The following is a 1149557-nucleotide window of genomic DNA, read 5'->3' as shown; positions in this document are numbered from 1 at the left end:
CCCAGAGAGCACCAGGATTACTTCTTCTTTAGAGCCTTGGAAGCAAGAAAAAGAGAGGGAGACGGACCCTTTTTCCCCAACAGGCACATTGATCCAAGAAGATATTTTGACTAGCTCTGCTCGGCTTGAATATTGAACTCACTCCTGAGATCTCTGGCTAGGGCAAACGGCCACATGGCTAGTCAGGGTCATGCACCCAGTTCAGTGGCAATGGAGATCAGGCTTCAAACAGTAGAGTGACAGATGGGCAATTTATACGAGGAAAAAGGTCTTATATTTCCAGAAGAGAGACAGGATGCTGAGAAGTCAAAACAACAGATGTCAACTACAAAATTTCAGCTTTCACATGGGTGCAATGACTTAGGGAGTCTGATAGTTTCATGAATTTAAGGTACTGGTGCTTTACTTATTTCTGGGTTGTAAATTTTAGACCAGCCCCATGTAACCTAAATAAAAGTAACACAATTATTTTATAGACTTTGCAAATTCAGGGGAAAATAAGAAAAAGTCACGTCCAACAATACCATGGGAACTACCCAGATATGTTTATGTATTCACTTAATTATGGGCCATGATGATTTTGGCTCATTTCTTATTTAAAGAGAGAAATCCTCCTTTTTGGCAGTTTCTTTTACCTGGCTTAGGGTTTTTTCTCTTACAGAAACCTTAAGTTCTCTCTTGACCTGCAAAACTGATTTTTAAAATCAAATTTTCCCTGGCTTTTTAAAAAATCTTTTTGTTTTTCAACTGGCGGATGTAATTTATTTTGTACCCCTGGATTTTATTAAAAACTTAGGCTCTGGGTGAAATAATCAAACAAACGAAAAGCCACAGACTGGGAGAAAATATTTTCAAAAGAGACATATGGTAAAGGATTGTTACTCAAAATATAAAAAGAACACTTAAAACTCAACAATAAGAAAACAAACAACTCAGTTAAAAATTGGCTAAAGACCTTAACAGACAATTCACCAAAGAATATACACAGATGGCAAATAAGCATATGAAAAAATGCTGCACGTTCCATGTCATCAGGAAATGCAAATTATAACAGTGATGCGGTACTACTGCACACCTGTTAGAATGTTGAAAATTCAAAACACTAATAATACTAGATGCTGGTGAGGATGAGGGATAACAGGAACTCTTTCATTGCTGGTGGGAATGCAAAATTCTATTCTCATAAATGCTAGAGTTTGCACCACTATATAAAAGTACACCAAGGCTATAGATTTTATATACAGTTGACCCCTGAACAACGTGGGTTTGAACTGCACAGGTCCACTTATATGCAGATTTTTTTAATAGTAAATGCTACAGTGCTACATCATTCCTGGTTGGTTAAACTCATGGATTCCTAACCACGGATACCTCAGATATGTGGGAACCTCAGATATAGGGGAAACATGGATACAGAGCACTGACTATAAAGTATACACAGATTTTCCACTGAGGGGAGGGTCAGCAGCCCTATCCCCTGCATTGTTCAAAGGTCAACTGTATGTGTATTTGTTTATTGAAAGTATTTAGAAAAATTAAATTTGTCTTAAAGAGAAAAGCAGTTGTTTCAATTATATTAGTTTTCACATAGAAGCTGAGAGACTTGATTTTGAAATGAGCTCCCCCAAACAAAGTGTGTTTGCAAACAATTTCTAAATTTTCAGTAACAATGCTTTAAAACTTTGTGAGAATGGGGAGACAAGGAGGTGAATAAGGGTCACATTCATCATCGTAAGTAGATGACAGTTTTTCTACTAACACTGCTGAAAATAAACAAAGGAAAGTTGTAAAATGTTTCTAATCGAAGCACATAATACAAAACCAACGGTGGTTTTTATTTCTAAAGAAAAGCAGTTGCCGACCACTAGAACTTTTTAGCAGTGGCCATGTTTTATGGATGTGAAGACATTCCACCTAGCTTCTCATTTGTTCAAAGGAACCAATGTCTTTCATAAGAAATTTTGATACACTCTCAAACCACTCAGCAGAAGACTAATGTGGATATTTTGGCCTTTATTCTCAACTGTCCCCTCTCCTTCAGGTGGAAAAGAAATAAAAGTGGTGGGAGAGGGCTCCTTCACACACTGATGATGGCAAACACCTCCGTGATGGACAGCAGGCCCGAATCCCCAGAATTAAGTAGAAAGATCAGCTCTTAGGCTCATGTCTCCACTTATGTAGATCCCAGCTCGCTTGTGCAATTGGTAAGAAGAGAAATCAATACAGAATGTGTGGCCTGAGGAACATTGATAAGTATTGCTCCGTCTCATTTGTGGTAGACGCAACTAATCTGAACAATTTCTTTCCTATCTCAAATCCCCTTCTTACTCATAGCTCTTTTGATCACGAAAGTGTGTTCTCTGGATCCTGTGACTACCATCCATACATGAGATTCGTGGGCAGTGGATTTAGGGAGGGAATTTTGGTTTAACTTTTGGCTTGTAAGCATAGAAGTGCTTGCAAGTCTATGGCTTACAAGTCTCTGGCTTCTGGCAGTAAACATAGACTTACTGGCTTCTCAAGTTGAAATGTACTCTGCTTCATGCATCTCAGCCTTCAACCCAACATTTATCAGATGCCTTCTCCTGACAGTAATTGTGGCCAGGCAGGGTAATTTACATCTCACTGTGAAATTGAACCTTCCCATCATGAAATGTTTACAAATGTCCCTGTGTGCTTAGAACAGTACCTGATACAAAGGAGGTGCTCCTGAAGGAAGGAAGGAAGGAAGGAATCAACTAATGAGGATCATGCAGCGACACACTGGGCGTTGTTCAGACTGGGCTGCTGTGTAGAGTGGAATTCACTAGGTCTAGTGTGCATCCATCTTTTTATTGTTAGGTTAAAAATTAACATTATTAATTTATTATTTATTTTTAACTTTATTTTTTAGATTATAAAGCTTACTACAGAAAGTAGAATATTTTTGTTTTAAAAACATGGAAGAGGAGAAATATTCTCTATTTTAAACCAGTATCACTCTGCTTTTTTAATGTACAAAAACTCTTTTAAAATAATTAATTAATTAAATTTTGGCTGCGTTGGGTCTTAGTTGCTGCACGTGGGCTTTCTCTAGCTGTGTCGAGCGAGGGCTACTCTTCATTGAGGTACACGGGCTTCTCGTTGTGGTGGCTTCTCTTGTTGCGGAGCACAGTTTCTAGGTGTGCGGGCTTCAGTAGTTGTGACACGCCGGCTCAGTAGTTGTGGCTCGCGGGCTCTAGAGCGCAGGCTCAGTAGTTGTGGCGCACGGGCTTAGTTGCTCCGCGGCATGTGGGATCTTCCTGGCCCAGGGCTGGAACCTGTGTCCCCTGCACTGACACGTGGATTCTTAACCACTGCACCACCAGGGAAGTCCCAGATATTTTTTAAAATATAAAAAAGCTGAAAGTTTAATATTTTGGCATGTTTCCCATCAGCTTTTTCTATGCTACATATATATTTGGAAATATATGTAAATATGTACATATGTGCATACATAAAATATCTGTACATATACATATGTATGCATGTATCATACATACACATTAGGGACAAAATTAGACTTTGTGTGTATAATATATAGATAGATTGAGAGTGTGTATTCTGTGTTTTTCTTTTGCACACTGGTTCCTCAGTGTATCACCTCACCATTGGACAAGTAAGTAACCTCTTAATGCCTCGGTTTCATCTATAATATGGGAATAATGAGAATATCTATCCCACAGCTGTTGGGAAAATCAGTTGAACATATATTCAGATATATATATGTGTGTGTGTGTGTGTGTGTGTATATATATATATACACACACACAAATACATATATATTGCATGTATATATATAAAATGCTTAGGAAAGTATCTGTTAACTGTTAATGTTATAGAAGTATTACTTATGATTATACTGTGATCACTTTAAAGCAGTAAAAGATCCTTGTCCGTAGACTTACTGGCTTTGCAATATTCTCTGAATTGGTGTAAAGTTGACTTTTCAGCTGTTGGATATTCAACCATTCCGATCTCTCTGTAATGGTCTGACGGCCATCCTCCATCTTACCCCTCACAGCCTTTGCTTAGCATCGTTCCTTATTGTTTTCTAGCTCTGCTTGAATTGTTCTTCTAATATATGCACAATAAAAACGTGCTATTGAAATGAAGTTCATTAGGAATAATTACAGGAAGGAAAAGCAGAATAGACATGAGATATAGTCAGACCAGCTTGGCAGGGAAGGCTCAGCGTATCGGGGCATACCTGAGACCAAAGGCAGGTTATTGTTGTGGCACTAAAGTTACAAAATGAAGTCTATTGTGAAATCAAAAATAACACTGGTAATGATGAGATGGTCTTCCCTCTTGACTCTACTTTTGTCAGGTATACATTAGCACTGGTATATGTTTTTGTCAGTTTCATAGATATTTCATATATTATGACAGAAATAGTACAGCTAAATGGTTTAATGGATAGAAATACAAATACTCATTAAAATGTCCACCAATTTATTTGGTACTCTCTGTGTATTAGGCACTCACAGAAGCAGAAAATGAAGACAAAATCCTACCTTTAAGGGACTCATAATTAGTTATACGAAAATATGATCTTTGCTAGAATAAGGGTATTTTTTAAACAAAGTTTATGGGTTGAAGGAGTAAGGATCCACTCCTTGTCTGGGGAGAGACAGGAAGGATAGATGGATAAAAGCCAAAGAAAAGGCTCATGAAAGCTACCTTCCATTTTCACTCATGGGATCTGTACTCCTGTAACCGTACGGTTTATAGAGCATATGGCAGCAGCTTCAGGCTACCTTTTGGCCACAAAATCTGAGAAATCAGATGGGCCTTATCAGAGCCTGACAGTCATGCCTGGTAGCACAGGATATGTTTTGCTGTGATGACAGATAAACCCCAACTCTCAGTAGCTGAGTCTATAAAAAGTCCTCTCTCTCACGCAAGGTGTTATGCACATTCCTCCACATGGAGCTTCAGGCATCCCAGCTTCCTCTGTCTTAAGATGCTACCGTTTCAGCACATCACAGCAGTAAGGGAAGAGAGAGCATGAAGCTGGCACATGATGGTTCTAAGTTCAGGGCCATGTATGACTACCTCCTTCACAGCCATATCTTATTGGCCAGAATGCAGTCACATATCCCAACCTAATGCCTTGAGACCCTGGAAATACATTCTTTCTGTGTGCCCCAAAACAGAAAAGTGTAATGGAATTTAGTGAAAACATAGCATTGTCATTAGATCCCCATGCCATGGTCCAGCCTCCACTCACTCCCAGTAGTGAGCCTTTCTCAAATTTGATGTGTAAGGACTGAGACAGCTGAAAAGTTGAAGTAGTTTAAGTTGCAGTTTTATGATATTTATTAGATGTGAAAATCAACTATTCAAGTCATATTTTTTAGAGTTTTATAAAATATAAACTGTATCACTAGGACTCTTCAAACAGTCATGGAGCGATTCTGTATGCTTGATTATTTTGAATTCTCATTCTCCACTCCTGTTCTTTTTGGCAGTTTTCCCTATTCAGCCAATGGAAATTCCACTCTGCTAATCGTTCAGGTAAAAATCCTGGAGTCATCCATGATTCCTTTCTTTTTTTCTCATACCGCATATCAAATCTCTAAGCAAATTCTGTTGGTCCTGCTTTCCTAACATGTTCAGCATCAAACCACTTCTCCCTGCCTCTACTGCTACCAGTTCATTCAGAACACTGGGTCACCTGCATCACTGAAATAGTCTACGATCTCCCTGCTTGCATCCTTGCCCTCCTTGTGTCCACCATTGCCTGTATCGGTTATCTGTTACTGTATAACAAATAACCCCCAGACTTAGTGCTTTGAAACAAACATTAGTCATCTCACTCTCTCTGCGGGTCTGGAATTCGGGAGCAGCCAAGCTGGTGCCTCTGCCCCAGGGGCTGTCATGAGGTCACAGTCAAGTTGTGGACCAGAACTGTAAGGCTTACCTGGAGCTGGAGGATTGGCTTCCAAGGCGACTCACTCAGGTTAGTGCTGGCTGAGAAAGTTCCTGGCTACATGAGCCTCTCTGAAGGGCTAAGTATCCTTGCAAGATGGTAGCTGGTTTTCCCAGAGCAAGTGATCCAGGAGAGAAGAAGATGGAAAACCACCGTGTCTTTTATGACCTAGCCTTGGAAGTCACACGCCATCACCTCTGCAATATCCTATTGTTTACATGGGTCAGCCCACTTCGTCGTGGGAGGGGACTATACAGCCGTCCCTGAGTGTCCACTGGGGGAATGGGTTCCAGCACCTGCTCCCCATACCAAAGTCCACAGATGTTCAAGTCTCACATAGAAAATGGCATAGTACCCTTGGCGTTCCATCTCCCTGGACCAATTTGATCCATGGTTGGTTGAATCCACAGATGTGGAACCCGTGGGTATGGAGGGGCTGGCTGTGTGTACTTGAGGAGAGGAACACTGGGGCCACTTTGAGGGCTGGCCACTGTGCTCCCTGTGGTCTATTCTCTACCTAGCAGTCAGAGCAGCCTTCTGAAATATGTGAATCTGATTGTGTCATTTCTCTGTTGAAAACTTTTCAGTGGTTTCCCATTTCTTCAGCATAAAAGTCAAGGTTTGGAAGGCCCATTACCACCTCCCTGACTTCACCTCCCACTCTTTTCCCCTTTCTCATATACTGTAGCCATACTGGCTTCCTTGTTCCTAGAACAGGAAAGTGGCAGTCCCTCTGAAACCACACTCCTTCTGACCCACCCACACGTGAGATTTGGGACTTGAACCCATGATCCTGACTAGGAGGGGACTCAAACCCACTGTCTTTTTATTTATTTATTTATTTATTTTTGACTGTGTTGGGTCTTTGTTGCTGTGCCTGGGCTTTCTCTAGTTGCAGAGAGCAGGGGCTACTCTTCATTGCAGTGCGCGGGCTTCTCATTGCAGTGGCTTCTGTTGTGCAGCACGGGCTCTAGGTGCGCGGGCTTCAGTAGCTGTGGCATGCAGCCTCAGTAGTTGTGGCTCATGGGCTCTAGAGCACAGGCTCAGTAGTTGTGGTGCACGGGCTTATTTGCTCCGCGCCATGTGGGATCTTCCCGGACCAGGGCTCGAACCTGTGTCCCCTGCATTAGCAGGCACATTCTTAACCACTGCATCACCAGGGAAGTCCCTCTTTCAGTTTCTTGCCCATGGCCACTTAGCAAGTACGAGTCAGAGGTAGAATTAGAGCCCATTTCTGTTATGAAAAGTGTTCTAAGCAAGTGCAAGGTAAATTTAATAAGTAGCTTCAAGAGAAAACAATTACTAGAAAAATTTAAACCATGCTCTTTTAGTAATATCACTGCACACATCCCTGATTGAGTTAAAACTTTCTCTTAAATGATAGCATTGTTAGTTTGATGTTTCATCCCTTGTCGGCAGTGAATTATTCTTTTCCCAACATTTTTATTATGAAAAATTTCAAACACAGAAAAAGTCAAGAAAATTGCACAGCAAACCCTCATCTGTCCGGTTTTTCACTTCCTTGGAGAATCCTTTATACTCTGCCTTCCATCCCCCAAATTTGCACACCACCCGAAGCCACCCCAGATGTGAGTAATTCACTGCTGGGCCTTTTGACATATAAAATGCCCTGTCATCTCATTTTAGTTGAATCTTGAAACATCATACATAGAAACTTTTATTTGTAGCTCTTGTAAGAGGTTGTCTAAACAGAGATACCTTGGCCTACAGGCTGAAATATAGCTCCTAAAATTTTGTTCAGCTAGTACAGAATTTTTAGGAAGTGTAAATTTGAATGCCTTTGGGTGGACTCTACAAATTTCAGGGCTTGCAATGAACCATATCATGACCTATAACTTTGTTACTTTGTGGTAGAAGGCCACCTTAAGCCTCCCTGACCCTCCCCAGTTCCTCCTCCACAGATCACCGCCACCCTGAGATGTATCACCGCAGGTTCCATTTGCCTGCCTTGCTGCAGAAGCTTGGTCTCTCAGGTCCTAGCTGTCTTGGCAGCTCTGAACTCTGGTTCAGTCTTGTGAGATAGGGAAAGCACTCCTCAGGTTGTGTCTGTGGGTAGCTGCCTTCTTCTCATCTTTTCAGCTCCTCAAGGGTACTGCTTTAAGAGTCTTCAGATACCTTGAGGGGGAAATTGGTGCAGAATATTGGGGCTTGCCTCGGTGCGAGTCCTTCTTCATTCCTCAGGTCCTGGCTGTTATGGTACTTCTCTAATGCCTTGTAAGTCTGCCACTTCCAAAAAGCAGTCCTCTCTATCTCTTTAACCCTGTCTGATTCACACAGGCACCAGCAGCCTGACCCTCAAGGCATTTGATACAGACACTCCCAGTTGAGTGTAGCCAGTGGTAAATAGTTTGGTCATGTGAACAATGACATTCTTGCTTTACATGCTTTTCAAATTTTATTTATCAAGTTCAGGTTTTCATTATATTGAAGTTTTACTAGTAAAAGATAATATTACTGTTGAATCCTAATTGTAACAAGTAGTATCCTCTTAATTGTGTTTTTTAATTTCTGAAGATCTAATATTTCTAGTAATCTTGAATTTGTTTCAGAGTTAAAAGCAATGAAATGAAATCTACTTGCCCAAAGAAGCAATGTGACTGTTAAGAAGTCCCTGATGGGGATATTAGCTCGGGGCTTTGTGACAGCCTGGAGGGGTGGGATGGGGAGAGTGGGAGGGAGGGAGACGCAAGAGGGAAGACATATGGGAACATATGTATATGTATAGCTGATTCACTTTGTTATAAAGCAGAAACTAACACACCATTGTAAAGCAATTATACCCCAATAAAGATGTTTAAAAAAAAAAAAAGAAGTCCCTGATGCAAGGAGATGAAATGTAGGCTTTGCCACAATCGGGCAGTGACCTTGAGCAGATCACTTAAGTTTGGGTGTATTTGTCTAACTACAGAATTATAGCTCTAAAATTCTGTGACTCTAAGAAAAAGACCATGGCTGTGGGGGTACGGAGTGGAAAGACTGACAGAAGATACTTATCTGTAAGTATAGATACCTGGGTCTATGCTTTTGTGACTGAGTTTATGGAGCACTTTTCTCTTTTAAAATAATCATATATTTCATATTTTCACATTGAAAATATTCCATTCATCCAATATCCACAATCCTACTCAAAACCATTGTGACCTTAAGTCTCTCTCTTCTTACGCTGCAGTCCTCACAAACAAAAGTAAGTAATTATCAGCGTAAAAATTCAAACACTGTGGCTTCTAGTAAGCAGCTCTAACTTCAGAGAGTTATTTTCAGGTCCCTAGCTTCAAGCCATCCCCTTAGGAATAGGAGTCTCCTGATTGGCAGGAGAAATGTCTCCACATGGGTTCATTAGAACTGTTAGGCACTCCACTGCTCGAGTCCCCAAGGGGTCCCAGCTCTGGCCCCACTGCAGCTGACCTTTCCTCACTCTCTCTTGCCAGCTCTGGCACTGTGAGTTGGGATAAGCCTCGTTCCAGAAGTCTTAGAAGGGTGATGATAAATATGCTCATTGGCCGTGTTCTGTCTGGGAAGGTCAGAGTGGCGTGACCATGCTGTCAGGGTTAGGGGAAGCAGTGGAAGGGGGACAAGCAGGAAGGAAGGGATAATTTAACTGAACCCAATCTGAACCTTTAAGCAGTTCAGTTCAGGGACAGCGCTGACGTCAAAGCTGTTTCTTATTTTTAAAAGCCAGGCTGTCTGATTCAAGTAGCCCCTCTTACCTTCTGCCATTCTAAAGGGCCAGGCCATGACCCCTTGGCAGACTGTGCTTTATAACCTCAACTCAGGTAGAGCTTTTCCTAGGTTACTCACCCCTTTCTTCCTCTTGTAAGATAGGGTTCCAGTGCTGAGGGCCAAAGGACAGAAGAACTAAAGAAAACCTTAAGACTCACATCTGATGAGTTTTACAATCTTACTCCATCAGACTCTGGATCTTAAATCACAGCCTCTCCCACAGTGATTCTAAGCCTTCCACAAACTTAAACTTTCCTTTTTCTGCCCTGTTTAAACTAACACAAATAATAAGAATTTTTAAAATTACTTAAATCTGATGTTAAAGAATTGCCATGACAGTCAGTTTTATAGATGTGTTTGCACAAGATTTTTTTAAAAAACCGTCTATCTGTATAATTATAATATTCAGTGAACCTGATATATAAGTATCTCAGCTTTGGGAAGTGTGATGTTTTGCTTTGCATACAGACTTTTTATTATGTAACATAATATTTCCACCATTTTAAATCTTTGTCCACCACTTTGTTTGGCACCTTTGTTTTCAGAGCAACAAATTATTATAGGGATTCAGGTTCAGCTCACACTGGAGCCTCTTCCATCTGGTTTCCCTGAGGTGGGCATGTTCATTGAACCCTCACAGTATCCCTGTAAGAAAGTTTGCCATGTTTTGTTCTTCTGGAAGAGTAGAAGGATGCTCAGGAGGTTTTGTGATTTGCCCAGAGTCGAAGTTCTTCACGAACGTTCCCTGATCCTTCTCTGGTCAGGATTAAATCACTCCTTCCTTTAAACTCACACAAAGTACTGCATGTGGTTCTGCTTGATATATTTGCAATCCTGCCTCATGTTATTTATGGTCTTCCTAACCATCTCACTTTCCAGACTTCTCTTTTTCTTAGCGTGTGACATCAAGAGCAAGGCTTTGTACTGTTTCTACGTCCCCCTCAGTGCCCAGTGTACATGACACCTGTTTAGAATTGTGACTCTTTTTGTTTCTTGCATTGAATCAAGTTAATTTATGTCTATTCTGTTACTTTTTGTTGAGTCTTTCATTCAACAAGTATCTATTGAATGCCTGTAATGCGCCTGCCTAGGTGCTAGGGGTACAGAAGTAAGTCAGACAGAAATCCCTGCCTGTATGTACATACATCCTAGTGAAGGGAAAGAAGCAATAAGCATAAGAAACAAATTATAAAGAATCAGATGGGGTATTGCTATGGGGTATTGCTATGGAGCAAATGAGGAAGGAAAGGGGAAAGTTGTTGAGAGGCTACAGTTCTAAATGCGGTAGTCAGAGAAGATCCCACTGAGAAGGTGATGCTTGACCAAAAGCTGAAGGAGGTTAGGGACTGGTCCGTCTATATATACCACTGACATTTAAAAAAATTGACATGAACTTAAAACATATTTTTAACTGTGAAGCGAAATGTTGGGGTATTTCTCCTTCTGGTTTTAGATCCATGTTGTCAATATTAGACTAGAAGGGGCCTTAGAAATTATCTTGTCCTTCATCTTTTTTTTCCATTTTGTGATGAGGAAACTGAGGCTCAAAGAGGTCAAGTGTACAACTTTCTTGACTTGGCCTTAGACTGACCAATGAAATTGTAGCAGCTTACTGAAAATCCAGTTGTGTTTTACGATCCAGGTCATTCTTTCATCCATCCATCCACTACCTATTCTGCGGTAGTGCTTCAAGCCTGAAAACAATGTCAAAGAAACAGGTCTGAGGACTTAGCTGGTGGTCCAGTGGTTAGGACTCCGCACTCCCAATGCAGGGGACCCCAGTTCGATCCCTGGTCGGGGAACTAGATCCTGCATGCTGCAACTAAAGATCCCACACGCGCAATGAAGATCCCACATGCCGTAACTAAGACCTGGTGCAGCCAAATAAATAATAAGTAAATAAACATTTTTTAAAAAGAAAAGAAATGGGTGTGGCCTTTGTGGACTTTATAATCCACCTTGAAGACCAGACCCACAGCTAGGAATCAGATTCTATCTAAGGCAAAATATAAGTAAGTGTATGAATTCAAATTAATAACATAATCACTAAGGCATGGAGTTGGTCAGAGAGTGGAGTCTTGATCCAGTACCTAGAGAATGGTGAACCTCCTCATCATTTTGGGGCGAGAGAGTCATTCGTTCCAAGCAAAGGACACAAGAAGCTACAACGCTAATAGAGCAGGGAGCACAGACTTCATCCAAGCTGCCTTGGAATTCTCGCACTGAGAAATAGTGACAAACAATTCCAATATACCATATAAATTTAATATCAGCGGAGAAAGTAGTAATTAAGCTTCATTTAGTTTCCAACTCAGGCAGAGTAAACGTCTGCATGTCTCATGGCTCTGGATTATATCAGCCCAGCTAAACACTGACAGGAAATCGAAGGCACTTCAAAAATGTCCTGACACATATGTTAAATATTCCAAGCTGATATTAGCATCCTAAAAGATTATTAATATGTAGGAAATCTACTTTGATTTTTAAAGCAGTTTCTTATGGATAAGAAAGCAGTTCACAAATCTAGCTGACAAGCTGAGTCACCTGGGAAGTGTTTAAAAAGCTATTCCTTGGTCCCACACCCAGATGTTTTGATTCAGAAGGTCTGGAGAAGGGCAGCAGAATGAATATTTTTAACAAGCTCCACATGAATTTAGATAGTCAGCCAGCTTCAGACATGCCCTGTATGGAGGACTCAGCATTGCATAGGACTGTTAGCTGCTCTCATCCACATGTTAGAAACTTGCATGATATATGGATTTCAATTTTAACTGTCTTATCACACATAAAAGGCCTGAAGAGGAAAACGTCCTGTATCATTGCTTCCACAGATTGGCATATTTTGACTTTCTAATGAATGAGCTTCTAAATGTTGTTTGAGGTGATTTAGATTTCTTTTCCCTTAGGTTTAGGAAAAATGAGATGCTTTATCTTATTTCTAGGGGAGAAGTAATCTATACAAATAAAGAGATGTATGAAGACCATGCTCTTGAAATGGAATAATTGATTAATTTCTTCTTTGATTTCATTGTTGACCCATTGGTTTTTTAGTAGCATATTGTTTAGTCTCCATGTAATTGTTTTTTTTCTTGTTTCTTTTTCTGTGATTGATTTCTAGTTTCATGCCATTGTGGTCAGAAAAGATGCTTGAAATAATTTCTATTATCTTAAATTTGTTGAGGCTTGTTTTGTGCCCTAGTATATGGTCAATCCTAGAGAATGTTCCATGGGCACTTGAAAAGAATGTGTTTTCTGCTTTTTTTTTTTTGGATGTAATACCCTAAAGATATCAATTAAGTCTAACTGTTCTGTTGTATCATTTAGGATCTCTGTTGCCTTATTGATTTTCTGTCTTGAAAAAGACATCCCTTGATGTCAGTGGGGTGTTAAAATGTTCCATTATTATAGTCCTGTCAATTTCTCCATTTATGTCTGTTAGTATTTGTTTTATGTTTTTGGGTGCTCCCATTTTGGGTGCATATATGTTGACAAGTGTAAAATCATTTTCTTGTATTGATCCTTTTATCATTATGTAGTGTCCTTCTTTATCTTTCTTTATAGCTTTTGTTTTGAAGTCTATTTTGTCTGATACGAGTATCGCGATCCTTGCTTTCTTGTCAAAATAATTTGATTATTCCAATTTTGGAATGAACAAAAATGTACATGAACAATATGATGGGCACTCCTGAAAAATGGTGATAATGAGATAGATCAAACTGGCATAGCTTCGGGTACATAGTTAATATTCCAAAGTAATAATAATAGCTACTATTATTATTTGTTTTTTGAATCTCCTTTATGTCTTCCTTAGGTCAAACCCTAAGTGGACTAAATACATAAAATAATTGGTGTGTATGGAGGAAGCACAAGTGGGTGTGTAAGGGGTATCAGTAAACTGTATCATCTGCTCAGACCCTTCTGTCATTGCAAACCTGATTAGTTCTTCTCAAGTCCTAGTCCACTCGAGTCACCATAGACTCAGGAAGCATGTTGCAAACAGAGTTCCCTTGAGGAAATGACCAAGTGGTTACATTAGATCAAGAATCAAGTCAGGGTTTAAGAAAAACTTTGACATGAATAGAAGAGTTTAATTCTGCTTAAGAATCTCAGAACTATCTCAGATCCTTAGGTCAATGTGAGAACCACTTTTGTCTCCCTGAAATGGCCCAGATGAAATTGTCATCCAGTCCTATGCAGTTGCTTTCACCTAGCTGGCACACCCCTGGGCAGTGTCTCCTGCCATCACATAGGTCTCTAGAACCTGCTTTGGTTTCACTGAGTTCATTCTGAGCCATTGTCCTAATGTGTTCTCTTTTCCTCACTATCCCTGACCATCTCATCTTTTGACTTTTGTGATTAGTTTTCCTGTGTCTGTCCTTGCCCTGCCATGAAGACCATCGTGCTTGCGGCTGCTTCGTGAGCCCTGATCTCTGACTTGGGCCCTTAATCACATTCACCCTCATCTCATGACAAGATCAGAGTCAGCCACTGGGTCATCCAGTTCTAGTAGGAGAATCAAGCACTGTACATCCTAGAGCCTGAAGATGGCCTTGCTGAACGGTGCTGATGGAGAAGTAAGGGCTGCAGAAAAGAGGGACCAAGTGCTGTTCAGACAGCTTTCTCTCTTACCCAGAGCCCCAAGGTTCAGGTGGGGGAGCTGAGCTGGTTCCTCCTCTCTGCATAGACAGCCATCTGTGTCATTCAGGATTGTTTCCACTTGTAGTGTGACAACACAACTAAAACTGACAGAAAAGAATATTTTGACTCTAAAAACTAGAAGGTCCAGGACAGTGTTATATTCAGGAATGGTCTTGTTCAGGTACGTAAATAATATTGTCAGGACTTTGTTGAACTTTCTGCCTCTCTCAGCTATGGGTTCTATCCATTCTCAGGCAGGTTCCTACTCACGTGATAGATGGAATAGACATATATTTTATGCCATTATCACTTCGAGCAGAAACAGAACACTTTTTTCCTGGTTGCTGTGTAGCTTAGGTCTTCATAGGCCATATTCCACATCCCCCCCCCAAGATGTCTTCCGATTCTAATGCTGTTTGGCAATGTAACATTCTATAACAGTACGACAAAATGTCTCTTCCCTTATCAAGAGATGGGATCTCTTTCCCCACTCCTGGAGACAGGGCGGGTTGTTTTATTTTTTGGACCAACAGAATGTGCCAAAGTTTTGCTGTGCCAGTTTTGGGCCCAGTTTTCAAGAGTCGTTGAAGCTTCTGCTTTTATTCATTTTCTTTTTTTTTTTTAAACATATTTATTAGAGTATAATTGTTTTACAATGGTGTGTTAGTTTCTGCTTTTTAACAAAGTGAATCAGTTATACATATACATATGACCCCATATCTCTTCCCTCTTGAATCTCCTTCCCTCCCACCCTCCCTATCCCACCCCTCTAGGTGGTCACAAAAAACGAGCTGATTTCCCTGTGCTATGTTATTTTCTTCTTTGGATCTTCATGTCAGGAAATTAAGTCTATCCTTGTGGAAAGAGCAGCCACCTAGAAGGAGAGGCCCTGGAGGAAGAGGGAACGCTAACCGAACAGTTTCAGGGAAGAGAACTGAGTTCCTCCAGCTGACAGCTGGCACCAGGGGCCCAGTTATGTCCAGTTAAGCCCAGATGCTGGCATGCAGCTGAATGAGTAAGTCCAGCCAATGCCACATGGAGTGGAGGTGGTCCAACCCCAATGAGCCCCGCCCACATTCCTCATCCACAGACTTGCAAGTAATAAAATAGTTATCATTTTAAGCCACTGAGTTGCGGGGTAGTTTGTTATTCAGAAATAGAAGTTGGAAGAGTCTTTTTACTTTTTATTAAAAAAATTTTATTGAGGTATAATTGACATAACATGTTAGTTTCAGGTGTACAGTATAATGATTCCGTATTTGTGTACACTGTGAAACGATCTCCACAGTAAGTCTAGTTACCATCATCACCAAACACAGTTTCAAACTTTATTTTTGTTTCTGTATAGGGAGAACTTTCAAGATTGACATTCTTAGAAACTTTCAGATACTCAATGCAATATTATTAACTATGGTCACCATGCTGTATATCTCATCTGCATGATTGATTTATGTTATAACTGGAAGTTTGTACCTTTAGGCTCCCATACCCGCCACCTCTGGCAACCACCAACCTGTTCTCTGTATCTATGAGCTTGGCATTTTTGTTTGTTTTTTAAGATTCCACGTATAGGTGAAATACGTCATTTATGTTGCTTTCATACCTTGACTATTGTAAATAATGTTGCAATGAACTTAGGGGTGCATGCATCTTTTCGAATTAATGTTTTCATTTTCTTCAGATAAATACCCAGAAGTAGACTGCTGGGTCATATGGTAGTTCTATTTTTAATTTTTTGAGGAACCTCCATACTGTTCTACATCGTGGCTGCAGCAATTTACATTCCCACCAACACTGCACAAGGATCCCTTTTCTCCACATCCTTGCCAACACTTATTTCTTATCTTTTGATAATAGCCATTGTAACAGGTATGAGGTAATATCCCATTGTGGTTTTGATTTGCATTTCCCTGATGATTAGTGATATTGAGCATCTTTTCATGTGTCTGTTGGCCATCTCTATGTCTTCTTTGGAAAAACTGCCTGTTCAAGTCCTCTGCCCATTTTTTAATTTGATCATTTCCTTACTGTTGAGTTGTATGAGTTCTTTATATAGTTTTATATCAACCCCTTATCGGGTGTTTGATTTGCAAATATTTTCTCCCATTCAGTAGGTTGCCTTTTCACTTTGTTGATGAATTCTGTTGTTATGCAGAATTTTTTTAGTTTAATATAGTCTCGTTTGTTTATTTTTGCTTTTGCTGCCTTTGCTTTTGGAGTCAGATCCAAAAATTCATTACTAAGACCAATATCAAGAAATTGACTGCCTATATTTTCTTTTTTTAAAAAATTAATTCATTTATTTATGGCTGCATTGGGTCTTCGTTGCTGCACGTGGGCTTTCTCTAGTTGCGGTGAGCAGGGGCTACTCTTCGATGCAGTACATGGGCTTCTCGTTGCGGTGTCTCCTCTTGTGGAGCATGGGCTCTAGGCGCGCAGGCTTCAGTAGTCGTGGCTCATGGATTCTAGAGCGCAGTCTCAGTAGTTGTGGCACATGGGCCACAGTAGTTGTTGCTCCATGGCATGTGGGATCTTCCTGGACCAGGGCTTGAACCCATGTCCCCTGCATTGGCAGGTGGATTCTTAACCCCTGCGCCAACAGGGAAGCCCTGCCTATATTTTCTTATAGGACTTCTATGGTTTCAAATCTTACATTCAAATCTTTAATCCATTTTGAGTTAATTTTTGTGTATGGTGTAAGATTCATTCTAGTTTCAGTCTTTTGCATGTGGCTGTTCAGTTTTCCCAGCAGCGTTCATTGAAGACACTGTCCTTTCCCCGTTATATATTCTTGCTCCCTTTGTTGTAGATTAATTGACTATAAGTGTGTAGGTCTGTTCTGTTCCATTGATCTGTGTCTGTTTTATGCCAATACCATAATGTTTTGATTACTATAGCTTTGTAACATAGTTTGAAATTAGAGAGTGTGATGCCTCCAGCTCTGTTCTTTCTCAAGATTGCTTTGGCTCTTCAGGGTCTTCTGTGGTTCCATGCAAATTTTAATATTGTTCTATTTATGTGAAAACTGCCATTGAAATTTTGATAGGGATTGCACTGAATCTGCAGATTGCTTTGGGCTGCATAGACATTTTAACAGTTCTTCTAATCTATAAACACAGAATATCTTTCCATTTATTTGTGTCTTCAATTTCTTTCATCAATATTTTATAGTTTTCAGTGTAGTGGTCTTTCACCTCTTTGGAAAAACTTATTCCTAGGCATTTTATTCTTTTTGATGCAATTATAAATGAGTGTTTTCTTAATTTCTCTTTCTTATAGTTGTTTATTGAACGCAACAGATTTTTGTGTATTGGTTTTTGTATCCTGCAACCTTACTGAATTTGTTTATTAGCCCTATTGTTTTTGGGTGGAGTCTTTAGGGTTTTCTATATATAAAATCACGTCATCCTCAAACAAGGATAGTTTTATTTTCTCCTTTCTGATTTGGATTGCTTCTATTTCTTTTTCTTGCCTTATTGCTGTGACTAGGACTTCCAATGCTATATTGAACAAAAGTGGCAAGAGGGACATCCTTGTCTTCTTCTTCTGATCTTAATGTTGAAAAACTGAAAGCTTTTCCTCTGAGTATGATGTTATCTGTGGGCTTGTCATATATGGCCTTTATTATATTGAGGTATGTTCCCTGTATATTTACTTTGCTGAGAGCTTTTGTCATACATGGATGCTGAATTTTATCAAATGCTTTTTTTGCATCTGTTGAGATCCTACAATTTTTATTCTGAATTTCGTTCATGTGGTGTATTGTGTTGATTGATTTGCAGATGTTAAATCATCCTTGCATCCCTGGAATAAATTCCACTTGGTCATGGTATATGATCATTTTAATGCATTGCTGAATTCCATTTGCTAACATTTTGTTGAGCAGTTTTGCATCTGCGTTCATCAGGGATATGATGTAATTGGCTTGTAATTTTCTTGTAGCTCCCTTGTCTGCTTTTGGCATGGGGGTAATGCTGGCCTTATAAAATGAGTTTGGAAGCATTCTCTTCACTTCATTTTTTGGAAGGAGTTTGAGAAGAATTGTCAGTAATTCTTCTTTGAATGTTTGGTAGAATTCATTGGTGAAACCATTTGTTCCTGGATTTTCCTTTTGTTAGGAGGTTTTTGATTACTGATTGAATCTTCTACTAGTAATTGGTCTATTCAGGTTTTCTTTTCTTCATGATTCAGTCTTTGAGGTTTCTAGGAATTTATCCATTTCTTCTAGGTTGTCTAAGTTGTCAGTGTATAACTGTTCATAGTAGTCTCTTACGATCCTTTGTATTCCTGTGGTAGCAGTTGTGACTGCTCCTTTTTCATTTGTGGTTTTAGTTATTTGAGCCCTCTCTCATTTTCTTGATGACTCTAGTTTTGTCAATTTCATTTATCTTGTCAAAGAATGAGATTTTAGTTCCCTTGATCTTCTCTAGTCTTTTTAGTCTCTGTTTCATTTATTTCTGTTTTGATCTCTCTTATTTCCTTCCTTCTACTAACTTTGGATTTCATTTGGTTTTCTCTTTCTAGTTCCTTTAGGTGTAAAGTTAGATTGTTTGCTTGAGATTTTTCTTGTTTCTTGAGATAGGTCGGTGTTGCTCTTAACTTCCCTCTTAGAACTGCTTTTGCTGCATCCCATACATTTTAGTATGTTGTGTTTCTATTTTTGTTTGTCTCAAGATATTTTTTGATTTCTTCATTGACCCACTGGTTGTTTTTAGCATGTTGTTTAATCTCCACATGTTTGTGTTTTTCCCAGTTTTCTTCTTGTAATTATTTCTAGTTTCAGGCCATTTCTGTAGGAAAAGATTGATATGATTTCAATCTTCTTAAATTTATTAAGACTTGAATTATGGCCTAACATATGATCTATCCTGGAGAATGCTGCATGTGCACTTAAGAAGAATGTGTCTTCTGATCCTTTTGGATAGAATGTTTTATATGTATATATGTGTGTGTGTGTGTGTGTATATATATATATATATATATATATATATATATATATATATTTATTTAAAACCAGTTTATATATATATATAAACCAGGTCATCTGGTATAATATGTCCTTTATGGCAGAGGCTTCCCTGTTAATTTTCTTCTAAATGATTTATCCATTGAGGTAAGTGAGGTATTAAATTCCCTACTATTATTGTATTACTCTCTGTCTCTCCCTTTAGGTCTGTTAGTATTTGCTTTATATATTTAGGTGCTCCTATGTTGGGTTGGATTGATCCCTGTATCATCATGTAATACCCTTCTTTGTCTTTTAATACAGTCTTTGTTTTAAAGTCTATTTTGTCTGCTATGAGTATTGCTAACTCAGCTTTCTTTCAGTTTTCATTTGCATAGAACATCTCTTTTCATCCCTTCACTTTCAGTCTTTGTGTATCCTTACATCTGAAGAGAGTCTCATGTAGTCAGCATATAGATGGGTCTTTCTTTTTAATCCATTCAATCACTGAGTCTTTCCATTGGAGAAATTAGCTTGTTTGCATGTAAAGTAATTATTGGTAGTTATACTTATTGCTATTTTAATTGTTTTGGGGTTGTTTTGTACTTCCTCTCTGTTCCTTTTTTCTCTTTGTGTCTTCCTTTGTGGTTTGATGACTTTATTATGTTTAGATTACATTTCTCTTTTTCTTTTGTGTAGCTACTATAGGTTTTTGCTTTATGGTTGCCATGAAACTTACATATAACAATGTATATTTATAACAGTGTATTTTATGTTGATAACATTTTAAGTTTGAACACATTCTAAAACTCTATATTTAACCCCCCCCCACGACCACCAGCACATTTTATGTTTTTGACAAGGCTAGAATATTCTTCTACACATTCATAGAATAAGGGGATGAGATTAACCCTACTAGAAACATACTGAATGGGAGTAGTGTCTATGTGGGAAATCAGGATATTATTATAGGAATAATTATGCAGACAAAATGCTTATATGTTCACCCCCCCATCTACTTTGGTTATATTTGCCTAACTTTGTCTATACAACTGTTTCTACATGTATTTATGTAGTACCTAAAGAATAAGACCATTTCTACTTCCTTTTTACATTTCCCTATGAGTGTGACACATTCAGGGAAAGAGTTTTGTTTATATACAAACAGATTTGAAGTGCTTATAATCAGGACCTTTCCACATTTTGTGTTCTGTTGTCTCGAAAAATCTGGCTTTGCGTGTGTTTATATAAGCAGATGGCTTCCTATACATAGCATGCTGAAGAATTGCAGTCCTGCAAAAAAGGAAAAAAAAGCATACATATGAAGATGGGACTTTACCGCAAAAATTCCCATTAATACTGATCAAAATAACTTACATTAAATCAAAAAGCACAGGAGGGAATGAAAAATGCTTATAAGTTGGAATCTGTTAAACACAAGGAATTTAATATTCATATATTGTTAAGTTCATTCTAAATTTCTTATCATTACAGTATGTTTCAAGGAGAGGTGTGAGGAATACTTCGTACTTTGCAAAAACTGAATCTTTCATGGGGAGAGAATACTTTCTTTACAACTTGTTAGAGCAACTGTGAAATAAACTGAATCTTTCTGTCTTCAGAGCGGAAGGGCTGGTTGACACCGTCCCTCATTTGTCTAAGAGTTTTTTCTTTTCTCCCTGAACCAGGCATATGGAAAATCTCTTAATAAGATCTGTCAATAATCCCACTGATATGAAGAATTCATCTACTCTCATCTTTAGACATTGCCAACAAAATGAGCCTGGTTCGCATAGCCTTCCTCTTGATGCAGTCTAAAATTTTTAAAAGCCATTTATTCCTCTGTACACTGTTGGTTATTCCAAGCAGGTAGATGTTTTCTCTTTCTGGTCATAGATGAAATAGACTTCATGCTTGTAGACTAAATGCACATGAATATGAACCGCAAGGCATTTCAGGAAGTCAGTGGACCGGCACATAGAGAGAGTGATAACAAATAGCAGATTGTAAATATTGTAAATGTTGATAAGCCTAAGGCTCTCTGACTCCCCATAAGTAAATCCAGCCGTACCATGTTGGCTCTCCCACCACAGCTCAAGTGGCCCCAATGGATTATTCTTTCAGATTTTGCCTTAACTCTGTTTATAGAAAGGCATTCTACCAAAATTTAGAATGTATTCATTTCTTCAATGATCTCCTCATTGATCTTCAGATCTTTGCTAGAAAAATAGAAGTTTGCTATGTGTTGGTTGAATGAGTAAGTGGAGAAGTGTTTGGAGCTGAACAAGGGCAAATTCAGTCTAGATGAGATGGGAGTCACCTGCTTGTAGTTTGTAACAATTTTTGGCAATGCTAGTATTGTTGAATAATATGTAGAGCACACTGTACTTAACAAATTTGAATATGAAAGAAATGAAGCAGGGGTCTGGGATGAAGCTATTGCTTGGCTGTTTTTACTTGTGCACGTAAGTCTCTCTTGCATTTTCACGTCCAGGCGTTGCTATTGGGGCATTAGCGTTAGTGCAGGGTTTCTCAACCTCAGTGGTATTGACCCTTTAGGCTGGATAATTCTTTGTTGTAGGAGGCTGCCCTGAGGATTATAGCAGGTTTAGCAGCATCTCTGACCCTTGACCCACTAGGTGCCAGTAGCACCCTCCCCACTCCCGTTATAACAGCCAGTAGTATCTTTGGACATTAACCAATTTCTGCTGGGGCAAGGAGGGAGAGAGGAATCATCACAGGTCAAGAACCGTTGGTTTAGAACATTCACAGATAGCAGGCTTGAAGTTTTCAATCACCTGTCATGAAATACTCTAATTAGAACATCAGTAAAACCCATCATTTATTCTACAAGGTTGGGCTCAGAAAAAAGTTAGTGTACTGAGCACAATCATTTGACCATAGACTTAGGTGTGCTGAAAATACAAGTTTATTTGGGGGGATTTTTACTTAATTTCTATTGTGATGCTCCCTCCAATCCCATTCTACTGGAGTGGCAGAAATTTAATTATGGTCTGTATAGCATTTCTTTCCTTCAGAGCACGCCAAGCCTCAGGGACATAGTGCCCAGGAATCAAGGATGGGTTCCAGCATCGTTTGCCTACACTTACGTCCTCTGAGATGTTCATCATTCATTCCACCTGGACCTCAGCCATTGATGCACATTGCTTGGTGCTAAATCATTCCTCTCCCCATCCTCAAGTGTGCTCAAGATCCGGTAGCTCTCTCTGCCACCTCTGTGCTATTCTTAGATACAAGGAAGTCTTTCTGCTGCTCCTACACCATCCTGAGAAATGGGAAATTCCCCAGGCTGTCTAAACAATTGGGAAGGTTGGAATAAAGGTGAATGTTATCTTAGATCATGATCAGGGGCCATGATCAGGGGCTGTTTTTGTCCTAGTACACCCCTTTGGTTCAAATAGATTAACATCGTACTCTGTATGATTTATTTTTTCCACATTGGGTTGTGTGTTGTTTTCACTTAGTGATCAGTTTCCATAGCAAGTGTCTTCAGTAAGTTACTCTCTCTACTCTCTCTTGAGTGGAGCCTAGTTTAGTAATCCTTAAGTCTCATCTATAGTATTAATATTTGTGCCCCAGTCTTTTCCTCCCCCTTTCCCTTCCTCTTCTGTCTCTTCCCTCTCCCTCCTCCTCCTCCTCCTCCTCCTCCTCCTCCTCCTCCTTCTCCTCCTTCTCCACCTCCCTTTCTTGAACTCTCTCTCCCTTTTGACATCTTGTCTACATCCTAAATTTCCTCATTAGAACTCTTCTTGCCACCTCCACTCTCCTTGATGACATTTACATGTAATAAATACTGATAATGGCTAGCCAGACACTAGTGTTTTACTATATTATCTCATTATATCCTTTAACATCTCTGGGTTCTGAGAAAGGGTTTCCATTTCAAAAGACCAAGGCAGAGGTTGCAGGGCTTTTCTGACCTAGCCTTAGGAGCCATATAGCATCACTTTCACTGCGTTGTTTTGTTTACAGGTGAGTCACTAATGCTAGCCAGGTTCAGCGAGAGGAGAGTTAGACTCAATGGCTTGCTGGAGAGTGGCAGGGTCACATTGCAGAAGAGCACATAGGATGATGGTTATTGTTGCCACCTTCACTGGAAAATACAGTTTACCATGTCCATGTTTAGATGCTGGCCCTGTTGTTTACCAGTTGACTGGGTTTTTTTTTTTTCCCCCTTTCAGGATCTAAGCTCCCAAATCTCTAAGATGAGAGTTAACTTCAGTTATGATTAATTTCTCTTCTGACTGTTAATAAAACGATCTTCTTTCCACATAGACCCCACATAACCCAGGCTATGTCTTCCCAAAGTTTAAACAAGTCATTCATTAGGGAAAAAAAAAGGAAGGAAAAATTCTGCCATTTTGATAAATCTACCATCAACATTAATTCAAATATAAAATTTAAAAGGAATCTGAAGGTCAGGGTTCCCCTAGAGCATTGGCTTATCTGGAGCACTTTTCATATAATATTCTAAGAAAGCAGTGTACCTAATAACTAGCTTGAGTTCAGCTCTTTGATTGATCAAATACCTTTCTGTTGAAAGATGACTATCTATGTGACAGGAGGTTAGATAGAAACAGGAAGACAGCTTGTTAATACTGTGTGAACTGTAATTCTTTTTCTGTTAAGGTAGAATAAGAGGCACTTTTGATAAGTACTACTAAACTTACTCCTCCGAATCAGGGCCAGTCATTTCCTTTTTAAATGAAAGATCACACAGAATAGTCTCAACCCTTAGTATGTAGGTCGATTTGAAGTTTTAGAAGGTCTGTTCTCCAGTGCCTAATGGGATGGATGACTTAATTACTGCAAGCACAGATGTATTTTAGTAGAACAAATATATTGTGCACAGAGCAAAGCAAGTACGGTCAAATCATATTTCCTGAACCTGCAGGCCATCAGAGGTAGGTAAGTGCATTGTTATACAAAATTAAGTATAGTAATTCTTCCCATTCTGGTTTCTGCCATCCTGGAATTCCAGTTGTTGAACTGGTTATCATAGGCTGGAATCAAATATGGAGTTGCTGGGAAGAAAGATAAGTCAGTTTAGAAAGATTATTTTAGAAAATTGTCAAGAATTTTAATATCCTGACAATATGCCTCAAAAGTCTTAATAACTGAAGGATACCCCCTTTATCACACTGGTTCTGTCTTTGAAGCCCATCACTCATGATAGGCAATTGTGAAGACATTCACTCCTTTATCTTGAAAGCTAGGACATATGAGCAAATCACATTCATTTACAAAGTTAAGATGATGTTATCCCATGTAGTTAGAAAAGCCATTGTAAGTGAAGTCAGAAATTTTGGAAAGTCTGGCTTTGAGTCATGACTCTCTCACCTTGGGTAAGCACCTGTCCTGCCCAGGCAGAAGTTTGCTAATAAGTAAAACCCTGTGATTCCTTCCAGCTCTTGAGTTCTACCCCCATTAAATTGTCCAAATATAGCAAGTTTTCTTGGTGATTGATGTTGTAAGAGACGTTCACCAGTGCTAGAAGTGGGAGCACGTATTTTTAAACTCTTGCATTTCAGCCATTTTCCCCTTACCATCCTAGCTCAGGGGTTGATGCACAAACCCATTAAAAAACCTAAAGACTTCAAATTAAACATGTTCGCATTGATGACTGGCATAGAAGTGCAGCCTGTTGAAACCATGAAAAGAAGGAAAAACAGAACTTGTTCAAATACCGAGATACTCTGAAAATTAAATGCCTTCAACTAAGAAATGACTCTTGGGAAATCACCTTTTCATTACAGCCGTGGAGTTCTCCTTGTCACACCTCATTTGAACATTTCACCATAGCATCCACTGCCCTGTACCGAGCAGAGAGAATTTTATGCCTAGTATTGTTGAGTAATTGTTATTTATTTATTTATTTTTTTAGTAATTGTTATTTTTTAAAATGCCCTAAAAATGTTGAATCAGATTTAGAACTGTATTTGAGGTGTAATAGAAATTCAAGAAATAAAACTAAGGCAAGAAAGTCAGCATGATTGTTAGAGAAGCCTGAAAGAAAGAAGGAAAACAGAATGTACTGTGAGTACACAAAGGGCAGTGCAGAGGGGAGGAAGCCATGCAGTTGTGGGTGTGCTGGCTAGTGACTGGCACACAGAATCCAGTTTGGATACAGGAGGATGCCAGTGATGCCAAATCCCCATCACCTTTTTCTTCATAGGTTTATAAGCTTCTAAAAATAATTCTTTGCAGCTCAAGGTTCACAAAGCCTAATTTGCATTAATACTTAATGTGTGGTGAATGTGAATATCAGAGCTTTTTATCTGTGTCTCTGAGAGGGAAGCAGAGACAATAAGCAAGCCTTGTAACTAGCTGAAAAGATAGACAGGTAGGGTGTTCATTTCCATTCCCTTTTGCTGCAGGGGAGGGGGCAGGGTGGAGGAGGCTGAGACACAGCATGATTATTCCCTTGCTTTTTAGGAAGATACTCAGCAAGGTACTCAAGGAGAATGACAGGAGAGTTTGGAAGGCAGCCCTGTCCAGCCCAGGCCGGCCCATGCCGGCCCATGCCGAATGGTTTGGGCTGCAGTTTGGCTCTGACTTGTGAAGTCTTCTGTGCTTCACAGGCAGCAGGGCAGAACTCAGAATTAGGACTTGGAGATGAAAGAGACTCCAGGTCACTGTAGATTCTGAGCAGGAAGCCCCAAAGGAGCTGTCTACCCATCTCTCAGCCCAACTCTCACCCCCTAAACCCTGGGGAACGGACCACCTTTTCCAACCTCCACAGGGCATGGAAACTTTCATATATGACTGAATAGAAGGTGGAAATTTTACTCAAAGCAAGCCCTCAGAATAAAAGGTAGGAATTATATTCGAGTCTCTGTAAAGCATCTCATGTAGGGGACAGTGTCACAGTCCCTTTACTTTGAACAACCAAGAATCCTCCTTGGAGAAATGTATCCTCCATCATTGCTGGTTTTGAATACCTATAGGGGTCACATGAAAAGAATCGTTCTTTTAAAAAGAGACAAGTTTGGGGCTTCCCTGGTGGCGCAGTGGTTGGGAGTCCGCCTGCCGATGCAGGGGGCGCGGGTTCGTGCCCCGGTCCGGGAGGATCCCGCATGCCGCGAAGCGGCTGGGCCCGTGAGCCGTGGCCGCTGGGCCTGCGCGTCCGGAGCCTCTGCCCCGCAACGGGAGAGGCCACGGCGGTGAGAGGCCCGTGTACCGCAAAAAAAAAAAAAAAAAAAAAAAAAAAAGAGACAAGTTTAACATGGGGTTGGATTTCATTAGCTGAAAGCCTTTTGAAGATCCCTTTCAAAAGCAACAGAGCAAGTTCCTATGTTGTGGAGATCACAAACACTTATAGGATGAATAAATAAGTAATGAATCCCAAGGTTGTACAAATGAGTGCTTAAGGCTTGACCTAAATTTTCCAGTGGCATCATTTTACATGGACTCAAAAAGTCAGCATCTCAAATGGAAATAAAATGATACTCTGGAAAATTCTTAGAAGATGAAATTATGGTTCTCTTGATGGTGAAGACAGATTTAAAAGATGCATGTGGAGTTTTAGTAACATTCTTTGAAACAGTGAGGAGTAGTACTTCTGAAGGTAATATATTACTAGTGTAATATAATTTTACATCCTAAAGTAAGAAATTAAATATCCTCAATCTATATTTAATCGCTTAATCACCTTCCCTAAAAGTTTCTATGTTCAAGCCAGTCAAGAGTTTTTCTAGACTGGAAAAGTAGCAAATCAACCTATTTATAATCTTGTCATTTGGAAGCCATAGTTTATTACCGATTCCTTCAAAAGTGCCCTAAGATGTCTTCTTTTTTTCTGTTTTTTTAAAAAAATATTTATTTATTTGGTTGCACTGCGTCTTAGTTGAGGCAGGCAGCCTCCTTAGTTGTGGCACGCGAACTCTTAGTTGCAGCATGCATATGGGATCTAGTTCCCTGACCAGGGATCGAACCTGGGCCCCCTGCATTGGGAGCGCAGAGTCTTAACCACTGAGTCAACCAGGGAAGTCCCTAAGATGGCTTCCTGTAAGTGAGCTAAGAATTTAACCTTATAAGCTGTAAACTCACCAGAACAACCAGATGCTATGGTATCTGGATGCAAGAGGCAAGGAGAAGTGGGAAGTGGAGTCTGGCAGGGCTGTGATCTCAACAGTTTAGAAATGAGCATATACATTTAGGTTATTGCAACCAGGATGAGAGAAGTAAAACAGATGGATTCATCTTGTTATTTTTTTGTTCACTTGAGGGTATTTTACACTGGAAAGATACTAAATCCAATTTAATGTGCATTCAATCTTCCATTCGCTCAACAAAAACAAGCACAAAAGACTGAGAACCTGTCATGTTCCAAATACTGTGCTAAGTTCCAGAGGAACAGTGGTCAACCAGACAGAGACCAGTCACTCCCTGCCTCAGCCCAATAGATGCCGGTCTTACAAACTGAGTGCTGGCGCCCAGGTCCTGGGCTGCCCAGGTCCATGCTTCAGATTACTGAAGGAGGATAGTATAATCAAATAATCAGAGATTGACATTGGTTTGTGAAAATAGGCATTTCTGCATTTGTCCTTTTTAATTTATCAAATATTTGATAAATAATGAGTGAGGCGCTGGAGAGTAATGATTATTAAAAACTCTAGAACTTCAGTCAAGACTTGAGAGGACAACAGAGGCATTGATCAAGTAATGACACAAATCAAGGGTAAAATTTTGAGAGACAGGTGCTACAAAGAATGAGTATTTGTTATTTCCAGAACCTAAATGGAGACTTTTTGATATTTTTTATCAATGTGTATTATACATGCAGAAAAATGAACAAATCATAGATGTTCAGCTCAATGAATTTTCACAAAGAAACAGAATATAACCAGCATCTCAAAAGCCTCCCTTGCCCCCGTTTGCCACCACTCACTGCAAGGGTGACCGATATCCTGACCTGTGAAACATGAAATATTTCTTCAATTTCTGAACTTTATATAAAAGGAATCACATTGCTTGTTCTTTTTGTGGGTTTCTTGTATCAACTTACTTTACTTAACATTACATTTGTGAGATTCATCTATATAGTTGTGTATAAGTCATATAGTATCCCATTCTATGTGTACCCTTCAACTTATCCCTTCTGCTATTAGTGAGCAAAGGGAGCCATTTCTAAGTTTTGTCTGTCAAGAATAGTGCTACTATGAACTTTCTAGTCCATGTCTTCTAATGAAAATATGTACACATTTTTGGTTGGCATATGAGATTGGCAGGGATGGAATTATGGGATCAAAGGGTGTATATGTTCATCAGTAGTAGAGGTGCCAAACTATTTTCCAAAGTGGCTGTACAATTCTGCCTTTCTTTTTTTAAAATTTTAGAATGTTTTTAAAAAATCCGTTTGTATTGGAGTGTAGTTGCTTTACAACGTTGTGTTAGTTTCCGCTGTACAGACAGCAAAGTGAATCAGTTATACATGTACATGTATCCCCTCTCTTTTAGATTCTGTTCTATAGAGGTCATTACAGAGTATTCAGTAGAGTTCCCTGTGTTGTCGTAGGTCCTTATTAGTTATCTATTTTGTATATAGTAGTGTGTATATATCAATCCCAATCTCCCAATTTATCCCTACCCTCCCTTTCCCCCTTGGTAATCCTAAGCTTGTTTTCTACATCTGTGACTCTATTTCTGTTTTGTAAATAAGTTCCTTTGTATCATTTTTTTAGGTTCCATATATAAGTGATATCATATATGTCTTTGTCCGACTTCCTTCACTCAGTATGGCCATCTCTAGGACCATGCATGTTGTATTTCTAACCACAATGTACAAGAGTTCCAGTTCTTCCTTATCCTTACTAGCTCTTAGTACTGTCAGTGGTATCACGTTGTCGCTTTGATTGCATTTCTAAAAAGGGAGGGCAGGAACAGCTCCCCTGCAGAACTGACAATTGAGCTGAGGCTTGAAATGATGCACTGTGGTTAACTAGGGGTGGCAGGACGTGGCATGGTCAGGAAGAGCTGCGGAAGGGAGCAGGTGTGGCTGGAGCAGAAGGAAAAGGCAGTCAGGTGAGGTGAGGATGGCTGTGTCAGGGGTACCTGATGGAGCAGAACCTCGGAGGTTTATCGTTATACTCGAGGCAACAGAAAGTCCTCATAAGACTCTAAACAGAGGAGATGATCACATTTGCTCAGATCAGTCTAGCTGCTTCATGGAAAACAAGTTATAGGGGCTGGATGGGTGGAGGGAGGGAGTTGGACCTGCAGAGCGGGCTACTTTGTTGCCCAAGAGGAGAGCTCCAGGTCTCCAGGAAAGAGGCTTCTTTCTGTGGCTTTGTGCTTTGTCTGGGTCTGAGAGCCTATAGTAGGCCTAATTTTCATGACAACCTTCAGACCTTTTGGGATATGTAACCTCTCCCTCAAAACCACAGGTTACACTCCATAGTAATGTGAGGAAATTCTGGCCACAAGCTTAGCACTGATCTGGTTAATCAAGAAACCTATTTTGTAATTTCCAAGCACTTGAGTAGACTGATTGACTAACACCGTTAAAATGATGGGCTCTGTTGTCTTTTCTTCATTTACTGAAGCTGAGATGAAAGCTGGCTTTGCCTTTTTATTGATTAAATGAAGGCCTGGGACTCATAGCTCAGTGTGTGTTTATGGGCGATCACAGAATATACCGACTGCAGCCAAGGTTTCCTCCCACATAAAGGAAATGTAGGTGACATGAATTTGTGACAAAGGGAGCTTATCCTTCTTGGGTTTCAGTCAAACTAGAATCTGGGTTTGCAGGCTCTGGATCACTATTACTAGGGACTTGGGATGAATTTTTGCCACCGTGATTAGTCCTGAGAGTATGAAATATTAAAATGTGGTACATTGATGTTTATATGCAATAAAACTGTGAAAGAATAGAGCAGAAGTTCATGTGAGTTTCTCTAGTGAAGCCTCCATAGGTTAGACTAGCTACCTAAACTGTCATTAACATGGCAACATAATCATCTGGAGAAATTAATTTAGAGTAAATTAAAAAGTAATGTGCAGAAATCTCTGTGGATGTGGATGGGGGGATGGAGGAGACATGAGTGTGACTCTGTGTGTGTGTGTGTGTGTGTGTGTGCTCGTACGTGAGTGTGGCGTTATCATGGACTGAAGTTTACCATGAACTCATGTGAACAACTCACTACCTCTCTCTAGACATTGGTTTCTATGTCTGTGAAGTGAAGGAATTGGCCTTAGATAATCCTTAAGGACTATGAAGCTCTAATGTTTGAATCTTTCGTAATTAATCAACCACAATAACATGCTCTCCAATGAGCCCTCCTAACAGTCAAAACCCTTACTCTCAAATTAGAAAATTGGGATGATTAAAACAAATAGAAATGTGTAAGATTTTTGTAGATTTTTCATTGTAACCCTGAGCAAACTAGATAGTTCTTTTTTTTTATTAGTTATTGAAATGTTTGTGTGATTTAGTGGATACAGCCAAAATGCAACTATTTAGTAAATAATATTGACTATTAGTCAAAAAACTAGTAGAGAATACTTTGGAAATAGTTCTGCGTGTGAATTGTCCTAACTTTGAGACTCTGGGGATACATTGTGTTGTACTTTTCGATCCATCTAAACGGACATGATTAAAAGTAATACCATTTGAGAGTAATTATAGAGACTATCATAAACATTAATTAAGCAACAAATTGTGCTTTGTGATCAATTTTTATTTATCTTCTTTGCAGGTAAGAAAATTCTCTCAGGCCTCTTTTCTTATCAATAAAGCAACCTAAAATAGGCCTTAAATATCAGAAGTAACCTAACAGGCTAAAAAGCCATTAGACAGTGATTTCAGCTGCTGCAAGATAAGAAATTAAATGGAATCTTGAAATTAAAGAAACTAAAAATTGGTTAGAGAAAACTATATCTGCCAATAAAAGTTTTAAGCATCGTATGAATAAAGACTTGCTATCCCTCCTTTGAGGTTGTCCTTCTGAAATAAAGTAATTTCGACGTTTTCATTTATATGGCATTTCCAAGATGAACTTTAAGTGCCATTTAATTGCATTCAGATGATAGCAAATATTCATGTGGGTTGTCAGCACATTGCTTCATTAGTAACCTTGGTACCAATTGGTTTAGGGTGTCAGAACTCTTCTCCTTTTGACTTGTGCACAAATATGAAGGCATGTTTGTATCATGTCAAACTTAGCCCTAGAGGGCTGTACTGAGACCAGGGAGCCTGCCTTTCTGGGCTTCACTCTTGACCCCAGATGATGCGTATCTCACTTTGTATATATTTGACTGGTTGATGAGATGTGAGCCGGCCAAGGAAGTAGAAAGTTAGAGCAGGAACTGTATGTTTCATAGTTACCCACACAGATATGCCTGAGACCAGGCAGGTGACACAAATAGCAACATGCTTGTGCAAGGGTCTGGAACAATCTAGAGAATATGCTCCACTTTGAGGGACTAGTTGCCAGGAGGGACACAGGTGCCGTTCTGCCTGACCATCCATACAACCAGGAGCCCAGAATCTCAGAGTTCTTAGGGCACTTGCTCAGTTTTTAAATGTTGGGAGTTAATTCAAATTGCAAATAAACACTCGGTGGAACAAACAGTATTTGTCTGTGAATCGTACAAATCCTGGTTTAAAAATAAAAAATCTGGCTTCCCTGGTGGCGCAGTGGTTGAGAGTCCGCCTGCCGATGCAGGGGACACGGGTTCGTGCCCCGGTCCGGGAAGATCCCACATGCCGTGGAGTGGCTGGGCCCGTGAGCCATGGCCGCTGAGCCTGCGCGTCCGGAGCCTGTGCTCCGCAACGGGAGAGGCCACAACAGTGAGAGGCTCGTGTACCGCACAAAAATAAATAAATAAATAAAATAAATAAAAAATCTGAAGGCGGTTCCCAAGCTACATAGTCAAATTTTATGAAATTGAACTGTAGGACATTGCTATGTTTAAGCATCAGCAGTTTCCTGTAGTTCAACCTAATAGTTTGCAATTTCAAACTATTGAGAATGATAGTGTGTGTTGTCAGAACCGATGTGCAAGTTACATGAAATAGAAGAGCAGCACAAAGTGAGTTTTAAGTTATTCTGGGTAACCATCCCCACTCCACCCTCCATGATAAATTTCTTTAAATCTTTGGACCTTCTGAGATACCTGAACTTTTGCATCAAGTTGTGAAGTATGAGGGAAAGGGAATTATAAAACCTAGAAATCAAGGCTTCAAGTTAAGGCCCTGTGTGTGAGCAGGTCTAAATGCAGTGCTGTATTAGTTTGCTCAGGCGACCATAACAAATGCCAAACTATGTGGCTTAAATAGAAAATTTCTCACAGTCTGAGAGGCTAGAAGTGCGAGATCAAGGTGCTGGTAGATTTGGTTTCTTCTGAGGCTCCTTACCTTGGCTTGCAGATGGCCACCTTCTTGCTGTGTCCTCACATGGTTTTTTTCTTGTGTGTGTGCATGCCCCTGGTGTCCTTTTATACATCCAGATTTCCTCTTATAAGAGCACCAGTCAGATTGATTAGGACCCACAAATATGACTTTTTAAAAAATCTGAATCACCTCTTTAAAGGCCTATTTCCAAATACAGTCACCTTCTGAGGTTCTGGGAATTAGGGCTTCAGTTCGGGGCATGAAGGGAGCACAATTCAGCACACAACAAGTGGTGTGCTCAAAAATTTTTAACAAACGTCTCTCTAGGGAGGAAAATCCTTACTTGCAACATTTGCCAATTTCTGTGGTGTAAATATCCCCATCATGGCTGATTTCAGGTTACCAACATGATGTCATGAACACAGACTTGGGCCAATATGGATAAAAGCGCGTCATTCCATAGCAGTGCCACCATCTGCATCCAGTAGACGTGAATAACCTCCAGACCATAAATAATAGTCAATGTAATAAAATAATGAGTACGAGATGAGGGTTTAGTCTTTTGTTATCTTTGCTGTTGATATCATTTGCTTTTTGTAAGTTTATGTAATTTCATTCTTACTAACGGCTGTGCGTGTTTAACAATTCGCCAGCCAAATTGCTGAAAATTTAACACTGGGTCTCAAGAGCCCATACCAACCAGCTCCAGCACACCACTGAGTTATGTAGCTCTTAAGTAGAATTCTATAATCAGGAATGGGAAAGTAGGACAGCTTTGTCTGAAATTATAAAGGGAGAATCTACTGGACACGATGACTGACAGGATATGGGTGAAAATAAGCAGGAAAAATCCAAAATGAATGAATGAGTTTGGAAAGAGTTTGAAGGGAGAGCTAGGTTAGGTGGGCAATGAATTAGTGAGGATGATGGAAGAGCCAGGTGGGGGTCCAGTGACCGGAATTCCTACCCTAATCCCACCCGAACAAGCCTGTTGATTGGGGGGGGCCCTCTCTGAGCCTCAGTTTCCCCTTTCTAAAATACACCCCCCTCTGGACGACTTCTCAGGAGCCTCTCAACTCTAAAATTGTGGGATCCTATCACTTACTATATAATCGCCAAATCCTTTCTATGTCTATGTCTCTATAAGCCAAAAAAAAGAAAAAAATCCGAAGGTCATGTGTGTGTCTCTCCCTTAACATATGATACGATCACCTCAGAAGATACATTTAATGGAAAGAAAGAATATAATTCTGTTGTCTGTAATAATTAGCAAGATTGTTATCAAAAAGATGTTTTTCAAAGACTTCTTTTATCTCTTTATGACCCTCAGAGGCAATTATGAATAACCCTATTTAAAAGTGTGTCTGGGGCTTCCCTGGTGGCGCAGTGGTTGAGAGTCCGCCTGCCGATGTAGGGGACACAGGTTCGTGCCCCGATCCAGGAAGATCCCACATGCTGCGGAGGGGCTGGGCCTGTGAGCCATGGCTGCTGAGCCTGTGCGTCCGGACCCTGTGCTTCACAACGGTGAGAGGCCCGCATACCGCAAAAAAAAAAAAAAGTGCCTCTGGCTTAGAATTGCAGGTATGCGAACTGTATCAGAAACGCAGGCAACCTCAGAAGGGTTTTACTTTCAGCTCAGTAGTTAATCAGTTAAGCTTCAGTATACACTTTATGTTTTGACTATATCACAGCAGGGCGCCTTGTTGCTGTACTCTTGAAAAAATCGTTTTAAAGAAAAACGGGGGTGGGGGGGGTTGTGCATTTAAGGCGCTCTCTGAAAAAAATAGACATCTTCATTGGCTCATGAATTTTTCACTCTCTTGCAAATGTGCCTTCATAACCATTTCAGAACTGTCTTATAAATAACTATATGTTGACTTGAAATGAAAATAATCACCTTACAGTATGTCGATCAACCTCACTTCATTTTGAGATAGGATCCTCACCCCAGTGGTTCTCCAAGTGTGGTCCCTGGGCCGGCAGCATCAGCATCACCTGGAAACTGGTTAGAAATGCAAATTCCCAGGCCTTCTCTCAGACCTAATGAACGAGGGTCTCTGAGGACGGCATCTGGCCTTTCCAAGTGCCTGTGACGCAGGCTCGTTGATGGGATGCTATGCTATAGCACGCTCCAGGGAGTCAGGCTTTCTCCCCTTTGTTTATCACCAGCTTCATCTCTTTAGGCCAGTGATTCTTAAGGTGAGGTCCCTGAACTAGCAGCATCAGCATCACTTGGGAACTTGCTAGAAATGCAAATTCCTGGGCCTCTCTCAGACCTGTTCCATTAAGAGCTTGGGATATGGGGCTCAGGAAGAGGGAGCGTTATTGCCAAAGTGTAATTTAAAATAATGGACTGGGGTGGCTACACTGAGACTGGGGAGAGGAAGACGTTAGCCTGGTAGGACATCAGTTTTGGAGACACAGTGGATTCAGAAGAGGAAGGAGGAGCAGTGAAAAAGAACGCTTCTGTGGTCAGGTGTGTTAGAATGGCGGGCCGTCGGGAGAGCGGGAAGCTGGTTTAAGAGGAGAGCTGTTCACCGGGGAGAGCTGACCACTCCCCCACTCCACCTGCCCGACTCTGTGCCTCTCCCAGCTCTAGCCCCTGCGTGTTGCCGGCACAGAGGGGCCCAGACCTGTTCTCACCACCATCCCAGGGTTGTGGGTATTTCTCATTCCCTGAAGGATAGAAAGGCACATCCTTGGACAGGTTACCTGGCAAAATCCTAGCTGCGGTGTAGGGTCGTCTACTTTAGGACTTCACATTAGGACCTTTTTCATCAGGCAGAGCTGTTTTGGGCGCTGGCCGATTGTATTCTTATAAAGAGGGCATTTTACAGAAGAGCAGGGCATCTTGGCGAAGACCCGCTCACAGTCTGAAAGCTGAGTCTGTCCTCCATGACTTTCCCCCTAATATCCCTCCCACCCTCATAAAACCTTAGGTCAGTGCTGAGGAACCCAAAAGTCAAAGGACTGTGTGTTTCCTTTTCTTAGAAAGCAAGAGCCTCTGGCAAAAAAAAAAAAAGTAAACTCCAAGGGTAAGAAATAAATTAAATGAATTGGTCTTGAGTTTGGCCCAACTCTGATTTGTATAACTGCCTCAAAACTAGTGACCTGGGGATAAATTCCAAGTGGAAAGTATTTCCAGCTTCCGTTTATGGATAAGTGGCCCAGGAGAGCCTTTTCCTTGGTCTTCACTGGTGAGGCTTCTTAGCTTTTAAAAATGTGTGGCCAGTGGGGAGTTTCCTTTTCTCTGTGTGATTCTGACCCATTTCTCAGCCACTTCCTCGATACCCCCCAAAGCACCGTTTAGCACTCCAGGACACCTTGTGTGTTAAAGATAACCCTTAGAGAGCTCTGAGTCCATAAACCAGTGTTAAGTCCCTCGTGGCACAGCAGTGCTGCTCGTCATCTCAGGAGTGGGCAATAAGGGTCCTGCTACTATTTCAGCCAAGTGGGAAAAGGAAATTAACATGGGACAGAGTAGAAGGCAGAAATCCTTTAGTTGCATTTCGCTGCTGTAGAACGCCAGGTCCAAGAAACCATACCAGAGCGAAAATACCTGCTTGATGATGTATGAGACAGGGCTTCTGAATTTGGGGACGCATAGAATATGGTGTCAGGCAAGACAAATCACATCCTTCAGTTATGGTGCAGCTAGAAAGCCCTTTATTCCTCTGAGAGACAGCTATCTCATGCCATCAAATTGAGCTTTCAGCACTAAGAATGGAGTCATATGGGGTGATCAAATAGATTGTATTGCTGGTCAATACCTTTTCTATTATTATTATGTTACTGGAAAATAATTATTATCTTCTACTCGAGCCTGTGTGAGATTGAGAAAGATCAGGGAGAGGAAAAATATTGCATTGTTCAACTTGTACTTTATATTCAGCCCCTACACACATTAAAGCCAGCCATGCTAGCCGAAGATTACTTTGTATTGTTTTCTAAATCATCACCCTAGTGTAATTTCTTCTGCCTTTTTCTATGACCATTAAGCTAGGTTGGGAACGTGATTCTGAAATTTATAATCAATAAAAAAGTGTTGGACAATACTTAATTCCATATTCTTCCACAGATTTGGCTTTGGTTAAAAACTTGATAGCTGTGGCCTTTTAATCACAATAAAGTCAAATAAGTTTAATAAAATTTTGAGGGAGGAAAACAGTATTGAGGTTTAATTTAGTAAACGTTTATAATTTGTATTATCTTATGCCTCCTCCTGAGCACTATTAAATAAACTGGGGCCTAGAAAAGTTCAGCTTTCTGCACTTGGAACGTCTAAGAGAACATTTGGTATTTTGTCCCATGACTTTGAGGAAGCCCTACAGCTTCCTGGAAAAGCTGTGGAGGAATCATTCCCATCCGAAGAGCTGGTTTTCACTGTGTCATATTCTAGAGCTCCCTTGAATTTATCAAATATGTCTGTCTGGTCCCTGTAACCCTAAAGGTAAGTTCTTCAAGAGAAAAGGCCCTGGGGTATTTTTTTCTAGTTTATCCTCAGTGCATTTTAGGTACTCACATATATGTTGGTTAACTTAAAACAACAAACAAACAAAAATGCCCTCTTCCGCCTTCAACAGGGACATACAGCAAAATATCAGTCTCTGAGTATTCTCATCCCGAGATTTTATATTCTGGAGGCTTTTCCCAGTCTACTTCCATTATAGGAGTATGAAACCTTTGTTCTGATGTGCTGCTTAGGGTTCCTTGATTCAGCACTGTTGAACTGGACATGATAATTTCTGTTGTGGGTGGCAGTCCTCGGTGCTATAGGATGTTTACCAGCGTTGCTGACCTCTACTCACTAGGTGCCAGTCACACCCCCTCCCACCAAGCTGGGACAACCAAAATGTGTCCAGGTGTTGCCAGGTGTGCGCTGGGGGCTAGAATTGCTCCCCACCACCACCACGTGGGGAGCCGCTGGGTACACTGCAGGTCTGTCCTCGAACTGAAACTCTCACGAAACCGAGACACATGGGGCAGGTCCTAAGCTAGTTTTGTTGTCCCCTTCTCAGCCCATAGGCTTTTCCTACAGATTCCCAAGGGAAGAGAGATGGTTGTTTTGATGAAAAGGGATGTTATGATCCTCCCTGTCCTTCCCCCCTGCCCATAGTAGAGACATTTTGCTGATATCTGGACGAGGAACCTTGGGGTGGGGAGCAGAAGGTAGGGAGAAGGTATGAGGGCAAAGAGAACACAGTGGAAACTGAACAGATTCACGGGCATCCTTGTTCTGTTGACCCCCAGCTTTCTCTTAGCTAAGGGGTTCTCTCCCACCTGGCTTCACTATGTAGCAAACACTTGGGGTCGAGCCCTGGAAGGAAACCGCCCCTGGACAGACTTGTTTCCATCAGCCGTACCTGAGAACATCCAACTTTTTATCTTCTCTCTGTATGAAGTAAGAGCAACTGAAAAGGGCAGTTGTAAATAATTCCATGTCTTTATATACTTGTTCCGAGGTCTCATTCCAGTTTTAGGGAATTAATGTCAGTGCTCAGACACTAAAAATAAACCAAGAAACCTAAGGCTGGAATGAGTAGTATCCCTATCAGGAAAAATACAGTAAGAGAATTAATAAATTGTACTTTTCTTAACATTCTATTGTTATAGTTAATATTTTATTATTCCTGGGAGATTTTGTCCTGATTAAAGCCATTAGAAGGATTTTTTCCCCCTAAACGTCCACACCCATTTACTAACCCTGTAATCAAGGCAGAGTATCAAGTAAGCCAAAATTATTTTCTTTCCCAAGAAAACTATTAATAGGGCCATAATTAACAAATTCGCTAATTGTTTATCTCTGCTACCAACACTAGCCAATGTTGGCAACGGTAGCCACCATTGAAACTGCATTGTAAAGACATCCACAATCAGTGAGCTGCCTTATTTATCTTCGTTAACCCAAAGTCTACATGATAGAGCCTGCCTGTCCACACCTTCCACTTACCTGATGCAAGAATGGTAAAACAAAGACAGTAAAAGCTAATGTCCCTGTGGGCTAGGATAATTAGCTGCAACACTTATTTTTTCCCCCTTGAAGCCAGTTCCAGTCATTAGCTGAAGTTCTCCATAAATGCTGAGGATCCCTTATTGCCTTATGAAGTTAATCCATCCCAGGGTGAGACTGGTTTATTGATGGATTATGTGGAGCTGAAAGGAAGCAGAGGTGAGAACTCCAGGCACTACTCAAATTCAAGAGCAATATTCACTTTAAACAACACTGAGATGCCATTGTTCCCTGATCAGATCAGCAGAGGTAGAACAGCTTGATCGTATATCGCAGTGGTCGAGATGTGTGGGAAACAGGCACGTTTATACACTGTTGGTGGTAGTATCAATTGGTAGAACAGAGATGGTAGGCAAAGGGCGCTTCAGCAAGGCCAGGCAGGCGGGGTGCCAGGGGTAGGAACTACAACCGAACCCACCCTTTGTTCTAACAACTTCTCACAGCTCCTGTGCATTTATCCTACAAACCTTCTCACAGATAGAAGGGCAAGGTTGGTTGTGGTCACATTGTTTATAATCATACAAAAGAAAACAAGTCAATGATCAATCTTCAAGTTGTTCTGAGGCTGTGAGATGCAGTCACCCCAGCAGAATGAGTATTGAACTGAGGATGTTTCTCAGCCTCTGCTCACTTGTTTGCCATGGGGGCCGAAAGTGGATGCTGGGATGTATCTCAGATCTCTTAGGTGTGTGTCAGGAGGACCAGAACATTGTGGTTTGTAGGATGTTCTGCAACTTAGCATAAAAACGCAGTGTCTTTCACATAGTAGGTGTAAAATAAATGCTTGAATGGGTGTGGGCAGGAAGTGTATGGACTGTGGTTTCTCTAGGTAGAGGAAGACGGTTGCAAATTTTTGTTTGATATCACAAAAGTAGATGTGCTAAGAGCAAACCTTCAACCAAAATAGTTTTTAATGGCAGAACAAAGGTATTCCAGGTCAACTCCAACACGAACATAGGCCGTCTCCTACGCCAGGCACAAAGGTCCTTCCCCTCTGCTCCTCCTCCTCTCTCTTTTACGGAGACAAACATCAAAAACAGGACTACTGGTGTTGTTTTAGGCTTACAAAGTGATTTTTAAAATTTTTAATTAGTTAACAGCATTTAAAAATGGGAGATTTTGCATAAGTATCTCAGTCTCCAGTGTCTCTTAGAAATTCTGAAAACCAGGACTTCCCTGGTGGCGCAGTGCTTAAGAATCCACCTGCCAATGCAGGGGACACGGGTTCGAGCCTTGGTCCGGGAAGATCCCACGTGCCGTGGAGCAACTAAGCCTGTGCGCCACAGCTACTGAGCCTGTGCTCTAGAGCCTGCGAGCCACAGCTGCTGAGCCCACGTGCCACAACTACTGAAGCCCGCACGCCTAGAGCCCATGCTCTGCAACAAGAGAAGCCACTGCAATGAGAAGCCCACGCACGAAAGCCAAGAGTAGCCCCTGTTCACCGCAACTGGAGAAAGCCCACGTGCAGCAATGAAGACACAACACAGCCAAAAATTAAAAAAAAAAAAAATTTTTTTACAGTTCCATTCCTTTAAAAAAAAAAAGAAATTCCGAAAACCTGGAAAACCTGGTCTGACACTCCTAGGTGACATCTGTTGCTGGATCTCAGGGGCTACTGCCCCTTTTAGACAAGGGGCTTTCCTATGGCCATGGCCCCCACCCTCTGAATTGTTCCCACACAAGGGCTGCTCTCCTTTTCCTTTACCATATACTGTCCCACATGTGATATGAAATATTGATAGGTGGTAATGATGAAGCTGCTACAGCTCATTTAACTCTTAGTTGCCAGGCACTGTGCTAAATGCTTCAACACCTAATCATTATCTAATTCTTCCAGCCATACAGGGTAGCTGTTGTTTCCATCTTATGGATGAAGAACTGAGATTAAGGTTGTTAAGGGCCTTCCCTGAGTTGAATCAAAGGAAGGGATGTGCCATCATCTGGGTACCGGAAAACGGAATCCAGCTTCAGAGCCCAGGTTCATAGAGTCAGCAGGAAAGAGCCAGATAGTAAACAGTTTAATTTCAGCCTTGTAGGCCCTACAGTCTCTGTTGTGACAACTCAGCTCTGCTCTGTAGTGTGAAAGTAGCCAGACGATAGGTAAAGGAATGGGTGTGGCATGCTCTAATAGGACATATTTACAGAGACAGGCAGTGGCTGGATCTCACCCAGAGCCTCAGTGCCTGCATCCGCCAGGGGTGGTTATACTTCAGGAACTGCCCAGAGGGCAGCGAATGCTGTAACGTGGTGCTTCCCACGGCCCTTCATAGGAGGTGGAACCGTGAGAAAGCTCATGTAGTTCTACCCAGGTGCTGTGCCAATCTGGGTGAGAACTGACTAGGGTTCACCTTTGGATTCTCCATTTTTTCTGGTTCCAAATTTGAGTTGTTTCTGTCTCCTTTTGTTTTTCAAACACTGTAAATGCCAGCCATGGGGACAAAAGAAAGGAGTGAGCTCCAGAGGAGGCCTGGCGTAGAAGAAGAACAGCATCCTTGCAGGACTGCAGGAGATAGACTTCCTGACCACCCCACTCTGTGGAGGGAACTGAGGTCCAGAGACCTTAGGAAACATGTACAGGGTCACACCACTCCTCGGTCCACAGGGTAGAATTTGAAACCCCAAGTCTATGGCCCCCATAGCTCAAGCTGTCTCCATCTACTGTGTAAATATCAGGAGTTTCTATTCTGAATTCACCGATATTAAGTATATCCCTGAAAAGAAATGACTAGACTCATAGGTTTTCTTTTCCTTTAAGTATGCATTCGTTCAGCATTTATTGGGGACCTACTGTGCGCCAGACACTGAGGTTTTGAGGCTGAATAAGGCAGAAAGCGTTGAATCACATTTCATCTGGAGAGAGACAGCAAACATTTCTATGTCACAAATCCCCCAGCCGGCCACCTGGACCTCAGGTGCTGTGCTCACACCTGTACCTGCATGTGGTACCAACAACATGAACTGTCTTTGTGTGGAGGCTGCTTTGGAGAATGTCAGGATCACGAGGATGTCAAAAAGGCATCACTACAGGCCACGCAGCCAGCTGACTTCCAAGTGTGCTTGTTTGTGTTCAGGGTGGGTTGAGGGTATCTGGCCAGATTCTTTGGGGTCTTTGGTGTCTTGTCCAAGAGCTACATTTCTCTGTCTTAGAAAACTGAGTATTGTCTTCAAACCTGTGGGACTTTCAATGTCATATATGAGAGGTGTCGTGTATGCTCCGAGAAGTTGGGGATTTACAAAAGTCTGTGTGTGTCATGGTTTTATTTCCCCCCCTTTCAAAATTACTGCTGGCTCTAAAAGAGTCAAGAACTCAAACTTGCATGAACTCTTCAACACCTCTCCAAATTCAACAAAACTGACATTTATAGCTTTGTTGAAGCAGAGACATGGCATTTGGCTTCAGATTGTTTGGACTGTAGAGTGTCAGTATAAATAGCTTTGATTGACTTTTGTATCGTGCACATCTGGAAGCAATTTATGGCATTCCAGCTAGATTAAAGCGCGTTTTAAAGGAATTTCACCAGCTCTCTTTTTTTTTTTTTTCCTGTTGGCCATGGTGAATAAAGTTTCAAAGAAGGTTTAGCTGTTGTTCTTAATGTAGACTGTGGTGAAGTCAAATTCAGGGCAAATGCTGGGTGGGGGGAGAAGGGAAGAGGGACGTTTGTTTTGCCAAAAGAGCTAAACACAGAACTGACTTTTCCTCAATTGTTTTGTTCACACGAAACAAGAGAAAAAACGTCAGACATCAGGAAGCTGCTATCAATACACAGAAACCATGGACTAAGCCGTTTTTAAAGAGAGGAATGGACTGACCTGGGAGAGGTGCAAAGAGCTACGTATGTGTCTCTTGACTCAGCCACCAGAAGGGCTGAGAAGAAACATGAACATTGACTTTCATTTATGGAATATGTGTTTTGATTTTCGTTTACCAAATGCTTACTAGTACATAATAAGAACAACTACTATGAGGTAGGCGACAGAGTACGTGAGAGTGACCAGAGATGGAGGCTGACTTGCTGCCTTCATGGAGCTGATAATCTAGTGGAGCAGAAAGACTGCATAGCAAATTCCCCACACATCATTTAATTACCACTGTGACTAAATTATAATGGAGAAGTAAGTACAGGGTGTCCTGAGTGCCTGTGGACCTGAGGTAGTCGGCAGGATCGGCAAGGGCTTCCTGGGGAGATGTGAAATTTGACACAAGGCAGTAAGGGGAAAGCAAGTCCAAGGAGAGAAGAGGAATAACATTCCAGGAAGGGGGTGGGGGGGATTTTCATTGAAAACCCCTGGAACAGCCCAGTCAGGTAGGTATTTTCCCATTTAGACATGGGGAAAATGAGGCTTAGATTGGTTATAAACCTCTCCAATTTCACTAAGCTCTCAACTGTATAATCCACCTTAAGACCTGTTGAATCCTATAGCCCTGATGGGCTGCATGGGTGAAGGCAAGTCATCCTATCTCTGGGCCCCAGTTTCCCCATTTTTATGATGAGGGAATTTGATACATGCTCTGTATCAAATGGAGCTGTGTATAACCTATGCATCATCATATATAGCACAATGAATGCAATGGATACACTGTGCATAACACATGGGTCATCATATACAATGAAGCAATGGAAACATTGCTGTTCACAACATTGAAAGATGAAAATTCTCTGATGGACAAACTGGAAGGAACAGTAAAATCCTCGGGGTAATGAGAATGTACCCTCCAGTTTCTCCAGCTTAGGTAAGAAAATGAAATCTCCATTATTAAATGAGACTCATGTGCTGGGAGAGTCCGGCCTGTGCATTGTTAGAGCTGTAATATATAGGTCATTGTGGCCCTCCTTTTTCTTTTTGTTGCTGAAGGAAAGTGATGAAACGGTGCCAAGAAAGTGGCAAATTGCCCTAAAAATCACATAAAAGAGCAATTTAGTGCACACAGTTCTGCTGAAGAAAACCACCTTTGTTTCATTATTAGCTTCCCAGGGATTTCTTTCTTTGCTTGGCATTTAAGTGTGGAAACTTGTCCTTTTATTCTTAACATAATGAGACAGTTCTTGTGTTTTAAGAACAATAGAAAAAAGCATGAAGAGTTATCGATACATTATTTGAGATTTACTGGCTACCGACTGGAGCCATATTGCTAACCTCCGGGTATGATTTGGAAAGGCAGGGAGGCATAAACCTCTGTTGTTTTACGTAAAAATAGAAAGAAATCTAATCTCTGAGACCATAGGATGAAAAATGTCCTATTAGGGATTTGCTTTGCCTTTTTTCCCTGATTTCAGGCTTGGGATTTGACCTGCAGACAAAGAGTGGCTACTTTGCCTGCGAGGTTTAAAATTAGTAGGAAGGTAAACTCTGTAAGTTATCTGCTGACATCATTTCAGGCAGTGTTTCCCAGCTTCTGTTTCAATTCTCTTTCCACTTGTCTGTACAGGCTTGACAAAAATACATCAAAATAAAGCTCATGTGCTGGCCTATCAAATTTCATGCACTCTGCCCTTGATTAAAGGGATGCATGTAAGACCAATTGGGGGGAGGCAGAGCAGAAGTGAGATGCTGAGAGTGTTGAGTCCTGTTGAAGTAGCAGGAATGGTTGAAGTTGAGACCAAACCTCAATGGAAAATGGGCTGTGAATTCAATAAGACGATGGGGAGACCAGCAAAGCCTTTTTATTCTGTTGATGAAAAATATGTTGTTCTGTGTAAGCCTGGTCAGAGAGATTTTGCAGTTCAAATGATGTTCAGTGCTTGGCATAGAGAATGAACTCAATACGTACCTGTTGAGTTTGTGTAATAAAAGAAGTTCAAGGATGAAGGTGGTGGGCAATACAGATTATCGGTCTGTATTGCTATTAGATGTTTTAAAATTTAAAAATCTGGGGATATTTAAATCTGAGATTGAGATCTGGCTGTTACTAATTGTCTCTAATTTGTTAATTCTTTTAATTCAACAAATATGTATTAAGTGCCTCCAATGTGGAAAGAATTATATCAGATGTTGGGGAACACAGCCATGAGGAGACAAATATGAATCTGGATATGTTCTAGGTGAAAATGGACATTAATTAACTAAGCCCACAGTGGATTATGCTTTTACAATCGTTTTGTGTAGTACTGGATGCTGTGAAAAGCTAGGAGACCGTTTGGGGGTGAAAGCTGAGATCTACAGGATAAGAAGCTGAATTCTTGGCTTCTGTCCTTATGGTTAATTTGGAGGCAGAACTTTGGGCTGTAGGTGATCTTAGCTTCTTGAGTCTTCTCCCTGTTAGAAGTTCCCCAGTCTGAAGAAGTGTCAGTAATGGACACAGAGCTGTCTTTGGAGAAAAGTGGAAGTGGAGAATCATTGCAGAGTTTTTGCAGAAAGTTAGACGTGGCTGCTGGACTACTTAATTATATAGCATTTTTAGTTGGATGGTAGACAAACAGTCTGTAGATTGGGATAGAAAGCCACGGAGAGACAGCTCCTCACGGAAGGGTTTTACTTGGCTCAGAAAAGAGAAGGATGTTAACTAGAGAAAGTCCACTTAATGGTACTTCCCGTGATGTCCTGAAGGTGAGCCCTGCTGGCCAGGGGCACTTATGGAAATGTGGGCTGCATGTACATTTTTATTTTCTGGTCTGAAATGTTGTGGAAGCAGTGGAAAAAATTCAACAGAAACAAAATGAAGTGGAAAAAATTGAAGCTCTTTGGGAAAGCAAATAATTCAGTTTGGATGTTCTGTACGATGCAATTGAGACATGATATTCAGCTCTCTGCGTGGCCTTTTTTATAGAGTTAGTGGACTCACCATTCTTTCAACGGATTTGCACCAGGTTTGGGTTAAGGTGAAGCCAGTAGGCGATATTGTGTGGTTTATAGGAGGATGGAATCAATTACTATGGTTTCTCTTACATCATGACTGGCCAAATGAGCTGAATCGGTCACTGAAGTGTTAGAATTTGCAACAAAAGTTTATAGAATCCTCTGATGTTACACTGCATTTTTGTGGTTGTTGTATCACTGGATAGTTCCAGTAGTCCTAGGAGGTAAATGGGCTATGGGTCTAAGGTCTGCCTAGTGTGCTATAAGCCTGGATTGGGTTCAAAGACAGCTCAAGATTGGAATGTGAGCTCCAGGAGGGCTGGAACCTTTGGCTGTTTGGTTCGTGCTGTATCACTAGCACCCAGAACAGTGCTTGGCATAGAGAATGAACTCAATACCTGTCTGTTGAATTTATTTAATAAAAGAAGTCAAAGGATGAGGGTGGTGAGCAGTGAGATAATTGGATGGTCTGTATTACTATTAGATAATTAGAAAAAAAAAATCTGGGGATATTTAAATCTGAGATTGAGATCTGGCTGTTACTGTTGTCTCCAAGGCCTGAGGTATGTCACTTATGCAGTCCTAAGTTCCCCACCTATAAAACACAGTATCTCTTCCAGCTCTAACATTCTGTGCTGGATTAATGTTTCTACGGATACATCTTCTCCACAAGTTTTTTTCAAGGTCACCATTTAGCGTCTACATATTTAAATTCTTTGACACCATCCTTAGGAGCTTGCATTTGAAAAGTGTGCAGGGAAAGGCCCATGGCTCTGGCTCTCAAATACATATTCTTTTCTTTGCCCCCATAGCTCAAATACCTTACCCCATATCCTTAAAGAGGGGAAGAATACAGAGAACATAGTTGAGAGGGAAAACACAGGACAAATAAAAGGTCTCACCCTAGTCCTCCTACAAAATGTAGACCAAAATTTATGGTTTTCGGGCTTCCCTGGTGGCACAGTGGTTGAGAGTCCACCTGCCAGTGCAGGGGACACGGGTTCGTGACCCGGTCCGGGAAGATCCCACATGCCGCGGAGCAGCTGCGCCCGTGAGCCATGGCCTCTGAGCCTGCGCGTCCAGAGCCTGTGCTCCGCAATGGGAGAGGCCACAGCAGTGAGAGGCCCGCGTACAGCAAAAAAAAAAAAAAAAAAAAATTAGGGTTTTCCATATGACTCTCCAGCTAAGAATTTTTTTTAATATTATTCAAGTATAGTTGATTTACATTGTTGTGTTAATTACTTCTGTACAGCAAAGTGACTCAGGTATATACACACACACACACACACACACCACATCATCTTTATGTCGATGGACATTTAGGTTGTTTCAGTGTCTTGGCTTTTGTGACTAATGCTGCTGTGAACATAGGGGTGAATGTATCTTTTCGAATTATAGTTTTTTCTGGGTATATGCCCAACAGTGGGATTGCTGGGTCACATAGTAGCTCTATTTTCAGTTTTCAGACCCTCCATACTGTTCTCCATAGTGGCTGCACCAGTTTACATTCTCACCAACAGTATACAGCTATTAGTTTTTTAAATCCCTGCTACTCTCCACTCTGAACTCCTCTTTTAGATTATGGAATGTGCCTTTTAGAACAGCGATTGTGCCTTATACATCTATTTGCTCACCCACAATCCCCAATCAGTATAAAATAATAGGTAAGTATCTATTGAAATAATAAATGTATAAATAGTTGAGGGTGGAGTTGGAACTGCCACAGAAATGCAGGAATTAATGAATAAAGGAGCTGAGTAAAGTAGAGGTAATAATATAGCATCCATGGAATAGAGGAGGGCAAAATGCCGAAAAGCATGAATTGTCTAAATTAGTGATGCAGTTAAAGCTTGAAATTTATAAAGCAGCTGCCTCCAAAGGCAAGGTGTCTAAAGTCAGTGAGGTCTGCCTCCCACATCCCCCAAGGTGTGAAGGCATCAGGAATGGAAGAGACTATGGTAAAGTGGGTGGCACACTTCCCATTCTAGAGAGAAGCTGAAAGCTGCTGTGTTCTGCTGAGTGAGGCTAAGATGGGAATATTGCCAGACCTCCCCATTCTTCAAAAAAAAAAAAGAAACTGGATATGTAGTTGTTTATGGAAAATCTGATATTTTTAAAGCTTTGGCAGTGATTTCTAATATTTTTAAAACATTGCATGGCCGAAGAAATCCTCCCAAGCCCTACATGTTTACCAAAAGATCTACTAATTAAAGAGATCTGATACTATAATATTTAGTGAAGGCGTTAGGGATTTAGATTAAGTTCTGAAACTGTTTTCAGACCAAGACTAAGTAACTACTGTTTCACTCAAATAGTCTAGATTGGTAACAGCGTTCCAACACCCGAGAATTTTTGGCTGCATCATGCTTTGCTTCGCAGGTTGCCTTAGTGTCTACTCTGGACTCTCCCCTCTGCCCGTTGATCTGAGCCCATCCTTGTTATCCGAAGCTGCCGCTCAATAGGCAGGCTAGAGAAATGACATTAAATTAACATTCAGATTTCTGATTGCATGAGACAGCTTGACATGGAAATGTCACTTTAAAAAACTCTGGTTTCAAACACTACCCACCATGATTATAACACTACAGTGCACTGTATTGACTGTCCTGTCCCCCTCTGAATGTGCACCCCAAGGTTGTGTCTGTCTCCTTCTCTGTCATGTCCCTGTTACCTGCCCCAAGATTGTGTCTGTCTCCTTCTCTGTCATGTCCCTGTTACCTGCCCCAAGGTTGTGTCTGTCTCCTTCTCTGTCATGTCCCTGTTACCTGATGCCATTTTCTCAACTCTCATGTCAAGTTTTGCTGCCCTCTATAGACACAGCCTCAGGAGCCCTCATCCAATACCCATCCTCACAGACAGAACTGTTGAAAACGTAAGAGCAGTTTTGTGAATCGGATGTGTCTTCATACTGTAATGATGTGAAGGTATGGGAGTGGCCATCAAAGGTCGTCATGGTAAGCTTAAGCTTCCACAGTCTCTTCCTAAAACCCAGACATTTTCTTTGTCCTCTTTTTATGACCTTAACTCACTAAAACCATATTTTGATTAATATTCATTCTAACATTATTCAAATCCATTTCTTTCTTTAATGTTGAATTCACAAGCTGTATTTCTATGGCATAATTATTTAGCAGTCACATAAAATGTGTATCTGGTCATTCTTAACAGGCTCATTTATACATGAGCCACATAAAATTTGCATTCTTATGCCAGCGACTCATTTATTAATGGTAATAAATACACCCAGCAACAGGCCAAGCACACTTCAGAGGCTTGTAACTTGAGAATGGTCAGAGTAGATGTAAAATGTAATGTGTTTTTTTTTTCAAATAACTTTAGAAAAGAAAACCACTTACAACAGAACTTGGAAGTGAAAAAGAAATAGAGGAAGGAAGGGAGGGAGGGAGGGAAAGAGAGGGAGAGAGAGAGAGGAAGAGAGAGAAAGAAAGGAAGGGAGAAAAGAAGGAAGGAAGGGAGCAAAGAAGGAAGGAAGGGAAAGAGAAAGAAAGAGGGAAGGAGGTAGAAAGAAGAGAAAAAAAGGAAAATTTCTGGTGATATATTAATAGATTCAAAAGGAATGCCTTTCTACAGAAAGAAAGCTTATTCCTACCATGAAGTTCAGCAAGAGGGAAGGAAAAGCAAGCTTGCAGATCTTTCCTTTTCTAAAAAAAAAAAAGACTACTTGTAATTACATCAGTACGATTTCTCTCTGCATAGCATATTAGACTTTATAACTGAGGCAGCCTTGAACATTTTTATGACCCCCCAGCATGCTCCCTAAGATGCAAAGAGGTTTGCCCATGGGTCAGAAAAGTATAGGAAACCTCGAGACCGTGTCAGGAGGTTAGACATATGCAATAAAAGGCAATCATTTTGGGAATATTGGTGAGAATTAATAGCACTTTATTTTGTGGCTTGCTGAGGAAACGTGTACTTGATGCTGTACAGAAGTACTTCTCGGTGGTTTTAATAGAAACCATGTGTGTGTGTGTCAGGACTTGGAGCGCAAGCCATCCCAACTGGGGGCTGAGGCTCTGCAGACCTCTCAGGCTTTCCCATGTCTTTTAAAAAAATTAAGAGTTTCCATCCACATTCACAGCTTGAAGGGGAGTCATCAACTTGATGATCAAAGTCTCTCAAGCTATTTTATTCTAGTTGTAGAATGGACTATACCCAATGACAAGGTTCAAAACTCTTTAAGTCTAGTTTGGTGGTACCAAGAGGTCTGAGAAGAGAGGAAGAAAGATGTCAGGTCTGTTTCTAGGAAATCACTGGTCTAAAAGCTGGGATAAGCACAGGTATAGCACCTCCTTGCAAAAGCAACTTTCCCAGATGATGGCTGAATAAAAGACAGTCTTAAACCTCCAATCTGGGAAGAGAGAGTGAGATGTACATTTATAGATATGTCAGGAAGCTTCCTTCTCTTCTCTCCCATAGTTAACAGAATTGAGGAAGTTTGGGGTCCAGGATGGGGCAGGGGATGTTGATGAGGAGGCCTTTTCCAAAGAGAAAGTGAGGTGTGTTGTCTGAGAGGTTTAAGTTAATGCACAGCCTGCTGGCTCCTTCTAGACATTCAAGGCCAGAGCTTCCTCCCCCAGGGAAGTGTACTGTTTCTGTGTGTGCATTGTTTGGGGCCTCTGTTTGTGTTCAACTGTCAAAACGACTTGAGCGTAGCTACTTCTGCTACACCGTGTGATTTGCTTTATCTACCAGAAGAATCAGACTTGACTGAACAGTTTTTTAAATTTATTTTTTCTAACAGCTGTGAAACTTTTAAGAAATGGGAACTGTGAATCTCTGGAATATAAAATTCATTGTCATGGACTTGAATCAATAATTACTTCAGTAAATTACAAGCTTATTACTAGGTTCAGCTGTATTTGTGAAGCTTCAGAAGTTCTTTAGGTTCAATATTTCTATTAGTCCTAAAATAACATTTTTGTAGCCTTTTTCTTAAAATGTTTTAATGAATATGAACTATAGAGGACAGTTCTAGATACAGTTGAATTATGACCATGACTTAGTATTTTATGATACATTGGAAAATGGCTTGATCAGAGTTAATACTGATTAGACCTAGCTGTTCAATAGCTTGGATAAATACGTGTTTCTTTTTATTGAAAATCTATCTTACCCAAGGCATAGGCCAACATATTAGCTTTCTAAATCACGTAGTCTGTGCAACCGTTTAAACTCGAGACCAGAAAGAGGCTGTCGTAAATCCACCACTCCTGGGGTTGGGTGGGAAATTAGGGGAAGAAGAAGGTCAGGAACCACATAGAGAGAAGGTTCTTGTGCCTGTTGGTTTCTGAGCCTTTCCTAGGACATATCCTGGGATGGGCTGATGTGCTCACAGGCTTGCATGAGTATTTTTCACATTCCTTTTTAAAAAGGAGAAAAAAAATTAATATAGACAGTCTACTAATCTATTCCCTAAGTGAATAGAGACTGACTACAAGCCAATCATAAACCAATTCTAGAACATATTGGAGACTTTGGTATTCTAGAAGGCAGCATTTTCCAAAATAGGATACACTAACATCCTTTGGGATATGGAAAAATATCATAATTTCTATTATTATTTAGGCTGTATCAAAATATAAAGCTTCGCTAATAGTAAATACATGGATCAGCCATAGCAGTTGTATATAGTTTATTAATAAGTACACGTGTATCGGGAATGCTTGCTAAATTCTTTTTTACTGCTCTCAGTCACTGCTGTTCTGTCTCAGAAACACTTATTTCCTAAAACCCAGCAGGGAGAATCTGCCTCATTAACTTATTCCATGCCCAGAGTCTGAACAATTGTTTTTTTCCAGAATTATTTGTGGTGCATCATCCGACCACCCTGGTCCCCGAGAACTCCAGTGTCTCATGCGGTGAATGATAAGTCTTATTCTAAGTTCTTCTCCATTTTCAAAGACTTCTGGAGGAGTTTCAGCCTTGAGTTTTACAGATTACTTACTGAAAAGAGCCCTGGAGTTACTGCTATCCGTCAGGTAATTAGGTAGTTCCAAGGAAAATAATAAAACTATTTTGTGCCTGGGAGATTAGAATGGCACACAGTGACTCATATTAGTCAGCTGAGTAATTATGTAATTACAGAAGTAGGGGAAGAGAACCCTTCAGATTGTTTTTCCTAAGAGGCCCTTTTGGAAGCGTTCCAGCCCATCAGGTACTTGTGTAATTAGGTCGGGGGCACAATCCATAAGGAAAGGCTAGGGGCGGGGAGTTCATTTAAAAAAATGTTTATGTAAAAGATCCTGGTGGAGGAAGAAAAGAGAGTGTTTAAAATATTCACCCAGACTCCACACCTACTAGATAGGATGCCGTAAACGTTAAGGAAAATGGTGTTTCATGGTAACTTGAGGCCGTGTGTCCATGGGTAGAATAGGATGAAGGACCACGGCATATTTTGAATAATCATGACCATTTATTAAGCCTACGCTGGGGGCTTTCTTCCAGTCACTCCAGTGGCCCTTGTGTTTTCCCTTTTTCTGCAGAGAAATAAACTGAGAGGCTCAAAGAATTTGAACCTAGGTCCTTTGGGCTCCAACACCTGCTCTTCCCACTGCACCATGCTGCTGCCTACCAGCATTTCTGTACTGAATTACGTAGGTTGTCCTGCTAGCATAGATTAGTAGGATTATTGCTCATTTCATCTCCACTTTCTATAAATCTTATCTACACAGTGAAAAACACTGGATTGAAAAATTGTTAACTCGGTGATTTGGGCCATTCAAATTACCAATCTGTATTTCCTACATGGTTCAACTGAATGGCTCCGCCTTGCAGAATACTTTGTACAAAGCAGCTCTACCCCCCAACATATGATATCCCAAATCAATGCATCCAGCTTTCCCATGTTAATGTATGTCAGTAAAAGCAGAATGTTGGTATTTTGAAGGAATGTATTATGATGTTCAAGGGCTTATTTCATTGTCCCAAGTTTTGCTTGTATATATTCACTAAGGTTAAAAAAATGTTTATAACTGTATCTCAATTCCTGAGACATTCTGCATGTGTTGATTAATCTTTATGGTAGCAGAAAACTAGTGGATTCTCTGGCGAAAGACACTTGCTCTCAGATTTCTTTTTATCTGATTGTTTTGCTCTATACAGCGATGCTTTTATAGTTTTAGGGGATGAAAAAGATTTATCTGCAGAGAAAGAAATTAAGGTCATGTCTCTCTTTAGTTCAGCAGTGATATAACTGTCCTTGGTACAGAAATGAAACCAGGCGTAGTTTTCAGCTGATTTGGAGAAGTCTTGTGGATCAGGCCAGGTTGAAGTAGCTCAGAATAAGCAGTGGGACTCTTCAGAGGTGCCTGTGGAAGGACTGACATCCCAGGAACTGGGAGAAAGGAGCCAGGTTCGGAAGGGCAAGCTGAGGCTCATCAGAAACAGTTTTCTCTACCAGTTCTAGACAGATTTTGTCCTCTTCCACTACTGACTTCAGCATTCATGTGATTTGACAGAGAATTGTCAAAGGTCCACCAAATATTGATTAAGAGTTTCAAGAATTTCAGCGTTGACTTTGGAATATGTATGATCTAGACTAGCAATTTTTCCTTGCTAATTTCCGTCATCCTGGCCATTCTTTTTCCGATTGAGATGCTTGTCATGAAGACTTTGGCAGACTTTCTGGGACAGGCTTTGAGGTTCATAAAGGCAAGAGGGCATACTTTGAACATGTAGTTCTGTGACATCTGTCTGTGCAAAATGCCTCTTATGTAGTGTTGAGAATTAAAGCATGGGATTTTAGCTCAGCTTCTTCACATTGATTGGACTTCTAGATATAAGCGGATGGTGGGGCTCTCAGTGATTTCCTGTAGAATTAATGAACATTTCAGGTATTTGATAGGAGCTACCTAAGTTCCTGAATCTGTTCATTTGATAAATATTTTTGGCACTGTGAATAAATAAGACACAGTTCCCTCTCCCAAAGACCTCAAAGTCTAGTAGAGGGAAGACATGTAGAGAGGTAACTGGTTGAGTGACATGGTAAGTAATAGAATCAAGCAAACAGGAAGAGGATCCTTAACTATTTGGAGAAGGAAAGCTTCATGGAAGAAAGAATATTTACTCTGGATTTTTAAGGATAATTAAGAGTTTTCTAAGCAGATGAGGAAGGGAACTTCAGAAAGATGGAAAAGCATATGCCAGGCTTATATAAGTGTGTCAAGTTTCTCAACTCACGGAGTTTCATGTGACAACACGCAGATGGTATGATGAGATGGCTGTGCAAGAATCAAACCTGGAAAGCTCTGCCCCAACCCACTCCAGACTGGCTGGGGAAAGGGTCCAGCAGGAGGCATGTTCACCACCGCAGGGTTAGCCTTATTTGAGCACAGGAGACACATTTCATTACCGTACGACCAAAGTTATCTGAAATGGTCAATATTTTACAAAAGGATCAATCCTAAAGATGAGACCCTTGAGCTAATATTTTTAAAAAATTTTATTGAAGTGTATAACTGATTTACAGTGTCGTTTTAATTTCTGGTGTACAGCAAAGTGTTTCAGTTATATATATAACATATTCTTTTTCGTATTCTTTTCCATTATGGTTTATCACGGGATATTGAATATAGTTCCCTGTGCTATATGGTAGGGCCTTGTTGTTTATTCCTCCTAAATATACTATTTTGCATCTGCTAATCCCAAACTTCCAATCCTTCCCTCTGCCACCCCCTCTCCCCCTTGGCAACCACAAGTCTGTTCCCCACATCTGTGAGTCTGTTTCTGTTTCATAGATAAGTTCATTTGTGTCGTATTTTAGATTTCACATGTAAGTGATATCATAGGGTATTTGTCTTTCTCTTTGTGACTTGCTTTGCTTAGTATGATAATCTATAGGTCCATCCATGTTGATGCAAATGGCATTATTTCATTCTTTTTCATGGCTGAGTAGTATTCCATTGTATATATGTACCACATCTTCTTTATTCATCTGTCAGTGGACATTTAGGTTGCTTCCAGGTCTTGGCTATTGTGAACAGTGCTGCAATGAACAAAGGGGTGCATGTAACTTTTTGTATTACAGTTTTGTCGGGGTATATGCCCAAGACTGGTATTGCTGGATCATATGGTAATTCTATTTTTAGTTTTCTGAGGAACCTCCATATCGTTTTCCATAGTGGCTGCACCAATTTACATTCCCACCAACAGTGTTCTCCCTTTCTCCACACCCTCTCTAGCACTTGTTATTTGTCCTTTGAGGTGATACTTTTTAAATGAAGCTTTACTTCTCAGAAGGCTCATGATTTCAGAAATACTAAAATTATGTCCTGTTACACTTGAGTGAAGAGGTCTCTTTTTAGAGGAAGAACCTGTATTCGGTTCGAGAAGTCAAATAGTTCTGCGTGGCTTATGACAAAGCAGCAATGCCCTGCTCCGGCATTTTCCAGCAATGATTCCTGCTCCCTTGGGGCAACTGTTTTCAACTTTTCAGCAATTTTCTTTTGTTCTGTTCTGATGTTTCTAATCTACTTTTTCACACTGTTTGTGATTATTCAATCGTAGAAATGATTTACTGACATGCAATTATAGAAGATCAAAATTTAACTCTTTCATATTATACTCATGTACTCAGTTCCCATCCGCATTTTCCAACATAGCTCTAGCACAATTTTAATTCAATCAGTATTCAATATTATGCATATGATTGTGTATGTAAACATTGCTGTTAGACAAAAATGCCATATTCTATGATGACCTTTCCTTTTGTCGTATAAACTGGCTTGGTTCTTGCTGACCATCCACTCCTCTTTGACTCAAGCTACAATTTACTGTTTTAATTCTCTCTGGTCTGTGAAGTTTTCCATATGCTTTCCAGATACTAAAATTTTGTTGATATCTTTCATCTGCTGTCATCTCCTCTCCCATTCTCTTTAACTTTGTGGATTTATGCCTTTAGGGAGGAAGTAGAGATAAATGTGTATCTTTGATATGCTGTGTTTAACATAGGTAGAATAGGCCTTTCTAGGTGGGACCATAGAAAAGGCAGAAGTGGAATTTTAAGTGAAAATGTTTAATCATCACAGAGGAAAAGCAGGTGTTGAGATAGAGCAGAGTTTCAACTACTTGTCAGGGGTATTGAGAAACACAGATAAAGTACATGTACGGAGGAGGAGAATGCTCACAATTGTCATTCTATTTGTAAATGTAGGAGAGAGGGAGATTTTGCAGCAAGAAGACAGGTGTTGGCCTGAGGTTTATAAAGAAATGAAAAAAGGAAGCTTGCAAATACTTTTGAAGAACTGTCTAAAGATGCTTTGTACCTAAAAATCAAAGTAGAGTCTACCCTCTTTGAATCTTAAGTGCTTAAAAATATGAGAAACATGAGAGGAGGATAAGGGTATTTGCAAATATCAGGTGATAAATCTTTGAATTTGTACAGGAAGAAAATTTATTGCTAATAGAGCTTTTTTCTGTTTAAAAATAAGACCCCATATTCAATTCAATTGATTTTTGAGGATACGCCTATTAATTCATTAGCAACTTTGTGTTATCAGACAACAGATACTTCAAAGAAGTTACAGTTAAGAAAAGTCAATGAGGCAAAAGTACAACTAAAATAAGTCAAGGTGAACTAACTCATGGAAGAGAACATGAGTGAGCTGAGAGTTCATGCAGATGAGAAACTACTTTTATCTTGGAGGAGGTAACATCTTAAAAGGGCCCTGAAACAGGATTTTTCAGGCAAAAAAAAAAAAAAACGGTGAGAAATGTGTTCTCTGAAGAGGCAGAATGCACAATGACGTAAGGGCATGGGAGGGCTAGGTGCACTTGGAGGACAACCCGTAGTGAACTTGGGCAAGAACCTTCATGTCAACATTTTGAAAGTTGGTTAAGAGACTTGAGATAAATTGATGCCAAGTTACAGAGGACTTTTATTGAGGTTTTTGAGGCATTAGCCATATTCCTTCACCTGTGGGTTCTGAATATTTTGACAGAAAGAAACAGGAGTCAGACACAAATTAAATTACCAGCAGAATTAACAATAAAGTTAGCATGGGGGATGTAGTTTGGAACAGGAACTTAGTCAGGCTTTCTAAAATTTGCATGTATTTGTCTACAGAGCATGTCGACAACCACAAGCCTCTAGACCCAAGGGTGGAGTCTGTGGAAGAGAGGGGACCAGGGATGTCTTATAACAGAAATCAGCCAAAGCTCGACTACATCACGGGTATACAAAGATCTTTACCTCAGTCTTACCAGACTGGGCAGAAGTGAATGTTCTCTCTGACACTGCTCTCTCTTGAAGGAGGGACCAGAAGTGAAATTTCTTCTATGGAAATGTGGTGTGGAGAATGAGTGTTAGGTGTCTCCACCAACCACCAACAACCTTGACTGTCAGGTAGAAGAAGTCATGTGGGCTTCAGTAGAGCAGGAGAGCTACTACAAACCTTGGAGTAAGGTGCTAGGGTAGAACTGCTCTCTAGGAAGAAAAATCAGGTGGCTGTAGGCAAAATATCTTAGAACAGGATGGATATAAAGGTATTGCAAGAAGGTGGGATGCTGTGATTTCAGGGGTAAGAGGAAGGAAAAAGCTAAAGCTGCTTATGGACAGTGGGTGTGGAAGGATGGGACAGCTGTGAGGAAAGGAATGAAAAACACTCTAGGACAGTTGGAAGAGGAGAGCAAAAGGGGCAAAAGGTCAGTGATTCAAATCTGGATAACTAGATTAATGATAATTCCATTCACAGAACTGGAGAAGTGATTAGAAGCAGAAACTGGAGAGGAATGAGTTGCTTGTGGACATAATGAGTTTGAGTTATCAAACCATAGGAAAATGTCCAAGAAAATACTGGAAATGTGGATAAGAAAAGAGCATCAGGGCCAAAAGAGAGGATCTGCAATGAAAATTAGGAAATCACTAAGTCCCCTGTTTAACTCAACTGACCCCTCCCCCCCAGTTTAAAACTTTATCAACAAGGGACGCCATGTGTTGGTTTACGCTGTGATGATGCTCCCTGTCTCAACATCAGCTGTCCCTTTTAATGTCCTGACACCATTACCAGGCTTTTATAAGGGAGACTGTCAATAAATTCAGGTAAGTCGCTTCATTTCCTGGTGTTTTTCTCCTCATGGATAAAGTGGGGTGGTAATAGCACCTATCGCAAAGGGTTGTGGGAACTCGATGAGTTAATATTCGTAAAGTGCTTAGAATAGTGTCTGGCATGTAGCAAGTCCAATAAAAGTGATGTGGCGCTTACTGTATTTTTGTTTTGCTCTTGTTCATGAAACACCCTGCCTGGAATCTTTTGAAGTATAAATTTTGGAAAGGAAACCTAATGGAGCTACAGGGCACCATGACCCCATTCATCCCACAGATATGGTTGAGCTCCTACTTTGGGCATGGACGCCACTGTCCTTGCCCTTGAGGGGTCCTCAGTTTAATAGGGGCTGGGTGGGGGTCCACAGGGACACAGAACCAGTACAACCCAATCAAGGCTGGGATCTGTGGATAAACAAAGGCTCTGAGGTGAGTTAGTGAAACTTGTGCTGCAGAAACTAAAGTAGTTTCATGGGGCTAAAACACAGAAAGCCTCTCTTAACCCACTGCTTATTAATTCATCCATTGGTTTATTTATTCATTTAGACTTTTTTTATACAAGTTAAAACTTTATTTTTTCCCCAATTTTAATTTTTTAAATTAAAGTAGAGTTGATTTACAATGTTGTATTAATTTCTGCTGTACAGAAAAGTGATTGTTATACATATATATACATTCTTTATTTAATTTTTATTTTATATCAGCATATAGTTGATTAACACTGTTGTATTAGTTTGTGTACAGCAAAGTGATTCAGTTCTACATACACATGTATCTATTCATTTTCATATTCTGTTCCCATTTAGGTTATTGCAGAATATTGAGCAGAGTTCCCTGTGTCATACAGTAGGTCCTTGTTGATTATATTATATATAGTGGTGTGTGTAGGTTAATCCCAAACTCCCAGTCTGTCCCTCCACCCAACCCTTCCCCTCTGGTAACCGTAAATTCGTTCTCTAAGTCTGTGAGTCTGTTTCTGTTTTGTAAATAAGTTCATTTGTATCATTTTTTAATCCCACATATAAGCGATATCATATATTTGTCTTTCTCTGAATTCAGACTTTTTTGGAACAAGGAGCATAGCTAAGCGTTACATGAAATATGTAGATAAATGGTTTGTTCTTTGTGACCTTGAGAAGCCAGTTGTCTAGTGGAGGAGAGAGGCGTGTGAAAACCTGTAAGCCAGTGGAGGAGCTGAAGGAGGGTGGGAGGGGTGCAGAGGAGCCCAGGGGGCCACATGTTCCCTCCTACCCCAGGCAGAGCTGCAGGGGCTCTGCGGAGATGGCGGTCTTTGATTTGACCCACCAGCTCACTTCTTGGTGCATTTGGATGTATAGGCAGAGGCCACCTCAGGCAGAGGCACAGGATGAGCAAAGGCAAGGGGCTCGAGATCCCAGGTGTGTGAATCACTTTCTCCTACCACTTGCCCTTGGCGGGAGAGAGGGGGCAGGGGTGACCACAGTGTGTGAAGCTGAGAAGCAGGGGGACTGTGGATGCTGAACAGGCCATAAAGCAAAGGGCTGGGGTGTGGACAGCTAACCGTGTCTCCTTAGCTCTTTTGCCAAAAGCCAGCTCTGCTTAGGAATCTAAAAGGAAAACTCAGATTATTTATGTGCTACCACCAGCAATACATCGGAGGCCAAGAGGAGTGAGAGTTATTGAGCTGGTTCAAAGCAATCTCGATTATTGAAAATGAATGAAATTGAATTCCACTTCCTACAGAGTCATTTATTGAGAGACAAAAGCAATTAATATTGAAAATAAAATAATTGTGAACTTCTGAACTAAATTACCATGCAGATATAATGTACTGTCTCATCAGCCTTTAAATACTTCATGTATTAGAAAATCATAACACCCGTTTCTGAACCCGAGGCTACATCGTTAACGCTTATTCGTTCTGCTTTTGCCAAAAAGCAATTCTCAAGAGTAACAAATTAAAAGTCATTGTTTCAGAAATATGATTCCAAAGTTAAAATTCACAACCATATTGAGGTTTGAGATTTCAGTTTGTAAATTAATCCTGTCATTCGGTAAATTAAAAAAAAGAGAGAGAGACAAACTGGTAAGGTGTCCCATAGTTCCTTGACAGCAACAGGAATTTTTGCACATTATTGCAAATTTAGCATGTCCTGGAAGTACCTGTTGCCAAGTACCAGGCATGCATTTGATGGATGATTCTGCTGTCAGCCTCAAGCATCCTTGTGGTAACTGATTTATGTACCACATAAGGGCCCTTGAGAATTCAAAGTGCATTGCATGTGCAGAGATAGTACAGAGATTGTAACTCGCAGAAGTTCCAACTTGAGTCACCTTGTTTTATGGGAACACTACGGGGTCTCTAGAAGAGTCCTTTCCCATTTAGGAAATGAGCTGTCTTAAGTAGGCTTCCCAGAAGCAGAGCTTATGGTGAGAATTGGGGGAAAGTAAGAGGAAGAGCTGGGGAGGGGTAGGACAGGAAAGAGAAGGAGACTAACCAAGGGGTCGTATCAAGAAAAGTACGCTGGAGAGTAACTTAGGTCCTGTTCTGCTGGGGAGCTCTGGAACTAATGTAGGACGTACCCCGGAGTCACGGCACCATATTTATTACTCCTGTATCTGATGATCAGCCCACAGAGTCACAGGTGCTGGCTGTTTGGAGTGAACACACCTGGGGATCTAGGAGGGTGTGGGCAGTGCTATGTCCAGTATTCCATGATTATCATGAAATGCTATGGGAAGAAAGTTTAATTTTACCAGTCCATGGTGACAGTAGATAATCACTATCATCATCCTGGGAAACATGCCCAACTTTTGGCAGTTTTCTTGATTCAGAGCCCAATGTGCAGGAAGAGGTTTCAGAGGGGCCAAGAGATTAATTTCCTGCTGGCAACAGGCTGGTGGCAGAGGACTGACACATGCTAGGCACTCTCCTAAGATAGGAAAACAAACCATGAGAGGCGGGGTAGGCACTGTCAGTGTGAGAAAGATTCCAAACAGCTGCTATAGGCAGTGGGGGAGAGGGGAGCCTCTGAGAAGCCAAAGAGATAGACCCATCTAAAAGCACTGAAATTCGGCCTTAAAGAGTACTGGCTCAAAAACATATCTGTGTGCACAATTTGACCTGTAGCTCACCAGTTTGCAACACCGAATGTCTAAAATAAAGGACCTTAATATGTGCAAAAATATGGTTTGGACATTGATAGAAAACTTTCCAGAATATAGAAAGCAGGTGTAAAGGGAGAAGAAGGTTGAACCTACTAGATTCTTGCCACCTGTTTAAAAGTTGGGACTCTGTCTCAGAGCAATAGATGCTCTTAGTAGCAGGGTGTTTTTTAAAAAATTTTATTGAAGTATAGTTGATTTACAATGTTGTATTAGTTTCAGGTGTACAGCAAAGTGAATCAGTTATACGTACACCTGTGTCCGCTCTTTTTTAGATTCGTTTCCCATATGGATCATTACAGAGTATTGAGAAGAGTTCCCTGTGCTATACAGTAGGTCCTTATTAGTTATCTATTTTATATATAGTAGTGTGTATTAGTTATCTATTTTATATATAGTAGTATGCATATGTCAATCCCAATCTCCGAATTTATCTCCCCCCTTCTCCTCTGGTACCAATAAGAAGGTTGTTTACTATCAATACATCTGTGACTCTTATTTCTGTTTTGTAGATAAGTTCCTTTGTACCATTTCTTTAGATTCCACATATAAGTGATATATGATATTTGTCCTTCTCTGTCTGACTTAACTTCACTCAGTATGACAATCTGTAGGTCCATCCATCCATGTTGCTTACTCAGCCATAAAAAAGAACGAAATAATGCCATTTGTAGTATCAGGTTATATTGTGATGGAGTTTTCAGTATATGTCTAATACCTGTTGCTTTGTTTAATACTTGTGTGCATCTCAGGGAAGATAATTAAACCCTTCTTTTGGCTGAGGGTTTTGCCATCAGCATTTTAAGAGGATAGAATTCTTTCAATTATTCAACAAAATATAGTGTTATTTGTCTTTACATACAAAATAAATACTCTCTCAGTGCAATTCTTCCTTTGACCTTACTCAGAATCCTGAGGGGAAAATCTCCTTAATAACCAATAACCAGCTAAAGTCCATGTAAATTGATTGAATGTAGAACAAATTACTAAGCCTTGAAGTAACCATATCGTTAGTATATGAGCCTTCATTGTTAGCTCTCCATGAAGCAGTATTTCATGGTGGCACTCCCCACCATTTAGCCCAAATACCAGGACATTGTTGCAGTTTCCGCAGTGATTCACCACCGATGATCAGGTAGATCATTGAAACGTTAGCTTCTAACCTTGAAGCTTATGGGCTGAGTCGGAATGGTCCTACTGCTACATTTAAGCTTTATAAGACTTTCTGCCGGAAACTTCCATGCTTGTTGCCTTCAACATGCATACCAGTCCCACTGGCAGTTATAAACCAGTAGGGAAGAGACATTTTAGGGATCTTTTGCAATAAGCACTCTTGTGTACTGATTATGACTTAAAGTAAGATATTCCATTGTTAAGTGACTTGTGGTTGTCTCCGTAATTTTTCAAATTACATTTGAGAATGGGAGTTGGGTTTTGATCTAGTTATTTTATAACTTTTAATTTAAGACAAAAATGCTTACTCTAGAGACTGAATTTTAAATCCCTAATCTCTTAGAAACACCATAAGCAAAAATCGGTACTTAAAATGGAGCCTCAATTAATCTAGGTTGGCTTTCCTCACTGACTGAATTTACCAGATAATTGAGTAACTTTCCTCTTCGATTTTTGTTTTGATCACTTGGTGTAGGAAAGGCTTCCTCATTCGTGGATCCTATGGTATTGAGAGCAGCTTCAAAGGAAAAATGAGAACTTTTGTTTCAGTTTCTTGGCCTTTAAATTGTATTTGTGCTTGCTTTTATATTTTAAGGAGATGATGAACTTTAATTCATTCCAACCTACTGGAGGAAGACTAGCCCAAACAATGGAGAAAGCTCAGCTATCAGTTAGTTTTAAAGAAATAGAATACTTTTACTAAAGGCAGTGTATTCAGAGCTTGACAAATAAAGTCCTTTAGAAAAGCTCTCCATGAAATTGAATTATTGCTTAGAAAAAAATGATTCACACAGAGTTGTTTGAAAAACATGTTGCTTACACTATTAATTTGCTTTGGAAGCCTGTCTTTATAGGTGATGTAAAGACAGAGTTCTGCACAATCAGCATTTTATACACACACACACACACATGCGTGCGTGTGTGTAATATTTCCTGAATTAGACTCTCCTCTCTAGACATGGCTGACCAATGTCTAATCATGCACTTCCATTGCACTCAGATTGCAGCATTCTCAGTGTGAACTTCCTGCACTTTGACTTTCACCTAAATGGTACTGGGGTGCCTCTGGTTAATTATATTTGGAGTTCAAAGTTTTGATTATGGCTGATTTATCAGATGTAATCTTTTAAAGGCATAAAATTAAATAATGGGCAGTGTGGGTAAAGATTAACTTTCCCTAGATCATCAAGATTGATGGTCTTGGTGTCCATAAATACACTGGAGGTTGATATAGTACACTCTGCTTTCATGTGGTTGGGTTCTGTAAGTTCCGAGAGGTTAATTGCGGGAAACATTTTGCCAAACTTGGGCCATTAGAGCTTACAGGAACCGACCAACCAATCTAATGACTTTTGATTTTAAGATGTTACAGAGCTTTAGTTGTTTTGTTCTTTTACCTAGTCTCGCTGAAGTATTTAATGAGATCTGTGCCAAATGAAGCAAAAAGATATGACTCCTGCCCTCATGGAGCTTACAATTGAATCGGCAGGTGCATCAAAACCAAGTAAAAAGCAAATAAGTACAATATTACAAGTTATTTTAAAAAGAGCTCAGAAATGAATGACCTACTGCCCTAAGAAAAAGAATGAGGGCTTCCCTGGTGGTGCAGTGGTTGAGAGTCCGCCTGCCGATGCAGGGGACGCAGGTTCGTGCCCCGGTCCGGGAGGATCCCACATGCCGCGGAGCGGCTGGGCCCGTGAGCCATGGCCACTGAGCCTGCGCGTCTGGAGCCTGTGCTCCGCCACGGGAGGGGCCCCAACAGTGAGAGGCCCGCGTACCGCAAAAAAGAAAGAGAATGAGAGGGGAGTGAAGGGGTAGATGATCTGATGATCTTATTCTCCTCTTTCTTGCTCATTATCCTAATTTTAATTTCCTTCAATACAAATTTTAAAAATCACTGATTGTGCATTAGATAAAAACTGTTGGGCTTTCCTGGTGGTACAGTGGTTGGGAGTCCGCCTGCCAATGCAGGGGACGCGGGTTCGTGCCCCGGTCCGGGAAGATCCCACATGCCGCGGAGCTGCTGGGCCCGTGAGCCATGGCCGCTGAGCCTGCGCGTCCGAAGCCTGTGCTCCGCCACGGGAGAGGCCACAACAGTGAGAGAGGCCCGCGTACCACAAAAAAACAAACAAACAAAAAAAAACAACTGTTTACTTAGATTCAGTTAAAATGATATGCTTCCTGAATCATTGAAATGATTGATTCTATGAAGTTCTGATCATATGGGTAGACATAATCTAGAGACTTTACAGTTATGTTTATAACTATAATTTGCTGCCCCTAAATAATTCTTATGATAATATAATATGTGGTCAATGCAGAAAGATTGCAAATTTACCGAAAGATCCAAAAATTTACTATAATTCTTTCACCAAGTGGCAGCCAGTATTGACATTTTGGCTGGAATCCTCCCAGTTGCTTTCTGACATACATAAAAATCTTTACACATATACATTTTCACAAGAAATGGAATCCTATTATATGCATTATTTTACAGCCATTTTCTACTTTTTAGAACCAACATTTCCCCATGATCTTTTATACATTGTTTTTATATTATAATTTTAATGGTTGCATAGTACTTAATTGTTGCATCTCAGTTGCCTTAAGCAAGCCACTGTTTACATACATTTGTTTACTAGTTCTTCATTTTTATAAATAGTGGGCTGTCTACCTTTTCCTTAATTTTAATTATTTGCTTAGGGTACACTCATAAAAGTGAAATTTCTTGGCTGAACTCATGAGGCTTTGAATATATGACTGAAAATATCCCCCCAGAAAATCATACTGATGTACACCTCCACTAGCTGGGACTGTGTCCATCCTCTCCATAGGTCATTTTTACTGGGTACTTGTTTTGATTTTAACTTTCGTAATTTCGTCACAAAATGATTACAAAAATATGTTCTGTACTTTATATTTGATATAAAATTGGAATATATATTTAATGATGTTTTGAGATTTGTAATGTTGCTTTTAAAATAAAACTAAAAACAAAATCAAATTTAGAGGAAATGGGAACTTCTAGGATATGAGCATTCTGAAAACAAAAGTTCAGTGTCATGTTCTTTACAAAAGCAAGTCAACAAATTACAAATGCAAACATAAGTCATAGAATGGGAACCAAAAAAGATCGTGTTTAGAGAAAACAAACTTGAAATCGGGATAGAGAACCTTTGTCCCCAAGAATCACAGTTGGCTATGCTCTCTGATGAGAAATTAATTTTAGACTGAGTTATAAATAACGGTGGTATCTTAGAATTCCTGTGACTATTCTCGTGAAAGAGATTCTGGTGAAATGGTCTGAGAAGAGTGAGTTGTCTGTGAAGGTTACTTCTAATAAAAATGACAAATGGAAAATTTTAAATTATAGGCTTCCCCTGCAAACATCTTTCCCTATGATTGGTAGTTATCAAAATTAAATGATCCTAGGAAATTGGGCGGCTGCATTAAATACAGTGGCGGGGGTTAGAATTATAAGGAATTTGAAAGATTGCCTAACCCAGCTCCTCATTTTACAGATAAAATAGAGCCCTGCAGAGATGAAGGGAACTGCCTGAGGACCCATACCTGGTGAGTAAAGAAAGAAGAAATAAAGAAATTCAAATAAGCAGATATTGAAGTAATTTAAATATTTAAAATATCATGAAAGTTTCCCTATATAATCTGATACCTGAGATATAACCACAGTTTGGCGTATGAACTTTGCAAGTATTTATATGTATACATAGAAGCAAATGTTAACTTTTTTCCAAAAACAGAGTCATACTATATATATATATATATATATATATATATATATATATATAAATATTTCTGCAAATTGTTCTTTTACATACATCTTGTACAGATAGTCTTATTTTCTCTCAGCTAACATGTAGATGGAATAGGGCAGAGGCTGGCAAACCTTTTCTGGAAAGGGCCAAATAATAAACATTTTAGGCTCGACCCACAGCCTCTGTCCCAGCTACTCAGCTTTGCTGTTGTGTCAAAAAAGGAGCCACAGACAATATGTAAACACGTGGGTGTGTATTCCAATAAAACTTTGTAAAGACAAGCAGCGGGGAACATTTGTGCTATAGGTTATAGTTTTCTAACTCCTGAAATATAGAAAGAAGAAGAGTGATTTTGGAAAACCATGATGTCTGAGGAGGAAGCATGACGAATGCCCTGGGTATAGAGAGGAAGGGACTGAGCTTGAGTTTCCATTATTAGATGTGGCCTTGGGTGAGGCATGTAGGCTCACTGGCCTCTTGAGTAAAGTGTGGGTACTAATACCCAGACTGCAGGGTTATTCTGAAGACTAAATGAAATAACCTATGTAGTTAGTATATGAGAAAATTCTCTGCCCCCCGGGATGGGGGTTAATGCAGAACTTTGGTACTCATGTAGGTGAAGAAGCACTTGGGCAAGGAAGAATTGCCCAAATTTATTGATATCTCCGCAAGTCCAAGACTTGTGTAGATCCTCTTAAAAATCATGTTCTCAAACTGTTGGCAAAGTTTGGGTAAACACAGCTATACCAGAATGATCCTGAGATTTCCTGAGAAAGAATTAGCATGCTTTGCGTGGAATTTTGCAATAAAGGAAACACTTACAGTTTAATTCACAGTGATTTAAGAAGATGGACGATTTCTGAGAGGGGAAATCTAATTATAGTGAAAATAAAATTTCATTTACCCATCACTTCCTTCATTATTTATTATTTTTTATTGGGAAGATAAGTATGTACAAAGAATAGGAAAGAAAAACATATTAAAGTGTACTAGGAAAAAATAAGGAATTAATGTAATGCTACTTAACTATAAATTTCTCATATTATAATCACATTTTAATTTATCTTCAAGTGAACCTACTGGGTAAGTTCAATTGGTTACTTTAAAGCAGAATTCCTATAGCCGTTCCAAATAACTGTATTTCTTTTTCTAATTCATTTCCAATTTAACGTATTTTTTATGACATGATAAATTTGTTTTTTTTCTCTGCTGGGATAGTTTCATTCAACTGAATATTTTAAAATTGAACACAACATTCTTCTGTTTTGTGTTTATGTTGTTGCTTTTTCTTAACTCAGAGCTAGCTCTTTTTGTCCAAATTTAAATGTAAACTGGAATAATTCTGTTAATTTATTGTTGCAGTTTATATTCTGGAGAGCAAAGTATTTTATACTAATTAAGTATTGCTAATAATGACTGTGGCATAAAACTTAGGGAAAAAAAAGTTAAGTGACTCAAGTTGATATAGTGTTCATTTTTGAGAATAAGTATGTGAATATAGTCAAGATATTTTGACAACTGAAGAATTTGTCCAACCTGATCTGGCGGTTGAGTCTGAAATGTAACACAGCCTTTTAATAGTCACAGAAGTTATCCCAGCAATGAGATCTACATCAGTGGTGGTACCGGTGATGACTTAAGTCATATTAAATCTTATAGTGAGGAAAGTATTTTATTCTCCTTTCACGTCTCCTCCAAAACTTTTGATTCTCTTGACAAGAATGGCTGTGTGGTGATATTCCATCTTCTCTAGTTGTTTTTAACAAAGAGATCAGTCCTGAGACTTACAGCTATCCTTAGGCCACAGCATCTAACCAGGATTCAATTGCACTGGGTTTTTTTCCCAATCCTTTTTATTTTTACAGTTTACCTTATATTTGTGGTAAGTGAAGCTGATTTATCACTTATAGGAGTGTTATAACTTGTCCATCTTAAACATATTTATTCAGGTAAAAAACAAACAAAAAAGTGTGCTGACCTAAATAAAACTAATACATGAAGAATGGAAGTTGCTTGCCAACAAGGCAAAATTCATGCCAGTGGAATCTGAATAACAGAAGTTTAAGAAACAACTTAAAGACTATAGCAGTCATAAAATATTGGCGCTCAAAGGGATCTGTAGACTGTGTACTAGTTGAAGACACTTGTTGTGCAAATAAAGAAGCATAGACCCTGTGAGGTTGGGGCCTTGCACAGGGTCACATTCAGGCTCAGTTTCAAAATAAGAGAAGCACTGGTAAATAAATCTTTTTACTTCACATGCCTGAGAGGTCTCAGAGGGTGTGGTCTGGGTGAGCTGAACCAGAATTAACAACTCCTATGTGACTTAGTAAGACTCAATTAGCGAAAACTGTGATTACCAAATGTCTGGTTGCAGTTGGGTGTTCTTGAACTTTTGTTGTCAAGGGCATCATCGAGCTAGAGGGAGGGAATTATGTAAAGGCAGGAGGGAAGAGTAGACCCATCTTGCCTTTTTGTAAATGCCAAAGCTAATTTCAATGATTGCTTTAGCGATATAACGATAACCAAGATTAAAGCAAGCAGGCATCCACTTTAGGATATGAGAGCTGGAATTTTAGATTTCATTATAAGATTGCCACTTCAACACAATAGTAATATAATGGCAATGGATTTCCATTTTTTCTCCATTTCTGTTGAAATATTATCTCATAAATATACTTTGATACAAAAGAGATCTCTCAATTTCACGAGAGCTCCAGAGCTCTGCTTTATTCTTTTGCTGACTTATCCCCAAAATATCTTTTTGATGTACAGCTTCAATATTCTTGCCAATGCCCATGACATCAGCAATCAAAAATGGCATTATTTTTAGTATTTTTTTTTCACATATAGTTGTAGGCTATCCAAAAAAGGGGTCCTGCTTTTAGTGCTCACTGAAATGTTCTTATAGTATCATCAAAGGACGTTTGTGACTCATGTAGCTAATTGTTCCATTAGAGGAAACATACAGCATCTATGAAAGGAGATAACTTTACCCAGTGCTAACCTAAAATGTATGTGAAGCACTTAGGAAGGGAACTAACACCTTTATATATTAGGATTTCTTGTACTAGAAGAAAGCGTTGTTTTCCCAAATTATATTTTAGGAAACTGAGTTTCTGAGACCACATAGCTGGAAAGTGTCAGAGCTCTGCATCTCTCTACTCCACTGCACTTGCAGGTCCACGAATTGAACTGCAGACCACTTACATGTGGATCAGTCTTCCCAGAACTCAGAAGTGAAATGTTTCACCCACTGAAGCTCTGAGTTAAAGGTAGTGATCAAATGTCATAATCGGTGAAGTTCATTTAGTTGAAGAGCATAAGAAAAGCATAAATTGGTTAAGTACACTTGATTTTAGGCATTATTCTAGAACTACCCTTTTTTTTTTTTCAGTTTCTGGAGTCACTCCTATGTTATTGTGAAGTCTTTTTTCTATTATTTTAGTTATTAAAACCCTTGCAGAGAATCTAAGATTCATTCGGTTCGCATAAAATTTATTTCTACACCATAGAGTGCTTTAGTGAAACTTGAGCTCTCTGAAATATTGGCGTTAAAGAACTAGTTATTGGGTTAATAACTATGCTTTTCCTCTAGATGGTCCATTTAAAAAGAAAACTGAATATATTTTAATATTCAGAAAATGATGTTAAACTGCTGCAGTAAAATAAGCAAATCTTTGCAGTACACAAGCAGCACTGGCTACGAGTAGTACTGATAGTACTGACTCAAGCATTATAGAAGTACTTTCACTAGATGTGCCACATATTGGACTGATTTTTCCATTATACTCCTGGTGATTTAACAGACCTAACCAAGACAGACATGAGCATGATTGTTCCACCCAAAGCATGACCAGAATTCATGGCTGCTTTCCTTATCACAGTGGGCAGAGGCTAAAAAGTTCCGCAAATAAATGTGTAGTTAGGGAATTCTTGGTACCATATCCGAGAATCTAGGGTGTGAATTCCCTACACGAATCCAGCTCACACGGGCCAAACACACGAGGAATAACGTCAGAGGGCTGACGCAGGGCTGGAAGGCATGGGAACCACTGGCTCTGCCCTGAAGGAGGGAGCTGCCTGTTGCCTGACTTACCTGATGGCTTCACCACTTTGATGGCCCTTGAGATTGCTTCGTAGAATCACTCATTTTTTTCCTGACACACCTGATGGCTTTACCACTTTGATGGCCCTTGAGACTGCTTCGTAGAATCACTCTTTTTTTTTTTTACCGATAAAGGAAGAATTTTTTAGAAGGAAGAAAGTGGTACTCCTTTCTTCTATGATCCATTAACTAGTGCAGAAATATGCCCTTCCCACCCCACCCCCTAGGGGAACACAGGAGAGAAGAAGTCATACAGTGCCAGCATATAGAATAAACAGGAGTTTTTTTAATGACTCAAGGTTCCCTTATTACTGTAATGTTTAAAGAAGCTGCTGCCTTTTCATTTTAATGTGAGATGTAATTTTCCTGTTGTTTTCCAAGGCTGTCAGATAACAGACAAATTGCCTTTGATAAAACATGCTTTCAATTTCTCCAATGTAATATTCAATTTTCATTTTCATAAGGGGTTGCTTATTTTGATGGCTTGAACGGCTTGACTAGGATGTCAGTGTCTACTCATCAAAGATTGTAGTCTGAGTTAGAATGCAGGAGAGCATATGTTACTATCAAATTTATTATGTAAAAATACATTTTTGTGTTTAATTCTTGAAAATCAGGAGTGACAGGCCATTTGAGTAAATAATTTCTCTTTGTCCTATTTCTCCCTAAAAGTCACTTAGAAACAAAGGCATTTTGGGCAACCGCTTATTGAAGAATTTGGGCAATACTTTTATTGAAGAAGAACGTGTTCTAACTCCTTGGATTCCAACTCCTAGAATTTCTGCTAGAAATTCACATTCCTCTTTTCCATTTCGCTACACTGACCCTGTGTGTGTGTATCATACGCACATACTTTTCTCTCTTTTGTCCTATCAATACATAGAGCAGACCTCAAAAGAAATTGTTAAAAATCCCCAATTGGGACTTCCCTGGGGGGGTCCAATGATTAAGACTCTGTGCTTCCACTACAGGGGGCACAGGTTCAGTCCCTGGTCAGGAAACTAAGATCCCACATGCCGTGTGGTGCAGCCAAATAAAAAATTATAAAAACCAGTTATAAACGTAGTATATATACATTGCAGGAAACTCTGATAATACAAAAATAACAAAAAATAAAACAAAAATCAGCCATGTTAAATCCCATGTATACATTTTGTCCTCCTTTTAAGAGATTATAATTAAGAGATTATCGTTGGAAAAGTTGTTCCCGTAGTGAGCTATCTTAGCTCATCTGCCAAGGCAGAAAGACCCAGCAGCACCCCAGTATGTGGAATGGTGCCATACCTTCTGCCCCCAAGCCCTGCCCTAATTCCAGTCAATTCCATCTGAACAAACTGTGAACCCACACCATGTGCCAGACACCGTGTCAAACACTGAACACACACAGCTGAATAATGCACAGGTCCTCACTGGCAGATACAGACAGACACAGACTTACCAAGGAAGTGCCCAGCAGGGGTGCAGCTAACTCTACATGGGCACCTGGGAGAGGCAAGCATTCCACTTGGGTTGTAGAGGGAGAATTCTGCCTGGAGCGATCATTTGAGTGTTCTTGGCACCCTGAAGGTAACTGAAGGCAGAGGGTGAATGGTATTGCCTAGGAGAGCACAAAGAAGGTTTGGTCCTGTGCTTCCGTAAGCACAGGACCAAACCTTGGAGAAGTCGCCACATTTTATGGTTGGCAAGAGGAGATGATGTTGCAAAAGAGATTAAAAAGAAACAGAGATGTAGTTGGAAAACCAAAGAATGTGGTATGCAGTAGACCCAAGAAGAGAGTGTTTCAAGATGGAGGAAGCGGTCGATTAGGTCAAATAATATTTGTTACAATAAGAGCTGAAAGATACTCATTGGGTTTAACAACACAGATGTTATTGGTGACATTGACTTTTTTGTTCTTTGTTGTTGTTGTTTTGTTCTTGCTGTTTTGTGATGTGATGTAAGAAAGAAACCAGACAGGGCTGTATATAGAGGTGTTGGTAACATCTCTAAATGCCTTTTATCACATTATAACATTGAATGTAATTAATTGGTTACAGGTCTGATGTTTTTTCTTTTTTATAAATTTATTTATTTTTGACTTCATTGGGTCTTCGTTGCTGTGTGCGGGCTTTCTTTAATTGCGGTGGGCGGGGGCTACTCTTCGTTGCGGAGCACGGGCTTCTCATTGCGGTGGCTTCTCTTGTTGCGGAGCACGGGCTCTAGGCGCAGGCTCAGTCGTTGTGGCTTGCAGGTTCTAGAGTGCAGGCTCAGTAGTTGTGGCGCATGGGCTTAGTTGCTCCGTGGCATGTGGAATCTTCCCGGACCAGGACTCGAACCCATGTACCTTGCATTGGCAGGTGGATTCTTAACCACTGCGCCACCAGGGAAGCGCAGTTCATTACTTAAAGTGTGGGTTCCTTATGTGCATTGACTGTCTTAGCTCTGATAACCCGAGTCATAGTGTCATACCTACCCTATAAAGTGTTCAGTGAATATTTGAATGATGGATAACACTTTTTTCGCCAACCTGCTTCTCCTCTGCTTGCACTGGTCTTTGATTCCTCCCTTCCCCTTGCTCACCACACCTGATAGGTTACCAGGTGATCTCCATCTGCTCTTTTGTGATATCTCTCATGTCTTGGTTTTTGGCAAGTGACAAATTAACTCCCCTTCCTCCAGGAAATTAAGTCTCCAGTTAAGATTTAGGTGTTAGGCTTCCTAAAATCCCTCCTCCTCTCCTCCCTCCCCAGCTCTCCCCCTCCCTCCCTCTGTCTCTCCTTCCCCTCCCCCTCTTTTTCAACCTCTCTTCCCCTCCCCTCCCACCCACCCACCCACCCACCCACCCCCCCGCCCCTGCTCACCTTGCCACCGGCCATCCTCTCTCCCGTTTTTTGCCTTTCACTGAGAATTCAAGTGTCATTTTGACCCAGAAATTACAAGTTGTAGAAGTTGGGAAGAATTGCTCATCACCACATTTGTCCCACGAAGAGATGTTTGAAAGATAGCTTAAGGAGAAAAAAACAGATTGGCATGAAACCTAAGAACAAATATTAAAGGGTAAACTCTGAGGAAAACTTCGATTGAATAAAAAGGCTTGAATTACTGAATAATCAATACGCTGTGAGTCTGACCTCTGGGCAAATGGTGCCTAAAGAGAATGAACACAAGTTAGGAGATGGGGTGCTAGCTACTGCATTCTCCCTCCCACCCGTGATGATGTTTGAATCCTCCGACGCCCATTAACGAAAGGACCTGGCTGAGCTTGTGTGTCCTGTGGGGCAGTCCTTCAGTGCAGGGCAGTGCCTGGGCCGCTGAGGAATGAATCTGATTGCGGCGAGAAGCGCCATCCATAACGGAGGGCTCCTCTGTAAGACGGCCGCCCTTCCCTCTTGAGATGCTTGGGGGAGGAGCGGCTTATCTTCGGGATGGCCAATCCTTTATAGTTAGTATCAGAAATGAGCCCATCAATCAGCCACAGGAGACTTGTAAAGGGGCACCAGGGCCATAAACTTTATGAAAAAGGCTAGAGATTGCATTCAGCCCTCAAGCAGACACACAATTACCCTAAGCCCAGTTCGGGGCAGGGAGACTAAATCTTAAAAAAATAAATAAATGAAGTGAAGACCCCACACTCAACATAGCATTTAGAAGCTGAGAGGTAGGAGATAGCAGCTGTCAGACAAACCTTTCCTCCTTTTACCATGCAAAGACTAGCAGAAGAACAAGAAGGGGAAGGAAGAAGTAAAGAAATGGTAGAAAGACAGAAAGGAAACAAGAAATTAGGCTGGAATGGGAAGGGGAGAAAAAAGAAAAATGAGATTTTTTTTCAGCATCTGTAAATACTTGCCTGCTTATCAGATAAACTCATTGATATTGAGGGGACTTGAGAATACCATTGATTTATTCACTGTAGGCAGAAGTTAGAGAAAATCTCCTCTTCATGAGCTTTCCTTCCTATCACTCAGTTCCCTGGTGACACAAAAGGTAAACCTTTTCTAAGGACTTTCTTAGTTTGACATGTTGTTGAATTAACTGGCATATATTGCACCAAATTTTTATGCTGCATCTTTCCACCCAAGCAAGGAATGATTTTATATTGAATAGAGTTCTTAGGGCACCAAGAGAACCCTGGAAACTTCTTAGGGTAATCTTCTAAAATCTGCCTCGAAAATCTCCCCAAGTCTCCTACCTGGACATAAATGCTGAGGGCATTCTAAATCAATGTGGGATTGTTCTCTGACACCCTGGATCTGTCCCCTGTGGCTTCTTAAGTGTATGCTGTCAGAGTGTTTTATCTGGCAGACTTCAAGAACTTCTGAACTATTGGGGAAAAGGTATAAGGAGGGAAACTTAGATGAATAAGGCATCATTCTCCTAGGACAACTGAGTCTGTTTTGACCTGTTAGTGGCACATATTCTATGTATAAATGTTGAGCCACAAAATAAACCGTGCGTCTTGTGGTGAGGAAGCCCATGCCGCACAACTACTGATATGAACGACTCGGAGGAGACCCTAGTCTCCTGGGGCTGCTGTAACAAAGTTTCACAAGCTGGGTGGCTTCAAGCAATGTAAATTAATCAGCTCACAGTTCTGGAGGCCAGACATCTGAAATCAGGGTGTCAGCAGGGCTAGGCTGAACCCTGGAGGGTAGAATCCTCCCTTGTGTCTTCCTAGCTTCCGGTCGTTTGCCAGCAATCTTCGGCATTCCTCAGCTTGCCGCTCCCTAAGTCTAGTCTCTGCCTTGACCATCACCTGGTCTTCTCCCTGTGTCTCTCTCTGTCTCCACATGGCTGTCTTCTTACAAGACACCAGGCGTATGGATTAGGGGCCCATCCTATTCCACTGTTATCTTAACTAATTACATCTGCGGTAACCCAATTTCCAAATAAGGTCTTATTCAGCGATTAAGACTTCAATATATCTTCTTCTTTTTTTTTTTTTTGAGGGGGTGAGGGGACACAATTTAACCCATAACAGTGACTCCAGGAGATGTTTGTTTGAAGTCTTAACTGAAAAGACCTAAAGACTTTTCTTTTTTAAAAATATATTTATTTATTTTTGGCTGCGTTGGGTCTTCGTTGCTGCACGCGGGCTTTCTCTAGTGCGGGGAGCAGGGGCTACTCTTCGTTGCAGTGCACGGGCTTCTGATTGCAGTGGCTTCTCTTATTGCAGAGCACGGGTTCTAGGCGCGTGGGCTTCAGTAGTTGTGGTGTGCGAGCTCAGTAGTTGTGGCTCGCGGGCTCTAGAGCGCAGGCTCAGTAGTTGTGGCACACGGGCTTAGTTGCTCTGCGGCATGTGGGATCTTCCTGGACCAGGGATTGAACCCGTGTCGCCTGCATTGGCAGGTGGATTCTTAACTATTGTGCCACCAGGGAGGCCCTAAAGACATTTCTGATTCAATTCAGTACACACTTAGCTAGAAACCCTTGGTATTAAAGGCAGTAGATGCTGTTTGAGTTACATGAGATTATCAGAATAAGACTCAACCTCCAGGTACCTTGAGGTACCTGGATACAACAGTATCCCATTATTAAAGATATTTTTAGGTAGAGACATAATTGTATAAAATGTTTAGGACTTACAGTATACGGGACAAGAGGACCCAGTGAGGACACAGTGATTAATAATACTAGTAGCACAAAAATATTTGCTGGGCACAATTCTGAGTACTATACACTCATTTAACCCTCACAGCAGTCCTGTGTGATAAGCACAAGGGCACAGATCAAGCCCCTTCCTATGGAGGGAAAGGTTTGTTCTTTGAGTCCCTGGGGGCCTGACTTGTTTCTTTTCTAGCACGAGATGCAAGGAACTCCATGGTTGTCTCGTACTTTGCAATGTCCAACTCACTAGAACTCTTGTCTCCATTGCCTCGTTGCTATAGTCTGGGGAAGATGCAAGCACCAGGGGCTGTTGGCAGTCAGAACGTAGCTAGAATAAATTTCTCTTAAGATCTTCCCTTGCCGTGGGCTGCTGACATTCACCAGTCTCAGTCCACCATGTTTCCTCTAAGTCTTGAGTGTCACTGACAAGTACAAAGTGGAGTCACTAAAATGTAGGAATTGGGCTTCCCTGGTGGCACAGTGGTTAAGAGTCTGCCTGCCAATGCAGGGGACATGGGTTTGAGTCCTGGTCCAGGAAGATCCCACATGCCACGAAGCAAAGAAGCCCATGCGCCACAGCTACTGAGCCTGTGCTCTAGAGCCTGTGAGCCACAACTACTGAGCCCGCGTGCCACAGCTACTGCGGCCCGCGTGCCTAGAGCCTGTGCTCCGCAACAAGAGAAGGCACTGCAATGAGAAGCCTGCGCAATGCAACAAAGAGTAGCCCCTGCTTGCTGCAACTGGGGAAAGCCCACACACAGCAACCAAGACCCAACACAGCCAAAAATTAGTTAATTTTTAAAAAGTTAAAAAATAAATAAAAATAAAATGTAAGAGTTATGACCATTCGAAAACAAGCTCCATGCAAGCTAGAATTTTTACCTGGTCACTTCTGTTTCTCTAGTACGCAAAAGAGTAGCCGGCCCATTAGGAGAGGCTCATTAAATATTCGTAGAATGAATGGTTGACAGTGGTTAGCAGGCAGTTCAAACCCAAAGCCTGAATCAAGTCAGGGAAAACAGAGGTTGTTACTGGCTTTTGGTAGTCATAAACAATATATTTTGGCTATAAAATTAAAAATATATATCTTGCTACTTCAGATACAGTGATTTGGGATTTTGCTGAAAGAGACATGCTAGAAGGTCCAGCATTATGCCTTTCCCTCCACACCCAAACCAACACTTACTAAGCCAAATGCATGTCTGCCCCGAGTGGGTGGTTTGTGTTTGTGGCATTCCTGCTTCAAACTCCTTCAGCCAGAGGAGGAAAACACAGTCAGGAAGCTCCTTCTCTACAACCTTAATTCTTTCACTTCCTGTCCAGACCCTCAGGTTACATCCTTTTTGGTGACAATACAGTCAGTTCACTTAGAAGGATGATAGTAACCAGTTATGAGATGCTGACATTTGACATGATTAAAAAAGCAAAAGTTGCAAATTGGAAAATATTTAGAGAAGACAAACCCTGATTTTACAGTCTAGGGAGAGGCACTGCCGAAATATACCTTATAACCTGAGGTAATGAAAAAGAAAGTATATGTGGGACATTTTGGTAAAAACAAAAAGAAACCAAAAAAACACCTTCCCAGCTTGATGTCTCAAATGCTTTTGGAATCTACTCTTTTTAAGGAAATCGTGGTATGAGTGGCATACACTACTTGGAGAGCACAAGTAGAGCACAAACAGAACAAGCTGTCTCTCACTTTGCCCTGTTGATGCTCTCCTCTTGCAGAAGTCTTGTTTCTGTGTTGGTCTTCCCTGCTAGAAGGCTGTGTCATGGTTATATACCAAATGCCCCTTGTGGTTTTTGCATCTTCCCCAGTATGTCCCCCACCATGGCCTCAGAAGTTTGCAAACTAAAATATGTTCCCTTTTAAAATTTAGAAAAAATAAATTATTCTCAGTAACTAAGACACTTTTAATCACACATTGGGCAGTTTAGCATATCACCACAGAAGAGTAATAAACAGGATGTTTTTGAAAAGAGGAAATAAGGACCCATTCTGGAGAGCCAAGAGCTTCCTTTGGAAGGCAGTCTGCTTGCTGTATAGACCCAGTGCTATTTGTTGGTAAATGTGAGAGTTCTGTCCAGAACTCCATGGACCCCAGTAGAGCAGCCAGTCGTTGGAGTGTGAGCCTAAAAAGATCTGAAATGAAGAAATGATCCCATTCAGAAGTAAGGCTCCATTTCTACGGAGCACAAGTGAAACACTTCATAGTGTTTTGTAACACCCCAAGATCCCTGTATTACTTTGAGGATTATAGATTTGCAGGTGCAGAAAATGGGAAAAATACCATTTGGAGGCCAAGATGCTGACATATGCTCCTTCTTATTGCTTCCTTGAAGTTCAGCAGATATAGCAATTACCACCTGTAGCTTAAAAGGGGATTCATCTTATACTGACTTTTCTCTCTTTTCTTTTTTTTGGCCTTTGAATACTGGCATTCCTTTTTCTTCTAAGCGTAGTAGGAACAACTGAACGATTAAGATACCCCAGGGCAAGAATTCCAAAGTCAAATACCTACAGGGACCAGGCAAGTGATGTACATGCCTGAAATCGTCTGGGAGTAATATGGGAACGCCAGCGCCATAACGAATCAGAGAAACTATGCCCATTGAAAAGGGGTAGGGGGGACTGATGCTAGGAGGGACTAGGGTCCCAGCGTTGCCAGATGTGCTGACATCTCTCCTCTCTCTCAGTGTGTGCCATCACTCAAGGATAAAATACCATGGGCTCAGCAGCTTGTAATCTCTACCTTAGGATCTTGTCCCAAGGTTGCATCTCACAACACTAACTAGTTCTGAAAGAGTGAAAGCCATTCAGGTGAAAACCATCCATGGTCATAACAGTTAGAAGAACACTAGGTTAAACCAGAGTTCATTGGGCTTCTTTACTACAGGGCTTCTGAGAAACTTAAGTGTGTTACTTACAAAGTGAACCTCCAAGAGTAGGCTCAGGGTATGAAGCATTTCGCAAACTCATCTGACCCTTGGACCCCCTTTCTGTGGATACTTCATCAAAGTACTTTGGAAGACCATGAAGCAATTTACTTTGCAGTAAATAATGTGAGTGTGATTCCTGTAAGTGAAAATCCAAGGGGAACAGTAGATGCTAAAAACAACCTAAAATAAGGATGCCTGTAAGTGACCTTGGCAAGTTAGAAACCATGATTTCAATATATGGAGTAAAAGCGGGAAACAATTGTGATTTTTTAAATCATCAACTACACTGTGAATTAGACATTCTTATCATTCATGGAGTGTTTGGATTTTCAAGTTTTAAGTTGAGAGTGAAACTAGAAATGATAAAGAAAACCTATTCTATAGAATAATCTATTCCTCAGTATATGACAATATCTTGACTATTGATATTCATTCAACAAATATTTCTCACATACCTACTATGTGCCAGGCACTATGTCAGGCACTGAGTAGAGTCTAGGATTAAATTACTAGTGTAGCTAATGCCAGTTACAGCCTAAACCCAGGGATCAAATAAAAATGTGTATTTTCAATTCATAATTTGTCATAATGGGAAATTGCTAATACAACCCTCTCTATGAGGGTTTTTCTGACATTTTGAAAAGGAATATCTTAGTCTACAACCATTTACTGAGTCATAATGTGACCTGACTTGGTTTGTAGTTGCAGAGGTAGCTACACACAGCATTTGCTTTCCCATCAGATACTGAAAATCAGAATACTAAGAGTGTGTTCATTTCAGCCTGGACAGTAGCTGCTGACTATTAAGAATACCAATGCGGGCTTCCCTGGTGGCGCAGTGGTTGAGAGTCTGCCTGCCGATGCAGGGGACACGGGTTCGTGTCCCAGTCCGGGAAGATCCCACATGCCGCGGAGCGGCTGGGCCCGTGAGCCATGGCTGCTGAGCCTGCGCGTCCGGAGCCTGTGCTCCGCAATGGGAGAGGCCACAGCAGTGAGAGGCCTGTGTACCGCAAAAAAAAAAAAAAAAAACGAATACTACTGCTATTTCCTGTTCAACCTAAGAATTCTCCATTTGTCTTGTCATACTGTTCTTTGTTCTTCCTCAGTGTCATTCTGAACCTCCAAATATTTATAAATATTGATGCCCGAATTGCATGCCACCTCTCCGTAATGTCATCTTTGACCCTTCCAGCCAGAAGTAAACTTCACCCTTGGAAGCCCACTACTCACATCTGTAACTTTCTTATGGCTGTTACTACTTCCGCCTTAAATAAGAAATAATTTTTCAGTAATTTATTCAATAAATACATGTTAAGGAGTTATTATGTATACTGACAGTTGGAGATGAAGTAGATGCTTGTAACCTAGTATATATTTGAATGTCTTTTCTCTGCTTAATTTAAGCTATAGGATCATTGAATTCAGGATCCTATCGTATATATATGAAATGCAGTGGCTTGTACGTATTTGCCAAATAGTTCACTAAACATGGGTTGTTTTTCCCCATATTTCTCAGTCTTAGTTTTCAATCCTATCGCTTGATGATGCTTCAGCAAAGAAGGTTAATTTTCCTGAAAAGAATATGTCCATTCCATTCAGAAACACTGTTGAGTTCCTCTCTTCATTGCTCTAATTTCAGTTCTATTTACAGGTAAAAAATTTCCTTCATTCTTAACCATTGGGCACAGAAAGCATGTAAGACAGTCTCAGCTGCAGATGTGGGGTTCTTCCAAGAATTCAGCTGGTGCCTACCACTTGACAAGAAAATTACAACTCAATTAGATTGTGTCTCCTCGCATTTTCTCCAAAGTCGCTAAGCTTGCTCTCCCATGCAGATCCAGCTCTCCTCTCCCGTATACATCCCATCTTTCTCTGTTAATGAAAATTGTCCTTCAGTCTCTGTTTATCCTTTAGCCAACAAATGAGTTTCAGTGGCAGCGTTATGGTTACAGCCCACAGAAACCTTTTCTATGCAGTAATTTAGCTGTCAGTCTGGAAGTGGTAAAGCATCAGGAAGATCGATGCTGAGCCCAGGGCATGCCTGAGCAGGTATCCTGCATGTCCTTACTTGGATGTGCACTTATTAAAGTAGAGAAAAATGTGTGCCCCAATTTCTCTTGGCCATTACTGCATTATAGCTAGGGAAAAATATTTTTACTGGAACTCTGCTAATTGCCAAGAACCCTCTTATTATCCATAGAGAGGATCTGGATGGAGGGTGAAGATCATTTAGTGAGAGAATTGTCCTCAAATAAAAACTGGGAAAGCAAATGACTGTGACATTTGTTGCAGGTCCCCTGATATGATATTATATCAGCATGCTGTTTTGGAATGATTTGGCAGGGGAGAGAAAGTATGAGTGTGGGAGCTTCCTGTTGAAGAGCTGGTATGCAAAATAATAATTTCAGGCCCGTCTGCTGACTCATAACCATGAGCAATCAACAAATTGATAAATTACCTCTCCTGACACTTTGGTTTGTAGACCAACAAATTGTTTATTTGACTGTGCCTTTAGATGTGAGAAAGAGGGTACTGGAAAACTCACAGTCAGCATCTGATCATCAAACTCAATTTTTAAAAATTAATTCAGATATAGTTTATTGCTTTGTATTCTCAACAAACTTTGTTAGGATGAAGCAGTCTATTCAAGGATTTAAGTCCTCAGTTAAATTAGCAAGGTCATAAATTGAACATTCAGTAGTATACATGATATATATGCCTTATACATTCTATATACATTACACATGCCTTATACATTTTATATATATATATCAATTTATATATATAGTCAATTTATATGTGTATATATAATGGCTATATATATATATAATGGCAATTACTAGAGGTCTGTAACTATTTTAGACATGGATTTGCCCACATGTAGTTTTCTTCTCTTGAGCATTCAAGTGATCACCAGACTTTACTCTGTCCTGAGATTCCCAAAGTATGTGTTCCATGGAACTCCTTATTGCTGAGATTTTCAGTGAATAAATGATTCCATGCTCAAATAGGTTTAAAAAGATTTCTCAGTGTAGTCCCGTTCTGAAGAGTCACGCTGAACAATTGCATATTAAGGACTTTGAGGAGGTCTTGCAATAAATTAAAACTTTTAAGGTGTTTTTTTAAAATAAAGCAAAGTATTCTCCAAACCTACTTAGCCACTGAAGTCTTTATTCAAATCAATTACATGTAGAAGAACAAGAGATTCTCAATCTGCTTCGACAGACATGGAGTTACCTTAGTTACCTTATGAACCGCAGTGCTTCCCATGAGACAGAGGTCCAAGGGTGGAATTTCCAAGAAAAATTTGGTCCAGCATGATGGGAACTGTAAGTGGATACTTGGTAACCAAGGGCAACAGATCTCTGCTTTTCCTAGTCTTTTAGATCTTTGTTGGCATATAATTGTTCCTAGAAGTCTTTTATGATCCTTTGTTTTTCTGTGGTACCAGTTGTAACATTTCTTTCATTTTTTGATTTTGAGTCCTCTCTCTATTTTACATGATGAGTCTAGCTGAAGGTTTGTCTGTTTTATTTATCTTTTCAGAAAACTAGCTCTTTTATTGACATTTTTCATTGTCGTCCTAGTCTCGGTTTCATTTAGTTCTGTTTTGATATTTGTTATTTCCTTCTTTAGACTAACTTTGGACTTAGTTTGTGCTTCTTTTCGAGTTCCTTGAGGTATAAAGTTAAGTTGTTTCAGATCCTTCTTGTTTCTTAATGTAGGTATTTATCGCTATGCATTTCCCTCATATAACTGATTTTGCTGCATCTCGTAAGTTTTGGTATGTTGTATTTCCACTTTTGTTTGTCTCAAAATATTTTGAAAATTTTTGTTTCTTCTTTGATGCATTGATTACTCAGTATCATGTTTATATCCACATATTTGTGAATTTTCCAGTTGTCTTCTTATTGTGGATTTCTAGTTTCATGTTATTGTGGTTGGAAAAGATGCTTGATATGATTTTAGTCTTCTTAAATTTATTTAGACTTGTCTCGTGGCCTAACATGTGATCTATCCTGGACAGTATTCCATGTATGCTTGAGAAGAATGCATATTCTGTTGCTTTTGAATGGAATGTTCTATAAATGTCTGTTAAGTCCATCTGGCTTAATGTGTCATTTAAGTCTAGTGTTTCCTTATTTTTTGTCTATATGACCTATCCATTATTAAAAGTAGGATATTGAGATCCTCTACGATTATTATATTGCTGTCTATTTTTCCCTTTAGATCTGTTAATATTTGCTCTATTTATTTAGGTGTTCCTATATTGGGCTCATAAATATTTACAAGTGTTCTATTTTCTTGTTGGATTGACCCCATTATCATTACCTAATTACCTTCTTTGTCTTGTATTACAGTCTTTGTCTTAAAGTCTATTTTTGTCTTATATAAGTATTACTGCCCCAGCTTTCTTTTGTTTTCCATTTATGTGGAGTATTTCTATCCTGTTACTTTCAGGCTGTGTGTTTCCTTAAAGCTGAAGTGAGTCTCTTGTAGGCAGTATATAGTTAGGTCTTGGGGTTTTTTGCTTGTTTGTTTTTTTAATATACTCAGCCACTCCGTCTTTTGATTGGAGAATTTAGTCCATTTAACATGTACAGTAATTATTGATTGCAGTGGACTTACTGCCATTTTGTTAATTGTTTTTTCTGTCTGCTTTGTAATTCCTTTGATCCTTTCTTTTCTTTTCCTTGATTTTTTTTGTGATTTAATGACTTTCTTGGTGGTATGCTTAAATTTCTTTCTCTTTCTTGTTTGTGTATCTACTATAGGTTTGCTTTGTGGTTACCATAAGGCTTACATGAAACATCTTATAACAGTCTGTTTTAAGTTAATAACAACTTAAGTTCAAACATATTAAAGCTCTGCATTTCTATCCTGCCCTTCCATGTTTTACATTTTTGATGTCACAATTTTTTTTGTCTTGTGTATCCATTAAAATATGATACTTATAGTTATTTTTACTACTTTTGTCTTTTAACTTTAAATACTAGATTTATAAGAAATTACCTATCACCATTAGAACATTAAATTATTCTGAATTCAACTGTATATGTTGTATATACTGTATATATACTTTTACCAATGAGATTTATACTTTCAGATGTTTTTCTTTTACTAGTTAGTGCCCTTTTGTTTCAGCTTACCAAGTCCCTTTAACATTTCTTGTGAGGCCAGTCTGGTGGTGCTGAACTCCTTCAGCTTTTGCTTATCTGGAAAACTTCTTATCTCTCCTTCAATTCTGAAGGACAACTTTGCTGAATAGAATATTCTTGATTGGCGATTTTTTTCTTTCATCACTTTGAAAATATTGTGTCACTTCCTTCTGGCCTGCACAGTTTCTGCTGAAAAATCTGCTTATAGTCTTATTGGGGTTCCCTTGTAAGTAGCAAGTTGCTTTTCTCTTGCTTCCTTTAAGGTTCTCTCTTTGTCTTTAACTTATGACTGTTTAATTATAATCTGTACTGTTGTGGGTCTCTTTGGATTATCTAATTTGGATCTTTATGGCTTCCTGTACCTGGGTGTCTGTTTCCTTCCTCGGGTTAGGGAAGTTTCCAACCATTATTTCTTCATGTAAGTTTTCTGCCCCTTTTTCTCTCTCTTTTCCTTCTGAGACTCCTCTAATGTGAATCTGCTTGATGTTGTCCCATAAGTTCCTTAAACAATCTTTGCTTTTTATTCTTCTTTTGTTTTTGTTGTTTTTTTGCTTCTCTGATTGGATGAATTCCACTGCTCTGTCTTTGAGTTGGCTGATTCTTTCTTCCATGTCATCTAGTCTGCGATTGAACCCCTTTATTGAACATTTTAATTCAGTTATTGTATTCTTCAGCTCTATGATTTCTATTTGGTACTGTCTTATATTTTCTATCTTTATTGATAAAATTTTCACTTTGTTCATGCATTGTTCTCCTGACTTTGTTATTTTGAACTCTTTATCAGGTAGGTCACTTACCTCCATTTTATTAAAATAGGTCTTTTTCTGAGGTTTTATCTTGTTCTTTTGTTTGGAACATATTCATCTGTTTCTTTATTTTTCTTTACTCTCTGTGTTGGTTTCCATGTATTAGATAAAACAGCCACCTCTCCCAGTCTTGAAGGAATGTTCTCATGTAGGAGATAAGACTTATCATTCAGCCCTGCCCTAACTCTTGATTTTCTTTTTAAACCTTTGTGATTGTCCAAGCAGCCTTCTTTGTTCTTAGTGGCTCCCAGAAGTTGAGGATGTGCCAACACCTGTCAATATCCCTAAGCAGAAGATCACAATCAGCGTCTAGATGCAGGCTGATGGGAAGCTGGACCCTTAAGCAGCAGCTTTCAAAGTGTGCACCTCTTCAGGGGAAGACTGGGAGGTGGGTGTTTCTGTCTGCTCCCTCTGCTCAGAGCCCTGCAGGCATAGTCACTTGAGAGCTGGTTCTTTCTTTGCTACTATCCCATTGAACCTGTGAACACAAGGCCCACTGGTCACCAAAGCCAGGCTATCAAGGGATGCATCCTCTGGGCATTAGCCACAAAAGCTTTGGCACCAGATATGTGCACAAGCTCCTTTCTCAGATACAATGGCAGCCTGGGACGTGGCAGAGGGTAAATGTGAAGATTGTGCCAGCTGGCATCCCCCATCTCTGAAAATGATTGCAGCTGGCCCCCGGATGTGTGTTAAATTAGAAATCTGCCCCCCAGGACACAGCTTTTAAGATAAGTAAATTGGCCTCTTTCAGGGAAAGACAACTAGGCCTTTCTGTCTGCTGCCTCTACACTGTGCCCTAGAGGAATGGTGGTTAGGAACTCTTTCTCTATTTGTTTACAGTTCTGTAGCAACCACAAACATAAGCCCCACAGAGCACCAGAGCCACATCCCATGGGTGGCAGCTGCAAAAACTAGAGCACTGGACATGTGCACAAGCTTCTTTTTGGGAGATATCAACAACCTGGCGGGAGGCCGAGGGAGAACATGAAGGTGGCATCTGCCTGCCTCTGTAGTCTCTGGATAGAATTGCATTCAGCCTTTAGATGTGTGTTAAATTAGGAGCCTGCTCCTCAGACCCAAGCTTTTAAGATAAACAAATGGGCCTCTTTTACTGTAAGATTGGGTGTGTTTTAGTTTGCTGCCTCTGCACTGGGTCCTGGGGGCTTTTGAAACTGAGCAGGACCCTGTGGGTCTCCTGGGCATGGAAGCCTTTCTGTTTCCCCTGTTTCTTGTTTGTAGGGAATAGGCCTCAGCCTCCATGACCTTCCCTGAGTTCCAAAGGGAAAGTTCAAACAGCTGTTGATCAGGGAAGGCAGGGGATGCAGAGACAAGGGAGGAGCAGCCAAGATACAATAGTGCAGCCTCGGGGCAGGGCCCTGGTTCCCCCTCAAGGGGTACACGTAACAATATCTTCAAGCTCTTCTGCAGAACTAAACCCCCAACATATGGAAGATGTTAACTACTTGATGAAGCATTCTTTATTCCAGAAAGAAGCTCATCAGGAGGCCACCTGAGGCCAGATTAAAGGAGCCAGGCCCTGCACACACCCTGATCTTTATCAGCAACCCCGCCCTTGAACCCTTGCTATAAAACTCCTCACCAAATCCTCCTTCAATGGACACACAGGTTTTAAAGGGTATGAGCCTCCTGTGTCCCCCTTTGCCTGGCAAAGCAATAAAGCTAATCTTCTCTACTTCACCCAGAACTCTGTCTCCAAGATTCGATTTAACACCTATGCACAGAGGCAGAGTTTTCAGCATCATTTTGCCACAATGAGTCCATGAAAGCCATTTAGGAACTGTTTCTTAGTTCACCTGTAGCCTTGTGGGTGTTGTGGATACAAGTTCTATTGGCTTTCAAAGCTAGGTGTTTTAGGAGCCTGTCTCTCAGGTGGAAGTCTTAAAAGTTGGACACCAGATGTGGAGTACAAACCTTTCATTCCTCAGGGAGAAGCTGGGAGTTGCGTGTCACTGCACTGAGGGTGAGGTTTATGGCAAGATTATGTCTCAGGCTCTCCTACCTATTTCAGTATGTTTTTTTTCTTGTGTTCACAATGCATAGAAGTTACTCCACTTCTGAATTTCTTTCAGAGGGAATTGTTTGGTATGTAGCAGTAGCTTTGGTGTGTGTTTGGGAGGAGGTGAGTTCAAGAGCCTCCGGCATCTCCATCTTGGTCTGGAATCTCATGAACTTACTCTTTATCATTATGAATTATCCCTCTCTATCCCTGGTAATACTCTTTGTCTTGAAGCTCTACTTTGCTGATATTTATGTACCCACTCCAGCTTTCTTTAGACACCTGTTTCCATGGTATATTTTTTCAATCTTTTCTTTTAATCTATGTCTTTATATTTAAAATGTAAATATAAAGACCATATAAAATATAAAGGTAAAGAGCATAGAAGTGGGAACAGCTTTTTTCTGAATCCAGTCAGACAGTTCATTCTTTTCAGTTATTTAGTCCGTACACATTTAATGTAATTGTGATATGGTTGGGTTTATGTATAACATCTTATATTTCTCCCATTTTATCTTTATAACTATTTTTCCTCCTCTCCTACCTTTTTTTTAGATTATTTGAGAGTTATTTTAGCATTGTTTTATCTCCTCTATATGTTCATTAGCTATATTTTTATAGTTATATTTTGTATTTGCTTTAGAGATTATATTCATCTTTAACTTATTCTAGTCTGCTTTGATTTAATGTTATATCTCTTCAAGTATAATGTTAAAAATCTTACATATCTTTCTACTTATCCCCTCCTGTCCTCTGTGTTACTTCTCTTGTATCTTTTTTATATATTTTATGAACCCCAAAGCACAAGTCATTATTTTTCTTTAAGCAATCATTTGTCTTTTAACAAATAAAGAAAAAAGATTATTTATGTTTACCATGTAGTCATCTTTTCAAGAGCCCTTCAAGTAGACTTGAATTTCTCCCTTATAGTATTTCACTTCAACCTGGAAAACTTTCTGTGACATTTATTATAATGCAAGTGCTCTAGTACCAAAGTCTCGAAACTTCTGTTAATCTGAAAATGTTTTTGTACTGCCTTTGTTTTTGGAGAATATTTTTGTCAGCTACAGAATTCTAGCTTGTCTAGTTTTGTTTTTTGATTTCAGTACTTTACAAATGTTGTTCCATTGCTTTCTGACCTGCATGGTATCTGATAAAAAACAGCAGTTACTCTTACTATTGTTTTTCTGTATGTGATGTCTTTTACCCTGTGGCTGCTTTTAAGACTTTTCTCTTTATCTTCTTTTCTCAACATTTTTAATATGATGTGCTTAAGGTTTGCTTTTTCTTATAATTATTCTGTGTGGGATTCATTAAGCTCCTGGGATCTTGATAGTTAAAAAATATTTTGGAACAATAATATTAATCATTTAATTAATCATTTATTATCATTTATTAAATCATTTATTAAATCATTAATCATTTTTATTCAAATGTATTTCTTTTGCCCCAGTTTGTCTCTTCTCTTTTGGGGACACTGGTTACATGTATTTTATCTATATATATATTATATATATATATATATATTATATATATATATAATATATATATGTGTGTGTGTATATATATATATATTTATTTATTTATCTATCTATCTGTCTGTCTGCCTCACGTCTTAGTTGCAGCTTGCAGGATCTTCGTTGCTGCATGTGGGGTCTTCATTTCTGAGGGATGGATCTTTAGTTGGGGCATGTGAACTCTTTAGTTGCAGCAGGCATGTGGGATCTAGTTCCCTGACCAGGGATTGAACCTGGGCCCCCTGCATTGGGAGCTCAGAGTCTTAGCCACTGGACCACCAGGGAAGTCCCCATGTATGATAAACCATTTTATGTTGTCCCATAGATCACTAAGGGTCTAGTCATTTTTATCTTTTAATCTTCTCTGTGCTTCACTTTTAGACAGCTTCTGTTGACCCTTCTTGAAGTTCACTGGTCTTTTCTCTTGCCATTTCCAATCGGCTGTTGATCTCATCAATGAAATTTTTTCCTTTCAGACTATGTTCTTCAACTTTGGAATTTTTACTTGGACCTTTTATAGTTTGCATTTCTCTGTTGTGATTTGCCTCTTGTTCCCTCATTATGTCCATCTTTTATTTAAATCATTTTAATTTTAACTATAATAACTTTTTTTTTTTTTTTTTTGGCGGTACGCGGGCCTCTCACTGTTGTGGCCTCTCCCGTTGTGGAGCACAGGCTCCAGACACGCAGGCTCAGCGGCCATGGCTCACGGGTCTAGCTGCTCAGCGGCATGTGGGATCTTCCCGGACCGGGGCACGAACCCGTGTCCCCTGCATCGGCAGGCAGACTCTCAACCACTGTGCTACCAGGGAAGCCCCATAATGACTTCTAAAATTCTTATTTGCAGATTCTAACATCTGTGTCATGTCTGGGTTTCTATATTTTATCTCTCATGGTTATTTTTTTTCCTGCTTTTATTGTCTATTAATTACTGAATGTATGCTAGATGTGGTAAATTCTGTGTTGTTGGCTGTCTGGGTTAAATTATCATTCTTTAAAGATGTCTGAGTTTTGTTTTAGTTGGCTTTTAAGTAGCTAGAGTCTCAGGTTGGTCTTAGGATTTTGGGGGAAATATCTAAAGTAGCTCTGATTGTAGGCCTAGAGTTGCCATGCTTCTAAGGTATAACGTTTATAAAGTGTCACCTGAACTTTCTGGATATTCCACAAAGTCTATCCACTTTGAGTAGAATTGAAATGTCTTCCAGTGCTGTGTTACCTTCGGAAGCTTCGTTCATCTCCCCACTGTCAGTAGCTATTCTCCACCAGACCTCAGTGAGTTACACTCTCTGGATGAAAATAGCGTTTGGCTAATGATTCAATAATTAATCTTCCTATAGAGAACAAACTATTTTAGATTTTTTTATGACTAGAAAATTATTGGCATTTGGGGAGGGGTTTATTAAATACTATTTAAAAGAGATGTGTAAGCTGTTCTTTTAGGATTCATCAGAAAATGCAAAGGGACATTTTTGCTATGATTTCCTCTGGTTTTAATTATATTGCTCTTGTATTTCCCTCCTTTTTATATGCCATCTGTTTGGGTTTTTTAAACATTTCTTTCTAGCTCTTTGAATTTTATCTCTATTTTTCATATGTATATTTATTTTAATCTAAAATTTTAATTAGATTTTAAAGTCAATTTTGAGTACTTTTTTAAAAAGAGCATTTGCCAACTTGCATAGACCCCACCATAAATCAATGTAATCTCCTAAATATTTCCATTTTTTCCACCACTTCACTGAATGCTAAAGTACATTTTTATGCAAGAATCATGACAAACAAGAAATCATTTGTGTAATATTCTTTCCATGTAAAATTACAAGGCACAGCTTCCAGTGCTTTTAGTTGAATAAACTACAGATTAATAGAATCCATTATTTTGAAGATATCCTAAGTCATGCATCATTCCAAAAGCAGAATACCAAGAGGTGATCACTATAGATGTGCCACCTGAAGTTCAAACATACTGGATTATTTTATCACTTGGAATTTATTCTTTGGCAAGCCAACAGTGTCATCTGTTCGTGTGAAAGTGAAGCAGAATTTCTTTTAAAAATGTAGCAAAAGCCATAGAAAACAGAATGATCAGGCACCCTACTGAGGAACATGAGATAATTATTCTCAGGTTAACTTGGTTTCAAATTTTATTATTTTTTAATGATGAATCTACTTTTATCCATCGTGTCACAGAATGGGAAAAATCTGGATAAATCATTCTTCAAGGATGTTCCAGATTTTGGTAAGAAGTATGTTTGGGGGGATTATTGGGGTTTTTGTTGTTCATTTTACTGCTTTCACATTTCTGTCTTCTCTCCTTCTCTTCTTCATTCCCATAGATTTTCCTTGTTCGAGTCTCTTTTCTGCCCCCTGCTAAATTTTCTTTACGACTTTTACCGATTTATTGGGTCGGCCAAGAAGTTAGTTTGAGTTTTTCCATAAGAAAGTTCATTAAGAAACCCAAAAGTTCATTCCCAAAGGAACTTTTTGTCTGATCCAATAGTTCATTTCCTTTATTCTTTCCTGAACACAAAACTGAAGATAAACACTCTTAATTTAAAGAATCTAATTTCTTAGTCTTGGTCAGGGCCCACTTCCTCCCAAATGATGAAATTAGGAACTCTTGGCTTCATCATCTTCTTTCTGTCTTGCTTGTTCCTGCCCCAGACCCCTCACAATTGTCCTGATTTGTTCCAAGCTCCTTCTCATGCTCTTCTCTTTGACTAGTCTAATGAAATGGTCTAAACTGAAAGTAGCTGAATTTGTATTTTTATTGCATGAATCAGGGTAAGCTAAACTGCTGTAACAAATAGACCAAAATCTGTAACACTTAAAAGTAGCAAAAGTTTATTTCTTATTTATAAAACAACATACTGTGGGTGTTCAGGCAGCTCTCCTCCGTATAAATGATTCAGGGACTTGGGCTTCTGCTGTCCTGTGGCTTTGCCATCCTCTGCACCCTTGATTAAGAAGCATGGTCATAACAGGTTTACCACAGCCAGGGCTCTTGGTGGAAGAGAAGAGAATGTAACAGAGGGTCACTCACCTCTTAATGGTCTGGACACAGAAATGGCCCACGTCATACCCACTCACATTACACTCTAGCTGTGGGAGTGATGGATTCTACTTAGACCTGAATGATACCCACCCCTCATCCAGCTCCTAGCAGAAGAACATGGAATGGGTGATCCACAGGAAAGAGCAGTTTTGTTATTAAACAAAGTGATAGTGGGCAAGATAGCTTTAGATGTTCCATCCATTTTAGAAGAGTTCCTTTCCATACTTGTGTACTATAACATTTGAGTTGATGCTCACGACTTGGTAAGGTAAGCAGATGAGTGGGGCAAGTAAGACATCTGTCTTCAGGAAAATTGTTACCATATGAAGATTTTGAAACAATTTTGAGTGATATAAGGAAGCCATGTTTTTTTTTTTTTTCTCCCAAATGTGAGTTTAGGTGTAGTGGCTAAGGTCATACACTCAAGAAGTCATACTTCCTGGGTTCAAAGCCAGGACCCTCCACGTCTTACCTGTGTAACTTCCTAACCATGCAACCTCAGGCCAGCTGGCCTCTTGATGCACCAGAGTCTTCTTCCATAAAATGGAGAGGATCATAGTAAATATTTCATAGCTTTGCTCTCGAGAATAAATGAGGTAACGCACATACATTGCTTTGACGAATACCTGGCACATAGTAAATGCTCAATAAATGTTACACTAGTAATGGCGATTATTATTAGATTTATTATTCATTCTCTCACCCAAGTACATACATGCCTTCCAGGTGTGGGCAATTTCTGGCTCTAAAAGAGAAAGCTCTTGACAAATGTTAGACCTCAAGGATTTAAAAAAAAGAGAGAGAAAAAAAAAACCACCTAGGAAATGAGACCATTATTTATTTAATTTCATGCCTTCTGAGCTAGCTTTGCCTCCTGATGGTATTTCTATTTTTCACAAAAGTCAATATTTTTCTGTTTCTCCATTTAAGATATATTTTTATGTGGGGCATGTAAACAGTATATGAAACTACTGAAATTACATTCTTCCAAGTGTAGGATCAAAACAGAAAGGAAGGTATGAGCCTGCAACCGTGCTTCACAGGAAGGTTGTAAATTACAGGCCGATAATTTTGCTTCCACAGAAACCAAAAATAAGTAGGAGGGGAGAGAGGGAGAGCATGTTTGATAATTAGAGATTTCACAGTAGGGATCTCAGGCAGGGGCTCAAATTCGTATGGATAAATGCATTATTTGGCTAAACTTTCTGTGATCAAGGAGGAGCTTCGTCTGGTTTTATATCAGTGTATAGAAGTGTATTCACACTTCTTGCTGTTTCTCAATCAATCCTCCAGTGACTTGATGCACCATGTCTAATTCTTCATAAATCAGCTAAACTTTAGAGTGATATTGACAGTGGCTTTGCCGACCCCATTGTTTTCTGTCAAGAGTTTTATTCGGCTTCAAAACAATTTGCTAGAATGCCCTTGTTTGCTTGCCACACGGGTCTTTGTTTGGGCTGAAAACTTTGATTTATAGCTGCAAATAATTGATGGCTGTGGGGTAGAGGGATCATAGCTCATGCTCCTCCTCTTTTAATCTAGCTTTGCCCAGAAGTCCATGTAGTGGAGCATTCTCAAGGGAACAGGGCTGGGAAATTTTCCACATACCCAATGGGAGGCCATTCATCATGGTGAGGAGTGTGTTTGTGAAAGTAAAGAAAACAAAAGTCAGACCACCTCAAGATGGCTTATCAAAAGAATAGATGTTAAAGTTGATGTATTCATTGTGGGACATTTATAAAGAAAAACCAAGCTATCTTGGTTGGTGAACCAGATATACTCGCTACTCCGAAAGTGAAATTTTATATTAATATTTCAAATTATTAATATTGAAAAGTCTCTTCAAAGTCCCTGACAAGTTGCTCAGTTGTTGACTGGGGAGCAGTTGAAAGCTCGTTTTAAATGGCATAGTCTTTTTACTAATAATGAAAAAGGGGAAAAGATACAGATTTTTTGTTTGCTTTTGGCAGCCTCATCACAGTATAGCTTGGGGTACCTGTCACTCTAGTACATGCTGAATTTAAGGCCATGTTCCCTCCTCACCCTTTAGGTTTTACTAATTCGAAAAGAATCAGTGAAACTTTCTAGGTTGCACATTTCTTTAGGGTGCAAGAAAATTGATACTAAGTTTCTGAAAGTAATTCGAGATTCTTCTCAAGGGTTGGAAAGAATAGCGTGAGCCAGTTTTCTTTTCTTTCATATTCATTGTGAAGATATCAGACTTTATAATTTATTTTTAGTTTATTTTGGTTTTTCTCCATAAAAATTAACCTTGCCAGCTAAGGATATTTCCTGATATTTCAATAGCCTACTCAGAAAAAAAATTACATACACATTTTTGCAAGTGAATTATAATGCCAATATTAGAGTAATTCATCACTAGATACAGTAAATTTTAGGTGGTCTATTTACACAAAATATTTTAGTGATTGAGAATGTTGATCCTTCAGGGAAAAATAAAGGAAGTAACAAAGAAAATCAAAGAGAATTGTAAGCACTGATGGGAACTGGATCATATCCTACAAAAATATCCCAAATTATGACAAGAGCTATGCTGAAATACTGCTTAGTATCAGTTCACTCTATTTACTAAGTAAACAACTCTTACCATTGAAGTGGAAGTTAAAATGGTCTGAGACAAGCACATTGTGGTTCATTTTTTCATGTACTTATTGATGTAGGCATTATTTGAAGTTACTTGTTTTATTTTGCATTGTTTTATCTCAGTGATATTCAGCAATAGCAACCCTCTCCTTGGAAGAGAAACCAAGAACATTTTCAATTCATTTCCTCCTCTTTAAAGTGGTTTGAACTGATAAATAGTTCCCATGTGAATGATGATAAAGTCAAAATGGAAATAATGCTTTTCATAGATTGTATTCCTTGTTAAATCAGAATTCTTTGACATGAGGAGAAAGACAGTTCCCAGATGTTGGTACCTTGGGACTCAGAGTCCCGATTCAATGACACGAGAATCGTTGGGTCTTGGAGAAGAATCCCGTATCATTGACCAGATGTGGGATGTAACTTCAGTCCAGGTCTACCAATGTGACTTATCAGAAACATATTCATTAACCAAATGACAGGAAGCAGTAATTAAAATCCATAGTTAATCTGAATGAAAGCACAAAATAAACACAGACATAGGGCAACTTTGAAGGATTAAAAATCCATTTCCTTGAAAGGGATGAGAAACAAATTCTGTGCTACCTTATCAGAAAGAACTTCATTCAAAATAAACCCCCTATAGAGATGAGAAGCATGCATGGCAGTGTTTTTTAGTTCTTTCTTGGGAAAAAGTATTTGAGGAAAGATTCTAATAGGGGATATTTTAAGCCTCCCCAAACTGCTGATATTTGTTCTTGTTCTAATAGCTCTGCATTTCAAAGCCAACATTTACTTGTTTTGTACAAGTGTTCTTTTTTTCTTTAATTTAAAAAAAAATTTTATTGGAGTATAGTTGATTTACAATGTTGTGTTACTCTATGCTGTATAGCAAAATGAATTAGTCATACATATACATATATCCACTCTTTTTTTAGATTCTGTTCCCATACAGGTCATTACAGAATATTGAGTAGAGTTCCCTGTGCTGTACAGTAGGTCCTTACTGGTTATCTGTTTTATACATAGTAGTGTGTATATGTCAATCCCAATCTCCCAATTTATCCCTCCCCTGCCCTTCCCCCTGGTAACCATAAGTTCGTTTTCTACATCTGTGACTCTATTTCTGTTTTGTAAAGAAGTTCATTTGTATGTACAAGTGTTCTAATTTTAAGAACTATTTCACTACCTATGTTCAGTATGTTAACTTCCCTCCCTTAAAAAAATAAAAAATCCCCTGTCACTTTAGTTACAATCCCCTGTGTTCTTAAGAAGTTAAAGCTTCAGAACAACATATCATTCTGGACATTTTCCATTCAACCACCTTCCTATTGTCTGATGCTCTCATATAATGTGGATGTTTTTGCTTTGGGGAACAAGATTTTTTGTTGGACTTTGGGGGCACAGCTCCTTAATATAGAGTTGATGAATCTCCTCTCACTTCCTGTATAAACAGTTTAAATTAGGCCAAAATAAAATATTCATGGTACTAAGGAAACAGAAATGCCTCCCAAATAAAATATAACATTTTAACCATAAGTAGAGAAGGATTCCAGAAACAACCAATATGCACTTAAAAGAATAATTGCTCTATGGTGTAACAAGCATCTCTTGTTCAAACTCACACTCCATTTTTCATGTGGGGGAAAGAGATGAGTTCCTTCAAGGAATCTCTAAAATAATCCAGGATCTCGAAAGTACTACATACATATTATTAAAATAAAATATGAAGCCTGTTGGCTGTGTTCCAGAAAAGCTGAACTGGGTTAAAGGACATAATGAACAGTAATAGCTTTGCGTGCAATTGTTTAATTGGGGAATAGATTCTTCTACTGCTGTCCCTAGTAGTAGCAGCCATTTGATCCCGAGGCTTGGATTAAATGTTTCATCAGTAGTGCCTATTTAAGGATCTTTGTGGAACAACAAGTCGGTCCCCTGGGCAAGCCCATGTCAACTGCAATAAAGATATCCACGCAAGTGAGTGAGAGGTAGTTTTTTGCAAGATGTGCAGAGCATTGAATGTGCGTGGTGCTTCCCGGATGTTTTCTGAGCTTTGAGGGTGCATGGTCTCCTGATGGCAAAGGTTGGAAGCTGAACTCGGTGTGTCCATGGGTTTTATGGTTTCCTTAGGAAAATGAATTCTCAAGCTCCGGCCCTCTTTCCAAGCACAGGTAAGTCCTTGGAGAGCAGGAAAAGTGCCCAGAAACTGTGATGAGCCATTCTTTTCTAGGAAATAGCTGCTACCAAACCAAACCTTACACTGGACAGCTCGTGGCTTGATGCCTACTACAGAACCCACCATCTGCTTCCTATGGGGTAGATAGAAGTTTTATAGATTTCACAATTATCTGTTAGTTGTTTTTAGTTTGGTTAGGTTTTTTCCCCTGCATATTCTCCGAGCGGTCGTAGACAGAATGCCCGTAGCTAAGGATGACTGGAATATTTGGAAAGTGGGCACTAAAAGGCACGTGTCACATTAAAACAGTTGAATACATTTAAAGGCATCCTGGAAATTGAAATCTGAACATCTGTACAGAAAAAGGCAAAAAAATAGAATCTGTTGTTGCTACTCTCAATAGCATGTAAAAAGCCACGTAAAAATGTTTAATTTGGGGTTTATTTTTCCCTTTGTGATACCGTGATCATATTGGTATGGTCTGCATATTCTACAGGTTATGTCAAAATTGATAAAAATGTGTCCTGCAATGCAGTTGAATCAGAAGATGTTGTGTGGAGATTTATTTTCAGGATCTGGGGATATGTTCGGGCATGCTGTTTCACTCAAATTAAGAAACCAATTGCAGCGCGATGTTCTTTTATGGATAATTGAATGGCTATGCTCTTTCTCACTATAGCTTAAGAGGCATCTTTCCGAGATTGGGGAAAAGTAGAAACAAGTGCTTTTACAACCAGGCTCCAGGAATCTGCTGACTAGGCGCTTAGGGAAGAGGAGGCGGTCCTGTTGGTTCCTTTAAAATGTTCACAAAATCTTTCTCCTCTGTTAAGTGGTGGGGAAAAAAGTATCCAACCAAAAAGGTTGCAAGCTGTAGTGATGTCTGAGCTCTTTTGAGAACAGGATCGCAAAGCAAGTACTCCAAATGCCTTTTTCTCCTTGTTTCATGTGGGATTTTTTGTTTGTTTGCCCAAGATCTTTAAAAAAAAAAAAAAAAAGACTGTTCACAAATGAAGTGTCTCTATGCTGCTAATTTGTAAGCAGGCATTCCTCCAGAATTTAGAGAAAATTGAAGTAAAAACTATTTGTCTCACTTTTATTTCGATGTTTCTAATCCCACCTTCCCCATGTCCTGGGAAGAGATGTAACCTCTGTGCTCTGTAGCCCACCGTGTGCCACTAAGAGCAGGCTGTTACCTGGAAATTGGAATCTTTGACTCAGATTACAGGCTTCCTCCTTTTATTTTTCCAGAAAAGAATGCAAGACAACATTTACAATTGTGCAGAAGTTTTGTGAATGTCAAAAACATGCCTCTGAGAAGTTTGTGATCCTGCTATGTAATTGCTCTTGGTTATCAGGACATGTTTTTCACTGGATGGATTCCCAGACAGTAATGTCACCTGAACATGAGTTCTAGGTGTGAGGGAGGTTGTTTGATGCAAAGGTCATTTTTCCTCGTGCCGTGCTCAGTCTCTAATGTTAATTTAGGAGGTAGGGCACGGGGACTGAGCCTACAGCTCAGAACGACCGTTACAGAGGTGAGGCGGAAAGGGGACTTAAAGTGACAGTATCCCACTCACCGTGTTCGTCTGGCTGGCATCCGTCCTCGCTGAGAGCACAAGTGTCACTCGCGGTGGCACTGACTTGGGATCAGTGCCCTGTCACGGCTTCCCTTGCTCTGATGTAGGTGTGAATGAGAATTCTCTTGCTCATAGTGGACGTTCTCTTCTACACGATTTGGCTTCCTGCTCCACTAGAAGATTAGCTTTGAGTTGTTTCAGTTTTCGTTATGTGCTCCAGCACCACTTAAAGCTCTGGTTTTTCTCCTTTTATACAAGTATCTGGGTTGGGATTGTTCTGTTGTTGTTGTTGTTGCTGACTTTAATTTTTATTGGTCAAAGTAAGGAGTGATACTTCTCAGGGACTCCTGTGAACACGGCGCTTGGAATTCATCACCACAGTGTTATATATATTACATATATATATCATTCCACACTGAAATCTGTGACTCTTCCTGTGACCGGCGTTATGCTGGGACTGCGACGTCTTCAGAGCGCTGCCCTCCTGCTTGCTAACATGTGCTGCATCGTTCCCCTCACTCTCGTTCTCGCCCGGTGACTACCGTGTGTCTCTAGTGGGGTGCACGTATGTTTAGGGCAGCTCTTCTCAGCCTCCAGTGTGCGTGCACATCACCCAAGCAGCTGGTTACAGCGCGGTCTGTGATGCAGCCAGTCATCAGGGGGCCTGCGATTCTCTAATCCTGGAAGACACCCCTGGGATGTCAGTGCTCCTGGGCTGGGGGTGGCAAAGGTGCAGGACACCCTCTGTGAACTACAGTGGAGCAGATTATGTGTCAGCCCACGCAGATCACGGGACAGACAGTGAGGAGGGGGACATTTAGCTGACACGGTCACCCATTCCACGCAAGTCACATGCTATGCTAAATAACTGTGGACTGTCCCTGATCTTTACAGTACCCTCTACCTGGTTTGAAAGATAGGCGTAGAAACCGTTAATTGCGACAAAGTGAGTTAAACAGAGCTTCGTACCAAGATGGCACCCAGGGGAGGGAGCGGCTTCGTAGCTGTGGGTCACGGAGCCACCACAGAAGTGACCTTGTTCATCTGTGTCTTGAAAGGGGAGAGGTTTCCGAGCTGATGAGGTAGGAAGCTATCTGTTCAAAGGTAAAGAGGCATGATGTAGCATCAAGTGTTTGAGGGAGCTCCCGGTTCCTGGGGCAGGGGCTGCACGTGTATAAGGATCAGGAAATGCAGTTCATATTTCTTAAAAATGTCTGTCTTAGGCCAGGCATTTCACGTTTATTAATTCTAGTCTTACAACAAACCTGGAAGGAGTTAGTATTTTCCCATTTTGCAGATAAAGAAACTGAGGTTCAGGGAGACTATGGAACTCTTTGGCAGGTGCATAGCCTTTTGGAGGCTGGGCTGGATTTCAAGTCCAAATCTCCATGACACCAAAACCCTGGCTATTTCCTCTTCCAAGGTGTTGGGGGGAAGTCAGCAGAGGCCAGATCACAAAGAACCTTATGAACTGGCTAAGAAGTGTAAGCTGGACCCTTTGAACAGTGGGAAAACTCGGAAGACTTTTAAGTAGAGAGATGACATTTGGATTTTTGAAAGATTATTCTGGAAGCTGTATGAAGGGCAAATTAGAAGAAGGCCTTGTGGAAATAAATGAGACATTGATGACTATTAAGCACCCAGAATTGTGAGCTCGTGGGTGCTCTAGGAAAACATGGACTCATGAAATTCAAGGACTTGCAGTCTAACCCAGGAGAAAAACTTACATACGTGAAATAAAGCGCCAGATAGAAAATCTGAAAGTACCCCCAAGTTCAGGCTAACCACCGGTACATGGAGTGTCAGAGAGCAAACCTGCTGGTAAATGGGTCTTGTCCGGAAACAGGAGGAAAGGACGGTGGAAATCTGTAATTCTAAGGACCTGATGCCTTAAGACCCAACCGTTGAGTTACTTAAACCACACACCCACAATTGTCTATTGTCTGCTTACGGGCTGTCTGTTGGATGCTGTTTTACAGACTTTCCACTGTTTATCTCACTAACCTCTGTTTGAAATTCTTCCCAAGAGTCTGCCTTTTGCATATTTAGGGATAACGGCATGTGTAGTATGTATACCAATCAAATAACAGTCATTTCTGGAGCACCCATTTCAACCTGGGCAAAGAGCAAGATTGCTCTGGAGGAATCCCATGAGCAAGGTAATGTCGTTCTCTTTTTACAGAGGAGGGAAATGCAACACAGAGCAGTTAAATTAACGTGGTCACAGAGCTGGTGAGACTCAGTATGCTGACCCAGGTCTCCCTGATGGCAAAGCCTCTGCATCTTACCCTGGCAGCACCACCTCCTTTGCTTCCTAAGTTTCAAAACTATTTTACTTGTTTGATGTATTTTTCCTGCTACTGATGCTTGAGAGGAAAGTAAAGAGCTAGTCGTATCGTTGGACAGATGAGAAAAGACAGACTAGGGAAACAGAGGGATCATCCCACAATCAAGGGCTGCTCTTCCTCCCTCTTCTGGCCTCTGGTCCTTCTCTTTGTCTCCAGGCCTTATCCCAAACTTGACTCTATATTACAGTCTCCTGGAGAGCTCTGAAAGGTACTGATGCCTGGCTTAGAAAAAAATGGGTGCCTGCATAGACATTGTACTTTACCTGGTATAAAATGCATTGGAATTTTCAAAGCTCTTTAGGTGATTCTGGGATATAGTAGAGTTTGGGAACCACTGTCCTAGCTTTTGAGATAGTAGGTATCTACTATCAGATATATATTCCATACCAGATATGTATATCAGAAACTCTGAGAGTGAAGTCCAAAAATCTGTGTTTTAACAAGCTTTCCAAGTGGTTTTGATGCAAGCCAACCTCCTTGGCCATACTTCCTCCCAACAGGTTTATAGTGTGGAGCATGGTGACCAGCTGTCTGCTATTTTTACTGAGGCCAGAGCTCAGGGGGAAATATATTTAACCCCAAATGACAGTACAAGGCATTCAGATTTGTATTAAAGATGGATTTCCAGGTAGTGTCGGTTGCCAACTGCAGGAATAAAAACTGAGGGAGGATTTTGGAATCTTTCTGCGGGTGGCCAGAGTACTGCGCCATCAAAAAGCAAAAAAGGAAAAGGAAGAAATTGTCCTCTGGAGAAAAATGAAAGCAGTGAGTACTGTCATCTGACTTCGCTTCAGTCGTTTGTGGTCCTTCCTTCCTGTGCTTTGAAGTCAGTGGTGATGTCTTCTTAAGGGGCAGAAATCTCAGAGCAGTTGAAATCTACATCTTCTCAGAAGTTCCGTGTTGATGGCAGAAGGCAGGCACTCACTGCCTGAGAAGGGAAGGGCTGGGTCACGGCAGCAAAATGACTTCTCCCCTGCCTCTGTCCCATTACTGGGATACTTAATTGGCATAATTTCCCTACTACTGCAGTTATTTTCTTCAACATTATAATTTTAAGTAATTCAGTGTATTAGCCAATTTCCCTGATGCCCTTTGTTGCATGTTCATTCATTCAATGTGGCTGGTTTTCGACATGTTTTTCAAGTATTTCCCTCTGGACTTCGCTCAGTAGCTGCTTGGGTTAGGTTTTACTGGTTCTTAGGACAATGGTTTGTGAAAGAATTAAGAGTCCAGCATGTTGGGGTGAGAGAGGTGTTAATGGGATATGATTGTTTAAACTGAGGACTCCTTTGAAGCCCCAGGAGGGGAGGAGTGAGTGGAAATATTCATGCAAGGCTGGATGCCATTGGAAGAATAGGGGAAATCGTATCTAAAAGTACTGTACAGATTCAAACAATCCAGCTGTTTGACATTAGTCATTAGTCACCAATACTAAGATGCTTTATAATATATGCAAAATATGCCCCTACGTTTTAGTGAATTATTTATTTTTAGTTGTACCATTTTCAACCAAAAACTGACTTTGAGTTTTGACTTGGACATCATTTGACTTTTTCTGTTTCCATCATGTCATGAGGAACCTGTGTCTAACAATGTAGTGAAAATGCTGAGGAAAAGAGGAAGAGGGGGTGGGGAAAAGGGCAGCTTAGCTGCTTTTACCTGTCTGGGTGGGTGTTTCACCTCCTAGTATCTCAAGATGATTAATCCGGGGGTGGACCCTGCCTCTTAATCAACTGGCAGCTGAGGATCCTGGGAAGACTTATCTATTCATAGAAAAGATGTTGTCAGAAGAAAATAGACCCCTCAGTAGGAAAATGGCTTGGTTACAGTTTCATCAGCTAAGAAGTGATACGGGATATGAAATGATGCTTTATTTCAAGTTACCTGAAACCTCTTTACCTGAAACCTCTGAGATAAAGTCTTGCCCAGCCTCTGGGACTGGATAAGGAGACACAGACAAGCCTTTATTACTAGCAGCCCAGAATGACAGCAGCATCACAGCACATTTCAGTAACCTTGCTCTGGGAGTTGTTTCTTCCAGTTCTTTGGAGTGATTTAGTGAAAAGGGTGCAAGTGATTTGAAAGGCAGACAAAGAGCAAACAATTAGTGACAATGCAGTGAAGATTCTGTCCATCATGTTTCCATATTTGTACCATTAGTCAAAGACCACCTAGAACAAGACAATACATGGCTTGATAGACAACATACTGAGACTTTATGGAGATCCACCAAAGGCCAGCCTCCACAATTTAAGGCAGAGAAACTGAAGGAGAAGCTACAAATGAAAGGGCAAGAAGAAGATAGGTTAAAATAGAAATCTAGCCCAAGCGTATCCACAGGTATTAAAAAAGAGAATAACACGAAAACATGCGGGGTGTTACATGAATGTTTTTGTAAGATAGTAGTACAACTTCAACAGGGGAATCAGCTTCACTAAAATTGCATATGAAAATATCTTCAGTCAAAAATAATTTCCAAAAAAAAAAAAAAAAAAAAATAATTTCCAACTGTGCATGACAAGTTATTGAGTGGAGGGCAGTGCCACCAATAAAGGGACAGCACACTCCTGGGGAACCCCCCCAAGCCAAGCCCCACTCCCGCTGTGCTCACCTCCTCATGGTGCCCCCGTTTCAGCCGCAGCTTCACACTCAAGCTCAGGTCATAGATGATCCCCCTCTAGGGAGTGTATTTTCCCCACCCCTGTTCCTCCACATCTCACCTTACTCATGAGCTCACGAGTGCTGAGCGCACACCGAGTGCCAGCCCTGGGCTTACTGCAGACAAAGAGGTGAAACGGCACTCCCTGCGTTTGGGTTGCTCACAGCCCTTTGGAGATTCAGATGTGGAAATAACTGGTCCGTGGTACCATGGGAGAACTGCCGATTTTTGTCTGTTGGTTTTCCTTTTAATGAAGTATAATACACATGCAGAAAAGTGTACGCGTGGTGCTGTGGGCTTTCAACACGGGCAGCAGGAGCCCTGCAGAGGGAGCACCTGAGTGTGCCTGAGGGCTCTGGGGAGGCTTCCCGAAGCAAGGGAAGCAGGAGGTGAGACCTGAGCAGTGATAGGTGTTTACAGGCAGGTGAGGCAGGTAGGGGAAGAGAGAGTGGGAATTCCAAGGCAGAAATCCTTCCAACCCACCTTCTCCAGGATTTCCATAACTACTCCAGCTCTCCCCAATCAGCTTCTTTTAATCACAGCAAGTCACCCAAGTCATAGGACTTATCTTCGAAGTCAGACATCTCCATCACTCAATCTCCCCCAGGCTGGTTTTTCTCCATGTTTGTCCTAGCCACCAACTAGATGAAATGAGGAATGCAGAGTGACTTAGAGCAATCCTACCTGTCTGTGTTGGGCAAAGGATTTCACCCAGGAGACGTTCAGTTTCTTCATCATAAAGGATTGCTGGGAAAAGATGAGCACTGGTCAGGGTTGGCAAACGATGCCTGTGTGCCAAATCCAGCCTGCCAACTGGCCTCATGAATAAAGTTTTATTGGGACACAGCCATGGCCATGTATCGTCCATGGCTGATTTGGTGCCACATGGAAAATTGGAACAGAGACTATCTGATCTACAAAGTTGAAAATATTTACTCTCTTGTTCTTGATGGAAAAAAGTTTGCTGACCACTGAGCTATACATTTAGCATGCATTTATTATTTTTGTTGTTGTTAACCTGGATAAGTCTATTTTTAATAAATCCATTAATGCCTCCTTTTAAAACTTTTATCCTCCTCCTCAACACCAACGACCTACCCCTGCATCCAACTTAAATTATAAACCTTCCTCATTTTATTGCACTTATTGTCCGAGGAAATTTTTTAAATGTTTTCCTCTAAGATATTTCAGAAGCTACAAACCTGTGACACCCCTACTTTGAGTAACTAGAATGTCAGCTCCAGGTAAGCAGGAGCTGAGGTCCATTCACCGTTGCAACCTTAGCGCTTGGCTGTGTGTCTCGCACAGAGGAGGCATGCAAGAGTGACTCTGCAGGTGAACTGATTAAGTAGTCATCGTGACACGAGCCAGTGGGCGTAAAAAGAAAGATGGTAGCACAACAGGTGGCCACTCCTCAAACCCCTTGGCTTTAAAAAAGCAGTTCAGTTGTCAGAGACCCCAAGGAAAATTGCACCTACCCTGCTCACATTTTCTGCACCCTTGGCCAAGGTCAGTGTTGCCTGTGCAGCCTTGTTTCAGGGGAGACATAGAGCTACTGTAGACAGTAGGTTTCTCATGTGGCATTGGGTAAAGAGGAGGGCTGGATTGCCAGGACACGCTTTCAAAGGAAAAATATTAATCTAAGAGAATATGAATGGGCTGAGTGAAGCATTTATTTATAATGTCTTAGAAAGAAAAGAAAAACTTAGCAGGGGAAAGGTTCATCTGAAAAATACCAAGATTAAGATGCATAAATATCATTGAATCAGATTATCTCTTAGATATTATTGTACTATTAACATGTTTCCATTACTGTCAGTTTTCCTCTAACTTTCTCAAGAGTGCTTTCATAACTAAAAAGGAAAAAAAAGCTTTCAGTATGCAGTGGATGATGTCTAAACATTTGTGTAAAGATTTTATTTGTGTGCGTCTGTCTGTTGAAGGACATCAGAGTCCTACATTTGGGCGTTTGCTGTCTTTATTTCAGTTCTCCAGTGCTCAGTACTCGTGAACAGATTTGAACATGGTGCATCTCAGAAGTACTTCTGGAGAGCTTGGAGTACCTCTACTCTGTTTGCAAGTGTAGTCCCCTGACTCCAATGCGCAGGAAAGCTTTGGGAAGACATCGGAGACTTAGGAAACACTTTTGCTTATGGGCCACCTCGGCTCCTTTAACCTCCATGCTTTATTCAGTTTAAAAAATTATTTCCTGGCTTCACTGGCCTTTTGCCTACTACACAAAAGGGATATCTGATTTGCCTTTTTCACCAACAAAGCATCTGGCTACCCTTCTAGGGGATGAGAGGTGACAGAAAGCGCTCATTCATTCACTCATTTTTTAATCCAGTGGTTACCAAATACTTACCATGTGCCAGAGAATATACTGATAATCAAAACAGACAACATTTGTTTTTACATACTGGGGGATGGGGAATAAACCAACAATACTTGAATAAATAGCAAGTAAAGGAAATAAATGATGATAAGGAATATACAGGAAATTTGCATGTGACGGTGCTTCATTAGAGGAACCAATCTAGGTGCCTTTACGCTGTGATCGAGACAGCAAGAAGCAGCCTGCCTTGCAAAGATCAGGGAGAAGAGTGTTCTACGTATAAGATTTAGCTGAACGATGGGGTGTACTTAGATTTTTTTTTATGTTGGAAAATAAATGGTTTAGAAAAAGCGGAGAAGATTTAACTCAAAATAATAAAGCCTGTAGGGTAACCAGACATCTGATTCTTAAGGATACATCTATCGCCTGGTAGTTTGACCAACCATGTTGTTTTATATTCTTTTATATGTTTCTACTGGACAGAATGAGTAGTGTTAAACTTGGTGTGTATGGCCTGACAATGAAAGGTGACTCTGCTCTTTCCTGTCATCCTTCTAATCCGATTAGAAGATAAGTTTAAGAGCAGAGTTAGATCTTTCAAGTGGATTTGAAGGGGTCCATAGACATTCTCATCCTGTGATTACTGTTCCATCAAACAAGCAGATCCTGGTCACCACTCAGGAAGTGTTGGGCAGGACAGCACACAGGTCATCCTATACCAAGATGTAAGCCAGCTCTCACATGCTGGGTGAAGTGGGGAACTGGGAAGTGGAAGACCTGGGATCATTACCCCTGGGTTGAGATTCAATGTCGCTCACCCATCACAGACTCCCGTTGGCCCTGAGCACCACCAGAGCTGATGCACAGACCATGCAGTCGGATCACAAAGGCGAAAATACAGTTAACATGGCTCACATAGGACACATTGAAGAGGTAATTAGAGGTGATTATTGGCTTTATTTTGCAGAAAGTCAACTCTAGAATTCCATGATGTCATTTAGGGAGTTTATATTACTGTAGGTCTTACGTCTATATGTAAGGGTCAGTGGAGGTCAAGTTTAACCAGAAAGTCGTGGGGGTCTTTGGTGCCTGGAGGCTTCCCTTCATGGCACTTCTAGTCTTAGGAAAGATGCTCAGTGACTTGTACTGTAACTGAGCCTGTGAAGACTCCACAAGCTTCCTGAGGACCAATAATAAGAGCAGAACATGCACGTAGGAAAGAAAAACTTTAAAACATATACAATGAAAGGTGAAAGGCTTCTTCTTTTGTTCTCATCCCCAATCATCACCACCTGTCATTTTCCATAAAAATATGTGTAAGGAAAATTTTTCTTATCTAGAATATAAGCATATCCTTTGAAATTATAAAAACCATATATTATATAATTTCATATACTTCTCATATGTTATATATGTTCTTCTGCAAATTACTTGTTTCACTTAAATATTTATCTTTCCATATTGTTACATATAGGTCTGCCTCATTTCCACTTTCTTAAAGGCTTCATTGTATTATTTTGTGTGGTTATACCAAAATTTATGTAACCAGTCTTTTATTGATAAACCTTTATTTTATATTTTTCTGTTATATTCAATATGGCATGTCCTTGGCATACTGTTTTGACTCTTTCCACAGGATACATTGCAGTAGGATTGCTGGATCAAAGTGTACATGCATTTTAAATTCTCTAGGAAAATTGCAAATAGCTTCTCAAAAAGTTTGTACCAATATACATTCCCACCAGTCGTGTATGGGGGTCTCTGCTCCCCCATGTTTTCTTCCACCCTGGGTACTTTCAAATGTTTATATTTTGGCTTCTCTGTTAGGTGAAAGCCTGTGTCTCTCTATTTTGATTTGCCTCTCTTTAAAATAATTCAGGTTAAAGGGCAAACACTCAGAGGACAGGAGTTTGAGAACAAGACCTGTTGCAACCCTGGTCCAGTTCTTTTATCCAACACTCCTGGGGACAGAGTTATTTCAGAATTCAAAATGTTTTGGATTTTGAAAGATAGCATACATAGATGCCATGAATTAGTACCACTCCCAGCCCAGTTTGGCCCAGCAGAGAGGGAGAATCCTCCACCTGCCTGTGAGGGCAGGCTGAGGACTTTGGAACCATGCAAAGGTAGCTAAAAGGAGCTGCCGAGAGAGTCTGATCGTTTCTGTCGTTTTCTTTGGGCCGGAGCACTTTGCCCCATCTTGGCCAATGGTTGACATCATTGTTGATCATGAAACAGTTTCAGGAGATCTGCTAAGGGTGGTGTGAGTGAATGAATACTTCCCAGAATGCCGGAGGTGATATGCACCATCGCAAGTATCGGGGACACGACCTAGATCCTGTACAATGTTGTGCTGATTTCTGCTGTACAGCAAAGTGACTCAGTTATACACATATAGACATTCTTTTTTTATATTCTTTTCCATTATGGTTTATCCCAGGAGACTGGATATAGTTCCCTGTGCTATACAGTAGGACTTTGTTATTTATCCATTCTATATGTAATAGTTTGCATCTACTAACTCCAAACTCACACTCCATCCCTACCCACCCCTCCTCCCCCTTGGCAGCCACCAGTCTGTTCTCTATGTCTTTGAGTCTGTTTCTGTTTCCTAGGTATGTTCATTTGTGTCATATTTTAGATTCCTCATGTAAGGGACATCATACGGTATTTGTCTTTCTCTTCCTGACTGACTTCACTTAGTATGATAATCTGTAGTTGCATCCATGTTGCCACAAATGGCATTATTTCATTCTTTTTATGGCTGAGTAATATTCCATTGTATATATGTACCACATCTTCTTTATCCAGACCTTGCTCTCTTAATGACTCATAGTCGGCCTAAAATTCTGCCATCTTCAGCAGGCTTGTAAGAAGCATATTAGTTCAAGAGCAGATAGATTAGCAGAAGTAGTAAAAGATTTGTCCCCAGGAGAAAGAAAGCTGTCCTTAAAAAAAGGGAAGGAGAATAGAACTGCAAATAATGCAAATATTTTTTAGTTAATCCTCACAATAACACTTTCCGGAGATGAATTAACTTGCCATTGTCACTGAATTCAGTGAATTGAATATTGCTGCTATACAAACATTGCTACTATAAAGCCAAACAAACCACTTTATAAAGTCAGTATCATGAACGGGGACCTTCTTTTCTGCTACGGTGAATGGCAGTTCTGAAACTTAAATCCGGGGCAGTCTCCCTTAGCCTTTTCCACTATTCCTACCTCTCTGCTTTTGATAAGTTTCATCTGGTCAATAAGATTCCTCTGGTTAGTTTATTCTGTTTGCTTGGAAATGACTATGTAAGGAATTGTATTGGGAAAGATTCTGAGGCTGAATCCAGGTCCAGTGATCAGTTTGCAGTGTTCTCCTCCAGAGGTACAGGCAGGGGGTCAGTGGGGGCAGATGTGCTACACATTTGCTATCCTTGGATGGACCGTCTTTGAGATCCCTTACTGTCTCAGGATTCTGTACAATACACATTTATTTTAAAATGTGTCAGAAGGTCTCATTCTGTTTAACATCATTAGTTAGTCAGCAGGAAAATGCTAATTAACATCATAGCATGAGTATACCACACAACTACCTGGATGGCTAAAATGGAAAACACAGATATTACCAAATTTTTGTGACTATTCGGAGCAACCAGAACTCCCATACATTGCTGGTAGAAGTATAAATTGGTGCAGCCACTTTGGAAAACTATTAGTGTCTGATAAATCTGAACATGCTCATATCTTATGACCCATTGGTTGTATGCCTCAGTGAAAGCCTGATTAAAAGCAGTAGCGTATGTTCACCAAAACATGGGTGCAGCAAGCTGGTGCTACTATTATTCCCAATAGCTGACAACTGGAAAATACCCAAAGGTCTATCAATATTAGAACGGAGACACAACAACGGGATGTCATACATCAATGAGAATAAACAAAGTTACAACTGTATGCAACAGTATGGATGCATCTTAAATCTTATAGTACCCAGTATCAGAATGGAGACACAACAACGGGATGTCTTACATCAGTGAGAATAAACAGAGTTAAAACTGTGTGCAACAATATGGATGAATCTTATATCTTATAGTACCATACTCTCTGCTTTCAGTGTGTAGATATACAGATGCAGAGTTCATCTTCAATACCCCAGGAATTTCCCTGGCAGGGGGTGGTGGAGGGAAAGACTGAGAGCGAGCTTCTATTTGTGCATCAAGTTCTATTTCTTAATCTGAATGCCGGTCACACGTGTGTTTGGTAAAAATTCAGTGAGCCTCACACTTACAATTTGTGCCCTTTTCTGTGGTTTAGCAAAATGTTAAAATATTTTAAAAACTCTTGTTGAAGGAAAAGTCACTCTAATTCGAGCATTTTAACTCTAGAGGTAAAATATTTTCACAATTTTATTCTTTTTAGTGTTAGGGAATTTTTATTTTGGCTCCCTGCAGTTTACACCACATACAAATATCTTGAGTCCCTACAGAGAATCAATGTGTGGCTGGTTGTTATTCCTCTCCTACCTAATGAGCTTTAGGATGTGCCCTCAGGCTTCTCTGAGACCTACTGTAAAAGAGAGAAAAAAAAAAAGATAGTAAAACAAGTGCTTCGATAGCACTTTTTAAAAATTCATAACAGGTATAAAAATAAATGACAGTTGTTCAGTATATCCATGTGCAAAACAAAGCAAAACAAAAGATTTGTGGTGCCGTAAAGGATATCAGTCATATGTTTTGCCAAGTAAGACTACACTGCTTCTGATATAATGGTCTAGGTTCCTTGCTTGGCCTTTATCTTGTGAATAATGGATTCGGCTGTTTATAGGCCTCCATGCATTTGGAAGGGAAGACTGAAAGAGCACGATCACCAAATCTCCACTCCTGAAATTCCCCTCATAGGTAGAGAAAGCAGCTTCTATTATCCGCCTTACAGTTGGGATTGTTTCCCACTCCCAGTGTTTTTATTAATACTTGTCAGCCTATTTTTTTCCTTAGGCTGGATGCCCTAATTCGTAAAGGTACATTTGGTGGTACAAGCACTGCTATTATAAAGCAAATCATACCCACTGTATAAGTCAGTATCATGAACAGACATCTTCTTTTCCATTATGAATTTTAACCTAAGAGGAAAATTAAGGCATGCATTTCCCAAGTATAGAAATCCAAAGTAATCTAAATGTAACCCCTAGGTCAATTGCACAGTAATATCTGGTGGCACGGCTGTTACTAATCCCAGCAGGAAAGCCGCACAGCTGAGTTACATGGTTCACACTAGATGCCCCAGAAAGACAGCAGTGGAAAGATAACCAACAATGTGTGAGAGTAACTCACATCAGAACAGGTTGTTGCCCATGACCTGGGAATGCAGTAAAAGAGACTGTTCCTGATAGGCTGCATTGTATCAAACCTAACCCCGTCTGAGTTCCCATCAGGATTTAGAGTTGTGATGTTTCAAAGGATGGTTCCTCAGATAAATAAATGCATAGTAATGTACCACCATTTAGAAATTTGCTGTTCCATAAGCACATTTTCCAGCTAACTAAAGCACATCCCTTAGATATCAGGGGTTTTTTTTGTTTGTTTATTTATTTATTTATTTATTTTTGGCTCTCTTGTGTTTCGTTGCTGCACTCAGGCTTTCTGTAGTTAAGACAAGCGGGGGCTACTCTTTGTTGTAGTGCGTGGGCTTCTCATTGTGGTGGCTTCTCTTGTTGTGGAGCACGGGCTCTAGGCACGCGGGCTTCAGTAGCTGTGGCACGTGGGCTCAGTAGTTGTGGCTCGCAGGCTCTAGGGCACAGCCTCAGTAGTTGTGGCGCATGGGCTTAGTTGCTCCACAGCAAGTGGGATCTTCTCAGACCAGGGCTCGAACCCACGTCTCCTGCATTGGCAGGCGGATTCTTAACGACTGCACCACCAGGGAGGTCCCAAGATTTTTTCTTTTTTTCAATGTGGACCATGTCAATTGGAAAATATTCACAGGCATATTGTAGCACACTTCTGCTTTCTTAAGCAGGACTTAGGGAATGTGGCTTAACTTTTTGATAACATAGTCATCATTGTAAACATCAGCTATTGAAAGGAGCAATCATACTGTGATTTCCTCAAAGGCTTTACGGATTGGTGGAGTTACGGCCCTACACCAAATGGTCCCAGGTTGCATTTTTTCTTACATGGTTTGTATGTTCCTTCTGCCTCTTCCTTTGCTGTCAGTTCTTGCTTCTATCAGGGATCTTATTTACAGATAAATCTTTTTATTCTAGTTTTCTTCTTCAGTCTGAACTGTAAGAACACCTAACTGGGATCCTCTGTGCCATGTGCAAAGTATGGAGCGGTTCTGAGTGAAGGCCTGACAAGGTCTTTCATAAGCCTAACACTTCGGTAAGAGCTTAATAAGTATGAGCTATCAGCATTATTTTTAGTATTGTTGTTAGTCTAATTCTTAAAAACCATGTGTATATTCCTTAAGAATAAATTAAGCAGTGGAAACAAATACATGCAAACATAAAATGCTTCAGTCATAGTAGAAGTTTATTTTTCACATACAGAAAAGCTCAGAAGAGGGGTGGAGGTCACCATGAGGTGATTTACCTATCCAGGCGTCCTCCGACCTGAGTTTTTTCCATTTCCTAGAGTCCTGATGTCATCTGCATCCACCCAGAGAGAAAGGGAAGAGATGAAGGCATGATGGTGGGAAGTTTTATGGGCCAGATAAGAAAGGACCACACAGCCCCCACTCTCAATCCTATTGGCTAGGACTCAGTCATGGGGCCAGACCTACCTGCAAGGGTGCCTGGGTAATGTAGTCTAATTCAGTGCCTAGGAAGAGAGAGAGAGACAATGGATTTTGATGGATGGATGCCAGTCTCTGCTCAATATTTTTTTGTATAGAGATTTTGTGACATTCATTTTGCCAATTCTGTAGCCATTGTTTTCTTCTCTGTAGTTTTTACAATGTTCAAATTGTACAAGGTTTTAAAATTAAAACTATGTGTGAGTTGACTTTAAATTTTTTTTACAATAAAGCTACATTTTATCTTCATTTAGTTGGGTAGTTAGTTATTATGGCTGCACTGCGCGGCTTGCGGGATCTTAGTTCCCCAACCAGGGATTGAACCTGCACCCTCGGCAGTGAAAGCACAGAGTCCTAACCACTAGACATCCAGGGAATTCCCAATAAAGCTACATTTTAAACTTACTTTGCTAAAACTGATATCACTTAAAAATTAGCCTCACCATGGCAGCAGTATTTTTGTATCTTTTTACTTATGCAAATATTCTCTGCCAGTTTCCAAGTGGGCCCCTCCGTACAAAATTAATCTTTATATGGAAACAGGGAGATACAGAGCAAAGATTTTGGGCTTTGGAGTCATCCAGACCAAATTCTAGCCCTGCATTGACACACAGGTGGTAGAATCTTGGCTATGATGCTTAATCTTTTGAAGTTGGCATTTCATAATAATGGCTCTGGAAGATAGCAAACTATCAATGATGTAAGATATGTGAATCATCTCACTCAGTGTTTGCCATTATGATAAGCATTCAACTGGTAGGTACAGTAACCTAAAAAAAATGATATTATTAAAATAGTATAGTAATTTATACTATGTAAACAAATATATGAGTATATTAGTAATATCCTAATGCTGATGATATTTCCTTTGAGTATGGATATGATTGAAGATGTTACTCCACCCAAACTTTGCATCCTTTGAGTTGTAACACCTGATAAAGGATGAGTTTTTGTGTTTCTTGGCTTTATTTCCTGAGGGGAATATAATATTTGGAGCATGTTCCACAGCATCTTTAGAAGAATCAGTGGCACTTGGAATTGTGATCTGGGGGATCAGACTCAAATGTGATAACGGGGAATGGTAGGAACTGTGGTTAACTGGTGAATGCATGCCCAGACGAAAAGTACTAAAATTAAAATGTCTTTCGAAACATTCTCCCAAAAAGCAAAATGTCTTAAATCTGGATGTGCTGGTTACTAAGATGTGGTTTCTCAGGGACAAGTGTACCCTTCTTCTCTCTGCTTGTGATGCTGCCCTGGTACAGTGCAACCACATTTCGTCACATCCAGCTGGATCCCTGTTCACCTCCAACAGAGATGCTAGAGGGTCACTGGGAGGTAGGACAAGGAAAAAGGAGCAGGTTTGCTTCCCTTCCTTGTGAGCCCTTCCGCAACCACACCCCTTCGCCCAGGCAGTGACAGTTTCCTTCAATGGCTTACCTTGATTCCAGTTTGTAGTTTTTCCAACACTCCCAGAACCAGTTTCAGAGTCCCCAGCATGCTCTAGGTGGAGTCTTCTCAGAGGTCTGATCCCTCCTTTGAGCCTTAAGCTGTGACAGTTCCAACCTCTTCTCTTTGTTTCCCCAGCCTGGGACTAAGAGTTGCTTCCTGCACTTTATTGCCATATAATACTTGTATTCCCTTTTTGCCTTTTCAGGTCTCCAATATCTGGTTAACAATTCTTGACACTAAATCCTGTCTGATACTGTTTCTGTCTCCTGACTGATTCAGAAATTCATGCCAGGAGTGGTCCCAGAAACAAACCCCTAAATATAGGATATGAGGGTGGCTATGCTCATAAATTGACAGCTTACCATGTTGAGGCTAAATATATGTCAACTTGTCTTACTTTATGGTTGCTGCCGCCACTACCTAAAATTGCATAAAACTACCATAGCGTTCTAGAGTTTCCAAAGGGCATGCATATGTGTTATCTTAGGATAATCCTTAGGAAGGATTAGATACCCTTCTTTCATGTCTCTGAGAAGCTTTACAAAAGAGACTCAACCTCTGAGATGCTTGAAATCACAGCGTTAGTAAGTGAAAGAGCCAAGGACGCAAATTCAGATATTTTAATTCTCTATACTACAGCTACCTTTTCGAAATGTTTTAAAAGCACCAATTGCTTCATTTAGAGCAAATTTTGTTTTAAATATTAAGACTTCTTCTAACAAGAGAATAAAGTGCCAGTTGACATGGTGAAAGGGAAAGGTAATACAATAAATTGGCTTAGTCACGTAACTGCAGCTATAATTGTATCTTATTCTAAAGAGAAATCATCTTTGGCTTTTCCCATTTTAAAAGATATTAAATTTCAAAATCTCAGGAAGAAGGAGTATTTGGTGTATTGTAACAGTTTTAACTGATCAAGCATTAGTAGTAAGAATCTGTTCTTAATTCCCCAACTCAAATTGAATAATCTCAGCCTTGCCCCAGGCATCAAAATATCTCATCCTTTTTTTCTCAGAGAACAATGGGCTGCATTGTGTGAAAGACACAGAAAGCTCCACATTCCAGTTTGCTTTGACGTAAATACAGTGCACTTTTACAAATGTGCAGGGATTATGTACATTTTTATGAGTTTGACAGAAAGAACAGTGGGAATGGGGAGATATTTCTAACATCTTGGCTCTTTCCAGACCCTGGGGTCTTTCTAAAGCTTGGCAGGATTATTTTCATACCAGTTAAATGCTTGTAGGGCCATGGCAGCAAGGAACTCTAGAATTCCTAACAAATGCATCTTGTTTTCTCAGATGCAAGTAATCAGTCCTAATACTGTTTTGATCTCATTTACTGAGATATATTTTTTATAAAGCTTTTGGAGGAAAAGTTAGTTGCATAAATCTAGGAAGTGCTTCAATTATATTTGAGAGTCACAAGTATATTTAATCTTAGTTGTTAATGACTGACAGCTATTCTTAAGTTCCCCACCACCTTTTTCTGAAAACTAAAGACTGTGTATAGTTAAGGTGTACTACGTGATTGTATGATATGCACATACATAGTGAAATGATTATTACAGTCAGGCGAATTAACAACCTCATCTCCTCACGTAGCTGTGTGTGTGTATGGTGAGAGCACCTGGAATCTATTCTTATCAAATTTCCAGTATTCAGTACAGTGTTATGACCTGTAATCATCGTGCTGCAGGTTAGATCTCTGGGCTCATTTGTCCTACAGAGCTATCACTTTGTGCCCTTTTATCAACATCTCTCCATCTCCACCCCTTCCCTGCCCCTGATAACTGCCACTCCACCCTCTGCCTCTATGTAGTCAACACTTTCAGATTCCACATGTAAGTAATACCATGCAGTGTCCTTCTGTGTGTGGCTAATTTCACTTAGCATAATGTCCTCTGGGTTCATCCATGATGTTGCAAAAGGCAGGATCTCCTTTTTAAAGGCTGAATAATATTCCATTTTATATATTTATATATATATATATGTATACACCACGATTTCTTTATCTGTTCATCATTCAATAGACACTAAAGTTGTTTCCATATCTTTTTTTTAAATTATTTTATTTATTTTTGGCTGCACTGGGTCTTCATTGCTGCACGTGGGCTTTTCTCTAAGAGTTACGGCGAGCGGGGACTACTCTTCATTGTGGTGCATGGCCTTATTGCTGTGGCTTCTGTTGTTGCAGAGCACAGGCTCTAGGCACGCAGGCTTCAGTAGTTGTGGCACGTGGGCTCAGTAGTTTCGGCTCACAGGCTCTAGAGCGCAGGCTCAGTAGTTGTGACGCACGGCCTTAGTTGCTCCACGGCATGTGGGATCTTCCCGGACCAGGGCTCAAACCCATGTCCCCTGCGTTGGCAGGCGGGTTCTTAGCCACTGCGCCACCAGGGAAGCCCTCCATATCTTATTAACTATTGTAAATAATGCCAATGAAGATAAGAGTGCAGATACCTCTTCAAGGTATTGATTTCATCTCCTTTGAATATATACTCAGAAGGGCTGCTGGATCATATGGTAGTTCCATTTCTGGTGGGGTTTCTCTTTTGGGGGGGCACCTCTGTACTGTTTTCCATAATGCCTATACCAGCTTCCATTCCCACCAGCAGTGTACAGGGGTTCCCTTTACTCTACATCCTTGCCAACACTTTTATTTTTTTGATAATTGCCATTCTAACAGGTGTGAGATGATATCTCCTTGTAGTTTTCATTGCTTTTCCCTGACCACTATGCATCAGTATCTGTTTTAATGGCCAAGAATGCTCTTGACCCTGGCAGCCCTGTTTGTTATTGTGCTCATAGAAGTGCTCTCTCCCCTGCAGCCTGGAAAACTGCTTTTTTTTTATAATTTCTGACGTGTTGTGCCCTTTCATAGGAATTGTCCAAAAGAAAACTGACAGCTGTATAAAATTACAATTAACTTCCTAAGCTAAATTATCTCAATTTCCATCAGATTTTATATTTTATTTTTCTTTCACTTTGAAAACAGATGAAACCTTTGATTTAGATGTGATTTGAAGATATGCATCTGCTTTGGTGTTGCTGTTTTGCTTTGGAATGTCACATTCACACCCACACAATGTTGTGCTGTAAAGTCCTCAGGACAAGAGTCTGTATTTCCATTTATAACCTAACCTACAACTACGCAGATATTAGGCAGCAGTTCAGTTTTTTCATTATAATGATGACTTTAAATAAAAGAGAGAGCAGGCTCTTATAGACATTAACAGTTACTTGGACATAGGTGCTCTTAAAGCAAAATCCGTAATTAAGACCAGAGATTGTTCTGACTAGAAGTTGATCATCCTTCCAGTCCACGTATCATGAGTGAAAGACCCCACCAGAAACAGAGGTCACGTGGGGAGTCTTGCTGCTCAAATCATGGTCCACAGCAGCACTTAGAAACTCGTTAAGATGCGGATTCTCGGTCCTCGGTTTAGACCTACTGAGTCAGACTCTGCGTTACATGATCCTCAGGTGATTTGTATGCATGGGAAAACTTGAGGGTCACTAATGTAGAAGACATATTGGCCTAAAAGCACTTCAATGATATTTATAGATTCCCAACATCAGCATCAAGTAACCATCCTGTTTTAAAATGCAATCCACGGGAACACTTATGCTACAACACTAAAACAGAATTCTCAAAACCTTATAATTTGACCCCTCATTTAAAATTTGATATAAAAATTAAAGAGAGACCTTTCCTTGCATTATACACTAGTTTTCCTAACTGTATTATATGGTATTAAAAATAACATTTTCCTATAAAAAATATTGGTTTTTCTAACCCTGATGTATGGGAAATTAATAGTCAATATATTATTTTTTATGCAGAGTCATGTCAGCCTAACAGTATAAAATTTATAGTGACTGGAAAGTCTTCTGGGTTCCCTCTTAGATACATTCTCAATTTTTTTCTGAATGTTGAAATATTTTTCTTTTTGTCTAGTAAATATCTATTTTTTGTGCTGTTCTTGATAGATCTTCAGCACCACTGAGAGCCAGGTTTTTTTCATGTGGTTTTGTCCTGACCTGCCATTGATTTTAAAACACATCACATCATAAAGTGATCTGCCATTCTGGTTTATTTTTGTTCTGTTCTTTTTCTTTTTCTTCCTCTTTCTCACTGAGAATTCCCTGTTTTTGCCCCTTTGTATTTGTATTATCTGAACTGGCTCAGTCTCCTACTCATGGTTGCAATTAGCTTCTTTCCTGCAGTCTCCTCAGGATTTCTTCTTGGGCTTGGGCACATTTTGTTCCCAGTTTCTCTTGAGAAAGACTGATAAGGAAATTAAATTACCACTGGGTACAGTACATTTCAGCATCACTGTAAATTTCCTACAAGTCTAAATTTTCATATCCTGTTTATTTTGACAACCCTAAGACCAAGCCTTGCTTAATTTAACAATGAATGTGCAGTGGAAATATTTTTGGCTTGTTTGTTTTCTTACTTGAAGAATAAAGTCCTCTTCCAAAGACAAGGCCTAAGAAAAAAGATAATTGCTTTATTTAGTAGAAAGAGAATAACTTGCATTATTATTCTTTTCTGTACAACTTCCTGCTAATAATCAAGCTGCTACTTAATTCTCCAGTGTATTAGCGTCATCAAATTCTGATAATCTCCACCAAGTGCTAGTTTCAGGTCTTTGGAAACTTTTTGGCTAGAGGCTGGTGCAGGGTTTCACAGACAGTCTTGCCACCCAGCTGGGATGCAGACAATAGATTTAGGAAAGAATCTTGAATTGAAGGGTGATAAGTGGAACACTGGCCACAAAAATCCCCAGCAACAAGTGGTGGCCACCGAGGCAGGAAGAAAGGGCCCTGAGTGGAGAACAGGGAAGTTTGGTTGCACTGGCAACACCCTATCTTCCTTGGAAGGCAGGGGACCTCTCAGGATAGTAAAGTCTATCCTGTTCCCCTGAAAATTTTCCGTATCATCCCCAGACTTTATGCATGAAAGAGCTTGTGGCTTAACCCAAAAAGTTTGAGAGATTTACAGATGGTGTATTAAAAATATTTTGTCAGCCTACACACCTATTCAGTTTGTTTCTTGGTTATTTCACTGAATGCAGCTTGTATCATCATTCTTTGTAAGGAAGGGTGGGGGACGGGAGGTAAACCAATGATGTGTTTAAGCCGGGTATGTTTCACATCTACTATAGTCTACCCATTCCATCTCTATGGAGTAGGAGAAATGGGAAATACGACCCTTCATGAAAGTTCTGCCTCCTCTGGATCAGGACAGCTTGCAGTAAAATTCCTTTTACTAAAGAAGAACCATGTGCCCAAACCAGCCAGCTGCAATAGTGTTGCTTTGGGTTGATTTTTCTACCACTAAACTACTCTAATTGCAAGTAACGGAGAGTTTTAACTAGTTTGAAAATGCTCTAAAGTATCCTTGAGTTAAAATACTTGTTTTCACAGAAGTAAAACTGATCGAGCCTGTCTTACAGGGATTTTACTTTATATTTTGGGGTGAGTATCCATTGTATTTCATTGATTCTAAGGTACACTTCCCCCCAACACACACACATTTTCTTATCTCTAAAATCAGGATGCTGCTTATGGTTTATGGCATCTTGCAATCTCTGCTGGCAGCACCCATGACCTAATTGCTGTTCTTTGCATGCGTGGGCATGGCTGTTATTTCTAGTTGCATTGCTAGACAACCATAACTTCTTGACATTTAAAACAGACATTTAAGCTCTATTTGAGGAAGGAGGATTAGGTTATTGTCTGACCATGTTCTGTTGACACCTTCTGGTAAGATCAAGAAAGCTCTAGTGTGAGAACTTTCCAAATGATGGCTGGCAGCTTAGAGACAATGGTGAAGCACTTTTTAAAAGAAATGCTTCTTTTTTAAAAAAAGCATAGTTACCAAAGACTGAATGGAAAAGTGATTTGAAAGGGTTGGACTCTGAATGTAAAGATGTTTCAGGAATACCTTAATATATTTATCTCACATTTCCCTTTTTATGCATAAAAATGAGAAGTGCTAAAAATCTGTCTACCTAAATCTAAAAGAAGCCATTTCAAGAAGTAGAAAATTAAAAATAAAGGGTAAGAAAGCCTTATACTACAATTTAATTGGCAGTACTTTTTTTTTTTTTTTACTGGTACATAAACTGTGCTTTACTGTTCATGGCATTTTAAGTCTATAAAAGTAGTGAGAAAGGGGCAGAGAATACCTTGGTGAGTGTGGATGCATGTGTATGTGTGAAGATGATTACTTAACTGAGCTGAATCTATGTGCAGAAGAAGTCAGCACTTCTAATTATGCTTATATTCTTCAGTTTTTCATTTTGGAAGATAGTTTGCATTTGTCTTTAAAGGGTGGCTTGCTTCTCTCCCACAGAGGTCATTTCAGGGTTTCCCTTTCCTTTCTCTGTAACAGTCTGTACCTCAGACCACCCATGTGTTTGAACTTGACCTAGTGGGCTTGCTCTACTTGTTCAGATTCCCTTGGTTGCAGGTAACAGAAGTCACTGTATAAGAGCACAGAGCATCTCACAGAACCCAGGGCCTGAGATATAGCTGAGTCTGAGAAATTGAGTATCATAGCAACCCAGAAGTCCCCTCTCCATTCGCAAGTACAGTAGACTCTTGAACAACATGGGTTTGAAATACGTGGGTCTACTTACACGTGGAATTTTTTCAGTAGTAAATACTAGTCCTATGTGGTTCACAGTTGGTTGAATCTGCAAACGTCGAACCACATATATGGAGGAACCTTGAGTATGGAGGGCTGACTATAAATTACATGAGTGTTTTCAACTGCATGGAGGGTCAGTGCCCGAACCCTGCCTTGTTCAAGAGTTAACTGGAACTGAGAGTTTTAACTGGTTGGAAATGCTCTATAGGCATTGTTGAGTTAAAATATTTGTTTTAGCAGAAGTAAGAATAATCATTTTGTCTGAATTTCATGAAAGCTATAACCTGCACGATCCTCATATGCATCGGATAGGAATATCTCATTAGAATTCATGAATGAGCAGGAGTCAAGAATGCAGGAAATAAAGGAAGTGAAGCCAGGTATCTGTTGGTCCATCCTAGATCTAGGTCTACTTGCATACTTTCAGCCCAAGAATAGGAGTCTGTGATATTATATTGTCTTTCCTTGTACTATGTGTGGAAAAGGTAACAGCACAACTTATTTTCACCAAAAAAGTAGAAACCATCGTTGTCATGAGTCAGTTGCATTGCATTGGCTTTGCAAGGGGAATGAGGTGACAGCGATTTTGGCAAGTACGTGAAATCTCTAAATTACATGGTAATCATCCCTCTTCTCTGTTTTCTTTCAAGCAGACAACCATAGCCTCCCTTTAAGTCTAGCTAACAGAGTTTTCCTTGACAAGTGGAAAGATCTCTGAAGATTAACTTGGTCTTTTATTGCTGCATTACCTGGGTGATTTATGGCAACCAAATAGGGAATCAGCCCAGGAATGATATGGCTTGTGTGAATTCTCCTCTATTTTTTTTTTTTTTTTTTTTTTTGCGGTACACGGGCCTCTCACTGTTGTGGCCTCTCCCGTTGCGGAGCACAGGCTCCGGACGCGCAGGCTCAGCGGCCATGGCTCACGGGCCCAGCCGCTCTGCGGCATGTGGGATCTTCCCGGACCGGGGCACAAACCCATGTCCCATGCATCGGCAGGCGGACTCTCAACCACTGCGCCACCAGGGAAGCCCTGTAATGACATTTTTACATAAAAATAAGAGCCACCTTGCAGGTTGTTTCATTAAATTTGTGGGTCCACTAAAGATATACTAGCCAGGAATCTTCTCTCAGCTGTTCCTAATTTCTGGTGCTTTATGAGTGATGATATGATGGTGATTTATCTCATTCAGTCATTCACTTGATGTTTATTACATTTCTATATTGTTCCAGGCACTAGGGCTGGAGCAGTGAGCAAAAATGCATCCCTGTCCTGTTGTGTAGCAGGGAAAACAGACAATCCAATCAGTAACTCTGATCAAACACAATAATCTGTACTTCCCAAATAATAACTGCTTCTGTAGGCATATAACAGGAATGTGTAACCCAATCTAAGATGCCACGAAAGCCTGCCCCCGCAAAAAAGGAACATTTAAACTGAGAGGTGAATAAAAGAGAGCCAGGGGTATAGAATAGGAGCATCCCAGGCAGAGGAAATGGTGCATGCAAACGTCCAAAAGACAGAGAGGGGGAACCGTACTTTTGAGGAAGTAGGAGATTGTCCATGGGTCAGATCAAAAGTGCTCATTCCAGGTTTTCCAGGGACTTGAAAATTCTTCTAGAGAGTCTGGACCATATCCCAAGGCCAAAGGGAAGCCAAACTAGGGTTTCCAGCATGGCTGACGCTTAGAGGATAGGTTGGATAAGGAAATGAATTAGACATGAGAGAGGAAGACGAGTTCAGTTACTGTGGTGGCCCAGAAGAGAGACGCTGTTGGCCTTGACTGAGGTAGTGACAGTGGAGTTCTAAGTGGATGAATCTGAAGCAGAGTCAGGTGTGGGCATGAGGAAGGAGGAGTCAAGAATGACTTTCAGGGTTTTAGCTGTAGTGACAGGATCATCAGCGGAGCCAGTCACCAGGGGGAAGAAACACCAAAGAAAATAACTGCTTATTTCTACCATTCTTTGTCAAAAATCTTACTACTGTATGTTACTAAAATCTGTTCAGTATAACAAGAGAAAATAAATAGATGAAGGAAAGCACAGATGATCATGGAAGATTGAGACAGAGTCAGGTGACCTCCTTTGGAGAGAAGGACCACACGTTTGACACCAAGCCATTCAGAAGCCAATAGAGGAAGCAAACATGATCTGTGGAGTTCATCAGTTAAATGCAGCCAGTTGCTTGGAGAAGTCCCATCCTGCCTGCTATTGAGACCAAAGAGAAATTTCTCCAGTAAGTCTTTCTAGAGTGACACCATATAGTGTCATGAACGACATCCTTATCGGATAACCTTTGTCAGCTCTTCCCTATGTAGTCCCTCAGTACAGACCACAGCATCTGTTGTCACAAAAGTAATTGAAAGTCAACTCTGTGAAAGAAGAGAGTGTTTCCAACAGATTCGAACTTTTGTGGTCGATTGCCAGTTTCTGATGGTCTGCCATCCACCCGGGATGGAATGTGGACTATCTTTTCCTTACCTTGTGTTTGTGTGGTCCCTGAACTTGTATTTTTTTAAAAAAAGAGTGGATATACATACATGCTGCATATTTGTTTTGGATATCAAAGTAGGAAAGAACCTAATTTCTTCACTGTTTCTGAGGTATAGGCATAGCTTTGGGAAAATCCTCCATACATACATCTTCTCTCAGCCAAGTTTTAAAAAGATATTTCAGGATTGATATTGAGGTTAAAGTTATATTCCTGGAAAAGTACATGGAGGACAGCTGCTCTGTTGTATCAGGAAGTGCAAAGCCATGTACTTTTTCAGCCAAGCTTGGGGTAGAATTAATACCCTCCTGTGAAGTCAGGGTGTTTAAGAATGAGCTGTGCCTCAACAGAAGTGTACCTGGTTTTGCTTAGCAATAAGTCATAGGAATAGTCCCAGGCAATCCAAGATCCTCCCCAGAAAGTCATTTTGAGTCCATCATAACACAGACAGATGGGAAATGGAGGTCCCAGAGTTCCCTGTTTTAAGGTACAACTTTAATCTTTATCTCAGAAAAATTTTAAAGCAGCTGTAACCAAATGCCCACTTTGGTCATAAAAAATAAAAATTTCAGCAAATAGAGTATCTAGAGAATATCAAGCTTGAGCAGTGTCATTCCCAGTGTAGGCTGAAAAACTATAACGCAATTTTTTTTTAAGTTTCCATTAAAATTGTTGCCAATGTCCCAGGTTCTTTAAGCCTAGGAATAGTAAATCTACATTATTTTTTTCATTACTAAATAAGAATATGGGTAATTCTGGAATGCAGCATTATTACAATTAGATTGAAGTATGATAGCTGCATTAGTAGACCTCTTGGCAATACCTTGGGTTTGAACTTGTTTGGACAAGAGGCTTGGTTCTGCTGTATGGTCGTCTACCAAGAGTGAGGGAGGGGGCCCTGGGGGCCTCAGTGGTCAGGAGAACATGATTTGAAATCTCATTTCCTGGGTTCAAATTCGTGATCCTCCATTTGACCTTGGCAAACTACCTGTTTGTATCACAGTTTCCTCGGCTATAAAATGAATATAATAATAGTGTATACTCCATAGGTGTCTTGGGAGGATTAAACAGAATAATATATGTAAGAGATCTTAGGATAGTCTTGTACACACAGTGCTCAATAAGCATTGGCTGCTATTACTAGTCTTAGTTGAGCTAGGTGCGCTGACCCAATGCATCCATATCACAAATGCAGGCTGCAGGACACAAGGCAGACCAGACAAATAGGTATAACTCAGCCCGGCTCCACGAGTGATGTAGTCATCACAAGGGCACATGCTGTGCTGCTAATAGCAAGGGACTTACCTTCATATTTGAAGACCTGCTTATTCACTCAGGTTAGCAAGTGGCTACTATGAACATTCAGAGGGACTCTCAACTAGAGCTCAAGACGCTTATTAGCTGGTGCTTGTATTTTATCACTGAAAAGTAAATGAGCGTTTGCATTTTAAAAAAGAAGGATCTAATTAGATAAATGAGATAACCTGTGAGACTGTGGACAATCAAAATGTCCAACCAGGACTGGAGGAAAGGAGAAGTGATGGTTTGATTAGTACAGAGTAAGCAGAGAATTTCATGTCCCTCCCTCCCAACTTCAAGGTATACAGTTATAAAATTGATTCATCACAGAAATTGGTATGCCTACCTTGGGTGTGCAGGAAAGGAGTAAAACTTGATGGGTGCAAGAAAAGTGAAAACTTGTGGTCTCAAATCACCCAGGAATTCTTAATACCTATATTAAGAGTTGCAAACTCAGATGACGACAGGAACCAGACAGGTAATAAAAGAAAGAGGCTGGGCAGATGATAAATGGTAATGACCCTCAGACTCTGAGAGCAATAGAGAGTAGTGGTGACTAGGGAAAACTGGAGGTTACTTGCTCCTTTAAAGGCAGCTAAAGAGAAAAACAAATATTGTATATTAACGCGTATATGTGGAATCTAGAAAATGGTACAGATGCACCTATTGGCAGGGCAGGAATAGAGACGCAGACGTAAGGAACAAACATGTGGACATGGGGGTCGGGGGGGGGGTGGGATGAACTGCGAGATTGGGACTGACATATATGCACTACCATGTGTAAAATAGATAGCTAGTGGGAACCTGCTGTACAGTGCAGGGAGCTCAGCTCGGTGCTCTGTGGTGACCCAGATGGATGGGATGGGATGGGGGCGGGGGTGAGAGGGAGGTCCAAGAGCGAGGGGATATAAGTATACATGTAGCTGATTCACTTTGTTGTACAGCAGAAACTAACACAACATTGTAAAGCAACTATACCCCAATTTAAAAAAAAAAAGGCAGCTACTATTCACATCCAACGGACTGTCACCATGGTGGAAGGTAGATGGAATAGGGCCATGGCTTCCAGTTTGTCATGAAAAGTAGGAAACGCGGTCTTTTTAAATTTTTAAGATCTCTATTTTAAAAGATCAACAACCGGGCTTCCCTGGTGGCACAGTGGTTGAGAGTCCGCCTGCCACTGCAGGGGACGCGGGTTCGTGCCAAGGTCCAGGAAGATCCCACATGCCGCGGAGCGGCTGGGCCCGTGAGCCATGGCCGCTGAGCCTGCGCGTCCGGAGCCTGTGTTCCACAACGGGAGAGGCCCTCTCACAACAGTGAGAGGCCTGCGTACCTCAAAAAAAAAAGAAAAAGATCAACAACCAATTGAAATATAAGACATTACATGGGTCAACATTAGAGGTCAAGTAAAACACAACGGTGTGCCCAGCTGAGTGTGATGTCTTGAACATCTGGTTTACTCACATCCTATTGGATGTGAGCTATATATTGTAAACGAAAGCCCTGGCCAAAATTTTCCAGTCAAAAATGGATCCTGCTGTTCAGGTAGCCCCACAGAGTTTTGGGAAATGGCCAGGGAGGATATTCCATGCATATTCCATGAAGATAAATGACCTAGGAAACTTCATAAGCTATATGGGACTTCTTGTCTTGAAGAGTTAGATTTCCCTTTGACCATGTCTGGCCTACAGCAGAAGTTTCACTGAAACCTAGCCACACCCATCATTTGCATGTTGTCTTGGCCACTTTCCCTTGGCAATGACAGAATTCAGCGGTTGCAACAGAGGACCTATAGACCACAAAGCCTAAAACTTTTACTACAAGGCCCTTTGCAGAAAAAGTTGACCAACCCCTAATCTAAATAAACGCACCAACCAAAAATGATTATGTAATTTGAAAAGTAGTGTAACAGAAGTGTGTGTATATAAATTCACGTGCTTGTGGATGAAGTGCTGGGAGAGCTTGAAGGAGGGAGGGATCATTACTACTCGGAGGTGGTGTGGAAGGCTGCACGGAAACGGTAATATTCGACTTGGGTCTTGAAGGACAGGGCAGAGTTCCCAAGTGCAGAAAGGAGAACTTTCAGGCGTGGCGTGCTGGGATAACAGCTAATGATTTCAGCTTGCTAAAGACAGGAGGCAAAGGAGGGCTGAAAACTCCCAGGAGTAAATCAGGGAAGCAAGGAAGATCTTGGTTCAGCTCTCAGAAGAGCAAGGTCCGTATTTAAGTTATTTAAAGACCAGCTCCTTTGACTCCACTTTAAAACAGAACACAGCTAGTTGATGTATAAACTACCCAGTCGAGATAGACAATGAATATGGTCCATAAGAAAAATGTCTGAGCACACTAACATTTTCTCAGGGAGCGATGTTGCAAACAGTGAACATTTGATTTTTGGCTTAGCAAGGCGTCAGAATCCAATCTGTCAAAGGAATAAGTAATGTGGATTTGCTTATCCTAAGAATAGTTTGCAAAGAATGTATTTCACGTGGAGTGATACTGTATATGTTTTATTTATTTTAATATCTGGCAGTAATGTATACATAGTAAGTGCTTAGTAAATACTTTCTGAATTAATGAATAAGCTAGTCAAAATAATTTATACGTATTCATTTCCTACTCTTTCTTCAAGATTTATCTGTTGAACATTCGAGAATTATTGCTTGAGAAGAGGACCGGGGATGACAGCACTAGAGTTACTTGGAGGCTGTTTGGCTGGGGGGTTCCTCATGCTCGTTGGAGGGTTATGTCCCGAGAGTACTGGTCGGGTTCTTCCTCCTACGTTTCGGTTCAGCCTTAAGCAAGGCACTAGTGAGCCAGGGAAACCCATATCTCGTTCTAACTCAGCGTGACAGTTTCTTACGTTTCTTTGAAGGACATCCAAGAGTTCAGTTAATACATTAGTTAGGGTAATGCTAATTGTTGCAACAAACTAACCCAACAAGCAAATAAGATAGATCACTTTCAACATCAGATCTTAAACTATGTTCCTTTCAATGACATCATATCTTTGTGAAGCTGTTTTTTCAGAACTTGTGATTTTTAAAAACAAATATTGTGCCCAAATCAACATTGCATAGGAAATAAAGTTGGTGTTTGAGAAGTTGTACAAAGCTCAACAGATGCACAAATCTCATTAGTAAGCAATGATGGTTATGTAAGAATATTTCTCTCTCAACTTTATATGTATTATTTTTTCAAACAGCTACTAGACTACCATTAGGACATACATATGTAACTTTTTGAACCTAACTGCTTTGAAATGGAATCATCAGATATTTCTTTTGGCCAAAGGGCACTGTGAAAAGATGAGGAAATTTGGGAGCCTCTGCCCTGGGGCTTTCTTGCGTGCAGATGCACGGTTCAAGGTAAAGCTAGGTTTAATTGCTAGCATTAACCCGCAGGCACAGGTGTGTCCCTGCTCATGCTTACGGCAGGAGAAAGGAGAGCATGAGAGAGGCAAGCCTCTCTCTCCAAGGACCCTCCCTGGTACTCTTATCACTTTACTCATGTTCTATCAGCAAGATCTTAGTTAAATGGTCAAAAGTACTGGCAACTGTGGCTAGGAAGTGTAACATAGCTAGCAGATCACGGCCCATGCAGCTCCAGAGGAGGAGAGAAAGAATTTGGTGAACAGCCAAGTCTCTGTACTGTCCTCCCCCTAGCCACTTAGAGAATGCTCCCCCCTTTCCCAAGGGAAGAAACCAGAAGTACGCAACCTGTTACTGCTTCAGGGTCAAATCCAGGATCTCTGTTGATTCTCAGTTATTTCCATTAGGTCTGGAATTGGTTCCTCCTGGTCTGGGCATCTGTGTACTAAAAGACAAGTTATTTATACCGGCGCCCCAAAACGCACACACAACACATTCATACAACCACGATGGTACCTGAAGGACAGTATAACTGCATTTAAAAACTGCCTTTTAGAGAAAGAATTGGTCAGTAGCAAAAATAGAACCCTCCTGCACAAGCACTTTGGAATGCTCTTTGACCTGGCAGTGGGAGACTGTTTCTGCTTTCTAGGTAAAAAACTCTCTTGCCCACTATGTTCTGTGGCTTCTGGCTCCATCCACTGACAGGTCATTTCTTGGCTGGCTGTTATCCTCTGTTGTGTTATCTGAGGTAGATGTTGGGACATCTGTTTCACAATCCAGTTTCTGCTGGCATCGCTTTAGGGGAGCTGAGAGTCCATTCAGGGCTTGAATCATCACGGGCTTTTTTGCAGGCTAGTCCTGTGGTTTCTTTGGCAACATAATTTTCTTGGAATCATAGCAGGCTTCTCACCCGTTTGAGTCCCATCACGTCTCATGATACAACACACAGACACACTGCTCTACTTCCTTATGTCTTTATTTCCTTGCTGTACCATGTCTCTTTCACATGAATGGTGGCTCTGTTGAGACCACTTGAAATGTCAGGCTGGGGAAGGACCCCTTCTCGGTGATGTGAGCCCAGCCAGCATCCAGCTGCTGGACTACCTTCATTCCTTCCTATCTCTGCTTGCAAACCAGCAACTCCTTTCTGCTCATCTCTTTCTTGTAATATCTCATAAAAAGTAGCAAAGAGCAAATCAACACCCACCACTGTTCTGGCTCTTTTAACCCACTCCTCTTACGATAGGCTCAGTGTTTGTAAATTCATCTGTTCAACCATATCATCCAGGATTTGTTTTTTCATCTCTCTCCTCTACCATCCATGATATTGACTTACTTTTAAGTTTGCTTCTTTACAGGGCTGTGTGTGAGGTGTGCTTCCTGGGGCTTTCTCCAGAACTTGCCAAAAAGCTGATAGCAAACATCTTCTCATGTCTTCTTGGCCAGACATCTCAGTCCTGAACCAGTCAGTACCAAGGATAACTTGAATAATCCAACTGTACATCCCCTTGAGTTGGGGTAAACTCCTCAAAATAGGTAACCAGAACTCAGTCAGGGAGGAGTGGGATGAATGTTCAGAACCAAGTCCATTACAGTCTCCACGACAGACAAGACTTGAGCAAGCGAATGAGCCCCAGTCCCAGACCTCTGACTGTTCAGCAGTAACATTTGTGAAAAGCTAGGGAATATAAGCAACTGTAATTAAGCTTCCCTTTTTATCCTGAATGCATTCAGTAGCCACCACCCCCCCTTTTGAAATCAGTACACTAAGCTTCTTCCAGTAATCTTGGCAGGCAAGTTTATGAAACTGATGAATAGAAGACAAACTATTTTCTGCCCCAATTTTACCATTATCAGTTAATCTATGACCTCTGGTGGTATTAGCGATTGTGTGTGATGCCCTTTGTTTCTCTACTTCCCAAATTTTCTCTAGTGACCTTTATTACTTTTATAAAGAAAAAGTACATTTAGCAAATTAATAGATATTTGATCCTATACTGGGAATGGAATGCACATTTGTGTCCCTCTTCAAAACCTTTGCAGCCATACTAGATCTGGGGTTCCAAATCGACTGTAGTAGATTTCTGCCCACCTTGGAAGCCTAATTGACTATTTCAGAAATTTTTCTAAATATTTCTCCCTAGTTCTCTGCCTTGTTCCCTGTGAACCCGATAAGCATGTGCACCAAAATGCAGCTTTGAGGTTTGGGCTTGGAGACAAGTTTAGGTTGAGGTGTTTCCTTTCTCTTTCCACTTGATGGATGTTCCTTATTTGTGGCCCCTCAGCTTCATCTGCCTGCTGTTTGTGGTCAGCCCAGCTGCAGTGGTCCTGTTATCCAGGTACAAACTGGGGACATTCCACTGGGTTACCTGTGTCTACGTTCCTTATGTTTTTTCTAAATAGATTGATCTTTTTGGATGTCTTCTTTGAGATCTGTCATTCATTTGGATAATATAGTAAACGACAAATAGTTTTAATGGGAATTTTGGCACTAATAACTTACACATTGGACTTGATTATTTAGCTTTTAGTTAATGATGAAAATCCTTGAGTAAGGTCATGTCGCTTACAACTGGCTTCCACATGTAGATTTAAGTGAGAAAAATCAGAAATTAAATAAAGCAATAAAAAGGTTCTAGGATCCGTGACTGTTGGATGATTAGGACAGCTGAGATTTAGAATCAGAGCCCTCAAAAGAACATACTGGGTTGGCCAAAAGATTCATTCAGTTTTTTCCCTAAGATAGCTGTAGTAGCACTTAGTTGTCTTTAACTTCATTCGAAACAGTTTTGTTAGATTGTATGTCACAGCTATCATATCAGCATGCATTTAAAAAAGACTTATCAAAATTGGTGAATTTTTGTGTAGTCATTTTAATATTGAAGATGGAAGAAAAAAAGCAACATTTTTGGCATATTATGCTTTATTATTTCAAGAAAGGTAAAAACGCAACTGAAAAGCACCAGAAGATTTGTGCAGTATATGGAGAAGGTGCTGTATCTGATCGAATGTGTCAAAAGTGGTTTGCGAAGTTTCTTGCTGGACGATGCTCCACGGTCAGGTAGACCAGTTGAAGTTGATAGCCATCAAATTGAAACAATAATTGAGAATAATCAGTGTTATACCATATGGGAGATGGCCAACATACTCAAAATATCAAAATCAAGCTTTGAAAATTGTTTGCACCGGTTTGGTTATGTGAATCACTTTGATGTTTGGGTTCCACATAAGTTAAGTGAAAAAAACCTTCTTGACCATATTTCCACGTGATTCTCTCCTGAAACGTAATGAAAATGTTCCGTTTTTAAAACAAATTGTGACGAGCGATGAAAAGTGGATACCATACAGTAAGGTGGAATGGAAGAGATCATGGGGCAAGCAAAATGAATCACCAAGAACCACACCAAAGCCAGTCTTCATCCAGAGAAAGTGATGTTGTGTATATGATGGGATTGGAAGGGAGTCCTCTATTATGAGCTCCTTCTGAAAAACCAAACGATTAATTCCAACAAGTACTGCTCCCAATTAGACCAAGTGAAAGCAGCACTTGACGAAAAGCGTCCCGAATTAGTCAACAGAAAATGCATAATCTTCCATCAGTATAATGCAAGACCGCATGTTTTTTTGATGACCAGGTAAACACTGTTACAGCTTGGCTGGGAATTTCTGACTCATCCGCCGTATTCACCAGACATCGCACCTTTGGATTTCCATTTATTTCAGTCTTTAAAAAGTTCTCTTAATGGAAAAAATTTCAGTTCCCTGGAAGACTATAACAGGCACCTGGAACAGTTCTTTGCTCAAAAAGATAAAAAGTTTTGGGAAGATGGAATTATGAAGTTGCCTGGAAAATGGCAGAAGGTAGTGGAACAGAAGGGGGAATACACTGTTCAATAAAGTTCTCAGTGAAAATGAAAAATGTGTCTTTTTTTTTTACTTAAAAAGCCGCAGGCACTTTTTGGCCCACCCAATATTTATTCTCTTCTAGACAGATATACTCTACCCAGCACACATAGTGTTTTAAGTGAATAGGCAGATGAATCGGAAACTTAAAGTAAGATGTGTTCTAATCAGCGCATATGAAATGAGCAGGAGGTAATCAGTGGAGCAGAGAAGAGATTTTGAGTTTGTTAACACTCGTGCATTCATTCAACAAATATTTATTGTTGTCCTGAAAGGGTGTTCCGCTAGCCGCTTACATTCATTGGAGAGCAAATCAGACCAGCTCCTGTCCTCGTGAGAAGTGATCTAATGGGAAGACAGAGCTAAGACAAAGCTACACACAAAAAATTAGAGCATGTACTTAGTGCTATGAAAGGAAAGAACTAGGTTATATGAGAGGGAAAGTCCATGTTCAGTTGGGTGGGCAGGAAAGATCTTCTGAGGGGGCTCACTTAGGCAGTATCACTAGACTTGCATATTTTTTAAAAGGGGTTTCGGAAAGAAGATACAATAAATTTAATACTCCAAAGAGGGATTAAATCTCCATAGTTGTGAGCGTTTTAAGTTTTAAGGAATGTCTCTCCTTTTGTCTTTGAAATTGTCAATGTGGAAACTTCTCAATCAGCAACTTTCAGTAGCTCTATATGCACATAATTCAAAAGCGCCTAAGTGTTATGAGTGTTCAATAAATACTTGTTGACTTGAATTGAACTTTGATTCTCTCCAAACTTTTATTAATAACTTCTGTGCAAGCCAATACAGAAATACCAGCACCACTTCTGGAAAACATCTTGATTTCATTTTTAAACAGATGGCTTTCACATTCAGTTTTTAGGTGACATCTCCAGGAAGGAAACCCAGATTTTGAGGGAAGTGCATTTCAGCGAGGTTCCCCTGAACTCAAGGAAGAAATGAGCTATATATAAATGGTTGCATTCTCAGTAGATTCACTGCCGGTTGAAAATGTAGTTGAGTACATAGATTTTTATTATAATGTTTTGCGGCTCTTGTGTGTATGATATATTGCAGCATTGGCTTCTTTGCCTTTTTTTCATTAGAAACATCATAAAATATTTAGGGGTCTGCACAGAAATTGCTGTGACCCCTATTTATAATTGAAGAAAGTAATGTTTCCTTACTGGAAAGCAGTATTCCTGACGACAAGGCCCTGAAGTCTGCTAACCAGATTTGTGCAGATTTCCATTCTCATGTGTGTAATCACTAAAATGATGAAAAAATAAGACCATTGCAAAGGGGAAGAAATCTGGTAAGTAGGGGGATTTGAAGTAAGCTTTTTGGAGCTGGTTTTATGTTTTATTTTGGTATTTTTGGTTGTCGTACCAGGTCAAGCAATTTCTACTTTTTAAGGTTGCTAATACCAAATAAGCATGGGGCCTTTGTTTATTTCTTAAAATAAAGGAGTGGCCTTGTTACTGAACCAAACCTGGGTCTGATCATCCGAGCCCAATAAAGCCGCTCTACTGACACCGGGTTGTGGTGAAGGAAAGTGCAGCATTTATTGCAGATGCCAAGCAGGGAGTCCAGGCAGCTAGTGCTTAAAAGGCCCAAACCTGTTTCAGCAAAGCATTTCTAAAGCCCAGGTGAGGGAAGGGTGTCGCAGGGTATGTAAGCAGCTCATGCACAATTCTCTGATTGGTTAATGGTGAGGTAACAGGCGATGTCACAGGGGCCAACATTATCAATCCTCAGGTTCTTGGGACTTCCTTGGTTGTCTAGTGGTTAAGACTTCACCTTCCAATGCAGGGGATGTGGGTTCCATCCCTGGTCAGGGAGCTAAGATCTCACGTGACTCACAGCCAAAAAGCAAAAATAAACATAACAACAGAAGCAATATTGTAACAAATTCAATAGACTTTTTTTTTAAGAAGTCCACATCAAAGGAAAAAAAATCAGTCCTCAGGTTCCAGGGGGCTATATGCTCAAGGTCATCAAGTAGTTAGTGAATGTTTGATCGGGGTTTTAGCATCTGTAAAACAACTCAGGAATTGTGTATCAGATACTGTCCTTGGAAGGCCCCAGAGGGTCCTGCTCGGTTGCAGCCTCCAGTCAGCCAGAACCTCTCTGAGCCACTGCATCTCCAGCCTTTGTGTGGACACCAGCCCCCTGGGGATCCGGTTACAGAGCAGACTCTGACTCAGCGGGCCTGGAATGGGGAATGGAGACTCTGCGTTTCTAGCCAGGTAATTCAGTGCTGCTGCCCCAGACCACACTTTAAGTAGCAAGGCTCTAAGCGATAAGTTGCATCTCCTGAACAGTAGACTCCCTCATCAGTCATTGGAACATAGCTTTGTGTTTATGATCTGACTGGTTTGGGGGTAACTTTCGAGATCTCTCAGCTGAGCTACTCAGCAATTGCTTCTTTCATCTGAGAATTCGTCCTAAAGGCCGCTTAAAAGGTGAGGCAAACCCTGAGTCCTTGTCAGTGGCATGTCTTTCGCTCACACTTTCAGCACATCCACAGTCCTGTCACCTGTACCTTCACAGACACCCTGTATCCATCCTGTGCTCTCCATCTCCACCGCACCAGCCCCATCAGATCCTTCAGTGCCTCTTGCCCCGGCTCTTAAGAGTCCCCAAACTCAGCTTCTCCTCTTGCCTGACAGCTGCTAAGTGATTGTCCAAGAGTAGACATCAAACGATGTGCCTCCTTGCTTCAAATCCTCCAGTAGCTTCCCCTGTGCTCAGAATAAAGCCCAACCCATGACCACGGCAGACAAGAGCTACCTGATCTGACCCCACGGACCTCGCTCTCCTCTTCCAGGCCCCTCTCCCCAGGGATCCCCGCTCCAGCCCTTCTGTTTGCTCTTTGCATACCACAGACCAGCCGACTTCCTACCTCTGAGCTTTGCACTGGCGTGTGTCTCCGACTAAAAGGCTATTCCCAGGGTGCTGGGCTGGTGCTGGTGGCTGCTCATCCTTCAGGTCGCCTCCTGGGAGTGGCAGAACCTCAAGACCCTATTTAAATCAGCCGTGCCCCATTCTGTATTTTATCAGCCTGCTTTATTTTTTTCACCCTCGGAAAGTAAGTTTTTTTGTATCTGTTAATCTTCTGGCTTCACAACAACACACTAGAATATAAGCTCCTTGAGGGTCTGGCATTTCACAAGTGGTTGGGGCAGTGGTGAGGGGGGTGGAGGAAAGTGAAGAAGGAAGACAAGGAAGGGAGGGAGGAAGGAAGGAAGGGAGAGAGGAAGGAAGGGAAGGAGGGAGGAAGGAAGGAAAGGAAGAAAGGAAGAAAGGAAAGGAAGGAGGGAGGAAGGAAAGGAGGGAGGGAGGAAGGAAAGAAGGGAGGGAGAAAGGAAAGGAGGGAGGGAGGAAGGAAAGGAGAAAAGGAAGGAAGAAAATTGAGGGAGAAAGGAAGGAAAGAAGGAAGGGAGGGAGGAAGGAAGGAAGGAAAGAAGGAAGGGAAAGGAGGGAGGAAGGAAGGGAGGGAGGGAGGGAGGGAGGGTGGGTGGGAGTGGAGGGCAAAGAAAGAAAGGAGCCAAGAAGAAAGAAAGAAAGAAAGAGAGAGAGAGAGATGGGGAGGGAGGGAGGGAGGAAGGAAGGAAGAGAGAAGAAAAAGAAAGAAAGAGAGAAAGAAGGAAGGAAGGAAAACAATCCCAAAACCTTTGATTAAAAAGTTCCACATTTTTCAGTTTGGTACTGAGTACTATTAGAAATTACCTTTCATTACCTTTCTCTCATGTTCTAGGAGAGACAGAAATTACCACATATAATTTAAAGGCTTAAAAATATTTTTTTTTATAAAGAGTAGTTCATTTCTATGTTGAGTTTTAGTAACATCATTAACTTTTATTTCCAGAAACTCAAGCGAGTTGAAGTAAGGCACCATTTGGGAAAATTTACATGAGAACAACACTCCTAATGAAGGTTCTCCACTCTAGATAATGTATTTGTGCTGACAGAGCTCTAGGCCTGCTGTCTGGGGACCCAGAGCTAACATTTGCTAAATGGTCAACTAAGGCTGGGTTGGCCGGGGTCCTGGGGCCGGATGAATTGCCCTGGCTCACTTTGGTGTTTCATCCCTCCCCTTAAGTCCACGCCTGGGTGGTGCAAAGAAAGTGTGCTTTGGAGTCCACTGAGTGCTTTCAAATCCTGGCTCCATGCTTCTTAGTCATGTGACTCTGAGAAAGTGCCCAAACCTTTCTGAGCCTCCTTATTCTCACCTGTTAGATGAAAATAGAAATCCGTTGTGATGAGATTTTCAAATCATTTATGTAAAGTACCTAGGCTTATATTTCTGGGGACTGCACAATTCCAGGAGGCAGCCTTTGTTTTGCAACCCATGTAGATGGCATGACCATTTACATTTTATCTATGTAAATGGTTTCCAGGAGCACCAGTTCAGGGTATAATTTTACATGGAATGGGCTATAGATGGCAGTCCTGGATTTATTTCCGGAAGCAGGCCCTGGTGAACTAGACACCCAGAACAGTCCTGTCATTGAAAGCAACTAAATGTGCTCAGAGAAGTCTAGGTCAGTCACTGAAAACAGAATAAGTGGCTTGAGGAAATTTTAAGAGAGATTTAGAAAAAAATGTCAAATTAAAGATTTTAATAATTAAAAATAAAACTTCAACAGATGAGGTAACCTGCTGAAAAAAAGTTAAAGAAAAGAACCGGCAACTTAGAACCTGCTGAAAGAATTAATTGAGAAGCCAGATATAAAGAAATTATATAATTAACTGAGAAGACAAAATGATAGAATACAAAACAAATTAAAAGACATGGCGAAGAGGGTAAGAAGGTCCAACACAGGTTCTAATGAGGAAGAGGCAATATTTGCAAAAGCTAGTGTTTAACTCATCATATAAATCCAGTGAATTAGTTTGGCCTTTTTGTAAATCTTTTTTTTCCTCCTTTTAGTATTGTACTAGACATATTTCTGGCTGTTTTATTAGTTGTAGGTAATAAACTATTAAAGCAGCAGACAAGTTTAGTGGAAAAGGATTATACCGATTCTTCTACATTTAAAATCAATTTATTTTCCTGTGTGTAAATATTAGAACCTCTGATTTCAATTTTTGAGTTTTTGCACAAAAGTAGATTTTTTAAAAAAAAATTATCCTCCATATATATTTTAATACATCAGTAGAGTGTGTCTTTTCATAGAGAAATGGTTTAAGGATTCCTGATCTTTCATTTGTTTAAAACAAAGTCTGGAATATAAATATGTAACAGGCACATTTAGAATGAGATTATGTAGGTTCTATTTGTATTACAAGAACTGATCTCAAGCCCCGGTGAAGTAGATTCAGTAGTCCTGGTCTTTGCATTTAAATTTACTCTTATGTTAACCCTTCAGTTTGTCCAGATTATAGGCCAGAAAATATTTAATTGTAAATAAAAGACCAGAGCTAAGACTAACCCTTAGCATATAGCTGGTATTTAGTAAGTACTTCTTAGATGACTGAATTAATGACTATTATTAATTATTTGCAAATTTTAGGAGATTGATTAAAAGAAAAAAATTTTAAGTCAAAGTACCTTTTTACATTTGTTTGGATTTGCTATTTTCTTAAATGTTGTAGTCATCATTTATCATTTTTGATGTTAATTACACAGTCTTTTGGTGCATAGTGTTAGAGGAAGAAAGTGATTAGAAACTGTTTAGCAATATTTCCTGCCCATTAAAAATCTATCTTTACATGGTTTTATCTCAGAGTCTCTCCTTTATGTGGGCTTTCCTCCACTGAACCCTCTCCAGTCCACATAAGCAAATCTTTGGATTTGAAAACCCAGCTTAGAACATCTGCGGGAAGACCCAGGTAAAGACCTTGTTGAGACTTGACCAACCTCCTACGGGAATCTGTAGGCAAAAACATTATTTGCGGCCAGGATATAACTGCAGCATAGGACTAACAGGCCCACAGCAGGCCAGCTGAGCATCTGGTCCATTCTGTCCTCATGTGGAGGGGCACGGATGGGTAAAGCAGCGCTTCCACAGCAGCTCCAGTCTTTGGGAGTGCTTGCACTGTCTTGGAATGCTCTCCCTCCGGCAGAACCTGCCGAAGCCCAGCTAAAACACACCTGCAACACGCAGCTTTGCTGGAACAATTTTAGCTGAACTCCTATTAGAAAATGTGCTCTGTTGGGTAAAATAACAACCTCTGTGAATAACCTTGACAATCTTGTTCTAAGGTGCTGTGTTCCTGCACGACTTTTCTAGCAAGACTGAGAATGTTGTGATATACCACCTCGCATTTATTAATATTTTCCTTCCTGCCTACCTCACTACATTTTTTTTCTGTCTCACTCTTGCTGCCCTGGTATTAAATTTCCTATTAAGGCTTAATGTATTAAAAAAAAAAAAAGTAAGCGGGACATTTGCTTTTTCTGCTCAAAATCAACACTGAACGTTGTCACCTATTTTAGTTACTGTTATAAATGTCTTGACTTTCTTGCAGTAATTCTAAGAGGTCAGAGGCCTGTCTCACTCATCTTATGGTCCCTCACAATCCCATCTTTGCATGCAGAATCTGCTCGACCTGGAAATTTTGAATGAACAAATTGTCCATCCCTGCTTCTACTTCATATACCGTAACAATGTGTCCCAGTAGACTTGGAGATATTTATCATTAATTCTTTCAAACCTCTCCATTGATTTATGTGAACTCAATGGAGTTTGTCTTCTGCAAAGCAAGCCTGAAGGGAAAGTCAGTTGAGGTCTTAGGACAAGCACAGAAATTAGACTGCAAAGTGATGCAAGGTGAGGTGCCTACAGAAACAACCAAGTTTCAAGAAAGATTCACAAGCTTAGTGCCAAGGATAACAAGAGCCATGCCTTCCCCCTGGGCTCCTAATCATTTTGTGTTTAGCTTGAGTCCTTCACTCTTTAACATCAAGCTCTTCAGTGACTTGGCTCCTTCTACAGATATCACACTCAAAATAATAGACCTTGGGAAAAAAATCTTGGCACAGACTTGTTCCTTTTCAAACATTTTTGATCACATATAGGATTTTATAGTCATATTGTTTGTGAAATGCCTTTTCTGTACATTTTTATCGTGGCAGTGTTTATGTTGCCTGTCTAATTAGCTTCAACATACCAGATGAATTGTTTAAACTCGTCTGGTGTGCTATAATTTTTCAAAGTTCCTCATCTGCTAAGGAAAAAAAGATATTTGTAAAGGCTTTAGATTTCAGGAATCACAAGTCTATGATGGATCCTATTCACCATAAGAAACATTTCAAGGGGGACAGAGGGTAGAGCCATTTGCCAGGATAGCCAGTGGGAGAGAATACGAGGTCCCAGAACATTTACAATTCTAATTTGAGAATTGGTGCCAAAATCAGCACTTCTTCCCCCTCTTACTCCCACACCCTCCCCAAAATTAAAGGAAACAAAATATCGAGCTGAGAAGTTTCTCACCATTGCCAGCACTAGATATATTGGGGACAAAGAAAGTCAGAGGGAACTGTGGGCTCCTGGGAGAAAGGATAGGAAGCAGGATTAGGGTGAAAAGATGATGAGGTTGGAGAAGAGGAGGGATTGAAGCCAAGAAAGTGAAAAGCAGGGGGGTCTAAAGACTGGGGCCCCACCAAGAGTCAAGTACAGTTGGCATCTTGAGTTCTGCAACTAGGGGTTCCACCAACCGCAGATCAAAAGTATTCAGGGAAAAAAATTCCAGAAAGTTCCAAAAAGCAAAACTTGAATTTGCGTTGTACCAGCAACTATTGACATAGCACTTACATTGTATTAGGTACTATAAGAAATCTAGAGATGATTAAAAGTGTACGGAGGATGTGTAGGTTGTATGCAAATAGTGCGTCATTTTATGTAAGAGACTTGCGCTTCAGGGATTCAGTGTCCTCAGTAGTGCTGGAACTGATCCCCTGCAGACACCGAGGGATGTCTATACTACTCCTCAGTTTGACATAATCCTCCTTCCCGACTTATTACACTATCTCAACACATTAAACCTTATTGATTCTCAATTTCAAAAAATCCTGCCTGTGGAAGGCATCTCAAAGACGGCCCAACACAGGTTCTCCTTTTCCACTCCCCAGAAAAGGTTTCACTCTTCTTCTTCTGTCAACCTCTGCTTGAACCCAAGTGGTAAATCCTTCTGTACGAAGGTACTCTTAACCATGGAAGACAGTATTCTTGTTGTTTAATAGCACCAATTGCTACTATAGTTACAAACAATAATAGCATATCTGTATAGCAGTTTACCATTTTGTGTTTTCATAATATAATTGCACTTGAACATCACAGCAGCCCTAAGTGATCAGACAGGAAATTTTAGACTCAACTTGGCAATTAAGAAAACTCATCATCCAAGAATCATGTGACTTGCCCATATTAACACATAATAATAGCAGGGGCTGCCATTTATGGAGTCTTTATTATGTGCGAGGCATTGTGCTAAGGTGCTTCTCTGCATTATTCCATTTAATCTTTGCAAAAATACTTGATAAGAACTTTTATATCCTGAGATAAAAGATGATGAAATTAAAAATCAGAGATGTAAAGAAATTCATACAGGGACTCATAGGTAATAAGAAGTAGAAGACTGAGTACTTAGTTATTCCAGCTTTTGTCTGACTGGCGTTCTAAACCACCATGTTATGGTATTTCATCAAATCTGAGATGGTATCACAGAAAGACACACGATTATTTTATGTACCGCTAAGAAAGAAAAAATACTAGCAATTAAACTGTGGCACTGTGCTTGCTTATCACTTAGAATTTTTGTTTTTAACTTACTGAAAGTGTTATTTTAGACTTAATTTAGACATAGATTCTTATCACATATCACTCTTAACCACATGTAAAATGGAAAGGATAAGTGAAATAAATTGGTTAAAATGTTTCTGAACGTCTCCACTCTTAGAGTCAGACTTTTCTCAATCACTTTTCAGCTCAGAATCACCATTTGTCTCCCCAAGAGCATCAATAACAATGGTGATGTTAATCCTATAGGTCACATCATTTGCAAATATTTTCTCCCATTCAGTAGGTTGTCTTTTCATTTTGTTGATGGTTTCCTTTTTTGTGCAAAAGCTTTTAAGTTTAATTAGGTCCCATTTGTTTATTTTTGCTTTTATTTCCATTACTCTAGGAGGCAGATCCAAAAAAATATTGCTGTGATTTATGTCAGAGTGTCTTCCCTGTGTTTTCCTCTAGGAGTTTTATAGTGTCCAATCTTACATTTAAGTCTTTAATTCATTTTGAGTTTATTTTTGTTTATGGTGTTAGAGAATGTTCTAATTTCATTCTTTTACATGTAGCTGTCCGGTTTTCCCAACACCACTTAATGAAGAGACTGTCTTTTCTCCATTGTATATTCTTGCTTCCTTTGCCATAGATTAATTGAAGACAAGTGTGTGGGGGTTTTTTGGGGGCTCTCTATCCTGTTCCATTGATCTGTGTGTTTGTTTTTGTGCCAGTACCATATTGTTTTGATAACTGTAGCTTTGTAGTATAGTCTGAAGTCAGGGAGCCTGATTCCTCCATCTCCATTCTTCTTTCTCAAGATTGTTTTGGCTATTCAGGGTCTTTGGGGTTTCCATACAAATTTTAAAATTATTTGTTCTAGTTCTGTGAAAAATGTCATTGGTATTTTGAGAGGGATTGCATTAAACCTGTAGATTGCCTTCAACTTGTAAATTGCCTTGGGTAGTATGGTCATTTTAACAATACTGCTTCTTCCAATCCAATAATATGATATATCTTTCCATCTGTTTGTGTCATCTTCAGTTTCTTTCATCAGTGTCTTATAGTTTTTGGTGTACATGTCTTCTGTCTCTTTATGTAGGTTTATTCTTAGGTATTTTATCCTTTCTGATGCTATGGTAAATGGGGTTGTTTCCTTAATTTATCTTTCTGATATTTGTTATTGTATATAAATACAACAGATTTTTGTATATTGATTTTGGATACTGCAACTTTACCAGATTCATCTATGAGCTCTAGTAGTTTTCTGGTAGCCTCTTTAGCATTTTCTATGTATAGCATCATGTCAACTGCAAACAGTGACAGATTTACTTCTTCTTTTCCAATTTGGATTCCTTTGATTTCTTTTTCTTCTCTGACTGCTGTGGCTAGGACTGCCAAAACTATGTTGAGTAAAATTGGTGAGAGTGGACATCCTTGTCTTGTTCCTGATCTTAGAGGAAATGCTTTCCGGTTTTCACCGATGAGTATGATGTTGGCTGTGGGTTTGTCATATATGGCCTGTATTATGTTGAGGTATGTTTCATCTCGGCCCACTTTCTGGAAAGTTGTTATCATAAATGGATGTTAAATTTTAACAAAAGCTTTTTCTGCATCTACTGAGATGATCATAGGGTATCTATTCTTCAATTTGTTAATGTGTTGTATCACATTGATTCATTTGCAGGCATTGAAAACTCCTTGCATCCCTGGAATAAATTCCACTTGATCATGGTGTATGATCTTTTTCATGTATTGTTGGAATCTGTTTGGTAGTATTTTGTTGAGGATTTTTACATCTGTGTTCATCAGTGATATTGGCCTGTAATTTTTAAAAAGTAAAACAGTGTATACCTAGAAGAAGCCCTCTGCTAATAAGCACCAGGGCTCCTGGCTTTGCCCACCATGAGATTAAAAAAAAACAATGGCAACAGAGCATATCTCAAACGGTGCTACACTGTTTCTGTCCGAATTTTTTTCCAGGCTTCTGGTACTCACTCTTCAAGTTCTGAGGTAACACAGACAATGATAGCAACATCACAGCAGCACCTTGAGGATGGGAATTATAAGCAAAAATAATGAAAAGGGGAAAAGTATGTGGTTTAGGACCAATGACATCTAGTTTACTGCCTCCTTGCTTTAAAGGCAGACCTGAGAATAAATTCTAGGTCTCAATCATGTCTTTTAAGTTATCCAAAAAAGTTCACTCCAAGTATAAAAGTCTGCCTTTCTTTTTTCACTTAGACCCATTTTTAAGATCTTGTTTTCTGTGACTATGCTAACTATAATTTATAACAGTTAGTGTAGTTAAAGAAAACTATAATTTATAGTTTTTCATTTTTGGTTTTTTCTGCACAGCAGCCTTTTAAGGAGTCAAAGAAAGCCATCATGAAGATATGATAAAGAAATTTTTTGACAAAGGTACACATGCACACACACATTTCCAAATAAAAAGCTGATTAGCACTGATGAAAAAAAGTGTATGTGTGTGAGAGAGAGAGAGAGGAGGAGAGAGAGAGAGAGAATTGGGAGGAACGAGGGGAGGGAAGGGCTGGTGAGGAGATCATTTCCACTGAAACATTTAAGAAAAATGAATATAAAATGTCATCAATATGTTGATCCAGCTGTGAAGTTAATTAAATATTACAGTCCTGGTTGAACAAAAACAAAAACTGAGATTTCCTGGGGAGTACTGTTTTTGCTAGGAAAAAAAAAAAAAGATGTGTTGCCATCATTTAAGAGAACATTCCTTTCGTGCAGCAATTCCTGTCAATCCTGCTTTTTAGTCTTTGTTTTCATATTTTCTGTCTACTTCCAGAGGTGGAGGAGGAAACCCATTGCCTAACTTTTGGTTTACCAAACCTCTTTGGTCACCAGCGCTGCTTAGTGAAAACTCTTGCTCAGAATGAAAATCAGGAGATCTGGTAGTATCTGAATTCTTTTCTGAGCCAGTGAAGAATTATTAAATGACACTTAGTAGAGTTTAGAACTGTACGTTATGAAATTTTTTAACTGGTCAAAAATGCAAAAGTTCATCTGTGATTTATGGGCCGTAGTAGGTAAATGGTGAAGACACAGATTCTAGAGTCAGCCTGCCTGGTTTAAGTACAGGCTTGGCTACTTATGAGCTGTCACTTGGGTTACTTCCTGGGTTAGCTTTTCTGTCCCTCTGCTCCTCAAGGATAATCCAAGTACCTTCCTAACAGGTTCGTTTAAGAATCAAATGAGCTGGGCCTCCCTGGTGGCGCAGTGGTTGGGAGTCTGCCTGCAGATGCAGGGGACACGGGTTCGTGCCCCGGTCCGGGAAGATCCCACGTGCCGCGGGAGCGGCTGGGCCCGTGAGCCATGGCCACTGAGCCTGTGCATCCGGAGCCTGTGCTCTGCAACGGGAGAGGCCACAACAGTGAGAGGCCCGCGTACCGCAAAAAATAATAATAATAAATAAATAAATAAAGGAAGTACTGTATTATGTCATTTTTTTGAGACAGAGAGTGTATGAAGCACAAATAAAAATGAAATAAAAGTTAGAAGAACTATAAGGATATATCAGTCTCAGGCTATTTACCGAACAGAAAAGCTCAATTTAGGGCAGACTCCAGAGAATGTCACAGTATGTGTTGTGACAGGAAGCTTTATCCGAAAGGCTTATTGGAGGCTCTGTTGACTATAGGGGCTGGTTGAACTGCAGAATTAATACTTACCGAAAGCTAGGGCTGGGACACGTGTGTATAAGCTGTTGTCTTTTTTCACACTTTTATAAAAAATTAAATTTCCTTAGTTTTCAATTAAGAGATGGTCATATAAAAATTCATATGTGGTCCCTCTTTGAATGGGTTTATGACTTATTGTGAAAACTTTGCTTGGTGTTTAACCTTAATTAGGGCATCGATTATATATTGGGAAACATAACCTGTAGAGCATGTTGGATTGGTTTGTTTCATAAATAGCTAGCTTTCTAGATTATTAGATTACTGCATGAAAATATAACACATGCCTAATTAATTGACAGTGATTGAAATGGGCATAGAAGACCACAATAGAAGAACCAGCATAAAGCTGGATATAGTATGTGTCTCCTACCTCCAATTAATAGTACATATGATGGCCAGTGACCGGGCCTGGGAAGAGATGATTGTTTAATAGATGTGATTTCAGTACAGGATTTCAGTACTGAAGGGTGGGGAGTGTTTGGGATGAAGAGAGAGGGCTTCATGGGCTACGAATTTGGGTTCAGGGAATACTGGGGGAGTGGTGGGTGGTATCTTTAGTAGATAATTCAGTGGGGAGGTAGAGAGATATACTTTGGGTAAGTTAGGTTGGGCCGACATTGTTAATGTTAATGAATACCAAGCAGATTTGTCAAGATCACAAAAGAGTCAGCAATTTCATTGCACCTAAAGTGTTGATAAAGAAAAAAAAAGCGTTAAGCAAGGAACAGCAGATGGATGTCAAACTCTGTAATCACTGAGGTGCTCAAGCATTGCTTTCAGATGAAGGTACATTAATCTCAGGCCTTTTTCTATAGACCAAAAGCCCTATTATTTAGCCTAGGCTAGCACTAAATGTTTCTGTCATTTAAAAGAATATTTCACTATGACTGAGTAGTATTTAAAAGAATCAGATTATATAGCCAAAGAAAACAAACTTTAAGAACTTAAAATTTAAGGAATTTTGAATGCAGCTGGAATGCCTATAATTTCTCATTTCTCACATAGGATAAAGTTTGATATTTTAAGATGTGTTTTCTGTTTCAACAGTGAAATGGGATTTCAATAAAGAACATGATTTCTGTCCCCTTCTCTGTACCTTTAAAAAGCTTGGTAATGTTGAAATTCAGGAATAATGGGTCATATATACTGTAGGGTTTGAGATTTGGTTTTGTTTATCTATCAGTATTTTGCAGTGACTTACAGAAAAAAAAAAAACAAAACAGTGAAATCAGTTTGGTCAGAGATGAAGAAAACAAAGTTCAGTTTCAGTAGAAAATTTTCTTCTTTTCCATGTGGATGTTGAAGTTTGAAGAGCTTTATAAATTGTAAACACATTCTTGTTGCGTTTTACTGAGATTCCACATTTCCAGCAGAAATTAATACCTTAGAGCAAGATTTACCAGACCTGTGAGTGCCTCTCAGCTGCAGCTTTGTTTATTGCTATTTAAATGACTGTGTAATAAGAAGCCATGTACTCAAGTTAAGGTCCCACTGGCATTTGCCTCCCTCCTCATTCCCAGTTACCCCTGTCTTTTCAGCCCTCAGCCATGACTGAGAGGCAGAAGGATTTTGTAAGATCCAAAGGCAAGGGTTTGTTGAGTTTAAAAGAAGCATCTGCTTTTGAAAGACTAGAGCTCTCTGAAATAGCCATTGTCTACATAGGAGTAAAGGTACTCAAAACATCCTTTTCACTTAAGATCAAATTTGAGATCTCAGTCAGGAGAGGCATGGTCAGGCAACCAAGAGATAAAAGATTGGCAGAACGAGTCAAGAAGGATTTGTTTTGACTTCAGATGAGAGACCTTAGGGTTAGAGGGAATTCCAGTCTTCAGGGAGCCACAAGCCTGCCTTTCAAGCAATTCCCCAACATCTGGCGTGGCCAAGAGTCAGGAGGTGACTAGAGACTGTTGGGGATACTCGAATTACGCTTGTGCAGAGATGAAAGCAGACGCGTCCGTGAAGAAATTACTAAAAGTTAGCTGCTTCTATCTGGCCCCCAGGCTATGATACATCCGTTTAAAAGCAGCACCATAACTAAGATTTTTTGAAAAAAGGAAAATTCTTCTGGTTTCTAGGTTGATCATTGGTTCAAACAGGGTTACTCACTGAGTCCCGTCCATCACCTGTTGTACCAAGGTGCACAGGATGAAGCAAAACGGATAAAGATTCAATGTGCATTACTTCTTACTGTTTCTACTTAAACTTTAAGCCCAGTGTTCTAATTAGCAACGTGAGTCCTCATTCTTGATAGACTTAAGCATGAAGGGACATTGGAAAACAATATTAGTTTCTGAGAAAAGAAAATTGAGGTAGATGTTCAAGATCGTTTTGTATTATTATAGTTATCAATTATCTGTTGAAAATTGTCAACACAGGTAATGTTTCTACATAGATTACTATTTTTAACTGAGGCCACATATAAGCAAAAAAAGGAACCATTAGTTTCAACCTTAACTTGACTAAATTAGCATTAGAATTACTAACTGATAAGAATTCTATACTCAAAAAACATGTCTTTTATCATTTGATCCTCTATAAGATATGGTTCTTTAAGAGAGGGTTCAGGGGCTTCCCTGGTGGTGCAGTGGTTAAGAATCCGCCTGCCAGTCAGGGGATGCGGGTTCAAGCCCTGGTCTGGGAAGATCCCATATGCCGCGGAGCAGCTAAGCCTGTGTGCCACAACTACTGAGCCTGCTCTCTAGAGCCCACAGGCCACAATTACTGAAGCCCGTGTGCCTAGAGCCCATGTTCCGCAACAGGAGAAGCCACCGCAGTGAGAAGCCCGCACACCACAGTGAAGAGTAGCCCCCGGGCTTCCCTGGTGTTGCAGTGGTTGAGAGTCCGCCTGCCGATGCAGGGGACACGGGCTCATGCCCCGGTCTGGGAAGATCCCACATGCCGCGGAGCGACTGGGCCCGAGAGCCATGGCCGCTGAGCCTGCGCGTCCGGAGCCTGTGCTCCGCAACAGGAGAGGCCACAGCAGTGAGAGGCCCGCGTACCGCAAAAAAAAAAAAAAAAAGAGTAGCCCCCGCTTGCCTCAACTAGAGAAGGCCAGCACGCAGCAACAAAGACCCAAAGCAGCCGAAGAAAAGAATAAATTAATTAAAATAAATTAATTTTTTAAAAAAAGAGAGAGGGTTCAGAAACACTGTAGTTTAAAATCCTTAGTACAAGGAAACTGATGCATGATCTCAAAAGATATTTGTCTTTCCCTGGATAACTTTTGACACTGACAAATATACATTCTGCCAGTGTCTGAATTTAATATACTAGATGTGTAAGGATGGTGCAAATAAAATCCACTGTAGGTTTCTTTGGCTTCTTAGCTTAACATATCTCTAGTGGTTTTCTGAGAAGTACCTGACCTATTTGTACTGACCCAATTCATTCACTGCCCAGGTGGCCACTCATAGGTGGAATGATCTGACAATTTCAGAGGCTCTTTAGAGGGCTAGCATCCGTTGAAACCCTGCTGCCCATTTTCTGGGAGCAGCTAAAACCCTGAGGACTGTGACAGATTTAGCCATTCAAATGGAAAGTCCAAGGGCTTTCATTGCAGTCCTGTGGTGTTAACTTCTTTCCACCATGTCCCAGTTTAGATGTTTACCAGGTTAATCATGAATGGTTTCTTATGCTTCTATATTCAAGTACAACTTTTTGAAGTAAATCATTATTTTGCTAGTAGGGGAGCATTCTACATCTAGGAATGCTCAAGTGAGTTCTTTTTTTAAATTTTATTGGAGTATAGTTGATTTACAATGTTGTGTTTCAGGTGTACAGCAAAGTGATTCAGTTATACATATACATATATTCATTTTTTTCAGATTCTTTTCCCATTTAGGTTATTACAGAATATTGAGCAGAGTTCCCTGTGCTATACCGTACGTCCTTGTTGGTTATCTGTCTTATACATAGTAGTGTGTATATGTTAATCCCAAGCTCCTGATTGTATCCCCCCAACACACGTTTCCCCTTTGACAACCGTAATTTTGTTGTTGAAATCTGTAAGTCTGTTTCTGTTTTGTAAATAAGTTCATTTGTATCATTTTTAAAAATTAGATTCCACATATAAGTGATATCTTTCTCTGTCTGACTTACTTCACTTAGTATGATCATCTCTAAGTTCGTCCATGAAACGAGTTCTTTTTTAAGTGGTATAAAATCAGTTTGGTAAATCCAGATTTTTATAAAATGAAGTTATTTTTATAAATAATGAAGTGTCATCTCCACCTTCTGCAGGCAGCATAGAGACGTGGAAATCAGGCGAGTAGGGTGTGCATGTGTGACAGATTTGTGGGTTGTAAGATTTGTCATTGGAAATACTAGTGCTTCTGATGACGTCCCATGTAGACTTCTCTTAGTGTTGTTACTCCAATGTGGCCTGAAGACCAGGAACATCACCCTCACCTGGGGGCTTGGTAGGAAAGCAGAATCGCTGGTTCCAAAACGCCTGGACCAGAACCTGAATTTTAACAAGATCCCCGAGTTTGAGAAGCCCTGCCCTGCTGCTTTATTATCCTTTACAGTAGTACTTGAGGAAAAACTTTAATCTCTCTGCCCTTCCCTCTCTCACCAGAATTCTCTTCCAGTGCAGGAAATCATTGCCAGTATTTTTTTTAAAGCCCATCAATGGCATGTTTGAGTACATGGTCATTTGCCATCATCATCAGCTTTGGGGAAAGATAATTTGTGGTTAACAGACAGATGATGTATCTACTTTCTGAGGAGGGAATGCTGCCTCACAGAAAGCCTACAGAACCATGAGCAAAGCATGAGAGCCAGCGAACAGGCTGCAATCCATAGCTGGCTGGTTTGTGCTTTAACTCGGAACCGGTGGTCAAGTCGAGGGAGAAAATGGGGCCGCTGCAGAATTGTATAGACAATTGTAGACGATTAGTGGACAAAACAAAAACTATCTGTGTCTAGGTCTTTGCTGTAAGGGTGGATACACCTCAGAGATAATGATACTGACATGAAATATAATGATTTTTTAAAAATATCATGCCAGGCGCTTCCCTGGTGGCGCAGTGGTTGAGAGTCCGCCTGCCGATGCAGGGGACGCGAGTTTGTGCCCAGGTCCGGGAAGATCCCACATGCCGCGGAGCGGCTGGGCCCGTGAGCCATGGCCGCTGAGCCTGCGCGTCCGGAGCCTGTGCTCCACAACGGGAGAGGCCACAGTGGTGAGAGGCCCGAGTACCGCAATAAATAAAAATATAAATAATAAAAAAAATAAAAATATCATGCCAGTGATACAAATCTTCTGGACAGTTTCTGAAAGAGGAGTTGAATCCTGGTGCAGGCAGATAAGTTGAGCATTTAGCTGAGGACCATTTGTCCTGAGCAGAAGCTATCCTGGAGTATCCACTGATAGGAGGTAAATCGTCTCTTGCTCGTGAATTCCGTGCTCATCTTGCCATTCTGAAGTCTGCACTTCAGAATGGCAAGACGCTCTCCCCACTCGCCTAGCAGTGTCTTGGTGCTGTAATTTAGAGAGCAGCTGCAGCATTGAGGCAAAGTGAAGGAGGTGACAGTGAGGGGTGAGGAGGGCAGAGAAGGTGCTGGGGATTTCCTGTGTAAATCCCAACTAGACCGACCATTTGTGTGCCTTTTTTTTTCTCTAACATTGATAAAACCCCTCTTGTATGCAACTTAGCCAAGCTGTGTAATTTCGTTTGTCCTAGTCTTCAGACTTAGATCAGGGACACCTAATCTGATCCGTATCCGTCATAACGCAGCCTCCAGGAACCGGCTCGCACACGTGTGTCACAGAAGCTCAGGTTAGAGTCAGGTCACCTGGGCACTCCGCCATCCTCAGCAGGGCACTGTGCCCCCTGGCCCTCCTCCTTAACACAGGGCTGCCCACAGAATGCCTTGTTAGCCTCAGTAGGTCTTTGTCGTCCCTCCATTATAATTCTGGAACTGAGCGACCCAGAGCTGTTCCACTTTCAGACCTAGAAGCAGGATAACTCGGTGCTGCCCTTGCATGCTTTGGGACTAGACTGCCTGGGATGAAAGCTGCCCCGGCCCTTGGAATTCTATGAGTTTAAGCATCCAGTGGCCCAGTTTCGTTTTTCCATTTGACTGGGAAAGGGAGTCTGCCAGATATAGAGTAAGATTTGAATGTATCCTTAGAAGAGGGAGCATCCTGTTTGCGTCTTTGCCTTTCTGAGGCTCTGTGGTGCTAGGATATACACCTCCCTTTCTCCCCTGCCTCCATTCTCCAAATCTGCACTTTCTAGATTGTAACAGCAGCTCTAAAGCCTTAGGTTCTTGCTTGTAATCACATTTGTGACCTCACTTGGAAACCATTCAGATGAGCGATGGCCTCTCCCTGGGAATGTGTAGGTGAAGACAGGCCAACAGTCCTTTCCTGGAATCTTGAGAGAGAGGAGCCCTGTGGAAGAGGTTCTAGAGTGGGGCTGGGGGTGGGCATTACAAGGAAGGCTGCTCCCAAAGTGTGGAGTGGGGAGTGAGGAGGAGAGGGTCAGCATGAACCAGAGACCAAATTTCCCTGGTTAAAGAATTCAGATCAGATCGGCATTAAACGTTCAAAAAGAAAAAGCGGTGACGCAAGAACAAAAAAAACGTTTCACTGACCGCACTGAACACTCTCCAAATAATCTGGCATGGTTCCAGAGGCTAAACAGTCTGTCTTAAGTGATGGGAACATTAGGTGGACCTCACTTGGCTCTCCCATTGGGGAATAACATCGTTGTTGGCCTTGTATTCTCAATGTCTGGTAAGAACTGGTAACAATAAAGCTAGAATAGGATGTGGCCAGTGTGAGTGCGTGGCCAGGCATCTCAAGGCTATGCAGGTCAACGAACAATAAATGAAACCAGTGGAGGGACCTGGGTGGGTAATATGACTCAGCACGCTGCTCACCCTTCATGTAACTTGTCTGATGAGCACTTTGTCATACAGTGTGCCTAACTTCAGGGCTATAAAATTTGGGCCAAAGTAATTAGAGAAACACAGAGCCCTTTTGTGGCTTTGTCCTTGCACCTGAGATGGTGAGGGCTCTGTTGTCAGTGCAGGCGAACCGGAAGCTCCACCCCCTCCAAAGGACTTTGTGGGGCTGGGTTATCTCAGCATATAATGTACATGTTTCCGTTGCCTTATTGGCTCCCTGTAAAGCAAAACATTGACAATAAAATGGGTATTTTTGTCTCACCAGCCACTGCCTGGTCTTTGTTCCTCAGCATTTAATGGCTACATGTTCTTCTCTTCCAACTGCTTCACTGATCCTCTGACAAGCAGCCACAAATGGGGATTCCAGAGGAATGTCCAGTCTTTAACAGCAAACTATTATCCTGATGACCCTGTGGAAAACTAGGAACATATTGAATATATCATGGGACAAATTAAGGGTGTGAGGCTTAATGCAGCCAAGGAAGTGATCATCGTGCCATATGTCTGGGAGCCTTGAGTGATGCTGAGGACTCCAACTTAAAGAGTTAGTCATATTGAACATGGTACATTGCAAAAAGAAAAAGAAATTGTACAGTTCAGCACTCATCATTTTTCAAGTTTGATAAAAGAATGAATCCTTTCCAGGCTGACTGCTCCAGTGGACATGAGGTTCAAGGGAACAGACAGGGGTGGCTTAGATTGTTCAGACATCTGTCTTCATGACTCGCCATTGCTCTTCCTGTATCTTTTCACAAAAGTCATGTCTAAGAGACAAACTAATTAAATTAAAAAGGGACATCCTGAGGTCCTGGAGTCAGACAGCCTGCATTCAAATCCTGGCCTCATCCTTTGTTAGTGCTATGACCTTAGATACGTTTCTCAACCTCTCAGATCTTCAGTTTCCTTATTGGTAAAGTGAGAATAAGAGGTAGTAGATGCAGGGCACTCAGAACCATATCTTATATATAATCCAAGCTTAGTGTTACGATTATAATTTTTTAACTGTCCTTGATCCAAATGTTTGGTGAGTAGAGATTGGTAAAGTTGGTAAACAGACAGAGAGTGAATATATGGGGCTCGTGGGCCATAGTGATCTCTGTTGCAGCTGTTCAGCTCTGCTGTGGTAGGTAGGGCAGAAGGCAGCCACAGAAAACAGGTAAAGAACTGGCATGGCTGTGTTCCAATAAAACTTTATTTACAGAGCAGACAGGATGTGGCCTGTAGGCCATAGTTTGAGCCCTGAAGTAATGCCTTTGGCTGAATCAAGTCTTTCTCTAAGCTGCCACACTTACATACGGGTTTCCACGCCAAAGCCTGTGCCTTTGTCAGATCTGCACAGCAGAGTTGCCGTAGATGTTTAAAAAAACAGATGCTGGGCTGTATGCTCTTATTCTGGTTGAGGCTGAGGCTCCGACCATTGGTGTTTTATGCAAGCTCTCCAGATGTTTCTACTGAGCAGCCAGGATGAGGACCACCGATGATAAAATTTACTGGGGGGCACTTGTTAGAAAAAAGAAAGCAGATTCTAGACCTCTGCCTGCAAATTCTGATTCGATTCTGGCTTCAGGCCCAGGAATCTATATTTTTAACCAGCTCACCAAATGATTCTTATCCTTAGACAAGTTGGGAAACTCACCCTCCCTTTTCTATTCCTTCTATTAAGTATTACTTGATCTACAGCTTCTTCCAACACCTAGACTAGGAGATCCAAGTTAGGGCAGCCCATCATTCTGATGGGCCATGGCCATATTGCTGGAGAAGCCACATATCGGCCAAAGGAGTTACTTCCAGAGTCGAATTTTGAGGTTTGTTCCAGTCTAGAGGGTACGGCCACCATGTGACATGCATTTTCCTGGATGATTGAGTTGAAGTGGTATGTCTCATTTCCAGAGTAAGAGTCCCAGTTTTATACTAAAGAAAAATAGTTCTGGGGACTTCCCTGGCAGTCCAGTGGTTAAGACTCCACACTTCCACTGCAGGGGGCAAGGGTTTGATCCCTGGTTAGGGAACTAAGATCTGGAATGCCATGTGGAACGGCCAAAAAAAAATTTTAAGTAAGTAAGTAAATAAATTAAAATTTAAAAGAAAAAGAAAAATAGTTCTACACCAAGTGAGGAGATAGTTTAGGGCCAAAAAGTCTTTCCATTTTTTTTCTTGTGTATAGAGGATACATAGAAATTATACAAGACCTGACATTTGTTTATAAGTGACATAACTGTAAACTGGTGGGAGGAATACCCAGGCATCCTATGAGGGCAAAGGAAGTCTTTGGAAAATAGTGTTCGTTTGAAACTAGCACTGTTTGGTTATTTCTTGCCTCTCATCCCAAATTGAAAAACAAATAGCAAAGGGAGGAGTATAGGTATGAGACTCAAACCGGCTTTGAAAATTCTTGTACAATAGAAATAAAGCAGTAATATGTATGTCGATATCTGGTACCAAAATAATGTAATATTAATAGTCTGAAACAAAATCCTTTTTCACAGTCACTACATTAGTGAGGCAGGTGCTGCTGAATGCCAACAGCTATGTCAACCCTCTTCTCCCCTATTGGCTTCCACCAAAGAGACTAGAAAATCTTCTCACTTTCCCAGCAGACCCTGCAGCATGGGCTGGCCAGGTGACAGCTCTGGCCACTGAGACTTGAGCAGAAGTCTGAAGAGTCCTTCTGAGAGAGCTCTGGTTATCCTGGCAAAATGTATACATGCCCCTTCCCACCCTCCCATCCTTCCTCCTGCACTGACCAAGCCAGCATATCAATGGAGGTGGAAAGAAGATAGGGGACAGAGCTCTTTGGTGATTTCTTTGACCTATGCTCCTTTTTTGGTTCGCTGTTTACATGACACACTCAAATACCTTCACTGCTTAAGCCACTCAGAAATTCTGTTACATGCAGCCAAAAGAATTCCTAACTGAGGTATGTAAGTTACAGTTTTCTCTATAACAGAGTATGTGATGGTTAAGAGACATGAACGCCCTAATGAAGTGATGTGAGCCTTCTTACATCATCTTACATCATGAATGAGCCAGCAAGCCAGGAAGGCCCTTTTCTGACAAGTTTTTTAAAAAACCACACATTGTTCTGTCTACTGGTCAGAGGCAGGGTTGCTTCTATTAATCATGGGCAGAAATTTTTAAAGAAAACGTAATTGTCGACTAACATGGTAGCTACTTGACGAAAACAGTTTTTAAATGCTCTTAAAAATGGTAATCTTGATATGTTACAAAATCATTGGATCAGTAGATCCCGGTGAGGCTGGGTCAGAAGAGGTGGCTCTTCCAAGATTTTCATGGCTCTCTGTACTGGATCTTCTTTTTTTCTCTTTTCTTTCTTTTTTTTTTTTTTGTATCATTCATATTTATTTAACTCAATATAACATAGCTTTCTTATTCCTCATAATTTTTGAAACATCCTGGTAATGCTTTAACTGCTATTTATTAGTTTTATCACAGTGTAATAGTGGATACTATTTATTATCTCCTCCATAAAAACTCCTCAAACATCCAATTAGTTCTTACCTTCTTGTAATTCAACATACCCATATTCATCTACTCTTATTTTCTGATCTCCTACTTGTACTGGATCTTCTTTTAGTTCGACTTGCAAGGACCATTCCTATAGTTGCTGGATGATCATAATTACTAGCTAATAACTATGGCTGTTATTTAATGGAAGCAGCTGGTACAGTGGAAAACGCAAGTTCAGACCCTGCTTAAAACCTTCTACCTTTGCAGACTTGAGCGTATTATGTAATATCTCTGTGTCTCAGTTTCCTCATGTGTAAAGTATGGACAATAATTCATTGGCTCTCAGCGTTACTGAAAGGACTGAACTAAATTATTGTATGAAAGAATGCCAGCCACAGATCCTTTAACCTAGTAAGTAGTTGCTAAATTTCCCCTTTCCGTTGTTAAAGCCGCAGCTTGGATGTATACTCTCGCACAGCTCAGCCTCTGAAAGTAAGGGCCTGGGAGCTGCTTCCTTTTGCATTATATGTCCATCATCTTAGCTCACTTTGAACATTTCTCCCTGTGTCTGGTCTATCTTCACAGCTGCTGAGCAGTAGAAAGACACAAGCTAGGAATAAAGAATTAGTTTTATTCTGATATGTTATGGAAATGGACCGAAAACCACCTAGCTACATGGCCATCCCATTACCTTTCTCTGAACTTCATCCAGAAATAACACTCTGAGTGGGAAAGAAAATTAATTACCACCTGTAGACATTTGGGAGCGAGAAAGGAGATGGGGGTGTGGGGAGGATGATTTGGTCTGTAGGAACTATATAAAGTGGCATTATGGTGACTCTTCCGTTAGGAATGGGTTCTCAAATCTGTGAAAAATGCCTCTATTGACATTTGGGTATTGTCAGAAGTAGCCTAGAACATTACATTACCCATATGGAGAACCATTCACGTGTGATTTGGCCTCTACAAGCCTGAGCAGTAATGCATGCATGTGAATGTATAACCTAGAGAATGGTATGTAGTGTATACTAGAGAGCACATATGCTGATCACCGTTTTATCAGAAAATGTGACTGTGGACAGGTCGCTTCTCTGGGCCATTTCGGTTACCTGCTTAAGCAGGTGGCGTTCATACACACACCATGAGAACTCTCTGGGAGAGGGGCCAGCTGAAGACCCTCACGTTCGAGACCCCGTTTCATGTCGCTGCTGGAGCACGGACTCAGAAGGAGGGTGACAATCACTGCGTAGTGCTTAACACTGACTGCTGCTGTCTCCTACTCGCCTCCCATGCCTGCGGCCCATACAATCTAACTGCTCGTGAATGAATGCACTCACGGTGCAACACGGCTCTCTCCATTTGTGTATGCCATTCTTTGCCTGCGACTCTGTCATTCACCTCGATAAAGAGTACGTAAAAAACACAAGGCTACACTATGGAGAACAGTATGGAGGTTCCTTAAAGAGCTAAAAATGGAGCTACTATATGACCCAGCAGTCCCACTCCTGGGCATATATCTGGAAAAGATGAAAACTCTAATTCAAAAAGAGACATGCACCCCAATGTTCATAGCAGCACTATTCACAATAGCCAGGACATGGAAGCAACCTAAGTGTCCATTGACAGAGGAATGGATAAAGAAGTTGTGGTGCATACATACGATGGAATACTACTCAGCCATAAAAGATAATGAAATAATTCCATTTGCAGCAACGTGGATGGACCTAGAGATTTTCATACTAAGCAAAGTAAGTCAGACAAAAAGACAAATACCATATGTTATCACTTATATGTGAACATGATACAGTGAAATTTACAAAACAAATAGACTCACAGACATAGAAAACAAATTTATGGTTACCAAAGGGGAAGGGGGTTGGAATAAATTAGGAATTTGGGATTAACAGATACATACATATACCATAACAGATACCATACATAAAATAGATAAACAACAAGGACTTAGTGTATAGCATAGGAAATCATATTCAATACCTTGTAATAACCTATATGGGAAAAGAATCTGAAAAAGAATATATGCACATATGTAGATATGTATGTATGTTCTTTGATGTACACCTGAAACTAACACAATGTTGTAAGTCAACTATACTTCAATTTAAAACAATACAGATAGATAGATAGGTACATACATACGTACATGCATTAAAAAAAGAATGCTGTTTATAAACTTAATGAAATTTTAACAACATTGCCCGTATTCATGACATTAGAACCATTCGCCAAGAATCTTAAATTTCAGACCTGAAAAATTGAATGCATAACACAGTAAAACAGAGGTGGGTTCATCCGAAGAGCACGTCTGGAGCAGGTTTCTGGAAGAAGAGAGGTCTCCCTGGGGAGAGCAGCCCATGTTTGCAGCACTGTCTTCCAGCACGGACTCCTGGAGCCCTTCGTGGGAGCCAGAGCCTAGGAGGCTCCGTTCGGCCTGTGCTCTGCGTGTGAAGACAATGGAAAAGGCCAGTCCTTTAGTTTCTCTTGCCTTAGGCGGGGAGGGGCTCATGTACAAACTCTGGACACTCAGAAAGGCAAATGCAAAGAAATCGTGCCTATCCTGAATTGTGGTAAACCCCAGACAAGTAAGAAGTTCCTTCCTTTACCCTCTGAAGAAATCCAGCCCAGCTTTCTTAGGTATACACAGAGTACAGTCATTTGAGAGAATGGTCACAGGTTAAACATTAGTGCACTAACTGTCCATTCAAAATGATCTTTTAAAACAGAATTTCACAAGACAGGAAAGAACTTCACTGACTTTCAAGCAAGTAGACCAGTGTGTTGCAAAACCAATCAGAAATGCTTAAAGAATCAAGCCTGCTAGTAGTTTAAGAGTCACACCAAAGGCAGGACCCCAGTGACAGCTCTCTCTAAGAAAGATAGCCATAGACCTGTTTACATGGGAATAGGATTGCACAAATGCAACATCCACTACCCAAAAAGAATTTCCGTTTTGTTGAAAAGGCCAGTATGTGGTATATATGGGGTGGGGAACTGAACTACATGATAGTTTTCCATTTACAGACAGTGGGCGGTTGGCTCAGAGGCTCGTTGAATATACTCAGATCTCTTCTGACTAGATTGGCCTGGAAAAACCATTTTGTGTTTTCCCCCTTCTGGAGATACAGCTGGTCACATCACCCATTTTGCCCCACTGCTTTCAATTTGGCGAACACCAAATGCAGGTGCTCCATCTCTAAAGCGTTGATTTGGTTGAAGGTGGAGGATGGCACCTCCTGGAAATGTTTAAAGTTAACAGTTTGAGGGAGTATTTTTGTCCAGCACAACTATTTTGTTTTGACCAGTTTTCTTTACATTTTCCTAAGGCAAATGACAAGACTACCTTTAACAGCTAACCAGCTTTGGAAATTTTTTCTTTAATCAGTCACAAAGGAGAAAGCCCCCTGCTGCCAGGCAGAGAAGGGAAAGAAATGGTTTCACTTCACCAAAAAGAAATCCTCCAACATCTTGCAATACTTTTCCTTTAAGAGCCTCATTTCTCTTTCTGCAGCTGCTTTCATCTCTTTGATACATAAGGGTACACTAAGTTGAATCTATAAACAGAACCCACTAATTAAGAGTAATTGCTTCGGAGATTGGTCCAGACGGTTCAGCTTTATATGCGTGTTCTTCTCAGATATCCATTAACTGCTAATAAGATACTACAGATGTGCCAGTCTGTTTCCTGTTTCCGTCTATTGTACCTTTATTGCCATATATGGACCAATCGGATGGGCGGAACAATAAGTGGATGTCCTTTTGCTCCCTGAGCATGTCTCAAAGGAATGTTTGTTATTAGATTGCTTTTTCTGTTTAGTTTCACATCAGTATGTTAATACAGAAAACATAACAGTGAGAAAGTTTTCTGTTGCTCTTCTTTTCTTCACTTCTGCAACCTAACTGGTTTAGTGTTTCATTAAATCCCTTTGTATAGATTTTCTTAAAGGACGACGTAGTGCAAATATGCCTGAGCACAGTGAGCAGAGGGAAAGTGACATTCTTCCTCCTGTTCTCTTGAAAAGAAGTTTCCATCTAAATGTTTTTAAGTACTTAGAAATTCAGCATGAATATCATGTTGCTATATTTGACTGATTTACACTTGAGACTGGGTAAAAAGCCTATGAATTATTCATTCCCAAGTGATTCTATAAGCCAGAACACCAGAAATCACATTCCCTGTTGAATTTTATAAAGTGAAATAGTTTAAATACTCTCTAGACATGTGGATATCTATAGAGTTGGTTTTTTGAACTGCTGTGCTTTCAACTCACTTGCCTTTTTATTTTAGGATAATTTAGCTAAAGATCTTACCCTTTTCACGCAGTAAACCTGGTTAACATATTTTTAAGTTGGTCCAAAATATTATGCTATGAAGTACATTAGAAATTGGTACATTTTGTTCCTCTCATGTGCAAAGATATTTTGTTGTGAAGATGAAACAACAGAGGGGAAAATAATTATTGGCATTTTCTTTTATTTCTGTGGAACTAAAAGTGAGAAGAAGTAAATTACAGTTTATTAGACAGAATTAACTGCTATACCTAGAGAAGGAAACAAATACAGTATTCCATGAAACTATATATGTATTTTTCATTTTATAATTATGTATATAATATGTAATACGTATACACACCCAGGCATGTGCACACGCAGTAATACCAACCAGGCTGGTGCGTTAAAACTAGTTGTAATATTAAAGGATTCTGTATAGTCCCCGTATTCTGGAGTCCACAGATTTGAGTCTTGGCAGCTCACTTTTTATGGGAGTACATTAAAATCATTTAAAATGTTACTTAGGGCAGTAACGTTTTGACCTATGTGCTCATAAGAATTCATAAACTGAATAAGGTCTGATGGGTTCACTAGCTGGATGACACTTCCCCCAGGAATATCTAAAGCCTCTAAAAATATGTGGGCAAGCCATTTGAGGCAAGAGGAGGAGTAAAACTCCTCAGGGGAAAAGTACAGAAGAGTTTTTAATCTATCTATGGTTAGGTACCATTCATTCCTGCTTTCATGGAATTCATCACTTGTTCTGCGTCATGATCCAGACCACCCAAATAATAGCCACGGGTGTGTGTGTGTGTATGTGAGTGTTCAGTAGGGGAGAGGCATCCTGAGTTATCTTTCTCCAGGAAACGTGCTCAGCAATTCTGCATACACAGAGGCACAAGCAGAGACACGTCTGGTTTTGTGCACATCATTCCCAGACCCTTAACGAGACATTTCCAAGTCAGGTTAGCCATCAAAAAATATCACTTTAGCCATCAGAATATCACCAATATTGGGATTAGCATAAACACACTACTGTATCTAAAACAGATCACCAACAAGGTCCTACTGTATAGCACAGGGAACTCTACTCAATATTTTGTAATAACCTATAAGAGAAAAGGATCCAAAAAATATATATAACTGAATCACTTTGCTGTGCATCGGAAACTAACACGACATTGTAAATCAACTGCACGCCAATACAAAAGAGATAACAGTTCAAAAAGGAAATATCGCTAATGAGCAGTCTGTCCTCCAAAAGGTGGCTCAAAATTTCATTCCCTAGTAAGAGCACACAGAGACGATTTCTTCACTGAGTGTAAAGTACCCTGACTCAAATCCATTTGTACAACTTCTGCCTTTACCAAAGAAATGGTCAGAAGGTGACAATTCAATGAGGTTAGGGTTGGAAAGTCATGCTTTGAATTTCTGTGGGCCTTGGGCTGATACAAACCAGTAATGAGAACACATATATGGCTGTAATTAAGCAATGTGAGTATCTTCTAACGTTTTGGTAAATGTAGTTGTTAAGAATCTTCTATTTCTCAACACTTGGGTAAGCGTGTATTAAGTACCAACTACGGTCTGACCACACAGACCTCGGCACTGAGAAGACAGCAGGGCACTTGCTGGAAAGGATTCTTCTCCCCGGGGGAGCTTGGGTCCAGTGGAGGGATCAGCAAACTCCAATTTTCTTCGTCTGCTCAAAATATTTTTGTTGGGTACTAAAATGCACAGACCTGTTGGGGGTTGGAGGGAAGAAATAGTTTTGATAGAAATCAAAATACATACTTATGTTAAATTGGAGACTACCCATAAAGAAGCAAAATGTAAAATCTGAGCTAATTAATGATACCATCTTTCTCCTGGTGATTCACTATAGAGGATTTGCCCAAAAGGAAAGCTCTAAGCACACCTGTCAGTTAAATTGTTTTGAGGAGGCAGCTCTGTTCATGAGAGGGATGAAGAAGAATTCAGAGACTACAGTAATTTAGCAAGGGGGAGGTCACGATTTGGCCTTGATGACTCCTGGCTGTTTGCTTTGTCTGAATTACGGATAACTTTTCCTGAGCCAGGATTGGGATGGGGCAAGTAGGGTGCTCACCTGGGACACACAGTCTAAGGGGGCACCAGAAAGTGCAGCAATCAAGCTAATATTTTAATGCAAAATTTTTCTTTAAAAAATCAAAATTGCGAATTCCATGGCTGTTCAGTAGTTAGGACTCCTCGCTTTCACTGCCAAGGGCCCAAGGTTCGATCCCTTTGTTGGGGAATTAAGATCTCACAAGCCACACGGCATGGCCAAAAAATCAAAATCAATGCAAAAAATCCACAATGAAAAAACACCAACCATTGGATAAGATCAGCTCAGTATCGTCATCTACTGTTCACTTTGTTCATTGTTCATCACCAGGCAGGTTTTATTGTGTGTTCTGGTCATGCATATCTGTGTCACATCAACCACATGGATAATGTCTGGGACATTAAGGACAAGGCTGTGTCTGTTTTGAGATTCCTCATTTCACCCCGTGTTGTACATCGTACACAGCAGTTACTCACAAAGTGCTTACAAATCAGAGAGCTCGGCGAATTAGAGCCCAGAACCTGTTGACATTCACTGAGCCTTCTGAAGACCATGTCTCTAAAGAGATACGTGAAAGAACGTAGAGAATCCACGCTACAGGAAAGCCTTTTGCATTGGAGGGCTTATCCTTGTATACCTTTCCCTTTTATTCCATTCATTCTAAATCACTCTGTTCTGTGATCATACTGATCTGTAAGAAGCCAGCCATGTTGGGGTGCACAATTAGAGGTACCTTGTTTCATTCCGTTTTCTGTAGGATTGTGACTTGTTTCAACATCAGTTTGTGCTCGTGAACATCTCAGCTGGTGTGTACCATAGACACTTCAGGTTAACTCATCCAAAGCAGCATTCCTCCTCCTTGAGACCTGTTGCCCCTTCTCTGTCCCCATCTTGATGAAGGTCACCATCATTTGCTTAGTTTCTAAAACCAGAATTCTGGAGTGGACCTTGATTCTTTACTCTGCTTTAATGCCTGGTGTCCAGTCCAGGTCTTATTCTGTCTGTGTTATACCCCATTAATATCCTTTGGGTTTACCAAGCCCATGGACCATGTCTCAGGGTGACCGTGGCCATTGCCTGTTGTCCAGTTGTTCAGCCTTCAGTCTTTGCTGTCAATCCATTCTCATTCTCCACACAGCTGTCAAGGTGCACTTTGTACAATGCAAGTCTGATAATGTCACTCCCCTTCTTCAAACCTACTAAAGGATCACTGGCCATTACCCTTAGGAGAACAGTCCAGTCTCCATAACAGTGTGTTCAGGGGCTTCTCCATCTAGTTCCTTCCTTTCCTGCCTCATGGGACACAATGCCCTGACTGATACCCTTTATTTTCCCTCTTCTGTGCAGAAGACCCTTCCTCCAGCTCAGTTCTCACCCTTCCCCCACCAGCCCTGGGTTGCTTTAGGTGCCCATCTCTGTGCTCTCATAATATGAGGCACATGACTCTGTCAGAGGATGGAACAAACCCTTATGGGTGGGTGGTCTTTTCCCCCACTGGGCTGTGAGCTACCTTAGGGGTATGTGTGGCCTGAGCGTGTCTTTTCATGTCCTAGCATCCACTGTAGGACCTATCACATAAGCAGTCATTCATGAAACTTGCCCAGTTCATCCAAACACTTGTTAAATTATCTCTTTCTCGCAGTCACTCCCCTTCTACCCATTCCCATTGCCATCTTCTAGTTTAGATTTACATCACTGTGTTCTCTCTATACTCCCCAAATACATCTGTCACCCCCTCATCTCTATCTGCCCAGTTCCTTCTTGCATCTTTCATATTCATCATCCATGGTCTCTGCTCCGTCAAGTCTTTTCTGCTTTCCTACGCATGAAAATAACCCCCCTTCTCTGACCAGTTTCTTCCCTCCCATCCCCACGCCCACGCCCACGCATGTGCTTGGTGTGCATTCTATTGCTGTAATTCACTTATCGGTCACCATTCCCCGTCTAGATTGTGGGCAGGGATTGTTCCTCCGTCACTCTGTTCCCCCACAGGTCTAGCTCAGTGCTTTGGTCATAGAAGGGGCTCAGAATTGAATTGGAACTGAACGGAATTGAATAAACTATCCATTTATGAAATAATTTGCTTTAGAGTTGCCAGAATTAAATGGCCGCTCCAGTGGCAATATTACTCTAACTCGTTCACTAATATCATTTGGTCCACTGAGGAGCTAGTTAATTAAGTAGGTGGATTAAAAATATAATCTGCTAGAGGAAGAGTGTTTTGGCAGGGACCCATACGCTTTTTTTTTTTTTGGAAAAGCATGATGATTTTTCAGCTCTAATTTCTCTCACTTTCCACCCCAAATAGCAATAGGACTCTTTGCAGATGACTGTTGATGGCTGACTTTCGAATCCAGGGCCATACACCTGTGTGCCAGATGGGCTCTGCAGGCTGTGTGCTAGCCCAGTCCATCTGCAAGGCATGCCCCGTGCTGGCTCCTTTCTATAGGGAAGGGGGCTTGGGTCCCCAGCCTTTTTTACATGACAGCTTCCCTGGTGCTTGCCTGTTTTCCTTAACTTAAAACCCCCTTCATTGAATTTCAGTGTCTTGGGTGACCTTTGCCAACACAGGAGGCCTTAGTGCATTTGCTTATCCGTGAGTCTGCTTTTTCTCTACGTGTTTGATTTTTGCCTGGTGCTTTTTTTGACTTGCATCACCACTTGCAGGAGTGCTGTTTGGTCTTCTGTAGCCAAACCAGCCACATCAGCATCAGTAGTGGTTAATAGCTGATCCAATCCTCAGGATTTCCATGTGGTGCCTGAAGAGGGTCATATGATATTGAATGTAGCTTGAGCTTGAATGAATGGGATTCGATAACAAATGGGTCTGTATTGATGGGCACTGGAGACAGGATAGCTTTGTGCTCTTCTTTGTTTCTGTAAGAATGCCTCTGCAACCGAATCCGGCCCATTGCTATGCCAATGTGCTAATAGTTGTGGAATCTCATTCATCTCAACGGAGGCCAGTTAGCCCTGGAATCCCATCTGTTTGAGTGGATGCAGTAAAATGTCATGGAAATGTGGCCATTCATTCACATCACCAGCTTTCTCGCTGTTAATTTTCCTTCCTTTTAAGAGACTCCCTCAATTGCACAGATTCTTGCACCAACTGGAAAAAAAAAAGGCATTTGGAGTTTTCACTTAATCTTTCATTTTGATTTTAAAGTGCTTGTTCACGAAGAGAGAATTAAACAGTTATAGAAATACACACAGAGTCTAAATGGAGATGCTCTCATCCCTACAAACAGATTCAAAAAATGCTGCAGCCAGATTTTTCAAGTCCCTCTTAGCATAATGCCCAAGGCTGTGTTTTGGCCCAGAGGAATTTTTAGGCTGAATTTTTTTTTTCCTCCTGAAAATAGAGTTTAAGCAATGGAAAAACAGAATGAGTCTTAAGGAGAACAGGGGTAAAAGGTGCTGTCTCTCACAGACAGCTGGAGGGACACAATAGTTAAGAATGTGGCAGGCACTTGTAAAGTCAGTCAGTAGGAAATAATGACCATTTTCATACATTTGTCATTTCCTTAAGAAATTTCCTAAACTGGCTTTTAAGAAACTTGACTTTTAAAAAAGAATGTATATATGTACATTTATGTATTTAAACACACATCTGATATAAATAGATAGATGGAGAAATAACATAGAAGAAAAGATTATTGGTTAAAAATAAATAATGAGGGGGTGGGATAGGGAGGTTGGGAGGGAGGGAGATGCAAGAGGGAAGAGATATGGGAACATACGTATATGTACAACTGATTCACTTTGTTATAAAGCAGAAACTAACACACCATTGTAAAGCAATTATACTCCAATAAAGATGTTTAAAAAAATTAAATAACTAAATAAATAATGAGGAAAAAGTATATTTTGCTCTGTTCTGGCTTAATGGATCAAATATGCTTAAAGCTATCAAGCATTTTCATGGTCTCAACACTATTAAGAATAACTAGTGTTTCCTAGATGCCAGGCACAGTTTTAAGAACTTTATGTACGTTGACTCATTTATTCCGTGTTAGAAATTTGTGAGCTGAGTACTGTTATTGTTGCCATTTTGTAAATCAGGAGACTGAGACTCAGTGACATTGAGACATCACCCGTTGCCTCATACAATAGCTTTTTCATCACTTGTTTCCTAGATTAAGATTCACCTGTTTATTTGCAAGGTATGAATTCACAAAGCAGTGCACCTACCAGTTTTTTTTTTTTTTAATTTATTTATTTTATTAAATAAATAATTTTTGGCTGCGTTGGGTCTTTGTTGCTGTGCGTGGGCTTTCTCTAGTTGTGGCGAGCAGGGGCTACTCTTCATTGCGGTGCATGGGCTTCTCATTGCGGCAGCTTCTCTTGTTGTGGAGCACGGGCTCTAGGCACGTGGGCTTCAGTAGTTGTGGCACGTGGGCTCAGTAGTTGTGGCTCACGCACCTACCAGTTTTAATCACACCTGCCAGAACTAACGCAGCAGACTCTTGTTGATCTACAATGTCTGTAATTTGACACATTCTGAATTTTAAAATTTTCCAGCATGTGGATATCTTGATTTTGAAAGAATGTAACAATTGATAAATGGCATTTTACCCCCATCGCGTGATTTTTGTACAACTGAAATTAAATACTTTAAACATAATTTCCTCCCCAAATACATAAGCAGCTAAGGGTCATTACAGCTCATGCATTACCAGCCAACTAGCAAGATAGTACTGCTATATTTTCTTACAAGCTTCCCTTCTCCTAACTGTCCTGGGGACTAGGCTACTATGATTTCACCTGGAGCTCACACCATCACTTTGTACCATACATAAAACAGAGTCATGCTTCGATTATTAGAATGCTGTGATTATTAAAGTGGCCATGGTTTTAAAATATCCTTTTATAATAATCCCGTGGCTCAGATTCTTACTATGTTACAGTGCCTTGTAAACTCTGTTTTGTATTCAAATGAGTGCTGCGGGTTTCAAAGATGATCCTTGGAGAAGCTGTAGACCGACTCCAGCGGTGCTACAGGTGATCACAGTGTCTTTGGAATTCTTCATTTTAATTGCCTCTGTAGCAAGCATCAGTTCACTTAGGAAGGTGACCACTCTTCACCCTTGGGATAGATTTGCTTTAAAAATATAATTTCAAAAGAAATTCCCAAGGTCAGTGCCTTAATACAGTACCATTTTATTTCTTACTGATGTCACAATCAGATGCACATCAATAGGTCCGGGACCCAGGCTCCTGCCATGTGGTGGCTCTGTTCTCTCCTAGGCTGTCAGAGTTCTCACTGGACCCTCTGCATGCAGCCAGCAGGTGAGAGAAGAGAACAAGAAGGAGGTTTGGGGACCAGGCCCAGAGGTGGCACACGTCATGTCCACCCTCACTGCATGGCCAGAGCTCAGTCTCATGCCTGCACTGAATTGCAGGGGATGTTAGGAAATATTGTCTGGTTGTGGGACTAGAAGGAAAAGGATATGGGGTTCGGCAAGAACATAGCAATGTCTCTGCCATGTTAACTCTAGGGGTGTTCTCTCCCAAAAAGGCATTCCAAAAGTATCTTGAATAATAGCAGCATAATCTTTTTTTTAATTGAAGTATAGTTGATTTACAATATCGTATTAGTTTCAAGTGTACAGGGATATATATGTGTGTGTGTGTGTGTGTGTGTGTGTGTATATATATATATATATATATATATAGAGAGAGAGAGAGAGAGAGAGAGAGAGAGAGAGGGAGAGATCCATTCTTCTTCAGATTCTCTTCCCTTATAGGTTATTACAAAATATTGTGTATAGTTCCCTGTGCTATACAGTAGGACCTTGTTGGCTATATATTTTTTACATACAGTAGTGTGTATATGTTAATCCCAACCTCCCAATTTATCCCTACCCCCACCCCTCTTTCCCCTTTGGTAACCATAAGTTTGTTTTCTATGTCTGTGAGTCTCTTTAGACATTTCTCCAAAGAAGACATACGGATGGCCCAAAGGCACATGAAAAGATGTTCAGCGTCACTAATTATTAGAGAAATGCAAATCAAAACTACAATGAGGTGCCACACCTCACACCAGTCAGAATGGCCATCATCAAAAAATCTACAAACAATAAATGCTGGAGAGGGTGTGGAGAAAAGGGAACCCTCCTACACTGTTGGTGGGAATGTAAATTGGTACAACCATTGCAGAAAACACTATGGAGGTTCCTTAAAACAATAAAAATAGAGCTACCACATGATCCTGCAATCCCACTCCTGAGCATATATCAGGAGAAAACTGTAATTCAAAATGATACATGCACCCCAATATTCACGGCAGCACTATTTACAATAGCTAAGACATGGACGCAACTTAAATGTCTATCTACAGATGAATGGATAAAAAAGATGTGGTGCATATATACAATGGAATATTACTCAGCCATAAAAAGGAATGAAATAATGCCATTTGCAGCAACATGGATGGGCCTAGAGATTGTCATAGTAATAAGTAAGCCAGACAGAGAAAGACAGATATCAGATGATATCACTTATATGTGGAATCTAAAAAAAAATAGTACAGATAAACTTATTTCCAAAACAGAAAGAGACTCACAGATATAGAATAGCAGCATAATCTGAGTAAGTTGCTGAATCACTTACTATAACTGCCTCAGAGGAAGAGTGCTCTTGGAGGCACATTCTTGTAGATTTCTCCTATTGGTTTTACGTTTTATCCACGTTGCATACATGATTCCATTCAGATGACAGTAGCAAAGCAGTTTCAAGACTTGTTGGGTTTTGTCTGCCAAGCCTCTCTTACGGGTTTTTCTGACAAATAGATGGAGAGGCAGAGGCCGGGTCCTGTGATGGGATTGGAGGCTGTGCAACAAAACTGCCAACCTTTGGGAGAAGAAAGCCTTGGGATGATTTAAAAAGGAAATAAGCCATTTCCTAATGTGGAAGACCACATTAGGAAATGTTTAAATGTTTCATTTTTCTTTTAGGTACTATCTTTTTTTTTCTCCCTCAAAAAGAATAAAAGGAGATATTTCAGAGATGTCTTTATTTGCAAGAAATAGGTTGCCACCTTTTCTTTCTGCTACTCCCAAGTCTCTTGAGAACCATAGATAAGGTAATTAAGTTAGTCATGGAAATTCTCACTAAAAAGAGGAAACCAAAAAAAAATTTCAAAATAGAACACTGAAATTTACTATTTTTGTTCCAGACGCTCTCTAGAGACACACACATGCACACATGAATCCTCTGACTCCTTCCTTTACCTGCCTCCATTCTGTCCATTTCAGGTTAAATAGCTCTATCACATACTTCCAGACTCTGGCCATTTTCTGGGATACTCTGAGGCTGCAGATAAATAAGTGACCACGCACGATTTTTACATGACATGGCAGGAAGGCAAGAGAGTCAAATCAACATTTTAAACAGGTGTTCGGGAGTGGTTGTACATTCTTAACAAATATACCACACTCTTACCTCTTCTTTTGTGTGGTTTTATTGTCGTTGGGGGAGTGGGGGTGGGGGGCGGGCTACCACACTGTGTAGCTTACGGGATCTTAGTTCCCCGACCAGGGATCAAACCTATGCCCCCTGCAGTGGAAGCGTGGGGTCCTAACCACTGGACCGCCAGGGCAGTCCCTTTGCCTCTTCTCTTGGCATTGCTCTGACCCTTGGCCTCTTCTAGAGCCCCCATCTTCTCTAGAACTGGCATGGCTGGGCATCATCTCTGCTTCCCTGGTGTAGGGCATTTTAGTAGCCAGTGGTGAGCATCTTCAAGTTTCTCTCCTGGATCAACACCACACATTGGCTTTTTCCTCCACGGGGAAAATTCTATTTTGACAGAACTGATAAACTGGTTACTGGCTCCAGGATAAGGAATATATCAGTGTTTGTGGTTTGTGTTCTTGACCAGGTACTTTCAGGCTCAGAGTGGACTGGTGTATTAGTTTCCTATTGTCACTATAACAATTGACCACAAACATTGTGGTTATAAAAACACACAGGGGCTTCTCTGGTGGCACAGTGGTTAAGAACCTGCCTGCCAATGCAGGGGACACGGGTTCGAGCCCTGGTCCTGGAAGATCCCACATGCCACGGAGCAACTAAGCCCCTGCACCACAACTACTGAGCCTGCGCTCTAGAGCCCACGAGCTGCAACTACTGAGCCCGCGCGCCACAACTACTGTAGCCCGCATGCTACAACTACTGAAGCCCGTGTGCCTAGAGCCTGTGCTCTGCAGCAAGAGAAGCCACCGAAATGAGAAGCCCACGCACCACAACAAAGAGTAGCCCCTGTTCGCTGCAACTAGAGGAAGCCCACGCATAGCAACAGAGACCCAATGCAGCCAAAAATAAATTAACTAATTTCTAAAAAATGACACACACAAATTTATTTTCTTACAGCTCTGGGGCTTACAAGTCTGAAATCAGTCTCACTGGGCTAAAATCAAGGTGTCAACAGGGTTAGTTCCCTCTGGAGGCTCTGAGGAGAGAATCTGTTTACTTGCCTTTTTCATTTTCTAGTGGCCACCTGCATTCCTTGGCTTTTGACTCCTTCCAGCTTCTCAGCAAGTCACTCCAGATTCTTCTTCAATCATCATATCATCCCTTCTCCTCTTCTGTAGTTAAATCTCCCATTCCCTTCCTCCTGTAAGGAACCCTATGATTACATTAGGCTACCAGATAATCCAGGATAATCTTCTCATTTCAAGGTCCTTACTTTTTTTAAATTTATTTTATTTTAATTTTATTGAATTATAGTTGATTTACAATGTGTTAAATTTCTTCTGTACAGTGAAGTGACTCAGTTATATATATATTCTTTTTTATAATCTTTTCCATTATGTTTTATCACAGGATATTGAATGTAGCTCCCTGTGCTATACAGTAGGACCTTGTTGTTTATCCATCCTATATATAATAGTTTGCATCTGCTAATCCCAAACTCCCAATCCATCCCTCCCTCACCCCTCCCTCTTGGCAACCACAAGTCTGTTCTCTAGGCCTGTGATTCTGTTTCTGTTTCATAGATATGTTTATTTGTGTCGTATTTTAGATTCCACATATAAGGGCTATCATATTGTGTTTGTCTTTTTCTCTCTGACTTATTTCGCTAGGTCCATCCATGTTGCTTTAAATGGCATTATTTTGTTCTTTTTATGGCTGAGTAATATTCCATTGTACACATGTACCACATCTTCTTTATCCATTCATCTGTCGATGGACATTTAGGTTGCTTCCATGTCTTGGCTATTGTGAATAGTGCTGCTGTGAACATAGGCGTGCATGTATCAAGATCCTTTCTTTTAATTGCATCCACAAAATCCCTTTTGCCATATAAGATACTATTCCCAGGTTCCAGGGATTAGGACATAGATACCTTTGGGGGACATTGTTTAGTCCACCATCTCTGGCTCAATGCAGCCATTCTACAGAGGCCTAAGTCCATGCCTTCTATGGTCTGAATGGTTGTATTCCCCTCAAGTCCACATGTTGAAATTCTAACCCCTGAAGTAATGGCATTAGGAGGTGCAGCCTTTGGGAGGTGATCAGGATGAGAGGGCAGAGCCCTCATGGTTGGGATTAGCACCCTTATAACAGAGACCCCAGAGATGTAGCTTGCTGCTTCCACCCTGTGAGGATACTGCAAGAAGGCACAGGCTATGTACCAGGAAGATGAGGCCCTCCCCAGGACAGGACTGTTGATCAAGGCTGGCACCTTGCTCTAGACTTCCCAGACCTCCAGAACTGTGAGAAATAAATTTCTATTGTCCATTAACTACCAGAATATGGTATATTGTTTCAGCTACCCAAACTGACTAAGGTAATGTCCTCTTCACGGTAACGCAAGACCGTAAGTCACCGACACTCCTACTCCTCCAGACTTCCTTCGTTGGTCCCCCAGCTCAAAAATGTCAAACTCTCCTCATTCTCTTCCATCCTCCTCCCCGTTCCACTTTTCTCAGTACATGTTCTTGTGCATGCCTCTTTGCGGAGCTAGTTTCGTGTGTATAAGTATCTTGGTTACTTCTTTTTTTCAAAAGGTTGAATGTTTTAAGTAGCAAATGTAAGGTTATTGACAAAGTCCCTTCCAAGGGGGGGAATAAAAATAGATAAGAATATTAAAAGTACTGAATTTAAGAATTTAAGGAAATGCATGAGAAGCAAAGAAGAGAAGGAAGTTCTCTAAATATGAGTAGAGGACAAGAGTCCAAGGCCTATGAGTGCTCAGGACTCAGACTTGATCCTGACAGAGACCCCTGGAGGTGAGAATCCTTCCAAGAGAAATGGCTGCAGGGTGCCATGGGGAGTCTAGACCCTGTGTTCAGGGACAGAGGCCAAGAAAGCCAGACATACAGGTCAATCTAGGCTCGGACCTTGGGCATAGATCAGCAGAACCTGTGTGGACTGAGTCTACCGCCATTGGTTGTTTGGTTGGTTGGTTGATTGGTTGGTTGGTTTATGTACCTATTTCTCTTTTTTAATTATCAAGGTGTAATTCACAAAACATACATGTACCCTATTAAGTTGTACAATTCAGTGGTTCTTGATATTCACAGAGTTGCTTCACCATCATCACTATCTAATTCCAGAACATTTTCATCTCTCTAAGAAGAAACATCATGCCCTTTAAGAGTTGTTCCCTAGTCCTCCTCCTCCCAGCCCCCGGCAACCGCTAATCCACTCTCTGTCTAAGGATTTGCATATTCTGGACATTTCATATAAATGGAATTTTATAATATGTAGCCTTTTTTTTCTTAACATCTTTATTGGGGTATAATTGCTTTACAATGGTGTGTTAGTTTCTGCTTTATAACAAAGTGAATCAGTTATACATATGTTCCCATATCTCTTCCCTCTTGCGTCTCCCTCCCTCCCACCCTCCCTATCCCACCCCTCCAGGTGGTCACAAATCACTGAGCCGATATCCCTGTGCCATGTAGCTGCTTCCCACTAGCTATCTACCTTACGTTTATTAGTGTATATATGTCCATGCCTCTCTCTCGCCCTGTCACAGCTCACCCTTCCCCCTCCCCATATCCTCAAGTCCGTTCTCCAGTAGGTCTATGTCTTTATTCCTGTCTTACCCCTAGGTTCTTCATGACATTTTTTTTCTTAAATTCCATATATATGTGTTAGCATACGGTATTTGTTTTTCTCTTTCTGACTTACTTCACTCTGTATGACAGACTCTAGGTCTATCCACCTCATTACAAATAGCTCAATTTCGTTTGTTTTTATGGCTGAGTAATATTCCATTGTATATATGTGCCACATCTTCTTTATCCATTCATCCGATGATGGGCACTTAGGTTGTTTCCATCTCCGGGCTATTGTAAATAGAGCTGCAATGAACATTTTGGTACATGACTCTTTTTGAATTTTGGTTTTCTCAGGGTATATGCCCAGTAGTGGGATTGCTGGGTCATATAGTAGTTCTATTTGTAGTTTTTTAAGGAACCTCTATACTGTTCTCCATAGTGGCTGAACCAATTCACATTCCCACCAGCAGTGCAAGAGTGTTCCCTTTTCTCCACACCCTCTCCAGCATTTACTGTTTCTAGATTTTTTGATGATGGCCATTCTGACCGGTGTGAGATGATATCTCATTGTAGTTTTGATTTGCATTTCTCTAATGATTAATGATGTTGAGCATTCTTTCATGTGTTTGTTGGCAGTCTGTATATCTTCTTTGGAGAAATGTCTGTTTAGGTCTTCTGCCCATTTTTGGATTGCATTGTTTTTTTGTTATTGAGCTGCTTGTAAATTTTGGAAATTAATCCTTTGTCAGTTGCTTCATTTGCAAATATTTTCTGCCATTCTGAGCGTTGTCTTTTGGTCTTGTTTATGGTTTCCTTTGCTGTGCAAAAGAATATGTAGCCTTTTATATCTGACTTCTTCCCCTTAGCACAATATTTTCCAGATTCCTCTGTATTGTAGCATGTATCAGTACTTCATTCCTTTTTATGACCAAAAAATATTCCATTGTATGGAGAGGTCACTTATTGTTTATCCATTCATCAATTGATAGAGTCTTGGATTGTTTCCACTTTTTGGCTGTTGTGAACAATGCTGCTATGAATATTTGGGCACAAATTTTTACTTAGACATATATTTTCAGTTCTCTTGTGCATATACCCAGGAGTGGAATTCCCAGGTCATATGTTAGCTCTGCTTGGCATTTTGAGGAACTGTCAAACTGTTTTCCAAAGTGGCTGCACCAGTTGATGTTCTTGCCAGAAATGTTGAAGGGTTCCAATTTCTACACATGCTCTACAACACTTGTTATAGTCATTCTCATAACCCACCCCTGAAATATCGATTGCATGATATCCCAGGTACTTTGTATAACCCGGGAAGAGGGAGAAAACCCTAACAACAATAGACAGAATTCCCTTATATCGGGATGTATAGGGATTTAGAGTCGAATCAAATCTAAAGAAATTAAACATTCTTCCACACCTATAAAAATGTAAATATTTGTTTATTTGGTCTGTTCTTCTCTCTGAAGTATCATGAGTCTAATATGGTGCTTCCCAACTTTCTTCCACATTATGCTACACATGGGTTGATAACATTCGCATGATAGAAATAAAAACAAAAATGAACAAGTGGAACCTAATCAAACTTACAAGCTTTTGTACAGCAAAGGAAACCATAAAAAAAATGAAAAGACAACCTATGGAATGGGAGAAAATATTTGCAAATGATGCAACAGGCAAGGGCTTAATCTCTAAAATATACAAACAGCTCATACAGCTCAATAACAACAACAAAAATAACCCAGTCGAAACATGGGCAGAAGACCTAAATAGACATTTCTCCAAGAAGACGTACAGATGGACAAAAGGCACATGAAAAGATGCTAAACATCACTAATTATTAGAGAAATGCAAATCAGAGCTACAATGAGGTACCACCTCACACCGGTCAGAATGACGATCATTTAAAAGTCTGTAAATAACAAATGCTGGAGAGGATGTGGAGAAAAGGAAACCCTCCTACACTGTTGGTGGGAATGTAAGTTGGTACAATTACTATGGAGAACAGTATGAGGTTCCTCAGAAAACTAAAAATAGTGCTACCACATGACCCAGCAGTCCCACTGCTGGGCATATACCCTGAGAAAACCATAATTCAAAAAAGATACATGCACCCCAATGTTCATTGCAGCACTATTTATAATAGCCAAGACATGGAAACAATCTGAATGTCCAGTGACAGAAGAATGGATAAAGAAGATGTGGTACATATATACAATATATACATACAATATATATATACAATGGAAAACTACTCAGCCATAAAGAAGAATGAAATAATGCCATTTGAAGCAACATGGATGCAACTAGAGATTATCATACTAAGTGAAGTAAGTCAGAAAGAGAAAGACAAATACCATATGATATCACACTTATGTGTGGAATTTAAAATATGACACAAATGAAGCTATCTACAAAATAGAAACAGACTCAGACATAGAGATCAGACTTGTGGTTGCCAGGGAAGAAGCGGGGAGGGAGAGGGATGGACTGGGAGTTTGGGATTAGCAGATGCAAACTATTATATATAGGATGGATAAACAACAAGGTCCTACTGTATAGCACAGGGAACTATATTCAATATCCTTGGATTGACCATAATGGAAAAGCATATAAGAAAGAAGAATGTCTCTATGTGGATAACTGAGTCACTTTGCTGTACAGCAGAGATTGGCACAACATTGTAAATCAACTCTACTTCAGTAAATCAAAAATAATAATAATAATAACATTTACATGGCCCATGGTAGCAAGCAAAGGAGTCTGCTAATGGATGAATGCATTGAGTCAGGGGCTCTGTTCCACCTCCCCCACCATCAGGCCCTGCCAAGCCACCAGAGCCTGAGGAGAATCAAAGACACAGGCATATTTCTAACCCATTTTTAGAAAACTAACTGGAAAGCTCTATTCTACTGAATATAGCTGTGATGTTTCTTTTACCTCAAGAGGTAAAGGTAGCCTGAAATGAAAAGAATATTGGACAGGATAAGACCTGAGCTATGGTAACTTGTCTAGCCATGGAGCTTTTTCTTAAGGAAGCTAACAGCATGACAACTGTGTCCAAAAATGGGCACTGATCCTTCTCCAAGAGGATCTAGTGTGAATGGAGTATGGACCAAGCTACAGTGACTGCAGACAGGGCTAGATCACGGTTATGCAGTGATAGTTTCAGATTGTCTGTCCTTATTGACATGAGCACAATGCTAGCACCCAGACGCAAGGGGACAAGATCCAGCCATTGAGGAGGGGGCAGTTGGCATGAGCTAGGTAGAGAATCTGGACCTCAGCCAGAGGGTGCTGGGGAGTGGAGGGGGAGTTGATCAGTGACAGGGATCCTGTCTCAACTGAGAAACTGACGAGAATGAGGGCTTACCTCCTGTAGCTCAGTGGCAATTGAACTGCAAGATTCATTCAAGACCCCGCTTGCCATCATAAGAAGCACCATAGGTGCCTTAACCTGCTTCATCTAAGACTGGAGGCCAACCTTAGTGCCAGAACCTGAGAAGATGTAGAGTGGACACTGGTAACTCCTGTGTACAGTGCCCAGATGTCCTGTAGCAGCTCTGACAGTCTCCATTCCTTATTAAGGTGGAAACCATGTGACCATTTCATTTTTTAGGCAACCCAAATAATTCAGTGTGCCTTAAAAATTCTTGCTCTTTTGTTGTCTTGATTTTGTAAATTTGTTAAGAATACATTTATAGCTAGGCCTCACTTTCTACAGTAGATAGCCCCCCTAAAAGTTATAAGCATGTTATAACATTTAAATATTAATAAATATTAAATACATATTATTTACATTCACTACTTTGGGGACTCTATTATGATCTCTGTTATATGAATTTTCAGGGTTTTTTTGAAAGAATAAATATGCAATGAATTTATTTTCGTACGACAATGTATATACATACAGACTGAGTATGATTGTGGCAAGGTAACTATGCCTTTATTTTAAATCTCCATATTATTATAAACAGCAAGGGTCCAGGGACCTCAAAGGAGTCTCTTACTTTAGCACTTTTCCAGCACTGTGCCATTCATGAAATCCTACTTGGTAACATTATATCCATCTTAATCTCAACATGCAAGTTGACGTTATATCAATAGTCATTTATCACATTCAGCTGAAAACTAGCCACATCTTTCAGAAAGGGAAGAGTTAAGTACTGGGCTAGTAAGATTCTTCTGGGGTCTAAGATCAAGATATACAATTTGAGTTTTTGTTGTATGAAAGAGTGAACAAAAATATAAAACAGTGGAACGGTTAAAGACTCAGGACTCACAAAAATTGGAATGCTGTTCTTAACACTAAAGATAACCTTATTTCTGTGAAAAATGTCATGACTATTTTAATAGGAATTGCATTAAATCTGTATACTGTTTTGGATAGTATGGACATTTTAACAATATTAATTCTTCCAGTCCATCAGCGTGGGATATCTTTCCATTTATTTGTATCATCTTCAGTTTCCTTCATCAATGTCCTGTAGTTTTCAGAGTATAGGTCTTTCTCCTCCTTGGTTAAATTTATTCCAAGTATTTTATTCTTTTTGATTCAATTGTAAATGAGATTGTTTTCTTAATTTCTCTTTCTAACAGTTCATTATTAGTATATAGGAATGCAACAGATTTCTGTATATTCATCTTGTATCCTGAAACTTTGCTGAATTCATTTATTAGCTCTATTAATTTTTCTGATGGAGTCTTTAGAGTTTTCTACATGTAGTATCATGTCATCTGCAAATAGCTTTACTTCTTCCCTTCTAATTTTTTTCTTGCCTAATTGCTGTGGCTAGGATTTTCAATACTATGTTGAATAGAAGTAGCAAGACCGGGTATCCTTGTCCTGTTCCTGATTTTAGAAGAAAAGGTTTCAGCTTTTCACCATTGAGTATGATATTTGCTGTGGATTTGTTATATGTGGCATTTATTATGTTGAGGTATGCTGAAGAAATAATTCTAAAATTTGTTGAGAACCACAAAAACCCCGAATACCCAAAGCAGTCTTGAGAAAAAAGAACAAAGCTGGACATATCATACTCCCTGACTTCAGACTATACTACAACTACAGTAATGAAAACAGAATGTACTGGCACAAAAACAGACACATGGATCAATGGAACAGAATAGAGAGCCCAGGAATAACCCCCCATGCATATGGTCAACTAATCTACAAGGTTAAGGAGGCAGGAACATACAATGGAGAAAAGACAGTCTGTTCAATAAGTGGTGTTGGAAAAACTGGACAGCTACATGTAAAAGAATAAAACTAGAACATTTTCTCACACCATATACAAAGATAAACTCTAAATGGATTAAAGACCTCTATGTAATACTGAAACCATGAAATGCCTAGAAGAGAACATCGACAGTACTCTCTTTGATATTGGTCTTAGCAATATTTTTTTTTTTTTTGGATATGTCTCCTCAGGCAAAGGAAACAAAAGTAAAAATAAACAAATGGGACCTAATCAAACTTAAAAGATTTTTCACAGCAAAGGAAACCATCAACAAAAATGAAAAGTCAATCTACTGAATGAAGAAGATTTTTGCAAATCAGGGGTTGATAACCAAATATATAAAGAACTCAATAGCAAGAAACAAACAATATTATTAAAAAATAGGCAGAGGACCTGAATAGGCATTTTCCCAAAGGAAACATACAGATAATCAACAGGCCCATGAAAAGATGCTCAACACCACTAATCATCAGGGAAATGCAAATCAAAACCACAATGAGATATCACCTCGCACCTATAAGAATGGCTGTCATCAAAAAGATAAGAAATAATAAGTGTTGGTGAGGAGAAAAGGAACCCTCGTCCACTGTTGGTAGGGATGTAAATTGGTGCAGCCACTATGGCAAAGAGTGTGGAGGTTCCTCAAAAAAATTAAAAATAGAACTATCATATGACCCATCAGTTCCACTCCTGGTATTTATTCAAAGAAAATGAAAACACTAATGTGAAAAGATTCACGTACCCCAGTGTTCATAGCAGCATTATTTACAATAGCCAAGATACTGAAGCTACCAAAGTATCCATCAATACATGAATGGATAAAGATGTGATATATATATATACAATGGAATATTACTCAGCCATAAAAAAATAATGAAATTTTGCCATTTGCAACAACATGGATTGACCTGGAGGATATTATGTTTAGTGAAATAAGGCAGACAAAGAAGGACAAATACTGTATGTTTTCACTTATATATGGACTCTAAAAAATAAAACAAATAAGCAAATATAACAAAACAGAAACAGACTGAAAGATACAGAGAACAAACTAGTGGCTACCAGAGGGGAGAGTGTTGCAGAGAGGGGCAAAATCGATAAAGGGGATTAAAAGGTACAAATTACTAGGTATAAAAATAAATAAGTTACAGGGATGTAATGTAGAACAGAGGGAATGTGGTCAATATTTTATCATAACTTCGTATGGAGTCTAGTCTATAAAAATATCAAATTATGGTGCTATACATCTGAAAGTAATGTAATATTGTAAGTCAACTCCAGTTCAAGTTTTTAAAAGATAACTTTAGAAGCATAATTACAGCTATTATAACTCATTTTATCTCTGTTTTTTTAACCAGTATTTTGGTTTTATGTCCTTCTCTGCCTCATGTTTCTTTCTGACTTGTGGTTTCTCTAGCCTCATGATTTCTGCCAACTTATTTTCCTGTGTGTCTTTACATTTCTGTGCAAGTCTTCTCTCTGTGTCATTCTTGGTGTGTTGAACATTCAAAACAAATCAATACTAATACTCTAATGGGACAGGTGAGTCACCCTCCAGTGTAGACAGACTACTTCTAGGTCACCTCATAGGCTGCTAAGCAGCCTGTAGACAGCTCACTGTCCCTTGAGAATCTGTGGCTGACTCTCCCTTGAGAACCAAACCCTAGTCCAGTCATTCTGCTTGCTTTGGCAGAATTCCGTGATACAAAGCATGGAAACCATTGTACGAGGAGTAGCCCGCTGCCACTTTTCTCAGAGACGAGCAATGACACCACATTTGGGCCTATACATAGTTTTACCTTATGTTTTGGAATCTATGTGAAAAGACCTTAGGTGAAAGCTCTCTCTTAGGAGGTGTGTACAAGGCTAGCATAGGTAACAACTTTGGGTTGAGTGTTGACACCCTAAAATCCATATTTACACTACTGTTCCCATGATTTATGAGATTAAAATCTTAGAGTTTTATACATTCTAACATATGTACATTTCTGTTTATTTTCTGAAAGTCGTATTTCTTCAGCAGATGGGATCTTATAAACGTACCCTAAAAGGGAATACAGGGACATTTTGTATATGCTTTTAAAAATGGATATTCAGCATGCCAAACGACCACCTCCTGATGCAGACAGGGATTCAGATTTCACTCTCTGCTCACTTGGTGTTCTAAGGGACTCCTCTGACTGCACTATTCCCTCTAAATGAGTCTGTTGTATCTCTTTCATTCCCAAATTAAATCAAAAGGAGGTAAGAAATAATCTCTTTTGGCCAAATTCAAGTTACTCATTGTGGCTTCCCTTTGATTTAAGCTGAACATAATTTCATCAGTAATATTTATGCTGAAGATGGCAGTTATCAGAAAGGCTACAAAACTACCATGCATGTAAAACTGACTTCTTTACAGCCATGTTTCTTTTCTATCAAAACAGCAGCAAAAGCAATTCACAGGATTTGTGCTGAGTTTAGCATTTTTGCTGAAAACAGGTACATGGCTGAATGCATTTGAGAAATTTTAAGTGGCACTACCCGGAACCAATGTTTTAAATAAATAGGGAGATTTGAGCTAAAATACACTAGGAAAAGAAGCCATATGCATGTGGTGTCTGTCAAAGCAAAGATTTCCCCCACAAGAAATTCTAAATCAGCTAAAGAAATACAGGAGAGTTTTCTGTTCTCCATTACAAGAAATTTAAAATCCATCTTTTGTTCACTTCTGCCTATATATTTTTTTATGTTAGCCACATCAGCCGTGGTGCCATTAATTTCAGTAGAAGGAAATGGATACAATGTTTTCTCCAAAAATTTTGTCTGTTTTGTTGCATCGATTACATTATGAAGGCATTACCATGTAAAATTAACACTTCTCGCCACATTAAAGTGTTTGGCTTCTATATTTTAAGGTGGACTCTACCAAGAGTTCCGTCTCCAACTTGGAGTCATCAAGAAAGCACGTATCAAGTCATCAGTACATTAACTAGCATTTTTAATTACCCAATGTGCCTGTAGGTGCGTGGCTAAGGCAGGTCAAATCCCATCTTCATTTTATTTATTTCTTAGTTGAAGTCATTTGACATAGTCCCAGGGCATGTCCATTGATGGCAGGTCAAATCTCACTTCTTTTGTTCAATTTCAGATTGAGACCATTACTGACTTTCTCTTGCCATATAGGAGTAACAGTTTAGACATTGAATTAACCTTATCTCAGCTGGGGTCTTGAGTGAACCCTTTTATCTTAGATTGTTCTTTAACCCCCTTTTCATAGAAGGAATTTCAAGCTGAAAAGGGTAAGGAATCATCCATTCAAACTTTCCCAAACTTATTTGAACACGGCTACTTTTTTTCTAATTTAGTGAATTTCTAGTGAACTGTAATATACTAACAACATGCCTTTGTCCCTACTCTTTCCCAAATCTTTACTAAAATGATAGTCATAGATGTAAAAAGTATAAGCCATTAAAGTGAGCAAGAACACGAGTGATGCTAACTGCAGACAAGAAATGGCAGCAAATTTTTTGAAGATGGAAAGTAGATAGGCAGTAGTGAATAAATTAGCAAAGGATAGAAAGCAGACTGCTAAGTGCCTAAAGAAGGAGATGCAAAGAAGAAGCAAGGAGATAAAAGCTGTAGGTTTTTGGACAGTCCCAGAGCGTAGAGGCACCAGATACCTGGAAAGATGAAAGTGATGACTGAATACAAAGATAGGTTGAACTTCTGAACAAGGGGGCAGTTAAATCTGCTCCTCTCCCTTTTACATCCTGGTGATTACTTTAACCTAATCTTGGTAGGAAAGGTAAGTCTATTCTTTGAAGAAAATAGAACTAGAGAGGTTACTGTGTTCTGGATACCAGGCATAAATGTGGAGTGGAGAGGTGCTGTTAGGCTGAAAACAGGAGGAAGAAGTGAAAGACTGTATATTTAACTATTTAAATATATTTACTATATTTAATAGTAAATGCATCAGCAGCCCTGGCTTCTTTTCTCCATGCAACTACCAGGTGGCTTTTCAGTAAGGCTTTTCCTTTCCTCTCCATCCTGGGCACAATTTAGAGGATTTCTCGATGAAGTTACCAAAGAGCCTCTAGGGGAGGAAAAATAGTTTTTCCTGTACCCTTCTGAGTTCTTGGCTGAGACCCCTGTAATAAATGACAGAGTAACAAGAGAAAACCAACAAAAGTTTATTAACGTGTATACCTCACAGGAGATAGCCAGAGGAAAAATTGAGTAACGCTCTGAGGTGACTTAGAATTCAGGACTAAACACCATCTTAATAGGGAAAAGGGGAGGGGTGCCTCTTATGGGACAATAAATGACTTTTAAGAACGATGAGCAAGCCCTTAGCAGAATAATGGCAGGTATGATAGTCTGTGACAAAGTCTGTCTGGGTGTGGTATTGACTCCTCTCTCCTCTCCTGTGATAAGAGTCAATCCTTGATGGCTGATGAAACTCCCAGGGAGGGGATTTATGACATTCATCTTCCTTTTGAAGGATCTGTCTTTAGGCAGATAAGGAGGGTTCAGCGGAAAGCCTCTCCTGATTTTACTGTTTTCCTAGTGTCTGCAACTCAGAGTAATCAGTATACCAAAGCAGCTTATTTGAGGTGGCATGCCCTGAACTCCTACAATCATATTTTGAAGTGGCATATTTTGCAACCTTTCAAGCCCCAAATAAAAAGCCTATAAACGTAACATTTGGGAAGTCCCACAAAGAAATGTCCCAGTTTGATCACTTTTTCGTGAAACTCACCCATTTGACATGTTTGCTCATGAAAATGGACCTTGCAATAAGTTTTCCCTTTTAGATGTAAATGGACAGTGCTAGAATTGGGCAGACAATACAACTGAGAAATGCATGTTGTATTTAAAAAAATAACAAAACGGGAAAAAGTGAAAAGAAACATAGTCGATGTAGAGAGCAGAATAAGACAATAAAAAGTATTCTTAATACTGTAAAAGGTACTCAGAAAAGATAAGACATTCATGACAAAAAATCCCGGAATGTATAAAGAAGAAAAAACACGAAAAATTCTTGGATGTTAAAAATATGGTAGTATAAATATAAAATTCAGTACAACAGTTGGAAGTCTACAGTGAGGATATCTTGCAGAAAGTAGAACAAGTGGATGAAGAAGTAGAATATGAAAGAAAAGAAAATTAGAGAATTAATTCAGAAGGCCCACTATCTAAATAATAAGACTTCCAAATGGAGAGGAAAAAAAATATGTCAAGGAAGATATTATTAAAGGAAGCATAAAATAAATTTTTTCCTAACAGAAGAACATGGATCATGAGATTGAAGACCTCTACCAAGTGCCTAGCACAGTGTAGGAAAAAAGATCCTTAGGGGATAAAAAGAAGATTATAAAGGCTTCTAAAAAGGAAATATATCACATATAAAAGATCTGAAATCAGGAGAGTATTAGAAATTTCCAAAGCAATGTGAAAAGCTTGAAAACTAGTGCAACATACTTAAAGGTCTAATTTAAAAAGTTATTTCCAATGCACAATTTTATACCTAGCCAAACTATCAAATAAATGTGAAGTATAGCATCAAAATATTTTAATACATGCAAAGACTGAAAACATTTACCTCTCATGCACCATTTCTCAGAAATATCCTGGGGCAGAAGCCACCCAGATGAAGAAGTAAACCAAGAAAGAGGAAGACACGAGCTCTAAGAAATAGGTGTTCCAAAAAAAAAATAGGAAAGTGATAATAGTCCTAGTTATATCAATGTCTGAGGCTAGGAAAGCAGCCAGTCAGCCCTGGAACAGGAGAAATGTCTCCAACAGTGGAACCCATAGGTCATATGACATGTCTGACAAAATTGTCCGAGAATTGGGAAAGAATTCATAGATACAAAGAAAAGTAATCAAATTATATAAACAAAGCAATTATTAACTCCAGAAAAACAAAAAATTCTATAAGGAAAATACTGTAAGTATAATACATTATGTGGCTCAGCTGTAACAATATAATCTAGTCATAGTAATGTAAATAATTTTCACTTTTAGAACTGTGATGAAATTATTTTAAGAGTAAGAGAGGAGGGAGAGTTTTGTATGTGTGGGCAATAGCCTAAGAGAACAAAATCATATGTATTGTAGAAACCAATAGATAATAAAGAAAATTTTACAAAATTACAAAAATAGTCTAAGTACATTATCTAGAAATGTAAGTAACAGAAAAAAGCCCAGCCAAAATAGTTTCGAGCAGTTGCTGCTACGGACAGGAGTTTAAGGATGGAGAAAATGGGCTGCTCTTTCTCTATTAATCTAAAGCAGGGGTCAGCAAGCTGTGGCCCATGGGCCAAATTCAGCCAGCTGCCTGTTTTGGTAAATAATGATTTATTGGAACACAGCCACGCCCATTTGTTTATGGATTGTCTGTGGCTGCTTTTGTGCCACAAGAAGTCAGCACAAAAGCAGAGCTGAGTGGTTGTGACAGAGACTGTATGGCCTGCAATCTAAAATATTTACTTTCTTTACACAAGAAATTGGCCAACCTCATGTCTAGAGCAGTGGTTTTCAGATTTTAGCTGCATCAGAATCATCTGGAGGGCTTGTTAGGATACAGATAGCACCTCAGACTTTCTGATTCTGTAGATCTCGGATGGGGCCTGGAAAATCTGCATTTCCAGTAAGTTTCTGGGTGATGCTGATGTGCTGGTTTAGGGACTGTGCTTTGAGAACCACTGGTCTAGAAGAACTATCTGCCTTTTAAAAGGCATATATAAGTATCATGTTTATATAAAATAACTTTTAAATGTTTAGAAATATAAGCTTGGAAGCTTGCATGCAAATTTAAGCTTAAATACATACAAAAGCAACCTCCAGTAAATTGTGTGACAAGCAATGATTAAAATGTAATTTTTAAAAAACTTTTTAGCTGAACACAAACAGTAACAAATTACACCAAAGCAAATATAGTGTGTTGTATTAATAATAAGATCTCACAGATACAGACATAAAGATTAACTGTCCCCAGGACCCCTGCCCCTCCCTGGCACATGTCGTCCCGGTGGCTGGTGGGTAGACCTTACATGATACCTCCTGCCATTCCACTATTTATCAGAGACGGATTATTGCATAACAACGTCAATGATGCAGACAGTTATCCAAAGTCCTGTCTTTTTCATTTTCTCCTTTAAAATATCATTTTCACCTTTTATGTTTCATTTAATGTCTTCATGTAAAACATTTGTTTTCTGGGTAACACAATTTAAGAAACGTGATTTAGAACCTACTTCTCTTCTCTTGACCCCTTTCACAGATGATGAAACCGACACCCAGGGAATCTCATGGGTTTTAGATCCAAGACCCCCTGATGCAGTCCCTACTTCCTTCCCCTCTGCCACCCCAGCTCCTGTTTGCTTTGCCTCAGGTGGTGTGAAAAAAAAAAACCCAAATGAGCCCAAACTCAAATCAGGCGTGAAGAAAAAAGCACTGCTAATACCAGTGACCATCTTTTTCCTAAAAGCTTGAAACAAAGGAAATTCTCTGCTTCCAGGAATAGCCTTAATCAGTCACATATGTGAACACAGACCCAGTGACTGTTCAGACAATTTTCCACCAACATAACAGGATTTTCCTGGCACATTGATCTTTTTTCTTCTTGCCTAGTATCAGTATAAGTAGGGTTTTTTTTTTATTTTTATTTTTTAAGATGCTAGGCATAATACCTGACCTTTTTCAACGAGAGGGACAGGATACGGAAAATCTGTGGTGTTTGAAAGCAAAGAGAAATGAAGGATTACTAAGGATAGAAATAGTCCCTGGTTGGTAAAACAAACAAACAGCTTTAAAAATCTAAGAATTGTGCCCTGGGGGGGCAGGTTTGCTGAACTGTCAGCTTCACCAGTTAATGAGGTAATTTGTCTAATGGAAATAGAAAAGACCATTTATAACAATGCTGGGCTTTGTCTGTGTGATTTAAAAATCAAATTGAGTGGAAACACAGCAAATACTCAATGCTGTTGTTTATTTTCTAATTAATTTACTACAAACTACAAAATAAACTGTTCAACTTATTAGATGGTCTGTGATTTTTAGAAGAGAAAGCACTGAAAACATTCACCTCTCATAGTCCATTTACTTTCTTTTCATCAGAGAAACAAGTTACCTTTTGAGTTTGAAAAGGACATTGATATCTTGAGGGACATCACTTTTGGAGTTTAGTGTGTGATATAAGTCAGCTGGGAATGCAGTCTCCTTCGGAAGACTCAGGGGAGTCCAGGGGAACCTGGGACCACACGGTCTCCCTGTTGATGATGTTCAGGTTTCATATGAACACTCCAGGCATCAAGGGGAGAAGGTCATCTGAGTGAGGACAACCCCCCCATCGCAGCTGCACATGGACTTTTTGTTCTGTAGGGACAGTTAGAACAATGCAGGCACTCGGTATATGTAAGCACAGCATGGCCGAGGAGAAAGAGCAGAGATGGTAGAACCAGCCATATCTCGGTGCAGATTCTGTCTTAAGCCACAGGCTGATCCTCTGACATTAGGAGTAAGTCACCTAAACTCACTGAGACTTAGTTTTCTTATCTGGAAAATACGGATCATAACAACTGCCTCCTAGGGCTGTTCTACAGGCTAGAACTTAGAGCTCACAAGTGAAGTGACTGACACATGGTAAACAAGTAAATGGAAGTTATTATTGATCAGAACATTTTCGGGTCTGCAGAAACCAAACTGAGAAGTCAGTAAGCCTTAACGAGTCTTTGTCCTCAGCTTCACCCGCATCCTGCCTTTACTCCTTTATTTCCATGACAAACGTTTTAGTCCTAATGTTCTTTTTCCAGGACTACTGTGATGTGGTCTCCTCCCTGTCCTGTCCCCAAAGCCACTAGTTCATTCCAGCAAGCTGGGTTTTCAGAAACATATCATTTGATGGGGCGACACATACAGTAATGGCAAACTTGCCTAATGTTTACTATTTACGTGGTATTTACTCTGTACCAGGCACTGTTCTTCTCTTGGTATTACCTCATTATCTCATTTAATCCTCACAACACCCGTCTGAAATAAATTCTACTATTATCCCGATTTTACGATAAAAACTATTGAGGGGTAAGATAATTGCCCAAGGGGGCGGAAACATGATTTGCATCTAGGCAGTCTGGCTCTGGTATCATGCTCTTAACCACCACTCTATGCTGGCCCTGAGATCTTGTTCTTGTTTCATGCCAGATGGGTTGACATTCAGGGCTTGCCATTCAGTGAGCACCAGAGTTTGGGAATTTTAGTGAATATTGGTCCACTGTCAGCCTACCCTAGAATCTATTTCAGTGTCAAGGAATTCTAAGTGCTGAGTATCCCTGGAATGTCCTTCCTGGGCAACAGGGCAATTGAACCCTCCTTAACAATATGACCCCAGTTAGCTGTTAAAGCTAGAAACTTCATGAGGGCAGGAACCACAGTAGCATTGTCCCACACTGTGTACCTCCAGTGTCCTATATCAGCACCTGGACACAATGACATGTTAGGATTTGATGGATGTATGGATGATTGAACGGAAACCAAAGGATGGATGTTGCTCTCACAAGAAGGGGGTATACTGTTTGACAGTAAGGAGCCGATATAAAGTATTCCACTGATCTTTAATGGCTGTGTCTCTTCCTTACCTCTCATTAGGTATAATTTTCCCTCACAATTATATTTATCTTGTTGAGTGGGTCATTCCAAACAGCTGCATAAAATCTGAAGTTGGAAGGTCCAAAGTCTTGTAAGCACATAGGTTAGGACAACATTAAACAATAAATTTCTCTAAAAGGAGCAAGAAACAAATTTCATTCATTCATTCATTCAACAAATATTTATTGAGATTCTATTGCCTGTTAGGTACTCTTATAGGAGCTTAAAACATAGCTGTTTACAAAACAGAGAAAACCTGTGCCCTCCTGGTGAGCACATTCTAATGGGGGAGATGGAAATAAACACTCCCATGTGTAATGGATGCAGTTAAGTGCCTGGAGAAAAGTGAAGTGGGGGAGGAATACGGGGATACGGGGAATGACAGGGTTGGGGGAGGGGTGTTACTTAATCAGACAGGGTTATTTTGAAATTGTGTAGGAGTTTTATTCTATATTAGAATGTGAGAATTTAAGAAAATTAAGGTAGTGAGTGTAGGGGAACAACTGGGAATTAGGAGTCCCAGATTAATATTAGAGATTTTTCAGATAATAACTTGATAAAGAAGAAAATATTTTTTGTCCTGTGAGATATATGTGTGTATATTTTTTTCTTACAGGATTAGCAGCTCTGGACTTTTAAAGTGGTAGCATTTCCCAGCCTTCAACTGAGAAGCTGAACAAAAAAGCCACCCCTCCTGTCATCAGCACAGCAAAATGAGAGGTGGAAAAACCAGGCTGGGAAGAAGCAAGGGCATCTGATGAGCCGCCTTGCCTTTGGCGCAGAACACAGCTCAGACTCCACTCTCTCTCTGAACTGACCTACCCCACTTTGGTGCAAGGCCTGGAGTGATGTGTTCCTGCCCCAGAGCACCTTTCATTCTGTGAAGCCCAAAACATGACCACCAGTAGCCACGCATGTCACGTCCCAGCAGTGAACGGGCACATGACTCACTATCCCGCCGCACCCTACCCACTACTCTTCCCACCGGTCATTGGCGGACTCTCCCTGCCTCCCCCGCATGGCCTCCACAGCCATCCTCCGCCGAGTGGATGTAGCACCCCATCACCTGCAAGTAAGTACCATTTGAATCTTCTCTCTTTTCTCTTGCTTGATTGGCTTAATGGATCTGAGAAAACACAATGGTTCATATCCTGGGTGAGTTCTCATTTCGTTGGGTGCCAGTTTCTCTTGGTCTAGAACTGTACCTTTGGTTCTATCAGCAGAAAGGTAATTTGAAACCAGATAAATGGTGAATTTGAGAATTTGGTCCGTTCAAAACCACATTGGTAATTTGTTCTATTAGATAAAATGTAAACACAAATATTAATCAGGAAGTGTGACCAATACACCTGAAGAAATTGTCCACTTGATAAATAACATGAGCAATGAATTAGATGTTACTATAAAAATCACTAATGATAATCCTGAGTTTAACATCGATTTTGGTTGTGAGGTCTTCTTTTGAATCTCTTATGCATTTCCTGGATACAGATAGAATCTGTAATTGTTTTCAACTTCCCAGGGATCTTTGCCACCAGTTCATACCACATAAGCTTTTTAAATGTCGTTGAACACTTTTGGCTCCTTCAGCCATTTCTACCTCCAGTCTTCTCTAAAATATTGGGTACTATAAGATAAAAGTATTTCGAGTTAGAATTCTTCAAGACTGATATGACTCACTCATAGAAAGCCCCCATATTATGGGATTTTTAAAAAAAATAGTTCTGCCTATTTAAGGACAGGCTGTGGTAGCCAGCACGTCTTCCACCTTGTAGAAACAGGTTTCCTGGTTTGTCATCTGAAGGTAAAAGGCATGTGGATGCTGCATCAGGGCATCTGCAGCATCTTTTTTTATTTTTAATTAATTAATTAATTAATTTTTATTTTCGGCTGCGTTGGGTCTTCGTTGCTGTGTGGGGGCTTTCTCTAGTTGTGGCGAGCAGGGGCTACTCTTTGTTGCAGTGCATGGTCTTATTGCGGTGGCTTTTCTTGTTGCAGAGCACAAGCTCTAGGTGTGTGGGCTTCCGTAGTTGCAGCATGCAGCCTCAGTAGTTACGGCACACAGGCTTCAGTACTTGTGGCGCATGGGCTCAGTAGCTGTGGCTCACAGGCTGTAGAGTGCAGGCTCAGTAATTGTGGCACACGGGCTTAGTTGCTCCACGGCATGTGGTATCTTCCCGGACCTGGGCTTGAACCCATGTCCCCTGCATTGGCAGACGGATTCTTAACCACTGCGCCACCAGGGAAGTCCCAGCATCTTCTCTAAGTTCTTTCAGGTTCATAACTTGGCACTAGCTCTTCAGAGTTCTTCCTGCTGATTATCTCGCAGTTTGCTGCTTTTATAGGTGTTCCTCCAAATATTGGCTTGGTCTTAGAAGCTTGTCCTTTAAATTACTCCCTTCACTTTTCTGTATTGTGGTCTTTTCTCCTTCCTCCTGCCTCCTTAGCTCACTGGGAGCAGAGAGCTTGCTCCACCTAACTGGGATCCCTCAGCTCCTGGTGTAGTGCCTTCAAAATGAGTAGGAGATGGATTTCTGGATGCCTGGGTATTCGGATAGATGGACGGATGAATGGATGGGATGAACAAACAGATGGACAGACTCTCTCTGCAGGGATGTTGATTGCAATCACAGTATTATCATGCCTGATATTTAGTGATTTGTTTTTCTTCTTGGAATGACCTGATTATAATTCTTCCCTTCTGTGTTTTGCATTTCTGGCCTGAGTATGTGACCAATAAAGTCTTTTAAATTGCTTAATAACATTTTCCCATGCTTCTCAAGTTGAAATCGAAAGTAGATGTAGCCAACGTAGCTTCTTGGCTATCAGGAGAGATGGAAAAAAAAACCTGTATTCAAACTATCTTGTTGACCCAGGTGCCAATTCAAACCCTATTCACCCAACGTGCAAATGATATAATGAGGTTACTTTCAACTAACACATGAATGAGCCTGACTAAATGATTGTTAAAGCTATTAAAATTTCCCCCAAGAGCTAATTCTATAGCTCAGCCAGCCTAAAGGACAGCACATTCTAACATATTTCTATCCTCAGATTGGAAGTATATTTTGTAAATGTAGTCAAGGAGTTAAGACATGAGTATTAGTCCCAACCTGGGTGATCTAATCTTGCTTGAAAGATTGAGAATTCTTAGGTGGCTGCAACCCCTAGATGCCCGCCAGCAAATCCCAGCAACTTTGGGCTTTTTTGGCTACTGATTTAAAGGAGGATGCAGAGCATAGTAAATGGAAGGGCGGGTGAGATCTTTATGCTGGATGAGCATCCCTGAACACTTGATCAGGCTCTCAGTATACAAATCCCTCACCCATCTGTTTGCAGATATTTTTAGAATTCTAAGAATTCTATAGAGCAGTGCTTGGCAAACTACAGCCTGCAGGGCAAAGCCAGCCCACCACCTGTTTCTGTAAATAAAGTTTTACTGGAACTCAGCCACACTCATTTGTTTACATACTGTGTATGGTTCCTTTCATGCTACAATGATAGAGCATATAGCCTACAAATCCTAAAATATCTGCTATCTCTTTCTTTGCAGCAGAAGTTTGCTGACTCCTATTATGGAGATAAGAGCATTGGGACAGGAATCAAATCATCCCAAATCTAATCAGGCTCTGTCTGTAACAGGCGATGTTAGCTCTTCTAATTCCTTTGACCCTGAAGGAGCTGGGCTATATTGTACCGAAGGTCACCTATAAACACAAGGCTGTTCTTTTCATTTCACAATTACTGGTAAAGTACAAGATACTGTCGCTACTAAGTTGACCCATTATGCAACTGCTATTTTTCAAGATCAAAATTGGTCAGTATTGGCAATTTCATATAATTCAACCTGTAGAAGGAGAATGTATGCAATTCAAAAAAAGAGGGTAAATAATTAATTACTGGGGTTTTTTCTGAGGGCTTTGGTGAGAGGGTGTTGAGTAACTACACTTGGAAGATATCACTGGAGGGTGTCTGGAGAAGGGGCAGAAAAAGGACAAAGTACAGAAAATTCAGGCTGGAAACTCCAAAGTTGGCTGACTTCATACTCTGGCTAATACCTTGTTTAATTATTTCTTACTACAGAGACAAAGCACATGAAAGAAGATCATTAAAAGAAGCCACTGTTACTATGTGGCCTTTTAGTTGGTCCTCCAAGAGGGAGTTGTCTTTGTTAAAGCCTGTGGTTTAGAAAGACTGGGAAACAAGGGTCAGGTCCTAAAAGTTACGTACAGATTTTCTCTTGCTAAAATTAAACTTGAAGTTTTATTCTTATACTGAGGTTAGAGAGGTAGCCGAATTTCATCATCTTGACAACTAGCAAAACACATGCTTGGGTGGAAAGCTGGGTACCGTGGGGATCCGAAGGGAACAAACATGGTGGGGACGACTCCATCGATGGGGTCTTGTCCCTGTGTGATGGGATCTGCTGACGTTTCTTTCATAATCTGTACACACCTTGACTCTGCAGCTCAACCTGCCTCATAGCAAGGTTCTTTCAGCACTGTATTATTTATAGGTTCCGGAACCTTCTACCTCAAAAGCAAGTGAGGACAATTTCCGTAGCGGCTACTGATGTTACACCTGCTCCTTACTCTTCTGCCCTCCACTTCAGACTCCCTGGGCAGCCAGACCCTGGCCAGTTCCTAGACCAGAACGGGAACCCTGTCTTCCTGCAGCACACACATCCCCGTGTGAGACAGTCCTTGACCCGACATCTTGTTTACAGTCATTCAACCGCCCTGAATTTCTCTTCCATAAACTAGAAAATATTTTTATTTAAAGAACAGTCTTTGATAACAATCATATTCAAATCTTTTCAGGATAAAAGTGGGGTATAAATTAGAAGGGCTGTATTACAAAGGGATGAAATCAGGGCATCTCGAGGGCCCTTTCAACTCTAGCAGGCAATGATTCTCTATGTTATAGCTCAGATTTTCTCCTGGTCTCCACGCCATTTGCAGGCAGACAGCCCATCTTTCTTGGTTTGTGCCAGTGGTGATTCCTCCTCTCCTGCAGCAAGGAGTACTTGGCTATTGGTATGACCGTTTGCGACCACGCACAACTCAGAGGGAATTCCACTGTAGCCACGTCTCAGAAATTCTGTTCTCCAGAACCTTCTAACTGAAAGGAGAAAAATATTTGCAGGAGAGAGGTGAACTTGAAGCATCTTCCATGTGGGATGCCCTTGTCTTTGCATTAGGACTTAATTCTTACATCGTGGAATCTCTATAAGCTTAGAAATGAGGAAATACATAAAAGAGAGAGTTAAAATAAGTAATAAGAAAAATTACCCATGAGGCTTAGAGAAAGTAAAGAGCTTAAGCAGCTAGTTAATTTGGAGCCAAATCCCAAGCTCAGGTCTTGGGATCCCAGAGTGCGTGTCCTTCCCAATGTGTTGGGCAAGGGGGCCAACTCAACCCCTCAGATAATCCCCCAGCTGCACTGCGGGTGTCTTTTCCATGGTGGTTCATGGAGTCCTAGGAGATGTAAGACATTTATAGGACCTCACAACCTCTCTGGTTTCACCAGCTACTGTGGGAGCAGCTATCATTTTTCATCAGGGGGTGTTGAGGGTGGACACTGCAGTGTTTCCACTCATCTGTCTCCTGTGGACGGCAAGCTCGTCACCTCCGGCAAACACGACAGGAAGGACGCCTGATGCTCTGTGCCAGGGAACACCCAAAATTTAATGTTCCAGAGCTCGCTGTGAAAGTTGGACCACTGTCCGCCTGTCTCTCTTTATGCTCCTTTCATGGCTGCTTGTTCTGTCTTATGGCTGCACATGTGCTTTTTTATAGGTTGTTGTAAGCTGGAAAATATTAAGAGTTTTGGCTTCGGAGCCTCTCTCAAGATGATCGCCATTTAACGCCAGCATCTTAAAATGAGAGCTCTTTCCCCTGCTTCTTTACCGATCAGAAAGTGCTGTCAAAATCACAGAATTGGGTATTTGCTTCAGAAAATCCCAACCTTCTAGAGAGACAGACTATGAATCTCAGAATTACCAACGACAGGGCATAAAATGGGTCTTATTTCTATATCTTGTCTTAAAGTAAGAGGAGCCTTGTTTACGCAGCTTGTCTAAAGCAGGGTGTGTGGCCAGATTGGAATTTCTTATTGCGTTTGAAGGAAAATGGGCCCGGAGGTGTTGATCCTGTTTTAAATGCATGCAGATTAATGATAACTAAAACAACCCATTAATTTGTATTATCCATCATCCTATGCGCTGTAGTCTTATCTTCGTTCTACCATGAGTTACATTTGTCCTTAAACAAGCACAATGACCCCATTGGACAGGGATCACATCTAATTTTAATATGTCTGGGACTTAATATATTGCTGGTATTTAGTGAATGTCAAACATAATAGTATGGTCCATATGTATGTATCCTTCACGATTTTTAAGCCGAATAAAAACAAGGTAAAATGGACTAAAAGAAACTTCTTAGGGATTTGAGTAAACTCAATTAAAACAGGTTAGCCCATTTCATCTGCCTTTGGTCATTTGGTTTCTCTAAAGTTCTGAGGCTTAGAGATGTCAAAAGCCTTTACCTGAATGTTTTAGAAACAGTTTAAGCTTTTAGCATGATTGAACAGTTTTAGTGTTTTGCATAGGCCCAGGGCCATGTGTGTATTATATTAAGAGACCGTTTCTTAAAGGGGCAGAGATACTGATTACTTCAGTGAAGTACCTCTTTTCCCCAATAATAAAGAAATCTCTGTGTCATCTCCTCAACGTCTGTACAATTTCCCCAGACTTTGATGGAGTATAACATGTAATCCTCTTAGTTCTAATGAGGAGCTGGGTTCATTCTGTTTGTTGGACTTTACCCCAAGGGCATCAGGAATATGTGAGCATGAATCAGAAACAAAAAGACTATTGTTCAAGTTCATCAAATTGACTACAGTGCCCAAAGGAGAATCATTACTCTAGAAGTGTGGGGTTTTTCTTTTTTCGAAAGTAGTTTTTTGTTTTTGTTATTTTTAATATCTTTTTTGGAGTATAATTGCTTTACAATACTGTGTTAGTTTCTGCTGTATAACAAAGTGAATCAGCTATATGCATACATATATCCCATATCCCCTCCCTCCCGCCCTCCCTATCCCACCCCTCTAGGTGGTCACAAAGCACCGAGCTGATCTCCCTGTGCTATGCGGCTGCTTCCCACTAGCTATCTGTTTTACATTTGGCAGTGTATATATGTCCATGCCACTCTCTCACTTCATCCCAGCTTACCCTTCCCCCTCCCTGTGTCCTCAAGTCCATTCTTTACATCTGCGTCTTTATTCCTGTCCTGCCACTAGGTTCATCAGAACCAAGACGTGGCCCATATATACAATGGAATATTACTCAGCCATAAAAAGAAATGAAATTGAGTTATTTGTAGTGAGGTGGATGGACCTAGTGTCTGTCATACAGAGTGAAATAAGTCAAAAAGAGATAAACAAATACCGTATACTAACACATATATATGGAATCTAAAAAAAGAAGTGTGTTTTTGAATAGAAAAATAGGCTTTCAGTCCATGGAGGTGATCATAAAACAGGACTGAATTTTCCTCTAAGTTTCTCCCTATGATTATTTCTAGGGAGCACATGTTTGGAAGAATATATACTAAGAAAGACCAAGAATGGAGAAAAGAAAGGGATGCTTTAGAGTTTAGATTTGTCAAATAAATTAAATGAAGACATTTAAAAGGAGTATTTTTGACCTCATGAAAATTGAAGCTCTGAAAACTGGAATGACAGCAGCTCTGAGTTGGCCGTGAGATGTGAGACCTTTCATGGGTTGCACATTTCTGTCTTGATGAATTCATCAATCTACAACTCCTACACATTTCAGATGGGTTATTTTGCTTCTAATGATGATAAACCCATTCAGATGACCTTGAGTGATGGGAGACTAACCTCCATACACATCCATGTAGATGGACACGAGGACAGGTAGAATTGCCACCAGGTGGCTGCCCTCTGGGCCATCTTAAGGATGGAGTTTGGGTGGTCCCACAGAAGCTCTGATGATTTATGCTATGTCATTAAATTGATACAACTCCCTATTTTATCTTTGTTTCTCTGTTGTTCTGCTTTTGTTCCCTCTGACATTTGAATGGTTCTTGGTATTTTAAGTGGGAAAGAGAGGGGAAGGAAAGGAGGGAGAGAGAGAGGGAGGGAGGGATGGAGGCAAGGAAGTAGGGAAAGAGAGAGAGGTAGGAAAAAGACAGAGACTATAATTAACTGTGTCATTGAGCTGCAGGCCACCTCCAAGAGTTTGAGACCACCAGACCAGACAATGGTACCAGCCAGGTGGTAGCGTCAGCTCACTTGTTTTTTCACTTTGCCGTAAGAATAAGTGTTAAAAGTAGCTGCCATTTATTTAGTGTGCTGCATGTATTGCCTCTGTCTGCCAAATGGAAAAGAAAAGAAACAAAGACTAAGGTAACCAACTGTCTAAGTTTGCTCCGACCGAAACTGTAGGACTGGATTTGAACTCCTCTCGCTCTGACCAAAGCCAGTCTCATTTTCATACCCCATGTTAGCCGTGGATATCAAGGTGATGCAGAGATTTTTAGAACACTGTACCTTGCACTCCTACTGGGTAGTCATATCACCGAAAATCATTTAGATCTAAAACTCTGATTGCTCTTTGCCCTCGAAGACCTTGAATTTTTAAAGCTTTTAATATCCCTTCCCACCCATGAGCCTACTGTGCATACTTTTTGTGTGTGTGTGTGATACATGTCCTATTCTGCTGTCTTCAGTTGTTTTCATAGCTTTACTTCCTCTGTGCAACTGTTAACATGAATGCCTGGCGCACAGTGGAAACTCATTTAAGGTCTGCGGAATGACCGAATCAATGGTTCTTGCTGGTAGAGGATTTTAGAAATTTGTGGATGTGCTTCTGGATATCACAATGATTGACAGCACTGTAAGCGTTGGGGTATGGGCCCTGTGCAGTCATTGCAAATCATAAGGAATTCCCTGATAGCCTCATGACTTCTGAGTGTCCCACCAGTCATATCAGCCCCCCCGAAAATAAATTATGATTAACTGAAGCTAAACTGTAATTCCACTTTAAATATAAATGCAAAATATTGTATGCTTTTAATGTATCTTACTTAGGGCTATAATTGCTGTGTAAATCAAGAATAGGTTCATCTTTGGTGTTTTGGAAGTGTTTCTAAGAGGCTTTCAACTTTTCAGGAAATCGTGTCACTGATGACAGTGTTATTCTTGGTATTTGGGTCACCAATACCACACATTTTTAACAACCTGCATTTGCAGTTAAAACATTCATTGCAATTCTGCACAGAGGGACAAGCATCTTACCACTTTTTTATGTAATTTTAAAATAACTATTATTTTATTATAAATGATTTTCTTTGAATTCACCCTTGATATTGCAATCAGGGCATTATATTATCTTCTTTCAAACTACATGTGTAGGTGGGCTGTATTATCTATGATTTTCATTTTGATATTGTAAAGCAGGTGTTATATGTTGCTAAAAGAAGCGTTACATCCAAAATGTTGAAGATTACCGGAATGGATGGATGAATCCATGAATGAATCAGTGAAAAATAACTGACAATGTCAAATAAACTGCTTAGAAAGTAAATGTTCTAGCTGTTGAGAGGAGAGGGAGGAACTTTATTAGTTCAATGGACAGGGAAAGATTTGCAAAACCAAATCCAGTGATTGTACCAGGCATGGGACAGTGGCATGGCACTGGGAAAAGCCATGTGCGGAATACCCAGGGAAAGAAGGTAGGTGTTTTAAGTTTCCATCTTGGATGGTGTGTGGGGTTGACAAGGGAACATCCAGCCTTTGTTTCCGTTTCCTGATGTGTAACCAGAGTCCCCAAGGTGTACAGAAGGGACTCAAATGTACTGTTATTCATGAATTCACTCTTCCAGTATTTACTTAACACACGTGTGTTAGGTATTGCAGTTGGCACTTCTGAGTCTCTCTGATGGTTTTCTGGGTAAACCCATCAGAGCAATTGGTTCTCATTTGTGTGTCCTGTCAGGTTCTATCTCCAATGAGACATCATTTTAGGATTTACCAGGAAAAACTTACGGGACTGTTAGGGGTTGAATTGTGTCTTCCCAAAAGATGTTGAACTCCTAACCCCCAGGATCTATGAACTGAATGTAACTTTACTTAGAAATAAGATCTTTCAGATGATGGAGTTAAAATGAGGTCATTAGGCTGGATCCTAATCCAATATGACAATGTCCTACAATGAGGGGAAATGTGGACACAGAGACAAAGATACAGGGAGAAGTTTGGGAATTTTGGAGTTATGCTGGCACAAGATAAGGAACACCAAAATGTAAAATGCCCTTACGTTTCAGCCCAAATAGCACATTCCGTCCATTTTCCTTCTTCTATCTCCATGAAGAAATCAAATTTCCCTACTATAACCTAGCACCCTATGGAGCTTACCTTTTTAAAACAGTCACAGTTCTAACTTTACAGTTGAAATGTGGCTATTTCTTGAAAGTTTAGCTTTCTCTTTGGCTTATAAATTCCACATGTACAAGAGAATGTTTTGTTCTTTCCACCATGCTGCATGACTAAAATATAGCCACCCAGATATTTTTTAAATACATAAGTGGATCATCTGGAGAGACAGCATAATAGCGGATTTGAGTGTGTCAAATGTGGCCAACTCACAAACTTGTGCAAGGCAATCTCTGTTTCTTTTCTCAGAAAATAACATTTATTCCTATTTCTTTACATAGATTTTTATCCCATATAGTTTTCATTGACTAATTATATATTTTTCAATAAAAAGGAAGATAGAACTGCTAAATAAACAAGGAAAGCCAACTTTTAAGTTCATTATGGTCTTTTTTTATTGTAACAGTTGGATTCTATCAACCTGAAACTTATTACCCCTCAGAATTTTTGCAAAGTTACATTTATTAGAAGTGATATAAACAGCTGTGTAGGGACTTCCCTGGTGGCGCAGTGGTTAAGAATCCGCCTGCCAATGCAGGGGACACGGGTTTAAGCCCTGGTCCAGGAAGATCCCACATGCCACGGAGCAACTAAGCCCGTGCGCCACAACTACTGAGCCTGTGCTCTAGAGCCCACGAGCCACAACTACTGAGCCCCAATTACTGAAGCCCGCGTGCCTAGAGCCCGTGCTCGGCAGCAAGAGAAGCCACCGCAATGAGAAGCCTGTGCACCGCAAGGAAGAGCAGCCTCCGCTCGCCGCAACTAGAGAAAGCCCGTGTGTGCAGTAACGAAAACCCAACGCAGCCAAAAATAAATTAATAAAATAAATAAATTTATTTTAAAAATTAATAAATAAAAATAAACATCTGTGTAAGTCTCTCTAGACCCCAAGGACACTTTATATTTTCCTCTTATTACAAAGCCCAGAATATAAAGAAACCAGAACTCAAACCTACTAAGCAACAAAATTGACTTATCTTTTTTTTTCAATTAAAAAAATATATATATTGCCAATAAACCACCAGAAGCTCAGAGGAAGGCATGGAAGAGATTCTCCCTTACAGCCTTCAGAAGGAAGCAACCCTGCTGGCACCTTGATTTTGGACTTCTAGCCTCCAGAACTGTTTACGGCGCTTTGTTATAGCGGCCGTAGGAAATTACTGGGAACCCTAACTGTGCCTTCCTACCACCGAAGAAGGAAAAACTATGCTTTTGATTCCCCCCCCCCCCAAAAATGTCTAGTAATTCAGCTACTTTCTCATAATTTTATCCTCACAATGACTTTCTTTTCCTGCATTATATGGCTCCATTGACTTGAACTAATGAATACTATTTTAGGCAAGTATTTTTTTTTTCCCTTCATAGCCAATCTCTCTTGATTCTGGCAGCTACAAGTCCATGGTCTTGAGGCACAATGTTTTCAATGAATTTCTCTCTATGGCTTTTTGCTCTCTTTTGGTCTTTTCTTCGGATGCCAAATCCACACCCTCTTTTGTAACCCCCATGAGTCTTCCTTAATATTCATTTTGCTCTTACTTTTAAAGCCTTTCCCTCAAAACTCTGTCCATCATGGTCATATTGGAGTCTGTGAGAGTCTCCAGAAAAGTCGTTCTTATTTCAAGACCATATTTCAAGTTCCAGTCATTGGGAGGCTTCTGGTAGCAGTGATCTTATCATTATCATGATTGGTTCTTTATTATCTTGAACAGCACTTTGTTGGCTGTCTGGCAGTCTCTCTTCAGGATTTGTGAGCTGTAAATCTAATTGACTTTGTCTAAACTTCTGGAATTCTTAGTGGCTTCTCCCTCTTTGAACAGGAAAATTTGAGTGACTTCCCGTCCAGCCCCTGGCACCCTTCCTTCAATAATACACTCCTTTTATATCCTTGGAGCTAGTTTTGTCATACAATTAGTTCTGTACTCTGTACATCTACCTCTATTCGTTCTCCACATCTGAGATTTTTTTAGTTTCTTGTAGCCAAAAACCTTTCTAAATTGTTTTGAGACCACCTAAAGCTACATCACATGTAAGCTTTACTTAAGGCTTCCAAACCTCACAAAACTCTTTCCTGGTAAACTTTGCCTTCAGTGAAGTGGGTACCTGGGTCTCTGTCTTTCTGTGTCATAAGATGAGTCAAATTTAATAATATGAAAATCTGTACATATAGAGGTTTTTTTGTTTCAGTTTGTTGCCAAAATCTAAATAAAGCCATTGTACTGTTTGATGGGAATGACCACTTTCCAATGAGAATGCATCTTCTTAATTTAATGTTAAGATTTTTGCCCAATGCCCATAAGCTGGGTATTTTGGGGACAAGGACAGTGCCCTGTGGGTACTGATGACAACAGTAAGTTATGTAGCCATTACTTTGTGGTGAATCGCATATCACACTGTGTACTGTTCAGAGACTTCCCCTTACCTCTAAGGGCAACAGTCGAAGACAAAACTATGGATTAGGAAAGGGTCATCTTGTTGAACTAAAAATGGTATTAATGCAGATAATTGGGGGGATGGTACAGGAGAGTAGTAGAAATGGAGCTAGAGAGTTTGTTATTTCCAGACCCCATCTGTGTCCTTGAACAGGTTTTTTAACCTGTGTTTCAGCTTCCTGGTCTGTAAAATCAGGATAGTAACAGTTCCTTCAAAGGGATACGATGAGATTGTCATCAACTGATAACACGTAAACTACTTATAACAGTGCTAGAACAGTAAAAACTCAGTAAATAATAACAGTCATTATCCTTACCTGTGCTCTGCAATCAGAATCTGTCCACTTATAAGCAAAATCCTTTGTTGTCACTGGACGGTCATGTCATCAACTGTCATTCTAAGAATTGCTTCCTAAATGCAAAGGTTTTTTTTACATACACATGTACTTTTCCATATTCTTTACAATCTATATTAGGCATACGGAACTTTTCACTTCACAGAGTTTATACCTTGCCAAGATTTTCCTTTAAATTTCAGAATTCTCCAGGAGGTGGTCTTGAGTTTGGGTATGGGAAAAGACTCTTTTTCATGAGTAACCATGGCCTGTGGAGTAATGTGTATTTATCACAAAGAGTTCACATCTGAGAAACGCATGTGCATCTGAGGTTGAAGTCTGAGCCCTCCTCTCCTCCAGGGGCTGCAGGCTCTGCAGGTGACTCTGTGTCTATAAACAATCTCTAATAATGCTTGATTTAATTTCTGTGATGTTGATAATAACATACATTTCTCAACCATGATGGTTTTGCTTCTATTAGTACCAAGTTACTCTAATGTTACTTGCTTAATGGTTATGAAGTTGACCAATCCAACATAAGATACCTAAAGAAAAAATTAATCTTGACATTTTACACAAGTATAGCACGTCATGATGACCGCATGCTTAAAAAGGAAGTTACCCTTCCCATACTTAGTAAACCTCTTTTATCAGAATGGCTTGATGGAATATTTGACAAAACAGGGATTTCCTTGGGTTCTGATGGCAATCTTTGAGACATGAAGGGACTTCACACCATCCCTGACCCCTGCCCTGACCTCCTAGAGGCAATTCCAGTATTTGTCTTTCATTTCTTCTTCACAAGAAGTCTTATTCCAGAACCAAAGCCAAGTAACAAAGTATGCATGTACCACTATTAATATTGTCTTGTTCAATTCTGAATTCCCCTGGTAGGTTTAAGTAAATATACATTAAATAAATACGGCTGCAAAGGTTAACATCTCTTTAGCACCTGTCACCTTTTTTTTTGAGAATGGAAAACAGAGAAGTGTGTCCAGAAGTGGGCAAACAGAGAAGTGCTGTGGAGGAATGGAAAAGACAAGGCTTGTTGCTGGGGATCCAGCACTCCAGTTGCAAACACAACCAGCAGAGACAGAATATACAAAGAATATGGAAAGACCTCGTACATCGAAAGAAAAGGACAAATAATCCAAACCAGGCATAGTCAGTAAACTTCATTTTTACTAAAAAAATAATTCAAATGACCCATATCAATCTCACATTGGTAATTAAGAAAATGCAAATCAAGACCATTTTGCAAGGTGATTTTATATCCTTTAAGTTGCAAAAATTAAGAAGTGTGATGACAATACCAAGTGTTAGGTAGAATGTCAATCAACAGATACTCTGAGATATGTTGCTGGGGAGAGTCTGAATTAGTGTAATTATCTTGAAAATGGCTTAGTGCTATCCTATAAAATGTAATATTCAGATTTCCTATGACCAGGTAATTTGTCTCTAGGTACTATCCTAGAGAAGCTCTTTAACAGAAACACCAGGATTCATGTTTAAGAATGGTCATTGTAGCACTGTTCATAAATTGTAAAAATTGGATACCATCCAAATATCTATGAGCAGACAAATGCATATTTCACTAATTCAGTAGTTTTCATCAATGAAAATGAAGTTATAGGCAACAACACGGATAGATCGTAGAAACATAATATTAAGTAAAAAGGCAAATTCTTCGGGCTTCCCTGGTGGCGCAGTGGTTGAGGGTCCGCCTGCCGATGCAGGAGACACGGGTTCGTGCCCCGGTCCAGGAAGATCCCACATGCCATGGAGCCATGTGAGCCATGGCCACTGAGCCTGCGCGTCCAGAGCCTGTGCTCCACAACGGGAGAGGCCACGATAGTGAGAGGCCCGCGTAACGAAAAAAAAAAAAAGCAAATTCTTCAAGGCTACATACAGGATGCTAACATTTCTATAAATCTAAAAGAAACATTGTTTAGAAAAACTATATGTTTGTAATAAAACTGTACATTAAAAAAATCAAGAGAATAATAAAGACCAAATTCAAGATAACAGATTTCTCCTGGTGTTAAATGGGATAGGCAAGTGGACGGGGTAGGCAAGGACCACGTGGTGGATGCAACTGAAGTGATAGAGTTCCAATTCCTAAATATTCATTTTACTAATATGCTTTATACAATATACATATGTTACATTTATTTTTGTAATTATTAACTGTACATTAAAAAGATAAAAGCTATGACTATATCCGTCATGTGTTAGAAACAGACAGGAGAAAGGAAAAGTGAAGAAAAATGGCAATAGCCTTGAGCAGAAAATTCACATGTTCATGTTACCAAAAAAGGCAAATGGCCAATAATAATATTTTTAAATTTTCAGTCTTCAAAGTAATTGTATGAATGCAAATTTTTAAAGAAATGCAAATTAAGATTTTATTTCTTGTTATGAGAAGGCAAAGATTTAAAAGAAAGATTCCCTTTGTTACTCAGGCTATAGAGAAATGAATACTTATATACGGCCTTGATGGTGAGAATGAAAATTGATATATCTTTTCTATGGAATAATTTTGCAGTAAATGACAAGGGCCTTAAAATATTCATACCAATGGCTTTGCGTTTTTGCTGCTGTGAATTTATTCATAAGAAATAAATGTTTCAGTGTGCTTGGGAGAACACAGATATTAGCACAGACTTGTTTATAATTTAAAAAAAAACTGGTACAATCTTCATGGCTAATAAAAAGTTACATTAAAATATAGAGAGAATAAAAATAATAAGCAGCCCTTTTAAATGTTGATGGAGAAATTAATATATTGACATGAAAATGTTCAATGGGGAAGACAAGTTACAGACTTAATAGAATTGTTTTAAATATTATTCTACTTTTAAACAGGTATATATTGTATATGTATGGAGGTATCTATGTGAGTTCAGGACAGAGTCTAGGGAGCATATTTATAGTATTTATTGCTGGTCATGGGATTATCTGTGATGTTTTCTTTAACTTTATTCAGGGTCAGGACTGTCTCGCTTACTATTATATCCTCACTGCTAAGTCCTTGACACATAGTAAGTACCCACTAAATGCTGGTTGTGTGAATGAATGCATTAAATGACAACTTGTGGAATTAATTAAAATAAAAGAAAGGAGACCTTCTATTGAGCTACTTCAGTTGTACTCAACTGAAACAAATCTCCCACCTAAATTATCATCCTTTTCCTCCCAGAGCTGAGTATCACATTAAAGATATTCATGCCTGATTCCATTTCCAAGGAATTAACCCTTCACAGGGACATTTGCATTTCGAAAAATAGTAACTTTTCATTTAAGATCCTAACTCAGCAGTGGTAGAATTTCCAAAGAGGTAGACTCCAGATATACTGTAATTGTTATCAGCCTTGCTGTCTTATAGAATCTTATAAAATCATAATTATCACCTACGTGAGAAACTATAAATGTTATCTTATTTTTTCAACAGCAAATGTGAGGTATTTTTAATTAATTTATTTACATATGTCCTATTTCATTGAGGAAAATAAATTTTATAACTTACAAAAAAGCATACACAGCACTTTTTAGAATTGTAAAGGAGTACTTTTGGGGAAAGAGAAAATAAGTATGAGGGAAATGGGTTGAAACCAATTTGAGGCCAGTGCATTAAAGTGCATCCTACAAGGCAGATAATCAGTGTTGCCCAGATGACCTAAAAGCCTGTCCCAAGAAGACCGTCCACACAGTCACATGGCTGATAGGTTCGTAACATGAAGTTACCCAGCCACCCAGAGAACACGCACAACGGTACCACCAGCTCAGGCCAACGAGACAGCAAATCTGACTGTTTATGTGTGTTTGTGTTTTTAATAACATCCCTCAGTGCAGGCCAAATTAATCATTCCAAAGTTCAATCTGTGAAAGCGGGTCCCTGCGGGGGTCCCAACCAAAGTCTCCAGGTACATATACATCTCTCTCAATCTGAACTTAATCCAAAAATAAGTATTAGCGTGTCAAGATTAAAGAAAAAAATGGTCTTCATAGCCTTCAGGCAATTCTCCATAAAAAGTATTTTCTTCCGCCAAGGATTTTTGTAAGCCTGGAGAAGCCATGAATTTGAGGTTATACTCTCCTGACAAAGACCCAAGGAGCCAAAGGAACAGGATTTTCCCTCACGGACTAATTTTGAGTCAGTGCCAGCAGACACCAGGTTATAGAAAAATGTAGAGCAACATAGTTAAAAGTGTAGACTTTGGAGCCAGAAAAACCTCCGCTGGGACCCAGCTGTGGAACTCTCAGCTAAATCCCCTCTCCTCTCACTGTTCTCTTGGCATGGCTCTGCCCATCTTATCCGCCAGGAAGTAGGCCCAGCGTGAGGACTGAACGGAAGCTTGTGTGGAAGGTCCATTGCATGGAGCCTCAGTCAGGCTCAGTTTCTCCCTCATTGTAGGTCAGTTGATTGATAGGGAAGCAAGGGGGTTGGGGGAAGAGGAGGAGTATGAAAAACTTAAAGAAAAAGTGGAAATGGAAAATAATAGTATCTGGAACTAAGACTCTTCTTCATGGAAGAAAAACTACTTCAGCAGAAGCAAATGGATTTATGGCTGTGTTTCCCTCAGTTGGATTAATTTTCTTTGGATCAAGGAAGGGATAATCAATACATATACTCCCACACCCCCTTGCCCTCCCCTTCCAATACCATCCCCCAGACCCACACATTCAACTAAAACACAGCAGGAGGAGATGCTTTATGTTTCCAAATGATATTGCCTTCTTTTGTGTGGTCATCAAGGTACTGATATTTGCTACAAAGTGTCAGTGGTGGTGGTTTTTTGGGGGGGCGGGAAATATGAAGTGTTTCCTAATCTTATTATGGGTCTTGCATTACATAGCACAGCAGGAGATGTTTAACTGGCAAGTTCTCTCTGAGGTCAGAGTGTGCCACATTTTTTCACGGAAAGCTTCAACTGCTCAACTAAGGAATGCGTTTCTTTAAAAGGCAAATGAAAAAGAGACTGCCGGGTGATTCCTTGAAGTATGCTTAATTAATTCCAATCTGTTAATGACGGCCATTTTCTAGCTTCAGATGATAAATGATGGCCCTTCATGAGAAGCATCTCAAAGTGAAAAGGACCTTATCCCCACCCCTAGGCTTTTTTTTTTCCTTTGTCCTTGGCTACTTTTGTCACTGGCTGCTCAGAATGAGCTCACATCAGTAATAGTTATAAATAATTTACAGAAGTGTTTCCTGCCTAATCACTTGGGACGTGGAGTTTTTACGATGTTGCCAGATGTGCCGTGAAAAAAACAAACAAACAAACAAACATCCGGTTCAGAAACATGTGATACATTGAGTCAGAATCAGTTAATTCCCTGGAGACAACTGCTTGGTTTGCGTGGACTTGTGTTGGGGTTCTTGTCCATCCCCTCCCTCCTCCCCCCCCCCGCCACCCCGGCCCCGTCTTCTTCTCTCCCCACATCCGAGCTTACAGCAGAGGAGACGAATTCTGTAAGTGTTAGGTTACTGGGAGGTTGTGGGCACGTATTTGATACCATAGCGTAACTTTTACGTCTCTCTCATGAGTTAAAGGGGCATTTTAGTCCAGTGAATGAGTCAGGGGAGAATTTGAAAAGCGCCAGACAGTCTTGTTTCTCATATAGACTCTGACACTCACAGTGTTGGTGCCAACATGGTAATAAATACCCAGACATTGCTTGTGGGATAATACTCTCCTCTTTTCAATGAAAATTCCCCTCAGAATTCATCTTTACTTCCTCTGGACTCTCACCACATGAGTTTTATGTCTCTAATGAAGATTTTTGGTTGTTTACCCTTATAATGTGGTCAGTGGTTTAAACATTTATTCCCTCCCATGAAATTGTCAGCTTGTTGAGGGTAAGACCTACATTGCTGCCAAATTCACTTGGATGATGCCTTTTACCAGGGAGATTCTCCCTGATTTTGTTGAGTGAAGAAAAGAATCCAAAAATGGATGACTATGAATTTTTATTCCAAAGCGCATGGGGGAATAAAGGAAAAGATCCATATTGAGCTTTTAAACCACTTTTCTGGATCGTGTTACAGTAACTAAAGCTGAGCAGTAACTAAGTAACTTGCATTAGGAAGACACTTTAACTAAGTTTATACCATCTATGCAAGGACTTGAAACCATACCTCCTGAACCAGGAATTCTGTGTTCCTAAATTACAGTCTCTCAGTGGAGATTAAAATATTTATAATCCAGGGTAACAAGGCGCAGTAGTGCACTTTGACGACAAATTAAATCTTTGGGGAAAAAGTTTCCCATGTTGTCTCTGATTGCATGGTCAAGGAATCCTGTGAATTTGCTGATGTATAGGTTTTCCTTTAATGTAAAGCAGGCAAGGAAGGGAGGGGATGTGGAGAAAAAGAAGGTGGGGGGAGAATGTGGAGTCTCTTAGGGAAAGAGATTGAGTGTTGACACACTACAGAGTCACAGCAGTTATTCTGGAAGAGCAGGAATGACGGTGAACTTTGAATGCTCCAAATCTAATATTTACATAATTCTTCATCTTTGGAGCTTATGGAACGTAAAGGTAGTATCTTTGCCCAATGACTTGGTAAATATCAGAACACGAATTAGAAAAGGTTTTCTTATGATGCTTTAAGTACAACTGAATAACCTCTCATAGTAAAATAACTTATAGACCAAACAAGTGAAGCACTGTAGCCTCTTGGGGCTCCTCATAAGCTAATTATTCTCCAGATTTCCGGCCACCTTTTTAAAAGATTTTGATTGGTAGAAATAAATGTGATTGTTTAAAAACTATTGGTCAATGATTTTATGGAGTAAGCTATGTTTTCAGGGACTAGTTTTACAATAAATATAGTTAGATATTAGCCATTATGACTTAGATTATTTTCTCATGTTTATTATTAGGTACAATAGCCTGCAATTTACTTCAATGAATGCATTTATAGAATAGAAATAGTTCATAAATGTCCCAATATTGAGACATCAGAATGTATCAGAATGTAATTTATCTAAATATAACTCTAGAAAATTAAACTATAGTTATTTTCCTCACTTTTATTTTGGTCTTAGCCCATATGCATACATAATTTTATATAATTATAAAGCAAAATCAATTCTTTTTTTTTTTTCTTTGCGATATGCGGGCCTCTCACTGTTGTGGCCTCCCCCGTTGCGGAGCACAGGCTCCAGACGCACAGGCCCAGTGGTCATGCCTCACGGGCCCAGCCGCTCCGCGGCATGTGGGGTCATCCCGGACCGGGGCACGAACCTGTGTCCCCTGCATCGGCAGGTGGACTCTCAACCACTGCGCCACCAGGGAAGCCCCAAAATCAATTCTTTTATTGAAGTATAGTTGATTTACAATGTTGTGTTAATTACTGCTGTACAACAAAGTGATTCAGTTACACATATATATATACATTCTTTTTCATATTCTTTTCCGGATATTGAATATAGTTCCCTGTGCTGTATAGTAGGACCTTGTTGTGTATCCATTCTCTCTATAAAAGCTTACATCTGCTCACCCCAACCTCCCACTCCATCCCTCCCCAAACCCCCTTCCCCTTGGCAACCACCAGTCTGTTCTCTATGTCTGTGAATCTGTTTCTGTTTCGTAGATAGTTTCATTTGTGTCATATTTTCAATTCCACATATAGTGATGTCGTAAGGTATTTGTCTTTCTCTTTCTGACTTACTTCACTTAGTATGATAATCTCTAGTTGCATCCATGTTGCTGCAAATGGCGTTATTTCCTTCTTTTTATGGCTGAGTAGTATTCCATTGTATGTATGTACCACATCTTCTTTATCCATTCATCTGTCAAAGGACATTTAGGTTGTTCCCATGTCTTGGCTATTGTGAATAGTGCTGCTATGAATGTAGGGGTGCACATATCTTTTTGAATTATAGTTTTGTCTGGATATCTGCCCAGGAATGGGATTGCTGGATCATATGTTAGTTCTATTTTTAGTTTTCTGAGGAACCTCCATACTGTTCTCAATAGTGGCTGCACCAACTTACATTCCCACCAACAGTGCAAGAGGGTTCCCTTTTCTCCACACCCTCTCCAGCATTTGTTATTTGTAGATATTTTAATGACGCCCATTCTAACTGGTGTGAGGTGATACCTCACTGTAGTTTTGATGTTGAGCATCTTTGCATATGTCTATCGGCCGTCTGTATGTCTTCTTTGGAGAAATGTCTATTTAGGTCTTCTATCCATTTTTTTCAATTGGGTTGTTTGTTTTTTTGTTGTTGTGTTGCAAAAACGATTTTTAATTATTAATTATTTTTAATTATGGTCTCTGATTTTCTTTACAAAAGGATGGTGTTGTTTGTTACTCTGTTGGGTGTCGCTGAGGAATAGCGCTTGCTCTATTCCACGGTGTTCCTTTATGAGCCATCCCAGGGAAATATGTTTTCTGGTTTGTACAGCCCAAATAATGTTCCTAGTGAGAAAAAAAAGTTTTTTATCTTATGGCCATGGAGACCCATTTGATGATCACATTTCCCTTTTTGCATTGGATCCTGGAAGGCTTAGAGTACCTTTGTAGTCTGCTTGAAATACAGGATTTACAATGAACATTTTCCAAACATACCTCTGCATCATGTTTTCTTTCTCTCATCCAACTCTACTTTCTTCAAACAGTTTTCTGTTTTCTTTCAGTTCACTTTATGTTATATAAAGCACTTAAAATTCTTTCTACAAGAATTTTTTTCTTTTACTATTATAATGTATCCTTCATAATTATCATTTTAATTTCTGTGTAATATTTTAAAAGTAGAGGTAAACCATCATATGCATGTAGATGGTTTTTATTTTTTCTACCAGTGCAGAAAATACTAAACAACTTTTACATCCAAGGAATTTTTTTCCCCATTAAAAAAAAATTACTTTCTTTGGATAAATTTTCAAGAATGAAATGACGTGCAGAAGTTCTGCACTGACAACCAGTTTCAATCCAATTTTGCCCTTTTTTGAAGGTAAGGAAAGGGGTTACTCCATGGTTAATCTATATTATATTTACAGGTAGACTACAGGATATAATTACTAGTAAAAGTTTACTTCTCACAAGAAATCATTGAAACTGTGTTCTATTCAATGAACATAACACTTCTAGGCAAAGTTAGGCCAAAAGGAATGTGAGCTTCTGAAAATAATGAAGTCTGAAAATAATGTAAATATTTTCCCTTATTAATGAAAGAGAAATTATTGAAAATAAGATATATCTGCTCAATAAAATACCACATAGACACTAAAAGTGAACTTTTCATATGCCTGTAGTAAGAATTAATAATTTTTTTATAAATAACCTATTATGCTTTTTAGTAATTTAATATTTAGTAACTCTCTTTACCAATCTATTTTTTAAAAATATTTATTTGGTTGCACCAGGTCTTAGTTGCATCACTCAGGATCTTTCTTGCGGCATGTGGGATCTTTAGTTGTGGCATGGGGGAATCTTTTTTTTTTTTTTTTAGCTGCAGCATGCTAACTCTTAGTTGCAGCACGCATGTGGGATTTAGTTCCTTGACCAGGGATCAAACCCAGGGCCCCTGCATTGGGAGCGTGGAGTCTTATCCACTGGACCACCAGATAAGTCCCTACCCATCGATTTTCTTATCAGTGGTTCTCAACTAAGGGGTAGAACTCTTCCCCAGAAAGCATTTGGAAGTACGTAGGAATTTTTTGGTTTGTCGTTTATAACTGAGGGCTGCCACTGGCAACTAATGGGTACCAGCCAAGGATGTTCAACATCTGTATTGCACCAGACAATCCTCTACCCCCCCCCACACACACACAATCATTCTGCTCAAAATGCCAGTAGCCCCCACTGAGAAACACATGCGTCTCTAGACCGGGTCTTAGTGAATGTGGAGAGTAAAGTAATTGACTGGGTGCCTGGTGCATTGTACACAAACACTTATTGAGCACCTAGTGTGTGCCAGGCAGTCTTCTAGGTACTTAGAATATACATCTGTGAATGAAACAAAGAGACAGTTTCTCCTGAAACTTACCTTCCAGAAAAAGCCTTTTAATAAATATTGCTTCAGGTCATGTTAGCGAAGAAAGTGATAAAGTGGAAAGCTTCATTTGCCATTTACCTGAATAAATATGCAAAAGAAAACTTTGAAGTACAGGAATGGGGGCCTCATGTGGTACCTCACATCCTAAGTAATGGGAAAACATTATAGCACTTGTTCCATTAACCCTCTTTTGACCGTGACCCTTTTGGCTTAGTTGTATGTCTCTATTTTCCACTGATCCCAACTTCTCCTAAACCCTTGATTTTACATTCTTCCTAATCCAAAGAAAATTTCTCATAGAATGGAAACCAGTATCCCTTGAGTGTTCTTCAAAGATTGTTCCAGTATAGTAAGAAGTCTTTTAAATTTTAACTTTAAAGCAAAAATAAATCTGTTTGCTCTGGAGTAAAAAGATAGAAACATTAAGACCCTAGAAACTTTAGAAATCACTTCTCCATTCCATCAAACCACGAACTGATTGTGCTTTTGTATGTTTCAATTAACTCAATTATAATTGCTTGTCAGCATTTCATTCTCAGCAAAGGTGTGGTGGAAAAGGAAACTAATTTATAGTAAAAGGCAAATGATTAATATGGCTTACTATCTTATACCTCCCGTGGATATTTTATTTTAACAGAACAAAAGTTTTAAACAGAAAGATTAAAATGTGACTCTAAAAGAACGTGTTTAACATCAGTCAGTATTTGGAAGATGAGGGATATTTCTTGGTACAAAAGTCTCTATGGTTCCCATGAAATCAAGTCATATAAACTGTTCACTGTTCTCCCTATAGCTCTTGATGTGGGAATTTCTTTTCCATAGATTCACCTGCAGATATTTATTTCTTTGGAGTCTGCTAATTCCTCACCAACACAGGCCTTATTCTTGAAATCAGATCACTTAAAAGTATACAGGGTCTTATATGCTCAATTTCTGACACAGTAATTGGTAAAAAGCTTTGTTATAGTTATTCATGGGCTAAGGGAATAGGTATCAATGTCACTGGATTTGGTTAGGTGGGTTTCAGTAGTAACACGCTAAAGTAATATTTCTTAATATGATTCAAACATATTTAAACATTTAAAAAAAGTAGTTGTGGCATTAGCTTGGTTATCCTTAATATCATATGTAGTTTCTGAGTTTCTTAGTTTCTGAGTTTATCCCAGATAAATCCATCAAATCTCATTTCTATTACTGCTCTCTCCATCTTTACCCAATTCCCAGGCATTTTCTTAGCACGTTATCAGAATCAGTGAGTTTAAAATGCTTTTTATGGAACCAAGGGTGCATTAAAAATTTAACTTCGTAGTGAATTTCAGTTTAGTGGAATGTGTATTATACAATTGACTTACTGTAAAATTATAGTTTCATTCCCAGGATAAAAAAAAATGGATGTTAAATCTAAATTAAAATTACAAGTAGGAGGAGCAGCCAAGATGGTGGAGTAGGAAGACCCTGAGCTCACCTTCCTCCATGGGTACAATCAAAATTGCAAGTACTTATAGAGCAGCTCTTGATGAGAACACCTGAAGACTAGCAAAAAAAGAGGATGATTACAATTTCAGAGATTCTCTCCGAGGATCAAGGGGTCTGAGCCCCAAATCGGCTCCTCAGTGCTGGGGTCCTGCACTGTGAGAAGATGAGTCACTAGAATGTCTGGCTTTGAAGGTCAGGGGGCTTGCATACAAGAGACCTGGAGGGCTGTGGGATACAGACTCCAGTCTAAAAGGGCACATGCAAAATCCCACATGCTGAGTCCCAGTGCAGAGGCATAAATTTGAAAGGAGCCTGGGTCAGACCCACTTGCTGATCTTGGAGAATCTCCCAGAGAGGCAGGAGGCAACAGGGACTCCTGCTGGGGACACAGATCCTGAAGGCAGGCATTTTTGGGAGTGCCTTCTACTGCACAAGGACACTGGTGAGCTTCATTTTGGAATCCTCCCTCTAACCTGTAAATGGAGACTTACCCCACCACCAGCCAGTCAACATCAGCCTCAGGATACTCAAAGCCAAGCAGCCAGCCACGCTGGGACCAAGCCCCACCCAACAGTGGGAAAACCCACACACTCTAACCCCCCAGCTCCCCAGCCAGCTACCCTGTGACCTGGCCCCGACCACCAGTAGGTTGCCACCAGACCCAGGACAAGGTCTTGCCCACCAGCAGCCAGCAGCCACCGCACGAGGCAGGGCCTGGCAACCAAACAGGCTAAGGGACGGCCCTGCATACTAGCATGCCCACAGTAGTCAGCCCCACCACAACAAAAGGACCCACACAGCCCATGTCAGGGACACCCCCAGAGCATATAGGTCAGGTGACAAGAAGGGAGTGCACTGCTGGGCCGCATCCTTTACAAAAGGCCACTTCTCCAGTATTGAGAAATGTAACCAACCTACCTAATACATAGAAATAAAAACAGGGAAAAGACAGAGAATTAGGTAAAATGAGGCAGCAGAGGTATATGTTCCAAATTAAGGAAGAAAATAAAACCCCAGAAGAAGAACTAAGCAAAGTGGAGATAAGCAATCTACCCAATAAATATTTAAAGTTAATGATCATAGAGGTAACTCAAGAAACTAGGGAGAAGAATGGATGAAAACAGTGAGAAGTTTACAAAAGAGTTAGAAAATATAAAGAAGAACCAAACAGACTTGAAGAATATAATAACAAACGAAAAGTATACTAGAGGGAAGCAACAGTAGATTAGAGATACAGAAGAACACATTAGCAAACTGGAAGACAGAGTAGTGGAAATCACCCACACTGAACAGAAAAAAGAAAAAAGAATTTTTAAAAATGAGGACAGTTGGAGACAAATCAAGAATACTGACATTCACATTATAGGGGTCCCAGGATAAGAGAGAGAGAAAAGGGACAGGTAACTTATTTAAAGAAATAATAATTGAAAACACCCCTAACCTGGGAAAGGAAACAGACATCCAGGTCCATGAAACACAAAGAGTCCCAGTAAGGATCAACCCAAAGAGGACCAAGACACACTGTAATTAAAAGGGCAAAACTTAAAGATAAAGAGAGAATATTAAAAGCAGCAAATGGAAAGCAATTAGTTATATACAAGGCAACTCCCTTATTAAGATTATCAGCTGACTTTTCAGCAGAAACTTTGGAGGCCAGAAGGGAAACGATATTTTAAGTTCAACATGCTAAAAGTATTCTACACCAAGAATACTTTACCCAGCAAGGCTATGATTCAGCATTGAAGGACAGATAAAGAGTTTTACAAGCAAAAGTTAAGAGTTCAGCACCACTAAACTGGCTTTACAAGAAATGTTAAAGGAACTTCTCCAAGCAGAAAAGAAAAGGCCACAACTAGAAATATGAAAATTATGAAAGAAAAAAATCTCATTGAGAAAGGAAAATATACAGTAGAGGTAGATCAAACACTTATAAAGCTAGTAGGAAGGTGAAAAGACAAAAGTAGTAAAATCATCTATATCCACCATAAGTAGTTAAGGGATACAAAAACAAAATGATGTAAAATATGATTTAAAAAACAGCAATTGGGGGATGGTGTAAAAATGCAGAATTGTTAGAATGCTTTTGAGTTTAAGATAACATCAACTTAAAATAATCATGTGTATATATAGATTGCTATATATAAACCTCATGGTAACCACAAACCTGTAATATAAAAGTTTTTTATTTTTTATAATATAAAAAACCTAAAAAGAAAATAATTTAAAAAGAACACTAAGATAGTCATCAAATCACAAGGGAAGAGAGCAAAAGAAGAAGAAAGGAATAAAAAGAACTACAAAAACAAGAAAACAGTTGACAAAATGACAATAAATACACACCTATCAATAGTTACTTTAAATGTAAATGAACTAAATGCTCCACTCAGAATGCATAGAGTGGCTGAATGGATTAAAAAACAAAACCCATTTATATGCTGCCTACAGGAGACTCACTTCACATCTAAAGACAAAGACAATAAAAGTGAGGGGATGGAAAAAGGTATTCCACACAAATGGAAATCAAAAGAAAGCTGGGGTAACAATACTTATATCAGGCAAAATAGATTTTAAAGACTGTAACAAGAGACAAAGAAAGACAATACATAATGATAAAGAGGTCAATCCAAGATGAAGATAGAACAATTGTCAATATGTATGCACCCAACATAGGAGCACCTAAATACATAAAGCAAATATTGACAAACATAGAGAGAGAAATTGACAGCAACACCATAATAGTAGGGGATTTTAAACCCCACTTACATCAGTGGGCATCCAGACAGGAAGTCAATAAGGAAACACAGGTATTAAACAACGTATTAGGCCCTATGAACTTAATAGATATATATAGAACATTCCATCCTAATGCAACAGAATACAGATTCTTTTCAAGTGGCACATGGAACATTCTCCAGGATAGATCACATACCAGGCCACAAAACAAGTCTCAGTAAATTTAAGAGATGGAAATCATTATCAAGCATCTTTTCTGACTACAATGCTATGAGACAAGAAATCAACTACAAAAAAAAAAAAAAAACTGCAAAAAACACAACCACATGGAGAAGAAATTAAAGAGGAAATAAAGAAAAATACCTGGAGACAAATGAAAATGGAAACACAATGATCCAAAATCTATGGGACTCAGAAAAAACTGTTCTGAAAGGGAAGTTTACTGTGATTCAGGCTTACCTCAGGAAGCAAGAAAAACCTCAAATGAATAACGTAAACTTACATCCAAAGGAGCAAAACAAAACAAAACAAAACCCAAAGTTAGTAGATGGAAAAGAAATCATAAAGATCAGAGCAGAAATAAATGATATAGAGACTAAATAAACAATAGAAAAGGTCAGTGAAACTAAGAGTTGGTTCTTTGAAAAGATAAACAAAATTGATAAACCTTTAGCCAGGTCATCACCAAAAAAAGGGGGAGAGAAGGCCCAAATAAGTAAAATCAGACATGAAAAAAGAAAAGTTACAACCAACAACACAGAAATACAAAGGATCATAAGATACAACTATGAACAATTGTGCACCAATAAAATGGACAAGCTGGAAGAAATGGATAAATTCCTAGAAATGTACAGTCTCTCAAGGTTGAATCAGGAAGAAACAGATAATAGGACAGATGATTTCCAGTAATGAAATTAGTGATTAAAAAAAAAAACTCCCAACAAACAAAAGTCCAGCACCAAACAGCTTCACAGATAAAATTCTACAAATATCTAAGGAAGAGTTAACCCCTAGTCTTTTCAAACTTTTCCAAAAAATTAAAGAGAAAGAAATGCTGCCAAACTCATTCTACAAGGTTAGCATAACCCTGATATCAAAACAAGACAAAGTCACTACAAAAAAGGAAAATTACAAGCCAACATCCCTGATGAACATACATGCAAAAATTCTCAGCAACATATTAGCTGACTGATTTCAACAATACATTAAAAGGTTCATGCACCATAATCAAGTGGGATTTACCCTACTGATGAAAGGATGCTTCAGTACCCACAAATTAATCAGTGTGATACACCACTTTAATGAACTGGAGAATAAAAATCATATGATCATCTCAATAGATGCAGAAAAAATGTTTGACAAAGCTCAACATCCATTTATGATTAAAAACTTCCAATAAAGTGAGTATAGAGGGAACATATCTCAACATAATAAAGACCATATAGGAGAAGCCCACAGCTAACATCATGTTCAATGGTGAAAAACTGAAAGCATTTCTTCTAAGATCAGAAACAAGAGAAGGATGTGCACTCTCACCACTTTTATTCAAGAGTATTGGAAGCCCTATCCATAGTAATCAGACAAGAAAAAATAGGAATCTGAATTGGAGAGAAATAAGTAAAACCGTCACTGTTTGCAGGTGACATGGTACTATACATAGAAAATCCTAGAAACACCACCAAAAAAACGCCTACAGCTCATCAGAATTTGGTAAAGTTGCAGGATACAAAATTAACATACAGAAGTCTGTTGCATTTCTATACACTAACAATGAACTATCAGAAAGAGAAATTAAGAAAACAATCCCATTTACCATCTCATTAAAAAGAACAAAATAGCTAGGAATAAATCTAACTAAGGAAGTAAAAGACCTGTACTCAGAAAACTATAAGACACTGATGAAAAAAATTGTAGATGACACAGATGGAAAGATATACTGTGTTCACGGATTGAAAGAATTAATATTGTTTACATGACCATACTGCCTAATGCAATCTACAGATTCAATTCAATTCCTATCAGAATACCAATGGCATTTTTCACAGAACTAGAACAAATAATTCTAAAATTTGTATGAAAACACAAAAGACCCCAAATAGCCAAATCAATCTTGAGAAAGAAGGACAAAGCTGGAAGTATCATGCTCCCTGATTTCAAACAAACAAAGCTGCAGTAATCAAAACAGTATGGTCCTGTACTGAAAACAGATATACAGATCAATGGAACAGAACAGAGAACTCACAAGTAAACCCACATTCATATGGTCAATTATTCTACGACAAAAGAGGCAAGAATATACAGTGGGGAAAAGACAGCTTCTTCAATAAATGGTGTTAGGAAAACTGGACAGATACATGCAAAAAATCAATCTGGACTACTTTCTCACACCATTTACAAAAATAATCTAAAAATGGATTAAAAACTTAAATGTAAGACCTGAAACCATAAAACTTCTAGAAGAAAACAGGCAGTATGCTTTTTGACATTGGTCTTAGCAATGTATTTTTGGATATTTCTCCTCAGGCAAAGGGAACAGAAGCAAAAATAAACAAATGGGGCTAGATTAACTAAAAAGCTTTTGCACAGCACAGGAAATCATCAACAAAATGAAAAGGCTGCCTACTGAATGGGAGAAGATATTTGCAAATGATATATCTGATAAGAGATTAATACCAAAAATTTGCAAAGAACTCATACAACTCAATATCAAAAAAAACAACCTGGTTAAAAAAATGGGCAGAGAACTTGAATAGACATTATCCCAATGAAGTCATACAGATGGCCAACAGACATATGAAAAAAATGCTCAACATCGCTAATCATCAGGGAAATGCAAATCAAAAACCATGTGAGTTATCACATCACACCCATCAGAATAGCTGTCATCAAAAAAACACCAAATAAAAGTGTTGGCAAGAATGTGGAGAAAAATGAGCCCTCATGCACTGCTGGTGGCTATGTAAATAGGTACACAAGAAAATATTATGGATGTCCCTCACAAAACTAAAAATAGAACTGTCATGTTATCCAGCAGTTCCACTTCTGGGTATTTTTGTGAAGAAAATGAAAACACTAGATTTGAAAAGATACATGCACCCCTGTTTTCATTGCAGCATTATTTACATTATTTACAATAGTGCTGCCAAAATAAAGAAGCAGCTGGTGTGTTCATCAATAGATGAATGGATAAAGAAGATGTGTATGTGTATATATATATACCCACAATAGAGTATTACTCAGCCATAAAAAAAGAACGAAATCTTGCCATTTGTGACAACATGGATGAACCTAGAGGGTATTATGCTAAGCGAAATAAGTCAGAGAATACAAATACCATACGATTTCACTTATATGTGTAATCTAAAAAACAAAACAAATGAACAAACATGACAAAACACAAACAGACTGATAGATACAGAGAACAAACAGATGGTTGCCAGAGGGGAAGGGGTTTGGGCTACAAGTGAGATAGGTGAGGGAGATTAAGGGGTACAAACTTCCAGTTGCAAAGTGAATGAGTCATAGGGTGAAATTTGCAGCACAATAATATTGGTGATATCTTTGTATAGTGGGAAAAACGTTAAAAATAAAGTAAAAATAAAAAACGTGGAAATTTTGTGAACATAGACATATTTAAAGGAAAAACTATAATGTTTTGATAAAACATTGGTAATGATATAGTATCAAAATGTACACAACTTCCATGAAATGCCCAAAGCTATATATCTCTCAATTATATATGATCTGTTAATTTCCTAGAATCAGTGTTCGTGGCTCTTTTAAATTAATTGTTTGGTTAGTGAACTAATGCAAGCAAGGCTCTTGGGGAATTCTGTGGTTGTATTTGCATTGTTTTCTTGTTCACTTCAAGTCATTTAAAAATTCATCGTGGTCAGCCTCTAGCTGTAGAGTAGGTTATCAGGTGTACCACTGACAGAATTTCAAACTTTCAAAATCTCTTGTATCTATATATAAAATGATGAAATTTTCTACTCAGTGCCTGACTTTCAAGTGGGACAGGCTTATGCCTTACTGTTACTGTATCACTCAAGGGGAGCTATTACAGACCAGAAAAAATAGAAGCGTTCCAGATGCATCTATCATTTTCTCAGTTTGGGATCCCTTAGAAACAGACTGCGACAAAGAATTGAGTGCAAATTGTTTTATTAGGAAGTGCTGTAAATTGGGGGAGTGGGGAGTAAGATACATAAGAGAAGGAAGCGATACAGTATGTAGCATCATACAAATTACCATGTGGGCAACTGACACTTGGTCCCAAAGGGAGACAGTGTAGAACCTGCACTGAACTATAGTTACCCCACCCAAGGGGCAAACAGCTTGGTTATTTATCTACCAACCCACTGACTGAGGTTCTTCAGGAAGGATGCTAATTTCTAGCACTTTCTGCTGTCACACCACAGTGAGAGTGGGCTTAGTTGGCCAAAGAAAGCCCTCTCGAAAAGAGATGCAAGTACTGGCAGTTAGGATGCACTGAAAAGATCAGTGCCCAGGAGATATGGGCTGGTCTCCCCCAGTGACAGCATCTGCTACCGTGGATACTAATTCGTGGCCACCTAGCCTTTTGATCATCAGAGAAATAATCACAATGCCATTTCCCTGTAAGATGGAATGGACAATCAACTCACCACAAATGTTTTTAAAGCAGGTTAGGTACTACCTACCCTCAGGTGCCTTTTCTAGCATATCTCATTGCCTAAATATTTATACTCTACTATAAATCCCAATATTATAGCTAAATGTTTACCCAACATCAATTTACCAGCCCTGGAAATATTCCATCTTGGACACCCTCCATCCCTGGGTCTGTTTGCCCATGCAGTCGGTATAAGACCTCCCTCTAGAATTTAGATAGCTGGTGTCCTTTCCTTATTAAGTTGATATTTTAAGCCTTCTTCATGTGAAATTTCTAATTCTGAAGAGGAAGTCTCTATTGCTTACTCAAATTTTTACACCTAAATTATTCAGGTCACATTTTAACATTCAAGTAAAAAGTGTATAAATCGCTGATGCTTTACATTGAAGATTTTGCCGGTTGGTCAGGGAATAATGGGGTCATTTGCCTGGGGATATAGTTCCAGCTCAGGGCTCCTAAGTTCATTTTCATCTATCCACTGCAGGTAACTTGTCTTTCTAAGCTTCCTGTGTGCTTAAGAAACCATTTAGGGGACTTCCCTGGTGGTCCAGTGGTTACGAATCCACCTTCCAAAGCAGAGGATGTCAGTTCAATCCCTGGTCAGGGAACTAAGATCCCACATGCTGCAGGGCAACTAAGCCCATGGGCCGCCACTACTGAGCCCGAGCACTCTGGAGCCCAAGCACCACAACTACAGAGAAGCCCGCACACCGCAACGAAGACCCTTCATGCCAAAACGAAGATCCCAAGTGCCACAACTAAGACCTGACACAGCCAAATAAATAAAATTTTAAAAAAGAAACAATTTAAAGGAAAGGAAATGAATAGTGTTTGGATGCCACACAATAGCTCAGTGAGACATTCAAAAATTATGCTAGGGGCTTCCCTGGTGGCACAGTGGTTGAGAGTCCGCCTGCCGATGCAGGGGACACGGGTTTGTGCCCCGGTCCGGGAAGATCCCACATGCCTCGGAGCGGCTGGGCCCGTGAGCCATGGCCGCTGAGCCTGCGCGTCCGGAGCCTGTGCTCCGCAACGGGAGAGGCCACAACAGTGAGAGGCCCGCGTACCGCAAAAAAAAAAAAAAAATTATGCTGAGATTCATTGTAGATTGGAGGTACCCTAGAACTACCTCAATTATTATTCCTGAAAAAGCTATGTTAGGGTGAACACTGCCACAGTGCCCCTGTGCTGTGGGTGCCCTGTCATGCCTGATAGCTTCCAGGAGAGTCTCCAAACCCTGGCTTTACTTTTCCTCACCTGCATTTACCACTTACCTAACTGACCCTGAGTGCTGGAATCAATGTTTAGTGACTTTGCAGTAGTCAGTCCCAGGCGTGTGTCATGGACAGTTCCTGCAGTAAAAGCTACTTGACCAAGTCAAATTGGATTAGTGAATTTCAGGAAAAGGATTTGCCCCCAACACCTTTCTTTTCATGGTTGTTGACTACTCTCTGAATACAGTAAGCTTTCATTCTTAGAATCACAGAATCGTGAGGTTAAGAAGAGAAGGAGCCTTAGAAATAAATTATCGAGTTCAATGCCCTTATTCTACAGATGAGGCACTTGAGATGGTGAGGGGTCGAGTGCTTTGCCCAAGGAAACACCGCAGATCTGGGACATGTGTTCACATGTCCTCTCTCCTCTTTCCTGGTTCCATGTTCTTCTTACATATTCTGCATAATACTAGGCAAAGCACATATCAAACACATAAAAGAGCAACTATTCATTTTTGACAAGTAATAACTAGTCAAGTTACCAAAAAAATGGTAATATTCCTTTCTCCTGCTTCATTTTTTCTATGCTACGTAAACCTTTTAATATATTAAATCATTTACTTATTTATTTTGTCTCTCCTTCTTTACTAGAATGGAAAGTCTAAAAGAATAAGGATTTTCATCTGTTGTATTCCCTGAGGCACTCCAAGCCCTGAGAACAGCTTCGGGGTGCTCAGTCAGTATTTCTTGAATAAATGAATGAATGCAATCCAAATTCTTCATAGGCAGAGCATGCGTGTTTTATAGTTGAATTAGACCCCAAGGATCTAAAGATTTGTGTTTCTATTAGAGGAAGCTAATTTTAGAATAGGAGAAAGCTCCAACTAATCTGAAATTCTGAATTATCAGAATATCAGAATAAATTTCCTTTGGAGATCAGGATTCATCAAAAGGCTCATTCACATATTGGCAATTAAATACTGATTGCTCAGCTTTATTCCAGTGATTTAGTTAGATTTCTACTGTTGATTTTTCCGGCAAGTCATTTGCTCTCACTTTGCATTTCTTTTCTACATTTAAAACTTAAACACATAATGCCCGCCTTATGAGCACTACCACCCCCCAATCTATGATGTAGTCTCGTCGTAAATATCACCACCATTTGGTCTCTTTTTTGATAGTCACCATGCTATACATTATATCCCCAGGACTTGTTTATAACTAGAAGTTTGTATCTTTTGACTACACCTCTTCAGCCATTTCACCCACCCCCTGCCTCTGGCAACTATCATTCTGTTCTCTGTTTCTGTGAATTGGGGTTTTTGGTTTTTTGGTTATTTTAGATTCCACATACAAGTGAAATCACACAGTATTTGATTTATTTCACTTAGCATAATACCCTCAAGTTCCATCCATGTTTTTGCAAATGGCAGGATTTCCTTCTTTCCTATGGCTGAGTCATATTCCATTTTGTGTATGTACCACATCTTTATCTATTCATCCATCGATGGATACAGATTGTTTCCATGTCTTGGCTGTTGTAAATAATGCTGCAGTGAACATGGGGGTGTAGATATCTTTTCAAGTAAGTGATTTTGTTTCCTTTGGATAAATACCCTGGAGTGGAATTGCTAGATAATATGATGTTTGTTTTTTGGGTTTTTTTTGTTTTTGAGGAACCTCCACACTCTTTCCCATAGTGGCTGCACCAATCTACATTCCCACCAACAGTGCAGGAGGGTTCCCTTTTCTCCGCACCCTCTCCAGCGTTTGTTATTTGTCTTTTTGATGATCCATTCTGACGGGTGTGAGGTGATATCTCATTGTGGTTTTGATTTGCATTTCTCTGATAATTAGTGATGTTGAGCATCTTTTCATGTGCCTATTGGCCATCTGTAGGTCTTCTGTGGATTATTCAGATACTCTACTCACTTTTTAATTGAATTTTTTTTAGTTGCATGAGTTCTTTATATATTTTGGATGTTAGCCCCTTATCAGATATATGATTTGCAAATATTTTCTCCCATCCCTAGATGGCCTTTTCATTTTGTTGGTTTCCTTTGCTGTCTATACAGTACCATTCTGTCTTGGAAATACGTTATTCCCTCTCATTCTTTTTAATTGCTTTGTTCTTGTTTCTTAGAAAAGAGACAAAATGCCCCACTGTGTCATGCATTTGACCTAGCTCTCTGACCAGACATTTTTATATTATTTTCCTCATTTGTTTTACAGAAGCAGTGTATTTCCTTTCTCAAACAAAGCCGTGGGATCACTCAGAGCCCTTCAAATTTGGCTGCAAATGCCCCAAGCCACTTAGCTTGTACCTTCTCTTAACCAGCAAGAGAAGGTGACCGGGACGCAGGACCAGTCATTCTCCCGGGAAGCCCCCAACTACTTTATTGTCCTTGGAGTTCATGAAAAGGTCTTTCCTCTTAAGGAGGAGCACTTCACTTGCTAAAGTGCCTGCACACACAATGCGTAAGCAGTGTAGTGCCCTGGGTTCAGTCTAATGTTTGAAAACAAACATGAATCATAGCTCCCTGTGGTGAGAAGAGGCTTTCAGTTAAAAGGGAAACAGGAAGCTGAGGACGTTTCACCTATTCTCACTGTCACTGTGACAAGTGGCCACAAATATGTGTGTCCACAGACCAGTTCGGTGTATACTCAGCTTCAGCTGGAGCTCCACCTGCAGGCAGCAGACACAGGCTGATGACGCCACGATCACTGGCCCCGTAGGAAGTTGTTGACTCCTCCGTCTGGTGTTTCCGGCCTTACCATCACTTCATTTAACCTCTGTTTGGAAGCGCGAGTGCCTTCTTGGCTGCACAGTCATGCCGTGGGTGGGTGTGGAAGACACTTGGAAGTCGATCCCTAACAGACATGTATATAAATGTGATGAGGACCCGTCATCACGTGGGCTAGGATGAGACCACGCTTCATGTCTGTGCAGTCGTAATTAACCCAGAGGTTTGCCAAATTCAGTTCTTTACAGGACTGTGGATAAACCATGGGGTGCCTGGGCGAGAACTGGGAAAGAAAAGACCCTGGAGGCAGGCGGATCCGGGGCTGCGTGGTTTGGAGAGTGCATTTCAGCCCCTCTATGCCCCCTTAGCTCGGCCCCCTTCTGCTTGGAGCAGCATGCACAGTGGTGCAGAGCGGACCTTACTGGGATCTTACTTCCCACCTCCAGCCCTGGCTCTCCTGTTCCCACTCACATCCCACTGGAAATCTAAAAACAGCTGAGTTCTCAGATTTATAGTGCAGCCCTGTTCAAAACAAACTGAAAACAGCCTCTCCCTCCCCTGTGGTGGAAGATGGTGAGTTTGTCTTCAGAATGTATTTTGGGCCCTATGGTATGACCAAAAATACTGCCAGGAAGTTTTCGTCTGCCATCTTCCCACAGTGCAGTTTGGTTTCAAAGTTAAAATCCAGAAACTGTAATAAATAAGGTAAATTTGATAATCCCATTTATGACATATCATCATAGCCCACATGTTCTTGAAATTAACCCACTGGGCTCTCTCCGGTATCTTTTCCCAACATTTTCCTCCGGGGCTGGTTCTACTTCCTATAAATTTCTTTCTTTATTATTTTTTTATTTTCTGGTTGTGTTGGGTCTTCGTTGCTGCACACGGGCTTTTTCTGGTTGTGGCGAGCGTGGGCTACTCTTCATTGTGGTGCACGGGCTTCTCATTGCGGTGGCTTCTCTTGTTGCAGAGCGTGAGCTGTAGGCACGCGGGCTTCAGTAGTTGTGGCACATGGGCTTAGTAGTTGTGGCTCACAGGTTCTAGAGCGCAGGCTCAGTAGTTGCAGTGCCCAGGCTTAGTTGCCCCCTGGCATGTGGGATCTTCCCGGACCAGGGCTCGAACCCGTGTCCCCTGCATTGGCAAGCGTATTCTTAACCACCGCGCCACCAGGGAAGTCCCTGGTTCTACTTTCTAGAGTTGAGGTTTCAGAATAGCCCCATAACTTCTCAGGTTATCAGTTTGGGCTGGATCATAATAGAATTAGATCCTAGCTGGCAGATAAGTTTTGTGTGTCAGTTGATTCTAGAGAGAGTTATGTTCACACCTTTCCTCATTCCCATCCAACACACCCACACAGTGATAGGTACACAGAATAATACCATTTGTAGGTTAGTAGGTTTGTCTAGACCAAGGGTTGGCAAATTACAGCTCTGGGCAAAATCTAGTCTGCAGCCTGCTTTTGTAAACAAGATTTCTTTGGAACACAGCCATGCCCACTTGCTTATATATTGTCCACAAAAGCAGTCATGCTTTCTTACTACAAGGTCAGAAATTGCAAAGAGACCTTGTCTGACTCACAAAGCCAAAAATATTTACTCTCTGGCCCTTTATAAAAGTTTGCAGACTCTTGCACTAGATCTATCCCATGAAAGACCGCTCAATACATACTATTTTTTTTTAAACATACTATTTTAAAATATCGATATGAATTCAGTTTCTGGTCCAGACCCCAGTTGTGTAATTTTGGGTAAATTACCTTTTTGCACTAGTTTCCTCATCTTGTCAAAGTGGAGGTAACATTACCTCTCAGACATAGTTGTAAGGATTAATTTAGTTAATAAATGAAAAGCACTCAGAGCTAGGCCTGGGACATAGCTAACACTCAGCAAATGTTAGTCTTATTCATCAAATCAATTGATTTTATTGGTCCTGAGGTTATGGCCCTATTACCAAGGACCAAGACATGTTCAAGGCACTAGACTATATTATTTTATTTTAGCATGGAACATGAAACAGGACAGGATCCTGAAGCTGCCTTGACAACAGAGTGAGTACTGAGCAGAGGGGAGGAATTTTTATAAGCCTTCTTGGTTAGCATAAATTTGAGCCATTTCTACAAAAACGTGACAAAGAAGGTTCTCTGAACATATATCATCACAGTGCCTTGGTAATTCATGTCAAAAGCAGTGGAAGGCACACTGCCCTGAATGTAGTGTACTTTGCACTATATTATAGAAGCCATTGTGATCTAGTAGAAATTTTTAATAATGATCAATAACATAGGGAAAGATAGCATGAGAACTCAAGCATCAAGAGATAGAATATCTGCCTGGTTCATTTCCCCATGGTTCAAATCTGAAATCTGAAATGTAAATGTAAATGTTGTCATTTAAACCAGGGGTTGGCAAACTTTTTCTGTGAAGGGCCGGATAGAAAATATTTTTGGCTTTAGGTATCATATAGTCTCTGCTGCAACTATTCAACTCTGCTGTTGTAGCACAGAAGTGGTCATAAACAATCCATAAATGAGTGAGCATGGCTATGTTCCAAAAAAACTTTATTTATAAAAACAGGTGGTGGCCACATTTGCCCCAGAGGCCATAATTTGCAGACTCAGGATTTAAGCAATTACAAGGTATATACAAGGTATACTTTCTTTCTCTTTGTTCTCTCTCTCTCTCATTCTTGAGTATACTACCTACTTCCCCCATAAAATATTCTCACTGGTGAAGCAGAATCACTAAAGCAAACACTGGTTCAGCTCCCTTTTGCCAGGAGCATAAGGTCTATCTGAAGAAAAAGAGGTATATTGTGCCATCTAAATTTCAATGTGTTTTGTCAAGTATTTCTATTTAATTGGGGGATGGGGGATGAGTATTGCCTTGTTCTTCTAAGAAGTTGAAATGAGATTGTGAAATGCTAATGGACAAAGGACCAATAATGGACTGAAGTTAAAGACTTTGAACTCCATTTCTTATTCTCATATTTTGAGAATAAAACTGAAAGGAAAAATGGATATAAGTAAGCACAATGCAAAAATTAATTCAATAATATAGATCGTTTATGCTTAATTGAGCATCAATAATTCTGACAACTTGCTGTTTAACACTTCCTATGGTAAATGGATGTGTATTTTCAAACTTCTTGTTATCTTTGACATAAATTTTATATATTTATGATGTACAACTTGATGTGTTCTCATATTCTTTGTGAAAAGATTACAAGCAAGCTAAATGACTTATTTACCGCCTACATAGTTACCAGTGTGTGTGTGTGTGTGTGTGTGTGTGTGTGTGTGGTGAGATTTGACTTAAAATCTATCTTTTTAGAAAATCTCAAGTATACAATCTAATACAGTTAACGCTTGTCACCGTGCTGTACATTAGATTCACAAACTGTATTCATTCTACATAACTGATGCTTTGTACCCTTTGACCAACATCTCCCCATTGCCCCCACCCCCAGCCCCTGGCAACCACCATTCTACTCTCTGCTTTTATGAGTGCTGCTTTCTTAGATTGTACATATAAGTGAATCGTGTGGTATTCGTCTCTCTGTGTCTGGCCTATTCCACTTACCATAATCATCCTCCAGCCTCATCCATGTCGTTACAAATGGCAGGATCTTCTTCTTTATGGCTGAATAATATTCCACTGTTTATATATACCACCTTTTTAAATTCATTCATCTGTCTATATGGACATTTAGGTTGTTTCCATAACTCACCTGTTGTGAATAGTGCTGCAGTGAACATGGGCATGCAGAAGTCTCTTTGAGATGCTGATTTCATTTCTAAAGAAATTAGTATCTTGTTAAATGTGAAAGAGTGTGCTCTCCAGAACATTATGATACTAAATCTTCATATCATCTATCGAATCACATGTTAGTCTGATGCTATTTCCATGAACATGCCAATTATTTTATTTCCCACTTTTTTATGAATACAGAAGAAAAAGCATATTGAAGACCTCTGAAGCCCATATCCACATGAACTGCAACACCAAAGCCATTTAACTAAGGAAACTCCAGGCAGAGCTATGTGAAGTCTTAATTACAAGAGATTATTTACTGGGGAACCCAAACTAGGGCACAGGAAGGAAGGAAGGGACATCCCCGAGCATCATAACAGCTAATCCTCTTGTTCTTGGCTGCAAAGCGAACCTCTCCAGCTTTCCCCAGAGTTCACATAGTCTTAATTTAAATTGAATGCTTTGCTTTATTTTTCCTTGCTCACCACAGCTTTTTATTTTTAACTTCTTATGGAAGCATGGTACTCAAACAGAAAATTATCTATACTCTAAGTACACAGTTCAGTGAATTCACAGAACCCAGGTGAGAACCGGAGACCCATACCCGATCCTTTCTCCTTCCTGCTGCCATCACTGCCCTGCAAGGGTCACACTGTCCTGATTTCCCCTGGCGTACGTTTGTGGGGCTGTTCTTGCACTCTGCCTGTTACATCCCACGGTCTGGATTCTTCGTGTCTGGCTGCCTCTACTCAATATGTTTGTGGGGGGACTTCCCTGGTGGTCCAGTGGGTAAGACTCCCTGCTCCCAATGCAGGGGGCCTGCGTTCGATCCCTGGTCAGGGAACTAGACCCCACATGCATGCCACAACTAAGAAGTCTGCATGCCACACACACACACAAAAAACAAAAGATCCCGCATGCCACAATGAAGAGTCCGCATGCCGCAACGGAGACCCGGCACAGCCAAAATAAATAAATAAAAATAGATTTAAAAAATATATATGTTTGTGGGGTCATCCGTATTGTCCCGTGGAGCTTCTGTTGGTTCTTTTTCATTTCCGTGCAGTATTCCATTGTGTAAATATACACCACATTTTATCGATCCATTCTAGGGTCGATGGGCCTTTGGGTAGTCTCCACTTTGGGACTATTGCAAACATGGCAGCTGTGAGCTCCCTGATGCGTGTGTTTTGGGGACCATACTTGCACATTCCCACTGGGCGTGGGTTACAGGGTCTGAGGACACTTGGCTTCAATATTTTCTACCAAACAGTTTCCTGAAGCTCCAGCAGTCTTTTGTTTTGGGTTTTTGTTTTGTTTTGTTTTTTTTCTTCTCGCCGTGCAGCATGGTATGTGGGATATTTGTTCCCCGACCAGGGATCAAATCTGCGCCCCCTGCAGTGCAGAGTCCTAACCACTGGACCACCAGGGAAGTCCCTCACAGCAGTTTTTGAACAAGTTAAAAGCGGGCCCTGCTAAAGGCAGGCATGCGGGTGGTGACTGTGATGAGCGCTGGCATGACCCGTAAGAATGTGGCGTTGGACCAGGGTCTCGTGAGCACAGGAGCAGTGCTGGACCACGGCAGAGCGGCTGTGATTATCTCAACTGTGTAGACCTTGACTCGCCAAGAATGTCACACTTCTGTTTGAAATGGAGAGGGAGGACACCTTCGATAATGTCTGCATCATTTTTCAAGTCTCCACCCTGATATTGATAAACTTCTCTTTTTAAAAAAGTCCTTTTTGCATCCCCCCATTGCCCTGCATGATTCATTCATTCTTTTGGTGGATAAATTAATAACTTCTGTGATATATTTCTAGACTGTTGGCTTATCAGACCATAGAAATACTAGTAAATATCATGGCTGCTGACTAATCCAGCAGAGCCAACTCACCGAAACTATGCATACAGAGTGTTTCATGTATTTCTCTGAAGTTGCAATATTTCCATTATAATTTCATAGTCAGAATAGAAGACGTTGAAGTCAAATGTCAAGTGTGGGTTGTCTCAGCATAGCAGACATTCAGAAGTTCGGAACTCGGGCCTGCAGGCACGGGCCGTGACTCATGGGGGAAGCTGCCTGATGGGGCCCTACCCTTGGTTTCTTGGCTCTCCCTCCCTCTGTACTGGCAGAGCTCTTGTTGACTTCAGGGCAGAGTCCTGGCCAGGTGAAAGGAGGGCTCCCCCAGGGATTACAGCAAGGTGCAAATGGGCTGCGCTGAAGCGTTTCCTACCAGGAGGGGCCTTGCTAAGTCGGAAGAAGACAGGTGGGATAATATGTACGTCAGCCACACACAGGGAGACTGAGACTGAGGTAATGGAGGTCAGTGGTTTTTATTTTTTTTCCCCTTTTAAAGTAATATATAGGGGCTTCCCTGGGGGCGCAGTGGTTGAGAGTCCGCCTGCCGATGCAGGGGACATGGGTTCGTGCCCCGGTCCGGGAAGATCCCACATGCTGCAGAGTGACTGGGCCCGTGAGCCATGGCCGCTGAGCCTGCGTGTCTGGAGACTGTGCTCCACAACGGAAGAGGCCACAACAGTGAGAGGCCCGCGTACCGCAAAAATAAAAAATAAAAATAAATAAAGTAATATATAAGTAGACATGAATTTAAATATAAATATGTGATACAAATATTCGTGTAGGTAAGTCATGTATCTTTCACACTGAATGATGGGACTGCAGAAGACATATCCCAACTGTAAGATTCCTGAGCATGTGGACGGGTGTCACAAAATGCAGCTGAAAGGGCTTCAGAGCCTCCGTGGGTCTGGCACGAGTCACATGGCTCCCGAGGCAACGATGAGAGTCAGAGCCCTAGGTTTTGTGCTCTGACTGGAGGCCAGGTTCTTCCTCAATCTCTGTGTGTTTCTCATCTGCACAGTAGCTTTCAAAGGATCACATTGTTCTTCCTATTTTCTATATGCAAAACAGAGGCCAAGAGAGGCTAAGAGGTCACTTCCCAGGGCCAGGTAGTCAGCAGGTAGTGGAGCTCTGACTTTCATCTTTTCCCTTCATTACCCGCTCTTACCTCAGGGAGGGTTAGCAGAGATTCCTCCCGGGGATGCGTGTAAACCACACACACTACAATAAGCGTGTCTGGGCAAGGAGAGGATGATGGTCAGAGCATACGTACAGTGAATACTGAATGGGAAATCTGCAAAGAAAAACACCTGTCAAGTGCAGCTGATTGATTTCACCTAAACTTGTAAAGACCCAGCCACTGGGTCTCAATCCCAGCCGCACACAGAATCACCTGGGGCCCAGGCTTTAGTACCTGAGTGTCTGTCTGGTTTTGTTTAGGATGAAGGGCCAGCCGCAGTGTATTTGAAACATTTCTGCAGCCAAGGTTGAAAACCACAGATTGAGATTAAATGCCTTTGTAGACTAAGCAGTTAAATCTAAATCAAAAATGTAATTTTTAAAGAAAGCATGAAAATAAACGCACGTATGTGAAAGAGATTGACAACCTGCAAACTGTTCTACATATAGCACTTTCACGAAGAGATAAATGGAGAAGGAAATTTAGTAACGTAATTGGACACCTGGTCCACTGGAGCAGTGGAGGAGAGGAGGGAGGAGAGACAGGGCATGTTGAAGGCTACTACAAAGGAGAGGGCTTTCTTGGTGCTGTGATTTGAAGCCAACCTTTCCTGGTCACTGGTCCATCACATGACCTCTGGCCTCCAGGCTTTGGAAAGGAAACTCAGAGTGAAGAGAGGCCAGCAGGATATGAAGGTGGAGACAGGACAGGCTGCCTGGGTTTCCGAGTCGGCAGAACCAGAACTGTTCCCTGGACTGTTCTGCAAATGGAATGGCTCTATGATTTAAGAAGGTAATTCCCGACATACTTTGGTCTGAGATTCTGGTGTTTGTCAAACCGAACTGGAATTCAAAATTTATAAAGAGGACAGAACTTAGAATTTTTGTTTTCAATAAGCCAGGTTTTTAAAGGAATTCTCCCCAGAAGTGCGTTTTTCACACTCAGAGACAGGGACTCTTCCAGAGCTCAGAGCCCTTAACCACCACATGGGAATACATGCTTGAAGCAAGTTGGAGAGGAGCAACCATACACACACACATATGTACACATAGACACCTGCCCACGTGCACACACACATGCACACACATAGACACATGCATACATACACACACATATTACAACACACACACACTACAACAGACACATACCTACCTTATACACGTACACATATGCACACATACATTTGCGTGCGCACAAATACACACACATACACCCATACACACATATTCGCATAACACAGTTATGTAAAAGCCTGTTACTGTGAAAGTAACACAAATGTGTAGCTTAGTTAATAAAGGAGGACACCTTGTAGCCACCAGACATGGAAGGAGCTAGACTGCAAAGCGCCTCGGGAGCCCTCCACCTGTCTCTTCCCAAACACAACCCTCTCCCCTACCCACAAGAGGAACCACTACCCCGACTTTCATGGTAATCAACTTTTTACTTTTCTTTATAGTTTTCTCACCCAGACACCAGAGTTATCATTGCCTGTTTTTATTTTTTCTAATATCATTTGGCTCTCTTTTCCTCTATAACTCTGTTCCTTCATTTTGTCTTACTCCATTGCTGCTTATTTGTCGGAGAAACCAGGTCATCTCTTGTGGAGTTTGCCTCAGCCTGTGCTCACCTTTTTGCACCCCACCACGTGCTTTCACGTCTGAGTTTGGCCTCTGTGTTTCCAGCAAACTGGCTGTTGACTCCAGAGGCTTGGTCACATTCAGATATGATTGTTTGGGAGAAGACGTCTTCTTAGGTGGTGACGTGTTCTTCATCAGGAGATGTTAATACATTCTATCTCATTTTCTCTCTTTTTGTCTTGGAAATAGCCACTGATTCTCAGTACCTACATCCTTAATCCATTAGGAGTGAATGGTGATATTCTCATTCTTTCTTCATTTATTTGTTGAAATATTTCTATACAAAGAACCTTCCCCTTTTCTATTATTTGGTTGTCTGGTGGTACAGTTTATAGAAGAAAGGCAGGATAAATGCTTGGGTATTTCGTTTTATTTACCAGTGTTCAAAATAAAGAAGAAGATGCCTAGCATTCTTCCAGAAACTGGCCAGTTAATGTCCTAAATCATTAGGAACTCATGAATATAAACATATTTGGTTTGTTTCAATCTATCATAGTTCTGATGTATAATATCTGTTAGGAGAATGTTTTCCTGGCTACAAGTTGTTCAAAGATTCAGGCCCATTAGTGCATGTAGTTATTTTTTTTTCCCACTACTCTTTTTTTGTCTTCTTCTAAAGGAACTTTTCATTATCGCCATTCAATAAAATGTATTTTCATTCTGTTTGTTCTCTCTTTTTTCTAAGTATTTATTTATTCATTTGGCTGTGCCAGGTCTTAGTTGCGGCATATGGACTCTTAGTCGCGGGATGCATGCGGGGTCTAGTTCCCCGACCGGGGATCGAACTTGGGCCCCCTGCACTGGGAGCGCAGAGTCTCACCCACTAGACCACCAGGGAAGTCCCTACGTTTGTTTTATGAGGAAAGTTAACTGGTCATTCCTAGAAGTTTTTTTTTTATTAACACACCAACCAGCTTCTCCAGCTTTTGAAAAGGATGGTCTTAGCTACAGCACTGTGGGCCTCCCAGGAAGAAGACAGGCACCCACACTTTTATCTAGTTGGAAGGACTCCAACTTCCAGAGAGGGCAGTTTTCTCTGGCTTCATTTCAGAAACGCTGTGACAGTTGTGAGCTCTGCACCCTTACCCAACACACACGCACGTGCACACACACACACACACACACACACACACACATATCCCTCCTCTCACATTGCTTTTTGGTTACCCGTCAAGGCTCCTGTAATAACCCAGTGTGCTGTTCTACATTTCCCCCAGATTGTTCCTTTTCACTTGCATAGCTCAGACAGCTTAAAAATTGCCATTTATTTTCAAAGAAAAGGAAATTCTCTCCAGGAAAGCTGTAGCTGAAACCAGATGCTGCTAGGTAAATCCCGACCAGTGGTTTACCCAGGCTGCATGCTCTCTATCCACCTGTAGGAAAGGAGGATTCTGGGGCACTCTGCCACAGTGACGTGAAACTTTATCCAACACCACGTTGTTAATCAACTATGCTCCAATATAAAATAAAGTTTTTTTAAAAAATAAATAAAACTTTATCAATGCTTAGATGTTTGTTCATAAAAGAAGTAGGAAGTTGTTGTGAAGGCCTGACATCGCTGTAGGGTTTGACTATGTCTATGCAGAAATGGTCAAGTACACGCTTGCCTCTGACCCCGAGGAAGGCTGGGGACATACTTCTACTCCCATTTTATAAAATAGAAGACTGAGCTCAGAGAGGTGACTCAGGGTTGCTGAGCTGCTAGAGCAAAACTACCACTCCACTACCCTCGCTCCTCACCCAATGGTCTTTCTGCCACCGTACCCCGGGGCCTTCACTTATTTCAGGGAAGCATGAGTTCCTACCTTCACGCGCTCCTTGCTCCCCTTGTGGGAAGCTCCTGGCCTCTGCACTTGAACTTCCAGCTGATGCAAGCACTTGGGTCCTATCACTTTCCCTTTCAGCCAGCCCTAAGCCGACCCTATTCATTCAACTCTAAGTACTTTTTCAGCATCTACAATGTGTCAAGCACTGGGCCCCTGGTTGTAGGGAACAAAACAGTCTCAGGGTGCTTATAGTCAAGTGGAAGAATGATTTATACATACTAATATAATATGTTTATGTCTGACATTTCCTGTTAAAATCGACTTTTAACGCTCTTCTCTCCTGAAAGGAAATTGATAAAGCTATTGTCTCCAGGTTAAAAATTCAGTGTGTATCCATGTATCATGTAAAGAGTGAGGAAGTCTCAAGCTACCTACTTGTCCTATTCAGCTACTACCATAAGAAAAAGAAGAGAGAGTCCAGGCACAAAGTTGGAGAACAAGCATTTCACAGCTCTGAGTTGTTGGGCCTGAGCCATTTTGTCTTTACACTTTGAAGTAATACTAATGTGTTGTTTGGGGTATAAAATCAACAATTTACTGTACAGAACCTAATTCATCCCTTGGTGCCCAGACAAGGATCGGCAGGGGTTTGTTGCTTTGTTGTTGTTTTCTGCTCACATTTGCCAGCCGGTTGCACTCTGCCCTCCCCACCTCCCACACCCAAAACCCATTTTATCAGAATCTTCAAATAAAGCATGGTTTTGTTTTCGAAAATGGTATTTTCTGGAGAGTTGAGTCAGATCATGACCCACAACTTCAAGGCTTCAGGAAGTCCCGTTTAGTTTGTCAAAGGCTATACTCCTGAATGGTTTTGGAATGCAGGCTCTTACACGCTCACCCTTCCAGCTCATCCACAGTCTTTAGACTCCTGCAAAGAGAGTCAAGTGTGATCCATGAAATGGAAAAAACTAATCTAGGATCAAAAATAGAAGTAAATCTATATAATGCGGCACACATACCTCATCTTAAAACGATTGTTAGTATGCTCAGAGGAAGACGTTTGAGAAAAGTGTATTGATTTGAATTCATCTTTTTTTCTGTAGACAGTTTTGAGTAGGGATATAGGATTATCTTAAAGAAGGTATCTGTATCATCTTACGTAACAAGAAACCCACCATTTAACACGTTTTGTAAAGCCCTCGTGTGCAGCCATTGATTAAATACTGTAATTGAACCGCCTTTGGACTCCTTCACTGTCACTGTCTCGACCAGTCAGTTTGACAGCTGTATCTCCCAAACTGCATGGTTCAACAGACACCAACCAATAGACAGTTGTCTTCTGTGTATAAGAATTCATTTTGCAATAGCTGAGTTGCTGTATTTCTAACCACTGTCCAACAGTTATCAAAAGTCTTTTGATCAGTGTTGTGGTTCTTTTGAAGAAAGCACTATACACGAGGAAGAGAACTAACTCATCTTGAGGTTACGAGGCCCAGGTTCCAAAGCTAACTCCACCATTTATTTCCTATATGACAGTGGACACTCATCTCTCTCTCTTTTTTTAAATTAATTAATATATTTATTTATTTTTGGCTGTGTTGGGTCTTCGTTGCTGCGTGCGGGCTTTCTCTAGTTGCGGCGAGCAGGGGCTACTCTTGTAGTGCGCGGGCTTCTCATTGTGGTGGCTTCTCTTGTTGCGGAGCACGGGCTCTAGGCGCGCGGGCTTCAGTAGTTGTGGCTCACGCACGGGCTTAGTTGCTCCATAGCATGTGAGATCTTCCCGGACCGGGGCTCGAACCCACGTCCCCTGCATTGGCAGGTGGATTCTTAACCACTGCGCCACCAGGGAAGCCCCACGGGCACTCATCTCTTAAATGGAGATGGTCATTCATGTCTTGGCTATCTAATGGGATCACTGCTGCAAGTCAAGTGAGATGAAAAAATAGCGCTTGCAAGAGTGTAAAGTAATGACTGATGCAAGAGGGTATCTTTCTTTAGGTTTTGTTTTTCCGCTTCACATACACACACATACACAAACACTCAGCGGCTTTGCAAATCTACTCTTTTTTTGTTGTAATTTATGCTCCACTTCCCCCCAACATTTTTGAAGTATCTATGTGATACAAGACATAGATATAATAGAATCAAACAAACAAGGATGCATGAACAGCAGCCAGATAACAAGGCAAGAGAAATTAGAAGGAACTACTAACATTAAAATTTCCCAGGCTTCCTAGCAGTCAGGACAAACACCCTATTTACATGGTTTTCCCAGTATGATTGTCCTTGCAGTATACCTTACTTAAAATAGGCTTCATAGATCATTACCAAATGCTTTTTAAGGAAACTATAATCTTTGTTATCAAAGTGCCCCATTTAAAGTGTTGTTGCTGCACATAAAACTAATTAATTCTTTGTGAATCAGTCTTGCTCAAAGCTATTTTAGAATATTGTGAAATAAAAGCCACCTTTCAAGTGCTCTGTCCATACTTTGAGTGCCTGGAAAAATATCCTTAGGGTTTCACTCCTTTGTTTTCCTAGCATTGTTATATCATGTGAGGTGCACACATACGCCTGCCATGTCTGTATTTGTATATCCAGAAATCACCCTACCTGTGAGTTGTGTTAATAGCTTTTTAACTTTTTGCCTGGATCCTTTAGCAATATCTGGACCTCAGAGGTGATAGAGGAAATGGAAAAATGAATTAGATTATTACCAAATTCAAATATATACTTGGGTTCAAGATGAGGAGGAAAGTTTGCTCTATAAACCTATGAAGTCTTAGAGGCTGCATCCTTCAGCCTTGTTTTCTAGTTACATAGACAGGAGTTTATTTCCAAGCTTTGCATTTATTGGGTGGCCTTAGTAAGGTCACTTGGTATAGCTGATCCTTAGTTTTCTCCGTTTGCAAAATAGGAGTCCACCAAATCCAACTTGCAGAGTTGCTCTACTCTTAGAGGTGCATTACCTGCCACACAGATGGCAATCGATACACAGCAGTTATTACAGTTCGACCCCATATCTGCGATTCCAAACCCCCAGATTTCCAGAGTCTAAAAACATTTTTCGTAACTCATTTGACAGCAAAATCTTACCTAAAACTCGAGCATAATCTGACCTGAACTGATGTGAGGCTATTTAGAGTCTTTTGACTGTTAAGTGGAATTTTAAAGCAAAAGCAGAAATATTTATGCATTTGGCTATGGAGTGCAGCCCCAGACAATGCTGGGGATCCTGCATTGTATACAAATGGTGTATACACTAAATTGTCTTTCTAAACTCTGAAAAATTCTGAATTCAAACACATCCAGCCCCAGTGGTTTTATATAAGGAATTGATGACCTATTTTATCACCGGGGTTACAAATTTCCTTAATATTTAACTTGGCAGAACATGTACTGAAAAGGGAAATCTCTTCTACTGAATCCATAATTCACAATAACCTCCCAGGCCCTGCCCATTTGTTCTGAGCTCTTTGGGTTTGGGGGAGGTTGATACTTTGGTAGCAGCCTGGTTACCCTCTGATAGATCTGATAGTTACAAAGTCCTTCTTTACACTGAACTGAAATCTGCCTCCCTGTAAACTCTCCTACTTGTCCCTGTTCCTTAGAGCTGCGAGAACAGAGGATAAGCCAGCTCCCTCTTCCAGGTGACTTTCTCAAATATTCGAAAAAAGATACACTCTTTCTTAAGTCTACTTCTATTCAGTCAAACAGTAAAAGCCAGTAGCCAGTCTTTAGCTCACCCATTTCCAGGCCTCTTCTAATTGGTCTTTACTGTGTCAGTTTTCCACCTAATATGTGTGATCTAGAATCAGAAGTATTATGGTCTTTGTCTTAAAAACTATTTCCAACTCTTGATGAACAGCTCATCTTCTCTGGCCCCAAACAGTGTCTTCACAGGGACTGAAGTTTTGTACAGTGGGTGGTTCAGAGCCAGTCAGATTCTGAGCCATCTGTTTACTAGACCTTAGGTGAGTTGTATAAACTCTCAGGCCCTCAGTCTCCTTATCTGTAAGACAGGGATGATAATGTGAGCTTCGTTGCTGTAAGGTCTAGTAGCTTACCTGACACAAAGTAGGCAGGTAAGAAGTGGTAATGATTATTATTAGAAGTTTAATAAATAATCCTCCTCTTCTACTTTATCAGAATGTTTCCATTGCTTTCTTAGGCTAATACTTGGTGCTATCAAAATTCTACACAAGCCTAAGACATCGGTGGGTTTATTGTTAGGTCTAGTCCATATGAAAGTAATCTGTCATTGTGAAGATGCAATTTGTGTAATAAAAAGTTTCTGCCAGCCATTAAAGGGAAATCATAGTACTTCTTCTGCCTCCCCCAACTCTTTTGAACCAAACGCAGCCTCCTCCGGGACAACTTGATTGACAAAAGCACTCAAATCTGTATCTTTCAGGCATCTCTTGAGAGATCTACAGTAGAAATTGGTTTTTCCAGCCTCAAAACCAAGTAGATTCCAGGGTGTCTCGTTTCTCATTTTGAGACTGTGTGAATGTTTCCAAGTATACAGAGTAGAGCCATAAATTATATTTTGATCAGTGCCAAAAACTTGGTGCCAAAGAACATCTTGACATTGCTATTAGTTTATGTTGTATCCTGTAATTAAGTAGAATCGACTTGTAGATGATTTCTTCTGAAGACAGGGCCCTCCTTTCATGGGAGCATAATCAGAATGAGCTATTGCTCTCATTAAGTTCCTTGGCAATACATCACCAGTGTGACCCGTCATTCTAATGATGCATTAGTGTAATTCATCAACAGGGTGAATCCCACTAGTAAGGTGTTACTCCAGAAGCAGGCCTATCCGATGCAGAAAGCATCCAGGGGCAGATGTGAGCTGACTGCAACCCAGGGTCCAAGAAGCTCTGTGTAACGGATTCCCCCTACCCTTCTTACTCTTTGAAGTTTAGCTACTTTTAAGTTATCCAAATCAGTGCTCATCTGTCCCCAGACTGTTCTCAGTTTTCATTTCTGACTAACGTGGAGTCCTTTAGCTGGTCCAGAAATATCTAACTTTCATTCCTTTGGGTGTGTGATTGATCCACTTGGTTTTTTCCTGAGTCACACTCAGAGAAAATTTAGTTTCATAGCCGACATTGTCAAAGCACTTCTGGATTTCTATATGATTCATACCCTACATGATTGTGAAGTGGATACGGTTTTTTTGAAGACTCATTCAGTAATGCCACGCCAGTAAAAAGAAGATAGGAGATAATGATCCTAAAAATCAACGTTTTGCAACTAGTAGATAAGTCCTGAAGATCTAATACTCAGTACAGGCATTACAGAGAACAAACTGTATTATAAACATTCAGCCTGCTAAGAGACTAGATCTTAATTGTTCTCACCACTAGAAGAAATGATGATTATGTGATGCAGTAGAGTTGTTGACTATTGTTATACGGGCAACCGCACTGCAGTATAAATCCATCAAACCAATATGTTGTTCATCTGAAATCTACACAATGACAATCATACCTCCAAAAAGAAAGTACAAGATTCTATACCAAAAAAAAAAAAGAAATCAAGGCTAACATAGCTGGTGCATTTGAGTGTTATATTTATCTCTGAGCTTACTGGCAGGACAACCAAAATGGGATGATGGATTGAAAGAATGAAAACTATTTCGTTTGGAAATGTTCTTTCTCATATTAAATTTAAAATATTTTTACTTTGGATGTGTATCTAAGGAGCCTTAAAGAATTTAATCGACTTTGCCTTTAATGGTAATATCACTGAAAATTCTTCATAGTGATTTCTTATTCTCATCCTTTGATAAAGTCAAGGATGTATTGTAATTAAAACATATCCATTTAAGGCATTTTCTGTGAAAAGCAAAGCTAATGTGGTACAGGTATATAATTTTCTTTGGGAATAGGGTTAGAAAATCTGTGGGAATGAATGGGACCATTTCTTTCTACTATTTCCCTCTAAAATTACTTCTCTCCTCTGAACAGTTTTTAAAGAGGTGGGTAACAATTTATGATTTTTTTAGCATTATGGAGGTATAATTTGCAACCAATAAAATTTACCCTTTGTAAGCATACATCGAGATGAATTTTGGTAACTGTAAATAATCATGTGACTACGATCACAATCAAGACATTGAAGAGTTTTATCATGCCGAAAAGTCCCTCAGGCTCCTGTGCAGTGGGTCTCCTCTCCTGACAACCCCCTTAGGCAACCACTGGTCTCCTTTCTGTCACTCTTAAGTTGCCTTTTCTAGAAATCCATATAAACCAAATATACGTGTTATCTTTTGTGTTTGACTTCTTTTGTTCCACCTCTATGTTGTTGTATATATTCGTGTTTTGTTCGTTTTTATTGCTGAGTAGTATTTCATTTGGATTTATTTTCATAAGAAAAAAGCTTAAAGGATGTTAAGAACAGTTGCTAGAAAGAATATCCATTTGAATTTAATAAGAAGCATAGAGGTGGCAATGTGTATTCTTGATTGAATAGAGAGCCAATGCCTTCTAGTTCAATAAATCCTTTAGTACTTTACCAGGGTGAGCTTGCAAGCTAAGTGATAGAATCGTGTTCTCCAGCTCACCATCATATCATATCTGCAGGATCTAGCCCAGTGCCTGCTTTTCCTAGGTGCTTAATAAGTCATTGTTAGGTAAGTAAGTGAAGACATTAATAGATGCTCATCACGCACCTACAACAGTCCCTCAAGATCAGGAGCAGTCAGACTTAACGGGGAAAGTTACGTTCATTACTACGCACTGAGCACTTACCATAGAAGTGCTTGTAAAGTGACTGGATGCTCTGGACATATTTCAGGTTCCTTATGGACTCGTTTTTAGCTCTATCACCTGTGCGTTTTAAAAACCTTTGGTATCCTATGTATTTTATCCTGAACTCTCAACTTCGGGATAATCAACTCAGGACATTTACTATGCCCTGTCCTTTTATTTGCCCTAAAAACATTTCTAAATATTTAGTAATTTTCTGAATCATGTACTACCTTCACTTCTAAGAGTTTTTCTAAATATATAAAAGTATAACCAAGGAACGATACACTTAGAAACAGAGCACCATAGAATGTTAACACTTAAAGATGGTTGAGTCTAATGTTCTCATCTGAAAAGAGGAGGAAGCTGACTCTCTAAAATGAGTTGCCCCAGTTCACACATTCGGTGGCAGGTGTTGTGCAATTGAAGATAAATGTGTTAATATAGCCTGTTAATCCCAGTCAGCAAGCAGTTAGTTGGCAGAGCTGAACTGAAAGCAAAAGGGAGATCGTTTAGTTTGCTTACCTGTTCATATTCAAACTTTACTCAGGAGAGGGACTTCCCTGGTCCAGTGGTTAAGGCTCTGCACTTCCACTGCAGGGGGCACGGGTTCCATCCCTGGTCTGGGAACTAAGATCCTGCATGCTGTACAGCACAGCCAGAAAAAAAGAAAAGAAAAAGAAAACGTATCCTAAAAAAAATTTACTCAGGAGACTTGAGAGTGTGCAGTCTCTGTCATATTGAGTGGTGTTTTGGAGCATGTCAAGGAAAAAATAACTTCCACAAGGAGAAGCTACATAGCTTGAATTAGAGTCCATGTCAAAGCAAGAAAAACAAATAAAAGAAGGCGAAGTTCTATACTGGAGCAAATGGAACCTCAACTCAACCGGACATCTCAGCAGATGGCAAAATCTATCAATTATATACCTTAAACCAAACCCTTATTTGGTCTTTAAGGTGTACTCTCTATGTCAAATCACTAAATATTCCAGAAATTAGGTTGTCAGGTAGAATGTTCATCTGAAATCATAATAGGTTAATTTTGGCTCTTGTCACTTTGACATTCACATGGATTTGGATTCAGCAGATAAAAAAAGTTCAGATGCAGCCCTCTGCAATATTCTGAATTTTATAGATCTAATGAACCATTAAGATACAACAGAATTGTGTTGTTTTATAAATCCAGCAAAGTGATACCTGAACCAGCACTTTAGACGTCCCCTTGCTACTAGATAAAACTCTGGCTTGCTCCATCTATCCATCCATCCACTAATGCAAAAATTATTTATCAAATGCTTGTGAAGTGATTAAGTGCTATAACACAGGAATGAGTAAATGATAGGGCAAAGGGAAGAACAGAAGATCTCAATGTGGGGAGGGAATTAAGGAAGACTTCAAGAGAAGGTGGCTTTTGAGATGGATCTTATATGAAAAGCATTTTAGTAGGGTAACAAGATGAAGGTAATTCCTGGAGCTGCAGAGGAAATCTGTGAAAAAGGAAATAGCAGGGTGTCTTCTCCCTGGGTTCACTTTGGAAGGACATAATGCTTCCAAAGGGAGATACACATCAGGAAGCCAAATAACTTGGTTATATTTCAACACCAAATAGATGGAACTCAGAATCATTTAAGACCCTGTGCCTTCTGGAATCCTTAAATTTCCAATAATATGCCATAAAAAAAAACATTGAAATCTCTCAAAATGGGATGTTGATACTACAGAAAGTCATGATTTGACTTTAAAAAAAGCATTACCTGGAACTTTAAAATGTTCAATTAAAAATAAGAAAGAATTTGCAACAGGATAACTCGACACAGATGATATAAACATAGACACACACACACGTGATGGAGACAACTATACCAAAATTTTCAAACAGTCATTTCTAATCAATAGGTTAATTTAATTTGCTTCAATATTGTGATGGTATTTTTGATTGAAATTTAAAAAAAGAAAAGCAAGATTTGAACAACCTAGCACCCGTCGCAGATTTTTGTGTCGCAAAGTTCTTTGGTCATCTTCCAAATAAAGATGCGTTTATTACCCATAAAACCAGGAAATATATAATAAAAGTAATTTTTAAGTCCCTGGTGGTTTAAATGTTTGTAAGATAACTTAATAAAGACAACGGTAGCCTTTTTAGGCAAACTGCCCACAGGAACACTCAACTTCATACGTAAGGGGAAGAGGTTCACTTTTCTAAAAGTTTTGCCATCAGACTTTTTTTACGTTTTATTTTTAGTTTTTATTTTTATGTGTTTATTTATTTATTTTGGCTGCGTTGGGTCTTCGTCGCTGTGCGCGGGTTTTCTCTAGTTACGGTGAATGGGGGCTACTCTTTGTTTCGGTGCGTGGGCTTCTCATTGCGGTGGCTTCTCTTGTTGCAGAGCATGGGCTCTAGGCACGTGGGCTTCAGTAGTTGTGGCACGCGGGCTCAGTAGTTGTGGCTTGCAGGCTCTAGGGCACAGGCTCCGTAGTTGTGGCGCAGAGGATCAGTAGTTGTGGCTTGCGGGCTCCAGAGCACAGGCTCAGTAGTTGTGGCGCAGGGGCTTAGTTGTTCCGTGGCATGTGGGATCTTCCCAAACCAGGGCTCAAACCCATGACCCCTGCATTGGCAGGCAGATTCTCAACCACTGCGCCACCAGGGGAGTCCAGATTTTTTTTAATGTTGCATGTTTTCCTTGTTCACTTAGGTAATCAGTAGAGTTACAAATATCTTCAATTAAAGTTCATGTTCACTCTGTAAAAGTTAGGCACTTCTATTACATTATCAAAGTTTATTTTCGTTGGTAGTACAAGAGCCTTCATTAAACAAACAATGGCACTAGATCATAATGACTCTTAAATAGCAGTGAAGTTGCTCTGACTTCAGGATAATTTAGTTTTTCCCTCCAAATAGTCCATTACAATATTTCTCCTAGGAAAAAAAGTACTAGGGTCAATCTTTCTTGAAGGGGAACTTAAAATCAGCTTTATGATGAATTGCCCAAACATTTTATGGAGATCTTTACACAGTTTTCTTATCTTCTCAGAAGAAAACCTGAAAACCTGCCAATCCTTATGTTTTAATATCATCTAGACTATATCTATGACAGGTGAACAAGGACAACATCTGCTGAGGGACGTGAATTGGATTTGGCATTCAGCTTGTCTCCAAGCAGGTTGGCTGCTGTCTGAATTGCTAGTGGTACTCAATCAAAAAAAGTGTCTCCCTTCACTTCTCTGGCAGGTTACCCCAAGCTCCATGCCCCTGCCTATCAGACCACTCTGTAAATCAAACACAATGAGACACAGTCGAAACTGGTCAGGATGTGACAGGTTCAGGAAGGCCGAGTGCAGGGGCTTTGGAGGGACCCACAGTTATCCATAATTGCACCTCAGGAAGACTTAATGCCATGATTTTTCTCATGAGTCAGACCGTGTCACACTGTGGGAGACCTATATGTGATAGCCCACATTCAACCTAAGCGTGATTGTTGTTGACTGATTTGATTAGGTGTTTTGCTTTCCTTGACGAGCCCAATCAGTCTACTTACTTTTTCAAGCTTTAGTTTTTATTCCAGAAGCTGATGTTTGGACACTGTAAAGATACTGCTTAAAGAGAGTCACAGAACTGAGAGAGCGTGTGTGCAGTTTTAAAAAGATGGTCATTGGATAGGTTCATGAGCTCACTGGTCAGCTCTATGTGTGTGCTGAAACTATATTTAAAAATTAAAGACTTGAGAGAAATAAATACAAGTCTGAGTATTTTACCTTGAATTAAAACAGAAGAAGTGTTTTCAGAAGAGTAAGTTATGCAGTAAAATAACTCAAATCGTCAGCGTGACAATTGGACTAAGCATGGAAGCTATAACATTTATCCATTCAAAACAGGGATTTATTTGATATTAGTTATAAAAGCACTGCAGAAATTTCCTACAGTTCATAAGGGTAAATCAAAGGTTGCTTTTCTTGCCAGCCCTACTCCCCACCCCACAAAGTTCACAGTTAGGATCATACTACATATATGCTTCTGTGACTATTTTTCTCACTTCACATAATGCAAATATAGTTGACCTTTCAACAGCTCGGGTTTGAACTGCTCAGGTCCACTTACAGGTGGATAGTTTTCAATAGCAAATACTACAGCACAGCACAGACTGCAGTTGTTTGAATCTCTGCATGTGGGGGAACCACAGATACGGAGGACTGACTGTAAATTATGTTCAAAGTCCAACTGTATCCCCCAAGCTGTTATATGGAAATAACCTCATGAAGTCATCTTTGAATCCTGCACGGAAGATAAAAGAAAGTGGCTCACTTATATTTCTTCCCATGCCCATCACAGCCACATTTTGTTTACTGTATTATATAGATTCGCATTGTAAACATTTGTAGCATTTACATTCTCTCAGTAATCATAATTTCCATAGTGGTTTATCATTAAGTTTCTTCTTAATTCACACGGCATCCGTTCTCGTGGACCATCCCGTCATTTTGTAGTTTCCTCTCCCTGAGTTGCACGTCCTCTTCACTCATTTCTTGATGGACAGCATTCTTTTATCAAGGAGATTCTTCCAATAGTTCACTTTTGTTTAGAATGACTTTCTTTGTCTTTAAAAGTGACTGAACTCTGGGATAAGTGTATTAGTTGTGTTTTTCTTTTAAAACTCAGTAGACGTTGCTTCTGTGCCTTCTGAGAGCATATGTTGCTGTGGAGAAGTCTGAGGCTAGCCTGATTTTTATGTCTTACAGGTGATTTAATACTTTGTCTCAACACTCTCAGGTTTCCTTCTCTATCCTTGCAGTTCAAAAACCTCACCAGAACATATCATGTTACTGATTATTCTATAATTATTTTTATAAAAAATTGCTGTGCTGTTGGATCTAGAACTTCCTTTCTCATGGGAAATTTTTCTTCTATTATGTCTTTGAGATTTTCTTTTGTTTGTTTTATTGGTTGCTCATTCGTTCAGTTCTCTATTTTAAGGATATTCAACTGTTCCATACCTAAAATAACTTTCATGGATTTTTAGTTTTCCTTTGCATTTAGAGTTGACCCTTGGACAACACAGATCTGAACTGCATGGCTCCACTTACACGTGAATTTTTTCAATAAATAAGGTGAAACTTTTTTTGGAGATTTTCCACAATTTGAAAAAAACTCACAGACCAACCACGTAGCCTAGAAGTGGCAAAAAATTAAGAAAAAGTTAGGATGTCATTAATTCATAAAATATGTGTAGATACTAGTCTTTTTTATTATCTGTTACCATAAAATATACACCAATCTATCATAAAAAAGTTAAAATTTATCAAACGTGTGCACACACTTTCATGGCCCCATTCACAGTCAAGAGAAATGTAAACAAGTGTAAAAATGCAGTATTAAATCAAATCATGACTGCATAAAATTAACTGTAGTACATCTTGTACTGCTGTAGTAACTTCCGAGCCACCTCCTGTTGCTATTGTGAGCTCAGTGCTGCCAGTATCCATGTGATGCTCACCTCTGCATGTGAGCAGTTCATCTCACCAGGAAACTGTATATTTATCAAAGTAGAAGTGATCTCTTGTGGTTCTCCCATATATTTTTTTATCGTGTTCAGTGCAATACTGTAAACCTTAAATAACACCATGGGACCCACCAAGTGCCACTAGTGATGCTGGAAGTGCTCCCAAGAAGCAGAGAAAAGTCATAACATGAGAAGAAAATGTTGAATTGCTTGATGTGTGCTGTAGATTGAGGTCTGTGGCTGTGGTTGCCACCATTTCAAGATAAATGAATCCAGTGTAAGAACCAGTATAAAAAGAAGAGGAAATTTGTGAAGCCATCACCACAGATACACCAGCAGACGCGAAAGCCTTGCACTTCTTGTGAAATACTTTTTGATCTCATACTGAAAATGCAACTTTTAGGTGGGTGCGGATTGCCATAAGAAAGTCATAACTCTAGACTCTAACATGATTTCGAGAACAAGCAGAGTCATTATATGACAACCAAAAGCAAAAGGAAGGTGCCTTCACCTTCTAAAGCTGGAGAGTTGAAAGCCAGCATAGGATGGTCTGACAATTTTAGAAAGAGGTTTGGCTTTAAAAATGTCAAGATAACAGGAGAAGCAGCTTCTGCTCACCAAGAGATAGCAGACAAGTTCCCAGATGCCATTAAGAAAATCACTGAGGACAAAGGATATCTGTCTGAACAGGTTTTTTAATGCAGATTAAAAAAAACAAAAAAAAAGCCACAAAGGATATTCAGTAGTAAGGAAGAGAAGCAAGCACCAGGATTTAAGCCTGGAGGGATGGGCTAACTCTGTTGTTTTGCGCAAATGCAGGTGGATTTATGATCAGGACTGCCCTTATCTATAAAGCTGCTGACCCCTGAGCCTTGAATGGAAAAGATAAACAGCAGCTGCCAGTCTTTTGGTGTACAACAAGGAGGTCTAGACAACAAGAACCCTTTTTCTGGATTAGTTCCATCGGTGCTTTGTCCCTGAAGTCAGAAGTACCTTGCCAGTAACGGACTGCATTTTAAAGTTCTTTTGATATTGGACAATGCCCCTGGCCACCCAGAACCCCATGAGTTTGCTACTGAAGGCGTCAAAATGGTCTGCTTGTCCCCAAACACAGCGCCTCTAATTCTGCCTCCAGATCAGTGCCAGAAGACAAAATGACATCAGACAGTCCGGCAGAAGGGTTTCGGTTATTCCAAGACTGCTTCTGACATGGACCCTTCTGTGATATGAGCGCTGAAACTTAAAGCAAACGGTGGCATTAGGATTGGTACCATGTAGAAACGTTTTTAGAGAAATGAAAAAGCAAAAAAGTCAGACAAATGACAGTGTCTTTCTGTAAAGGTCACCAAGTGTGCTTGCTCTCCTGCTTCCCCTTCACCTCCTTCACCTTTTCTGTCTCTGCCACCTCTGAGACTGCAAGACCAACCCTCCTCTCCCATCTCCTCCTCAGCCTACTCAGCGTGGACACAAGGAGGAAGGCCTTTATGGTGATCCACTTCCACTTAATGAATAACCATCCTGCCCTACAGGAAATCAACTTATCTGTTGGATAAGTGTGTAAGTGTCTTCGTGTGAAATCTATTAACTGCAGTGCAAGGAGTGTTCATGTAGAACATCGTGTGCAAGGCTTGTATTGAATAGCCTATCCTTACACAGGTACAGGGTGAGTGATATTTAATATAACATTAATAATGTGTTTGTTTTCTTGCTGTTTTATAACTTTGCTTTGAAAGAATTATAGTACTGTGCAGTATGCCTCTCTCTTGTAATTGGAGAAACTATGTATCAACCTATCATCACAAGGAAGTGGATTTTTTTTTATGTAACAATGTTTCCAATACTGTATTATGAATATGACTGTAATACTGTATGCCATAAAAATTTTATAATGGTTCATTCATTAGTGTACAGACTAGACTATCGTGAACCAAATCATATTGCTGCTTCTTTGTTAATGTATGAATCAGTACACCTATAAGTGATATGAATTTCTTTTTCACATTATCTTTTCATTTTTGATGTTTAGTGTTAGTAATATTTTGTATTGTATAAGACAATATTGATGTAGATAATGACAGACAGATGATTCATCTTATAAACAGATGACTTATACTTAAGGTGTCAGTAAATACAGTATTGTGAATGTATTTTCTCTTCCTTACGATTTTCTTTTTTTTTTTTTTTTTTTGGTGGTACGCGGGCCTCTCCCGTTGCGGAGCACAGGCTCCGGACGCGCAGGCTCAGCGGCCATGGCTCACGGGCCTAGCTGCTCCGCGGCATGCGGGATCTTCCCGGACCGGGGCACGAACCCGCGTCCCCTGCATCGGCAGGCGGACTCTCAACCACTGCACCACCAGGGAAGCCCCGATTTTCTTAATGACATTTACTTTTCTCTAGCTTAATTTGTTATAGGAATACAGTATATAATACATATAACATACAAAATATGTGTTAATCAACTGTTTATGTTTTTTTTAAATATTTTTAAATTTTATTTATTTATTTTTGGCTGTGTTGGGTCTTCGTTGCTGCACGTGGGCTTTCTCCAGTTGCGGCAAGTGGGGGCTCCTCTTCGTTGTGGTGCGCGGCCTTCTCATTGCAGTGGCTTCTCTTGTTGCAGAGCACGAGCTCTAGGCACACGGGCTTCAGTAGTTGTGGCCTGCGGGTTCAGTAGTTGTGGCTCGCAGGCTTAGTTGCTTCATGGCATGTGAGATCTTCCTGGACCATGTCCCCTGCATTGGCAGGCAGATTCTTAACCACTGCGCCACCAGGGAAGCCCTCAATTGTTTATGTTATTGGTAAGGCTTCCAGTCAACAGTAGGCTATTAGTAATTAAGTTTTGAGGGAGTCAAAAGTCACATGCAAATTTTTGACTGCACAGGGGGTTGGTGCCCCTCACCCCTACACTGTTCAAGGGTCACCTGTATGTTATTTTCTTATGCTTATCCTCCATGTGATTGCCTCTATTTTTAGCAGTATCCACTCTACCTCTGGCTCTTTCTGATGTGGTTTCCTTTTATTTAGTAATGGTTTATTGCTTCCTTTAATTTCTTTCCTAAGGTTGGCCAGATTACCGTTCGTCTCTTTAATTATCTTATCTCTTCTTTCATCTCTTGTATTGCTCTTTTGATATTCTCCCCTCCTGCCAAAGATTCCAAGGATCCTTCCATTTTTCTTGAGTATAGAGGACTATTCATAGTCTTCCTTGTTTCCAAAGCCCTGAAATGTATTGATTGCTTCTTATGTACCTTCGTGGCCTTTTTGTGGGGGAGACAGGAGTGTCATGGTATCCACATACAGATGCCCCATGTTGGATCCCTGTTGGGTACCAGTCATCTAGGTGTGACTGTGCGCTCACCACTGGTGTAAGTAAAAGCACGCATGTAAGGGAGTGGGTTGAGACTAGCAAGAACACTCTCTCACTAATGCACCTTCTGCGCTGGAAGAATATTTCTCTTCTGTGAGAGCAAATCACTGAGGCAGACATTAGGTCAATTCATAGTGAAGTTTCCTCACCGAATTGCAATTTGTCTCTCTCCATTTTTCCTCATTTTTTCTATGTTCACCTCATCTCCAGTAAGTATTGATATCTTAGCGTTGCAAAGAGCCAGAAGTTTGCAAGGAGGTTTCTTTGTCCATGATACCCTGTCTACTATGCCAGTCCTCACTCCTCTAGGGGAGGTACTGTTACCCACTAACTCATCTTCAAAATATGTGTGCCCTGCTAGAGAATTTTGCAAGGATCTGTTGGCTTAATTTTTTTACTTAGTTTGGAACAACTGTCACTGTCTTAGGCAAACTATCTTCATAGTCTGTGATTTGTGGCTGTAATTGTTTTCTAATTTAATTATGAGCTCTATTTTTGTACCCAATTTTTTTATTCCTTTTTTTTGTTTCCACGAATTTCAGGAAAAAGGACACGCAGAACTTTACCTCATTTTTTCTGTATGAGTTTCATGTGGCTTCTTTTTCTTATTTATTTATGTATTTATTTTTGTCTGCATTGGGTCTTCGTTGCTGTGTGCGAGCTTTCTCTAGTTGCGGAGAGCAGGGGCTACTCTTCGTTGTGGTGCACCGGCTTCTCACTTCTCATTGTCGTGGCTTCTCTTGTTGTGGAGCTCGGGCTCTAGGCACACGGGCTTCAGTAGTTGTGGCACGCGGGCTCAGTAGTGTGACTCACGGGCTCTAGAAAGCAGGCTCAGTAGTTGTGGCACACGGGGTTAGTTGCTCTGCGGCCTGCGGGATCTTCCCAGACCAGGGCTCGAACCCGTGTCCCCTGCATTGGCAGGCAGATTCTTAACCACTGCACCACCAGGGAAGTCCTCATGTGACTTCTTAAAAGTGTACAAAATGCAAAGACTCCTAAATTGATTTTGATAAATGTAATAAAGTTGTAAATTCATATCTCAAATCGGTAGAAAATTGTAATTCTCCATAAATTACCATCATTTGCAATGAATGTCTACAAATTGGTGTCTTTTACAGATACATGTCCCCCTTAATATGTAAGCAAGCATCCTACCCCAGTAATCGCTGGCTATACTGTATAATGGTAAAGAGATGTGTGGACCTTTAGTTACTATTTTCCTATCAAAGATAAAGTGATAGATGTATATGTCAGTGAAATTAAGTTCTGTGTTTTAAATGGGTGCATTTAAAAAAAATGCAACAGACGTTTTTTTCCCCCAGCAGTCATTGTTAGAAAGTATTAAATTGAGCATTCAAGATTAATTCTCTGGCAGGTCAAGAGGAGAACAGCATGTAGCCAGTCCTACCTAGTGTTCCTTCTTAATGGCTCCAGCACAGTGTGAAAAAGTAAACAGTTGTGACAAGAGATGTAATGGATGAGTTGGGTGTGACAGGTCACCCCAACTGAAGTTCATCCTCTCTTTAAGTATAGTCTGTAATGAAGTGGACTATAGTTTTTCAGATCATCAAAGGCTTGTATTATAAACCGTATTTCTGGAGTGGGGAAGGATCTTGAGTATATTATGAATGATGGTGCCTAGTGACACCAAAGAAATACAGATCATGAATAAAGTATGCTTATCCTGAAGTGTTAGCCTGGGAACACCTGGTACTATCCCCTTCTCTCTTCTACATCTCTAATGCCATTTTCTCTTACGTACAAACACTCTGTTTGAAACGCTTTAATTTCTTAATAAGTATTTGGAGAAGAGTGATTTTGTAATTATCAAGAACAGTAAGCTTATAGCAATTTATTTCTTCCCAAAACACAGCACACCTTGTGCCTTTTCACACAGTGGGAACACACAAATACATAGAAAGGAAGTGAGATATTGGTCCACCTCTCCTTCCCATTCCGTGGAATTATAACTACAAATGGGACACTTTCCCCTTCTCCCACTAATCTCCAAATCTCAGGGAGATAGATTCATAGGAAGAAGTCAAAATAATGCCCTATTCACTAACATAAATAGTTATTCAAACCTGGAGTAGACAATTTCAAAGAAAAGTTAAATTCCTCAGTTAAATTATATTTGCCTCGTGGTTAGTTTCTAACAATAATTATCATTATAGATTATCTTATCATAAATGTGATAAAAAATTGAATTTTAACTTTTATTTAATTTTAAATTTAAATAGCCACATAGAGCTACCATATTAGACCACACAGATCTAGCTGTCTTCTCTAAGATTCATTTTTTTTTTCTGTTATGCAGCAGTAGGTAATCAAGGAACTGAACAATAACTATGCTCTCTCTAAAACTCTTGTATCTAAACTCTTACGAAAATAAGAAAATCTTAGACAAATATGGAAGGCACCTTATAAATTTGTTTGGCTCTCAGCTTCTAGCAATACTCCCTCCTTAAACAAACAAATATTTAACACCCAGTATCCAAGAAAAAATTAACAGTTTGCTGTGAACATTTTAAGGGTCATTCCAGAGAGACATTTGAAAGTAAGAACTCAGTACTTATAGCATGTGTAACTAAAAGACTGTTCATAAATATACAGGAGAGCAAAGCAATGATTGCTTTTCTCAGGAAATAGAAGAATTCCCACCTTCTTTATAGTTAGCTTATTTAACTTATGACCACGTAGGTCTTTCTAGTTTAGAATCACCATAGGCAAGGTCTTTTCCAATACCATGTCTCTTCCAGCTCGTCTGAAGTCAAACCCAAAAATCCTTGTAGAGCTTTAATTTTCCTGTCAGGCAAGCAACACTTAGAAAGCAATCAGTGCCCTGAGACCTTTTACGTTATTCCTCTGAGAAGTCAAAGCTATAACAATAGCTATCAACGTGTGAGAGTTCTAGTTGTCCTACATTTTATCAGCCCCTGGTACTGTCTTTTTTTTTTTTTTTTTTAATATTAGCCATTCTAGTGTGTAACAGTATCATGTGTGGTCTAAATTTGCATTTCCCAAATGACAAGTGAAGTTGAGCATCTTTTCACGCATTTATTTATCATCCATATATCTTATTGAAGGATCATTTCAACTTTTTTGTGCATTTTTAAATTGGGTTGCTTCCTCTCTTATTGTTGAATTTTAAGAGTTCTTTATATATTCTGCTTATAAGGCCTTTGTTGGAGATATGATTTGCAAATATTTTCTTCCAGTCTGTGACTGGTCTTTTCTTTCTCTTAACACTGTCTTTCACAGAGAAAAACTTCTGAATTTTGATGAAGTCCAATTTATCCATTTTTTTTTCTTTTGGTATCATATCCAAGATCTTATTTCCCAACAAAAATTGCCAAAATTTTCTTCTAAAAGTCATACAGCTATATGTTTACCATTTAGATCTATGAGTTATTGTTTGAGATTTATTTTTCCTTTGCATATAGATATCAAATTTCCTATGACCATTTGTTGTAAAGACTGTCAATTCTTCATTTAACCACCTTTGTTAAAAATTAATTGACCATATTGTGTGGCTCCACTTCTGGACTCTATTCTCTTCCACCAATCTATGTGCTTATCCTTTTACCAATACCACACTGTGTCTATTTCTGTAGCTTTATCATAAGTCTCAAAATTGGATAGTATGGTTGCTCCAATTTTGTTCTTTTTCAAAAATTGTTTTGGCAATTTTAGTTCCTTTGACGTTTCCAAATAAGTGTTAGAATCGGCTTCTTGGTGTCTACAAGATGATGCTCAATGTGATTCCATTGAACCTGTATGTCTATTTGGGAAGAACTGGCATCTTGACAATATCAAGTCTTCTCATCCATGAACATAGTACATCTCTTCATTTATTTAGGTTTTCTTTGAATTTTTTTGACCAGTGTCTCATAATTTTCAGCATACACATCCTGCCAGTAGTTTTAAGATTTATGTCTAAGTATTTATTGATGCTATCATAAATGGTACTTCATAAAATTTTGATTCCCAAATATAGGAATACAATTGATTTTTGTGTGTATTGACCTGGTATCCTATGATCTTGCTAATGTCACTTATTAGTTCTAGAAGGGGTGTGTGTGTGTGTGTGTGTGTGTGTGTGTGTGTGCATGTTTATAAATTCCGTGGGATTTTTCATGTAGGCAATCATCTCTTATGTGAATAGAGACAGTTTTATTACTTCCCTTCTAATCTGTATACCTTTTATTTCTTTTACTTGCTTTACCACACTGACTAGGACTTCCAGAGCAATGTTGAATGAGAATAGTGAAGACAGACATACTTGTCCCAGTCCCAATAATAGGATGAAAGCATTAAATCTTTCATCCTAAAATATAATGTAAGCTGTAAGTTTTTTAGATACCCTTCATCAGGGTAAGGGCATTATTTTTATTCCTGATTTGCTGAGAGGTTTCTTTATGAATGGTTGTTGAATTTTGTCAAATGATTTTTCTGTATCTATTAAGAGGATCACATGTTTCTGCCTTAACCTGTTAATACCGTGATTAGATTGTTGGGTTTTTTTGTTTGTTTTTGACCACTCCTTGAGGCATGTGGAACCTCCCCAATCAGGGATCAAACCAGTGCCCCCCCGCAGTGGAAGCGCAGAGTCCTAGCCCCTGGACCACCAGGAAAGTCCTAGATTGATTTTGAAAGTTGAGCCAGCCTTGTTTCCCCAGGATAAACCCCACTTTGTTGTGATGTATTATCTTTTTATATTGTTCTGTATCCAATTTGTTAATATTTTGTTGAGGATTTTGAGGTCTGTTCATAGGGTTATCGGTCTATAGTTTTCTTGTAGTGTCTTTGTCTGGTTTTGCTATCTGGGTGATTCTGGTTTTATAGTATGAGTTCTAGAAGAGACTGTGTAAAACTTCTACTATTTCCTTCTTAAATATTTGTTAGAATTCACCAGGGAAACGATCTGGGTTTGGAATTTTCTTTGTTGGAAGGATTTTATATTACAAATTCAATTTCTTTAATATCTATAGGCTATCCAGCTTATATATTTCTTCTTTTCTGTTGTTGTTTAATTATTTATTTACTTATTTATTTATTTTGGCTGCATTGGTCTTTGTTGCTGCACGCAGGCTTTCTCTAGTTGAGGCGAGCGGGGGCTACTCTTTGTTGCGATGCACAGTCTTCTCATCGCGATGGCTTCTCTTGTTGTGGAGCATGGGCTCTAGGCTTGCAGGTTTCGGTAGTCGCAGCACATGGGCTCAGTAGTTGTGGCACATGGGCTTAGTTGCTCCGCGGCATGTGGGATCTTCCCGGACCAGGGCTCGAACCCGTGTCCCCTGCATTGGCAGGCAGATTCTTAACTACCATGCCCACAGGGAAGTCCCAAGTTTCGATAATCTATCTTTAAAAGAATCGGTGCAGGGCTTCCCTGGTGGCGCAGTGGTTGAGTGTCCGCCTGCTGATGCAGGGGACGCGGGTTCGTGCCCCGGTCCAGGAAGATCCCATATGCTGCGGAGCGGCTGGGCCCATGAGCCATGGCCACTGAGCCTGCGTGTCTGCAGCCTGTGCTCTGCAACGGGAGAGGCCACAACAGTGAGAGGCCCGCGTACCGCAAAAAAGGAATCGGTACGTTTCACCTCAGTTTTGGGTCTTTAGGATCCATAGTGATATCCCCTCTTTCATTCTTAATATTGGTAATTAGTGTTTCTTCTCTCTTTTTGTTGCTTAGTCTGACTAGATACTTAGCACTTCTATTAATCTTTACTAAGAATTAGCTTTTGTCTTTATTAATTTCCTCTATAGATTTTCTGTTGTCAGTTTCATCCTATTCTGCTCCTATCTTTACTATTTCTTACTGTGCATAGGGGAAGAAAAAATTCTTTTTCCTACGAACATACTAGATTCTCTGGCTGGGGCCCTGATAATTGAACTGACCAAAGACAGATTAACAAGAGATAAGCATAAAACTTTATTTAATATAAGTTTTACATGACACAGGAGCCTTCATAAGAAAAGTAATACCTGAGGAAATGGTTAAATCAGAGTCTTTTTATACTAGGTTTGATGAAAAGTGGAAAGTCAGGGGAAAGCATGACAGGACAAAAGCCTTGGTCTAAGCACAGTGAACTGGAGAAACCTACCAAGGCCTGTTCACTTGGACTGTTGTTCTCTGTACCCCTCCATCTCCAGAGATAAAGATGCTCCTTTCCTTCAGATACAGAGCAGGCACCTCTCACAAGAGGGTGTTATCTCCCTTCAGGGCAGAAGGGAGAGGTCAGAGAGTCCTTCCAGCACTTTCTATTTCTATGACCTGCTTCAGGGAAGAAAGGGGAGATCAGAGAGTCCTTCTTGCATTTGCCAATTCTCAAATTCCTTCAGCCTAAAATAGTCAGCACACCAAGGGGCCATATTTGGAAGTAGCATGTTCTTAACCTGTTATTTCCACCTGTTCCATGTCTGCGTGGCTTGGGGGTGAGCCTGGCACCTGTATCCGTTTATAATGTAGAATTAGAAGACCTCCTTCTCAGTCTTCTCTTCCCTGGGATTTTCCCACACTCTCTGGTTCCAGAGGGACCCGTTTTCTTGGTTCCTCTGGCCAGGAAGATGGGTTTCTCCCCATAAAATCTTGCACGTTTCTGAGTGACTGCATCTGCCCTTGGGGTAAATCAACAGGAGAAAAGAGGGAGGAAAAAAATTACAGGAATTCCTCCCACACACTTTGGACCTCAGGGGCCTCTTTTTCTGGTGCCTTTGGCCAGAGACGCAGTTTTTCTTCTAGGAATCTTGTGTACCCATGCCACTGTGGCCACTGTTAACATCTTCATCGCATCAGCATGGCTTCATGGCTGGCACTGTCCACAGAGCAGTCCTGGGTGAGGAGAAAAAAGCTCCAGGTATTCTCCCTGTAACTTCTAGCTCACAGGAGCCCCTTTTTCTGGTCAGTAAGAGGGTTTCTCTCCATGTGCCTATTGCATAGCTTTGCGGCTAAGGTGTTGGTCCCACACCAGTAGATTCAGTGGTCATTCTTCAAGTCTCAGCTTTCCTCATGCTCTGCTTGCAGAGTGTTTACTTTCAGGTCCTCAGATAGTTGCTATGTTCTGTCTGTACTCTCTTATTACGATATGTAGAGACAGAGTCTCAGGCAGACTAGCTGTGTCTGGGTGAGTACTACACAATCTCACCATCAAATATTACCAGCAAGATTTTACTCAGAAGACCAGAGAAGGTTCTGGAAATTGGGCTTACAATGACAGTCGATTCAAAAGTTTAGAGACATTTGAGGTGAGTTAGGATTCTGAACTACAAAAGCAGCACCTTTCTCCTCACCAAAAGAGGTTGGATATGTTTTCAGGGTCCCAGCAAAGCTGAAGGGTATTCACTCTTCATTGTGATTGAAGTTCAACTGCCTTTTTCCTCTGTGTCTGTAATATTCATCATGCTTTTTACTCACTTAAATCACAGGCAAAACTTGCCATAGATGTAATAAGCAAGTCTGCTGTTTCATGTGGTCAGCCACTTTTTTGTTACTTATTATAGCTCTTGGGTAAGGTTACAAGACAGTAGGGCAGAGTGAAGAAGCACACACACAGATATACACATGAGGTGGAAATGTTTTGTTACAAAAGCCCTTCTTTGACTATTACTCACTTTTTAATTTGTGCATTAAAATGTAAATAGAAATCTCATTATTTTCCCCACAGTACTTGTATCTGTGAATAAACAATACCAAAAAGTGGTCCGATAACTTATTCAGACACGAGAGACATTCATCACCTCTGTTTTTCACATTAACATCAACTCTGGGGTCACGAATCAAACATCTCTAGATGCCTTATAAGATCCTGAACCTCAGGTATAAGTAGCCTGAGAAAAGAGTCCATGTGAACTTTTCCGGGGATCTTAGTTTTTTACTCTGTCTTCTTTGGACTTTCTACATATCCTCTTTGTGTAGTCCTCAGAAATACTCATTTCTGATTTTTATTCATGACGTGGTAATCTCATTGTATAAAGGATTGCCTTATGTATGTAGCTGTACGCCGTGCTACATTCATTCAACAAGCATTAATTGTGCCAAGGAAAAATAGAATTAAGCAGTAAATAAAAACGATAGATGTGGTGACCAGGTGGATACCCCACTTTATGTTACTCAACAATGTTTAAGCTCCAGATAATTTCAAAGACAATGATATACTGTTTATTGTTACCTCAAAATAACAGATGGATAATTGCTTGCTTTACATGTCTCTGGCCAAATATTTATTCCACTTTCTTTCTTCTTCTAAAAACTCCTGAACCCTTGAAGCAAAAGCCATGCTTTTGCCATTATGTTACTAACAAAATGGCCATTATGTTACTAACAGAAGATAACGGAAGGAAAGGATGGAGCGTAAGAGCCAGTGAAGGAGGGAAGGAAGGAGGAAAGAAAGAGAAGGAGGAGGAGGGACGGAGGGAGAAGAGGATTGTTTTCCCCTCACTGTGCACTTTAATCAACATGGAAGAGCTGGTGCCACAAACTATTAATATTAATATATGAGTGTAATAGAGAAAATAAATGCTGACTATTCCACCAGCATCCTTTTGCTACTGTTTCCATGAAGTAGCATTTCATGTGGAATTTAGTATTGGTAGAGGGTATAAGAAAGAACAGAGTTCGTCCTCATTCAATGTATTTTATAAAAAGTGCTAGGACCACTTTTTAATGTAGATATTGTTATTATTTATCTACAAAACCTTCTATCAATCCTTATGGTTAATATACTTTTTTAGTATTATAATTTTCATTTAAAACCTCAGAGATAACATTTATCTGATAATTGTCTGCTCTCTTATCCTTCTATTTCTCTACCTAAGCACTCCTCTAAACACAAGCTGTAAGCCTTCCAGTATTGAGCTAATCAGACAGTGCACTTTCCACACGTGATATTTTTCTGTACTTTTGGTATCGCTCGAAAGAGAATATCTCATGCTATTATCATAATTGCCATCTTTCCATTTAATAAAGTTCTCTTTTTATCTGAAAAGATTTCCTTTAACAGTTAAAAGCTTTCCTGAATTAATACCTCGCAACAGAGCGACTCTGTATCAAACAATATTCAGTACACTTCGAGCAATCCATTTAGAGAATTTGGTTACTAAAGAACTAAAACTTCATAACAATTTGATGTCATTTATTAGATAATCTCTCAGGTTAGCTTCCCCAAACAGCATTATAAAATGATTTTAAAGTAACCAGAATATTATTTTAATAAATATCCTGTTTCTTTTCCCTTTTGCCACTTATGTTCCTCTTTTCACTTCAACATTTCAAATACCAAATGGCATTCTCCTGTAGTACAGTGGATGAAAGACTATACTCTAAACAGTTCTTTGTTTTACATAGGCTGGTAGTCTTTGTTTAAAAATTGTACTCCAAAAATATAGTGATGTATAAGCTTTTGGTCAGTAACTCAGATAAACTCTTTTTAAATTCACAGCTTTGGGAATGCCCTGGTGGTCCAGTGGTTAGGACTCTGTGCTTTCACTGCTAAGGGTGCAGGTTCGATCCCTGGTTGGGGAACTAAGATCCCAAGATCCTGCAAGCCACGCAGCATGGCCAAAAACTAAATAAATAAAGATTTTTAAAATAAATTTAAAAATAAGTGAAATAAAATAACAGCTTTATTGAGATATAATTCACATATCGTATATTTTAAAGTCTACTATACGGTGGGTTTTAGTATATCCACAGAGTTGTACAACCATTACCTATACTAATTCCAGAACATTTTTATCACCCCAAAAAGAAACCCCGTAACCATTAGCAGTCGCTCTGCATTCCACCTCCCCTCAGTCCCTGGCAATCACTATTCTACTTTCTGTCTCTATGGATTTGCCTGTTCATATTGATGGGCTCATACAACATGTAATCTTTTGTGACTCGTTTTTTTTTTTTTTACTTACAGTAATGTATTCAAGGTTCATTCATGTGGTAGCATGTATCAGTACTGCATTCCATATGATGACCAAATAATATTCCACTGTACAGATACAAAGTTTTGTGTATCCATTCTTCAGTTGGTGGATATTTGGATTGTTTCCGTTTGCTGACTATTATGAATAAAGCTGCTATAAATATTCATGTACAGGTTTTTGTGTGGACACTTATTTTCAGCTCTTTTGGGATTCTAACCTAGGATTAGAATTGTTGGGTCATATCATAGCTCTGTGTTTCACTTTTTTTTTTTTTTTTTTTTGTGATACGCGGGCCTCCTACTGTTGTGGCCTCTCCCGTTGCGGAGTGCAGGCTCAGCGGCCGTGGCTCACGGGCCCAGCTGCTCCGCGACATGTGGGATCTTCCTGGACCGGGGCACGAACCCGTGTCCCCTGCATCAGCAGGCGGACTCTCAACCACTGTGCCACCAGGGAAGCCCTATGTTTCACTTTTTGAGGAACAAGCTTTCCTAAGGCATCTGTACAATTTTACATTCCCACTAGCGATATATGCTAGGGTAACATGTTCTAAGGTAAAGTGCTCTGAAATCAGTTATCAGCTTGTTCAGTTGGTTGCCATATCATCATGAGACATATAATGACTCACAGCAAAATGGAGTATGATATTAAAAATTTGTCAGGGTTTTCTGATCATTATCCAAAGGAGAGAGATGTGTGTACCTGATACAGGTCATCAAAGGTATGCCCTTAGTGAGCTGGAGAGGTGTGGAGAAAAGGGAACCCTCCTACACTGTTGGTGGGAATGTAAATTGTTGCAGCCACTGTGGAGAACAGTACAGAGATTCCTTAAAAATCTAAAAATAGAGTTACCATATGATCTAGCAATCCCACTCCTGGACATATATCCAGAGAAAACCATAATTTGAAAAGATACGTGCACCCCTATATTCATAGCAGCACTATTTATAACACCCAAGACATAGAAGCAACCTAAATGTCCGTCAACAGAGGAATGGATAAAGAAGATGTGAGATACACACACACACACACACACACACACACACACACACACACAATGGAACACTACTCAGCCATAAAAAAGAGTGAAATGATGCCATTTGCAGCAACATGGATGGACCTAGAGATTATCATACTAAGTGAAGTGAGTCAGACAGAGAAAGACAAATATCATATGGTATCACTTATATGTGGAATCTAAAAAGATGATACAAGTGAACTTATTTTCAAAACAGAAATAGACTCACAGACATAGAAAACAAACTTCTGGTTACCAAAGGAGGAAGTGGGGGGAGGGATAAATTAGGAGTTTGGGATTAGCAGATACACACTACTATATATAGAATCGATAATCAACAAGGACCTACTGTATAGCACAGGGAACTATATCTTGTAATAAGCTATAGTGGAAGAGAACATGAAAAAGAATATGTGTGTGTGTGTACATTTATATATAACCGAATCACTTTGCTGTACACCTGAAACTAACAGAATATTGTAAATCAGCTATACTTTAATAAATAAAAAGATACACACTTATTGTGGAATGAAGATAGCTCATCACACCTTCCTACAGCCTGGATGAAAGACTTCAGGAGTACTTCCTCTCCTCTGATTTCTCTGGTACTCTATACTGAGAAGCAGTTCCGCAGAGAACAAGATTAACAACTCAGGACATAGTTAGCTTATGTTAGTAAATGGGCATTAGTTAGTCACCTACAGCCTGATCATCTCTGAATGAACTAATGACATCCTACTTCTGCTTTTACAAAAATGCTGAGAAACTGATTGAGAATAATCACACTGGGATAACGCCATCCTTGAGCATCAACCTTAGCAGCCAGCTGGATGCTCCTGCTCTGACAGCTTTCCTGAAATGCGTCGCCTGAAAGAGGGTCATTGAAACTGTGCTTAAAATGCTTTCCTTCAAGGCAAGGTCTGCGGGGGCGGGTGGGAGGGTGCTGGATGGCCAAGTGGCTTAGCCACTGGGTGGCTGGGTGAAGAGGGGGAGAATACAAAAAAGGGAGGACTTCCCTGCTGGTCCAGTGGGTAAGATTCCACGATCCCAATGCACGGGGCCCGGGTTCGATCCCTGGTCGGGGAACTAGATCCCATCTGCCCACCGCAACTAAGAGTCCACATGCCACAACGAAGATCCCGCGTTCTGCAGCTAAGACCTGGTGCAGCCAAAATAAAAAATAAATCAAAAAAATTAAATCTTTAAAAAAAAAAGTGAGATGGAAGCAGAAGACAGTGTAGTGTGATGGTGTTTGGAGAGATACTAGACTCTGCCACTAACGGACTTTGTGGCCTTGGGCAGTTTGCATGTTTCTGTCACGCTTGGCACTCTTGTTTGTAAACTGGACATGTTAGTCACCACTTGAAGTGGTTGACGTGGAACTTTTTAGGAACAGCCAACACCACGCCTGATGCCTAGTACATTCTCAGCAAATACTAGCACCCTTCTAGTTCTCTGTTGGTCTGACCAGGGGCTGCCCTCAATATTGGTCAAGAGGTCAAGTTTGCTGGCCATTTTACATTCGGACTTCGCTTTGGATAACAGCCTCGCATTTCTATCACCAAACATGGGCACCCAGTGAAAGCCTGGTGAGTTTTCTCAAAGAACTTCGCAGCCACAGGGCATCAAGAAAAATATGAATTTTCTCTGGGGATCAGGACCTGGATATTTAACTTGTTATCAGAACACAGTGTGCATCCTAAGATCTACAGCCCTCTCTGTGGTAGCTAGCAGTGGGCGATCAGAGATCATTCTTAGTGACTAAAACAATTTCTTTCCCTCATATGTTAAACATCATTATGGATTCTTCATGGGACCCTGTTATTATCTACTTTGTGTCACTTTTGTGAGTTTCCTCCTCTGCCTTCCTCATCCCTGAGAAAGGGTGCAATTACAAATTCACAAAACAATTGAACTGTGAGTTTGAAGCAGCATTTCACCCTTGGCAACCAGAATCCTTAATCATTATGCACCTTGTAAGTGAAAAAATAAAAGCTAGTATTTTATCTTGATGAATAAGAGTCAGTACTCACCATTTAGGGCTCTCACAGAGCTGATAATATGGGTGAAAAAACTGTAATTATAAATTCTGGTTGCAGATAGATTTTATATATATTAGAGTAGTTTATGCAACACAATTTATTTATTAGTTGAGCTGCTAAAGTCCAGAGACAACTGGAACCTGGTCTTTGAAGTATATAACTATTGATAAAAATAAATTTCAAATGATTATTTTATACCTTTGGTCTGCTGGACAAGTAAAGGCCACTGTGTGTGTTTGTTTGTAAATTCATTTATAACATTCGTTTCACAAGATTTACTGACTTTTCAGTGAGATTTCCTAAAGGTGAATTTTTCCTTCTAGACTCTGATTTACTTGTGACTGTCTTTTGATCTATCGTGTAAATGTATGTCTATAAATATTTCTGTGAGGAATGGTGTTACACATTGGACTAATCTCCAGGACTTTAATTGCTTCAACCAGTGGGTGAGAGTATGTATGCATTTAAACATCAAACTGTGTAGTTGTCGTTGTTATTTATTAAAAAATATTCGTGGATACTTGGGTACTTGCCACTCCACTGTGATAGAAGCAGAAGAACCAATATTCTACAGAAAAGATGTGGTCCCTTCCTGCCATCAAAGAAATGCCAGTCTACTTGGGAGATGTGAACGAAACATACATACATGAACAATCTGCAGAATATATGCTGTTCTCTTTACTTACCTGTCTTTTCTCGTATTGTTCCCTCAGTCTAGAAAATCCATCTCGCTTTGTTGTTCCACTCTTATTGACATAATCTCCTCGAATGCAAGAGCAAAAACAATGAGTAACACTTGTCTAATTATTAAGGAGGAATGAAAGGAATTAAGAAGAAATTGATTAAAGAGGTATATCCCATCAAGGAGGTGTGGTCCATGTTTTCTTAAAATTTATACAGGAAAAAAACCCAAAACGTTGTACTGGGAAGTAGCTCATGATCAGACATATAACCATGACTTCAGAATCTTTAAATATTTGAGCAAACGTTAATTAAAAGTTATGAACAACAACTCAAAGGACAGTATTCTCAAAAAGGACAGGAGGGGGTCAGAAATAAAATTCTGACCATGTCATCAGTGGAGCAGAAAAGAGAAAGGAAACTGAAGAAACTAATTTGGCCGCCTATGGAGTTTTCTGATGAACCCAGATATTAAAACGGAAGACGTTAAAATGTGGGGAAAGATAAGAACATCCAAGGATGAAAATAAAGAGTGACACAGCCTATTTTTGAGAGGTGTTGGGTGGCAATTTATGGAGTTCTATCTTACCTTTCTTTGTCTCATTATATACCATGATCAAGAACTTAGAGGAGGGCTTTGGCTTCATGCTTATAATAATTGTCCAAGACATTATAAAAGAATTCCAAAAGCTCTTGACAGCCTGGAAAAACGGACCAAATCTTACCAAGGGAAATGTAAATTGATCAAAGGAAGATTATATACTCACATTCAAAAAACATCTGCCCTAAGTGGGCTAGAGAATGAGCTTAGCAGCGGCACTGGTAGTGGCTGACAGGAAGTTGAGCGTGACTCAGCCATGTGGTATGTCTGGTTGGTAACACCATTTGATGCTCCAGTGCAGATCAGGTTGGGCTGGTGAACCACATTTGGAAGAGCCTGTTCTGTCTGGGGACCACATTTCAAGGGAAAAGTTGACCAGCTGGAATATGTCCTGCATAGGGGACTGTGATGATGATGAAAAGGTGGTTAAAACCATCCTCATAGGAAAACACATATGAAGAGGGCTTTTATCCTGGAGAAGGGGAGATCCTCATGGAGACCTATGAAAACTGACTTGAGGTTCTGGAAGGGCTGACCTGTGGAAAGGGGATTATGCTTGACCTACGTGTCTAGGAGAGTAGAACCAGGGCAGGAGGGTAGGAACCAAAGTGAGGCAGGTTTGGGCTGAGAAGACCTTGATGGCATCTCAAGTTGTCCAGATAGGAAACTGGCTTCCTCAGGAGGTCTGCTCATTAGAGATGCTTAAACTGAAGGCTCTGACCCCAAGCATGGGCTCGCTTCCTCCACGTTGTCCCAGACCCTTCCTGCCCGCTTCTGTCCCTCTTCTTCCCTCTTTCCCAAGCCCTCATTCCTTCCTACATCTCGTAGCCCCCTCCATCCCCCAGTCCGTTACAATAATTATAGTCCACCCCCTGCCAAGCCATGCCTGATGCTACCCCTACTACCACCCTAGCTTCTCAGTCTGGAAAACTCAACCTTTCCACCAAAGCACACGTCAGCTCTCTGCTCCTGAAGCTCATTCAGTCTATTCCTCATTTGTATACACGCTCCCCCACTCCATGTGGAGCCACTGAGGTTTCAGGTTTACCTGCTACAGCATCTCTTGTTATCTTAACTGACCCATGAGTCTTCCAGTAAATGCTTCAGTCAGGATAACTTCTCCATACAAAGAATACAGAAGATGGCAAAGCAGTTCTGATGTTTTTCTTTCTAAGCAAAACCTATTTTTATTTTATGCATGAATCAAAGCTGTCTGTCTCCTATCTCAGTAGAGTCAGACCTCTTAGCCTTTGTCATTGTTTTCCAGCCAAGTCAGGAGATGGGGGCTCCTCTCCTGGGCAAGTGGAGGGAAGCTTTATCTTTCTCAGGCTTTGTCTCTCACACATCCATGTGGGAGCCAGTCAGTGTGGAGCCAGCTTCTCAGCCTGCCTTTTTCTCTCTTGGGTTTGTTTCTGGAACTCTTTCCCCTTTCTCCTCCCCCCATGGTGTGAGTTCGTGTGTGGCTGGTTTTCTTGGGCATAGGCCCAGCTGAGTCTCAGCTTTGTTTGTTGTTTGTACTGACTGAGATCAGCCTCTGATACCCAGTGGTCAGAGTTCCCTGGGATAGGGGACCCCAGTTGCATTCTTTCAGGCCTGGGCAGAAGACAGCAAATGCAAGAACACCAGAGCTTTGCAAGTCTTGGTTCACAGAGAAGAAAGCTGCAGTATTTTGTGTAGAATAAGAAATACATAAATCTGTGTTTTGGGGGCTTTTATTTTTATATTTTTATTTTTAATTGAAGTAGAGTTGATTTACAATGTTGTGTTAATTACTGCTGTGCAGCAAGGTGATTCAGTTATTCACATATATATACATATTCTTTTTTTAATATTCTTTTCCATTATGGCTTATCATAGGATATTGAATATCATTCTCTGTGCTCTACAGTAAGACCTTGCTGTTTATCCATCCTTTACGTAACAGTTTGCATCTGCTAATCCCAAACTCCCAGTCCATCCCTCCTCCACCTCCCCTTCTCCTTGGCAGCCACAAGTCTGTTCTCTATGTCTGTGAGTCTGTTTCTGTTTCATAGATAAGTTCATTTGTGTCATATTTTAGATTCCACATATGAGTGACATCATATGGTATTTGTCTTTGTCTGACTTACTTCACTTAATATGATAATCTCTAGTTGCATCTGTGTTGCTGCAAATGGCATTATTTCATTCTTTTTGACAGCTGAGTACTATTCCATTGTATATATGTGCCACATCTTCTTTATCCATTCATCTGTCGATGGACATTTAGGTTGCTTCCATGTCTTGGCTCTTGCGAATAGTGCTGCCGTGAACATTGGGGTGCATGTCGTAGATATGTTTTTGGAACCTCTATGTTCTGTTTTAAGCCAATAAAGAATTCCTAATTTAAAGGAGATTTGTCCCAGTTATTGGCCTACCATTTATACAGAAACTGAACAGACCAAAAAGTTCAGTGTTGGGATTTGTTCACACTCCTTTCAGTAGGAGAAAAGAGTAGCAGACCTCCAAAGGGCGGGGCAGGGTCTCCTACGATCCCCCAGGAGACAGAGACTTGCCAGGCTCTCAAGCAGAAGTCAAGAGGCCACACCCAAGGGATAAGAACAAACCAGAATGGAACCAAGTCTTAAAAATGGCTACCTGTGCCCAACCCAGCTTAATGCTTGATTGGATTGGAGCAGCCCTTCACCTCATCTGCCAGCCAGAGGAAAGGGGAGCTTATGTCTTGTGAGAGATGTCATCTAGAGCTTCTCCTTCAAGTTACCGGTGCCCATTCATTCAGCCTGATCTCACCTGTCCAGGCCCACCGCCGAGGCTGGCTGACCTTGAGCAAGTTGGTAAACCTTGCTAATCCTTGATTGCCGGATCTCTTCAATTAGGATGATGGCAGAACCTACTCACTGGCTTATGTGTCCTTGAAAATCAAGGGAGATGGAGACAGCAGAGCTTAGTGATAAGAGCCTGGCCTCTAGGAAATTCCCCTGTGGTCCAGGGGTTAGGACTCGGCACTTTCACTGCTGTGGCCCAGGTTCAATCCCAAGTTGGGGAACTAAGATCCCACAAGCCACATGGTGTGGCCATAGCCTCTAGAGAGTCTTCACTTACTGAGTAATGTGGGGCAAGTTAACCTCTGTTACTATTTCTTTATCTGTAAAATGGAACTAGTAATAGTGTCTACCTCCTAGGATTGTTATAGGAATGAAATGAGTTAAAACTTATAAAGCGCTTAGAGTAGTTTCTGGTAGGAAGTATGTGCTCTATATGTATTCGTTAAATAAGATCATTGTACTTGGCTCAAAATGAATGCTCAAGAAGTGCTGGTTTCTCTTGTCCTTATAATTTGATGATGATGATGACCACCACCACCATCATCACCACCCAGTTATTACCTTCCTAAACCCTGCTCCATTTGACTCTCTGTTGCCTTCCCTTCATGAAACTCTCTGTTCCCTTGGCTCCTGGGACACCACCCATGCTGGTTCCCCAGGCTGTTTCCTGCTCGTTGCTCCTCCATCTTTTTCATGGACCTCTTACATGCTCTGGTCCCCTATCCACAGCCCACTGTTCTTCTCATTCGTGAGTGATGTCATCCAGTCTTACTATTCAAATTATCCCCCACATGCCGATGGCAACTCCTGTTTCCAGATGTCAAACCCATCTCAGCAGTCCAGGCCCACGTAGGTTCCAGAGGTACCCGTGTGGCTGTCCACTATGTGTCTCCATCTGGTGACCCCAGATCATTCAGAAAGAAACTCATCGTCTTCCCTCTAAATCAATTTCTCCTCCTCCTCCGTCATGTGAGGGCACCTTTACCTCCTGTCACCCAAGCTAGAAATACAGAGGTGGTTCTGGATTCCATCTTCATCCTCGTGCCTCACTTCCAAACCATTTTTCTGGCCAGTATTTCCCAAATTGGTACTTTCCTTCTCTTCTGACTCCCCACTGCCTTAATTCTGACTCTGCTACCTCTCACTTGGTCATATGTGGTCTCCTCTCTCTTGGCCTACCCTCTTCAAGCTTGCTACCCCAGTAATTTTCCAAAACACCAAAATGACCCTATTATCCCCTGGATTAAAGCCCCTCCGAGGCCCTTTGTCTCATAGGCTAAAGATGATGACTCCCTATTACGGAAGCCATAATGTCTATCCAGACTCATTTTCAAACATTCCACACCTCAAGCTTTGTTCACTGGATCAGTGAAACTATTCTTCATCCAAAGTCCCCTCACTACAGGTGTCCACTGGTCATCCTCTGACTCTCAGCTCAGCTGTGACCCCTCCCAGAAACTTCCCATCTCTATCACGCCTCTCTCTTTCCACGTACAAGTTGGATCCTACCTCTGTATCAGTTTTCCAACAAAGTACCACAAATGTAGTGTTGTAAACAATACAGATTTATTCTCTCACAGCTCAGTAGGTCTGCAGTCCGCTATGGGTCTCATGGACTACAGTCAAGGCTTCAGCAGGGCTTATCCCTCTCTGTAGGCTTCGGGGAGCATCTGTTTCCTTGCCTTTTTCAGGTGCTACACGGCAGCTGCATTCCTTGGCTCGTGGTCCCTCCCTTCAGCTTCAAATCCAGCTATGGCTGGTTGACTCCTCCTCCCATCACATCCCTCTGACTTACTCTGCTCCTTCCCTCTCCCACTCTTAAGGACCTTCTGTTTACTTTGGACCCACTCAGAAAATTCAGAATAATCTCCCTATTTTAATGTCAGCTATTTAACAACCTTAATTCCTTAATTCCTCTTTGACATGTATGTAACATAGGTTCTGGGGGTGAGAACATGGACATCTTTGGACAGGCTATTATTCTGCCTACCACAGTGCCCATTTTTGTGTTCCCACAGAACTCTGTCATTCCACGTGATAAATACCATCATAGAATTTTGCGGGGTTTTTTTGATTGAGATATAACTGACATATAACATTGTATAAATTTAAGGTACAGCATGTTAATTTGATACATTTATATATTGCTGTAGCAGTTGTATATTTGTCAGTTTCCCCGACTTAACTTTGACCTTCTTTAGCATCTATTCATTTTTGAATCCCTATATTAAGAACAAATAATAGACCCTCAGTAAACATTTTTGATCATTCGAAAACCTAGGGATAACCTAGATTCCCTTTAAGGATCAGCACAGAAGAGGGATCAAGCTGTGCCCAGTAATTACAGTTATTCATATCAATAATTCCATTTCTATGAAAACTGGTCAACCAATATGTGATGTTAAGAAGATAAATTGCATTACTCTTATTGCTATACTGTCATATACTTTATTGTTATTATGTATCAGACATTGCTCTTAGTGCTTTTCATGTGTTAATTCGTTTAGTTTTTACAACAATCTTCTGATGTAGGTACAATTTCTACTGCCCATTTCATGAATGTGGAAACTGAGGTATGAGACATTAAATAGCTCGCGTGATGTCAGCCAGCTTAACATATGGTAACACTGAGTGATCCCCTTTATTCTGCCAACCCCAACAATCCCTTCTGTGGTCAGTCAACATAAATGGGAGGTCGCTGTAGTTAATTCAAAATTTTGTTTATTTCTCATGAAACCCAATAGCCTTTAGCCTCACGGGTTTAAGGAAAACACTGAGTGAATTAGCTCCATCTGAGATTTTTCAGCCAGGCAACTTCTAAGACATATACACTATGGGCCTCAAGTGTAAAAACGAGCCATGGATTATCTTTCAAAGCCACCTTGGTCTTTGGGAAAATCCTTGGGCCTAACTGTGAGTCCACACATGATCATTTTGTCAGTTTGATGAGAGTCAGTCCCAGGGGAAGGCCAGTGTGCCCGGGAGGAGAGACGGAAGGAAAGAGTACATTAAATCTGCGGTTGCTCACAGCATCTGCCTTTCATGCTGCCTCTGGGGGACACGCTGTCGCCTCCTCTCAGTCAGAAATTCTGTCTTCGCGGCAGTTCTTGGGGGGGGGAAGCCCTTGAAGGCATTTGCTCTGACACCCTTATTTGTCTTAGACCCCTGGAAAGAAGTAGACACCATCAAAGACAAGGGGTATCAGGAGCTTGTTTTGTGCAAGGGCAACAGAATTCGTAAGTTTTCAGGCAACCCCCTCACTTACTTCAGCAGTTCAGTTAGTGGCAGAGCAAACTAGTAATATGTATTTATTAGCTTGGGTACAATTTTTTTGGAGGGTGATTCTGTTTTGTGGCAAACAACTTGTTTACAAAGCTGATGATATTTTTCACTGAATTCAAAGCTCTTGCTAAACAGTAACCTGCTTGATTTAGAATCTGAGGAAGTGGAGGAGAAAGCGTGAAGGACTTTAAGGGGACAGCATCATCCCAGGATGCCTCCGAGAACCCTCAGGCGTAAAGGGAAGCGGTTTTTCCTCCACTCTATAACCGTGGTGGGCAAGAGCCACTATCCTATTTCTCACGAGGGAGAACGGCTAAGGCATGACTTCTTGCCAAAGCTCGAATGATGCCTTGTGGAGTCAGTCTTCCTCTTGGTCTTCTGTGGCTGGCATCCTCAAAAAGTCTGCGAGAGCTGATTGAATAACTTATTCACGATGAACTTAGCAAAATTATATATTGCTTTATTCTAGTGCAATCCAATGTAAGTGTTTTCTTTAATGGAAAACTAACATGTTTTTTAATTTTTATAAATGTAAGCATTACAAAAACCATATAATTATGTTAGAAACTGGTATTCTCCCATTCTCCCACCCCAAGATAGAGGACTGATTTGACCTTGATTCAGTATTGATTAAGCAGCTGCATTTTCCTCTTACTTTATTTATAGAGTACATCATATTCATTTTGAGCAGCCATGGTATATTAGGTAGTGTCGGGAAACTGTGGCAGCCCAGCCTTCTAACTGTTCAAGCACTGCAGGCCTCTCTTTAGAGATCAAAAGGCGGCGTGAGACCCATCCTGGCCTCTAGCGAGTCCCCTCCTCCACCTCCCACTGCCGCTCCCAATTCTCTACACAGGCGATTTCATTGTTTTTCTTTTTTTCTTTTTTGAGAATGTGGGCATTTTCTTTTTTTGATTTTTATTGGAGTATAGTTGATTTACAATGTTGCGTTAGTTTCAGGTGTACAGCAAAGTGTATCAGTTATACATGTGCATCTATCCACTCTTTTTTCAGATTCTTTTCCCATATAGGTTATTACAGAGTATTGAGTAGAGTTCCCTGTGCTACACAGTATGTCCTTATTAGTTATCTATTTTATATATAGTCGTGTGTATATAACTATTTCCTAACTCTCCTACCTACTTCTTTGATCTGTCTTCATTTTACCACCTCTTGTTCAGTTTCTTCCTGTTGTTAGGAATAAAATGCCATCCTTGACAGTGGAGTTTGGAGGCTGGAATCCTACAGAACCCTTACCTTTTCCACATTTGACTGAGGTTATTTTTATTCTGTAGAAAATGTGACAGACTCCTTTTGAAAAGAGATTTTTAGTGTTTGGGTATTATTCAGAAATACCATTATTCACATTTGGGAGTTATCTGGGTGGGAGTTCATTCTGTAAGAACTGAAGGGCTATATAATTTGTGGTTATTCCAGTATCTGGTTATTAAATATATATTAAAAATCAGACCTTTATATATAATAATGGCATGGAATTAAGTACTCTCATTTTCTAGTGTTTATGGATTGAGATATTCAGAATCAACTATAGAAATCCAATATGGAAAATTGACAAATGTATACACATAATGCTGAAACTAATATATTTTCTTAATTTTGATAATGTCTCAAGGTTTTGGTCAAATTCTAGAAAGGTTATATTTTTCCTAAATTATCTGTGATTCTAATGTCAAATTTCTTGGAGCATATTATTGAATGGTAAAATTTTTAACAAAATTTTACAATAAAAAAATCTGTACACAGATGAGCTGTCACACATGAACCATCCTCTTTTATTTTATTTTATTTTATTTATGTATTTTTAAATTTTATTTATTTTTTTGGCTGCATTGGGTCTTCATTGCTGCACGCAGGTTTTCTCTAGTTGTGGTGAGTGGGGACTACTCTTCATCGTGGTGCACAGGCTTCTCATTGTGGTGGCTTCTCTTGTTGCAGAGCACTGGCTCTAGGCATACAGGCTTCAGTAGTTGTGGCACACAGGCTCAGTAGTTGTGGCTCACGGGCTCTAGAGTGCAGGCTCACTAGTTGTGGCACACGGGCTTAGTTGCTCCACGGCATGTGGGATCTTCCCGGACCAGGGGTCGAGCCCGTGTCCCCTGCATTGGCAGGTGGATTCTTAACCACGGTGCTACCAGGGAAGTCCAATCATCCTCTTTTAATCTTTTAATGTTTATGGACTTCTTTTCCCCTTCTCCATTAGAGAGGATTTGGTGACCATCATTGGTTTTTAGAAAGAGCAAACATATCCAACATTGAAGGGTTCATCATTTGATGTAGGAGAAATGAATCTTAATGTCCCAATTGGTATTTATGTGTGCACGTCAATGCCCTAGGAAGTGCCTTACCTGCTGGGGAATTCTTTTTTGTTCAGACATTTCTGATTCACGGTCCTCCAGGAAATGGAAAAATAATCCAGTGCTACGTGCTCTTCAAAAGCAAATCTACCGTTTCCATGTCATTCTCCCAGCTCAGATCTTAGATGTGGTATATTTCAGCTCTGGTCCCCAGCTGGGTCACTGCCATTTGATAAACTCCAGTGTTGCCATGAAGAATTCAAGAAACAGCAGAGTTAATGAATTTTAGCCCCCCTTTCATTCTCTTCCACCCACCTTTCCTTCCTCATTGTGGTACACAAATTCCAGGGATGTTCTTGCCTCAGGGCCTTTGCACTGGTTGTTCCCTTTGTCTGAGATGCTCTCTACCAATTGTTCATTTTCTTGTGTCATTCTGCTCTCTCTCAAATGTCATCTTATCATAGAAGCCTTCCCTGACAGCCCTGTCTAAAATGTCAGACCCTCTTCACACCTTAGAACCCCTCCTCCTCTTACCTGCTTTATTCTTCTTCCTGGTCCCCAGCATTACTTGATATTGAAGTTTTTATGCAATTGCATGTTCCCTGCCTGTCATACCTGCCTCACCACCAGTCAGAGCAAAGCTCTGTCTGTTTGAATACCTGGAATCTGGAATAGTACCATGCACATGAGGGGCCCTCAATAAAGATTTGTAGAATAAATGGATGAAATGCAAATTTTCTCCTCCAGTATGTAAGGATGCTGGATACCAAAAGTGATTATGACTTACCTTGGTCCCTAGAGTAAATTTTCAAGCCAAGACCGTATGGTGTTATGGAATATATTTTTTCAGGTATGTTCCAAAATACATCTCATCTTTGAGCTATTAAATAATAGCAAACTACAGTCATATTGCTGGATCACTTCAGAAGAACACAGAATAGTCATAGAAATGAGTCCATGAATCTCCTTAAGTATTCTGAAATGAAAGACCACGAGCAATAACCTGTTATTTATTGTTCCTCTAACATGGATGTCCTGTAAGGTCAGTGGATCATTGACCAGCAGCCATCACTGAGAGGCAGTAACACATTGTGGTGAGAACAAAGAATTTGTACCTGACTGCCTGGCTTCAAATCCCACTTCTTTCACTTAATAGCTGCATGGCCTTTGGGCAAGTTAGTTAGCTCCTTTAAGCCTCAGTTTCCCCAACTGTAAAATGGTAATACTAACAAGACTTGCTTTGTAGAGTAGGTGTGAAGATCCAGTAAGTCAATACATGTGCACCGTGCCTAGAACAGGGCTATTATTCAATCATTTTAAATTAAATAGCAAGAATGATAAATTATTAAAATAATAGTGATTATAATAACAATGTGGAGTCATTTAACAGTGACTTTTAAGGACATTATGACTTTGTTGTTAGATCCTAAAACATTTTTTAACAAAATAGATATACTCTCATTGACATTAAGAATGTCATGTTTAAATGGGCAAAGGACTTGAATAAAAATTTCTGCAAAGAAAATATGCAAATGGCAATAAGTATATGAAAATATGTTCAACATCAGTAATCATTAGGGAAATGCAAATCAAAACCAAGTGAGATACCCCTTCATACCCATTAGAATGGCTATTATTCAAAAACAAACAAAGAACAGAGAATGTTTGTGAGGAGGTAGAGAAATTGGAATCTTTGTGCGTTGCTGGTGGGAATGTTAAATGGTACAGCCACTGTGGAAAACAATGTGTCAGCTCCTCAAAAAATTAAAAATACAATTACCATATGATCTGGCCATTCCGTTTCTGAGTATAAACCCAAGGAGTTGAAAGCAGGGACTCCGACAGACATTAGTTCACACATGTTCATGGCAGCAGCATTTACAATAGCCAAAAGGCGGAAACAAGCCAAAAAGTCCATCACAAAACCAGGTTACATGCAGGTCTTGCTGGGAAAGAACAGGCCATGCTATCACTCCCTGATAATTCATACCTGCATAACACTCTCAGTTTACGAAACGTATAAACATGCATCACCTTGTGATGTCCTCACAGACCCCCTTGAGGTAATATTGTTCTCATCCCTATTATGCAGATACGAAAAGCGGATCTCGGGAAAATTAAGTGGCATAGTACCCAAGGTTACATTACTGGCAAGTTTGGCATCAGGTCCTCAGCCTTCAGGCGCATCTCCCGTGCTCTCTCCTCTAAATCAGCCCAGCCTTTGACCAGATCTTCTTTTCCTCTACTTGTCAGTGAAATAGAAGTAATGCTCATACCCAGGCAGGCAAAGAACCAGAGGTCTCTCATAACCTCTGTTTTACAATTTGTAAAGTGAAATTGGTAGAGATACTGCAATCTCCAAGGATGAAGGACTATGAATTAAGTTTACGATCCCTCCATTTTCTTTAGGGTAAATCAAGAAAAACTGTCTAGCATTTATTTACGAATGAGATAAAATATCAAGATAGAGATGGCAGGGGTTTGCATTTCTATGGGCATGATATGGTTTTTCCGTGAAAATTAAAGTGCTAACCAAAACAACTCACTGTTGGAATGTCATACAGGCTAAGCGACCAACATCCCAAGAATCTCATCTTAAATGCATGGCCTAAAAGAGTGTCTGTTTCCTGAACTGAAAGACGTGATCAGAAAAGTTTAGTCATGTTCCTTGGCCAGAGGCCTGCCTCTGCATTAGGAGAATTTGGTGCTTTTTGTGTTTCTGGGAGAATAAGTTGATATTGGCATTCAAATAACTTGCTTTTGGAAGAGTTGCCACGGAAAGGTTGTCATTAGATGAAACAGTAGCTCCATCTATGATATGATTCTTTCAAGCATTTGAGAGCAAGGCAGTTGCTCTGAGACCCTTGCTATGCCTCAAACTCATTCTCATCATATACTTTAACACGCTGAGGCAGGAGTTTTCTCATACAGTTCAGTAAATCTTGCTTATAAAGGGAAACCAAATGCACAAATCACTTTTTAAAAAAATCAGTGTTACCTGTGGCTTTATTGTCACAAACCACGGTCTGCTAAGGTATTTTTTTTAATGTCCGGTCTTGCTAAGCAAGCTAATGACATGTATAGCGTGAATCAGCAACAGCACAGTTTAAAGTTAAAATATTTATCTTCGTCCTCTACGGATTTTCTGTCATCTACCTGGTTGGGACAGTTCTGAGACCTTCTTTTCATTGTCCAATAGTGGTCACTAGCCATGTGTGTCTATTTAAATTGAAATATAAAATAAAGTGAAATAAGAGTTAAAATTCAGTTCCTTAGTTATACTTGAAACATCTCGACTACACTATAGCCATGTGTGGCTGGTAGCAGCATCTTAGTGCAGAGAACACTGCATCTTTGCAGAAAGTTCTATGGACTGTTCTATGCTTTGCTTTAAAGACTTGTTCATCTCGGGCTGGGTGCCATCTGGTCCCACGGAGGGGCTGGTGGGAGAATTCACCATTGCACCAACTGAAACAAAGCTGGCATCAGCCAGTCAGGGCTCGTAGGTGTGCCACGATCTCCTTCTCTGGGCACCAGTAAGGTGATTTTGCAACTCACCAGTGTCTGTTAACAAAAAAGTCTTGAGGTCAAGGTAATATTGCTAATGTGATCTCCTCCTCTGTAACAGAGGCCTCTGTTGGGCATGGCGGTCGTCTCCAGCAGGTGATGCCCTGCCTTTGAAAACTGGGTTTTCTCCAAGATCACTCAGATACTCTGCTAGGCAGCAATTCTCAACTACAGATTGGAATCACCTGGAGAGCTTCTAGAAATGCACATGCCTAGGTCCCATCCTCAGAGAGCCTTAATTACTCCGATTTGCAGCCAGGATTCTTTAAAAATTCCTCCAGATAATCAACTATGCACCCGGGGCTGAGAACCACGGCCCTAAGACCTGTTCCTAGCACCTCAAGTAGTTTTAGTCCAAGGCAGCTCAGCCCCTGGGTCAGCCACATGTAGCACTAAACAGGGATACCGGAACCCAGGTTCAGTTTCCAGCCCTCCTTCCGACTGGCTGTGGACCTTGGATGAGTCGCTGTCTGCCTGGGCCTCGGAATCTTCCCCTGTTCAGTGAGAGGGATGATCTCCTTCACATCCAGCTTCTATCAGTCTAGGAAATACCAGTTCCTACTAATGTGATCAAATAGAACCCTTCATATTAAATTATGGGGAGAAATCTTTTCTCTTTTGACATCGCAGTTAATTCCTATGCATTTTATATCCACTGTAAGCTGATGCTATACAAGCCTCAGAGAGCCCCAGGCTTACCCAGATAGCCCCCGCTGTCTCCGTGTACCAGGGGGACGGGCCACCAACACAGAGCATTACTGTCCGCTGTGTAAAGTCCAGCTGAGGGTTCAGTGGCTTCTGTGTGGACCCACGTGTTGTATCAAGCACAGAACCATCACTGATGGTTGGACATCTAACAAGGGGCTCTAGCTGGCCTCAGCTATTGTACGTGACAAGCTAATGTTTCTTTTTACGTCCCAGGTCTTTCCTGGTCCTCATTTGTGCAGTCGTTTCATTTCCTTCTCCAGAAGTTTCCACAGCTAGCCTTTAAAATCATCACCTAATGGGCACTGAGGTGAAAGGTATATTTACCTGACATTCTGATCTGGTTATGACTTGAGTTTCTTCCCTCTTGCTTTTCGCCAAAGCAGGCTGGCTTCTTAGAGGCTGCCTAATACATCTTTGAATGGCCCCATCTCTCATGGGCTGTTAGAAGTGACATCTCCCGGCTCATCCCGTCGGAGACAGTGATGGGATAGCACCTTTCAAGGTGACAGTGTGTGTGACGGCAGGCAGAGGGGAGTACACGCTCACTGGCAGATATAAGGGATGGGTGATCGTTCAGGCTATATGTTTCATCACCGTAACTGCTCATGGCTTCAAATTGCCCATGAATCAATCTGTAAGTGCCTCAGAATAGGAAAGCGGTTGCCAGCCGGCTCTTGACTCGCCTATTACAAATACTTCACTTCCTTAGTATCTGCCCGTCTCCTCTTATAATCTTCCACTGAATGTCCTGCTTTAAGAAAGATCCTTTTCAAGCACCTCCGGGAGATGGCTGCAGCCCTAAGCATGGCTTTCCTGCCTCTGTGCCGCCCTCAGTGAATCCTCCACCCTACCTCCCCGACCCTGTGAGCCCTAGCAAGCCGTGTGCTCAGGCTAACCCTCCCCGCCCCCGCAGATGTCTCTCACTCTTCGGTCACATTCTGTTGGCCTGAAAAACCCCACAGCCCAGAGCTGCCCGCTAGACACACACCCTGAGCCACCGAGGTATCGTTAAACTTTCTCATCACCACGTTAAAAAAAAGTAAGAAGCAGGAGAAATTCATGTCAACAATGTATTTTATTTAAACCAGCATGTTCAAAGTACTATTTCAACATGTAGCCAATATACAAATCATGAATGAAATTGTTTACATTCCCTTTTTCAGACTAAGTCTTCAAAACCCAGTGTGCATTTTGCGCTATAAGACATCTTAGTTTGGACTAGACCCATTTCAAGTGCTCGCGTGTGGCTGATGGCTATAGGCTGCCCCACTGGACAGGGCAGTTCTACCCCTTCCCACCCCCTTCACTAGGCTTATCCAGCTCACCTTGGAGGACTCAGATCAGGCACTGCCTTTAGAAAGCCATCTCTGACCTCAGCCCCTGCACCCCATTGCTCAGTGGTTCTCAACCTTTGCTGCGCGTGGGAATCTTCTGGGCAGTTTTTTAAAAGCCTAAAGACCTCTCCCCAGATCAATTTGACCAGGATCTTACTGGGATTCAGGCTTTAGTTTGGGGGGTGAGAGGGGGCTTGTTCAACTCCAGGTGATTCCAGCGTGCTGCCGTGGCTGGGGACCACTCTAGACCTAGTCGCTCAGTTACTCACCCTACAAAGTAATATCAGCAGGGGAAGAGACAGGAAGTGAATAAATGCATCGTGTGTAAAATGGTTCTCTGTGCTGTAAGGAAAAGTAAAGAGTGACTTGCCAGCGGGGGACTGCCCCTTTATACGGGGTGAGTCAGGGACGCTGTGACAGTGGGGAAGCAAGGACAAATTTCTGGAGCCTGGCTGTCTGAAAATGGGACCTAAGCCAATCCTGGTGTGTATTTGTTTTTGTTTTTGTTTTGTTTTGTTTTTTGCGGTACGCGGGCCTCCCACCGCTGCGGCCTCCCCTGTTGTGGAGCACAGGCTCCAGACACGCAGGCTCAGCGGCCATGGCTCACGGGCCCAGCCGCTCCACGGCACGTGGGACCCTCCCGGACCGGGGCACGAACCCGCATCCCCTGCATCGGCAGGCAAACTGTCAACCACTGCGCCACCAGGGAAGCCCCCTGGTGTGTATTCGCTATAGTAATGCTGTGAAACCAGCAACCCCCAAGTCTCAGTGGTTTATAACAATAGGATATTTTCTGTAGTGGGCCAGGCTCTGCAGGGTCTTGGAGGGCATGGTGAGATTGGGGCTAGGCCCAGGGTTCAGGTTGGGTTCCTCTTTGCTCCTCATTGGCCAGCAGCTGCGTCTTTATACATTCTTCCCCTGATGGTAACAAAAGTACAGAGGGGACAAGAGGAAACACTTAAGGCGTCTTAAGGCCGAGGCTTGGGACGGGCATACTGTCAGCTCTCCCCACATTCCACTGGCCAAAGCAAGTCAGTGAGCAAGCCCGACAGCAAGGGGGTGAGGAAGTGTCCTGCACCCACACTGACCATGGCAAGGCAGGCAGGGCAGAGAAGGTGTGAGCCAGTACTCAACGCCGTGTGCCATCTTAGGATAATTAGCGGGTCAGCTTCAGCTTAGAAGCTTAGAAGTGTTTTTTCTAAATAAGACCTAAAGCCTCCCCTGGCCCTGTGCTCTCCTGTGCTCCTTCACTGCCCTCAGGGGTCCTGCACCTTCTCAGCCATTGTGCTCACAGGCCCTCCATGCCACACCCTTAAGAGCTCAGAGTCCTAACTCATTCAGTTCTGGATTTTTTAGCACCTGGCTCACTGCCTGTAACATCCAGAAGCTCCCCCGCTTATACTGTCAGCCCCAGGAGGATGCTGTGCTCTGCTGCCTTTGATAATACATACCACCCTCAGGATCATGTGTGTTCGGTGTTCTTAATGCCCTGTTGCTTCAGAGCCCCAGGAGGACAGTGAGGAAGCCCACTGTGTTCATGGCTGAACCTCCAATGCCAAGCTCAGGGACTGGCATCATCATGTTTGCTTGATTGAATGAAATTATCCTGAAAGAGGCAGCAAAGTCAGAGCCACAGAGAGGGTCTCATATGAAATGAGGGCATCCCTAGGTCATTCAGTTTCCTCTTCTGTAAAGTGAGGTTGTAATAGGAAATTTACATCATGGGGTTGATGTAAAGATTAAATAATTCATGTAAAAGCCCTAAAATACATGTACCTCATAAAAACTCGATAAATAAATCGGTAATCTGTGGAATGGGAATATAAGAAAACAAATGAAGTGAAGTATAATAGAGGGAATTTCACTAGACTCATTCCACACCTCATTTTCCCTCTATTAATAACTGTGGAACCAGTCAAAGTAATCCCCAGACCATGAGCTGCTACTCATAAAGTTTGGGGCAAAAGAAGATATGGGCTGTCGAATTTCAAAGAGTGATCATAGAAATGATGGGCTGAACACCTGGCATGGGAAAGGCCTAGGGAAAACAAAGCCAGCTGAAAATCCATTTGCAGATACCTGGAAGAGAGCGGGGTCCTTGGTAGTAAGCCTAATGGCTACATGAATACCCAGTTTTCTCACACCAGTCTCCATTCCGCATATGACTGATTGACAGGTCTGGGGATCAAGAGAACTTGACCAGTACAGTATATCTTGACTGCAGTTTGTATAATAGACATTTCATAAACTGGAAACTTATGTCCTAGATCCAGCACTGGTCATCTTTTCTGGTTGATTTAGACAGGAAAAGAGAAGCGAGGGAAAAAATGAATGAATGGATAAATGAATGAATATTTGCATAGTTGAAAGAGTAGATAAAGAGTATTCCTATTCAAGGCCAATAATAATGACAGCAACAAAACCTGTGTCCACGTGTTACCAGGTAGTTTCCGGAAGTTAGCTGAATACCTGTTCGTTCAAAGAGCAGAGCAGAGGCTTAAAGCTGCGAGGCATAGTTTAAGGTGGAGCTGATGAGGAAGAATTCCGGCAAATAACAGAATTGGCTGTGACTGTGCTGTGGAGGCCAGTGTAGGTGGAGGGTGGGCAGACTGGAACCGGATGGTCCACCTGGGAGAGCAGCCTGGGACATGGGGTCCAGGACTTTCTCAGCCACCCCAAAGCCACCCTACTCCGCTCACTCAGAGAGCCCCAGTGGGTCATGATTAAGTTAAGCTTCTCACTTGCAGGAGAAATAAAGGGGAAAAGATATGCATGAAATCTGTGGATCAGAAACCACAAGAAGAGCTCCTGCCCAGCTGGTTTTTCTCCAGATTCCAAAGAGCAGTGGCTCTCAGATAACAAAAGTCTGTGAACTGGGGTTGACCTCGGGAGTGAACACACAGGTAACCGGAACCTAGGTCAAGAAACAGAACATGTCTTGTGCCTCCAAAGATCCCTCCATTCTCCTGCTCCGTCACCACCGTCCCCCCTCTGACTTCTGACAGCCGGCTTTTGAAATTTGCACAAATGGAATCATACAGTATTTTCTCTCTTGTGTCTGACATCTTTCACACACAGGATGTTTGAGAGACTCATCCTTTTGTGCAGCGGGTCCCAGTTGGTTTGTTCTCATTGCTGTGAGGATACAGTGTTACACTCGTGTGTGTTTCTCCATCCTGAGGATGGACATTTAGGGGCCATTGTGAACACTGTAGCTATTACCCATCTTGTACATGCCTTTGGGGGCACATGTGAACACATTTCTGTGGGGTTACCTTTCCAGGCATCTGTTTCACTAGAGCTAGGAAATGAAATCAGTGATATCAGCCTCACAGGTTTATTGTAACAATTAAATGAGATAATGTGTGTGAACCTTTTGCAAACTTTAAATGTGATGCAAATATAACAGTTGACACTTTGAGGGAGACCCTATTCTACCGTTTTTGTTGTACCCATCGAAAAGTCCAACATCTTTCTTGAAGCATTCTCTAACCACTCTCAGGCCTTCCAAACCCATATATTACATAGGGTTTGCGGGAGCAGTTCTCGACTCTAGGCCAACATACATGGGTACACCAGTGTCTCTACCTGGGGTCACTGCCGAATATCTGTTGATATGTAGATTTTATTTCCACCACAGCTGAAACTCCACTAGGTCGTAATACCGTCTATCAAAGAAATACCGAGCAGGTCGTATAAACAGGTGGAAACCAACATGCAGCTTACCAAAGTAAGGGGAAAGAGAGGGAGAAAAATATCAGGCCTGCCACAAAGGAAATTTACATATTTACCAGATTCTATGTGAACTTGGCCTTACGATCATATGTGAGAACAGAGTTGGGGCCGTGACATTCTGCTCAATCAGAAGCACTAAAGGGGACCGCGTGTGAGAGCTAAGAATGTTTTTGCAGATTTAAGAGGATTCTGAAGTATGTGGCTATGGTTTCATTGGGACGTTCCTTGATTTGTTTAGTGTTTAGTTTCTTTTTAGTCCTGCCGAGCGTGACACCAACATTTTAACATTTGAACCCAAAAGCTGGCTCACCGGTGAGGAGGTGCACCTGTAGCCAGTTATTATGTGTTCTTCTCACACGGTGATCACAGCAACAATTCTGTGCACTCGTACCAGGCTTTAGGATTTCCATTACCCTTCTACACACAGCATTCCCTTTTATCCTCACGACCACCCTGGGGATGAGGCAGGGAAGGGAATGGTTGTATCCCTGTTTTACCTAAAACTCAGAAAGGTTGCCTATCCTGTCCATGTGTGCACCATAATCAAGTAGGGGAGCCAAACCTGGATCTCCTGCCTTCGAACTTCCTCCCGCTCACCACATGTCTCTTGGGTGTGTACTCACCTCCCCTGCTATACTATACACGCCCCAAAAGCAGAGGGCGCCCCTCATCCCGTGCCGTTTCTCTTCTGCACCCACTCCTGCATCTTAAACAGAGTGGGTGCTGAAGGTGCTTTCTTTCCAGGCCAGTTGCAGTTTAAACAGTTCACTCTAGGAGCTCGGAATTGCTTGTAGAGAATGAAAGGCATTCTTTTTGATTTTTTAAAGATTTAATTTTATTTATTTATGCCTGCGTTGGGTCTTCGTTGCTGCATGCGGGCTTTCTCTAGTTGCGACAGGCTGGGGCTACTCCTTATTGCGGTGTGCGGGCTTCTCATTGCGGTGGCTTCTCTTGCTGTGGAGCAAGGGCTCTAGGCACACGGACTTCAGTAGTTGTGGTTCGTGGGCTCTAGAGCGCAGGCTCAGTAGTTGTGGCGCACGGGTTTAGTTGCTCTGCGGCATGTGGGATCTTCCCCAACCAGGGCTTGAACCCGTGTGCCCTGCATTGGCAGGCAGATTCTTATCCACTGCGCCAGCAGGGAAGCCCCTGAAAGGCATTCTTGTTGGAGACAAGACCCTAAGGAAACTTTTGTCTGTGCCAAGACAGATCCCAGAGCAAATGTAGAGAAGAGACAGATTATTATTGAGCTATGGAACAAGCATTTTTTCCTGGCAACTGAGAGGAAGGTTGGGACCAGAAGGGAGGAGATGGGAGAGATTAGGGTGGCTCTGAAAAAGACAGTGGGTGGCCAGAGCCCAGAAGGAAATATGGCTAGTGATCCATTCTCTGTGGTGAGGATGGTGCAGTGCTTGTGATAGCTAACGTTTATCACCAGGCATCCCCTATTCTGTTCTGTGTTATAGTACCCCTCTGGACGATTTTGCCCTGAACTCCAGTAAAATCAGATTACACATCCTGTGTCAGTGGTTCTTTAGAAAACGGAGGAAGAGGAGTTAGGTCGGTCTTTGGTCTAAAGAGGGAAGACAAGAGGGAGGTCAAGCGTCCCAGGAGGCAAGACAGGAAGAGGAGAAGGTTGAGAGCTGAGTCAAGAGCAGGAGCTGAGTGGAAGTAACCTGGACGTAAGCCTCCTCAGGAACACTTGGGAATGTTGGGAAGGTCACAGGACACTGCAGAACATGGGCTTTTGGGGGGTCAAGTCATTTTAGTTGATATTGAAAAAAACAATGACCCCAGAAAGCTGGAAGTCTTTTTTTATAAGTATTTTAATTACTGTATTTTATAAATTTTTTGGTCATTGAATTAAAAGAAAATAATGTAAATAATAATGTAATGTTTTAAATTACCTCATTTAAAGTAGACAATTTGGGACTTCCCTGGTGGCCCAGTGGTTAGGACTCCATGGAAAGCTGGATGGCTTGAAGACAAAGAGGTTACATCAATATTTATTGAACTTTTCAAACCACAATTTGGGTGCTCCAGTCTTTGAGAGTTTTATTTTGTATTTTTTCACCTTCCATTTTACTCTTGCTGTTACCCTTTGTTCTTCTTGTACTGGGAGATGACCAGATTTAACATTCTTTGCCTAATTGCCTGCTTGCTTAACAAACCAAGGACATGTGCAAAGCCAAGAATCCTAGCGGTGTGGGATCTTTCTATACTCTGTCCCACCCGGGGTCTCAGAGTTGTTTGTGTGCGTGTGCGTGTGTGTGTGTGTGCGTGTGTGTGTGTGTGTGTTGTGTAACAGAGAGAACAAGCAGGGTCACAAAAAAGAAGGAAGATTACTTACCAGCTTAGGGATAAACTTGTTTACTCTTAAATATATATTGTTTTCAGAGTCAGCAAAAGCCAGAGCCATCACGCCTATGAAGCTGCATTTGCATTTATATACAAATAAGAAAAATGAATTCTAGCCAGAGCATGTCCTCAAAGAGATTATAAATCCACTCTCTTGACTGGAGTGCTGGGCAGTACTTCGCTCGGTGTGTGAGGCTGTGCATTGCAATGGTATGTAAGGCGAGTGAGAAACAGGAAAGGAGCCAGTGGGGACGTCTCACCCTGGAAACAGTATAGTCACAGAGAGCCATCTCTTCTGTTGAAAACTGCTTATACCTGCTACCTTTGTAGACATTGATTCCTCAGTCAAGTTTGGCTTATGGTGGGTTAATAATTAGATACTCTGTGTGTAGTTCAAGGGAAGGCCACTAGCTATGACTTCACTTTGGCTGGGGTTTCCCTGTAATCCATTTAGCAAATTAAAGAGATTACTTTGATTGGTACCATTATCTCCTCTTCTCTTGCGGGGGTGAACCACTTAACCTGTGCTTAATTGAAAGAGATAGAGAGGGTACAGTAACAAATACAATCAAAAGGAAGGGGCAGTAGGATCTGTAGGCCAAACAAATGATGGCACTGGGCTAACAATAGCAGATAAGAGGTGAGATCAATTATTACAAGCTATTGTAGGCGTTGGGTGGTTGCCAAGGTTTCTAATAGCCTAAGCCATCATGCCAGCTCTGTTTTGGAGGATTTTAATGACTAGCAGTTGATGTGGCTATTTCAATAATTACTTACTTTTATAATTACTTCATTAGAATACTAAATGTATCCCTTCAATGAGAAAGACCTTTATCCCCCCACACATCCAGCCATTTTGGAGGCTACATCTTCCCACAGAGAAGCCTCCTGTTTGGAAGAGGCAGTGGTTTGGAAATAGCTGTGCTTGCATTGTGTTCAATATTCTATGTGAAGTGCCTGCCCTGTAAGGCCCTGGGCTAGTGCTTGGAGTACAAAGATCATGAGGCCACGGCTTCAGGGTGGGTGCAAATATAATTTCAATGCGATTGCATAAAGGTTAGAATAAAATTGTGCAAAGGGTCTGCTTTGTTCAGTGTCATAGGGGAAAGAGAGGTCATTCTAGTTGTTTGAAGCAGAAAGGGATTTAATGTAGGGAATTAAGTTCCAGATCTGGCTTCATCTCCTTCTACCCTCTTCCTCCTTGGCCAGCTTCAGCCACACTGGACTCCTCCCTCCTCCTTGAATTCCCCAGTCACACGCTCACCAAGAGGCCTTTGTGTTGACAATACCTTCTGTCTAGAATGTTCTTCCGTCAGCTACCACATGGCCAGCTCCCTCTTCCTTCATTTATTTCCTCAAATGCCACCTTTTCAATGATGTTTACCCCAGCTGCAAGATTTAAAATTCTTACTCACTCTCACTTACAGCATTTCTAATTCCCTTTACACTGTAATATCCACAGATAGGATGCTATGTCTCTTCAACACTGATGAGCCCCAAGGGCCTTCATCAGTCCCTGGAATATACATGGAATATTTGGTAAGTGAGTTAGGTGCCTGTAGCCTGGCTGGAAGAGCTGGTGGAGAGGGAGCCAGGGTGCTGCCTGAGGTGACGAGGGCGGGGGTGGGGCACACCATGGTAACTGCAATCCACAGCTCAGCCAGCTGTTGCTGATGTAGGGCTGGGAGGGCTCGCCACCGCACCACACCATGCACATCTTTGGGAGCTTCCTTGACAGCCTTCCCTGCCATGGGAGGATGGCCTCTGCTTCCCTTTTTCCTTCAAACCCCTAGGAAGACAATCTGGCAAATGTAGTATTTACATTTGCAACGTCTTCACGTAGAAGGAGGTGTAATGGAGCCTTCGGAAGCCAACCCAACTATCTGCCGTAGGACCTTAAGGGCACGTGGAGGAGACCACTGTGCTCCCTCTTGGATGGGCAGCCTGAGGTTCAGGGCTGCGTGATTTGCTGTACGTCTCACAACAAGTACATCTGGGAGCCAGGCTCACCCCAAACATCTCATCATTCAGAAACCCTTGCTTCCTATATGCCAATAAAATGGACAACCTGGAAGAAATGGACAAATTTCTTAGAAAAGCACAACCTTCCGAGACTGAACCAGGAAGAGATAGAAGATACAAACACACCAATCACAAGCACTGAAATTGAGACTGTGATTAAAAATCTTCCAACAAACAAAAGCCCAGGACCACATGGCTTCACAGGTGAATTCTGTCAAACATTTAGAGAAGAGCTAACACCTATCCTTCTCAAACTCTTCCAAAATATAGCAGAGGGAGGAACACTCCCAAACTCATTCTACAAGGCCACCATCACCCTGATACCAAAACCAGACAAAGATGTCACAAAGAAAGAAAAGTACAGGCCAATATCAGTGATGAACATAGATGCAAAAATCCTCAACAAAATACTGGCAAACAGAATCCAAAAGCACATTAAAAGGATCACACACCATGATCAAGTGGGATTTATTCCAGGAATGTAAGGATTCTTCAATATATGCAAATCAATCAACATGATAAACCATATTAATAAATTGAAGGAGAAAAACCATATGATCTTCTCAATAGATGCAGAAAAAGCATTTGACAAAATTCAACACCAATTTTTGATAAAAACCCTCCAGAAAGTAGGCGTAGAGGGAACTTACCTCAACATAGTAAAGGCCATATATGACAAACCCACAGCCAACATCACTCTCAATGGTGAAAAACTGAAACGATTTCCTCTAAAATCAGAAACAAGACAAGGTTTTCCACTCTCATCACTATTATTCAACATAGTTTTGAATGGCCACAGCAATCAGCAAAGAAAAAGAAATAAAAGGAATCCAAATTGGAAAAGAAGAAGTAAAGCTGTCACTGTTTGCAGCTGACATGACAGTACACACAGAAAATCCTAAAGAGGCTAACAGAAAACTACTAGAGCTAATCAATGATTTTGGTAAAGTATCAGGATACAAAATTAATGCACAGAAATCTCTTGCATTCCTATACACTAATGATGAAAAATCTGAAAGAGGAATTAAGGAAACACTCCCATTTACCATTGCAACAAAGGAATAAAATACCTAGGAATAAACCTACCTAAGGAGAGAAAAGACCTGTATGCAGAAAACTATAAGACACTGATGAAAGAAATTAAAGATGATGCAGACAGATGGAGAGATATACCATGTTCTTGGATTGGAAGAATCAACATTGTGAAAATGACTATACTACCCAAAGCTATCTACAGATTCAATGCAATCACTATCAAACTACCAATGGCATTTTTCACAGAACTAGAAGAAAAAATTTCACAATTTGTATGGAAACACAAAAGACCCCCAATAGCCAAAGCAATGTTGAGAAAGAAAAACGGAGCTGGAGGAATCAGGCTCCTGGACTTCAGGCTATACTCCAAAGCTACAGTAATCCAGACAGGATGGTACTGGCACAAAAGCAAATATAAATCAGTGGAACAGGATAGAAAGCCCAGAGATAAACCCACGCACATATGGTCACCTTATTTTTGATAAAGCAGGCAAGAATATACAATGGAGGAAAGGCAGCCTCCTCAATAAGTGGTGCTGGGAAAACCGGACAGCTACATGGAAAAGAATGAAATTAGAACACTCCCTTACATCATACACAAAAATAAACTCAGAATGGATTAAAGACCTAAATGTAATGCCAGACACTATAAACCTCTTAGAGGAAAACATAGGCAGAACACTCTGACATAAATCACAGCAAGACCTTTTTTGATCCACCTCCTAGAGTAATGGAAATAAAAACAAAAATAAACAAATGGGACCTAATGAAACTTAAAAGCTTTTGCACAGCAAAGGAAACCATAAACAAGACCAAAAGACAACCCTCAGAATGGGAAAGGATATTTGCAAATGAAGCAACTGACAAAGGATTAATCTCCAAGATTTACAAGCAGCTCATGCAGCTCAATAACAAAAAAACAAATAACCCTATCCAAAAATGAGCAGAAGACCTAAATAGACATTTCTCCAAAGAAGATATACAGATTGCCAACAACCACATGAAAGAATGCTCAACATCATTAATCATTAGAGAAATGCAAAGCAAAACTACAATGAAATATCATCTCACACTGGTCAGAATGACCATCATCAAAAAATCTAGAAACAATAAATGCTAGAGAGGATGTGGAGAAAAGGGAACACTCTTGCACTGCTGGTGGGAATGTGAATTGGTACAGCCACTATGGAGAACAGTACGGAGGTTCCTTAAAAACCTACAAATAGAACTGCCATATGACCTGGCAATCCCACTACTGGACATATACCCTGAGAAAACCATAATTCAAAAAGAGTCATGTACCAAAATGTTCGTTGCAGCTCTATTTACAATAGCCAAGACATGGAAGCAACCTAAGTGCCCATCATCGGATGAATGGATAAAGAAGATGTGGCACATATATACAATGGAATATTACTCAGCCTGAAAAAGAAACGAAATTGAGATATTTGTAGTGAGGTGGATGGATCTAGAGTCTGTCATACAGAGTGAAGTAAGTCAGAAAGAAAAAAACAAATACCGTATGCTAACACATATATATGGAATCTAAGGGGGGAAAAAAAAAAACAACGTCATACAGAACCTAGGGGTAAGACAGGAATAATGACACAGACCTACTAGAGAATGGGTTTGAGGATATGGGGAGGGGGAAGGGTAAGCTGTGACAAAGTGAGAGAGTGGCGTGGACATATATACACTATCAGACATAAAATAGATAGTGGGAAGCAGCCGCATAGCACAGGGAGATCAGCTCGGTGCTTTGTGACCACCTAGAGGGATGGGATAGGGAGGGTGGGAGGGAGGGAGACGCAAGAGGGAAGAGATGTGGGGACATATGTGTATGTATAACTGATTCACTTTGTTATAAAGCAGAAAGTAGCACACCGTTGTAAAGCAATTATACTCCAATAAAGATGTTAAAAAAATAAAATAAAAATAAAGATACAGTAATTAAAAAAAAATGGGCAGAAGATCTAAATACACATTTCTCCAAAGAAGATATACAGATTGCCAACAAACACATGAAAGAATGCTCAACATCACTAATCATTAGAGAAATGCAAATCAAAACTACAGTGAGGTATCACCTCACACCAGTCAGAATGGCCATCATGAAAAAAATCAACAAACAATAAATGCTGGAGAGTGTGTGGTGCGAGGGGAACCCTCTTGCACTGTTGCTGGGAATGTAAATTGATACAGCCACTATGGAGAACAGTATGGAGGTTCCTTAAAAAAACTAAAAATTGGGGCTTCCCTGGTGGCGCAGTGGTTGAGAGTCCGCCTGCCGATGCAGGGGACACGGGTTCGTGCCCCGGTCCGGGAGGATCCCACATGCCGCGGAGCGGCTGGGCCCGTGAGCCATGGCCGCTGAGCCTGCGTGTCCAGAGCCTGTCCTCCGCAACGGGAGAGGCCACAACAGTGAGAGGCCCGCGTAACGCATAAAAAAAAAAAAAAAAAAAAAACTAAAAATAGAACTACCATATGACCCAGCAATCCCACTACTGGGCATATACCCTGAGAAAACCATAATTCAAAAAGAGTCATGGGCTTCCCTGGTGGCGCAGTGGTTGAGAGTCTGCCTGCCGATGCAGGGGACTCGGGTTCGTGCCCTGGTCCGGGAAGATCCCACATGCCGCGGAGTGGCTGGGCCCGTGAGCCGTGGCCGCTGAGCCTTCGCGTCCGGAGCCTGTGCTCCACAACGGGAGAGGCCACAACAGTGAGAGGCCCGCGTACTGCAAATGAAAAAAAAAAAAAAGAGTCATGTACCACAATGTTCATTGCAGCTCTATTTACAATAGCCAGGACATGGAAGCAACCTAAATGTCCATCGACAGATAAAGAAGATGTGGCACATATATACAATGGAATATTACTGAGCCTGAAAAAGAATCGAAATTGAGTTATTTGTAGTGAGGTGGATGGACCTAGAGACTGTCATACCGAGTGCAGTAAGTGAAAAAGGGAAAAACAAATACCGTATGCTAACACATATATATGGAATCTAAAAAAAATTAAATTGTTCTGAAGAACCTAGGGACAGGACAGGAATAAAGATGCAGATGTAGAGAATGGACTTCAGGGCACGGGGAGGGGGAAGGGTAAACTGAGATGAAGTGAGAGAGTGGCATGGACATATATACACTACAAAACGTAAAATAGATAGCTAGTGGGCAGCAGCCGCATAGCACAGGGAGATTAACTCAGTGCTTTGTGACCACCTAGAGGAGTGGGACAGGGAGGGTGGGAGGGAGGGAGATGCAAGAGAGAGGGGATATGAAGATATATGTATATGTATAGCTGATTCACTTTGTTATAAAGCAGAAACTAACACACCATTGTCAAGCAATTATACTCCAATAAAGATTTTTTTAAAAACGAAGAAGACGAAGCCCTTTCTTCACTCCATATCATCTCTGTTGGCTACTCACAGCATGGTACTAATAAGACGCAAATCGGGAGTTTCAATCCGCAGGGAGGCTTTGCCCTCTCCTAGAATTATGGCAGCGACCCTAACTTTTGCCAATGTTGGACCAGACCCTAAAGCAGAGTTAGGCTTATAGAAACCAATCAGAACCTGAGAATAGCTACTCAAAGCACTACCTTTTCTGTGGCAGGTTCTTTGTTATTAGTACCCAGTCCACTTAGGTTGAAGAACATTAAGTGACTTCCTTCTATTTTGGGCTTGACCCCAAGTACAAATTCTTTGGTCCCTCTGTATCTCAACACTGGTGTCACATCAGTCTGACAGGAGGCCACATAATTGCTGAAATTAAAGCGTAATACCTGACACCTTAGAGGTGGCTCACCGGAGTCTGTGAATATTTATTTAATGGAAATGGAGTAAATGTGACCTTGCTGGGTCAAACTGACTGTTTCTCTCCCTGACACACCTTGTGAAGAAACAGAGAAATTTTCAGCTGTAGATCAATAAGGTCATCTGCTGCGGGGCTACTGTTCTGAGCAGGATTATTCCATCATCGGGAGCAAACACAAACATTTCTAAGGGCCCAGTGTGTGCACTGGGTTAGGGTCCAGTGGGACAGGATCACAGTCTGGTTGCTAGGTAACCATATCCTTTGGGCATTTGCATGAGTGGGGCAGGTAGCCCTAAAATGACTCTTAATGATCCCCACCTCCTGGTATTCACTCCCTTCTTTAACCCCTTCCTTTTGTGTGTGCACAGTGGTCCCGGTGACTTGCTTCTCAACGACATATGGCAAAATGAATGGGATGTCATTTCCACGATGAGGTTATAAAAGGCGTGACTTCCCTCTCTCTTGCTGGCCATCTCTCTCTCTCCCTTCTTCCTCAGCATCATGCTTGTTTCGACAGAGCAAGCCGCCATGTTGGGAGGGCCTACGTGGCAACAAACTGAGGGTGACCTTCATCCAGTTTCCTTCTAGGAACTGAAGGCCTCCATCTAACATCTCTCGAGGAACTGAATTCTGAACAAATAGGCATGGCCTTGAAGGTGGATGTTTCCCCAGTCGGGCCTAAGATGGCTATAACGCAGTCAATGCCTTGGTTGCAGCCAGTAAGAGACCCTGAAGTAAAGCACCCAGCTAAGCTGTGCCCAGATTCCTGACCAAAAGAAACCATAAGATTATAAACGTTGTTGCTTTGCACCATTAAGCTATGAGTAATTTTTTACACAGCAGTAGATAATATAATAAGGGCAGCAGAATTCTAAAATATGGGTACTCAGCATTCCGTAGATCCCTGGAAGGTGAAAGGAGGATCTCAAATGCTTAGTAAAACCATTCGGGTGGGCAATTCGGGAATATTCAGAATTATAAATCAAACCTTGGCACGTGTTGGAATACAAATTACTTTTCCTAAAGATGTCCTTAGAGCATCTCTGTGAGATCGGTGCCCCAGGACCCACTTACTCCTGTCTTCATTTGTGTATTCACTCCTTTTTTCCCTTGGGCATCCACCGGTGCATCTCCAGGTACTAGGTCAGGGGCATGGAGCTGCCGGTTTAACAGTTGAGAGCAGCAGTACCTCAAGGATCACAACCATGAATATATCATTAAAACCTGAGATGTCTCCCAGGGCGACAAAGCTTTCTCCCAACAAAGCGTGTGGTCAGGGCAGGCTTCCCTGGGGAAGTGACAGGGTAAAGACTGAAGGATGGGTTAACTAGGTGAATGGGGCAAGGAGAAGTGTTCCCGCCAGAGGGAAGAGGACAGACGGAGGCCATGTACTGGGAAGGCCCATTGTTTGATGCCCTCCAGAGCGAGGAGGAAAGATAGGACATGTCAGTGGGGACCAGGCTCTGTAGGGGGTTGTAGGAAACACGATGGAAGCCATTTCAAGAGGGCGCTTGGTGGTGACGTGGTCAGATGGGCACATTGGAAATGTCACTCTGGCTACAGTGTGGACAACCAGCTGGAGGGGAAGCTGAGTTGATCCTGGGAGACTGGGTAAGATGCACTTGCAGTCACCCAGGGGGGAGAGGATGGTGCCTGACACCAGGGTGGTGGCTGAGAGCTGGGGAGCATTTTGAGAGAGATGTCTCAGGTGAGGTAGATAGGGTGAGGGATGAGTTTTGTAGGTGATGCAGAGGAAGTGCCATGTCTACCTCCCTCTTGCAGATGATGCCTCGAAGCTTAGAGAGGGTGACAACTTGCCCAAAGTCAACGGCAGAGCCAAAGAAAGGAGAAAGATTATGGATGCCAAATTCCATCTTAGACAACTGAGCTTGAGACTAGTCTTCCTCTTTCTTCTGTGTCCATCCCTGTGTATCACTGATAAACACGTACAGATACATCTGCACACGCTCAGGCGGGCTCTGTAACATTGATGTCCACACAGACGCACATGCGTGTACTGTGCACACACAAGCTCAAAACTATTTTTAAAACCCACTTTTTCTGCCCTCCCTACTTTGGTTCCTTTAACCCCTCTGTCTCAACCAAGCACTCTTCTCCAGCTGCCCAACCCCGTTCGGTTCATTGCTAACTCCTGACCCTTCTCTGGCAATCTCTTTGGAATACAGCACTGGATTCTCTATTCCCTCTCTACTGCCAGCCCTCTAGCATTTTTTCAGTAACAGTTTCATGTTTCCCCTCCTCCCCAGCCTCTTTGTTCCCCAATGTGTCCTCTGCCGCATTGCCAGATTGACTTTCTTCAACACCTCTTTCGTCATAGCACGCCCTGTTCAGAAGCTTCAGGCGTCCCCAGTACCTAAGCTTAAAGCCCCACCTCCTCACTCTCTCCCTTTCACCCTCCGGATGCAACTCCCCAGTGATTTTTCTCTGTGATTCTTGGTTCCGCCACATTTGCTGAATCTTCACCCACACCTAACCGGCCATTTGAACATTTTAATGGCACCTAAGGATGGACAGAGCTCTTTCTCATGTTTAGAACAACCCTACAAGGTTAGCATTTTCACATTTCACAGGCGAGTAAATCAAGACTCCAAGAGATTAGTCACTCATGCTAAGTGGCACCTATAGTATTACTCTTTCAATGTGTCTCTTTAAATAAACCTACGTTTTTACTTAAATGCATTTGTTTTATAAGAAACTTTATATATCATGGCCACACAGGAAGAAACCCTATCATTTGTGATACTTTCTCTCTTTGTTGAGGAGAGATCAGAGGTAAAGACACATTGCAAATAGGAAGACTTTCTACTGGCTGGGCTCAGAGCACTGGAAGAGGCCATTCATTGCTCACTGCGGACTGTTTTCCCATTTCTGTTTGTGTGCCTCGTGAATTCAGTCACATCCTAACAGTGACGCAGGTCTCACATCTTGGGCAGAACTGCACATCACCTTGAGCAGAGTTAAGCGCCCAAGGTGCTCTCCTGTAGATCCTGGCATTCTTCTCTTCCAACCAACGTGAAATCCATCCTCCTTGCTCCACCCAAAGCCCATTCCTGGCATGGCTTTGTTTTTTCCATGTACTCTGTATTCCAAACCACATTTCCTCCTATGTTTCCACTTACAAGAAAAAAAGAAAGAAGCCAAATTTTTGGAATAAGCAATTTCTCTACAGAGATTCCCAAGGCTGCACTCATATCAAAGCTAAATAACCTCTCATTCTAAGGGATGTTTGTCCCTCAGGCCAGGGCTGAGGTCATTAGCAGGGCAGAAGGGGGAAACGTGGATGGGAAATGCCTTCATCCATCCTGGTCCACACACAGATAGACCCCTCAGCCTCCCTTAGTATCAGGCGAGCAGCCTTCCCCGGTATCAGGAGTCACTGCAAATTCCAGCTCCTTTGGTATGAGTTCAAAATTTTTAAAGGGTCTTCCCCTTTTTCAGCTAATGAAATGCACAGAAAACAGTTTGTAAATCACAGAGTTTTCTATATAAATAGAATGTCTACTGTATTTCATACTTTTCACTCTTCAGTTTATTTTGAAAACTAAATTCAGGAAGGATGCAAATAGACATTGTGAGAAATGATTGTAGTTCTGGAGGAGCCATTTCTCTTCCATTTGTTCTCAGCCATCTTCACCTAGAGCTCAATAAAAGCAGGTCAGCTGTGATCCCAAACATTCAGGCAGTGCATGTAGGATCACAGATTTATTCATTCAATGTGTACGAAAAGGGGGGAGGGGGAGAAATTTTTCACTATTAAATTATCCACAAAGCTCGTGACTTTTAAAAATAAAAATCTATATCCAATAAAAATTAAATAGTGTGTTTATCCAGCTAAGAGTATCAGGGTCTTTTTGTTTTGTTTTTTTTGCGGTACGCGGGCCTCTCACTGCTGTGGTCTCTCCCGTTGCGGAGCACAGGCTCCGGACGCGCAGGCTCAGCGGCCACGGCTCACGGGCCCAGCCACTCCGCGGCATGTGGGATCTTCCCGGACCAGGGCACGAACCCGAGTCCCCTGCATCGGCAGGCGGACTCTCAACCACTGCGCCACCAGGGAAGCCCAGAGTATCAAATTTAACGTTAAAAGTAAGTGGCAAAATATAGTAAAACATTGTCAAAGAAATTCAAGCTGCAAATATATAAAGCGATTACAGGGCATCATCCACATGGTTTACAGGCAATACTGCACCTAGCAGTCAATTATGTTTTTACTGTAGCTTCAGCTTAGGGAGAAAGGAGGGGAACAGCTTAGATGTCTGGAATGTAAAAATAAATAACTAGCAGCAAGATAAATGATCTAGAGAGACTTTGGAACTGAGTTCCAATGCAGACTATAGAGCAGCTGTTCAGTACTTCTCCACCTAATCACGTCGGGCTGGCAGTGGGAATGACTGCAAGACTTTCTAAGCTAATGGAAGCAGAGAGGACACAGTCAGTGTGCTATTTTCTTTAGTCCAAGTCTTTGGTGTAAAGTGTTCTCCATATTTTTGCAGCCACTTGACATCAAATCCCATTTCTGTTCATTCAGATAACCCACAAGCTCAGGAGGTGATGAGGGCCAGTTTGCGTGTGTGAGGGACTGCACCCCAGGTGGTGTCCATTTGGTGAATGATTACCTGGTCACAGACTGCCTTTGTACCCTGGGGATACTTCCATTCCTGACCATGGGCAGAGCTCCCTACAACAGAGACATTGAAAGACACTCATCCCAGGGCTGCCATCTTTACAGAGAACTTGTCCTGCTTTGGAGCTGTGCTTTTTCTCCTAAGGATTAAATTTCTGCTTTCAATCACCCCTGTAGAAATTTGAGACATTGATCTTTACCCCACCTGTCCTCTTCTCCTTAACTCTCTCTTATATGCAAGTTCCCATTCGATGGCCATTTTCCACCAGGCAGAGGACCAGAACCCTCTATTACTCCTCATTCCTTGTACTTCACCTGTATTTGGAGGCCTGAACTTCTAGAATAATAATCTGTGAGCCAAAGATGATGTTAACTCAGTTATAACGTTCCACCATTGAGGCCGTGTTTCATGGTGTCAAAGTACATGTAGATGCCTGGACCAGCAGAGAAGCCTGTTCAGATGTGCCCGGTAGTAGGTTAGAGACCAGGTTTACAGCCGAAGCTGAATTCAAATACTAGCTCTACCTCCCACACGCTGTGGAATCCTAGTCATGTTCCTTAGTGTGTCTGACCCTACTTCCTCATTCGCCAAAAATGGTAAAGAAGACTTTTCTCACACGGATACTGTGAGGTTGAAATAAGATAAGTGTATAAAGTACCAGGCATGGGACTTCCGTGGCAGCCCAGTGGTTAGGACGCTGTGCTTCCACTGCAGGGGGCCCGGGTGTGATCCCTGGTCGGGGAACTAAGATCCCGCATGCCATGTGGTACGGCCAAAAAAACACAAGTACTGGGCACAGTGGTGGACTCCTGGCAAACACTTGATGAAGACAGCTTCATAAACTATGGATTATCAAAGAGACGACGTATCCATGTTCCCATGACCACCAGCCACCTGTCAACCACAAAGAGTTACCTTTCTAAAAGGCCACAGTTGTCCACAGATGTCTTTATTGTGTATATGTGTATGTAGTCTGACAAAACTGAGCTGCAAGGAGGTTTAGATCAACAGAATGGTATGTCGTTATTTACTAAACTTCAGCAAAAAGGATTCTGTCCGCCATAACTCACATCCACTTGAAATAATCTCACTTGACTTCATTAAACTTGAAGAATTGCACCTCTCCTTCACCCCCTCTTCCTCAGACTTACTTAGCCTTTACAGCTCAAAAGATAATTGCTCTGTTAACAAATGTTTGTAGCATAATAAAGGAGTAGGAGGGAGGAACAGGATTTCTTTTCTTTCTTCCCCCTCTGGGCCATTCCCTTCAGTTTCTTGGAAGTATGGGAGAGCAAGGGAATAAGCCATAAATTATTTTTGGAATGGAACCAAAGGATTCATTTTCAACCACTAGCAAACAGTTCTTAGCCAAAAGGCTCCAAGACCTTGTGGGGAACGAGACTTCCAGGAATTCCTAGTGGCTGAAAGGATGTCACCACAGCTCTGAGCTGTGAAGAAATCCTGGCTTTACTGGAAATCAGGAAGAGGCTCTGGCAGGTACTGGTAGGGCCTGTGGAAATTCCCTCTGGGGCCTGAGTTTGGGGGATTGAGGAAGCCTTCTGCAGAATGCATCCTCCTTCTTCAGGCCGGTGAAGGGTTGGATTCTTCCAATAGAAATCTCTTGTAACTGTGAGTTATGGGCTGGATTGTGTCTGCCCAAGACTCAGATGTTGAAGTCAGATACCCTAGTACCTAGCCATGGGACTGTCTTTGGAGAGAGAGCCTTTAAAGGGATCATCAAGGCTGAATAAAGTCATCAGGGTGGGCCCTACTCCAATCTGACGTGGTGTCCTTTATGAGATTAGGACATATGAGATTAGGGGAGAAGACCGTGTCGAGGAACCCAGAGAAGACGGCCATCAGTGGGCCAAGGAGATGGGGCTTAGAAGAAATGATGCCCCAACACCTCGATCTTGGGCTCCCAGCCTCCAGACTGCTGTTCAAGCCGCCCAGTCTGTGGCATTTTATTAGCAGCCTGAGCTGACTAATACACGTGTTAAAGGACACAGAGCACACACCTCAAGACCAGGGAGGAAGGTTCCTTCATGGTCTTCCCCAGACACTCAGAAGGCTTTACAAGGAGCTCCCCTGATCCAGGAGCCTCCAAGTGGGCACATGGTTTGGTTCAGGGTCAGAAGTGCCCCCACCCGTGCCTTCCGCCTCCTTGAAGAGATGGTGCATCATCAGTTGATACCAGCCTCTCGGGCTGCGTTGACCTCTTTCTCGGACGTCGTTCCCTGTACAAGGGCCGTTGACAGTGAAGCATGTCCTTAGCTTCCTGCTCACCCCTCTGTTTCTCCTCTCGCCAGCCCTCTTCTCTCCCTCTCCCCCAGAACATAAATTGTGGACTGTCTTTGACCCAGGGATAACGTTTTCCTTGAGAATTCCATGTGAAATTACCCCATCATCAATATACAAGCCCTCCCCCCACCTCTGACCCCGGAATTTTCTATGACCCACTCACAAGGTAGGGGAGTGATGGCGAGAGTATCGGCAGAGACAGCTCTGCTCTGGCACAGACCACCCGTGTCACGCTGGGCAAATCCCCTCCTTTCCCCCTCTGAGAAACAGAGAGGCGAGGCAAGATAATCTTTAAGATCCCTCCAGAATTAACACGCAGTGATGCTAATCCACCTGCTCGACACAGATATGCACGAAGACACGCACTGAGACACACCTGTGTCTCTCCCACGGGACCGTGAAAGCACCGCCATCCTCGAAGATAGAGTGCAGACATTGAACGCGGCGCATTCTGCAAAAAATTTAAGCAATGAGCTGCACTTACAGAAACCAGCCATTAATGGTCCCAAATAGGACAATGAACTTTTCTTTGTACTCATGTTTATAAGGGCTATAAGAATGTTTGCCCCTGAGTCTTGCATATAAGTCATCATTTCAGAGGGATGTGTGAAAATGCTTGAGCCAGATGTTTGATTCTTTTTTTTAACACACACAGCTTGTTTGCACCCTGCCTTTTACCCAGTGCTGTGTTTGGCCTCCGAGGGTAACTAAGAAAAACCTCTGAGATTGTTGGAAGGGAGCTTCACCTGCCAGTCTGGGCTGCAGGATCTCTATAGCAACCAAACATAAATCAAGGAAATGGCCCCTTTTGTAAGTTGCTTAATAGGCACAACATGCTTCTTTAGAAAATCCAACCATTCTTTCAATAGACTTTGATTGAAAGTCAGCCTTTTCTTCAGACGCATTCCCATTCACATCTAGTAGCAGCTTGTATGGCTGTCCGCAGGCTAATTTATTACCCTTTAAAGATCTGGCAAAGAAAAAATGGCTCTCAGAACAATGTTTACATTCAGAGGTATAAGCACAGAACCACAAAAGAGCATCCTTTTGTTCTGAACTTGGAATATTAATCTTTAACCTGGGACTTTAACATTCCTCCTCTTACGGGGTTCCTCTCATTAAAATTTTACCAATTTAATACGACTTTGTTTCTAATACGTGGGAAGAGGAGGGTAAGCCTTCCTCCCATTGTTTGGCCAAACCTTAATAGAGACTGTTTCTCAGACTCCCTACTCTTTGCTTGCAGAATACTCTGCTTCAGGGATTGCTGAGGAGGGAAGCTGGCTCTCTCGTCCCTATTGTTAATAGCAACTAACCTTTGCTATTAGGGAATTTGGCTAATTAATAAGACTACAAGGGGGCTTCCCTGGTGGCTCAGTGGTTGAGAGTCCGCCTGCCGATGCAGGGGACACGGGTTCGTGCCCCAGTCCGGGAAGATCCCACGTGCCGTGGAGCGGCTGGGCCCGTGAGCCATGGCCGCTGGGCCTGCGCGTCCGGAGCCTGTGCTCCGCAACGGGAGAGGCCACAACAGTGAGAGGCCCGTGTACCGCAAAAAAAAAAAACCAAAAAAAAATAAAAATAAGGCTACAAGGGATGCTCCTCACCCCTCTTTGTGAAGCTAGGGAAGGGCCACCAGTTGGTGAGTTGACCCTCTCACACCCCCATCCCACCAAAATGGGATTTGGAAATGGATCCAAGGAATGCCCGCCTTGGGCCAGTCCTTCCCAATGTCCAGAGTGTAAAGGCAAAGTGGCGACACACCAAGCCCTCCCCTATGTGGGCTGGGTCACGTCACCACGTCCATGAACATTTTCTCTTAAGGCGGGAGCCAAACACCAGGCCCTGTCTTCCTTTGAGAGAGGGAAAGGAGATGGGGAAAAGCCTGTAGACACAGACCTTTGTAGTTTTATACGGTAGATTATGAGACGAAAAAGTCCTTCTAAAACAAGAGGGAGCTGGCATTGCTCTGTCGAGCTTCACATCACAGATGGAGTTGGGCAGGAGAAGATTTAGATTAATCCCTCCCTCCTTTGCTTTCTCAAATCCTCAGAAACCAAAGTCTTCAGAAACCAGACTCTTCAGGCACTCCCTTCCCTTTGATATGGTCAGCTGTCCCCACTGGCAAGAGGGGGTTGAAGGGTTGGTTTCAAAATGTGCTTGTTTAAACGTGCCCTTTATTTTAGTGGTAGGCCTGGGTTATGAGAAAAAGCGGTCCTCACTATTCAGGGCTGGTCACTTAGAAATAGCTTTTGCCTTAGCATTAGCCTGAAAATGCCTTCAGGGTCCGTGAAACAGAAGGGCCCCCCAAAATGTAACACAAAATAAGCACGGTGTGTGAGAGGCTCCCTCAAGAACAGAAAAAGATCCCAGATGGTCAGTAAAGGGAGTTGGCCTGCTTGTCACATGGGACCAAAAGGTATTAATGACCCTCACTGTGTGGTCACGGCCAGGTCAGATGGTGCACGCGTGATTTTCCAACATACGCCTATGTCCAAGTTGAGACACATCTTGGAGAGTGAGTATGCAGTCAGACTTGTGGGCAAAGGCACCCCGGCTCTGCCCTCACTGGCTCTGTCCCTTTGGGCAAGTGACTCTACCTTCCGTGCTCAGTTTCCTCATCGTAAGATAAAGTTACAACAGTACCTCCTTCATCAGGCTGTTAAGAGGATCAGTGTGTTACAATAAACCCCTGGAAATAGAGCCTGGCCTATCGTGAGCCCTCAAAGGTTAGTTGCTATTAACATTTTTAATGTTTCTGTTGTAGTTGATGTCATGGTATGGATAGTGGTGTCTACAGGAGGAATGCACATTAACCAGCACACAACAAGACATTTTCCAAGTTTACATAACACTTTGCAGAACTCTGGACAAGAAGAAAATTATTTCCCAAGGCTGCAGTAACTCCATTAAGAAAATCCAGAGATAGACAACAGCTTGTGTGTGTCTATGGCAATAACTCATGCCATTTGTCTAAAACCATCATCACCTGGTATGCCCATCCCTGTTCACAATCCTATTTGTATATGATGGAAACATCTCAGGCTCAGGAGTTCTGGCTTAAGAAGCTATGTGTGTGTGTGTGTGTGTGTGTGTGTGTGTGTGCGCGCGTGTGTCCTTCTCCCATCTGTTCTCTGCCACCAAAATGAAGAACTGGTTCTCCCCACTACCCTTGCCGGTCTCACAGGGCCACAACCTAGTTGCATTTTTGCAATTCAAGCAGAGAACCCTGGGGCCCAGTTTCACATGTGTCACAACCAGAAGTGGCTAATCAGGACTCCATCCTGACCCCAATCATTTATTTGAAGGACTTCGTTCCCTGCAATAAGTCTCCTCACCTTTGGTGACAATATGAGTGTCAAGCAACGATAAATTCAGAGGAGGTGAGAAGAGATACTCACCAAAGAATTCATCAAGGAAAGTGCAGCCTGTTTGCCGGGAAAGATCCCCGCATCTCTAAGAATTTCATGAGCAAATTAGAACTTGCCGAAAGAGTCAGTAGAATTAAAGAACCGTAAGCACGCCATGAAATACAGAAACTGTAAAGGCAAATACTGATAAGTTTGAGTACATAAAATTTTTTAATTTCTGTACAATAGTGAATATATTTAAAAGGCAAAACAAACTAATAAAAATAATTTCAATGTAAAGAAAATAAAAAACTGAAGATTAAGTTTTTTTTAATTCCAATTCTTATTTTTTAATTAATTAATTTATTTATTTGTTTTTGGCTGTGCTGGGTCTTCATTGCTGGGCCCGGGCTGTCTCTAGCTGTGGCGAGCGAGGGCTGCTCTTGTGGTGCGCAGACTTCTTATTGCAGTGGCTTCTCTTGTTGCAGAGCATGGGCTCTAGGCATACGGGCTTTAGTAGTTGTGGCATGCGGGCTTTGTTGCTCCATGGCACGTGGGATCTTCCCGGACCAGGGCTCGAACCCGCATCCCCTGAATTGGCAGATGGATTCTTAACCACTGTGCCACCAGGGAAGTCCTAAGATTTTTTTAAAATATATTTTGGTTACTTTGTCATTGGCTAAGAATGAAACTTTAAACTTTGGGTCCTCACTGAGGAGGAACATTTCTAATGGGAAAGGTTTAGGTTTTGGAGAGAGACATTTGGACCACAAGAACTTAACTTCAGTACTTACTGTGTGACCTTAGGTAAGTGTTAGTCTTGAATTCATTCCAGCTGTCCATCAGCTGGCATCCAGTAAGGACAAACAAACACCATTCCAGTTATTTCTCACAGAAGGAATTTAATGTAGGGAATTGGTTGTACAGCTGATAGAAGAGCCGAAAGAGGAACCTCGGAGCTGGGCAGCCCAGATGTCAGCTTCCACAGGGGGCCAAAGGGACAATGGTGGGTGCTTCAAAGGCTTGGGACCAGGGCAGATGGTGAGAGCCAAACCCCAGAGGAGGTTCTGTCACCCAGGAGAAGCACCTAAGGCAGAGGGTTCTCCCCATGCCTGCCCCTGCTGGTGGAAACTTCCTGGAAGCCAGTTGGCAATGCATTCCACCTTTCCCAGTCTTTTCCCCTCCTGCTCCTGTAAAAGGAGAAGAAAAATTCATAAGCTTTGCAGATTATCTCCCAGATTCATTCCCCACCCTCCCCCTGCTCTGCTCTTTATTACAGGGCTCCATGGCATAGAGGTCGGTAACCAGAAAGTATTTCTATGCGTTTTCCTCCGAGACATTCTTAATCTGTTCATTTTCCCAAAAGAACCATATATAACCCTAAGCAGTAGATCTATATGTTACCATTTACCGTGAAGCTCTCTTATGCTAGAGGCAGCGTGGGTAGTGTGGTGGTTAAGAACCAGAGCTGTGAAGCCCTTGGATTCAAATTCTGGCTGTACCTGCTGTGTGATGTTGGGTGATTTAACTTCTGTGTTCCTCACTTTTTTCATTGTAAAGTAAGATTAAGAAGAGTCCCAATCTCACAGCATTTTTCAGTTTGATCTGGCTAATGATGCAGGGCTGTGTTCTCCTAAGTTGTAACTGATAATTTTCTCAGGCCTTGCCTGCAGTTCTGATGTCTCAGTGGCCCACCTTTATTGCTATGGTAAGATAGTAAAATGGGACTTTTTCTGCCTCCGTGTTGACTCAGGTACCAGTGCTGATGTTGGATCCAACCTACATGTGAGGCAGATCATCAGAAGCAGAAAGGGCCAAGCTGAGAACAGTTTCCATGACCCTCCTCCCCACCACCCCCAGCAACCACCAGAGGGTTCAGAAGTATCAGGAGGTGGAGAGGCGTGTGTGGAGGATCCAGAGGGAGGGGAGCTTTGCCTCATACACTAGGGGGTTCTCAAAAGATTTTCTTGTTGACCAATTCAGTAAATGTCCATGGCTATTTTTTTTGACCTAGCACTTTTTTTTATTGGAGTATAGTTGATTTACAATATCATGTTAGTTTCAGATATACAGCAGAGTGATTCAGTTATATATATGTGTGTGTGTGTATATATATATATGTATTTATGTATATTCCTTTTCAGATTCTTTTCCCTTATAGGTTATTATAAAATATTGAGTAGAGTTCCCTGTGCTATACAGAAGGTCCTTGTTGCTTATCTGTTTTATATATAGTAGTGTGTATCTGTTAATCCCAAACTCCTAATTTATCCCTCCCCACCTTTCCTCTTTGGTAACCATAAGTTTGTTTTCTATGTCTGTGAGTCTCTTTCTGTTTTGTAAATAAGTTCGTTTCTATCATATTTTAGATTCCATTTATAAGTGATATCATGTTATTTGTCTTCGTCTGACTTATTTCACTTAGTATGATAATCTCTGGGTCCATCCATGTTGCTGCAAATGGCATTATTTCATTCTTTTTTATGACTGAGTAGTATTCTGTTGTATGTATGTACCATATCTTCTTTATCCATTCCTCTGTTGATGGACATTTAGGTTGCTTCTATGTGGGCTATTGTAAATAGTGCTGCAATGAACATTGGGATGCATGCATCTTTTCTGTCTATATTTATAGTTTTCTCCAGATATATGCCCAGGAGTGGGGTTGCAGGATCATACGGTAGCTCTGTTTTTAGTTTTATTAAGAAACCTCCATACTGTTCTCAATAGTAGCTGCACCAATTTACATTCTGGCCAACCATGTAGGAGGATTCCTTTTTCTCTACACCCTCTCCAGCATTTATTATTTGTAGGTCTTTTGATGATGGCCATTCTGACCAGTGAGAGGTGATACCTCATTGTAGTTTTGATTTGCATTTCTCTAATAATTAGCGACGTCGAGCGTCTTTTCATGTGCCTTTTGACCATCTGTATGTCTTATTTGGAGAAATGTGTCCATGGCTATTGACTGTCCAATAAAAGTGCATTCAAGGATGCACAATGCAACATAATATAATAAACGCTGGGACAGTCAGATACCCAAAGAGGCAAAACTCAAGGTGAGCCTTGAAAGAAGAAACTTAGAAAAGGATTAAAAGATTAAAACATCATGAAATGTCCAAAAAAAAAAAAAAGAACGAAAGAAAAATCCTCTCACCCATAGCAGAAAATCTGAAGGGCAGGCAGCCCTGGAGCATCCAGAAAGACTCTTTCTGTACCAAGGAAGCTGGGAATGAGGGTTTTGCTGGAAGCTACCACGTAAAGGAAAACTGAGATCACCATATCCATGAGAAAAGGTGGATGGCAAATAACTTCACCATTTTCTAGCTTTGGGGCCTCAGGTAAATTATGTCCCTGTGCCTCCGTGTCATCATCTATAAAATTCTGATTTTAACTGTACTTCCTTCTTGACATTGATACGACGTTAAAATGAGTTTGTATGTGAAAGTGCTTAACATGGTACCTGGCAGGTGGTAAATATCCAAAATTCTTAGTTCATTTATGTTAATTATTTGGTGGTAAAGGTTTAGTAAATTATTCAAGGAAGAGAAGGATAGGAATGATCTGTGTCCCTGGGGGAAAAAAAAACCTTACTCTACCTGGGAGTATCAACTGATTCCCTGTCCAGATTGTTTTACTATTTAATTCAATGATTCTCAGGGTGGATCTCCAGCCTGACCCATGAACTGGTCTATGTCATTGTTACCGGTTGTAATTTGGAAGTCCTATGACTCTTGTTCTCTGGCCTGAATCCGTACGATTGGTTAAGTGAACCAGCCATCTCTTCAGTATGCCATCCGCAGCAGTGCTTTACTTCCCACCTGATCTGGAGAGGATGTTTCACACAGGCAAGCAAATAGTTCTTGGAATATCATGGAAGGAGGTCCCTAAGGCCCGTGGACCCAGATGGTTCCGGGAGACTTTGCGTTTGGTATAGGGCTCTCCTTTCCCAAGTGTCTGTGATCTACAGAAAGAGTTAAGTGGCCAGTAAAATCAGCTAAAGACCCAGGCCCTTCATCTGACTTCTCTGGACTTCTGAGACTTGTGAGGATAGAGACTATAGGACACCCATGCCCCTGTGGCATGATTGTATGTGCCTGGGTACATCTTTCTTACGAGAGAATTCATTGCTTTCTTCATATTCTCAAATGGTTAAAAATAATAACTGGTTTAGGATACAGTAGGGGAATTAAGGTCTAGGTTCCGCACCAGCAGGATAATCAAACCAATACCTGAAATGTGGTACCCTAGAGAAAGAAAGGAGATTGTAATCAGTGCACGTAACCCAGCAACCGCCCTGTCCCCGTCCCCGTCCCCAGGATCGCAGAGTTGGAAAAAACAGAGAATCCAAAAGCCGCTTTTCTTTTTCCCAACTTACAGTTTACTTTTAATTTTATTTCGGATTTAGACTGGTTAAAGGCTTTCCTGCCTTCTCTACAGAGATGTAATGTAATATGAACTCATAAGCATCATGGTTTGTTTGTTTTCTTGTAATCTGAAGCAGCTTTTATCAGAAACCTAATTCATGAGGAGAAGATAATCATGGGCAGGAAAAAGCAGATCTTCGTGAGGTTTTGTTTTTTTTTCCCTTTCCTAAGATATCAGGACTAGAAAGTATTACTTCTTTCCTTTTGTCTTGTCCCCTGTTAAAAGCAAGAGTTGATCCAGTTTCTTTTATCCTCATCCTTCAGTCTAATCTCATGCATGGGATTAATTAGACAAGGACATCTATCTTTATCCAGGAGATTGTTTTCAGAATTTTTTGATGTTGTCCTAGCATATGTACTTTTTTAGCGGCTTTTTGTAATGATGGATGGGTTCAACTGTTTTTAATGCCTGGTGAGGCAAGCGTTCACTTCTGTGTTGTGTATACATACATATGAGAAACATTAATTTTTAATTTACTCTGTTTTCCTTGAGAAACTGCCAGTGGATGATTCAGATATTCCAGAGAAAGGGGCTTTTCTTTTGTAACATAGGACAGAGGACAGCTAAGCACGCGTTCTTTCTTCAAAGCAGAGGGTCAGACTGAGGCGGCAGTAGTATTTATTTGTCCAGCTTACAAAAGAGCTATTTTGATTATGTAAACATTCATATAATTTTATTAAGAGTTGCTACCACATCTTTTCCTCTAGTGTGTGCTTAAAAACTAGGCTTAGATACAGTGATAAAGAACCAGCAAGGGCTGTTCCCACGTTCTCTTAACTCAACAACTCGTGTGTCTGTGTTTGAGAATCAAATCTCAGGCCAGTGATTTGGGCAGTGGTGAGTTTAGGCTGGTCTCTAGTTTCCTGTCCCAGGTGTGACACCACATTGGGAATATCCACAGTCCTCACCTGTCTTGGACTTGGGTGGCCCAGGAGGCTGGATGCATGGGGTCTGCAGATTCCAAGAAGGAGCAGAACTTCATAGCTTCCCTGGGAGGGCTCGGGGATGAAAACTGGAGAAGTCCATTGGGCTTTCCAATAACCGCTATGGACAACCTGATCCAGGAGGTCGGAGACCTCTTCAACCCTCCCCAGATCATCCAAATAAACAGGGATTTACTCAGACGGAAGAGGTCAGTCCTGATTCCAAATGCCAGGAGGGAACTGGAGCATCTGAGCAAGAACTAATGTTGCAGTCATGCAGGGCCTCATGGCAAGGCTGCCCTGTCTGGTTGTGCTGACGTGCACTGCACAAGGGCAGCACTGTTCACATTGGGGATATCATTGACTTGTGCAGTTATTAAAACTGTTTCCTGGAGGATGGCATTAAGTGACTTACTCTAACACAATCAGTGTATTAGCTCAGTTTTAGGTGGCATGAAAACACTTGTTATTATTCACGCAGCTTTTGTTTGTACAACAAATAATTAACATTTAGGGAACATTTCCTGGAGAGTGATGGTTGTTTTCTTTAATGTACAATTTTTTTTTTTTTTATTTTTTTTTGGGCATGTGAGATCCTAGTTCCCTGGCCAGGGATCGAACCTGCACCCTCTGCAGTGGAAGTGCAGAGTCCTAACCATTGGACTGCCAGGGAAGTCCTGATGGTTAATTGCTTTTGATCTCTCCCCTCAGGACAGGCTTCTTAACATAGATTCAGAGGATCCGTCAGCATTGATAGGGAAAAAAAAAGTTGTATCTTCATTATCACTCACTCCTAACTGAAATTGAGGATTTTGAATGGAGAGAACCAACCATAATAGTACTGGTGGCACCTGTGACTTTTCTTATATCACATTTAAATTGTTGCAATATCTCAAAATATTACTCATGCTCATCACTATTTCAAAGTTATGCTTGTTGTTAAGACCTACCACTAATATGTTATTTAATGAGTTAATAAAGAGGAATGTCTATTACTCTATCATAAATTTTAAAATGTGTATTTAACTGTCTTTTAATAAAACTGGTTTCTTTTGTAATACTATATAGTTTATCTTATGAAACCCTATTCTGAGAAGGGGTTCACAAGCCTCAAAGCCAACTGAAGGGTCAGTGGCACAAAAATCAGATTAAGAGATTTTGCTTAGCAAGTTCACGACTAGGAAATATTAATTCCTTTCTCTCTCCTTTTTGAGAATCACTCGCCCCCCTCCCCCACTACAACTGACTGGGGAAAAGTCGTAATAATTATATGAATCCCCCTGAAGAATTTGTCTCTGTGTCTAATTGCCATGCAACATAATTACAACTCTGCATGGCGTTAAATGTACGTCAAATCGATACTTAGTTCATTTGCTTCGATTTCAACACCAAACTCTGTTCATTTCAGCAGCCTTCATAGTGTCATAGTTTCTGCCCCAGGAGAAGATGGTGCGTGAAGTCAAGTGCGGCTCTAAATTTAACCCGTGCTTCCATTAGCGCTTCCGCGGTGTATCTGATAAACACTCTTGTGGGACAAAAGATGACACTGTTTTCTACATGATCATGTTCTTGCATGATCATTTGTTCAGCACAGACATGTGCTCCTCCATGTGGAAGAGGATTAAGATGCTGTAAACTTCTAGACGGCGCTTTTGCGGGGTCAGGAGGCTGACGTGGGCCTGGTGACACTGCTTTCCACGGGGTGCAGGACGCTGCTTTCCACGGGGTGCAGGACGCTGTCCTGTGCACACGCCACCTCCTCATCCCATGTGACCTCCTGGTCTCACTGTTAGCAGAATGACTGAGTCTCAGGGTCATTCCCTCCAGGTTCTAGAAGAAGGAATATGACTGTCCAGTCTGATGTCCTCCGGGCTCATTCAGGGAGCCAAGGGGACAAGGTCTTATGGCACAGCCATCCTGCGGGGACCCCGTACGTGGAGGGCGGTTCTCTGAGAAGAATCAAGGGAGGCAGAGCTTTCTGTAATGGGCTCATAAAGGCTGAGAACGGAGGGAACATAATGATTCTCGGGGAAGCCCCCCACCTGTAAGGGTTGACAGGACATCCCCTTGGTAGCTGGTACAGAGACCAGGGCATGAAGACCAAGCTAGCCGTTCTTTGTATTTTCAGGTACATATTCAGGGAACATAGGAGGGCCTTTTACATGACTGACTCTGTGTTAGGCAGTTTTTGTTCATGGGAGTATGCATAGCTGATTTACAGTGTTGTGTTGGTTTCAGGTGCACGGTTATGCACATGTATCTGTTTTTTTCAGATTCTATTACCTTACAGGTTATTACGAAATACTGAGTAGAACTCCCTGTGCTGTACAGTAGGTCCTTGTTGGTTACTTATTTTATATATAGTAGTGTGTGTATCGTTAATCCCAAACTCCTCATTTATCCCAACCCCCCATTTCCCCTTTCGTATATGTTAGGAAATTTTTGTGTACATCATCTCATTTAATCCTCAAGCTGCACCTGCCGAGATTTCTCTGATGTCAATCTCCTTTATAGGATTCATTCTGGTCCTCCCCTTCAATGCCAACTCTTTTCAGGAATCCCCAGCTTCACACACTTAAGTTTCCTGGCATCTCCTGTGGATGACTCACATGTACCCACCAACTTTGCCCATGTGGGTCATTTTCCTTCTCTTCTGCTTGGCCCTCTTAGATCATGGCTGAGCCCTCTGCTGTTTCTGGGGCTTCTGGAAGGTGTTTCTCCACCTCCATGATCGCAGGGCTGATGCCCATGGTGCTAGCACCTGTGCCAAAGATACCTTTTCTAGCCTGACACTGGTACCGCCTCCACTGTGGCTGAAGCCATTGACAGTGGCGACAATGTTAAAGACTCAACAGCTAAGCTGAACAGCATACTGGACTCAAGTGCAGAATAAATCCCTGAGCTAGAAGATAAATAATGAGATGGAAAGTATTAAAAAAAAAGAGGTGAAGAAACCTGAGGACAGATCCAGAACTTCCAACATCCATCTAATAAATGGCACAAAAAGAGAAAATAGAAAGCATGAAAAAGAAAAGAAATAGTGGCCATGAATTTTTTAGGACATGAGTCCTCAGATGAAGTTCATTCAAAAGCCAAGCTGAATAAACAAAAGTGAGTCATAATCACAATGAGATCGTACTTCACGGTCACTAAGGTGGCTAAAACCAAAAAGTCAACAATAACAAGTGTAAGCAAAGATGTGGAGACACTGAGACCCTTGCACATGGCAGTGGGAATTTTATTTTACGTTATTTTTTTAAAATAAATGTATTTATTTATTGGCTATATTGGGTCTTCGTTGCTGCGCGCGGGCTTTCTCTAGTTGCGGCAAGCAGGGGCTACTCTTCGTTGTGGTGCGCAGGCTTCTCATTGCGGTGGCTTCTCTTGTTGCGGAGCACAGGCTCTAGGCACACGAGCTTCAGTAGTTGTGGCTCGCGGACTCTAGAGCGCAGGCTCAGTAGTTGTGGTGCATGGGCTTAGTTGCTCCGCGGCATGTGGGATCTTCCCGGACCAGGACTCGAACCCGTGTCCCCTGCATTGGTAGGTGGATTCTTAACCACTGCGCCACCAGGGAAGCCCTTGCAGTGGGAATTTTAGATGGTGCAACAGCTTTGGAAAATAGTCTGGCGGTTCTGGATGACATAGCCAAGAGAACTGAAAATGTGTTCACACAAGAGCTTGAACGTGAAAGTTTATGCAGCGTTATTCATCATAGCCAAAATTTAGAAACAACCCAAATGTTTATCACTTGCAAATGGAAAAATGGATGTGGATGAATGGATAAACATAAAATGGAATATTATTCAGCCATAAAAAATAAAGTGCTGACACATGCTACAACACAGATGAAACTCGAAAACATTAAGTGAAAGAAGCCACATATTATATGATCCCATTTAGATGAAGTGTCCAAAATAAACAGATATGACAAAAAAGTAGATGCGTGGTTGCCAGGGGCTGTGACAGGGCAAAATGGGGAGCTACTGAGTTTTCTTTGGGGGACGATGAAAAAGTTCCCAAATTAGATAATTGTGATGGTTGCACACCCTTGTAAATATACTCACAACCACTAAATTGTATACCTTAAAAGGGTGAACTTTACGTTATGTGAATTATATCTCAATTAAACTGTTAGAACAAAAAAGTGAGTCCTCACCAAAGCTGGACAGAGGTTACACTAGGTCCCGTGAGAACAATTCCTCTCACCCCTCACTTGAGTGGTTTGGGTCTAAGGTGTACTGTTCTCCAGTCACAGAACGTGTGTGTATGTGTGAGAGAGAAAAGCTCGTTAAGCATTTGTTTGCATCCTCCAGCGGACTCAGGTTCTAAGAGGCTGGCCTGGAAGATAATCTGAAGAGCAGGTTGGATGCCCTCCTAAGGACGGCTCCAACCTCCATGCCCATCAGAGCCTGCGTTCTTCCCCGGAGGCTCTGTGGTCCCTTCCACATACAGCCCCCTGGCACACACAGCGGTCCAGCCCTGGAGCCTTGTTCACTCAAAACAACTTGGGGAGGTATCAGTATTCGCATTTGCACATGAGAAAAACCAAGCTCAGGGAGATGGTGGCTCAAGAAGCAAAGAAAACGGACATTGATTTTATCCTCATGAGTTTGCCAACCCCCTTTAATCTGATTCTTCGAAGTGCTCTTATTACTCAGTCATTAAAAGAATGAAATAATGCCGTTTGCAGCAACATGGATGGACCTGGAGATTATCATACTACGTGAAGTAAGTGAGACAGAGAAAGACAAATACCATATGATATCGCTTATGTGGGGAATCTAAAGTATGACACAGATGAACTTATCTACAAAGCAGAAACAGACTCACAGACACAGAGAACAGGCTTGTGGTTGCCAAGGAAGAGGGGGTTTGTGGGGAGGGATGGAGTGGGAGTTTGGGGTTAGCAGATGCAAACTATTATATTTATGATGGATAAACAACAAGGTCCTACTGTATAGCACAGGGAACTATATTCAATATCCTGTGATAAACCGTAATGGAAAAAATATGAAAAAGAATGTATATATGTATAACTGAGTCACTTTGCTGTACAGCAGAAATTAAGCATGACATTGCAAATCGACTATAGCTCAATCAATTTAAAAAAAAAACAGTGAACCTTGCTGACTAACTTTGTCACAGTAATGGGTTCAGTAATGACTACAACTGAGCTAAAACATGATCATTGACAATGATAGCAAAGCTGAGCTTCAGTTAATTTCTGTGCTAGCCCAAAGAGTAAGTAAACCAACGGCTCTGATGAGTAAGAGCCCCCAGGGAAGCCCGGGTCCTGTCTGACTTCTGGTTTTCCCTCTCATCCCCCACGAGCTCAGCTGGCCAGACACCACAGGCGCCCACCGCACGGCTGAAACCTCATCAAGTACAGAAGATGGTGTTCATCATCTCTCTCCCTGTGATAAACGGTTGTTTAGATGCTCAGGTTTCCCTCTTGGTGAAACTCAGACACAATAACAGCTTACCACAATCACTGGCAGAATTTCAGTAGAGCTACTTTTGAGCCCCATAGAGCCACTGCCAGTCTGGCAGAATGTTTTTATTTTGTTTTGTTTGGTCTTGGTTTGTTTCTTAATTACAGACTGCAGTGTCCAGGATTCAAGGATGAATTATAACCGTGGGTGGCCCACTGGTTTACCAAGGCTTGTGAATACTGCCAGGCCATAGCCAAGACAGTCCTGAGGCTTGCGGGTACCTGGTATAGAAAAGAACACAGAGCAGCTCCAAAGTTCCAGAAAAACTGGAAACATGGTAGTTCCTTCTAGGTCCATCTTACCTCCCCCACAGGCACCTGGAGACCTGACAGAAGACATATTTAACCCCCATGACCACAGTAATACGGGTACATGCGTACCTTTCCTTTGCTAACCTTAAAAATAAAATATCCTTCTTAGCAGTATTTTTTCGGATCTGTCATCTAAAGCAAAGTAAATAAAAGCAAAAATAAACAAATGGGACCTAGCTAAACTTAAAGTCTTTGGCACAGAAAAGGAAACCACCAACAAAACAAAAAGACAACCTACTGAATAGGAGAAAATGGTTGCAAATGATATGACTGATAAGGAATTAATATCCAAAATATATAAACACCTCATACAACTCAATATAAAAAGAAAAAGAAACCGCGATTGGGCAGAATCTCTGAATAGGCATTTTTCCACAGAACACATACGGATGGCCAACGCGCACATGAAAAGATCCTCAGTGTCACTAATCATCAGGGAAATGTAAATCAAAACCATGGTGAGATATCACCTCATACCTGTCAGAACAGCTATCTTCAAAAAGACAACAAAGAACAAACGTTGGTGGGGATGTAGAGAGAAGGGAACCCTCATACACTGTTGGTGGGAATGTTAATTGGTGCAGCCACTGTGGAACACAGTATGGAGGTTCCTCGAAAAACTAAGAACAGAAATACTATATGATCCAGCAGTTTCACTCATAGGTACCTAAAGAAAACAAAAACACTAGTTTAAAATGACACATGTACCCCAAAGTTCACAGCCTCATTATTTACAGTTGCCAAGATATGGAAGCGACCTAAGTACTCATCAACAGATGAATGGATAAAGATGTTGTGGTACATATAGACAATGGAATACTTCTCAGCCATAATAAAGAATGAAATTCTGCCATTTGTAGCAACGTGGATAGACCTCAAGGGTAGTACTATGCTTAGTAAAATAAGTCAGAGAAGACAAATACTGTATGTTATCACTTACATGTGAAATCTTAAAAATAAGATGAATGAACATAACAAAGCAGAAATAGACTCACAGATACAGAGAACAAACTAGTGGTTACCAGTGGGGGGAGGGAATGGAGGAGGGGCAAGATAGGGGTATGGGATTAAGCGGTACAAACTATTATGTATAAAATAAGTAAGCTATTTATTGTATTGTACAGCATAGGGGATATAGCCAATATTTTAGAATAACTATAAGTGGAGTGTAAAAATATTGAATCACTACGTTGTACACCTGAAACTAATATGATATTGTAAATCAACTATACTTCAATTTAAAAGAAACAAAAGATGGAGCCCATAGGCCTTGTGGAAGAATTAGATATTGGGAATAAAGGAAGAAAAGAGTCAAAGATTATTCCAAAGATGGACTGACAAGCTGGAATGGATCAAGGTCAGAGAAAACGTCCAGAAGAGTGAATGTGAGCAGCAAGCTGAGTAAGGAAGAAAGAAATCATCCTGGGGGTCTGAGGGAGCAATACTAGAGCACCGCAGTTAGGACGGATGGAGCACAGAGGCGGGTGGCTTCGGGGTCGTGGGCAAGTGGAGAGGATTTAAAGGACATTCGAGGCAGGAGAAAACGCTTGCACAAAGCTGTGGGAATGGAACGGACATTGAATGTCAGGGGAAGAAGAGACCCGCAGAATTGGGTAAGGCAGCTTTGCTAGGAAGCAGCGAAAGTGAGGCGGAGAAGTCAGGTGCAGTGGGGATTTGGGAGGCTTGACTACCTGCCCAGTAATGCACTGCGAGTCTAGACACCTGGCTTCTAGGTTCAGCCATGATCTGTGCATCACATAAGAGGCCACTTGCTTTTGTGAACATCAGGAAAGTTGTAAAAATACTACCAGAGATATGGTATGAAAACTCTCAGATCTTAAAATTAGCAGTGGGCCGTCCAAAATTTAAAGAGTGATCATTTATATGAACACTACTTTAACTCCACATGTGGGTAGTGGAACTCATCTTTCTGTGCATTTTAATAACCTGAATGAAATACAATGTGTGCTTTTGGTTATGTAATTTATATAGCAGAACTCTCTTATGCACATGTACCGTTTACTATACGCTCTACATCTCTGGGTGCACTTAATATCAACGGTTCAGGGCTACAGGCACAAAGCCACTTACGCTCTACTTCATGGGCAGTTAAAGGATTTATCAAGAGTAACTTTTTCTACTCTCAATTTTTGCCTTGGGTATTAGAACGTAAGCCTTGAATGAGATGCAAGTTTGCTCCAAGCACTGGTTCACAGTATTGGCTGCACACTGGAATTGCCAGGGAGCTTTAAAAGCTGGTGATACCTGGGTCCTTTCCCCTGAGATTCTGACTTAATTGATCTGGGGTGAGGCCTGGTGTCAGAATCATTAAAACCTCCTGGGGTGATTCTAATGTGCGGCAGAGTTTGAGAACTACTGCTTTAAGTTTATTTTGATTGTTTTAAGAGATATATATATATATATAGAAGTATAGTTGATTTATAATATTAGTTTCAGGTGTATAACATAGTGATTCGATATTTGTATAGATTATACTCCCTTTATAGTTATTATAAAATATTGACTATATTCCCTGTACTGTACAATAATATATCCTTGTAGATTATTTATTTTAGACATAGTAGTTTGTACCTCTTAATCCCCTACCCTTATCTCCCCCTCCCCTCTTCCCTCTCCCCACTGATACCACCAGTTTGTTCTCTATATCTGTTAGCCTATTTCTGTTTTGTTATATTCATTCATTTGTTTTATTTTTTAGTTTCCACATGTAAGTGATAACATACAGTATTCGTCTTTCTCTAATTTGTTACACTAAGCATAACAACCTCTAGGTCCATCCATGTTTCTGCAAATGGCAGAATTTCATTCTTTTGTATGTCCGAGTATTATTCCATTGTATACATGTACCACATCTTCTTTATCCATTCATCTATTGATGGACACTTAGGTTGTTTCCATATCTTGGCAGTTGTAGATAGTGCTGCTATGGACATTGGGGCATATATCTTTTCAAATTAGTGTTTTTGTTTTCTTAAAATATATACCCAGAAGTGGATTGCAGAATCATAGGGTAGTTCTATTTTTAGTTTTTGGGGAAACTCCATACCGTTTTCCACAGTGGCTGCACCATTTTACATTCCCCCCCAACAGTGTATGATGGGCCCCTTTTCTCCACATTTTCGCCAGCATTTATTATTTGTAGACTTTTTGATGATGGCCATTCTGACCCGTGTGAGGTGATGCCTCATTGTGGTTTTGATTTGCACCTATGAGCTCCATCTCGAAAGTCCTCCAGAATCTCCCCACTGCCTACCACCCACACAAGTACAAGGCACCATTTGACGCCACCTTGGTTATTGTAATAATCACCCAATAAGTCTTCCTACTTCCACTTCTGCCCTTACAGAATGGCTTCCAGAGTGATCCTTTTAGACTGTAATTCCAGGCATGTCCCTCCCCTATTCAGGGTCCTTCAATGGCTCCCACCACCCTTAGGATGAAAGTGAAAGTTCACCAACATCTTCGAAGACACACGAGCGATTAAAACTTTCTTCACGGAGTTTGACTGTCCATATTAATAATAACAGCCGGCCTTGAAAAGTGTTTACACGAGGCACTGCTCGAAGCCTTTTACATGTTTTACCTGGTAAGAAACAGAGGCACAAAGAGGTCAGGAGACTTTCCCCAAGTACACCGGCAGTAAGCCATGAGCTAGGATTTGAACCCATACCAGCCTCTGGACCACCGCCCCTGCTGCTAGACATAGGCCATATACTAAGATGTGCTGCAATCCACGCTCTCAGACCCTCATTGTAATTTCAAATATTTCTGTAAGGAACCCGACACTATTTGTTTTCTTACATTTGCAAATGCATCAGTGTGTGACTTTGTCGGTGGAAAGATTTTAAGGAAGGGAGAAGAGAAAAAACTGGAGCCTGAATTAATTAGGCAAGCCCAATCCCTCAGACAGTAATGCCCCAGAGCCAAGCTGGGAGCCAAGAAATTTGTTTTAAAAATATGATCTCTCCCAAGCCGCAGATTACGTCAAATATATGGTGATATACCACCCAAAAGGCAAAACCGCAGCTTGCTTATTTAAAGGTTGCTTTAGGTTAGCTTAGCTGCTCAGCTGCACCACAAGCCATGGGCTGCAGTTTCTAGGCAAGGGTTGAAAAGTCATCTGGAGAAGAGGCACCGTGGTCCTGCCCTCCCAGAGGCTCTGCGTCTTTGGAAGGAGTGCCCTGGTCTGCTGACGTCAGGCAGGCCGGTGGGCCACTGGCTTTCACCATAGCCACCGCCGGCCAGAAGTGTCCACCACACTCCCTGCCCCATAAGGAGGGAATAGTCCTGTTTGTTGAGTAGCACAAAGAGCTTGGGCTTCGACCAGCGTTCCCTCAGAAAGAGGAAAATGTCCCCCAGTGGTGTGAATAACAGGGATGGGGAAGGGTCTGAGGCATCCTGGGAGCAGGGTCACTGCAGAGTCAGGAGAGGAAGGCAGGTGGCCGGTTGTTTGAGACAGCCACGCAGTTCAGGCGATTAACCCACCGGGTCCCCGTCTTGTCCCGAGGGCCCAGGCTCTTCTGTTGATTCTGCTTCCTGAGTGACACGTAGGTACCCTACCTGGAGCCTGGTCGCATTTGAGGGGAAGAGTTTAGGAGGTTTAGCTGGCCCTCCCCGATGTATCTTACAGTTGTCATCTGAAACCATGGAGAACACGGGGAAGAAAAGGCCGTTACACCCCAGGAGGGGCCGTGCCCGTTTTTGGCAGGGAGGAGTGAGTGAGCTGGCGTTGGGTTTCTTGATCAGGTCTCCATGGCGGGCCGGCGGCCCCCCAGCAAGGCCTGGTACCCCTGTCCTCTGCGTGAACCTGCCTGAAAGGGATCCAGGAGTTATTGGGTAATCAGGACTTGTCAGCACCTCGGTTATGCAGGATGGTTCAACCCGATAATGTGAATGGAACCTGTAATAGCGCTGATGAAAAGCGCTCCAGTTTCAAAAGGGCCTTGAATGATTTTTTGTTCATTTTCTGTTTACATGTAATGTGTTATTGATGTCATTACCTTATAATACAGCAGCTTGTTTCATAGAAAAAACAGGAATTATTCATTCTTTAAAAAAAAAAAAGACTAAGAAGAAAGAAGGGAAGAAAGAAACCCGTTACGTGAGGAAAATCGCATCCGAATGCTGCAGCTGAAACATATTGATTTTCTGGCACCAGACTTCTTAGATTAAAAATGCCAATACTAAATCCTTGCACGACCCGTAGTTCATATGAAGTTCGCATGTCATTTACTATTATTCTGTGGGAAAAAAAAGAAGCTGAATCTTTAATGAAAACAGAGTTGGAAAGAATGTCTGCCGTTTCTGCAATTTGCATACCATTATAATAATGCTCGCTTATGCATGCTGAGTGGGGTGGGTTGAACATTTTTGTTAGTTCAGATCAAAAACCGTGTGTCTGTGTTAACCATCTGCCTGACTTGGCCTCACCCTGGGTAAGGACCGTGGATGGACCACTTTCATCATGCAAGCATTCAGGGTGGCATGTCAAGCTGCCCCGTGGTAAGACATGTTCCTTCACGTTCTGTGAGGGTCAGAGACCTACGTCTGTTCTCACCGTGGTCCAGAAAACATCAGTGGTACCTTTTCGTTGTTAAGAACAATAACAGAGCCACAGAAGTTCCTGGCATAGTCCTGATTTTGTTGCATAGTTACTACTGATCTCAGAAGTTCCTGGGCCAACACACCAAAGCCTCCACAGCACCTCTGGTTGCACTTCTGTTTTCTTACGATGTGCCACGAGTTAGATTTGAAAGTCAAGCAAAAACATCTTTCCTAAAAACCCATGTCCTTCTTCTCTGTTCTTCCATGTTTTCAAGCCATTATCACAAACTTGTGTGCCTTTTTCAGAGCTCACTCTACCTGTTGCTAAGCCAGGGACTATTGGGGTTTCCTTGTCTTTGGACAAAGATGAGCTCATTCTCTAACTTTTCAGTCTTTATTCCTAAAAGGAGGATGATACACTCAGAGAGTGTAGATTTCTTGGATAAGCAGCTCCTCTAACCGGAATCCTGCTTAGCGTCCACAGCAGGGGTTGACAAGATCCACAAACCAAATCTTAACCTGACACCAGCTTTCATAAATAAAGTTTTATTGGAACACAACCATGTCTGTGTGTTTACATATTGTCTATGGCTCTGCAATAGCAGAGTTGAGTAGTTGCCATTCAGAATCCATGGCCAGCAAAGCCTGAAGTATTTGCTATCTGGTCCTTCCCGGAAAAAATGTGTGTTCCTTCTAAAATCTTCTCCTACGTTATGATGTCCAAGAGTAGATACAGCTGCTTCTCAGAGCTTCACTATGAATGCGAACATAAGAGTAGGTTAAATCATGAATTTAAAATCATGGCCTTTTGAGTGAGGTGCAATCTTACAAATCACCTTGTCCTACTTCCCATGTTTGATTACCGTCAGTAACATATTCCAGTATTGGGACAACTATTAAATCCCCAAACATGCCATTCTGTATTTTGATAGTTCCGTTAGGAACTCTTCCTTGAATCAAGTAAAAATCTGTCTCCTTGTTGGTTCTTTCCATTTGTATGTCTGTATGCTTTGCAGGCATATAAACAAGTATGAACCCTCCTCAATGCAATGATCATTCAGGTATTAAAAACTGTTATTTTCTCCCTGAGTGTTTTCTTCTTAAAGTTAGATATTCCAGTTTACTCTCCTGGTTCCTTTTACGTTTGAGTACTGAGGCCTTTACCAATCCAGTCACACTCCCCTGGATGCCTTAATCCATCACCAGGTACTCAGGCAATATTCCAGGTTGTGGTTCCACCAATGTGGAGTTACACAGAGCCATCACCTCCATCATTCTAGAGTTAATATTTCTATTATTGTAAGCTAAAATTGAATTTGTCTTTGGGGAGACCACATCTCACTGTTGATTCTGACCATGCATGAAATCCACTGTCTCAGTCAGCTCTGGCTGCTACGACAAAATACTATAGACTGGGTGGTTCAAACAGTAGACGTGTGTTTCTCACGGTTCTGGAGGCTGGGAATTGTAAGACCAAAGTGCCGGCATATTTGGCTCCTGTGAGAGCCCGCTTCCTGGTTTGTAGACGGCCACCTTCTCACCGTATGCTTGCAGTTCCTTTCCCGGGTTGTGTGCACCTGAAGAGAGAGGTCTCTCTGTCTCTTCGTATAAGAACACTAATCCAACCCGCATGGCTTCATCTAAACCTAATCACCTCCCAAAGGCCCCGCTTCTAAATACCATCACATTGGGAGTTAGGGCTCTACCCTGTGAATTTTGGGGGGATGCAAACATTCAGTCCATAGCATCAACTACAACCCCTTTTTGGATATATAGAAAGTTATCTTGCTCTTTTTCCTACCTTTGGCCTTTTTCCACAGACCTACCCCCGCCATCACACCTGCCTGAGCTGTGTCTCTGATTTTACAAGGGAACCTGATCCCTTAACATCTGATAGTTGCTTCTTAACTGGGAAGGAATAAAGCAAAGGTCTCTAATCCTTTCTCCCTTCATCCATCCATGTGAAACATGGCTTCTTCCAAACTACTGACTCTTCTCCCACCTACTTTATCCACCTCCAATGGAAAGAAAGTGGCTAAAAACAAAGACTCCCCACCTTTTGGTAACATGATAGGATTGCCCATGCTGGCTTTCTGTGGCTGAGCAGACCATATGATGAAACCTGGCCAATGAATCACAAACGTGAAAATGATGTGCATCACTTCCAGACCGAGCATGTAACTGCCAGTTCAAAACGCTGGATCTCTCTCCTCTCTTTCTCTCTCTCTCAGTTTCTCTCTCTCTCTCTCTCTCTCTGGCATGGTGCCCAGCAGCATTCAAGACTGTGGCCATCGTATGAGTCTGGGTCTCAGGATATGGTGGCAGAGAGCAGATCCCCTGCTAAGTCAGGGTGGACATGGAGACTGCGTGAAAAATATTCCTTTGTTTCTGTAAGTGGCTGAGATTTGGGGGTTGTTTTTGCAACATAGCCTGGCCTATCTGACTTATATTCACATTTTCTGGATACTCATTCATCCAACGTCAGGTAACTCTTTGTTTAGTAGCTACTGTGTGAAAGCACTTGGGCTGTCACAGTGAACAAAACGAAAATCTCTACCCTTGTGGAAATAAAGGGTTTAACATTTAATGTCATGGCCACGTCACACCTGGACTCTTCCAAATACAGTGTGGCAGACAGAAGGTAACACATTCAGGCGGAGTGTCTTGAGATGTGTGATTGTCCGTGAATACGTTAGAGATCATCCAGGCTGGGTGTCGGAGTGCCAGGGTTTAAGTGCTAGTGTTGCCACTTAGCTGCTGTGTGACTTTAGGCTGACCACTCTACTCATCTGGGCCTCTCTTTCCTTTACCCGTTTACATGCATGCTTAATTCCATTCCATGCCATTCATAACCCATGGTTGTCCAGCCTCTACTTGAATACTTCCGGAAATAGGATCCTCACCACTTCCCAAGGCAATGTTACATTTCTGAGCACCTGTGTCTGCTTGAATGTTTTTCCTCTGAAGCTCTTACACTCCAGAAGTCTGGAGACGCAGCAAATTACATTTTGTGGTGAAATCCCCAAGGCCAGAATTTGTAGGTAAATCCATTTTTTAATGAGTTCCCATTTTGTGCCAAGCACTGCCTTGGACTAGAAGCTCTGGAGCTTAGAGGAGAAGCTTGCACAATGGCCCTGAACTTCACGTTCAGGTAGACGGATAAGAGTGGCAGGTAGGCATTCTTTTTTTTTTTTTTTTTTTTTTTTTTTGCGGTACGCGGACCTCTCACTGTTGTGGCCTCTCCCGTTGCGGAGCGCAGGCTCAGCGACCATGGCTCACGGGCCCAGCCACTCTGCGGCATGTGGGATCCTCCCGGACTGGAGCATGAACCCATGTCCCCTGCATCGGCAGGCGGACTCCCAACCACTGCGCCACCAGGGAAGCCCGGCATTCTTTAAATGGTTATAATAATACTGATTGATTCATTGGAGAGTTGTGGGAATTAAATGAGAAAATACAGGTAAAATGTTCAAAATGCCCAGAGTAGTGTTAGTAAACTTTTAATAAAGATAAGTAACATTTCTGTTATAGCTAATACATATTATATCATTTTTCTTTTAACTTCTGTTTCTTTTTAAACCCCTTTAATTTGTTTCACACTGGTATTTAACCAGTTATTCTTTGAGAGTCAGGTAGGTCCCAGAAGTGTTTGAATGCCTCATTTCAGGGTGCAATCGTCCCATGGTTTCATCCCTGCCCTCTGAAAGACTACTCCAGAGTGGAAAAAAAATGTTGGTTATGTACCTGGCTTTTGTGTTGTTTTGTTTTTTTTTTTTAAATAGCCCTCTGAAGGGAATTATGACAGTGACTGCTAAAAAAAAAAAAAAAAAAAAGTGGCAGGTAGGCACCAGGGCATGACACATTGTACTAAATTGTGTTTCAGAGTCAGGGGAAAGGGAGACATGGTGGGGATGAGGGTGACCAAGGAGGGCTTCATGGAGAGCATGGGACTCGTGTCCAGCCTGGAAGGATTGTAGACTCCAGGTAGGTGGAGGGCATCAGGGAGTGACCTGTCAGACAGGGAGAGCCCCCTTAGGGAAGGCGAGGACAGTGAGTGTGGTGTCCTGTGGAAGCAGGATGGGGCCCCCCTGGTAAGAACAGAGAGCGGGCATGAGGAGGAGAGTCTGACCAGCGCTGTGTGGACAGTGACCAGAGGAGCCCACTGGTAGAACTTGGAAAGACAGAATACCAGCCATCCATACTGTCTAGATGTGTAGTGAAGGATTTCTTCATTTTCTTTTCAATCAAAAAGCTCTCCCATAGCTAACAAAAAGAGCTTTGCCTATCTGGGACTTCTCCCTTTATCACAGATTCTCCGTTCGTTTAGTTTTCATCTAATTAACAATAGCTATCAAACTTTCAAATTACAGATTTTCCTCCCTGGACATCCCTTGTGTTGATGGCAGATTCTCCACATCATTGTAAATGGGTCAATTGAAGGCTTCCATGGGGAGGCAGGGGGGAGCTTAAGCATGTCCTCATGCTGTAACAAGACATGTTGGTGGGAATGGAAATTGGTGCAGTTTGCAGGTTCCTTAGAAAACTAAAAATAGAGCTACCGTATGACCCAGCAATCCCACTCCTGGGCATATATCCAGAGAAAACCATAATTCAAAAAGACACATGCACCCCAACGTTCACAGCAGCTCTACTTACAACAGCCAAGACATGGAAACAACCTAAATATCCATTGACAGAGGAATGGATAAAGAAGATGTGGTACATATACACAATGGAATATTACTCAGCCAGAAAAAGGAATGAAATAATGCCATTTGCAGCAACATGGATGGACCTAGAGATTGTCATACTAAGTGAAGTAAATCAGACAGAGAAAGACAAATATCATATGATATCACTTACACGTGGAATCTAAAAAAAAAAAAAAAACCACCGATACACATGAACTTATTTACAAAACTGAAACAGACACACAGATTTAGAGAACAAACTTATGGTTACCAGGGGGTAAGGCTGGGGGTGGGAGGGATAGACTGGGAGTTTGGGATTGATATGTACACACTGCTATATTTTAAATAAAATGCCTCTCCATGAAAAAAAAAAAAAAAAAGACATTTGGAGAAGGGAAATATGGAAAGGAACACAGTTGCCAAATGGTCTCCATCCTTCATCTAAGTGATGGGTTTATTTAGGCTTTCAATGAGAATGGCTTTCCCCAGGGCACATACGGTACATAGACAGTTCAGGCTCATGACACAAACTCTCAAAAAACACAGGGAATGACAGTAGTGGCTGTGGAGGCACACACTGCAGCCACCCCTCTTTGCCTCTCAGCTGACCTCCTAGGTGTTTCCGTCTCCTTGTTCAAGTAAGTGAGTTTCAGGTCCCCACAGAAAAATTCACATGAGACCCAAGCTCCTTCATGTTGTATTCAGTTAAAAACAAAAAATACGAAGACGGGTGAAAAAAGAAATCCTGTGTTCCAAATGGAAGTTATTTGGGGAGCAGATGAGTTGTTTCCTATGGTATGAGGGGAAGTGGTTAATGAACTTACTGAATCCAAGGCAGTCATTTTGAAATGCCAAGGAGGGTGGGGGAGAGTCAGAGACGGAAGAAAAATTAGTGTGTTATTTCTATAAATGGAAAGGTGGAATTTGGGCTAATTACCTTTCGGAAAGTTAAGGCTATCATTAAAAATAATGCACTGACCTTTCTGTAGATCTTGATAGTTTTCAAAACACGTCCAGATCCAGTATTTTGTTTGATTCCCCCAGCAACCCTGGGAGGTAGGCAGAGTGGTTTTTTTTTTTTTTGGTGTTCATTTGACAGATGAGAAGTTAGAGGATTCCCTCAAGATTACAGAGCTAATGAACAGTAAAGTCAGGCCTTTAGAAACTCAGTCCTAACTCTGGTCTTGTCAAGTATGGAGGAAAAGCAAAACATGGGAGTTAACAGTGGGTTCATAAAATGCAATCCACTTAAGAGAGGAGGTGTGGCAATGTAAATGGTTTAGTAGGCAAGGGCTCACTCTGGAGCAGAAATTGCAAATAGAGATCATAATCTACTAGAAGATGACCTTGCACAATTATGGCCCAAACGATGTTGACAAAGTTTTTTCAATTTTTAACAAGATTTAAAATTCAGGACAATTCACAGTGAAATCTAGATTTCTCATCTCTCTTAAAATCAGCATGTCTGGTTCCACTGTCTGGTACCACATGGCCACAACCAGCAGGAGCTTAGGAGCGTGTCCCTCTTTGATAGATATGAGTGCTCTAGTTTGCCACAGTCCTCACCATTCCCTATCGTCCCCAGCCCTGAAGACCAGGGGTCAGTTGATATTTCCATCACACCCCTGCTGTTATTTTTCTCCTGCTCATCTGCACCATTCATTGGATTCTGCAGGCATTTAAACTTGTGCCTCCTTGCTCTATCAATTTCTGGCTATGTGAACATGGCAGTCTACTTTCACTCTCAAGGTTTCCACTTCTATTTCCATTCTATAAAATAGGGATGATAATGGTAGCACTATAGTGAGTATTTGGGATTTTTTTTTGTTATTTTTTCTTTCTTTTTCTTTAGATATTTTTTCTTTTTTTTTTTTTTACACTGAAGTATAGTTGATTTACAATGTTTTAGGTATATAGCAAAGTGATTCAGTTATATATATATATATATATATATATATATATATATTCTTTTTCACAGTCTTTTCCATTATGGTTTATTACAAGATATTTAATATAGTTCCCTGTGCCATATAGTAGGTCCTTGTTGGTTATCTATTTTAGATATAGTATTGTGTATCTGTTAATGCCAAACTCCTAATTTATCCTCCCCCCTTTCTGCTTTGGTAACCATAAGTTTGTTTTCAATGTCTGTGAGTCTATTTTTGTTTTGTAAATAAGTTCATTTGTACCTTTTTTTAGATATAAACGATATCATATCATATTTGTCCTTCTCTTTCTGACTTGCTTCACTTAGTATGATAATCTCTAGATTCATCCATGTTGCTGCAAATGGCATTATTTTGTTCTTTTTTTTTTTTTTTTTTTTGCGGTACACGGGCCTCCCCTCCCGTTGCGGAGCACAGGCCCAGCAGCCATGGCTCACAGGCCCAGCCGCTCCGCGGCATGTGGAATCTTCCTGGACCGGGGCACGAACCCGTGTCCCCTGCATCAGCAGGCAGACTCTCAACCACTGCGCCACCAGGGAAGCCCTATTTTGTTCTTTTCATGGCTGAGTAATATTCCAGTGTGTGTACATACCACATCATCTTTATCCATCCCTCCATCGGTGAATATTTAGGTTGCTTCCACGTCCTGGCTATTGTAAATAGTGCTGCTGTGAGCATTGGATATTTGGGATTTTTTTGTAGTTTTTTTTTTTCTTTCAACATTCTTTCTTTCTTTGTAAGTTCCCATCTTATGGGGATAAGGAGATTCACATGTTTCCCAAGACTCCCTAGCACCTAGGGCAGCACTGGGTGTCCCTGGCTTCTCCAGTCAAATGCAGATGAACCAGACATAGGTCTGACAGATAGTGACCCACAGGAACACACACATGCATGGTGCGTCTTGCAAGAGCTACATTGCGTCTGTGGAAACAGCCATGGCAGGTGCGTCAGCGGTACCATTCAACACCCAGCATCAGTGGGTTGGCGATGTGAGCCAGTATAGGACACGTCTGGGCTCCCTCCATCCCCTGCATGGAGTGAGCCATCCTCGCTGGTTGCCTAACTCCCAAGCCCTGTTCTCTGGCCTTCGCAGAGGAACCGTGAGCTCCTTAGGTCCCTGCGGCACTTGTCTTTTGCCTGGTGGGTCTCAGCTCCCTTCCCCACCCGTCCCCTCGTCTACTCTATGTTGTACAGGGAAACTGCCATAAAATACACTTCCCAAGCTCCTGTGTCAGCAGGTTTGTAAAGCTCATGCAGTTTGAGGGCCCTCTTTTATAAAAAATAATTCAAAATTATAAAAACAAAATTATGTAAAAAAGGGAATATTTAATGAAAAAAATCACAACAAATTACAGATCTTAAAATTTTTACCTACAGTGAGAAAATAAAAGAACAAATAAAAAATAAAAAGCTGGAAACATAAGATCATATTTTCTTGAACTGTGGCAGATGTCTCTCTCCTACTTTTTTCCTAGAATTTTCGACTTTATACTCTTGGATTTTCTCTTCCTATGACAATAATTTTCTATAGAAAATATCAGAAATACCATTCAGTCCTTCCTCAGTATGCTGACTGGAATTCACTTCTTTTATTATTGACAATTTAGAAGAGTTTCCATTATCAACTCATTATTAATGCAGTTATGTAAAATTTTAGGATCGTTGTCAATTGTGGGCAAGCCTCTATCAGCTTGCTTTCAGTGGTAGAGCTGTGAGATTTTTAAGGTAGTTTAAGTGTCTTATGTTGCAACCAAATGGTTTGTTATCACGTCCTCATGTTAAGGCGTCCGAGGTGATAGGCAGGTGAAATGGCACAGCGGACAGTCGTGTTTTACTGTAGGCTATTCTGACACCAGGGAAAACCTTTTTCCTCTGTCTGAATGTCTGATGGGACGTTTAAGATGCATGTAAGATGCGGAAAATTCTCAGGGGCGTGGGACAGTCTGATGTCTGCAGGATGTCTACATACTAAGTGGTGCTAGCAACCCTCAATCCTATGACAGCAACCAGACTCCCTGTTCATGTATCTCCGAAATAAATGTGAACCACAGACATACACCCCACTAGACACCAACTAAATCACCTTCCCCTAGCCAGGCCCTAAAGATGCCCCAGGCCATTTGAATGACAAATTCGAGAGGGAATGTGAGACGGGGTGTGCATAGAGAATTTAAAGAGACAGCAGTGATAGCCGTGAGTTCAAATAGCATATTTTTCAAATTGCATACATAGGACCCTTGTACACAAATTGCTAGGGCCTTGTAAGGGGTCTGAGGCCCTTCAGCCTAGGCCTCACTAACTTCCCTCTCAATCCACTTCTTCCAGCCTGGCCTGGTCAAAAGGAGGCACTGGCAAGGGTTGGGGGGCGCCTGGCTTTTGTTCACCCCACTTCTTCCCTTTCTCCCTCCAGCTTCCTGCCTGTGTTAATTTCTGTCAGCACCCCTTTCAATTTCCAGCTCTAACAGAACATGTGTGACTAGTTATTGTATTAAATTCATTCTACTGGATCACCTAGAATGGGGGTGTTTTTCTAACTGGACTCTGATCCATACTCTTTCTGCTTAAAAAAAATAAGCTTAGAAATTTTTATATGTTTCTGAATTTAGCCTAAAGATTTTGTATCAGTAGATCCCTATTGTCTTCAGTAAACTTTTGATATGTTGGCAGCAGGCTGAGCCCACAGGTTAATCTGAGGGCCATTATATCCGTATATCTTTTTTATGTATTTATATAATTTCTAGTCTGTCTACTTATTGAGAGACAGAGAGTGTCATTTTTCTCCACAATTGCAGACATATGAAAGGTGGCATATTCTATTAAGAGAAAGCCTTAAATATGAGCGAGCGTCATCCAGAACTCCCTTGAAGTACCTTATATAATACAGGTAATAGGACCAAGTTATAAAAATGCCAAAGAATCTAGTGGGATTAGAACTAGGAACAGAAAATGAAATTTTATTTCATTTGGAAAAACATGCCTGGGGGAAATAATATATAATTCAGATCTATCAATAGAGTAGTAAAACCGAGATGGTGCTGAGACCGAAAGAGGATTAGAATAGCAGTGACAACAAACTTGGGGTCAGCACCATATTCAGATGGTAATAACTTTAAGAGCAAAAACTGGACTGCAAGTTGTTGAGAGAATAGCAAATTTGTTAGTGTAAATGATAAAAAGAAAAGACCAAAAAGTACAAGTGGCATTGCAGAGGACTAACAAATATGACAATGGTACCATTTTATACTTCTGTATTTTGTCATTTTTTTAATATTGGAGACATTTTCATAAATGGGACAGGTTATGATAAGGGACAGCAAAAAGTATTCTAATCCTAGAATTTGAGAAGGGATCCTAGAAACTACCTGGTTACCCCATCATTGTACAGATAAGGAAATGCAAGAATAAATAATTCACATCAAGGGATTCGGTTAAACAAGGTCCTTCCTTTCCCCTCAGAATCTTCCTTGTGTGTCAACTTACAATTCCATGTATGTTGACTAAGAGAAAATGCAAAACTAACCATAAGTATTTGATGATTAGAAATGGTGTAAAAAAACCCACAGAAACACACGGCACATTTGCATAGGTAAAAGAATAACGTAATCATTGAACCTATCTTGTTACAAGGATAGCTGCTCTGTCTGGTCTTTTGTTGCATCCTTAGTGCTCACCTCATGTCCGACACAGAGTTGCTGGATCATTGATTGGTGAGTGGATGCTTGGATGATGGAAAAGAGGGAGGGAGACAGTGAGGAAGAGAAGGAGGTTGGGTGGAAAGACAGGTGACCGACCTCCAAGGGGAAATTTGATCTGATCTCCAACTTCCTGAGGAAGAACTGACCTTGGCAATTCTGGGCCATGCTATCTTACATTTAACACAGCAAGGACTTAATTTCAGGTAATATAAAAATCCGCTCTCATTTTCATGATCAGTAGACTTGAGTTTGCCAAGAGAGGTGTCCAGGAGCGTCAATAGCAGGGCTAGGAGTCAATTGCCTGAAATTAGCAATAAGACCTCACTATTTATGACTAAGTGGAGGAACACCAAATGAGTGAAGAATCTGAACTGCAGAACACAATTGCATTGCTTTTAGGTGCCTACCGGAAAAATGGAATAGGCTAATAAAATATTACCTAGAAAAGATCAGTGGGGAAACCTCTTTTCATTCATTGATAAGAATGTGTATTCATCCTCTCAGTTACGAGTAACAGGATGCCTCCTACAAAATTTCAGGACGGTTTTAGATGGTTCTCTGGTATGAAAACATTCTCCTGGCTCTTCTTTCACATTATTAATTACATGTGCACACCTTTTTCTCCACACCACGCAACCTCTGTCTGCCTTTTCACAAATGAGTAATTAAGGGAAGTCTGAATTGATGAGGTTTTTCAGGCACCACAATGTGGGAAGCAGCAGACACCCCGTTAAATGGCCAACTGGAGATCTTGAACACGTGTCACTGAGAAAAGGTTTTGTTTGAGTACCTTCCCACAGCAAAGTTTGTCTCTCTCGCTGATTGTGTCATTATCAATCTTATGCATTTTTTTAAACTAATGAACAGAAAATGTGAGGAAAGTCTGCCATTTCTTTCCCTCTCTTTTCCCTCTTTCTATGCAGCTGAGTTCAGTCCCCATCAGCACTCGATTCCATTCAGAGTTCACAGCCATCACAATAGCTGGTGCAGTTTTAGGTTAAGCATATTTTATCCAGAAATTGCCATATTTGGTTCTCGAGTTATTATTGCAGTTCCTTGGGGTACATTTAAATCCACCTTATTGTAATAGATTATGGAATATAGGGGCTAATGTGTCTAATGTAAAACAAATGACTCTAATGATTTATGACGTGACACTTCAGTTTTATCGAACATAAGGATCATTGTACTGAAATGGATGGTGTATTGCTGGTTTAGCATAAAATACTGAATAACATATTCAGGAAAATGAATGGCTCGGCCAGTTCATAATATTCTGCCCCTTCAGCTGAGAGGTCTTTAATAAGCAAGAGTGTCATTACACTTGAAAATGTATGTATAGGTAATCCATTATCTAGAACAGTGACAGGGGTCTGCTCAAGTCCTTATTAAAGAAGAGGCTCTTTAGGAGAAAATGCAGGGTTCTCTGGTCTTCCTGAAAGGATGATTTCCACCCAAGCACACGACGACTCTTAACAGCGCCTAGCAGGATTGTAAGTGGCCCCCACGCTTAACCATTATCACCTTGAGACTCTCGTGACCTGCTAGACACGGGAATTTCAGGAAGGTTTTGATTTTTCAGCATTGTCCTCGGGCAATATCCGTGATGTCGTTTCCTCTCTGTGTCCATTCACCAACATTTCATTTTAACGCTCGCAGGGCCCAGCACTCATAGTAACTCGTGATGTGTCTTTCCCCCGAACTCCGTGTCTGTGTTTGATTACTGAATAACAAGGTAGAATTAAGAAGATCTAAAAAAAAAGAATGTATATATGGGTATAACTGAGTCACTTTGCTGTATAGCAGAGATTGGCCCAACATTGTAAATCAACTATACTTCAATAAAAAAAAATTTTTTTAAGTATAGAAAGAGAAGATGGAGAATAAATACCAAAAACATTTCTAAAAAAAAAAAAAAAGATCTGATTTAGCTGTTAATTTTTATTAACTACAATATGAAAGATGGTTTCCAGTGATCTATTGGGTCGATACGTTTGTGTTCTTGGACCTGGGAGATGAAAGGAAATTCTTCTATGACAGATGACAGGTTTAAATTAATGCTGCAGTTCTGCCTTCCGAAAAGGGCGGGGTGGGGGGGAGGACAGGAGGGATAAGGGACTTGACATGAGTATTTTCTGACCCTCTCACCCCTGCAGTCCTGTGATCGCGGCCATCACAGCCCCATGATCCTCCTGGGATACGGTTTGATGACGTAGGCAATTCCCGCCTAATAACTGAATCCTCGTGGAATTCTCTTGATAGCATCCATCTCACTCATGGGGAGGATAACTAGTTTTTCTCTTGTGGAGGGTCGTGCTGTCCTCAGGGGTGAGTGAACCTGAGTCTTCTGAACCCAGCTGCTGCATCATGTGTGGGACTCTCATAAACCCCTCACCCTATTTCCCCTCTCCATGTTCTGAGTCTACACCCGTTTTCCAGCCCTCAGCCCAGACAAGCTCATCGACCAACCAAAAATGAGGAGTGGTCACGTTCCACCCAAGCCGGTGACTGGGGGCCTTTTCCTTACAGTCCCGAGGACCCAGTTCAATATCACGCCGTGCATACGTGGCGGTTTTGATTTCCTTCTCCTCGGCAGCAGGTTTCACCGCCGCCTGAAGAGGGGTGGGTCCTGATGAGAAGGTAATCTGACGACCAAGTGAACATTGTGTTCATGGAGTGGAGGAGGTTTACATTCCAGAACAGAAAAATCACGTTTAAGGTAGAATCTGCGCTGTGCGCATTTCAGACATTTATTTATTCAGGATATACGCTCGAGCCATTTTTTTAAATTATTATTGTTTTGAAAAGGTGACACAGCTTGGAAGTATTCACTGCAGAAAGTCACTAGAGATATCTTGATATCCTAACTTAATTTGGGAGGTCAAAGGCTTGTTGTATATCAGGCTATTTCTGGAACAGTGTGGATATGTTCCCCGTAATCAGCAACTAAAAATGAAAGTGATAAGGACCATCTTTTATGCTAATGGGTATGTTGCTTTTGGATCTCTTGATACATCAGTCTGGGAGAGACGAAGGCAAGGGGCGCTGACCCCCTCAAAGGTTCCCTGACCTCTACAAACTGCCCACCACCAGCTCCTAAATTTTAGGATCCCTTTCCACAATAAATTCTATGCAGTCATCAGAGACGGTCAGGATGTTTTCATAAAGAATATTAAGGTGGGCTTCCCTGGTGGTACAGTGGTTAAGAACCCGCCTGCTAATGCAGGGTACACGGGTTCGAGCCCTGGTCCAGGAAGATCTCACATGCCGTGGAGCAACTAAGCCCGTGCACCACAATAACTGAGCCTGCGCTCTAGAACCCGTGCCTCGCAACAAGAGAAGCCACCGCAATGAGAAGCCCACGCACTATCTTGTTTTTTCTTCACGACTTCACTATATTCCCTCAAAATATTGTAGTAAATATAAATGGTTCATAAGACATTACCACTGCCCCACACGTGCTTGTTTTCTCTGCATTATGCTCTCACACCAGCTTCAGTTGGAATCCCTATCTGATCATCTTTGGGAACTGATCCCCACTGTATCATGATGAGAGAAGAGAAGCTTACCAGGGCCAAAACACACAATCTAAATCTCGGCCACTGAGAGGCCTTTTGCTGTGACTCCATTACCAATTCACTAACCCTCCCCCCGCCATTATCGTTCTCCTTCTGCCACTTCTCCATACTATGCTACCCCCGTATACTTGTGTTTTAAATTCTTCATCATGTCAAATAGCTACCTGACTTCTAAATTCTTATGTCTTACATCTAACACCAAAGTAATATTCAGAATCCAGGCTTCCATTTATGTGGATCCACAGGTAGAATTACTGATGTTAACATGTCTCTCAAAAAAGTGCTAAAAAAACGGGCTTTTTCTGAAACCAAGGGTTTACATACATATTTATACCAGAGATATTATTTGGCTTCTTTCCCAGTGAATTCATCTGAGTGTTTCTTCTTTCAATCTTGAAGCATCTAGTGAAATCCCAGGTAAAGCCTCAATGTTCATCACTTAATTCCTTCAAAACACTTTGATTTACAGAACAGAGACTTGTACCTGGGAAATTTTGAGGCACCCACCAACACTGATATATATATATATATATATATATATATATATATATATATATATATATATATTTTAACACTGATATTTAAAAGTATTTTTCCTCTGTATCCTCCTTCAAATTGTAAGCTGTATAAGCCCATCAAAGGAGCTTGGGGTTTCTCTCTGGAAGCCCTGTTTTTCTAAGTGTTGGCATCTTTGTGGAAATCAGCTTCAATTTAACAGGCAGACCTTCCCGTGTTGGACACGGTGAACCAGGATGAATTGGGAAACCACCGAGTTGATCAAGGGCAATTATCCCTGAGCTGAACAGGACCGATGCCGTATCTGAAGTTCTGTGTGTCACATTGAGACTTTGAGAACTTGACTAAAGTGACTTTGAAACATATGGGGGAAAGTCATGGGTGTACTTGCACACCACAGTAATGTGTCTGCTTCCTCCAAACCAGAGGTAACTGAATATTTGTATTGTATACTATCTTTTTGACCAAAAAAAGTTAAAATATCTGAGATAAACTCAACAGAGACAAGTAAAGAAAAAATCTTAAATCTGCCATCAGCCACTGTGCTTCTTGAATAACTGCAAATATACTTTGTTCTTGGGTAGGAGAGCTCAGTGTTATAAAGTCGTAACTTCTCCGCAGAATGAACTGTGAGTTCAATGGTATGACTTGTAAACTAAAAAAGATGTCTGGGGAGTTTGTGAAGGCAGGCAGTCAGAGGATGGATGCTAACTTGATGTGATTCTTAAGTTCATCTCGAAAAATTAAAAGATAGTAATCAGGGAAAAAGATGTTTGTAAAAAGAGACAAGAGAGGACTTCCTTTCCATATAATGAAATGCATCGTAAGCAACAGTGATGAAAACAGAGCTACTGATGTAGAAGTAGCAAGATGGGTGGGGCAGCATTTCGTGGAGAGGTCGTCCCAAGTACACAGGGGAAGTCAGCAGATGAGGTGGCCTTCACATCAGTGGTGGAAAGGTATGCAGTTTAAGAAATGATGGGAAGAAAACAAAGCAAGCTTCCTACTTCACTTCTTCCACCAAAAATTTTAAACATTTCTGAGAACCCACAGAGGGATAAATGATTACAGTGGGGGGAAAAAAGTTGATACCACAAAGTTGTAAAAGAATTCCTGGGTGTATTTTATGCTAAAGAAGGGAGGACCTTTCTAGGAGTGACATGAAAGGCAGAATATCTTATAGTGTAAGATATTGATATATCTGACGGAAAACAAAACTAGGCTCTCCTCAAAAGTCAAAGGACAAACAACAAACCAGTACAAGATATTTCCAATACATATTTCAAAGGTCTGATTTTCTTACTGAGCAAAGTGATTCATTCATATATGAATATAAATGTACACCTAAAGATACACGTATATAAACATATGTATACCATTTAAATTTCTCCAGCTAGATTCTTAATATTTATGTGCCCTGGGAGGTACACACCAACATTTTTGCCGTGCCTTTAGGACAATCTTTTACTTAATTTTCTCGTATTATTTTTATAAAAGTACAAACGTGTATTATTTTTATAAACAAAAGCTAAAAGCTGTGTTGATACCGTGTTTAACTTTGAATGACCCGTAAATCAGTGGTTCTTGGTCGTTTCGGAGACAAAGACTTTTTTAAGAATCAGGTGAAAGCTGTGGACTCCATCTCTTAACAAGTGTCTAGAAGTACACACACCCAGATGCTGTATGAGTTGAGTCCCTGAATGGTTCTTCTAAAGGCACACTTATCCAGTGCTGCATAACCGCCCCCAAATGCGGTGACTTAAAACATGAACCATTGGATTGTTCATGATCCTGTGGGTCAGACATTCAGGCGGGACTCGGCAGGCACAGCTCCTCTCTGCTTCGAGTGTGGTCGCCTGCACGTGACTAGGGTTGCAAGACCCAGGAGGACCTCACTTCCACGTCTGCGGGCTGGGCATCTCGGTACCCCTTGTGCGGCCTCTCTTGGCAGGGCAGCAGCCACGCAACCTGACAGCCTCACAGTGTCACTGTCACCACCTTCTCTTCCTCAGAGCAAGTCACAGGGCCAGCCCAGATCCAAGGTGAGGGGAAACAGACTCACAGTGGGCAGGATGGCATAGGACCCATGGGTGGGGAGGGGGGTTGCATCCACCACGGTGTGACTCTAAAAATGTGCCACTTTTAGCCAACAGATGTATTAGTCCATTTGTGTCCCAACATGCGTGTTCAACATAAGTCATCTAGGAGTGGCCGTAAGGTATAATAGTCATCTACTCAATGTAAATACCCAAGGTTTTTTCAGTATCCCCCCAAATAAGAACTATGGCTGTGTGTGTATGCATGGAATACATGGGGAAAGTAGATGCCATAACTTTGGCTGATATACTATATTTCATGCATTTTGAAATAAAATCTTTTGCCCATTACTGGAAGGATCTAGTTTGGAAACTCTTCAGAACTCCCACTATCCTGGATAATGAAGGACCTCTATATTTGATGCGGGACCTCCAGGCCCACACAAAGAAGAACTGCAGAAAAAGACACAAGGCATGACCCTAAAATGGATTAATGTGGTGATAAGACTTAAAAATTACAGTTAATTGATGATCCCAAAGCCCAAGAGACCTTTCAGTTAAATGTGTAAACTTAACCATAAGTTTATCTCCCTTCTAAAACACCACTCAGACACTAGTCCCTAACTCTTAAATGACAGCAGAGTATCAAGAATTCCCAAGCATAGGAAGGATGCTTCCGATGTAAAATAATAAACAAAGCAAAAGTAAACAAACAAAAGAGGAACCTAAAGAAAACAGAGATAATAAAGGAAATGGAAAATTACTAATTTGTGGTCTCAGATAAATCTGAAGATACTGTATGTTAATAAAGAGCAGGAAACTGAAAAGAAGAAACAAAAAGAACTCTTGGAAATAAAAATAAAATTGCTAGAGTGAAGCAAGAGGTTAAATGCAGATTTTCTTGCTGTCTCAGTTTTAAGTAGATCCAAGATTAGTGGACTGCAGATAACCTATTTGGTCCACATAAGAGAACATGAGATGGATTTGCATCCCTTGTTGTCACACATCTTAAGCATATATGAGAGAATGAGATTTATGGAGGGAGAGCAGTAGTGAGAGCTTCTTTAGAGAGAGGTACCAGTGCGTTCTTCATTGCTCATTTCCCCCTAGGGAAAGGAAATTCACTTTTGAAAAAACACTGAAAGGTGTTGCTATATGTCTCCGTAAAATTCAGGGGGACAGAATGGTTGGTACCTAACGGCCCCAGCAGGAGAACAAGGAGAAAGGACTGTGGTGAAAGCCCACTGCATACCACTGGCGGTGGAACAAATCTTTGTGCTTCTCGTGGGTCATGTGTGGAAACTATGGAAAGGAGCAGAAATTGCATCACCCTGGAAGGGACCCCTAGACAAGCAAGATGTCCCCAGTTGTCTCTTGAGACAATTGTCTAATTGAAACTATTCTTAATACCTGGAAGTGACCCAAGTTTCTTTCAAGAGCAGGAAGAAAATATTCAAAATAATATGGTTGACAGACAGTCTATGGTATTAAAAAAAATGATTTCCTGACTTCAGCCAGCAAGTCCAACTTTTTTCCAACAGTCTAGTTCCATTTGTGGTTTCATCTTCTTTTAGCATCTCCTTAGTAGGTCTGTAAGTTTTGTTGTCAGCCTCGGGAGCCTCTCCTGATACTCTGAGACAATCTGAAAAGTCACAATTAACATCTTTTTATAGAAATGAAAATATTTAATAGGTAACTACATGAGAATATCAAAAAACTTTCCCAAAATGTAGAATAAAAAGACAAAGGGAATGTAAAATAAGAGGGAGAAAAAAAAGATTTAGATCAACACAGAAGGTTTAACATTTGACTACCAGTAATTCTGGAAAGAGAGAAAAGAGAAAATGGATGGAAGGAAATTTTGAAAGATACAGAATAAAATATAAAGGACAATTTCCAAGATATGAAGGACATACAGTTCCAGAAAGAAAGGGCACAACAGATGCTTAGGTATAGTAATTGAAAAATCAATAAAGGGCTTCCCTGGTGGCGCAGTGGTTAATAATCTGCCTGCCAATGCAGGGGACACGGATTCGAGCCCTGATCCGGGAACATCCCACATGCCACGGAGCAACTAAGCCCATGCACCACAACTACTGAGCCTGCGAGCCACAACTACTGAGCCTGTGAGCCACAACTGCAGAAGCCCGCGTGCCTAGAACCTGTGCTCCGCAACAAGAGAAGCCACCACAATGAGAAGCCCAATGAAGAGTAGCCCCTGCTTGCCACAACTAGAGAAAGCCCGCGTGGAGCAACAAAGACCCAGTATAGCCAAAAGTAAATCAATTAATTAATTAATTAAATTTATAAAAAAGAAAAATCAGTAAATGAAAAGATACACACCAAGGAACACTACTGGGATATTTCAATAACAGATAAAGACTCAGAAAGCATTCCATAAAGGGGAGCAAGTCATACTCAAAGTAACAGGAACCAAAAAGACATCAGACTTTTTAATAGCCACAGTTAGAAGAGAGAGAAACATAAAAGCAGTATTTTTACCATTCTAAGAGGAAAAGGTTTTCAACCTAGAATTTTACACCTGCCTAAACTTTTAATCCAGTGTGAGCACAGAATAAAGCATCTTCAGATATGTGGGGTCTCAGAATATTTCTCTTCCCTGCACGATTTCCTAACCTGATCCTCGAGGTTTGGCTTTAGCCAAATTAGGCAATTAACTCTGAAGTAGAAAGGATCCATAAAATAGAGGATGCAAGACAGAAAATCAGAAATGTAAAGCAATATCCAGATTATGGGAAAGGTAAAGTCCCAGATGACAAACTGTGCCATTAGCCTAGAGGGAAAGGAGTTCAGATTAAAGCAAGAGAATGAAGCGTTCTGCGAAGGCGTTCTCCAGGGTGGTGGGAGGGTGAAGGAATTGGTATATTATCTGGCCGACTTGACTATTGGAACGTATAACGGTTGAAAGAAAATTAAAGATAGATATATGGAAAGCTAAGCAAATTTAATAAAAGATGCAATTATGAGGTCATTTGTATAAGAAATGAAAAATAATCATAGCACACTACTTGGCTCTGCAGTAAATAATACACAGTACTTAATACATTGATGATTTAACAAGAACTTTATTAGGAATTATAGATATTCCTAGTATATCATTAGAAATATATATTCTTAAATGGGGTGAGAAGGAGAATGATGTAAAAGCTAGATCCTCATGTCTCATAAAGGATATCTATATACATAGTATAAAATTAATATCCTGAGAAATATCTAAGAAATTTGGCAAAATTGCTAAAGGAGATGTAAAAGAAAGAGGTGGGGGACTTCCCTGGTGGTCCAGTGGTTAAGAATCCGCCTCCCAGTGTAGGGGACGCAGGTTCGATCCCTGGTCTGGGAATTAAGATCCCGCATGCCCCAGGGCAACTAAACCCGTGCGCTGCAACTACTGAGTACATGGGCTGCAACTAAGGATCCCACGTGCCACAACTACAGAGCTCATGTACTCTGGAGCCCGCATGCCACAACTAGAGAGAAGCCCGTGCCCCACAAGGAGGAGACCAAGCGCCACAGCAGAGGATCCCACATGCAGCAAGGAAGTTCCTGCCTACTGCAACTAAGACCCGACACAGCCAAAAATAAAAGAAGGAAGGAAAGGAGGGGAGGGGAGGGAAGGGAGGGAGGGAGGGAGGGAGGGAGGGAAGGAAGGGAGGGAGGGAAGGAAGGGAGGGAGGGAGGGAGGGAATGGAGGGAGGGAAGGGAGGGAGGGAGGGAAGGGAGGGAGGGAGAATAAAAGAGGTGGAAGTTGGGGACATGCAGCGGGGAGGGGTGTTTAATTGTTACATTTCTTTTGTCATTATTTTATTTTTCTTAATGATGTATGTTACTTTGACAAAGAAATTAAAAGGAAACAAAAATAAGGATACCCAACATGGTATGATTCAATTCAAGCCAATGTTATTTGTTGGTCACCTTCTTTTTCCCAGTCAGTGTCAGTCGTGGCAGATGTGAAGATAAGGCACAACCATGTCCCTTGTGGGGTTACTTAGGGATGGAGAAAGATAGGGCACTGGAGTAGTGAAGGGAAGGGGCTCAGGGTCCACTCTCCACCCACCCTGGGTGGCTGACTCTGGGCAACCTCTTGTGCGTCTGTTTCCGCATCTGTAACATGAAAATGGGGATAGAACAAGCATATTGGGTAGGTTTGTTGGGAGGATTAAGCACGTGGATGCGTATAGAGCATTTCAGTGCTAGCACATACTCAATGTTCAGTAAGCAGCAATTACCACTGCATTTTAGCTGATAACATACACATCATGAAATAGTAAGTGGAAGTGCTAATAAGGTGTCCAAAATGCTTAGGAAGCAAAGCCATGGATTTTTAAAAAATAATTTCCTTATAAAAATAATTGTTAGTTGCATTTAGTTACAGGGCTCTGATTATGAATGGAAAAGCTTTGCAAAAGCGATCCACCATTCGACAGACTTCCCAAGCCCAGCGAGTGGATGTGTGTTTGCTTGGCTTCTGTCCCCTGCATTCTGCCTGTCAGGCCAGGTTTGGCACTTCATTCCCTTCTCTCGGCTCCGCCGATTCCATCAGTACACTCACCTCTTCAGGTTTCTGCTCTGGCGTGACTGCTGACAACATCGCCTATCTTCTGACTGTCAACCCAAAGGCCACTGAGAGTTTACTTCCTGAGGGAACCCTGCTGGGGAACAGAGAACCCTGTCAGACAGCCAGAATCCCACATGGTCACTTTTTGCAAGGGCAGACAAGTAAATACTGAGCTTCTGCCTCTGAAGGCCTTATCTGTATGTTCTCTGCTATATTCTTTTCTTGAAATGATAATTTGTCACCTATACGACCAGGGGACAGACCAAAGCAAAGCACAGTAGACAGTGTGAAGCATCCAAATACAGAAATTTTGTTGGAGTATGTAGTAATAGGGCATACATAAAATTTCAGCCTAGTTAATAAACCATTTATTTGATTATTATTTTGCCAATAACCAGAGAGTTTTAAAACATGCAGAACATGCTCTGATTTTAAGAGGAGAATAGGAAATAAAATTACGTATCCATATGATCTTATCTATGTAAGAAGAAGGAAAAAAAACACAACTGGAAGGAAATAAACCAAAATATTAAGAGAGGTCTTTCTGGATTCAAAGATTATGAATAGTTTTCATTTCTTTCCTTACTCCTCTCTTCTTTTTGTTTTTATTTAGGAAGTCTGTTATTTTATCATGAGAGAAAATATATATATGATTTAAAAGTAGTAGTAATAACCTCAAGATAAATAGCACAAATTTATTTATAAGTACTCAAGAACATTTGAGTACTTATTTTCCAATGCCATATTAGATGCTTTTAGAATTCAGTGCACTTTGGTAATGAAATTTATTTTATTTTAGAATTTAGTTTAATGGTATCTTATTATTACCATTTTCCTCAGTAGATTTTGAACCTCTTGTAGGAAGGAACCAGCTGTTAGACCTCTCTGTAACGCTGTTACCAACCAGAGTTCTTGACATCCTTCATCAATAGAAATTGACTGGAGGCCAGACAAGAAATCCAGGCAAGGCTTTATTGGGTCCCCTGCTGCAGCAGAGGGGAGCGAGAACAAACAACAGGTGCCGTTGCTTGCTCCCTGAAGCGGGGGCGAGCTGGTTCCTTATATAGGGTGAGGGGAGGGGCAGGTCCAGGGGTCAGGCCACAAGGGTGGCTTAGGTGGTCTGCCCAGCCCTTAGGTGGTGTCGTGTGCAGGGGGCATGCACGGTGCCCTGCTTTTGCTCCGGATTCCTGAGAAGTGGCAGTTGGGTTTTTGGTCTTTTTGTATCTTGTTGTCCATAATTTGCCCCAACTGTGCATGCACGCAGCTATTTTTAGTCCCTTATAGTTTCTTTGTATATTGTTGCTGAGGAGATGTTTGTCCAGATGCAAGCACTGCGGCACAGACAGGTCCCAGCCTGTCTCACCACTAGTGCCCAGCTCTCTTCTGATAAGTGCTTATAAATATCCCAGCTTTGAAGACAGAGGGGATGTGATGCTACCACCAATTTAGGATCCTTAGAACAAATCCTCTAAAACAACAGGAACCATTTGGACAAACACGGCCCCCTCTCTCATCACCCAGAAGTCCTCTGAACTGTTCCCAAGTTTAGTGCTATTACCTGAACCAGGTGGATGGGGGCTCCCATGGAATGGCCCATTGCACGTTATGTTCCGGATGAGGGGGCATGATTGGGAGACCAGAGTGCCCTGTGGTGCTCCTCTCAGACTGCTGTCCTGCCCTGTGAGGCTTAACAGAGGAGACAGCAATAACAAGGAAGAGATGAACCTGGGCAGAGTGTGTCCAGGTGTTCAGCGACTCTCTGTGAACCACCATGGCTGCCATGAACAAACCCCTGTCCTCGTGGAAACTAAATTCTACTAGAGAAACTCCATCAGGTCCCAGTGAGTTGGAACAGGGTATCACTGAATGGTGAGAGTGTGTGAAAGAGAGAGCTCTGGGGCCATGTGTTAAATCAGAAAAGGCAGGAATTAGAAATGCACATTTTGTCCTGTTTTGTATTTAGCCTTAGTCTAGATATGTCAGCCACTAAACCACCATCCTGCCCCTCCTCTCCCCCACAGAAAACGGAAAAATTAAAACACGTTTGCTATAGAATCACGTGGGAAACCATACCAGGTACCAACAATATTAAAGTTTTTGTTTCAGGAGCATGACCGTACAATTCCGTGTCCTCATCACCACCACTGGACCTATTTTAGGAAGGGTTCAGTTCTTCGGAGGGAACTTACAGCATTGATTTGAAAAGTCCCTTCCATCTGCCTGCCAGAAGGCTGAGACTTATCAAGAGTGACATTAGCCTACTCTCCTACACTTGCACCCTCGTTCAGGCCACTCCAGACATCCAGCATCCTTTTTTTTTTAAAATTTTATATTGGAGTATAGTTGATTTACAATGTTGTGTTAGTTTCAGGTGTACAGCAAAGTGATTCAGTTATATATATCCATTCTTTTTCAAATTCTTTTCCCATTTAGGTTATTACAGAATATTCTGTAGACTTCCTTGTGCTATATAGTAGATCCTTGTTGGTTATCTATTTTGAATATAGTAGTGTGTGTGTGTCAATCCCAAACTCCCAATTTATCCCCCCTACCACCACCTTTCCGTTTTGGTAACCATAAGTTTGTTTTCTAAGTCTGTGAGTCTGTTTCTGTTTTGTAAATACGTTCATTTGTACCATTATTTTAGATTCAGCATATAAGTGCTATCATATGGTATTTGTCCTTCTCTGTCTGACTTCACTTAGTATGGTAATCTCTAGATCCATCCATGTTGCTGCAAGTGGCATTATTTCTTTCTTTTTTATGGCTGAGTAATATTCCATTGTGTATATGTACCACATCTTCTTTATCCATTCATCTGTTGATGGACATTTAGGTTGCTTGCATGTCTTGGCTATTGTAAACAGTGCTGCAGTGAACATTGGGGTGCATGCATCTTTTCTAATTATGGTTTTCTCTGGATATATGCACAGGAGTGGGATTGCTGGGTCACATGGTAGCTCTATTTTTAGTTTTCTAAGGAACCTGCATACTGCTCTCCATAGTAGCTGTACTAATTTACATTCCCACCAACAATGTAGGAGGGTTCCCTTTTCTCCGCACCCTCTCCAGCTTTTATCTTTTGTAGATTTTTTTGATGATGGCCATTCTGACTGGTGTGAGGTGATACCTCATTATAGCTTTGATTTGTATTTCTCTAATAATTAGTGATGTTGAGCATCTTTTCATGTGACTCTTGGCCATCTGTATGTCTTCTCTGGGGAAATGTCTATTTAGGTCTTCTGTCCATTTTTGCTTGGGTTGTTTGTTTTCCTGATATTGAGCTGCATGAGCTGTTTATAAATTTTGGAGATTAATCCCTTGTCAGTAGCATTGTTTGCAAATATCTTCTCCCTGGGCATCTTGATGTGACTTGAACACACCAGGATCATTCCACCTCAAGGCTTTTGCTTTGATGGTCCTCTCTGCCTGGAATGGTCTTCTTTCAAATATTTAGAGGTCTCTCCCCTCACTTATTCAGAGGTCATCTCCTTACAAAGGCCTTCCCTGACCACCCACCCACCACTTATCCTGCTTAATTTTTCTTTTGAGTACTTACTAGTCCCTGAAATTGTAAGGCAAATATTTACTTGTTTATTTATTTATCTGGCTTTTTTCCCTAGAAGGTGACTTCCACGAGTATAGATTTCTTGTTTACTCTCTTCCCTTCTACATCCTTGGAGCCTAAAAAAAGTAGATGGTGCAGAATGGAGACAATGAATACTGGTTGAATAAATAAATGAATAAATTTAATTTAATCGAGTTTACCTAGAGATAATAAATTGAAAGCTCCAGAAAATTACATCTAACAGTTGTAAGTTACCTCTACAAATAATTAATGCTCTCTCTTTCATTGACTCATTGGCTTTAGAATGAAATCACCATTACTGAGCACGCATACACACACACACACAGGATAAAAGTTTTCTGGGGCCCAGGTGCTACATTTGGGTCCCAGAGGGTGATATAACCCATAATTTCTAAACCCACCCAACTTTCAGGTTCAGCCTTCCTTCTTTGCAGCAGGCGTCCCCTGGAAGAGCTGAGCTGGAGACGGCAGCTGGAGGCTGTGTTTACCAAAGGGATGCTCTGGGCTGAGGGCCCCTGCCTATCGCCACACTGTTTATTTTTCGTGATTGGAATGTGTGGCATTATTTGGAGGTGGGCTAGTGTCTAAATTGAATGGGTGAAGAGAAACAGAGAGACATTCTCTTTGCCACCTTTGTAGAAAGGCGGCTGGGGAATCAGTGTCCCAAATTACCTGCTGTCAATTATTGATAGCTTTGGCGGGAATCATTTACCTTCTCCAGTTACTCTGACATATGGCCAAAAGGCAGTGGCCAGCCTGTTCGGTTCTTCAGCAGCCTCGTATCCACAGGAAAGTTCCCAGGAAAAGACTGAATTCACCCTTCGAAGCTTCTGGAGATTTCTGGGGAACTCAGGAGGACCTGATTCTTCCTTGAGGATGTCATTCATCTATTCATTCATCTAATTTTATTCATGAAAGTAAGGCTGATACTCAGCAGTTTGCACCAGTACAGCTATACTGGGTGTTAAAATTGTGAAATACCGTTGACCACTGAACAATGCAGGGGCTTAGGGGCCCTGGCCCTGTGCAGTCAATAATCCACATCTAACTTATAGCTGGCCCTCTGCGTCTGCAATGCCACATCTGGGGATTCAGCCAACTGCAGATCACATAGTTCTGTAGTATTTACTGTTTGAAAAAACTCCACGTATAAGTGGACCCGAGCAGTGTTGTTCAAGGGTCCGCTATCCTGAGCCTCCCGCAGCACCAGGGTCACCTGGGTTGTTCCACCAGAACCCCCTCACCAGCCCTTCCCAAAATCACCACCCAACAGTCATTGCCTGACACAGCAGGGAGCCTCCTGGAACAGGTCCATTCTGAGTAGCAGCGCCCTTACCTTCCATATGATAGATATTTAAATATCAGGCTGCCTGAGACCGTGAGAGCAATGAAACTTGCATTTGAAAGTTCTATGTCCTTTACTTCATAAGAGAGATGGAACTCACATAAGATGAACACATTAAGCTGTTTACAAACATCCTAAAGAAGGAGTCCCCCAGGATCTACTTCCATTGCCTTGCCCTTACCGAAACAAGCCTCACACCCTTTGCCTAATTTGCGAGAATTCCCAAAGAAAGGATGTTCTGGTTTTAACACGTACACCCACGAGGGAACAGGGACGTCCTCCCGCTCCTGCACGGCTGCATCAGCTGGGATATATGAGTCAACCGTATTCCATTCCCAGGGAAGGTCCAAGGACTGCGTCCAGCTAATAACGTATACTGCAGTGCTTGGCAACCTGTCATCTTCTGGAAAAGAACTTTGTCCTCGGCAGTCTCCACATAACACTGCTTGAGTCTCACATAGCTCTGGCCACGGTTTCTGCGCTATGATTTAGACAATTTCTCAGAAATAAACTATTAAGCGCCCCACCGTGGAGATGACCGCAAGCTTAAGGCATGCAGAGGGCCTGAGTGGGTTTAAAGCCCCTCATGGGCACGTGAAAAAGAAGACCTTCAGTGCACTAACCATGTAACGGATGCTTAAAGTGACAGGGCGCACTCGGGGCAAAGGTCATGGATACTGAATGCGGAGACCTGCTACCATTTTCCTTCCTCTGAAGAGGAGGGAGGGTGGCGCCGTCCTCCTTAGTCTCGATGCCAGGCTCACCCCAGAGGCACCTGAAGGGCCCGTGGAAGGAAGGGGAGACTTTGGGTCCTACTGTATTTACCCCATTGCACTGTTCTAGTGAACTTTTTCCCTTCAGGGGGCTCTCCTGGTGCATTACTTTTACCTCCACAGGATAATAGCTTAATCTCCCATTTACCTGAGTTCGAGATTCAACCATCCCTCCATTCTGAGCCCCATTTACTTTAAAATCTCAAGTCCGCTTTCAGTACACGAGGAACGAGCCACCACCATCAAGCTCCCTTTCACAGGAAAAAAAAAATAGAAATGCATGTTGCTATCAGTTTTTATGCCTCTGGTTTTATTTTATAAGCAGCCTGGATGTGTGAACCATTGTGCGGTTCTGACCAAACAAAACATGACTTAGGAAGCACAGGGTACCTTTTTTTTTTCACTCAAAGTATCTGGCTTCACAAAGCGGGAAAGAAATACTTTGCCTCCATTCGGTTTTGCTGTCCTTGGCAGTTGACTTGGCCAGACAGGTGATAGACAAGAGAGATTTTAGGGGCAAGCTCTGTCTCGGGGAGACGGGCCAAGAAGGAAGTAGGTCAAAAGCCAGGCGGAGGATTTGAGGAGAGATCTGCCTTTGGGGAAGCCATCAACAGAGCTTGAAGCAAATGAAAACCACGTTTTAATTGATTCAGCAAATAATTAGGAAGAATGGAACCTTAGGAGAACGGCCACTTCAGCTACAGGTTGTCTGAGTGAGTGCAGAATCAGTCATTCATCATTTGCTACCAGAGTTACCATCAGTCAATCTTCTGCGGATATTCTCCCTTTACCATCGTAGCTGCTGAAGTGTGAACCAGATGGGCATTGCCTTTGCTTCTCAATCTGTTTTCATTTGAAGGGACACTCGAGCAGCAGAAAGTACCTGGCTACACACTGAAGGGTTGCCTGTACTGCTCCTGGGGGAGCAGGAGAGGGAGTTCTCAGAGAGCACAGCTCTTTGCTTATCATAGTCCTACTGTAGCATCTAAGACGGCCCCGCACAAAACAGCCCCTCAAGGCCGGGCTGTGGAGAGGCCAGAAGAAAGCAAGCAATATACAGGGTGCCATACAGTTTGGACGCGCAGGTGAATGTGCCTGAGGGTCCTCTAGGTCATCTTCGATTGGTGGAAAAATGGAATAGTACCATCTATGCTTCCAGACCTCAGGGCACCCAGCAGTTGGTGAAACAGTGAGTAGAAAAAGGTCATAACTTAGAGAACAAACTTAGGGTTACCAGGGGAGAAGGGGAGAGGGAGGGATAGATTGGGCGTTTGGGATTGACATGAATACACCGCTATATTTAAAATGGACGGGCTTCCCTTGTGGCACAGTGGTTGAGAGCCCGCCTGCTGATGCAGGGGACGCGGGTTCGTGCCCCGGTCTGGGAAGGTCCCACATGCCGCGGAGCGGCTGGGCCCGTGAGCCATGGCCGCTGAGCCTGTGCGTCCGGAGCCTGTGCTCCGCAACGGGAGAGGCCACAGCAGTGAGAGGCCTGCGTACCACAAAATAATAAATAAATAAAATAAAATGGATAACCACAAGGACCTACTGTATAGCACAGGGAACTCTGCTCAATACTCTATGACAACCTATATGGGAAAAGAATCTGAAAAAGAATGGGTATAAGTATATGTATAACTGATTCACTTTGCTGTACACCTGAAACTAACACACCATTGTTAATCAACTATATTCCAATATAAAATAATTTAAAAAGGAAAACAAGAAAAAGGTGATAAGACATACTGTTTATTCAGGGTGCGAACCAGAGGGAATTTTGCACCTATTTTGCCATTATTCAACACATTTCTAGAAGTGATTTTTAAAGGTCTTTGAATAAAGCAAGAGGGCTTTAAAAATTTACCAAGGAAAGAGGGTTGGGTGAAAGATGAACCTCTCCCTTTTGGTGTGATTGAATCCCCTGTTCATCTTTCAAGTCTTTAAGTCAGTGGTTCTGAACTGGGGACAGCTTTGCCCCCCAGGGCATATTTGTCAATGTCTAGAGCTATTTTTGGTTGTCAGGACTGGGAGGGGAGAGCTATTGGCATTTAGTGGGAAGAGGCTAGGTATTCTGCTAAACACCCTGAAATGCACAGGGTGGCCGTCACAACCAAGAATTCTCTACCCCGAAGTGTCAGTAGTGCCAAAGCTTAGAAACTGTGGTTTCAGTGTACCTTGGGGAAGCTTCCCCTGACAGTCCTCATGCTACACTAACTCCCTATAATATCCTCATCTCACTTTGTACTTTCCCTCCATAGTATTTGTCACAATTATAAGTAAATACTTAATATTTATCTCTTCCATTAAAAATCAAACCTCCTAGAAAAAGAAATTGTGTGTATCTCATTCACCACTATATCCTAGCACCTAACATAATGCCTGGCACGTTGTAAAACCTAAATAAATGTCCGTTGAATGGATGAATCAACACATGACTAATATTAGGGAATAAGCCAAATAAGATGATCAAGTAGAGTTGTAGTTTCCACAAGCAACTGAAATTTGTCAGGGGGTCTTGGATTGCTCTCTATTTCAGTTCAAGAAAGTGATGAGTTAAAAAAAAAAAAAGGGGGGTGGGCGGTGGGGGGGCGTGGACTTCCCTTGTGGTCCAGTGGTTAGTACTCCACTCTTCCACTACAGGGACCTGGGCTTACGTCTCACCTAAAGCACCAAGGAAATAAAAGAATCTGATGTGGTGAGGCTGTGGCACTGAAAGATCAATGGGGAGTCCAGTCCACGCTGCAGAGAGTACAACAAAAGAGGGCTCATGGTTAAAGAGAAAAAAAAACAAATACTCGTGATACAAAGTGTACCTGGCTGACTTGCCATTTACATTTTGCCCTCTGTGGCGGCAGGGGCTAGCGGAGGGAGTGACTGATTAGAAGATGAGAGTTTCAGGTGCAGATTGAAGGGTTCTGCGTGGAGGGAAAGACTATAGCATAGGGCGGCTGTCCTACAAAATGTGTACATCTACCTCCTTCTGCTAGTCTAGTTTTCCCCACTACACTCCGAAGATCTTGAAGATGCGGCCCATGTCCCCTCCTTTTTTTTTTAACATCTTTATTGGAGTATAGTTGCTCTACAGTGGTGTGTTAGTTGCTGCTGTTTAACAAAGCGAATCAGCTGTACGTACACATATGTCCCCATATCCCCTCCCTCTTGCGTCTCCCTCCCACTCTCCCTATCCCACCCCTCTAGGTGGTCACAAGGCACCGAGTTGATCTCCCTGTGCTATGCGGCTGCTTCCCACTAGCTATTTTACATTTGGTAGTGTATATATGTCCATGCCCCTCTCTCACTTCGTCCCATCTTACCCTTCCCCTTCCCCGTGTCCTCAAGTCCATTCTCTACTTCTGCGTCTTTATTCCTGTCCTGCCCTTATATTCTTCAGAACCATTTTTTCCCTTTTTTTTAGACTCCATGTATATGTGTTAGCATGCAGTATTTGTTTTTCTCTTTCTGACTTATTTCACTCTGTATGACAGACTGTAGTTCCATCCACCTCATTACAAATAACTCAATTTCATTTCTTTTTATGGCTGAGTAATATTCCATTGTATATATGTGCCACATCTTCTTTATCCATTCATCTGTCAGTGGACACTTAGGTTGCTTCCATGTCCTGGCTATTGTAAATAGAGCTGCAATGAACATTGTGGTACCTGACACATTGCATTATTGTTTTCTCAGAGTATATGCCAGTAGTGGGATTGCTGGGTCATATGGTAGTTCTATTTTTAATTTTTTAAGGAACCTCCATATTGTTCTCCATAGTGGCTGCATCAATTTACATTCCCACCAACGGTGCAAGAGCGTTCCCTTTTCTCCACACCCTCTCCAGCATTTATTGTTTGTCAATTTTTTGATGATGGCCATTCTGACCGGTGTGAGGTGATACCTCATTGTAGTTTTGATTTACATTTCTCTAATGATTAGTGATGTTGAGCATTCCTTCATGTGTTTGTTGGCAATCTGTATATCTTCTTTGGAGAAATGTCTATTTAGGTCTTCTGCCCACTTTTGGAGTGGGTTGTTTGTTTTTTTGGTATTGAGCTGCTTGTAAATTTTGGAGATTAATCCTCCGTAAGTTGCTTCATTTGCAAATATTTTCTCCCATTCTGAGGGTTGTCTTTTGGTCTTGTTTATGGTTTCCTTTGCTGTGCAAAAGCTTTTAAGTTTCATTAGGTCACATTTCTTTATTTTTGTTTTTATGTCCATTTCTCTAGGAGGTGGGTCAAAAAGGAACTTGCTGTGATTTATGTCATAGAGTATACTGCCTATGTTTTCCTCTAAGAGTTTTATAGTGTCCAGTTTTACATTTAGGTTTCTAATCCATTCTGAGTTTATTTTTGTGTCTGGTGTTAGGGAGTGTTCTAATTTCATTCTTTTACATGTAGCTGTCCAGTTTTCCCAGCACCACTTATAGAAGAAACTGTCTTTTCTCCATTGTATATCCTTCCCTCCTTTGCCATAGATTAGTTGACCATAGGTGTGTGGGTTTATCTCTGGGCTTTCTACCTTGTTCCATTGGTCTATATTTCTGTTTTTGTGCCAGTACCATCCTGCCTTGATTACTGTAGCTTTGGAGTATCGTCGGAAGTCCGGGAGCCTGATTCCTCCAGCTCCGTTTTTCTTTCTCAAGATTGCTTTGGCTATTCGGGGTCTTTTGTGTTTCCATACAAATTGTGAAATTTTTTGTTCTAGTTCTGTGAAAAATACCATTGGTAGTTTGATAGGGATTGCAATGAATCTGTAGATTGCTTTGGGTAGTATCGTCATTTTTACAATGTTGATTCCTCCAATCCAAGAACGTGGTATATCGCTCAATCTGTTTGTATCATCTTTAATTTCTTTCATCACTGTCTTGTAGTTTTCTGCATACAGGTCTTTTCTCTCCTTAGGTAGGTTTATTCCTAGGTATTTTATTCTTTTTGTTGCAGCGGTAAATGGGAGTGTTTCCTTACTTTCTGTTTCAGATTTTTCATCATTAGTGTATAGGAATGCAAGAGATTTCTGTGCATTAATTTTGTATCCTGCTACTTAACCAAATTCATTGATTAGCTGTAGTAGTTTTCTGGTACCATCTTTACGATTTTCTATGTATAGTATCATGTCATCTGTAAACAGTGACAGTTTTACTTCTTCTTTTCTGATTTGGATTCCTTTTATTTCTTTTTCTTCTCTGATTGCTGTGGCTAAAACTTCTAAAACTATGTTAAATACAGTGCTGAGAATGTACAACCTTGTCTTGTTCCTGATCTTAGAGAAAATGATTTCAGTTTTTCACCATTGAGAATGATGTTGCCTGTGGGTTTGTCATATATGGCCTTTATTATGTTGAGGTAAGTTCCCTTTATGCCTACTTTCTGGAGTTTTTTTTATCATAAATGGGTGCTGAATTTTGTTGAAAGCTTTTTCTGCATCTATTGAGATGATAATATGGATTTTCTCCTTCGTTTTGTTAATATGGTTTGTCATATTGATTGATTTGTATATACTGAAGAATCCTTGCATTCCTGGAATAAACCCCACTTGATCATGGTGTATGATCCTTTCAATGTGCTGTTGGATTCTGTTTGCTAGTATTTTGTTGAGGAATTTTGCATCTATGTTCATCAGTGATATTGGCCTGTAGTTTTCTTTCTTGGTGACTTCTTTTTCTGGTTTTGGTATTAGGGTGATGGTGGCCTCGTAGAAGGAGTTTGGGAGTGATTCTCCCTCTGCTGTCTTTTGGAAGAGTTTGAGAAGGATAGGTGTTAGCTCTTCTCTAAATGTTTGATAGAACTCACCTGTGAAGCCAACTGGTCTGGAGCTTTTGTTCCTTGGAAGACTTTTAATCACAGTTTCAATTTCAGTGCTTGTGATTGGTATGTTCATATTTTCTGTTTCTTCCTGGTTCAGTCTTGGAAGGTTATACCTTTCTAAGAATTTGTCCCTTTCTTCCAGGTTGTCCATTTTATTGGCATAGAGTTGCTTGTAGTAATCTCCAATGATCCTTTGTATTTCTGCAATGTCAGTTGTTAATTCTCCTTTTTCATTTCTAATTCTATTGATTTGAGTCTTCTCCTCGTTTTTCTTGATGAGTCTGGCTAATGGTTTATCAATTTTGTTTATCTTCTGAAATAACCAGCTTTTAGTTTCATTGATCTTTGCAAATGTTTCCTTCATTTCTTTTTCATTTATTTCTGATCTGATCTTTATCATTTCTTTCCTTCTGCTAACTTTGGGGAATTCTTTTGTTCTTCTTTCTCTAATGCTTTAGGTGTAAGGTTAGGTTGTTTATTTGAGATGTTCCTTGTTTCTTGAGGTAGGATTGTATTGCTATAAACTTCCCTCTTAGAACCGCTTTTGCTGCATCCCATATCTTTTGGGTCGTCGTGTTTTCATTGTCATTTGTTTCTAGGTATTTTTGATTTCCTTTTTGATTTCTTCAGTGATCTCTTGTTTATTTAGTAGTGTATTGTTTAACCTCCATGTGTTTGTATTTTTTACAGATTTTTTCCTGTAATTCATATCTAGTCTCATAGTGTTGTGGCCAGAAAAGATACTTGATACAATTTCAATTTTCCTAAATTTACCAAGGCTTGATTTGTGACCCAAGATATAATCTATCTTGGAGAGTGTACCATGAGCACTTGAAAAGAAAGTGTATTCTGTTGTTTTTGGATGGAATGTCCTATAAATATCAATTAAATCCATCTTGTTTAATGTATCATTTAAAGCTTGTGTTTTCTTACTGATTTTCATTTTGGATGATCTGTCCATTCGTGAAAGTGGGGTGTTAAAGTCCCCTACTATTATGGTGTTACTCTCAATTTCCCCTTTTATGGCTGTTAGCATTTGCCTTATGTATTGACGTGCTCCTATGTTGGGTGCATAAATATTTACAATTGCTATATCTTCTTCTTGAATTGATCCCTTGATCATTATGTAGTACCCTTCTTTGTCTCTTGTAATAGTCTTTATTTTAAAGTCTATTTTGTCTCATATGAGAATTGCTACACCAGCTTTCTTTTGATTTCAGTTTGCATGGAATATTTTTCCATCCCCTCACTTTTAGTCTGTATGTGTCCCTAGGTCTGAAGTGGGTCTCTTGTAGACAACCTATATATGGGTATTGTTTTTGTATCCATTCAGCCAGTCTGTGTCTTTTGGTTGGAGCATTTAATCCATTTACATTTAAGGTAATTATCCATATATATGTTCCTATTACCATTTTCTTAATTGTTTTGGGTTTGTTATTATAGGTCTTTTCCTTCTCTTGTGTTTCCTGCCTAGAGAAGTTCCTATAGCATTTGTTGTAGAGCTGGTTTGGTGGTGCTGAATTCTCTTAGCTTTTGCTTGTCTGTAAAGGTTTTAATTTCTTCGTCAAATATGAATGAGGTCCTTGCTGGGTAGAGTAATCTCGGTTGCAGGTTTTTCCCTTTCATGATTTTAAGTATGTCCTGCCACTCCCTTCTCACTTGCAGAGTTTCTGCTGAAAGAACAGCTGTTAACCTTATGGGGATTCCCTTGTACATTAATTGTTGCTTTTCCCTTGCTGCTTTTAATGTTTTTTCCTTGTATTTAATTTTTGATAGTTTGATTGATATGTGTCTTGGTGTGTTTCTCCTGAGATTTAACCCGTATGGGACTCTCTGCACTTCCTGGACTTGATTAACGATTTCCTTTCCCATATTAGGGAAGTTTTCAACTATAATCTCTTCAGATATTTTCTCGGTCCCTTCTTCTTTCTCTTCTTCTTCTGGGACCCCTATAATTTGAATGTTGGTGCGTTTAATGATGTCCCAGAGGTCTCTGAGACTGTCCTCAATTCTTTTCATTCTTTTTTCTTTATTCTGCTCTGCGGTAGTTATTTCCATTATTCCATCTTCCAGGTCACTTATCCATTCTTCTGCCTCAGTTATTCTGCCATTGATTCCTTCTAGAGAATTTTTAATTTCTTTTATTGTGTTGTTCATCATTGTTTGTTTGCTCTTTGGTTCTTCTAGGTCCTTGTTAAAAGTTTCTTGTACTTTTCTGCATTCTATTTACAAGATTTTGGATCCTCTTTACTGCCATTGCTCTGAATTCTTTTTCAGGTAGACTGCCTATATCCTCTTCATTTGTTTGGTCTGGTGGGTTTTTTCCTTGCTCCTTCATCTGCTGTGTGTTTCTCTGTCTTCTCCTCTTGCTTAACTTACTGTGTTTGAGGTCTCCTTTTCTCAGGGTGCAGGTTCGTAGTTCCCATTGTTTTTGGTGTCTACCCCCAGTGGGTAAGGTTGGTTCAGTGGGTTGTGTAGGCTTCCTGGTGGAGGGGACTGGTGCCCGTGTTCTGGTGGATGAGGCTGGATCTTGTCTTTCTGGTGGGCAGGACTGTGTCTGGTGGTGTGTTTTGGGGTGTCTGTGACCTTATTATGATTTTAGGCAGCCTCTCTGCTAATGGGTGGCCTTGTGTTTCTGTCTTGCTAGTTGTTTGGCATGGAGTGTCCAACACTGGAGCTTGCTGGTCGTTGAGTGGAGCTGGGTGTTAGCATTGAGATGGAGATCTCTGGGAGAGCTTTCACAGTTTGATATTATGTGGAACCAGGAGGTCTCTGGTGGACCAATATCCTGAACTCGGTTCTTCCATGTCAGAAGCATAGGCCTGACAACTGGCCAGAGCACCAAGACCCTGTCAGCCACACCGCTCAGAGGAAAAGGGAGAAAAAAAAAAGAAAGAGAAAAGGAAGGAAGGCTGGAAGGAAGGAAGGAAGGAAGGAAGGAAGGAAGAAGATAAAGTTATTAAAATAAAAAAATTTTTTCAATTATTAAAAATTTAAAAAGTAATAAAAAGAAAAGAAAAAAAAGTAAGAAGAGAGCAACCAAACCAAAAAACAAATCCACCAGTGATAACAAGTGCTAAAAACTATACATAAAAAAAAAAAGGACAAACCAAACCCCAGGACAAATGGTAAAAACAAAGCTATACAGACAAAATCACACAAAGAAGCATACACATACACACTCAGAAGAAGAGGAAAAAGAAAGAAAATATATATCTATATAGAAAAAAAAAAGGAAGTGAGCAACCAAATCAATAAACAAATCTACCAATGATAATAAACTCTATAAATACTAAACTAAGATAAACATAAAACCAGAAACAAATTAGATGCAGAAAGCAAACCCCAAGTCTACAGTTGCTCCCAAAGTCCCACCACCTCAATTTGGGATGATTCGTTGTCTAGTCATGTATTCCACAGATGCAGGGTACATCAGGTTGATTGTGGAGATTTAATCCACTGCTCCTGAGGCTGCTGGGAGAGATTTCCCTTTCTCTTCTTCTCACAGCTGCTAGGAGCTCAGCTTTGGATTTGGCCCCGCCTCTGCGTGTAGGTCGCCTGAGGGCGTCCGTTCGCTGCTCAGACAGGACCCAGTTAAAGGAGCAGCTGATTAGTGGGCTCTGGCTCACTCAGGCCTGGGGGAGGGAGGGGTATGGAATGCGGTGTGAGCCTGTGGCGTTAGAGGCCAGCATGACGTTGCAGCAGCCTGAGGCGCGCCGTGTTTTCTCCCGGGGAAGTTGTCCCTGGATCACGTGACCCTGGCAGTGGCGGGCTGCACAGGCTCCCAGGAGGGGAGGTGTGGTTAGTGACCTGTGCTTGCACACAGGCTTCTTGGTGGCTACAGCAGCAGGCTTAGCATCTCATGCCCGTCTCCTGGGTCTGCGCTAATAGCCGCAGCTCACGCCCGTCTCTGGAGCTCGTTTAGGCGGTGCTCTGAATCCCCTCTACTCGCACACCAGGAAACAATGGTCTCTTGCCTCTTGGGCAGGTCCAGACTTTTTCCCGGACTCCCTCCCGGGTAGCTGTGGCGCACTAGCCCCCTTCAGGCTGTGTTCACTCAGTCAACCCATATCCTCTCCCTGGGGTCTGACCTCCAAAGCCTGAGCCCTAGCTCCCAGCCCCGTCCGCCCTGGCGGGTGAGCAGACAAGCTTCTCAGGCTGGTGAGTGCTGGTCAGCACCGATCCTCTGTATGGGAATCTCTCCACTTTGCCCTCTGCACCCCTGTTGCTATGCTCTCCTCTGTGGCTCCGAAGCTTCCCCCCCGCCAACCCGCCATCTCCACAGTGAAGGGGCTTCCTAGTGTGTGGAAACTTCCTCCACAGCTCCCTCCCTGAGGTTCAGGTACCGTCCCTATTCTTTTGTCTCTGTTTTTTCTTTTTTCTTTTGCCCTACCCACGTACGTGGGGAGTTTCTTACCTTTTAAGAATTCTGAGATCTTCTGCCAGCGTTCAGTAGGTGTTCTGTAGGGGTAGTTCCACATGTAGATGTATTTCTGATGTATTTGTGGGGAGGTAGGTGATCTCCACGTCTTACCCCTCCGCCATCTTGAAGGTCTCCTTGAGACCCATGTCCTCTTGCTGTCAGTATCTCTGGTCCCAGCAGAGTGCCATGCCTATAGGACATTCGTAGTCAATGTTTTCCCAATTGCACACTTATAGTTTTTCTCTCTTTTGGTCTCTAAATTACATAATTGTGAAAGAAAGAGAGAAGTAATGGAAGTCTGGAGGAGGAGATTAATCTCATTTTTTTCCCCTCATCTCTGCTTTTTCATCTCAAGCAATAGTTCCTATAATTTGAATAGAAGATGAAACTCTAAATTAGGGAAAATTCTGAAGAAAAGAAAAAAGCTTTATTCAAGAAAAGAATATTTTGAATTTTCAAAAAGAAATTTTCCCACACCCAGTTGTATATTTTTTATTAAAGTATAATTAATTACAGTACTCTTTTAGTTTCAGATGTATAACAAGAACCCAGTTCTTTATTTTTTTATAGCTTTATTTATTTATTTATTTTTGGCTGCATTGGGTCTTCACTGCTGCGTAGGCTTTCTTTAGTTGTGGCGAGCAGGGGCTACTCTTCATTGTGGTGTGCAGGCTTCTCATTACGGTGGCTTCTCTTGTTGCAGAGCACAGGCTCTAGGCGCACGGGCTTCAGTTGTTGTGGCACACAAGCTCAGTAGTTGTGGCTCATGGGCTCTCGAGCGCAGGCTCAGTAGTTGTGGTGCACGGGCTTAGTTGCTCCGCGGCATGTGGGATCTTCCCAGACCAGGGCTCGAACCCGTGTCCCCGGCATTGGCAGGTAGATTCTTAACCACTGCACCACCAGGGAAGTCCAAACCTAGTTCTTTAAATAAGTAGCTTAGGAAATACTGGGTTAAACAGTCACTGCCTTTGATGTGCCAGTGTGTGCTGTGTCTTCCCGAGACAGTTTGCTACTCTTCAAAACCCTATTTAGAGCAGAAGCAAGAAGAACTACAATCCTGCTTCCTGTGGAACAAAAACCACATTCACAGAAAGACAGACAAGATGAAAAGGCAGAGGGCTATGTACCAGATGAAGGAACAAGATAAAACCCCAGAAGAATAACTAAATGAAGTGGAGATAGACAACCTTCCAGAAGGAGTTCAGAATACTGATAGTGAAGATGATCCAGGACCTCGGAAAAAGAATGGAGGCAAAGATTGAGAAGATGCAAGGAATGTTTAACAAAGATATAGAAGAATTAAAGAACAAACAAACAGAGAACAATACAATAACTGAAATGAAAACTACACTAGAAGGAATCAATAGCAGAATAACTGAGGCATAAGAACAGATAAGTGACCTGAAAGACAGAATGGTGGAATTCACTGCTGCAGAACAGAATAAAGAAAAAAGAATGAAAAGAAATGAAGACAGCCTAAGAAACCTCTGGGACAATATTAAATGCAACAACATTCGCATTATAGGGGTCGCAGAAGGAGAAGAGAGAGAGAAAGGAGCTGAGAAAATATTTGAAGAGATTATAGTTGAAAACTTCCCTAACATGGGAAAGGAAATAGCCACCCAAGTCCAGGAAGTTCAGAGAGTCCCATACAGGATAAACCTGAGGAAAAACATGCTAAGACACATAGTAATCAATGTGGCAAAAATTAAAGACAAAGAAAAATTATTGAAAGCAGCAAGGGAAAAATGACAAATAACATACAAGGGAACTCCCATAAGGTTAACAGCTGAAGCTCTACAAGCCAGAAAGGAGTGGCATGATATACTTAAAGTGATGAAAGGGAAGAACCTACAACCAAGATTACTCTACCCGGCAAGGATCTCATTCAGATTCGATGGAGAAGTCAAAAGCTTTACAGAAAAGCAAAAGCTAAGAGAATTCAGCACCACCAACCCAGCTCTACCACAAATACTAAAGGAACTTCTCTAAGTGGGAAACACGAGAGAAGAAAAGGACCTACAAAAACAAACTCAAAACAATTAATAAAATGGTAATAGGAACATACATATGGATAATTACCTTAAACGTGAATGGATTAAATGCTCCAACCAAAAGACACAGGCTCGCTGAATAGATACAAAAACAAGACCCATATATATGCTGTCTACAAGAGACCCACTTCAGACCTAGGGACACATACAGACTGAAAGTGAGGGGATGGAAAAAGATATTCCATGCCAATGGAAATCAAAAGAAAGCTGGAGTAGCAATACTCATATCAGATAAAATAGACTTTAAAATAATGTTATAAGAGACAAGAAAGGACACTACATAATGATCAGGGGATCAATCCAAGAAGAAGATATAACAATTATAAACATATAGGCACCCAACATAGGGACACCTCAATACATAAAGCAACTGCTAACAGCTGTAAAAGAGGAAATCGACAGTAACACAATAATAGTGAGGGACTTTAACACCTCACTTACACCAATGGACAGATCATCCAAACAGAAAATTAATAAGGAAACACAAGCTTTAAATGGTACAATAGACCAGATAGATTTAATTGATATTTATAGGACATTCCATCCAAAAACAGCAGATTAAACTTTCTTCTCAAGTGCGCACGGAATATTCTCCAGCATAGATCACATCTTGGGTCACAAATCAAGCCTCAGTAAATTTAAGATAATTGAAATCATATGAAGCATCTTTTCTGGCGACAATGCTATGAGATTAGAAATCAATTAAAGGGAAAAAAACGTAAAAAACAGAAACACATGGAGGCTAAACAATACGTTATGAAATAACCAAGAGATCACTGAACAAATCAAAGAGGAAATCAAAAAATACCTAGAGAGAAATGACAAAACACAATGATTAATAACCTGTGGGATGTGGCAAAAGCAGTTCTAAGAGGGAAGTTTATAGCAATACAAGTGTACATCAAGAAACAGGGAAAATCTCAAACAATCTAATCTTACACTAAAGGAACTAGAGAAAGAACAAACAAAACCCAAAGTTAGCAGAAGGAAAGAAATCATAAAGATCAGAGCAGAAAGAAATGAAAGAGAAACAAAGAAAACAATAACAAAGGTCAATAAAACTAAAAGCTGTTCTTTGAGAAGATAAACAAAATTGATAAACCATTAGCCAGACTCTTAAGAAAAATAGGGATAGGACTCATATCAATAAAATTAGAAAGGAAAAAGGAGAAGTAACAACAGACACCGTAGAAATACAAAGCATCCTAAGAGACTACTACAAGCAACTCTATGCCAATAAAGTGGACAACCTGGAAGAAATGGACAAATTCTTAGAAAGGTATAACCTTCCAAGACTGAACCAGGAACAAATAGAAAATATGAACAGACCAATCACAAGTAATGAAATTGAAACTGTGATTAAAAATCTTCTGACAAACTAAAGTCCAGGACCAGATGGCTTCACAGGTGAATTCTTTTGAACATTTAGAGAAGAGCTAACACCCCTCCTTCTCAAACTCTTCCAAAAAATTGCAGAGGAAGGAACACTCCCAAAATCATTCTATGAGGGCCCCATCACCCTGATACCAAAACCAGACAAAGATACTACAAAAAAAGAAAATTACAGACCAATATCACTGATGAATATAGATGCAAAAATCCTCAACAAAGATACTGGCAAACAGAATCCAACAACACATTAAAAGGATCAAACACAATGATCAAGTAGGGTTTATATCAGGAATGCAAGGATTCTTCAATATATGCAAATAAACCAATGTGATACACCATATTAACAAATTGAAGGAGAAAAACCATATGATCATCTCAATAGATGCAGTAAAAGCTTTTGACAAAAGTCAACACCATTTATGATGAAAACTCTCCAGAAAGTGGGCATAGAGGGAAACTACCTCAACTTAATAAAGGCCATATATGACAAACCCACAGCAAACATCACTCTCAGTGCTGAAAAACTGAAAGCATTTCCTCTAAGATCAGCAACAAGACAAGGATGTCCACTCTCACCACTGTTAATTCAACATAGTTTTGGAAGTCCTAGCCACAGCAATCGGAGAAAGAAAATATATAAAAGGAATACAAATTGGAAAAGAAAAAGTAAAACTGTCACTGTTTGCAGATGACATGATACTATACATAGAGAATCCTAAGGATGCCACCAGAAAACTACTAGAGCTAATCAATGCATTTGGTTAAATAGCAGGATACAAAATTAATGCACAGAAATCTCTTGCATTCCTATACACTAATGATGAAAAGTCTGAAGGAGAAAGTAAGGAAACACTCCCATTTACCATTGCAACAAAAAGAATAAAATACCTAGGAATAAACCTACCTAGGGAGACAAAAGACCTGTATGCAGAAAGCTGTAAGACCCTAATGAAAGAAATTAAAGATGATACCAATAGATGGAGATATGCCATGTTCTTGGATTGGAAGAATCAATATTGTGAAAATGACTATACTACCCAAAGCAATCTACAGATTCAATGCAATCCCTGTCAAATTACCAATGTCAGTTTTTACGGAACTAGAACAAAAAATCTTAAAATTTGTATGGAGACACAAAAGACCCTGAATAGCCATAGCAGTCATGAGGGAAAAAGCAGAGCTGGAGGAATCAGACTCCCTGACTTCAGACTATACTACAAAGCTGCAGTAATCAAGACAATATGGTACTGGCACAAAAACAGAAATATAGACCAATGGAACAAGGTAGAAAGCCCAGAGATAAACCCACGCACCTATGGCCAACTAATCTATGACAAAGGAGGCAAGGATATACAACGGAGAAAAGACAGTCTCTTCTATAAGTGGTGCTGGGAAAACTGGACAGCTACATGTAAAAGAATGAAATTAGAACACTCCTAACACCATACACAAAAATAAACTCAGAATGGATTAGAGACCTAAATGTAAAACTGGACACTATAAAACTCTTAGAGGAGGGCTTCCCTGGTGGCACAGTGGTTGGGAGTCTGGCTGCCGATGCAGGGGACACGGGTTCGTGCCGGGCCCGTGAGCCATGGCCACTGGGCCTGTGTGTCTGGAGCCTGTGCTCTGCAACGGGAGAGGCCACAACAGTGAGAGGCCCGCATACCGCAAAAAAAAAAAAAAAAAAAAAAAAACTCTTAGAGGAAAACATAGGCAGAACACTCTTTGACATAAATCACAGCAACATCTTTTTTGATCCACCTCCTAGAATAATGGAAATAAAAATGAACAAATGGAACCTAATGAAACTTAAAAGCTTTTGCACAGCAAAAGAAACCATAAGCAAAATGAAAAGACAACCCTTAAAATGGGAGAAAATATTTGCAAAGACATCAACGGACGAAGGATTAATCTCCGAAATATATAAACAGCTCATGCAGCTCAATATTAAAAAAACAAACAACCCAATCCAAAAATGGGCAGAAGACCTAAATAGACATTTCTCCAAAGAAGACATACAGATGGCCAACAAACACATGAAAAGATGCTCAACATCACTAATTAATAGAGAAATGCAAATCAAAATTACAATGAGGTATCACCTCACACCAGTTAGAATGGGCATCATCAGAAAATCTACAAACATCAGATGCTGGACAGGGTGTGGAGGAAAGGAAACCCTCTTGCACTGTTGGTGGGAATGTAAATTGATACAGCTACTGTGGAGAACAGTATGGAGGTTCCTTAAAAAACTAAAACTAGAATTACCATATGATCCAGCAATCCCACTACTGGGCATATACCCAGAGAAAACCATAATTCAAAAAGACACATGCACTCCAGTGTTCATTGCAGCACTATTTACAATAGCCAGGTCATGGAAGCAACCTAAATGCCCATCAACGGACGAATGGATAAAGAAGATGTGGTACATATATACAATGGAATATTACTCAGCCAGTAAAAGGAATGAAATCAGGTCATTTGTAGAGATGTGGATGGATCTAGAGACTCTCATACAGAGTGAAGTAAGGCAGAAAGAGAAAAACAAATATCGTATATTAACGCATATATGTGGGACGTAGAAAAATGGTACAGATGAACCTGTTTGCAGGGCAGAAATTGAGACACAGATATAGAGAACAAACGTATGGACACCAAGGGGGGAAAGCAGCAGGGGGTGAAGGTGGTGGTGTGATGAATTGGGAGATTGGGATTGACATGTATACACTGATGTGTATAAAATGGTTGACTAATAAGAACCTGCTGTATGAAAAAATAAATTAAATTTAAAAATGTAAAAAAAAAAACCCTATTGAATGATGCAACCCAAAAAAAATTCCAGGGGAAAAAATCATGTGATAATGATTACCCAATCATTTTCTCACTCATGGCAAAGTTTGCGAACTGCTGGTTTACATCATAAGGTTTGTAAAGAGCAAAATAAAGAGAGCATACAGGAAGAAAGGCTTCAAAGGACGGAAGAATGCATTTTGTAAAATGGGATACTCAAGCAGACAGAAAAACAGCAGTTATGAGAGGAAAGCTTGGGTTTTATGCCTGCCATGACAGTCCTTAAATGTGTGGTTTAACGTGGAGACCAAAGACAGCACGCTAGCAAAGTTTAAAACTTCTCAGCCTGAAGCTAAGAGTCAGGAGCCTGGTATTATATTCCAGAAACTTCCTCTGTGACTTGGATCACTTTTCTGAACCGATTGCCTCAGAGGTAATGGGATAATTAAACCCTTCATTTCTTCTTTCATAAAATCATGTTGGAAATAAGCTAGAAGCTCAGGTTGGTAGAGAACTTTTGAGTTATTTCAAGAAAAGTGAAACAACATATGAAAAGACGTGGTACTTTGTGAAAAAACAGTTATGTTTATTCATTTCAGTCAGGTTCTGAGCATCTTGGGCACGTTTTCACATTAACGAGTCCAGAACAATTAATTTCTGAGTAATGTTTATATCATTGAGACTTACACGTGATTGGGTCAATTAACAAAGAAATGAAGTAACTTATCAAAATGCATCTACCAGCACCCCAGCTTGGGGTGTCTGACCGTCACTGTCAAAGTAGTTAACTGAGTCAGAACTGGGCCCACCATTTGTGTTTCAGAAATGTGCGGTTTGATATCTTGTTACAAATTTTAAACTTCAAATAAACAAACACATGGTTTTTCCTTTGACTGAATTTGAAAGCGTCAAGATGGGAATCCTAACGCCATAAACATTTACACAGCTTGGCAAGCTCCTCATTATGTAAATACTTTGTGAAAACAACTTTGGTCCATAAAGTATTAATGCTATTTGATAAAAATCAGTTTTTGTTTGGTGTGTCTTTTGAAGCTAGTGTAACTCCTGGCCATTCTATATGATATAAGAGCTCTTTGGAATCAAATCCTAATCCCAACATGTTTTTCTTGTTCATTTAAACCTCTTATATACATGTTGGAGCCAGAGAGAGTGGAAAGCTTTTAGGGCTGAGGCGTGAATTGTTTGTCATTCTCATGCATGCTTTCTGAAAAGTATTTGGCATGCTTGTGTTTGTAAGTTAAAATATACATTTGTGTTCTGAAGCATTTTCTTTCTTTTTCCTTTTATGCTTGTTCGTTTGGTTTACAGAGACCATCTTACTGTGGGAGAGCAGACATACTGATGTTGGATTGTTTGACTTACCACCTTGTAGAAAATATCTGTGGGTGTTGATTTGCTAGGTTTGCCCCTGACTCAAGCTTCTAAAGAGAAAAAAATTTTCTCAACCCAAACTCAATAGTATTAGTACCCCCAGAAGCATAAAAAACCTGAACAAACACAACTCACCAACGCTGTCTGTCTGGATCTTTAGGAGTCCAATTTAACCTCTGGAGTATTTCTTTGTTTTGGTTTTGTAGTGAAAAAGAAGCAACAGAGGTTGCTGAGCAGAAATTCGTGGTACTTTATTTTACCCCTATGGATATTACATCCAATAGCCGATAGGGTTAAGCCGCACAAAATCCATCAAGGACGAAATTGAAACGGACTCAGGAAAAGCTTAAAAAGATTTTTCCATGTGGCAAAGCTGCAGATTGGAGCAAACAAGTATTTGTTCCTCAAGAGGTGATTATGTGTGAAATGAAATATAGTTGATCTTCGAACAATGCTGGGGGTCAGGGGTGCCAACCCCTGCACAGTTGAAAATCCACGCATAACTTTACAGCCAGCCCTGCTCCAAATCTACCCATCCTCATCCAGGGGCTCAACCAACTGCAGATCTGGAGTATGTGTTAAGTGAAAAAAAATCCGTGTAAAGCGGACCCATGTAGCTCAAACTGTGTTGTTCAAAGTCAGGGTATATCGATTAGCTTTTGATGTGTAAGGAGCTTGTCCAGAACTAACCATCATTTAACTAGCTCGTGACTCTGCAAGCCTGCCCTTTGGGGTGGGCTCTGAGAAGTGCTTCTTCTGATCCGGAGTTGACCCACCTCAGTGCAGTTCGTTTTTGCATCTGTGGTCAGCTGCTGGTTTGGTTGGGGACTGTCTGGTCAGGGGCGGCGAAAGCAAAGACACCTGAGGCCTCTCTACGTGGAGCCTTTCAGCCTGCTCCCTTATTCGAATCAAACTTCAATACCTTTTCCATTTATTTTTTCATCTGGCCAGGTCTCTAAATTCCTTTTGTAATTTCTTTAATCTGTGTCATATTAGAATATTCCTAAGGGCAACATCCTCTCCTGGTTGCCTGGATTTTCTTGAGACAGGGAGTGGAGAGAAAACCAACATTTCTTCTGAATTTTCGTAACTTTTAGCGTTATTTTATTTGTGTCTTTTATTGTCATCATCCCCAAATGCTTTCAGGAAGGAGCCACAGTCCAAACAGAACTAATTGATTCGTTAATTAGATGGTCAAATGATTAAAAATTGGTGGCTAAATGAATTAGCATTTTTATTGAATTTATTGCCTTTAATTTCCACTTCCCGTTTCCTGTACGTCTCAGAGAAGCTCACCAGTCTCTGGCAGTTTTGCCCTTAGAGACTTCATCCCAAGGTCAACATGGACACTACTTACCACCTCTGTAGGCACTGCAGACTGTGCCCCAGTTGTTCCTCACCAGTTAATCAGGAAGCTCGAAGGGACTGATTACAGCTCCATCAACACAGGATGTTTTGACAAGGCTGTTTGAGACCCCCTCCAAGGCTCACTGGTATTTGGAGGGGGACAGGGCCCAAGGGTCAAGGTTGGAAAGCAGCCACTCATCTCTCCTGAGCAGTAAATATTCAAATGCATATTAGAGCAGCTACCCCAGGTGAAACCCTCTGGGGGAGTCTATGTGAGCAACATTGATGCCGGCTCAGCCCACATGAGGCTCTAGTCAAGTTGGTAAGAGAACTGTTAGTTATTAATCTTCCACATTGGTCAGTACAAGCTATCATGAGTATTCTGAAAAGTAAGCATTGAGAATATAGGTTTGAGGACAGGAAGGAAGGTTTATAATTGTGGTGGTTGAGAATGGAGAAGCCGCTGGACCAGGAAAACATACCGGATTACCAGGCTCTAAAATCGACACCATGTATCTACTGTGGATTCTCCTCCTGCAGGGCTCAGCCACCCAGACACAGAGCCTAACAAGAAGGATCATTGCATATAGCCAGGGCCAGGTTCATGCAATTTGGAGCTGTTGATATTACCAGGTACCAGGTACCAGGAGCTGAAAGCATGGGCAGGAAAGTTCTGAACGGGTGAGCTGTGGGATGCACCCTTAATAGTAGAAGTGGAAAATGCATGTGCCTCCAGACTGGGTGGCACTCTGGAGCCTGTGAGCTGGCCATCTCTCCCGATCCACAGGGTACCCCACCTGAAGGCAGTCCCTGCCACCCACTTGAAAATGATACTTGATAAGAATGTTCTAAGAAGGGACTTCCCTGGTGGTCCGGTGGTTAAGAATCCGCCTTCCAATGCAGGGGACGCAGGTTTGATCCCTCGTCGGGGAACTAATATCCCACACACCATGGGACAACTAAGCCTGCGTGCTCTAGAGCCCATGTGCCACAACTAGAGAGAAGCCCACACGCCCCAACCAAAGACCCCACATGACGCAGTGAAGATCCCACGTATCGCAACTAAGACCCGATGCAGCCAAATAAATAAACAAATAAAAGAATGTTTTAAGAAAATCATCAATGATAGGTCACAAAGAATACTGTCTTTAGGTGCACTTAGATTTTTAAATGAAGTTTTTTCTCAATATCATTTATTATTACTTTTTCATGAAATTCACTTTGGTGAAATTTACTTTTCCAGGCACAGTGACAAGGGAGTCTAAGTTAGCCACCCAAAAGCACTGAAAAGATGTGGTAATAATGGAAACTTCAGCGTTAGACATTTTGTAAAATCAGCGAAAGGCCTGAAAGCCCATTTAATCCACACCATCCCAAGATTTGTAATTCGTGAAGAAGGGAATCTGTGCGATGCTGTGAAAAAATTATGCAATGACTACTCCAATCATTCACACGGGTTCATTCACTGCCTGCAAAACACATGGCAAATCCCATCAACCAGGTGATATCACTGGTGATAGCATAGGAAACCCTTCTCAGGAACGTTCTACCTTCTCTGGATGTACTGTCAACTAGTCCAGGTTCTTTGAGGACACTCTGGCTGTGTCTTCTAAGAATTCCTGCAAGCTCTATGATGAACACAAATCTCCAAGCTGGATCCAATCTTGTTCAGCCCACCTGTATCTCCCATCGCCACGTTCACAGGCTTCGTAAGCTAAAAAGCCACACGTAGGCCATCAGTCACCTGATAGCAATAGGTTATGGGATCCAACAGATGCTGCAGAGTTTAAATCTTTCCCTTAGATTTTTGATATATTCATGTAACTAGGTAAGCGTCAGTTTCCCCATCTGTGAAATGGGGTTGGTGGATTTAGTACTGATTTGAAATAGATAAAAATCACATCTTATATATAAAAATACACGAAATCCCAAGTGTGACTGTGTCTGTGGAGCAGTTTCTGCTAATTTTATGGCATTAATCCTGTCAGGTTTAACCATTTGGGGTATTCCATATTTATATACCAGGCACAGGTACCCATGTGTCACCATTCCCAAAACTTCCTTTTTTTTTTTTTTTTTTTTTTCAGGGCTCGTCTTGGTTCTCTTTATTTTTCTTCTACATATCATACTGTATTCCCATCTTACTGGTTTTGGCGACCACTAAATAGACAATTTTCTTCCTTTCTAAGCTTCCGAATAGTCTAAAAGAAATATTTGTTCAATGTTTCATGGTGTATGTGGCATGAGAAAAATCTATAATTGTTCTTGATTTGGACATTTCTCAAGGCAGTCAAACCCCACAGAGTTTAACCCAAGATAGATGATAGCACGTTCTCCCAAACTGTTTCTATTCTATTTGATATCTTCCACTTACCCTGGATAAGAAACATAACTTGCCTATACTATCTTCAGAATTTATTGTGCATACCTGTACACCTGCTATGAAGAATTCTGTTTAAAAGAGCGCAATAGAGTATATCAGTATATCCTATCAATAGAAGGTATTTTAGACTGAGTCCCCGAGATACGCACAGGAAGTATACAAACGTACTTCTGTGCTAATATATTTTTATATTCTCAGGCCATATAAAATAGATATTTTAAGGAATGACATTAGGTAAACCAAACAACATCTTAAATATTTTAAATTTCATTATACTAAATAAATTTTATTTGAGTACTCAGTAAGATATTATTTTCAACAATATTTATAGTGGGGACAAAGTCATGGCTCGTAAAAGTGCGAGCAGATCGTGAGAGTGTGACCTCTGCCCGTTTTCTTATTTGCTTCAGCTTGGCAGTTTCTTTGCAGGAATCCTTTAAGCCACTTGGCCATTTAAAACAGGTTAGTGAAATTAAAACTAGGTAATATAATTTGTAAATCTGCCAGTGGGCATAAGAGTAATATTTTTAAATAGACTGAAAGTGAATGAAGGAGTAGTGATAATAATCTCAAATCCTTTGGGTTGTGGAAAATGTCTTATCCTATATGACACAAGATAAGAATCAAATGAGAACAGGAGAGTGGATTGCATGTAAATGTTAATAACGCTTCATGTTTCTCCTTTTTAAATTACAAACAAATATAAATAGAAGTTTTAGGGGTTTATTTCCAGAATTTCAATACCTGAGTGTGCATCAAAAAGCACCTGGCAGGCCCGCCTCCCAGAATCTCTGATTCAGTCAGTCTTGGGTGGGGCCCAAGACTTTGCATTTCCAACAAGTTCCCCAGTGTTGCTGATGCTACTGGTCTTAGGACCACACTTTGAGAACCTCTGCAGTAGATCATCTTGATGACCCCTTGGGTTGTATCCTCTCGTGACCTTTGACGTATGTGACACAAATGTAGTTAAGATCAATGCCCTCGAGAAGTGATGTTCCCACTATGTCCTGGTTTATAGCACCCGTTCATGTCCTAAATGTCCTCCCACCCCCTGCTCATCATCTGCTGCCCTTCCCCCGCGATGGAGGTGGAAAGGGCCAGAGAACAGGGGAAGGATGGTGCATCCTCTCTGAGAACGCAGCTGACATTTTGCAGCACCCGGTAAAAGCATGGCCTCAGCATGTTTCCCCAGGGTGAATTAATTGCTTTGCTTTTCCTTTTCCTTTGCATAAAGCTAGGCAGATTTGTCCCCTGTTTGGACAAGACTTTACTGCCAGCACTTTCCGAGGATAGCCAGAAGCTGGCTGCTGTCTGAGCTTGATAGTGTTGTCAGGAATTCCAGGGTGGGGTATTGTCACTTGAGCTGGGAAATGCTAACTGAGGTCAGCTCTAGTTCAGCTTCCTACCTACAGAATTATGGCAGGACGGAAGTTTGGCCCTCGTGAGATGAATAGGTCAGCAGAAACGTATTCTTGTCTTCCTAACAGCAGACATCTCTATTTTTAAGCTTTAAGTCAGAACATCTTTTTCCCCTATTTGAGATCCAGTAATCTATGTCCTCAAATGAGGAGGTATTTTAAAATCAAAGGCAAAGACAGCAAAACCAAAAAAAAAAAAAAGTCTAAACCCCATCCCAAATTTTCCAAGCCAAAATTGTGCATAAAAAGTTATTATGTTAGCACCTGAAATTGAAAGTCAGTGTTTTGGTTAACTACTGCTGAATAATAAAACTACCCGCCAAATGTAGTGGTTTAAAACATCAACCATTCTATTTCTTTGCTCCTGATTCTGCAGTGTGTGCAGCTCTGGGTGGAGCTGATCTGAGGGAGACGGCAGTGAGTTGTTCTGAAGGAGGATCTTAGTTACCTGCCCAGGAATTGAACCTGGGTAGCCTGGGTGAAAACCAGGAATCCGAACCACTAGACCAGCAAGGGCTAGAGGCTAGAAGAAAAGTTGCCCTGGCTCTTGCCCCATTTGAAAGCAAGAATGTTTCAAGGAGGCAAAAACTGGAAAAACAGGTACAAAGTTTATTATTAGAGACACAGCACAACAAGTGGGAGAGCACAGAGAGAAACTGTTTAGTTAAGACAGAAGTAAGGCAGAGATGCACATCGGAGAGAAAAGGTGTGGGCAACCTCCCTAATGAGGAGGAACCCGGTAAAGTGGTGATTTAATCACATGTGCAGGGCAGCTCTTTCGGGTCTTTGTTGACTTTGGCCAATTATCTCACTTCTTTTTCCACACCTGACCTGCCCTAGGACCCTCCCCGACATGCATGCACATCTTTTAGCCCAGATGGATTCTAGCGCAGAGGATTATGGGAAGGTTGACATCACCTACTATAAGGTGGCACCCCCTCCCTTTTGACCTCCCAGGAGCCTTTCTGCACATGTGTGGTCGGGAAAGTCTCCTTGACCTCGAGAATTAGAAATATGTGGTCTTTTTATCTTCTATTCAAGCAGGGCTCAGCTTCTCCTTGTTCCTGTCATTGTCTTATCTTGGAGTATCTGTCCACAAGGGACAGACTTCAGCTGCTCAGCCTGGGGCCCGTCTGTCTCCTGCCTCAGAGCAGCTTGCCCTCCTGCATGCAGGGTCACCTAGGCTGGCTCGGCTGGGGCTGGAGGATCTACCCACCTCTCCTGGGGCCTGGATTTTCCTCTCTGGGTCTCCCCATAAGACTAGCTTGGGCTTCTCACAGCAGGTTGGGCTCAGGATAGGGCCCAGGGTGCAAAAGCAGAAACTACCAGGCCTTCTTAAGGATTCAGGTTAAAAGGAGCTGCCAGGCCAGGCCACACTCAAGAGGACAGTCTGTACAGGGCGTAAACCCCAGGACATGTGGGGCATTGGGGCCACCACAGCCAGAGTCCACCACAGTCACAGCCCATACTGCTTGAGAGCACCTTGCCTCCACACCAGTCAGGCCGATGAGTTGGGTTCTGAGTCCATCTCAGGATGGACATCAGAGCCTCCCAAACATGCAAAAATGGCTTTGACTGTGTCTGACAGAGAATTTTCAGAGGACGATAACGTGTATCTGTTGCAGGGCATCTCTGTTTTTTTTGGTTTTATTTTATATTGGATATAGTTGATTAACAATGTTGTGTTAGTTTCAGGTGTACAGCAGAGTGATTAAGCTATACATATACGTGTATCTATTCTTTTTCAAAGTCTTTTCCCATTTAGGTTATTACAGAATATTGAGCAGAGTTCCGTGTGCTATACAGTAGGTTCTTGTTGGTTATCCATTTTATATATAAGAGTGGGTATATATGTTAATCCCAAATTCCCAGTTTATCCCTCCCCGTCCCTTTCCCCTTTGGTAACTCTAAGTTTGTTTCCTACGTCTGTGAGTCTTTTCCTGTTTTGTAAATAAGTTCATTTGTACCTTTTTTTTTTAGATTCCACATATAAGTGATATCATATGATATTTGTCTTTCTCTGTCTGACTTCACTTAGTATGGTAATCACTAGGTCCATCCGTGTTGCTACAAATGGCATTATTTCATTCTTTCTTATGGCTGAGTAATATTCCATTGTATATATGGACCACATCTTCTTTATCCATTCATCTGTTGATGGACACATAGGTTGCTTCCATGTCCTGGCTATTGTAAATAGTACTGCCATGAACATTGGGGTGCATGTATCCTTTCAAATTATGGTTTTCTCTGAATATGTGCCCAGGAGTGGGATTGCTGGATCATATGGCACCCGTATTTTTAGTTTTTTAAGGACCCTCCATACCGGGGTCTCTGTTTAACTTCCTGCTGAAAAGTTCCTCTGGTTATGCTCTCCCCTCACCCTGCTCTTTTTCTCCTTCCGAGCACTCACCAGTGCCTAACACTGTGTTGTCTCTGTGGTTATCGCCTGCCTCCCCACAATGTAAACGTTCATCGAATGTAAAACGCCCAGGGGAAGGCACTGGGTTCCTGTGCTCTCTGCTGTGCGCTCAGTGCCAACAGCAGTGCCTGGCACGCAGAGGCTCTGCAAAGATAGTTGTTGAAGGAATGGTCAAGTTTGAGAATATGCCTCCGAGGCAGACATGGCAACTCGAAAGTACGTTGTCCTGATGTAGGGCTGTGACTGCGTTGGGGTCTCCTCCGCAGGCCCTGGGCAGGGCACCCCCTTGTCGTGGATGCTGTGTCTCCTCTGCCGGTTCCCATGGTGTCATTGTCCCAAGGTGTCAATGGACATCAATCATGGGCTTCGAGGGTTTTCTATGGAGCCTCCACCTCCTTTATTTGGCCAACTAGGCTTTGTGCTCCTGTTTCCAAATACAGAAGTGGGAGAAACGTGAACCTGGCTTTATTGAATGGCTTAGTTTTAAGGAACGGCTTCTGGTGCAATGCTAGATTATTTCCAGTTAAACCTCGGATATCCTCACCCTTGCTAAAACTGGTTAGTGAGCATGAGCTATTCATTCCTAAAAAGAGGCTTAACCAGATTGCTTTTCATTCTGTTCTGCTTTTCATTGCAATGTAGGGAGGGGCTTGCTGTCTTCCTTTCTTCTTTTCTTTTCCCCCCTTTTTTTTGCTTTCTACCAATCTATACTTTTTTCTTTCTTTGCTTTTTTCCTATAGCATCGCCTTGAAAACTTGGCGTTATAGGTTAGAATCCTCATTTGTGCTCACCCTCCTGTCCATTTGCTCTTTTGATTGTTTATCGATCACAGAAAAACAAATCCGATTTCCTTAATGAATTTTATGTGATTGCATCGGATTTGGTTACAGGTCACCTAGATCTGTCTTTTGCGGGGGCCTCTCATCTGGATGCCCAGGCTAGTCCCTACCCATTAAGGATCTTCGTCTGAATCCTTTCCTCCTGGCTTTGTGCACCTGCCTGCATGGAGTGGTCCTCAGTGCTGTGCGTTGCAGCCTTTCTCCCAGCCCAGAGGCGTCTGTGTCCTTTCAAATAAGGTTAAGAAATTGCTTTGAGAAATCATCGTGAATGTTTCTCTTGGACTGAGCCCTGGCTGTTTTCCTCCACGTGTTTTTGTTTACCCTCATTCCAGCCGCCACCCTCAGCCCCATTCCCGTCTCTGCTTGTATCACCAGAGTGTGATGACTCTCTCCACGGGCGCCTCAGCCCAGTCTGGCTGCAATAAGAGGGCATCTGGCTGTGATGTTCTTCAAAAGCACTAATGGGAGAGTTGTTTCTCTGATGACCTTAACCAAGTTCTTCAGACCTGCTAGAGCTCGATTAGAGTTTTCCCAGGCATTTCAGACCCTGGGCCTAGAGTTCCTAGAATACAATGTGTGTTTTAAATCAAATAAGAGACAATTCGTGTCCTGTGGAGTATGCAAACACCACACCACACCACTTACTGAAAAACAGCCTTGAGTTTGTAAATCTGGAATTTGGCAATGAAGTGATCCAGTTGAGCTCCTAAAAGCAAACCAAGGCAAGGCCATGGGCATGGCAGGACCTCAACATAAGAGAATTTGAGCCCCTATCCCCTTGGGAATCATCCCAGCTTCCTTTCTCTCTCTCTCCATCTGAATATCCATCTTTCCTGATGTGAACGTGTCCCGGACTCTCCAAAACTAGGAGAAGAGAACAACCCCAGACTGTCTTGAATTTGACAATGGCCTTGAAGCCTTGATAACGGAACTCTACTGGATTAAAACCACGTGTTATTTATCTTTTCACCTCACCTGTGGCAAGCAAGTATGTCTGTAGCTTTGCTCGCGTCTGATTTCCGCAGGTTTAACCTGTCCCAGTTTCTAAGGAACTTAATGTTTTCCTTTACTGTCGTTTCCTTTCTCTCCCACCTGATTCCAGTTCAGTCACTATTTAGCTTACTGCTCCTTCGTCTCCAATCCGGCCCATTTAATGTCAGCAGGACAAGATTATCAGGCAGCTCTGAACAGGACTAAGGTTAGCTTTACAGACTCTCGTCTTCCGCGATGTCCTGCATCCATCTCAGGAGTCTATAAAAATCACTCACCTCCCTGTTGGGCTATAGTGGGAAGAATCCTGGACTGAGAGCTGAAAAGTCCTGGATTCTAGACACGGAGCTGCAGGTATGAACTGTGCTAGCTTTGGACGTTTGCTTACGTTCTTTAAGACTGAGTTTTTTCCATCTTCATAATAGGACTGATCATGACCCTCCTGCCTGTTATGGAGTCACTGAGCAACCAAGTGAGAAGCAGAAGCTTTCATCTACTCAGCACAGAGCTAACTGAGCACTTACCATGTAACACAAGGCAGTTAGAGCACAGATTTATTTTTAATTGAAGTACAGTTGATTTACAATGTTGTGTGAAGTTAATTACTGCTTTACAGGAAACTGATTCAGTTATACCTATATATACATTCTTTTTTTAATATATTCTTTTCCATTATGGTTTATCATAGGATATTGAATAGAGCTCCCTGTGCTATACAGTAGAACCTTGTTGTTTATCCATTCTCTATATAATAGTTTGCCTCTGCTGATCCCAAACTCCCACTCCATCCCTCCCCCACCCCCTTCCCCTTGGCCACCACCAGTCTGTTTTCGATGTCTGTGATTCTGTGTCTGTTTCATAGATAGGTTCATTTGTGTCATATTTTAGATTCCACATATAAGCGATAACATACGGTATTTGTCTTTCTCTTTCTGGCTTACTTCACTTGGTATGATAATCTCTAAGTCCAACCATGTTGCTGCCCATGGCATTATTTTGTTCTTTTTCTATGGCTGAGTCACATTCCATTTTATGTATGGACCGCATTGTCTTTATCCATTCATTTGTTGATGGACATTTAGGTTGTTTCCATGTCTTGGCTATTGTGAATAGTGAGGCAATGAACATAGGGGTGCATGTATCTTTTTGAATTAGAGTTTTGTCCAGATATATACCCAGGAGTGGGATTGCTGGGTCATATGGTAGTTCTACTTTTAGTTTTCTTTTTTTTAATATTTATTTATTTATTTGGCTCCGCCAGGTCTTAGTTGCAGCCTGCGGAATCTTAGTTGCTGCATGCAAACTCTTAGTTTATCACAGAGTTTTAGCCCCTAGACCACCAGGGAAGTCCCAGTAGTTCTGTTTTTAGTTTTCTGAGGAACCTCCATACTGTTCTCCATAGTAATTGTACCAACTTACATTCCCACCAACAGTGTAGGAGGGTTCCCTATTCTCCACACCCTCTGCAGAATTTGTTGTTTATAGACTTTTTGAGGATGCATTCTGATCAGAGTGAGGAGATAGCTCTCTGTAGTTTTGGTTTTCATTTCTCTAGGAATTAGCAATAGAACACGCTTTTAAAGGAAGGCTGCTGCTACCCTTTGGAGGTGGGTCATCGTCATCCTCACCATCATCACACAGCCTCACCTGTAGTGTTCGCAGTTAGCTCCTGGGCTCGCCCATCTCTTTCACTGATCCGTGAAGATGGTGTTGGTACCCACAGCTCCGAGCTCCCACAGCACTTTATTGTCACTGCTGGACAGGATCCATTGAATCAGTGGAGTATCCCCATACCATGGAATCTGCCACATCGCAGTCTCAATGGAAACTTGCTTAAATTAGTTCACGAATAAATCATGCATGAGTGAATGTATGATGATGATTTGTTTCCTGTGCTCAGCCCTATCAATGGGGATTCCTGTGAAGGTCTTATTTTCTATTTGTCCTGTTTTATCTGATTCCAGTTAGTTTTCACTGGAAACTGATTTCCTCTTAGCTCATTAAACTTAACTGTAAGATTGATATTCTCTGGAGAAAAACAACTGCTGAGATTTTTTTGTCTTACCCCAAGTAGATTCAGTGGTATTTGTGGAAAAAAGAAAAAGTAACTGAAACCAGAATTCAGATTATTCCTTGCCTGTCTGATAACTCTTAACCGTAGCTGGGTGTTTGTTTCCCTGCTTCCTGTCCCAGGTGGCTTTAGGGAGAGCAGAGGGCTGCCAGAGTTAAGCACATTGGTCTTGACCCAGTTGCAGCAGTAAGCCCAGCCCTCAGGCAGTTCTGTTCTAGCATCTTAAGCTGTCTAGGGAATTCCATTGGGACCCTAACGTATAACGTGGTTTCTAACTACAGGGAGTTCAGAGGTTTATGAACCCCGTGAAATAAAGCACAGTATAGTATGACAATATGCCCAGGCGTTTTCTTCGGGTGCACTCACACTCCCCAGCTTTCCTCAGATTCTCAAATACTCTCAGAGAGATCCATGATCCTTCCTACTTCTACCACCAAAAAAAAAAAAAACAAAAGGTTAAGAACACTTGATTGAAAGATTCTAGCCCACTTAAAGAATGTGCTTTCTTATGACTAACATATTTTACTTTTCCCAGAACTGCTATGTAGCAGTAATAAATATGTAACCCTCCAAACTGCCTGGCAGCAGACTTCAAATTAGACAAGTCTATGGTGTGACTCATGGAACTTTCTCATGCTTTTGCATTCGTTAATCAGGAAAATCCCGTGTAACTGTTTCACGCTTCTGAAGACAGTAATCAGGAAAATTCTGGAGGAGACTGTGGTTTTAAAGGATGCTAAATCAGGTTACGATCATGTGTACCCTGATAGTATGTTTTTCCTCTCTGGAATTTCCTCCTGGGGGTGGTCTGTGCTTCTCGCTTCCAAAACTTATATCAACATCCTCTTGGACCCGGGAGTGTACGCCACTAATTTTTATTTTATGTCATTTTGTACAAAGGAGAAAAGGAACCATCATAAGCCATGGAAAATCTTCCCGGGGTACAAGCAGGACCAGATTTTTAGTTCTCACCTTGTGCTGTAAACCTGGAAACTAAACTCGCTGGTTTCGCCCCAGTGTGCCTGCCTTTCAGATGCTCAGTGGTTTCAACTATGCTTCCCAGCTGCCTATTCCAAGTTAGATGGCCAAGGTAGTTTGTTTTGCCGTGGTTGGGTTTGATTTATTGGTAACAGAGTTGCGCACACTTAGGCAATGGTGGAGGTGCTTAAAATACTTTTTTTAATAATTAAAGAACAGCCTGTGCTTTGCTGCTACTCAGCTGTGGCAGGACAAAGGATGCTCTCTAAAGTTCGTGAAATGGGAAAAGTAGGAGTTGTTGAATCATGTAAATTCATCTGCAATGTCTTTTTTCCATTTCCTTGCAACACAGCACGGTGACCATGAGCGCACATTCTGGATTCCGAATGTCTGGGTTTGAACCCCAGCTCTGCCACTTAGGAGTTACACAACTTTGGGCAAATTTTAGGATGTCTGCCATCCTCACCTAGAGTAGAGGTACTAGCGCTGCGAACCTCCCAGGGTTTACAGGAAAATGAAATATTTGCAAAGTTCTTAGAAGACTGCCTGACATGGACAAATTGTAACATACGTATTCTTAAAGTAAATCTGATTATGGAGGGTAATATTGGTGTTTGCATGGATACATCCAACCAGGGTCAAGCCTGAGAAGCCGATTATCACCATTGGACCAGTTGGCGGTGGCAAGTTCTTGTTGCTTTGCTTTTTGGGTTTTGGGTTTTTTTAATCTTTTCCATCCATCTCTTCTGAGGGCAAGGTTTTCCTTGGCTGGCCTCTCCGTGCTCCAAGGGCTTTCAGATCTGAGATAATCTGAAGGAATCTCTGTGTTTTAACCCCTTTGTCACACAATGAGTCAACTCAATCAGAGCCACTTAAGCCTCGTCTTGACAGGCGTTTCTTTGGCTGGAGGGGGTTTTATTTGTTTGTTTGCCCTGCCGCCACCTATGGTTGACTTCCACTCCCAAACACTCAGCCCGATCTGACCTTGTTCTTTTAATTATCATGATTCCACAGGCAGCATCCGCAAGTCATTTTTGAGAAGAGCCATTTGTATGTCCCTATAATGCTCCTGATTAAAAATAACTTGAACAAAAAAGAAAGCAAGATATTGTGGACACAATACTTTTCACCCTCATATTTAGATAAAATCGTTCTAATGTAAGAATCACAAGATTTCAGTTTAGTCATGCAAATTGTGTCCTAGAAGCTCATGAAATACTCTTGCGCCAGAACACAGAGAGTGATTTTGTTTGCATCGTGATTAGGTCTCTTTTTTATGGGGTGCATCTATAGTAGACTTAGCTATTATTAACTGGGAAAAAATGGTAAGCAGGAACTCAGAAAAAAGACTCTTTTTAATCAATCCTTGCATAGAAAATGGTCAGTATCATTCTTGGAAATGTCCTTTTATTTTAAAAATATATATTCTCTATTTGCAAGTTAATAGAAAGGAGTTGTAGTAAAGATTACTGACTGCAAGATTTATTTCTCCCTGATATTTATTCTGATCACATCTAGTTTTAAGCAGAATAAATGGTGTGTCTCCAGAAATGTTAGTGATTGAACAGAGCCATTCTGAGTTTTTCAAAAAGAAGTATTTGAAGAATTTTAGAATTGTCTGACCCAGTTTCTTTATCTTTCGGATGAGAAACTTGAGACCCACAGAGCTTAGTAATTGCACCCAGCTAAGTGAAAGCAGAGTACAAAAGCTAATTTTCAGGGAAACTACGGGAGGAGAATTTCTTAAAGTTTACATTTTGCCTTTTGACATTTTTTTCTGCTTTGTTTACAATAAGAATGCCTAGTGGGGTTTTTTTATTGAGGTTTACTTGACATATAACATTATATTGGTTTCAGGTGTACCACATCATGAGTCTGTATTGATGTGCATGGTGAAATGATCACCACAATAAGTCTCGTTACCATCTGTCACCATATAAAGTTAGCTTTCAGGACTTACCCTCTTGGCAGCTTTCAAGTACGCGCTACAGCATTATCGACTATAGTCACCATGCTGTACGTTAGATCCCCATGGCTTTTCTGTTTTATAAATGTAAGCTTGTACCTTTTGACCCCCTTTACCCATTTCGCCCACTTTCCTCCCTCTTCCCCTCTGGCAACCACCATTCTGTTCTTTGCATCTATGATTTTTGTTTTGGTTTGGTTTGTTTGTTCATTTTTTAGATTTGCTTTTTAGATTCCATGTGTAAGTGAAACCGTACACTATTTGTCTTTTTCTGACTTATTTCGCTTAGCATAATTCCCTCAAGTTCTATCCATATTGTTACAAATGGCAAAAGATTTCATTCTTTTTTATGGGTGAGTAGTATTCCATGGAGTATATGTACCACATCTTCTTTATGCATTCATCCATTGATGGGCACTTAGATTGTTTCCATATCTTAGTTATTATAAATAATGCAGCACTAAACATAGGGGTACATCTTTTCAATTTGCTGGCTTTGTTTTCTTTGGGTAAATACCCAGGAGTGGAAATCTGGGTCAGATGGTAGTTCTCATTTTAATTTTTTGAGGACTTTCCATACTGCTCTCCATAATGGCTGCACCAATCTACACCCCACCAGCAGTGCACGAGGATTCCCTTTTCTCCGCATCCTCACCAATACTTACTTCTTGTCTTTTCAATGATGGCCATTCTGATAGGTGTGAAGTGGTACATCATTGTGGTTTTGATTTGCATTCCCCTGATGATTAGCATCTTTTCAAGTGTCTGGTTTAAAAACAACCTATTTTAAAGAAAAACTTGGTTGGGTATGATGTACATTAAAGAGAAGATGAAAACAGAGCCTGGATTTGATGGCAAATGTTGATGAGTAATGAGAAAAGAAATCAAAATTATTACATTCAATTCATCTACAGGTCATAGCAACTGAAATATGAAGGCCTAATGATGAGGAACTTAAACCAATATTTTTGGGAGACAAAGCAAGAGGTACAGAGTTGGACAGGATACAGTTGGGGAACTTTATCGTCCAGTAAAGAGAATGAGGAAAGGAGGCAGAAAAACTACAGTACTATGAAAGATGTAAAAATTTTCACTAGGGAAGTACCGCAAAATGTTTTTGGGGATCAGAGAAGGGCTGAAGGCCGTTGGGGATAGTTCTCCTGACTATCTGAGATTGATGGCTCCCAAATGTTTATCCCCAGCTGAACCTTTCCCTGGAGCCCCTGACCCATGCAGCTGCCAGCTAGATGGCTCCACTTAGAATCCAAATCAGCGTATCCAAAGCTGAATTCCCAGCTTGCCCCCAACACCTCCATCCCTCCAGCCTTCCCCATCTTGGTGGATGGAACCACCCTTCCAGTCGTCCAGGCCACAGATCTCGGCATCGTCCTTGTGAGGAAGTCCTATCAACTCTGCCTTAGATACACCCAGAATCGGACAACCTCCCCACTCCTGTCACCTGCTCCATCACTGCTTTTCACTTAGATGGTCAACGCAGCCCACTGGCTTTTGTCCTTGACTCCATCCTCTCCATACCGTACAGCTTTTTCTCAACACGGTACAGATCAGACTCCATCATTCATTCCTCAGAATCCTCCTCTGCTCCCACGTCTCTCCAAGTCCCACTCGATTGGCAAAGCCTCTCAGCTTCATCTCCCACTACTCTCTCCTTCTGTGACTTTGCTTCCACCGTACGGGCCCACTCGCTGCTCCTCTTACCTGCGAGTCAGACTCCCACCTCAGGGCCTTTGCACTGGCTTTCCCCCCAATCTGGAATGCTCTTCTCTCAGATACCCACATAGATCTCCCCTTCACCATCTTCAACAGTTTGCTCAAGTGTCACCATCCTAACAGGGCCTATCTGACCGTTTTATTGAAAATTGAGTTTCTCCCCTCTAGCACTTCTGATTCTCCTTACAGGTTCTAATTTTTCCTTAGAACCGACCTTCTAGCATACTATATGATTTATATATCCAGTTTTTCTTTATTATGTGTTTTATTGCCTCTATCCTTCTGCTAGAATAGTACAGTTCCCAGAAGTTCCAAGAAGGTAGCATCCCTGTTTGTTTTGTTCACTGCTGCATCCCAAGTGCCTGAAACAGTGCCTGACACGTAGTGGGCACTCAGTAAACATTTGCCAATAAGCAAATAAGCGGATTCATAGGGAAATGAGGGTTATTCTGAAAAAAGGGAAAGAGTGAGTAGTTTTTAAACAACCTTGACTCACAACCCTCTCTGTAAGTCTGGTGAATCCTATGGACCTCTTCCCAGAATGACTCGCATATGCAGATTTACACAAAATCCTGCATTCGCTTCCGGGAGGCTCACGCACATCCCGAGACCCAGCCAAGAAACCAAGATCAAGGAGCTGTGTCTTAGGCAGAAAGAATCGCATAGACAAAGGCTCAGAGGCAGGAATGTGTGCTCGTGTCAGAGGCTCACCAGGAGTCGTTCGTCTGGAGTATATAACGAAGCAGCAGAGTAACGGGAGATAAGTACGGGACTGTAGTGTGTAGCGCCCAGAACTCCAGAGAAAGGTTATTTCTGTTTGATGAGGAGAGGGTGGGGAGCCGTGAGGAGCTGTGCCTGGTCATTTTGCCCTATGTTCACCTCCCGCTCATTGTGAAACTTTGCACAATGTACTTCTGTCTTCATTTGCCTTTAAACGAGAGAAACTAGTAGAATTTTCAAAAGACTTTTATAAGCCTCCCTCCTATTGTAAAAGATAGATGAGTACTTCATCATTATGCTAATTAAAATGCATCCATGCCCCTATTAAAACTACTGTAGTTTATCCAATTTATATTACACTTCTGAGACCTTCTCAGTTGCATCCTTCTCCTACTATCTGATTATTAATGCTGTCATTTGACTCAGTGAGAACTATGTTTTCAATTTGATATTGTCCGTCTCATGCTTTGTTTGCGGGGGGGTGTTGCTTTTTGTTATTGTTGTTTTCTTGATCCTCCCTCCTTCCCTGCAACAAAGCATCCCAACTTCTTCTTTGCTGGAGCTTAGTACTCTGCTGTGGCCCTTGATTCATGCTTTGTTTTGATTGTTATTTGGGGGATAGATATCTAGATAGATATCTAGAAGAAGTTTCTCATTACTCAAAGGCCCTAAAAAAATGCTCTGAATGTGCAAACACGTAAAATGAGGCCATCTGGGCTTCTAGTTCCTTGACAAGAATGCCCTCAGTACCTAAAAGAGGGTAATTAGCCATCCAAGTTAGCAATCTCCCCAAACTGAAAACACCTTCTATGTTTTAGTTACAACTGCTGTGTAACAAACCACCCCAAAACTTAGTGGCATAAAGACTCCATTTATTCTGCTCATAGACTCTGAGTTAAAAGTATGGGCAGGGCACAACAGCAATGGCTGACCCGGCTCCACGATACCTAGCATCTTGCTAAAAATATCTGAAGATGAGGAATAAACTGAAGGCTGGGGGTTGAAATCACACGGAGGATCACTCACTTACGCGCGTGACACTTGGGCCGGGGTCGTGAGATTTGGGCTTCCCCACAGCATGGAGACCTCAGGGTAATCAAATTTGTTATGTGGTGACTCCAACAAAACTGAACAAGGTGGAAGCAGCATAGCTTTGTGTGACCTACCTTGGAAACCACATGGCAACACTTCTGCCCTATGCTTTATTATTTTTTTTTGGCCACACCCTGGGGCATGTGGCATCCTAGTTCCCCAACCAGGGATCGAACCTGCACTCCCTGCAGTGGAAGCATGGAGTCTCAACTGCTGCACCGCCAGGGAAGTCCCCTGCCATATGCTTTAATCACACCGAACCTCTGTTCAAGGAGAGGGGACAGAGAACCACTGCTCTGTGGGAAGGCGTCAAAGAATATACTGGCCGTTTCTTTTAAACACCACACTCCTAGAAATGTAAGCATCCTCATGGAGACTGTAGGACAGATTGCATGCCACTAACTTTTTCCCTGTAGGTGTGAGACACAGCCAGATTCACCATTTATTCAGCTCCTGCACAAAAAGGCAACTGAATTCTAATGATGTGAAACAAATGATCAGATTAACAGAAGCAACCTGTGTTTTGAGGAGCCATAGGATTTATGTAGAAAGCACTCAGATTCCTAGAAAACTGATGGAGTCAGATCTTTGAAAGTGGAGTGAGGTTAGGCATGAGCTGGACAACTAAATAGAAATGAAATAATTTACAGAGCACAAATTATTTATGACTCATGGTTTCTAAACACCTGTCAGCCACTCTGCAAAAGTTTACCTTTGTGAGGGGTACTTGTTTTTATTCATCTACATTGAGTTATTATGGAAAAGAATATATATATTGTGGAAAAGAATATACATATATACACATATATATGTACATATATATGTGTATATATAAATGAATCACTTTACTCTACACCTGAAACTAACACACCGTAAATCAACTGTACTTCAGTTTTTAAAAAGAAGCGTTATTATGTTGTCTACACATGTTGGCCGTCTGTGACTGCAAATGAACTCTCTGTGGGGCAGAGAAAATAGGTTATTTCAAGTGTCTTGGGTGAGAGCATTTGCTCAATTTTATCCATGCATTTGGAATCGTTCATGGGCTATACTTTACCGCATGAGATCAGCAGATCATTCCCAGAGTGGTGAACGTATAGTGAGGCCCAAACTGAGCCATTTTTGTTTTTCTGCAGCGGAAGCCTCAGGATTATAGCAACAGACTGAATGTCGTTTTAGATTGAGAGAGAGGAAGGAGAGGTGGGCCCTTATATAAGCAAATCTGTCTCGAACCTTCTTTATGCCAAGAGTTCATGCTCCATCATTATCTTTTTTTAAATTTTATTGAAGTAGAGTTGATTTACAATGTTGTGTTAATTTCTTCCGTACAGCAAAGTGACTCAGTTATACTTATATATGCATTCTTTTTCATATTCTTTTCCAGTATGGCTTGTCACAGGATATTGAATATAGCTCCCTGTGCTATACAGTAGGACCTAGTTGTTTATCCATTCCATATGTAATAGCTTACATCTGCTAGTCACAAACCCCCAGTCCTTCCCTCCTCCACCCCCCTTCCCCTTGGCAACCACAAGTCTCTTCTCTTATGTCTGTTAGTCTGTTTCTGTTTTGTAGATAAGTTCATTTGTGTCACACTTTAGATTCCACATATAAGGTATAGTGTATGATATTTGTCTTTCTCTGTCTGACTTACTTCATTTAGTATGATCATCTCTAGGTCCACCCATGTTGCTGCACATGGCGTTATTTCATTCCTTTTTATGGCTGGGTAATATTCCATTGTGTATATCTCCATCATGATCTTCCTGTCAATCTAAACATGTGAAGCTAGAGCTCTAAAAAGACTCTCCAGCATTTCCTCAAGTTGGAATAACCAACAGGAAAAGCAAAAGACAGACATGCTTATTAATGTTGACTTGAAAATTGGGTTTTCAACATTGGCAGAGAGGATTATTTTAGAAGGAAATTCCAGCTGTGGTGGCATTTGAGCAATCTCCTTTGACACCCAGCATAATGGCTTCAGTCGCATTTTGTCTTAAGAATTTTTTTCCTATGTTCTGGTTTTTGCCAGAAACCCCTCCCCATGAGTGCACATTTACTTACGGGGCAGCATTTCCACTTTTGTATCCTTTGGCAAAGCACCTCCCTCAGGGCTGAGCACATAGCAGGACCTTAGTAAACACTGGTGGAATTGTGTCAACCTGCTTGCCCAGCCGAACTGTGACTATCGTGGATTTCATAGGAAAATTCCAGAAGAATCAAGGGAGTGTTGAAGCAGCCAGGCTGGAAAGGTGGTTTCCGAGCACTGCTTCTTGTACTGGGGCTTGTAGGCAATCGAGTTTTCAGTGCTCCTCTGTGAAATGAGAAAATGTAAGGAAATCTTTTTGTAAACCTAAATTTTTTTATAAATCTGCTTTCTTCAAGTTGAAAGACTTCCCTTTATTCTGAGAATAATCTTCTGACTTTTGGGCGGCATGGGGACCATAAAAATCTTTCCTTTTATGAAGTGATTGCAGTAAATAATTGTTGTTTTTCTTTCTGAATGTCCTTCCTTGGCAAAAACAAAATTTGGCAAGCCATAGCAGACCCTAAATTTGTTTACTGGTTTGCTCTTTTAATCATCCTCTGAAATGTGAAGATCTGGAAACTTCTAGGCTAGTAGTTGAGAATTTTTCTCTTGCATTTTTAGAGAAACTAAAGAATTCTTTAAACAGTGCATTTGGCAACAAACTTGGTAATAAATAGCTCTACCACCTTATTTGAGAAAAAGTTTAGTATCTATCATTCATATGTGACATAATTAGGATGTATACAGCACTTATATGCAAGCAGACACCATCAAAGATGTTCATTGTAATACACTGTTTAAATATATACACACTCTCTTTCACACAGCTCAAGACCAAAAAGAATATCTCCACACAAATGCAAGATGTGGCAGTGCACTTATAAGGACTTGTATGTGTTTTCACTGAAAACCCACATCATCACAAGCCACTCCTGTTGCCTGAGCTGCTGACAAACAGACCTGGCCTTGATAGATGAGTTCATCATCTCTTTCTAATTGCAAGCAGCAGGTGTGTTCATCACATGTTAAATGAAATCTGCCTAATGTTACGTGGTACCAGCCCAGGGGTCTGTCAGGAGGGCCCATTGCTCCTTTCCCCTTTCTGGCCTCTAGGTCTTACCTGTAAATTGTAACAGATCACCTGGACCTCTTTGAGTAATTCTCCACTGTACGACCAACTGTCCACAGGCATCGCCGAGCCACATCATGCGTTTGATTTTGTGCTCTTAAGAGAGCACATAATTATATATTTAAATACTGGATGTGTGAAATCGCTGATTATAATCATTTTCAGTCGGGCAGGGGAGTAGGTGGGGAACATAGTTTCCACTTTTTAGCTACTAAGCACCTAGAAGGTAATCTCAGAGAACTGAAAAGCAGGATACAGAGGTATCGTGCCGAGAATATATTTTCATTAGCTCAACAATAAAGAATGTTCGAGCGCTTGTTTTGTATGAGACCCTTGTAGGTACTGGGCGTTCAAGAAGGAACTAGCCACTAATTCTGCCCAGAGAAGTTTGCATTCTACTAAAACGGAGAAATTGTCATCCATTCTACAGATGTTTGTTGAATGCCCGCTGTGTACCCGGAGCTATTCTAGGGAGCTGGGCATAAAACAAGAACAGACAAGGTGCCGGTCCTCACGATGCTTCCATTCCATGGATAGCTCAGCTCAAAACCATAAAGCAGGCAGTCCCATTCCAGTCCTTTGGGGAAGGAACACTTGGCAGTATTCGCTAAAATTAAAAATGGGTGACCACTCCAGCAATCTGCTTTATAGCCACTGGCAGGAGTGGCCAAAGGGACACTTTAGCTTCATCAACAGTGCTCTTTTATTTTGGCTGTGTTGGGTCTTCGTTGCTGCACGTGGGCTTTCTCTGGTTGCAGTGAGCGGGGGCTACTCTTGGTTGCAGTGCACAGGCTTCTCATTGCGGTGGCTTCTCTTGTTGTGGAGCATGGGCTCTAGGCATGCGGGCTTCAGTAGTTGCAACATGCAGTCTCAGTAGTTGTGGCACACGGGCTTCAGTAGTTGCAGTGCGTGGGCTCAGTAGTTGTGGCTCAAGGGCTCAGTAGTTGTGGCTCGCGGGCTCCAGAGCTCAGGCTCAGTAGCTGTGGCTTAGTTGCTCTGCAGCATGTGGGATCTTCCCGGACCAGCAATCCAACCTGTGTTCCCTGCATTGGCAGGTGGATTCTTAACCATTGCACCACCAGGGAAGTCCCTCAACAGTGCTCTTTTTAAATGCAACTGTATTCATGAAGTGCTTTATAATTAAAATTCGTTAATACAAGTCCATCATCAAAATACAGTAGCACAAAAATTAGCATTACAATAAAGATATTTACTCCAAGCTGTGGCAATTCCATAAGGGACTAATTGGCACCACAGCGCAGGAAGGTGCCTGCAGACATGCCTTAAGATGAGAAACCAGGGCAATAGAAAGCAGGCCTTGAAATAGGAGTGGGAGCTATCTGGCTTCACTAGGATGGGAAGTAGCTAGAGGAACAGGGCAGACTAAAGGAGCAGCTGAAGCAGTAAAGGTGAGTTTTTAGAGAATGTAAATAATCCCATTTGACTCAAGCACAGCTTGTGTGGTGGGAAAAGCCTGGCATGTAGAAAGCACTTACAGAACCCGGAGAAGAGACAGGAGAGCAGGCAGAGGCCAACGCCAGGAGGTCCCCAAGTGACACGTGGAGGAACCAGCTATGTATGGTGTAGGCACTCTTGTTAGTTTCCTGTGGCTACCATAATATATTACCCAAAACTTGCTGGCTTAAAGCAACAGAAATTTATTCTCTTGCAGTTCTGAAGACCAGCAGGGTCGTGGTCCCTCTCGGGGCCCAGAGGAGAACCCTTCCTTGAGTCTTCCAGCTTTTGATGGCTCCAGGCATTTCGTGGCTTGTAGCTGCCTGATTCCCACCTCTGCCCCCATCTTCACAGGCTGCTTCTCTTCTGTCCATGCCTTTCCCCTACGTTTCTCTTATAAGGACACTAAGTCATTGGATTTAGGGCCCACCTGGCTAATCCAGGTGATTTCTTCTGGAGATCTTTCACTTGATGGTATCTGTAAAGCCCCTTTTTCCAAATAGGTCACATTCACAGGTTCTCAGGGTTAGGATATGGACAAATCCTTTTCAGAGGGTGGAGTGGGTCTCGGGGGACATCATCCAACCCACCATAATGCTGATGGGGCAAAGCATAGAGAAGGAAACGATCATATTTGATTCGTTGGACAGTGATGTTGGCAAATCAAGTCCAAGGGTGTCTCAAGGACTAGAGACATTTCTCTGTCATTGTTAAGACCAAAGCCCCTTCCGTGGTTTCTGACATGCTGCCTATTGAAATAATGCACAAATGAGCGAATCTGCAGGCGAACCAGTACGGAAAAGATGGCAAATACTCAGAGGCGAGGAGAGTGCCTGTCCTATGGGAGTTGTTCATTAAGTGTTTTTGGAACAAATGTTGGTCCTAGAACAAATATCATTCGTGAGGATGCATGGCATGGTCTGATGATCAGGGTTTCTCAGCCTCAGCGCTGTTGGCATTTGGGGCCAGACAGTTCTTTGTCTGGGGTGGACAGGGTGCCCTGTGCATAGGAAGAGGGTTAGCAGCATTCCTGGCTAGAACCACTCTCCCCAGCTGTGACAAGCAACAGTATCTACAGACACTGTCACACATCCTCTGGGGTACACCCCCAGACACTGTCACACATCCTCTGGGGTACACCCCCAGATGAGACTGGGTTAAATAAAGCACTCTCTGCCTACTATGAGGAGAGTTTTTGGTAGGAGAGGTGATAGTGGAAGGCAAGAGGCCAGTTAGGGGGCTGTGCTCTGCTCCAGGCAAGAGGACATGGTGGTCTCTAGTTGCAGAGAGACAGACATGAGTGAATTTGGAATATGTGTTGGGGGTGGAATCACAGGACTTACTGACGGGTTAGAAGTGTGGATGTAAGAGAAAGAGAAGAATCAAAGAAGGTCAGTGGCCTGAGCACCTGGTAATTCGTGACATCTCTTACTGACACGGGGAAAGATGCAGGAGCAAGGTTGGGTGGAGGGCAGAGCAAGGAGGAAGGGCACATGTTCTGATGAGGTGTGTTTGTTGAAATCTCTAGAGACGTCCATGGAGGAAAGAGGTCAGGCAGGCTTTTAGCTATAGGGTCTGGAGCCCAGGAGAGCGGTCAGGCTAGAGGTGCAGTTTCTGAATCGTTGGCATGGGTCAAGATGAGATTTCTGAGGGAGGGAAGGACGGAGGGAGGGACAGAGGAGAGAGGATAGGAGAGCAGAGAGCAAAGGGGCCCAAGGACTGAGCTTGGGGTCCACACGCTGGGAGTTCTGTCAGAGGAGACGTCAACAGAAGAAGCCAAGAAAGAGGGCCTGGTGCATGAGGAGGGCCCAGAAAACCAGTGAAGGACATTAGAAGACACAGGAAAGACCTTGCTTTTGTTGTGCTGGAAAGACAAGGAATGAAAAGCAGCTCCCAGAGGTCAGAATAAACAGTCTTATTAGTGTTGAGAGATACTAAATGTTTCCTCTCCTCTAATCACTTCTAGCTAGAAAGTCCAGTCTGCAGGCCAGGTGCCCAATGTTCTAAAGCACTTAACTAATTGCTTCATGACCTTAAGATCTGCATTTTGGTACAAATCTAAACCACAGGAGATATCACCTGCACCTGTCAGAATGGCTGTCATCAAAAAGAACACAAATAACAAGCGCTGGAGAGGGTGTGGAGAAAAGGGAGCCCTCCTACACGGTTGGTGGGAATATTAATTGGTGTAGCCACTATGGAGAACGGTATGGAGGCTCCTTACAAAACTAAAAATAGAGCTATCATATGACCCAGCAATCCCACTCCTGGGCATATATCCAAAGAAAACAAAAACACTAATTAGAAAAGATACATGCACCCCAATGCTCATAGCAGCATTATTTACAATTGCCAAGATACAGAAGCAACCTAAGTGATAGATATAAAATGGCATACTACTCAGCCATTAAAAAGAACAAAATTTTGCCATTTGTAGCAACATGGTTGGACTTGGAGAGGATTATGCTAAGTGAAATAAGTCAGACAGAAAAAGACAAATGCTGTATGATGCCACATATATGTGGAATCTAAAAAATACAACAAACTAGTGACTATAACTGAAAAGAAGCAGATACAGAGAACAAACTAGTGGTTACCAGTAGGGAGAGGGAAGCGGGGATTGGCAGTATAGGGACAGGGTACAAACTATTAGATCTAAAATAAGCTACAAGGATATATTGTACAACACGGGAATTTAGCCAATATTTTATAATAACTATAAATGGAGCATAACCTTTAAAAATTGTGAATCACTATATTGTACTCTGGTAACTTATATAATGTTGTACAGCAGCTATACTTCAGTAAAAAAAAAAATCCAAGATCTGCATTCTGGGTCTTGTTCTCTTCTGGTAATGGGACAAGGGGGCTGTGGACCCCCTTCTTCTCCCAGGGCAGGGAGTGGACCACGAAAACTGTCACCATCCTTTCTAACTTTGTGCTGATACCCGTCCGTGACTGGAACCATGTCCAGACGGAGGAGCCATTTTCCTTTGTCGCGGCTTGACACGCTGCCCCGGGCAGTGGGCAGACAGGAAAAGAATGAGCTCCCAGATGAGAAGCCAGGGCGATACCTGACTGGACAGAGTACATGTTTGGGAAACCGTGATATATTAAATTACAAAAAGCGTAAAGCAGACTTGTGATCACATTAAGTCCTCAGGTATGTTTTGAAATTTCGAGCCACTGGCAAATGAAGTTCAGTTCAAATGGGAATCCTCCTTAGCCTTCCGAGGCCCCAGCAGGGGTCTGGGCGGGGTGCATGGTTGGAGGAGGGCTGGGGACCTGGTCGGCACCTGGAGAGCACAGTCACACACGAAGACCCGTCCACGGTGCCGCGCACACCCTGTGCACCAAGGTACAGGGCAAACGGGAAGTGAGGTCTGAGGCCTGGGCACAGGGGGGCAGGTCTCAGGACCAGTGGTCCCAGGACAGGACTTTGCATCAGGTTAAGTTCCCAGCAGGAAAGAGTTTGGCTAGTTGAGGAGAATCTAAAAGTGTGAGTAGGGTGAAGAGTTACAGAAGCATCCTGGCGCTAAGGAGGACCAGGGCTTCCTTCTTGTACCCAGACTGAAGCGGGAGGGGAGAAGAGGGGAGGGGAAGGAGGCAGCTGCTGACGTGGAGCTGACGGCAGAGGCCGCTCCACAGGAGCTGGGGCCTCCCTCACAAAGCCCCCAACCTGCGGCCCCAACGGGGAGGGAACTGGGGGCACCCCTTCCACCTGCTAATTGTTCTCCAACCAGAAGCCAGAGCAGATGTAGCCTCCTGGGGCAGGAAGAATGGGGAGAAGGCCCATAGGGGCAACTGGAGGCCATCCCCACAGACCCCCTCTCTGGAATGAATGGGTCCAGCCTAATAGGTATGTTCTCTCCTCAAACTGCACGAGGCGTCTCTCTTCAGGTGTGAATGACTAGCAGAAATTTAGCTACACCCAGCACTTCCAACCTTGACTTTGCCTAGAAAAGAACTACAGAACCACACCCAGAAAAAGTCCACAGGGAAGACCCAAAGATTATTTTATGTTTCTTCTTTTTTCCCGGTATCTTTTCTGAAACCCATACTTTTTATTTAGTGCAGGAAGCACTGATGATCTTGCAGGCTGGGAATAGACTTTCCTGAAAACTTAAAGCAGAGAGAAATAAACCAGGTTGTCAAAAAGCAATGAAAAATCATTACTCCAAAGTGCTAGGCACCAAAACCATTACAGGGTATCTGCCAAAGAGAAAATAAAGCCTGGAAAATGACCCTCCATCAGCATACTCCACCTCTGAAAAATCATTAGCTTCAAACAAGGCAGTAAATATAGGACCCTACGCATAGTAGGTGAACCAGCGCCTTCTCAGTGATAACGGTGTATTTCCACCACCCTGTCATTGGAGTTGAATTACCTCCTAATGATAATCTGTTTTCTGTCTAGAGAACCATAGGTGTTGTAGGCAACATCACAGCCATCCATCCTTAACTGTGAGATTTCCTGTACCAATGCCCTGTTTTCATACCAGTGGTTACCACCTTACTCGGAAGCTCTGCAGTTACATGGTGATTGTCGAGTCAAGCAAGGTGGTCAGTTTCTTGGGCCCTTTGGCTCTTACGACTAATTGTTGAGGTTCAAGAAGTACCATTTTACACTTTTGAGTTAAATAATGAACACATTTGTTGGGCACAAACTTGGATCCTTTGGGGGCCTACATGTTGTTATCCATCAGACAACACATGGTCACCACCTATTGGGTGAGAGAATCTGAGAATTTCTACAGTCCCTTATACCTGCCTCTAAACTCTCTGACTGTGTGTGAACATACACATGTATGCTGGGACACATGTACCACGATCAAAATTGAGGTTCTCTTTGTGATCAGCCTCAGTCATTTAGCCATACCATTTTTTTGAGTGAGAATGATAAAAAGCATGGACTCCAAAGTTAGATTCCCAGGAGTCAAGTTTCCACCAACCACTTACTAGCTATGTGACCTTGAAGGACATTACGGAAACTCCCCGTGGGTCAAGTTCTCATCTATGAAACGGGCACATGTTACATCTGCCTCTCCAGAATTAAGGAGGAGCAAATGAGTTAATCCACGTAAAGCCCTTAAAACCCCGCCTTTATTTTTTTGCAGATCTAACGTATCGCACTGTTTAAGAAAACCGCCTAGACGAGCTACTATGATTTACTTGTGTAGGATCAGCCGCATCAAATGGCATTTTTCTCATCTCACTTTGGAGTCTTACCATTCCTCTACCCACCACAAAACAACCTCCCTCCCTTCAGGCTTGTGTCAACCACCCAGAAAAGTGTCTGGTGTGTAACACAGGGCAGGGACTCCTCAAATGTTTGCGGGCTACATATAGTCCGATACGACATAATTCCAATTTGTCTCAAAATGTTATCTTTTGTTAGTGTGGAGAATACTAAAGAAAAAGAAATTTTTGCCTCTGGGAGTAATTACCAGCCTTTATGGCCCCAGATACAACCATGTCTTTAAAAAAATTTTTATTTTATATTGGGATACAGTTGATTTACAATGTCCTGTTAGTTTCAGGTGTACAGCAAAGTGATTCAGTTATACATAATCTATTATTTTTCAAATCCTTTTCCCATTTAGGTTATTACAGACTATTTAGTAGAGTTCCCTGTGCTAAATAGTAGGTCCTTGTTGGTTAGTAGGTCTATTTTATATACAGTAGTCTGTATATGTCAATCCCAAACTCCTAGTTTATCCCTCCCCGCACATTTCCCCGTTGGTAATCATAAGTTTGTTTTCTAAGTCTGTGAGTCTGTCTCTGTTTTGTAAATAAGCTCATTTGTATGATTTTTTTTCACTGTGGAATCTACAACCATGTCTTTATGTCACCTTGTAATCCATGCCTTGCCCTGAAACTGAAGTCCTCCTGGGAGGGTCAACAATACACCTGCTGTTCCTGAGTAGTGGATTTTTTAATTTGGAAACAGGCTTTTGCCGACAGATGTGTAAAAGTGCACCTACCTATGCAGTTCCCCATCACCTCGACAGCTGTGGATGGCCAAGAACCCACATGCTCTCTTTTCACTTGGCATTAATGGACGCTCGGATTTTTCTCCACAGGTCTACCAGTGTCTGATGCTGTCAGGTGTCCCAAGGACCGTTCGGCTCATTGCATCCATGTGGGTTCCCACACCCCTGGTGGAAGCAATTCCAACACAAATATTGAAGACATTCACATCTGAACTTCCATTTCCTTCCGAAGGAAATGAGAGCTACCAGGGTGTCCTTCGTTAGGCACCGGTCCTGTTTCCAACTTCTCATGGCCCCCAGAGCTCCCCAAGTATACCACGTGGTACCTGGGTGGGCTCATTTCACAATAATGAAAACTGCCTTGTTTTTCTTCTGTGTAATCTTCTTTCAATCCATTATGTTAGCTCTTTTTTTTTTTTCAGTGTTGCTTGAGAAATACTGAGTAAGTGATTAATAACCCGTCTTGGTTTTGCTTTTGCTCTCACTGGCTTGAAGAGAAATGATGTGACCTGCAGATGTTTGGACAAATAGTACATTGTGTTAATGACAGATTCTGCTCAGACATGCCCCACGCAATTGAGCTTATCAGCACTCAAAGAACAGGTATTCCTGGACTTTGTCTAATTGTCCTTTCTTTGCTTTCCTCGTCAGACTAAACACCAACCATATCAAAAAGGGGACTGGACAAAACAGTGTTCAGAGCTGTGCACTGCTTTTGTCCTCTGCAAGGCAGACAGAGGGAGAAACGTGCAGACAGGCCTATGTGGAGGTGGTATCAACAATCCTAACAGAATAGAAGCGTTCTTACATACAAGGCATGTGCATGGCACCGTGTAGGTCAGATATCTCTTAAGATAAATTGCTTTTTAATTTTTACTTAAAGTGTGGTAATAGGAAATGTTTCTTAAGCAGATAAAAATTACCAGCCAGAGTTAATTAAGTCATCTTTTATAGTATGTGGTTTCATTAAAATCGGTGATTAATGATAACTGAGACTCCCTGGGCCGGTTTATATAAAACTTTAGTTGGGATTGTAAAGGAAAAGGAAGGGGACATAATTTCCAAATTGTGTCATGTTCCCTAGATTAAGAAAATTCAAACAAGGTTAGAATTAGCTATGAGAGGAATATGGTTAAAATATAGAACCCACATTTTAGAACCGGTAGGGACCTTTGAGTGACTTAATCAACATACCCATTTTACAAAAGAGGAAAAAGATGTCTGGGAATTCAGTCACACGGCTCTTCAATAGCCGAGCAATAGCCAGAACCCACTTTTTAATCTGAGATTCGTATATTTTTTCCCACCACCTCTTCCTAGTCACAGTTTAAAAAAAAAAAAATTTGTTAAGCACATACTAGATGTAGGGACTAGTTCAGGTGAGAAAACAGAACCTGAGACTTCATCACATCCACCATCAAAGTTACGTTTTCAACTTCGCAAAAGAGAGACAGCTGCAAAGCATTTGATCTTAACAATGACAATGAAAAGGAACCTTATTGGAAGTTGCAAAATCACCACATTGCATTAGCACAAGACACCGGTATGCACGCATGAGGGCCCTTTGCAGATGGCTTGCAGAAACTTCGTTTATGTAGGCACTTGAGGGAACAGATGGGACCCGCGGCGTCCCAGGGCAAATGTGGGTTTACAGCATCTTCCTCACAAGCCAGAGAGGCTCCCTCTACCTGACGGAAGCCACCCAATGCCTCTGGACTGTGAGTCCCTAAAGAAAACCTGTCCCCAGTGGACCCCTGCAGTACATTGTAAATGGTGTTTGATGTCGACAAAAGGTCCATTGTATTTAAACTTTATAAAGGAAAAATAAGCATCACCCAGGAGGCTAGAAAGTTAAAGGGAAAAACCCACATTTATCTAAATGTTCTCTGCTGTTGTCATAAACCCATTGTAGACAGTTTTCATTTTTCCTCCAACTTCTGTGGTTAGTATGTATGGTACCTACCCCCTCCCCTGATCTATCGATCCCCCAAATATTTTAAGTTCTTGCCACTAGAGAATTAAAGGAAAATGCATGTAAAGCTGAGCTTCACGAAGACTCTGCTAACAGGCAACGTCAGGGTCTTTAGTCTGTAAAACACTGATAAGAATGTGTGTCTCGGTTCCTCGTAAGGTAGCATTTCAGCATCTCATAAAGAAGCTATCAGAGAAGATAGCTGCTTGGGAGCATGAAATCCACAGGTACTATCAAACGAAAGCCGTCAGTGAGCTGAATGCTGAGGCTATTACAGGAATGTAGAATATCCGCTCTACGATGGCGTCTTCTCGAATTATTTAAGATCACTTGTAAAATTGACTTTGTGAAAACACAGCCCTCAGCACTGCTTGCCCCTCGCAGGCAGCACAAGCTGTTGGGGATTTACTGACCTGTCGCTCCCCTGTGTTACTTCACTACCACTTAACGGTCTGTTTAGACGGTTATGGTGTGTACAAACTCCCTACCAGCAGCTCCCAGCACCGCGCATTGACAGGTACCTGCCACGGAGATAAAATAAGGCGCCTCTTGCCAGAGCACACGGGGGCACAGAAACGGCCCTCGTTCTCTAATCAAAGGCAGGGTTTTCCTCAGGAGCCGGGATGGGAAGTGAGGAATCTCTATACTTTCCACTATGTCCTGAGCATGGAAAGCAAAAGCTAGACTCAGACCTGGCTCCAAGTCCTAGTCTCCACTCTTACTGGTGACTTGACCGTGGGTGTATCAGATCACATCCCTGAGCCTCAGGCCGGTTGCATGTAAGACAGGAACATTCAGTATCTGCGTTTCCTGAATTTCTTGGGAAAACTTAAGGATGAAATGGGTACGCAGATTTTGTAGTATAGCATACAAATGCTAGCTATGCAGATATTCATGATCAAACTCTCTCTCCTCTCTCTCTCTCTCTCTCTCTCTCCCTCTCAGTTCAATCAAAATTGTTAGCAAGCTAGCTTGGGAAATACAAAAGCTATCCTCTGCCTTGGGGGTGAACTAAGAGAAAAGGGTCTGAGGCGCAGTCCTACTAGCAAAGAGCTTACCATCCTGCAGAGGCGATGCCGCATTGCATGGACTCTAAGTTTTGATTTGACGTGGTAACATCTGTGGATTGGAGATACATCTCACAACCAATGCTGCAGCATGAATTGGCAGATTCTTTTTTCGTAGTGGCATATGAAATAACGATGCCTGGTACTTACACTCAGAGGTGTCTTGGATTCAAGGAAGTATAGTACTATGGCCTCACAGGTAACTCTCGTCCAGGATGGAAGGGGCTGAAGGAGGAGGGAGACGGATCCCCTGAGGACAGATGCTGAAAGACTTTGCAGGAAAAGTGACTTTGTAAGCTGCGTGGCTGGAAAATTATGCTGAACTGGATAGGAACTAGTTTTGGAGGAAAGATAAATTTTGCAAGCATTCCATTTTAAAATTCAAGAGTTTCCTATTACAGCAAAAGAGAAATGTAAAGAGAAGAATCTGACTACTAGTGGGGAAAAGGTGAATAAAAGGCAACACTCCTCCCTTTCCCTCCCGCCCCCCCCCCCCCCCGCCCCGCCATCCTTTGCCCAAGTAGTGGAACAACCACCTTCCAGAGAGGCTCCGGAGTGGGGATGCTCCCATGCAGGACTCAGGCCCTCAGACAAGAGCTGACCTCAGCCGTATTCTTCCCCACACTGTACCCCTTGGGTGAACCCGGCTCTAATCTAAAACAGAACGTTCTGAGTCTCAGGCTCTGAGACTGGCCTCTGGAGTGACCCCAACTCGATCCCAGGGCAGAGCAAACAGCCTTCATGCAGGTTTAGTTTCTCGTAGGCCTTTGCTCTTAGGAATGCAGCTATGTGGCCATTTCCCTGACCTGGACCCTGTCATAATGAATCCTTCCTTCCCGTTGAATTATTTTCCCTTCTCTTTCCTCTAAAAGATTTATCCCATATGCCAACCTTTAGTGAAACTTCTTTTGCAAAAGAAAAAATAAACAAGCAACCAGGACTTGAGTGGCCAGAGTTGGGACAAAATCAAATGGCGTTTCCTGTATTTAAAAGGTTGCGAAATATGCTTAGGATAAAGAAGAATGTTGACATAGCGTAAATGCCCAATTATAACAGGAGTTCAAAACCCAGTTTATGGCATCACTTGTCTCCTGCCCCTCCTAATCTCCCGTCCTCCTTGTTTCCTGTGTTCTCTCCTCTTTACTGGATTTACTCTGAGCTTTTAAATTTCTATTTTCTCGGTATGACAGCTGCACGCTCCAACTTTTCTATCATGTATGTTTAATTCTCAGGACTGTAGAATCCTGATTTCCCATGTTTGATCTACCTCGACCTTTCCATCTGGTTATTTTCACCCTTCTTCCTCTTGCTTTATTATTTTCTCTTTCCTGTTTATTATTTGTCTTCCTTCACTCAGGTTTCCATTTTTCTATTCGTGAAGTCATTCTACATCACTTGTAGAATAATTATTGAATCCAGGATACTCCCAAAATGTCAGGGTATCTGCAAATGAGAAGCTGTGCTCTGTTGCAGTTACGAGGTATAAAAATAAACTTGACCAAGCTACCATCTGACAGTCTTGAGGCTGTTAGGATTGCATTCAGGGATGCTCCCAAGTGCCCTCTTAAAGGAATGTTGTCATTTGCCCAGGACAAGGACAAAATTCAGAAAGAAAGGGGGTGGGAGGGAGAGGCAGTGTGAATAGGGGTCGCAGCCTCTGGTGCCAAAATTCCTGTGTTCAGACCCCAACTCTACTTCCAGCTTTAGCTGTGTAACCTTAGGAAAGTTACTTCTCTGGGGTACATTTGCCAAATACAGACGATCCTATACTACCCCTCTTATAAGATTTTCATGAGAATTAAATGAGTTAATGCATTTGGCACTTAAAATTGTGCCTGTAACACACTAAAGCTATGTATTAACTATTATGATTTGCCTAAGTCACTTGAGTTGGTATCAGGCACAAGAAAATATGCATTTTGGGAAATACACCTCCTCTTGCATGTGTCCATCTGTGTTCAGGTTTGAGAAGGCTTGAAAGTAGTGATTGTCGAAGCTGAAGCCTTTGGACCAGCAGCAGCATCTAGGAACTTGTCAGAAAGGCAGATTCTCAAGCCTGACCTCTGACCCAGCCCCGGCCAACTGAATCAGAACCCCTGAGAGTGAGGCCTGGCAGTTCAAGCTTTAACAAGCCCTTCAAGTGATTCTGGTGATGCTAAAGTTTGCATGAGAACCACGGCCCTATGGTGGATATTCTCTCTCCTCCAAAGGGGTGTCCAGAATACAAAACAGAGCTGTACCCACCTCACCCCACCGCCACTACCACCAGCAACATGGTGAGCCCCTGTGTGCTACGTGGTCATGCTCTTTGGAGCAGCTTGGGTAGGGAGCAAGCTGTGGGTGCAGGGTAGCAATATTCTACCTAAGGAATATTAGCGTCACCTCTTGCATTGGCCCACAGTGGTGAATTGCTTATTTCTTTTGGTCCGAAGAGCAGGAATCCAAGAGAGTATAGTAGGTGAGGATGGATCAAAACAAAGAGATGCCCTTCACTGTTACAGGTAAGCAAGACTAACTAGTCCAGACCTTCTTGTGTGTGTATGTGAAGTAGAAAAGAATAGCTTTACTGCTTTGTCGGGCAAAGGAGGACACAGTGGGCTCCTGCCCTGAAAAACTGTGTGTCCCGACCCGGGAGGATTTGCTGAGGAGTTTTATAGCCGTGGTTCAAGGGCAGGCTTGCTGATAAGGATCAAGGTGTGTGCAAGGCCTGCGCTTCTCTAAGCTGGCCTCATTCCTGTGGAATGAAGAATGCCAACATCTCCCATTCGTTGGGTGTTTTAGTTAGTTACCACTGAGTCCAGAAGATTTTCTACTGCAGCTCCAGCGTCTTCTCTCAGTCTTAAATACCAGTGCCTTTCACCTCTCAAATCAATCAAGTCGCCTGGCAGTACACATACTGTGACTTCTACTTAATGTTTCTAAGTTGTCCTCTTTGGGGTATGTTTGGGACCTTATGAAGTTGATACTTTAAGGCAAATCACGATGGTTTCCTTCTGGAGCTCCTTGGTGGTTGGAGAAGGTGTGTTTTAGGGATGTGGACTATATGCACCGCTGTCCATAGTATGACCCATGTGCATTGCTCTGTCCTGTCAGGCCCGGGTGACCCGCCTGCACCTGTGAGACTCTATCAGATGTGGGTGAGGGTTGGGCACACCTCTCTTGTTGATTGCAAAAAGAGATCACAGCTGACCGCTGCTGCTGCTGACATCCCAAAGAGACAGTAGCTCAGAGGCCACAACATCCCCCAAGGCAGACTTCCCAGAAGTCCTCATAGAAGAACCAGACAGTGAGCACCTCGGTAGAAGCGTCCACACTACGACCTTAGAGACGTCATTCCCAAAGACGTGCTACTGATGCAGTCTCCTTGCGAGTACTGGGTTGGCCAAAAATTTTCGTTCAGGATTTTCTGTAAGATGTCACAGAACAAAGTTTTTGGGCAACCCAATACAGATTTCTGTGTTTAGGGAGGAGGTTACACCTTCATATTCACTTAACCAGCCACAATGGTTATCTTCAGTTCATTGATGCAGAAGCTGAGGTTCAGAGAGGCTGTAAGAACGAAAGGCACAGAACTAGTCCTAGAGCTGAGGTGAGAGCCCAGGTCCTCTGACCCCAATCCAGGCATTTTCTCCTTCACCACATGTTTCCTCTCTGCAGCCCACGACCTGGGATGGACGGCAGGTCTTCTGCTTGGAGAGGACGTGAATTCTCAGCAGGAAGGCCCTTTCTGAACCTAAGAAATGAAAAGGCAATTTGCTTACTGGATTCGGCAGCCCCTGTGCCGATAGCCGCTGCTATTCTCCAGTAATTTTCCCAGACATCAACTTGGTAGAACCCAGGGCTCGGCCACGCAAGAGAGGATGGCGACCATTAGCTTATAGCAGCCCAGTCCCATAGTCCCAGCCACCTTCGTGCTCAGGGAAATGCTTTGTGCCTATACCACCCAATATGGTAGAGGAGGAACTAAGTGTTTCATTTCATTTCATTTTTATCAATATAAATTCTAAAAGTCACCTGTAGCAGTGGCTACCATATTAGACCACAGGTTTATAAGGTCATTTTTTAGTTGGCTGTTAGGATAGATTCTCCAAAAATATTATTTAATGGTACAGGTGAACTTATTTGCAAAGCAAAAATAGAGTCACAGATGTAGAAAACAGACTTATGGTTACCAGGGGGAAGGGAGGGGGAAGGATGGATTGGGAGATTGGGACTGACATATACACACTACTATGTCTAAAATAGGTAACTAATGAGAACCTTAAAAATAAAATAAAATACCTTATAAATCATTGAAAAAAAAAAACCAGCAACAACCAAAATATCATTTAACTTCTGTCCCTTCAACCTCTGTAAACAAACAACAAAATCCACGTTTACCCCAAATATGCAGCATGTCTATCTGAGGTGTGTGTACCCCCCAGCAGAGCCCCCATCACCTCCCGGCACTTGTTAAATTGTCTGATTGTTTTCTGAAAAGTCAGCACAGGGGCTCCCTCTCTGAACTCAAGCTTTATTTATTGTTGTTATTTCCTATGAACCAACTGGGTGGGGTGAGAGTCAGCGGATGGCCCAACAATGAAAGATTTGTCCTCTGTGTGGGCAGAGCCTTCTGTGAAGAATTATAAATTGCCTCAGCTCCTGTCTGTAGAAGTGAAAACGCACAGGTGATGAGGGTCCTACACAGTTGTTTGATGACAGGGACCTGCTCCTCAGCTTTATCTCTTCTTTGAAGCCTCAGACCCCGGGCTCTGTAATTACAGCCACCCCCAGGACGGGCCCCCCTTTCTCCAGAATGAGGCTGACCTGAGGCTCCTCACCTGGGGCTGTTCCCTTGTCAGCCGGGAGCTCGCAGTGGCAGGAGGGGGCTGGTGCGTGATGCGCTCACACCAGTCAGTGCGTTGCACGTGATGTCACCTGTAGGCGTCCTCTCCAGAAAAGAGCAGTTCCTGACAGTGCAACCTTCTTTATGCTCCTAAGGAGAGAAGACCAGCTAGCCAAATTCTTTTCATTCAGAAAGCTGAAAAGGGAATGAGAAATAAATCGTTTTCCCAATTAAGTGCACCTCTTTCCTGCATCTGCTGATAGTAAAAAAAAAAACGTGTGCAGTGAGCTTGATCTGAATTATTACATAGTGCATAGCATGTACAATCTGTGTTGCCTTATACATCATAAACCTTTACCTAGGAGGTCATCTGTGGTATCCATGGCCCTAAGGGATACTTGTAGGCAGAATAAGGCACACACCCTTACCCCATGCTTGCCTGCTACGTACCTTCTCAGCCTTGGGCTTTGCCAGGAACCGCATACACGTGCTGCCCTGGCCACACATAAATCCTGGGCATTTCTGGGATGTGCCCTCTCTCCTCCTACAGCAGACGCAGACTGGTCCCTTTGTCTCAAGTGCCTTGTCCTGACTTCTCCCTTTGCCAGAGATTTGAAGAAAGAGAGCCAGGCTCTAAATACCTACTCATTGGTTCACACTTATGGAGCCGCTGTACGAAGTGTCAGCCACTAAACAAGACACAGACAATGAAAAGGTGACAGGCGAGGTTCCTGTGTCCAAATGGGGCTCTGCCGGCTTCTAGCCGGATAATTCTAAGGGTTAATCAGCCTCACGTGGGAAACCACGGGGGTGCCGCATCCCCTGCAGGTGTGCGTAGTGGGAAACAGGTGACAGCCCTCAGCCTCGCTGCCAGGCCAGCACCTGGCAGGTCACCAAGCTGCTTCCGTCCCCTTTAAAGCTGTCCCTGCATCCCACCTGTTCCGGGGACACATCCTGAGCATATGTAGCTGGACTTCACCTCTTCCTCCCCAGCACGCCCAGAGCACGTTGTCTGAACCGAAGGAGCACGAACTTCTCTGTGTTTTGTGCCAGCTACTCACATGAACTTGCGCCTCCCTAGCGAGATTTTGAGTTTTACAGGAAATGGTTCGGGTGTCTGTCCTCTCTGTAACCCCCAAATCACTTCTGTTCAGTTCAACCGGTCATTTTCAACTGGCTTCTGCCTGCCAAGCACTGAGTTAGAAACAGGTCAATAAGCCACGAAAGGCACAGCATGAACAGGAGAATGTGTGGGCGTGACTGGTTTTATCCGCTTAGCACCTCTTCCTTCTTTAGGAAATGACCTCACCCTTCCTTTGAAAAATCATTGGGCTCATTGGGCGGAAGGAAGGGCATGGCACAGGACGCAAGGAGGGGGAATCATTGGGATCCCTGGACTCTCCGTCCTCACCCCCCACCCCATATCCCTGCCCTTTGCCTTGTGACTTTGCCATGCTTCCCACCAGAGGCTCGGTGCCCATCCCCAGCCCTGGACTTGGCGCTCAGCCAGACAGAACAGTCTAGAATTCAGTGTGCCACTTCCAAGCCCGGACCCTGAGATCCACCAAGGACTTCCATTCCCCTCTGCACCCCTGTCACTGCCCTAAGAAGAACTGCCCCGTCAGCCCGGGCACCAGAATGAGGCACGTTGACAGAGCAGGCCTGAATTTAAGCCACCACAAGGAGCCTGGCTCAGCCTGACCTGCAGTGCAAAGCAGAGCCGTCAGCGCTACGTTGGTCAACCTCCAGCCAACCTGCAGTGGCACAAAAAATAAATACTTATTGACCTATCCCACTGAGATTTTGTGCTTGTGGGTTTTGCAACAAGAGATGATCCATGTGTTGGAGCCCGCCCTTCCCCTCCTTCTGTCCTCTGCCAGGCTCTTCCCTCCACCCAAGAGCTTGATATGGGATCTGGATGGGCTTGCCGTCTTCCTAGAATACATCCTCCCTAAGCCAGAGCCATCATTAGTGGTCTTGGGGCAAGCAGGTGACCCAAGAAGGAGAAACCAGAATTCGTGCTGCAGACCTTTCACATTAGAACCGGGGGAAATGCAAGCTTAAGCCCCTTCTGGCAAAGGACAACAGGTCGTCGACAGAAAAGAGGAGAGAGAGAGAGGCTGAGACAGACGGAGGCAGGGAGCAAAAACATAGGGACGGGGACTTCCCTGGTGGGCCAGCGGTTAAGACTCCATGCTCTCAATGCAGGAGGCCTGGGTACTATCCCTGGTCGGGGAACTAGGTCCCTCGTGCCGCAGCTAAGAGATCCCGCACTCGGCAACGAAGAACCCATGTGCCGCAACTGAGACCCGGCGCAGCCAAATAAATAAATAAATAAATATTTTAAAGGAAAAAAAAGAAACATAGGGGCAAACCAAGACCAGTGTTCAAGGCCCTAATGTAGAATCTGGGGGTCGGAGGAACCCTAATTCTGCTGTCCTCGAGCTTGGTTGTTCAGCGTTTCCTTCAGTTCTGTGAGCTAATCCAGGGTCCAGCGAATTTCCTGTTCAGCTCAAGTTGATTCAAGTTTCTGCAACCTTGAAAACTCCAGAGACGAAACGTGAAGCGAGAATGGAGTCTCTGATAAAGCTATCCCAGAGCCACGAAGGGAGTGCGGAGGGGAGGGTCACCAACCCAGTTCAGAGAGTTAGAGAAGGATTGGGGACAGGAAACAGCTCAGCCGACACCTAAAGGATCAGCGGGAGTTGGCCAGAAGAGGGACCAAAGATGGAAGAGCCTCTGCAAGGCCTGGAGAAGTGCGTGTGGGACATGAAAAAGGGCCAGCGTGGAAGGCCTTGTAGATCAGCCTAAAGCGGTAGGGCTTCTGATGGCAGGTGGGGGCCCCTGATGGACGGTAGGGTGTAGCAGCCTTTGAGAAGGCTTCTCTTCTGGCCGCGGGTGGAGAGTGAAGTCAAGAAACCAGTTAGGAGGTTGTGAGAAGCCTCCAGACGTGAGATGAAAGTCTGCCTCCTGGATCCGGGCGGAGGCCTTTCACACGGGGCTCCCTCGGAGTCCCTGTGTGGTATTCGCCTGCTGAACTGGAAACTCAGAGCCGCTTTCTCCAGTTCCCTTTCAGGGGCTGTACCTTCCACGTGAGCTCACACGGAGCCCTGCTTTGATGAGGGGACCGTTGTCAGGCCACCTTGTCCCAATTCTCCTCCTAGGGGGCTCTTCTGAACACGCACCCCTTGGGATGTCTTCCGCCCTCAGGCCGCCAGCTCCGTCTCATTGTGCAAGATGTGCTGTGTTGCATTTCCCCAGAATAAAATGGTTGTCATTTACTTACCTAGCAGTTGTCAAAGCCTGAGATTTCATTCTGTAGGCGTAAGCAAGTTTTTCCCCGGTAAATGTGGCTTCATCTCGAGTTTGTTATCTGCTGGCAACAGTGAACAGAGATGCTGTCCTTGCTCTTCCTTTCTCGTACGAGTGACAATTAGGGACCAGTTGTGCCTGAGCACAGGTGCGTCTGTGAGTGATTGACACCCTTGAGTCATGTGCTCAGGAGCTGCAATAGATTTTCCAGAAGACCTTCCAATGAAGAAGCGGCTTGGGGATACACCACGGAACCCCAACAGGAGAAAACGGTGGCTTCCCTCCTTTTGGAGCTGGTGGGGAAGAAGAATTCTGTTTCCTGGGCCGACAAGGGGACACTGGCTTTGGGAGAACTCAGGACCCAACTCTTTATCGAGGAAGGTGAATTCAAAAGGACGACCTAAGGAAAAGTGCTTCGACGAGCAAAATTGCATTTCCCTCTGGTTGGCCTCATGCCTATGGCACCTACGGATGCAAAACACATCTGGGCTGGGCTGGGCTCAGAGAGCTACAGTGGGCGGAGGTGAAGTAAGGAGGAAAAAAGTTGGTCTCTGGATTGTATAGGCGATCATCTGGTTTTCATAGGATTCCCCTCTTGCTGTTGTGTCTCTAGGCATCTCCCTCCAGGCCAGTATAGGTGGGAACCAGATGTGGCCCCGGGGCACCTCCCAGCCAGCCTCCTGGCCACAGGAGGGCTTTGGCTTTGACGTCTGCCTGCAGCAGTCCCTGGGGGAGCAGGGGCTCACCACTGGGGCTTCTTCCCGGGCCCCGTGGGTCTCTTGCCCACACACATAATGAGGTCGCACTTCAGCAATGCCTTTGTTAGACCCCAGTGATGTCCCCACCCTCCTGACAAAGCAGCTTTTGTGTCTTAATGTCAAAATAACCACTTAACCCAAAATGATGGCCAGGCTCAGAAATAGCCTTGCTTTATCCTTACGGAGGAATAGGAAAAAAAAAAGAGAGAGAGAGTGTTAAATGTTTAACCTGGATTGATGAGTTTTGCTGAAACTACTGGATAAAATGAAAACTTTCTTAGAGGCATAAATCATGGGGGAGATTTCCCCCCTCTCATTGATTTTTGGATTCGGTTAATGATTCCAGCACTGAGAACATAAGGCTAGGTGGAAGTTAAAGGAATGGAAAGGCCACATTAACCTCTAAATTTTACCTCTATGTTGATTTTTGACAGTGAAATACTATAATTAACCCAGACTGTTTTCCCAAGATTTAATTTTTTGCTGATGTTCAAAAGTATTGCAGAAAAGCTGATTCCTAATTATTACATACAGCATTGCATAAATTTCTTCCTAATTAAAAAGCCTCTAAATTCTAAATAATCAACTTACAAAGACATATGGTTTTGAAAAATTAGGCATTTAATTTCTAAAGATTTATTAGTAATTTGTATTATAGCTAATTAATTATGGTTATAATACTACTGCAGTCAGGGTACAGATTGATGTAATGAGACAACTGCAAATTTATTTTGATATGCCTTCCTTAATATCAGTGTATTACAATATACGTAGTTTTCTAACCCCTTCTTAATTATGTCTGAAAGCATTAGTTTAATGAAAGATAAGAGTGCTTGATAAGGGTACCATCAGATTTTACTTGAAAAACCATTTTCAACATAAATTGTTTTTTGCCTTGGCAAAATGAAATTTGCTGTTGGTAATGTGTTAGCAGACAGAAATGCTTTAAAATTAAATAGTATTTGACACAGAATATCCCATTAACCCTTGTGACAATTCACAGAGAGCTTGGCATGATGAGAAAGTAGTTAAACTGTACAAAGGAAGCCAGCTGACAAAAAGGAATAGAACTCAACATAAACAATGATGGAGCTGTAAATATTCACAAACGCAGGAGATAGGTGGGGAGGGTTTTTTCCTATTTCCTTTGTCATGTGAATTTCTAGGCATTAAAAAGAATCTAGAAAGTGTTTTGGGTATTAGCAGGCTTGTCTTTGAAGTTGGAGGAAGAGAAAGATTTTTTTGATTCAGTGGTAGAAAATGCCACTGATCTGTTTCACTGAATAGAAACACATGATGTTTCTGAATAAACTGGGGGACAGAAACATCTTGCCGGTTGCAAGAAGAAAGGAAAGGGAAGAGCATGAAAGTAGCTCGGTAGAATGTGGGGAGCGTGGCAAGCGGCTCTCAGAGTGCAGCAGCATGCCGGACTCGGGTTAGCAGAAGGACGCCCGTCCCCGTGGAGGGCCCCAGGAAAGGTTCCTGGGTTGGTGGCAGAAATTCTCCATCCAGACATCTTCCTGACAAAATCCCAGCGTTCAGAGTTGACTGGGCGACGGATCAAGTCTGGCTGCCCTGCTTTCCTTTTTTACGTGGTAACACACTTGGATCTTTTGTTCTGTGGCTTCTTCCGTGCTATCCTTGGCTTGGATTGTCTTTGTTACCGCTGTGGCTTCTACCACTTGTTTCACGTTTCTTCCCCTAGTCTTTCCACAGCACAGCCGTTGGGCCTCGCTGTGTGACTTGGAGGAAGTCACTGAACATCTCATAAGGCTCAGTTTCCCCTTCAGTAAAAGGATGCCAGTAATAGAACCAGCTGCGGCGTGTTCTGGTGATGGCTGCTAGCCCGTGCTCTGCATGCACCTAGAGGAGAGGACCAGCGCAGAGGACCGGGTGTCGGGTCTATGGTGGGGGACAGTTTTCACTCATTCATGTTACAAATATTTACTGTCCACCCACTCTGTTTTCAGGGGGGCTTCCTTGCTGCGGACACACAAATAAATAGAATGCAGGGTGTCTGCCCTCTCAGAATTCACAATCGAATGGAAAGGAAAATGGTGCCTATAGAAATAATTGAAATAATAGTGTCAAGTGACAAAAATAATTCAATTTAGTAACAAGTTTGACGTCATTTGTTCAAAGGAAAACAGTCCATGGAAGGGGCAGGACAGAGCCTCGCAAACAGCGGAGCACGCTTCCGCAGGGTTCTGGGGCACGAATGAGTTTTGCAGGAGTTGGAAGAGGCAAGGTGGGAACGGGAGGTCAGGGACTCCCCTGTAAGGCTGGCAGGTCCTGTCTTCTAGGATAAGGTGGGCCAGCTAAAGCTGAGTTGGAGGGTTGTCACTGGTGTATGTTAGCGTTGCTTGGCAGGCGTTTCCTGTAAGTACAGGGGGACTTCGGTTTAGATTTGCGACGTGGGCCAGGCCACAAGGGTGGCCTCCATTCCGTGGGTCCCAACATTTGCATTAACTTCATCCATAGCAGTGATGTTTCGGTTTCACGGGGACCCAGAGAGAAGAGTCTTAGGTAGGTTGTAATGTCTAAAAGAGAAGATGATAAATATTTGAGTCTTTTTTTTTTTCCTCTTAAAATAAAATCTTTATGGCGATATAATTCACGTACCAAACAATTTACCCAGTTAAAGTGTACAATTGAATTTTTATCAGCATATATATTTTTATTGAAGTAGAGTTGATTTACGACGTTGTGTTAATTTCTGCTGTGTAGCAAAGTGATTCAATTATACATGTATACGTGCTTTTTTTAATATTCTTTTCCATGACGGTTTATCGTAGGATAGCGAACATAGTTCTCTGTGCTGTACGGTAGGACCTGAGTCTTGCACGAAGGCAAATCAGGTGCGGGAGAGGACTGAAGCGGGTAGGAAAGCAAGACCAAAGGTGCCAGGACAGGCGTTAAGGAAATACGTAGAGACTGGAGCTGGTTGTGGCTGACGAGGTCAAGTGAGGCTGGTGGGAGAAGTGTTCGAAGGCTAAGGCCAGGCCCAGGGCTGTGTACCAGGCAAAAGACAACCTGGGGGTGTAAACATGCCAGCGCACCTGTGTGACTCTTAGCAGGCACACTCACTTTTCCTCTTCAGAAACTAGCGCAGGGTTTTAAATACGTAGTGGAAATCTACTCCAGACAGAATAACCAAGGGCATATCCTATCATTTGTGTCAAGGTTGGGGTTCAGAATAGTAAAAGTCATCATCAAAGGAAAAAATAAGTTAGCTTAAAAATTACTCTTTTGGGGTATTTCATTTCATTCCACGTATGATAAACTTTTAACAAGCTTCCTTCAGTCAACAAATGTTTATTCGATTCTTATTATGGGCTGGTGGACATCCCACCAAGCCTCCTTGACTATATGAGTTTGACTTTTCCTGGTACAGTAAAACATGAATAAATTTGATAACTTTTATATTAGGTTAGCTCCATTCTTAATACTTAAGCCCTCGAATATTGAATTTATTTAAAAAGTATTTATTGAGCATCCCTTCTGTTCCAAAGAAGCATATATATTTGTTTGGCAATCAAGTGTCACATTATCATAATGTTTTCTGTATCCATGGTCAGGGATTAGAATTAACTGACTTTGGGTAAACAATTTAACCTCAGTGGGCCTCGTTTTCCTCATCTATAAAGTGAGTCCGTTACATAGATCTTTTCCGGCTCAAAAGTTGTGTGATTTTTTTAAAATAAGCAGGCTTTTTTTTCTGTTAGGAAAAATATCTTTCCTGTCTAGTTCTCAAGGGCTGATGTATATAACATTTAACTGAACGTTATAGCTTTCTTTTTTTTTAATTGAAGGATAGTTGACTTATAGCGTTGGGCCAATCTCTGCTGTACAGCAGAGTGACTCCATTATATACATATACACACATTCTTTTTCATATTCTTTTTCATTATGGTTTATCACAGGATGCTGAATATAGTTCCCTGTGCGATACAGCAGGACCTCGTTGTTTATTGAAGGTTATAACTTTCATACACTCTTGAACTGAAATTCAGGATTACATCAAAATAAATCTTTGGGGTGAAAGTTCTGCTAATGTTGGATTTTGGATATCACACAATTTTATATGAAATTTGTTGTCACTCCATCTCACTTAATCCATGTGTCCACGCACTGGTTTCTGCCAAAATAAAAGGTAGAAAAGCTCCAAATTTGGGGGCCAGCTGAAAGGCACCTTCCATCCACCCCACCATGAGAGCTTAAATAATTGAGACGAGATCCTGAACTCCAGGCGGTGGCTTCCAGCCTGGTCCATCACCATTAACTGCAGAAGCCACATAACCCACAGATGCTCTAGCCTAACTCCGATTATGACCCATGAAAGTTATAGTCCTATACCGAGGGGAGAGAAAGGCCACAAAAAGGCTTTTTAAAAGCTATTTAATACATCAGCTTTCACAAAGATAGACGGCATCACTAAGACCAGACGAGAAAAGATGTGCCCAACTTCATAAGGTATTGGCACTGTTAATCATGTTGTGAAATATTGCTGGCATATATCTTAGAAAACACAGCACTGTTCTCATATTTCCAGTGGGAGAGATGACAGTTTTAACGTTGAGATACACTGATAATTCCAAGCCCTCTTTCCCCCCCCAGTATAGAATAAACCCAAGAAGTAGATTAAGCAACCCAGTGGGGTCTAGAAGCATAAGTACTAATACTGAACTTTGTAAATTCTGCCACATTCCATTACAAGGATATCGCAAAATTTCATTAACAAACAGCCGCATACATATGTGTATGTGCAGGCTATAATGTGATAAAATTATCTACATCAAGATACACTTTATATATACAAAATGTTAAAATGTTATAAATGTATATACCTGTGTAATTTTAGATGGACTTTTAAAAGTTTATGGAAATAATTAGCTGGTTTCTATTTATACTTCTCCATTTCTAATTTTTAAAAGTCATAAGAGACAAGTAAAATGCGCAGGTCAGTAGGTTACAAAACTTTTGCACATTTGTTATTTTGATCTTTCCAATTCTGTGGAGTGGGTGGGACTACTTTCCTGATAAGGACTGTGAAAATATGTTGCCCAAGGTCTCCCAGATTAGATGTGGCAAAAGCAGGGTGTTCTTCTGCCTCTAAGTTCAGTGCTCTTCTCACTACACCGTCACGGTTGTACAACAGGTGATCACTTACAGGAAGGTGGGACCAGGGCTCTGATCCAGAAGGATGCTCATCTCTTACTCAAACTTCCACACGTCACTGTGACGCTCACTGAGAAATCTAGCCTCCCGGGCTTGCTGGTCCTCGATGAAGTGCCCTCTCTGACCTCAGTTAAAACTTCAATAACTCTGGCAGGCACTGTAGGTTGCTATTGTTCTTTCTTCCTTACTGAAAGAATCTTGATGTTCTTCAGTGTAGTAACGTACCCATCTTCCAGACTCCTTACACTAGGGGTGACGGTGTGACAGAGTCCTGGCCAGCTGGATGTATAGAGAATCCCTGGATAGGCCTTCTGAGAAAGCTGTTTATTTACTTGTTTGTTTGTCTGTTTGTTTAATTGAAATATAGTTGATTGACAGAGTTGGGCCAATCTCTGCTGTATAGCACGGTGACTCAGTTATACACATATATACATTCTTATTTTGTATTCTCTTCAATTATGGTTTATCCCAGGAGATTGGTTAAAGTTCCCTGTGCTATACAGTAGGACCTTGTTATTTATCCATTCCATATATAATAGTTTGCATCTGCTAATCCCAAACTCCCACTCCATCCCTCCCCCAATGCCCCATCCCCCTTGGCAACCACAAGTATGTTCTCTGTCTGTGAGTCTGTTTCTGTTTGATAGATAGATTCATTTGCGTCATATTTTAGATTCCACATATAAGTGATATCATATGATATTTGTCTTTCTCTGTCTGACTTACTTCACTTAGTATGATCATCTCTAGTTCCATCCATGTTGCTGCAAGTGGCATTATTTCGTTCTTTTTTATGGCTGAATAGTATTCCATTGTATATAGGTACCACGTCTTCTTTATCCATTCCTCTGTGGATGGACATTTAGGTTGCTTCCATGTCTTGGCTATTGTACATAGTGCTGCTATGAACATAGGGGTGCATGTATCTTTTCAAATTATAGTCTTCTCAGGGTATATGCCCAGGAGTGGAATTGCTGGATCATATGGTAGCTCTATTTTTAGTTTTCTGAGGAACCTCCATACTGTTCTCCACAGTGGCTGCACCAACTTATATTCCCACCAACAGTGTAGGAGACTCGGGAAAGCTATTTAAATGAGAACAGAATTGTTAGCTTTACTCCATATCTGATCCCCTTTATCCTTCTTCTTCCTGCCTGAAATACACACAGTGCTGAAGAGGGAGTAACCAGATTGCAAGCATGAGGATGAAAGTTCCAAATTTAACTAACAGAATCAACACACAGAAAGAGCCTGAACCCTCAGGGCATTAGGGAACCACCATAAGGAACCTGACTATAAGGAACCCACCTCCAGACCACTTGTTCCAGGAAAAACAGAGGCCCCTGGCTGGTTAAGCCAGTGTAGCGGCTCTGACTGCACTCAGTCCTGACTGATAGAGTAAAACAAACTAGAAATGAGACGAAAAAAATGGTAGATGGAACCAGAAGAAAATGGCAAGGTTTGTCTCTCAGGCAGAGACTGTTGTATATAATCAGCAAGTCTCCCACCAACTCTCCACCGCCGGCTAGGGTCCATCACCAGGGGTTACTCAGATTAGGACGAGCGTCCACCACCATGAATGGGCTCTCGAGTTACGGTCTCAGCTGATGTTTCCGGAGAAGAGAGCATTAGGGTTGGGTTTTATAACTTTGCCACTCTCTGCCTCTGTTTCTTTATTTGCGAAATGGGGGCAATAATAAAGCCTACCTCTTAAGGATTGTTCTAAACATTTAATGAGATAATACATGTAATATGCTTAGAATAATTCCAGGCATACTGGGAAACAGTTTATAAATGCTACTCATTATCACTATGGGCTGGAATCATTACTGATGCTGCACAGACAAGAAGAACCAGCTCCCAGAGACACAGTCTCAGCACTCCTCCCCTTGCCATAAACAGGGTCACTGCCTTACCCCATTCTTTCCCATACAAAACACACTGGAAGTGGGCATTCCCTGGTGGTTCAGTGGTTAGGACTCGATGCTTTCGCTGCCAGGGCCCGGGTTTGATCCCTGGTCAGGGAACTAAGATCCCACAAGCCGAGTGGCACAGCCAAAAACAAAACAAAACAAAACAAAAAAACACGCTGAAAGTATGGGAGTTTGCCCACTGAGTGATTATAGTGAAAAAAGTAAGCCAGAAATACATGTTGGGTGATTTGGAGGTTCTAGTGTAAGTAGCAGACCTAGTTCTTCTCTTCAAGGGAGCTCCCAGTCTGGTGCAGGGAGGGGGTAGGGCCCAGTGCCTTAACCGCCTCAGGCCTTGTGACACGCCACTCTGCTCCGTGAGGTGCTCATAAGTAGCGTGAGGTCTCAGAGAAAGAAGATCTTAATTTTTTTTTTTAACTTCCTTATTGGGGTATAATTGCTTTACAATGGTGTGTTGGTTTCTGCTTTATAACAAAGTGAATCAGTTATACATATACATATGTTCCCATATCTCTTCCCGCTTGCGTCTCCCTCCCTCCCACCCTCCCTATCCCACCCCACTAGGTGGTCACAAAGCACCGAGCTGATCTCCCTGTGCTATGTGCTGCTTCCCACTAGCTATCTACCTTTCGTTTGTTAGTGTATATATGTCCATGCCTCTCTCTCGCTTTGTCACAGCTCACCCTTCCCCCTCCCCATATCCTCAAGAAGATCTTAATATTTGCCTGAGTCTTTTAGCCAATGTTTATTGGGGGTCTTGAGCTAAAATACTAACAGCAAAAAAAAGAGGAGGGGAAATGGAATGGAATCAGGTTCACCTTAGAAGAAGCCTGATAGGATGTGAATGCCCCCAGGGTCAGGATATTATCTTATTCATGTAAAAACCCCAGTACAAGTACACTTTCTGGCACATGGAAGGAATTTTCCCAGCTGAGTTCTTGATACTTTTCTGTCTCTGGGATTTTGCTTTTGCAAACACCACAGTTATTCAACACTTCTACTCCTGGCTCTGGCAAAGCAGCTTTTAGCAGACCAATGATCCCAGGAAGAACCCGGAGAAAAGCCAGAGAACATGAAAATAAAAATCTGTTTGAAGGCATCAGAGATCTGCCAAGGCTTGAGGGGCCAGGCCCTCTGAGAAAGGAAGGCCCCACGCCCTTTCCCCCTCAGTAAGTTTTTCATTCTTAATTGCATAAGGCAGAGGTTAAGAAGTCAAGCAAAGGAAAAGCTGCTGAAAAGCAGAGTGAGGGGCTTCCCTGGTGGCGCAGTGGTTAAGAATCCACCTGTCAATGAGGGGACACGGGTTCGAGCCCTGGTCCGGGAAGATCCCACATTGCTGCCGAGCAACTAAGCCCGTGCGCCACAACTACTGAAGCCCGCGCACCTAGAGCCCGTGCTCTGCAACAAGAGAAGCCACCACAGTGAGAAGCCTGCGCACGGCAACAAAGGGTAGCCCCCCGTTCGCTGCAACTACAGAAAGCCTGTGCGCAGCAATGAAGACCCAACGCAGCCCAAAATTAATTAATTTTTAAAAAGCAGAGTGAGGCTTTCAGAATCTCATGGTGCTGGAAAGGCAAAAAAGAGAATTCTGGGGAGAGGCTCTCATAAACAAAGCTCTTCTTGGGACCTCTAGGAAGCAACACCCCAGGGATGCGTGAACTCAAGGTAGACCCAGCCTGAGAAAGGTAAAACTTTCTCTCAGGTCAACTGAGCCCTTGCTTAGACTGAGGTTAGCTCCCCCTGCTCTAGATGTTGAGATTTACCTTTTACCTTCAGAGAGGGTTGACTTGCTAAAGGAAGATAACATCGTCCAGAGCCTCTATAAAATTTTCATATACAATGTTCTTCATTCCATCAAAACTTAATAAAAAAGTGAGAAACTAAGAAACAGGACCAAGAAGAAACAGATAATAGAAACAGACCCGTAGGTGATCCAGATACTACACTTATCTCTAAAGGTAATGACATTTTAAATAAATGTCATTAGTACATTCAAGAAATAAATGGTAGGATGGAGAATTTCACCAGGAAGCTAGACCCTATTAAAAAAGAATCAGTATAGACCAGGGAACTCTACTCAAGGCTCTGCGGTGACCTAAATGGTAAGGAAATCCAAAAAAAGAGGGGACATATGTATACGTATGGCTGATTCACTTTGCTGTACAGCAGACACTAACACAACATTGTAAAGCAACTATACCCCAATACAAATTTTAAAAACAGACAAATTTTTTTTAAAATTTTAAAAAGAATCAAATGGAAATTCTGTAATGAAAAATATACTGACTGAAATGAAGATCTACAACATTGTAAATCAACTATACTCCAATAAAATAAAATAAAAAAATGAAGATCTCATTAGGTAAGTTTAATAGCAGCTTGGATGCAGCTGAAGAGAGGATAAGTAACCTGTCAGATAGGTCAGGGAAAAGCATTCAGACTGAAGCAGGGAGAAGACTTCGTTGGGTGGAAAATACAGAAAAGAGACATAGGATGTATTAAAAAGTTTTAACATATATATTTGGATTCCCAGAAGGAGAGAAGAGAGAGAATGGGACAAAGGAATTGTATGGACAAAAAAGGCCATGAATTTTCCAAAATTGGTGGAAGACATCACAGTAGTTTAAAGAACATAATTTGAATCCCAAGTTGGATAAAACCCAATTACTCGAAGCCAATTTCTTTCAACACTTGATTTGTTCACGGTTTAGAAGTAAAACCATGAGAAGCTTCATTGAGTACATGTGATTGAGGCTGGAGAATGAGACACTATTGTTCAACTTGACCTCAACTTTGCCTTTAAACCAGAGTAAACCTAGGCAGATCAGGCTAGGATAAAGTTACCCTGGCTTAACTTTAGAACCAGAACAAAAATAAAAACATCAGCTCTGTGATTTTATTATTTTTTTTTAATCTGCTCTGAAGTAAGGAGAGACTATGTCTCAAACAGTACTGCCATCCTAATAACTTTTTCAGCTTTTCGATCCCTGATGTTTTCCTGGAAAATCTTGTCGTCTTTGACATTTGAGTGCTGGTATTTAGCACTTTTATTTCCATTTCTTTTTCTTTTATGAAATCAGTCATCATCTTTATTATTTTTTTAAGATGCCAAGTTTTACAAGCTGTGAATCCTTTTTCTTAACAAAAAACAAAAAAACCCACTAGATATTTTTTCCCCAGAAGCTTGTAGTTGAAGGGCAAAGCCTCCCTAATAACACTGTACTGAATATTTCAGGGTTTCTGGGGTTTTTTTCCTGGACGGCACCCACCTGGAGCCTGTCAGAGGCTGCTGACAAGGCAGGAAGAGCCTGCTCTTGAACTGTGTAAACCCGATCTGGAAACTGCTCGTGCTTGATTCTGATTTGAGGAAAGCAGGGAGGAGTGAGATTTGTCAACATGTCATTGGAGTCTCAGGGTGTTTGACATCGTCCTGGCCAGTCCCTTACTACTTCATTCTCTGCAGAGGGCTCCCCTCAGTGATGAGCAGAGCTGGCACAGCCCGGCGGGCTTCCCCCACATTCCCAAGGTGGTGGCTGTACTCCATCTAACATCCCTGCAGGGTTAGCTTAGCTGGCCTGGGGCTCTGTGTAGCCGGCAGAAACACGCTCCCTGGTAGAAAGCTGACTTGCTAACGCTTACCCCCTTTAAATCCCTGGAGGACTGTATTTTTCCAACAGTCACTGCCTGTTAGACCAAAGGAGGACCTGCTTCCTTACTATCCCCCATTTTTTGGAAGGATAGGGTTCTAGGGACTGGAGAATTGGCCCCGTGTAGAGAGAGGAAGCATAGATATTCCTCAACAGGCTCTCCTGTTCATTCTCCGGCAGATACTTCCTGAGCACCTACTATGAGCAAGGTCCCCAGAGTCGGGGGTAGAGATGGGACGGGGAAAGGAACGTGATCAGTTAGGCGTGGCCTCTGTATTTCAAGCATTGCGCAGAGAAAGACCCTCTTTGATGGTAGGTCGTTGTTGTGACAGTTTCAGTTACACGAAACAAGTAAAGTTTTTCAAGGTCTCTGACCTGGAAGACCATCCCGCACTCCTCTCATACTCCCACCTAACAGCTGGTGATGGCTTCTCAAAAAACCTAATTCACTCACTGCATTTTGTCAGGGATCCTAAAAGGTCTCATGCCCTGCCAACGTTTATTCCATATTTTTTCAGTCTGTGGGAAAGAAAATTGATTCTGTAGGACCCGAGAAAAAAGTACAAGGAGGACAGTCCTAAATCCCACAAGGTAGACTGCAGGCCTGCCTAAATGGCATTTGCCCATCTGAGAGGTGAGCCTAGGTTTGCTTCTCTGCCCTCTCCATGAGACCTGAGTCCTTAGAGGCCAAGGCTATGTTTTAACCAGCTTTCGTTCCCCAGAAAGTGAAGCAGAGCCCTGGCACCTGGTGGAACTCATGAAAGTCATGAAAAGTTTTTCCTTTTGAGCCACAGGATTGACAAGTAATCTATTAGATCGATGATCTGAGACAAAATGGCAACCATAGTGGTGTGCTCACAAACGTGTTCTAAGAACCTCTGTGTATCAGGCACTGGGCTCGGTGATGTGGGGATACAGAGTTACTTAAGAGAGAACCCCTGCTCTCACCTGGCTCACTACATGGATGGAGAACGGAGGCACGTGTGAAATGCCAGGACGGGCACGGTAAGCACCAGATAATGTTAGCCACTGGCAGCACGTGGCTATTTACATTAAAATGGAATTAAATTTTCTGTTCTTCCGTCACACCAGTTGCATGTCCAGTACCCCACGTATCCACGTGTGCCTAATGCCTTCGGTACTGTAGAGCACAGATATATTTCCGCCACAGAGAGATGAGAAAGCATTATCTGTTCTGTTGGTCACGGGAGGTTCCATAGCAGATGTGAGACAAGAGCCAGCCCTTGGTGTTGATGAGAAAGGGGTAGACTGTCCAGTGGAATGGCATAAGCCAGGGGAACCTTTGGAGCCTGTTTGGTGGCAGCATTAGTAGCAGTGATGCCATGGTCACGCTTCTGAGGGTATTTCTGCTCTTCCTTCTTTGGTCGGCTCCCACCATCTGACTGTGAGGGGTAGTGTCTTTGGTCCTCCCTCCTTTCTCATAGGACTGCCATCTATTCCCACCACTCTGACCTTCACCAGCACGCTCAGGTACCCTTCCCTATCCAGGCCTGGCCACACTCAGGTCACAGAGGCACGTGACCACCTACTGGACATGCTTAAACCCTTCTTTGGAAGTTCCACTAAAGAGATAGCTGTGCGCTGGAAGAGCTGTCCTCCTCTCTGTGGGAAGGCACGTGTTCTGAGGAGGCACAAAGCCTTCATCAGGGATTGTGCTGGTCTGCGAGGGCTGCCATAACAAAATACCATGGGATGGCTGGCTTAAACAACAGTCGTTTACTGTCTCACAGTGCAGAGGCTGGAAGTCCTGGATCAAGGTGCCCTCAGGGCTGGATTCCTCCAAGGCCTCTCTCCTTGACTTGCAGTCAGCCACGCTCTCACATGGTCACCCCTCTGTGCACGTGTGCCCCCCGGGGTGTCTGTCTCTTACTGAGAGAGCGGGCATGTTGGGTCAGGGCTTCGCCCTAACAACGTGATTTCAACCTCAGTCACCTCTCTAAAGACCTTACCTCCCGATCTGGTCACATTCTGGGGCCCTGTGGGCTGAGACTCCAACACATGAATTTGGGGAGAACACAGTTCAGCCTGTAACAGGGATGGCTCAAGACAGGATCATCTGCCTTGCAGCCGGATCAGCCACAGCAATGAGCAGCAGGGTGACAGAGGCCCTAGATACGACCGTGACGTCAGACCCTTTCTCTGCAGGACTTTGCGTTGCCCGCTTCAGGGCGACAAGGGCTGGGCTCGCTGGCACTTGCGCCGGGGCACCCGATGGCAGCTCATCGTCCCGCTCCACCCTTGTTTTCACACCTCCCAGTAACCTGTGCTGCTTTTTTTTTTTTTTTTTTTGCGGTACTCGGGCCTCTCACTGCTGCGGCCTCTCCCGTTGCAGAGCACAGGCTCCGGACGCGCAGGCTCAGCGGCCATGGCTCACGGGCCCAGCCGCTCCGCGGCACGTGGGATCTTCCCGGACCGGGGCACGAACCCGCGTCCCCTGCATTGGCAGGCGGACCCTCAACCACTGCGCCACCCCCCTCTCTTTCTGTCTGTACTGGGGAGTGACTTCTCCCCTTTTTCTCAAGTAAACACTGTCTTTCACAACTATCTTCTTTCCTCTTTCTGCCAGCCACCTTTTCTGACAGTTCCCTAACCACTGCCTCCACCGCGATCTTTCCAGGCTGGTTTTGACAGCCACGGCGTGTGCTGGCTTGTGCTCCTACATATCAACAGGTGGACATACCAGGCAGTGTAGGAGTCCTAAGAGTACAGTCTTCTGAGTAAAACAGACTTGGATTCAGATGAAAATTACTCACTGGCGTTTGAGACTTGTGAAGTGAAACTCGTCTGTAATATGAGAATAGTGACACTTAACTTGAACGTTGCTGGACAGACAGTTTATAATGTATCCAAGATGCCTATTTGCCCATAGTATGTTTTCAGTTAAAGACATAATAATAGTTATCATCCCTGACTCTACTTTGCATTTCCTCTTTCTGTACCTTTGAGCACTGTTCCACCAGCTGGCTGAGACCTTGCCCTTTTTCATGCCTATCTTAGTTCCATTCTCCAAGGTCCATCTTTTTTTTTTTTTTTAACGTCTTTATTGGGGTATAATTGCTTTACAATGGTGTGTTAGTTTCTGCTTTACAACAAAGTGAATCAGCCATGCATATACACATGTTCCCATATCTCCTCCCTCTTGCGTCTCCCTCCCTCCCCCCCTCCCCATCCCACCCCTCCAGGCGGTCACAAAGCACAGGGCTGATCTCCCTGTGCTATGCGGCTGCTTCCCACTAGCTATCTACCTTACGTTTGGTAGTGTATATAGGTCCATGCCTCTCTCTCGCTCTGTCACAGCTCACCCTTCCCCCTCCCCATATCCTCAAGTCCATTCTCTAGTAGCTCTGTGTCTTTATTCCTGTCTTACCCCTAGGTTCTTCATGACATTTTTTTTTCTTAAATTCCATATATATGTGTTAGCATATGGTATTTGTCTTTTTCTTTCTGACTTACTTCACTCTGTATGACAGACTCTAGGTCTATCCATCTCATTACAAATAGCTCAATTTCGTTTCTTTTTATGGCGAGTAATATTCCATTGTGTATATGTGCCACACCTTCTTTATCCATTCATCCGATGATGGGCGCTTAGGTTGTTTCCATCTCCGGGCTATTGTAAATAGAGCTGCAATGAACATTTTGGTACATGACTCTTTTTGAATTATGGTTCTCTCAGGGTATATATGCCCAGTAGTGGGATTGCTGGGTCATATGGTAGTTCTATTTGTGGTTTTTTAAGGAACCTCCATACTGTTCTCCATAGTGGCTGTACCAATTCACATTCCCACCGGCAGTGCAAGAGTGTTCCCTTTTCTCCACATCCTCTCCAGCATTTATTGTTTCTAGATCCAAGGTCCATCTTTTTGTGTATCTGTGCGTGCACGCACACACACACACACACAAGCACACACACTGGCAGGAGACTGTCAAACCCCGTTCATATCCTTCACCCTCCTCTCTGCACAAACCAGAGGCTGCTTACGTTGAGTACCTGCAGTTCTCTGCCTGCAGGCATGTTTCCTGGCCAGAGAGCATTCTCAGGTGTCAGGCCGTGCAAGCTGGAAGTGTCAGGAAACTAAACACCCCTCATCAAGGGCCAGTGGGAAGTTGGTGGATAAATCCTCCAGCCTTCTTGCTCTTTGGGGAGGATAACTAACTCTCACGTGTGTTCTACACTCCCCCACCAAGACCCCCAGCAGGACAGAACTTCAACTGCCCACAGCGGCTTCTCAGTGACACAGCCTGTAACTGTCTGTCCCTTCACCATCTCACTTCCCCACCTGAGGCCGCTGCTTCCCGAGATGCCCCATATACACTACATGCCCTCAAAACCTTCTCTCAGTATCTGTTTTCGTGGGAACCCAACCTGAGACGCAAACATAACGCATGTCATCTTTCATCAACTGCGCAGGACACGCTCCCTCACTCACTTCGTGATTCCTCAGTAACACCTGAACTAATGGGTGTGAAGCAGTCGGTGCTCACTCCAGACACCTGTCAGGAAGTTATGACTCCTGCAGTGTCTCCAGTGCTACCAGTTCTTTTCCATGAAAGAATGGTTAGGGGATGATTTGCCTGGCCCCAGGCAGCAAGCAGAGCGAATGCCACCACGGCGTATAAAACATAACAACAACAATGGCAACGACTATGCTATTAAATGCTCGAGAATGCGAGCCCCGATGCAGCAGGTCCTTTGTGATTCTGTCTGACCCTCTGACCACCGTGGCCTAAGCCCACCGCCATGAGCTCTCTGTCCCTCGTTCCTCAACACCGGAAGAAAACGTATAGCTCATGAATTTCTTCTACTGACACACCAGAAAAATTCTTTCACCTTTATTTTCTGGTTGTTCTCCCAAGAGACCGTACAACTGACTTTGCTTTTGTCATTAAGCATCTGCTCGGAACCTGCTTTCCCCCTGTCAGATCACGCACCATATGCCATCATCTGCTGGAATTGCACATTTTCTTGGTTGACAATCACCATAAACTTTCTCGTGTCTGGAACACATTCATCATAAACTCGAGACCTTATTCAAAATTGTGTGAACTCTGCAGTGCCATGGAGTACAAGGGTCTTCTCTGAACAGCGTGAACATTCGGGATTCACAGGGAATGCGAAGTCCCAGGGTAACACTGGTCATTGGAATCTCCAGATGTGGGGCTATGCTTGAAATTTCAAGATCTGAAAGCGCTAAAGAAGGACACAGAGGGAAAACTGTACAAAATGTAGCTTTCATCATTACAAAAGACTCTGGGGGTATCCCCTCTAATATCAATAATATGCAAAATTTAAAGTAGCCAGTAGAACCTGGGGTCCATCCAAGCCAGCTGAACAATCCCCTGACGTCTGCTCTCCAGAAATTTCACTGTTAATATCCCCATGGGTATAGCAGGTACTTTAATGCCTTTTTGGTTTTTTTTACAATCGGGCGTTATTTTCAAATCCCAGGAATTCTTCAGTGTTCTTTATTGGGGAGTTGCAGAAACAATGAACATATGGCTAATTGGGGGACTTCCCTGGTGGTCCAGTGGTTAGGTCTTGGTGTTTTCACTGCGGAGGCCCAGGTTCAAGCCCTGGTCAGGGAACCAAGATCCCACAAGCCGCGCAGCATGGTCAGAAAAAAGAAAAAAGAAGAAGGAAAATATGGCTAATTTTGGTCCTGGACAAATTCAAAATCAGACACACGTGTATTGACATCAGACAGTTTCCCACTGGATATTTATTTATTTATTTATTTTTGGCTGCGTTGGGTCTTCATTGCTGTGTGTGGGCTTTCTCTAGTTGCGACGAGCAGGAGCTACTCTTTGTTGTGGTGCGCGGGCTTCTCGTTGCGGTGGCTTCTCTTGTTGCAGAGCATGGGCTCTAGGTGCGCGGGCTTCAGTAGTTGTGGCATGTGAGCTTAGTTGCTCCGCGGCACGTGGGATCTTCCCCGACCAGGGCTCGAACCCGTGTCCCCTGCATTGGCAGGCGGATTCTTAACTACTCTGCCACCGGGGAAGTCCCTCCCATTGGATCTTGATCCCTTTTTCATGTTTGAGCATCATTTACACCAATCCCGTTCTTAATTTCGTCCTTTCTCTTAGTTGATAATCCATCCACCATTCATTCCTCTTGTACTCTGGCCAGGCACACCGCGTGGATCCCCCAGTCCTGAAAATGGTAACAGAAGAGCTGAGCATGAGTTACCCTATCACTCAAGCACTCACAAGAAGCTAAGATACCACCAAGTAGGGCCAGCCTCCTGTCCGTGGATTTCCACTGGCTGGCTGACCAAATGGTCCTTTCCCAGGTGCTGCCCTGAAACAGTTTTTCACAGATCTGTCTCTAGAGTTTTCTCTAAGACCAGGGGCAGAATAAACACGAGAAACATTGCAGTGTTCTCTAGTCCTCATGAACAAGGCAGTTCTTTTTATCCTGGAATTTTAACTAAGGTCAGTTGACTACATGGAGAACTCTTTCATTCATGCCTGTCCGCATTCCCTTTGAATGTGAGCCTTGTAGTATCTATGTTACTCGTACAAAGTTGTGACTTTTTTCATCTATTTAGTCTTCGCTTAATTTACTTTATGATCCCTGAGCCCTGGTAGACAAAACCTAGAAAAAAATGGGGTGGTGTCTAAGCAGAAAATATTTGGGGCTTCCCTGGTGGCGCAGTGGTTGGGAGTCTGCCTGCTGGTGCAGGGGACGCGGGTTCGTGCCCCGGTCCGGGAAGATCCCACATGCCGCGGAGCGGCTGGGCCCGTGAGCCATGGCCGCTGAGCCTGCGCTCCGCAACGGGAGAGGCCACAACAGTGAGAGGCCCGTGTACCACAAAAAAAAAAAAAAAAAAAAAGAAAATATTTGACCTGGGGGTCTTCAGGTCCCCTTACTTGGTGTAAGTTACAGGAGTTCATATTTGGTATCTCTGCCCAACCCTCAGTCCAGTGATGTCATGTTAGATGATTCTTGAACTTGGCCACGATCAGAGTATTCACACGGTGGAGATCAGCAAATACTGTGAATCAGGGCTTCTCCCCCGCAGAGAGCACTTACCAGCACACCGCTGGGCAAAGGTCAGCTTATATTTGGCATAAGAAAACAAGATCTTACAAAAGCATTTGAAAAATTTTCAGAGGAATTGGAGCTGTTTCTGTAAATCAGTGGATCCCAGCCCTTTGAAACTCCGTATCTCCATTATATACTAAATATTTTAGAAAACATCCTATTCCATTCTGAAATGAATTTCATAGATGATATAATCTACCTGCACAAAACCTTTAAAAAAAAGTCAGCATAATATCCCAATGATAATATAAAGGAAAAATGAAAGTTACTCATAATAGACGAATATATATTTTAATATATAAATGTTTGCTCATGTCTCCACTAAGGTAGCCTAATGTTCATACCTTTATTTAGAACCACAGAGAAAGCAACAGCAGCTACAGTGCAGATGGATAGAGGCGAGGTTTCAGTGAATTAGTGTAATGTTCTGAAATGACGAACAACTCTTAGTAAGGTTCTGCACACTTTTCCCTCAACCCATAAGGTAATTGCATCTTGAAAGGTCCAGTGCATATTTAAAACCACGCAAAAAATAGTTTGTGTGTTTGTATAAGAAGGAATTTGTTTCTAGGTTCAGGTTATGTACCTGCGTGGATTGCCTGCCTTCTAAAGTCACATGGGACATGGGTAGTGCTTCCTTGTACAGAATCACTGACATCTCTAGCACCATCCACTAAAATGCCAGGATTGTCATCAGTCAAAGAGGCAACCAAAATATCTCCTAAAGACTCACAAAGCAACCTAGGAATAGTACTGCCCTAGATAAGAACCGGTACTCTACATCAAGGCCAAGGAATGTCCTTCAGAGCCTGGCCTGTACCCCTTTGTCTTGATGAGCTACTATCAAAAAGGAGAATTGATTGGCTGAAAGGACGGTGATACCTGGGCATCCAGAGAGGAGATGCCAAGCGACCCGAACTCTAAGCAAATCCAGAAGGTGCAGGGACAGCTGGAGAGACAGCAGGGGACTCTGAGGAAGAGGGATAGTACAGGAAAGACTCCTTGCCAGCAGGGGCGGTGCAGCGGGAGGTTAGGAACTGGGTGAGGACAGTGTGGAAGCAGCTGACTTTGGGGAAATGGCCAACTGCAAATGGAATCACCATCCGGCTTAAACAGTTGTCTGTCATCCAGGAATTGTGGGAGGCATGAGGGACAGTCCTCACGGGGCATCACAGAGCTGGGCCCTCCTGGAAATGAGTCTGTAAGTTATCTAATCACTCTTGGCTTCTACTATTACATTGTGGTCAAGGTGCTTCTTGGTGGGAAATTGATAGCAAACTATTATCTAGAGGAAAATGGGTATTTTATTTTTCTTTTGTCCTCTGTCCCTCATTCCCTTCTTTCTCCTGTGTTTAATTTCTTAGGTGTTTATTTAAAAGATAAAAATCACATGCAGATAGGAAGGTATTTCTTTCCTTCAAGGCTGTGATCCAACCTGTGACAAATCTGTACTATACACTATGTAAATGGCTAACAAGTCAATTGCAAACCAACTGAAGGTACAAACCTTAGTGTTGGTGCTGAAGTCTCTTCAGAATCATCATCGTGAACTCAAAGTTTGTTTCAAAATTTGAAAGCATCAAGTGTCAGTCTAAACTGAAGATGAAACACTAATGAATATTGAATTCTCATGCTTTAGGTATACTTCCTTTTTAGACTTTTTGGTTCTCCACTATTCTTACTGTACTGTTTCATTCAAATTTCCTACACGCTAACTTTGTGTGATTGATATAAAATAGCAGTATATACATATAAAAAAACTATATCCTGATATATTAAGGCTTCGGTGTTTCTTCATTAGATGTTGGTATGAAATAAGAGAGCTGATTATGTAGATGCTGACATGAGGTTTCATCAAGATGCTCTTTGTACTTAGAGTTAAATATTCAAGGCTGGTTCTGTAGTGACTCCCCGGCTCCCCGCCTCCCTTTCCCTCCAAGTGCTTGACATGCTTGTGGTGAGAGCACCTCACCTTCTCAAGATTGTTTACCGGAGTAGTTGTTCTCAAACTTTTTCAATCCAAGGACCAATTGAGAAGAGTTTAAAAAAAAAACAAAAATCTGTCAGTCATCTGTCCCATCCACACTTTATTTTTAAGTAACCGCTTTATTGAAATACACATAGAAGTAAAGTGGGAAAATCGTAAGGATACAGTTTGGAATTCGTTTCCAACTGACCAGCACGCAGATCAAGAAACAGAACACCAAAACCCCTTTCTACCTTCTTCTGGTCTCTGATCCTGACCCAAGGGTGACAGGCATCCTAAGTTGTAACAGCATAGATAAATTAGGTCTGTTTTTGAACTTTGTAAAAATAGAATCATGGAATTGTACTTTTTTGCGTGTTTCCGGCTTCTTTCACTCATTATGGTGATTGTGGCATTCATCCACGCCGTTGCCTGTAGTTAAAGTTCATTCTCTCACGTTGCCTAATAGTGTGTAATGGTCGAATATGGCATATTTTGTTTATTCCTTCTACTACTGATGGATGTTTGGTTAGTTTTCCGTTTGGGGCTGTTATGATTAGTGCTGCTATGGCCATTTTTTACATGTCTTTTATATGAACATATGTATGTGTCTCTGTTGGGTACATCCCCATCTCTATTGGGTATATCCCCATCTCTATTGGGTATATCCCCATCTCTACTGGGTACATGTGTAGGAATGCAATCCCCATGTACTAGAGGTTGAAGTATATCAGATTTCAGTCGATATTGGCAAATGGTTTTCCAAGATAGTTGTACAAATTTTGATTTCCATCGTCAATGTAGGAAAAGTCAGATTTCTCCACATCTTTGCACACCCTTCGTATCATTCCTTGTTTGACTGTTTTAATTTTAGCCATGTTTGTAGGTATGCAGTGCTATTATTACATTGTGGTCTTAAATTTCATTCCCGGAAAACCAGTTGAGCACCTTTGCAACCAAGGCTGGTTGGTATTCAGCTGTCACATACTGACATGGCCAGCATTTCTCCTCAAGGGTCAGTGCCTGTACTATACTGAGTGCTAAATATTTTATTAAATACTGTTTTCTAGGACAGCTCTATTGAGGTGTGATTGACATGCATTCAATGCACATATTTAAAGTGTAAAATTGGATAAGTTTTGACAAATCATCACCACAATCAAAATAATATACATAGCAAAGGAAACCATTAACAAAATGAAAAGGCAACCTATGGAATGGGAGAAAATATTTGCAAGTCAGAAATCTGATAAGGGGTTAATATCCAAAATATGTACAGAAGACATATAACCCAACAGCAAAAAAAAAAAAAAAAAAAAAAATCTGATTGATAAATGGGTGGAGGATCTGCATAAACATTTTTCCGAAGACGACATACAGACAGAAGGCCAACAGGTACACGAAAAGGTGCTCAACATCACTAATCATCAGAGAAATACCAATCAAAACCACGATGAGATATCATCCCACACCTGTTAGAATAGCTGTCATCAAAAAGATAAGAAATACCAAGTGTTGGTGAGGGTGAGGAGAAAAGGGAATCCTTATGCACTGTTGGTGGGAATGCAAATTGGTGCATCCGCTATGGAAAACAGTATAGAGGTTCCTCAGAAAATTAAAAAGAGAACTACCACGTGATCCAGAAATCCCACTTCTTAGTAATTATTCAAAGAAAATGAAAACACTGACTTGAAAAGATACCTGCATCCCCATGTTCAATGCAGAATTATTCACAATAGCTAAGAAATGAAAACAATCTAAGTGTCCATCAATGGATGAATTGGTTTTTTAAATGTGATATATATATTTTTATTTAGCCATAAACAAGAAGGAAATCCTGCCATTTGTGACAACATGGATGGACGTTGAGGGCATCATGCTAAGTGACACAAGTCAGACAGAAAAAAACAAACACCATACGATCTCACTTATATGTGGAATCTAAAAAGCAAAAATGAAATAACTGAATTCATAGATACAGAGAACAGATTGGTGGTTTCCAGAGGCGGGGGTGGGGGGTGGCACCGAGGGGGTGAGGTGCCGGCAAAATGAGTGAAGGTCCTCAAAAGGTACAACCTTCCAGTTATAAAATAAATAAGTCCTGGGAATGTAATGTACAGCTTGGTGACAATAGCTGATAATACTGCATTTGAGTTTCTAAGAGAGCAAAATTTAGAAGTTCTCACCACAAGAAAAAACGAATCTGTAACTATGTATGATGATGAATATTAACTAGACTTACTATAGTGATCATTTTGCAATATATGCAAATATTGAAGCATCATTATGTGTATCCCTGAAACTGATATAAAGTTGTATGTCAATTATATCTCAATAATAATAATAGTAATAATAGTGAACATGCCTACCAGCACCCCCAGAAGTATTTCTCCATGTGCTTTTCTACTCTTGTCCTCTTGCCCCTCCCTATTCCTCCAGACCTTGTCTTCGGGCAACCAGGGATCTGCTTCCTCTACCGTATATCAGTTTGCGTTTCCTAGAATATCCTTACATAAATGGAACCATACATTAAATATCAGTTTGTGTCTGTCTTCTTTCACTCAGCATACTTATTATGATGTTCATTTTTGTCATGTCATGTATCGGTAGTTCATTCCTTTTTTTTTTTTTGCGGTACGCGGACCCCTCACTGTTGTGGCCTCTCCCGTTGCGGAGCACAGACTCCGGACGCACAGGCTCAGCGACCATGGCTCACGGGCCCAGCCGCTCTGCAGCATGTGGGATCCTCCCGGACCGGGGCACGAACCCGCGTCCCCTGCATCGGCAGGCGGACTCGCAACCACTGCGCCACCAGGGAAGCCCAGTTCATTCCTTTTCATTGCCGGGAGCTTTCCACTGTATGGATACACCAGAGTTCATCAATTCACCTGTTGGTGAAGAGTTGGATTATTTTCAATTTTGGGCTATTACAAATAAAGCTGCTATGAACATTCATGTTATTGAGTAAAAATACGCTTTAACGTATCTTAAATTAAATGAGTAAATACCTAGGAGTAGAGTGGCTAGATGATTTGAAAGGTACATGTTTAAGTTTTCAAGAAATTTCCAAACTCTTTTCAAAGTGGTTGTATGGTCTTGCACTTCTAGCAGTAGCGTATGAGAGTTCCAGTTTCTCCACGGCCACAGCAACGTTTGGTTTGGCAGGTTTGGTGTTTGTTTTTTTTTTAATTTTAGAGGTTTTTGTAGGTGTGTCATGCTAGCTCATTGTGGTTTTAATTTGCACTTTCCTAATAACTAGTGATGTTGTGCATCTTTTCATGTGTTTGTTTGCCAAGATATTTTGCCTTTGGTGACATTTCTGTTCAAATAATTTACCCACTAGGGGTGAGGATGGGGTGCTTGCTTTGTTATTATTGAATTTTGAAATTTCTTTATGTATTTTGGATACATATTCATTTTCTTTTAGCAGAGTCTTTCAAAGGAAAGAAGTTTTTAATTGTGATGAAATCTAAATTATAAGTTCATATTTTTATGTGTCATACTTTGGTGTCACATCTAAAAAAAACCCATGCACAACCCAAGGTCGCAAGATATCCTATTTTATTCGTCTAAAAGTTTATGGCATTATGTTTTACATTTAGGCCCACGGCCCATGTTGAGTTAAGTTTTATGTATGTTGAGAACTATGGATCATTGGTTTTTGTTCGTTTGCTTTTTTCAGTGGATATCTAATTGTTCGAGTGCTGTATTTCGGAGCGACTGTCCTTTCTCCTGGTCTGCATATAGGTTCAACGTTTTATCAGTAAATTAAAAGCACAAGGCTAATGCCATAGATTTCACTTTTAAAATGACGTTTTTAGGGCTTCCCTGGTGGCGCCGTCGTTGGGGGTCTGCCTGCCGATGCAGGGGACGCGGGTTCGTGCCCTGGTCCGGGGGGATCCCACATGCTGCGGAGCGGCTGGGCCCGTGAGCCATGGCCGCTGAGCCTGCGCGTCAGGAGCGTGTGCTCCGCGACCACGCTCCGGGAGAGGCCACAACAGTGAGAGGCCCACGTACCACAAAAACAAACAAACAATAAAATGATGTTTTTATTTTATTATTATTTTTATTTTACATTGGAGCACAGTTGAATAACAATGTTGTGTTAGTTTCATGTGTACAGCAAAGTGATTAAGTTGTACATACACATGTATCTATTCTTTTTCAAATTCTTTTCCCATTTAGGTTATTACAGAATACTGAGCAGAGTTCCCTGTACTATACGGTAGTTCCTTGTTGGTTATCTATTTTATTTTTAACATCTTTATTGGAGTATAATTGCTTTACAATGGTGCATTAGTTTCTGCTGTATAACAACGTGAATCAGCTATACGTATACATATATCCCCATATACCCTCACTCTTGCGGCTCCCTCCCACCCGCCCTATCCCACCCCTCTAGGTGGTCACAAAGCACCGAACTGATCTCCCTGTGCTATGCAGCTGCTTCCCACTAGCTATCTGTTTTACATTTGGTAGTGTATATATGTCAGTGCCACTCTCTCACTTTGTCCCAGCTTACCCTTCCCCCACCCCGCGTCCTCAAGTCCATTCTCTACGTCTGCGTCTTTATTCCTGTCCTGACCCTAGGTTCTTCAGAACCTTTTTTTTTTTTAATTCCATATACATGTGTTAGCATACGGTATTTGTTTTTCTCTTTCTGACTTACTTCACTCTGTATGACAGTCTCTAGGTCCATCCATATCACTACAAATAACTCAATTTCGTTTCTTTGTATGGCTGAGTAATATTCCATAGTATATATGTGCCACATCTTCTTTATCCATTCATCTGTCGATGGGCACTCAGGTTGCTTCCATGTCCTGGCTATTGTAAATAGAGAGGCAATGAACATTTTAGTACATGACTCTTTTTGAATTATAGTTTTCTCAGGGTATATACCCAGTAGTGGGATTGCTGGATCATATGGTAGTTCTATTTTTAGTTTTTTAAGGAACCTCCATACTGTTCTCCATAGTGGCTGTATCAATTTACATTCCCACCAACAGTGCAGGAGGGTTCCCTTTTCTCCACACCCTCTCCAGCATTTATTGTTTACAGATTTTTTGATGATGGTCATTCTGACTGGTGTGAGGTGATACCTCATTGTAGTTTTGATTTGCATTTCTCTAATGATTAGTGATGTTGAGCATTCTTTCGTGTGTTTGTTGGCAATCTGTATATCTTCTTTGGAGAAATGTCTGTTTAGGTCTTTTGCCCATTTTTGGATTGGGTTTTTTGCTTTTTTGGTATTGAGCTGCATGAGCTGCTTGTATATTTTGGAGATTAATCCTTTGTCAGTTGCTTCATTTGCAAACATTTTCTCCCATTCTGAGGGTTGTCTTTTCGTCTTGTTTATGGTTTCCTTTGCTGTGCAAAAGCTTTTATTTTTGTTTTTATTTCCATTTAACTAGGAGGTGGGTCAAAAAGTATCTTGCTGTGATTTATGTCATCGAGTGTTCAGCCTATGTTTTCCTCTAAGTGTTTTATAGTGTCTGGCCTTACATTTAGGTCTTTAATCCATTTTGAGTTTATTTTTGTGTATGGTGTTAGGGAGTGTTCTAATTTCATTCTTTTCCATGTAGCTGTCCAGTTTTCCCAGCACCACTTATTGAAGAGGCTGTCTTTTCTCCACTGTATATTCTTGCCTCCTTTATCAAAAATAAGGTGACCATATGTGTGTGGGTTTATCTCTGGGCTTTCTACCCTGTTCCATTGATCTATATTTCTGTTTTTGTGCCAGTACCATACTGTGTTGATTACTGTAACTTTGTAGTATAGTCTGAAGTCCGGGAGCCTGATTCCTCCAGCTCTGTTTTTCTTTCTCAACATTGCTTTGGCTATTTGGGGTCTTTTGTGTTTCCATACAAATGGGTAGTATTGTCATTTTCCCAATGTTGATTCTTCCAATCCAAGAACATGGTATATCTCTCCCTCTGTTTGTATCACCTTTAATTTCTTTCATCAGTGTCTTATAGTTTTCTACATACAGGTCTTTTGTTTCCTTAGGTAGGTTTATTTCTAGGTATTTTATTCTTTTTGTTGCAATGGTAAATGGCACTGTTTCCTTAATTTCTCTTTCAGATTTTTCATCATTAGTGTATAGGAATGAAAGAGATTTCTGTGCATTAATTTTGTATCCTGCTACTCTATCAAATTCATTTATTAGCTCTAGTAGTTTTCTGGTAGCATCTTTAGGATTCTCTAAGTATGATATCATGTCATCTGCAAACAGTGACAGTTTTACTTATTCTTTTCTGATTTGGATTCCTTTTATTTCTTTTTCTTCTCTGATTGCTGTCGCTAAAACTTCCGAAACTGTGTTGACTACTAGTGGTGAGAGTGGGCACCCTTGCTTGTTCCTGATCTTAGAGGAAATGGTTTCAGTTTTCACCATTGAAAACAATGTTGGCTGTGGGCTTGTCACATATGCCCTTTATTATGTTGAGGTACGTTCCCTCTATGCCTACTTTCTGGAGAGTTTTTATTATAAATGGGTGTTGAATTTTGTTGACAGTTTTTTCTGCATCTATTGGTATTATCATATGCTTTTTATCGTTCAGTTTGTTAATATGGTGTATCACATTGATTGATTTTCATTTATTGAAGAATCCTTGCATTCCTGGGATAAACTCCACTTGATCATGGTGTATGATCCTTTTAATGTGCTGTTGGATTCTGTTTGCTTGTACTTTGTTGAGGATGCTTGCATCTATGTTCATCAGTGATATTGGTCTGTAGTTTTCTTTTTTTGTGACATCTTTGTCTGGTTTTGGTATCAGGGTGATGGTGGCCTTGTAGAATGAGTTTGGGAGTGTTCCTCCCTCTGCTATATTTTGGAAGAGTTTGAGAAGGATAGGTGTTAGCTCTTTTCTAAATGTTTGATAGAATTCACCTGTGAAGCATGTGGTCCTGGGCTTTTGTTTGTTGGAAGATTTTAAATCACAGTTTCAATTTCAGTGCTTGTGATTGGTCTGTTTATATTTTCTATTTCTTCCTGATTCAGTCTTTGAAGGTTGTGCTTTTCTAAGCATTTGTCCCTTTCTTCCAGGTTGTCCATTTTATTGGCATAGAGTTGCTTGTACTAATCACTCATGATCCTTTGTATTTCTACAGTGTCAGTTGTTACTTCTCCTTTTTCATTTACGATTCTGTTGAATCTGAGTCTTCTCCCTTTTTGTCTTGATGAGTCTGGCTAATGGTTTATCAATTTTGTTTACCTTCTCAAAGAACCAGCTTTTAGTTTTATTGATCTTTGCAAATGTTTCCTTCATTTCTGTTTCATTTATTTCTGATCTCATCTTTATGGTTTCATTCCTTCTGCTAACTTTGGGGTTTTTTTGTTCCACTTTCCCTTTAAATGTAAGCTTAGGTTGTTTATTTGAGATGTTTCTTGAGGTAGGCTTGTATTGCTATAAACTTCCCTCTTAGAACTGCTTTTGCTGCCTCCCATAGGTTTTGGGTCATCGTGTTTTCATCGTCATTTGTTTCTACGTATTTTTTTATTTCCTCTTTGATTTCTTCAGTGATCTCTTGGTTACTTAGTAGCATATTGTTTAGCGTTGTGGTCTGAAAAGATACTTGGTACAATTTCAATTTTCTTAAATTTACCAAGGCTTGATTAGTAACCCAAGATATGACCTATCCTGGGGTGGTAGAGAAGGCAAGAGTCCGGGGCGGTGGAGAAGGCAAGATGGCAGTGCCCATGGAGGTGGCCGTGTGTACAGTGAGCTCAGCGGCCCAGCTGTGGAGCTGCGTCATGTGAGCACTTGAGAAGAAAGTGTATTCTTCCATGTCTTGGCTATTGTAAACAGTGCTGCAATGAACACTGGGGTGCATGTATCCTTTCAAACCATATTTTTCTCCAGATATATGCCCAGGAGTGGGATTGCTGGTTCATATGGTAGTTCTATTTTTAGTTTTTTAAGGAACCTCCATACTGTTCTCCATATCATATTGTACCCTGTATCAATTTACATTCCCACCATCAGTGTAGGAGGGTTCCCTTTTCTCCACACCCTCTCCAGCATTGATTGTTTGTAGGTTTTTTGATGATGGCCATTCTGACTGGTGTGAAGTGATATCTCGTTGTAGTTTTGATTCTTTTAATAATTAATCCTAATTTTATTTTACTTACAGTGAGGCCATTCAGATTGCCTTGAGACCGTTGGTCATAGTTTCTGCCTCTTTTAAATTTCTACCAACTTGTACACGGCAGTATCTTCCAAGAAGTGCTTTTTTTTCATTCATTCAACAAATATTTATTGAAGCATTACTATGTGTCATGTACCGTTCTTATTACTGGGGTCATTACAGTGAACTGGATAGAGTGGCTCCCCTCAAGGAGATTACTTTCTATTATAGTAGACGTACACTAAAGAATAAATGTACACCAGGTAGTAATAACGTCTGTAAATTTTAAAATGTAGGGTCACGGAACAGACAGTGATGGACATGACCTAGAGCCCTATTTTAAATAGGATCATTAGTGCCTCAATTAAGGCAATATATTCATAAACACCTGAAGAAAGGGATGGAATAAGTCTTGTTGATATCCAAGCAAAGAGTATCCAGGCAGAGCAAAAATAAACTCAAAGATGCTGAAGTGGTGTATTTGGCACGCTTAGAAAATAGCTGCAGAGGGTCCTGGGGGTATTTGAATTGAGAATTTTAGATCTTGAAGAAACCCTCGATATTACCCAGTTCCAGGATTGCTGGTAGATTTCATCTTCAAAGTCAATTCAAATGAATTGGTGGTGAATGCCTACCGCAGAAGTCAGTAAGTCTTTTCTATCAAGGTCCAGATCATAAATACTTTCAGCTTTGTGGGACATACTGTTTCTGTTGCAGTCACTCAGCTCCGTCATTGGCTGAAAGCAGCCACAGTAATATGTAAACAAATGTGAGTGTGCTGTGCTCCAGTACAACTGTATTTTACTGGTGGGCTGGATTTGGCCCTTGAAGTCTGCCAGCATCTGGGCTAGTATGGTGTTGGGCAGTCTTAACTGTATCTCTCAGGGAGACTCATTAGTCATTCTGTCGTGGGCTCACATGGGGCACCTCAGCCGTGTATTTGCCACTGTGAGTCACACGGCCTCCTTGTGTTACCTATTAGACCAGACAAGTTCTCACAAGCTGTTAGTGGAAAGTTAGCTCTCTGGTCTCCTAATTCAGTTTTGTTACACTAGCCTGACCTCACCCCTCCAGATTTGCCATCAATTACTTTACCTACATGAAAGGTATAGGGCTTTGAGGGATGTGGGTGCAGCCCGTCATGGCTAGAGCCCACCTAAGCCTGAATGGAAGACTTTCCTAGGAAGTGGCCGGTGGTTTTCAAAGTTAGAAGTAAGGGTGTCTGCAGAGCTTTGTCATATCGTGTCTTTGCCACACAGAAAAACAAGTGAAAGCCTGAAGCTGCAACATGGTTGGGAGTGGACGTCTGCTGTGTCCCCTGCCACTGGCCTGTCCTTAGCAAGAAAGGAGAACAGACCCTGGTCCAACTAGGAAAGAAAAGCAGATCTTTAACGTAAGGGAGACCTCGCAAGATGGATACCAAGATAATCATTTTTCTAATTTATAGTTTTAAACATGTCAAAGGAGATTTGAGTAATTAGAATATAGACTAAACTTGATTTCAAAAGAGACCCGAACTATGATGGCATAAATAAGATAGAAGTTAATCTCCCTTGTGTGATTGTCTAGAGATAAGTGGTCCAGGCTGGCTGGGTAGCTGTGCTCCATGTGGACATCCAGGGATTCAGGGTCCCTCCATCGCAAGGCTTTGCCATCCCTGGGCGGCTGCCCTCTTCCCTGCGGTCTGGGCTGGGTCCCACAGCATTTTAGCTGGCAGGAAAGGGAGAAGATAGACAGTGGAAGGTGGGAGAGTACTTTTTCAGGAAGTGACATGGAACTTACACACAGCACGTTTCGCTGATGAGAACATGATCACATAGCCACACCTGGCTGCACAGGAGTCTGGGAAACACCCTCTCTATCTGGGGAGCCATGTGCTCAGCCAAAAATCTATTAATGTGGATTTTTAAAGGGAACTGTGAATTAAGAGGGAGGCTGGAGTTAGCAGTTCGCCACAGAATTTATACAAGGAGGTGAAAATTTTTTCTGTCTATTTTTACCTAATATAGAAATAGTAATGCCTAACATTACATAATACTTTAGAGATTTAGAAAAATCTTTCTCATACATTATTTCATTTCATTCTTCAACATTATCTTCCCTTGAAGTAAACACTATGATTGGAAGTAGATATTGTCTTCGTTTATGTGAAGTACGGCTCGGAAGGAGTGTGACGGACATAGAGAATAGACTTGTGGTGGCCAAGGGGGAGGGGGTTGGGGGTGGGGATGGAGTGGGAGGTTGGGATTAGCAGATGCAAACTGTTATATATAGAATGGATAAATAACAAGGTCCTACTGTATAGCACAGGGAACTATATTCAATATCCTGTAATAAACCATATGGAAAAGAATATTTAAAGAAAGAATGTATGTATATGTATAACTGAATAATTTTGCTGTACAGCAGAAATTAACACAACATTGTAGGTACTTCGCTGGTGGTCCAGTGGTTAAGACTCCGAGCTCCCAATGCAGGGGCCTCAGGTTCGTTCCCTGATCAGGGAACTAGATCCCGCATGTCACAACTAAGAGCCTGCATGCCGCAACTAAAGATTCCACGCGCTGCAGCGAAGATCCCGCATGCTGCAACTAAGACTGCAGCTATTATTTAGCACAACGAAATAAATAAACACACACACACACACACACAAATACAACATTGTAAAGCAACTATACTTGAATTAAAATTTTTTCTAATTAAAAAATTTTAAAAGAGCTTCCCTGGTGGTGCAGTGGTTGAGAGTCCGCCTGCCGATGCAGGAGACACGGGTTCGTGCCCCGGTCCGGGAGGATCCCATATGCCGCAGAGCGGCTGGGCCCGTGAGCCATAGCCGCTGAGCCTGCGCGTCCGAAGCCTGTGCTCTGCAACGGGATAGGCCACAACAGTGAGAGGCCCGCGTACCGCCAAAAAAAAAAAAAAAAAATTAAAAAAAAGGAGTGTGAGATTACCAAAGCCATACAGCCACTACATACAGAGCCCAAACCTCACTCCAGGCTCAGAGCTTTACCATTTGCACTCCTAGAAACTTAACACCTAATCCTCTAAAGGCCTGTGACTTGGTGTTTACCAAATAGAATGTCCCATCCGATCAGAGGATCTGACACTTTAGTGTGCAAAGTCCCTGATTACCCCAATCCTAGAAATATTCATTACGTAGCCTCCAGCGTGAAGCCCTGGAACTGCCACGCTTTGGGAATCACCACAGTGATCTTACGTTTTATTATTGTATTTTGCTTAAACAGAGAGGGGAGATATTTCATATTATTTCTGTCTATTCTTTCCCTTTTTGCATTCCCAAGCTTATCTGTTAAATTTTGGAACTCTTGCCTTCTGAAAAATCCCAGCTAATTTCTTTTGAAGCATTTCTAACTCAAAACAAAAATCACACAATGATAAAATGTCAAAAACTAATTTTGGACGCCACCACATAGCCTCTCACACAGAAGTTTTCAAAGCCCTTGGTTGAGCGGGTGCTTTATACCCTATAGTTTGAAAGGAGAGAAAAAATGGTTTTTTCATCAAAAATATTTGTTTTTTCATATTGTGTGTGTGTGTAATGTACATATATACTTACTGTTTCTCCAGCAGAAATTTCTTAGAGATCTCTAGGTGGCTGTATCTTACCCTCGATTCCCACCCAATCGCATTGAGCTTTTTATTTGCCTTCTTCTCCGTCAGACACCAGGATGAATTTAAACTCCAGTCCCTTGCCAATGGCTTCTCTGATGCATTTGCTCTGTTTTACATTCCCTTTCCCTGTAGAATCAGATGGAAATTCCTTTGGGACCTTTGAGTCAGAAACTATTGTGTTGCTAATCGAACTTGGCTTCATTAGCATTTCAAATCCTGCGATGTTCTCAGAGATCAGTGTCAGGTCTGAGGGCTCCCCACCCATGACCTGACTTGCCAGACCTGTTTAACGGAAATCAGCAGTGGCCAGTGCCTTTGACCTTATTTCTCCCAGCACACGTCACCGAGAAATCCTTTTCAAGGATTCGAGAGAAAGACGCATGTGCAGTCTGAGAAGCTTTACTTGTATCCCTCTCCCTACTCTAGATATTGCTGCCAAAAAGCCACACTCCCTCAATCACCTCCGGTAGTTGGATCCTGGGTGGATGATGGGTAGATGGGTAAGTAGATGGGTAGATGGACCACGTGGCGGGTGTATAACTAGAAGGGTAGATGGATTGGTAGATGGGTAATGGACAGGTGGGTGGACGGGTGAAGTAGAAGAGTGAGTAGGTGGATAGGATGGATAGACGGATGCATGGTTGAATGGATGGGAAGAGAAGATAGATAAATAATGCCAATCTTCCATTTTGTGCAACATCCTTGCCATTTAATTATCCATAATTGGCCTTACGTTCCTGAGGCTAAATACTACTTTGCAGAAATCAGCATGCCATGTGAGCTACTTTCTGCCTTCCACAAGGAGCGTCAGGGTGGGACTTGTCAAATATTTCATTGCCATTCTGACTCAGTGTCTGCTTTGTAAAATAAAAGACACCATCCTTTTTAAAAATATAATATATGTAATAGTGCTTCAGCGCTGTGGAACTCAAACCAGGCACCTATAGCAAAATCTCCTGGGGAACTTGCCCTAATTGCATATGCCTGGACCTCACAGCCTGAACTGTGCCTCCTGGTTGAAAATTACTGCCCTGACAGAAGTGTCTCTGTACCTGGTACCAGAGGTAGTTGAGTAGTGTTGGAGCTCTGTGTTCCTGACGTCACTTTCTCCTTACAGACATTCCACTAACATTTTTAAAAGTACGTATTATATCCCAGATAATGCTCTAAGTGCTTTTTACTTGTATTACCTCGTTCGATCTTTACCACAATCCTTTAAGGTAGGAACCATTAATATCTGCATTTTACAGGTGAGGGAATTGAGGCGGGTAGGGGTTAAGTAACACAGGACCAGGGTCACACAGCTGGTAAGAGGTGAAGCTGGAGTTGAAGCTCAGTCCATGTCCCGACTCCACGGCCCCACCCACTAGGCTACACCGCCTCTCTGATCACTCAGCTCACCTTTTAAGAACCCTGGTCCAATAGAACTTTCTGCAATGACCAAAATGTTCTATATCTGTGCTGTCCTGTTGGCACGATAGCCACTAGCTGCATGTGGCTTTCGAGCACTTGAAATGTGGCCAGTATGGCCGAGCAGCTAAGTTTTTAATTGTATGGAATTTTAACTAATTTAAACAGCACAGTTTAAGAGCCACCTAATAGCCTCTGGTCGTACAGATGATCTAAAAAAATTAAGTGCTGACCTAGGCTTCAGGAAGACATCTCAGCTGTAGACATTATCCTTTATTAATACTACTAACATGAAATAATTACAGAGCACTCTTAGAACCCTTAGTGCTTCTTTCCACCCCTAAAAGAGTATCACGATTCTTCTAAGCGCTCTGCCAGCTGGGTGGCACATCTACCCTGAGCTCATCGGAAGATGTACTGAGATGAGACAGAGCAAGTAATTCAGGCAGAATAACACAGACGGGTTGTAGCATGGTGGTGCCATTGGCATTTATTCTCAGGAGTCATTGTGACATTTTCCATCTCCCAAATACCTGCCATCCTATGTTAGCGGAAGTGGGAGTTGATGGAAATGACTGACTTTAAAGCAGGGTTCGGGGACTTCCCTGGCGGTCCAGTGGTTACGACTCTGCGGTTCCACTGCAGGGGGCACGGGTTCCATCCCTGGTCAGGGAACCAGGATCCCGCATGCCACTCGGCGTTCAGTGGTGCAAAAAATGAAAAAAACAGAAGTACGGGGGCATCTGTGCTCATTTCAAGGAGACATGCCATCCCACACTCCTTACAGAAGGAAGTGAAGAAAATGAGTAGGAAAGTGGGAAATGATAAACCAAGAGAGAAATAAAGGTGCCTCTGGATGAAGTAATGTAAGAAAAGAGCCGTATTATTTTTTTGTGTGGTTATACAAGTTGAAATTGGGTGAAGCTTTTAAACGGGAAGGAAAATTAGAGTGTTAAGAAAACCCAAATGTATATGGCTAGGTTTTATAGCATAGAGACAAGGCAATGTAGAATTTGGTGAAATCATTATATATTGGTTTAGAACAGTGCTGGAACAGCCCATGGGTTAACCCAGTCCACTGCTGGTTTTTGTAAATAAAATTTTATTACGTACACACGTGTCCATCCATTTACACGTGGTCTACGGCTCCTTTACATTACAGCAGCAGAGCTGAGCGGTTGCAACAGGAACTGTATAGCCTGCAAAACCTGGAACAGTTCCTATGGCCCTACACAGAGAAATGCTTATTGACCTCCATTTTAGAACAAAAGGGGACTATATATTAGCATAACTATTTTGTGTGGCCATCAAATTTTTAACTCCACATCATCTTTGACCTGGCAACACTGCTACACTGGTACACATACCCACAGCATTTCTCGAAACACTGGAAAACTGCAAACAACCTAAATGTCCACTAGCTGAGCACTGTTAAATGAATTACACTGCATTCGTGTGAAGGAATACTGTTCAGTTGTTGATGTTGCTTAATTGAAGTGTAGCCGATTTACAATATTATATTAGTTTCAGGTGTACAGCGTAGTGATTCAGCATTTTTATAGATTATACTCCATTAAAAGTTATTACAAAATAATGGCTATAATTCCCTGTGCTGTATGATATACCCTTGTTGCTCATCTATTTTATACATAGTAGTTTGTATCTCTTAATCTCCTACCCCTTGCTTGCCCCTTGCCCCTTCCCTCTCCCCTCTGGTAAACACTAGTTTGTTCTCTATATTTGTGAATCTGTTTCTGCTTTTCTGTTTTGTTATATTGATTCATTTGTTCTGTTTTTTTAGATTGCACATATAAGTGATAACATAGACTATTTGTCTTTCTGTCTGACTTATTTCACTAAGCATAATACTCTCTAGGGCCACCCAAGTTGTTGCAAATGGCAGAATTAAATTCTTTTTTATGGCTGAGTACTATTCCATTGTTTATATGTACCACATCTTCTTTATCCGTTTATCTGGTGATGGACACTTGGGTTGCTTCCATCTCTTGGCTATTGCAAATAATGCTGCTATGAACATTGGGGTGCATGTATCTTTTCAAATCAGTGTTTTCGTTTTTTCTGGGTATACACCCTGGAGTGAAATTGCTGGATCATTCAGATTTCTCCTTTTTGTTTTTTGAGGAAACACCATACTGTTTTCCATAGTGGCTCTACCAACTTACATTCCCACCAACAGTGTACAGAGGTCCCCTTCTCTCCACATCCTTGCCAACATTTGTTATTTGTTGTCTTTTTGATGATAGCCATTCTGAGAGGTGTGAGGTGATACTGTGATTTTGCTTTGCATGTCTGTAATAATTGAGGACCTTTACATGTGCCCGTTTGCCATCTGTATGCCTTCTTTGGAAAAATATGTCTATTCAGGTCTTCCGCCCATTGCTTAACGGGTTGTGGGTTTTTTTTTTTTTTAATTGAGCTATTTATTGTTGTTTTTTAATGAGATAGCTCCGTATGTACTATTTATTACTAAATAGAAAAATGTCGCAGAACAGTATGCATTATTTGATTACATTTGTATAAAAGCAAAAAACAATCCCCCCAGAAGATACAGGGATATATGCTTGGCACAGGGATACAGGGATATATGCCCGGCACCTGGCACAGGGCTTGGCATTTGAGGAGTGAACACATGGAGAGTTTACACATTACTTTTTCACTTTTTAATCTCCTGGACTCTGAGTGTTTATGAACATGCACTACTTTTTAAAAAATCTAAATTAAAACAGGGAAAAAATAAACAAGAGGAAATACTCACAGGTAGGCCTCCCGGCTCCCGCATACGAGCCGGTGCCAGCAGAGGTGGCCGGGGGGCTGAGGACCCACTGGAGCCCGTTGCTAGCACTGCGGGGGTCGGGGGGGGTCGGGGGGGGCAGGAGTTTGGTCTCCAGGTGGGACCGGCAGGAACCTGGGGGCAGGAGCCCCACGCAAACGCGGGGAAGCGCCCAGGAGGCCACTCGGGTCTGGAAAGGGAGGGGGGCAGTGGCCCCGTCCTGGGGACATTGTCCGCAAGTAACGGGTGGGAAGACTTCGTCCAGGAAACTGGGAAAAGCAGGAAGCTACAGAAGAAGGAGCCAAGGGAAGGAAGGACGCAGCGGCCAGCCCTGGAGGTGGAGAGACGTTTCTGAGGAAGAACACATGTTTCCTGGGCTCTGAGAAGACCCGGTGTCTGCGGGGATGCGGGCTCACGTCTGGGATGCAGCTTGCTGTCTGTGGGCCTGAGAATCACGGACACCACCAGTCCCGGCCCCGGAGCCGGTGTTCAGACGGACGGTCCAGGGCGCTTTCTGCTGTTGATCAGTGTTAGGACTTCCCCTGCTCCCAGCGCAGGAAGCGGCTGAGCCAGGGGGTGCAGAAGCCCCTGGAACAGCTCAGCACTTGCCCTGTGCCGGCTACACACACCCGCCCGGGCTGCTCTGCTGAAACCCACGCTCCCCTCAGTGCTGCCATTTGCCTTTTCCGCAGAAGTGTGGCAAGAGGGGTTTATATGAGACTAAGGGTAAAAAAAAAAAAAAAAAAAAAAAAGTAAAAGTAAATAAAAACAAAACCAGGTAAGAGACAGGTGTGTCTTCTTAAAATACGATCCGTGTCCACCGCTCTCCGCCCCACCTCCATGTGGCCAGCACTTTGCGTGGCTTGTGCCTGGGGTGGATGTCAGCGCCTGTGAGAATCTTTTTATTTAGACATCACGAGGCACGTGACCAGTTTCGAACACAGCCGGCTGCAGTGCTGGTGCACAGAGACGCCTGCTCTTTCTTCACCAAACTCTCCAGTTCAAACATGTCTGCAGAGCATGATTCATGGTGGTTCTTTCTGGATTGTCCAGTGGGTAATTGCTGTACAGAAACCAGAGAAACAGATGTAGACCCTGAACCCTGGCTATAAATTTTTGTTTTATGATTATGGGTTTCAAATGTGCTGTGTCACACTGACAAATACACAGTTACTCTGAAACAAAATGAATTTGGGGCTCAAACTTTTGCTTGTTTGTTTGTGGTTGGAAATACTTTTATTAGAGTTCCTTTTATCATTGATCAAGCATAAAGAAAACAGGGGCAATGACACAAATCAGAATGTTATTTTATGCCTTACTAAGAGGATATTTGGGAAACGGTTCTTCCAAATTGATTAAATCATGCTTAAAATAGGTGTCGATAATTTAAACTTCATTATCCACAAATTAACTAGGCCATTTTTCACCTTCTACCTGTTCGTTAATCTTTATGGTACACGGATATGTATTAAGGAACTGGGGCTTATTTGTGTATTTTTCCCTTATCTTTTTTTAAGATGAAGAAGGTAGAAGAAGAATCAAGTTTTCAAGAAGTATAAGAATTAGATTTACTGACGAAGAAATAAGAAACGTGTGGCTAAATTTGGGGGCTGCTTTCTAAGTTAACACTTGGATTAAATAATAACCCTAATAGTTGCTATCCACGTAATCGATCCATGATGAGAAATGATGAACTGACTAGTGAATACTGTCGCACCGTAAAACACCCATAATGTTCCACTCACAAGGATTTTAAGCCCTGATCCTTCATTTCAAGGCTCAAGTTTATTTCTCTACAGTTAAGAGAACTGTGTTCCTAGGTGAATAGAAATGTAAAATTTTCTTGTGCAAAGAAAACACCAATCTCTGAACCCCTACCACACAAAGACACACACACACACACACACACACACACACACACACACACACACCTCTGTTATTGTTTGTGTGCCGTGACAGAGTATTGAGGAAAGAAATTTGGGAGCTGTTGTCTCCCTTAAGAACTGAGAGTAAACAGAATTTGGGGGACCCCATCCGCATGTTCACTTCCTTGTGACCAGTGCACCCTACCCTTTGGAAAGATGCTGAGTGAACAGGTGAGTGCCATGGTAACCCGTACACACACACCTGGCCACGGTGCCATGTTTCTCATCTCTTAGTTCCTCCTGCTGTACTTTAAATATAGCTCCCTCCTCAAAGAACTTTTCACCCACCTCCATGATCCTGTACAAAATGAGCCCAGTTTCCAAGGCACTCTGATGAACCTTAAATAAGCATTTGGAGCTGTAAGTCCCATGGACCATGCAGCAATTGGCAATGTGGTGCTTTGTGTATCCTTACAACTATCTTAATGACAGAGTGTTAAATGTTTTGTAAATTCCTCTGCGCTCCTTGTTTAAAATGTGTGTTTTCTCTGTAGTTAAAGGATTTCTTATAATAAAGCTCTGTTACAAAATGATGACCATATAAAAGAGAGAGCGAGAATAACAAACACATAGTTTCAGCAAAAGCTTACCCCTTTATCGCCCTGGACTTTGCAATCGCAAGAACTGAGCTTGCTGGGCTGAAAATTGTTTGCCTACACCTTCCTGAAAGAGTCTTTGACTTGGTAAGTGTGTGCCATGCATACTTTTCGTGTTACACATGAGTGCCACTTAGCAACTCTGCTAGCCCAGCAGCACGGGGTGAGTGCCCCACAGGCTTTTAGAAGGCTTGGATGCCAGGGCACATACCAGCCCATTCACAGAAAGGAGACTGCAGCGCGCCCTTCCCTGCAAGGGGCAAGGAAGCCGTCCCCCGCTGCCCGACCACTCGCCCTCCCTGCTTTGTGGGAGAATTATTAGTCAATGGTGGAGGGGCAGTGGAAGACTAAACGTGTTTTAATCCTTCCCCCGGAGCTTCCTTTCTTTGGTGTACCTTGCATCCTTTAAGCAAGTGGTGCAAAATGGCTGCAGGGTGGATTGGCTCTCCCGTTCACAGCTTTCTGCCTGGGTTGATTTGTAAACTCTGCATCTGTCCTTCTCAGGGATGGCGGAAAAGCTTCAGTGTGAGAGGTACAAAAAAATTAGTCCCTTTTCCTTAAAATTACTGTCTTCTAATAAATAGCCAAGTTTGAGCAGGGACTAGCATGGGTGAAAAGTGGCCCTTGGAAATACAGAACTTTCACACTTAACCAGTTCGCAAATCTGTGTTTAGTTACGTGAGGGTGGGGTGGGGTGGGGATGTGATGACAGGGCTCAGCCGCGCTCGTCCGCAACAGAAAAGTTATTTCCACGTTGGGCTGGGATTCCAGGGAGCTGGGTTCTAGCCATGATTCTGAGCTGTGGGACCTCAAGCAGCTCTCAGCCTCCCTGGGCTTCTGTTTCCCCAGTTAAAAATAAGAGGATGAGTCACAGCTAACTGGTCTAGGGTGTGTGCTGAGTGCCATGCAAGCACTGTTTCTTTTTGTCCTCACAGCAATCCGTTGAGGTGGCCGGTAGCCTGCTCCCATTTTTCAGATGAGGAAACTGAGGCTTGGGGAGGTTAGGTACTTGTCCCAGATCCCATAGTTGCTCGGTGGGTTGGAATCTAGTTCAGTTTGACTTCCACATCCACACTGTTGACCACTGTATTATATTATGAGGTCCTGCATATCTGTGTGATTGTCTGTGTGTGTGTCTGGGGCAGGAGGAACTAGCGCTAATTCTCGACTCCTTCGTAGGCTGTGTGTAGACTTGGGAGAATTTTAAGAAGTAAATGAATCCAGAAAGCTGGATTTTTTTTTTCTACTCCCGAGCCAACGCAGTCCCTTCGGCCTGCAAGAGGGACAGGCAGAAAAAGACTATCAAATGGGAAGTTTCTGGACCCCAGGCTTCCCCAGGGGCGGCTCTTCTCCGTGCTCCGGTTTAGGGCTTGCTGTGCTTTTTGCAGGAGTGGAAAAACACACGTTACAAGGCATTTAACAGACAAACAGGCGCACGGAGGAATGCAAAGGCTGGGCCGGGGGCGGGCGAGAGGGGCGCGCGGCCGAGCGAAGCCCCGCGAACTGGGGCGCAAAGGGCGGGAGCTGGCGAGCGGCGTCCCGGCCCCGCGCGCTCCTCCCGGCGGCTCCGGACCGCGCGCACTCCTCCTCCCTGTGGCTCCGGGCGCTCCGGGCCCCGCGCGCTCGGAGCGGAGACGCGGGGCGGGAGGTGCGCGCGCCCGGGCCGCGGGCCGCCCGCGCGGCGGGGCTGCTGGGAGTGCTCGGCTCTGTGAGAATCCTGGGAGCTGGTGATGTCAGACTCGCTGGGTCATTTGAAGGTTAGCAGCCCGGGAAGGGTTCACCGAAAGTTCACGCGCATATATTAGGCAATTCAATCTTTCATTCTGTGTGACAGAAGTAGTAGGAAGTGAGCTGTTCAGAGGCAGGAGGGTCTATTCTTTGCCAAAGGGGGGACCAGAGTCCCCGCGCGAGCCGCCTGAGGACGGGGATGCCGAGGACGCGCGCGAGCCGGGCAGGGCTGGTCTGGGCATCGTCCGGGTAGGATCCGCACCGCATTCCGAAGGCTTTTTGCAGGCGTCTGCCTAGAAGGAGAACTTGGGCTCCTTCTGGGAACCCCCCGCCCCGGCTGGATTGGCCGAGCAAGCCTGGAAAATGGTAAATGATCATTTGGATCAATTACAGGCTTTTAGCTGGCTTGTCTGTCATAATTCATGATTCGAGGCTGGGAAAAAGACCAACAGCCTACGTGCCAAAAAGGGGGCAGAGTTTGATGGAGTTGGGTGGACTTTTCTATGCCATTTGCCTCCACACCTAGAGGATAAGCACTTTTGCAGACATTCGGTGCAGGGGAGATCATGTTTGACTGTATGGATGTCCTGTCAGTGAGTCCTGGGCAAATCCTGGATTTCTACACTGCGAGCCCGTCTTCCTGCATGCTCCAGGAGAAAGCTCTCAAAGCATGCTTCAGTGGATTGACCCAAACCGAATGGCAGCATCGGCACACTGCGCAATGTAGGTTTATTTTTTCCCTTCTTCTACCAAGAAAAAAATATGAATTGTCTCGCTTGCATGCAATGAAGACATTGGAAACAAATTGCACTGGTAGCCAGACAAAGGCTTTAATGATTTAATGCTGAAAGGGTGTGCTGTGCTGGTGTGCATATTGATTCCCTCTGCTGAAAATTTCCTGTTAGATGTTTTCTTCCCAAGCAACCCCTGCCGACCCCTGCTTCTCTCCTTACCGACCCTACAGTCCCTTGAAAACAGTTTTAGAAAATGTGCGTGGAGGGGGGAAAAAGTAGAGTGACCACAGGACTTTGAAACATTCTTCAAGTGAGGCAATTTGACAACGTTGGTACCGTTTTTACTAAGATATATGCAGAGGGGAATTTAACTTTGCTGTTCTTTGGATTAGCTACTAGTTACATGTATATCCCCCCTTGTGTGTTTCAACAGTCCAAAGTAATTAAAATATGACATCTTCCTTGCAAGGAATTTAGCCTAATTAAGGTTGCTGCTGCTCCTGAAGTTCATAAATGACCAGTTAAAGCTGCCACCGCCAATGTTTTCCTTGCAGAGGAAAGGCAATATTTCTTAGCATTGACCCTGCTGCCACCTTTCCGAGTCACTTTGTTGCTCTAAGAAGTTGCTGTTTTGCTAGAAAACTACTGGCAATGAACACCCCTTGGGCTGAGCCATCCATTATTTCCATATCTTGCAGTTCAGCCGGGAACCTGGACGTCGGTTAAAGGAAAGGAAACATAAGTGGGGTAGCTCAGTTTTTTAAAAAAATATTGACTATTTGGTTATCTGATTCTGAGAGGGTGCCGAGGCACGCACTGGTCAACAGTAGCCTGGCTGCAGGCTTGAGAAATGACCAGCAGTCCCAGAAAATCCCACCTTCGGGTGGCTGTAGTGGGAGCCTGCTGGTTGCATCGCTGCCCTGACAGTGATTTAGATAAATGGCTCAGCTATCTATCAAAATGTTTTTAGTACTTTATTTGACAATTCATTGGAGCATTAGCCTGAAAATGACATTTTAAATCTTTGTTTTCAAAGAGGTCAAAGTTTAACTGGAAGAAATTGAGTTTTCCTAATAACACGATGGCTTATCTTAAGAGAGGAAAGAAAAAGGAGAGAGAGGGGACAAGATTTAAATCGTCCTCTTCTGAAACTTTTTCTTAAGAATAAAGACTTGCTTCAGGGGTCCAGGAAATCAACAGGTTTGTAGCTGAAAAGTCAATAACCATCTGATGCCAACAGTCTAGCTGTCTGACTTAGTATTTCGTAGAGCCATAACCAGGGTAAAGAGAATATCATTTTCAGACTAAGTATTTCCTAGAGCCATAACCACGGTAAAAAGAATATCATTTTCAGAAGGCGTCCTCATTTTCAGCTGCTCCTCAAATGCTTTCTTTCCTGCTGCCTATTTTCTTTCTGGAGAGCTCAAAGAAACTGTTAGAAAATAATTTTCCAACCCACTAACAGATCTTTTAGACCCTACCCATCTCCTCTCTGTAGCAATTAAAACAGTATGAACAGTTTCATTTGGAATCTCGGGGAACTAGGGCTCCCTCAAACTTTTTCTTGTGAGAGAAAGTTTTAATGAAACGTTGTTTAACAAAGGAAAAAAGAATGCTCAGGACCCTGGCATCAAGCTATTAGACCTAGTAGAGGTTTTACAAGTAGACATTCTTCCTTTTGTAATTAACTCTCCAAAAGTGCCTATTAAGTTGCAGGAGTTTGGGGGGGAACTTTGTTTGTTCTTGAACAAGTTAAACAAGGGATTTGCCTTATCTGGGGAGAGGCTAGTGGTGAATGTGTCATTCACCTAGGGCCAGCTGATAAGCAAGAAGTGTTGATAACAGCAAAGTTCAGCTAATCAAAGAAGCTTGCATTAGACAAAGTAAATAAAGGCAAATGACAAAGGGATTTCAGAAGTTTCAGTGTGGTATTTTTGTAAGCAGGGCAATTAGTGCTCTCTGTGGTCAATTTCACAAGGGTTTGGATTCCCACCGCCGGACTCCAGGTTAAATGAATAGAGTGTAAATATGGCTCAGGCCCCTGCGGAGTCGCACAAACCGCTTTAGGACAGGTCAGTTTAGTTGTTCAAGTGGTTTAAGTTTTTAAGCATAAATAAAAGTTCTGACACAGCTCTGCCACGCGGTGTTTGGCTCAGGGTGGCACAGCCAGCTAGGGCTTTTGAAGTTAAAGCATTATTAGGGCCCTGTTTGTATAAGTACAAACATAAAAACCACAACCTTTTCCATTTTACTCAATGACTGTTTTGACAAGAAGCAGATCTGTTTGTGCTCTTAACACAGAGGAAACAGTGGGCCAGAAGGGAAAAAATAGTACTAAATTCTAACCAAAACTATTTTCTGCTTCGAGATCCTACTTATTTTTTTGTGGTGTGTGTGTGTCTCTGTGTGTGTGTAGGAATTGGAGTAAACCCTTTGAATGTACAACACACCAGAAGCATTCTTTGAAAGGTGTTAGAATATTCTCTTTATTTTCCCTTTTAATTTTAAGACAGAAAAATGATATGCCAACCAGCTGTCGGTTGAAGTAGGGCCTGTGAATTGCCTCTAAAAATTCGAAGTCAGGAGTAACGAGTTACTAAGGGAACATGGTGTAAATAATATGATTTAAGACGGCCCCTGGAGGTGTCAGAGTCACTAAGTCTCTGTTCAGGTGCCTCGTGGATTACCTTGGGTTTAGGCTGCTCCAGATGTTTTCAGCATTAATTGCTCAGTGAGCATAAGATAAAGCCTAATATTTGTGGTCTAAATATAGTAGTTGCTTTCGGTGAAATCATGAGTGTGACAACTTCTTGGCCCTTTTCCCTGTCTTCACCCTGCTCGTAACAAAAGAAAAAAGGAAAAACAGATTTTCTTTTCTAACGAAAAATAATCTGTTTTTAAAAACAAACAGTATCGATGTTATGATTTAGGAAGGAAAGACGTCTCCTTTCCAAAGCACTGGGACCTGAATTTTAAGTATTAAACGGTATCTAAATCCTCTCCTAGTGAGATATAGATTGGGGTCAAAGTGGCAAAATCAAAGATACCCTCTGAAAGAGAGACTAAATAAAGTCTGACAGCCACCGTATGAACTGAATGGGGTTTTGAATAAATATTTCAGTGAAAAGGCTCAATTGTTTTTCTAAAGTAGGACATAATTTTCTGCTTCTAGGCCACATGACAGTGGTAACTAACACCATCAGAAAGAAGAAAAGAAAAGGGAATTCTACTTAAATCTCAGGGAGTGCAGGATAGGGCCGTTTGAAAACAAGTGGAAGATTCACAAAGTTTTCCTTCCCCATAGGAAAAAATAATTACTAAAATTTTTTCTGTATCCAGGTAACTCGGCACTTTGGGTAGGGAAGCACTGATGTGCAACCTACAAGAAAAAAATGCAGAAGTTTAAATTTTACCACCAGAAAAGCATAGACTCCCCCCAAAATAGATCAGAATGGTAGGAGTGGTAGTCATGTGTCCCTTAAGCTTAGGCTGTGGAATGGATGTGGAAACTCTTGGTAGCATTTGATTTCCCAGCCCAAATGCAAAGCCCTCGCATCGGAACTAGGCCTTTCTTCTCTTAGTAGATAAATGACCAGCAGTGCAGTTTCTGATAGGTTCGCTGACCTGAACCAGAAGTTTTCTTCTCATTTTTGGAAACCTGGCTCTGACCATATATAACCAGTCGGTATTGTCACGAACTTTGCTTTAAAGCACACAAGAAAGTTCTTCTGGATATCAGGTGCTTATAATTTCCCTTCAACATGTTAAGCCCCAGAGATGGCTAAAAAAAGAAAGAAAACCTTACCGTTTTCTCCTTTCTACATTCTTGTGAAATGTAATGCATAGATAATCTCAGAAGGGAGATACGTGATAAATGATGAAGATTATAAATTCTGCTGTCAAGGAATTTAGAATCTTTAAAATCGAAAAAAAATTTTTTAAAGGCTGGGAATTTTTTAACTAGGAAGTTACTGTCTGCGAGGTAGATGAAGATGTAAAACCAAGTTGCAAAATAGAAAACTCTTCGAGTCGAACAGGACTTATGAAACAGTGAATGCACTGTTCCATTTTAGAACATCTTAAAAAGAATCTTCTATAGAGTTTGAGTTACATGTAAGTGCCAATAAATTTCTCCCTAAATGACATTTTTATACTTTAAATGTTCTAATATAAATTCAGTTAACTATCAATTAACTAGATTATTTCGGAAATGGGAGTTTTTTGATGAAGGTTAATCAGAAAAATCCGGGCTAAAAACCTTTCCAAAAGATATTAATGTAGAATCTTGCCTTTCAAATTACAGGGTAGTTATGGCAATCATACATCTCAGATTTTCTAGAATAACCCACTTTCAAGTATACTGCCACAACTCCCACATAAGCCATTGAAATATGCCAGATATTTCAATATTATGACATCTCCTAGGGTTGCCCCTTGCACCCAGGAGTGGCACAGAAAGCCTTTGTTTGGACTTGATGGTCAGTCTAACTGGAGCACTCACAGCTTAATTTTTCTGTTATGACTGACGATCACCTTGTGCTTCTGGGTCATTCTTCTGAACACGAATTCCTTTTGTGGCAAAATGTAGATCTGTAAATAGGAGGCGTCCCTTGCAATATGGATTTAAGTATTATGACCGCGGCTCTGATGCCAGCGTGTGTGTGTGTGTGTGTGTGTGTGTGTGTGTGTGTGTATTGGGAGTGGGGGAGGGGTGGAATTATACGTTGAATCACTGTGAACAAATCTGTATCAGTTCTTGGCCAGCTTCTTCATAAAAAGTTGGAGTTGGAGGTGATGGAGAGAGGAGAGTTAACTCCAGTTTCAGATTTATCAGTATCCGGTCTGTAAGTGGCTTGGCCTGAGCACCTCTTGTTAAATAGGAGATGAGATAACCTGCCCATCTGTAAGATCTAATAACACAATCTAATCACTCAGTATGTCGCCCTGAATGCTCCTCTTTTCCTTCCCTCCTCCTTGCTTCATCACGAAGAGGCATGATTCCCGTCCCATCCCCGCCCCTAAACCCCTTCCGATGAATAAAAAATAAAGTTGCAAAAGTTCTCTCCACCTAGGCAGCCGTAGAGGGTGAGCCTGCAAGTGTTCTATTATTTATCTGGAGCTTTCAGAGCTTCTTAGATGGGAATTCAGACAGGCAGTGGAACCGCTGACTTGCTTTTTCTCTGGCCTTGCAGGATGGGGAGCTGAAAGGGGGGCCATTCCGTAAGATAAGACTCCTGGTCCCCAGCACGATAAGGCAGGATAACAGGAACTGACGTCAGGAGGTGACCCAGCCTTGCTGAGCGTTTCCTCTCTCAGAGAGAGCACAGGCTCCCCGGCAGCTGATGAAGCGAACTGCGACGGGGCGGGGGGAGCTGATTTTAACAAGGCTGATCGTGGGTGACGATGTCCCTCATTCCCGAAAGGAAGTTTCTCTAAACGGAACAAAGACTGACCTGGGTGTGGTTTTAATAAAAGCAGATTCTGAGATTATAATTGCAATTTTAGGTTGTCATGTACTAGATCCTTGTTTCGCAGCTGTCAACAGTTTCCCTCAGATGTCTCGGAAGACAGTCTATCCGGCAGTCAAATATCATCCCCCGTGAACCCTGCTGACTCTCCACACAGAACCAGATGGGCGGAATTCACATTGTCAGAGTTAATCCCTGGGACTCCTGTTTACTTTTCTAAACACCGCGTTCCCACCCCGTTGGCATCATCTGACAGCAGGTGAAAGCCACTGCATTTGCCACCAGCCCTGAAACCACCCGGCAGTTTTTCCTTTCCTCTTTCCTGGCTACGGTACCTTTGTCTTATCATCAGAGTTCATGATTATAAAAAGGCTGATGATCTGAAGGCAGTTTCAGCTTCAAAAGATGTTTTAGGGTCTGGGCCTATTGGAACCCTTGGGGGTATAATTAACTAAAATGGAAATGGAGGCAAGCGAAATTTAGTTCCTGATGTTTTAATTTAGCTCGGTACTGCCATGTGTTGTTGAAGAGAATTCTTAAAGGCAAACATAATTATTTCATTATGGTCCTCAGAATGCTTTCATTGGCTTTAATGACAAGAAGCTGTGTAAAAAGGCATACATTTTAATTAGTCCTTATATTTACATCAGGTAAATGACAAATAATTGATGAAAAACAAGTCTTTGGGATGGATGATTTCACATAGTGCGATGGTTACAGTTTAATGATGAAACATTTCTCTGTTGCTTTGCATTTTAATTATCAAGACGTAACAGTAGTGGTGCTGTGGAGCTAAAATACCGTTGTTGCCATTTTATTACAAAAAATCACGATTATTGCCTGTGAATCAGAAGCGGGAAAAGGTAGCTAGAAGCGTATCTCAGAGGAAGCAAATTGCCGGTCTCATTAATTTTACTACGTTTGTTAGCATTCATTTTGATCACTTTTATCTTTTACCCTTCATCTTTTTGGATTAAGACAGTCAGGGGCTTCATGTGCGTTTTTATGATCACGTCTCCTAAATACCGTTCTTTCTGTCTTGCTGGCTGTGTTGAAGACTTGCCTGAAAGTACCTTGCCAAGTGTGTCGTGGAAACTCAGAGAGCCTTCTCCCACGTGATGGGCACACTTTACCTTTGATCTTATATGAAAACGCACTTCACATGATTCATCTGTTTTGGTGTACAGAACACTAATTGTTACTATTGATTTTAAATTCCGTGACCATTACAAGTAACCCGGATGACTGGCAGATAAAGGGTAATAATCCATGGAGTTCTGGAACTGTTTCATGTTTGTCTGGAGTACTTTATGTGATCAATATTAACTGCCCCATTGAAACTAACTGCTGTATCAAGTAACAGTCAATCAAATGAATGTGCTTAGAGATTATTTATTGAAAGCTTTAATTGTTCACTGGGGCCCTGCTTATCAGAGGAAACAATAGGAACTAGAGACAGGATGAACGGGTTTGGATTCGCTGCGAAAGTCGGAGGATGCAGATGAAGGCCGTCTTTCTGCTTCCTGGGCCAGAGTTTCCAGAAACCCGTGTTGGGCTTCTAGCGGCACAAGTCCTAAATGGGCTTGCAGAGGTTATCCTGCCACCTGTGCAAGGAGAGCACTCTAGAGAGGTAGGGGTAGTGAGTTCCTTGCCCTCAGCCCAGAGGCTGTGGAGTTGTCACTCTGAGAGTTTTACGGCGGCCTCTCTGCCCGCTCACGCACATGCATTACCCTGCGAGCATCTCTCCATCTGTGGTCCTCGCGCTGCCCATGGGCTGAGAGATAGCCTGTCTTGACACGGGATCGATGTCTACAGCCATGACATGGGACATTGCAGGATTTGTAATATAATAGCTACTGTAAATGAGGATTCTACTCTGCCCTGAAAACACACAGAGGTCCCCGAGTAGAGCTTCTCTGGTTTCAGCGTGACACTGCGGCTTGCGTGCCTTCACTAACAGAGACCATGTTTGTCGAGTTGGCATCTCTTTCCTCTGTGAAATGGTTCCTCTGACTGTGGCTTATCACCCGGGGCACCATCCTTCCTATCTGTCACAGTGGGACAGCACTGTGGTCCTGATGCAGTGGCATCCATTTGGAACAAATAATTGGCTTTTACACCTGAGCGTTGTCACCTTCCAGGTGGTCACGGTACATTTTGCCCAGAGATGCTAGTACATTTCGATTACTCACTGATGGATTCCATCTTGCAGAGTGCTGTTCAACAAATGGCCCTTGGAGGGTTTCCCTCGTGGCGCAGTGGTTGGGAGTCCGCCTGCCGATGCAGGGAACACGGGTTCGTGGTCCGGTCCAGGAGGATCCCACGTGCCGCGGAGTGGCTGGGCCCGTGAGCCATGGCCAATGAGCCTGCGCGTCTGGAGCCTGTGCTCCACAACAGGAGAGGCCACAGCGGGGAGAGGCCCACGTACCAAAACAAACAAACAAACAAACAAACAACAAATGGCTCTTGGATGTCTGCTGCGTGCCAGGCTCTCTGATGTGTTCAGGGGTTGGCGGGAGCAGGGGGATGGGACGGACACACCAAGATGAAGCCCATGTGGTCCCTGCTCTCTGGACTCACAGTGTACGGAAGACGCTTGTATACACATGTCACTGTGACACAGCCCCCTGTAACACAAACACAGTCTCCTTAGGACTTTGAACCTGAGTTTGATTCCAGAAAAAACTAAAACCCACTGAGAACCAGAGCTGGTGCATAAGTGGAGGATTACGTAGGTTACGCATTTTTGTCGTACGGAGCAGGAAGGAAGTTTTTCTGGGGGTAGCTGCAGAGGTCCATTCTAAGTGCGGTTTACGATGCGGAGTTTTAAACTATGCAGTGGAATAAGTGCATACCTTCTGAACTTGCTTCTTGAAGACTCATATGGATGTTTCGAGTGTCTGTTAAATAATGTTCTTTGGGGGTTAGGTCTATTAGATTATATATTTTTTAAAATCACTTTCAGATTTTATTGGAGTAGAGTTGATTTACAGTGTTGTGTTAGTTTCAGGTGTACAGCAAAGTGATTCAGTTATACATATACACATATCCATTCTCTTTCAAATTCTTTCCCCATATAGGTTGTTACAGAATGTTGAGTAGAGTTCCGTGTGCTGTACAGCAGGTCCTTGCTGGTTCCATATTTTATACAGTAGTGTGCATATGTTAGTCCCAAGCTCCTAATGTATCCCTCCCCACCACGCTTTCCCTTTGGTAACCATAAGTTTGTTTTTGAAATCTGTGAGTCTGTTTCTGATTTGTAAATAAGTTCATTTATGTCATTTTTAAAAACTCAGATTCCACATACAAGTGATATCATATGGTATTTGTCTTTCTCTTTCTGACTTAACTTCACTCAGTATGAAAATCTCTAGGTCCATCCATGTTGCTGCATTATTTCCTTTTTATGGCTGAGTAATATTCCATTGTGTACGTATGTACCACATCTTCTTTATCCATTTGTTTGTTGATGGACATTTAGGTTGCTTCCATGTCTTACCTGTTGTATCACTTCTTTCTCTATGATTGTTTTTGTGACATCTTGCTGTGTAACAAACTGCCCCCAAACTTGGTGGCCTAACAATGTATTATCTCATTATTCTGTGGGTGGACTGGGCTCAGCTGGGCAGATCTTCTGCTCCAACATGATGTCAGGTGAGGCTGCAGCTCCCAGGGCTAGAATGGGCTGGAAGTCTGTCACTGCTGGCACCCAGGGCTGGCAGTGGATGTTGGTTGGTAGCAGAGAGCTCAGCCGGGTTGTCACCTGAGGTAGCTGCGTGTGCTGGCGTGCGGTCACCGTCACCACCTGCTGTTGGGGGAGCGGCATGGGCCAGCTCGCCTTCAATACGGCTACCTGTCCATGGGGAGGGACCAAAAACACGCAGCAGTCATCACAACCATGCCCTAGAACACAAAATAAATGATTGTCTTCTGTAGAGACCAGCTTAAAGAGCTGTGGTGGGGTGTTTCGTTTGCTTTCTGGGCTGGTTAAATTTTTAACAAGATTCTACTCTAATGACTGTACCTACATCATTATCACAAGCAATCCTGTGAGGCAGGTACGATTTGCCTCTTTTTACGGAAAAGGACCTTTTGGCTCAGAGAAGGTGAGTTTGACAGCAGTTTGACCCTGTCCCCTGACAGCCGAGTGAAGACTTCCCGGAAGATATTTATGCCCCAGTAATACCAAGAAGGGACCATGGAGTGCTTTGGTTTTGGGAAAAGGTGGAAAAGAGACAGAGGGGTGAAGAACTGTCCCACAGAATTTCCTCTGATGACATTATTTCTCTCATAGAAGCCACAGCCTTTTAAATTGTGGAAGAAACCAGGAGGCTATTTACTCTTGTTTTCCATCCTGTTTGTTGTTAGTGTCCGCACTGGCCTGGTCCCTCTTGTGTTTGCTGAGGAATTGCAGGGAGGTGAGAGATGGGAAAGAAGGTTTTCTTGTTCTTCTGGTTCACTCAGAACTCTCGTCTGGAGATGGGCACCAGTGGTGGTACCTCCTAGTCAGCCGGCACTATTGCGTCTTCCATTACTGGAAAAACAGGAAGAAAAAAAGAAAAGTTTCCAGGAGACACTGAAACATTGATATTTTGGTACTTGCCACGTAGTTTGTTTAGAGGGTCCCAAACCTATGAAAACTGACTGTTTTAGCCTCTCACATAATGCTCTTAGTTCAGTGGTTACAAACACAGTTTGCTCTTCATGTCCACATCTGCGGATCTGACCAATCTCAGATGGAAAATATTCAGAAAAAAAAATTCCGGAAAGTTCCAAAAAGCAAAACTTGAATTTGCTGCACAGTTGGCAACTATTTACATTGTATCTGCAACTGTTTACATAGCGCCTACATTGTATTAGGCACTGGAAGTCATCTAGAGGTGATTTAACCTATACGGTGGATGTGTAGGTTACACGCAAATAGTACGCCATTTTATATAAGGGACTTGAGCATCCGGAGATTTTGTTGTCCATGGGGATCCTGAAACCAATGCCCCAAAGATGTGAAGGGGTGACTGCTATTTTAAGTGCAATATATTGTTCTGTACTTGGGATTTTTACATACCGTGTTCTACCTGTTTCTTTTGTTTGAAATCTAGTTGTTGAGTTATGGATTTTGAGGAGACAGGTGGACTAACTGAAGTGACTGTCTACAGGTCATGTAGTGGGCTCTAGGTGGGCGCTCCATGCGTTCCTATGTGTACAGCGTGGTACAGTGGAGCTGGCACTCTTCATGCGCTGCCTTTGCTGTTGCCTCAGTGGTGTTCATCTGTACCATTGGTCCATAACACTTACCTTGCAGGCTTACCATAGACTTAAATAAGAGAGTTTCTTTAAAGTACCTGAGACTTAATACTCAGTAAATAATCTTCCCCCAATACTTTACTATGAAAAAGTTGAAAGGACGTTACAGGGAACCCTTGGATACTTACTACCATATTGACCATTGAAGTTACCAGGTTTGTTTTCTGTGTTTCTTCTCATTTCTCCTTTTTAGTGTGTGTTGTTTCATTTTGTTTTATTGATTGGGTTCCCTTGCTAACCTGGGAAGTCTTTTGAGGTCAGATACGGTGTCCTTTACCTCTGTCTTCCCAATATGGTCGTATGGTATTAGTACAGCTAGTAAATACCTGGTCAGGACTCAGTTAATCATGGTTGAGTCAATGGATATAGGTGTTCAAGCACACCACCCCTTAAGGTCCCAGATACCGGCACTCTACAGTAGAACTTTCTGCGAGGACGGGAACCATCTGTAATTCTGTGTTGTCCAGTACGGTGATGGCTGGTCATGTGGACCTGTTGAGCACCTGAAATGTGGCCAGTATGTCTGAGGAACTGAATTTTTTATTCTATTTAATTCTAGTTCTTTTAACTTTCATGTGGCTAGTGACTACTGCATTGAACAACACAGCTCTGTATACTCAGCTATTAATATATTTTCAATATTTGTGCATTCTCTTTATTTCCCTTTTCCTTTAGCCTCTATTATTCTCTCCTACTGCTGTTCAGGAGCTCTAATTATCTCTTTATGTAGACGGTAAATAGACTGCAGGAGAATGTAAACAGAATACTGGAGGGTAGTGATTTCAGTCATTGTTTAACTTGTTTTCCTTCTGGGTGGAACCCTTTTTCCTGGGGCTTGCCAAATACTTAGCACTTATTTTGCTAACACTTATTTTGCAGAGCTCAACCAGGATTTTCCCAGAATCCCAGTGGGCTGGACTTGAGGTCTGTTTCTTGCAGCAGTCCTATTGTGGGAGAATACAAATTCTAGTCCTGTGCGCCACACCTGCGTGGTTTTCAAATGGATATAGAGTATCTTCCAACCTTTTCCAGCCAGTTTCAACTCTGCTTAAACATTTTAAACTGCAGGGAGGCAGAGAGGAACGGACCACACTCTGTGGAAGCCTCAGTGTGTGTTCTAGAAAATGCCACGCTTTCTCTCCCCCGAGCACCTTCTGCTCGTATATGTGTGCTCTGCTTAGTAATCCAGTGCCGGGCGCACGGTAGGGGCTCAGGAGATATCTGAGTATAGTTCAGTGAACACGAACTTGAAATTCAGAACATCTCAAGTGGTCTCCGCTTTTGCTTATTTGTATATTTGGGGGTCACTCAAAACACCTGAAGTAAACTGGAGGGAGTGGTTAGAACTTGGGAGGCCCGCGTTGGACGTGATGGCAAGCCCTTACAAACGTGTCGGCTGAAAAATTGGCCTGAAAATATGAGAACGTGGTATTTCCTCGGGCTTCTGGCACTCGCTTTGATATCCTTGGAATAGAATCTCTGATGGTACTTCCCGTTCACGTTGCCACTCCTCCCTTCCTTCTTTTTTTGGTCTATCCCTAGAAATGGGGTGAAGAAATTAAATAGAAACAGGACCAAATTAACAATCAAGAGAAACTTTTTTTAAAAATTTATTTTATTGGAGTATAGTTGATTTACAATGTTGTGTTAGTTTCTGGTGTACAGCAGAGTGACTCAGTTATACATATATATATTCTTTTTCATGTTCTTTTCCATTATGGTTTATCACAGGATACTGAATATAGTTCCCTGTGCTGTACAGTAGGACCTTGTTGTTTATCCGTTCTATATATAACAGTTGGTATCTGCTAACCCCAAACTCCCGATGCTTCCCTCCCCCACCCGTCCTGTCCCTTGGCAACCACAAGTCTGTTCGGTCAAAAGAAAGTTTTGAACCAAGGTTTTTTTCTCTCCTGAATAGTTTCAAGTTGTGACCGATTTTTATTAAAATGAAACAACCGCCATCATCATAATTAATATTTATTAAGTGCATACTATCTGCATATTGTACCAAGTGCATTAAATGAATTGTCACCTCATTGTCGCAGCAGCCTGAAGAGAAAGGCACTGTTATTGCTCCATTTTACAGATGAGAATCCCCAGACGCAGAGCAGTTCAGGCGCCCAGATCCGTGGAGTAGGAGGAAGCGGGTCGAAGTCCCCCTCTCAGCTTTGTGTGACGTGGGTTTCCTTCCTTCTCCCAACTCTTCAAAGTAAACCCATGCTCTTCGCAGGGAGGGGGAATGAGGAAGGTTGGAAGCCCCAGAACCCGCAGTATAATAAAAGGGTTTCCAATGGAAAGCTGGAAACAATACGTTTTTAACAAAATGGGCATTTACTCTAATTGCTGTGCCCCTACTGTTCAATTCCTTTTTATGTCCTAATTCATTAAATTATGTGCACACACAGGCTTATTATTTACAGATGTATGCACTTTAAACGGGCTCATGTGAAACAGATGTTTCTTGAAAGGTAACCGAGAGCTAGTGATCTAAACCCTCCTTTAGTGGGCATCAAGTGAGTACTCTGGCCCATTACTTGCAGGGTTGTTGCTATTATTTTGAATTGCAGTGTCCAGTAAGGGGAGGAGAATTCAATCCGTCCTCTGGAGGAACAAATAAAAACACAACGACCCGATAAGCAGACATCTGCGTCTCAAAATAAAAGAGGGCGTGTGCAGGTGACAGGCAGGTGGGCTCAGGGGGATGTGAATGAGTTCTGTAAGCAGTTTGAAGATAAAAGATCCATTGAGTTATAGGAGACTTTTTAATTTTTTAAGAGCCTTATTCTGTTATATCTTAATCATCACAGTCTTTGAATTCATAGCTGAGCAACTATCATGCTCCCTTTTATCCAGAATTTCTTAGTTAATTTTTTTTTTTTTTTGGCCATGCAGCACGGCTTGCGGGATCTTAGTTGCCCGACCAGGGAACCCAAGAGCCCCAGCAGTAGAGGGCCAAGTCCTAACCACTGGACTGCCAGGGAATTCCCTAGTTGCTTATTTTTAGATGGAATTACTCCATTGCTCTTGTAACTGGCAGGAATGCGTGCAGAGCTTGGACCGTGAATGTGATGTCAAATTACTGTCTCCCAGGTTCTAAAAGAGTCAGGGTGGACTCTTTCCACAGGTTCTTCATGGCTCCAGATAAATCATCTTCCATTAATGATAGCTATAGAATTAATTTCAGTTATGTATTGCTATGAAACCCTAAACTTAGTGGCTTAAAACACAATTTATTATTCACTTTCAAGATTCTGTCTCACTTGGGATCTGTCATGTGGCTGCAGTCAGATGGTTCCAGGGCTGAACTCCTCTTAGGGCCAGACGAGGCCGATGTTCACCATGGCTCCTGCATTCCACGTCCAGTTCCTCGGCTGAGGTTTCTGGAGCAGCTAGAGGCTGCGTGGACCTCTCTCTCTGCACGACCTCCTCTTGTGACATGGGCTTCCTTACAGGATGGTGGTCCCTGAGCTCTTCACGTAGCTTCCCCCAGAATGAGCATTCCAAGAAACCCAGATGGAAGCTGCAAGGCCTCTTAGGATCTAGTCCCGTGTGTAACAGTGTTATTTTTGCTACGTCCTTTTGATCAAAAAGCAATCCCAGTAGCAGCCCAGGTTGAAGGGGAAGGGCCTACACAGTGGTGTGGCTCCCTGGAGGTGTGGGGTCACTGGGCAAGCCATCTTTGGAAACCAGCTACATGCTAACTAGAAATACATGCACACCTCTTTTTCGATACAAGGTTAACATGGCCTAATCAATTCACAGCGCCATAAACTGGGTGGCATGTGTCAGCAAACGCATTTCAATACTTATTCAGAATGTCAGGGAGCAATAATCATCACCCCTCAAAGTCCACAGGGAGATTTCTTGTCTATGAATTGTCAGGAGTTCTCTGAACAACAACAACAAAAAACTGGAGCAAAAAGATGGCTGAAATGATGTCATTTTGCACGTTGAGAGCTGGAAACCGTCACAAGTGAAAAATAAAATGGGACATGAAATATTAAGTGGCATATCAGGTTTATTGCACGTATGACCATGAGAGTGCTTTTTATTTTGTCTTATGGAGCTCTAAAAAAAAAAACCCATGTAATGGCTCAAAGGCATTAAAACTCCCATATTCTCCCTGGCTCTAGGCCAGGGAACAGGGCATGATAAATAATCCCAATAGATGGAATATGTAGGAAGGAATTTTAAAATGTATTTACTATAGACATATTGACCTCCCTAACTAATAAAAATGTGTACGTGAGGTTAGTTTTGAGGGAAATGTGCAGACCTTACACATTTATAGTGTATATAAATACCGTACACGCTGTAGTGCTTGGCGTCCTTAAACTATTTCCCTCATCTCTGTAACATTTGGCTATCATATTCTGTCTTTACCCTAGAAGCAAAGAAAAGCATGGATTTTATAGTACATGTGCAGTTACTCTAAGAAGGAATAGTTTTAATTTCCTTTATCTTGAAGCAGGGGTCAGGAAACTGAGCCATATCTGGTCTGTAGCCTGTTTTTTTGTAAATAAAGTTTTATTGGAACATGCCACGCCCACTCATTTATGTCTTGTCTGTAGCTGCTCCCCATACCGCAGCAGAGTTGAGGGGCTGTGACAGAGACCGTATGGCTCACGAAGCCTAAAATATTTACTGTCTAGTTCTTTACAGAAAGAGTTTACTGATCTTGTCTTAAAACGTTGAAAAATCAGTAGGACAGCTTCAAATAGGAATGAGTGCTTTGTTTTTCGGTTATAATAATGTAGGTGGATTCAGGAGGCCAGTTCTGGATCAAGCTGTTTCTGAACTCTGTGACCTTGGCCAAGTCCTTTAACTTCTCTAAGCTTCAGTTTCCTCCTATAAATAACAGAGAGTAAAAATTGGATAATGATAATAATCCCTGCTCTCCTTCACACTTTTGCCCTGAGGGAGCAAGTGAGGGAATGGGATGAAAACACACCTGGAATCCTCCACCACCAGGTAATGTGTGCTGTTGGCAGATCTGCTGAATTGGCTGAAACGGTCATCATGTATTTGATGATGCCTAGGATAACTGTGCAAGGATTTGTATGCAGATTTAATTCTTTCACTCATTTTTCAACCAACATTTATTAAGCACCTGCTGTGTACTTTTACGCACTGAGTATTTAAAGGCAAGTCAGCCAAAACCTTTGTGTGCTCGTGACATGCTTGGTCATGGCAGCCTTGGGCACCATCGGATCCCAGCCTCCAGCTGGGACCATCTTTACTGTCTGGTATTTTTAGTTGTCAGTTTGTGTGGGCGAAGAATGGTGTCTTCTAACTTCTTTTTAACCCAGCATTTAGCACGGTGTCTGGCCTTGCCAGGTGCTCAATAAATACATGTCAGCAGTTGGATGTTGCTGGCTGATAATCCTGGCCCCGTCCACCCGGCCCCCCATTGGTCCATGCAAAGGTTTGCGACTTTGGGTTCCAGCAGCTGTGGAAGGCTCCCAAAGGGGAGATCGCCGTGGGAAGGAGGAGTTTCGAGAAGCTGTTTCTGAGGGGTCTGTGCACATGGGTTGGGGATGGGCCACGAGGAGAGGGCTGTGGTGGTCCTTTGGGTGATTCGCAGAGGCCGGGAGGGACGCGACAGCTGAGTGGGAGGGTGCGGGAGCAGAGCTGACGCAAAGTGCTCTGCTCACGTTCGCTTGTGGGGGAATCTTATCAGGAGGGACAAGTGTTTTCAGAGGGAAAATGGAAGCAAAGGTCAGCAAATCAAGACTTGAGACTGCTGCTTAGGAGGTGAGTGGAAGGTGAATCGTGTCGAGGTTCGTCAGCACAGGCATGACCCCTGATCCTGTGATGATGGTAACTGCTTGTGCCGCCTCTGCGACAAGCATTGGGCCCAGTGCTTCACAGTGATTCGTCATTTAGTGCTCACGATGATCCAATGCCGGATAGGCTGTCATTTCGTACAAGGAGAAATGGACACTCAGAGACACTAAGTAACTTGCCCAGAGCCACACAGCTAGTAGGTAGGAGAGTTAGGATTTGAACCCAGGCAGGCCCCAGAGTTCACACTTCCAACCACGTGCTTCAGCTTGTCTTTAAAGATGGGAAGTTCCCTAAAGGAAGGAATACCCAAAAAGACCTGCGCCTTGGGGCCTGCTCACAGGTGGTAAAAATGCCTTTGAATTATTTTTTCAAGTTTTCCTTAGCAATTTCTTTTTTTAAATTTTTTATCTTTAGACAGCTTTATTGAGATTTAATTTATATATCATTCAGTTCACCCTTATGAAGTGTACAATTTAGTGGATTTTAGTATATTCACAGAGCTGTGGGACCACTACCACTATCTAATTTCAGAACACTTTCATCCCCCCAGAAAGAAACTCGTAATGGTGAATTTTATGTATCAACTTGCCTGGGCCATGGGGTGCCCGGACATTTGGTCAAACATTATCCTGAGTGTTTCTGTGAGGGTGTTTTATTTTGTTTTGCTTGTTTGTCTGTTTTTTATTTTACTGGAGTGGAGTTGATTTACAATGTTGTGTTCGTTTCAGGTGTACAGCAAAGTGAATCAGTTATACATATACCCACTCTTTTTTAGCTTCTTTTCCCATTTAGGTTATTACAGAGTATTGAATAGAGTTCCCTGTGCTATACAATAGGCCCTTGTTGGTTATCTATTTTATATATAGTTGTGTGGGTGTGTTCATCCCAAGCTCCTGATTTATCCCTCCCACCAGCGTTTCACCCTTTGGTAACCATCAGTTTGTTTAGCAATTTCTTTTTTAAGAACTAAAATGAAAGCGCTTTGACACCGTCATCCTTCTCACATCAGGAAATAGTGAGAAATCACTGTTACGAAGGAAGAAAAAGATCAACTGTGTTAGAGCGTTTCTGTCTATAATCTGAACAATTCCATGTAGAAAATTCAGAATCTTTTAAACTAAAATATCCCCAGTGGGTCCTTTTGAGCTGCTGTGTGATGCTCATCTCCAGCACTAACACAGTCGTCATGTTAGTCCACTAGAAGTTTCGGTGGGGACGCTTCTGGTTGCCCCCATACACAGGTCCTCTTGGGAGGGAGTGACCCGGGTGTTCCTGAGGCATCGCAACCCTGCAGACCGGGACAGAAGAGCAAGCGCACGACTTCGGGTTGCAGTCTCGTGCCAGATACATTCTGGCTGAGGGAGTGTAAGTGGCCCACTGGTGAAAGCTGGAGAAGCAGCCCGGGGAGGGGGACCCGAGCCCTCCTCTCGCCGCCCAGCAGAGCCCCGAAGCTGGCAGCGGGGCGGGCCACATGTGGCCGGAGTTACTACCCGCGCCCGAGAGCGTGGAGTTACACGCCCTTGGACCGCCGCCAGAGGCCCTTGGAACCTGGTCTGAGCTGCCGCCACCCGGCCTGCTGGGGCTGCTTTCTCGGCAGGGAAGGTGCGGGAGGGCTTCGTGGGCCGGGGATGTGTGCCTCCTCATTCCTGTGTTTGCCTCTGGGGACTTTCCTACTTTATTGCTTTGACTGGAAAGAAGAAAGGGCATTCTTTCTGTCCCTTTAGCTTCTTTCCTTTTTAGTTTTCCAGTTTTACTTTTGCTCCTCATGCCAGGATGACTGCATGGGTCTGCTTGACGTGGTCTGTATTTTTCTCAGACTTGCTGCCAGGGACTCTACCAGCGTCTTGCCAAAGAAGTTGTGCAGGATCACAAGACAGGATGTCATCCCCGGGGTCACACCCATTCTCTTGAGCCCAAGACCACTTGCGTGCCAATTCCTGCTTATCTGCTCCCCTCTGGATGGCCTCGAGCCAGTTCCCTCACCAGTCTGTGCCTCCAGTTCCTTGCCTGGAAGTATTTTTTAGCGATACTAAGATGAGTTCTCTCATAGGGCGGTTATGGGGGGCAAATGAATTAATATATGTCAAACGCTTAGAACAGAATAGGGGTGGCAGGTAGCCCGCGGTAGATGCCCCGTGATTGTCGCTGTTAATACTTGTTGTTGTATTCTTCTTTTTTAAAAAAATTATTTATTTAGTTTTGGCTGTGTTGGGTCTTCGTTGCTGCACGCGGGCTTTCTCTAGTTGCGGTGGGCGGGGGCTGCTCTTGGTTGCGGTGCGCGGGCTTCTCATTGCGGTGGCTTCTCTTGTTGCGGAGCACGGGCTCTAGGCACACGGGCTTCAGTAGTTGTGGCGCGTGGGCTCTAGAGCACAGGCTCAGTAGTTGTGGCTCACGGGCTTAGTTGCTCCACGGCATGTGGGATCTTCCCCGACCAGAGCTCGAACCCATGTCCCTTGCATGGGCAGGCGGATTCTTAACCACTGTGCCGCCAGGGAAGTCCCTGTCATATTGTTTTTGTTTGACTTGACTCTATAGAATTTCCCATCATCTTCTAAGGCATCAGTCACATCAGGATGTGCCTCGCCCACCTGTTCCCAAATAACAAACAAGTCGTCGAATATAGAGTTGTGTCGTTTATAATGTGTAAACCCTGCAGCGTGGTACACACACTTGTCATCTCCATTTCTCAGGTTAGGAAACTGAGGCTCAGGAAGGTGAAGTGACCGTAGTAAAAGGCAGCGTCAGGCAGTGAGCTCCCGCCTCTGTCTCCTGTGCTCCAAGAAGTTGTATTTTTGTCCTAAAGTCTTCCCACAAGTAGTCTCCTTACTCTAGAGCAGGGTTTTTCAACCTCAGCACTGTTTCTAATTTGGGCCAGACAGTTCTTCGTTGTTGTCTGGGGAGGGGGAGGGAGCTGTCCTGTGCACTGTGGGATGTTTTTTGTTTGTTTTTGCTTAATTTTTATTGGCGTATAGGTGATTTACAGTGTTGTTAGTTTCAGGTGTACAGCAAAGTGAATCAGTTTTACATACACATATATCTGTTCTTTACCATATTCTTTTCCATTATGGTTTATTACGGGATATTGAATATAGTTCCCTGTGCTATACAGGACAACCTTGTTGTTTATTTTATATTGTTTTATTTTTTAATTTTTATTGGCGTATAGTTGATTTACAATGTTGTGGTAGTTTCAGGTGTATAGCAAAATGAATCAGTTATACATATAACCGTTCTTTTTTTTTTTTCCATTTTTAAAGTCTTTATTGAATTTGTTACAATATTGCTTCTGTTTTATGTTTTGGTTTTTTGGCCGCGAGGCATGTGGGATCTTAGCTCCCCAACCAGGGATCAAACCCACACCCCCCGCATGGGAAGGTGAAGTCTTAACCATTGGACCGCCAGGGAAGTCCCCATATATCCATTCTTTTTTAGATTCTTTTCCCATATAGGTCATTATAGAGTATTGAGTAGAGTTCCCTGTGCTATTCAGTAGGTCCTTATTAATTATCTGTTTCATATACAGTAGTGTGTATGTGTCAATCCCAATCTCCCAGTTTATCCCTCCGGCCCTTTCCCCCTCGGTAACCATAAGTTTGTTTCTACATCTGCGAGTCTCTCTCTGTTTTGTAAATAAGTTCATTTGTACCAGTTTTTTAGATTTCACACGTACATCATACAAAATTTCTCTTTCTCTAACGTACTTCACTCTGTATGACAGTCTCTAGATGCATCCACGTCTCTACAAATGACCCAAGTTTGTTCCTTTTTATGGCTGAGTAGTATTCCGTTGTATATATGTACCACATCTTCTTTATCCATTCATCTGTTGATGGACATTTAGGTTGCTTCCATGTCCTGGATACTGTGAATAGTGCTTGCAATGAACATTGGGGTACACTGTGGGAAGTTTAGTAGCATCGTTGGCCTCTACCCACTAAATGTCAGTAATTGCCCCCAGTTATGACAGCTAGAATCTCTCCAGACATTGCCAAATGTCTCTTGGGGGGCAAAATCAGTGTTGGTTAAGAGCCACTGTCCAAGATTAAGGAAGGTGGAAGGGAAATGTGGGAGGATGGGGGTTCTGGGCTGACCATCACTTATGAAACATCGTGTGCCAGGCAAGTTGCAAACAATGTCTCTCGTTCACCAACAGGAATTCTAGGATCATCTGCATTGTCCTACGGGACACTAGGACTCAGAGGAGGAACAAAAACTCTATGGTCACTAACATAGCAAGTGTCAGAAGAGGGATTCAAATCCAGGTCCATCTGGAGCAAAGCCCATGCCATCCCATCACTTCCTCACACAGTTTTCTGCAGGTTCAGGGCATTTTAGTTCTTTTTAGGAACAAAGGAAACTCACACGATGAGGATTAAATTGGTTTCAGAGCTTTTTGAGGCCACTAGTGTGAGTGTCTACCTGTAAAGTATCAAGCAAATAAAAAAAAAAAACACTTCTTTGCAGCAAAGTATAACTGAGTAAGTAGAACGTTACTTTGTTGCGAAAGAGGTTACATTCTGGTGTCTTTACCCTTGAACTTTCTCAGATCTCAGAAGAATGGCAGAAATTCCCATGTGACAAAGAGTAATTTCATCGTCATCTTTTAAAAATATTCCACCACAGTATCCCCCCTGTTTTCTGTAAGGACTGGTACCAATGTGATTTTCAAATATATTTACAGTATATAAGCAAAGAATTGCGTATCTGAGATGATAAACATTTTAGTGGTCCTGTTTTAATCCACTATGGGTGCAGGAAATTTGAACAGATAATAGAATGTCATTTGTTAGTGCAATAATTTCTTTTTAAGAATTTTGGAAATCCTGATTGGAAGTGGAATATGGGACTGAATCATTTGGTGTGGAGATAAGCTCTTCAGGGACCTTGGTATTGTGATGTCATTAGCTTCATCCACACACGACTCCTGAGGCAGGTTACAGCATTTGTTCACTTAACGCCTTCCATTTCGGATGCCTCTCCGTTCACATCATTAATAAGTATTTAGATGTGTCGGCCCGTTAAGTGATTTTAAGGGAGAATTTATTTGAACTTGTCATAAGCTATCTTAGTATGTCCTAGAAAGTCGTGATCTAAAGCATCGTCTGTTACAAACGTCACCTAAAACAACCTATGACATAATTTTCGACCATGTTCCTTGGAGCAAGAAAGCATATTATAAAAATGAAATGTAGGTGTTGAACGTGTCATAGTCCCTTAGGAAAATATGACAGCACTTCCTACGGTAAAAGTCGGTCTCAGGAATAATTTCTGCTGCTGGCCGAGAGCCCAGACAGGTGTAGCTGCAATAGAGTGATTAGTGGGTCCTCAGCCTCCCGGTCTCTCTTTTTAAGGCCCAAACTATCTTGTCAAATTTAACCATGTCTTGAATCAAATCAGTGTTTGGAAAATTATAACCGTGAATTAAAAGAAAGGGAGGTACACAGTCCTGCAGTTCTCAAATATGAGTAAATAGGCCCGACCAGACCACACCCAGTGATTTACTTCCTAAGGAGGTGGAAGATGAGAAGTTAAAAAGCTGTGGGTTTGAGTGAAATAAGAGTAATATCTATTCAGCCATTTAAATCTCTTTTGTAATAAAATAGACCACTAATACGAACCTGCTGTATAGCACAGGGAACTCCACTTCGCTGGAACAGTGGAAACTAACACAACATTGTAAAACAACGCCACCCCAGTTAAAAAATAAATCTCTTTCGCAAAGGCTGCGAGTAGTGTGTTGTTTAAATTTCCCAGTTCTAAGGTGCGGGGTTCCCCGGCCCTGCTGTCCCCTTCGGGTCTGGGGAAGAGTCAGTGAGTTCACGGTGTCAATACTAAGCCTTTGGCGCAGTCCTGGGCAGTTAGTAAGTGCTCAGTAAATGGTAGCCGCGGTTACTTCAGCTCTTCCGGTGCAACTCTGACCCCTTCTGCCAACTAAAATCCACTGCCGAAATTCCATGGGAGCGGATGCAGGCTTCTGGGGAGCATAAACACCGCGCCGCCTGGAGCTCTTAAGGTATTAAGTGCTCGACAAGGAGCGCATTTAGTGAGGACCTGAGCAAAGGGCGAGGCCGACAGAGTCAACGGTGCCAGATTGACTCAGCAGATTGGGGTTCCGGGGAGGTTAGGAGAGCAACAAGACATTTTTATGTTTTACGTCAAGGTGTCTCGAATGTTGCTAGTGTGGATGGGAATTATCTGGGGATTTTGTTAAGATGCCTGTTGGGATTCGGCGGGCATTTCTGGGGGTGGGGGTGGGGGGTGGAGGGGAGTGGGAGCCTGCGTTTGACCCGGTTCCCAGGTGGTGCTGATGGTGCGAGCCCGGGACCGCACTTTGGAAAGCAAGGCTTTCTTGAAGGACTTAAAAAGCAAAGCCTTCCCGGCCCTTCTTTTGTCCCCTGCCTGTCCTCAGCACCTGTTGCATGTGTGGTCAGAATAGCAGGGATTCTCATAACCCGGCCCCAGCCCTCGGCCAGGATCCCGGGTGACCCGGGCAAACACACACTCCTTCAGGGTCACGGGCAGGTTACTGAGTCAAGACTGCCAGAGCCCGCCGCGCCGTTTTCCTCCCCTCCCCTCCCCCCCCCCAGACCCGGGACTAATCTTGGAGCTTCTCAGTAATAACAAAGCCAGCAGCAGAGTGAGTCAAGACCATTTCAAAGCAGAGTTTTTCTTGTTTGGCAATTACCTAATTTCAAAATGCGATTCACAGATTTGCAAAATCCCCTGTGTGTGGAAACAAACCGCTTCTCCTGAAAGATGATTAGAAGCAAGATTCCCCACCCCACCCCAAACACACACACACACACACACACACACACACACACACACACACTCCGGAGGCGACTGGAAAATTAAATGAGCGGCAGTACGGAGGTCCCCAGTCCCACGCTCACGGTTGGAGGCATGTAAATGATATTTCAATAAAGGTCCACGTGTGCGCGCGCGCGCATGCGCAAACGCCCGCAGCGGAGAATCTGGTTCTAATTACTTGTACTTTGGTTGAACTTTGGCGTTTCCTTTGACTTTCTCCCTAATGTATGAGAGCTGTGGGCCTTGCGATCCTGCAGTGAATCCACAGAAAAAGGAGGGGAAAAAATCCAGACCGGCTCTCCTCCGTGCCAACAAAAATGAAACCCAACTAATGTTGTGACCAAATGCAACACTTTGCTAGTCTCCGTTAATTAGCTGAAATTACTCCCTCCTACAGGGTCCCGGAGCTCAGGGCTCAAAATTCCCCCGGGGCCGTGCAGGAAATGCCTTTTGCTTTACAACTCCTTTTTCCTTTAAGGCTCTGCTACCCAGAGAGTGCATTAAAATGCTGTCTTAATCATCGAAAGTTCTAGCGAAAAGGCAGGGCTTTCATTATGCAGGATGCCTGCCTGACCGCCTCTAAAATCCTGAAGTCTGTCAGCATGGCTTAGCCCGCCATAAATTAGTTCTCACAAAGAAAAACATAGTATACTGGGCCTTCTCTTTAAAATGTTATCTGCTACTTAATCTAACCTTTAGAAAAATGCCAAGCATGTTAGGAATTGTGAAGGGCGCTATTGTTAGAGGCTTTCCGTCTGTTTAAGTGACACTCAGGTGTGTTGTAACAACAAGGACATTTATACTGTGTTTTCTCAGGTGAGTTAATTTGCAAGTGCCAAGTCTTCTTAACAAGCAACAGCATTATTATTATTTTGCTTTTATTTTGGGAGTGAATTAAACCCTCAGAGTTGCGGCAGTGTTTAAGAAGGCTGTGTCACTTGGGAGTGCCGGTATTCTGCTTTTGTGCGGTGTCTCGGTCGGTGGAGAGTTCCTTTGGTTTGCTTTTGTTTTGTCTGCAAACAGCCTCCGAGTTTATAGAGTCCTTCAGAGCAGTGCTTCTCAAAGTGCAAGCCGTGGCCCGGGCCAGTTGCTCTGCGGCCCACTGCCAGTACTCGAGGAGACAGGGCATCCGTGAGAGCAAATGCTTAGAAACTTGTACAGAAATTTGGCAGAGGAATTTTACGTCTAAAAGATCCTTTTTTTCCCTCCTTAAGTTGTACCTTGTGTTTTGAGCATCTTTTTCTTTGTTTTTGTTTTTTTTGCGGTATGTGGGCTTCTCACTGTTGTGGCCTCTCCCATTGCAGAGCACAGGCTCCGGACGCACAGACTCAGCGGCCATGGCTCACGGGCCCAGCCACTCCGTGGCATGTGGGATCTTCCCAGACCGGGGCATGAACCCGTGTCCCCTGCATCGGCAGGCGGACTCTCAACCACTGCACCACCAGGGAAGCCCAAGCATCTTTTTCTTAATTCCTTTTTTCTGGAGATTCATTTTGTGTGTCTTTTTTTCCCTTAGGGATTTGTTTTTATTGATTTTATCAATCTGTGAGAAAAAAAAAAAGAAAGATCCTTTACCATAGATAGTCTGAAAACCACTAATTTAAAGCAAATGGCTTCCTCCCTACCCCCAGAATTCTGCTGCCGGTTGCTGGTCTGGACCACACTTTGAGGAGCATTAGTTTAAAGGCAAACAAGACCTGTAATGAATTTTTTGGCAAGGAAGGTGATTCTAGCTTTGGGTGCCCTAGTGACAGCCACCTTTGAGTTGCAGGGTTGGAGAGGTTTAAAATATGGGCTGGAAGCTTCTGTCAGTGCAGGTTTTGGATCACTGTCTCCTTTGGCCAGTGGGCAGCCCGGAGAAGCCCCCTCAGCACTTCTGGTGCTGGCTCTCCTCTGGGCAGGGACCCATGGAGCCAAACATCCATCTCGCCCTAGCAACAGAAGTTCCTGTCTTGGCCATTCCCTAACAAACGAGGCAGCGCATCTGGTTAGCAGTTTAGATGCCACCTTGGAGGTTGCTGCTTGTTGGGGACGCAGTCACTAAACAAAACTCAGTAAGACAATAAGTAAGCAAGGAAATAAATAAAAGCATGAGGCAAAGAGCAGATCTGAATCAGTCCTCAAAGACTGCTTTTCCCTGAACTGAAATCACGGCAGGATGGCTGGAGTGCGGTTATTTTCTTAAATGACACAAGCCTCTTTTCCCCCCTGGGAAGTCTAAAAACTGCTTTCTTGGCCTGCCTGAGATCGCTGAATGAGCTAATACAGGACATGTTGTCTGCTGGGCCTGCAGCGTTTTTGAGCAAAAAATTCATCATTCCATAGACTGATTGTGCTTGCCTGGAATAAGGCACAAAATGTTTGACGTCTCTCAGGGGCATTTGATGAATCTAACTCTCATTTAAAGGGACTAATAGATTATTGATTTAAGCAGGACGACAGCGAACAGATCAACGGCAGGCACTCTGTAGCAGCCTTTAATGCCAGAACTGAGTCGTGAAGGGGGCCCTGGGCTATCCCCCTGCCTTGTTTCCCACTGTCTTTGGGGCGGCAGTGATGGGGGCACCAAAGGGCAAGAGGAGCACTAATAAACTTGGCCAAAGTATGTTTTTGCTACATTACCAAAAAGGCCAGAGGTTGCATTGAAGTTCAAATCTGCTTTTCTACTGATGCCATATCCTGGTAGTAATCCTAGAACTTGCGTTGGCATGTTTGCTTAAAGCTAGCTTTGGCGATCTGACGGTACCACGGAGATTTTTCTTGTTTGCTTTGCATTGTTCTCAGCTTCACGGGCCACACAGAGGAAATGAAGGACCAACGATGATCTATTTTGAGGGGATATTTGAATACATATAGTCAAATAGTTAATGCTTTACCACCAATGGGAAAATTTTTCCAAAGATGATTATTTCTTGTCATATATAAGTCTTTTCTATATATGTTTGTCTGGGATGCACATGTGGCATTTGTAGGATTCACGTTACAAACCACAATAGACGGAATCAATTCATCCTTCAAAACACAGCCTGGTCACCTCCTCTGGGAAGCCTCCCTTGATTACTCTGAGCTGAATAAGGCTTACAGCCCTCTCTGTCATATCATACCATATCCGTGTTTCCCAAACTGCTGTAATTTGGATTCACCTGGGAATACTTTTTTAAAAACACTGATGCCTGGCTTCCACTCCCGGGCATTCTGCCATAATAGGTCTAAGATACAATCTAAGCATTAGGATGTTTAAAAGCTCCCCAGGGGGCTACCCTGGTGGCGCAGTGGTTGAGAGTTTGCCTGCCAATGCGGGGGACACGGGTTCATGCCCCAGTCCAGGAAGATACCACATGCCGCGGAGCGGCTGCACCCGTGAGCCATGGCCGCTGAGCCTGCGCGTCCGGAGCCTGTGCTCCGCAACGGGAAAGGCCGCGGTGGTGAGAGGCTCGCGTACTGCAAAAAAAAAAAAAAAAAAAAGTTCCCCAGGTAGTTCTAACACACAGCCAAGTTTGAGAACCAGTGTATTATATTCTAATTGTTGGTTTACTATTAGGCCAAACCTGACAAGGCTAAGGGATCATACCATGTACTGTCCATAGCGTGTAACACACACTTGGTATGTTATAGTCAGGGAATTAAATGTTTGAACACACCGGGCTTCCCTGGTGGCGCAGTGGTTAAGAATCCGCCTGCCGATGCAGGGAACACGGGTTTGAGCCCTGGTCCGAGAAGATCCCACATGCCGTGGAGCAACTAAGCCCGTGCGCCACGACTACTGAGCCTGCGCTCTAGAGCCCCCGCACCACAACTGCTGAGCCCACGTGCCACAACTACTGAAGCCCATGCACCTAGAGCCAGTGCTCCACAACAAAAGAAGCCACCGCAATGAGAAGCCCGCGCACCGCAATGAAGAGTAGCCCCCGCTCGCCGCAACTAGAGAAAGCCCGCACGCAGCAATGAAGACCCAATGCAGCCTAAATAAATAAATAAGTTTATGGAAAAAAAAAAAAAAAAGATTGAACACACCAACATCCATTGTACGAATATGGGAAAACACTACTAGTGAAATAACCACAGCCTTAATAAAAGTCCAGAGCCCTCGCTATTGATTGCTTCCAAATAGAACATTTTCATCCGTACATCTGTTGAGGGCAAGTTTTCTGATTCATTCCTTGGTTATAAGTGACTCTCATCTATAGAAAAAGGCTTTCGATTCTGAGGTCTCCCCACTTGCATGTGCTTTGCCTGAGTTTCTCGGGGATTAGATTGCCTGCAGTTCAGTTTCCTCTCTTTGGGAGGGGGAGATGCTGGACCCCCTCAGTACATGGATTTGAAGCTGCATATTTATGGAAATTACCACCCACGTTTGAAATTCAGGGCATAACTCTGACAGCTGAATCCAGACCTAACAGAATTCTATTTACAACCTTCCTAGACAAGCCAGATTAGCTGTTCTACACGAGCCAGTAGAACATGAAAATGCACTCTCCCCACATTGCACACAATGTGGGATTGCTCCTTGTGGTGACAACACAGCTCAGTCCCTAGGGGGGAAGTAGAGACACACAAATAAAACCAATCAGAAAGTTCTGGGAGGCGTTTAGGGGAGGACTCACTTGTGCTGATATTAGGAGCGTAAATTAACACAGCCTTTCTAGGACTCACAGCGTATTCTCAAATAGCCATAACTTTTGAACTGATAATTCCACTTCTGAGAACTTAGCCTAAGGAAATAGAGATGTGCTGAGATTAGCTACAAAGATATTCATCATAATGGAACGTTTGCGGGAAAAATATTTATTGACAAGGAAACAAACTTCATGACACAGTAAGTTAGACAAAGTCCCAAACAGAATCTACAGCATAATTCCACTTTTTAAAGTAAACAAACCAACCAAAAACATTTATACGCACAGTAAAATGTTTTGAAGGGTAGATGCCAAGATAACAGTAATTTTCTCTGAATGAAAGGATTGTGAGTAATTCTGCGTGTGTTTTCTTAGGTTTTTTTTTTTTTTTCAGGGCTCCAGAAGCATTTAATTCTGTAACATCTCTGAAATCAGGCTGTGTCTCACAAGCGTTGATGGGTCATGATTTAATTGGCAGTACTTTTTTGTCTTTCTTAATGATACATAGAATAACATGCATTTTATAATCTATGGTGACTCGGGATCCGTGACACCCAGTAATAACAAGAGTAACAACAGCAGTAGCAGCATCTTAGATTTTTTTTATTGCGATATAGTTGATGTACAATGTTACGTAAGTTACAGGCGACAATATAGTGCTTTACAATTTTTAAAGGTTATACTCCATTTATAGTTACTATAAAATATTTGCTCTATCCCCCGTGTTGTATCCTTGTAGCTTATTTTATATTGTTTTCTTAGATTTTTAACAAAGAGCGATGTATTATTTTGTACTGCTTTCTTGTTGATGCCATTATGACTCATTTACTTTCAGTGAAGCTGATTGGTTTAGGGGCAGGCATGCTGTTGCTTTTGTAGCTTGATAGCTGATCTGATGCGCTCTCGTGACATCTTCGATGCCCACCTTCCTGTACAGCCCTTGCCACAATTGTGCTGAGCTACCCAGTAAAGACAGTACTAGATTTATCTACTAGACCTGCCCAGCTCTAATGAATTCATTCCAAGATTCTTCTGAATTATGACAATACTATAATTATAGTTGATTCTATTCCAAAGGGATAATTAATTAATTTTAAAGGAAGCCAGTGAGTATTGTGAAAGCTACTCGGTTTCTAATTTTACCATTTAACAAGGCCTTAAAGGGCACTTAGAAGGGCACTTAGGGCTTGGAATGAAGACAAATAAGGAAAAGGGGAAAAGCTCATGTATTAATTCAACAAATATTTATTGATTCTCCACCTACTATGTGCCAGCATCTCTTCTAGGCCTGGAACAGAGTTGTAAACAATTCATCTGAGTTCCTTGGTTTCACAAGACCCATACTTGGGGGGGGAGTAGCACAGGTAGAATATAAAATTGTACACAAACAGACTTTCTAAATTTAGACACTATTTAAGGTATTATAGAAAACAAAATAAAATGACATATAGTGACCAGAAGTGGGAAGGGGCCTTTTATTTAGAAAAGTCACCCGTGAGGAGGTGACATTTGCTCTAAGATCTAAGAGAGAAAAGGGACTAGACGTGTGAAGGTCTGAGAATTTCCAGGTAGGGAGAATGGTCAGCGCAATACCCGTAAGTTGGTACGAGAGCTTGGCCTGTTCAAGAGGTGGAACAGAAACCAAGCGTTTAGAAGTCAATAAATGAGGAGAGTCACTGAATTCAGTGATGTTACTGAAGGCCCATATCCTGAAGAGCCTTGCGGGGCCCAGCAAGGAGACTGACTTTGCTCTTATCGGTGGCTGCTGGAGCATGTGAGGGCTCTCGGCAGGTAAGGGAGACAGAGTGATTTTAACTTTGGAGCAGTTATCTGACTGTGCGTGTGCAGAGGGGACCCTAGGCCGGGAGGGTGGGCACCGGGAGACCAGTGCAGAAGCTTCTGCAGTAACTGGGGTGAGAGATGCTGCTGGGTCACTGGGCTGGCCTGGCAGCAAGATCTCAGACAAGGATGGATTAACAGTACGTGTAGGGGGCAGAGCTGACTTGCTGAAAATTTGGCTATCGGACAATCCAGTGGGTAGAGTAGCTAATCTGGGAGATGGTGAACAGTGGAACAACTGGAAATTTTATACTCTGGGAAATATGCCGTGTATTGTAAAGTGATTGGAGGTTGGAAGATTCTGGAACATTATTTGACCACTTTCAGCCCCTCCCTTCCCCACTTCCTCATCCTTTATGAGCAGTTTTGCCTGTTATAGGAATAGGGCCAGGTCTTGCTTTGACATTGAGCATAAATCTGGAGGGTAGGGATGGGAGAATACCTAGATCTTAAGTTCTATAAATTCCTATTCCTCATGGATTTGGGGTGGTTAAATAATGAGATGGGGGATCGCGTATTTGTAAGTCTAGAATGAAAAGCAACGTCAGGCTGTGCCATCATTAATGTAATGCAGTGCTTTTCAAACATTAAGTGTACATTCAGTCACCTGGGGATTTGGATAAGATGTAGACCTGACTCCTCAGACTCGAGCTGGGGCCTGATAGCGCATTTTCTAATAAGCTCTGACGTGGTGCTCGCACTCCTGGCCCAAGGAGGGCTCTGAGTAGCAAAGGTCTCGCCGCCACTGCTGTTAGTGAATCTCGGCTCTGGCCGCGTGCTGACGGCCCTTTCCGTGTCCTTGTTGAATGGCTGCTTTGGGCATTTTCTTCCTTTGTCCTAAGGGAAGTTCCTTTTGGTTAAGTGAGAGACAGGGTCAAGCGGGTCACTTCAGAGACTCTAATTGAGAGTCGAAAGAGCCCTGGGTGTGCAGTGAACGTCTGACTTTGTGTCTTGGCTTTACCACTGCCCGGTGGGTCTTGGACAAGTCACTGCACTCCTTGAGTTTCTGTTTCTCTTGGGGGTAAAATGGTGATAAAATCATCTCCCTCACGGTGCCACGGTGCTCTGCAAATGAGAGAGGCATAGGGGATTGCTTTGTAAACTGTCAATACCACGTTAGAGTCAAGATCGCCCTGCAGTGCCTACACTGGCAGCTCTTTTTGTGGGCCTATCCTTGCTATGTTATTGCTGAATTGGGGGCAGAGGCCTATGAACTCACTGGTGAAAAAGCAATGAACTGAAATACGCTTTCTCTTTTTCCTCCCCCTTCCCATCTCCACCGTAGCGATTGAAACACAGAGCACCAGCTCCGAGGAACTGGTCCCGAGCCCTCCGTCTCCACTTCCTCCCCCTCGGGTGTACAAGCCTTGCTTCGTCTGCCAGGACAAGTCATCGGGGTACCACTACGGGGTCAGCGCCTGCGAGGGGTGTAAGGTGAGTGCCCAGCTCCAGGACTGGGCTGCTTTGATATCTTGTCACGTCACCTCCAATCGGTGTGGTGCTCTGGGTTGTGTGTGGTGGTTTCATTTCTTCCTTAGAGCTCATTAGTTAATTCAGAAACTTCTGCAAATGTCTGATGGGAGCCAAATGTTCCAGGGCCCTTAAAATAACCCGTAACAGTTCTTTTCAGGTCGCAAGAGCCTTTTGAAGGCGTCCTGAAAAGCATCCCCTATTTCTCTTTAGAACATGCCGTCTGGTGTCTTTGTAGTTTTATTTCATTTTTAAATATGACTGACAATCCCCTGAATCAACTTGCAGAGAATCCAAGGTTGAAATGGGGATTTATCTTCTGGCTGTTTCCTCAGCCCTGTGGCCTTTGAATTACAGTTTGATTTTCAGCCTGTGGGGACTTGCTACTGTGTGTGCGTGCGTCCTGAATTCAGGGGAGCTGGATTTAAAATTCCAGCCTACGGAGTCATGGAGGCTGAACATGTGTCAGAGAGTCTATGTGGCTGCTTTGAATCAAACTAGACAATCGTAATCGAGTCCAACAGGCTTAATTAAGTGAAAGAGCTTCTTATTTTTTTTAAAGAGAGAAAAGAAACACAGAATGACTTCACAGGCAAATCCAACTCATCCACAGACAGTCTTTCAAAGGATCTGGGGCTGTCTTGAGCCAGCCCTTCCCTAGATAACACGGCTTCTCTCTGCTCCCGCCGATGGCAGTTCAGGTGTGCTGTTTTTTTGGTTTTTTTATTTTTCCAGGTGTGCTGTTTATGCATCAAAACTGCATGATGCATTGATCAGTGCAGACACGTTGGAGCGTTACAGCCTCCTTGCCCGCCCCCAGCTGCTCCAAGGCATTCTGCATTTAGCTGAGCAGAGTTAGCCCTTACTGCGTGCATGGGTCAGGAGCCAGTCCTCAAAAGGAATGGCTTTAAACCACAGCCTTTTGATTTATTTATTTTTTAACTTTTTAGTTTATATCGGAGTACAGTTGATCCACAACGTCGTGTTCGTTTCAGGTGTACAGCAAAGTGGTTCAGTTAAACGTATACACACATCTGTTCTTTCTCAGGTTCTTTTCCCATTTAGGTGGTTACATCATATTGAGCGGTCCCCTGTGCCGTCCAGGAGGTCCTTGTTGTTGAAACCACAACTGTTAATTTGGCTTACAGCTCATGGGCCGGTGCTCTCGGCCAGGTTCCTCTGGGGGTTTCGTGTGGTGCTAGCCGTGCTCCACACGGACCAGGTCCACCGCAGGTTAGCTGGTGGGCTCTGCTTCTGAGGGTGCTGCCGGTTGTCGGGGGACCTCTCATCCCGTCAGGCTGGCCCCCGTTATTTGCAGGCAGGGTTCCAAAAGAGAGAGTCGGGCTACACGAGTCCTCCAGAGGCTCGGAAGGGACACACTCGTGCTTCTGACACACTCCAAAGCAGGTCAGAAGGCCAGTCTGTACTCAACAGGTAAGAACATAAACTCAACTTCTCAGCAGGAGGAGCTGCAAAGTCACAAGATAAGAGGCAGGAATAGAGGGGGAGGACAGCTGGGGCCGGTTTTGCATTCGGTCTGCCGCCCAGCACGTCTGATGGCCTGGGAACACAGAGTGGACCAGGACGTGGGACCCGGGACCCCAGCTGCACCTCACACACAGCCTGGCACATCCTGGGTGCTGAAAGATACAGCTTGAAGAACCGCCTGAGTGTCAGCCCCTCAAAGAAATTATGCGAGGTTTCCTTCCTTTTCGAATCATTTGAATAAACATGAATTTGTTTACGGGGTGAGGCCAGTTTGGAGAAGTTCATTACAGCCTTAGGAATATCTCTTCCTCTGGGGTTGTGTTGGTTTGAAAGGAATGCCCCTTCTTCCAGTAGCCTCAGATATGGTGGTCAAGGAAGAGAACACGGCAACCAGTTGGCAGCTGGATAAAAAGCAAAGCATCTGTGCATCTAATTAGTGCTTTATTATTGGTAACCCCTCGCTGAACCTACTTAAATTTATCCTGAGATCTGGGAAGGTTTCAGCAGAATCCCAGTTCACTCCGTCCATTTGTTGTACAGTCTATAAATAAATCATTGTCTAGTGCTCATTTGGAAGTTAAATGAAAAGACACTCCTTTATTTCAAAAAACTTTGTCATCTCATGACCAGAAACCTTAATGAGGGACGTTACAACTCAGTTTACCTGCTCCTTTTATGTCCTGGGAAAAGAAATTATGAGCGTGTCTTCTCATGCCAGATCCCAAGCCCTACCTACACATTAAGCAGTTTCACACTCTGTAAAGTACAGACTGTTTTAATCACCTCTTAGTCAGCTAATTCCCTGACCTCTTGTTTTAATTTGGGATTCTGTCTCTTTTTAGGAAAAACCCCAACAAAAACAAAACCCGTAGCAGCACAAGCAAGTTTGATGAACTTGGTAAAGCTGTTCAGAGTCCTGTTGGGGTGTACCTTTTTAATAAAGAACTATAAGCCCAAAACAGTCAGATGAGCTTGCCAACCAGTTGTCTGACTAAAGGGTTTTTGAACTACGGGTGGGTCTCTGAAAATGTGGACTGCCTTTCCCCCTGGTTGTTGAGAAAGACTGGTCTGCATTTTGGCTTGCTGGGAAAACATGACAAAATTCATAGAACTGAAAAACATGAGAAAGCAAAAGTATAATGTGACAGCCAAAGGAAAAAATATATAACTTAAAAAAAAATTAAATATAACTTTTGATATCGTTTTAAAAATTACCAACACAATGCAGAATTTATTGTATAAAAGAAATAGAACATTAAAATAACCATAGTTCTAGCCTGGGAGAAAAACCCCTGTTAAACCTGTTTTTCTATTAGTATGTGCATCTTGTTATTTTTGGTGTTTTTTTACAAGGATAGAATTTTATGTTGTATACTGGTTTTAACTTTCTTTTAAAATTTAATAATCTTTCATGACCAAAATTTAAACAACTGCATAGTTTTTATGGCTATGCCATTAATGTGGTTTATGGTTATATCATAATATATTTCATGAATCCCCTGTTGTACCATTGAGGTGTTCTCAGTGTTTCTCTACTATAAATAATGCTTTAATAAATAGCCTTTATGTTTATCTCTGATAATTTACTTAGGATAAATGAGTAGAAGTGGAATTTCTAAGTCAATGGCTCTGTACATTTTTAAGGCTTAAACGAATTGCCAGGATGCTCTCTAAAAGAGGTATATCAATGTGAGCTCCGTTAGTCTATAAAGAGTTAGTATTATTGAAGACTATCTGTTAGAACTCTCTCCCTGTGATTATGAGGTAACAAATCAAGAAACAACTTCTCTTTGGGAATTCTGCCTATCTTTAGTTTGGTTGTTTATAATGGGCCCCAGGCACGACACCATTTTGGGCTACAGCACATACACCATGGGCCCCCAGTTGACCTGTAAGAGCTGGCCCATCCTTTGGCTGGAGATCAAAGATCACTTCTCTGGGCTGGGATCCCCTGCTGTAAAGTAGGATTCCCAAACAGAACCCAACTTACATCTTTAAAAAGGAGTATCCACAGTAGCTTCCGCCTGTCATGACCAGAATGACCGTATTGACTGTTGCTTGGGGAAGAGAACGTTCTGTCTCCCTAGGGACCAAGCGGCAGTATTAGCCTCAGAATTTAATGAATGGGTTGTGGGCTACCTCTGGGAATGGCCAGTGGCTGCTGTGTTGACACAGCATCACCATGGCATCATAACCACTAGCTGTACCATAGTGATGTCCTGTTAGGGGATTTCCAGCTAAACAGGACAAATGGCAAATTTTTATAGGGGACAAAGGGTACATAAAATGAACATGTGGTATAGTTAGCCAAAAAGGTTTCATGATGTAAAGTAATAAAGCAGATTTTCAGGTGTCTTTAAGAGACAATCTCATTGCTCATAGCTAGAATGTATGCACAGTTTTGGCCTTTATCCTTTTTACATTTCCATTTTTGTAGCTTTCAAAGAGTATGGAATCTAGAGTGAGAACACCAGGATCTGAATCCTAGCTAGGCTACTTGCTAGTTTTGTGACCTTGGGCAAGCATCTTTCATTCTCTGTGTTGCTCTCTTTTCGCAATTGGAAAAATGGAGATAATAATACCACCTACCGTCTAATATTGTCGTGAGGGTAGAATGAGTGACTATAGAGCACATACTTGGCACATAGTAAGTGGTATATCTGCTTAGTTATTGTTTGTACTGTCATGAAATTATTATAATTACTTTTGTACACGGTCATGTAACATTGGTTATAATCTCAGTATTCCTTCTTGTAATGTTCTTTCAGCAATTCCCTATTCCTTTGTGCCCAAATCAACACTGCCTCTTTCCTTCAAGACTCAGCTTAAGACCCAGCCATTGCGTGGAACCTCCCCTGATAACCTAGTACAGGAGTTGTTACAAATTGATTCTGTAAAGAGCCAGACAGTAAATAGTTTAGGCTTCAAAGGCCACATGGTTTCTGTTACACCTACTCAACTCTGCCATTGCTGCGTGAAAGGAGCCATAGACAATATGTAAATGAATAGGCATGGCTCTGTTCCAATAAAACTTTATTTATAAAAACAAGCAGTGGACCATGTTTGGCCCTTGGGCCTAGTTTCCTGACCTCTGCAAAAGTACATGGTGATATGTCCTGTTTTTAGTTTCTAAAACTCAGAAGCTGGTGACCCAAAGCATTCATGCCAAAGGCGGCAGCAGCTGTTTCTGGTGGACTGTGGGCCTAGGACGGCTATTCGCCATCCCTGCCTGCCCGGGCGCCATGGCAACAGCTTCAGGACCACCCTCCCTCTCAGTTGTTCCTCCACCTCTCATTCCTGCTCAGCTCCCACCTCCTTGTCAATCCAAAGCCAGAAATTAGCAATTTCCTTATAAGTGAGCTACTTCCAGAAACACCTGGCATCTTACTTTGGAGCGGTTTGTGGGATGTATTTTATGATCTTCCATATCAGTTAGCTTTTCCTGCCTAACAAAAAGCTCTAATGCTTGTTGGCTTAAAACAAATGGCACTTATTATTTGTCACAATGCTGCGCAGAGCTTCTTGTCTGGGCTGGCTTGGCTTGGGCCAGGTGGGTCTAGGATGGCCTCACACACATGACCAGGGCCTTGACAGGATGACTGGACCCTCTCCCCATGTTGGGGCTCTTCGCCCGTGAACCTAGCCTGCGTTTGTTTATGTGGTGGTGGGCAGGTTCCCATCAGTAAGACAGGACAAGCACCAGTGTGCAAACCTCTGGTTGCATCACATTCGCTAGTGTCCCATTGGCCCAGCGTGGTTAAGCCTGGATTCAGTGGGTAGAGAAGGGAACACCACCTCTTATGGGGAAAAGTGGCAGAGTCACCCTGCAAAAGGGTGAGGATGCCAGAGCCGACATTTGCTGACATACCTTCTTGTATTATGCCCTGGTTTTGTGCAGAATTCTCTTCCAAAAACTGTATTCCAGGGCCACAGTGCTGGGCGCCAGAGATGCAGCAGTGGATGTGACAGACAGGTTCCTTCTGGAACAAGGGCAGAAGACAGGCAAACAATTTAGAGTTGGAAGAAAATGAATAGGATGGTCTGGTAAAGAATAACGGAGGGGGACCTGATTTGATAGGGAGGCAGGAGAGAGCTCATGGCTGCGAAGGAGCCGGCTGTGTAATGGGGTATTTTAGGTCAGAAACTGAACTTGGATTCTAGGGCCGTTTCTTCCCTTCTTTGTTGTGTCCATTAACTTCTCTGGGCTTCAACAAATCTGTGAAACTAAAACAAATCCACAAAAGTTTGAACCCCGTCCTACGCCAAATGCAAACACTACAACAGTGAACCCAGTAAGTGCACTGATTTCTTGTTAGGAATAGCTTGTGTGGCGTGGGAGTCCCTGGTGTTTACAAGTCTGGGGTGAGTAGCGGGGGAGGAAAAAACTGCTCTTGTTGGATACCTTCTCTGTACCAGGCGTGGGGACATTTTATACTCATATTTCATTTAATTCTCACAACAGCCCTCCAGGGGGTTAGGCTTTATGACCACCATTTTAAACATGAGAAAACTGAGGTTCAGAGAGGTTAAGGAACTTGGCCAAGGTCACACAGCTGGATTTCAATCCTAGTCTGGAAAATTCCTCACTGCTTCAGCCCCACTGAAACAGTGGGTAGGAAGCAGCGGTGTGTTGTGTTCCAGTTTGGGGGTTTCATGGGCAACAGATGAAAAACAAAAACAGGTGGGAGCGTACTTCAAAAGGGAAACAACCCTATCGTCTTGATCATTTCATAAAAGAAATGACATTTTACATCAATAAGTAGAAGAAGGAAGAGCTTGCAAGGCAGTCTTTCCCAAGGAGGGACAGTTAACACACGGGCTCCACCCATGGGCACACTCCCAAATGGTGCTGAGTCCTTGTTTTCTCCGCTTTGCCCTTGGTGGGTGGAAACTTCCCATCTGTGAGCCAGCGCCCAGCCCACGTGGGGAGCCCATGAGGCACAGAGGGATGCTTGATCGTGGTCACGCTGGTAGCCTGCTATTTAAAGCAGCCTTGAAGAGTGTAAACTCCACCAGCCCCCTCAGTCCCTCAGGGCTCATTTCATCCATTTTCTTATCTGCCTTTGTTTTCCTTGCCTCTGAAGAAGGAGGCTCTCATCTCCAGGACAGCATTCGGCCACTGGGCTGGTTTGGGGTTTTTTTCCTGGCAGACAGCAAGTAAGTACGCTCAGTACAAAGAGTGTTGCAATCAGGAAGATGGATGTCTGCACTTAATTTTAGAACTCCTATTAAATTCTATAAACGTGCTTGGTGATTTTATTTGACCGAGGCCATTTAAGATGACATTGTTTTTTTGTTTTTAATCAGCATCCATAAACATGAACATTATGCTCTGTTTGGAGACCATTCCGGTCTCTGCTCGCCCTTCACAGTTGCTTCTGCTTAGGGGTTTGCTGCAAGGTCCAGTCCCAAGAACAATATGACACACTAAAGACAGTAGCAAAAACAGGACGATGTCTGCATGCTGTAGTAGCTAAAGCTGAATTATGAAGCCTGCCATCAAGTTCATTATTTCAGTCCTTGAACCAAAAAGAGTAGGTCCCCTCATAGGCCCAAAGAGCTGTCCTCCTTTATAAAACTGGCCAACAAGGGAGAACTTATTTATTCTCTCATTGATCAGACATTTACTAAACACCTTCAATGAGACAGGCTCTAGGTACAGAAATTAAAAGTTTTTATGTATTTTCTTCCCAGTGTTGTGTCCCAATGTTTAGAAAGTACATAGAACAGTGCCTGTTAAATAATAGGTACATAGTAGATATTTACTGAGTGAGAGGATGAGTGTATGTACGGGCAAGGAGAAAATTAGTGCACGTGCCATGTGCTGTGACACTTGAAGTTGCAGGGCTTGACGGGTGCAGAGAAGGAGACTCGCATCCCTCTGACACTTCCAGGGAAGGCTTTACAGAAGAGGTGGTTTTATGGATGTGTGAGCCTTTTCCAGGTGAGGCAGGGGAGAGGAGCGTTCCAGGAAAAAATTAAAGACTAATCTGAAAACAAGGGAACTTGGGATAGTCCGTGAAGAATTGCATGGAAATGTGGAAACTTATTCCTTCTCTTAAGGTTGGTTTTGCACAGCCCTGTGTAGGCACCTGGGGATCAGCGGGCATGAAAGATGCTCAGAAGGGCTCACTGCTGTGTTTCCTCAGAGCAGCCTTCTTTGGCACCCTCATTAGGTCCTTCTCTCTCACGTGTTCTGTTGTTCTCCTTTGTAGCACTTGACCCAGCTGTAGTTAACTTATTTTGTAATTAATTTTTATTGGAGTAGAGTTGATTTACAGTGTTGTGTTAGTTTCTGCTGTACAGCAAAGTGAATCAGTTACACATAGACACGTATCTGCTCTTTTTTAGATTCTTTCCCCATAGAGGCCGTTACAGAGCACTGAGCAGGGTTCCCTGTGCTCTGCAGTAGGTCCTTGTTAGTTATCTATTTTATACATAGTAGTGTGTATATGTCAGTCCCGGTCTCCCAATTTACCCCTCCCCTCCCTTGCTCCTTGGTGACCGTAAGTTTGTTTTCTACATCTCTGACTCTGTTTCCGTTTTGTTGTTTTGTTGGTTTTTTTTAAATTTATTTATTTATTTTTGGCTGTGTTGGGTCTTCGTTTCTGTGCGAGGGCTTTCTCCAGTTGCGGCAAGCGGGGGCCACTCTTCATCGTGGTGCGCGGGCCACTCACTGTTGCGGCCTCCCCGGTTGCGGAGCACAGGCTCCAGACGCGCAGGCTCAGTAGTTGTGGCTCACGGGCCTAGCTGCTCCGCAGCATGTGGGATCTTCCCGGACCAGGGTTCGAACCCGTGTCCCCTGCATCGGCAGGCGGATTCTCAACAACTGCGCCACCAGGGAAGCCCCTCTGTTTCTGTTTTGTAAGTAAGTTCACTTGTATCATTTTTTTTTTAGGTTCCACATATAATCGATATCATAGGATATCTGTCTTTGTCTGGCTTACTTCACTCAGTATGACAATCTCTAGTTGCATCCACGTCGCTGCAAATGGCATGATTTCGTTCTTTTTTATGGCTGAGTCATGTGATTAACTTATTATTATGCAGCTGTTTGTTTGCTCCCAGCTTCTGTCACACTGTAAACTGCAGGAAGACTGGGGCTGGTCTCTTGTCCGAGCTTTATTACCAATGCCAACCGTAGTGCTCTGTGCATAGTAGGGCCTGAATAAGTGTTTTTAATCGTAAATTAAATCTAATTCTATAGTAATTAATATAGTAATAAATGACATGTAATAAATGAGATTTAATTCTATGGTAATGCTCATAGTGGTATGATTTTATATATTCTATCTAATTATATAATGAATTGCATCAAATACATGGGGTTTGTGATTATATATTCATGAACATTTTTATGAAATTTGTGAACAGGACAAGGCCTTGGGTGGCCAAAATCCAGCTCATTTCCTTAGTAATTTCTGCTTTTCACCTCAAGGTTAGCCCTTCACTGCAAATGATATGTTCTTTTTGATACCGTCTTTAAGCGAACTCTTAAGGATTAGCAACTAGATCGATATACTCAAAAATACTGTGGGCTCTAGTGCTTTAAAAAAAATAACAATCTCAACATCTAGAATCTACCTTCATATCTAGAAACATCAAGACAGCTGAAATGACAGTCCAGCTATTTCTAGTTTTAGTTCCTACAGAAGGAGAAAACACTTCTGCTGCTGGACAAATGTTGTTCTAACTTGAGAAATCATTTTGGATTGAAAAAGCAGGAAAAATCTGTCTTTTTTTTCCTTCTGATATAGGAATAAACAGGAAGTGGAGGGTGAATTCTGAATTCTCCTGCAGCCCTATATTTGTTTTCCCATGTTGGCTGAGTGAGAATAGTTTATTTAATTTGGTGGCTTTACGTGGCTTTATAAATCTTTTAACAGTTCCAAGTTCAGAACTGCTTGTTTAAATTACTTTGCCTGCTTGTTGTTTAAAAATATCTAGAACACTCTCATTTGCTGTTTTCTTTAAACAAGCCTCAAGTCTGTAATTTTTGGTAAAGCTTTCTCCCTTTGTCATACAGTACAGAAACAAGCTCCGATATTCATAATTAACCTGTTGACTTGAAAATGGCTTACCCCCAATGATGTCCCAAGTGTATGTTTCAAGGAGTTTTGGTCAATGAAAAAAATTAGCAAAAAATCAGCGTTTCTGACTTAAAGCAAGTGTGGAGCCACCAGGGTTTGGGGGGGGGGGTGCGAAATAAGTTACTTTTACAAAATTCCTAGAGACCATCATCTAAAAATGAATTGTGACAATGTATTATAATTTCACCAAACAAAAACAAGAATGTATTTTTGTCACAGAAATAAAAGTATATGGTTTGGGGTTTCCTGAGAGTGATAGAAATTATGACAGAAAATCATTTCTGTTTAAATAGATTTTACACCATCATAAGTTATGATTGAGTTACTTTGGGGAGATGAGTGTTTCCACCGTCTCCCTAAACCTTTTACTGGAGCGGTTAAATAGGGAGCTTTAAATTCTATATTTCCTTCTCCTGGTTGAAGTCTTGGAAAGAAGTCATGAGGAGTGGAATCACCTGGCAAGGGCACTCTTGTTTGGTTTTTTAATTTAATTTTTATTTAATATTGGGGTATAGTTGATTTACAATGTTGTGTCAGTTTCAGGTGTACAGCAAAGTCATTCAGTTATACATATACAAGTATCTGTTCTTTTTCAGATTCTTTTCCCATATAAATTATTACAGAATACTGGGCAGAGTTCCCTGTGCTCTATAGCAGGCCCTTGCTGGTTACCTATATATCGTAGTGTGTGTATGTTAATCCCCAGCTCCTGTTTTATCCCCTCTCCACCTTTCCCCTTCGGTAACAAGGGCGCTCCTGTTTTGCCAGCCCCTGTATTGCTCTTCCCGAGGGCAAGGCTGTGCATCCCTTGTCTGCCCTCTCTGTATGGTTGCCTCTCTCCTCACCTGCAGACCTGTATAAAATTACAGAAACAGGAAAAATACCTCACACTCATACTGCCTCTAAGTGTTTCTAAAGCACTTTCACTTTATGGAATTCAGTTCAGCTGAGCTTTGCTGCAGTTAGGAAAAAGCCCTCCAAAATGTGCCACGTTTGGTACAGAATTTCTTTGTCAGGTAACCGTTCAAGGCCTGTGTCCCGGGCTGGTCCCTCCTCTCTTGTACACAGTGAGTAGGAAGGCAGGCTGCTCGCTGTGCTACAGGCTCAGCATCCGCTAGGCCCTTAGCTGCATCTGATTCCTGCTGGCAGACTGGGAAGGAGAGCACAGGGGAGGGGAAAGCCAGTCCTGGGGGCGCACAGAGCACTGTCAGGACCCGGTCGCAGCACCAAGCCAGCTGCAGGAGATGGAGTCTAGCCATGAGCTCGGGGACAGGCCAATGGTTAGCGATGGGAAAGCAATAGCGAATTTAGTGGAGAGCTGAGCGTTCCTGCCTTAGCTGTTTTATTTGATCCTCATAAAAATTAGAGAAGTAGGTGGAAGAGGTTATTTTTACTTCCATTTCACAGGTGAGAAAAACGCACCAATCTACCATTCACGTCCTTGATTTGGAATCTGTTGCTCATCCTGACACGGTTACTGTGGAAACCAGCAAGGGTTCATTATACAATTGTTCCCGTAGTTTTCCCTGAATCTCATCGAACTCTCTTTTCAAGTCTATGATCCTAAACATCTTCATTCCCTTAGTATGTTCGGTTTTGACGTTTTGAGAGACCGGGAAGGCCTTCCCCAGTAGAGGGAGGCCTTTATCAGGGGTTCGACTGCAGTGTCAGCCCACAAGGCAGAAATCACATGTAGCCAGAATGACCCCAGAAAACCCCTTCGGCAAGCAGACGGCTGGACATGGACACACGGCTCCCATGAAGGCAGCAAAGCCACTTCTGCCTCCAGCTTTGGAGGATTGCTAGCCCTTCTGTGGAGCACCGTGTGAGATAGTTGTTTTCTGTTTTCGTGTTGTGCCAAAAATGTGCGTCCTTAAGCACAAGAGTTATACGAGCACAACACAACGCTCACAGCACGGAAATCACACATCTCTCTAGCCATTTCCTTCTTTCTGGGCTTCTTTCATCATAATAGTTTCCTTGGGATTGGAATTTCTCTTGTGCCTTTTATGAGCTGTGTCTTTTTGTTTTTTTTTTTGGTTCAGTATTTTTCCGCTTCAGAAAGGTGGCTAGATATGTCCAATGGATAAGCAACGCCAGAATGGGGGAAAGTTGTGTTCCCTGGACCCTAGAACTCATCCCTGAAAAATATCTAGAAAGGTGGATAAAAATCTGCGTGCATCTCCTGCCCGCACAATGCTCGCATTGTCTGGGGTGCAGGGGAAAGGCTGGGTTCTGGCAGCCCTGCCCCATTAGAGCCTTGTTCCTTGTTCCATATTGAAAAGATGACATTCCTTTGCTAGCAACGTCCTGCCCGGATTTCTGGCACCAGTTCTGTGGCCGGCACTGTCGCCTGGGGCATTTTTGTTTGGGTTGGTTTTGTTTTATTTCCAAAGCAGCAAAGTGCAGGCTGCATAAGTGTACAAGGTGGAACTGTTTTTATAGAGCTTGTCGTCAGACTTCTCAGTACAGTCAAGGTGGCCTGTCTGCCAGGGTGTCTGCTTCCTATTCACTAGTGTCAAAATGTGAGAAGGCACATACAGTAGATTTAACTTATTAGCTTGTTCTCAGGTGTTGCTGAGACAGCCCTTGGGTTTTAATGTGGGCCCCCTCCTCCCTCTCAGGATTTCATGTAATGCTCCATTTATAACAGAGATCAGTGGGTTTGCAGAGTAAATATTCCAATAAGGAAAAGCAAAATCTTCAGTGACCCTCTCAGTTCTGCTTCCATGGAGGCTTTTTCTGTGCCTGGAAAACAAAAAAAGAAAAATCCTTTATATTGGCTGCAGCTCTGAACTGGAGCATGTAAAATGTACTTCTCAGGGTCTGTGAGCCTTAAAATAATGAGCGATGGAAAAATGTGAGGTAGGTCAGTGAGGGGGAGAAAGCTTTGGTTTTATAAAGGATTTTCATGGTTAAACAAATTTGGAGAAACTAGAGTGATCAAACAACGCGAGTTCTCCTCTGTGCTTTTGAATCTGAAAATAGCAGCATTCTCAGTACACAACACCACCATTCATACGGGCTGGAAAGTCCCCAAATCATGAAAATTATCCTGATTAGTCAAACCCAGCAGGGATCATCTGACTGCTCCTTAGGGAAATGAGAATTTCAGCGTGGATCTCACTTCTGCATTTTGTACTCAAAGTGTAGACAAGCTCTGCTGCATCTGGGGACTTTGGAGTGTGGGCACACTTTCAGCCAAGAAACACTTTTGAAGGCTGCTGCCCTTGTTTACATTACTCCTCATTAACATAAAGAATTAGTCTCAGAATAATAACATTTTGAGGAGGGCATTTTTTTTTTTTTTTGATATTTATTGGTTTCCACAGGCATGTCCTGCTGTGTTAGATGCTCCTTCAACTGGTTGGTCCCCTAAGTTAGAAAATGTATAGACCCAGTACTCCATGAGATGTCTTTTGATGGCTTCTATCCCACCTGAATGCACAATATATCATGTTTATGATCTCATCAAAAACACTATGCTGGGGCTTCCCTGGTGGCGCAGTGGTTGAGAGTCCGCCTGCCGATGCAGGGGACACGGGTTCGTGCCCTGGTCCAGGAAGACCCCACATGCCGCGGAGCGGCTGGGCCCGCGAGCCATGGCCGCTGAGCCTGCGCATCCGGAGCCTGTGCTCCACAACGGGAGAGGCCACAACAGTGAGAGCCCCACGTACCGCAAAAAAAAAAACCAAACAAACAAACCAAAAAAACACTATGCTAAAATGCTTGAATAGCTCTTAGTACGTTTGTTGAATAGAACTGTGATAGAAAAACTATGACAGTTATTAGTCCAATGCCAGAAATTATGGGAGAGGGTATTAGAAATCGATTCCACTAATTGTGGTTATTTGCCCCAAAATGGAATCAAATGTAAAATTCCTCATCCATTTGTATTTTGGTCTTAAATTATTTCCTGCTTTAATAAGAGTTAGGTGGGAAATATGTTCTGTTTAAATGAGTATTTGGTGCTTATTCTTGCCTGTTGACCAAAATTTGAGCCTCATGTATATATTATACATACCGTTATAGAACTTGTTTCTGTAAATATTTGTGGCAGGTAGGATTCTGCACAAAATTGTGAATTATATCAAAGCCTAAAAGAGTCTAATTGTCACCACTAGATATATTTGGTTTTAAACCCAAATAATGAAGTTATTTCTTTCACTACACCCACGTGTGGGATGTTTGCACAGGGTTAATTAATATCATGGACCCGGTGGTTTAAGAAACCTAAAAGAGTATTTTTTAATTAGTAAATCTAGATCAGCATTCCTTTACTGTTTGATTCTGTCCCATCCATCTTATTCTTTATGAGCTCTGGGCCGCAGAAATAGTGTTCCTGGGACTTCCCTGGCAGTCCAGTGGTTAGGACTCTGCGCTTCCACTGCAGGGGGCCCGGGTTTGATCCCTGGTTGGGGAACTAAGATCCTGCAAGCCACATGGCACAGCCAGAAAAAAAGAAGAAAAAAATAGTATTCCTGTTCTCTACAATGCACACTATTAGAAATAAGAGCATTGGAGGAGAGATGAGGATGGTGACCTCCGAGGAGCTCCCCTGTGCCTCTCTTACGTCCAGGTGGGTGGGCCACTGTCAGTTACTTTAGCCACGCCCCCGTGACACAGGTGGAAACTAAAGGAGAGTGATGTTTACGTATTTTAGCAACTTATTTTACGTATTTATTTTTTAATATTTTTAATTAATTTATTTTTTTTGGCTGCGTTGGGTCTTCATTGCTGCGCGCAGGCTTTCTCTAGTTGCAGCGAGTGGGGGCTACTCTTTGTTGCGGTGCACGGACTTCTCATTGCAGTGGCTTCTCTTGTTGCAGAGCACGGGCTCTATGCGCACAGGATTCAGTAGCTGCAGCATGCGGGCTCGGTAGTTGTGACTCGCGGGCTCTAGAGCGCGGGCTCAGTAGTTGTGGCACATGGGCTTAGTTGCTCCGTGGCATGTGGGATCTTCCTGGACCAGGGCTCGAACCCGTGTCCCCTGCGTTGGCAGGCAGATTCTTAGCCACTGCGCCACCAGGGAAGCCCGTAGCAACTTATTTTAAAATATTAAAGCTGAAATTCCTACAAGGACATATAAAAATAATGTAAATAAAATAGAAAAAAATGATTTAGGTACATTTGTGAAATCTCCTATGTTTGTAACACTTGTTTCTTTTTCTTCAAGCCACCTGGGAGCAGGAAGTGTTGTGGGTAGATGTGGTTCTGAGGCCCTGCTGGAATGCGGGCCACCTGTCTTTTGCCATCACGAAGGTCCTCTGTCTTATGGCCCTACCGAATCCAGTGGAAGAACATGCAGCCCTATTATGTGTCCAGGAGGAGGAGGGTGGGCGGTGTTGGTAGCATCGCTAGTGTTCACCCCTCAGCTTTGAGAACCGCCACCACCGTTTCTTTTCCATAGTCATGTGGTTCTCAGTGTGGTTGCCTCATACATATGGTTGGTATGTCTGGCTGTGTTCCCACACAGTGGAGGATGCGTTCCCTGCGCATCCGTATCACACACTACTGGGCCCTTGGGAAGGGGTGTGTGTAAAGCACCTTGGGTAAAAACACTCCATCTTGTCTGCGCCTTCTATTTTTTTAATGCCATTCTTCTCTGCCAAAAATGTTTCCAAGTCCCTTAAGCATACTTCCCAGGATAGATTTAGGAACAAATTTACGTCGCACCCAAAGTTGCCTCTCTCTGGACTGAATTTGCTTATACCATATCTGTCATTTTAGTTTTCAGTAATCTCCCCTGCCTCTCTGGGAAACTCCCCACATTGCAGGGCAGATGCTCTCCCTGTCTTTATGTGAGAGACCCAGTCCTGGACCTACAGCTGTCCCTTTTCTGTGGAATTGTCATGTCTTCAGTGTGGCCTGTTGAGTCTTGGTTGAGTTGAGCAATGGCAGCCATCCTGACATGCCAGGGTTGCTGTAGTGGAGCAGAGCTCCCTCTGTAGCACTTACTACTATTTGAGATTATTTCGTTAATTGTCTACTTATTCACTGGTCTTCTCTTCCATTACCGTATAAATACCCTGAGACAGGGACTTTGTAAGTCTTGTCCTCTTCTGTATTTCCAGTGCCTACGACAGAGCTTGGCACGATGCAGGCACTTCGTAGATGTTCGTTGAATGATTCTATAATTGGAAGTGAGAAAGAAAAACCAACCAGGATTAGAGCACAGTTGTGCCCCGTGGTTGTGTTAGCCCCTACCCCGTAATAACTTGCACCAAAGGGGCACAGGGAGGAGCAGAGGTTTTGGGTAATGCTGACTGAGTATGTCCTAGCAGACAGGAAAGGAAGAGTGACAGTTTCAGGAGGCATCCTCACCCGTTGCGTTGTCATTTGCGGGCGGAGCGTTCTCCCCTGAGCACTCAGGGCCATGCAGGGCTGTCCACCCCACTGTCCTGCTGTCTCTGCCTTGCCACCCTCTACCACACTGCTCCTGGTCTGGAACAGATGATGTAAGAGCAAAGCTTGGGCTCAGATTCCCACCTCATGAGATAGATGGTGTGTTCGTGTCTGCCAAGGGTAACTGTTTTCTTATCAATTATTAAGGTCGCTTCTTAGCCTCGCGTTGAACTGGTTTTGAATTTCAAATATTGGTCATTTCCCATTCGTCATATACACCAGTGAGATAACAGATGCCTTCCTTTCATTATGAAAAATCCTGTAATTACTAACAAGTACAGTGAGGATTTATGAATACAGTATCTCCTTCCTTTATATAACACATTTATTGCATAGGTCAGACAGAGAGGCGAGAATCCCTTCTTCCTTAGGGTTGAATTTCTAAAATAAGTGCATGCAGTAAAAATTGCATAGGGTTAAAGTGACCCTTAATCATCCACGCAGGGTGTTCCAGTTACCGGTGCTGCATAGCAAGCCATCGCAAAGGTGAGAGGCATAAAACGACGTTTCTTGTTTTGCTCACAGACTTTGTGAGTCGGGAACGTAGTAGCCAGGACATGGTGGGGATGGCTTGCCTGGGCCTCCACTGAGCAGACAGCGTCTTCAGTGCCTGACGTCTGGGAGCTGGAGGCAGCTTCAGTTTTGCGTCTGGTGGTTGGTGCCTCTTGTTGCCTAGGACCTCTGCCGGGGCTCTGGCCCAGAGCCCTGACACGGAACTTCTCAGTGCAGCTTGAGCTTCCTCACAAGAAGGTGATCTCGGAGTAATCAGACGTGTTACATGGCGGCTCAGAGGTCCCGAAGACAAGGGGGAAGCCCAGCGGCCTTTTATTCCTACTCTTGGAAGTCCCAAGTGTCCCTTCTGTCAAATTCTGCTGGTTGTAGCAGTCACAAACCCACCCAGATTCAGGGGAGGGGACATAAGACCCTCCTCTCTTGGCGGTAGAGCCCAGGTCAGTTGAGAAGAGCATCTGGGATGGAGGTACCTCTGTGGCCGTCCTGGGGAAATCCAGCCTGCTGCAACCTGGGGTCTGGTCTGAACCACATTTAAATGGCTCTGTCTCCAGGTGAAGTAGGTGGTTTGTTCTTAGGAGCCTGTTGTAGGAAAAGGATGCATCTTTACGCACTAGGAAGACTCATGGCTGACTCTGAAAAGGGGGACCCCAGAGGGACTAGGGCCCCGTGGGTTCCATCACCAGTCTTGCACTTCAGAGCACGCACCCCCTGAGCTCAAAGGCAGGCTGGTGTTTGGCTACCACCAAACACTTGAAGCTGCTGTGAGCGGGTTCTTACTTCACAGGTAACTAAGAAAAATGCTGTACACTTAGGGTGTACATAATATCTGTGTCCACAGAGAGGGGAAAAAAGTAATCCAGAAGGTCCAAGTGAGACCCAGCTCCGCCAGTTTCCTAGAAACAGGCTGCCCGCTCACCGCCCTGCCCTCCCGGGCTGTGTCAAGTCGTACGATTATTATCTTATTGATTCTAGGCGACGGAATGAATTCTGCTTTTATAAACGTGGGCTCTAATGTGAGATGTTCTCGTCCCTGTGCTTCCCGAGCTCCCTGCCAAGAGAGTTATTTATTCCTCGCTGGGCGTGCTGTGCCTCTGCACGGTCAGGGTGCTGAACTCCCATTGACTTCGGCTGAAATTCTCTTGGCCTCAGTTTGGAAGTTGTCTATGGGCCTTTAATTACACCCTCTGGCAAAGGAGAAGGAGCGCTTGAAACATGCATAAATTCTGTACATATTTCCAAGGCTGGGCTGTTTAAAAAATGCTGTCTGTCTTTCTTCTTCTTCTTCTTTTTTTTTTTTTTCTCTTTGAACTTGGACATGAATTTTTGTAAAGTACAGCATGTCAAGGGAAGGGCAGTGAGAAAATATGCAGGGGTATTTACTTAAAAATTGCTCAGCGTGTCCATCATGGTGTGTTCACTGGTTTTAGGGTGGTATACCGTATAATGAGATGAGAGATGTTCTACTTTATTTTAAATGGCTGCTTTAAAAAATCTCAACTTTGCTGTGCATGGTCTTATGCAATCCATGCCCCTCTCTGACCATAGTTTTTATTTTCCTTTTTTACATTTCCTGATAGATTAAATTTGTTCCTATTTCAAATTTAAACACAAAACTGTGAAATATGCTGAATTTTGTTTGAATCCTTATAAGTAACTGAGTACTCACAGTGACTTTTTAAGGTATCAGATGTCTTTTTTTTTTTTTTCTTTTTTTGGTACGCGGGCCTCTCACTGTTGTGGCCTCTCCCGTTGCGGAGCACAGGCTCCGGACGCGCAGGCTCAGCGGCCATGGCTCACGGGCCCAGCCGCTCCGCGGCACGTGGGATCTTCCCGGACCGGGGCACGAGCCTGTGTCCCCTGCATCGGCAGGCGGACTCTCAACCACTGCGCCACCAGGGAAGCCCCAGATGTCATGGGTTTTAAGGAGATCTGGAGAATGCTGAACTGTTTCTGATGGCTTTTAACGGTGAAGCAGAATCGTGAGATCTTGGAAATCTGCAGGTCCCTTACTTGGCTTCATGGGGTTACCGCCTACCAAGCCTGAGCTATCTCTGTAAAGGAGGCCGGACCGTCCCTGAGCTATCTCTGTAAAGGAGGCCGGACCGTCCCTGACTGCAGAATTCACAGGCTGTGTTAATTGCACTGTATGTTTCCACCCCTCCACTGCTGGACATTTTAAAGAAGCCGCATGGAAGTGACATAGACTGATCTGACTTCCTCTCCGCACCCACTTCATGCATTACCAGCAGTGCAGCGACCAGGGAGCTGGTAAAGAACTTCAGTGGCCCACATACTGACCATATTCCTGAATCGCAAATGGTCGGTTGTATTCTTTGGAAAAGAGAGATTTGTATACTTCACAGCAAGCTCAGTCTTGGTGAGATGGAATATTGCAGTCCTGTGGTTCCTGCGTCCCCTCGGCCTGAGCTAGTGATTTCCTCTGGCCTGGGAGTCGTATCACCCAATTTGCAGGTTCATCTTTTGTAGAAAAGGGAAAATAACATCTGAGTGTTAGGATTATTTGAGAAACATACGCTGTCGTGTGTACCCAGTGTTTCTTTAGTGAGAAAAGCACTTATCTAGCCCTTACCCTGTGCTGGACACATATTTTAACTCAGCTAACCCTCACCACGGCTCTATGAAGAAGCTATAACTGCTCACCTTTGCAGGTGAGGCCCCAGCTTGCTTCACTTTCTCTTTACCTCTGATTCTCCACCAGTGACACGAGCCAGGTTAGATCCAAATGGGAGTTGAGGTCACTGACTTTCATCTTGAATATTTTCTGATTCATATTCCTTGAGAGGCAAGGATGCCTTTTGGTCATGTTTCATATAATTCTAGAGGTAAAAGTCACTACATATTCCACTCTGTTTCATTGAGTTTAGGGTAGAAGGATGCCAGATCATTTTCTGCAAAAATTAACCCCATTAAGAAATTGTGTGTACTTATTCTTACTGGAGTTCGTTTCACTATTGGAGTTGAGAATTTGGATGCCTTATGGGGAGAGCCAGGCAAGGAAGTGAATGATGCAGGCTAATTTGGGACAATAGAGAGTGTGGGGAGACAGCAGCTGTCTTCTCATTGATTGCTCCCCTGTATCAATGGTGTTCGAGCTGTAGCGTGGACCGGACGGCTTATTAATCCATAGATCGCTGGGTCCTGCCCCCAGAGTCTCAGATTCAGGAGGTCTGGGTGGCCCTGAGAGTCTGCATTTCTAACACGCTCCTGGGTCATGTAGGGTGCTGGTCCAGGGACCACATTTTGAGAGTCACTGCCCTATGGGAGTGGGGGGCTAGCATTGCCTGGTTTTCTAGTATTTCGAGTGACTCTCTCTTCCTTGAGGATTGTGGCTTTTTCAAGGTCTTTTCTGGTTCTCCTGACATTTTGCTACTGAAAAAAACACTCAGACCAGACGAGGATTAGGCAAGAAAATATTAGGCAGAAACATCAAATCAATCTCTTTTGTAATTGAAATCTCCCACTTTTTAAATGTTGGCAATGAATTTAAAAGTTTTTAAATGACTGCGCTGGCCACCACTGAGCCAAAATAAACATATCTGTTGGCTCAGTTGATGAGTAGTTTGCAACTTCTGCTTTAGATGCTAAGAAGATACAATGGATGAGAAAGAAAGAATTCAGGTTTTTGAATGTCTTCTCTGCAGTTGAAAATATCATGAAAAACTTTAGCAGAGGAAAAGAAAAGCTAGTCCAGAAACCTACTTTTGTAACTGTCCTTTCCTTCTATAACTGGAAGGGGAAATCCATAAGCTGTTAAAATTATCAGATAGTTCCCTTGGTTAGGTGGATGCAGCCTGTGAGCCACGGTCCCTGTTGAAGCCTATAGGCCAGGGACGGGCCTAGTTCCTATGAAAGATCCTAGCGGGGAGTGTTGCTCTCATCCTCACCTCATGGTACCTGTGGTACCTCGCAGGCTTTTTTCTGCATCTCTCCACCCACATCCAACTTTCTTTCCTGGCCTCGCCTCACTTTTTGTTTTGGCTTCACTTGCACCTTTTACCACTTCCAGTTGCATTGTGAAATAATAATAATAGCAGCTATGGGTTCCCCTGGTGGTGCGGTGGTTAAGAATCCACCTGCCAGTGCAGGGGACACGGGTTCGATCCCTGTCCAGGGAGGATCCCACATGCCGCGGAGCAACTAAGCCCGTGCGCCACAACTACTGAAGCCTGCACCCCTGGAGCCCGTGGTCCGCAACAAGATAAGCCACCGCAATGAGAAGCCCGTGCACTGCAACGAAGAGTAGCCCCCGCTCACCGCAACATAAGAAAACATGGCACAGAGAGGTTGTGACTTGTCCAAGATGAACCACACAGTTACTATCAGGCAGAGATGGGACTTGAACCCAGACCGCTCAGCAACAAGACCCAAGCCCACAACCACTAGACTGACTCTACGCTAAGGCTCCCAAGCCCTCGTGCTCCCTGTAGGACTTGGTCCAATGGGGAGGCTGAGCCCTACAACTCACAGAATCATTTCCACTTGCCCTCTATCTCCACGTGAACGTGTGGTTCATCAAACCTTTATCTCAATACAAATATGATTATGCACGGCACGAGGCCAGGTTTACTGCTCTTTGAAATGTCTGGAGTTGCCTGATGGGCCTCCTGCAGGATTGATTAGATCAAAAGCTTTACTTGATACGGTCTTTTAATAATAATCATTTTGGTCAATCACAGAGCATGTACTCAACCAAAAATCCCAGGCATCATTGTATTCAGGACTTATTGGGTGGGCCAAAAAGTGCCTTCGGTTTTTTTAAGTAAGAATAAAAGACACATTTTTCATTTTCACCAAGAACTTTATTGAACAATGTATTCATTACCTTCTGCCACTTTTCAGGCAACTTCATAATTCCATCTTCCCAAAACTTTTTATCTTTTTGAACAAAGAACTGTTCCAGGTGCCTTTTACAGTCTTCCGGGAAACTGAAATTTTTTCCATTAAGAGAATTTTGTAAAGACTGAAATCAATGGAAATCCGAAGGTGCGATGTCTGGTGAATACGGCGGATGAATCAGAAGTTCCCAGCCAAGCTGTAACAGTGTTTGCCTGGTCATCATAGAAACACGCGGTCTTGCATTATCCTGATGGAAGATTATGCGTTTTCTGTTGACTAATTTGGGACGCTTTTCATCGAGTGCTGGTTTCAGTTGGTCTAATTGGGAGCAGTACTTGTTGGAATTAATCAGTTGGTTTTCCGAAAGGAGCTCATCATAGAGGACTCCCTTCCAATCCCACCATATACTCAACATCACCTTCTTTGGATGAAGACCGGTCTTTGGTGTGGTTGGTGGTGGTTCATTTCGCTTGCCCCACGATCCCTTCCTTTCCACATGATTGTACAGTATCCACTTCTCATCGCCCGTCACAATTTGTTTTATTATTATTTTTTAATTAATTTTATTTTTGGCTGCATTGGGTCTTCGTTGCTGCGTGCGGGCTTTCTCTAGTTGCAGCAAGCGGGGGCTACTTGTTGCCGTGATGCACAGGCTTCTCACTGTGGTGGCTTCTCTTGCTGTGGAGCACGGGCTCTAGGTGCATGGGCTTCAGTAGTTGTGGCACGCGGGCTCAGTAGTTGTGGCACATGGGCTTAGTTGTTCCACAGCATGTGGGATCTTCCCGGACCAGGGATCAAACCCATGTCCCTTGCATTGGCAGGTGGATTCTTAACCACTGTGCCACCAGGGAAATCCCCACAATTTGTTTTAAATATGGAATGTTTTCATTATGTTTCAGTAGAGAACCGCATGTGGAAATATGGTCAAGAACGTTTTTTTCGCTTAACTTATGTGGAACCCAAACATCGAAGTGATTAACATAACCAAGCAGGTGCAAATGATTTTCACCTCTTGATTTGGATATTTTGAGTATGTCAACTATCTCCTGCGTGGTATAACATTGATTCTTCTCAATTAATGTCTCGATTTTATCGCTATTGATTTCAACTGGTCTGCCTGACCATGGAGCATCGTCCAGCAAGAAATCTCCAGCAAGAAACTTCACAAACCACTTTTGACACATTCAATCAGTCACAGCACCTTTTCCATACACTGCATAAATCTTTCTGTGCACTTCAGTTGCGTCTTTACTTTCTTGAAATAATAAAGCATAATATGCCAAAAAACTCGTTTTTTTCTTCCATCTTCAGTATTAAAATGGCTAGACAAAAAACCACCAATTTTGATAAGTCGTTTTTAAAATGCACGCTGATATGACAGCTGTCACATACAGTCTAACAAAATTGTTTTGAATGAAGTTAAAGACAAGTAAGTGGTACTAGAGCTATCTTAGGGAAAAAACTGAACGAACCTTTTGGCCAACCCAGTACTAGACAAGCGCCATCCGATAATATGATGCTAGCCACAATTCGAGCTAGATGTGTCACGTAAAGTGTCCTGGTAGCCACGTTTTCAAAAAGTAAAAAGAAGCAAGTGAAGTTAATTTCAAGAATATATGCTATCTAACTCCGTATCCAAAATATTATCATTTCAAAAGAACCATTGAGAGACTTCACATTATGTTTCATACTTAAGTCTTCCAAACTTGAAGTTACTTGAACACTTAGAACAATCTCCGTTTGGACCAGCCGCATTTCAAGCGCTTGGTAGCCACGTGCAGCCAGTGGCTTTGGTGGTAGGTAGATAGGACAGCACTGGACCAAAGAGGTGTGGGAGCTACACACAAAGCCAGAAACCGTATGAGAAAACCCTGAAATGCCAAGTGCAGATGGGGGAGGGGCACAAGGCAGAAAAGAGTCAAGAAAGCATCTGGATACAGTTATTTTGAAGAAGTGATTTTGAAGGAAGGTAATGGGAAACTTTGGGGAAATTTTACTAATCGGTAGAAAGTCTAGTTGAGAAAAAAGTATGCATATATATCCACTCTTTACTGATTTATTTAATGAAGTTCATTTTTATCTGAAGCTAGGAAAAAGATTGCACATACCACAGCTGAGGATGTCAGATCATAATGAGAAAGAACTTCAGAAAGAATTATTTGAGGGCCAGAGTTATTCCCTTTGAGTGACTTAAAGCTTCTTGACCTCTAGACCCCTTTCGGTTTTCTAGATCAGAGGAGCATAATAAATTTTTAAATCCTGTTTCTTTCTTTTCTCCTAGCAAAAGAGCGTGGCTTCAGCTCTCATAGAGGTTCGGATGGTGCAGAGGAAGCATTGCCTTTCTGAGGCTTGTTTGAGATAAGGGCCAGGGAGACTGGAGGATGTGATTCCAAGTAAAACTTCTCTGGATGCATCATGTCAGCAACACAAACTGTTTTCATTCTCCATGTTAGTTAATGGCTAATCTAGAGATTGTGCTGCCATTTGCTGATAGAGCACAGTTTAAAATATTTTATCATTAATGTGACAGGGAGTTGGATAAAGAAAATGAAGCGTGATTATAAAATGCTAATGATCATTCTCAAGTGCATATTGGGCACTTACGAATATTTGCAGCATAATTTGCTTTATTTATGATTTCAGTTTGGTTATAAATGTTAATTCAGTTGCAGATGGTATGTTGGCAATTTACAGAGCCATAAAGTTATTTGGAAATCCTAATATTTTCAACCAAAATGTTCTGTTAGTGACTGATGGGCTAAATGAAAAAGCCTCTGCTCTTTAGAGTTAAATACATTAATTGTCAAGTAGGCTGTAGGGATTTCCAGATTCATGCTAGCTCCATTAACTCCTTCAAGGAGTAGAGGGCATGATTTGTAATTTAGGGTGGGAGTTTTCTTTATGAGAAAGGACGGGAGGAAGGAGGTCTCTTTTGCCTACCACCCCCGTAATGTTTCTTCAAGGCTGAGATATTTTTCGCGTCTAGTTCATAGCACTAAAGACACATGCTTGAAGCCATATTTTCCCTGTACCACATCAGTGGTTTCAGAGACCCTGGTGTCGATAATTAGGTGGCTTTGTGTGTGACTTTCTATTCGTGTGCATCTGTGTAAGAGAGGGACAGAGATTGCGTTTTCTCAGACCTCACTGATTACTGAAAAATAGACGTTACTTTTAGACCAGAGGTTGTCAAACTACAGGCCACAGGCTAAATCTGGTCCACTGCCTGTTTTGGTACAGCTGAGGGCTAAGAATAGCTTTTGCATTTGAAAAGCTTGAAAAAAATTGTAAAAGAATATTTTATGACACATGAAAACGATATGAAATTCAGATTCGGTGTTCGTGAATAAAGTTTCCTCGGAACACAGCCGTGCTGGCTCATTTATGAGTTGTTTGTGCTGCTTCCAATCAGCCATGGCTGGCGTGAGTTTTTGTAGCAGACGCTGTACGGTTCACAGGCTAAAAAGTTTACATCTGGCCCTTTACGGAAGGACTCTGCCAACCCCTAGATTAGACTATCTAAGGGGTAGTTTCCAAAATAAAGCCTTAAACTCGGTTACAGAATTTATGGAACCATAAGAACTTTAGGAAGCGAATGGTATTAAAACACGACTCTTCATTTTTGAACGCTGGAGATTCTAAATACGAGCCCCAGTTTCCTTCTTTTGTCTTGATGTTGGTAATTAAGAGAAGTGACATTATATTACTAATGTAAATAGTTTTGTGCTTTACATATACGCAATACGCTCAAAACATTCTCTTTGCCCCCCAAATAAGGATAAAAGTAGAGATTGTTTTCTTTTATTACCAAATTAAAAACATAAATTAAGCCATGTTCCCGGATCATTCTATTTTTGTTAACAATTCAGGATGGTACATGGAAGCACAGTTGTATCAGGAAATATGGTTCCCTTGTATTACTCGTTTGGGGAAATGTCATTCTTTACTAAGAAATACTGCGCTTAATTAATTCTTGCTCCTAGGAGGTCAACTTGGGGCACTCATTATGCCCTTAATTGGTGGTATAAATCCTGAGAGCCCGGAGGAAAACACATTGCGTCGTGAGCGGTCTCTGGCCCTTCGGCGCGTGTGCATCAGTGCCGGCCCATCTCGGAGAGCGACAGTTTCCGGTTTGATGGCTTCGGGTCTGGCTGGACTGATATTAGGTTGAACGGCGTATGTGCAGTAAGAGAAGAAATGCAATGACTTGTCCCGGTGTTTTGCATTACACGGGAGACAGCCCACTTTCTGACTTGGAAAAATGTGTTTCTTTGAGCTCGGGTTTTCTGTATTAAATTATAGTCATTATATGACCCATCTGGAATCTCCTGCCAGGCCAAAAAATCATCTTACAGACATGAGCGAAAGGAAGGTAAATGTGATTTTTTTTTGATTGTCTACTTTTCATTTCCATTTATTTTTTCCCTTTTATTGGAGAAACGAGATGGAAAGGAAGGCAGGAGCCTCTCCCTCTCCTGGTCCCTTTGGGGGCAGAGGTAGAACATTCCTGGCCTCTCTGCTCCCCTGGCACGCTGACTCGAGGTGATGACGGGCTGTCGAGATTCCAGGGATAACTGCTGGGAATGGGAAAGGCAAGAGCGCGTTCTGAAGCTCCCACCGGATTGGAGCGGTGGGTTTGGAGGGTACGAACCATGTGGGGCTGACTTCGGGCTTTCACCAAAGTGGTTCTATTTGACAGTGCGGACACGAAACTCACCAGCATCACACATGCTGCAGCTCATTTTTGCATCCTGCTGTAGACTTGGTTAGCTTTCTGGGAGTTGTCTTTTTTTGCTGGACGTTGACTTAGTGCGAAAAGGACCCATGTCTGGGAGATGCTGGATCTCTTCATGTCTTTGCATCTTACCAAACCAGACCCGTCCCACAAAAGGCATGGGCCTGAGCTCATAGGGGGGGACTCTCGGACGTGTGTTTCCTCGTTCAGACTCCTGGAAATCTCAGACATCGGCACTGGAAGATGCGTAGAGATGATTTCAAATGTGTGAAGAGGAACCGCAAGAGTCGCTCAACAGTTTGCTCAGGTCCCAAAGTCAGTGAGAGGCAGAGTGGAAACTCCCACAGCCTTCCTCCTGGTGCTTTTTCTCTCAGCCATCCCTATGCTCCGGCAGAGGTCGTTTTGTTACCTACCAGGGTTCTTGGCCTCCTTAATCAGTAGAACTTGACTAGAGGCCAGACAAGAAATTCAGGCAAGGCTTTATTGGGGCCCCTGCTGCAGCAGAGGGGAGGAGAACAGACAACAGGTTCCCTTGCTCACTGCCTAAGGGGGTCGAGCTGGTTCCTTCTATGGGGTGAGGGTAGGGGTGTGTCTGGGGGTCGGGCCGGAGGTGTGGCTTAGGTGGTCTGCCCATCCCTTTGGTGGTGTCGTGTGCAGGGGGCCTGCACAGTGCCCTGCTTTTGCTCCTAGCTCTTCAGAAGTGGCAGCTGGGTTTTTGGTCTTTTTGTATCTTGTTGTCCATAATTTGCCCCCACTGTGCATGCACACAGTTATTTTTAGTCCCTTATGGTTTCTTTGTATTTTGTCTCTTAAGGAGACGTTTGTCCAGGTGCAAGCACTGCAGCAAAGGGTCCTAGGTCCCGGCTGGTCTCAGTTTGCAAACTGAGTCATTGCCCCCATGCAACCCTGCATCCATCCAGATGAGCAAATGTTTCCCAGAGGCCAAGTCAGGCACTGGATGGGGTGCTGAGGATAACACAAGAGTTGTAACAAGTCTTTGACTTAATAAACAACATCGGAATGATTCTATAGTCATTATCTGTGGATTCGCCCAAACGAATTCCTGAGTTGCTGTGTTTGGAAGAGATACGTTAAATTCAGATAACGGTGAGACACTTTTTGACCACATACAGATGTATCCAGTACCCGTGGGCATTTCCTGATGATGGTCTTGGGGGTTCAAAGGGAGGAGAGGGATTAGGGCTCATTTTGAATGTCTAGTAATAAGTCCTTGTGTCCTGTGTGCAGTCTTATTTCGATCCGTTTCCAGTCACAGATTTGTAAGTTTATTATCTAAATATATTTTCGTTGCTCTAACTATTTTCTTCAGGTTAGGACAAGGTCTTCAAGCATACCTAGCGATGATCTCATCTGATGCTTCTCATCTTAGGTCACACCTGATATTTGGTGGAGGAGGTGGGGGAATGGGCAGGACCCTTCTCACTCACATGCGATGGCTGCCTATGTGTGGTTGGTGACATGTCACTGGTTCCCTCAGCTGAGAGCTTCTTTAAGGAACCGGGCTCTGTCCTGCTCTCATTCATGTCCGACACAGTAATAGACACACATTACAGACGAAAAAAGCTACTCCAGGTTGCCCATCCTTAGCAGAATGTTAAACGTACGTCCACTAAGTGGGTTATCTTGGCTTTTTTTTTTTTACATCTTTATTGGAGTATAATTTCTTTACAGTGGTGTGTTAGTTTCTGCTGTATAACAAAGTGAATCAGCTATACATATACATATATCCCCATATCTCCATCATCTTGAGTCTCCCTCCCACCCTCCTTATCCCACCCCTCTAGGTGGTCACAAAGCACCGAGCTGATCTCCCTGTGCTATGCGGCTGCTTCCCACCAGCTATCTATTTTACGTTTGGTAGTGTATATATGTCCATGCCACTCTCTCGCTCTGTCACAGCTGACCCTTCCCCCTCCCCATATCCTCAAGTCCATTCTCTAGTAGGTCTGTGTCTTTATTCCTGTCTTACCCCTAGGTTCTTCATGACATTTTTTTTCCCTTAAATTCCATATATATGTGTTAGCATACGGTATTTGTCTTTCTCTTTCTGACTTACTTCACTCTGTATGACAGACTCGATAGACCTCATTGCCTCTCTGGTCCTCGGCGTGCGAGACGGTGTCACCTACCACTCTCCGCTTTCAACAGAGCAGATGAGGTATCAGCACAATTAAAAGTGAGAAATAATCGGTCCGCTTTGCTGGTAGTGAATGCCTACAGAGCACACTGATACAACAGATTTTAAATAATTCACGTCCGGCACTTTCTTCCTCAATGTGTAAATGAGGACACCTGATGAGGAAGGGCGGCAGGACACTCTGTCCTCCCCCCATTAAGATAACAAAATGACGGGCCATGATTCAGGTCGGGATGTTTGTGAAACATCGTGCGGATAAAAATTAAAAGAGATGACGCTCTGAAATGCTTCGGGCAAGCAAACTTGTAAAAGCCACTTGGAAACCTGAAATTACAGATTAATTCAGAATCTCCTTCTGAGGGCCTCCTAAAAGTCCCCTCCGTTTTTCTGGCAGGATGAAAGCGCCACTTTTGTGCCGTTGCTTGGTGTTTTCACAGGGTCTGTTCTAATGCCCACCGAGGTGTAATGCTCAGTCCTAATGTGCCTCTCGAAGCTTTGGGTGAACCAAGCAAACTTCAGGTGACATTAAAACAAATAGGTGGCCTTCCCTGGTGGTCCAGTGGTTAAGAATCTGCCTTCCAGTGCAAGGGATGTGGGTTTGGTCCCTGGTCGGGGAACTAAGATCCCACATGCCGCGGGGCACTAAGCCGTGCGCCGCAACTAATGAGCCCACGTGGGAGCCTGCGTGCCACAACTAGAGAAGCCTGCATGCCTCAGCAAAAAGATCCCATGTGCCACAACTAAGACCCGATGCAGCCAAATAAATGAAAATAAAGTAAAAAATTAAAAAAGAAAACAAAAAGAAATAGGAATTATAATGTCTTATCGTCTTGTCCCCATAGACATGTTAAATGTCAAATTACCAGGATCACGTGATTCACAGCAGCTTTTCCAGCCCTGAGGGGTGGCTGGTCCAATCCTGAAGGACTTCTCCCATAGCTCTAACTCCCACTGCCCCACAAATCCCTGACGCCCAGCGACAGTGCAGTCCCGCAGAAACATAACTGCTAAACTGTTAACAAAAAGTCATTCAGTCCTTCGGTGGTTACAGGTCAGTTGGTCATGATTTATGGGGGCCCAGCTCTTTTTCCTACTCCTGCCTGTGTACATCTCCTAATTATTCATTTGAGAAAACTCTGGATAAAAATATCAATCCTGAGAACGTGTGTGTTCCAGGGAAGAAGGCCAGCCGTGGCCAAGGGAATGCTCAGTCCTGTTAGATCTAAGGAAAATAATTCCCAAATTCCGTATAGAGGCAGCTGCTTAAGAGAGACTGGAGTTCTTTCAGAAGAGTTCCAAATAAACACACCCATCCAAGTTATCTTCTTTGTCCTCCTGGAAAAAATTGGAAGGGTAAATGAAATTCCACCGAATCATCATCCAAAGAGAGCAGAGTTGGGCGAAGCACCCCAGAGCTCCCAGGGATGCCTCGCTGGCGGGGAGCGTGGGACCCAGCACCCACCCCCTGGGGCAGAGACCGCACCGCAAGCCCGCCCCAGACAGCAGAGCGTTGGGAGGCCAAGCGGGAAGTAGCCACTGAGGAGAAAAATGTCATTTTGACACAGGATATAGGAGAACATACAGCTTTCCACTCAAGCTGTGTGCTTCTTCAGTCTAAAGCCAGCAATTTTGGAAAATGAAGCTAAGAGTTTAAAAATAAGGGCTCTGTCAGGAAAAAATAAAATGTGTCCCCCTACATCCATTAGCTGCCTTTAGTTGAAAACTGGAGAACAGATGAACTCATTGGCAGCTACCTCTTTTCTGACCGGGACTGATTTCCCCCTTCTCCCCCGTGTAGTCAGAAGGCCGCTCCTCCGTTTGTCACCTCAGGTTAGGGATGAGACGGAAAAGCAGAGAAGTAACACTTAAAAAGTGACTCGTGTGTGTTTTCCCAAATTCCCCTCATCAGATAGGCACAGAACGCACACAGGTTAGGGCTCCGAGAGCAGCCGCTTCAGAAGCATGCTTTTATAACGTGGGGTGCTTGGGTGGGAGCCGTAATGTGCTGATTGCGGGCAAGTTCATGCCGTGTAAGAGACCTTTACCTCTTGCACTGGGGACCTGCTCAATTTCAGATCTTGGCACCGTGCTGACAAAATATCGCAACTGTAATTTTAAAGATCAAGAAAGAGGAGCTGGGGGTGCAATTTGAGCTGCTTTCTTACTAATTTGGAATGAGAAGGAAAGGAGGTTGGGATAAATCGTGAAGTTGGTATCGCTGTCTGAATTTATGATCCTGGAGTTTCACTGTTGAAAATATAACGTCCTTTTTCCTTTTCCTTATGCTTAAAAAATTTTGATGGTTGTTATATTTATTGAATTTAAGTTTCCATGCCGATCTTTCTTTTCCTCCCTTTCCTTCTATGTGGAATCGCCATATGATACATAAAAAGCAAAATAACTTGCACCATGTTATTTTTTTATTGAAGTAGAGTTGACTTACAATGTGCTAATTTCTGCTGTACACCATAGTGACTCGGTTATACATATATATATATACATTCTTTTTTATATTCTTTTCCATTGTGGTTTATCCCAGGATATTGGGTATAGTTCCCTGTGCTATACAGTAGGACCTTGTTGTTTATCCATCCTTTACGTAACAGTTTGCATCTACTAATGGCAAACTCCCACTCCATCCCTCCCCCACCTCCCCTTCTCCTTGGCAGCCACAAGGCTGTTCTCTATGTCTGTGGGTCTGTTTCTTTTTCACAGATAAGTTCATTTGTGTGTCATATTTTAGATTCCACATATAAGTGATATCATATGGTCTTTGCTTTTCTCTGTCTGACTTACTTTACCTAGTATGATTATCTCTAGTTGCATCCGTGTTGCTGCAAATGGCATTATTTCATTCTTTTTTATGGCTGAGTAATGTTCCATTGTATACATGTGCCACATCTTCTTTATCCATTCATCTGTCGATGGACACTTAGGTTGTTTCCATGTCCTGGCTACTGTAAATAGATCTGCTGTGAACATTGGGTGCAACACATTATTTTTTAATTAGAAAAGTCGCTTATGCTACATCACAAAGATAATTAAGATACTGCCTGCAAAGGATTCCTGTTTTGAGGAAGAAAGACATGAAGACCCATCACTGCAGTACTGTGGAGTGAGTGTTGCCATAGGGTGTGCTGCTGTGTAGTAGGGGATTCATAGGTGGGTGACCCTCTCGGGGGCTGTATCATGAACTAAAAGGCAAGGCAGGGAAAGGACTTTTGAGTCATAGGGAACAGCATGAGTGAAGGCTTGGCGGAGAAAGAGGATGGTCTCGGTGTGGAGGCCTGGACAAAGGACACAGGCAACTGTGGGGGGCGGGCGGGCTCCAGACCGTTCCATTGATGAGCTCAGAGTTGAGAGGGTGGATTTGGGACACGGTGTGTATCAGGCCTCAGCCTAGAGTCACCATGGCTTTTCTGTATAAGGACAGAATCCATTTTGAGAGCCGGAGCTTAAGCAGTATTTTCTCCCCACCCTGTCAGTGAGATCATTTCTCTGTCAGAGCAGCGTCTGTGGTGAAGAGAAGCAGAAGGCTACAGCCAATAAATGCCCGTTATTTTAACAGTTATCAGCCTCTTGATGACTTACACGTGAAAGCCTGACCGACTTCCTTCTCCTGCTTCCACGTCCTCTATGATTTCTTCCTGTTTACGTCAGGTTCAGGACATAACCACATACAAAGTAAGTGAGAAAAATTCCAGTAGAAGATCCCTGAATGGCCCTGAAAATTAAATTAACTTGGAAAAAGGACAAGAAATTTTGGTCCGGCATCTGTTTTCTTTTCTAATTTAGGTCCCTCTTCACATCACAGGACAATACCAGTACATCCTAATTATTGGCGTCTGTGAAAGGCCTTTGAATTAGGTGATACACAGAGTTCCTGTGAGATGTACATTGTCATCAGCCAGCATGTCATGGAGGAGCGAGTCCTGGCTTTGTCGATGGTGACATGTTGCATACCAGACTTCTAAAAGCGATTTTAAAAATTCATACCCCTCTGCAAAGAGTTTAAATATATTTGAGCATGTTTTGGCTCTGTGTCCTTCTGCTTGCCTTTCCCCCCGCTTCAGTACAGATGAAGATCTTGAATTTGAGTCCAGATGAGACTGAGAAATTAATGTGCAAAGCAGCTGGGGTCTGCTAACTCCCAGGCTGTAGCTGAGGAGCTATTCTGGTACATTTTTCTCAGTGAAAGAATTGAGAATTAAAAAACTTAAAATGCATTGGCTTCTTGCCCTGTTATATTTAGAGTAATCCTGTTGATAAATCGGTAACTATGGGTTTCATGGTGGAAGGGCACAAAATAACTGACCCAAGTAATCTAGAAAACAGATGTCTTTGGTTGGTTGAATGTAAATTCTCAAAACCAGATTTAAAGAGAGCTCTGTGGAGCCCAGTGAAATCGTCCATTTTAGAGGGGTTTTTTCTCTCTTTCAGACTTTCTTTCTCAACTTACCCTGTCTCAACTTACCCTGTCTCAACTTACCCTGTCTCAACTCAGTTTCTTGAGAAGCGGGGAGGTGGTTCCCAAGATACTATATTTGTGATATTTATCCTGCGATACAGAAATTCTTTGGGTAACAGATTCACTGTTTGACCTCACCTTCTTTCTACTTTACTCTTTATTTTTGTGGCTCCCAGGAGGGAGTGAGAGACATCTAGGACGCATATGGCTGAGCTTCTGGAGTCCCTCCTGAGACTGCACCTAAATATATGTGCTATTTGGAAGGAAATTTTATCCAGTTATGGAAAAGTTCTTGGTATTCTTCCTACTCCTCCCAGCACCCTCTAAAGTCCCTTATCCAAGTGGGAAATAAAGCCCATTGTAGAACATCAAATACGTCCCGAATGGCTTTCCCTTCTGGCTCTTTCTGGAACCATCGAATTGCTTAAAACATCCCGAGGAGATCCTGGGGAGACTAAGTGTGATGGTGGTGGACTTGCTTAATTCTCTCTGACCAGCAGTCTTACAACTAGCCTTCAGGTCAGCCAGAGGAAAAGAGAGGCTATCTAAGACGTCCAGGTCCTCACGGAGGAAGAAGGTTGGAAGCCTTTGCTGGAGATGGTATTCTGGAACCAGAGCTGGCTACTTCATTTGCAGGACCCGGTACAAAACGAAAACGCTCACCTCTTGTTCAACAATGATTCAGAATTTCAAGACAACGACAGCAGGGCAGTAAACCTAGTACCCTTTTAGAACTGGGCTCTGTGTGACTATGTGACTACCCAGGCCACACGCTTGGGAAGCCAGCCCAGAGCAGATCCCTTCGCTTTTTGAAAAACAGCCAGTTTAACGGGTAGTGTTTACTTGCCTTGTGAAATTCTCTCCTCCCAAATTTTGTTTGCGATTATTGGCCCTCAAACCTGATGGATCGGCTGCCTACCAGTCAGAATGGGGTTATAATAATCAGTCAGAGCTATATGATAGCTGGGCGCTTTCAAAAACTCTTATTTTATCCAAGGTCATGTTTCGGAAATATAAAAAGCCAGTTTTTCACCTAAATTAAAAGACATTTGTACCAATTAATCTCTTCTTGCTTGTTGGTTCCCAGTTTATACTACCTGGTGGCATTTCTTCCCCAGATCACGTTCCTCTAAGATAAAGAACACTGTGGACTGAATGCAGTGGCCCCGTGCCCTTCCTGGGACATGGAAGACTTTGGAGATTTAAACCTTGATCTCTGGTGTTGTGAGTTCAGGTTCACAGTTAAGAACACAGGCTGCCTTTGCCTTGGTATTCCCGGGGAGTTTTAATTAACTGGGGATTAGAAGGATTGAGAGCATTGGCCTCTGGGTCTAACAGGGGTTGAGCCCTCAGGGGTTCACCTGACAAAGTCCAGGAAAAGACCTTAATCACCCTCTTCTGGAAAGACTTGTTCCCACAGAGATGATATTTTTGCTAAATCTGTAGTCTTCGCCTTCTTTAGAGATGAACCATCTTTCTAGGCATCTCCCAAAATAAAGGCTCGCCTTTCTAACCTGGGCAAGAGTAAATGTGCTCAGGAAACTTCCAGTCCCAGGGAGTTGAAAGGAGAGAGTTAGGGCTGAAATGCATGGCCAGGTGGAAGGACAGAAGGGACCCTTTCCCAGGGAGCAGGTGAGAGGCGCCGGGGAATAAGGGACCTTACAGAAGCCAAGGCTATCACACCTTGGTGCTGTCCACCTTCACCGCTGTCACCCATTCATCTTTACTAAATTTCCAAAAGTGGGACCTTCCCCTGGTGGGGATTTTTTTTTTTTTTTTTAACAAAAAATAACTCTAAGCCTCTACCCCTTGGGACAACTTGACTTTCTTGTTTGGGGCAGGAATCTTACGTTGTTTTCCTTTCGTGGCTCAGAGCGGCCCCCCAAGCTCTACTGTCCAGTGTTCTCCACGTCACATGTGTGCCCACCCGCCTTGCTGGGGAGGAAGCTCTCTGTTTGTCATCAAAATAGTGGGCTGTTTTTTTACTTTCTCCCTCCCTCTCACCATTGTCTTTCAGTGGGGTGAAAAGGTCTTCACTTTTCTCTTTCTCCCCCCAAATCTGGCTATTAATAACTTTTCAGACGTTGTCACGCATAGACTTCCACTCACTCTGGAGGGTGTTTTTTGTTTGTTTAAGGCAACGTGTTTCCTGGTCTGAAAGCCGTGTTTCCCAAAGTTGCTGTGATGGGATTATTCCACACTCACCTCCTCCTACTGGCAGCATCTCTGCTTCTGGCTGGAAATGGGAATTGCAGCTCGGCGCTGGCCTGGCCAGGACCTCGCCGTGCCGGCCTGGCTGGCCGGGGGCATGCCTCCCTGGGGGGGCCACCTGCGTTTTACTCTTTGATTGAGATGGGGTTGAGATACAGTCTTCTTAATGATCGAGGAAAAACGACTAAGCAACACTCCTCACTTTTCTCTCACTGAGGAAGGAGAAATTACCCTTTTGAACTTTGCGTGGGACAGAAATTAGCTCTGCAAAAGCCCAGTGCAAACAGATGTGCTTCCCACACTAGTTTTGGGGTGAATTTCTCCTGACCCCATGCTTTTTATGACAAATAAAGGGCCAAGTTGCCTTTTTTTAAAAGGAAAAAAGTTTTTACTTAGTGCCTTTCTTCAAAGGATCTCGATGGTTTCTGAACTTGTTCAGCCCGATGTCAATGGCTCTAAGGCAGCAAAGCAACTTCCATCCAAAACACCATGGTGTGAATTCTCAGGAGCAGCTTTAGAATTGCAGGCGAGTCAGCCAAGTGCACCGTCATTCCAGAAATCAGGATTCTTGGGCTCCACTTCTGCTCAGGCCTGAGGGCAGGCTCTGGGTTTTAGGGACCTGTGTTGATACGCAGAGTTCACTGTCTGCTTCAGCGTGCATGCAGTTAATGCACGAGGAAATCAGTGATGCACAGCTTCCTGAGCCATCTGAGCAGAGTATACGTCCGACCCTAGCCCTCTCCTGCACAGAAGAGCGAGTACTTTCCCTGCAAGTGCCTGGCGTGGCCTCCTTGATCTCCCCGCGTCCGCACGTCAGCCGCTGTCCCGGCTGTGTCTCACACACACATCCATCGCTCACGACTCTACCGGCCCGGACCACTGGCCGTTCCCTGTCCTTTCTAACCCCAGCCTCTGCTCACCCATAATGCTCCTTGGGGAAAAAATTTTTTTTTTAATTTTATTGGAGTATCATTGATTTACAGTGTTGTGTTTCAGATGTACAGCAAAGTGATTCAGTTATACATCTCCACCTATCCATTCTTTTTCAGATTCTTTTCTCATACAGGTTATTACAGAGTATTGAGTAGAGTTCCCTGTGCTATACGGTAGGTCCTTGTTGGTTGTCTTGCTGTTCAAATCCTACCCCTTCGTTAGAGCTGGGATCAAGTGTTGACTCCTTTCTGACTCCTTTGAATACCTACGGCCTTTACTCAGTAAATAACTGCCGTGTGCCTGCTTTGTGCCAGGCACCGTACTGGGCCCTTTTTCACTTGCTGCTTCCACACTGCTGGGTTCGCTTGACTTAATGCTCCTGGTAGATTGAGGAGGGGCAGGACCAGGCCTTATCCATCTTTGTACGCCCCGGGAGAGCCCACCCCAGTTGGGATGGGAATTGGCATTGGGTGAATGGATCAATATATGAACGAGTCTTTGGAATCACGAGGCTGTCTGCCCACAATAGCCCATGTTGTTCAGAGATTCAGAACAGTGTTCTGTCCTAGTTGGGAATCTTTATTTTAAACACAAAATGTATATTCGAAATTGTCCAGAAGAAAGCTTTGGAAAAAGAGGTTTTGCCGGTAACTAAAGCTGCCGTTCATGGGGCCCTTGCTATGCGCTGGTCATTGTGCTGACACTTTATATGTGTTCCCTGATTGGGTGCACTGAGCGATCCTATGAAGTAGGTACTTTATTATCCCCATATTACGGATGAGGAAACTGAGGCCTTAGTGTAACTTGCTCAGTATCACATAGTTAAGTGGCCGAGTCAGTGTTTAAATCCACGTGTACCCAAGCTACAGCCTAATTCTTTTTTTTTATTATTATTTTTATAAGCAACAGACATTTATTTCTCACAGTTCAGGAGGCTGCAAAGTCCAAGATCAAGGCACTTGGCAGATTCAGAGTTTTGTGAAGGCCTGCTTCCTGGACATCTGTCTTTTCCCTTTACCTTCACATGGGGGAGGAAGGGCCAAGCTAGCTCTCTGGGGTCCCTTTTATAAGGGCTCCACCCTCATAGCCCAAGTGCTTTTCAAAGGCCCCACCTCCTCATACCATCACACTGGGCAATAGGCTTCAATGTAGGAATTTCGGGGGATACATTCAGTCTACAGCAGGGGAATTGCTCTGCATTGTAGGATATCTAACACCATCTCCAGCCTCTGTTCGGTAGGTGCCAGCAGCATACAGCATGATGTAAATATCACCTAGGGGGCAAAATCAGAGCCCGAAATAGTGTATTCCTACCTTACCAATTAGGGAACCCTCCTACACTGTGGGTGGGGTGTAAGTTGGTATAGCCGCTAAGGAGAACAGTGTGAAGGTTCCTTAAAAAACTAAAAATAGAGCTACCATATGATCCAGCAATCCCACTCCTGGGCATATATCCAGAGAAAACCATAATTCAAAAAGATACATGCACCCCTATGTTCATAGCAGCACTATTTACAATAGCCAAGACATGGAAGCAACCAAAGTGTCCATTGACAGATGAATGGATAAAGATGTGGTACATATATACAGTGGAATAGTACTCAGCCATAAAAAAGAATGAAATGATGCCATTTGTAGCCACTTGGATGGACCTAGAGATTATCATACTAAGTGAAGTAAGTCAGACAGAGAAAGACAAATATCATATGATATTTATATGTGGAATCTAAAAAAAAGATACAAATGAACTTATTTACAAAAGAGACATAGAGTCACAGATATAGAAAACAAACTTATAGTTACCAGTGGGGAAAGGGTTGGGAGACATAAATTGGGATATTGGGATTCACGTATACATACTACTATATATAAAATAGATAACTAATAAGGACCTACCGTATAGCACAGGGAACCCTACTCAATACTCATGTAATAACCTATATGGGAAAAGAATCTAAAAAAGAGTTGGATAGATGTGTATGTATAACTGATTCACTTTGCTGTACACCTGAAACTAACACAACATTGTAAATCAACTATACTCCAATAAAAATTAATTTAAAAAATCTCAGCCCCACTCCATTTCTGTAAGGCAAGATATTATATATAATTATACATAATACACAAACTATAGGCAATTTTTTTTTTTTTTTTTTTTTGCCGTGCGGCTTGAAGGATCTTGGTTCCCTGACCAGGGATCAGACCTGTGCCCCCTGCAGTGGAAGCACAGAGTCTTAACCACTGGACCGCCAGGGAAGTTCCCAGGCAATTATTTTTCACAAAAATGTTTTAAAGCCTAATTCTTAACCACTAGCCCACTATCTGAACCAACCAAAAAATCACCCCCTTTGGGAGAGGGTGAAAGATATTATATGTGATGATATCTGAAAACTAGAAGGTGAAACAGGGCCCATGAATGGGAGAAAAAATGATGAGAATAGGAGCAATGATTTGAGAGTATGAGAGGAGAGAAGGAGGCCCAACTTAATGTCATATCAAAATATGAAGGAGTGAGATGAGTCACTTTTCTCCATGTCCTGTTTAGATTTGGGACATCTGACTAGTCCATCAAGGGAATTACGAACTGTAAGTAGTTAGGTGTAGGAGGATATTTCGGTTTACAAGAGACATACCGTTCCTTCTGATTTAGGATTGTTTCTGTCCCGTAGAGAGTACGTTAGTTAGAACAATGGCACCTCATATCCCCAAGGGGAGACAGGAGAAATCTGAGCAGGAGTGGACATTCCATGGGTATTGCTGTGACGCGAAGCAAATGGCTCGCAAATGGCTCTAAGGCCTATGTGGCCTTCTCCACCAAGTGACTATTTTTTTTTTCTTTTTGTTTGGACCCCAGGTCTTTGATAGCAAGAGTAGAAGAGCCTATGAGGTAAGAAAGGTTGAAAAACCTGTGGTTAGAAAACACCTGACCCAGTTTGTGATGCAGGTCCAGCTTCTTGATCTAGGTAGTTAGAGCGTTCATTGTGTCACTTGCTTTGGCGATCTCAAACAACAGGAGTCACGCTTAAGCCACAGAAGCCATGATTAGACAGCAGAAGGCAGGTTTCACCAAGTTAGCAGTTAACCAACAAAAGTTACTTAACAGATTAACCAACACAGATCATGGCTAACCAGCAGAAGTCCTGATTGACTAACCTGATTACAGCTCAAATCAGTGGGTCTTCTACTAACCTCAGGGAAATCTGGATGCTTCCCTCCCTAAGTACAGATAATATCATCCTCAAGGAATACATTATCATTGCGGAATATTCTGTGGAATTAAGGTGTAGCTCATCCAGGACTATCACTCTGGCTCTGTTTATAGCTGAGGATGTCCGTTGTTTATTCGTTCAGTCGACAGCCGTTTGTTGGATATCTGCCAAGTGTCAGGTTCTGTCCCGGTGCTGGGGATATGCAGTTGATTTGTACCAGTCCATTTGTACTAGGTGTTGAAATATTGAACTGTGTTCCTACCAGTTGTTGAGTAACCATTGCCTTCAGTCTTTGTCCCCTTCCACCCAAGTCCACTGTGGTGAGTCCAGGGAAGACACATGAAGTCACCGTGGAGTCCCCATCTTGTCCACCCTAGTTCTGTGGAGCCGGCCCCCATGCCCCTCCTTGTCCGCTGTCAGGGAGGCTGGAATCCCAGCAAGAAAGATGTCACACTTGGTGGTGCTTCTGTGACACCCACTGGTGGAAATCTCTGAAGCCCATGGGACTCCTGAGGCTGTGACTGCTGGCCACAGACTGGACTTCCCCCACGATGGCCATGTAACCTCCGAAGTAGATGGTACTATTGATTAATATTTTAAATATCATACTCAGATAGGTGTGATGTAGAAGGAGAAGCAAAAGCCCAAGGTTATCTAGAAGAGGAAGCATTCATGTGTGCTTGGATCAGTCAGAGAAGGCTTCCTGGGTGAGGTGACATAACATCTTCAAGACCTGATAGAAGTTTTCTGTGTTTACTGGGAAAAAGGATGTTTCTGGAAAGTGAAAGAGGAAACTCATGGCACCAGCAACCCTAGACTTGGTGTCAGAAAACCAGGCCCTCAGACTTCCTGATGACCAGCAACCATGAGCCAGGATTGACACTCCAGCCTCCATCTGGTCACAGACACCTGCCCCAGGTCCCCACAGAGGTGTGGTGAGGTCTCTGCTCCAAGATAAAGGTGACACCATCTGAAAGCCCTCTTGTTGGTGTCTTTTAAGCCCCAGGCTAGTCCAAACAAATCACAGTTGTTTTTGTTTTTTTAAATTTTTTTATTGAAGTAGAGTTGATTTACAATGTTGTGTGTTAATTTCTGCTTTACAGCAAAGTGACTCAGTTATACACATATATACATTCTTTTTTTTTTTTGCGGTATGCGGGCCTCTCACTGTTGTGGCCTCTCCTGTTGTAGAGCACAGGCTCTGGACGCGCAGGCTCAGCGGCCATGGCTCACGGGCCCAGCCACTCCGCGGCATGTGGGATCTTCCCGGACCGGGGCACGAACCCGTGTCCCCTGCATCGGCAGGCGGACTCTCAACCACTGCGCCACCAGGGAAGCCCCATATATATATTCTTTTTCATATTCTTTTCCATGATGGTTTATCCCAGGATATTGAATACAGCTCCTGGTGCTATACAGTAGGACCTTGTTTTTTATCCAATCCATACATAATAGCTTCCATCTGCTAAGCCCCAGCCTCCCACTCCATCCCTCCCCCAACCCCCTCCCCCTTGGCAACCACCAGCCTGATCTCTGTGTCTGTGAGTCTGAAGAAATCGCAGTTGTCACCCCTACAGGTGGACGGTCTCTCCTTCCTTCGTCTTCAAACCTCCTCCTTGGCCATTTTCTTCGCCCACAGAAGCCCCCTCATCCTCACTCTCAAGCCATCCCAACTTGTCACTCCCTGGCACGAGGACACACTTGGAGTCCCGGAAAGGAACAGCTGGGAGGGGTCTTGGAAGTAAGCCTCCAGCCCCTCCCTCAGGAGATAGTGTGTGAGTGCACCTAGCCCTGAGGCTGTGACTCTCCAAGCCTGCCCCTCTCCTTCCCTGCGGGGACTCTCCCACTGCACCCTCCTGCCCCCTCTCGTCCCATGGGGCTGCTTCTCCAAAGAGGACCAAATCCTTCATCCGTACCTACCCATCTCCTGGCTGCAAGAACTATCACACTTGAACTCGGTACTTTGCTTTGATGGAAAACTTTTTCTTTTTCCACTTAAAAATTTTTTTAACTTAATTTTTATTTTATATTGGAGTTAGTTTCAGGTGTACAGCATAGTGATTCAGTTATACATATACATAAGTCCATTCTTTTTCAGATTCTGTTCCCATGTAGGTTATTATGGAATACTGAGTAGAGTTCCCTGTGCTATACAGTAGGTCCTTGTTGGTTATCTATTTTATATCTAGTAGTGTGTGTATGTTAATCCCAAAGTCCCAATTTATCCCTCCCTCCCCTCTTTCCCCTTTGGTAACCAGAAGTTTATTTTCAAAGTCTGTGAGTCTGTTTCTGTTTGAACCCAGTACGTCTAAAGCTCATTTTACATGTAACAACTTTGGGATACAGTTTTGATTCCCAAATTATGAGGCTCCCAATTTTAGATGGGACAGATTCATGGCATTAAACCTCATTGAATCACATAGTGAGAAACATGTTTATTTTCTCTGAATTCCTCAAGAGAAGCCTCAAAAAAAAAACAAAAAGAGAAGCCTCAAGTCAGTGCTGATCTGTAGCTAAGTCTTGCTCCATTCCCCTTCAGCCAGGAGTGAGGTTTAGCAGAAGCAGAATCCAGCAAGAGTAAAATCACATCTAATTATTGTTTTGTTCGACTTCATTTTATTTATTTTATGAATGCCTTCTCATATTGACAGTTGGTGCTGGTATTCAAATTGAGCCAGAGGTTAAAGGTTTCTATTTTAAATAATGTTAAAAATAAAGGAAGAGGGGGCTTCCCTGGTGGTGCAGTGGTTGCGAGTCTGCCTGCCGATGCAGGGAACGCGGGTTCGTTCCCCGGTCCGGGAAGATCCCACATGCCGCGGAGCAGCTGGGCCCGTGAGCCATGGCCGCTGGGCCTGCGCATCCGGGGACTGTGCTCCGCAACGGGAGAGGCCACAGCAGTGAGAGGCCCGCGTACCGCAAAATAAATAAATTAATTAATTAAATAAATAAATAAATAAAATAAAGGAAGAGGGACTTCCCTGGCGGTCCAGTGGTTGGGACTTCGCCTTCCATTGTAGGGGTTGCGGGTTCGATCCCTGGTCGGGGAGCTAGGGTCCCGCATGCCTTGGGGCCAAAAAAACAAAACATAAAACTGAAGCAGTGTCGTAACAGATTCAGTAAAGACTTTTAAAAAATGGTCCACATCAAAACAAATCTTAAAAAAAAAATAAAGAAGAATCAACCTAAATAAAACATTAAGTAGATAAAATTTTGGTGACACGGGCTATGGTGCCACACGCACGCACGCACACACAAGGTCCTCCAAGCAGTAGAAACGAGGTTTACAGAACGGTTCACAGTATCTACTGTGGAGGAGGGTGGTTTGGACAATGCAAACCTCTCTTTGGCCTCAGAGGGCATTTCTGTTTACCCAGGCCATGAATAGAAACACCTCACAGCATACATTTTAGTCAGCAAGTATTCTACCCTAGTGGAAATGATTTACTGAAATTTAGACCTCCTCGTGAAATCCAGCCCAAACTCTGATTTGGAAAACCAAGAAGTCCTATTTAGTTTCTGCTGTCATTGTTCCTGAACCACGCTGACTGCATAATTAGTGACATATAAAGTTCTTAATTCTCTCTTCTTCTTTCATCCGGGTGTCAGGAGATTGGTTTCCGCTCCTTTGTGCTCACTCACTAAGAATTTGCTGAACTGATTATTCAGTTTGTAATAAGTGGAGGAGGTCACCTTGGTCCATACCTCACTTGCTTCACACCTGCAAAAAAACCGGATCTTCCATGTGTCAGTGTTACTTGACGGGAGAACAGTGAAGTTTCTGTCAATTGAGGTTGTACGTCTGGCAACCAAGAGTGTCCTGTAGGTATTCTTTGCAGGAAAAAATATGTTTGAGGTGACCATAGTGCACAGATTCTCTTAGAGCTTCAAAGTATTTATGACCTGTTATTTTAGATTCTGAGCATATTTGTAGCTCCAGAGGTACAAAAATAAACTACACTTTCTTGGAAAATGTGTGTGTCTGGGATGTAAGAGGAGTTGCAACCTTAAACAAGATTTCCAGGCGTTTACAGTCGAACCATGCCAGTAAAAATATGTTTTCTTAGATGTTAAAATCCTAGGGTGCCCACGTAAATATCCTAAGCAATGTGTGTTACATGAGCTTCCTTTGCTAATGTGCTTTAGCTTTGAAGGTCTTTAGTTCTGGCTCCTGGGGTGTTAATGTACTACAGGGAAAGTTGAACTCAGACGGCAAGTCTTCTTTGCTGTTCAACACAGTGGATGGTGTGCTTCCCACATTCAAGAGAATTGTTACTAACGGAGGTAAAAGTCACATCACAATTGATGAGGTAAAACTCCTTGCTTGTAATACTCCTAGCAGCGTAGAGGTTTTTGTTGGGCAATGAGAAAAGACAGCAGGTTTACCCATCACTCACTCTTCAATCATCTCTGTCTTAACAAGCACCACTTAATTTTCCGTTCTCTGCAAAGCTGTGTGGGGAGGTGGGTACGCAGAGAGGAGAAGCTGGGGGGAGACCCTGTGCTCATGGAGCCTGAAGTGTGATTTGTTTCATCAGTGTTTCCAAAAAAATCGGGATAAATTGCTTCTTCGGTCAAAATATAACTTTCCAAAAGTTAAAAAACAATACTTATTCAAATATGCAGTAAGCACACGTTGGAGACTTATTTCACTCATTAATGAGGGAAACAGTCAGATGACAAAGCTGGTTCAAAGAAGGATATGAAAAAAATAGGTAGGGAGGGAGGTAAGCAGACAGACAGGGTGATTGGAGAAAAGAATGCTGGAATAAGGTGGCAAAGTTAGACCCAACTGCTTAATGTCCTACAAGGCAATAAAACAATAATCTTTGGTTATATTTCAACCAGGCAGGAATCTTCGCACCTATACTAGGCACATATGATTTATAAGTTACCAGTCTTCTACAATCTTTACAGAGTCAAGGTCCAGTCAATAATAAACAGTAAGTCAAAGGAAGTTACATTTCCCGAGACCGTTAGATGACTCGTGTAAGTCTGTCAGTCAGTGCGGCGTATGCATTGCCCGAGGGAACTTCCTGCAATGATGGAAATATTCTGTACATGCGCTGCCCAGTGTGGTAGCCCCTGCACGTGTGTGGCTGTTGAGCACTTGAAGGGATTAATCTCCAGAATTTACAAGCAGCTCATGAAGGTCAATATCAAAAAAAAAACAAAAAAAAACAAAACACAAACAACCCAATCAAAAAGTGGGCACCATTGTAAAGCAATTATACTCCAATAAAGATGTTAAAAAAAAAAAAGAAAAAGTGGGCAGAAGACCTACATAGACATTTCTCCAAATAAGACATACAGATGACCAAAGAGGCGCATGAAAAGATGCTCAACATCACTAGTTATTAGAGAAATGCAAATCAAACTACAATGAGGTATCACCTCACATAGGTCAGAATGGCCATCATCAAAAAGTCTACCAATAGTAAATGCTGCAGAGGGTGTGGAGAAAAGGGAACCCTCCTGCACTGTTGGTGGGAATGTAAATTGGTGCAGCCACTATGGAGGTGCCTTAAAAAAAAACAACCTAGAAATAGAGCTGCCATATGATCGAGCAATCCCACTCCTGGGCGTATATCTGGAGAAAAACATGGTTTGAAAGGATACGTGCACCCCAGTGTTCATTGCAGCACTGTTTAGAGTAGCCAAGACGTGGAAGCAACCTAAATGGCCATCCACAGGTGAATGGATAAAGACGATATGGTACATACATACAGTGCAATATTAGCCATTAAAAAGAATAAAATAATGCCATTTGCAGCAACATGGATGGACCTGGAGATTATCATACTAATTTTATTTAATTTTCGTTATTTAAATAGCCACACGTGATTCGTAGCTATCATATTGGACATCACGGCTCTCACATGCCATTAAATGAGCAGACAATCATTTTTCTGCCTTGTTTCCAATCTTGGATAGTATTTTTCTAAACACTTTGCAAATTAAATCGTGTTTTAAGTATTATCACGAGAGCTAAATATGTAAAAGCATTTGGAGAAGACTCCTTTGGAAAGACCTAATTCTTTCACGAAGCATATAATTTCTTCTGCAAATGGAATGCTTCTTCTATTGGCTTTCTTGACAGTGAACTCACCTGATATTGTTCCGGCCAGCAAGGGAGCCACTTAGGAAGTTAAGCCTGTTTGGAGTGAACCCAACTCTGCATTATGTTTCCCAAGTGAATTCGCTTGGTATTCATTTTCTTTTAGCAAGATAATAACGGGCAAGTCCAGTTTTGATTAAAAGGGGCTTTCTGGTTTGCAGCAAAGGGAGAGAACTGACTATTCATATTTCACAAGGATTTTAAGGCTTAAATCAGTTAAGTTTTCTGCTGCCATCACTTCATTACTCAGAACGAGCGGGCAATGCATTGATAAGGTTGGCTTTGATTTCTCATGAAGCTCAGTAGTTTTGCTTAATTTTCTCATCTTCTTGGTTGCTTGCAGGGGTTTTTCCGCAGAAGTATTCAGAAGAACATGATTTACACTTGTCACCGAGATAAGAACTGTGTTATTAATAAAGTCACCAGGAATCGATGCCAGTACTGTCGACTCCAGAAGTGCTTTGAAGTGGGAATGTCCAAAGAATGTAAGTGGAGTCTCCAAAAAATTCTTTTCTCTTTGCCTTATCTATAAATACGATTGCTCAGCCTCCAAAATCAAGCCGTGGAGGATGTCAGCGTGTGGAATTCAGACGTGACAGGAATGATAGTTTGCCAAGGGTAGGTGTCAACAGAGATGACATGGAAATAGAACAACCGTGGGGGTTTTCAGATACAATTTGAGTGGCAGTTGGTGAAAAGGCAGGCGCTGGGTGTCGTGGACAGCAGGCTTGTATTCCAGAGCGGTTACTAACCAGCTCTGTGTCTCTGAGCCACTGGTAACTGGTCCTAGAGCCACATGGAGACCCTGTTTCCCCATCTCGACAGTAGGAATAAAGAGCTTTGCCTGTGTTGATGAGAATAAAACGAGGCGAGAGGCATGTGGTAATAATGTACCCTTTTTCAGAGGGTCCATCGACCGTGGTAATAATGTACCCGTTTTCAGAGGGGAGGGAGTGTAAAACTTTTGCTGTCGAAGAAACATTTAGAAACTTGGCATGTTGGCATTTTTCCAAACTCGATTCAGCCCCACTCCTCCAAACAATTATTCACTTGATTAATTCAGAAGAGAACATTTGAATAGATTAAAAATGAGTGGTCCGTAATCATCTGCTTGTGGGGCTTTGAATTATACATGCAGAGTACATATACAGGCAGAGTACATACAGCACCAAAAAATCACGAAGGGAACAAGAACGTGCCAGGCACGTGGCCGGGCCCAGGCAGGTGTAAGGAAGACGCAGGGATGTGTGCCGGGTTGGGCGCTCAGTGGAATCGCTGCCCACCTGCCCCCACTACGTCCTGACACTTGAGCATCTGAGTGGGGCACTGGGCGGGGCGCTCTGAGGGGCCCTGGAGATGCTAAGCCATGCCCACTGACCCCTACGAGAGTGAGACGAAAAGCCACAGTCCGACAGCGGGGTTTGAAGGCTTTATGTCGGTTAGACGCTCTTGGATTTTGGAACTGGGATGTGTGGCCATGGGAGCGAGGCCCCTGGAGCCGGGCAGGGCTTCCCTGAGAGTGCGCAGCTGGCTGACGGGAGCTCTGCTGGGAGCTCTGACTTGGGATGTTTCTTGGCGGCCTGCCCAGTGTCTTTCCTGCCCCTCGCCTTTCCTAACTCTGCCCAGGGTTTACATAGGCTTTTCTACATCTTGGGTTTCTACTCCTCAGGGAAGACATCAGGGTTGGATCCATTCGTTTGACTCAAGCCAGTCAGTATAACCTGTCCCAGCCACAGTCATTGGTTCATGGCGAACGTGTAACCTAGGCTGGTCCGGTGAGAATGAGTTCAAGACTCATGCTCGTGACCCATAAAAGGAAAAAAATGGTAAATCAGACGTCATCAAAATCAGAAAATGTCTGCTGTTCAAATGACACTGTGAAATTAATGACAAGCCAAGCCACAGACGAGGAGAAAATATTCACAAATCAAATATCTGCTAAGGACTTATATGTAGAATATGGAAAACCTCTGAAAATTCAATGATAAGGAAGGAAATAACCCAATTTAAAAAACTAAACTAAACTAAAATTCAAAATTGCCAAGATTATGAAAGACAGACAGAGTGAGACATAACAGCTAAGTGCAAGGCATGATCCTGGTGACCCTGCAGTGGAGGAAGGCTACGTATAAAGGGCATTATTGGGACAGTTATTGAAATTCGAGTATAGGTTGTCAATTAGAATATCACATTGAATCAACTTTGTCCTGACTTGGATCACTGTGCTATTGTTACATAAGAGAACGTTCTTATTCTTGATATGTGCCACTAACTCTCCATGGTCCAAAAGGGCTGTGTGTGTGGGCAGGGGTGGGGGGGGGAGAGAGAATGAAAGAGAGGAAGAAAATGTGGCAGGATATTAAGACTTATGAATCTGAGTGAAGGGATACACAGTGAAGGAGTTCCTTGTGCTATTCTTGCAACTTTTGAGCAAATTTGAAATTGTATCAAAACAAAATTACTAGAACAAAAGACTCATGCTTAGAATGTTGGGGCAGAAGTGTCCTGCCTTCTGATGCATGTGAACAAGGAGACCCAAGTGTTCTCCAGCCCCAAGGGAGGTCAGCTATAGGACAGAGCAGGCTCTGTGGATGGAAGGATGGAAAGACAGACAGAACTCGGGCCCTGACTGGCATCCCTGAGTTGCCGAACCCACCACCCCTGGAACCTCTGCCTCCGGATGGTTTGCTTCTCTCTGCCAAGGACTCATGAAGGCAGTTGAGGCTGGGGTCTTATTCATAATTAAGGTCCCGATGAGCAAGCCTGGGGTCACCAGACAGGGATGCATGCTGGGTATGCCGTCCCTTCTGGGAGGGTCACCTCCTCCAGGTGGTTCTGTTGCCCGCATCTCAGCCAGGTCCTCTGGTCCTCTCCAAACTTTAGAGCTACTGAATGACTCTTTCCTTCCAGATTGAGTTGGTGTAGTACATTCTTGGTTATCAAAGTACTCATAGCTTTGGGACTTTGAAATGGTAAATATTCATGGTGTGTGAAAAAGCATGATACCTAACTGTATGATCTTAATTACATAAACACGGATGCTTAGTTGTGTAAATACAGAAATGAGACCTAGAAGGACACATCAAATGGTAAACTGCTGGGGATTACGGATGACTTTGTTTTCTGCTTCTTGTGTTTTTTGGTTTCCTATTATGCACATGTTAACTTTTAAGAAATAAATGTTATTTTAAAAACCTTTTTTAAAAAATCAATGAATGTGAAGCTTTGAAGCTAATCTTTACGTAGCTCAGTCCCCAAACCCTAGCACTAATGAGAAAAGCATGATATTGCCCTGAAATAGGCAAATTATTTATATGTATAAGCGAGACTCACAGGATTATCGCCCTAACTCCCCATTTTTGGTCTGACATTCTGTAGATGTGGATGTTACACTGCAATTCTGTGGGAGAATTTCAGTTCAGGCTAAAATTATAAATGAGTAAGCCAGATGTGGACTGGGGGTAAATCAGTACTTTTGCATTTATTTCGCGTGGGCTGGAGACCCATTTCCTGCTTACATTACTTAAAACCCATATCCTGCTTCTCTGTAAAAACTGGAAAGTTGGTTGCCAATTAAAAAAAATAATGTTTACACCCACAGGAGAACTCTAGTTTCAACCCTCAAGGGACTTGTCACCTTAATTAGATTTAAAAATATAGAAATGGGAAGAAAATGGGATCATTATGCCCAAGTAAACAAAAATAAATATATTTTCTTCAGAAGGAAATTGAAGGGGAAGAAATATCCACTTGGAGTACAGTGACCGAGAGTCTAATAGAAAATTTTTAAAGTTGAAACAGAAGGAAGCAGGAAGATATGAGAATCACTAATCAATTATACCACAGTGCCCACCACTGAAACAAACCCAGGAGTAACAAGAGACTCATAGGACGGTGGAGCATATGAGAATCACTGATCAATTATACCACAGTGCCCACCACTGAAACAAACCCAGGAGTAACAGAGACCCATAGGACGGTGGAGCATATGAGAATCACTGATCAATTATACCACAGTGCCCAGCACTGAAACAAACCCAGGAGTAACAAGAGACTCATAGGACGGTGGAGCATATGAGAATCACTGATCAATTATACCACAGTGCCCACCACTGAAACAAACCCAGGAGTAACAAGAGACTCATAGGACGGTGGAGCATATGAGAATCACTGATCAATTATACCACAGTGCCCACCACTGAAACAAACCCAGGAGTAACAGAGACCCATAGGACGGTGGAGCTGAAAATGGATCTTAGAGACTGATTTTCACTCACCTCTCTCCTTTGACATACGAGTACATCAGGACCCAGAAAGATGAAACGCTCTTCCCAGCAGATCCCCAACTGGCTAAAGACAGAACCAAGCTTACAGCTCACATCTGCCACCTCTGCTTGCCATGCTTCCTTTGCAGCACCAAGATTAGCAAGGTTTGCATTCCATTGGGGCCAGAGGTCATGTCACTTCACGAGTATGTATCAGAACCCTTTGGACGCAAGGGGCAGAAAACCCAGCTCCAACCTGACATAAGCTAAAAAATCAACACATGTCACTGGATGACACGACTGGATCCAAAGGCTCACGTTTGTTTTGGGGGCATTCTCATCGTTCCTCTTCATTTCTCAGAGCTGGTTTGCTTTTTTTGCTGTGTTGGTTTTGTTTCTGGGAAGATTTTCCAAATGGCTAATAAAGATGGCCAACCAATAGCCTACCCGGCAGAAAGAGAGAGCCTCAGATCCTCTGTGAATGCAGGACTTTGGGGTGTTGGGGGCTGAATACGGTGATTGGCTAGTTTGGGATCGTGTGCCCAGCCCCGGACCCACCCAAACCACAAGAGCCAAGGGTGTGGAAGAAGTGTTTCTCGGTGGGAAACCAGAAAGTCAGGAGGCAGAAACAACTTCATGTTCCCCACGAAATATCGTCTCACAGCGCTGTTCCCAGTACGTTCTTATTCTTTATGCTGTGGGGGAAAAGAAAGAAAGAAACCTGATAATCATCCCATGGTAGCCGCTGACATAGAGGCGGTGTTTTCTATGGGCCAGGCACTGCATTAACCTCTTGTAATACTTCATACCATTTGATCGTCATAACAACCCTGTAAGGTAGGTTAGTTATAATTCCTCTCTCCCTCCTTTCCAGCAAGATGTGGAAGCTGAGGCACAGAGAGGTTAACTTACTCAAGGTAACACGGTTGGTAAGGTGCAGCCCTGGGATCTGGGCCCAGGGAGCAACATACACTGCATGCCATAAAAAGCAGCCTTGAAAACTTTGGGTTTTATTGCCAGTGGTTAATAAAACAACAATTACACTCCTCGCTACGTATTAGAGATGTACGCCCTGGAAAATCATGTGCAAATTTAATTTTCATAGATCACATTTGGTTTTTAAAGTATAAGGGGATGTACTGGTAAAAGAAATCCTTTATAGTGTGTCCCGTCAGCAAAGCATGATTATTTCTTCATTTTTCTGTTCTGTAAATGCTGGTGGGTATGCCTTATATTTTCCAAGGGCTTTGTACAGTAGGGGAACATTTTTTGTGGAGGAGTAGCTCTTTGTCAGACCATGGGATTTGAAAGCGGTAACAGTAAGGGGAAAAAAATCGATTTTCAGCTGCATTCTAACAGCAGTACAAAAATTTATGAAGAACTTGGGGAGGAAGCAAAGGAAGTAACACGACTCCCAAGTTGAGTGATGAGCTTCTGCTGGCGGGTGGGAGGCTTGTAACCGTGTCAGGCAAGGAAAGTGTGTAGCAAAGCCCTGAAGTAGGAACAAGGAAAAAAAGGATCAACAGTAAACGAAGACACAAAATTTGGGATTGTCAATGAGCTATGCAGACAAGCTTATGTCCGTGATGGGGAGGGAGCCAGTTGAGACCACGCTGCTTGGAGACCACAGGAGCTGACCACACGCATTTGAGTCAGTTACGGAAATCCCAGCGATAGTTCAAGTCTTTCAGCCAGCGATCCTCAGACTTTTAAAAAAGGGTCCAATAGAAAACGTGTCGGCTTTGTGGGCCGTATGATGTCTGTCTCGGTTCCTTAACTCTGCCACAGTAGCACAAACGCAGCAGTAGAAAATAAATGGACAAAGGGGATCTGCCTGTGTGCCGGTACATCTTTATTTACAAAAGCAGGTGTAGGGCTGGGTTTGGCCCGAGGCTTGCAGGGGCTCCCCCAGTGGTGACCTCACCCCCGGCTCGCCCCCGCCCACCGTCCCCTGCTTTCCTCCGACGGACCGTCACCCAGCTTCCAGCTGCCCTGGAGCCTGAGGACCCGTGAGCCTCGCACCTGCACGCTCCGGCAAAGGCTGTTCCCTGGGGTTGGGTTTCCACTCGTTTGTCCGAGGAACTGCAGGAATTTGCTGAGATGCCATTTGCTCTTGGAAGCCGCCCCCGGACCCCACCCCACACTCCCGGCAGAGTTATGCACTCTTCCCCCTGCGCTCCCGCGGGGCTCTGGACATACGTCCAGGAACCACAAACTTATAGCGTGAGGCTCCCTGGCTTGATTATAAACTCCTGAACGGCAAGCGTCCTGTCTTCCTCACCTTGTAGGCCGAGAAGCTAGCACGATGCTTTCCTCAGCGAAGTCAGAGTGGCCAAGTGGTTTGTTTACTTATTTATTTATTTTTTATTGGAGAATGATTGATTTACCATGTTGTGTGAGTTTCAGGTGTACAGCAAAGTGACTCAGTTATACATATACACATGTCCACTCTTTTTAAGACTCTTTTCCCATATGGGCCGTTACAGAGTGGAGCATTGGTTCCCTGTGCTCTACAGTAGATCCTTATTAGTTATCTATTTTATATATAGTAGTGTGTATATGTCAGTCCCAGTCTCCCAATTTATCCCTCCCCCGACGCTTACCCCGCCCCCCGATAACCATAAGTTTATTTTCTACATCGGTCATTCTATTTCTGTTATGTAAATAAGTTCATTTGTACCATTGTTTAGATTCCACATATAAGGGATGGGTGGTATTTCTCTTTCTCTGTCTGACTGACTTCACTCAGTGTGATAATCTCTGGGTCCTTCCATGTCACTGCAGATGGCATTATTTCATTCTTTTTTATGGCTGAGTAATATTCCAGTGTATATATGTACCACATCTTCTTTATCCATTGCTCTGTGGATGGACATTTAGGTTGCTTCCATGTCCTGGCTACTTTAAACAGTGCTGCAGTGAACATTGGGGTGCATATATATTTTCGAATTATAGTTTTGTTTGGGTATATGCCCAGCAGGGGGATTGCTGGATCATATGGTAGCTCTATTTTCAGTTTTTTAAGGAACCTCCATACTGCTCTCCATAGTGGCTGCACCAATTTACATTCCCACCAACAGTTTACGAGGGTTCCCTTTTCTCCACACCCTCTCCAGCATTTACTGTTTGTAGACTTTTTGATGGTGGCCATTCTGACCGGTGGGAGGTGAGATGCCTCGTTGTCGTTTTGATTTGTATTTCTCTAATACTTAGTGATGTGGCTGTATTAAGAGATGACCAAACCCAGCATCTCCCTAGCTTTACATCGTGAAAAGTTGTCCATCACAGAGCTATTCAGCTGTCACTCACTCACTTCTCTGCTCCAGGCCCAGAACAAGTTATGCACCTTCTCTGGGGCTGTATTTTCTACCTGGATGCGAGGAGCATTACTGTTGACTGACAGCCTGGGCGTGATGTGAGAATTGATGCTTTTCATCCTGTTTAGACAACAGTGTTTCATCAGTCAGCTGCCTCTTGCCAGTTGCCTCTCCTGGAAGACGTCAGATCTTCTCGTGTGTTTGCTGGGCAGACACTGCAGCTGAGCAGGCGTCCTGTGTGACTGTGCACGAGAGGCCCGCTGAAGGTGGAGAGGCTGAGGTGGACAAGGGGTGGCCGTGGGATTGTGGCTCCCTCTTGCCAAACCTTGGTGATACCGACCGAGGTTCCTGGCCTCCTCAATCAGTGGAAATTTACTAGAGGCCAGACAAGAAATCCAGGCAAGGCTTTACTGGGGCCCCTGCTGCAGCAGAGGGGAGCGAGAACAAGTAACAGGTTCCCTCGCTCACTTGCCCCCTGAGTGGGGGGTGAGCTGGTTCCTTATATGGGGTGAGGGTAGGGGCGGGGCCAGAGGTGTGGCTTAGGTGGTCTGCCCGCCCCTTTGGTGGTGCTGAGTGCATGGGACATGCGCAGTGCCCTGCTTTCGCTCCAGGCACTTCAGAAGTGGCAGCTGGGTTTTGGGTCTTTTTGTATCTTGTGCATAATTTTGTCCCAGCTGTGCATGCACACAGCTATTTTTAGTCCCTTATAGTTTCTTTGTATTTTGTTGCCGGAGCAGAGTTTGTCCAGGTGCAAGCACTGCAGCAAAGGGTCCCAGGTCCCAGGTCCCAGCCTGTCTCATTGCCAGTGAAGTTGCTCACAGACAAAAAGCAGAGGTGCAGGAACAGGCTGGACTCGGGGGAGGAGAGTGGGATATGAGAACTAGCCTGAACGAAGACTCGTGAGCTGTGATGAAGGGGGAATTGTGGCCCCTGGTGCCTATAACATATGCCGGGTTCCCTGAGCCTCTGGCCTTCAAGGTTGGGCGCCCTCCACCAGTGTCTGTAACAAAAGATGTTAGGGAAGTTACTGAGGCTGTCACCCCCTTCTATTTCTTCTTTCCTTTCTCAAAATCGCTGGCTTTTAATTTACAAAGGACCCTCTTTACATTCTCTTTGAGCTTATATTTATGTAATCCATGCCTTTGAGTGGTAGGCAAAACACGTCTTTTGATTTTGTGTGAGAATGCTGTTCGGTGTTTATTTCACAGCATTTTTTTTTACTATGACAGTTTCATAAGTGCTTTTGTAGAATAGAGCAATTGAATAATCTCTGAATTTAAGAGTCCCTAAGCACTCATTGACAACTTCTCATTTGGGGCATATTGAGCTTAAAAACAGATTTTTATAAAGTCTCTAAATTCCGATTTATACTTTAGATGTGAATGTCCCCATGGGTGGGTTGGATGCCATAAATGTGCTTTGTACGGACACTTAGATACTTCCACGAGAGGCTTTTGTTGTTCTCTTTTTCTCTCATTTCCCCTTTAGTGTTAAACTTACATTAAAACAAACCTTTTGGATTAAAGGCACTTGACCTCAGTTAAAATCACTTTTCTTGGTGCACAAATTATATTGATGTGCTCGTTGGTTCTATGGCTGGATTTTGCTGGCTTAATAACGAGGAGATTCATATTGTCGGTTGCCTTGTGTACTTGGAAAATTACATAAAAATCATCATCAGGTCACGTAATGTCTTTCTCATTTCAGTTTATTTCTTCATTTGTTCCCATGTCGTAGCCCATTACTGTGTTTCTGAGGCTCTGTTTGCTCTGTTCAGCAGAGATGCAGCATTAACCCTGCCTTCTCCCCGCCGCACACAAATCCCCAAAAAGCCCCTCCCCCTCAGCCCCGAATTAAATGAAAGACTAGAAACTTTATATTTTTATACCTAAAAACATCATGGAAGCTGGAAAATAAAAATCTGCTGCCCCATTCCACTGACCACATGTTCATGTTTTCCCACATGTGTCCAAGAGATTAAAAAAAAAAAAACCCACCAACAACAGATTGCCTTTGGGCACCTGCAGGCGGTGATGTCCGCGCCGCCGCGGGGCTTGCAGCCCCTTAGCACTCAGGCTGCAAAAGATGTATTCAGATTCCTGCAGCTTTACGAACACATCATCTCCCCACAGCCTGGAAGGGGCACGCTGGGTACGTTGTCACCTTAGAAAAAGGAGACGTTTCCATTATGCAGCAGGACAGAGCAGAGGAAGGAACAAAGGGCTTTGAAGGGAGCCTGAGCTGGGTTCGAATCCGGCCCTGCTCTCGAGCTGTCTCGTCTTGGGCAGGACGCGGGCTTTTGCTGCAGGGCCCGAGCTGAGCCCCGGCGTGGGCAGCCTTGCTGGCGGGTCTCGTACCTCGGACCCTTCGTGGCACATGGTCGGTTCTACATAAAGGACACCTGTTCTCTTGGGTTTTTCCTCTGCTGCTGACACAGGCTCTGTTCTCTGCTGTCGCTGTCACAGCTGTTTGTTATTTTAATAACTACCGCCTTGGTCCTCCTTCAAGAGGCAAGTGAAGGGCGGAGGCTCTGTTCGTGTTGAATTGTTTACCATGCTGCGGTTTAGATGTATGGCCCCGAATATTATGTCACAGCATTCAGAAGAAAGCTTGCAGACATAGTTTCCAAAATAAATATCCCCCTTCCTTGGCTACTGTAAACTTCGAGGCAGGTGGCTCATCTGCCCGGAGATGCTGGGACATGTAATCAGAGAACGGGACAGGATCCTGGCGTCATGGAACCCTACTCCATGGGGAAAGATGAACTAGGGTGTTGGAAAGGATGCTCTCCTGCATCGTCAGCTCAAGGGTGAGGCCTTGCGGTCTCTCGCGAGGTGCCGAACCCAAGCCAAATTTCCCCCGAGGCAAAGCCCCCTCCCTCCCAGCATCCTCCTTTTTTTGCCCACATGGCACCTTCCATCTCTCTGCATTCTTTTTTTTAAGATTTTTTTGATGTGGACCATTTTTAAAGTCTTCATTGAATTTGTTACAATATTGCTTCTGTTTTATGTTTTGGGATTTTGGCCACCGCGAGGCATGAGGGTTCTTAGCTCCCCGATCAGGGATCAAACCCGCACCCCCTGCATTGCAAGGCGAAGTCTTAACCACTGGACCGCCAGGGAAGTCCCTCTCCAAATCCTCTGTCTGGGACTTTGTGGCCTGCCTTTCCCCTGGACCCATATCTCCTTTCTGCCAACCAAATCTTATCACCTTTCGGCCTCTACCCCAGGACTGCCTTTGCCGTCAGCCGTGTGGGTGATACGAGCACAAAGCGCTTTACCAACAGCAGGGTCTCCCAAGACTTAGAGTCGTCCCATGTGCTGGGTGGGGCAGGAATAGTATTCTGATCCTCCGTGTCCCTGAGATTCAGAGAGGCTGATCCCTGCCTAAGTCACGGTGCTGGCTTCAGCCCACGGGCCCAGTTCCAGCCCCTGGATCTTTTCAAGCTTCACTTCGCTTCTCTAACTGTAAAGTTCTTATGTACATTTAATGTTACAAAGTTTTCTGTATCTTCACCCATCTTTGTTCCCAAGGCACATATTCTATCGTTTACATATATGATTTGATTTGATGTATGTACTAGTTTAATACATTATTTCCCCTAGTGTAAACTCTGCCCACAGTGATGTGAAACATAATTTAGGGAGTGCTGAATAATATCAAATCATACGGTGGTAAAGTTATTCCCTTTTCCGTCAATATTCATTCAGTCTTTTTATTGCCAGGGAGAAAATCCGAGTTTGTTGCTGGTACACCCTTAATTAATACCTCATGAACCTTTGCTCCCCACTGTTTTTAATAGAGAGGACAAGCAACTGTCCCTAGTGAGAAGTTGTATTTATTTCAGAGGTGTGCAAACTCTCTTAAGTGTCCAGATAGGACATATTTTAGGCTCTGCAGGCCACTGGGTATTAGTTGCCTCGATTGCAGCGTGGAAGTTTTATGAAGGAGCTTGGCTTTGTTCCAGTAAAACTTTATTTAGTGAAACTTTATTTACAAACAGAGGCAGTTGACCTGAAAACGCTGTCTGTGTTTTACCCTTACCTCCTATTTATGGCCAATGCTACTAGTTTCCCCCGTGTAGTGGTAAAATCAAGTTCTCTAAAATTTATCTAACCAACAAATTAATTTAGGCAGAAATCATCAGAGGGTACTGGCCTGTGAGCATGTGAAAAACTGTGAAGGTAGGTGTGGACTGAAGTTGGAGAAACAGTGGCTTTCTGTGTCAGCTGGTCAAGTGTTCTTGCACCTCGACAGGAACAGAACAGCATCTGGGCAGCTTTGGCCCCTCCAGGGCCCTGGGCCTTGCTAGTTGGTCTGGATCCCCCTGACCTGCCTCTGTCCAGCCCTCTCCCCACCCCGAGCTGTCCCCCCCACCAAAGTGGAGGGTATGGGCCCTGCTTTGCTTGCATCCTTGGGTTCGTCCTGTCCTGGTGCAAGGAGGGGGTCGGTAATGGGTGGATCCGCGGCGGTGGGATTTCAAGCATCCAGACCACCTGGAGCGGCAGCGGGAGACGCCAGGGAGGCCGCCAGGGCGGTTTACTCGCGTCCCTGCCCCTGAAGAGCAGCATCGTGGCGGGAGAACTGACCCGAGGGGCAGCTGCGGTTCAAGCCTCAGCCCAGCCCTTGCTTAGCTCTGTGCCATCTCGGGCAGGTTATCTCACATCTCTGTGCCTGCGCTTCCCGGTCTGGAACACAGAGACAATCGTAGTACCTCCCTCCGATGGCTACCGTGAGGACAAACGGATTAATCTGTGGCCAGGACTAAAGACATTCCTCAGCTAAGTGTTGGCCCTTGGTACTCGCACCCTGCTACGGTAATAACCCAGCCCGGCCCCCGGAGAGCAGCCCGTGTGATCATCAGTACGGCCCTCAGTGTCTGTACAGGACAGCTGACACTCCTCCCAGCCCAGCGGTTCATTTACTCAGAACAAGGGGCACCCTTCAATGCGACATCTGTCCTTGCCGCTCAGAGCCAGCCCCCATAAAGCAGAGCGCTGGCACTGAGCCCGGTGATCCTGTGCCAGGAGCCACGGCCCTTCGCCACCTGCAGCATCAGCTCCATGTGAGTCGGCGTGGGCGACTCCGTACACACAGCCACTCAGCCTGCCCGCCCGCCCCTTGCTGGCCTCTTGTCCTGCTCCCCAAAGACCCCCACGTGAGCTGCCTCGGGCGGTACTGTCCCCGCCTTCCTCCCCCTCTGTGCTAACCCACCTCCCTCCTAAGTGTGCCCGTATGCTCCTCCAGCAGCAGGGGCAGGTGGGGGGGGGCATTCTCACCTCCCCACAGTGTGACATGCTGGCGGCACCTCTGTTGGGTGACTTTCAATGTCAAACTTGTTTTGAGTTCAGGAGGTAGGTGTGTGTGTGTGTGTGTGTGTGTGTGTGTGTGTGTGTGTGTGTGTTTGTGTGTGAGAGAGAGAGAGAGAGGGAAGGAAAGAGAGAACAACAGGTGTTCCCTTCATGAGCTGGCACGGAGTCTTATTTGGGTCCTCAACTTAATGCCTTGTATTTAAGAGCTAGTTCTGGAATGGATTAGAAGCAAAGGGTACTTGAGAAGTGGAGATTCTGAATCAGGAACTTTGGTCTTCCCAAGAGCTAGAGATTTGAATCAATATAGAGATATACTGAGCCTGGTTTCCCTTTTTTTTTTGCCCCCTCCCCTAATTCGCACCCCATAAATACTAGCCTACTGGCCCTTTCATGACACGAAGTCTTGATATCGTATGTTCCGTGGTGGACGCAACCAGATAGAGCTTGTAGATAGGTCCTAACAGAGAAGATTTGCTTTCTCTCAAAACTGTACACACCTAGACACCATATTTCATCCAATCTACAATTTGTTAAGGTGCTCTATAATTTTATGTACCTCTAAAAGGAAAATAGCGCTAATTAAACTAAGACACAGCAAGGATTGTAAGACAGGTGGCAATTTCAGAGAGAGAGAGAAAGAGAGGGAGAAACCAGATCTCAGCCCTGTACGAAAAGGAAGCGTCTCACATTCTAGGCTGGAAATATCCTATGTTTTCATCTGGAGCTATTTTTCATTCGGCTTTAAATAGATATTGATGGTAAAACCTCAGTGCCCAAAGACAATCCCCAGCACAAGAGCTGGCTGAGTAAGTATGCAAGTACTTCTGAAATAGCCAGCAGAGAGCTCTTTGTTTGGAAACAAATGTCTCTGTGAAAATAGCAACCCGAGATTCGCCTGCAGCCCCTGTGTTCTGGGTGATGAGCGCGGCCCTTTAAGTGTCCTCTCCCCGTGACAGCAATTCTCTGGAGGGTGGCCATCTAAATTGCTCCATAAATCCACGCACACAGTTCAGTCTGGAATTTGCTCTTCCTGGAGTGGGATTGAGCACTTCAACCAGTCTGCCATCGCAGAGTATTAACTATCACAATTAGGTTATTTCTCCCTTTAATACTGGAAAACAAAGAGTTGCTTTGATCTGATTGACTGGATTGATAGAGACAGGTGTCTTTTTAGTGCCGGCCCCGAGGAGAGAGCACTCTGTTTTCTCAGAGAAGAGATGTCTTTGCCCCAGATTCACACTTGACTGTTCTAACACTTCACTTCACCAATATAATGTACCTCCGTGATTAAAAAAAAAATTCTGATTGTTTTATTTTCAAAATGATTTTAGGACAGAAATGTCCTGCTTTGACGTTGGAGGATGCAAATCCCCTCTTTTTCTTGGCTTGTTTCTTTTGGAGGTGTTCAACAACATCGTGGGGTCAGACTTATAAACAGTATTTTGATTCAGTAGCATAGTTTAAATCTTAAAATAGAACAGAGGAATTTCACTGGTGTTTCAAAATAGACACGCTCAGGGGGCAGTCATGATATAGTGCTTCCAAAGGAAAAGATGAAAGTTGCTTCTAGGACTTCCCCGGTGGCACAGTGATTAAGAGTCCGCCTGCCAATGCAGGGGACATGGGTTCAAGCCCTGGCCCGGGAAGATCCCACATGCCGCGGAGCAACTAAGCCTGTGCGCCACAACTACTGAGCCTGTGCTCTAGAACCCGTGAGCCATAACCACTGAGCCTGCGAGCCACAACTGCTGAGCCCGTGAGCCACAACTACTGAAGCCCACGCACCTAGAGCCCGTGCTCCGCAACAAGAGAAGCCACCTCAGAGAGAAGCCCACGCGCTGCAACGAAGAGTAGCCCCCGCTCACTGCAACTAGAGAAAGCCCGCCCGTGGCAATGAAGACCCAACGCAGCCAAAAATAAATAACTAAATAAATCTTAAAAAAAATGTTGCTTCTGGTAAACGCTGTCAACTCCGGGATTTAATGAGGACAGGCAGAGAATCAAGTGCAAACTGTAGTGCTTGAAGGATTCCCACTTTGTGTCCTGGAAGTGGGGGGACAAAGCGCCGGAGCAACTTTGAATGGAAACTTGGCTGTGGCACCCTTGGACTTTGAGCTTTCAGAGATGTGAAAATACGCAGCTCCGAGTGTACTCCTGCCCCCAGGAAGGGGGCGTCAGGACCTCCTCCTGTCTCCTGGGCCTGAGGCAGCACTTGGAGACGGCCTTACCCATGTCCCCAGGTTGATGACAGGATCCGGGCCTACAGAACGCAAACCCCAGTGTGTTTTTGCAAGTAGTGCCTTTTTTGTGGCTCTGTGTTCCCGAATAATAGAATTTTATGTCCATCAAATTGAACAGCGGTGCTTTACACCACCAGGAAGGCTTGCACTCCACCGTTCGTTGCAGCATAGCCAAGACATGGAAGCAACTTAAATATCCATCGACAGATGAATGGATAAAGAAGATGTGGTACATGTATACAATGGAATCAGCCATTCGAAAGAATGAAATAATGCCATTTGCAGCAACATGGACGGACCTAGAGATTGTCATACTGAGTGAAGTAAGCTGGACAGAGAAAGACAAGTATCATATATCGGATATATGTGGAATGTAAAAAATGGTACACATGAACTTATTTACATGACAGAAGTAGAGTGACAGATGTAGAAAATAAACTTATGGCTACCGGGGGGTAAGAGTGGGGGAGGGATAGATTGGGAGATTGGGACTGACATATATATATATCACTATATGTAAAATAGATAACTAATAAGGACTTACTGTATAGCACGGGGAACTCTACTCAATACTCTGTAATGACCTATATGGGAAAAGAATCTAAAAAAAAGAGTGGACAGATGTATACGTGTAACTGAGTCACTTTGCTGTGCACCTGAAATGAACACAACATGTGAATCAACTCTACTCCGATAGTAATAATAAAAATGAATAAATAAAAAGGATTAACAATGCCAAGTATCGGCGAGACGTGAAGCAGCTGAACTCTCATACGGGGCTGGTGGAAGTCAAAGTCAAGCCCAAGTTTGCAAAACTGTTTGTCAGTATCTACTAATGGTAAACACACCGGTGTGACCCAGGGATCCCACTCCTGGGAAGAGCCTCAGGAGAAGTGAGTGCACGGCCTCCCAAAATACACATACGAATGTTCACAGTGGCTTCGTGCATGAGAGCCCCAAGCGGGAAGCAGCTCCTGCGTTCATCAGCAGTAGAATGTGTAAACCAATTGTGACCTATTCAAATAACGGAAGACGCATAGCAATAGAAAACGGAACTAATGACTAGTAAGTGAGACAGCATGGGTGAATCTCACAGACACAATGTTGAATAAAAGGACTCAGAATAAAAGAGAATATTCTGGATAGTTCCATCTGGATAAAGATCTTAAATGAACGAAATTAATCCAGGTGCTAGAGATGACAGTGGTGGTTACCCCAGGACTCTTGTGGATACTCGATGTCCTAAACATTGATTGGGTGTGTACATAGCTGTACGTGTATTGTTTTACCTCCATCACAAAGAAAAAAAGGCTGAAATGTGGAAGTAGGGTTGGAGAGGGCCCTGGATGGCCAGTCCTTCCTGTGCATAGAGACATTATCGCAGATGAGAAGTGTAACGTCCTCTTCTTAGAAGCAACCTACGTGTCCATTGACAGAGGAGTGGATAAAGAAGATGTGGTATCAGTACACGTACACAATGGAATATTACCCAGCCATAAAAAGAATGAAATCATGCCATTTAAAGCAACACGGATGGACCTAGAGATTATCATACTGAGTGAAGTAAGTCAGAGAAAGACAAATACCGTATGATATCACTCACATGGGATCTAATTTTGTAAAAATGACGTCAATGAACTTATTTACAAAACAGAAACAGACTCACAGCTTTCAAAAACAAACTTATGGTTACCAAAGGGGAGACGCGGTAGGGGGAGGGATAAATGAGGAATTTGGGATTAACATATACACAGTAATAAATATAAAATAGATAACCAACAAGGACCTACTGTATAGCACAGGGAACTCTGCTCGATGTTCTGTATTAACCTATATGGGGAAAGAATGAAAAAGAATGGATCTATGTATATGTATAACTGAATCACTTATCTGTACACCTGAAACTAACACAACATTATAAATCAACTCCAAGATGAAATAAAAAACGAGAAGGAGAAGAAGAATCCTCCGCCCTATAAGACACTAACGTTTCTTCAGGAGTTGTTTAGGCCTCTCCGCCTTTGCCTTTTCCTCCAATTTGGGACCTTTTTCACTTGCAGCTCTGAACACTTCTGGAGCACCAGAGGTGGGATGTTATCCCTGATTTACTCTCAGTCCTCTGAGGATGGTTATGTAACACCTCTAATCTCATCAACCCAGCTAACCAGCTTTTCCCTTTGGTGCCATGCACTGCAAATTAATAGCCCATGGATCCATTTACAGCTTGTTGTGTTTTGGAAAACTATTTCAGCCATCAGATAATAAACAGCTTAAGAAGAACTGTTTTTTTTTTTAATGTTAAATTATCAGTAGTGTCCAGTAAATTCCTCTCAGGAATGTAATGTAATCCAAATGTGATTTATGAGCCAGTGTTGATTCTAGTTTAATAATTAGTTGCTATCCCTTTTTTCCATGAACCAGATTTTTTTTTCCATAAAAAAAAATCAAAAGATGTCTTTTCATTTTGATTCATCCACTAAAGGCAAATGGGACTTTAAATGCGTAGGTGATCAGATTGACATTGGTTTACAGGAGTTAACAAGAAGGTGTGGCTGGTAGAATAGACAACCTACAGGTTTTTTTATGGCCACCAGAGTAGTTTCTCTGTGAGGCTGTTCACATTTAAAGAAAAAGTTCTGGATTTACAGAAAGCCCATCTTAATTTCCTTGTCCTTTTTATTATTTTTTTGAATGTTTAATATATATTAATGACAGAAGAGAAAATAGTAAAAATGACAAACCCTGTCCTAATACCAGTTGGCAGAATATGAAGAATTAATTCAGCTTCTGAAATTTAAACATAAAGAGATAGACTTTGTGGTCTAGTATGTTGGCGTATTAAAAATTTGATTCAGGATATGGAATATCACATATCAAAACTAATGGAAGTTTTATGTCGCCCCAACCCTTTTTATAGAGATATACTTCTCTCTCAATGCCGTCTTCAAAGAATGCAAGGGAGTTTACAAAAGTATCGTTAAAAAAAAAGATTACAACTCAACAGTAAAAAGGCAACGTAATTGAAAAGAGGACAATGGATTTGCATAGACGTTTCACCAAAGAAGGTACACACATGGCCAATCAGCACACAGAATGACACTCAGTATGTTTATTAGTCGTCTGGGAAGTGCAGATCAAAATCGGTGCGTTAACCGCTTCACACCCACATCAAAACGATAAACAGTAACAAGTGCCGGCAAAGACAGGCAGAAATTTGAACCTTTACACACGGCTGGCGGGACTGTAACATGACGCAGCCACTTTGGAAAATAGTTCGGCAGTTCCCAAAAAGTTAAACGTAGGGTTACCGTGTCACCCATCATTTCTATTCCAGGTATGTACTTGGGTAAAATGAAAACATGTGCCCCGCAGAGACTTGACAGAAATCTTCATTGCAGCATTATTCATAGCAGCCCCAAAGTGAAAACAACCCAAACATCTGCCAGTTGATGAAGAGACAAAAAATGTGGTCTCTCCATACAGTGGAATGTTAATCAGGCATAAAATGTAGTGAAGTACTGGCGCATGGTACAACACGGATGGCCCTTGGAAATATTATGCCAAGTGAACGAAGCCAGACACAAAGGCTACATAATGTATGAATTCACCCAGGTAAAAAGTCCAGAATAGGAAATCCACAGAGACAGGAGGAGAGAATAGATACCTGTATAACTGATCACTTGCTGTACATCTGAAACTATTATAACATAACACTGTAAATCAACTATACTTGAATTTTTAAACATTTTTTAAATTAAAAATTGAAACGTAAAGACAGAAGGTATACGAGGAGTGGCCAGAGGCTGGAGCAATGGGGCAATGGGGAGTGGGTGCTAATGGGTTTCTTTTTAGGGTTGGTAGTATTACAACTTTGTGGATATATCAAAAACCACTGAATCACACACTTTAAAAGGTCAGTTTTATAGTATGTGAATTATATATCAATTTTTTTAAATGACAGGATTTTTTATTTTTTTGCGGTACGCGGGCCTCTCACTGTTGTGGCCTCTCCCGTTGCGGAGCACAGGCTCCGGACGCGCAGGCTCAGCGGCCGTGGCTCACGGGCCCAGCCGCTCCGCGGCACGTGGGATCTTCCCGGACCGGGGCACGAACCCGCGTCCCCTGCATCGGCAGGCGGACTCTCAACCACTGCGCCACCAGGGAAGCCCTAAATGACAGGATTTTTAAATGTTACACAGACTGACTTAAGGGAAAATAGGAGAAACCTTGGAGTCAGATTAGTGCAGTGGGGTGCACTAATCTGCCTAGACACATGCATCCTTATGCCTAGACAAGGGTTCTGGTGACCCTAGTTCTGGTGAGACTAGTGGAGCAATAAAGGGATGCGGTCAGTGGCAGGGTCCTTGGCATCCACGAGATGAAAACAGCCTCATTGTTTCAGCAGAATCTCACGTTTTCCAGATAGTGATGTTAGAGACGAATGACTCCATGGGGTTCTTCTCAAGAGGGTCCTGGGAGGTGTCCTTTAGGATGTCCTTGACATTTTTCGTTGTTCTTCCTTGGGACACCCCTCCATGTAGTTAAAGCTCATCTGTTTTCCAAATTGGAATCAAAAGGGCATAGAAGGGCAAGGCAATCTTTATGACCCTACACCCCAAAAGAAATAACTGGACACGACATTGAAGGTAGCAAGATAAAGACTGTCTGTCACACAAAACACAAAGCAGGGGTCATCTCCTCCCCTCGTTCCCTGTCAGATTTTATCATTTAAAACTCTCTCCTCCAAATCCTGCCTTTCTGGATGTCTCCTCAGTTTTGTTTGACTTCCCTTTCTCAGGCAAAAAACTACTATATTTTAGAATGTTTTTCTCTTTATTAAGGTATAATATGCGTATCTTAACGGTACAGATCTTATGTACTATGTAGTAAGTTTTGATAAAGGTAAACGTCCTTCTAGCCACCTTCCGAGTCAAGATATTAGAAAGGGACTGTGTGGACCTTCTGGGGTTGGAACATTCCGCATCTTGATTTGGGTGCTGGTTACACTTAACGTAACTGTTCTGACGTCTGTCACCAGAGATGAGTTTTGCCTGTTGAACTTCCTGTGCGTGGAATCATACAGTCTGCACTCTTCATGTCTGGTGCCCTTCATCCGTCATTATGTTTGCAGGATTTTTCCATGTTGGTGCATGTGTTGGTTATTTGCTCCTTATTTTGCTGAGTGGGATTCCATTTGCTGGATGGGCAGTTCTCACCTTATTGGGTATTTGGGTTGCTTTCAGTTTGGGGCTACTATGAATAAAACTGCCATGAGCCTCCTTGTACATGCTTTGTGGGGGACATAGACACTTACTTCTGTTAGGTAAATACTCAAGAGTAGAGTTAGTGGGTCATAAGGATGCATGTGTTTAATTTTGTAAAAAGTGGCCAGTTTTCCAAGGTGTTTTTACCTACAATTTCACACTCCATCAGCGATGTATTCTTACCAAACCTTGATATTTCAGTCTTTTTAATTTTAGACATCTACTAGGTATGAAGTGATATCTCATTGTGGTTTTAGTTTGCATTTTCATGATCACTAATGATATTACATTGCTTTTTAATTTAACAAAAGCTCAATCTGTTGTTGTTTTTTTAATTTTTAAAATTTATTTATTATTCTTGGGTTTTCATTGTGGTGCACGGGCTTCTCATTCTGGTGGCTTCTCTTGTGGAGCACGGGCTCTAGGCACGCAGGCTTCAGTAGCTGTGGCACACGGGCTCAGTACTTGTGGCTCGCAGGCTCTAGAGCGCAGGCTCAGTACTTGTGGCGCACAGGCTTAGCTGCTCTGCGGCATGTGGCATCTTCCCAGACCAGGGCTTGAACCCATGTCCCCTGCGTTGGCAGGCAGATTCTTAACCACTGTGCCACCAGGGAAGTCCCAATCTGTTGTTAAGTTATAAAAGATAAAATAAAATTATGCACGTTTTGATCTCATAGTTCTTAAAACAAAGTTTGGAAGATATTGCTCAAAATGTTAAAAGCTATTGTTATATTCTTGTTTGAACTTATCTGTATTTTTATTTTATTGTGTAACGTCAGGGTACATTTGTTAGTCATGTGAGGGGAAAAGAAGAAAAACTTGTTTTTTAAATTCTTATTTTATATCAGAGCATAATTGATTAACAATGTTGTGTTAGTTTCAGGTGTACAGCTAAGTGATTCAGTTATACAGATACATGTATCTATTCGTTTTCAAATTCTTTTCCCATATCGGTTATTAACAAAGTACTGAGCAGAGTTCCCTGTGCTATACCGTAGGTCCTTGTTAGTTATCTGTTTTAGAAGAAAGGCTTTTCTTTGACAAAAAAGAAGAGGTTAATTCTTTGACTGAGGTAGAACTTCCGTTTTCCTAATTGTCTAATACTTCAGGCAAAGTAACGTTGGGTATTGACAATGCTTTAGGTGGAAAATGGTTGAGAAGATAGATGCTAATACAGTTTTGCATTTGTCTGTTTCCCCAGGGAGAAATAAACCTATTCTTGGACATTTAGACGTCTTGATATCTAAGGATTACATCCATATTTCCCTCAGTTTAATAGACCACAAACCTAGGGGTCAGCAAACTTAAGCCTGTGAGTCAAATCTGGCCTGCTGCCTGTTTTTATCAATAAAGTTTTATTGGAACACAGCCACATATATTCATTTACATATCATCTACGGCTTCTTCCTTGCTCTAACAGCAGAGTTGAGTAGTTGCAACGGAGACCATGTAGCCCATGAAGCCTAAAGTATATACTGTCTGGCCCTTTACGGAAGGAGTTTGCCAGCCCCTGCCATAATCCATTCACTCTTCCTATGTTTTCTAAATTCAAACACCAGTCATGAGAGTTTAGTTCCATGCCAAACATATGTGCAATTTGTAACTGCACCTTCATTTCTATCCAATTCGTGTAAGCTACTCAGCGGTTATGTGCCTTACAATCATGTCTTGATAATTCAGTAAGGACCATATCTAATTTCAACTTCAGACTGAAAATTCATAAACAAATCCTCTCCCAGCAACACCCCGAAAATCCTTTCATGTTAGGCGCAGGAAAAATACAAGGGTTTTGTCCTGGATAGAAATGCAGCTGACTATAAACGTGTGTAATTTTTTTAAGCACACACAGATGAGAATGTTAACGTCCAACTGATAACTCTTCTTTATCTAAAAGAGAATTATCCAAAAGAAGTAGTGACCGTGAATAATGAATGAGCTTGATTTTCTTGTCTAGGAATTGGCTCTGAAAGCAGTTCTAGAAGAAGAGAGAGAAAATGATTGTAAGTAGTGGCTCCAAAGCTGGGACGGGTAGCATCCTGGGATTACTGCTCTTTGTCTAAAGGGTCACACATTGTATTAAACCTCATACACTATAAAGAGTGAAATGCTTTAACATTTACATCAACTCAAGACAGACTTATTACCCTTCACCGTTTATAAACCACCAAAGAGGAACTTAAAACATATACAGGTCAATAAACTAGCGCGGTGTCCTGGACCATTTTAAAGATGCACCCAAGGCAGAAAAACACCACTGCGTCTATTTTTGTATCTCTTAATATGAAGATATTCATTCCTATCCTTTCCACGTCTAAGAGAGTTTGTGAGACCAAAATATCGGGAGTACGAAAAAACTGTGAAAGCGCCTTGACAAATCAAAATGCTTGAGAAGGAGAAGATGTAAGTAAGTGTGGCTCATTTTACTGGTCCAAGACTGCAGAAGAACCTTTGTCTGGGACTCTCCACATCAGGGGACAGGGCATTACTTTCCACCTGGAATCCACATCTCCCGCGACACCCCATCTGCACAACGCACAGCCCGCCTGCTGCGGAGAAATGACCTCTGTGTGTATTCCTATCCCAGAAGAACTTCCCCGACCTACTTCGCTTTCAGACTTCGCTCCTCTGAAAGATGCAACCATCTTCCTCAGAGTTTCCTCCCCTCACCTGCAGACTCATCACCGAGCTCCGTGCGTCGGGGGTGGATCTGCACGTGCACTTTGCTGCTGCAGGGAGCTGCTGCTGCTTCTCCATTATTCCTGGTGCCTCTGACAGTTTCTAGGATGTCTGAGGGGAAAAAAAAAAAAACAAGAAATGAGAGCCACGGGGGCTTTGGTTCTGCTGGACTGTAATTCATGAATGAATAGAGAAGAGAGCCACGCAGCAGGCCTGCCTCTGGGCTCCCTGGTCGAGTGTAATAGCCGTCTGTTAACACACCCAGAAGCCCATAGGTAAGACCTAGGGGCCGGCCGCGCCCCTCACTAGGTGGGAGACCTGCGCAACTCACCTGCCCTCTCTGGGTGTCACACATCCGCCAGACACGGGCGTGGAAGCAGCGATTAGTAGCATCCCTTCCAGGCATCCCACGAGCTGAGACAATAGGCTTGTAACGTGCCTTTCATGAGAGTCGGCCAGACCTTGTCGTGGAAAATCATATTTACTTCCAGGACACAATTACAGTGAAGCCTCATTCGGACCGTGCTCGGCTCCAGTGAAGTAGACAGACAGTTGTTGAAGTGGTTTAACGACGTGCCGGGATTGACTTTCCTCTCTGCGATTTCTTCGTGTGTCACCTTTCTGGGGGGAATCTCTGAACGTTCCTATCATGGCGTGTTCTGAAAGCGTCTCATCATTGGAGAGATGGACTCCCTAGATACAAAGAGGTTAATTACCTTGTCTAAGAAAATATGCCATACAAAATACTTCAAGCAGAAGTGGTCCAGAGAAGGAGCTATCCGCTTGGCGTGTGAAATGAGAGAAGTGAAGCTGTAATTGTGCCCTCCTAAATCTCTAGGGATCTAGCATGAACGTGTAGATTTAAAAATCCATGAGAAGATGTGTACTTGCTCCATCCCTACCTGTCCCTAGACTGTAGGTGGGAGGGGTGAAACAGAGAGAACGGGGGCAAACAAGCCACCGGTGGGGACAGGGCTCCCGGCACATCTGTGAGTGGGTGCACTGCACACCCGTCCCTACACCCCAAGTCCCAAGCGACTTCCCATCCTTACATGTAAAGGGTTCTTCACTTCACTGTAAGGTTTTCTTTATAGTCCCATGAATATAGGAGTTCCCGGGGAAAGGTGGCATTTTAAATCACTTTTTGATACCTTTGAGGAAATAAGTGTTGGCTTCCGTCAAACTTGGCAGAGGGAGGAGGGAAGGTGTGTGTGTGCTTTGGGGCAGGAGCGAAGGTGGAGAACGCTGGGAGGGTCTGGCCCAGCATGAGCCGTGGCGCAGAATTCCCATCTGGAAAGGCATCCCTGGGGAAGTGAGAGGTCTGCGATCCTCCCAGAGACCCCACCCCAGTGTTTTCGTTCCTGAGGCGCCCCTGTCCTGCCCCTGTCACCCACGCCTGTAGGGGACTCTGATATGCGTTGGGTATTATGGCTTATGGCCCTAGATTCTGGGCTCCACCTCTGTCCGTAGAGCAGGGCACCCAAGCTGATTGGTCTCCAAGTTCCCATCCAGGGCACGGCCCCAGTAAGCCCTGGGTTAGGAACCCATGAACACGTGGTCAGAATCCGGTTCACATGTTCTACGTTTTTATGGTGGTGTCTAGAAAGTTCTCATGTTCACCAGAGCTCATATTTAAGACAAGGAAATGTTTCACTTGCTGACAGCATTGCTCAAAAATCCAGTACGTGACACAGGGCTATCACAATAAACATGTACCTGAATGTATTGAGAATAGTTTCCAGTAGGTTCTGCAGACGTATCAGAAGCATTATCTCTTTACATATGAGAAGTTGAGGGAATGTCTGCATAAGGGCATTGTTCTCTGTCCTTGTTTCTACCTGATTTCTGGCCTCTTGCAGGATAAGTCCTTATACATAGGAAGACTTTTTTTCCCCAGATGTAGAGTGGGGTAATCACTGTTTAAATGAAGTGTGGGGTAAGTTTTTTTGTAAAGTGAATGATCCTTTTATAACACAAGCAATCACCTTCAGGTAGTTGGATCTTGGCAAGTTTCATGTGAAACAGTAAGGGAGAGACTGAAAGCTCCTGTTTAATGACTCAGGAATATAAGATTTGTAGAACTGAAATGACTTGTCCAATGTCAATGGCTAACCATGGTTGCGCCAGAAGTAGAACCCGGGCGTCCTGATTCTGAGGGGAGGGCCCTTATTACCATAGCATCCTTCTCTTGGGAGAGCATTTTCACCAGTTGAGCTGAACAAACTACAGATTAGGAGCTTCTAGAAGTCAGGGGCCATGTCTACCCCACGCATAGTATGTAGTGCCCTCAAAAAATGCTTAACGAGTGCTTTGTGAAAATGATGAGAAAACAGCTTACCTATCACTTCCCTGTTTGAATAGAGCATCAGCCCTCACTCACTTCCAGAATTAAAAGGGGGAAAGAGTAACACTAAAACTTCTGCAGTGATTTTTACAAACTCTTTTTCTTTTGTACAGGACCTATTAGTAACATTGCATAATTTTTAAAATGAGCCGTTTTTAGCAGTAGCAGTTACGGGGGAAGAAAACGTCTTATTCCCATTCCCATAAAATGTACAATTTGAAAACTGCCTCTTAAAGAGTTCTAGCATTCCATCCTACCGGCAGTGCCTAAGGCTGGTGCGCATTTAATATTCTGTGGGGTTTTGCTGCTGTGCCCTCAATGCGGAAGACGTCGTTCATTGCAGCTAGGAGGGAATGTGTTTAAAATGTCACGGGAAGTCTTCTGAGGCATCTGAGAAGCGTCTTGCAGTGAGAGCTAAACTGCCGCCTTTCCCTTCTCACTGCGCGGCTGATGCAAACACTGCTTTCGGGCGAGTGTGAGGTGGGATGCCCACCTGCCTTTTCTGCTGGAGTCAGATGCACAACCAAAGCAGGGTGACCTACTTCTGTTACCACGGTACCCAGCATAAACGCTCATTTTAAACGAGCTCCTTGAAAAAGCAGGTTGCACAAAGGGTAAAGTGCATGCGTAGTTTTAAGGTCTCTTTAGTCAAGGTGTTGGCCTGAAAAAGAAGATCAAAGGATAATTTAATCAGAACTTTTTTCCTGTAGGAATTAGGGTTAGGTTTGAAACGTACCAGCAGTCACGCTCTTTCCACCATCTTTTCCATCTTGGTTGGAATAAAGATGAGTCTCTTAAGCAATGTGGTACAAGCCTTTTTCATCTCATAAAAGTAAAGATTAAACCCACAGACTAGCAGATACCTTCAAAAGAAGGCTTCTCTCTCTCCGTCTCTCTCTCCATTTTGAAAAGGTTTGCTTTTATGGCTCTGGGAATACAATGGGAAATTATGCTCGATGTGGAAGGTTTTTAAATTTTCAGTTTATATCACAACTTGATAAAGTGTTCTGACAAAGCACTACAAAATTTTACACACGTACTTGCAGTGTTAAACGGATGGGGGAACAAAGGAGGGGAAAAAACCACCCAAAGATCTTTCTATCGTGAGAATAAAATTCCCAGGATGCTGGGTTATCCTGTTCGCCTTGGAGCAAAATGCCCAGTATTCGCTTGAAGGCAAAAACAAGATAAGCACAATTAAAACCTCGTTTCATTTTGAGGTGCGAGGCAGAGGACAGAAAGGGTAGAGAGCTGGCGTGGAGGTGGAGAGAGGATGCAGATTGCATGCTAAGTGTCACCGGGCTGCCTGTCCCGTGTCCTCAGTAGCAAGCTCCTTGAGGTCGGGAATTTTACCTTCACTGGCTTCATAGACCCCTCAGTAAGTACACTTTCTGGTTCGTGCCTTCATGAGCTCACTCAATTATTCACGTATTTCCTGAATATTTACCATTTGGTCTTTCAACAACAAATATTTATTGCGTGCCTGCCATCTGCCAGATGCGGTTTCAGGCACCGAATGTCCACACTGAGGACAGTCCCTGACGTCATGGAGCGTTCTTTGGTGGAGGCGGGGAGAGGGTAGACAGAAGTAAGTGATTAGCAGCTTGACGGAATGTGCCGGGTGGTCCCCACTGCTTAGAACTGTGTTGTGTGATACATATGGCTGCCGAGCACTTGAAATGTAAAGAGAGACGTTAAGCAGAGGGTTATGGGGCTGGCGGGGGTTATTTGATAAAGGACGGTCAGGGAACGTCTGTGTGGCAAGAGAACGTTTGGGCAGGGATGTAAAGGAAGTAAGCAAGTGAGGCAGGTGGATGTCAGGGCAGGACTGTTCCAGGCAGAGGAGCGGCAGGCGCCAGGCTCTGTGCTACCTGCTGAGAGCTGCGTGGTAAACGAAGCACAGTCGCGGTCCATGCTCTTAGAGCTTTCAGTCTACGGGTCAGGTAGACATGAAACTAGGTGGCCCAAAATGCGTACGTATAGTTGAAAATCAAGCTATGATAGAAAATAAGTAGGAGAAGGGCCTTAGAATTGGCTGATGAGAGAAGACCTCAGTGAGGAGGTGTGAAGTCTGAGAAGGAGCTGACCGTGCATATGGCAGGCAGGATGGGGGGTGGTACCGACTGTGGGAACAGCGTGGGAGAAGGTCTCGAGGCTGGAATAAGTCTGTCTTCTGGGAACCCAGATGACTGCTGGGGCTGGGCATAGCGATTAAGGGGAGGAGTGGTCCAACATGCCATCTGAGAGGAAGCCAGGGGCCAGATTGGCAGGCTCTTGTAGCCCACCTGAAGGAGTTTGATTTCGTTCTCAGTGTCCTGAGGCCCCCCTGGTAAGCGATCAACATGGAATGACATGGTCACATTTCTGGTTTTAAGATATCGACTGCTTGGTCTCCTGTGTGGGAACTGGGTGGGGAGGGGCTGGGAAGAAAAGTGAGGAGACTAGCTAAGCACAGGTGAGAGAGGATGATTTGGAATGAGATGGTGACAGTGGAGATAAAAGTGAAAAATAAAATTCGAAAATAAAGAGAAGTGTGTGGATTTTGATAAATAAATTGGGTATAGAACCGACATGACAGCCCATAAAAGGCACATGGGGAATGTTAGATGAACTAGATGGGTGGATGGATGGCTGGCTGGATGGATGGATGAGTAGGTGGGTGGAAGGATGGGGGGAGTGGATGGACAGATGGATGGATGGATGGATGGATGGTTGGATGGACAGGTGACTGGGTGGGTGGAAGGATTGTTGGGGGTGGATGGATGGATGGATGGATGGATAGGTGAGGGGGTGGGTGGAAGCATGGAGCGGGGGATAGATGGATGGGATGCTAATTCTCTGGCCTTCAGTACAGTTCTGGCAGACCAATCTCAATCTTTAACAGGGCGATATCTAAGCTGGTTCCTAGAAATGTTCTCCTTCCTCAGGTGGGTCCCTAGTTTCCTATGATTCCTCACTCATGCTTTTAGTGATGGAGTTCTGCTGGTGAAGGAATTGCATCATTTATCAATGATCTTATCAGAAAACCCTGTTTGTGGTTAAGCAGGCAACTGGTGGTGGTCCTGTGTGTGTAATAACCTGGGAGCAAGGGGTGGAGGCTTGCACTGGGCCAGGCAGTGTGCTGATGTTCTCATACGATACTTCAGTTAGTCCTCAGGACTGCCCTGTGAGGTGACACCACCCAGCCACCTGTACAGACGGATTTGCAACCTGAAGCTTAGAGAAGGCAGGTCACTTGCTTGAGGTCACAGTGGGTCAGAGGCAGGAGTGATTTCCTCCCAGATGCAGATGTACAGTTGAGAACGTCCAGGTCTGTTCCAACCAGCCAGCCCTCCAAATTCTGGGCCTCCGTGGTAAGGTAGTGGCCACAGTTTTGCACCTCAGCTCTAAACACTCACTATTCGAGCATCATTCCTCACTGAGGCAAAGGCTCTGGAGATTCCCTGGGAGGCACCTGCCTGTGTAAACCCAGTGGTGGACCCTTGGCTGCGACTTGATTTGCTCCCAGGAAGACTAGCTGGGAAGACTTTGATTGAGAAGCACTGAAAACAGTAGTGAAAAATCAGTGTGTTTCAAATGAACCAGTTCCCTTTAGGATGGACGTCAGCCGTGGGCTCCATTCCAACTCCAGCTGTCTGTGGACTGGAGTTTCCTTAAGTACAATGTGAAGCTAAGGCGACCTCAGGGGTGTGTAGTGAGAGGGTTGGCTTGTACAGGAAGCATTTAGTCCAGAACCTTGCAAGCGCAGGGTAAGTGGAACAAAGGACAGCTCTGTTGCCAACCAGGGTTCTTGGCTTCCTTAATCAAGAGAAACTGATCAGAGGCCAGACAAGAAATCCAGGCAAGGCTTTATTGGGGCCCCTGCTGCCGCAGAGGGGAGCGAGAACAAGTAACAGGTTCCCTCGCTCGCTCCCCAAGTTGCCGGGGAAGGCGAGCTGGTTCCTTATATGGGGGGAGGGGAGGGGTGTGTCCAGGGCTCAGGCCAGAGGTGTGGCTTAGGTGGTCTGCCCACCCCCTTTGGTGGTGCTGAGTGCAGGGGGCATGCGCAAGTGCCCTGCTTTTGCTCCTGAGCCCCTGCTTTTGCTTCCAGCTCTTCAGAAGTGGCAGTTGGGCTCTTTGGTCTTTTTGTATCTTGTCCATAATTTTGCCCCAACTGTGCATGCACGCAGTTATTTTTAGTCCCTTATAGTTTCTTTGTATTCTGTACCTGGAGATGTTTGTCCAGGTGCAAGCCCTGCAGCAAAGGGGCCCAGGTCCCAGGTCCCAGCCTGTCTCATTACCCTTATGTCTCAAGGCAAGGGGAGCTTTTTTGAAGGCAGCTAGATGTTCTTGGCATTCCTTGAACAAACCAAAATGTGATGATTGCTCCTTGAGGGAATAAAAATTAACTGCAGGTCATTAGCTTGGCCTCCACAGAACTTCAGAGGGAAAACAACCAGTTCACTCCATAAACCTCAGGAGGAAAGCCTTTCCCCCCAGATTTCTCACTTTTGTTTCCTTCCCTCCGTCTTCCCCATTCAAAGCCTCATGCGCGCTGCCACAGCTGCAGCTCCAAGTCCCCTCACCAAGCCAGGCGGGAGGCCTGCAGAGGAGATGCCCACGGGCTGAGCCAGAAGCCTCAGGAAAATGCTTGCCAAACACTGAAGTTTGGGGGCTTCCCTGGTGGCTCAGTGGTTACGAATCTGCCTGCCAATGCAGGGGACACGGGTTCGAGCCCTGGTCCGGGAAGCTCCCACATGCCGTGGAGCAACTAAGCCCGTGTGCCACAACTACTGAGCCTGCGCTCTAGAGCCCGCGAGCCACAACTACTGAGCCCGCGCGCCACAGCTACTGAAGCCCGCGCGCGTAGAGCCCGTGCCCCGCAACCATAGAAGCCACCGCAATGAGAAGTGCACGCAGCAACGAAGACCCAACGCAGCCACAAATAATTAATTTTTTTTTAAGAAAAGCATGAGCTGCTGAGCTTATTGCAAATTCTAAATATTAAAGAAAAAAACACTGATGTTTGACTAATCGGTCACGTCTGGGGCGTTGGCACCAGGAGAGAAGAAAGTAAAGAGGCTGGTGGATGTGGAAAAAGGAGGGGATGGACCTGAGCGAGGCATGGAGGTCCTGGAGGAAGGACCTGGCCGACGTGGGGCTCAGAGTGTCGGTCAGATTGCTTTGAACTGGTCCACTGACACCCCAAGGTCTAGAGGGCCGTGCCCGGGTCCCGGAGTCAACTTGGGGTGGGGTGGGGACTGGACTGCAAGGCAGGCTCCTTCCAGCTTAGTTCTGTCTGGAGAAGGACTGGGAGAGGGGCGGGCTGGCTCCCTGCCCCATGGTTCCGCCCTGGGCACCCCAGTCCATCAGACAGACCTGTCTCTCCCTGCCCTCCTCCTGTGAGCGCCCCCTCACCTCTCTGGGCCTTCATCTCCCCCTGCTGGGGAGGCGGGGGTCCTGCCATGTAGAATAACCCAGCCCAACCCCTCCCAAAGGGAGCCAGCAACTCTTAGGAGGTAGGCTTTCTTCTTAAAATGGACACATGAAGACGCCCCTCATTAGCAATGATCTAATCTCTTCACCGTAGAGTTTTCTGTCCTTCAGGTTTGTCAGCCGCGTCGTTCTCTCTCATTGTCTCTCGGTCACCGTGGTCTTTCTGAAGCCAAAAAACAAGCCACTCATGACTCTCCTGCTGGAAATGGTGCTACAGGATGACGAGATGAGAAGTAATTGGAATATTATTCACGGGAGGGGGACTGGCTGCAGCACATTTCAAAACGAATTTAGCATTATTTGGTTAAGTGGCATCTGTTTAATCACAGATTAAGGATATTGGGATATCTGAGACCCAGTAACAGTTCTCTCTCTCTCTCTCTCTGTATGTATGTAAATACCTAGCGTGTGTATATGTATGTTTCCTACTACAAAAATGTGTACGAGAATGTTCTTAGCAACGCTATTCAAAATAGCAAAATGGGCAGGGAGGGATAAATAGAGTTTGGGGTTAACATACACACACTACTGTATATGAAATACATAAACAAGGTCCTACTGTGTAGCACAGGGAATTATACTCAATATCTTGTAATAACCTATAAGGGAAGAGAATCTGAAGAAGATATGTATGCAGAACTAACATATTGTCCATCAGCTGTACGTCAATAGAAAATAATAGCAAAATGCTGGAAACAGTTCAGATTTCAACAACAGTAGAGCACATAAATAACAACAATGAGATTGTCTAGCTGAGAATATGGATGCATCTCAGGTTTCACCCTCACATAGGATTAAGTCACCAAAAACATGAACGTTTTCATTTATATACATTTCAAAACATGCAAGACAAAGCAACCTTTTCTTTATGGATGGAAGTGTGGTAAAACTCAAAAAGAAACCAAGGAAATGATAAACACACAATGTAGAGTAGGGTTATTTCTGAAGGATTAGGAGATGGGAACGGAATAGGGAGGGGCACCCGCGAGGCTCCCAGGGTGTCCTTGAGCTTAGAAGTACGTGATGGAAATTTGCGGGGAGGATGGTGGAACTATTCTATATCTTGATCTTAGATGGTATTTACATGACTACGCGTTTGTGTAAAAATGTGTAGTCATTCATTAAAAAAAACGGTGACTTTTGGAGTATATAAATTATAGCTCAATTGAAAACCATTTGTTAAAAGAAGTGTACAGTAGGCACACAGGTGTGGTTATTATATTGTGATTTCTTCTTCTTCATACTTTATACGTAATTCGTTTCCTTTCTTAGCTACTCAGTCTACTGAAAAAAGCAGTTTTTAAAACCCCTCAGTGGTTTGCCATTCTCCTCGGGTGAGCGTCAGACCGTTGGCGGGACTACGGTGCTTCATGCCCTGATCCAGGCTAGTCTCAGTATTTGAAGGTCAGTTGATTAGCAGCCTGAATTCCCCCATGTAATTTAACATATTCACACACTCTGGGGATTAGCATGTAGACATTTTGGGGAGGTGGGTCAGGGGCATGATTCTTCCTCACTTCCCCACTGCAGTTTAACAGAATGACAGCAAATGCTTCCTCCTGTTTTCAGCATCTCATCAGGTGGACTGTTGTCTTCGCTTGTGCACAGACCCTGACACGAGTCGCGTGAGAAGCAGACCCTGATTTGAGTGCATACAATGTTTTTGTCTTTTTGGTTAATCTCTGGAAACACCGGTGGGAAGTGGAGGGAGATAGGGAAGAGAAATGCAGCAATAAGAGCGTGTCATCAAGGTAGCTGCCCTGTGTGCCAGTGGAATCCATGCTGGGCACTAGAAAACATGAACCTCAGAGTCCTCCCCCGACAAGTGTTAGTCTTCAGGTGAGGGTTGCCCTTGGGGGAACTTAATTCCCAGGACCTGTGTACACGCGCACTCCGGGGCCAAGGAAAGCCGTCATTCAGAGAGATGCAGGTGTTGGCAGTTGGAGGTTGGGTCAGAACACACTGAAAAAGTCAAGGCCAAGGAGGTACATATACACACATGGGGCACCAACAGTTGTCGGTTATAACTTGCATTGGTTTCTGGAAATCTGAATGTAGTGATGTCATGGTACTGAGTAAGGACCATGGTACTGGTCCTTTCGTGATAGTTCAGGAACTTTCCGACGTGTTTTCTGAAGGATTCTACAGAGAAACCCCAAGGCTCCTTGCAGGAAAGTCCCCATCCATCCCTATTTCAACCAGACCCACTCAACTTTCTGTTTTCGATTTTGGTAGATTTTTATAATAAGAAGAAAAAGGTACAGGCACAAAGAAAAATAGAAAACCACTTTCTTGACCTACAAATTATAAAAATTGTATGTCAGGAATCTTCTGCCAGGTAGGAATTTGAGAGAGCAGAGGAGATCTCAGTGTCCTTTCCCGCAGGGTCTTGCCAGAGGGACTGGAGCAAAATCTGGATTTAGTGTTGTTGGTAAAAATAATCTTCCCACCCAGAAACATGTAGAAAGCTACATTGTTTGGGATCTTTGGACTTAAATTCGTTCCCACACAGGCTGGAAGGTAGGAATGGGGAGGGGAGATTTTGAGCTGTTTTATTTTAATGAAGTGTTTAAGGCTGAAATAATGGTTCTATACAGCTTTTGACATAATTTATTCTATTTTGTGTCAATTTGCCTGAAGAGTGTAATGCTGTTTGGGGGGAGAGCAGCCAAGGGCTCTCACCGAGGCATGGATTGTAATTTACATCTAGAAAGTCTACATATTCCATAATTTTGGTGTGCTGTGAATTAATGGAGTAATATTGAATATCTCCAAACCCCTTATTATGGCTTCTCACTTGAAATATGTTTTCAATATACATTTATTCAGCAGTGCTTAAACATGGCAAGTCATAAACACATGCATTTTAAATCATGTGGCTTCATTTTTTTCCTGCTTAAATGTCAGATCAGATGGTTATTAACAGCAGAGGCAGGGGTACGGTGGATAACAAGGAGAGAGGAGCTGTTTAAAAACAAGTAGTATTTTTTATTTTAAAAGAAATGTCCTCTATTTATGATACTGTTTCCCTAAAGTGAAAGAGGAGAGAGCACTTAGAGGCTTGTGGTAGTTTCTCTGGTGACAATTTATTTTATGTGTGTAGCACATTGCCTCCCGAGAGCAATGTGTGTTTGAAATCTGCCATATACCATGTGAATACACTTGACCAACTGATTTGGTTAGTAGATGCTCTTGGGCTAAGATCCAGCTCTCAGATAATTAAGAACATGGTCCAAATGGCTGGAGCCCTAAGAGGCTTCCTATAACCGTCTCCAAAGTGAGAATTTACCTTCATTCTTGGTGGCAAGTGGCCCAGGCACTGAGCCACAAGATGAGGGAATTCCTCCCAGGGAATGTGATGAAGTGTTTGGCAAAGAGAAGCTTTGCTCTCCAGGACACTTAAAGTTCACTCTCAAGGCCAGCCTCTCCATGTCTAGTGCTGAACCTGCCTGGGTCCTGTGCTTGCAATTTCAGCATGCCGACACCAGGTGGCAGGCAGTACTGAGGTCCTGCCAGATTTCCTGTCATACACAGACAGGGTTCCCTTCAGTGCAGCTAATGAGCTGACAGGTATTGGGGAATCAAAAGAGATTCTTTATGAAAGAATAATACTTGCTAAAAATGCTACAGAGGCTACCTCCACTTTTAAATCTAATGCATTCATTGCAAAGGCCATGTCAGTGTACACTAACAAAAAGCTCTATCTATTTTTATAAATATTGACGTATTGAACATAATTTTAATGTGGTTTTATAGGGGGGAACATTATAGTGTTTACGTAAGCATAATATGCTCTAGACCACAACTCAAGAAGATGTATCAAGTTCTGGATACATAGTTGTTTTACTACCCTTGAATAAGAAATCCCCACAGATAAAGTAAATAATATATTGGTATCAGGAAATAATGGAAAGATTTATAATAGTAAAGTAAATCTAAAAGACTAAGATAATGGGCCAAACTTAATGCCTAATGCGTTGCCTGGCTTGTGGCTTGTTATTTCATGAGAGGATAGAATAGTTTCTTATTTTACATCTTGTGCTTTTGGTTTTCCATGAGAAGTAGAAGGACATGGAGGGCTTCCCTGGTGGGGCAGTGGTTAAGAATCCGCCTGCCAATGCAGGGGACACGGGTTCAAGCTCTGGTCCGGGAAGATCCCACATGCCGCGGAGCAGCTAAGCCCGTGTGCCACAACTACTGAGCTGTGCTCTAGAGCCCGTGAGCCACAACTGCTGAGCCTGTATGCAATAACTACTGAAGCCTGCATGCCTAGACCCCGTGCTCTGCAACAAGAGAAGCCACCGCAATGAGAAGCCCGCGCACCACAATGAAGAGTAGATAGACTCCGCTCACCGCAACTAGAGAAAGCCGGCGCGTAGCAACGAAGACCCAACGTGGCTGAAAATAAATAAATAAATAAAAATAAATTTTTATTTAAAAAAAAGGACATGGAATGCAGGGTAATGTTTGGATATGTTTTATTGGTGAACAGGGGGAGGGGAGATTGCATTTTATATGCCAGCAAATAAAGCAGGTACTTCCTTTGCAAATGATGTATCTAGGTTTCTCCTTTGTTGGTTTGATTCTGCTCACTCATTAACAGAAATCCTAAAATGATCTGATAGAAGGAGCAAAAAGTAACCCGTAGGACTCTAGTAGACAGTGCTAAATGAATAAGAACACCAGTTACAAAGTTTGAGTTAAAAGCAGGAACTGTCTAATTTGAAAGTTACTAAGTTATATAATTGAGAGCACGATTTAAAGAAATATGAACTCCTGGGCAAAATTAAATGCCTTACTTTCTAACACTTTACCTCTTCTGAATTGATCTCAAATTAAACCCTGGCTTCCTCTCTCATGGTGGTGACACTGACTCTGCTGAGTCCTCCGTGCTCTTCTGGGGCTTCTCAGAATTCCTCCATGGAATCAAACTTAAGTCCTTCCTCGTGTCTCCCGTGTATCCAAATTTAATAAATGCTTTCACTGTGTGCCACCTGAAGAAACCCCCAGATTATGTTTCATTAACTCAGCTCTAAGTTCTTACAGTATTAAGGGTTCAGTTTATCCTTTCATAACCAATCATCAAAAAGAAAGATTCAGTCCATGTGAGGTGGAAACCCAGCTTCACTATTTGCTGGCCATGAAAACTTGAGCATTTGTAAAATTAGAGTACAATAATACCTACCTTGAAGGTCAAGAAGGATGGCTGGGAATCTATGTGCAGCGCTTAGGTTCTGTGTACCTGGTTCATTGTAAGTAGTCAACTCAATAAATGTTAGTTATTATCAATAGCACTCTTATTATTAATAATGGGTCTTCAGTTACCCTTTCTAAATCTGAGGAGTACTCAGGTTCTTAAACTTGGGTTTTTTTCTCTCTTTTTTTAACTGAAGTATAGCTGATTTACAGTGTTTCAGGTGTACAACAAAGTGATTCATTTATATATATATATATATTCATTTCATTATAGGTTATTATAAGATATGGAATATAGTTCCCTGTGCTATACAGCAGGTCCTTGTTGCTTATCTATTTTATATATAGTAGTGTGTATCTGTTAATCCCAAACTCCTAGTTTATCCTCCCCCTTTCCCTTTTGATAACCATAAGTTTGCTTTCAATGTCTGTAAGTGTATTTCTGTTTTGAAAATAAGTTCATTTGTATTATTTTTTGAGATTCCACATACAGGTGATATATGGTATTTGTCCTTCTCTGTCTGACTTCACTTAGTATGATAATCTCTAGGTCCGTCCATGTTGCTTTAAATGGCATTATTTCATTCTTTTTTATGGCTGAGTAATATTCCATTGTATATATGTACCACATCTTCTTCATCCATTCCTCTGTGGATAGACATTTAGGTTGCTTCCATGTCTTGGCTATTGTAAATAGTGCTGCAGTGAATGTAGGGGTGCATGTATCTTTTTGAATTAGAGTTTTCTCTGGATATATATATGCCCAGGAGTGGGATTGCAGGATCATATGGTAACTCTATTTTTAGTTCTTTAAGGATCTTATACTTGTTTTTATACTGTAAGTAAAAGCAGAGAAAGGTCCCTGCTTTATAGATCCTATGGGAACACCACACTTTCCCCTTCCACTCAGTGTTTGGGTGTCAGCACACAACCAGGGGCCCTTAGCAGTGGCTTTCCTGGGCCCCCTTGGCACGGTGTTTGCCGAGCACACCTGCTTGGATGCAGACTTTTTCTTGTCAGAGACCATATTTCTTTTCAAAGAAAATGTTATAAACAAACACGTTAACCATGGTTCAGGTTTGTGTTTTGTTTTCTGTAAGAAAACCTTTTTTCTGAAGAGGTTCCTGCTTCTGTCTCTAGGCGGGGTCTGGGGTGCCCAGTTAGTCCTGCAAAGACTCCTCCTTCAGGATGCAGCACCGTTCCTCGGAAGCCTAAGCCATCTTCTGAACGCTTGCCAAAAACATGGAAGAAACGGCCCAGCATCCAAGTGGCTCTGGAAGCTTGGGATGATGGCAGAGAGGTCGCCATTGTCTGCTGTGAGGACAGCCTCTGGCTGTGACCTTGGGCAAATAAGCTCTCCATGCCTCTGCGTGCTTGTCTGTAAAGTGGGAGAATAGGAATGCCGACCTCACTAGGTTGCTGTGCAAAAGAAATGAGTTATGTATAGAAGTCCTTAAAGAGCTCGGGGCCCCGGAGCATCTGGCCAGCAGTGTCAGCCAAGGGGGAAGGCTCCTGAAAATGCTGACAGGGACCCCAGGGCCCCGGGACACCCACGCTCCCCACTCACAACACAAAACTATCTTTTTCTCCTACCTGCTGTTTCACCCAAGTGTTAGGGTTGATGGGAGCACAAAAAAGCATCTGATCTCATTTTAGAGTGGTTGTGTCTTTGCTGCAGTCACACAACTGGTCAGGACAAGAGCAGGCTGGCAGCTGTGGCTGCAGAATCCAGGTCTAGAGCTCCTGACACCTGCCCTGCGACGTCCCCGGGAAACAGGGAATTCTAAAGTGTAAATGCCCAGGGCGGCTTGGCGGGTCCAGTCTCTTCCACCCAGGAGCTTCAGTGGGTGTTAGATGATACCAGTTCATTCCAACCACACGGCCGGTTTATAGCAAAGCCCACGACGGGGTAAACGACAAAATGGAATTGAGACATTTGGAGGATGGAAAAATGCTCCAAGTCAAACCCTTCCTCACAAAGGCGACTGCAAAACTAGTTAATAACATTTGTGATTTCAAAACAAAAATAATCAAAGGTTTTTTTAATCTCTGGGCTCTGGCCCAGCGTATGGGGAATTTAGTTTGGTATAGCTGAACTGCAAAGAAAAATAAAATGCAGAAGTGTTGCTGTTCTGAACAAGTGTGGCTGGGTATTTCGGGAAGAAATAGTATCTCCGAAACTGATTGGTGGATGAGGTGTAAGGGGTGAGGTTTGTGAGGTAATGGTGGGGAGTTACCATCCGAGTTTTATGAGCCGCTGGGGGAGAGGGGAAGAGCATGACCATGAAACAAGAACTTTAGAAGCCCCAGAAAAAGAAAGTTGGGGAGTTTTCCAGTGAAATTTTGGATTGAGAAAGAAAATAAACCCATGTTGTACTGAACAAGGTGGCAGATCCAGTTCAGAAAATTGAGCTAGAGACTGCATTCCCAGAATCAAGAGGAAAGCTCCTCAAGGGCTTCCCCAGGAAGCCCCCGGAGGGACGCGCTGACTCAGGACCCTCTGCAGCCTGCTGGGGAGGGGCTGCTGCCATTGGAGGTTGGAGGGGTGGCCTGGAACCAAGTCAGGAAGAGACCCCAAACCCTCAGGGGCAGAGGGAGTGGAGTGTGCGGCTTGGCCCTGGTGGAAAGGAGAGAGACCTGTTAACAGAAGAGCGGCTGAAAGCAAGAAGCATCTGGAAAGGCCATTGAGTGCTTTAAACTCATGCCAAGCTAATTGAGTAATGTGACTGTATGTTCTTGTAAATTATTTCAACCGTGTGTAGTTCTTCCCCTGAGATGGGCTTCCCCTGCAGGTCAAGTTTGGTCGTGTGCTTGCAGAGGCTCTGAGCGGGCTGGGACTCGTGTGTGTGTTTGGGGGGGGGGGGTGTGAGCACACACGTGGTTATTGATCACAGTCTGCATTCCCAGTACTATGCATGGACTGATCTGATGTTCACAGTTGATTCCTTTACGGGGCAGATGTTATGATCCTGTATCGCACGTGTAGACACGAGGCTCTTTTGGGCTGTTTGGCCGTAGCGCTGTTCATTCCTAACCTCATGCTACCATGTCATGCATATGCTTATGAATGAGAGGACTGTGGGCCAGTGTGTGTTTCTGAGCTCTCTTTTTTTTTTGAGCTATAACTCCCCATCCTCTGCATTCATTTATTTATTTATTTATTTGGCCACAGGGCATGCGGGATCTTAGTTCCCCGACCAGGGATCAAACCCGTGCCCCTTTCTGTTGAAGCTCAGAGTCTTAACTCCTGGGCTGCCAGGGAAGTCCCTGTTTCTGAGCTCTTTTATCAAGAGGGCCTCTTCTGTTGGCCCAGGCTTGAACGGTGATGTCATTTGACTTACGAACCCCTTCTTGAAACCCTAGAACAGACCCTTTCAGCTCACGAAGTGGGGATGAAAGTCATAACCATGATCAGAAGGAACCCTCTTGCAGTTCTTCGAGCGGGACTTGCCCCCAACCCTGGTCTCCCACCCCTTCGCTCTCACGGACGGCTCCCGAGATTGCAACTCGCCAATTCTGTTGCTGCATGAAAGTCAGAGAATCTAGGTCAGTTTATCCAAGGAGAAAGTGTTGTTTTATTGGGTTAACTCTGTGCAAACTGCTGCCTCAGTGCTTTATAGAAACAAAGTCCCTTGTGTCTGGTGCATGTTCTCAGACAGTTTTCAGGGGCCTTCAGGTAATCGCTTAGATTGAAAATCAACAACGAAAACCCTTCTTTTTTTTCTTTTTTTTTTTTATTTTAGAAATGGTGGTTCCCGGTAGAAAGTGTCTGTCCTTTTAACTGTTTTGCCAGACACTAAATGAATCCAGCCCCTTTGATCGTGAAAGGACTTGAAGTGAGATTGCAGTGACGCTGCATCAACGTCCAGGAAAGCTGGAGTGTGCCTGACAGAAAGGGGGGCCCCAGACCCCCTTCCTGATTGCAGAATTTCCTTATTATTCCCATCATCTGACCCAGTAAAGATCATCAAACCCAAACTGCTTATCAAAAGTGAAAGGGATCCATTTGGTTGCTAAACACCCTTATCTTCTCATCAAGGTTTTAGGCGTGTTATCATTGTGATGTTTTAATGTTTTCACATTACAGTAATGTTGCTTTAGAATAATACTTTTTAACATTTTAGAGTTACTCAAAGTCTGGTCTGTGGACCAGAGCTGACCGATGAACTGTTACCAGATGGGAAAGGTAGGTATGGACAGAAGTGAGGAACAGACTGTAAAGCACAGGGAACTATATTCAATATCCTGGGATAAACCATAATGGAAAAGAATATAAAAAGGAATGTGTATATATATATAGTATATATATATATATTATATATATATACTATATATATATAACTGAATCACTTTGCTGTACCGCAGAGATTAACACAACATTGTAAATCAACTATACTTCAATAAAATTAAAAAGTGAGGAACAGACATTGAGAAACTCTGAGCAATTTGATACTGCTGTAACATCCAAGCAGCCTTTCATTTTTCTAATGATTCATCTGTATTGTATTTTATATAAGTATTTGTCTATTATGGATTAGAAGTGGACAAAACAAACAAAAATCCTGGTCCTTTCCCACAGATACGTTGGGAAAAACTGTTGTTACAGCATCCATCAGCCCATTTCATGCTGTCCCCAGTTTTGTGAGGGGCACAGGGATTACGTATTAAACCCCATTTTACAGGTAGATACACCCAGGCTCAGAGAGGTGAAGACACCTGGCCTGTCACCTGTGTCTTCATCTAGCGCTTCTTACCTGAAGCCAGCCGTTCTCTAAGATACCACTCTGCTAGCCACAGAGCAAGCTCAGCTGCAGATATTCTTGCCTAAGGTTTTTTTTTTTAAGGAAGGATCTCTGTGGACAATCAACCTTGAATGATCTATGAACAGATGCCCTTTGATAACACCTGAGTTCTCCTAATTCAGAAAACCATTGAGACGCCAACAGACGGGCCAGTTCCCTGTGTTTTCGAAAGCAATTGAAGGATCATAGCTGCACAAAAGCTTAAGGTTTGGAAGAGACCCCAGGGGGCCGTGTAGCCCGAAAGTCCTTCTTCATGTCAGGCCCACCTCTCCCTCGCTAAGTCTTACCTGTTGGCCTCAGGTCTACCTCTTCATCATACTAAGTCCCAGGATTTGGTCATAGGCGCTGTGCCACTTCTGAATCTTCTTCCTGGTGTGATCTGGCTTCCATACCCCACCCTCAGTCTTCCTGTCCTGTTCACCTCCACTCTCTGCATTCTTTAGTCAGTGTCCCCCAAAAATGATCCTGGCACTCCAAAAGTGGTCTGTCCAGGATATGGGAAAATGACCACCTCCCTCAGTCCACACACTGTACTTCTTATCGTGCCAACTAAGACCGTATTACTGATTTTGTGGCCGTATCTCATGGCTTTCTTGTGCTAGATAAACATGCTACGTCTCTTTAACGTGAACACCTTCATTTGGGAAGTTGTTCCATATATTGACCCACTAATTTATTCATCGACTGATTCCTTCTTTCACCCACCATCCAACCAAGCGTCCATCCCGCCAACCAGGGGGATTCTCTCCTAGCTGCTTCAGGATTTTAATCCTGTTATTTATTTCAGAAGAAATCATACTCAGTGGAAGGAAAGCGGTTTAGGCCTTTTCATCATCCCAGCTAATTTGCTCTGGAGGTTCAGTGTCTGGGCACCAGCTCTCCGGTCCACACCTCAGGGTGAGGTTAGCCAGTTAACCAAGTCCCAGCTAGCTGGGGACTGGAGAATCGGAGGATATCAGCAAGCTCCCCAGGTGGACGCTTCGTTGGTTTTAGCTGCGTCCCTAATCCTCCTTCCCTGTAAGAAGTGTCGATCAAGGAGGTCTCTCTGCTGTGACCTTTGTGACATTGGTTTCCATGCCGTGCAGGTGGCACATCTGATTATCTCCACATCCCAGCCTCTGACGGCGTGGCCACTGCGTCCTAGGGCCACAGCAGACATCGTATGAGGGTAGCCTCAGAGGGCCGGGATGGAAGTGGAGTGGGGGACAGTCATTCACATGATCGGTTCACATGTGATGATAAACATGTCTGCAATTAAGAGCAGTAGTAATGTTGGCTGGAGTTGAGTTCCTCGTGGAACCCACCTCCTCCGGGAATGCCTGACTTACTCACGACCCCCTCACTTCCGGACGCCTCACATCCTGGCCTCTCCCCGCAACCACCCTACAGACAGAAGAAAAACCTCTTCTTCCAGGCTGATGAATGACCTGATTCAGAGGTCAGCTCACTGCAGCCAGTGGGCCAAATCCAGCGGGTCACCTGGATTTATACGTTAAGTTTTACTGGAACAGCTGCACCCATTTGTTTCTGCTGGTTGTCTGTGGCTGTTTTCCCAGATCAACCACAGACCTGAGTCATTGTGACAGAGACTAGGTGGCCCCAAACCCTGAAATATTTACCCTCTGGTTCTTTACAGAAATCAGTTTGCTGACCCCGCCCTGTGTTAATAAATCCATGGATCTGGCCCCCGCTGGTCCTGCATCCCTGCCCATTCTCTTCACCTCTCGGTGCTTCCAGCTCTCACGACCGCCCGTGGCAATGTCTTCCCTCACCCCGTACAGCGAATCTGCGCTGTCCTCTCCTGCTCTCTCTGGCCACACTTCCAGCTTCCACGCTGACCCCGCTGCAACTGGAAACAGGCACAGGGGCGTAGGTTTCCACCTTTCGGGTCACTGCTGTCCCCGCGGTGCCTGGAACAGTGCCTGACACGTGTGGTGGATGCATGAGCGCGTCTAGCTCTGTCCAGAGGCACATTCGACCAGAGCTCACCTTGCAGAAAAGTGCTATTTGGACCTCACAGGTGAACAGGTGGATCCCAGAGGCAGCCACGGAGGAAGGCTTAGCTTGGAGTCACCAACGTGTCCCCTTACACGGCCGAGACCCTGGAACTTTAGGGAGTTGCTTTCCATTTCATTGGCCCCAAATCTGAGCCCTTATTCTTACTATGGCCATGATGCTTCTGTAAATCTCCTCTGCTCATCTAATTTGGCCCAGTCTCCTGGACCACACCAAGGACAGTAGCTGAGACCCTGGTAAGGGTCACAGGAAGAGTGTGGAACAAACAAGGAGGCCACAGAGTGGTTGTCTGGCGCCTTCCTCCACAGACGCCTGGGCCCCCCTTTGTCCAGCGCCGGGTACCAGACAGGGGCTCTGCCGTGCACTTGGGGGTAGGTGGCAGTTTCTCCTCCGGTCTTTCCGTTTCTGACTTAGCCCATGTTTGTCAAATAAATTATCGTCTGAAGAAGGAAGGAAGAAAGAAAGGCAGAGAGGAAGGGAGGGAGAAAGAAATATAACTTAAGCCTTTTATCATCAGGGTCAGGGTTGGCAAGGAGGTTTTATTTTCTATGCCAAGGCTGATCAGTAGGCAGTGGCTGCCGGGATCTGCTTGGATCACTGGGTTGAGAAGGATTCTGAGGCCGTATTCAGGTTCAGTTCAGTGAGAAAAAGAGCCATAATCCATTAGCGACATCTGCCGTGGGCGTGAAAGAAGAGGGTTGTGGCTTGCAGGCCGTGTTTTCCATCTCACTTTTAGACTATTAAAACAATGGCTGCAAAACCTTTTTCAAACTCATTACGTGGACGGGACATTGGGCTGCCTGCTTTGCTGCCACCATCTTCCTTTTTGTAGCATCGTTGAAGCCTGCTGCCTTCTCCTTTAAGCTACCGGGATTTGGTCTTTAATCCGTGGAACAAAGCATTTTGCCATAGGAACTGAGGGTATTTATAATGGCCAAAGATATACATGGTCTTCCACTAGGTACTGGTAATCTTTAATCATTAAGCTACATTCACTGAATACACAGGCATAACATGCCAGAACAAGGGGTTTGTGTTGGGGCCAAAGAAATAGAAGACGTTTCTCTAAGAGAGTCTTAGCTGGTGCAGGGTGAAACTCCCATGCTTCCAAGCTAGACACTCGCTTTTGACATGGGCTGGACCCAGACGTGCACTTTTCTTTTATGATGATGATGACGACGATTAGGCTACACCGCGCAGCTTCTGGGATTTTAGTTCCCTGACCAGGGAGCAAACGTGGGCCGTCGGCAGTGAGAGCGGGGGGGGTCCTAACCACTGGACCGCCAGGGAGGTCCCAAAGCAGGGCTTTTCTGATGGTACCCGATGCCTCCCTGCAAGGTAGCACGTAAGGGACCTTTCATCCAGATTCAGCCAGATTCATTCGTTTATTCATTCCACGAGCATTTGTTAGCTGCCTGCTGTGTACCACACCACTTTCTAGGCACTGGGCATCCAGGCAGAAATCCCTGCCCTCAGAGAGATGGCATTCTAGTGGGAGGAGACAGACAATACATAGATAAATAAAGTCTATGCTAAATAAATCAATGAGAAATGCTAGTGAGGAAAATCAAAGAGGCACAAGAAAAAGGGAACCTCGAGCAGGCACTGGGGGTTGGAGTGTTTGCTGTTTTAGGTGGCGTAGGGAGGAGAGTAACGGCCTGCGGATATGTTCAGAAAGGGCGTCCCAGGTGTGAGAACCTGCAAGTGCAAAGGCCCTGTCGTGGTCAGGGACCAACCAGCAAAAAGGCCAGTGCATCTGGAACAGGGTGAGTCACAGGGACGGGGCAGCGAGGAGACGGGGTCAGAGACGTAACAGGAGGACAGAGAGGACAAAGATGCTGCTGAAATCCTTACATTTCTGTTCCTGCGCCGAGAAAAAATATACATAATCTTGGAAATTTTGACCGTCTGTCCATTGACTGGAGACTTAATCTTTAGAGAGACAACAAATGTCACCATCGATGGAGAGAATCGTGATGGCCGTTCTGGATGAGCGGATGCCTGCATTCCGTGAGCATGGGGTTTGAGATGACACGTTCGCAATAACAGGAGTTTTCTTTGTAATTCTTTTTCTCTCCCATGTTCTGTTTGCATTTAGACCAGCTAAGAATGGCTCTCCTGTTTTTCCCTAACTCTTTCACCTTGACTATTTCCCCAGTTTTCTTTTTTTCTCCCCAGAATTTTCTGCAGTTATCCGTCAGTCAGGGTTGTTCGGTTACAAGAAACCGAATTGGCCAACTTAAGCAAAGAGGAATGAATTCGAAACCTACTGGGGGGCCCCAGAATAGACCGGAGGTTGGAGAACCAGGTTTGGAAAGGATCCGGAACCGAGGGGCCCTGGGAGGCTGGAGGGAGGCCTCCTTGTGGACCGTTTGCCCAGAAAGCCACCGTTAGAAAGACCGAACCCTGGTCAGGGAACTAGACCCCACATGCATGGCACAACTGAGGAGCCTGCCTGCCGCAACTAAGACCCGGCACAACCAAATTAATTAATTAATTAATTAACTTAAAATGTCCTAAAAAATAGGTATAAAAAATTAATTCACACCCATAGGCAGGAACATTCTGCCACCACTGAAAGATTTTTCACGATGTGGGGAAATATCCACACTGTTAAATATAAATGAAAAACAAGATTAGAAAATTTGGGTATTCTGTGATCTATAATAAAAAATATATATACATATATAAGTGCATGAAAAGGAGCAGAGAAAAATAAAATATTAACAGGGCTTGTTTCTGGGACATGGGTTAATTATAATTTGTATTTTCTTCTTTGCAGAGTTCATTATTTTTCAAATTCTGTTCAGTGAGCCTATGTGGTTTTCTTTAAAAAGATACTCTTTTTTTTTTTTTTTCTCTCAAAAGATAGTAGCTTTAAAAAAAAAAAAAGAATGTAGCTTTTTCTCTTTATTAAGATTCTCATATTGTATGGACACTCTGGGAAACTAGTTGACCAATACCTAATTTAGCAGCTGTCTTCACCGAAAACCAGTGGTTACCTGGAAGTTTAAGGAACTTAGTTCCTCTACTGCCTTAGGCTCCTGTTCACACTCAGAGATGTTTAGCTGAAAACCAAAGAGCTCTCCCCTTCCCCCTCCCCTCCCCTCCCCCTTCTTCCCGCTCCCCTCCCCTCCCCCTTCTTCCCCCTCCCCTCCCCTCCCCCTCCCCCCTTCTTCCCCCTCCTCTCCCTCCCCCTCCTGGTACACTGCATAAGTGGGTACCTAGAATTTGGGAAGCGGAGGAAGTTAGCTGCCTGACTTGTTTGATGTGATCATCCCCAAACTGCTGCTTCAGTGATTATACATTTCGGGCAGTGTCTCCAAGGGGCTGCTCCCTTACCTGAGCATTGCCAAATGCCATTCCTTGTGGCCTCTCTCTGCAATATTTAGATTTTTGTCGTAAACTGAACAGCAGCCTGTGGCAGAATCTGCGGTTGTCATAGCTGTATTCAATTCACCTGAACTGCTGGTTTTAAGAACTAGGGTCTGAGAGTTTAGGGAATTCTTCTAATTCTCCGTACCTCTCCCAACGGACATACCTCCACACTTTCCTCTTAAGGAGGAATGCAGGGATGGCTCGCCTAAACACCACGGGAGCCTTCTTTTGTCCGCTTAGTCCCCGTCACCTCTAAAGATGCCCCAAAAGGCTTGGCCTCTGCTGGGGCCAGGCCTCTTCCCTGCCATGGTTTGCTCTTGTGTCCTCTCCCAAAGCAGATGCTGCAGGAGAACTGGGTTAAGGGGGGTCTAACACCCTGTGATTGGAATGCACGATTCTCCAGAGGCCCAGCCAGTGCTCAGATGCTCACACGGCCTCACCCTCAGCCTCCCGGGCCTGTGCACATTTGGCATCGTTCCGAGTAGCTGGTGAAGATGGGGAAGCAGTGCGGCCCTGGGGTCAGGGCTTTCTTATCGGACAGGTGCCCCTCCACCCCCTCACCGCTAGCACAGCTCCAACACAGGTATCTGTGAGCCCACCTACCAGGGGCAGTACCTGTCACCCCTGCCCAGCACTCAGCCCCCCTTCCAGAACCTTCATCAGCAACAAAGACTTGTCCCAGGCCCTGGATGCCCCGGCACTGTTCTGGGTGCTAGTGATTGCATGTGAAGAATTCCTAGAATCCCTGCCTTCCAGGAGTTTACATTCTTTGGGGAGAGAAAGATGATTAAAAAGACAAATAAGGGGCTTCCCTGGTGGCGCAGTAGTTGAGAGTCCGCCTGCCGTCGCAGGGGACACGGGTTCGTGCCCCGGTCCGGGAAGATCCCACATGCCGCGGAGCGGCTGGGCCCGTGAGCCATGGCCGCTGAGCCTGCGCGTCCGGAGCCTGTGCTCCGCAACGGGAGAGGCCACAACAAGTATGGCCCGCGTACCCCAAAGAAAAAAAAAATGAGGCGACTGAACTGGTACGGGGACCTAGGACTGTTGGAGATCAGGGCTGCAGTTTTTGATGAAGTAGTCAGGGCAGGCCTCGTGAGAATATGACGTTTCAATAAAGACTGGAAGGAGGTGAGGGAGAGAGCAGCCAGGGTATCTGGAGGAGAGGGTCCAGGCGGAGGGAACAGCTCGTGCAAAGGCCCTGAGGTGGGGGCATTCCCCAGTGTGTTTGAGGGCCAAGAAGGAAGCCAGTTGTCAAGAGGGGCATAAATAGGGATTTTCCTGGCAGTCCAGTGGTTAAGACCCCGTGTTTCCAATGCACGGGGTGTGGGTTCAATCCCTGGTCAGGGAGCTAACATTCCACAAGCCACACAGCACAGCCAAGAAATAAAGAAATTTTAAAAATAAATAAATAAAAAATAAGAGGGGCATAAACAAGCAGGCATAAGAGAGGAGATGGAATCAGAGAGGCCCAGGGGCTTTGTCCAGACTTCTGCTCTCACTCCAAGTTGGATAGGAGGCTGTCAAGTGTTCGGGCAGAAAGGGGACATACTTGGGTTTTAATAGGTCCAAGATGGCTGTTATGTTCAGACTACCCTATCGGGGGGGTCAGGGCAGAAGCAGAGAGAGCTCAGGAGGCCACCGAAGGGAACCAGGTGAGAGACGGTAGCGCTCTGACCGGCGGGAGTGGTGAGGCAGTGCTGTTGGTGATGGGAGTTTGCAGTAATCAGTTGAGAAGTAGCTGCAGGAATTAGATCACCATGTCAGTAACATGTTCTGAGAGTTGCCTTACAGTCTGAGAACCTTCTTAGTATTAGAGGAAAGCTACTTTCCTCTGAAAAGGAAAAACAGAACAACTACATTTTTAAAAGTAATGGGGGCAACAGTAGCTCATTGCAGATGATTTGGAAAGGACTGAAATTTATAAAGAAGATCTAAATCACAATGAATCTCATGTCCCAGATATAAGTCCTATGAATATTTTGATTTATTTTACTCTGCTCTTTTTTCAATGTGTGTATTCCAGTTTTTCTGACTTTCTTCTTTTAGTTAAGTTTACCATCGTGAATATTTTACCATGTCATTAAATAGTCTTTGAAGAGATGCTTTTTGATAGCAGTGTGATGTCCTTTCCTACGGGTATGAATTAATTTTTAGAGCCATTTGCTTATTGGAAGATGCAACTTGCTGTGTGCAAGCCTCAGTGGCTCATGGCTTCCTGAACTTCACCCCCGAATCACATGAGATTCCCTGCCGCGTCCCGGGCAGCGTTGATACCCGAAGGCCTCCTCCCAGGCAGAGCCCCCACCGGGAGCTTCCACGGTGTGGAGAGCAGGGCAGGTGCCCTTTTCTGCAGCGAGGTGGGGAGGCGGGCAGAGGCAGAGAAGGCCCAGAAGGGCTTCTGCTCCGAAGATGCACTAAGACAGGTCCCTCCTCCTGGGAAAACAAGAAGGAGACGTGGGGAGAAAACCGAGGGTCACTGCCCAGCCACCTGCTCAGGAAACCCAGGGCCCGGGAGCAGAGGGGCCCCCACCCCTGAGGATTTAGGGAGTGATGGATGTCAAGTTCTGCGTCATGGCAAACACTCAATAAATGTCATCTTCCCCCTTCCCCTACCATTGCCAGGAAAATACCAGTATTCCGTAAAGTCAGTATTCACGTGTGTCATTCTCGGGGGCCAAGCTGAGTTAGTGGACAGTCATTCCACAGTACGGAATGTCGGGTCAGCTCAGGAAGTTCCCCTTAGATGTCACCTCAGTAGCCCTCGTCCTCACCTTGTACCTTGTGAATGTCCTCGAGAGAAAGAGTCCCCAGCCGGCCAGTCTCCTGGCGACCTCAGTTGGAATTCAGTAATTGTCGATTGATGGACCAATGTGTTAAGAGATGGGTGGATGGAGGAAAGGAAAGAAAGAAGGACTGTGGGAAGGGTGGAAGGAAGGGTATAAATTAACAGTTGTACCTTTTATTTTTTTTTCCTCCGAAAAGATGTGAGCAGAATCATGTTTTTTACATAAGCCAGAATCTTTGCCTCTTTTTTCTCAGGCGAAATAAAAACCCAATACGGAGATTCCTAATTTCCGTTGGAAGAAAGTAAAGAGCCACGTGTGATCTAAGTAGCATATTTTATCTGTCTGAGCTGCAGACGAGTGATTTTCTAGCTTGCGTGACACATACCTGTGCCCCGCCCCTGGAAATACGTGGTCCTTGCTGCGATTCATTTAGCTTTTTTTTAAAGTGGTCTCTGGTTTGTGTGCAGTGGATGAAGTAATTGGAGTGAGTGCTTCTCCCAAGAGACAGAATCAATCAGCATCGTAGAAGATGGTGACATTTTAGAAAGAAACTCTGAGGAAAATGTCACGCTTAAAAAATTAAACACACCGACTCCAGATTGATTTTTATTACACTCAGATGGATACCCTGATTGACTATCCATCTTACAAATGTTTAGCACAGTTCTCACTTCTCTGATAATCAGAATAATCTAATTTTCAATGTCATTTAATGTACTCTATTCAAGGTTATAATAGATCATATTTCTAATAAAACCCAGCAATTATGGAATGAATAATACAGGAAGACGGGCATTCAGATTCCCGGGATTTCAAGCAGCACTGAGAAAAAGTCTTAGGCACGCCCATTCCTTTATTTTTTGATTTAATAGGAAAACATTTTTTTATTGTAAATGGGATCTTTTTTAAAAATTTATTCTTATTGGGGTATAGTTGATTTACAATGTTGTGTTAGTTTCAGGTGTACAGGAAAGTGATTCAGTTATACATATACATATATCCACTCTTCTTTAGATACTTTTCCCATATAGAGTATTACAGAATATTAAGTAGAGTCCCTGTGCTATACAGTAGGTCCTTGTTGGTTATCTGTCTTATATATAGTAGTCTGTATATGTCAATCCCAGTCTCCCAATTTATCCCTCTGCCCCTTTCCCCCTTGGTAACCATAAGTTTGTTTTCTGCATCTGTGAAGCCCATTCCTTTAAATGTGAGGTACACTCTGAATCACTGACTGCATTATATAGGTTATTTTTTTCCTGCCCATGATCTGAATGGAACTTCACCAGACTTGGCCGGAAAAAAAAAAAAAAGAAAGAAAAGAAAAGAAAATTCTTGGGAGGAAACAGCAAGATTTGAATCCTTCTAATATATGTTATTAGTGCACCTGGAGAAAAGTGACAGGTAGCCAAGTTATTTATTGAGTTTCTCTAGTGATTGCTGCTTTCTCTCCATTTTTGATATACACCCCCAGGAGAAATACCGTATTTTAGTTCTAAATATTTTTCCAGTATCCACTGAAGCAGCAGCTGACATTATGGATGTTTCAGGGTGAGCCACAGGGTATCTAATTTGGAGGAGGTTTGACTCTGTATTTAGAGCCTAATACTTGCCCGACTATGTTTCCTTTGGTTTCTTTCTTTCTTTTAAGGCCTACTCACTTCTTTAGGAAGAAGTTGTGCTCTTTATATTTGTGGCTTCTAACCAACTGCAGTCACGTTGGCATCTGGGTAGGGATGGTGGGTCCCTCTGCTATGGCCTGGGGTTTGGTCGGGTGGTCAGGCGTATGTGACGCGCTGTCACACCTGGCCACCCAACAAGCAGTGGCACCTCTGGGGTCTCCCCTTTCATGCTGGGCTCTCTGTGAGGGGTCCCAGGTAGGGCAGAGGAGGCCACAGGGGCTGTCAGGCTTCAAGAAGTTTAAACTAAAGGGAGAGGCCTTAGACAGAAGGCTCCTCCCGCTAAAACTGGTCCCAGACGTGAACCTGGCACAATGAGAACTTCAGAAGGGCTGAGACTTCCTGCAGATCCTCAATAGAGCAAATGACGGGCGGGTCCAGATGAGATGCCCTCCACAGAGGTGAGGCGTCCTGAGGCAGAGCCATGAGGACGCAGTGCCGTGAGGTCACAGTGGGAGGACGGCTGGGCAGACAGCGTGGAGGGGCGAAGGCCACAGGCACACCTTCCTCCTGAGATCTTGGGTGAATCAGATCCTGGGAGACCACCAGAGCTCTCTGTGTTTGTGGCCGGTCAGAGCACATCTTGGAACACGATTGTTTTTTGTTCTGCGCACCTCATTTTCAGAGCAGTCATCTAGAACAGAACATTATCCAAAGCCGGTTGAGAGGGATGATGTGGAATCCAGCTGTCCCACTATGAGATATGACGGAACACGCCAGAAATTCAGAGGGTGGAGAGATTCAGCCGCAGGGAGAAGATAATTGCTCTGAACTGCGTGAGGGGCCATGAGCAAAAAAAGAAAGTCACAAAGTGTGCTACCGTTAATCGAGCGCTGAACCTTTTCATAGCCTCTGTTAGATGAGTACCATTTCTTACTGGTCACAGTAACTGACACTGAGAGAGGCCAGGGAAATTGCCCGAATTTACGCAACTCCTGAGCCAGAGTCGAGATGTAACCCAGCTCTCCCCCAGCGCTTGTGACCTATGCCATAAGCAAGAGCTCCAGAGACTGATTTAGGTGATCAGTAAGGTCCCTTTGCAGCTGTAAACCTCCTAGGTCTCCATTCAGGACACACGTTCAAAGTCATTTCCTGATATTCAGAAATATTCCGGCATAGGGAAGGGATCCTCTCTCACAGTACCCAAAATAAAGTGGGGTTGGTCTGGGAACACTTGCTGCTTAAATCAGGTGGTTTGAGAGACCGAGGGCCCCTTTGCAGTTAAGGTCGTCGGCAGTAAAAGCTGTCTACACGGTTGAAAATGGCTGGCTCACCATCCTGCACTTTCCTGGAGCCTCAGGAAAGGGAGTGAGAGTATGTGCGTATGCTGTGTGTGTGTGTCTGTCTGTGTGTGTGTCTGTCTTAGGGGGTTGAGGAGGTCATGGCCTGAAAAATTAATGAGAAAAATCATCATCGAAGGCTTTAGGGACAGGGTCTTAGCAGGGTACTGAGGATGAAAGGAGAGACCTTCAATGATGTGCCGTACTGAGAACCTAAGGTTCCCTGAGCGCTTCACTGAATGTTTTACCAGCAAGAGAGGATGAGTCAGGAGACCTCTGTGGAAACAGCCTGTTTTAGCTCTAACAGTGCTATTTCTACTTTACTTTTTATTGTATTATAGCGTATTTGCCTACCTTTCGCAGATGAGCCATTGTCTGCAAAACATCATTCACAGAGAGGATGCAGGCAGACAGAGCTGACCTTGGCAGGTACACAGGATGAGGGAGAGAGAAGGACAGGTCTGCCTCTATCACCGGGAGAGGGCCCCTGGATGGGTGGTGGGTCCAGTCGCTGAGCTGGCAGCACCAAAGGGAAGGAGCCGTGCAAGGGCAGCTGGAGGGGCCCCTCTTAGGAGAGGATCAGTGTGAGGGGTGGAGAGGTGCCTAGTGGGCAGTGAGGTGTGCACGTCTGACGCTTAGGGGAAGTCGGGGCCAGAGGTGGGAACTTGAGCCTCCTGGATGTACGTACTTGGTGGTGGAGGGCTTGGGCCCGGATCTCAGGAGACGTGAAGGGTGAGAAGAAGGCTAGGGGTGCTCCCAGGCGTAGGGAGTCCTTTAAATGGGCTGCCAGAGACCTCGTGTCGATCCCAGGAGGCAGCTGCCTCAAGTTCAAACAGGCCGTCCATCTCCTCATTATAAACCTGGGAGTCGGCAGTAGTTCTCAGGCAAGAGAAGCCCAGTCCACATTCGCCAGCATTTCTCTTCTGGAAGTTAGTTAGCTCGAGGCACTTTTTAATACCACGTTTCGTAATCGTTGCTGTTTTTTTTCAAGTCCGGACACATCTTAAGAAAGTGCCATAACTTACTGACCTTTCCCTGTTTTTAAATAAAGTGGCTACCAGCGAGAGCCCTGGGATGAGAGGGTCAAGCTGACAATCATAGGTGACCAAGGGCCCCTGTGAAGTTGAGGTGCCTGGTAGCAGAAAGTCCATGTGATTAAAAATGGCAGTTCCCGGAGCAGCCCAATCATTGTTCAGTTTCCTGAACTCAGTCAAAAGATGACGGGGTAAGTGGGGGAACAGGCCGGGCAGGGAAGCCGGTGGAATTAATAAGAAGAATATGACTTTAGAGTCCAGCATTCCTTTCCAGCTTAGGGTCCGGTCCACCTCATCTGTGTGCAAAGTTATGCCACATGTGTCTCAAGACAGTGGAAATGTCTGGGGTCGGGGCGTGGCTTAGGTGGGAGGGCTGACGACCCCTGCTGGAAGGGACCTGGTCGTCAGTGGAAAGGAGGAGGGGGCATCCTTGTCTCTCGGTGGCTGGTTAGGGCTGCTTAGGCCAGGGTGACCTCCCTGCTCGCGTTCTGGATGTTTCCAGGGTGGCTGGCTCTGCTTTGAGTACAGGAGGGTCACCGCCTCACTCGGTGTGGTCCAGCTGCCAGGTTTTCAGGTCCCTTCTCACCCTTGACTTCTCTCCCTACTGAAATCTGCAAGAAGGAGACAGAACCTTGCCCCTCTAAACTGAAGCAAGGGTGTGAGAAAAAGTTATGGAAAAAAGGAGCTGGAAATATTTACAGATGGAAGAGGGCGACTCCCTTTTTGACACCTTCCAAGGAAGCAGCGGGGAGTGCAATGACTTCGGAGAAACTTTGAATACATATGTATCAAGGAAGAATACGCACTTTGGAAGGAGAACCCCTCTTCCCCCCCTGCCCCCCAAAGTCATCTGTGGTGTTGCTTCACCAGATTCTAGAGCAGCGAATACACCACGTTTATCACGTCTCGTGTGTCCATGCTCCCTCTCTGGACAAACGTCTGCCTCCAGAAGCCTCTGCAGCACTGCCTGTTGAATGCACTTCTCGGCACGGTCGTTGGCTGTCACTACACCCCGGCGGGTTTCCAGGCCAAGCTTTGTTGAGATGTCTTGTGAGAAGCGGAACTCCCATCACATCCCTACAACACCTCAGAACATCACGACCTCGAGTCCCTGAGGCTTTCTGCCCCCAAGAACTTTGCTCTCGCTTCCCCAAAGCCTGAAATGTCCTCCTAGTTCAGTGCTATCCGCTCAGATGTTCCTTCCGCAGGGAAGGTTTTCCCTGGCCACTTCCCACTCCTGCCTCTGCTCCACTGTACCCCGCTGCTCTCCGGGTGACGGCCCTTTATTCTGCGTGCGCTCTAGGAGACCCTCTAGCTCTCCACCAGGGTCTGGATGTACTGCAGGCCACAGTCAGGGGTGGGGGTGGAGGAGTCCCCAGAAGAAAACCTGTTGGAGGGGGCAGGGCTTTGGTGCTGGGCAGAAAAAACAATTGACGTCCAGTCTCTTGCCTGATCACTGAAATAAAAGGGAAGAGCAAACACAGGAGAGTGGGTGTTAAGTCATTTCTTTTTTGTTAAAAAGACTTTCTTCCTGGGAATTCCCTGGCGGTCCAGTGGTTTGGACCTGGCGCTTTCACTGCCGAGGGCCCGGGTTCAATCCCTGGTTGGGAAACTAGGATCCCGCAAGCCGTGCAGCGCGGCCAAAAACAACCAGAAAACCCACCAAAAAATACTTTCTTCCCTAATTTGGATTTACTCTACAAACAACTTCTTACAGATCAAGGGCATCTTTTAGAGTACGAGTGTACAGACTACAGCCTGTGGGCCAAGTCCAGGCACAGCCTGTTTTGGTGGAGTTCTGTTGGAACACAACCATGCCCTTCCGTGCACAGAGCCTCTTCTGCCCCGCGATGGCACAGTGGTGGCCACAGAGACTGTGAGTCCTGCAAAATCTACGATATTTACTGTCTGGAGTTTTGCGAGCGAGTCAGCACATAGCTCATCTAGCTTGTGTCTTTAATTTAGGAGAAGCTCTCTTGCCCCGATATATGCGATCCTTTCTGCCCCCAGTTCTTTAGAGGACCTGCTCCATCACCGCTTCCAGCTCCCTCCCCTAAATCCCCCCATCACAGAGACCCTGCTGCGTGCCGGTGCCCTGCCTGCGGTTCCTCTGCCCCCCGCATGCCCTTCCTCATAACGCCGTCATTATCCGACGGCACACTGTACATGGATTTGGTCATCGTCCACCTTTCCCAAGAAGAAAAGAAACTCCCAGAAGCCGGGGACATCGCTTTACACACTGTTACCTCCCCAGCACCTAGAACAGTGCCCGCGACAGAATGGGAGCTCAGGACGTGCTTTAAAGTTCAATATCACCTTTAGGGTTGCTCGCAGGCAGCCACAACTTCCCTGCATGTCCTCTGATGTTTCTTGGACGTCTGAGTTGGGACCCTGCACCGTTTCTCTTCCAGGCCCTGCTTTCCTCTCCCCCGGGTCCCGAGGCTGCTGTGTTACTTCTTGGGCTTGTTGCAGTTTTGTTTTTTGTTGTTTTTTTTTTTTTTTATTCCTTAGCTGAAGCTTCCCGGGGATAGAAATTCAGTTCTCTGCGTCAAACCTCAAGTATGTGGCTCTGAGCCGTGCCGGGAATGGTGACGATGCCTTGCTTTCTTTTCCAGATGAGTCTCTGCAGAAATAAATACCTGAGAATTAAAGTGTTGTAGGCCAGGAGGAAGATTTTTGTGAACTCAGTAGGATTTCAGCAGTCCTTCCCAGACGAAGACGATTTGGGCTGATCTGTTTGTATTGAGACACTGTTCACTAGGGGAGGGTGAAGTTGGCCACGATTCCGGCCACCACTTCACACACTGAGGTGGACGAGGTGGGCAGGGGGGGCTAGTTCTGCTGTTTCATTTTTCACATTTTCTTTTAATCACACGTGTGGCCTGCGAGTCACCCCTCGATGGCATTCAGGGAAGCCAAGGCCAAGGAGAAAAATTCCTTAATTATAGTCCTCGTTGCATTCTTGTTATTAACACTAATCTTTTCTTTAAAGGAAACGGTTTCGAGAATTCTTTGATGAGCAGCGTGGTTTGGAGCTAGAACTGGGTTTCAGTTCTGGCAGCTAGGTGGCATTTAGCCTCTGTTTCCTCCTGTGCAGACTGGGGACTCATAGTATCTCCTCCCAGTTAGGGTGACAGATAATGCATGTCTAGCACTTGACGCAGCCCGGGGAAGACACCCCCCCTCCCCGACGGGGTGGGGCTGGTCGTGACCCTGATAGTTCCTGTTAAAGAGAAGACACCAGCTCGCAGGCCGCGGCCCCCGAGTTTGGGAAGCTGGTCTGTGACGGAAGATTTTGGGTTGGAATTTCTCCCACCTTTACATTTCAAAGCCAAGGCAAGGAGCAGTGGATATTTTCTCACTGAGCACCCGGGGGGTCGTCCGGTCCTGATTCGGGCGCGTCCCGGGAAGGCGTGCAGGGTGGGGTCTGCAGTACACGTGTGGAGTCAGTTCTCCCCTGTGCGCTTTGCCCCCCTCACCGTGGTCTTGCGCCCTCACCCGACTATCCCGCGGACTCGGGGACTCTGGTTCCCTGCGGCATCCCCAGTACCTGGATCAGGGCCTGACACCCAGAGCCGGTGGTCACGGCTCAGGAACTGTCAGTAGTAGCGGGAGTCCGAATGTGTCGAGTGCCAGGTTGCTGCGAGTGCTTCAGATTCAGCTGATTGCCGGAAGTCGGGAACGGGAAGAAAGAAGCCCAGAGGGGTAAGGGGCTCGCCGTCCCTTCCCACGGCCACCGCTCCCGTCAGCAGACTTTCCCTGAGAGCCTGTCTCCACACACTCACGCCTCCAGAGCCGGGACCCAGAGAGCCAGCTGCCCGGCCGCACACACTGCACCGTGCCCTGGGGGCACAGGCCCTCCCCCATCGCGCAGCTCGGCCCTGCCCACAGCCCGGCGCCCTGGACCCCTCACATGGGCCCTCCCCATGGCCCCTCTTCTCTTGATGGGAACTCCTAGCAACCACATGAGTGATGTCTCCACCCAATCATTTCTTCACCATGGACAGAGCTGCCCTTCTAAAAGGCAGCTGTGGTCCTGTTGCTGCCACTGCACCCCCCCGGTAAACCTAAACCCCAAGTCTCCTTGGCAAGGTTCGCCGGCCACAGGAGCCGCGGTCCAGCCTGAGCCTGGAACTCAGCCCCGGCCCTGTTCTCTGCAGAACTTCAAAGCTGCCCTGTAGCTTCCACGCAGGGTTTCAAACCTGCCCTGTCTTCTGCCGGGAAAGCCCTCCCCGCTTCCCACCTGTGGCCACCTGAAGCCTCCTCCTGCCTGCGCCTGCGTGGGTCTCCGCGTAGACAGTTCCTGCGTGAGTGTGTTAGCCTTCCGGGGAGCCCTCGACAACGGACAGTTGCAGACTCTCTGGGAAATCCACGCAGCCTTTTTCTGTTTGTAGGCGTGGGTGGTTTCCCGGATGTCTCTAACAGGTTTGATTCTAGAAAGACAAGTTTTCCAGTGCCTGGACCCAAGTTTATTTCCTGGGTTGGGTTTTGAAGGGCTTTCCCTGACCACCTCTTAACCCTCCCCGCCCTCTGGCGGGGCTTCCATCCTATATTGCTCTGCTATAAATGTTCTCTTGAAAGTCACCACTTCCTCAGTCGCCAGACCGTGAACTTTGCTCCCTGTCCGTTCTCTCTGACGCTTGGCGCCATTGGACACTCGGCCAGGCTTCTGCTGCTTCTCCGAATCCTTGTCTCCGTTGGTCACTGTGACTCTGTGACACCCCAGCTTTCCTGCCCTCTGCCCCTCTGCTCCGTCACAGCCTCCCGCCCCCCTCCCCGCCCGCTACAGGCCACACCCAGAGAGCATTTCCGGGTCCACCTCGCTCTCCACTCTCACCCTCCCCTGCCCGTCCCGGCTCCTGACCCCGACAGGCATCTGGGAGGTTCTGATTCCTGAGCCTCTGGGACGGCTGCCTGATTCCTCACTCACCTGCCCTTAAGCCAAGCTCATCATTTTCCTGCCGAGTGTTCAATTCGCTATTCCATCCAAGCTACCTTACTTCTCTCCTCTTTGCCGTACCATCGTCATCCGGGAGCCACAGTGAAAATCTCCCTGTGACCTCTAGGGGTCCCCTTCTCCCCTTCCTCCAGCCGTGACCGGGTCCTGCGATTTCCCTCCCGGCGCCACCCTGCACATCCCGCCTTCTTTCTCTTTCCGTGTATCAACCAGTCTTCCCTTCCCACCTGTCCGCAGTCTCCAGTTTTCCCTCTGGTCACACCAGCTGTCCTGCTCTCCTACAGACATGAGGTGGTCATTCATGGAAGGATGTCCTCATGTCCCCCACATGAAGAAGGTTCTTCCCACCCTTTAAAGGACATCACAGAGCTAACTTCCTCGCACGGCTGTGTCGGATCCAACCCTGAGGCCTTGGTCCACACCGTTCTCTTCATCTGGATTGTCTCCCTAACCCTCCAAGTCCTGTCCATATGAACTATTTGTTGAGCATCCCTTCTGGAGGCTCTGTGCACTGGACACCCAGCTCCTGGGGGGCGTGCAGCTCCAGAGCCCTCCCTGGAGGGGTTGTCATGACGCCCACACGCTGAGTCGTCAGCTCCTGCATCTGTGGGACTAGGTACCATCTTAAAACCTACTCCTTAGATTTTGTGTTCCTGTTGTTTAAACACCTGTCTTCTGGCATCTAGCTCACTGAATGATAGTTTTTGTTTAGGTGACTGTATCTTTTACTAGAATGTAAGTCTTTTGAAATGATACCCTTTCACTCTTGTTTCTTGAACATCAATCACAGTGTCAGGTACAGTGTAAGTACTCAATAACTATTTGAACAGATAGAGAAATAAATGAATGGATGGATGGACAGATAAATAGATGGACAGATGGATGAATGGACAGATAAATTGATGAAATAATAGATGGACAAATGGATGGATAGGCCAATGGACAGATCAATGGAGGAAAGATGGGACATATGGATGGATGGATAGAAGGGTGGACAGATGGATGGATGTAGAAAAAAACCTGCCATTAAGACTGAAATGGTTATCCTCACACCCATTATAACAATTCCTTTAAAAATAACCTTGAGAGCTAAGCCAGCCTTTAAAACACTAACAGTAAGTTTAAATTTATCCATAATTATTAGGAAAGGAGGTTATGGTTAATTGACTAATCATATCCAAAAGTGGGCTAGCATACATCTTATATATGGACCGCTGATTCTCTAAAAGTTCAAATTAATAGAATGCATTTAGAACAAAAGTACTGAACACTGCACTTCCTTTGTGATTCTGAAAACCCTTAGAAACCTTAGTGTTTGCAGGACCCCAGTGAGAATCACTGAGGGGAGTACAGGCTGACATAAACCATTTAAAGGCCTTAAAGTTTTTCATTTAAACTAATATGTAAAATCAACACCCACACGTTCACATGTAGACCATTTCTGTAACGATTTGGATTTCTAAAATGTATTTGACAATATGCAGGTATTTGGCCAACATCAGGCAGACTCGCAGACCATTCGTCTGTCTCTCAGACAAGATTCATCGAGTGTGGCAAGCAATATCTAAAAAGTTGGATCCCAAGGAAGCGAACATGGTCACGTCTGTTTGCTAAGCCAACTTCATGTGGAAAGTCCTGCCATAAGAAATGAAACCACTGAACGTTTAACAGCTGTCCGGTTTACCTCTCTCCATTTTCCCCTAGTCGCTAGTGATGTAGCCCCAGGTGGAGCACTGATCTTGCCGTGGATAAAACTTCTTTCTTCTCCCTCACTTTCTCCACCCCTTCCTCTACATTTTCCTTCTTTACTTTATTCCTGTCTACTTATCCTGCTGTCTTAGCATTTCACATTTCAAAGCAGTCCATGTACAGCAAACCCTTAGAGTCTACACTACCTATCATGTACATTTTATTGAGGGAGAAACCATGCTTTATTTGACTCAGAAACTTCAGTAGCTACAGGACTCAATAAATGTTTGGTGAATAAGCAAATCGGTGTAGGACTCCCACTGGTTTCGTACCATTACACTGTGTTGCACTCATTTACATGTCTAAATATATATTACGAACCCTGTGTATGATGGAAAAATTCATTTCTCCATTTTTCAGATGGGAAACTGAGGCTCAGGAACATTAAGAGACCACCCTGAGTTTGCACAGTTAGTAAATGAAGGGCTGAAATTTGGGCCTTCGGAATTTTACCCCAATGTCATCCCACTTTTCCAGGGTACGTTTCATGTTATTTAAGACCTGTGGGGAACATGGGTCTTCATTAATTCCATACTTCATGTGTGTTGTCAATAGCCAAGCCATTGAAACAACCTAAGTGTCCATCAACAGAGGAATGGTTAAAGAAGATGTGGTACATATATATAATGGAATATTACTCAGCCATAAAAAAGAATGAAATAATGCCATGTGCAGCAACCTGGATGGACCTAGAGATTATCATACTAAGTGAAGTAAGTCAGAAAGAGAAAGACAAATACCATATGACATATGTGGAATCTAAAATGTGATACAAATGAACCTATCTATGAAATGGAAACAGAATCATGGACACAGAGAACAGACCTGTGGCTGCCAAGGCGGAGGGTGCGTGGGAGAGGGATAGATTGGGAGCTTGGGATTAGCAGATGCAAACTATTATATATAGGATGGATAAACAACAAGGTACTACTGTATAGCACAGGGAACTATATTCAGTATCCTGGGATAAACCATAATGGAAAAGAATATTTAAAAAAAGAAAAAATATATATATATATAACTGAATCACCTTGCTGTATAGCAGTAATTAACAAACATTGTAAATCAACTATACTTCTATTAAAAAATACATAACTGATTTGTTTAAAAAAAGAAATTACAATCTTGTAAAGTTTTAGTGCAGTATCAAGAATATCCACAATTATTTGCTAAGTCTATTAAAATACACCTCCCTTTTCTTTCTTATATTCCATGAAAAGAACATATTACAAGAGACTAAATGCAGAGGCAGATACGAAAACCTAGCTGACTTCTAGTAAACTAGAAATTAGGGAGAAAAAAAATTAGGTGTGTTGTAACAGATGCGGGCAGGATTTTGAACCTTGAATTGAAGGAATGACAAATTGTTTTCTTTTTTGCCTTAATTGCTGAATAAACACAACCACTGATTCAGATATATCATGTGTGAAAGAGCATGTGGGCGTGTGCTACTGCTGTGTAACCCATCCTTTACAAAGACTGTATCTGTTAGCTATCGCTGTGTAACAAACCACCCCAAAGCTCAGTGGCTTGACACAGTAAGCATTTGTTAGTGATCACAAAACCATGGATCAGCAGGGTGGAACTTCTGGGCTCACTGGGCCCTCTCATAAGTCTGTGGTCAGCTGCAGCATGGGTGGCAGTACTGCCCATCTTGCCTGAGTGCTCTCCCAGGTTCAGGGCTAGGCTGGCTCTAGGTTGATTTAGGAACATTTTGGCTGGGCTGCTGGTCTCTCCTCCAGCAGGCTAGCCCGGGCTTGTTCCCACACAGGGGTGATGCTCTAAGAGGGACCAGCACAGGATCTCTCTGGGCCTAGGCTGGCACAACGTGACTACCACTGGTTTCTGTCAGTGAGAGTGCATCACAGGCCAGCCCAGATACAGGGGTTGGGGAGCAGTCTCCACCTTTGGATGGAGGAGCTGGGGCATCACAGTGCAGAGGGCGTCCACAGGTGGAGCACTGGGGCATCATTTTTTTTTTAACATCTTTATTAGAGTATAATTGCTTTACAATGGTGTGTTAGTTTCTACTGTGTAACAAAGTGAATCAGCTATACACATACATATATCCCCATATCCCCTCCCTCCTGTGTCTCCCTCCCACCCTCCCTATCCCACCCCTCTAGGTGGCCACATAGCACCGAGCTGATCTCCCTGTGCTATGCGGCTGCTTCCCACTAGCTATCTATTTTACATTTGGTAGTGTATATATGTCCATGCCACTCTCTCACTTTGTCCCAGCTTACCCTTCCCCTTCCCTGTGTCCTTAAGTCCATTCTCTAGTAGGTTTGCATCTTTATTCCTGTCTTGCCCCTAGGTCCTTCATGACCATTTTTTTGCTTGTTTTTTAGATTCCATATATATGTGTTAGCATACAGTATTTGTTTTTCTCTGACTTACTTCACTCTGTATGACAGACTCCAGGTCCATCCACCTCACTACAAATAACTCAATTTCGTTTCTTTTTATGGTTGAGTAATATTCCATTGTATATATGTGCCACATCTTCTTTATCCATTCATCTGTTGGTGGACACTTAGGTTGCTTCCATGTCCTGGCTATTGTAAATAGAGCTGCAATGAACATTGTGGTACATGACTCTTTTTGAATTATGGTTTTCTCAGGATATATGCGGAGTATGGGATTACTGGGTCATATGGTAGTTCTATTTTTAGTTTTTTAAGGAACCTCCATACTGTTCTCCATAGTGGCTACATCAGTTTACATTCCCACCAACAGTGCAAGAGGGTTCCCTTTTCTCCACACCCTCTCCGCACTGGGGCATCTTTAGGTGAGCAGCCCTTCCTGGCACTGCACTCCTGCTGCCCGGTTCTGAGGGCTTGTTGAGGGGTCCTGTGGCCCCAGGGGAATCACTGAGGCCGTGTCTCAGAACTTTCTCCAAGCTAAGTGCCTCATTTCTATTTTTTAATTAATTAATTAATTAGTTTATTTATTTATTTTTGGCCATGTTGGGTCTTCTTTGCTGTGTGCGGGCTTTCTCTAGTTGTGGCAAGCGGGAGCTACTCTTCATTGCAGTGCACGGGCTTTTCATTGCGGTGGCTTCTCTTGTTGCAGAGCACGGGCTCTAGGCGTGTGGGCTTCAGTAGTTGTGGCATGTGGGCTGAGTAGTTGTGGCTCGCAGGCTCTAGGGTGCAGGCTCAGTAGTTGTGGCACACCAGCTTAGTTGCTCAGTGGCATGTGGGATCTTACCAGACCAGGGCTTGAACCTGTCTCCCCTGCATTTAACCACTGCACCACCAGGGAAGTCCCCTCATTTCTATTTTAAGAAATGTTTTAAAAGGGAAAATAGGAGAATGTCAACCAGAACTGCAATTCATTTTCTGAAAATTAATTGGGTTTAGAGGACCATAGGAGTGAAAACTTTGGCTGCTAGAATTGATCTTTTGTTTTTCCATTGGAGTATAGTTGATTTACAGTGTTGTGTTAGTTTCTGCTCTACAGCAAAGTGAATCCATTATACATATACATATATCCACTCTTTTTAAATTCTATTCCCATATAGGTCATTACATAGAATTGAGTAGAGTTCCCTGTGTTATACAGTAGATCCTTATTAGTTATCTATTTTATATATAGTAATGTGTGTATGTCAATCCCAGTCACCCAATTTATCCCTCCCCCTCCCTTATCCCCTGGTAACCATAGTTTGTTTTCTACATGTGTGACTCTGTTTCTGTTTTGTAAATAAGTTCATTTGTACCCTTTTTTTAGATTGCACATATAAGTGACATCATAGGATATTTTTCTTTCTGTGTCTGACTTACTTCACTTAGTATGACAATCTCTAGGTCCATCCATGTTGCTGCAAATGGCATTATTTCATTCTTTTTTATGGCTGAGTATTATTCCATTGTATATATGTACCACATCTTCTTTATCCATTCCTCTGTGGATGGACATTTAGGTTGCTTCCATGTCCTGGCTATTGTAAATAGTGCTGCAGTGAACATTGGGGTGCATGTATTTTTTATCAGTTATGGTTTTCTCTGGGTATATGCCCCTGAGTAGGATTGTTGGATCATATGGTAGTTCTATTTTTAGTTTTTAAAGGAACCTCCATATTGTTCTCCATAGTGGCTGCACCAATTTATATTCCCACCAACAGTGTAGGAGGGTTCCCTTTTCTCCACATCCTCTGCAGCATTTATCGTTTGTAGATTTTTTTTGATGATGGCCATTCTGACCCATGTGAGGTGATACCTCATTGTAGTTTTGATTTGCATTTCTGTAATAATTAGTGACGTTGAGCATCTTTTCATGTGCTTTTTGACCATTTGTATGTCTTCTTCAGAGAAATGTCTATTCAGATCTTCCACCCATTTTTTGATTGGGTTATTTGTTTTGATATTGAGCTGCATGAGCTGTTAGTATATTTTTATATTTTGGAGATTAATCCCTTGTCGGTTGCTTCATTTGCAAATATTTTCTCCCATTCTGAGGGTTGTCTTTTTATTTTGTCTATGGTTTCCTTTGCTGTGCAAAAGCTGTTAAGTTTAATTAGATCCCATTTGTTTATTTTTGTTTTTATTTTCATTACTCTAGGAGATGGGTCAAAAAAGATCTTGCGGGCTTCCCTGGTGGTCCGGTGGTTGGGAGTCCGCCTGCCGATGCAGGGGATGCGGGTTCGTGCCCCGGTCCGGGAAGGTCCCACATGCCGCGGAGTGGCTGGGCCCGTGGGCCATGGCCGCTGGGCCTGCGCGTCCGGAGCCTGTGCTCCGCGACGGGAGAGGCCACGGCGGTGAGAGGCCCACGTACCACAAAAAAAAAAAAAAGTTATTAAAAAAAAAGATCTTGCTGCAATTTATGTCAAAGAGTGTTCTGCCTATGTTTTTCTCTTAGAGTTTTATAGTATCTGGCCTTTCATTTAGGTCTTTAATCCATTTTGAGTTTGTTTTTGTGTGTGGTGTTAGGGAGTGTTCTACTTTCATTCTTTTACATGTAGCTGTCCAGTTTTCCCAGCACCACTTATTGAAGGGGCTGTCTTTTCTCCATTTATACTCTTGCCTCCTTTATCAAAGATAAGGTGACCATAGGTGCTTGGGTTTATCTCTGGGCTTTCTATCCTGTCCCATTGATGTACATTTCTGTTTTTGTGCCAGTACCATACTGTCTTGATTACTGTAGCTTTGTAGTATAGTCTGAAGTCCTGGAGTCTGATTCTTCCAGCTCCGTTTTTCTTTCTCAAGATTGCTTTGGCTGTTCGGGGTCTTTTGTGTTTCCATACAAATCTTGATGGAGGTTGTTGTTTAAGATATGACAGCCTGTAACTTGCTGTGAAGAATGTATGTGACACAGAGCAGGATACAGGCTCATCTGAAACAGTCTGCTGGGAAATTTCTTTTTGTTATGTGAAGCCCCCCGCCCCACCTCACCATCAGATACTGCTTTGAATGAAGTCTTTGTCTTCATGAAAAAAATCTAAAGGGTTATACCAACACCTCTGCTCAGTCATGTCACTCTGGATACATGGCCCTTATTTTAAGACTCTAGATTCCTGACTCTCAGACTGCCTGCAGTTTTACCGAGTCAAAAAGACCCGCCAAACAGCCTTTCCGACACAAGAGGGCAGGTTGAGCTCTGCAGAGCGAACTTCAGCTTATATAATAAAGCATGTCCTGCCCATGAAAATGGTTTATGGCAGTGGGGACTGAACTGTCCTTTTCTAAGCTGGCAGTTTTTACAGACGAGGTGAGTTGATCATGCAGTGGGTGTGAGTTTACTCCTGATTAAAAGGCAAATGGGGGACTTCCCTGGTGGCACAGTGGTTAAGGCTCTGCACTCCCAATGCAGGGGGCCCGGGTTCAATCCCTGGTCAGGGAACTAGATGCTACATGCATGCCGCAACTAAGGAGCCAGTGAGCCACAACTAAGGAGACTGCTGGCCGCAACTAAGAAGCACACCTGCTGCAACCAATACCTGGTGCAACGAAATAAATAGAATAAATATTAAAACCAAAAAGGTAAAGGACCACAGCCTTGGTGTCTTCAGTTTCCATTTTTTAGCATCTAGTTTTATAGCATCAGTAAAGTCCTTCATCTCAGCCCTGATCATACTGGATGACTCTGCCACAGACAGAGCCAGGGAGACACCACCACCAGTGGATAGAGTTCGTGAGAGCCATCCTTTGTCAGGGCCCCTTGCTGCCAGAGGCAATGAGCAGAGAAGGACCACGGGTGGTGGAGGAAGGCATCCAGAGGCCGCCTGCACTTTCTCGACTGCTCATGACCAAGTGCTTACTTTTATGCATAAGGCAGGAGTGTTTGTCTCCAGAGTTAAACTTAGGATATTTCCTATAGTTCATCCAAGACTCTTCTCCAAAGGAAAGGATTTGCCCCTTATAGCAGAGCCTCTAAACTCCAAGTCTCCCTGCAAGAATGCCCACCACCCTGGGCCTGCTGAAGATAAACGTGGCCGCACCAGGCTGCCCCCACCAGCCCCGACAGAGGAGGAAAGTGTTTGGGATTATGCGACAGAAGGAGCGCAGTTCCCTCGAGAGGAGATCACATCTCCATAAGTAAAAGCAACCAGTGAGAGGAAAGTGTGTTTAAAATCATTTGGAAAGTTTTGTTAGTAGAATATACCACTTTAACTAAAAGAAGTATTTGGCCTTTGTACATTCTGATATTTGGGGATTTTCTGTAAGTGCTTGGAATAACTTGAAGAAGCTGAGCTAGGCTGGTCGATCCTGGTTAAACTCTCAGCATGCTGTGTCCAGACTGTTCCCCCCAAGACTTGCGTATTTAATATTCTCTAAAAATTCTAAGTATGCTCCCTTGCTCGGCCACCACGAGTGCCATCCCGTTCCGTACACTTTGCGTTTGTGCTGGGCCCACATCACCCTCTGAAATCCCTGCACATAGGCTGCCACGTGGCAGACTAGAGCGGTCCCTGGAGGATGCTATTTTGACCTCCATTTCAAAACCCCAAAATCAAGGTCCAGGCACAGGGGCTGAATTCATTTAACAGACTCTCATGGGTGCCCTGCCCTCAGCCTGGTCCAGAGGCGTGTGTCTTGGTAGCAGTGGAGAAAACTTAGCTGCGACCTCACTCACTAACCTCCTTTCTCTGTGTATTTGTTCAAATTTCTACGAGCGCCTCCGTGGCTATTGCTGAATCGGGAGAAAGACGCAGTCTCCACCGTGCGAGAGATTCTGACATTAGGGCTGTTTCACTCACCCCAACCCACGCAAGGTCACAGTAGGACCTGCTCTGTTAATTGCTTGAGTCCCAACCGCAAATCCTGAAATTATGGGAAAGTATTTCTCTACTAGTTACAGATCCACCTGCCTTCAAGTTCACGTGTATAATTAGTTCAGAAAATGATGTTTAAACTGAGATGAAACTACATCTGTATGTTAGTTAGAGACCCTCCCCTGCTCACGGCAAGCAGATAGCTCTCATCACCGACTGTGGTCCATTATTCTTATAGTTAGTAAGGAGGTGAAAAGTCAAGTTGAAGGAATTCCAGACTTTAATATTCAAACAAGAATAAATAGACCATTATGCTTCCTTTGCTAGACTGACTATAGAGAATTTTAATGGACAAAATCACTGTTGATTGTATTTTCCTTTCCTTTTTTTTTTTTTGATGTGAAAGAATTTCTAGTGAAGCGTTGTTTCCTCTCTTCCTAAATCCAAGTGAAGTTTCTGAATTCCGCATGTTTCCTGCATTACATTTTTATCGTGTGCCTAGGAATCAATATTCCAGAGACGCGCACAAGCGCGCACATTGAAATGAACATGACTTCATTTATTTTCATGATTAGACATTCAAAAACAGTGCTTGGGTGTCTGCTTTCATATTCACAGGTCGAGATCTGTACATCAGAGGTATTTGTATAAGTGACACTTTTATTACGTTCATTTCATTTGCAATATGATAGTGGATCGTAAATATGTTACTTCTATGCCACCAAATCTGATTTGTGGCACTTAGCCCTCACAAGGAGAATACTTGATATCTCCTGAAGCACCTTTCGTCCAGGAAGCGCTTTGCAGACACGGGGCCGGGCTCTACCAGGTGTGTCAGTCACACTCGTGAGGCTTTGCATGCCTCCCGCTTTATCGGCTGCACTGTTGGGGCCGAGAGTGGCCATGAGTCCCTTTCAGGCCCGGAGCTGATGACGCGACCTTTAATTTCTGGAAGAAAGAGGCTCAGGTGAGCTCTGCGTTGCTGTGCCCAGGCCCTGATGGCCGACAGAGCTCCACATCTGTCACATGCTTACGCTTCACCATGGGCCAGACGATGTATCAAGCCCTGGGGACGCAGACACGAGTAAAATATGGCCCTTGCCTTCCTGATGCTCACAGACTAGGAGGGGAGGGCCATGTGGAAGAGTAATTGCCCCCCTACACCGTGATGGGGCACTGATGCAGAGGTGACAGTAGGTGCCCTCCTCCTGCCCCCCCGCCCCGGCCCTCCCAGGGATGCACCGTGCCTGAAAGCAGTTGTCAAACCCCCAGGCACGTCGCAGGACTGGGCACATGCCAGCCAGTTGCAGTCGGGCTGAAAGAAGAGACCACCCCTCACACATCGCAGGCGGCCTTCAGGGCTGAGCACCTCCCACCCCAGACTTGCGGAGAAGAGCATGGCGGGCTCCCCACCTACCAGCGCATCCCTCCATCCTTCCCCCCTCCCCCGCTCCCCTTTCTCCAGCATCAGTTCCCGATCCTGGACCACCCGCCGCCCCCTACACACACAACACACACGCACACGTGCACACACACGCACACGTGCACACACACAGTGCTCCTGCAGCCTCCTTCACGACACTCACCACATCGTGGCGTCACATATGAGTGCGACAGATACGGCTGAGGGCCCCGGGGCCAGGTTGTCTGAGTTCAGAGTTCACGCCACATCACTTAACAGGAGGGGGCAGGTTACTTACTTTTCTGTGCCTCAGTTTTCTCATGTGCAAAATGGGCATAATAATGATACTTCCCTGTCAGGCGGCTGTGAGCGTTGAATGACCTAATATGAATAAATGGCTTCACCGAGCGCCCAGAGCTGCTGGGAAACTGTATTAGCCTTTTCAGTCTTATCATAATTAACACTTTAGGGACTTCCCTGGAGGTCCAGTGGTTAGGACTCGGAGCTTTCACTGCCATGGCACGGGTTCAATCCCTGGTTGGGAAAGTAAGGTCCAGCAGGCCGTGCAGCGTGGCCAAAACAAAACAACCCACAAAAAACAAAAGAACACTCTAGTACTGGAGTCTCAGTATCTGTAGTAATAGTGAGGCCAACAGTCCTATCACTGTCACTGCTATCACATGATTCATGTCTGTCTCCCACCATGAGTGAGCCCCGAGGCAGCAGAAGCCAGCTGTGTGGTCTCCACTCCATCCCCACGGCAGATGGCACAGAGGCTCACAAAACATTTGGTGAATGAACGAATGGACAAAGCAGTGGTGCACCTGCTCACGTGGTGCCGCTACCAGCCGCCTTCTCTGAAAGCATCATTGCCCCTTACAGCCACGGACCCACAGCGCTGCCCACAGGTCCACTCATGTCCACGTGGAAGGGCTTCCATCCTCCTTCCTGTGTGACTAGCACACAGAAGCTTCACAGGAGACTCACCCTTCTCACCCAGCCCACCATCCATCAAGGAGAGAGGCTGTAAGAGGGCAACTCTGGGGTGGGGAGCGATCAGATCCCCAGGCCCCGCAGCAACTGTGGGTGGCCCCCTGCCCCGCACTGCAGCCCTGCACCGGGGCAAGCTCCTGCCCCGCCCTGGCAGCTGCTGACATGAGTCCCCCGAGACAGGACAGAGACGCCTCCCCAGCCCTGCACCGCTTCATCCCTGGCACGGGGAGGGCCCTGTGATGGTCTCCTCTCTGACCTGGCTGCCGCAGCCCAGCAGAGCCACTGCCCAGGAGCTTGGCCTGGCCCCACCGTCTCAGCTCCAGGCTCACCCCTGCCCTTCCTTTGCCATGCTGAGCAGTACAGTGATCAAGCCTCCGTGTGCCAGGGTCCCATCCCGGCTCCATCCTTTCTGTTTGTGTGACCTTGGGCAGGTTCTTAACCATTTTGTGACTCAGTGTTCTCATCTGTACAATGGGGATAATGGTACCTACCCCATGGGTTCTTCATAAGGGTCAAATGAGTTTATTTATAAAAAAGCATTTAGAATAGTGACTGGATATAGAAGGCATCCCTTATTCTGGACGTTCTGGCAGCCGTCCGCCCGCCTGGCCCAGATACCACATCTGTGCTCCACAGCAGTTCAAAACCATTGAGCAAAGCAAAATGCTGAAGCCAGTGTTTAGAGAATCCATCCATCAACTTAGGAGCCTCTACATAATTGCGGTGTTATCACCCACGGGGTGGCTGCAATTTGCAGTTGCTGAGGAGTCTGCGATAGTCCCAGGAATCCTTTGGTGATGGACACAGTTGGGGGCTGGGGACTTTGCTTGGGGAGGGCAGGAGCCGTCTGGAAGGGAGCACGAGGTTATGCACTTGTCCTCTGGCAACCAGTCAGCCGCTGAGAATGCCGCAAGCTTGGGCCCCGGAGCGCAACAGATGGAGCTCTGGCTTTGCAAATGAGGAGTGCCCCCCGACCCGGTGCCCTGCGGCACTCTCTGAGGTCCCCTTCCCACCTCACCTCTGCTTTCTGCCTGGGTGCAGGTGCTCAGTGGTGGCAGCTCACAGAGCATAACCCTCTAGAGCTGTGGTTGCTCCTCTGAGTTTAATTTTCCAGGGGGCCGTGGGTGGGCCGGGCGGCAGTGGATGACGCTCAGGCGTGCTGGGGATGGACTGCAGGTACTGTGCGTACCCCCTGTCTTTGCTTTTGTGTGTCTTCCACTGAAATCTTGATGAGTTTCAAACAGGGTGACCTTGGGCCTTGGGTTTCTAGAGTGTAGACATGAAATGATAATGCCCACCACTCCTGGTTCGCTGTGGAATTTAGAGAGCGAGAATTCTTCAGTTACGTGAAGGAGGGGCTGGCCCTCGCTGAGACGTCGGTGAGCAGCATTGCTGCCGCGGGTGAGTCAGGCGGTCCGGGTGCCATCGTGGTCAAATCAGGTCCAAGTGTTGGTGTGGCCTCCCACCGGGGCTTTGAGTTTTTGTGGTTGTTCTTGTTGTTTTAAGATACAATTCACATAGCATAATATTAATCCCTTTAAAGTATACAGTCCAGTGGTTTGTAATATAGTCACACGGTTGTCCGGCTTTACTGCTGTCTAATTCTGGAATATTTTCATCTCCCCAGAAGGAACCCTGGGCCCAACTGGAGTTACTTTCCGTCCCCTCACTCCCACCCCAGCCTTTGGCAACCACCGACCTGCTTTCTTTCTATGAATTAGCTTATCGTGAACATCTCCTAAGAATAGAACCATACAATACGTGGCCTTTTGTGACTTGCTTTTTTTCACTGACATCATGTTTTCAAGGTTCATCCATGTTGTAACATGTATCTGAATTGCATTCCTTTTTGTGGCCAATAATATTCCACTGTCTGGATAGACCAGTTCTGTTCCTCTGTTCATCAGTGGATGGGCACGTGGGCTGTTTGGAATCACGCTGCTCTGAACGTTTGTGTGCAGGTTTGCATGGATCGCACGCTTACGTTTGTGAGGACCTGCCAAACTGTTCTCCTCTGAGCTCTGTTTCAGAAGGACCATCTTACTCAGACAGGACTTTAGTGTTAGCTGAAGGAGAGGGTTCTCGGCAGGGCCAGGAGGGGGCAGGGGGGCAGGGGGGCTTGCAACCTGCCCTCAGAGCCACGGTGCTCACAAGGCCTCCGGCCGCGGCCTCCCCATCGAACGTAGATGCCCACTGCCTTGGGCTTGTCTCCCCTGTGCTGACCGTGTTCTCTGCATTCTCCCCACTTTATTTTTTTTAATTTATCTTATTGAAGTATAGTTGATTTACACTGCTGTTACTTTCTGCTGTACAGCAAGGTGATTCATATATATATATATATATATATATATATATATATATATATATATATATATATTCTTTTCCATTATGGTTTATCCCAGGATGTTGAATATAGCTCCCTGTGCTTGTTGTTTATCCGTTCTCTGTATAATAGTTTGCATCTGCTAATCCCAAACTCCCAGTCCTTCCCTCCCCTTCCCCTTGGCAACCACCAGTCTGTTCTCTATGTCCATGAGTCCACTTCTGTTTTGTAGATAGGTTCATTTGTGTCATATTTTAGATTCTATATGTAAGTGATATCATATGGTATTTGTCTTTCTCTGACTTACTTCACTCAGTATGATAATCTCTAGGTCCATCCATGTTGCTGCAAATGGCATTATTTCATTCTTTTTATGGCTGAGTAATATTCCATTGTATATATGTGCCACATCTTCTTTATCTGTTCCTCTGTCGATGGACATTTAGGTTGCTTCCATGTCTTGGCTATTGTAAATAGTGCTTCTGTGAACATAGGGGTGCATGTATCTTTTCGAACTAGTTTTCTCCGAATATATTCCCAGGAGTAGGATTGCTGGATCATATGGCAACACTATTTTTAGTTTTTTGAGGAACCTCCATCCTGTTTTCCATGGTGGCTGTGCGACTTTACATTCCTGCCAACATCGTTAGAGGGTTCCCTTTTCTCCACACCCTCTCCAGCATTTGTTATTTGTAGACTTTTTGATGATGTATAAGTCTGATTAGTCCCATTTGTTTATTTTTGCTTTTATTTCTATTGCCTTGGAAGACTGAACTAAGAAAACATTGGTTTGGTTTATGTCAGAGAATATTTTGCCTATGTTTTCTTCTAGGAGTTTTATGATGTCGTGTCTTATGTTTAAGTCTTTAAGCCATTTTTTATTTTTTGCAATATATGTTTTATTTATTTATTTTTGGCTGCATTGGATCTTCGTTGTTGTGTGCGGGCTTTCTCTAGTCGCAGTGAGCAGGGTCTACTCTTCATTGCAGTGCACAGGCTTCTCATTGCGGTGGCTTCTCTTGTTATGGAGCATGGGCTCTAGGCGCACAGGCTTCAGTAGTTGTGGTGCATGGGCTTAGTTGCTCTGCAGCATGTGGGATCTTGCTGGACCGGGGCTCGAATCCATGTCCCCTGCATTGGCACACGGATTCTTAACCACTGTGCCACCAAGGAAGTCCCCTTTAAGCCATTTTGAGTTTATTTTCGTGTATGGTGTGAGGGTGTCTTCTAACTTCATTGACTTACATGCGGCTGTCCAACTTTCCCAGCACCACTTGCTGAAGAGACTGTCTTTTCTCCACTGTACATTAGTGCCTCCTTTGTTAAAGATTAATTGTCCATAGGTGTGTGGGTTTATTTCTGGGCTGTCTATTCTGTTCCATTGATCCACATATCTGTTTTTGTGCCAATACCACACTGTTTTGATTAATGTAACTTTGTAGTATTGTCTGAAGTCCTGGAGGGTTATGCCTCCTGCTTTGTTCTTTTTCCTCAGGACTGCATTGGCGATTCTGGGTCTTCTGTGGCTCCATATAAATTTTAGGATTATTCTAGTTCTGTGAAAAAGGTCATGGGTAATTTGATAGGGATCACCTTAAATCTGTAGATTGCTTTGGGTGGTATGGCCATTTTAACAATATTAATTCTTCCAATCCAAGAGCATGGGATATATTTCCATTTCTTTGAATCATCTTCAATTTCCTTTATTAATGTTTTATAGTTCTCAGTATATAAGTCTTTCACCACCTTGGTCAGGTTTATTCCTAAGTATTTTTTTTTAATTTTTTTGATGTGATTTCAAAAGAGATTTTTTTTTTTTTTTTTTTTACTTTTGCATTCTCCCTGCTTTAAACCATGCTGCCCTCACCTGTGTCCTGTACCTGTGGGAGTGGTTTGGGCACACAGCTAGCCTTCCTGTGAGGCTGAGATACCTCAAACTGTCTTTATGCACTCGTCCTAGTCCTGGAAATGTTCTGAGCCAAAGAACAGTGTCATTTCAGAGTCCTGGAGAAGAAAATCACAGGTTTTCTTCTCAAATGCGTCCACTTGGTTACAAACAAGCGAGTGGACACGAGGAAGGGTCGTGCCAGCTGGGTAGTCATGGGCACATCCCTTAGCCTCTCTGAGGCTTCGTTTCTTTGTCTGTAAAATGGGTTTAAAATTGCCTACCTGGGAAGGGGATGAAGTGAGGCACTGTAGACATGGCTCCCAGTACGATGCTGAAGATACTCAGAAATACCCTCCCCACTGCAGGTGTGAGGCGCTTATACGGACCACGGGGTTTTTCAGTACCACTCACCCCCCCTCCCTTTTCCCTCCCTCCCCATCTCTTTCCTTTCACCTTTTCTCCTCTCCCTGCACCTGTGCCTTGCTTTTACCCTGCCCTCAGCTCCTGCCCCAGGCGGCCTTGTGGTCCTCACGGTGTGGACCCAGACCCAGGAACCTGCCAGCTCTCAGATCGCCCGGGGCTCTCAGGAAGGACCAGGCCGAATCCTCTTAGAGCGGATCAGATCATGCCCTGGGTCGTTTGCAGCACAGACTCCCAGGTCAGGGTGGTGGCAGACACAGCAGGCAGTGTCCAGCCTGGCAACCCTGGGTCCCCGGGCAGTGCGGGTTGCATGACCTAGTTTTATCTGTCAGCCTCCCTGGGTCCCAGGTTCCTTCCCCAGGAGACCCTTGCCTGAGCCAGAGCTCTGAGTGCCCCTCGAATCTGTGTCATCTGAGAGGCTGTGCTGTGGGACGACCACCCAGCATGGAGGCCAAGACCATGCCCATGAGGTCCAGGGCCAGACAAAGTGTGGGGATGAGGGCTGCGGGCAGATAAAGGATGAATGAATGAACAGCTTTCCAGGCTGAGGGGTCATGATGCATAGATTATTACTTTTTAAAACTGTAAGTAATAAAAGACTATATGACTAATACAGAAAGTTTAGGAAGCAGAAAAACATGAAGGGACAACACCCCAAATCCCGTCCCCTTGGAGATGAATTGCTTCGAAAGTGCCAGTTAAGGGAATTCCCCGGTGGTCCAGTGATTAGGACTCTGTGCTCTCACTGCTGAGGGCCCAGGGTCGATCCCTGGTGGGGGAACTAAGATCCCACAAGGTGGGGCCAAAAAAAAAAAAAAAAAGGTGCCAGTTAATTCAGAAAACTGAAAAGCAAAAAAATGAACCAAAAGGCCCAGCTAGGAATCCCTGGCTCCATTCTGGGACGTGTCTCCCAGGAAAAAGGGGTTTCCCTGTAGCGCCTTTCAGGCCATCCACTCTGGAACTGCGGGGAACCTGCCCGGAAAAATTCTTCCAGGAACGAGTCCAGATAGGAAGTTCCCTCCGAACAAACAGGCTCTAGGCCCTCTGCGTGAGCTGAGCTCTCCTTAGGAACCAGCTGGCGGCTGCAGCGTAGACAGACAAGTCCCCCGGCAGCCACCCCCTCGCCTCGGGAGATGTGCTGGTCGTATCTCCTGCCCCCGACCCCCATCCCTTCCCAGGCAGCATCGGGTAGCGCAGCCCTGGCCACGAATGACCCTGGTCTGTCTGCTCTCTCGTCTGCAGCGGTCAGGAATGACAGAAACAAGAAAAAGAAGGAGCCTTCGAAGCAGGAATGCACGGAGAGCTACGAAATGACGGCCGAGCTGGACGATCTCACGGAGAAGATCCGGAAAGCCCACCAGGAAACCTTCCCCTCGCTCTGCCAGCTGGGCAAGTACACCACGGTGAGAGGCCCCGCCCACCCCGCCGCGCACGCGCACGCGCACGCGCACTCGCACTCGCACGCAGACGCACGTGCGCACGCTCCCCGCCCCGACTCTGGCAGGCCCGAGCAGAGGAAGGAGACGCCGCGGCCGGTCCTCCAGGCTGGGGTCGCAGCAGCCGCCGAGTAGGGTGGGCGTTTCCTCCCGCTTGGTCAGGACGTACAGGTTGGGCACGTGCGAGGCTCCAGGCCAGGGTGAGTGAGACGTGGCTGCTGCTCGCGGGGATCCACAGCCACGTGAAGGGGCTGAGGAGGGCCAGGGAGGCGGCCGGGGGTTCCGGCGGCGGACACCGGTGCGGAGCCTAGCGGGGACGGAGGGCCGAGCTGAGCCTTTCACGGTCCCCGCTCCAGCTGGAAGAGCCCGCCCCGGGGACTGGGCCTCCCCCGCCCAGCGTCTGGCTCCACAGAAGGTCTGGGGTCGGGGGTGGGGGGGAGGGGGCGGCTGGGAAGGCGAAGGGGCACCGAGCTGGGAGGTCCCCGTCTGCTCCCTGTGCTTCCCTGGGAATGGCCTCGCTGAGGGAGAGGTGATGAGAAGGGGGTGGGGGACAGGTGAGGTCACAAGGCAGGAGGCCTTGTCGGCTGGTCTGGATGTGCTGGTGGAGATGTCTTTAGGTACTTGAATTTTTTAGTGGCTTTTGCATGTGTTTTGTGCGCTGACGTGTATTCCCAGCATGCGGCGTTCAATAATATTTTTCGACTGAATGAGTGAGTGCAACTAGAATGTTGTTCTGGCCTCTTCAGTGGCTCACGTTGCCCGTCCAAGATGCTGGTAGACGCGCTTTTTAAAATCCAAGCATTGCAGTGTTTGCTGGTTTGATTGAGACGTGCTAGAAAAAGAATAGTAGGGAAGGTCATGGGGATAAAAAGGTGAAATGATGATGCGGGCGGGGCCTAAGAACAGCAAGTGGGGCACCGAGGCTGCACGGTGGGTGGCACCAGCTTCTAAAGAGCCGGCGCTGGACTTAGCCGCAAGTCCCCTGGCTGAGCTGTCCGGAGAAGAAGAACCTAGAGCTTGCTCCCCAGTCCTCCGCCAGCTTACAAAGCACCTGGCAGCTATTAAATGCAGGTTCTGGTTCAGCACGTGTGGGCGGGCGTTGCTCACAGGCTCCCAGGTGCTGCTGGTCTGCAGACCACACTCTGAGTAGCAAAGGCCACGAGTGTACTTCGAGTAGCGAGGCCCAGGACGATTTTCTGGGCCCCCAGGCCTTGGGGTCAGGAACAAGGAGAGACGCTGGCCAGTCTGTGAAGCTGCTGGCCTGGCCTGCTGTTGACTTAGCGGACGAGTCCCCTTTGCGGACAGGGGCGCCGCCCAGCCCAGAGCAGACACAGGACGGGGCGGCATCGGGAGCCTTGAGGTCGGCCTGCGAGGGAAGGCAGGCCCGGAGACCTGGGTGGCGGGTGACGCCGTGAGTCAGGAGCAGGGGTGCTAGGAGTGAATGTGGTTTAAATCCTGCTCTGCCGCCAACCAGCCGTTCGACCGTGTGCGCGTTACTTCACTTCCCTCGGCCTCGTTTTTGAATTTCAGTCTGAAGTGGTGGAGAGAAGTCGACAGTTTGTGATCAGGAGTCTTTATTGTTGTTACGGTCATCGTTATTACAGCCAGTACTCACTGAGCGTTTCCTCCGTACCAGAGGCCGCGCTGCGTACTCTCGCTGTGTGAATTCTTTTACTCCTTACGGAGGCAACGCGAGGCGGGTGCAGCGCCCCGTATGACAGAGGAATAAGTCACTTTCCCCACGCCCCGTAGCCAGCGGGTGTCCTTGGACGTGGGCAGTCTGACTCCGGGGCAGCTCTTCTAACCCCACACGGCACACTGTGTCTCAGGAGGGTGGGTGACAAGGCAGGGTGGACACGGGGGACACCAGGCGTCTAGCTAGGAGGACGGGTCTGTTACCCAGGGATAAATCAACTTTCCCTCCAGAAAACAGAGTAAAAGAGAACAGTCCCAGCAGGGAGGGCTTCCTGGAGGTGGAAACTTGTAAGCCAGGTCCCGTGGTGAGAGACAACCCGTGGGGTCATTTGCTGCCCTCCAGGGGCCCCAGCCCTCTTCCCCGGGTTGGGGTGTCAGGGTGGCCTCGTCCGTGCCCCAGACTCTGCCTCACCTGGTCACCAGGTGAAGTGGCCGCCACTCTGGTCTGGAGGAGGGCAGGGCACACACAAGTACACACACCCTGGTGCAGCCTGGGACCAAAGCGCCCCCTTGGGACCGTCATCCCTCTGCGGGTCAGCACAGTCAGGGACTTTGGTCGGCCTCTCTGGGCCCTTCCCCACCTTCCCTCCCCCAGGCCTCCTGGCGGAATCCGAGAGCCTCTCCTTCTGGATTCTCTTTGTGCCCGAGGTCTGATTTCACCTGCTTCCAGGCCAGTGGGGCCGCTGCCCCACCTCTGTTAGGGCCCTGCCGGCATCCCGCATCCCTGTGGCTCATCCTGCAGCCCCACGACGCTGCCTCGAGGCTTTTTGCGCCTGTGGGGCAGCGTGCTTCACACGGCGGGGGGCAGAGGGGGGCGGGGTCGACACTCCTGGGAGCAGCCCCGGCCCGACGGCTCCCAAAGCTCTCCAACAAGGTGGAGCCCGGTGCCCATGGCCCTTCCCCAGTCCTCTCCCAGTGCTTCCCAGGACCTCTGCCCACATAAGCTGCTCGCGTTGGCATCCTAGTCTCAGGGTCTGCTTCCAGCCCCAGGCAGGGGCTTCCCGGAGAGCCACCAGCGCCCCTTCCCTGCCCCCTCGGTCCCCAGTGAGGGCCCTTAGTCCTAAGCGCTTTGCAGGGGCGCCTCTTTGGATCCAGCAGGGAAAGTGGCCGTACCCGTCCCGTCTCCAGGAGACGATCCCTAACCACGGGGTGGCCTGACGCCCTGCAGGCACTGCTGCTTCCTCCAGCCCTTCTCTCTGTGCACAGATCTAGCTCTGTTTTTACTGTACGCAGTCCTTTCGGGAAGTAGGCGCAGGTGTAAACAAAGAGCAGCAGCCATGACACATCCTTTGCAGGCACTTGGCCATGGGGCGAGCGCTTTCCATAAGGAGCTTGTCGACGGGCAGCTGCTTCCACTGCGAGGGGACTTCGGTGCCTTTGCCCGGCTGGCATCCCTGTCAGGTGGCTTTGGAATAAACGGGCAGGGAGGAATTAGAAAGGCAGCTAGCTGCCCGCCTACAGATCCTTGAAAGAGTAGCTCCTTTTTCTTCCTCATTAGGGTCGATTTGGGACCCTGGTCAGGACCCAGGAACGGGAGGGGAGGGCAGGAAGCTGGCACCCACCCCCCACGCCTGGGCCTGGACAGGGTGCTCGCCTGCAGGCTCAGCGCCGGGCTCTTTGGCAAGGCTTCTGACCAGTGACCTTCCTGAAAAGCAAGGAGGCAAGGGGGGACTCTGGGGACCAGGGTGGGGCTGTGGACAATGCAGTCTCCAAAGAGTACACAGCCCAGCTCTGGGGGTGTTTACTCTTCTTCCTCGGTGACCGTGACCCTGGCATCCAGGCTTTAGGGCTTCCTAGGCCCAGGTTCACATCTTGCCTGTGATGCTTGGGAGCTCCGTGACCTTGGCGTCGTCGCTGGCCCAGGTGTCTTGGGGGGGAGGGGTCCAGGAGCACCCCTGAAACATTAGCTTCAGGGAAGTCCTGCACCGTCTCCCTCGCTTCTAGCCAGACGTCCAGGAAACACTTGGGGGCCCTCAGAGCCCCGCCCCTGCCCCACCCCTGTCTTTCCCCCTCGGTGGCAGGGCGGTTGCCACATGGTTAGAAGCGTGTGTGTTGGGGCCTCTGTGTGTCGTCTTCCTGCGGATGGACATGCCCAGCTGGCAGTTGGCGTGTGTCTGTGGACCGCGGACGCCGGCCCGCGCATCACGTCCTCGTCCTGGCGGTGCCGAGCACCTTTCAGCCTCTGGGGTTTCTCACCAGGGGACGGGCTTCCGGAGACAAAGTTCAGGCCGTGCGGTGCCCCGAGAGGGTGGGCCCAGGGCCCCAGCACGAGCTGCCTCTGCGCTGGCCGGTGGGCACTGACGCAGCTGCCAGGTGCGGGTGTCCTGAGGACTAGAGGGAGTTCCTCGTACAGCGCTTAGAGCGGGGCCTGGCTCCCGGTGAGCCCCGGAGGAGGGCTTGTTCCAGGAGGAGCATGCCCAGTGGACGCCGGGAGCATTCTACAGGTGGAGCTTGAAAGGACATCAGCTTCTCAGGACGGTCGGCGGGCATAGACTCTGGACCCGGGCCCCCGGTGTTCCAGCCACCCCTGGGAACCTTAGCTCCTCGCTCCTTTTAAGACTTTCTGCGTTTCCTCCTTGGCTGAGAAGGACAAGCAGCCCTGGCTGAAGCACTGTAGTGCCTGCAGCTGCCACAGACGGGCTTAAAGACACCGCGATGCCACCTCCATTTACGGGCCTCGTTCTGAAAGTAGCCGGTCAGAGAAGCAGCAGAGAAGCGCACGGCAGTGGGAAGGGGTCCGTTTGCTTGACCAAAGTGGCCCTTTAACTGGATCTCGTGGTGGGGTTGGGCTTCACCGGTGCTCAGGGGGGCCGGGGGGCAGCGGCTGCCTCTGCCCCTCTGCTGTGTCCCGCTCCCCTGTGCTGCCGGCGAGGCCCCTCCCAGCCCGAGCCTTTCCCTTTCTCCCCCTCCCCTGGTTTCGGGATCGGCCCCCACCCAGGGCCCCCCTAACCGCCTTCACTCCCCCGAGACGGGCCGAGCTCTGCACTGTCTGCGCTGGAGGATAGCGTATAAGCCATTAAGCTCATGCCGTGTGAGTCCAGCAACCAGAATGATAAGACGCCAGGTTATTCTGTGTTTTCTCAACTGCCTCTTCCCTTCGGTTTGCATGGTGGTGAGTTAGATTCACATGCCATTAAGACGGCTGTGCATTATTTTTAATAGAAGGATGGCGGGCCCGGTGTGTGATGAAGTCTCGTACGAGGCTGATGGAGGCTCCGTTCACACGTGCTGGGCCGGGCAGTGGATGGGTGCTGCGGTGACATGACTTCCTGCTGTCTGCTCACCTCTGTGCCCCTCCCCTCCCGCGTCATCTTCCCACAAACCAGGCGAGCCGACGATTACGTTGAATTACAGACGCAGTGGCCACATGCTTTGGCTCAAGCTCCTCCGGGTGCACTGTGTCCCCAGGTCCTTGGGGACGGATGGGGTGAAGTGACGGGCAGGACGCTGGCCCTTCCCGCAGGAGCGCCAGGGGGCAGCCAGCCTCCACCTGTTTTAGGGCCTCTGTGCCACCCCATATGCAAACTTCCCTTTCAGCTTCGCCGCCAACCTTAAAAACACAGGTCAGGGCTTCCCTGGTGGCGCAGTGGTTGAGAGTCCGCCTGCCGATGCAGGGGACACGGGTTCGTGCCCTGGTCCAGGAAGATCCCACATGCCGCGGAGCGGCTGGGCCCGTGAGCCATGGCCACTGAGCCTGCGCGTCCGGAGCCTGTGCTCCGCAACGGGAGAGGCCACAACAGTGAGAGGCCCGCGTACCACAAAAATAAAAAAACAAGAAAAACACAGCTCATTTTATAGACTACGTGGATGTGTCCCCGGGTGTCAGGGGCCCAAGCGCCAGCCTCAACCTTGCCAGTTGCTGCACGTCTGGCGCCCCCCGGGGCTGCCAGAGGCCCCGGCCCAGGGCAACCTCGTCCTCGCATGGTGGTTGCCCTGAGACATCCTACACGAGCGTGGACTCATGGAAGCCTCATTCACTCACTCATTCACTCAACAAATGTTTTGAGCCCCTGCTGTGTACCGGGCGCTGTTCTGGACACTGAGGACGCGGCAGTGACAGTGAGGCAGGAAGTAAACGAGAGTGTGCGTCGGGGGCTGCGGACTGGGACCACAGAGCAGGTGTGGGGTCCACAGAGTCGTCGGGCGGGGGCTCAGGTTTGCCCAGCCGGGAAGGAATGAACAGTGCATCTGCGGGCAGAGCAGGCCGGGGAGAGGGGCGCGCCCGCTGGTCCAGGGACAGCAGGGCCCTGTGGAGCCGGGGGAGATGCAAGAGAGCGGGCCGGCCTTGCAGGCCGCGGAGAGGACTTTGCCTTTCCGTCTGCGTGAGATGAGAGATCATTGCAGATGTTGAGCAGCACGGTGACTTGCTCTGACTTGCGTTTTTGAAGGATCCCTTTATTCCTCTGGTAAAAGAACAGACTGTGCGGAGGCCAGGGTAGAGTGAGGGCGACCCATGAGGAGCTGTCGCAGTAATCCAGGCAGGAAGCGTTGGTGGCCGTGGGGGCGGGCCCCCTTCTCTACATCGTGACCGTTCTTCGGGTGGAGAACGTGAAGCTCTCACACCTAAACCATCTCAAGCTGTAACTGAACGTTAGTTAGAATTCTTCCTGTTGCAGGTGATAGAAACCAAACTCAAACTGACTTAGACTAAAAAATAAAATCCTGGTGTGGGTCAGGCGTGGTTGGATCCAGCATCTCAGGAAGGGCCTCTCTTCCCACGGTTCGTCTCGGCTCTCCTGAGGTGGCAGAGCCACTAGTCCAGGTTACAAGTGGTGGCTCCTCCCCCGTTTGCTTCATGTACTAGCTGGAGTGGTCGCTGAACAGAGGTTCCCGCATCTGTTAGTTGATTATCCAGCGGCACAGGGATAAGATTCTGAGCATTTTTAAAAAATGACGCTAAGCTAAAAGGTCACCTCTCCCCCACCTTCCGGAGGCTCCCCGTGAAGAGTGAATTGTCAGCACGTTCGATGGGAAACATGTTCGGTCCCCTGCCTTCCACTTGGCTTCCCACAACTACCCCTGACGGTGTTTTCTCTCCTTCGTAGAATTCCAGTGCCGACCATCGAGTTCGACTGGATCTGGGCCTCTGGGACAAATTCAGTGAACTGGCTACCAAGTGCATTATTAAGATCGTGGAGTTTGCTAAACGTCTGCCAGGCTTCACTGGCTTGACCATCGCAGACCAAATCACGCTGTTGAAGGCGGCCTGTTTGGACATCCTGGTATGTGGCCTGAGCCCGCCATCGGGGTGGGCAGGGAGGAGGGGTTGAGGCACCCTGGATCCCTAGCCTCTCCTTCTGTTGCCCAATGGCCAGAGGTGTCCCCGGAGCTGGACAGAAGCTTCGTATTCTCTCCCCAGTGTGGGCGCCCCTCTGTGTGGCCTGGGAAAGGGCCCCAAAACCCTTCAGTGCCACACTGTGGCTCCAGGGCCCTGGAGGGGTGAGGCGCATCCCAGCCCGGCCTCTGCAGGCCCCGGCCCCAGTGCCGGTGTCGTCGGGCAGGGAAGCACTAGAGGTGGCAGGGGCGTGTCCCGCCTGGGGAAGTGTGTGCTGGGCCTCTGGAGGAGGTGGGGGGCAGCCCCCAGGGATGCGTCACAATGTAGGGAAGGTAAGATGAGCTTTTGAGGTGCTTTAAAAGCGTAGGTTTTTCTTTTTATTACGTCTTTCATAGCTTTGGGTATAAACAGTTCTGCAAAGCAAATACTGTAACTGGACGCACGCACACACGCCTCCCACAGTCCCTCTCGGGAGGAGAGGGGGCTCAGGATGGGGCAGTTGTGCAGGAAGCTCGAATGTTTGTATCTTTTCACCGGGAACCGGATCTCAGGAGGAGTGGTAACAGTTACTCTGTAACCTACAGGGGCCGGGGGTCACGAGAGTATCTGTGATACTTTTCTTCTCATGAAATCAGAGGGTCTTGGATGGACCTAGGAACATTCAGAAAAGATGAAACATCAGAGCAGCATTAATCTGTCACATACGGGGACTGCCCTGGTGGTCCAGTGGTTAGGACTCTGTGCTTCCACTGCAGGGGGCACGGGTTCCATCCGTGCTCGGGGAGCTAAGGTCCTGCAAGCCACACGGCCAAAAACCCAAAATCTGTCACATACCCACACGCTGTCGAGTTTGCAAACCTCAGCTCATCTGAGCCGCACGTGACAGAGTGGGCCGGGGGTGGAGACCCAGCCCGTTTTACAGGAGGAGCTGCAGACCAGGTGAGTCACCTGAGTGCTGGGTCGCACGCCAGCGGCGTGAGAGGCATTGCAGCTCTGAGGCCCTAGAAGCACAAGCGGGGCCTGGGCCTGGGGACAGAGCCTGCCCGGCCCCCTGGGTGAGGGGCAGCTTGCCTGTGGGTCACGATATAGGGATGAGTTCTGGGGGCAGTGAACAACGGAGCGCCGGTGTGTCCTCACGAGTGCCGAGCGTGAGGCGCTCCGCCCAGTTTCGCCTGAGCCGCTGGACGCTGCCACGCGGCGGCACCGCAACCATGGGGTCCTGACCCTGTGCCTCATGGCCACTGTGGGGCCTGGGACCTCCCGACTCTCTGGCTTTGGCCTGTGCCTGCTTCTTGGTCCTCCTTTTGTCTGGTTGCCAGGTGGCGGCCGTTTGTGATTCCCTCCCCTGCCGCCCTTCGGGAAAGGACGGGTGAGAGGATGCTCTGAGGTCCTCGGGGTGGGAAGGGCCTTCTTGCCACAGCGGCAGGTACTCAGGGATCAGAGCCCCACCCGGGCCCCAGCAGCCGTCTCCCCGCATCTCACACTGACTCGGAACCCGGCAGCTCTCCTCCCTTTGCCCTCGGGGGACTTAGGAAGGACAGGAGCCACTTTCCGTGACCCCTCCTGGCCTCAGTGTACCCGTGTGTAAGATAGGAATGCGAGTCAACCAGGGGAGGCCCTTCTGCGGGCTCACGCGGCCCTGGTGGAGCGTGGATCAGGTGGGGGGCTCGGCAGTGAAAGCAGGGACGGGGTCGGCAGGGCACGCAGGGCGGAGTCCAGGCTCTGGGCCGGCAGTCGGGAGACCTTTCCACTGCTCCCACTGGCCTTTCGGGGTGCAGTGTGGGGTTGGCGTGCAGAGGGGAGAAGCCCTAGTGGGGGCAGGGCAGGATCTCCAGTCAGATGAGACAGGCAGAAGGAATACTTATTTGGCCCCAGACAAGTTCATGTCCAAAAATTTCTAGCAAAAGCACAAGATCCTGAAAAACACACAATGTCAAAGAGCATCTCTTGAGCGAGGATATCAACTGGTTGATGGTAGAGGCGGCCTCTCAGCGAAGCCACTGGTGTGTGGCGGGAGTGGGCCCGTGAGGCGCAAGGATGGGCACACACGGGCTGCAGCTGTTCTCAGCCCCTAGGAAGGAGAGTCCCGGGGCACCAGGCCTGGCCGCGTGCTGCCCCCGTGGCCACCAGCGCCTGTGCTGTGTCTCCTGCAGGACAGGCCGAGGAGGCCTGGGCGGGGGTGGGGTCTGGTTGACAGTCCCGAGGAGTCCGCCCGCACTCCCCTCCGCCATCCACCCGCGCCTCGCTCCTGGCCACGCAGCGGTGACTGCCCTGCCTGGTTTCCAGCACCATCTGTGGCTCTGGGGCCCCGCTAGGGAGGGCTGTTCCTGCGTGAACCTGTCCCCCCAGGGACTCAGTGGAGACAGGACCCCGGCCTGAGAGGGGCCAGCTCTGCTCTCGGAGGCCCAGCTGCCTGTGCCGTTGCAGGATCCAGGGTCCCTGTGAGAAAAGCCACGGCCTGCTGGCCTCAGGGTACTGAGCGGTCCCTGCAAGATGGGCGTGCTGGGACCGGACTTCCGGGCTCACACCCTGGCTCTGCCCCTCCGAGCAACCCCGCTGAAGTGGGTGTGACGGTAGCTCCTCCCCAGTAAGGGACAACGGATGGGGTTAGTGCACGGGGAGCACTTGGCTCAGTACCTGGCACTTAGGAAGAGCTCCTTTATCATAGCCGTCATCCTCCTTACCACCACCATCATCGCCGCTAAGCCCAGACACGCGTGTCTGCACGTGTAGGTGTGTACACAGACGTCCACACGCTGCTCTCTGGAGCTGTGCTGGAGTGCAGCCGGTCTGAGTGCTGTGGTGTTAAAGGAAGTACATGGTTTCAGACTTCGTGTTTAATAATACGAAATATCTCCTCGATGATTCTTTATGTTCTTAAAACAGTAGGCTGGATCTGTTAGGTTAACTAAAATATGTTATTAATTTTTTTTGATTTTTTTATTTTATATTGGAGTACAGTTGACTTACCATATGTTAGTCTCAGGTGTACAGCAAAGTGAGTCAGTTATACATATACATCTATCCATTCTTTCTCAGATTCTTTTCCCACATAGGTCATTACAGAGTACTGAGTAGAGTTCCCTGTGCTCTACAGTAGGTCCTTGTTGGTTATCTGTTTTATATATAGCAGTGTGTATATGTCAATCCCACGCTCCTACTAATTTATCCTTTCCCCCACCTTTCCTCTTTGGTGACCGTAAGTTTGTTTTCGAAGTCTGTGAGTCTTGTTTCTGTTTTATAAATAGGTTCATTTGTGTCGTTTTTTTAGATTCCATATGTAAGCGATATCATGTGACATTTGTGTTCTTCTGTGTGACTTGCTTCGTTTAGTAGGTATAGTCTATAATCTCTAGGTGCATCTGTTGCTGCAGATGGCATTATTTCATTCCTTTTTCTGCTGAGTAATACTCCGTTGTATGTATGTACCACATCTTCTTTATCCATTCCTCTGTCGACGGACATTTAGGTTGTTTCCATGTGTTGGCTATTGTAAGTGGTGCTGCTGTGAACACGGGGGCACATGCATCTTTTTGAACGATAGTTTTCTGAGGATATATACCTAGGAGTGGCGTTGCTGGATCATATGGCAGCTCTATTTTTAGTTTTTTAAGGAACCTCCATACTGTTCTCCGTAGTGGCTGTATCAGTTTACATTCCCACCAACAGTGCAAGAGGGTTCCCTTTTCTCCACAACCCCTCCAGCATTTATTGTTTGTAAACTTGTTCATGATGGCCGTTCTGACCGGTGTGAGGTGCTACCTCATTGTAATTTGATGTGCATTTCTCTAATAATGAGCGATGTTGAGCATCTTTTCATGTGCTTTTTGGCCATCTGTATGTCTTTTTGAAGAAATATCTCTTTAGGTTTTCTCATTTTTTTATTCTGTTGTTTTTTTGATACTGAGCTGCATGCGCTGTTTGTATATTTTGCAGATTAACCCCTTGTCGGTCACTTTGATTGCAAATATTTTCTCCCATTCTGTGGGAGAAAATGGTTTTTTTTGTTTTGTTTATGGTTTCCTTTGCTGTGCAAAAGCTTTTAAATTTAGTTAGGTCCCATTTGTTTATTTTTGTTGTTATTTTCATGACACTAGGAAGTGGATCCAAAAAGATATTGCTGTCCAAGCATTTCTTCCAAGCGTGTTCTTCCTATGTTTTCCTCTAAGCGTTTTATAGTATCTGGTCTTACATTTAGGTCTTTAATCCATTTTGAGCTTATTTTTGTGTATGGGGTTAGGGAGTGTTCTAATTTCATTCTTTGACGTGTAGCTGTTCAGTTTTCCCAGCACCACTTATTGAAGAGACTGTCTTTTCTCCATCATATAGTCTTGCCTCCTTTGTCATAGATTAATTGACCATAGGAGCATGGGTTGAATTCTGTGCTTTCTATCCTGTTCCATTGATCTATATTGCTGTTTTTGGTGCCAGTACCATATTGTCTTGATTACTGTAGCTTTGTAGTACAGTCTGAGGACAGGGAGTCTGATTCTTCCAGCTCCATTTTTCTTTCTCAGGATTGCTTTGGCCATTCGGGGTCTTATGTGTTTCCATACAAATTTTAAGATTTTGTTGTTGTTGTTCTAATTCTGTGAAACATACCATTGGTAATTTAATAGCAATTGGGTTGAATCTGTAGATTGCCTTGGGTAGTATATTCATTTTGACAATATTGATTCTTCCAATCCAAGAACATGGTGTATCTTTCCACCTGTTTGTGTCATCTTCAGTTTTGTTCATCTGTGTCTTACAATTTTCAGGGTACAGGTCTTTTGCCTCCATAGGTAGGTTTATACCTAGGCATTTTATTCTTTTTTATTGCAACGATAAGTGGGATTGTTTCCTTAATTTCTATTTCTGATCTTCCATTCTTAAGAAATGCAAGAGATTTCTGTGTACTAATTTTGTATCCGGCAACTTTACCAGATTCATTGATAGGCTCTAGGAGTTTTCTGGTAACCTCTTTAGGATTTTTTATGTATAGTATCATGTCATCAGCAAAGAGTGACAGTTTAACTTTCTTTTCCAATGTGGATTCCTTTTATTTCTTTTTCTTCTCTGATAGCCATGGCTAGGACTTCCAAAACTATGTTGAATAAAAGTGGCAAGAGTGGACAGCCTTGTCTTGTTTCTGATCTTAGAGGAAATGCTGTCAGCTTTTCACCACTGAGAGTGATGTTTGCTGTGGTTTTGTCATATATGACCTTTATTATGTTGATGTAGGCTCCCTCTCTGCCCACTTTCTGGAGAGTTTTTTTTATCATAAATGGGTGTTGACTTTTTTTTTTTTTGAAATTTGATGTGTCTATTTATTTATTTATTTTTTTTAGCATCTTTATTGGGGTATAATTGCTTTACAATGGTGTGTTTCTGCTTTATAACAAAGTGAATCAGTTATACATATACATATGTTCCCATATCTCTTCCCTCTTGGGTCTCCCTCCCTCCCACCCTCCCTATCCTACCCCTCCAGACGGTCACAAAGCACTGAGCTGATCTCCCTGTGCCATGCAGCTGCTTCCCACTAGCTATCTACCTTACGTTTCGTAGTGTATATATGTCCATGCCTCTCTCTCGCTTTGTCACAGCTCACCCTTCCCCCTCCCCATATCCTCAAGTCCGTTCTCTAGTAGGTCTGTGTCTTTATTCCTGTCTTACCCCTAGGTTCTTCATGACAATTTTTTCGCTTAAATTCCATATATATGTGTTAGCATATGGTATTTCTCTTTCTCTTTCTGACTTACTTCACTCTGTATGACAGACTCTAGGTCTATCCACCTCATTACAAATAGCTCAGTTTCGTTTCTCTTTATGGCTGAATAATACTCCATTGTATATATGTGCCACATCTTCTTTATCCATTCATCCGATGATGGGCGCTTAGGTTGTTTCCATCTCCGGGCTATTGTAAATAGAGCTGCAATGAACATTTTAGTACATGACTCTTTTTGAATTATGGTTTTCTCAGGGTATATGCCCGGTAGTGGGATTGCTGGGTCATATCGTAATTCTATTTGTAGTTTTTTAAGGAACCTCCATACTGTTCTCCGTAGTGGCTGTACCAATTCACATTCCCACCAGCAGTGCAAGAGTGTTCCCTTTTCTCCACACCCTCTCCAGCATTTACTGTTTCTAGATTTTTTTTTTTTTTAAACATCTTTATTGGGGTATAATTGCTTTACAATGGTGTGTTAGTTTCTGCTTTATAACAAAGTGAATCAGCTATACATATACATATGTTCCCATATGTCTTCCCTCTTGCGTCTCCCTCCCTCCCACTCTCCCCATCCCACCCTTCCAGGCTGTCACAAAGCACCGAGCTAATATCCCTGTGCCTTGCGGCTGCTTCCCCCCAGCTATCTACCTTACTACGTTTGTTAGTGTGTACATGTCCATGACTCTCTCGCCCTGTCAAAACTCACCCCTCCCCCTCCCCATACCCTCAAGTCCGTTCTCCAGTAGGTCTGCGTCTTTATTCCTATCTTACCCCTAGGTTCTTCATGACATTTTTTTCCCTTAAATTCCATATATATGTGTTAGCATACGGTATTTGTCTTTTTCTTTCTGACTTACTTCACTCTGTATGACAGACTCTAGGTCTATCCATCTCATTACAAATAGCTCAATTTCATTTCTTTTTAAGGCTGAGTAATATTCCATTGTGTATATGTGCCACATCTTCTTTATCCATTCATCCGATGATGGGCGCTTAGGTTGTTTCCATGTCCTGGCTATTGTAAATAGAGCTGCAATGAACATTTTGGTACATGACTCTTTTTGAATTTTGGTTTTCTCAGGGTATATGCCAAGTAGTGGGATTGCTGGGTCATATGGTAATTCTATTTGTAGTTTTTTAAGGAACCTCCATACTGTTCTCCACAGTGGCTGAACCAATTCACATTCCCACCAGCAGTGCAAGAGTGTCCCCTTTTCTCCACACCCTCTCCAGCATTTATTGTTTCTAGATTTTTTGATGATGGCCATTCTGACTGGTGTGAGATGATATCTCATTGTAGTTTTGATTTGCATTTCTCTAATGATTAATGATGTTGAGCATTCTTTCATGTGTTTGTTGGCATTCTGTATATCTTCTTTGGAGAAATGTCTATTTAGGTCTTCTGCCCATTTTTGGATGGGGTTGTTTGTTTTTTTGTTATTGAGCTGCATGAGCTGCTTGTAAATTTTGGAGATTAATCCTTTGTCAGTTGCTTCATTTGCAAATGTTTTCTCCCATTCTGAGGGTTGTCTTTTGGTCTTGGTTATGGTTTCCTTTGCTGTGCAAAAGCTTTGAAGTTTCATTAGGTCCCATTTGTTTATTTTTGTTTTTATTTCCATTACTCTAGGAGGTGGGTCAGAAAGGATCTTGCTGTGATTTATGTCATAGAGTGTTCTTCCTATGTTTTCTTCTAAGAGTTTGATAGTTTCTGGCCTTACATTTAGGTCTTTAATCCATTTTGAGCTTATTTTTGTGTATGGTGTTAGGGAGTGATCTAATCTCATACTTTTACATGTACCTGTCCAGTTTTCCCAGCACCATTTATTGAAGAGGCTGTCCTTTCTCCACTGTACATTCCTGCCTCCTTTATCAAAGATAAGGTGTCCATATGTGCATGGGTTCATCTCTGGGCTTTCTATCCTGTTCCATTGATCTATCTTTCTGTTTTTGTGCCAGTACCATACTGTCTTGATTACTGTTGCTTTGTAATATAGTCTGAAGTCAGGGAGCCTGATTCCTCCAGCTCCTTTTTTCGTTCTCAAGATTGCTTTGGCTATTCGGGGTCTTTTGTGTTTCCATACAAATTGCGAAATTTTTTGTTCTAGTTCTGTGAAAAATGCCAGTGGTAGTTTGATAGGGATTGCATTGAATCTGTAGATTGCTTTGGGTAGTAGAGTCATTTTCACAATGTTGATTCTTCCCATCCAAGAACATGGTATATCTCTCCATCTATTTGTATCATCTTTAATTTCTTTCATCAGTGTCTTATAATTTTCTGCATACAGGTCTTTCGTATCCTTAGGTAGGTTTATTCCTAGATATTTTATTCTTTTTGTTGCAATGGTAAATGGGAGTGTTTTCTTGATTTCACTTTCAGATTTTTCATCATTAGTGTATAGGAATGCCAGAGATTTCTGTGAATTTTGTATCCTGCTACTTAACCAAATGCATTGATTAGCTCTAGTAGTTTTCTGGAAGCATCTTTAGGATTCTGTATGTATAGTATCATGTCATCTGCAAGCAGTGACAGCTTTACTTCTTCTTTTCCGATTTGGATTCCTTTTATTTTCTTTTCTTCTCTGATTGCTGTGGCTAAAACTTCCAAAACTGTGTTGAATAAGAGTGGTGAGAGTGGGCAACCTTGTCTTGTTCCTGATCTTAGTGGAAATGCTTTCAGTTTTTCACCATTGAGGATGATGTTGGCTGTGGGTTTGTCATATATGGCCTTTATTATGTTGAGGGAAGTTCCCTCTATGCCTACTTTCTGCAGGGTTTTTATCATAAATGGGTGTTGAATTTTGTCAAAAGCTTTCTCTGCATCTGTTGAGATGATCATATGGTTTTTCTCCTTCAATTTGTTAATATGCTTTATCACATTGATTGATTTGCGTATATTGAAGAATCCTTGCATTCCTGGAATAAACCCCACTCGATCATGGTGTATGATCCTTTTAATGTGCTGTTGGATTCTGTTTGCTAGTATTTTGTTGAGGATTTTTGCATCTATGTTCATCAGTGATATTGGCCTGTAGTTTTCTTTGTCACATCCTTTTTTTTTTTTTTTTCAACAACTTTATTGGGGTATAATTGCTTTACAATGGTGTGTTAGTTTCTGCTTTATAACAAAGTGAATCAGCTATACATATACATATGTTCCCATATGTCTTCCCTCTTGCGTCTCCCTCCCTCCTACTCTCCCCATCCCACCCCTCCAGGCTGTCACAAAGCCCCGAGCTAATATCCCTGTGCCTTGCGGCTGCTTCCCCCTAGCTATCTACCTTACTACGTTTGTTAGTGTGTATATGTCCATGACTCTCTCTCGCCCTGTCAAAACTCACCCTTCCCCCTCCCCATATCCTCAAGTCTGTTCTCCAGTAGGTCTGCGTCTTTATTCCTGTCTTACCCCTAGGTTCTTCATGACATTTTTTTCCTTAAATTCCATATATATGTGTTAGCATACGGTATTTGTCTTTTTCTTTCTGACTTACTTCACTCTGTATGACAGACTCTAGGTCTATCCATCTCATTACAAATAACTCAATTTCATTTCTTTTTAAGGCTGAGTAATATTCCATTGTGTATATGTGCCACATCTTCTTTATCCATTTGTCCGACGATGGGCGCTTAGGTTCTTTCCATCTCCGGGCTATTGTAAATAGAGCTGCAATGAACATTTTGGTACATGACTCTTTTTGAATTATGGTTTTCTCAGGGTATATGCCCAGTAGTGGGATTGCTGGGTCATATGGTAATTCTATTTGTAGTTTTTTAAGGAACCTCCATACTGTTCTGCATAGTGGCTGAACCAATTCACATTCCCACCAGCAGTGCAAGAGTGTCCCCTTTTCTCCACACCCTCTCCAGCATTTATTGTTTCTAGATTTTTTGATGATGGCCATTCTGACTGGTGTGAGATGATATCTCATTGTAGTTTTGATTTGCATTTCTCTAATGATTAATGATGTTGAGCATTCTTTCATGTGTTTGTTGGCAATCTGTATGTCTTCTTTGGAGAAATGTCTGTTTAGGTCTTCTGCCCATTTTTGGATGGGGTTGTTTGTTTTTTTGTTATTGAGCTGCATGAGCTGCTTGTAAATTTTGGAGATTAATCCTTTGTCAGTTGCTTCATTTGCAAATGTTTTCTCCCATTCTGAGGGTTGTCTTTTGGTCTTGATTATGGTTTCCTTTGCTGTGCAAAAGCTTTGAAGTTTCATTAGGTCCCATTCGTTTATTTTTGTTTTTATTTCCATTACTCTAGGAGGTGGGTCAGAAAGGATCTTGCTGTGATATATGTCATAGAGTGTTCTTCCTATGTTTTCTTCTAAGAGTTTGATAGTTTCTGGCCTTACATTTAGGTCTTTAATCCATTTTGAGCTTATTTTTGTGTATGGTGTTAGGGAGTGATCTAATCTCATACTTTTACATGTACCTGTCCAGTTTTCCCAGCACCATTTATTGAAGAGGCTGTCCTTTCTCCACTGTACATTCCTGCCTCCTTTATCAAAGATAAGGTGTCCATATGTGTGTGGGTTCATCTCTGGGCTTTCTATCCTGTTCCATTGATCTATCTTTCTGTTTTTGTGCCAGTACCATACTGTCTTGATTACTGTTGCTTTGTAGTATAGTCTGAAGTCAGGGAGCCTGATTCCTCCAGCTCCTTTTTTCGTTCTCAAGATTGCTTTGGCTATTCGGGGTCTTTTGTGTTTCCATACAAATTGCGAAATTTTTTGTTCTAGTTCTGTGAAAAATGCCAGTGGTAGTTTGATAGGGATTGCATTGAATCTGTAGATTGCTTTGGGTAGTAGAGTCATTTTCACAATGTTGATTTTTCCCATCCAAGAACATGGTATATCTCTCCATCTATTTGTATCATCTTTCATTTCTTTCATCAGTGTCTTATAATTTTCTGCATACAGGTCTTTCGTCTCCTTAGGTAGGTTTATTCCTAGATATTTTATTCTTTTTGTTGCAATGGTAAATGGGAGTGTTTTCTTGATTTCACTTTCAGATTTTTCATCATTAGTGTATAGGAATGCCAGAGATTTCTGTGCATTAATTTTGTATCCTGCTACTTTACCAAATTCATTGATTAGCTCTAGTAGTTTTCTGGTAGCATCCTTAGGATTCTGTATGTATAGTATCATGTCATCTGCAAGCAGTGACAGCTTTACTTCTTCTTTTCCGATTTGGATTCCTTTTATTTTCTTTTCTTCTCTGATTGCTGTGGCTAAAACTTCCAAAACTGTGTTGAATAAGAGTGGTGAGAGTGGGCAACCTTGTCTTGTTCCTGATCTTAGTGGAAATGCTTTCAGTTTTTCACCATTGAGGATGATGTTTGCTGTGGGCTTGTCATATATGGCCTTTATTATGTTGAGGAAAGTTCCCTCTATGCCTGCTTTCTGGAGGGTTTTTATCATAAATAGGTGTTGAATTTTGTCGAAAGCTTTCTCTGCATCTATTGAGATGATCATATGGTTTTTCTCCTTCAATTTGTTAATATGGTTTATCACATTGATAGATTTGCGTATATTGAAGAATCCTTGCATTCCTGGAATAAACCCCACTCGATCATGGTGTATGATCCTTTTAATGTGCTGTTGGATTCTGTTTGCTAGTATTTTGTTGAGGATTTTTGCATCTATGTTCATCAGTGATATTGGCCTGTAGTTTTCTTTCTTTGTGACATCCTTGTCTGGTTTTGGTATCAAGGTGATGGTGGCCTCGTAGAAGGAATTTGGGAGTGTTCCTCCCTCTGCTATATTTTGGAAGAGTTCGAGAAGGATAGGTGTTAGCTCTTCTCTAAACGTTTGATAGTATTCACCTGTGAAGCCATCTGGTCCTGGGCTTTTGTTTGTTGGAAGATTTTTAACCACAGTTTCAATTTCAGTGCTTGTGATTGGTCTGTTCATATTTTCTATTTCTTCCTGATTCAGTCTTGGCAGGTTGTGCATTTCTAAGAATTTGTCCATTTCTTCCAGATTGTCCATTTTATTGGCATAGAGTTGCTTGTAGTAATCTCTCGTGATTTTTTTTTATTTCTGCAGTGTCAGTTGTTACTTCTCCTTTTTCATTTCTAATTCTATTGATTTGAGTCTTCTCCTTTTTTTTTCTTGATGAGTCTGGCTTGTGGTTTATCTATTTTGTTTATCTTCTCAAAGAACCAGCTTTTAGTTTTATTGATCTTTGCTATTGTTTCCTTCATTTCTTTTTCATTTATTTCTGATCTGATTTTTATGATTTCTTTCCTTCTGCTAGCCTTGGGGTTTTTTTGTTCTTCTTTCTCTAATTGCTTGAGGTGCAAGGTTAGGTTGTTTATTCGAGATGTTTCCTGCTTCTTAAGGTGGGCTTGTATAGCTATAAACTTCCCCCTTAGAACTGCTTTTGCTGCATCCCGTAGGTTTTGGGTCGTTGTGTCTCCATTGTCATTTGTTTCTAGGTATTTTTTTATTTCCTCTTTTATTTCTTTAGTGATCACTTCATTATTAAGTAGTGTATTGTTTAGCCTCCATGTGTTTGTATTTTTTACTGATCTTTTCCTGTAATTGATATCTAGTCTCATGGCGTTGTGGTCAGAAAGGATACTTGATACAATTTCAGTTTTCTTAAATTTACCAAGGCTTGATTTGTGACCCAATATATGATCTATCCTGGAGAATGTTCCATGAGCACTTGAGAAAAATGTGTATTCTGTTGTTTTTGGATGGAGTGTCCTATAAATATCAATTAAGTCCATCTTGTTTAATGTATCATTTAAAGCTTGTGTTTCCTTATTTATTTTCATTTTGGATGATCTGTCCATGGGTGAAAGTGGGGTGTTAAAGTCCCCTACTATGAATGTGTTACTGTCGATCTCCCCTTTTATGGCTGTTAGTATTTGCCTTATGTATTGAGGTGCTCCTATGTTGGGTGCATAAATATTTACAATTGTTATATCTTCTTCTTGGATCGATCCCTTGATCATTATGTAGTGTCCTTCTTTATCCCTTTTAATAGTCCTTATTTTAAAGTCTATTTTGTCTGATATGAGAATTGCTACTCCAGCTTTCTTTTGGTTTCCATTTGAATGGAATATCTTTTTCCATCCCCTTACTTTCTGTCTGTATGTGTCTCTAGGTCTGAAGTGGGTCTCTTGTAGACAGCATATATACGGGTCTTGTTTTTGTATCCATTCAGCCAATCTGTGTCTTTTGGTGGGAGCATTTAGTCCATTTACATTTAAGGTAATTATCGATATGTATGTTCCTATTCCCATTTTCTATATTGTTTTGGGTTCGTTATTATAGGTCATTTCCTTCTCTTGCGTTTCTTGTCTAGAGAAGTTCCTTTAGCATTTGTTGTAAACCTGGTTTGGTGGTGCTGAACTCTCTCAGCTTTTGCTTGTCTGTAAAGGTTTTAATTTCTCCATCAAATCTGAATGAGATCCTTGCTGGGTAGAGTAGTCTTGGTTGCAGGTTTTTCTCCTTCATCACTTTCAGTATGTCCTGCCACTCCCTTCTGGCTTGTAGGGTTTCTGCTGAGAGATCAGCTGTTAATCTTATGGGGATTCCCTTGTGTGTTAGTTGTTGTTTTTCCCTTGCTGCTTTTAATATGCTTTCTTTGTATTTAATTTTTGATAGTTTGATTAATATGTGTCTTGGCGTATTTCTCCTTGGATTTATCCTGTATGGGACTCTCTGCGCTTCCTGGACTTGATTAACTATTTCCTTTCCCATATTAGGGAAGTTTTCAACTATAATCTCTTCAAATATTTTCTCAGTCCCTTTCTTTTTTTCTTCTTCTTCTGGAACCCCTATAATTCGAATGTTGGCGCGTTTAATGTTGTCCCAGAGCTCTCTGAGACTGTCTTCAGTTCTTTTCATTCTTTTTTCTTTATTCTGCTCTGCAGTAGTTATTTCCACTACTTTATCTTCCAGGTCACTTATCCGTTCTTCTGCCTCAGTTATTCTGCTATTGATCCTATCTAGAGTGGTTTTAATTTCATTTATTGCGTTGTTCATCGTTGCTTGTTTCATCTTTAGTTCTTGTAGGTCCTTGTTAACTGTTTCTTGCATTTTGTCCATTCTACTTCCAAGATTTCGGATCATCCTTACTATCATTATTCTGAATTCTTTTTCAGGTAGACTGCCTATTTCCTCTTCATTTGTTAGGTCTGGTGGGTTTTTATCTTGCTCCTTCATCTGCTGTGTGTTTTTCTGTCTTCTCATTTTGCTTATCTTACTGTGTTTGGGGTCTCCTTTTTGCAGGCTGCACGTTCGTAGTTCCCGTTGTTTTTGATGTCTGTCTCCAGTGGCTAAGGTTGTTTCAGTGGGTTGTGTAGGCTTCCTGGTGGAGGGGACTAGTGCCTGTGTTGTGCTGGATGAGGCTGGATCTTGTGTCTCTAGTGGGCAGGTTCACGTCTGGTGGTGTGTTTTGGGGTGTCTGTGGCCTTAGTATGATTTTAGGCAGCCTCTCTGCTAATGGGTGGGGTTGTGTTCCTGTTTTGCTAGTTGTTTGGCATAGGTTGTCCAGCACTGTGGCTTGCTGGTCGTTGAGTGAAGCTGGGTGCTGGTAATAAGATGGAGGTCTCTGGGAGATTTCCACCGTTTAATATTATGTGGAGCTGGGAGGTCTCTTGTTGACCAGTGTCCTGAAGTTGGCTCTCCTACCTCAGAGGCAGAGCCCTGACTCCTGGGCTGGAGCACCAAGAGCCTTTCATCCACACGGCTCAGAATAAAAGGGAGAAAAAGTAGAGAGAATTAGTAGAAGTATGAGGAAAGAAAGAAGGAAAGGAGGAAAGGAAGAAAGGAAGAAAGAAGCAAAGAAGGAAAGAAAGGAGGGAGGGAGGGAGGAAGGAAGGAGGGAAAGAAGGAGAAAATGTAGAGAGAGTTAGTAGAAGTGTGAGGAAGGAAAGGAAGGAAGGAAGAAAGAAGGAAAGAAAGGGAGGAAGGAAGGAAGGAGGGAGAGAAGGAAAAAGACAGAAAGAAAGAAGATACAGTAAAAATAAAGTATAATATAGTTATTGAACTAAAAAATATTTAGAAAAAAAAAAAAGGGACGGATAGAACCCTAGGACAAATGTTGGAAGCAAAGCTATACAGAGAAAATCTTACACAGAAGCATACACATACACGTTCACAAAAAGAGGCAAAGGGGGAAAAATCATAAATCCTGCTCCCAGAGACCACCTCCTCAACCTGGGGTGATTCGCTGTCTAAAGGAGGGACGGAAGGAAGGAAAGAAAGAAAGAAAGAACGAAGGTAAAGTACAATAAAGTTATTACAATTAAAATTATTAAGAAAAAAAAATTTTTTTTTAAAAACCATGGACGGATAGAGCCCTAGGACAAATGGTGGAAGCAAGAGTATACAGACAAGATCTCACACAGAAGCATACACGCACACATTCACAAAAAGAGGAAAAGGGAAAAAAATCACAGATCTCGCTCCTAAATTCCACCTCTTCAATTTGGGATCACTCCCTGTCTATTCAGGTATTCCACAATGCAGGGCACATCAAGTTGATTGTGGAGCTTCAATCCGCCGCCTCCGCGGCTGCCGGGAGAGACCTCTCCCTCTCCTCCCTGCTCTCACAGCTCACAGGAGCTCAGCTTTGGATTTGGCCCTTCCCCTGCACGCAGGTCACTGGAGGGCGTCTGTTTTTTGCTCAGACAGGACGGGGTTAAAGGAGCCGCTGATTCGGGGCCTCCGGCTCACTCAGGCCGGGGGTTGGGGGATGGGGGAAGGAGGGGCACTGCGTGCGGGGCGGGCCTGCGGCGGCAGAGGCGGCGTGACGCTGCGGCAGAGGCCGGCGTGACGTTGCACCAGCCTGAGACCCGCCGTGCGTACTCCCGGGGAAGTTGTCCCTGGATCCCGGGAACCTGGCAGTGGCGGCCTGCACAGGCTCCGCGGAAGAGGGGCGCGGAGAATGACCTGTGCTCGCACACAGCCCCCCTGGTGGCGGCAGCAACAGCCCTAGTGTCTCCCGCCCGTCTCTGGGGTCCGCGGTTCTAGCCGCGGCTCACGCCCGTCTCTGGGGTTCGCGCTTCCAGCCGCGGCTCGCGCCCGTCTCTGGAGTTCCTTTAAGCAGCGCTCTTAAACCCCTCTCCTCGCGCACCAGGAAACAAAGAGGGAAGAAAAAGTCTCTTGCCTCTTCGGCAGGTGCAGGCTTTTCCCCGAACTCCCTCCCGGCTAGTCGTGGCGCACCAACCCCTTCAGGCTATGTTCAAGCCGCCAACCCCAGTCCTCTCCCTGCGCTCCGTCCAAAACCGAAACCCGAGCCTCAGCTCGCAGCCCCGCCCGCCCCGGCGGGTGAGCAGACAAGCCTCTCGGGTTGGTGAGTGCTGGTCGGCACCGATCGTCTGTGCAGGATTCTCCCCGCTTTGCCCTCCGCACCCGTCGCTGTGCACTACTCCGCGGTCCCGAAGCTCCCCCCTCCGCCTCCCGCAGTCTCCGCCCGCGGAGGGGCTTCCTAGTGTGTGGAAACTTTTCCTCCTTCACAGCTCCCTCCCACTGGTGCAGGCGCCGTCCTTATTCTTTTGTCTCTGTTTTTTCTTTTTTTCTTTTGCCCTACCCAGGTACGTGGGGAGTTTCTTGCCTTTTGGGAGCTCTGAGGTCTTCTGCCAGCCTTCAGTAGGTGTTCTGTAGGAGTTGTTCCACGTGTAGATGTATTTCTGGTGTATCCGTGAGGAGGAAGGTGATCTCCACGTCTTACTCTTCCGCCATCTTCCAACCCCTCTGTCACATCCTTGTCTGGTTTAGGTATCAAGGTGATGGTGGCCTCGTAGAATGAATTTGGGAGTGTTCCTCCCTCTGCTATATTTTGGAAGAGTTTGAGAAGGATAGGTGTTAGCTCTTCTCTAAATGTGTGATAGAATTCGCCTGTGAAGCCATCTGGTCCTGGGCTTTTGTTTGTTGGAAGATTTTTAATCACAGTTTCAATTTCAGTGCTTGTGATTGGTCTGTTCATATTTTCTATTTCTTCCTGATTCAGTCTTGGCAGGTTGTGCATTTCTAAGAAATTGTCCATTTCTTCCAGGTTGTCCATTTTATTGGCATAGAGTTGCTTGTAGTAATCTCTCATGATCTTTTGTATTTCTGCAGTGTCAGTTGTTACTTCTCCTTTTTCATTTCTAATTCTATTGATTTGAGTGTTCTCCCTTTTTTTCTTGATGTGTCTGGCTAATGGTTTATCTATTTTGTTTATCTTCTCAAAGAACCAGCTTTTAGTTTTATTGATCTTTGCTATTGTTTCCTTCATTTCATTTATTTCTGATCTGATTTTTATGATTTCTTTCCTTCTACTAACTTTGGGGTTTTTTTGTTCTTCTTTCTCTAATTGCTTTAGGTTCAAGGTTAGGTTTTTTATTCGAGATGTTTCCTGTTTCTTGAGGTAGGCTTGTATTGCTATAAACTTCCGTCTTAGAACTGCTTTTGCTGCATCCCATAGGTTTTGAGTCGTTGTGTCTCCACTATCATTTGTTTCTAGGTATTTTTTTATTTCCTCCTTGATTTCTTCAGTGATCACTTCGTTATTAAGTAGTGTATTGTTTACCCTCGATGTGTTTGTATTTTTTACAGATCTTTTCCTGTAATTGACATCTAGTCTCATAGCATTGTGGTTGGAAAAGATCCTTGATACAATTTCAATTTTCTTAAATTTACCAAGGCTTCATTTGTGACCCAAGATATGATCTATCCTGGAGGATGCTCCATGAGCACTTGAGAAAAATGTGTATTCTGTTGTTTTTGGATGGAGTGTCCTATAAATATCAATTAAGTCCATCTTGTTTAATGTATCATTTAAAGCTTGTGTTTCCTTATTTATTTTCAGTTTTGATGATCTCTGTCCATTGGTGAAAGTGGGGTGTTCAAAGTCCCCTACTATGATTGTGTTACTGTTGATTTCCCCTTTTATGGCTGTTAGTATTTGCCTTATGTATTGAGGTGCTCCTAAGTTGGGTGCATAAATATTTACAATTGTTATATCTTCTTCTTGGATCGATCCCTTGATCATTATGTAGTGTCCTTCTTTGTCTCTTCTAATAGTTTTTATTTTAAAGTCTGTTTTGTCTCATATGAGAATTGCTACTCCAGCTTTCTTTTGGTTTCCATTTGCATGGAGTATCTTTTTCCATCCCCTTACTTTCAGTCTGTATGTGTCTCTAGGTCTGAAGTGGGTCTCTTGTAGACAGCATATATATGGGTCTTGTTTTTGTATCCATTCAGACAATCTGTGTCTTTTGGTGGGAGCATTTAGTCCGTTTACATTTAATGTAATTATCAATATGTATTTTCCTATTCCCATTTTCTAAATTCTTTTGGGTTCGTTATTGTAGGTCTTTTCCTTCTCTTGTGTTTCTTGCCTAGATAAGTTCCTTTAGCATTTGTTGTAAAGCTGGTTTGGTGGTGCTGAACTCTCTCAGCTTTTGCTTGTCTGTAAAGGTTTTAATTTCTCCATCAAATCTGAATGAGATCCTTGCTGGGTAGAGTAATCTTGGTTGCAGTTTTTTCTCCTTCATCACTTTAAATATGTCCTGCCAGTGCCTTCTGGCTTGCAGGGTTTCTGCTGAGAGATCAGCTGTTAACCTTATGGGGATTCCCTTGTGTGTTATTTGTTGTTTTTCCCTTGCTGCTTTTAATATGCTTTCTTTGTATTTAATTTTTGACAGTTTGATTAATATGTGTCTTGGCGTATTTCTCCTTGGATTTATCCTGTATGGGACTCTCTGTGCCTCCTGGACTTGATTAACTATTTCCTTTCCCATATTAGGAAGTTTTCAACTATAATCTCTTCAACTATTTTCTCAGTCCCTTTCTTTTTTTCTTCTTCTTCTAGAGCCCCTATAATTCGAATGTTGGTGCATTTAATGTTGTCCCAGAGCTCTCTGAGACTGTCCTCAGTTCTTTTCATTCTTTTTTCTTTATTCTGCTCTGCAGTAGTTATTATCACTATTTTATCTTCCAGGTCACTTATCTGTTCTTCTGCCACAGTTATTCTGCTATTGATCCCATCTAGAGTATTTTTCATTTCATTTATTGTGTTGTTCATCATTGTTTGTTTCATCTTTAGTTCTTCTAGGTCCTTGTTAAATGTTTCTTGCATTTTGTCTATTCTATTTCCAAGATTTTCGATCATCTTTACTATAATTATTCTGAATTCTTTTCCAGGTAGACTGCCTATTTCCTCTTCATTTGTTAGGTCTGGTGGGTTTTTATCTTGCTCCTTCATCTGCTGTGTGTTTTTCTGTCTTCTCATTTTGCTTATCTTACTGTGTTTGGGGTCTCCTTTTTGCAGGCTGCATGTTCGTAGTTCCCGTTGTTTTTGGTGCCTGTCCCCAGTGGCTAAGGTTGGTTCAGTGGGTTGTGTAGGCTTCCTGGTAGAGGGGACTAGTGCCTGTGTTCTGGTGGATGAGGCTGGATCTTGTCTCTCTGGTGGGCAGGTCCACGTCTGGTGGTGTGTTTTGGGATGTCTGTGGACTTATTATGATTTTAGGCAGCCTCTCTGCTAATGGGTGGGGTTGTGTTCCTGTCTTGCTAGTTGCTTGGCATAGGATGTCCAGCACTGTAGCTTGCTGGTCGTTGAGTGAAGCCGGGTGCTGGTGTTGAGATGGAGATCTCTGGGAGATTTTCGCCGTTTGATATTATGTGGAGCTGGGAGGTCTCTTGTTGACCAGTGTCCTGAATTTGGCTCTCCCACCTCAAAGGCACAGCACTGACTCCTGGCTGCAGCACCAAGACCCTGTCATCCACACAGCTCAGAATAAAAGGGAGAAAAAGTAGAGAGAAAGAATTAGTAGAAGTAGGAAGGAAGGAAAGAAAAGAAAGAAAGAAAGAAAGGAGGGAGGGAGGGACAGTGGGGGGAAGGAAGGAAGGAGGGAAGGAAGGTAGAAAGATAAAGTAAAATAAAGTAAAATATAATAAAGTTATTAAATTTAAACATATTAAGAAGAAAAAAAATAAAAAAAAAAAAGGACGGATAGAACCCTGGGACAAATTGTGGAAGCAAAGCTATACAGACAAAAATCTCACACAGAAGCATACACATACACACTCACAAAAAGACGAAAAGGAAAAAATCATAAATCTTGCTCTCAACGTCTACCTCCTCAATTTGGGATGATTCGTTGTCTATTCATGTATTCCACAGATGGAGGTACATCTAGTTCATTGTGGAGATTTAATCCGCTGCTCCTGAGGCTGCTGGGAGAGATGTCCCTTTCTCTTCTTTGTTCTCACTGCTCTCGGGGCTCAGCTTTGGATTTGGCCCTGACTCTGCGTATAGGTCGCTGGAGGGCGTCTGTTCTTCGCTCAGACAGGACGGGGTTAAAGGAGCCGCTGATTCGGGGGCTCCGGCTCTCTCAGGCCTGGGGGTGGTGGTGGCGGGGGGGAGGGAGGGGCACGAAGCGGGGCGGGCCTGCGGCGGCAGAGGGCGGCATGACATTGCACCAGCCTGAGGCGCGCCGTGCGTTCTCCCGGGGGAGTTGTCCATGGATCCTGGGACCCTGGCAGTGGCGGGCTGCGTTCCCCGGAAGGGAGGTGTGGAGAGTGACCTGTGCTCGCACACAGGCTTCTTGGTGGTGGCAGCAGCAGCTTTAGCGTCTCATGCCCGTCTCTGGGGTCCACGCTTTTAGCCGCGGCTCGCGCCCATCTCTGGAGCTCCTTTAAGCGGCGTTCTTAATCCCCTCTCCTCGCGCACCAGGAAACAAAGAGGGAAGAAAAAGTCTCTTGCCCCTTCGGCAGCTCCAGACCTTTTCCCGGACTCCCTCCATGCCGCAAACCCCAGTCCTCTCCCGGGACTCTGACCGAAGCCCGAGCCTCAGCTCCCAGCCTCGCCCGCCCCGGCGGGTGAGCAGACAAGCCTCTCGCGCTGGTGAGTGCTGGTCGGCACTGATCCTCTGTGCTGGAATCTCCCCGCTTTGCCCTCCGCACCCCTGTTGCTGCGCTGTCTTCCACGGCTCTGAAGCTGCCCCCCTCCACCACCCGCAGTCTCCACCCGTGAAGGGGCTTCCTAGTGTGTGGAAACCTTTCCTCCTTCACAGCTCCCTCCCACTGGTGCAGGTGCCATCCCTATTCTTTTGTCTCTGTTTATTCATTTTTCTTTTGCCCTACCCAGGTACATGGGGGGTTTCTTGCCTTCTCGGAGGTCTGAGGTCTTCTACTAGCGTTGAGTAGGTGTTCTGTAGGAGCTGTTCCACGTTTAGATGTATTTCTGGTGTATCTGTGGGGAGGAAGGCGATCTCCGCGTCTTACTCTTCCGCCATCTTCCCCTTGTCTCCGGTGTTGACTTTTGTCAAAAGCTTTTTCTGCATCTGTTAAGATGATCATATGGTTTTTATTCTTCAGTTTGTTAACATGGTGTATCACACTGATTGATCTGTGGACACTGAAGAATCCTTGCATCCTTGGGATAAATCCCACTTGATCATGGTGTATGCTTTGCTAGTATTTTGCTGAGGTTTTTTGCATCCATGTTTATCAGTGATGCTGGCCTGTAATTTTCTTCTTTTGGTGGTATCTTTGTCTGGTTTTGGTATCAGGTTGATGGTGGCCTCATAGAATGAGTTGGAGAGTGTTCCTTCCTCTGCAGTTTTTTGGAACAGTTTCAGAAGGGTAGGTGTCAACTCTGCTCTGAATGTTTGGTGGAATTCACTGTGCAGCCATCTGATCCTGGACTTTTGTTTGTTGGGAGTTTTTTAATCACAGTTTCAATTTCAGTACTTGTGATCTGTTCATATTTTCTATTTCTTCCTGGTGCAGTCTTGGGAGATTGAACCTTTCTAAGAATTTGTCCATTTCTTCCAGGTTGTCCACTTTATTGGCATACAGTTGGTTTGCAGTAGTCTCTTAGGATCCCTTGTATTTTTGTGGTGTCCATTGTAACTTCTCCTTTTTCATTTCTAATTTTATTGATTTGAACCCTCTCCCTTTTTGATGAGACTGGCTGTAGGTTTGTCAATTTTGTTTATCTTTTCCGATAACCAGCTTTTAGCTTCACTGATCTTTTCTTCATCTCTATTTCATTTATTTCTGCTCTGATCTTGATGATTTCTTTTCGTCTGCTAACTTTGGGTTTTGTTTGTTTTTTATTTGCTCTAATTGCTTTAGGTGTAGGGTTAAGTTTTCATTTGAAGTTTTTCTTGTTTCCTGAGGTAAGATTGTATTGCTATAAACTTCCCTCTTAGAACTGCTTTTGTTGCATCCCATAGGTTTTGGATTGTTGTGCTTTTGTTTTCATTTGTCTCTAGATACTTCTGATTTTCTCTTTCATTTCTTCAGTGATCCATTGGTTGTTTAATAGCATATTGTTTAGTCTCCATGTGTTTGTGTTTTTTACAGTTCTTTTTCTTGGAGTTGATTTCTAATCTCATAGCATTGTGCTCGGAAGAGATGCTTTATACAATTTCAGTTATCTTAAATTCACCGAGGCTTGCTTTGTGGCCAAGCATGTGGTCAGTCCTGGAGAATGTTCCATGTGCACGTGAGAAAAATGTATTCTGCTGCTTTTGGATGGAATGCTCTCTAAATATCAATTAAGTCCATCTGGTCTAATGTGTCATTTAAGGCCTGTGTTTCCTTATTGCTTTTCTGTCTAGATGATCTGTCCATTGCTGAAACTGGGGTGTTAAGGTCTCCCATTATTATTGTTACTGTCAATTTCTCCTTTTATGGCTGTTAGCCTGTTAGCCTTATATATTGAGGTGCTCTTATGTTTGGTGCATATATATTTACAATTGTTATATTGTCTTCTTGGATTGATCCCTAGATTATTACGTAGTGTCCTTTTTTGTCTCTTGTAACATTCTTTTTTTATATAAATTTATTTTATTTATTTTTGGCTGCGTTGGGTCTTCGTTGTTGCACGCAGGCTTTCTCTAGTTGTGGCAAGTGGGGGCTACTCTTCATTGTGTGCAGGCTTCTCATTGCAGTGGCTTTGTCTTGTTGCAGAGCACAGGCTCTAGGTGCACGGGCTTCAGGAGTTGCAGCAGGTGAGTTAGTAGTTGGGGTTTGCGGGCTCTAGAGTGCAGGCTCAGTGGTTGTGGTGCACGGGCTTAGTTGCTCCGTGGCATGTGGGATCTTCCCAGACCAGGGCTTGAACCCGTGTCTGCTGCATCGCCAGGCGGACTCTTAACCACTGTGCCACCAGGGAAGTCCCTCTTGTAACAGTCTTTTTTTTTTTTTTTTTTGCGGTACACTTGCCTTTCACTGCTGTGGCCTCTCCCGTTGCGGAGCACAGGCCCCGGACATGCAGGCCCAGCAGCCACGGTCCATGGGCCCAGCCGCTCCGCGGCATGTGGGATCCTCCCGGACCGGGGCACGAACCCATGTCCCCTGCATCAGCAGGCGGACTCTCAACCACTGCACCACCGGGGAAGCCCGTAAAGTATTCTTGATTGTAGGTTTTTCCCTTTCATCGCTTTAAATATATCGTGCCCCCCCCCGCCCCCCTTGTGGCCTGCACAGTTTCTGCTGCAAAGTCAGGTGATAACCTTATGGGGATTCCCTTGTATGTTATTTGTTGTTTTTCCCTTGTTGCTTTTAATATTTTCTCTTTGTCTTTAATTTTTGTCAGTTTGATTACTGTGTCTTGGTGTGTTCCTCCTTGGGTTTATCCTGCCTGGGACTCTCTGTACTTCCTGGACTTGAGTGAGTGTTTCCTTTCTCATGTTAGGAAAGTTTTCAGGTATTACCTCTTCAAATATTTTTTCAGGCCCTTCTCTCTCTCTTCTCCTTCTGAGACCCCTATAATGTGAATGTTGGCACATTTAAAGTTGTCCCAAAGGTCACTTAGACTGTCCTCATTTCTTTGCATTCTTTTTTCTGTTCCATGGCAGTGATTTCCACCATTCTGTCTTCCAGGTCACTTATTCATTCTTCTGCTTCAGTTATTCTGGTATTGGTTCATCTTAGTGTATTTTTCATTTCAGTATTGTACTGTTCATCTTTGTTTGTTTTTTAAATTTTCTGGTTCTTTGTAAACATTTCTTGTATCTCACCAGTCTGTGTCTCCATTTTTTTCCTGAGATCTTGGATCATCTTTTCCATCATTACTCTGAATTCTTTTTCAGGAAGATTGGCTAGCTCTACCTCACTTAGTTATTCTTCTGGGGGTTTATCTTGTTCCCTCGTCTGGTACATATTCCTCTGCCGTCTCATTTTGTCTAACTTGCTGTGTTTGTGGTCTGTTTCTCAGGCTGCAGGACTGTAATTCTTCTTGGTTGTGGTGTCTGCCCCCTGGTGGGTAAGGTTGGTCCAGGGGCTTGTGCAGGCTTCCTGGTGGGAGGGACTGGTGCCTGCACTCTGGTGGGTGGGGCTGGGTCTCGTCCCTCTGGTGGGCAGGGCCGTGTCAAGGGGCATGTCTAGAGGCGTGTGTGGGCTCAGGGTGACTTCAGGCAGCCTGTCTGCTGATGGGTGGGGCCGTGTTCCTGTTTTGCTTGTTGTTTGGCCTGAGGCGTCCCAGCACTGGAGCCTGCAGGCTGTTGGGTGGGGCCAGGTCTCTGCCAAAATGGCGGCCTCCAGGAGCGCTCACACGGATGCATATTCCTGGTACCTCTGTCACCAGTGTCCTTTTCCCCACATTGAGCTGCACCCAACCCCCTCCTCCCCGAGAGACCCTCCAAATCCTGCAGGTAGGTCTGGCCCAGGCTCTTATGGACGCACTGCTTTGCCCCGGGTCCTAGTGCACGTGAAGCCTTGTGTGCGCCCCCCAAGAGTAGAGCCTCTGTTTCCCCCAGTCCTGTGGAGCTCCTGCGCTCAAGCCCTGCTGGCCTTCAAAGCCAAATGCTCTGGGGACTCCTCCTCCTGACGCGAGACCCCCAGGCTGGGGAGCCTGACATGGGGCTCAGAAGTCTCACTCCTCTGGGAGAACCTCTGCCATATAATTATTTTCCAGTTTGTGTGTCACCCGCCCCCCCCGCCAGCAGTCTCGTTGTGGTGGCTTCTGTCTCTGGGTGTGGAATACCTTTTTTTGGTAGTTTCCAGTCTGCTTGGTCAATGGGTTTGTAACTGGTTGTTCAGCAGTTAGTTGTGATTTGGGAGTTTTCGTGAGGAGATGAGCTCAGGTCCTTCTACTCCACCATCTTGTCTCCAGCCAACTCCTAAATAACTGCTCAGGCATGGGGGCCAGGCGGGGAGCCGCAGGGCCAAGCCAGTGGCCAGGAACCCGGGCTCTAGCAGTGTATTTATTATTAAATTTAAGTCAGCATTCTTGGCGTAACATTTGGGCAGTGGCTCCCTGAGCGGTGATCTCAGAAGCCGCACAGCGAGGGGACTTGTGCTCCCGGCACATGGGTTTCCTTCTCAGGAATGGCAGGCTGGTGGCACGTCCCCTGGGGAGACACTCTGTTCCCCTGTGGTCATCATTGCAGGTTCACATACTGCCAGGGAAGGCGACCAGGCACAGCTCTGTGTATGTATTTGTTATTATTATGGCACATCAACATTCCCACAAGCACTAGAGGATAAACAGTCAAATCAGATCAGGACCTGCCCCCAAATTGCCAAACACAATTAGTAAAGAGAACAAGATCGGTGAGCAACTGGAGTTTTCTCCTTTGCTGAAAAATTTAGAAATCCCTGGATTTTGTAAGCCCGTTTCAGGGGATTTCCTTAATAACTGGATAAGTATTAATTCATCACCTGCTGTGTGGACCACCCTGCCTTAGGTGCCAAGGAAACAGCAAGGGGCAGGACAGATAAAGAGCAGTGTCCTACTAGAAGCTCATCTCCTGGGGGAAGGTGAAGCAGGGCAAGGGGTCGGTTGTGCAATATCACACAGCAATGAAAACGGTGCCTGCCCCACGAGCCAGCACGGGGAATCTCCCAGCCGCCATGTGGAGGGAACAGAAGCCAGACTAGACTGCAATTCCATTCACCCAAAGTTCAAATTCAGGCGGAACTAATTGATAGGAACAGAAGTCAAGATGATGGTGCCTCTTGGGGAGGAGGGTTCATCGGGAAAGGCCAAGGGTGCCTGTGGACGCCAGAACCACGGGTGCCGTGATCTGGTGGGGCTCACGCAGGCGCCCACGTGGGGAATGCATCCAGCTGTGTGTGCATCAGGCTGCGCACACAACCCACAGCAAGTATGTTGTGTGAGTGACCTATTGCCGTGTGGCAGGCTGCCCCAAACTGAGCCACTTAAAACAATAAGTGTTACACAGTCCCTGCTGGCCACGAGCCGGGTGGGTCTGCCAGGGGCTTTCTGAGGCTGCCGTGGCGACATTGCGGGCCGCCTCATCTGAAGGCCTGACTGGGGCTAGATGGGCCGCTTCTGGGCGGGCTCAGCACACCTGCCCAGCAGGCTGGTGCCACTGTTGACTAGAGGGCCAGGCTCCTGGCCACATGGACCTCCCTGGGGGCTACGTGCACGTCCCGGTGACACGTCCGCCAGCCTCCCCAGGACAGGAGACTGGGGAGGACAGGCACAGGAGGCCATGCCTCCCGTGGCCTTGTGACATGCCCTCACTGCCCTGCATCCTGCCTGCAGGTCAAGTGCTGGTCTAGCCCCCTCTCCAGGGGAGGAGGCTGAAGCTCTGCTCCACAGAGGGGGTAGGAGCAGAGAATGTTTTAAAACCACCACGCGTGTTGTGCCTCAATGTTTAAACCAGTGTATCTCCTATTTCGAAAAAATGGGGTGGAGTGAGTGATACAAAGTAATGGTTTTTAGGACGCGTGTTCCCTGCTCCCTGCTCCCTGCTGAGGTGACCTTGAGCTGAGCAAGCCCTGAATAGAAGAGCCCCCTGCGTGCGGAGAGGCGGGGGCGGTGCTGCGGGGAGAAGGGGCGGTGCGGGGCCTGGAGAGGACCGCACGCCCGGGGGATGGCTGCGACGCCCAGGCGCCCTGATGACCGTGCTGAGCAGTGGGTCCGGCTGCAGAGGCGGAAGGACAGAAGCGGACGGGGCCGCTGCGCCCCACGCCCCATGCTCCGTGGCCCCAGCAGGCAGTGGGCGACCCTCGGCGTCCCTGGGGGCAAGGGTAGGGTGTCGTGCCCTGAGGAGGGTTAGCCTTGCCCATCAGCGGGCTCCGTGTGTCCGCCACGCCCCTCCTTTGGAGGGTCGACCTGGCTGGGCCTGTTTTTACGCATCTCGTGGGGCCCGCGTGCTCCACCTCCCAGACCAAACCCCCTCCTTTCAAATGAAGGGCAGTTTTTCCTGGAGCAGCGCTTGGCGGCGGCCGCTGGCGTTTGCCTTTAGCGTAACAAGCCGGAGCTCCGAGGTTTGTCCCCGGGGCGGCCTGGCCCAGCCCCAGGCCCTCACCGCTGGACGCCTATTTATGCCTGATTTTGGCTTTGAACTTTGTAGGGCGAGGGGCAACAGGACAGGGTTTCACTGCTTCATCAGAGTCCACGTACTTTGCAGCTTGTGAGGAAAGCCCTGCCACGTGGAATGGGTGCCACGTGCGCTGCCGTCTGGGCTCGGGTTTCGGGGGAGCTGCGGGCGGCCCCCAGACCCAGCTCTTCCACCCCGGCAGGCGCGGCGCCCGTGCACGAAGCTGCAGAGGCTTACTGCCTGTTTGATCCAACCTGGAAGCGTGTGTAGAGGTTCCGGCCCCTCAACACCGAGCACACGGTGACCCCCACCAAGGCCATGCTCCTGGCGCCTCTCCAGACGCTGAGGGACCTTGGGCTGGGGCTTGGGAGTCTCATGCCGGCACCGTCACGCGTGTGGTCACACGTGTGCTCTCGGGCCTCCGAGGGAGTGAAGGCTCGTGCCCGATGACGTCTGGGTCCCTCTGCTGCTCTGACAATGGCGTGGCTTCAGGCCCTGTCGGCCACCAAGGTGAAGGGCCACAGGCCGGCCACAGGGACCCAGAGGGAATGGCTGAGCCCGGGGGAGGGGGCGGTGTCCCTGGACAAGTGTCCGAGAGGTGCAGCTGGTCCCCTCCAGGGAAGGAGTCTCTGTGGTGCTTTGATAACCACGCACATTCACGCCTGGGCTGCCACGGGCCACGCGCCGGGCACGCAAAGCCTGAGCGCAGCTCCTGGTTCTGCCCAAGCCCCTCCCGCGGAACCCGAAGGCTGTGCGATGTTCTCTCTCCAGGCCACTGGGCACGCACCGCTGCGAGCCAGGTAGGTCCTGTGAAGAGCCGCCCAGGCTGGGAGCTGCAGAAGGCCCTCGGCAGGGCCAGCGGTCACCTCCCCGAGAGGGGCACCCGGGCTTGGGTGGTGGCTGGCTGCTGGGAACAGAGGTGGAGAGCACAGGCCCAAAGCAAGCCATGCCTCCTGGGACTCACGTGACCCAGGACAAGCTGCTGGGGTCTGTGCCCTGCCTGTAGCATGGGGTGACAGTAGCGCCTGCCTCGTGGGTTGATACAGAAGTTAAGTCGCGGTTAGAAGCACCAGGCATGGGCCCCGTGTGGTCGGCGATCCACCCTGCATCAGCTGTTGCTGCACTGGGTGGGGCGTGCTCGTGGCCATCTGCTGCTCTCAGACGTCTTCTGACCGGGAAGGCGCGGCAGCAGACCTTCTCATCAGCAGGGCCGCCACGGCCTCCCTCCACGGGGCGTCCACGCTGGAGTCCTGCCTCTCTGCGTCTTCCTGGGGACTGGGGGGACACAGCCACGGCACGGGAGCATCTGGCCCTTCCCTGCAGCGGCCCGGCCCCTCCCTGGTTGCTGTGGTCCAGTGGCTGTGAGGCTCCTGCACCCACACTGCCCATCAGATTGGAAGGGCTTCCCCACCGGAAGCGTCCTTGCCCCAAACCCCTGGCACTTCCCTGAGACAATGCAAGATTCCGCAGAAATTCTTCTTTCGGGAGCCATGGTGGGGTCGCGGAGAGCGGGCAGGGCTTTCTCAGGGGGCCAGCCGACCCTCTGCCATGCCATGGGACGGACAGGAAGGGCCCCGGACCCGCTGGTGGCAGTGTCCTCTAGGCTGCCGGTCGTGGGGACCACACCCAGTCACATGAGCATCTGGGAGAAATTCTCAGCTCCCCCAGCCTGCTGGGTCCAGGCGGAGTGAACTTGTCCAGCAGCTCTGAGGCCTCCTCCGAGGGAGAGTCCAGCGTGGAGGCCCGGTTGGTGCAGCGCTTCGGCTCTGGGCGGATCGGCGCCGCGGGTGCGCAGAGCCCTGACGGGCACTGGGGGTTGAGTGGGCGGTGCAGTGACCGCGGGCCGCAGGGTTACAGACCGAGGGCGTGTCAGGCGGGGCTGGCAGAGGTGGCAGGAGGCCCAGGCCGCTTTTCCAGCGAAACCCACCAGACGCCTGGGGTGAGCTGACGACCGCCTCCTGTCCGTGGGCCTGCCTGTGGCTTCCTGCCGGCTGTGCCCAAGCTCTGCCTGTGCCGGCGCCCTGGCAACCTTGCTTGCTCTGCTTCTGCTCTGTGGGTCACGGTCGTCTGGGGCTGCGTGGTCAGGGCATCCCAGCGGGAATCCCACTTGGAATACATCAGTCAGCCACATCTCAGCTGTGTGGCGCTGGGCACCCAGCTTAGCCTTTCTGAGCCTCCGGCCCCTCGTCTATAAAATAAACATACTCACCTCACCGAGTTCTTCACGAGGTTGAATGGAGAGCACGTGTAACGCTTGATATATACATCAGGCATTTAATAAGTGGTAAATAGTGGCCTCCTTTTTTGGTAGACTGTAAGCTCTTTTAAAAAAAAAAAAATCTTCTTCCTCTTTTTATAAGCACCTGGCACAGTGCCTGGGACATAAGTAGGTACTCAGTAAATGTTTATTTGAGTCAGATGAATTACTTTTAGCATAAACAGATATTTCTCAAATTCTGTGTCCTATTTATTATCCCCTAAAGAACTTTAGCCATGTTTTGACTTCTGTGGTCTTTTGAGGGAAGAGCTGGAACAGACGTTCACCCCGAAGGCGGGGGTGGGCAGAGACTCACGTGCTGCCAGAGCTCCTCGGAAATCTTCCCGTGATTTCCTGCCCTGATCTGATGGAGGCCGCCGGGCCAGGCTCGCTTTGGTGATGCAAACGTGGTGGTTTTCTTCCAGATTCTGAGAATCTGCACCAGGTATACCCCAGAGCAAGACACCATGACGTTTTCGGACGGCCTGACCCTGAATCGAACCCAGATGCACAACGCCGGGTTCGGCCCCCTGACCGACCTCGTGTTCACCTTCGCCGGCCAGCTTCTGCCTCTGGAGATGGACGACACGGAGACAGGCCTTCTCAGCGCCATCTGCTTGATCTGTGGAGGTACCGCCACCTAGAAAACCCTCGTGGAGGGTCCGTGAAGAGCAACTCACACTTGTAATTTTTGGGAAATTCCTCATCTCCACTTTGGAGTTAGTTTGCATGGAAAAGGACATGTGGATAAAGCCGGGCATGCATGCTTAGAGTTCGTTGCATTTTTCAATATTTTTGTTAGTTAAATAAAGGCATTTGGGGTTTTTCTGCTCTGAAATCCCAAAATGCTATTTCTCCAGTTACCACAGGTGCTTTTTTAAAGGTAGGATTAGACCGTTGTAACGTTAAGTTGCCCCGGGACATTTTTAGGATGAGCCAAGGAACTTGCGTGTGCTGTTTGCTCTTCAGGGGCTGAGATTACAAGTCACTGTGTTGGCCCCCTACCATCCTTGGGAGGTCTCGGGTGAAATATGGTTCTTATTTGTAGTGACCCCTCCTGGCTCACGGGAGGCCGAATCACGTGTGGTTAACGAGTTAACTGGCATCAAGTAGGGGGCTGATTGTGCCTTTTTAACCATCCTGCTCAAGGTTTCCTTTAATTCAGTTCAGTAGTGACACCTCCTGGTCACGAGAAGTAATTCTCTGCCGGGGACAAAAGCAACCAGCCTTCAAAATGTGGACAATCATTCTCAAGTATCACTGCTTAAGGCAGTTGCACACATCTTCAGATTCGTTTATGTGCCTGAATCATCAATAAGGTTACGATATAGTGGAACCAAGGAGGGAGGGGAACTGGGCAGAAACTCGAGCCTGCAAATGCGTAACTCTTTCTGCCCTGATACTGATTAATACCTTACTCCTGGAATCTAGACCGTCAGGACCTTGAGGAACCAACAAAAGTAGATAAGCTACAAGAACCACTGCTGGAAGCACTAAAAATTTATATCAGAAAGAGACGACCCAGCAAGCCTCACATGTTTCCAAAGATCCTCATGAAAATCACAGATCTCCGCAGCATCAGTGCTAAAGGTATGTCCGCCACGCTGCACTCACCCACCAGGTGGGCTTGCGGTCCTGACCACGTTGTATTGCTTTTTAAAACCCTGTGTTTCGATTGCGGATGTTTGATAGTAGCTGCCCTTTTGCTATTATTCTGGAATTCATTTCTCATTGGAATCAAAAGGAATTAAATAGTACCTGCCCTTAAAAACAGTAAAACCTCAAGTCTTACCCTACTCAGTGATCTCAGTAGATTAGGAGAGCTTTAAAATTCAGATGACTGAGTGATTAGAAAAACTGTTTCCAAGAGAGCATACTACATGACCGGCATTTTAAGTTTCTCGTTTTGTACATTCCCGCTTTCCATACGTGCTCTGGTTTGTGTAAACTTGATTGCAGTTTTTCCCGAACACCCAAACCTCAAGAAAAAATGAGTAGTGCTTAGGGTGACCGTGACTGGTTACATCAGTGTAGCCGTTGTTCTCTCAGTGTGTAGGCAGATTTAACTTCTGCACCTCTAAGCAAAGGGATTCTTGCCTTCTTGAGAGGTGTAACAGTTTTTCCCTCGTGATCTCCAGTTAGTATGGCGACTGGAGCAATTACAGAAGTGCCTGGAGCCACATGGCAGCCGAGTGTGAGAGCAGGACATGCGGTTGTCACTCCCCTTCCCTGAAGGCCTGGTGAGCCAGGGAACAAACTCGGCATTTCAGGAAGTGCCTAGAAGCACAGCGAACGTGTTTGACAAGGAGTTTCAATTCCTGAGCTCCTTCTAAGAGTGAGACCCTGAGTTCATCCCTAGCTTGGGATTAAGTGTAGAAGTCACCAGTCTTGACCACTGTCAGTCACTGTGACGGCTCTGATTTTATTTTTTCACATCTTTATTGGAGTATAATTGCTTTACAATGGTGTGTTAGTTGCTGCTGTATAACGAAGTGAATCAGCTCTACGTATACATACATCCCCATATCCCCTCCGTCTCCGATTTTAAATCCGCGAGGCTGTGGAACTTCATACTGCCCCTCCCTGTACCTGGCTGGACAGTGCTAACAGAGCGGACACGTTCTGTAACCCGCATCGTCCAGTGGCCACCAGCCACACGTGGCTCTCAGGCCCTTGAGATGGGGCTCATGCGGCCGAGGCACGCTTTTCCTTCGGGAGTTAACCTAGCAGGTGTAAACACTCGCGTGTACATAGCGGCCACCCTCCTGGGCAGCACGGTGCTACATCGAGTGGGTGATCTCGTTCGCCACACGTCTGTTTCTCAAGTCCCTGCCTGCACTTGTGGGGAACTGCTCTCCTTTCACCGTCTCTCTTCAAGATATACCCTTTCTGGTCTCTTACCAGGAGCTTCTCTTTGCAAATTTGTCGAGTAAATATATACTGATACTGTTTCCTAAAGCTGACAGAGGTGTGGAGTTGTCACATTTAAGTATGTCAGCCTATCTCTGCTGCTCTTCTACAGATGAAGTGGAAATGTTTTAATGGTGTCAAATTAGGAGAGCCTCTGGGAGGCCCCGGTAGCACGGTTTTCACCCACCGTTGTTAAAGTAGATGAAAGTTGATTCCCTGGTTATCACCTTGACTCCGTATCTCTACCAGATTTCTCTGATCTCTTTTGAAAAGGTGCAGAACGTGTAATTACCTTGAAAATGGAAATTCCTGGCTCCATGCCCCCTCTCATTCAGGAAATGCTGGAGAATTCTGAAGGACATGAACCCTTGACCCCAAGCTCGAGTGGGAACACAGCAGAGCACAGTCCCAGCACCTCGCCCAGTTCCGTGGAGAACAGCGGTGTCGGTCAGTCACCACTGCTGCAATAAGACACTTTCTAGCCACTTCCAACATTCCCCAGTACCTTCACTCCTGGGATTTAAAATGCAAGGAAAAAACATTTTTACTGCTGCTTAGTTTTTGGACTGAAAATATATTCAAACTCAAGAAGGACCAAGAAGTTTTCATATGTATCAGTATATACCCCTCACTGTCTAACTTACCTAGAAGTACAAACTTTTTAAATTCTAAAAATCAATCAGCCATTTCATGCAACCGAAAACCAGTTAAAAGCTTCTATTCTCCTCTGTGAACACTCAAGATTGCATGGCAAAGACCCAGTTAAAATGACTTACCCCTGGTTAAGTTTCTGAAGACTCTGTACATACAGAAGTATGGCTCTGTTCTCTCTCTCCTATACGTTTGGTGCTTTCCTTTTGTCTTGCATACTCCAAATAACCAAGACACCAAGGTTATGAAACAGATTACTGTACATGTCAAGAAAGGGTCAAAAAGATAACTCTCTTGCCTTCGCAGATCAAGACGTCGAGGAAAGGAAATGGGACTGTCGTACGGTGTGGCAAGATAAGGCTAAAGGTGTTCTACTTTAGTTAGTGTAGAAGCTTGTCCTTGCTCTCTGGATGCTCTCAGACCGCATCTTTTCTTTCATGTTGCCCAGTGAAGTATACGACAAATTCACTGCTCTAGCAGAAGAGAATTCTGTTATCAGTGTAACTGCCAGTTCAGGTATCAAATGTCATTTGTTAAACTGTGGGTGTCACTTTAAATTAAAAGTGGTTTATTACTTGTTTAATGACATAACTACACAATTTTTTTTTAAAAGATACATTTTTACAGTAATGATAGCCTCCAAGGCAAACACTTTTCAGTGTTAATATAAGTTTTTGTTTACCTATTCACAAGCCATTAGGGAGGTTTCATGGGATAATGACGGGCTGGTCTCTCACCTGCACCGTGTAACCAACTCTGTATCCTTCCTGATTCCCGCTTGATACTGGGGGGATTCGCGTTGCCTCCCCAAAGTCACCGGCAGAGAATCTGCGTCCTCTGGCCTGGTTCAGTCACTACGAACGGAGTGGAGGCTGGGGTGGAGTGGTTAACAGACCCAAGTGTCTGTCAGTTTCTTAGTTCTCATTTAAGCACTAGTGGAAAATTTTTTTTTTTGATATATTAGCAAGTCTGTGATGTACTTTCACTGGCTCTGTTTGTACATTGAAATTGTTTAACAATGCTTCTTTCTATGTTCATATACTGTTTACCTTTTTCCATGGAGTCTCCTGGCAAAGAATAAAATATATTTATTTTAAAGGTGTATGAGAGCTTTTACTGCACGTTCACCTTCAGTAAAGAGACGGAGAACACAGTTCCATTTTTAATGTTTAAATTTCATTTCAAAAAGCAGGTCTGTAGTCTGCAATCAGTCAATCATGACAATTAAAATCTGTGCTAATGCACGACAGTCTAACAATTCTACAAGCCAATCAGACAGTACATGACATCTCAATGAGTAAAAAAGAGCCTAAAACTGTACGTGTAAGAACAAAATGTTAAAAGGCCTACCACAATAATAAAAAACCGTCAATTACATCGTCACATTAAAATAAGCCAGATGTACAAAAGTCTTGAGACAGAAAAGACAAAAGGGACAACACAAGTTATCTGCTGAAAACTGTTTTCTGTGCTCTGTGGGCACCTAATTGAACATCGCAAAATCAACATCTTCTTCTTCATCAGACTCTGCAAAATATTTTACTTCTTTCCTAGCCCGACCGGTCCGCGGCAGAGAAGGTGGTTCAGAAGTGAAGTCTGATGGGAAGATGTCCATATCTGAATCCTGATCGAAAGATGTTTTCTTCGGTTTCTAGACATTTTTTTTTTTAAGAGATTTAAAACCCCGAAGTTGGGGGGGGGAAGAAAAAGACTAGTGTTAAAAAGAATTACTATTCCTCACACTTCACTTATATTTGGGAAATACTACCAGCAGTGGCTCCGTTAAAAGCAGAACTGCAACGCTAACTCAAGCAGGAAGCCAGTTACCTCATCATTTTCATGAAGGGATAATGTGCCACCTTGGTGATCTCATGACACCACCAGTACTTATTTCTGTCTAAGCTTGTGTTACCCAGCACATCTGCACAATACACAGATGAGTTAAAATCCAAGTTGTCTTATTGGTAAGTACCTCTCAATTCATAAGAGGAAAATAAGACTTATGGACAGTATGTGTAGTGCACGCAGGAAGCGTTTATAAAAGGCAGAGGAAGGTCACCAGGATGGGCCACAGTCACAGCAGATGACTGGATGGAAAACGTCAGTGTAGAGAGCACCACGGAGCTAAAGTCATCTGTTCGTGTTTTTTAAGTTTTAAAAGGAAGGGGGAGAGAGAAAAAAGGGTGGCATTTGATGTTATTAATTTACCTTAAAGAGATAGTGTACTGCTGGAGAAGGGTCAGACAAATTGGGAAAAGTAGCCACGGTCAAATGAATTCAAGTAAATCAGTCCTGGTCAAATAAATTCGAGTTCAAAAGAAATAGCCTTAATTTGGTCCGGAAAGTAATACTTTAGGGTAGCATGTAACTTCTGCCACTGCTGGCCGTGGAAGACTCAAGCAGGCTGATTTATGCTGCCCTTTATCCAAGAGGTGGTCCCGATTATATAAATTTTGCACGTGGGTAATTCTTTAACCATATACAAGCCCCCTATGGATAAGACGTGCTAGGTTTAAATCTGTTACAAGACATTACAGTAACAAGCGAACTAAGCCAATTACATAACATTCTTAAAACTGCATTAAAAAGATGCTCCTAATTACCTTGCTTGTCCTAGAGGATTTCCTGCCAGGGTTATAATCACCTTCGTTTTCAGAGCCAGATGCTTTCCTCTTCTTTGCCCCTCGGCCTTTACCTTAAAATGATACAAAGGGGTTTTTCTCCCAAGGTTAATCAGTGCAATATTAAAAGTGTCAAAGCATTATACTTTTACTTCTTTGGCATGCCCAGTTGGAACTGCAATCCTGATCTCTTACTGTGATTAACATAGAAACAGTGTGTCAGCATCATTTCAGTTCTGGGGTTGACATGAGTAAGGAGTATTTCACCAATACATTTAAATTAGTTGGAAAGTGCTGGTGACAAACTTTAATGACCGAACCCCTAATGCATCAAAGAAACCTTGGCATTTTGCACAGGTGGTACTTGGCCTGAAAAGAAAATCTCTTAGAAGAGAATGTGTTAAATTGTATGCGATGAAAAAAATTAGTTTCTAATTTGTCATAGACCAATACTTCTAAAAATATAGATGAATTACTAGAAAAGCAAGACATACTTTCTTATTAGCACACATTGTAAAGGTCTGGGTGCTTACTGTAACTTCTCCTGCCACACAGCAGTGACAGCCAGTTGCATATCCCGTTTTAAGTAGCACAGCCCTACAGTCAATTCCCCAGTATTAATCACGAGCCCATCTGTCAAATCCATATTCCTTCTCAGACTAGAGTCACCCCGTGCGGCCTATTTTTTTTTTCATCTACCTAATCTTGCATGCTCATCACTGGAGGAGGAAGAGGAGAAGGTAACATGTAAACGGTCACCAAACGTTCTCCATCCTACAGTGATGCCAGAGAAAGAGAAAAAGTAAACGGCAATTCTAAATTTTTTAAACTTTAAGAGCTATGACTGATTGTACTAGTTAAGATAGCCTAAATGGTCTTGGGATGTCACACTTGATCAAATGAATCGATGAGATGGCACTACTGAATTTATAAAGGTTTCAAACCATGCACAGCCTAAGTACCAACCTCCCTAGTCACTATGTTTCTTTTCTGCCCCTTCGGTTCCCTGTAGGTCTGTATCTCCTTAACCCAACCAACGCTTTAAGAAATAAACACGTTGAAATAAACACGTTGATGAGAGTATCTATCAGTTGGACAAAAGACTGAACAGCTACCCTTAGAGAAATCATGTCTTACATATTTTTTTAAGCATCTTTAAGGACTTCGTAGATTCCAGAGGCAAAGAGGAGACAGCAGGGAGAGGAGCTGGTGCTGTGCCCTTGCGGGGGCCCTGAGGACAGCTGTTTCAGCTCCCACATGAGGACAGGGCTCTGGTCTAAGGGTCCCCGCTCCAGCCTCCGCCAAGGAGTCTCACACTTTAATGAGGACCCCCCCACACACTGCCTTTTATAACCACTTCCAGGGAGTCCGCTGCAGGGGGTCTCTGAACCATTCTTTGGTAGCAAGTTGCTGACTTACTTGACCTCTTTGAATCTCAGTTTCTTGATTTGTAAACAAAGTGGACTAAATTGCTGTATTTCCTTTGGACTCTAATTCAGCACTGATTCTTAGAACACTGCTTACTGAGGAGTGAAGCAATTTAAAAGAGGTACCCAGTCTCTCTAAATTCAGTTAGTAGAAGAGACTAAACACTTGCCACATGGAATATGCTAGAGGGTTATACAAAGATAATCCTCACCTTTGGGTGCTGTTGTCTTCTTTGGAACGCCAAATTCGGAATCCGAGTCAGAGTTTACAGTCTCTACTTTCTTCTGTTTGGGAATTCTCTTGGGCTTGGGGGCTGTATCTAAAGATGGTTTTCCTATTAAGCAAATTTCCATTTCATAGATCAATGTGATAGTCTTACAACAATTCAAGCTAGAGTGAGTCCTATAACGATGGAATTTCTTACTGCTGATATGAAATTGAGTAGCCTTAAATAATAAAATGATTTCTCTCCGTTTGGTGCCAGTGTAAAGGCAAACAACTGCTCATACGTGACAAATGGTTTTTATTTAATTTTTCATAATTTGCCTTGTGATAATTCAATTGAGATATTTTAAATTAACAAGGGCCATTAAAATGAATTAAGCAATAACTTTTAAAAAGCAGTAGTAAAAAGACATTAATGATAACGCCAAGTATAACCACATTAAGTTCTAACTTTTAAAATGTTTTAGAGAAAAAAAAATTATGGGACCCTCAAATACCACGAATAGAAACTTCACTTCCATTCAGAGGTTGAAATCAGACTTGGTACTTTTATGTGAAAAGAAATATGAAAATTCTAGGTAAGTGGATAATAGATCCAAAGGCCTTTATTTTGATGAATTTTGTTTTTAAAGACTTTGCTTCATTTACAGTCTATGAAAATTGATAAATCAGCCTTTACTTGTGTGATTAGTAAAACCTAATTTGAAAAAAAAGAATGTACTGAATTAACTACACTTTTCTATTAAAAACACCCACGCTCCTTATACGGAAAACGTGATCGCGATCCAGTACACGGTGCTCAAGGTGAGGCCCCTTGTTGGAACAGCACGAGCGGCCCGCAGGCTCTGTGGGCTTTCCTACCGCTAGAGCCACGGGGCAGCCCCCGGCAGGAGTGCGGGCTCCACACGTGGGGAGGTGCAGTGACGACCCTTTCTCCTGGGACGTTTCCAGGCCTGCAGTGTTAGGTGGCACTGGCGACGCTACCGGGCGGGTGTAGGTCAGGTACGTGCATCCTCCGAGCCCATCTGCTGTGAAGCACTGGAGCCACAGGACAGGAGTGGCTGCGCATGCTGGCCTTTCAGTTAATGCTAAGCTAACTCGTTAGGTCTAATGGGGGTGAACAGCCTGATGAAGCAAACGGGCTGACACGTTCAGAGAGGGAAAGGGGCTCCCCAGTTCTCAGGGTGGTTGTAAGATGCTCATATCAAGATGATAAAAAGATGCTTAAAGGGGAATTACAGGGCCCGTCTCAGTTTGCGTTCTCCAGAAGCAGACCGCACCTGATCCTAACGCAAAGCCTCGAGTTAGGAGTGCCCACTGGGGAGGTACAGCAAGGCAGTGCAGAACGAGACGGTGAAGAGAGGGCCGGGTAACGGGAGGGTGTCGAGCTGTCATCACTCTGGAAGCTTCACCGTGTGAGGAAGCGGAGAGCTGGCATGAAACCCGAGCAAGCCAACCTGAGGGGCACGAACCCTGAGAGACGTGCAGACCAGCTTTCCTCAGTCATGGGTAAAGGGTGGCGGGCACAGCAACAGAGAAAGTCCTCAGTAGAGAGAGACAGACCACGGCCAGGGCGGGGCTAGAGGCTGGAGGGCCAACCAATTTCTCGCCACCGCCCCAGTGTGTTCAGAACAGCAGGGGCTTTTACTGTTGTTCTGCACGCACACCTGTGTGTCTACAATGGTGGGTGTCTGCTGTGCGCTTCCAAGATCCTGAAGGGACATTCCAGACTGTTGATTTACTTGCTGGGTAAGTGGTGACTATCTTTTAAACCCAAAGCACTAACACTGACCTTCAAGGTGTGTGCCTCAGTACCAGTAACAGATTCATGAATCAACTCCACCAACTTATTCATAAACAATCTAAGGTTACGGAAAAGAAAGCTGCATGATTCACAAACAACAAGAGGCCCAGACTGAGCTGAGCGATGGCTCCCGGGAGGAGTTAAGGCATGGCCTACACAGCTGAGGCAGGCAACTGCTATCAGCACAAACTCTCAGCCTACTTCACAACCCAACAACTAACTACAGCACAGCTTTACCAGAAAGCTGTCTTTCCATATCAATGCATGGGGTTATAATTACAGCAGCTTTAAAATGAAGTCTTACAGACATCTGAATAATTACCTCACATGGTTAAAAAACAAGAGGGATTTTCCTCATACACATTTATACTTCATACCTATTTTCTATTGAAGTCCTAGTGCAAATAGTTTCAAATTACATTAAGTTTCCTTTAACCATCTCTGTATGTTTTATGCAATGTTTAACAAAATCAAATACAAGTACATACCCTTCTTAGCAGCTACTGTTTTACTTGGAACTTTTTCTGTTTGTTTCAGACCAAATGATGGTGAAAAGACAGAAGCAGAATCTTCTTCATTACTGTCAAATTTAGCTGAATCTAAAAATTACAGGGTTTTTTTTCAGTAAAGAGATTCTATAAGGACCACTTAGTAGTAAAACTGATGCTTTTTACTGATGACATCTCTTTAGCTAGATAATAGATCTTGTAAGTTTCTATTTTGTGATCATATCACAGTATACAAACAGCGGAAAATAATATAACAATGTTATATTTCAAAAAAGTTACTCTGTTGTAGAACACAGAAACGCATACAGTAATAAAAATTCCTAATAGTCCCAAACGCTAATCATTTAAAACATAACTGACCAATTCAAAAATAAATACGACTTATTTTAAAATGAGACATTAAAAAGTTCTCACTGTGATTATTTTAGCATCTACACATCTAATTAACCATTTCAGGAATATCAGTAATTCAGTAATAACGCTCATCAACTTTACGTCATTAAAGGTTAATTGAAAAGGCATGTAGGCTTACCTTCAGTTTACTTTTACACTCAATTTAATTAATCAATACCTCCCTCCATCCTTCCCCCACTCAAACCAAAACAGGGACTCTTAAAATGGCAACTTGGATGTGAAAGTTTTATATAGCTGTTTTGACATGCTTTCAAAAATGCATATCTATCAATACTTATAGAACCTGTACCGCATCTATCTACATGTATGTGTGTATTTAAAAAATGGAAAACAGTAACTCAAATGTAACTAGGTTGTTCTGACCTTAGAAATTCCACACACAGAAATGTAGGCAATAAAAAAGTACGCACACTGATTAAATTTGCTTCTATGAAGGTTCTAGTCTTTCAGCTACTGGGGTTCAGTAAAACAAATCTGCATATTGGTACACTTGTAGCTTTAAAAAAAAGTTATCATATATCCATTCACATTGCCATGAAAATTAAATTTTGCTCTTCCAGAATTTCTCTGTCTATACTTTTTTCTCTCCTTAAAACACTCACACTCCCCCCACTACACACACACACACACACACACAGGTTTGCAACTGCTTCTCCACGTAAATGCTTCCATAATGCTGATTTTGACCAATCAGTTGGGAATCACCTCAGGAAAACTAAATAAACCTTATTACATTGGGGAAAATGTAAAATGAAGGTAAGTTTTTTACTCAAAAAAATCCATAGCAATAATACGTAAGTAACCAAGAAAAAGACTAAATGAGCATACCATCTTCTGACTTCTGAGAGTATGAAGGAAATGAGAAGAGATTCCCGTAATCCTGACCTTTGTCATGGGAAGACTTTCTAATAGAAAGAAAAATTAAACACAACAATATAATGTAAGTATCCGGTTTCAACTTTGACAATGTATATATAATATGTCCTGCAGGATTATAATTACAGAACACAATTTTAGTTCTCTCATTTGTTTCCCTTTGCTAAAGACAGGGCAACCAAACTCCTTTCTTCTCTCTCATAAGTGTAAGTGTGCATGCACACACACAGAGACACCAGACAAACCAATGATTTAACAGAAAAGCAAAACTTTAAAGTTATTCAAGATATCACTAAATTTTATGGTTGACAGAACCTCTTCAGAATTTAACATCAGTAAATTATTGGCAAAAATCCCAGAAGAAAGTCCATCAGAAGAGGCAATAATCTGACTTCTAATACTTGACTGTGGAAAATCTGAAATAGTTCACAGACTTCACATCCTACATGTTATGTGTTCACACTCACCAGAGGCAAGAAAAAAATCAAGGCCAAAGCTAGGGAGGAAAATTAAACCTCTCAATTCTAAAGATTTAGTAACTCTTCTCTGAACCAGGAGTGGTCAAGCTGTGTCCCGTATGCCTGCTGCCTAATTTTGTAAACAACATTTTACCGGAACACAGCTACGCTCGTTCCCTTACATATCACTTACGGCTGCTTTCCTGCTACAAGGGCAGCACTGAGTAGTTGCAACAGAGACCATATGGCCTGCAAAGCCTAAAATATTTACTATCCAGCCCTTTATGGAAAAAATCTGCCAACCCGTGCTCTAAACTATAGCAACGGTTATGTAAACAGCTGTAATATTAAGCAGATATATTACTTCATGAGAAGGACCTGACCTGGGATGGAGCTGACTGTAAGATCGCTGCAGATGTCCCGACACCTAGCTGCACCATATAGCTGAACAGCAGTTGCTGTGTTACTCACTCTGGACTAGCTTTGGATTTGCCTGGTGAAAACGTATATTCATCTTTATCTAGGCCATCTGAAGGGACAAATTCATCTTCTCCATCATTTGTTATGGGAGATGCTTTAACTTTCAATTCCTCTAAATCATTATTGTCATCGTCATCATCGGCATCGTCGTCCTCCTCTTCTGAGAAATCAAATGTGTACTTAGGCCTTTCAGCTAGGACAAAAATAAGAGTGTTAAACTCAAACCCAGCTTTATCAACATGAAATACTATTCCAAACAACACACTTGAAATATATTCCAGCTGTCTCTTAAAATATACAAGAAAAAAAAGAAAAAGATAAGCATTAGAGAGCAAAAGACCACTCTGCCTCAGTTACTCTGATGGTGCTGACATCTGTCCTGTACTCCCTGGAGGCTCTGGGGCAACACTGCCTGCCTCGGGAGAGGGTGAGCTGATGAGACCACTAGGATGCTGCCTGTCATGCTTAAATCTTACTCAGAACAGTGAGGAAAGCAGTCATTATGGCCACTGTGAAAGTGACTGCTAATATGAGATTTCCCATTTCTGCAATTATGAAAGACAGCTCTTACAGGTCTTTAGGAAGTGCTGCACTTTCTCTTAACCTCTTCCATAAAAACTCCTATCTTCTCTTCACAGTAGTTTTACTATGAAATAACAAACAGTCATTTCTCAGATGAATAGTAAAAATAGAGATAAGACCTCAATATATTAGCAAAACAATATAATGCATAAAAAGGTACCAACTATGGAGAAAGGCACACTGGTATAATGCAAGTAAGTTTTACTATAATTTCTAGCATATACTATGGAATAAAGTTTTAAAAGTCATTTGGATGCTCTGCAATTTTACACTTCATTTTAGATGTATGGAAGAAGCCTAAATACAATTTGAAAGCATTTAATAAATTTTCATGTAACTTGTTACTGTGTTAAAAATTCACCTCTAAACTATTGCAACATTGTAAATCAACTATAATAAAAAAACTTTTTTAAATTCATCTCTATTATACGACCTATGCACATTAGGAAAAGAAATTCAGTCACTTAGTGACTAAAGGCCTGAGATATAATTTTAAAAGTATCTCCCAGAGATAAAAACAATCATAATATCTTATTATTCATTTTATGTAAATTAGGACTTAACAATTTGAGAAGAATCTATAAAATAGGACACATCAGTTTTCAATTATTTGAAGACTTCAAATTAATGATTCAGAAAGGATCAAATCACATGCTTAACAGCAATATGTATTAGCAAAATGGGATTCTGCAAGCCTAACTCTAACAGTGTAATTATCTAAATTACACTGTGTGCATATGAAACCAGACTCCTCATGTAGGGGAAATTCTTCATGATACAAGGGGTGGAAAACGAAAAGAACACTACATAGCACTTCTATGGATCCATCACTGCTGGTATACTACACCAAGGTATGTTTTTTTTAACTAAACATCTTCCAACTATGGAGGGAATACGACCCAAACTTTGTAACAAAAATCGGTAAGAAAACATGATTCACTTTAGAGAAATTCAGTCCAGCTTTGCTAGAAAACAGCATTTCGTAAAGGTTTTTTTGTCTTCATGAACTACAATTTCTGAAATACTAATGGTTTAGTGCTTCAGAAACACTGATGATACTAATACTACCAACTTATGAATAATACTAACTTTGTCAAACCATAATATATATTAAAATATAAAATATATCAGAATACCAGCCGCTCTCCTAAGTAAAGAATCTCGTGGAATAACCACAGGTTCTGTTTCTTCCAAGTCACTTTCTGACTTGGATTCATCGTCTGACCAAGGATTCCGTTTCTTCACTTTCTTTGCGCTGGGTTTACCAGATGATGTAGGTGCTTTTCTCACCCTGGTACCTAAAAACAAATGGGCAACAATAAGACATGTATCAATACCTATCCAAACGTCATTAGTAAAAATAAAACTACTGTAATGAAAACTTCATGATAAAATAACAAACGTTTGTGAAAACTGAAGACATTACTTCAACTAGTAGAAAAAAAGTACAATCAAAAGAATCTAGTAATATCCTGAACATACAGATTTTCTGACACACAAAAATACTCTAACAATTCCTCACCAGGCTCCTTTTTCTCCCTTTTGGGTTTGGGACCTTTATTTATAGGAGCTGACGGGATCAATGCCTCTTCTCCTGCACCTTCTACTTGTGCACCACTGAATTCTTCATCAAATTCCACTTTCACTGCTGTGGTATCGAGATCACCCTACACATTGAAAAGAAAACCAAACCATAAGTAAAAATAAAAGTTAAATTAGGGCTTCCCTGGTGGCACAGTGGTTGAGAGTCCGCCTGCCGATGCAGGGGACACGGGTTCGGTGCCCCGGTCCGGGAAGATCCCACATGCCGCGGAGCGGCTGGGCCTGTGAGCCATGGCCGCTGAGCCTGCGCTCCGCGACCAGAGAGGCTGCGACAGTGAGATGCCCGCGTACCGCAAAAAAAAAAAAGTTAAATTAACACCATATAGAGATACACTTCCAGCCAAGAGATCGTTTTTTCATATCAGATGAGTAAAAAAACAATATAAAGCGTGATTCTATTGAGGTCCTAAGAAATGACTTTGATCAGACCCTGTTTTACTTTATCTCATGCAGCTGTAGAAGATGACACTGCTTATCACTCCCTTCTATGACATGACAGCTACTTAAAACCAACTATGAAAAATAAGAAGGCAGCTTCTGATTATCAAAGGGACTTTCAGACTCATAGCTAAGTATACCACAAGGTACCTGAAAAAATACGTTCCCATAGCTCACGCCTCTATATACTAGAAAAAAATCTTCAGGTTACTGAATGAAAATAAGCAACCCATGTCTTATAATGCCTAGCAGTACATAATGAAGTCCCCTGACCCTGAGACAGAGGGAGGGAGGCCTAGGGCAGGGTCAGAGCAGACACCACGGAGAAGGGGGACTTTCCCACTGGGCTTTGAAGAATCAGGTAGATTCGCCAGGTGAGGAGAAGGAACGCAGGAAGCGCGCCCCAGGCACAAGATAAAGACTCCTGTCTGCTAGGACTCAATGAAAGGTAAGGGGGAAAGGCAGCCAGATGGAAGCAGGCAGGCGTGCGGGTGCTAAATCACTGTGCACCAGGAATCACCTGTAACAACAGGCTCGTTGTTTGGAAACATCACTCTGGTGCTGAGAGACAAGACTGAGAGGACTGAAGTGAAGAAGGCAGAAGTCGTGACTGGATGACTAGAGACAGGATCACTGGAGCCACACGGCTCCCCTTAAATTATCTCAGGGAAAATACCAAATTCTAAGACTGTGTCGGTGTGGACCAAGATAAGAGGGTGGTTATTTGGAACTTTCATAGACAGTCAGTAGGACTGAGTTACAGACTAAATGAAAAAACTCCCAGGTTTTCGGCCTATGTTAGTGACAGCTGGTAGTGCCAGGAACTGGGATCAGGCGCAGAGGTGGGAGGGCAGTTTTGAAACCCAGATAATGGATGGGTCCCTGCAGGGATGCTGAGTCCGCTGGGCGTTGGGCATTCTGGTGGCTGTATTAGCCTGGCCCTCCTGGAAACATTACAGCTTCAGGACATCGATTAAAGAGTCACCAGTGTAAGTGATAAAAGCTCTGGGCACAACCGAGGTCACTTGGGGAGACCATGAAAGGTGAAGAGAAGTGTGCTGAGAACGGATCCTGGATAAGACCTTCAGAAAAGGAGAGAAACGTTTTCCTAAGGAGAGAGCAAGTTCTATGTGCAGGGGAGCCTGTGAGACCTCCGTTTATCAGAACCCTGGAAGAGAGGGATCTCCCTGGTAGCACAGTGCCCCCAGGCTTCAACTCTTAACTCTTTTGTACAGACCACCGCTCTCAGGCTCACCTCCCAAGCTCTACTTATAGACTGTGGGATGCATCAACCTATATATCCCCTGGGCTCTAAATCAACCTGCCTAGAAAAATCAGACTCCCTCGAGACCGTCAGGCCTCTGCTTCTAGGCTCTGAGCAGCCTTCTCGACACTTCCTTCCTCTGGCCAACTGTTCGCATCCTGCTGGAGGGTAGGCAGGTCTCACGCTTTTAAATCCCCTCTAACTCTCATCAATGCCAATGATATATGCTGTGTTTGATGACTTTTTAACTAAAGGTAAAAACAAATAGTAAAAGTTGAAAGCTTACTTTGAAAGCCAAACAGATTCTTTTCTTAAGACTTCCTTAATTGGCCATGATATAGAACTAAAGTTTATATTTTAAAGTTGATAAACTTTCTGTTGTTGTTTCATGATTTTAATTTAGAATGCTGAGTAGGGTTTCCCTGGTGGCGCAGTGGTTGAGAGTTCGCCTGCCGATGCAGGGGACACAGGTTCGTGCCCCACTCTGGGAAGATCCCACGTGCCGCGGAGCGGCTGGGCCCGTGAGCCATGGCCGCTGAGCCTGCGCTCCGCAACAGGAGAGGCCACAACAGTGAGAGGCCCGCGTACCACAAAAAAAAAAAAAAAAAAAAAAAAAAAAAAAAAAAAAGAACGCTGAGTATTTCTCTCGTTTTAGAAATGGAATCAAGTGGGTAGGTCTTTACACATATGTGGGTCCTTGACTAATATGTCTTCATTCTATGTATGGATCAACTGCTCTCAGAACAAGTGATTTCCAATCACGGTGAAACATAATAGAAACAAAAAATAAAGCATGACTGAAGTACACAGTAAAATTAAAATACCTACATACATCATTATGGAGGTGGAGTCCACCAATGAGCTAAAACAAGAGACACGTACCTTCTTCTTCTTCAGCAACTTCTTACTGGCATCTGCCTTCATGGCAGTAATTTCAGGAACTATTCTTCTCCCGAAAGGTGAGGGCATTGTCTCTTCCAGTTGAAGCTTCTTCACCTTAGGTTTGCCAACTTTCCCTTTTATTGCTTTTCCAGCCATCCCAGCCAGAACATCTTCTCGTTCTTGCACTTCCACTTTCTGGAGTGTAATGATTAAGGATGGGGAACAGGGCGGGGGCATAGACAACTCATTACAAAAGAGAGTTACTACTGCATAAGTAGTCAAATCTAACTTTATCCATTCAGTAAGGAACAAAGCTTTCCTTTCAGGTGATCTAATCTAAGAAAAAACTAAATAATTCTAAGTCAGAAGACCTGGGCTGGGGACTTCCCTGGTGGTCCAGTGGTTAAGAATCCACCTTCCAATGCAGGGGACACGGGTGTGATCCCTGGTCAGGAAACTAAGATCCCACATGCCACGGGGCAACTAAGCCCACACGCTGCAACTACTGAGCCCACGTGCTCTGGAGCCCGTGCACCCCGACTAGAGAGAAGCCCGCGTGCCACACCTAAGGCCCGACACAGCCAAATAAATAAATAAAATAATTAAATATTAAAAAAAAAAAGAAGATGACCTGGGCTGTAGTCCCAGTTCTATCTAACTAGCTTCTCATTTGCAAAACAAGGGGTTAGTAACCAAATGACCTATATGGTCCCTTCCAATTCTAGGATCCTAAAACGTATTATGGGATCAAGACTTCTGATGACCTGGTATCATCAGAATCCCAGCAAATCACACAAACAGGAAGTTCTGTTAACAAATATGAAGCTATTCTTTACTATTGTTTTAGTTTGCTTCATTTTTAATGGATATTAATTTTTTAATGTGTAAGTCAGCAGTAAAAAAAAAAAGATCTGCAATTTTTAAAAAATCTAACTCATAACAATACAAGAAAAGTATAAATCAAGGCATAATTATATTGTGGCATTTCAAAGATCATTAAGGGAACCCAGAACAATAGGACTAAACAATTCCAGAAATTTTATTAGGCAACTAATACACCACACTCATTCTTAAGAGTTCGAATTCTGACTTGGGCCATAAAAATAAAATTAGAACGTGGACAGTAAATCAATGAAACTAAAAAGTAATAAATATAAGTAATATCATATGAGTAATAATAAATTTACCTTGTGCTACTCAAAATCAGGTGATCATACTGCTACTATGAATTTAATTCTAAGATTTTAAGTGAGTTAATTGCTTAAAAACAAATTAGGCAATTTTAGAAAAAGTTTCTATTTTACATCTTTCTCTACATTTTTCTTTTATTTTTAAAATTGGAATTCTACCTGGAGAAAACTAAGCTATAACAAAAAATATTAAAATTTCTCAATTAAAAGTCTAAGGAGACTATCATTCTACTTTTTAAAACTCAAAGTACCTATATTCAGTCATATATACTGCTCTTACCTCTTTGGGGGAAAACATTAAAATTGAATCAATAAGCTAATTTGAAGTCAGTTAAGAAATTTTAACTAGCAGAGAGTATTAGAATTTAATTTATTCTAAATTTCAACTCCATAGCTTTTATTCATCTGCATCAGATATAACTTTTCTTTATGGTTTCACAGAGCTAGAAGCTTAATCCTCTGCAGCTTATAAACATATTAACTTTTGTAGAGTTAAAGGAAACAATGAGATAATTTAATTTAAAAAATTTTCATTCTTGTTTCATAAACATTACTTTTCCAAATACATTTTAATGGAGACTTAACCTACATCCAGTTCTTCAACAAAAGCTGCTAAATCTTCTTTCCAAAGATCTGAAGGAGATTTTCTTTTAAGATCATTGACCTCTCGCCCCTATAATAAAAAAGTAGTACAATTTAAACATTCAATTTTAAATGTATAATTTTCAAATGTATACATAAAGGCTAAATAAAACTTTATTTTTGGAAAAGAAAAAGATACAGATAGCACTTAAAGTTTCAAATTATTTAACCCACAAAAGTTCATACTTTTGCATCTCTCTGTTTAATCAGTTCTTCAACTTTTTCTTTAGTAAGAGACCATAGAGACATATTTAAAATATAATTAAAATCAGGGCCTGAAGGAGTTCCTGAATCAGAGGAACTATCATCATGCTGGTTTTGTGTTTCTTCCTCTTCTGCTGCCTGTAAAAAATAATAAACTTTATATTAAAGTCCTATATAATATCAAATCAATGTTGAATTTTATTGAATACTGAGTTTAAAATTCCATAATGCTATACTCTTAAAGCTACATCTTCAGGGTGGTGGGTTTATTTTAGATTATCTGCAAGATTATCTATGAAAATATATTTCCTATAAAAAGTTTAAATTTTCTAAAAATGCACAATAAAATCATCAAAAGGAATGATATATTCAGCCTCTATCCAGGAATCTCGTGAAAAATTAACTGCTTGAGAAGACACCACATCTTAAAATTAATAGAGCAGAACTAATGTTTTATCATGCATCTTGTCAGATCTTTATATTGGTGAATGAACAATCTGAAACCTAAAATAAATATCACTTATGAAGAATGTTTTACAGTTATAATAAATATGCTAAGGTAGTCAGTCATTACGGATGAATTCTTGATAAAGATTCCCTCAAGCAACAACATTCATTCAAGGACTAAGCTGAAGCTCACTCCAGCATTTAACAGCTGGTGAGTCAGAGTCACAAGGGCTATCCTAAAAGTTTATCTGTAAGGCCTTCTTTCATAGGAGCACTTGCAATAAATAAGCCTTATGCTAATGTTAAATTTCAAAGTCCAATGAATTTATACAAGTTATTATAGGTGACATCATCTTTAAAATTTTTTAAATAACAACAGCTGTTAAATAAAATTGCATCTCAATTTTTAAAGGCACTGAGATAATTAAAAATGACTGAGTTAGCCACGATACTCCATAAAACAAAAGTTCACTTCTAGCAATCAAAAGAGAAAAAAAAAGCTTTACAATTTAATTTAAAATTTTTGGTAAAATAACGTGTATATACAAAGTAAACGTTAGGTGTATTTTAGAAGTAAAGTAATAAAAATAAAAATTGCAAAGCAAGATGCTTCATTACATAAACAAAAGTATAAACTCAATTAAGTAACATTAGCCAAATAAAGAATGCTGTTGTTGAGTTGATATAGATTATTAAGTACCTAGATAATTTATGACAAAGTAATACAGTCTACAGTTTTTAAAATTTCTTCATGAAATAGTGTGTTGCTATGGAATTTTAGGTTGCTACACTACTATTAAAATATTATTATTAGGGTGTCATAAAATCCTATTTAGACCCACACTTTAGAAGTCTATTTGCTCTAGGTTTTGATGACACACCAAGTATTGTTAATGAGCGCTCCATGAATATTTGTATCTATCATTGTTATCATGAAGATGACTAAGGATACTTTCAGGGAAAAAAAACAAAAAGCAAGCAACTTTTCAAGTTCCAATGACAATTCTACTATGTTTTTGATCTTCTAATTATCGGCTTTATAATTCTCTCTTCTCCAACTCTACACAACAGGACACTCTCGTAAGAGCAGTTCCTTTTGTTTCTTGAACCCCCAAAGTGAACACATGGCCAAGATGCTGGGAACATTTTGAGGGTAACAATGAAATTATTGAATCCAAGCACTAGTTTTTACCCATGAAGTCTACTTCCGCCAGAAGGGCATTCTCAAACCCTAAACACCTTTATTTTTTTAAAACTAAACATTAAATTCATTAGCTTACTAGCTAATTTTTTTTAAAGATATAATTTAAACCAACAATGATACAGAAGGGCAAGTAGTGTATAAACCGTAATTTGGGGTTTAAGAATGCAACAAAACACACTGAAAGGAACGCAACATGCTTGAGTCATCTTAATTTTGAATACTCCCCCAAATTGTCCTACCCAATTTTCCTCAAACAATGAATAAACCTATTCTCTTAACATGTAATTGGTAAATATGTAATTTATTCTAATTTTACTCACTCGAACATATGGCAATCTATTGACAGTTCAAAATTTTTAAAAAAACTTAATGTAAATGAAAACACTATTTCAATGGAGTTTGATGAAAAACATTATGGTTGAGAACTCATGAATGTTGGGAAGTTTAAAGTTTCAGTTCAAATTACATTACATAATCAACTATTTTTTAAAGATGTGAATTTTATCAGTATTGCATATATATAAATTATAATTAAGTATCTGAAAATTAATCATTTCCAACTTTCTTCCTTTTGTACATTTGTGTTCTCAATCACAATGCTGTACTGCCTTTTCATTTTTTTTTTAAATTGTCCACGACAGCAAGAAGCTAATTCTTGAGAAGAATCTCACATTTCAATATCCCATTTACCGAATTAATATTAGTACTCTATGATCTAAAATGGACAATTTAATAAAACATCAGACTTTTAATCTGAAGTTCCAGGGTTTAAGATCTCCAGCTAAAGACCTAAGCATAGGTCAGAGCACATACTTGGTGCTCGATAAAAACTGATAAATATTGACCATTCTCTGTCTCTAGTCTCCCCAGCGTACACCAAAACCAGATCAAGTGAGTGGTGAGTAGATTCCACATTGTGGCCACAAACTGCCCAGGGGGAAATGATTTCTGTGCTACCAGTGTAGTTCCCAGACAGTGACATGCACCTCACAAAACCACCACCACCACCACCGTCCTTCAACGGCAGGCTCAGAAAGAAGGCTGAGCAACCTTCTCCAACCGGAATCATTTCTCCAGGCCCTGGCTGAGCCACACTGGCAAAGTGCTTGGCAGTGGGTGTGCACTGCAAGTTCCTGCACCCTATCTGTTTTGTGGATACACAGAAGACTTCAGTCTCCAAATAGACTACTCAGCACCTTTAGCAGTACTAAATTCAAAATTTAGGGGTTGGGGTTTTTGTTTGTTTTGGAAGTTGCTTTTAAAAGCTTCTCTGAATGTCTCGTTCTGCAAATGATTACCTTTTCTTGTGCTTCTTTCCAGGCTTTCACTGGGTCAGATTCATAACCTCTCTGGACTAACATTTGAATCAAATCTTTCTTTGACCTATTCTCTATGTGAGGGAAAAATAAAGTTAGGATCAAGAAAAGAGAGTCAATTTGTATTTGTTTATATTCTACTGATAAAAACGTCTTCTATTAATAAAGTTTTTTTTTCCATTTTAACTAATGTTCAAATTTTTAAAGGTTGCATCTTACCTATAGTAATCTTCCCTTGTATCTTCTCTAAAATGAAACGGGCTTGATTGTTAAGCTTTGTAGATTCTGCTCCCAGCATTCCTACAAGCCACTCCTTACGTAAACCATAATAGCTTAATCGTAAATCAAAGAATTCTTTCAAAATGTCTTGCACAGTTTCATACTTCTTCAGACATCCCATATGATCAAAGAGTACCTAAACAAAACAAAGTTTTTGAAGATTATATAAATCTGTGTTGGTATTTTTAACTTGTATGCTACAGTATTTAAAATAACCATAATACACGTATATGAATACACACCACCCCTAAAATCCAGAATAAAATTATTAAGTAAATACTCCTTTGGTGGCTCCAAGAAACCGATAAAATTCTATTCTCAAAACTATGAAAATATTTAAAATTGGAATAATTTCGAAAGATAAAAATAGGTCCTTAAAAAAAAGGTTCTTACTTAAAACTGTATAAACTATGGCTGTAAAGCCACCTAATATATTTTTTTCCAAACCAAAAAGAAGCATATTCTATCTGTAAGTTTTTAAATATTAAAGTTCTCCCTCTCCCATTACTCAATGGACATGCATGCATTTGCCTCTCTCTTTGTTGTTTTTTATGAATGGGCCATAATTCACTCAAACTTCAATTTAGAGGGAAATTTTACTTCTTCTCTATGGCACTTTTTCTCAGTCACTGTGCTATTGCTGGATTTTTTTCTCTTACTCTTTCTCAAGTCTAAAAAGCTAATTTGGAATGGAACAGGGTAATCATACATGTTCACTTTTTATCTTCCTCCTCAATTATCTAAAGTTTAATAAAGCAGATTAGAGTCATGAGGAGATAAGAACTCCACAACGAAAATGCTAATAGAAACAGGCATGAGGCACAAGGAGACCCTGCAACAATCACCCTCAGAACTTCCAGTCAGCGTGTGTGAGGGTATGTGTATCCTGTGTGTTCAAGCCCAGATGCACAAATGCAGGGTTGGGGTTAAGATAGCAGAGGATAACGTTAGAGGAAAGGGAATGTACCTCTAGATTCTTTAGCAAACATACAGGGGGAAACACATTCAGACTTACTATAGCTACTCCCATCATGAAGCCAATTACAAAAATCCAACTTACAGAATGCAAGGTTACATTCATAATAAATCTAGTCAATTACCATGGAATTACAAGTAAGAGTAGTTTGAAGTTTAAAAACTTTGTGCAATCCAGCAGCTTCTGCTTGTGCTAGTTTCTCTTCAGTCATTTTCACCACAAATTTCACAGTTGTATCAGTATGGTATTCTTTATAATCAGAAATTAATGCTGGTGTTTTATCTGTTCCATTTAGCATAGGTTCTAAAACCTGTTCTTTGTATACCTATAAAAGATTTAAAAATAAGTAATTCTTTCATGACACACATTCATGTTGTTATTCTATAAGTCATGCAATCTTTAAAACTTCTCGATTCCAGTGGGGAAAAAGGGGAAACCTCATCTCTATCATCTCCTGCCCAGTCACTACAGTTGACAATACATGGGGATCTCAACGGAGAAAGACGATATACAAGGTACTGGTTCTGATCTAGCTCATACTCAAAAGGCAACAAGAGGCTGAGAGTACAAAGCAGATGGCATCAACTAGCACTGACCAGGTGACGCGCGTACTTTTAGATCCAATACTGAATGACATGAGTTTATTGACCATATTTATAAGGGTTCAAAACATGATTTGTTATGTACTCTTCTAGTCATTGCAACATAAACAGAGACAATAGTCTTTTTAAAAGCTAGCTAAGTCATTCTACATTTAGATAACTTTTAAATTACCATTGGAATATTCCAATGAATGTGTCAAAAGTGTATACATGAATGTTTAAACACTACAGACACAGGGCAAACAATCATATTCTCACCAGAAAGGACTGCCTAACACAACTGCCACACACAGCTCACAGGCAGCTCACGTCTTATACCAACCTGTGTCCAAGTTCTAACGGGAAGCTCTGTAATCTCCACTGTGTTTCTATCCACCACAAATATTTCACCACTGACTGCATATTGGTTTTGACCAAGTTCTTGGATTGTTCCTTTAAAGTTTTTGTAGTTTGGAAGCTGTAGAGAAAAATAAAAATACCTAAAGGCCCCGACTTCTCACCTGAGTGCCAGTGCCACCTCTGAATGCCCCTTAGTCGATGACCTATTGCTACCGACAGGTTCACACAACTGAAACTAAATTCCTCCCGTCGGCAGTAGGCCCGCTCCAAATAATCACTCAATCTTGAATTCACAGCTTCTGTTAATATACTCTCAACAGCCCCCCAAATCTCAAAACCTCAGCACCACTTTTCCTGTTCTTCCAAGAATGTCGCCTTTTTTTTCCCAGATTACCCCTCCATCCTTCCTTCTCCCCTAGATTAAAGATCCTTCACATCCAAACTCCTCAGACATTAGGTTACAAGCCAAGCTAATCTTCTCGCTTTCTCCAGTGATGTGCCTTCCAGATCACTACTCTTCTTCCACGTTTCTCTTGAATATTTTGGATATTCTCACTTTCACTCACTCTACCCACCAGGCCTGACGGTTGTTCAGCCCTCCACACCCCATGCATCTATACAAATCTTACTTAGCCTTCTCAGCCTAATGACAAGTGATCTCTCCCTCTTCTAAAATTCCTATGTGTTATCATCACTAAGAAATCAGGCGTACAGCATAGGACACTTCTGCTCACTGAGCAACTGTTAATATCTTCTGTCACGGCAAACTTCATGCCCAGAGGTCTCATCTTGACAACAGATTAACTTTTTGAAGACAGAGATCATGGTTCTTTATCTTACCACCTAGCACAGTATCATATATAGAATATATATATATATATATGAAACAAGTATTGATCAAATACACTGAGACAATAAATACTCTAAATGTATCTGAAATAAAATAAAATGCTATAATCGTTAAAATTAATTTGATACTTCTGTTAGAAATATTTTAAAGTACTTTAAAGTATTTAGGAGAAAAAGGATGTTAAATCATCCCCATAATCTAATTTTCTTTTAAAATACAAATATGAAATCAAACTTGGAGAGAAATACTTAAAAATATTAACAGTTTGTTTCTATATACAGGGAGTATTTTTTCCTCTTTGCTTATTTATATTTTCTACAATGAGCACTATCATTTTTGTAATACAAATATTCTTCTATTTAAGTGTATCATGATAAAGGGAAATTTCTAGATGATTTTAAATCACGTAGAAGAGCGTAAGACACTTTTTTGAGGGTTTTTCTTGGAGGGAGTTTGGGGGAAGAACTGAACATGATGAATGATATAAGGTAAGGGCAAAAATGAAAAATATGGGGATTATTAAAATATATACAAGGTGTCTTTAAGCATCCTTAATGGCTCTAATATCACTTAGCAGTATAAGAACAATAACATAAAGTTGCATATAACTTTGTCATAAAAACGTTATCCTCTATATAAGTTAGATATTTGAAAGCCTGAACTACAGGGTACTTAAAAATTTTAATAAACAGTTTCTCCCATAAACCTTATATCCAGGCTTTTTCCAAATTCTATATCTTTTTTTTTCTCTTTCTTTCTTTCTTCCTTCCTTCCTTATTTATTTATTTATTGCTTGCTGCATTGGGTCTTCGTTGCTGCGTGCAGGCTTTCTCTAGTTGCAGTGAGCAGGGGCTACTCTTCGTTGCGGTGCGTGGTCTTCTCATCGCGGTGGCTTCTCTTGTTGCGGAGCACGGGCTCTAGGCACACAGGCCTCAGCAGCTGTGGCTCGTGAGCTCTAGAGCTCAGGCTTAGTAGTTGTGGCGCACAGGCTTAGCTGCTCCGTGGCATGTGGGATCTTCCCAGACCAGGGCTCGAACCCGTGTCCCCTGCATTGGCAGCAGGATTCTTAACCACTGTGCCACCAGGGAAGTCCCCCAAACTCTATACCTTTTACAGTAAGCACACAACAAGTTACACACTAATAGGGTCCTTACTGTCTACAATACGTTCTAAAATGAAAATGATTCCATTACTTTTCTAAAATGACTGGCCTTTGTAGTTTACACATTATCATTTGTTAAAACAACATAAGCAATAATTTCTACGTAATCACCATGGGATGAGGATCCAAGCCTTCCAGCATCCGTCTGACGTTGTTCACAATCTCCCTAGCATCATAGTTGGGTAGTTTACAAGCCCATCCTGTGCCGATGCCCTCAGCACCATTTATTAAAACCATGGGGATTATGGGAATATACCACTCAGGCTCTACGCGTTGATTATCATCATAAAGGAATTTAAGCAGGTTGTCGTCCACAGCAGGGAAAAGCAGTCTTGCCAAAGAGCTAATAAAAGGAAAAAGAAAGACATGGAGCAATATCATGGTTTTAGAAAATAAAACTTCATACATAATTAAAGACTTTACATTTCAAAAAATCTTTTAAAAAGAATGCATTTGTTAAGAATTTTGGTTACACTGTGCTTAATTTAAATTTAACAATAAAATTTACCTAACCTTATTACCCAATATATTTCTCTCAGGCACAAAGCCAGAATAAGACAGTCTTGTTTTACTTGTTATTTACTGACTTACCTTCCTAAATTCTTAGTATTGATAAATTACCTTTTAAGGATTTCCTCTTATTCTGACTAAACCACAAAACCCATCTTCAGCCTAAAAAGTAAAGTTGGATCAGAAAAAATCCTTACATTCATTACGACTGGTTCCACCAATAATTCATAAAAACTGAGATCAACAAATTTCATTCTATATGTGATCAAATAATTTGGAACATTCACCCTCAACATAATATCCAATCACCTCTCTCCGTAGTTATAATTCTATCACACAATTTAGTTCCAATAAACTTCAAATAGAGCTTTATACCACTATATCAGCAAATGATTACCTTAACATCGTGAAAATGTAACGAGGACTTGCAGCATCTTTGCCCCCGTGAAGCCGAGTTCCAAACTGACCGATGGGCTGAAGCAAGTTAATGTTGTTACTCCCCACAAAGTTCTGAGCCAAGTTCACGATAGTCATCATCAGTGCTTGCTGCAGAACAGAAACAGACAGAATACAACATTCACATTCCAGATTTTCTAAATGGATTTCCTAATTTTTATTAAAACCCAAACTCTCAACTCTTTTACATTTTCAAAGAACTTATAAAAGAAAAAACACTTCATTATGCTGAATTATCCTTCTCCTATCCTCCTTCATGACCATAAGTATAGTTCTCAATTAATTCCAATCTCCATGCTTACTTCTCCATGATGATAAGCAGACATCTCGGCAACAGATCCAGCCAACTGTGCAACTTTTACTTCGCGTTTATCATTCCTCTTGAAACAGGTAAATAAAACTTTTCGTTGGCCTGGTTTAAAGCCTATTTTTAAAAACAACAGCCCTCTTTTAAAAATATTGCTCGGGATATAGTTGTAATGTTTCTTTTAGTGACAACAATGTTTTACATATTCAAGAGAAAAAAGCAAAGATATAGTTTGCTTCCGAAAAATAAGTAAAATTGTTTACTTGACATTCTGTAACAAAACGAGTACATACTAACACATTTTATACCATCTCAATCTATTCCAAAGTGAAGAACCAATAGAAAGACACCCTCCGGTCTTAAAGAACTGCTCAGTGGCACCAAATTCCTTTCATAGGAGTTCCCGAACACTCATGTGAGCATTCTTCTTGCTCTAGGCCAGTGAGCACAGTAATAAACTTTTCAGTATATGCTAGCTATCATCATCATCAACGTGGGCCCAGAGCATGGCAGAAGCAAAAGGATTATAAAATATGGCCACTTTCCTTGAGAATTTTACAATCTAATTGAGGAGGAAAATTAACACAAATAAAATAAGAGGCACACAATTATCGGCATAGACGTTTATAGGCATCTGAGACCAATTTAGACGGCGATTATTAGGGAAGACATCAGAGGACGGATGTAACTCAAAGCTAGAACTACATGGATTAGTAGAACCATCTATTATTAGCTGAAATACCAAGGAACGTGAAGATCAACTAATCTGCTAAAAGTTATAAAGCTCAAAATGCTCTAGATAGAAGACTAAAATCTGCTCTAAGTACCGGGTAGCAGTTTAACTTTTCTGTCAAGTTAAATAAGTTAAAAGCATTAGGTTTTGGGTATTGAGGAGTAAAGGTGTTTTTAAAATTCAGTCTCCAATAAATACTTCAGAACTTATCAAAATCACATTTTACTTTTTATTTTAAAAAGTCTCCAACAACTTGGGGCAAAAGCTTTAAAATTCTGCAAGTTAATTTTCTTAAAAAGTTCAAAAAGGGTTTGAAAAATCCAAATAAACAATATAAAATTTCAGAACTACTAAACATCTTGAGAGCAACTTCAGAATTTTTAAATTTATTATAAGGATGGGTTAAAGTACATTAAATTAAAATATACTCAATGACATACAAAAATGAAAAAGTGTTAAACAAAAGCTACTTACCATCAACAAGAGATGGTATAGACCTTTCATTGTCTGAGTTTGAGAAGAGAATCAATTCCTTGTTGATGAAATCATTGTAAGTCAAATGCTTTGTTGCTGTACCATATAAAAATTGCTAAGAGAAAAGTTATATAGCAATTATGTCACGATTACTGCATGAATTTTAGCCTTTTTCTCTTTCTTCCCCAGATCACCACTCTTTATGACTAACCTCTGGTAAGCCATGTAACCTACGCTGTCTCCGATCTTCCATAAAATTTGTTAACCATTCTTTTCTGTCATCGATCTTCTTCTTACTGAATGCCTGAAAGATTCCAGGTAACAATTTCATACATTAAAAATAAAAAGAATTTCATTATAAAATTAAAATTTATAAAGGCAAATAACTATTAATTTCTGGGAAATTAGCTTTTTTCCAATATGCTTTTATCAAAAATACATTTCAAGAGTGGTGTCTGAATTAAAGAACTATGAAAGCAGGCCATAATCTGCGGTGATGGGGAATGACACCAAGATTAACTAGGTTGGGCTTAGAATTCTAAAGAGACTTATCACAGAAAACCAAGATTGGAAGAAAAGTATGGCAGAAAGAGGGAATGGATATTAGGAGAGATTTTTTTAAATGAACTTTGTTACCAAGGTAATGGCAGCATCATCTTCAGGACCAGCATATCTAAATAAGATGCGGTGCCTTTCCATATCAGCAAAATATTCCTTGGCTTCCTTAGCTGTACTGGTACCCAACCCTGCACAATTTTAAAAATAAAAGTGGAAACAAGCCAGACAGAGACAAACAAATACTGTATGATCTCACTTACATGTGGAATCTAAAAAAAAAAAAAATCTATGTCAAACTCATAGTAACAGAGTGTAAAACAGTGGTTGCCAGGGGCTGGGGGGAGAGGGAAATGGGGAGATGTCAGTCAAAGGGTACAGACTTTCAGTTTAAGATGAGTAAGTTCTGGGGAATCTAATGTACAGCATAATGCCTACAGTCAATAATACTATATTGTATACTTGAAAATTGCTAAGAGAGGGACCTCCCTGGTGGCACAGTGGATAAGACTCCACGCTCCCATTGCAGGGGGCCCAGGTTCCATCCCTGGTCAGGGAGCTAGATCCCATATGCATGCTGCAACTAAGCGTTCACATGCCGCAACTGAGAAGCCCATGAGCCACAACTAAGGAGCTGGCAAGCCACAACTAAGGAGCCCGCGAGTTGCAACCAAGGAGCCCGCAAGTCACAACTAAGTAGCCCACCTGCCATAACTAAGACCCAGTGTAACCAAATAAATTAATTAAAGAAAATTGCTGAGAGAAGATCTTAAAATGTTCTCTCCACAAGAAAAAAAATATATATAGGGATAATGAGCAATATCCAGAATAGGGGAAATTACACAGGACAAACAATCCAACTTTTTGAACAAATAAATTACAAGAAAAAAATATGAAAAGAGAAGTAATGTATTAAGATTAAATAGACTTATCAAACAAAACCAATGTGTGGGCCTTGTTTGGATCCTGATTCAAAAAAAATAAAAACTATAAAAATGAACATTTTAATACAGTCAGGAGAATTTTAACCTGGATTGAATATTTAAGGTTATTAAAGAAAGGTATGATAATGGTATTATGGACAATAAAATAAATTCTCTTAGAGATGCATACTAAAGTAGTATAGAAATAATTAATGCCTGGAAGTTATTTCAAACTAACGGGGTGGCAATGACAAGAGTTCAGATGAAACAAGATTGGCTGCAGAATGGTGACTGTTTAAGAACACGGGGAAGCCCATTATACCACTCTCTCTACTTACATAAAATTTTCCCTAACAATTTTTTTTTTTGCGGTATGCGGGCCTCTCACTGTTGTGGCCTCTCCCGTTGCAGAGCACAGGCTCCGGACGCGCAGGCTCAGCGGCCATGGCTCACGGGCCCAGCCGCTCCGCGGCATGTGGGATCTTCCCCGACGGGGGCACGAACCCATGTCCCCTGCATCGGCAGGCAGACTCTCAACCACTGCGCCACCAGGGAAGCCCCCTAACAGTTCTTTAAAAATCAGCCATGGCTGTTTCTAAAAGCTAAGAGAGACAAACTTTCAAAATATTTTACAACGCTCTCATAAAAATAAATTTACGTCAGTAGTAACTTCACAAAATTTAAGTGTTTTAGAATACAAACCTTTGTAGTATTTTATTTTCCAGGCTTTCTGGTTTTCTATATGTTTTTTCCACTCATCAAATTCAGGAATACTATAGAAGGAAAGTTCCTGCTTATTTTTGCTAGCCTTAAATGAATAATTAAAAAAAAAAAAATTAGATTTTCTGCTACTGTTTAAGACAACAGTATAAAAATATATTAATGTAAATAGTACCTTTACGATAGGAGTAATGAACTCTTCAAGAAAACCATGCTTCAAAAGTGATGGCCAATTGTGATGGATGAAATTAATAAGCAGGCCTTTTATGTGAGAACCATCTTGATCCTAAATAAATGTTAGTAAAGAGTGCTATAATAACTTATGAAATATAATTACTTACAAAACCAAATTTTTAGATGTATGAATGCAGCGATGAGGCAAAATTCCATTCAAATTTTACCACTGTGCTTTACAAAACATTCTTTGGATGATCACCATAAAGAATTTTTTTCTTAAAATTCAAATAAAGAATATAGCAAAGTGACAGACTAAATCTTTCTGTCATTAAATATGCTACCATTTTTTTTTATAGTTTGCCCAGATTTCACTAAAAGAATGATTTAAAGATGGAAATTAATGAAACAGGGTTATAATGCTACTTCACTGGAAGGAGAAATCCATGGAGTACAGGTATTCAAAAGTCTTCTCTTAACATAAAAACTGATAAATTTCTGCTTAAAACTATACAGCAGCTGCTCATTGAATATTTTCTCTAGAAATCCTTTCAATTAGAGGATGTAAGAGACAAGCAGTTGGATGCATGTGGAATTCTTCCTTTTCAATTTTCTACTTCTTTCCTAATTACTGCCATTTCACTATTCAGGTCCTCCAATTTTTTTGTGCATGCCAAATTATGCCATCATATACAAATGTTAGCCATTATCCTATTGATTAATCTTTCTTGTAAGTTTCACCATTTCCTTCCTGCTTATAGATAGGTGGGCTTCAACCCCATAATACTACAGTGTGTTCTACTCTTCCCATACTTATTGCATTTAAAAATATTTTTAAAATACCTAACCAAAGAGGTGGTTACCATAAATTAGATAATGTAGAATGTGCTTCACACAAACTGTGCCATTAAACAGTATCTTCCCCCGGATGTAAACACAATCACTTCTGCGTCCACCATCTTGGGACAAATTTCATGAAACAAATATCAAAAGGACATTCTGAAAAAGATATGTTTTAATATGTGGCAACTTTTAAACTAACCTGATCAGTCATAATCATAATCTTCCCATAGCGTAAGGTTTTCAGCGATTCTGCATCATCATAACTTTTCTTGTATTGTAGACCAACTATCTTAATGATATTGTTTATTTCTGCATTCTCCATGATCTGTGCAAATATGAAAAGGACGGAAAGTATTTTAGAGTGTCTCCAGAGACCAAAGGTGAGTCGCAGGGATGCATAAAATTCACAGTGCTAGCGAGGCACTCAAGTGCCGCGGGCACGGGCGCAGATACGCACCTGCTTGTGAGAGGCCTCCCGCACGTTGAGGATCTTGCCCCTGAGGGGGAAGACCCCGTACCTGTCCCTCCCAATCACGCCCAGTCCGGACACGGCCAGCGACTTAGCAGAGTCCCCTTCCGTCAGTATCAGCGTGCACTCCAGGGAGTGCCTGCCACCTGGGGGCAGAGGACACACATTCCAAAGTTCTCCAGTCCGCCCATGACAGTGCGGAGCCGAGAGACTGAGAGACTGATGATCGCAGTGACCACGGAGCGCTGTAAGAGCATCTTACACCATGCTCAGGGTAACTTAAAAATTAAGTGCATTTTATGGAACTCCAGCCCCCCCCCCGAAAATTAGTAATCTGTGGTACATATGGCAATTTTAGTGAAGTAAAACCATACTCTGAACTTAGAACCCTATGCTCTATATGTGGAAAGTTAAAACAGTCTCTAACTGAATAAACACAAACTTAAAATCTAAAAAACAAATCTGAAACTTACCAGCATCGTTAGCATCGTCCAGTTTGGGAATACCTTTGATTTTACTGTACTTTACTGATGAACACTTCTTGTTCAGCTGCGTCTGAGCCTTAAATTTCACCCAGTTCAGGATACTTTCCACAATGCCACAGTTAGAGGCCTAAAAATCAAAAAGTAATAATATACAAGCAAGCCAGAAGTTCATACGCTTAGCTAAAATTAGTGTAATACTTGGAATCTGTGCAGTTATAAGGCAAAACAATAGTAGTGATGATAATAATTGTGATATATGCTGGTAAATATTATTCTAACTACAGTAAAACCAACTCAGGCAGCTATTCACAATGACCTACTGTACTGAAATGTAAACACATGAAAAAAAGGCCGACCTTACTACATATGAAAAAAGTTCTATTACAATAAACTCCATAAGAAATATACATAGCTTTTGTTACAAGTTAGTTTTGTGAAAATTAACACAGTAAAAGCTGATCCACCTTTGAATTTACTACCTGGGAAATTTTAGACACTGACATTTTTGATGTCCCTCAACACAAAAATGTGAATCTTGAATTCCCTATGACAAAGAAATATTAACATGAAGGGAATATTAGGATAAACTCAAAGATCTTATGGGAAATTCCCTGGTGGTCCAGTGGTTGGGACTCTGTGCTTCCACTGCAGGGGGCACGGGTTCAATCCCTGGTCGGGGAACTAAGATCCCTCGTGCCTCATGAAGTGGCCAAAAAAACAAAAACAAAACAAAAAAACCCTTATGAATAGTCCTTATTTTTTTAAAAGTTTGGCACTAAGGATTTCAACATTACATATGTGTCATTCTGCAGTGAATTAATGTGTGACAAGATGTCAAACCTTCCCCACCTCCCCACAAGAAAAAGTAAAGCGTCTCCAAACAAAGTTGGAGTTATTTATTTTTCATCAACCTGGGTAGTATGATTTTAGGTGTATGAAATAGTTTTCTGGAATGTTTCAGATATAAAAAGTGAACTATGTTGTCAAATCTAAACTTTCTCTGCCAAAAATGAAAATGTGTAAAATCTAAAATCAAATTACAACTGTTAATGAGGGCAGAAATTTGGGCTATCATTAACACTGGGTTATCTGTATTCAGAATTCATTACGATTAGACCCAACAGTACTGTTCTATAGGCCTTTAACTAAAACCTAAAAAACAACTTTTCTTTTTGTTTTTAAGACCCTACCTTTGAAATTCCAAAACCAGAATTTGATAAAAATATTATTTCTACTGCAATTACATGATACTCCTCCAAAAAACTATAAACTTCCAAAGAGGAGGGGCTGTAATTTATTCATCTTTACATTCCCAGGGCAAACATATTTAAGGGCACTTTAGATAGGATCATTTAATATATGTTTGATGGTCCTGGTGAACAAGAGAACTGAGGCAAATCTTGCTGATACATAAGAGGCTATGAGAAATTATTAACAGCCCCAAGGCTCAGTTATAAATAGAAGATTTATTATTTATTTATACTCTCACCTTGTTTCAGAAAAGCTAAGGCAGCCTAAATAAATATGCACAAAGTAAAATGAAATTTTAAAATATGTAGAATATGGTAAATTTTGTTATGCATATGTTACCAAAATTTTTTTTAAAAAACTACATAAAGGTAAAAATCAGTATATGAATTTGAAGTAAGTAGAAAGGATGAAATCAGGAGTCCTATAAGGACCTGTACACTTTTTAGAGGCAAATCTGTCTTTATAAAGGACAATGCGAAGCTAAAAACACAGTTACATGAGTCCCCACTTTAATGCTTGGCAAAATAATCGACTGCTTTATGAAACAGTGTCTATCTACCCTCTGAAGTTTTCAGAATCAAGCATACCAGTTTTTAGTATAAGTATGCCTGTACCCACAATTAATATAAGAAAGAAACTAATCCAAATAATTAGAATGATTTAGAATAATTAGAATAAATCAAGAAAACTACTTAATCAACTCTCAATAAAAAAACAAAAAACAAAACAAAAAACACTGAAAAATAATACAGATTTTACTCACTGCTTTAAAAAACTTTTCTGACAGTTGGCATTTGGATCCAAAACTTTTGGGCTGCAAAGTCATGTTTTCCTTAGTCTGAGAATCAAAACTTGGATTTTCGATAAGGCAGTTAATAAAAACCCATATATGGTTTTTTACCTGTTGAAAACATATCAAAAAAGGTCAATATCAGAACTGATATTATTTAATAATTCAACAGAATATATAAAACATCACTTACTTGAAATGGTTTCACTGACACACCAGCTTTGTTCTTTTTCTTAACTACTTCAATCAGTTTACCAACAACTTGGTCTACTACATAATCCACATGCCGTCCACCCTGAAGACAGAAAAAAAATAGAATCCAAAATCTTCTATAGTTAAGGTAGCAAAATAGTTACATATTCATTTTTTTCTAGAATGAGCGTTTAATCTTCACCACAACTTTGTGATTCAGTATGACTATATTATTAACCCTATTTTCCAAAGAGTTAAAATGAGTCTCAGAATGCCAGAGTTGGGATTTAAAAAATAAAGTCTTTTTGGCCATAGAGCCAATTAGCAACTCCATAAGACTCCATACAAAGTGAAAGCAATCAAATAAAAAGAAAGATGGAGGGCCTTCCCTGGTGACGCAGTGGTTGAGAGTCCGCCTGCCGATGCAGGGGACACGGGTTCGTGCCCCGGTCCGGGAAGATCCCACGTGCCACGGAGCGGCTGGGCCCGTAAGCTATGGCTACTGAGCCTGCGCTTCGCAACAGGAGAGGCCACAACAGTGAGAAGCCCGCGTACCACCAAAAAAAAAAAAAAAAAAAAAGAAACATGGAAGTGAGAATAAACACTGGCCTGGTGGTGGCAGTAACACTCACAAGACTGACACTTAGGGACCGTGGCAGCCATTGACAGTTGTCCATTCAATATCCATTCTCTCCTTTTACCTTATGACAAACCCCAATTTGTTTGTTTTTAACTGGCAACATACCCAATTAAAAATATTCACCAATCTAGACTCCCTCGCAGCTAGAGGTAGCCACTTGACCCAGTTCTAGCCAGAGATGCTAGCAGAGGTCTACTGGATGGGGCTTCCAGAAAAACTATTGCATTCTTTTTTTTTTTTTTTTTTTTTTTGCGATACGCAGGCCTCTCACTGTTGTGGCCACTCCCGCTGCGGAGCACAGGCTCCGGACGCACAGGCTCAGCGGCCAAGGCTCACGGGCCCAGGCACTCTGTGGCATGTGGGATCCTCCCAGACCAGGGCACGAACCTGTGTCCCCTGCATTGGCAGGCAGACTCTCAACCACTGCACCACCAGGGAAGCCCCAAAACTATTGCATTCTTGATCAAAGGGGAGAGGCTCTAGTTGGCATATGCATTTGCCCAAACTCATTCCCTCTCCCTAGAATTTGGAAGGATGCAGCATGAGAACGAAAGCCAAATGCTAAGGGTGGCAGAAGAGTAAGCCAGGAAGAGCATAGGTCCCTGATGACACTCTGGAGTCACCGAACCAGACTAACACTGCCTACCATCAGTCCCCAGTCATACGAGGAAGAATAAAACCTTTACATGTTTACAAACCACTGTATACTAGGTTTCTGTTACACATAACAAAATGCAATCATATCTGATACAGATTTCTGTTGACTAGAGAAAGTGATGCTAGATTATAAAAAAAAAATAGAAAAAAAAATAAGTTCAAACTTGAACGAGTGACAAAGTGACAGATCACTGCATTAGCTTATTCTAAAATACACACTTGTCGTGCCTAATATTTTACTATGGTCAATGGATAAATGCTTATAGATGAGAAGAATTTCATTTGATTTGGAAATTTAAAAGGCTACAGAAAAGGGTTCAAACTCCTCAGAATGGCAGCTAACACATTTCACAATCTGACACCAAAACAGACTCATCCCCTATTATTTGTTCTTTTACACTCAAAACTCAGAGAACACAGAATAAGGAATTTATCATTCTAAATGTCATAAGATATAAATGTATTCAATTATTAACACTAATCATATAAACTTATTTCTCAATGGATGTTTAAACTATAAGACAGCTATTTCATAGAAAATAAGCTTTTCTATTCATAAGTCAATTTTGATTTCACAAAAGCAGATTTGGGTATTTTTTGTTTTTGTTGTTCATTTTATTGTTTTTAATGAAGCACTGTTCTACCACTGACTTGGAAACAGAATTAGTGGACTTACTTTTGTTGTTGCAATGCTATTTACAAAGCTGATTTGCTGGAATCCTTTTTCACTCAGTGTGAGACAAACATCCCATCTTTCATTTGCAAGTTCATGAATAACTTTTAGGGCCACTCCAGTTTCATCCAACTTGTCTTTCACATAAAGATCTACATAACTGCGAAATCCATTTACCTAATAATTTGGAAAACAAAAACAAGAAACAATTTCTCTCCTACTGGCAGCTGAACTAGGTGAATGCCAACAGGTACTCATACTCTCATTTCCCCTCATTCACAACACCTCTCAATCTGCAGATCCCAACCTTATTCTACTCCTTGATTTCTGCCCTTTAAAAAGGAATTCATTTCCACATGTACTTGACAAAGAGAGGTTATGAAGGGACAGCTGGACAGGTAAATTATTATAAAATTTTTCAAAAGTTTAAATTTTTAAAATGACCAAGTAGACCTCTAGTTTGAGTTGACATGTAGAGGACAAAGAAGAAGTTTTCTTCTCCTTTACAAGAAAACAGCTGGTCAGGTGACAAATTTTTTATGTATCTTCAAAAGCTTGGGATCACAGGACAGCTGGCCATCCTAAGTCTGAAGACAGAAAGGTGTCTGTAGGGAGACACAGAACCTAAGCCTTTTGCTTAACTGGGACAGAAGCTACTTGGTTATATAAGCCCATAGGAGCCTTAAGCCAGAGCTTCTGATTAACTGCTACAGGACACATGTGGACCGGCATGAGAGTGTGAAGAACTTGAGGGCTGTGGTCAAAGGGTTCCTACTCTTTTCCAGGAACCGTAGAGCAGGTTTTCACAGGGCAGATCAGAGAGAATCTAGAACAAGTTCCCCCCATGGGGCCAGCTGGGGGAGAAGAGCAGCCACTGGGAATCCCACCCAGACCCATCTCCCTTATCAAAAAGAAAAACAAACAACAACAACAGCAAAAAACCCCTTAATCCACAGGGGGAAAGGGCACTGCTGGAAAGCCTTGGTGAAGTATCACTGCAGCTGGGATGAAGTAATTCTGCCCCAGGCCACCCCACCTCACCCCCATCTCATTTAAGTTTACATTTTTAAAAGGCTTATTCTGCAGGGCAGGGAGCCTAAAGGATACTGAATGAGAACACTGGCAGTTACCTGCTGCAACTAGGGCGAGAGAACAGAGGACAAAGGGACAATCCCCACCTCCAACGGAGGGGCAGACACTCTTGTGAATGCCAGACCCCTGAGACACAGGCTCACTGTGTGCTCTGAAGCCGGAGACTTAGTCAGACGTGGGGGTCTCCACAACCTACAACCAGGCTAGCAGGCCTCGAATAACAACAGTGGTTCTCAGCTGGAAGAGCAACACGAGACAGACCCTCCTTGAGGGGCAGCTCCAAGGGAAGGCCCAAAGCGAAAAGAAGGGACAAAAAACATTCTAAAGTATCTGGTGCCCATAGCAACAACAGACTGCAAATACGGCCCAGTCTCTGTCCAGATTAACATGAACCCTCACACTAAAGCCTAGGTACTCCATATCTATTACCCTATACAACATAGCTGATTTTCAGCAGAATCTTACAAGGCATGCCAAAAGGCAAGAAAAAAACAGTCTGAAAAGACAAAGCAATCATCAGAACCAGACTCAGATGTGTCATGGATGTTTTAACTATCAGATAAGACATTTAAAATAACTATGGCTAATCTGTTAATCTCCAGTAGAAAAGGCAGACAATATGTAACTTCAGCAGAGACAGAAGCTTTAGGAATGAATCAGTTGGAAATCCTAGAAATCAAACACAGTAGAAGACAAGAAGAATGCCTTTGGCAGGCTCAGCAAAAGACTTGAAATAGTAGAGGAAAGAGATCAATGAACTTGAAAATAGAGCAATAGAAATTAAACTGTAACACAAAGAGAAGAGAGTGAATAAAGCAGAGCAAAACGTCCAAGAGCTTGGGACCCTACAATATATGCATAACTGGAACACCAAAAGGAAAAGAAAGAAAAGCATGTAAGAAATATTTGAAGAAGTAACAGCCAAAAATTTTCCAAAATTAGTGACAGACACCAAACAATAGATCCAAGAAGCTCAGAAAACACCAAAGAGACTAAGTACCAAGAAAACCAAAAAACACCACCAAAAAAACCAACCAACCAACAACAAAAAAAACCATATATACACCTAAGCATAGCATACTCAAAGACAAATAGAAAATCTTCAAGGCAGCCGGAGGAAAAACAAACACTTTACCGAGGAAGAAGGATATGAACTACAGTAGAAACCATGCAAGCAAGAAGACAACGGAGTGACATTTTTAAAGTATTGAAAAAATTAAACTATCAACCCATAATTCTACACTCAGTGAAACTCTGTATCCTTTGGAGTGAAGGAAAAGAAAAGACTCTCTCAGACAAACATAAACTGACGGAATCTATTGCCAGCAGAACTATTCTACAGAAAATAAATATTAAAGGAAAATCTCCAGGCAGAAGGAATATGATTAAGATCAAAAACTTAGATCCACACAAAGAAATTAACAGCATTGGAAATGGAATAAATGAAGGTAAAATATAATTCTTTATTGTATTTTTAATTACTCTAAAAGATAACTGACTGCTTAAAGCATTAACAACATCACTAGTTGTGGAAACATTTCTGCCATCATTTCTTCAAATATTTCTTCCACCTCATTCTCCTTCTTCTTCTGTTGTTTATAGCACATGTAAAAGTGAAATGTATGATGTACTGTTATAAAGTCCCTCCACTACACATGGGATACACACAACCCTATGTTCACAGCAGCACTATTCACAACAGCAAGACATGGAAACAAGTCCATCGATAGGTGAATGGATAAAGAAGATGTGGTACATGTATACAATAGAATACTACTCAGCCATAATGAAATGATGCCATTTGCAGCAAAGTGGATGGCCCTAGAGATTATCATAAAAGTGAAGACATAGAAAGACAAATATATGATGTCACTTATATGTGGAATCTAAAAAGATGATACAAACGAACATATTTACAAAACAGAAACAGACTCACAGACTTAGAGAACGAACTTGTGGTTACCGGCGGGGGAAAGGTGGAGGGAGGGATAGTTAGGGAGTTTGGGATTGACATGTACACACTTCTATATTTAAAATAAAATGCCTTTCCATGAAAAAGTAAAGTCCTTTCACTACACATGAAGTGATAAATTATTTGAAGGTGGACTCAAATCATTCACAACTGTGTATTATAAACCCTAGGGCAACCACTAAAAACATTTTAAAAACAGGTATAATAACAAGTAAATAGAGGAGATAAAATGGAATCATAAAAAAAAAGCTCAATTAAAACCAGAGAAGGTAGGATACAGGGTAATAAGAAACAAATACAATGAATAAATAGCAAGATGGTAAATTTTAATCCAAATGTATCAATAATCACTTCAAATGTGAACCATCTAAACACACTGGTCAAAAGAGATTAACAGATTAGATTTGAAAAGCAAGATCTAACTATAAGCTGTCTACAAATTAACAAAGCATTAACTATTTTTTTTTAGAAGACACTTACAGGCAATTTCTTTCCATTAAACATAACCTTGACTCCTTTGCACGAACCAGCCAAATCGTAAGCTCTTCTGGTCATGAGAGCCACAATGTCCTTGTCAAGTTTCTCCATCTTAAACTTGGACAGATCTGGTTGGAATGTTATGCATGTGTAATCTTCACCATCAAAATGTTTAATTTTGGCTTCAGAAGTCTTCATCATATTATTCATCCATGTCTGTAAAAGAAAAAATATTCAAATGTTTCTATAATGCTTCTATATTTGATAATACATAAAGACTCAGCTAATGAGATAACACTCATTTACCACAACTATATCCATTTTCCAGCTTCACAACAAACCAAATTCTTGAAACTGATATTATAAATGAAAAAATTTTTAATACTACTATTATAACCTCATGCTGAAAATAAGCAAAATAAACTGCACTTTATACATTGTTAGTTCAAACATCTTTCAAATTCTTCAACATGCCCATACAGAATTTTACAAAAACAAAAAGATATGATGCTTTTCCTGACAAAATTATTTTAGCCTATGTAAAATTTCAAACTATTTTCAAAGGTCTACAAAAGTGAAATATAAAATTTTGAAATGTAAATTTGACGAATCAACAAGGAATTTTTCAAACATGCTAAGCAGATGTATTTCAATCTGCCTGTGAGGGTCAAGACATTTTCCCTACTGCTTAAATAGGTTAAAGGAAAAGTCTGTTAAGTAAAGCGTTTGTTTTAAAGGAATAGGAGAAAGATAGGTTTATGTAAAATATCCCAGGCGTTCTGAAGTCTTTTTACTCTGATTACTTGCTTAATGCTTTAAAAAAAAGTTATATGGGTATCACTGCAATTTACCTAAGGTCTATTATCTTGGCAAAGCAACAAACATGATTATTAAAAAAAAAAAAAATTAGGCACATTTCTATCATACCTGCTTAAAACTATGTTTGTATTCTTTGCAAGCAGTTTCTACTGTGAACTTTGTACTGAAAATATTACAAAGTTTTGCACCATAACCATTGCGACCACCTGTAAAAACAATTAAATGTGAAAGGTTTAATGAAAATGACTTTAAAGAAACTTTGTTAACTCACCTACCATACAGCAGGTCTGTTGCAAAACAGTTTCCACTTACTGAAATAATCAATTGATGATAATGCAAAGTATATTTAGATTTTTCATTTAAAGAAAAATACAATTAAGATTTAGCACATATAGTAAAATTAAAATATGCATTTTGGAGATTATCTTCATCACAACTTCAAAAACATTAAGCTTTGTATCTCCTATAATTCAGTAAGTCTATGTATGAAATCTGAGCTTTCTATCAAAGTTACTTCTCTATTACAAAATTTTAATCTATATAACTTCCTAGAGCCTTGGTTTTGGAAAAAAAATTATCCATCTACTTAGGAAATGTAAATAAGTAGAAAAACATCTGGTTTTGGTCAAAGCACTTTCAACTCTATTCATATAGACTTTCAATCTTGACTCTCTTTAAGAAATCAGTTTAAAAGCAATTTAATTGATACCAAAACACATGGTGCTTATGTAAAAACAAATTCACATAAACAGGAATCATACACATCTTATTTTCATCAGGACTCTAATTCAAAACCCAAACCGTTAGCCAGGTTAGAGCTCCAGGAGTTCTAGCAGAAGTCAGCGTACTACAAGAGTTAAGTCTCTATCAGACTATAACCAAGAAAACAATTAAACATGATAGTTTTTTATATATTAACTCTGAAAAGGATTTTCTCATAAATAAAACTATACAGATTTCCTTTTCTGTAATATTTTATATAGAAATAGTAAGAGAGGGCAATATTTTTCAATAAAAATTCTGATCAGCCTAAATCAGACTTTACCTGTTACTTTTTTCTCATCATCGTCATAGTTACTGGATGTTAAAAGCTGTCCAAAAATTAATGCAGGAACATAAACTTTCTCTACTTTGTGTTCTACTACCGGAATGCCTTTCCCATTATTCCAGATGCTTATAATGTTAGATTCACTGTAAATAAACAAGCAGAGTTTAAAGCTTAAAATAGTTATAAGCTGTATCAATTAATTTACATCAATAGTAATGTAACCCAGAATAAACCTGAGTTTGCCAGCCATTACCAACTGGGAGACACTCACTCGTCTTCCAAGAAAATACTTGCTGAGGACACACATTTCTATCCCTGAGTCATAACTCAAATTAGGATCACTAAGATCTGCAGGTAATACTGCAAAATTTCTCAGGAAAACTCTTCTCAGTAGTAAAAGCAGTGAAGCTTTTATAAGAAGCCAGCTATCAACTTCATTTTCTTTTCATACATATTAGCCATGATCTTCCTGCCCTGCCAGTGAGCCACCTGTGAACCCGGGCTCTGCAGGGCCAGTGGCCATGGCCATTTTTATTTCCTACCTGACTGCTGAGCAGGGCAGACAGAAAGGGAAAAACAGCCTGAAATGTACTCCATTCTCTGCCTAAATGTTAGAGGGTTGTTTGTATTGTGGCAGTCATTGTTATAAACTAACCTTAATGGTTTTAAAATATGTTAAAGTATGTTATGTTTATGTTTTTATGTTCATGTTAAGTATTACCTATTTCAGGTCTTTTAGGTTTTTCAGTCACAAAACCATCCATTTTAGTCCTAAGTGGTATGGAGTAGAGGTTCCTACAGTTAACAGCAACTTGACGTAGGCCATAGTCCTGATGGAAAATTTTGCCTACCCTATCGCTTCAGGGTAGTATATATTATGATGCCTTTACCCACTTAGCCAAACATGCAAAGAAACACAGCTTCACTGAGAATTACCTTAAAAAGCTACCATTTGCCAATCTGATTCACAATTATTCTTAGACACACTGTTTCACTCACACATACATAGCTTAATCTCTCTAGAGTTACTAGAAGTAGTTATTACAACTAAAAAAAAAGTTATAAAAGCCAAAATGAAAATCAAAGATCCAGGAGGAAATTAATTAAATTTTTAGAAGAAAAAGAAACTAAAAAATAACTTAACACATCATCTTCTTTCCCTCGCTCTACAATATAGGTTCAACTCTCCGAATCGTGGAGACTTAAATTCTGATATCATTTTTATTCATATCTCCTGATCATTCTCTAAAGTCGTTTAATCATCAAGACATTAATTTGTCCTATTAGATTCGTTTCAGCAGTATCCGACCTTCCTTCATTCCAAATGCCAGTATAGGAGTCTAAATTAGCATCACCTTAAATACTGTTACTGCAACACTGCTAAAACACAGAGCTAGCCACTCCCCTTAACTATATTCTGATACCACAGCTTTCCTCACACTACTGTTTGCTCCAGGACACATCAGTAGTTTAAATGTCTTCTATTGCATGTTCCAGGCCCATTATCCATATCATTACTTAGAGTCAAACTGAACTACCACTATTCTGCAACATGCATCCTATTTTCGTCAGTTTTATTACGTGTCCATGTTCATTCCCAATTCTTCCATTTCTTTGTTTATTGGTCTTTCCCTTGCCTATACTACCTTTTCCCTCTTTGTCTAGCCAAATTTTACCTTAACTTCAAGGATCAATTTACGACTTCAGTTCTCCCACAAGCCTTTTACCCAGCCTAAAACAATGTTTCCCAACCCTCCTTATATTGAAACTTGCAAAAAAATCTAAAGTATTTACGGGAGACCTCAGGACATAATTAGGTTAGCTCACTTGTGGGTAATACACAGCTGAATATTTAAGTATGTAATGGTTTCAAATTAGCTACTGTGGGCTTCCCTGGTGGCGCAGTGGTTGAGAGTCCGCCTGCCGATGCAGGGGACGCGGGTTCGTGCCCCGGTCTGGGAAGATCCCACATGCTGCGGAGCGGCTGGGCCCGTGATGCATGGCCGCTGAGCCTGCGCGTCCGGAGCCTGTACTCCGCAACGGGAGAGGCCACAACAGTGAGAGGCCCGCGTACCGCAAAAAAAAAAAAAAAATTAGCCACTGTACTTTACCTTGTGTGTCCTAATTGCAGATGTCAAAATAGTGGGCCTTAGAAACAAGGGCCGTGTATTGCATTACTTTTTTAGACTTCCAAATAGTTCCTAGCTTGGGCTTAAAACCTGTAACTTATTAAGCATTTTTTTTTTTTTTTTTTTTACAAGACACTTCATGGAGTTTAAAACTATAAAGAAGAATTCTGAAGGAAATGAAGAAAGACAATGAATGGAAAATTACAGATATTAAACATCTCAGAATGACACAAAAAGTCAACAAACTCATGAGAAAACCCTTAAAATTTCTTCATGCTACTTAGTACATGTGGTACTATAATTAAGACACTTTGTAAATGCGTTATCTTCATCTCAGTTTCAAAAAATGAGGCTTGATGTCAAGTACATTCTATAAGCCTGTATGAGTATGAAACTGAAATTTTCTATCAAAGTCACCTATTACAAAATTTCAATCTATTTCACTTCCTAGATCTGGTACTTATTTCTATAATCTCTAAACAATGATTCAGAATTTTATAACTATATTCTTTGCTCCATCAATAATGTTCACATTAGTATTAAGAATGATGTCCTTGAATAAGCTATAAATAAAGTTTCAAAATAATTAAAGCTAACGAGAAACCTGGAAAACAATCTAAACATCCAATATTCATTAGCTGGAAAGAGGTTAAACAATGATGACATACTGACATAATAAAATACTTAGAAACATTAAAAAGAATTAAGTAGATCTACATAAGTTAATAAAGAAGGCTGCCCACAGTATGTCAAATAAAAATTAAAAGATACAAAATAGTATACAGGAGGTGATTTTTTAAAAATGTATACATATATGTACATATATTTCAGTATGAGTGTGTACACTGAAAGCTACAGCTTTAAGTTTCAACCCTGAATAAATAAGAATACGTAAGCTAGAGAAACAGAACCCTGGTTAATGTGCTTTCCAGTTATTTGATTTTAATCAAATAGATGCCAACAAATAAGTTGTTTCAATAACAACTAACCATTATGTTATACTATTTAATGGGTTTTAAGCTCCCCTGTAAGAAGTTGCTTCAAATTCTCTTTCTAGAATTACTGTCCAAATTCTGCATGGCACTCCTTGCTAATCTATTCCTACTTTTATTTTGTTTGCTGTTTGGTTTTGTTTTTACAACCATGGCTATTTACTTACAGTTTATTCCCACGTCACAGAGTATTATCAAAAGAGGAATAAGAGCTAAACTGTGCTGTGTATCCTCTACACTTAACCCATTATCAAAATTTAACCTCTCTTTTACACAAAGAGTTCATGTACACACATGCACAAAGAAAAATAAAATCTGCTATACAAAAATGTTAAAAAGAATGAAACCCAAAGAATATAAAAAATGGACAGAGAAAAATGGATCAATAAAATAAACAGCCTAACAGCACTTTTCCCCATCTGAATTCTGCTTTAAAATGACTTAATTTAGAAATCTAACTTAAGCAAAAATTGCATCTCTGAAATAAAATTTATTTTAATAAAAGTAGCATGGGGCTTCCCTGGTGGCGCGGTGGTTGGGAGTCCGCCTGCCGATGCAGGGGACACGGGTTCGTGCCCCGGTCTGGGAGGATCCCGCATGCCGCGGAGCGGCTGGGCCCGTGAGCCATGGCCGCTTGGCCTGAGCGTCCGGAGCCTGTGCTCCGCAACGGGAGAGGCCACAGCAGTGAGAGGCCCGTGTACAGCAAAAAAAAAAAAAAAAAAAAAAAAAAAAAAAAAAAAAAAAAAAAAAGTAGCATGAATTCTGTAATATATGTAGTAAGGGGAAAACATAAGGAATGATTTTATGGGAGAATATTCACAAAAGTCAAAATGTTATTGTTAAAATTAGCAAATATAAATAAATAATAAAATATGAGGATCAGCAACATGTCCCAAAATGGTTGTCTGTTGCCAATTTTAAATATGTGTGTATAAAATATATATTTTAATTAAAAGCAGGAGACAGATTCAAGAGTCTCATCAATAATTTATAAACAAAAGTAAAATAGGAAAGGAGAGGTGAAAAATATACTACCTTCACCCTTTTTTCCTTGGAATAAATAGTAGACTATGAATTTTTGTTTTATATACATATTTTATATGAAATTAAAGAACTTTCCAGCAGAAGCAGTTAAAATGACTTAGAGATAAATAAGAAAAAAGAAACTGTTATCTGATTGCCATTAAGAACCAAATAAATTTAGTTATAATTCTATGACACTCTTATACTCACACAAAAATGTCTGCTGAATGAAAAGGGAGTTAGAAAGAGAGCAATAAAGGCACTAGTTACACAGAACTACTTTGTCCCAAATCTGTAATAAACTTAAAGTAAAGCCTGCCACCAAGAGTCATTATTTGGTCTATAGAGCTGTTTTATAGCTCACTGCTTGATCACTTTGTTATGATGGGGTTCTATTTTTTTTTTTCTTTTTTTTTTTTTTTTGCGGTACACAGGCCTCTCACTGTTGTGGCCTCTCGCATTGCGGAGCACAGGCTCTGGACACGCAAGCTCAGTGGCCATGGCTCATGCGCCCAGCCACTCCGCGGCATGTGGGATCTTTCAGGACCGGGGCACGAACCCGTGTCCCCTGCATCGGCAGGCGGACTCTCAACCACTGCACCACCAGGGAAGCCCTCTAATCTTTTTTTTAAAGTCCACATTGTTGGATCAATGTGGTCAAAACAATTAAGATAAAAGAACCAAATATCGTAATCATGTTCACCATGAATGTACTTAAGAAAAGGCCTTCTTCCTTAGTTTTCAGTCTTTCAGTTCTGATTTTTAAAAAAGCTTAAAGATATCAAAAATTCAACATCTATTACTCCTTACAAGCTCTCCTAAAACATAATAAATGATACCATTTTTAACTGATAATTTCCTAAATATGGAAGAAAAGAAATCCTGGCAGCCAAAATTTCCTTAGTTGCAACTTGTTAAGTGTCCTGTGCATCTTACCATACAGATTCTCAAGAATTTGTTATAGAAATGATGCATATGAAAAACAAAAAAAGAAAAAAATCAAGAACTTCAACAGTATAGTTATGTGGTAATATTTTCATATAAGATACAGTCAACTTCATGGTATAACTAAATGTAAATTATATTTTTATTATATCATTTATCTTAACCATGTCCTTAAATTATTAATGACAGTAAGGCTATAACTGAATTATTAAATTTTCATGTTAAAGAAAATTTTCATGTTAAAATCATGCTAAATTACTAATTTACTAATTATAAAGGATAAATGTAACATAATATCTCACAAAAGCATCCTGGTAAAAACAGGATAAAGTTTTAAGTTAGAAATACTTTATTATTTTCACTCCCCCTCAGTCCACCAAAAAAAAAAAATCACTGTAGTTATCAGCTGAACACCTTCTATAATACCAGCAGTTCCCAATTTACAAATGTTATAAATGGAAAAGTCCAAATGTTGGTTATGAAAAAGTAAATTTAACCCATAATGTAACTGGAATAGTACTAACAATAGCCCGTAGCCTTGAGTACCAAAGCAAAAATAAGAAAATATTGATTATTCTAGCAGCTGAAACAGTATCCACAGCATCAAAGAGGGAGAAAAATGGTCTCCAAGTGCTCCTATAAGGAAGTACTGAATACCTTGGAGAAAAAGATCATGAATGACAGAGGAAACTATAACAGGGTAGCATTCTGGCCAAAAGAGGCAAAAATAACAAGGTCTCAAGCAACAAGAAACTCAAGAGTACTAACTATATGCATTATTCCTTTGAGGAATGTTCAAAGTTGAACATCTGAATAAAACAACTTAGCATAAAAATTAAACTTGAAATATACTTACGGATCAATAGAAACTTTAATACAGGTCATGTTCTTATCCCTCTGTTTATTGTCAGCTGCATTAACTACAAAATTAAATATTTTGATAAGTAATAAAATATATAAAGTTATAATAAACATACAGCTGCACGTGCATCACTACTCAATATAAACATTTACATATGGTAACAGTTAATGAAAATAATACTGCTAACTTCTAATACAAAATCTTATTTTCCAAATAATATTCTTAAATTTTATATCACACCAAATTACGGTTATGTCTTCTAGCACAAAACAAAGTGGGGGGGGGATGATTCTATGATATATAAAAACAAATTAAGTAAAAACAAACATCTGCAGTTTACAAACGCCTATCCGGGTCTAAAAGTAAAGTATCGGGTTTAATTATATTTTATCTTGGCAACACATAACTACTTTCTCTTGCTCTCCTTCAATAAACTAGTAATTTTATAGACAGATTGAGCTGAAACCAGTTATTTTTGAATTAGAAAAGCACTCTTTAGCATCCTTAGAAATTAAAGTTTTAAATCCTATGAACTATAACTGATAATACTTGCATACATTAACCACAGCTTCAGTGGTTAGCTAGCTGTCAAACTGAACTTCAATCACAGAAGGAACATGTTCCTGACAAACACTGTGTAACCTAAAAGTAAAACTGGCAGATAGTTGGCAGACAAGAGTGAAAAGTACAAAACGTAAGTAACCAGTTTTACTCTCCTATCTTTTTCCCAAAGACCAAAAGAAGCTTCAAGAGACCCAAACAACCCTGGTAGGAAACCTCAAGTGGCACTGATTAGTCTCTATAGAAAATCCTTGGCTAAAAACGTTTCCAAAGTGCAAGCCTGCCCTAGGAGTCAATTAGGTATCCACACTTCGTTGTGATTTAACTAATCGTGTGATTTGGAATGGACAGAGGTATTTGGAACAATGGTTGTTAAACCTGGTTGTCCAACAGAAATACCTAATGTGTTGGTGAAAAACCCATTTTTATGTGTCTCAACTCAAACCGACTGAATCTGCAAGGATCAGGCCCTGGAATCTATATTTTTAACATGCCCTCCCCTGTTGACTGGGATGTGAGCAGCCCCCAGACGACTGCACATACAGGACCATACAATGACCCTGGGATTACTGATCAAATACAACACATGCATTTTACAGATGAACAAACCGAAACACAAAGACATGACGTCCAGAGATATGAACATATTACAGCAGGTAATACAGATTTTCTGAAGAACATTTATACTCAACATAAAAACCAGAGATATGCCTTTAAAATTTCTAAGTCTGGTTTTACATATATAGGGACATTATAATGATATCAATAGAAACAGATGCATTAAATCTTAAGCAAGTACTCACCCAAAATTTCATCAAAGATCTTGTATAAACCCGGCACAAAGGTAACCTCTCTGCAATTCATTCCTACATCTTCATCATACACCCACATGAGCTGCATTGAGAGAAAAATTCAAAAGAACTTATGGAGTAAAAAATATTTAACATAAATTTTACAAAGCATAAACCCATATTTGTCATTTAGTCTGTAAATACTTAGATCTTCAAAGTAGAAAAACATACTACTTCAGCTGCAGTCAACCTCGCTGTATTCATCTTCAATTTAAATAGCCTCAAAATTGAGAAATTGTTCATTTTGTATCAAGTCTGTGTTCTTACTCATACATAAAGTCAGCTTTAATATAAGGCACCAAAACTTGTTAGAAACAGTATTTAAGTAAAATAGGAAAAAAAATGTTTACTTTACACTTTTACTTCACACATTATATTTTTCTGTAGTATAAGTAGCACAGAGTAAAACAGTATGAATGCAGCCTGATTTTGGAGTCAAAGACACCTAGCTTTGAATCCCAGGTCTCACTAGTTGAGGTCTGAGCAACTTACTTAAATTTAACTGCTAGAAAAAAATTGCTATGCATAAGCCCAGTCCATAGTAAGCATTAAACAATAGTCATCGATGTGTATATATAAATTCTAGAATTTAAAATAAACCACAGCATGAACTTCAGAACTTTTAAAAAGTTCACATAGCACCATTTTACTTTGTACGTCTCTATACTTCTCAGATAGTTTTTAGCTCCCAGTTTTTTTAATTTCTAGTGAAAAATTAAGACATTTCTACCTCTTAGATCTCTCTCCCTACTTTCTATTATTACCAGAGACGTGAAATTGTGTACTCACAGAGCATATACTTACAAAATTTTATTAAGAAGTACATATACATCTAATTTCAGTAAAATTTAATAATTACCTGTGTCAATGGCTCCACCGACCCAATGTACGTATCAGGACGAAGGAGAATATGTTCAAGTTGTGTCTTTTTCTGATACACTCTCTCGACAGACAACTTCTTTGAAGAATCATTTTTGTTTGCAGTTTCTGACTCTTCTTTTTTTGCAGCATTGTTCTGATCAAAAAGAGTCTAAAATTAACCAAAAAATCAAATTTAAATAACCTACCAAGGGATAAACTAAAATGTATATGGACACATAACATAGGTTTTCTCTTTAACAACAAAATTATCTTTCAGGCTCTGATTTTTAAGTTCTAAAGAAAACACAGGTCTATTTACTGAAAATCTAGCACCTTTTATAATATAGTGTGAAACTGCAGTTTTGACTGAGCCCAAAAAGTAGGTATACATAGTTACCAGAATAGCTAGAAGAGCCTACAACTATTCAATCAAGAAATATTGGAAGAGCTTCAAGATGGCGTAAGAGTAAGATGCGGAGATCACCTTCCTCCCCACAGATACACCAGAAATACATCTACACGTGGAACAACTCCTACAGAACACCTACTGAACACTGGCAGAAGACCTGACCTCCCAGACCTCCCAAAAGGCAAGAAAGTCCCCAAGTACCTGGGTAGGGCAAAAGAAAAAAGAATAAACAGAGACAAAAGAATAGGGACAGGACCTGCACCAGTGGGAGGGAGCCGGGAAGGAGGAAAGGTTTCCACACACTAGAAGCCCCTTCGCGGGCGGAGACTGCGGGTGGCGCAGGGGGGAGCTTCAAAGCCACTGCGGAGAGCGCAGCCACAGGGGTGCGGGGGGCAAAGTGGAGAGATTCCCGCACAGGGGACCGATGCCGACCGGCACTCACCAGCCCGAGAGGCTTGTCTGCTCACCCGCCGGGGCAGGCAGGGCTGGGAGCTAAGGCTTGGGCTTCAGTGGGATCCCAGGGAGAGGACTGGGGATGGCGGCGTGAACAGAGCCTGAGGGGGTCTAGTGCGCCACAGCTAGGCGGGAAGGAGTCTGGGAAAAGGTCTGGAGCTGCCGAAGAGGCAAGAGACCATTGTTCTGGGGGTGTGCGAGGAGAGGGGATTCCGAGCACTGCCTAAACGAGTTCCAGAGACGGGCGCGAGCCACAGCTATAAGCGCGGACCCCAGAGACGGGCACGGGACGCTAAGGCTGCTGCTGCCGCCACCAAGAAGCCTGTGTGCGAGCACAGGTCACTATCCACACCTCCCCTCCCGGGAGCCTGGGCAGCACGCCACTGCCACGGTCCTGTGATCCAGGGACAACTTCCCCGGGAGAACGCACGGCGCATCTCAGGCTGGTGCAACGTCACGCCGGCCTCAGAGGCGACAGGCTCGCCCCCCATCTGCACCCCTCCCTCCCCACGGCCTGAGTGAGCCAGAGCCCCCGAATTAGCTGCTCCTTTAACCCCGTCCTGTCTGGGAGAAGAAGAGACCACCCTCAGGTGACCTGCACGCAGAGGCGGGGCCAAGTCCAAAGTTGAACCCCGGGAGCTGTGCAAAGAAGAGAAAGGGAAATTTCTCCCAGCAGCCTCAGAAGCAGTGGATTAAATCTCCACAATCAACTTGATCTACCCTGCATCTGTGGAATACCTAAATAGACAACGAATCATCCCAAATTGGGGTGGTGGACTTTGGGAGCAACAATACATATATTTTTTTTCTTTTTCTCTTCTTGTGAGTGTGTATGTGTATGCTTCTGTGTGTGATTTTGTCTGTATAAGCTTTGCTTTTACCATTTGTGCTACGGTTCTGTCGGTTTTTTTGTTTTTGTTAGTATAGCTTTAAGTGTTTGTTATCATTGGTGAATTTGTATTTTGGTTTTGTTGCTCTCGTCTTTTTACTTTTTTAATTTTTAATATTTTTTATTTTAATAACTTTCTTTTTCTTTCCTTTTTTCTCCCTTTTATTCTGAGCTGTGTGGATGACAGGGTCTTGGTGCTCTGGCCAGGTGTCAGGCCTCTGTCTCTGAGGTGGGAGAGCCGAGTTCAAGACATTGGTCCACCAGAGACCTCCCAGCTCCACGTAATATCAGATGGCGAAAATCTCCCTGAGATCTCTATCTCAAAGCCAAAACCCAGCTCCACTCAATGACCAGCAACCTATGATGCTGGACACCCTATGCCAAACAACTAGCAAGACAGGAACACAACACCACCCATTAGCAAAGAGGCTGTCTAAAATCATAATAAGGTCACAGACACTGCAAACACACCACTGGACATGGACCTGCCCACCAGAAAGACAAGATCCAGCCTCATCCACCAGAACACAGGTACTAGTCCCCTCCACCACGAAGCCTACACAACCCACTGAACCAACCTTAAACACTAAGGGCAGACACCAAAAACAATGGGAACTACAAACCTGTAACCTGCGAAAAGGAGACCCCAAACACAGTAAGTTAAGCAAAATGAGAAGACAGAGAAACACACAGCAGCTGAAGGAGCAAGGTAAAAACCCACCAGACCAAACAAGTGAAGAGGAAATAGGCAGTCTACCTGAAAAAGAATTCAGAATAATAATAGTAAAGATGATCCAAAATCTTGGAAATAGAAGGGAGAAAATACAAGAAACATTTAACAAGGACTTAGAAGAACAAAAGAGCAAACAAACGATGAACAACACAATAAATGAAATTTTAAAATCTCTAGAAGGAATCAATAGCAGAATAACTGAGGCAGAAGAACGGGTAAGTGACCTGGAAGATAAAATAGTGGAAATAACTACTGCAGAGCAGAATAAAGAAAAAAGAATGAAAAGAACTGAGGACAGTCTCAGAGACCTCTGGGACAACATTCAATGCACCAACATTCGAATTATAGTGATCCCAGAAGAAGAAGAGAAAAAGGGACTGAGAAAATATTTGAAGACGTTACAGTTGAAAACTACCCTAATATGGGAAAAGAAATATTTACTCAATTCCTGGAAATGCAGAGAGTCCCATACAGGATAAATCCAAGGAGAAACATGCCAAGATACATGTTAATTAAACTACCAGAAATTAAATACAAAGAAAAAACATTAAAAGCAGCAAGGGAAAAAAAACAAATGACAAACAAGGGAATACCCATAACATTAAAAGCTGATCTTTCAGGGCTTCCCTGGTGGCGCAGTGGTTGAGAGTCTGCCTGCTGATGCAGGGGACACAGATTCGTGCCCCGGTCTGGGAGGATCCCACATGCCGCAGAGCGGCTGCGCCCGTGGGCCATGGCTGCTGGGCCTGCGCGTCCGGAGCCTGGGCTCCGCAGCGGGAGAGGCCCCAGCAGTGAGAGGCCCGCGTACCGCCAAAAAAAAAAAAAAAGCTGATCTTTCAACAGAAACTGCAAGCCTGAAGTGAGTGAGTGGCAGGACATATTTAAAGTGATGAAAGGGAAAAACCTTCAACCAAGATCACTCTACCCAGCAAGGATCTCAATCAGGTTCAACGGAGAAATTAAAAGCTTTACAGCCAAGCAAAAGCTAAGAGAATTCAGCACCACCAAACCAACTCTACAACAAATGCTAAAGGAACTTCTCTAGGCAGGAAACACAAGAGAAGGAAAAGACCTACAATAACAAACCCAAAACAATTAAGAAAATCGTAATAGGAACATACATATTGAAAATTACCTTAAAAGTAAATGGATTAAGTGCTCCAACAAAAAGACATAGACTGGCTGAATGGATACAAAAACAAGACCCATTTACATGCTGTCTACAAGAGACCCACTTCAGACCTAGGGACACATACAGACTGAAAGTGAGGGATGGAAAAAGATATTCCATGCAAACGGAAATCAAAAGAAAGCTGGAGTAGCAATTCTCATATCAGACAAAATAGTCTTTAAAACAAACACTATTACAAGAGACAAAGAAGAACACTACATAATGATCAAGGGATCAATCCAAGAAGATATAACAATTGTAGATATTTATGCACCCAACAAAGGAGCACCTCAATACATAAGGCAAATGCTAACAGCCATAAAAGGGGAAATCAACTGTAACACTATCATAGTAGGGGACTTTAACACCCCACTTTCACCAATGGACAGATGAGATCATCCAAAATGAAAATAAATAAGGAAACAGAAGCTTTAAATGATACATTAAACAAGATAGACTTAACTGATATTTATAGGACTTTCCATCCAAAAACAACAGAATACACTTTCTTCTCAAGTGCTCATGGAACATTCTCCAGGATATATCATACCTTGGGTCACAAATCAAGCCTTGGTAAATTTAAGAAAACTGAAATCGTATCAAGTATCTTTTCTAACCACAATGCTATAAGACTAGATATCAATTACAGGAAAAAATCTGTAAAACATAGAAACACATGGAGGCTAAACAATACACTACTTAATAACCAAGAGATCACTGAGGAAATAAAAAAATACCTAGAAACAAATGACAATGAAAACACGATGACCCAAAACCTATGGGATGCAGCAAAAGCAGTTCTAAGGGGGAAGTTTATAGCAATACAATCCTACCTTAAGAAACAAGAGACATCTCAAATAAACAACCTAACCTTACACCTAAAGCGAGCAGAGAAAGAACAAAAAAACCCCGAAGTTAGCAAAAGGAAAGAAATCATAAAGATCAGATCAGAAATAAATGAAAAAGAAATGAAGGAAACAAAAGCAAAGATCAATAAAACTAAAAGCTGGTTCTTTGAGAATATAAACAAAATTGATAAACCATTAGCCAGACTCATCAAGAAAAAAAGGGAGAAGACTCAAATCAACAGAATCAGAAATGAAAAAGAAGTAACAACTGACACTGCAGAAATAAAAAAGATTGTGAGAGATTACTACAAGCAATTATATGCCAATAAAATGGACAACCTGGAAGAAATGGACAATTTCTTAGAAAAGCACAACCTTCTGAGACTGAACCAGGAAGAAATAGAAAACATAAACAGACCAAGCACAAGCAATGAAACTGAAACCGTGATTAAAAATCTTCCAACAAAAGCCCAGGACCACATGCTTCACAGGCAAATTCTATCAAACATTTAGAGAAGAATTAACACCTATCCTTCTCAAACTCTTCCAAAATATAGCAGAGGGAAGAACACTCCCAAACTCATTCTACAAGGCCACCATCACCCTGATACCAAAAGCAAAGATGTCACAAAGAAAGAAAACTACAGGGCTTCCCTGGTGGCGCAGTGGTTGAGAGTCCACCTGCTGATGCAGGGGATGCGGGTTTGTGTCCCAGTCTGGGAAGATCCCACATGCCGCCGAGCGGCTGGGCCCGTGAGCCATGGCCGCTGGGCTCGTGCGTCCCGAGCCTGTGCTCCACGACCGGAGAGGCCACAACAGTGAGAGGCCCACGTACCGCAAAAAAAAAACCAAAAAACTACAGGCCAATATCACTGATGAACATAGATGCAAAAATCCTTAACAAAATACCAGCAAACAGAATCCAACAGCACATTTAAAGGATCATACACCATGATCAAGTGGGGTTTATCCCAGGAATGTAAGGATTCAATATATACAGATCAATCAATATGATACACCATATTAACAAATTGAGAATAAAAAACATATGAACGGGCTGCCCTAGTGGCGCAGTGGTTGAGAGTACGCCTGCCGAGGCGGGGGACGCGGGTTCGTGCCCCGGTCCAGGAAGATCCCACGTGCCGCAGAGCGGCTGGGCCCATGGGCCGTGGCCGCTGGGCCTGCGCATCCGGAGCATGTGCTCTGCAACGGGAGAGGCCACAGCAGTGAGGCCTGCGTACCGCAAAAAAACAAACAAAAAACCATATGAACATCTCAGTAGATGCAGAAAAATCTTTCAACAAAATTCAACACCGATTTATGATAAACACCCTCAAGAAAGCAGGCATAGAGGGAACTTATCTCAACATAATAAAGGCCATATATGACAAACCCACAGCCAACATCGTTCTCAAAGGTGAAAAACTAAAACCATTTCCACTAATATCAGGAACAAGACAAGGCTGCCCACTCTCACCACTATTATTCAACATTGTTTTGGAAGTTTTAGCCACAGCAATCAGAGAAGAAAAAGAAATAAAAGAAATCCAAATCAGAAAACAAGAAGTAAAGCTGTCACGGCTTGCAGATGACATGAAACTATACATAGAGAATCCTAAAGATGCTACCAGAAAACTTCTAGCACTAATCAAAGAATTTGGTAAAGTAGCAGGATACAAAATTAATGCACAGAAATCTCTTGCACTCCTATATACTAATGATGAAAAATCTGAAAGTGAAATTAAGGAAACACTCCCATTTACCATTACAAAAACAAGAATAAAACACCTAGGAATAAACCTACCTAAGGAGACAAAAGACCTGCATGCAGAAAACTATAAGACACTGATGAAAGAAATTAAAGATAATACCAACAGACGGATTCAATGCAATCCCTACCAAACTATCACTGGCATTTTTCACAGAACTAGAACAAAAAATTTCACAATTTGTATGGAAACACAAAAGATGCCAAATAGCCAAAGCAATCTTGAGAAAGAGAAACGGAGCTGGAGGAATCAGGCTCCCGGACTTCAGACTATACTACAAAGCTACAGTAATCAAGACAGTATGGTAGTGGCACAAAAACAGAAATATAGTTCAATGGAACAGGAGAGAAAGCCCAGAGATAAACCCACACACATATGGTCACCTTATCTTTGATAAAGGAGACAAGAATATACAATGAAGAAAAGGCAGCCTCTTCAATAAGTGGTGCTGGGAAAACTGGACAGCTACATGGAAAAGAATGAAATTAGAACACTCCCTAACACCATACACAAAAATAAACTCAAAATGGATTAAAGACCTAATGTAAGGCCAGACACTATAAACCTCTTAGAGGAAAACATAGGCACAACACTATGACATAAATCACAGCAAGCTCCTTTTTGACCCAGCTCCTAGAGAAATGGAAATAAAAACAAAAATAAACAAATAGAACCTAATGACACTTAAAAGCTTTTGCACAGCAAAGTAAACCATAAACAAGACCAAAAGACAACCCTCAGAATGGGAGAAAATATTTGCAAATGAAGCAACTGACAAAGGATTAATCTCCAAAATTTACAAGCAGCTCATGCAGCTCAGTATCAAAAAAACAAGCAACCCAATCCAAAAATGGGCAGAAGACCTAAATAGACATTTCGCCAAAGAAGACATACAGATTGCCAACAAACACATGAAAGAATGCTCAACATCATTAATCATTAGAGAAATGCAAGTCAAAACTACAATGAGATATCACCTCACACCAGTCAGAATGGCCATCATCAAAACAATCTACAAACAGGGCTCCCAGGTGGCGCAGCGGTTGAGAGTCTGCCTGCCGATGCAGGGGACATGGGTTCGTGCCACGGTCCGGGAAGATCCCACATGCCGCAGAGTGGCTAGGCCCGTGAGCCATGGCCGCTGAGCCTGCGCGTCCGGAGCCTGTGCTCCGCAACAGGAGGGGCCACAACAGTGAGAGGCCTGTGTACCGCAAAAAAAAAAAAAAAAAAAAAATCTACAGGGGCTTCCCTGGTGGCGCAGTGGTTGGGGGTCTGCCTGCCGATGCAGGGGACACGGGTTCGTGCCCTGGTCCGGGAGGATCCCACATGCCGCGGAGCGGCTGGGCCCGTGAGCCATGGCCGCTGGGCCTGCGCGTCCAGAGCCTGTGCTCCGCAGCGGGAGAGGCCACAACGGTGAGAGGCCCGCACACCGCAAAAAAAAAAAGAAGTCTACAAACAATAAATGCTGGAGAGGGTGTGGAGAAAAGGTAACCCTCTTGCACTGTTGGTAGGAATGTAAATAGATACAGCCACTATGGAGAACAGTAAGGATGTTCCTTAAAAAGCTAAAAATAGAGCTACCATAAGACCCAGCAATCCCACTACTGGGCATATACCCTGAGCAAACCATAATTCGAAAAGTCATGCATCACAATGTTCATTGCAGCTCTATTTACAATAGCCAGGACATAGAAGCAACCTAAGTGTCCATCGACAGATGAATGGATAAAGAAGCTGTGGCACATATATACAATGGAATGGAAAAGAAACGAAATTGAGTTATTTGTAGTGAGGTGGATGGACCTAGAGTCTGTCATAGGGAGTGAACTAAGTCAGAAAGGAAAAACAAATACCGTATGCTAACACATATATATGGAATCTAAAAAAAAAAAAAAAAAAAGGTCATGAAGAACCTAGGGGCAGAACAGGAATAAAGATGCAGACCTACTAGAGAATGAACTTGAGGACACAGGGAGGGGGAAGGGTTAGCTGGGACAAAGTGAGAGAGTGGCATGGACATATATACACTACCAAATGAAAAACAGATAGCTAGTAGGAAGCAGCTGTATAGCACAGTGAGTTCAGCTTGGTGCTTTGTGACCACATAGAGGGGTGGGACAGGGAGGGTGTGAGGGAGGGAGACGCAAGAGGGAAGAGATATGGCGATATACGTTTATGTATAGCTGATTCACTTGGTTATAAAGCAGAAACTAACACACCATTGTAAAGCACTTATACTCCAATAAAGATGTTAAAAAAAAAGTGTATACGGTTCAGAAACTCTTCTCATTTTAACAGTATTATGCCTCTGTAGATCTCATAATGGAAATAAATATTTGCAATGAAAAAAAGAAATATTTGGTAATTCTGTAAGATATCAGGTTAATTTTTGTAGTCTTCAAAACTTTCCAAGGAATGTGAATTCTTATCAGGTTATAGGTTGACAACGACTGAACCTGGCTGGTTGCAGGGCTCCCCAAAACTTCCAAATGTAAGCCTTTGCCATTAAGCTACTGAAGACTATAGTAAAGAGTGGGCAAAAATAACCTGCACAGAATAGTAACCTATGTAGTTAGCATATACTGACAGGGCTGAGAATACCAAGCATGGTTTTATGACATCTCAAACTTCACACTTTTGTAGGCCATGCCAATAATTCCTCACATACCAGCACTAATGCCCCATTTCTGAGGCACCCTATAATTCCAGTTTCTCTGCTATTTCCAAGGAGGCAGAAGTTGTGATCCTAATTCTAACTCCTACAGAGATAAGGATCCCAAACAAAAATTCCCAGTGTCTGAAGACTTCCCTGTCTTCTTCATAGCAACAGAGAACACATCTCTCTCCTTCTGGGATTCCCTAATGCTGACAACTAAGACATCCCACTAAGAGAAAGTTATTATGATGGCCGTTTTTTCAGAGCCCCAAAATAACTCAAATATAAGACACAGCAAGGTATTTTCATAGGTATTCGAATTTTAGGAGAAATGAAACAATCAGAAGACAAAACAATGGGGGGCAGAGAGATTTTGTGCATTTGAACAAGCAACATACCACTTCAAGACCTAGGCATAGCCATACCATCATCTTTAAAGTTATTATTTTCAAAAACATGTCAAATGTATGTTTAAAAAATCAAAATACATAACTTCTGAGTAGTCTAAAGCAAGACAAGAATTTTAACAGATAAAACCTATGGAAATTCAAACATCAGTTACAATCTTCCAATGCCATAAATTTTACATAAAATTAAAGAGATTTTCTTATACATTCTTTCATTTATAAGGTTACCCATTAACACTGCTCAATTAAAAATAGCTTGGGACATAAGAAAATTCTGTTTCATAAAGTCTTCATATTCTATTTCTGTCAAGCTAATTACATGACGAACCTGCTGGCCAGAAAAATGAACTGTTATTTTTTAAATGCCAGATAGTCTCCAAATTTCTAATCATGTCCCTTTGCTTTTCGAGATGAGATAATTTATAGAAACAAATCTAATAAAAACATAACTCATTTTTTTAAATGGGTCCTCAGAATAGTTAGAACAACCATCATAATGACCAAGATCTCATTCTTTAAGAAAGTGCTTAAGGATGATAAATGCCATGCATTCAAAGGTGGATGACAGTAACCTCTCACCATTAACTTAGAACTTTGCAATTCTGGCATAAACCTCAGGAACTTATAATAACAATGCGAGTAAAGGCTTTCCTATCCCAGGCTACGCCTCCAAAACAAAGCCCACCACAAAGGAAACATTTTTAAGATTAGACTCCAACAGAGACTTCTGCATTTAGCCCTGAGAGTTAACACTGAGCTAAATTGGCACACTGGTATGGAAAACAGGGTAGAGCCTCACCTCACTCCTTTTGCGAGGATTTATAACTTTTTCCACATCCCCTTACAACCAGTCGCCATCTCTTCCTCCCAAATCGGTACAGGAGAATAGGGAATGTTTGGTTTGCACCTGCCAGATCCTTATCCAGTTCAAAAAGTTGTCATTCTTGCTAGAATAATGTCTCAAAAGTCAAAGACTATGTAATATGTAGTCGGCTTTGTTAGATTATTATTTGTAATCTTTTCCAGGAATATAATAATACGTAAATACTTAAAAAATAAGTGTGACAATATACTTAAAACATTTTATGCCAAAATATTTCTTCCTACATGTCATATGACAGGTGTTGAGGAAAGAAAAAAAGGTACCATTCTATTTAAAGTAATGAAAAGCTTAAGGACTATGCACTGTTTATAGAATACCATAATAAAACAGATGATCTGTAGATATTTCAAATCAACTCTCCATGATGATATTAAATAATTTCCAAAACTTCATATAAACCTTTAAACCTGGATATTTAATTGAGTAAATATTAATTACCTATACAAAAAAATAGGTGTGTTGATTAGAAACTTCCCTTACTATAACTTTTATATAAAATTATATATAATCAAGTATTTTTAAACTAGTAGGTTATTAAAATTATACTGTTTAGTGAATAAAGTTACAAAAGGATATTTAAAAATATGAACCCATTTTCATCAGAAAAAAATTACACACAATACATACACACCTAGGAAAAAATATGAAATGCTGTTTACCCAACAGAATATAAATAAAAATTGTGAGAAGTAGAAATATTTTTCATGTTCTTTTCTGATAGACATTTTCTTTCTACAATGAACATATATTAAACTATTTTAAAAGCTTATTAATCCATGTATATGAGAACATAAGCTAGAATAAAACTGAAGGTTTCTTTTTTTAGAGACACTGTTTGTACCTACTTATTACTTCTGCAGTCCCAACTTTCTCACTAGAATCTAGGCAAAAAGGTTCAGTGAAAACAAAACAAGGCGGCAGTCCTGGCAGCGTAGAAGGCAGGGAGTGCACGTTCCTACTCTCAACTAAGGGCAGCCTGCACCGCGCGCTGACTCAGGGCAGCAAACACAGAAGGGTCTCCCCTGAGAGGTCTGTCAGCTTTTCTGACAGAAGCCTGGATTAATGGTCTCTTGCAGCTCCTGTTTATTAGCAGAAAGTGTCCCCCTGAATACTGTCTAGGCCACTAAAACTCAAAATCTGAAGGTAAGGGAGGGAGGGCAACTCCCCCCCGCTTCAGTGGGATGGCCCCATCCCTAAAACAAACAGGTGTGAATACAAACATCCTTGGCCTGAGAACAGAGACTGAGAAAATTTCACTGATCACCTTCACCGCAGCTATTATTACCACTATCTCTAGCTCTTGAAAAGAAAGTCACTCTGAGTAGAAATTCAGTTCAATCGGTGTTGCTGATAATATTCAGAAAAGAAATCAAGAAATTAGCTTCTATAAAACAGTCCAGCAAACTCATATCTACACATTTATAAAAGCACTCTCAAGCCCACAGATGAAAAGGAGAGTGATATACATTTGATACTTACAGGCTAACAGAATTATGCTCATTTTCAACGATGAAAAGGAAGGGGTCTTCTGATAAAAAAAAAAGGGGTCTTCTGATAAAAAAAAGATTTAACCTTTTCTTATCTTGTATCTCCATAGTAATACGGTATCTTGTACTATAGTAATTGCACTAAGTATTCCACATTGAATAAAAGTTAACAGTATGCCATTGAAAATAATCAACTACAAAGAGCATTCAGAATAAATTTTCATTAAGGTCTGACAGAATTGAAATCTTATGAGTTAAGTTTATTTGTAATTTATTTTATTTTATTGTCTTTGTGCGGACAAAGCACCAAACTATTTATAGTAATAAATAACGCCAGCACCCAATTATACTGGAATCTAAGCACTCAGGGCACATTTTCATCCCCACATAAAACTAAAGGCAATGAAAATGCAAAATAAACCCATATTAAGATAAATATCCTTCAGGTATCTAAAAAAATTTTAATTCTATCATTTGTGATTTATACATATGATGATGCCATAACTGACTTTTTCTAAAGTTCAAAAGCTGGCTGCCATGTTAAAAAATGCTTTATTGAGAATTCTTAAATTATAACAAAAATGTCAAAATGATACGTTAAATCTATTTAAAAATATTAATCTATTTTATAGCACTTTGCAATATTGCTAACTTCTAATAAAAGAATATAGATTTAATATTTATCAAAGACTCAAACTTTATCAAGAATACTTCAACTACCAGAAAAGGAAAAAAAAAAAATTCCAATAAAACAAACTCCTAATTTCACTAAGAGTATGTACCAAGATCATTCTGTAAAAAGAAAGATTCTTCCGTTCACAGAGTGGTCACCTGATATACAGCAATTTGAGACAATCGCCCATGGTTTGTTTTTCTGTGGAAGAATGAATTGCTGCCAAAGAGGGGAAAGGAGATGCTTTGCCAGTTGGTGCAAAAAAGGAACTGAGCCACTCATCCACACAACAGGCACAGAAATCTCACCATCACTAAGCCAACAAAAGTGGGACCAGCAAAATCTTAGCAACAAGCCTCTTTTCCTATCTTCTATAAAGACTGTCTCAGACTCCACATTACCCTTTTATAATATCTCCTCCTCTTTTCTCCCTCAAGGCTGCCATGCTTTGATATTCATTTCAGCCACGTTTCACCCATATAACCACGGAGAGGGCCATGTTATCTACCCAGCATTAATGTACTTCCAGAAATGCCCTCCCAAACCAAGGGACAAGGAGAGAGGTAGAAGATGAGGGATACTTAATATCATAAGAAATGCTTAAATGTCCATAGTGAAAATAAAAAATATACTTTCTCTAAAAAGCATCCAAATCAGAAAGAAAGAAGTAAAATTGTCACTAATTGCAGAGGAAATGATATTATGTAGAGAAAACCCTAAAGACTCCACCGTAAAACTATTAGAATAAACAAATTTAGTAAAGTTGCAGGATACAAAATCAATATACAAAAATCTGTTGTGTTTCTGTAAACTAACAATGAACTATCAGAAAGAGAAACTAAGAAAATCCTACTTACAATTAAAACAAAAACAATAAAAATTAAAATACCTAGGAATATGTTTTTTTTTTTTTTTTTGGCCACACGGTGCAGCATGGTAGTTCCCAGGCCAGGGATGGAACCCATGCCCCCTGCAGTAGGAACATGGAGTCTTAACCACTGGACCACCAGGGAAGTCCCCACCCAGGAATAAATTTAACCAAGGAGGTAAAAGAACTGTATACTGAAAACCATAAGACACTGATTAAAGAAATTGAAGACAAAAATAAATGGAAAAAAATTCTATGTGCATGAATTAAAAGAATATTGCTAAAATGTCCGTACTTCCCAAAGCAATCTGCAGATTCAATGCAATCCCTATCAAAATTCCAACAACATTTTTCACAGAAATAGAACAATCTTAAAATTTATATGGAACCAAAAAAGACCCTGAATTGCCAAAGCAGTCTTGAGAAAGATGAACAAAGCTGGAGGCATAATTTTAAACTATATTACAGGGACTTCCCTGGCGGTCCAGTGGTTAAGACTCCATTCTCCCAATGCAGGGGAACTAAGATCCCACATGCCGCATGGCATGGCCAAAACAAACAAACTATATTACAAAGTAATAATAGTAATCAAAACGGTGAACGTCATTTAAAGAAGACACATGGATCAATGGAACAGAACAGACAGCACAGAAATAAACCCATGCGTATATGGTCAATTACTTTATGACAAAGGATGCAAGAATATACAAGGGGAAAATGACAATCTCTTCAATGTGGTGTTGAGAAAACTAGACAGCCACATGCAACAGAATGAAACTGGACCCCTATCTTACACCATACACAAAAATTAACTCAAAATGATTAAAGACTTGAATGTAAGACCTGAAACCGTAAAACTCCTAGAAGAAAACATAAGCAGTACATGCCTTGACATCAGTCTTTGAGATGATTTTTTTTTTTTAACTTGATCCCAAAAGCAAAAATAAACAAGTGGGACTACAACAAACTAAAAAGCTCTGCACAGCAAAGAAAACCGTCAACAAAATTAAAAGCCAACCTAGCAAATGGGAGAAAATACTTGTAAATCATATACCTAATAAGGGGTAATATCCAAAATATATAAAGAACTCATACAAGTCAATACCAAAAAAAAACACACACACAAAAGAAAAAAAAACCCCAAAACACCAATTCATTAAAAAAAAATGGGCAGAGGATCTAAACTGATATTTTTCCAAAGAAGACATACAGATGGCCAACAGGTATATGAAAAGGTGCTCACCATCACTAATCTCAGGGAAATGAAAATCAAAACCAAAATGAGATATCACCTCACACCTGTTAGAACGGTTATTATCAAAACAACAAGTATTGGCAGAATGTGGAGAAAAGGAACCCTTGTACACGTTGGTGGGACTGTAAATTGGTGCAGTCCAGATGTAGAGAACAAACGTATGGACACGAAAGGGGGAAAGCCGCGGCGGGGGGGGGGTCGGGGAGTGGTGTGATGAACTGGGCAATTGGGATTGACATGTACACACTGTTGTGTATAAAACTGATGACTAATAAGAACCTGCTGTATAAAAAAAATAAAATTTAATTTAAAAATTAAAAAAAAACTACTGACTTGTATGTATGTTATAAACGGGAGAATTTTATGGTATGTAAATTGTATCTCAATAAAGCTGGTTAAAAGTTTTTTCCTTAAAATAAATAAATAAATTGGTGCAGTCACTATTTAAAACTATGAAAGTCTCACAAAAAATTTAAAATAGAATTATCATATGATACAGCAACTCCACTCCTGGGTATTTATACGAAGAAAATGAAAACACTAATTTGAAAAGATATATGTATCCCCATGTTCACTGCAGCACTGTTTACAACAGCTGAGACAAGGAAGCAACATAAATGTCCATCAATGGATGAACGGATAAAGAAAATGTGGTGTTTATATACAATTGAATATTATTGACCCATAAAAAAGAATGAAATCTTGACATTTGGGACAACATAGGTAGATCTAAAGGGCATAATTTTAGTGAAATAAGTCAGAGAGAGAAAGACAAAAATACTGTATGATCTTACTTGTATGTGGAATCTAAAACAAAACAAAACAAAAAAAACCGAACTCATAGATACAGAGAACAAATCAGTGGTTGCCAAAGTTGGGGGGAGCGGGGAGATAGGTGAAGGTGGTCAAAGGTACAAACTTCCAGTTATAAAATAATTTCCTGGGGATGTAATGTACAGTAAGGTGACAGTTAATAATACCGTGTTGTCTATCTGAAAGTTGTTAAGAGTTGGTTTTTGTCACAAGGAAAAAAATATGTAACTACGGATGGTGATGAATGTTAACTAGACTTATTGTGGTGATTATTTTGCAATATAAGAAAATCTTCTCAGACAAAAGAAGTGAGCAGGGCTTCCCTGGTGGCACAGTGGTTGAGAGTCTGCCTGCCAATGCAGGGGACCCGAGTTTGAGCCCTGGTCTGGGAGGATCCCACATGCCGCAGAGCAACTGGGCCTGTGAGCCACAACTACTGACCCTGCGCTCCGCAACGGGAGAGGCCGCGACAGTGAGACGCCCACGCACCGCGATGAAGAGTGGCCCCCGCTCGCCGCAACTAGAGAAAGCCCTCGCACAGAAACGAAGACCCAACACAGCCATAAATAAATTAAGTAAAATTTAAAAAATAAGTGAAAATACTGATCCCTTGATTTTTTGGGGGAAGACAAGTGTGTGTGTGTGTGTGTGTGTGTGTGTGTGTGTGTGTACACTCATCTAAGAGCTTACCATGGGCAAAGCACTGTGGGAATTATATGAGTACTCTCATTTCTCATAAAAGCTCCATGAAGTAGACACCATTACTAATGACTCCCTTTTTACAGCAAGGAAACTGAGGTCTGAAGAATGTAAGCTAACAAAGCTAGCATTTGAAGAAGCTGAGTTACAAAACCAGGTGATGTGATTTCGTAGCCCATGCTCTTAAAAGGCATCACACTTACAACATTATTCAAAATACATACACCCTCAAAGGGGCGTGTACTCCGTAGCTTTTTGTGTGAAAGTAAAAGAAAGGTTAGTGGAAAGATATCAGGGAATAAAAGACAAATTGTTTTGGTTGTTACTGTCTTTAAGCCAGGGAAATGTGTAAATGATGGTTAGGAACATAGGCCTGGTTTAAATCCCACCTTTGCCTTAGTCACATGATTAACAGTTTGTTACCTAATCTGTAAGCCCGTTTCCTTCTCTGCAAATGGGAATAATTATACGGATCTCACCTCTTCCTTAAAACTGAGTCCTATTTGTATTAAGATTTTTAAAAATACAAGAGGCTTATTATTTTTTTTAACGTACTTAGTAAAATGCAACTGTTGCTATCACCCAAGTATTAAACATATCTGAAACTACTGATGGACACACCCACTTCTATTCAGAAAAGTTAGCACAGTTTCTAAAAATTGTTCTCATTGTAACTGGAATTAGTTACTTGAGAATGTATCTAAAGAACACTGTTATGTAACCACTTGTCCTAAGAATGACAGAAGACTTTTGAGGAAGTTAGTATGTCAATTATCTAACTGGTTAACAATAACTGAGGTTGGATTATGTATCCAGCTCTTTGCTAAAAACTATAAAGGATGCATGGTCTGACTCCAGGAGTTGATAATCTAATTGTTAAAACAAAAGTATCACACATGAAAGTTAATTAAAAGGAAAGATATTTACGTTTTATGATCCATAAGGGTGACAGAAAAAGATGAGTATAAACTGGAAGATAAACGTTTGGTGAGACCCTGAGCTAGGCTTGAAGGGTAATTAATATTTAGACTGGTAAAGAGAGAGGCATTTCTGTTGAAAGATAAGCATGCAAGGTGACAAAAACAAACATGATGCCCAGGGGACAAGTGAAGAGGTAACTCTATTAGGATGATATGGAATAAATTTCAATTGGCACATAGTTTATAAAAGAAGTGGCTTGAAAGTCTGGTTGAGGAGTTTAGACTTGCAATAATAAGCCACTATAACAAAGTTTTTAATACAAATCTTTAAATAATATTTAAATATAGTCACGTTTCCTAAATTAGAAATATTCACAGTCAAAACAAAGTATGCTTTATATTTCATTGAATTTTACTTTTAAAAAACTCCAATGTTAATAGTTTTATATTTAAGAAACTTACAGTTTAGAGGTGAATACTGAAATATCTACAGATAAAGTGAATTTGCTTTGCTTCAAGATAATGAGAGGGGAAAGGTGGGTGACCTTGAGCTGTAACTACTGAAGCTTGATGATAGAGGGAGTGTGTCTTTATACCATTCTGGCCACCATAATTTTACAGGCTTAATATTTTCCATTACAGTGGGTTTTTCTTCTTTTCTTAATCTACTAAATTAGAGTAGTACTGGGAAAAGATCAATATTCACATAGTGATTAACTGTATTCTAATAAACCAAAATTTGTTTTTTGCAACCACTTAAACATGATAAAACACTGACTGAATGAAACAGATTATTAGGGTCTACAAATCAAAGTTTTACAAACCAAGGACTTCCCCGGTGGTCAAGTAAGTGGGTAAGACTCCGCGTTCCCAGTGCGGCTGGGGGTGCTGGGAAAGATCACTGGTCAGGGAACTAGATCCCACGCGCCGCAACGAAGACCCGGCTCGGCCAAAATAAATAAATAATAAATATATATAAATAAACATTTTTTAAGAAAAGCTTTACAAACTAAAAGTTAGTTCAAGAAATTCTGCATCAGCAGGCGGACCCCCAACCACTGCGCCACCAGGAAAGCCCTCACTTTTTAATTTTTTAAAGCATCTTGTTAAGATACTGCGAATCAAACACAAACCCAACACACTATTAAGGAGAAGTTAATAATCTTAAACCACTTTGCTTTGTGGTTTCAGAAATGTAAACTTCTGTGCAGTGACAATGTTAACACTACCCTGTAGCACATATCCCAACACAAGTTACTACCAGCAACACATGGTGTTACCCACCCCCACCCCCTAAAAAGAAGAACGATAGCAGGGACTGATTCAATTTTTATTTCTTCCTGTTACCCACAAACAAGTAGCAATATGACATGCTTCAAAAAAGCAGGCAAAATTAACCCTCTTCAGAAATAGATGACCTCCGCAACAAACTCCTGAACTCTTGCAAAGGAATAATCTGCTTTCACTCTGGCTCAAAGATATTTTATGTAAAAGCAACTTTCTTCTCAGTGTGTATTTCTTGAATTTCACCGATAAAGACAAATATTTATTAAGCCCAGCAATGTATATTACTCATTTAATTATCAATGCAACCTCATCTTACAGATGAAGAAACAGGCTTAGAAAGATTAGGTCCCTTTGTGCAAAGTCCCAGTGATTATGTGTCAGGCAGGATCAGAATCTACATCAATGATACCAAAGTCCATGCTCATAACCACCTTCCTATATTGCCCCCCCCGCATAAAATTAAACTATGGTCTATGGTCAATGGTGTATATTATGGACATAAAGATGCTCACATAACCTGACAAATTTAAAGCAAGCAGCAAATCTTAAAGTAGACTTAGGGAGTGATTATCTTTTTAATAAACTTCTAATTCAAGAGGATATAATTTATAAATAAAAGATTAAGTGATTTTTATTTCTTATTTTACTATATTTCCCATATAGGTTTACAGTGAGAAAATACTGAATCAGTAAGTCAATTTTAGTTTCAAATGAATTTTTCTGATATTGAATGACACCCTCTAAGTTTCACGAAATTTCTTCTGTAAATGAAAGGAAAATTTCCTATTGAAAGAAAAAGTGGTCATTTCATCATCTACAAAGTTAAGGAACAGTAAACAAAAATATTGCTTTTAAATGTTAAAACTAACCAATTAAATCTTGGAGCAAAATGTTTACCATTACAGAGAATCAGAGGTCCTCAGAGGAAACACTGATGAGGCCTCAACACTTCCAAACGGTGAATGAGAACCATCTGGCTAACTCCATTTTCCGAAGTTGTTTGATTTTAGTAACGAGGGTAAAGGCCTTCTTTTGCATTTATGCAAACCTCCCCCTCCTCCCCGCCGCCCCCCCACCATGTTCACGTGAACGGCTAACATTATCTGACGTTTTCTCTCTCCTGGCTCTAGTCTGTTCATACTTACTACATTATTGAAGTAATATACAAAATTCGGACAGATCCAACAATGACAGTCTGGCAAGTTAGTCTGCAAATCATCTTGGCATGCAAACATAAATGGTCAAAACATTTTCCTGTTAGCGGTACAACTCGCCTAAACCTCACCCAAACAAAGAGAAAATGAAGAACTTAATAAAAATGCCCATAGGAAAGTCTCCTTGGGTGTTTTGGAAAAGGAAGGGTGCATCCAAAGTCCCCTGGGAAAATGTAAGGCTTTTTATTTTTCTCCTGTATGCCTAGTCAGTTGGCTGAGCCGTGTGTGTGTGTGTGTGTGTGTGTGTGTGTGTGAAATGACCCTGCTGTGTATGTGTGTGTGTGAAGTGACCCTGCTGTGTGTGTGCGTGTGTGAAGTGACCCTGCTGTGTGTGTGTGTAGGAAGTGACCCTGGTCTGAACCCTCTACTGAGCGTGTGTGTGTGTGTGTGTGTGTGTGTGTGTGTGTGTAGGAAGTGACCCTGGTCTGAACTCTCTGCTGAGCCAGTGAAATGCGGGTGAATTATCGATCCGCCGTGGGAATCAGATCTCTCTAGGTCTTCCCTCCTCTACTACTTGCCAGCAGCAGGAACCGAGCGCCGAAATGCTCTGACTCCAGGACAAATCACTTGGGTCACCTCGGCGACACTGTCCACTCAGACCCCCGCCCTTTTCGCCTGCGAAGCTGACGCAGGTAAGCGCTTTTAATAATCCCCCTGTGACAGACGTACGAGCTACAGGGTTTCACTGCTGTGAAAGAGCCATCCCGAGCGCGCTTCCAACAGAACGAGACCCTCGGCACTGAAGTGCACACGGCTGCAGCCGCATCCCTCACCAAATCCATTCTTCCCAGAGACGCGAGAGCGTCGCACATGGTGGCACTTACAGCACACGCACACGGGCCCGCACCTCTCTCCCGGCTTCTCTTAAGACACATTTGGAGCAACCGCTAACCCACACGGTCACACACGCACCCCTGCCATCCCCACCACCTCCTGCCCCACCGCCCTGCAAAGCTTGCACAACAGCAAAGAAAATGAAGCATGGGGGCCCCCAATCCTGCTCACGGTCTGCCCCCCAAAGTTTCAAGTGCACGCTGCGTGCCCGCAGCCCAAGCCCCCGCCGAGGCGGAGAAGAAAGAAAAGGGGCGGACGCGGGGTTCCGCCGGCAGGCGCCCCGACGGGGCGCGCCTCTGGGGGCCCGGATTTTCCCCCGTCCTCCCCCACCCCCAGCAGGATCCACCGGGCGGAGCCCTCCACGGCCGCCCGGGAACAATGCCCCGGCCCAGACCCCCGCCCCGCCGCCCCCACTCACCACCCAGGTCAGCGCCCCGAGGCCGCCAGCTCCCGCGCCGCTGCCGCCGCCGCCGCCGCCCGCCTTGGCCATGGCGCGCTCCTCCACTCCCGGCCCGAGGCCGCCGCTCCGCCTCCCGCGGGCCGCCCGGCCCCGCCGCTCCGCACCGACCGCGCGCCCGCCGCTCTTCTAGCGGCGCCGCCCCCCGTGCCCCATCGCCGACCCCGGGGCGGACGCCCGGCCGAGCCTGCCGAGGAGGCCTCGCCGCCCGCCGCCCTCAAACTCGAGGCGCGCGGCCGCGGCGCCCGGGCCTGCGCGGCCGCTGAGGAGGCGGCGCCGGAGCAGGAAGCGCGGAGGCCGGCGGTGGGCGGCGGCGCTGCTTCCTCCCCGCCGGGCCGGCCGAGGCCCCAAGCGCGGGCGTCCGGACGCGGCGGGGACGCAGCAGCTCCCCGTCCTTCCTCAGGCTCCGCGGAGGCCGCCCTCGGGGAGCGGAAGCGGGGTCGCCGCCGCCGGCGCCTAAGCCGCTTGTGTCGGCCGCGCCGCAGCCCGACTTCTTCACATCCACTCGCCGAGAGGGACAATAAGCGGAGCCGCCTCGGCCGCGGTCGCCTCCCTCCTGTCCGGCATAACACCGCACACACTCGCACCCCGGGGAGGGCTGGGGTGGCCGGGGGAGGGCGGGAGCGGCGGCCGCCCCGCTGTCACTCACGCCGCGGCGCCCAATCGGCGCCCCGTCGGCCAACCTATCGGCCAATCCCAAATTCCCAAGCCCCCGGAGAGGCGGGACCCGAACGGGAATCGTCATTGCGGGTAGCAACCGAAGGGAAGACTTGGGGTTTTTTGTTTGCGTGTGTGTCTGAGGGTTTTCCGTTTGAAGGCAGAGCAGGGGCTGCAGTCAAGGGTCGTTTGAGGGCGGCAAAGGGAAAAGGTCGACTTGGCCTTGGGTCGATTTTAATCCTCCGAGCGCGCTGTTTACTCTAGCCCTGAGGGCGAAGCCCAGGCCCTTCCTTGCCCGAGGCCGTGGGAGGGGGCGGGGAGGGGGCAGGAAGCAGCCGGGAGCCGCCATCCCAAAGGGAAAGTATTTTTAAAGAGCGGTTGTAAACCGCAGGCGGGACGTTGCAGATCACCGGTGCAAGGAGGGCCCCGTGACCCTGGCCTCCCGAGGCCCCGAGTGGACGCTGCTGTGGAAGAATCCTCTGCTCAGACCTCCCCTCCTCCATCTCCTCCCGCCCTTTCCTCCCCTCACCGCGAAAGAGACCCGGTGTGTTTCAAGAAAACTGCTTTTAAAAAACTTAAATGAAACGGGACGCACAGAGAACGTTCCCGGGAAAGAATGCCGGGTGGGCCGAGGGTTCCGAGTCTACTCTTTGTTGACCTTCTCTCTTTTCTGAACAATGAGGACATGTCACTGTCACGTTCCGTTCTCTTCTGTCCAGAACTGTGCCTTCTGTCTCTAAGAGTACGTTTAATTCTTTAATGTCCCAGTGCCCGCACCAAGGAATCATGTCATTCACATCGAAGCTTTCTAAGGAAGAAAATTACCCACACAGCCGCAGCACGGTCTGGCAGAGGAAGATGGCTTGGCTTTGTCCTGCTTTTGGATGGAAATCCATGCCACACTCCGCCATCCTGTACCAGGCTCTGCCGTGGGCTCAAAATAAAACCGGGGCCCCTGATTTCAAGTCACTAATAGCCTGACTTGTGAGACAAGCTAAGAGGGAGTTATCACCAACATGCTTACTTGAGGGCATGAAGTGCCATCAAATCGTTGGGACAAGAGAGCTTTTTAAAAAGATGAAAACCTTATTGCTGCCTCTTAGAAAGGTGTTTTTGTGAACTTCCAACTGTGCATTTCCTCTCAAGGGAAAACAAAAATGTCTCGGGTCACAGCTTTCAACTGACTTCTGAATCCAAAGAGGAGGAGAACTCTGAAACATGGAAATAATTTAGACATAGTTTTTCTTAATTAGCTCTCTAGCGGCCATATAATTTTGGCATATTTGGGACCTTAGTTCAGAACAGTGAAGCCTTTCTTTACCTTGAACTTGAGGTGCCAGCTTGTAAATCAGACAGACCAGGGTCTAATCTGGGCTCTGAACCTGATCAGCTAAGTATTCCTGCCTTGGTATTTAACTTCACGGACCTCTGTTTGCTCCTCCTTAAATTGAGGATTTTTGCTCTTGTACTTACTCTGTCTTTACATCTTCAGAGTACACATATATTGTACAAGTTTGAAAAGGGGTAAATAATTTTAAGTTTGAAAAGGGGTTGTTTTTTAATAAAAGATATGTGTTTAATAGAAGCCAAGCTATAAAATATATAGCCATCTTTTTTTTAAACTTCAGTTTTCAAAGCTCTTCAGTCTCAAATTTTCAAATGAATAAAACCATATATTCAAAAGTCAGATGGGTTAACTAATGGAAATTCACGTTCATCTTTTCACTTGCCTTGTACATGAGGCACTGAGGTCTTCAGCCTTCTAAGCATGAAGACCCTCTAGTAAACGTAACTTGATTTATTCTTATGAAAATACTGACTTACCTAAAAGAATTACAAATAAAGGAGCTGTTGAATATAAATGCAAATCAACAGTTTAAAGCAGAGGTTCACCATGAAGGGGAAAATGTACATAGATCACAAGCATCTCCGCTCCTGAAGACACGCTGACCTGTTTCACTTCCTGCAGCATCTATTCATGATAAAAGTGATTGTGTTGAACTTCAGTGCAGCTTTCCCTTCTGGGGTTTTGTCAAATAACTTCCATTTACAGAGTAATTATTGCAATAATTGCCATATTAAAAAGCTTCTATGAGAGATCATAGGCAAAACATTCTCTGACATAACTCGAACCAATGTTTTCTTAGGTCAGTCTCCCAAGGCAATAGAAATACCAATGAAAATAAACAAATGAGGCCTAATCAAACTTACAGACTTTTGCACAGCGAAAACAAACAAACAAAAATGAAAGGACAACCTACAGAATGGAAGAAACTATTTGCAAAACATGTGACCAACAAGGGCTTAATTTCCAAAATACACAAACAGCTCATACAACTCAACAATGACAAAAATAAACAACAATCGAAAAATGGGCAGAAGACCTAAATACAAAGAAGAAATACAAATGGCCAATAAGCACATGAAAAGATGCTCAACATTGCTAATTATTAGAGAAATGCAAATCAGAACTACAATGAGGTACCACCTCACACCGGTCAGAATGGCCATCATTAAAAACTGTACAGATAAATGCTGGAGAGGATGTGGAAAAAAGGAGCCCTTCTACACCGTTGGTGGGAATGTAAGTTGGTACAGCCACTATAGAAAACAGTATGGCGGTTCCTTAGAAAACTAAAAATAGAATTACCATATGATCCAGCAATCCCACTCCTGAGCACCGTAGCCAGACAAAACTATAATCCAAAAAGATAAATGTACCCCTGTGTTCACGGCAGCACCGTTTACAAGAGCCAAGACATGGAAACAACCTAGATGTCCATCAACAGATGAATAGATAAAGAAGATGTGGTACAGGGACTTCCCTGGTGGCGCAGTGGTTGAGAATCCGCCTGCCAATGCAGGGGACACAGGTTCGATCCCTGGTCCAGGAAGATCCCACATGCAGTGGAGCAACTAAGCCAGTGTGCCACAACTACTAAGCCTGCGCTCTAGAGCCCACGAGCCACAACTACTGAGCCCACGTGCCACAACTGCTGAAGCCCGCGTGCCTAGAGCCCCTGCTCTGCAACAAGAGAAGTCACTGCAATGAGAAGCCTGCACACCACAACAAAGAGTAGCCTACGCTCGCAGCAACTAAAGAAAGCCCACGTGCAGCAACAAAAGATCCAACGCAGCCAAAAATGAATTAAAAAATAAAAAACGATGTGCTACGTATATACAATGGAATATTACTCAGCCATAAAAAAGAATGGAATAATGACATTTGCAGCAACATGGATGCAATTAGAGATTATCATACTAAGTGAAGTGAGTCAGAAAAAGAAAGACAAATACCATATAATATCACTTATATGTGGAAGCTAAAATATGATACAAATGAACCTATCTACAAAACAGAAGCAGACTCGTGGACATAGCGAACAGACTGGTGGTTGCCAAGGGGGAGGAGGTTGGGGGAGGGATGGATTAAGAATTTGGGGTTAGCAGATGTAAGCTTGTACATATAGAATGGATAGACAACAAGGTCCCACTGTATAGCACAGGGAACTGTATTCAGTATCCTGCAATAAACCATAATGGGAAAGAATGAAAAAAAACATGTATCTATATGTATAACAATCACTTCACTGCACAGCAGTAATTAACACAACATTGTAAATCAACTATACTTCAATTTGAAAAAACCTTCTATGTCAAGGTTTGTCTCGTTTGTAATATTACTTTATTCATGCATTTATTACATTTAAAGACTTAACTTCCACCCCATGGCAGGCACCAGCCAATATGAAAAATTGTAGAAATCAAAGTCAATTCCATTAACTGTCAAAATAAAGGCCTTTATTTAATCAAGCTTTCTGAATAGCTTCCATGGGAATTTATCCTAACTACTTTAGAATTTTTATTCTTAGATCTTATGTCTCCCTATTACAGCAATCAAAAAAATATTAAATGTCTGCTATGTGTTAGGTACTCAGGACCTAAGAATTCAAGGTTATAAGGATGTAGTCTCTGCCTTGAGTTTACACCTTGTGCAGTGTAGTTTTGAGCTAAGCTTTTCAGTAAAAAAGCAATTTATATGCATCCCTTTGCTATTTAATAAACAGTTTACCTGATGTGTCACACCTTTCATTGAGCTTAAACACAGCAGGTATTTTAATCAATAAATGATTGATTTGGGCTTCCCTGGTGGTGCAGTGGTTGAGAGTCCGCCTGCCGATGCAGGGGACATGGGTTCGTGCCCCGGTCCGGGAAGATCCCACTTGCCGCGGAGCAGCTGGGCCCGTGAGCCATGGCCGCTGAGCCTGTGCTCCACAACGGGAGAGGCCACAACAGTGAGAGGCCCGCGTACCGCAAAAAAAAAAAAAAAAAAAAAAAAAGATTGATTTAACTAGGATAGAAACTCAAAACTATACTCCTAGATACCTGGCAAAGTTTCAACAGAGTTTCCACTTAAATCATGTCTTGTTCCAACACTGAGGTTCAGTTGGGAGTTGAGGGGAGAGGTGCTAATCTTTAACCCAAGTGAGCATTTAAAGAAGTTAATATTTGAATTCAAGATTCAGTGTCTGCAATTTTACCTCTCCCTTCCTCTTACTGTGTTAGCTTTTATGGATCATAAATATATAGAAAGTTGCTAGGCAAAGAAGAAGAAAAATTCAGTAAATGGTTTTCCAGATAATGACTATTAAATGTTTTCAATGTAATTTACTTTGTTATATCAATATTTCTTTAGAAGTATATGCTCAAGTTAGAGAAGAAAGCTACCACCAATGTAGCCTTTTGGGTTTCAGCATTTCTATAGTAAATATCATAATAAGATTATTAACTCTGCTTTTTGAGACTAGTTGCTCCAAGTATTTTCTAAGTATATTTTTACTTTTAAAAATATACCTAGGGGTTTCCCTGGTGGCCCAGTGGTTGAGAGTCCGCCTGCCGATGCAGGGGACACGGGTTCGTGTCCCGGTCCGGAAAGATCCCACATGCCGCGGAGCGGCTGGGCCCGTGAGCCATGGCCGCTGAGCCTGCACGTCTGGAGCCTGTGCTCCGCAGCGGGAGGGGCCACAGCAGTGAGAGGCCTGCGTACCGCAAAAAAAAAAAAAAAGTATATAAGCACCAAAAGTAAGAGGTGTTTATTGATGGCAGAAGACATTAATGACCACCACATTGCTGAGTATTATCATCACTGAGAAGACAGATAAAGGCTAAAGGTCTTCAAATTTCTACCTATAATAATTATAGCAGGTTCATCTTGTTTGCCTTTTTGATTTGGAGTTTATTTTGATTGGTTTTGGCGAAGCAAGCTATGCTGATCCTCTGGTGATGTCTCTAATTACTTGTACAGATAGAAGGGACATTTTCCCTTATTTTAAGTGATATGGACCAGGCCTCTCAATTACTCTACTAAATTATGTAATATGGAAAGCATAATTAGCATATGATTGGCATATAGTTAAAAATGCCGTACTTGGGCTTTGAAAGGGTGTACCATTAGGTCTGGACTTTCAAAGAAGCATTTTGTTCTAAGCAAACCCCATCCTGGGGAAGCATTAGATGCCGTCATTCTCCTGACCTTCACCCACAGAATGTGATGTGATCCTAGCACGCGTATGGCTACGTTGTATTAGACGTCTCTTTAGAGTCATTGGATCGAGTGACTCAGTGAGTTTATAAGATTCAGACCTAAAGAAATAAGATAGCAGTGGCTTTCCTAACTCCACTGTTTGCATTTCAGAAGAGCTAGGAACTCGGATGGTACGGGGCTGGAAGTACGAGAAATACCTACACCAGAAAAATCTGAGATGGAAAGCCTTCAAGTTACAGGGGTTTCAAAAAAGATACCTGTAGGTTACCCAAGGTGATAATTAAAAATCAGAACTTTGAAAATATTCCATCTTTTAGTGTGCCAATTAACAAAAAGCAACCATTCCCTACTTAAAAACAGCTAAGCACAGATTAGCCCAGATATCTTACGTTAACTGATATCTTTGTCTAATAGCTTTCTTCTTTACTTCGAGAGTGCTGTTTGAATGTGGAAATATCCAGAAGCAGCCCTAAGATGCTGACTCTTTAAGGAACGTATTTCTGATTTAAACGTTGTTTGGGAAAAGTCAAAGAACAAGACCGGTCTGTTCAGTAAATGGTACACTACCTAGTGCTATCCAGTCCTAGAAAGCCTGACACATAGGAGGTATTCAGTAAATAAGTTCTCAAAGAATGACTTTGAGGCCTATCAAAAAGTTCCTCGAAGCAAAACATCTCACCCATCACCGTGATGGTGCTGAAACTTGACCAGGATCCTTAAGTCTTATTTTTTCGAGAGTTTTTGGTTGAATACCAAAGAGTAAAGTACCTTAAACTTTATCCGTTAACAGACTATGAAGAATTAGTTAAAGCCTTGTTCTTCTTTAGGAATGAAAAGCAGGATGATATGAGGAGGGAAAGAGGAGAGATTATGGTACCAGGGAAAAGAACTGGGGGCGGGACCAGAGAGGGATAACAAAAGCATCCAACTGAGTGAAACTGAGCAGAGAAAGTGAACACGTTCTGTCTATGGAAGCCGATGAGCTGTAGCCCAGCCAATGCTTATGCTTCATCTTATGAAGAAGGAATAACCCCATTTATCGAGAGCCCTGCTATCTGTTTAGTACAGTACTGGGCAGGCACTTTCACACGTATCAGCTTAATTAACTTTCAACAACCCTAAGAGGGAGGCATTATCATTCCTATTTCACAGCCAAGGAAATTAATTGTCATAGAAAGCCACAGAGCTGAACAAGTGGTGGAACTGAAATTCAAGCCCAAGCCTCTCTTTGTCCAAACCACACCCTTCTGTCAGAGTGCCAGGTTGGCTGCCATACTTGGCAGTGGAGCATCTTCCGCAACGTGCTAGGAAGCTGGCAATACTAGTGAATAAATCTGGCCCTTGGTAAAACCCTCCGGTTGTTACATTTTATCATCGAACTATGGTGACAAGCATCCACAATTTGTAGGACTGACTAGCACTTCTCTTGGACACTAGCCTGAATCTGCTTTATCCTGCCTTGTTACAAAATAAGTTGCTTTTTGGAGTCAGTCCAAAGGATCAAAGACTACCTGAGGTCCAAGACCTTGTGGGTCCAGGGACATCTCTCCATGTGCGTGATTTTAAAACATATAATATAAATCCAGTGTTATGATCCCAGAAGACACTCAAATAGCTAACTTTCAAAGGTAGCGGGGAGAATGCAGAAGTACCAAGGGATTGGACTCTTGGATTCACATTTTGGAGAGTTTCAAATTCATAGTAAAAGTTACTTAAAGCAGCATTAAAAATTCTGAGTGTGCAGTCATACAGGGAAGACTTGCTTCTGGACATGCCACCTATGATAAGAATGATTTGCCTTTTTGTAACCTATTTTTATGTATTTCATTTTTTTCATCTCTCATTCCAGCATTTTGCAAATAATGTTTCTCAGTATATTAGCTCCCTGAGGCATTAACAGAGATTTTGGAAATTATAAATCCCTGAAACCAGGCACACTATTGTGTAGTACCCAAGCATAAGAGATTCATCACATAACATTAACATTTGTTGTCTCAGAGCAAGCTGCCGTGAACAAGTTAAACTTACTTAGCCTTGAACCTATTTGCAGGAATATCTATTAACATTGTTGAATTTTTGTTTCAATGAAAAGACTTTGGGAAATGCAGCTACTTTTTATATTATTTCTGTTATTATATAACATGTTTGTCTTACAAGTATAGGAAGTATAAATACAAAGCAAACAACAAAATGACCCCATAATTCCATCACTCAGACAAAAATTCTACTCCTAGGTGTATATACAAAGAGAAATGCATACTTATATGGACCAAAAGACACACACAAAAATGTACATAGCAACACTATTCATAGTAGCCCCAAACCAGAAGCAACCCCGAGTCAATCAGTGGTGGGACGGATGTAACATTTGCATGCCATGGAAAACCGTCCAGCAATGACAGTGAGTGATCACTGCTCCACCTACCAGGAATGGGTTTCACAAATGTAATATTAAGCTAAAGAAGTCAAACAGCAAAGAATATATACTGTATGACTCCGTTCATATAAAATTTAGCAACAGGCAACACTAATCTATGATGGTAGAAGTCAGGATGTGGTTACCTATGGGAGGATTCTGGGTGCTGGTAATTTCTATTTTTTGAACTAGATAGTGAATCTATGATTCTGTTCATGTTGAAAGTTCATCCAGCTGTACATATTGAATTACTTTTCTAAATGAACATTATGCTTTAATTAAAAAGTTTACTTTAGGCTTCCCTGGTGGCACAGTGGTTAAGAATCCGCCTGCCAATGCAGGGGACACGGGTTCGAGCCCTGGTCCGGGAAGATCCCACATGCTGCAGAGCAACTAAGCCCGTGCGCCACAACTACTGAACCTGCGCTCTAGAGCCCACGAGCCACAACTACTGAAGCCTGCACGCCTAGAGCCCGTGCTCCACAACAAGAGAAGCCACCACAATGAGAAGCCTGCGCACCGCAATGAAGAGTAGCCCCCACTCGCCGCAACTAGAGAAAGCCCGCGTGCAGCAATGAAGACCCAACGCAGCCAAAAATAAATTTTAAAAAATTTAAATTACATTAATAGAAACAGTTTACTTTGCGGAATTCCCTGACAGTCCAGTGGTTAGGACTCTGCGTTTTCACTGCCAAGGGTGAGGGTGCCCTGGTCAGGGAACTAAGATCCCACAAGCTGCACCGTGAGGAAAAAAAACAATCTACTTTAAAAATGTTGTATCACCAACACTTGATAGAAATAAGGGTGAGGGTGTGTGGAAAGACAGGCTCACTGATGCCTCTGAGTTGATCACTGATTTAGAAGATTTGTATCCTGAATGTGAAGCGGTAGGAATACCCTTACCAATTTATTTCGTATGTGTTTCCCTTTTTATGTGTGCCATCCGCCCCCCAAAAAAATGATGTAAGATCCAACAGTTCTTTTAATAAGCACAAAAGGAAACTTAGGTGATTAAATAAAGAATGCTGCCACATCTGCAACTCTGCAAATCATTAATGAAATCTTTTAGTTACCATATTCACTCGCATACCTTCACTTCCTAAACTCCCTCGATTTTCGAGAAAGAAATAGAACATTGTCCTAATAACAATGCTTATGACTATTATTTATTGGCACTTACTCTATATTGGCACTGTACTAGCATACTTTAATTCTTACAGGAACCGTATGAGTCGGGAATTTTCAGAATTATAAAGGTAATAGCTTACTGGGTTGTAAAAACCCAGTAAAAAGTATGTCCAGTAAGAAGTGCAGGGCTTCCCTGGTGGCGCAGTGGTTGAGAGTCTGCCTGCCGATGCAGGGGACACGGGTTCGTGCCCCGGTCCGGGAAGATCCCACATGCCGCGGAACGGCTGGGGCCGTGAGCCATGGCCGCTGAGCCTGCGCGTCCGGAGCCTGTGCTCCGCAACGGGAGAGGCCACAACAGTGAGAGGCCCGCGTACCGCAAAAAAAGAAATGCAGACACTCCTTAGCATGCCTCTTCCCCATAGATACCAGTGATCAACACGTTGGTATGTGTCCTTCCAGATCTTTCACATGTATGTGGAAACACACACATGCACACAGCAGAGAGGTAGTAATAAATGAGATATTATAAATATATCCCTGTGAGCTGCTTTACTTCGCGTCTCCTGGAAATCCTTCTACGTCTGTGCATAGACCTCTCATGCTTTGAACGACAGCAGTGATTATTCAACCATTTCACCATAAGCAGGCACTATGGACTTTTTGGACTGGAAGATTCTTTAAAGACCTGTCCCGCCTCTCGCCTTCCAAGATGGCCCATACTCATCTGTGGAGCGTCTATCTCCCTGGGCCCCTCTCACTTTCCCAGATGCCCCCATGCCCTGGGGCTGCTCTCTCTCTCTGAGCTGGACCGCATCCTGTCTATGGAGTGTGTATCGCTCTAAATAAATCCACTTCTGGGGACTTCCCTGGTGGCGCAGTGGCTAAGAATCTGCCTGCCAATGCAGGTGACACGGGTTCGAGCCCTGGGTCGGGAAGATCCCACACGCGGCGGAGCAACGAAGCCCGTGCGCCACAGCTACGGAGCCTGTGCTCTAGAGCCCGTGAGCCACAACTACCGAAGCCTGCGTGCCACAACTACTGAAGGCCGCATACCTAGAGCCCATGCTCTGGAACAAGAGAAGCCACCGCAATGGGAAGCCCCCGTGCCCGCCACAACGAAAAGCAGCCCCCGCTCGCCACAACTAGAGAAAGCCCACGTGCACCAACTCAGCCATCAATAAATCAATCAATCCACTTCTTACCTATTACTTAGTCCCTCACTGAATTCTTTCTGTGACAAGACACAAAGAACCTGAGCTTCATTAAGTCCTTGAGACCAGGTGTGTGATTTTAAAAGACAATGGGTTCAACTCCCAGTCTGGGTTTTGGCTGGCTTCAAGTCCCATCTGAGTTGTGCGGCTTCAACTCCACCCTAGAAACGGACGCCTGATGCTGGTTTTAATAATGAGCTCCCTTCCAGCGCTGCCCTCACTTTGGAGTGGGCAGGGGGACACGGATTTCAACAGTACTTCTGTAACCCAGCAGGACCCCCTGGGGCCTTCCCGGGACAGACCCCCTCCCCCGTATCCTCTGCTTTAGCTCCTCTCTGAAGTACCTGGATAACAGCCTCTGATGCACTTTACCTGAATTGTTTCACAGATGTGAAAATCCCCCACCAAATGGAAGAAGGTACTTGATACTTGATGACCAGGAGCACGTAGCCCCCAGGCCTACGGGAGGCTGAGGATTGATAACGTTAACCCCCGGGACACTGCCCTGAGACCTCAGCGTCAGCCAATCAGAACTGCGCACAGGCTGATAACATATTCTGCGATGCCCACTCCCTCACCTAGCCTTTAAAAATGCTTTGCTGAAACTCATCAGAGTTTGGGCTTTTTGACCACTAGCTGTCCCGGACTACTTGTATGGCCTTACAATAAATGCTGCACTTTCCTTCACCACACACACACACACACACACACACAATAATAATAATAAAATAATAAAGACCTATCCTATGCATTGTGGGATGTTACCAGCATTCCTGACCTCCGCCCACAGGAGGCCAGTTAGCAAACTGCCTCTCCTCCACCAACCCACCCCCAGCGTGACCAACAAAAAACATCTCCAGATACGTTGTCTCCCGAGGGACAAAACTCCTTCCCTCCCACCACCAATGAGAATAACTGGTAGAGAAGGATATTTATGTTATTTTCAACAATGTGAAAGGGATTCGCTGAACATCTTGGTATTATTTATCATAAACCACTTTTTTATGGTTGAGAAGACCTAAGCTAGGAAGGTTGATCTGCCCGAGGTCCCACTGCTATATACAGTAAAGGGGAGATAGGAACCCAGTTCTATTCTTGTCTCCGGAGTTCATGATTTTAACCTTCAGTTCCACTGTAATTTGACTATCCAGAGGTTGTTTGAGAAGCCACTCTAAAAAGAGACTGTCTGAACAGTGACTATCACTACCTGTTGACAGTAAATAAATATTAAAGCTAACTCAGCTTCTTCCGACAGAACCAGGAGGTAGAATTTTTCAGCTTTCTAAAGGTGTCCATAGCAGAACAAGTCATCTGTAATAAACATTTAAACAGAAGACGTGATGAATTTTTAGAACATATAGCTAATGTAGTATCACCACAGTTAACATACCCAACTATGATGAAGCGCCCTGAAAGCTAACCTAGTTTATACTGGCAGCAGGTCCAAGGGCAGGGTCCTAGACGTCTCATGAGCAGCAGTAGACATGTATGAAGCGCCTACTCTATACAGCAGCACACTGCTCGGCCCCAGAGCTGGGCAGGGTCTTGTAACCCTGAGCAATCGAAAACAAGGCAAGAGGGCGGGAGAGAGGGAGAGTAAGACAAAGAGGGAGAGTAAAACAAATTCAGAATTAATCTAGCTGTTAACATTGATTGAGTGCTAACTCTGTACCACGTATTTCAATCAGCTGTTATCTCATTCGCTTCCACAAATATTTAAGCACCTCCTATGTGCCAGATGGGCCACCAGGTGCAACAGGTATAAGAGTAAACCAGAGGCACAAAGCACACCTCTAGAAAAGCAAGTGAAAGACATTCAGTAACCAGTTGCTTAAATAACTGCGATCCGTGGCGGGGGTGGGGGGATGGGGGGCGGGGAGTGTATAACAAGGTAGGGGATGGAAGAGCCTTTCTTAAAAAGTACATTGAGCTCTGAGGACGGAGTATGAGTTAACATTCAACAGCACAGGTTGAACCCTCAGGCAGAGTGGGTCACGGTGTAGCTGAGGACGTGAGAGAAGACAACCAGGGCCAGGTTAGATCAAGCAGAGCACGTGGGGTCATGTTACGGATTTTTATCTTTGCTCCTAAAAAGTCCAAGGTAAAACCAATGGAGGTTTTGTAAGCAGTGGAGTCTCCTGATTCCATTTGGAGTTTCCTAGTCTTTTTGCTCTAGTATTATTACTGTTATCTTAACAGAAAAGAGAATCAGACACCAAGTCTTAGAGATTAGACTAACTTGCCTACAACATATTCTTTCCCTGCTAGAAAAATAAGAGGGGAACAACAACCCTGAGCCACTTTATTAACAAGTACTGGCTCCTTCCCAGTATTGGCCTTAAAATTTTCCCCTCACTGGGGATCGTGGGACCTCTGGTTAAACAATGAACCAAGGCTTCGAAAGCTTAACGGAGGATATGTTGCTCCTGATTCTGTTTCTATTTTGCTCTTTAGTTTTCATACCTGTAAAATGAGAATATTCCTCCTCATGAGTCATCTGATGGAGAATACTATGATGAATAAGGACTGACTGTTAATATGGTTCTAAGAACAAAAAATTCTCAGGGATTCTAAGTCAAGTCCAGGCAACCACCACTTATGGGCTGTTATTTTAAAATCTGCCTCCCTAAACACCATCTGTAAATGCACTGCTTTATTTTACTGCTGCTGAAGTAGTCTCCACAGCATCTGAGCTGACCCTTTCCGGAGGGTCTGTGACAACAACCAAATGATCGCTTCACCTGACTGTGGGCACCTGAAGATACACAACAGTTAAAAGTCTGAAATGTTCCGCCATTAGCTCACTCATAAATTTCTCTCAGGAACGGATCATACTGCACAATTCCTGCTTTTTAATTAGGCTATCACGCATCTTCACTCGTTCACGTTGCATGTCTTGTTTCTTCAATGGTCTCCAGGAACTAACTGCGAATGATGTTTTTCACAGCTGTTTTTAATTCCCTGGCCTCAACTTTACAGGTTTTGTTGGTTAAATCATTTGTTTCAGAGTATAATTTCTCTGGGTTTCTAGTTTCTTCATCTGTAAAATGTAAAGAATTTGGATTTGATACTCCCTTCTAACCAAATATTTCTATGGTTTCTTTTAGTCTTCCCATTATTCAAACGTAAGAGTAATTTGAGAAATATGACCAATGAGCTGCATTCACCCCTTCACAGCTTTAGAGAACACTTTCTTTTTTTCTGTAAATTGATACCAAACATTACATACTTTGCCTACACTGTTGGCTTTTGAAAGAATGAATACAGTCAGGCTTCTTTCAGCAGCACTGAAGGAGAACGTCCATTGTTTACCAGTGGGGCTCAAAAATCAAATATTCTAGTTTAACAGGAGAGGGACATGTGACTAAGTGCATTTTGTGCTTAGTTTTGGTAATGTCAAAAATGCATTTTGCCAATAACTGCTGGAGAGGGTGTGGAGGAAAGGGAACCCTCCTGCACTGTTGGTGGGCATGTAAATTGATACAGCCACTATGGAGAACAGTATGGAGGTTCCTTCAAAAACTAAAAATAGAACTACCATATGATCCAGCAATCCCACTCCTGGATATATATCCAGAGAAAACCATAATTTGAAAGAGATATGCAACCCGATGTTCATTCCAGCACTATTCACAATAGCCAAGACATGGAAGCAACCTAAATGTCCATCGATGGGTGAATGGATACAGATGTGGTATGTATATACAATGGAATATTACTCAGCCGTAAAAAAGAATGAAATAATGCCATTTGCAGCAACATGGATGGACCTGGAGATTATCATACTAAGTGAAGTAAGACAGAGACAAATATCATGTGGAATCTAATTTTTTATTCCACATAAAAAATATATGTGGAAAAAAAAAAAATATATGTGGAATCTAATATGTGGAATCTAATTTTTTAAAATGATACAAATGAACTTATTTACAAAACAGAAACAGACTTACAGACTTCGAAAACAAACATGGTTACCAAAGGGGAAACGTGGCATGGCAGGGAGGGATAAATCAGGAGCTTGGGATTAACATACACACACTACTATATGTAAGATAGATAACCAACAACAACCTACTGTATAGCACAAGGAACTCTGCTCAATATTCTGGGATAACCCACATGAGAAAAGAAACTGGAAAAGAATGAATATATGTATGTGTAAAACTGAATCACTTTGCTGTACACCTGAAAGTAACAAAACATTGTAAGTCAACTATCTCCAATAAAATTTTTTTTAAATGAGTTTTGCTGTTAAAATATTATTTTGCTATCTTTTCCTTTTATTAGAATGTCTTCTTCAAAGGCCATAGGGGGAAAAAGTCATGCTTCTGGGAAAACTATAGCTTCACCTAATCTCATGACCCAGCCTCTTCCACTGGAAAGAGCTGAACCGTGAGTCCCAGAGAGATACCTGAGCTCAGGGCTGTTGAGGTCCTCAATGAACTCACCATTCATTCCACTTCCACCAAGGAAGAGCCATCTAGACTTCCCCTTATCCCTTAAAGGCCTCTACATGGACTAGGTGAATTTTTATTGAATTGATTTGTTTTCATGTCTGAAGTTCCCCTGTTCGGCCCCTTGAGTGACTTTTTACATTAAATTTTAATCAGCTTAAAACAAGTCACACAATCGTTTGCTAAGAAACTTAAATCATAGCAAAGTCAAGAATTAAAAAAACAGAAAACAATGCCATAGTCCCCAGTAACTTGCTGTCATTCTATTTTCATGCCAACAGTTATGTTTGGAAAGTTGTTATCTCCAGTACAAAAAATCCTTTCGGAGATTGTAATAACCAAGACGAGCACCCACACTGTTATGCTTTATCGTTGGTCCTGAATCCTGTTGATGTTTTCCATCTGTCTATTCAGTCTCCTTGTAACTAGCTATTCTCTTTCCTCCTCCACACCAACTTCCTAGGAACAGATCTAAAGCCAAAAAGGCATCAGAACCCCAAAGTTGATGCTTTCCTTCCCCAGAAAGTTGGTGATTATAGAACCCAGTAGAAGAGGTGTAAAGGAACTGATCATCAAGCAGGCATAGTAAAACCAGAAGAATTAGGAAAGGATAATCTATTCAAAATAGAATTCCATACCTTCTCCCTGCCCTTCATGACAAAGTTTCAAAATTTACCTAGAAACAATGCCTTTCAGTCCATATTTAAAGACAGGAAAATTGCAAAATATCACTGCTACAGGTAACTTGTTGACTCAGTTTTACTTTACATTATACTGTTGTTCGAATGTTTATATCCCCCCCCCCCCAAATATGATACTGAAATCCTAATGCCCAATGTGATGGTATTAGGAGGTGGAGCCTTTGGGAGATGTTAAGTCCCGAAGGCCCACCCTCAGGAATGAGATTAATGCCCTTATAAAAATTGGCCTGACAGAGCTTCCCTGGTGGCGCAGTGGTTGGGAGTCCGCCTGCCGATGCAGGAGACACGGGTTCATGCCCCGGTCCGGCAAGGGGGTGAGGGGAGCCCTGACACAGAGCTCCCTGGCCCCTTAGACCACGTGAGGACACGTGACTAGACACCAAATCTGGCAGCGCCGTTATCCTGGATTTACCAGCTTCCAGAACTATAAGAAACAAATGTTTCTCGTTTATAAGTCAGTCACCCAGTCTGTGGCATTTTGTTACAGGAGCTCAGACAGCCTAACACATTACTTTTCCAGAAAGTTGGTTTTGTCAGGACAGACTGGTATTCCAGAGAGAAGGAGGGAATGAGTTATAGGGAAAGAAGATGGAAAAAAAGTCTGGGGGGGGCGGACGCTGGAAATAAATTGCCTGATTCAAAGCTGGCCTGCAGCTTGGAGTGCAGTTATAGGTGGAACGCTCGAGTCCACTCTTGAAGCAAGGCCCTAAACTTGTCCAAGAATTCAATCCCCAGTGTTCCTTCAAATCAGACACAAATCTGAAGGATACAGGTAAAATGGAATTTTATATGTATTATATATCCCTACTTTAGGGAACAAAGCCGTCTTACATGAGTTACGTATGTACCATGCTATACAATTTATAAAGTGATATACCTATCAAGACCAGTTTTAAGGGATAAAATGAGATTCAGGGAGGCCATTACACATGTTCACTATCACTCAAGTAAAACACACACAGAGCTAAGATTCAAAGATGAGCATGTCCAACTTCCAAGGCCACATTGTCTTTTTACACCTTACCTTCCTAACCTGAAAACTGTGTACGCTTATTCATCTAATAGTTCCCCAAGGCCCCCTTCTCCAGTCTTGAATACACTGCTCTTACCATTATACAGTATTGACATACACATTTAGGATACTTAATCCAAGGAAAATATTCAACAAAAGGCAGTATTTTACAGGCTGAATTTAAGTTTCACTTTCAAAAAGAAATATTTTCACTGGCACTTAGAATGCATTTTATAATATTATGACCATTATAATGTCTACTCTAGGCAAAACTATGAAATAACTTAACTTTGTCTTTCAAGACATTGGCCACATAAATTCTGTGCCTTATCACATCTTAAGGATATGAAAATCATTCAAGATTAAGTACTTCAAAATAGATGAAAGGCTTTGCTTTCTGTGGGATTTAAGGTACTGCCTGACTTCTCAGATTCTTCTGTTTGTTTACAAAGATCAGGAAGCTTTAAGACAGGAAACATCTTCCAAAATTATTTGACACAGAATACTTTTTTCCCCACATAGAATCTCAAGGAATCCATTTTAGGAAATTCTGGCTCACAGGAGACCAGCCAAGTTTTCCCTGCAACTGCAACAGTTGAATTTTCCTCTGTGTGTCCCTAATGAGTAAGAACTATAAATGAATGATCCAAAATGAAATCAACAATTCCATAAAACACTTTGGAATAAATTTAACCAAAGAAGTACCAACTTAGACTCTGAAAACTACAAATCATTGTTGAAAGAAATCAAATAAGATCTAAATAAACGGAAAGGCATCTCATGTTCATGGATTAGAAGACAATATTGTTAAAACAACAATAATCCACAAATTGGTCTATAGAGTCAATGCAATCCTTAGCAGAATCCCAGCTGTCTTCTTTGTAGAAACTGACAAGCTGATCCTAAAATTCATATGAAACTCAAGGGACTTAGAACAGCTAAAATGGTCTTGAAACAGAAGAACAAAATTGGAAGACCCCCGAATCCCAATTTCAAAACTTACTACAAAGCAACACTAATGAAGACAATGAGAAACTAGCATAAGGTTAAACATATTGGTCAGTGGAATAGAGTTGACAGTCCAGAAATAAATCCCTGTATCTATAATTGATTGATTTTCAACAAGGGTACCGAGATCATTTAGTAGGGAAAGAATAGCCTTGTCAACAAATGGTACTGGAACACTGGATAGCCACATGCACAAGACTGAAGTTGGACCCTTACTTTACACCATGTAGAAAAATTAACTTTAAAAAATGGATCAAAGACCTACATGGGGCTTCCCTGGTGGCACAGTGGTTGAGAGTCCGCCTGCCGAGGCAGGGGACACGGGTTCGTGCCCTGGTCCGGGAAGATCCCACATGCCGCGGAGCGGCTGGGCCCGTGAGCCATGGCCACTGAGCCTGTGCGTCCAGAGCCTGTGCTCTGCAACAGGAAAGGCCACAACAGTGAGAGGTCCACGTATCACAAAAAAAAAAAAAAAAAAGACCTAAATGGAAGGGTCAAAACTATAAAATTATTAGAGAAAAACATAGGGGTAAATCTTCATGACCTTGGATTTGGAATGAATTCTTAAATATAACACCAAAAGCATGAGCATCAACAAAAAGTAGACAAATTAGACTTCATCAAAATTAACTTTTGTGCTATAAGACAGTGAATAGACAAGCCACAGAATAGGAAAAACTATTTGCAAATCATATCTAATATGGAACTTGTTGTCAGAATATATGAAGAACTTTTATAATTCCCAATAACAAACATAACACAATTTTAGAAAGGGCAAAAAAAAATCTGATTTTCCCAAAGAACATAAACAAATGGCCAATGAGTGCCATGTAAAGATACTCAACATCATTAGTCATTAGGGAAATGCAAACGAAAATCACAATACTTCACACCCAGTAGGATGGCTATAATAGAAAAGTCAAATAATAAGTGCTGGCAGAATGTGGAGAAATCAGAATCCTCATACTCAGCTATAGGTACATAAAATAGGGGAGCCACTTCTTGGAAAACAATCTGACAGTTTCTCAACATTTAAACACTGCCATTTGACTCAGCAATTCCACCCCTAATTATATACCCAAGAGAACTGAAAACATATTCACACAAAAGCTTGCATATGAATGTTCACAGCAGCATTATTTATAACATCCAAAAGGTAAAAACTATCCATATGTCCATCAACTGAGAAATGAAAAAGCAAAAAAGTATCTATACAATGGAATGGTATTTGATCATGAAAGGAATGAAGTACTAATACATGCTACAGCATGGATAAACTTTAAAAATATTGTCCTAAGTGAAAGAAGCCAGTCACAAAAGATCACGCATCACGTGATTCCATTTATACGAAATATCCAGGACAGAAAAGTATTGATATATAGTGAGAGAAACTCGATTAGTGATCAGCTGGGAGGAGGAGAGATGGAAGGGCTGGTGGGTGATAGCTAAAGGGGTATTGAGTTTCTTTTTGAGGTGATGAAAATGTCCTAAAAATCGATTATGGTAAAGGCTGCAAACTCCAAGTATACTTTCTGTGTACTTAAATGAATTTTATGGTGTATGATTATGTCTCAATAAAGCTTTTCCCACAACATAATCTATAGCACAGATACTCAAAATGTGGTTAGTGGGATTGTGCCTTCCGTGAACAGTTTGTTGTTAGTCTATGAACAGTTGAGGGGCTTGCACCAAAATATGAAACTGTAGCAAGACTTGCCCCAAAAGGAAATTGGGCTTTGATTATACAAGCATAAGTTTCTTATCTCATAAATAAGCTCTTTTGAGTAGCACTGATCTACAGCACCTCACAATTGAAACAGAATGATTTCCAGTGTCTTTGGTGACTACATCCCCTGAGACTGAAATAAGGAGGGCTAGTGACTCTGTAAGAGGGGTTACTCCAAAGTTTCCGTACTGGCAGATGGATCATGGGGGCATGAAGGACAGAAGAGACCCTTGAGGGAGGTGCCAGAGTGGGAGCAGGGGTACGGTATGGAAGGGATCAGCAGAAAGGGAAGAATAGGAACAGAAATTTAAAGATATTGTGAGAGGGAAAGTTGAACAAGAAAACCAGAGTTAAGACAACAGCAATAACAATTTATCCAAGTTGAGCTTCTTTACGAAGCACATGGAAACCTTAAAGATGCTGGCGTCAACGTGCTGCCCCCTGCTCTGGCTGGAATACAGAAGGACTGAGATGAAAGTCAGGAATCTATACAACAAGCACCCCAGACATTTCCAACCACACTGAAACAGCGAACCAGAGGAAAAACCAGAAAATAAATGCACATGGCAGTAGAGAAACAATTTCCGGGATTTTATGGAATCTGTAGTAGTTACAAGAACACGGGTTTGTGCCCCGGTCCGGCAGGATCCCACATGCCACGGAGCGACTGGGCCCGTGAGCCATGGCCGCTGAGCCTGCGCGTCCAGAGCCTGTGCTCCGCGGCAGGAGAGGCCACAGCAGTGAGAGGCCCGCGTGCCGCAAAAAAAAAAAAAAAAAAAGGTAGGCTGTAGTAGTTACAAGAGTACTCTGAAAATTGAAGCAGAGTTCTTTTTTTTTCCTTACAAGAGAAATCTGTGCTTAAACATTCTGCAATATCAGCTTTTGAGTGATTCTTACTCTAATTAAAAATCAGGGCTTTACCTGGAAGGGTGGGATGGGGAGAGTGGGAGGGAGGGAGACGCAAGAGGGAAGACATATGGGAACATATGTATATGTATAGCTGATTCACTTTGTTGTAAAGCAGAAACTAACACACCATTGTAAAGCAATTATACCCCAATAAAGATGTTTAAAAAAAAAAAAAAATCAGGGCTTTAAACAAGTTCCTATTTTTAATTCGAACATTAAAAATAGCAGGTAGTAATAAAAGATGTTAGGATGTAATAATAAAATTAAGTAAAAGCTATAGCTTAAATGATTTTCAGCTTCTCTCAATTTAAAGGTTTCCAGGTGTACTTCATCAATAATGTGTTACAATTCAGCTTAATTTCAATTAAGCTAAATATTGGGTTAGAGTGACAAAAGCTACCAGTTAGGGCTCAAGGTTAAAAAGACAGCTACAAACATAGGGGAGCCTAGGCCCAAAAAGTCAACCGATCTACAAGCACTGAACACCAACCACGTGACCGTCATTATATGGGCGCCATGGAAAAGACGACAAATTTAAACCATTGTCCTTGGCTCCAAGTATACTATAAATGTGAAGACAAGGCATTTCATAATAAACGAGAGTCATTTATTCGTTTAGCAAACATTTACTGAGTACCTACTGGGATAACTATTCTTTCATACTCGCGAGAATTTATTTTGTATATTATTCTCTGTGCCTTTCTATATGCCTGAAATAGTTTATGATACATGATTTTAAAGCAGTAATTGTTCAGTTTTAGTGCTGGTTGGTAACTAACAACTGCTAATAATATTGATTTCAGGTTTTGAAAAAGATCTAGCAATCAAGGCAGAATGAGGATTAATGCTAATTGGAAATTATACCTTCAAATTGATCTTAAAGCCAGAAACATCTGGTAACTGCTTTTTGTTTTGAATTACTTGGACTTACCTTTCCTTTCAAGGGGCCTTTAGTACGAATTCATGTTTTTCATTTTGGTACTTAATAAACATACTGCCTGGTGTTGTTTGTAAGCCTTTTACACACGTGTATCTTAGTCTCTGAATAGAACCAAGGGGAGGGGACCTACTTCAGGCCTCTTTGTATTCCCATCATGCAGTACCATGTCCTAAAGATTGTTAATAATGATTCCTTCAAATATAAAAGGTGCTTGTTAGATAAACATTATAATTGGGAATGTAATTTGGTGCAGCCGCTATGGAAAACAGTATGGAGGTTCTTCAGAAAACTAAAAAAAGAGCTACCATATGACCCAGCAATCCCACTCCTGGGCATATATCCAGACAAAACTATAATTCCAAAAGGTACACGCACTCTTATGTTCCCAGCAGCACTATTCACAATAGCCAAGACATGGAAACCACCTAAATGTCCATCAACAGATGAATGGATAAAGACAATGCGGTCCATACATAAAATGGAATGTAACTCAGCCATAAAAAAGAATGAAATAACGCCATTTGTAGCAACATGGATGGACAGAGATTATCATATTAAGTGAAGTCAGACGAAGACAAATACCATGTGATATCACTTATATGTGGAAGCTAAAATATGACACAAGTGAATTTATCTACTAAACAGAACAGACTCACACATAGAGAACAGACTGGCAGTTGCCCAGCGGGTGAGGACAGGGAGGGATGGATTGGGAGGCTGGGATTAGCAGATGCAAACTATTATATACAGGATGGATAAACAACAAGGTCCTACTGTATAGCACAGGGAACTATATTCAATCTCTGGGGATAAACCATAATGGAAAAGAATATAAAAAAAAGAATGGGGCTTCCCTGGTGGCGCAGTGGTTGAGAGTCCGCCTGCCGATGCAGGGGACACGGGTTCGTGACCCGGTCCTGGAAGATCCCACATGCCGCGGAGCGGCTGGGCCCGTGAGCCATGGCCGGAGCCTGTGCTCCGCAACGGGAGAGGCCCGCGTACCACAAAAAAAAAAAAAAAGAATGTGCATATGTGTATAACAATCACTTTGCTGTACAGCAGAAATTAACTCAACATTGTAAATCACCTATACTCCAACAAATTTTTTAAAAACCGGTGTGATTGGACAGTGTAATTATTAGAATATGGGCTTGCCACATAATTCAGTCTTTTACTGAACAGGGCTGTGTTTCTAAGAATGTGGGTGGTGCCCAACTCCAAAGAAAAATAAATAATGGAAGGATGATGGTAACAGGTTTTCCTGATAAACAATGACTAGAGTCATGGATCACTTAAGTCCATGTACTTGTCCACAAGTTTCAATACTTTTTTTTTTTTTTTAACTTTATGTATTTATTTTTTGGCCGTGCCCAGCGGCTTGTGGGATCTTGGTCCCCCCACCAGAGACTGAACCCGGCCAACACAGTGAAAGCGTGGAGTCCTAACTACTGGGCCGCCAGGGAATTCCCTCAATATGCTGACCAGCCAAGCTCCCTGTGTAATGTACGGCCGTATACACGTTAACCGCAAAGTAAAATCTCTGCCCAGTGGAAATTTAAAATCCACAACACAGGTAACAGGGGAAAAAAGGAGACGTTTAATTTAAAAGAAAGAGGATAAGAATTTTAAGGCACTTGGCTTAACTTGAGAGTGTTTAGGAAGTACTATACACTGGCCGTGGGTAGTATTTTTCCTTCCACATTTCACGTTATGCCAGTGCTGGGGAGCTGCATTTACATCCCAGCCCACAGAGCCCGCATCCGTGTCTGCCCCGGTCCCGCTGCTCGCGTCTGACTGCGCGCCCTTACCTTGCGTTCGAGTCCGCCACTCCTGCCCTTCAGACGCCTCCTTCCATCTTGTTCGCGTCCTCCTCCAGCGCCCTCTGACTGAGGCTCCCTGCGTCAGCCAAGCTTTTCAACCTCGTCATCTTCCCTTCCCCCTTTTCCTTCTATTGAGCCCACCTGGCAGCACCCGAGCCCTGCCTCCCGCGCTCCCCCGGCTTCGCTCTGACCGCAGGACCAGTGGGTGCTGCCCGAGAAAATCCCCAAACACCTTCCACACAGAGACCCACAGCATCGGTGTCACCGGGACTTTGTGGGGCTGCAGACCTCTTCTGCCTGCCTCAGGCCCACTGAGCCCGAATTCATGGCTTAGCAAGATCCCCAGGTGATCCCCATGCACCTGAAAATTGGCGAGCTAAACGCAAAACACCAGGGTTGCTCCAGCAGCCGTGGTCCCCAGTCACAAATGGCCTCAGCAGCCTCTGGGCACCCATGTCATCCCACTCCCAAACTGTCAATGAACTCTGTTCTTTCCACCGCCAGCTTCTACCCTCACCATCTCATTCTTGATGCAGTCCTCAGCTCTTTGCCAGCTGGCTTCACCCTTCACCCTGCCGGGGACCCTGCCCTAAAGGACCTGGGTTCACTCCGCGGCATTTGATGGTACGTCCTTGTCTCAGGGGCCCCCCTGTACTTTGCCCCCAGGATACTCCCCGCTGGTTGCTTTCTACCCTCTCACTACTCATAAGTCTCCTTCGTAGATCTGCTCCCCACCATCACACCTCAAGGCTGGTGTCCCCAGGATGCAGGCCCGGCTCTCCGGTCTTCTCACCCCTCACTGCCTTACTGCAACCCCACCTGCTGTGCCAGATGCCAGTGACGCCCAGTCTGTCACCCAGGCCTCTCTGTTGAACCTGCAGTATTCAACTGCTTGTGTGTGGTTCCACTTAGATGGAATCGAGACACCTCTAATTCTGCAAGTCTCAAACGCATTTCTTTTGTTCATTCAATAATGGTTTATTGGGGGCAAGGGGGGGAGGCATAAATTGGGCGATTGGGATTGATGTAAACACACTACTATATATAGAATAGATAACTAATAAGGACCTACTGTAGAGCACAGGGAACTCTACTCAATACTCTGTAATGACCTATATGGGAATAGAATCTAAAAAAGAATGGATCTATGTATATGTATAACTGATTCACTTTGCTGTACACCTGAAACTAACACATTGTAAATCAACTCTACTCCAACAAAAATTAATTTAAAAAATAAATAAAAATAAAATAAAATGCAAAAAAACCCCCAAAACAGTTCATTGAGCATCTACCACCATGGGCCAATTCTAGGTGCTGGTGATACCGTGATAATTAAGGAAACCCTCTCCCCTGCATCTGAAGTTCACATGAGGAGAGCAGACAGACAATAAACGAACAAATGGACATCGGGTACTGGTAAGGGCATGAGAAAAAGAAAGGCAGGTAAGGGAAAGAAAGGGGGCTGGAGCCCGGGAGGGGGACAAGGTGTGTTCTTGAATTTGTCTTGGTCAGGAAAGGTCCCTCTTATAAACTGGCAGTTGAGCAGAAACCTGCAGAAAGTGAGGCCATGAGCCAGGGCAGGGTGGTGGGGGGGTGGGGACGGACAATTCCAGGTCGAGGGGAAGCAAGTGCACAGGCCCGGAGGCTGAAGTGTGCTGGTGGGTCCCAGAGCTGGGCAGGTGGAGGCCAGCGTGAGAGGGAGGGAGGGAGGAAGGGAGAGAGGAGGTGAGTCTGGAGAAGCAGCAGGGTCAGAAGGTGCAGGGCCCAGTAGGCAATGGGAAGGGCTCCACATTTATCCCCAGTGAAGCGGGAGCCACTTGAGTTTTGAGCAGAAGAGTGGCTTGTTCTGACTTAATTCGCGGCCACCCAGACTCCACCCTCCCTGTTCTCCATCTCAGTGTAAGACCCTTCCCCTATCCTGACTCTTACAAACCCCTTCTCTTCCTGAGGTTCAAAGACCCCCCCCCACGCCCCAATACAACACTCCAGTTTCAGATACACCATTACTCTGTATCAGGGGTCCTGGTGACTAAGAGCTCACAGTCTATAATGCTGTGACCATAGTTTTAAAATTAACTTTTCAATAATGGAAAAACAAATACCCAGGTGCTTGCTTGCCATCTGTATATCGTCTTCAGTAATATGTCTGGGGCTTCCCTGGTGGCGCAGTGGTTGGGGGTCCGCCTGCCAATGCAGGGGATGCGGGTTCGTGCCCCGGTCCGGGAGGATCCTGCGTGCCGCGGAGCGGCTGGGCCCGTGAGCCTTGGCCGCTGAACCTGCGCGTCCGGAGCCTGTGCTCCGCAACGGGAGAGGCCACAACAGTGGGAGGCCCGCGTGCCGCAAAAAAAAAAATAATAATAATATGTCTTTGCTCATTTTCAAAAAAAAATAAATGAAAATTTAAAAAATAAAATTAACTTTTCAAATCCAACAAGTAATAAAAGTCCTTCAAATCCGCTCTCTCCTGGCTCTTCGCTCTTTCTACTTGAACATATCCCTGCAGAAAAGCCAAACCTCAACAGCTACACCTTTATTTTTTGACCATCTTTGTTTGGTTGAAGAAGTAAAAACCAACGCATCATGTTCTTTTGAGAGAGGCCAGATGGCCCCTGGCACCTGCCCCTCAACTCAAACCTTCCCAAGCAGCTCAGCCCTGCAGGCAAGGTTTAATCACTCCTAATCCTATAGTCCTTTCCCGGCGGAGGCATAGGATGTTTTCCTATGCAATGTGCCGTTGGCCCCTTTCAAAAGGCATACATTGAGATAATGCTCTAAATGCAAGTTCCTCCCACGGAAGGATGGGTGGGCAGTGCATAGACGTTTAGAAGGAGCGCGCATATCCCAGGGAAACTGGTTATTCAAGAAATGTTTACAATATCGCGGTGCATATAAAGACAACAGCACACCCAGTCATAATTTATCTAAAGAACTCTTCTTATTCTAGGCCCATACCTGGCATCACTGCTGTTGCCATAAACAAAGCAACACGTCCCATCCTGAAGCCTTGACCTTCTGCAACACAATGCCTTAGATCATCGGTCTCCTGGGGAGCAGGAAACAAGGCCAGCCTGACTTTTGATGCACTAGGCTCCAATTAGCCTTGGATGGAAGGAGGAAACAAAGGACTCCAGGCTCCTGGCTTTTGGTTCCTTCGCTTTCTTTTTCCCCTTCCAAGGATCCTAGGGTCCTGACAATCATCGAAGGAGATGCCGATTTGAGAGGGAAGTAGGTGAATTCCACCTGGGACATCTAAGTGAGTGTCTCCACTAAGTGGGAGGAGATGGGCCTGGAACTCGGGGATGGAGATCTGGGCTGCAGACAAAAGTTTGCAAAACGCCAGCACAGGTTTGCAAACGCGGCTAGGTGAAGCCGCGGAGCATGGGCCCAGGAAGAGCGTGCAAAGCGGGAAGAGGCCGTAGAGCAGGACGGTCCACCTGACAAATGGCACGCGGGTGACGCTGGGGGAATGAACCCTCGAGGGATGAGGGTTGGTGGCGTGTGTGAGACAGAAGCTGAAATGCGTCGGCCCAGAGGCTGGGCTGGGTGGGAAGGGAAGCAAAGCCATGAGCAGGGTGAGTGGCTCGGAGAACAGGAAGTCAAAGGACTTACTAGCTGTGGAGCCTCGATCCTCTCACTTGACATCCTTCCAAAAAACGTGCCCATTTCCTGTGCAGCGATGCCAACGCTCTAGCCGCTGCTATTTCAGATCCGTATATCCACCAAGCTGCGTGGTTCCTTTTCTATCATGTCCTGCACAAAACCTAGGAGTTGCAAGATAACATGTTTCTGGCGGCAGAAGCAAACAGTGAGCCCCTTCCCACACTCCCATAATCTTGACATTCTTCTTCCAGCTGCATGCCAGACCAACACTAAGCGACTGTACTACGACTCCCTCAGGACAGGCAGGAATGGGAAAATAGAGCAGGACTGAAATCTATTAAGATTCATATCCATAGAAGTTTGATGTGTTAGACCCAAACGGTCTACGAAGGATTCCAACTCGCCCAAGAACCGCCAAGAGTCGAGAGCCGCTGCAACACGCAAGAGGTTTATTAGGAGCCGATGCACCGGGGTTCCCTGAACCTCACGCAGGAGGCCGATGGGGAACCCCTAAAAGCGGAATCACATACTTTTTATAGGTTTATTTACTCATAGGGCGGGTATATTCTCACAATGATTGGGTAAATGTGGTGACTTTTGAATTCATTGGCTTAGGAACTTTTGCCCCACCTTCTGGCCGTTATAGTTGTCTGTTCATTGTGGCGGTTAGGGCGTATACCTGTTACGGGCAACTGGAAAATTACCCGCTGTCTGGCAAGTCCCCGTCAACTGAAAAACTCCAAGAATTGGTTTCGATAGGGAGAAGGAGTGGCGCACGATAGGGAGAAGAATTGGTTTCGATAGGGAGAAGGAGTGGCGCACGATAGGGAGAAGAATTGGTTTACGGGAACAAGTGAGGGGGTGGAAAGTCCCTAAAGGCCCCACAGATGAAGCCAACAAAGGACATTAGGATAAAACTAACTGTAGCACAACCCCCAGTCTTTAAATGGCGTAGAGGTTGAATCAAAGTGCTTGAGTTAATGAGAATTTCCTTTTGGGACAAGAGAACACTGGTCAACAAAGCTATTAGCTGTTTAGATATTGGGAGAGAAACCCAGTAATATATTACGCTTTGGAGAAAAGTAATAAAACCCACTTGTGATCTGAATCTTGAAAACCTCAACACCTCAATTTATTTAATCAGGGATTCTATTCTAAAAATGTTGGGAACACCGCAAAAGGGGGAAAAAAGTAAAGCCATACTTCTGCTCTTGAAATCTAAACATCTATCCTAATATTTGTCTGTGTTTGTTTCATCCTTGTGCTGCAGATCTCCAAAACTGGGATGAGGGTTTCTCCTGTTTGTGTTTTTTGCTTTTTTAAGTTTGAAACACTCGTAAATCAACTACACTTCAAAAAAAATGTAAAAAAGTAAAAAAAAAACAAAAAAAAACAACAAAACACTTAAGAAGCCTTTTTATTGTTTTTAAAGATTTTTTTTTTGATGTGGACCATTTTTAAAGTCTTGATTGAATTTGTTACAATATTGCTTCTGTTTTTTATGTTTTGGGTTTTTTGGCCATGAGGCATGGGGGATCTCAGCTCCCTGACCAGGGATTGAACCCGCAACCCCCGCATTGGAAGAAGTCCTAACCACTGGACTGCCAGGGAAGCCGCCAAAGAAAGCCTTTTTAAAGAGAACAATAATCATAGAATGTTACCGAATTATAGAAGATAAGACACATTAACTTCTGTTGCTTCAAGAGGTACCCAACCGACAGTTGGTCAGTTGTCAACTATTATGTAGTTAATAACACCAATGCCCAAATCTGAGTGACGCAGGCTCTCTGGAATTTACACCACCTCTCTGTCTTCTTGTAACAAGAAATCTCTCTGGTTCTACGACCTTCTGGGATATGTGAGCACTGGTAGAGGGAGTGCTATGGTCTGTTTGTGCCCCCCTCCTCAATTAATTTGTTGAAATCTTAATGTCTGATGTGATGGTTTTAGTAGGTGGGGCCTTTGGGAAGTGCTTCAATCACGAGGATGGAGCCCTCATGGATGGGCTTAGTGCACTTATACAAGAGGCTCCAGAGAGCTCGCTGGCCCCTCTCCCATGTGAGGACCACCGGACGCCTGCAGCCCAGAGGGCGCCTCACCTGGCCCAGCTGCACTGACTTCCAGCCTCCAGGACGGTGAGGAGTAATTGTCTGTTGTTTATAAGCCACCCGGTTTATGGTATTTTGTTACAGCAGCAAATGGACGAAGATAGGGAGGGAGCCTTACTTGGTCCACACAGAGAGAACAGTTGAAAGCCTGGAGAGGAAGGCTTACATTGCGTGGGGATGTTGGGAGGAGGGGGCAGGGGAAGGTGCATGTATTGCCGTCTGCCCACTATTGGCACGCACTCGGCAAATGTTTCCATGAACGGAATGAACTAATTCTGGTTCCCATTTTGCTGTTAACCTGTTGTGTGACTTCAGGCAAGTGATTGTGCTTGACCCTCAGTTTCTTCATGTGTCAAGTTGGGCCGACCTCTGAGGTGACCCCCATGATCGCATCTATGAACTGTGAAGCTCTGGCCACGTGAGAAGTTGAAGAGTAAGAGTTGTCTCTCTTCTGGGACTTCCCTGGTGGTCCAGTGGTTAAGACTCCATGCTTCCACTGCAAGGGGAGCGGGTTCCATCCCTGGTCGGGAACTAAGTTCCCACATGCCTTGTGGTGTGGCCAAAAAAAAAAAAGATTTGTCTCTGTTTTGCTTCTTCTCAAATACTGGCAGATATCAAATTTTCAGGTCAGAAAACACTGCCAGTATTTTCAGTGGCTTTCTTCTAATCAACAAGCTTTTTAGCTTTTTAAAACTATGTGTTCTTCCCCCAAAGGCTGATTTCATTATAAGATTTTTAAACGTTGGTCCGAAATGTCTTTGCGTTTGGGAATTGAACCTTCTTTTAAGAAGAAAATCTTATTCACTTTCTTTTAAAATAAGATGGGATTTCTAGGCTGTACCACAAAATCTCATTTTAATGCCAAAAGTGAGTAGTAACCTATATTCCTGCTATTAATTCTAAGTTCTGACAACAACTGCAGATACATCTACTACTGCTAGTTTATTACTGTAATTAATTGAATACTTACTATGTCTCAAGTACTATGCTTTGCATTTTATATATGTTCCCTTTAAGCTTTATAACAACTCAGTAGGGAAGATATTATTCCTTTACCACACATATAAAAAGAGGCTCTGAAAGGTTAAGGGACTTTATCCAGCTAAGAAATAATAGAACCAAGTTTTAACCAGGTCTGGCTTATTTAAAAGTCCTTGGTCTTTCCACTATGACAAGTAACTGTTCAAACAGACTTATGGAACACAAGTCAACAGTAAACTAATATCTGTATTTATGAATATCAGAAACATTGATTCATTTTTTTAAAAAAGAAAAAAAAAACCTTGTAATATGTATTTTTTCCAAAAATGTCTTCAAAATATGCCTCAAATTACCACACTGAAGGCTCTTCATTGTTTGGTACAAACTGAATCAAATCAACTGTATATACTCTTTTGACATTTTCTAATTCAAATAAGAAAACAGCCTTGATAATACTAAAATGAATGTTAAAAAAGCCCTCTGAAGGAAACAATGCTCCCCATGTTAAAATAACCCTTAAAAGATTTAAAAAATAATGGCCACCATCAGGCATACAAAGGAAGTCCCTGCATTTTTCACGTTTTACGTCATGTATTCTTGCTGATTTCCACTTCAGCAGGGACGAACTTGTTTTGTGGTAGCTCTTGGGTCTTCTGCAGATTCTGCTACAGGTGTGGTCTTGTACTAAAGAATAAGTAACTTCTAGTATTACCACGCTGGCTGCAGGCAAGATGTCAAGAAACATGCAGTAGAAGTTGGCTTGAAGCCCTTTGCACGTATAATTACTCTCTGAAGTTCCAATCCACACAATAGCAATTTATAGTAGCGACATCATTCCAGCACATTGAGAGAAAAGTTAAATTTAGCTTATTGGTAAGAATAGCCTACCGCAGCTTAAAAGAGTCATACAGGTTTTAAATAACTCTGAAACACGAGAGGACCGCCCACATTCTTCCCAGTCTGCTTGGAACACAGGCAACTTGACACTCAGCCTACAATTAGAAGGTGTACAGTGTGCAATCCAAGGAGCTGAAAGACCTTCCCACGACGACCAAAAGAAATATGCAGATTACAGTCAATCATTCAGGAGTTCATTATTCAGATTCATCCAGTATCAGCCAGAGTAGACCTAGCTCATCTGCCTTGTATCACTCATTTTCATTTCATTATTTCAGTGACTGAAAATGATAACCTGCACTTATCAGCAAGTTGTGCATCTTTCAGGAGGACTTATCAAAATTCAGCTGAGAGAAAAAAGCACACTCTCCTATCAGCTGATATTTGGGGCTCTAAAACCCAGCTCTGCTAAAGAACTGGGGTAACTGAGGGGAGATGATACACCAGAATCACCCTAGGAGCTGTTTCAACCAACTCACTGGTTTTGTTCAATCCGTGAACTTGGATTATATGTATCATTTTGAGGTGGGCTCTATGATTCATCTGAAGTTCTTATTAAACCTTGCTTAAAGTTAGATCGTCACAACGTTTGCAAATCCTAGATGGGGGGATGGGGAAGACAAGGAAGCACTTCCACTCCAAATGCAAACACTGAGCATTTCAGGTAAAACTTCTCTTCCATGGGAAATCATTCAACTCCACGTGCTCAGTGAATTCAGCTGATTTACAGACATTTATGCAGAAGCCAAAACCCCTAACCCTACAGTCCTGTTTAGTGATGGTCTTGCTTATGAGCGGCTCACAGATGATTGGCAGTTTGGCCGGGTCTAAAAATAAAAGAATGGGAGGAAGGGTTGAGCTTACGCAGCGACGGAGAAAATAATGAGGATGATTTGCAAGTGAGGATTATGAAAATCAGTATCTTCACCTTAAGACACACATTGTGAACGATCCAAGTTTTAGTGACGTGCAAGTTAGATTGTGACTCCAAATCGTTTCACAAGATAGAAGTGTCCTTAAAGCTTTAATCGCCTTAGTTTATTTCACTGTCAACAATTGCTTTACAATGCCTCATTTCATATTTGTGAGTGAAAATAACCTAAAAGAAGTATAGTTCCGTAGTTACGAGTTCAAGCTTAGTGAATCACATGTTTAAGCTAAAACAAAACTGAAACCTCACATTTCGGACACCAATCACTGAGTTCCTTCAACAGTTCTTTTTTTAATATATATATAACTTTATTTATATTTATTTAGCTTTTTAATATTATTAATTTATTTCTATTTATTTATTTGGCTGTGGGGTCTCAGTTGCGGCATGTGGTGCGCGGGCTCAGTAACTGGCGCGTGGGCTTAGCTGCCCGACCAGGGATTGAACCTGCACCCCCTGCATTGGAAGGTGGATTCTTAACCACTGGACCACCAGGGAAGTCCCCTTTCAACACTTCTTAAAAACTTACTATGTGTCAGGAATTAAATCTGTGGGGAAAATAGGGCAACTTTGAACTGGGGGTTGATCTGATGATATGTTTTGGAAAGATAAAGGGAGAGAAAAGGGAGAGACCAGAGGCACAGAAACCAAATAGGAAGGGATGAGGGCCTGAGTCCTGTTGTGGGATTAGAAACAAATGAGTGGAAGAGAGAAATATTTTAAACATCTTAAATATGATCGGGGCTTCCCTGGTGGCGCAGTGGTTGAGAGTCCACCTGTCGATGCAGGGGACGCGGGTTCGTGCCCCGGTCCGGGCAGATCCCACATGCCACGGAGCGGCTGGGCCCGTGAGCCATGGCCGCGGAGCCTGAGCGTTCGGAGCCTGTGCTCCGCAACAGGAGAGGCCGCAACAGTGAGGGGCCCGTGTACCGCGGAAAAAAGAAAAAAAAAAAAAGAATCCGAAGTATGTGTACTTTCTTCCCAATGGTGCCTACCATAATTTATGCAGTGATTAGTTTTGAAAGAAGTAATATGTGAGTTACATTTTTCCACATTTACCTTCTGTTAATGAATACTGGTCAGAGAGAACAAGAGCTGTATCTTTGAAATCTTACTTTCTTCTACAAAGAACTTGTCTACATCTTACCAATTTACAGTCAATAGGTTCAAACTTGGCCCATGTGGGCGGCTTGTCAGGAGTTTGGGGGCCACACCTGAGTTAATCGTAGCCTGCCGTTCTCTTTAAAACAGCTCACAGAGGCCAGTGTATTCAGCTCAGTGTGGACCTCAGAATTCTAAGAACGGGAGTATCCACGTCTATGCTTTGCTGTAGACAGGCCACAGCTCCAGGACCACCAGGCCTGTACTCAGCCATCAGCCTCTATTTTATTTTATTTTTTATGGTCTTTAAAAAAAAATGTTTTAAGTTAATTAACCCATGGCTTGAAGGATCTTAGTTCTCCGACCAGGGATTGAACCCGGGCCGGCAGTGAAAATGTGCCAAGTCCTAAACACTGGACCACCGGGGAATTCCCCAGTTTCTATTTTAATCTCACTTCCTCTTCAAAATGATTGTCATCCAGCAATGCCAAATATATCTGCCACAGATCACGGAAGTCCTTTATAATTCTTATGATGTTCAGTTCATCTTTATGTTACATGAGAATCAACAATAAAATTGCCTCTTGTCTTTTAAGTACATGATAAGTAGGTGGGAAACAAGAAGACTAGGGAATGGTATGTTTGATGTTCTATGTTTAGATAGTTAATAAATTTGAGATTCGAATTTAAAGAACATCTCTGTACCAGTGACATATGTGTCACAAAATCTGACTGATTTAATTTATACAAGACTAAATTTTAAAATGTCTTTTTTTTTTTTTTTTTTTGCGGTACGAGGGCCTCTGACTGTTGTGGCATCTCCCGCTGTGGAGCACAGGCTCCGGACGCACAGGCCCAGCGGCCATGGCTCACGGGCCCAGCCGCTCCGCGGCACGCGGGATCCTCCCGGACCGGGGCACGAACCCACGTCCCCTCCATCGGCAGGCGGACTCTCAACCACTGCGCCACCAGGGAAGCCCCTAAAATGTCTTTTTAAAACCCATGCTTAAATATTGTGTCCCCAAAACTATTAGTCCTGTGCTGAGGAGCTCAGCAGCTGCTTGAAGGCTGTGCTGGCACCTCAGGTCCCGCTCTAGCACTTGGTATGTAGGGTGGAAGGGAGGGATTCAGTGCCTTGTAATGGTCACCATGAATTGGTTACATCACTAAGATGTTACTAAAAGTCTGGGAAACTAGATTGATCTGTATCATCTTGGGACACGTTATAGGTATTTTGATTTTGGGGGGAAATCTTTGCTACGAGCTGCCTTTTCTTTTCATGTACCTCTTTCTCTTAAAAAAGCTGACAAGAATCAAAACCGAACAACTAACTAATCACACCATTAAAAATCCAACAAGAGATTGATGTGCTTCAGATGACAAAGCATTTGTACAGCTGATTACTATGCAATTATAAAAAATAAAGAAAAGCACATTATGATTCACAAACGTTTAAAATATAAAACATGATGTATAGTGAAATTCTGTTTTTGAAAAAAAACCAGATACATGAACTTTAAAATATGTATCCTCATTTATATAAAGACAAATACCAAAATCTAAAAAGTGGTTATCTCTGAGCAATGGGGTTACAGGCGAGTTTTGATTTTTGCTTATCTGTATTTTAATTTTTTCCATTTGAACGTATAATAAGAAAACGTTATAGGGAAAAGAATCCCAAATTTTAACTGCTTTCTAGTTAATTAAATATTACTGCATTCTATTAAATTTCTTCAACATCTCTGATTTTCTTGCTACATTTTTGAAAATAACTGCAAGTTTACAAAAGATGATAAACGTGAATCAAAATCATGAATGAGGAGAAAGGTATCTGAACAGGAGTGGCCAAGGCCAAAATTCTGGAAGAAGACACAGTTTGGCCAGGCCTGGCCCTGTAGGGAGAGGGGAGATCAATTACAATGACCACTAGCATGCATCAAGTCCTATTATACCCAAGTGTCAATGCCATTGCTTTATAGGAAACATCTCCAATTCTCACGTTCTTGAAGTGTTGGAATTCTATGTATCACACAATAACACAGACTCAGGAGGAACTTAGTTAAAGCTATACGACTGTGTGAGAAAGTGGGTGCACTAGAGCTGACAAGGTCTTGCTGAGGCCAAAGCACAGGAGCAAATTTGGTCCAAGGAAAGATGGAGAGGTGCTGATAGGCACTACGCTGCTGCCCTGTTTCTCCTAATCGATGTTCGGTCCTGTACCACTCGGCCAACGGCTGGTCCTTCAACACGTGGAGCCGCAGTTAACGTCACTCACACAGCAGATGGGAGAGTGAGGCCTTCTGTACAGAGAAAAGGTGCAACAGGCTTACCCCGAGGACACGCAGATGTGGGGGGGATGTTTGCAGCCAGCTCAAGGAATTGTGCAAAATCTTAAGTTATTCAACCCTTACAGTGAGAGATGGTAGCGTGTCCTCTTCGTAACCGCCATCTGTCAGATAGAGGTGTGGATAGTCAGTAAAGCCACGCCGAATTGCCAGCCATTGTGCTTGGAGGCTGGGCAGTCAGTTAGGTTCATTATAAGCCACTCTTGGTTCACCAGCCTAATATTGTGTACTGGTAAAATAATATTCTTTGTCTTTGGAATTTATCACTATTTAAATATCTATTTCTCTGCATATCACTATCTAAATATGTGTGTGTATCTTGCTTAAAAATCATCTCCCTCTCTATAATACAAACGCCATGAAGCCAGAGAGTTTTGTCTGTGTTATTTGTTGCTGTAGTCCCCATACCTAAAATAATTCCTAATTCAGAGTAGGCTGTCAGTAATATTTACCGAAGGCCTGAATCAACTATGTCACGAACATCAACATGGCTCATACGCAGCGGCTGGGAAGGTTCCCACTGTAGAGACGGCTGTGTTTGAAGGTGGCAGTGGGATGGCTGCATGGAAAGGAACTTGGGCATCTCTGCATGGAAAGGAACCCGGGCATCTCTGAGGTGTCAGCATGAGGTCCAGCTCTGGGAGTCAGCTATGTCTCGGTTGGTCAGGGAAACTATGAGATCTGCTCAATTCTATAAAAGAAATAATGAAATTAGAAAGAAGACTCAAAATGGAGCTTGGATAAAGGATCTCTTTGGTAAAAGAGAACTGAAAGATGGGTAAGAATTGACCACGACAAAAAAAAAAAACAAAAACTGTAGGATATGGCATGTGCCACTAGCGGTCAGACTGCCCCAGTGATTATTTCAACCACAGATTTTAATTTAAATAATAATAATACCCATTTGGATAGATGAGCACTTGTTGGACTGATCAGGGTAACTGGAAGCCAGTTAGGATTATGCTGACAGATCCAATCAGAAAAGGAACAACAATGTGGCTTGAGAGAGCGAGTCCTGGTGACTAAGGGAGAATGTACGGAGACCACTACCCACAGGGAAAGATAAAGAAAAGCCGAGAAGCAGATCTTCCGTGAATCCACAGCGCAGGGGGTGCAAAATGCTGACAATGTGTCCTGGGGCAAAACCACCAGGACACATTTATATCTTTATAAATTTATATATTTATATATATAAGTATATCCGCAGAGTAGCAGCTCCCCGAAGAGGCACTCGGGGTTCTTCTACTCTGGAGTTAATCTGCTTATCCTTTGCTGCCTCTTACAATATACCCCTTCTGGGTGCTGTGCTATGTATGGTAAGGGTGACAAAATAAAACGGCACATGGTTCCTGGAATTAAGGGGCTTGCCATCTTGTGTTTTCAGCGAAGGTGAGGGGTAAAAGACAAACTGCAGTGGGTGCAAAGTGAAAGAGGATGCAAAGAAGTAGGCTCAGTTAATCTAGAGCACCATTTTTTTTTTTTTCTTCCCCTTTTCTCCCCACCTCTCCCTTTGGAGGTAACCTTGGTCTGCTCTAAGAATTGAGAGAAGAGAACCAGAAGAAAAAAATTCCTTTTCTATTAAATTAAAAAAAAAAAAGCAGCTAGCACATAATGACGCAAGGGAAAGAACAAAATGAAATAACTCCACATTAGTAAAATCTTGGTAAAAATGAGAACGAGACAGGTTAGCAATAGTTAGAGGCTTCCAAATACTAGGCAGTGGGTAAAGAATTCCTAACTTGCTGTGTGGCCTTGGACCAATGTCTTAAGCTCCCTGACCTTCAATTTCTTCATCATAAAAATGAGAGCATTATGTCAGAACAGCAGATCTCAAATGTTTGTCCATTTAAGAGTCAGGGACTTGTGAATAAACCAATTTCTCTAGCCTCAACCCCAGGATTTTCACTTAATATCGCCTGCATGAGGCCCAGGAATCTGTATTTAAGTGACACCCCCCCACCACCACCACCAACACACACACCGCCCCCAGATGTGTGATACAACCCTCACTCTGGGGACACTGCCTGAAAGATCCTATGTTCTGTGCGAGGCATCACCCTTACAAAAGGGAAATGGCAGAAACATTAAACACACAAATTGCCATCTCTTTTCTTCCTGTTTCCATTTATATATTCCCATTGTAATACATCACAAATAGTTTAAAGCAGGAATTATTTCAAAAACAGTATAATTTAATCTGTATGCAATTCCTTCTTCTGTGAAATCAAAATTATACTTTTTTTTTCAGAAAATGAGGCTTAAACACAACCCTGCATTCAAACTAAGAAAAATAATCAACTTGTATTCACAAATCAAAATGAAAAGTTTCCCCAAAATATCGTGATTTATGAATTATGCTGTGGAGAGTCTGAGAAATCAAATGCAGACTGTTTCCATTCTCCTACTGAAAACATATTTTAAAAGTAGTGATTGTTTAATATGCAGGCCTACTTGTTAGCAAGGCATCCCTGCAGCTCCTGGTGATGTGGGACTGGATATTAGTACCCTACACAGCAGTGGGAGGAGGACAGGAAGGACAGCACCTGCCCCTCGCTGGCAAGTCGGGCAGCACTGCAACCTGGCAACACCTCAGTGTAGACGCCCATTCCCATTCATGTGGACAGGAAAAAGTGGTACTTAGGTTTGTGCTGTGCCTTTTGGACAGCTCCTCTGCCACCTGGCACTTTCAGGATATAGTATTTGATTAATGAAAATACCTTAATTTTCCCTAGTGGCAAAGGTACATGACTTGATTGCACAACCATTCGGTACTGACACTCCTTTATCCTGTGAGATGATTTGAATCCAACTGAAATTACAGCACTCATTTCTTCAGCCATGAATTTTTTTTTGAAATTCAACTACTTCATGATTCACTTTAACAAAGTTTTCCTGCCATCATTCTGCCTTAGCATTTAATCTGTTTCAAATTTAAGTTTACAAGAAGTACAAGAGCTTTGATGGCTCCATATTTATTCAGTGAAGATCAAAGGCCTTCTTTGCTTTTTTTCGTCTTTTACATCTGCAAAGGATAACAGAACATTTCAGATGACAGGTTTTCTTTCCACCAAAGAATTTAGCATGAGAATGCCTTCATTTTCAAGCATTTATTTTTCTCTAAGCCTCAACGTTCTCCAAATTATAAGCATGCTGCCATCACACATGGAATTTCATTCAGTGTTATGTTTCAAGAACACCAGGGATCTAACACACCATTCTTAATTGCCACCAGACACAGCTTTGTCCCTCTTCTTCCCACAAAGCTCTTTTCCTAGTAAGACTGGCTTTAGGGCTTATAAAATGGTACAAGTCAAAGGTTGTTATCTTCCTAAACAGATCTTAGAGAAGATGGCTCTTTGTTGTGTTGTTTCCGTCTGGCAAAGGATCACTGACATACTTAAAAGATGGAACACATATGGAGAAAAATATAAAACAGGCAAAAGATTACTGTCCCAGTATATAAAGAACCAAAAATCAGTAAGAAAAGGACAAAAGAATCCAATAGAAAAGGAGGCCAGATATCCAAACAGGCAATTGCAGAGCAGGGAACTCAAATGATCAATAAATGTAAAAGGATACTCCAACTCACCAGTAATCAGAAAAATACAAAGTAAGGCAACAAAATACTATTTCACACAGATCATAATGGCAAAAGTTATAAAGTTTATAACTGAATAATTTTCAGAATGCTTTTTAAGTATTTTTAAAGTTTATAACTTTAAAGTTTATAACTGATGGGAATGTAAGTCACTATGGAGAACAATATGGAGGTTCCTTAAAAAACTAAAAATGGAGCTACCATATTATCCAGCAATCCAACTCCTGGGCATATATCTGAAAAAGACAAAAACTCGAATTCGAAAAGATACATGCACCCCAGTGTTCATAGCAGCACTATTTACAATAGCCAAGACATGGAAGCAACCTAACTTTCTATCAGCAGATGAAATGGATAAAGAAGATGTGGTACATATACACAATGGAATATTACTCAGCCATAAAGAAGAATGAAATAATGCCATTTGCAGCAATATGGATGGACCTGGAGATTATCATACTAAGTGAAGTTAAGTCAGATAGAGAAAGACAAACACGATATGATATTACTTACATGTGGAATCTTAAAAAACGATACAAATGAACTTATTGATAAAATAGAAACAGACTCACAGACAGAGAAAACAAACTCATGGTTACTAAAGGGGAAAAGGGGGGAGGGATAAATTAGGAGTTTGGGATTAACAGATACACACCACTATATATAATATAAAATAAACAACAACCACCTACTGTATAGCACAAGGAACTATATTCAATATCCTGTAACAACATATAATGGAAAAGAATCTGAAAAAGAACATATAAATGTATACACACACACATATCTGAATCACTTTGCTGTACATCCGAAACTATCACAACATTGTATATCAACTATACTTCAGAAAAAAGAATATTGTTATAAAGTTTAACAATATTGTGTGTAGGCCAGGATGTAGACAAGCAGGAACTGGGATAAACTACCAATAGGACTGTAAGTTGGCATAAACATCTTGGAGAAAAACTGGCAATGAATGTGAAAATATACATAGACTGTGAGTCAGCAACTCTGTATCTAGGAATATATCCTAGAGAAACTGCAGTTACCCACAAGGAGAAATAGGTAGCACTGGTTATAAGTACTGCTTGTAATAAACACGGAGGACAAAACAAACACCCATCGGGTTGGTAAGGGAGAAATAAATTGTGATACCGTTAAACGATGGAATGGATTCAGCAGTTAAGATAGTTAAGATCTATATGTTTCAACATGGATGTGGAAAATGACTGAAAAAGCGAATTAGTGAACATTATGTACTATTTATAATACTATTCATGTAGATTTAAAACTCAACAATTAATATTATATATCATTAAATATATGCATATAGTAAAAGTTTAAAAATCATGCAATAAATAAACTCTAAATTCCTGATTCCAGTTGCCTGTGGGGAAGGGAGAGAGGGAGTAGAGGGGACCCACAAGGCCTGATTAAGTGCTGTACAGATGTCTATTAGAAGATGAAGCAAATAAAACCAAATGCTAATAGCACAGGGAGATCAGCTTTGTGCTTTGTGACCACCTGGAGGGGTGGGATAGGGAGGGTGGGAGGGAGGGAGATGCAAGAGGGAGGGGATATGGAGATGTATGTATACGTATAGCTGATTCACTTTGTTATACAGCAGAAACTAACACACCACTGTGAAACAATTATACTCCAACAAAGATGTTAAAAAAAAAAAACCAAGAAAAACCAAATGCTAATGTATTTCACTTTCGAGTGGAGAGGTTTTGTTATATCATTCTTTCTACTTCCCTGTATTTAAAAGTATTTTTAAACTGACGTATTAACAAGTAACAGTGTGGGATACCTGGAAAAAAATCTCTGGATGCCCACGATGATCCTTTTAAATGGCGAGGGTGCTACAGTGGGGCCAGCCACTCTGTGGCGCTAGTTCCTCCAAATGCCGTGATGATACTTATAAAGCACTCTGAAAATTATTCAGTACAAGGGTTCTTGTCAAAGACAGTCGTGAGAACTGAGCTTTGTCTCACAGAACACTGACTGAAGTCGGCGATTATAGAAATAAAGATATAAAAATTGGGCTTCCCTGGTAGCGCAGTGGTTAAGAATCCGCCTGCCAATGCAGGGGACACGGGTTCGAGCCCTGGTCCGGGAAGATTCCCACATGCTGCGGAGCAACTAAGCCCGCGAGCCACAGCTACTGAGCCTGCGTGCCACAACTACTGAGCCTGTGCACCACAACTACTGAAGCCCGCGCGCCTGGAGCCCGTGCTCCGCAACAAGAGAAGCCACTCCAATGAGAAGCTCACGCACCTCAACGAAGAGTAGCCCCGCTCACTGCAACTAGAGAAAGCCCGCGCACTGCAACGAAGACCCAACACAGCCAAAAATAAATAATTTATTTTTAATAAAGATATAAAAATTGTCACCTACATTTTGTATCTGACACCAGAAATGAGTCCTACCATCTTAGCTGACTTCCTGATGGATCCTAAGTTCCTGAAAATTCAAAGACAACAACCTCTCCTAAAGCTATTCAACGTGTCAAACTGCCTTGCTTTAAGCAACTTGTACTATTAAGCAATTACCTTAAACTTGAGTAAAATATGCACAAATAAAATAGTACATTCCTTTAGGGCCGGCACGAACTGCAACACACACACGGGCAGATAACTTCTATGAGTAAACTGACCGTAGGTGAAAGTGAATTAATGAATAAATAAAACCATATGCAATCCATGTAGTCTATCTTTTGATTTTACAATCTTGGTAGACGGGAACAGGGGATTTATTTCTCTAAGAAAAAAAGTAGTGCAAGTATTACAGCAAAAGGTGACTGACTGACCCTAGGCTTCAGCATCAGAGCTGGGCAGGGGTGCGGGCTTATGGTCCCTACGGCCCTTATCATGGGGATACAGGTCCTGCCTTAAAGAAAGCGCAGCTGCTGCCATTGTGTATGCAGTGTTGTCACAGCACCTAACTTTCCGATGTAAGCTGAGATCCAGATTTTATGGTAAACATCACATAATTTCAAATTGTTGGTTGAATAAGACTGGGGACAGCCCACAACGTGAGCTATCGTGCACTGAAAGAAATATTATGCACTTGTAGAAAGAATAAGGAAGCTTTTAAAATACTCACATAGATGGGATTAACATACACACGCTACAATGTATAAAACAGATAATTAACAAGGACCTGCCGTGTAGCACAGGGAACTCAATATTCTGTGATAACCTATATGGGAAAGAATCTGAAAAACAGATGTACGTCTATGTCTAACTAAATCACCTTGCTGTACGCCTGCAACTAACACAGCGTTGTAAATCAACTATACTCCAATATAAAAAAAATACAGAGCGAGTGCCACAATATATCAAGTGAAAAAGGTGAGGTGCGAAACAGAATCTGTAGCATTGTACAGTGTCTGAAGTGATGGAAAGCGGGGGAAATGTTTTTCCTGCTTATATTTTCAAAAAGAAAAAAACAGAATAAACCATGAGATCATAAAGGGAAAAGAAAATCCCTGAAACAAATGAATACTGAGTAGGGAGGGATGGGGTGAGGCTCGCTGGGGACTGGCCATGCCCGCCACTTACACGGTCTGCTGTGCAGTCAGCCTCCCAACCAAGGGAGAGTCCTGCCAATCAACAGCCTCCCTGAGTGAGGAAACCTAGGCCTGCCACCCGGTAGTTATCAGCTTAGTCCTTAGTCATAACTACAGTCCATCAAACATTTACGAAAAACCAACCACATGGAACAGAAAACAAGATGAACAATGTGATAGGATCCAGAAGAAAGTGGAGATAATTCTTTAACAGAACAGACCTCTGGGAAAGTTATAATTAGGCATCTTGATAGAGAGAATGTCCCAGGCATTAAACAAGCACGAACCGATATGGAGGAAAGAGATCAGGAACAGTCAGGGATTAAAGGTGATTATCAAACAAAGAGCCCACCCAACGGGCGAACACTGTCACCCTTCGTACCTCTGGTTCCCCAGCTGTGGACTGAAACAAACGTGAGCCAAAAATATTCAGAAAAACCCTCCTCACTGTCGGTGGGAATGTAAACGGGTGCAGCCACTGTGGAGAAGTGTGGAGGGAGGGTCCTCAGAAAACTAAAAACAGAGGTGCCCTACGAGCCAGCAATCCCACTTCGGGGTATGTATCCGAAGAAAACAAAAACACTGACTTGAAAAGAGACATGCACCCCAGTGTTCACTGCAGCTCTATTTACAATAGCCAAGACATGGAAGCAACCTAAGTGTCCATCGACAGATGAGTGGACAAAGAAGATGTGGCACATATATACAATGGAATATTACTCAGCCATAAAAAGGAGTGAAATAATGCCACTTGCAGTATCATGGATGGACTTGGAGTGTATTATGTTAAGTGAAATAGACAGAGAAAGACAAATACTGTGTGATATCACTTATATGTGGAAACTAAAAACTACAGCAAACTAGTGTACAAAACAAAAAAAAAGAAGCAGGCTCACAGAGATACAGAGAACGAACTACTGGTTACCAGTGGGGAGAGGGAAGGGGGGAGGAGCAATAAAGGGGTAGGGGGTAAAAAAGGGTCATTATGGGATTATATGAAATCATGTGTGAGACTTTTGAGAACTATAAAGTACTATAGAAGTTAAAGACTCCTTCATTCAATAAAAGCAGTAAATTAAAAAAATAAAAATCATTTCTTTGAAAAAAAATATTCAGAAAAAAAAATTCCAGGAAGTCCCAAAAAACAAAGCTGGAATTTGCCTCACACTGGCAACTGTTTACATAGCATTTTTACATTGTATTAGGCATTATAAAGAGTCTAGAGATGATTTAAAGTACACAGGATATGCACAGGTTATGTGCAAATACCATGGCATTTTATAAAAGGGACTTGAGCATCCTTGGATTTTGGTACCTGTGGAGGGTCCTGGAACCAAACCCCTGTGGATACCGAGGGATGACTGTATATATAGAACATTTAGATAAGAAACAAAACTGGCTAATGAACATGATAAATTTTAATCTCACAGTAATCAAGGAAATGGAAGTTAAAACTAGGTATTTTTCATCCATGGGATTGGCAAAAAGAGCAACGCTGTTTTAATTAACTATACTAGTTTGGGCTGCAGTAACAAATTACATAGACTAGGGGGCTTAAACCACAAACATTTATTTCTCACAGCTGTGGAAGCTCTAAGCCCGCGATCAGGCTGGGCTCCCCGCGAAGGCCCTCCCCTCTTCCTGGCTTAAGGATGGCCTCTTCCTGGGTTCTCACAGCTGGAGAGCAGAGAGGAAGCAAGCTCTCTTCTCTCCTCCCAAAGGCACAAATCCCATTCATGAAGGCTCCACCCTCATGACCTAATTATCTCCCAAAGGCCCCACCTCCTAACACAGATCACACTGCAGTGGGGGTGGGTGGGGAGAGGGTTAGGATTTCGGCGTAGGAATTGGAGTGGGAGGAGGGTACACCAACATTCAGTCGCAGACAGTAATCTCATGCTGTATCAACAAACCACTCACTAGCTCTCCTGGTTTCTGTGCACTAGGAATTCAGTAGTGGTTTGGCTGGGCAGGTTCAACTTGTGTGACTCCTTCTCACGAGGCTGCAGTCATCGAAGGCTTGATGGGGCTGGAGGAGAGGCTTCTATTGCCGTCCGTTCCTCTCCAGACCTGCTCGAGGCCTCCTGGCGCGGCCATGGGCCTCCTCCGGAACAAGCGGTCCAGGAAAGCAAGGCTTCTCATGACATACCACACACACGGTCACTTACATTCTACTGGGCACAGACCAGCTCTAATTTAGTGTGGAAGGGACAACACGAAGACGTGGAAGTCAGGAGGTGAGGATCATTGGAGGCTGGCTACCACAACTGCCATATTCAGTTTGGGGGAGAATGGGAGGGAACGGGTGCCCTGATAGACCACTGTGGGGTGTGTAACTGGTGTACCTCATTTAGAGGGCAGTTTGACAGTGGGTGGGTGGTAAGATTTAAAATGCAACATATCTTTGCAGGTATTCTATGTGAAGGACATATGTGCAAGGAAGTTCAGTGCAGTATTTGCAATAACAAGAAAAAGGGGGAGGGGCTTCCCTGGTAGCACAGTGGTTGAGAGTCTGCCTGCCGATGCAGGGGACGTGGGTTTGTGCCCCGGTCCTGGAAGATCCCACGTGCCGCGGAGCGGCTGGGCCCGTGAGCCATGGCCACTGAGCCTGCGCGTCCGGAGCCTGTGCTCTGCAACGGGAGAGGCCACAACAGTGAGAGGCCCGTGTACCGCAAAAAAAAAAAAAAAGAAATTAAAAAAAAGAAAAAGCCTACATATCTGCAAATTAGGGAATGCATAAATTAAGGAGTACTATGGAGCAGTTAAAAAGAATGTGGCAGATCTATGACTGACCATGGAAAGATTTCTAAGGCACATTGTTAAGGATACAAGAAGAAAATACTCTTCCATTTACGTAAAAAGAAAACCAAATGTCAATACATGAATACTGATTTTGTGTGTGTGCATAGATATCTCTGAATGTCAAAATCTACAGAAAAGCTCTGGAAAGACACATGTAAAAATTTTGGTGGTTACTCTTCTGAAAATGGTACAAGAGGAGTGGGGCGTGAAGGCAGCACTTTTAATTCATAATACTGTCTTGTTTGAATTTTTAACAAAAATAAATAATCTAAACATTTAAAACGGGAAAATAACAGACTTTGAGTGACAAACCAAAGTGCCCTCTCACAGTAAAGAATTTGGGCTTTTGTGGCTAGACTTTATTTGAGCTCTTCGGAGACCCTTTATGGCTCACTTATGGATTTCTAGTTGTTGTTACAATTTTGTTGATCTCAGATCAAGTCTTTAGAAAATTAAGGAAATAAGAGCAAGGTCTCAACTTCTGAGTCTGCTTTTACTTGTCGGGGTGTAATGAATGGGAAACGGCTGTTAGTCCGGTATTAAGGTACCTGACTCTCAGCCTCTTTGTTTCATCAGCTATAAAATGGGGACAAGATATACTACCTACTGTACAGTGCCACTACGATCCAATGAGACACCAAAGGCACTGGTACCTAGTAGACACTCAAAAGGTGGCTACTATCAGTGTAGGTCCATTCTAAATCTCTGATCAGAAATAAAGCACTGGTTTGGTCAATATAAAGGATGTACCTGAATACATCCTAAGGGGAATAAAACCAATAAAACCACAATCACGTATGGTTTACCCTTATTCTTCCCATGAGTACTTTAGGAAGGAATACCACCTTGATCGCAGCTTCTAAGAGTGTATTTGCTTACTTCACTCTGTATGACAGACCATATATACACTCCCAAATGTAAAATAGATAGCTAGTGGGAAGCAGCCGCATAGCACAGGGAGATCAGCTCGGTGCTTTGTGACCACCTAGAGGGGTGGGACAGGGAGGGTGGGAGGGAGGGAGACGCAAGAGGGAGGAGATATGGGGATATATGTATACGTATAGCTGATTCACTTTGTTATACAGCAGAAACTAACACACCATTGTAACGCAATTATACTCCAATAAAGATGTTAAAAAAAAAAAGGGTATTTGCTTTACCATATGATACCACTTATATGTGGAATCTAAAATATGACACAAATGAACCTATCTATGAAACAAATACAGACTCACAGACATAGAGAACAGACTGGTGGTTGCCAAGGGGGAGGCGGGGTGGGAGAGGGATGGATTGGGAGTTTGGGTTTAGCAGATGCAAACTATTCTATATAGTATGGATAAACAACAAGGTCGTACTGTACAGCACAGGGAACTATATTCAATAACCTGTGACAAACCATAATGGAAAAGAATATGAAAAAGAAGGTGTGTGTGTGTGCATATATACACACACACACACACACATATAAATATATAAAACTGAGTCCCTGTTGTACAGCAGTAATTAACACAACATCACAACTCAACTATACTTCAATAAATTTTAAAACGTGTATTTGCCTGAACTATAAAATCAAAACACAATTTATTGTGTTGTAGGGAAAAAAATACCAAAGCATATATATCTGTAGTTATCTATTATCAAATTATAATACATTTACTCTCCAGGAAAGCTTAACTATAGTTAGAAAAATAACTGGCTCTAACATCAGTTTTAGTATCTCCTCAACTTGAACATTCCTACCAAAGTATCTGTATTCATGAAACGTGTAACACAACAGCACCCCCCACACAGGACTCGAATTCTATAGGATTACAACCCTGTGTTACAACCCTGCAACTCGGTAGAAGGGAACACTGAGTGTACAAGTCAATCTTGCCTGTGTTACTAATCCACTGCATTGTTTAGACAGGCCCTTCTCTGGGCTTGAGCTTCCTCAGGGAAAAGTGAGGAGTCTGGATTAAATGATCTCTAACAACCCCCCCTACCCCCAAATTCATGACACCGTGTTCTCTAGCCCTCCCTTAATCTGAGGCACTTCTTTTCCTTCTAAAGTGATCAAAACATCAGATGTAACTTCTTGCTCATCTTGAGAATGTGATTTCCAGCAAAGGACCTACTTTAAAAAAACAACACTGCAACAGAAAGCAGACGGTCTGTAAAGCTGCTCAGGACGCCGAGGTATAAAGCCTGTTAGATGGTGCGCAATGACAGCAGGGGCTCACCGACCAGCTGGTGGTTCTGCAGCCTGGTGCAGGTGTCCCCTGAGCGCTGTGCGCTCACCCCGGGGTCACCACAGACTGAGGGCTCTTACAATAAGATCCCAGGATCACTTGGAGGGTTGTTTCTGATCCAGTAAGTCTGAGGTGGGGACTGAGAATTTAAATTTCTAGCAGTCTCTAGGTGATACTGATGCCACTGGTTCACAGATAAAGAACACTTTTGAAACCACTGCCCTAAGCATTTGTATTTTAGATTTGTATCTTGTAAAGGTTTTAAGAGAGGCTTATTATTAATTTTTACAAAATATAAATGGTCTCGTTTTGGTATCATATATTTGGATTCCGAAATTTGTTTTGATCGAGATAAATGAAAAACCCTGCAAATTAATTACAATTTTTCAGCTGGAAAGAAAATAAAAAAAGATCTCCGATGACTGCTTTATAAAGGGCAGCTAATATGACTGCCAGTTTATTCACGGGGTTTGTACTATCACAGCCCGTCTCTGCCTCAGTTACTTTTGCCTTGCTGGTTTACTCGCTATGCCGTACACATTACTGAGAATTGCTTTGTCTCATACCTTCTGTACTATTGCCAAACTTGTCTGTATCATAAAATATCTATTAACGTGTGTCAGGTACCCTGAGGTTGAAACTCTCAAGGAACACACTTAAGAAAAGTGTGCAACTGCTTTTCTCTTCAGTAGTTCAACTCTGTAAAAATACAGGACATTTGAACTTTCTGCTTAAAGCCACAGTAAAAATTAGAATGTTTCCTTTTCATAGATAAAGTACATTCAGTTTATCTCTATTGCCCTCTTTAACAAGACTGCTTGTCAAGCTCCAGTTTTTCTCACAAAGAGTATTGTTCCACTTATCATCCAAATACTTACCGTGACAAAACCAGACACTTCGAGACAGGTAGGAGACAAGGCTGTCCAATTTCACGTATTTGGCCACTCTACGATGCTCTGATTAACTTAACAGTTTCAGAATTCCAGAAAATTTTCTAATATTCGAGACGTATCAATAAATTTAGACGCACAAGCTACCTTTAAGTGTTAACTTTTTAGCAAGAAGGTGATCCTCAGCAGAGTTGGACTACAATTAAAAAGAAAACATAAGACCTTTGTTTTAGAATTCCAGTACATATTTCACAACGCATGTAAACATGCTAGTGAGTTGCACAGGGTGAGAATGTCTGAGAACGTACTTTTCTGGCCGGGAGAGCTGAGAACTCGCTCTGCAGAACGTGACAAAAAGCATTTAGGGAGTGGGGCCTGGTCGTCTTCGTCACCACATCCCTTGCGGTGCACACAAACACTTCATAAATGTTCACTAAGTTTAACTGGAGAGGTTACATGGAACACACACATACACACACACACACACACTCTTGATACAGTGTATACACACTGAATAATCCCAGTTACATAGTTTCAAAGTCAAGAATAAACATTTTATTCAATGAGGTAGATAAAAATACTCAAAAGTAAACTCAAAAGTAAAGCATTTTCAGAAGTGTCCACATATTATGGATTTATAATGTATCTTTGAATTTATGCAGTGTTAACTGTTTTCATAATTCTTGTCTATTCAAGGGGTTTTCAATGTTTAGCATACTTATGATTTTTATTTAGCCAAAGTAATCACTAAAAAGATATAACGCAAAATAATTCATTTTATTTCTTAAATGCGTACGTATTTACAGTCATAAAAATTTTCATGCTCTATAACTTATGAAATACTACACTTTCACGTTTATTAAAAATTTAAAAATCTTAGGAAATCCATTTCAATTACTTATGGAGAAATTAATGCCAGAATGATCAGAAACTGTCAAGTTACTATTATTAGCTTAAGATGTCATCATAATCACGAATAGCATTTAATCACGAATACCTTCATTTTACTTTTAAAACCATACTTACAATTTTTAGGTTAAAATCTCATAGTGGCGCAGTAAGACTTCACTCCAAATCAGAATCACATATGGAAGGAAGCTTTTAATTCAAGGTTTCATTAGGGTCCACAGTAAAAAGATACATTTTCATGAGGGTTAACACGATGGATAGCCAACAAGGAAATATGCTAGCAGGGGGTAGAACACTGCCATCTAAGCATGCACGGAACCAACAGACTACTTTAGAACATGCTATGTCCTTGATTATTGCCAGCTTTTCTATAATGTTCAGGTTCTCAAAGGTCACTGAATTTTATAATTATCTCCAAACAATTTTCTTCAGGGTCATTTAAGCTTTGTCTAAACAGCTGGGTGTGTTGCCAAGCAACAACACCATCTCCTCTGCTTAATTCTGCTTCCAAAATAACTTCAGTGGCACCAGAAAAATCATGATAGGAGCGAAGAATTTTATCTGTTGGAGAAAAAAAAAATTAACACTTTGCTTTTGGTAAGAACATAAAGAGGCAGTTTCAGAATGCATTTGACATACCTGCCTTATAGGTAAAAATCAACCCTTAAAAAATAAATACAAATTATTCTTTATGGAGGAAATGTGTCCTCTGAAAAAAGAAATGATGTTTTCTCCTTCCATCTGTGTTTCACAATGAAAAACATCAGCCCTACTATTAATAATGAGGTTAAACTACAGGTTTTAACTTAAATTTTTTTTTTTTACTGCAACAGTGTGAATAACTCTAGGCTAAGGAAAACTCTTAACTACATCTCAGATAAGCACAATCACCCTTCAGAGTGCTGAACACACACTTCATGATTACTTCTCCCGTCAAATGCTTACCGCCCGCCAGCTCTACTTGCGCTGCATCAGATCTCAATTTCCACTGTACTGTTCCTGTCTCAAAGGTCTGGCTACTTGTCCTAATGGAAATGTTATCTACGTTGAGGCCAACTGACCCACATTCAAACTTCCAGGAAATGTAAGCATAAGACGATCCTTCCTTTCGGGTTAAATACACCTATAAAGTAGGTGGGAGAAAAGGAACTGTCAGAGATAATCAAACAGTGTAGAAAAACACATGTAGTCAAAGTCTTATTGCCACAGGAACTATGCACAAATGGTTATTTAAAACATAACTTTTCCCCACTGAAAAGATTTTTACTGCTAACAATTTTTCATTTTATTAGCAATCTTTGCGATAGCGTCTTTTGCTATGGATGTACGGTATTATTTGAATACAGGTGCCTCAATAAGTAGAGCCCTAAGGCTGCATGCTAACCAAAATTTTGGTAAATCATACTCTCTTTTAAATTACCAACTCCAGTTATTTATTTATTTTTTATTTATTAATTTTTTACATTTATTTATTTATTTTTGGCTGCGTTGGGTCTTTGTTGCTGCACGTGGGTTCTCTGTGGCTGCGTCCGGTGGGGGCTACTCTGTTGCGGTGTGTGGGCTTCTCATTGCAGTGGCTTCTCGTTGCGGAACACGGGCTTCCGTAGTTGCAGCACGTGGGCTCAGGAGCTGTGGCTCGCAGGCTCTGAAGCACAGGCTCAGTAGTTGTGGCTCACGGGCCTAGTTGCTCCGCGGCATGTGGGATCTTCCCGGACCAGGGCTCGAACCCGTGTCCCCTGCATTGGCAGGCGGATTCTTAACCACTTCACCACCAGGGAAGTCCCCAGTCCAGCTATTTAAAATGAACTTTATGATGAATCCTGCTGAAAATGAAGAGTCTTTTTAAATGCAATTATTCCTTAATGTATCTTCTTTTCTAAGCCTGGGTTTTCAGATAAGCTTTCCTAGAATGAGATGGGCCATATCCTCTAAATCAAGCAAATACCTCAGTCAGTGCTAAGCAACGGGAAAGGTTTACAAGGCTAAAAGTCCATGCTCCCCGCAAGCCTCTCTAAACAGGATGCTGCCCAGGCCTTCACCGTCAGTGCTGTGACCACCGTCAATGTCCTCCCTAAGGCGTCCAGACCGACCGCTGCCTCCAGTCCAGCTCCCTTCACAGTTTCATCCACACTCTTCAAATGTGCTGACGTGAAAACTGAACGTCCACAGCCCTGGCCCACTCACCCAGGCTTGAACCCCTGAGAACCTGACTCTTTAGTCATTTATCCCTAATGTCCAAACTCCCACAATAATCCATGCATTTCTTTGAAATAAGTCTTGAAAAAAAAAAAAAAAACGGAAAACCCTTTCCTTTGGTCTTACTGCACTTAACACTTCGGTCATGACGTTACACTCATCTTTCTGCAACTGCCTAATTAATGTTTTTAACATCCCACTGCCTCCTATGGTTTGCTGGTCTAGAACGTACAGCAAGTACCTGCCTCTTGCATGACATCCAAACTCGCAGTTTTCATGGTCCTCCACAAGTGCATCCCGCCTTGAACCGCCAATACTCCGTGACCCAAATATAACTGTTTTATTTCAGGTGTGCTTGTATTATCTAACTTAACCAAATCATAAATGCTCTGGGGGCACAGGCTCTGGATTTATGGGGTTTAATAAACAGTATTTAAGTACTAGAAACTTGCGCGCACACACACATATGTTCTTTCAGAGACAGTTAATCTACTTCTCGGGGGCAAGTAGCTGGCAGTACCGCATGAAACACACCTGCCATGGAAATGTCCAACTCCTTCCTATTCTAGCCCTCAGCCATCAAGTAAAACGTCAGTCACTGCTAGCATGCTGTGGATATGCTATTCTGCTCGGCAACCTCTACCTAGTTTTCCTCCAGGTTAAGTATGCTGGCTAATTTGAGTTTTTAGAATCAGTGAGCTGGAGACAATGAAACCGTTAAACAATCACTCTCCAGGGAAGATGACTTAAAACTCCTTAGACCAGAAACACATAAAGCGCCTGCTGCTGTCCCGTACAACCATCCCAGCTGTCTGCACGGTCACCTGCCCCACTCGGGTCCCGGGTACCTCACCCTAGCACCTCGGATGCGTGTGTGCCTCCTGCTCGCTCCCCCGAGAGCTGTGTGCATGGAGAGCCTGGGCTCAGGGCTGCAGCAAAGCTGCCAGGGAGCTGTTAGTCTCACCAACACTAAACTCCTGGGCACCTAGGGATTATCCATAATGTAATTACTCCTCCAGAGGAGAGGCTGGTAAAGGGGGCTACCTGGGAAAGAAGAGCCAGACAGAGGGGTCACTGGAAGAAAGGTGGTGGGAAGAAACTGAAAGACAGGGGGCAAATATATTTATGTCTCAATACCTGTCTTCTGTGTCTTGTGTGTTTTCAGAGCTCAGTGGCTTCAAATGCCCCCCTAAAAGTGTGGGCATATAAAATACGATAGGCTGAAGTCAAGCTAACTTCAAAGTTCTAGTTTACCCCCAAGAACTGCCTTAATTATATCACGTGAGTCTGGGCCAAAATTTTTTTCTTCTTCTTCTTTCTTAAAGCTTCTAATTTTGAGATATGACAGAAAAGTCTTACAGGTACACAAGGAAAAGCAATACCTGATCACAGTAGAAAGTGAAGACAATCTAATTAGAACTGTTTTTAACTGTCACAGAAGGCTTATAATGGCTGTTGAACATGTCTGAAAATTGCTTTTTCTAAGACTTACATTTTTCAGTCCTGAAGGCATCAGTTTTTACAACTCTAAAACGTTAAAGGATAGGGTGAAATCCATCATTGAATTCTTAGATGTTTAAATAAACCTTTAAGCATACTGTGAGAAAATAAAAGTTCTCTTAGGCTAAAGAAACAGCGTATGGAGATAAAGCAGACCCTATTTATATTGAAAATTCATGTCATCTTTTGGACGCAACATATTCTGTCTGTAGCACTTCAACCAACTTATTTAACTCAGCATTTTTAGAGACTGTAGGATGTTACTATGGGAACTGAGTACACTATGTATACTCAGTTCCATAGTATACTATGTATACTCAGTTTGGCACTTTGAAATGTACCAAAACATCAGGATTTACATAAACCTCCAACTGTGGTCCTGTCCAGGTGTAAAACCAACAGAACCGGCAATTAAAATTTATTTAGGAGAAAAAAATACTTTATAACCTCTCAAACAGGCAACTGTTTGCTCTAAAGGGGAAAAAAAGCATTTTTGTAACTGTTGATCGTTCCGAACTTCTTGATTTACCTTCAACAAATGTTTTGCCTGTTGGCTTTTTTAATTTGTACGTGATCCACCCTGGCCCCTCTCTGGCATCTGTAGACAACGAAAGCACATCACACACAACCTGTGGGGAGGAATGAGGCCAGTGCATCTGTGGCTTCAGATCTCAGTTATACTGCTTGCCATGCACCCTGCTGAAACGGGTCCTGCGGGTTGTGGCTGCAACCACTACCCTCAAGACTGTGAACAATCTGCACGTCAGCTTCTTTCCCTATTTCACATTCTTGGGAAGATCTGCACTTCAAGATTTTCTCATCACATGAGAAATACGCCAGGCTGGTTAGCCGGCTGTTATGGTTTCCTGGAGGTTCAGTTTGCACTGCACTGTTTGAAGCTGCTCTTTAGTACACACTTAAAATTCTCATTCTGCCGCGGCTGCTGAGATGAACTCTGAGTTCACAGCGCAGTCAGTCATTCCTACAGATCTCCAGCAGAGCAGCTGTATTTCAAGAAACCCTAATCGAATGCTAGTAAGCTGCTCTGGCTCATGAATCTTATTTTTGGTTATTCCAATTTTTCAACTGAGGTCCAACGTGAACACTGTCAGTTCCCACTGTATTTACATCTTTCCAGACTATGCTTCCTACTTATTCCATCGGTGGCCTCTGGATGGCCAGTGTGATGACGGCCCTCCTTTGCCTGAACTCCTGCAAGGTTTCCTATTGCATAAGTGCAAGGTCATCAAAGTCCCTGGGGCCTGACAACCGTTCACCCCTCCGGCCTTATTCCCCGCTGCTCTCCCCGCGTTCCCGACTGCTTCCTCTTCTCTGAAGGTGCGGGTGCTTCCCGCTTCTGTGCGTGTGCACACTGTTTCTCACGCCCCTCTCTGAGAAACTCCCCTCTGCCGCCCCCTCGGATATCATTTCTTCTGCCGGGCTCCGGCGTGAGGTGCAGCGGCTCTTCCTCGTGTGTCACACACGGGCCCACGTCCGTCCAGCACCCACCTTGCTGACCGAAACAGCTGGTCCACGTGTCTTCCTCCTACACAGGCCTAGCTCACCTTGGGTGCACCTCGTAACTCACCACTAGGCCCTAAGTGCCGAGCACAGAGTATGACAGGGCACACGGCTGCCATATGGCTGAAGGGGTCAATTCCTGACATCACGCCGTGCGCCCGAAAGGGCTAACGTGACTCTAGTGGCATTGAGAATGACAAAACTGCTCAAAACTGCAAAGTACTGAGGAACATCCACGGGGCACAGTCTGAATGAACAGAGCTCCTGTGGTGCTCGACGTGGTCCTCGGGTGCCGCAGAATTTATGCCGTACACACTCAAGCGCTCGTTCTCACATCCACCCGTCTTTTTTATTAAACATTTGCTACGTATCAGGCACTATGCTAGACATGTGAATATTGAGCGCACAGAAGTGAGTAGGAAAGGACAAGGTCTCTGCCCGGGCAATGTTTACAGTCCGGTAGGAGAGAGTGTAGAATAAACTTCAGGAAGGGGAGGGGCATGATGCCACGAGTCAATACAGGGTAAAAGGAACCAGCTGGCCGGGACTGGACGGAAGGAGGCTTACTTAGGTCCTAAAGATAAGAATAAGTTAGTCCCACAGAAAGGAAAGAAACGAGGTTCCACGGGGAGGGGGGCAGGGCAGCGCATGCAGAGAGCCAGGGGGCAGCCTGGTGGTGCAAGGTGAGGGCCAGACTCAAGAGACCGGAGCTGCTTCTCACCCTGAGAGCACTCAGTAACGAACGGGGTTCTGAAAACGTTCTCCATGCTGTAGCCAGAAAAACATCTTTGAAGGGACCAGGGCAATGCAGGGAGACTAGTCAGGAAGCCACTAACATCACTTTTATCAGGGTGTTATTACTTGCCTCCTAAAAAGGAGACTCTTGATTGAGCTTTTTATGTTCCCTTCAAATCCAGACACCACTGAAGTGTCTTTGCTAAGGAGTAAAATTCAGAGAGCCTCTGTGCTCCCGGGAGGCTGCCACTGTGAGAGCGTAAGGTTCTGTTCTAATCACCCACAGACGGGCTGCACGGGACCCACCGTGACTCCAGCGTGGCGATTACTGAGTGGAATGCGCCTCTAGTTTTACCCGAGTTAGAGAATCCCTAGCGAGGGGCGCCCTCGAACAGAACGACAGAGGTTGATTTAGGCGAAAAATTCATGTTTTAAATGGCGACATATGACTTCGGAGCGATTAGCCTCTACAAGCGCGGTTACAATTCCAGCATTCTTCTTCATTTAGTAGTAAGTATTTTAACCGGGAATGGATTCGTTCGGCTTTTTGAAAAATGGGGCCCCTCGTAAAAGCATACGAAGGCACAAACTTTGCTTCAGTAGGCTCTTGTTTCATACTTAATGGCCCTCACACCTCACTTGCCTTACGTAAAGCCTTCTCACACAACACTCCGGCTCCGGCCACGACCGTCTACTCAGAGGTCTGGAAGCGAGCCCTGCCCTGCACGCTCCGGCCCTGCCTCGCGAGCACCTACTCCGCTCTCCGCGCGCAGCCCCAGCGGCGCCGGCGCTGTGGCGCTCTGCCAGCCTCCCGGAGTCCCCATGGCAACGCGCTGGCGTCCTTGTTACAGCGCCCTGCCGTCCTTGTTACAGCGCCCTGCGTCGTGGCTGCTCACGCTTCCTGGACTGTGAGGGCCGACACCGGTGGCACCTTCACCTGCGCGTCCTCGCGGTGAGAGCCGTGCCGGGTACAGCAGGCGCTCGGCGCGCGTGTGCCGATGAGCAAACGCGGGAGCAGGACGCGAGCAGGCCACACACTAGCCCTGCTCCTCGGCACAGTGCTGTCTTCTCCACCAGGCCGGTGGTCAGGGCGCAAGGCATGCCTTGTCTCCAGTTCAGCACACGCTAGTCCTTGGGTAAACGCCATGTCTGTCCTCTCCTGCTTTCTGTTCAGAGCAATTCTTCAGGTAAGGTTGGTTTTCCAGAAGAAGCTCATCCTCTCTCATCAGCGAGAAGAGTCAATTACAGATACACATATCTTGAAGCTTTAAATTTTATCTTGTATTACATTTTATGCCCTTCCTTAACTAAGGAAGAGAATTCCTCCATCTACAATCTCAATAAGCCTACAAATCATTCTTGGCTTAATACAAAAAGATGGTCAAAATAAGCACCAAGGTAAGTTCAGAACAAAAACCTATGGCGGGGTGGTGGTGGTGGTGGAAGAAAGCAGGGACCTTACCTTTGTATGTCCTCTGTACTCTGATTAATGGCTGGTACAGTGATAGGCATGTAGTAGATGCTCACGAACACCAGCAGCTGTTCATCTGTGACTCACCTGCTAAATCTACTCACTATGTCTTACAAGTGAACAGCTTCTCACTCTTCAGGGGGCAAGTTAAAGCTGCCTATAAGCTCATTCACTCCAGTGAAACCCATCAATAATATGGTCAGACCTACTGAGGTCACGTGAGTTGCTCTGAGCTTGTTTTTGGTGTGTGTGCCTAAGGGGGAGGGCAGTCTAAAAGCAAAGCCTCTTATTCCAGACAACAAGTGACAACAATGTACAAGTTGGTATAATGAACTACTACAGTCACACCATCCATTTCTCCCTTTATCTTTAGGAAACAGAGAAGAAATAACCAATATCGCCGCTCAATCATCGACATTCTTATGAAACAGAAGCGTGTTAGATGGTTAGCTCTTGGGACTTTGGACTAAATGGGTTACAGTCCCTAAGAGCCTGCCCGTAGCAGGCAATCAGTACACATCTATGAAGGAAGTGGATAACAGTATACTCTACATATTCATGCAAAAACTAGTCACATGAGTTGGTCATACACTTGATTATTTTTCCCCATGAAAGAATTAAATTCGGCCTCTTTGATGAAAATGGATACTTTCTTGATATAAACACAGAGATTTCAAATGGACATTTCATTAAACAGAGAGCAGGATCTTCTTTTACAAATTCAAGCATTACTAAAAGTAATTCTGATATCCGTTTTCACATTATGCACAGCTGAAAAATGAAGCCAATCTATATTTGTTTAAACAACGACTAAAGTTTTAAACAGCTTCATGCATTACGTTACCATGTTCCAGTCTGTTTCAACTTTTCTGAATATGGATTCCATTCTCCACACACCATTCTCCCATCCAGAAATGGTTTGGTTATTACTTGAAATGCGGACATAATGATTTTTTACTATATTATAGCAAAGGTGGAGCTGTTTAGAAATCTTCTCGTTTTCAGAGGGGATGAACAGGGTTTCTTTACTCTTAAAAAGAAAGCAGAATTAGCTTTTCAACATAATAGAAAACAGATACATAGAGAGGTACTGCTATGGATAGTGGTTAAGAGATTCCTTCAACTTGAAAATGAAAAACTGGTGCCATTGGAAAATCTGGAAAATATTTTACAGATTAAATATGAACAGGATGATGCTGACATAGCACCAAACATTACTAGACAGAAAACAAGAAATATAAACTGTAGCTGACTTACACTTTTCGGATTTTGTGTCAACATGACTTCATTTCCACCACCACGTCTTAATTGGATGCTGCAATCCTCTCCTACAGCTGATTTCCCAGCTTTCAACTCTTCACCTCTCCACACAGTCATCAACGTGATCGTTAAAAATGTAAATTGGGACACATCACTTTCTTTTTTTTTTTTTTTTTTGGCTGCACCACATGGCATGGGGGGACTTTAGTTCCCCGACCAGGAATCGAACCCATGGCCCCTGCAGTGGAAGTGCGGAGTCTCAACCACTGGACCCCCCGGGGAAGTCCCTCACCTTCCTGCTTAACTGGCTCCACTGACCTCTCACTGCACAGGAACGCCACACCTCTACCAGGGCTACCAGGGGCCACGTGGCTTGTCCTGTGCTCCTTCTCCAACCAGATCCCACGGCACCCTTCTCTGCGGTCTCTTCACCCGCACCGTGTTACTTCTTCTTTAGTTCCTCACAAAGGCCCAGCTGCTTCCTGCCATGGGGCCGTGACACATGCTGTTCCCTCCGTCTGGAATGCTGTTCCTTCTACTCTCCAGCTACGTGATTCTTTCTCACCCTTCAGGCCTCAGCCTAAAGCCGTTTCACCAGGGTCCTTTCTTGATGCTCGAAGACAGGACAGTGCCTGGGACGTATAGCTGGAAACAATCTTCTGCACATGTGAAATTGCTACAAAAACGCCTGTTTCACCTTAAAATTCCAGGCAAATTTTGCATTCTATTACAAAATAAATGTTTATTTTAATGTAAAACAGTCGCCTGAAATCACCGGTTGAATCTCAGGTTTGAGGAAGAGGATGTATTTGTCCCACGCCTGTCTGTGGCACCGACACAACGTCCCCTCCCGCTCAGATGTGAGCATAGCAGCGTGTGGTGTGCGGGGCTGGGCTGCCCTGTGCACTGCAGGCTGCTCGGCAGCATCCCTGGCCCCTCACCCACCAGATGCCAGTGGTACTGCCCCTCACAGCTGGAACCCCCCCAAATGTCGCTGGACATTACAGATGTCTCCTGGAAGGCAGTCATCCACTGTTGAGAACCACTGCTCTAGTCTGTATCAACGTCTTGATTCTAACTAATCAATTTACTAATCAATCAAAATAGTAGGTGATGCTTTCCTGTTAAACATTGGGAACTAGGTAGTACACAATGTAAAAACTTCAAATGTACAAGGATCAATAAGTAGAATATAAAACATCTTAGAGAGGGAAAGAGAAAAATATTTATAAATGTATAAACAAGATAATTCCCTAGCAGAACCTGGATAAGGTTAAAAAAAAAAAAGGGCAGTTTATTATTTTTAGAAGGTGATTTTCTAACTATGAATTAGTATACTACACTTTAAAACGAGCATGTAACAATACTTCTCAATTCTTCTCTTCTCTATCAAAGATATTTCAGAGTGCTGACATAACCCAGATGGAATTAAAATATTAAAGTAGCATTGTCTACCATTTTACCAAGGATAACTAATTACCAAAGGGAAAAGAAAAATATACGTTATTGAATATATCATATTTCATAATTTCTTTAAAATATAAGATTAATACAAAACTTCTCTTTATGAAAATATCACCAATGTTTCCTTCTTTTTCCAACCGATTTCAAGATACAGTTCCCTAATTTTTTAGGACAGACTTTTAAAACAAACATCTATTTGTAAACAGGAAAATGATTTTTGAAATCCACGGCCCTAATACGGTCTCCAATAATTGAGAAATTTAAAAAATGTTCATCAGGGAAAACAATCCGGGCATAGGACCCAATTCATATTTTTAAAGTTTAATCAATGTATATGCCATGCGAGAGGAAGCGCACTCATCCACAAAAAGAAAAAGCGAAGACCTAAATACCCCAATTTTAAACTGAACACAGCTGTGAATTACATTAGCTCTTTTCAATTGGCTTCATTTAGATTTAGACTTGTAACTTGCACTGCATCAGCAGTGATCTGAATTATTTGTTGAAATTAGATCTTGTAATTGTATAGCTGAACCAACACTTCTAACTGCCAGCTAAAGATGATGGGATAAATTTAAAAGTAAACAAAGTTTACTAGAGATGATTCTCCCCTTCGGGACATATTCCTTTATTAGAGAAATGAGGTGTAACTGGCAAATTTAGAAAAAGTAGATATAAAACTTTGTGTGGAGCTGTTTGATACTTCTACTGGGATGGATTATTTTCCTTTCAAGCATTTTTCATTGCTTATCTTCTTAGACGTTTATATTAAACACTTTCTAGTGAGTCAACTTTAAGCTCCCTAAGAGCAAAGGACAGTCTATTGTACTTAATGTCCATTACAGAGCACACCGCTTTAATGCTAGTCCCTAACTCTAGAAATTACATTTCCATTGTTCATTATTTAATTTTGGGAGACTAATCAAGTGATAATATCTTCAAATAAGTTTGACTATATAATAGTACTCAGAGCAACAACACTTTCTAGCCCAAACCAGATGCAGGCAAGTATGTAATAAGAAATACACATTTTCATCCGCTGAATTACCCAGGTTCTATTATTTTTCCCACTTTATAAAGTTTTCCTAGCACTGAACAGGACTTCACAAAAGAGGATATCCAAAAGTTTAAAGAATGGGACTTCCCTGGTGGCCTAGTGGTTAAGAATCCACCTTCCAACGCAGGGGACGTGGGTTTGGTCCCTGGTCGCGGAACTAAGATCCCACATGCCGTGGGGCAACTAAGCCCGTGCGCCGCGCTACTGAGCCTGAGCGCCCCAAACTACAGGAGCCCACGCGCCGCAACTAGAGAGAAAACCCACGCGCCACAACTAGAGAAGCCCACGCGCTGCAACGAAGAGCCCGTGCACCGCAACAGTAAGATCCCACATGCAGCAACCGAAGACCTGACACAGCCAGAAATAAAAATAAATAAATAAACGAAAGTTTAAAGAACAGACATTCAACTTCATCATTCAGCACCAAAGTGTAAATTTAAAATCGGAAAAAAAAAATAGATATATATGTACGTATAACTGAATCACTTTGCTGTACACCTGAAACACAACATTGTAAATCAATTATACTTCAATAAAAAATAAATAAATTTAAAAAAACCCTATGTTTTCCAGGAAAAAAAAAGTAATTTCTTACTAAAAAAAATAATAAAATCACAATATAATACTATCACTACTATATACCACCAGAAATGCTAACATGAAAAAGACAGACAGGCAACTATAGGCAGAGCCGTAGAAAAGTCTCATTTACTGCTGGGGAGGGTGTAAACCGGCACAACTACTCTGGGGAACTGCTCCGTGGCATCCACTGAAGCCGAACATCCTCACACTACCGCTGCGATCCAGCCATTCTGCTCCTGGGTAGGCACCCATCTGAAACGCATACACATTCACTGAAAACATGTCTGTGTATGTTCACAGCAGCGTAAGTTTTAAAAAGCTGAAGTATAGTTGATATACAATATTGCGTTAATTTCAACTGTACAGCAAAGTGGTTCAGTTATTTCTATATATATATATTTTCAGGTTATTTTCCATTACAGGTATTACAAGATACTGGATATAGTTTTCTGTGCTATACAGTGAACCCTTGTTGTTTATCTCTTTTATACATGGTAGTGTGCATCTCTTAATCCCATACTCCGAATTTATAACCCATTCCTCTCCCCTTTGGGCAACCATAAGTCTGTTTTCTATGTCTGTGGAGTCTGCTTCTGTTTTGTAAATAGATTCATTTGTATTATGTTTTAGATTCCACATACAAGTGATATCATGTAATATTTGTCTTTGTCTGACTTACTTCACTTAGTATGATAATCTCTAGGTCCATCCATGTTGCTGCAAATGGCATTACTTCATTCTTTCTTATGGCTGAGTAATATTCCATTGTGTGTATGTACCACATCTTCTTTATACATTCATCTGTTGATGGACATTTAGGTTGTTTCCATGTCTTGGCTATTGTAAATAGCACAGCAGCACAATTTTAAGCCAAAATCGAGAAACAACCCAAATACCCAATAGTGATGTGGATAAATTACACTATATTCACGCAGTGGAATATTATACCACAATGAGAAAATAAATGTACTATAAACATGCAGCAACAAGTGTGAATCTCACTAAATAATGTTGAGACACAAATCATCCACAAAAGAGTACATCCTGTATGATTCCATTTACATAAAGCACAATAACAGGCAAAACTAGTCCATGATATTAGAAACCAGGAAAAAGGTCACTCTTAGAGGTGAAGGGCAGTAGCTGGAAGGGAACTCGTATCTTTCAGACACCTGCTTGTCTGACTTCTTATTCTGGTCACATGAGGAACCACAATTTGTGAAAATCTGTTAAGCTGTACACTTACAATTAATGCGTCTTTATGTACTTTAGTCATAACTGCCCTAGAAATTTACGTAAGGTAACAACAGAAAAATCCCATTTTAAGTGCTTTGCTAACTCTTGTATGTAATTATACTACATCAATCTATTATTGGTGCTCTTCAAATGTTTACATTTTTTTAATAATTACCGTGCAAAGTTCATTGAAAGGTCGTGGCCAACCGTGTTTTTCTGTACCTAAAGGGCACAGGACAGGAAGTGGTAGAGTGAGAAGGTTATCAGGCTGTAATGAAGTAAATACCTCTGGATCCGTTTCACCTCGGGCTACTCTCCACGCCAAGGACCCAGATATCCTTCCTCCAAGTTCTCCAGGCTTAGGGCTTTTGGGAGATATAAATTCAACAAGCTCCACAATGATCCTCTGGAGAAGTTCTTTTCTTCTGTTTTCTGACAAAGATATCTGCCTCTGTAATGCACGTTTAAAAAACTGTCATTAACGATTAGGGGAATGCAGAGGTCCATCTCTAAGTATGAATATAATTAAGACATTTGTATTTTAACAGGGTCTTGGAAAGAAGTAACCAACTTTGTTTTCATACATGCAATTTTGGAAAATAGAAAGGACACTGTGGAAACAAAATACTTTTACAAATTTTATGTTAAGAAATCACTGAACACCCATATCCAACTTCCCATGCCCTTTACTGGCTTAAGTTTAAACAACTGTCCTGCTGAGAAAGGCGAGGACAGCAGGGAACAACACACACACACACACACACACACACACACACACACACACACACACACACCCCAACAGCTGTCTGAATGCAACACAAAACTACAAAGGTATCCCGACCTGAAGAAGCTAAGATCCCAAGGGAAGAAACAAACTGAGGGGAACTGAACTGCACCTCTTCTCCCTTCCAGGCATTTGCCAATCATCAGATGGCCCAAGGAGCCAAGCTCAAGACAGGTGAACGTGCTGAAACACTGAATCTCAACCACTAGAAGGGGATCTGCCCTATTCTAATTGCAAAATAAGATGTGTGTGTGTGTGTGTATATATATATATATATAGTAAAAAAAATTTTCAGTACTACCAAAGGGGTATAAAATCAAAGCTGAAACTTCCCTCTTGGACCCCCCAGTCCTCTTCCCAGAAATACTCATTGTTAACAACTTCCCGTGCCTTGTTCCAGAAATCTCCCTACGTGGACAAGTGTGTGGGTAATTATATTCACGACATAATTACTTTGAAAAATAAGGCAACGTATTTTTTATGTCAACTAGTATATATATGGAAATTTTGTTTCACTGAACTTTGAGATGTGACAAATTTAAGCCAAAAAAAAACCCCACCTCACAATACTTAAAACAAGTCCTCAAAAATTTTAATTTAAATATTTAAATATTTTTCATAGTAAAATAATGCTACTACTTGAAGAACTTCACTTGGTTAAAAATTGGCTATTCTTGATTATATAATATTTCAAAGGTCCTCTGAAAAATGCCAAATGCCCATCACATACCTGCTTATTAAGTGTATTAATAGTTTCTCGAAGCAACTCTTCTTTAATTTCAGTTCTTCTGGAGATTACCTCTTCATGTTTACAAGAATATCGCCAAGTGACATCAACCACCTCGAATTACAGGACAGAAATATTTAATAAGATTACAACCATCAACATTAATTTGCTAAATACCTAGAATGCATGTAATTCTTAAATAGAATTTTTAAAATGCCGTCCTTTGTTTAACATTTTAAAACCTGTGGGAAAAAAAATCGAAGAGAATATGCTTTTTATTCATTTTCTAACCAGTACACTTCCAAGAAAGACTGTGATTAGGAGATAAAAGTTTCAGAACATTTAGCTGTTTATAACTTACCTACAAAGCCGATTTCGCAAAATTCAACAAATAAACACACTCCATTTTTATTGTACTGAATATATAAATTATATATAAATATATTATAGAACTGATTTTTGACAAAGGTACAAGGCCAATTCAGTGGAAAAGGATAACTTTTTCAACAAACGGTGCTAGAACAATTCACTATCCATATGCAAAATAATGAATTTCAATTCACACCTTGGACTATCTACAAAAATTAGCCCAAAATGGATCACAGACACAAGTGTAAAACTAAAAGTATAAAACTTCTAAAAGAAAATGCAGGAGAAAATCCTTGTGGCTCGGGCTAGGCAAACATCTCTTAGACATAACATCAAAAAGCAAGATCCACGAAAGAACAAACTGATAAACTGGACTTCATCAATTTCTTCTCTTCAAAAGTCACTGAGAGAATAAAAAGACAAGCCAGATAGGGAGAAAATCCTTGCAAAGCACATACCTGAAAAAGGACTTGTATTCAGAATGTATGAAGAACTCTCAAAACTCAAGAATAAGAAAATGAACAACCCAATTAAAAAAAGAAAGGGCAAAGAAGAGAAATGGATGACAAACAATCCCATAAAAAAGATGCTCAGTGTTGGTCCTCAGGGAAATGCAAATGAAACCACAACGCGACACCACCGCACGTCTCCTAAAAAGGGCTAAAATGAAAAAGTCAGACCATACTGTTAGCAAGAATATGGAGAAACTGGGAATTCGCACATATTACTGATGAGAATGCAAAACAGAATCATCGCTTTGGAAAACAGTTGAGCCAGTTTTTTAAAAAGTTAATCACCTACCGTTCGATTCGGTCATTCCACTACCAGGCATTTACCAAAGAGAAAAAAAAGCATATGCCCATGTAAAGACTTGTGCAGCTGTATTTGAAAGAGCAAAAAACTGCAAAGTACCCAAATGTCCATCAACAGGCAAATGGATACATTCATATGATGGAATACTGCTCAGCAACAAAAAGAATAAATTACTGATACTTGCAAACACATGGAGGAACCTCAAAATAATTATGATGAGTAAAATAACCCCCCCCCCCCCCCCCCCCGCCAAAAAGAGTATATATGATTCCGTTTACATACAACTCTGGAAATGCACATTGTGTACAGTCTCAAGAGAGCATATCTGTGGTTGCCTGGAAAGGGGCAAGAAGGAGCGAGAACGAACACAAGGAAACTCCCGGGATAATGGATGTGTTCACCACCTTAACTGCAAAGGTCATCTCTCGGGCATATACAAATGACAACACTTATTAAATTGTACACTTTAAACAAGTGCTGCTTATTTTATGTCAATTATACCTTCAAAGGCTGTCAAAAAAGAAAAAAACAATTTTATTCTTAGAACGCATTTTTTCTCTTCCGTCCTACCTCATCTTTAGAAAATGCGATGATGTAGGACAGCTTCTTGCCCCAGCCGATCTCATAGAGGAGGGGCTTGTCACAGACGTCTTCACACGCATCACAGTGCAGCCACCGCTGCTGAGAAGGGGAGTACACTTCTGTCCAGACGTGGTCTACGCAAGTGACAGACGAAGACGTGACAGAAAGAGTAAAACAAAAGCTAAGTTTATAAAACCAAGACTTCCAATAACTATATACAAACGCCTAAGATGAGAACCACGTGATAATATGCAAGATTCTAAATTTTAATTAACAAGTGAGCGTTTTGTGGCACACAAGACTCTAGAACACCTGCTTTAATTTCTCTTTCTCTCTCTTTTTTTTTAATAGGGGCAATTCTTGATGACTTTTTTTTTTTTAACTTTTTATTTTTATTTTCTGGCCGTGCCCTGCGGCATTTGAGATCCTAGCTCCCCAACCAGGGACCGAACCCGTGCCCCCTGCAGTGGAAGCATGGAGTCTTAACCACTGGACCGCCAAGGAAGTCCCTCTCTCTCTCTTTGAAATCCTTGCAATTGTTCTGGAAAATCTCCTTTAATACAGTCAGTTTTAGGCTTAATTAAAAATAATGTGAGCTATAGCTCTGAAAAGGGCAAACACATTGAAAAACAGCACGTAAACCATAGGACTAATGCACACAGTTTGCTAATGTGAAGGAGTTAATTCCACTTTGGAACTGTAGGCCAGCAGAGGTCTAACAGAGGATGTCTGGTTACTGATGGTCTCTATCTGACTCTTACGAGAACAGTAACTATTAAGTGAAGGTTTCATTTTATCCTAAGAAAGTAACAGAAACACAAGTTAAAAAATCTAAGAAGAAAAACGTTTTAACATGTGACACAAGTTATAACTAAATAAGGGCAATATAAATCTCACATGGCTTTTATTATATTTTATTGTATATTAAGACTACTAAATCTTTTACACTAATCTCTACAAAAATGAAGATTTCTACAGAACATCATTACACACGTTCTTATCCATAGAGAAACAGCACTACTAAAATGTCATGATAAATTGTTAATAAAAAATGTTTATAAAGTACCAGGCAAAATACTAGGGGTACTAAAAACAATCCTGTGATCCCCATTAAAAAAAAACAAAAACAAAAACCCCACGAGGCTGGGATTACTGCTATTTACAGAAGGCAAATGGAAACACAGACTGACAAAGCGGGACTGTACACCCCATCCTGAAGTCAGCAAGACCACCCTGGCCTCTGCCCACACGGCGTCCGCACCTGTGTAATCCCAGACGTAGCGGGCTTCGAAGCCCAGGGCTCTGCAGCACAGTGTGAAACAATTGGCCCACTCCCCGCACCGTCCACATCTTGTTTCCAGAAGTTTCTCGGGATTATTATACCTGGTTTAAAATAACAACAACAAAAAGCTTCAATTCATTATAGAAATCAAGCATTCTGAAGAATTTACATTACCTCCGTGCTAAACAGTAATATTTCTTAACTTCGTATTCTTAAATAACAATTAAAGAGCCTAGATTATGTGAGGCATTGTGCTAGAATCCTGGGTGGAAAATGATTCAACAGTGGTACAGCTTTCAAGGAGCTTACAGTCCTGAGAGAGGGAAAGAGAGAACACAAATCATTCAAATACATGGCAGACTGTGATACCTACCCTACAACAGGTCAGAATTAGTGTCATGGGGGAGGGGTCGGGGAGGAGGGCTTGATCCTGAACTGGGCCTTGAAGGACAGGCAGGATCTGGACAGGCAGATTCTCTAGGAAATCTGCATTAAGCATTAGTGCTACTCTAACAAGTGGTATAATTAGCTCATTGTACTTCAAAGGTAAACAACTTTAACAAATAACTCAAGAAAGATTTTAAAGCTTAGCCGAACTCAGTTTTGCTTAAAATACTATTCTTCTTTCTAACAACCATTTGGATTGAAATTTTATTCTGCTGAATTACTTAAAGGTGTCTGCTCATTTGCAAGTTGTGTTTTGAAATGTGTTTGCAACATTCTTTTAAAAAGTTACTCCAGTTATAAAATTATCATAAAGCTGAAGCACATCAAAATTTGCATATTGTGTTGAGAAGGATTTTGAGCTAATAAAGCTACTCAGGAAAAGTGAGCAGCGATGTCAGCTGTGAATGAACCATATCTGCAAGGACAAGCTGTCTGTCTTCATTCAAGCAGATGCTCTTGCTTGAGCTAAGTTAAATGAATTTATGGTTTAGGTAAGGTAGTTGCTGGAAGAAGTTGCTATTAACCTGAAGAAGTAACGGCAGCAGGATTAGAGCATCCTACGCCTCCATCCTCTAAACACACTCGTGCCAACCTGAAAGGCTGCTTGGTCTCTGATTAATAGTGTTCATCCTCCCAGCCCTACCCAGAGAACAGCGAACAGTAAGACAAGCACACGGTTAGGAGGGAGAAGGACAACGCTCGGTACAGACACCTTTGTTAGCCTCTGTCTCCCTGTGCACGCACTATCAGTCTCCACCCAACTGCTTAGACCTTATGAGGACAGGATTTAATCACAGACATCTTTTATCTTCAAATCTTTGCAAAGTACCTGTGCACACATATGCTGAATGAAAAAATAGCCTGCGCTTATTTTAGATAATTATTGGACAGTGGATTCTGTTTATCTTAGACTCTGTATATCACAGGACTGATTCCTCATTAGGACGGAACTGAGTCCCTAAGCCCCCAAAATCAGGTATTTTAAAAACTTGATATCTTTTCTTGCCTGATGATACAACCAAACTTTACAAGTATTGTCAATTAAGAACATCTGCTAAGAGACTTATAAAGGATGGAAAAAGTGAACAGAAAAGTTCCAGTTCCCTTAGTTTAAATTTAGAGATATGAGGGTAGGTTAGGTTGGTAGCAGAGGCCCCTAATTAAACTTCTGTCATTCAAGATAAAATATGATGAGGGGACTTCCCTGGCGGTCCAGTGGTTAGGACTCGGCGCTTCCACTGCAGGGGGCGCAGGTTCGATCCCTGGTCGGGGAACTAAGATCCCGTGTACCACACAGAACAGCCAAAAACAAACAAAAAAAAGATGGTCCTATACCATACTTTCACCTTCCATATTTCCATCTGATGATTTTGAGTACAGCATTGTATTTACTATCACAATGATCACTATTATTCTAGTGTTTTAGCATTATTTTGTATGTTATCAGTATTATTATTAAAGTTATCAGAAAGTTAAAACTTATGTATTAAAAGAATAAAAATACAAGATTTACAGCATTAAGTTGCTAGGACTACACTCAATTTATATTCAAGAGTCAACAAACATTTCCTATATAAAGCCAGACAGTAGATGTTTTAGACTGTGCAGACCATATGGTCTCTGTTGCCAGTATTCAACTCTTGACATTGTAATGTGAAAACAGTTTACAGACCATAAGCTATTGAAGCAGCATGGATGTGTCCCAATAAAACTTTATTTGCAATAACAGGATGTGGGCTGGATTGAGCCAGTCAGCCATAGCTTGCTGACCCCTGTCCTAGAGGAATATACTTCTAATAACTAAAATGAAGATTACAAGTTGATTTAATAAAATTCTCTTCTAACCATCCCAATAAGAGATTATTCTGACTTCAGTGTCCACGGGATGCTCACCTTGGAAATCGATTGCTGAACTGGCAGGCGTCACAGTAATGATCTTCCACTCTGTTTGCACCCCACTTCCGCTCATCATCACTGGGGAACAATGATTCGCCTCTAGACTTAGTCTGGCCACCACATTTGCTACACAAAATGTCATCCACCCAGTGAAAAAATTCTTCCTTAAACCAGTGTAAAAGCTCCAGCAAAAGAAAGTCCTCTTCGCTTACATTAGTACCTGAGAAGTTATAACAGAACCAAGTAAGATTTAAAGCATAAAAAACTAAAAACATCCATGTGCATTTTACCCTCAAATATGAAGCTGAAATATATGAAAACAGAAGATGATCTAGAAGGTCTTCACAAATAGGATGTGGACAGAATTGTCAGTGTATTGTGAAGCAGGCTGAAATACAAGGACGTAATCCACTGCACATTCAAAAGCAGTGGGACTTTACTGCATCCTCTGACCGACACCATGCTGAATACAACCACCTCTCAGGGAACTACGGACAGTTTGCAGTTGATCCTGAAGCACCTGGAAGGTAACAAAGTCTGATTTTGGAAAACATTTTTAAATGACTGCATTATATTTGTTGTCAGATATATTCACAAGTAAATATGAAACAATCACAGTTATTACAGGCGGAAATCACAGAATTCTGGACACCTTAAAAATCATCCTATTAGCTTTTCTATTAGTGCTTCAACTGTACAATATAATTCACCATCATTCAATATAATTCACAAAACACATAAAAGCACAACCATGTGTTCTATCTATCTATCTACCTATCTAAAACAACACTAGCAAGTGAGCATGACATATATTATTATATCCACTTTATCAAATAAAAAGATCTCTCTCTCGACCATATTCAAGACAGTGGTATCTCTGGGAAGAAGGAGAGGGGAAAACAATCTCGGAACATATGTGGGGATTCTCATTCCTATCTTTAATATTTTATTATTAAAAAAAATATATATATATGAAGGAGATATATGGCATAATGTTAAGATCTAATAAAGTCTGATGCTGGGCACAGGTGTTTGATCTGTTATATGCTATTCTTGTATTTATGTTTGATACGTTTCAAAATAAAAAAACTATAGAAGAAAAAAAAACTACAGAGAATATTAAAAGGCCAAAATACATTATGTTCTTGAATGGAAAAACTCAAAGTTGTTAACTCTCCGCAAATTAACCTGTACTTTAATGCAATCAACTGAAATTACAAAATAATTTTTCATAAACTTTAACAAGCTAACTGCAAAATGTGAAAGAGGAAAGGCACAAAATGGTCAACACAACTTTGACTAAGAATGAGACAAATTTGTCTACAGTACATCAAAACACATTACAAAATTCTAATTAAAATATTGTGATACTGATAAAGAACAGACAGAGATGAATGAAACAAAGCAAAGAGTCCTGAAAGACAGATTTCTAAGTGATACACAGTATTTAATAAAGTTAGCCTTTAAAGTAGTTCTAAGAGGATGGATTGTTCAACAAATGGTATTGGGACGAGTAGCTATCCAAATATCAGATCCCTACTACATTCATTCTAATACATATATATAAACACTATACACAGAGAGGGAATATTATAAAAGTAACAGTAGAAGTTTACGTTTATGACTTTGGTGTAGAAAACAAAACACAACTGTAAAAACAAAAAAAATAATTTTCTCATATTAAAATTTGTGACTTTTGAATTTCAAGATACACTGAATGAAATTAAAGGATACTGAGAGAAAAATGTAATGAGCCTAACAAAGAAAAGTATACAGAATATATTAAGAACGTCTATAAATCAGTAAGGATATTAACAGAACCCATTAGAAAAATTAGTAAAGTCCATAAAAGAAGTTCAATAATTTCATTAAGTTGAAACAAACACTCCCAGACACTTCTGGTATAAATTGGAAGGCAATTTGTTTGGCAGGGATCCACTGTAGTATAAAAGTATCACACAACCCTTGATACTTTTATATCTAACCCAGTGAAACATTCCTTCATGTAGGCAGGCATGCTTTACAAGGATCTTCACTGCAGCAGCCTTCAGAACAGGGAAATCTTGGTGTCCGTCAGTTGGGAACTGTATAAATAACAGTGCATGCACACTACAGAGCACTAGGGGGAGGGAAAATGACTTCCAAGACATGTCCGTAAATGAAAATCACCATGGATCTGAATATATGAGAGATGATACACTTTATTAAACCCATGCAACGTTATTTTTACAGATAACTATTTATGGGTGGAAATACACAGGAAAAGATATGAAAAGGAACACGTCATGTGGTAATAGCTGTTACCTGCAGAAGAGGAGGTAGAGGACTGACTGGCAGGGAGCGTTCAGCTTTTCCTGTACAACATGAAAGTTTCTCAACAAGGAGATATTCGTGAATGCTGGACTAAAAATGAACTTTAAGAAAAACAGCACTCTCATCCTGTTTTCTCCAACAAGTCCCTACAGCAGAGTGATCTTTTTAAGAATGCAAGGTAGCCTGAGTCGACTGAAACCCTCCGATGGGTTTCCATCTCGTTCAGAATACAAGCCAAAGTCGCCACTCTCGTTCTTTCAGCTGGCCCCTGTGGTAGGCCGAAAAGCAGCTCCCCAAAAGATATCCACACTCTAACCCCTGGAGCCCGTGAATCCCACCAAAGAAGGCAAAAAAAAAAAAAAAAAAAAAAAAAAAAGCCTCTGCAGGTATGATGCAGTAAGGATTCTGAGACAGGGAGATTATCCTACGTACTAAACAGGGGCACTAAATGCAATCACACGTGTCCTTTCAAGAGGGAAGCAGTGGGACACTTTACAGAGGGGAAGGTGACGCAGCGGCAGAGGAGCCGGGTGTGAAGATGCTGGTCTTCTGGACTGCAGTGGTGCAGCCACAAGCCAGACTGCAGGCAGCCCCAGAAGCGGACAGGGGCAGGGAGAGCTTCTCCCCTCCAGCCCTGCCCACACCTTGACTTCGGCCCAGGGATACTGATTACGGACTTCCGGCTTCCGGAGCTGTGAGACAGCACTCTCCTGCTGTTTCGAGGAGCCATGTTTGTGGTAATTTGCTACAGCAGCACAGGAAACTAATGTACCCCCTTTGCCTCTCTCAGCTTTCTGTCTTGCTCCTTCTGCTACGCCGGGTGCCCTCCTTCCATCCCCTAAACGTGCCAAGCTCACTCCCACCCACGGAGCCTTTGCAGTTGCCAATGCCTCTACCAGAAAAGAAGTGTTCCTTCTTTCCTACTTACATTAAAACGCCATTATCCTGCCCTTATATTATACAGTTGACCGTTAATCAATGCAGGGGTTATGGATGCTCATCTCCCCCACGCAGTGGAAAATCCATGTATAACTTTACAGTCAGCCCTCTGCAGTTCCACATCCATGGATTCAACCAACCTTGGACCATGCAGTACTGTAGCATGTCTTTAGAGAAAAAAATCTGCATGTAAGCGGGCCCGCACAGTTCAAACTGTGTTGTTCAAGGGTCAACTGTATACACAATCTTAGAAGTTGCATTCTGATGTGATGAAATTATGGATGGCTTATCTTCCCCCTATTTCCTGAATTTTCTACATAAAACAGGTATTACTTTTGTAATTAGAGGGAAAAAATGCCAGGGCAAACGTCAGCAGGGACATTGCTAACTATGTCTCCTCTGCAGGGCTCAGCACACACACAACATGACAGTAAGTACCTGCTAAACAGGCATGTATGTCAGGCATCACGTACAGGACCACAGTACTTTGAAATGGACAGAGCCTCCGTGACCACATGCTGATAAGCATCCTTGTTTTATAAATAGAAAAAAACCAAAAAACCCTGTTAATTCAAGAAGAGGAAGAACTGTTTCAAGGTCTCACAACAAACCTGTAGCTTAAGTAAGTTTGGGGAAAGGGCACTTCTCTGACTCTAGGCCTCTCTGGCCTTCCTGTCTCACCTATGGGGGGTGGGTCACAGGCCCGAGCATAAGGCCCCCTAAGACCCTGAGATTACAGAATGCTCCTCTCCCACACCTCACCACCACACCAACAGGACTCCGGTACAACAATAGGGGATGATTGCAACTAAACCATCTGCAGGATGCAGACTCGAGCTAAGGAGGGGTCCTTAGGAAAGCCCACAGACAACAGAGGGACCCCAAGAACACCAGAGGAACCCAAAGCCCCTGACACTTACAGCAAACATTAAACACAATGTCGTTAACGGTGTCCAATTCCTAGTAAAATGGACATTTACACCTTTCACAAAAGGCCTGTTCACCTCAGTTCCTATTACCCAATACATGGTATCCAACATTTAACAAAAAAATTACAAGGGGCTTCCCTGGTGGCACAGTGGTTGAGAGTCTGCCTGCCGATGCTGGGGACACGGGTTCGTGCCCCGGTCTGGGAAGATCCCACATACCGCGGAGCGGCTGAGCCTGCGCCCGGAGCCTGTGCTCCGCAACAGTGAGAGGCCCGCGTACCGCAAAAAAAAAAAAAAAAAAAAAAAAATTACGAGGCATGCTAAAAGGCAAGGAAAAACGTGAAGGAAAGAAAAAAGTCTGAAGAGGTAAAGCAAAGCATCAGAACCACTCATATACGGCACAAATTTTGGAATTAGGGAAGTTAAAATTACTATGATTAATACGTTTGGGGCGCTAATGAGAAAGGTAGACAACATGTGAGAACAATGTAAGCATAAGGATGGAAACTCTAAAAAAATGCTAGAAACCAAAAATGCTCTAACAGAGATAAAGAATGCCTTTCACGGGCTCATCAGTAGACTGGACACAGCCAAGGAAACAATCACTGAGCCTGAAGACAGGTCAACAGAAACATCCCAAACGGAAAATCAAAGAGGAAAAAAGAGAATAAAAACAAACAAAGGAACAAAACACCTAGAACATCCAACTATGGTGGGAGAATTTAAAAAATGGACCAGAACATCTAACAATGGTGGGAAACGGTTGATAAATAAAGGTAGAATAGGATACCCTATTTTGGAATATCAGAAGGAAAAGAAAGAGAGAAAGGAGCAGAAGAGATATCTGAAGTAATAATGGCCAAGAATGTTCCAAAATTAATGAGGCAGCAAACCACAGATCTGGGATGCTCAGAAAACACCAACCAGGATAAGTACCAAAAAACTACACATATGCACATCATATGCAAACTGAAGAAAACTAGAAACAAAGAGAAAATCCTGAGTGAAGCTGGGGATGGAGGGGGAGGTGAGGGGCATAGGTGGGAGAAACCTAAAGAAGAATAAAGATAGAAATTACGATGGACTTCTCCTCATGAACAAGCAGGCAGCAGAGTGAATAGAAATTTAAAGTGTCATTGACAGAAAAAAAAAACCCAGCAACCTAGAATTCTACATCCCAGTGATATTATCCTTCAACAGTGAAGGAGAAATAAAGACTTTCCGAGGCAGAGAAAAACGGAGGGACTTCACCTCTAGTGTACCTGCCCTGAAAGAAACAGTAAAAGAAGTTCTTCGGGAAGAAGAAAAGTGATGGTCACAAACTCCGGCCTGCATACAGGAAGAGTATCAGGGGAAGAATGCATGAAAGTAACACAAAATCTGTTATTTTTCTCATTCTTACTTAGTCTAAAAAGTAACAGCTTAAATAATAACAATAGCAATGTACTGAGTGATTAGAGTCTGGGTAAGTGAAATGAATGACCGCAGTCTCGAGGGATGGGAAGGAAGAATTGAGACACTCTGTTGAAACGTGTCTGCACTACACACGAAGCAGCATAATGCTTCTGAAGGAGGGGGAGGGATAAACTGGGAGTCTGGGATTGACATACACACACCACTATATATAAAATGGATAAACAAGGACCTACTGTGTAGCACAGGGAACTCTACTCAATACTCTACAATAAGCTGAATGGGAAAAGAATCTGAAAAAGAATAGATACATGTATCTGTATAACTAAATCAATTTGCTGTACACCTGAAACTAACACAACATTACCAATCAACTATACTCCAATATAAGACACATTTTTTTTTAAATTGGAAAAAAATGTTTACTGTAAACTAGGGCAACCACCAAAAAAATACTACAGAACCCCCTAGAAAGGACAGTATTAAGAAATGACTTAACAGATAAAAACCAATTACATAAAAACTCAAAGTAAAAATGCTGAAGTTGGAAAAATTTAACAACTAAAATCCGAAGACCATTAATGAAAATAACAAATAATTATTGCTTGATGAATGTGGCAGGCACTGTTCTGAGCCATTTACATGTACTATCTCAGTTATCTCTTAAAATTATCATTCCTATTTTCAAAGGAAGAAACTGAGGTAAGGAGATTAAACTACTTGCTCAGTAAGAGTCAGAGCTGAATTTATACCCAGGTAGCTGGCTTCTATATCCACACTCTATCAGTAACTGTCTATTAAAGGGAGTCAGGGGTCTAATCACATGAATTAATTTTGAGTAAGGTTTTTCTCCAATTCACATTAAAATCTTCTAATAATGCCATCATATATTCCATGGACTAAAGATCTACTATATCTGAAAAAAAAATCATATATCAATGATTAAACTGCAAATACACATTCCAGTGTGCATGAGGTGTATATGCAATGAAAAATTATACTACTGTACTTCTTAAAAATCCGAATAGAACTGGGTTACGTATTTACAACGCACACAGCAAAAGGCACCATTTCAGCATTCCCATTTATTTAGCAACGATGCATATTTAGCAATGAACGGTTATGTGAAGCCACTACCTTTATCCAATTTTCTAGCTCTAGATAACTTTTCTTGTGATCTCCTTTTTAGTTCTTGGACTGGAATACAAGCCAGTACTTTCTCCTGGACAGCAAGGTTCTCATAGACCAGTACATGCTGAATGTTGGACTGAAGGGCTTTTAGAATGACCGAATCACCAGTAGTAACCTAACAGAAAGAAAATAATGAAATTAGCTTTTCTCCATATGCTATAAAAATAATAACAGCAGTTCTATGTTAAACATAATAAAGACACACAGGTTCTATGATTTCACAGATAAAGAATGCATGGATTCATTGAAATATAATAGTTATACCCAAAACCTTTACAAAATTAGTATTAGGAGACAGCCATATCTGTATCACAGTCTAAGACGCGTCTATATTTTCATCTGAAAGTATGTTACTGAGGATATAAATATTTAGGCAGGGATATGCTGAACTCTTGACCACACACCTGGAACAAGACAGCACTCTAAGCAATGCATCTGACAGCTGTTTCCACTTCAAATCCCTGTAAACGACAATTTTTTTAGAACTTTATAGCGCATTAGCTACTGAGGACTACTCTCAAGGGATCAGGAATTTGGAGGAATTCCTGAGAGGAAAGGCAGATGCAAATGGACTAAAGGAAGAAACAATGGCAATAGGCCCTCTAGAGAGAGTGGTTACAAAAACTAAGAAAAAGTTCTCAAAATAATCCCAAGGGGGAAAAAAAAAAAAAAATCCCAAGGAGAGAGGAGCCTGAGGACCCGCAGAGCAGGAAGGGGCCTTGGAGTGACCGTGAGGAAGGCTGCTGGGCTCCACGGGAGGAACAGCTAGACATTCTGGTCACCACTGTCAACAAAAAAGTGTGTCTCTGGGCAGTGAGGGCGGACGCTTAGACTTCTAAAAGGAAAGACGAGTGCCCCGGCTCAGAAGAGGCGCTGCTCAGGCAAAGCCCACCTGGCAGCATGTCCTGTCCCTCCCCACAGTGGCTGAAACCACATGCGGTATTCACAGATAGGCTAGCAGGGACTCTCAGACCCCTGTGAATCTACAACAACCCGTATTGTTGAGAAGATGCACTAGAATCAACAGCAGAAGAAGGAACCCTGTGGCAATGACAGCAAATACAGAAAAAGACTAAAAAAAAAAGTCTATCTTTAGAAATGCAAGAGTACACTGGAGTCAGAGAAAGAAAACTATGGATCTTGGAAATTAAAAATGTAAACACTGAAATGAAGCACAGATGATGTGTCAAACAGCAGAACAAACACAGCTAAGTGATCAATCAATTAGAAGGTTGAGACATTTTCTGAGGATGCAGTACAAAAGAACAGATAGACACTGAGGATAAACCCCCAAACTTCCCAAATCCAGCTAACAGGAAGTCTAGAAAGTAGAGTAGAAACAAATGGAAAAAAAAACTTCTCAAAGAAATAATGGAAAATCTCTGAGAGCTGAAGAAAGAGCCAGTGTGAATGGGAAAACAAAAACAAAAACTATACCAGGTATGTAATAGTGACATTTCATGACAGTATAAAGGATTAAAAACAAAATACTAAAAGCCTTCAATGATATCAGACATCTCACTGGAAACAATGGAGTAAAATCTCTGAAATACTGAGAGAAAATGAGAACATACGACGCATACCCAGGCAAACTAATTACATAGAAGGGCAAAATAAACACATTTTCTGATATGTAACAATGCAGAAAATATATCACTCCCAAATCCTATTTTAAAAAATTAGAAAAGTTATCGTCCCCCCCAAATATAATATAGCCAAAGTAAATAAATAGAACTCCAAGGAGTAGAACCTGGGATAAAAGAGCAGGAGCGAGTTAAATAAAAACCAAACAAACTAGTTAAACTTAAGTTCCGATTGTTATAAATAAATAATGATAATTGAAAAGCAAAATCTAAGAAAGGTGGCAGGGAAGGGAGAAGAGTAAATCCTTTCTAAGGTTCCTGTCTTGTTGTAAGATGTTGATAGAAAAATACAAAGTAAATACCTGCATTAGAAATTTAAAGAGAATAATGAGAAGACTAAAAGGAGGATACTTAACTTCCTAATTTTTAGAGGGAAAATAATGGAAGAAAACTTGATCCATCTAAACAAAAATAGAAAAAGAAAAAAAAAAACAAGAAGGACACAGACAACACAAAATAAGATGTCAGAAGTAAGTTCAAACATTAGAATTACAGTAAATAGGAATGGATTAACCTGTTTATTAAAAGGCAGAGATAGATTAATTTAAAAAATAAAACCCATTACCAAATACTTACTGTAATGTCAGGCACTGTATCAAGCACTGGGCATGGGTACACAAAACAGACATCATCGCTTTACAGTCTGAAGGAGAAGGCATTAAACAAGAAACGAGAGAATCTTCACATGAAGTCGACAAATGTTTGTGTGTGTGCATATGTGTTAGATGATGGAAAAATAATGGAGACCAAACCAGACAAGGACATTATCCTCACAGAGTAGGGAGTCTGTGGACACAGAAACAAATATTGCTACAATGATGCTAATTTACTCAAATATTTAAGGAGCCTTTATTACCTGTTAGGTACGGGGGATATAACGGTTAGACAGTTTATTCATATGTACGGTAAGAGTTATAAAGCAAACACAGAGGACAGTGTAACTGTACAACTAGAATTCCCTGGAGAAATGATATTTGCAGTAAAATATGAAGGATGAGAAGCAGCTGGTAACCAGGGAAGGGAGAAGACCACTCCTGTCACAGGGAGCAACGTGTAGGTAGCCGGGGAGTCTGCACAGGGGGACACACTTAACATGCTGTGAAGGATCAGAGAGAAGGTCAGTGTGTCTGGAGCACAGAGCACCCAGGGGAAATGATGGTGCGAGACAGCTGAGCAAGAAGTCGGGCTGGGGAAGCATCTAGATCTTCCCTGTCTCTTTCCAATGTAATGGGAAGCTATTAAAGAGACCTAAGCAAGGGAGTAAAATGATCAGATTTGTGTTCTCTGAGTCTGACACCAGCTGTAGGGGGGAGAAAGCAGGCCTCAGAAGACTCACTGGGGGACCACTGCCGAACTCTGAGGGAGCGGAGGCTTAAACCAGCGTGGGGACAGAGGTGGTAGAATAGTGAATGGATACGAAAAACATGTAGGAAGTAGAATCAACAAATCCTAGTGACTGAACCGTGGGGTCAGGGGGCAGTTAGGAAAGTAGAAAAATATGTGGGAATGATTCACATATGAGCAACTGGGTCAATGGTTGAACCACTTCTAATAGGAGAAACACCAGGAAATGGTCATCTGAGCTGAAAACTACGAACGGTCAAATAAAAATGAACTGAAAAAGGTCCATTAAATTTAGCAGCATGGAGATCACTGATGATCTTAGTAATAAGTTTTGTAACAGTGTTAATAAGGAAAACAAGTTTTAAGAGACTCAGTGGTATAAGTGGTGTCCCGAAGTGGGCCAGGTGCCCCAAAGGAGCTGTACAAAGTGGTCCACTGGGATAGGGACAGAAAATATTACAACTTCTATTATTTTTTTGTCCAAAAAGTAAAGCAATTTATTATAATATTTAATATTTGGATCAATGGTGGCTTCCTCCCAGGCTACAGAAGCCATCCTGAGGGAAGAAAGTCCCACAAAGTAGAGGGGTTCACAGTGGCACGCTCACTCCTACTTCTGCTCCCATGATGCTACAAACCTCTGCAGTTCAAATGTGCCTGGTTCAGTGGATTTACAGATTATACTATGCGGTTTTAACTAATTTAACCCTCAACCTGGCTTAAAAAAGATTTCAAAGACCTCTAGGCACTGAGGCTAATACTTACAATGTAAGCACATGTGGAGTGTTACAAGAAGAAAATGGCAGGGCTAACCCATCTATTATTTTAGTATGAGCCCCTTCAACAGCCATATTTTAATGCCAAAAAAAAAAAAATCACAATCTACTGAGATCTGACAAACAAAATGATCAAGAGTATTTAAAATAAGACATGTCTACGTTCTTGAAATGATATAGTGTTAATACGTTTTTTAAATTAAAAATGTTACTTATTTTCTAGCTCCTCTTTACATTGTTTTATAATGTATCGAGTACACTGGCATACTAGTATATGTATATAATTTATAAACAAATAAATACACATTGAGAGGACATGCTCAGAAATGTTTTACTGACGGGGCACATGTTAGAATGAGGAGACCTGCGAGACAAGTACATGAGGAGTACAGATGCAGGGATGCATACTGGGGATTCTCCCTGAAAGTTGCTGTGAAGAGGAAGTGAGAAATACAGGAATGCACGATCCAGGGATACTTGTGTGACGGCTTGTTTCTAAGAGCTACATAAGAGGTTCATAAACGTTAATCTGCTTGGGAAGAATGCAGGTTTCCAAGCTCCCCCCTCTCTTTCTGGCTCAGCCCGTCTGGGGTTTGTCCAGGTTATTCTGATGCCAATGGTTCAAGCTTAGATGAAAACTGGCCTAAAGCAAGGTTTCAATGCCACTGAGAAGAATCTCCAAGAAAAGGGGCAGGTCAAGACTGCACAGTCCATCTGCGATCCCACGGTGAACAGAGGAGAGGAACACAGGTACAGAGGACGGGCTGGCCTTTAGTAGGTGCAGACACATTTACTCTACTAACAGATGACAGAAGAGATGGGGCAGACCTGAAGGTGGGAAACCCAGGGCATCCACAGCAGGAAGGAGTGTGCTTTTTACCAGAACTGACACAGAAACAAACAAACAAGCAAACAGGGATGTCTCCATTTTTACTTGAAAGAATTCCTATAAAGAGGAGACCCTTACGGTTGTTATTTATTTATTTATTTATTTTTACACACAGATTTTCATTTACTGGGAGGGTAAGAACTCATCCAAAGAATTTTTATTTTCATTTTTCACTCTGGAAATTACCTCCTTCACTGTGGTCTTTAATGGCACTCAATCTTGAAGAATAAAGTTTATTTTCTTTGCCTTATTTCTTTAAATACTCATTAGCACAGTGCCAAAAAAAACTAATGCATAAAAATAGAAGTTTGCTGATTGCATGGCCATTATAGCAGCTGGGTAAATGTAGATGAGGCAACAGTTAATTGCTTAAGAGTTAAAAGTTATTTGGAATACAAATGGGAGTTTAAAACGTGAAATCTGTTTTAGAGCAAAAAAGATTTTTTTCTTCACTAATCATACCTGGATTCCAATTATTTGGTTTCTAATGTGAGATATTTAAGACTCTTTATAAGAAAACAAGTACAATGTGTATTTTTGTCAAATCACACAAAATAGAAGCAGTGATAGAGGCAGTGGAATTTGGATCAGCAAATTTACTTCTTTAGTCAAGGACAAGGCTTCTCAAGCCCACCAGCCCTCTTTCTACCTTTTTACAACCCTTTGCTTCAATGGCTGTTAAATTTAGAACCTGTTTTCTTAACATAAAAGTTATGTTTAATAAATTTTTAACGACAGTTTTAATCAACTTGTGACTTCAATAAACATTTCTTACAAAAACCGCTTTATTCTATTTGTAACAGTAATAAATGTTGCAGAAAGTTTTCAGGAAATACTGAATGGTATAAATAATGTGAAATCACTATAATTTCACCACTCAGAGAAAACTATAGCTAAGATATCTGTGTACAGCTTTCCAGACCTTTTAAAAATGAACATATTTATGTATGTGTGTTTTTAATAAGAAAAATGGAAATACACACAAACACACAACATATGTTGTTTAATTTTGGAATTCTTAGTTTACCTTTTTTTCACCACATAATAATTGTCTTCATGTCAAAATATACCACATCATCATTTCTAAAGGATATTAAGAATGCCAATGTAAATATGTGTCATAATTGCCTGTTGAAAGTATGTAAATATATGTTACTTTTAGGAATGGTTCACGAACAAGAAATTGAACATTTAAATCTTGTGTCCAAGGGAGACAAGGAGGAGATTTCTCCTCTTACAAAGTTTGCATATAGATCCAGACTAAGAAGTTGTCTTATGAGATTTAAATAGTTTAAAAATCGACTAACTCAGAGGTGCACAGCCAGGGGAAGAAGACGCCAGGGCGGCCAGGAGGCTGAACCCGAGTGCTCTTCATGCTGGGCTCCTACCGTTTTAAGTCTACATTTGAAGGTTCTGCAATTCTGACTTAACTCTTTAACATCTTCAAGATGGAACAAATTTGACTCTGATGTGGAGACTAGAGAAGGGCTTTGCATACAATAAGCAGAATTGGTGTCAATTTAAAATTATAAACAGAAGAGAGAGGAGACAAGATGGTGGAGCAGAGGGACCTGAGCTCATCTCCTCTCAGGAAAACAGCAAAATAACAACCAACTGCTGAACAGCCATGGATGAAAAAGACTGGAACCTACCAAAAAAGATATTCTACACCCAAAGACAAAGAAGAAGCCACAGTGAGACGGTAGGAGGGGCGCTTTCGCTGTGTAATCGAATCCCACACCCACCAGGGGGGCAACCCACAAACTGGAAAATAATTATTTCGCAGAGGTTCTCCCACAGGAGTGAGACTTCTGAGTCCCATGTCAGGCTCCCCAGCCTGGGGGTCTCACATCAGGAGGAGGAGCCCCCAGAGCATTTGGCTTTGAAGGCCAGCAGGGCTTGAGCGCAGGAGCTCCACAGGACTGGGGGAAACAGAGAATCTGCTCTTGGAGGGCGCACACAAGGCTTCACATGCGCTGGGACCCAGGGCAAAGCAGTGACATTGTATCAGCCTGGGCCAGACCTACCTGTGGGTCTAGGAGGGTCTCCTGGGGAGGCGGGGGTCAGCTGTGGCTCATGTAGGCTCCAGTGCTGGGACACCTCAGTCGAAGCAACCAACAGGGTGGGAACACAGCCCCACCCATGAGCAGACAGGCTGCCTAAAGACGTCCTGAGCACACAGACACCTCTAAACACACCCCTTGACATGGCCCTGCCCATCAGAGGGACAAGACCCAGCTCCACCCACCAGTGGCCAGGCACCAGTCCCTCCCACCAGGAAGCCTGCACAAGCCCCTGGACCAAACCTTACCCACCAGGGGGCAGACACCACAACCAAGAATTACAGTCCTGCAGCCTGAGAAACAGACCACAAACACAGCAAGTTAGACAAAATGAAACGGCAGAGAAATAGGTTTCAGATGAATGAACAAGATAAAACACCAGAAGAACAACTAAGTGAGGTGGAAATATGCAATCTGCCTGAAAAAGAATTCAGAGTAATGGTAAAGATGACCCAAGATCTTGGAAAAAGAATGGAGGCACAGACTGAGACAATACAAGAAATATTTAACAAAGAGCTAGAAGATTTAAAGAACAGAGATGAATAATACAATAACTGAAGTGAAAAATACACTAAAAGGAACCAATAGCAGAATAAATGAGGCAAAAGAACGAATAAGTTAGATGGAAGACAAATTGGTGGAAATCACTGCTGTGGAACAGAATAAAGAAAAGAGAATGAAAAGAAATGAAGACAGTCTTGGAGACCTCTGGGACAACATTAAACACAGCAACATTCACATTATAGTGGTCCCAGAAGAAGAGAGAAAGAAAGAGCCTGAGAAAATACTTGAAGAGATTATAGCGGAAAACTTCCCTAATGTGAGAAAGGAAACACTCACTCAAGTCCAGGAAGTGCAGAGAGTCCCATACAGGATAAACTCAAGGAGGAACACACCGAAACACTTATTAAGCAAACTTACAAAAATTAAAGACAAAGAAAAAAATATTATAAGCAACAAGGAAAAAGCAACAAATAACATACAAGGGAATCCCCATAAAGTTATCCGCTGATTTTTTTCAGCAGAAACTCTGCAGGCCAGAAGGGAGTGGCATGATATATTTAAAGTGAGGCAAGGGAAGAACCTACAACCAAGAATGCTCTACCCATCAAGCCTCTCATTTAGATTCGATGAAGAAAGCGAAAGCTGTACCGACAAGCAAAAGCTAAGAGAATTCAGCACCAAGAAAAGAGCTTTACAAAAAAATCTTTAAAAAACTACTCTAGGCAGAAAAGACCACAACTAGAATCAAGAAAATTACATATGGGAAAGCTCACCATTAAAGGCAAACATAGAGTAAAGGTAGGAAATCATCCACACACAAATATGATATCAAACCCAGCAATTGTGAGAAGAGGAGAGTACACATGCGGGATATTGGAAGTGCATTGGAAATTAAAAGACCAGCGACTTAAAACAATCGTGTTTGTATACAGATTGCTATATCAAAACCTCATGGTAACAGCAAACTAAAAATCCACAACAGATACACACACAAAAAAGAAAAAGCAATCCAAACAACACTAATGACAGGCATCAAGTCACAAGAGAAGTGAACAAAAGAGGAAGGGAAGGAAAAAAACCTACAAAAACAAATCCAAGACAATTAACAAGATGGCAATAAGAACATACATACTGATAATTACCTTAAATGTAAATGCATTAATTGCTCCAACCAAAAAACAGACTGGCCGAATGGATACAAAAACAAAACCCATATATATGCTGTCTACAAGACACCCAACTTCAGATCTAAGGACACATACAGACAAAGTGAGGGGATGGAAAAAGATATTCCATGCAAATGGAAATCAAAAGAAAGCTGGAGTAGCAATACTCATATCAGACAAAATAGACTTTAATATAAAGAGTGTTACAAGAGATAAGGAAGGACACTACATAATGATCAAGTAAATATATATGCACCCAACACAGGAGCACCTCAATACATAAGGCAAACCCTAACAGCCATAAAAGGAGAAATCAACAGTAACACAATAACAGTGGGGGTTTTAACACCCCTCTTACAGCAATGGACAGACCATCCAGACAGAAAATAAGGAAACACAGGCCTTAAATGACACATTAGACCAATGGACTTAATTGATACTTATAGAGCATTCCATTCAAAAGCAGAATACACATTCTTCTCAAATGCATGGAACATTCTCCAGGATAGATCACATGCTGGGTCACAAAGCACACCTCGGCAAATTTAAGAAAACTGAAATCATATCAAGCATCTTTTCCGACCACAACACTATGAGATTAGAAATCAACTACGAGAAAAAAACTAAAAAAACACATACACGTGGAAGCTAAACAATATGTTACTAAACAACCAATGGATCAATGAAGAAATCAAAGAAGAAATCGAAAAATAACTAGAGACAAATGAAAATGAAACACGACGATTCAAAACCTATGGGACCTGGCAAAAGCAGTTCTAAGAGGGAAGTTTACAGCAATACAATCTTACCTCAGCAAACAAGAAAAACCTCAAAGAAACAACCTAAACATACACCTAAAGCAACTAGAGAAAGAAGAGCAAACAAAACCCAAAGTTAGTAGAAGAAAAGAAATCATAAAGTTCAGAGAAGAAATTAATGAAATAGAGATGAAGAAAACAACATAAAATGTCAATGAAAGTAACAGTTGGTTCCTTGAAAAGATAAACAGAATCGATAAACCTTTAGCCAGACTCGTGAAGGAAAAAAAGGGAAAAGGGCTCAATCAACAAAATTAGAAATGAAAAAGAAGTTACAACTGACACCACAGAAATACAAAGGATCATAAGAGACTACTACAAGCAACTCTATGCCAATAAAATGAACAACCTAGAAGAAATGGACAAATTCTTAGACAGGAACAATCTTCCAAGAGCGAACCAGGAAGAAATAGAAAATATGAACAGACCAGTCACAAGCACTGAAATTGAAACTGGGATTAAAAATCTTCCAACAAACAAAAGTCCAGTACCAGATGGCTTCACAGGCGAACCCTATCAAACATTTAGAGAAGAGTTAACACCTGTCCTTCTGAAACTATTCCAAAATATTGCAGAGGAAGGAACACTGCCAAACTCATTCTATGAGGCCACCATCACCCTGATACCCAAACCAGACAAAGACACCACCAGAAAAATTAAATTACAGGCCAGCATCTCTAATGAACATAGATGCAAAAATTCTTAACAAAATGCTAGCAAACCAAATCCAACAACACATTAAAAGAAGCATACACCATGATCAAGTGTGATTTATCCCAGGAGTACAAGGATTCTTCAATATCTGCAAACCAATCAGTGTGATACACCATATCAACAAAATGAAGAATAAAATCCATATCATCATCTCAATAGATGCAGAAAAAGCTTTTGACAAAATTCAACACCCATTTATGATAAAAACTCTCCACAAAGTGGGCACAGAGGGAAACTACCTCAACATAATAAAGGCCATATATGACAAACCTACAGCTAACATCATACTCAACGGTGAAAGGCTGAAAGCATTTACTCTAAGATCAGGAACGAGACAAGGATGTCCACTCTTGCCACTGTTATTTAACATAGTTTTGGAAGTCCTAGCCACAGCAATCAGAGAAAAAAAAGAAATAAAAGGAATCCAAATTGGAAAAGAAGAAGTAAAACTGTCACTGTTTGAAGATGACAAGATTGTATACATAGAAAATCCTAAAGATGCCACCAGAAAACTACGAGAGCTCATCAATTAATTCAGTAAAGTTGCACGATACAAAGTTAATACACAGAAATCTGTTGTTTCTATACACTAACAGTGAAAGATCAGAAAGAGCAATTAAACAAGCAATCCCATTTACCATCACATCAAAAAAAATAAAATACCTAGGAATAAACTTAAGGAGGCAAAAGACCTGTACTCAGAAAACTATAAGATACTGATGAAAGAAGTGGAAGATGACACAAACAGATGGAAAGATATACTATGTTCTTGGATTGGAAAAGTCAATATTGTCAAAGTGACTATACTAACCAAGGCAATCTATAGATTCAATGTAATCCCTATCATACTATCAATGGCATTTTTCATAGAACTAGAACAAAAAAAATCTTAAAATTTGTATGGAGACACAAAGACCCCGAATAGCCAAAACAATCCTGAGAAAGAAAAACAGGGCTGGAGGAATCAGGCTCCCTAACTTCAGACTATACTACAAAGCTCCAGTCATCAAAAGACATCTATGACAATGGAGGCAAGAATATACAATGGAGAAAAGACAGCCTCTTCAACAAGCTGTGCTGGGAAAACTGGACAGCTACATGTAAAAGAATGAAATGACAACATTCTTTAACATCATACACAGAAGTAATGTTAAAATGGATTGAAGGCCTAAATGTAAGACCGGATACTATAAAACTCGTGAGGAAAACATAGGCAGAACGTTGTCTGATATAAATTGCAGAAATATCTTTTTGGATCTGTCTCCTAGAGTAACGAAAAGAAAAAGAAAATAAACAAATGGGACCTAATTAAACTTAAAAGCTTTTGCACAGCAAAGGAAACCATAAACAAAATTAAAAGACAACCTACAGAATGGGAGAAAATATTTGCAAATGAAGCAGCTGACAAGGGATTAGTCTCTAAAATACACAAATAGCTCATGCAGCTCAATGTCAAAAAGAAAAAACCAAAAAAACCCACCACAATCAAAAAATGTGCAGAAGCCCTAAACAGACAGTTCTCTGAAGAAGACATACAGATGGCCAAAAAGCACATGGAAAGATCCTCAACATCGCTAATTATTAGAGGAATGCAAATCAAAACTACAACGAGGTATCACCTCACACCGGTCAGAATGGCCATCATCAAAAAGTCTACAAACAATAAATGCTGGAGAGGGTGTGGAGAAAAGAGAACCCTCCTACACTGTTGGTGGGAATGTAAATTGATACAATTACTATGGAGAACAGTATGGCGGTCCCTTAAAAAACTAAAAATAGAACTAACATATGACCCAGCAATCCCACATCCTAGGCATATATCCAGAGAGAACCATAACTCGAAAAGACACATGCACCCCAATGTTCATTGCAGCACTGTTTACAATTCCCAGGACATGGAAACAACCAATATATCCATCAACAGATGAATGAATAAAGATGTGATGTGTATACACACACACACACACACACACACACACACACACTACAATACCACTCAGACACAATAAAGAATGAAATAATGCCATTTACAGCAACATGGATGGACCTAGAGATGATCAAGTAAGTCAGACAGAGAAAGACAAATATCATATGATATCACTTCTATGTGGAATCTAAAAAGATGATACAAATGAACTTATTTACAAAACAGAAACAGACTCACAGACTTCAAAAACAAACATGGTTACCAAAGGGGAAAGGTCTAGGAGAGGGATAAATTAGGAGTTTGGGATTAACATATACACACTACTATATATAAAACAGGTAATCAACAAGGACCTACTATATAGTACAAGGAACTCTACTCAATGTTCTATAATAACCTATATGGGAAAAGAACCTAAAAAAGAATTGATACATGTATACGTATAACTGAACCACTTCACTACACACCCGAAACTAACACAACACTGTAAATCAACTATACTCCAATATAAAATAAGTTAAATTTAAAACAATAAAAAAATATATATCTTCATTTAAAAAATCAACTAATTTTGTTATTTATCATTATCTAATATTATTTTTATAATTTCACTAATATAATCTCAAATGATAATTCTTTTAAACAGATACATATATAGTCATATACACAATGGGCAATAATTTCTAGAGTCATAAAAGTGTTGATGCAAAGTCCTCAACAACTTCATACACATTCTAAAAGCAGTCACATATCAAATAAAAGCGTACATTAGACTGTGCAATAAGCTGCCAAAGACTTATTTTAAGCAAATCATACGTCAAGAGTCACATGCTTTCAACCTAGATAAAGTTGCAAAATTGGAAACAATGCTTCTAACACTCTGAGGCTCAGTCTTTGAAAAACTGTCTTTGCTGTTTTGAACCTGCTTTTGGAAGGCAAAGGGCATAAAAATATATAAAGGGTTATCAGGAAGTTATTTCATATAAGAACACTAAATACTCAGCATGTATAACCAGCAAATTTAAGAAATCAGTTTGGTCATTAGGAAAATACAAATTAAAGCCACAATGAGATACTACTTAACATCGACTAAAATGGCTATAATAAAAAAGACATTAACAATTATCAATGAGAATACTGAGAAATCGGAACCTTCACACTCTGCTGGTTAGAATGTAAAAAGGTGCAACAGCTCTGGAAAACAGCTTGCAATTTCTTAAAGCAATAAACATAAACTTGTCATACAACCCAGTGGTTCCACTTCTAGGAATCTACCCAAGAGAAATGAAAACATCTGCCCACACAAAGCCTGGTATGTGGACATTCATAGCAGCATTGTCCATAACAAGCAAACATGGCAAACCCAAATGTCCGCCATGGAATGCTATTCAGCAATAAAAAGGAAAAAACTACTAATACATCCTGCAATATGGATAAACCTCAAAAACATACAAAGTAAAAGAAGCCAGAAGCAAAAGACTATGTAATGTATCATTCATTTACATAAAATATCCAGAAAAAGCAGCAAAATAAATTTCTAACTACATCACCGTTTATTGAGCACCGGTATATTCCAGTACTTTATATCTTAAGGGAAAAACTTACTGGCAACTTCAACATCAATGTCTATCACCTTGTCTTATATTTCCAAATTTTACTTGAGACAGTTTCAACCAAAGAAATATATTAGGTGTGACACTCAACAGTGCTCAGGATTTGTCTAGTTTATATGCAGTTACATGCTTTGTTAATCTCTCTCCTGCTGCTTTACTTGGTCCATTTTAATTCTCAGTATCCCCGCTCAAAATGAGAAAGGGAGGAGAACATAATTGTCAAACTCTGTAATACAGCAATTAATGGTGATAAAAGCTTAAATAACAAAATACTTTTTAAAAATGTGTACTTCAGTGATCCATGAAACCAGGAGTTGGCTATAAAAAACAAGATTCATTCTAATTTCTCCCAACTCCCTTAAGGAATACAGAAAAAGATACTTCGTCCCAGGGACTCAAGAAGTTAAGAGTTAATATACAGTAGCCTTCTAAGAGCATATGTGTTTGCGAAAGTTTGTTTTCTTCTAAACTCTAAATTCGCTTTGACAATAGGATGACAATTTGTTTTTAGTGTAGTATCCAGGCCCTTTCTGGTAAGTAATTAAAGACCTCAAACTATAACCGAGGGGCTTCCCTGGTGGTGTAGTGGTTAAGAATCCGCCTGCCAACGCAGGGGACACAGGTTCATTGTGGTGGCTTCTCTTGCTGCGGAGCACGGGCTTCAGTAGCTGTGACATGCGGGCTTCTGTAGTTGTGGATCGCAGGCTCAGCAGTTGTGGCTCGTGGGCTCCAGAGCGCAGGCTCAGTAGTTGTGGTGCACGGGCTTAGGTGCTCCATGGCATGTGGGATCTTCCCGGACCAGGGCTCGAATCCGTGTCCCCTGCACTGGCAGGCGATTCTTAACCACTGCGCCACCAGGGAAGCCCCTGTATCAGCCTTAACTGCAAAACTGATGAAGACCTGTTACCCAGAGGTGTAATGACACGCTTTAATCCTGTACATGAGTCCTGTATAAGGTACGTTAACACATACCCATAGAAGTATGTAACTCATAAGTAAATAGACACTTACTGGGTTATGCATTCAACATTTTATCACTGGTAAGATGTACAATCAAAAAAGAGTGGAAACCAGTGTCCTAAGGACTGGACTGGCTAGAGTTACTATTCTGTCCCAGTAGAGTTAAGTAGTCCCACTTTTCTGTTACTCTGTGGTAACTTTGTTCTGAATGAAGCAGCTGAGATACTTTACAGAAAGAATTACTGTTACCAAGAGCAAACCTTTAAGTCCTTTACAGTTTATTAAGCTTTCACATATGCTCTTATCTGATGCCCACGGCCACTTAATATCATTACTAGTTGATCCAATAGTATCCAGTAACAGTTTCTTGGAAGCATTCATAAACAATAGCTGTGTTTATTAGTATAAACAAACATTAGCTCTGAAGCTAATGAGAGGAGAAATATTTTAAAGACTTAAACATTAACCTAAGTCAACTGAGGCACAAAAGAATATGTTTTAGAAGAGTTAACCCTCCACAAAAATCTGGGAAACCACTCATCAAGAATTATTATTCAGGGGCTTCCCTGGTAGCACAGTGGTTAAGAATCCGCCTGCCGATGCAGGGGACACGGGTTCGAGCCCTGGTCTGGGAAGATCCCACATGCCGCAGAGCAACTAAGCCCGTGTGCCACAACTACTGAGCCTGAGCTCTAGAGCCCGTGAGCCACAACTACTTAAGCCCACGTGCCACAACTACTTAAGCCCACGTGCCACAACTACTGAAGCCCGTGCACCTACAGCCCGCGCTCCACAACGAGAAGCCTCTGCGCTGCAAGGAAGAGTAGCCCCCGTTCTCCACAACTAGAGAAAGCCCACGTGCAGCAATGAAGACCCAACGCAGCCAATAAATACATGAATGAATGAATAAATAAATAAATAAATAAGAATTATTATTCAAAAGGACAGACACTCTCTCTTCCCCTGCCAGCCCCTACCATCTGCAATTCTTTATTTTTTAAAGATAAGCTTAGGGTATTCCCAGCCTACACTAAGGAATGACTGCCCATCATCTGACTACCAGGGAGGTTAGGTAAAAGGCTCTCCAATTATTCAGCTGGAGAAAATTAAGGGTAGATTTAACAACTGACTCTAGATGTAGAGTTCCAGTGTATGGAGGAGAGCAACCAGGTGTTTCACCAAAATTAAAAGAGGACATGAGTTTAAGCTGCCTACTGATAAAATTACTATAGAAAAGCCATGAAAATTTTTCTGACAGTGAAAATTTAGGAGTAAAATGCTTAAGGACCTTTATTAAAAGGGATTTTTTTGTAAACAGGGTAATTTCCTATTAAATAAGGTCATTTAAGTATACCGAGAATGCCTGTTAGACATCAGTAATTTGACTTCAGTTCTTCAGAAGTATATATGTATATGCTAACACCACTATCAGTAAATTAATGACTATTTACCTTAAGCCTAAAGAAGCCCATTTTTTATTGAATTGAGGTGCTGATAATGGTAGGTTGTTAGAATTAATAATTCCATGGCAGAGAGCAGCAGGTATTACATCAGAAGTGTCAAAGCAATAGAGGAAATCTTACTTGATGGCCGCACATCTGTCTAGCAAGTCCTTTACTTTTTCTAGGTTAAAGACATACGCTAATCTGTGCAACTGGTTTAAGTGCCACGGCAACAGGTACATTTACAAATGATAAATTAAATAAAACCCTGGCTGCCTCAGAAACAATAAGCCACAAGTTAACGTTTAAAAGTCCAAATAAAAGACAGCCATTTCCCCACTTTTGTTACAGATCTGACAATTTTTTAAAAGAGCTCAGGAAATCTGAATGTATTAGAACTCTAAGAACCAAGAATGACTGAGACATAAATTCTGGAATAAGTCCTATTTTAAAGCTTTTGCTATATCAACACTTTGAAAGGAGCAGTCAAGGAAGGTTTAATTCTCACATTACCATTGGAGCGGACGGTGGATTTGATGACTGCCCTTCACTGTTCCCTGGATGCTGGGTTAACCCATTAGGACTAGAAGGCTGTGCTGTAGGAAGCTGGGTGCTGGCTGCAAGTTGCTGAGATAATTCTGCTTTGTGGCTCTTATCTGATCCATCCAATCTGCTACTTCTCTCTATGGCAATCAGGTCACGAATTTTTTGCAGCTGCTCCACTGAAGCTTTTTTAGGAAAGATAAGATGGGTTTCTCCCTGGAATTTATAAAATTAGGGAAAATTTTAACCTTTGCTTTATACTGACAGTCATTCTTACACAGTATATATAAAATGGAGCCAATACTACAGAACACATCATATTTTAACAATCTTTCTCTTTTCTTACCATTTTGGCACTTTTTAAAAAAATACAGGCAAAGGTATACTAGAAAATTAAGAAAATATGTCTCCTTGTTAGCATAAAATGTTTAGCCTGTTTTATTTGTTCAAAAGACCTTCAGAAAAATACTTTACCTTTTAGAAACACTGTAATGAGTCAGAAAGCCTCCTAAGAGATGCAAAAATGAACATTCCTATCTTCTCTGCAATAGTATATGATACAACTATTCTCCATGAAATTCCCTATGAAATAATGATACTATAGATACAGCCATTCAAAATGATCACTGGTCACATAAAACCAGTAAGAAGTTATATAACAACCTTTGAATCTTCTAAACTCAAGTCTTTAAGAAAAGCTACATGACTAGAAGTCTGTGTATGGAGTTCAAATTCTTCCAAGATAACAAAAATTACATCCTGAGGGTCAATTCAAAACTATGGAAAAACTATTGCTATTTAGTAATACAAAGGTGGTCCAAACAAAAACAGACCATCAAACAATAAAAACCTGATTCTTTAAGAAGTGATTCATTTAATGAATCCACATAATATAGTCAGAGCGCTCTGAGGTACAGTAAACATTACAACAAAGCTCACAATGTAAAACAGTAAATTACAAAACAAACAAAAAAGTGAAATGAAAATATATTCCATCAAGGTTTAAGGGTTGAGAAGCAACAATGCTAAAACAGTAATTCCACCAACTGCAGATGAGATAACACAGTTGTTACAATATGCAGTGGACCAACCTGTAGATTGTGAGCATTTAAATTCAACTCCACAACTGAGAATGACCTTATTTCCCTGGTGATGGCAGATCTACAGGAATCAACTGACCAAGACATTACTCCACCACGACATGAAAATCAATTCCACGTGAATCCTTTTGAAAAAGCGGAAGAGGCCAGCAATCTCCATGTATTACCCAAAACAGCTGTAAAAAAAGACTACTACCATTTACTGCATTTATGTGTTTCTAGGTACCGTGCTAAGAAGCACTTTACCCACATTATCTGAAGAATTCTTAACAACCACCTTGAAAGGTAGGTATTGGGTTTATCCCCGCTTTTCATATGGAAATATGAAGCCTCAGAGAAGTTAAATAACCTACCTGCCTGACGCTACCAACCGTCAGAGCAAGGATTCAAACTGCATGACCTTAATCGCTATGCTATAACTGATTCCACCTGAGACTGAACAGAGATCAAAACCCACAAGCCTGTACAAATAGCTTGAAGGGTTGAGCAAAAAGCATTTCTACAGTTGTGATGATTACATACACAATGACTGGCACAAATTGGAACGCAGTGAATTTTCCAACAGGAGAAAGGAACCACTTCCTATCTATGATGAGCTCTGGGAAGAGAAACCAGACTCCTGGGTTAAAACCAAGCATGGAGGCCTCTGATCTCACACTGTGAATGGAGCGGCACTGAGGAAGGTACACGACACCGTGGCCGGAGGCGGGAGAGCCTGACAGCCATGTGGGTCTGTCTGGTCCACACTCCAGAGAGGGCCCCGGTGAGACAGAGGCTGCTCCCTTCCCTTCCATCTTTTCAGGACCAGTCCTAAAAGAATGTATGATCATGACTGAAGTGTCTGTACGAAAAAGTTTAATCGACAGCACTGTATTTTCATAAAAGGACAAAACTACAGGCTTAATGCACTAGACCCAATAACATTTTAAGAAACCAACGAGGATTCTAGTATTTAACAAAATCTATGTTTCTCAACGCGTTCTTGGTGAGACAGTTCTCACTGCCAGATGTGAGTCAACCCCGTCCCTGCTCGCTAAATGCTGGTGACATCTTCCAGTCACCAAGACAACCAAAACTACGGCCCTTGATCCCCCATCCTCCCCGAGGGTGGGGGCAGCTCCCAGCAAGAACTACTCCACTAAGCCAGCCTGATGGGTCACACGACCATTTGAATCCCAATCTTTCTCAACCTCCTCCTCAGAACTTTCATAAACAAGAATGCAGCCTCAGGGACAAGTGGGCGCAAAGGTGTCCAGGATTTTAATGTGCAACTGAAAATTTCAGGATAGGTCTTGGATTCCTACTTCATCTCAAAGCCCACCAAGTTTCTTTCTGGTGGTAGAGTTCAGTCTCAGCTCCGTTGGCTAACACTGATAAAACATTTACTTCCTACCGTGTGAAGTCCAAAGCCAGCCAGAAACTCTAAGTATAAATTAGTCTTAAAGCATGATCATCTTTTCTGAAATTGTGACTCTACTTGCATCAAATACTACCGCAAGTCTCAATTTGGCTTGTTACCTGGCACTGGCGTGACCAACTTCCAAGTCTGCCTGGGACTGAGGGTTTTTCTGCGGGGCTGGACTTTCACTGCTAAAACCAGGACAGTCTCTGGCAAACTAGAGCGGTTGGTCATCCCTCCTGGCACTCAAGTATTTGCTGAATGAAAGATAAATATGATTCCACCAAATCTGTGACACTTCAACAGTGAGAAACGATGAGAAACTGAAACACTTCAACAGTCTCCAGGTGTCATTTACTTAATTTTCCTGTCATTTGACTCTCAAAAATCTGCATTTCCTTGAACAAATTCATCAATGTTCTCAATTTTCCCCATCTATAGTTTTAAATTCTTTAGGTTCAGATGTCTGTGAGCAACTACAAGCAGATGACACCATAATTTATACCTCCACCCTGGCCTCTCCTTTTGAATCATCAAAGACTCATATATCCAACTCTCTCCTTGACACCTCTACTTGAATATTTAACAGTATATCAGTTATAATTATCCAAAAGATGGGTCATTTTTTTCTCCCCTGCTACCTGCTACTCTCCAAGATTTTTCAACCTCGATGAATGGTACTCCCATCCACTCAGTTGCTCAAACCAAAACCCAGACGTCACCCTGATTCCTTCCTTTCCCTTACATTCCACATCTAGTTCATCGGCAAGTCCCACAGACTGCTTCAAAAAGAAATCCTGGGGCTTCCCTGGTGGCGCGGTGGTTGAGAGTCCGCCTGCCGATGAGGGGGACGCGGGTTCGTGCCCCGGTCTGGGAGGATCCCACATGCTGCGGAGTGGCTGGGCCCGTGAGCCATGGCCGCTGAGCCTGCGCGTCCGGAGCCTGTGCTCCACGACGGGAGAGGCCACAGCAGTGAGAGGCCCGCGTACCGCAAAAAAAAAAAAAAAAAAAAAAGAAATCCTGGATCCCACTACTCCCCCATCTCCACTGCTGTCGGTCTTTACTTCCACAAATATTTACTGGGTGCCCACCTGCTCTGCTCCTTTCCCAGCAGCCAGCACACGGGGAGCAACACAGACACAAAGCCTGTCCTCATGGAATCTAGACAAACCACTACCATTTCTCATCGAGACTAACGTGATAAGCTTTATAACCAGCCTCACTGCTTTACCCCTTGCCCCCACCCAGAACATCCAGGATATTCTCTTTCCAACAGCCAGAGCAATCTTCAAAAATACTCTTCCCTGCTTAAAACCTTTCAATGGCTTCCCATCCCACTCGTCATAAAGTCCAATCTTTACCGCAGTTCCCCAAACCCCAGGCCTGCCTCTGTGGCCACTTTCTGTGCCAAGGCTACTCCTGCTAGAGATCCTCCACACGTGTGGATCTTTGTGCCTGAAAAACCCTCACCTGAGGGCGTCAGGTATTTGAATTGCTTCTCATCACTCAGGTCCCAGCTCAAACATGATCTCCTCAGGGGCCTCCCCTGAGCGCTCGTCCTTACACAGCTGCCCATCACTACAGTTGCTTATGATGTTCTTTCCATGCCTTATTTTCTTCTTCGTGCTCATCTTTGCTTTCACACCTACCGTCTGTCTAACCTTCAGGAATGCAAGCTCCACGTGAGATGGGAGCTCTTATCTAACTAGTTCACCACTATATTCCCAAGGCCTGAAACAGAACCAGGGGAGGGAAGCAGAGAGGCGGGGAGGAAAGTACATCCCAGAGCAACTCAGCATATCTCCTTAACAGCTGCTACGGCCTTGCCAGTTGACTGCTACTGATTGCTTGGCCTCTAGAACCTGGCTGGACTTCTCTCAGTATTCCATAAACTAGAAATGGTTAAGCATATATGCATAAAGAAAACTCATCATCTTGAAAGCTACTTTCATTGTGTCATAAAATTAAACTATGCCACAAGATTCCACAACATGGAAACACCAAGCTTTTCTTTTGACCTAAAAACAAAAAAACCCACTGAGATTCTTTTCTCCTGTCAAGGAAGGGAACCCTTATGCGTGGTAACTAAACTCAACTTTTCTGTTTTTACTCTTCTCATTTCTTACTGGAGACAGGTGGTTGGACCCCCATCAGCAATTCATGTTTGCTCACATAGCAGGTTTTTGCTAAAAGTCTAAAGAGAACCACAATTTAGTCCTTGGGCTGCATGCCTGACCTCCCTATTCTAAAGGACTGAGATTGTAAGAATTCTCCCTGTGGGAGAGTTGTTATATTTTACTGTGAATTTAAAGCATATGGACTGTGACTTTTCAATGTAGAGTAAGTGAAGAAATAACTAGTTCCACAGTTTTCCAAAATGAATCAATAAAAATATTCTTATTAGAAATTATCTATCAACATTATAATGAATGCTCTGTACATGAACTGCAGAGAAGAAACGGTGAACATACTTACCTCTTCAAAGCCCATTTCAAATAAACATTCAACAGCTCCTCTGACAGGCAAGAGTCTAGTAGAAAAAGTTGTGTTTCCAATCCGGATAGATCTATATTTTTCATCATTAGGGTTTCTGATTAAAAAAAAAGTCTGATTATATATAATAATTTACATTTTTCACCATGTTTTTGCATTCTTTTTCACATTTTATACTGGCTATACGCCTACGAGGTAGTAGAGATCCCAGCTTTAAAGAAAGAGGATGCACAGTCTAGAAAGACTGATTTTGTGATTTTTACCTCGTACACACTTCCTGCAACATTATTGTTTAACTTCACAGCTGACATAAGGGAAACCCATGCGACATTCTATTTCTGTGCTGTTAAAACTAGAGACCTTTATGAGTGTTTAGGTTGCTAAGAAAAAATTCCACGCAAGCTCCAGGCAGGGGCAGAAGGTTTTGCCTGTTTTCTTCTGATGGATCTCAGTCATCGAGAATAGCGCCTGATGGACACGTAGATGGTGGTTAATAAATATTTGTGAAACGAATGAATAAAAGAAACTAAGAAGCTATAGACAAATGAATCACAGCTCCTCAAAGACTACTTCTGACAAACATGAACCTTTACAGTCGCTTGATTTTTCTTTCTTCCCTAGACCAATGGTTGCTTTTACTATAATTTCTGTTTCAGCTAAAGATATATCTTTGTCACAGCAACTATGGTAATAAAATACAATGAAGATATGAATTTCTTTTACCATGACTAAGATTTTGAATAGTACACATGAGATGAGACCAGCACATGAAAAATCTTTGATTTGAGATTTGTAATAACGTTGATAAATCAGAAAGGCTGTAAAAAGAAAAATCAGAAAATAAAAGGTTAAAGACAATCAAGGTATTATACTCAAAAGGCCTTCTGAACTTAATTCAGGATAAGTAGGTTTCATATCTGATACTGACGCCCTTAAAATGGTAGTGGCTTCCATCAGTATGGCATTAAGAAAGACTGAGGCTGTCTCAGGGGTCCACAGAAGCAGTGCTGAGGCTATCAGCCTGGGGTCTGGGATTATGGGGTGGCCGAGTGCTGGCAAATGACCAAACACCTTTGTCCTAAACTTACACATGTTCTCTAGATATGGTGATATAAAAACCAAAACAGGGATTGTTAACTGTGGAAGTTTCAACAAATTTCACATTTGTTTTCCATCAAGCAGTTCCTGTTGCCAAACTGTCATAAATACTACACAAAACTTTTTAAACCTCTTTTAATTTCAAAAATTACACCAGTTTATTACAGAATATTCAGAGACAAAAGCTCCAAAGTAGTGTTACTTAAAATGTCCAGATTGGCGCTGATCTGTAAACACTTTGCTTTTCATCCATGAGGAGTACAGAAATTGAAAGTATTCAGTAATTATTACAGCAATTTGACACTGCCATGAAATTTTCATTGCATTTTACAAAAGTTAGGTCCACAAAGGATTGGAAATTAAAAATACTGTTCTTCACTGCAGGTCATTTGAAAATCACAGATAACTGAGAAACACAAAGAGATACAGATGCCTTACTCTTTTATTCTGTGTATCAGATCAGGGTTTCTAAACCTTGGCAATACTGACCTTTGGCCTTTGCTGTGAGGGCTGCCCTGGGCACAGTGAAATGTTTACATCCCTGGCTTCTATACCACACTACATCATAAGCATGCCGCTCTTTCTTACCACTTAAACATTAAACAGTGAACAATCCTACCTTTACCAATGCTAGTTACAGGTAAATGAGGCATCTTTTCACGACACTCAACACATTCCACAGGATGATAAACACATCAGTACCACCAGGATGGTATATCCCACTGGTGCAGAACTGCTTGAGCTATCTTAGTCTATTTTTTCCCCAGAGTTTCCAGATTTCTACATAATCAAAGTCTTTCACTGGGCTTAATTTTCTAATTTTTCTTCCCTTTTTCACACTAAAAAATTCTTATAAAACTTACATGAGTTGTTCTGATATAGCTTATCATTTTGAGACATGTTTCAAAGGGTCGAAGCTGTTTCTCTGCTACAGGCTTTGTATAGCTTAGATTTTCCTTAGTTTCTAACGAACAATGTTCTATCTTTGTACAACATCTGTGGACCTCACATATCATTTATGTATTTTTCTCACTCAACATATATTGCAAATAAAAATTTGAAAAATGGCAATAACATCCAGGTTCCCAAATCCTAGCTTCCTCTTTTTAAATGTGCTGAGCAGGACTTCCCTGGTGGTGCAGTGGTTAAGAATCCCCCTGCCAATGCAGGGGACACGGGTTCGAGCCCTGGTCCGGGAAGATCGCACACGCCACAGAGCAACTAAGCCCGTGTGCCACAACTACTGAGCCTGCGCTCCACAGCCCACGAGCCACAACTACTGAGTCCATGTGTCACAACTACTTGAAGCCCGCGTGCCTAGAGCCCGTGCTCTGCAACAAGAGAAGACACCGCAATGAGAAGCCCGCGCACCACAATGAAGAGCAGCCCCCGCCCGCCGCAGCTTTGAGCAAGCCCACGCGCAGCAACAAAGACCCAACACAGCCATAAATGAATGAATGAATGAATGAATGAATGTGTTGAGCAGACCAACCGTAGTCTTGAGCACAGACTGATGTGAAAGTCAGCCCCTGAAGCCCTCAAAGGCTTACAGAAGTTGGCCCCAGGGCCATCAGACCTCGGATCCATCAGCTCCCATTTCCTGCCCTTGGAGAAGTGCCATACAAACACTCCTGAACCTCTCACTTCACAGCATCAGCCTGGAGTGGCCACTCTCCTCAAGCCCATTACTACGCTCAGTATCCTGCGGCGTCTGAAGTACCCCTACGGACCTTTAGTTTTGATCTTCTTCTTCCACTAATTTAATTTTCTGTGCAGACTTTTCTCAATATTTTTTGCTATAACTCTTCGATTTTTTTTTCCCTATCTCTGGTGACAATTAACTATTTCTACGACTTTATTATTTATCTTGCTTGTTAGCAATTATCTTGCACCTTAGCTTGAGATTTCTTTTTCTGGTTGTTGGATGATGATGTTGAATGAATGAGGTTTGAAAGGGCAGCAAAACTTCCTAAACCTCACTCAACCATCACTTTGAACACACTTTGGTGCCTTCCTAGCTGTCTTACCCACAGATAGACAAACTGTTTCATTTACAGAAAATTAGCCTGTGTATTTACAACTGAATAGTAGGAAAAATACCCGCTTTGCACCTCAAAAGTCATAATCTACCATATTTCTAAGATTTTACAACATGTTAATAACAAGCCTCCCACTGAGTCACAGCATTCCTTTTCTCAGAAAAGGAAAGCTTAAATGTTTCTATTTCAGAAATGCTAGGAATTAAATATATCTGAGCATTCACTAGCTCTCTTCCTCTTTAGAACGCATAATCCCAGGAAGAGTTCTCACAAATGGAAATTTAGTATATGAGTGCATCCTATAATCTTGCTTTTTTATTACTGATGACAAAAGTTGGTTTGTAGGCCATCTGAAAAACTATTTCTAGTCCTTCTGAAAATCTGTTAGTGCGACTTACATGTAAAATTTTCAGAAACATCTCTCTGCCTTTAGAACATCTGGGAAGCATCTCTGGCTCTAACTCCACCATTCTCTGCAGCTGACAACAAGGGAAACATGTGCACGTAAACTAGCTTAACATGAAAACTGAATGAGACTAACAAACAACACGTGCCATGTTCTCTATTTCTTTCTATCTTTTGCAACAATCTTATAATGTAGGTATTGTTTGTTCCTTTTAAAAATGAGGAAACTGAAGCCCAGTTTACATACATTCTTAGGAAATGGTTGACTGGGACTTAAACCCACTGGTTCGATTACAAATACTCTCCACCATACAAGCTGCCAACAAACTCAGCCATCCTCAGTTGACAACCTTGCTCAGTTTCTCCAGGTGTCAGTAGTAACCCAGATGAGAAATCTCAAGTTATTTCAGGTACAGTATTTTGTCTCCTCCCGTTAGCAGCTCTACCCCTGGCACTCAGTCATCAAGGACTGCCAGTCCCTGACTACAATTCTTCTCTCTGTTACATCCACAGTTACGCTTATGCTCTGCAGTAGCTTCAGAAGTGAAACCCATGCCTTGTGTCTTCTCGCATCATTATTCTACGTGAATCTCTCATTATGCTTCTTTTTTGAGTTTAGAAACTACAATTACTTTCTGTTGCCTATCATGTCAAATATACGTTCTCTTACCAAACCTTTGTTCTCAGAACTGTTCCACACTAGGTCATCCAGCTATCTCCTCACATAAACACGTAAGTGCTTAAACACTGTCTTGGAATTAATTGTTCTCTAGATTTTATGCTGTGGCTATTTTCCACACCTGTGTCTTTCTCCCAGACGTATTTATTTTCTTTGAAGGAAGAAACCACTTTCCATTCTTGGCCCTTCCCAAATACACCCAATGCAGTTCATAACCAGTAACTGTGTGCAGTTTGCAAAGGAAATTAGTGGGAAATCAAATATTGTTTTTCTTTTACATCTTTATTGGAGTATAATTGCTTTACAATGGTGTGACAGTTTCTGCTTTATAACAAAGTGAATCAGTTATACATATACATATGTTCCCATACCTCTTCTCTCTTGCGTCTCCCTCCCTCCCACTCTCCCTATCCCACCCCTCTAGGTGGTCACAAAGCACCAAGCTGATCTCCCTGTGTTATGCGGCTGCTTCCCACTGTTTACGTTTGGTAGTGTATATATGTTCATGCCACTCTCTCGCTTTCTCACAGCTTACCCTTCCCCCTCCCCATATCCTCAAGTCCATTCTCTAGTAGGTCTTTGGCTTTATTCCCGTCTTACCCCTAGGTTCTTCATGACATTTTTTTCCCTTAAATTCCATAGATACGTGTTAGCATATGGTATTTGTCTTTCTCATTCTGACTTCACTCCGTATGACAGACTCTAGGTCCATCCACGACATTACAAATAGCTCAATTTCGTTTCCTTTTATGACTGAGTAATATTCCATTATATATACGTGCCACACCTTCTTTATCCATTCATCCAACGATGGACACTTAGGTTGTTTCCATCTCTGGGCTATTGTAAATAGAGCTGCAATGAACATTTTGGTACATGACTCTCTGCATTATGGCTTTCTCAGGGTATATGCCCAGTAGTGGGATTGCTGGGTCATATGGTAGTTCTATTTGTAGTTTTTTAAGGAATCTCCATACTGTTCTCCATAGTGGCTGTACCAATTCACATTCCCACCAGCAGTGCAAGAGTGTTCCCTTTTCTCCACACCCTCTCCAGCATTTATTGTTTCTAGATTTTTTGATGATGGCCATTGTGACTAGTGTCAGATGATATCTCATTGTAGTTTTGATTTGCATTTCTCTAATGATTAATGATGTTGAGCATTCTTTCATGTGTTTGTTGGCAGTCTGTATATCTTCTTCGGAGAAATGTCTATTTAGATCTTCTGCCCATTTCTGGATTGGGTTGTTTGTTTCTTTGTTATTGAGCTGCATGAGCTGCTTATAAATTTTGGAGATTAATCCTTTGTCAGTTGCTTCATTTGCAAATATTTTCTCCCATTCTGAGGGCTGTCTTTTGGTCTTGATTATGGTTTCCTTTGCTGTGCAAAAGCTTTGAAGTTTCATTAGGTCCCATTTATTTTTGTTTTTATTTCCATTTCTCTAGGAGGTGGGTCAAAAAAGATCTTGCTGTGATTTATGTCAGAGTGTTCTGCCTATGTTTTCCTCTAAGAGTTTGATAGTTTCTGGCCTTACATTTAGGTCTTTAATCCATTTCGAGCTTATTTTTGTGTATGGTGTTAGGAAGTGATCTAATCTCATACCTGTCCAGTTTTCCCAGCACCACTTATTGAAGAGGCTGTCCTTTCTCCACTGTACATTCCTGACTCCTTTATCAAAGATAAGCTGACCATACGTGCCTGGGTTTATCTCTGGGCTTTCTATACTTTTCCATTGATCAATCTTTCTGTTTTTGTGCCAGTACCATACTGTCTTGATTACTGTAGCTTTGTAGTATAGTCTGAAGTCAGGGAGCCTGATTCCTCCAGCTCCATTTTTCGTTCTCAAGATTGCTTTGGCTATTCGGGGTCTTTTGTGTTTCCATACAGATTGTGAAATTTTTTGTCCTAGCTCTGTGAAAAATGCCAGTGGTAGTTTGATAGGGATTGCATTGAATCTGTAGATTGCTTTGGGTAGTAGAGTCACTTTGACAATGTTGATTCTTTCAATCCAAGAACATGGCATATCTCTCCATCTATTTGTATCATCTTTAATTTCTTTCATCAGGGTCTTATAATTTTCTGCATACAGGTCTTTTGTCTCCTTAAGTAGGTTTATTCCTAGATATTTTATTCTTTTTGTTGCAATGGTAAATGGGAGTGTTTTCTTGATTTCACTTTCAGATTTTTCATCATTAGTGTATAGGAATGCCAGAGATTTCTGTGCATTAATTTTGTATCCTGCTACTTAACCAAATGCATTGATTAGCTCTAGTAGTTTTCTGGAAGCATCTTTAGGATTCTCTATGTATAGTATCATGTCATCTGCAAACAGTGACAGCTTTACTTCTTCTTTTCCGATTTGGATTCCTTTTCTTCTCTGATTGCTGTGGCAAAAACTTCCAAAACTATGTTGAATAAGAGTGGTGAGAGTGGGCAACCTTGTCTTGTTCCTGATCTTAGTGGAAATGCTTTCAGTTTTGTACCATTGAGGATTATGTTGGCTGTGGGTTTGTCATATACGGCCTTTATTATGTTGAGGCAAGTTCCCTCTATGCCTACTTTCTGCAGGGTTTTTATCATAAATGGGTGTTGAATTTTGTCGAAACCTTTCTCTGTATCTATTGAGATGATCATTATGGTTTTCTCCTTCAATATGTTAATATGGTGAATCACGTTGATTGATTTGCGTATATTGAAGAATCCCTGCATTCCTGGAATAAACCCCACGTGATCGTGGTGTATGATCCTTTTAATGTGCTGTTGGATTCTGTTTGTTAGTATTTTGTTGAGGATTCTTGCATCTATGTTCATCAGTGATATTGGCCTGTAGCTTTCTTTCTTTGTGACATCCTTGTCTAGTTTTGGTATCAGGGTGATGGTGGCCTCATAGAATGAGTTTGGGAGTGTTCCTCCCTCTGCTATATTTTGGAAGAGTTTGAGAAGGATAGGTGTTAGCTCTTCTCTAAATGTTTGATAGAATTTGCCTGTGAAGCCATCTGGTCCTGGGCTTTTGTTTGTTGGAAGATTTTTAATCACAGTTTCAATTTCAGTGCTTGTGATTGGTCTGTTCATATTTTCTATTTCTTCCTGATTCAGTCTTGGCAGGTTGTGCCTTTCTAAGAATTTGTCCATTTCTTTCAGGTTGTCCATTTTATTGGCATAAAGTTGCTTGTAGTAATCTCTCATGATCTTTTGCATTTCTGCAGTGTCAGTTGTTACTTTTCCTTTTTCATTTCTAATTCTATTGACTTGAGTTTTCTCCCTTTTTTTCTTGATGAGTCTGGCTAATGGTTTATCAATTTTATCTTCTCAAAGAACCAGCTTTTAGTTTTACTGATCTTTGCTACTGTTATCTTCATTTCTTTTTCTATTATTTCTGATCTGATTTTTATGATTTCTTTCCGTCTGCTAACTTTGGGGTTTTTTTGTTCTTCTTTCTCTAATTGCTTTAGGTGCAAGGTTAGGTTGTTTATTCGAGATGTTTCCTGTTTATTAAGGTAGGATTGTATTGCTATAAACTTCCCTCTTAGAACTGCTTTTGCTGCATCCCATAGGTTTTGGGGTGTCGTGTCTCCACTGTCATTTGTTTCTGGGTATTTTTTAAATTTCCTGTTTGATTTCTTCAGTGATCACTTCGTTATTAAGTAGTGTATTGTTTAGCCTCCATGTGTTTGTATTTTTTACAGACCTTATCCTGTAAGTGATACGTAGTCTCATAGCATTGTGGTCGGAAAAGATACTTGATACAATTTCAATTTTCTTAAATTTACCAAGGCTTGATTTGTGACCCAAGATATGATCTCTCCTGGAGAATGTTCCATGAGCACTTGAGAAAAATGTGTATTCTGTTGTTTTTGGATGGAATGTTCTATAAATATTAAGTCCATCTTGTTTAATGTATCATTTAAAGCTTGTGTTTCCTTATTTATTTTCATTATGGATGATCTGTCCATTGGTGAAAGTGGGGTGTTAAAGTCCCCTACTATGAATGTGTTACTGTTGATTTCCCCTTTTATGGCTGTGAGTATTGAGTTAGTATGGCCTTATGTATTGAGGTGCTCCTATGTTGGGTGCATAGATATTTACAATTGTTATGTCTTCTTCTTGGATCGATCCCTTGATGATCATGTAGTGTCCTTCTTTGTCTCTTCTAATAGTCTTTATTTTAAAGTCTATTTTGTCTCATATGAGAATTGCTACTCCAGCTTTCTTTTGGTTTCCATTTGCATGGAATATCTTTTTCCATCCCCTCACTTTCAGTCTGTATGTGTCTCTAGATCTGAAGTGGGTCTCTTGTAGACAGCAAATATATGGGTCTTGTTTTTGTATCCATTCAGCCAATCTGTGTCTTTTGGTGGGAGCATTTAGTCCATTTACATTTAAGGTAATTATCTATATGTATGTTCCTATTCCCATTTTAATTGTTTTGGGTTCGTTATTGTAGGTCTTTTCCTTCTCGTGTGTTTCTTGCCTAGAGAAGTTCCTTTAGCATTTGTTGTAAAGCTGGTTTGGTGGTGCTGAACTCTCTCAGCTTTTGCTTGTCTGTAAAGGTTTTAATTTCTCTATCAAATCTGAATGAGATCCTTGCTGGGTAGAGTAATCTTGGTTGCAGGTTTTTCTCCTTCATCACTTTAAATATGTCCTGCCAGTCCCTTCTGGCTTGCAGAGTTTCTGCTGAAAGATCAGCTATTAACCTTATGGGGATTCCCTTGTGTGTTATTGTTTTTCCCTTGCTGCTTTTAATATGCTTTCTTTGTATTTAATTTTTGACAGTTTGATTAATATGTGTCTTGGCGTATTTCTCCTTGGATTTATCCTGTATGGGACTCTCTGTGCCTCCTGGACTTGATTAACTATTTCCTTTCCCATATTAGGGAAGTTTTCAACTATAATCTCTTCAAATATTTTCTCAGTCTCTTTCTTTTTCTCTTATTCTTCTGGAACCCCTATAATTCAATGTTGGTGCATTTAATGTTGTCCCAGAGGTCTCTGAGACTGTCCTCAGTTCTTTTCATTCTTTTTTCTTTATTCTGCTCTGCAGTAGTTATTTCCACTATTTTATCTTCCAGGTCACTTATCTGTTCTTCTGCCTCAGTTATTCTGCTACTGATCCCATCTAGAGTATTTTTCATTTCATTTATTGTGTTGTTCATCGTTGTTTGTTTCATCTTTAGTTCTTCTAGGTCCTTGTTAAATGTTTCTTGCATTTTGTCTATTCTATCTCCAAGATTTTGGATCATCTTTACTATCATTATTCTGAATTCTTTTTCAGGTAGACTGCCTATTTCCTCTTCATTTGTTAGGTCTGGTGGGTTTTTATCTTGCTCCTTCATCTGCTGTGTGTTTTTCTGTCTTCTCATTTTGCTTAACTTACTGTGTTTGGGGTCTCCTTTTTGCAGGCTGCAGGTTCGTAGTTTCTGTTGTTTTTGGTGTCTGTCCCCAGTGGCTAAGGTTGGTTCAGTGGGTTGTGTAGGCTTCCTGGTGGAGGGGACTAGTGCCTGTGTTCTGTTGGATGAGGCTGGATCTTGTCTTTCTGGTGGGCAGGTCCACGTCTGGTGGTGGGTTTTGGGGTGTCTGTGGCCTTATTATGATTTTAGGCAGCCTCTCTGTTAATGAGTGGGGTTGTGTTCCTGTCTTGCTAGTTGTTTGGCATAGGGTGTCCAGCCCTGTAGCTTGCTGGTCGTTGAGTGAAGTTGGGTGCTGGTGTTGAGATGGAGATCTTTGGGAGATTTTCACCATTTGATATTATGTCGAGCTGGGAGGTCTTTTGTGGACCAGTGTCCTGAATTTGGCTCTCCTGCCTCACAGGCTCAGCACTGATTCCTGGCTGTAGCACCAAGAGTCTTTCATCCACACAGCTCAGAATAAAAGGGAGAAAAACTAGAAAGAGAGAAAGAAAAAAAGAAAGAAAGGAAGGAAGGTCAGAAGGAAGATGAAAGAAAGAAAGGAGGGAGGGAAGGAAGGAAGATGAAAGAAAGAAAGAAAGAAAAAAGGAGGGAGGGAAGGAAGGAAGGAAAGAAGAAAGAAGGGAGGGAGGGGGAGAGGGAGGAAGGGGAGAGGGAGGGAGGGGGGAGGGAGGGAGGGAGGGAGGAAGGAAGGAAGGAAGGAAGGCAGGCAGGAAGGAAGGAAAGAAAGAAAGAAAGAAGATAAAATAAAAGATAAAATAAAATGAAGTTAATAAAATAAAAAGTAATTATTAAGAAAAAAAATTTTTTTAAGAAGAAAAACAAGAAAAACCCAGACAGATAGAACCCTAGGACAAATGGTGGAAGCAAATCTATACAGACAAAATCTCGCACAGAAGCATACACATACACACTCACAAAAAGAGGAAAAAGGAGAAAAATCATAAATCTTGCTCTCAACGTCCACCTCCTCAATTTGGGATGATTCTTTGTGTATACATGTATTCCGCAGGTGCAGGTACATCAAGTTGATTGTGGAGCTTTAATCCGCTGCTTCTGAGGCTGCTGGGAGAGATCTCCCTTTCTCTTCTTTGTTCGCACAGCTCCCGGGGTTCAGCTTTGGATTTGGACCCACCTCTGCATGCAGGTTGCCTGAGGGCGTCTGTTCTTCGCTCAGCAGACAGGACGGGGTTAAAGGAGCCGCTGATTCGGGGGCTCTGGCTCACTCAGGCCGGGGGGAGGGAGGGGCACGATGCGGGGCGAGCCTGCGGCTGCAGAGGCCAGCGTGACGTTGTACCAGCCTGAGGCTCGCCGTGCGTTCTCCCAGGGAAGTTGTCCCTGGATCCCAGGACCCTGGCAGTGGCGGGCTGCCCAGGCTCCCCAGAAGGGGCGTGTGGATAATGACCTGTGCTCGCACACAGGCTTCTTGGTGGCGGCAGCAGCAGCCTTAGCATCTCATGCCCGTCTCTGGGGTCTGCGCTTTTAGCCGCGGCTCACGCCCGTCTCTGGAGCTCCTTTAAGCAGCGCTCTTAATCCCCTCTCCTCGCGCACCAGGAAACAAAGAGGGAAAAAAAAGTCTCTTGCCTCTTCGGCAGGTCCAGACTTTTCCCCAGACTCCCTCCCGGCTAGCTGTGGCGCACTAGCCCCCTGCAGGCTGTGCTCACGCTGCCATCCCGAGTACTCTCCCGGCGCTCTGACCGATGCCCGAGCCTCAGCTCCCAGCCCCGCCCGCCCCGGCGGGCGAGCAGACAAGCCTCTTGGGCTGGTGAGTGCCGGTCAGCACCAATCTTCTGTGCGGGAATCTCCCCGCTTTGCCCTCTGCACCCCTGTTGCTGTGCTCTCCTCCGCGGCTCCGAAGCATTCCCCCTCCGCCACCCGCAGTCTCCACCCGCGAAGGGGCTTCCTAGTGTGTGGCAACCTTTCCTCCTTCACAGCTCCCTTCCAGAGGTGCAGGTCCCGTCCCTATTCTTTTGCCTCTGTTTATTCTTTTTTCTTTTGCCCTACCCAAGTACGTGGGGACTTTCTTGCCTTTTGGGAGGTCTGAGGTCTTCTGCCAGCGTTCAGTAGGTGTTCTGTAGGTGTTGTTCCACGTGTATATGTATTTCTGGTGTATCTGTGGGGAGGAAGGTGATCTCCGCGTCTTACTCTTCCGCCATCTTCCCCTTGTCCCCCCGAATTTAGTCAAATATTGTTTTTTAAAAAATGAATGAATTAAGTTTCCTAGGGAACCCACTTGGAATGCCAGTAAAACTACTGCAGATTTTTGAAAGGTAGATACTGAGGAAAGCTGATTTTTATCTATAAGTCAGTGAACTGAAAAAACGGTTCAAACCCATGGTACACTGTGCATGCAAATTAGTATATACTTCATTGTATAATTTCATTAGCTTTACGAGCCTTAGTTGGGGAATAGGATAACATCATCTGAAGCAGAAGTTTCAAACTTAACCCAAAGTATTATTTTCACCAGTGTATAGTGACAAATATCACTGTTAACAGCAACAATTAAAAAACTGCAAATGAAATTCTCATTTCAGCACTCACCCTATAAAATACTATGTCATATCCTGAGGTAGGAGCAAAGGATATCAAGACAACATCCCTTATCTCTCATGCTAAAGGAGTTCCTAAAACAGCAAAAGAAACGATGGTTTCCTCTATTCTCAAATAAGTTAGATTAGCCTGTCTGTAATGCAGTGTAGCTAAGGGATCAAGAACAGGCCTGGGGCTTTTCTGTTAAGAGGTAAGCAAATCACTGGACTTGGAAGCAGAGAAAAGGTGAGGTTTTTTCCCCCCCTCTGAAGACCAAACGAGTTTGAACTGTAAGAATGAGGGCAGGAACTAATACTATTACTTAAGACAAACTAAAAAGGGTAGTTTTTCATACCATCTCCACTTATATGAGTTCCAGACTCCTAATTCCCTTTTTGGATAAAAAACCTTTTTAAGATAAGAAACATAAGCCATAGTAGAGACTATAACATACACTGACAAGGAATAAAGACGCAGACCTACTGGAGAACGGACTTGAGGATATGGGGAGGGGGAAGGGTGAGTTTTGACAGGGCGAGAGAGAGTCATGGACATATACACGCTAACAAACGTAGTAAGGTAGATAGCTGGGGGGAAGCAGCCGCAAGGCACAGGGATATTAGCTCGGTGCTTTGTGACAGCCTGGAAGGGTGGGATGGGGAGAGTGGGAGGGAGGGAGACGCAAGAGGGAAGACATATGGGAACATATGTATATGTATAGCTGATTCACTTTGTTATAAAGCAGAAACTAACACACCATTGTAAAGCAATTATACCCCAATAAAGATGTTTAAAAAAAAAAAAAAAAAACATACACTGACAGCATGCCAGGTTTCTTCTATGAGTTTGGTAAGCACTCATAATGACGATAATGATGGAAAAGACTTCCTTCCTCAAAACACCTTGATCTCAGCATTTGTGGTTTCCCTGGATTGAAAGAAGTGAATCCTCATTACAAGGGCAACTCCCTTTTCTGAAGAATGGGGTTTAAATAGTTTGGTGGCTTTCCAGATGGGAGGTGCTAGCTGACGGCCTCTGGAGAACTCTGCCTCGGAGTTCACTGTATAGAATCCTCTGGCATCCTTGCGCTCTGAAGAGCTGTCAGATCTCCCAGGGCTGAGAAGGTGAGCTGAGAGGGTGTCACAGAGGAGGAAGGCGGCCCCCATATAGGTCTTAACTGTGCAGCTGTGCACAGTGTACATGCTGCATCCCTCTCTGCATCTGTCACACAACAAGGGCTCAATATGTTCTTCTTTCAATTCACTTTTTAAATCATTAATGTTGCCTGTATGAGCCATATTAAAACTGCCATGGGTTAAGACACTGCACTTGTAACTAAGGTCTCCAAAACTGGGTCACGTGAAATCTATAACCTTGACACTGCGAAGGATCTCCTTTTAGACTGCAGGCCAATACATCCACCCCTTAGAAAAGCAAGCGCACCAGGGGCTGCGGGGCGGGGGGCAGAGCCTATATGATCACGGCGCCCTGATAAACGAGCTAACAGCACTAAGGCGGAGGCACGTGGGGCTCCTTTTCCCTCCCCCACACATCCCGTCCCTCAGGACACCCCATCATTTGATCTAAGAGTGGAGGAACGTAATGCTTCAAAATGACTAATACAACTTACTTCCCAATTCCCCAAATCTGTAAGGTTCCTTAGAGGTCTAGAAGTGCGCTCAGAGGAAAAGGAAACAAACTACTCTTAGCCAAGGTTATCCTCACGAACACCACGGTAGTGTTAGGCTCTAGTATTAGGATATTCACAAAACGCTGGGAAGAAAACATCTTGTCCGTGACAAACTTCTGAGAAGCCCAATGGCAACTGACGGCTGCTGGTGGGTAAAACGCACGCAGTGGGGATGAAACGCTGTCGCCGCTCCTGTCCTGACACGTAAGACTGTTCAACCGCCAGGCCGAGGCCAGAGCCCGGGGCGCGCCTTCCCCTCCTCCGCCCCGCGCGTCCCGGGACCCGGCTCGCCCTGGGCTCCGCGACTGCAGGTGTCCGGTCACAGGTGCAAAGACTCCCTCCGCTCCGGCGGGGCTGGGCCGGGCGGGTCTCCAGGCCCCTGGCGGGCGGCCCCAGCTCCCCCCCGCCGCCCCCCTGAGCGGGAGCCAGGCCCGGGGCCCTCCCGGCCTCCGCGCCCCCGGGGCCGGCCGGGCGCCCCCAAACCCGGCCGCGCGTGCGCCGCGCCCCGCCCGCTGGCACGCGTCCCGCCCGCGGCCCCGCACCTGAGGATGTTGTCCGCGTAGGTGAGCAGCAGCTTGGAGGCCTCCAGGAAGGTCTCCGGGGTGTTCTGACAGAGCTCGGCCACCGCCGGGGACGCGGACCCACAGGAACTGCCCAGCGCCGCCGCCGCCATACTCGAGCGCGCGGCCGTGACCCCCCACCCCACGCCCCGCCCGCACCGCGTGCGCTCTGAGCAGGCGCCTCAGCTCGCCGCGCTCTGCGGCCGGCCGGTGGGCGGGGGCTGGTCTCCAGGGGCGGGGGCCCGGCCGAGAGGGAGGGCGCTGGTCTCCAGGGGCGGGGCTCGGCCGAGAGGGAAGGGGCTGGTCTCCAGGGGCGGGGCCCGGCCGAGTGGGAAGGGGCTGGGGCTAGTCTCCAAGGCAAGGGGAGGGGCGGGGGGGGCGTGCAGGGCTCGTGGGGGGGGGCAAGGCTCGTGTGTGTGGGGGTGGTCTCCAGGGGAAGGGGCGTTTTCCAGGGGGGTGGGGTCTGATATCCTGGGCTGGGGACTCGGCGGGAGGTGAGGGGGGCGGCTGGTCTCCAGGGGGCGGGGACTAGTATCCGGGACCGGTGGGGTTCGTCTGGGAGGAGCTGGGGGCTGTTTGGGGCCGTTGGGGGCTTGGGCCGACAGGGGCCTGGTTGTCAGGGCCTGGGGGCTTCGACCAGGCTGGGGTGTGGGTCTTGGTCGTCCAGACCGAGGGGCTTTGCCCATGTGTGTCTGGTGGTCTGGACCGCGGGGTGGGGTGGAGGGGCGGGGGTTTCGCGCAGGGGTAGGGGGTGCTGGCTGGTGCATCGCAGGAACCCAGGTTCCTCGGCGCCTCGGGGCCGGCCTCAATAGATCCAGCCAGACGGTGGAGAAACCCCCTATATTCCAACCACCCCTTTGCCCCCAGATGAAACTATTCTACAGCTTCCTCCTCGCAGATGGTCAGGCCTTCCTAAGTAAATGTGGATGAAAGACCCCAGAGGGAAGCAGAAAACCACGTTCAAAACCAAACACATAAACTCTGCTGGGTTTCTCCTATATGGGTTTTTTTTGGAATTAGATAAATGATTGAAAATCTCTTGCATAAGTCCCAGCTCAGAGAATATGATGCTTCTGTAAAGAAGTTTTTTTCAAAACTGCAGTTTGCAACATAGTGGGTTGTGGACTCTACTGACCAAAGTAAAACACATATCCAATAACGACAAAGTAGAATGGAATGGAGGAGAAAGGAAAGACAGCAAAATTATGCATCCCATGTAGTAAGTGTACGTATTAATTTGTGACTTTGTTTCGCAGGTAGATCTTGTGATCAGTGTCCTTTATTCCTCTTAAAAGAAGAATCCTAACATCTTTAATCCATCATCTACCTCTCCATGACCTTGAAAGTGTACTTTACCAATGCCTTCTTGCTTTTCCAAACCTCAACAAATGTTTTTCTTGACACTATATATTTTTAAAAGTTGTTTGCCTAAGTAGCTTCTTTGAATATTCTTGATGCTTTATCTTCAGTTCGCTTTTTAAATTTGAAATTTTCTTCTAATGTCTCTGAGCAAGACCCTGAGCAATAACCATCCACTTCAGTTACCATTCACTTGCCAGATATATGTGAGAAGTTTTTAATAAATATGTAGGTTTTTGGACCAGCTTCCAAGAACAGTGTTTAACTGATAGTGTGTTGCTAGCTGCTGTAACTGAAATTTTCAGTGACGTAACATGAGAAATTTCTTTCTTGTTCATACAAGAGGTATCATTTGTCAGTGAGCAGCTTTCCTCCAGATAATGATGCAGGGCCCCAGGCTCCTTTCATCCCACAGAAGTCAACAAACATTTTCTATAAATGACCAAATATTAAATGTTTAAGGGTTTGTGGCCATAGGGGCTCTGGTTCAACTATTTAACTCTGCCTTTGCAGTTGTTCCATAGACAATACAGTTTGCCCTTGAACAACGTGGGCACCAACTCTCCAAGCATTCAGATTCTGTGTATAACTTCCTCTGTATCTGAGGTTCCACTGAATCTGTGGTTCTGAATCTGAGGTTGCAACTCACAGTGGGCCATGTAGCACTGTAGCATTTACTGTTGAAAAAAAATCCTCATATAAGTGGACCCATGCAGTTCAAACCCGTGTTGTTCAAGGGTCAACTGTACTTTAAAATGAATGTGTATGGGTATGTCCAATGAAACTATTTACAAAAACAAGCAGCCTTCTGGATTTAGCGTGTGGTTTGCTAACTACTGCTATACGGCCACAGAGACTTTTGCATTTAGTTAGTGATTGGGCAGAAAGACCGCATACCTGCTTCTTAACCACATGGGCCCAGAAATGACAAAAGCGTTTTCTCTACTGTATCATTAGTGAAAATGAAGCCCTATCTAGATGAAAAGGGAGGGAGACTGGGAAATGTAGTCCTTAGCTGGACAGGCACCACCCACAACTCTGGGAATTGTGGGATGGGAGGTGGGAGGCCTGGGATGTAACTAGCTGTCTCTATCACAAACAGTATTCCCCTGAGTTTCTTCTTTCCATCAGCACACTCATTTATTCTTATAATAATTGTATAAGGTTATCATATACTATCTAGTATTTATGACTTTTTTTAAGGCTACAGAACACTTTTTTTTCTTTTTTTTTCAAATAAACCCTTAGGAGGAAACCTAGTATATACAAAATACCAAAGTGGAGGCGCTCTAGAACTGAAGCAGGAATGCTTGTGTGGTGGGGGAAGAATAGAATGTTATCAACTTAGCTTTCCCCTTGAGTAGATAATGGCTTTAAGGTACTTTTGTGAGGGACATGCAACCACAGTGTGAAAACCAATGCCATAAAATTAATGCTGTTAAAATAACGTACAGTCCATAAAATCATAGAAATCCTCATTTCAATGGTAATTCACTAAATTATTGTTTATTTTAATTCACCTGAAATTTAAATCCTTCCCAATTACTTTTTTTTTTTTTTAATTTATTTCTTTTGGCTGCGTTGGATCTTCATTACTGCGCGCGGGCTTTCTTTTTAGTTGCAGCAAGAGGGGGCTACTCTTCGTTGCAGTGCACGGGCTTCTCATTGCAGTGGCTTCTCTTGTTCCAGAGCACGGGCTCTAGGTGCGCGGGCTTCAGTAGCTGTGGCGCACGGGCTCAGTAGTCGTGGCTCGCGGGCTCTAGAGCGCAGGCTCAGTAGTTGTGGCTCATGGGCTTAGTTGCTCTGTGGCATGTGGGATCTTCCCTGACCAGGGCTCAAACCCATGTGCCCTGCATCGGCAGGTGGATTCTTAAGCACTGCACCACCAGGGAAGCCCCCCAATTACTCTTTACTTTGAGTAACTACTCTCTCTCTTGGATACCACCATCTATGAAGCTATTAAAGGAATTTATTATAACAAGGGACTTGGCTCATTCTTTTTCCTGTCTGCTTCTTCCACTTAAGTCAAGTTGAAAATATTTTGATTCTTCAGTTTCCTTTAGAAAAGTTAAAGGTTTTTAAGCTAGTCAATCTCTTTATACCCATCATTACTCCAAACACATAAAAGGATGTTCTAGTATTAAATCAGCTTTGAACTTCCTGTTCATTCACTTGATTTTTTTTTTTTTTTTTTGCTTCAAGATAATGAATTTCTTTTTAGGATTCCAGCTTTGTTAAGAACATCATCTTTAGAGTTGACATATGGTGGCACTATTCTTAAAATGAAATAAAGATATAACTCACTGAAATTTCCCCAGGATAGGTTTTGTCATAAAAAAGAAAATGTTGGGACTTCCCTCGTGGCTCAGTGGTTAAGACTCTGCCTGCCAACGCAGGGCACATGGGTTCAAGCCCTGGGCCGGGAAGATCCCACATGCCGCGGAGCAACTAAGCCCGTGTGCCACGACAAGTAAGCCTGCGCTCTAGAGCCCGCCAAGCCACAACTGCTGAGCCCGTGAGCCACAACTGCTGAAGCCAGCATGCCTAGAGCCCGTGCTCCACAACAAGAGAAGCCACCGCAATGAGAAGCCTGCACACCTCAAAGAAGAGTAGCCCCTGCTCGCCGCAACTAGAGAAAGCCTGCGTGCAGCAACAAAGACCCAACTCAGCCGAAAGTAAATAAATATATTAAAAAAAAAAAAGAAAAGAAAATGTTGACCTCGGTAAAGGTTATTGGCAAGGAGACGGGTTGAAGCCTCTCAGGAATTGATGTGGTAGCTCACTACTGTGTAACTGTATTAAGTAATTAAGCAACTATTATTTATTGAGCACATGCTGTATGCAAAGCAGTCTGAGATGGATGACATAAGAAACTTTTAATCTAGTAGGAAGGACAAAATGAATAATAATACCTTACATACAGATAGCCCTTCAGTTGATGAAACAGAGTTACTGTGAAAAAATCATTTGGTAAGAAATGCACAAAGTGGTATATGCATAAGGGTATGTGTTTATTAATTCATTCTGTAATTCATTCATTCACCAAATAGTTATGAAGCCAATGGCCATGCGCCACACACTGTGAAGCAGGGGAGGAGATGAGCACAGGCCCCGCCTTCATAAGAGTCATCGAGTTCGAGCACTGGTGAGACCAGCAGTATCAGCATCACCAGGGAACTATCAGGATATTCTCAAGCCCCACCATTAAAGATGAGGCCCAGGGCTTCCCTGGTGGCGCAGTGGTTGAGAGTCCACCTGCTGATGCAGGGGACACGGGTTCGTGCCCCGGTCTGGGAAGATCCCACATGCTGCGGAGCGGCTGGGCCCGTGAGCCGTGGCCGCTGAGCCTGCGCGTCCAGAGCCTGTGCTCCACAACGGGAGACGCCACAGCAGTGAGAGGCCCGCGTACTGCAAAAAAAAAAAAAAAAAAGATGAGGCCCAGCAATGTGTGTAGTAAGCCCTTCAGGTGATTTTGGTGCACGGTAAATTTGGAGAACTATTAGTTTAGAAGAAGGAAAATTCCACTGTGGTTGCAGTTTCATGGAAGAAGAATTTGAAAAGAACCCTTAAATTGGGAGGTTAATGAGATGAAGAAGGGCAGGACTTCCCAGCTGTGGGAGGAAATGCCCCCAACACACACTTAATTAAGGACAGCATCCTAGCACTCTCTCCTCCGTGCCACTGCCTTAGTTTAGGGCTTCACCAGTCTTTTTTTTTTTTTTTTTTTAATATTTATTGGAGCATAGTTGCTTTACAATGTTGTGTTAGTTTCTGCTGTACAGCAAAGTGAATCAGCCATATGTATACATATATCCTCTTTTTTGGATTTCCTTCCCGTTTAGGTCACCACAGAGCATTGAGTCCCCTGTGCTATACAGTAGGTTCTTATTATTATCTATTTTATACATAGTAGTGTACATATGTCAATCCCAAGCCCCCAATTCATCCCCTCCGTAGAGCCTCACCAGTCTTAACTCTCTTCCCCATGTCCACTCCCACATTCCCCAATCCCCCTGCACATGCTGCAACGATGATCTTTCTAAACCACCCATCTGATCATGTTATTCTTCTGCTGAAACGTTTTCTATGGCTACCCTTTGCCCACATGTAACTGAGCAGGACCCTGTGAGGCCTTCCCAGAATAGACCTCCACCCACATCCTACACCTGCCTTTTGTTTGTAGAAAAACTTTAGTTGAAGAATAATCAGAGAAGTGAGAAAATGCAGAAAGAAAGGAAGATAATCAAGCAAGACAAAATAACAATACTTTAGCCATTAAACAGAGTCAAGGACCTTTAGTTCTTCCTCCAGGACTATAGAGAATATTCTGAGCCACATCCCTTGAGCTCTTTTGCAGATACTGAAAACCCCACAAGGTGGAGGAAGTTAACTGGCTGCTGCCCACAGGCATGTAGACCTCAGACCGGTTGGAACCAGAAGGCTGACGATGCCGACTCCCCATTACCTCACCACCAACCAATCAGAATGTCCACGAGCTGACCACGCCCTGCTCCTTGAACACCGTAAGACTTCTCTCGACCCCCTCCAGGGCGGGGCGCACAGTCTTGAGGGCACGAGCCCACTGTGGCCCCCTTTGCCTGGCAAAGCAATTAAGCCATTTCTTTCCACTTCACCCAAAACTCTGTCTCCGAGATTTAATCTGGCACCAGTGTAGAGGCCAGATTTCAGCAACACACACTCTACCGCCAAATGATGTCATGAGTCAGGCAAGAAACTTGAATGTACTAAGTGGCTTTGTTCAAGACAAAAGAACTAGCAGAGAGTCCGGTGAAGGGAATGAGAGAGTTTACCATTTCCTTCCTAGAGGAATTTAGATTCAATAAAAGAATGTTGCAGTCCATGTTAGACCAGGGCTGCCTGCATATCATTTCTGACCTACAGGATCAAATCCAAAGTCTTCTGCACAACATCCAAGACTTTTTCAGATCAGCCCCTGCTTCACTCTCATGCTTTCACTGTTGCTTTGTCCCACACCTCACATCCAGCATTGGCCACATTGAACTACTACTAGCAGTTTGCAGAAGATATCAGGTATCCAGGCCTTTGTTCTACTCTGTCAGGATGCCCTTTCCCACCAAATTTACTAGACAAACATGTACTCATTTTCAAGATGCAGTTCAAAGGTCAACTTTTTTGAAGGCTTTCCTGACTTTGGAAGGTAGTATTGACCCAGTTGTCTCCTTTGTATTATTATAATTCTGTCATATTCTTCTATTACAGCACCTGTTTCAGTGGTTTGCACATATTTGTCTCCATGGCTGTTTCCTTAGACTATGAACTTCCTGAAAGCAAGAACCATACCCTATTCATTTTCATATGCCAGCTTCTAGCACAGCTTAGGAAGAAAATGAATGTTGAACAAAAGAAAGTACAAAGATAGAGATGAAAAAAGACAAGCTGAAGTCAATCTAGAGATGATAAGATCACTTTTGCTGGGTGTCGGGCTGCACCCTGCAGGCCTGCAAGCCCTGGGCTTACCCAGCTTCAAGACAAAAGAAAGAGCCCAGAGTCAGTGACAGAGACACCAGTGGTTTGGTGGATGGGGGGATCTTACATGTCTGAAGCAAGGTCGTGGAGGGACACCCCACCGTCTGCAGCAGACAGTGGGCAGGACATGGCAGCAGTCTTTGCTCCAGGTGGAGGGGGAGGTTACCAGTTACAGGGGAATTGATGTCAGGTTGGCTCATCGGTTACCAGCAGTGAGGCACGCCCCTCACTGCTTCTTTGATGAACTCTCACGTTACAGAGGTTCTGATCTAAAGATTAGTCACCAGCTGGGGCTGGGGGCAAGTCTGTAGGAAGGTCAGTCACGTGAGTAGGGTGTAGGTGAAGCAGGCACTGGTCAGGCAGAGGATGTACAGAGTGCAAGAGAACAGCCATCTTGGGTGGAAATCTATTTTAATAGAGAATGGGAACTATATCTGGAAAGATAGTTTTGAATCACATTACAAAAAATTTAAGTAAACATATGTCTGAACAAGAGGCTATGGCAAGTGGAGCCTTTTTGAAGATTTTGGTACTTTAGCTAAAACACCATGGTATTTTAACAAGGAATATGGTACTAAATCATACAGTATAGCTATTAGAATATCATAAAATCTCTCACCCCTTTCCAGACCAAAGGAAAGATCAGAGGTAGAAATAAAAATGAAAAGACTTTTGGTGGCTTTACTTTCCTACAATTTTTTTTCCTGTTTTTTGGCCACACTGCACAGCTTGCAGGATCTTAGTTCCCCAACCAGTGGAAGCGGGGAGTCCTAACCACTGGTCCGCCAGAGAATTCCCTCTACAATATTTTAATTGACTTGTCACTTCTTATCCAAGATAATTTTGTGATGTTACAAAAGAAAAAAGAACAGCATGTTAAAACTGTGTTTCGTATGAGTTTGGCTTCAAAAACTATTTTAGGACTTTTCACACTATGATTTTAAAATATTATATAGCCATGAAGAGAGGAGAGAGCAAGTTTGGGTACCTCTCACTCCTTTTTTTTTTTTTTTTTTTTTCCTTAACTTTTAGTTGTACTTTTGTTTTTTATAACCACGTTTGTTTTAATTTCTCTTAAAGTAACTCTATCGTCACTGAAAGAAGGTCATCCTAAGAAGTGACTGAATAGGCCTTGGATCAAGGATGACTCAAGGTCATATTAGGGAACTACTTTAGAAAAAGTCTATTTCCAGATACATTTAAATCCAGTACTAACCAGGAAAAGCTAAGCTTCTCCCAAATTCTTCCCTAGAGCTGGGAAAGAAGAGAAAGCACTCTGCTTGGAAGCCATCAAGAGGCACACTGTCCAGAAAGAAACAAATATGCTGAGAGGTTCAGATGCAGGTTATATGGTCAATCCTTTATCTACAGAAGAAAGAAGGACACAAAACGCACCTGGGTCAGCACGTGAGCAATAGATGGTCATCTAAACAAATACTACCTTGCTGATTTCTTGCTTTTTTATATTTTCATCTTATTTTTCCCTTGATAGATTCACAGTGAGCTCTGAACAAATAAAAGTTATTGAATTTTTCGAACACTTAGAAATAAATGTCTACATTCTTCTCTATTCTATACTTGTCTCCATTCTTAGACACTGGCTGTGATGTTTTGAGCACCGCCCAAGAGTTGAAAATAAGTTTTAGAAAGTAAAAGTACCTTTATTATTACAAAAGCATTGTTTGTATACTATAGAGAAGATGATAAATAAAGCTAAGCAAAAATAAGGGGGAAAGGGAATCCCCTGGCGGTCCAGTGTTTAGGATTCCAGGCTTCCACTGCATGGGGCCTGAGTTCCATCCCTCGTCGGGGAACTAAGATCCTGCACACCACAAGGAGTGGGCAAAAAAATTTAAAAATTAAAAAATAAAATAAGGCAAAAACACCGCAATCATTATACTTGCTTGCAGACCAGACCCCGCCCCCAAGAAAACCCTTAAAAAAAAAAGGAAAAATACAAGTCACAACTTGGATCTTCTAAAAAATTATCAACATCTTTCCACATTAATAAATATTCACTTACAAAATTATTTTAAATGGCTGCACATTACTTAGATGTACCACAAAATAGACAACTGATTTCCTGCTCTTGGGCATTTCGGTGAGTCCTACTTTGCTATTATAAACAACTCTGGGCGATACAGAGATCACTGTAACGATACGGTAACTTCTTTAATTCTTCCCTAGCATTCCGGGCGAATATGACTGAGTCCCTCTTCCCACAACAGGCGAATATCTGGGATTATTAGCAAAAGAAAAAAAGAGAGATCCCTTTTTGATACGCAAAAATGCTATCTCCCCTCGTTACGTGCTCCTACCCAAGTTATGCTGGAGTCGGTGAGGTGGCGCCCGGACCCTCCCCTCACCATCTGACCTCCGCCAAGGTGACGCGGGGGAAGGGCGCCCGGCCCAGAGGGCGCGCACGCCGGACGTGCGCGTGCGCGCCTGTGCGGACGTGGGTGTGCGCGGACGTGCGCGGACGTACTGTGCGCGGGCGCACGCCAGCATCGCGCGTGGGACTGCGGCTGCGCTGGCCGCCGGAGGCCGGATGCAGGTAGTGGGTGCTCGCTCCTCTTGTCCTTCCGCCCTCCAGCTCCGAGTCGGGTCGGCGCTGCGTGGGGAGAGGGGTGTGGAGGACCCGGGTCAGGTGTCTTTTCCTCTCGCCACGCTTTCCTCGGGTGTCTGGGGCGGTGCGGGGAGTTGGCTACACCCCCTTCCCTTCCCCCCCACCCCGCCCTTGACCTTCGCGGTCCCCGAAACCCTGATCAAAAAAGTTCTCTCACCGCCACCCCAAAGAATAGGCCCTGAAGTGTGTTTTGTGCCTTTAGTAATAAGGCCTCGGTAATCCTGAAAAAGGATGCTTTCCGCAGCCTATATCCGGCCAGGAGTGCGTGTATATTTTTCATTGTGCAGTTCTGTTGTGAATCGAATGAGTCGTCCTTTCAGCTTTTTATCTTGGAATGTCTGAGGGTACTGAGAGTCTAAAAAGGGTTGAGTCCAGACAGGTGGTTTGATAAGTAAAAGTGATGTAACATTATTTTCCCTGCGCTCCTTAACAGCTCATACCAAGCACCCGAGAAAAACCACCTTGGACGTTGTTTCTAAGGCCTTTAAGGTATTTCAACAACAGTCAGTACCTGCTGGGCGTGTCGTGGTCTGCTACGGAACGTCTCTGACCCTCCGAGTCTCAACCATGCTGTCAAACGGCTTGCAAAGTTTCCTGAAAGTTACAAGCCCTCATCTAATACACACAGGGTTGTGCCAGCGATTGATAAGTGAAAGGAGGTTTTCTGGAACTGTGCCAACACCCAGATTGCGTAGGCGGGTTGTCGTTACAGGCATTGGCTTAGTGACTCCTCTGGGTGTTGGCACTCAGCTGGTGTGGGATCGTCTTATCCAGGGAGAGAGTGGAATCGTTTCACTGGTCGGTGAAGAGTATAAGAGTGTCCCTTGCAGTGTTGCAGCTTATGTGCCAAGAGGTTGTGATGAAGGTCAATTCAACGCACAAAACTTTGTGCCCAAATCAGATATCAAGTCCATGTCTTCTCCCACCGTTATGGCCGTTGGGGCTGCTGAGTTAGCCTTGAAAGATTCTGGCTGGCATCCTCAGTCAGAAGCTGACCAAGCGGCTACTGGTGTTGCAATTGGCATGGGAATGGTTCCCCTTGAAGAGATTTCTGAAACCGCATTGATGTTTCAGACGAAAGGTTATAGTAAAGTCAGCCCATTCTTTGTCCCTAAGATTCTGGTCAGTATGGCCGCAGGCCAGGTCAGCATTCGCTATAAACTCAAGGGCCCCAATCATGCAGTGTCCACAGCCTGTACCACGGGAGCTCATGCTGTGGGAGACTCTCTGAGGTTCATAGCCCACGGCGATGCTGATGTGATGGTGACTGGAGGTGCCGACTCTTGCATCAGCCCTTTGTCGCTGGCTGCGTTTTCCAGAGCCCGGGCTCTGAGCACAAACTCTGATCCGAAGTCAGCATGTCGGCCATTCCATCCCAAGAGAGATGGTTTTGTGATGGGAGAAGGTGCAGCTGTGCTGGTGCTAGAAGAACACGAGCATGCTGTTCAAAGAGGGGCTCGGATCTATGCAGAGATTTTGGGCTACGGACTCTCAGGTGATGCCAGTCACATAACCGCCCCTGATCCTGGAGGAGAAGGTGCCTTAAGGTAAAGACTGGTTGTTTGTTCACATTTCTTCAGGTAAGACTCTTTATTGGAGTCTCAACTTAGGGGAAACTGTAGTATCTGGCCTTGGTGTACTGTATCTCTGTTGTGTTCCCATTTTAGACTAGCTAGTGTTTTTGAATTCTTTGCTTTACCACGTTTGAAATATTTGAAAACATGTGAATATCCTTACAAAATGTGGAGTTTTAGCGAAGGCCAGGAACGTTGTGAAGAAGGCCGTGTGTGACTTTGCCACATTTTCATCCCTTCAGTTGGGCTTAACAGCCGTCAGGGTCAGGAGGCTCCCTTCTGCAGCCCTCCATCAGACCTGGACAGTACAGTTAGCGCTTTGTCCTACGTGTACCTGGTCTCTGCTCCATTTCAGTAGGGTTCTGCTGCGACTTCTAATCACCCAGGGATCTTATTAAAATGCAGATTCTGACTCCGTAGGTCTAGGGCGGTGCTCGAGATGCTGCGTTTCTAACCAGCTCCTAGGTGGTGCTGAAGCTGCTGGCCTGAGGACCGTACTTGGAAAAGCAAGGTGCTTTTATTGTGAAAGAGGCAGTGAGTTAAGTTAAAAAACCCACAAAACAAAAGACCCCTCTGACACTAACATTATGTGTCAGTATGTTTGTTCACAGGTTAGCCTGCTTAGATCATATTATGTTTTAACCAGTTCAATTAGCCAGGGGTTGGCAAGCCTTTTCTGTAAAGGAATAAATACTATTTTTGGCTTTGTGGGCCAAAAATATTATCCCAGCTACGAGGGTGTCTGTCACAGCTACTCAGACTCTGCTTTGTAACTGAGAGTAGCCATGGGCAGTACGAAAATGAATGGGTGTGTTCCGATGAAAGTACAGTTGACCCTTGAACAACACGGGTTTGAACTACACGGTTCCACTTACACGTGGGTCTTTTTCGCTAGGTACATGCTAAAGTGCTACAGGATCCGCGGTCGGTTGAATCTGCGGATGTGGAATTGGGGGTATGGATGGCCAACGGTAAAGTTATAGGGGCATTTTCCACTGTGTGACGGGTCAGCACCCCTAACCCCCAGTTTGTTCAGGGGCCAACTGTGTTTACAAAAACAGCATCTGGCCAGGGTCATAGTTCACCGACCCCTGAACTATATTTCTGAGTTTTAGTGAGTAGTTGCTGGTGCTGGAAATGTCAAGCCTAGTAGTCAGCTAGATGAGGAAATAGTTATGTTTAGGTGAAACTTTCCAGCACGCTTCAGATTATACTCTGAGCTGCCTCTTAAGGAAATGTATTGCAGCCCAGAGATCAACAACTAAAAAAAAGGGTGTTAACATCCATGAGATTTTCAGAGGTTTTCCCAGAGAAGTGTTTTATTTTTGGATTTGTTTCTCTTGGGGTTTGGCTTTGTATTTCTTCATTTATTTAGAATTCTCATATCCTGAATAGACAATTTTTGAAAGGGTGTTTGAGCCTTAAAGTAATAGGACAGACATTTTTTAGATTATTGGGACATATTCCAAGTTTTACATTTAAATGTGAAAGCAAACATTAAAGCATAGTTATAAATTTTTTTCTCCACGTTTTAACTCTACAACACACCCCACTGATAAGCAATTCCTAGAAGAGAAATTATTCTAGGCCTGAGTCTATGTGGCTTTTTCCTCAAGGAAGAAAGGACGATTCAAATAAAATGGAAATACATTTTATTAGAGATTATAAAATCCATAGGTTTGTATGTTTGTGTCATGGTGATGAACGTTTATGTCATGGTGATGAATCAGTCCATGTTATTCCCATGCAGACAGCATTCCAACTCACATGGTAATCCAAGATGCTGTTCTGTCATTAGAGCATAAAGGGTTCTTTTCATCCAGTGTACTTGGATATTTCTTTTTCGTAAGCCATACAGACAATGAACACTTTGCTAAAATTAGATGTCGTTCCGATAAGTTCAGTTGCTTTTCTCATTTTATTAGATGTATGGCTGCTGCTATAAAAGATGCAGGTGTACAGCCTGAAGAGATATCCTATATCAACGCACATGCTACTTCCACACCGTTGGGAGACGCTGCTGAAAACAAAGCCATCAAACATCTTTTCAAAGAGCACGCCCACGCCCTTGCCGTTTCCTCCACCAAGGGAGCCACGGGACACCTGCTGGGGGCTGCCGGGGCCGCTGAGGCAGCTTTTACCTCCCTGGCTTGTTATCATCGAACACTGCCACCTACTTTAAACCTGGACTGTACAGAACCAGAATTTGATCTCAATTATGTTCCACTCAAGGCACAGGAATGGAAAACTGAGAAAAGATGTATTGGACTCACCAATTCCTTTGGTTTTGGTGGTACAAATGCAACACTTTGTATTGCTGGCATGTAGGACAAATCATCTGTCATTAAATATTGATTTTTTTACCTGTTATAAACTGCATTAAGTTGAGAAATAATATGTTCATGTAAATGCATGTTTTTATATATCAGTATCCAGATACGCGTTATCTTTGTCAGGGTTTCTCAGCCTTGGCACTGCTGACGTTCTGTGCAAGGTAATTCTTCGTTGGGGACAGGGGAGTTGTGGATGCTTTACAGCATCCTAGTCTCTACCCGCTAGATTCTGGTAGCGCCTCCTTCCCCAGTGGTGACAACTAAAAATGTCTCTAGACATTTCCCCCTGTTTCCTGGGGAGTGGGGACAAAAGCGAGAAGGGAACAACCTTCCCCATGTGTTAATGGGCTGCTCGTATTACCTTTGCTGCAGCACTTTATCCCCTATATACGTAAGTCTCCAGTCATGTTCATTCAGTGGTAATCAGTCTTAATTCTCATTGGCGTGTGGTTTGTTCAGTTGAAATTTATTGGGTGCCAGCTGTGGACCTGGTTTTGTACTGGCCACCAGCAATAAAGTGATATGTCAGGACAGGCTTCCTAAGGGTGAAAAGGTCTCAGCCAGGTTACAGGGGAGGGAAGGAAGAGTATTCCAGCCGGGAGGCATAGTGTGGAACGGCTAGGAAATTTAGAGAAAACCTCAGGACCAAATGTAAATATTTCAATACTTATAGCCTGAGATGGGAGTAGGAGATAAAGCCAGAAGACCTGGTGGAAATCAGGTCACAAAGAACCTTATAAGTTCTGTTAAGGCAGTGAGAGTAATGGAAGCCATCTAAGGTTTGGTGTGTTAACCATGGTTTCGTAACGCGTCAAGTTGGCTAGGCTGAGCCGCATTTCCCAGAATTCGCTCTACCGTATGTTTTTTGGTTAGGGCTGGCCACGAGAGAGTCTTGTAGGAGACATGCAGGGTGACGTGAAGCAGCAACCATTTTGTAGCTCACGTGTGTTGTGGCTTTGCTGGCTGACTTCTTGAGGTGAGGCAGTGGCTGAGCCTGTAACTGCTCCACCCGCCCCTGCATCCTCCCTCAATTTCCCTGACTCCTGGGCCACATGCATTTAGCTTCACGAATGGCCCAGCTTCCACCCCATGACGCCAAGGTCAGAGGAAGCAAGAACTGACAGGGTGAGGTTCATTCTTGTGGCTGTGCGTTCCAGCTGGTTGTTGGAACTTTACATCCATCTTCCCTTCCCAGTCGCCTGCCCGGCGGACTTGAGTCTCCAGCAGTGGAAGAGAAGAGGTGGACCTAACAGCCCTACAGAGACTATTTAGCTGGTTCTTGTAACTGTGTAGGTCAGATCCCTGTAATAAGTATCTACATCTGTATCTCTCTTAGCGATTCCCTTTCTCTGATTGAACCCTGACCGATACGTGTGAAGAATGGGAGTTGTTGGGAGTAACATAATCACATTTCCTTTTAGAAACATGACTCCGGCTGCAGAGCAAAGAACAGGTTGGAGGGAAGCAGGATTCCTATAAGGGAATCCAATCAGAAGGGGAGAGCAAAATCCAGGTAAGAAAAGATGGTGGCCTGGATGGAGCAGGATATTTTGACCCAAGGTTATTTTAAAGTTGAAAATCACGTGGGTTTTTTTTTTAGTCAGTTTTACTAAGGCATAATTTACATGCAGCAAATTGCACCCATTTCAAGTGTATGGTTAAATGAGTTTTAATAAAGGTGTTACACACACTCGAGGAACTACTACCTCAATCAGAATATAGAGCATTTCCATCTTTGCAGAAATTTCCTTGTGCCCCTTGGCAGTCAATCTCCCCAGCTGCAGAAGAACCTTCTGTCACTATAGATAAGATTTGCCTTTTCTAGAGTTTTATGTAAGTGGAGTCATACAGAATACCCCTTGGTTCCTGGCTTCTTTCTCTCACTTTTTTTGAGATTTATCCATATTATTGAGTGTATCAGTAATTCTTTCCTCTTTTATTACTGATTTTTAAAAATTCTTTAATAGATACAGATACTTTTGGCTTTTCATCTTCCCCTAATCCCTACTCAGCTTATTTTATAACATTTTACTTAATCTCATATGTATTGCCTTTTGCACGGAAGACAAGGATTTAAATTTTTTTCTAAAACGGATAGCTTCTGAAGTGAAGAATCCTTCCTTTGAAAATCACAAATCTACAAGGATACAGTTGTATAAAGGATATACGGTTGACCCTTGAACAACATGGGTTTGAACTGATACCTGGATTACGGGTCCACTTGTGCAAGGATTTTTTTCAATAGTAAATACTACAGTACTACACGATCCACAGGCTGGTGGAATCCACAGATGCAGAATGAGCGATACGGAGGGCCAACTGTAAAGTTATACACAGATTTTTGACTGTACACTAGGGAAGGGGGGTCAGCACCCCCCATACGCACGTTGTTCTAGGCTCAACTGTGTATATATGTGTACGTGGTGTATATAGATAGACGTGTGTACATCTATATATACACACATTACTGAGAAAATTGAACTGGTAGAAATTTGACAGTTTTTTTCTGTGGTCTAGTGCCAAGAGGATATGACTATTTTTGGACCCAAAGACCCTCCTCTCCCCCTGGGTCTTTATGTTTAAGGAAAAAAATAGACAACTTAGGGTAATAAAAGTAATGACAGTTAGCTTTAGTTTTAATTCAGGTCCCCTGAGAAGCAGACACCAGGAGAGGATTTCCTGTGCAGGAAGTCTTCAGGGGGAAAGGCCTGTGAAGGATGAGGAGGGAGGGAACAAGAGAAGGCAGGGAGCCCCTCCGACCGTGATGAGAGTCTGACACCCGTCAGGAGGGGGGACAGGGATGAAAGGGGGTGGGCTAGAAAGGTTTCAGATGGAAGTCCCATTCTAAGAGAGTTTTGGCCAGGCCGACGGGCCAAATCGACCAAGAATCTCATGTTGAAGGAGTTCCAGGACCCTCAGGGGTGGACCTGCATTAGTGCCCCCACTGTGGTCGGCGGCAGTGCTACCAGGGCACGGCCGGAGACCTGAGCTGTGCGTTTTTCGTGGCCATGTGCTGCACCCCTTGTACCACCATGATCTACTTCTGCAAGCAAGTTTAGGGGGCAGGTCCTCCGTGAGTTCTGTGGGCCTCTCTTTTTGAGGGAGAATTTAGAAGAGGGAAGTTAGTGGGACAAGCAGTAGCCCCTGATCCTGCATTGGTTTCAGGTGCATACTGGTTGGTACCCATCCTCTCCCTAAACCACTGTTCTTTCCAAATTCCCCTCACCCTCAGTGATTATCTTGGCAGGCTTTGGCGGCTTCCCTGGTGGTGTGGCTCAAAACCTTTAGTCCTGAAAGGCTGAGCCCTTGGCAATCATACCACACTCTTTTCGGACAGCAGTTGGAGCTGTGTCCTAGGCACTGGGATCAGGAAGCCAGCGGATACCAGGAGGCACCCAAGCAGACCAGCGGGATTCCATACACATGCTACCTTCCCTGGCTGGTCAGGGTCAGATTCCAGAGCCAGCATGCTGACTTTCTGGTCCCTGGGCACAGGGAGGCCAAAGTGTCCTGGCTGTAATGAGACACTCGCTGTGGCCCCTGGCAAGAGTGTGCATACCCTCTGGAGATCAGAACTTTTAACGCTGCAGAGCTCAGACTGGCAGGGATGGAAAGCATGAAATTCCTCACTGTGATTGGATCACTGGGAGTGATGGTAAGTGGGGCCACCCCTGTTCCCCACCCCGCTTTGTTTCTGGACCTGTGTGTTGTTCTTAGTGGGGACTTAGCCCCGTACAGAAGCACATACTGCATCCCCGGGATGGCACCGCACCCATTCAGGAGGTTGCCTCTCAGCTGGTCATTCAGGGGTTGCCTTTGGAAGGCAGTTCATCCTTCTAGGAGGCCAGCTGCTTCTGCATGGTATGATGTGTCATACAACCCGGGGATCCCGTGTCATTGGCCTATGCCCACGGCCCATCTTTGCTATGAAGTAGGTCCCCTGCTCGGTGTCGGAGGAGGTCATCAGGAGGTTGTATATCACAGCAATGACCAAATTTCCTTGCCAATTACATTATAATGAGCTCTCATCAGAACTTTAACCTTGGCCATTTTAAAGTCTTCCGTCATTTACAGACTTCTGTCATGCTCTGATGCTTTTGCAAAAGTGTTCCTGTAAGAGTGCTTCATCTTCAAGATTTGTGGAAGAATGTAGCTTTCTGATAACTAAGATCATGCTACTAAACTGAGTAAGAATTTGCAGAACTCGAATGGAAAAACTGATGAGGATGGCTATAATTTTTATGATTTTTTAAATTGGAAACATTGTTGATCCTTTTATGTTTTGTTTTCCCAGGTTTAAGAAAAACAGTTTTCTTTTCTCTTAAGCTATCAGCAATTTGCTAACGTATACCATTGTGAACAAAGAGGAAACATTCACCTTTTCCTCCCTACCCGACCCCTGCAGAATTCAGAACGTCTTAGAATGAGCATTCTTAGTTTCATGGCAATATAGTTATTTGCGTAAGTTCAACAAGAATCTGTTCATCTCGTAACAGGAATGAATTGCAGCAGCCAGGGGTTTGAACTCAGCATTTGGCTGGTGACCACTCATGAGCCTTGGCCGTTAACCCTTTGCCATGACAGTTGGGCTGATCTAAAGGGATTAACCCTGTGGTTTGAACAGCGGGGAGTCGGGAGGTGGGTGTTCATGAATAAACCCTCGCTGGGGCAGGATGTGTGGAGAGACGTTTCAGTTCACCTGCAAGAGGCTGAGGCCGTCCTCACTGGCTTCCACCTCCCGGCTCATGAGGCGCTGACACGCCCTGGCAATCAGGAGGCTGATGCCCTAGCTTGGGTACCAGCCCTGGTAACTGACCCTTCAGTAGTTTCATCAGTAGATGGGGTGCATAGGAAGGGCAGCCACCGTATCACTAGGGTGGGATGGCGTATTGCCAAGACCCTGGATTGCCCTCGAAATACAGTGAGTTGGTTCATGCAGCAACAGCGTGTCAGCGAGGGGTTGGCAAATTGATTGTGTTGGCCCCTTCCCTCAGAGTGAGGGTTCTAAATATGCCTTGGTTCCTGTGGACACTGCATCTGGCCTAACCCAAGCTTTCCCCTGTGGCTGCACGAACCAGGGGCTGCCACCCTTAGGTGATGAGAGAAGCTGAGTGCCCTGTACTGATACCCTCGTCAAATAGTGATCGGAGATCCCAGTTCAAGGGCCATGCTGTGCAAGACTAGGCAAAGGAACATGACGTTGAACAGAGGGTTCATCTCCCCTGTAACCTGCAAGGAGCAGATTAAATTACTAACAGGTCAAACCACCTTGGCTGGGTGGACTAAGCCACTGTCCCAGACTTTATACATTTGAGTGATCAACCAGTAGGGACTGTGGCCCCATGTGCCAGTCCGGGGCCCCCTGCCGAGACCCTCAACACCATAAAGTATGAAAGTGTCGGGGGGTAGCAGTGCCCTGACACCACGGATCAACGTGGTGTGCTGCTGAGAACACCCGGCCCCCTCAAGCCCGGGACGGGCGTCGTGTGCTGGAATTTGCAGTGGGACGTCCCACCAAGAGAGGAGAGTTGCTCCCTGCCCCTGCGGGAGGGGGTCTCCACCGGGACCCCGTTGTCCTGCTGCCAGCTGTGCCCTGATTGGAGCGTGCATCATTGAGAGAGGGGAGCGCGGGGGGTGGGGTGTCCTTCTTTGACATAGCCCACCTCTGGTCCATCCCTCACTCCTGACACTGCCGCCTTCCCGGTCAACATGTATGGCCAGCACAACTGGGTCAAGGTCCTAAAGCTGCCCACCTCCCTCTCCTGGAGGCCAGGCGGGCCCGTTCTCTTTTCCACTGGTACCATCATGTGGCCGCCATCTTCGTTCCTCCATTGGCCTGGAGGTTATTCTAGCTCACACACAAGCCCTCACCACATTCACCCAGCAAGCCTTAAATGATAGCTGGCAAAGCCTGCCCCTACCGGACCCTGAACTGTCTCTAGTGAGAAAAGCCGTCCTCCAAAATAAAATGGCCTCGGTCGGACATTACCACTGCCTCACAAGGAGGCCCCTGTGTGTTATCCAGACAGAATGCTGCGTGTTCACACCTGATGGTCTGTTAATGTGTCTTCTTTATTAAAGCACATGGGGACTCAAGCAGCACCCTGAGTGATCCACTGTCCCCAGCCTGGGGCATTTGGTGAATCAGTGGTTTGGATCATGGGGCTCTTGGTGGGCAGAGTTGTTACTTATTTTGGGAGTCATTATGTTGATCTGTGTTTTCTCTTGCCTGTGCCTGTGTTGCTACAGTGTAGCCAGACAGCTACCAAACAGGCCATCTCGACGCTAGTGAAACCGCTTGCGGACCTCTCAGAACCATTGTGGAGGGGCTGGGGGGGGGGGTGGCGTGAGAGACTGTAGGAGTCAAGAAACCGGGAGGGCTGGAGTGTGCAGGGAGGTCATTGAGAGGATGCGACCGCTGGTTGACCCTGGAGCTGACCCCGGGCAATAGGAGGCTTCACAACCCCTCCCTCCCCTGTCCTTGAAATGTACCTTCCACCCACCATTCCCACAGTGGGAGTTGTTTGCAAGGAAGCAGCCTTGAGAGAGCAGTGTGGTGTTGAGACCGTCTGGACTGAACACATGACTGAACCCAGTGAAGTTCTCTGTATAAACTTTAAGATTTGGTGGGTGGAGAGGTCTCCTCCTCTTCTGGCGCCCAAGACAAGCCTGCTGTGTAAGTTCCCTTGCTTATTACACCTGCCAACTACCTGCCTCTTTCTTTGGTCCCTCCTTGTCTTCCGTTTGTGGGGGCCAGATTCAGATTTCTCCCGGGAAGCTCCTGAATTTTTGAGCCAACACTCAGAAGTTGTGTTGAAGGGAATCCATGCCTGTGGACCTGCAGACAGTGGTGCCGGCTGAGGCTCGATGGCAGAAAGCGCAAACCCACACCTGAAATTGGAATCTACGCCTGCGAGGATGAACCGCAGGTCCTCCTTTTGGAGCGTGGTTGGACGTGCAGAGGCAGCAGTACCTGGATTGTATTAAGTAAGCAGAGGCAGCGGTAGCTAGATCCATCTTGGTAAGTAGGGGTCCGCAGTGTTGGGCCCATATGTGGCCTTCATCTCTGCCGCTGTGGCTTCTTTCATAAGCCTTCTGTGTAAGTTCTGGGTGGCCAATGACAAAGGCTGATAGTGTCAACGGACAGCGTCGTTTTGTCTACGTGGTTGTTTAGTGCCTCTACCATGTGAGTGTTTTCTGGTGGGTGTGAATGTGTGATACGAAAATCTGTACTCTCCATGGAGTGTCTGGGTGTTCGTCTGCGTGCCTCTACTCCAGACCGTCTCGTCTCTGGTCTTCCAGAGATGTTTTCTTTCCAGACCCCTGCCTAACGGCCACTGTCCAGAAATATTGATGTATTCCCACTTCTTGGGCAGTTTCTCCTGTACAAAGTGGATGACCAGATGCATTGCTTGCAGCTCTGCCCATCGGGAAGATTTCCCCTCACCAGTGTCTTTCAGGTGAACTTGTTGAAAGATAAACTGAGGCATAGTAAACATTTTAAGAGTTGATTTGAACGGTTTTTGATTCGAATGGGCCAAACCGTGAGTGTTTAGGTGGCTTCACCAGCAGGAGCTCAGGGACCGACTTGTAGAGAAAAGGAAGCAAAGCAAAGCGAGGACATATTGATTGGCTACAGCTTAAAGCCTAGTTGGCTGTTGGTGATTTGTTGTCCTTAGTTTCAGTTTAATAACCTTGAGGCATTTCGGGCTTAGGCATTTCGGGCTTAGGTGTTGGTGACTTAGGCTGCCAGGACATGGGGGCCACCTCAGTCTAACAGCCTCCTGTTTGATTAACACCCTGAATGTGACTTTCATGCAGCTGCCACCTGTTTTCAACTTGAACTACTGCAAGGGATATTTAGGAGACAGAATCAGAGGATTTGGTAAATGATTCCCCTTGTCTTCGTTCCCAAATTCTTTGCTTCTCTCATAATCCTCTGTATTTTCTATCCCCTGCTAGAATATAAATTCCACCAGAGTAGGGATTTTTTTTTTTGGCCATGTGCCATGGCTTGTGGGATCTTAGTTCCCCAACCAGGTGTTGAACCCAGGCCCCAGTTGTGAGAGCACTGAGTCCTAACCACTGGACCGCCAGAAAGTCCCCAGAGTAGAGATTTCTGCTGCTTATTTCTCTGCTATAGTTCCTGGCACCTAGAACAGTACCTGCACAAAGTGTGTCCCCAATAAACGTTTGTTGGATGAACAAATGAGCGGATCTCAGAAAATTGCTCCACCGACCACAAGGCTAGTGGGAGGCAACTTGATTCCTGCCCTCCCCACTTTCCCCCATCTCCTTCTTCCAAAACTCCACCAGATTGTATCCCCCAAATAGCTCCTGCACAGCGCTGCCCTCCACCTCCACTGCTGCTGTCCATCTCCCCAGGTTCCCGCAAGAGCCAACTCTTTGCTCTTCCTCTGCCCACTTTCCATGGCCACCATTCATCTTGTCAGGACCATTCATCTTGTCAGGGAACCGCTGACTGAAACCACCCGCCTGGGCTGGGCATGATGATGACCAGTTGCATGAGTTGTGTCACAACAGGAGGTCCCGATGAGGAACGTGGTGCTGCCACTGAAAACTAACTGGGAGAATTCAGGAGGGGCTGAAAGCAGGAGGGAGGAGATGCCAGCCCATAATATGTCTGGCCAACCTCCCAGAAACCCTCACGTTGGAATCCATCTTGGCTGAGAGATGCGTGCACCATCCGGGAGGACCCTGAGTGATACCAAATATGGGCCAAGCAAGATGACTGGCCAGAGACAACCCGGAAACTAACCCATCACCGTAGAACCCGAGACTGCGAGCCACGTGGCAGAGCCGTTCTCCTGGGTTCCTTTACCCCGCTGCTCTCCGCCCAGGTGCCGCTTCCCGATAAAGTCTCTTGCTTTGTCAGCACGTGTGTCTCCTCGGACAATTCATTTCCGAGGGTCAGACAAGAGCCCGCTCTCGAGCCCTGGAAGGGGTGCCCCTTCCTGCAACAGTTTTAGTCATAGCTGTCAAGTTGATCTTTTTATGATGTAAATGAGATCGTGCCCCTTCTCTGCTGGAAAGCTTCCAATGGCTGCCCGTTTCACAGTAGATGAAAGGCAAACTCCTTACCAGGGCATGTGATGTGGCCCTGACCCCCCTGCAATCCCACCTCATACTGCTTGCATTCAAGCCAAACTGTGCTCTTTTTCTTCCTATCACATACCAAGCTCCCTTCTGCCTCTGTCTTTGCTCTTCTCTTGTCCTTTTTCATTTATGTGCAAATTGGCTTGCTCCTGTTATTCAGGTCTCAGCACAACTGCCTCTTCTGGGGGGAGCCTCCAGTCTAAAGGAGCCCCCTCTCTCCTTCCTAATCTCTCTCCATCCCAGAGCCCTGTTTTGTTTCTTTATATCTATCACGATCAGAAATGATGTCCTTTTTAAAATTATTTATTTATTTTGGCTGCGCTGGGTCTTCACTGTGGCTCTCAGGTTCTTCGTTGTGGGGCGTGGGCTTCTCTAGTTGCGGTATGGGGGGGGGTCTTAGCTCCCCGACCAGGGATCGAACCCCGGGCCCCCTGCATTGGGAATGCAGAGTCTTAACCACTGGACCACCAGGGAAGACCCAATGATGTCATTTTAAAAATATTTTTTTCCGGGCTTTTTATTCCTCTGTTAGAATGTACACTTTATGAGAAGAGAAATCTTATTGATCTTGGGAACAAAAATCGTATTCCCAGAATCCCGCAAAGCGTGTGGCACGCACACGTGTGCACACACACACCGACACAAAGAGAAGAATATTAGTCCTAACAGTGACTGAAAATACCTCTGTTTCAGGAAGACGGTGAGGAAGACCAGTTCGTTCATGGTCATAGAAAACCGAGAGGGTTGTCATTACCGTCTCGAGGAAGTTCAGGGGATGGCCCTCACGGCTGTGATGAGTGAGGGCTGCAGTGCTTTTCTCTGCCTAGTTACTAGAGGCTCAGCTTTGGTCTTTGAAGCCAAGGAGGAAGGGTCATGGTTATCTTGGTAGTTTCTTTAGAATTGCTTAAAAGCAGTGTACCTTGAATTATAAAAACCTACCTATGTTGTTTTGAACAAAAATGCCTTTAGCTCCGGGTTCAGCCATTTTTTTTTTTTTTTCTGTAAAGGGCTGGAGAGTTAATATTTTTGGCTTTATGGGCCACATGGTCTCAGTTGCTGCTTCTCAGTCGTGCAGCTAGTAGTGCAAGGCAGCCACGAGCAATACTTAGACAAGTGACAAGCGCGCAGAATTCCACCTGGAGGGGGCGCTGGAGGTGGGAGACAGATTTGGCCAATGGGCTGTAGTTTCGCGACTCCTGCTTTAAGTCTTCAAGGAAGCTCATTCTCTGAAGTGTTTAGCCAGCTAGCCTTTCTGTGCCCGTGGGGTGTCTAGAAATTTTGCAGCGTAAAATTAGAAAGCTGGACTTCCGTCCTGGAATAATAACAGTAATTATCATAGCAATAGCTAATGCTTATGTAGTATGTCAGGCAATATTTCAACTACCTTTCTTAAAGTTTTTGCATTTAATCCTCACGATGTTACTGAACCAAACTTGGGTCCACTAGCCCGTGCACAGTAAAGCCAATCTACTGACACCTGGTTGTGGTGAAAGAAAGTGCAGTTTTTATTGCAGGGCACCAAGCAAGGGGTCCAGGGTACCCAGTGCTCAAAACACCTGAACTCCCCGATGGGTTTCAGCAAAGTATTTTTAAAGACCAGGTGAGGGGGTTGCAGGTCGCAGGATATGTGATCAGCTCGTGCACAATTCTCTGATTGGCTGATGGTCAGGTCACAGCGGTTAATATTATCAGTCCTTAGGTTCCAGTAGGCCTGGGGGCTGAGGGCTCAAGGTCATCGAGTAGGTAGCATCTTCCATCTGGTGGGGGATTTTGACATCTGTGAAACAACTCAGGAAGTGTGCATCACATACTGTTATCCAGGTACTTCAGAGAGGGGCTAAAGCAGAGGATACGGGGGAGGGGTCTGTCCCAGGAAGGCCCCAGGGGGTCCTGCTCGGTTACAACTGTGCAACTTAGGTAACGTCATTGTCCCCATTTTATGGATAAGGAATTTGAAATTTAGTGAAGTTAAAAAGCTGGTCCAAAGTCACACAGTCAAAAAATGGCACAGCGGGGACTCAAGAGTGTCTTCTGGCCCTAAAGAGCAGACTTTTACCCTCATGAATGTACCACCTGCCCAAAGAGCAAGGATTGAGGCTCTACCAAGGGAAATCTTATAGGCAGGGGCAGAGCCAGCTCTTTTGGACCTTGTTCTGAATTGGGAGGAGGAATAATGCAGTTTCCTGAACATCTCCTTTTGTTTCTTTGGAAAGATGGGACCTGTTTTGTTTTTGCAGGTACTGACACATTAAATTAGAATATATAAAGACAGGTAACCAAACCCCAACTTGAAAATCAAAATGATCCTTCCCTAAGTGTATATATTCTACTCTTTCCAGGTTTAATATTAGGGTATCTTTATAATTAAAAAAATTCATCATAGTATCTTAAGGGAAGGACCTATTAATTTATAGGTTAAAAACACTGATGGTATATTTTTCATATACCATCAGATGGTATGTGATATATGCTCATTTAAAAAAAATTAAAGCAGAGCAGAAGAATATGTGTCAGCCCATTGCCACACCCCCTCACCACTGGCTAATAACATTTTATAACCTCAAAGTAACTGACACATGTATTGCCATTTTGATCTGGCCTAACTTTAGCAGACAGCACATGAGGATTTCCTTTATCCTTCTGTTACCAAGCAAGGGCTCTTATGCCCTGGTGCAGAAAGCCAAACTCTGACAGTGGGTGTTTGCAGTAAAGTAATGGCTTATTTGCAGGCACCACGCAGGGAGACCGGGTAGCTAATGCTCAAAAGACCCCTGACTCCCTGATGGCTTTCAGGCAAGGGTTTTTAAAGACAGTGTGAGGGGAGAGGGTCCTAGGTTGCACGATCAGCACGTGAACCTTCTTCTGGTCGGTTGGTGGTGAGGTAACAGGTGAAATTTCTGGAATCTCAACCTTCTGGTTCCAACCAGTCTGGGGTCTGTGTGCTTGTGGTCAGCCTGTAGTCACCATCCTCCCCTTGGGCGGCTGAGGGGGTCATAGTTCTGCAGAACAGCTCACAGATATGTACCAGATTGTTATCTATGTCCCTTCAGGAGGAACTAGGAGTCCTGTGACTCTACTGTCGTGATTATTAACTGCTCGAGTCTGCTCTTTGGAACTCAGGGAAGGCCCAGGAGACGGAAGCCTTTTTTTTACAAATGAGAAACGGGAGGTATGGGAAGGCTTCTGTGTCTGGGAGGGCCCTGCAGGGGCCTCAGTTTCAATCCTCTCTTTTCTTTGATCTCCCCAGTCTTGAGGGGACCAGGGTGGGACAAGAAAGGGAATAAAGTTTTGCAAAGAGAGGTTAATCATAAACTCAGCAGGGGCACTCGGCTTTAGGAGGACTTGGGTTCACTTTCACTGCTTAATTCCACCCTAGCCAAGCTCTGTTAAAGATGGGCTGGTGGTGAATAAGCCACCTGAGATTTCCTTGCTTTCCAGAGTGATGTTGGGGGAAGAGTGGGAGCTTTAGACTCAGTACACCTAGGTTTAAATCACTATCACTGGGCCTCCTTTTTCTCATCTGTAAATGGAGTTGTTACTGGACCGAACCTGGGTCCACTTGCCCACCTTGCAGCGAAGCCAATTTACTGACACCAGGTTGTGGTGAAGGAAAGTACAACATTTATTGCAGGTGACCCAACAAGGAGAGTGGGTGACTCCTGTGCTCAGAAGACCCAAGCTCCCCGATGGTCTTCAGGGAAGAGTTTTCAAAGGCAACGTTTAGTGGGGAGGCTGCATGGCTTTCTTCTGATTGGTTGGAGGTGAGGTAATAGGGTGGTGTTTCAGGAATCTCAGTCCTCAGCCTCTGATTCCAACTAGCCTGGGGTCTACTGCTTGTGCTCAGCCTATAGTTACCATCCTCCCCCTGGGTGGCAGGAGGGTCTTAGTTCCTGCAGAACGGCCGAACAACCTGTGCATCAGGTTGTTATGTATATTCCTTGAGGAGGAACTAGGACTGTTTTATCACTGTACTCTCGTCATTACTTTTCTTGTTCAACTGCTTTTCCTTTGTATCTGCATTCCCTCTCTTCCCTAATTAGTAAGGCATGTGCCTTCTCTTCGGAACTCAGGGAAGGCCTAGGAGAATAAAGCCTTTTTCCACAAACAAGAAATGGGGATACAGAGGGGCTTTTGTCCTCGGGTGGACCCCACAGTGTACTGCTCGGTTTCAGAGTCAATAATGTTATCCATGCATCAATGGTTTTGAGCCTCAAATGAGGTTATCACAACTGTACAGAGAATACTAAGTGTATCCTCTGTACAGAGAGCGGCTGTTTTGTTAAGAGCTGAGTGTGGGCTTTTCCATATGTATGGATTCTCTAGGACCTTCGTTGCTAAGTCCAGAAAATTCAATTGGTTTGGATTTTATTATTATTTTCATATTTCTATATCTGTGTAGATTTATTATTATTATAGCATCATCCACGTGACCTATTATTACATGGGAGAAAAGCTTTGTCAAGGTAAAAAACACCATATCCAGACTTTAGGATTTTCCCCCAAAATAAGCAGTGTGAAGCATAGAAACATTAACAAAGAAGCTTATGACATTCCTTCTGAAGAGATGAAAGATGAGAAAGCTGCTGCTCTTGGCTGGCTCAGGCCCACCCCTTCCTAGCAGCAGCGGGGGATCAGATGACCTCTCAAGGTTCCTTGTCGCTGGTGGTTTTGTTTTTTGATGTCTGTTTAAAGATTACGCTAATACTGCTGATGTAAAATCCTTTGTACACAGTGATGGTTAAAAATACTGGCTCCTGACCTGAATCTATGCCTGCCTGGTTAAAATCATATACTTGAGATTAACAGGATTCAAATGCTCATGTCTTATATAAGCCACTGGGTCTTTTTTTTCTCCTCAAAAAGATTTCTTGTTATTGTATTTTGGACTAAAGCAAGAGGGGGAAGGTTGATAAAAAAATGCATTTAAATACAGAGGGATTTAGATTATTTTAATAACTAAGCTTAGTTTTTATATTGTGGGTGAGGAAGAGGAATGAATAATAATGTAGAATGCAAAGACCCAGGAGGTGACTCCCCCAGAAAGCTATCACTGGAGCAGCATATTAACTAGGAAAGAGTCTTTGTAGCAGAGAACACAGAGAGTTCCCAGGTCTGTAAAGCACCATGTATCTAATAAGTAACTTGTGTAGTACTATGGGAGAATGGGCTCTGGAGCCAGCCTTTGGGGGTTTGGATACTGGTTCTGAGCTTTTATGGGCTCTGTGATCATAGCAATGCATTTAACGTACTTGTGCCTCATGGTTCTCATCTGTAAAATGGGGATAATAATAGTTACCTACTTCTTAGGGTTGCTGGGAAGATTAAATGAGTTAATAAGTGTAAAGTGGTTAGCATGGTGCCTGGAATACAATGTGTTCAATAATAGCAATTAATTCAAAATCTTAAGGATTATTGTGTTTTATTTTGTTTCCTTTTTGTTTTCACTTCTTTACTGTTTTTTTTAAAATTATTATTATTATTTTTGCGGTACGTGGGCCTCTCACTGTTGCGGCCTCTCCACCTGCGGAGCACAGGCTCCGGACGTGCAGGCTCAGCGGCCATGGCTCATGGGCCCAGCCGCTCCGCGGCATGTGGGATCCTCCCAGACCGGGGCACGAACCCGTGTCCCCTGCATCGGCAGGTGGACTCTCAACCACTGTGCCACCGGGGAAGCCCTCTTTACTTTTTATGATGGAAAAAATTTTAATTTTTAATAATAGAGAGAGGTATAATAACCCCCATGTATTCGTTAGCAGTTATCCATTTATGGGCAATCTTGTTTTACCTAAATGCCCATTCACTTCCCCTACTTTTACTTGATTATTTTGAAACAGATCTCATCCATACTCTATTTCATTTTTAAATCTTCCAGTATGTATCTCTAAAATACAGGTAGCAAATTATGGCCCAAACTCTGTTTTATGAATAAAGTTTTATTGGAACACAGTGAAGGGGTCCACAATATGCCACTGATGGATAAAAATTATTTTGAACTGAAGTCATCTGAGGATAGGCTTTTTTTTCTGAACTCTTTTATCTGCCTAAGAGCAGATCCTCCTAGAAGAACTCAGTTGGGATGAAACTCCCCAGGAATGCTCAACCAGGCAAGATTAACTCTTATCACAGATATGAGAAGTTGGAACTACATCTAACCAGACATTGTCACAAAACTATACCTGTCATCTATTCTCCTGAGGACCCATTTATCTTTCCTAAAAGGCGTTTGGTTTTCCATAAGTGTCCTTTCTTCCCCTCCACTTCCCCTATTAAGATAATTCGTAGGTCCCAAATTATAAAGATAAGACACCTTTTTGAGTCATGTTTTTCTGTGAACTCTTGTGCATATGCATGAATAAAAATCTGTCTTTCCTCTTCCTGATCTGTTTTTTTTATTTCTAAATTTTAATTTTATTGGAGTATAGTTGATTTACAATGTTGTGTTAGTTTCGGGTGTACAGCAAAGTGAATCAGTTATACATATACATATATTCATTCTTTTTCAGTTTCTTTTCTTGTATAGGTTATCACAGAATACTGAGTAGAGTTCCCTGTGCTATACGGTGGGTCATGTTGGTTATCTGTCTTATATACAGTAGTGTGTGTATGTTCATCCCAAGGTCCTGATTTATCCCTCCCGCTTTCGCCTTTGATAACCATAAGTTTGTTTTCAATATCTGTAAGTCTGTTTCTGTTTCGGAAATAATTTCATTTGTTTCATTTTTTAAAACATTAAATTCCACATATGAGTGCTATCATATGATATTTGTCTTTCTCAGTCTGACTTACTTCACTTAGTATGATCATCTCTCAGTCCATCCATGTTGCTGCAAATGGCATTATTTCATTCTTTTTTATGGCTGAGTAGTATTCCATTGTGTATATGTACCACATCTTCTTGATCCATTCATTTGTCGATGGACATTTAGGTTGTTTCCATGTCTTGGCTATTGTGAATAGTGCTGCTGTGAACATTGGGGTGCATGTATTCCTAATCTGTTTTTTAATCAGTTTAATTCACAGACCCCAATATCTGAACCTAAGAGGGTAGAGAAAAGTTTTCTTTCTCAACACCAGTGATGCCCATTCATGTACTTATTGTGTGTGACCGCTTTTGTGCTACAATGGTGGAGTTGAGTAGTTGTGACAGACTTATGGTCCACAAGCTTAAAATATTTACCATCTGGTCCTTTACAGAAAATGTTCACCAACTCCTGCTCTCAAAGACAAGCAGACTCTCTTTCTTTTTAAAAAAACATAACCAGAATTCATTTTCACACCTAATAATTTTCACACCTAATGCATTAACAATAATGCATTAATATTATCAAATATCCAATTGGTATTCAGATTTCCCCAGATACCTCATAAATTAAAAAAAATATGGATATATTAAAAACAAGGATCCAAATGAGGTCAACACATTGTCATTTTTAATCTAAAGGAGGCAGTCGTCTTTTCTCTTTTTTCCCCTTGCAATTTAGCTGTTAAAGAAACAGATCATTTGTTCTATAGCGTTTCCCACATCTATATTTTGCTGGTTGAAGTCTATGGTATCATTTTACATATTCCTCTGTCCTCTGTATTGCCTAGCAATTGGTGGTTAGAACTGGAGACTTAACCCAAGTTTACAAGAACATGCACTGTTCAAGGGTAGTATGTGCCTTCGTGACACAGTACACAATGACGATCATTCTGTGATGTTAGCAGATAGGCTGAATCTTTTTTTTTAACATCTTTATTGGAGTATAATTGCTTTACAATGTTGTGTTAGTTTCTGCTGTATAACAAAGTGAATCAGGTATACATATACATATATCCCCATATCTCCTCCCTCTTGCATCTCCCTCCCTCCCACCCTCCCTATCCCACCCCTCTAGGTAGTCACAAAGCACGGAGCTCCCTGTGCTATGCGGCTCCTTCCCACTAGCTATCTGTTTTACATTTGGTAGTGTATCTATGTCCATGCCACTCTCTCACTTCATCCCAGCTTACCCTTCCCCCTCCCCGTGTCCTGAAGTCCATTCTCTACGTCTGCATCTTTATTCCCGTCTTGCCCCTAGGTTCTTCATGACCATTTTTTTTTCTTGGATTCCATATATATGAGTTAGCATACGGTATTTGTTTTTCTCTTTCTGACTTACTTCACTCTATATCACAGTCTCTAGGTCCATCCACCTCACTACAAATAACTCAGTTTCCTTTCTTTTTATGGTGAGTAATATTCCATTGTATATATGAGATAAGCTGAATTTAAAAAATTGCTAATCCTGAATAAAAATCAGCACTGGAGGAGATGCCTCTTTGAATACGGGAAGGTCCACCATACTGTGAAATTATTCAAATGTATCCTTATTGACTGGGCATCACGACAGCTATAAAAAGGGGGGAGATGAGCAGACCTTCCCTGGGGGCACATCTCTGACTTCTTACCCATTCTGATAACCTTAAGTAGAGGTAAGTCCTCTACATACGAATGAGTTCCATTCTGTGAGCACATTAAGTCCAATTTGTTCATAAGTCCAACAAAGTTAGCCTAGGTACCCAACTAACACAATCGGCTATACGGTACTGTACTGTAACAGGTTTACAATACTTTTCACACAAGTAATACATAAAGAACAAGCACAAAAAATAAAACATTTTAAATCTTAACAGTGCAGTTCCTTGAAAAGAACAGTAGTGCAGTACAGCAGCTGGCATCCAGGGGCTGGCATCGAGGGGACAGCAGGAAGAGTTACTGACTGGAGGAGGGAGGGGAGGTGGGAGATGGCAGAGCTGAAGGATCCTCAGCAATAGGGGACGGAGGGCCAGCTGCAGTGTCACTCACGCCTGACGCTGATGGCGCAGGATCTGGTTCCTTGCTGGATTCAATTCTATCTAGCCTCTTGAAAAATCGACCCAGTGATGTCTGGGTAGTAGCTCTTTTTTTCTCGTCATAGATGACACGGTAGCACTGGGTTGCATTCTGAGCGGCTGCTGCAGCCTTCGTGTACCGTTCTACGTTCAGGTCCTGTGCCTCAAAAACTAACAGCGCCGCCTCAAATAAAGAAAATCCCCTGCCATTTCCTGCATCGTGAATCCCTTCGGTTCTTCAGTTACTTCTTCTTCCTCTTGTCTCTCTTCATCCTTTCGCTGGATGAAGATCCAATTCCATCAGGTCTTCATTAGTAAGCCCCTCGTGTTGCACGACAAGGAGTTAATGTTATAAGAATGAGCGGCGTCTACCATCTTTTTGCTCGCTCCACTCTCTCAATTATTTTCACTTTCGTTTCCATTGTCATTGCTTGGCACTTCCTAGCAGTACCAGCTACATCACCGCTGCTTTTACGCTTGTTTCCGGTGGGCTTGAAATAAAGATACTGTACTACTTACTGTACTGTATACAGGGCTAAACAGTAAAGTACACAAAAGCACAACCACTTGTAGAGGATGCACGCACCTGACAATGTACGCCAGACACGTGAACTAACTTACGTGATTGGACATGCGAACCCACGTTCGCATCTTTGAAAGTTCGCAACTTGAAGGTTTGTATGTAGGGGACTTACTGTATCTGGAACCTACCCCCTTCCTGTCATCTCCCAGGCTCCTGCTACCCTGGTCGACGTCACCACCCTCTCCCGTCTACATCAATGTAGTAGCCTTTTAGTCAGTCTCCCTGACTCTGTACTTGCTTCCCTACCACCTGTTCTCAACCCAACAGCCAGAATAATCCCTTTGAAACCAAATCCATGGCACAACGTCTTTGCTCAAAACCTTTCAGAATAGGTATTGAAGTCCTTGCAATGGTTCACAAGCTTCTTAAGAATCTACACCACTTCTGCTAACTCTGCTCCAGCCTTGCTTATCTCTTTGCAGTTCTTTAAGTGCGCCTGTCACATCCCTTCATAGGGCCTGCACTGGCTGTTCTTTTTACCGTTAGTGCTCTTCTCCCAGATGCGCGACCAATTCTCTCACCTTCTTCGAGCCTTTGCTCAGATGTCACCTTCTCAAGAATCCCCAGCCTAATCACTTTTTAAATATTGCATTCTGAGTATTGAGCCGCGTTCCCTGTGCTATACCATAGGTCCTTGTTGCTTATCCATTTTAAATATAGTAGTGTATACATGTCGATCCCAATCTCCCAGTGTATCCCCCGTCCCCCCGCTCCCCCCCGGAAACCCTAGTTTGTTCTCCAAGTCTGTGAGTCTGCTTCTGTGTTGTAGATCAGTTCATTTGTATCACTGCTTTAGATTCCACACGTAAGCGATGTCATGTGATCTTCGTCTGTCTGACTTGCCTCGCTCAGTATTCATCGACTATACTCCAGTAGAACATAAAAATTAAAAAAAAAAGCATTCTGCCTCCTACTTCCACACTACTGATCCACACTGCTGTTAACCCTGCTCAACTTCTTAATTTTCCAAGGTATTAGTCACCACCTAACATACCTTATAATTTACTTAGTTGTCTGGTACTTGCATATTGTTTCCTGCCAGAAGGGAAGTCTCCTGATGGTAGGGTGCTTTGGTTTTTTTTTTCTTATAGATTTTATTTATTTATATTGATTTATTTTTGGCTGTATTGGGTCTTTGTTGCTGTGTGCGGGCTTGCTCAAAGCTGCGGTGAGTGGGGGCTTCTCTTCATTGCGGTGCAGGGGCTTCTCATTGTGGTGGTTTCTCTTGTTGCGGAGCACGGGCTCTAGGCGCGTGGGCTTCAGTAGTTGTGGCACACAGGCTCAGTAGTTGTGGCTCGTGGGCTCTAGAGCACAGGCTCAGTAGTTGTGGCACACAGGCTCAGTAGTTGTGGCTCGTGGGCTCTAGAGCACAGGCTCAGTAGTTGTGGCATACAGGCTTAGTAGTTGTGGCGCATGGGCTTAGTTGCTCTGCAGCATGTGGGATCTTCCTGGACCAGGGCTCAAACCCATTTCCCCTGCATTGGCAGGTGGATTCTTAACCACTGTGCCACCAGGGAAGCCCTAGGGTGCTTTGTTTTGTTCACTGAAGCATCCCGTGTGCCTGCATCAATGTCTGGCTCAGAGAAAGTGCCTAAAACATATTGATACTTGCTGAATGAATGACTGAATTTCTGTCATTTATCCCTGTAAACAGAACACAAATGCATCCCATGAGCCAAAAGGCCTCTGGCTCACATGACTACCCCCTCACCCAATTTTTTGTTTTTCTTCCTCTTTGCGATTAGTCTGTGTGCCAGACACTGTGTTAAATGTTTTCCAGTATTATTTCATTTAATCCTTCAAACGACCTTTAAGAAAACAGGTGTTGGGCTTCCCTGGTGGCGCAGTGGTTGAGAGTCTGCCTGCCGATGCAGGGGACACGGGTTCGTGCCCCGGTCCGGGAGGATCCCACATGCCGCGGAGCGGCTGGGCCCGTGAGCCATGGCCGCTGAGCCTGCGCGTCTGGAGCCTGTGCTCTGCAACGGGAGAGGCCACAGCAGAGAGAGGCCCGTGTACCGCAAAAAGAAAAAAAAAGAAAAAAAAAGAAAAAAAAAAGAAAATAGGTGTTATTATTATATCCATTTTCAGATAATGAAACTCAGGCCTGGGAAAACTTAACTCCTGGCCAAGCTCACATAATAAGATGCGGATCGAGAACTGGAACTCAGATCCATCAGATACCGAAATCACTGCTTGAAACCACTAAGTCGACTACTTGCTCAGTGGGTGGAATTGCTCTAAGTTTAGTCATTTATGGCAATTTCTCCATTCATTCATTCAACAGATATTTATTGAGCACTGACTATGTGCCAGGTCCTTGGGACATACCAGTGAACCAAACAAAGGTCCTTGGGACATACCAGTGAACCAAACAAGAATCCTTGCCCTCTGACCTTTCATTATGTCTACCTCTTTTCAGAGCTGTGATTCAAGGCTAATGTTGAAGGGGGGGGGCGGTCAGGCAGGGCCCTAGGGGCTATGGTCTTTGGTCATAGAGAACATCCCTCACGTAAAATCACTCTTCTTATGTGGTACATATATACGATGGAATACTACTCAGCCATCAAAAAGAACGAAATAATGCCATTTGCAGCAACATGGATGGACCTGGAGATTATCATACTAAGCGAAGTAAGTCAGAAAGAGAAAGACAAATATCATATGATATCACTTATATGTGGAATCTGAAATATGATACAAATCAACATATCTACAAAACAAATACACACTCACAGATACAGATAGCGAACAGACTTGTGGTTGCCAAAGGGGAAGCGGTGGGGGAGGGAAGGATTGGGAGTTCGGGATTAGGAGATGCTAACTGTTATATAGAGAATGGATAAACAACAAGGCCCTACTGTACAGCACAGGGAACTCTATTCAACATCCTGTGACAAACCGTAATGGAAAAGAATATGAAAAAGAATATTTGTATGTATAACTGAATCACTTTGCTGTACAGAAGAAATTAACACATTGTGAATCAACTATACCTCAGTAAAATTTAGTAGTGCCCCTACTGGGTGGACTCTTTGCTTGGAAGCACCAGGATACCTTTCTCTGATATTCGAAGAGCACAGCCTCAGAGACATGGGAGAGAGGGGTAGAGAAAGTCACGTGATCTAAGCCACACCTCTCCACCTCACCTTGCAGGACGGTCAGCCCAAGTCAGGATGCGGCAGGTAACATCTCTACTGGGTTGAGACCATAAATGTCTAAAGAGCAGGGATTCTGTTTGTTTCCATTCTGTTCTTCGTGTCTACACTGGAGATGTAATTGAAAGAGACTAGGCTTTGGGTTCAGAAAAGGTTTTTTTTTTTACATTGTGGCTCTGTCATTTACCACCCAAGTTATTTAAGTTTCCTATCTGTAAGAAAGAGTTAAGGAGCTAATAGTACTTATAAACATTCATTCATTTATTAAACACATGTGTGTTGGCATCTATTATATATAAAGAACTGGACATGATCGATGTCAGGATAAACTAATTTATATAAAGTTCCTGACACATACTTGTTGCTCAATAAGTAGTGGCTGTTATTATTATTACTGGTGTGCAGGCGTAAACCAGCAGTAAGTCTTCTGGAATGGTAGTAGTACAAATAGCACATCAGTTAGCCGTCCAGCTAACTAACTAGAGGCTCTAGTGCCCTTGTGAAGCTTTATCTGCTGGGGGATGATTGTTTTCCTCCCTCACTGGAAGTGCCATGTCTTTCTGCCACGGCTAGGTGACTTCTGACAACCCTAGTCAGCCGTGTCCCAAAAGGAAATTATGCTGCTTGCCTTGAATATCTTTCTGCTTCACAATGCTTGATAGGGATTTGCTAATAATTTCGACCTGGTAAAGAGTCAGTCGGTAGAAAACGAGAAATTTTAATGAGGATCCTCATTAGCTATTCCTCGCAAATAATGGAGCTATAATCTAACTCAAGATTCTTGGCAAAGCAATTCTCATTTCAATTCTCACAAGTAATTATTATTTACTGTTTATACCGCTTTGTATTTCCGTACATTTTTTCAGGTATCTTTTCCATTATTCTTCAGGGAAAAAATATCCGAGAAAACAAAACCCTTTGAGGCATCTTAACATGTTAATCTCCATTTCACAGATGGGGGAATATGGGACATTTCTTTAGCAAACACCAATGTATCCTGTTATGCTTACAAAAATAATACAAAGTTTTCTCTTAATGATTAGCCACAACCAGTGCCTACCATTAAACAAGAAGTACACATACACACACACACACACAGATAGAAAAGATGCTCTTGGATTAAGGCTTGTAACATTCAGTGAGTAAAAATGACTCTGCATGATTTCTCTCAGAAAATTCATGTGTTGAATAAACCTGTATTAAAGATGATGATTCCATCACCTCTTTGCTGGTTTCCTGCCTTCAGAATTCCTGTTCTCCTCCTTGCCTCTTCATCCACTCCTTTTTTTTTTAATCAAAAAAGGAAAATTTAATAATGGTGAGTCTTGGGATTTCCCTGGTGGCTCAGTGGTTAAGAATCCACCTGCCAATGCAGGGGACATGGGTTCAAGCCGTGGTCTGGGAGGATCCCACATGTGGCGGAGCAACTAAGCCCGTGTGCCACAGCTACTGAGCCTGCACTCTGGAGCCCGCCAGCCACAACTACTGAAGCCTACGTGCCACAACTGCTGAAGCCTGTGCTCCCAGAGCTTGTGCTTCGCAACAAGAGAAGCCACTGCAATAAGCCCACACACCGCAATGAAGAGTAGCCCCTGCACGCAGCAACGAAGACCCAATGCAGCCATAAATAAATAAAGAAATAAATAAATAATGGCGAGTCTTTTCATGAAGGTGGTAGATGCAAACTATTACATTTAGAAATGGATGAACAACAAGGTCCTACTGTAGAGCACAGGGAACTATGTCCAGTCTCCTCGGATAAACCATAATGGAAAAGAATATAAAAAAAGGAATGTGTGTATGTGGATAACTGAGTCACTTTGCTGTACAGCAGAGACTGGCACAACATTGTAAATCAACTTCATCTACTCTTAATTCAGTTTATCAAGAATTCAGTCAATTTCAGTTGCATACAACTACAAGCATTTATTTTTAGCTCATGTACTCTGGGGTATCCGGGCTGGTTTGCTCTGTGCTGAAGGGGCAGTGTCTTCCCAGGGTATGTTTTTCTCATGCCAGTGGCCCAAGTGCAATAGCGTAAGCTTAATGCATGGGCACATTTTAAATCTTTGCTGGTGGCACGTCTCATCAGCCAAAGCAAGGCACGTGGCTGTCCCACAGGTGAGGGGCAGGGAAGCTTACTTCTCTCACTGAGAGGCCAGAGCAAGGGTTTGGGTGTATTATTGGTGGGAGTCGAGAGACAGTAAAGCCCTGTGGACACAGGTAGTGTCTTCCTCTCCCCCTTTGGCCCTGTCTCCTCTGACTTGCCCTTTAGAGAGTAATGGCGAGTGCAAAACAGGGTCACAGTAAGATAAAGTCTCAGCAAGAACAGTTCCTCAGGGATGTGCCAGGTAGAAATATAACACCTAAGGAGGCTAGCCGGGGGTTTCCTAGGGATGTTAGACTTACGGCCAAGACACTTGAATAATTCTCTGTCCTTGTATTTTAGCCCTTTGCCACATGACGTTGAAGACCTTCTCGTCAAGAGGTTGAGTCCATTTCCCTGTCCCTTGAATCTGGGCTGGCTGGTGACTTGCTTTGGCCAATCCCAGTCATCAAGGGCTTTGCACACTTCTGTTCTCTCCTTGCCACCAGCATGGGAACAAGCCCAGGCTAGCTGGCTGAAAGATAAGACCATGTGGAGGAGCGTCTCTGCTGGAGCCACTGCTGATAGCCCAGTGCACAGCTGACCAGACCGCTGCCTACAGACTGGAGTGTGCTCGCATCAGCAAACTGCCTGGCTGACCCATACATGTGTGGGCAATAATACATGGATGCTGTTTTGTTTTTTTTTAATTGAAGTATAGTTGATTTACAATGTTGTGTTACTTTCTGCTGTACAGCAAAGTGATTCAGTTATATATATATATATATATATATATATATATATATATATTCTTTTTTTCATATTCTTTTCCATTATGGTTTATCATAGGATATTGAATATAGTTCCCTGTTCTCCACGGTAGGACCTTGCTGTTATGGCTGCTGTTTTGAGGCATCAAGTTTTGGGTGGCTTGTTAGGCAGAAGTACTGACTTAAACACCCTGAAACTTGTCATCTTGGGCTGCCTGGTACCATAGCATCACTTTCCCAGATCCTACATATTCTTGGGGCAAGCAAGAGGTGATAAAACATTCCCTGATACCTTCTCTCACTGCCCAAACCTGCATCCCTCCAGTTCAGGAGATTTTTGTGACTGACTTTTGCACAGTAAGTGTATATCATGGATAGGTATTTCTTTAGGAAGATTATACTATACAAATTGGTTTTGGAGAATGTTATTACTGATATGATAAAAAAGGAAAGCAGAGCACACTGTGTTTTCTGTTCCAGCTGTCAGATGCATTCTGATTTCTGTTACAATGATAATTAATTTTAGCTATGTAGAAAATCCATTTTCTTTGAGGAATCAGTGCACTGTAGAGAAATTTGTCAGTAACTGTTGTCTGGAATTTTAGTCTCCATGTAGGAGTGCAATAATTTTACAATGACTGTTAATATACAGAAAAACCAACCCAAGATAAAGAAAGCTATTTGGCACTATTGTGTATTTCTAGAAATATGAGATTGAAATCAAATGAAAAGGTAAGAGGCCTGATATCAAAGCTCTACTTTTTTCTCCCCTATTATATTTTATTGGCACTAAAATACAATATAAAAAGAGAAATGTGAAGATACATGTGGTGACTTACAGTTCAAACTTTTACAATTATCTTTGGAATTTGAGGAAAATATCACTTTATGAAAGTGTCAAAGAAACACTCCATTTTTGCAGTTAATTGATAATTCCACTATATATTTTCTGTGGTTTAGTGTTTTGTTATCAGTATTTTTCTGCTCATAACTGAACTCTACTAGACTAACCTTCACTTTTGTGGGCATGTGTCACTAGTTAATTTTTTTGGTCTTTGGGCTCTAATGCTGGTTTTAATCAGTCTATCCTAGCAATGGGGAATGTATCACAAGTGAAATCTATACAAAATAAGAGATACAACAGGATGTTTCACACTGTTTTTATTTACACTGATAAACCTAGTAATCTACTTGGGAAAAATTTCTCAGATGTGATGGTGGATTTGCACTGTTCCATTCACACTTCACCTCCTCTCCCTACTGGAGGACAGAGATGTTATTCCTCTTTGTGATATCAGGGTCTAGCATATATAAGCACTGAATAGCTGCATAAGTCATTTCGGGTTGCCAGGGGGTCATCCCAGCAAGCCTCTCCGTAGGGCCGGTGGGAACATAAAGGATCCAGGCCTTCTTTGCCTATTGACACTTACTCATAAGTTTCACCAACAGAAGGCCTTTGCCTTAAAGTATTTCATGTGATGTCTTGGGATTCTTCCTGAGCCCTGGAGCTTCATCACTAAAGGACTCGATTTGCATGATAGTCTCTTTTTAAATGACTCATTAAGAGGAGAAAATAAATATTTCTACCAAGGAACTTCCCTGGTGGTGCAGTGGTTAAGAATCCTCCTGCCAATACAGGGGACACGGGTTCAAGCCCCGTTCTGGGAAGATCCCACATGCCGTGGAGCAACTAAGACCATGCACCACGACTACTGAGCCTACACTGTAGAGCCTGCGAGCCACAACTACTGAGCCTACACTCTAGAGCCCGCAAGCCACAACTACTGAGCCTACACTCTAGAGCCTGTGAGCCGCAACTACTGAGCCCATATGCCACAACTACTGAAGCCCGCACACCTAGAGCCCGTGATCTGCAACAAGAGGAGCCACCGCGATGAGAAGCACGCGAAGAGTAGCCCACACTTGCTGCAACTAGAGAAAGCCCGTGTGCAGAAACGAAGACCCCAATGCAGCCAAAAAAATAAAGAAAAAGTGAATTTAAAAAAAGATTTCTACCAAGAATGTGAGTGCAGCAATTTTTGCGTTTTCTTCATTACTTTATCTCCAGCATGTAGAACAGTACCTGACACATAGCAGGATCTCAGTAAACATCGGTTCAATTAATGAAAAGAAATTTGAAGAGGATAGAGACTAAGAGATCTAGGGGAATTCTCACACCAGCTGAAGAAACACCGAACCACTACTTCCTCCTTAGATTCCCTGGCAGGAGACGGCTGCCTTGGGAGAAAGCCTTACATATCAATTATAAAGATACATATCGTATATTAACGCATATATGTGGAATCTGAAAAAATTGGTATAGATGATCTTATTTGCAAAGCAGAAATAGAGACACAGACGTAGAGAACAAACATATGGATACCAAGGGGGAAAGGGGGGGGTTGGGATGAATTGGGAGATTGGGATTGACATGTATACACTATTGATATTATGTATAAAATAGGTAACTAATAAGAACCTACTGTATAGCTCAGGGAACTCTACTCAGTGCTCTGCAGTGGCCTAAATGGGAAGGAAATCCAAAAAAGAGGGGATATATGTATACGTATAGCTGATTCACTTTGCTGTACAGTAGAAACTAACACAACGTTGTAAAGCAACTATACTCCAATAAAAATTTTTTAAAAATTAAAAAAAAATAGATAAATGTGCTTTACACGTCGTTTCCCTTTTCCTTTATCTGGATCCCTGACCTCCTCATTTTCATAGGCTCAGGTCAAGTTCAACCCCAGCTCCAAGTTGCGGTCTTTTATGATTACTCCTCTCTCATGATCTCCCCCTTATCTGAACACGTGGGATCAGATTTGTCTGTGGGATCATACTAAATTTTTAAAAAATATTTATTTATTTGGTTGCACTGGGTCTAAGTTGCGGCAGGTGGGCTCCTTTAGTTGCAGCTCGAGGACTCCTTAGTTGCGGCTCGCCAGCTACTTAGTTGTGGCAGGCAGGCTCCTTAGTTGCGGCAGGTGGTCTCCTTAGTTGTGGCATGTGAACTCCTACTTGCGGCATGCATGTGGGATCTAGTTCCCTGGCCAGGGATCGAACCTGGGCCCCCTGCATTGGGAGCACGGAGTCTTAACCACTGCACCACCGGGGAAGTCTCCTATCGGCAATTTTATAGATATGCAAGGAGCTCAGACAAGAGAGCCGGGCTGGAGATGCACGTTTGAGTCATTGGTATATGGGTAGTGATGAAAGTCATAAGAGCGGATGAGATCACTCATGGAGAAATGTGTAGAATAAGAAGAGACCAGGGGAAAGCAGCACTTCTCAAACTCGAATGTGCACATAAATCACCTGGGAATCTTGTTAAAATGCAGTTTCTGATTCAGAAGCCCTGGGGCAAGGCCCAAGATTCTGAATTTTCATCAAGCTCCAGATGATGACGATGCTACTGCTTCACAGACCACACTTGGAAAACCAAGGAGGTGGACGATTGGAACTTAAGGAACAACAAGATTTAAATAATAGGCAGAGGGGGAAGAAAAGCGGCAAAGAGATTGTGAAGAGTAGCCAGAAATGGAAGAAATCAGGAGAGTGATCGTGTCATGGAGTGAATGGTGGAAAGATTTTCAAGACAGAGAGCATGTTCAACTCGGTCAAATGCTGCTGAGAAACAATAGCAAAGACAGAACAGACTCTTCTGGGTTTTCCAGGAAGAGGCATCTGATGATCTTAGGGCAGTTTTCGTGGAGAAAGGAGGATCGATTGCTTTGAAAGGATGCAGAGAAAGCAAGCAATAGCAATAATTGGATGTATATAATTTTCAATACAATAGAAATTTGAACAGGTTTATATGGTGAAGAGAGGAGAAAGTAGAGAAGAAAGGCTGAATGTGCAAGAAGTGGTATAGTAGATGGAGCGAGCCCGGAAGAAGGTGGGAGGTGACAGGAGTTAGATAAGAGGCAGAAAAGGATGGATAAAGGCTGAAGTCTGAAGTTTGAAGGAGGAAACAAGTGTAGGGAAATGGAATTCTTACATGAGGCTTCCATTTCTCTATGAAGGAAGGTTAGGGTTGTGCATGGAAAATTGCCAGAAGAAGGGGCTATGCTGAGGTAAGGGGCTTAAGGAAAATGGTGAAGGTGTGAAATAGCTGTGGAGGACAGTGGGAAAGGGGATTGACCAGGGACAGAATTTCTCGGTAGAACTGAGTTTCTATCTGAGGTTTAAAGCCTTGAATTTGTAATGGTACCAATGCTCCGAGTTATGTAATTTTTCTCCGAGAGAGTTGCTCAACAACCTGGGTGCAAGTACAGGATAGATGATCCATGGTCATATTTTCACTGAGCAGGTGTTGTAATCCACATGAGGTGTTTCAGATTCTCGGCTTACATACTTGGGTGTATCCACACCCACATGGAATCTTGAATTTGCCATTGAAAATACCCAAGATGGGGACTTCCCCGGTGGTCCAGTGGTTAAGAATCTGCACTTCCACTGCAGGGGGTACGGATTTGACCCCTGGGTGGGGAACTAAGATCCTGCATGCTGTACAGTGCAGCCAAAACCAACCAAACAAACAAAACAACCCAAGCAACCAACCAACCAACCAACAAGAAATCCACAAAAAACCAAAAAAAATTACCCAGGATGGAATTTCTACGTATTGTGCTGGTAAATGAAGCTTTGGATCTAGGGGAATCACTGATTCCCAGCTCAAAGAGATATTAGGGAGCTGCCAGCAAAAGTTAAAAACTAGAATATCTTATTCTCTAGAGCTTCACTATCCAATATGGTAGCCACCAGCCACATGTGTTTACTGAGCACATAGAACACTGCTAGTCTGAATTGAGATGAGCTGTAAGTACAAAATACACACAGGATTTCAAGACTTACTACGAAAAAAAGAAAGCAAAATGTCTGACTAATAATTTAAAAATATCGATTGCAAGTCGAAATAATAAGATTTGGCTATATAAAATAAAAGAAATTGTTTAAATTATTTTCACCTTTTACTTTCGGAAACATAGCTACTAGAGGATTTAAAATTATATGCGTGGCTTACGTGAAGTTTCTGTTGGATAACGCTGCTCTAGATTCTTCTCTTCTCTGGATCAATTAATCTTCACTCTTCGTTACTCTCTATTTCTGCTTCTCATGTTAATCACTGTGTCCCGTGGTATAGCTAAGTCAAGTCTTTTCTGAGCTCACATGGCGGCTGACTTTGCCACCCACTTTTTGCTGACTACTATTTGGAGGAGCGATTAAGTCACGTGTCTGAATTAACCAGAGAATTTTCGTCAGAAGTCATTTCGATTGGCAACCTGCCCCATATGCAGAAGCTAAAAGCCTCACCCAAACGATGAAACTAGTTCTTCCTATGTGCCAGCTGACTCTCTCTTATTGGAGATGGACTTTAACTAACATTCATACAGTAAACCCAGGGAAGGATTCTGATTGGCCGTATGTGCACATCCCTGAGCCAATCACTGGGGTCAGGAGGGTGCTGCCCTTGACCGATCCTGTTTGGGTCACATGCCCAAGCCTGTGACTGGTGGGGAGAGTTTGTTACTAGAAGAAAGGAGAGAGGAAAGTGTGTATGTGGAGCAGACAAAATAGTAGTTCCTACAGGCTACTATCATTAGCAAGACATCTTCAAGCTCAAGCCTCTTACGTGAAGGGCAGGTTGAGCAGTGCTTCTGCTTGATAGAGCTTAGGCAGACTGGAGTTTTCCCACACAACTGTGTGCAACTAAAAGCAAAAATCATTCTGAATCAGACACTAAGTGACCTGTACATACAACACTTATGCTTTCTCTGAATCATTTGCTTGCCTTACAGTCTTATAGTATTTTCATGGTTTTATTTGGCAAAAGCATAGAAAAGACTTAGCTGTAAACGCTGAGTAATTTTTTTTTGAGTGTATTTTTTTTAAAGATTTATTTATTTATTTATTATTTATTTATTTTTGGCTGTGTCGGTTCTTCGTTGTGGCACTCGGGATCTTTGTTGAAGCGTGTGGGATCTTTTACTGTGGTGTGCGGGCTCTTCGTTGTGGTGCATGGGCTCCTCTCTAGTTGTGTGCGGGTTTCCTCTTCTCTAGTTGTGGTGTGCAGGCTCCAGGGGCACGTGGGCTCTGCATTTGTGTTGCGCGGGTTCCAGAGCGTGTGGATTCTGTAGTTTGCAGCACGTGGGCTCTAGTTGAGGCACACGACCTCAGTAGTTGTTGCAAGTGGCCTTAGTTGCCCTGCGGCATGTAGGATCTTAGTTCCCTGACCAGGGATGGAACCCGTGTCCCCTGCATTGGAAGGTGGATTCTTTACCACTGGACCACCAGGGAAGTCCTAACTGCTGAGTAATTATGTGCTGCTCTAGGTCACTGGGCCATTACCCACAGTGAGTTAGTGTGCAACCTGCACAGAAAAACAGCCCTTGGGTTTGTCCTGTAATTAGTCCATATTTGCGATAACTACATTCCAGAAAAATGTTCCTTGGCCCACTTTCAACATATTTTAAGAAAACTAAAATCCGTATTATTTAAAATCATGGTATCGTGTTGCATGAAAAAAACTAATTCTTGGTAGTTGGTAAGTTGGTAAAGTGAGTCTTTGGGAATTCTCTTTGGAAGGAATATAACCTGGAGATATGAGAAATTTAATTGCTGCTGTTCGTCAGCAGATTGTGATTTTTGTTTCTATGGTATGCTTTTCTTTACCTGTTGATTTTGGGATTTGAGGACATGATCTGTCAACAATCATTGACGAAGTGTGAGGATATCTATAGCTTCAACCTGTAATTAAATCAATTTTCATAGCCACTCATTATACCATTCCTGTGAGGAAGGCAGTGATAGAGAAATGGAGAATCAGAGATATTAAGAAGTTTTTCTAAGGTCATACGGATAGTAAGTGGCAGAGCTGGGGCTTAAACCTATCAGATAGGATGCTTTCAGCTACATATGGCAGGGTATCTGGCTAATATAGGCTTAAACACAAAAGACCATTCACAATCTCACATGAACAGAAGACTGGAAGCAAGTGGTTCCAGGTTAGTTCAAGGAGCTAGGCTTGTGTCTCTTTGATTCTCTTGACCTTCCCCTCAAGGCCACAAGATGATTGCAACAGCTCCAACCATCACATCTTCCCATTACAGAATCAACCCAAAGCAGGAAGGAAGAGATAGGATAGCTCTCTCTCCTTCTCCCTCTCCTCCTCCCTCTTCCTTTTTCCCTTCGTCGTTTCCTGCCCACCTCTTCCACTCTGTTTCTCTTTCCCTCTCCCTCTTTCTTCCTCGACTTTGTCTATTTCTCTCTCCCTCCCTCCCTCTCCCTCTCTTATCTCTTCTTTCTCTCACTTTCACATTCTTTCCTTCTCCCCCTCTTTAATTAGGGGGTACATCTTTCCAAGAATTAATTCTCCAGAAATTTCTCCAGGTATCAGTGTGGCTAGAAGTTGGTTACATTTTTATTTCTAATTGCAAGGAGGTCAGGAAAAGTGAGTATCTGGCATTTTTAGTCTCCGTCACTGGAGGCAGGTTTTGCTGTAACGGAGGACAGTATTGCAAAGTGAATGTGGAGTTGATAGCCAATGGTGTCTACTATATCTCTGTACTGAAAGTCCAGTGCTCTTATCTTATCAGATTTATTTTTATAGCTTAGAATTAGAATTTATTCATTTTTAAAAAAATCCATTTATTGAGAGTCTGCTCTTTACCAGACAGCGTAGTAGGTGTTCTGGGGCTTCAATGATGAATAGGTGCTGTTCTTGCCTTAAGGGATAAACAGTCAGTGAAGGAAGGCAGGACCTAGATGAAAATGCTTTAAATGTAAATCAACACATAAGTGCAATTGTACTTGAAAAAGAAATTACAGGAGTTTAAAGAAACAAATATTACCTCTAGCAGGTAGTTGGTATTGAAGAACTAAAATGAATGTATCACCATTTCAGCCCTCTACTGGGAAGTCTGGCTGCAGAATGTCGCTTGGCAATGATGCAAAGCTCTTGCAGTGTATGTTAACATAGAGATAGCTGAATCCCCATTTTTGGTAGAAAGTGGAGGACGGTGATTTGACAATGTCATAGCTGAATCTGTGTGCACAGTCGTACTAAGCCACGACCGAGGTGTGTACGTTAGACTCTTTTGACAGCAAACCATTCTCTTTTGACAACAAACTACTTTAAGTAGCCTTGGAGAACAGTCACCTTGGGAAACTGGCCAACTTTGGATTGCTGTGCTAAGCTATATCACTGTTTAATATCACTGTTTTTGGTCTTTTTCTCTAATACATATTCCATTTGGTACCCTGTGGCCAAGATGCTTGTAATTGGGGCTTAAAGATGGCTATTGACTGTCTATAGTTTTTGGAGCAAAGTTTCAAGCCAATAGAAGCATGGGCGTAGAACACCTATACTAATATGAGAGTCTCATAGATGAGATGAATCTTCTTCATGAAATCTAGCTTTGACATTTAGATTATTTTATTTATTTATTTTGGCCATGCCATGTGGCTTGTGGGATCTTAGTTCCCTGACTAGGAACTGAACCCATGCCCTCTGCAGTGGAAGCAGAGTGTTAACTACTGGACTGCCAGGAAAGTCCTCCCTAGATCATTTTAGAGGCAGAAATTCTTTGTATCATATCCTACTTAGGGACTGTTCTTCAAAATATGAAGCTTTTGGCTGTTTAAAAGTAGACTCTTTGTCATGTACTTAAAAACAAACCCTCAGTGGCCCTTGATATAGTCCGCTGTATGTAGTAGGAGTTCCATAAATGATAGCTTTATTAAATGATGATTACTTCTTAGAGGCTTTGAGCAAATTATTAAAAATAGTCTCAAATTTGAAAATTTTCCTTATAGGACATTAAGAGACTCAGAACTAATAAAAATTGCATTTGTAGACGCAAGAGGGAGGGGATATGAGGATATATGTATACATATAGCTGATTCACTTTGTTATAAAGCAGAAGCTAACAACATTGTAAAGCAATTATACTCCAATAAAGATGTTAAAAAATTGCATTTGTAATAAAGTACACTGAGTAGTGAAAAAGGTTTGGTTTTAAAAAATTTTTTTAATATTTATTATGAAATAAATAAGACACACAAAAAGTATAAAGCATAACATAACAAACACCTTTGTACTTCCCACCCAAGTTTAATAAAAAAAATGAAACATTTTTAAATGAGTAGTTACTCTTTTCTCGTGCAGAAAAACTGGGACTTCCAGTATAAATGTTGACAATGAGTCAGGAATTAAATTAAGAGCAAAGGTCTATTTTCTCCTATGTTTAATTTTTAATAAAATCAAGGTATAGTTGATGTACAATATTATGTAAGTTTTCGGCATACAACATAGTCACAATTTTTAAAGGTTATACTACATTTATAGTTACTATAAATTATTGGCTACATTCCCTGTGTTGTATAATATATCCCTGTAGCTTATTTTATACATACTAGTTTGTACCTCTTACTGTTCTATCCCTATGTTGCCCCTCCCCCTTCCCTCTCCCTGTTGGTAACCACTAGTTTGTTCTCTATACCTGTGAGTCGGCTTTTTTGTTATATTCACTAGTTTGCTGTATTTTTTAGATTCCACATGTAAGTGATATCATACAGTATTTGTCTTTCTCAGTCTGATTTATTTCACTTAACATAATACCCTCCAGGTCCATCCATGTTGTTCCAAATGGCAAACATTCATTCTTTTTATGGCTGAGTAGTATTCCATTGTATATATGTACCACATCTTCTTTATCCATTCCTCTGTTCTACTATATTTAATTTTAAAGATGAGTAATTTACTTATCTTTTGAGCATGTTACTGCTTCTGTAAAAATAATACTTGTACACTTTTTTTTTTTTTTTTTTTGCAGTACGCGGGCCTCTCACTGTTGTGGCCTCTCCCGTTGTGGAGCACAGGCTCCGGATGCGCAGGCTCAGTGGCCGTGGCTCACGAGCCCAGCCGCTCCGCGGCATGTGGGATCCTCCCGGACTGGGGCACGAACCCGTGTCCCCTGCATTGGCAGGCGGACTCTCAACCACTGTGCCACCAGGGAAGCCCCAATACTTGTACACTTTTAAAGTCAAATGATACAGAGAAAAACAAGCACCTAGAACTCGACAATTGCAAGAAAACCTCAGATGACATTGTTTCAGATATTTCTCATGTGTGTAACATGTGGAAATACGTACACATTTTACATGAATGGGTTCATATCAGTCATTCTATTCTCTCAGTTGTTTTTATCCTTCCTGCTCTATAATATGTAGTGGGCATCTTCCCATTTAAAGAAGAAAAGAGTCTCCTTCAATTTTTATAGCTGATAAGTTTTCATTTTCTTATATCATGATGTGCTTCAAAAGGCCCCTATTCACGGGTATTTAGGTTTCTAGTTTTTCCATAGAGTAATCAGAATGTTGCTGAACATTCTTGTGCATCATTTTGTTTTTATCTTTTTAAAACATTTCCTTGGATAAATTCTTAGAAGTGGGTATGGTGGATTGTGCCACAGGCTGCATTTCCCCCCCCTCGTATTCGTGCCCTTTGCCGTGTAACCTTTCAGCTCTCTCCCACTGTGGGCAGGGTGTGATATCTCCCCTGGGCTCAGATGGTTGGCTTTGGCCAATGGGGTGTTAGAAATGGGATGCAAGGAGAGTCTTGAGAAGTGATTTTGCAACTGAAGTTGGGCCATTGCCGTAGGGCATTCCTAGCTAGCCTTCTGGTGCCAGAAGGACAGTGAAAGCAGAACAGGCCCAGTTAGTCTGACTCAGTAAAGTTCTGAGTAAATCAGAGCCACCCACCCAACCCACAGAAACTTGAGTGAACCCAGCAAGATAGCAGAACCACACAGCAAGCCCACAGATATGTGAACGCTAAATGCCGGGTTTTGTATGTCAGTGAGGATTTGTGGCTGTTTGGTACTCAGCATGAATGTGGCAACAGACAACCGATACAGTGGCATTTGGCTGTTTATTTTTTATTACTACATATATTAATTGGTAGTTTTTTAAGCCTTAACATATTTTCCTGGAATTTTTTTCAAGGTAATAAATGCAGTTCAGCTGAAGTGAGAATGTCCATCCATTATAATTAGATACAAGTAAAAGAACAAAACAAAGACACAAGCAAAAACCTTGGTAGTTTCTAGACTGCATTCCTATCTTGGCCTTTTGCATTTATCTAATTTCATATATATGAAAATATTTTCAATAGTAAAAAGAATAATGACTAATTGGTTGTTCAATTACAGAAAGAAAATGGGAAAGTTAACTTACTAAGAACAAGGAAAAATGGCCATATTGGTGAATCGACTTTACCTTTAAAGTTGGCTTAAAAGATTGCTAATTTACTTATATTTTTATGAGTCTTGTCAACCCTTGCAGTGCTGTGTGATTAGTTTCTGACCACAGTGAGCATTATTCTAAGTAAATTTAGGGCCATGAATCTGGCCTTCTTTCTCTAGCCCTGTGCAATATTTATGCTGAACTAATAGAAAGTTTTCGTCCTGTGTCGCTTTAGACTTTGAAATGCGATCGTTAGTTCCTGTAAGTTAAGCAGGATTGAATTTCATTGCCTATTATCTTTAAAATCCACAGATGATCTCCAAACCTCATTTGAATGTTTAGCATCCATGGATTCTGTAACAAGCCTTCCACTCAGAAATGTAATGAAGGAGCGAGACGGACATTTTATTTTATTTTTTCATTTTTGGCTGCACTGTGTGACACACGGGATCTTAGTTCCTCCACCAGGGATCAAGCCCGTGCCCCCTGCAGTGGAAGCACGGAGTCCTAACCACTGGACAGCCAGGGAAGTCCCAAGATGGACATTTTAGGGTTCCACCTCCTTGCTCCTTCTCACAAGCATCTCTTTTTGACTGTCATTTTTTTTGGCTGCGTTGGGTCTTCATTGCTGCATGCGGGCTTTCTCTAGTTGCGGCGAGCAGGGGCTACTCTCTGTTGTGGTGCGCGGGCTTCTCACTGCGGTGGCTTCTCTTGTTGCGGAGCACGGGCTCTATGCACGCAGGCTTCAGCAGTTGTGGTGCATGGGCTCAGTAGTTGTGGCTCGTGGGCTCCAGAGCGCAGGCTCAGTAGTTGTGGTGCACAGGCTTAGTTGCTCCACGGCATGTGGGATCTTCCTGGACCAGGGCTCGAACCAATGTCCCCTGCATTGGCAGGCGGATTCTTAACCACTGTGCCACCAGAAAAGTCCCTTTTTGACTGTCTTGATTCTTTCAGAGTGTGGGTCCTGCCTCTTGATTTCTTTACCTTCCCATCCAGTATGAGTCTCATGACGCATCCCTTCCACCACAACCCTCACATCACCAGGGCCCCCATCTGTTTATGTTCCCACTGCACCTACCATGCCAACCCCACTCAGAGCAACCCAGCCCTGACCACCTCAAGGAAGCACATCCACCATTCCCCGTGGGCCCTGGCTCCACTGCTACGCCCAGCATTGTTGGCATACGACCAGTTTTGGGGAGAAAATGGCCATAATCAGAGTGGGTATTCCTCCACTTTCTTTGTTCCTAATCGCCGTGGCTCTAGACTTTTTTCTTCTCATCTACCTTCTATACTCTTCCCTTAGTTGTTTTTCTCAAATATGATCACATTGTTCCCCTGATTGAAAACACCCAGTGGATCTCTTCTGCCTATAACTTTTCATGGCATCCAAGGACTTTCACAATCTGTTGGCCCCCTATTTTCCAGGTTCATTTTCTGCCTCTAGCTCTGAGGATCAGAGGAGATGAAGAGGGAGGGGAAGGTGACTGGGAGCTAAAAGGGCCTGAGGGGCAGCCAGGGTAGAACTGGCTGTCAGTCAAGACCAGGTGAGTGTGACAATTTGCGAGATTCCAGGCAGGCACCACGTTCTAGGAGGCTCCCCGCTGGAGGAGTAAGATTTGAAAGTGGAGGGAGGGGTCTTAGGCTGGATTTCTCCTAAAGTGGAACTTGAGATATCAGTTTGTGCAGAGTCAGTTATTAAAAAATATGATCCCAGGGAGCAAGGGTGCAGGATGCAGGAATGCAGCTGGAAAGGAGGGAAGGCAGTACAAGGATGCATTGTTGAGCTGGACCAGTGCTGGAGGCATCTTGTGTTGGATCCAGTGAGACTTCATGAGGAGCTGTAGGAAATGCATCCAGGAATTGTTTTCTTGGGCAAGGGGTGGAGAATGCAAGGGGGGAGCAATTACTAATCAACATCTGTCCCCCATGGTCAAGGGTGGTCTCACTGATGTTAGCTTCCCTGTAACCTGGATCGAGAATGCATGAATTCCGGGTGATTTGGAAGATATCTTGGGTTCGCCTCAAAGGAATCCCTGGGCACAAAGCAAGAGGTTCTCAGTGCAGCTAAAGGCAAGGTACAACCCAGTCTCCCAGGGACAAAGGAGGTCAAAGCCTGCATAGAACTAGTAACTGCAGCAATGGCTAAAGGAAGACGTGGGGTTAAGAGGTTTCTGCAATGTGCACTAAAAGCATCTGATTCAGGTGACATGCTGAGCCAGGGTCACTGAGGGAAACCCACCTGAGACAGTGAGGAATCAGGCTGGGCACAGCCAGGACTTCTGCTCAGAGCCTCGCCACGGCCCCTGTCACACTCATGTGTCTGTTTTGTAAATAAGTTCCTTTGTATCAGTTTTTTAGATTCCACATGTAAGTGATATCATGTGATATTTGTCTTTCTCTGTCTGGGTTACTTTGCTTAGTATGATCATCTCTAGTATACATTCATCATTTGATGGACATCTGACTTGTTTCCTCCTTTTGGCTCTTGTGAATAGGGCTGTATGAACATTTGTATATAAGTTTCTATCTGAAGACCTGGGTTCAATCCTTCTGGGTATATACCTGAGTGAAATGTACATTTATTTTTATCCACTTTATGTATATTTCATGTAAGACACAAACATTTTTTGAGGTGGTATTTGATATATTAGCTCAGTTGGATATTAGATAACTTTAAGAAGTTTAGAATGATGACATGAGAAAGCAAAAATTTCAAATGAAAATATGTGAACCACAGGTTGCACACGGTTGCTACAATTAGACTGAGAATTTGACTCCAAGGACATGGCAGGTGTCAAATGCTTTTCTGAGTAAGAAATGAAACCAGAAGTAAAACATTCACATAAGCCATGAAACTTAAAAGACTGGTTTGACTGCATAGAAATGAAGAACTTTCATGTAATAAAAGGGAAACAAAGTTAAAAGATAACTAGGAAATTGAAGGGAACTATTTCCAATATTGGTAACAAAAGGTCAATATCTGTAATATGTAAACAGTATTGACAAATCATTTAAACAAATGACAGGCACTTTCCTGGTGGTCCAGTGGTAAAGAATCTGCCTTCCAATGCAGGGGACGTGTGTTCAATCCCTGGTCAGGGAACTAAGATCCCACATGCTGTGGGACAACTAAGCCCATGTGCCACAACTACTGAGCTCTTGTGCCTCAACTAGAGAGCCCATGTGCTGCAAATTACAGAGCCCACATGGCCTGGAGCCTGTGCACCACAACTAGAGAGAGAAAACCTGCACGCCACAACTAGAGAGAAGCGCGCATGCCGCAACGAAGATCCTGCACGCTGCAGTGAAATATCCTGCAAGCCTCAATGAAGATCCCACGTGCTGCAGCTAAGGCCCGACACAGCCAAAAGTAAATAAAATAAAATAAATTTAAAAAATAAAACAAATGACACAATATACTAGGCATTTTGAAAAAGTAAAGATTTGGGATGGGGAGAAGAGTCTGGTAGATTGGAAAAACATTTTAAAGACATAACATTCATTATTGATGGCGATATGGAGAAAAGGTAAAACAGTGTTATTGGGAAACCTTTCTTGCAGGACATGCTGACAGCATGGTACTGGTGACAGATACGTAGATTGATTTAGATCAGTGACACAGATTAAGGAGCTCAGAAATAGACCCTCACAGGTTTTTGACAAAGGATCAAAGGCAATTCAATAGAGAAAGGATAATCTTTTCAACAAACGGTGCTGGAGCAATTGGAAAGCCAGAAGCAAAAAATGAACCTATTGTACAAACCTATCACTTATATGTGGAATCTAAAAAAGTCAAACTAGTAAAAAACAGAGTGTAAAATGGTGGTTGTCAGGAGATGAGGGCTGGGGGTATAAGACTGATGGTGTTTAAGGGTATGAACTTGTAAAGAGTAGTAAATAAGCCATAAAGGTCTAATATAGAACATAATGAAAGTAGACAATAATATTGTACTATAACTATATAATACTGATAAACATCGCTACAACAGTCATATTACAATATTTAAATGTATCAAAGTAATACACTGTACACCTTAAATTTATACAATATTACATGTCAAATTTATTCAATTAAAATCTTTTTTTTTTTTTTGCGGTACGCGGGCCTCTCACTGTTGTGGCCTCTCCCGTTGCGGAGCACCGGCTCCGGACGCACAGGCTCCGCGGCCATGGCTCACGGGTCCAGCCGCTCCGCGGCATGTGGGATCTTCCTGGACTGGGGCACGAACCCGTGTTCCCTGCATTGGCAGGCGGACTCTCAACCACTGTGCCACCAGGGAAGCCCTCAATTAAAATCTTTTTCTTTTAAAATTAAAAAAAAAGAATGAACCTAGACACAGACTTTACACCTGTCACACAAATTAACACCTTGGAGTGAAATTTTGAAACACTTGAGATGAAAAGAGAATCCTGAAGGATAAAAACCAAATTACCTACAGAGGAAAGAAAATCAGAATGATATCAGACTTTTCATCAGCAATACTTGATGCATAAAACCAACATGCAGTAGGTTCAGAATCAATGGGAGAGCTCTGTGGACAGAAAGAAATGGACACCAGTAGAACTTACATGCACCATTTGGCTATTAGGAGAGGTAACGCCTCCTGAAGCTTATAAGTCTAGACTTTAACTGAGACAGAAAACTAAGCATTCAACCTAAGCCTGGAGATGGGAGCACAGTAAACTTGTAAGAAATGGAAGTGGAAATAGTGAATTCAGTCTTGGCTAAGCTAATTAAATACTATGAATCTGGACACCTATGATTTTCCTCAACTGTGTATTTATTCTCTTTATATCACCTATGCAGAGTAGTTATCAAAGCTATTCATTTAATCCCTGTGCCACACTGTACTTCCTATAGAGCCTCTAGCAGCCAACAGTGTTTTCTTTGGGGAGAGCCTTCTGGTCAGTGTGATGGCTCAGCTCATGACAGCTCCTCCTACCATAAGACATGATTTCAGTGGAAAGGCTTTTGCTCAAAAACAATGTAGTTTAGCCTCATAGGTTCATCAAAAAGTAACATGCCAGGAGGTGCAGTTCCATCATGTGGAGAACTTTTGATGCATTCTCTCAGCTACTTGCCAAATTCAGTCTTGTAATTAAAATCACGCTTATAGCACCAGATGGAATTCTATGCAAGCACACGCGGATGCGTTCCAGGATGGTGAGAGGAGCTTCAAAGCACAGCTGCCAGCTCTGTGGAACAGGGGACTGGAAGAACCAAATCCCCCAGTGGGTGCTTGTGAGTACTTGCCAGACAGCAGACCTCTCAGTTTGCCAATCAGGTAAATGGAACGTGAAGAATGGTTTGCATCAGGTACACTGTTGGGTGAAAGCCCTGCTGTTTAAAGCCCTATCCTGGGTCTAGAATGTTTTAAAAGTTTTTTGCTTCCTTTCCAGTTTTGTTTTGATTTGGTTTTTCTGATTTGTGGAGAAGTTCTCTCAAGCAGCTGTGGGCATGCAGAACTTTGTTAAGTTGATAACCGTCATAAGGACAGAAAATCAACAGAAACACTGGAATTTTAATCACTCACTTGCTATGTTTTTAAGGGCAACAGGCGGGAATTCTCAAGAATCGGTTAAATGGGCTTTAAAGCAAAGAGTCATTCATACACAGTTTTTTGTTTTCTGGTTCCTTGAAGTCAAGTCAAATCCCAGAATGTTCCAGGTGATCGTGGAACATTTCATTGGCACTGTGAGAAAATGCCCTATATTTGTGTCCAGAAGTTATCTTGGGGCCCCCATACGTTGAAAAAGAGTAATTTTCTATGGAGAAGAGGCATATAAATTTGAGAGAAGGGGACAAGTGAAGAAAAGAGTTTTGAGCGCAGTCATCAGGGATGAAGGGGAAGTGAGAGTAGTAGGGGCTCTCAGTGCTTAGTGTATTATTCTGGGAAGTCGCCGGAGTTCAGAGGAGGCTTCCTCTCTTACCCAGGATGCTGCACCCCCTCCCCGCCTCTGCCCTCCCTCTCCCCCGGCAGTGTCAATCACACAAGCTCAGTTTTAGGTGCTGGGCTTTTTCCTGCTCAAGATTTCATTTGGAGAAAGAGCTGCTTGCCTAAAGCGTGTGTGATCACCACTGCCCAGACTGAGAAGGACTTAGGAACCGTCGTTCAGGGACCACATACTGACTTACTTGATTTTGCAAAACTGTTTTGTTTTCAAATATGAGTAATTTTATGGTTCCCTATTCTCTTTTCCCAGCTGTTTCGCAGTAAAATTCCCCTGAACTGCAGTCATGTTTAACAGCTCCTCTTGGGGGTATAGAGGAGGAAACATAAGGAATAGAATGGGTAAGCACAGTTATTAAACTACTAGAAACAATAAGATAATTCACTGAGTCCAATTATAAATTAATATCTGAAAATCAGCAGATTTCTTATGTAAAAACATGAACAAGTTTTATATGAGCTGTATAGAAATTTATATAGGAAATATAATGGAAGAATATATTCCATTCATATTGGCATCATGAAACGAAAATATCCAGAAATAAATCTAATGAAAAATGTAAAGAATCTTTTGGAAGAAAACTGTAAAACTCCATTGTGGAGCCATAAGGAAATCTTTTTTTTTCTTTTTCCTCTCTCTTTTAAAGTTTTTTTTTTTAATTAATTTTTATTGGAGTATAGTTGCTTTACAATGTTGTGTTAGTGTCTACTGTACAGCAAAGTGAATCGGTATCCATACATTTGTTCTCTACATCTGTGTCTCTATTTCTACTTTGCAAATAAAATCATCTATACCATTTTTATAGATTCCACATATACGTATTAATATATGATATTTGTTTTTCTCTTTCTGACTTACTTCACTCTGCATGACACCCTCTAGGTCCATCCACATCTCTACAAGTGACCCAATTTCATTCCTTTTTATGGCTGAGTACTATTCCATTGTATATAAGTACCACATCTTCTTTATCCATTCCTCTGTTGATGGACATTTCGGTTGCTTCCATGTCCTAGCTATTGTAAATAGTGCTGCTATGAACATTGGGGTGCATGTGTCTTTTTGAATTATGTTTTTCTCTGGGCATAAAGAAGTCTTGAGATAAATTACATACTTTGTCTTGAGATGAGACTTTCAATATTTATCATGCTTTTGTCATTTAAATACAAATCATGGAGCTTTTTCTAAGACAGAAGATGAGTTACAATAGTCCTTTTTTATCAGTTGCATAGAACCTTATGGAATGGCTATACCCTGCCTATGGTAAAGGTAGTCCAGTTTTTCTGTATTGGAAACAATGTTTCAAGAACTTGCTCATACTTAAAAAATGATTTGTAGGTGCTGTTTATATATTATGGACATTGACCTTTTGTTACCTATGCTGCAAATAACTCCCTCCAGTTTCCTAGTTATTTTTAAACTTTTCTTCTCTTTCATTGTACAGAAGTTCTTCATTTTTATGTGCATAATCAAAACCTGTTTTTAGGTTTCATGGCTTGGGTAAATGTCTTACTTTTGGTTTCCATTTCTTAACTCAGAAAAGCCTTTGACACCTGCCAGGTGCCTAGGAGTCAAATTCTCAATCTAATTGTAGCCACCATGTGGAACCGTGGCTGCCAATTTATGACTCCAGTGGCTTCTGCTGACCTTGGCTGTGACCCTCTGGATGCAGCTGTCTCTCAAGATCTCAGGGTGCTATGTGTCCTGCCACCTCAGTTCTCTGACAGGTCCAAGAAAAGTCTCTGATTTTCAGTTTGTTCAGCTTTTTCTTTTTGTAAGAAGGGAGTGATGCCTTCCAAGCTTTTTACATATTGGGGCTAACACCAGAAGACTTTTACTGTCAATTCCTTTTATTTAGGTGCTACATAGGTGTATGTAGATGTAATTTAGTAAGATGAGGACTCCTGGGTGAGGAGCTGGTCTTGGGGGCCACATGTCAGGAATCAGTCACTTCTGAAAGAGCTTTTAGACAACGAAGGGAAGGTGTGCAGTGGTTGGATGCATAGGCTTGAATCAGGGAAAGCACTGGGGCTGGTCTGTTATTTAAGGTCTCTGGTAATTTCCTGTCTTCCTCAGCTGAAGTCCTTCCTACCTTCTGTAAGACTCTCAGTGATGTCTTGTTATTTCCCTGACCTTCACTTCCCCTGTTTCTTCTTGCTGACTGAGGCTAAGCCACTTTGACCTTTGGAGACTTTTTAAATAAGTGAGACCTGCTTCTGCCTTACAGCCTTAGCCCTTGCTATTTCCTCTGCCTCAAATGGTTTTTCTGGGTGGCTTCCCTCACTTTCTTTAGGACTCAAAAATCACCTACTCAATGAGGCCTTGCCTAGAATTGCTTATCTCCAATTCACCCACCTGTCCCGGCTCTTCCTATCCGCCCCCCTTCCTCAGCACGTGTCACCCCCTTACCTGCTCTGTCTCATATTCTGTGTTGTCTACCTCCCACTTCTCCTATAAGATTGGGAGAAATGCCACAGGGAAAGGCACTTTTCTTGCTTGCTTCACTATATCCCCAGGTTCTAGGTCCACCTTATAAAAGTAAAAAGAAACAGGTGAAAGTAAGTTTAATAATATACTGTATTATAACATAAGAAGACTCACAGATACAGAGAACAAACTAGTGGTTACCAGTGGGGTTAGAGGGAGGTACAAAACTGTTGGGTGTAAGATAAGCTCAAGGATGTATTATACAACACGGGGAACATAGCCAGTATTTTGTCATAACTGTAAAGGGAAAGTAACCTTTAAAAACTGTATAAAATAGGGACTTCCCTGGTGGTGCAGTGGTTAGGAATCTGCCTGCCAATGCAGGGGACACGGGTTCGAGCCCTGGGCCGGTAAGATCCCACGTGCTGCAGAGCAGCTAAGCCCGTGCGCCACAACTACTGAGCCTGCGCTCTAGAGCCCGCGAGCCACAAGTATTGAGCTGGTGCGCCACAACTACTGAAGCCCGTGCACCTAGAGCCCATGCTCCACAACAAGAGAAGCCACCGCAATGAGAAGCCCACGCACTGGAGTGGAGTAGCCCCTGCTTGCTGCAACTAGAGAAAGCCCGCTCACATCAATGAAGACCCGACGCAGCCAAAAATAAATAAATTAATTAATTTAAAAAAATTGTATAAAGTAATAAAAAAATTAAAAAATCCTGCATTTAACCCATTATATCCAAAGCATTATCATTTTACTCTGAAATTATTAATGAGATAATTTACATACTTTTTTATGCTTGAAGTCTTCAAATTCTGGGGTGTATTTTACACTCACAGCACATTTCATCTCCACAAGCCACCTCTCAAGTGGCTGGAGGCTCCTCTGTTGGACAGAGCTGGGTGGCCTGCAAGGCTGAGTTAGAATTGGGACATTTTTCCTGGGAGAAGTGGGACATTATTGAAGAGTTTTAGGTAGAGTTTAGGAGTGACAGGATTGGTCTTGTTTTCACTGTGGCAACAGAGTAGAGAACGGAGGAAGGGACTCGAGCGGGAAATTGCTTCAGGAGCCTAGGAGACAGATCTGCTGAGGACAGATGCAAGGGCCTGGACTCGGGTGGTGGCAGTGGGAAAAGACAGGAGACAGAAGATGCAGCGGATATCTAGCCAGTAAATTCCACAAGGCTTGACAACAATTGGATTCAAAATAGGCAAGCTACTGTTATACGTCAGATAATAATTTGATTATAATAATCTTTTGTGCCCTGTCAGAGAACCAGAGAACAGGTTGGACTGAGACACTGTTTTGAAGAGTTTCTTCTCTATTTCCAGATATCGGTTATGATCTGCGTGGAGTTGCCATATTGGTTATGGCAGCGCTCACTTTAGTTTTTAGTGGATAAATCTAAATGGCCACAGGATGGTGCCAAAGCATTGGTAGTTAATATGGCTTTTCAGACCAGCTTGCAAATTCCTTCTTGTATAGAAACGTGGCCACCTTGGCTTCAGTTATTTTATTTTAAGAAACAAAGTCATGGAACATAAATAATATTTTTGTAGCTTCAAAGTAATGTTTTATTTCTAATCAGTTTCTTAAGTCAACAGGTAGACCTGACTTAGTTCTCATGATGTTTTATTTGTAAAACTGGAGTTTTCTAACCCAGAGGAGCACATTCTCAGAGTTGTGCTGAAGAGGGAAACAATTATATATTTTTTACATTTAAGAATGAGACCAGTAGGATCTGTATCTTATAGTATTCCCATTTCTTAGGGAATGCAGAAATTTCTCCATAGTACTTTGGGAGATATACTAAGCTTCAGTAAAAGGTATTTATAAAGCTGATGAACCCAGATACCTGAATGCAACATTCAAAATGATTAGTTAGGGCTTCCCTGGTGGCGCAGTGGTTGAGAGTCCGCCTGCCGATGCAGGGGACACGGGTTTGTGCCCGGTCCGGGAAGATCCCACATGCCGCGGAGCGGCTGGGCCCGTGAGCCATGGCCGCTGAGCCTGCGCGTCCGGAGCCTGTGCTCCGCAAAGGGAGAGGCCACGACAGTGAGAGGCCTGCGTACCGCAAAAAAAAAAAAAAAAAAAAAGGTTAGTTAGAGGAGGTTCTGTGCCCTATACATGGTAGATTCTAAATCAATATTTGCTGACACAATGACTACAAATATGAATTAATGAAAATCAGAACCACCTGTTGGCCAAAGTCTGTCAATTTTTCCAAATTTAATAGCCAGTTTTTATTGAATAAAAAGCCTGGAGTGCAGAAATTTGTAAATATTAGGGACATAATTTTTATTTTATTTTGCCATTATGGTTCTTAACATTTTTTTAAATTTAATTTTTATTTTATATTGGAGTATAGTTGATTTACAATGTTGTGTTAGTTTCAGGTGTACGGCAAAGTGATTCAGTTATACATATACATGTATCCATTTTTTTCAGATTCTTTTCCAATATAGGTTATTACAGAATATTGAGTAGAGTTCCCTGTCCTTTGCTGATTATCTATTCTCTATATAGTAACGTGTATATCTTAACCCCAAACTCCTAATTTATCCCCCACCCCCTGCCTTTCCCCTTTGGTAACCACAAGTTTGTTTTCTATGTCTGTGAGTCTATTCTGTTTTGTAAATAAGTTCATTTGTATTATTTTTTTAGATTCCACATGTAAATGATATCATACGGTATTTTTCTTTCTCTGTCTGACTTACTTCACTTAGCATGATAATAGAGAGATAATTTTTAGTACACCTTGGAGACCCAGGAAGGAGTCATGTATTCACTAAACATTCTCTGCGAGTTTACTATCAGGGCTATGAGTTTGGGATTGGCAAATGACCATTGATGCCATTAAATAACCACCTTCTAGAAATGTAAGTGCCAGCAATATTCACAGCCACAAGAATTACCAAGCATGAAACCTCAAGTGCTATCAAGATCTAGAATCATAAGTTCCACCAAGTCCCAAGAGGCCTTCACCAAGTGCTGGCTCCACAAAGTGCAAGAAAACGCCAAAACCTAGAATAGTATGTGCCATTAAATTGTGAAAAAGTGCCACAAAGTGCCAAGATACTACTAGTGTCACTGATATCTAGAAGTGCAAGTTCTCTCAACTTCTAGACCAGAAGTCAGAAAACTATGACCTGCAGGCCTGCTACCTGGTTTGGTAAATAAAGTTTTGTTAGAACATAACCACACCTATTCATTTACACACTGTCTATGGCTGCTTGTGTGCTATCACAGCAGAGTTGACTAGTTATGACAGAGACCTACAAAACCTAAAATCTTTCCCATCTGATTATTTAAAGAAAACGTTTGCTGACATCTGTTCTAAAACTCCCAATTGCCCCCAACCTATAACTACAAGTGTCATTAATTCCTAGAACCAGATTTGCCTCAAATACTTTATTTTTAAAGAAAATATTTATTTATTTTTTAATTTGGTGGCGCTGGGTCTTAGTTGCGGCAGGCGGGCTCCTTAGTTGCGGCTTGAAGGCTCCTTAGTTGTAGCACGCAGGCTCCTTAGTTGTGGCATGTGAACTCTTAGTTGTGGCATGTGAACTCTTAGTTGTGGCATGCACGTGGGATCTAGTTCCCTTACCAGGGATCGAACCCAGGCCCTCTGGATTGGGAGCATGGAGTCTTAACCACTGTGCCACGAGGGAAGCCCCTCAAATACCTTATTATTTATTTATTTATTTATTTTTGGTTGTGTTGGGCCTTTGTTGCTGCGTGCAGGCTTTCTCTAGTTGCGGCGAGTGGGGGCTACTCTTCGTTGCAGTGTGTGGGCTTCCCATTGCGGTGGCTTCTCTTGTTGCAGAGCAAGGGCTCTAGGCACGCAGGCTTCAGTAGTTGCGGCTCGTGGGCTCTAGAGCAGAGGCTCGGTAGCTATGACGCACGGGCTTAGTTGCCCCATGGCATGTGGGATCTTCCGGGAGCAGGGCTCGAACCCGTGTCCCTTGAATTGGCAGGAGGATTCTTTTTTTTTTTTTTTTTTTTTTTCGGTCCACGGGCCTCTCACTGCTGTGGCCCCTCCCGTTGCGGAGCACAGACTCCGGACGCGCAGGCTCAGCGGCCATGGCTCACGGGCCCAGCCGCTCTGCGGCATGTGGATCTTCCCGGACCGGGACACGAACCCGTGTCCCCTGCATCGGCAGGCAGACTCCCAACCACTGCGCCACCAGGGAAGCCCCGGCAGGAGGGATTCTTAATCACTGTGCCACCAGGGAAGTCCCCCTCAAATACTTTAAATCAAAGTTGTTACCAAGTGCAACCAACAGTGAGGAACATAACTGCGTCAATGAGTAACTTACAGAAAACATCCTGGGAGGAGTGATTAAGCACTGACAGAAGCGGCCAAAGAAGTTCCTAGACTCCATCTTTGCATCTCATTCAGAATATTACATAGACAAAGATTACAGTTTTTGTCACCATTCTCATGTTGTTATTAACTCTACAATTTTGAAGTTTCTTAGGGATATTTTTGTAAAAGAAGAAATAAAGAGGGGGAAGTAATAAATTTTTTTCATATATGAACTCTTCTTGGATATTAATTCTCAGTTTCAGGAGTACAAATGTCATTAACCTTGAAATATCAGAGTGTCGATAAAGCGTTAGGAATATAAATGAACTCACAGTTAGGACTTGTTGACATCTACTTTAAATAGCAAATAAATACTGTCAGAAGGGAAGGGACTGTTGCAGCAAGTTTGGTGACTAGGCTGATGTAAAGGCACAAATGTTATGCCACATAATGCTCATTTGTTACTTGTTTAATTTAAAAAATAAAAAGGAAATAAAGCCTCACCTCTGGATTTGTGTAGCAGATTAGAGCTGGACCAGTAGGGTCCTCAGTTCCGGAAGGAACAGATTGGCTGATATCTGGGACTTAGAAGTCAGTCTGCAAATGAAACGCCCCTGAGAGCGAACAAGAAATCAAAACTACTTATATATTCAAAATCGCAGGAGATCCTTGGGTGCCGTCCAAAAGAAACAGCAAAAGGCATGAGCTAGGGTCTGAAGTGCTATTCCCCAATTGTGTGGCATTGGGTGAGACACTTAAGTCTGAACTTCAGTTCTTCATAAATAAACTGAAGCTCATCACCATCACCATCACCATCATCATTATCAATCACCATCATCACCATCACCATCATCATCACCTTCATTATCACCATTATCATCACCGTCACCATCATTACACCATCTTCACTAGTATTGGGAAGTTACTTATTATGAGTCACCTTTACATAGATTATCTCTTTTAATCCTCACTGAGAGCATAGATTATTTCCCTCTTTTGACAGATGGGGAAATTAAAGCTTAAAGTATAAGAGACTTTCCCCAAGGTCACACAGGAGTCAGTGACAGAACTGGGCTTCTCCATTGGCCCATTGTTTTAACCCTATGCTAATAAAAATTCTGCTTCGGTAAAAGTTTTTTGAAAGGAATTTCCAAAGCTTACGAACAATTAAAGAGTGTGACTATCCTTTAATCTGGTAATCTCACTTCTGGGGATATCATAAGAAAATACTCCTATAAAAGTAAAGTGGAAAAAGACATTCATTACAGCATTATTTATCATCGTAAATCATTGGAAACTTCCTAAATGTCCAACAAGAGAGAAAAGATTAAGTAAGTAATGATAAAGTACAAAAGAATCTTAAACATTCACCATGAGGTCTATTTAGTAATGCAGTATAATGCGCAGACTCGTTACGTGAAAAACTGGAATTTACCATTTTATCAATATTATGGTGCCAATTCAGTAAAATTTTGCATGTGAAAAAAGAGTAGAGCAATATAAAGAAAAACATCAGGGCTTCCCTGGTGGCGCAGTGGTTGAGAGTCCGCCTGCCGATGCAGGGGATGCGGGTTCGTGCCCCGGTCCGGGAAGATCCCACATGCCGCGGAGCGGCTGGGCCCGTGAGCCATGGCCGCTGAGCCTGCGCGTCCGGAGCCTGTGCTCCTCAAAGGGAGAGGCCACAACAGTGAGAGGCCCACGTACCGCAAAAAAAAAAAAAAAATTAAAGAAAAACATTGGGCTGGAAAAAGCACATGATAAGATGCTCAACATTGCAACTTATTAGCGAAATGCAAATCAAAACTACAATGATGTAGCACCTCACACTGGTCAGAATGGTCATCATCAAAAAGGCTACAAATAGGGCTTCCCTGGTGGCACAGTGGTTGAGAGTCCGCCTGCCGATGCAGGGGACACGGGTTCGTGCACTGGTCCGGGAAGATCCCACATGCCGCGGAGTGGCTGGGCCCGTGAGCCATGGCCGCTGAGCCTGCGCGTCCGGAGCCTGTGCTCTGCAATGGGAGAGGCCACAATAGTGAGAGGCCCATGTACTGCAAAAAGAAAAAAAAAAGTCTACAAATAATAAATGTGGAGGGAAGGGAACCCGCCTACACTGTTGGTGGGAATGCAAATTGTTGCAGCTACTATGGAGAACAGTATGGAGGTTCCTTAAAAAACTAAAAACAGAACTACCATATGATCCAACAATCCCGCTCCTGGGCATATATCCAGGCAAAACTAATTCAAAAAGTTACATGCACCCCTATGTTCATAGCAGCACTATTTACAATAGCCAAGACATGGAAGCAACCTAAATGTCCATTGACAGAGGAAGGGATAAAGAAGATGTGGTATATATATATACAGTGGAATAGTACTCAGCCATAGAAAAGAATGAAGTAATAACACTTGCAGCAACATGGATGGACCTAGAAATTGTCATACTAAATGAAGTAAGTCAGACAGAGAAAGACAAATACCATCTAATATCATTTATATGTGGAATCTAAAAAAATGATGCAAATGAACTTATTTACAAAACAGAAACAGACTCACAGACTTCGAAAACAAGCTTGTGGTTACCGAAAGGGAAAGGTGGGGGGAGGGAGGGATAAATTAGGAGTTTGGGGTTGACATATACACACTACTATATATAAAATAGATAATCAACAGAGACCTACTGTATAGCACAGGGAACTCTACTCAATATTCTGTAATAACCTACAGGGGGAAAGAATCTAAAAAAAAATGATATAAATACATGTATAACTGAATCACTTTGCTATACACCTGAAACTCACACAACATTATAAATCAACTATACTCCAATATAAAATAAAAGAGAAATTAAAAACAAAAATGTCAGGCTGGTCTAGTTAGGGACAGAGATCTTGTATTCAAACTGAAAGCAACCTTGGGATACCAGGACAGGCAGGTTGGCTGCTCTTTTTATCCCCCCTCACCATCAAGGCCAGAGATCTGCAAACCATGGCCCAAGGGCCAAATCCTATCTATCATTTTAATAAATTAAACATTAAAATTAAAAAAATTTTATTGGCCCAGTTGATTTACGATGTTGTGTCTGCCTGTCATTTTTATGGCCTGTGTGCTAAGAATGCGTTTTACAATTTTAAGTGGTTCCAAAAAAAAAAAAAATCAAAGTTATTATTTCATGACACATGAAAGTGTTATGAAATTCGGCTTTCGGTGTCCATAGTAATGCCTGTATTATTGGCACAGGGTAATACCCATTTATTTACATATCCCCTAGGGCTGCTTTCCTGAGACAATAGCAGAGGTGAGTTGCTGCCGTAAAGACCCGATGGCTCACAAAGCTTAAAATATTTACTCTCTGGTCTTTTACCAAAAGAATTTCCTCACCTTTGATTTAGGCCAACTCAGTTCTCCGAATCTTGTCCTGGCCTCATGAGAATATTATTTAATAGATTATTTCCCAATTGCCCTTAAATGGTTAGAAAGGCTGCCTTTTCTTAATATTTAGATTTTAAAAATGTTTTCAAAGCATTAGGGATGGGGGCCACTGAATGGCCATGACATTGACCAATGGCAGTGTTTGTTAATCTGTGAACACACGTTCTGATGGCCAATCCGTAGATGGCATATAAGACCCATATTGGGTATTGGGAGATGCAATCTTTGATCTGTTCAAAGTGTGACCACCTGCCCCTCACCTGTAATAAGGAAGCCACTGTTTGATTCCTGAGGCCCCTTCCAGCTCTGCATTTCTACAGTGATGCCTCATTTAAAAAGTTGGTGGTTCTTCATGGCATTATCAGTGTTTCTGTTCCTTTTATGGTCTTTCTGACTCTGGGGAAAGTAACCCATCAGGTTTAAGGCCAGGAATCAGAACTTAAATGCCTACGTGGCCCAGACAGGTCAACTAAATGAGAGAACCCACCTGAGTTCATACATGGGTCATGTGAAGTGGGGCGGCAGTCTGAGTGCTTCCGGATCTGGAGGGAGCAGCTGTCACTAGCCTCACACTGACTATTAGGTATTGCTAGATCTTTCACATTTTCAACAGGTCATAGAAAGTATGGATTCTAATGTTTGAATGCAGGAAACTATTTAAAAAATAAAATGTGACCCATCCCCGGCCCCAACCCCTAAATACAGGATGGGTCTCTGGGTTGTCATTTTAAGAGTTGCCAGGTCTTCTCCCTATGAGATGTACAGCAGTTTCTCCAGGAACATCTGTCTATTGGAAAAATCCTTTCTTTAGAGTATGGCATCACGCCGAGGTGGCTGAACATGTGTCTCCAAGTGGACTTGGGCCTTACGGTCACTTAGAACTTGAAGGATTTAAAAAGGCTTTTAGCATCATGGCTCTGATTCTCAACAATACTATTTCCAAAGCTTTTCAGATAAGGAATCCTGCCCACCCTTTGTACTCCCTTTGGAACTGATCTTTTCTTTGTTTGGTTTTATGATGTTACTAGAACAGCCTATTTAGCTCGATTAGAAGGGGAGTGAAGAGCCAGGGCCTGCCATGTAAACAACTTCTGCACACACTAAGCTTTTATTTCTTCTTTCTTCTGGGTCATGGGGACATGGCATGGATTTATTTATGGAACAGATGTCTACTGAGTGCCTGTTATTTGTAGGAATTGCTGCAGGTGCTGGAGACACAGCAGTGACTTAAGTAAAATTTCACTCTCATAGGACTTAGGTTCTAGGGTGGGAGCTAGAAAATGGATAAATACATGTAATGTCAGATAGTGACAAGTGCTAGGGGAAGAAAATGAAGCCAAATAAGGGGAGAGTACTATATTCAGTGGTATTGTTGTGGAGAGCCTCTCGGAAGAGGTGACATTTGAGCAGAGACCCAAATGAAGTAAGTAGCCGTTAGAATACTTCTAGGCAGAGAGAACAGCAAGTACAAAGGCCCTGTGGTAGATTTCTTGTTGTGTTTGAGGAATGTCAAGGGTGCAAGTCTAGACGCAGAGTAGTCAGCCAGGGGAAGAGTAGAAGAAGAAATGAAATCCAGCAGGACCCAGATACCAGATCATATGGGTTCTTACAGACGTAATGAAGACTCTTACTTTAAAAATGTACGACAGCCATGAGAGGGGTGACAACTTTTTGTTTTTATCCATTTAAAAACTAATTAATTAATTATTGTCTGTGTTGGGTCTTCGTTGCTGCACATGGGGTTTCTATAGTTGCAGCAAGCAGGGGCTACTCTTCATTGCGGTGCGTGGGCTCCTCATTGCGGTGGCTTCTCTTGTTGCACAGCATGGGCTCTAGGTGCGTGGGCTTCAGTAATTGTGGCATATGGGCACAGTAGTTGTGGCTCGCAGGCTCTAGAGTGCAGGCTCAATAGTTGTGGCACACGAGCTTAGTTGCTCCGTGGCAAGTGGGATCTTCCTGGACCAGAGATTGAACCCGTGTCCCCTGCATCAGCAGGCGGATTCTTAAACACTGCACCACCAGGGAAGTCCCGGGTGACATCTTTTGATTTATGTTTTAAGAGGCTCACTCTGGTTGCTATCAGAGCCGGAGTTTGCAGCAGGGAGACCGTTGGGAGGCTATTGCCATGATCCAGGTACATGAATGATGGCCTGGGCTGGTAGACGCGGGTGTGCGGAGAAGAAGTTGTGATAGGAACAGAGTAAAGGGACAAAGTAGGTGATTAAATAGTTAATCCCACTAGGGGATCGTAAGTAAAGGAAAAAGTATGGGAGACCCTGTAAATTAATGATCACTCAAGAAAGCAGGTTTGTTTAACCACAAAACCAAGCAGGCTTGCTTAGCAACAAAACCATGCAACAGAAGCACAAGACATGCCCCCAAACAATAAAACGATGGTGTCATGAGACCCACATCTTGCCCAGTGAGCTCAGTAATTTAATGATTCCTAGGACATGCTCCTCTGCACATGCTAAAAACACAAATATAAGGAAAAGGTGACTTTATACTGAAGCCTGAGATGAGTTACCATTTTTAGCATGTGTTACCGCAGTTTGCTCATTTCCATTGTGCCATGACAGTCCCAGCTTGATCGTGTAGGGACAGGAAAACTTCCGCCTGACGTGGAGGAGGATCTCACGATGGAAGCCTGACGTCTGCTCCAGAATGAGGAAGCAGGGGGCTTCCCTGGTGACGCAGTGGTGGAGAGTCTGCCTGCTGATGCAGGGGATGCGGGTTCGTGCCCCGGTCCGGGAAGATCCCACATGCCGTGGAGCAACTAGGCCCATGTGCCACTTGTAGGGTATGCATGCACATGAGAATGTATGCCAGACAGTGAACTAACTTACGTGGTTGGACATGCGTACCCATGTTCGCATCTTTGAAAGTTCGCAACTTGAAGGTTCGCATGTAGGGGACTTAACTGTATTTCTTTCTAGTGCCTGACACAATGCTTGTACATAATTGATGTTTAATGACTGTCAAATATATATATACAAACACACACACACACACACACACACACACACACACACACACATATATGAACTAAGAGGAAATATTGTTGGGAAGAAGGAAATTGATGGGAAATAAGCTGAATTGAGTGTCCTACCATCAGTGGTTTGTGATTTTGGTGGAACGCATTTGTGGACCTCTAAGGCATTCCATTTGCTTGGTGGTCATGCTTTACTTGGTGATCTTCTTATATCCCAATCAAATAGGTTGCTTGAAAACCTCCCTTCAGTTAAACAGAATCTCAAGACACATTCTGTGTGTATGACTCCATGAAATAGCAAATTACTGAATAGGCCTCTTCTGAAATTTCATAAAAAATACTTAAAATTTTTCTCTCCCTTTGAGAACAGATAGTAATTTGAAGCTTACTGACGGTGGAGGGATAATTATAGACATACCATTGTCTCAGATCCTCTGAAACTGAAGCATTTAAAAAATATGCTATATGTTTATACAGCCCCACATCCTATGTGTCAAGTTTTCCTCTCCTTCGAATATAAGATATAGAATGAAAAAGTGTCAAAGATGATCTTACTGGAGAAATGCTTTGCTTGTTGTTAATTTTCATGTTGTAATACCAAGAAAGGCATGACATGAGTATGCTTTTGAAATGAAAAAGGGAAGAATAAGGTGAGCAGATCTGAGTCAAGGGGTGGGCAGGCAGGGGCCAGGCCCCTCTTACGGCTTTACTCCTTACTGCTGGCTAGCTCTGGGTCTGAATGTGAGGTAGAATAATAGGAAGAACTACCATTCAGATAAAGAAGATGTGGTACATATATACCATGGAATATTACTCAGCTGTAAAAAAATGAAATAATGCCATTTGCAGCCATATGGATGCAACTAGAGATGCTCATACTAAGTGAAGTAAGTCAGAGAAAGACAAATACCACATGATGTTACTTATATGTGGAATCTAAAATATGGCAGGAATGAACCTATCTATGAAACAGAAACAGACTCGCAGACACAGAGAACAGACTTGTGGTTGCCAACGGGGAGGATGATAGGGGAGGGATGAATTAGGAGGCTGGGTTAGCAGAGGCAAACTATTATATATAAAATAGATAAACAACAAGGTCCTACTGTAGGGCACAGGGAACTATATTCAATATCCTGTGATAAACCATAAAGGAAAAGAATATAAAAAAAGACTGTATATGTGTGAATGACTGAATCACTTTGCTGTACAGCAGAAATTAACACAGCACTGTTAATCAACTCTACTTCAATAAAAAAAAAAATAGAGAAAAAAACCCTACCATTCATTTGCAGGTTTAGTCAATGAATAAATTAACAAACAATGGCCGAGACTTGGTATTTTCATCAGGCACCAGTAAGTGCCAACTGAGGGGATAATAGAAAACCCAAGTAGAGGTTACTTTTCTCACACAGTGAGAAGGCCAGTGATAGGCAATCCCAGGCAGTAGTTGCTGCTCCATGGAGACTGTCGCTTTCATTTTCACGGTTGCCAAGAGGGCTGCTTCACCTCCAGTACTGGGTCTACATTCCAGACATTTTTCATGTATCCCCTGCTAAGCACAGCGCCCAGCTCGTGGAAGCCATTCAAATATTTATTGAATAAGTGAGCACATGGCAATTCAGTGAAAGCATCTGAAGTACAGATGGGTACGAAAGCAGAAGCTAAGTATTCCAAATGATTTAATGGCCGACCATTGTCAGATGATCTGAGCAACTTATTTTTGCATTGCTGCCGGTTGCGTTCTCTGGAAGTAGACACAGAGATGTCGTTTACGAACAAGATAATCGGGATCAGTACATGTTTAAGGCAAGGGGTAGGAAACAGAGTTAACTAGAGAAAGAGCTGCCAGGCAGTGGAGGCCAGCGAGGCTGTAGAACAAGCCTTGCCTGTTGTCTTACACTGGGTTGAAATGGCTGGGTCTCCATATCCCATCCACTCCCACCCACCCCCGCAGTCACCTGATGCAGGGCTGTGGGAAGGCATGGACTTGAGTGAGGTGCTCTCTGTGGCCAAGACTGTGGAGGGGCTGCCAGCTGCACCTGACCGGGGGACTGCATTCTCCACATCTGGCGTCCAGCCCTTTCTTGAAGAATGGCTCTGGTGCCCTAGTTCCATATCTGCTACAGCATGACATCTCACTTTTCTCGTCATAACATAAAAAGAAAACAAGTTTCAAGAAACAGCAAGAGGGAAAGGGATACCGACAGCAGAAAGCTTGGCTTGAGGAAAGAAAGTGATGGCTGTTGATGCTGAAATTTATCAATAGCTCTTAACATTCAAGTAGAGTTGATTTACAATGTTGTGTTAATTTCTGCGTACAGCAAAGTGATTCATTGATACCTATATATACATTCCTGTTTAAAAATATTCTTTTCCATTATGGTTTATCACAGGATGTCGAATATAGTTCTCTGTAGGACCTTGTTATGTATCCGTTCTATATATACTAGTTTGCATCTGCTAACCCCAAACTCCCACTCCGTCCCTCTCCCAACTCCCTCCTCCTTGACAACCACCAGTCTGTTCTCTATTTCCATGATTCTGGTTCTGTTTCATAGATAGGCTCATTTGTGTCACATTTTAGATTCCACATGTAAGTGATATCATATGGTATTTGTCTTTCTCTGACTTATATCACTTAGCATGATCATCTCTAGGTGCATCCATGTTGCTGCAAATGGATGCTGAAATTCAGAGGTGACTTTGCCCAGATACGTGCAGCATCAGTAATGAGGGATTCTCAACGGACCGAAGTCTCATGTTTCATTAGCTGCAAGTTCTATTTAAAGCTGAATTGAACTAGAAGAGCATGGTTTATAGATGGGATTTCTAATGCAAGGTCCCCACTGTTTCAGCTCTGAGTTTGGAAACTGAGCTTGGAGAGCCCAAAGAGAGCTCCATCTTGTGGTGAGAAGAGGAAGTAGCTCATTTCAGGACGCTGCCTTGGTTTAAAAAGTACATCATTTTTACCCCTTGGGATTTAATGATTGTATCTGTCATCTATGTATCTGTCATCTATGTACGGATAACTAGCAGTGCTTGCATTTATGATCCTTTCACTTTGCCTTTTGCTTCCCATATTCCTTCCTGCATGTATGTCCTTGTACACAGTCCCCTACTTGGTTCATTCTTTCTGGTCACTTTCTTACCCTTAGGTGACCGCACCGAATCAAGGACTGAGCTGAATTTGGTTTAGGGAGTATTTGCTTGTAAATAGTGAAAGATTCTTGAAAGGCAAATGCTTTCAGGACTCGGGATGACTTGATAGTGGTGTACTTTGGCCACTTTGGCATGAAGTGAGAGAAATATTCGGGAAGAGGAGAGAGGTAGAGACAGAGGGGCCAGCCTTGCTTAAACTCAATTTTTTTTTTTTTTTTTTCCAATACGTGGGCCTCTCACTGTTGTGGCCTCTCCCGTTGCGGAGCACAGGCTCAGCGGCCATGGCTCACGGGCCCAGCCGCTCCACGGCATGTGGGATCTTCCCGGACCGGGGCACGAACCCGTGTCCCCTGCATCGGCAGGCGAACTCTTAACCACGGCGCCACCAGGGAAGCCACTTAAACTCAATTTATGCTATGTTTATAGAAAATTTAAAAATACGTTAAAACGTTATAAGCATATAGTCTGTTTTGTTTTGCTTTTGAACAGTGCAGATAGGACATTTCCTCACCCACCAATCACATTCTTCTTAGCAGACAGACCTTGAGCACTGTCAGAGGGACCCAAACATGACCATGAAGGCACCACGAAGGGAGGAAAATAAGGTCATTTTGGTGTCGGCATTCCCAAAACAAAACTATTATTAAAGAAAGTTCCTTCCAATGAGAGCCTAGACATTTTTTTTTTTCTTGGCCATGCCATGTGGCTTATGGGATCTTAGTTCCCTGACCAGGGATCAACCCCTACCCCCGGCAGTGGAAGCGTGGAGTCTTAACCACTGGACCACCAGAGCCTAGACATTTGTAAGAGGAATCCCTTGTTCTTAACGAGATGACCTTGTTTTGATTTTGTGTTTTATGCTTTTTATTGTATGTTTTATGCTGTTGTTATTGTCTGTTTTATTGCTTTTGAAGATTCTGAATAACGTCTTGATTATTTTGGTAGGAAATCATCATCAAAAGCAAATTACTCTTATTAGAAATGTACTGTTGTGTTTTGCTTTGTGAAGGAATATTTAAAGGCTCCGCAAATTTGTAGAGAAGACAGAGTTTACTTGCAGCCATCCAAGTTGTGCTGCCACTTTTGGGACCTCCTCGGACAGGACTGAAAACTGTGAATCCATCCTTCACACAGATGAGATGGACAGAACTGGTGCCTCCCTCTTTGAAGAATTTTCACTTTGATTGAAAAATGATTGTTTTCTGACTACAAAAATAATGCAACTTTATTATGGAAACTGTGAAAAATAGAGAACAACATACATATACAAAGTAAAAATCTCCTGTAACCCTACTACCCAGAAAGAGCCACTGTTAATATTTTGGTGTATATCTGATAAATATTTAAAAATTATCTATATATGTATAATTTATAGATAATATATATTATATATGTAATGTCTCTGTATCTAATATTGTATAGATAAGTACAGACAACCTCATAATTTGCCTTTTTCACTTAATTATTCAGAACATTACTCTTCTGTTCTAGAATACATTTTAGTGGTTGCAAAGAATTTTAACCTGTGGATGGATCAACATTCTTTAAGCAGGTGCTGTCATTGGAAATTTAGTCATTTTCAGTTTTTATAGATACTTTTGTATAAACATATTGCCATTTGATCTTTGAGGTCTAGTTTTTGTCTTAGAATACATTCCTAGAAGTGCAAGTGTTGGGTCAAAGGTAGTCAGATGTCTGAATTTTTGATATGATTGACTAATTATGTTATAGAAAGTGTGTAACATCCTAAACACTCATTTGCAATATTTAAGAAAGCACACTTCACAATAACATACACAACCCTGGATATTGTCATTAAAAAGAGAGAAAGAGAAAAGCTGCAGTTGGATAGGGAAGTAGCAGGACCACTAGTAAAGACTGACATTTTTTCATAAGTTTATTTGTCCAATGCACTTCTCTTCTCGTTTGCCCTTTTTCTTTTTTTCATTACGGTTTATTACAAAATATTGAATAGAGTTCCCTGTGCTATACAGTAGGACCTTGTTGTTTATCCATTTTATATATCATAGTTTGTATCTACTATATATAAAACCTCAACCTCCTAATTTATCCCTTCCCCAACTTTTCCCCTTTGTAACCATAAGTTTGTTTTCTATGCCTGTGAGTCTCTTTCTGTTTTGTAAATAAGTTCATTTGTATATTTTAGATTCCACATATAAGTGCTATCATATGGTATTTGTCTTTCTCTGTCTGACTTACTTCACTTGGTATGGTAATCTCTAGGTCCATCCATGTTGCTGCACATGGCATTATTTCATTCTTTTTGATGGCTGAGTAGTATTCCATTGTATATGTTACCAAAAGTGGGGTCCAGCAGCTCACCAGTCAAAAGCCAATGAAGAGCCAAGGTTGGTGGAAAGGAAAGTTTGCTTCATTCTGGAGGCCAGTAACCAGGGGAGGAGGGCAGACTCCTGTCCAAAGGCCAGCTCCCCCCACTGACAATCAGGGAGCAAGAGCTTCTATAGATGGAGGGAGCGGGCTACATGCAGAAACAGCACAGGCAGCTCTGACAGTCACCTTGAAATTGGCCATGGGGTGGTCTGATCAGTGTCATCTTGATTGTTTTAGGTACAGTTAGTCTTTAGTTCCAGGATCGATTGGTTCCCATTTCCTTGAGGCCAGCTCTCGGAATCGTGGCAGCTTATGTCATGCCTACAGCCTGGTCATCGTGTCGTTAACTTCTTCCACCTGATGGGGGTTTTAGTATCTACAGGACAGCTCACAGGAGAGGGCTCAGAACATTACCTATAGCCCTTGAGGAGGAACTAAATGTCCTTGACTTTGCTTAATGACTAAACTATTATTATTTGGTCTCCTTTGACTGTTTTCCTTTGTTTCTGCATTTTCTCACTTCTTTGATTAAATTTATTCCTTGGCTAAAGTTTTTCCATAGACAAAAGAAAGGCTGAGCACATGGAGGGGAAGAACCATGGGGTCCTGCTATGTTTCATATATATGTACCACATCTTCTTTATCCATTCTCTGTCCAGAGGCATTTTGGTTGTGCCCTTTTCCTGTTGAGGCTTTTACTCTTCTTATTGTATGAGGTATTAAGAATAGTCACTGTTGGGACTTCCCTTGTGGTCCAGTGGTTAAGACTCCATGCTTCCCATGCAGGGGACACGGGTTTGATTCCTGGTCGGGGAACTAAGATCCCACATGCTGCACAGTGTGGCCAAAAAAAAAAAAAAAAAATTAGTAATTGTCATATATTTTACAAGTATGATTGCCAGTTTAACCTTATTTTTGGTATTATTTGCCTACAAGTCACTTTTAATTTTTCTGTAATATTATGTATCAATTTTTTTCTTCAACAATTTCTTCTTCGTTTTGGGGTTTGAAGATTTTCATTTTACCTGAGACCAAAATTTTCTTGTTGAAAATTTTAGGGCCTAGCCAGTAAACAGGGCAGCATTTTTGGGGTACAAATGTAGGTGGGTAGAGAAACTTGTTTACCTGTTTTTGGTATCATACTCTGGTTCCAAATAGGTTATTGTTTCATCTTCATTCTTTTTTTTTTTTTAAAATAAATTTATTTATTCATTTATTTATTTATGGCTGTGTTGGTCTTCGTTTCTGTGCGAGGGCTTTCTCTAGTTGTGGCAAGCGGGGGCCACTCTTCATCGCGGTGCGCGGGCCTCTCACTGTTGCAGCCTCTCTTGCTGCGGAGCACAGGCTCCAGACGCGCAGAGCTCAGTATTTATAGCTCACGGGCCCAGCTGCTCCGTGGCACGTGGGATCTTCCCGGACCAGGGCTTGAACCCGTGTACCCTGCATTGGCAGGCAGACTCTCAACCACTGCGCCACCAGGGAAGCCCCATCTTCATTCTTTTACGTAGTATTTTTTTAAAAAATTCTTTCTTTCATTCTTTCATTCATTCATTCTTTCTTTCTTTCTGCCTGGTCTTAGTTATGGCACAGGGGATCTTTGCTGCCACATTCAGGATCTTCATTGTGGCATGCGGACTCTTAGTTGCAGCATACAGGATCTAGTTCCTGACCAGGGATCGAACCCGGGCCCCCTGCATTGGGAGAGCAGAGTTTTAACTACTGGACCACCAGGGAAGTCCCTTTTACGCAGTATTAAAAAATTTATTACCCCCTGTTTTTTCATTAAGCTGTTTTCATGCTTCCTGATGTTGATAACATCTGCCTCCTGAGGTACTCGTGATGGATCAAGTGTGTTTTTCCTTCTTCCTTTCCTACCTTCCTTCTCTTTCCATTGCTTCTCTTCCTCCCCTCCTTCCCTCTCACATTTCCCCCTCCTCCTCTCTCTCTCTCTATTTCAGTTACATTAGTAAATGAGTAAATAATACTTGAGACTTAGAAACTATTCAATAAATAATAGTTCCCATAATTTTTTAGGTCATAGGAATATCTCGGGTCTTTATCTAGTGGAAACTCTGTTCAGTGCATCCAAGATTATGTTCCTTTGATTTCTTAGAATCAATGGATTTAGACACTTTGGATTTACTTTGTCTGAGTTTATTACCTTCCCCTTATGTTGTTGAACACAAGTCCCTGTGCCTGATGCACATTGAGGGCAAGCAAACTGAAATGTCAGAGTTTGGAGCAGAGAAAGGGTTATTGAAGGGCCAAGCAAGGAGAACAGGTGGCTCACGCTCAGAAGACACAAACTGCATGATGGTTTTCAGGGGAAGATTTTTACAGGCAAAATTTGGGGTGAGGGCTACAGGGTTCAGGATGTTCTTCTGATGCGTTCTCAGTGAGATAGCAAGAATCTCATGCTCAGCCTGAAGTTACCATCCTCCCCCTGGGTGGGGGCCTTAGTTCCTGTAGAATAACTCAAAGACAGTGTTATGTACATTCCTTGAGGAGGAACCAGGACCCTACCCCATGGCTGCACTATTGTTTCTTTCTGCATTCCCTCACTTCCCTGATTAGTAACTGCTTGAATCTGCCGTTTGGAACTCAGGTAATGTCTAGGAGGTTGAAGCCTTTTCCTTGGAAACAGGAAAAGGGGGACAAGGACAGATTTTGTACCCAGGAGAGCCCCACAAGGTCCTGTTCAGTTTCACTTACACTCATTGAAGTCCATCTGTTGGCATTTTATCCCTATCACCTAGGCTTACTTATACTCTGAAGATCTGTGTTTATCTGCAAATGTGAGGTTTGGGGTTTTTTTTTTTGAGCATTCACTCTTTACATAATTTATTAAAATGTTAAATTCAGAAACTACCATGCAGACTGGAGAGATGTGTTTAGGTATTTATCCAGGGAAGCTATTGTTTTCTCTAAACTAAATAAATGGAGTAGTATCAGAGTCTCTTCCTGGGGCATCTTCTCAACTCACAAGGTCCTGGTATAAGCAGATAGGGAAGGGGGTCCCCAGAGAAAGAGAACCAGGCATGGCTTTCTTGACATAAGAGAAGCCATTTTGGCCTAAGCCATTTTGTTTGTTTGTTTGTTTTGCGGTACGTGGGCCTCTCACTGTTGTGGCCTCTCCCGTTGCGGAGCACAGGCTCCGGACACGCAGGCTCAGCGGCCATGGCTCAGGGGCCCAGCCGCTCCGCGGCATGTGGGATCTTCCCGGACCGGGACATGAACCCGTGTCCCCTGCATCGGCAGGCAGATTCTCAACCACTGTGCCACCAGGGAAGCCCCTCAGCCCTGTTTTTACCTAGGCCTCTTCAGGTTTTGAATTTTATAAGCCTGGTCCCATTGGTGTCTACCTCCATCAGGGTGGAGGAAGATTTATGGTTACAACCTGATTTTTTCCCTTCAGTGGAAAAAAAAAAAATCCTTGCCACACAACCTTTAGTATCAGTACCTCCAGACTTCCCAGTGCCTTCAATCTTTGACATCCCCTATATTATTAGGCTGTTATTCTCTCTGGATATTGGATATCCCTGTGCTTGACTCAGGAGATGTATTTGCTCCACTCTCCATCATTGAGTGTTTTGGCAAGGATTCAGCAAAAGCTTCTGTTACACACTTAACGTATTGAAGGAAATACTTTTCGGAAGGGAGGTAGGGGAAACTCTAAGCGTTTGAATACGTGTTTTAATGGACTGAAAATAACGGAGGCAAGTGGAACGTAATTAGATAAACAGCCAGAAGTTGTCATCTGTACTGACTCCTCATGGATCTCCAACCTTGGCATGGAATGATAGTTAAAATCCATTGGTAATTGGAAACTAGATTCCCCCACCTCCCTGGAAATTTTCCCTTTGGTGGTTTCTTATTCAATTCCTTACACTTATACAATCTAAAGTCTCTATTTGTAGACCTAGAAATAATTGAATAGAATATATTGCATTGAATATAGAATATGTCTTCCAATTTGGGAAAGCAGGAAACATTCTAATTTAATAGGTAACATTTTCCTTGACCTTCTTTCAACTCCTAAACTGAATGTGAAAGTTTTTTGTTGATTATCCATTGTGTTCTTAGGCCACTGTAGGTGTCTATGAACATGTGGGTGAGGGACATCATCAAGATAAATAATCCTTGCCCTCAGTGCTTTTTATGTGGTGGAAGAGATAACATGCTCACGCAAATACTGGGATACAAATACTGTGTGGTGCTTGTTATTGAGAAGCATAATTTTTGTTAGGTACCATTTGTGATGTGCCTTGAGAAATAGGCTGTAATTTGGCAGGAATGGCTGGGAAGTAAGTGGGGCATTCTAAGTGGAAAGAACACCTGGGATAAAGGTTCACGCAGGGTCCTTTAGAGAAATGGTAGTTAGAGGAGTTTTGACAAGATGAAAGGTATATTTAGGGAAATAATGGGCTGTGAGACTAGAGAGGTAGGTTTGAGCCTTTTGGGAATGGCTTACATGCTTTGTGAGTGTCTATGTTATTCTGTAGGCCATAATGGCTACTGAAAATTTTGTGCCATGGTAGGCCTGTTGTCCAATTAACTCGAATTGGGAAGGGTGTTCTCAGTACACGTGGTGGGGAGTTCAGGAGTTCCAGTTAGAGACAGGAATAGTGCAGAATTGCCTTGCTATTTTCACATGTATGGTTTGAGCTTGAAGGATGCTGGGTCAGTAGGAAAGGGTAAGAAGTGGCAGAAGGAGACAGCCTAGGTCTAAGTGAACTAGTGTTGAAATAAAGTTGCCCTTGAGAGAATCTCAGCAGTCAAAGGGAAGTGGCCAATGCATGTCTTAGTTTGCATGTCTTGGTCCTCGAGAGCCTTAGTTCTAGAAACCTTCAGGCAGCAGGAAAACTGGATCAATTGGGAGGAACTACCTTGTTTCTGGAAGGTTATCCAACTTGAATTAAGACCCCAGCCTGAGGCTGGAGGTGCAGGATCTGTCTTCAAGTAGGGGTGGAGGGTTCTAGCAAGGATTAGTTCATTGAAGCGTTCTCATCAAAAGGATAGAGTTAAGGGACCACATAGCATGGTGGTTAAGTGATGGGATTTTGCAGTCAGGTGACCTAGGTTCAAATCTTAATTGAGCCATGTTTTTAGCTATGTAACCTTGAATGTATTCCTTTACCGTTCTGAGTTTTGTTTCTCTTCCTGCTCGTGGAAAAAGTGCCCATGTTGTAGAATTATTGTGAGGATTAAATGATATAATTTAGCGAGGTGCCTGGTACATTCCAAGCTTTCAGTAAACGGTTAGCGTGCTGGCTTGTCTGCTGTCAAAGAAACATCAGTACTCCCTGCCTTGAGGTCTCTGCCTGCCAGAGGAGAGGCCGGGCTGCACTTGCTCCCCTCACCTTCTCTGTCCAGATCTGGGTGAGATTTGGAAGCTAAGAGATGGAGGCCCTATTCTTTAGAGGCAGTTGCAGCGGGACACAAGGACAGAGAACTTCCCAGGGAGCCCCCAAGAATCAACCACATCAGTGCTTCAGGCCAAGACGGCTGGTGGGGACTTCCCAGCCCTCTCCCGGGGCTCTTCCAACAGGTAGGGAAACCTCTAACTCCTTGTATTAAAATATTTCTTCCTGGATACACAGAGTAGCTTCTGTTTTCCTGACTCAACCTTGGCAGGTATAAGTAACTATTGTTATTATTATTCATTTTGCAAGGCAGGGCTTTTACTCCAGAAAGGGAAATTGGAGAGCAAATTAGTAAACCTGAATGGAAGCTTGGTCGCAGGTCAGAGGCTCGGGTCACGGGCCTAATTTTTGGTGTTCACCTCTGCCCTACAAACTCACCACAGTCTGGGCTGCTTGGTGAGAAGCTAGAGCATGGGAAGAACTGGAGTCGGGTGTCCAAAGCGTGGAGGGAAAGTTTACCGAAGACAATTGGAAGTGTCTGAAACAGAGGACCAGGCAAAGGCAAAAAGGACCAGATGCAGGGAGGAGTAACTAGTCCTAGAGGAGCCTCCCCGTGAAGTGTCAGCGTTGGGTGAAGACTCAGAAATGTCACAGTTGGAGCAAGGCTGGGACCCTCCGTGGTTACAGGGGTAAAGCTAGAAAACAGCCAACGATGCAGCACATGGCGCCCGTGGGGTTTCCATATACGGTCAGTATGGGGAACAGCTGAACTTTAGGAACACAGCATGGACTGGACCGGAAAGCCAGATTGTTTAGGGCCGTAAGATGCAACTTAAGAGTCCATGGGGTGACGATTCTTAGACTAGTCATACACTGGAAACTTGGTTACAATTGACTCAGGGCTGGGCAGGGTTTGAAGAGCCCCAGTACCTGTATGGGACCAGGTAAGGCACGGACTGGCACCCGGCAGATGCCAGGCTCAGGCTTTGAGCAGCCACTTAGGTGTTCTTTCTGTAGCTCCACAGATGTTGGAACACATTTTCAAGGACAAAGAGTGATTTCTATCAAAGAGATGTAAAATAAAACCTTGAAATTATGTAATGATACTTGTCAGTGTTTATAGCTGGCTGTACAAATTTACTGTGTACATTTCTAAGAAAATAGTATCTCGTTTTGTGCCTTGCCTCAGCATTTTCTAGTTGATGCTCAGAGAGTCATCCATAGACATTTTTCACTGAAGACAGACTCTATTAATTTATTACAAAATTTTATTTATTGTTATTTAAAAAATGACACTTGGCCTGAAAGTCTTAGCCATTTTTATTGCTACTATTTGTGAATTTAAGAGTTCTGCTTTCTTCAAACCAACTGACTTTTGGTCAATTAGCTTTCCTTTGGCGTTTTCTGGTAAGAATTATTGAAAAAATATTTTTATTAGAAAATATTCAAATATATTTACTATTATGTAACAAAGAGGTTTGCATCAACAACTCAGTTCTAGTAAATATCTTCCACATTTACTTTAGTTCTTTTTCTTTAATACATGTTGCACCCCTCCTTAATCCTGTCACTCTCTTCCCCTCCCCAGAGATACACTCTACTCTTACGTTCATCATTAGCTTTTGTGCAACCTTCATTAAAAATATACGTCTCGGGCTTCCCTGGTGGTGCAGTGGTTGAGAGTCCGCTTGCCGATGCAGGGGACACGTGTCCGTGCCCCGGTCCGGGAGGATCCCACATGCCGCGGAGCGGCTGAGCCCGTGAGCCATGGCCGCTGAGCCTGCGTGTCCGGAGCCTGTGCTCCGCAACGGGAGAGGCCGCGGCGGTGAGAGGCCCGCGTACCGCAAAAAAAAAAAAAAAAAAAAAAAAAAATATATATATATATATATATATCTCCTGGGAATTCCCTGGTGGTCCGGTGGTTAGGACTCCATACTTCCACTTCAGGGGGCACAGATTCCATCCCTGATCAGGGAACTAAGATCCCACATACTGTGCAGTGTGGCCAAAAACAAACAAACAAGCAAAATCCCCCAAACAAATATGTCTCCTTACAAATACTACTATTTTGTTTGTTTTTAAATATATGAGGTGGAACTGTATGTGTAACTCTACAACTAGATTTCTTTCTCTCAACTTTGTTTTCCAGATTTATACATTACAATACTTAGCTCTTGTTTATCCACTTAGACTGTTCTACAGTGTTCCATATTATTACTAAACAATGCCTTATTTGTCCATTTTTCAATTATGGATATTTAGATTGTTTCTGTCTTAAATTTTGTTTCTATTACAAGTTGTAATGCAGTGAATGGCTATGTACACACGTGTACACACACACACACCTATCCTTCTATCTCTTCTTGTGCATATGTACAAAATTTTCAATGCCTCTATGTAGGGATGCTTGATAAGGGTGATCACATCTTCAGTATTACTAGATGTTGCCAAATTACTTTTCAAGTCACGGCACTATCTTCCCCTCTACCAGCTGTGTGTCTGAGAATTCCTGGTCTTCCTCTAGATCTCCAACACCTGGTATTTCTAGACTTGTCACTTTCTGCTAGTTTGATGGGTGTGAGATGGTCTCGATGTTTTGCTTTGTATTACCTTCACTATCCATGAGCCTGAGCATCCTTTCAAATATGTGGTTCTTTGTAAATTGTCTGTTTATATTCTTTGCCACTGGGTGGTTTGTCTCTTTCTTATTGATTTGGAGGACCTCCTTTGATATTCTGGATATTGAGCTTTTATTGGTTCCATGTTATCTTCTCCCAGTCTGTGTCTCAAATTTTAACTTTTTAAAAGGATGCCGCTTGAGACATGGACACTTTAAATTTTAACTTGGAATTTTTAAATTAATTTTATCCCCAGGGGTTTATACTCTATCTGAAATTGTAAAAATATCCTTCTGAAAGTTTTAATGTTAAAATCATTTCCCTTTTTCGATGTTTAATGCACCTGAAATGTATTTTGTGTATGACATAAGGTAGGGTTGCATTATTTCCCATATGGTTAACTGTTTGTTTCCATGGTTATTGTCCCAGAACGTTTATTAATTAGCCTGCCCTATATTGATTTATAGGGACATCTCTGTTTCAATATATTGATGTGTCTGTTTCATACATTTTTCCATTTCTGCATGAACACCACACCGTTTTAATTACTAAAGCTTAATAATAGTTTCTACATTAACTTATCACTTTATATAAGAGAATTTATTCCTTGAACATGAGGTAAATGTACCTGTAAAATTGTGGGGAATCGGGGTCCAATTTTGGTAAAGATTTTAAAAGATTAATTCACTTTCGTTAATGGCTGTTTATTCAAGAATTCCATTTATTTCTTAAGTCAAATTTGATATTTTTACGCTGCTCTAAAAAATCATCCATTTTATCTAACTTTTAAAAATTCATTGGCATATTGTTTCTATTTTTGTCAATTCTGGAAAATTTGAGCAGTTATCTTTGAAAATATTACTTCCCTGCCATCCACCTCCTTTATTCTATTCTTACGGCGCTAATATGAGATGTTTCTTGAGCTTCTCTCTGTTTCTTTCTCTTTTTCTCTCTCCCTATCCATATAGATATAGATATCTTTAAAATCTTTTTATCTCTCTGTGCTGCATTCTGAGTGCATTCTTTAGATTGCTTTCCAAGGTACTAATTCCTTTTTCTCTTTGGGTCCAAACAGACCTTTATCTTGCCTATTTATTGAGTTTTAATTTCAATGCTTACAGGTTTAATTCTACTAATTTGTATGTGCCATCAACTATTCTTATTTTATCGTTAACTGTTTTGGATTTCTTGTTTATTTCTATGAGTATTATTCCCTTATTTATCTCTTTGAGCGTACCAAACAATTTGATTGGCACCAATTCATGTTCTGATTTATGCGTTATCTCTCTTAGCCATAGTTTTATTTATATATTTTGGTATTTTGCAGGCTCATCTCATGTTAAAGGTTGTTATCTTTTTCTCTGACTTCCTTCTCCCTGTTTAGTCGTTTTGAAGTTGCGTCCACCTGACCACCCTGGGGCTCTGATCCAGAACCATGTCTCCTATTGGTGGTTCCCAGCTCTGGTCCCCCAGGGATGATGGGGCTGGCTTGGCTCAGCATCTTGTTGCCGGGTGACGTGAGTGTTCATCTGCCTCTCTAGGCATGAGGCTCATATAAGTAGCAGCCACAGGTGATGGGCGACAGCATCTATTCCCCCTCCTTTCCAGAGTGCAGTGATCCCACACCAACCTGTTCTCCATCAGGACCCAGATTCCCAGAATCCTCCGCCTGCGTGTGTATGCAGAGAACCATAGGCACTCAGATATCCTGCACATTATGGAAAGTTTCTATTTGTTCCTTGGAGTGGTTTATCTCAGTTTTTTTCTCCCGTTGCGGAGCACAGGCTCCGGACGCGCAGGCTCAGCGGCCATGGCTCACGGGCCCAGCCTCTCCGCGGCATGTCGGATCTTCCCGGACCGGGGCACAAACTCGTGTCCCCTGCATCGGCAGGCGGACTCTCAACCACTGTGCCACCAGGGAAGCCCGTTTATATCAGTTTTGAATATGTCATATTTTTAAATGCTCTTTTAAAATATTTTGCTTATGGTCGTTATATGTCTGAAACCAAAAAGTCCTCTAAACATAAGGAGAACAAACTAATTTTAAAAACTAAAATCCTTCTAAAACTGTTTAAGGTTAGCTCACACTTATTTCGAATAGTAGATTTTCAACCTTTCTCTCTTGTTTGTCTTTTAGTGGTGATTAAGGGGTTGACTTGTCTTATATCTCCTTATTCCTTTCTATCTCTGTGTTTAAACTTCACTGGCTCATATAATGTAACGTTGTCAGACAGTTCAAACGTGTAATTTAAGCTCAAGAATCATTTAAACATTATAATTCTAGTCCCAGGGAAATTGTTGCTAGTTTAATCCAGAAAAAAAAATTGTGAGGGACTCTTTTAAGATAAACTGGAACCTGTTATTTCTTGGACTCTGTAGTTCTGATTTATGTATTGGAGGATTAGAAAAATATAAGTTGTTGACAGGGGTTCTCTGGAGTATGATTAGGCCAGGTGTTTGTGGTTTTGAACTGATTTGAAAATAAAAATCTTATTTAGCCTTTCCAAGTCAGAAGGTGTAGGGTGTATTGATTATTCAAGCGAAGATGTTCTGATTAAGTCAATACTAACCGGAAGCAGCCTACTAGAACTCTCAGTAAGAGGGGATATTCTTACCGGTGCCAACGTCTCTGATCCTCAGAACTTCATGAGGAAAATATGATAATAATAGGATCAGTTTCATAGGGTGGCTACTGTGAGACCTAAATGAAGCTGTGTATGTGAAGAGCCCTTTGTAAATTACAAGGTACCAAATAGTATCTATAAGTATTTCTATTTCAAAACCAGTACCATTACTTCTAGAAGATACTTATGATGAACTGTGCCACATCCTGCTAACTCACCTGATTTAAATGCAGCTGCAGGAGGAATTTCCAGAGTTACCAGCATCCCTTCTCAAGGGGGGGGGGGGAAGCTGTGTCTCTCTACTTTGAAGCCACAGAACGCTGATCAGCCACATACAGACGTGGTCCAGGAGCGGGGGCGGTGGGGGGCGGGGAATTAGTGCCCCATGGCTGATGGAAGTCAGTGTTCAAAGGTCCTGGGCTGTTTGTTCTCTGGTGAGACAAGGCTGACGTGTGGGCCACACATTTCCGCACAGGCTCCTCAGCAGACATGAGCTCTGGCTGCCCGCAGAGGGAACCAGCACACCATCTTAACTGTCTTTTCTCACTCTCCTGTCTTGCATTTCCCACTCCCTCAATTCTGCTTTCTTTTCCCATAGAATCATCTGCACCCCAGCCCTTGCTCTCTGGAGATATCACCATAACCTAACCTCCTCTAAGACATTTTAGTGTCACGCTAAAGGAAAAAAGACACCAAACTACTGCAAAAGGAAATATTTCTGTCCATTAATGTAATTAATAATATGGTCATCTCCATATATGAAGAAAGCAATATGTATATAAAAGAAAGCAATATATAAAATTTTATTTGTTAATTCACCTATTGATGGATGTTAATTTATCTAGATTTCGCATTGAGTTGTACAAAGCAGTCTCTTAGGATTTGTTTAAATTAACTTTCTTTTGATGATTATGTCTCCCATGTGATCGCTAATTTTGTGTATTTGGTTTTTCTTCTTTTTATTTTTGTTTAATTTTGTTAATGGTTTCCTCTTTTGGTGTTTTTCTGCTTATCTTGACTTTTCATTTTCTAACTTCTTCATTTCTGTTTTCACCTTTATTAAATACTTGTTCTTAAAGAAAAATTAAAAAAAAAAGGATTTTCAGCAAACACCTATGGAGAAAATTGCTGGCAGTTTTACCATACTGGAGGGGTTAAGAGGTTACCATGATGATAGTCAATGTACTCAGAACTTCTAAAGCTTCAGAGCTGTTGTTTTCAGTGTTTTTTCCAATCTTTTAATTATAGAAAAAAGTCCCGCACGTGGGGAATGGGAGCTCAGTCGGTCCTTTATGAGTCATTGAAGAATGCAGGTGAAGTACTGCTGCTCTAAAGCCCTGCGAATGGTGACTAGAGAAGGAAGAACAGAACAAGAGAGGAGGAGAAAGGAGGAATACCATGCATCATCGACTCCCCAAACTTTCCTTTGCCCTATGCTTGAGGCTTCCTCCTAACTGAGCATTTATCTTGCAACTGCTGGGTGGTAAGTTCCGCCAGGGCCAGGAACTCTCCACGCAACATCTGGGACATAGCAGCTGCTCCATACCAAGTTTTGGAATAAATGACTAAACTCAGATTGAACCTTTCCCCTTAGGAGTGTGAGGAGAGGGAGAGCCCTGGACCAGAAGGTGGCAGAACTGATTCAAGCTGAAATCTGCCCTTAATCCAGGACACGGTTTCATCTTGGCAGCTCAGCTGAGCACGCTGGTCCTGGCTGCCTGACACAAACTAAGGCCTTTACTTGGTCTCAGAGTTGTAAGGACCATGTTAAGGGCCTGGGCTTTGGAGTCAGGCTGAGGTGCATGGGAACCTGGCGCATTGAAGACATGTTTACTGTTCTAATCCTACAGTTTTAGATTTGCCTAAGGGTGTAGAGAATGGACTTGAGGATGTGGGGAGGGGGAAGGGTAAGCTGGGATGAAGTGAGAGAGTGGCGTGGACATATATACACTACCAAATGCAAAATAGATAGCTAGTGGGAAGCAGCCGCATAGCACAGGGAGATCAGCTCGGTGCTTTGTGACCACCTAGAGGGGTGGGATAGGGAGGGTGGGAGGGAGACGCGAGAGGGAGGAGATATGGGGATATATGTATGCATATAGCTGATTCACTTGGTTATAATGCAGAAACTAACATACCATTGTAGAGCAATTATACTCCAATAAAGATGTGAAAAAATAATTGTCTAAGGGTTATAATGATGCCTTCCTCTCTGGGTTGTTAGGATGCTAACATTTATAAAGTTTCTCTTCTATAGTAGCCAATAATTTTTATTATTCCCTGTTATCTTCTTCCATTAGTGTTTTTGTACATCTGCATTTACCTGTCAAAGTACCCTAAGCTGAAGGAAATGGGAACGAGGGAAAACAAGGGAACTGGATAACCCACAGCTTGGGAGTAAACCCTTTAAATATCAAGGAGCTGTTTATGTTTGTTGCTGTCTTTCCAAACTTCACAGACATGCCATCAGGGAAACTGGCACGCCTGCTAGTGATTCATTTTCCAGAAAGACTAGTATTTTTGAACCTTGTTAAAACTCGAGGCATTTTATTTTTGGTCCTCCAGATTCCTGTTGCCGCTTTGTTTTCTCATCTTCTCCGCTTCGGTTTTCACGGCTCTGCTGCTTCCCTCTGCGAGGGGTCTTTCCTTTCCTCCTCCTTTGGTCTCCCTGAGAGTTGGCGGAAACTTAGCGAGGATTCTGGTGAGTTTGTTCTTCTTCTGACCTTTTCTGCCAGTTCCTCTGCTCTCCAGTTCCCTCTGTGAAAAGGAGCCAGGCATTCATTTGTCCATCAAGCATTTTATTTTCGTAGTTGCTGAACCTTCCATTTCGGTGGATGCCTTCCAGGCCAGAGGCTGCCTAAATTACTGTTCAATAAACACTGTCCTCCACGCTCTGCTTCCTGGGTGTGAACTGAAAGATGGTTTCATGGAGTGGGAGTGTCTAGCAGAAGAGCTCAGAGGGGAGAACTGGTGATTTGGGTCAGCTGTGTGCTGCTTTACCTGGTGAATATGCTTAGATTTGTACCAACCTTTAGTGTTGGAAAGAATTCTTCCCCTCATCCCAAATTAAACTCCCCACAGAGAAACATTTTTTGCTTAGAAGGGTTACTGGTTTCTGTGGCAGACTGCGAATATAGCCAGCACTCCTGACCTCTCCCTTTGCAATGGGAGACTTGGCAGCTTCTCCCATAAATAGGCAAAATCCATTTTGCCAAACCTTGAACCTGGGCTGTGCTTGTGACTTTCCTTGGCAAATAGAATGCAACACAGTAACTGTGTGTGAGTTAAGAGCGCGGCCTCAGGAGACCTTGTGTGCCTCCCCTCTTTCTCTTGGGACACTGCCAGCCATTGTGGCAGCAGGCCTGGACAGCCAGGTGGTAGAGGATAGATGCTGTGTGGGCCAGAGCAGAGCCATCCCAGTTTCCCAAGCAACGTCTCAGACATATGTTAGCCAAGACCAGTCAAGCTTGGCCCAGGCCAGTAGAATCGCCTAGATGACTGTAGACTCATGAGTCATAATAAAGGGTAATATATACATTGGCTGCACCGCACAGTTTGTGGGATCTCAGTTCCCTGACCAGGGACTGAACCCGGTCCATGGCAGTGAAAGCCCAGAATTCTAACCACTAGGGCACCAGGGAACTCCCAAGAGTTATTTTAAAATACTAAATTTTGGGATACTTTGTTATGCAGCAGAAGCTAACTGATTTTGGGTTTCGTAAACCCATCAATACACATGATGTCGAATTGATCATTTAGAGTCTAGGAAACAATGACAAGCATGGATAATAATGATTAGTAGAGCAGGGATGAGAACAGCATGCAAGGATGTTTTGTTTCGTTTTGTTTCATTTGGCTGCGTTGGGTCTTCATTGCTGTGCGAGGGCTTTCTCTAGTTGCGGCGAGCGGGGGCTACTCTTCGTTGTGGTGTGTGGGCTTCTCATTGTGGTGGCTTCTCTTATTGCGGATCATGGACTCTAGGTGTGTGGGCTTCAGTAGTTGTGGCATGCAGGCTCAGTAGCTGTGGCTCACGGGCTCTAGAGCGCAGACTCAGTAGTTGTGGTGCACGTGCTTAATTGCTTCTCGGCATGTGGGACGTTCCCAGAACAGGGCTGGAACCCATGTCCGCTGCATTGGCAGGCAGATTCTTAACCACTGTGCCACCAGGGAAGCCCTGCAAGGATGTTTTTTCGATGTTGTTACCTGATCCCAATGACAGGCACATCTTTCAGGACTCACATTATTTAGTGGTTTTCATAGTACAAAGCTCTTGGAATGTCATCAACTACTAATCCAGCTGAGGAGGTCAAAATCTAGGCTTCCACTCTCTTTTTCTAGGACTTGTCTGTGTGTCCTGGGGTATTGTGAAAGATGGGCACACAGGACAGATCAGAGGAAGACTGAGCTAGTCTTGGGGCGCTGTTGTTGGATGGCCAAAGGTCTATGAAAATTTATTGGAAACGGGCTATATCTTATGTATCACTTTAAATGGTGTGGCTTTAATGAATTAGTTTTCACAAAGTCATCTTTGCTTCCACACAACTGAAAGGCATACGTAAGAGATGGAAATGCATCGTTTAGATCTTGTTCACTCAGCATTTAATGTTGTGCTCATTGGCCCATATGTGACACCAAAATGTCTTTAACACTGACTCAAAAAACAGTTTAAACACATTTCTTTAAACCTTTTTTTTTTTTTTGGCCTGCAGGATGGCTGGTGGGATCTTAGTTCACCAACCAGGGATTGAACCCGGGCCATGGCAGTGAAAGCACCGAATTCTAACCACTGACCGCCAGGGACCTCCCTAAACACATTTCATGTAGTCATTTCTTTCCTGAAATTTCTTCTCTTATTTAGCAAGTTATTTTCTCACCACAGAAAGTGAAAGCTATAACCAAGGCCCTCTCTTATTTGAAAAGTTTGGAGGAAGTGTTTTCCTTTATTGGGTGACAGCACCCAGATTTTCTTGGCTTTATCTGAAAGAGGCACTTTCTCATCACTAGCCAAACTCAAAATACTCAGCATAAAATTTGATAAACTCAAGCAGAAGTGGTCTCCAGATATTTAAAGACATTTCAGCATTTATATGTTTTTCCTTCAGAAAAGTATGACTAATGGAAATTCATATTTTTTTGATCTAAAGTGACTAGCATTCCCATTTTTTAACAGGACTGCTAAATATTCCTTACTTAAAAAAAAGATATCTGAGATTCAAGAGATTAAAAGCTAGATAAACACCGTTGTGAATAATAAACTTTCAAAAACAAAAATGTTCAGATTACCACAGAGTTGCATACTGTTTGGCTGGTCAGCTGTGCCGAGATAAGTTTGGGAACTTTGCCCATCAGATTCCTTGGCTTCAATGAGCAGAGTCTGGCTTGTACCAATGCTGCAATAAAATTCTTGCTATTCATTTATGACATAAATCAACACAGAGGTGCACATTTTAGGCCCAGAGAATCAAAGAGAAAATCAGTCCTGACAAATTGCTAACAGTAAAACTTTACTTAGAAGTCCATGTTGAAGACTCTTTCCAGATAGAGGCATATGGACGCATTGCCCAGTGATTATTACATCAAAAGTCTGGTGCCCCGACTGGGTAGAACCAGGAGCCCTCTCCCCCACCTTTTTTTTTTTTTTTTTTGCGGTACGCGGGCCTCTTACTGTTGTGGCCTCTCCCGCTGCGGAGCAGAGGCTGCGGATGCAGCGGCTCTGACTCACGGGCGCAGCCGCTCCGCGGCATGTGGGATCCTCCCGCACCGGGGCATGAACCCGCGTCCCCTGCATCAGCAGGCGGACTCTCAACCACTGCGCCACCAGGGAAGCCCTCCCCCACCTTCTTGCTGAATGCCATCTCCTGTTGGCTTATTTCTGCTGAGGTGTGCTAAATTATGCTTATCATCTAGGGGGAGAGGGTGAAGCGTCTTTTGGAGGCTGTATTTGTATCCAGAGACAGATAACACCTCCTCAGGAAAGATCTGTTGCTTGCAGCCCCTGGCATGGTGTTCATCTCATGGCCAGAGTGCCATTTCTTTTCTTTACTTTTCTTTTGAAAATTTAATTTTTATTTTATATTGGCATAAATTTGATTTATAATGCAGTGTTAGTTGCAGGTGTACAGCAAAATTGATTCAGTTATACATATACATACATCTATTCTTTTTCAAATTCATTTCACATTTAGGTTATTACAGAATATTGAGCAGAGTTCCCTGTGCTATACAGTAGGTCCTTGTTGTTTATCTATTTTATACATAGCGGGTGTACATGTCAATCCCAAACTCACTCTTTCCCTCCCTCTACCCTTCCCCCCTGGTGACCATAAGTTTGTTCTCTAAGCCTGTGCGTCTGTTTCTGTCCAAACTCCTAATTTATCCCTCTCCACTATCTTTCCCCTTTGGTAACCATAAGTTTGTTTTCTGTGTCTGTGATTCTGTTTCTGTTTTGTAAATAAGTTCATTTGTGTCATATTTTAGATTCTACATATTAGTGATATCACATGATGTTTGTCTTTCTCTGTCTGACTTACTTCGCTTAGTATGATCATCTCTAGGTCCATCCATGTTGCTGCAAATGACATTATTTCATTCTTTTTTCGTGGATGAATAACTTCATTGTATATATATATACCACATCTTCTTTATCCATTCATCTGTTGATGGACATTTAAGTTGCTTCCATGTCCTGGCTATTGTAGATAGTGCTGCTATGAACGCTGGGGTGCATGACTCCTTTTTTTTTTTGAGGTACGCGGGCCTCTCACTGTTGTGGCCTCTTCCGTCGCGGAGCACAGGCTCCGGATGCGCAGGCTCAGCGGCCATGGCTCACGGGCCCAGCCGCTCCGCGGCACGTGGGATCTTCCCGGACCGGGGCACAAACCCATGTCCCCTGCATCGGCAGGCGGACTCTCAACCACTGTGCCACCAGGGAAGCCCTTCCTGCCCTCCTGACTATAAATAAATTAGCTTTTTATAATTCACAGTTATGGAATACAATTGTCCTAAACTTCAGTTTACTTAAAAAACTTTTTATTACAGAATAATATGTGTATAATAAAGTATATTAATCATTAGTAAACAGCTTATTTATTACAAAATTAGTCCATTAATCCAACCACTTCATGTCAAGAAATTGGACATTGCCCAAACGCTTACTCCAGGAGAAGCACTGTCCCGACTGCTCACATTGTAGACTAATTTTGCCTGTTTTTGAACTTCATATAATTGAAATCATACAGTATGCATGATTTCGTATCTGGCTTCTCTCACTCTATTCTGTTTTTACATCCCGATGTTGTTATGTATAGTTCATAAGTAGTACGATGACGTATAAGAAAGGCCTCTCACATGCCAGAATTAGCTTACGGCCAGTGTCTCTTCTGCACATTACTATGATGAAGGAGGTTCTGGCCTTTTTTCCCCTATGAAAATTTCGTTACCAAAGACCCCTTTTGTTAGGCTGGTTTTGGTGTGTGCCTGGTCCCGGGAAAGTTTTGCATATGGAGGGTGTGGGTAGATACATTCCTTGCCAAAAAATAAAATTAAATTAAACTAAGAAAAGCAAACTAAAGCAATAATGAGATACTCCTCCTTTTTGTATATTAGATTAACAAAATGGGGAATTTTCCCCCTGTGAGAATACCCAGTATTTATTGCTACAACGCACTTTTGAGGAAAGAATTTGGCAATTTGTATCTGGAGCCACGAAAGGGGTTAATCATTCTTTTCATAATTTATCAAGGGAAATAATCTAAAATGCATAAATGACTTCATTTATAAAGGTGTTCAATGTAACTTTACCTACTAATACTGAAAAATTGATAATAGCCTGAGAGGTAAACATTCAGAGAATGATGAAGCTATTATGGACCATCCTTCTGAAGGAATGGTACGTTGTTTTAAAAAATGACATTTACCAACTTCTGGTTTAAAAATGTATCTGACTAGTGGCCCTTAAAACATCTTTTCTCACTAAAATATCTATAATGACCTCTCCCAGAAACCAAAACCAACAGAAAAATGGATGCTAGAAATTTTAATCTCTTCCAACCAGAGAAAATCTGTTCAAGTTTGGCTTCATGGTATAGAACCCAAGTGGAAAAAAAAGGCCCACTCCCCTCACTACTGTCTGCTTTGACTCATAGGCATCTTACTAATCAGAGAAAAGGACATACATCCCTCTACTGCTGTGGATCTCAGTGTAGGGTCCTCAGGCCTGTAGCATCAGCATTACTTGGAAACTTGTTAGAAATGCAAATTCTCATGTCTCATCTCAGAGCTACTGAATTAAACACTCAGGCTGAAGGCCCAGAATCACCTGCACATAACTGCACAGCTAAAGTTTCAGAGCCCCTCCCCATTCCCTCATCAACTTTATCTGAAACGTCAGAGGCAGCCACTCTTAGAAACTAATGGCAAAGAAGTTCAAGGTATTTGGTAGTGGCCAAGGGCATCCTGGGAGATGTGGTCTGACAGCAGGAAGGTGAAAGGTCTTGGCAGTGCAGTCTGTAAGTGGTACTTGCACTTGGACTGGAATTTGATGGCTACTTCAGTGGTCATGGGGGAGCAATATTTCCTCACCAAGGATGAAGAGAGAGCAAAAATCAAACCCACAACCAACATGGAGCTAATGGAAAAGCGACAGAGATTAAGGGAAGAGAACAGACTCAAAGACTTTGAAGAAAACCACATCTCTAAAAATGACCTACTGTAGATGTAGAATAAACTATAAAGGGACAGATACCCTCACTAGGATGAAAGGAGGCATAGCCCCTATGGAATAGCAGCCAACATTTATAAATGCTCTGATGAAAAGACAAGGGGTTGAATGGAAGTAGAGATAGATAATATTAAAAAGGATTGCGAGTACATTAAATGTTAAATAGTAGAATTAAAGTCTATATTGAAGGCAAAAAAGTGATGATTTAGCATTACAGGAAATCAAATCAATGAAGACACACTCTCCCAGAATGTAGAAATAAAAGATAAATTTGATTAAAATGATGAGAGAGACGATAATGTAAGAAAGACAGAATAAAGACTCAGCAAATGGCTGTGTTCATGAGAGGAATATTGGAACAAAAAAATAAACATAAATGTAATAAATGAGATTAAAAGGCTAGTTTACGAATATTGAAAGATTCCACTATGATCCTGGAGAAATAATTGAAAAGAGAGCCATACTCAAATTATCCAGATAAAAATACTGAACTAAATAACAAGGGAAAACAATCTTATAAGCATCTAGCCAGACAGGAAAGAAATCCACCAGGGGATAAACGTTAGGTGGCCCCATGACTGGAGCTGCAGTGTGACTGCTTGGAAGATAGAGCTTGGAGCTCGGGGATGAGGATTCTGTGTAAAGGACTGCAGTGTAGCTGCAACTAGTTTAACAAGACCCATCCAACAAACTACCGTAAATCTTCCACGTGACGGAATACTTGTGTTAAGTTAACTTTTTGAAAAATGTGTAGGGCAAAAACAAGACTTTAGTGTAACAAACTTACTATTTTATATATCTATTATGAATAAGTAATACATTTAATCACAGATTAATAAATGATAGTGTAATAACAAGATAGCTTAGAGTTTATTAGTAGATTACAGTAATGATTGAGAAGCAGTGCTGAAGGAGCAGGTGGGGGTAAAGAGAACCCCCATGCCCTGTGCAAGAGGAAATTAAAAACATCTTCTTTTTTGTTTTGCTTTGTTTTTTATATATTTTGATTGCAGTATAGTTGAAATACAATGTGCTAATTTCTGCTGTACAGCGAAGTGACTCAGTTATACATATATATATTCTTTTTCATGTTCTTTTCCATTATGGTTTATCACAGGATACTGAATATAGTTCCCTGTGCTATAGAGTAGGACCTTGTTGTTCATCCATTCTCTGTATAATTGCCTCTGCTAATCCCAAACTCCCCATCCATCCCTCTCCCACCCCCCTTCCCCTTGGCAACCACCAGTCTGTTTTCTATGCCTCTGTGTCTGTTTCTGTTACGTAGATAAGTTCATCTGTGTCATATTTTAGATTCCACATATAAGTGATAGCATATGCTATTTGTCTTTCTCTTTCTGACTTACTTCAAAAAGACATTCTTTTTTTTTTTTTTTTCGGCTGTGCCGCGCAGCTTGTGGGATCTTAGTTCCCTGACCAGGGATTGAACCCAGTCCATTGGCAGTGAGAGTGTGGAATCCTAAACGCTGGTCCACCAGGGAATTCCAAAAAGATATTCTTTTTGAATGTAAATCCAAGGATGATTTTGGAAAATTTAAGGTAACTATTAACAAAATTAAAAATAGGACATATGCCTTTGATACACTAGAGTATAGGAAAGTAAACAAAATATAAAAGGGAAAACATAAAGTAAAATATAAAAAGAAAATATAAAAAGAAAAAGGAAACAACAAAGCTTAAAAAATTAAGCGAAAAACATATCAACAAAATAAACCAAATGTATCAGTTAAAGTAATAAATAAAGTGTATTAAAATCTTTGTGAAATGGTTAAAAAACATGAATCATTAGCATGGGACTCCACCCTTTTCTATCACTTGCTGGTTTCAGTTTCTTAGCATCGTTACTTAATTCCATTAAGCTTAGGTTTTCTAACCTGCTAAATGAGGGTAGTAAGACCTACTTCTCAGAGTTTCAGAAGACTGAGACTTTATATAAACAAGTTAATAGATATTATTCACTGTCTGGCATACTGAGGAAATGGAAGTCTCCAGGCTCAGAACCTGGATTCTGATGTCTAATAGGTTTCGTTCCTGGCTCTGTTACTTACCAGTCTTACTTACCAAACTTGAGGCAAGTCACTGAGCTCACCAAGCTTTGGTTCACTCATCTGTAAAATGGGGATAAAATAGTACCTCCCACATAACATTGTCATGAGGATTAAAAGAAATAATACGTGTAAAATACTTGGGACAACTCCTGGCAGAGATAGCTCAGTTATATTCGTTCTAATTATTATAGCAAACTAGTAGCTTTAAATCTGAAACGTTAAAATGTACATTAATACAACTAGCATTGTTAGTGAAAGAGCAGTAGAAACATTTTTTTAACACCTTTATTGGAGTATAATTGCTTTACAATGGTGTGTTAGTTTCTGCTTTATAACAAAGTGAATCAGTTATACATATATATATGTTCCCATATCTCTTCTCTCTTGCAGTAGTAACATGTTAAAATATTAGACTGGATTTAAAACCTAAACATGGAACAACAGTAAAGGATTTCATAAATACATTTGGTAGATTCCTATTATCAAAGACTGCACAGCCATTACATCATGAGAGACAGTTAGTATGGTAAAACTTTATAATATACATCTGGAATATTTACATCCAAGTAGTAACAGGAATTAACCCTTAGGAAATATAACATTTTCTTCTTTATGTTTTTCTGATAGTTTCCAAGTATTCTATAATAAACATATTACTTTAAAATCAATAAAAAGATAATGTATTATAAAAGGTACGTTTCAACAAATGTTTGACTACACTGGTAAAAATTGTTTTTTTAAATTGAAGTATAGTTGATTTACACTATTATGTTACTTTCAGGTGTACAGCATAGTGAGTCAATATTTTTACAGGTTATACTCCATTAAAAGTTATTACAAGGTAATGGCTATAATCCCCTGGGCTATAAAATGTATCCTTATTACTTATCTATTTTATACATAGTAGTTCATATGGTCCCAGACCCCTATTTTGCCCCTCCAGTTTGGTAACCACTAGTTTGTTTTCTATATCTGTGAGTCAGTTTCTGTTTTGCATACACATTTATTTGTATTATTTTTTAGATTCCTCTGTAAGTGATATTATACAGTATTTGTCTTTCTCTTACTTAGTTCACTAAGCATAATATTCTCTAGGTCCATCCATGTTGCTGAGTAATATTCCATTGTATATATATTACATCTTCTTTATCCATTCATCTGTCGATGGGCATTTAGGTTGCTTCCATATCTTGGCTATTATAAATAGTGCTGCTATGAACATTGGGGTGCATGTCTCTTTTTGAATTAGTGTTTTCATTTTTTCCTGATGTATGCCCAGGAGTGGAATTGCTGGGTCATATGGCAACTCTATTTTTAGTTTTTTGAGGAACTTCCATACTGTTCTCCATAGTGGCTGCACCAATTTACATTCCCACCAACAGTGTACAAGGGTTCCATTTCTCCACACCCTCTCCAATATTTGTTTTTTGTTAGACTTTTTCATGACAGCCGTTCTACAGGTGTGAGGTGATGTCTCACTCGTTGTTTTGATTTGCAATTATCTAATAAGTAGAGGTGATGAGCATCTTTTCACATACCTGTTAGCCATCTGTATATCTTCTTTGAAAAAATGTCTATTCAGGTCTTCTGCCCATTTCTTTTTGATTTTTTTTTTGATATTGAGTTGTATAAGCTGTTTGTATATTTTGGATATTAACCCTTCGTCGATTGCTTCATTTGCAAATATTTTCTACCATTCCATAGGTTGTCTTTTTGTTCTGCTGATGGTTTCCTTTGCTGTAAAAAAGCTTTTAAGTTTAAATAGGTCACATTTGTTTATTTTTGCTTTTATTTCTCTTGCCTTAGGAGACAGATCCAAAAAAACTGCTGTGACTTCTGTCAAAGAGTGTTTCTGTTCTAGAAGTTTTATGATTTCAGGTCTTTCATTTAGGACTTTAATCCCTTTTGAATTTATTTTCATATATGGTGTGAGGAAATGTTCTAATTTCATTCTTTTACATATAGGTGCCCAGTTTTCCCAGCACCACTTACTGAAGAGACTGTCTTTTCTCCATTGTATATTCTTGCCTCCTTTGTCATACATTACTTGACCATAGTACATGGGTTTATTTCTGGCCTCTGTATTCTGTTCCATTGACCTATGTCTTGTGTGTGTGTGTGTGTGTGTGTGTGTGTGTGTGTGAATACCATGCTATTTTCGTTACTGTAGCTTTGTAGTAGAGTCTGAAGTCTGGTGATACCTCCAGCTTGTTCTTTTTTTTCCTCAAGATTGCTGTGGCAATTTGGGGTCTTTGTGGTTCCATATGGATTTTAGGATTATTTGTTCTAGTTCTGTGAAAAATGTCACGTGTGTTTTGATAGGGATTGCATTAAATCTGTAGATTGCTTTGGGTACTTATGACCATTTAAAAATATTAATTCTTCCAATCCAAGAGCATGAGATGTTTTTCTATTTTTTGGTATCATCTCCAATTTCCTTCATCAATGTTTTATATCAATAGCTTTCAGAGATAAATCTTTCACCTTCTTGGTTAAGTTTATTCTTAGCTATTTTATTCTTTTTGATGCAATTTTAAACAGGATTGCATTTTTACTTTCTTTTCTGATAGTTCATTATTAGTGTATAGAACACTAAATGTTTGATTATATTGGGAAAATAATGTTTAAGTGATTTTAAATGTTTGCTTATAATCAACTGTTCAATTAAATTGGGAAAGTTCTTTATATAATATCAAGAGAAAACAGATACAAAATTTTGTATGCAAAATTTTATAAATTTGTGAAAATTTACTTGGAAAATATTAACCATATTGTTAGCATTGTTGTTTCTGAGTGGTAGGATTATTATTTGGTTTTTCTTCTTCATGCTTTGTGTCTATTTTTCCAACTTTTGTATGGTACTCAGAAAATGATAATATAATTGGAAAGTGAAAAGTTAAAGCAATAGGAATAAAATAATCCTTCATAAACAAGCCCTTATCTCAGATGTTGGCAAGCGGAGTTTCATGGAGCTGAAGGAAAGCTTGGGGAACAATATTCTTAGTCCCTCCTTTTCCTGGTGAGAAAGTGAGGCCAAGAAACATTTAGTGGTTTGCTGGAAGTCATGGTGAGTGAGTGAAAGAACCAGGCAGAGAACTCAGATCCGTCCATATGGGTTGTTTACTAAATTATGTGCCTTTTCAATTAGTGCAAAATTTGTGCAAAATTTACATAGTTTAATGTATATACCTAAATCCAAGCAAGGCATAGGAGCTTCTTAATTCACCCCTAGCTTCAGGAATGTTTACTTACAATACAGAAATGTCTTTCAGAAGAGTAACAGTTTGTAGAGAACAGTGGCAAACAAATGCATTATCTGCTCTTGAAAGTGGCTCTAAGTATCCTATACATGTTGAAGTTATCTATATGTTCTCCTCCATACATTTACATTTTCCCACATTCTTCTGAATACCTTGATCCATGTAGGTGGCTGGAAGTCAACAAAGTGGGCCCCAATAGGTTTTAGGATCCAATCCAATTCCAGGCAGATGGACTTTGTTGCCTGAAGGGGTTCCCTGATTTTCTGCAGTAGTTCCCAAATGCAGGTCCTTGGAAGTTCAGAGCTGAGCTGAAGTTTTCACCATCTGATTAAAATTTACCCACTTGAAGCAATGTAATATAATGTGTTATTTATAAAGCTGAGTTTATTCACTCTTTTGGTGTTAAAATGTTCTTTTATGAAATGATGGTGACAGGTGTGTGTGTGTGTGTGTGTGTGTTTAATGTCCTTACCTAGAAAAATAAAGAGTTGGCAATCTTATGTTGACCTTCAAAATGTTTTTGAAAATTTATTGCTCTGTGGAATTTCAAAGTCTGGGACCTAGTGACTTAGTATTAGACACGGGAGATTGGAATTAGAAGAATCAGAGTTCAAATCCTGGTGCTGCCACATATTTTGAGAAACTTCTTAATTTCTCGGAATCTTCCTTTCTTCATCTGTAAAGTAGAGAAGGTAATATTTCTCCCAGGAAGATCAATTACTCTCATAAAGCATCCAGACATGGCTGGCACCTAGTTTCCTCCAGAGATACCTGCTACAAACGGCAAAATTGAAGACAGTAATCATTTGGACATTGATTGTGTAAGACACAAATCAATAAGTTGGTTGATCGCTGGTTCCATTTCCCTTTGTTATTACTTAGCACCATATAGTCATTAAAAAATGTCCATTAGATAAAGTGAAGAAAATGATGTTGTTATCATTTCTATAATTTTTCTCATTACAATCACATATCTTTTAAAACTTAGGTCTGAAAGCTCTCCCCGTGGGTTACTAGTAGCAATTTTCTGATTGCTTACACTCTGAGAACTTTAGGTTTACACAGAAAGGTTTGTTGTCTAAGTCATGATCATATTCTACTCTATGATAGCTTGAGTTTGTGCCAGATGTTTTTGGAGCAAACAAAGGGAGATGCATGTCCTAATTAGTAGAAGAGCGGAAAGCAGAAGCTGGTGACAATGCCCCCGTGTTTGTGGAATGACTATGGGGACCACTCACCAATGTTCCCCCTTGGTAGATGTCACTCATGGTGCCCTGGCTTCCTTGTCTCTGACTCTGCCTTTTTTCTCTCTCCCTACTCAGCTCAGTCCAGGCTCCATCACTTTCCTTAATGGTTCAGCCCCTGGGGTGCCTTGCTGTCTTGATTCGATGCCATCCTTTCAGCTTCTAGGCCTTTGAAATAACCTCCATAAGTCTTTGCCAATCTTTCTTTTCTAAAAAAAAATCTCTGAAACCTTATTTACCCAAGAACACATCCCTGACAGATTGCATGTCAAGTTAGGATTTTTTCTTCTTTTTTTCTTAATGTAAGAAATTTATACCTAAGCCCTTCAATTAGGAGCAAATATTTATTTTACTATAGTCCAGAAACATCCATTTTTTTGGAGGTTGTTGTGGATGGTGCAGTTATGATTTTTTAAAATATATATGATTTATCCCCATTTTCCCTTATTTTTCTCCTCGGGAAGAATTTGCATGGGAATTATCATGTGCTAGTTTGATGTGTAAATAGAACATGAATATACACTTAATTAACTACTCTCTTCTGTGATGATGGTGGGGGAAGCCAGGATTTGTCCAACAAGCATTTATAAGCATCTGTAACATGTAGAACACGATGGTAGAAAGAGTTGAATTCAGCAACTTGCAATGTCAACCAACAAGTAAGACCATAAGCATAGATACTGGCTTCAAAAAGTAATTTTTTTTTTTTTTTTCATTCTTTAGGACACAAATCCCACATAGTTTGTAATACTAGCCAACTGATTGTCTGAGTGGTAGTCAGCTGATAACGAAGAGATAGTATCCAGGTGGGGAAGAGCTAACTAGTAACATGCACTGGATGTTAAGTAGTAGCTAAGGTCACGGGGTCAGGGAATGGGAGACGTGTGTCTTTGGGCGAATGTTTGAGGGTCATCTTGGAAAAAAGTGTGCAAGAAAAGATTGAGGAATCAATCAATATATTAAGCACCTAACAGGCGTGAGGCATTTTGCTGCATTGTGAGTGTGTAAGATGAATGACATAAGCTCCATCTCTTGGACAGACTGGTGTTTAAAGGAAGAAAGATAAGTGTAAACAAGTAGTTGAAGAACTATGAGAATTTCTATAGTAGATGTCTTTATTCATACCATGTTCTTATCTAAAAGCTGCCATGTTCTGAGATGATTTTATTGAAAAGAATCTTTCCTGACATCTGTTTTTTCCCTAGGGCTTTTGGATTCCTTAAACCTGATACTTTGGGTATACTTTTGGTTTTATTGTTTGATTTTTTCCCCAAATCTGATAAATCATGTCTTTCCCACTGACACAGGCCTAAAACCATGTCCCTGGGTACAGCGTGAAACTTAGCACTTCCCGGGGTCCAATGACACGTTCTGATGGAGCCAGTGGACGAAACCCAGAATGCCAGCAGGCATCAGGTAAAATTTCATTCTCCGCCAGGTGGTCCAGTGCTTGTACACTGTAGGCGTCACCCATTCCAGATGCCCAAATCAAAGGTGCAGGACTGCATTCTTTGTTTCAAAGTGGGTGGGCAATTTATTCAATACCAGGGGCCTTTGGACTGTGAGACGTAGGCTGAGAAAGCCAATTCTTGGAAATCAAGGTGGCCGGCCCAGACCAGCTGAGGGCGCAGCAGGGAGGGGAGAGGAGGAGGAAAAAGCCTTGCAAGAAGAAGCTGAAAACTGACCTAGTTATTTTGACGGCACACTCGGCTGCATTTCATCTGCGGGCCAAGTCCAGGCTCCCTGACAGGAAACGGAAACACCCACTGCCAAGGACTTCAAGTTTGGAGATTTTTCAGTGTTTTCTTTCCTTCTTTCTTTTTCTTTTTTCTTTTTGTAGTAAGGATGCCCTGCTCCATCAAGGATTATCTGCCCTCAAGCTGCTGGAAACAGCAATGGTAATTCAGCTGCTTTGTGTTGAGTCAGTGAGTGCAGAGCGAGTGGACAAGCAGAGGGTGAGAGGCAAGGCCATCTGGCTGCCATGCACCACTCCCTTCAGGATCCAGAGAGCCTATGAGGACACATGGGGAGGAGTGTGGCTAGAGTGTGGGGGGCTGAAGAAACAGAAGCAGGTGCAGCCCTGCCTTGGTATATTTTGGGCTGTCTGCCAATAGCACACCCCCTCCACTCTGGTGATGAGAGCTGGGTTTTCTCCTAACTCTCTCTCTCCATCTTTCTTTTTTCTTTTCTTTTTAAAAATTAATTAACTTATTTATTTTTGGCTGCGTTGGGGCTTCATTGCTGCGCGCGGGCTTTCTCTAGTTGCGGCGAGTGGGGGCTACTCTTTGTTGCGGTGCACGGGCTTCTCATTGCAGTGGCTTCTCTTGTTGCAGAGCACGGGCTCTAGGTGCGCAGGCTTCAGTAGTTGTGGCACGCAGGCTCAGTAGTTGTGGCTCGCGGGCTCTAGAGCGCAAGCTGAGTAGTTGTGACACACAGGCTTAGTTGCTCCGCGGCATGTGGGATCTTCCCGGACCAGGGCTCGAACCCGTGTCCCCTGCATCGGCAGGCAGATTCTTAATCACTGCACCACCAGGGAAGTCCCTCCATCTTTCTTTTGGACCAGATCTTGGGCTTGTAGATCAAACTGTAGTGCAAGATTTATCACCGGTGGCACTATTGACATTTGGGGCCAGACAATTCTTTACTGGAACACGGTGGGTTTAGCAGCATCTCTGGCCTCTACCCATTAGATGAATAGCCCCTGTTCCCTACTACCCCACCAAGCCGCTGATTTTTTTTTAATTGAAGTTTAGTTGATTTACAATGTTGTGCCAGTCTCTGCTGTACAGCAAAGTGGCTCAGTTTTACACACAGAGACGTTCTTTTTTAAAAAATATTCTTTTCATTATGGTTTATCCCAGCAGATTGGATATAGTTCCCTGTGCTATTCAGTAGGACCTTGTTGTTTATCCATTCTAAGCGTAATAGTTTGCATCTACCAACCCCAAACTCCCACTCCATCCCTCTCCCAACCCCCTTGGCAACCACAAGTCTGTTTTCTATGCCTGTGAATCTGTTTCTGTTTTGTAGATAAGTTCATTTGTGTCATACTTTAGATTCCACATATAAGTGATAACATACGGTATTTGTCTTTCTCTGTCTGACTTACTTTACCTAGTATGATAATCTCTAGGTCCATCCATGTTGCTGCAAATGGCATTATTTCATTCTTTTTTATGGCTGAGTAATATTCCATTGTATACAATGTACCACATCTTCTGTATCCATTCCTCTGTTGATGGACAGTTAGATTGTTTCCATGTTTTGGCCCAAGCCCCCGATTTGTGATAACAAAAAAATATCTCAAGGAATTAATAAACATCTCCAAGGGTGGAAATCACCCTCTTTTGAGAACCATTGCTAAAGAAACAGTGCATCCTTCCCAAATACTGTGACCATGGAACTTTACCTGCTTAATCTGGAGCAGAAAACCCTCCACATCCTTTCTTCAGACCCTCGTGTCATTTACATGCAGAAATGCTCAGAATACAGAAATGTTCTAAAGACACTTCATTATTTAGCATTGTTCCTAAGGTCTCAATAAGAAATATACACACATAACTTGGAGATGACATTCTTAATAGCATATTGATTCTGAAAAATTTACCAGGTTATTTATTTTGACTCATCTATAGAATCTATGAAAATAAACTAAGGGAAATAAGACTGGAGAGTCAGGTTGGTGCTGGACTATGAAGGGTCTTGGCTATTAGGCTCAGAGGACTTTATTCTCTAGATGTTGGGAGACATATTGAAGGATTCCATACACCCTTCTTTTGCTACCATTACCCTGCACAAACTTTGACTCTGGCCAAATGGATCCACTCAAAGATATTTGACTAAACTGTGTTTATGTCTACTTGGTAGAGGTTTAATAACCCATTTGGCTCACTGCCCAAATCTCTTGATCCTTTGGCCTCAATTGTTGTTTCAAAGCCCTCTTTAGATATAATAAAGAAGTTTAATTGAAAAGGATGGCCCTTCTAGAGGGTTGAGCCAAGCTCCATGGAGAATGGTGGACAGGTGAGCAGCCCAGAGGTTATGGAATCAGAGGCAGATGAAGGAATATTCCCCACCCTAGGGTCTTGACCCCTCACACCTTCCCAGTTGGATTTCTGGATTGCAATGGACTGGAGAAGGCCATGTGCTCCCACTTTTCCCCTTTCTAAAAGAAAAAAGGGTTTATTTCTGAATGAAATGTTTATTATGATTGTCTCGCTCTTGTTCAACTGCTGGGTGTGTGGAGGGGCAGAAATTTGTCCTTTTAGTACCTGGGTCTCTGGATCAAGAGGTGTCACATCTGGATGTCAGGTAAAGGTGCTGTGCATCAGCTAGAAGTTCTGGACTTGGAACTCCATACCTTTCTTTCCTCCCTCCCTCCTTTCCTCCTTCCCTTTCTCCCCTTCTTCTCTTCCCTCCTCCCTCCTTCCCTTCCTTCCACTCTCTCTCTCTCCCCCTTTTTCATTCTTTCCATTTCTTCATTCCTTCTTTCCTCTTACTTTTACTTTTTTCCTGTTTCTAGTCTGTTGATAAGATTCTGATGATTTGTCAACCTCCTATTTAGTGTGTGCAACCCTGACCAGAGTTTCTCTTTACTCAGATATAGTACTAATGGATTCTTCTTGACTTTATCTTTTAATTTAATTTTTATTTTATATGAGAGTATAGTTGATTTACAATGTTGTTTTGGTTTCAGGTGTACAGCAAAGGGATTCAGTCATACATATACATATATCCATTCTTTTTCAGATTCTTTTCCCAGTAGGTCCTTGTTGATTATTTATTTTATATATAGCAGTGTGTATCTGCTAATCCCAAACTCCTAATTTATCCCTCCCCCCACCTTTCCCCTTTGGTAACCATAAGTTTTTTTGTTGTTGTTTGTTGTTGTTTTTTGTTTTTTTTTTGCGGTACGCGGGCCTCTCACTGCTGTGGCCTCTCCCATTGCGGAGCACAGGCTCCGAACGCGCAGGCTCAGCGGCCATGGCTCACGGGCGCAGCCGCTTCGCGGCATGCGGGATCTTCCCGGACTGGGGCACGAACCCGCGTCCCCTGCATCAGCAGGTGGACTCTCAACCACTGCGCCCCCAGGGAAGCCCCATAAGTTTGTTTTTGAAGTCTGTGAGTCTTTGACTTTATTTTTTTTTAACCACACATCTACTTACTTATTTTTCCTGAAATAGATTTTTGGAGCTTGGAATTGTGTCTCCACCACTTCTCTGTGGGTTTGCAGGATGGGAGATGGGAAGAACCATACATAGGAAAAACAAGTTCTGGTCTCCTGATAATTTTATTAAACAACCACACCACCTCTTGAGGATGCATATTCAGATTATTCTCCAAATTCAGCTCGCAGCTATTTCCCCTTTAGAATTTTGTGACATTAAATTGTGACACTACCCCCCCCCCCTTTTTTTTTTGGATTTCTGCTGGTGAATTTTTTTGGAGGAGTCTGGGTTCTATTGCCTGTTGTTAAGTTTGTTGGTATTAGAGATGGGCGCCTCTGTGATAGAGCTTCATTTCATCACCTTTCCTGAAAAAGCCAACTCTTAAAATGTCCTCATTTGTTATTTCAAACGTAATTGAAATGGAACATACTTTTAGAAAAGTGCACAAGTCATGTGTACAACTTGATGATTTTTCTGAATATGAACCCACTCACTATCGAGAAATTGAACCCTGGAGCACTCCCCAAGCCCATGTCATGGCAGCTCTCCCCACCATCCACTTTCAAGTTAACTGATTTATAACACCGTAGGCTACTTGAGCCTAGTTTTGACCTTTATAGGAATGGAATCATACTGTGTATTTCCTTTTGTTTCTGGAATTTCCCTCAACATTAAGTTGTGAAATTCATTTGTGCTGTCGTATGCAGTGGCAGTTAGTTCAGTCTCCTTGCTCTACAGTAACCAGTTTGAGGAATATATGCCACGTTTTCTGTATCCATTTTACTGTTTACCGGCATTTGTGTACTTTGCAGTTTTTGCCCACTTTAAATTGTGCTGCTATGATATGAACATTTTTGTACCTATCTTTTGGTGACTGTATATACAGGTATCTTTTGGGAGTAATGGTCCCTGGTGATAGAGTACTCACAGGTTTGGAGGCAGTGAGTACTTCAGGTTTCCCAATGTGGTTCTACCCATTTATCTCTCACCAGCGGAGGATGAGAATCCTGATTGTTCCATATTCTTGTCAACGTTTGGTATTGTTTAGCTTTCTCACTGTAGCCATTATAATGGTTAGGTTTTGGGATGCTATTGTGGTGAGATGACTCACCCTGATGACCAGTGAAGCTGACCGTCGTTATATCCCCTGCGGTGAAGTGCCTCTTTTCATCTTCCTTTTTTTCAGGTTTATTGAAGTATAATTGACAGAAAAATGGTAAGCTATTTAAAGTGTACAAAATGGCGATTTGATACATGCATACATTGTGAAAGGAGTCCCGTCATTGAGTTAATTAATTAACACATCCGTCGCCTCACCTATTTCCTTTATTTCTTTGGGGGAGAACACAAGTTCTGTTCTCAGCAAATTTAAATGATAGAATTCAGTATGATCGGCTGCGGTCACCATGTTCTATATTAGATCCTCAGGTCTTATTCATCTTGTAACTGAAAGTTTGTTCCATTTTACCCGTCTCTCCCTCTTTCTCACAATCCCCAGCCCGTGGCAATTGCCATTCTATTTCCTGTTCCTATGAGTTCAAGTTTTTTTTTTTTTAGATTCCACATATTGTTTTAGTGGCTGTTTACCGGCATTTGTGTACTTTGCACTTTTAGAAAAGTGCACAGCCGTTATCGCGATACGCAAAGCCGATACCCGATAATGCAAAGCCGTTTTTGCGAGACCCTGAGCGCGGTTAGGGGCCCCGCTCCGCCCACAGTTAGGCTCCCAGGGGGCCTCGCGGCAGAGAACTTGGGGAGAGGCGTGTGCAGCCTTCTCCCCGGGCTCTCCGGGCCCTCTGGTGAGCGGGGGGACCGGGGACAGGCTGGGGGCTGTGTCCCGCGGAGCCCCAGAGCCCTCGCCGCGGCCGCATGCTGGCCGGACCCAGGCCTGGGAGCCGCGCGAACCTCTCCCGCTCGGTGACCTGATGGCGGCGGTGTCCGTGGGTTCCTCGGTCCACGGAGGCCTCAGCACCTGGCGTGTACGGGCACGGCCATTCAGGTACCAGCTTCCACCACCTTCAGTCTTTCCGTTCATTTCAAAACTGGGTCCAGCTTAGGTCAGTTGTCTCCCGCCTAGGAGGTGGCCGGAGGTCAGGGTTAAGTTGCCAGGACACTGCACATCGTTACTTAAGGTCCACCTCTGTGATGGGGCTGTCCTCAAAGGCGGGCAGTTGTCGTGAGCTGGGAATTCACCTGATGGGTGTTTGCCACAGCAGGTACTCCTGTTGATCCGATACAAATGATTTTCTCCAGTTTAAAGGAAAGGCCTGTGGGCCGGCGGGGTTCTGGGCGCCTGGCTCCCTCAGTAACAACAGCTGGGCAGGCCCTGAGGACCTGGTCCTGAGGGCGCCGCCAGCTGAGATCTGCCTCTTTAGCCCGGCCTGGGCACTGGCGGGAGGACCCAGACTGGCTGCTGGACAGACGCTCCCGGGCAGGGTAACTGGCCAGACTGGGACCCCCTCCTCTTAGCCAGAGCCTGGGCCTAGGAGGGTGAAAGTGCCCTTTCCATCAGAGCAGAGAATAATCATGGTTTTGGTGGAGATTTACAGGAACCTTGTGACCTGACCGTGACCTGACCTCAAGAACAAAAGATATGACGCCAAGAAGTTTGCAACAACTAACCATGCCCCTCCCTCGCCTTTCCTGTAAAAGGGCTTTGCTGAAAGCTTTCAGGGAGTTCAGGGTTTTTTAAGGCATGAGCCAGCCGTCTCCTTGCATGGCCCTGTAATAAACCTTTCTCTGCTGCAAACGCGGACGTTTTGGTATTTTTTGGCCTCACTGTGCGTGGGGCACACGGACTTAAGTTCAATAACAATATAAGTGACATCATGTAGTATTTGCTTTTCTCTATCTGGTTTATTCCATGTACCATAATACCTTCCAAGTTCATCCATATCACAAATGACAGGTTTCCCTTCATTTTAAAGCCTGAATAATATTCCGCATATATATTTTATCCGTTATAGATTATCACTACAGATATATCGCATTTACTATCCTTTATTATTCTATTATGTATAATATTCCATATTATATAAATAGTATACAATCATCTATCTGTTTACCTATCTATCTATCCATCCACAGACACACACACACTACATTTTCTTTATTTATTTGTCCATCAACAGACACTTAGGTTGTTTCCCCACCTTGGTTATTGTGAGTAATGCCACAATGAACAGGGGAGTGCAGATTTTTTTAAGATAGTGATTTTATTTCCTTTGGATATAAACTCAGAAGTGGGATTACTGAATCATACGGTAGTTCTAGTTTTTTTTTTTTTTTTTTTTTTTTGCGGTACGCAGGCCTCTCACTGCTGTGGCCTCTCCCATCGTGGAGCACAGGCTCCGGACGCACAAGCTCAGCGGCCACGGCTCACGGGCCCAGCCGCTCCGCAGCACGTGGGATCCTCCCGGACCGGGGCACGAACCCGCGTCCCCTGCATCGGCAGGTGGACTCTCAACCACTGCGCCACCAGGGAAGCCCGGTAGTTCTAGTTTTAATTTTTTGAGGATCCTCTGTGCAGTTTTCCATAGTGGCTGCACCAATTTACATCCCCACCAACAGTGCACAAGGGTTCCCTTTTCTCCACATCTCACAAACACTTGTTATTTCTTGCCATTTTGATGAGACCCATTCTGACAGGTGTGAGGTGAGTCTCACTGTGGTTTTGATTTGCATTTCCCTGATGATAAGGATGTTGAGTATCTTTTTATGTACCTGTTGGCCATTTGTATGTCTTCTTTGGAAAAATGTCTGTTCAGGTTTTTTGCCCATTTTTTAATTGAATTATTTGTTTTTTTGCTATTGCATTATACTAGTTCCTTGAATTTTTCAGATATTAACTCCTTATCGGATATGTGGTTTGCAAATATTTTCTCCTGTCCCACAGATTACCTTTTCATTTTGCTGCTGTTTGGTTTGCAGAAACTTTTAAGTTTAATGTAGTCCTACTGGTTTAGTTTTGTTTTTGTTCCTTCACTTTTAGTGTCAAATAAAAAAAATATTGCCAAGTCCAATGTCAAGGAGTTTTTTCCCCTATGTTTTCTTCTAGGAGTTTTATGGTTTCAGGTCTTATGTTCAAGCCTTTAATGCATTTTGAGTTGATTTTTGTGTATGGTGTAGGATAGAGGTCCAGTTTTATTCTTTTGCATTGGAAATCGGTTTTCTCCAACATCGTTTATTGAAGAGACTATTCTTTTCCCATTGTGTATTCTTGGCTCCTCTATAAAAAATTAATTGATCGCATACGCATGGGTTTATTTCTGGGCTCTTGACTCTGTTGCATTGATCTATGTCTGTTTTTGTGCCAAATCCATAGTGTTTTGATTACTAAAGTCATACTTCGGAGGTATTATGGGTTCCGATCCAGACCAACACAATAAAGCAAGTATCACAGTATTGCAATTCACAGGAGTTTTTTGGTTTTCTAGTGCATATTAAAGCTATGTTTACACTATGCTGTGGTCTATTAAGTGTGCAGTAGCATTATGTCTAAAAAATGTATATACCCTAATTAAAAATTCTTTATTGCTAAAAAATGCTAAACATCACCCGAGCCTTCAGTGAGTCCTAACCTCTTTACTGGTGGAGGGTCTCGCCTCTGTGTTGATGGCTGCTGACTGACCAGGGTCGTGGTTGCTGAAGGTTGGGGGTGGGCGTGGCAAGTTCTTAAAATAAGACAGCAGTGAAGTTTGCTGCATTGATTGAGTCTTCCTTTCAAGAATTTCTCTGTAGCCTGCAAAGCTGTTTGATAGCATTTTATCCACAGTAGAATTTATTTCAAAATTGGAGTCAGTCTTCTCAAATCTTGCCCCTGCTTTATCAACTAAGTTTATGTAGTATTCTAAATTCTTTGTTGTCATTTCAACAATCTTCACAGCATCTTCACCAGGAGTAGATTCCATCTCATGAAACCACTTCCTTTGCTCATCGGTAAGAAGTAAATCTTCATCTGTTAACATTTTATCATGAGATTGCAGCAATTCAGGCACATCTTCGGGCCTCACTTCTAATTCTAATTTGATTGCTATTTTCACCACATCTACAATTACTTCCTTCACTGAAGTTTTGAACCCCTCAAAGTCATCCATGAGGGTTGGAATCAACTTCTTCAAAACTCCTGTTAATGTTGATATTCTGACCTCTTCCTGTGAATTATGAATGTTCTTAACAGCATCTAGAATAGTGAATCTTTCCAGAAGGTTTTCAATTGACTTAGTCCAGATCTATCAGAGGAATCACTATCTATAACAGCTATAGCCTTATGAAATGTATTTCTTAAATAAGACTTTAAAGTCAAAATTACTCCTTGATCCATGGGCTGCAGAATGGATGTTGTGTTAGCAGGCATGAAAACCACATGAATTTCATTGTACATCTCCCTCAGAGCTCTTATAAGACCAGCATTGTCAGTAAGCAGTCAAGTTTTGAAAGGAATCTTTTTTTCTGAGCAGTAGCCTCATCAATGGGCTTAAAATATTTAGTAAACCATGTTGTAAACAGATGTGCTGTCATCCAGGCTTTGTTGTTCCATCTGTAGAACACAAAGTAGATTTAGCATCACTCTTAATGGCCCTTGGACTTGCAGATGATAAACGAGCATTGGCTTCAACTTAAAGTCACCAAGCGAGTCAGCCTGTCCTTTGATACTTTGAAGCCAGGCATTGACTTCTCTCTAGCTATGAAAGTCCTAGATGACATCTGCTTCCAGTAGAAGGTTATGATATCTACATTAACAATCTGTTCTTTAGTGTAGCCATCTTCATGAATTATCTTGGCTAGATCTTCTGGATAACTTGCTGCAGATTCTACATCAGCACTTGCTGCTTCACCTTGCACTTTTATATTATAGAGATTGCTTCTTTCCCTAAACCTCATGAACCAACCTCTGCTACTTTCAAACTTTTCTTCTACAGTTTCCACAACTTTCTTTGTCTTCAAAGAGTTGAAGAGAGTTAGGTCCTTGCTCTGGATTAGGCTTTGGTTTAAGGGAATGTTGTGGCTGGTTTGATCTTCTATCCAGACCACTAAAATGTACTCCACCTCAGCAATAAGGCTATTTCACTTTCTTATTCATGTTCACTGGAGTAGCACTTTTAATTTCCTTCAAGCACTTTTACTTTGAATTTACAATTTGCCTGTTTGGTACAAGAGACCTATCTTTCAGCCTATCTCCTCACTAAACTTAATTATTTCTAGCTTTTGATTTAAAGTGAGAGATATGGGACTCTTCCTTTCATTTGAACACTTAGAAGCCATTGTAGGATTATTAACTGGCCTAATTTCAATATTGTTGTGTCCCAGGGAATAGGGATGCCTGAGGAGACAGAGAGAGATGAGGGAATGTCTGGTGGATAGAGTAGTCAGAACACATATAACATTTATCCATTAAGTTTGCCATCTTACGTGGGTGTAGTTCATGGCACGGCAAAACAATTACAGTAGTAAAGTCAAAGGTCACTGATCACAGACCACCATGACAAATATATTATTAATGAAAAAGTTTGAAATATTGCAAGAATTACCAAAATGTGACAGAGACATGAAGGGAGCAAATATTGTTGGAAAAATCGCTTGAATAGATGTGCTCAATGCAGGATTGCCACCAAACTTTCAGTTTGTGAAAAACACAGTCAATCTGTGAAACACAATAGAGCAACGCACAAAAAGACAAGGTTTGCCTATATAACTTTGTAATCAGGAAGTATGATGCTTCCAGGTTTGTTCTTCTTTTTCAAGATTACTTTGGCTATTCAGGCTGTTTTGTGGTTCCATATGAATTTTAAGATTTTTTTTCTATTTATTTGAAAAATGCCATGGGAATTTTGGTAGGGATTGCACTGACTGTGTAAATTGCTTTGAGTAGTGTGGGTGTTTTAACAACATTAATTCTTTCAATCCATGAACATTGATACCTTTCCATTTATTTTTGTCTTCTTTAATTTCTTTCATCAATGTTTTATAGTTTTCAGTGTATAGATCTTTTACCTCCTTGGTTAAATTTATTCTTAAGTACTATTTTTGATGCTATTGTAAATTGGATTATTTTCTTAATTTCTCTTTTTGATAGTTTGTTATTAGTTTCTATAAATGCAACTGATTTTTACATATTGGTTTTGTGTCCTGCCATGTTACTGAATTCATTGTGTAGTTCTGACAGTTTTTTATGGAGCCTTTAGAGTTTTCTATGTTTAATATCATGTCATCTGCAAACAGAGACAATTTAACTTCTTTCTTTCCAGTTTAGATGTGTTTTATTTCTTTTTCTTGCTTAATTGTGCTGCCTAGGACTTCCAATACTATGTTGAATTAAAGTAGCGAGAGTGTGCATCTTTTTCATGATCTTAGAGGAAAAGCTTTCATCTTTTCACCACTGAGGACAATGTTAGTTGTGGGCTTCTCATACATGGTCTTTATTATGTTGAAGTATATTCCTTCTATACCCAATTTGTTGATAGTTTTTTAACATATAAGAACATTGAATTTTGTCAAATGTTTTTTTCTGCATCCATTGAGATGATCATATGATTTTTACCCTACATTTTAAAATTTTCTGTTTGCTTTTTTTTTGATTTATTCTTTTTTCATTTTAAAAAAGTTACACTTGATGAATATACTGTTAGTACCCACAAGCCAGATAGTGGATATGTTGTTTTTTTAAAATTTAATTTATATTTTTATACAGCAAGTTCTTACTAGTCATCAATTTTATACACATCAGTGTATACATGTCAATCCCAATCACCCAGTTCATCACACCACCATCCCCGCTCCCCTGCGGCTTTCCCCCCTTGGTGTCCATACGTTTGTTCTCTACATCTGTGTCTCAACTTCTGCCCTGCAAACCGGTTCATCTGTACCATTTTTCTAGGTTCCACATACGTGCGTTAATATGCGATATTTGTTTTTCTCTTTCTGACTTCACTCTGTAAGACAGTCTCTAGAGCCATTCACGTCTCAACAAATGACCCAATTTTGTTCCCTTTTATGGCTGAGTAATATTCCATTGTGTATATGTGCCACATCTTCTTTATCCATTCGTCTGTTGGTGGGCCTTGCTTCCATGACCTGGTTATTGTAAATAGTGCTGCAGTGAACATTGGGGTGCATGTGTCCTTTTGAATTATGGTTTTATCTAGTTATAGGCCCAGTAGTGGGATTGCTGGGTCATATGGTAATTCAATTTTTAGTTTTTTAAGGAACCTCTGTACTGTTCTCCATAGTGGCTGTATCAGTTTACATTCCCACCAACAGTGCAAGAGGGTTCCCTTTTCTCCATACCCTCTCCAGCATTTGTTGTTTGTAGATTTTCTGATGATGCCCATTCTAACTGCTGTGAGATGATACCTCATTGTAGTTTTGATTTGCATTTCTCTAATAATTAGTGACGTTGAGCAGCTTTTCATGTGCTTCTTGGCCATCTGTATGTCTTCTTTGGAAAAATGTCTATTTAGGTCTGCTGCCCATTTTTGGATTGGGTTTTTTGTTTTTTTAATATTGAGCTGCATGAGCTGTTTATATATTTTGGAGATTAATCCTTTGTCTGTTGATTTGTTTGCAAATATTTTCTCCCATTCTGAGGGTTGTCTTGTTTATGGTTTCCTTTGCTGTGCAAAAGCTTTTAAGTTTCATTAGGTCCCATTTGTTTATTTTTGGCTTTACTTCCATTACTCTAGGAGGTGGATCAAAAAAGATCTTGCTGTGATTTACGTCAAAGAGTGTTCTTCCTGTGTTTTCCTCTAAGAGTTTTATAGTGTCCAGTCTTATATTTAGGTCTCTAATACATTTTGAGTTTATTTTTGTGTATGGTGTTAGGGAGTGTTCTGATTTCATTCTTTTACATCTAGCTGTCCAGTTTTCCCAGCACCACTTATTGAAGAGACTGTCTTTTCTCCATTGCATATCCTTGCCTCCTTTGTCATAGATTAGTTGACCATAGGTGCATGGATTTATCTCTGGGCTTTCTATCTTGTTCCATTGATCTATGTTTCTGTTTTTGTGCCAGTACCATATTGTCTTGATTACTGTAGCTTTGTAGTATAGTCTGAAGTCAGGGACTCTGATTCCTCCAGCTCCGTTTTTTTCCCTCAAGACTGCTTTGGCTATTCGGTGTCTTTTGTGTCTCCAAACAAATTTTAAGATTTTTTTTCCTAGTTCTGTAAAAAATACCATTGGTAATTTGATAGGGATTGCATTGAATCTGTAGATTGCTTTGGGTAGTATAGACATTTTCACAATATTGATTCTTCCAATCCAAGAACATGGCATATCTCTCCATCTGTTGGTATCATCTTTAATTTCTTTCATCAGTGTCTTATAGTTTTCTGCATACAGGTCTTTTGTCTCCCTAGGTAGGTTTATTCCTAGGTATTTTATTCTTTTTGTTGCAGTGGTAAATGGGAGCGTTTCTTTAATTTCTCTTTCAGATTTTTCATCATTAGTGTATAGGAATGCAAGAGATATCTGTGCATTAATTTTGTATCCTGCAAATTTACTAAATTCATTGATTAGCTGAAGTAGTTTTCTGGTGGCATCTTTAGGATTCTCTATGTATAGTATCATGTCATCTGCAAACAGTGACAGTTTTACTTCTTCTTTTCCAATTTGTATTCGTTTTATTTCTTTTTCTTCTCTGATTGCTGTGGCTAGGACTTTCAAAACTATGTTGAATAATAGTGGCGAGAGTGGACATCCTTGTCTTATTCCTGATCTTAGAGGAAACGCTTTCAGTTTTTCACCATTGAGAATGATGTTTGCTGTGGGTTTGTCGTATATGGCCTTTATTATTTTGAGGTAGGTTCCCTCTCTGCCCACTTTCTGGAGAGTTTTTTTTTTTATCATAAATGGGTGTTGAATTTTGTCAAAAGCTTTTTCTGCATCTATTGAGATGATCATACGGTTTTTCTTCTATATGTTAATATGGTATATCACATTGATTGATTTGCATATATTGAAGAATCCTTGCATTCCTGGTATAAATCCCACTTGATCATGGTGTATGATCCTTTTAATGTGTTCTTGGATTCTGTTTTCCGGTATTTGGTTGAGGAGTTTTACATCTATATTCATGATTGATATTGGTCTGCACTTTTCTTTTTTTGTAGTATCTTTGTCTGGTTTTGGTATCAGGGTGATGGTGCCTTCATAGAATGAGTTTGGGAGTGTTCCTTCCTCTGCAATTTTTTGGAAGACTTTGAGAAGGACGGGTGTTAGCTCTTCTCTAAATGTTTGATAGAATTCACCTGTGAAGCCATCTGGTCCTGGACTTTTGTTTGTTGGAAGATTTTTAATCACAGTTTCAATTTCATTACCTGTGATTGGTCTGTTCATATTTTCTATTTCTTCCTGGTTCAGTCTTGGAAGGTTATACCTTTCTAAGAATTTGTCCATTTCTTCCAGGTTGTCCATTTTATTGGCATAGAGTTGCTTGTAGTAGTCTCTTGGGATGCTTTATATTTCTGTGGTGTCCGTTGTAACTTCTTTTTCGTTTCTAATTTTATTGATTTGAGTCCTCTCCCTCTTTTTCTTGATGAGTCTGGCTAATGGTTTATCAATTTTGTTTATCTTCTCAAAGAATCAGCTTTTAGTTTTATTGATTTTTGCTATTGTTTTCTTTGTTTCTATTTCATTTACTTCTGCTCTGATCTTGATGATTTCTTTCCTTCTGCTAACTTTGGGTATTGTTTGTTCTTCTTTCTCTAGTTCCTTTAGGTGTAATGTTAGATGGTTTATTTGAGATTTTTCTTGTTTCTTGAGGTAGGCTTGTATAGCTATAAACTTCCCTCTTAGAACTGCTTTTGCTGCATCCTATAGGTTTTGGATCGTTATATTTTCATTGCCATTTGTCTCTAAGTATTTTTTGATTTCCTCTTTGATTTCTTCAGTGATCTCTTGGTTATTTAGTAACGTATTGTTTAGCCTCCATGTGTTTGTGTTGTTTATGTTTCTCTTCCTGTAATTCATTTGTAATCTCATAGCGTTGTGGTCAGAAAAGATACTCGATATGATTTCAATTTTCTTAAATTTAATAAGGCTTGATTTGTGACCCAAGATGTGATCTATCCTGGAGAATGTTGCGTGCGCACTTGAGAAGAAAGTGTAATCTGCTCTTTTTTGATGGAATGTCCTATGAATGTCAAATTTATCTGGTCTATTGTGTCATTTAAAGCTTCTTTTTTTATTTTCATTTTGGATGATCTGTCCATTGGTGGAAGTGAGGTGTTGAAGTCCCCCACTATTATTGTATTACTGTCGATTTCCTCTTTTAGAGCTGTTAGCAGTTGCCTTATGTATTGAGGTGCTCCTGTGTTGGGTGCATATATATTTATAATTGTTTTATCTTCTTCTTGGATTGATCCATTGATCCTTATGTAGTGTCCTTCCTTGTCTCTTATAACATTCTTTATTTTAAAGTCTATTTTATCTGATATGAGTATTGCTACTTCAGCTTTCTTTTGATTTCCATTTGCATGGAATATCTTTTTCCATCCCCTCACTTTCAATCTGTATGTGTCCCTAGGTCTGAAGTGGGTCTCTTGCAGACAACATATATATGGGTCTTGTTTTTGTATCCATTCAGCAAGCCTGTGTCTTTTGGTTGGAGCATTTAATCCATTCACATTTAAGGTAATTATTGATATGTATGTTCCTTTGACCATTTTCTTAATTGTTTTGGGTTTGTTTTTGTAGGTCCTTTTCTTCTCTTCTGTTTCCCACTTAGAGAAGTTCCTTTAGCATTTGTTGTAGAGCTGGTTTTGTACTGTTGAATTCTTTTAGCTTTTGCTTGTCTCTAAAGCTTTTGATTTTTCCATTGAATCTGAATGAGATCCTTGCTGGGTAGAGTAATCTTGGTTTTATGTTCTTCCGTTTCGTCACTTTAAGTATATCATGCCACTCCCTTCTGGCCTTGTAGAATTTCTGCTGAGAAATCAACTGTTAACTTTATGGGAGTTCTCTTGTATGTTATTTGTCGTTTTTTCCCTTGCTGCTTTCAATAATTTTTCTTTGTCTTTAATTTTTGCCAATTTGATTACTATGTGTCTCGGCGTGTTTCTCCTTGGGTTTATCCTGTATGGGACTCTCTGTGCTTCCTGGACTTGGGTGGCTATTTCCTTTCCCATGTTAGGGAAGTTTTTGACTATAATCTCCTCCAATATTTTCTCTGGTCCTTTCTCTCTCTCTTCTCCTCCTGGGACCCCTATAACGCGAATGTTGTTGGTTTAATGTTGTCCTGGAGGTCTCTTAGGCTGTCTTCATTTCTTTTCATTCTTTTTTCTTTATTGTGTTCTGCAGCAGTGAATTCCACCATTCTGTCTTCCAGGTCAGTTATCCGTTCTTCTGCCTCAGTTATTCTGCTATTGATTCCTTCTAGTGTAGTTTTCATTTCAGTTATTGTATTGTTCATCTCTGTTTGTTTGTTCTTTAATTCTTCTAGGTCTTTGTTAAAAATTTCTTGCATTTTCTCAATGTTTGCTTCCATTCTTTTTCTGAGTTCCTGGATCATCTTCACTGTCATTATTCTGAATTCTTTTTCTGGAAGGTTGCATATCTCCACTTCATTTAGTTGTTTTTCTGGGGTTTTTTCTTGTTCCTTCATCTGGTACATAGTCCTCTGCCTTTTCGTCTTCTCTGTCTTTCTGTGAATGTGGTTTTTCTTCTATGGGCTGCAGGATTGTAGTTCTTCTTGCTTTTGCTGTCTGCCCTCTGGTGGATGAGGCTATCTAAGAGGCTTGTGCAAGTTTCACGGATCTGTTTTGCCTCTTTCTGAGGTTTCACCTTATGTTGCAAATCATACTGGCCAATTCCTTTATAGCTGATTCCAAGCCACCAAGGAAGTCCTTGTTTATCCTTTACTGCAGAATAATGGACTCCATAGGTCAGTAGAGCTTCTACTATTTTCATATACTGAATCTCAGGTTGACCCCGAGTCAGACCTTTGATTTTCAAATAATGCTCAATTACCCTGTCCTCACAGTAGGAAAGGGGGTGTGCTCCTGTAGAGTTTTGGTTGGATAGGCTGGTAATGTCTTTAAATCTTTCCTGGCATTTTCATCACCAGGGGTCCCTCAGGGAGGTGGCGCTAGATCCAAAGGACCAGTGGCTGCTTGACTGGTTCTCTGGACTCCTCCCCTTCATTTTTTTAATGTGATGTATCACATTGATTGATTTACATATGTTGAAGTACCCTTGCATCCCAGGAATAAGTCTTACTTGATCATGGCTGAACTGAAGGGAGAAGAACAGATTTTTTTTGTTATAACATGAATTATCAGCAGTAATATTTGCTACCAATTATTGAAGTATTATTATGTGCTGGGCATCTTCAAGATTCTCTTGACATTACCCATTTGCCCTTGTCGTTATTCTTACCTTTGGGAAAATAGAAAAATACTGCATGTATTTTGTTATTCAATCATCACGACCACATGGTATTATTGTTTCAATTTCACAGGTAAGACACAGAGTCTCAGAGAATCTTTTTATCAGACATTTATCAAAACACTTAAAACATTTATTAGTAAATTTATCATAAGATACCATGTTAGTGAGTGGAGGGGCTGAAATCTGAACCCAGATTATCTGATTCCATAGTCCAACTCTTAATGTCAAGCATTAACCCCACTGTATGAGTTTCAGCAATAAAGCCAACTCCAGAGATACCACCTTTCTTTTCATGTTAGACTCTAAAATGTATGTCAGCAATTTCCTGTGGGATGTTACAACTTTAGTAACATGCTTCATAAAAATTATGTGATTTTTTAATGACAAGATGGTGGACTAGGTAAGACAGGAATTATTAATCCCCAAAGTCCAATAAAGAGAGCAAAGCTCCAAGGGGATAGGTAACTTCTCAGGGCGCCTCTAGTAGGTGGCAGACTCATATAGGACTTCAATGGCTGTGTCTCCATGCGTTACACGGCTGTACTTTGCTACCCTTCCTTGTATGGCATCTATAACAGGAACAATATTAATTTGTTTTGTTCTGAGAGTATGACTGATGGTAGTGATGAGAACATAGTCCTTTCAGGTTGATGGTGCAGAGTTATGGTATTTGAAGGGGAAAATATGTACAGTCTCTGCTAATAAATCAGAAAAAAGGGGAAAAGTCAGGAATACAAATAAGCCTGTGAAATTGGGAGTAATTTGGTTATTAAAAAAATAATAAGGCCTGTAGGAAATGTTTAGCTCTACAAACAATTTATTATCTTCAAAGCATTACAAAATCAGAATCAATAAAGTTGTAGTTCCTCCAAAAACAAGGCGTGAGTGATGGGAATTCACTGAGGTCAGTTATATTTCATGTGAAATAAGTGAAATAAATGGCGCTTTTGTATCACAGTGGGAGCTGTGAACACAGAGTAATTAGTCAATAATTTAATGATACATTGACCACTGACACGTTATTCTGTGAATTACAGAACAGTATGCTGTAGATTCTTTTTGAATTTGACTTAGGAATCATGAAGTTTTAAATTTGTTAAATGTTTCTGATTATTCTAAAACTTTATGACTGAATTTGTCTTAATCTTATCTTAATTTAGAATTTTTTTTCTATTTTTGTTTGCACTGTGTGGCTTGTGAGATCTTAGTTCCTTGATCAGGGATTGAACCCAGGACATGGCAGTGAAAATGCTGAATCCTAACTGCTGGACTGCCAGGGAACGCCCTAGAACTTTTAATTTATTTTAAATTTATCTCTGTCTCTCTCTTCCCTCTCTCCCTCCCTCCCTCCCTTCTTTCTTTCTTCATCCCTTCCTTCCTTCCTTCCTTCCTTCCTTCCTTCCTTCCTTTCTTTCTTTCTCTTTCTTTCTTTGTTTCTTTCTTTGTTTCTTTCTTTCTCTCTCTCTCTTTCTCTCTTTCTTTCCCCTCCCTCCCTTCCTTCCTTCCTTCTGTTCTTCCTATAGTTCCTCTGTCTGGGCCCTCTTTTTGGATATGAGGTAATTTATGGGCAAGCAATCATCTTTGTCTTCCCCCAGTTTTCAGCCCTCCCTGTGGTACAGTACCTGGGAGTCACATCTCTTGGACACACATCTAGTGGGGGACTAACTTACCCATAACAAATTATGCTGGACTGCCTATCCTTTCTTCTCTCTCACCCTACACCCAGCTGTCAATCACTTAATATGTGATTGTCCTCTGCCGGAACCACCTTCAAGATTCTCTCGCTACTACCCCATTCCTATTATTCTTCCTATTCCTTGGAAGATAGAAAAAGGACACTCCTGTCCTCTTCCTTGGTAGGTCACATTCTACCACCCCCTTTTAGAGAACTACCCCCAAACTGGGAGTAGTTAATTTGATCGCCCAGAGTCCAATTGCTTGACCAATAGAACATGGTGGAAGTGAGCAGCTGCCAGGCCCATGCCTTAAAGATTGTCAACTACAGCTCCCAATCTCTTAGAAAACTCACCCTTGAAACCCAGCTGTCATGCTGTAATGAAGCTCACGCAGTCCCCCCGAGACGCCTACAGGGAGAGGAGCTGAGTCCCCAGGCCAGTAGCTCTGGCTGAACTCCCAGCTGATGGCCAAGACCAACTTGCCACTTGTGAGTGAAGCAACTGGGAAGTAGATTCTCTATCTCAGACGATTCCATGTTGAGCAGAGACGTGTTGTCCTTGCTGGGCTGTGCCCAACTTGCACATTAGTGGATGAAATAAATGAGAGCTGTTAATCAACAAAGCTCTCAATACCCAACATTCAATCAGTGGCTGGTACACAAAGCTGATTAATCCTCTACCCTGTGTGCTCCCAAGTTGCTGCTTTCTGGTCATGTTTGCTTTCCTTAGGAAAAAATGGGATGTGCTCCCACTAAGTCTTCCTTAACTCTGTGGCCTGGGTGGTTAACACTCAGGCTGTAGTTGGGCCCACTTCCTACGGGGGAAATGTCTATGGGGCATTTCTAACCTGACTGTTGACTTAGGCTTTGGGAAGCCATGCCTGCTATGGAGAGCCAGCAGGTCACATGCGAAGCTCCCTTGTTGCACCATGGGAGTCGGGTGGGGAACTTCTTTTCTCTTAGTGTTGCCACACTCTTTTCTTTCTCCCTCTTCAGTGTTTTATTTACTGGCCAGAGGTCATTTCTATTTGCACTCCCGTCTTCTCCCTCTTTCCCCAGCCTTCCTCCACAGTCCAACTACATAAACACAGGACTGTTCTCCACCAGCAGCTCATGACCCAAGGTGCGTATTAGGATGACCTATGGATCTTAAAATACAGGTACTTAGGATCTACACTTAGGAGATTCTAAACCCAAACATCCCGGTATTTGGCTTTGGCATATGTTTTTAAAGAAATGTCATAGGTGATTCTTTGAAGGTCACTGTCTGAGACATCCTGCAAATATACCCTTGGATTAAGCTTTATGTGCCTTGTACTTTGTAGACATTTGACTTGACTTAAGGGCCATTGTTGCTCATTCCTTTGCTGTATAATGAAAAATTTTAAATGTTAGCCTTGCTCAAGTTTTTACTTTCTAGCACATGAGTTTCATTTAGGATTTCCCTCTTAACTTTTCACGTTGTCTGCTGCTTTCTGAGCCAAGAGCTGTTCATTTTCCAGTGAGAGTTTAATCAGATCTGTGTACAATGAGATGATTAATACCTGCAGATACAAAGATCCTAGGATAAAAGTGATGCCTTCCCCCTTAAATAACAGCTCCATGGAGCAGGCCATTTCCTGGAACCCATGCTGTCACCATCTCCCAGTTCCCTCTTCTCGGTGTGTTCGCACTTATGCCCTTTTCTTTGCATGTTCTTGGGAACTCTATTCTTCCCTACCAAGTCACAGTATCTTCTTTAAGAAGGTTTGAAAAGCCATTCCCCACAAAGTCTCTGCTGGTTGCTGCAGGGTTGCTCTGCCTGTAAACCCCTGGCATTCACCTTCCCAGTTCCTGCAGATGACGTCCTACTGCCAGCACCTTCGACCCTCTACAGAGGACTTCCTCTTGCCCCCGTGCAAGGAAGGCTGGAAGTGCTGTGGAATTAACACCTTCCGCCTTCCTCAGCCAAAGACAGATGGGTGTGAGTGAGGCAACTTTGCCTGCGTAATTTTTGTTTTTCTTGGTTCTTTTTTTTTAATTTAATTTTTATTTTATATTGGGGTATAGTTGATTTACAAGGTTGTGTTAGTTTCAGGTGTACAGCTAAGTGATTTCAGTTATACATATACATATATCCACTCTTTTTCAGATTCTGGTTATTACAGAGCATTGAGTAGAGTTCCTTGTGCTATACCATAGGTCCTTCTTGGTTATCTATCTTATATATAGTAGTGTGTGTATGTTAACCCCAAATTCCTAATTTATCCCTCCCTGACACCTTTCCTCTTTGGTAACCATAAGTTTGTTTTCTATTTGTTTTCTAAGTCTGTAAATCTGTTTCTGTTTTGTAAATAAGTTTATTTGTGTCATTTTTTTTAGATTCCACATATGAGTGATATCATATGATATTTGTCTTTCTGTGTCTGACTTACTTCACTCAGTATGACAATCTCTAGGTCCATCCATGTTGCTGCAAATGGCATTATTTCATTCATTTTATGGCTGAGTAGTATTCCATTGTGTGTATGTGTATACATGTACCACATCTTCTTTATCCATTCATCCATCAATGGACATTTAGGTTGTTTCCATGTCCTGGCTATTGTATACAGTGCTGCAATAAACATTGGGGTGCAGGTATCTCTTCAAATTATGGTTTTCTCTGGGTGTATGCCCAGGAGTGGGATTGCTGGATGATACGGTAGCTCTAGTTTTGGTTTAAGGACCCTCCACACTGTTCTCCATAGTGGCTGCACCAATTTACATTCTCACCAGCAGTGCAGGAGGGTTCCTTTTCTCCACACCCTCTCCAGCACTTATTGTCTGTAGACTTTGTGATGATGGCCACTGTGACCAGCGTGAGGTGGTACTTGTGATGTCTCCCGGAGTTCCCAACCAGGAGGGAGCAAGTCAGTTGTCCATGATGGTGAGCTTTCATCGTGCTTTCCTTTTTTCACACTTCCCTGTTGACCTGGTATGCTTCCTGGGTTGCTACCCAGATAAATTACTTCCACTCAAAACTTTGTCTTTGGTTATCCTTTTCAAGAAATCATTTAAGACACTGACCATCTTCCCTCTGCTGGCACTCAGCTGAAAAACTTGATTCTCTATGGTTTTCTGTATGTGCATTTTGTCTTCCCCATCAGACCATGATGACTGTCAGGGCCGGAGCTGGGCCTCATAACCCCTCAGAGTTAACCTGCAGAGCCTTGCCTGTTGCAGAACCCACAGACCTACCTCTAACTGTGTGTGATGTGTGACGTGGGGCAAACTTACAGAATGGGCACACATCATTATTAAGCTCTTGAAACATGGATCCTGAAAAGAAAACAAGAACAGGAAATAAAATTCTTTGGGGATTGCTTTAAAAAGTAGATTGAAGATTTCAAGGAGAAAGCATAGTCCTGGCAGGTCTCACCTTGTTCCATAGAAGCAGGGAGGAGGGACAGAGGAGCATGCATTTCAAGGTAACCTGTAGTATATTTGATGAAGAAAGAGCACCTCTGAATACATCAAAAAGAAGATGTTCTTATAACTCTGAAGCAGAAGTGCATGACAAATTGCTTGGGATTTCAAAGGAAAGGAAATGCACATTTATCTTAGTCTTCCGTACAAGCCTGAAAATTACTTAGAAAACTGGGTAATTTTCAGCAAGTTACTATGTAAGATATATTAGGGAGATACCAACTAATGTGACCTTTTCAGTAGGGCAACTTCAGGAAGGAAGGAAGCTGTTCTAGGTTGCCTTGTTCTACAGGTAAGAAGAAAACTAGGCAGTGCTTAGAATAGGCTGTCAGTTATACCTGGTTCATCCAAGGGCATTATGGTAAGTGTAGGCAACCTAGTTTACATGCCAATATCAGCATATTGAACAAAGTCTTACCAGCATGCTGCCTAATTGCAATTGCCGGTTGTGTCTCCATTATGTTGAAGGTATGCTCCTGACCATTTAAATTAATTTTGTAGTTGGAGCGTAAGGAAATTCTGAATCTCCACAACCCACCTATAAGAAAGAGACTGAAACCTTGTCACATGAATTTACCCCCATTTTTCATGGGACATATTGACATACAATAAAAATTACCCATTATAAGTGTACAGTACAATGATTTTTGGTGAATACATCATCCTTATAGTACAGCTTTGGGACATTTCCATCACTGGAAAATACTCTGCTGGGTTCATTTGCAGCCAATCTTTGGGACCACTCCCAGCTCCAGGCAGCCACTAATCTGCTTCCTGTCCCTATAAATTGGTATTTTCTGAACATTTCATAAAAATGGAATCATATGCAATATGTAATTTCCACATCTGGTTTCTTTTACTTAGCATACTTAAAAGAATTTTATTGGAGTAGAGTTGATTTACAATGTTGTGTGAGTTTCAGGTGTCCAACAAGGTGATTCAGTTATACATACATTCATTCTTCTTCAGATTCTTTTCCCATATAGGTCATTACAGAATATTGAGCAGAGTTTCCTGTGCTATACAGTAGGACCTTGTTGGTTATCTATTTCATATACAGTAGTGTGTGTATGTTAATCCCAACCTCCTAATTTATCCCTCTCCCTCACCTTTCCCCTATGGTAACCATAAGATTGTTTTCAAAATCTGTGCGTCTGTTTCTGTTTTCTAAGTTCATTTAAATCATTTTTAATTAGATTCCATATATGAGTGATATCATATGCTATTTGTCTTTCTCTGTCTGACTTACTTCACTCAGTATGATCATCTCTAGGTCCATCCATGTTGCCACAAATGGCATTATTTCATTCTTTTTTATGGCCAAGTAGTATTCCATTGTATATATATACCACATCTTCTTTATCCATTCACCTGTCAGTGGACATTTAGGTTGTTTCCACGTCTTAGCTATTGTAAATAATGCTCTTATAAACATTGGGGTGCCTATCGTTTTGAAGTATGTTTTTCTCCAGATATATGCCCAGGAGTAGGATTGCTGGAGGATATGGTAGTTCTATTTTTAGTTTTTTAAGGAACCTCCATACTGTTCTCCATAGCAGTTGTACCAATTTACATTCCCTCACCAGATCTTCTCTGGTGTTGGTTTCATAGGATGAGCTGGAAGTGTTTCCTTCTCCTTTAATTCCTGAAAGAGTTTATGAAATATTGGTATTATGTCTTCATTACATATTTGATAGAATTCACAAGTAAAGACTTCTGGCCCTGGGCTTTTTTTGTGGGAATAGTTTTAATTATTATTTCAATTTTTAACTTATAAGTGTACTAAGATCCTCTATGGTTAGTTTTGAGAAGGGTTTGCCTATCTTTTTGATCTTTTCAAAGAATATACTTTTTTTTTCATTTTAACATCTTTATTGGAGTATAATTGCTTTACAACGGTATGTTAGTTTCAGCTTCACAACAAAATGAATCAGTTATATATATACATATGTTCCCATATCTCTTCCCGCTTGCGTCTCCCTCCCTCCCACCCTCGCTATCCCACCCCTCCAGGCGGTCACAAAGCACGAGCTGATCTCCCTGTGCTATGCGGCTGCTTCCCACTAGCTATCTACCTTACGTTTGGTAGTGTATATATGTCCATGCCTCTCTCTCGCTTTGTCACAGTTTACCTTCCCCCTCCCCATAGCGTCAAGTCCATTCTCTAGTAAGTCTGTGTCTTTATTCCTGTTTCACCCCTAGGTTTTTCATGACATTTTTTCTCTTAAATTCCATATATATGTGTTAGCATATGGTATTTGTCTGTCTCTTTCTGACTTACTTTACTCTGTATGACAGACTCTAGGTCTATCCACCTCATTACAAATAGCTCAATTTCGTTTCTTTTTATGGCTGAGTAATATTCCATTGTATATATGTGCCACATCTTCTTTATCCATTCATCCGATGATGGACACTTAGGTTGTTTCCATCTCTGGGCTATTGTAAATAGAGCTGCAATGAACATTTTGGTACATGACTCTTTTTTAATTATGGTTTTCTCAGGGTATATGCCCAGTAGTGGGATTGCTGGGTCATATGGTAGTTCTATTTGTATTTTTTTAAGGAACCTCCATACTATTCTCCACAGTGGCTGTATCAATTTACATTCCCACCAACAGTGTAAGAGGGTTCCCTTTTCTCCACACCCTCTCCAGCATTTATTGTTTCTAGATTTTTTGATGATGGCCATTCTGACCGGTGTGAGGTGATACCTCATTGTAGTTTTGATTTACATTTCTCTAATGATTAGTGATGTTGAGCATTCTTTCATGTGTTTGTTGGCATTCTGTATATCTTCTTTGGAGAAATGCCTATTTAGGTCTTCTGCCCATTTTTGGATTGGGTTGTTTGTTTTTTTGTTATTAAGCTGCATGAGCTGCTTATAAATTTTGGAGATTAATCCTTTGTCAGTTGCTTCATTTGCAAATATTTTCTCCCATGCTGAGGGTTGTCTTTTGGTCTTGTTTATGGTTTCCTTTGCTGCGCAAAAGCTTTTAAGTTTCATTAGGTCCCATTTGTTAATTTTTGTTTTTATTTCCATTTCTCTAGGAAGTGGGTCAAAAAGGACTTTGCTGTGATTTATGTCATAGAGTGTCCTGCCTATGTTTTCCTCTAAGAATTTGATAGTTTCTGGCCTTACATTTAGGTCTTTAATCCATTTTGAGCTTATTTTTGTGTATGGTGTTAGGGAGTGATCTAATCTCATACTTTTACATGTATCTGTCCAGTTTTCCCAGCACCACTTATTGAAGAGGCTGTCCTTTCTCCACTGTACATTCCTGCCTCCTTTATCAAAACCAAGGTGACCATATAGTTATGGGTTTATCTCTGGGCTTTCTATCCTGTTCCATTGATCTATCTTTCTGTTTTTGTGCCAGTACCATACTGTCTTGATTACTGTAGCTTTGTAGTATAGTCTGAAGTCAGGAAGCCTGATTCCTCCAGCTCCGTTTTTCGTTCTCAAGATTGCTTTGGCTATTCGGGGTCTTTTGTGTTTCCATACAAATTGTGAAATTTTTTGTTCTAGTTCTGTGAAAAATGCCAGTGGTAGTTTGATAGGGATTGCATTGAATCTGTAGATTGCTTTGGGTAGTAGAGTCATTTTCACAATGTTGATTCTTCCAATCCAAGAACATGGTATATCTCTCCATCTATTTGTATCATCTTTAATTTCTTTCATCAGTGTCTTATAATTTTCTGCATACAGGTCTTTTGTCTCCTTAGGTAGGTTTATTCCTAGATATTTTATTCTCAAAGAATATACTTTTAATCTCATTGATTTTCTCTGTTGTTTTGTTTTCTAGTTCATTGATTTCCACTGATCATTACTATTTCTTTTCTTTATTTGCGTTAGTTTAGTTTGTTCTTCTATTTCCAGTTTAAGGTGGAGTATTAGGTTACTAATTGAGATATTTTTCTTTGATAAGTACTTTAAGGTATAAATCCCCCCTCAAAGCACTACATTAACTCCCACAGATCTTGATATGTTGTGTTTTTGTTTTCATTCAGCTTATGGTATTCTTAAAACTTTCCTTTGACTCATGGATTATTTGGAAGCGTTTTGTTTAATTTTCAACTGTTACGGGTTTTCTGAGATTTCTTTCCATTTTGGACCTTTATGTTAATTCTGTTATGGAGAGGGAACACCCTAATATAATTTCAATCCTTTGAAATTTATTGAGACTTGTTTCATGGCACAGCATATGGTATCCCCTGGAGAATATTTCATGTCTGCTTGTTAAGGGATTTTGCTCTTTTTGTTACTGGGTTTTGTACCAGTTTCAGTCCTGACAATAAAAGAGTACATTCCTCAAATGGGTAATGAGCAGATAAAGGGAATGTTTACAAAGAAGTGGACAAGGTAAATAGAAACCAATGAAAGATAGCACAGCATCCTAGGACCAGCAGTAGTTAAGATGCTGAATCTTACACTTGAAGGGGTGAAGAGTGGAAGCAGTTGCTGGACCTGGAGTGAAAGCTATGCTGTGCGAAGGGGCTGCCTCCAGGAGCTTTGATTTTGCTGGAAAAAATGCAGCTAAGTGACAGCAACCCAGCAGAATAAGTGCTGGAAGATTAAACACCCTGACCTTACTCTTCCCCTTCCATTCTGATTTTCTGTCACTGACTCCTCTTGGTCAAACTTAATGAGAAGCCAGAGGGCAAGAGATACCATTAATGCTTTAATGACAGTTGCCCCTGATCCAGCACAGGATAAGGTGAAGAAGAGTAAAGAGTAGATTCAAGAGGGAAATAAATACTCTCTAGCTCTGGCCCCTAACACCTACCACTATTCTTTGAGTAAAAAGAATATGTGTTTCCTATGCAGGGGGAAAGAAAGTCCTACCAGATACATAGTATCATAGGATAATGTCATTCAGCTGCCCTTCCACCTGAAATCTAAAATATTAACCATGACTTTGATATAAGGTAGCAGGGGAAGTACTTAATATACACATAGCCGCCACATCTTCTGGATCTGGCCATGATGTCTAATTTGATAATCATAGCTCCCATCCTCCATAGTCCATTCCTGTTCTCCTAATCTTCTTCCAGTACCTTGGCTAGCCTCTGTTCTTTCCTAGTGGGCCATCCAAGGGATTTGAGCCCTTGGTGGTTCTATTTTTATTTGGTTGCTGAAGTTTTCTAAGGAAAAGTAGCATTAGTCAAGGGAATACTAAGGCCACCCTAGGGAATCACCTGGGTTCCAGACATAGTCGTCTTTGCTCCCGTTTTGTAGTGGCACCCCAATTTCACTTTAGGAATTGGAGCCAACCACCTCAGCCTATAGACTGACCCCTTCTCTGCCAGTTGGTTCAGGGCTATATGGCTTTTCATCACTGGGAGTATTAATAGAAGGACCACTCAGAACATGGATAATGTGGTACAGTAACACTGTGTGATGGCTTTATGGACAGTTTCCATTAATAAAGGGCTCCATAAGAAGATGAGTGGTAACCTTCTGTGTAGATGCCTCCTGGAAACCACGAGACACTCTTGAGAGGAAATTCTGGAGGGGTGTGGGATACTGAGTTATGCGGGTGGTAGAAAGTCCCAATAAAATGAATTTTATCGTTATTACTGTGACTACATTTGCACCAATGGTATGGTGACATCTTGGCAATCTCTGAGTAATGCCATGATATAGGAAATCATTCTCTCACATCTTCTAACTTACAGATTAAGGGAGAATTAGGTAGGAGTGGCAAACATTTATAGACATGCTGTCAGAAATTAGTTGATCATGGAAGGAATGATGCTGTACCAAGTCAGGCATTCAATTTGGAGTGCATCGCCAATTTATGATCCTAAAGACCCACCTAGGGCAGGTGAAAAGGAAACTCTGGTTTGCTCTTTGCCCTCAATCCAACTCATGCCATGTGCCCATAGGTATAAAATCTAGGTCTACCTTCATCACTATGTCCCTTAAGGGCATGACCTTTTAGGATGCACAGACTATGCCGCTGTTTGTGCTCAGCTCTTCCTACTTTATCTTTCGTGGGATGGGTTGTTGGCTGCTTGTTATGAGAGTGACTCCATGCATTCAGTAGCTTCAGGGCTACTTATTTACTTTTATTTTTAAAGGGAGATTAAAGCTCTGGTCTTGGTTACTACATATCCTGAGTTTGATGGGATAAAATTTGAACAGTGATACAACATCTCAGTAATTGTCCAGTCTTCTTTGTGCGGCATGGGTGATGCTAATGGCACCTAAATTCTCTGACTTTCTCAGGCTTTGTTTTTGACTTGACAGACAGATTTTTTTCTGTGGCTGAATTCTCATTCTCTGCTGTTTAGTAGGTGGACTGGACTGTGATTGCAGTGATCACCAGCCATTTAAATGATAGTTAGTCGAATGTAGCCGAGGCAGCCTTGAATAATGTTAACAAAGCCATGTCTCCCTAAGATAGTTCTGTGTTTCTTAGACCAAGACACAGATTCCTTATTTTCTCTTTGATCCCTTTATTATTGGTCATGCAGCCACTGCTATACTGTCATTCTGTGTTCATTTTGAAGAGTTTTGGCACCTTAATGAGGTTGAAAATAATTGTAGATAAGTGTTACTGAAGTAATATGTATTTTCCTTCTTAATGAATTATTCATATCAACACTTATTTCTGTGGTACTCACTGGTGCTGTATAAAATATTACATGTGGTGTACAGATATGTCTTTATCATATTTTATTCTAATTGCATTAGAAGTTATTAGGAAAAAATAAAAATTCCATCCTAAAACAAACAAAAATCTCTTTATTCTCATGTAAAGACTTTCAATCTCAAAATATTAGTCATTTGAACAACAGCATATCTATTTTTCATGCTTCTTTCATAATTTTACCATTTTGAGCCGTCATTAAATGTGTTAACACCAAATTAATTTTCTTCCCACCTACTTTTTTCTCAATGAATTATTGAAAGATTATTGCTGCTGTTTCCAACTGAGACATTGCATTTATTATTAAATTCCTTAGGAATACTGTGTTAGATATACAAAGTAGTACAGTTCCTGGGACTGTCCTAAATTCATTTAATTATAAGAAGACCCTCAAGTGTGCATGCTATTTTCTCTGTATTAGTTTTGCTATTCTTGGGGCATAATGGGAATAATAGGACTCTTAGCTTAAGAAGTTGTGAGTTTGGATCCAGGATCTGCCCTTTACTAACTTTGTTTCCTGAGATCCCAGTAGTGCTGTGGGACCTAACACCAAATCTATAGGACAAAAGCCATGATAGTCAACAGTAGAGAAAAATGGAATAAGAAAGGCATTGAAAGAGAGAGTGTATCTACTTCCAGCTCAGTTCCAGACCCTGGTGTGGCCAATTCCAAGGGAGCCCGAGTTTGCTGACTGCTTCAGCTGTACGGGTGCAAGACTAAGAAGAGGAAGAAGAAAGAGAAGGATCATGGTCCTCTTAGCACCTGTATCCCCATTTGAACCACTTAGAAAACACAACCCTGAATGCTTCAGAAAGGCTGATACTCCTCTTTGGGGGTGTTGCTTGATTTCTTTGCAGGCAGGGTCTCTCCACGTATCTGCTAAGAAGGCCGCTTGTGTCTGTAACTTCATCCTGTCATTTCAGCAAAGCAGTGGATGAGGAATTTCCTCTTTCAGAGTCATTATTATTTTAACTTCAGTAAAAACTCTGGCTGGCCCTGTTTGGGTCACCTGCTGGTCCTTGTTGGAGGGTGACCAGTCATCATGGTAGACAGCTCCTCCATGGACACATGGAATAAAGGAGGGTGAATTTTTCAAAGAAATAAGTAATTCAAAGAAAAATAATACGCATCTATTGACACCTTTGTGAGGCAAGTATTATTATTTCTATTTTCTACGTAATAGCATGGGTTGAAAAAGGTTAAGCCCCTTATCCTAGATCACATAGCTCAAGAGAACTGGGTTTTATAGTAAGTCCCCTGCATGCGAACGAGTTCTGTTGTGAGAGCATGTTCATAAGTCCAACAAAGTTAGTCTAGGTACTGTGAATAACATAATCATTATTCCTTGGTGCTTCTTAGCAGTACCAGCTATGTCAGCTGCTTTTACGCTTGCTTCCAGACATCCTGGGCTTGAAAAAAAGATACTGTACTACTGCATACAGTACTGTACAGTAAAGTACACTAAAGCACAACCATTTGTAGAGGATGCATGCACGTGACAACGTACACCAGACATGTGGACTAACTTACGTGATTGGACAGTTGAACGCACGTTGCATCTTTGAAAGTTCACAACTTGACGGTTCATACATAGGGGGTTTACTGTAAATGTTACAGTTTTTCCTCTATGTAAAACGGTGCACTGAAAAATTTTATGGGGATTCACCTTACCACTATCTATCTTTGCTACAACCTTGATAAAATTTTACTAATGTTATATAATGTCTGGGATACTTTGTACTTGACTAAGCAAATATATTTTCAAAAGAGCTCTGATGTCTGGTAGCTCCCTGGTGCCTTGGAAGTGCGTGTTCCATAGTGCTCCCCAGAATCCCAGTGGCACTGAGTCAGTGTTACCCATGGAGGTCACCTGCTCAGAAACGCACTGTGTTACCTTCTTCCCCTTTCCTGCCTCGTGGGCGCACTTCCCTTCCAGCGCTTCCTGAGATCACTTCCCAAACAGGCTGCTCCCTCTCACAGCCTGGTCCCAGCAGCTGCTCCTGGGGAAACCCATCCCAAGATAAGGGACACTCGAAAATCAGATATGTGGATAACTCTGTCTATTTCAGTCAGCTCATCTTCCAAATCTGTTTATTTTAATATGTTCATGAGCTAGAGTGGTGAAATACTACAAACTAACTTCTGATATCTATTTTCAGATAAAAATTAAATTTCTTCAAAATTAATATTGTTATGGCAATTGCTTTGTCTTAACATGGATTCTGGAGATGGTGGTCTGGGTTTGAATCTTTTCTAGTTGTAGTCCTTGGGCAAGCCTCTTAGGTTCACATTGCCTCAGACTCCTCTCTGAGGTAGACAGTCTACACCTCAGTGTTTGCTTAGAGCATGAAATAAATTAAAGTTTGTAATGTGCTCAGAAGAATATATAAATTATCATTATATAATAATTTGCCATGTAAATATTGGTTAAACGCTTGAATAAAATAATGAGGTTGATCATGGTAAAAGTTAAGACTATACTTTCCCAAGTAGGCCACAGACTAAACACTGCATGAACATATTATTTTATTTTAATAATACATTCTCTTCCATACTAATTATACATTTTAAACGAGCACAATTATGTTTTAGCTTCATGAGCTGTTCATCTTGAATGAGTACTGAGTTAATTAACAAGACCTGTCTTTTTGGGCATTGCATCTGTTCTGCACCATTCAGTTTAGTGTTCGTTATTTTAAGATAGCATTTCTCTTTTTCAAAAATATTTGGAGAGGGAAATGAATGATTGCTATACTACATCGCTGAGTTTCAAAACACAAAAAAGTGGGCAGTATGCATGTGGGCATGGATACACCTGGGAATTGACTCCATACTTTATTACGCATAAGAAGTGCTTTCTCGCTTATTGAATTGGTACAGTTCATAATTTCTCCTGAGAAGTATTTTTAGTCTGTTTTCAGAATTCTTAATTGTGTCTTCCTTTTGTCCCCTGAATGTCAGTCTAATTCTACTCCTGTGAAGCGGTGAATCCAGATTTTCTTCCATTCTCAGAGCTGCCAGTCCTCAGTATATGAATTAGGTCATCACTGGTGAAAGAATTATAACTTCTCCAATGATTCTACATCTTCTTTTCACTCCTATATTTTTAGCTGTCGATAGCAGTGGTTCTAAATAATGGTCTACAGACTCTCTGTATCACGACCTAAGAAATCCACGTGTGCACACACACACACCTGTCACATAAACATCCACATACCTAGACACAAAATACACACATAGTAATATGCTCCACTTCTAGAGATTCTGATTCAGTGGTTATGGGCTAGGACTTAGAAGTTAGTATTTTTTGGAAGTTCCTTAGGCAATCCTGTCCCAAGAACAGCCAGGTTTGGGACCCCCTGGATGATGGCTTATCCGATGGCTTATCCAATGGCCCGCTGCCATTTCAAACTAATCCTGTAACTTTGACAGACGGATTTTCCTCACTTCTGTTTGTGTAATTGCAATTCTTCTGGAACTTTAGGCTTAAAGTTTTAGAATAGTGTTTGGTTCCACCTGCTGCTTTATTTCCATCAGTCACTCTGCCACCCAGGAGCCTCTTTGTTCTCACCTTCTTTTCTGACACCTCATATTCTACCTGTATTACTGCTGTGGCCTCGCCCGTTGCGGAGCACAGGCTCCGGACGTGCAGGCTCAGTGACCATGGCTCACGGGCCCAGCCGCTCCGCGGCATGTGGGATCCTCCCGGACCGGGGCATGAACCCATGTCCCCCGTATCCGCAGGAGGACTCTCAACCACTGCACCACCAGGGAAGCCCTTACTGGCTATATTTGATTATAAATACCTGGAGACAGAAACCTGCCTTATTCATGCTTATATGTGCCTCAGTCCTGGCATCCAGCCCAGTATCTTGCAAGGAATATGCATCTAATAAACACTTGATGAATATCATTTCACAGTCAGTCTCCCTGTACCCAAGTTTATCTTTCATTTTTTCCAATATGGCCCTGTTTTCCCAGCAGGCCTGCACCTTCTACTTTAGCCTCTGTTCTCACTCTTCATCCTAGCTGGAACAGATTTTCATTTTCTCTCCTTAAGAAACATTGTAGGGGCTTCCCTGGTGGCGCAGTGGTTGAGAATCTGCCTGCTGATGCAGGGGACACGGGTTCGAGCCCTGGTCCGGGAAGATCCCACATGCCGCGGAGCAACTGGGCCTGTGAGCCACAACTACTGAGCCTGCGCGTCTGGAGCTTGTGCTCCACAACAAGAGAGGCTGCGATAGTGAGAGGCCCGCGCACCGCGATGAAGAGTGGCCCCCGCTCGCCACTAGAGAAAGCCCGCGAAAAGAAACGAAGACCCAACACAGCCAAAAATAAATAAATAAAAATTTAAAAAAAAAAAAAAAAAAAAAAAGAAACATTGTATAGTTTCTTTCAGGACTAGTTTTCCAAGCTCACGGTGGAATAATGCATTAAGTACTAAGCAATGAAGAAACGAGATAAGACTTTACTGGTTGATACTTTACAAATGTTTAAGTCTGCCCGTGGAGTACATGATTATTAACAATGGCCGCATGTGCTATGGTATCCTAGTCACATGGGTCTCCCATTCTAGTCACACGATGAATTTAGATCATGAAATCATTTGTGGCTTATTTCAATACTTATTCAACTGTTCATTAGACAAATATATATTGAGTGACTATTGGCTACTACATATTCTTTCAGGCGATGGAATACAGCAATAAATGAAAACAGAGATCCTTACTCTCCTAGAGTTTAAGAGGTAATAGAAAACAAATGTGAGAATATAGATTATGTTAGATGTTGATAACTACCTTGTGAGAAAATACAGCTGAGTAAGGGAAACAGGGACCTTACAAAAGAAATGCAGTCACTGTCAATCTATAGACCAGAAGGGAGGGAGTCCAGGGGATAAAGTCCAGCCCCCCTCCCTTCCTGACCTCCATTCTCTGGTTCTCTCATTGGCTGAATCAACCAGTGCTCAAGGGCAGTAAAGCTGGTGCAGTCCAGACAGGTCTGATTCCTGGGCCCAGAAAAGGAGGGAAGGGCGGAGGGTGGATCTGAAGGGGAAACTGAAAAGGCCAGGGTATTGATGATGGAAATGTTGTCTTCTGATCACTTCCGTTTTCCTATGAAATAGGAAGGGTCATTCCCAGCAGAGAATAAGTATTACAGAGGAGGTGCTGGAAGTTTGAGGTAAGGAAAGGTATAAAATAGTTATTGAATAGAGGAGGAGAGTTAAAGGAGTTGGGGAAAATGAATATGGTTAATTAGATCCACTCGCGCTTTCGTAGGTTAGTGGTTATGAATGTAAAGTGAGGTATGTCAGCCTGATTTTGAAGTTTTTTCCAGCTGTATTCAGCTGTGTGGAGGAAAGTACAGAATGGGCAGAGTTGGACTTCACCAGGGTTGGGTTTTGCCAGGCGAGTAAAATTAAGGGTGAAGGCGCAAAGGAGTTGAAGTTATATGGAAGGAAAAGACGGAATAACAGACTGTGGTCTTCAGGTTAATACTATGCCGGGAAGTCTGGATGTGAGGCTAGTGAATGGATGGGTCGTAGGATCAATGCACTGAGAGAACTTGCAAGGCAAATCTGTTGGTGTCAGGAGCAGTGAAGGTGTCACCGGTGGAATGGCAATTCCTCCGTTCTTGTCCCCTCGAGGGAAAGAATTCAGCCGAGAGACATAGAGCAGATTTAAGTAGCAACAGTTTTATTAAGCAGTGTGAAAGTACACTCTTGAGAAGGGAGGAGGCTTGAGAAGGCTTGATTCCTTCTTGAGAAGGCTGTCTGGGAACCAGAAGCAGCCACGCTGTGGGATCGGGTTGGGTTTTTTAGAGTGGCGGTCCCTCCCCCTGTCCTGCGTCATTTGGCTGACAAATTGGTTGACAACTTTAGGTTATATCACTTTTCTCCTAGTGTGCACGGGCTCGCCCGTAAGCACCCAAGTGAAACCCACGGGGGTGGGGAGGCAAAACCCTGATGCTAATTTATTACGAATACGGCATAATGAACCCCGGGTTATTTGGGGTCACCTCTTAGATCTCCGTATATCTGTGCCAACCTGTGCTGGCGGTTTTATCTTGCTTGGTCCTGATAGGGCTGAAAACAGCGGTCCTTAACCACAAAAGGGAGGATCTCTGGATGTGTTCCTGTCACCGGTGTCCAGGTGGGGGAGGGAAAGATGACCCCGTCCAGGATGGGGCGGGACCCACTCATGTCTGACTAACTATCTAACAAAGGGAGTGAGCTGAGGGATAGGAGGCAATGGTCAGAGGATGAGACCATGGGAAGGGGATGGATTTATTGGCAGTGGCAAGGTCTGTGTACAGTATAACCAAGGCAGTAAGTTGTTGAGTTAAAGCGAAGGAGAAACTGAAGGTGAAGTGAGTAGGAAAGTAAGAAGCAAGGGAGTTGAAAGGGTAATCCCCAAAGACACTGAAATCACCAAAAGGTATGATAACAGCAGAGCTACAGTAATAATGAGGCAGGAGCTGAAGTCCTCAGAGGAGTGAGCAAGGTGATCTGGTGTCTGGTGATGGTAGTGTGGTGTGACGCATGGACCTCAGAGTTGGAGAGGGTAGTTGGGAGGTGGGAAGGTTGATGGTTCAGAAGGGGTAACATGGAGCAAGAAGCACCTTCATTCAACCTTTGGTCACATTAGCATGAGGGGGATGGAGAGAAAGATACCTTTGGTAGAGCTTTAAGGAAAGCAGGGTCTCAGGGAGAGCCAGGGCTCACTGGGAGCAGGAAAGATGGAGGAGGGCTTGGAACTTACAAAGCACTTACTGTGTGCCAGGAACTCTTCCATGATGCTTTATATATTAAATTCGTCCTCAAAACAGAATCTCTCTTTAGCCTGATTTTACAGATGGAGAAATTAGAGCATAGACAGGCAGGGTGTCTTGCTCAGCATCAGGGGTTGTAAGTTGCGGAGCTGGGACTGGAGCTCAGGTGGCCCACCTGTGACCTGAGTGTGCACAGCACTGTGCTCCCCCCCCCCCCCCCAGCAGCACACATCTGGAGAAGGGGATTTTGCTGATGCTGCATCAGGAGTTCCACAAAAGGGTTGGGGGAGGGGTAGACAGGTTAGATTAGGGATTGTGCAGAGCTGTATGGGGATGAGGGATACAACGGGCTATGGGCCTTCCTGATTTGGAGGCATATGGAATTGCTGCTCATGGTCTCCAAGGCAGATAGTGGTGGCGAGGCTGTGAGTGTTGGGGTGATGGTGCTGAGGGTAGGATAGAGGTGTTGCCAAGGACACAAGCTCAGCTCCGCATCTTCACTCAGGCTCATGGAGGGTAGAGGCTGGGAAGAGGCAGTATTACTTGGAGTATAAGGAACTTTGGACCTCCACTTCACTTAGCCCACCACCATTACCCATTTATTTAAAAAAATAATTCCTGCTGACATCCAGGAAGTTTCTGGACATGAACAATAATATTAAAATCACCCGCATTTTCCATTTTGTGAATGCTTTGAAATATGAATGCACTCATGAATTTATGAAAGGGATTCTCTCACTTTTACAAGATGGTAACCCTTTTGAATCTTTGTAGTTTATAACATACTTTCACATACATGATTTCATTATACACTCTACCAAGTACCCGCTTAGTTTCTGGCATATTTTTGGCACTAAACGTTTACTCATCTAGAAGATAGATAATGAAATATTGAGTTTGGAGTAAGGGCAGGAAATAAAAATGTGAAATATCTGGGAATATTCATACTTAATTTTCATTAATCTTTCTTTCCCTGAGTTTTTAGAAAAGGAAATATTCTTATATTCTTCAGAAGGTAGAACAGAGAAAAAGTAGCATAATTTTTGCTGGAAGCTTTTCAATTTATGACATAAATCTGTTGCATTTTAAGTGGAATGGCTTAGACACTCAGCCTTGCACTTGGGAAACATATGGTGATAATGGAAAATGTCCAATATAATAAATCAACAAAAATCATTTTGTACATCAAAGGTATTTATTAAATGTAGAACTGTTTGTGCTATGGATTTATGCTGTTAGTGGGAACCATCAGGAGTTGTAGTGACTTTTCTTTTGTTGTTAAAGAGAACAGAAGGTCAAGAAGAAAACAGTTAGGGAGAGAGGTAATGGCTTTCTCTTGTGAGTATAAGGCTCCTACTTCTTACACACTGATGATGGTTTCTTCCAAGTGGTCTGGTGTGACACTTCTGACCCTTTGCTCTGCTGTTTTTGTTGTTATTGTTTGTTTGTTTTGTTATGACTGATTTGCTTGATTGGTAAAATTGGAAATAACAACCGGGCATGTTTAGCTCAGCTCTGTCCTTCTTGCTTAACCTGTTCCAGTACCACCTGGCCTGGCTGTGTATTTAATTCAGGTCCTTTTGGCTTTCATGCTAGCTTATATCCACTAATTAAGGCTCTATCAATAAAATATGAGATTTTGTCTCCTCTCCCACTTCACTGATTTATACCTTAAACTGTACAAAAACTGGGGCGTGATGGTGCTGTTTCTTGGGATCAAATTGTAGGATGTCCAGGTAGCTGTCTCAGACCTTCTAACCTTGGTTAGGTGCCTCTCCTATGTGCTTGCATAACACCTTGTATTTCCCTTTTTATAGCACTTAATACACTTACTATTGGTGTAATCCCTGCTTCTTTGCTAGAATATGAACTCCAGGTAGTGACCAAGTGTTGGTGTCATTAGGACCTAACATGGGGCCTGACAAAGTAGTACCTAGTTTGTTGAATGAATGATTGAATGAGCTACTGCTTGAGAAAAGATTGAGTTCCTACTTTATGTAGTGAATGAAGAAAATGGACAGTGAATTCAAAACACTCCACACAAAAAATACAAATAGATTGTAGGGACTACTGTCCTTCCATACTTCAGTGTTGAACAAGTTAAATTAAAGTTAAATTAAAGTTAAATTAAAGCTATGAAAATGAGTACATTTAGGTCTTTAATCCATTTTGAGTTTATTTTTGTGTATGGTGTTAGGGAGTGTTCTAATTTCATTCTTTTAACATGTAACTGTCCAGTTTTCCCAGCACCACTTATTGAAGAGGCTGTCTTTTCTCCATTGTATATTCCTGCTTCCTTTATTGAAAATAAGGTGACCATATGTGCATGGGTTTATCTCTGGGCTTTCTATCCTGTTCCATTGATCTATATTTCTGTTTTTGTGCCAGTACCATGCTGTCTTGATTACTGTAGCTTTGTAGTATAGTCTGAAGTCCGGGAGCCAAATTCCTCCAGCTCTGTTTTTCTTTCTCAAGACTGCTTGGCTATTTGGGATCTTTTGTGTTTCCATACAAATTGTGAAAATTTTTGTTCTAGTTCTGTGAAAAATGCCAGTGGTAGTTTGATAGGGATTGCCTTGAATCTGATTGCTTTGGGTAGTATAGTCATTTTCACAATGTTGATTCTTCCAGTCCAAGAACATGGTATATCTCTCCATCTGTTTGTATCATCTTTAATTTCTTTCATCAGTGTCTTATACTTTTCTGCGTACAGGTCTTTTGTCTCCTTAGGTAAGTTTATTCCTAGGTATTTTATTCTTTTTGTTGCAATGGTGAATGGGATTTTTTTCCTTAATTTCTCTTTCAGATTTTTCATCATTAGTGTATAGGAATGCAAGAGATTTCTGTGCATTAATTTTGTATCCTGCTACTTTACCAAATTCATGGATTAGCTCTACTAGTTTTCTGGTGGCATCTTTAGGATTCTCTGTGTATAGTATCATGTCATCTGCCAACAGTGACAGCTTTACCTCTTCTTTTCTGATTTGGATGCCTTTTATTTCTTTTTCTTCTCTGATTGCTGTGGCTAAAGCTTCCAAAACTATGTTGAATAAGAGTGGTGAGAGTGGGCAACCTTGTCTTGTTCCTGATCTTAGAGGAAATGGTTTCAGTTTTTCACCATTGAGAATGATGTTGGCTGTTGGTTTGTCATATATGGCCTTTTTTATGTTGAGGTAGCTTCCCTCTATTCCCACTTTTTGGAGAGTTTTTATCATAAATGGGTGTTGAATTTTGTCAAAAGCTTTCTCTGCATATATTGAGATGATCATATGGTTTTTCTCCTTCAATTTGTTAATAAGCTTTATCACATTGATTGATTTGCGTATATTGAAGAATCTTTGCATTCCTGGGATAAACCCCACTTGATCACGCTGTATGATCCTTTTAATGTGCTGTTGGATTCTGTTTGCTAGTATTTTGTAGGGGATCTTTGCATCTATGTTCATCAGTGATATTGGCCTGTAGTTTTCTTTTTTTGTGACATCTTTGTCTGGTTTTGGTATCAGGGTGATGGTGCTCTCCTAGAATGACTTTGGGAAAGTTCCTCCCTCTGCTATATTTTGGAAGATTTTGAGGATAGGTGTTAGGTCTTCTCCAAATGTTTGATAGAATTTGCCTGTGAAGCCGTCTGGTCCTGGGCTTTTGTTTGTTGGAAGATTTTTAATCACAGTCTCAACTTCAGTGCTTGTGATTGGTCTGTTTATATTTTCTGTTTCTTCCTGGCTCAGTCTTGGAAGGTTGTGCTTCTCTAAGAATTTGTCCATTTCTTCCAGGTTGTCCATTTTATTGGCATATAGTTGCTTGTAGTAATCTCTCACGATCCTTTGTATTTCTGCAGTGTCAGTTGTTACTTCTCCTTTTTCATTTCTGATTCTGTTGATTTGAGTCTTCTCCCTTTTTTTCTTGATGAGACTGGCTAATGGTTTATCAATTTTGTTTATCTTCTCAAAGAACCAGCTTTTAGTTTTGTTGATCTTTGCAGGTGTTTCCTTCATTTCTTTTTCATTTATTTCTGATCCCACACACACACACACACACACACACACACACACACGTATCCTATTGGTTCTGCTTTTCTGGGGGAGCCTGACTAATACAGAGAGCATCCCTTGACCACTGGGAAACAGGAGCCAGTGGATAAACGCCTCAGCCTTCCATCCTTCAGGTGGGTGATTCTCTACGACTCTCAAAATGTTCCAACGGAACTGAGTTCCTACCTCCAGGTGGATCCCTCTATAACACCCAGTATCCTGGCTTTGACATCGTCCCTGCTTCCCTCTTCCAGTTCCCCCTCCTGCTCTCTGTAATCACCTTCCAGACACCTACACTCAAGTCCTTGTCCCAGGCTCTCATTTTGAGGAAACCCAATCTAAATCACATAGAAATTTTAGATTTAACCTCAATTTGGACATTTTTTCCATATATTGAAAAAATTTTTCTTTTATATTGAAGCATAGTTGATTAATTATGTTGTGTTAGTTTCAGGTGTACAGCAAAGTGGTTCAGTTATATGCAGAATCTAAAAAAGAAGTGATACAAATGAACTTATTTACAAAACAGAGACAGACTCAACAGACTTAGAGAACAAACTTGTGGATGTTTTCCGTCTCTGAAGAAGCGTCTAGGATGTCGGGGATTGACATGTGCCGTGGCTCTCAAGGGGGAATCTGGAGCTTTCTTGGTAACTTGTGTTTTGTTGCATCTGCTGCCCTGGTCTCAGCTGTGCTCTCCTCCACCATCGCTGTCCTTCCACCCTGAGTTCTGCTGAAATGTTCACCTTCCCGCTGACTTTGTCATCTCTCGAACTCTGCTTCTTTCTCATCATGGCCTTGAGCCTCTTCTTATCCATTCCTCTAGCCTTCTTGTATTTTTATGTTTCCTGAGATCACCCTCCCTGACATCATCTTTATATTCGTGTTAGTGGTCCAAGCTAGCAAGCTGTGGGGGAACTCATGGATCCTGCTTGCTTTTTTTTTTTTTGCTGTGCTACGCAGCTTGTGGGATCTTAGTTCCCCAAACAGAGATCAAACCCAGCCCCCCTCAGTGAAAGTGCAGAGTCCTAACCACTGGGCCACCAGGGAAGTCCTCCACTTGCTTTCAAGTGCCCTGCCAGAAATTTGAACACGGGTCCTTTCTGCCTTTAGATCTCAAAATGTATATGGGGGTTTCAGACATTCTTCCCCATGCTGGACGTGACCAGTGGAGGGCAGTGAGCAGAAAGGGCAGAGCCCGTTCTCAAAAAGTCACATAGTGTCTTATGGCCTGACTTCCCTTCTGCCTCTGTCTTCGTTGCCTTCTCTTCACCCCTTGAGCATATTACAGCAGGCACTGGTGGCACCCTGCCTTGTATTCTCTCATCCCCTCACCCACCTGAGCTGCAGCTATTGATCCTTCCCACACTCTGCGGGTTCCCACCTAAAGTGCCGATGCTTGTCTCTTGTTGTTTCCCTGCTTGAGGGCTCTGTCTGCTATCACGGGAGCTTGCTTGGCCGTGCAGGTGCAGACCAGAATTACACAGTATCAACATCCTAGTGGGCAGCCGTTGGCCAGCAGCCTCCTTGTCTCTCAGCGAGAAGGTTCTGAGGGGTGCTTCACACTGTTTCTCAGAGGATCCCCCGTAAGTCTTAGCCCCGGTTGCCCACAGTGGTAACCAGCTCATCGACACACTGTTTACTGGCTTTCCCTCATTTTTGGTTTCACTTCCCGCTATGCTTCCTGGAATCACCTCCCAAGTAAACAACCTACACCCAACTCATTGTCTCGGGACAATAACTTATGTTCTTTGAAGCCTTCCTATAATAGGTAGACTATGGCTTTTGAGTCTGAAATCTAGGGATTTTCCCCTTTTTCTTCTCTGTTCTTTCTCTCTCTCTTTTAATTTAATTTTTATTTTATATTGAAGTATAGTTGATTTACAATGTTAGTTTCACGTGTACAGCAAAGTGAATCAGTTATACATATACATCTATCTGTTCTTTTTCAGATTCTTTTCCCATATAGGTTATTATAGAATATTGACTAAGTTCCCTGTGCTCTACAGTAGGTAGGTCCTTCTTGGTTATCTGGTTTATGTATAGTAGTTGTATGTACGTTAATCCCAGACTCTTAATTTATCACTTCCCCCCATGTTTCCCCTTAGGTGACCATAAGTTTCTCTGTTCTTTTTTAACAACTCAGATGGATCCAAATGGTCAAGAACCACAGGTTAAATGGAAGTACGGAAGACCCAAACCAAACATTCCCCATACTACATACATCTGTCAGCTAGGACAATTTTCCTAGGTAAAGAAATGCTAGCTGTTCTTGGTTAAATGTGTTTGTGTTGTCCTCCCCCACCTGGAACCACCACTCCTGGTGCAGAACCAAGCCCTCTGGAGGTCTCTAGCCCATCTGTCACCCCTTACCGTGGGGAGTTATTCTCCAGTCACATCTGCACATGCAAATAGGCCAACAGCAGGTGTCTCCGAGGTGTATGGGGACCATCTCCCTGGGCGCTGCTGACAGCTGTGGGCACTCGAGCAGCCCGAGAGTTGCTGTCAGCAGGTGCCAGACACAACCATTCAGGGAAGATTGATTTTATTGTCTGCTGGGTTTATGACAGAGGAATGTGCTTCACCAACCTGCTTTTGATGAAGTCAAAGAGAAGAGCTAAGGATGTTTTTTTGTTAACCGGGTGAGTCCTTCTGATAAACAGTAAGCATTGTGTGGAGGAATCAGCACATTCTGTGGACAGTCTGCAACTTGAGGCGTCAGCATGTGTCAAGGGCATGCACGACTACTTCACATAACTTCTTGGTGGGGAAAAATAGTGGAGATTGCAATAAAAGGGAGGCCTGGAGATATAGGTCATTCCTTAAAAAAAAAGTCTATTTTTATCACATAGAGAAAATGAGTAAAGAGGCTTTGGGGGATATTTTCGGTTGGTTCTCCCAGAAGCAATCCTGAGATGAGGATGTGAATGCACATGGCTTGTTTCAGAAGCACAGGTGGGGCCTGGGGGAAGTTGGAAGGGGAAGGGAAGAGATCAAGTAAACGGTGTGGTGTTGGGCAGGTGTTGAGTTTGGGAGATCATGGGAGACAGGGCAGAACCTGTTGTGGGGTTATCTCCCTGCCAGCCCCAGTCTCGCGAGGTGAGGAAGCTGGATTATTTAATCTCCATCCCTGCTCAGTCATCAGCTGAGGCTACTTGCTGGGGTCATCATGAGGTGTGACCCAGAGCCCCCATTAGGGAAAGACTTGCTGCCCAGCTTCTGGGTGTTTGTCCGTGGGCACCCTTCCACTGCCAGCCCATTCAGTACTTGCCTCAGCTGCAGAGAGCCACTTTGCCAAGGTCACGCCCTTCCGTGGTGGCCCACAGCCAATGCCTGGTTGCAGTGGGCATATACAGGACTGACCATTTAAGCTCAGCTTGGGACAATTCTAACTTAGCTCCAGGGCTCCCCATAGGTTGGCTGAGGCTGTCACTGGCATCGTAAATGACTCCTTCCTCTCCCCATTCCCAATTCTTTCCCTCTCTCCATGGTGTTCATCCCAAGGGAGCTCCTTAACAAACATCCTGCACACTAAACTCCAGAGTCAGAGTCTGCTACCTGCGGAACCCACCTAGGGATGGGCATTGCTTCCCTGGTGTTTTGATTTCACTAGGAGGCTATGGGCATGAGCTGAGGGCAGGGCATGCCACGTCTGCTAGAAGGGTGGTAGGATGAAGGTTTTCTATATTTCCATTGATCAAGGAAGGTGAGGTCACGTGAGGGCAATGGGAACCACGGGTGTAATGAATGACTGGAGAGCTGGGAAGGGGAGCCATGACATATGGCATATGACAGCCATGACATATGACACCGTCCAGTAGGATGGTGGTGGATTCAGAGCCCCAGTGTATGAATGAAAGGGCAGGAGGGCTAAGGGTGCAGAGGGGAGGTGGAAATAAAAATGGAGATGGTCCATCCTAGTGGAAAGTGAGACAGTGAATTAGCAGCCCCTCTATGTATTAGCTATTACTATTATTATTACTACAATGATGGGCTGAATTGCATGTCCCCCAGATTAACATATTGAAGCCCTGATCCCTAGAACCTCAGACTGTGACTGTACTTGGAGATAGGACCTTTAAAGAAGTAATTAAGGTAAAATGTGGTAGTTAGGGTGTGTCCTAATCCAGTCTTCCTGGTGTCCTTATAAAAAGAGGAAATTAGGGCACACAGGAACACTAGGAATGGTGGGCACAGAGGAAAGACCATGTGAGGACACAGCGAGAATGCAGCCAGCTGCAAAGAGAGAAGAAACCAAGCCTGCTCACACCTGGATCTTGAACTTCTAGCCTCCGGAACCGTGAGGAAGCACGTTTCTATTGTTCAGGCCACCCAGCTGGTGGTATCTGGTCACCATAGTCGTGCCAGACTAACACAGCTACTATTAAAGTGATTGTTCTCTCTCTCACTATTAAGTCACTTTAGCAGATCTTGGTAATTCTGTCTTCTGAGTGTCCCGAAACCTGTCCAGCTCTTTCTGTCCCTACAGTTATCACTCTCATTTAGACCTCTTGCATTTTCCTTTCTGGATCCCCATAGTAGGTGGGTCTCATTTGGGGCTTATCCTTCCGACATCAGACAGAACTACCATTTTGCCTAAGTGTAGATTTGATTCTAATAGATAGTTCTGCTTGCTTATGAAATCTTCCCTAATTCTCCATTGTTCCTGGAATAAGGCCCAAACTTGTCACTATGGCACCCGGGCGCTTCTGCCCTTCTCCACTGTTGCCCTCATCTTCCGCCACACTGCTCTAGCCTCAGTCCCATGCTTTCTTCAGCCTCCACATCTTTGCACACATGCTCTTCCTTCAAAATACTTTTTGTGCCCATCTTTCAGGGTTTGTATCCCTGTCTGCCACCCACAACGGGCCCCTGCTGCTTCATACCTGGAGTAACCACCAAGTTTTAGAACTCGCAGAGGCCTGAGAGCTACCCTGATCTACCCTTTCATCTTCTTTTTGTTTTTTTTAAAATAAATATATTTATTTATTTTTGGCTGTGTTGGGTCTTCGTTTCTGTGCGAGGGCTTTCTCCAGTTGTGACGAGCGGGGACCACTGTTCATCGCGGTGCGCGGGCCTCTCATTGTTGCGGCCTCTCATTGTGGAGCACAGGCTCCAGACACGCAGGCTCAGTAGTTGTGGCGCACGGGCCTAGCTGCTCCACGGCATGTGGGATCCTCCCAGACCAGGGCTCGAACCCGTGTCCCCTGCATCGGCAGGCAGACTCTCAACCACTGCGCCACCAGGGAAACCCTCCTTTCATCTTCTTAAAGAAGAAACCAAGACCCAGAAGGGCAAGATGTGCATCGAAGGTCAGAGCATCTGTGACGCATTGTTTCAGCTTCCTCCTCTTCTCAGAAAGTCACCATGGCTCTCTGTAGTTTCTCCTATCAAGTCTAGAATATGACAGCTTCCAGGACCCTCCATAGTCAGTCTTGGCCTCACCGTTTATTTCCTAACAGACATTGTCTATGGGAGTCAGACAAGTCATTTCTACATTGGTACTTTATTTCATCAAATCTAAGGTGCCATCAGGTGTTGAGTGGACTGCCATTTTATTTCCTAAGGTAGAAGAAATGATGCCAATTAAGCTAAAATGCATCATTCATTAAAAGTGGGTTCCAATTTTAGAGATGTTAAAATCTGAACATATGTAAGTCTTAGGATCAATGCAGTAAGATACATTTGAAAACTCTTGCTTGGCTCAAATTCCACCTACTACCTGAAGCTCTCCTTGCTAATTTTGGACATATATCCTGAATTCCTGCAGAACTTATTATTGGCTCTTTACCCATTTCCTGACTTTTCTAATTTGCTTCCCTCTTCCTCCTTTTCATGGGTGATGATTTGGTATCTCCTGTGTGCCCGGCACTGGGCATGCAGTGATGCGGAGTGTCTGGCTCCCGCCCTCGTGGTCTTTCTGTAAGGGAGAAAGGAAATACATAAGTAGGTGATTACAACCCACAAAATGCTATGAAGAAACAATGCAGTAAATAGAGAATAAAGAATAAAGGCCCAGTGGTGGAGAGAAATCTATGTAGGTAGAATTTCTTCCAGCTGACCTCACTCTCCTTCTACATGTCTATCTGTTTTCTGAAACCCAGTTCCAAAGTGTCACCTTCCCTCAAATACTTATTTCTTCCACATATTATTCTGCTTTACAGCTTCAAGAAATCCCCTCCTCTTCTAGCCTTGAATCTGTGCTCTCCCTTCCAGGGTGCCAGGATAGCATGTGTAGACAGCACGGATCCTTGGAGTCAGTCTCCCTGGGTTCAAGTCCCAGCACTGTCATTTATTGGCTGTATGGCTTTTGGTAAAGGTCTGTGGCTCAGTTTCTCCACCCTAAAATGAAGATAATACTAAGACCTATATTATGGCATGGCTGTGGGGATTAAATAAATTAAAACAATAAAGCATTTAGAACCACGTTGGGTATAGAGAAATCATTATAAGTATCCTCATGCCTACCCTGACTTGCTTTTATCCATGTTTTATACCATTAAGAGCAAGGGATTTGGGGTCAGAATAGAAGAAAATAAAATTCTGGTTGAACAGCCTTTTCAGATGCATGAACTTGGATACAATCCCTTGACCTTTCTGAACCTCATTTTCTCTACCACTTTAATAATGATAGCAATACCTACACTTAGGGGTTGTTGAGAGGAATAAATAAGATAAATACCCCAAATGCTACAGAGAGAGCTCTCAATGGAGACTGCTGTCATTCTCACCTTGATTCAGGAAAGGGGTCCTTATTATTAGTCTTGGTGTCCTTTCATCCCTCAGCAGAACTCACTGCTCATGAGGTCAATGGCATTAGTTAAGTGTTTGAGAAATCACTGTATAGAAGAGTAAGCAAGTGAGCAAAGAGCAGTGTCTACTCAGACCTGATCATGGGGGTTTGTATACTAGCCACACTCCCACTTCTGCTTCTTTGTTTTCTGGGGACAAACGGCACATGGTGTGGGGTCTCCTTGGAGAGGGAATCTTGTCCTCCTCCCCCATTTCCTTCCAGGTGCCCTCAAATTGCACATCCTCCAATGTGCTGATTCTGCTTCCCCACATGCAGATTCACCAGGTCATGCTGTCCTGTTACTATTCTGTTCTGGAAATGAATGAGGTTTCGGTAGGGGCTTGGGAAAGTGACGTTCTTTTCTTACAGAATGAATTTGAAACTTCCACTGGAGAAAGCAGTTATAAAGATCCAGCAAACTATGTGCTTCCAGCTTTGGTTTTCAAGCTGGAACTCCATGAAGTTCTGTGGAATACCATATTTCGTGATTATAAGCCTTGGAAATTCTTACTCTCAATAAAGAAGGCGTCTGCAGCCCTGACAATGCACAAAACTTGTATCAGCAAATGCAACATTTAATTCACAGGCCCCTCAGCTCCTTTGTGTCACTGCTGTCACGCCACTTTGTGACTCCCTATTAAACTTGGCATCTGGCTTTTTGTCTTTCATTAGGTATTAATTTATTTTGGACAGTTTTCAGAGCGAATCAACCAAAAGTCATGTTTTTATGGCTCTGGCAAAACATGTCTCTCCTCAGTATATCGTCCGCAGTATATCGTTTAGAGTAAAATCCTTCATTAAACTGGATATCGGTGTTAGACTCATGTCACAAGTTATTCCATCTTGCAGTGCTCTCAAGAGAGCAGTGTAAAATCAGACTGGAGCTAAAATAAAAATGGGTCAGTTTTGGCAATAAGTAAAATTCAAATGTATAGCATGCTGTTCCTTTTCTTAAGAAATTTATTTATTTTACTTATTTTTAGTTGTGTTGGGTCTTCGTTGCTGTGCGCGGGCTTTCTCTAGTTGCGGCCAGCAGGGGGCTACTCTTCGTTGCGGTGCGCGGGCTTCTCATTGCAGTGGCTTGTCTTGTTGCAGAGCATGGGCTCTAGGCGTGCGGGCTTCAGTAGTTGTGGCACGTGGGCTCAGTAGTTGTGGCGCAGGGGCTTAGTTGCTCCGCGGCATGTGGGATCTTCTCGGACCAGGGATCGAACCTGTGTCCCCTGCATTGGCAGGTGGATTCTTAACCATTTCACCACCAGGGAAGTCCCAGCATGCTGTTCCTTAGATGATGTTTTCTCTCTCTAGTCATTCTGTTTGATAACAAACATTTCTTTCTTTGATTTAGGGCCCCACTGAAAAGCAGAAGAGGAAATATTACAGTAAATACTTGACTGCTTCTCCCCCGCCCCCGTTTTCCACTCGGTATGACTTAATTAAGCCCAAGTCGTCTTCCCTGGCACCTATATGTCTCCCCGTCCTCACAGGCTCCGCTGGGTTCAGGCTACCATCTTCTCACCAATTTCTCTCATCAGGTAATTAATGCTGATCTTGTAAGTTTGGAAGTGTTCCTTCCTCTTCAATTTTTTTGGGAAGAGTTTCAGAAGGAGAGGCATTCATTCTTCTTTCCATGTTTGTTATAATTCACCAGTGAAGCTATTTGGTCCTGGGCTTTTCTTTTTTGGGAGACTTTTGATTACTAATTCAATCTCCTTAATCATTGTTTTTTTTCAGATTTTCTATTTATTCATGATTCAGGCTTGGTAGCTTAGATGTTTCTAAGGCATTTATCCATTTCTTCTAGGTTATCCAATTTATTGGTATATAATTGCTCATTATTGAATTATCTGTTTTCTCCTGCAGATCTTTTAATAATTGTTTAAAATATTTGGGTGCTCATGTGTTGGGTGCATGTAAATTTATGATGGTTATATTTTCTTGATGAATTGACCCCTTTATCATCATATAATGGCGCATTTTATTTCTTGTTACAGTTTTTGAGTTAAAGTCTGTTTTGTCTGATAATAAGTATAGCTACTTCTGCTGTCTTTTGGTTTCCACTTGCATGGAATATCTTTTTTCCGTCTCTTCATTTTGAGCCTGTGTGCTTCCATGCAGCTGAAATGAGTCTCTTGTAGGCAGGATATACCTGGGTCTTTTTAAAAAAATCCATTCTTTGCCTTTTGATTAGAGGATTTAATTTATATTTAAAGTAATTATTGATAGGTAAGGAATTACTAATGGCATCTTATTAATTGTTTTCTGGGTCTCTTGTGGTTCCCATATTTCCTTTTTTTCTCTTTCTGTCTTCCTTTGTGAATTGATGATTTTCCATAGCGGTACCCTTTGACTCCCTTCTCTTTATGTTTTGTGTATTTACTTTAGGTTTTTGCTTTGTAGTTATCCTGAAGCCTATATAAAACATCTTATAGATATAACTGTATGTTTTATGCTGGTAAACTTAACTTTGATTGCATACAATAGCTCTACTCTTACCCCCTCTTTTATGTTTTTGATAACACAATTTAGCTCTTTTTGTATTCTGTATTCATTAACAAATTACTGCAGCAATAGTTGTTTGTTTGTTTGTTGGGTTTTTTTTCGGTACGCGGGCCTCTCACTGTTGTGCCCTCTCCTGTTGCGAAGCACAGGCTCTGGAGGCGCAGGCTCAGCGGCCATGGCTCACGGGCTCAGCCTTTCCGTGGCATGTGGGATCTTCCCGGACCGGGGCACGAACCCGTGTCCCTGACATCGGCAGGCGGACTCTCAACCACTGCACCACCAGGGAAGCCCAGCAATAGTTTTTTTAAACACTTTTATTCTTTAACCTATATTAAGGCAGTTTCTTTAATCAGTTTGATATCATAAATTTATCATATGCTCAACTATTCCACTCCTAGGAATCTACATAAAAGAAATGAAAATATGTCTATATACAGACTTGTTCATGAATGTTTATAGCACCATAATTCACAATAACCCGATACTGAATAATCCAGAAGTCTACCAAATGGTGAATGGATAAATAAAATGTGATATTTGTAAAGAATGGAGTGCGATTCACCAGTCAAAAAGGAATGGGTTAGTGATACATGCTACAACATAAATGAACCTCGAAATATTTTGTCAGGAGAAAGAATGCAGACACAAATTACCACATATTCTATGGCTTTATTTATCTGAAATGTCCAGAAAACGAAAATCTATACAGATGGATAGTGGTTGCCTGGGGCTGCAGGTGGGAATTGAGAGTGATTGCCGATGGGCATAAGGAGTCTTTTGGGGTGACGGAAATGCTCTAAAATTGGATTGTAATGACAGTTGCACAATTCTGTAAATTTTCTAAACCTCATTGAATTGTATGCCAAAAAGGGTGAATTTAATGGTCTATAAGTTATACCTCAGTAAAGTTGTCAAAAATAAGAAGAAAAATAGAGTAATTAAAACATTTCTCCAGTTTTTTAATAGAAAAGTATAAGGAAATACACCATTAATGACAGTTTGTAAAAATAAAACAAAATGAAACATCTTACCAGGAGAAAACTCTTTTGTCTTTTTGGCCTTCCACTCCTTCCTTCTTGGAATTGATGCAGGCTTGATGCCTGGAAGTGTTGCACCTATTTTGCATTCATGGGAATAAAAGCCACATACCATGGACAAAGTAGCAGGAAGATAGAAGGACACTGGGTGCTTGGTGACATCTTTGAGTTACCGCAGTCCAGAATTGTCTTCCTCTAGACTTCTGTATCTTGACAATAAGAAACTTCTGTTTATGTCAGTATTAGTTGGATTTCTATCATTTGTAGAAGGAAAAATTGTTATACTTTCAAATGCTTTTTACTGCTTATAAGTAAATTTATAACTCATTAACTAGACCTTAATGAGTTGGCCTTTGCCGGTATCTCCATGAAGTTTAAGGCCACTGAGCCATTGGTAGAAATAGATCTCTCTCCCTCAGTCTACATCTCTCTCATTCTTCTGGTGGTGTCCTGCTCCACTAAGAACTGAGCCAGTCTGGTCCTCGGGCTTGACCCGCTTCCATGAAGTGCTCACCAAGAATAACAGTCATCCTGTAGAGGACTTAAGTATCTAGTCTTCCATGGCCTCTAGCCATCAGGTCAGCACAGCTCACCTGGATTCTTTCTTATTCCAAACCCTAGAATATTGTGTGTGTGTGTGTGTTTTTTTTTTTGGAGTGGGTGGACGAGGGAGTGTTCTGCTAGCCCCTGCTTAGCTCTAATTTCCTATTTCCAAGGATGTAAGGAAATTCCAGATGTTCTCCTGTGTGGGCACCCATGAAAAAGTCAAGGTTGTCACCTAGCACCCACCTTGCCCACAGACACCCCTCCTAGCCATGCCTGCTGTGTTGGTCCCATGCACTGGTTTTATGAAGGACATCAGCAAGGCAGCCCAGTCACCGTGTTTCAGAAAGGACAGGTGAGGCACAGGTCTCTCGGTCTGGTATCCCTCAAATCCATCTAGAAGGCTTCATCACCTTTCCCTTCTACCACCTCTAGGACTTGGGGAAAGATGGACCAACATCTAAACTTTCTCCTCTCTTGTTATAGTCCTCAGCTCAAATAGTTGGGGGCACAGACCCATTTTGTCCGATAACACATCTATGACATTCATTTTAGTCTTGCACTTGCACTGGTTTTTAAATATTTAAAGATAAAGCATTGGGTGTATTGCTATCTTGTCTAATTTGAGAACCTTTTATTCTTGGGGGAAATAAGAAAGAGGTGGTAAGATCACTCCTAAAGGGAATAAAGAATACAAGATACAGGAGCTAATTCTTCACAATATTATTCTGTCAGACTTGGAGTCTGGCTCACACTCTTGCTTTTCTGTGTCCTGCTTTAATGGCACTCTTGTAAAGTCCCATCCTGGCAACCGGCATTGACAAGAGCTCTATTCTGCCCTCCCAAATAGCATATTCCATTCCTACCTATTCTCAGTGATAAATCTAGTTTGATTTTGCTATGTCTCTGTTCAAATTTGGACTGGTTTTGGATCATCTCCTTCTTGGAGCTGCACTTTTGTTTATTCCAGAAACCCCATGAGCCCCTGTTTGTCCCTGCTCTTCCCCCCAGCAGCCATGCAGCTGGTGCAGCTGGGAAATCTGTACCATCCTCCTGCTGAGAGATAATTACAGCAACGAAAGCCTAGACTGGTATTTCAAAGGAGTAGTATTCCAACATCCTTGTTAAAACGGGTTCAATTTGCCATATGATTTGAGTGGTAAACACTTTTCCCAATATTGTGAATTTCAAAACATTCTATCAGTGCTACAGAAATCTGAAAAATGTATAATGTATTTGGCCAGGGTACAAACACCCAGAAAAGTTCTGGTTTACTGTATAAATATCATAGAATGATTCAGCTGTCTTAGGAGGATTTGGTAATTTGAGCTGAGGGATAAGAAATACTCTTTCATCAGGTCTGTTAAAAAAACAAACATAATGGGATAAAAATTGGAAAGAAAAACAGTAACAGGCAAACCATGGTAATTTCTTTCAAATGACTTAAAGGCAATCAAGATCAAATAGGAGTCTTTCGTTCTGACATAATTCAGTCCACCAAAGGTTGAATGTTTTTAGATTACATGTAAAACATTCATGGACTACATTTCCCATCAACTGACCCCTTTCTCCTCCCCGTGATCACAAATTTAATGGAAAAAAAAAAAAAAACTTAGCTAACAGAATGAGAGTCACCCTGCACTCTGAATGGCCTCCAGCTAATTATGGTCCCAAAGAGCCAATGAGTTCCTCAAAAGCATCAAACTTACGAGCCATGGTAATGGGAAAGGGAGAACTAAGCAAAGTTTTTTTTCCCCCTATTGATTTTATACTAACCAGACCAGTAGAAACCCTAGTCAAAGTAACTTTGTATGAGAGAAGAAGAGGATTTTCTTTTAAATAGCTTCATATATTTCTATAACTTATTAAGGTAAGTGATAAACTGGAATCCACTTTCTCTGCCGTAACTTGTTGAGGGTGTTAGCAAGCCACTAATAACAGCATCTAAAAATTTCAGAGTTTAGGCAAATTGATCAGATTATTTCATATTGCCTGAAAAAATTTATCTGTGTACTTTTTTCTTTACTTGAGCTAATGGTTAGACTTGGGGTTTACTTGACCAGACTGTTCTTCAGCAGGCAACTCCCCATCCCTCTTTCCTGAACACAGCTGTGTCAGTCAACTATCGGCATAGTATGTAACAACAACAACAACAAAATCACAAGGTCTCAGAGGCACACATGACTAAGCATCTGTTCGGTGGATAGTCTGGGGGTCGGCTGATCAAGACCGGGCTTGACCATGTGTTAAGCCCGACATCTCTCATCCTCTTCTGGGGACGAGCAGACTAGTTTGATCGAATTCTTCTCATAGCAGTTGCATAATTGCAAGACAGTGTGAGTGGAAACACTGAAGGCCTCTTCAACCTAGGCTTGTAACTGGCACTCTGCCTTATTCTGTTAGCCAAAGTATTACGTAGCTAAACCCAATGTCAAGAGATAGGAAAATGTATTTTACTTCTTTAATGTGAAAAATGATTACGTCACATGGGAAAAGGCAAGAATACAGGAAAAGGTGAAAACGATGGGGTGCATTGCACCATCAAACACACAGCTGTTGTGTTATTCAAGTACCAAAGAGGAAGGAAGGAGACTTGATAAATATCAAGGACATAAAATGGAGAAAAATTGATTGATTGATTGATTGATCTGTTCATTTACTGTGCTAATTATTGCTTCATAACAATTTACCCCAAAACTTAACAGCTTAAAAAGTACACATTCATAATCTCCCAGTTTCTGTAGGTCAGGAACCACATTTTTCTGAGTCCCCTGGCTCTGTCTTCCAAGGCTACAGTCACACAAGGCTGGACTGGGGAGAATCTAATTCCAAGCTCACTCACATGGTTGTTGGTAGGACTTCATTCCTGGGGTCCATTAAACTGAGGCTTTAGTTCCTCACGAGTTGTTGGCTGTTGGTCTCTTGCAGTTCCTTGCCATGTGGCTCTATCCATAGAACATCTTACAGAATGGTAGCAAGCAAGCAAGAAGGCAAGAGTGAATTCCAGCAAGAGAGTAAGAAAAGTAATGTGGAAGTCACAGTCTTCTGTAGCCTAACCACGGAATGGCAGTCTACACTGTATTCCATTTGTTAGGAGTAAGTCATTAGGTCCAGCCCATGCTTAAGGGGAGGGGATTATACAAAAGGCATGAAGACCAAGAGGGCAGAGATCACTGGGAACCATTTCAAAAGCCACTTAATTCACTGAATCATTCTTCACTTTGTGGAGCCTCTGCTATGTGCAGAATCTTGGGCTTGGAATGTGTGTATTTCAGAGATGAAGAAATTACAAACCCTGACTTTGAACAAACAGTCCTAGTAGATTCAGTGACATAATTCTAAAAAAATCTGTTCAGGCCCAAATACTTCACGCCTGAATTACCATGCCATAGTAGCATTTTCAAATTTTTATTCTATTTAGAATCCTTCATTGTCCTTACAACATTCAGGATAAAATTCAAGTTCTTTAGCATTTATCTGTAACTTATCTATTTATCTAGCATTTAGTTACAGATTTTTTCCGTCTCTGTTCCCTAGCTTACCTATTCTATGAGCTGTTAAGAGGATTTCATATTAAGCTTGGTAAATCTATTCAGAGTCTAGTCAGACTCGATACCATAGAGTTTCTTAGAACTTTCAGTACCCTAAAATGTGGATGTAATCTGCTAACTTCCCCCAGCATATTACACATTTAACCATCGAATCCTTTTGCCATGGAGCAAATCAGGGGACTCGATTCTGATGAATATCCTTTGGGAAAGTACTTTCAATTCAACTTTTGTGACTTTGCCTCTTCTATCCTCTGATCCACCTTCTCGGAAATCGCCATGCTGTTACTGTTTTTCCAGGTGTCCTGACATTCTGATCTCTTCGCCTAGAACATTCTTTTCCCTCCCATCATCTGCTTGGTTTGAACTAGAACCTTAAAAACTCAGCTCAAAAATCACCTCTTCCAAAAATCTTACCCTGATTTCCCCTTCCCTGTGCTTTAACAGTAACCCCTGTCCTATGCTTATTATATGGTGCTCTTAATTGTTTGATTCTTTTCTTACCATCTGCATTTTCCTGAATTGTAATCTCCTTGAGGAAAGGCCTATGGCTAGCTCAAGTTCAGAGCCCTGGTGCATACAAAGTTTCAGACATGTACCAGCTAGTAAAGAAAACAATGCTTTCGAATGGTAGAACAAATGAATAATACCTGGTTCTTTTCTACCTGCAGTTGGTGTTCCTTCTGCATCCCCAGGCTTGCTAGCAGTTAGGCTGAGGACACGTGAATTGTTCAGGCCAAAGGGCTATGGAGGTTATAGGTTGAGATCATGGAACCACCATTGTGAGCGTACTGGGTTCCTATGTCACTGCATGGAATAGAGCTGCCTTATATAAACATTAGATGAATGAGATAGACATGAAAGGAGCCTTTGTTGCATGAAGTCAGTCACTAAGATTTCAGTTTAGCCTATCTTGACTAAGGTATTACACCGAGGCTAGCAGAAGTTTGATGCAGGCAGGAGTGTGTGACATGAAGACTTAAAAAAAAAAAAAAAAATTCAAGAGACCCAGATAAGTGCTAAGAGGTTGCTTTGGAGTTGCCTGAATTCTGCCTAATTTGGTCACTGAGAAGCTGCTGGATGCATCTTTTTAGTAAAGATGCCTGACGAAAACTTACAGACGTGCTAGCAATTACTACTAGATTTTAAATAGAACTGCCTAATTTGAGTTATTTTATGCAGAAAAAAATGAAGTATGGAAAAGATGACAGAATATCCAAGAAATATACAGTGGTTTTACGAAAAAGAAGTATCTGATGTAGTGAATGAGAGCCTTGCTGCTTGTACTGAACAAATTCAGTGGTGAATTACTCAACTTAGCAGTGTTTTGCCTAGACAGCCTAAACCTGAATCTCCAAGAAATTCCTCTTGGATTGATTTGATTATAGCTTGGGTGCCAAGCCTATAATTCTAAAAAGGAGGAAACTTCTTGCTTCATTTGTGGAGAAATTGGGAATTTTTTCCCAGCTTTATTGAGATATGATTGACATATAACATTGTATAAATTTAAGGTGTACAAGGTAATGATTTGCCATCTGTATATACTGCAAAATGATTATCACAGAAAGGTCAGTTAAAATATCTATCACTTCACGTAGTTACAAAGTGTCTTTTGTGGTGAGAACTTTTAGAATCTACTCTCTTAGCAGATTTCAAATATACAATGTAGTATTGCTAACTGTAGCCACCATGCTGTACATTACATCCCGAAAACTCATTCATCTTACGACTGGAAGCTTGTACCCTTTGACCACCTTCACCTATTTTCCCTGCTCCCCACCACCAGCCCCTGACAACCACCAATGTGTTCTCTGTTGCTGTGAGTCTGATTTTTTTTAGATTCCACCTATAAGTGAGGTCACACAGTATTCGTCTTTCTCTGTCTTAGCATAACGCCCTCCAGTCTCATCCATGTTGTCGGAACTGCAGGATTTTGAGAAGTTGGGAATTTCGGGCTTTGTTTCATAAGGAAAGTGACTGAGCAGAAATCCCAAGGACTTTGTTTTTTCAGTCTCGATTATTCGTTTCAAGTAGCAGAAACTGCCTGTGAGCTGAAAAGGATTTGTTGGAAGGAAACTGTGCAGCCCACAGAATCAGTGGGAAGGCTGTAGAATCAGGCTCCAGGACGACTGGGAGACCGGGGGAACCGTTTGTAAGGGTGCCTTGTCACCGTGCGCTGCTGCAAATCCAGATCCAGAAAGAGCGATGGTTCCAGTGAGGAAAAATCAAAGTCCTCCCCCTGATCGAAGGGGCCTAAAGCAATCAGCCTGTTACAGGCTAGCTAGCTGGTTGCTTTGCCCCCATCCAAAGCAATGGCTTTATACCCCTGAGCTTAGGGTTGGTTCCTGCTGCTGCTGGCAGTTGGAGCACTCATCAGAGAAAGTGACCAGTTGGTCTTCATGGGGTTATTTCTCTGTCCCTGTTGTCAGAGTCGCTTAGTTCATGAGTTCACTGGCTGAAGATACAGGCTGATTGACATACACTAGATGTATGACATATATCTAGGTCTGATTATTAAGAGTTTCCTCCGTGGTGGGACTCTCTGCTGAGGAGTCACATGGGACATAAATATCTTCCTACCCTGGGTCCACTTTGAGAAGTCTCCACACATACTTGCTCTTCAAGCCTTCTTGTACCATGTCTCTATCCATGATGCAGCTAAACTGTCAGCCACTCCCCATCAGTTGGTCCTTTTTGAAAAAATAATTTTCATTGGAGTATAGTTGATTTACAATGTTGTGTAAGTTTCTGCTGTATAGCGAAGTGAATCAGTTATACATATACATATATCCATTCTTTTTCAGATTCTTTTCCATATAGCAAATACACAATATTGACTAGAGTTGCCTGTGCTATACAGTAGGTCCTTGTTGGTTATCTGTTTTATATACAGTAGTGTGTGTATATCAATCACAATCTCCCAGTTTATCACTTCCCCCCACATTTCTGCTTTGGTAAACCCAAGTTTGATTTCGAGATCTGTGAGTCTGTTTCTGTTTTGTAAAAAAGTGCGTGTCATTTTTTTATTAGATTCCCCCATCATTGGTCTTGAACCATATCTTAAGCAGTCTTTCCAGTAAAAGTGAGCAATGATATGTACTGCTTGTGGTAGATTATACTATTTTCCCTAGCTATTCACACCCTCTTCCTATTAAAGGATTATATAGCCTACTCATTGTCGGTGACTAAGTTACTCCTGTAAAGATAGGTTAAGCTTTGCCATATGACATATTTTGACCAATGGAATGTGCCCAGACACAACACCTAGTATGCTCAGATAAGCCATCAGGATGCCGTTGTGAGCTTTGCCATGGTCTCTTTTCCTCTGACACAAGAATGCAAAGCCATAGATGGGGGCTGTGCTTTCATTTTGGTTATAAGACTGAGGAAACATGCAGAGCAAAGCTACATGCTCTGTTCACCCAGAGCCAACATTCCAGAGAGTGAGAAACAATCTTTATTGTAAGCACTCATGTTTAGCGGTTGTTACCACAACTTAACTGAGAGAAAGAAAACTATCCTGTCCAGTCTTCTACCCATAGGGAGAACCTCCCTCCACCACCTTTCATGGTCACCCACAAGGAGGGTGATGAGTTTCTCCACAGTCCGCTTCTAGCTGCCAACATCACTGTGGTGAAGAACCGTCTGTAAGTCAAGCTTACATCTTTCCCTCCTCAGAGGAAACCCCCCAGAGGCCGTCAGCGAGGGTTGAGGAAGAAGTGGCAGGAGGAGGTCCGAGTGAGTCCTCAGCGAGTGCAAACTGCTCCCGCAGTCAGGTCAGTGCCTGTAAGATCTGCCTCAGTTGGTCCTCTCTCTCTCTCTCTCTCTCTCTCTCTCTCTGTCTGTCTCAGTTGGTCCTCTCTCTCTCTCTCTCTCTCTCTCTCTCTCAATATTTATAAAGATAAATGTGTCTTATCAATGTATATAAATCATTTGATTACGGTTTGTTGAATATGCCTGAGTTTATGGTGATGCCACTGATTAGACAACACTTAATGTGTAATGTTACAGGGAGAAGTTACGTGGTCAATGGGTGTCCCATGGTGAGGTACTGAATCTTCACTGGGCCCAAGAGCAGACCAAGAGATGTTTTTCAAAAGGACAATAGCTTGAAAAGGGAATGTTTGTCCCCCAGCCCTAGAGGTTGCCACTTGAATGTTACAGAAGTCCCCACAGAGTAATAATCTGTCACAGGCCCGTCAAGTCCCATTGCATCTGCTAGATCATAAGAGTCAAGGTTTAGGGCTGCCTGAAACATGGCCTGGACCAGCTGGAGAACCTCCACTTGCCCTTAGCCTCACTTAAGTTGACAGCCATTGGAGTCAACAGGAAATGGGTTCGGTAAGTGTACGAAAATGTGGTGGATGTGCCTCTAAAATCCCAAGAGGGCCACTAAACATTGTGACTTTTTCTTCAAGGGGCAGCAAGTTTCTGCCACTCGGAGGGAATGTCTTGTTCTGCCCCAGAGACTAGTTCCCAGAACCTTCCCTGGAGAGCCAGCCCCTGCCTGTCCATGAAATTTCCTGCCCTCAGTCTCGAATGCGTGTGTCTAAGGAATCTAGGACACTTACTACTTTCTGTTCTCCAGGCCCCCATAGAGTGAACCAGAGGCTTACCATGTTTTTAAAATAATTTTCAGTGAAATTTTTGGCAGATGTTTTGCTATTATCCAATAGCTCTGTTGGTTATAAAATACTGTTTAGGAGGTGTAGGCTTCACTTGTAATTTTCTTTAAGCCATGTATGATTTCTCGTAGGCATGAAATAAGAAAAATGAAAGAGAGGTGTTCAGTGTGCAGCTTGACTAAGAAGTCGGGAAGAAGACAGGTAAGTTATGTGTGGCTCTGACAGGATTAGTAGCTTTTCTAAAGAAGCAGTCTTGGGTATATGTGCTTATGGCTTGGGCTGTCAACACACAGAATCCAAGTAGACTATTTAATCTGTGACCGTGATCTCAATTTTTAGGGGGGTCTTGGAACCCTCTACAAATCTAATTAAATCTGTAAGCCCCCTACCCAGAAATTTTACAAACTTAAAACTCTTTAAACAAATAAGCAATTTGCTGAAGGTCTTCATAGAGGTTTGAGGATCCAAATTAGAATCCATGTTCCATGAGGCTGACAGAGGTACCTATTTGTATGGGAAAGGCTGTGGGTGGCTTTATAAAGCTTGGCTTAGGAGGCTAGAAATCATTCATTCTCATGATGATTAAGGCTGCTTATTTCTCTCAATGGTATTACTTTTTATCACTGTCAACATTTTGCTCATGGGTCCTTCTTTCTTCCCTTAAATTTGATTATTGTAATTCTTCATTATGTACACACTCTTTGGGAACAAAATACCTTAGGTTAATTCTTTAAATGAAGCCAGATACTTTTTATTTAGAACCTGACAGATAAAAAACTTTAGTTCAATTATGGAAAAATAAAATATTTATTTCCCTTTTGGCTAGTTAATATCGAGTACACAAAGTCATTGTGATTTCTGGAAGCCAAGCTGGGTGGTATGATACCAATATTGCCCACAAAAGTTTTGAGAAAATTTGGTATGGCTAAAACTGGGTTGGAATTCATCCTAAAGGGACAAAGTGAACAATTTTTCTCTTCTTTTGCCAGTAGTCACATATAAAATCCCTGGAAAATAGCAATATTTTAACATTTCATTTATTAGTGGGGATAGGCTGGTTATTCAGATAATTTTATTTCAATAAATATTGACTGAAAACTTATTATGAGGTTTATGGTTCAGGTAAGTTCATCAGAATCTTGATGAAAGGCAAAATTGATTTTTGAACAACACAAGGAAGTTGTGGTCACATAAGCAGCAAAGTGAAATGTATCAGGGTTTGAGCAATTAGGGCATGAGGGAGGGAGAAAGAATGACAGAAAACCTGGTTGACCTTGTCACTAGGAGCTTTGCTCTTGAAGTGGCGCAGAGATTATTATGTTGCAATCTCAGGAAAGAAAATTTTGCCATAGTTTGCTACCTAGCTATGCTATGAACAACTGAGTAATAGTAATGGAAATATTGTCTGTTGGTTTTCAACACTGAGAGTTAACCTATAGACTAAGTGCAAAAATATAAATTTTCAGGACAGAATATAAATATTGTCAACCTTGACAGTGGAAAAGTCAAAATATTCCTAGTTGTAGTTGAGAAAAAGAAAGAGGGAGAAAATGTGGAAGGAAGATAGGGTTGCTAAGATCCATATCTTACAAATATAGGGAGTAAAGAGATTCTATCTCTAGTTGGTGGAAAAAGAACTATATATATTAATGAGCTAAACTTATAAAGGTAACCCAGTAAAAAAACAAAAAATAATGACATAAGCATCAACATTTTTGAGGTTTGGGGTCAAATAATAAAATAACTCCTCATTTATCATTGCAGTAAGGAAATGATATCTAGATTTGATAAATGAAGATTTAGTGGTATCAATGTATTATTTAAAATGTGGAGGCAATCTTTAGAAGAACTCAAAACATAAACTGTTGAAAGTAGTTCACTCTGTCGAGTGGGGCAGTGGACTACTGCTTTTTTGGTCATTAATATTTGGGGTATTTAACTTTGTGCATGCTTTAATTTGATGAAAATGTAGAATATTTTTAAAATAAACTAGTAGTGAGGAGAGATTTGAACTAGGTTGTTATGATTTAAAATATTATTTGTAATCCCTGGAGCAACCACTAAGAAAATAACTTTAAAAATATATTGTAGGGACTTCCCTGGTGATAAAGTGGTTAAGGCTCCACACTCCCAATGCAGGGGTCCCGGGTTCAATTCCTGGTCAGGGAACTAGATACCACATGTATGCTACAACTGAGAGTTTGCATGCCACAACTAAGGAGCCCATGTGCCGCAACTAAGACCAGCGCAACCAAATAAATAAATAAATATTAAAAATATATATATTGTAAAAAAAACAAGGGTATTAAAATGGTACACTAGAAAATATCTATTTAACACTAAATGAGACAGTAATAGAGGAACAGAGGAACAAAACAATCATAATGCATATAGAAAACTAATAACAAAACAGCAGATATGAATTCTATCTTATTAATAATTACATTAAATATAAATGGATTAAACACTCCAATCAAAAGGCAGAGTGTGACAGAATGGATAAAAAAATGATCCATTCTATCTACAAGAGACATGCTTCATATTCAAAGACACAAATAGGTTGAAAGTAGAAGAATAGATAAAGGTATATCATGCAAACAATACGCAAAATAGAGCTAGGTAGTCATGCTATTATTAGAAAAAAATAGACTTTAAGACAAAAATTGTTACTAGAGAAAAAGAAGCGTATTTTAAAAGGTACAAGATCTATCCATCAAGAGAAGATAACAATTATAAACATGTATTCACATAACAACAAAGCCCCAAAATACATGAAACAAAAACTGACACAATTGTAGGAAGAAATAGACAATTTAATAGTTGGAAAATTCAAGATCCCATTTTCAATAATGGATAGAACAACTAGACATAAGATTAACAAGGAAATAGAAGGCTTGAACAATACAATAAACCAACTAGTCCTAATAGAAATGAATAGACCACTGCACTCAACAACAGCAGTATACACATCCTTCTCAAGTGCACATGGGACATTCTCTAGGCTAGACCATATGTTGGATCATAAAAAATAATGACTCAATAAATCTAAAGAGGTTGAAGTCATGTAGTGTATGTTCTTTGAACACAATGGAATAAAATTATAACTCAGTAAAAGAAGGAAATTTGGGAAGTTCACAAATATGTGGAAGTCAAACACACACTCCTAAACAACCAATGGATCAAAGAAGAAATCAAAAGGAAATTAGAAAATAAGATGAGTGCAAGTGAAAACACAAAATACCAGAAGTTTTGGGCTAGAGCTTAGCAATGGTGCTTAGAGAGAAATTTATAGCTGTAAATGTTTATATTAAATAAAGAAGAAAGATCTCAAATCAGTAATCTGATCTTTTACCTTAGGAAACTAGAAAAAGAAGAACAAACTAAACCCAAAGTAAGCAGTAGAAAGGAAATAATACAGATTAGAGAGAAAATAAATGAAATAGGTAATAGAAATACAATGGAGAAAACCAAACGTTGATCCTTTGAAAAGATCAACACAATTGTCAAAACTTTAGCTAGACTGACAAAGAAAAAAGAGAGAAGATTCAAATTAGTAAAGTCAGGAGTAAAAGAGGCAACATCCCAGAAATAAAAAGGCCTAAAAGTAAATACTATGAACAATTGTATGCCAAAAAATTAGATAATCTAGATAAAATGGACAAATTCCTGGAAAGTCACATCTTTCAAAACTGATTTAAGACAGAAATACTGTATGCAGAAAAACTGTTTGGGCCTATAATGAGTAAAGAAATTGAATTAGTAATAAAAAAAACTACACACAAAGAAAAGGTCAGGATTAGATGGTGAATTTGCTAGAGAATTCTACCAGATGTTTAAAGAAGAATTAACACCTATCTTTCACAGACTCTTCCAAAAAATAGAAGGGGAGGGAACATTTCCCAAATCATCTCTATAAGGTCACTATTACTTTTATACCAAAACAAGACCAAGATATCACAAGGAAAAGAAAACTATATTATGAATATAGAAAGAATATAAATTATAAATTTAGAAGCAAAAATCCTCAACAAAGTACCAGAAAATCAAATCCAACAAGATATAAAAAGAATCATTCATCATGACAAAGTGGGTTATTCCAGGAATGCAAGCTTGTTTCAAGATATAAAAAATCTATCAGTGTAACACACCAATTAATAAAGATAAAAATAATATGAGCTTCTCAATTGATACAGAAAAGGCATTAATATTTAACAAAATCCAGCACCATGTTATGATAAAAACATTCAACCAACTAGTAGAAGGAAATATCCTCAACTGATAAAGTGCACCTATGAAAAACGCACTGCTAACATCATACTTAAACGTGAAAGATTGAAAGCTTTTCTGCTAAGATTAAGAAGAAGGCAAGGATGTCTACTCTCACCAATTTTATTCAGTATTGTACTGGAGGTTCTGGCCAGGGCAGTTGGGCAAGAAAAAGAAATAAAACCATTCATATCAGAGAAGAAGAATTAAAACTATCTCTATTCACAGATGACATGATTTTGCATATAGAAAATCCTTAGGAATTCACAGACAAAAAAACTGTTACAGCTAATAAACAGTACAGCAGAGTTGCAGAATACATGATCAGTATACAAAAATCAGTTATGTTTCTATACGATAGCAACGAACAACCCCAAACAATAATTACAAAAAATAATTCCTTATATAAAAAAACCCAGTTAGGAATAAATTTAATAAAATGACTGTAAGACTTGTACACGAAAAACAACAACACATCTTTGAAAGAAATTTAAAACTACCTAAATAGGAACTTCCCTGGTGGTGCAGTGGTTAAGAATCTGCCTGTTGGGACTCCCCTGATGGTGCAGTGGTTAAGAATCTGCCTGCCAATGCAGAGGACATGGGTTTGAGCCCTAGTTTGTGAAGATCCCACATGCCACGGAGCAACTAAGCCCACACGCCACAACTACTAAGCCTGTGCTCTAGAGCCTGTGAGCCACAACTACTGAAGCCCGTGTGCCTAGAGCCCATGCTCCGCAACAAGAGAAGCCACCACAATGAGAAGTCCACGCACTGCAATGAAGAGTAGCCACTGCTCGCTGCAACTAGAGAAAACCCATGCACAGCAACAAAGACCCAATGCAGCCAAAAATAAATAAGTAAATAAAATCTCTGTAAAACAAAAAAAGAAGAATCCACCTGCCAATGCAGGGGACACTGGTTTGATCCCTGGTCCGGGAAGATCCCACATGCCGCGGAGCAACTAAGCCCGTGCGCCACAACTACTGAGCCTGTGCTCTATAGCCCACAAGCCACAACTACCGAGCCCGCATGCCACAACTACCGAAGCCCACGTGCCTAGAGCATGTGCTCCAAAAGAAAAGAAGCCACAGCAATGAGAAGCCCCCACACCTCATCGAAGAGTAGCCCCCGCTTGCCGCAACTAGAGAAAGCCTGCACATAGCAGTGAAGGCCCAACAGAGCCAAAAATTAAAAAAAAAAGTAAATAAATAAATGGAAATAATAAACATCCCAATTTCATGGTTTGAAAGATTTAATATGGTTAAAATGGAATAATCCCCGAATTGGTCTATGGATTCAATATGGATCTATTGCAATCCCTTTTTAAATCATAGCTGCTTTTTTTTTGTTTTCCAGAAATGGGTAAGCTGGCCATAAAATTCATCTGGAAATGCATGAGACCCAGATTAGACAAAACACTCTTGAACAACAATAAAGTTGGAGGACACACACTTCCCACTTTCAAAACTTACTGCAGAGCTACAATATCAAGATTGTGTGGTACTGGCATAAAGATAGACATACAGATCAATTGAGTAGAATTATGAGTGCATTAACAAACCCTTACATTTAATGACCGTTTGGTTTTTGACAGTGATGCCAAGACAATTCAGTGGGGGAAAGAATAATATTTGCAATAAATGATGATAACTGAATATTGACATGCAAAATAGTGAAGTTAGACACTTAGCAAACATCATACACAAAAATTAGCTCAAACTGGACCAAAGACCTAAATGTAAAAGGTAAAACTATAAAAATTGTGGAAGAAAACATAGGTAAAAATCTTTGCATCCTTGGATTAGGCAATGGTTTCTTAGATATGATATCAAAAATACATGCAGCTAAAGAACAAAAAATCTGTAAGTTTGACTTCACCATAATTAAAAACATTTGTGCTTCAAAGGACAATATCAAGAAAGTGGAAAGATAATCCACAGAATGGGAGAAAATACCTGCAAATTATGTATCTATGAGGGACTAACATTCAAAATATATAAATAACTCTTGCAACTCAACAATAAAAGGACAAAAAATCCAGTTAAAATCTGGGCAAATGATTTAAATTGATATTTATCTAAAGAAGATTTAGAAGAGGCCATTAAGCACATGGAAAGGAGCTCAGCATCATTTATCATTAAAGAAACGCAAATGAAAAGAAAAATGAGATGCTGCTTCACATCTACTCAGATGGCTATAATTTAAAAAGATGGAACAATAGCAAGTGTTGGTGAGGTTGTGAAGCCACCATTGGTGCCAGGGTTAGTGGATTGATTAGAATTTCTTTTCCTTCCTTTCTTTCTTTTTTGTTTTTTTTGTTCATGGCATTGTAAGGAGGACCAGTCCCCTGTGGGTACTAAGACAATTCTGGATGGTGATGGGGGACCTAAGAAAGGAATGTATACTTCCTGATAAAGCAGGTGAGGGTTTGACTGATTATTTGAAGGAACCCGAGTTGTCCTAATTGTACTCCAAGTTGATGAATAGGGTCAAGGTGATTGCAGGGAGTAGAATTGGAACATTAAAAGATGGTGGTAGAACACTAATAAATCCTCTGCTCAGAAAACTGCAACAAAGATGCACAAGATACATGGTATTACCAAATGGCACAAGATACACGGTGTTAAATGGCCTAATACCCTATTTTCGTGTAAATCAGTTTCTTTGTCGTGATGATTTATTCAAACTAGTTAAAGTGGAGATAGAGGATTTTGGTATAGAAGCTGGTGAGGGCATCATTTCTGGTCTAACACCCATGTAGTTCGCTGTCAGTCTGGTACCAGACTGTTTCCTTTGTTTTTCATAATGTCAGAGCCAGATATACCATTTGAGTGCACGTGTAAACATACATAGAAACCACTTCCGCTGGCAAAGGTATTATGAATCAGATGGCATTAATAGTTTGGGAGAGTATTCTTTTCTTTTTCTACCTATGTCCTTCCTTTTGAGAAACTGCAGACAATTTTGCAATCAGAGACTGTCACACAACCCAGCAGCTTCAGCACCTTTTCCTCTTTTCCTGGCAGACAAACCTCAGAGCTCTGGGGACACCTGCTTTTGTGGTGCCAGTTGCAATTACAGCAGACACATCAAGTGCAGAAGGAAATGCCTGACCTTGAACAAAGACCTCTGATTGTGTGGTGAAAAACAAGGCTGCAATTTTATCTCTTCTAAAGGGCAGTGATAAGGTCTTTTGTTCCTTTGTGGTTTCTAGAGATTTTCTGGGAGGAGAATTTATGGCAAATGCTCCCCGAGGATTATAGGACATTTTAAGGACACAGTGATTTTCACATAGGCTTGTAAGTAGGTGGTGAAATTTTTGCAGAGATCTTTTCACATACTTATAACTAATTTTTTTTAGTCCATTTTCAATACTGACTTACCCTGGCTCTTTCCCAAATCTAGTATAGTATCAGAAGGAATATTGATCTACAGCAAAGTTTTTTACATAACTAAACATTGGGAGAGCTTGAAACAGGTTGATTAAAGTGGATTGATCAGTGGATTTTCTAACCGCTATTCAGCTGATTTTAATATCTATAACTTCTGCAATAACTGTTGCATGTTTTCCTTTGTGGAAAGCTGCAGTAGCTGAATTCCCTGACGTCATGTCCCATGGTAGGAACTTGGAGTGGGGCTTTGCCCTATACCAGGATTGGTGGACCCTGCCTGTCACAAAACATGTCAGTTTATTTTATCTATTTAATATTTATTTATTTATTTGGTTGCACTGGGTCTTCATTGCAGCAGATGGGCTCCTTAGTTGCAGCTCAAGGTCTCCTTAGTTGCGGCATGCATGTGGGATCTAGTTCCCCAATGAGGGATCGAACGCGGGGCCCCCCCTCATCGGGAGCTCGGAGTCTTATCCACTGTGCCACCAGGGAAATCCCATCGTATCAGTTTAGAATAGTTCTCCCTAAAGGCTGTCCAAACCGGGGACTGAGGGCTCAACTTAAAGGAATAGTACATGCTTTTTCCCCTTCCCCTTTCTTTGTTATTCTGCCAGTCTTCGCCACTGTAGCATTTTTTTGTTTTTAGAATCTCATTCTATAAATTGATGCCTTGAAGCTGCCTTTATCTCCTTCATGTCATTTGTAAAAAAGACAAGCAGTAGATTTTTGTGCAGAGGAGTAATCAGCATGGTTATTACAGATGTTTTTGTAGTTTGTCCTTCCTAGGGCCCCAAATCAATAATGTACACAGGCAAAACCCAGCTTCAACACATATCCTTCAAGCTGAGGCCTCTCTCAAAGTGCTCCTTAGCTTCTGTTGACAAGGATGCTTACGTGTGTGTAGCTGTTAGATATCAACTAGAGTGTTCCTCCTCCTTCAGATCTGGGAGAGATTGGTCCAGCTCTCAAACAGCTTATCCTACAGCAGTCTACAAGGTTCCTGCAGATCTCCAGGTCTTTCACTCTGTAAAAATCCTGACTTTGAACGTCTCTGACCCTCTCTTTGTGGACAGCGTGCTATCCCACAGGTGCCTCCCTGTTTTCTACATGTGGACCCAGGCACGGATCTCTGTGCTTGTCTTGATTTCCACAAAAGCTTTTTTCCACAAAGCAATTTCTGTGCCCAGTAGACTTAAGCGAGGCTTGGGGAGTGGGAATGGTTGTGGGGATTCGGAACTGGGATACGTGTCTCAGCAACACAGCTTCCAGTAGAACGTTACCTGCTGGCTTTCCCCCTCCTCCTCCCCCCTCCCTCCCTCTCCCCTCTGTCCCCTCCAGGCAGGAGCAAAACCATCTTCTTCCTGTTTTTAAACATTCATAGCTTTAGGTGTCACGTACTTCTCCAAGTGTCACGTTGCAAATAAAGACACTTTCCTTGAAAGAAGTTTTTGTATCCACTGTTAAGATAAGACATGGCTTTCCAGATTTCACCCAAACCACCAGGTTTCCTTGGAGGTAATTATTAGGAGGGTAAAGCCCTCTGAGTGGTGACTGTGTAACTTCGGTGAACATCAGAATCCCTTGGGGAGGTTGTCAAGCATACAGACGCCCAACTCCTGGTACAGCCAGACATAACCAGCATCATTTCTGAACATGATATGCAATATAATTTCACTGAAGGTCAAGTGCCAGTGAACCCACGACAATATCTTTCTGCTCACTTTTTGTTTCCTCCCAAGAACAGGAAATTATCTGAGAACTAATCTTTTGGTTGATCAATTTCTTGGATTTTTCCCCCTGTGAAACATAGTCTGTCTAAAAAGTGACCTCACACAGGTATTTGCATCTTACATCTTTTTTTTTTTTTTTTTTTTTTTTTTTGCGGTACGCGGGCCTCTCACTGTTGCGGCCTCTCCCGTTGCGGAGCACAGGCTCTGGATGCGCAGGCTCAGCGGCCATGGCTCACGGGCCCAGCCGCTCCGCGGCATGTGGGATCTTCCCGGACCGGGGCACGAACCCACGTCCCCTGCATCGGCAGGCGGACTCTCAACCACTGCACCACCACGGAAGCCCCTGCATCTTACATCTTTTGACTCAATGGGTTAAAGTCCCATTCCCCCCCACCACCACAGTCAGGTAAAGGAATTTCTAGGCATTCAGAAGAAGATGGAGAAATAGAAATTAACTTATTAATGGGCAGTTTGAAATCATACCAGACCTACTCTCTTGGCCTTGAAAATAAACCTTATGTGTATATTTACATATACATATTTTATTAGGTGGTTGGGCAAAGAAACAACTACTGAGATAGTCCCAGGTCTGTAAATTCTGGGAAGGCCGCAGGGCTTAGTCTCTGAAGATGAAGAAGGAACTGGCATTCATTGGTAACCAGGTTCTTTCAGGAGCCAGAGCTGACCTTGCTCTAGGACGGGTCTAGCTGGGTATCACCTCAAGACCCTCTCTACACCCTGCCCACTGTTAATTTATCCCAGAGTTCCCAAATTATATTGACTGGCATAGTTTCAGCCTTTAAATTAATATAATGATGCTTTATATGGTAACCTACCCACGTCCCCTTACAGTCGAGAATATATTTGGTATCTCTAATGAAAAGCTTATAAAAGGGCACACTGCATGGAGTTGACCTAAAACTTTTTTGTTAATGATCTTATGAAATAAACCATATATTTACTGAGCTTTTATTTTGCAGGGACTGTGCTACGTGCTACGTTTTTTTAGAGAAGTTTTAGATTCATAGCAAAACTGAGGGGAAAGTAGAGAGAGTTTCTGTCTATCCCTTTTCCCACACAGGCAGAGCCTCACCGGCCATCAGCAGCTGGCACATCTGTTATAATCGCTGAACCTACACTGACATGTCATTATCACTCAAAGCCCATAGTTTACATTAGGGTTTACTTTTAGTGTACATTGGTTGGTTTTGATAAACGTACAATAACATGCATTCACCGTTATAGTATCATGCAGAATAGTTCCACTGCCCTAAAAGGCCCCCGAGTCCTGCCTTTTCATCCCTCCCTCCTCCCAAACATGACAACCACTCATCTTTCTATCCTCTCCATAGTTTTGCTTTTTCCACAGTGTCATATAATTGGAATCATACAGTATGTAGCTTTTACAGACTGACTTCTTTCACTTAGTAATATACATTTAATATGCATTTAAGTTTCCTGTGTGTCTTTTTGTGGCCTGGTACTTCATTTCTGTTTTTGCTCCGAATAGTACTGTATGGATGTACTACTGTTTATTTATTTATCCACTCACTGAATGAGAAGGCGATTCACCTATGGAAGGGCATTTTGGTTGCTTCCAAGTTTTGGCAATTTTGAATAAAGCTGCTCTAAACAACTGTGTGCAGGTTTTTGTGTGGACATAAGTTTTTAATTTCTTTGGGTAAATACCAAGGGGTGTTGATCATTATTGGTTTTCTGTGTCCTACTTAAGAAAACTTAATCTACCCCAGGCAAATATTCTCCCATGTATTCTAGAACTTTCATAGTTTTAGCTTTTACATTTAGGCTTATGATCAATTCTGAGTCAATTTTTAGTATAGGGTGAGGTAGAGATTAAGGTTTATTTTTTCCATATGGATATCTAGCTCTGGAAAAATTTTCCTACCTTCATTAGATTGATTAGGTGCACTTGTCAAAAATGAAATGACTATACTTGTGAGGTTTGTCTAGGCTCTCAATTCTGTTTTATTAATCTATTTGTCTATCTTGATGCCAGTTCCACGCAGTTTGAAAACTGTAATTTCAGAATAAATCTGGAAGGCAGGTAGTGTAAGTATAAGTGTTTTTCCTTTTCAAATTGTTTTTAGATATTCTAGGTCATTTGTAGTTCTACCTCAATTTTAGAATCAACTTGTCCATTTCAAGAGAAAAGCTGCTGCCTTGTGATTTGGGCTGTATTGGATGCATAGATTGATTACTTATAAGGCAGAGGCAACTGACTTTTCCATTCCATCAACATGTTATGTAGCTCACTGTTTACAATGTTGCATAGTTTCAGCATAGAGGTCTTACATGTCTTTGGTTAACTTTATTCCTAAGTATATTATGTTTTTGGATGGTACTGCAGAAAAAATTTCATTTTCCCATTTTCGATGCTAGCATATATAATTTGAATGTTAACCTTGTATGTCGTGGCATTGATCAATTCAGGTATTAGTTTTACTAGTAATTTTATTTATTCCTTAGGAATTGCTATATAAAAATTCATGTCATCTGCAGATAGAGACAATTTTACCTCTTCCTTTCTGATCCTTATGCCTTTTATTTCTTTTTCTTGACTTTTCGCACTGAAGATCTCATCTTAAAACGCAGAGCTGATAGCATCATTTTTTTCTCAATAACTTTTGAATGTCCCACCATTGTCCCCCAAATCGAGTATAAACTCTTGCTCCCAGACGTATCTCTTGCTCTCACTCCCCTGCACAATATGCTTCCTCTGTCATACTTGGCTTTCCTTGATATCAGGATGCACCTTTCTTTTTTTACTTCATCCACTCAAAGTGAGTTGCATTTCAAACTTGATCTGTACATTTAATGTGTTAACTTCCAGCTCCTGTTTTGTGGATCATGAATCTAACGTTAAAGGCGAGAAGAAATGTAATAAACACTCAGCCTTCCTGGTATATGGCAAGTACATCCACATACCTGTAAGGTTTTGCGAGACCACTTCATCAACCCGGAATGTCTCTTTTACATATGTGCCTGTTGAAATTCTGCTCATTCTTCAAGGACCATTCAAGGTCACAACTGTTTCTGAAGTCACTATTTATTCCGGTAGGTTGGAATTAATCTCCTGTTCCCTTATCTTTTGATAATCATTTTTTTACCTTATTGTAATACTTACCAGTTTTGCTTTGCAAATGTTGTGTTACATGTCTTACTGATCTCTATATCCTTGTTGTTATCTGGTGTAGCACATGTAGATACTAGGTGACTGTTTCCTAAATCCCCCTGTCAATGATTCATTGATTTCAGTGTTTGGTGGAATATAGTCTCAATGTTAATATATTGACCTATTGTGTTAATAAATTGGGTGTGTGAGGCCATTTAATCAAATGATCGTTTGAATTACTAATTATCTCTAGGCCCAGAGGATCCAATAGACCATGACAGGAACTTGGGGGGTGAACCTTGAATCCTCCTTTTCCCTCAGCCCCTTGTCCAATCAGTCTTTAGTTCTAATTCCTGTCTCTCAGATCTACCCATTTATCTCCATTTTACAACCCTGTGTTCAGCCCCCCTGAACATTACAGCGCCCTGGATTATTGTAATAGATGCTCTGCTTTCAGGCTAGTCTTTCTTCAATCCCCTTTTTCCATGCTTCCAGATGGATGTTTCTATAGTTCAAATCTGACCATGTCACTGTCTTGCTTAAAGCCATTTAATGTGCCTGGATCCCAAGGGTCATTTTGACAATGGCTTTCCAGCCGTGGAGACTCCATAAAAGACCCAGTCTTTCCAGATTTCTTGCTCATTTTGGATACAGGGTGGAGTGTTTTTCTTTTTTGGTGACAGAGAGATCTGGTGACGGAAATAAGATGAAGACAGACGAGGGGGAAAGGGATACCGTCACTAACGCTGTGTCTGCCCTGCAGAGTCTAGTTTCTGGCAAGGCAGTTAACATGCAGATCAGCTGCATGGGGTCCTGCAGGCCTTGGCAATTGAACACCAGCTTTCCAAGCCCTTCTCTGCTTCTTCACAAATTCACATACCTTCTGGCTGCTCTCACACAGCCCCTGTTCAGAATCCATTAACTGAAGATTTAGTCCATGAACAAAAAATGATTCTGCATGCTTATGATTAATGAGAAAGCTGTTTCAAAATCACAAGGCGCCATATTGGCTAACCACTATTAATTATTTTTATCCTCATAATACTGAGAAACTGTTTCATCATGCCAGAAACAGTCGTTCAAGTTGACTTGCTTGGATAGAAAATGTACTGTGTATCATTTTGTAAAGCAAGGATTTTCTGATGTCTTTGATTTATGAAAATAATCCTAATAACCATAGCCAACTGTGTGTGCTTATAGTAAGTACTGCATTGCAGCAAATTATTTGTATGTCTTTTTTTTTTTTTTTTTTTTTTGTGGTACGCGGGCCTCTTACTGTTGTGGCCTCTCCCGTTGTGGAGCACAGGCTCCGGACGCGCAGGCCCAGCCGCCATGGCTCACGGGCCCAGCCGCCGCGTGGCATGTGGGATCTTCCCGGACCGGGGCACGAACCCATGTCCCCTGCATCGGCAGGCGGACTCTCAACCACTGAGCCACCAGGGAAGCCCTATTTGTATGTCTTAATTTATTTAATCCTCACAACCATGCTATGAGTAGATATGGTTACTATCTCTAGTTTGTGGATGAGAAAACTGAGACTCAGAGGTCAGGTCCTGCATAGGTGGTAAGAGGTAGAGCCTAGATTAAAACAGGTAATCACATGCCAGAGCCCACACTTGAACACTCACCCTATACTGGGTTAGGAGAGGAAGCTACTTGTTAAGAAGGCTTTTTATTGTCATAGTTAGGAACACCTTGGACCAAGCTGTACATTGAGAACTTCTAGTGGGGCAGATGGATTGAGTGATATTATGCTCTGCAGGGTTGCAGAAAAGAGCCAGGACAATATATCCTACCCCCGTCTAGGATGAAATTAGCAGTTAATATTATGATCAAGCAAGTTTAGTGAAATCTAGTTAACTTTGGAACTTTCCAAGGGTCTCATTTGAGGGAGGGAGCATGCAAGGATGGTAATTAGGTTACCAGCAAACAAAGTTTCTCCCAGAAGGAAAGTAAGAGTACCAGAAGCAGGGGTCTGAGAGGACTTGGCTTTGGTAGACAGCACCGTGGTCAGTGTGCTGGGGTTGGGAGTCACACAGAACAGAGATCTATGTCCTGGCTCAGCCATTTACACTGTGAAGTTGAGCAAGGTCCTTCACTATTTCAAACTTTAGTTTCCTCATCTGTAAGAAGAGGTTAAATCTCCCTGCCTGAAAGGGTTATTGTGTGGACTAAAGGAGATGAAGTATATAAAGTATCCAGCACAATCCGAAGCAGGAAGTAGGCACTTCTCAGTTGAAAGTGACTTAACAGCCATGAAGGTGATGATGATGAAGATGATGAAATACTGGATCCCCAGTTGACTGGGTTGGGTTTCAAGCCTGGATCTCAATCCCGAAGTAGAAGCAGTGTAGGAATTGTTAAGGGGTATGGCGAAAGGCCAGGCAGGCAAGCCTAGTGGACATGGATTCTGAGGGTTGCACCCTGACCTCCCATAGGCATCCCAGGGCCCCAACTCCATCTCCATCTCCATCAGCATAAGCAAGATGGCAGGCTCTGTGTAGGTACTGGCCACCACTGGAGGAATATCACCTCTGGTATTGTCAAGCAGTGCTTGGTTCACGAGCTGGGTTGTGTTTTCAACTCTATACAGTCACCACACCCTTCTATGTCTGGGGTATATGTTTCCCCAAATCCTTCTTCCTTTAGAGTTCTGGATTAGAGTTTACCACTGAGAGGAACTTGCAGAGATTCAGAAAGAAGAATAAGGGAGAAGCTCTCACCGTTGGTGGTCAGGAGATACTGTCTTGAAGGATGTGGCAGCTTTGCAGACCTTTCCACCTGCTTCCTGCCTGAGGTCATGCATCCAGATGTAGTGGTACCTCAGAGACCCCCATGAGCTCCATTCTCTCCACCGCCTCCAGTACTTCAAGTTGAAGCCCATAGTGGCTGTTTTCTTAATCCTCTGGCTATACCCTCCAGATCTTCCTCATCCAGCTCCTTTCTCATTCTCGTAAGCCTTGATTCATGTATCAAACTTTCTATTATCACAGTATGACAGTAGCTTTGCTGATCAGACATAGAATGATACTATGTCTGTTACATAATGATACTATGTCTGATACATAGCCTGTTACTCATTTAGTATCTGCCTGTTGCTTGATTACCCAGAGAGGGGTTGGGAAACTTTATCTTAAATGACAATAGTAAATACTTTAGCTTTTGTGGGCCACTTGGCCTCCACTGCAGCTACTCAGTCTGCTGCTGTAGTATGAAAAGAGCCAGAAAATACATGATGAATGAGTGTGTCTGTGGTCCATTAAAACTTTATTGGCGCTGAAATTTGAAATGTATGTGATTGTTATGTGTTCTAAAAGACTATTCTTTTTCTTCTTCTTCTACTATTTAAAAACATAAAATCCATTCTTAATTTGTAGGCTGTATAAAAACAAGTGGAGAGCTGGTTTGGGCTGTAATTTGCCACCCACTGATCTGGAGGAGGGGATGGAGTCAGCCAGATCTGCACATAAACCTTTGCTCGCCACTTCCTGTGTGGTGTTGGGGAATATATTTAATCTCTGGGCCTCACTTCTAAAATGGGGACATTTACATGAACATGTTAGAGTGGGGTTGTTGTGAAGATGAGATAAGACAGTGGATGGGAGGGTGGGGTTAGCAGATGGAAGCTGTAATATACAGGATGGATAAACAGCAAGGTCCTACTGTAGAGCACAGAGAACTACATTCAGTATCCTGGGATAAACCATCATGGAAAAGAATATAAAAATCAGTATATGTATGTGTAACTGAATCACTTTTCTGTACGGCAGAAATTAACACAACATTGTGAATCATCTGTACTTCAGTTAAAAAAAAATAACGTATGTAAAATCTTGAGTTGGCTGCTGGGCATGTATCTCGTGGTCAATCATTTGTCACCTCTACTGTGGTTCTAAGAGTCCTGATGCGGTGTTTGTAGTTCACTCACAGAGTTAAAGGGGAACTGAGGGGTTTTACAGCCAATGGGACTCATACTGGTTTTTCCACAGGCAAGGTAAAATGATGTCTGGGCAAAAGAGCAATGAGAGAACTCCAGAGGCTTTGCAAATTATCCACATACTTGAATTAAGAATATAAGAATATTGGTAAAGGGTCAGTAATGAAATCATCAGTCAGATGGTTACTCGTGATTCTCTCTGGTGCAGCAGCGGGAATTAGCCACAGGAACAGAGAGACCGGAAGGATGGGAGCAGAAAAATGGAGAACTTGAACTTCATTATGTCATTGTGTGTATGTCATGGGATATGGGTGACATTTCACTTCTTAGCGTTATAAAATATATAAGCCCATTAAGAAATATATAAAAAACATCCTAAAGTGTTCAAAGGAGTTTGGCTACTACTTATCTTTCAGTTTTCATCTGAAATGTCACCTTCCATAACAGGATTTTCTTGATCTAGCAGCAACATGGATGCAACTAGAGATGATCATATTAAGTGAGGTAGGTCAGAGAAAGACAAATATCATACGATATCGTTTATATGTGGAGTCTAAAATATGACACGAACCTATCTACAAAACAGAAACAGACTCACAGACATGGAGAACAGACTGGTGGTTGTCAAGGTGGAGGGGCCTGGGAGGGATGGACTGGGAGGTGGGGGTTAGCAGATGGAAGCTTTTATATATAGAACAGATGAACAACAAGGTCCTACTGCATAGCACAGGAAACTATAGTCAATACCCTGTGATGAACCGTAATGGAAGAGAATATAAAAAAAGAATATGTATATGTATAACTGAATCACTTTGGTGTACAGCAGTAATGAGCACAACATTGTAAATCAGCTACATTTCAATAAAAAATAGAATTTTCTGGATCTAAAATATCCAAAATAACCACCCACCTCCATCCCTTAATAACCGTGTCTCATTGCTCTGTGTTCTTTTCTTCATAACACTTTTTACTGTCAAATATGATTTGTTTGCTTGCTAGTTGTCCATCTTTCTCCCACTAAACCGGGAGTTCTGCGAGAGGCACCCTCCCTTTGTCTCTTTGGAACTCAGAATGGCATCTTCAACTGACAGGCTGCCCTTTCTTTTATTAGACAAGGAAGAAAGTAAAGCAACAGTGTTCTCGAAGGTCAGACTTCTGCTTGGGCCAGCAGTCTTCTTGGGGCCCAGCTGTATTCATTTTTTTTCCCCCTGCTAATATTTTTTTTGAACATCTTTATTGTAGTATAATTGCTTTACAGTGGTGTGTTAGTTTCTGCTTTATAACAAAGTGAATCAGCTCTACGTATACATAGATCCCCATATCTCCTTCCTCTTGCGTCTCGCTCTCACCCTCCCTATCCCACCCCTCTAGGTGGTCACAAAGCACCTAGCTGATCTCGCTGTGCTATGTGGCTGCTTCCCACTAGCTATCTATTTTATGTTTGGTAGTGTTTATGTGTCCATGCCACTCTCTCACTTCATCCCAGGTTACCCTTCCCCCTCCCCGTGTCCTCAAGTCCATTCTCTACATCTGCATCTTTATTCTTGTGCTGCCCCTAGGTTCATCAGAACCATTTTTTTTTAGATTCCATATTTACGTGTTAACATATGGTATTTGTCTTTCTCTTTCTGACTTACTTCACTCTGTATGACAGACTCTATGCCCATCCACCTCACTACAAGTAACTCAATTTCGTTTATTTTTATGGCTGAGTAATATTCCATTGTATATATGTGCCACACCTTCTTTATCCATTCATCTATCGCTGGACACTTAAGTTGCTTCCATGTCCTGGCTATTGTAACTAGAGCCGCAATGAACATAATTCAAAAAGAGTCATTGTACGTGACTTTTTGAATTATGGGTTTTTTTAGGGTATATGCCCAATAGTGGGATTGCTGGGTCATATGGTAGTTCTATTTTTAGCTTTTTAAGGAAACTCTGTACTGTTCTCCATAGTGGCTGTATCAATTTACATTCCCACCAACAGTGCAAGAGGGTTCCCTTTTCTCCACACCCTCTCCAGCATTTATTGTTTGTAGATTTTTTGATGATGGCCATTCTGACTGGTGTGAGGTGATACCTCATTGTAGTTTGGATTTGCACTTCTCTAATGATTAGTGATGTTGAGCATCCTTTCATGTGTTTGTTGACAACCTGTATATCTTCTTTGGAGAAATGTCTATTTAGGTCTTCTGCCTATTTTTGGATTGGGTTGTTTGGTTTTTTGATATTGAGCTGCATGAGCTGTTTGTAAATTTTGGAGATTAATCCTTTGTCAGTTTGGAGATTAATCCTTTGTCAGCATTTGCAAATATTTTCTCCCATTCTGAGGGTTGTCTTTCATCTTGTTTATGGTTTCCTTTGCTGTGCAAAAGCTTTTAAGTTTCATTAGGTCCCATGTGTTTATTTTTGTTTTTATTTCCATTTCTCTAGGAGGTGGGTCAGAAAGGATCTTGCTGTGTTTTATATCATGGAGTGTTCTGCTTATGTTATCCTCTCAGAGTTTTATAGTGTCTGGTCTTACATTTAGGTCTTTAATCCATTTTGAGTTTATTTTTGTGTATGGTCTTAGGGAGTGTTCTAATTTCATTCTTTTACATGTAGCTGTCCAGTTTTCCCAGCACCACTTATTGAAGAGGCTGTCTTTTCTCCATTGTATATTCCTGCCTCCTTTATCGAAAATAAGGTGACCATATGTGCGTGGGTTTATTTCTGGGCTTTCTATCCTGTTCCATTTATCTATCTTTCTGTTTTTGTGCCAGTACCATGCTGTCTTGATTACTGTAGCTTTGTAGTATAGCCTGAAGTCCAGGAACCTAATTCCTCCAGCTCTGTTTTTCTTTCTCAAGACTGCTTGGCTATTCGGGGTCTTTTGTGTTTCCATACATATTGTGAAAGTTTTTGTTCTAGTTCTGTGAAAAATGCCATTGATAATTTGTTAGGGATTGCCTTGAATCTGATTGCTTTGGGTAGTATAGTCATTTTCACAATGTTGATTTTTCCAGTCCAAGAACATGGTATATCTGTCCATCTGTTTGTATCATGTTTAATTTCTTTCATCAGTGTCTTACAGTTTTCTGCGTACAGGTCTTTTGTCTCCTTAGGTAAGTTTATTCCTAGGTATTTTATTCTTTTTGTTGCAATGGTGAATGGAATTTTTTTCCTTAATTTCTCTTTCAGATTTTTCATCATTAGTGTATAGGAATGCAAGAGATTTCTGTGCGTTAATTTTGTATCCTGCTACTTTACCAAATTCATGGATTAGCTCTACTAGTTTTCTGGTAGCATCTTTAGGATTCTCTATGTATAGTATCGTGTCATCTGCAAACAGTGACAGCTTTACTTCTTCTTTTCTGATTTGGATGCCTTTTATTTCTTTTTCTTCTCTGACTGCTGTAGCTAAAACTTCCACAACTGTGTTGAATAATAGTGGTGAGAGTGGACATCCTTGTCTTGTTCCTGATCTTAGAGAAAACAATTTCAGAATTTCACCATTGAGAACAATGTTGCCTGTGGGTTTGTCATATATGACCTTTATTATGTTGAGGTAAGTTCCCTCTATGCCTACTTTCTGCAGGGTTTTTATCATAAATGGGTGTTGAATTTTGTCAAAAGCTTTTTCTGCATCTTTTGAGATGATCATATGGTTTTTCTCCTTCAATTTGTCAATATGGTGTATCACATTGATTGATTTGTGTATATTGAGGAATCCTTGCATTCCTGGGATAAACCCCACTTGATCACGGTGTATGATCCTTTTAATGTGCTGTTGGATTCTGTTTGCTAGTATTTTGTTGAGGATTTTTGCATCTATGTTCATCAGTGATATTGGCCTGTAGTTTTCTTTTTTTGTGACATCTTTGTCTGGTTTTGGTATCAGGGTGATGGTGCTCTCCTAGAATGACTTTGGGAAAGTTCCTCCCTCTGCTATATTTTGGAAGATTTTGAGGATAGGTGTTAGGTCTTCTCCAAATGTTTGATTGAATTTGCCTGTGAAGCCGTCTGGTCCTGGGCTTTTGTTTGTTGGAAGATTTTTTAATCACAGTCTCAACTTCAGTGCTTGTGATTGGTCTGTTTATATTTTCTGTTTCTTCCTGGCTCAGTCTTGGAAGGTTGTGCTTCTCTAAGAATTTGTCCATTTCTTCCAGGTTGTCCATTTTATTGGCATATAGTTGCTTGTAGTAATCTCTCACGATCCTTTGTATTTCTGCAGTGTCAGTTGTTACTTCTCCTTTTTCATTTCTAATTCTGTTGATTTGAGTCTTCTCCCTTTTTTTCTTGAAGAGTCTGGCTAATGGTTTATCTATTTTGTTTATCTTCTCAAATAACCAGCTTTTAGTTTTATTGATCTTTGCTGTTGTTTCCTTCATTTGTTTTTCATTTATTTTTGATCTGATTTTTATGATTTCTTCCCTTCTGCTAACTTTGGGAGTTTTTGGTTCTTCTTTCTCTAATTGCTTTAGGTATAAGGTTAAGTTGTTTACTTGAGATATTTCTCATTTCTTGAGGTATGATTGTATTGCTATAAACTTCCCTCTTAGAACTGCTTTTGCTGCATCCCATAGGTTTTGGGGCATCGTGTTTTCATTGTCATTTGCTTCTAGTTATGTTTTTGTTTCTTCTTTGATTTTTTCAGTGATCTATTGGTTACTTAGTAGTGTATTGTTTAGCATGAATATTTGTATTGTATTTTTTCAGATTTTTTCTGTTTGTATTTTTTCAGATATTTTCCTGTAATTGATATCTCATAATTAGTCTCATAATGTTGTGGTTGGAAAAGATACTTGATATGATTTCAATTTACCAAGGCTTGTTAGTGACCCAATATATGATCTATCCTGGATAATGTTCCATGAGCACTTGAGAAGAAAGTGTATTCTGTTGTTTTGGGATGGAATGTCCTATAAATATCAATTACGTCCATCTTGTTTAATCTGTCATTTAAAGCTTGTGTTTCCGTATTTATTTTCATTTTGGATGATCTGTCCATTGGTGAAAGTGGATTGTTCAAGTCCCCTACTATGATTGTGTTACTGTCAATTTCCCCTTTTATGGCTGTTAGCATTTGCCTTATGTATTGAGGTGCTCCTATGTCGGGTGCATAAATATTTGCAATTTTTATACCTTCCTCTTGGATTGATCCCTTGATCATTATGTACTGTCCTTCTTTGTCTCTTGTAATAGTCTTTATGTTAAAGTCTATTTTGTCTGATATGAGAATTGCTACTTCAGCTTTCTTTTGATTTCCATTTGCATGGAATATCTTTTTCCATCCCCTCACTTTCAGTCTGTATGTGTCCCTAGGTCTGAAGTGGGTCTCTTGTAGACTGCCATATATACAGGTCTTATTTTTGTATCCATTTAGCCAGTCTGTCTCTTTTGGTTGGAGCATTTAATCCATTTACATTTAAGGTAGTCATCAATATGTATGTTCCTATTACCATTTTCTTAATTGTTTTGGGTTTGTTATTGTAGGTCTTTTCCTTCTCTTCTGTTTCCTTCCTAGAGAAGTTCCTCTAGCATTTGTTGTAAAGGTGGTTTGGTGGTGCTGAATTCTCTTATCTTTTGCTTGTCTGTAAAGGTTTTAATTTCTCCATTGAATCTGAATGAGATCTTTGCTGGGTAGACTAATCTTGGTTGTAGGTTTTTCCCTTTCATCACTTTAAATACGTCCTGCCACTCCCTTCTGGCTGCAGAGTTTCTGCTGAAAGATCAGCTGTTAACCTTATGGGGATTCCCTTGTGTGTTATTTTTGCCTTGCTACTTTTAATATTTTTTCTTTGTATTTAATTTTTGATAGTTTGATTAATATGTGTTTTGGTGTGTTCCTCCTTGGATTTATCCTGTATGGGACCCTCTGCGCTCCCTGGACTTGATTGACTCTTTCCTTTTCCAGTTAGGGAAATTTGTAACTATAATCTCTTCAGATATTTTCTCAGTCCCTTTCTTTTTCTCTTCTTCTTTTGGGACCCCTATAATTTGAATGTTGGTGCGTTTAATGTTGTCCCAGCTGTCTCTGAGACTGTCCTCAATTCTTTTCATTCTTTTTTCTTTATTCTGCTCTGCTGTAGTTATTTCCACTATTTTATCTTCCAGGTCACTTATCCGTTCTTCTGCCTCAGTTATTCCGCTATTGATTCCTTCTAGAGAATTTTTAATTTCATTTATTGTGTTGTTCATCATTGTTTGTTTGCTCTTTAGTTCTTCTAGGTCCTGGTTAAACGTTTCTTGTGTTTTCTCCATTGTATTTCCCAGGTTTTGGATCATCTGTACCATCATTACTCTGAATTCTTTTTCAGGTAGACTACCTCTTCGTTTGTTTGGTCTGGTGGGTTTTTACCTTGCTCCTTCATCTGTGTGTGTTTCTCTGTCTTGTCATTTTGCTTATCTTACTGTGCTTGGGATCTCCTTTTCGCAGGCTGTGGGTTTGTAGTTCCGTTGTTTTTGGTGTCTGCCCCCAGTGGCTAAGCTCAGTTCAGTGGGTTGTGTAGGCTTCCTGGTGGAGGGGACTGGTGCCTGTGTTCTGGTGGGTGAGGCTGGATCTTGTCTTTCTGGTGGGCAGGACCACATCCGGTGGTGTGTTTTGGGGTGTCTGTGAACTTAGTATGATTTTAGGTAGCCTCTGTGCTAATGGGTGGGGTTGTGTTCCTGTCTTGCTAGTTGTTTGGCATGGGGTGTCCAGCACTGTAGCTTCCTGGCCGTTGAGCAGAGCTGGGTCTTAGCATTGATATGGAGATCTCTGGGAGAGCTTTCGCCATTTGATATTACGTGGAGCCGGGAGTTCTCTGGTGGTCCAGTGTCCTGAACTCGGTTCTCCCACCTCAGAGGCACAGGGCTGACACTCGGCCGGAGCACCAAGACCCTGTCAGCCACATGGCTCAGAAGAAAAGGGAGAAAGAATGAAACAGAGAGAGAGAGAGAGAGAGAGAGAGAGAGAGAGAGAAGGGAGGAAGAAAGGACGAAAATAAAATATTAAAATAAAAAAATTATTAAAAATAAAAAAATTAAAAAAAGAAAATAAGAAGCAAAGAAGAGAGCAACCAAACCAAAAAACAAATCCACCAATGATAACCAGTGCTACAAAGTGTACTAAAAAAACAAAAAAAGAAAACAAAACAAATAAAAACAAAAAAAAACACGGACAGACAAAACCCAAGGACAAATGGTAAAAGCAAAGCTATACAGACAAAATCACACAAAGAGGCATACACATATACACTCACAAAAATAGAAAAAAATATACATAAAAGGAAGAGAACAACCAAATCAATAAACAAATCTACCACTGATAATAAATCTAAATACTAAACTAAGATAAACATAAAACCAAAAACATTAGATGCAGACAGCAAACCCCAAGTCTACAGTTGCTCCCAAAGTCTACTGCCTCAATTTTGGGAAGATTTGTTGTCTATTCTGGTATTCCATAGATGCAGTGTACATCAAGTTCATTGTGGAGATTTAATCTGCTGCTCCTGAGGCTGCTGGGAGAGATTTCCCTTTCTCTTCTTAGTTCGCACAGCTCCTGGGGTTCAGCTTTGGATTTGGCCCTGCCTCTGCGTGTAGGTCGCCGGAGGGCGTCTGTTCTTCGCTCAGACAGGAAGGGGTTAAAGGAGCCGCTGATTCGGGGGCTCTGGCTCACTCAGGCCAGGGGGAGGGAGGGGCACGGAGTGCGGGGCGAACCTGTGGCCGCAGAGACCGGCGTGACGTTGCACCAGCCTGAGGCGCGCCTTGCGTTCTCCCGGGTAAGTTGTCCCTGGATCACGGGACCCTGGCAGTGGTGGGCCGCACAGGCTCCCAGGAGGGGAGGTGTGGATAGTGACCTGTGCTTGCACACAGGCTTCTTGGTGGCTGCAGCAGCAGCCTTAGCATCTCATGCCCGTCTCTGTGGTCCGCACTTATAGCCGCGGCTCGCGCCCATCTCTGGAGCTCGTTTAGGCAGTGCTTGGAATCCCCTCTCCTTGCACACCCTGAAACGATGGTCGCTTCCCTCTTAGGCAGGTCCAGACTTTATCTCGGACTCCCTCCCGGCTAACCGTGGCGCACTAGCCCCCTTCAGGCTATGTTCACGCAGCCCACCCCTGTCCTCTCCCTCGGATCCGACCTCTGAAGCCCGAACCTCAACTCCCAGCCCCCACCTACCCTGGCGATGAGCAGACAAGCCTCTCGGGCTGGTGAGTGCTGGTTGGCACTGGTCTTCTGTGCAGGAATCCCTTCGCTTTGCCCTTTGACCCTGGTTGCTGCACTCTCCTCTGTGGCTCCGAAGCTCCCCCCTCCGCCACCCGCAGTCTCCGCCCGCGAAGGGGCTTCCTAGTGTGTGGAAACCTCTCCTCCTTCACAGCTCCCTCCCACTGGTGCAGGTCCCGTCCCTATTCCTTTGTCTCTGTTTTTTCTTTTTTTTTTTGCCCTACCCAGGTATGTGGGGACTTTCTTGCCTTTTGGGAGGTCTGAGTTCTTCTGCCAGCTTTCAGTAGGTGTTCTGTAGGAGGTGTTCCACATGTAGATGTATTTCTGGTGTATTTGTGGGGAGGAGGGTGATCTTCACGTCTCACTCCTCTGCCATCTTGACAGTCTCTCCCCCTTGCTAACTTTTAAGGAGGAGGAAACATCTGGAAAATTGTCCTGGCCACAGAAAAATAAAAAATTACTTAAGGCAGATGGTAGTGTCAAGTAACAACATCTGGAGGTGAAAATCCAGCTGGCAACAGGGGTAATTGTCAAAATATTTAAAGACTACCCAAGTTGTTAATTTCACAGCATTTATATTCATCCCTGCCAAATTTATACTTCAGTTGGCGGAAGAATGACTTTCCCCTGTGTGCATATAGAGGGTGGATCCCTTTTTTCCATTAGAAAAGAGCTAGCCTCAGTGCTAGATCCTGTCCAAAATAGGAATCTTTTCCTGAAAAGTCTTTTTAAGATCAGCATACCTTAGGAAGGAAAATACTTTCAAGATGTAGGTTTCTGTGAGTAACTTTAGCATGTATTTGCTGCAGCCCTAACCTGCTTTTCTTCCAAAGAGATTGTATCTTATTATCTTTAAAATCGTCTTCAGATGTCCTGTTAATATGCTGGAAGTGAGGCAGAGTGGTGAGAAACAAGAAACGTTTCACCTTAGAAGGCTTTGCCTTGCTAACTAGTACATTTGCTGAATTATGGGAAGGAAGGTGATCCCAAATTCAGTTCTTAATATAGATTATCTCAGAGGTATAGATGAGTCTTAGTTGCTTCCCAACAGAAGACATACCATTTATTATATTTTGGCCTTCACACATTCCTGGGTGGACACTTCTGTGGTGTCTAGAAGCTGATTAGTGTTTTTTTGCTCAGATAAAACAGGCTTACAATTTACCTGCTGTTTCTTGCAAATAATAAGTATCTTCTGAAATCTCAAATCTACTCCTGTCCCGTGAGGAAGTGGTCTTATATCAAGAGGAAGGTATAAGGGAAGATGATCTTTTGAGGCTGACTAACAAGAACTGGCTTAGACCATATTTTACTCTATGACCAGGTCATAGAAAGACCACAGCTTAAAAATGGAGCTATTGTAATATCTCTTTGAAAAGTCTTAATTTACAGAATGCTCCAGCCCCCAAAGCCTAGAAAATGATGTTTTCCTCTCAGACTGGTTTCAGTTGGGTAAGTGACACTTTAGGAGCAAAAGTCGAGGGTCAGACTGACTGGGCCTAAAGCAATCCCATTTTTTAAATGGCTTTATTTATGGTCTTATTTTCCAAAAACCTTCTCTTGTTTTACTAAGACGTATTACTTAAAAAGATTGTAGTGTTAATGTTACACATTTTCCTGCAGGAATTTAAGCTGGATGTCTGTTTTTTTGTTCTACTGTTTTGTTGTTGCTGTGGGGGAACCTTTCTGAAATGGCAGGTAGAAAGCTGAAACCCTGAGAAGCCAACAAGTTTGTAAAACTTGTTAATATGTTAATATTTGAGAAGTAACCATCCAAACACAGCTTTCAAATCTTTGGTTCTGAAGTTAGGTCTCAAGCTACATCTCAAAATTAGCCAGACTGGCTGTAACCTGCAAGCCATAGGTTGCTTTTTTCTCATTGGCTCAGATCCCTACCTGTGTGAACTAGGTCTGTGAACTAGGTCCCCTTCTCCTTGTAGGGGCTAGCCCAGTTCGTACAGTTCTCATGGGACCAAGGCAAAATGTAGGAGTGCCTCTTATTGGTAGTCGTGAGTGCGTGAAGCCAGAGAATCTGTATCAGTTGAAAGAGCACCATGTGAATATGAATGACATTATGGCGTTGGGCAGTGCACAGTCTGTGAAGCTGGGCAGTGTAGCATGTCTCTGAGAGTGGTTTAGTGTCAAAGTTGGAAGAGAATGTCCAAACCTATTTCACACCAACCAACAAGGAAAGCCTGAGATGGGTTTAGGGAGCCGTAGAAATTCACCAGGAGCGAGAAGTAGCATGTGGAGGTGAGAGTTTGGGATGGAAACCTCACATAATACTGGGTTTCTGCTCTGCCTGTACTTCGTGGCATGGTGCAAGGAACTGGATCCAGTTACAGGATCTGGAGTGGAATGAATACCTCTTCTCCTGTTCTGGCCTTCTATTCTGTGAGGTGGGAGCTGGGTTCAGATTTTCTTAAGACTGCTTTGTTACAGGACTTGAAGAATTAGACCATTGTAGCATATTCTGGAAGCAGAAGGCAGCGTTCCTCTCTCGAGTTTCCAGCTGACATCCTTTCTGGAACTAGTCGTGATGTTTGTAAGGCTCTAGTATTTCTTCCACAGCTTTCTCAGAGGGGTCACCTAACATGGGCAGTGTCAGATGCTGGTGTGAGGGGTGGAGGCTTTTGGTAAGTAGGCAAGGTGCAGCAGGGAAGAGTGAAAGATCAAAGTGGAGACAATGGAGTGATGGTTTGAGTTGGAAAGCTGTGCATTTGCCCTCTTAAGGTACCGGAAACAGCTCCAGCCCAGGCAGTGGCGTGAATGCCCCTCTTGGATGTGATCTCTGTAGCCATGGTTGCTAGATCCCTAATAGGGTCCCTTGGAGTGCCTGCAGCATTTGGGCATTGTCCTTTGGGAATGTAGAACCAGATGTACTTGCCAGGCCAGCAGTGATTTATTTTGCTTGGTTAAGATGGAAGAGACTTGAACTGGGATATTTGTTGGGCTGTGATGGACACTCTTGATCCCTCATTCCCAGGAGCAGTCATGGGTAGAGTCACCCTCTGGACAAGTGTGGGCAGGGTTGTTGACTTTCCCATCCACTCCCCACTCTGGGCACCCTAGACCTCTCGGGTGATAGAAATGAGTAATCCCAGACAGGCTACAGGTACCGACTGAAGAGCACCTGACTTTTCCAGACCTTGCTCTTCATTTTGAGGATTTCCTTCTAAGCACTGAGCCTGGAACAGAACTCATATACAGTGTGAGTATATCACCGTAGGACGCATGGCTTGACTGTGACACCAACTTCTACTGGTCAGGGTTCTTGGCCTTCCCCAGTCAATAGAAACTGATAAGAGGCCAGACAAGAAATTCAAGCATGGCCCCTGTGAGGGCCCCTGCGGCAGCAGAGGGGAGCGAGAACCAGTAACAGTTTCCCTTGCTCGCTTGCTGGAGGAGGGGCAAGCTGGTTCCTTATATGAGGTGAGGGTAGGGGCGGGTCCAGGGGGTGGGGCCAGAGGTGTGCCTTAGATGGTTTGCCCACTCCTTTGGTGGTGCTGAGTGCAGGGGGCATGTGCAGTGCCCTGCTTTTGCTCCCAACTCCCTGCTTTTACTCCCACCTCTTCAGAAGTGGCAGTTGGGTTTTTTGGTCTTTTTGTATCTTGTCCAAAATTTTGCCCTAACTGTGCATGCAGTTATTTTTAGTCCCTTATAGTTTCTTTGTGTTTTGTTGCTGGAAGAGACGTTTGTCCAGGTGCCAGCACTGCAGCAAAGGGTCCCAGGTCCCAGGTCCCAGCCTGTCTCACAGGCAGAGTCAGCAGAAGAAAGATGTATGCAGAAACTGGGAGATCTTCTCAGCCCCGCTGCAAGGGGACATTTTTGCACTCGGGTCAGGCTCTCTCCCCATTTTAACATCATTCTCTGCCTTGTAGCATAAACTCCTCCCAGACCTTCCTTCAAAGGGAAGCGAACTGTGTGGTCCAGCTCCTAAAAACTCTGTTTTATATATATATATATATATATATATAAAATGCTGTTTCCATAAGGTGAGGATCCTTATCGTAATGACAGCTAGAAATGGAATCTACCTGGAGCACTTAAACTTTATTTGGTTATTGTTTTATGGTTAAAATGATGTTCTTTTTCTTCCCCTGTTTTGTCTCTCTTCTACCACCAGGTCTGACTCACTTTAACAACAATTTCTTTCAAATTTAGTCATTTAACTCATTTGTTTTAGCTAGGCTTATGCCCTGTTCCAGATTCTCTTTCTGATCAACATTTCACCCTTATAACATCTACCCACCTTTTACAAGTGTTTGAAATTTTTATCTTATGAAAAGGATCCAATTTGTGATTTTTTTCCCCATCTGTTTTTCTTGCTTCATTTTTCTTTCGTGTCACTTTGCTGCCTTAATACACAACTATCACAGGAATAACTATATCCTCTATTATTAAAACTCCTCTTACTAAACCATGTAAACCTGCAACCTCTAATCCTTTCTTTCCAGGGTAACCATCTCTTAACCGGGCCCAGGTGCTGGATTCAGAAATAACATTTTCCCGCTGCCAGGTAGAGCTGTGACCTATTTCCTCATCCCATTGTTCTAAGGGTTGCCATGTTACCACGTCCTTTGTGATTCATTGGCTGCTCTAATTATAAATCTGTGCTATTCCTGTAATAGATACCAAGTCTCAGGGTACATCTCTGTATGCCACATCCTGGATATCTCTTCCTTCAGGGACCACTTCTCTTCTCTTCTGTGGGAACGTGGATGTGGGAAGCACCCATCCCAAGAAGGCTTGTTCTCTACATCTCTGTCTTGACCGAAATAATTCCATGTGCAGTTTAAGAACGTGTCCCTCCCGGGGCGATCCAAGACCTAATGTCAAAATCATTACTCTAATTTCCAGCTGAAGGACTTTCTTTCCCTCTCTTTCCCATTTACTTTTTTGGCTGCTCTGTGCAGCCTGTGGGATCTTAGTTCCCCAACCGCGGATTGAACCCAGGGCCCTGGCAGTGAAAGCGCCAGGTCCTAACCACTGGACCGCCAGGGCAGTCCCCCTTTTTCCCTCTCTAATGTAAGCCACATTACAACACGTTCCTGATCATTGAACCCGTTGCCACTTCTCTATATTTCTTTTTTTTTTAATTGAAGTATAGTTGATTTACAATGTTGTGCTAATTTCTGCTGTACAGCAAAGTGACTCAGCCACACACACATGTATGTTCTTTTCTATATTCTTTTCCATTATGGTACCACTTCCCTATATTTCCTGGTTTGATCCCAGACAACTCAGCATGTAATCTGTATAAACAGGACTCCACAGCCCTATGGGCATCAGTCCCTAATGGCTCTCCCACAGCTTTGCAGATCATGTACCCCAAGTACATGGTAGCCTGGGCTACCATGGTTCAGTTCTAGAAAACATGACCAGAACCAAACACGTTACTCAGCTCTGGGAGATTCTCTTTATACTGCATGCCACCACCATGAGCAGAGGCCTTGGATTTCAAGTATAAGAACTCAGCAGAATCAAAGTCCTGCCGATACCAGAGAAGAAGTAAATAGATTTTTAAAAATACTAATTTCACATTGAATCTTGAATACATTTTCCCTATAGATGAGGTGAAATTCCCCATTAACCTCCATCCCCAGTACCCTACTAACTCCCCAGTTTTAACAATGGTCATCTTTTTTTTATTTTGGTGTATATTTCCAGATCTTTGTCTATACATTTTTATACTTCAGCATATTACCCGTAAATAGTGAATACTATCATTCTGCATTTTGCTGTTTTTTTCTTTAACCTAATAACATGCTGTCTTAGTTTGCTAGGGCTGCCATAACAAAACACTGCAGACTGGGTGGCTTAAACAACAGAGATTTATTTTCTCACGGTTCTGGAGGATTGAAGTCCAAGGTCAAGGTTTGCTTTCTCCTGAGGCCTCTCTCCTTGGCTTGCAGATGGCTGCCTTCCTCCTGTGAGCTCACAGGGTCCCACACTGTGTGCACTTATCCCTGGTGTCTGTGTATGCTAGTCTCCTCTGCTTGTAAAGACAGTAGGTGGCGTGGGTTAGGGCCTACCCTAACTGCCTCATTTTCGCTTAATCACATTTTTAAAGGCTCTATTCCAAATAGTCATACTCTGAGGTACTAGGGGTTAGGACTTCTTTTTATTATTAAAAAAAATTGTTTATTTTAAATTTAATTTTTTTATATTGGAGTATAGTCGATTTACAGTGTTGTGTTAGTTTCAGGTGTACAGCGAAGGGATTCAGCCATACATATACATGTATCCATTCTTTTTCAGATTCTTTTTCCATTTAGGTTATTACAGAATATTGAGTAGAGTTCCCTGTGCTATACAGTAGGTCCTTGTTGATTATCTATTTTATATAGAGTGTGTATATGTTGACACCAAACTCCTAATTTATCCCTACCCCCAACCTTTCTCCTTTGGTAACCATAAGTTTGTTTTCAAAGTCTGTGAGTCTGTTTCTATTTTGTAATTAAGTTCATTTGTATATTTTTTTTGGATTCCACATATAAGTGATATTATATGATATTTGTCTTTGTCTGACTTACTACACTTAGTAAGATAACCTCTAGGTCCATCCATGTTGCTGCAAATGGCATTATTTCATTCTTTTTTTATGGCTGAGTAGTATTCCATTGCTACTAGTAATGCTACTAAAAGTAGCATTACTAGTAGTAGATAAAGAAGATGTGGAATACTACTGTGCTAATAGTATTCCACATCTTCTTTATCCGTTCATCTGTTGATGGACATTTAGGTTGCTTCCATGTCCTGGCTATTGTAAATAGTGCTGCAGTGAGCATAGGGGTGCATGTGTCTTTTCAAATTATGCTTTTCTCTGGATATATGCCCAGGAGTGGGATTGCTGGATCATATTATAGCTCTGTTTTCAGTTTACTAGGGGTTAGGGCTTCTTTATATGAATTTAGGTGGGTGGTGGTGGCATAATTTAACACTTAATGCATGCCTTTGCTGATTTTTCCATGTTAGAACTTAAAGATTATGTTAGTCACAATTAGATTCAAGCAATAGGAACCACGAAATAAATGGCTTAAGAATATAAGAATTTATTTTTCCACCCACTTACAAAGTGGAGAGAGAGTCAACCCAGGGTTGGTCCTGTGTTCCCTGGTGTCAGAAATGCAGCCTCCGGGACTTCCCTGGTGGCACAGTGGTTAAGAATCTGCCTGCCCATGCAGGGGACAAGGGTTTGATTCCTGGTCCACGAGGATCCCACATGTCACAGAACAACTAAGCCCATGCACCACAACTACTGAAGCCTGCGCACCTAGAGCCCGTGCTCCACCATAATGAGCAGCCCGCGCACCACAACGAAGAGTAGCCCCCGCTTGCTGCAACTAGAGAAAGCCCGTGTGCAGCAACGAAGACCCAACACAGCCAAACATAAATAAATAAAGTTTTAAAAAGTGCAGGCTCCTTCCAGCTTGTTGCCCCTGCAGTGTGATACAATCCTTGTCAAAATCAGCTATGATCCAAGACAGCTCAGAATGCCGGCCACTTTGCCTGAATTCACAGTCAGCTGGAAGGAGATGCTTTAAGAACCATCCCTGTAGTTATGGACATCACTCATACTTGTGTACCATTGGCTAGAACCTAATCACATTGTCCACCTGACTGTACGGGAAACATATCTGCCAGGTGTGATGAGCACACTCCCAGCTAAATAAGAAGACAAGGCTGTTCTTATCTTCTTTACTGATAAAGAAGTTAAGAACAATCGTTAGGGAGAACTAGCAATGAAATATAACTATTTGCTGGATGGCTGAGTGGTTTGGGTGTTTGATACCTTTTTGAGAAGAAAGCAATTGGAGTACAGAAGAGGGAGAAGAATTTCTAGTTTTTGCTGTGATTTCCAGAAATCTCTGGCCATTCTTGACTATTGTGTCAAACAGCTCCCATATACCCTCGCAAGTTTACCTCCATCTTTTCCCTCACCCCACTCTCTGCCTGGGGAGGCGGCTTGTGTGGATTATACCCACGAGTTCCTTTGCCTTCTGCCTTCCAATTGGGCTGACCCAGAAGGAAGCCCTGATACAATCAATCAGAGGGAGTGTGGAGAGTGAGGTCAGAGATTTTTGACACTTGGATTCCTCCCTGTGAGACGGCCTCAGGCTGGCTGTGTCCCATGAGTAAAATCACTGCACTTATTTTCTTTCTTTCTTTTATTTTTCCTTTTCAATCTGGATACCTTTTATTTCTTCTCCTTGCCTGATTGCACTGGCTAAAATCTCCAGTACAATGTTTTTGTTATTTTTGTTTTCAGCTTTATTTTTTTATTGACGTGTAGTTGATTTACAATGTTGTCACTGCACTTTTGAAGGCCTCCTTGTCTACCTGGCTTCTTCCCTTTGTCCCTTTTCCCCTTTAGGCCTATGAGTGGTACCTGCTTTTCTGATCTTACCAGCTCTAAGTTATTACCCTACCTCTTGAGGTTTCCTTACACTTCAACCCATACGTGTATAAATACACACACACACACACACACACACACACACACACACACAAAGTTATCCAATTTGACAGGGTCAAGTAATTCCTGTGAAAAGCCTGACTAATAAAAATACTGAGGCTTGAGGTGGTGGTTCTCTGGTATTCCAGTAGCAACCTTATTTTGTGCTGTGTGAGATTTCCACCCGGTTCTTGTCATTCTTTTTGGCCCACTTGTTTTACCTCTGGGGATCACTGTGGTCATCTCCAAAGTAAGAAGCTACCTAGATCAGTGGTTCTCAAACTTGAGTGTGCACCAAAATCACCTGGAGGGCTTGTTAAAACACAGATTGGTGGACACCCACCTCAGAGTTTCTAATTCGGTGGGTCTGGGATAGGACCACGAACGTACGCTTCTGACAAGTTCCCAGGTGATCCTGCTGCCGCTGCTGCCAAGACCTCACTCTGTGGAACCCTGGTCTAGAAGATGGTCTCTAAGACCTGATCCACTTCAGTATTCAGGGACCTCTTATCAGCCAGTGTGGCATTGCTCTGCTTTACTGTTCTCGTGGATGAAATGATTCTACTTGTTGTCTTTTGGAGGAATCGTCCCAGTAATAGCTACCATAGATGCTGTGCCATAGCCATCTGAATCAGACGGCCATCACGTTGAATTATTTAGCAAATAATAGAAACTGGGTCAAAGCATACACACTTGGAGAAATAAAGTCATCAATGCCAGGTCCACTTTTACAGCACACATTCAAGGATTTCCCATCTGTGTCATTCCTTAATAGATTTCAATATCCAAATGTTTTCATTCGTCTCTCATTTTCACATTTGGCTTGCCTCTGAATTTTACATTTGGTCAAAAGTATGTGACAATTGGTGAATATGTCTTAGCCATCTGCTAGAGGATTAGTTTGCAGACTGAGATCTGTACTCGATTTTTCTTCTCTGCCCAACAACTCCTATTGTAATTCTCAGCCTATGTTAGGTAGTCAGTAGTGTTAAAGAATAAAACATATATAATGACATTCAAGGAACCTTCTCAGGCCAGTTGGATAAACTGTCCAGAGAGGCAATCTTTTATTTTGTTTTAGTATACTGATGTCTCAACCTGTCATGCACATTGACTTATAGTGGGCATTTTTTCAATAATGATGGAATTCTCAGTAAGCTGTGTTTTTCATATCTGCTGGGGGATTTGCAAGTTATTCAATCCCTGGACATTACATCAAACCACTGCCAATCCGAGGTCATTCATGTGAATTTCCTATTGACAGTGAGCTTAGTGCCAGCCTCTTAGATTTCCGCCAGTCTCTAAGTGCCTGGACAGTTACTTATATGTTGATCCATTGAAGGATAAATAAGAAGACATATACAAATAGGAGGGATGGAAGCAGGCAAATGGCAGAGTGGTGTTTTTTTTGTTTGTTTGTTTTTACATATATCCACTCTTTTTTAGATTCTTTTCCCATATGGGTCATTACAGAGTATTGAGTAGCGTTCCCTGTGCTATACAGTAGGTCCTTATTAGTTATCTATTTTATATATAATAGTGCATATATATTAATCCCAATCTCCCAATTTATTCCTCCCCGACACCTTACCCCCTTGGTAACCATAAATTTATTTTCTACATCTGTCACTCTGTTTTGTAAGTAAGTCCATTTGTACCTTTGTTTTGTTTTGTTTTTGTTTTTTCTTTTTTGTTTTTTTGTGGTACGCGGGCCTCTCACTGTTGTGGCCTCTCCCGTCGCGGAGCACAGGCTCCGGACGCGCAGGCTCAGTGGCCATGGCTCACAGGCCCAGCCACTCCGCGGCATGTGGGATCTTCCCGGACCGGGGCACGAACCCGTGTCCCCTGCATCGGCAGGTGGACTCTCAACCACTGCGCCACCAGAGAAGCCCTGTACTTTTTTTTAAATTCCACATATAAGCTATATTATATGATATCTGTCTTTTTCTGTCTGACTTACTTCACTCAGTATGACAATCTCTAGGTCCATCCATGTTGATGCAAATGACATTATTTCATTTTGTTTATGGGCAGACTGTCTTTTGATTTCCAGTTTCTAAAATATGTGGTCTTGGAAACCAAGTAGACAGACCTGTGGTTTATTAAACCAGACTGAATCCTACATGAGAGGTTTTAATAACCCAAACTCGAAATATCTCTGGGTTTGTGGTGGACAGGACTCTGACAGGATCTGGTCTGGAGCTGTATCTGGAGCCACAATCCTAGTGGCCCAGGATAGCATTCTGAGGTATATTTCCCTACTCCTTGCCTCCCTTTCTCTTTCCTTCTGAGATAGGATTGTAAAAAATTCCACTTTACCAAGAATAATTCTGGATTTGGTTGCAAGGAAAGAATAACATTTGAACTTGCTTAGAAAAAAGAGGCATCTATTACAGGATCTTATTCATCCATTCAGGAAATATGTAGTGAATGCGTACTTTGTACCAGGCATCGTTCTAGATGCTAGGGATACATTAGTACATAAAAACATATAGAATCCCTGCTGTCATAGAACTAATGATAATCCCATGCCATCACCAAAAGGCAGGGTTGAGGCTGGACCTCCAGAGCCAGGACTCAAATACCATCATGTCTTTCTTTGTTTTTGCTTCTGCTCTTGTCACTGTGCTCCTGCAAAGAGCATCCAAGCCTCCCATCTGATGCCTTTGCCATTAGAGAAGATCCACCCCTTTCCCTCCGTTCTTAGCGTGAAAAATTCTCTCTCATTGGCCTGGCTTGGGTCACATGACTAAGTCACATGTATATTTCCTGACCTATCAATTGTGGCCAGTTGATATCTATAATTGACTCTCCTCACATCAGTGTTGGGATTGGAGGAGGAACAGTTCTTCCAAAGAAGAGGGATGCTATTTCTTAAAGGAGGGTGTAGTGCTGGGCAGATAAAATAGTAGCAGTCTATTATAACATCCTCTTATGCTACTTTTTACTACATTCCTTTTTAAATTAAGGTTAGTGTGGACATGATTTATATTCCCCAATATATTCCCAAGACCCTCAAGGACAAAGATTGTTTCATTCACCTGTATTTTCTTCTAATCAGGTAGCATGAAACCTTGTTCATATAATAGAAGCTTCATAAATGACTGACATTAATAAGTGGCCTTGAGTTGTTCAAATATCTCCACCATCTTGGGACACATTAAGAATTATAATGCAAGCTAATATTTATTGAGCACTTATGCTGTGTCAGGTGGTGCACTAAGTACTTTGTAACTATTCTATCGTTTAATCTGTACAGCAACTCTATGCTGTAGATACATTTAAAAAATATTATTTCCACATTGAAACTAAGGCTTGGAAAAGTTAAGTAAACTTTTAAAAGTTACAGAAAGTTACACTCCTCCTTGTTAGTATATCTAGATCCGCCTCATTTTTTTAATCAGTTACATAGCATTCTTTAGGTATTTTATGATGTATTTTGCCATTTCCATAGGTGGATGCAGACTGTTTTCATTGTGGAACTTGGACTGAGGTTTGAACTCAGGAATCTCTGACTTTTAAGAATCTGCACCAAATCAATCTGATATAGCTTTCTGGTGCTCTTTGGGAAAGTTGTAATTTTATTTCTTTTATTCCAACAGGTGCCTACATGCCGTTCTTCACTCTTTGCTATTTTAGCACAGTGATTAAAAAGCAGAGACGTAGAGAACAAAACGTATGGATACCAAGGGAGAAAGGGGTGGGGTGGGGGGAATTGGGAGACTTGGATTAACACATATACATTGTTGATACTATGTATAAAATAGACAACTGATGGGAACATGCTGTATAGCACAGGGAACTCTACCTAATGCACTGTGGTAACCTATAGGGAAGTCCAAAAGGGAGGGGATATCTATATGTGTATGGCTGATTCATTTTGTTGTGCAGTGGAGGCTAACACAACATTGTAAAGCAACCATACTCCAATATAAATTAATTTTAAAAAAGCATAAGACATTTCTCTTGTCTGTTTGTACTCTGGAAGAAACACGCTGAGGGGTGCCCAAGGAGGCATGTGAAAAGGTGCTCATTGAAGAGTTTTTATAAGAGCAGATAACTATAAAAAACTTGTGTCTGCCAATGGAAGATGGCAAAATACATAGTAAAAGTCACAAGAAATACTATGCATTGATCAAAAAGATTGAGGCAGGTCTGTTTGTACGAGCATGGAAAGTTCCATATCCCATGATCAGTTAACAAAAACAACATTCAGAAAAGTATATGTAATATGATTCTACTTGTGAAACACAAACACCACAAAATATCTGTGTCTAATATGTATGTGCTGGAGACAAGGGATCAAAAACCCAGGCAAACTAGCAGGAGTTGGCAAGAGCCTGGTTTGGGTCAAAGGTCAAAGAGAACCTTAGGCATTTATATAATGATCTGATTTTCTAGCAAAGAGTATTTTTCAACTGTTCCTGTTACTTATTTAAAATAATATAGAAGAACTTAGAAGTTTTGTCAGAGTTTTGTTAACGAGCCCACTTACCAGCGAGGCCTTAGGGCCTATATTAGCAAGAATTATTTCAGACAGATATTGGTTGAGTCAGAGTTTTCTTCTGAATCAGGTTGACACTTGGAAAACGATACCAATCTTACATTCTTAGGTTAAAATAGCCGATCAAAGGAAATGGGAGAAAAGGCAGTTTTCCTCTCCCAAACAGTATAGATTTGTCATTCATAAGCGTATAGCTCCCTCCTTGGAGACTCTGTAACCCAGTGGAACAGATGAGTGTCATTAGAAAACTCAGGATGTTCACTTGTGACATTTTCTCCAGCCAGTGTTGTAGTTTTAAGCCATGTGGACAGATCTGCATGCTAAAGAGCTTCTTTTTTTTTTTTTTTTCTTCAATAGAAAATGAAATGTTATTTTAGGACTTTTCCCCTTTAATTATCTGTTTAATTTATTGGTTATCCACTGGCTTCTCTCTTTGGTGTGGATCTGTAGTTTTCTCTAGTACTTCTGGGAATTTTAATCTAATTTTTTTCATCTGCTCCAATTTATATTTCCCAAAGCTTATGTCTCTAATTGATTTTTGGTGTGAGTTTTGCACCTCTGTGATTTTCGTACTCGGTTTTCCTAGTGTGCCTGTTAGGAATATTGGCAAAGATGCCTCACAACTGAATAAAGACAAACACATTTATTGACTTAGCATGGCTTTTTCTCACTTCAGCCCCATTTCCCAGCGGTCATACTTGGCATTTTGAAACCATCTGATGATTCAAAGGCCCTTTGAAGTAAGCTGAAATCATGAAAATGAATCTAAAAATCTGTTGGCATTTCCACAGCAGTTTCTTAACTCTGTTGTGCAGTTCCAATCCTCCGCTAAAACCTCAACTCTAGATGCAATTTTCCAGGCAAGACCAACCCTGAAATTACCTTTTTTATTTTGAGGAGGAGGATGCCAAGGTGGGAAGGTGCTTTCTGGCAGCCTGGCGCTGCCATCTCCAGCCGTGAATTCTTGCAGGGGTTTCACATTTCCTGTTTGCAGCTCCATCCTTCCCCTCACATTGGCTCTACTGTGTGAAAATGGAAGCTGGCAAACACCGCAGGATTCTAATAAGTTTCTCAGTATTGCAAGCTGTGTGACTTTCCTTACTGTGGAACAAGGTAGCAAAATGAAGCTAAACAACAAACACATTTCCATCAACAAAATCTGTGAAACTGCGATGTAAACTTCAGCTCCAGAAGCCTTAATTTAGCCCACTTGAGAAACTCACCTCCTGCTTCTTTACTTCAGAGAAGACAAATTTTATTTCTCTTTGTTCGATTTCTCTTACTTGCTAAAAAGGCTGATGGGTTTCTAGCACAGAAAATATTTTAATAGAAGGACTTTGACCCCTTTTTCCTTCTTAGGACGTACGTGGCTAACGGGCTTTAGGCAGAAGAATGAACAAAATGAGCACAGGACAAAATATATTTCATAAGAACGTCTATTGGAGAGTTTTCCTCCCAAGGAACATACTCATAACAGTTACTTTATAGAAGAGGTAGATTCAATGATCACTGAATTAATTGAAGTTCAAAAAATGCTATTACATTTATTGAATAAAAAGAGATGCAAAAATATCTTAATGAAGCCAGATGTGGTGTGAATTCTGGGCATTCATGCAAAGACTGTATAAAATAAAAATGCATACATAAGAAAATGGTTTTGAAGAACAATGAACTGGCACTAAGTAATCTCAGCCAGCACTTCCATTAAATGATAGAAATTTGTTTAAGAGGTAGAAGTGACTAAAAGCACCTGCTAAGGTCATCTTGTTTGGGAGGTTTTTCTCCGCTTCTCTATGGTCACACCATCCTTCGTGCACCTTTGGTATTTCCTTAACACCTGTGTTAGGCCTTTATAACAAATGTCATAGACTGTGTGGCTTAAACAACAGACGTTTATTCTCACAGTCCTGGGGGCTGAAGTCGAAGAAGATCAAGGCACCACTGATGTGGTTCCTGGTGAAGGATCTCCCGTACTCCTTGCTCATTCTCCTGCTCCGGATTATTCCTTATACACACCAAATGAGATACGCCCCAGGGCCTTTGCACTTGCTGTTCCCTCTGTCTGGGTGCTCTTTACTTGAGCACTGCTGGCTCCCTCACTGTTTTCAAGTTTCCATTCAAATGTCATCTGATCACTCTGTCTCTTTATTCTCCCATTTTTCTCTAGTTCCTTTCCCTAATTAATCTTGCTCCGTAGCACAGATCGCAACCTGATTATCATTACTTATTCATACAGGTATTGTCTTATTTCTCCTATTGGAATGTCAGCTCCATCAGGGCAGAGTTTTTGTCCTATTCACCACAGTAATCTCAGAATCTAGAACAGCACCTGGCACTGTCATGAAAAGGAAAGAAAGACACCCTTTTCACGAAGATGGCGCTGAAGGCGCAGAAGGAAACCCCGCCCCTCCCAAAACTGCAGCCAATGCAAAGGCTTTGAAGGCCAAGAAAGCAGTGTTGAAAGGCGTCCACAGCCACAAAAAAAAAAAAAAAAAATCCAGATGTCACCTACCTTCCGGCAGCCCAAAACATTGCAGGAGGCAGCCCAAATATCCTCGAAAGAGCGCCCCTGGGAGAAACAGGCTTGACCGCTATGCCATCATTAAGTTCCCCCTCACCACCCAGTCAGCCATGAAGAAGAGAGAAGACAGCAACACACTTGTGTTCGTTGTGATTGTCAACACCAACAAGCACCAGATTAAACAGGCTGTGAAAAACCTCTATGACATTGACCCGGCCAAGGTCAATGCCCTGATCAGGCCTGATGGAGAGAAGGCATATGGTCCACTGGTTCCTGACTATGATGCTTTGGATGTTGCCAACAAAATTGGGGTCATCTGAGCTGAGTCCAGCCAGCTCATCCTAAATATGAACATTTTCACTCTTGAAAGAAAGAGAGGAAGGAAGGAAGGGAAGAAGGAAAGAAAGAGGCACATTTCCAGCCTACTTAGAATGACAGGGGATCTGATCTGATAAACATCATCTGGTGGAAATTATGGTCATTTTGATGATGAAGAGAAAAAGAAGTGGTTCTACGTTAAGAGATTCTTTCTTGGACTTTGTGAAAGACTCAGAAACTATCTTTTCCTCAAGTGGAGTTTCTTTCTTCATGGATATTAGCAACATGAATTTAATTGGCAAAGTGTTAATGGAGGTAAATGCGCATTTCTTTTAAATAGTAAAAGAAAATTCCTTGAGCCTTTTGTTTTTTATTGCTTGTGTCTTGCCAAATGTCTCTGCATAACCTCCAGCCTTGGGTGGTGGCGATTAGGAGGACTTGGTGGTGTGGCCTGGAGCTAAAGCTGTAGGTGATATGAAGTCATCCCAAGAGAGCTGGTGTCCTCAGGGGTTTATGATCTGGGTGCAGAGAACAGACGTTCACCTGCAGCATCTAAGACAGTGCATGTAGGATGCAGAACTAAGATGAATCCTGCAGTTTAAAAATACTGCAGAGGGCTTCCCTGGTGGCGCAGTGGTTGAGAGTCCGCCTGCCGATGCAGGGGACACGGGTTCGTGTCCCGGTCCAGGAAGATCCCACATGCTGCGGAGCGGCTGGGCCTGTGAGCCATGGCCGCTGAGCCTGCGCATCTGGAGCCTGTGCTCTGCAACGGGAGAGGCCGCAACAGTGAGAGGGCCCGCATACCGCAAAAAAAAAAAAAAAAAAAAATACTGTAGAGATTCAGAGGAAAATCATGCCTGTAGGCCAGAAACATAAGAAAGCCTTGTAAGGAAGATAGGATTTGCACCATGTCAGGAAGGTAAGATAAGACCCTGCTGGCACAGGGATAGGGAGCATGGCTGGCATAATTCAATTGCTGATGTGTTTGAGGGACCAGGAGGCCAGGGTGCTATTTCCATGGCTGTCGCATTGGAGTGGAAGCAATTGCTTGCTTCTCCATCTACTTTAGAAGTACCACATTGCACGGTGGACCTTGCCCATCTGACTTTCTTTTCAACTTGGGCCATCAAGTTGGAGCTTTTCTAGTCTGTGACTTTTTTGCCCTTGAGTAAAAGCACTCACTCTAAATCACAAGACCCTCCCTTTTCTAGGAGTAGACTGTCTCAGGTATGTGATATTGGCTGCCATCCTCCATATTTACTTTGGAACTTTACTGCCACTGATGGAAAAAGTAAAATAACAGTGTTCTTTTCTGTGTGTGTCTTTTTTTTTTTTAATTGAAGTATAGTTGATTTACAATGTTGTGTTAAGTACTGCTGTACAGCAAAGTGATTCAGTTACACATATATATACATTCTTTTTCATATTCTTTTCCAGATATTGAATATAGTTCTCTGTGCTATACAGTAGGACCTGGTTGTTCATCCATTCTCTATATAAAAGCTTACATCTGGGCTTCCCTGGTGGCGCAGTGGTTGAGAGTCCACCTGCTGATGCAGGGGACACAGGTTCGTGCCCTGGTCCGGGAGGATCCCACATGCCGCGGAGCGGCTGGGCCCGAGGGCCATGGCCGCTGAGCCTGCGCGTCCGGAGCCTGTGCTCCGCAACAGGAGAGGCCACAACAGTGAGAGGCCCGCATACCGCAAAAAAAAAAAAAAAAAGCTTACATCTGCTAACCCCAACCTCCCACTCCAGCCCTCCCCCAATCCCCTCCCCCTTGACAACCACCAGTCTGTTCTCTATGTCTGTGATTCTGTTTCTGTTTCATAGATAGGTTCATCTGTGTCATATTTTAAATTCCACATGTAAGTGTTATCATATGGTATTTGTCTTTCTCTTTCATAACAGCATTCTTAATCCCTGTCTCTAGGGGATGATGTGGGGAACTTGCTCAGCCAGCAAGGTCACCCAGTGTGGAAGGGGTGATGGAGTGCCTCAGAAGTTGTAGGGAGCTCTGAAATCAAGGGCATCTCAAAGCTCCTGCTGTTCTGTGATTCAGGGCTTCCTGCCGGGCTCTCGGGCCAGCTAGATCAAGCTTCGCGGTCACACACCTCTTCTGCCATGGAGAGTTAAAGCATTTCTCAGCCTGACATTGCAATTTCCCTGACAAGGTTCTGGCTGACAGATGTTCCCCAAATTAAAAAGTAGTGTACTCTGCCTATTCACTATTTCATCTTTTCAAGGAAGGAGAACAATTACTTATTTATTTTTAAAGCAAAATCACTAACCCCGCACATTGTCATCTGCAATACAAGTTGGGTAATTTAGGAGCAATCTTGGCTTCAGTGATGATGTTGGAACCATAAAGTGGATTCAATTTCAGATTTACAGGTTTCAGAGGGAGGTTCAAGAAACTGTCATATATCCTGACTTCCCTTCATCTCTTCACCCAGGGAAGTTTTTCTGCTTGTCGTGGCATCCTTGTGCTCTCGCTACTCACTTCCCAGCTGCTTTGGGGAGGTAAGTGATACCCATGAGACCTGGATCCTCTGGACAGTTGCAAATGCCGCCAAAGAAAGCAGCAGATGGGATAGGATTTTGAGATCACGTAGAAGATGCTGTCTTACCTGCATCTGCTCAGTCAGGGGCAAGTTGGTGGTTGAAAACATCATTTTGCATACTAACTCTGTTGTAGGAGTGGGACCTTGCCCTGGAGCAGAAGGGGAAAAAAAAGATCTAAGAACAGATGGAATTCTTTTTACTTGACACTGTAGAAAGCTGTGCAGAAATGATCACTTTGGGGAGAAAGGTATTTTAATTGAATGAGTCTTTGAGAAGGGGACAGTATTATATACAGACCATTTCATATGGAAGATCATTTCCCCTTTCTTGAACATTTTTCTTCTGTATTTTTCATGACACTGTATTATCTCAGTTCACTTCCTATTTCTCCATCCACCTCAGATTTCTTTAGATATGTACCCAGGAGTGGGATTGCTGGATCATATGGTAGTTCAATTTTTAGTTTTTTGAGGAACCTCCGTACTGTTCTCCACAGTGGCTGCACCAACTTACATTCCCACCAACAGTGTACAAGGGAAGGGTTTAAGGACAAAGTCTTATAAAAACAGTCTTAAAATATGTCTCTTATTATGGGCTTACGTTTGGGATTTTTTTTCCCCTGTTAGCTTTGGATATTTAATGCATTTCAGGATCCTGAAACCCAGAACTGGAGGTATTTTGAGGTGAGCCTACTAAGAATCCATTTTCTGCTTATTTTGCTCTATTTTTCATGCAATGAAAAATGAGAACATAAGGCCAAATTTTAGTGCATTGTATTAACATTAAGATTCAATAAAATCTCATGTCTTATAAATAAGAGGAAAGATCTCAGTGGCAAAGGAAGAAAAAGCAACAGATGACGGATGCTGTTCCTGCAAGATGAATGACCAAGTGTACTCACTGAATCCCATTTTCCATCGCCTGCCAGGCTTGAGAAATGGAAATGCCACACAGGCTACCGTGTTGGCTTGGGCCATGAAATTCCACACAGTTACCCCAAAGCCAAGGGTAACAGCTGAGAGAAACCTGAAAAGAATGACAGGTGATTGATTACACTTGGGAGACATAGCAAGTCTTGTTGAAACTTGTATAAAAACATAACAGAGGGATTGGTTCAAGATGGCAAAGTAGAAGGACGTGCGCTCACTCCCTCTTGCGAGAGCACTGGAATCACAACTAACTGCTGGACAATCATCCACAGGAAGACACTGGAACTCACCAGAAAAGACACCCCACGTCCAAAGACAAAGGAGAAGCCACAGTGAGACGGTAGGAGGGATGCAATCACAATAAAATCAAATCCCATAACCGCTGGGTGGGTGACTCACAAATCAGAAAACAGTTATACCACAGAAGTCCACACACTGGAGTGAAGGTTCTGAACCCTAGGTCAGGCTTCCCAACCTGTGGGCCCGACAATGGGAAGAGGAATTCCCAGAGAATCAGACTTTGAAGGCTAGTGGGATTTGGTTGCAGGACTTTGACAGGACTGGGGGAAACAGAGACTCCACTCTTGGAGGGCACACACAAAGTAGTGTGTGCATCGGGACCCAGGGGAAGGAGCAGTGACCCCATAGGAGACTGAACCGACCTACCTGTTAGTGTTGGAGGGTCTCCTGCAGAGGCGGGGGGGTGGCTGTGGCTCACTGTGGGGACAAGGACACTGGCAGCAGAAGTTCTGGGAAGTGCTCCTTGGCGTCACACCTCCCAGAGTCTGCAATGAGCCCCACCAAAGAGCCTGTAGCCTCCAATGCTGGGTCACCTCAGACCAACAACCAACAGGGAGGGAACTCAGCCCCACCCATCAGCAGACAAGCAGATTAAAGTTTTAGGGAGCTTAGCCCCACAGAGCAACACCCAGCTCTACCCACCACCAGTCCCCCCCATCAGGAAGCTTGCACAAACCTCTTAGATAGCCTCATCCACCAGAGGGCAGACAGCAGAAGCAAGAAGAACTACAGTCCTGTAGCCTGTGGAACGAAAACCACATTTACAGAAAGACAGACAAAATGAAAGGCAGAGGACTATGTACCAGATGAAGGAATAAGATAAAACCCCAGAAAACAATTAAATGAAGTGGAGACAGGCAAATTTCATGAAAAAGAATTCAGAATAATGATATTGAAGATGATCCAGGACCTCGGAAAAAGAATGGAGGCAAAGATCGAGAAGATGAAAGAAATGTTTAACAAAGACCTAGAAGAAGTAAAGAACAAACAGATAAACAATACAATAACTGAAATGAAAAATACACTAGAAGGAATCAATAGCAGAATCACTGAGGCAGAAGAACAGATGAGTGACCTGTAAGACAGAATGGTGGAATTCACTGCTGTGGAACAGAATAAAGAAAACAGAATGAAAAGAAATGAAGACATTTCTAAGAGACCTCTGGGAAAACATTAAACGCACCAACATTCGCATTGTAGGGGTCCCAGAAGGAGAAGAGACAGATAAATGACCTGAGAAAATATTTGAAGAGATTATAGTCAAAAACTTCCCTAACGTGGGAAAAGAAATAGCCACCCAAGTCCATGAAGCGCAGAGAGTCACAGGCAGGATAAACCCAAGGAGAAACACGCCGAGACACATAGTAATCATATTAACAAATATTAAAGGCATTTTTCACAGACCTAGAACAAAAAATTTCACAACTTGTATGGAAACACAAAGGACCCTGAATAGCCAAAGCAATCTTGAGAAAGAAAAATGGAGCTGGAGGAATCAGACTCCCTGACTTCAGACTATACTACAGAGCTACAGTAATCAAGACAGTATGGTACTGGCACAAAAACAGAAATATAGATCAATGGAAAAGGATAGAGAGCCCAGAGATAAACCCATGCACATGTGGTCACCTTATTTTTGATAAAGGAGGCAAGAATATACAATGGAGAAAAGACAGCCTCTTCAATAAGTGGTGCTGGGAAAACTGGACAGCTACATGTAAAAGAATGAAATTAGAAGAGTCCCTGACACCATACACAAAAATAAACTCAAAATGGATTAAACACCTAAATGTAAGACTGGACACTATAAAACAGTTAAAGGAAAACATAGACAGAACACTCTATGACATAAATCTCAGTAAGATCTTTTTTGACCCACCTCCCAGAGAAATGGAAATAAAAACAAAAATAAACAAATGGGACCTAATGAAACTTAAAAGCTTTTGCACAGCAAAGGAAACCATAAACAAAACGAAAAGGCAACCCTCAGAATGGGAGAAAATATTTGCAAATGAAGCAACTGACAAAGGATTAATCCCCAAAATATATAAACAGCTCATGCACCTCAATATTAAGAAAACAACCCAATCCAAAAATGTGCAGAAGACCTAAATAGACATTTCTCCAAAGAAGACATACAGAATGTCCAAGAGGCACATGAAAAGATGCTCAACATCATTAATCATTAGAGAAATGCAAATCAAAACTACAATGAGGTATCACCTCACACTGGTTACAATGGGCATCATCAGAAAATCTACAAACAACAAATTCTGGAGAGGGTGTGGAGAAAAGGGAACCCTCTTGCACTGTTGGTGGGAATGTAAATTGATACAGCCACTATGGAGAAGAGTATGGAGGTTCCTTAAAAAACTAAAAATAGAATTACCATATGATCCAGAAATCCCACTAGTGGACATATAACCTGAGAAAACCATAATTCAAAAAGACACAGGCACCCCAATGTTCATTGCTGCTCTATATACAATAGCCAGGTCATGGAAGCAACCTAAATGCCCATCGATAGGCGAATGGGTAAAGAAGATGTTGTACATATATATACAGTGGAATATTACTCAGCCATAAAAAGGAACAACACTGGGTCATTTGTAGAGACGTGGATGGACCCTAGAGACTGTCATACAGAGTGAAGCAAGTCAGAAAGAGAGAAACAAATTTCATATGTTAAAGCATATATGTGGAATCTAGAAAAATGCTACTGATGAACCGGTTTGCAAAGCAGAAATAGAAACACAGATGTAAAGAACAAATGTATGGACACCAAGGGGGCAAAGCGAGGGGGGGCCGGGTGGTAGTGGTGGGATGAATTGGGAGATTGGGATTGACATATATACACTAATATGTATAAAATAGATAACTAATAAGAACCTGCTATATAAAAAAGATAAAATAAAATTTAAAAAAAAAATAACATATAACAGCCCCAGAAATAATCACAGTGTTGAACCTGGGCCACACTGTGTAAAATAACTCAAGTATTTCTGATTAATTTGGTCTCTGGCTGCATTTGCTAGGAAGTCTTGCTGTGCGTGCGTGCGTGTGTGTGTGTGTGTGTGTGTGTGTATGTATGCTGTGTGTACTTATTACGGATTCAGTTACTTTGGTTGGCCAGCGGAGAGCTAAAGCCTGTGACTGATTTATGGAGTATTTCTTTCTCTTAATTGACCAGCCATGGTACAAATCCCATTCTGTGAACGTAGAGGCTTATGCATAAGCAACAAGCACAAACGGATCTTTTGGTTAAGGTCAGAGTCTGTTCCTTTTATGTTCTACAACCCCATCCCCATCTCCCAGGGTACTTTATAAAGGCTGAATTTTTCAAGTCCAGTACCTTTTTTCTTTTTTTCCTCTGGAGCTGCCTCCTTCTGAATCAGACTATTTTGCTTAGGGAGGATTAGATGTAGATTTCTTTCAATAGACAGATTTATTCCAAACATCCCCAGTCATGTGTCTTTCACTGTACAAGTAACTGTACTTCAGTTGCCAACAATAGATACTGATACAGGTTACCTTGAGCAAAAAAGGAATTTATGGAAAGGATGGAGTGCTTGATTGAATTAAAGCGAAGGCAGCATAACCAGGTGTCAGAAAGAAAGCAGAAGTTTTCTGAGAATCTAGGTAGAGAAAACAAACGTTTTTCTTGGCCTACCATGGACAGGGTAGACGAACTACACAGTCTTCTCTTGTGAGGTTCACCACTTGTGGTAAACTCGTAGTGATGGTAGGGATGCAGGGTAGGTGGAAACTGCTGCTTCTTAGAACCCAAGCTCAGACCCGCGCTCTCTGCCACCTTCACTCACACGCATTGGCCAGAGCAAACCACACAGCCCAGCCGTCGACCCACGAGGCTGGGAAACATTTCTTGCCGGCAGCAGGGTAGCAGGAGGAACAGCAAAGTCACGCACGTAACGAAGGGCATGGATATAGGGAGGGGCAGACAGCTGTGGTCAATCATTCAATCTACCTCGAGGTCATTTCCTAAAGAGAATGTGGAGTAACAATATCAAGGGGGAGAATGGATGCAAGGCAAGCAAGTGAAGGTCTTCAGTGGGACGGCGGTGCCATTTAGGATTTGGCACATTGGCAGTGCTGGCAGACGTCTCCTGATACACAGGAGTGTGGGTATGAGGAGAAGTTTGGGGTGAGTTTCAGAGAGCATAGTTTCCAGTCCATACGTGTGTCTGGAAAATTGCTCCTCCAGCCGGGCAGTGGCAAGGGGTCCTGGAGTTGCCCTTCCCATCTTTGGAAAGGGGAAGAAAGAGCTTGTTCTTCTGCTTAGAATCAAGCGTGCAACCATCTCTTGGAAATACGCTCATGCCACCTGGACGATCATTCAACGCAGCTTTCACCCTCAGGGTGGCTCTTGGTGTTCATTTTCAGTCTCATTTGCAAAAAGTTGTTGAAACTATAAGGAGGGTTACACCGCAGGTACCCACATTCTTTATGGATGTTGTGGTTATCTATAAACGTGTAACAAATTACCCCAAACTTAGTGGCTCAGAGCAACCATTTATTATGCTCATAGATCTGTAGGTCAAGAATTCAGACAGGAAACAGCAGGACTGATTTGCCTCTGCTCCATAATGTCTGGGACTTCAGAGAGAAGACTCAAGAACTAGGAGTGGTTGACAGCTGGGGGCTAGAATCATCTGAAGGTTCCATCCCTCACATGCTTGGTGGTTGCTACTGGCCATTGGCCGAGACCTTACCCGCTGGAACTGTTGGCTGGGATATCTATACACTCCCTTTTCTTGTAGTCTGGACAGAACCCAGTGGCTGGGTTCAAGGGTGAGCAGCCCAAGATAACCAGGTGGAAGCTGTACCGTCTTTGTAAATCCACCCTTCGAGGTTGACAGTGCAGTGGCATTTCCACAGCATTCTGTTCATTGAGGCAATTACAAAGGCTTTCTGAGTTTCAAGGGGAGGGGAATAAATTTTAATTCTCGATGGCAAGGTAATGAAAGAACATTTGGAATCCAAAATGTTGATGCAGCTTTTTTTTTTTTCTTTTCCTTCGGTAGGCGGGCCTCTCACTGTTGTGGCCTCTCCCGTTGCGGAGCACAGGCTCCGGACGCGCAGGCTCAGCGGCCATGGCTCACGGGCCCAGCCGCTCCGTGGCATGCGGGATCTTCCCGGACCGGGGCACAAACCCGTGTCCCCTGCATCGGCAGGCGGACTCCCAACCACTGCGCCACCAGGGTAGCCCTGATGCAGCTTTTTAATTTTTAACTTTTTTAAGGTTTTCCTTAAAATTTTTATTTCTTGCTGTCCAAAAGTTGTTCTTGATGCAGCTTTTTTAGACAATACTATTTGCTACTGTAGTCTGCCATCTGGCTACAAGTATACACATCCCTCCCACAGACTCATCCTTCTCTCAAAATCCCTAGTTTCATCTGATTATGGCATCAGGCTTGAGGCCCAGGACTCTGTCATCTAAATCAATTCCAGGGTTGGGAAGGGCATGGTACAGGAGCAGCCGTGTTGGGCAGTGCTTACTTTCATACCCACATCCAGGGACCTGCCCTGAGGTCCATGTGTTGATGAGTCAGCAGCCTGGTCTAAACCAAGTGTGGCTTCTCTCAGAATTCAATACGGGTTCCAGGTGAGCCCGAGACCTAGACTTCCTCAGCAGAGAACTGGGGTGAAAATGCGGTACAAGGCAAATAAACTGCTGGGGGCAGGCCACGGGTATTGGGATCGTGAGCGATAGGTCACGTGCTTTCATGTTTGCCTCAGGGACTTAGGAGCTGCTGGGCATATTAGATACAGACATGGCAGAGACAGACTCTCTGAGGCCAGGCAGGGGCTGTGCCACACATGCCCAGAGCCCAACCCTTGTGGGAATGAGGACAAGTCCTGAGCAAACAGGAGCTGTTGCTTTGCTTAGATTACTATCAACGGTCATTTTACCTGCTTTGTGTTTTCACGTGGGCCTGCTAGGTGTGTCACTGCTCCAGCATTTTAATAGAATTTCCTAGGTGAAGGAACTACACAGAGATAGCTTTACAAGGCACTGAAGTATTTCCCCGACTCACGCTCAACAGTAAAGATACTGTTGTGCCCCTTCAAATAAATGACTCTGCATCACCCTTTTTCTGGGTCCTTCCCACTTCTCTGACTTATCCATAATCAAACCTACCCAGAACCACTTAACTAAAATCAAAGAATCTCGGTGTGAGCTCAGACATCACTGAGCTCATAAAAGTTGTAGTGTTCCCCAAGAAAGCTTGAGGGCTTACATGTCTGTATGCATGTAAGAGATGAGCAAAGGATTTGAATAGACATTTTTTCCAAGGAAGATACACATCATTAGGGAAATATAAGTCAAAACCACAACGAGTACCGCTTTACAGGCACTAGGATGGCTATAGTCAAAACCACAGCTGAAACATGTGTTGGCAGGGATCTGGAGAAACTAGAACTCTCATACATTGCTGGTGGGAATGTGAAATGGTGCAGCCACTTTGGAAAACGGTCTTTTGAGGCAGTTCCTCAAAAGGCTGAACATAGAGTCTCCCAGACGTTCTACTACTAGGCAAGTACGCAAGAACAATGAAGCATGTCCACAAATGTTCACAGCAGCATCATTTATAATAACTAAAAAGTGGAAGCAATGTGAATCTCCATCAACTGATGAATGGATAAACAAATGTGGTCTATCCATATAATGGAACATCATTTGGCAATGAAAAGAAATGAAGTATTGGGACGTGTTACAACGTAGATGAACCTCAAACACATTGTGAAATGTTTGAAAGAAGCCAGTCACAAAAGGCCACAGATTATGTGATTCCATTTATACAAAATGTCCACAATAGGAAAATCTATAGAGACAGAAAGTAAATTAGCAGTTGTGCAGGACTGGGGGTGGGAAGAGGAAAGAGAGCAACTCTTAATGGGCTTAAGGTTTTTTTGGGTGGGGAAGGGTAAAGGCAAATGTTCTAAAATTGATTGTAGTGTTGGTCGCGCAACTTAAAATACACTATAAATAGGTGAATTGTATGGTATATAAATCATATCCCAGTAAAGATGTTTTTTAAGATTAAAAAAAGACTTAAAAACTATGTCTTGATCTTATTATATGTCTTATGTCTGGAGTAAGTCCAACTGCCTCTCTCCACGCTTTCAGTTGCTCTGTCTGAACTGGAAGTTGTCAGGGGTCAAGGGAGGGAAAGGCACTTCAGCCTTGGTAAAGTCTTTAAGCAAGATCACAAGAGAGTCAGTTTTCTTTGTTTTTAAAATTGTCCTGCTCTATTCCTTGTTCTGTTCTATGTTCATTTAGTTCAGGAACCCTAAATGCCAAGACTCTTTTATTTCGTCAAGATTCAACCCTCTTGTCATAGAGAAGAGAGAATGTTATTATTCCTGACTGTCCTCAGTAGAATTGACACATTAACAGAAACACACAGAGAGGGGACCACGCTTACGATCGATCGTGGTGTGTTTGTTGATAATGCAATTTTAGGCAACGATCAAAGAAGAGTTTGTCGTCTTTTGTTCTTCAAATCACAAGTCTACAGGCAACAGCTACGAGGTAGTAGTGCTGTGCTCTGTAGTGTTTGCTTTTCCATGTTTCTTTCTCTCTTTCTCTTTCTCTCTCCACCCCTTCTCTTCCTCTCTCCACCCCATCTTTTGCCATATATATTGGGTAGGAGAAAAGAAGATATTAAAGGTGTCTGGTACCCCTTTTGTCATCAACCTTTATGAGGCTTTGGAAACGTTTGTTGTCAGAAAGATTACAGGTGTAACAACATGACTCTTAGTCCAAAAATTCAAGCAGGGATTTCTCTCCTTCCTTTCATTCAACACTGTTTAGATGGTGAGCACCCACCTTCCAGGCTGGCAGGGAGTTCAGCCTCTGTCCTCCTTGTGGCCTCCCCACCCAGGGTCATGCTAAGGCTCCAAGGTCATAGGTGCTGCCGAGCCACTGTGGTGGCTTCATCCTCCCCTGTGCTTTGTCCCTTTGTTCATGGTCCCCTAAGGTCCAGGGACTCTGCCACTACTCCACTGGTGTTGCAGGAACGATTGACAATGTGAACGTCAGAGCATCAGATATGGCCTTCCTAGGAACACCACTGAGACATGCTGATGCTGAAAACTCGGCCTCTGTGCACTGGTGCCAAATCTAATCTCGGAGACAGAGTTTTGGGTGAACTGGAAAAGAATAGCTTTACTGCTTTGCCAGGCAAGAGGGGACACAGTGGGCTCCTGCCTTCACAAACTGTGTGTCCCAACTGGGGGAGATTTGGTGAGTTTTATAGCAATGGTTCAAGGACAGGGTTGCTGATAAGGATTTGGGTGTGTGCAGGGCCTGTACTCCTTTAATCTGGTCTCAGGTAGTCTGATGAGTTTCTGTGGTTCCTTTAATCTGGAAAGAAGAATGCTGACATCTTCTATTTGGTGGGGGTTTTAGTTCTGCAGAAGAGCTCAAAGGTATTGTTACTGTACCCCTTGAGGGAGAACCAGGGCCCTGCCCCAAGGCTGCACTATTGTGTCTTGGCTTCTCCTCCCTTGTCTCTGCATCCCCTCCCTTCCCTAATTAGCAACTATTTGAACCTGCCCTTTGGAACTCAGGGAAGGTCATGGAGGCTGAAGTCTATTCCCTACAAACAAGAAACGGGGGACGCAGAAAGACTTCCATGCCCAGGAGCCCCAAAGGGTCCTGCTCAGTTTCAATATGGCTGAGGCTTTGCCTTTCAGGAAGCAGAACACCAGTCCCCACTGGTCAGGAGACCCTGCCCTGTGCCCACCTCACTCTGTGACTTTTCTTCTCCTCTCTTGTTGCACTTGGAAAGCCACTTCAACTGACTTAAACTTTTGAAATTAAAAGCCAAGGCATGAAGTGTGTTGACAGTCTCTGCTTTCCAACCTGCTGCATTCCTCTGCCTTCTTGGCTTTGGAAACACAAATATTAATAGTGCAAAAAATCAATCATTCTGCAGAAGAATCTGGGACTTGCTTTGGGGGTGTCCAGCCTACCACCACCTGGAGACAGTGACAGAATTGTGCTCCATGAGAGCAGGGACAGTATGTCTCTGATCCACCGTCGCCAGGTCCTCTTGGGGCCAAAGGGAATGTTTGCAGGTATAAATTTGTACCTACAGAGAGTTGAATGCTTGCCTCTGTCACAGAGGGGAGGTGGGATGGGGGTGGGTGAGCGTTTTCCACTGCCTGGATGGACCTGGAGTTGCTAATGCTGGGTGAGGGCCCAAGGGGATGGTCTTACCTTATTTTATTTACCTTCTCACAGCTCATTGGATTCAAATTCTGCTTTATTTTGTGGACTCAGCTCTCTTTGTCCACTCTTAGGGATGAAAATTGTAGTCTCATTTTGCTTCCATGGCAATAAATGTATAGCATTGTCTTGATCACTCTTTCTATATACATATATATATTTATAATTATATACTCCTATAATATGCCTTATATAATTATAAATAAGTATATAATTGTTTATGTACAGCTAATAGTAAAATATTAAATTATATGTATATAATTGTTTTCAGCCTCAATAGCATTTCTTGGATAAGAGTTTCTCAAGGTGGCTTTTCAAGAACTGGATTCCTGCTGTGTATGCCACTTTCTCTTACCAAGAGAGGCTGTAGGGTACAGTGTACCAAGCTCAGCATCCCCACTCAGCCGCTTGCTTGCTCTGTGGTTTTGAAAAGGCTACTTCGCCTCTGTGCTTCAGTTTCCTCTTCCCTGAAATGGGAGCAGTGATGACAGTACCACCTCATGGGCAAGTGGCGGTCATAGAATGAATGAATATGGTTGTCATCCCTAGAGCCCCCAGAGCACACACGCGTAGGAGGAGGTAACTGTCTTTGGAGCACCTCTATGATTTGAGTTTTATTTAAAAAAACATATACATGGAATAAAATGTTGGGGGGAAACATATAAGTAATTGTCTGGCTCATGTCTCAGGGACATGAGCCAAACAAACAAACCGACCTCAGGGGATCCTCCTTTTACCCAGCAGTGAGAGCCCAAAGCTGTTATGAGGGTGTCCAGGGCCTCCGAAGCCTGGCCTCACCTGCCCCCCCCCACCTCATCCTCTCGGGGTCGGCACACCACCCCCACCAGACTCTGTTCACACTCACCCTTCCCTTCGCACGCAAGAACGTCTTCCTGCCCTTTGTAGGAGGGCACGTGTCACCCTTCTCTGCCTGTGAAAGTCTTTATTGTTAAGGGTCTGTGTAGCACTCCCTTTGTGAAGTCTTCTGTTTTCCCCAGCTCAGAGGTACTCACTCTCTTTAGCCCTGACAACGATAAAACAAGAAAAAACTCAACGTTATATGTTGGCACTTATTTCATCTACTTTGTTGTATCATTAATTGTACATTTGTACTTCTCACTCTGTTGGAGAGCACACTGTCATTTTTCTTTTTTGTTTTGTTTTTTAACTTTTTATTTTACATTGGCATATAGTTCATTGACAAAGGTGTGTTCGTTTCAGGTGTACAGCAAAGTGTTTCAGTTGTACATATACATGTATCTATTCCTTTTCAGATTCTTTTCCCAGTTAGGTTATTACATAATACTGAACGGAGTTCCCCGTGCTGTACAGTAGGTCCTTGTTAGTTATCTATTTTATATATAGCAGTGAGTACACATCAATCCCAAATTCCTTCCCCACACGCTATCATTTGCCTATTGCAGTTTTTCCAGGTTTTTAGTATGAGAATTTTCTTTCTTTTTAAAAAATATTTATTTATTTATTTGGCTGCCCCAGGTCTTAGTTGCAGCATGTGGGATCTTTAGTTGTAGCATGTGAACTCTTAGATGTGGCATGCGGGCTTTTAGTTGCAGCATGTGGACTCTAGTTCCCTGACCAGGGATCGAACCTGGTCCCCCTGCACTGGGAGTGTGGAGTCTTAACTGCTGGACCACAGAGGAAGTCCCTAGTATGAGAATTTTCAAAGGTATAAAGGAGTTGAAGGAATCGAGCAAGGAATGCAATCCACAAACCTACCGCTTTTATTCCACGTTTGTTGCCACGTTGTCACATATATATATGTACTTTGTGTATATGTACTTTATTTCCACTGAACCATATAATTGTATGTGTCAGACATCATGACACTCTGCCCCAACTGTTTCAGCACACCACTCTCAAAGATAAGGACAAACTCAAAATCATCATGATTCATGAGTCATCATTAGTGATTCCCTAATGTCACCTAAGATGCAGTCCAAATTCAGTTCCTCCAGTGGAGGGAAGACCATGTCTTCATCCCTATTTATATCATCATGGAGAATATCACTTTCTGTCAAAGAAGCTGAGGCTGCTGATGTCATTGGGAGCCATTTTCTTGCAGAAAGTAGCCTTTTCTATTACATTTTGAATGTTGTTTCTCTAGGCCTTTTCAGCCTTAGCTTTGATCCCCCCTCTCTTTCACCATCTCTCTCTCTGTCTTTTTTCCCCCAGTAATCTGGTGCTATGGGAATGAGACTAAATGTTTTCCTTTAGAGACAGGAATTTTAGGAATATTGAGTTGCATTTTCTTTCTACTGGCACAGCAATCTTGTTCACTTTCCCAAGAGTTCTAGTGTTTTTTGTTTGTTTGTTTTTGTAAAATCCTGGAGGCTGTGACAATATAATCAACCCTAATCTGTGGATTGGTTGTTGAGCCAGTGGGTTATGTAGAGATTTTGCTTCTCCGGTTTTCTTCTGTCTGCCTCCAGGCCATTTCAGTGAACTCAAGTATTTTCCTGACAGTGAAAAATCAAAGGAGAGGAAACTGAATACATATTCTCTGACTTTTTTAACAGCTCTGGCCAAAGAGTTGGTAGTGATGGAATCTCAGGCTAAATTTAGGTTTGTGGATTGTGACTGAGTTTTCCTTTCCCAGAATCTCCTTGTTGCCATTAGTGAAAAATAACAAGAGTTACTTTTAATAAGTAAAGTGCATTAAGGAACTTAAAGAGTTTGTGTCAGTACAAGAATAATTTTTATAAGAACTGTCAATTGGAAACTGATACTGCCACTAATAGGAAAGAAATACAGTCTGTCACGATTCAGAGACACCCTTCCCATTTGATGTGTCCAAAGCTAAATCCAGTTCTTTGGTTAGGATTATAATTCGTTTCTCTGCCGCTGTTTTGCTTTTCAGTTTCATGACTTTGTGACTTTGTATGATGTGCTTTAAGCACTATATCCAAAATACATTAAAACTATGAAAAAGATACATTTATATCTTCTTGGTTAGCCTAACAAAAATGGATTTTTTTGTTGTGTTGTATTATTTGTAAAAGCAAGGCTTGCAGTCCAGCTTCTGCACCATTGAATTATTTATGCTGAAACTCTTGTCTTAGTTTACTAAAATGTAAATTCTGGCATAAAAAGTATTAAAGTACTTTGAGATTAATTTAGACTCAAACAATCCATCTCAGAAGAAATACACTCATTGTTGATGTTTATTCAGCCCAGAAAAGCAAAACAGATGGCTAAAATGGCAAGAAAGGGAAATGACAGTAGAAAGAAACATGACAAATAAAACCAAGATTTAGTTCATAGAAGTTTATATGCTAATTAAACATACATTAAAAATATAAGCTTTATCACGTTATACTGTTTTGTTTTCCTTAGTGCTCTGTTCAAGACATGAAAGGTAGCATTAATTGGTTGGTAATATGCCCATTGTCTGTCTTCTGTCCTGAGTATAGATCCATGAAGGCAGAGACTGTCTGTCATGTTTATTACTGTTTATAACTGTATCCCCCATGCCTGGTAGGAGAGGGCCTGGCTTATAGCATGTGCTTACCAAGTGTCTGTTGAATAAATGGATAACTCAATCTTTTTTAAAAAAATTAATTTTATTAACATATAATTTACATACCATACAGTGCACTCATTTAGAAGTGTCTAGTTCAACACATTTTGACAAATAAATACACTAATGTAACCATCATTCCAATCAAGGATACCTGGATGACTCAGTCTTTTGTGTGTGTATGTATCTATATATATATCTACATATATCTTGTGTAGGTATATCTTGTGTGTGTGTGTATATATATATATATACACACATATATATATGTATATAAATCTTAGCAAGCTCAATGATTAAATGAGTCATTGTTTGATTATTTAAGATCGTCCTTAAGTAAGGCTCAGGGTTGTTTTTTTTTTTTTTTATATTTAGAACCCACTTTATTTTTCCTATTTCAATGAGAATTTAGCAAGAAGTTATTATACCCAAAGTTCTCACAGTTAGTTATAAAATAGAAAGCAGTCAACTAAGAACTCAGCTCAAGATTCCTTTTCATTGAAAACTACTCGTGGACATTCCTGTCCTTGCAAACTTTGAATGAAACTGTTGATAGTAAGCTCATGAGAGAGAACATTTTTGCAAAAGTTTGTACTTTGAATTACTTTGAGTTGTAACATTATCTATTTCTACCACATAGTAAGGAGAGGTAAGAATTTGAGCATATCATGAACTATTAGGACACTGAGAAATTCTTCAGTTTTTCCTATGTGAACCTTCTTAATGGAGCTTAATCATGATGTCTATAATAGTTGGTACCTCAAGCATATCCTTTGTGTTATGATCTTAGTTTAAAGCGTTACTGAGAAAAGTAGTAGTGATCCTTGAATTATCCAAATTATAGATCCTCCCTACCTACAGTTCTCATTATTAAAAAAGAACTGTAGAATTTGTGATGTCTCTGAGGTCGAAGGAAACTTCAGTTCAAGGTTATTGATTTCTAATTCACAAGAAAGAAAAAAGTCTAGGTTGTTTCTCCAAAGCCCTGTGCTAAGGATACAAAACAAGTATATTAAGCTCTGAATCATGGTCATAAAAATAAAATATCTCATATGAATTTAGCTTTGAGTTGTTTTTCTTTTTAAACAAGGTGATGGTTACTCCTTTTTAAAATTCCATCCTCACCTAGGGAAACATTCAGCTTCTTTGACCAGGGCTGATGATTTCTAGGGTCACCCTCATCTTTGTTCATGTTAGCAGCCTCCTTATTCTTTCAACAATGAAGTATTTTGAGCTATTACTGTGAGAGCCTGAACTTGCAAATGACAGAAATGAACCTAGTGGTTTCTCTAGCTTTTAATCTCATGGCTGAGATCTCACTTTGAACCCAAATGAACATCAAATTGCTCCAACTCCAATGATGTCTGACCCTGTGAATGCCATTGGTCACAGGATCAGTGGGGTCAACTGTAAAGGTACAGGTCCTCCAGAGTTTATTTTTTATGTTAAGTCCAAGGAGTGCTTTAAAGATAAAAAGTCCCCTCCTAGATCTCAGAGCCAAGGAAGCTCCAACAGAGAATTCTGGTATCTTGAGAATGGCATTCTCCTTCTGACCCCCAATTACATGATGCTTCTTTTTCTGTCTTTCACTGAAAGAGTACCTCCCTTTATATCTGCTTCTTTCAGTAGTCTCTAAGATTCTGAATTAGGAAGAACATCAGATGCCAAGCTCATAGCCCTTTCTTCTAAGAATTGCACAGGTTGCCTTTGGAATCAGGGAACAGTGTGTGGGTGCTGTGGTTTACTTTCTTTCCCCTGCAAGGGAGGACTCCTTGTGTGTGTTGCCTGCACTCACACAGACCAGCTGGGCTGCTCACTCCAGGGTGATGGGGCCATGCTAACCATGTCTGGGTTTCATAAAGACAAGGAGAGCTCAGGCTGTTAATTCCACTCAGACCCTCAAGCCATGTATGGTTCAGACAGATGAGCTCTGAGAATGACAGACAGGTGCCTGTTCCCCCAGGGGTGCGGGGAGATAGGAGGGGAGTCAGAGTGCTTCCTTTTTTTTTTTTTTTTTAATTTTTCTTTCTTTCTTCCTTTCTTTCTTTCTCTTTCTTTCTTTTCTTCCTTTCTTTCCTTCTTTCTTTCCTTTCTTTCTCTTTCTTTCTTTCTTTCTTTCTTTCTTTCTTTCTTTCTTTCTTTCTTTCTTTCTTTCTCTCTTTCTCTCTTTCTCTCCTTCTTTCTTCTTTCTTTCTGTCTTTCTCTCTCTCTTCCTCCCTTCCTTTGTTCCTTCGTTCCTTCGTTCCTTCGTTCCTTCCATTTGGCTGCAGAGCTTGCAGGGTCTTATTTCTCAGACCAGGGATGGAACGTGGGCCCCCTGCAGTGCAAGTGTGTCCTAACCCCTGGACCACCAGGGCAGTCCCTTCCTGGCTTTCTTCTGCATCTCTTTGGTTTGTTTGCACAACAAAAATGTATTAAGTTCCTACTCTGTCTGTGGCCCTGGGCTCTGTTCCTTGTCAGTTTAGTTGAAGACAGTGAGCCCCAGCAGCAACCCTAACCTACCTCCCACCCTCTTTACAGACCCTAAGAAAGGTGCTCCAGCTGTACATCAGAAGGACCTGGGTTTGAATCCTGTGTCTGCCGCTTTGGTACCTCCAGGGCATGGATTGCATTTTTTGCCCGCCCTCCTTCCGAACAGCATGTGATTCTCTTGGGGGAAACATCTTCCCTCTGTGGTCTCTCTTGGTGGGAATGTAAATCTAAGTGTGCTGCCCTTTCCTGGCTAAGCCACGACTCTCCTAGGATTTGAGTCTTGAGTAACGCTGGATAAATATAGCAGCACCATTTATCCTAGTGTAAACACTGGACAACTGTTTGAGTGATTCCTGAGCTTGGAGTTACCCTGTTCTGGTCTGTTTCCTGGTTCTCTGTGAATGCAGCGGGCTGCCAACTTCTTCTCAACAGATGCCCCTTTCTGCTTGTTTGCCAGAATTGGTTCCTGTGGCCTGGAATCTAAGGAGTCCTGGCTGACACACCTTTGGACCAGTTGCTTGCATCTCTCAGCCTTAGTTTCTGCATTTCTAAAATTAGAAGAATAATGCCTACCTGTCAGGGTGGGGTGTGGATGGAATGAGAAGGCATAGAAAAGAGCTTGGTCCCGGGCTGGGCACACAGGATGCTCACAAGGGATGGCTGTTGGGGTCATGATTAACATTTGTCACACTGGTGGTGGGGATGTAAGTTGGTGCAGCTGCTATGGGAAACAGTGTGGAGGTTCCTCAGAAAACTAAAAATAGAGTTGCCATATGATCCAGCAATTCCACTCCTGGGCATATACCCAGACAAAACTCTAATTCAAAAAGATACATGCACCCCTATGTTATAGCAACACTATTCACAATAGCCAAGACGTAGAAACAACCTAAATGTCCATTGACAGATGAATGGGTAAAGAAGATGTGGCACGTATATACAATGGAATATTACTCAGCCATAAAAAAGAATGAAACAATGCCTTTTTGTTCATTTTGGATGGAGCTAGGGATTGTCACACTGAGAGAATTAAGTCAGACAGAGAAGGAAAAATATCATGTGATATCACTTATATGTGGAATCTAAAATATGACACAAATGAACTTATCTACAAAACAGAAACAGACTCACAGACATAGAGAACAGCCTTGTGGTTGCCAAGGGGGAGGGATGGAGTGGGAGTTTGGGGTGAGCAGATGCAAACTGTTATATACAGAATGGATAAAAAACAAGGTCCTACTGTATAGCACAGGGAGCTATATTCAATATCTTGTAATAAACCATAATGGAAAAGAATATTTTAAAAAAGAATGTACATATATGTATAACTGAATCACTTTGCTGTACAGCAGAAATTAACACAACATCGTAAATCATCTATACTTCAATGAAAAAAAAGACCCCAAAACCTTTGTCACGTTCTCTGCTTAGAAGCCCTGCCTTGGGGTGGTTCCAGTCCAGGTCCCTCTGAGGGGACAGTCTTCCTTAGAGGTGACCTGGCTGTCTGGATTCATTGAGGAGAGACAGGCTCAGACATATAAAAATTGGAAATGAGTCAGAACCTCAAAAGCAATGAAGAAACCAACAGAGAGGAGAGGTGTGAGGAGGCTGGAGGGGGCATCTGGAGTTAGGAGGGGGCAGAGCGGGGGTGGCAGGGAAGAGGCAGCTTACATAGGTACCCACTTCCTCTTCTCACTCTCGTGCTCGGAAACCTGAGCCTGCTGTTGCTTCAGACACGTTCCCGATTATTCTGTTAGCACGAAGCCGGCGCCGTTCTGCCTGAATCCTGTCCATGGACATAGACATTTGCACTTCTTGAAGAAGCACTTGTCCTGACATTTTCACTTCTTTTTTTTTTTTTTTTTTTGCGGTACGCGGGCCTCTCACTGCTGTGGCCTTTCCCGTTGTGGAGCACAGACTCTGGATGCACTGGCCCAGCAGCCACGGCCCACGGGCCCAGCCGCTCCGCGGCATGCGGGATCCTCCCGGACCGGGGCACGAACCCGCGTCCCCTGCATCGGCAGGCAGACCCCCAACCACTGCACCACCAGGGAAGCCCTGACATTTTCACTTCTTAAAGAAGCACTTGTCCTTTTATTATTTTTGTTCTTGTTATTGAATCAGTGGAAATAGCATCTTTTCAGTCTTGCTTAGTAAGAAGCACACCGCTCACACCTCTTTCACTTTAATGTCTCCGGTCTCTACAGGCATAGCAAATGCTAGTGTGCTGCTTTTGCTAGGAGGAAGCCCTCCAGGGGGCACGGGGGTCATCACAGGCACATTCAAGCTAGCCTGCCTAGGTTCAAACCACAGTTTTTCTACCAACCGGCTGTGTCACTTGAGGAAAATCATGTGACTTCTCTCTGCCTCAGTTTTCCCGTCAGTTAAATACAGGCTGATAATAATAGTGCTGTGTCGTGAAGATTAGGAGATAAAAGCACATGGCCTAGGGTGAGACTTTATAATAAGTGCTCCATAAATATATTTGTTAAGATTACATTCTTTGCCATCAACAGAAATAAATATTGCTTAACTTGAGAAAAAAGGAAGACTAGATTGGAAAGATGCTGGGGGCATTCACAGTATTTAAGACAGAATCTAACAAAAAATGATACAAATGAACGTATTTACAAAATAGAAACAGACTCACAGATCTCAAAAGCAAACTTATGTTTACCAAAGAGGAAACGTGGGGGGGGAAGTGATTAACATATACACACTACTATGTATAAAATAGATAATGAATAGGGACCTACTGTATAGCACAGGGAACTCTACTCAATAGTCTGTAATGGCCTATCTGGGAAAAGAATCTGAAAAAGAATGGATATATGTGTATGCATTGCTGTACACCTGAAACTAACACAATATTGTCTTACTCCAATAAAAAGTAAAAAAAAAAAAAAAAAAAAAAAAGGAACATGGGGCAGGGCTGGACCCTGGGCAGCAAGAGTTGCTGGGGCCCTGCTGTCAACATGATGTGTCCTCCTACAAGTCTGTTGGGGTCCCTGCCTCTCATTTCAAATGCACATCACCCTAAATACCAAGCAACGGGAAGAACCAAGATTGTATCCCGTGGGGGAAACTGCTTCAGGCCTGGATGCTGCTTTAGCATTTTGAAAAACCATAAACTTTGCACCCCTTTTCCTGCTTATCAAAAATGAATTTGGTGTTAATAAAGGGCAAGACTCAGGCTGAGCCTGGAAAGACAGGAGCCCTAGGAAACCTGGCTTTTTTAAAATCCTCACTCAAAGCAGAATCCCTATAGAGAAAAGGGATTTTATCAGCCCTTAGATTATGGTAGGAACACTCAGAAAGCTGCAGACCACCTTCCATCCTGAAGGCCTTGAGCAAACAAAAAGTTTTCATATTTTCTCCATGTATCAATTATTGAAATATCTTTGGTTTGTGTGGTTTAAATACTGTCTGTACTCTGGGGGTTAGAAATTTAGATGGAAGGGACAGATTTATAAAAAAATGTTCTAAGCTGTTTTGGAATTTATAAATAATCAAGTAGATCCTTTTAGTGGGTAATCTGCCACTATGTCATAGAACCTTTGGGAGGGGAAACTTTTGAAGCAAAGGACTGAAGTGATACTTTATTAAATACCACAGTAGTGGTCTGTGGAGTTAGATACAACTTCCAAAAGTGTGAAAGGGTCCATCTAAAGAGTAATGATGAGGATGATGGCAGTGAACACTTCCTGATACACTTGCTCTGTACTGTGCTGTGTGCATTACACGTACTGATTCATTGACTTCTCCCAGCACCCTGTAAAGTAGTTACCGTTATTATCTCTGTTTCACAGGTCAGGGAATTGAAGCACAGAAAAGTGAAGTAACTCATCCAAAATCACACAGTAAGTGGCAGCGATAGATGTAAACTTGGGTCATCTAAGACCATAGCCCAGGCTCTCAGCCAGCATAAAATACAATAGTTTGTAGCCTCAGAACATCAGGCTCCAGTCTAAGGAAGGAGAGGGACTCAGAACTGAAATAAATGCATGTTGTGCATACCATGGAACAATATACACCAACTCTACATTGTTGTTGCTCCCAGCAAGGCTTTATTCCATAGAAGGTGTTAAAAGATAAACTAAGGCATATTAAAAATTCTAAAAGTTTATCTGAGCAAACATTGATTCAAATCAGACAGCGTTTAATCTAACAGGTAGAAAGGAGCTCCAAGGAGTTGTTCAAAATGGAAGACTCCGATAGGTGGAAGGGAGCCGGAACAAGGAAATTATACCAAGCCAAAAAGTGAGTTGGTTACTGCAAGGCTACTTTCCTCTAGGGGCTCTCAGGGGCCTATCAGGCAAAGTGCACAATTGATGCTGATCAGACGATTCCTGATTGACTGGTTCAAGATTCCATTTCTTGGAGAGCTGAGACTGTCATAAAAGTTCAGTCTCAGTTTGCTGATGTGGAGCTTAGCGTAAGTGACTCCAGTTTGGGCCTGTCATTTCTAACAAGGGTAAACAGAAGCTGCTCAAGGTTATGCAGTCGATATAGGAAGCGGGGTCTGAGGCACAAACCCAGGCATCCTCAACGCTAAGGGCTTGTTCTTTTTTTAAAAAAAATATTATGCAGTCTTCTGAATAAAACTGATTGAAATGTTTCTACCTTCAGCTTCTTTAAGTGTTCTCCATATTAAATTCTGATGCTTGCTATGTATAATACATCGGTATGCAGTGGACCCTTGAACAACACGGGTTTGACCTGTGTGGGTCCACTTACACGCAGAGGTTTTTCAGTAAATACATACTACGGTACCACAGGGTCTGTGGTTAGTTGACTCTGAGGATGCAGAACCCTGGATAGAAGGGCTGACTGTAAAGTTATACATGGATTTTTGACTGTGGGGGCGGTCAGCACCCCTAACCTCCATGTTGTTCGCGGGTCAACTGTGATAAAAAGAAGACTGAGAAATGGGGTCTCAGAATTGTGATCTACAGACAGAGGCATGGGCAGAGAATCTGAAATACTAGCTTCTCCTAACGATTTCAACCTGAATTGCTGAGAACCATTCTTCTCAGATTGTGTATGGAATTAAGTCTATCCATGGGGACCTTTAGCCCCAGCTACCGAACACACAAGTGAAGGCACTTGCCAATTCAGTGCTAAGAGGAATGACATGGAATACTGATAAAATCTGCCCCCTAAAATATGAGCAGAAGTATCTTGATATAAAGTCATCAATTTTCTTAAAACAAAACAAAGAAACAAAACACGAATGCTTTCGAGATGAGAAAGTTAACCTGTACACGTATGCACAAGTGGTTCAGGAATGAGAATGTGAGGTCTGCAGACTCAAACGGGATGTGGCCTTGAGACACTGACTAAATTCTCCCATCTGAAAAATGAAATCATAGAACCAGCTCATTTTATATGACAAAGATAATTAACGGGATGCAGTATAACTCTACTACATCAACTAAACACCTGTAAGGTGTTTCAGGATCGATTATCTACTTCTAAAACTCATCAGAGGAAACTTTAAAAATGGCCAAAGCCAGTCATAGAAACAGACTTCTTGGGACCAGAATTTGTCATTTTATGATCAAGAATGTGATAAAACATGGGGACCGCCTCCCTGTCAGGGGCTTGCATCATGAAAAGGCCACCTATGCTCAAAGGTCCTTTCTAGACTCCAAATAACATTATTAACAGCTGAAACCGGGGCTGGTCTAGCTTCGGGATTTTTTTAAGAGTGTTTCCATCACTTTGAACAAGGCTCAGAAATGCCAGCATGGACCATCAGTGCCTGCAGACATCCTCCTTGACCTCACTTGATCATGGTTTTGCGTGAGCTACGATCCAAGAGCAAACAAAGCAGCATTAAGTATACAAGAGAGATATTTAGTCTCCAAACCTGTCTCCTCCAAGTTAAGTCAACAGGCAGACTTTGGGGGAAGTTAAAAAAAGAAAGACCCAGGCAAATTAACATAGCCAGCACAGCCAGAAAAGTCAAATAGGTTTTAGTTTATCCATTCACTCTTTTATCTGTTCACTCTATTCATTTTCCAACACAGTTTGTTGAATGTCTGTCTTATCACAAGCTGAACCATCACATGCAGTACCTCATTTACCCTCCACAGCTGACAAGGCAGGGAAGGTGAGTAGCCCCACCCTATACAGAAGAAAATGGAGGCTTGGAGAGTGGAAGAAACTCAGCCAAGGTCACACAGCTAGTATGTGATGGAGCCTGAATTTGCATGTTGGGCAGGTTGGTTTCAAAGCCCACGTACATTCTGCCAGGCCAAGCTCAAACTTTGCGGTGTCAGAGTTCTCTGGGGGAGCATCTTAGGTGCGGATTCCAGGGCTCCACCTTTAGGTATTTTGATTCCATTGGCCTGGCAAGGGGCCAGGGGTCTCCATGATTCTGATGCCTTTCAACAGCGAACTGCACTTTGATAAACGTTATATTATATTGTCATTCAATAGACAGTAGTTTCAGAACAACTCTGAGATTTTCACGGTCACCTTCAGTATCTTCACCTAAAAACAAAAACGATAATATCTACCTCTGTCCCTGGTGGGAAGATGAAAGAAGATGCTGCATGGAAAGCAATGTACCTGACATGCAGAAACTACTTTGTAAATGACACCTCTCTTTCCCAACGAAACTGCAAGGACCGGAATATTCAACATTAAGAGCTTTACAGAGTGGCCAGTTGATGAAGTGAATTTGCCTGCCATAAATCAGGGCTAAGGGGCAGAGAAGAGAAACAGGAATGGAGCTTCCCTAATCAAGGGACAGAAGTACAGTGAATCATAGAAACACAATTAATTGAGAAGTAAGGTCATCTTTATTGCTGAAGTCGTCCAGAGAGATCTCCTGACTGCCAGCACCACTGCGGGCCAATGTGTGACGGTGGTGGTCACTTACAGCTTTCAGTACATCATTTCCTTCAGCTATAAAGCTGAGAGAGTAAAAGCTTCCTCACAGTGTTGTTGGGAAGATTAAACGAAATAGGAGTCATCATGAAGCTAGAATGTTATCTGACCCGTAGTAGATATGAAACAGTAGCTCTAGAGACTACAGTCGTATTATGATGCGGAGAATTATTGTTATTACCGTGTCATTGACCCTGAAGAAGAAATAGTACAGCCCATAATCCTTTCTAGAAAGCCCTGGCAGTCAGAACTTTTGGATTTTGGAAGGTAATACGGTGTATATACCACATATCACAGCACACATCAGAGACGGGACAGCACCCTGCAATCAAAGACTCATCTTTCTGCAGTGACATGGAGGAATATTCACACTAAGTGGTAAAAGTAGCCTCGTGTCAGTTCAGGTCAGGTCAGGTTTTGCCTTCAAATGCTGGACAAAAAGCTTTTAGTTTTGGTAGTTTTTTGGATCTCAGAATTGCAGATAAAGGATTGTGGACCTGACATCTCAACGAACATTATTCTCCCTGGATGCTACTTCCCAAGTCTATCAGGTGGGCAAAATATTAGTAGCATAATGTCATGTCTAAATTAATTCAGTGCATTTTTATAAAATGGAAGTTTTACAGATTATTAACTAATGGGGTAAATTTGAGGATGAGTTTGCACTCTTTGCTCTTTTTTGCAAATTATAAAAAGTAAAAGAAAATCAGAGAAAGTTTAGAAATCAGAGGGAAAAATGACTCAATTTTTGCAAGCATCCTAAAACACAACTACTATCATTTTTTTGTGCATTCATTTATAGTTTTTATATAAATCTTTGCCTAAATGTAGATATATTGATCTTATAGTTTTGAATCTTGCTTTTTTACTTTTTTTTTGAACCTTGCTTTTTTTAAAAAAAATTTCCTACAGTGTCTTCACACTGGTCACTTTGAAGTTTGCATCGTATTACATATTCCATATTTACTTAACAATTCCCTTATTGGTGGAAGTTTTCACTGTTATCAGAAGGCTCTGATGAACCACGTTTGCTCTTAGCCAAGCTTGTTGTTTCCTGGGATTCATCTTCGCATGATGATGTGAAATTTTTGTACAAAAGAGGTAAAGATCTTGGACCACCCATTCCTTCTGGTTGCTGCAGTTGGGTTGGAAATAATTTTGTCTACGAAATATCAGCTTTCCTCCGTGGGCATTATTGCTTGAGAATTGATGGATGCTCAGGTATACGTTAACTCATTCATGTATTTATTCAACAAACATTTATGGAGGGACCAATGATATTTCAGAACTTATGAATATAATCATGAATCTACATGAAAAGGAGAGAAATCTAGAAAAAAGTGTTTGCTGAGAAAATCTCAGCATATGAATGCCCTTGTTGAAATACTGTTAATGTCTGATTTTTTTTTAAAGAACAAGAGAACCCATTACTGAGGTTTATAAAATATGCTTTCTATAGATATAAGCTATTGAAGAGGAAGTTGAATCACAGTGTCAAAATGAAAAATTAAACCTTCTGCTGAACTATGAAGAAGAATATTAGAACTGAGGATAGAGAAAAAAGATTCAATGTAGATTGTTCCACCTGCTGCTGTAAAAAAAAATTATGTTTCTCCATTCTGCAAGTACATCCAGAGTTCTAAAATGATGACCCTTTCATTTTGAATAAGCTCAAGCCTTATGTGAAAGCCAGCCACAGAATTACAAGAAGTTTCAAAATTTATTTAGGGACTGCAGGACCATCACTTACTGGGTGAACAGGAAAGGGGATAAACTTCAGGCAATAAACTCTGTGGTCCTGGTTGCAAGCTGAGGGAAAGAAACCACTCACCATAGTCACCCGAAGGCAGGAGAGTAATAGGGCTGCAATTCTTCACCCTTCCCTCTATCCATGCCCTTTGTCATATCATCTTGCAGTTCCCTCCCAACGTGAGCAGCATGACCTGCGTGGCCCTGTGACACTAGGTCAGCCATGGAACTTGCTTTGGCCAATGGGACATCAGTAGCCAAGGCAAGCAGAAGAGGCTTGACTTGGGCTTGTACATTGGGACTTACTCTCTCTCTCTCTTGAACCTCTGCCATCACCATGAAAACACATCCAGGAGAGGTTGCTGGTCTCAGGGAAAAGATAAGAGACGTGTGGAAGAGTGGAGAGCTGGATCAGTTGAGTTTAGCCTTGATGAGTCAATAGACAACCAAACCCAGAAGAATGAGTGATAAGTATAAATATAACTATATATATATATATGATTATTTTAAGCTGATGATATCGTAAGTTCAGAAGCCTTCTAACAACCCTGCATTTTTAACCACCCCACACGCATTAAATGGTTTGACCTTATATTTTACATGGTTTTGTTTTGTGTATCCCTTAACTACTTATTGTAGACGATTTTACTACTTTTGTCTTCTAACTTTCCTACTAGCTTTATAAGTAGTTCATTTACTACCTTTACTGTATGTTTGCCTGAACTATGAGATTTTTCCTTTAGTAATTTTCATATTTCTAGTTGTGATCTTTTTCTGGTTATAGAAGTTCCTTTAACACTCTTGTGAAGCCAGTTGAGTGGTGCTGAACTCTTAGCTTTTGCTTGTCTGTAAAACTCTTTATCTCTCCTTCAAATCTGAATGACAGTCTTGCCAGGTAGAATATTCTTGGTTGTAGGATTTTTTCCTTTCATCACTTGGACTGTATCATGTGACTGCCTTTTGGCCTGCAGAGTTTCTGCTGAAAAGTCAGTTGAAAATCTTATGGGAATTCACTTACATGTAACTAGCTGCTTTACCCTTGCTGCTTTTAATATTTTCTCTTTCTCTTTAATGTTTGCCATTTTAATTACAGTGTGTCTTGGTGGGGACCTCTTCCAGTTCATCTTGTTTAGGACTCTCTGTGCTTCCTGGACCTGGATGTCTGTTTTCTTTCCCAGGTTAGGGAAGTTTTCAGCTATTATGTCTTCAGGTATGTTCCCTGCCCCTTCTTTCTCTCTTCTCCTTCTAGGATCTCTAAAATGCAACTGTTAGTATGCTTGATATTGTCCTGGAGGTCTCTTAAACTGTCCTTATTTTTTTTAATTCTTTTTTCTATTCACCTTGAGGGATTTCCACTACTCTGTTTTCCAGCTCACTGATCCATTCCTCTGTGTCATTGAATCTACTGTTGATTCCTTCTAGTGTATTTTTTATTTCAGTTTTTGTATTTTTGTATTCTTCAGCTCTGTTGTGCTCTTCTTTACATTTTCTAACTCTGTTAAAATTCTCACTGTGTTCTTCTGTTCTTCTCCTGAGTTCACCGAGCACCTTTATGATTATTACCTTGAACTCTGTTGGGTCAATATTTTATCATTTTGTTTAGTTCTTTTTCTGAGGTTTGGACTTGTTTCTTAATTTGGAATATACTCCTCTGTCTTCTCCTTTTGCCTAATTTTCTGTTTATGCCTACGTATTAGGCGGTTTGGTTACATTTCCCAATCTTGGAGAAGTAGTCTTGTATAGGAGGTATCCTATGGGGCCCAGCAGCACACACCCCTCTGGTCACCAGAGCTGTATGCTCTAGGGGTGCCTCCTATGTAGACTGCATGGGCCCTTCTGTTGTGGTGAGCTGAGCACTGCGGGCACAGCGGTAGTTAGATCTGGCTCCCAGCCTGGTTGGCTGCCAGGCCCTGCCTCATGTGGTAGCTGTTGGCCCACCGGTCCATAAGGCCAGGTTCTTGTGCAGCTGACTGCATAGCCTGGGGAGTCTCAGGACTGGGGGTGGCCTGCTGGTGGGAGGGTAAGCCCCAGAGCTACTAGGCTAGAGGGAGGACTCCAAAATGGTGCTCACTGGCACCAGTGTCCTTGTGGTAGAATGAGCTCCCCAAAGTGGCTGCCACCCACATCTATCCAAGGGGAGTCCCAGTTGCCTACTGCCTCTCTGGGAGACTCTGCAAGATTAGCAAGTGGGTCTAACCCAGGTACCTTTCAAATTTCTGCCTCTGTTCTGGGACTCAAAGCATATGAGATTTTGCATGTACCCTAAAAACTAGAGTCTCTGTTTCCCACAGCCCTCCATCATTCCTGTATGCAAGCCCCACTGGCCTTCGAAGCCAAATGTTCTGGGGGCTCATCTTTCTGGTGCAGGACCCCCGGGTTGGGGATCCCAATGTGGGGCTCAGACCCTTCACTGCTTGGGGGAAATTTCTGCAATTGTGATTATTTTCTTGTTTGTGGGTTGCCTACTCAGGGGTGTTGTTCTTGACTATATTGTATCTCTACCCCTACTACCCATCTCTTCTTGGTTTCTTTTTTATGTGTTTAGTTGTAGAAGATCTTTTCTATCAGTCTTCAGGTCATTCTCAGAGATAGTTGCTGTGTAAATAGTTATAATTGTGGTGTGCCCACGGAGGAGGTGAGCTCAGGGCCTTCCTACCCTGCCGTCTTGGCCACACACCCCCTCAGAAAGCTCTTAATGTCTGAGTTCTGGTCTTTGTTCACTTTAATCTCTAGATTTCATACCTAATACAAGTGAGGACAATATAGAGCTCTGTGACATTAGTTAAGATGCACTACAGCTCTGACCTTAGTTGTCTCACCTGAGATAAACAAGGGGTTGGACAAAATTCTGACCCCTTTAAACATTAAAGACGTGTTTTCTCACTTCTTTCTCATGAATCCCATGTTTAAAATTTTTTCTCCACCAGAAGACTGCATGTAAGTCTGGATTTCCCAATATCTATTAGGCATATATATAAATGTCAATTGGATATTTCAATTTTTAATTTCTTTTTGTTTTTAGATTTACTCCAGCTTTTTCAAAATGTTGAACATGATTCGGTGGTGCCCATTATTCTGTTCATGGGCCTCTGTGGGTATTCCAGGTTTGGAACCGCTCGTTCCAGTAAAATCCATTTGCTTTTGTAGTCTGAATCTGTACTCTTAGGTGAATTCTACAGTTTATGTCAGAGACATATCTCCTTAACCAGAATTTTCATCCAAATATACATAAGAGGAACTGAAATAAGGTGGAACCAAATGAACACACACTTTCTTTCCTTCAGGATCACTTTATTGATTACTCCCACTCCCACTGACAGGATTTTTTTTTTTTTGGGGGGGGGATAGCCTTTCTCTCCCATGTCATAGTGAGTTATTTAAGATTAGTGACTATATATGACTATATGTACACTAGAAACATGAGTGATGTTTCCTGAAGCTGAGTCAGTAAGACTCTAGTGGATTTTTAAAAAATTTTTATTTTATATTGGGGCATAGTTGAGTAACAATGTTGTTAGTTTCAGATGTCCAGCAAAGTGATTCAGTTATACATATACATGTATCTATTCTTTTTCAAATTTTTCCCCGTTTAGGTTATTACAGAATATTGAGCAGAGTTCCCTGTGCTATATAGTAGGTCCTTGTTGGTTATCTATATTATATATAGTGGTGTGTGTATGTTAATCCCAGACTCCTTAACTATCCCTCCTCCTAACCCTCCCCCGTGTGACCATAAGTTCATTCTCTAAGTCTGTGAGTCTATTTCTGTTTTGTAAATAAGTTCATTTGTATCATATTTTTAAGATTCTGCATATAAGCAATATCATATGATATTTGTCTTTGACAGGAATTTTTTTTTTTTTTTTTTTTTTTTGCGGTACACGGGCCTCTCACTGTTGTGGCCTCTCCCGTTGCGGAGCACAGGCTCCGGATGCGCAGGCTCAGCAGCCATGGCTCACGGGCCCAGCCGCTCCACGGCATGTGGGATCCTCCCAGACCGGGGCACGAACCTCTGTCCCCCGCATCGGCAGGCGGACTCTCAACCACTGCGCCACCAGGGAAGCCCCAACAGGAATTTTTTTAATGTTCCATAATTCAAACCATTCAGACACCTGTACCTAACACATTTCTATTGCCTGAAACCAAAGACCCACAAGTATCCTTTTCATATTCCATTACTGATACAGAGAAGGTAGTCATTAAATAATCTCTAAAGTTGAAGGGTAGCTCAAGTGGCATTTACTGGATGGTTTGCTTTAGCTCACCCGCATGAAATGGAAACCATCACTCCCTATGTTTATCTCCACAGGCAGAGTAGAAAGTTAAAACAATCATCTGGATAATTTGGAGCGATGGGAAAATGCAGTTACTGAAGCAAAAGGAGTTCAGAGTTATCTAAATCAATACAGACTGGCATTTGTTTTCATTAAATTGCATGCAATATCTGCTTTAGTTAATCTGTATATGAAGCCTCTCTCCCATATGCCACATCCATTAGAAAGAACATTTATGTTTCCTTTAGCTGGTTTTTCCTTTTTGCAACTTATATTTTTAGAAAAGATTTGTATCACCCACAATTCAAGTAATTATCAGTTTCTAGCAGACTTGTTGATTTTCTTAATTAAATTTAGCTAACAAATCATTTAAAAAAGAAAGAAAAGTGCAACAGTTTTTCCTAGTCCAATTAACTATTTGTTATTTTATTTTATACCCCCTAGACTGGTAAGTAAATTGTGCATAGAACAACACTTCTAATTTTATTACGTCATCTTAGGGTCATGGTTCCAAGTTGCAAAGCAAAAAACTATCTTAGAACACTATTTTTTATTGAGAATAGCATAACCAGCATGTGCCTTGAGGCAGATGAAAAAACGAAACCGTAAAAGAGAAGCAACTTTGGAAGTTTCACAAAAGGAAAATGCAGACTTTCAGAGGCATCTCAAATTATTTCGTGGAGGGGCTATTTGTTATAATGATAATGGGAATTTTTTAAAATCTCATCACGCTGCCTCACTTATTTGCTGACTTGACTACTGTTGCAGTTAAATAAATTGTCTCTCTCTGTTTTCAAGCATTTTTCAATGACCAAAAGCTATTTCCTGGGCTTCCCTGGTGGCGCAGTGGTTGAGAGTCCGCCTGCTGATGCAGGGGACGCGGGTTCGTGCCCCGGTCCGGGAAGATCCCACATGCCACAGAGCGGCTAGGCCCGTGAGCCATGGCCGCTGAGCCTGCATGTCCGGAGCCTGTGCTCCGCAACGGGAGAGGCCACAGCAGTGAGAGGCCCGCGTTCCGAAAAAAAAAAAAAAAAGCTATTTCCTTTCTCTTAAACAAATAATTCTTGCCTTGGTCGTATTTCTCAAAGAAACCTATTTTCCTCAATTTCACAGATACCAGTCGAATCCAGGCCCTTAATTCCTGACCCATGGACGATCATAATAAGGTTCACATCAGGCTCCGCATCCCACCTTCTTCCTAAGTCCAGTGCAGTGCTATCACGAGCAGTGGTCAAGAGCCCGGGGGTGAGGCAGACTGCCTGGGTTCAAATCTCAGTGCTGGCTGAGTGACCTTACCCTGTGACTTTATCTTCTAGGCCTCCGCTTTTATCCTGAACGGGAGGTAGAAGGGGTGCCTGCCTACTTGCTCCTGGGATTGCTGATTCCCTGCTCTGCTCTGGGTCACAAAGGGGCCTCCCCTTAGGTCTCCCACATCAGCTCAGCCAGCGGGGCGGGACGTGAAGGGAGAGGGCGGGAGGGAGGAAACAACCAGGACACGTCTCTCCCGCCCCGGCCCTCCTCAGTCAGGCTTCCTGCACGTCCTCCACAGCTCCAGGTCTCTTGGGAGAGGCCTGCTCCTATTCCAGCGTGACCTTGACCCGGAGACCCCTGCCCCTGGTCTCCTGCAGCCCTGCCCTCTCGCTTTGTCCTTCCAGCCCAGTGTGATAGCTGCTTCCTGATGCTGTGACTCTAAGGTGTTTCAGCATCACTTGTTGGCCTATCATCAGTTCTGTTTTAAATATTCAAGGTCGTGTTTTCCTGATCACACCTGATTAGACCCTCAGTGATCCAGCACCTCAGAGTGTCACTGGGAAGTTTAAATGAGTTATTATATAAAAACACTGAGAGCAGTACTTGGAATTCGATAAATATTAGTGACTATTAAATGTTTTCCATATCATTGCTCCACTAAATAATGAGAAAGCCCCTGAGCTTTACTCTTCTGTGGGCACAACTGAGTTCAAATTAATACTAACACTCAAATTACACAAGCTTAGTTACTTCACCTATGGAAAAAGCATTCTACTCCTCAATATTTCTGAAGTCCCCCAAGGTGGCTCACATATACTCATAAGTAAGTTGACTTCTTGCAAACTTTATAATTTAGCACAATACTTAACATCCATATTGCATTAGTTCCCTGGGGCTGCCATAACAAAGTACAACAGAGCGGCTTAAAACAACGAAGTTAATTGCTCACAGTTCTGGAAGCTGAGAGTCTAAAATCAAGTTGTCAACAGGGCCATGCACCCCCTGAAGGCTTTAGGGAAGGACCTTTCCCTGCCTCTTCCTGGCTTCTGGTACCTGCTAGCCATTCTTAGTGGCAGTCCTTAGCATCACTGGCTTATAGTTGCATCACTGACTCCCAATTTCCACCTCCATAGTCACATGGCCTTCTTCCCTGGGCATGTCTCCAAACCTCCCTCTACTTAGAGGGATACTAGTCATTGGGTTAGAGCCTACCTAATCGTAACTTGATTGCATCTGAACAGCCTATTTCCAAATGAGGTCACATTCAAAGGTACCTGGGGTTAGAACTACAATATATCTTTCTGGGGAATACAATGTGACCCACAACACATATGTTTGGCTTTAAACATACATCTTACCTGTGTGATGCTAGTTGATTATTATAAAATGCCTGAAGCAAGTGTTATTATCCCTGTTTTAGAAATGTGGAGGCTGAAGTTGGAGAAGTTAAGGACCTTTCCAAAGTACAGCAGAGAGCCAGTATACTTTAAAATCAGAACTTGAATTCAGAGTTTCTGGATTCCAGACCATTCTTCTTCAAATTATACCATCTAACCCTTGAACTCAGTGAGAGCGCTGATCTTGGTACTTAAGCAGGTTGAAGTTCCTGAGTGTTCCTCCAAACCATTGACTGAATTTCCAGATCCAATCAACCGGCCAAATGATGGTCTAGAACCTATCTGGTATGAGTTAGCTGTTGCTGCATAGCAACTGTGACCTCGCATGGTGAACAATAGTCATTTATCGCTCGTGCCTCTGGGGTCAACTGGGAGTTAGCTAAGTACACGCGCGCGCGCGCGCGCGCACACACACACACACACACACACACACACACACGCACTGGTGGAATATTACTCAGCCATAAAAAATGAAATATTGCCATTTGAGACAACCTGGATGGAATTTAAGGGCATTATGCTAAGTGAAAAAAGTCAGACGAGAAAGACAAATACTGCACGATCTCACCTACATGTGGAATCTAAAAAACAAAGTGAAACAAGACAAAATGAAAATAAACTCACAGGTACAGAGAGCAAATGAGTCGTTAACAGAAGGAAGAGGTTTGAGGGAGAGGGTGAAATAGATGAAGGGAATTGAGGTACAAACTTCCAGTTATATAATAAATAAGTTATTGAATGTAATCTACAGCATAGGAATATGGTCAATACTACTATAATAACTTTGCGTGGGAACAGATGGTTACTAGAGATTGTGCTGATCGTTTCACAATGTATGCAAACATCAAATAATTATGTAGTACACCTGAAATTAACACCATATTGTATGTCACCTATAATTCAATAAAAAATCTTTTCACAGAAAAGAACTTTCTGAGGGAGGAACATTAAATCTAGGAAGTTCTCTTATCCCCAGTAGCATATGAATTTATTCAAGGCAATTTATATGTGTGAGGTTATTTTGTCATAAACAAAATTATATCTCCCACTATTACCAAGACTCATCTTTACTAGAACGTTTCGAAATAAAGGCACAGTTTACCGTTTCGTAAACCTGTGTGTATATTCCTTTGTATATGGTTACCTATTACAGATAAAGCTTTGAGTGCATGAGGGTGTTAGAAGCTACAAAGATAATATAAAGCCAATTAACCTGTTATTGTGAAACTGTAAAGGCTAAAAAGAGTGTATGCAAAATAAACTCTAAAGCTCTATACCGAAGAAGTGGATAATTGAGGCAAAGTATCCACATAAATTGGTTTACAGAAACCCTGTACGTAAAGATAAACAATATTTAGATGTACTTAAATATTTTCATGGTGCTTTATTTCATCTAATCTAAGACATTATTTTAGTCAGGGTCCATATAGGGGAAAGTGAACTATACCAGGTATTTCCAACAGAGGAGGTAGTACAGGAACTGATTATGAAGGTCTTGGAAGGTAAAAGTGCCTAAACCAGATGCTGAAGTTACCTAGATATAGGAACTGCAGTAAGCAGCTACCATAGCAGGGCATAGAAAGAGGTAGGTTCACCAAACCTAGGAGCTTGGTGCTGTGTGGCTGGTGCTTGAGCTTCTGACGGGGTTGAAATGTGGCCAAGGTGGCGTGACTGGACATCTCTCTGGCTGGTTCTGGAACTGCCAAAAGAATCTGGAGGCTAAGCACATGAAAACCTGCTCAACATCACTAATTACTAGAGAAATGCAAATCAAAACTGCAATGGGGTATCACCTTGCATTGGTCAGAATGGCTGTCATCAAAAAGTCTACAAACAACAAATGCTGGAGAGGGTGTGGAGAAAAGGGAACCCTCCTGCACTGTTGGTGGGAATGTAAATTGGTTCAGCCACTGTGGAAAACCGTTTGGAGGTTTCTCAAAAAACTAAACATAGATTAGTTTTCTGAATATGATTCTGCAGTCCCACTCCTGGGCATATATCTGGAGAAAACCATAATTCGAAAAGATGCATGCACCCCAATGTTTATTGCAGTGCTATTTACAATAGCTAAGACATGGAAGCCACCTAAATGTCCATCGACAGATGAATGGATAAAGAAGTTGTGGTACCTATACACAACGGAATATTACTCAGCCATAAAAAAGAATGAAATAATGCCATTTGCAGCAACATGGATGGACCTAGAGATTGTCATACTGAGTGAAGTAAGTCAGACAGAAAAAGACAGATATCATATATCATTTATATGTGGAATCTAAAAAAATGGTACAAATGAACCTATTTATAAAAAGGAAATAGACTCAGATGTAGAAAACAAACTTATGGTTACCAGGGGGTAAAGTGGTGGGGGGAGGAATAAATTAGGAGAATGGGATTGACATATATACGGTACTATATATAAAATAGACAATTAATAAGGACCTACTGTATAGCACAGGGAACTCTACTCAATATTCTGTAATGACCTATATGGGAAAAGAATCTGAAAAAGAGTGGATAGATGTAGATGTATAACGGATTCACTTTGCTGTACACCTGAAAGTCACACAACATTGTAAATCAACTCTACTCCAATAAAAATTAAAAAAAAAAAAAAACAGGAACCTGGAGGCTGAGGCCCCTACTGTCCTCTGTTACACAGAGGTCAGGAGCTGGAAACAGAAATAATGCTGTTATGCAAATAATGCTGTCAGGAGCTGGAAACAGAAAATCAGCCCTCTCTCATCTCCTCCCACCTTCCCGTCTCCCTGTGAGGCTCCCACTGGTGGAGCCAACCAGGATGCCCAGGGCTGGGGAAGTGTGGGGTCTGTGGTCCCCACAGCTCACCTCAGGCATCCCAGAGTGCTGAGGGGAAGTTTGATGCTGGGAGGAACAGGTCAGTCATCTGCACGGATGCCACCGATTGAAAGACATCTCGTTATCTGTCCTTTAGAAAGAAAAGCTGCCAAAGCACAGCACAAAGCTTTAACGTCTTAACATTTTCCCACAAATTATTACCCCCTGAGTCATCAAAGCATTGTAAAGCAACATTTCTTAAAGAGTGCTTTGCTGTTGTCTTCTTGGATTTTTCTTTTCCCTAAGATACCCATCCCTCAAGCTTTGATGTTGGCACTCTCATAATCTCACCAGAAGATGTCCACTGAAAGTTTTCAGGCAACAACTAGTGTGATGGGCGGAACTGTGTGCCCCCGAAACTCGCACGTTGAAGTACTTCAGTATGTAACTCTCTTTGGAGATAAGACCTTTAAAGATGTGATTAAGGTAAAATGAAGCTGTTAGGTTGAGCCCTAATCCCATCTGACCGGTGTCCTTATAAGAAGAGGAGATCAGGACACACAGAAGAGAGACAGCAGGGATGCACGTGCGCAGAGAAAGACCGTGTGAGGACGTAGAGAAGGTGGTGCCGTCTGCAGTCAAGGAGACAGGTCTTGAGGGAAACCCAACCCTGCTGGCACCTTGATCTTGGACTTCTTAGCCTCCAGAATGGTGAGAAATAAATTTTTATTGTTTAAGCCACCCAGCCTGTGGTATTTTGTTATGGCAGTCCTAGCAAACTAACACAACTAGGAAGACGTCTTAAATGGCATTTAAACTGAATGCATGATGGACCATCAATTCACATAACTTGCAGAAGGGCCCACGATGTGCTCAGGCAGGCAATCAGAACTTTGTCCTCACTGTAGCCTGGCCAACTGTAAGGTGAAGCTCAACTTCTGAGATCTAAAATGAGAACAAAAGGTGCATCTCTGTCTGAAGAAATGCTGCCATTCCTTCAGTGTCTTACCTTTCATGTGCCACAATTCTCTGTCAGGTGTATTCTCTAGAATCTGCGCTTTCTTTTTCATAAACACTATTCAGTGAGTTCTGAACACATGGGTTGGTGTGAATTTAAGAGCTGTATTCTTTACGTGGTCATCGATTCAGAAATCCAAGTAAGAGGGACTAGATAATATAGTATTGAATGGCAAATTAAAAGCAACCTGCGTAGGTGTAATTTTAGTACACCAACAGTCCTCTTACCCTAGAATAATCTAATCTGTGCAAACAAATGGGATATTAAAGATGCTAAGTGAGGGACAGCTGTGGCTGAGACAGGGAAAAGTGCAAAGGCCCAATCCATGGATTGTTCCGACTTCTATATGGCAGAGGGATGACTGGAGTGGAGAGTTTTGCTCGGCGGGATCTAGCAGCTGATTTGGGTTGTATTATTTAATCTTGAAGTTCAAACGTTAACATTTATTTATTTTTTTTCCCTTTTAAATATATTTTTTATTCTTTAAAAAAAATTTTATTTTATATTGGAGTATAGTTGATTTACAATGTTGTGCTAGTTTCAGGTGTACAGCAAAGTGATTTAGTTCTGCATATACATCTATCCATTCTTTTTCAGATTCTTTTCCCATACAGGTTTTTACAAAGTATTGACTCAGAGTTCCCTGTACTATACAGCAGGTCCTGAATTAGTGACATTCTACATACCACATGCCTGGGAAAGATAAAAGAATGACCTAAGGGAATGATAGAATTATAATATCTCAATCATATTTGAGTGATGAATTAACAGAATTCATTTGACAGCAAGTGACAAAAACTCAGCTCAAAGAAGATAAAACAGTAGGATGTTTTTTAATTCAGTGTATATTGGGGAAACTAATAGACATGACAAGGAACAAAGTAATCAGGGCTATTGGGGACCCCAAGTACAGAAAACATGTACTTGATGCTTACGGCTCACTCTCTTATACCTACTCTCTCTCTCTGCTTCTGAATTTTATTTCTCTTCGCCTTCATTTCTTCATGTGACTGCAAGTTGGCCACAGAAAGCTGTAGATTTGTAGGCTTGTGACCTGAGAAGTTTTCTCACAAACTATAGTGACAATGAGCTTGTGGATGAATTTTTAAAAGTCTCATCAAACGTTAACATTTGAAACGACTATTGCAAATATCAGATTCTGCCAAACCCAGAATGTGTATGAAAACAAACGTTTTGTTTCTTTCATTAAGCTGCCACCCCTTCATCTCCTGGTTGTCCTTATTCATTGCCCCTAAGGCGCCTAGAACAAAACACACCTTTCAAAAATGTGTAAGCAAGTTTGCAGAATATTTTGGAGCTATCACAGAGAACAATAAACCTTAGACAAGGGATTTCAGCTTTTGCCATTTGGAGAACAGAGAATCATTTTCTTCTTTGCAGTCTCATTGGGGTGAAATGTTCCCCTTACAAGTGCTGTCCCCAAGCTCTAATTAAGCAAATAACTTCTCATTTCCAGCACTGAATATTTTCCTCAGTTGTCTTCTGGACTCTGTTTGAATGAGATGATTTTCAGATGCATTCAATCCTCTGTCCCAGTTCCCAAAACTCCATCACCCTTTGGCTTCTTCATGCATTAACCCCTTCAAGTACTGTGACAGTTAGAAGCTTTTGGTTACAAGTAAAAAACATGGGAGCAAAATGGCTTTAACAATAGAAGGGATTTATTGGCTCACATTACCAAAACGCCCAGAGGTGAGGCTAGTCTCAGGTGTGCTTTACTGAGGGTTCTACTTTCTTTCTTTGCAATTCCCTACATTTTGCTACCCTAGGTTAGCTTTCTGATCCCTCACAGTCACAAGATGGCAGCCAGCAGAGTACAGTTTTCCCACGATTATCGAGCAAAATTGCTGAGTACAACACAGACTGAACTGCCCTAAAGCAACTCTTTTGTCTAAGATAAATAAATATCTACTTGGCAATAGCCAAAGATAATGGAAACTACTTAAGTGTCCATCAGTGGATGAATGGATAAGGAAGATGTGGTGTGTACACACCGTGAAATATTATTCAGTCATGAGAAAGAAGGAAATCCTGCCATTTGCAGCAGTATGGATGGACCTAGAGGGCACTGTGCTCTGTGAAACAAGCCTTTGGAGAAAGACAAATACTGCATGGTATCACTTATATGTGAGTCTGGAAAAAAAAGCCAAGCTCATAAACAGAGAAATAAAATGGTTGCCACGGGCTGGCAGGAGGTGAATGAAAGAGGGAGAAGTGGTAAGAGTACAAACTTTCAGATGTAAGATGAATAAGGTCTGAAGATCTAATGTAAAACATGGTGACTATAGTTGATAACACTCTATTATAATATTGAAATTTAATGAGAGAGTAGAACTTAAATATTCTCACACACAGAAAAGATAAGGATGTGAGGTGATGGATGTGTTAACTAGATGGGAGAAATCCTTCTGCAATATATATTTACATTAAATCACCACAATGTACATTTTATTTATTATTTTTAAATTGAAGTATAGTTGACATACAATGTTGTCTTAATTACTGGGGTACAGCAAAATAATTCAGATATATATATATACACTTTTTTAACATCTTTATTGGAGTATAATTGCTCTACAATGGTATGTTAGTTTCTGCTTTATAACAAAGTGAATCAGCTCTACATATATATGTATATTCCCATATCTCCTCCCTCTTGCGTCTCCCTCCCACCCTCCCTATCCCACCCCTCTAAGTGGTCACAAAGCACCGAGCTGATCTCCCTGTGCTATGCGGCTGCTTCCCACTAGCTATCTATTTTACGTTTGGTAGTGTATATATGTCGATGCTACTCTCTCACTTCATTCCAGCTTACCCTTCCCTTCCGCCTTTCCTGAAGTCCATTCTCTACGTCTGTGTCTTTATTGCTGTCCTGCCCCTAGGTTCTTCAGAACTTTTTTTTTTTATATTCCATATATATGTGTTAGCATATAGTATTTGGTTTTCTCTTTCTGACTTACTTCACTCTATATGACAGTCTCTAGGTCCATCCACCTCACTACACATAACTCAATTTCGTTTTTCTTATGGCTGAGTAATATTCCATTGTATATACGTGCCACATCTTCTTTATCCATTCATCAGTCGATGGACACTTAGGTTGCTTCCATGTCCTAGCTATTGTAAACAGTGCTGCAAAGAACATTGTGGTACATGACTTTTTAAAAAATTAATTTATTTATTATTATTACTTTTTAACATCTTTATTGGAGGATAATTGCTTTACAGTGGTGTCTTAGTTTCTGCTTTATAACGAAGTGAATCAGCTATACATGTACACAAATGCCCGTATCTCTTCCCTCTTGCGTCTCCCTCCCACCCTCCCTATCCCACCCCTCTAGGTGGTCACGAAGCACTGAGCTGATCTCCCTGTGCTATGCAGCTGCTTCCCACTAGCTATCTATTTTACATTTGGTAGTGTATATATGTCCATGCCACTCTCTCACTTCGTCCTGGCTTACCCTTCCCCTTCCCCGTGTCCTCAAGTCCACTCTCTCTGTCTGCATCTTTATTACTGTCCTCCCCCTAGGTTCTTTAGAACCTTTTTTTTTTTTAGACTCCATATATATGTGTTAGCATACAGTATTTTTTTTCACTTTCTGACTTAACTTCACTCTGTATGACAGACTCTAGGTCCGTCCACCACACTACAATTAACTCAATTTCGTTTCTTTTTAGGGCTGAGTAATATTCCATTGTGTATATGTGCTGCATCTTCTTTATCCATTCATCTGTCTATGGACACTTAGATTGCTTCCATGTCCTGGCTGCAATGCAACTCTGTAAATAGAGCTGCAATGAACATTGTGCTACACAACTCTTTTTGAATTATGGTTTTCTCAGGGTATATGCCCAGTAGTGGGATTGCTGGGTCATATGGTAGTTCTACTTTTCGTTTTTTAAGGAACTTCCATACTGTTCTCCATAGTGGCTGAATTTACATTCCCACCAACAGTGCAAGAGGGTTCCCTTTTCTCCACACCCTCTCCAGCATTTATTGTTTCTAGATTTTTTCATGATGGCCATTCTGACTGGTGTGAGGTGATAGCTCAATGTAGTTTTGATTTGCATTTCTCTAATGATTAGTGATGTTGAGCATCCTTTAATGTGTTTGTTGGCAATCTGTATATCTTCTTTGGAGAAATGTCTGTTTAGGTCTTCTGCCCATTTTTGGATTGGGTTGTTTGTTTTTTTGATATTGAGCTGCATGAGCTGCTTCTAAATTTTGAAGATTAATCCTTTGTCAGTTGCTTCGTCTGCAAATACTTTCTCCCATTCTGAGGGCTGTTTCCTTGTCTTGTATATGGTTTCCTTTGCTGTGTAAAAGCTTTTAAGTTTCATTACGTCTCATTTGTTTATTTTTGTTTTTATTTCCATTTCTCTAGGAGATAGGTCCAAAAGGATCTTGCTGTGATTTATGTCATAGAGTGTTCTGCCTATGTTTTCCTCTAAGAGTTTTATAGTGTCTGGCCTTACATTTAGGCCTTTAATCCATTTTGAGTTTACTTTTGTGTATGGTGTTAGGGAGTTTTCTACTTTCATTCTTTTACATGTAACTGTCCAGTTTTCCCAGCACCATTTATTGAAGAGGCTGTCTTTTCTCCATTGTATATTCTTGCCTCCTTTATCAAAACTAAGGTGACCATATAGTTATGGGTTTATCTCTGGGCTTTCTATCCTTTTCCATTTATCTCTATTTCTGTTATTGTGCCAGTACCATACTGTCTTGATTACTGTAGCTCTGTAGTATAGTCTGAAGTCTGGGAGCCTGATTCCTCCAGCTCCGTTTTTCGTTCTCAATATTGCTTTGGCTATTTGGGGTCTTTTGTGTCTCCATACAAGTTGTGAAATTTTTTGTTCTAGTTCTGTGAAAAATGCCTTTGGTAGTTTGATAGGGATCGCATTGAATCTGTAGATTGCTTTGGGTAGTAGAGTCATTTTCACAATGTTGATTCTTCCAATCCAAGAACATGGTATATCTGTTTGTATCATCTTTAATTTCTTTCATCAGTGTCTTATCGTTTTCTGTATACAGGTCTTTTGTCTCCTTAGGTAGGTTTATTCCTAGGTGTTTTATTCTTTTTGTTACAGTGGCAAATAAGAGTGTTTCCTTAATTTCTCTTTCAGATTTTTCATCATTACGGTATAGGAATGCAAGAGATTTCTGTGCATTAATTTTGTATCCTGCTACTTTACCAAATTCATTGATTATCTCTAGAAGTTTTCTGGTGGCATCTTTAGGATTCTCTATGTATAGTATCATGTCATTTGCCAACAGTGACCGCTTTACCTCTTCTTTTCTGATTTGGATGCCTTTTATTTCTTTTTCTTCTCTGATTGCTGTGGCTAAAACTTCCACAACTATGTTAAATAATAATCGTGAGAGGGGGCAACCTTGTCTTGTTCCTGATCTTAAAGGAAATGGTTTCAGTTTTTCACCATTGAGGACGATGTTGGCTGTGGGTTTGTCATATATGGCCTTTATTATGTTGAGGTAAGTTCCTCCTATGCCTACTCTCTGGAGCATTTTTATCATAAACGAGTGTTGAATTTTGTCAAAAGCTTTCTCTGCATGTATTGAGATGATCATATGGTTTTTCTCCTTCAATTTGTTAATAAGCTTTATCACATTGATTGATTTGCGTATATTGAAGAATCTTTGCATTCCTGGGATAAACCCCACTTGATCATGGTGTATGATCCTTTTAATGTTCTGTTTTATTCTGTTTGCTAGTATTTTGTTGGAGATTTTTGCATCTATGTTCATCAGAGATATTAGCCTGTAGTTTTCTTTCTTTACCTGGTTTTGGTATCAGGGTGATGGTGGCCTCGTAGAATGAGTTTGGGAGTGTTCCTCCCTCTGCTATATTTTGGAAGAGTTTGAGAATGATAGGTGTTAGCTCTTCTCTAAATGTTTAAAAGAATTCACCTGTGAAGCCATTCAGTCCTGGGCTTTTGTTTGTTGGAAGATTTTTAATCACAGTCTCAATGTCAGTGCTTGTGATTGGTCTGTTTATATTTTCTATTTCTTCCTGGTTCAGTCTCGGAACGTTGTGCTTTTCTAAGAATTTGTCCGTTTCTTCCAGGTTGTCCATTTTATTGGCATATTGTTGCTTGTAGTAATCTCTCACCATCCTTTGTATTTCTACAGTGTCAGTTGTTACTTCTCCTTTTTCATTTCTAATTCTATTGATTTGAGTCTTCTCCCTTTTTTTCTTGATGAATCTGGCTAATGGTTTATCAATATTGTTTATCTTCTCAAAGAACCAGCTTTTTGTTTTATTGATCTTTGCTACTGTTTCCTTCATTTCCTTTTCATTTATTTCTGATCTAATCTTTACGATGCTTTCCTTCTGCTAACTTTGGGGTTTTTTTGTTCTTCTTTCTCTAATTGCTTTAGGTGTAAGGGTAGGTTGTTTATTTGAGATGTTTCTTGTTTCTTGAAGTAGGATTGAATTGCTATAAACTTCCCTCTTAGAACTGCTTTAGCTGTATCCCGTAGGTTTTGGGTTGTCGTGTTTTCATTGTCATTTGTTTCTAGGTATTTTTTGATTTCCTCTTTGATTACTTCAGTGATCTATTGGTTATTTAGTAGTGTATTGTTTAGCCCCATGTGTTTGTGTTTTTTACAGATTTTTTCCTGTAATTGATACCTAGTCGATAACGTTGTGGTTGGAAAAGATACTTGATATGATTTCAATTTTCTTAAATTTACCAAGGCTTGATTAGTGACCCAAGATATGATCTATCCTGGAGAATGTTTCATAAGCATGTGAAAAGAAAGTGTTTTCTGTTGTTTTTGGATGGAATGACCTATAAATACCAGTTACGTCCATCTTGTTTAATGTATCACTTAAAGCTTGTGTTTCCTTATTTATTTTCATTTTGGATGATGTGTCGATTGGTGAAAGTGGGGTGTTAAAGTCTCCTACTATGATTGTGTTTCTGTTGATTTCCTCTTTTATAGCTGTTCGCATTTGCCTTATGTATTGAAGTGCTCCTATGTTGGGTGCATATATATTTATAATTGTTATATTTTCTTCTTGGATTGATCCCTTGATCATTATGTAGTGTCCTTCCTTGTCTCTTGTAACAGTCTTTATTTTAAAGTGTATTTTATCTGATATGAGTATTGCTACTTCAGCTTTCTTTTGATTTCCATTTGCATGGAATATCTTTTTCCATCCCCTCACTCTCGGTCTGTGTGTGTCCCTCAGTCTGAAGTGGGTCTCTTTTAGACAGCATATATATGGGTCTAGTTTTTGTATCCATATAGCCAGTCTATGTCTTTTTGTTGGAGCATTTAATCCATTTACATTTAAGGTAGTTATCAATATGTATGTTCCTATTACCATTTTCTTAATTGTTTTGGGTTTGTTGTTGTAGGTCTTTTCCTTCTCTTGTGTTTCTTGCCTAGAGAAGTTCATTTAGCATTTGTTGTAAAGCTGGTTTGGTGGTACTGAACTCTCTCAGCTTTTGCTTGTCTGTAAAGGTTTTAATTTCCCTGTCAAATCTGAATGAGATCCTTGTTGGGTAGAGTAATCTTGATTGTAGGTTTCTCCCTTTCATCACTTTAAATGTCCTGCCACTCCCTTCTGGCTTGCAGAGTTTCTGCTGAAAGATCATCTGTTAACCTTATGGGGAGTCCCATGTATGTTATTTATTGTTTTTCCCTTGCTGCTTTTAATATTTTTTCTTTGTGTTTAATTTTTGATAGTTTGATTAATATGTGTCTTGGTGTGTTCCTCCTTGGATTTAGCCTGTATGGGACTCTCTGAGCTTCTTGGACTTTATTGACTGTTTCCTTTCCCATATTAGAGAAGTTTTCAACTATAATCTCTTCAAGTATTTTCTCAGTTCCTTTCTTTTTCTCCTCTTCTTCTGGGACCCCTAAAATTCGAATGTTGGTGCGTTTAATGTTGTCACAGAGGTCTCTGAGACTGTCCCCAGTTCTTTTCATTCTTTTCTCTTTATTCTGCTCTGCGGTAGTTATTTCCACTCTTTTATCTTCCAGGCCACTTACCCGTTCTTCTGCCTCAGTTATTCTGCTATTGATTCCTTCTAGAGTATTTTTAATTTCATTTATTGTGTTGTTCATCATTGTTTGTTTACACTTTAGTTCTTTTAGGTCCTTGTTGAACATTTCTTGTATTTTCTCCATTCTATTTCCGAGATTTTGGATCATCTTTACTATCATTACTCTGAATACTTTTTCAGGTAGACTGCCTATTTCCTCTTCATTTGTTTGGTCTGGTGAGTTTTTTCCTTGCTCCTTTACCTGCTGTGTTTCTCTCTCTTCTCATTTTGCTTAACTTACTGTGTTTGGCGTCTCCTTTTCAAAGGCTGCAAGTTCGTAGTTCCTGTTGTTTTTGGTGTCTGGCCCCTGTGGCTAAGGTTGGTTCAGTGGGTTGTGTAGGCTTACTGGTGGAGGGGTCTGGTGCCTGTGTTCTGGTGGATGAGCCTGGATCTTGCCTTTCTGGTGGGCAGGACCGTGTCCGGTGGAGTGTTTTGGGGTGTCTGTGACCTTATAATGATTTTAGGCAGCCTCTGTGCTAATGGGTGGGGTTGTGTTCCTGTCTTGCTAGTTGTTTGCTATAAGGTGTCCAGCAGTGTAGCTTGCTGGTCATTGAGTGGAGCTGGGTCTTAGTGTTGAGTTGGAGATCTCTGGCAGAGCTTTCACTGTTTGATATTATGTGGAGCTGGGAGGTCTATGGTGGACCAATGTCCTGAACTCGGTTCTCCCACCTCAGCGGCACAGGCCTGACACCTGGCCGGAGCACCAAGACCCTGTCAGCCACACAGCTCAGAAGAAAAGGTAGAAAGAAAGAAAGGAAGAAAGGAAGAAAGGAAAGGAAGAAATGAAGGAAGGAAGGAAGGAAGGAAGGAAGGAAAGAAAATAATTAAAGTAAAAATTTAATTATTAAAAATAAAAAAATTCAAAAGTAATAAAAAAAGAAAGAAGAGAGCCACCACACCAAAAAACAAATCCACCAATGATAACAAGCAGTAAAAACTATACTAAAAAAAAAAAAAAAGACAGACAGAACCCTAGACAAATGGTAAAAGCAAAGCTATATAGAAAAACTCACACAAAGAAGCATACACACTCATAAAAAAAGAGAAAGGAAAAAAAATCTATATATATAAAACAAAGGAAGAGAGTAACCAAATCAATAAACGAATCTACCAATGATAATAAACTCTAAATACTAAAGTACGATAAAGCAGAAACAAATCAGATGCAGAAAGCAAACCCCAAGTGTACAATTGCTCCCCAAGTCCACCACCTCAATTTGGGATGATTCGTTGTGTATTCAGGTATTCCACAGATGCAGGATACAGCAAGTTGATTGTGGAGATTTAATCTGCTGCTCCTGAGGCTGCTGGGAGAGATTTCCCTTTCTCTTCTTTACTCGCACAGCTCCTGGAGTTCAGCTTTGGATTGGCCCTGCCTCTGCGTGTCGGTCGCCTGAGGGCATCTGTTCTTCGCTCAGACAGGATGGGGTTAAAGGAGCCGCTAATTCGGGGGCTCTGGCTCACTCCGGCCGGGGGGAGCGAGGGGTACGGATGCAGGGCGAGCCTGCGGCGGCAGAGGCCACCGAGACGTTGCAACAGCCTGAGGTGCACTGTGTGTTCTCCCGGGGAAGTTGTCTCTGGATCACGGGCCCCTAGCAGTGGCGGGCTGCACAGGCTCCCTGGAGGGGGAGGTGTGGATAGTGACCTGTGCTCGCACACAGGCTTCTTGGTGGCGGCAGCAGCAGCCTTAGCGTCTCATGCTCGTCTCTGGTGTCTGTGCCGATAGCCACAGCTCGCACCCGTCTCTGGAGCTTGTTTAGGCAGCACTTTGAATCCCCTCTCCTCGTGCACCTGGAAACAATGGTCTCTTGCCTCAGTAATTATACCTCAGTAAAACTGAAAAAGAGAGAACAAAAAAAATTTAATTGATTTATCTGGAAAATGAACTTTGACATAGGAGTTGGGATTTCTGCAATTGGTTTGCCCCATGAGATTGTGCCCTGGAGCTGGGGTTGGGGAAGTAGAGTAGACATTTTTTGGGTTCACCACAATACAGGGTCATGATGATTTTACTTTCCTCTTTGTATATTCTTTTCTCTTACTCTGCCATTGTTTTTCTGATTTTTTTCATATAACTAATGTCTTTAACTTCCCCACAATTTTCACTCATTAAATGTCTTGCCACTTGGGTGTTGCAGCAATAAAGAGCATTCTAGCTAGAATTCTTTCATCCCAAGCTGACTGTGACCTGCGGATTTTGTACACTGCCCCTTCAGTCTCATATCAGCTTAATCAGCTGGTGTCAATGGAAGCTAGTTTCCTTTTCTTCTACTGTGTGAACACAAGGAATGGGAAAAGCAAAAGCACGTTTTCATGGCTTTCTACTCACGCTCCTTCTCATGCTACCCAGATGCAGTGCCGAAGCAGAAGGAGGTGGGATGGGCTCCTGTCAGCAGCCTTCCATCCCTCAGGGACCAGCCAGGTCAGCTTTAGCAACTGTGCCAGTGGGTTGTGAGTGAGCTAGAGAAGGAGGTTCTATCTATTCTCAGGGTGTCTGGGAGAGACAGAGCCGGGGGGCTTGCCCAGCTCCTAGGATAGTCAGGGAAAGCCAAAATTGTTAAGAATGGCCAAGAACTCAGGGAGTACCCTGGGAAAGCAAACATAATCCAACAGTCCTGTCAGATCGCATTACTAAGGGCCGTTATAGTCTTACATTTTGAATATATCACTTGTTGTTAAATAAAAACATGTTGCACCCTTCTTCTAGTATCTTAATTCCAGTAGGCTTTGACCAGTTGGGATCCAGCATGGCGACTATGCATTTATAAGTATCCCATAAGCCATCCAGTGAAGCTGAATGGTTATTTTTACAATATTAACACATTTAATTTACACATTGCTATATTTTATTATAAACACTACCAGCCGTGTTGTTCTTTTTAGGCTACAGACTCAATGAGTCCAAAGATTAACCCCTTTTTAATTTAGTTTTTAAAATAGTTTTGAAATCAAATAATACTGCAAGTCTAATAATCCAAAAGAGAGACCGTCAAATCCTCCCATTCTCACCTCTGAATCGAGCCACTATCAACTCTTAGATTTTCTTTGGATATTTATCTCCATATCTAATATAATTATACTGCTACCTTTTTGATTTTCTACTGAGAATTTTATTTTCTTACCCGCTTTTCCTGACTCCCGACTAAGACACAGACATGTTCTCTCTTTGTTCCTCTCAAACTGTCTCCCTCCTCAACCCTCCTAATACAGGACATTCAGATCATAATATTCTGTTAAATCAGTAGTGTGTGTCCACTGTTATACCTGTGTAAATAGTACTCCCCGCCGAGCTGAATTGTGTAATATGATTGCATTTCCTTTCTTCTACCCCCAGGTATTTTCCCCTGGACCTTTAATAATTTCTTCATTTTCCCTGTTGCTTAATCTTTTGCTGTCATTAATTCTGTGCTTCCCCCTGTCTCTGCCCTGGATGTACAACTCTCCTCCGTGCAGCCCAGCACTGCAGCCACCTGTCACCTGCATTTGGTCTGGGGAAGTCTGTGCTGAGACCTGTGTCCTCTTGCTCCATCCAGGACTTGTTCCTGAGGTCGCTGCCCAGCTGTCATCCAGGGACTGTTTTCTTCTGACCCTGGGATTCCTGGGAGAGCAGAATATTAACAATATCTTGGAAGGTAAATGGATTCTTTCAGAACTCTCTCCCTGTCATTGTTGATGGTCACTGAGAAGGCTCAAGAGCTAGACAATAAATACTAAAAGCTTGTTTTATCAGAGGCAATAAGACATGTTCGTTCATAGTTGAAACGGACAGAAAAGAAAAACTACCCTCATGTTATACTTTTCCATATTATTATAGCTTGTTGACCATCTATATTTAGTATTTCTATTGGGTTTATCCAAGTGTATTTCTCCTTTATTCTTCCTTCTGATCTTTCTTTTATTTCTTCAATGCTGGGTACCCATTTTCTTTTATATCATTTCTGTGATCTATTTGATCTCTCTACTAAGACCTCAAGGTTATCAGACATCTTTTACACTCCTTCAAACTTTTCAACCATCGATTAAATTAGCAAAGCTGAAAATAAATGAAAAGTTTAATTAAACACGTTTGTATATGCATACAATGAATATAAACATTTTATGTACTATATTGAGTTCAAAATAGCATGTGTTTAAATAAGCACATCATCAACATTCCAAGTTGAATTTTAAAAATTTAGAAAGATACATACTCATAAATGCATACATCCTTATAAAGTTATTCCTTATACCTATTAATGTCAATGGTTATCAATTAACAGATTTGACTTTTAGCAATATCATTGGATGCTTACCTGTCCATTGACTGAAGTGAAGTTCACCCCTGGCTGAATTTACAAGAGCATACTTAAACTATACCAGTGCATACAAATGTATCAGTATGGAGAGACAGGCTTGACAGGCATCACATCGATGGAGCATTTACTGTGTGCTGGGCCTGGTTCTGCTGCGTCTATGTTAATATAATGAGGTCTTATTATAATCTTTTGAAGTAAGCATTGTTATGGCCTCCATTTTAAAGACAGAAAAACTGATGCTTAAGTGACTTGTCCAAAGCCACATAACTAATAAAATGGTAGAACTAGTGTTCTAATCCCTGTCAGCCTGACCCACATTGGGAGCTCTGGGTAGACTACCCTCCAGAGAAAGTGTCAGAGGGACAGGAACCTGGGACTCGTGACGGGGTCTGGTATACAAAATGTTAATTTTCAAGGACCACATCATGACCCATGTAGATAGGAACATGCTTTTACATGTCTTTTGGTGAACATATGCACACATTTCTGCTTGGTCTACCAGACAGTGAAATTATATTAGGTCATATAGAAAAGGTACATTCAAATTTGCTAAATGCTGTTCAAGATTATCTTAAAGGACCAATGGATACTCCTTTCATCAGGAATCCTTGGAATTTCCAGTCAGGCCCCATCCTTGTCAGCAACCGAGACTGATTTGTCAACAACTGATTTACAATGTCCGTGTCAAATGCCTTTCTCATTTTACCCATTTTGGTGGATTGTCAATGCTGTCTCTCTGGAGTTTTAGTTTGCATTTCTCTGATGCCTTAATGAAATTGAACGTCTTTTCACATGTCTGTTGGCCACTTGGATTCCTGCTTTTGTGAAGTGTTTGTCCTGACCTTCTGCCTATTTCACAGTTTGGTTGTCTGGATGATAGTTAATTGATTCTAGATTATAGTCTGGGGCCATATTTTTAAGAGCAAGGAACAATCCCACTACTGTCCGGCTATACATCTTCCCTGTATATAGTAGTTGCAGCTTATTGAGTATAACTGAGCCATTTCACAAAGTTACCTAGGGAAAAAAATGCCTCTCCACCTTCCTCTAGAAATTAAAAGCTGTCATAAATAATATATATTTTTGGCAAATGGTATTGAACACCTGGCATGTTAGTGGGGCATTTTCTTCTATCCCAATGGCCATATGCTCCCAGGTGACAACTTTGCGAAGGCTTACCTCTTAGACAAAGGCTGACTGTCCCCACTTGACATATGGTGAGTGGTAGGTGGACCCTTACTGCCCTGTGGGGCCTCTGCTCCCCACTGCTTTCCTGGAGCAGTCAGCATGCCTCTGGGCATATGCCTATGGAAGCCTTACAACAGTGACACTTGGTTTCCTAAAGGCAGCAAGAAGCCCAGCCCTTGTCAATGTCTGTGCCAGAATTTCTTTACATGGCACACATTGGGAAATGACCTTATAAAATCAGAGGTTCAAGTGTTGTTTTATCATTAAAAGGCAAGAGTAGAGATAATAAGGACATTGGTGGTAAATCTGTATGCGTTGCTCAACCTCTGTGAAACTCAGTTCCCTTGTCTGTGAAATGGAGATAATTCTACCGGACTGACTTTTCAAGGTTGTGGTGAAGCTAGAGATATTGTATGCAGCATGCCTAATCTGGGGAAGTGTTCCAACGGTGAACAGAGGGCACAGGTCTTGTTTCAGTGATCTGTGCTGCATGACACACCGCACCAACACTTAGTGTCTTTAAAGGTCCTCAAGAAGCCAAGGTCAAGGTGTTGGCCAGCTGGCATCTATCTGGAGGCTTGGGGGGAGGTATCCACTTCCAAGCTCATTTGTGTTGTTGGCAGAATCTGTTTTTGTTTTCCCTCTCAGCCCTCAAATTGCTCTTCTGCTCCTAGTCTAGAGAGCTGAACTTGATCTTGTAGGCAACGGGGAAGTGGAACCCAGCCCGTAGACTACGTCAGTGTGCTCCCAACTGCCGTATTTGTGTCTCTACGCCTGGGGACTCTTCTGGAGCCTAGAAAGGCTTCTCTGGCTGTGCCTGAAAGTCAAGAAGAATTACCGGTATAAGTCTCCTTAGCCGCTGGTTGAGCAGCCCTCAACCACTGACTGATGGTAGTGTATAAATACCCCAGATCCTTATGTAGTGTCTCAGTTTCCTAGGACTTCCACAACAAAATGCAATACACTGGAGGCCTTAAAACAGCAGAAATGTATTCTTTCACAATTTTGGAGGCTAGAAGTTCAAGATCAAGGTGTTGGCAGGGCCGTGCTCCCTCTGAGACTCTAAGTAGAATCCTTGCTTGCCAGTAATCCTTGGCTTGCAGCTGTATCATTCCCACCTCTGTCTCCATCTTCACAGGGATTTCTTCCCTGTATCTTCGCGTCGTCTTCGTGTAATGACACCAGTTACATTGGATTAACAGCCCACCCTGTTCTAGTAGGACCACATCTCTACTTAACTAATTCCATGTGCAATGACCCTATTCCCAGATGAGATCACAGTCAGAGGTCTTGGGGGTTAGGACTTCAGCATCTCTTTCTGGGGACGTAATTCAGCCCATAACACCTAAGGTGGGAACATTCTCTGGTATGAATGCTATACTGTTGCCCAGAGTCTCCACAGTGGTGAGCTCTGGTTGCCCCCTCTGGTGACTTGCTGTATAACTCTCTTGTTGGCAGTCTTCCCTTCCCCCATCACTTCCTACTCCCCCGTAGATGTTTTCTTTGTGTCCTAAATAAACTTTGTATACTGGAGTCCTTATCTCCAAGGACACACAAAAATAATTTGTTTCTGGGGAAACCCAAATAAAAATAATAAAAATAATGACTTTTTTTTTATGGTGGGTTGACCCATTCAAAACTCGCCTTTTGGACTTTAGTTGACACTGTAACAATGTTTGGGGTTATATGGGCAGCGCTTAGAGTTTACTGGAGTTAAACAGAAGCAGAGTGATGCCATATTTATTTCCATTCTGGACTGGAGAGAAGAGAAACAGGTCCTGTTGGTACACAGGATGGTGTCTTGTTCCCTAGAAATCCTGTTGGTACCTGCTTCTCTAATTAGAACACAAGGTTGCACATCTCCAAGCACACTGACAAATGGCTTTGAGCCCTTCATTATATTATCTGAGATTTATTCTGTTTATAAAAACAGCCCTGTAGAGGTTCAACTGTGGTTAACTTAAGGATCATGCATTTCTGTGGATTAGCCTCAGAGTTTCTTATCCTCTTAGCCTACCTACAGATTCCTAAACATGTAATTTCCAAAAAAAAATGTTCCTGGTTGCAATCCCTCCATCAATTTGATTTGGCACTTATGAAATACACTGCAAGGAGTTGTTATTTCAAAATAAGAAAGCAGAAAACAAATTCTTATTCCTTAAAAAAAAAAAAAAAAAGCAAGAACAAGAATAACAGGAATAACCATTGCACCATCAAAGGCGGTCATGGTGTGAAATCCAAGTGTGGAAAGGGAGTGGCAGGTTAAGGGCAGAGTGAGGTTGAGTCCACAGCTTGGTCTCTGTCTCCTGTGTCTGTCAGAGAATTACTCAGGACTCATTGTGAATGAATGGTCAGAAATCCCTTTTGGTCAGAAATAGGAGGAATCGTTTGTGACAACCTTGAAACTAAGATCTAGAGGAGTGGAGAAATATGTAGTCACACTTTGACCCCACGTGATGGTTCTTTCTGATTTGCTTAGCAGCAAAGGCCTTGAGAAGCTGCTCCTGTTTCCTTAGCCAGCTCTCCCGCCGTGAATGGAGCCCTGTACCTGTAAGGTCATGTCTGTCGGGCACGGTATCTGAGATCACGCCTCTCTCATTTCCCAGGTGTGCGGCCTTAGCTTTGGACCAGGGGTGCGGGGCCTGCTCAGAAAGTTTGGTTTCTGATGAAATGTGCTGGTTCTGTGCTGCCCTGGCTTACAACTCCTGCACTTGTAACAGCTATTATATCCTGTGTCGTGCTCCTGTGTGGTTCATTTACATATGTATCCTCAACTCCTAGCAAAGACTCTTACCCTTAGGAAGGGCTCAATACACGTTTGCTAAATAAATGAATTGCTTAATCCCTGTACACAAGCAACCGAGAATATCTGACGCATTCCTGTCTTGGGTGGTGAGGGTAGATGTATTTAAGGCTGATCCTTTTGCTGGCCACTTGTTGTAACGTTTATGCCCACAGTAGCTCTTGAAATGCATGGAGCTACTAAATCAACAATCAGTGAGACACCCGGGAAACTACAGTTTATGTGTAGATAAAATATGTGTGGAAAATAGAGGTGGAGCAATTTTTTTTTAACATCTTTATTGGAGTATAATTGCTTTACAATGGTGTGTTAGTTTCTGCTTTATAACAAAGTGAATCAGTTATACATATACATATGTTCCCATATCTCTTCCCTCTTGCATCTCCCTCCCTCCCACCCTCCCTATCCCACCCCTCTAGGTGGTCACAAACCACCGAGCTGATCTCGCTGTGCTATGCGGCTGCTTCCCACTAGCTATCTATTTTACATTTGGTAGTGTATATATGTCCATGCCACTCTCTCACTTTGTCACAGATGACCCTTCCCCCTCCTCATATCCTCAAGTCCATTCTCTAGTAGGTCTTTGTCTTTATTCCCGTCTTGCCCCTAGGTTCTTCATGACCACTTTTTTTTCTTAGATTCCATATACATGTGTTAGCATACAGTGTTTGTTTTTCTCTTTCTGACTTACTTCACTCTGTATGACAGACTCTAGGTCCATCCATCTCACTACAATAACTCAATTTCATTTCTTTTTATGGCTGAGAATATTCCATTGTATATATGTGCTGCATCTTCTTTATCCATTCATCTGTTGATGGACACTTAGGTTGCTTCCATGTTCTGGCTATTGTAAATGGAGCTGCAATGAACATTTTGGTACATGGCTCTTTTTGAATTATGGTTTTCTCAGGGTATATGCCCAGTAGTGGGATTGCTGGGTCATATGGTAATTCTACTTTTAGTTTTTTAAGGAACTTACATACTGTTCTCCATAGTGGCTGAACCAATTCACATTCCCACCAGCAGTGCAAAAATGTTCCCTTTTCTCTACACCCTCTCCAGCATTTATTGTTTCTAGATTTTTTGATGATGGCCATTCTGACTGGTGTGAGATGATATCTCATTGTAGTTTTGATTTGCATTTCTCTAATGATTAATGATGTTGAGCATTCTTTCATGTGTTTGTTGGCAATCTGTATATCTCCTTTGGAGAAATGTCTCTTTAGATCTTCTGCCCATTTTTGGATTGGGTTGTTTGTTTTTTTGTTATTGAGCTGCATGAGCTGCTTGTAAATTTTGGAGATTAATCCTTTGTCAGTTGCTTCGTCTGCAAATATTTTCTCCTATTCTGAGGGTTGTCTTTTGGTCTTGTTTATGGTTTCCTTTGCTGTGCAAAAGCTTTTAAGTTTCATTAGGTCCCATTTGTTTATTTGTGTTTTTATTTCCATTTCTCTAGGAGGTGGGTCAAAAAGGATCTTGCTGTGATTTGTGTCATAGAGTGTTCTGCTTATGTTTTCCTCTAAGAGTTTGATAGTGTCTGGCCTTACATTTAGGTCTTTAATCCATTTTGAGTTTATTTTTGTGTATGGTGTTAGGAAGTGTTCTAATTTCATACTTTTACATGTAGCTGTCCAGTTTTCCCAGCACCACTTATTGAAGAGGCTGTCTTTTCTCCACTGTATATTCTTGCCTCCTTTATCAAAGAGAAGGTGACCCTATGTGCGTGGGTTTATCTCTGGGCTTTCTATCCTTTTCCATTTATCTCTATTTCTGTTTTTGTGCCAGTACCATACTGTCTTGATTACTGTAGCTTTGTAGTATAGTCTGAAGTCAGCGAGCCTGATTCCTCCAGCTCCGTTTTTCTTTCTCAGTATTGCTTTGGCTCTTCGGGGTCTTTTGTGTTTCCATACAAATTGTGAAATTTTTTGTTCTAGCTCTGTGAAAAATGCCATTGGTAGTTTGATAGGGGTCGCATTGAATCTGTAGATCGCTTTAGGTAGTATAGTCATTCTCACAATGTTGATTCTTCCAATCCAAGAACGTGGTATATCTCTCCATCTATTTGTATCATCTTTAATTTCTTTCATCAGTGTCTTATAATTTTCTGCATACAGGTCTTTTGTCTCTTTAGGTAGGTTTATTCCTAGATATTTTATTCTTTTTGTTGCAATGGTAAATGGGAATGTTTTCTTAATTTCACTTTCAGATTTTTCATTATTAGTGTATAGGAATGCAAGAGGAGCAATTTTTTTAAGTGTATGGAATATAGTTCAAATGTTCTTGCTGTAGTGGGTTTTGTTTTTTATTGTGTGATGTCATTCCAACCCTCTTTGTCTAATTGTTCATTATTGCTTTTTTATTTTGCAATAATTCCTTTTGGTAACAGTGAGCTAAAGTAAAGGTTTATGATAATGAAAAAAAATAAATAAATGAATTACTTAGAAATCTTCTAAGGCAAGGTACAGGACAGAAGATAAAACCCTGAAGGGGTGAGCTTAGAGCTGAATATGCACACAAAAGATGAGGCTGACCACCCAAGAAAACAAGCCCCATAATCAGATGCTAAGGATGTGAGTATGCATTTAGGAAATATGCAAATAACCCCTAAAGAGCCAAAGCTTTGTCTAGGTCTCTTTTACTGGAGATGTGCTTGTCAGCTGATTCTATTTACTTTGGGTGGGTAAGTGATGGTATTCTCTGAACAAGCCATCTGGGGAGTTATGAAGAAATAAGAAAAAGGAAATAGGGTGAAGAGGTCTCAGCAAATATGTTTTGCCCAGTAGTAAGGGATGCTCTGTATCAATTAGAGCTCACTTCCTAGTGAAGGTTGTTTTCGCAAAAGTATCTGTTTTACCCCGAGATGTGTGTGTGTGTGTTTAATTGACTGTTAACATCACAGTAAACAGTTCCACAGCCAACACCGCATCAGGCATGGGATGACTGTCATGCCTCTGGTGTGCTCTTCTGGTAGGATGCTTAATGGTATCACTTAAGGAGCATCATTAAGTGGTCCAAGTCAGAGCCATCCTGGGCCTGGGAGAGTGCTCCTCTGTACTGACTGCAGACTGAGCAGAGAGGCTCATTTTTTTCCTGGGTTAACAAATAAAGCAGGTGGCTAACATTGGCCTTAAAAGTTAGAGAGACAAAGCCTCTGTAAAGATAAGAGTGAAAGAGAATGTTATATGGTCACTGATGCAGAAACCAAGGATTATTTCAAATAGTAAACAGAAACCCTGAAACAATACAACTGCCACTGTGGGTAGATCTCCCACTCTGCCCAATGTTGCATGGGCCTCGCAGCTAAACCTCAGCTCAGTTCTGTCAGAGAGCTGTGCCCCTGTTTCAGAGATGAGAAAATAGATGTGAAATATGTTCCAGATCACAAACTTGTAAGAGGCAAAACAAAGATTCAAAACAAGAATCTGCAGGTCTGAAGTCTTTGAGGGATACTGCCACGCAGTGCCTTACTTAGTACAGAAAAGAGCAGGACAAAGCTTTATTTGATGTGTCAGCAAGCTTGCAAAATGGAAGAGGAATCCAAACCAGAAAATTATTACAATAGAAGTTCAGGGTTGTTATCAGGTCCTTAATGAGAAGCAACCTGGACTGGTATTCAAATCTACCGCATATTTTTAATGCTTGTAAATTAACAGCTCTATTTTTATCATTTAGGGATGCACACACTTAAAGCATCTCTCTCAGGTCTTATCACAGACACTGGGGATCCAAGACTGTCATCTCCAGAGCAGGCAAATCCGTGGACCAGCAGGTGCCGATGCAGACGCTGTCAGCACAGGGCTTGTCCCTCTGTAGATGTTCTAATGTCTTCACTGAACAAAAGTTGCTGTCCTCAAGGAACTTTCACTCTGTGCAAAACAGCTATAAATCTAGGAGAGCAGAGCAGCCTCATCACATTTTTACATGAACTCCTGCAATTTGTCACACTATGAGATCAAAAGGCTGCAGGTTTATAAGGGACACGCAGCTGCTCTTCTCATATCCTGCATAACATGTCATCTGAGGTGGATGTGACAGGATAGGGTCTGTAGAGGAACCCTCAGAAAGACTTTATAAAAGGAATTGGCATTTGAACAAGTAAAACTAGCACCTGTGGTCTCATCAGGGAGACCATACTTTAAAAACATTATCCTTAATTGGATACAGGGTCATTGCAGAGGTAATTAGTAAGATGAGTTCATAATAGAGTAGGATGGTTCCCTAATCCAATGTGACTGATGTCCTTATTAAAAGAGGATTGGGACTTCCCTGGAGGTCCAGTGGTTAGGGCTCAGTGCTTCTCATGCAGGGGATGCGGGTTCAATCCCTGGTTGGGGAACTGAGATCCCACATGCCGTGCAGCGCGGCCAAAAATAAATGAATAAATAATTAAAAAAATAAAAGAGGATCTGTGGACACAGACACGCCCACAGGGAGATCACCACGTGAAGATGAAGGCAGAAATCATGAAGAGCGTTCTGTTTGTGGACATAACTTGCTCACTAGCTAAGTCAGGAAGAAATATCCTCCTCCCACTTGCAGTGGCAGATATTACAAGTCTCCCTGCCTGCCCTCAACCTGGCCATGGCAGTTAGCAGACCTCACTCTCTCACCATAGGTCAGTGTTTGAGCAGCAGAAAACAGAAAGTGCCTGTAATCAGGCTGGAAGGAGCTGGTCCAAGTCTGAATTTACCCGAGGGGATCTTCAGAAAGGGCAGAATGAAAGCAAAGGTATGCAAATAGAGCCAGGCAGGGGGAAAGATTAAATGCTGCTGTTTGAATGCATAAACCCCTTCATGTTTAATAAGTACTCACAGATCTAGGAAGGAAAGTTTGAGAGAAAATAGTTATAAATAGTGTCTCATCTGAGCAGCTTGTACCCTGAGGCCAGCACAGGACCTCTGTATTTATACTAGAACAAGAGCCCTTGCTTTGATTTCTGGTCCAGTATCTTCATTTTCCCAGGCTTGGGCTGTTGTACCTGCCCAGAGCCCACTCCTACTGCTTTCTGGTATTAGCATCTTGAGTTTCTTTAGGGAACCACTCTGCCTCCCAGTTACTCCAGATACTTTGGGTAAAACTGGCCTGTTCCTTGTTCCCGAATCCAGGAGTGGCATGTGACTCGGACCTGATCGCTTGGCATGATCCACAACTGATCAGTTTCCTAAATCTAGTTAGTCTGAGATGAGCCACGACGGTCCAAAGAGACTCAGTTGTGAGGGTTTTTTTTCCCCCTAGAACTACTGAGAAAGAGAAGTTCTCTTCCTGTCAGGCTTGGTTTCTGAGCTAGTGGGATTAGAGCAGGAATGGTGGGGCTTGGCCACCACAGGCAGGGGCCATATCACACAGGAAAGCAGAGTGCAGCAGTGGAGAAAAACTGAGCCCTGATGGTCTTATTTGAGCTGTTAGATTCTCACAGACCTGAAGTGAGCTTATCTCTGGGCTTTTTAGGTCTTATTCTAATAGATTATCTTTGATTGTTCAAGCTACTTTGGGTGAGACCACTTTCAAAGAAAGAGATCCTGAGAGCTATCCTTCCCAAGTCTTTTCTAGAGATGAGAATCGTCCCTAAGCCTCAACCAACCTGCCAGGGGTCCTGCTGTCAGACCTCTGGGATGCTGAGGGTCTCCCTAAATCTTCTATCCTGGCCCTTTAGATCAGTGGTCTCCACAGAGGGTGATTTTGCCCCCAAGGGGACCTTTGGCAATATCTGGATACATTTTTGGTTGTCATAAATGGGGGTAGGTGGATACAGGCCAGGAATGCTACTAAACATCCTGCAATGCACAAGATAGCCCGCTACAAAAAAGAATTATCCAGCCCAAACATCAACAGTTGCATGTGATATTATGATTTACGATGTATATCTGGTTTTCGTTCCCATCTTAGCACAGAGCTCTTGGAATTTCTTTTCTTTTCTTTTCTTTTTTTTAATTTTACTGAAGTAGAGTTGATTTACAACGTTGCATTAATTTCTTCTGTACAGGAAAGTGACTCAGATATATATATGTGTGTGTGTATGTATATATTCTTTTCATATTCTCTTCCATTATGGTTTATCACAGGATATTGAATACAGTTCCCTGTGCTCTACAGTAGGACCTTGTTGTTTATCAGTTCTTTATATAATAGTTTGCATCTGCTAATCCCAAACTCCCACTCCATCCCTCCCCCAACCCTCCCCGTTGGCAACCACAAGTCTGTTCTCTATGTCTGTGAGTCTATTTCTGTTTCATAGATAGGTTCATTTGTGTCATATTTTAGATTCCACATATAAGTGATAACATATGGTATTTGTCTTTCTCTTTCTGACTTATTTCACTTAGTATGATTAGCTCTAGGTCCACCCATGTTGCTGGAAATGGCATCATTTCATTCTTTTTGATGGCTGAGTAATATTCGCAATTTCTTAAGTGCTGTAAGTGATAAAGTGGCCTTTTTTATATTAATGAGGTGACTTTTGGAAAGCCCTTAGTAAGGTTGGAGGCTGGTTGTGAGGGGAACTTTCAGTCCCTCCCCTACCTCCCAAGCCCTCAAAACTGTGTGTCCCCAGTGTGGGAGGATTTGGTGAGGAGTTTTACAGCAATGGTTCAAGGGCGGGGTTGCTGATAAGGACCAGGGTGTGTGCAGGGCCTGCTCTTCTTTAATCTGGCCTCAGGGGGTCTCCTAATGAGCTTCCTGAGGTCATCAAACTGTGACCTTCTCTGGAATGAAGAATGCTAACATCTTCCTTTTGTTGGGGTTTTAGTTCTGCAGAAGAACTCAAAGATATTATGTGTACCCCTTGAGGGGGAACCAGGGCCCTGCCCCAAGGCTGCACTGTTGTGTCTTGACTGCTCCTCTCTTGTCTCTGCATCCCCTCCCTTCCCTGATCAACAGCTGTTTGAAAGGCTTTGGTGCCCAGGAGCCTCACGGGGTCCTGCTCCGTTTCACTATGTGTAACATATATAAAAACAATAGTGTGTTTTTTCCTTACAATGATGCTGTTGAGAAGCTCTGCTTTAGATATTATAATCCACCTGTCTCGCAGACACTAGAACTCACCACCATTCATTAATACTTTATTCTGCAACAATATGTTAGGGGCCCTGCACCAATCACGTTATGGTGTCAGGTATGCAGCCTGGTCAGGGCACCGTCCTCACTGTAAGGGAGCTTAGAGAAGTATTGGACCCCACTGGCCTCTTCTTCTGACCGCTCATCTGAGCTAACCTCCGTGAACCGCAGACCCACCCTGGACCCTGATGAGTCGCAGGGTGTTGGATGTCTTGGACATGGTCCAGAATGGACCGGAGCCTCTTGTGTTGGATCGTGACAAGTAACATTCATCATTCCAAATAGCTATTTTTAGCACAGCAATGAACCACTTGTAATGGCAGTGGAGGATTTATCAGATTTTGAATGGTCTAAAAGAACTCGAGCTTTTCCAGTCTTTCCTTTTAGGTCTTTGTGTGTGTGTGTGTGTGTGTGTGTGTGTCTCGTGGGGATCTTCCTCTGGAGAAGCAGACCGTGAGCATGTCTTTTTGTCTCCACGATGTGGTGAGTGATGGACCTTGGTTGAGAGGAGACTGGTTACAAATGTAGGGGCGTGAACGCAGACTGGTACTCTGTCTAGAGTATTTGGGGTGCATGATTTTGGAAACTACTTGCTAGCGTCTGGGAGATAACCTCTCAAGGTGTCCCTTTAACATGATTATGTAAGCAGTGTATTTCAGAGCTCAGAAATTGTATTCAGAGCACTGGATTTCTGTGTGTGAACAAAGAGCAGGGGAGGATTACAGGAGCGTGTGTTTGTCCCAGGTGAGTCAGATGGACAGAGCAGGCCGGGCGTGGACTGCTTTGTGGCTGCTATTTTGGAAAGCTGGTCATGTATTTTTGGCTTGGAAACCTCTGTTCTGACACGGTTCCCCTGGGGGACACACCACGGCTGCTGGGAGAAAGGGAAGCCCCAGCTCTGCTTTCTCATCAGGTCACCGCAGGCCACACAGGCAGGCAGACAGGAAAGCCCTGTTGAATTCTAGTCATAATAATCTAGAGTTTACATGGCTGAGGACTCCAGCTTAGCAGTTATTTTTTTAACCTGCGACAAAGGTGCCCTGGGGTCAGGCTGGAGGCTACGAAGGATCCAGCAGTGGAGACTGAGGAGAGGACGCTGCAGGGGCTGCAGACTAAGCGGGCAGGTCAGCGTCACTGCTTCCGGGCGGCACGTCTGTGATCCAATGGGATGGTGGCGAGTGACCGGCTGGGCTTCCTAATTTGTCATCAGTAAATAGCTCCACATCCAGTGAAATCGGAGAAATAGTTCAGCCTCCCATGATTTCTGTAGAGCTGTGGGGAGGTAGGAAAAGGGGTCTTTCCAGGCCTTTTTAGGCCAGATCATTTGTTATAAGTAAAACTGGGATGTGTCGTATTGCTTTGATCATTTATGAACTCCAGATGCTTCCAGGTTTAAAATATCTTCCCTTTTCTTTCCTTCTATTTTGCGCCAGTGTACAGATGATTAAAATGGAGTCTAATTTTCTCTTCTCAAATGGGGAACACTGGAAGGTGCACATAATGACTAAAATACATCTCAGGGAATTCCCTGGCGGTCCAGTGGTTAGGGATCTGTGCTTCCACTGCTGAGGGCACAGGTTCAATCCCTGGCTGGGGATCTAAGATCCTGCATGCCGCATGATGTGGCCAAAAAATAAAATAAAAAATAAATAAAGTAAAATAAAATACACCTCACGTTGACTAGGTACCAAACATCGTGTTGTGTGTGCCCTGTTCATTATCCAACTTAATCTCTAGGAAAGAGACTCAGTTATTATTTTATTGTATTGATGCAAATGCCGTAAGTGTTGTGTCTTTGGTTATGTTCACCACCACACCTACCCTAGATGAGTGGCTGTAGTGTAGAGGGATGGTTGCTGGTCACCAGGGGGTAGAGGCAGATGTCGAAGTCTGTGGCCACAAGAAAAAAAGGGACAGAGTTTGGGGACCGATGAAACAGGGAGAGTGGAAGAGAAGGGGACGGTCCTGAGTGGCCCTGAGTTGGACTCTATGCTGCCCTTAAATAATAAAGGACTTTTCCCCCCAGCTGCTGACAATGCTGCCGAAAGATGCCCCTCTGCTGTCGGCCCTCTTTGGGGATGGGCAGCTCTCATTCAATGACTGACCAATGCCGGAACTTAAGGGCTCCGTCCCTGCTAGAACCGTTCTGCAGAATTCCGCCTGTGGTTGGCTGAGCCCTTCGTTGGGGCTTCATCACAGCCCGACTTCTCCCTCTGTCCAGTCGTGCTTGCTTCCTTTCCCCTCCACAGGTCTTGATCCCCAAAGCATCCCATAATAAACACCCTACATGCTGATCGTTGTCTGAGAGATTGCTTCCTGGGGAGACCAACCAGAGGCAATCATCTAGAACCCTTTTTGGGTGTTTGAAGCTTACCTTTGTGAGCAATTTGCGGTGAGCTATGAGATGATCAGCTTAAAGAGCAAAGGAGAAACTCAGAGTATAAAGGTCTTTCTTGTAACATGAGCTACAATGCTGAACAAGTACAAAAAGTTTGTCCACATGGGCAAAGTCAAGTGTGGGCAGCCCAGGGACTGGCAAAGAAAGGCCCTAATATTTCTAGGTTTGATCACACCCAACCTCAGAAGAGCCATGACCTGGAGCTTGGAGAGGCGGTCAGCTGGATCTTCAAATGAAGGTAGTGGACAGAAATTGGTTCAGAGAGTGAAATGAGGTCCATAATGAGAAATCTAGTAGGAGGAGAGAGGCACAAATAGGCAAGTGAGGGATGTATGGGCTGCCTCTAGGTGCTGGAATCCACTGGGGCAAAAACTCATATTGATACCAAGCAGGACCCTGTGGGGCTGCTGGGCATGGAAGCCTTTCTGCATCCCCCATTTCTTTGATTATAGGAAATAGGCTTAATTCAGCCTCCATGACCTCCCCTGAGTTCCAAAGGGCAGGTTCAAACAGTTGCTACTCAGGGAAGGAGGGGATGCAGAGATAAGGGAGGAGAAGCCAAGACACAATAGTGCAGCCTTGGGGCAGGGCCCTGGTTCCCCCTCAAGGGATACACGTCACAATATCTTTGAGCTGTTTTGCAGACACTGAAACCCCCACTAGGTAGAAGAAGTTAAAGGTGTGCTGCCCACAGGCATGTAGACCCCAGACCAGTTGGAACCGGATGGCTGATGATGCTGACTCCCGATGACCTCCCCGCTAACCAATCAGAAGAGTGTCCACTAGCTGATCACACCCTCCTTGAACCATTACTATAAAACTCCTCACTGCCTTCTCTTCTTCTTCTGGAACCCCTATAATTCGAATGTTGGTGCGTTTAATGTTGTCCCCGAGGTCTCCGAGACTGTCCTTAGTTCTTTTCATTCTTTTTTCTTTATTCTGCTCTGCAGTAGTCATTTCCACTATTTTATCTTCCAGGTCATGTATCCGTTCTTCTGCCTCAGTTATTCTGCTATTGATCCCTTCTAGAGTATTTTTAATTTCATTTATTGTGTGTTGTTCATCGTTGCTTGTTTCATCTTTAGTTCTTGTAGGTCCTTGTTAAATGTTTCTTGTATTTTCTCTATTCTATTTCCAAGATTTTCGATCATCTTTACTATCATTACTCTGAATTCTTTTTCAGGTAGACTGCCTATTTCCTCTTCATTTGTTAGGTCTGCTGGGTTTTTGCCTTGCTCCTTCATCTGCTGTGTGTTTTTCTGTCTTCTCATTTTGCTTATCTTACTGTGTTTGGGGTCTCCTTTTTGCAGGCTGCAGGTTCGTAGTTCCCATTGTTTTTGGTGTCTGTCCCCAGTGGCTAAAGTTGGTTCAGTGGGTTGTGTAGGCTTCCCAGTGGAGGGGACTAGTGCCTGTGTTCTGGTGGATGAGGCTGGATCTTGTCTTTCTGGTGGGCAGGTCCACGTCTGGTGGTGTGTTCGGGTGTCTGTGGACTTATTATGATTTTAGGCAGCCTCTCTGCTAATGGGTGGGGTTGTGTTCCTGTCTTGCTAGTTGCTTGGCATAGGATGTCCAGCACTGTAGCTTGCTGGTCGTTGAGTGAAGCCGGGTGCTGGTGTTGAGATGGAGATCTCTGGGAGATTTTCGCCGTTTGATATTACATGGAGCTGGGAGGTCTCTTGTGGACCAATGTCCTGAACTCGGCTCTCCCTCCTCAGAGGCACAGCACTGACTGCTGGCTGCAGCACCAAGAGCCTTTCATCCACACGGCTAAGTATGTAAGGCCAGAAATTACTGCAATAAATATCTCAACTCCATGGACAGTTTCCCAGAACACCAGCACCTCGAAATGACCGACATCCCCAATTTCCCTCTTCCTCCTTTCCTTCCACTCTGCCTCCTCTGGCTGAGGCCACGCTCCAGCGGGAAAAACCCGGTCAGCTCTGAACTTTGCGCAGGGGCTGGTGGGACTCGACGGCTACAGTATATTTCTTTTCTTGATTTTCTTCAGGGGAGAGTGACGAGCTCTGGACATTGAACTTGGTACATTATACTTGCAAATTACTCCTGAGTGTATGTGGTCAGGTCCTGCTCTTGCACCCATGACACATCTTTTCCTCCCTTAAATTCAGCTTATTTCCGTGGATATGTGTAAATACATTCATTAATAATTTAGGATAGGTCAGATGTCTAAAAGGGATAGTGTTGAGGGCTATAGGAGGATGATTTTAAACAGTGGAGTCTGGGAATGCCCTGGCGGTCCAGTGGTTAGGAGTCGGTGCGTTCGCTGCCCTGGGCCCGGGGTTTGATCCCTGGTCAGGGAACTAAGATCCCACAAGTCACTCAGCACAGCCAAAAACAAAAACAGTGGATTCAACCTTTTAGGTACATGAGAGATAGCAAATGTTAGTATGTTTTGCTAGCACAAAATTCAGAATTTCACTGTCCGGACAGAAGTGACTGTAACACAACCGTATCCACGGTGCAGCAGCATCTTACAGCATCTATAAAACATCCACACTTTTTGTTTTGTTCCCCTTTAGCCCCAGGTTGTTGATGAATAGAATGGCTTGCTGCCCTGATGTCAGACTCTGATGCTTGGCAGGCAGAGTCCTTGTGTTCCAGGGGACACACAGTCTCCCAGCTTGACAGTCCCCAAGCCTCTGCCTCTGGGCCCCATATCAAGATAAAGGAAAGAAAGAAGAAAGGAAAATAAGATGTTATTTGTTGATCAAAAGAACAGCGTGCCAGCGAAAAACTCTAGCTGAAGAATTATACACAGTGTTTGTGTTGACATGTTTAATTCTCCGGGAAAATCTACAACTGCTTAGGAATTCTTGTTCACTGCTGCATCTCTCATCCTCTGACTGTCCTGATTAGTATTAGCTTGTTTATTTTCACAGATGAAAGAGGGAATGAGGGAAGAGAATGACTTCCTGAGCTGTTCTGGTTTTTAAGAAATGATAACCGTTACATGTTTAATAGAGCATATCCTAGTAATGTATGCATCACATTTAAAAATCCCTCACAAAAGGCAGTATGCACGTGGTCTGCCCCTAGTTTTTGTTATTTTGCTGAATAATTTTATATCCTGGAGCGAGATCTCTTTTTAAGGAGACAGCCTCAGCTCACTGGTACTGCAACTTTGAAAGTTTTGTTAACCTATTCAGAAATTTTTAAGTTCTGAGGAGGTGTAATAAAGTTAATAGAAGGCATAGCATTAACACCAATGTAAAAATCTTGGGCAAGAAAGAAAGGGCTACCAAAAAAAAAAAAAACAAAAACCCTAAAAATATTTAGTGTAATGAGGTTTGGTAAGGAACATGTGTCTATGTGAGATTATCCAGGGGGAAATCCTTGTTTCAAAGATGCTGAATTATCATTAATTCTATGAGAGCAGGAATAAATGATTTCTGCTCTCAAAGTTTGGGTCAAAGACTCATTTTTTAGTTTTTAGCATAATTACCCTCAAAACTTCCAGCAGTCTCAAATAATATTCTGAAATGATTGCTTTTTACAACCACGGATTATAGGAAAATAAACCCTCAATTAAAATAAAGAAATAAAATTTAAAAATTACCTTAAAATGGAATGTATGATTTTTAAAAAATAGTTTCTACCATGCAAAAAATCAAATTCAAAGTAAATAAGTTTTCTGGTAATTAAATAGAAATTTCCCCCAAATAAAAGTATTTTAAAGTCAAAATTTGTAGTTGTTGCTCTAGTGACAAGCAAGAACTTGTAAGCCAGTATATTAATGAATGGCTCAATGTTTTAGATTAAGAATCAGAATGGAAAGATTCTATTCTATTTAGCATGGGTCCGGTACTCTCTCTTGATATCCCTTTTAAGCTTATTCAAAGCCCCCTTTTAAAGATAATTGCTATACTGTTATTGTTTTTGATTTTTTGCACGATACAAAATTTCAAAAGTACAAAAGAGTAGATGGTGAAAATACGGTTTCATCACTTCTCCATTTTTTAAAGAACTCAATTCCATTGCCTGAAGGCATGTATAGAACGTATTATTAATGCTTTTACTATGCATTCCTGTATTTACCCATACTTCACAAATGCAGGTTACTCTTTGCACAATTTCCTGATTTCACTTTTTAGCACTAGAGATTGCAGATCTTTTCCAGATACCACAAATTGAGCTGTATAGTTTTACAACTTCATTAGATTCCACTCATTGGTTAGATCATAATTTATCTTAGTCTACTGTGGATGACGGACTTTTGGATTGTTTGCAATCTTTTGCTTGAAGCAAATAGAATGTAAATTCATGATTTGGCATCAGTGGGAGTAGGAATGTAATTACTGAATCAAGGAACATGTAATTAAAAATTTTTGATAGATAAAGCCAAATCGCTCCCCATAGAGGATGTACCAAGTTAATATGGCTCCCAACCATAAATAAGGATGCCTAGTGTCCATATAATTATCTATCGGGTGTGTTACAAACCTTAATCGTGTCTCATATACACTTTTAATTTGCGTTTTCTCTTTTTAAGGAGATCAGGCATTTGCCTCCCAATGGAGCCATTTATTTTTCTTTTTCATATTATTATTATTATTGGGGGGGGGGGCGGTTCGCGGGCCTCTCACTGTTGTGGCCTCTCCCGTTGCGGAGCACAGGCTCCAGACGCGCAGGCTCAGCGGCCATGGCTCACGGGCCCAGGTGCTCCACGGCATGTGGGATCTTCCCGGACTGGGGCACGAACCCGTGTCCCCTGCATCGGCAGGCGGACTCTCAACCACTGCGCCACCAGGGAAGCCCTCTTTTTCATATTATTTATTAGTCACTAAAAAAAACCACCTCACAACTTTATTGATGTATAATTTGAGTTGGTTAGTAGTGTTGTTCAAGTCTTCTATATCCTTGCTGATTTTTGATCAAGTAGCGCTATCAATGATTGAATCTTGGTTATTGAAGTCATGTATTACTGTTGAATTGCCTATTTCTTTATTCCTCTCTTCTTTTACTGCCGTCTTTTTTGTTAAGAAACTATTTTTGGTGTACCATTTAAATTCATCTGTGGATTTTCTAAACTTTTTAAAAAAGTTATTCCCTGAATGGTTTCTCTAGGAATCATAAAATGCATCTTAATTTATCACAATCTTATAGATTAATACTAACTTAGTTTTCATAAAACACAGAAACTTGGCTCCAATATAGCTCTATTCTTTTCCTCTTCTTTATCCTACTATTGTTATATTATATTCTTATTGTTATATAGTATATTATATTGTTATTGTTATATTGTTATATATTTCATCTACTGATATCAATCTGATGACACAGTGTTAATAATTACTGCTCTATGCAATCTGTGTTTAAGAAGTTTAATAGACATTTCACCAAGGAAGACATACAGATGGCCAAGAGGCACATGAAAAGATGCTCAACATCACTAATTATTAGAGAAGTGCAAATCAAAACTACAATGGGGTATCACCTCATGCCAGTCAGAATGGCCATTATCAAAAAATCTAGAAACAATAATGCTGGAAAGGGTGTGGTGAAAAGGGAACCTTCCTGCACTGTTGGTGGGAATGTAAATTGATACAACCACTATGGAAAACAGTATGGAGGTTTCTTAAAAAACTAAAAATAGAACTACCATATGACCCAGCAATCCCACTACTGGGCATATACCCTGGGAAAACCATAATTCAAAAAGAGACATGGGGCGTCCCTGGTGGTGCAGTGGTTAACAATCCACCTGCCAACACAGGGGACATGGGTCTGAGCCCTGGTCCGGGAAGATCCCACATGCTGTGGAGCAACTAAGCCCCATGTGCCACAACTACTGAGCCTGTACTCTAGAGCCCGAGAGCCACAACTACTGAGCCTGAGTGCCACAACTACTGAAGCCCCTGTGCCTAGAGCCCATGCTCCACAACAAGAGAAGCCACCACAATGAGAAGCCCACTCACCGCAACAAAGAGTAGCCCCCGCTCACCTTAACTAGAGAAAGCTTGTGCACAGCAACAAAGACCCAACACAGCCATAACTAACTAACTAAATAAATAAATATTAAAAAAAAAAAAAAAAAAAAAGGAGAGAGAGATGTACCACAATGTTCATTGCAGCACTATTTACAATAGCCAGGACATGGAACCAACCTAAATGTCCACGACAGATGAATGGATAAAGAAGATGTGGCACATATATACAATGGAATATTACTCATCTATAAAAAGAAAGGAAATTGAGTTATTTGTAGTGAGGTGGATGGACCTGGAGTCTGTCATACAGAGTGAAGTAAGTCAGAAAGAGAAAAACAAATACCATATGCTAACGCATATATATGGAATCTTAAAAAAAAAATGGTACTGATGAACCTAGTTGCAGGGCAGGAATAAAGAGGTAGATGTAGAAAATGGACTTGAGGACACGGGGAGGGGGAAGGGTAAGCTGGGACGAAGTGAGAGAGTGGCATGGACATATATACACCACCAAATGCAACATAGATAGCTAGTGGGAAGCGGCCGCATAGCACAGGGAGATCGGCTCAGTGCTCTGTGACCACCTAGAGGGGTGGCATAGGAGGGTGGGAGGGAAACGCAAGAGGGAGGGGATATGGGGACATGTGTATGCATATGGCTGATTCACTTTGTTGTGCAACAGAAACTAACACAGTATTGTGAAACAGTTATACTCCAATAAAGATCTATTAAAAAAAAGAAGTTAAGGGAAGAAATGTGAAAAAAATACGCTTTTAGAATGTTTACTATTTACCTACGTATGTACCCTTCTGGCTCTTCATGTCTTCTTGTTTGTCTAAGTTATCATCTGTGTCATTACACTTCAGGCTGAAAGATTTCCTTTTAACCTTTTAAAGGCTCTTTTCCTCCCCTCCCAAGAACTGCAGACAGATGAATAAGTTCATCAGGAACCTCGCACCGAGGATAAATAGAGAGACTTGGCCAAGAAGACAGGCCAGCTCTTAGCCTGGAAATCAAGGTCCCTCCCAGTGTGTAGGGGGAGCTTGATTATGACCAGATGGGAGAATCTTTAAGTCGAATACAAAGTAGGAAGCCGACCCACAACCTAAATCCTAGGTTTGGGGATGCCGCATTCAAAGTGAATCTTGTCTTGCTCAAACAGGATACGCTTGCTTGTATAACTTGTTTCAAGAAAATAAATAATTCCCTGTGATTGATGATGATTCGGCCCCATCAGGTAAATATGAACAGACAGCCCATGGTTTACTGGCTCAATTTGTACTGTAGGTCGACATCTCAAACCCATGACTCAATTTTATAAGAATGTTGTCAAAGTATTTGATCCAGACATCTAAGGAAACAAAACAGTGTATTTCAAAAAGCATACTTTGAAAATCGTCTATGTGAAAGAACTAAATTATGGAGTAACCAAAAATTCAACAAAGGAAAAGGAAAACAAAATGTAACAGTGTGCTGCTTCATTTTTGCATCGTTTACAATAAACAAAACTAAGAGTGAAAAGAAGAGAGGACAGTTGTCTTGATGAGACACAGGATTGATTCTCCTGCTCGGCTTTCCTCTTAAAAGGAAGTATTCAGAATTGTGATTCCACTAATGGTGACATTATCCATGAGTGCCTTGCTTGGTACTCACATGCTTTGAGGGCTGACTCTATTATTAATCATCTTGAATATCATCATTACTGTTACCAAGGCATACAAAGGGTTTGTTTTTAAGTTTCAGGAGTTCTATTTTAAATCTTTGGCTCTACATTTTTCTTGGTGACACTTTCTTATTTCTTTGAAACTTATATTCCTCTCTTTTATTTTCTGAGAACTGTCATAAAGTATTTTATGTCTGCTAACTTTTCCACGATGTTGGAAAGCTGTAAAGTTTGGTGAAGCTGACATGAATCCCTTCTTAATCATTTTAGACATTTCTATAATAACGTGTATATTAATTTCCCACTCTCTTGACTCATTGTACTTTAGAAATATTCCTTTCAGGTTAATGGGTGTTAGTCTCATTTTGTGGTAGGAGAAAAGAGTACAGAGGAGTTTGACAGCTATTTTAGTAAATGGGAAAATTTGGGGTATGTGTATGTGTGGGGTGAGCTTAATGAAGGTTTTTCATGAATTCTACTGCATGAGGAGGTAGACCCACCAAAAATGATGGATCATGGACTTAAGCTTTACTATTTGTGGAAGAGGCTTCAGGAGCCCTGGGGCTGGATGGATGTTTGTTGAGGGCAGGATACCTTCTCTTTTCCTAGGGGCTCTGTTGGATTTTGTACTAAGAGTTCCCCAGAGTCTTAGTGCCCAGAAAATTAGCTAAACTGATTCTTTTCTCCCCATTTCAGTGTTATATTCTATCTTATGGTAGACATTACTACAGAAGCTTACAACCTACCGAACAGCTAATTCTATTAGTGCCCTGTTTGAAATAGACTACTTAAAATCCTGACCCCATGGCTCCACCAAATATACATCATCAAACAAAGATACATTTAACAGGGGAGTAAAGTTGGGTGTATACGATATATTACTTCACAGGACTTAATAAACATTCATTTGTAGACTGTTCATTTTTTGCTAAAGCTGGTATGGTTGGCTTGCTCTCTGAGAAAATGCCAGACTATTGATGACTTTTCCAAAAAATGAAAAATATTTATTCATGTAACAGGTATTTTTAAAAAAAATATATTGAAGTAGAGTTGATTTACAATATTTAATTTAAAATTTAAAAAAATTTATTTTATTGAAGTATAGTTAATTTACAATATTGTGTTAATTTCTGCTGTACAGCAAAGTGACTCAGGTATACATATATGCATTCTTTTTCATATTCTTTTCCATTATAGTTTATCACAGGATATTGAATATAGTTCCCTGTGCTATACAGAATGATCTTGTTGTTTATCCATCCTATATAAATAAAGTAGTTTGCATCTGTTAATACCAAACTCCCATTTCTTTTTTCCCCTACCCCTTCTCCCCCTGGGCAACCACAAGGCTGTTCTCTAGGTCTGTGAGTCTCATTTAACAGGTATGTACTGAGCTTCTGTTATGTGTGTCAAGTACCATGTTAGATGCAGCATCTCTAATGATAAACTAAACAGACAAGCTCCATTTTCTCCTAAAGCTTTCACACTTGTGGGGGAGATAAATAATAAAATAATTACACAGATAAATAATTGTATAATGTAGACATATGAAGTTGTGTGAAGGTATAAAACCAGGACCAAATACTGGTCTGGTCTAGAGGCTCAGGGAGAACTTCAGCACCAAAGAGGGGTCTGTGGTGGAAGCAAGTGATTCAGGAAGAGGGAGTGGGTATACAGACCACCCGTGGCCCAGGAACCCTCACCCCCCAAAAGCTAAGATGGCACGGTGGGAAATACAAGGGGCAGAAATGTAACAAATGAGGCTAGAACGGAAGGCAGATGAAAGATACTAAAAGGTATAAAGGGGATCTGTCCTGAATAGAACTCCCAGCCTCTACAATTTGAGAAAATAGTTTCAATTTTGAATCACCAGTTAGGCAAATTCTCAGCAGAATTTTCAATAATTGAGACTCTCTCTCTTATGGGAATACTAAAACCAGTGATTTGTGCATTGCTGTACATGACTCAAGAAATATCCCTAATATCCACTGCAGGGGAAAAAAAGAACAATTTTGCCTTTTAGTGTGGTGCTCTATTATCCATTTCTGGATGCAAAGTCAACTGTTTGTCAAATTAAAGGCTATTATCATCAGCAGTAGTATTACCACTTGGAAGGAATCTATCGCCTTGGTTGTGGGGCTCTGGCATAACACTAGAGAATAAAAGTTTTCAGATTCCAAAGGCTTGTGATAAAAATAGTTTGGTGGATTTAAACATTAGCTTTAGAAATAGAAGTATAAACAGAGCAAATAAGCTATTTATCTTCTGTTCTTTCCTGCTGTGGCTGTTAGCGAGCATTAATGTTAGAAAGCTCTGAACACATACATTCCAGTAGGCATAGCTTGGTGATATCATCTTGGTCTCCATAACAAGAGGAAAATTATATAAAGTGAATTGTTGTTTGTAGATGGGGTAGAAGCTAAAGCAACTTCTATGGGAGTCCTTGTACCCGTCAGTTGCCTAGACAGGGTAGCTAAAGGTGATTTTTATTTTTGTTTAATAGTTTAATGAAAGTAGTAAGGAAACTTAAACGTGGCTCATAATATTGGGTCATTACATGGTAACTTGCCCTGATGTCTTTGATAAATTTGTTTCATCTTTAATGTTAAGCAAAATTTATCCTTCCTGTCTCCCATTAGGGAAGTTCAGGAGAAACCCCTCTCCTCCACCCTCACCGCCAGTGCCACACTTGGAAGAATGATTTCATGGATATGGATGGGGGGACATGAAATGTGCCCTTTTCAGGAAGCCATTGCTGGTTGCAAGACTCTCGGTTTAATCCGGATGGAGAAAAACCGAGTGTTGCGTGAAGCTCTTTGACTTTCCCTTGTGGTGGACTGTGTCCCACTGGATTGGTTCTGACCCTTTGGAGACCTCTGTGCATTTTGCGGGTGGGGCTTTCATGTGTCCATTTTGTGGGTCACAGGTCTCCTCCAGGGGACCTTGAAGCACTGGCTGAATGGTGATGTCTGAAAACAGGCCCATAATGTGTGTGGCTGAGCTCATTTGAGGTTGTGTCTCACTCTTGCACTCACACTCCCCTCAGCCACCTTGCCTTTCCAATCCCAACACACAAGTTTTCCTAGTAGCTAGTAACTGAGGTGCCTTGTTTTCTGTTTTCAAATCCTACATATGGTACACATGTATTTGTCTCATCCCACAAAATGCACCGTGTACCCACTTCATAATAAAAAAGATGTGCCATGCATTTGGACAAGATTTTACAAGCATTTTCATTCGATGCTCTCAATAACCCCACAAGGCAATATTACTGTCCCTCTTTTACAGACAAGGAAACTTAGGCAGGAGAGATGAAACAACTTGACAGTTATGAGGAAGTAGGAGAACCCAGATTTGATGCCAGGAAAGTCAAGTTCAGAGCCTCAGCCCTTAACCACGTGACAATACTGCCACATTGAGCAAAGGCTCTCTACTACATCAACAATAATACTGAGCATCTTAGTTTCTGCTTAGTGGAAAAATAGAACTTATACAGCGTAAAATCTCTCAGGAACTCACATCTGAGCTTCTTCCAATAGGCCCAAGGAGAAGGCAGGGTTGGCACGATGAAGGGGAGCCCCTGTTTCCAGTTTCCCTGTTTCCAGCCCTTGTTTTCTTTTTCACGAGGTAAGAAAATCACAGAGCAGAGCAGTGTTGTAGAGAAGCTGACGAGAGGAACTGTGAGATGCAGCACCGAATATTAGCTCCATTTTTCTTTTCTCCAATATGGTACTTAAGCAAATGGAGAAGAAAAAGAGGGTTCTGGGTTTCAGAGTGAATAGATTTAGTGTGGAGTCGTCATGATGGAAAATCCACAAGGAACGGAGGGAAGAGGAAGCCTCTAGGATCTGGTCTCCATTCTTCTGGCCAACAGTGCAGCCTTGAGCAATTCAACACCTGCCTCCATGCCACCTTTAAGTTGGGATAAGAAAAACAGAGAGCCAGAGAACAGAGTGGTGGTTGCCAAGGAAGAGGGGCTTGGCGGAGGGATGGAGAGGAAGGCTGGGGTTAGCAGATGTGAGCGTTTATATAGAGAATGGATACACAACTAGGTCCCACTGTATAGCACAGGGAACTATATTCAATATCCTGTGACAAGCCATAATGGAAAAGAATATAAAAAAGAATGTATATATGTGTATAACTGAATTACTTTGCTGTACAGCAGAAATTCACACAGTGTGTCAATAAAGACAAACCAAAAAACCCCAAACATGTAAGCAGCAAGAAGCTCATATCTGTACCAGACCCATTTTTGAGGCCCCTCTAAGCCTATGAGTCTATGAATTTTAAAAGCAGACAGGAGAGCTACTTGAACACATTTGTAAAGGCTATGGACCAAACCAGGTGAACAAAAGGCAGAGAGAACAGAGTGTTCTTGTTGCCCAATACTACATAATCCCTTTTCCATATGCATGTACAATTACAATGAACTTAGTTAAAAAAAATAGCATCAATCATTTTCGAAGAATTTGGGCACAGGAACTTTTCCTGATAGGGAGGGCGACTGGGGGCTAGTTGCAGCTCATGAGGGAAACAAACTATAATGGTCCCGGGTGACCTGCCTGCTGAATATTCCTCCAATTATCTCCCGATTGCTCGTCTGTAATTTCAGATATCATTAAGCTTTCCATGGCAAATTAGCTTCCAATTATTCTTGGTCTATCTGAGGCCACAGCATGTCTGCTCAGACAGGACTCTCAGCACCATTTGATGAAACAAGATGCAAACAAGTCATCGAATTGAGTGTGGTTATCACTGCCTGTCTTAGGAGCAGAGCACAAAGGTGGCAGAGACTGTACATCCTTCCATAACTGTTTTTGGCATGTGCCCCAGAGGGTCCGGCTAAGTGATGTTCTTGGCTGCATCGAGCATTTCTGGGCTTGATACCCCCAGTGGTGAAGTCATCTTTCGATCTGATTACTGGTTAGAGCTCACGCTATTTTTGAAAAATAAGGCTCAAGGTATCTATGGCAACGGTCCTAGTCAGTTCCTCCAGTTTCTTCAAAGTAACTGCCCCTTCAGGACTCCACCAAAAAGAATCATCAATGAATTTAAGCTTGTTGCATGAGTAACAGCAAGAAAACAGCTATATCGATCTCCACCATTTCACTCAGGTTCCACCATGTGGTGACAGGACAGTTAGAGGGGCCAAGCCATGGAAGACCTGCTTCTACCACTGCTCCTTGCTTTACTTATTCGATTAGTCTGGGGTTGTCCCATGTTGTGATGGCCCAGATTTTGTATTTCATCACAATTTTATATGTTCCAATGAGTGAATATAAATATATCACTGACAACGAGACATATTGTCACAAGCAAGAAGAATAAAAGAAAGGAAGGAAAGAAGGAAGAAAAAAAGATAAAAGAAGCACTTTGTCAATATACAATAGCAATAAATGAGCATGGTGCTGTTATAAAAGATTTATAAACCTACCCTTACAAGTTTGCTGTCAATGCTTTTTAAGGCTTGGATTTGAAATTTTACACAAAAACTTATACTATAATTCAGTAATTACATTCAGTCTGAAAAGTGGAATTTGTCCTTTTACCACATACTGGAAAACAAATATCATTATGTATGCTTTTGGAATATACACTTATATATTTAGAATTTGTGGTGATTTAGGAACTGGTCTGAAATTTTGCTGTCTTTCAGGGGATAAACAGATTATTCATTCTGTGTATAAGCTCTCGAATATTACTTTTTCTTTTGGCCCAAGATCATTGGCAGTATTCTCAGGAAGTGGATGTGTTTCCTTGGGCTTATTTGTAGTGAATAATCCATCTGTCAGCATCCCAGGTGATGAGATGCTGAAGAGATGTGGAGAAAACAAGGTGAGATCAAAAAGAGAAGGGGGTAGAAGTGAGTCAGCTATAAGGCAGCAGTAGATGTGAGAAAGCAGTGGAGACCTCTGTCTTGTAAGGATCATCGCGGCTTGCAGTATTGATACTGAAAGCTCAGCCTTTGTGCACCAGTGCCAAATCAAATCTTGGAGACAGAGTTTCGGGTGAAGTAGAAAAGAATAGCTTTATTGATTGGCCAGGCAAAGGGGGATACAGCGGGCTAATACCCTCAAAACTGTGTGTCCCAACCCAGGAGGGTTTGGTGAGGAGTTTTTTTTTTTTTTTATAAATTTATTTATTCATTTATTTATTTTTGGCTGTGTTGGGTCCTCGTCTCTGTGCGAGGGCTTTCTCTAGTTGTGGCAAGCGGGGGCCACCCTTCATCGCGGTGCGCGGGCCTCTCACTGCCGCGGCCTCTCTTGCTGCGGAGCACAGGCTCCAGACGCGCAGAGCTCAGTATTTGTAGCTCACGGGCCCAGCCGCTCCGCGGCACGTGGGATCCCCCCAGACCAGGGCCCGCACCCGTGTCCCCCACACCGGCAGGCAGACTCCCAACCACTGCGCCACCAGGGAAGCCCTGGTGAGGAGTTTTACAGCAATGGTTCAAGGGCAGGGCTGCTGATCAGATTAGAGTGTGTGCAGGGCCTGTGCTCCTTTAATCTGGCCTCAGGTGGCCTCCTGATGAGCTCCTCCGGTTCTCAAACTGTGACCTTCTCTCTGGAATGAAGAATGCTTCATCAAGTAGTTAACGTCTTCCATTTGTCGGGAGTTTAGTTCTGCAAAAGAGCTCAAAGATATCGTTATGGGGGATTCCCTGGTGGCGCAGTGGTTGAGAGTCCGCCTGCTGATGCAGGGGACACGGGTTCGTGCCCCAGTCCGGGAAGATTCCACATGTCACGGAGCGGCTGGGCCCGTGAGCCATGGACGCTGAGCCTGCGCGTCCGGAGCCTGTGCTCCACAACGGGAGAGGCCACAACAGTGAGAGGCCCGTGTACTGCAAAAAAAAAAAAAAAAAAAAAAACTAAGTGATAGATATGTATGTAATATATGTGTTAGCTGCTAGTGTTATTTTTACTACTACTACTGTTATTATTATTACCGTACCCAGGGGTAGAACCAGACACCTGTGATTCGGTTCGAGCCCCCTTTGCTACTCAGGTGTGGACCATCCACCAGCAGCCTTACCTGGGAGCTTGTTATAAAGGCAGAATCCCAGGCCCCACCCTGTTCTCCTGATTCAGAATGTGCTCTAACAAGGCCCTCCGGCTGCTTGCTGTGCACAGTGAAGTTTGCAGAGTCTGGGTCTTGATCAGAGAACAGGTGGACAGAAGGGCCTAGGTGTCGGGTGAGGGTTACAGGGTTTAAATCAGTGTCCTCTTCTAACACTGGGACAGCTGCTGGCAGAGGGATGGTTTGCCTCGGGTTCCTGCAGGGAGGGGCACAGGAGGGATGATGAGGGCTCGTAGAGCAAGTCCTGGGGGCCCACAGCTTCTCTTGGACTCTCACGCTTCCTTAGGAATGAAATGAAAAGCTCTCATGATTGGAATCCTTGAGCAGGGACAGCCCTCCACCCCTTCTGAATCCCCCACCTATCCGTTTTGAGATACGGCTGACCAGGGCCTGGGTGAAGATCATAGCTGACTGTTTCCCAGTCATGCTTGAGAAAAACAAAATGTCCTTTCTCTTAAATTGTCCACCGTTTTCCTCTGAGCTCACTAGAGGATTCATGGTTAGAAAAGATAGGATGCTGTCTAGAAAATCTTTGCTGCTGCAAAATATATCCCTGCCCAAACCAAAAAATGCTGCAGCAGTTCATGAAAGAACACAGAAAGAAACCCAGACAGTAGCGCTGAACTGTGGCCTCCCCTCGCACCTTTTGTGCAAGGATCTCACCAGTGGAGAAGTGGGGGTGGGATGAGCAATGTGAATCCACCCCCCCCAGCCCTGCCCCTACCAGCCTTCCTCTGAAGGGGTTCAGCGAATTAGACAGGTGAACAAGACTTTTTTTTGCGGTACGCAGGCCTCTCACTGTTGTGGCCTCTCCCGTTGCGGAGCACAGGCTCCGGACGCACAGGCCCAGCGGCCACGGCTCACGGACCCAGCCGCTCCGCGGCATGTGGGATCTTCCCGGACCGGGGCACGAAGCCGTGCCCCCTGCATCGTCAGGCAGACTCTCAACCACTGCGCCACCAGGGAAGCCCAGTGAACAAGACTTTTAAGAAGAATGTTTAGGGGCTTCCCTGGTGGTGCAGTGGTTAAGAATCCGCCTGCCAGTGCAGGAGACACGGGTTCAAGCCCTGGTCCAGGAAGATCCCACATGCTGCAGAGCAGCTAAGCCCGTGCACCACAACTACTGAGCCCGTGTGCCATGACTACTGAAGCCTGCACGCCTAGAGCCCGAGCTCCGCAACAAGAGAAGCCGCGGCAATGAGAATCCAGCACACTGCAACGAAGTGTAGCCCCTGCTTGCCGCAACCAGAGAAAAGCCTGCACGCAGCAACAAAGACCCAACGCAACCAAAAATAAAATAAATTTAAAAAAAAAAAAAAAAAAAAAAAAAGAAGAATGTTTAAACTGCTTAATAGAACAAATTGTTTTTTAACACCCGTTAAACAGCTGTTGGAATCATCAATTTACATGCAAATAATATGTTAATTGCAAATCTTTCTCTTCTAGTCATTAAAAATAGGTTTCCTTTGGGCCTTCTAAAAGACAGCTCATTGTTATTCTGCTCTTAGTTAACTATATATACTTGACTACTCATTTAAAAATCTTTCAAATATATGTATTTTTGCTAATTGGGTTAGGTCTTCCACACTCTTGTAGTTGAGTTTATGAGATTCTAGTACATGAAAGCAACTAGAAAGTTGGAAATAAATTTTAAAGTCCATTGTCCTGCAAAATAATTTAACCAGTGTATGACTTTTTCACTGGACTTCCCACATTTTCCTAGTTCATCCTGGTTATAACATATCCTGTGGAAGTAAACGTTAAGAACCCAGAGAATTACAATATTATTGCTTTGGGTCATAATTGCAATTATTACTGATATTCCTATGCTCTCAGAATGTAATTTATTTTAGGTGTAACCAATTTCTTTTGGATCCTGAACCCGTGGGGCTTATTAATCTGTAGGGCTAATTTGCATTAATATGAATGGGAATACTGATTATTTCTGAATTTTTCATCACTTATGAATGTTTATCTAAGTACAGTTGCTTCCTTGAAAACATCAGACATAGCATTTCTTTTATTTGTTTTGTACGTGAGGCAGTTCCTACACTTTATAATAATTAAAAGTAAGCCTAAGAAAACTCAAGAAAACAGAGGCCAACAGGCACCTATGTAAGATGGTGTTGAGGAGACTTTTCCTCTACCTTCAAAGGTTTTCTCAGCTGGTCTAATAATCATATCAACAGAAGACAGAATAACAGGAGAAAGACAAACTTAATTGCGTATGTACGGAAGCCCACATACGTGAGGTTCAAAGACAAAAAGGTAAAATGTGGTGTATATGCCACCCTGGGCTAAGGGATGTGACAAGGGGCCTGGGGCTTCGAAGGGTAGGGGGACAATGCAGTTCACAAGAGAAAAAGAAGAGCAGAGGTTGGGTAATTAGCTCTTTGTCCTGCAGATAAAATTTATCTGTGCTAATAATTCTCATTTGGGGAAAGACCGCCAATTTAAATTCTTCTATGTAGTTAGGGGAGGGGTATATGTTTCTCTTGAGCCGACAGGGTCTCGATTGCCTTTAGCTCAAAATAATCCACGTGCAAAGATGGCACATTTGGGGAGGCTCCTTTTGAGCCCCAGCACTGGTGACCTCAGTTAGGTTCTGAGTATGACTGTAAATTCAAAGTGACTGAAGAAATAAAACGAAGTCGTCTTGGATTACATGGTCATATCATCATCCATTTTTAATCCTTGATTTAGAGCTTTGAGTAAGAAACCCCAAAGGTGCCAATAAATTATATTTGTAAGAAACTTAACGTGGCCTGATTTTTTAAATTCAACTAGGAATGTCACCAAGTGACCATGGTGGTGACAGAATTCTGAGCTGTGACAGTAATGTAGTTACTTTAATGATTTAGGTAAAATCAACTTCTGGAAATAATTCAGTGATTAAGATCTTATCCAACTTTGCACAAAATCTCATCATGTGTAATTTCAAAATGCATCTTTATATAATAATTAACAAATAACTGATTTTAAAATATCAGAGAATGAAAAACATAAAAAAAACTAAAATTGTTTCTTACTTCGTTGACACTAAAATTTGTCTCCAAAAATGAATCCGTATTCAACTCAAGCCCCTTGCAAATCTGTTAATGAGCTCTCCTGACCCCTTTTCCTGGTCGGGATTAGAGAGGTTTCTTTCCACTGTTTCCTTTTTTTCTTAAGCCAGTTAAGTGTCACTTTGGGGAGTGGGCTGAATAAGCCAGTTAAGTGTCACTTTGGAGAGTGGGCTGAATATACTGTGTTTGGATCCTCATCAGTTTAGTCTGCAGATTCTATTTCTTGCAAACTAACATTTTTTTAATGCCTTTCTTTACAACTCTCTCTAAATTCCCCTTTTTATGTTTTTTTTTCCCCTACCTTTGCTCCTTATGTAGAAAATAAACTAGCGTTGTCTTAAGTTTTGCACAGTGAAGGATATTTTAGTAACAAGCCACACTCTCCTAATTTGTCCTTAAAAGCCTCTTTCTTCCCCTTCCCTCACCTTTCTTTTTCCTTTCTTTCTTTTGTCAACCTATTTGCACATGTGTTGTACAATCACACATAGGTTTATTGAAATTGACTATGAAAAACTAACATTTCATAACCTAGGCAAGTGCTGCAAAATATTGATCTGTAAATAAACATTGAAACTAAGTATAAAGATGGATTTATCATATAGATACCAGGATAAAGGATATTGGGTAACACAGTGAACAGTATCTTGACTTAAAAATTTGTAAAAGGTGTGAAAATATTGTGCAAACAACTTGTTGTTCTAGTGACCTTATAAGAACATAGGTTATACCATTAAACGTTAGCTCAGTAAAAATATTTTAGATATGGCTGATGGTCTAATTTAATAAGGGGATGAGATTTGAGAAATCAAGTATGTATCTTAAGCAAGTATTCAGCAAATTGATTGAAATCATAATCACATTTTCTAGTACATGTCTGTAACGAGCCAAATCAGAGTATTTAATTGATCTTAGAATCTCTTCTGAAATTATTAACAGAAAAAAATAACATGTTGCTACCAACATAGTATCAGGGTACTTACCCCATGCATACATACATGTATATTCAGTGTGAATATAAATGTACATAAACTGCAGTGTGGTATATGAATGTATACTCCTGTCAGAATTAATATGATAAACAATGTCTTTTCTTGCAACTAAAAATAAGGACAAAATAAAGGAAGGAAAAATGAAATGCTCCCTGGCAAGCTGAGATTGATAATGGGGCATTAAGAAGAACAGAAAAGACATTTTCAAAAAAGCAGCATGAAGTCTAGCCAGCCTAGAATTTAGTTCTGATAACATATCATTTGTAATATTCTGTCTTTCATCTCTACCTGCAAGACAGACTCCTACAAACACTTTCATCTCAGTGTTGCTAAGTCAGCCAGAAAACTCTATGACTTCTTTGCACCAAATACAATTTTTCCCTATTCGTTCTCTACAGGGGTCACCAAATATGGCAAACAATTATGAAACTTAAGGTGAAAACAGAATATCCATGCAGAGCTGAGCACTTTTTACCTCTGGGGATTATTGATTTGTGCAGTGACTTCTGTCCTCGGTAAATCCCGATTTTCAATGCAGTGCAATTGTGTAAGTACAAGCCAAACTCTTTCTTCAATTCATACATACTTTACTGGGAAGCTTGTCTTTCTCCATAGGACTTCACTCTAGACAAAATGAGATTTTGAAAAAATAAATATACCAAAAGGATGAGCCAATGTCAAGGTCAAACTAGCTTTAGGTTAGCTGAGGAATTAGTTTTTCTTAAAACTGGAAACCAAATTTTTATTATGGGTGGTTACATAATACTCTAAAACAGTGTCTCAATCTTGTTACAATTAATCTTTTGAGCTGCATTCTTTTTTTCCCCATGGGTAGCTGTCTTGAGAATCATAGGACATTTAGCAGCATCCCTAAGCTACACCCACTAGATGCCAATAGCACCCCAGCTCCCAGTTTTGACAACCAGTATCTCCAGAGAGTGTCAGATAGCCCCTGGGGGCAAAACTACACCTTGGTTGAGAGCCACTGCTCGGAAATATTCGGTGACCTTTCTTGCAAGTTACACAGAAAATTACGTATCATGATAGCTGGAAATCCTGTTCATCTGATCCAGGATCCCTCATAGGGCAGGTTTGTTGTTTTGGTTTTTTTTTTTTAATACCAAGCCTCAGTTTCCCCACTGGTATGACACCAAAGTGATCTTCAGTTCTTCTGACCCAGTATGCCTGCACTAGGCTCTTCTGATGGTGAAGCTCAGTGGGATGACAGTTCGGTTCCTTCCAGACTACGGCTGTGCGTCTCGCACAAGCAGGGCTACACACTTTTCCTGGCACCCCTCTATCGCCAGCAACCCAGATGGGGCTCTCCCTGCTTCTATCTCTCTTTCTAAATCTGCGGTTTCTCCCAGTCAGTGAACGTGGATCACCAAAAGCTCGGTATATATTGGTTAAGGTAATGCTAGCTGCTGGAAAAAATGCACCTTCAAATCTCAGTGTCCTGTTCAAATAGAAGTTTGTTTCTCATGCACATCATTGTCTATTCACATGTATATTTCTGTTTGGCACCTGCCATGTGATCCAGGGGACCCAGATTTCTTTCATTTGGTGGTCAGTCCCAATCTTCTATAGGTCCTTGGAGTGCTTGCTCTTAAAATGATGAACGGGCCAAGAGACCATGGGGGTGGGCGGTGTGGTACACTCACGTCTCAACCATCTCAGCTCAAAAGGGCCAAATACACCCCACTCTCATCCCATTCTCCAGAACTCGGTCCCCGACCACAGCTAACTCTAAGTCAGGTCGGGAAATGGAGTCTAGCTGTGTAGCCATTTGCAAAGGAAAGCTGGTCCTGGTAATAGTCTCAGCCAGACTCAACTCCTCCAGTTCATCTTGTCACTCCGCTTTCTTCTGGCTCTTCCGAGCTCTTGGCTAGTCTGGAAAGCAGAAAGGGCTCCATCCAGAGCTCTTCTCCCTGGATGACACAGATTCCCTTGCTCCAGGGAGTATCTGCTGTACTTGCTCCTCAGTTTTTGCTGCTCTCATCTGGAGTCTTGCTGCTCTCCGCTTGCAGAATCAAACTCATAAACCTTGGTAGAGGGGAAGGTTGTCTTTAATCAGAATGCCGGCAATCTCGGGAGATGGTGGACTCAGAGTCCCCCAAAGAGCCACCTCTGAAGATTCTGCTTGGCCGTGAAACTTTTAAAGGAAAGGAGGGAAGTAATCTTAGTTAATCACTGAGACAAGGGAGTCAGAGTCGTGCCGTCCCCCACTGAGTGCAGGCTTGTCTTTTTTTTTTTTTTTTATGTCTTTATTGGAGTATAATTGCTTTACAATGGTATGTTAGTTTCTGCTTTACAACAAAATGAATCAGTTACATATATACATATGTTCCCATATCTCCTCCCTCTTGCATCTCCCTCCCTCCCACCCTCCCTATCCCACACCTCTAGGTGGTCACAAAGCACCGAGCTGATCTCCCTGTGCTATGCGGCTGCTTCCCACGAGCTATCTATTTTACATTTGGTAGTGTATATATGTCCATGCCACTCTCTCACTTTGTCACAGCTTACCCTTCCCCCTCCCCATCTCCTTGCACGGTTGTTGATTCCCTGTGATTTTTCTTTAGATGCTATCTTGTTCACACAGTTTGTTCACAAGATTACTGCAGGGGAAGCTAGGGAAGAGATCTGGTCATCTGTTAATTACTTATTCTTCATTCGTACTTCTTTGATCCACAGAAAGAACTGGCAAGTTAGGCAAGGTATTGTGTGATTAAAACATTTGAAATGTGTGCTTGGCTGGAGATGAGTAGGGCATATCGGTGCCTGATTGAAAAGTAAGTCATGTACCACAATGTTCATTGCTGCTCTGTTTGCAATAGCCAGGACATGGAAGCAACCTAAGTGTCCATCGACAGATGAATGGATAAAGAAGATGTGGCACATATATTCAATGGAATAGTACTCAGCCATAAAAAGAAATGAAATCGAGTTATTTGTAGTGACGTGGATGGACCTAGAGTCTGTCATACAGAGTGAAGAAAGTCAGAAACAGAAAAACAAATACTATATGCTAACACATATATATAGAATCTAAAAAAAAAAAAGTTCTGAAGAACCTAGGAGCAGGACAGCAATAAAGACGCAGACGTAGAGAATGGACTTGAGGACATGGGGAGGGGGAAAGGTAAGCTGGGACGAAGTGAGAGAGTGGCATGGACATATATACACTACCAAATGTAAAATAGATAGCTAGTGGGAAGCAGCCGCATAGCACAGGGAGATCAGCTCAGTGCTCTGTGACCACCTAGAGGGGTGGGATAGGGAGGGTGGGAGGGAGGGAGACGGAAGAGGGAGGAGATATGGGGATATATGTATATGTATAACTGATTCACTTTGTTATAAAGCAGCAACTAACACACCATTGTAAAGCAATTATACTCCAATAAAGATGTTAAAAAAAAAGTTAGTTACAATGCAGCTTTGGTAGAGTGATAAGAAAGGGGGCTGCCTGCTGAGGGTGGTTTCCTGCAAAGAGCTGCTTACATAAATTGGAGTCATCTCCAAGGTCTCCTTTTCCCTTACTGTTCCCAAGCTGCAGAACAAAGTAATGGCTGCTGGAAGTGGTGGTCTGTGGCTGTGAATCCTTCTATTTCTCTGACATCATTTTTACAATGATTTTTCCCACCTTTTTTAAAGCCAAAATCCTCCTTGCCTCAGGTCTCTTGACAGAATATATCTTATCCTACTTTACTTCTAAGCCAAAGATTATTAAAAAGAACATTTTAACCCACTCCTTTCTTTGCCTCAGAGCCTTGTTGTGGCTCTTCCATCTTTCTTCTTCTTTTTCTTTTTTTTTTTTTTTCTTGTCAGAGTAAGAGGTGCTGCCCTTTTATGAAAGCGTACTTTATAAAACAGACACATCACTGAATACTTGCTAGGACCACTTCACACACACACACAGAATCCCAGCCCTCTTTCCCCAAAAGACTTTTTCTATCCTGCAGTGTGACTCTCCTGTATCTCTCTAGCCTGATGTCCTGTCCTCCTGGCACTTCACATACACTCCTGCTTCTGTATTTTTCCATCCCATCCACCACCCTTTCAAAGAGCCAGGAAGGCATTACAAGTGTCCTTCTCCAAAAATACTGTATCCCGGGGGTTCTTCTCCTCAAACGCTGATTAATCTCGACTACTGTGCCACTGATTTCCCACCTATTTAACCACCACTTAGTGTTATTTTGGGGTTTGAGTATACTAAGCTTCTTCTAGCTGGGATTGAAATAATTTTCACCTCTCACTCTCCTGAACAGAATGCCATGCACTCTATTTTATAACCCACAAATGTATCTGACATTTACTGAGCAAGTATCACGCACTAGTCACTGTATTTGGTTCTGGGGATACAATGATAACTAAATCAGCTCTGGTCTCATCTTCATCACAGGGACAATCTAAGAGTTTGCCAGACCTCCCAGTTTAAACATACCCTAAACATCTATATTTCCCCATAGGCTCAGTTATGGACTTCTGTCACTCTACCCCTTTGTTAAAACTGTTTTCTGATAGACTTGTTTCACAAACCGGTGAGAACATGGAAATTCAATGAATAAGCACAGGTCGATCCATTAATTATGAAATTAATTCTGCTTTATCTGACCTGTCCAGTGTAATAAATAGAATTGCAGTGTATTCAAAGAATAGCAGGGATGGTGGAGCCCAATTTCACAGACAGCTTCTCAAAGTCAATTCTGTGGCTGTCCATGGCAAGGGTTATTGTATTTTAAAGAAAAATACACATAACATCTTCTTATAGTCTAATTTTCTAGTGGCAAATAAGATTTGCTAAATGAAAGTAAACATGTATTATGCAAAAACATGCAAAAGTAAATGGAACTAGAATACAGTTGTGAAGGATTACATACGGTGAACCGCAAAAGCAATGCAAATATGATAGTCTATTTTTAGTCCCCAAAATACTGGAATGGATTCAGTTTGGATGGTGTCTTAGCTCTGAAAAGTCCTTTGATTAAGAAAACTGAAAATCCCCAGTCTTTGATCGGTGCTATTAGATTCTATCCTGCACTCTGAAATATGTAATTTTGTCCTGATCATAAATCTAAACTTTAAGAAAATATCTTTATATTTAAGAGAATACATAATGGAAGTGTAAGTACTGAGGTCTCCCTGGGTCAGTAATTTCCTCAAGTATCAAAATCTCCAAGAATATGAGCAGCAAACATTGGGGGTGATTAGAGAGATTTTGTCATTTCATTTGTAGTGATTCACAGGGAAAGAAAGGGGAAATCTCACAAGTAAGGGGATTATGCAAAAATCCAGTTAGGAATATAAATGACCATGATGTTTCCTTTAGCTAACCTGATGGTAAACTCAGGCCCAAGAAATTAGGAAATAGAAAACATCTACACTGTTAATAAAAGAAGAAAGAAAAGAAGCAACAATGATGATTTATGCCCAAGTTCCCAGGGACTTAATAAAAATTTTAAGGGGGCATAATGAGATGATCTTTCTAATCAAGATAATCTAAGGAAAAGTGTAAGAATCAAGACAATTAATGAACGTTTTTTAGTTTCAACACTTTACATCTAAAATTTTAAATGATAATTTAAATTGGGGAAGACAGGTTTTAAAGGTAGGATTGTTATTTCTTTTTTATTTAATTCACTGGAAAGTTAGAAAATTTGGCATTTTAGAGAATAGTTTCTGAAAACACAGAGGCAACATATAATTATGTATAATTCTGTATAACTATATAAATATAAATATATATACAGTTATATATTTACAAACAGTATATGGGTCCACCCTACTTAGGCATAAGGAAAATTCTGTGCTGATGTAATTTGCTGAATCTCTACATTTGCTCTCTCCTCCCTCACAAAGCCTAGAGTATTCCATGGTGTTCTGAAGTTTTCAGAAGTTTCTGTACAACTTTTATTGTTATAATCCTTGAACCTCAGTTTCACTTTATCTTCCCAGTTCATGTGTTTCCAAGAATTAGTATAGCTTCCTTCATGATTTTTGTTGTGCTTTGTTTTCTTCTCGAACTTCTTGCTAATGTCAGTTTGTCTGTCATTGGCAGCCAGTCTCTTCTACCTCATTTTTAAAAATAAAATTTTATTGAAGTATAGTTGATTTATAATGTATTAATTTCTGCTGTACTGCAGGGTGACTCAGTTATATATATATATATACATACATTCTTTTTCATGTTCTTTTCCATTATGGTTTATCACAAGATACTGAATAGAGTTCCCTGTGCTATACAGTAGGACCTTGTTGTTTATCCATCCTCTATATAACAGTTTGCATCTGCTAATCCTAAACTCCCAAACCTTCTCTCCTCCCCCTCGGCAACCACAACTCTGTTCTCTATATCTGTGAGTCTGTTTTTGTTTCATAGATATGCTGATTTGTGTCGTATCTACCTCCTTTTCATTGCCATTTCTAGTCTGGTATGAATGAGAAACCAGATAAGCAAGCTTTTAGAAATTGGCTCCAAATGGCAGAATTCTGCCTGAAGCCTTTCTGGTTCTTGTTTCTCCCTTGGACAGGTGGGGTTGCTGGATGAGGCCCAGGGACTGAGTCAGCACTCACCGTGTTTGCCTTTGTAGGAAGTACACATCGAGGGACTTGCAGCTCCTTATTCTTCTGCTTCCCTTTAATTGGTATTAATTTGACTTGAAGAGCTAGGTATTATTTTAGAGTCATTAAATTATTTTTGGTTAACTGCAGTAGTCAGGCCGATTCCTGAATAGGTCTCAAATTTACTCATGGGTATTTCTTCTCTTATGATAACTAAAAAATCCAACCATAATGTCTTTTTCTTCATTGGTCCAAAGCTATGGGGATATTTTGTTGTTTTGTTGTTAATACCAGCTATAGTAAATAAAATTCTTTCAGGGGTGAATACTTTTCTGAAGACTTTATAATGCTGTGAGGTGAATATTATCAGTATTTTTAACAATGGTAGCAGGATAGAGGCCATAGCTCACAAAACAATGTCCAGTTTACTACAGTTGTAGTAAAATAAGGCCATTTTGGGATTATTTATAGAGTGGACTGGAGAAGCTGTATGAGACTTCTCTGGGTGCATAAAGAAGGATGACAAGGAAAGGACAGGTTTTCCTGGCCAGTATCACCGTGTGCTCCAGGTCATCACTGAGCCTATCTAGCTGCTGGCAGTTAAATAATAAGATCGAAGGACAGACTTTCTTGACGTCACCCTTCAAATCATTGAAAATAACTGGACTGACCCTCTGATTGGCGCAGAAGAAATTCTGAGAGGTGTGTTGACCCAATTCTCTGTAGTCATTTTCTGACAGTGGTTGGGTTGCTTGTATTTAATTGGATTGGAGAGATGAAAAAAGTCGGGTTATATACTTAGAACCATGTCCGCCTTGAGATGCGCTCCCCACTGGCATGTGTGGGCCTGGGTTAGCCTCAGGGTGACCACTGGGAAACGATCCGGAGTCGGTTTTCAAACATTGCTTTTAAATATTATGGTCTGCAAAGTTAGGGTCCTAGATAACCAGACATTACAATGACCATGAGCTGTTTTCACGGTTTTGAGTATATAACAGCTAACTCACTTATTTAAGAAAGGAAGGGGAGTCTGCCTGACTCTGTCTGTCTGTGTGTGGAGCACAAGAGAGTAAAGAAGCAACATCTTCACATTACAAATGGAAATGACGAAAGTGTTTTTGACTTTAATACCAAAGTTAAATGATCAGCTACAAAAATGTCCTTTAAACTTTCTTAGTGTTTAAAAAAATGGGTTGTGGGTACCTGGGAATTTTCATATACTAGGGAGAGGAGAGTAATAAATAATATATTTATTATATATATATATTATAAATATAATAAATAAATGGTATAGACACCTTGGAGCTCAACTGGGGAGCCCTGATTAAAAATTAGTATGCTTTGTTGTTTCAGAGATCTATTGCTACATTTAAAAAACTCAAAGCTTCGTGGTTAAAAGTTCACTGTCATTACTTATGCTCTGTGGGTTGACTGAACTCAGCTGAATGGCTCTCGTTGGGGTTTCTCATGTGACTGCGTCAGACGGCGGCTAGAGCTGTAGTTGTTCAAAAACTTGGCTGGGCGGGACATCCAAGGTGGCGTTTTCACTCACGACATGCACGGTGCCTCAGCTTCAATATCTGGTCTCTCTCTCCTCACATGACATTTCCAAAGAGTTAGCTTAGGGTTCCCCACAGCATGGCGTTCTCAGGGCAGTCATACTTCTGATAAAATGACAGGCTTTCCCCAGGTGGAAACTGCAAGGCTTCTTAGGACCCGGCGACAGACGTTCAAGAACATAGCTTCCACTGCACCCTCTTGGTCAAATACGAAAGGGCAGCTCATTTTCAAGGAGATTGGAATTAGACTCTACGTACTGATGTGAGGCGTGAGTTTACAGGGGGGTAAGGGGTTGGTGGTAGCCACCTCTTAGGCTATTCACCACTGCCATGCACCGCCAATGCCGAGTCCTTCTAACTGCCCTACAGAAAGGCACGCACAGTACTCAAGAAGACTTGTCGAAGAATGTTCACTGCGGCATTGTTTATGTTTCCTTCCCCAGATTACATTAAATACCCATCAGTAGGTGAACGTATAGACTGTAGTAAATTCACGTTACTACTAAAAGGAGCGTGTAACGTCACCATACCTCCAATATACGTCACTGAAGGGCAAAAAGAAGTTTCAGAATTACATGATCAGTACAGCTCCGCACTATTTATGTAACACTACATAATTTCCGTGAAATCTCCAGAACACATGGTTATATATTCAAAAGCCTGGGCAGATGTCCTGGAAGGAGCTGTGCCCCCAAGTGGGATGTTTGTTGATATGAGGATGACTGGAGTTGTTCCTGGGAGGGACTTAGCCGTTTATGTCACGTCTCCATTTATTTTGGGAAGAAAATCAGTTTTTGCTTGACAAGTAAAAATTAATTAAGAACATACAAAATACATTTGAACAATTTATGTACTAAAGCCCATTTATACACTATGGCTTGCATTGGGAAAAACTAAGAACTTTGTTTGGTAAGGAGTTTCTACACATGTAGATGGGTAGATAAACATACACAGGGAGAAATGAATAATGCCCTCTTCACATGCATAGATGTGGATTTTCTATAAAGTGGCGTGCATTTCTTTGTGAACAGCCAAGCCAGTATCCAGCTGAGGATAATTTAAGACAGAGTGCTTTAAAATGTTTCCATGGCTTAGATCTAGGGACATCTTTTTCAAGCAGCCCAAAAAAGAAAAAAAAAGAAAGAAAAGGTACTGCAACTGCCACAGAGGGAGAGAAATTGGCTTCTCATTTTCCTCCACTTTTCCTGCCTGCAATTGTGTCTTTCTCAGAATCTCTCACCCAAATCCAAATTTCTGTCAATGTTTAGAGGCCTAATCATTGGCTGGAAATATGGAGACCTGAAATTCAAGCAACAATAGGTGAAAGGTGGAAGGGTTTTGATCCTGCTTTCCCCTTTTCTCTCATTTCCCAGGAGACCCTACCAGGATGTGCACAATGAAACATACTTTTCAGAAAGTTAACCAGCTCTGACCCAGTACATTTCTTCTCACAGGGTCCTCCTGTGGACGTGGGATATGTCTCTCTCAAGATCTATTAGCCTCTCTTTCCCCCCCTTTTCTGTCCCACAGGTTGGTATGTCTGGGATTCATCACAGTGTTCCCATACTCTCTGGGATCTGATTGGATTTAATCAGTGGGGAGACTCAACCCAAAGTCAGAGAAAAGGAGAGTGAGGCCCGGGTATTAAATCTTTCCAGGAAAACTTGCCTGGGACTTGTTGTGTCCATCAACTGAAGGTCACTCCAAGGGCATCTTTCTCTGCAGCATTTAACTGTCCCCCATTTCCTTCTTTCTGTCCTCAGGGTGGTCATGACTTGGCTGCCCCTGCTCCCAGGTACCGTATTATCCCTCGGTATTACCCTGCCCTTACACCTTTGTCATAGCCTCTTATAAACCCTCCACGAAGTATCCCATTTCATGTCCAGTTCCGGGCGTGCCATTTGTTTTCTGCTGGGATCTGACTCATCTATGGGGTAGGTATGTGTTGGATGACACCATCCCCCTCTCACCCCCCCAAGTCTTCATTTTTTTGTTCCATCATGATAAAGATCAGGACCTCTTTGGTGCACTGTGGTGGGTGTTTGTAGGAAAGATAGTAGACTCAGCATAACATAGCGGGTACCTAAAAGTCTAGGAGTGAGTGGCTGGAGCATCTGAAACTTTGACAACATATTTGGAGTGTTACAGAAACAGGAGATGCCAATACGTCTGAAGAAGAATATGACAGTTTGAAGACATTCTCTCAACAGGCAGCATCAACCCACCCCAGCTGCCTCTATCCTGAATCTACTCTTTACAAGGGGATGTAAGTTGGTGAGATGTGGCACAGGTGAAGAAGGGCATGAAGAGTTTGTTGACTGAGTTCACTCAGAACCAGCTTCTCTGAGCTGGGTTTGACACAGGGCACAACCGCATAGTTTTCTACCATGTCCCAACAGATTCATTACACGTTGAAAGATTTTACAAGTCAGACTGACCATTGTTTGCATTGTGTTTCCATGGGGTTGTAGAGAGCTAGTAAGGAAGTGAGTGGGGGAAGTAGATACCTGGCACTTTTCTTAACCTGTTTTCTTAATCGACAAAACAATCCTGGCTTATGGAATTCCTATTTTGCAAGTAACACCAGGGAAAATATGAGATGATTTCCAGCAAGAGCCTACTTCCTTGTGGAAACTGAGACTGTTGAGAGAGCAGTAGTACCGGCTGAGATGGTGAATACTAGCACTACTACTACTAGTAATAAATAGCTAGCGTTTGCTAGAGTCCTGTTATTTAGGAATTTCCCCCCTTTCAAGTACAGAATAGTCAAGTAAAGTGGCTTAACAATAAGGACATTTAATTTCCTCACATACTAAAATGTCTACACGGACGTGGTTTCAGGGTTTGTTAATACAACAGCTCAAAGATGTCAGGTTCCTTGAGTTGGCTTCTCTGTAACTCTCTTAGCTTTCCTGTCATGGTAGCAAGATAGAGGCCACAGCTCATAAAACAATGTCCATGGAAGACAAGAGGGGACAGTCTTTTTCCTCCTGAGACTGACTTTTATTGAAGAGGAGAATCCAAGAAACCCCCAGAGCTTTGTGAACTGGGACTGAGTCTTCAGCCCCCTCCTAAACCTGTCATTGTCAAGAGTCCCCCATCTGGGTGTGAAGGATGGGCACACCTTCTCTAAACACTTGTTATCACATACTGGTGTAACATCTAGCATTTATTAGCAAGAATGATGGTTTGGGGGTAGGTAACCACCATCATCTAGGCACACTTCTTCCACGGGCCAGGATTACCAATAAGCATTTAATTTTTAAATCCTGTCCACAATCCAATAAGGTCTATATTATCAGCCACATAGGAGGGAATTGAGGCATCAGGAGATTACATAACTCACCCAGGATCACAAAGCTAGTACGTAACGGAATGGGGAATCATTCATTCATCAGGCATTTATTAAGCACCTGCTGTGTGCAATGAGAATATGAAGATAAAACAAGGACAGTCCCTGTTCTCTCAGTGCTCATATGGGGCAGCAAGGTAATCATGTCCCTGCAGATGGTAAGGGCAGTACCAAGTCCATCAATAGCCCCAAAGACAGGTCATTAACTCTGCATGAGTGGGTCTGGAGAGGATTCCCAGGAAGCCTGACCCAACAGGGTAGATCAACTAAAGCCACACAGAAAAATGGGCCAGGCAGAAAAGGCACATCAGGTCAAGGAACAGCATTGGAGAAGCCAAGGAACAGCATTGCTTACCATGGGAAAGAATGTTTCTTTTCTGTCTGTCAAGATTTCCAGTGTTAATTGGAAATTGTTTTTCCTCAAGGAATTAGAGCAGATAGAAGACACAGTGATCCTAACCCGATTTAGAAGTGTGCTCCTTCATCTTTGGTGAAACAACTGCTTTCAAACACATTAAAAGTAACCTCTCTCATATTCACAACTAAAAAAATGCAAAGAACGGGAACATTTCTTTCCTAGATAAACTCTTTGGACAGCTCCAATCTGTTTTCAGAGAGTAAAATAATTAGTTGTAAACTCCAAATGGCACACAATTTTATCATTTCTTCTATGGAATAGATTTCCTTGAAGAGGAAATTCTGATTTTTCTTTTTCCCAGCTGATTTGAGAGGGACTGGGTAGGGAGTGTGATGAGGGAGTCGGAGGAAAGGTCAGGGAAAGGTCAAGGTTAATGTAAGAAAACCAAGAAGACATTTTCAACTAAGATACTTTCAAGAGCATGAAATAACCCTTCTTTAGCAGGATTTTAAAAACTATCGTATTTCTTTCATATGAAGTAATACCCCTTGGTGATGAAAATCGTTTAGTTATACACTACTAATGACTACCAGGAACAATCGCATTTCCCCTCTTACCTTTCTGTTCTACAGAATGGTCCGTGTGATAACCTTTCCCTTTTCTGTACTAGAGTTAAGGACTTCTAAATTACTGCCATAGCACTCTGTCCTCATTGCCAGCCCTTCCTACCATTTTCTTGTTCCAATCCATCCTGTAGACGGGCCAAAAGCATCTAGTGTGTATTGGTTGGCAGCCTTCGCTTGGAGAGTTTGATCTTTAAGCATGAACAACTTTAAGAATCCAAAGAGCAAGTGGTGGGTGTGTGGAGAAGGGATCAGGGATTAGAACTCTGGCAGGCATTTTATATTATAATTAACAAAATGTAATCCAGCTATTAATTCATTGATAAACCAACTTTGCTTATTTCGCACTGTTGTTTTTTTGTCTGTTTTGGGGATAATGGATTTAGAGCTGGCTAATGAAAGTCAAGCCCCTACACCTTTCCTGAGCACTCTGTCCTTACTGAGATGTCCGCTGGCCGAGGGGGCCTGAAGCCATCACCAAATGAGTACACAGCTGATTTCCTAGCGCTCTTATAGAGCTAAGTGAAATTGACATGCTTTAAATCTAACTAGAAAATCGCCAGTCATGAAGGATAGTTTAGAGACAACACAGGGAGTGGAGAAGAATGTATGAGCTGTAGTTTCAGCACATCCCAACCTCATGCAGACACAAATGATTTAAGAGAACATTCATAATTTAATAGCAATAGAGTTGAGGATCCTGAGAAAATACATTCTATTTCGTTCATTGAAATGACAATGACATATATTCACGTTCTTTTTTGTTCAACACAGAACCCTTCAATGAAAATACGTAATTGTGAAATGTGGGCAGGTTTGTACTAGTTTATCCTGTCTATGATATGGGTTGAATAAGGATGATATATCCTACTGCAAAAATTAAGTAAATAATCATGCCCTTCAATGATGAGTGTTATAATCTTTCCTCAATAAATGTGAGAAATACCATGACTTTTGATTTTAGAATGAAGTCTCATCTCAGGGGTTCTGGCACAATTGGTCTTGGCCAGATATATTCAAAGAGCTAGCAGTGGCAATGTTTTGGGCACCCTGTTGCTTATACCATACGCCCCAGCAGAGCTTAATTTGCCCTAAATTAACTAAGAGTTTGGGGTTAACTGTGTAGTAATGGTGGATATTCACCGGAAAGACTATTTATTCTGTCATTCCTGTCCTGGTCTCTTCTGTTCTACCTGTGCAACAATCCACAAGCAATCAGGTAGTTTCTGAGATAAGACAGTATCCTTCCTGGCCTTTAGGCACCACAAAAGACCAGCTGTTAAAAAACATCTTTACTGTCTCATGGACCTCTGATCCTATCTTGCAAACAAGACCTAAAGTAAGAAATATTTAGAGACCCAAATAGTACATAATAAAATGCCAAATGAGGATGGCATGGAACTCTTAGAACTCAGAGAAAGGAGAAGTTCATGTAGGCTGAAAGAGCTTCTTGAAGAAGGGAGCATTGAATTACACTTTTTAAAGTGATGGGAAATTGGAGTAGAAAGAACATGGAAACTTGGGGAGGGAAAAGGATGGCAGCGATTGGAAATGGGGCATGAAAGTCAGGTCTTGCTGGGGACGGAGCTGAGCCTCTGAGTCCCAGCACTGGGGAGTCTCTGAGCCCGCACAGTGGAGGCGGAGTCACTCTGGGTAACGGCGGGTCTTTCTCCAATCAAGGCCTGTGATCCCGAGTTCTCCTCTTTCTGTTAGAGAAGATCAACATCCCTGATCCGCTCAAAGGGCAGATTCACTGGGCTCTGGATTCCATCTCTCTCCCATTCTTAAGTAGTCATTTCCTCATCTCTGCCCTCCGGTCCGTTCACAACAAGTGTGTCCTGCTCTACTGGATTCTTGCTCTAGATATACAAAGAATAGCAGCAACAAAGACACCTGTAGACCATGATCCTCCCCTAACCTACTGCAGCCATTTCGTGCTCTCTTTCACAGATAAACGTGTTGAGTTAATACCACCATCAGTTTCTTTTCCTCTCACCGCCCTCCGGCTTCCTCAACTCACTTCAGTAGACCAGTTCTCCGAAGCAGCTTTTGTGTAGGTCATGGATGACCTCTAGATTGCCAGAAGCGGTGATTACTTGCAGTCCTGATCTCTTGCAAACATTCAGTGGATTTTGTCTCCACCTGCCTTCCCGAAACACCTTGTTCCCCTGGTTTACGGGACACCATACACTTGGTTATTTTTCTACTCCTCTGGCTTCCATATTCAGTGTCCTTTTCTATCTGTATTTCCTTTCATTCTTTTCTTCTAGACGGTTCCATTGCAGTTATAGGTCCTTTATTCTTTTCTGTCTCTGTTCTTAGGTGACCTCATCAAGTCTCATGGCTTTAAATTTATAAATATAAGCTATACATCTGGCCTGACTTCCATCTTGAGTTCCAGATTCATAGACCAACTACCCCTTGCCTGCCCTTCTTTACAAAAAGCCCTTGAAAATTAACATGGCTAAGTCAGAACTCTCGATGGAATCTCTCTTCTCCTTTCATCCCTTTGGCCCCCCCGTCTCAGTGTAGAGTACCACCAACCACTTACATTCTACAGCCAAAGCCTAGGAGTCATTCCTTATTACTCACTTTCTTTCATACACGTAACCAATCCTAAACAGTTCCTTTTTCCTCTACCTCCAAAGCATATCTGAAATTCATTCACTTCCCTCCATTTCCACAGCTATCACTCTGTTCCAAGCCACCATTTGCTCTCCCCTCAGCTCCTACAATAGCCTCCTGACTGACTTCCCTAGGACTGCTCTTGTCTCTCCACAACGAATTCTTTACTCTGCAGTGATCTTTGAAAATGTCAAGTAGGTCACATCACTCTCCCACTTAAAATGCTCCAGGTGAGCTGCCAGTTGCGCTTGGAACAAAAGCTGAGCTCCCGATCACATCCTGCATGGCCCAGACCACCCTCCACTCCCCCACAGCTCTCCCCTTGCTTACCACACTCCAGCTACAGAAGCCGTCTTCCTGTGTGTTCAGCCCTCTAAGCTCATGCCTTACAATTGGTTGCTGAATATTCCAGACACGTAGCTGGCTCCTTCTCATCGTGTAGAATCAACTCATAAGTTATCACCTCACCAAGACCGTCCCAGATGAATGATTCTGTCTGTGTGTTTGTTTTTTTTACAGCAGGTCCTTGTTGGTTACCTATTTTAAATATAGCAGTGTGTACATGTCAATCCCAAACTCCCAATCTATCCCTCCCCCCAACCCTTTCCCCCGTGGTAACCAAAAGTTCATTCTCTAAGTCTGTGAGTCTTTCTGTTTTGTAGATAAGTTCATTTTGTGTCTTTTGTTTTTTTTTAGATTCCTCCTATAAGTGACATCATATGATATTTGTCTTTCTCTGTCTGACTTACTTCACTTAGTATGATCATCTCTAGGTCCATCCCACCCATGTTCCTGCAAATGGCATTTCATTCTTTTTTCTGGCTGAGTAATATTCCATTATATATACTATACCACCTCTCCTTTATCCATTCACCAAATGACTGATTTTTAATGAGTTCTCTGCTTGTTTCAATTTCCCAATTAACTAGTTACTACCTCTCATACCACATAAAAAAATTCTTCAGAGGATAAGTTAAGCCACAAAGAGGAAGAAGATTGACGGTGACATATACGGAAAAGAGGAAATGAGTCTACCATTTGCTTTGGTTTAGTTCATTTGTATTATTTGTAAGTAACGATTATCAGAGACTTTGAGACACTATCCGTTTGAGGGCCTCTCGTGTCGGAAGTAACCTTTTGGGGGAAGAAAGAATGTGCCCAGATGTCCCATCCTCCGATGACATCAATAAAAGTCGTCTGAAACTCTCTGCTTACTCTGCTTCACTAGTTGGAAACAAACTATTGAGACATCTCAGTGCCTTTTTCACAGGGTGAGATAATGCTCACCTCAACCTGCTGGATTCTCCACAATTATGGAATGAGCGTGTTGTAACACTGGGAAGTCCCAGATGCTGCAGAATAGGTAAGATGGAAATATAATGGCTGTAACATCATAGAGTGTTCATCAGATGTTTAATAAGTGGATTCGCAGTTCTCATGGTAATGCTTCATGGTCCATCTGGTGAGTCCAGAAAGCCTCAGCAGCATGAAATGTCTGTGGCAGGGTCTCTAGATACAGTTTTGCTTAGTGGTCAATTACGTTTTTGCATGGTTTGTGTACTGATGAAGGGAGATTGTGTACATTGAGCAAAGTTGTCCCTGCAGCTGAGTGTCACTCTTGATTGTCAGACTAAGTTAACTAAGTTTGGTTGACAAGTCCCATGATTGATGAGTGTGAGTGCATCTGACAGCATTACATTAGAGGTGGTCTGGGTTGGTCCAGCCCGTCACTTGACCAATGCTCTCTCTCCACCTTCGGAATCAGCAGATTGCTCAAGGATGATACTAAAACCACTTTCTAATATACCCAAAACACACTGGTCATGGTTGCAAACCTGCTAAGAAAATTTCTAGCAAAAAATCAGGAGCTGCAAATTCAGAGGCAAGGAGAAGAAAAACTACCATACAAGGTTCTCCTTTTTTTCCAGCATGATTTTGAGTCTTCTCCTTTTTCTGCTCCAATGAATAGAGATAGACATATTTTCCATTCATCTAAGATAGGATCTTGGGGATGTAAAGCCAGCCCTCTCAAGACTATCTTCCTGATTCCATTTTCAGAATCTGTTTTCTTCTTCCACTTCAGTTTTTTAATTTTGCTAACTCATGAGAAACTTTAAGTGTGTTTTTACAACACACCTTGGAAGCTTAAGGACCATGAGTATGAGGGGTCTGAGACCCAAAGTTCTGCATAATTCTTTCAGCTCTTTCCCTTTGTATCAATAAATATCCAAATTTAAGGGTCTAAAGCAAAAGAAACACAGCTCTAAAATGTTACGGAAGAGGCTTTGCTTAGTTTATCAACTACTTGCCATGAACATAACATGTTTCTTGTAACACAATGAATCCCAGGACTCAGCTGGCAGGTTTTTGTGGTGGTGGTAGTGGTTTTCAAAAATCAGTTATCGTGACACAATTTTAGTTTTTTTGCTTTGTTTTTGTTACATTTGAGATATAAAAGATTAACTCTGCTATTAAGTTAGTTAATGTCAGGATCAATCCCTTAAGATTGATGAGTTGGTTACTGCTGGAACCTCAACTGGGAGCCAGCTGCTGTCTGTCTTCTGAAAATAATAAGAAACAATTCAGGCCTTAAATATAAGCACACCAAACACCTTAGCAGAGGTGAATGCTGCTGTTTCATCCTTCAGGAGAGAGGAGAAAAAGCATACGAGGCACACTAGGCTTAGTCTAACTGTTACTGGTCTTGAATGAAACCTAAGTTTATCTCATGACTTGGAAGAAGTTTATCTTAAACATTTTCACAGACTTTGAGCAAAACAGGATTGCATGTTAAAAGAAGTACAGCCCTCTGAATATTATTCGAAAATAGATAACGTTCAGATGCATTTTCAATTGTGAAGTTATTCATTACAGGATTAAATTAAAAGAGTGAAAGATGAACAAAAATGTAAATTTCTACCAATAAGTAAGTTATTAAGTTATGGAATATCCACTTAGAAGTTTTGATGATCATTAAATTCTGTTCACAAGAATATGGAAACATGGAAAAAGTACTGTAAATATCAGAAGGAAAGCAGTATAGAAAACTATGTGTTGTATAAACATACCTTTATAACACCCTCAGTTATAACACTCTTGCAAGAATACAAGAACCATGCATAGAAAAAACAAACTAGGGGAAATAATTCATATATTCAACAAATACTTATATAGAGCTTATGTATTAGTTGGGGCACAGGAGGAAGCAATGAGAAATAACCCCCAAAGTGTATAGTGGCTTAAACGTTACAGCTCAGTGCAGACATCTGTGATTGAGAGAGGCATCGCTTCATACAGTGATCCAGGTTCCTTTCATTTCATGGCTCTGTCACTTCCTAGGACCCCACTCCTCCCTAGTCAGTGCTGACTGGGAAGAGAGTACTGATATGGACAGAGTAAAGGACAAAGAGGGTGATTCAACAGTTAATCCCACTAGGGGATCACAAGTAAAGGAAAAATATGGGACACCCTGTAAGTTAATGATCACTCAAGAAAGCAGGTTGGCTCCCGTCTCATCTGGAAATACTGAGAACCGTGCTGCAGCTGGTATTGATGGTCCACAGCTCCTTTGTTGTGGTTTCTGTGTTAAAGATTTTGGTACACATTATTGTATTTGATCTTTGGAAGAATTCTACAGAGCAGGTGTTATTTCCATCATCATACTCATCTTACGGATTGAAAAACTGATATTTGAAAGGAAGAAGTAATTTGCTCAAGGTCACACACTTCATAAATGGAGTCCGTCTAACTTCAAAGCCCATGTTCTCTGGCTAAATTATTTGTCATTGTAATTTGCCCGGAGTCCACCCTCATTTCTATTAATATTCCAGTTCCTTTGGGGATTTACCTGTCTTACATCTTCTTGGAGTGAGGCTGCTCATGTCCTAGTATGAAAATGAAGGGAGTTAATCTTTCCATTCCTTCCTGCTGTCTGCAGACCCCAAGAGTAGATGTGATCGAAGCATGGCCAACAAGATATTAAATCTTGAGTAAAGAACACAAGAATGAGGAGGGAGCTGTTTAATTAAGACTGTAACACTGGTGACACTCTTATGGGTTCCTAAATCATGGCCCTCTATAATGGCCCAGGTTTGTGTTAATTTCCAAATCTGATCTCTCAGACTCTAATCAGTTCTGTGATCCCTCAGGGATCTGTCTAATATATTTTCTTCTGGTTAAGTGATCCAGAGCTGGACTCTTGCTTTTTTTTTTTTTTTTTTTTTTTGCGGTATGCGGGCCTCTCACTGTTGTGGCCTCTCCCGTTGTGGAGCGCAGGCTCTGGACGCGCAGGTTCAGCAGCCATGGCTCACGGGCCCAGCCGCTCCGCGGCATGTGGGATCCTCCCAGACCGGGGCACGAACCCGCATTCCCTGCATCAGCAGGCAGACTCTCAACCACTGCGCCACCAGGGAAGCCCTGGACTCTTGCTTTTAATTAAGAACACTATATTATATATTTGGATACTATTAGCTACAAGTAACAGGAGTCCCATACTGAAACTGGCTTAGACAAAAGGACAATGTATTATCTCTCACAAAGGGGGGCAGAGAAGATTTTGGGGGTTTCTCCAATCCTAGTAGACCCCAAATCCGCTATTGCCCAAATACTGATTATAAAATTCTTCTGCTTGGCTTTCTTACTTTCTTGTCTTAAAGCCCGTGGGAATGATGAGTCATAGTTGGAGTCAATGTTCAGAATTAAAAGTCATAATAAATGAGAAGTTGACTTACACTGTTTTCTCTAGTAACAGTAGGCCCTGTACAACCCAAATTACATATCTTTACAGTCTTACTTCACAGGGGAAATGGCATTTAGGGATTAGAGTTGGAGGTGTTTAAAAGAAGTTTTATACTAATGCTTTTTCTAAAGCATTGCATCATAAAAATTCAGTACAAGAGCATATGTTCAACATGCAGAAAAAGAAAATAAATCATTCTATACAGTCAGTAAAATAAAACTCTAATTTTTTAATTAACAAATATGTGGAAATGGCCCTCGTGTCCCAGATTTTCCCAGCAAGAGTTGCCTGATGACTGCCTGATCGTTCTCCCCCCTGAAGGAACTAAATGTGGTTGATTGTATTCTCTCTTGGGGAGGTTTTCAGTGTGGGGAGGAGCTTCTTTTTCTCTTTTTCTTTTGAAGTAAGTCCTCTGGGAAAGAAATACTTTAAAATCCTTTAAAGTCCTCTGGGAAAGAAATACTTTAAAATCATGCAAGTGAAACTACTTTTTCTCCCTTCCTTCCTCCCTCCCTCCCTCTTTCTTTCTTCCTTCCTTCCATTCCTTCTTTTTTTTCTTTCTTTCTTTCTTTCTCTCTCTCTTTCTTTCTTTTTTTCTTTCTTTCTTTCAGAAATATAAAGCAGTATTCACTTTTCAAGATGCAGAAACATAAATACAAAGTGGGAAATGCAATGTTCCCATTTGAAAGTTTGAGTAGTTACAGAAAGAAGTTGCAGAGGAGTAGGGGAGGGAAAGTGACAGCAAAGGGAAATGACAGCCAAAGAAGGCTACATTTATGTAGAGGCACAGCCATGGTGACCCATAGCGTTAGACAAGAGACGTTCTTTGGAGTCACGTTTGCCATCTCGATCATTTTCAGGCCGTTGCTACTATTTACTTGGAAGATGGGTTGTGTTTTTGCACCCCTGCCTATACATGGGAGCAGGGATGGTGAGTTTCATGCTACCGCCTTTGCTGATATCTGTGTGAAGTTTGGAGGAACTCACTCAAAAAATAACACCCCCCTCATCAACTTCTTGATATCAGAATTCATCAATGAGAAGAAGCGAATAATACCTCCAGTATATGGTTGACAATTTGACAGGAGTATTTGCAAACAACTGAGGCTAAAATAGGTCCCAGCATTCTGCAAAACAATATTCAAGTTTTGTTCTTTGAAAACCAGAAGTTCTGGTTGAAACCACGAAAGAATAAGTTGTAGCTATTTGCCAGTGATCCAAGCCTATGGGGCAGAGAAGTAGAATACAAATTAATCTCAGGACTAAATAGTCACTTGTATTTGATTTGCAAGATGAGAGCAATTTTTACCTTTCTCAATGTGCATAGCTTAAGATGTGAGTAAAATCTGTCAGAGATCTGATGTGGTCCTGAAAGGTATTCCGTGTCTCAGGAAATTAGTGCTGCTTTTAAAAAAAATGGTTGCCAAAGAAACAAAAGTGGGTAATTTATCCAACAGTAACTGAAAACTATAGACTTTTCCCATGTTGGTCTTTCCTTTTCTTATTTCTCTCTTATTTATGCCAACTAAGATAATTTTGGGGTATGTGACAGAAGATGAATGCCTTTTTTTCATTGTAAAGGAAGCATAAAATGAGCTGTTTCTTAAGCAACAGAATTCTGTTTTATAATAAATACACAGCTCTCTTAGCACCAGAAAGTGTCCATCTGCTGCCTCTGGGTTTGCCTTGCACAAAGCAGGCTTTGAAAAAACAGCATTAGATCATGAATTTAGACATGCTGTGGATGTGAATGCTTATAAGCAGTTGGTCCTATGCTAATCGAACAATGAAAAGCTATCTTAATTAATAGAAAAGGATGAAAGGAGTGACTTTAGGTCACAGCAGTCACGTGACAGGTTGTAAAGGGAGAGGTTTTAGTGGAGACTTTTAGTTGGCACTGACATTTTCTCCAGTTGTCAGCTCTTGCTTTCCATCTGTGCTGAATAGAGGGAAGGTTTTATCCATATTGACCTCTCCTATCCACTTACCCCAATAAGACTGAAAGAATTTAGAAATCCTAACTTCACCGATGACATCCCCAAAATGAACAGAATCATTTTAAGAATCCTACAATATATTTTCTAGAAGGCATATTTAATTACTGTTCAGTATCAACTAAATGAATAAGGTTTAACATGATTTGTGGTGTCACTGTTTTCCTGAAATGCATTAGAGAGTCTTAGGAGGACAGGCTTAGGGAATTAGATTTATTTAGGAAGGGGACAGCTTTAGCAAGCTCTCACTGATGAGGGTATATAGGGAGAACAAAACAAATCTTGCGTGTGGATGCTATCTGGTGTTATTTCAAAAAAAGTTTGAAAAAGATAACTCCCCCAGATATCTCCCTTTTGGCTAGGGATTCCTTCAGCTGTTCATCCTTTTGGATTTTGAAGCTTTTTTCATTTTTCCAGATGTATCTTATCATAGCGGACATTCTTCATTACATCATCTTTCTAGTAATAATATTCTACATGTATAATGTTTGCTTTTTGAAGTACTTTTTGGTGACATTGTACTTCTACCACAGTCCTCTAGTTTAAGGTTGTTATTACCATTTTACAGCTGAGAAAGCTGAGACTCAGAGTGGCTGGGAGTTGCTTGCAGTCCAAAGCCTGGTGTAAGGACCCTGGCTTTGGCCCAGGTTTCTTTCCCTCCACAACTCATGGTCAAGGTCTCCATGAAGGAGACTTGGGATCGACACACGGAATTCGTGAGAGCAAGAAGCAAAAAAAGAAGAGGAACCGAGAGGATGGGAAGCAGAAGATCAACTTTACTTCCCACGTGAGTCTTCAGCCACCCCTTTGTTTGAACTTTCTGTGGCTATTATTGTTCATTCATTCAGGAAAAACTGTAATTTTTTTTTTTTTGGTCTTTAGCTTACAGTTCCTGAAAATTATAAGTTGAAATCTCAGCTCTTCATTCCCTGGTGTGTGACCCTGTGCAAGTCACATAATCTCTTTAGCCTCAGTTTCCTCCTTAATAAATGAGGATAATGCTACAAGAATCAATTCAATGAGATAAGGTCTATAAGGCAATTTAATAGCAGCCATGATTGGAACAAGGTAACTGCCCAGTGAATGTTAACTATCATTAATGTATAACAGCTGTGTGTCAGTTTTTGACCGTCTGATGTCTGAATCCCCTTCATGTATTTGGGAACTCACCATTACGCTATTCATGAGTGCTGCCCATCAAGTATTTCTGGTTCTTTTGCTGAGCAAATGGTAGCACTGTATTTTCCTGCATCTCCCCGTCCTCTTGAACTTGGGTGTGGCCACAGAGCTGGCTTTGGCCGCTAAAGGATAAGCGAGAAGGACATGTGTTCCTTCCAGTTAGAAGCTTTAAGTGCTGGTGTATGTTTCACCATGCTCTCCCTTTGCCATGATGACCTACATCTACACACAGAGGTGGTACTGTCATTCCATGTCCTTGAGTGAGAGTAAGAGAGCGACACAGAGCAGAGCTCCCAGCTAATTAGTTGCAGGTATGTAAGTGTGACAGAGAAAAAAGAAAGAAACAAAAATGTTTTATGTTAGGGCCACTAAGATTTGGGGTGTTGTTGGTTATTGCAGCATAACTTGGCCTCTCCTGACTGTCACCCCCCACCCTACGAGTCTTGGTGGGAGGAAGAGCCTTGTTCACATAAAGGAAGAGCAAAAGGGTACATAGTTGCTTTTGTGAACTCTCTTGTAGCTCCTTGACCTGAAGTTGATCAGTCGATCCACTGAAGTATTGGGAGCTAGAAATGCAAAGGAGTAGGAACAGTGTGTCATTCATTCCCACTTATTCTGGTGGCAGCAGCAGTGGAGGATATATATATTTCTGGGACACTTTCGGGTAGCAGGTACAGTAGTAACATCTGGGGTCTGGGACCATTGGGGGACATCTTATAAACGATTGGGTTTGGTTTTCAAGGACATCGGAAGCAGAGTCTCCATTGGGTAAGTCTTGTGGTACAACCCTGACCCTGGTTGGGATGTGGTCTGTTATCCACTTTTCCTGATGGATTTCCAACCTTCCTAGCAACTCAACTCTGCAAGAAGCTGATATCATTTCAATTCATTCATTTTCTGATTAAATCAGCCAGAGTGTAGTGCTTGCAAGTAAGATTCCTGAGTAATACAATATATAAATTAATTTTCAAATTCTCTTTGTTAATGTACAGAATTATTTTAGCATATTTCTGGCAGTTTGAATTAGTGGCTCTGAATGCCACTGCTTGTCTATGCCAACAGTACACTTATTTTAGAAATGCCACGCCCACACTTTATTTCAGCCATTTTTTCCAAGGTATTAAATTCGTGGTTCTTTAAAAGATTCTTAATGAGTTAAAGTACAAATTTCACTTAGGGTTTAAACTGTATTAAACATCTGATCGTCAAAACCATTTCTTTTCCTCTTTCTCTTGGAAAAATAGAAGTGAATGATTTTTTGTATTAGTCTACTGAAATAAGCATTGAATTACTAAAAAAAGACTAATGCATCTTTGACTGTTTTAAGTAAAGATCTCATTATTCTCTTTATTTTGAACCTGGTTCAATCTAAATGTGAAGGTGACCTAGGACATCTCTTAAGTTTCTTTCCAGCCCCCTGATTCCTAAGACCATGGATTAGCCACGTCAAAATTCCCACTGAGGGAGATTCATTCAGTTAGTTGAGTAAGACGATTACTCTCCTAAAGGGTTATTCATCTTGATGTGACTTGACAACTAAATTGAACTGGAACCTGTGTACTGGATACTGAGAAGAGATGGATTCTGAGATGTAATTTTCCATATTCTAAGTTGAGGCTTTGAACCTGTCAAGAAATAAAATAGGAAGGGCGAATTTTTCCTGGTGGGAACACCAACACTGTAATTTCCTTGCTGAGGTTCAAACCCAAGAGTAACGTCTTGGTTTGCGTCTCTGCACTCTTTCAATCTGCAATTCACCCAGCCTTAAAAATTAAATGCTAGTGGACATGATTCAAAATAGAGAAGGGGTTCATAATTATTTCCCCTGCTCTGAACTGTTTGTTTCTGGAAAGGTGGAAGAGACAACAGTGAAGGGGGAAGAGGAGGTTTCCCCCGGAATCACAGGGTCGTTTCTATCAAAGGCTTAAACAAGAAAAAGCAAAATTGTTTGAGACAATGAAACTGGAATCTGTCATCTAAGTGGGCTAGATACCAACATGTAGGATACAGCAACTGCTCTACATGAAAACAAGGGCTTTTGAGTGCTAGAATAATCGGTTAACTGTGTTTCACAGTATTCTAACTTGTGGGAGGTGAAGCAAAAGGAACAAAAACAACAACAAAACCGACTAACAAATATATGACATGTAAATGTAGAAACTTCAGGTGGAGAGCAGCCTTCAGTGTATGACAGCACAGGGCCCAGTACCAAATTCTGCGACCTGACTACTTGTCTCACTTTTCTGTAGAGTTTGTTCTGCCCACATAAAGGAGCTGGGTTGCAAATCAGCAGATCTCCATGAAGAGTTGAGCGATGTGAGAATAGTCACAGATACTTTTTGCCCCTTAGGAAAGGAATCTTTCCTTCATTTTCAGATGGACTAAGGCCTGGCAATCTCAAGTGACTTTCCCAAGGTCACATGGCTTTTTTCTTTAATTAATTAAGTTATTTATTTATTTTTGGCTGCGTTGGGTCTTCGTTGCTGTGCGTGGGCTTTCTCTAGCTGTGTCGAGAGGGGCCTACTCTTCGTTGCGGTGTGTGGGCTTCTCACTGCGGTGGCTTCTCTTGTTGCGGAGCACGGGCTCCAAGCACGCGGGCTTCAGTAGTTGTGGCTCATGGACTTAGTTGCTCCGCGGCATGTGGGATCTTCCCGGACCAGGGCTCAAACCCATGTCCCCTGCATTGGCAGGTGGATTCTTAACCACTGCACCATCAGGGAGGTCCCCACATGGCTTTTTCAGAATGGAATCTGTAGTGGTACTCAGGCTCTGATGGTGAACACGGAGACCTTGGTGTCATGGGCCTGTCTTGGTTTCATTCATCTTGGTCCCCCAGTGGGGGAAGTTGATGCTCTTCCAATGGCTGTCTGTGGGGATTCAATACCAGGGGCCCCTCCCCTGCCCAAGGGAGTCTGCAACAGCCCAGAAAGGCCACTTTAAGGAACAGGTAAACCTTCACTAGGTTTCCTAAACTTATTTCTATTTCAAAATAGCAGTTTAAAAAGGAAATTCTAGGGATGCAACACACTGGAGGACTTAGCACCTGGCTCTGGACTCAGCCCTTTCTGGGTTTGGGTTCCACCTCTGCCACTTGCTCTCTGTGTCATCCTGGGACTGTGAATTAATGTCCCTAAGCCTCAGTTTTCTTACTGTAAGATGGAGATATAACAGTACCTACCTCCTATAGTTGTTGTGAGAATTTCTTCACACAAGTGCAGAATGGGGCAAAGTATGAAATGAGAATTTAATTAACTGCAAGAGAAAGGAGAGATCCAGGTATGAAAAAATAAAGAGTTTAATACATATTAAGAGAGAGAGAGAATATTTTTCTTCATATGTATCAACCTCTCTGTTTTAATACTTATTAAACTCTATTTCTTTTTCCCTCCTCCGTTGCTGAAATGCACTTTTCTCACCTGTGCTTACTTTGTAGGCACCAGTCCCACACCCAGTTCAAAAGTAAAGACTTTAAAAGTGTTCTAATCAGTAGAAGTTTGCCCTTGGGAATGTCAGCAGGAAAAGATGTACCCAGAGATTAGGAAGAGGTGATTAGACCCCCAGGGACTCAGTACATCTAAGAGAGGAGAGGCACAGACTGCAGGGAGAGGGACACAGAGTTTTAGAGCTGGAATTGGCCATGGAGGTCATCCAGTTGACTCATTCATTTTAAAGCAGAGAAAAGCAAAGTCCAGAGAGGTCACTCAGTTCCCCCAGGTCTCACAGCACTTCCACTTAGAGAACATCACTCTCAACTCTCCGCTTCTCTATTTTTCTTCCTTATTTCCTTTTTCTTTTACATCCTCTTGCATGTTTGCCATCCTAAACAGGTAGGGGCATATTGGGGCTTCTCCACGAATTGGTTCCCACCTAGCCAACCATTGCACAGATGAGAGCAGACACGGGGGACCACTTCATCCTTGAGCGATGTGTTTGGAGGTGAGGATTTGACTTTCTCTTTAAGGCCTTAAGGCTACAGTGAAAAAAACCCTGTAACTCAAGCTTTACTGGGTCTGTACCAGTATTATACAGTCTAAACCATTTACCCCATAACACCTGGTGTTTAGGGCAGGGCGGCAGTTACTCACATGCTCGGAGCAAGGTTCTGTGAGAGTCACACCTTAGACCAATGACTCTCAAACTTCAGCATTTCCTAAACCACAGATCGCTGGGCCCATACCCTGGGAGGTCTGGGCTGGGACCCCAGGATTTGCATTTCTAACAAGCTCTCAGGCGATGCTACTGCTGCTGGACCACACTTTAAGAACCATGGCTCTAGGAGAAACACATCTGTCTTTCCTGACCTTTCAACCTGATTTCCTGCCCAGCCACACTTTCTTTAAAAAATTTATTTATTTTCTTTAAAAAATCGTCTACTTTAAGCTGCTCAGACCTGCCTTCCAGTGCGAATCTGCTTGCACGTTTTCTTTCCACAGTCATCTCTGCATACAGACCCTGTCCTGTATCCAGCACCCTTCCCAGGATCTCTTTGCATCTATTGATGTAGAGGGGGCCTCCTGATATGTGTAACTGAAACAGGTGTACGGGCATGACATTTCTTGCAGGTGGGCTTCTCAGAGGGCAAGGGGTGTGCCCTGGAGAGTGGCATTTTCACTTTCCTCCAGCTGGCTCCTTGGCCTGGATTTGAGCCCCCATGCTTAGCAGAAGGCAGAAAGAACTGTTGAATGAAAATCTCTATGGAATTCCAGGCGCAAACAGACTGATCTTGGAGCCTGGACAAAGCTGACACCTGTCAGTCATCGGTTCGGGGTTCTCCAAGGGACACATGAATTTTCAGGTGCTTCAGGCTCTCCCTTCTGAGAGTCTGAAGGAGTCCTGAAAACACTTGCCGGTTTTTGGAATGTAAAACACACCAAAATATAGGAGGGGCATACACCAAGGTAAAACGACATCCCAGGGACTCTGGGTGAAGCCCTGACCTTGTCTAATGCACTTTAAGCAAGTAGGTAAAACAGTTGGCAAGGGGGTGCCTAAGGATGCTAGAAGCCATGTGTTTATTTGACCGTAATGATAAGGCATCCTGCTTGCCCTCTGAAACTGTGCTCACGACCTCTGTGGTACAGGGCGCTGTCTGGTCTAGCACTGTCCTCCGAGGAAGCTTCTTTTCTGTGGTTCTTAGTGGCATGCGATACCTGGCTTCTTCTCCAAGTCCAAGTATTTTAGTGAGCACTGCCCTCACAAGGCTCCCTGAGGCTGAGGTCAGCCACTGAGCCTTTAAATCCTCTTGTTATATTGCCCAGTTCTTACAGGCAAGACGCCCAAGCGCGGTGTGTGTTCTGCGACAGCCTGCCAGCTTCTTTTCATGCTTCCGTTCCTTTATCCAGGGGAGCCAAGTGCTGCCCTCAAGCAGCGGGCTGGGAATTCAGACGCATCCACGGTCATGAGTTTTGTGGCCTCATTTGCATGTTTACCCTTCCTCTGCTTCTCTTATTCTCAGACAGATGCGGGCAAAGCCATTTCCGTAGACATTTCCATGCTGCCGAAGAAAGCTGGGATTTGATGAAATAAATAATTGTTAGGACTATTGGAGTCTTAACCTCCTCTCCAGGTCTCTTTTAAGAAGGGCATTTTGAGCAGCTGTGTTATAAAGACGTTTCATCAGTGTATATATCTTGGATTTTTATTTCACCCGTGACTCGAGGGCCATATTATAGTTAAGCGTCTACATCTATATGGAAGCACTGAAGTTGTGCTTTTCTATTCTGTGGGAACAAAACCGGCAATGAAACCGGAAGCCCTGGCCTTCACCTGTGGCCTCCCACTTACAAACTAGTGAGCTCCCCTGTGCCTGGGCTGGCTTTACTTAGTCATTATGGTCACTGCGAATGTCCAAAGGAGATGAACCTGTTTGTGGGACCGTTAGGAGCAATAGAAAATAAAAAATCCATAGAATAGAAAATACTATATAATTATTGATTACACTGGGCCATGGTGACCATTATCAGCACACCCATCAGAAAGGGACCACCCTCTGCTCTCTAGGTTTTCTATCTAGATAGATTTGTATCATATCCAGCCAATTCCCCTACAAGCTAGCGAATCCTAAGATAGGTGTTGCAGCTCTCTGAGTCTTAGTTTTCATATATTTGCCTTTTAGGACGTGGTGAAAATTATAGCTAAAACATGTATATGGAAGAGTTCCTGCCACCAAATCAATGATTTTTTAAAATTAATTAATTACTTTATTTTTGCTGTGTTGGGTCTTCGTTTTCTGTGTGAGGACTTTCTCTAGTTGTGGCAAGCAGGGGCCACTCTTCATCGCGGTGCGCGGACCTCTCACTATCGCGGCCTCTCTTGTGGAGCACAGGCTCCAGACGCGCAGGCTCAGTAGTTGTGGCTCACGGGCCTAGTCGCTCCGCGGCATGTGGGATCCTCCCAGACCAGGGCTCGAACCCGTGTCCCCTGCATTAGCAGGCAGATTCTCAACCACTGCGCCACCAGAGAAGCCCCAAATCAATAATTTTTTATTATCATTTATTTATTTATTTATTTTTAACTTTTGCAAACTTTAAGGGAACTCTTTGGTACTAAAAAGAACAAACTCTTGTCTGGCACTGAGTGCTGTTACCAAGATATAAGATTCAATTATGGAACCTCTTTGGCTCAAGTACAAGATTTCATATTCATAAAGAGGTGCTGAGATGCCCAGAGGATAAAATAGCTCAGTGGCAAATCATCACTGACTCACAAATGTTGACATTCGTTTCTGGTTTTTGTCAACAGGGACTTACTTTTTTTATAATTTAATTTTTTATTTTATATCGCAGTATAGTTGATTGACAATGTTGTGTGAGTTTCAGGTGTACAGAAAAGTGATTCAGTTATACATATATCTATTCTTTTTCAAATTCTTTCCTCCATATACGTTATTACTTATTACAGAATATTGAGCAGAGTTCCCTGTGCTGTACAGCAGGTCCTTGTTGGTTATCTATCTTATATATAGTAGTGTGTGTATGTCAATCCCAAACTCCTAATTTATCCCTCCCCCAGCTCCGCTTTTCCCCTTTGGTAACCACACGTTGTTTTTGAAGTCTGAGTCTGTTTCTGTTTGGTAAAAAGGTTCATTTGTATCATTGTTTTTTAGATTCCACATATAAGTGATATATCATATTATATCTGTCTTTCTCTGTCTGACTTACTTCACTTGGTATGATAATCTTTAGGTCCATCCATGTTGCTGCAAATGACATTATTTCATTCTATTTGAATGGCTGAGTAATATTCCATTGTATATATGTACCACATCTTCTTTATCCATCCATCTGTCGATGGACATTTAGGTTGCTTCCATGTCCTGGCTATTGTAAATAGTGCTGCTATGAACATTGGGGTGATGTATCTTTTCAAGTTATGGTTTTCTTCAGCTATATGCCCAGGAGTGGTGTTGCTGGATCATATGGTAGCTCTATTTTTAGATTTTAAAGGAACCTTCATACTGTTCTCCATAGCAGCTGTACCACTTTACATTCCCACCAACAGTGTAGGAGGGTTCCCTTTTCTCCACAGCCTCTAACAGGGACCTCCTTTTATGCCCCATTACCTATTTTTGCCCACCTGGGCTTGCCTGGGCCTGGCCTCTCTGCAGGGCTGCCTGCTCCTATCCTAGTGCCATGGATAACACAGTTTTTGTAGCACCAGCTACAATGAATAGGACACAATGCCATCTGTTTTGTGAAGCCTTCCCTTGACAATAAGCATACATTGGGCTCCTTCCTCCAGAACTCATTTTGCAATTATTGTCTGTAACTCAGGTAGCACCTTACTGTTTTTTTTTTTCTCCAATCGTTTGGACCACACAGTGGAGTACTACAAATACATATGCACACATCTTGATCTTTATTTCTTTTTTTGTGTGTACTGACTTCTCCAGATATATTCTGAGTGCTTTCTGGGTGTGGACCATACCTTTTCTACCCCCTGGTTCTAATGCAGAGCTGACAACCCAGTGGGGGACACACCACAGGCATTTGGTGTGAATTTATTATCTGATGGAAAGGCATCAATGGTGTCTGTGGTGAGTATCAGCTAATTTCATGCTTTAGGCTGCTGCTAAAATTTAGAGGGCTTTCTCATACAGTAGGTCAATCGCTTTGCTCTACTGAATACTTTTTAATGGTTTGATTAATAACAGTATTCCAGGAGAACAGAGGGTACCAGATGGGCATTCATGTATTACAAGCACTTCTTTTGAAAGATACCAGGCACAAAACAGCACAGGTGACATTATTTCTTTTATAAGGGCCAACAGTAGGCAAAACCATGCCCTTGCCCCTACCCTGGGCGGGTCAGTGACTGGAAGTGTGTAAGAGGTGGTCTCCGGGATCCTGTGATATCTCATGTCTAGGTATAGAGGATGGTTACAGAGGTGTGCTCGACTTTGTGAAAACTCACCCAGCTGGGTGCTGACACTCTGTGCACTTCTGTTTCTGGATCTATTCATAAATGAAAGAAAAAGATCCTGTTTATGTGTTCATTTATTTTTATAAATTTTTTTAAACTAATTTATTTTTGGCTGCATTGGGTCTTCGTTGCTGCGCGTGGGCTTTCTCTAGTTGCGGTGAGCGGTGGCTACTCTTTGTTGCAGTGCACGGGCTTCTCATTGCAGTGGCTTCTCTTGTTGTGGAGAACGGGCTCTAGGCACGCAGGGTTCGGTAGTTGTGGTGCATGAGCTCAGTAGTTGTGGCGCACGGGCTTAGTTGCTCCGCGACATATGGGATCTTCCTGGACCAGGGATGGAACCCGTGTCCCCTGCACTGGCAGGCGGATTCTTAACCACTGCACCATTAGGGAAGTCCTGTTCGTTTATTTTTGTAGAACAAGAGTGAAAGCAATGTCAGTTTGGGCTCAAATAGAGATGATGTTATCATGACCTCCCCTGAATGCCTCTGCCCCACGAATCTTGGAAAAGAGAAATCCTGATTTCGTGGGGATGTCTTTCACCTGAGAAATAAGGCTTGTAAGAAGTGAGAGTCAGCTGCCTCTCCAAGGTGGATAACCTAGAACTTCTCTCGCCCAGAAACACAGACACCCGAGCCAACGTGTCAGGTGAATTCCCCATGACCCTCTGTGGAGATGGAGTCAGTGGTCGGACAGCTCAGCTCCCAGTCTGGGTCTTCCAGGGCCCGGCCATCTCACTGGGCTCACAGATGGAGGGAGTGTTTATGGACAATATAGACAAGGCATTGGCATGTAATATTCCAGTCTCATGGTGTATTAGGGGAGAAAAATATGTACTTGTGGCCTAACTCTTTTGTTTGTTTGAAAAAAGAAATCTTAGTTAATACATAAACTGAAGCTTAATAATCTGACAGCATATTCTTGCTGAGCACATATTTTTTGGTGAGCAGGGTTGCTTTTTATATGTCCCTTCTCTTTTTGGAAGGATTTGCATACAGGCTTTGGTAACACAGTTTTATGTTGCTTATCTGTTGATTCTGTCCTTGGAGAGAGAAGTAGGAAATACCAAGTTAGAATAAATTTTGTGCCCATATAACCAGGCCCCAGGAACAGGGTTTTCCTAGCTTCACCCTGAGACACCCAAGATGGTGTTTCTCAACGACGCATCAAAATCACTTGTATTGCTTGTTAAAAATGTGAAATCCTGGGTGCCATCCCATGCACAGTAAATCTCTGGTGGACAGGTTCCAGGAGGATACATTTGAAATAAGCTTTTCTGATGATTTCCAAGCACACTAAAGTTTGAAAAACATTGGCCCAGTGGCTACTGGCAGGTATCTAACGTAGGCTGGGTTGGACCTAGGAAGCTTCCAAAGAATCTCTGGGAAAGCGTTTGTGGTGGGAACTTTTACAAAATCAGGATCTCGATGCCACAAAGAGGAAGGAAGATTTTCTGAACTTTAATGGGAAAGATAACACAGCGTGTCTTCCAGGGCGGACGGGCAGGCACGAAGCTCTTTGTGTATCAGTAGCGATCCTGGCAGCCTTGCCTCCCTGTGCTCTGAGTTTCTGTCCTTCTGTGTTGGCAGGAATTCTGACTTCTGCATTCCCTTTGAATCACAAAATTGTCCTTTTCTGCGTGTTCCTTTTTTGCCACAGCAGGCTATTTCTAAAGGAACAGTGCTGCCTTTCTTTTTGTGGATTGTTTTCTTTCTTCCCAAAAGACATTTGAAAGCATCCTCCCCTCTGGGTTTTGCTCAGTTGACTTTATTACAAGGACACACCACCAAAAGTACATCTAATGATGGGCCAGTTAAGGTTCAAAACAAAACAAAACAAAACAAAAAAACCAAAACAGCTTTGTTGGAAAAGTATCTAGAAATGAACAACGAGGAGAAAAGATTACCTCTGGTGTAAATCAGCATTTCTTGGAAAGTGCATGTAAGGAGGAGCCAAGGCGAACTGGTTGGTTTCTTTCATCCCAGAATCTGTGGGGGTGTTAGAATTAGAAGCATTGAGAACTTCAGGGTATTGTCTCATGATTTCACTATTTTCACCTGAACCCTGCGATCTGAGAAGCTCTAGGAGGAGTAAGTATTCAACTTTTTCTTTGCTGGACTAAAAAATGACAGACGTGCAAATGAAGTAAGGGAGATGTCAGATTTGAGAAGCAGTTTCTAAAAGCTCTAGATTTGGGGGTCTTGGTCCCCCAAGGAGGGTTCCTGGTATGCCTACATACAACCCAAACTGCATGGATTTGTTGATAGCAAATATAAGTATGAAACAGCCTAGAGGCACCAAGGGGCACTTGCCAAGGAAGGTTACATTACAATCTAAAAGGTTTTTTTTTTTTAGTGTACAGTTTAATGGCATTAAGTACATTCACCTTCTTTTGGTACCATTACCGCCATCCATCTCTAGAACTTTTTCATCTTCTGAAACTGAAACTCTCTACCTATTAAATAATAACTCCTGATTTCCCCTCCACCCAAGACTTGGCAGCCACTGTTCTTTTTACTCTCTCTATGAATTTGACTATTCTAGTTATCTCATATAAGTGGAATCATACAATATTTGTTATTTTGTGTTTAGCTCATTTCACTTAGCATAATGTCAAGATTCATCTATATTGTAGCATATGTCAGAATTTCCTTCCCTTTAAAAATTCTGTTAAAAAGTACATAACATAAAATTTGCTGTCATAACCATCTTTACATGTACAGTTCAGCAGTGCTAAGTATATTCACGTTGTTGTGAAGCAGATCTCTAGAACTTTTTCACCTTGCAAATCCGAAACTCTATACCCATTAAATAACAATTCCCCCTTTCCTTCTCCCCTCAGCCTCTGCTAACCTCCATTCTATTTTTTGTTTCTATGAATGTGACTACTTAAATAACACATGTAAGTGGAATCATACAATATTTGTCTTTTTGTGACTATCCTATTTGACTTAGCCTAATGGCCTCAAATTTCATCCATGTTGTGGCATGTGACAGGATTTCCTTCCCTCAAAATCTAAAAGTTTTGGTATATGGTTGTAAAAATGTCCCCAAACTAGCATGTCAACTGGGGGCAATGTCTGAAGGTATCCTTAAGTTGTCAGAACTGGGGTGTGGGGTGTGTGTGCCACTGGCATCAAGTGGGCAGAGGCCAGGGATACTGCTACATATCCTACATGTACCAGACAGCCCCACTACCCTCCAACAAAGAATTATCTGGCCTCAAATGTCCAATTATCAAGGTTGAATTTGAAAGCCCAGCACAGGACTGTAAATATTAAGTTAAAAAGGACATTCCCAGGGTTTCAGTGACTCAGAAAACTGATTTGGCTTTGGAGCAAGAGGTTACTACCACTGAAGGAAGTATCAAGCCTGAAGCCTGAAAAAAAGACTTGTGTGTTAACATAATGGAGAGAAGGGAGAGCTCACCATTTCTATTTTTGTTTCCTTTGACTAGAAAGGAAAAACATTTCCTAACAAAAAAGAAAAAAACCCACTAAAAACAAAATATGTAAGTATTGTGGCCAGTGAAAGAAGACAAAAGCACTGAAATTGAAACTGTGATTAGAAATCTTCCAAGAAACAAAAACCCAGGACCAGATGGCTTCACAGGCAAATTCTATCAAACATTTAGATGAGAGCTAACACCTATCCTTCTCAAACTCTTCCAAAATATATCAGAAGGAGGAACATTCCCAAACTCATTCTATGAGTCCACCATCACCCTGATACCAAAACCAAAAAAAGATGTCACAAAAAAGAAAACTACAGGCCAATGTCACTGATGAACATAGATGCAAAAATCCTCAACAAAATACTAGCAAACAGAATCCAGCAGCACATTAAAAGGAACATACACCATGATCAAGTGGGGTTTATCCCAGGAATGCAAGGATTCTTCAAAATATGCAAATCAATCAATGTGATACACCATATTAACAAATTGAAGGATAAAAGCCATATGATCATCTCAATAGATGCAGCAAAACCTTTTGACAAAGTTCAACACCCATTTATGATAAAAACTCTCCAGAAAGTAGGCATAGAGAGAACTTACCTCAACATAATAAAGGCCATATATGACAAACCCACAGCCAACAACAATCTCAACGGTGAAAAACTGAAAGCATTTCCTCTAAGATCAGGAACAAGACAAGGTTGTCCACTCTCACCACTGTTATTCAACATAGTTTTGGAAGTTTTAGCCACAGCAGTCAGAGAAGAAAAAGAAATAAAAGGGATCCAAATCAGAAAAGAAGAAGGAAAACTGTCACTGTTTGCAAATGACATGATACTATACATAGAAAATCCTAAAGATGCTACCAGAAAACTACTAGAGCTAATCGATGAGTTTGGTAGAGTACCAGGATACAAAATTAATGCACAGAAATCTCTTGCATTCCTATACACTAATGATGAAAAATCTGAAAGACAAACGAAAGAAACACTCCCATTTACCACTGCAACAAAAAGAATAAAATACCTAGGAATAAACCTACCTAAGGAGACAAAAGACCTGTATGCAGAAAACTATAAGACACTGATGAAAGAAATTAAAGATGATACAAACAGATGGAGAGATATACCATGTTCTTGGATTGGAAGAATCAACATTGTGAAAATGACCCTACTACCCAAAGCAATCTACAGATTCAATGCAACCCCTATCAAACTACCAATGGCATTTTTCACAGAACTAGAACAAAAAATTTCACAGTTTGTATGGAAGCACAAAAGACCCCAAAGAGCCAAAGCAATCTTAAGAAAGAAAAACAGAGCTGAAGGAATCAGGTGCCCTGACTCCAGACTATACTACAAAGCTACAGTAATCAAGACAGTATGGTACTGGCACAAAAACAGAAAGATTGATCAATGGAACAGGATAGAAAGCCCAGAGATAAACCCATGCACATATGGTCACCTTCTCTTTGATAAAGGAGGCAAGAATATACAGTGGAGAAAAGACAGCCTCTTCAATAAGTGGTGCTGGGAAAACTGGACAGCTACATGTAAAAGAATGAAATTAGAACACTCCCTAACACCATACACAGAAATAAACTCAAAATGGATTAAAGGCCTAAATGTAAGGCAAGACACTATAAAACTCTTAGAGGAAAACATAGGCAGAACGCTCTATGACATAAATCACAGCAAGATCCTTTTTGATCCACCTCCTAGAGAAATGGAAATAAAAACACAAATAAACAAATGGGACCTAATGAAACTTAAAAGCTATTGCAGAGCAGAGGAGACCATAAACAACGAAAAGATGACCCTCAGAATGGGAGAAGCAACTGATAAATGATTAATCTCCAAAATATACAAGCAGCTCATGCAGTTCAATATCAAAAGAAACAACCCAATCCAAAAATGGGCAGAAGACCTAAATAGACATTTCTCCAAAGAAGATATACCGATCACCAACAAACACATGAAAGGATGCTCAACATCACTAATCATTAGAGAAATGCAAATCAAAACTACAATGAGGTATCACTTCACACCAGTCAGAATGGCCATTATCAAAAAATCTACAAACAATAAATGCTAGAGAGGGTGTGGAGAAAAGGGAACCCTCTTGCACTGTTGGTGGGAATGTAAATGGATACAGCCACTATGGAGAACAGTATGGAGGTTCTTAAAAAACTAAAAATAGAACTACCATATGACCCAGCAAACCCACTACTGGGCATATACCCTGAGAAAACCATAATTCAAAAAGAGTCATGTGGGCTTCCTTGGGGGCACAGTGGTTGAGAGTCTGCCTGCCAATGCAGGGAACACAGGTTCGTGCCCTGGTCCGGGAAGATCTCACATGCCACCGAGCGGCTGGGCCCATGGGCCATGGCCGCTGAGCCTGCGCGTCCGGAGCCTGTGCTCCGCAGCGGGAGAGGACACAACAGTGAGAGGCCCGCATACCGCAAAAAACAAAACAAAACAAAACAAAAGAAATAGAAGAGTCATGCACCACAGTGTTCACTGCAGCTCTGTTTACAATAGCCAGGACTTGGAAGCAGCCTACGTGTCCATTGACAGATGAATGGATAAAGAAGATGTGGTACATATATACAATGGAATATTACTCAGCCATAAAAAGAAATGAAATTGAGTTATTTGTAGTGAGGTGGATGGACCTAGAGTCTGTTATACAGAGTGAAGTAAGTCAGAAAGAGAAAAACAAATACCGTATGCTAACACATATATATGGAATGTAAAAAAAAATGGTTCTGAAGAATCTAGGGACAGGACCGGAATAAAGATACAGACGTAGAGAATGGACTTGAGGACATGGGGAGGGGGAAGGGTAAGCAGGGATGAAGTGAGAGAGTGGCATGGACATATATATGCTGCCAAATGTAAAATAGATAGCTAGTGGGAAACAGCTGCATAGCACAGGGAGATCAGCTCGGTGCTTTGTGACCACCTAGAGGGGTGGGATAGGGCGGGTGGGAGGGAGACGCAAGAGGGAGGGGATATGGGGATATATGTTTACATATAGCTGATTCACTTTGTTATACAGCAGAAACTAACACAACATTGTAAAGCAATTATACTCCAATAAAGATGTTTAAAAAAAAAGAAGACGACTTAGTAGATTTAAAAGAACTCAAGTACCTGAGAATAAAAGGAACCGGGTCTCTAAAATGCTAATGGAACTTAGAAATGTGATTTGAGTCTCAGCGTTATTGTCAATAACCTCTGAGGGCTCATAAAGAAGTTCCAGAAAAATGAGGACAATCAAATAATTCCCTTATTCTCATAAAGGCTATCTTCTGGTTGATATAAACTGGTAACCTTGACGTTTACAACCTTGCAACATCCTGAAATAGATCATTAAATTGCTTATGTACCTTAGAAAAGGCAAGGATCCATGCCACTTGTGCCTGCAGTTGGCCATCTGTATCTGTGGGTTCCACATCCACAGATTCAACCAACCTGAGATATGCTACTCCATCTTATACAGAGGACTTGAGCATCTGTGCATTTTCAGTATCCTCAGGGATCCTGGAACCAACCCCCCGAGGATACTGAGGAACAGCTGTATTCATTAGGAGGAAGACGACTAAATCTGACTTCAGTTCCTTTATAGATACCTCTGAGGTTGGTAGATGCAAGGAGCTCTCCAGTTAAATTTTTTCTTGAGGTCAGCAAAGCATTTGATAGGATCAGACTTGTAGTTAGTTGTATGGGTTTGTGTCCATCCAGGTGGTGGTCTCTAGTGGAGTTCCATAAGCTTTAACACTTGGTCCTGCATTTTTTTTAAGGCAATGTCTGAATTAGATGACACAAAGCAAAGAAGAAGAAAGCATATATTGATTACAGTAAAAATTGTATTTATTACCTCAATAAGTTGGGATGATAATTCCAAAGTCTCCAAAACAAAATTTAAGACTGGTGAATATATGGTCCTTAATTTGCATCAAAAAATTAAACGCGGATGTAAAAATAGGGAAGACGCAGTTTGGTAGCAGTTTCTGAAGAACATCTGTGGTCGTGATGGACCTGTGACATCACAGGTCAAAAGAGCTGTCAAATGATAGGCACTACTCATAAGACGTTAGACTGCTTAGGAGGAGATCGTGGAAATGATTGCTTGTGTTAATCAGGCCAAACAGAGAATTTTATTGTGTTCTAGTGTGATCTTTCAGGGAGGACTGTTGTAATTGACCTAGTGTTAAGATGGGGAGGAAGATGCTAGTGGGTTGGTTAGAAACCATGTCCTAGGAGAAATATTTGAAGGAACTAGAGAAGAAAAAAGATACACAGCAGGCATGGTGATTTTAGATACAGCAGGCTTAAGATTTTAGAAAAGTTATTACATAGGAAGGGTTGTTTCATACTAAGAAGTAAGTTGGGAGCTTAGAAATTATAAGACTTTTGGACCTCGTTGGAGATCACTGTCTAACAACTGGACCGACACAACATAAGATCCTCTCTACTTAAGAGCACTGACGTGCCCTGAAGAGGCTGGAGCAAGGGTATTGAAGAGATTTCTTCATTTGGAGGAGAGTGGATTAAATCAGAAGGTACCACACCTGGTGTCTTACCAGAATCACCCAGGAGCTGTTTTTTCAACATACTAATATCAGGAATCCATTCCAGAGATTGTACTTGAATAGATGTGGGGAAAGTGCCCAAGAATCTAGATATTAAAACAGAAAGTTCCTCAGGTGATTGAGGTGTGCAGTCACATTTGAAAAGCACATGGTCCCTAAGCTCCCCCTTCAGTTTCACGATTCACGAGCGAAGATATGGACCATGTGGAGAAGGTCCCGGCAGCGCCTCAGTGAACTTGACCTGCTCTCCATCTCCTTACGTTTGTTCAGGGTCTATCAAAGTCAGGCACGGTGGAGAGATGTTTACACAGATCATCTCACTTAACCCTCACAACAAACAAATGAGCATCCTGCTATTGTGTGGAAACTAAGGTTCAGAGAAGTGAAAGGATGACTTAGCAGCAGAAAGAGGATTCAAATCCGGATTGTCTGATGGCAACGTTGGTCCTGTCCGCTGATTCACTCTTCCGTCTTCCATTGTGCTATTCTGCAAAAAAAAAAAAAAGAGTATTAAGGCTTAAGATATATAAAGGGATGTGTCCAGGAAAAGGCAGAAAGATGGTAAATCTTGTTTGTCCTTTCTTATGAGCCCCTCCTCAGACCCATGTCAGTTCTGCAGGTTCATCCTCCCTTCTGACACATTAGTGAAGCATGTTTCTTTCATTTATGTTTTTTTTTGTATTGCGTTGTGTTCTATTTTTTTTTATTTTATTGGAGTATAGTTGATTTGCAATGTTGTGTTAGTTTCAGGTGTACAGCAAAGTGATTCCATTATACATATACATATATCCATCCTTTTTCCAATTATTTTCCCATTTTGGTTATTACAGAGTATTAAGTAGAGTTCCCTGCGCTACACAGTAGGTCCTTGTTGTTTATCTATTTTATACATAGTTGTGTGTGTGTGTCCATCCCAAGCTCCTAATTTATCCCTCCCTGCCCACATTTCCCCTTTGGTAGCCATAAGTTTGTTTTCAAAATCTGTGAGTCTGTTTCTGTTTTGTAAGTAAGTTCATTTATATCATTTTTTAAAAAATTAGATTCCACATATGAGTGATATCATATGATATTTGCCTTTGTCTGATTCCTTTATTTCTTAAATTGTCAAAACCTTCCTGGATCTTTGCTTTTTTTCCCAAATCAACACTAACAATATGTTGTGGTCCCTTGAGAGCTGAATTTGTTTGTGTAGAACTTACCTAAATGGGTTGAAGGAAAGAAGTTGTTTCAAGGAATAGTCCCAGTAGGCAGGACCACCATGCCTTGTCCTCACAAGCATCTTGTTGGAGGGAAGAATTCAAAATAGGGTGCATGTCACATGAATGCAGTTAGGAATATATAGGAAGAACCTGCACAGCCAGTCACACCATAATGTGAACATTCCTTCTGAAAATTCCCCTACAAACTAAGCACAATGTGCCTGGATGCATATCCTCTCTTTGAGCTTTAGAATAACACATGATCTGCATCATCAAGCGATTGCTCAGAAAATCATGCTTTTCAGCTATAACAATACCATATCTATGTATCGTCCATCTATCTATCTATCATATCTATGGACTTGAAAACACTTGAGTTGGGATTCTAATTTCTTCAAGCGTAACTGCTAGAGGAGTAGATATTCTAAAAATATCTATAATCACCATACTTTTAAATAAATCTTCATTGATGGGGAGAGCTGGGCAGAGAGCAGAAATCCTACACCACGGATAGCTGATGGGGAAACTGAGGCACAGAGAGGCTGCATAGTGAAGCTGAGGTCACACAGCAGCAGCAGCAGTGCCAGCATGTATCTGGGGTGGACCAGGGCCAGGCTCTGCCCTTCATCCCTATGCTCTAGGGTCTCTCAGTACTTTTGAAAATATATGTTCTCAGATGAGGTTTAATCAAGACACTATATTCTAAAACCACGATAAATGAATAAATAAGTAGTAAATAAGTAAATAAAGCTTCATTAAACACAGAGGGAAAACTGCGCTATGATTTGTCAGCTCTCAACCCCTCTCATCACAGGGCGTGGTGACCAAGTTTCATAGAGCTGATGACCTTTGAAACACGAATCATACAAATCAAATGGCTCCTTCATTCCAAGCACAGGTTGAATTTTTTTTAAAGCCTCTTTAAAATACAGTCAATTTAAATAAAATCTCCAGGCAGGCTGTTCAGTTATGTCTGACCTTTTTGTAAACAGGATGAATCCAGTTCCAGTGTAAACCCTGCTCCTGGTAAAAAGTCCTGCTGTGTGGAATGGCAGGTCTCCAGACAGGCAGAGTAGTGTTTACTGAACTGGTTCAAAAGAAAGCTGAAAGGTGCAGGCTGACTGTCAATCAGGTGCAGCCTTGCCAGGGTTTTTCATAAACCATGATTAGGCTGTAGAATCCTTTGCAGGCTTTGGACTCTGCTCACATTTAACTGATCACATTCCCTCTTCAGAGCTGCTTCTCACAGAACATCTTTAAGCATTTGCTGGAGACAGAGTGAGGTTGAATTTTATCCAAGCATTGGATTTCCATTCAATTAAACAAGGAGAAAAAGGCAGGAGGGGAATGGTGTACTTGGCGGAGATTGGGTGCACTGTCTGATTTCCATGTTATCTGGGAAATCCTGCTTCTTTTTATTTATTTATTTATTTATTTATTTTTGCGGTACGCAGGCCTCTCACTGTTGTGGACTCTCTCATTGCGGAGCACAGGCTCCAGACGCGCAGGCTCAGTGGCCACGGCTCACGGGCCCAGCCGCTCCGCGGCATGTGGGATCTTCCCGGACCGGGGCACGAACCCGCGTCCCCTGCATCAGCAGGCGGACTCTCAACCACTGCGCCACCAGGGAAGCCCTGGATAATACCTTTTGGAGTGTGTCTACTCGTGTGGTCCTAGAGTTAACAATTAGTTATCTTCTCCCATCAAAATTTAATTTGGAGATTTGCACCAGGCTATGTCAACATGACATAAGTAACTTACATGAAGCATGCTTGGTAGGTCTTAGACTGAGCCGTTTAAAGGTTTGGGCTGCCCTTGGTTTAATCAGTCTGGCTGGACTTGCTCCGTATTGGATATGACATCATGGTAAAGCTCCATAAAACTATACTCTGTCCAGCTCTTCTGTCATAGCCCTTGAGAGGCGCCATTACCATCCTCTCTTGCATTCTCTGCTCCAGTGGAAGAGCCACATTTATCTAACTTACTCATTCATCTCCCCATAGGGCCTGGCTCTCTGGGGACCAGAATGGCACAGCTGGACAGATGGGACGCATGGCACATCTCAGAAAACAGTTGTTGTGGATGACAGCAAGCCACCAATACCGTGCATTTGAAAATAATTCTTTTTTTTTTTTTTTTTACAAAAGTAATATATTGTTATTGTAGGCCTTTTAGAAAAGGGGGGAAAAAAGAAACATCCTACTGGGAGACAATCATTTAAAAAATGTGGTTGTGAAACTGTCAAAACCTATTCCCTCCCCTTCCTTCCTCTCTTTCTTTCTCTTTCCCTTTCTTTCTTTTCTTTCTTTCCATACACAAAAATACATACACAAAGACTTTTTGTAAGAATGAGGAAATTGCATCAAAATATTTCTGCCATCTTATATCCTAATTTTGCCTATTTACATATGTATTCTTTCCACTAATGCTTATTTTCAAAGGTTGCATGTGCTCTGCCATCAGTATGCATCATAACTTATTGCATCTATTTCTTATTTTCCTATTGACGGAGATTCATATCATTTTCTACTTTCCTCCATTATAAGCAACACTGAAGTGAAAATCCTGGTCCACTACTGCACATCGTCCTACCATCACCTCCCAAACCTATGAGAATCAATGGAAAGACTATCAGAGAAAACAAAAGCACTGAGCAAGGTGGTCAGTTACAAAATGAATATATCAAAATCAGTAGCTTTTCTAATATACCAACAGGAATCGATTAGAAATTTTAATGGAAAAGGAGATTCCATTCACAATTGCAACAAAAGCACAAACTACCTAGGAATAAATAATTAAAAGTATCTGAAGACCTACGTGAACAAAATTTTAAATTCTATAGAGAAAATACATGAAGACAAAGAAATGTGTCTGTTCGTGTATTGGGAAAATCAGTATTGTCAGGATGTAAATTCTCCTTAATTTAATTGATTTTGCCAACCTAATTCCCGCGGGAGTCCCCTCTGGATTTTGGAGGAGGGTGTCGGAGGGGACTGAACCTGTTTCCACAACACGCCTCAGAGATTAGATCAGCACAGTGAGCGCATCACACACACCTGCCCCCATTCCCGCTCCAGATTCCTGGAAGTGACACAAAGCATAGCACTTCAGAAAAGATCTACAGTGATGCTGGGAAACCAGAAGGGACCCTCTAGATGGACACCCATGACGAGAAATCCCTGGGAGAGTCGTGATTGGATTGAAATGGGAAACCCGCAGTTTACAACACAGAGGAGATTTTCTTCACAAAATAGGAACAGATTTAGAAGAGGTTCAGAGCTGGGAGAGGTGGATAGAGCAGGCAAAGGACCTGGAATAACCCTCAGCAGGACTGTAGGTGCCACAGGACGTGCCAGGAGACTCAGTAATACCTCCCCCGCCCCCCACCAAAGTGTGCCAAGCAGCAGGCAGCAGAAATATCTGCCCGTTCCCGCGCCTGGCAAAGCAATGAGCGAGGTCACCGAGAGAAAGGCCAGTGTCCCAGGTACCTGCTGACGTCACGTGGAGGGGAGGGTTCCGAGGCAACAGAACAAGCTGCGGCCCCACCTTGCTCCCATCCCCACAGGGAATGGTGACAAATACAGTAGTCACAGGCTAAGATGCACAGCGACCAAGAATCACTCTGCAGTTTGGAAAAGCCAACACTGTGAAAGAAGGCCCCCAGCATCAACGAATAGGAGAACGAACACAAATGGTCAGCATTAACAGGAAAAAGAAAAGAGAAAGCAAGTATGCTTTAGAGTTTTCTCATAAGAGTAAATTTAACTCTACCTTGTTCTTTTTAACGTAAGTGTAGTTTTCAAGGAGGTGCCACACCTTATGTAGCCATTACCTTGTTAAAGGACATCAGAGTACTTCTGATTTTCCATTATTATGTACGATGTGCAAAGATGACCCATGTACAAGCCTCTTTGAACATAATATATATATATTCACTATATTTAGTGAATATCTTCAGAGAAATGGGATAAGATACTGCAACCATTAAGAAATAAAGTAGCTAAATATATTTCTTAAAGAGGAGACATACCAACTATTTTTTTTAAACACTTATTTTATTGAAGTATAGTTATTTACAATGTTGTATTAGTTTCTGCGGTACAGCAAAGTGACTCACCTATACATATATATATATATATATATATATATATATATTCTTTTTCGTATTCTTTTCCACTCTGGTTTATCTCAGGATGTTGAATATAGTTCCCTGCGCTATACAGTAGGACCTTGTTGTTTATCAATCCTATATATAATACTTTGCATCTGCTAATCCCAAACTCCCACTCCATCCCTCCCCCATACCCCCTCCCCCTTGGCAACCACAAGTCTGTTCTCCATGTCTGTGAGTCTGTTTCCATTTCATAGATAAGTTTATCTGTGTCATATTTTAGATGTCACATATAAGTGATATCATATGGTATTTGTCTTTCTCTGTCTGACTTCACTTGGTATGATAATCTCTAGGTCTATCCATGTTGCTGCAAGTGGCATTATTTCATTCTTTTTGATGGCTGAGTAATATTACATTGTATACATGTACCACATCTTCTTTATCCATTCGTCTGTTGATAGGCATTTAGGTTGCTTCCATGACCTGGCTATTGTAAATAGTGCTGCTATGAACATTGGGGTGCATGTATCTTTTTGAATTATGGTTTTCTCCAGGCGTATGCCCAGAAGTGGGATTGCTGGATCCTATGGTAGCTCTATTTTTAGCTTTTTAAGGAACCTCCATACCGTTCTCCATAGTGGCTGTATTAATTTACATTCCCACCAACAGTGTTGGAGGGTTCCCTTTTCTCCACACCCTCTCCAGCGTTTATTGTTTGTGGACTTTTTTTTTTTTTTTTGCGGTACGTGGGCCTCTCACTGTTGTGGCCTCTCCCGTTGCGGAGCACAGGCTCTGGACCCACAGGCTCAGCCGCTCCGTGGCATGTGGGATCCCCCTGGACCGGGGCACGAACCCGTGTCCCCTGCATCGGCAGGCAGACTCTCGACCACTGCGCCACCAGGGAAGCCCTGCTTGTGGACTTTTTAATGATGACCGTTCTGACTGGTGTGAGGTGATACCTCACTGTAGTTTTGATTTTCATTTCTCTAAGAATTAGTGGAGACATATCAACTATTCTATGATAAAAGGTATTTGGGGATGACATTTCTTAAATTTTGATAATTTATTACATCCTAATCCATACAATAGTGACCTAATCAAATAACTTTAGGATGCCTTTGAAAATATTTTTATTCTTGGACGAATTAACATTATTCTAAATTAGACACTCTTATTCTCAACTCTTATTTTGATAAAGGCAAATGTCTTGTCATATATGCCTCAACATTTTAAGAATTATGAGTATGGCAGCCATATTCCATAGGGTAATTCAGTGTAGAGCAGGGTTTCGGGACTTGTTCACTTACTCACCTGTGACACTGAATTGTTTCAAAACTATTTGCTGAGGAAAAACTTGACCAGCCCTACCTGTGGGCTAATGGGAAAAAGGAAATGCTGTAAGTTACACAATTCTTCCTGAGCAGTTGACTTGCTTCCCTTCCTGTGGACATTGTGAATTGTGTAGCTGACCTGGCCGTCCTTTTCGCATTGGCTTCCTGCCACATTGTGGGTCACAAGTTCACACTATGAGGTGTGTTTTAAGCTTCATTCCTGTTCTCTGTTTATGTCTCTGATGCGTTTTGCTTTTTAATTCTTCTTTTACTTGACTTGTACTTTTTGCTATTTCTTGTATTTTAAAGTCTTATAAACCCATTTAAATTTTTTCTGAAACAAAGTATGAGAAAGATGAATAAGTAATATGAGGGGTGGCTAAATAAAAAACATCCAAGCACATCACATCCAAGCTCAAAGTTATACTTCCTAATGGGTATCAGCACCTTCAAAATATTGACCTTGAGGGACCATAGACTTGTTTGCAATTGACGCTGTTACTGATGAAAACATCTTTGAAACTTCCCTTTTAGAATTTCCTCCTAGCTTTTGGCACAGTGTGTAAACATTCCCATGATTGTAAGACTTTGGGGTCATTTCGGTTTTTGGAAAAAGACCAGAGTGTTTCATGGTGAAGCCTGATGACCTAGATGGCTCATCAAGCTGGGTCATCAAGTTGGCTTTTCTTTCTTTGAATATAACCTACAGTATAAAGGGATAAACTGTTGTTTGAAATGTAATCAGTAAACTGGCACTGAAAGTGTATCTCACGGAATAGCTTCCACGGAGCTTACATTGTTAGGGGAAGGGCGTGCCTTTTGAGGAAGTCCATTCATGTGGATGTATTTGCTCTGATGTGTTTCTTCAAAAGCATCTCACCACCTCAACCCCTTCCCACCATCTGAAGCAAAAGATAAAGTTCAATAAATTGTTAGTCGTGGTGGTGAACACGTCACAGGGAAAGTACACGTAGGGGATAGAGAAAACCGCTTGGGGTCCTGGGCATCTTCCCACCAGTCTGCAATTCACCTAAATGCCACAGGAGAGATGTGAGTTTTGTCACATATGCCAGGGGCATAGGGCTTCCTTCCTACCTTTCGATGGCTGATAAGAGTATCATATAATTATATACGGGTGGAAAATCTGACACTTTGCCTGTAGTGAAGGACTATTTTTGAAGCTCTGCTCATGTCTGGTCCTTTAACTGCTGCTCACACACCGCACGTCTCTTTTGCTGTATGTTATATGTTTAACACCTTTGCTGTAGCATCCAGGGCATTATAGAATATGTAACTGGAAGGACCCTTAGAGATCACATGGCCTGTCAGGCTACAGGTAGATGTAAGACTACTGGGTACATGAAGGAGAACCACAGAAGGCCCTATGCTTCACATTGAACTGTATGCTTGTGTTGAAGTTGCTTCAGGAACTCTGAAACAAATTCAAAATTAATAGCAAAAAAAAAAAAAACACTAAAAAAAATAGGAAAAGATTCTTTAAGAGAGAGGGATCCCCATTTCATCATAGACAAGCTTGGGAGGCCAGTGGAAGAGAGAACAGGGACTGACAGGGCCAGAAACCATGTTGAAAGTGATGGGATGATGTTGTGTATGATGTGACCCCAGATGACTTACATGTCTCATTTGAAGGATAAGATGCAGCTAATTAAACACCGGATTAAGAGAGGGTCAGGCAACACCAGTGCTTGTGAGGAATGGGGTCAAGTGTGAAAACAGGGAATTATGAGCTGTGACACGTGTGGGTCCACTGGTATAAAACCTCTTCTATGCGAAAGACGTCTGGGGTTTCCCTGGTGGCGCAGTGGTTGAGAGTCCGCCTGCCGATGCAGGGGACGCGGGTTCGTGCCCCGGTCCGGGAAGATCCCACATGCCGCGGAGCGGCTGGGCTCGTGAGCCATGGCCGCTGAGCCTGCGCGTCCGGAGCCTGTGCTCCGCAGCGGGAGAGGCTGCAACAGTGAGAGGCCCGCGTACCGCAAAAAAAAAAGACGTCTGGAGCTGCAGGTAAGGCTTCTCCTGACCAGGTTGTACTGGAGTTGCCAAGAGCAGTGCTCAACATCTCTCTGAATTAGGCTAAGTCTGAGATGTCCTTTGGTACCAGCACCACAGTCTCAACCCTGGACCGTAGGATATACCAGGGAGAAGGGGTTCAGTGGGCAGCATAATTCAACACAGAGTTTTAGAGTTTAGAAGATGGAGACCAGAGAGATGAATAATTAAAATGAATCAAACTGTGGGGCAGAGCTGGAGCCATTAGCCAGTCTACCTCTATGTCCATTTCTTCTCAGGGCTTCCTGTCCAAAGCTGGAAAGTCCTTGTTGGTAATTATCCTGTGTTTCAAATCTTCTGTCTGCAAGCTCATTGATGTTAATGAGCCCCCTAAACTACACCTTGTTGAGATTTCCTTGCAGCACTCTGAAATACTTGGAATCTGCAGTTGCTTTTTCTAATTTCTGTGAAAGCATCCTGCCTTGTATAATGCTGGTACCCCGAGCATTATATTCCAGGGCAATTATCTAGTCCACCCTTTGCCCTCCTGCTTCATAAGTATCAACTGAAATGGGCTAAATTGAATAGGAATGAATGATGATTAACTCTCACGTACTCTTCGTAGTATTTTGTTTTTGAGTTAATTGATTGTCTCCACTTACTAACAATTCACTTCTGAAAAATATCTCGGTGACTTTTTCTGTATTCCTAAAAGAAGGATGAGGGAGGAGATGAGCTGTGGAGTGTAGGGGTAGGGAGACAACTGCGGAGAAAAGGGAAAGGAAGAGCCATATTTACTTCTGTTGTTTCTTTGCTGGCTCTTCAGTTTTGAGTCCTGCAAAACCACTTGTAACATGTGTTCACGGATTAACTGTAATATCGAAAAGGCATGTTTTGAATTCTTTCTGCCTGACTGCTGAGCTAGGACATCAGCCTTTTCAGGACTGGAACTGAAACATTAGTCCTTTTTGGGTCTTGGGCTTACCAGCTTTTGGACTGGAACTTAGACCATTGGCTTCCCGGATTCTCTGACCTTTGGACTTAGACTGGAACTAACATGAGCTCTCCCAGGTCTTCATCTTGCCAACTGCAGATTTGGGGACTTGTGAAACTCCCTAATTTCAAGAGCCAATTCCTTATAGTATCTGTTTATCTATCCACCTTCTATTAGTTTTGTTTCTCTAAGGACCCCAAGGCACTGGGGTTGTGCCTGGAAATTGCTTTCTGGTTGGGTTATTTTCCCTCCTTCATATTTACTTGGGTAAGTCACTGCCTGCTGCATGTACTTTATAAAACAGAAAAGTAATCACGCGTCTCAAAGGCACCAGAATAAGATCTTAGATTCTGCCTGGAGCTGGCTAGACAGCTCTCTCTCAGTATTTCTCACCACAACATCCCTGTCAACACTTTGGGCTTGATGATTACCGTGGAGAAAGACAGCTTCTGAAAAAGAGCAGAGCCAAGGTTGAGGTTCTGGGTTTCCTTGAGGGTCAGGGTTATATAGACAGTGATTACAGCGGAGTCGTAACATCATCCTGAAGTGCCTTGAAGGATTCTGCCTCTCTCAACTCACTTGGAAGTCATAAAATCTAGACACAGGCTTTTGGAGTCTCCAGGGGATATGAGTTCAAAAGAAAAAAAAATGATACCTGCAAGGAACATAAACATCACAAAAGAAAGGCCAGAACTGGCCAACATATGCCAGAAGAAGCAGAATTAATGAACTGGAAGAATAGGAATGTAAAAAAATCTTAATAAATATCTTCAAAACCCTAACATAGGATATTGGAAACATGAAACAGGATCAATAACTTATGAATATGAATCAAATGTAAATACTGAGTATGAAAAATATAGTAGTTAAAATAAAGAATTCAGTGATTGGATTGAAAAAAAAAAAAAAAGACACGTTTTTAAACCCCAACCAGATGACCTTGGGCAAGTCATTTAACTTCTCCCAAGACTTTTTCTTTCATCTGTATGATAGGGGTAACAATAGTGCCTATTTCCTAGGGCCATTGTGAGGATTGAGTGACATGAATGAAAAATGCTTAGATCAGTGCCTGGCATTTAGTAGCTGCTCAATAAATGTTAACGATTATTATTATCTTGTGTCCGAACAAGTGGACTTGCTGCACATATTAAAAATGTGCTTGAAATATGAAACTTGAGGACAGGAAAAGAGAAGATATATATTCCATTAAAACAATTGGAATATAGAAAATTATATTGAATGCATTTGGCTACAAAAGAGTCATGAGGCCTCATTTGAGTCAGGTAAAGAAGCTCATATGTTTGCTTTCCTGCTATAATTTGCATGAAATTGACACACACTAGGGTACAGCTCCGTCTCAATGACCCTCACTGACCATGTCTGTGGTCAGTAAGAGTCATTCTCAACAGAGGGGTTTTGCCCCCATAGGAGACATTTGACAAGGGAGTTTGTGGTTGTCATGATTGGGGGATGCCATTGGCATGTAGTGGGTAGATGTCAGAGATGATTCTAAACATCCCACAATGCCCAGCACAGACCCTCACAGCAAAGAGTTAATCCAATTTAAAATGTCAATAATGTTGCTGTTGAGAAACCCTCCCCTAAGGAATTCTTTACCAACAGCTGGTAGATAGGGGAGGTCTTATATCCCAACACTGTAATACTAGAGAATGATGTTCCTGGGACCAACCCTTTATCATCAGAATCTGTCAGTGTAGAGAGAAGGAAGAAAAGAGCCCTGACTTTGTTCAGGTCCGTGATTCCAGTCATTGTAAAAGCTGTCCCAACTCTTTGCTCTTAGGCTTTGTTTATGGGGATAAATAAATTCTCCTATTTTGTTTAAGCTAGTTTGAGTTGGGCTTCTGTCCCTTGTAACCTAATAGCCCTCATGTATTGGATGTGTGAATTGAGAGCAAGTCCGCATCGAATCAGGTAAGGAAGATACAGTCAAATTTAAGTCACCTCTCATGTAGGGGGTTGTTTCAGCACCACCATCTATCAACGCTCACACTGGGACTAGTCACCCTTTCCAAGCTTCAGTCTCTTTACTGAAAGTGAGTATAGTAATACCGTAGATGACAGGTCTTGAAATATTTTATCTAATGTGCTGAGCACATTAGATAAAATATGTGAGTGCAATGTGAGTGCAATATGGTAGGTGTCTATTAAATACGACTTCTCCTCCTTTACATCATTTACATATTAAGGAATGATTCATTTGAAAAGAAATGCCTTGGAGCATTTCTTGGTTGCTTGTGGTAGGATATTCTTGGAATTCGGGATTTTAGATCTAAGTCTTGAGATTTAGGAAGAAGTCTGACTTGAGGTGTCAGAAATCGAGATAAAAGAGATAGGAAATGCTGAAAACATTTGAAATGGTAAAAATGCGAAAATCTATAAAACGTGTGTCCAGTTGCAGCAAACAAATCTGCAGATTTTCTTTTTCTGAGGATGGACGGTAGTGTGAGAGAATTGACTGTATACATTGGATAGTAACTCCTAATAGTCAATATAATAGAAACTTCCTTTTCCCATGAGGTGCATTGTTTCTGGAGTATACAAAGTAGACAATGTGATTGATTTTCTTTGTTGTTGTTTGAGTTTATTTAGCTAGAAAGATTCCTATGCAATTTATATTCAACAAGCCACCAATCTTCTTTTTAGTAGCACAGTGTCTCTTCCTTAGGGATTCCTTATGGATCCTACAGGAAAGCAAGATCTGATAAGGCCAAACGGCTTCCTAAAGAGACTCATATGCTTTATAGCAATGCAGTAAAAGATAAATGTACATATTGTTGGAAAATGAATTTAGGCATTCTTTCCTGAAGATTTGTTCACTTTGGGGATCTTAAAATTGTAGCTCAGGATCCTAAAAGGTGAATTTGTAGCAAGAGGTACCTTGATAGAGTACAGTAATTTCAGGATTGTTCTTTCTTTTTAATACCACCAAAGACTTGTGATTTGAAAGATTTTTTTACTAAACTGAATTCACTAAATAATAATTAATTGGTTCCATCAGGGTTATGACTGGTTTTTCACTTAAACATGACCCCAGACTTAAACCAATGATCCAAGTTTACCATAATATTATGAAAATGCATAAATCACTACTTTAATTGTAATGCTACTGCATAACGAAGTTAAGTAAGTATTGATATGTAGGCAGTAAGCACCATTCGTGGCTACAGGTACCTGTTTTAGCTGTCTCTCTGTAGTTTGGTCTGAGTGAGTAGGTTCTTTTTAAAGAGGGATGTGTTCTGGGCTTGGGTCAGAGTCAGGCCTACCAATTATGTCCCAGAAAATTCCATGACGAAGTAGTTTGTCATAATGCAGTAATTTTTGGAATCTTTTCCAGAATCTTCTTGGAGCTTTTGGGCAGCAAGAGAACATCAGTGTCACCATGCTGAGTTTACATAATTCCAGGTAAAGCAAAGAAAATCAAATTTTAAATTTGTCTTCCATCACCTTATTATGAGCAGATTACCAATATATCTCTAGAAATACTGATACAAACTTCTAAGCCTGCACTTTCCTCATTTGCTAACCTGGCACTTTAGGCTGAAAGTCACTGGTTTAGCAGAAACAAACAAACAAACAAAAGTTGAAAACTGTGGTTCTTAGCCCAGTTATTAATAAACCAGGGACCTATGGCATCCCTTCCCTGCTCTGAGCAACTTTAGTTCCACTAAATGTAAATGAAGACCTTGAACTAGATGACATCACCAGGTCATGCCCAGTGTCCTAGGGCTGTAAATCCATCCTGAAAGCTCTCACCTGTTATTTTCTAAGAAGAACCTTTTGTAGATGTTTTGCTGATTACAGATTATCCTCACTTATTTCACTGTATAATGGAAAAATCACACAGAAAGATAAGTATCATATTCCTTAGCTGGGTGTAGGAGGAGAAATTTCCTCTCTTACAAATGGTATA

General features: G+C 42.1%; 5 protein-coding genes and 1 pseudogene across 8 annotated transcripts; 3 read left to right on the top strand and 3 right to left on the bottom strand.

The window, feature by feature from the left end:
• The first annotated feature begins 186394 nt into the window (after window positions 1-186394).
• RARB (retinoic acid receptor beta) lies at window positions 186395-632934 on the top strand. 3 transcript variants are annotated; one of them, XM_065877062.1, is made up of 8 exons: window positions 186395-186572; window positions 472556-472704; window positions 518266-518407; window positions 593174-593334; window positions 600108-600284; window positions 629980-630184; window positions 630986-631144; window positions 632738-632934. In XM_065877062.1, the coding sequence occupies exons 1-8, from the start codon at window positions 186395-186397 to the stop codon at window positions 632932-632934; spliced, it is 1368 nt and encodes a 455-aa protein (XP_065733134.1). The 3 variants fall into 3 exon arrangements, with proteins under 3 accessions (XP_065733134.1, XP_065733136.1, XP_065733135.1); XM_065877064.1 differs by lacking the exon at window positions 186395-186572 and adding an exon at window positions 440809-441432 and having other exon boundaries at window positions 630118-630184; XM_065877063.1 differs by lacking the exon at window positions 186395-186572 and adding an exon at window positions 440809-441432.
• Window positions 632935-634264: 1330 nt separating this feature from the next.
• Window positions 634265-680556, bottom strand: TOP2B (DNA topoisomerase II beta). Its single transcript, XM_065876820.1, has 35 exons — window positions 680392-680556; window positions 679485-679575; window positions 678115-678178; window positions 672167-672312; window positions 671230-671327; window positions 670306-670518; window positions 666765-666938; window positions 664793-664894; window positions 664573-664710; window positions 662547-662685; window positions 662062-662219; window positions 661804-661929; window positions 660763-660873; window positions 660570-660675; window positions 659026-659135; window positions 658601-658693; window positions 658390-658504; window positions 657178-657299; window positions 656817-656965; window positions 656021-656252; window positions 653881-654015; window positions 653081-653281; window positions 651921-652116; window positions 651684-651775; window positions 648717-648872; window positions 648478-648561; window positions 646699-646893; window positions 644035-644179; window positions 643649-643810; window positions 641922-642123; window positions 640945-641021; window positions 639682-639792; window positions 637376-637498; window positions 635719-635810; window positions 634265-634766 (listed from the first exon to the last, which is right to left on the bottom strand). Exons 2-35 carry the CDS (start codon window positions 679570-679572, stop codon window positions 634599-634601), a joined length of 4623 nt encoding a protein of 1540 aa, XP_065732892.1. The 5' UTR covers window positions 679573-679575; window positions 680392-680556; the 3' UTR covers window positions 634265-634598.
• A 70450-nt stretch (window positions 680557-751006) lies between these two features.
• Window positions 751007-813244, bottom strand: NGLY1 (N-glycanase 1). 2 transcript variants are annotated; one of them, XM_065876636.1, is made up of 12 exons: window positions 813114-813244; window positions 798705-798819; window positions 793701-793946; window positions 777275-777443; window positions 770541-770763; window positions 768180-768301; window positions 766907-767052; window positions 765158-765268; window positions 763930-764094; window positions 758889-759074; window positions 751567-751744; window positions 751007-751182 (listed from the first exon to the last, which is right to left on the bottom strand). In XM_065876636.1, exons 1-12 carry the CDS (start codon window positions 813242-813244, stop codon window positions 751007-751009), a joined length of 1968 nt encoding a protein of 655 aa, XP_065732708.1. The 2 variants fall into 2 exon arrangements, with proteins under 2 accessions (XP_065732708.1, XP_065732709.1); XM_065876637.1 differs by lacking the exon at window positions 751567-751744 and having other exon boundaries at window positions 751117-751182.
• Window positions 813245-813313: 69 nt separating this feature from the next.
• Window positions 813314-813898, bottom strand: LOC136122596 (uncharacterized). The gene has a single exon (XM_065876662.1). The coding sequence runs from the start codon at window positions 813896-813898 to the stop codon at window positions 813314-813316; it is 585 nt and encodes a 194-aa protein (XP_065732734.1).
• A 9291-nt stretch (window positions 813899-823189) lies between these two features.
• OXSM (3-oxoacyl-ACP synthase, mitochondrial) lies at window positions 823190-826561 on the top strand. The gene is made up of 2 exons (XM_065876973.1): window positions 823190-824171; window positions 826124-826561. The coding sequence occupies exons 1-2, from the start codon at window positions 823192-823194 to the stop codon at window positions 826524-826526; spliced, it is 1383 nt and encodes a 460-aa protein (XP_065733045.1). The 5' UTR covers window positions 823190-823191; the 3' UTR covers window positions 826527-826561.
• Window positions 826562-1013034: 186473 nt separating this feature from the next.
• Window positions 1013035-1013501, top strand: LOC136122477 (large ribosomal subunit protein uL23-like; annotated as a pseudogene).
• The last annotated feature ends 136056 nt before the right edge of the window (window positions 1013502-1149557 follow it).

The sequence above is a fragment of the Phocoena phocoena genome, chromosome 4 (genome assembly GCF_963924675.1).
Source record: "Phocoena phocoena chromosome 4, mPhoPho1.1, whole genome shotgun sequence".
Taxonomy (NCBI): domain Eukaryota; kingdom Metazoa; phylum Chordata; class Mammalia; order Artiodactyla; family Phocoenidae; genus Phocoena; species Phocoena phocoena.
This window is presented reverse-complemented; position numbering and strand designations above follow the sequence as displayed.

What these genes read in the sequence shown, in the direction of transcription:
- RARB (XM_065877062.1), top strand. Translation starts at nt 186,395, where the DNA reads ATGACCACCAGTAGCCACGCATGTCACGTCCCAGCAGTGAACGGGCAC. An exon ending in AGCTGGGCAAGTACACCACG is followed by an intron (nt 593,335 to 600,107) that starts GTGAGAGGCCCC and finishes TCTCCTTCGTAG; the next exon opens with AATTCCAGTGCCGACCATCG. An exon ending in CATCTGCTTGATCTGTGGAG is followed by an intron (nt 630,185 to 630,985) that starts GTACCGCCACCT and finishes CCTGGAATCTAG; the next exon opens with ACCGTCAGGACCTTGAGGAA.
- TOP2B (XM_065876820.1), bottom strand. Translation starts at nt 679,572, where the DNA reads ATGTGGGTGTATGATGAAGATGTAGGAATGAATTGCAGAGAGGTTACC. An exon ending in ACAAACATAGTTTTAAGCAG is followed by an intron (nt 670,519 to 671,229) that starts GTATGATAGAAA and finishes TTTCTTTTACAG; the next exon opens with ACATGGATGAATAATATGAT. An exon ending in ATGATGCTGCCATTACCTTG is followed by an intron (nt 658,694 to 659,025) that starts GTAACAAAGTTC and finishes GGAATCTTTCAG; the next exon opens with GCATTCAGTAAGAAGAAGAT.
- NGLY1 (XM_065876636.1), bottom strand. Translation starts at nt 813,244, where the DNA reads ATGGCGGCGGCGGCGCTGGGCAGTTCCTGTGGGTCCGCGTCCCCGGCG. An exon ending in TTCAGCAATCGATTTCCAAG is followed by an intron (nt 768,302 to 770,540) that starts GTGAGCATCCCG and finishes ATTTTAAACCAG; the next exon opens with GTATAATAATCCCGAGAAAC. An exon ending in TTGAAACAGACTGGAACATG is followed by an intron (nt 751,745 to 758,888) that starts GTAACGTAATGC and finishes CCTACTTTATAG; the next exon opens with GTGTATTTAACCCGAAAGGA.
- LOC136122596 (XM_065876662.1), bottom strand. Translation starts at nt 813,898, where the DNA reads ATGCACCAGCCAGCACCCCCTACCCCTGCGCGAAACCCCCGCCCCTCC.
- OXSM (XM_065876973.1), top strand. Translation starts at nt 823,192, where the DNA reads ATGCTGTCAAACGGCTTGCAAAGTTTCCTGAAAGTTACAAGCCCTCAT. An exon ending in GGAGGAGAAGGTGCCTTAAG is followed by an intron (nt 824,172 to 826,123) that starts GTAAAGACTGGT and finishes TCATTTTATTAG; the next exon opens with ATGTATGGCTGCTGCTATAA.